The sequence below is a fragment of the Saccopteryx leptura genome, chromosome 10, assembly GCF_036850995.1.
Source record: "Saccopteryx leptura isolate mSacLep1 chromosome 10, mSacLep1_pri_phased_curated, whole genome shotgun sequence".
Lineage (NCBI taxonomy): Eukaryota > Metazoa > Chordata > Mammalia > Chiroptera > Emballonuridae > Saccopteryx > Saccopteryx leptura.
The window spans coordinates 68,632,360-69,785,792 of NC_089512.1; the positions used below are offsets into that span (position 1 = coordinate 68,632,360).

A 1,153,433-nucleotide genomic window follows, 5' to 3' on the forward strand; every position below is an offset into this window, starting at 1 on the left:
CTTCTAATTTTGAGAATGTTGTCTCTGTGTTAGGTGGTTTTGGCAAGTTGACTTTCATCAGGGCAGGTGTATATAGTATGATGCCTGGGCAGAAGAGTGACTTCTGTGTAGGCAGCCTGGTGTTTGCTTGCTTCCTTGACATTCTGCTCTGGCTTCGGCTGCCCTAATCAGTGTGTGAATGGTATGCCCTGTTGCTTTAATTGTCTGTTGCCTGAGCTGGGTCTGTGTAGGGCTACCCTGAGTACAGGTGTTGCAGTTCCGTACTGGTTCCATACTTTCTCTGGGTGGGGCAGCCACAAGTGTGAGTACCACAGCATTGTGCTAGTTCCACACTCCCTCCAGGTTGGGGAGCCTCACATTCATGTGCAGCCTAGGGGTGTTTGCCATCATGCCCTGTGGTATGTATTAGATCCATCTCTTGGTGGAGGAGCTCCATGTGCATGTGTATGACACCTTCCTGTTCCTGCTGGATATAGCTCTGAGAGGGTTGGCTGGGATACATGCACTGTAATGTCCTTGCAGTTCAGCCAGAGAATGTTGATAGAATTCTTGCCTGCTATTCCAAATGCAGGGGGAAATGTAAACAATGCCACTTACCAGTTCTGGTTCTGGAGAATTTCCTCAGCTCCCAGAGAGCTCTTTGGTTCCACCTTCTCTATGTAGTTTCTCTCTTCTGTTTTTTATTTTTATTTTTGGAGACACTGTTCCATTACCTGTCAGTTGACTCTCAGGAGGAATTGCTCTAAATATAGGTGAACATTCTTTCTGTTCTTGGAAGAGGATGAGCTCAGTTTTCTCCTATGCTGCCATATGATTTTCAAATTAAGTCCTTCCAATCTCTAGTCTTGTCTCTCAGATTCAGCTTGGTTTGCTGATCTGTTTCCCTCCATCAATTTTCTTTTTAAGTTTGGTGCATTTTGGGCTCATCTTTTCCTGGAGGCTGGAGGCATTTTAATAGGATACATAAACCAATGAGCTTAATTGTTGATCCTGCCGGACATTTGTGCAAGAATGGTGAATAGCTGCTGGCTCAATCTTCTTCTGAAAATTATAACTTTGGAAAAATTAATTTCCATCTAATTTTATTTGGTGAACAGACAGTCACCAATCTATTATTCAACACATATTGACCGCTAGATTACAAGCATCTAACTTTAAAAGACATGTTTCTGCAACCCTACTGGTATTACTGTGATAGCAGCATTTGATGATTTAGAGCAACAGTTCTTCAAAGAGGTTCAAAGGCTTTCATGGAGAGGCATACCTGGTTTGTTTGTGTTTCACTTGGTTGCATTTCACAGATATTGTGTTTACAAGTCAAAGGCAAGACCTTCCACTGATTAAAAAATTATGACTCACTTTATTGCAGTATTCACTTTATTGCAATGGTCTGGAACTAAACCCACAACTTATAGGAGGTATACCTGTACCTTATCCATTATATCCCCAGAAAATCTTGGTAGTGTTAGGGCAAAAAGAAAAACAAATATTTACCAGAAGATTAAAACCCACCTCAAGGCTGATACCAAATTTAGAGCAAACAGTACGGCAAAAATATTTTCTTAGTTGTCTCCCAATTTCAATTCTGCCTGCCAGGGTTTGTCCTCTCCAGTATTCTCTTAGTCTGCCAACACTCAATGAATTTCTTGGTCGGTCCTGAACACATTCTTCAGAAGAATGTCAGTGCCGAAGACACTATCTCGTCCCCCCAATTCCTCCAAACACAACAGAGAAGAAAGCAACTTGATCATTTTCGAATTCTTTGACTCATATTCTGGTGTTAAATCATGCTGCTTGGCATGGCTTAACACATCATTTCATTCTCTCAGTTGCCTCCTGACAACTCCTGCCTTCTCAAAGTGTTAACATCTCCTTTTACTTGTCATTCGTAGTAACTGACGATCTTGCTGTTTTCTTCTTTGAGAAATTAAAGCAATAACAAGAGAACTTCCATAAAGTTCCACCTCCACATCAACTCAACTTTCCACATGCAACACTATCATGGATATCACTGTAGGTGAACTGCCATGCTCCTCCCCAAAGGCAACACTTTTCCTTGTGTACAGGAGCCCATTCTCTCTTCCTGCTCAAACACACTGTACCTGCAATTTATCTATCTCCCCTTATGTCACCAGTTCTCTCTCTACTAGATTGCTCCCAGCTGTGTAAAATCATGGATGTCTCTCCTAACTGAAAATCGTCTTCTTTGAATCCATTTTTCCATACTCCTAGAGCTCTATTTTTCTGCTCTCCATTAGCAAACCTTAAGAATTGTTTATACTAATGGTCTTCACTTTCCCCCTGAACTCATCCACCTGTTTTTATTTGGCCTCGCATCCAGACCACTGCACTAAAAGCACTCTTGGTAATATTTCCAGGGAATTCCTTGTAGCCACTTCTAATGACCTCCTAAGTAGTCTTCCCTTTTCCATCTTTACCTCCCATATAATATTTTATAAAACCAGAAATAAGGTATAAAGCAAATAATGTCACACTTCTCTTTAAAATGTGATTAAGTATTCTCTTTTTATGAAATCCTTATAATTTTGTACAAAGGTCTATGTGATATCCCTCCCACCTGCAGTTAACTCTTGACCTTTAACCTCTTCTACTCTTCCTTTTTCTCCTGCCTCAGGCAAAGTCAGTTACATACCCACCTCAGGACCTTTGCACTGACTGTTCTCTCTCTCTCTGATACTCTCTTCCCTCAGCTACACATTGGCATATTTCCTCAAATCCTCCAGATGCCTAATCATAGGCATCCTGTCTATCCTATTTATTTCTACTCCTGGGACTCCTGCCTACCACCCTCCCAGTTAGGTTTAATTTTCCCCACACCACTTACCTCTTTTTACTATGCTATATAATTTACTTGTTTGTTATGTTTATTACCTGTCTCCTCCACTAGAATGAGAGCTCTTTGAAGAAAGTGTACTTAGTATTTCAGCTCTTAGAACAATTCTTGGTGCAGTACATGCTCACTAAGTAAGCCTTAAATGAAAAAACTGATCATTTCCTTCATTGGCAAAGTGACCAATAGTACTCTATAAAACTGTATTTCAAACTACTTATAAAAAATGTAGATTCTTTGGCTCTACATATGATGCCTTAATTATAGTCTTTGGAAGTGGGCCCTAAAAATTTTTATTGATTCTTATGCACAATTATTCTTTATAGTGATGCTTCTGAGAGGGCTAAGGAGCCAGAGTTACAGAATTCTGAGTGGCTATTTTATAGGCCACTCAAGTAGGTTGACTAGGTCAACCATTCTGAACCAGGGGCGATTTTGTCCACCAGGGGACATTGGGCAATGTTTGGAGACATTTTTAACTGTCTAAACTGACACAGAGTTGGGGAGTAGGAAGCTGCTACTGGCATCTAGTGAGCAGAGGCTACAGATGCTGTTAAACATCCTCCAGTGGATAAGACAGCCCTTGGCAATCAGCAATCATCTGGAACAAAATGTTAATAGTGGTAATATTAACCTTAAGCTAAGCTAGTTTTATTTATTTTTTTATTTTTTTACTCACTGAGAAAGGGGTGAGGCAGAGACAGACTCTTGCATGCACCCCAACAGTGGTCCACCCAGCAAGCCCACTAGGGGGTGATGCTCTGCCCATCTGGGGTGTTGCTCTGTTGCTCAGTAACTGAGCTCTTCTTAGTGCCTGAGGCAGAGTTAATAGAACTATCCTCAGTGCCTGGGGCCAACTTGCTCCAATTGAGCCATAGCTGCAGGTGGGGAAGAGAGAGAGAGAGAGAAGCGAGAGAAGGAGAAGTGGAGAAGCAGATGGGTGCTTCTCCTGTGTGCTCTGACTGGGAACCAAACCTGGAACATTCACATGCCAGGCTGATGCTCTACTACTGAGCCAACCGCCCAGGGTCGCTAAACTAGTTTTATATTCTGGGCTCTTCATTTGGTCAATTTCTAATCCTAATTCCAAAGAACTTTGGCTAAGATTCAGAAGGAGACCAAATGGTAATAATGCAAATGAAACATTGTTTCAAGAGTAATTATACTGACCCCAGTCTCACCTCAGCTTTTAATTGTATGATCTTGATTGTCTCACCTATTCATTCCATTTGGATTGAATAGACTGAATTGTATTATAAACTGAATTGTGTCTCCCTTAAATATCATATATTGATGCTCTAACTCTCAATGTGGCTGTATTTAAAGATAATACCTTTAAGAGGGTAATTAAAGTTAAATAGGATAATTAAAGTTAAATGAGGTCATAAGGGTGGGTCTCTAATCCAATAGGACTGATGCTTTTATAAGAAGGGGGAAACATTCTATAAGTGTGTGAGCTCAGAAGAAAGGCCATGTGAAGATACAGGGAAAAAGTGGCCTTCTGCAAGTCAGGGGGAAAGGCCTCACCAGAAACTAGCCTTACCACCACCTTGATCTTGGATTTCCAGCCTCTAGTACTATGAGAAAATAAAAATAAATTTTTGTTGTTTAAGCCACTCTGTCTGTGATGTTCTGTTATGGCTTTCTGAGATGACAAATGCAGATTACAAGTAGGCTTTGTGTGTACGCTATAGTATACTCCACTTTCTCCTCATGGTAGCCTCTTGATTGTCCTTTGAAAAATTACCTCAATTTTTACTTCATTCTCTGTTGTTCAAGTAGGGTTGTCTTCACCCCCTGTGTACAAGTGTAAACCTATGAACTAGGATTGTTCAATCAGAGCATCTTGTTCTCTTGACTACAGTGTCTGAAATTAAGTCGGTAGAACTTCTGGGATTTTTGTTGGATCTATTGGAAAACGGGATCTTGCCCTCTGCTGGCTTGAAGCTGGGAGCATGGGATATGGAACCTGTCTGGCATTTCACAAGGCTGCTGGATGGGAAAGCAGAACTGAGGGACTGGGAGAAACTGAGTCCTAATGACCTGCTACCGATGGAATCTTGCCTCAACTCTCTTTGAATATGAAATAAGAAGGTAGATTTACCGTGCAGTTAAACATTAATAAAATGCACTAAATTGGACTGAAGAGCCCATTTTTCACATCTCTGACAACAACCAATAATGATCACATGCAAGTTGAGCCTTAGTCCTCAAGAAATGTGCATTATGAAAAAAAAAAGAAATGTGAATTATGAATCAAGTTTGAGGCGTATGTTGGAAATTAAAGACATCTCAGGATTCTTCCCTCTGGTGAAGGTTAAATTGGAAACAGGAGGGGCGCTTGTAACATTTATAACAAGTTAAAGTAGGATTGGTGGCACAAACCAACTCCGGCCTAGTGGAAGAAGAGAGAGAGGAAAAATACAACAATAAGTCAATGTTTAATGCATGCAGATCAACTGGCTTTGCTGGTCAGGAATCACGTATTACATACATTTCATGATATAGCCATGTGGAAACAGGGTCTATTATCCTTGGGAGAAGACAGTCATAATTCAGAACTATTAGCAGAAATAAGAAGGCAGGGGCCCCAAGGAACTTTTCTGAGAATGCCTACACACATTCCATCTAACCTAATTTAAGCGATGTCATGAGTCAGAAGAGATCCCCATCAAGTCTGTCATGCTTGTCATAACATGGCATTTTGAATAGAAGACATCCCTTCCCAGGAGATATTCCTGCTAAGGAACTGTGTTATTTAATGGGGTTTAAAGATTCCTTTTAAATTTCAGGGCCTGTTTGTATAAAATTTGCATTGGAAAAAGCAGCTGTTGGCTGAGCATTACTTAAAGAGAAACAAGCTTTCTCCAGGCTAGGATTTGGAAGGCAACTTCCACAACTGTAATTAGCTGATGATGGCAGGGGAGTGTATCCAAGAAAGGAGGGGACTTTGGTTTGAATTTGGAATGACAGATACACTTTACTAAAAGCTACCATCTCTAATTCTGAGTTACTTCCAAAATAACCTTGTGGTTATTAATGACACTGTTATGGTGTCACCCCTCTAGATGAGATGCTTAAACCAGTGGTGGACATCTGGCCTAGTTTTGGCCATCAGATTCCCTTGGGATTTGGAAATGAGACACTATTTTTGTCTAATGTATTTGTGGTTGTTTTTTGAACTTGAGACATTTCCATTTCAAGAGACGGGCTGATGGAGGAGGCCTTAGTCTTTAGTTTCCATTCAGCTCAGAGGAATATAGCTCTGAATCTTATGGAGGAAGCCCTAGAAAAAGCAGAAAGAATTCTAGAGAGAGAGGTGTCAGTGGACTTAGTGCAGTCTCCAGTTTCTAGACTCATGACAGATTCCTTACAGGTTAGTGATTTCTTTTGTTTTTCTTTATTTTAAGAAAATTAAATTTAATGGAGTGACATTGATCAATAAGAGTACATAGGTTTCAGTAAATGTCTCTATAGCATTTGAACTGTTGATTGTGCTGTGTACCCATCACCCAGAGTCAAATTACTCTCTGTCACCACATACTTGTCCTTCTGTACTCCCCTACCCCACAATTCCCTCCCTCTAGTAACCACTTTCCTTTTATCTATGTTCATGAGTCTCAGTTTTATATCCCATGTATGTGTGAAATCATATAGTTCTTAGTTGTTGTTTTTTTTTGTTTTTGTTTTTGTTTTTTTTCCTGAAGCTGGAAACGGGGAGAGACAACCAGACAGACTCCTGCATGCGCCCATCCGGGACCCACCCGGCACGCCCACCAGGGGCGACGCTCTGCCCACCAGGGGGCGATGCTCTGCCCCTCGGGGGGGGGGGTCGCTCTGCCGCGACCAGAGCCACTCTAGCGCCTGGGGCAGAGGCCAAGGAGCCATCCCCAGCGCCAGGGCCATCTTTGCTCCAATGGAGCCTTGGCTGCGGGAGGGGAAGAGAGAGACAGAGAGGAAGGAGGGGGTGGGGGGTGGAGAAGCAAATGGGCGCTTCTCCTATGTGCCCTGGCCGGGAATCGAACCTGGGTCCCCTGCACGCCAGGCCGACGCTCTACTGCTGAGCCAACCGGCCAGGGGTAGTTGTTTTTTTTTATTTACTTATTTCACTCAGTATAATGTTTGCAAGTTCCATCCATGTTGTAAATGGCAATATGTCATCGTTTCTTATGGCTGAGTAGTATTCCATTGTGTATATGCCACCATATCTTCTTTATTCAATCCTCTACTGAGGGACACTTTGGTTGTTTTCATGTGTTGGCCACTGTGAATAATGCTGCGGTTAGTGATTTCAAAACTGGTCAGTATTAAGTAAAAATAGCATATCTAACTATTGAATGCACTTTTTAAAAAAAGTTTTTCACTTTAAAAAGTAGCACTTCAAACTCTTCTGAGTTCCTGCTGGTATAAAGGTGGCAGAGAGTAGTAGTGTTCCTGGAGGGTGTGCGCAGATGTAGACGGAACACCTTCGTCTTCCACATCTGTAAGTCCTTTCCTCCTCTCAGGCTGTACCTTTCAGATGATAGTCACTCACTTGGAATATATTTTCCACCTTGACATGTAGAAAAATTAACAAAAGACATACTTATGTAAGAAATATTGTCAAAAGAGCACAGTAAGGTTCAGTTTATATAATTCATGGAGAAGGATGTTTGCTCACAAAAAGGTAGAGATTGACTGCAGATACAAAAAGGCTTGCCTAGCATGTCAATCATCTCCCTAAATACTGCTAGTTCCTAAATATGTGCACTCAGCTTTGTCTCAGGCTGGTCAGTATCCAAGTGACTCATTATTTTTATGAATATGCTTTTCAAAGTTTATTTTGGCAGTTAAGTAGTAAAAGAAAGTTACATTTTTCACATCAGGAAAAACTTGTGAATAAAATGAAACCTCTTATTAGTGACTGTCCTTTCTAAATATTATTTTGCCATATTTATCACAAACCATGTCAGCATGTCATTTGGACCTTCCACTTCCACCTCAGCTTCCTTGCTTTCTCTCCTTACTGTTGTTATCTGTCTCTTTTCCTCCCTGATGAGAAAAAACTCTCCAATGCTTCTTAGTAAAAGTGCTGTCTGAGCCTTTTGGAACAGAACACAGTTGGGGTTGAAGGGAGAAAAGAAGCCCTATTATTTTATGTTTGGGTGGCTTCAGGCAGCAATTAATAGTTGAAATTTTTGTAACTAGATAAAATTAGGTTATCTCTGCATATCTCTTTCTCAGTTTCTCATGGAGGAAAGAAGAATTCTCCTTGTCGATCAGAAAGCAATGGCTTATCTTTAATAATCTCAGAAGGATGGGGCATTGTCTGGTGACAGTGAAGCTCGGTGCAGCTAGTGCTGGCACAGTGGCTGAGGTCAACCTCTCAGGCATGTGAGAGTGGTGGTGGCAGCTTGGCTATCAGGACACATTCCCAGCCAGTTAGCCCTGGGCTGGTCCCAGCAGCATCTGACAACAGCTACAGAGTCCCTGCTTCACTGGGAAAGTAATCTATGAACATAGGTTATTTCACCATGAGGTGAAATCTTGAACTACTTGGGGGTGTATATTTACTAGGAGTCTTTCTGGAGGGAGTGAGGGATATCAAATTCATTCTGGCTCAAACATAAATTAGCTAAAATCTCTGGGAAGTCAAAGTACTAACTACCTCTAGGAACAGCTAGATTCAGGTGACCCATTGTCAACAGTTACTCTCCGTCTCTCAGCTCTGTTTTCTTCTGCATTTTCTGTTTTTAAGTTTCAGCATGGGGGCTCCTGACAGATCCAGACTTATCTTATACTTACAACTAGTATTCCCTAGATAGAGAGATCAACCCCTTCTTAATAATTCTAACAGTTTCTAAGATTGATTCAGTCTGGTCTTGTTTTAGTAATAGTTGAACTCACTGGCCAGACCAAAGTAAGTATTCTTTCCTAGTCAGATGTGTGTATGTGTATGCACAAGAGACAGGTATCATCAGTTTCCTCTAAAACCCATAGACTAAGACTGAGGAACAGGTGACTTCTTACAGGAGAGCTCAGTTGCAATGATGACAAGAACGGGGCTGGAAGGTGGGTCACAAAGCCAGCGTTTGTGGAGGTTCATCATGACCAGACCATGCAAGGACTGTCTTTTAAGCTTGAGTACACGAGGTTGGTGATTATCCAGAGCAAACATAAATGTTCCCACACCCTCCTTCACACTCACAGGCTAGCCAAACCTGGCTCATGCTGGTTTGCCCTGTTTTAAATTGGCCAGGATGGGGCTAGATGAGAGGGCAGCCTACTTCCTTGAGTGCTAATCACATACCTAGCACTTTCATATACCATATTTCCCCATGTATAAGACGCTCCCATATATAAGACACACCTTAATTTTGGGATCCAAATTTTGAAAAAAAATGTATTACATAAGTTATTGAACTCAAGTATTATATAAAGTATTACTTAAACATTACATAAAGTTATTGAACTCAAGTTTTATTCATCATAAAATTGACACAAGTCCTCATCACTGTCAAAACTCCCATCCATTAGCTTGTTCTCATCTGTGTCTCATGATGAATCTCTTTCTTTATATATTACCTGGTCCTCAGTTCCATCTATGGCATGTGAAATTCCACATTTCTTAAATGACTTGACAACAATCTCAATTTTGATATTATCCCAGGATATTTTCACCCAGATACAAACTTCTCCTATAGTTGATTTCTTCAATCTTCCTGCTGGTGTCAAATTGTCCCCAAGAAGACTTCATCCATTTGTTCAATGCATCTCTTATGGCAGCTTTGAACAGTTTGTTAATGCTGACATCAAGTGGATGGAGCTGGGATGTCAAGCCTCCAAGTATGATGGAAAGTTTTGTTTTGTGCTCTGCAGCAATCTTCTTTGTGTTTTTTGTTATGTGTGCCCTGAACTGATCAAGCACTAATAGGGCAGGTTTGCATAAGAGCCCACCTGGTCTCCTTCTCCAAACTTTCTCAAACCAGATCTTCATCCCATTCTGATCCCTCTAATTTGTGTCATGAATTTGGACAATCATTCGTTGAAGAATGTCTGCTTTTGGCATTGTTTTGTGTTTGAAAATCAGCATAGGACATAGCTTGGTTCTGTCAGCTCAACAAGCTAGAACAACTGTATACAGTAATGGCTCTTTTCATGTCCACTTGTCTTCACAGTTACAGTGTTCAACCCCTTCTTTTCAACAGTTCTGTTACTTGGGACATCAAATTGAAGGGAGACTTTGTCTATATTTGCAATCCGTCCCAACTCAAACTGATGTGTCTTCCAATATTGCATGACAAAATGATGAAATTCAAGGACCTTCTGCTCAGAGCTTTCAGGCATCTTTTGAGAAAGTCTGGTGCATGTACGCATGCTTAGTGCATTCCATTTCATGAATCTGAAGCACCAATTATGTTCTCCTTTGAAATAAGTAACTTCTTTTTCATCAGCAATTCTTCTTACCTCATGCTGAGCCATCTTTGTGGACACAAAAATTCCAGTTGCCATTTGCTCTTCAATCCATATCTTCAATTCCCTCTCTAAATCAGGCCATTTTTCTGACCTGCCTCTCATGGCCTTTTTCTACTGTGGCATTTTCAGTAGGGTTTTTTCTTCCTGTAGCCAGTCTCGGATGGATTTCTCAGTTGGAGGAGGACCAAACTTATGTTCAGCAGCAGAATTTCCATTCACTTTTGCAAACTGGATCACTTGTAACTTGAATTAAGCACTGTGCAAAATCTTTTCTGAGCCATTTCTGGGCAGAACGTGGAAAAACATAACCTTCCATAATATACTGGTAAGAAGTGCGAAACAATGAGCATAAAGACAACAGGAAATGCAAGTAAAAAAAATCTACAACCACTGTATAAGACACACCCAGTCTTTAGACACCAAATTTTTCGAAAAAGGGTGCGTCTTATACATGGGGAATATGAGTATGTGATTTTATCTCTTCTTATGCTCTTTCAATAGGTGTTATTATTTCTACTTTAATATGGAAAGCAAACTGGAAAGCTACAAAGAGGTCTGTCTACCATCATACAGCTAGTGAGAATAGAGCTCTTATTTTTCAATTTAGCTCATTATTTTTATGCTTACAGAATCAAAACAAACTTAATAAGCCAGAGGAATCATATTTGGTGGTGATGTTGAATATCACTCAGAGAGACTCAGAAAATATTTTGGTGTCTTTATAGCTTTTGATAAAATTTCTGTGGTTTGGTTGCTCATCTATTTTAGTTTGCTCATGCTGCTATAAAAAATACCATAAAGGATGACCAAGCAGTGGTGCAGTGGATAGAGCATTGGACTGGGAAGTAGAGGACCCAAGTTCAAAACCCTGAGATTGTCGCTTGATTGCAGGCTCATCCTGCTTGAGCGTGGGCTCACTAACTTGAGTGCGAGGTCACTGGCTTGAGCGTGGGATCACAGACATAACCCCATGGTTGCTGGCTTGAGCCCTAAGGTCAATTACTTGAAGCCCAAGGTCGCTGGCTTGAGCAAGGGGTCACTCGCTCTGCTGTAGTCCCCCAGTCAAGGCACATGTGAGGGAGCAATCAATGAACAACTAAGGAGACTAAGGAGCTGCAATGAAGAATTTATGCTTCTCATCTCTCTCTTTCCTGTCTGTCTGTTCCTATCTGTCCCTCTCTCTGTCTCTGTCACACACACACATGTACACTCACACACACAAAATACCATAGACTGGGTGACTTAAACAACATGCATTGATTTCTCACAGTTCTGGTGGCTTAGAAGTCCAAGTTCAGCATGCCAGCATGGCTGGGTTTTTGGTGAAGTCCCTCTTCCTGGCTTGCAGTCACTTTCTTGCTATGTCTTTGCATGTTGAAGAGAGAGAGAAAGAGAAAGTGAGCTCTGGTCTGCTCTGTTTTATAAGAACACTAATCCCATCATGGAACCCACACTTTCATGACCTCATCTAAACTTTGTTACCTCCAAGCACCATTACTCTGGGAGTTGGGGTTTCCACATATGGATTTGGTAGGCAGAAACATTCAGTTTATAATATTGTCCTACCCTTCTGGCCTACTCTCTCCATCTCCCTCATCTTAGTTTAGGCATCCTTTAGCAGGCATGTTAACCCAGAGAAGGGAGGAATGGCTTTGTAGAGGCTGTTTTTGCTTCCATATCCAATAACATCCACATCTTGGAGCCAGAGGAGGTGCAGAGCTCACCATCTCCTTTACTTAGGCTTTAGCACATTTCATCCCAATACATCTTAGGATAATTGAACTAGTAATTGTTATGAGCTGGATTCCCAATTAACTTTTCCAAATAAAGAGGAGGGCATAAAGCCCCTAACTCAATTTGCTAAAACACTTTATTTGACATCAGTAAGAGTAACAGGCTTAACGGGTTACTGACTAGGCTGAGTAGATTAATAACTTCCCTTGGGTTATCAGCTGAGTTTCATCCAGAAATGAATCCTGTCTGATTTCTTGGTACAAACCATGAGATTATTCCATCTAGTCTAGAAACAAGGATTTTTTGCTATATAACTGTGCAGCAAAATGACTCTGACTACTGCATATTTTGTGTTTGAGGCTTTGGTGAATTTATGACTTAGGGTTATGGGAGAAAGATGGCTTGCTCATTGTCACCAGAAATATTAGAGTCAAGGAGAATATGATCAAGCTAGAACTGTTTCTCAGCTGGAGGACAATTTTACCAACCTTCCTCTTCCTAGAGGCCATTTGGCCATGTCTGGAGACATTATTGTCAGAATTGAGGGCAAGGATTACTAGTAACATTTAGTGGGTAGAGGCCGGGGATGCTGCTAAACATCTCAGAATGCACTGGACAACACCGCCTGCTCCTAACAAAAAGTTATCTGTCCAAAATGACAACAATGCTAACTAAAGTTTAGAAACCTTAAGGCAAATCATAAATAGCCAAAGGTGATTGTGGGCTTCTAATTGGGTAGAACATTTTCTTAAGCTCACAAGAGTGCCATTCCCTTTGGAGAAGGTTGCCAATGAGGAACTTAGCCTTGGGCTGCTGTAACAAATTGCCACAAATGAGGTGGCTTAACAATACAAGTGTATTATGTCATACTTCTGAAGGTCAGAAGTCTCACTATGTCTCTTCTCAAGGCTCCAGGGAGAATCTGTCCCTTGTCTTTCTCAGCTTCTATAGCTGCTTGCATTCCTTGGCTTGTGGCCTCTTCCACCTCCCAAGTACACAATCTTATCACTCTGACCTCTGCTCTCTTGTCATATCTCCTCTGACTTTGTTGTCTTGTCTCCATCTTTAAGGATCCTCATGATACACTGAGCCCACCTGGATAATGCAGGAAAACATTTCCATCTCAAGACCCTTAATTTAATCATACCTATAAGATCCCTTTGCCATATAATGGTAATGTATTAAACATATTCACAGATTTGAGGATTTGGACAAGGTTATCTTTGGGGAACCATTGTTTTGCTTACCACAGTCCCCTTCCTCTGCTAAAAGAATCTATAGACTCCCTGTGATTTCTGACACACTTTTGCCCCAAACTCCCCTACATTACCACACACAAAAAAGTAGTTCTAGAAAAACAAGTACCACACCTCTAACCCTCCCAATAGACAAATCTCTTATAGAAGTTTCTGGCCACTTGTTCAAGCTACTAAGCTAACTCCACATAATTTTAAGATTCTAAGAAGGTAGTTAAGTTGAACTACTATTTTGGGTTTTCAATATTTCTTTTTTCTTTATATAGATTTGTAGTAAACAAAGTCTTATTTTTTTTTTAATTATAATTTTATTTTTTTAATGGGGCGACATCAATAAATCAGGTTGCATATATTCAAAGATCAACAAGTCCAGGTTTATCTTGTCTTTCAATTATGTTGCATACCCATCACCCAAAGTCAGATTGTCCTCTGTCACCTTCTATCTAGTTTTCTTTGTGCCCCTTCCCCTCCCCCTTTCCCTCTCCCTTTCCCCCCTCCCCACGTAACCACCACACTCTTATCAATGCCTCTTAGTTTCACTTTTATGTCCCACCTACGTATGGAATAATGCAGTTCCTGGTTTTTTCTGATTTACTTATTTCACTTTGTATAATGTTATCAAGATCCCACCATTTTGCTGTAAATGATCCGATGTCATCATTTCTTATGGCTGAGTAGTATTCCATAGTGTATATGTGCCACATCTTCTTTATCCAGTCGTCTATTGACGGGCTTTTTGGTTGTTTCCATGTTGCTGTAAATGATCCGATGTCATCATTTCTTATGGCTGAGTAGTATTCCATAGTGTATATGTGCCACATCTTCTTTATCCAGTCGTCTATTGACGGGCTTTTTGGTTGTTTCCATGTCCTTAAAACTTGAGGGGTGTGTGTGTGAGAGAGAGAGAGAGAAAGAGAGAGAGAGAGAAAGAGAAAGACAAGAAGGAAGAGAGATGAGAAGTATCAACTCATAGTTGTGTCACTTTTAGTTGTTCACTGATTGCTTCTCAAAAATTTGAATTTTAGTATACTTTATCCTGCAATCTTAGTTAATTAAAATAGCCAGAAATACAGCTATTGTTTTTGTCTAGGTTGTTGTCAATGTACAACTCAATCCTTTGTGGCCTCCTAAAACAGAGATGTTAAATTTCAAGCTCACTGTGACAGAACTCCCTGTGGGGTCTATATTAATTGCATTGATTTAAGCAGCTCCATGCTCACCATTGTGGTTTGGAGGGCAGAAGTGTATACTAAAGAAATGCCAGTCATTCTCCTAGAGTTCAAGAAGCTTGAAAAGTCTTTGCTTTCATACGTGGATTTTGGAAACTAAAAGAACAAAATTTTGTCCTACTGAGTGAATATTTATGAAGCACTTCCTCTATACCAGCTTGGCATAAACACCAAGATATAAAGATAAATACACAAATACTTCTTTTGAACTTGGTACCAGAAGAGATTTGTCTTAATCTTTCTCATTAGTCTGCCTTATCAAAGATATTCCCATAATAGCAAGGCTTCAATTTGTCTCTACTTCTAAAAATGTGACATTGTGCAAATAAAAGAAAAAGTCATTTCCCTTATAACTGAGCCTTCAAACCCTAGAATTTCTCTTGTGCTTTTTTTTTTTTTTTTTAAGAAAGGCAACATGGCCTGGTAGAAAGAGCTCTGGCTTTTAATTCAGGATGAGCCTGAGCATGGTCCCTTATCAGGCAGTCAGACCTTGGAAAAATTGTTTACTATTCCCCAGTTTCAGTTTCCTCATTTGTAAAATGGGGTTAATAGGGTTTCAACTAAACTACTTTAGTAAGGACCAGAAACAATGTTGGGAAGGACTGTCCATAGGAGTAGACACCGAACAGTGGCACTTCCCTCTGGTCATTAGATGCATTGCTTACACATGAACTGACCTCATTTCAGTCAGCTTGTCTGCCTCTCTGTTATGGCTTCTTTACCTCCCCCGTGGGCTTAGAAAAAGATTAATATGCAGACCAGTTCCAATTGCTTACACTCCTCAAGTCACATGTGAAATAATTTTTTTCAATACCTTTAAATGTAATTCACTTGTCACCTAATTAAAGACAATAAAAGTCTCCACTTTAAAAAAAAATTGCCCAATTGAATATCTTCTGGAAGGTGCTGATTCTATAGTTTTTAAAACCTACTACTAATGGAGTAAATTTTCACTTTGAAAGCAGTCCCTTATTTTCATGGAGCACATAGGACTGGCCACACAGCCAACTGGGTGCTTTGACTACTCTCAACTCCACTCAGCCATTTCCTGTTTGTTATTATTTTACCCGGAGGAAAAAAAATGGTGTCAACATTGTTGATCCATTCCTTGCTTCTAGAAAGTTTGAACATTCACCTCTTCATTTTATGATGCAATATTCCTGCGGTTTTAAGTTGGTATGCAATTGAGGGCTTTGGATGTAGAGTTGGGAAGATGAATTTGAACTCTAACTCTGCCACTTACTAGTTGTGTGGCTTTAGTCAAGATACTCTTTCTGCATCTCAGTTTACCCAGCAGTGGAATGAAGATTATAATAGAACCTCACTCATAAGATTTTCTGAGATTAGACATAGTACTACGGTGTCTAGTACATATATTATTATTATTATCACTGCTGCCATTACTATTAATAATATTATCATTATCATTTGTTATTACTATCACAGTATACTTTTTTGATTTATGATTGGAAGAAAGTTAGCTGGTAAAAGTGAAGTGCTTAGCATAATGTTGGGCACAAAGAAATTCTTAGTAAAAGGCAAATATCTATTATTTTTATTCATGTTTACTTATTTAAAGATTTGTAAACATTATTATTTATAAACATGAACTTGTTATATGCCTTTATGTTCATGTGGCGTTACTAGTAATAGTGAAAATATGGAAGCAATTAGATGTTCATCAACAGATGAATGGACAAAGAAGACATGATTCGTACATACAATGGAATACTTTTCAGCAATAGAAGAGAGTGAGATCTTGTCATTTGTGACAACATGGATCTACTAAGGTATTATGCTAAGTGAAATAAGTCAGACAGAGAAGGACAAATACCATATAATTTCAATTATTTGTGAAATCTAAAAAAAAAAAAGAATAAACAGAACAAAACAAAAACAGACCCATAGGTAGAAAGAACAAGCTGATGGTTGCCAAAGGGAAGGAACACGGGAGGATGGGACTAAAAAAGTTAAAAATATAAACATTATTAATTAAAAATAAAAATAAAAGGATTCAAAAGGGTAGAAAGCTCTGGCAAAGGTAATTCTTTTTAACCACATATCTTCTTCTGTTAGAATGAGATTTAATTTTTTTTGTTAACAGAGACAGAAAGTCAGAGGGACAGATAGGAACAGACAGACAGGAAGAGAGATGAGAAGCATCAGTTCTTTGTTGTGGCTCCTTAGTTGTTCAGTGATTGCTTCCTCTTATGTGCCTTGACCGGGGGGCTACAGCAGAGCCAGTGACTCCTTGCTTAAGCTAACGACCTTGGGCTCAAGCCAGCGACCTTTGGGCTCAAGCCAGTGACCATGGGGTCATGTCTATGATCCCATGCACTAGCCAGAGACCCTGCACTCAAGCTGGTGAGCCAGTGCTCAAGTCGGATGAGCCCACGTTCAAGCCGGTGACCTTCAGGTTTCAAACCTGGTTCCTCCATGTCCCTGTCCGATGTTCTAGCCACTGCATCACCGCCTGGTTGGGCAGAATGAGATTCAATTTAAACATGGTACCTGCTCTCAGGTGGGAGAGGTGCTGGTATAAATGGATTATATTAAACAGTGGGGGTCAGTGCACTGCTGCTAAGGGTCCCATACAGTATGTGAGTGCCACAGGGAGCCTCAGGCACCCAGGCATCCTCATTCCAGCCATTAGAAATATTTGTTCTTTTTTCCACTCTTTACCTTTTTTACAAGCTATTTTCTCTGCCAAGGATGCTCATGTCCTCTACTCCATGGCAAATTCGTTTTATTTTTCAAAACCCAGTTACCTATCCCCATCTTTGGGAAGCTTTGTGACTCTCCCACTTCTACAGAGTTGCCCTAGGCACATACTTACATGCACATACACAATTAACTTATTTATTAACCCATGTTTAGGTTCCAAAATCCTATACATTTCAAAGATGGATAAACTGAGTTACTAAATGGCTAACTATCTTGCTCAAACTGATACAAATATTGAGTAACAAAGTTGAGATTTGAACCCAGGTTGTTATTAAACAGAGATAATTTTATTCATTTGGCTATAAGATTCTGCTCCAAGATCTATCACGAAAGGCCTCTGATGTGTTACTGGCCATGCTGAAGGCCAGTTTAATTATCTCAAGCCAGGCAAGATAAATGAGATTATGAAATATTACTGGGATTCCTATGGTCTGCCCTTCCAGGGCAGCATCCAATCTGGATGGCCAAGGGAAGGCAGGAAGTCAAAATCTTCAGTAAACTGGCTCCCCTATCCTGGACCAGACATAAATTTAGCATCAGTGGAAGTGAGTGAGATACCTACTGAATCATGAAGACGGGTTCTTTAGCAAGAATGACTAAGCCTTCGCATTGTTTTGATAGCAATTTAAACAATCTCTAATCAGCAGGAGCCTTACTCCCTTAAGAAAAAAAAAAAGGTCTTAAAAGAGAAGAACACAGCTTCTGATATGAAGCTGAAGTGAGAGTTTACATTATAATGCTGAATAGATCTACTAAAGTCAGGGTGTTTAAGGGGTGGCTCTTTGTTTTCTCATCCCTATGATGAGGAATTTATATATAAATCATTCTTGTTTAGTCTCTTTGTCCTTCACAGAGATGTCCCAAGGAACAAATTCATCATTAGAGTCAATGTGTTTTGAAAATGTAAGAAAGAATTCTAATTCAGGCAACCCACTTGATTTTTAAACTATTAGAACCAAAAGATTAAAGCTGGGATGAGGAATATAAGATCCAAATTCAGACCATCTTTGCTAAGAAAGGTACAGACTGGCTTGTGGTAATAAAACTCTAGAGCAACTGCACTTGAGTTATAACAGCTGACTTTCTGTCCATTTACAGTATCACCAAGGACAGTGCTTCCAAAACTTTAGTGTGCATCTGAATCACCCAGAGGCCTGATGAAATGTAGATCATTGTACCCTGTACACAGAAATCTGACTCAGGAAGTCTGGAGTGAGGAGCTAACAGTTGGCCAGCCTAACAAGTTCCCAACTAATGAGATCTCTGCTAGTCCAGGGACCACATATATATAGTCTCCTCTAGAGACTGTAGCATCATTCAGGTGAGGCTTCACTCAAAGGCACACATAATGTCACTGATACTAAAATGGCTCGCCTCTATTCTGCCATCATCAGAATTCCTTCTCTCTTTGGGTTCTGCATTTGTCCTTAGCAACTCCTGTCTCTCTAAGGGCAGTGCTAGATTCTACTTCCTCATGCCTCATGTTACAGGGCGGAGGAAACAAGGGCTGCTCATTCTTCCACAATGTTTCCTGAATGTTATTTTCTCTCTCATCTGGCCAGGAGCTCATCCTTGAGCCAAACTGACTTAGCTCAGTCAGAGACTCTGACTAGAAATAAAGGGTGTGAGGTGAACCCCACCTGAAACACATGTCTGAGAAGGACCGAGGGATGAATTCTCCAAAGGAAAATTAGGGACCTGATATTTTGAGGGGTGAATAGAGATGGATTCAGAGAGAACAACATATTCCCACAATTTTAGGACATGATGAGTTCCCTTGATAAATCTCATGCTGGGACCAGAACTAGCCCTTGCTATACAAGTTGTTTTGAAATAGGAATTCCTATAGGAGACACACCTGACTCCTCTTAGAATACGAGCAGTGCTTGTGTGCATTCTGCTCTATTTTTTTCACTTAATAAATGAATATCATGTGCTCAAGGTAATTTTTATCCCTTCCTGTTTACATGGCTCCCTAGCACAAAGAGAGAAAGAAACCTTATGGTCAAAAGGTACAAACTTCCAGTGATAAGTCCTGTGGGTATAATGTACAGCATGGTGACCCACCTAGCCCCACACATAGTTATTACAGTACTATTACCTATATTCTCTATGTTGTACTTTACATCCCTATGACTATTTTGTGACAATCAAATTGTAGTTCTTAATCTGTTTGCCTTTTTCACCAACCCCCAAACCTCTCCCCTCTGGCAGTCTGTTCTCTGTATCTATGAGCCTGTTTCTGTTTTTTTTTTTTAAATAAATTTTTATTAATGGTAATGGGATGACATTAATAAATCAGGGTACATATATTCAAAGAAAACATGTCTAGGTTATTTTGTCATTAAATTATGTTGCATACCCCTCGCCCAAAGTCAGATTGTCCTTCGCCACCCTCTATCTAGTTCTCTGTGCCCCTCCCCCTCCCCCTTACTCTCCCCCGTCCTCCCTCCCCCCACCCCTGGTAACCACCACACTCTTGTCCATGTCTCTTAGTCTCATTTTTATGTTCCACCAATGTATGCAATCATGTAGTTCTTGTTTTTTTCTGATTTACTTATTTCACTCCTTATAATGTTATCAAGATCCCACCATTTTGCTGTAAATGATCTGATGTCATCATTTCTTATGGCTGAGTAGTATTCCATAGTGTATATGTGCCACATCTTCTTTATCCAGTCTTCTATTGAAGGGCTTTTTGGTTGTTTCCATGTCTTGGCCACTGTGAACAGTGCTGCAATGAACATGGGGCTACATGTGTCTTCACGTATCAATGTTTCTGAGGTTTTGGGGTATATACCCAGTAGAGGGATTGCTGGGTCATAAGGTAGTTCTATTTGCAGTTTTTTGAGGAACCACCATACTTTCCTCCATAATGGTTGTACTACTTTACAGTCCCACCAACAGTGAATGAGGGTTCCTTTTTCTCCACAGCCTCTCCAACATTTGCTATTACCCATCTTGTTGATAATAGCTAATCTAACAGGGGTGAGGTGGTATCTCATTGTAGTTTTGATTTGCATTTCCCTAATAACTAATGAAGCTGAGCATCTTTTCATATATCTGTTGGCCATTTGTATCTCTTCCTGGGAGAAGTGTCTATTCATGTCCTCTTCCCATTTTTTTATTGGATTGTTTGTTTGTTTGTTGTTGAGTTTTATGAGTTATTTGTATGTTTTGGAAATTAGGCCCTTATCTGAACTGTTGTTTGAAAATATCATTTCCCATTTAGTTGGCTGTCTGTTTATTTTTATATCAGTTTCTCTTGCTGAGCAAAAACTTTTTATTCTGATATAGTCCCATTCATTTATCTTTGCCTTCACTTCTCTTGCCATTGGAGTCAAGTTCATAAAATGTTCTTTAAAACCCAGGTCCATGAGTTTAGTACCTATGTCTTCTTCTATGTACTTTATTATTTCAGGTCTTATATTTAGGTCTTTGATCCATTTTGAATTAATTTTAGTACACGGGGACAGGCTGTAGTCGAGTTTCATTCTTTTGCATGTGGCTTTCCAGTTTTCCCAACACCATTTGTTGAAGAGGCTTTCTTTTCTCCATTGTGTGTTGTTGGCCCCTTTATCAAAGATTATTTGACCATATATATGTGGTTTTATTTCTGGGCTTTCTATTCTGTTCCATTGGTCTGAGTGTCTATTTTTCTGCCAATACCATGCTGTTTTGATTATCGTGGCCCTATAATATAGTTTAAAGTCAGGTATTGTAATGCCCCCAGCTTCATTCTTTTTCCTTAAGATTGTTTTGGCTATTCGGGGTTTTTTATAGTTCCATATAAATCTGATGATTTTTTGTTCCATTTCTTTAAGAAATCTCATAGGGATTTTGATGGGAATTGCATTAAATTTGTATATTGCTTTGGGTAATATGGCCATTTTGATTATATTTATTCTTCCTATCCAAGAACAAGGAATATTTTTCCATCTCATTGTATCTTTTTCGATTTCCCTTAACAATGCTTGTAATTTTCATTATATAGGTCCTTTACATTCTTTGTTATGTTTATTCCTAGGTATTTTATTTTTTTTGTTGCAATCGTGAAGGGGATTATTTTTTTGAGTTCGTTTTCTAATATTTCATTGTTGGCATAGAGAAAGGCTATGGACTTCTGTATGTTAATTTTGTATCCTGCGACCTTACTGTATTGGTTTATTGTTTCTAATAATCTTTTTGTGGAGTCCTTCGGGTTTTCGATGTATAGGATCATATCATCTGCAAAAAGTGATACCTTTACTTCTTCTTTTCCGATATGGATGCCTTTTATTTCTTTGTCTTGTCTGATTGCTCTGGCCAGAACTTCTAGCACCACGTTAAATAAGAGTGGAGAGAGTGGACAACCCTGTCTTGTTCCTGATTTAAGGTAGAAAGTCCTCAGTTTTATGCCATTTAAAATGATGTTGGCTGATGGTTTATCATATATGGCCTTTATCATGTTGAGATATTTTCCTTCTATACCCATTTTGTTGAGAGTCTTAAACATAAAATTGTGTTGTATTTTATCAAAAGCCTTTTCTGCATCTATTGATAAGATCATGTGGTTTTTGTTCTTTGTTTTGTTGATATGGTGTATTACGTTAACCGTTTTGCGTATGTTGAACCATCCTTGAGATTCTGGGATGAATCCCACTTGATCATGATGTATTATTTTTTTAATATGTTGTTGTATTCGGTTTGCCAGTATTTTGTTTAGTATTTTAGCATCTGTATTCATTAGAGATATTGATCTGTAGTTTTCTTTCTTTGTGCCATCCTTGCCAGGTGTTGGTATGAGGGTTATGTTGGCCTCATAAAATGTGTTTGGAAGTATTGCTTCTTCTTCAATTTTTTGGAAGACTTTGAGTAGAATAGGAACCAAGTCTTCTTTGAATGTTTGATAGAATTCACTAGTATAACCATCTGGGCCTGAACTTTTATTTTTGGGGAGGTTTTTAATAGTTTTTTCTATTTCCTCCCTGCTGATTGGTCTGTTTAGGCTTTCTGCTTCTTCATGACTCAGTCTAGGAAGGTTGTATTGTTCTAGGAATTTATCCATTTCTTCCAGATTGTTGTATTTGGTGGCATATAATTTTTCATAGTATTCTACAATAATTCTTTGTATATCTATGATGTCTGTGGTGATCTCTCCTCTTTCATTTTGGATTTTATTTATTTGAGTCCTGTGCCTTTTTTCCTTGGTGAGTCTTGCTAAGGGTTTGTCAATTTTGTTGATCTTTTCAAAGAACCAGCTCCTTGTTTTATTGATTTATTCTATAGTTTTTCTGTTCTCTATTTCATTTATTTCTGCTCTGATTTTTATTATCTCCTTTCTTCGGCTGGTTTTGGGTTGTCTTTGTTCTTCTTTTTCTAGTTCCTTAAGGTGTGAAGTTAAGTGGTTTACTTCGGCTCTCTCTTGTTTGTTCATATAGGCCTGAAGTGATATGAACTTTCCTCTTATTACTGCTTTTGCTGCATCCCAGAGATTCTGATATGTCGTATTTTCATTTTCATTTGTCTGTATATATCTTTTGATCTCTGCGCTTATTTCTTCTTTGACCCATTCATTTTTTAGAAGTATGTTGTTTAGTTTCCACATTTTAGTGGGGTTTTCCCCCTCTTTTTTGCAGTTGAATTCTAGTTTCAAGGCTTTATGATCAGAAAATATGCTTGGTACAATTTCAATTTTTCTAAATTTGCTGATATTGTCTTTGTGGCCCAACATATGGTCAATTCTTGAGAATGTTCCATGTACACTAGAGAAAAATGTATACTCTGTCGCTTTGGGATGAAGTGTCCTGTAGATGTCTATCATATCCAGGTGTTCTAGTATTTCGTTTAAGGCCACTATATCTTTATTGATTCTCTGTTTGGATGACCGATCTAGAGCCGTCAGCAGAGTATTGAGGTCTCCAAGTATGATTGTATTTTTGTTAGTTTTTGTTTTAAGGTCAATAAGTAGCTGTCTTATATATTTTGGTGCTCCTTGGTTTGGTGCATATATATTAAGGATTGTTATGTCTTCTTGATTCAGTGTCCCCTTAATCATTATGAAGTGACCATTTTTGTCTCTGAGTACTTTTTCTGTCTTGTAGTCAGCATTATCAGATATGAGTATTGCTACACCTGCTTTTTTTGGGGTGTTGTTTGCTTGGAGTATTGTTTTCCAGCCTTTCACTTTGAATTTGTTTTTATCCTTGTTGCTTAGATGTGTTTCTTGTAGGCAGCATACAGTTGGATTTTCTTTTTCAATCCATTCTGCTACTCTGTGTCTTTTTATTGGTAAGTTTAATCCATTTACATTTAGTGTAATTATTGACACTTGTGGGTTCCCTACTGCCATTTTATAAATTGCTTTCTGTTAGTTTTGTATCTAGTTTGATTCTTCTCTTTTGTTTTTCTATCATTTGTTTTTGTTTGTTTGTGTTCCATACTTCTTTCCTCTGTTGCTACCTTTTTTAAGTCATGTGTTTTTGTGGTGGTTTTTTCTAGGGTGGTTACCATTAAGTAATGAAAAGGGTACCTACCATATTCATTGTAGTACCCTATCTTATAAGTATTTCTGCACTTCATCGTCCTTTGCTACTGTTAATCTCCATTCTCTCCCCCCTTTTTTTCCTTTGTTGTCACAGTTTAAGTTTGGTTTTATTGTGTTCTTGGTGGAGCTGTTACTTGTGGTGTTGTTTTCTTTTGTTCTTTGAATCTGGTTGGAAAACCCCCTTTAGTATTTCCTGGAGTGGGGGCTTTCTGTTGATAAATTCTCTCATCTTTTCTGTATTTGTGAATGTTTTTATATCTCCTTCATACTTGAAGGATAGCTTTGATGGGTATAGTATTCTTGGCTGAAAGTTCCTCTCTTTCAGGGCTTTAAATATTGGGGTCCACTCTCTTCTAGCTTGTAGAGTTTCTGCTGAGAAATCTGATGATAATCTAATAGGCCTTCCTTTATATGTTGTACTCTTCTTTTCCCTGGCTGCCTTGAGAATTTTTTCTTTGTCATTGGTTTGTGTCATCTTCATTATGATGTGCCTTGGAGTGGGTTTGTTGGGGTTAAGAAAACTCAGTGTTCTGTTTGCTTCTTGAATTTGAGGCTTTAGTTCTTTCCACAGGCTTGGGAAGTTCTCGTCTATTATTTGTTTGAGTATATTCTCCATTCCATTTTCTTTCTCTTCTCCCTCTGATATACCTATTATTCTTATGTTATTCTTTCTGATGGAGTCAGATAATTCCTGTAGGGCTTTCTCGTTTTTTATTATTTTTGAGTCTCTTTCTTCTTCTCTCTGTTGTGCCTCAAGTTGTTTGTCTTCTATTTCACTAATCCTATCTTCAATCTGGGCTGTTCTGCTAGCTAAGCTTGTTACCTTGTTTTTCAGCTCGTGAATTGAGTTTTTCATTTCTGTTTGATTTGTTTTTATAGTTTCAATTTCCTTGGTAATATATTCTTTGTGTTCATTGAGTTGTTTTCTGATCTCCCTATATTGCCTTTCTGTGTTTTCTTGTATATCTCTGAGTATTTTTAAGATTTCTATTTTAAATTCTCTGTCATTTAGCTCCAAGGCTTCCAATATGTTAAGTCTTTTCTCCATAGATTTTTCCACATCTATTTGTGTTACCTCTCTTTCTTTTGTATCCATAATATTCTATTTCCTCTTTCTTATTGGCATCTGAGGGTGGTCTTGTTGATAGCACTAATTAGAATTAATAAAGAGTAAAAAGTAGAAAAAAAAAAAAAAAAGGTAAAACACCCCACAAAAAAAAGCAGTAATAATTTATTATTTCCCCCTTTTTTTCTTTCTTCTCTTTCCCTCCTCTCCCCTCCTCAGGGAAATATCGTGCCTATAATGGAGGGCCTGATTTGCGGAGAAGAGTTCAAGGGGCAAAAAAAAAAGGGGAGTAGGGACCTACTAAATGCAAAAAAAAAAAAAAAAATGAAGAAAATCTTAGACAAGCATAAGATGATTTGCTTGTGGGTGATGGTCAACTAAGAGATATAATGAGAGGGATAAGAGGGAACCAGAAAAAAGGACAAAAAAAGGAATAATAAAGAAGAAAAAAATAAAAATAATAAGTAAAAATCTGTTGTATTAAGTGGAGCGGAGACTAAATACAATGGAGACCTTGGGTTGGGAGGACCCAAAATGCCACAAAAATAAACAAACAAGAAAAAAACAAAAACAAAAGCGAAAAAGAAAAATAAAGCCAAAAAAAAGCCTTGAGTCCCAAATTAACTAATTTGTTCGTGATTGAGGATTAAATGGGAGGAAAGTAAAACGGGAAAAGAAAAAACAAATAGAAAGGAAAAAATAAGAAAAAGAGAAAAACGAAGGAAGAAATAAAAAAGGAAGAGAAAAAACAAAATAAAGCAAAACAAACAAAAAAAAAACAAAAGAGGAGAAAGTGAGAGTTAAGTGTTTTGGAGTATAATCTTAAAGGAGGGTGAGGATGAAGAAGAGAAATAAAATGTAACACTTATGGGTAGTGTAGTTCAAGAAAAGGGAAGCATAAGATGGGCAGAGAATATAAGGACCGAGGTGGAGGAAATAAAGGCAATAAGATAGAAGAAACAAAACAAAACAAAAAAATTAATGGAACAAGTTGTAAAGTCTGTGGATTTTTCTTGATTTTGAGATGTTAACTTCTTCCTTTTTCTTTTCTCTCCCTCTTCCTGGTCGGTGACTCTGTACCCCAGGCTCTGTCCCTGTGTCACACTTAGGTAGGGATTTGCAGTTGATGGGATTCTATGGCAATGTCATATAATTGGCTTTAGTCTTGCTGGTAGTCAAGGCTTGTTGGCGTTTGCAGGGTCCAACGATGAGAGAGTTTGCTTTCCTGGATTCTCTCTCCTAGTCCCCCCTTCCTGAATTAGCAGCCTGGTGATCCAGCTATAAGGCTGCCACTGCTTCTGCCTGGGGAGTAAGAGGCTCAAAGAGCTGGGAAATCCCCACTCTATCCCCACTCAGTGCAAGGCTTTGGGAAAGGCTCTGGCAGTCAGGGCCTCCAGTGTAATCAGGAGGGGGTGGGAGTCAATTGTTGTCAAGGTGACTGTTCAGCGCCTAGCATTCAGTTGGACCTCTCAACCCAGGCTTTCCACACTTTGTAGCCTGTTTTGGCTGGGAAGAAGAGGCACTAGTCTCTGCTTGCGACTAGTGTAGTATAGATCTTATTATCTGCCAAGTCCTTCTTGTTAGCGTTTATCCCTGAATATGGAGGCTCTATCAATCAGAAGTTGCCCCTGCCCCTTTAGCGAGAGGCACTAAAAAATATCACGCCTCTTGTCTTGGGTCGCTGAACTGAGAGAGATCTTATCAATTAGAACCGAGGGTGCGCAGATTTCACGGGTTAAGTTAATTTCAGTAATTGGGTCGCAGCTGTGCTCCCGAAGGTATTTCAGGCTGCCTGCGCGTGCCCCTCCCCCAACACTTGATTGTTAGCTTGAATGGCTGGGTGAGGTGCCCCGCCCGCGGAGAGAATCTCCCAAGTAGGGAATACCGCCCTGGGGCCTCTCCCGCTCCCCGTGCGCGGGCCGCTGGGAACGTTAGCGGTGCTCGCTCTGCAACCGAACCGGGCGCTGCTCGCGGCTGCTCGCAGCGGCTGCTCGCGGCGGTGGTGCTCGCTCTGCAACTGAACCGGGCGCTGCTCGCGGCGGCTCACGGCGGCAGCTCGCGGCGGCGGCTCGCGGCTCCCGAGTATGGGCTGACTCACCACCACCACAGGCGTACTTCCTCGCGGCTTGAATGAACGTCCCTGCGGTAGCTTCCTCCACACCCTCGTCTCTCAGATTCAAGTGATAACAGTCCTTTCGCTTTCAGTTTGTGTGGAACTCCGGAATGCTCCGAAGATAAATTTTCCTGTTTCTAGTTGATAAATTTGTTGTGATTTTGGGGAGATCTGTCGGACGCGCTGCTCACGGCGCCATTTCCGTGACGTCACTTCCCTATGAGCCTGTTTCTATCTCATTTGTTTATTTTGCTCTTTACCATCCACATAAGTAAAAATAATATGGTATTTGTCTTTCTCTGACTTATTTTCACCTCTAGATCCATCCATGCTGTGTTGCAAATGGTAAGATTTTTTTTCCTTTTTTTCCGGCTGAGTAATATTCCATTGTATATATGTACCACCACTTCTTTTATCTACTCATCTACTGATGGGCATTTGGATTGTGTCCATATGTTGGTATGTTGAAAAGTTAGGCATGTTAACTTGTTGAGTGATACAACAACTCTATGAATTTTGGAAATATAGCTCTCCCATTTCAGAGATGATGATAATAAGGCATAGAATGGTTAAATAATGTAGAGAACTGCTGAGGAGTGATAAAGCCAAGACTCAAAGTCTGGAAGTCTGGGTCCAGAACCTGCTTATCCTGGCATTTCAGGGGGTTCTGGGGTTCTCTGAGCTCTCAGGGTGATGGCAGGACCTACTAGTGTGTGTGTATGCAGAGGGTTTGTGGAGTGAATGTTTAATGAAAAGTGACTGCAATCTTGCTATTGGACAGATGTGCTGCTGAGAGTATGTTAGGATCCCTGGGAAACTAGCTGAAGCACTTCACAGTGGCCTCCAGTGGTACAGACATTTAGAAAGCTGAACAAGTTATTGTTATATCTAAATATTCCCATTTGGAATCAGCTTTTTTTTTTTTTTTTAATCCTGCAGAATTTGAGCTTTGAACAGGGAGGCACACACTTTAGTGACAGATACCACTTAATGAAAGCCTAGGGATAAAACCTGCCCTAGGAAATGCAAGAAGCAGCTAAATCAATGGGCCACGAGAATTGAAGAGAAACTGACAGAGTCATGAACAAATGGCATGTTTGTGAATCACACCATGTCACCAAGAGAGTGAGCTCATTTTCAAAAATGAACAGCACAAAAGGAAGCAGGGAGACCTGACATGAACCGGGAGCATAAACTGTTGGAAAGGGGAAGGAAAGTGAGATGTAGCCAGTCAGAAGCATTTCGAAGTCTACCCTTCAGAGAAGAATGAAATGGGGATGATGACAAAGGAGTAAAGAAGATTCTGCTGTTGGTGTTAGAAAGTCACGATCAGTTTTCCACTCTCAGACAATGACCTTACTGCTTATTTCACTGAGACTCTGGGAGCAACCAGAACACAGTGCCTCATGTTTCTACGCAGCACTGCTCCCTGCCTGGAGCTCACCCACTGCTTTCCCTCCTGATCCAGGGGTGGAGCTGTCCGATTCATATCTCGTTCCCCCATCGGCACACCAGATGCCGGTCCTTCTCACCCACTTGAGGACTTTCCTCCTGTCACTTTCTTTCCCTTTTGTGTCATTTTATTTTTAACTTTCTACAGGATCAGACCAATGAGATTATAACCATACTGAAATTATTCCTCCTTAAAATGCTCCCCCTTGACCCTCCTTCTCCCTCAGCCAGAGCCTCATTTCTCTTACTCCCCTTGAGCACAACTTAAGAATTCTTCATACTGCCTTTTCCACTTCTTTACATTCAATCTATCTTGAGAACATTCTGATCAGGTCTTTTATCCAGACCATCCCACCAAATTATTCTTGTCAAGCTGGTGATGACTCTGTCTTGCCAAATCTAACAATTATCTCTCTGTCCTCATCTTAGCCTCTCAGTACGCTGACATGATTGATCAGTTCTTTAAAACTCACCTGGTTTTCTTCTGTTCATTGGCTGCTTCTTTAAAGTCTTCTTTACTGGATTATCTTTTTTTCTGACCTTGAAATGTTAGGGTTCTCATCCAGTCCCATGGTTTTACATTCCATCTGCAAGTTGTTCTTGTCTCCCAAATTTGTATCTCTAGCCTAATCTTTCCCCTGAGCTCTAGGCTCATATATGTAATAACTTCCTTGCCATTTCTCCTTTAGCTGTCTACTAGATACCTTGTACATAACCTGTCCTAAACAGAATTCTTAATCTCCCTCTACCTCAAACCTGCTCATGCAGGTTGGGCCTTCTGAAAGTAAAGGTTGAGATGAATTTTGGTGAGCGGCAGGTTTCTTAGGGATCAATCTCTGTTGATGGGAAGGTAGAGAGGGGCTGAGAACAAAGGATTAAGAGGAGAGAAAAGGTTGTTGTGAGGCAGGCCTTTCATCTGTGGAGAGTTCTGGAGGGCACAGGACCCATCCTAGTTGTACCAGGTGGACCTGGCCTTTATACCTCTGAACGTGGGCCGTCCTCTGAAGGGTGTACTGTGGGGTGTGGCAGCTCCCTGAAGCTGAGCAAACCACAGAAGCACTGCCATACCTGTGGCTCAGCATCTTTGTCATTGCTGGGACCACTTTGCATCACGAAACAATTTTCGAGAGTACATTGCCTTTGTGTCTTACTTAACAGACAGTCCATTGGTAATCCAGGCATTTTGCTAATTTTGAATAGTTTAACCCGGGCTACAAATACTCTTTGTATAACATCAGGGCACTATTTTCTCCACTTCTTCTGCACTGACTAGGTTTGTGATCTCCCCAATACCACTACCTCCTCTATTTATTTTAAAGATATTTTTTAAAGTCCCATTTCTGACATGGAAGCTTTGCAATTATAAGGGTCATATGTCTATAAATAAATACTCGATTTGTGTGTAAAGACAAGTGGACATTAAATGTAAGAAATTAATTCTGTACAGGTGCCAGTATAAGTATATTACAGAATTCATTGAGGATCTTTTACGTGAGGTTTTCCTCAAATTGTAGTTGATTGTTCAAAATAAAGTAATTAAGAAACTTTGTAAGGATAGGTATATAAGGAGATTTCTTATTCTCTGAATTCTGAGACAAATGCTTTGCCTTATATTCAGGCACATATATTATTTAAGACTATACAAAAATCAGAAAGATAGATCAGTCACTGTGTTTGAAGGAAACCTTACTCTATATACTGAAGTCAATTCCTTGCAGGCTTAAACAGCAAACCACTTTTCTTCAAAGCAGCACATCTTGAGAAAATCCTGCATTTCTGTTTCACCTCTATTTCATTTTCCACATAAAGCTCTTCCCCAAAACACAAGCACTTAATGGAACAGGTGACAGGCCCTTTAATCAAGGCACTGACCTTAGTATTCTACAATACATGGGCTCAAAACCTGATTTTATGTTTTGTAACCTGATTTTAGAAAAATTGGCCTGTGCTCTTCTCTGGGTTTGGTTTCCTTCTCCAGGACATTCAGGCCGTCTTCTGAAGTTAAGGAATAGTTACAAGAGTGCCAGGGGGACTTTCTCCTCAGCACAGGAGTCGGAACCCTGTGTGTGTCTGTGTTCCAGTGGAGTTTATGGATATTTCTGCCACTGCCTCCTCCTACTTCACAATTTTCAGAATGTCAGAAACAGATAAATATAGAATTGAGAGATGAATATATTGAATAGATATGTTCCCAATTAATAAGTTTTATTTTTAAAAGTTGAACAAAATGAAAAAGTTTTAAGCCATTCTATACATTTTAAAGCTTTTCACCAAAAGTGATACTGTTTCTTTCTTGCATTTCCCCAAGTTCACTCTGTCTTCTATTACTGAACACTTGAATAAAAGTAATATCACAAGTGGGAATTGGTAGGGTAGTTAAACTTTCTTTCATGATCTCCCATGATTTTCTGAGCCATGTGGACCAGCACATCGACCACCGGACTAGGGGGCACCACCCACAGGCCCTTTTTTCACATGACTTGTTTCCCACTTTACTTCTCTCCCATAACATCTTTTGGTTTAAAAACTAAAACCCCCATTATTATTATAAAACAATCCAAAGAAAATCAACCATTATTTATTAACTATATGGGTCAGGGTACTCTATCTATATTATCTTCTGTGAAATGGATACTATAATTAAATACATTTTCTAGATAAAAAACATTGAGGCTTAGACAACCCAAAACCAGCCGAGGAAAGGAGATAATAAAAATCAGAGCAGAAATAAATGAATTAGAGAACAGAAAAACTATAGAAAAAATTAATAGAACAAGGAGCTGGTTCTTTGAAAAGATCAACAAAATTGACAAACCCTTGGCAAGACTTACCAAGGAAAAAAGAGAAAGAACTCATATAAACAAAATCCAAAATGAAAGAGGAGAAATCACCACGGACACTGTAGATATACAAAGAATTATTGTAGAATACTATGAAAAACTTTATGCCACTAAATTCAACAACCTAGAAGAAATGGATAAATTCCTAGAAAAATACAACCTTCCTAGACTGAGTCAAGAAGAAGCAGAAAGCCTAAACAGACCTATCAGTAGAGAAGAAATAGAAAAAACCATTAAAAACCTCCCCAAAAATAAAAGTCCAGGCCCTGACGGCTATACCAGCGAATTTTATCAAACATTCAAAGAAGACTTGGTTCCTATTCTACTCAAAGTCTTCCAAAAAATTGAAGAAGAAGCAATACTTCCAAACACATTTTATGAGGCCAACATAACCCTCATACCAAAACCAGGCAAGGATGGCACAAAAAAAGAAAACTACAGACCAATATCTCTAATGAATACAGATGCTAAAATACTAAACAAAATACTAGCAAATCGAATACAACAACATATTAAAAAAATAATACATCATGATCAAGTGGGATTCATCCCAGAATCTCAAGGATGGTTCAACATATGTAAAACGGTTAACGTAATACACCATATCAACAAAACAAAGAACAAAAACCACATGATCTTATCAATAGACGCAGAAAAGGCTTTCGATAAAATACAACACAATTTTATGTTTAAGACTCTCAACAAAATGGGTATAGAAGGAAAATATCTCAACATGATAAAGGCCATATATGATAAACCATCAGCTAACATCATATTAAATGGCACTAAACTGAAGGCTTTCCCCCTTAAATCAGGAACAAGACAGGGTTGTCCACTCTCTCCACTCTTATTTAATGTGGTACTAGAGGTTCTAGCCAGAGCAATCAGACAAGACAAAGAAATAAAAGGCATCCATATCGGAAAAGAAGAAGTAAAGGTATCACTTTTTGCAGATGATATGATCCTATACATCGAAAACCCCAAAGAATCCACAAAAAGACTACTAGAAACAATAAGCCAATACAGTAAGGTCGCAGGATACAAAATTAACAGACAGAAGTCAATAGCCTTTCTATATGCCAACAATGAAACAATTCAGAACGAACTCAAAAGAATAATCCCCTTCACGATTGCAACAAAAAAAAATAAAATACTTAGGAATAAACATAACAAAGAATGTAAAGGACTTATATAATGAAAACTATAAACCATTTTTAAGGGAAATTGAAAAAGATATAATGAGATGGAAGAATATACCTTATTCTTGGCTAGGAAGAATAAATATAATCAAGATGGCTATATTACCCAAAGCAATATACAAATTTAATGCAATTCCCATCAAACTTCCAATGATGTTTTTTAAAGAAATAGAGCAAAAAATCATCAGATTTATATGGAACTATAAAAAACCCCGAATAGCCAAAGCAATCCTAAAGAAAAAGAATGAAGCTGGGGGCATTACAATACCTGACTTCAAACTATATTATAGGGCCACGACAATCAAAACAGCATGGTATTGGCAGAAAAATAGACACTCAGACCAATGGAACAGAATAGAAAATCCAGAAATAAAACCACATATATATAGTCAAATAATTTTTGATAAAGGGTCCAACAACACACAATGGAGAAAAGAAAGCCTCTTCAATAAATGGTGCTGGGAAAACTGGAAAGCCACATGCAAAAGAATGAAACTGGACTACAGTCTCTCCCCCTGTACAAAAATTAACTCAAAATGGATCAAAGATCTAAACATAAGACCTGAAACAATTAAGTACATAGAAGAAGACATAGGTACTCAACTCATGGACCTGGGTTTTAAAGAGCATTTTATGAATTTGACTCCAATGGCAATAGAAGTGAAGGCAAAAATTAATGAATGGGACTACATCAGACTAAGAAGTTTTTGCTCAGCAAGAGAAACTGATAACAAAATAAACAGAAAGCCAACTAAATGGGAAATGATATTTTCAAACAACAGCTCATTTAAGGGCCTAATATCCAAAATATACAAAGAACTCATAAAACTCAACAACAAACAAACAAACAATCCAATAAAAAAATGGGAAGAGGATATGAACAGACACTTCTCCCAGGAAGAAATACAAATGGCCAACAGATATATGAAAAGATGCTCATCTTCTTTAGCTATTAGAGAAATGCAAATCAAAACAGCAATGAGATACCACCTCACACCTGTTCGATTAGCTATTATTAGCAAGACAGGTAATAGCAAATGTTGGAGAGGCTGTGGAGAAAAAGGAACCCTCATACACTGTTGGTGGGAATGTAAAGTAGTACAACCATTATGGAAGAAAGTATGGTGGTTCCTCAAAAAACTGCAAATAGAACTACCTTATGACCCAGCAATCCCTCTACTGGGTATATACCCCAAAAACTCAGAAACATTGATACGTAAAGACACATGCAGCCCCATGTTTATTGCAGCATTGTTCTCAGTGGCCAGGACATGGAAACAACCAAAAAGCCCGTCAATAGATGACTGGATAAAGAAGATGTGGCACATATACACTATGGAATACTACTCAGCCATAAGAAATGATGACATCGGAACATTTACAGCAAAATGGTGGGATCTTGATAACATGATACGAAGCGAAATAAGTAAATCAGAAAAAACCAGGAACTGCATTATTCCATACGTAGGTGGGACATAAAAGTGAAACTAAGAGACATTGATAAGAGTGTGGTGGTTACGGGGGGGAGGGGGGAATGGGAGAGGGAAAGGGGGAGGGGGAGGGGCACAAAGAAAACAAGATAGAAGGTGACAGAGGATAATCTGACTTTGGGTGATGGGTATGCATCATAATTGAACGACAAGATACCCTGGACTTGTTATCTTTGAATATATGTATCCTGATTTATTGATGTCACCCCATTAAAAAAATAAAATTAAAAAAAAAAATAAATAAATAATATTGAGGCTTAAGGAAGTAGAGGAACTTCACAGACAAAGCTATTTAAGTGGAAGGCGTGGCCTGTCTGCAGAATACACACTCTTACACTTTGCATATGGTCTCATGCTCAGAGCTGAAACACACCTAGCAGATTCACTCTTCCACATGCCTCATTTTCAGGACAATACAATGGATGTCCAGGGACATTGAGTGACTAATTTGAGGTAACACAATAGTTGACCAAGATCACAGCCTGAATCTTTCTCATTTAAGTTCAGTGATCCAGGCACACTATGATGTTGCCTCCCACATAATTAGGATTCCAGGAAATAAGGGACTTATCACTCACACTGGCGTTGGAGTTGAAAAAACTGACTTGAAATTGTGGTAGCATTATGCACAGGCAGACATTTGAGAGAGAAAATAGTGACTGTTTATGTCCAGTTACTTGTCAGCTTCTTTTCGTTCATTGCTGTCATGCTAAATTGGCACCTGTCAGTGAACCCTACATCAAATACTTTTACTGATTTGGTGTCTCACTGTGTGAATGTTTGGGTATGATCAGGACAAGAATACCATTTCATCTTCTAGGCAGTGGTAGGATTCAAATAATTTAACAACCGGTTCTCTGCCCTAATGACTTTTTAAAAAAAATTTTTTCCTGAGTTGTTCTATTTTATTTTTTATTTTTTAATATAGTTTTTTTTTTTTTTTTACAGAGACAGAGAGAGTCAGAGAGAGGGATAGATAGAGACAGACAGACAGGAACAAAGAGAGATGAGAAGCATCAATCATCAGTCTTTTGTTGCGACACCTTAGTTTTTCATTGATTGCTTTCTCATAGGTGCCTTGACCGCGGGCCTTTAGCAGACCAAGTAATCCCTTGCTCGAGCCAGGGACCTAGGGTCCACACTGGTGAGCTTTGCTCAAACCAGATGAGCCCACCCTCAAGCTAGCGACCTCGGGGTCTCGAACCTGGGTCCTCCGCATCCCAGTTCGACGCTCTATCCACTGTGCCACCGCCTGGTCAGGCTTTTTAATATAGTTTTTATTAAATTTTAATTTATTGTTTTTACATGGATTCAAGTGTCCCACTGAATATAACTCCTACACCCCCACCCCCACTCAGCCTTTAGACCCCTTGCCTCTCTCTCCACAATGCCACCCCCCCTAGGATTTGCTGTCCTGCTCTCTATAACACAATATTATGTATATATAGTTTCACTAATCTCTTTACCTTCTCTGATCCCATCCCCCCATTCTCCTTCCCTCTGACAGCTGTCCCTCTGCTCCCTGTGACCCTGCCTCTGCCTCTATTCTTTCCCTCAGTTAATTTTGTTCATTAGATACCACATATAAGTGAGATCATATGATATTTTTCTTTCTTTTCCTGGCTTATTTCACTTAGCATAATAGTCTCCAGGTTCATCCATGCCATGGCAAAAGATAAGATTTCCTTCTTTTTCATGGCTGTGTAATATTCCATTGTATATATGTACCAAGACTTTTAATCCACTTGTTCACTGATGAACACTTGGTATGTTCCCAGATCTTGGCTATTGTACACAATGCTGCAATAAACATGGGGGTGCGTATCTTCTTTTGAATCAGTGATTTAGTATTCTTAGAATATATTCCTAAAAGTGTAATAGCTGGGTCAAAAGTCATTTCCATTTTTAATATTTTTGAGGAAAATCCATACAGTTCTCCACAGTGGCTGCATAAGTCTGCATTCCCACCAGCAGTGCAGAAGGGTTCCCTTTTCTTCACACCCTTGCCAGCACTTATTGTGTGTTGTTTTGTTAATTATTGCCATTCTGACAGGTATGAGGTGGTATCTCATTGTGGTTTTAATTTGCATTTCTCTAGTGATTAGTGACATTCAACATATTTTCATATACCTATGGCCATCTGTATGACCTCTTTGGAGAAGTTCTTTTGCTCATTTTTTAAATTGGATTGTTTACCTTCCAGGTGTTGAGTTTTACAAGTTCTTTATAAATTTTGGTTATTAATCTCTTATCAGACATATTGGTGAATATGTTCTCCCATTGTCTGGGTTCTCTTTTTATTTTGTTCATAATGTCTTTGGCTGTGCAAAAGCTTTTTAGTTTGATATTGTCCCATTTGTTCATCCTGTCCTTTATTTCACTTGCCTGTGGACATAAATCAGCAAAGATATTGCTATGAGCAATATTGGAGAGTTTACTGTCTATGTTTTCTTCCAAGATGTGTATGGTTTCACAACTTACATTTAAGTCTTTTATCCATTTTGAGCTTATTTTTTTGAATGGTGTAAGTAGGTAGTCTAGTTTCATTTTTTGCATGAATCTGTCTAATTTTCCCAACGCTGTTCATTAAAGAGACGGTCTTTACTCCATTGTATGCTCTTACCTCCTTTGTCAAATATCAGTTGTCCATAAAGGTGTGGGCTTATTTCTGGGTTCTCTGTTCTGTTCCATTGACCTGTGTGCCTGTTCTTATGCCAGTACCAAGCTGTTCTGAGTACAATGGCCTTGTAGTATAACTTGATATCAAGAAGTGTGATAACTTCCACTTTATTCTTCTTTTTCAAGATTGCTGATGTTATTCGTGTTCTTTTTTGGTTCCATATAAATTTTTGGAATATTTTTCTATATTTCTAAGTATTCTGTTGGTATTTTAATAGGAATTGCATTGAATTTATAGATTGCTTTGGGTAATATAACATTTTAATTATGTTTATTCTTCCTATCCATGAACATGGTATATGCTTCCAATTGTTTGTATCTTACCTGATTTCTTATATCAATATTTTATATTTCTCTGAATACAAGTCTTTTACTTCCTTGGTTAAACTTACTCCTATGTACTTTATTTTTTTGTTGCAATAGGGAAGGGGATTATTTCCTTAACATTTCTTTCAGCCCGTTTATTGTCAGTGTATAAAAATACCACTGATTTCTGAATATTATATTTTTATCCTGCCACCTTGCCGAATTCATTTATCAGGCCTACTAGTTTTTTGACTGAGACCTTAGGCTTTTCTATGTACAGTATCATGTTATCAGCAAAATAATGATAGTTTTACTTTTTTTTTCCAATTTGGATTTCTTTTTTTTCTTTTTCTTGTCTGATTGTTGTGGCTAGGACTTCCAGAACTATGTTGAATAAGAGTGATGAAAGAGGGCACCCCTGCCTTGTTCCTGATCTTAAGGGGATTGCTTTTAATTTTTACCCAATGAGTATGATATTGGCTGTGGGTCTGTCATAGATGGCCTTTATCATGTTGAGGTATGTTCCATGCATTCCCACTTTGCTGAGAGTTTTGATCAAAAATGGGTGCTGGATTTTAACAAATGTTTATTTCCTGCATTTATTGATATTATCATGTGATTTTTATCCTCTCTTTTGTTTGTGTGATGAATCACATTTATTAGTTTGCAAATATTGTACCAGCCTTGCTTTCCCAGAATAAATCTCACTTGATCATGATGTATGATTTTTTTCATGTGTTGCTAAATCCTGTTTGCTAATATTCTGTTGAAGATTATAACATTTAAGTTCATCAGGGATATTGGCCTATAGTTTTTTTTTCTTTGTAGTGTTTTTACCTGGTTTTGGAGTGAGAATTATGCTCACCTTATAAAAGGAGCTTGGAGGTCTTCCCTCCTCTTGAATTTTTTGAAGTAGCTTGAGAAGTATAGGTGTTACTTCTTTGAATATTTGATAAAATTTGCCTGTGAAGCCATCTGGCTCAGAGCTTTTGTTTGTTCAGAGTTTTTTTTTTATATCTGTTTCAATTTCATTTGTTGTAATCTGTCTGTTTAGGTTTTCTGATTCTTCCAGATTGATATTTGAAAGCTTATATGTTTTTAGGAATTTATCCATTTCAACTAGGTTGTCCAATTTTTTGGCACACAGGTCTTCTTACAATCCTTTGTATTTCTGTGGTGTTAGATAATATCTTCTTAAGTTTCATTTCTAATTTTATTTATTTCAGTCCTCTCTCTTTTTCCTTGGTGAGTCTGGTTAATATTTCATCAGTCTTTTTTCCATTTTCAAAGAACTAGCTCTTGGTTTCATTGATCTTCTGTATTGTTTCTTTAGCGTCTATGTCATTAATTTCTGCTCTGATCTTTATTATTTTCTTCCTTCTACTTCCACTGGGCTTTATTTGTTGTTCTTATTCTAGTTCTTTTAGATGCAGGGTTAAGTTGTTTATTTGAGCTTTATCTTGCTGCTTAAGGTATGCCTGTAATGCTATGAACTTTCCTCTCTGGACTGCTTTTGCTGTGTCCCATAAATTTTAATCTGTTTTTTGTTCATTTCCACTTGTTTCAAGGAAATTTTTTATTTCTTTCTTGATCATTGTTAACCCATTCATTGTTTATTAACATGCTGTGTAGTCTCCAAGTGTTGGAATATGTTTCATTTTTTCTATTGTATTTGATTTCTAGTTTCATGCTATTGTGATCAGAGAAGATGTTTGATATGATTTCAATCTTCTTAAATTTATTTAGACTCATTTTTTTGTCCTAACATGTGGTCTATCCTAGAGAATGTACCATGAGCACTTAAAAAGAACGTATATTCTGTTGCTTTGGAGTGAATGTTCTGAAGATATCTATTAAGTCTATTTGATCTAGGGTGTCATTTAAGGCTGCCTTTTCTCTGTTAATTTTCTGTCTACATGATCTATCTATTGATGTTAGTGGATCATTAATATTCCCTAGTATTATAGTATTGCTGTTGATCTCACCCTTTATGTCCATCAAAATCTGCTTTATATATTTATGTGCTCCTATATTAGGCACATAGATATTTAAAATGGTTATATCCTCCTGTTGGATTTCTCCCTTTATCGTTTTGTAGTGACCTTCTTTATCCGTTACTATATCATTTACTTTAAAGTCTATTTTGTCAGATATAAGTATTGGTATCCCAGCGTTTTGTTTTGTTTTTTTCCTTCCCATTTGTGTGAAATACTTTTTTGCATGTCTTCACTCTTAGTCTATGTGTATCTTTGTTCTAAGGTGAGTCTCTTGTAGACAGCATATGTACAAGTTCTGTTTTCTTATCCATTCAACATCTCTATGTTTTTGATTGGAGCATTTAATCTATTGACATTTAAGGTTATTATTGATATGCAGTTCTTTATTTACATTTTATTCCTTAAATCTACAGTCCTCTTTTTCTAGAGTATTTTTTTATTCTTTTTTTTCCTTTCTCTGTTTACAGCAGGCCCCTTAACATTTTTTTGCAGTACTGGTGTGGTTGCAATAAATTCCTTGAGTTTTCTTTTTTTGGTCTGGTAAGCTTTTTATTTTTTCTTCATTATTAAATGATATCCTGGCAGAATAAAGAAGTTTTGGTTGTGGCTTCTTGTTTTGCATCACTTAGAATATTTCTTGCCAATCCCTTCTGGCCTCAAATGTTTCTGTTGAGAAGTCAAAGGTCATCTTTATGGGGGCTCCTCTGTAGGTAATTAACTGCTTTTTTTTTTTTACAGCTTTTAGTATTCTTTCTCTCTTAACTTTGGCATTTTAATTATGGTGTGTCATGATGTAGGCCTCTTTGGGTTCTCTTTAATGGGACTCTCTGTGCTTCTTGAACTTGTGTAAAATTTTTCTTCATCAATTTAGTGAAGCTTTCAGCTATAATTTCTTCAAACAGGTTTCCTCTTCCTTGTTCGTTCTCTTCTCCTTCAGAAACCCCTATGATGCAGTGTTGTTTCTCTTCATGTTGTCACAGAGCTTTCTTAAAGTTTTCTCAGACTTTTTGATCCTCTTTTATTTTTGATGCTCTGCTTCTGTGTTTTCATTTATCTTGTGCTCTAAATTGCTGTTTTGATCCTCTACTTCATCCAGCTTGCTGTTGATTCCTTCTAGTGCAGTCTTCATTTCTGATATTGTATTTGTCATTCCTGACTGGTTCTTTTTAATATTATCAATGTGGTTTTTTTTTTATGCTTGCTATCTCTTTATTTAGGTGCTCATTATGTCCATCCATTGTTGATCTAAGATCCTTGAGCCTCCTAAAAATCATTATTTTAAACTCTACATCTGGTATTTTGGTTACTTCCATCTTGTTCCATTTTTTTTCTAGGGATTACTCTTGTTGATTCATTTTAATTGCCTTTCTCTGTCTGCCCATTTTGTCTGTGTATAGGCTCCTCCTTTGGGCATGCTACTTGTGTAGCTAGCTGAGTCTATGGTTGGTGTTGTCTGCCTCAAGGTACCAGTTGTGATGGTTCTCAATCTTCTTGGGTTGGTGCCAGCTGTTCTTTGTAATCTCCTTTGTGGTACTTGTCTGCAGCTAGTGCTCTTTTTGTTGTTTTTATCACCATTTTCTGTGCCTAGGTAGTGTGGGATGGGCCAACATGTGTATAAGGGTCAGCTTCCTCCTGCTTAGAGCTGGCAGCAGCTACATAAAAGCTGCAAGCTCTGTAAGATTTACCTCAACTTTTCAGCTACTTCATCTCCTCTTGCAGTTGCCTGGTCTTCCCAGAGTCTTCTGTTGAAAAACTGTAGTGTGGGCCCTACTGGCCTCACCTAACCAACCCCTCCACAGGTTGCAAGCTTGTTGGGTTAGGGCAGCTGAGGTTGGGAATACAATGTTAGTGGGACCCTCTACTTCAGGGGTTTCTTGGACAGTAGCTCAGAACAGAGCTTATGACCCTTACTCCAGGGCCTAAACCCTTAGCCCCTGCTAAATACTCAAATTTTATTTCTCCCCAACAAGCTGAACAGCAGGTTCAGATCAAGTGGGGCCAACAGTCCGTTCTGCAGAAGTTCTTACAGCTGATGAGACCCTGTTCTCAAGGAGAAAGACTGAGAGAGTCTTCTCCTGGGGCTGACTGTGCCCCCCAAAGTGGCTAATACCCTCAATTAGATCCAACAATAGGCTCACAAGGACCCTCACTTTGAATGTCCATGCTCCAGCTTCTCTCTCTTCCCCCTTTGGAATCTTGCCCAGCAGGGTAGGATATCCAGCCCCCAGGCCATCTGACTGTGAAGTACCCTCCTATTCAATGCACATGAGTCACTGTGTCTGTGCTGATCACAGAGAGCAGAATTCACCTTAGCTGGGTCAGGTGTGAGGAGCCCTTCCTTAGGATACCACTCTAACAAGGTTGTTGGGTCCTGAACTGATGCTCTCCACATCTGGCCACTGGATGTGCCAGCCCTGGGCCTTCCTGGCTGGAACCCAGTGCAGACCAGTGGGTGACACTGCCTATGACTGGCCCTCATTAAACTTCTTTGAACCAAAAGCGATCCAGAGTTTGTGGCTTTCTCTGCTGGGCCCAGGTGCAGTTGGAAATACTAGCTGCACATCTAGGCTGACCTGGGGAAAGTTTGCTTAAAAGTCCAAGTTCCTCTGAGTTCTGCTTTCTGTAGCCTCTGTCTACTGGCTGCTTGTTGGGCTAGGCATGGTAATTCAGGGATTAGGAAGGGTAGTGGGTTTGGCTTGCCCCTTGGGCCCAGGTGTCATTCTATCCAGACTTTTTTAACAGACCTCAGTAGTGTGTGGCCACAGAAATTCAGTGGGTGTGGCTACTGAAATCCAAAGTTGTGGTCTGCCGACCCTACACAGCAGTGTTGGTGGGAAGTATATCTCTGTGTTGGGGGGAAGTATATCTCTGGCCTCAACATAAAAAACCTGAGACACTGAATCCCCCTGCTTCCTGTCCTCTCATAATAACCCTTCACCCTGACTGGAACAGGAGAGACTCCCAAAGGCAGGGCTGTTGCTTTTCCCAGGCTGGTGCTGTGCAAAGAGGATGGTCCTCCCAGGAAAGATGGCCACTTTAGTATTGGAGAATGACTCAGCACAGGGGTTCCAGTCACCATGTCTCTCCCTGTGCCTCCAACTTTACTCTCTCCTCATGCAACTTCAGTGCTCTGAGCTCTACCCCCGCTGGAGCCCTGGGTAAGTGGCTGTGAATGACATTTTCCATGTAGGCCCTGTAATATGGAACCTGCATCTCAGAAAGCTCAGTCTCTTTCTCACAACAGAAACCTTGCTCTTTTCACCACTCAGTGCTCTCTGGCTGCCTTTTCTAGGCTCTGGGGCTCTAGCCTGGGGCTTCAGGCCTGGAGCTGAGGACCTATACTTCTTAGGGCCACTCTCCTCATAGTGAGAGTCCCCTAGACCCTCTGCCCTGTTCTCTCCTGGAAGTGAAGCAGACTTTTCCACATTTCTTTCCTTCCTACCAGTCTCATTGAGGCTTCTTCTGTGATCCTTGGGTATAGACTCTTCTTCGTTTAGTCCAAAGTTGGTTTTTCAAGATGATTGTTCTTAAATTAAGTTGTAATCTAATTTGGTCCTGGGAAGTGGCAGTTGGAACATCTCCCTACTCTGTTGCCATCTTGGAATCCCATAATGGCTGTTTAAACTATAAAAAAAATTATATACTGGAAGGTAGTTTATTTCATGCATTTAATACTTAAATAAGAACAATAAAAAAGGTACATAAAACTAAATTATGTTATAAGAGTTTTAAAATATTAATGAAAAAATATTAAATAATACTTGACAAAAAACAATAAAATTGTTATTTAAGATATTTCCATATTGCTTCTTTTTTTAAAAATTTATTTATTAAATTTAATGCAGTGACATTGATAAATCAGGGTACATATGTGGAGAGAAAACATCTCTAGATTATTTTGACATTTGATTGTGCTGTATACCCCTCCCGCAAAGTTAAATTGTCTTCTGTCACCTTCTATCTGGTTTTCTTTGTGCCCCTCCCCTCCCCCAACCCCTCTCTCCTTTTTCACCCCATTCCCCCTCCCCTCACTCCCCACCCCTGTTGCCATCACATTCTTGTTCATGTCTCTGAGTCTCATTTTTATGTCCCTTCTATGTATGGATTCATGTAGTTCATAGTTTTTTTTTCTGATTTACTTATTTCACTCCGTATAATGTTATCAAGGTCCATCCATGTTATTGTAAAGGATCCGATGTCATCACTTCTTATGGCTGAGTAGTACTCCATAGTATATATGTACCAAAGCTTTTTAATCCACTCGTCCTCTGATGGACACTTGGGTTGTTTCCAGATCTTCGCTATTGTGAACAATGCTGCCACAAACATAGGGGTGCATTTCTCCTTTTCGAGCCGTTCTATGGTGTCCTTGGGGTATATTCCTAAAAGTGGGATAGCTGGGTCAAAAGGCAGTTCAATTTTCAGTTTTTTGAGGAATCTCCATACTGTTTTCCACAGAGGCTGCACCAGTCTGCATTCCCACCAGCAGTGCAGGAGGGTTCCCTTTTCTCCACATCCTCGCCAGCATTTATTCTGTGTTGTTTTGTTGATGAGCGCCATTCTGACTGGTGTGAGGTGATATTTCATTGTGGTTTTAATTTGCATTTCTCTAATGATTAGTGATGTTGAGCATTTTTTCATATGCCTATTGGCCATCTGTATGTCCTCTTTGGAGAAGTGTCTATTCATCTCTTTTGCCCATTTTTGGATTGGATTGTTTGTCTTCCTGGTGTTGAGATTTATGAGTTCTTTATAAATTTTGGTTATTAACCCCTTATCAGACGTATTGTCAAATATGTTCTCCCATTGTGTAGTTTGTCTTTTTATTCTGTTCTTGTTGTCTTTAGCTGTGCAAAAGCTTTTTAGTTTGATATAGTCCCATTTGTTTATCCTGTCTTTTATTTCACTTCCCCATGGAGATAAATCATCAAATATATTGCTCCGGGAGATGTCAGAGAGCTTACTGCCTATGTTTTCTTCTAAGATGCTTATGGTTTCACGGCCTACATTTAAGTCTTTTATCCATTTTGAGTTTATTTTTGTGAGTGGTGTAAGCTGGTGATCTAGTTTCATTTTTTTGCAGGTAGCTGTCCAATTTTCCCAACACCATTTGTTAAAGAGGCTGTCTTTACTCCATTGTATTTCCTTGCCTCCTTTGTCAAATATCAGTTGTCCATAGAACTGTGGGTTTATTTCTGGGTTCTCTGTTCTGTTCCATTGATCTATATGCCTGTTCTTATGCCAGTACCAGGCTGTTTTGAGTACAATGGCCTTGTAGTATAACTTGATATCAGGAAGTGTGATAACTCCCACTTTATTCTTCTTTTTTAAGATTGCTGAGGCTATTCGTGTTCTCTTTTGGTTCCATATAAATTTTTGGAATATATGTTCTATATCTTTGAAGTATGTCATTGGTATTTTAATTGGTATTGCATTGAATTTATAGATTGCTTTGGGTAATGTAGACATTTTAATGATGTTTATTCTTCCTAACTATGAGCACGGTATATGCTTCCACTTGTTTGTATCTTCCTTGATTTCTTTTATCAATGCTTTGTAATTTTCCGAGTACAAGTCTTTAGTCTCCTTGGTTAAGTTTATTCCTAGGTACTTTATTTTTTTGGTTGTAATTGTGAAGGGGATTGTTTCCTTAATTTCTCTTTCTGACTGTTCATTGTTAGTGTATAAAAATGCCTCTGATTTCTGAGTATTGATTTTATATCCTGCCACTTTGCTGAATTCATTTATCAGGTCCAGTAGCTTTTGACTGAGACTTTAGGGTTTTCTATATACAATATCATATCATCTGCAAATAATGATAGTTTTACTTCTTCTTTTCCCACTTGAATTCCTTTTATTTCTTCTTCTTCTCTGATAGCTGTGGCTAGGACTTCCATGACCATGTTAAATAAGAGTGGTGAAAGGGGGCACCCCTGCCTTGTTCCTGATCTTAAGGGTATTGCTTTTAATTTTTTCCCATTGAGTATGATGTTGGCTGTGGGTTTCTCATAGATGGCTTTTATCATGTTGAGGTATGTTCCCTGTATTCCCACTTTGCTGAGAGTTTTGATCATGAATGGGTGCTGGATTTTATCAAATGTTTTTTCTGCATCTATTGAAATTATCATATGGTTTTTCTCCTTCTTTTTGTTTATGTGATGAATCACATTGATTGATTTACGAATATTGTACCATCCTTACCTCCCCAGAATAAATCGCACTTGATCATGGTGTATGATTTTTTCCATATATTGTTGGTTCCGGTTTGCTAATATTTTGTTGAAGATTTTAGCATCTATATTCATCAGAGATATTGGCCTATAATTTTCTTTCTTTGTGTTGTCTTTGCCTGGTTTTGGAATCAGAATTATGCTCGCCTCATAAAAGGAGCTTGGAAGTCTTCCTTCCTCTTGAATTTTTTGAAATAGTTTGAGAAGGATAGGAGTTAGTTCTTCTTTGAATATTTGGTAGAATTCTGTTGTGAAGCCATTGGGGCCTGGACTTTTCTTTGTTGGGAGTTTTTTGATAACTGTTTCGATCTCCTTTGTTGTAATCGGTCTGTTTAGGTTTTCTGATTCTTCCAGATTGATTTTTGGAAGATTGTATGTTTCAAGGAATTTGTGCATTTCATCTAGGTTGTCTAGTTTTTTGGCATACAGTTCTTCATAGTATTTTCTTACAATATTTTGTATTTCTGTTATGTCAATTGTTATTTCTCCTCTCTCATTTCTAATTTTATTTATTTTAGTCCTCTCTCTCTTTTTCTTGGTGAGTCTAGTTAAAGGTTCATCAATCTGGTTTACCTTTTCAAAGAACCAGCTCCTAGTTTCATTGATCTTCTGTATTGTTTCTTTAGCCTCTATGTCATTTATTTCTGCTCTGATCTTTATTATTTCCTTCCTTCTACTACATTTGGGCTTTATTTGCTGTTCTTTTTCTAATTCTTTTAGATGCAGGGTTAAGTTGTTTATTTGAGCTTTTTCTAGCTTCTGAAAGTGTGCCTGTAGTGCTATGAACTTCCCTCTCAGCACTGCTTTCGCTGTGTCCCATAAATTTTGAGTTGTTGTATGCTCATTGTCATTCGTTTCTAGGAATTTTTTTATTTCTTCTTTGATCTCATTCTTAATCCATTCATTATTTAACAACCTGCTATTTAGTTTCCATGTGTTTGAGAATTTTTGAGCTTTTCTGTTGTGATTCATTTCTAGTTTCATGCCGTTGTGATCGGAGAAAGTGCTTGATACGATTTCAGTCTTTTTAAATTTGTTGAGAGCACTTTTGTGACCTAACATGTGGTCTATCCTAGAGAATGTACCATGAGCACTTGAAAAGAATGTATATTCTGCTGCTTTAGGGTGAAAGGTTCTGAAGATATCTATTAAATCGAGTTGATCTAGTGTTTCCAATAAGTCTTCTGTTTCTTTGTTAATTTTCTTTCTTGAGGATCTATCTAGTGATGTTAGTGGGGTATTGAAATCCCCTACTATTATAGTATTGCTGTTGATCTCGCCCTTTAAATCCATCAAAGTCTGCTTTATATATTTAGGTGCTCCTATATTAGGTGCATAGATATTTATAATAGTTATATCTTCCTCTTGGATTACTCCCTTTATCATTATATAGTGGCTTTCTTTATCTCTTACTATATCCTTTGTTTTAATGTCCAATTTGTCTGATATAACTATTGCTACCCCAGCTTTTTTTTCATTTCCGTTTGCATGAAACATTTTTTTCCATCCTTTTACCTTCAGTCTATGTGTGTCTTTTGTTCTAAGGTGTGTCTCTTGTAGACAACATATGTATGGGTCCTGTTTTCTTATCCACGCAGCTACCCTATGTCTTTTGATTGGATCATTTAATCCATTTACATTTAAGGTTATTATTGATATGTAGTTGTTTATTGCCATTTTCTTCTTTAAAGGTGTATTCCTTTTTTTTTTTTTTTTTGCTGTATTCTTTTCCCACTTTGATCTGTTTACACCAGGCCGCTTAATATTTCCTGCAGCATTGGTTTGGTTGTAATGAATTCCTTGAGTTGTTTTTTGTCTGGGAAGCTTTTTATTTCTCCTTCGATTTTAAACAATAGCCTTGCTGGATAAAGTAGTCTTGGTTATAGGTTCTTGTTCTGCATTACTTTGAATATTTCTTGCCATTCCCTTCTGGCCTCAAGTATTTATGTTGAGAAGTCAGATGTCATCCTTATGGGGGCTCCTTTGTAGGTGATAACTTTTTTTTCTCTTGCAGCTTTTAATATTTTCTCTTTATCGCTTAGCTTTGGTATTTTAATTATGATGTGTCTTGGTGTAGGTTTCTTTGTGTTTCTCTTTAATGGAGTCCTCTGTGCTTCTTGGATTTGTGAGAGTTTCTCTTGCATTAATTTAGGGAAGTTTTCAGCTATGATATGATTGAATAAAGTCTCTATCCCTTGTTCTTTTCCTTCTTCTTCAGGAACCCCTATGATGCGGATGTTATTTCTCTTCATGTTGTCACAGAGTTCTCTAAGAGTTTCCTCTGACTTTTTTAGTCTTTTTTCTCTTTTCTTCTCTGCTTTCATGCCTTCATTCCAGTTGTCCTCTAACTCGCTGATTCGATCCTCTGCTCTATCTATCCTGTTTTTAATTCCTTCCATTGTGGTCTTTATTTCTGATATTGTATTTGTCTTCTCCAACTGATTCTTTTTTATACTTGCTATTTCTTTATTTAGGTTTTCAAACTGCCCCTCCATTGTTGTTCTAAGATCCCTAAGCATCCTTACAATCATTATTTTGAACTCCGCATCTGGAAGTTTGATTATTTCCATATCACTCAGTTCATCTCTCGAAGGTGTCTCTTGTGGTTTCATTTGGATTGCACTCCTTTGTCTTCTCATCCTCTTTTTTTTGTTTTATTTGTAGAGTTGGTTGAGTCTAGGCTTGGTGTTGTCTGCCTCCAGTTTTCAGTTGTGTTATTTCTAGGTCTTCTTGGGTTGGTATCAGCTGTTATCTGTAATCCATTTTCGGATTTGGGCATCTTTGAAGTCTTGATTTGTTTGTTTTCTTAACAGGTGATAGTCTTGTTTACTGATCTCAGCAGGGGGCTTCCTTGAAACTGTATCCAGGAATGTGGTGGGTGTAACCTGAGACTCTGAAGGCCTCTTTTGCCAGCTAGACTCACTGGGGGCAGGGTGTTTTCTCAGCTTCAGTAGGGGGAGGTGTATCTCAGATCTCCATGGAGACCTGAGTTACTGCCCCTCCTCCCCACTTCTTGTTTTCAGCTGTGTCTTGTTGCGCTGATTGGAGCTGGAGAGATGTCTGGAGGTCTCTGATCCGGAAGCACTTCAGCTCTGTTTTGTGAAAAGTTCAGTCCCTCCCCCAGCTATGGCCACCTCCAGCACGGATGAGTCAGCCCTTTTAGCTCGCCTCCTGCATTCCTTATCCCCTCACAGTCTGTCCCTCTCCCTGTCCTCTCCACCTGGGAGATAAGCTGGTCCTTTCAATGCACTTCACTCCCTGGTCGCCAGGCAAGTGGCTGTGAGCAGTAGTTTCTGCTCCCCTCCCTCTGAGATCCTCTCTGGGCTCTCAGGCCCACCCCCCCCTCTGTTCCGGCAAGCAGAGGAGGTTCAGGGGCTCCCTACCAGGACTCCTGTGATTTCCTCTTTGCTCCTTGGTTTTTGAGAGCCATTCTTGCAGTTCAGAGTTGGTTTTTCATGCTGATTTTTCCTAAATTGATTTGTATTCCAGTTTGGTGGTGAGAGCTGGGCGTCTGTGCATCCGCCTACTCCGCTGCCATCTCTTTCTCCTCTCCATATTGCTTCTTGATTGGCATCCTCACTTGTATTTTTTTCACCTATGGATGGAATGAAAATTACTATGGGCTATTAGAATATGCAATTGTGCAGATGAGCTTAAACAAAGAGTAAGGAAAGTAAATTTGTGATTTCCACATTGGGTAGCTGCTCAGGTGACCACCTTAGAGAGAATCCTGATTACAGTTGCCATTTTAACAACCAGTTTGCTGAACTCAACAAAAAATTAGGTATTGGTTCTGCCAAACTTGTGCGAACTGGCACAAACCTGCTGAATCCGATCACTGCTTCTAAGACTTTGCTCTAATGCTACTTATTATGCTTGTTTAGTGACCAATGGTCACTAAAATGAATTATTGAAATATTTTACATCTTAATGCTTGTTTTTCAAGGATATATAGAGCATTTTCTCCCTTCAAACTTTATCATTTCTCCATCCAAAACTTTCTATATATCTATGTATCTACCTATCTATTTATCTGTAATTATATATTTATTTCTGTAATAGCCAGGTGAGAAAACAGATTCATACACCAAACCAAGTGTGGTAAAAAAACTACTTGTCTCACAGAGTTAATAGTTGACTTTCTATGACTGTGATTCAACTATACTGTTGTTAGCCTTTTGATAAAACTTTTTATTGAATCTGATGCAGAATTTCAGAACCACTCCACTTCTGAGCTTGATTGCCAAATGTATAAATTAATAAAATTAACAAGGACATTGAACCCATGCAGTGGAGGCATAAAAAAGGCAATTTCACAAAGTATACCACAGAGTTTGAGCTACAAAACTCTTTTAACAGATTGCCTGGTCATAGTTTCAATTTTTATTTGCCATGGTATTGCTGTGTACAATTTTTCATGGATAAAAACAAGTGACTGCATTGAAGAATAATTTGTCACCTCTTCTAGTAGAATTTGATAGAACTATTTAAAGCCATGTGATTGATGAATTATTTATAAATAATTCTATACTATACTAATGTCTGGTAGCAATGCTATGGTTATGGAGCTATCAGCCTTTCCAATAGATTGTGGCCTTTCTTTCCCTTGAGTGTGGATCACTTGACCATTTTAAATTATAACAAGTGAAAACTAGGTGATGAGAATGACATTTTATAACAGAAATCACCAATGTCTCAGTAGATAGCAAAGAAAATTACCCTCTCCCCAGTCACATTTAAATTCCCAGGCACATAGAATTTGGAGGCAAAGGAGTTAAAATAAACCTATATTTTCTCAAAATAAAACCAAGATGATTTATTATCAAGGAGAATGATAAAATATATTTTACAGAGGATTTAAGGAAAGATGATTGCACATAAAATCCTGAGCAAGCTTGCTCTCATATCACCCTTTTCACATATACAGGGGACAGTTTCCTGTCAGAGTCAGATCTACCCTTGTAAACTCTCTCCGAGCAGAATTGCTCATCCCCCTTACTCAACTCATTGAACTGTCTATCACGAGGATGAGAAAGGTGTGGTGCTCATGGTCATGACAGACAGCACTAGTCAACTACAGTACCTCTCTTTGCTACTGAACCTGGCTTGGCCAAAACATAATTAACCTTTGTTAGTGTCTAAGCACTGGTATTCTCTGAGGATATACTCAAATACTTCCATGCTATAGAAAGGGCAAACCATTTTTTTTTTTAAAATTGTTACGTGACCAGAACTGGAAGCAAGGTCTAAATTCTACTTCAAATCAGTTTCACAACTGTTCTAGGCACTCTGGAGATAGTGAAAAAAAATCAAGGTACTACTATAGTGCTCCATTAGCTCACCAGGCTGCATATATCTATCTTGCTTTTTTTTAGAGCAGAACACCCAGCCCTGGCTGGTTAGCTCAGACAGTTAGAACATTGTCTTAAAACACCAAGATGTGGGTTAAGTCCCCAGTCAGGGCACATATGGGAAGCAAGTAATGAATCACAACTAAGTGGAACAACAAATAAATATTTCTGTGTCTCTGTCTTTGTCTCTCTCACCCTTCCTCTCTCTCGCTAAAAATCAAAAATAGAGCAAAGTACCTAGTTTATGACTTTAAAATGCTCAGAGAATGATAAGAATGAACAGAATTTGGACAGACAGGCCATGTCCTGAGATTTTGGTTTTAAAAAGTAGCTATATTACATTAGAATTACTTGAGTGTTTCTCATTGCACCCCTAATGTCATCAAGCCTGCCATAATTTAAGCCATTATCATCCCCTACCTGGAATAGGCACTAGCATTCTATCTCATAGATTTTTAACCATGGTCCATGCATAGAATTTGGGGGTGGGGACTATCCATAAAACTTTGATGAAAAAATAAACATCTTCATTTTTACCAACCTTTCACTGAACTTCAGTTATGCATTTTCTTCAATTATGTCTATATGTAGGAAACCACACCAACTCAGGTAGAATCTCTGACTTGTTATCAGTGAAAATCACAGAACTTTTGACATGTTACAGATGTTGAAAATACATTGAAATAGTCTTTGTTCTCGTCGTGACTTTGAAATTATAGCGGATCACCAGTAGATTCAGTCAATTATTTAATGTCTTCATAAAGAGATATTCATTCCTCAGTGGCAGTTTTCTTTTCATATTTGTCTAACCTTATTTTGTAGAACTGTTTCCTTTGTAATTCCCTGTATTTTACAAGCATTCAAAAACATTTTTTTCTGAGGAGAGCAAAGGGACACAAAAAGTTTTTCCTGGTTTCTGTTTTCATCTGCACTCTGTCACTTCTCTTTGCTGCCATCTCAGAGATTTTTTTTTTTTTACACAGGGACAGAGAGAGAATCAGAGAGAGGGATAGACAGGGACAGACAGACAGGAATCAATCATCAGTTTTTCATTGCAAGACCTTAGTTGTTCATTGCTTTCTCATATGTGCCTTGACCACGGGCCTTCAGCAGACGAAGTAACCCCTTGCTCCAGCCAGTGACCTTGGGTCTAAGCTTTTGCTCAAACCAGATGAGCCTACGCTCAAACCAGATGAGCCTGCACTCAAGCTGGCAACCTCGGGGTCTCAAACCTGGGTCCTCTGCATCCCAGTCCGATGCTCTATCCACTGCACCACAGCCTGGTCAGGGTATCTCAGGGATTTTATCAAAGGTTTGCTTATAGCTTGTCTCTCCCATGCTTGACCCATCCTATTTCCCATTATGGAATGGAATCTAGACTCCCTGCCACAGTCCCACAAACCCTACATGACTAGCCCCCACCGTGTCTGTCTTCTCAGGTCACACCTGCTGCATCTCTCAGACTCACTGAATGCTCCACTTGTTGTTTGCACTGGCTCTTCCTTCTGGGAAGAAACTTGTCCGTTGGTTATCTTCATGGCTCCCTTTCCACTTTATTCAGGTCTTTGCTCAACTATACCTTTATCAAGGGGTCTTTCCCTGACTACCTTACTTAAAATAACATCTCCAACCCTACCACCCTCTCTATTTTTTAAATTTATTTTTGTATATTTGAGTTTTTCAGTTATAGTTGATATACACCACTCTTCTCATTCTACTTAAGCTTCCTAATTGTTTTATAAACATCAACATATTAAATACTGATGTTCCCCCAGTGAACTCAGGGGGCTCAAGTTTGTGACAATATAAGGAATAGGTAAATAATGTGAGAACATTGCATAGGTAAGTAATACACAGGTAAGACAAAACAATAGAATGCCCAGGGGCCAAGGTAATGTGCCTTATTATGTTTCCAGAGTCTTCTTTTCCCAGCAGGAAAACTTAGGTCATGGTCTGACAATAAGTCAGGTAATTTTACTTTGGTCCTCAGCAAGAGGAATTCTGGGAGATCTAAGCAAAAGAAGCATGTAGCCTGGAGAATGAGGCCCAATGTTGAGATGAAGTAAAGCCCATATTTCTCAGGTGCAAAATGGGGACATCAACTCCACATACTCCTACTCCTCAGGGCTGCACAAGACTAAAATGAGATCAAAAGATGAAAAGTGTAGCCCAGGGCCTGCCATGTGGCAGGTACTCAGAGAAAGGTTAGTTTCCACTTTTATTGTTGTTTTCATTATAGAAATGAATAATTTATCTACTATATTGTAAGCTTTAGACCAAAGCCTTTTCACCTAGGAGCCTGCAAAAGGCTTCACAAGAGTTGTGAAGGTCAAATACTTTCAGCACGATAATATCTAGATTTCTCTAGAAAAGGGAGTGTGATAAACCCCTTCTATCTCCCTTCCTATATTCATTTATCAAGGCGTGGACAAAGGGGCCTGTGAGGAATGGCACTCTGAGAGAGGCATAGAGCTAAATATTGTCAATTTAACTAAATTAATGGGGGACAGTATTTGTCTTAATTGGATCAATGCATTGTGGAAAAGAAGACTAAATATTCATGAACTTTATATATTAAAATAACAACACTCGAGTTCAAAGAAGTTTCTTACCATGAAGGTTAGAATGATGCTCCACATCCCCAGAAGGAAGAGGACTGCTCATGGCAGCTGATCAGTAGTGGTGAAGGGAAAATCTTGTGTAAGTGAAGAAGCATCAGTGCTGCTTATAGTTTACTGGGCATCAAAATTTTCTGCAACATATGCTGAAATGCCCAGAGATTCCAACTCAGAGGGTGAAAGGTGAATTTCAAGAACCTGCAATTGTGGCCCTGGCCGGTTGGCTCAGCGGTAGAGCGTCGGCCTAGCGTGCGGAGGACCCGGGTTCGATTCCCGGCCAGGGCACACAGGAGAAGCGCCCATTTGCTTCTCCACCCCTCCACTGCACTTTCCTCTCTGTCTCTCTCTTCCCCTCCCGCAGCCAAGGCTCCATGGGAGCAAAGATGGCCTGGGCGCTGGGGATGGCTCTGTGGCCTCTGCCCCAGGCGCTAGAGTGGCTCTGGTCACAATATGGTGATGCCCAGGATGGGCAGAGCATCACCCACTGGTGGGCAGAGCGTCACCCCATGGTGGGCGTGCCGGGTGGATCCCGGTCGGGCGCATGCGGGAGTCTGTCTGACTGTCTCTCCCCGTTTCCAGCTTCAGAAAAATGAAAAAAAAAAAAAGAAAAAAAAAAAAAAAGAACCTGCAATTGTAATACCAGCTGATCTACTACAAATTGAACAAGAGGTAATGCTGTATCTTGTGTGCCAATGAGACTTTGTGGTAGCTTGTTATGCAGCAAAGCCTGACAAATACACCAAGTGTGAAACACACACACCCTTATTTTTCTTTTGACAAAAGGGAATTTGTAAGCTATGTTATAGACACAGCAATAGTAAGTGACTTTGTGTGCTGAACGTTATTAGAAGGGCTTATTTATGGCTCTTACGCCAGATAATTAGCACCCAAATTGGCCCAAGAACATTTACTCTGCCTCAGGACTAGTGTACATTGGTTTAACTGCCAATTTAGATGGGTGGGGATAGAGAAAGTGGTTTTTGCTCTCCTTACATGCTCATTTATCAATAAAGCAACCTATAGTTACAAGTAGTGCCAAAGCTCCTTTGGATAATTTGCATATTTTTTTGGTAAAATACTGACTTTTGGAGATTTGATTAAATGTATCTTGCTATAGCACACTTTTACTTGAATATATACCAGCCCTGGTTCAGCTATAAGAAAGGAATTATTAGTCAGATTTAAGAAAAGTAATGGATAAGACTGTGAAAAATGTGTTTGCCACCAAGCAAACACAAGGCAATAATACACAGGAATGGTAGAGGCACTCAGCAGTGGGATAAAATTACAGCCTCACTTACAACTCATGGTTGTTGCCCATAGACTAAATTAAATAAGACATTTACTCATTTTCATAGAAACCTGGTAAAATAGCTACTGCAGAGTTTGTGAACTGAAAGAAGTGACTGAACTTTATTCAACTTTGTGCTCCCAATACCTGGTTTCAAGCCTGTTTCTCAAGTGTTAAATGGACACGCAGGAGTCAGAATTAATTTCTTAAAATGTAAGACCTCTCATGTTAACCCTCTGCTCCCATCTCAGTCAGATAAACTAAAATTCCCTTTGATGATTTCAGAGCCCTACTTTGAAACTCCCACTCTACCCTGATCTGTCTTCCCTCAATCTGCAACACACTCATTCTTCCCCAGCCACACAGGCCTCCCCTTGTTTCTCAAACTCACCAAAATTGCTTTTTCTCCATGACCTTTTTATTTCCTAACTCCTCTACACTATTGCTCTTCCCTTGGGTATCTGAACAGCTCATTCTCCACTTCCTTGAGGTCTCTATTAATATATTTCCCTCTTTGTTTGGCCTCCCATGGCCACCACCATATATAATATTGTAACTGCCAATATAATAATGAACATTGTTATATTTATCTCTCTCTAGCTAGACTGTAAGCTCCCCAATTAAGAGATTTTTATATATTTTTTGTTTATTGCTTTATCTTAAAACAGTATCTGGGGAGTGATATCAGGGAAATGGTGCCGTGAGGGGACCTCCTGATACGTCTCCCTGAAATTTTAACAAATTCAACAACTGGAGACAGAAAAACAATCCCAGGATCATCTGAAATACATTTACATCAAACAAAGGTACAACTGGACGAAAAGGTGGCTGAATATATAATCCACTCTGAAGGAAATAAGACGGAGAACAGAGTATTCTGCTTTCCTCACTGGCCTGAGCAAGGGCTGCTTTCACTTGTAATTGAGAGGAAGAGAGGGCTGGGGATGCGGGAAAAACTGGGCTATGGCAGAGACATATAAGCCGGGGAGAGGGTGTGCTGGCAGCTCAGCCCATGTGGAGCTAACGCCAGCAGCAGAGCACGGCAGAGGTGGGCAAGCAGTTGCCTTGTTTACTCCCGGTGTCCCGATCAGCAAGCAAGTGGATCCACCTGGTGCTTTGGACATGGGTGCTTGCGTTCCTGGACAGAGGGGCTGGGTCAGAGACTGTCACTAGTGGCCCTCTGCATGGGCTGAGACCAGAGTTCCTGTATAATCCTGGATTCCTGAATAACAATGCGTGGGAAGTACACCAGAGCCTGCTTCCCTACTCCCGGACCTGTCCGAGAGTGGCGCCTCTGCCAGCCATACAGGCTAACAAAGCACATTCCTGGGAAAGAGAACTACGGATGCACTGGGAGGAAGGGCGCATAGGCAGCTTGCAGGCAGCCTCTGGAAAACAGACCCATGGAATGCTGAAAGGAGCCTAATCCACAGTCCACTGCCCAGCTGGCTTACGCTAGAAGCTCTGGCTGACAAAGCCTTCTTTCCCAGGGCTGCAATTTACACAGACCCAGAGGAGGGGCTTGATAGTTCTTACGGCCTCTTGCTCTCCAGGCAGTGGCTGGGGAAACTTCACAGCTGGGTCCCAGGCTGCTGATTCAGGAAGGAGAGATTTAGGAAGAGGCTCAGGACTTTCCAATTGTTGGAGCCTGAAAATGCTGAAAAATCCCACCTACCAATGGGACTGAGGCCTAGTTTATGTCAGCACCATAGCAACACATCAACTGCAAATCTCTGCCAACAAGTGCTAGAGGGGAAGAACCTGGGGTACAGCACCACCAGCCAAAAAGAGAGAGAAGAAAGGAAAAGGAAGAAGATAACATCTCAAAACCAGGAAAAATCTATAGTCTTTACAGCTAGTGCTTGACTTATGACCACGATTGGTTCCGACAGACTGGTCATAACATGATTTGATCATAAGTCAAGTAGGCTATATGTACAGTACTGTGAAATGATGTTATAAAAATCTTTATGTCATATTTTATCATAATTTTCTTTCATTACTGTTATATATCATAATTTTCTTTGTTCATTTTATACCATTTGTATCATCTCTACACCATTTTGTTTCTTATTTTTACATTTGTCAGGTTTAAGTAAAACACTGCATAACCAGTTCAATTGGTTTAATATTTGCAAAGACAATTTCCTCTTGGTAGACATCTTGGTAGAGGTTTGATGAAAAATATCCAAGAGAGAAAACACAAATTGCCATACTGAGTCTGGGATAACAGTTGAAATAGAGCACACAGAGATGGTAGTGCTGCTGGAAGCTGGTCCGCACTGTCGTACACCCAGCTGGGCAATGCTTGAGATGCCAGATGCCGAGCAGTCATGGCTAGTGATTGAGGTCATAAAGTCGAATGGTCGTAAGTTGATCAATATTTGTATAACATTTTCCTTATATTTTTTAAATCTTTTTTTCTTTTTTCTTCCACCTTGGTCATTTTATCCTCTTTCAGTTTTATTCTTTTCTTTTCATTTTGAACTTTATTATCCAAAGGTGTTACATTTTCCATTCTTTTTTTCCCTATAAGTGTTAACATTCCAAAAAACTTAACTCAATTATTTTTTTCTCTCTCTCTTTCTTTCTGTTTCTTCTTTTCTCTTTCACTTTTTCTCTCATTTGAATCTCAAGCACAAATTATTTTATTCTGAATTTAAATTTTTTTGTGCCATTATTGTATGCTTTTTACTTCACTTTTTATCTCTTTAGCATCTTTCCAAACTCCAGCTCTCCATTCTCTGTAGTATTTGTTCCATTTAGTATAATAGAATTTTCATTTTTCACTGTATTTCTTTCTGTTCTCTTTTTCTTTATTTCTTCTCTTCTTTCATTTGACTATCATTTACAAACAAATTATTTTAGTCTTGATCCAGCATTTTTCCTTGTGGAATTTTGAGGGTTCTTGCCTCGGTTTTTGCCTCTTTGTCACTTCCCTCCAACTCAGGCTCTCCATTCTACATACTTTTGTTCCACTTAGCACAATAGAATCTTAAGTTTTACACAGCACTTTCTAAAAAAATTTTTTTTCTTATCAACTCTTATTAGTGTTATTAACAATACCACTTTCAAATGCCACTAAGGGAAAAGAAATCAAATATCATGGATACAATAGACAGAGATGTAGCTCAGATAGATGAGAAAAAATCTACAGAAAAAAATTTCAAAAGCTTGGAAACATTGGAGTTAAATGACAGAATTTAAAATTGAAGTCCTAAAAATGTTCAGGGGTATACAAGGAAGACCAGAAAGGCAATTTAGGGAGCTTAAAAAACAATTCAATGAACAGAAAGAATACATCACCAAGGAAATTGAAACTATGAAAATGAATCAAACAGAGAAGAAAAACTCAATTTATGACTGAAAAATAAGGTAACAAGCTTAGCCAATAGAACAGGCATGACAGAGGAGAGAATTAGTGACATATAAGACAGGCAACTAGAAGCAATACAGAGAGAGGAGGAGAAGGACTTATGAATTAAAAATAATGAGAAAGGAAATGACGTAAGAGTAATGGCGCAGTAGGAAGCGATACCGATAAATCTCCCCCAAAACTCAACAAGATCTTCAACCAGAAACAGAAAAACCTATCCTTGGAGTCTCCAGATGTTTTGCAATACACCCGAAGGTATGGTCGAGTGAAAAATTGGCTAAATATATAATCAAACCCCGAAGGAAATAGGGAGTAAGAAATGCTCCGCCTTCCTCACTAACCTAAATAGGGCTGTTTCACTGGGAACTGAGAATATAGAAACTAAGGCGGGTAAATGGGGTGAATAGATCCAGGCCGCGGCACAAACGGCCAAACCAGGCTGTGGCACAGAGATCCAAGCCAAGGAAAAACTTTGCCTGTGGCAACCCAGTCAATACAAGCTAACACTCGCGCCAAACCCAGACAAAGAAAGACAAGTGGGGCAGCCATTTTCCCTGATCTCCTGGTCAGCGCGCGCAGATAGTGGGCGAGAGATTCCTCCGAGTGCCTCAGCAGTGGGCGCTCATGTTACCCCACAGAGAGGCAGAGTCAGAGGCCTTTGTGTGGGCTGAAATGGAATCTCTGGGCCGCCGCAGCACCCTGATAAAGCCGCACATGGGGAGGGAGCAAGAGCCAATTCCAACGTTGGAACTTTTCCGTGGGGGAGGGGTGAGGCGGCTGGCCTGATATCCTGGTTGGCACACACAGAGAAAAAGCCACGCACGGGGAGGGAGCAAGAGCCAATTCCAATGCTGAAACTTTTCCATGCGGGCGGGGGTTTCACTCAAGAGGGTGAGACTGCCAGCCTGATATCCTGGTCCGTGTGTGTAGATAGTGAGCAAGAGATTCCTCTGGGTGCCTCGGCAGTGCGCGCCCATGTTATCCCACAGAGGGGCAGAGTCAGGGGCCTTTGTGTGGGCCAAAAGCAGAATCTCCAGGCCGCCCCAGTGCCCTGAAAAAGCCGTGCACGGGGAGGGAGCGAGAACCAATTCCAAGGCTGGAACTCTTCTGGGTGGGTGGGGGTTTCACTCATAGGGTGAAACTGCCGGCCTGATATCCTGGTCTGTGCACAGATAGTGAGCGAGAGTTTCCTCCAAGTGCCCAAAGAGTGGGCACCCGCCCATGTTACCGAACAGAGTGGCAGAGCCAGAGGTCTTTGAGTGGGCGGAAGCCCCGCCTGATAATGCTAGCAGCTCTGACTGACTGAGCCTTACCCAGAGCCCTGTGCTGAGTGGGAATAGAGTGGGGAGTTGCCAGCTCTTTGAGCCTCTTACTCTCCAGGCAGAGGCAGCAGCAACCCCATAGCTGGATTATCAGGCTACTAATTGAGGAAGGAAAGACTAGGAGAGAGGCTCCAGGAACACGGACTCTCTCACTGTCAGAGCCTATAAATGCTAATGACCCTTGACTACCAATGAGACTGAAGCACAATACATGATATCGCAATAGAAACTTATCAACTGCAAACCTCTACCTGAGCGTGCCAAAGGGGCAGAACCCGGGGTACAGAGTCACCAACCAGGATGAGGGAGAGAAAAGAAAAAGCATGAAGATAACCTCTCAAAATCAAGAATAATCCACAGACTTTATAACCTATCCCATTTTATTATATTTGTTCGTTTGTTTCTCTTATCTTCATTCTTGATTTTTTTTTTCCTCCTCCAATTTGGTCGTTTAACTCTCTGCCGGTCTTACTCTCTCCTCTCCTTGAACTACAGTACCCATAAGTGTTACATCTCCCATTATCTTTTCTTTTCTCTTCCTTTTTCTCTATGAGGGTTGCACTCCAAAACCCTTAACTCTCTCTCTCTCTCCTCGTTTTTCTATTTTCTTCTTTTAGTGATTTCCTCTTTTTTTTCTCTCTCTCTTTCTTTTCTCCCTCTATATTAGTTTCTTCCTTTCTCCTTTACGTCTCCTCTCATTCAAACTTCAATAACAAACAAATTATCTTATCTGGGACACAAACTTATGTTTGTGGCATTTTGGGGGTTTTTTACATCACCTTTTTAACTCACTAGCAGTGCTCCCATCCCTGTCTCTCCATTTTTAGTTCTTGTTCCACTAAATACAATAGTAATTTTTAAATTTGTCCCCCCATTTTCCTGTTTCCCTCTTAGTCCTCTCATCATAACTCTTAGTCAACCAACACCTAAAAGCAAATCATTTTATTCTTGACCCAAATTTTTTCCTTATTTGCTTTTTGTGGGTCCACACCTCCTTTTTTCTGTTTTTTTTTTTTTTTTTTTTTGCCCCTTTATTACTTATCCCCAATTCAGGCCCTCCATTACAGGCATTGTTTGTTCTATTTAGTACAATATAATTCATAGTTCACCACAAGATTTTCTCAAGAAAAAGGGAAGAGGAGAGGAGAGGAATAAAGGAGGGGGAAGAAAATTTTCCTTTTTTTTAATTTTTATTTTATTTTTCTTTATCTAATAATTAATTTTTTAAAAAAACAACTCTTCGATTTTTTATTTTAATTTTTTAACTTTTAATTCTTTATTAAATCTCATTAATACTATCAACAAAACCACCCTCAGATGCCATTAAGGAAGAGAAAATTGAATATCATGGATACAAAAGAAAGAGGTAACACAGATAGATGAGGAAAAATCTATGGAGAAAAAATTTAATATATTGGAAACCTTGTAGTTAAATGACAGAGAATTTAAAATAGAAATCCTAAAAATACTTAGAGATATACAAGAAAACACAGAAAGGCAATGTAGGGAGCTCAGAAAACAACTCAATGAACACAAAGAATATATTTCCAAGGAAATTGAAACTATAAAAACAAATCAAACAGAGATGAAAAACTCAATTCACGAGCTGAAAAACGAGATAACAAGCTTAACTAATAGAACAGGCCAGATAGAAGGTAGGATTAGTGAAATAGAAGACAAGCAACTTGAGGCACAACAGAGAGAAGAAGAAAAAGACTCAAAAATTTTAAAAAATGAGACAGCCCTATAGGAATTATCTGAATCCATCAAAAAGAATATCATAAGAATAATAGGTATATCAGAGGGAGAAGAGAGAGAAAATGGAAAGGAGAACATAAACAAATAATAGATGAGAACTTCCCAAGCCTGTGGAAAAAACTAAAGCCTCAAATTCAAGAAGCAAACAGAACTCTGAGTTTTCTTAATCCCAACAAACCTATTCCAAGGCACATCATAATGAAATTGGCACAAACCAATGGTAAAAATAAAATTCTCAAGGCAGCCAGGGAAAAGAAGAATACAACATATAAAGGAAGGCCCATTAGATTATCATCAGATTTCTCAACAGAAACTCTACAAGCTAGAAGAGAGTGGACCCCAATATTTAAAGTCCTGAAAGAGAGGAACTTTCAGCCACAAATACTATACCCATCAAAGATATCCTTCAAATATGAAGGAGAAATAAAAATATTCACAGATACAGAAAAGCTGAGGAAATTTATCATCAGAAAACCCCCACTCCAGCACTCCAGGAATTACTAAAGGGGGTTCTCCAATCAGATACAAAGAACAACAACAACAAAAAAAAAACAAAGCCACAAGTAAAAGCTCCAATAAGAACACAATAAAACCAAATTTAAACTGTGACAACAACAAAAAGAAAGTGTGGGGGGGAGATGATGGAGATTAACAGTAGCAAAGGACGATGGAGTGCAAAAGTACTCACAAAATAGTGCACTACAATGAACTGGGTAGGAACCCTTTTCATTACTTAAAGGTAACCACCAATGAAAAAACCACCACAGAAGCACATGATTTAAAAACGATAGCAACAGAGGAAAGATGTATGAAATACAACAAAATAAAAACAAAAGATAGAAAAATTTAAAAAAAAAGATAAAAAAAGACACAAAACTAACAGAAAGCAATCTATATAATGGGAATAGAAAACTCACAAGTGTAAATAATTACACTAAATGTAAACAGATTAACTCACCAATAAAAAGGCACAGAGTAGCAGAACAGATTAAAAAAGAAAATCCAAGTGTAGGCTGCCTACAAGAAACTCATCTAAGTAACAAGAATAAAAACAAATTCAAAGTGAAACGCTGGAAAAACAATACTCCAAGCAAATAATATCCAAAAAAAAGCAGGAGTAGCAATACTCATATCTGATAATGCTGATTACAAGACAGCAAAATTACTCAGAGACAAAAATGGCCATTTCATAATGGATAAGGGGACACTGAATCAAGAAGACATAACAATTCTTAATATATATGCACCAGCCTGACCTGTGGTGGTGCAGTGGATAAAGCGTCGACCTAGAAATGCTGAGGTCACCGGTTCGAAACCCTGGGCTTGCCTGGTCAAGGCACATATGGGAGTTGATGCTTCCAGCTCCTCCCCTCTTCTCTCTCTCTGTCTCTTTTTCCTCCTCTCCCTCTCTGTCTCTCTCCCTCTCTCTCTCCTCACTAAAAATGAATAAATAAAATAATAATAATAAAAAAAAAACTTAAAAAAAATATATGCAAAAACCAAGGAGCACCAAAATATATAAGACAGCTACTTATTGACCTTAAAACAAAAACTGACAAAAATATAATCATACTTGGAGACCTCAATACATCACTGACGGCTCTAGATCGGTCATCCAAACAGAGAATCAACAAAGATATAGTGGCCTTAAACAAAATACTAGAGCACCTGGATATGATAGACATCTACAGGACATTTCATCCCAAAGTGACTGAGTATACATTTTTCACCAGTGTACATGGATCATTCTCAAGAATTGACCTTATGTTGGGCCACAAAAACAACATCAGCAAATTCAGAAAAATTGAAGTTGTACCAAGCATATTTTCTGATTATAAAGCCTTGAAACTAGAATTCAACTGCAAAAAAGAGGAAAAAATCAAACAAATATGTGGAAACTAAACAATATACTTTTAAAAAATGTATGTGTCAAAGAATAAATAAGTGCAGAGATCAAAAGATATATACAGACAAATGAAAATGACAATACACCATATCAGAATCTATGGGATGCAGCAAAAGCAGTGATAATAGGGAAGTTCATATCACTTCAGGCATATATGAAAAAACAAGAGAGAGCCCAAGTGAACCACTTAACTTCACACCTTAAGGAACTAGAAAAAGAAGAACAGAGGCAACCCAAAACCAGCCGAAAAGGACATAATAAAAATCAGAGCAGAAATTAATGAAATAGAGAACAGAAAAACTATAGAAAAAATTAATTGAACAAGGAGCTGGTTCTTTGAAAAGATCAACAAAATTGACAAACTCTTGGCTAGACTTACCAAGGAAAAAAGAGAAAGAACTCATATAAACAAAATCCAAAATGAAAGAGGAGAAATCACCACGGACACCGTAGATATACAAAGAATTATTGTAGAATACTATGAAAAACTTTATGCCACTAAATTCAACAACCTAGAAGAAATGGATAAATTCCTAGAACAATACAACCTTCCTAGACTGAGTCAAGAAGAAGCAGAAAGCCTAAACAGACCTATTAGTAGAAAAGAAATAGAAAAAACCATTAAATACCTCCCCAAAAATAAAAGTCCAGGCCCAGACAGCTATACCAGCGAATTTTATCAAACATTCAAAGAAGACTTGGTTCCTATTCTACTCAAAGTCTTCCAAAAAATTGAATAGAAGCAATACTTCCAAACACATATTATGAGGCCAACATAACCCTCATACCAAAATCAGGCAAGGATGGCACAAAAAAAGAAAACTACAGACCAATATCTCTAATGAATACAGATGCTAAAATACTAAACAAAATACTAGCAAATTGAATATAACCACATATTAAAACAATAATACATCATGATCAAGTGGGATTCATCCCAGAATCTCAAGGATGGTTCAACATATGTAAAACGGTTAACGTAATACACCATATCAACAAAACAAAGAACAAAAACCACATGATCTTATCAACAGAAGCAGAAAAGGCTTTCGATAAAATACAACACAATCTTATGTTTAAGACTCTCAACAAAATGGGTATAAAAGGAAAATATCTGAACATGATAAAGGCCATATATGATAAACCACCAGCTAACATCATATTAAATGGCACAAAACTGAAGGCTTTCCCCTTAAATCAGGAACAAGACAGGGTTGTCCATTCTCTCTACTCTTATTTAATGTGGTACTAGAGGTTCTAGCCAGAGCAATCAGACAAGACAAAGAAATAAAAGGCATCCATATTGGAAAAGAAGAAGGAAAGGTATCACTTTTTGCAGATGATATGATCCTATACATCGAAAACCCCAAAGCATCTACAAAAAGACTACTAGAAACAATAAGCCAATACAGAAAGGTCGCAGGATACAAAATTAAGATACAGAAGTCAATAGCCTTTTTATATGCCAACAATGAAACATTTGAGAACGAACTCAAAAGAATAATCCCCTTCACGATTGCAACAAAAAAAAATAAAATACTTAGGAATAAACATAACAAAGAATGTAAAGGACTTATATAATTAAAACTATAACCCATTGCTAAGGAAAATCGAAAGATAAAATGAGATGGAAGAATATTCCTTGTTCTTTGTAGGAAGAATAAATATAATCAAGATGGCCATATTACCCAAAGCAATATACAAATTTAATGCAATTCCCATCAAAATTCCAATGACATTTTTTAAAGAAATGGAGCAAAAAATCATCAGATTTATATGGAACTATAAAAAACCCCAAATAGCCAAAGCAATCCTAAAGAAAAAGAATGAAGCTGGGGGCATTACAATACCTGACTTCAAACTATATTATAGGGCCACCACAATCAAAACAGCATGATATTGGCAGAAAAATAGACACTCAGACCAATGGAACAGAATAGAAAACCCAGAAATAAAACCACACATATATATATATAGTCAAATAATTTTTGATAAATGGGCCAACAACACACAATGGAGAAAAGAAAGCCTCTTCAGTAAATGGTGCTGGGAAAACTGGAAAGCCACATGCAAAAGAATGAAACTTTACTACAGTTTGTCCCCCTGTACTAAAATTAACTCAAAATGGATCAAAGATCTAAACATAAGACCTGAAACAAATAAGTACATAGAAGAAGACATAGGTACTAAACTCATGAACATGGGTTTTATAGAGCATTTTATGAATTTGACTCCAAAGGAAAGAGAAGTGAAGGCAAAAATTAATGAATGGGACTACATCAGACTAAGAAGTTTTTGCTCAGCAAGAGAAACTGATAACAAAATAAACAGACAGCCAACTAAATGGGAAATGGTATTTTCAAACAACAGCTCAGATATGGGCCTAATATCCAAAATATACAAAGAACTCATAAAACTCAACAACAAACAAACAAACAATCCAATAAAAAAATGGGAAGAGGACATGAACAGACACATCTCTCAGGAAGAAATACAAATGGCCAACAGATATATGAAAAGATGCTCATCTTCTTTAGTTATTAGAGAAATGCAAATCAAAACTGTAATGAGATACCACCTCACACCTGTTAGATTAGCTATTATTAGCAAGACAGGTAATAACAAATGTTGGAGAGGCTGTGGAGAAAAAGGAACCGTCATACACAGTTGGTGGGAATGTAAGGTAGTACAACCATTATGGAAGAAAGTATGGTGGTTCCTCAAAAAACTGAAAATGAAGCCCTGGCCGGTTGGCTCAGTGGTAGAGCATTGTCCTGGCATGCAGGGGTCCCGGGTTTGATTCCCGGCCAGGGCACACAGGAGAAGCACCCATCTGCTTCTCCACCCCTCCCCCTCTCTTTCCTCTCTGTCTCTCTCTTCCCCTCCCGCAGCCGAGTCTCCATTGGATCAAAGATAGCCTGGGTGCTGGGATGGCTCCTTGGCCTCTGCCCCAGGTGCTGGAGTGGCTCTGGTCATGACAGAGCGATGCCCTGGAGGGGCAGAGCGTCGACCCCTGGTGGGCGTGCTGGGTGGATCCTGGTCGGGCGCATGCGGGTGTCTGTCTGACTCTCTCCCAGTTTCCAGCTTCAGAAAAATACAAAAAAAAAAACACAACAAAAATCAAAAAACAAAAAACTGAAAAAAGAACTACCTTATGACCCTGAAATCCCTCTACTGGTTATATACCTCCAAAACTCAGAAACATTGATACGTAAAGACACATGCAGCCCCATTATCATTGCAGCATTGTTCACAGTGGCCAGGACATGGAAACAACCAAAAAGCCCATCAATAGATGACTGGATAAAGAAGATGTGTCACATATACACTATGGAATACTACTCATCCATAAGAAATGATCACATCAGATCATTTACAGCAAGATGGTGGTATCTTGATAACATTATATGAAGTGAAATAAGTAAATCAGAAAAAATCAGGAACTGCATTTTTCCATACATAGGTGGGACATAAAAGTGAGACTAAGAGACATTGTTAAAATTGTAGTGGTTATGGAGGGAGGGGGGAGGGGGAGAGGGAAAGGGGGAGGGAGAGGGCCACAAAGAAAACTAGATAGAAGGTCACAGAGGAAAATCTGACTTTGGTTAATGGGTATGTAACATAATTGAATGACAAGATAACCTGGACATGTTATCTTTGAATATATGTATCCTGATTTATTGATGTCGCCCCATTAAAAAAATAAAATTATTTAAAAAATTTAAAAAAAAGTAATGAGAAAACTCTACAGGAACTGAATGACTCAATCAGAAAGAAGAACACAAGAATAATGAGTATATCAGAAGGAGAAGAGAGAGAAAATAGAATGGAGAATATATTCCAACAAATAATCGATGAGAACTTCCCAAGTTTGTGGAAAGAACTGAGTTATCTTAACCCTAACAAACCTACTCCAAGGCACATCATAATGAAATTGGCACAAACCAACAACAAAGAAATAATTTTTAAGGCAGCCAGGGAAAAGAAGAATACAAAATATAAAGGAAGGCTCATTAGATTATCATCAGATTTCTGACAAGAGGAACTTCCAGCCAAGAATACTATACCCATCAAAGCTATCCTTCAAATATGAAGGAGAAATAAAAACATCCACAGATACAGAAAAGATGAGGGAATTTATCACCAGAAACGCCCCCCTTCAGGAAATACTAAGGGGTGTTTTCTGACCAGATACAAAGAACAAAACAGCACTACAAGTAAATCTCCATCAAGATCACAATAAAAGGAGGATTAATCTGTGACAACAAAAACAAAGAAGGGGAGAGGACGAAGATTAATAGTAGCAAAGGAGGATGGACTGCAGAAGCACTCATGAGATAATGTACTACAATGAGCAAGATATGTATGCTTTCCATTACTTAATGGTAAACACCCCTTAAAAAACCACCACAGAAGCACATGGCTTGAGGAGAAAAAAAAAAGAAACAGAGGAAAGAAGTATTGATTACAACCAAACCAAAACGAATGATAGAAAAAACAAAAGAGGAGAACTAAACAAGATACAAAACTATCAGAAAGCAATGTATAAAATGGCAATAAGAAATTCTCAAATATCAATAATTACACTAAACATAAATTGATTGAACTCACCAGTAAAAATACACAGAGTAACAGAATGGATTTAAAAAGAAAATCCAACTGTATGCTGCCTACAAGAAACACATCTAAGCTACAAGAATAAAAACAAATTCAAGTGAAAGGTAGGAAAACAGTACTCCAAGCAAATAACGTCCAAAAAAAGCAGGTATAGCAATACTCATATGAAACAATGCTGACTACAAGATGGCAAAGGTAATCAGAGACAAAAATGGTCCTTTCATAATGATAAAGGGGGCATTGAATCAAGAAGACATAACACTTCTTAATATATATGCACCAAACCAAGGAGCAACAAAATATATAAGACAGCTACTGACTTACCTAAAAACAAAAACCGACAAAAATACTATCATACTTGGAGACTTCAATACACCGCTGATGGATTTAGATCATTCATCCAAACAGAAAATCAATAAAGAAATATAGGCCTTAAATGAAACACCAGAACAATTGGAAATGATGGATATCTACAGGACATTTCATCCCAAAGTGCTAAAGTATACATTTTTCTCTAGTGTACATGGAACATTCTCAAGAATCGACCATATCTTGGGCCACAAAAATAACATCAACAAAATCAGAAAGATTGAAATTATACCAAACAAATTTTCTGATCATAAACCTTGAAACTAGAATTCCACAAAAATGTGAAAACTAAACAACATACTTTAAAAAAATGAGTGGGTCAAAGAAGAAATAAAAGCAGAGATCAAAAGATACACACAGTCAGTGGAGTAACAGTCAATGTTGGTGGGAATGTAAAATAGTACAACTATTATGAAAGAAAGTATGGTGGTTCCTCACAAAACTGAAAATAGAACTACCTTATGACCCAGCAATCCCACTACTGGGTATATACCCCAAAAACTCAGAAACATTGATACATAAAGACATATGCAGCCCCATGTTCATTGCAGTATTGTTCACAGTGCCCAGACATGGAAACAATAAAAAGCCCTTCAATAGATGACTGGAAAAAGAAGATGTGGCACATATACACTATGGAATACTACTCAGCCATAAGAAATGATGACATCAGATCATTTACAACAAAATGGTAAGATCTTGATAACATTATACAGAGTAAAATAAGTAAATCAGAAAAAAAAACAAGAACTGCATGATTCCATACATAGGTGGGACATAAAAATGAGACTAAGAGACATGGACAAGAGTGGGGTGGTTAAGGGGGTAGGAGAGGGAGGGAGAGGGGAAGGGGAAGGGGAGGGGCACAATGAAGACTAGAGAGAAGGTGACGGAGGACAATCTGATATTGGGTGATGTGTATGCAACATAATTGAATGACAAGATAACCTGGACATGTTTTCTTTGAACATATGTACCCTGATTTATTGATGTCACCACATTAAAATTAATAAAAATTAAAAAAAAGATACATTCAAACAAAAATAAAAATACGACATATCAGAGTCTCTGGGATGCAGCAAAAGCAGTAATAAGAGGGAAGTTCATATCACACAGGCCTATATGAACAAACAAGAGAGAGCCCAAGTAAACCACTTAACTTTACATCTTAAACACTAGAAAAAGAAGAACAAAGACAACACAAAACCTGCAGTAGAAAAAAAATAATAAAAATCAGAGCAGAGGCCCTGGCCGTTTGGCTCAGAGGTAGAGCGTCGGCCTGGCGTGCGGGGGACCTGGGTTCGATTCCCGGCCAGGGCACATAGGAGAAGCGCCCATTTGATTCTCCACCCCCCCTCCTTCCTCTCTGTCTCTCTCTTCCCCTCCTGCAGCCAAGGCTCCATTGGAGCAAAGAAGGCCCGGGCGCTGGGGATGGCTCTTTGGCCTCTGCCCCAGGTGCTAGTGTGGCTCTGGTCGCGGCAGAACGACGGCCCAGAGGGGCAGAGCATCCCCCCCCCCCGGGTGGGCAGAGCATCGCCCCTGGTGGGCGTGCCGGGTGGATCCCGGTCGGGCGCATGCGGGAGTCTGTCTGACTGTCTCTTCCCGCTTCCAGCTTCAGAAAAATACAAAAAAAAAAAATCAGAGCAGAAATAAATGAAGTAGAGAACAAAAAAACTATAGAAAAAATTAATAAAACAAAGAGCTGGTTTTTGAAAAGATCAACAAAATTGACAAACCCTTCGCAAGACTCACCAAGAAAATAAAGAGAAAGGACTCATATAAACAAAATCCAAAATGAAAGAGGAGAAATAACCACAGATATCATAAATATACAAAGAATTATTGTAGAATACTATGAGAAACTGTATACCAGAAAATTTAACAATCTTGAAGAAATGGATAAATTCCTAGAACAATACAATCTTCCTAGACTGAGTCATAAAGAAGCAGAAAGCCTAAACAGACCCATAAGCATGGAGGAAATAGAAACAACTATCAAAAACCTCCCCACAAATAAAAGTCCAGGGCCAGACAGCTATACTAGTGAATTCTATCAAACATTCAAAGAAGATTTGGTTCCTATTCTATTCAAAGTCTTCCAAAAAATTGAATAAGAAGCAATACTGCCAAACACATTTTATGAGGCCAACATAACCCTCATACCAAAACCTGGCAAAGACAACACAGAAAAAAGAACTACAGACCAATATCTCTAATGAATAGAGATGCTAAAATAATAAAAAAAAAATACAAGCAAATCAAATACAACAACACATTAAAAAAATAATTCATTATGATCAAGTGGGATTCATTTCAGAATCACAAGGATGGTTCAACATATGAAAAACAGTCAACATAATACACCATATTAACAAAACAAACACAAAAACCATATGATCTTATCAATAGATGCAGAAAAGGCATTTAATAAAATACATCATTTTATATTTAAAACACTAAACAAAATGGGTATAGAAGGACAATATCTCAACATAATAAAAGCCATTTATGATAAACAATCAGCTAAATCATATTAAATAGCATAAACCTGAGAAATTTTCCCCTAAAATCAGGAACAAGACAAGGTTGTCCACTCTCTCCACTCTTACTCAACGTAGTGCTGAAAGTTCAAGCCAGAGCAATTAAACAAGAGAAAGAAATAAAAGGCATTCAAATTGAAAAAAAAGAAGTAAAGTTTCACTTTTGGCAGATGATATAATCCTGTACATCGAAAACCCTAAAGACTCCACAAATAGACTACTAAAAACAATAAACTAATACAGTAAGATCGCAGGATACAAAATTAATATACAAAAGTCTAATGCCTTCCTATATATGCCAACAATGAAACATCAGAAAAATGAACTGAAAAAAGTAATCTCCTTTAAGGTTGCAACAACAACAAAATATACCTAGGAATAAACATAACAAAGAATGTAAAGGACCTATATAATGAAAACTACAAACCATTGTTAAGGGAAATCAAAAAAGACATAATAAAATAGAAAAATATTTCTTGTTCTTGGATAGGAAGAATAAATATAGTCAAAATGACTATATTATCCAAAGCAATATACAAATTTAACACAATTTCCATAAAAAATTTAATGTTTTTTTAAAGGAAATGGAACAAAAAATCATCAGATTTATATGGAACTATAAAAAACTCCGAATAGCCAAATAAATTCCAAGGAAAAAGAACAAAGCTGGAGGTATTACAATACCTGACTTCAAATTATTTTATAGAGCCACGACAATCAAAACAGCATGGTATTGGCAGAAAAATAGACACTCAGTCCAATGGAAGGAATAGAAAGCCCAGAAATAAAACCACATGTATATGGTCAAATAATTTTTGATAAAGGGGCCAACAACACACAATGGAGAAAAGAAAGCCTTTTCAAAAAATGGTGCGGGGAAAACTGGAAGGCTACATGCAAAAAATGAAACTCAACTACAGTTTGTCCCCTTGTACTAACATTAATTCAAAATGGATCAAAGGCCTAAATATAAGACCTGAAACAATAAATTACATAGAAGAAAACATAGGTACTTAACTCATGGACCTTGGTTATAAAGGGAACTTTATGAATTTGACTCCAAAGGCAAGGGAAGTGAAGGCTAAGATAAATGAATGGGACTACATCAGGCTAAGAAGCTTTTACACAGCAATAGAAACTGACAACAAAACGAACAGACAGCCAACTAAATGAGAGATGATATTTTCAAACAACAGCACAGATAAGGGCCTAATATCCAAAATATACAAAGTACTCATAAAACTCAACAACAAACAAGGAAACAAACCAATAAAAAAATGGGAAGAGGACATAAAAAGACACTTTTCCCAAGGAGAAATACAAATGGCCAACAGATTTATAAAGAGATGCTCATCTTCATTAGCTATTAGAGAAATGCAAATCACAACTACAGTGAGATACCACCTCACACCTGTTAGATCAGCTATTATCAACAAGACAGGTAATAACAAGTGTTGTAGAGGCTGTGGAGAAAAAGGAACCCTCATCCACTGTTGGTGGGAATGTAAGTTAGTACAACCATTATGGAAAAAGGTATGGGGGTTCCTCAAAAAATAAAAATAGAACTACCATATGAACCAGCAACTCCTCTACTGGGTATGTATATACCCCCCAAACTCATAAACACTGGTATGTAAAGACACATGCAGCACCGTGTTCACTGCATCATTGTTCACAGTGGCCAAGACATGGAAACAACCAAAAAGCCTTTTGGTGTATGATTGGATAAGGAAGATGTGGTACATTTATACTATGGAATACCACTCAGCCATAAGAAATGATGACATCAGATCATTTACAACAACATGGATGGACCTTGATAACATTATACTGAGTGAAATAAGTAAATCAGAAAACACTAAGAACTATATGATTCCTTACATAGGTGGGACATAAAAATGAGACTCAGGGACATGTACAAGAGTGTGGTGGTTACCAGGGGAGGGGGAGAAACTGAAGGGGTGGGGAGTGGGGAGGGCACAAAAAAATCTAGATAGAAGGTAACGGAAGACAATTTGACTTTGGGTGATGGGTATGCAACATAATCAAATATCAAAGTAACCTGGACATGTTTTCTTTAAACCTATGTATTCTGATTGATCAATGTCACTCCATTAAAATTAATAAAAAAACCCAAACCCACCCCCCAATAAAACAAAACAGTATCTGACCTAGAGTAGTTATACAGCATGAATTTATTAAATGAATAGAGTGCTCCTTTATGCAACATTGTGGGTGATTTTATGTACAAAAAAATGCACCTTGGCAATGTGTTTTGTTGTCCTAACATAGGATCAGAAATGTTTCTGCAGAACATACTTGAAAAGAATGCTAGCCTTAAGACAGATGGAATGTGTAGGGGATAATTCCTCAAGTTGTTTGTGATCATCCAACCTTGAAAGCTGAAATCATAAAACCACATTGTGCTAATGGGCAGTATAGAAGTCACAAGTGGTTTTGACTCAATATTACAAATCATTCTACAACTTTGTACTGGTCAAGAGGAAACAGGCATGTGAATTTTGACTTATTATTTGTGTCTTCTTTTTTTACTCTTTTTATTAATTTTACTAGGGTGACATAAATAAATCAGGGTACATATGTTCAAAGAAAACAAAACATGTCCAGGTTATCTTGTCAATTAATTATGTTGCATACCCATCACTCAAAGTCAGATTGTCCTCCCTCATCTTCTATCTAGTTTTCTTTGTGCCCCTCCCCCTTTCCTTCTTCCTCTATCCCCATCCCCTGTAACCACCACACTCTTATCAATGTCTCTTAGTCTCGCTTTTATGTCCCACCAACGTATGGAATCATGCAGTTCCTGGTTTTTTCTGATTTACTTACCTCACTTCATATAATGTTATCAAGATCCATACATTTTGTTGTAAATGAACCGATGTCATCATTTCTTATGGCTGAGTAGTATTCCATAGTGTATATGTGCCACATCTTCTTTATCCAGTCTTCTATTGAAGGACTTTTTGGTTGTTTCCATGTCCTGGCCACTTTGAACAATGCTGCAATGAACATGAGGCTTCATGTGTCTTTACATATAAAATGTTTCTGAGTTTTGGGGGTATATACCCAGTAGAGGGATTGCTGGGTCAAAAGGTAGTTCTATTTTCAGTTTTCTGAGGAACGACCATATGTTCTTCCATAATGGTTGTACTACTTTACATTCCCACCAACAGTGTATGAGGGTTCCTTTTTCTCCACAGCCTCTCCAACATTTGCTATTACCTGTCTTGTTAATAATAGCTAATCTAACAGGTGTGAGGTGGTATCTCATTGCAGTTTTGATTTTCATTTCTCTAATAACTAATTAAGATGAGCATCTTTTCATATCTGTGTTGACCATTTGTATTTTTTCCTGGGAGAATTGTCTGTTCAAGTCCTCTTCCCATTTTTTTTATTGGATTGTTTGTTTGTTTGTTGTTGAGTTTTATGAGTACTTTGTATATTTTGGATATTAGGCCCTTAAATGAGCTGTTGTTTGAAAATACCATTTCCCATTTAGTTGGCTGTCTGTTTATTTTGTTGTCAGTTTCTCTTGCTGAGCAAAAACTTCTTAGTCTGATGTAGTCCCATTCATTAATTTTTGCCTTCACTTCTCTTTCCTTTGGAGTCAAATTCATAAAATGCTCTTTAAAACCCTTGTTCATGAGTTTAGTACCTATGTCTTCTTCTATGTACTTATTTGTTTCAGGTCTTATGTTTAGATCTTTGATCCATTTTGAGTTAATTTTAGTACAGGGGGACAAACTGTAGTAAAGTTTCATTCTTTTGCATGTGGCTTTCCAGTTTTCCCATCACCATTTGTTGAAGAGGCTTTCTTTTCTCCATTGTGTGTTGTTGGCTCCTTTATCAAAAATTACTTGACCATATATATGTGGTTTTATATCTGGACTTTCTATTCTGTTCCATTGGTCTGAGTGTCTATTTTTCTGCCAATACCATGCTGTTTTGATTGTGGTGGCCCTATAATATAGTTTGAAGTCAGGTATTTTAATGCCCCCAGCTTCATTCTTTTTCTTTAGGATTGTTTGGCTATTCGGGATTTTTTATAGTTCCATATAAATCTGATGATTTTTTGCTCCATTTCTTTAAAAAATGTCATTGGAATTTTGATGGGAATTGCATTAAATTTGTATATTGCTTTGGGTAATATGGCCATCTTGATTATATTTATTCTTTCTAACCAAGAACAAGGAATATTCTTCCATCTCATAGTATCTTTTTCGATTTCCCTTAACAATGGTTTGTAGTTTTCATTATATAAGTCCTTTATATTCTTTGTTATGTTTATTCCTAGGTATTTTATTTTATTTTTTGTTGCAATCATGCAGAGGATCATTTTTTTGAGTTCATTCTCAAATGTTTCATTGTTGGCATATAGAAAGGTTATGGACTTTTGTATGTTAATTTTGTATCCTGTGACCTTACTTTATTGGTTTATTGTTTCTAGTAGTCTTTTTGTAGATGCTTTGGGGTTTTCGATGTATAGGATGATATCATCTGCAAAAAGTGATACCTTTACTTCTTTTCCGACATGGATGCCTTCTATTTCTTTGTCTTGTCTGATTGCTCTGGCTAGAACCTCTAGTACCACATTAAATAAGACTGGAGAGAGTGGCAACCCTCTCTTGTTCCTGATTTAAGGGGGAAAGCCTTCAGTTTTGTGCCATTTAATAGGATGTGAGCTGATGGTTTATCATATATGGCCTTTATCATGTTGAAATATTTTCCTTCTATACCCATTTTGTTGAGAGTCTTAAACATAAAATTGTGTTGTATTTTGTCGAATGCCTTTTCTGCATCTATTGATAAGATCATGTGGTTTTTGTTCTTTGTTTTGTTGATATGGTGTATTGCGTTAACCGTTTTACGTATGTTGAACCATCCTTGAGATTCTGGGATTAATCCCATTGATCATGATGTATTATTGTTTTAATATGTTGTTGTATTCGATTTGCTAGTATTTTGTTTAGTATTTTAGCATTTGTATCTATTAGATATATTCGTCTGTAGTTGTTTGTTTGTTTTTTTTGGTTTTTTTTGTTTTGTTTTGTTTTTGTGCCATCCTTGCCTGGTTTCGTTATGCGGGTTATGTTGGCCTCATAAAATGTGTTTGAAAATATTGCTTCTATTCAATTTTTTGGAAGACTTTCAGTAGAATAGGAACCAAGAATGTTTGATAAAATTCTCTAGTATAGCTGTCTAGGCATAAACTTTTATTTTTGGGGAGGTATTTAATGGTTTTTTCTATTTCTTTCCTACTAATAAGTCTGTTTAGGCTTTCTGCTTCTTCTTGACTCAGTCTAGGAAGGTTGTATTGTTCTAGGAATTTATCCATTTCTTCGAGATTGTTGAATTTAGTGGCATAACATTTTTCATAGTATTCTACAATAATTCTTTGTATATCAATGATGTTCATGGTGATTTCTCCTCTTTCATTTTGGATTTTTGTTTATATGAGTTCCTTCTCTTTTTTCCTTGGTAATTCTTGCCTGGGGTTTGTCAATTTTGTTGATCTTTTCAAAGATCCAGCTCCTTGTTCTATTAATTTTTTCTGTAGTTTTCTGTTCTCTATTTCATTTATTTCTGCTCTGATTCTTATTACCTCCTTTCTTCGGCTGGTTTTGGGTTGTCTTTGTTCTTCTTTTTCCAGTTCCTTAAGGTGTGAAGTTAAGTGGTTCACTTGGGCTCTCTCTTGTTTATTCATATAGGCCTGAAGTGATATGAACTTCCCTCTTATCACTGCTTTTGCTGCATCCCATAGATTCTGATATGTTGTATTGTCATTTTCATTTGTCTGTATATATCTTTTGATCTCTGTGCTTATTTCTTCTTTGACTCATTCATTTTTTAAAGGTATGTTGTTTAGTTTCCACAGTTTTGTGGGGTTTTTTTTCCTATTTTTGCAGTTGAATTCTAGTTTCAAGGCTTTATGATCAGAGAATATGCTTGGTACAACTTCAATTTTTCTGAATTTGCTGATGTTGTTTTTGTGGCCCAACATATGATCAATTCTTGAGAATGATCTATGTACACTGGAGAAAAATGTATACTTTGTCACTTTGGGATGAAATGTCCTGTAGATGTCTATCATATCCAGGTGCTCTAGTGTTTTGTTTAAGGCCAATATATCTTTATTGATTCTCTGTTTGGATGATCGATCTAGAGCCGTCAGCAGTGTATTGAGGTCTCCAAGTATGATTGTATTTTTGTCAGTTTTTGTTTTAAGGTCAATAAGTAGCTGTCTTATATATTTTGGTGCTCCTTGGTTTGGTGCATATATATTAAGCATTGTTAGGTCTTCTTGATTCATGTCTCCCTAACCATTATGAAATGGCCATTTTTGTCTCTGAGTACTTTTGCTGTCTTGTAGTCAGCATTATCAGATATGAGTATTGCTATGCCTGCTTTTTTTTGGATGTTATTTGCTTAGAGTATTATTTTCCAGCCTTTCACTTTGAATTTGTTTTTATCCTTGTTGCTTAGATAAGTTTCTTGTAGGCAGCATACTGTTGGATTTTCTTTTTTAATACATTCTGCTACTCTGTGTCTTTTTATTGGTGAGTTTAATCCATTTACATTTAGTGTAATTATTGACACTTGTGAGTTCCCTATTGCCATTTTGTACATTGCTTTCTGTTAGTTTTGTATCTTGTTTGATTCTTCTCTTTTGTTTTTCTATCTTTTGTTTTTATTTGGTTGTATTTCATATATCTTTCCTCTGTTGTTCTCTTTTTTAAATCATGTGCTTCTGTGGTGGTTTTTTCAATTGTGGTTACCATTAAGTAATGAAAAGGATTCCTACCCTCTTCATTGTAGTACACTATCTTGTGAGTACTTTTGTACTCTATTGTCCTTTGCTACTGTTAATCTCTGTTCTCTACCCCCTGTTTTTTTTTTTGTTTTTACAGTTTAAATTTGGTTTATTGTGTTCGTGGTGGAGCTTTTACTTGTGGTTTTATTTTGTTTTGTTCTTTTTTTCTGGTTGGAGAACCCCGTTAAATAATTCCTGGAGTGGGGGTTTTCTAATAATAAATTCCCTCATCTTTTCTGTATCTGTGAATGTTTTTATATCTCCTTCGTATTTGAAGAATAGCTTTGATGGGTATAGTATTCATGGCTAAAAGTTGCTCTCTTTTAGGATTTTAAATATTAGGGTCCGCTCTCTTCTAGCTTGCAGAGTTTCTGTTGTGAAATCTGATGATAATCTAATGAGCCTTCCTTTATATGTTGTATTCTTCTTTTTCCTGGCTGCCTTGAGAATTTTTTCTTTGTCATTGGTTTGTGCCAATTTCATTATGATGTGCCTTGGTGTAGGTTTGTTGGGGTTAAGAAATCTCGGAGTTTTGTTTGCTTCTTGAACTTGAGGCTTATTTCTTTCCACAGGCTTTGGAAATTCTCATCTGTCATTTGTTTGAATATGTTCTCCATTCCATTTTCTCTCTCTTCTTCCTCTGATATACCTATTATTCTTATGTTATTCTTTTTGATGGATTCAGATAATTCCTATAGGGCTATCTCATTTTTTTAAATTTTTGATTCTCTTTATTCTTTTCTCTGTTGTGCCTCAAGTTGCTTGTCTTCTATTTCACTAATCCTACCTTCTATCTGGCCTGTTCTATTAGCTAAGCTTGTTACCTTGTTTTTCAGGTCTGGATTTGTTTTTTATATCTGTTTGTTTTGTTTTTATAATTTTAAATTTTTTGGTAATATATTCTTTGTGTTCATTGAGTTGTTTTCTGAGCTCCCTAAATTGCCTTCTGTGTTTTCTTGTATATCTCTAAGTATTTTTAGAATTTCTATTTTAAATTCTCTGTCATTTAGCTCCAAGTTTTCCAATATATTAAATTTTTTCTCCATATATTTTTCCTCATCCTTCTGTATTACCTGTCTTTCTTTTGTATCCATGATATTCGATTTCCTTTTTCTTAATGGCATCTGAGGGTGGTTTTGTTGATAGTATTAGTGAGAATTAATAAAGCACAAAAAGTTAAAAAAATAAAAATAAAAAAATTTTAAAAAAATTAAAAAAAATTATTTCTCCCCCTCTTTTTTTTCTCTCCTCTTTTCTCCCCTCCTTCTTGAGAAAATCTTGTGGTGAACTGTGAATTATATTGTGCTGAATGGAATAAACAATACATATAATGGAGGTCACTAGTTGGGTAGAAGTAATAAAGGGGCAAAAAGGGGGTATGGACCCACAAAATACAAATAAGAAAAAAATTTGGGTCAAGAATAAAGTGATTTGCTTTTAGGTGTTGTTTGACTAAGAGATATGATGAGAGGAATAAGAAGGGAACAGGAAAAAGGAGGAAAAATTAAAAAGTTAGTATTCTATTTAGTGGAGCAAGAACTAGATAAAATGAATAGCCAGGTTTGGGAGCACTGATAGTGAGTTAAAAAAGCGAAGTTAAAAACCCCCAAAGCGCCACAAAAATGAATTTGAATCCCAGATAAAATAATTTGTTCATGATTGAGGATTGAATGAGTGGAGACGTAAAGGAGAAAAGAAGAAACTAATATAGAGGGATAAAAGAAAGAAAAAGAAGAGTAAACCACAAAAAGAAGAAAAAAGAATATAAGGAGAGAGAGAGAGAGAGTTAAGGGTTTTGGAGTGCAACCCTCATAGAGAGAAAGGAAAAAGAAATAAAAATAATGGGAGATGTAACACTTATGGGTAGTGTAGTTCAAGGAGAGGAGAGAGTAAGACCGGCAGAGAATTAAACAACCAAATTGGAAGAGGAAGAAAATAATCAAGACAAGAAGATAAGAGAAACAAATGAACAAATATAATAAAATGGGATAGGTTATAAAGTCTGTGGATTATTCTTGATTTTGAGAGGTTATCTTTTTTCTTTTTCTTTTCTCTCCCTCTTCCTGGTCAGTGACTCTGTACCCCGAGTTCTTCCCCTGTGGCACACTTAGGTAGAAGTTTGCAGTTGATAAGTCTCTATGGCAATGTCATATATTGGGCTTCAGTCTCATTGGCAGTCGAGGCTCATTAGCTTTGTAGGCTCCAACAGTGAGAGAGTCCGTGTTCCCGGAGCTTCTGTCCTAGTCTTTCCTTCCTGAATTAGTAGCCTGATGCTCCAGCTATGGGATTGCTGCCTCTGCCTGTAGAGCAAGAGGCTCAAAGAGCTGGCAAATCCCCACTCTATTCCCACTCAGTGCAGGTCTCTGGGTTAGGCTCAATCAGTCAGAGCTGCTAGCATAATCAGGTGGGGCTTCCACCCACACAAAGACCTCTGACTCTGCCCCTCTGTCTGGTAACATGGGTGCCCACTCTCGGGGTGCTCAGAGGAATCTCTCGCTCACAATCTGCACGCGCTGACCAGGATATGAAGCAGGCTGCCTCTCACTTCGAATGGGACCCCCTCCCACATGGAAAAGTTCCAGCATAGTGATTTTTGCTCCCGCTCCCTCCCTGTGCACAGGGACGCCCCCGAGATTCTGCTTTCAGCCCACAATACAAAGGCCTCTGACTCTGCCCCTCTGTCCAGTAACATGGGCTCCCATTCTTGGTGGCGCTCAGAGGAATCTCTTGCCCACTCTCCTTGCACACCAACCAGGATATGAAGCAGGTCGGCTGCCTCTCTCTCCCCGTGCGACCTCCGCCCGCATGGAAAAGTTCCAGCGTTGGAATTAGCTCTCGCATCCTTACTGTGCGTGGCTTTTTCAGGGCACAGGGACGCCACCGAGATTCCACTTTTGGGCCACACAAAAGCCTCTGACTCTGCCCTTCTGTCTGGTAACACGGGCTATTTGTGTCTTCTTTATTTATTTATTTATTTATTTATTTATTTATTTATTTTTTCATTTTTCTGAAGCTGGAAACAGGGAGAGACAGTCAGACAGACTCCCGCATGCGCCCGACCGGGATCCACCCGGCACGCCCACCATGGGGCGGCGCTCTGCCCACCAGGGGGCGATGCTCTGCCCATCCTGGGCGTCACCATATTGCGACCAGAGCCACTCTAGCACCTGAGGCAGAGGCCGAGGAGCCATCCCCAGCGCCCGGGCCATCTTTGCTCCAATGGAGCCTTGGCTGCGGGAGGGGAAGAGAGAGACAGAGAGGAAAGTGTGGCGGAGGGGTGGAGAAGCAAATGGGCGCTTCTCCTGTGTGCCCTGGCCGGGAATCGAACCTGGGTCCTCCGCACGCTAGGCCGACGCTCTACCGCTGAGCCAACCGGCCAGGGCCTATTTGTGTCTTCTTAATTAAGATAAAATAGGTGATGCATTAGTGTTTTCCCTGTCTGCTGCCTGAGTCTTAAGAAGAAGAAATCCAGTGAAAAATAAACCCTCACTCACGACCCCCCAATTCTGATGAATTGCTTTGGGAGAGGTTCTTGTGAAAGATGGTTCTTTTCTTGTAGAAAGAAGTAGGAAAAGACACCCTAAATGTTCTAAGCTTTGGAAGAGATTGTGGCTGCATCTTTGGCATTCTAACTAGCCATTAATATCAGGATTGAAGAACCAATGTTGCTTTCTTGGCTTTCCCTGAATGGAAAAGATGTAGGCCCAAGTGGTTCTGAACCAAGTTTTATGGGTAGAAACCTTAGAACACTGTCCACTTTAAGGGTCCTAAATCTTGGGTCAGAGCAGGAGAAGTGAAGGGAGGAATTAAGATATGTTTCACCTTTATCTTTTTCTTGTATAGCTTTCTTAAATATTGGGATTAAAGAATAGATACATATAGTAAACCAAATTGGTGGGCTAAAGAAAACTCACACTGTAAACTAAAGTCATTTCAAAATAATACAAGGGAGGGTGTATAAAATAATTATTAGGGATGTAGGAAAAACTAGGGATAAAGGAAAAATTTAAATATATTAAATAAATTCTGTGCATGGATAGGAATTTTCTCAGAAATCCAGGGAAGTACAGACACTTCATATATTAAATATTGGCAATGTGTGAACAAGGTGTATTAAGCACATTACCTAGTATGACTTTTATTGAAACCTCATTAGGCAAGTTAAAATATCCTGATGTATTGATAAGCATCAGAATATTTTTTTTGTTTGTTTTTGTTTTTTGTATTTTTCTGAAGCTGGAAATGGGGAGAGACAGTCAGACAGACTCCCGCATGCGCCCGACCGGGATTCACCCAGCAGGCCCACCAGGGGCGATGCTCTGCCCACCAAGGGGCGATGCTCTGCCCCTCCGGGGCATCACTCTGCCGCAACCAGAGCCACTCTAGCGCCTGGGGCAGAGGCCAAGGAGCCATCCCCAGCGCCTGGGCCATCCCTGCTCCAATGGAGCCCTGGCTGTGGGAGGGGAAGAGAGAGACAGAGAGGAAGGAGAGGGGGAGGGGTGGAGAAGCAAATGGGCGCCTCTCCTGTGTGCCCTGGCTGGGAATCGAACCCGGGACTTCTGCATGCCAGGCCGATGCTCCACCACTGAGCCAACCGGCCAGGGCCAAGCATCAGAATGTTAATACAACTTGAATAATTAACATAAGATTATTTTTTTCACCATTTAGGAAACATTTGTAGTGAATTTAGACAACTTGTTCAAAGTCAAACAACTAGAATTGGCAGAGCCATAATGTGAACCTGGCTCTTTCTCTTCCTAAGTGCTTGTCACTACATCCCACTGCTTCACTGGAAGCATGAAAGAATTAAATTTATAGCACATCAAAGTAATAAAATATTACATAGAAAAGAAGTCATTGTAAAACTCATTTTCCAATAATGCTATTACTGGAATCTCTATGTTTCAAACAGTGTTTTGGATAAATTCAACTCTTACCCATTTCTTTTACTATGTGTTATGTTTTATTTAACTCTCCAGCTGAATACTATTTTTCACTAGATTTCTCATCTCTTTCATTTAGCATGGACACTGTTTCTTCACACAATATTCTTAAACCTTCAATCTGAATACTACATATTTTTCAGAACCTAGATAAATGCCTTTTCTTTGAAGCAATCCTATATTTACTCAAGAAATTAGGTACTTACCTCTTTATACAGCTGGTTTATTTTCTGATTTATTGCTGTGATGAACAGTATACACCTCAAATATGACATTAAATAAATGTATGAAAGTAGATTACAATCCTATACTCTATAACAAATGGAAGACAAAACTGCCTTGCGGACATCACCAAGCATTACGGACCAGCACCTTGGAGAGTGGCCATGCCTACTAGGAACCTGGCCTTGTGTGAGCCATGGGCTTCATCTCTTTTGACAATGTGTATGCCATTGTGTATACCCTAAAAGCTGTCTTATTTGTTATCAAGGAGGTACAGATAAAATATAAAAGATAATTTACAAAACTGAGATTTTTTTTTTTACCCAAAGCAGAACATCACATACATTGAGCAATACTTTGGATCTCATGGCTCATATCAACACATAATATGGAATTTAAAGGAATTCTCTGTCCTGTAAACAGGATGAAGCAACTTTATAGAAGAGAAGTAACACAGACATAGGAGTCAGGAGATCTGGGATTATAATCCCAGATATGCTACTCTGGACAATCACTTAATTTCTGTCACTAAACTTAATTTCTTTGTGTGTAAATTAATCATATTTTCTTTGCCTACTTTGGAGAGTGATTCTGGAAATAATAACATATTATGTCTAATCATCATACATATAAAGTTAAAGTGTTTTTTTTTTCCTCGAGTAACAAAATCCCATAGCTCTTGTTACAACAATGTGAGTCCCGTAAACTCCAGCATGGACTGGAAACTAGCCTATTAGACAACTGCAATTGTGTGGGCAGAGAGTATTTAAACTTACCACAAGTCAGAATTATTTGAATTAAATCATTGTCTTATTTCTAAAGTTGCCTATGTACTAGAAATACTATGAGATTAAAATTTAAAAATGTTCTTTTTTTTTTAAGGATTTAAATCTCTCACAGGTGAATTGAGAGAAAAAGCAACTCCATGTTTAATGTGGCTACTTTTCCACAAGTCAGCACTTGAGGTTCCAAGTCAGCATTTAAGGCCTTGTCTTGAAAACCTTAATAGAAGGTGAAATTATGTTAACTAGGATAATAAGAATTTATATATTTAAGTGTAAGGACCCTATAGGAAGAGGAAGTGCTTCCTGGGGAAGCTTCTCATTCAGATGGGAGTAAAAAATACAGTGTGAAAGTGATGAAGGGTTACTACTCTGAAATATATATATATATATATATATATATATATATATATATATATATATATATATATATATATATATATATATATATGGTGTGATTTTTCCTGTGTTTGAGAAAGATTGATAGCTGTGATAATGACTTAAGAATTTATCAGGGGTCTGATATTAATAGACACTACCCTATCATTTGGTCTCTGTGTAATTCTTCCTTTTTACATGTACATGAACACACACACACAAACACACACACACCTCTGCAGTGCCCTTTGGGATGCATCTTTCCTTTCCAACCTGCCTGCATGAGGATGGTCCTGCATGTCCGACAGAGCTTACCATCACTCTTCATCACTCTTTTTGTTACCCTTTCTGTGAAATTGGAACTCTCATTTTATTTTCAGACTCTAGGATATTTTGTGACAAATTTGCTTATGGATAGAGTCACTGCAAATTAAGACGTTATAACATGGTATTGAGTATAGTTTTAAACTCTTTGAAAGTTTAATGTTAAAATTTGAACTAAAAAAGATTCTTACTCTAGGATTTTCCCCTAATATCTATCTCATGTCTGTAAAACTAGGTTCTTTTTACTAGTCAGATAATGGCATAGTGAATTCTATTGGGTTTATTTCCCTTCCAGATATTGGGCTTGAGTTCATTTGTTCATATTTTCAGTTCTGAGAACCAGTATCATCAGATGGTAAACAAAGGTGTAGGTGTGAAAGGTGAATCAAAATAAGTTTTCTTGTCTAAGAATTTATATTTTTAAACTTTTATTATTAGGTTCCCTGAGTTTATTCTTGTATCTCTGAAATATTAAGTGATAACTTCCCCCCATTGTGTCATGGGGACACAATCTTTACAGTCTTTGGCTGATGAAATTAGGGGGTCTGAGTCTGTTACTTATCATTGAAAGCCCTTCTCTCTGATTTGGCCTGGAATAGGGACTCTCATGACTTGTGACATACCACAAGGGAAGAGAAAATCCCAAGTCTTGCCAACCTAATGGACTCTTCCTTATGGATATGGACCAGCAGGAGAGGACAGCGCAGGCATAGCAGTGGGATGTGGCTCTCTCTGCTCTTCTTCATCTTGCTTCTAAGATATATGTGCATATACCACTAGGAGACTAGCGAAAATGAGTATTCTCACTCAATTGTTTCTTGGGGAAGGCAGAGATTCTGCATCTTAGGTGGTGTAAAGTGGCTTCTCTGTGGTACACATAGGGCAGCCCTCATTTTCTGCTCAGCTCACCAGAAAGAGAGCAGTCCTTTGCCAGCAGAGCAGGAATAAATTCATCTAACAGTTCATTGGTGTTTTGCTTCCTTCTGCTTCCATATCCTGTATGTGCTACTAACTCCCTTAATCTGTTTTGGGGGAAGAATGATTGGGAAAGTGTATAGGATCTCCTGGTGCAAGTAGTACATTGATAACTTTGGGTATCACCACTCTTCCTGTAGTCACTATTCCATGTAATGGTCTAGATTTAAAACTACAGTAGTGAGTGCTCACTGTCCAGAGGATGATGGCCAGTGGCCAGAAAGATGTCACTGTCACTTTCATTTTTTTTTCTTGATTTGTGTTTAAGTTTCCTAAGACACATTTTCTCCCTAGAAGCCATTATCAGTTAAGTTGCTAATATTTTTGGAGCCTTCTGTGCAGGGTCTGGTAAGAGCTTTTTTAAACTAATGACACCTGAATTAAAATAACATTCACAAATATATCTTTAAACCCAAATGGAAACTCAGCAAAGCCTGCTTAATAAGGCAAATGGGGACAGAAAATTATTCCTCCTGGAGTGAGGGTGATAGCAGCTTCTGTTGAGTACCTGTTCTTTGGTATCAGTAATAATACTGAATCCTATTCCTTTATGGGATGGTTCGTCTATAAACAGCACTGAACAATTGCTTTATGTCATGAATGCTGTGGGAATAACAGAGATAAATAAGACAAGTAACTACTTTTCAGAGATCTAATGCAGGCCAGAACTAACACAGCAATAATATGAGATTTTAAAGAATTAGTAGGCCTTTAACGTATGCATCTGATATTTATTAAGACACTACCATGTTCTAGGCCATAATGGTGAAAACAATAAATATAGTCCCTCCTTCAGTTGAGCTTATTAATTAACCAGTCACACACATAGACATGTGATGGTAAGTTCATATGTGTCATGAAGGGTAGATGAGCTCTAAGGAAGGACAAAGAGGAACTTGATTGAGAATGGGGTCAAAGAGAAGGACTCTTAAGGATGACGGGATTGATATGTAAAAAGCTGGCAGGAACAGTCCAGGAAGAAAGGATAAGATGCCTGAGGCCCTGAAGCAGGAGTGCATTTGACACATCCTGGAACTGAAGGCAGGCCAGTGGACCTGAGGGCTGTGAGAGAGAGGGAAAGAACAGTGGGTGAGACTGGGCAAATAGGCAGAGGCAGCTAGAAGTTAAGCACCTGTAGGCCCTTTTATGAGTCTGCACCTTCTTCTAAATGCAGTGGGAAGCCACATACCTCGTTCTGCATTTTAATAAGCTGACCATGACTATAGACAGGAAAAGGCAAAAGGCAAGGCTGAGGGGCCAGTAGGAGTTTTCAGCTGAGTCATGCTCATCTTCAAGAAGTTTCAACACTAACGGAAGTCCTGGAAGTCAACTTGCACACAGTGTGGTCAGAATGTTTTATTCTTTTATTTGATTATTATTTACCTAAAAGAGACAGAAACTCCTAACCTCTTCTTTTTTTCTTTCTTTCTTTCTTTCTTTCTTTCTTTCTTTCTTTCTTTCTTTCTTTCTTTCTTTCTTTCTTTCTTTCTTTCTTTCTTTCTTTCTTTCTTTCCTTCCTTCCTTCCTTCCTTCCTTCCTTCCTTCCTTCCTTCCTTCCTTCCTTCCTTCCTTCCTTCCTTCTCTTCTTCCCTAAAATGTTGATTAAGTGGTTCTGTGTGCCACACACTCTATTAAGGGCTTGTGAAGCCCTGGTTGGCTGGCTCAGTGGATAGAACATTGAACTGGCATATGGAATTCCTGGGTTTGATTCCTGGTCAGGGCGCACAGGAGGAGTGACTATCTGCTTCTCTCCCCTCTCTTTCCCCCTTCTCTCCCTCTTCCATCTTGCATCCAGTGTCTTGATTGGAGTGTTAGCTCTGGGTTCTGAGGATAGCTCAGTTGATTCAAGTGTCAGTCTCAGGTGCTAAAAATAGTTTGGTTGATTAGAGCATCAGCCCTAGACAGGGGTTGATGGGTGGATTTTGGTTGGTGTGTATGCAGGAGTCTGTCCACTATCTCCCCTCTTCTCACTTAAAAAAAAGAGCTTGTGAATACTTCTTTGCATTGAGATCCCTTAGCTACATAAACTCATGAGTAGGTCAAACCCATTAGTTATTAACAACTACATTGAAGTATAAGGATATGGTAATTCCTATAAATGTTTACCATTATTATTAATAATTACCAGTTCCTTGTTTGCCTCTATATTCTAAGATCAGGTCTTCTAAAAGGATGTGATTTGGAAAAGGAATTTTAGAGCATGTCCTCCAGTATAGAGCATGGGTTTTAGAAAGACCTCAAATATACAATAAATCTTAAGTTATCTTTTTGGGTAAAAACAATACACTAAATGTTGTGGGACTTGAGTTCTAATTTCCATTCAACTATTTGTAAATTTTAACCTTGGGTAGAATGCTTATTTTTTTCATGTACAAAGTAAAAACAGTGAATTGTGCAATCTTCAAAGCCCCACTCAGCTATAAGTTTCTTCTGTGAAAATCAGCATGGCATTTGAAATCAAAGGACGTGGTACTTTTTGCTCACTAACTTGTGACATTGGCAAAGTCACTCTATGTTCCTAAAGCCAGGTTCCTCATCTGACAGCAAGAGATAAATGATGCTGTCTAAAATTGCAGACCTGGCATTTTAGTACAATGCCTGGAACTCAGTAAAAACCAAAAGCTATTTTTCAGTGGATTAATATTTTTCTATATTGTTAAAATTAAATGAGATCAAGCATCCCAAAGAAATTTGGAAATTGTATAGCGCTGTTTCATTAATGGTCCATATACTTGTTATGAACTCAATTTACATTATAAAAAAAGCTTTCTTGTGTTCTGGGCTGATCATGGCTTCTTAGCCAGCATTATTTGTTAAAATGAAGATACATCTCCAAATTCCTCAGCACACATTAAAACAGAAAGTAAGGCTAGAAAAAATGAGTGGATATGTCATCTAATGAGCTATTAAACTTCTCATCAGAAAGCCAGAATCTCTGAAGGAGTCCAAAATAGCAACTTCTGCATAATCAGCCAAATAATAAGCTACATTTAAGAGCCAACAATCCATTCTTAACACGCCTACAAGGTAAACTAAACCGAAAAGAAAGCCAGTGTTGGCTCAGACTTTCCAGTAAGGTGTCTTTATTCATCATCTTAAATACTTCTAATACCCTGGCAGCAGTCTCCTAACATGGCCTTGCAGGTTTTATATGAGAATGACAAGTAGTTTAAGGTATGAAAAGTTGCCTCTGTTGCACAGTATTTGTCTTAGGTTGGAATTTCTGTGAAATGATGATTTGATTTCAACCTGCCAATATTATTTAAATAGCGAGGTGGTGATTTGCTTTGGCCCCAGTCCCTTCTCATCACTCTAGTTTTTCAACTTTTGCTTTCCCATTCTTTTTTTTTTTTTTTTTTTTTTTTTTGTATTTTTCTGAAGCTGGAAACGGGGAGAGACAGTCAGACAGACTCCCGCATGCGCCCGACCGGGATCCACCCGGCACGCCCACTAGGGGCGATGCTCTACCCCTCCGGGGCGTCGCTCTGCCGCGACCAGAGCCACTCTAGCGCCTGGGGCAGAGGCCAAGGAGCCATCCCCAGCGCCCGGGCCATCTTTGCTCCAATGGAGCCTTGGCTGCAGGAGGGGAAGAGAGAGACAGAGAGGAAGGAGGGAGTGGGGTGGGGGGTGGAGAAGCAAATGGGCGCTTCTCCTATGTGCCCTGGCCGGGAATCAAACCCGGGTCCCCCGCACGCCAGGCCGACGCTCTACCGCTGAGCCAACTGGCCAGGGCCTGCTTTCCCATTCTTGAAAGAGCTGTAGGGGGGACCAGCTAGAGTTTGATCTTATTTGGTGATCAGTATACTACCCATGTTTACCATTAATGATTTCTCTCAGTGAGGGCTACTTTGAGCTTGAGGAAGATTTCCATGTTCTCAAAAGACTAAAAAGTTCCTTAGGTATGTGATATAAAAAAAAGAACATTGTATCCTTATTTCTGCTACAGTTCATCTATCTAGAATGAAGGACAGGAGGAAAGCTGGAACAAAGGCTAGGTCAAGTTGACCCTCTGGTTTCAGTATTCACACATTCTATATTGTACCTGGAACTTTGCCAGTGGGTTTATGGAGTGGGCTGGAAATGAGGGAAGGGGAAGATTCTGTGTAAATGGGCACGGCAAATGAGAAATAATATTTTCTTAGGGAGCAGTATGGGCCAGATATTTCATTAGTAAAACAGCAGCAAAAATAGAAGCAACAGCAATGTGACTACCATTCAACTGTCTACTATGTGTCAGATACTGTAGAAGGTCCATCATGTACATCAACCTTTTTATTGTTTACAAAAACCATGCAATAATTTCACAGTTGAGGAAATGGAGGTAAAGTGAAGTTAAGTGATTTACTCAATTGTGCAACTAGAAAGATACAGAGCTGGGATTCAAACCCAGGTGCATTTCAGCCTATAACCTGGGACCTTTCTATTTTATCATGACATGGAGTATCAAGAAAGTCTCAAGAACATATGAATGGTGGCTTTGTCTTTCTGGTTTCCATGATTTCCAGGGCTGATGTGAGAGAAGATGAAGTTGGCACAGTGCTGAGAGAGTGACCCATTTTTGCTGAGAGATCATTTTTGCTGAAAGAATGAGCAAGCTTGACTTTTTTTCTTGTTTCAAGCTAAAACTAAATCTAAATTGTGAGGTATTAGAAAAAGGAAAGAAGAGTGGTGCTATGGTGGAAACTATCCTGGTGATGTTTGCAAACCAGTAGCAGGTACATGCAGACCATGTACAGAAATGCCCAAATGGTAAACACAGAAACCAACAATGCATTAAAGCAGAGATAAGTTATATCTGGTTGAGTAGAACTGACAGACTTTCAAAAGTCTTCATGGAGAAGGTGGTTTTTGAGCTGTGCTTTGAAAGGGAGGCAGAATTCCGGTGAGCTGGTATGGGAGTATTTTAAAAAATCAAATAACAAAACTCTTCTTAGTTGTATCCCAGACAAGAATGTGATTTTAAGAGGGAGAAACTCACTTCATGAATGCAAGCATCTTGGGTCAATAAATAAAAAGGTTATCCCAGCAGTTTGCTAGAGAGGATATCATTACACTCTACTAGAGAGGGTCTTGATGTTGGAGTGGAAGGCCTGGTTTCAAATTCTAATTCTGTCATTGAGGTGGAACTTAATCACTCTGAAACTTAGTTACTTTGGTTGTAAAACTATGATAACCTCTGTCCTTCTTTCCTGACGGCTTTTGGAAAGGTTCAAATGAGATAAAGTAATGGAAGTTTTGCAAAAAGTGTGAGGAAGGATCATTTCCTTTGGAAAAGTTTCTCCCCACATCCATTCTTTGTGTGCCTGAAAACAGTGGCTTCCAGTGGTTAGTCCCTTTGAGTCATTAGCTAAATGACTTGCCCCATGCCATTTAGTCATCTAAGTCAAAACTCACAAGGTGTTTGAATTTCTCAAACAGGCAATTGATGAGGATAAATTTGGACCCAACTTTCTACATGTCAAAGTAGGTCATAAAAAGTCCAAGACATTTATACACAAAGCACACAGAGACATGCACACACTCACAAACTCACACATACACACCATTTTTTCCTCACTGTCTTTTATTAAAGAAAGATGTTTGGATGCCAAAACAGTGGAAAGAACATAACCTCAGTAAAATATCAGTCCTTGAAATGGATTCAGTGTGGGTTTATGAGAAATTATTTGTGCTGTCACTGTGCCTTAGAAGGTGAGAGCATCAGGTGATGGTGACATCAAGTCACCTGGGCTCAATTTCAAACTTCCCACAGACGTTTGGTAGAAACAGTCTATTATGAATTAATTAATTTTGGTAGAGTTTCGATAGACTTGTGGATATGATTTTGTTCTAGGTATTGTTCTTTTGTACGATGAGGTGAGGTTTGACACTCTTGAAGTACCTTTTAATATGTCCATTCCTAGCCCCAAGCACATGATATGGAGCACAGAAGCTCCATATGAGAGAGAATGATTTTATTTATTTTTGAAGTTTTTTGGGTTTAGCAGGTAAAGTAGAAGTTGTGGCAGAGATGTGGCACACATTTGATGTGCATGCTGAACTTGGACCTACCATTTCCAGCCCCACTGCCCCCCACATCCAGTCTCTGGCACCTCTACAACTGTATCAATATTTGGAGTCACCATGGGAAAGAGGCTCAAACTCTGAACAAGCTGGGGCATTTTAGAGTGTTCCACATATTTACTGCTGAGGACTTTCTAGTTATGTTAAATGCTGAAGAGTTTGAATATCCAAGTGTCAACCAAATGACTTTTCTTTTGTTTATTCCTTCAGGTTTCTCCAACTTTGATAAGCATATAGTTACAGAATTCTGTATACAAAATTATAAAATCTCAACTTTGGAGATAACCTGTAAGATTTTCATGGGTATTTTTAAAATTAAATTTAATTTATTATGTTAACATGAATTCAAGTGTCCCACTTAATATAACTCCCTCACCTCCACCCCCTTGTTAACCATTACCCTCCCTTTGTCCCCCTCCCCCTAACACCCTCCCCCCTTTCCCTCTGGGATTTTCTGTCCTGTTATTTGTATCTCTGTGTTATGTATATATAATTTCACTAATCCTTTCAACTTCTCTGATCTCATCCCCTCATCCCCCTTTCCTCTGACTGCTGTCCCTCTGCTCCCTGTGACCCCACCTCTGCCTCTATTCCATTCCCCAGTTCACTTTGTTCATATATGTGAGATCATATGATATTTGTCTTTCTCTGCCTGGCTTATTTCACTTAGCATAATAATCTCCAGGTCTATCCATGCCATCGCAAAAAGTAAAAGTTTCTTCTTTTTTCATGGCTGCCTAGTACTCCATTGTGTACATGTACCACTGCTTTTTAATCCACTTGTTCACAGATGGACACCTGGGCTGTTTCCATATTTTGGCTATTGTAAACAATGCTGCAATAAACATGGGAGTGCATATCTTCTTTTAAATCAGTAATTTGGTATTCTTAGGATATATTCCTAAAAGTGGGATAGTGGGATAGTTCCATATTTAATTTTTTGAGGAAACCCAATAGAGTTCTTCACAGTGGCTGCATAAGTCTGCATTCCCACCAGCAGTGCAGGAGGGTTCCCTTTTCTCCACACCCTCGCCAGCACTTATTGTGTGTTGATTTGTTAATGAGTGCCATTCTGACAGGTGTGAAATAGTATCTCATCATGGTTTTAATTTGAATTTCTCTGATGATTAATAATGTTGAACATTTTTTTGTATGCCTACTGGATATCTGTATGACCTCTTTGGAGAAGTGTCTATTCAGTTCCTTTGCCCATTTTTTTTTTTTGCCCATTTTTTAATTGGATTGTTTACCTTTCTGGTGTTGAGTTTTACAAGTTCTTTATAAATTTTGGTTATTAACATCTTATCAGATGTATTGGAGAATATATTCTCCCATAGTGTGGGTTGTCTTTTTATTTTGTTCATGATGCCCTTTGCTGTGCAAAGCCTTTTAGTTTGATAGAGTCCCATTTGTTTATTTTGTCCTTTATTCCACTTGCCTGTGGACATAAATCAGCAAAAATATTGCTACAAGAGATATTGGAGAATTTAGTGCCTATGTTTTCTTCCAAGATGTTTATGGTTTCATGACTTACATTTAAGTCTTTTATCCATTTTGAGTTTATTTTAGTGAATTGTTTAATTTGGTGGTCTAGTTTCATATTTTTGCATGTAGCTGTCCAAGTTTCCCAACACCACTTATTAAAGAGACTGTCTTTACTCCATTGTATGCTCTTACCTCCTTTGTCAAATATCAATTGACTATAAAGGCATGGATTTATTTTTGGGTTCTCTGTTCTGTTCCATTGATCAGTATGCCTGTTCTTGTGTCAGTACCAAGCTGTTTTGACTATTATGGCCTTGTAGTATAACTTAATATCAGGAAGTGTGATACCTACCACTTCATTCTTCTGATGCTGTTTGTGTTCTTTTCTGGTTTCATATAAATTTTTGTAATATTTGTTTTTTATCTTTGAAGTATGTCATTGGTATTTGAATAGGAATTGCACTGAATCTATAGATTGCTTTGGGTAATATAGACATTTTAATGATGTTTATTCTTTCTATCCATGACCATGCTTCCACTTGTTTGTACCTTCCTTGATTTCATTTTTTAATGTCTTATAATTGAGTATAAGTCTTTTTCCTTGGTTAAATTTATTCCTTGGTACTGTATTATTTGTTTTTCAGTAATGAAGGGGATTATTTCCTTAATTTCTCTTTCAGACTGTTTATTGTCAGTGTGTAAAAATTCCACTGATTTCTGAATATTAATTTTATATCCTGCCACCTTGTCAAATTCATTTATCTGGTCTAGTAGTTTTCTGACTAAGACTTTAAGGTTTTTTATGTACAGAATCATGTCATCAGCAAATAATGATAGTTTTACTTCTTCTTTTCCAATTTGGATGCCTTTATTTCTTCTTCTTGTCTGATTGCTGTGACTAGGACTTCCAGAACTATGTTGAATAAGAGTGGTGAAATGAGACACCCCTTTCTTGTTCTGGATCTGAAGGGGATTGCTTTTAATTTTTGCCCATTGAGTATGGTGTTGGCTGTTGGTTGTTGTAGATGGCCTTTATTAGGCTGATGCCACACAGAGGGGATGCTCTGCCCAAAAGGATGGTGACTTCAATACTGGAGAATGACTCAGCACAAGGGTTCCGGTGGCTGTTCTCCACAGTGTCTCTTCCTTGGTCTCTAACTTTATACTTTCTTTACACAACTCGTTTCAGCTCTCCCTCCATGAGAGCCCTAGGTAAGTGGCTGTGAATGAGCTTTTCTGCATGGGCCCTTTAAAATGGAGTCTGTATCTAAGAGAGCATAGTCTCTTTCTCACAGACAGAAACCCAGCTCTTTTCAACACCAAATGCTGTCTGGTCACCTCTTCTAGGCTCCAGGGATCTAGGCTAAGGCTTCGGCCTTGGGGCTGAGCACCCACACCTCTCAGGGTGACTCTCCCTGCCATGAGAATTCCTTTGGACCCTCAGCTGCCCCTTGCTCCTGGGAGCTGGGCAGCCCTTTCTGCATCTCCGCCGTTCCTACCAGTCTCAATGTTACTTCTTCTGAGATCCTTGGTTAAAGAGTCTTTTTCTTTTAGTCCAAAGTTGGTTTTTCAAGATGATTGTTCTTAAATTGAGTTGTAATCCAATTTGGTCATGGGAGGTAGTATTTGGAATGTCCTCTTATTCTGTCATAATCTTGGAATCTCTCTCCTTATGAGGTATTTTTAATCAGTCAAAATTTCTACATCAATACACTGAATTTAATGCTCTGTCTTTTCCTTTGAACTATATGATGGAGCTGCACTTTGAATTATTAGGCTAAACAGCATAGAACAGGATTCTTTTTCATACTGTGGATTAAAGAATTGAGATCAGTAATTTATACTATAACAGGTGACAAAGTCAAGATACAACATAGAAGGAAGTACTCTGTAGACTAAATGGACCAGACCCTGCATGGTGAGTTAAGCTTTCCTTCAGGCTGTTAAGAAAGTACACTTTCCCAAGGCAGTGACTTGATTTTTCCTATTAAATATTAGTTTTGTTGCCAGATCTAGACTCTAGTGGCCATGATTGATCTCCCCAGAGCTAACAAATGGCACAAACATGGGATATAGTTTCATCAGTCAATTTGTTTTTTTTTCTTTTTTTCTTTTTAATTAATTTTACTAGGGTGACAATAAATCAGGGTACATATGTTCAAAGAAAACATGTCCAGGTTACTTTGTCAATCAATTATGTTGCATACCCATCACACAAAGATTGTCCTCCGTCACCTTCTAACAAGTTTTCTTGTGTCGTTCCCCCTCCCCCTTTTCCTCTCCCCCACCCGGCCCCGTAACCACCACATTCTTATCAATGTCTCTTAGTCTCATTTTTATGTCCCACCTACGTATGGATTAATACAGTTCTTGGTTTTTTCTGATTTACTTATTTCACTTCATATAATGTTAACAAGATCCCACCATTTTGTTGTAAATGATCTGATGTCATCATTTCTTATGACTGAGTAGTATTCCATAGTGTATATATGCCACATCTTCTTTATCCAGTCTTCTATTGAAGGGCTCTTTGGTTGTTTCCAAGTCCTGTCCACTGTGAACAATGCTGCAATGAACATGGTGCTGCATGTGTCTTTATGTATAAATGTTTCTGAGTTTTTGGGGTATATACCCAGTAGAGGGATTGCTGGGTCATAAGGTAGTTCTATTTTCAGTTTTTTGAGGAACCACCATACTTTCTTCCATAATAGTTGTACTACTTTACATTCCCACCAACAGTGAATGAGGGTTTCTTTTTCTCCACAGCCTCTCCAACATTTGCTATTACCTGTCTTGTTAATAATAGCTAATCTAACAGGTGTGAGGTGGTATCTCATTGCAGTTTTGATTTACATTTCTCTAATAACTAATGAAGATGAACATCTTTTCATATATCTGTTGGCCATTTGTATTTCTTCCTGAGAGAAGTGTCTGTTCATGTCCTCTTCCCATTTTTTATTGGATTGTTTGTTGTTGAGTTTTATGAGTTCTTTGTATATTTTGGATATTAGGCCCTTATGTGAGCTGTTGTTTGAAAATATCATTTCCCATTTAGTTGGCTGTCTGTTTATTTTGTTGTCAGTTTCTCTTGCTGAGCAAAAACTTCTTAGTCTGATGTAGTCCCATTCATTTATTTTTGCCTTCACTTCTCTTGCCTTTGGAGTCAAATTCATAAAATGCTCTTTAAAACCAAGGTCCATGAGTTTAGAACCTATGTCTTCTTCTATGTACTTTATTGTTTCAAGTCTTACATTTAGGTCTTTGATCCATTTTGAATTAATTTTAGTACAAGGGGACAAGCTGTAGTCGAGTTTCATTCTTTTGCATGTGGCTTTCCAGTTTTCCCATCACCATTTATTGAAGAGGCTTTCTTTTCTCCATTGTGTGTTGTTGGCCCCTTTATCAAAAATTATATTGATCATATATATGTGGTTTTATTTCTGGATTTTCTATTCTGTTCCATTGGTCTGAGTGTCTATTTTTCTGCCAATACCAAGCTGCTTTGATTATCATGGCCCTATAATATAGTTTGAAGTCAGGTATTGTAATGCCCCCAGCTTCGTTCTTTTTCTTTAGGATTGCTTTGGTATTCAGGGTTTTTATAGTTCCATATAAATCTGATTATTTTTTGTTCCATTTCTTTAAAAAATGTCATTGGAATTTTGATGGGAATTGCATTAAATTTGTATATTGCTTTGGGTAATATGGCCATCTTGATTATATTTATTCTTCCTATCCAAGAAGAAGAAATATTCCTTCCATCTCTTTGTATCTTTTTCGATTTCCCTTACAATGGTTTGTAGTTTTCATTATATACGTCCTTTGCATTCTTTGTTATGTTTATTCTTAGGTATTTTATTTTATTTTTTGCAATTGTGAAGGGATTATTTTTTTGAGTTCATTTTCAAATGTTTCATTGTTGGCATATAGAAAGGCTATGGACTTTTGTATGTTAATTTTGTATCCTGCAACCTTACTGAATTGGCTTATTGTTTCTAGTAGTCTTTTTGTAGATTCTTTGGGGTTTTTGATGTATAAGATCATATCATCTGCAAAAAGTGATACCTTTACTTATTTTCCAATATGGATGCCTTTTACTTCTTTCTCTTGTCTGACTGCTCTGGCTAGAACTTCTAGCACCACATTAAATAATAGTGGAGAGAGTGGACAACTCTGTCTTGTTCCTAATTTAAGGGGGAAAGCCTTCAGTTTTGTGCCATTTAATATGATGTTAGCTGATGGTTTATCAGATATGACCTTTATCATGTTGAGATATTTTCCTTCTATACCCATTTTGTTGAGAGTCTTAAACATAAAATTGTGTTGTATTTTATCGAATGCCTTTGCTGCATCTATTGATAGGATCATGTGTTTTTTGTTCTTTGTTTTGTTGATATGGTGTATTATGTTAACCGTTTTACGTATGTTGAACCATCCTTGAGATTCTGGGATGAATCCCACTTGATCGTGATGTATTATTTTTTTAATATGTGGTTGTATTCGATTTGCTAGTATTTTGTTTAGTATTTTAGCATCTGTCTTCATTAGAGATATTGGTCTGTAGTTTTTTTTTTGTTGTTTTTTTTTTGTGCTGTCCTTGCCCGGTTTTGGTATGAGGGTTATGTTGGCCTCATAAAATGTGTTTGGAAGTATTGCTTCTTCTTCAATTTTTTGGAAGAATTTGAGTAGAATAGAAACCAAGTCTTTTTTGAGTGTTTGATAGAATTCACTAGTATAACCGTCTGGACCTAGACTTTTATTTTTGGGGAGGTTTTTAATAGTGTTTTCTATTTCTTCCCTACTAATTTGTCTGTTTAGGCTTTCTGCTTCTTCTTGACTCCGTCTAAGAAGGTTGTATTCTTCTAGGAATTTATCTATTTCTTCTAGATTGTTGAATTTAATGGGATAAAGTTTTCGTAGTAGTCTAAAATAATTTTTTGTATATCTATGATGTATTTGGTGATTTCTCCTCTTTTATTTTGGATTTTGTTTATATGAGTTCTTTCTCTTTTTTTCTTGGTAAGTCTTGCCAAGGTTTTGTCAATTTTGTTGATCTTTTCAAAGACCATCTCATTGTTCTATTTATTTTTTCTATAGTTTTTCTATTGTCTATTTTATTTATTTCTGCTCTGATTCTTATTATCTCCTTTCTTAGGCTGGTTTTGGGTTGTTTTTTTTCTTCTTTTTCCAGTTCCTTAAGGTGTGAAGCTAAGTGGTTCATTTGGGCTCTCTCTTGTTTGTTCATATAGGCCAGTAGTGATATGAACTTCCCTCTTATGAGTGCTTTTGCTGCATCCTATAGATTCTGATATGTCATATTGTCATTTTCATTTGTCTGTATATATCTTTTGATCTCTGTGCTTATTTCTTCTTTGACCCATTCATTTTTGAAAAGTATGTTGTTTAGTTTCCACATTTTTGTGGGGTTATTTTTCCTCTTTTTTTGCAGTTGAATTCTAGTTTCAAGGCTTTATGATCAGAGAATATGCTTGGTACAACTTCAATTTTTCTGAATTTGCTGATGTTGTTTTTGTGGCCCAACATATAGTCAATTCTTGAGAATGATCCATGTACACTGGAGAAAAATGTATACTCAGTCACTTTGGGATGAAATGTCCTGTAGATGTCTATCATATCCAGGTGCTCTAGTGTTTTGTTTAAGGCCAATATATCTTTATTGATTCTCTGTTTGGATGATTGATCTAGAGCCGTCAGCGGTGTATTGAGGTCTCCAAGTATGATTGTATTTTTGTCAGTTTTTGTTTTAAGGTCAATAAGTAGCTGTCTTATATATTTTGGTGCTCTTTGGTTTGGTGCATATATATTAAGAATTGTTATGTCTTCTTGATTCAGAGTCCCCTTAATCATTATGAAATGACCATTTTTGTCTCTGAGTAGTTTTTCTGTCTTGTAGTCAGCATTATCAGATATGAGTATTGCTACTCCTGCTTTTTTTTTTTTGGATGTTATTTGCTTGGAGTATTGTTTTCCAGCCTTTCACTATAAATTTGTTTTTATTTTTGTTGCTTAGATGAGTTTCTTGTAGGCAGCATACAGTTGGATTTTCTTTTTAAATCTATTCTGCTATCTGTGTCTTTTTATTGGTGAGTTTAATCCATTTACATTTAGTGTAATTATTGACACGTGAGTTTCCTATTTCCACTTTATACATTGCTTTCTGTTAGTTTTGTGTCTTTTTTAATTGTTCTCTTTTGTTTTTCTATCTTTTGTTTTTGTTTGGTTGTATTCCATACATCTTTCCTCTGTTGCTATCTTTTTTACATCATGTGCTTCTGTGGCGCTTTTTTTTAATGGTGGTTACCATTAAGTAATGAAAAGCGTTCCTACCTTGTTCATTGTAGTACACCATCCTGTGAGTACTTTTGTACTCTATCTTCCTTTGCTACTGTTAATCTCCATTCTCTACTCCCCGTTTTTTTTTTGTTGTTGTTGTTGTCACAGTTTAAATTTGGTTTTATTGTGTTCTTGGTGGATCTTTTACTTGTGGTTTTATTTTGTTTTGTTCTTTGTATCTGGTTGGAAAACCCCTTTTAGTAATTCCTGGAGTGGGGGTTTTCTGATGATAAATTTCCTCAGCTTTTCTGTATCTGTGAATGTTTTTATTTCTTCTTCGTATTTGAAGGATAGCTTTGATGTGTATAGTATTTGTGGCTGAAAGTTCCTCTCTTTCAGGACTTTAATTATTGGAGTCCACTCTGTTCTAGCTTGTAAAGTTTCTGTTGAGAAATCTGATAATTTAATGGGCCTTCCTTTATATGTTGTATTCTTCTTTTCCTTGGTTGCCTTGAGAATTTTTTCTTTGTCATTGGTTTGTGCCAATTTCATTATGATGTGCCTTGGAATAGGTTTGTTGGGGTTAAGAAAACTCAGAGTTCTGTTTGCTTCTTGAATTTGAGGCTTTATTTTTTTCCACAGGCTTGGGAAGTTCTCATCTATTATTTGTTTGAATATGTTCTCCATTCCATTTTCTCTCTTCTTCTTCTTATGATATACCTATTATTCTTATGTTATTCTTTTTGATGGAGTCAGACAATTCCTGTAGGGCTTTCTCATTTTTTTTTTTTTGCTTCTCTCTCTTCTTCTCTCTGTTGTACCTCAAGTTGCTTGTCTTCTATTTCACTAATCCTACCTTCTATCTGGCCTGTTTTATTAGCTAAGCTTGTTTCCTCGTTTTTCAGCTCGTGATTTGAGTTTTTCATCTCTGTTTGATTTGTTTTTATAGTTTCAATTTCCTTGGTAATATATTCTTTGTGTTCATTGAGTTGTTTTCTGAGCTCCCTAAATTGCCTTTCTGTGTTTACTTGTATATCTCTGAGTATTTTTAGGATTTCTATTTTAAATTTCTGTCATTTAGCTCCAAGTTTTCCAATGTATTAAATTTTTTCTCCATAGATTTTTCCTCATCTATTTGTGCTGCATTTCTGTCTTTTGTATCCATGATATTCAATTTCTTTTTTTTTTAATGGCATTTGACGGTGGTTTGTTGATTTTATTAATGCATCGGTTCTTAACCTGTGGGTTGCGACCCCTGTGGGGGTCGAACGACCAAAACACAGGGGTTGCCTAAAGCCAATCAAAATACATATTTATTAAACAATACATTTTTTTAATAAAATATGTATTTCCGATGGTTTTAGGTGTCCCCTGTGTTTTGGTCGTTTGACCCCCACCGGGTTTGTGACCTACAGGTTCAGAACTGCTGGTATTAATGAGAAATAATAAAGAATAAGAAGTTAAAAAATAAAAATAAAAAATAAAATAGAATAAAAATTTATTATTTCCCCTCTTTTTTTCCCTCTCTTCTCCTCTCCCCTCCTTCTTGAGAAAATCTTATGGTAAACTGTGAATTATATTGTGCTAAATAGAACAAGACCTACCTATAATGGAGGGCCTGATTTGGGGAGAAGTGATAAAGGGGCATAAAAAGGGGACATGGACCCACAAAATGCAAAAAAGGAAAAAATTTGGTCAAGAATATAATGATTTGCTTTTAGGTGATGGTTGACTAAGAGATATGCTGAGAGGAATAAGAAGGAAACAGGAAAAAGGGGGAAAAATTAAAAAATTACTATTGTATTTAGTGGAGCAAGAACTAGATAAAATGGAGAGCCAGGGTTGGAAGCACTGCTAGTGAGTTAAAAAAGCGAAGTAAAAAACCCCCAAAGTGCCACAAAGAAAAATTTGAGTCCCAGATAAAATAATTTGTTCGTGATTGAGGATTGAATGAAGGGAACAGTAAAGGAGAAAAGAACAAACTAATATAGAGGGAGGAAAAAAAAAGAAAGGGAAAACACAAAAAGAAGAAAAAATGGAGAGAGAGAGAGAGAGAGAGTTAAGCGTTTTGGAGTGAAACCCTCATAGAGAGAAAGGAAGAAGAAAGAAAAAATAATAGGAGATGTAACACTTATGGGTAGTGTAGTTCAAGGAGCAGAGAGAGTAAGACCGGCAGAGAATTAAATGACCAAATTGGAAGAGGAAGAAAATAATCAATCAAGACAAGAAGATAAGAGAAACAAATAAACTAATATAATAAAATGGGATAGGTTATAAAGTCTGTGCATTATTCTTGATTTTGAGATGTTATCTTCTTGCTTTTTCTTTTCTCTCCCTCTTCCTGGTCGGTGACTCTGTACCCCAGGTTCTGCCCCTGTGGCACACTTAGGTAGAGGTTTGCAGTTGATAAGTCTCTATGGCAATGTCATATATTGGGCTTCAGTCTCGTTGGGAACTGATGCTCATTAGCATTTGCAGGCTCCGCCATTGAGAGAGTCTGTAATCCTGGAGCCTCTGTCCTAGTCTTTCCTTCCTGAATTAGTAGCCTGATGATCCAGCTATGGGGTTGCTGCTGCCTCTGCCTGGAGAGTAAGAGGCTCAAAGAGCTGGCAAATCCCCACTCTATTCCCACTCAGTGCAGGGCTCTGGGTAAGGCTCAATCAGTCAGAGCTGCCAGTGTAATCAGGTGGAGCTTCGGCCGACACAAAGATCTCTGACTCTGCCCCTCTGTCCAGGAACATGGGTGCCCACTTCCAGGGGAATCTCTCGCCCACTATCTGTGCTCGCAGACCAGGATATCCAGCCAGCCGCTTCTCACTCCCGGTGAGGTGCCCCGCCCAAACTTAAAAGTTCAAGTGTAGGAAATTTTGCTCCCACTCACTCCCCGCGTGCTGCTTTTCGGGGACAGGGGTGACCCTGAGATTCCAGTTTTGGCCCACACAAAGGCCTCTGACTCTCCCCATTTGTCCGGGAACATGGGCCCCCACTCCCGGGGGAATTTCTCGCCCACTATCCACGCTCGCCAACCAGAATATCAGGCCGGCTGCCTCTCACTCTGAGTGAGGCGCCGTGCCCGCACAGAAAAGTTCAAGTGTTGGGAATTTTGCTCCTGCTCACTCCCCATGCACTGCTTTTCAAGGCACAGGGGTGACCCAGAGATTCTGGTTTTGGCATACAGAAAGGCCTCTGACCCTGCCCCTCTGTTCAGTAACATAGGCACCCACTCCTGGGGCTCTAGGAGGAATCTCTTGCCCACTATCTGCATGCACCGACCAGGAGATTGGGGCAGATGGCTGTCCCAAGTGCCTTTCTTTGTCTGTGCTTGGGTTGCCACAAGCACAGTTTTTCCTCAGCTTGGATGTCCGTGTCACAGCCTGGTTCAGACGTTTGTGCCGCAGTCTGGTTCTATTTATTCACACCCTATGCCCACATTAGTTCCTATACTCTCAGTTCCCAGTGAAAGCAGCCCTTATTTAGGTTAGTGAGGAAGACTGAGTGTTTCTTCCTCCTTATTTCCTTCAGGGTTGATTATATATTTAGTCATTTTTTCGCTCAATATTACCTTCACGTTTAGTGTGGAACTTCTGGAGGCTCCAAAGATAGATTTCTGTCTCTGGTTGAAGATCTTGTTGAATTTTGGGGAAGATTTATCCGTATCGCTCCTTATGGCGCCATTTCTCTGAGGTCATCCCCATCAGTCAATTTGGAAATTCCAATCTGTTTTAGTCTCTGAGATCTAAATTTTAGCTTTAAGATAGAGCAATAATAATATGAGACAAGTTATTTAACCTTTCTACATCTCAGTTTCTGTACTGATTAAACAGGTCTACTTCATAGGCTTGTTGAGAAGAAATAGTAAGATAATAATGCATGTAAAACACTTATTACAATAATCTTTCAATAAATGCTTTTCTTGCTACTAATATGAGAACAATGCTCAGGAAGTATATCATATAGATGGGCAAAAGAGGAAGGCTTAGTGTATATTGTATTAAGTTCTCAAGATGACTGGAGAAAGAAGAATACTTGAATGGTACTTTTAAATAGTATTGTCTAAAAATAGAACAGAAATGAATATAAAAATACAGGGGCTCGGTTCAATGGAGCTGTTTCTTATTTCTGCTTTATACTATTATTTCACATGTTTGTCTCATGGTCACTTTAGGAAGCATTTGTTGAAGAGGCCTCCAAGGTTTCACTGGAAGAACAAAATGACATCTGGGAATACTGTTCATAAGATCTCTCCCCTCACACTTTACTTGGCCATGCTCCAAACATGAGGACTTTGGAATGTGTTCATTAGTCTGAATTTGTACGAAGTGTCATTCCAGAAAATCTTTTCATAAGTCACAAATATGCCTGGATACAATAACTTAGGACATACACAGCTCTCAGGAAATAGCAGAGTTTTCTCTGACCTTGCAAAATTTTAATCAAATGCTAGGTGGGTAATTTTGTGTACCAACAGTATCACAGCCTAGAAAGTATTGTCTCAGGAGCAATTACTGCTGTTGTAAATAAAAGTGAGGAATCAATGACATTCTTTATTTCAGTGGTTCTCAAAAGGGATGTCATAATATTACTAGTGTGTCACGGTTACTTCACGTGTTTCCCTGAAAATTCTGATCAATGTATATGATTAATTTTTGCCACATCTGCAGGTACATATTATTATAATGATTTCTGTCAGAAGTAACATTATGCTGACTGAGACTTAGAGAAACTCTGTAGAGAAGAGTAAACCTGCTGACAACAAGAAAAGGCTAATCATAATATCAAGTCACCATCAAGAAAAAAGCTTGGGGTTCTTTGACTATTCAAAATCTTTGCCCTTTGGATACTTCAGGAACTTAGGGAAGTAAACTCTTCTTCTAAAACAGTGTGCATTGAATTGAAAAACAATCAACATAGATGATAAAACAATGCTTTTTTTGGGGGGTAGACACTGTGAATAATAGAATTGTGCCCTAGTTATTGCAGATTTATCTATTGTTGCTTCAAATCCCTTAATTGCTTTAATATGTGGCCAAAATTTCTGATATTTTAAAGGTTGTTAATCATCAAGTTAGCTACACAAAAACTTGTCCTTTAAGTGCTGTTGGTAGAGTAGTCAGTATTTACTCAGTAATGAGAATCTAGGACCAATGCACTAATGTATAGAATATCCTAGATTCTCAAGAGAGCTTTGAGATTTGAGGAAGCACAAACATATATGAAGAATGGCAAGTTTGGAACTTCCTTATATTAAAAAATGGTAAGAAATCATTGTTTTAAAAATAACAAAAAATAATAAGCAACTAACAGTAAAATTGCTACATGCAGGACTTTGAGGGCTTGTGTGCCAGTGGTTGAATACATATTTATTGAATAGACAAATAAATTAATGAATTAGTCAATGAATAATTAACTCTTACCATATATTGTAGATTTACTATGCATCACACATGTGTATGATCTTACTTAAGAAAGCAAGTATTACTATGACTTTTTTTTATCATTAAACAAGAATATAACAAGAAAAGTAACTTTTTCAAGGTAAGATAGTAAATTGTAGAATTGGAATTTAAACTCAGAATACCTAATCACCAAAACCTATTGTGTCAAGCTATTATTGTTAAGCAAAAAGGTGTAGACCTAATTACTACAGATCAGCCAAACTTTAACCTTTGAAAAGGTTGAAGCTGGGCATGCCCTTCTCCTACTAAAGCCCTATGATGATTTTCTAATAATGCAGAGAATAAAGTCCAAACTTCTGACCTGGGCCAAGAATGTTCTACATAATCTGGCTCCTGCTCACCTCTGGGTTTTCATCTTTTTTGCTCTGAACTCTTAGCTGTTTTTCTACCTGACCAAGTTTTGTTCCTTCCATAGAGGCTTGCATTTGCTGTGCCATCTTTTTGGAATATTCTTTCCCCCAATTTTTTCCAGTCTCTGCACAAATACTATCTTAGAAAGACATTCAATGGTCACTTTGTCTAACTCTATGTTTTATTTCTTTGCCTTATTGTTATTCAGTATTTGAAGTTAGATATTTTATTTACTTGTTTATTGTTTCTCACTCCCAGTAGTGAATTTCATATTCCTTCAGTATGACCACTGTAGACCTAGGCTCTAAAATAATGCCTGATGCACAGTAGGTATGCAACTAATTTTTTAAAATAAATGAATAAATTTATCCCCTGAAGCAAAGACTGAGTGCTGGTTGTAATCATAAAAACATTTATTTTGTCTGGAAGATAGATTATACCTTGGAGGGTTAGGGAAGTGAAAAATAATGTCTGAGTAAAATGTTATCACTTTAAGAAAGCACAGAATTGATCAAGGAACATAATACCCCAGACCATAAGAATAAGGTAGAAAAAAGATGAAGTTGAAACACAGAATTGAAAGGGCTGAAAATTTATGGTTATATTCTGTCTGGTTGGGTTCCACTTTCTGACCTCAAAATAGTGCTGGTAAAAATAAATTTTAGCCAAAGCTAGCTGATGACAAATTTGGCCACAGGGTCACAAGGCAGACATAATTTTAATGTAAACACCGTCTATAGCGAGGGCAGTATCTTAATTGTGAGTGTGATTCCAATGAAATATTTTAAAGGCTGCAGAAATTTTGGTCAGTCATGAAACTATGCAAGTCTTTAGCTAAGTTCACGCTACTACAGAATTCAGAATATGTCTTCTGAGTGTCAGTTTGTAAACTTAGCTCTGGGAAGTTTTAGAAGATGACAAATCAATTCCTATTCAGCTACTCATCCCAAGGTTAATGTACCACTGCAGCACGATCTTCAGGACTCAGATATAGTTTGGAATTTAACAGTTATTGTTTGGGGTTAGATGTACAATCTAATAAAATGTGCAGTAATATCTTATGGTGAGCACCTGAACATTAATCTTCTTGGAATAAGGCAGTGGATCTCATCTGACCTTGTCACTTATATTAGATTTAACACTTCCACTGAATGCATTTCAAGCAGTCCACTTCAAATGAATGTGATCTATTTCAGTTTTTACTCTTTCTCCTAATAGTTTAATACAGCTGAGTAGCTCCCTGGGTTTTGGTACAAATCATCAGTGTTGCTCCCTGCTGCTGGTTACAGTGGTGGATGATGTGTCTAGAAACTGACCTTCATACAACACTTTATTTCTACTGCTAATCCTTATTCCAGAGGTGATTGAGAAACCCAACAGCTAATACCCCCCCCAAGAGTCTTCCCCACTAGCCCATGGAGGTTCTTGGCAGATGTAGATTGTGTGAGACATGGGAACTAGAAACACCTATTCCCTTTCATAACTACAGCTAAACTACTTTGAGAAGTAGTTTAATGTTGTGGGATAACATTATGTAGTAATTTCTGGTTTCCATATTTGGTAGAGCATGTCATATAAGGCATTAATTCAACCCTGATCAATTCCATTTTCCTAGATGAACTGTTACTGTCAAAGGATAAGACAGCATTTAGTTTTCATTATATTTGCATGGATTCTACTTCAATAACTCCTTGAAGTCTGCATTCAAATTGTGGGCAGCATAGCCTTTTTATACACCCATCCAAGTAAATATTAGATAATTATTTGACTAACATTATTGCATAGGAACTTGAGAATCCTGATCTCAGGACAAGCTGTTTATATAATCTCTGTTAAAAATGAATGTGTCAATCTAGAAAGTGGAATGGGTAACTTTGGGCAAAATACCTTCTTTGGATTTTAAGGGGATATGATATTCTCTTTGTATATTAAACTATGTTAAGAAAAAGTTTTGTTTCTTCCTAAGTTATATAGTTTATTCTTTCAGAAAAACAGCTACATTTTACTTAATCAAAAAAATTCCAAAATGAACCAAAATGCAGATGTTATAGCTAAAGCTCATAAAGTCAAGTCATTTAAGAGATAAGAAGACTGAAGCTTAGTGAGTGAAGCGAATTTGCCAAGGCCCCACAGCTAGTAGTGGCAGCACTAAGGGTTGAAGCCAAGTTCTTCCTGACTCTAAAGTCCAGTGTTTTCCTGATATCCATCTGCAATAAAGTTCTGGGGTCCTATCCACCAAACATGGGCTGGTTCCCTAAATAGAAACACCACTACTGAGGTAGGGGATCTGAAGCATCCTTCTGAGAAGCTACTATTTAGTGCATTAGGCCCCAAAATACTATATATTTCTATATGTGTATATGTGTGTTTATCTATGTACACAGACAGAGATATATCTAGAAAAGGTTTGGGAACCTATGCCAGTAGTTAAATACCATTTTCTGTATAGGGTCAGACTGTAAATATTTTAGGCTTTGCAGATCATATATCAGTTTTTGTAGTGCATTTTTTATGTTTTGTTTTTTAAACAAGCCATTCAAAATGTATAAACCAAATCTTACATCATGAAATGTACTAAAATAAAATCTAGGCTAATAGTTGTGGACTTCTGATCTAGGGTTTGGTTAGTTATTGTGAAGGTAATGGCATTAGAAAGTCAAGGGAGACTAATTGTTTTCCCTTTATGTGCTCCCTCATGCTTGAATTAGATTTTTCAGGGAATGTATTCATAAAAGGTATGGGGAAAAAAAGGTGATAAAATAAATGATTGGAAAAAAGCCTGGAACAAAGTGGGTATTCAGGAAATATTTGATGAATAAATTTTAAGGTAAAAATTTTAAGTGAATGAATATTTAAATGTTCAGATAAACAAATGAGTTATGGATTCATGTGTTTCTAGTTCTTTTGCACGTTTTATGTGGAAACAGAAATGGATTTGACGTTCTACGGCTAACAGAGCATGCCCTGAGAAAGATCACATAAAAGTCACAGTGTATGCTACTAACTCTCTGTTTTTGATCATTATCAGTTCTCACTATATTTGTCCTGGAAAAGTGTTTTTAAAAGTTAATTCTTTAGAGTAAAAACCCACACACCTACTGTATTAATTTTTGATTTGCATCAGGTTTTGGTACACTACACCAGAAAAGCATAAAACAATACTTGATTACTTCCACATTTTGTTCCAGGATTATTAGCATTGGGCCATGAATATTTATTTATTACAGTAAACCCACTTATGAGCTGCTTTTCAGGCTGAACATATTAAACTTTTTGTAGAATAAATATTTAAAAACTTTTGGATTTTTGCAAAAACTTATTGTCCAATAATGTCTTTCCAAAACTCAAAAGAAAACATGTACATCTGTGTCCTTGTGGAGAGAGGAAAGTGTCTTTGCTTTGAAATGCCATATATATATATATATATATATATATATATATATATACACACACACACACACACACACACACACACACACACACACACACACAATAATAATGTAAATTTTGATTGTCTTTTAGATTAGTGTCAAATTGTTAATAATTGTTTAAAACACCCACTTACTATGCTTTAGTAACTATCCCATTTGATTTTTAAAAATACCATATTTATCATCATCAATATAAATCTCATTAAATGTACATATTAAGGCACCCATCTGTGCTGTTCTGATGTTGTATCAAAGGGAAAAGAAGCCTATAATAAAATCAGGAAGCCCTTGAAAAGTCACTATCGAGATTTATTTTAATGTTTGCAAGATTTTAGTCTGTTAAATATCTAGATTTTCTCTTCAGCTTTAGTAAGAAGTAATTACATAAGTTTAAGGCACAAAATGTAATAACTAAATACCTAGATCCCTCCTCCCATATTTATTAAAAGTTTTTACTTTTCACTCAGTTGATTTTCCAATTTTATTTTTAAAATAGTATTTAACTAAAGTCCACATTTTACTGTTTTAGACTAAAGTTACTGAAGTCACATGAAAATTTTTTTTGGCTTTAGTAGAGGCTATCAAAATTACTATATTTCAAGTTATTTAAAATAAATGCTAAAACTCAGTATTAACTTCTTGTTAGCAAATAATCTACTACAATATGTGAAGTACAAAATAATTTTTCCTTTTTATTGAATTTATTCAGGTGACATTGGTTAAGAAAATTTCTGGGTTTCAGGTGCATAGTTCTATAAAACGTCATCTGTACACTGTATTGAGTGTTCACCATCCTAAGTCAAGTCTATTGCCCTATATCTTCCTTCAACCCTTTTTCTCCCCCAACCACCACACTGCTGTCTGTGTCAATGAGTTTTTTCTTTTTTCTTTTCTTTTTTGCTCAATTCTTCCACTACCCTCAGAGCCCTGACCCCAGACAGCCGTTAGCCTGCTTTCTATGAGTTGATCTCTATTTTGCTTGTTAGTTCATTTTGTTCATTATTCCACATATAGTTGATATATAATACTTGTTTTTCTCTAACTGGTTTACTTCACTTAGCATAAAGCTCTCCAGATTCATCCATGCTGTCACAAAGGGTAGGATTGCCTTCATTTTTAAGGCTGAGTAGTATTCCATTATGTATATGTACCACTGCTTTTTCATTCATTCATCTACTGACAGGCACTTGGGCTACTTCCAAATCTTGGCTATTGTAAATGATACTGCAATGAATTTAGGGACGCATATAGTCTTTCAAATTAACATTTTGGGTTTCTTTGGATAAATTCCCAGAAGTGGAATTGTTGGGTCATAAAGAAGTTCCATTTTAAATTTTTTGAGGTAATTCCATACTGCTTTCCATAGTGACTAAACCAGTCTGCATTCCCACCAGCAGTGCACCAGGGTTCCCTTTCCCACATCCTCACCAACACTTCATTGTTGATTTATTGATGATAGCCACTCTGATAGGTGCAAGGTGATACCTCATTGTGGTTTTAATTTGCATTTCTCTTATGATTAGTGACATTAAGCATTTTTTCCTATACACCTTGGCCATCTGTATGTCCTCTTTGGAGGAGTGTTTATTCAGGTCCTTTGCCCATTTCTTTTTTTTTTTTAATATGTGGCTTTTTAAAAAAAATTTTTTAGTTTTATTTTATTTATTCATTTTAGAGAGGAGAGAGAAAGGAAGAGAGAGAGAGACAGAGAGGGAGAGAGAGAGGAGAGAGAGACAGAGAGAGAAGGTGGGGAGGAGCTGGAAGCATCAACTCCCATATGTGCCTTGACCAGGCAAGCCCAGGGTTTCGAATCGGCGACCTCAGCATTTCCAGGTCGACGCTTTATCCACTGCGCCACCACAGGTCAGGCCCTTTGCCCATTTCTTAATTGGACTGTTTGGAAGTTTTTTGTTGTTGAGTTTTATAAGTTCTTTATAAGTTTTGAATATTAACCCCTTATCAAATGTATCATTGATGAATATATTCTCCCAATCAATGGGTTGTTTTTCCATTTTGTTGTTGACGTTTCTTGCTGTGCAAAACTTTATTATGTAGTTTGATGTAGTCCCATTTGTTTATTTCTTATTTTGTTTCCCTTGCCTGAGAGTATATACCAGAAAAGATATTGCTACAAGGAATGTCTGAGATTTTACTGCCTATGTTTTCTTCTATAATTTTTATGATTTTAAGTCTAATACTTAAGTATTTAATCTATTTTCAGTTTATTCTTGTGTATGGTGTAAGAAGGTGGTCTAGTTTCATTTTTGTTTTAATAGAGACAGAGAGAGAGAGTCAGAGAGAGGGATAGACAGGGACAGACAGACAGGAATGGAGAGATGAGAAGCATCAATCATTAGTTTTTCGTTGCGCATTGTGACACCTTAGTTGTTCATTGATTGCTTTCTCATATGTGCCTTGACCGCAGGCCTTCAGCAGACTGAGTAACCCCTTGCTCAAGCCAGTGACCTTGGGTCCAAGCTGGTGAGCTTTTGTTCAAACCAGATGAGCCCGCACTCAAGCTGGCGACCTCGAAGTCTCGAACCTGGGTCCTCAGCATCCCAGTCCGACGCTCTATTCACTGTGCCACCGCCTGGTCAGGCTAATTTTATTTGTTTTTTTTGCACCCATCTCTTCTATTTTATAAACTAATAATTTATTTATTAATAAATCTGATCACTTATTGAATAGACTATCCTTACCCCATTTTATATTCTTGCTTCTTTTGTCAAATATTAATTGATCATAAAAGTCTGGGTTGATTTCTGGGCTCTCTATTCTGTTCCATTGGTCTGTATGTCTGTTTTTATGCCAGTACCATGCTATTTTGATCCCTATGGCCTTATAATGCACTTTGATATCAGGTAGCATGATTCCTCTAACTTTATTAAGTCTTAACCCATTTTCAGTTTATTCTTGTATATGGTATAAGAAAATGGTCTAGTTTAAGTTTTTTTGCACTTATATGTCCAATTTTCCTAACACTATTTATTAAACAGACTACATTTCCCCCATTCTATGTTCTTGCCTCCTTTGTTAGATATTAATTAACCATGAAATTGTGTGTTTATTTTGCAGCTCTTTATTCTGTTCCATTGATCTATATGCCTTTCTTTTTATAAGCCAGTACCATGCTGTTTTGATTACTATAGCCTTGTATTATAATTTAATATCAGGTAGTATGATTTATTCAACTTTGTTCTTCTTTTTCATGATTTCTGTTGTTATTCATGGTATTTTGTAGTTCCATATACATTTTTGAAATATTTGTTCTAGTTCTGTGAAATATGCCATTGGTTTTTTGATAGGAATTGCATTTAACCTATAGGTTACTTTGGATAGTATTAACATTTTAATGATGTTATTCTTCCTATCCATTAACACTATATATGCCTCCACTTATTTGTATCTTCTTCAATGTCTTATAATTTTCTGAGTACAGGTCTTTTACATCCTTGGTTAAATTAACCCTAGGTTTTTTATTATTTTTTTGATGAAATTGTAAATGGGATTCTTTTCTTAGTTTTCCTTTCTGATAGCCCAATATTGGTTTATAAAAATGCAACTAATTTCTGAATATATTCTGCTACTCTACTGAATTTAGTAATCGGTTTTAGTAGTTTTTTTGGTGGAATCTTCAGAATTCTCTATATACAAAATCATGTCATCTGCAAATGACAGGTGTTTTGCTTCCTTTCCAATTTGGATGCCTCTTACTTCTTGTCTGACTGCTTCCAGTGTGATAGGAATACCATTACTATCTTGAATAAGAGTGGTGAAAATGGACATCTCTATCTTATTCCCAATCTTAAGGGAACCATAGTTTTTGCTGATTGAGTATGATGTTGGCTGAGGGTTAGTCATGTTTGATCTTTATTACACTGAGATATGTTCCCTCTATTCCCACTTTGCTAACAGTTTTTATCATAAATAGGCATAGGATTTTATCAAAATTTTTTCTGCATTTATTGATATGATCTTTTGATTTTTATTCTTCATTTTGTTTATGTGGTTTATTGTGTTTATTGATTTGCGGATTATACCAACTTTACATCTCTGTAATTAATCTCACTTGATCATGGTGTTTTTAGAAGTATTGTTGGGTCTGGTTTCCTAATATTTTGTTGAAAATTTTAGCATCTATATTCATCAGGGATATTAGCTTTTAATTTTTTTCTTTGTAGTGTCTTTATCTGATTTTCAAATTAGAATAATGCTGGCCTTATAAAATGAGCTTGGAAGTCTTAATTCCTCTTTCATTTTTTAGAGTAGTTTGAGAATAGGTAGAAATTCTTTGAATGTTTGACAAAATTCACTTGTGAAACCATCTGGTCTAGGACTTTTGTTTTCTGGGATATTATTATTATTATTATTATTATTACTTCTTTAATTTCAGTAGTTTTAATAGGTCTATTCAGATTTTCTGATTCTTCCTAGTTCAGTGTTGAAAGTTTGTATGTTTTTAGAAATTTATCCATTTTATCCAAAATTTTTTATTTGTTGACATATGATTATAATATATTATTACAATTATTTGTATTTCCTTGGTGTCAGTTTTTGCTTCTCTTCTTTCATTTCTGATTTTATTTAGTCCCTCTCTCTTATTTATCAAAGAGTTCTGTCGACCTTGTTTATCATTTCAAAAAACAAGCTCTTGGTTTTATTGATTTTTTTTTTTTTTTTTTTGCATTTTTCCGAAGCTGGAAATGGGGAGGCAGTCAGACAGACTCCCACATGAGCCCCACCGGGATCCACCCGGCATGCCCACCAGGGGGCGATGCTCTGCCCATCTGGGACGTCGCTCTGTTGCATCCAGAGCCATTCTAGCACCTGAGGCAGAGGCCAATGAGCCATCCTCAGCGCTTGGGCCATCTTTGCTCCAATGGAGCCTCGGCTGCGGGAGGGGAAGAGAGATACAGAGAGGAAGGAGAGGAGGAGGGGTGGAGAAGCAGATGGGTGCTTCTCCTGTGTGCTATGGCCAGGAATCGAACCCGGGATTCCTGCATGCCAGGCCGACGCTCTACCACTGAGCCAACCTGCCAGGGCTGGTTTTATTGATTTTTTTAAAATTGTTTTTTAGACTCTATTTCATTATTAGTGCTCTGATCTTTATAATTTATTTCTTTCACCTCACTTTGAGCTTTGTTTGTTCTTCTTTTTCAAGTTCCCTTGAGTGGAAAGTTAGATTGCTTAGTTAAGATTTTTCTTGTTTCTTAAGATACAACTGTAAAAGTATAAATTTCCTTCTTAGGACAGCTTAAACTGTGTTCATATATTTTGGATTGTTGTGTTCTCATTTCATTTGTTTCAAGGTATGTTTTGATTTTTCTCTTGGACTTATTTTTAAACCATTCATTGTTTAGTGACATGTGATTTAGCCTCCATGTCTTTGTGTGCTTTGCTATTTCTAAGGATTTTTTAATTAAATTTAATGGGGTGACATTAATCAATCAGGGTACATAGGTTCAGAGAAAACATCTCCAGGTTATTTTGACATTTGATTATGTTGCATACCCATCACCCAAAGTCATATACTCTCTCATCACCTTCTATCTGGTTTTCTTTGTGCCCCTCCTGCTACACACCCCCAGTAACCACCACACTCTTGTCCATGTGCCTGAGTCTCATTATTATGACCCACCTATGTATGGAATCATATAGTTCTTAGTTTGTTTCTGATTTACTTATTTCACTCAGTATAATGTTATTAAGGTATATCTGTATTGTAAATGATCCAATGTCATCTTTTCTTATGACTGAATAGTATTCCATAGTATATAGGTACCACATCTTCTTTATCCAGTCATACACCAAAGGGCTTTTTGATTGTTTCCATGTCTTGGCCACTGTGAACAATGCTGCAGTGAACATAGGGTTGCATGTGTCTTTATATACCAGTGTTTTTGAGTTTTGGGTGCATATACCCAGTAGAGGATTGCTGGGTCATAAGGTAGTTCTATTTTCAGTATTTTGAGGTACCACCATACTTTCTTCCATAGTGGTTGTACTACTTTACATTCCCACCAACAGTGGATGAGGGTTCCTTTTTCTCCACAGCCTCTCCAACATTTGTTATTACCTGTCTTGTTGATAATAGCTAATCTAATAGGTATGAGGTAGTATCTCATTGTAGTTTTGATTTGCATTTCTCTAATAGCTAATGAAGATGAGCATCTTTTTATATATCTGTTGGCCATTTGTATTTCTTCCTGAGAGAAGTGTCTGTTCATGTCCTCTTCCCATTTTATTATTGGATAGTTTATTTGTTTGTTGTTGAATTTTATGAGTTCTTTGTATATTTTGAATATTAGGCCATTATTTGTGCTGTTGTTTGAAAATATCATCTCCCATTTAGTTGGCTGTCTGTTTGTTTTGTTGTCAGTTTCTATTGCTGTGAAAAAGCTTCCTAGTCTGATATAGTCCTATTCATTTATTTTTGCCTTCACTTCCCTTGCCTTTGGAGTCAAATTCATAAAGTGCTCTTTGTAACAAAGGTCCATGAGCTTAGTACCTATGTTTTCTTCTATGTAATTAATTGTTTTAGGTCTTATATTTAGGTCTATGATCCATTTTGAATTAATTTTAGTACAAGGAGACAAAGTGTAGTCTAGTTTCATACTTTTGCACGTGGCTTTCCAGTTTTCTCAGCACCATTTGTTGAAGAGGCTTTCTTTTCTCCATTGTGTGTTGTTGGCCCCTTTATCAAAAATTATTTGCTCTCTCTGTCTCTCCCTCTCCTCTCTAAAATGAATAAATTAAAAAAAAAAGCCTGACCTGTGGTGGCGCAGTGGATAAAGCGTTGACCTGGAAATGCTGAGGTCGCCGGTTCAAAACCCTGGGCTTGCCTGGTCAAGGCACATATGGGAGTTGATGCTTCCAGCTCCTCCCTCCCTTCTCTCTCTCTGTCTCTCCTCTCTCTCTCTCTGTCTCTCCCTCTCCTCTCTAAAATGAATAAATTAAAAAAAAATTATTTGATCATATACATGTGGTTTTATTTCTGGGCTTTCTGTTCTGTTCCATTGGTCTGAGTGTCTATTTATTTATTTATTTATTTATTTATTTTTGCCAATACCATGCTGTTTTGATTATTGTGGCTCCATAATATAATTTGAAGTCAGGTATTGTATTGCCCCTAGCTTCATATTTTTTCCTTAGGATTGCTCTGGCTATTCGGGATTTTTTATAATTCCATATAAACCTGATGATTTTTTGTTCCATTTCTTTATAAAATGATATTAAAATTTTGATGGGAGTTGCATTAAATTTGTATATGGCTTTGGGTAATATAGTCATTTTGACTTTATTTATTTTTCCTATCCAAGAACAAGGAATATTTTTTCATTTCATTATATCTTTTTTGATTTCCCTTAAGAATGCTTTGTAGTTTTCATTATATAGGTCCTTTACATTCTTTGTTATGTTTATTCCAAAGTATTATTTTTGTTGCAACCATGAAGGGGATTGTTTTTTGAGCTTTTTTTCTGATATTTCATTGTTGGCATATAAGAAGGCAATAGACCTTGGTATATTAATTTTATTTCCTGTGACCTTACTGTACTGGTTTATTGTTTCTAGTAGTCTTTTTGTGAAGTCTTTGGGGTTTTCAATGTACAGGATCATATCTTCTGCAAAAAGTGAAAACTTTTACTTCTCCTTTCCCAATATGAATGTCTTTTACTTCTTTCTCTTGTCTGATTGCTCTGGCTAGAACTTCCAGCACTACGTTGAATAAGAGTGGAGAGAATGGATAACCTTATCTTGTTCCTGATTTTAGGGGAAAAGTTCTCAATTGTATGCCATTTAATATGATGTTAGCTGATGGTATATCATAGATGGCCTTTATTATGTTGAGATATTTTTCTTCTATACCCATTTTGTTAAGTGTTTTAAACATAAAACAATGTTATATTTTATCAAATGCCTTTTCTGCATTTATTGATAAGATCCTATGTTTTTTGTTGTTTATTTTGTTGATATAGTATATTATGTTAATAGTTTTTTATATGTGGAATCATGCTTGTGATTCTGGGTGAATCCCACTTGATCATGATAAATTATTTTTTTAATGTGTTGTTGTATTCAATTTGCTAGTATTTTAGCATCTGTATTCATTAGAGATATTGGTCTGTAGTTTTCTTTCTTTGTGTGGTTCTTGCCAGGTTTTGGCATGAGGGTTATGTTGGCCTCATAAAATGTGTTTGGAAGTACTGTTTTCTCTTCAATTTTTTGGAAGACTTTGAGTAGAATAGGAACCAAGTCTTCTTTGAATGTTTGATAGAATTTACTAGTATAGCCGTCTGGCCCTGGACTTTTATTTTTGGGGAGGTTTTTAATAGTTGTTTTTATTTCCTCCCTGTTTATCAGTCTGTTTAGGCTTTCTGATTCTTCATGACTCAGTCTAAGAAGAATTTATTGTTCTAGGAATTTATCCATTTCTTCTAGATTGTTAAATTTGGTGGCATATAGTTTTTCATAGTATTCTACAATAATTCTTTGTATATCTATGATGTCTGTGGTGATTTCTCCTCTTTCCTTTTGGATTTTGTTTATATGAGTTCTTTTTCTTTTTTCCTTGGTGAGCCTTGCCAAAGGTTTGTCAATTTTGTTGATCTTTTCAAAGAATCATCTCCTTGTTTTATTGATTTTTTCTATAGTTTTTCTGTTCTCTATTTTGTTTATTACTGCTCTGATTTTTATTATTCCTTTCTTCTGCTGGTTTTATTATTTCCTTTCTTCTGCTGATTTTATTATTTTCTTTCTTCTTTGCCTTTGTTCTTTTTTTTCCAGTTCCTTAAGATGTGAAGTTATGTGGTTTACTAGGGTTCTCTCTTTTTTGTTCATATAGGCCTGTAGTGATATGAACTTCCCTCTTATTACTGCTTTTGTTGCGTCCCAGAGATTCTGATATGTTGTATTGTTATTTTCTTTTGCCTGTATGTATCTTTTGATATCTGCACTCATTTCTTCTTTGACCCACTCATTTTTTAAAAGTATGTTGTTTAGTTTCCACATTTTTGTGGGTTTCTTTACCTCTTTTTTGCAGTTGAATTCTAATTTCAAGGCTTTATGATCAGAAAATATGCTTTGTGTAATTTCAATCTTTCTGAATTTGTTGATGTTATTTTTGTGGCCCACCGTATAGTCAATTCTTGAAAATGTTCCATGTGCACTAGAGAAAAATGTATACTATGGCACTTTGGGATGAAAGTTCTGTAGATATCTATCATATTCAATTGTTTTAGTGTTTCATTTAAGGCCAATATATTTTTTATTAATTTTTTGGATGAATGATCTGGAGCCATCTGTGATGTATTGAGGTCTCCAAGTATGATAGTATTTTTGTCGGTTTTTGTTTTTAGGTAGGTCAATAGCTGTCTTATATATTTTGTTGCTACTTGGTTTGGTGTATATATCATATATTAAGAGGTGTTATGTCTTCTTGATTAAATGTCTCTTTTATCATTATGAAATGACCATTTTTGTCTCTGATTACCTTTGCTGTCTTGTAGTCAGCATTGTTAGATATGAGGATAGCTTCACCTGTTTTTTTTTTGGATGTTATTTGCTTGGAGTATTGTTTTCCAACCTTTCACTTTGAATGTGTTTTTATCTTTGTAACTTAGATGTTACAAAGTTCTTCCAAAAGGTAGAACTTTGTGGAAACAAAAACAAATGATAGAAAAATAGAAAAGAACCAAACAAGATACAAAACTATCAGAAAGCAATATATAAAATAGCAATAAGAAACCCTTAAATGTTAATAATTACACTAAATGAATTAAATAATACACTATATCAACAAAATAAACAACAAAAACCATAGGATCTTATCAATAAATGTGTTTAAAAAACACATCTAAGTTACAAAGATAAAAACATATTCATTGTATTCTTCCAAAAGGTAGCATACAATTGGATTTTCTTTTTTAATCCATTCTGCTACTCTGTGTCTTTTTATTGGTGAGTTTAATTCATTTACATTTAGTGTAATTATTAACATTTGAGGGTTTCTTATTGCTATTTTATATATTGCTTTCTGATAGTTTTGTATCTTGTTTGGTTCTTTTCTATTTTTCTATCATTTGTTTTTGTTTGGTTGTAATCCATACTTCTTTTCTCTGTTTCTTCTTTTTTCAAGCCATGTACTTATGTGTTGGCTTTTTCAGGGGTGGTTACCATTAAGTAATGGAAAGTATACCTATCATTTTCATTGTAGTACATTATTTCATGAGTGCTTCTGCCCTCCATCCTCCTTTGCTTCTGTTAATCTTTGTCCTCTCCCCTTTTTTGTTTCTTTGTTATAGATTAATCTTGTTTTTTATTGCGATCTTGGTGGAGCTTTTACTCGTAGTTTTGTTTTGTTTTTTTGTGTCTGGTCAGAAAACTACCTTTAGTATTTCCTGAAGAGGGTGTTTTTAGGTGATAAATTCCCTCATCTTTTCTGTATCTGTGAATGTTTTTATTTCTCCTGCATATTTGAAGAATGTGTTTGATGGGTATAGTATTCTTAGCTGGAAGTTCCTCTTTCAGAACTTTAAATATTGGGATCCATTCTCTTCTAGCTTGTAGAGTTTCTGCTGAGAAATCTGATGATAATCTAATGGGTCTTCCTTTATATTTTGTATTCTTCTTTTCCCTGGCTGCCTTGAGAATTTTTTCTTTGTCATTGGTTTCTGCAAATTTCATTATGATGAACATTGGAATAGGTTTGTTAGGGTTAAGAGAACTCAGTGTTCTGTTTGCTTTTTGAATTCGTGGCTTTAGTTCTTACCACAGGCTTGGAAGGTTCTCATTTATTATTTGTTTGAGTATGTGCTCCATTACATTTTCTCTTTCTGATGTACTCAGACAATTCCTGTAGGGCTATCTCATTTTTTTTAAATTCGTGAGTCTCTTTCCTTTTCTCTCTGTAGTACCTCTAGTTGCCTGTCTACTATGTCACTAATTCTTTCCTCTATCTGGCCTGTTCTATTGGCTAAGCTTGTTACCTTGCTTTTCAGTTCAGGAATTGAGTTTTTCATCTCTGATTCGTTTTCATAGTTTCAATTTTCTTGATGAAGTATTCTTTCTGTTCATTGAATTGTTTTTTGAAGTCCCTAAATTGCCTTTCTGTGCTGTCTTGTATATCCCTGAGTATTTTTATGACTTCAATTTTAAATTCTCTGTCATTTAACTCCAAGGTTTCTAAGCTATTGACATTTTTTTCTATAGATTTTTTCTCATCTATATGAGCTACATCACTGTCTTTTGTATCCATGATATTTGATTTCTTTTTCTTTGATGGCATTTGAGAGTGGTATTGTTAATAACACTAATAAGAGTTGATAAAAAATTTTCTTTAAGAAAATGTTTGAAAAACTGAAAATTCTATTGTGCTAAGTGAGTTCTCTTAACCCTATTCCAATGCTCATCATAATGAAATTTTCAGAAACCAATGACAAAGAAAAAATTCTCAAGGCAGCCAGGGAAAAGAAGAATACGAAATATAATGGAAGACCCATTAGATTATTATCAGATTTCTCAGCAGAAACGTTACAAGCTAGAAGAGAATGGACTCCAATATTTAAAGTTCTGAGAGAGGAACCTCCAGAAACAAAAATGTAGAGAACAGAGGGCATTGGTTGGGGGGAAGTGACAAAGAGGCAAAAAATGAGGCAAGAACCTAAAAAAATGCCACAAGGAAAAAATTTTAATCAAGAATAAAATAATTTGTAAATGATGGTGGAATGAGAAAAGTAGTGTAAGAGAAAAGAAAAAAAAAGAAAAAGAGAAAAAAGAAAAAAGTACAGTGAAAAAATGAAAATTCTATTGTATTAAGTGCCACAAAAACTATACAATGGAGAGCCAAAGTTTGGGGAAATGCTAAAGAGATAAAATGAAGTAAAAAGCACACAAAATGCCACAAAGAAAAAATTTGAATCCAAAAAAATAATATGTTTGTGGGTGAGATTAGAATGAGAGTTAAAGTGAAAGAGAAAAGAAGAAACAAAAAGAGAGAGAGAAAAAAAATTGAGTTAAGTTTTTTGGAATGTAACACTCATAGAAAGAAAAAAATGGAAAATGTAACACCTATATGTAATAATGTTGAATATGAAAAAAAAGAGTAAAATGGAAAGAGGATTAATTGACCAAGGTAGAAGAGAAAAAAATAAAAAAACAAGAAAAAAATGGAAAAAGTTATAAAGACTGGATTTTTCCTGGTTTTGAGAGGTTATCTTTTTTCTTTTTCTTTCTTCTCTCTCTTCTGGCCAGTGGCACTGGCCAGGTTCTGCCCCTATGGCACTCTTAGGCAGAGATTTGCTGTTGTGCTGCTATGGTAATGACATAAACTAGGCCTCAGTCTTGTTGATAGCGTTTGCCTTCTTTGACAATGGGAAAGTCTGTTTTCCCGGAGCCTCTCCCCAAATCTCTGCTTCCTGAACTAGCAGCCTGGGGCCCAGCTGTGATGTTACCCCAGCCACTGCCTGGAGAGCAAGAGGCTCTAAGAACTGCCAAAGGCCCCCTCTATCCCCACTCAATGCAGGGTTCTGGGTAAGGCTTTGCCAACCAGAGCCGCCAGTATAATCTGGCAAGGCTGGGAGCCAACTGCCTTTCAGGTGTCTTTCTATGAGCCTCTAGGCATGTCTAACATGCCTCAGCACTCCACAGATCTGCTCTCCAAAGGCTGTCTGCCAGCTGCCTGCACTCTCCCCCCCCCCCCACTTCTGCAGTTCTCTTCCCTAGAAGTGTGCTTTGTTAGCCTGTATGGCTGGTGGAGGTGCCACGCCCACACAGGTCCAGGTGTAGGAAAGCCAGCTTTTGTGTACTTCCCGTTTGCTGGTGTTTGGAAGGCCAGGATTATTCAGAAACTCTGGTCACAGCCCACACAGAGGGTAACTACTTATAGTCTCTGACCCAGCCCCTCTGTCTGGGAACCTGGGCAACCACGCCCGAAGCACCAGGTGGATCCACTTGCATAGTGCCCGCACTTGCCGACTGGGATACCAGGAGTAAATAAGGCAACTACTCGCCCACCTCTTCCGGGGTCTGCTGATGGCATTAGTTCTGCATGGGCTGAGCTGTGGGCACACTCTCTCCTCGGCTTGAACATCTCTGCCCTAGCCCACCTTTTTCTGTGCCCTCAGCCCTCGCTTTCTCTCAGTTCCAAGTGAAAGCAGCCCTTGCTCAGGTCAATGAGGAAAGTGGAATACTCCGCTCTCCATCTTATTTCCTTCAGAGTGGGTTATATATTCAGCCACCTTTTTGCCCAATCGTACCTTTGTTTGATGTATGTGTATTTCAGATACTCCTGAGATTGTTTTTCTGTCTCTAGTTGTGGAATTTGTTGAAGTTTTAGGGAGAGGTATTGGGAGCACTCCTTGTGGCCCCATTTCTCTATGTATTTTTTTAAATTGACTTTTAGTTTTATGCCATTATGGTCAGAGAAAATGCTTAATATAATTTCATCTTCTTAAATTTCTAGAGTTGTTTTGTTTCCTAACATTTGGTCTTTTCTAGAAAATGTTCTATGTATGCTTGAAAAGAATTCTGCTGGTTTGGTGTGAAATGCTCTGAAGGTATCAATCAAATTCATTTGATCTAGAATTTCATTTAAGGCCACAGTTTTCTTGTTGATTTTTTTGTCTGGAAGATCTATCCATTTTTGTCAATGGGTTGTTAAATCCCCTACTATAATTGTATTACTGTCAATCTCTCCTTTTATGTCCATCAAGATTTGTTTTATATATTTAGGTACTTCTACATTAGGTACATAAACGTTTAAAAGGTTACATCCTGTTGTTGGATGTTTCCCTATATTATTAAGTAGTGTCCTTCTTTGTCTCTTACTATAGCTTTTGTCTTAAAGTTACATTGAGAGAAACAGTATCGCTATTCCAGCTTTTTAAAAAAAATTATTTACATGAAATATCCTTTTTTATCCCTGTACTTTTAGTCTGTATGTATCTTTTGTTCTGAGGTGCATCTCTTGGAAACAGCTTGTATGTGGGTTTTGTTTTTTCATCCACTCAGCTACCTTATGTTTTAGTTTGGTGCATTAATAGATATGTATTTGTTACTATTTTATTCTTTTAACTATGTTTCCCTTTCTTCCTCTCCTCCTCCTCCTCTTCTTTTAACAAGCCCTTCTAACATTTCTTGTAATACTGATTTGTTGGTAACAAACCCCTTTAGCTTTTTCTTTTCTGTAAAGCTCTTTTTTTCCCCTTCAACTTTAAATGATAGCCTTGCTAGATAAAGTAGTCTTAGTTATAGGTCCTTACTTTACATCACCTTAAATATTTCATGCCAATCCTTTTTTTCCTGAAATGTTTCTGTGGAGACATCAGCTGACAGTCTTATGGGAACTAACTGCTTTTCTCTTATTGCTTTTAAGATTTTCTCTTTGTTTTAAACTTTTGCCATTTTAATTATGATGTGTCTTGGTGTGAGCCTCTTTAGGTCCATCTTGTTTGGGACTCTCTGTGTGTCCTGAACTTGTGTGTCTTTTACCTTTATCAGATTAAGGATGTTCTTGGTCATTAGGTCTTCAAATAGGTTCTTGAGCCCTTGCTCTCTCTTTTCCTTTTGGTATTTTTATGATATGGATGTTGTTATGCTTCATGTTGTCCCAATGATCCCTCATGTAATTATTTTTTCCTTTTGATACTCTGATTAAGTATTTTTTTTGTCACTGATTCAATCCTCAGCTTCATCTAAGCTACTGTTTTTTTTCTTACAGTGTATGCTTCATTTCAGATATTGTATTTTTTATTTCTGAGTGGTCCTTTTTTATGGGTTCTATTCCATTTTTCATGCTATTGATTATTCTTATAACCAGTACTTTGAACTATTTCTTTTATTAAATGGCTTATTTCCATTTTATTTAGCTCTTTTTTTCTGGATATTTCTTCTATTCTCTCATTTGGGACCTGTTTTTTCTTTTGTGGTTGGTGTTGTTTGTATCTCTATTTTGACTGCCTCTTTGTGTTTGTTTCTATGTATTAGATATTTCTGTGATGACTCCCAGTCTTTTTTGGGTGACCTTATGTAGAAAGTATCCTGTTGGGTTCAGTGGTGCAGTCTTTTGATTACATAAGCTGTATGCTCCAGGAATGTCCCTTGTATGGTTTATGTGGTCCCTTCTGTTGTAATTAAAGTTTGATTGCTATTGTCCCATTCATGAATGGGATTGACCCTCATGATGGCTGATGGTGAGGGTCAACCCCAACCACAGTTTGTGAGCTGCTATATAGGTGTTGAACACACAAAGTAGAATTGACTTCAGCAGGGTTAGGTGCTTCCCAAGAACTCCCTTTGGATGTGAATTTTGTGAATCTTATTAGATCCTGCTCTATATTCTCTGTAGTAGGTCATTGGGTGTGTTTTTCTAGGCCTCTTGGGAGGGACTCTTATGAAAGCCGAGGTAATACACTTTCTGTGACTGGCCTTTGGCAACCAGTTTGGAGCCATAAATGATCAAGTTTGTGGCTGCCTCTGCTGGGCTTGGGTGTGCATGGAAAGGACCAAATTGTACTCCAGGGCCTACTTTTAAAAGGCATCAGACCTGGGAGCATCAAAAGTCCCAAGACACCCTGAGATTGCCTCTGCCTGCTTCAGCCTGCTGGCGGCCTTCTAGTCTCAGTCACTGAAAGACTCTCTAGCTTTACTTATCAACAGGACATAAGTTCCACAGGTTGGATCAATAGAGAGTCCAGAAAGTGGGGCTATTACTTTCCCCCAGACTGATGCCTCATGGAGGGAAATGCTCCACCCAAGAAAGATGGCATCTATGATGAGGGGTTGGGGGGAAGGGTGTTAAGAGGGATAAAATAAGGTGATGGAAAAGGACTTGACTTTGGGTGATGGTACACAACATAATCTACAGTTTCATTGCTATAGAAATGTTTACCTGAAACCTACGTAGTCTTAGTGAACAATGTCACCGTGTTCAAGTTAATTTTCTAAATAAATTTTTTTAATTAAAAAAAAAGATAAAGAAATTTTGTGTGTTGGCCCTCTAAGAGGCTGCCTGTGTCTCTCCCTGGTAGACCAAAACCTCAGAGCCAGATGTTATGTGTGTGCCTCTTTCTGGCTCTGATGCTCTGGTTTGGGAAGGCCAGCTCAAGGATTCAACCTCATGCTCCTTAGGGAGAATATCCCCAAACTGAACTACTTCTCCGGAACACCAGTCTCTGCCCATGAAAGCCTTTTCACATCTCTACCCTTCCTACCAGTCTTGATGTGGCTTGTTCTGTAAATCCTTGGTTATAAGACTTCTTTTTAGCTAGTCTTCTGTTGATTATTCAGGATGATAGTTTTAAAATTTAATTGTAATTCCATGTTGGTCCCAGGAGCAGGTGAGTGTTGCCATTTTGGATCTCTCTATCCAATATTTTCTTATCATAGTAAAAAGTGTGAATTAAATTATAATATAATCAGAAACTAGCAGTGTATAGTAATTCTAAATGTGGCAAATATTCACCAGTGCATAAAATATTTCAGTGACTGAAAAATACCAGCGTGGTTTGAGCCTTGATGTTTTCTCCTAACAACCAAAAAAAGATCCACAAAAAACTTAGCCTTTAATCCTAGAAGCAGCTTATTGAGTTAATAAGACAAGTCAATTAATATAATGCTCTGATGTTTCAGGATAAAACATGGAAATTGAAAAATGTGGATCTGTTTACCATATTGGAATCAAGCAGCCAGGAAGACTCTGAATGAAATATTTCTCTTAGTATAAGCTTTAAAGAAGAACTTAACATTGCTTCTGCTATGGAATAATGGTGTTTGTCCAAAATTTTTGAAAAGACTCCATTTGGAGATAGTGACTATAAGGGGTAATTATGTTTATATATAGTGATGAGTGGGGCCCTGATCCTATGTGATTTGCATCCTTATAAGAAAAGACACCAGAGAGCTCCTTCTCTTTTTCACCATATGAGGACACAATGAGAAGGTGACTATCTACAAGCTAGACTGTGGGCTCTTACCTGGAATCAAATCAACAGAACCTTGATGTTGGACTTCAAGCCTCCAGAATTGTGAGAAAATAAATTTTTTTCATAATTTAATTAAAACAAAAATAATTTTTGTCAATAAATTTAAGCTTCTCAGTTTGTGGTATTTTTTTTAAGTGAGAGGAGGGAAAATAGTGAGACAGATTCTTACATGCACCCTGATAGAAATCCACCTGGAAACCCATGTCTGGGCCAATGCTTGAATCAATTGAGCTATCCTCAGCACCTGTAGCTGATGCTCAAAGCAATCAAACCACTCGCTGTGAGATGAAAAGAGAGACAGAAGGAGGAAAGGGAGAGAAAGGGAAGCAGATGGTTGCTTCTCATGTGTAACATGACTGAGGATCAAACCTTGGATGCTCATACGCTGGGCCAATGCTCTAGCCACTGAGCCAACTGGACAGGGCCCAGACTGTGATATTTTGTTATGGCAGTCCAAGATAATGAATATGGTGGCTTACAGAGGTATCTTGTGTAATACTTTGGAGAGGAGGCAGTGGTGGAGACCATCTGAAGGTTCAACAAGTGGGTCTCTTCTTCTTCCTGGGCACATGGTTAGATTGCATTGCTCAGCCTTCATTGCAGTTAGGTGTGTACATAAACAGACTTTGTTTAATTTAATGGAAGGTGGGCTGTATTATTTTACGTCACTTCCCTCAACGCCACCAGAACAGGACCCTGTGCTTCCTCTTTCTTCCTGGATTCTGGTAGGAAGCAGAGATTCAAATGGAAGGTTCCATGGGCCCAGAAATGAAAGAGTCTCTCAAGTCCACAAACTCCTGGTTTATGGATAAAATTCAAGGGCCCTATGAGCTTGGTTAGAAAAACCTTTTAGCTATAGTTTCGTGAAACTCTAACTTAAATTTAGCATTGCCTTGTATGATGAATATAGGTAAAAAAATAATAATTTAAGCACTACCTATGACTTTGTACCTAGAGAAGTTACAGCTATTTCAAATTACATTATAGTTGTTGCATATATTTCAAAAATTTTTACACTTACCACTGTTTTAAAATTATGATAGTTATTAAACTTTCTGCTAGATTTTGTTATTTAATGCTTTAATAAAAAGGCACTTATATTACTATATCACATTAAAAATATTTTGATTACTGAATTTTAATATCTTTCTTTTTATCTTATGTATTTTACATTATGCACTTAAAAATTATTATCCTGAAAAAGTGTTGACAGATTTCACTAGCCTGCTCATAGTGTCCAAGGTGTGTGGACACACACACACACACACACACACACACATCTCAGTGCCACTGGAAAGTATGACGTGATAGTGAAATAAACATTTATTGGGTTACCTCATAAGACCTTAAAGATTTTTGTTGTATTTGTTAGTCTTTGCAAATAAAAGGGTCTACAACATCGAAAACATGGGTGGGCAAAGGATTTCTGTAAAGGGTCTGAGAGTAAATATTCTGGGCTTTGCCAGCCACCCAGTTCCTGTTACAATTATTCAACTCCGATCTTGTAGTGCAAAAGTCACCACAGTCTATATGTAAATAAACGGCATGGCTGGGTTCCACAACCAATTTATTTATAGAACTTGAAATCTTATCATTTTCATATATCACTAACATTACTACTTAAAACTTTTTCCAGTGATTTAAAAATGAAAAAAACATTCTTAGCTCAAGGGCTATACCAAAGCAGGGAGTGGGCTATAGTTCGCCAATGCTTGTGTCACATGGCATTTCTGAGAAGGATTAAGAAGCGTAATTGTGTTAACTGTTGAACTTGCTGGATCAATTCAACAACACATATCTTGCTAGAGAATGGCAATCTGAAGATATTCTGCATTGTCTATTCTTCATAAATCTAAATACCATCCTAACACCACATAGGTCCTTAATGTTTAGATTTGTGGTTCTCCACCCCAGCTGCACTTTAGAATAATACAGGGTTCATTAAAATTATATGTATATATCATGGCAGGCCTCACACTGTACTCATTAAATCAAAATCTCTGGGCTCTGAGACTGTGCACTGACATTTTTACAAAGCTGAGGGATCATCTCACCTACAGCAAGCGAGAGAACGTTGCTGCACATGAGCTGAAGCTAAGGTTGAACCGGCAGTGGTCCCACGATCATCAAGGGGGAGGGCATGGAAGGAGCACAGGAAGGAAAATCAAGATTTCCCCCTCCAGGGTCTTGGTTTTCACTTTATTTCTTATCTATTAGGTTTAAAACAGCACATGTCATTTTGGTTAAATAAATATAAAGCATTAGGCTAGTGTTGGTGCCAAATATAAATGAACAAGATGTGGCTTCTTTCCCAAAGTTTGAAAACTGGTGGTTTAAGGAATTGTTTGGCTATTTGTCTTTAAAAAATTTTTTTTCTGTCTTTTCCTATTACATTTCTTTCTGTCTCAGCTTCTGTCACCATTTTTCTCTCCTTCATTCTTTCCTTTTTCTGTTCCCATTCAATATATACTGGGTAGGAAAGAGTAGGTTTACGTTATGAGTATGCAAACTCTGAGTTAATAAAGCTATTGTAATAATCATACCTGCATGTCTTCTTCCATACAAACAGCTGTAAACCTACTTTTTCCCACCCTGTATTTATCAAGAATCTACTATGTGCCTACTAATACTTTTCTGGATGTCCTGAGATCTTTTTGTTATGCCTGTATGTTGTCTTAAAACTGTTCAATTGTTTTCCAATGTTTAAAAATAGGGAGATTTCACTGAACCATCAGAGGAGGAGTTACTGGGTATTTATACCAGGTAACAATTAGGTAGAGCTGAGTAATAGGGTCCCTTTACATTGGGAAACAGGTGCCTTTTGCTTAGGTATGTTCTCACATCATTTCAAACATGTTTATACACCCATGTTTGTATGTAACCAAAAGTCTTCACACTGTAAAATTCTGAGCTTTGACCTCCTACCTGAGTTATTTTTTTTTTACAAAAAGTGTTTCATAATCTGCACTTTTCCTCTCACATCTGCCAATAAGTGTCAGCTTCTCACCTGAAAGCAAAATAGTTTGTCATCATCTATATCGGAGGTCTGTAAGTTATGGCTCACACACCAAATCTAGCCTATTGCCTCCTTGTGTAAATAATTTTGTAAGTACCTCCTATCAGAATATAGACCTGTGCTTTGCTTTCTTTCATGTTTTGATGGGCCTTTACAGAAAAAAAAAGTTTGCTAACTCACAATTTATTTATTTGGTATAAGAAAATTGTACATCTAGATATCTGGTAAAACCTGGCTGATTTCACTTTTAGCTTTTCATTCAGTATTTCACTGTCATGGCACCCACGTATTTACGTAGTCCATCAGCAGCCCAGCTGTCCCTGCCTATCTGTTAGGAGATGCAGCTTCAGGAATAGGGAACAATATGCATGGGTGTGTAACTAGCACCTGTTGCTATTCTTTTACTGAGATACCTTTCCCTTTATATTAATTTAAGTCACAATCATTCATTTTTCAGTCAGTTGTTTCTTTAAAGAGTTTTAAAGAAAAACATTTTACTTCGTCTTATGTAAATGTTGTTGCCTTATTTGAAAAAAAATGCTTGATTTTTCAGCAAATTTCCACTTACTCCCAACCTCATTGAATCACATGTGTAATAGGAAATGTGATAGATGAAAACAAATAATGGCCACAGAGTATTAGACCATTTTAAAAACTATGCAGCTAATCTATTTGGAACATGCTGAAGATATTATGCTTATTTTAGGTCTCCATTAAGCAAGAAAAAGATTTAGCTTATTGGGTTATAGCAAAATACTTTACAATTGTAAAATACCTATCATGGGGCTTAATCTTCTCCAAGGAAAAGCTACTCTGACCTGAAAAATCTTTTTAAAAGTCTTCTATTTTATCTCCAACTTCCACTTCTGCTCAACCAAAAAAGGCTTTTACAATAATATTTGTTCTCTATAAGGAATATAATCTGCAACACCATCATAAACTTCCTCTATATTGGGGAAAGCACTCTTTGATTAGAATCATGAACTATGATTCTAATACTTTCAAGAGAAAGTATGCCAACCTATATATATATACTCCATGTCCACTCATACTATAAAAATGTTCTGTGGGAAGTGGTAGCACTGTTGACTCAATATCATATTTGTGTTTTCAAGTATCTATAAGGTATATAAGATTATTCTCAAGACTTTGATGGAAATAAAAATAATAATAATGACGATGATGTTAAGGTTAATAATAATAATAATAATAATAATAATAATAAAATAGCTTAGCTGTGAAATCAGAAGACCAGATACCTCATCCCAGCTCTACCATTAAGAAGCCCTGGTGACCCTGGCAGAGATAGATGCTTTATTTAACTGGGATGTGTGTCCTCTACTGTTTAACATGGACACCCCAAAGTGCTGTTTTAGATTACTGTGATTTTGGATAATTCCAATAACATGAAAGACTATTAGCACTCCATAAAACACTCTAAAAGGAAAGGAGTTCTTAATCTACTGCACAGGAAGTCCTTGGAATTCTTACTAAAATTTCTCTCTGGTTTGCTTTTAAAAGTCCTTGGCAACACATCAGTAAGTTTTAATTGGTTTAATATAAGGCAATTCAAGCTTAAATCAGAACAATACTGCAAAGAATTAAAACACATCAAATATGTTTACTTCCGTGAAGTCACAATGATATTAAAAATACATTGGTCACTTTGGGCCCTGGCTAGTTGGCTCAGTGACAAAGCATAGGCCTAGCATGTGGATGTCCCAGGTTCGATTTCAGGTCAGGGCACACAGGAGAAGCAGCCATCTGCTTTTCCACTCCTTTCCCTCTCACTTCACTCTCTCTCTCTCTTCCAGCCAATGTTCCACTGGAGCAAGTTGGCCTGGGTTCTGAGGATGACACTGTCGCCTTGCCTCAGGCACTAGAATGGCTCCAGTTGAAACTGAGTGACACCGCCAATGTGCAGAGCATTGACTACTAGTGGGCTCTCCGGTAGATCCCTCTGGTGCACATGTGATAGTCTGTCTCTCTGTCTCCCACTTCTCACTTAAGAAAAAAAATACATTGGTCACTTTGGAGGGTGTTGGTTAAACACCTCAATATTATGAAAACAGATAAACTAAGAAAATCAAGCATTTATCATGTTTTCTTAGAAAAATCTCTTCCTGTAGTTGATGATGAAGAAAATTCCTTTCTCTTATTTATTTGTTTGTTTGTTTTGTTTATTTTTGAGTGAGAGAAGAGGAGATAGACTCCCACATGTACCCTGACCAGGATTCACCTGGCAACCCAATCTGGATCTTTTTTTGTTTGTTTGTTTATTTTTGAGTGAGAGAAGAGGAGATCAACAGATTCCCACATGTGCCCTGACCAGGATTCACCTGGCAACCCCGATCTGGGACTGATGTTCAAATCAACTGAGCTTATCCTCAGTGCCTGAGGCCAGTGCTCAAACCAATTGAGGCCAGTGCTTGAACCACTGGCAGCGAGAGGGGAAGAGGGAGGGAAAGGGGAAAGGAAGCAGGAGAAAAGCAGATGGTTACTTTTCATGTGTGCCTTGACTGGGGATCAAACCTAGGGCATCTGCATACCAGGCCAATGATGTACTTACTGAGCAAACTGGTCAGGCAGAAAATTCCTCTTTAGAAAAATATTCCAGCTAATAAACAAAGAACAAATGATAGAATTAAAAATATCAGTATTTGTAAGTGCTAAAGAAATGAATGGATCTGAACAGTATTCATCAACAACTGATAATCAATTACTGATGATCATGATCAATAACATTATAAAAAGACATAAGTAGACACTGCATGTCTCTTACAAAACTTACAGGAAATTAAAGAAACAAAAAAACATTTTAAACAATACCACAGAACTTGACCAAGTGGTGGTGCAGTGGATAGAATATTGGACTGGGACATGGAGGACTCAGGTTCGATCGAGATCCTGAGGTCGCCAGCTTGAGTGCAGGCTCATCTGGTTTGAGCAAAGCTCACCAGCTTGAGCCCATGGTTACTGGCTCGAGCAAGGGGTCACTCAGTTTGCTGTAGCTCCCTGGTCAAGGCATATATGAGAAAACAATCAATGAACAACTAAGGTGTCACAATGAAGAACTGATACTTCTCATCTCTCTCCCTTCCTGTCTGTCCCTATCTGTTCCTCTCTCTGACTCTCTCTGTCTCACAAAACAACAACAACAAAACAATACCACAGAGGTGTAATCTATAAAGTGAAGAATTTGGGAAAATTCTAAAAGACACAGACATCTACTTTCTCAAAAAATTTTTCAAGGAAAGAAAGCAAGACAGAAATGAAACTTATAAATTAAATGAAACTTAGGAGATATAACAATCAACTGTCATGTATGGGATTTATTTGGATTTTGACTCAAGACCTTTATTGAGAAATTATAAGACAATCAGAAGCACACAGATAATACTGACTTGAGTCATTATCAATAAATTATAGTTAATTATTTATTATTAACTATATTAACTATATAGTTAATATATTAACTATATAAATATATATATTAACTATATAAATGATTATTTTGATAATCATTTTATGATTATGTTTTAAAAATATGCTTTATCTTTTGCAGTCTGATATATTTACAGAGGAGATAATATAATTTACTTTAAAATAATCTGGGGTAGGAAGTGTAGGTGGGGAGCGGATGAAATAAGATGGGCTTTTAATGCTATTTGTTAAAGCTGGGTGATGTCTAAACAAGGGTGATTTTATGAGTCTATCTACTTTTTTATGATTCAAATGTTCTATAATAGAAAGTTACAAAAAGAAAAAAAGAAAAAGAAAAACAGCTCCAGCATGAAATAAGGATAGATCTAGGAATCTTAATGCATGTTCACAAGCTTTGGCCTTAGAGCTAGCGGTTCTAAGAGCAGACGGGGCAGAGTGAGGTCCTAAAACAGTCACTTTCCTATTAAATGCTTAAATTAAACATTGAGAAGCCAACTCTAAAACTCCCTCTTCAGAATCTAAACTTCTCCTCAGAATCCCTATGTCTCTTATGTACACACTCTTGACTCCAATGCCATTGCAGTCCATTACATATCTCAGGAGTTATGAAACTTAATGACAATTGTTGGCTTGTAAATTGGAAGGAAGACTCTTTTAACTTAGATTGAGTTTCTCTAATAGTGTGTTTGATCTGACCCAAATTAATCATTTTTTAAATATATTATCTTAAACAAATGTGGAATACTGGGTGTTCAATTTGAAAGCTAGATTTCACTTTATTCAAAGAGAATATTAACTGTATGTTCAGAGTAATATATTTAACAAAAAGAGTTTTTACTTCCAGTTGTAGAATGTTCAGTGCTTATATTAGGAGGCCAAATAGAATTATTATTATTGAAAAATACAAGCCATACCTCTGATCCTTCTTTGGGATTTAAAAATTCTCTATGGTGTTTAGGAAGAGAATGACTTTTTTATCCTCTGCGTCACTGCCTTGTTGGGCACGAGAATGACGTTTTTTAATAAAACTCCTTCTTTTCTTCTCTTTTTAAGCTTATAGTTAATATTTAAGCAAGATAATTTTTTAATCAAAATCCCATTACACAAATGGAAATGGTTCATAGGAGGCTGTAGAAAGCATTCTTACAGTGATACAAACTAGTAACCATCAAGCTGTAATATTACTTTTGAGAAAGGTTGGGTTGTATTGCTCACTTATTCAAATATATACTTCTATACTCTGAGGGTATATTTCATTTAGAAAAAAATGCAAATGAAAGTGCAGCATTTTGAGAATTTTAGATTTTCCTTGAATCCATTAGAGACATCCCTGTGTGTGCCATATACTTGGTTTAGAAATTACTGACTTATATTCTGGTTTTAAGTCTTCAGAACTTGGATGGAGTTAGTTCATGAAAACAAAAACAAAAACAAACAATAAAACAAAACAAAACACTGAAGAGATTCTTTGCAGTGTTTGGTGATGCTGAAAGCCCTGGGTGCCTTTTCAACTCTGCAAGCACTCAGCTGCCTCAGTTCACAATTGAAGCCCTTCCCACATCTTGAGGCTTTTTAACTGCTGTTTTTTTTAATGAAAAAAAGAAGTAAGAATAAAAAATCTCTGAGAAACAGAAAACATCCTAGATAGCTTGAAATTTTATTTTTGTTTGTTTTTCACTTTTTATGTCAATGCATCATTGAACTATAAAATTGTTGAATTCCTTTGTGAATAACATCATCACTAAACATTTAAGGATGCTGCAAATTCTGAAAAATAATGCACATCTTAATCATATTTATTTAGAAAAAACCCAAACAGAATCTTTCAATATTTTATGTATCACTGAACAAGAGACCATTCTGCATGTCTGTCTTAAAAGTAAGGTGTTTTGGGAGGGAAAGGAAGTAGAAAAAACCAGCTGATAGAGCTTGAATTGGCCTTGAACTGGTGGTAAGTGGTGCTAGTTAATTGTCAGTTTGGAAATCCATAAGGTTGTAGTGCAAACTGTTTATATATTTAGATTACTTTGCATACAATTATGACTGCAGTTCTTAACAAGGACAATACCTTAGCCTCAAGGGCCATATGCAGACTTGTGCAGTGATTCCTTGATTGTTACAGGGGTGGTGGGCTCCTATGTGGTGGGCAAGGAGAAACACTTTTCCCAAAGTGCATGAGATATTTCTGTAAGGGAGAATTATTATCCCAATGAATTGTTAATGAAGTACTGAATATTACTGTAAGTGAATGATCTGAGCCTAGAACTAAACACAGATACAAAAAGTAATTTTGGTATGTTTTAAAAGAAAGTATAGCATAATTAACATTCCATAAAATTTATCTTTTTAAAATAGTACAGAAGTCAATGGGTTTTAGAATATACACAGAGGCATGCAAGCATCATGACTATTTAATTTCAGACCATTTTACTCAAACCCAAATAATGAATTATGAGTCTCTCATTTTCTCTCTAGCCACTGGAAACACACTTACTTTCTGTCTCTATAAATTTACCTATTTTAGACATTTCATATAAATGGAATCATACAATATGTAAACTTTTCTGTCTGTTTTCTCTTACTTGGCATAATGTTATCAAAGTTTCTCCACATTACAGCAGGTATCAGTTTTTCCTTTCTTTTTACTATGAAAAATAGAAAATTCCATTGTATAAATAAGCAACACTTTGTTTCATCCAATCATCAATTGATGGACATTTGTGCTGGTATGGTTTTAATATATACTAAAATTACTCAGAAATGCAACTGTCATGTGAATGGGGGAAAGATTGTCCTGTTTTGTTTTGTTCAAAATTTTATGGAGAACTAGTCACCATTTTAGAAAAATCACATCATTAATAGGAATATGGTTGTGGATTTGAGTCAGCAATAAACTTATGTGTTTCAGTTTTTATTTACAGATGTTGCATCCTTGGTTTTATATAGTATACATCACTATTCTTTTACTTAGTCTTTATTTTAAGGTATAATTTGTCATCAGAATCTGGGTAAATTTCACTTAAATCTAAACTTAGTTATTATAAATATGCTTAAACTTTTAAATATTTTATTATATATTCTGACATTATATGCCAGAGTATTTGAAAATTAAAATAAATATTATAAATTTATTTTATTTCATTTGTGAATTATGTATATTTTTGGAATTACATACAAATAGAGGTTACTGGGAAACAATTTTTTTTCATTTTCTGTTGCATGAGGTTTTAGAACTATTTCTATATATATATATCTGCACCGCTGATTCCAAATATAAAATTCATTTTTTGCTGTATGCTCTAGTTTTTATGCAGTTTTAATTTCTTTCTGTTACAGTTAATGACATGCATTGGTTTTTAAATTGGAGTTAAAGGGCAAGGACTCTTGGATTGAACATAACCACAAGGCAATTAATGTTTTACAAACATCACTTTTACATAATTGTAGTTGTTTTTAAATGTAAAAAATTATTATCTGATAAAAACACCCTCTTATTTTTTTTTAAGATTGAATCATGGCTTCTTCAAGTAGGCATAAATGTAAGAATAGTCCGACCTTCTGTTATATATGTGGCTGTTATACACTTCAACATCAAAGGCACAATATTTCATCATTTGTGACACGTGCATATATTGCCTATTTTCAAATTCCCCTTGGTGATCAAGACAAGAATTGGGCTCCTCATATTGTGTGTCATAATTGAGAGAAAATGCTTCATGGCTGGACAAAAGGAAAACACAAAGAAATGCCTTTTGGTATTTCCATGGTTTGGCATGAACCTAAGGACCACAGCAGTGACTGTTGTTTTGTCTGATCCATACAAAGGGCATCGGCAAGAAAAAACGGCATATGATCGCATTTCCTAATATTCCTTCAGCAATACGACCTATCCCACAATCTGAGACACTCCCAGTTCCAGTTTTCAATGGTTTTATTTATTCTAAGGATGAAGAAAGTGAATGTGGTGATCAAGTGTATTTTGATAAGATGCATGAGGAGGAGAGAGACAAGATGGCGCTGGAGTAGGCGGACATACCAACATCTACCTCCCAGAACCAAAGTGGATTACAAACTAATTTTATAAACTATCATCTGGAAAAACCAACTTTGGACTAAACTAAGAGGACTCTTCAACCAAGGAACACTGAAGAAGCCACACTGAGACTGGTAGGAAAAGCGGAAACGTGGAAATGCGGAGAGGGCTGCCCAGCTCCCCGGAGTGAATGGCAGCAGGGAGAGACTCGCGTGGCGGGAAGTGAGTTTAGCAGAGGGGAAAGGGTCCTGAGCCCCAGGAACAAAACCCCAGCCTGCAGCCCCAGAACCCAGAAGAGGTGTAAGGACAGTATATAGCTGGAAACAAGTCAGGATACTGTTTGTGAGAAAGAGTCTGAATTCTCAGACCCAGGATCCTTCTTAAAGGGACCTTGCAGAACATCTCTCTCACAACCACTCACCCGGGGCTCCTGGGGACAGGGGGAGAGAGGAGAGGACCAGAGTAACAGGAAGAGAGTGTAATCTAGGAGGCACAGGGAGAAACATTTTGGGAGATAGCCACCCTAACCCCTGGGACGAGTCACTCCCCAAAGCTGAAGTGAATATTTCCCCTGGAAACAGCAATACCAGCAAAAGGAAGCAGGAGAGCAGCCAAACAAGCTCCCCCACAGCATTCAGAGCAGAGTTGCATAGAAGGAGGAAGCTTTTGGGTCTACAGTAGTGAGTCTTAGGGTCCGAGCTGCAACGCCCCCACCCACGTGGCTGAGGGCACGCCGGAGGGTGGGCGGTTCTGCTGGCAGGGGTGGAAGCCAGCTGGCCACCGCTGGGCTCAGGTGTGAGCTCAATCTTGCCCGGCTGGGGAGAAGGGGGCGTGCAAAAGTGGTCAAGCTCAGCTGCTGGCAGCCTGTAATCCAGCCTGCGTGAGAAGGGCGGGAACCCTGGAAAAGGTGGAGACCAGCCCCTGAGCAAGGGCACAGGAGCACAGCCTTGCCCCGCCCATGCAACCCAGGCTTGTGGTGTGACTTGGTAGCCGGCTCCTCCTGCGGGGGTGGAGCCAAAAGCCCAGAACAGGTGGAGTTCCGCTACTGAGCTGAGCTTGGGCACGCAGTCCTGCCCGGTGGTAGAGCCAAGGCTAGTGGCCGTTCCTCGAGCAGGCTCCTCCTGCAAGGGCAGGGTGAAAGCCCAGAAACAGGCGGAGACCCTCAGCTGAGCAAACGTGCTCACCAGTGCCCTCAGGACCGAGCATAATGTCACACACGGGGGCGGGGCAAAGGCCAAGGCCACCAACACTTGTGCACCTAAGCACATGATCACAGCCACTCCTGTGAAGAGAAAATGCGGAGGCAGAGAAATACAACACAAATAAACCAAGAGAAATCCCCAGAAAAGGACCTAAGTGAATCAGATATAACCAAATTACCAGATGCAGAGTTTAAAATAACGATTGTTAGGATGCTCAAAGATATTAGAACAACCATAGATGGCCATTACGAAAACCTAAACAAAGAGATAACAAATATAAAAAAGGACATTGAAATAATAAAAAAGAATCAGTCAGAAATGACAAATACAATATCTGAAATAAAGAATACAATGGAAGGAATTAAAAGCAGGATGGATGAAGCAGAGAATCGAATCAGTGAGTTAGAGGACATGATAAATAAAGGCACGGAAGCAGAGCAGAAAAAAGAAAAGAGACTCAAAAAGTCTGAGGAAACTCTAAGAGAGCTCTGTGACAACATGAAGAGAAATAACATCCACATCATAGGGGTTCCTGAAGAAGAAGAGAAAGAACAAGGGATAGAGACTTTGTTCAAACATATTATAGTGGAAAACTTCCCCCAATTAAGGCAGGAAAACATTTCACATGTTCAGGAAGCACAGAGAACTCCATTAAGGAGAAACCCAAAGAAACCAACACCAGAACACATCATAATTAAAATACCAAAGCTAAATGATAAAGAGAAAATATTAAAAGCTGCTAGAGAAAAAAAGACTATCACCTACAAAGGATCCCCCATAAGGATGACTTCTGACTTCTCAACAGAAACACTTGAGGCCAGAAGGGAATGGCAAGAAATATTCAAAGTAATGCAGAACAAGAACCTACAACCAAGACTACTTTATCCAGCAAGGCTATCATTTAAAATTGAAGGAGAAATAAAAAGCTTTACAGAAAAAAAAAACTCAAGGAATTCACTGCAACCAAACCAAGGGTGCAAGAAATGCTAAGGGACCTGTTGTAAACAGATCAAAGGAAAAAAAGAATATAGCAAAAGAGGAATACAGTTTTAAAGAAAAAAATGGCAATAAACAATTACATATCAGTAATAACCTTAAATGTTAATGGATTAAATGATCTGATCAAGAGACATAGGGTAGCTGTGTGGATAAGGAAACAGGACCCATACATATGCTGTCTACAAGAGACACACCTTAAATCAAAAGATGCACACAGACTGAAGATAAAAGGATGGAAAAAAATATTTCACGCAAATGGAAATGAAAAATAAGCTGGGTTAGCAATACTTACATCAGACAAAATGGACTTTAAAACAAAGACCATAGTTAGAGATAAAGAAGGTCACTACATAATAATAAAGGGAGCAATCCAAAAGGAAGATATGACCATTATAAATATCTACACACCTAATATAGGAGCACCTAAATATATAAAGCAGACTTTGATGGACTTAAAGGGTGAGATCAACAGCAATACTATAATAGTAGGGGATTTCAATACCCCATTAACATCATTAGATAGATCCTCAAGAAAGAAAATTAACAAAGAAACAGCAGACTTAAAGGACATATTAGATCAACTCGATTTAATAGATATCTTCAGAACTTTTCACCATAAAACAGCAGATTATACATTCTTTTCAAGCGCTCATGGTACATTCTCTAGAATAGACCACATGTTAGGGCACAAAAGCGGTCTCAACAAATTTAAGAAGATTGAAATCATATCGAGCACTTTCTCTGATCACAATGGCATTAAACTAGAAATCAACCACAATAGAAAAATTGAAAAACATTCAAACACTTGGAAACTAAATAGCATGTTATTAAATAACAAATGGGCCAACATTGAGATCTAAGAAGAAATAAAAAAATTCCTAGAAACAAACGATAATGAGCGTACATCAACTCAAAATTTATGGGACACAGCAAAAGCAGTCCTGAGAGGTAAGTTTATAGCATTACAGGCATACCTCAAGAAGCTAGAAAAAGCTCAAATAAACAACTTAACCCTGCATCTAAAAGAACTAGAAAAAGAACAGCAAGTAAAGCCCAGAGCTAGTAGAAGGAAGGAAATAATAAAGATCAGAGCAGAAATAAATGACATAGAGGCTAAAGAAACAATACAGAGGATCAATGAAACCAGGAGCTGGTTCTTTTTTTTTTTTTTTGCATTTTTCTGAAGCTGGAAACAGGGAGAGACAGTCAGACAGACTCCCTCATGCGCCCGACCGGGATCCATCCGGCACGCCCACCATAGGGCAAAGCTCTGCCCACCAGGGGGCGATTCTCTGCCCATCCTGGGCATCGCCATGTTGTGACCAGAGCCACTCTAGCGCCTGAGGCAGAGGCCACAGAGCCATCCCCAGCGCCCGGGCCATCTTTGCTCCAATGGAGCCTTGGCTGCGGGAGGGGAAGAGAGAGACAGAGAGGAAGGCGCGGTGGAGGGGTGGAGAAGCAAATGGGCGCTTCTCCTGTGTGCCCTGGCCGGGAATCGAACCCGGGTCCTCCGCACGCTAGGCCGACACTCTACCGCTGAGCCAACCGGCCAGGGCCAGAGCTGGTTCTTTGAAAAGGTAAAGAAAATCGATGAAACTTTAACGAGACTCACCAAGAAAAAAAGAGAGAGGACTCAAATAATAAAATTAGAAATGAGAGTGGAGACATAACAACTGACAAAACAGAAATACAAAACATTGTAAGAAAATACTATGAAGAACTGTACGCCAAAAAACTAGACAACCTAGATGAAATGGACAAATTCCTTGAATCATATAATCTTCCAAAAATCAATCTGGAAGAATCAGAAAACCTAAAGAGACCAATTACAACAAATGAGATTGAAACACTTATCAAAAAACTCCCCCCCCAAAAAGTCCTGGGCCTGATGGCTTCACAAGTGAATTCTACCAAATATTCAAAGAAGAACTAACTCCTATCCTTCTCAAGCTATTTCAAAAATTCAAGAGGAAGGAAGACTTCCAAACTCCTTTTATGAGGCGAGCATAATTCTGATTCCAAAACCAGGCAAAGACAACATAAAGAAAGAAAATTATATGCCAATATCCCTGATGAACTTAGATGCAAAAATAGTCAACAAAATATTAGCAAACTGGATCCAGCAATATATGAAAAAAAATCATACACCATGATCAAGTGGGATTTATTCTTGGTAGGCAAGGCTGGTACAATATTCGCAAATTAATCAAAATGATTCATCACATAAACAAAAGAAAGGAGAAAAACCACATGATAATTTCAATAGATGCAAAAAAAGCATCTGATAAAATCCAGCACCCATTCATGATCAAAACTCTCAGCAAAGTGGGAATACAGGGAACACACCTCAACATGATAAAGGCCATCTATGACAAACCCACAGCCAACATCATACTCAATGGGCAAAAATTAAAAGAAATCCCCTTAAGATCAGGAACAAGGCAGGGGTGCCCCCTTTCACCACTCTTATTCAACATAGTTCTGGAAGTCCTAGCCACAGCAATCAGACAAGAAAAAGAAATAAAAGGCATCCGAATTGGAAAAGAAGAAGTAAAACTATCATTATTTGCAGATGATATGATATTGTATATAGAAAACCCTAAAGTCTCAGTCAAAAAACTACTAGACATAATAAATGAATTCGGCAAGGTGGCAGGATATAAAATCAATACTCAGAAATCAGAGGCATTTTTATACACTAATAATGAACTGTCAGAAAGAGAAATCAAGGAATCTAACCCTTTTACCACTGCAACCAAAAAATAAAGTACCTAGGAATAAATCTAACCAAGGAGATTAAAGACTTATACTCAGAAAATTATAAAACATTGATAAAAGAAATCAGGGAAGATACGAATAAGTGGAGGCATATACCGTTCTCATGGTTAGGAAGAATAAACATCATTAAAATGTCTATATTACCCAAAGCAATTTATAAATTCAATGCAATACCGATTAAAATACCAATGACTTACTTCAAAGATATAGAACACATATTCCAAAAATTTATATGGAACCAAAAGAGAACACGAATAGCCTCAGCAATCTTGAAAAGGAAGAATAAAGTGGGAGGTGTCACACTTCCGGATATCAAGTTATATTATAAGGCGATTGTACTCAAAACAGCATGGTACTGGCATAAGAACAGGTACATAGATCAATGGAACAGAACAGAGAACCCAGAAATAAACCCACAGCTCTATGGACAATTGATATTTGACAAAGGAGGTAAGAAAATACAATGGAGTAAAGACAGCCTCTTCAACAAATAGTGTTGGGAAAATTGGACAGCTACCTGCAAAAAAATGAAACTAGACCACCAACTTACACCACTCACAAAAATAAACTCAAAATGGATAAAAGTCTTAAATGTAAGCCGTTAAACCATAAACATCTTAGAAGAAAACATAGGCAGTAAGCTCTCTGACATCTCTCGCAGCAATATATTTGCTGATTTGTCTCCACAGGCAAGTAAAATAAAAGACAGGATAAACAAATGGGACTTTATCAAACTAAAAAGCTTCTGCACGGCTAAAGACAATAAGAACAGAATAAAAAGACAAACTACACAATGGGAGAATATATTTGACATTGCGTCTGATAAGGGGTTAATAACCAAAATCTATAAAGAACTTGTAAAACTTAATACCAGGAAGACAAACAATCCAATCCAAAAATGGGCAAAAGAAATGAATAGACACTTCTCCAAAGAGGACACACAGATGGCCAATAGGCATATGAAAAAATGTTCAACATCACTAATGATTAGAGAAATGCAAATTAAAACCACAATGAGATATCACTTCACACCAATCAGAATGGCACTCATCAATAAAACAACACAGAATAAGTGCTGGCGAGGATGTGGAGAAAAGGGAACCCTCCTGCACTGCTGGTGGGAATGCAGACTGGTGCAGCCACTGTGGAAAACAGTATGGAGACTCCTCAAGAAATTAAAAATCGAACTGCCTTTTGACCCAGCTATACCACTGTTAGGAATATACCCCAAGAACACCATAGCACTGTTTGAAAAGAAGAAATGCACCCCATGTTTATGGCAGCATTGTTCACAATAGCCAAGATCTGGAAACAGCCCAAGTGTCCATCAGAGGACAAGTGGATTAAAAAGCTTTGGTATATATATACTATAGAATACTACTCAGCCATAAGAAATGATGGCATAGGATCTTTTACAACAACATGATGGGCCTTGATAACATTATACTGAGCGAAAGAAGTAAATCAGAAAAAACTAAGAACTATATGATTCCATACATAGGTGGGACATAAAGATGAGACTCAGAGACATGGACAACAGTGTTGGCGGTACAGGGTGGGGGGAGGAGAGGGAGGGGGTTGGGGGAGGGGAGGGGCACAAAGATCATGGCTTTTCAGCATTTGTCATATTCCCCCCTTAATCTACAGACAGACAGCAAATATTTACTTATGGTTGTTTCCAGTATAAAGACTGCTGTTAATTGAATGACAAGATAACCTGGACATGTTATCTTTGAATATATGTATCTTTATTTACTGATGTCACCCCATTGAAAATAAAGAAATAAAAAAAAAAGACTGCTGTCTTAGGGACAAATGCTGATGAACTATTTCAGCAGTTCCTCCTTCTTCAAAGACTTATATGTCAACATAGAGCTCCATGTTTCATAGGACATACTCAAGCTCACTCCATGCTCCCTGGAGCTTTAGCAGAAGGGAATGCCCTTTTTTTTTTCTTTTTTTGTATTTTTTCTTTTATTTATTTATTTTTTGTATTTTTCTGAAGATGGAAATGGGGAGGCAGTCAGACAGACTCCCGCATGTGCCTGACCGGGATCCACCTGGCATGCCTACCGGGGGTGAATGCTCTGCCCATCTGGGGTGTTGCTCTGTTGCAACCAGAGCCATTCTAGCACGTGAGGCAGAGGCCATGGGGCCATTCTTAGTGCCCGGGGTGGCTTTGCTCTGGTGGAGCCTTGGCTGCGGGAGGGGAAGAGAGAGACAGAGAGGAAGGAGAGGGGGAGGGGTGGAGAAGTAGATGGGCGCTTCTTCTGTGTGCTCTGACTGGGAATTGAACCCGGGAATCCTGCACACCAGGCCAATGCTCTACCACTGAGCCAGCCAGCCAGGGCCTAGGAATGCCCTTGTTGATCAAGCTACCCAAAAGAAAATTATATGGAGCAACCATGTCAGACCGAGCAAGTCAGTCTCATACTATTCATCACCAGAATGCTGCAGCCCGGTGTAAACAGTTTAAACTTTCTCGGGAAGTAGCACGGCAGATTGGGAAATCCTGTCCAAGGGGTCCTATACTGCTCCTTAATTTGAAGTTAACCCTCAAGGACCTCTACCAGGACAACTTTGGCAGATGGATGTTAATCATATACCTTCATTTGGCAAACAGTCGTATGTCCACATTACAGTGGATACATATTCCAGATCTATAGTAACCTCTGTCAAAACAGGAGAGGCTGCTAAGCATGTTATAGCTCATTGTCTGTATGCATTGTTCTATTATTGGATTTCCTAAACAGGCTAAACTGAAAATGCTCCTGCATATGGAGCAAAAGTATTTACTGTATTCTGTCATGCTTACAATCTTTAAAGTTAAGGTATTATTAAAGTGTACTCAGCAAACATTTTAAGGTCAATTTAAAAAAAAAATCTAAAAGGGGGTAGTCATATCTGGAATTCCTACGGGTCTACCATATCATGCTTCTTACTTAAAAAAAAGAAATTTACATTTCTTTTGAATGCTGAAGAACAGGAGACACTAAATCTTTTTCGCCTGCAAACTACTACCTTCTTTATTAGATCCAGCTAATAACACTGTTTTGTCTTTTTCCAAATAGCTCCAGATATATGGAAAAGATTTATTATAGGCAGATGGGGATCCTCAAACCCCTCAGTGAGATCTTCTGATCATGGCTTTTAAGATACTTAGAGGCAGAAAAAGCCCAATAGAGATCATGGGAACTACCAGCTTTTAGGACACACGCTTAAAGGCTCCAATGCCCCAAAAGGGTCTCATAGGATGCCATCTGGGTCCTGCTTCAATAGTGGAAAGGAAGGTTATTGAGCTAAAGCCTGCCAGGCTTACATGCCTCTGCTGTGAGGATACAGGGACACTGGAAGGTAGGCTTCCCCCTCGCTCCTCTAAGGGAGGGTTCAGTCTCTTCCAGCCCTGCTCCAGCCACCTATGACCTAACCTTGTCCAGAAAGCTGGGGTTTGCCACTGAAGGCTGAAGGTGCCCAGGGCCGTCGGCCCCATCTATGACACTGTGGACGAGCCTAGAGTATTTCTTCCAAGAAGCAGGTAAACTGATCTCATTTGCACAAGGGCCACTTAACTATGTTTTGCCTGAATAATCAGGTTTTTTATTCTTTCCTCAAGGATCTCTGTTGTGGGTGTTGATAGTCCTATTTTCTGCTGCTTTGCTTAATATATAGTGTTTCCTTTATCCCTCCTACCTCAATGCCCCACTCATATTTCAGGCTGGGACCTACTCCTAATTTAGAGCTCTCTTTCCCCCTTTTGCCAACCTCTATTAGGATCTACCTTTGTCACCCAGCTGAGTGTATCCCAAGGTTCTCTTTACCATGCCACAGTCGCAGAGCTCCATGGAAGAGCAACCTGGTCTCATCTCTCCAGGCAGAGGAGAACAAAAGTTCCATATCCACGCATGCTGCAAATGGCTTTTCCAGTCTACCTGAATCATTACCAGCTAGAAGCAGCGGTCATTGGGACTTGGACATGAGCTGCAAAGTATAGAATGGTGACAGCAATTCCAGTGCCATGAGGACTTTTCCTGGATGTGGACTTTTCCTGGACTTTGGCCCCCTGTGACAGCTCCTAACAGACTGAACTGTGGTTGGGTTGCATTTTTCAGGAATTTGGCATGGTGATGGGGCCAACTTGGACTTGGTGAACATGTTAAGGACACTACTCTTTTATGGATTCTTGCTGTATTGGCCAAGAGTTTGCTTAAAGGCTTTTAATCACTGTAAAAAAATAGAAGACTGGATAAAGAAGATGGGACACATATACACCATGGTAACTATTCAGCTAGAAGAAATGATGACATCGGTTCACTTACAGCAGAATGGTGAAATCTTGATAACATTATGCAGAGTGAAATAAGTGAATCAGAAAAAAACAAGAACTGCAGGATTCCATACATTGGTGGGACATAAAAACGAGACTAAAAGACATGGACAGGAGTGGGATAATTACGGAGGGTGGGGGGAGGGGAGAAGGGAGAGGGGGAGAGGGAGGTGTACAAAGAAAACTGGATAGCGGGTGACGGAGGACGATCTCTCTTTGGGTGATGGGTATGCAACAGAACTAAATGACAAGATAACCTGGAAATGTTTTCTTTGAATAAATGTACCCTGATTTATTGATGTCACCCCCCCCAAAAAAAAGGATTATAATACTTTAATAAAAATGTTGATTACCTTCTCTTCCAAAAAAAAAGATGCATGAGGAAATGATTGTAGAATCTGAAGGATCTTCTTCTGATGCCAAGCAATCATTAACCCCTCAGCAGTTTAGCCAACCCAAATTGAATGACTTAGTAAAGATGACATAAGAATTGTCCTCGACTTTCTGAAGTATGAGGAGCATAACTGGATCATTTGTGTGAATCTTAAAATGGTAAATTTCCTGCTAGGACAACAGAAAGGTTTCATGAAGTATCCTTGCTTTCTGTGTTTGTGGGACAGCCGAGCTTGGGAGAAACACGGGACACAGAAGGCTGAAATGTGAAGCTCTGGAAGTAGGGATGCAAAATATTATGAATGAACCTGTAGTTAATCAAGACAGAATCATTTTTCCCCTACTTCACATCAAACTTGGCTTAATGAAGCAGTTTGTTCAGGCTTTGAATAGAGAAAGTGAATGCTTTCAACATATTATTTCTGTTTTTCCTTCCTTGTCTTTCAAGAAGATAAAAGCAGGTGTATTCAATGGACCTCAAATTCGAACCCTCACACATTAATAAGAATTTGCCAGGAAGATGAGTAAGGAGGATATAGCAGCATGACAGTCTTTTGTGGCAGTTACAAAGAACTTCCTTGGCAACAAAAAAGCAGAAAACTATGAATTTCTGGTTCAAAGGATGCTGTTGGCTATCTGCGACATTGGATGTAACATGAGCATTAAGATTCACTTCCTGAACAGTCACTTTGATAAGTTTCCCGAAAATCTTGGAGCTGTTAGTGATGAGCAGACTACTGCTGCAGCATCAAACAAGATTTTCCTCAAAAAGTACATAAACACAGAGCTACAAACGCAAACTTTTGCCTGAGATATGGTTTTTGTTATTTTGATATGGTGTATTACGTTAACTGTTTTACGTATGTTGAATCATCCTTGTGATTTTGGGATGAATCCCACTTATTAATAATGACCTATTTTTTTAATGTTTTGTTGTATTTGATTGGCAAGTATTTTGTGTAGGATTTCAGCATCTGTATTCATTAGAAATATTGTTCTGTAGTTTTCTTTCCTTGTGTTGTTCTTGCCAAGTTTTGGTATGAGGGTTATTTGGACTCATTTGTGTTTGGAATTATTACTTCTTCTTCAGTTTTTTTGTAAGACTTTGTGTAGAATAGGAACCAAGTCTTCTTTGAATGTTTGATAGAATTTACTAGTATAGCCATCTGGCCCTGGACTTTTATTTTTTGGGAAGTTTTTGATAGTTGTTTCTGTTTCCTCCCTGCTTATGGGTCTGTTTAGGCTTTCCGCTTCTTCATGACAGTCTTGGAAGATTGTATTGTTCTAGGAATTTATCCATTTTTCTAGATTGTTAAACTTGGTGGCATACACTTTTTATAGTATTCTACAATAATTCTTTGTATATCTATGATTTCTGTGTTGATTTCTCCTCTTTCATTTTGGATTTTGTTCATATGAGATTTTTCTCTTTTTCCTTGATGAGTCTTGCCAAGGGTTTGTCAATTTTGTTGATCTTCACAAAGAACCATCTCCTTGCTTTATTGATTTTTTTCTATTCTTTTTCTATTCTCTATTTTATTTATTTCTGTTTTGATTTTTATTATTTTCTTTCTTCTGCTGGTTTTGGGTTGCCTTTGTTTTTCTTTTTCTAGTTCCTTAAGATGTGAAGTTAAGTGGTTTACTTGAGCACTCTCTTATTACTGCTTTTGCTGCATCCCAGAGATTCTAATATGTCGTATTGTCATTTTTGTTTGTCTGTATGTATCTTTTGAACTCTGCTTTATTTCTTCTTTGACCCACTCATTTTTTAAAAGTATGTTGTTTAATTTTCACATTTTTGTGGGTTTGTTTACTTCTTTTTTGCAGTTGAATTCTAATGTCAAAGCTTTATGGTCAGAGATATGCTTGGTAAAATTTCAGTCTTTCTGAATTTGTTGATGTTATTTTTGTGGCCCAACATATGGTCAATTCTTAAGAATTTTCCATGTACACTAGAGAAAAATATATACTCTGGAGCTTTGGGATGAACTGTCCTGTAGATGTCTATCATATCCAATTGTTCTAGTGTTTTATTTAAGGCCGATATTTCTTTATTGATTTTCTGTTTGGTTGAATGATCTAGAGCTGTCAGCAGTGTATTGAGGTTTTCCAGTATGATTGTATTTTTCTCAATTTTTATTTTTAGGTCAGTCAGTAGCGGTCTTATATATTTTGGTGCTCCTTGGTTTGGTGTATATATATTAAGAAGTGTTATGTCTTCTTGATTTAATATCTCCTTTATCATTATGAAATGACCATTGTTGTCTCTGATTATCTTTACTGTCTTGTAGTCAGCATTGTTAGATATGAGTATGACTACACCTGCTTTTTTTTTTTTTTGGATATTTGCTTGGAGAATCATTTTTCAACCTTTCGCTTTGAATTTGTTTTTATCCTTGTGGCTTAGATGTGTTTCTTGAAGGTAGCATACAGTTGAATTTTTAAAAATTTATTCTGCTCCTCTGTGTCTTTTTACTGGTGAATTCAATTCATTTACTTTTAGTGTAATTATTGACACTTCAGGGTTTTCTATTGCCATTTATATATTGCTTTCTGATAGCTTTGTATCTTGTTTGGTTATTCTCTTTTGTTTTTCTATCATTTGTTTTTGCTTGGCTGTATTCTATACTTCTTTTCTCTGTTACTTCTTTTTTAAGCTATGTGTTTCTGTGGTAATTTTTAGGAGTGTTTACCATTAAGAAATAGAAAGCATACATATAGTGTTCATTGTAGTACATTATCTCATGAGTGCTTCTGCACTTCATCCTCCTTTGGTACTGTTAATCTTTGTTCTCTCCCCTTTTTTGTTTTTGTTGTCACAGATTAATCCTATTTAGATTGTGATTTTGATGGAGCTTTTACTTGTAGTTTTGTTTTGTTATTTTGTATCTGTTTGGAAACCCCCCTTTAGTATTTCCTGAACTGGGGGTTTTCTGGTGATAAATTCCCTCATCTTTTCTGTATCTGTGAATGTTTTTATTTCTCCTTCATATTTGAAGAATAGCTTTGATGGATGTAGTATTCTTGGCTGGAAGTTCCTCTCTTTCCGAACTTTAAATATTGGGGTCCACTCTTTTCTGTCATATAGGGTTTCTGCTGAGAAGTCTGATGATAATCTAATGGGCCTTCCTTTATATGTTGTATTCTTCTTTTCCCTGGCTGCCTTGAGAACTTTTTCTTTGTCATTGGTTTGTGATAATTTTATTATGATGTGCCTTGGAGTAGGTTTGTTAAGGTTAAGATAACATGGTGTTCTGTTTGCTTCTTGAATTCGAGGCTCTAATTCTTTCCACAGGTTTGGGAAGTTTTCATCTATTATTTGTTTGAATATGTCCTCCATTCCATTTTCTCTCTCTTCTCCTTCTGATATACCCATTACTCTTATGTTGCTCTTTCTGATGGAGTCAGACAATTCCTGTATGGCCTTCTCATTTTTTTAAATTCATGAGTCTCTCTTCTCTTATCTCTGCAATGTATCTAGTTGTCCATTTTCTATGTCACTAATTATCACCTCTATCTGGCCTGTTCTATTAACTAAGCTTGTTGCCTCATTTTTCAGTTCATGTATTGAATTTTTTCATCTCTGTTCATTTTCATAGTTTTTAATTTCCTTGGTGCTATATTCTTTCTGTTCATTGAATTGTTTTTTTTTTTTGAGCTCCCTAAATTGCCTTTCTGTGCTTTTTTTTTTTTTTTTAATAATTTTATTTTTTTAATGGGATGACATCAATAAATCAGGATACATATATTCAAAGATAACAAGTCCAGGTTATCTTGTTGTTCAATTATGTTGCATACCCACCACCCAAAGTCGGATTGTCCTCTGTCACCTTCTATCTTGTTTTCTTTGTGACCCTTCCCACCCCCTTTCCCTCTCCCATTCCCCCCTCCCCCCCGTAACCACCACACTCTTATCAATGTCTCTTAGTTTCACTATTATGTCCCACCTATGTATGGAATAATACAGTTCCTGGTTTTTTCTGATTTACTTATTTCGCTTCGTATCATGTTATCAAGATCCCACTATTTTGCTGTAAATATTCCAATGTCATCATTTCTTATGGCTGAGTAGTATTCCATAGTGTATATGTGCCACATCTTCTTTATCCAGTCATCTATTGAGGGGCTTTTTGGTTGTTTCCATGTCCTGGCCACTGTGAACAATGCTGCAATAAACATGGGCTGCATGTGTCTTTACGTATCAATGTTTCTGAGTTTTTCGGATATATACCCAGTAGAGGGATTGCTGGGTCATAAGGTAGTTCTATTTGCAGTTTTTTGAGGAACCACCATACTTTCTTCCATAATGGTTGTACTACTTTACATTCCCACCAACAATGTATGAGGGTTCCTTTTTCTCCACAGCATCTCCAACATTTGCTATTACCTGTCTTGCTAATAACAGCTAATCGAACAGGTGTGAGGTGGTATCTCATTGCCGTTTTGATTTGCATTTCTCTAATAGCTAAAGAAGATGAGCATCTTTTCATATATCTGTTGGCCATTTGTATTTCTTCCTGGGAGAAGTGTCTATTCATATCCTCTTCCCATTTTTTTATTGGATTGTTTGTTTGTTTGTTGTTGAGTTTTATGAGTTCTTTGTATATTTTGGATATTAGGCCTTTATCTGAGCTGTTGTTTGAAAATATCATTTCCCATTTAGTTGGCTTTCTGTTTATTTTGTTATCAGTTTCTCTTGCTGAGCAAAGACTTCTTAGTCTGATGTAGTCCCATTCATTAATTTTTGCCTTCACTTCTCTTGCCTGTGGAGTCAAATTCATAAAATGCTCTTTAAAACCCAGGTCCATGAGTTGAGTACCTATGTCTTCTTCTATGTACTTAATTGTTTCAGGTCTTATGTTTAGGTCTTTGATCCATTTTGAGTTAATTTTTGTACAGGGGGAGAGACTGTAGTCCAGTTTCATTCTTTTGCATGTGGCTTTCCAGTTTCCCCAGCACCATTTGTTGAAGAGGCTTTCTTTTCTCCATTGTGTGTTGTTGGCCCCTTTATCAAAAATTATTTGACTATATATATGTGGTTTTATTTCTGGACTTTCTATTCTGTTCCATTGGTCTGATTGTCTATTTTTATGCCAATACCATGCTGTTTTGATTGTCATGGCCCTATAATATAGTTTGAAGTCAGGTATTGTAATGCCCCCAGCTTCATTCTTTTTCTTTAGGATTGCTTTGGCTATTCAGGGTTTTTTATAGTTCCATAAAAATCTGATGATTTTTTGCTCTAGTTCTTTAAAAAACGTCATTGGAAGTTTGATGGGAATTGCATTAAATTTGTATATTGCTTTGGGTAATATAGCCATCTTGATTATATTTATTCTTCCTAGCCAAGAACAAGGTATATTCTTCCATCTCATTATATCTTTTTCGATTTCCCTTAACAATGGTTTATAGTTTTCATTATATAAGTCCTTTACATTTTTTGTTATGTTTATTCCTAAGTATTTTATTTTTTTTGTTGCTATCGTGAAGGGGATTATTCTTTTGAGTTCATTCTCAGTTGTTTCATTGTTGGCATATAGAAAGGCTATTGACTTGTGTATGTTAATTTTGTATCCTGTGACCTTACTGTATTGGCTTATTGTTTCTAGTAGTCTTTTTGTGGATTCTTTGGGGTTTTCGATGTATAGGATCATATCATCTGCAAAAAGTAATACCTTTACTTCTTCTTTTCCGATATGGATGCCTTTTATTTCTTTGTCTTGTCTGATTGCTCTGGCTAGAACCTCTAGTACCACATTAAATAAGAGTGGAGAGAGTGGACAACCCTGTCTTGTTCCTGATTTAAGGGGGAAAGCCTTCAGTTTAGTGCCATTTAATATGATGTTAGCTGATGGTTTATCATATATGGCCTTTATCATGTTGAGATATTTTCCTTCTATACCCATTTTGCTGAGACTCTTAAACATAACATTGTGTTGTATTTTATCGAAAGCCTTTTCTGTGTCTATTGATAAGATCATGTGGTTTTTGTTCTTTGTTTTGTTGATATGGTGTATTACATTAACCGTTTTACGTATGTTGAACCATCCTTGAGATTCTGGGATGAATCCCACTTGATCATGATGTATTATTTTTTTAATATGTTGTTGTATTCGATTTGCTAGTATTTTGTTTAGTATTTTAGCATCTGCATTCATTAGAGATATTGGTCTGTAGTTTTCTTTTTTTGTGCCATCCTTGCCTGGTTTTGGTATGAGGGTTATGTTGGCCTCATAAAATGTGTTTGGAAGTATTGCTTCTTCTTCAATTTTTTGGAAGACTTTGAGTAGAATAGGAACCAAGTCTTCTTTGAATGTTTGATAAAATTCGCTTGTATAGCCGTCAGGGCCTGGACTTTTATTTTTGGGGAGGTTTTTATTGTTTTTTTCTATTTCTTCTCTACTGATAGGTCTGTTTAGGCTTTCTATTTCTTCTTGACTCAGTCTAGGAAGGTTGTATTGTTCAAGGAATTTATCCATTTCTTCTAGGTTGTTGAATTTAGTGGCATAAAGTTTTTCATAGTATTCTACAATAAATCTTTGTATATCTACGGTGTCCGTGGTGATTTCTCCTCTTTCATTTTGGATTTTGTTTATATGAGTTCTTTCTCTTTTATCCTTGGTAAGTCTTGTCAAAGGTTTGTCAATTTTGTTGATCTTTTCAAAGAACCAGCTCCTTGTTCTATTAATTTTTTCTATAGTTTTTCTGTTCTCTAATTCATTTATTTCTGCTCTGATTTTTATTATCTCCTTTCTTCGGCTGGTTTTGGGTTGTCTTTGTTCTTCTTTTTCTAGTTACTTAAGGTGTGAAGTTAAGTGGTTCACTTGGGCTCTCTCTTGTTTGTTCATATATGCCTGAAGTGATATGAACTTCCCTCTTATTACTGCTTTTGCTGCATCCCATAGATTCTGATATGTCGTATTGTCATTTTCATTAGTCTGTATATATCTTTTGATCTCTGCACTTATTTCTTCTTTGGCCCATTCATTTTTTAAAAGTATGTTGTTTAGTTTCCACATTTTTGTGGGATTTTTTTCCTCTTTTTTGCAGTTGAATTCTAGTTTCAAGGCTTTATGATCAGAAAATATGCTTGGTACAACTTCAATTTTTCTGAATTTGCTGATGTTGTTTTTGTGGCCCAACATATGGTCAATTCTTGAGAATGATCCATGTACACTGGAGAAAAATGTATACTCAGTCACTTTGGGATGAAATGTCCTGTAGATGTCTATCATATTCAGGTGCTCTAGTGTTTTGTTTAAGGCCACTATGTCTTTGTTGATTCTCTGTTTGCATGTCCGATCTAGAGCCGTCAGCGGTGTATTGAGGTCTCCAAGTATGATTGTGTTTTTGTCAGTTTTTGTTTTAAGATCAATAAGTAGCTGTCTTATATATTTTGGTGCTCCTTGGTTTGGTGCATATATATTAAGAATTGTTATGTCTTCTTGATTCAGTGTCCCCTTAGCCATTATGAAATGGCCATTTTTGTCTCTGAGTATTTTTCCTGTCTTGTAGTCAGCATTATCCGATATGAGTATTGCTACACCTGCTTTTTTTTGGATGTTATTTGCTTGGAGTATTGTTTTCCAGCCTTTCACTTTGAATTTGTTTTTATCCTTGTTACTTAGATGAGTTTCCTGTAGGCAGCATACAGTTGGATTTTTTTTAATCCATTCTGCTAATCTGTGCCTTTTTATTGGTGAGTTTAATCCGTTTACATTTAGTGTAATTATTGATACGTGTGAGTTCCCTATTGCCATTTTATATCTTGCTTTCTGTTAGTTTTGTGTCTTGTTTGATGCTTCTCTTTTGTTTTTCTATCTTTTGTTTTTATTTGGTTGTATTCCATACATCTTTCCTCTGTTGCTATCTTTTTTATCTCATGTGCTTCTGTGGTGGTTTTTTCAATGGTGGTTACCTTTGAGTAATGAAAAGGGTCCCTACCCTGTTTATTGTAGCGAACTATTTTGTGAGTACTTTTGCACTCCGTCGTCCTTTGCTACTGTTAATCTCCATCTTCTCCCCCTCTTTCTTATTGTTGTCACAGTTTAAATTTGGTTTTATTGTGTTCTTCTTGGAGCTTTTACTTGTGGCTCTGTTTTTTTTTTTGTTCTTTGTATCTGATTGGAGAACCTCCTTTAGTAATTCCTGGAGTGGGGGTTTTCTGATGATAAATTCCCTCATCTTTTCTGTATCTGTGAATGTTTTTATTTCTCCTTCATATTTGAAGGATAGCTTTGATGGGTATAGTATTCATGGCTGAAAGTTCCTCTCTTTCAGGACTTTAAATATTGGGGTCCACTCTCTTCTAGCTTGTAGAGTATCTGCTGAGAAATCTGATGATAATCTAATGGGCCTTCCTTTATATGTTGTATTCTTCTTTTCCCTGGCTGACTTGAGAATTTTTTCTTTGCTGTTGGTTTGTGTCAATTTCATTATGATATGCCTTGGAGTAGGTTTGTTGGGGTTAAGAAAATTCGGAGTTCTGTTTGCTTCTTGAACTTGAGGCTTTAGTTCTTTCCACAGGCTTGGGAAGTTCTCATCTATTATTTGTTTGAGTATGTTCTCCATTCCATTTTCTCTCTCTTCTCCCTCTGATATACCTATTATTCTTATGTTATTCTTTTTGATGGAGTCAGATAATTCTTGTAGGGCTATCTCATTTTTTTAAATTTTTGAGTCTCTTTCTTCTCTCTGTTGTGCCTCAAGTTGCTTGTCTTTTATTTCACTAATCCTCTCTTCTATCTGACCTGTTCTATTAGCTAAGCTTGTTACTTCATTTTTCAGCTCGTGAATTGAGTTTTTCATGTCTGTTTGATTTGTTTTTATAGTTTCAATTTTCCTGGACATATATTCTTTGTGTTCATTGAGTTGTTTTCTGAGCTCCCTAAATTGCCTTTCTGTGTTTTCTTGTATATCTTGGAGGATATTTAGGATTTCTATCTTGAATTCTCTGTCATTTAGCTCCAAGTTTTCCAATATATTAAATTTTTTCTCCATAGATTTTTCTTCATCTAGCTGTGTTACCTCTCTTTCTTTTGTATCCATGATATTTGATTTTCTCTTCCTTAATGGCATCTGAGGGTGGTTTTGTTGATAGTATTAATGAGATTTAATAAAGAATAAAAAGTTAAAAAAATAATTAAAAAAATCGAAAAGAGTTGTTTTTTTTTTTAAAAAATTAATAATGAAATAAAGAAAAATAAAATAAAATAAAAATTTTTAAAAAAGGAAATTATTCCCCCCCTCCTTTTTTCCTCTCCTCTCGCCTCTTTCTTGAGAAAATCTTGTGGTGAACTGTGAATTATAACAAACAATGCCTGTGATGGAGGGCCTGAATTGGGGAAAAGTAATAAAGGGGCAAAAAAGAAAGAAAAAGGAAGGGGGTATGGACCCACAAAAAGCAAATAAGGAAAAAATTGGGGTCAAGAATAAAATGATTTGCTTTTAGGTGTTGGTTGTCTAAGAGTTATGATGAGAGGAATAAGAGGAAAATGGAAAAATGGGGGGATAAATTAAAAAATTACTATTGTATTTAGTGGAACAAGAACTAGATAAAATGGAGAGCCAGGGATGGGAGCACTGCTAGTGAGTTAAAAAGGTGAAGTAAAAACCCCCCAAAATGCCACAAACATAAGTTTGAGTCCCAGATAAGATAATTTGTTTGTTATTGAGGTTTGAATGAGAGGAGATGTAAAGGAGAAAGGAAGAAACTAATATAGAGGGAGAAAAGAAAGAGAGAGAGAGAAAAAAAGAGGGAACCACTAAAAGAAGAAAAAAGAAAGGAGAGAGAGAGAGAGAGAGAGAGAGAGAGTTAATGGTTTTGGAGTTCAACCCTCATAGAGAGAAAGGAAGAGAAGAGAAAAGATAATGGGAGATGTAACACTTATGGGTAGTGTAGTTCAAAGAGAGGAGAGAGTAAGACCGGCAGAGTTAATCGGCCAAATTGGAGGAGGAAAAAAAGTATCAAGAATGAAATAAGAGAAACAAATGAACAAATATAATAAAATGGGATAGTTATAAAGTCTGCAGATTATTCTTGATTTTGAGAGGTTATCTTCTTGCTTTTTCTTTTCTCTCCCTCTTCCTGGTAGGTGACTCTGTACCCCGGGTTCTGCCCCTTTGGCACGCTCAGGTAGAGGTTTGCAGTTGATAAATCTCTATGGCAATGTCATGTATTGTGCTTTAGTCTCGTTGGCAGTCGAGGCTCATTAGCATTTATAGGCTCCGACAGTGAGAGAGTTCGTGTTCCTGGAGCCTTTCTCCTAGTCTTTCCTTCCTCAATTAGTAGCCTGATAATCCAGCTATGGGGTTGCTGCTGCCTCTGCCTGGATAGTAAGAGGCTCAAAGAACTGGCAACTCCCCACTCTATTTCCACTCAGCACAGGGCTCTGGGTAAGGCTCAGTCAGTCAGATCTGCTAGCATAATCAGGCAAGCTTTCCGCCCACTCATAGACCTCTGGCTCTGTCTGCCACCCTGTCCGGTAACACAGGCGCGCGCCCACTTCCGGGGCACTTGGAGGAAACTCTCACTCACTGGTTGTGAGCACAGACCAGGATATCCGGCCAGCAGTCTCACGCTCTGAGTGAAATCCCCAACCGCAGGGAAAAGTTGCAGCGTTGGAATTGAGTCTCGCTCCGTCCCCGTGCACGGCTTTTGCAAGGCGCTTGGGCGGCCCGAGATTCTGCTTTGGCCCACACAAAGGCCCCTGACTCTGCCCCTCTGTGCGATAACACGGGTGCGCACTGCCGAGGCACTCGGAGGAATCTCTCATTCACTATCTGCACGCGCAGACCAGGATATGAGGCCGGCCGCGTTTCCCTCTGAGTGAAACCCCTCCAGCATGGAAAATCTCCACCGTTGGAATTAGTTCTCACTCCCTCCCGTGCGTGGCTTTCCCAGGGCGCTGGGGCTGCCCAGAGACTCTGCCCTCGGCCCACAGAAAGGCCTCTGAACCTGCCTCTCCGTGGGGCAACACGGGCACCCACTCTCGGGGCCTAGGAAGAAATCTCTCGCCCACTAACTGCACGCTCGCCAACCAGGGGACCGTGTAAAATGGCCAGCCCACTTGTCTTTCTTTGTTTGGGTTTGGCGCGAGTGTTAGCTTGTATTGCCCGGGTTGCCACAGGATCAGTTTTTCCTCGGCTTGGATCTCCGTGCCACAGCCTGGTTCAGCCATTTGTGCCGCGGCCTGGATCTATTCACTCCCTTTGCCCGCCTCAGTTTCTATATTCACAGTTGCCAGAGAAAGCCGCCCTGTTTAGGTTAGTGAGGAAGGTGGAGCATTTATTACTCCCTATTTCCTTCGGGGTTTGGTTATATATTTAGCCAATTTTTCACTCGACCATACCTTTGGGTGTATTGCGAAGCTTCTGGAGGCTCCAAGTATAGGTTTTTCTGTTTCTGGTTGAAGATCTTGTTGAGTTTTGGGGGAGATTTATCGGTATCGCTTCCTACCCCACCATTACTCTGACGTCATCCTCTCTGTGCTTTCTTGTATTTCCCTGAGTACTTTTAGATCTTCAATTTTAAATTCCCTGTCATTTAACTTCAAGGTTTCCAAGCAATTGAAATTTTTTTAGATTTTTTTCTGATCTATCTGAGCTAGATCTCTGTCTTTTGTATCCATGATATTTGATTTATTTTTCATTAATGGCATTTGAGAGTGGTATTGTTAATAACACTAATAAGAGATAATAAAAAAATTGTGAAAATACAGTGAAAAAGTGAAAATTCTATTGTGCTAAGTGGAACAAAAACTACATAGAATGATGTGCCTGAGTTTGGGGGAATGACAAAGATATAAAAAATGAAGTAAAAAGACACAAAATGCCACAAGAAAGAATTTGAATGAAGAATAAAATAATTTGTAAGTGATCATTGAATGAGAGAAAAGGTGAAAGAGAAAAAAGAAAAAGAAAAAAATTGAAAAAATACAGTGAAAAATGAAAATTCTATTGTGTCAAGTGGAACAAAAACTACATAGAATGGAGAGCCAGTGTTGGGGGTAAATGACAGAGAGATAACAAAACAAAGTAAAAAACACACAAAATGCCACAAAGAAAAAAATTAAATCGAGAATAAAATAATTTGTTTGTGAATAAAAATCGAATGAGAGAAAAAGTAAAAGAGAAAAGAAGAAACAAGAAGAGAAATAAATAACAAACAAAAAAACCAAATCAAAACAAAAAAGAGTTAAGGTTTTTGGAATGTAATCCTCATAGAAAAAAACAAGAATGAAAGTGTAACATCTATGGGTAATGAAGTTCAAAATGAAAAGGAAAGAATAAAATGGAAAGAGGATAAAATGACCAAGGTGGAAAAAAAAAAGATGAAAAATACAAGAAAAAAATGGGAAAAAGTTATAAAAAATGTGGTTTTTTTCCTGGTTTTAAGAGGTTATCTTCTTTTTCCTTTTTCTTTTTGGCTGGTGGTGCTGTACCCTTGGTTTTGCCCCTGTGGCACTTTTGAGCAGAGATTTGCAGTTGATGTGCTGTTATGGCGATGGCATAAGTTAAGCCCCAGTCCCATTGGTAGGCAGGGATTGTTAGTGTTTGCAAGCTCCAACAATGGGAGAGTTCATTTTCCTGCTGCCTCTCCCCAGGTCTCTCCTTCTTGAACCAGCAGCCTGGGGACCCAGCTGTGAAGTTACTCCAGACACTACTTGCAGAGCAAGAGGTTCTAAGGCAGGGGTCCCCAAACTACAGCCTGCAGACCACATGTGGCCCCCTGAGGCCATTTATCTGGCCCCTGCCACATTTCCAGAAGGGGCACCTCTTTCATTAGGGTCAGTGAGAGGAGCGTAGTTCCCATTGAAATACTGGTCAGTTTGTTGATTTAAATTTACTTGTTCTTTATTTTAAATATTGTATTTGTTCCCATTTTATTTTTTTACTTTAAAATAAGATATGTGCTGTGTGCATAGGGATTTGTTCATAGTTTTTTTATAGTTTGGTCCTTCAATGGTCAGAGGGACAGTGAACTGGCCCCCTGTGTAAAAAGTTTGGGGACCCCTGCTCTAAGGGCTGCCTAGTCCCCACTTTAGCCCTTCTCAAAGCATAGTTCTGGGTAAGGCTTTGCCAGCCAGAGCTGCCAGCATAAGCAGGCAGGGCTGGGAGCTGATTGCTTTTCAGTTGTCTTTCTATAACCTGTTTTGGCTGGTGGGAAGATGCCCCAGCCACTGCCTGCAGAGAAAGAGGCTCCAAAAGCTACAAAGTCCCTCCTCCAGGTCCTCTCAAAGCACAGCTCTGGGTAAGGATTTGTCAACCAGAGCCACCAGTATAAGCAGGCATGGCAGTGAGCTGACTTCTGGTCAGGCTTTTTTCTAAGGGTCCCTGGGTATGTCTAGCTTGCCTCAGTGCTCCACAGGTCTGATCTCCACAAGCTTCTCCTTTATGCCCTGTTTGGGAAGCCACAGCCCAACCTGCCCAACTTCTACAGTGCTCTCTGAAGTCTACTCTGCAGGAATGCACTTTGTAACTTGTATCAGCTGGTGGGAAATTGCCCCAGCCACTGCCTACAGAGCAAAAGGCCCTAAGAACTGCCAAGTCCCTCCTCCTGGTGTGCTCCCAGCACAGTTCTGGGTAAACCTTTTTCAACCAGAGCTGCCAGCATAAGCAGGCATGGCAGTGAGCTGACTTCTGGTCAGGCTCCTTTCTAAGGGACCACAGGTATGTCTTGTTTGCCTCAGTGCTCCAAGGGTCTGATCTCCACAGGCCTCTCCCTTGTGCCTTGTTAGGTAGCCAACAGCAAGCTGCTTGTGTGGCCCACCCAGTGCCCAGCCCCCACCACTTCTGCAGGTCTGCTCTGCAGGAATGTGCTTTGTAACCTGTATTGGCTGGCGGAGGTGCCCTGCCTGGACAGGTCAAGGCCTAGGGATCATGGCCCTTGTGCACATCCCGTGCTGTTGGTCAGGGAGCCAGGACCACACGGAAACTCTGGCTACAACCCACACAGAAGGCCACTGATGACAGTCTCTGGCCTAGCCCCTTTGTCTGCGAACATGTGTGCCCACTCACACACTATCCGCAATTGCAGACCAGGAGTGAACAAAGCCCAAAGCTGCTCTGGTGCCGGCCTCCGCAGGCAACTCGCTCGCCCACTTCTTTTGGGGCATGCCGCTCGTGCTAGCTTCATGTCTGCTATCTCAGGCTGAGCAGCCAGCACACTCTCCTCGGTTTGAACGTCTCTGCCCTAGCCAGCTTTTCCCGTGCCTCCAGCCCTCACTTTCTCTCAGTTCCAGGTGAAAGCAGCCCTTCCTCAGGTCAGTGAGGAAAGTGGAATACTCTGTTCTCCATCTTATTTCCTTCAGAGTGGATTATATATTCAGCCACCTTTGCGCCCAATCGTACCTTCGTTTGATGTATGTGTATTTCAGATGCTTCTGGGATTGTTTCTCTGTCTCTAGTTGTTGCATTTGTTCAAATTTCAGAGGGAGATATTGGGAGCACTCCTCATGGCACCATTTCTCTGACACAACTTTTTACTATTACCCAACCTTCTCCCAATAGATCACAGGTTAGCAAACTTTGTAAAGGGAAAATAGTAAATAGTAAATACATTAGGCTCTCTGAGCCATAAGAATTCTGTTGCAGTTCTTCAACTGTTGTTGTAGTGCAAAGGCAGCTATAGCTAACATATAAACAAGTGGCTGAGTTACAATAAAAGTTCATTCATTTACAAAACAAACCACAGATTTAGTGTAAGGGGCACCATTTCTTAATCCTTGGCCTGGACTTATATATTGTTAAAGTCTAGACATATTAAATTCAACTTTTTAAAATCCTTCAGATGAGTTACAGAAAACATTGAGGCTGATAAAAAAGAAAAAGGTGTCTTGCATGTTTCCTTTTTCTTCTTAGTAAAACCAAGTTGGTTCCTGGTGATCACTATTTCCCTAAGTATTTACAAAAATTTTTTAAACAATCTACTTGGAATCATGTCCTGGGCTGATTACACGGTTGCTGATCTACAGTTTTTAGATTCTACTTTTTCTTTTTTAATAATTGCAACTATACTTGGCCACTTTACCAGTGAGTTGGGTATAAAACTGAGCTTGACAGGTCATAACTCTGCACTAACAGGAATTATCTATGAATTTGCTTGGATGATTAGCCTGGATGTCCAAAGGGCTGGGATGTGGGGAAACAGAGGCCCGGTAGATATTGTGTATAGTTGCCAAAAATTGTCTTATACAACAGATGGCTCAGGCTATTAGTAAGCTGGTTTCTGGATAAACATTCCGACACCAGCAGGGGTCTTCCCCCAAATGCAATTACTTGTTTGTATCAGTAGCATTGTCCAAGTTGGGTTATATAGTCATTTTCCAGTGGTTTAAAAATATTAGCAAAAGTGATGATAAATGGGATTTTTACAAAGTTGAGCTTTCTAGAAAGAGACTATAAAATAATAATTTAGTTTTTCTCCTAAGTTTGTTTTTTTTGTCTGTCTTGAATGGGGCTAGCATGGACACAGGGAACTTTTGGGTGCACACAGTTAGAGTAATCTGAAAGCAATAATAATAACAATAGCTTACCTATTGCTTTATATTTATAAAACATTTTCATTTTTTTTCTGTTTTTCTAGTGTTCTCATAATCTTTAAACTTTGTACAATGTTCTCCATTTTACTGATATGAAATCTCAGAGAGACGGTTACAAGCTTTTTAGATTGTAAACGGAGGGCATAAGCCCAAATCTTTAGGGGGGGATCTTTTGGCTTTTAATTGTAAGGCTCTTTTCAAGATATGCAGAGCTTTTTAGTCCTAAAATGTGGACGGAAGAAGAGGAAATATGACAATGGTGAGGTACTGGCTGGGGAGAGAAGTGAGAAAACTTGAGAGTGTCTCAATCTGGCCACCTTGAGAAGGATCCAGGTCAAGGGACAAAGAAATCAAGACTTCACATGCGTGGAAGGTGGAAACAGAGAGAAGAGCTATTTTGATTGGACAGCCAGCATCTAGCGTCCTATTAACTAAATGTAAAAGTTGGTTTTTTTTTGTTTGTTTGTTTGTTGTTGTTGTTTTTTTTTACAGAGACAGAGAGAGAGTCAGAGAGAGGGATAGACAGGGACAACAGACAGGAATGGAGAGATGAGAAGCATCAATCATTAATTTTTTGTTGTGCATTGTGACACCTTAGTTGTTCATTGATTGATTTCTCACATGTACCTTGACCGCAGGCCTTCAGCAGACCTAGTAACCCCTTGCTCAAGCCAGCGACCTTGGGTCCAAGCTGGTGAGCTTTCGCTCAAACCAGATGAGCCTGTGCTCAAGCTGGCAACCTCGGGGTCTCAAACCTGGGTCATCGGCATCCCAGTCCAACGCTCTATCCACTGCGTCACCGCCTGGTCAGGCTGTAAAAGATTCTTAAGTCTTTTAGTAACTGCTATGGAATCTGCTTCCTTTAAGCCCTTAAATTTTGCTTCCACACTAGCTTGGTGACCACAAGGTTGAAGTTGATGAAAGTTTAATCCAGTTTTTCTATTGTAGAACAGTACTTGGCACCTAATTGCCAACCTTTGCATGGACCCAGTTGAGGATAATGATCTTTATTGCTATAGCCATAGTATTCTCAGTGGTAGAAGTAAGACAAGCTGCAGATTATATGCAATGAACTGCAAAGTAGCTGTAGCTCCATTACTTTTTCTGCTGCAGGAGGAGGAATGTAAGAATAAAATGCATGAGAATAATTTAAGTTTAGGCTAGGGTTGCAAACTGGTCTTTTCTCATAAACAGATGAGAATCAGCCATATTTTTAAAGAAAGTTCAATAGGTTATAAATATATAAAATTTGGAGACTTTATAGAAACATTTCTGGTTTTGCAAAAGAAGAAGAAGAAGAAGAAGAAGAAGAAGAAGAAGAAGAAGAAGAAGAAGAAGAAGAAGAAGAAGAAGAAGAAGAAGAAGAAGGAGAAGAAGAAGAGGAGGAGGAGGAAGAAAGAGGAGGAGGAGGAAGAAAGAGGAGGAGGAGGAGGGAAGGGAGAGGAGGAGGAGGAAGAGGAGGAAGAGGGGGAAGAAAAGAAAAAACAGAAGAATTGGATCACACAGGCTTCCAAATGCTGGATGGAACAGTAGGGTGGGACCAAATACTGGCAGCTGGAACCCTGTTGGGTGCTAGGTCTTTACCTTCATCATTGTGTGCTTAGGTAGTGGTAGGTGAATCTAGCTAACTAACCTGTGTTTCCTGGCTAGCTCTTGTAGGCACATATGCCTTTTAGGCTTTGTTTGCAAACTACCCTTAACCAATTAAGATTCCTTCAAAAATGTATTTGCAGAGTTTATTCATAGTGAGAAGCCACTGCCAACCTGTCCCATGATGTATGGCTTCATATCCATGTACCATGGCCTAATAGTTGAGAATGACTGTCTTTTAGAAAAGCCATTTATTCATAGTGTGTGTTTTCCTGTCCTTGTGGACTAAGTGGGAATTAACACTGGATAAACATTGCCTAGTTTATAAATATAGTTAGTTGTGGTAGGGGTCCTAGCTTCATGTTTGATAATCAGTTATTATTTTTTTAGTAATGAAACTAGTAACCAAAATAAAAAAAAATGAGAGCTTAACTTTTTTTTGAAGTGAAACAAAACTCCTTAAATAAATAAAATAAATGAAAGCCACTGGTGGGACAATGATGTGGACATCCACAACATCCAGTGATATGCCCCTGAGATCTTTAGGAGGAAAGAATCTGGCCTCTACAGCCTAAAATCTCTAACTCTTTACTAGCAGGGGATTGTCAGGTATGTGTGTGCATGCAGCTGATGACTTTCTTTTTTTACTTTGAAGAGCAAACATTGTTTAATTTTATTCCTTTTGTATTGTGATAAGATTCTAGTCCTGAGTCCCCACTTCCTTAATGATGCCCTTTATCCTGTTTTCTGATATTTATAAACTAGATGGATATGTCTTGAGCCCCAGAATTTGCCAAACATTAAATCTTTTATTTTGAAGGTAGATAGCTCACAAAAGGAGACATGACATACTTCCTTGTCAGTCAAGCTCTATAGATTTTAGAATGGGTTTGTGAAACTTAATTAAAGAGAAAATCATATTTTAACATGATAGTTAACCTTCAGGAAGAAATGCATATGCCATGAAGGTGAGGAATGCATGGATCTCTTCACATAAACATTTTTATGCCCTCCATAACTTATATCAGTGACTATGGCAAGGTGGCATAATATACTGCACTATAAAATCACTATATTGCTTTGTGAAAATTATACTGGACTTGATCAGAAAAAAATGTTGACTTGTGTATTGGTGAAAACATTCTTCATCATTCTACGATGAAAAAAAGCCAAACACGAAAAGTTCTCAACATGCTTGCCATGTCCATTTACACATAAATCTAACCACACAAAAAAAGTTTAAAAATAAGCTTTATCTTAAAATTTTTGTCTTATGAAATAAGCCATACTTTCCTTTTTACCTAAAAACCCTTTGCATTTGCTCTAATTTTATTATAACATTATTCATAGAATTTGATGCACAGTTCAAACTCAACATTAGTCATACCACACTGAGTTTTTTTATTACCAGAAATACATAGTTTTTAAATCATAGATATTCAGATTCAATGGGAAGATGATAGCTATTGAATTCCCTAAACTGTTGCATGTCAAATTTCAATACAAGTTGATGGTTCACACATTTGTGTAAGGGACTTGGATAGATCTAATTGAATTTGAGAACATTTACAAATATTTGAACTTTTTTATTGAGTGGTTGCCTGATTCTGATGTGGTCTTTTCTCTACTTCTCTCTTCTTCCAGATCTTTCAAGGGAGGCTATTGCATTTAGTAACCAATGGAAAATGAACTAAGAGACCTTAGACTAGCTCTTTCATTGACTTACAGGTTCTGGTTACAGACTAAGAAAAGCTGCGAGCTCCGCGTATTGTAACTTATGAGAAGGATCTGTATGTATGCCATAGAAAAGAGAGTATTCTTTATTCTTCTCATTGTGGTTTCATTCAAAACCCACGCCTTTAAAAGAGTATTCTATGAAACACTAATCTCATAGAAAAGGGATTGTGATCAGGTAATAGTAATGGTTGCAGTCTTCTTTTTAATAGAAATAATCTACTTTTAGTTAATCTTTAATAATGTTGAAATTTTAGGTAAATATTCACATTTGTGGTTCTCTTCAAACAGTAAAAATTTGATAATGTATCTTCACACAGAAATAATTTCTCATAGCTTCTCATAGGCAGAAAATGAGTTCTTCATTACTCAAGTGTCCACTTAACGTGTCTGGATCTGGATGAGTTTTACATAGTTTCCCCATTCTAGTCTTTATTGAAGACACACAGTGCGTTTTGGTGTATTAAAGGCTCCAAAAATTCCCTCAAAAATGTTTCTATTTTATTTTGTTTAAAACTTTTTCCCAACTATATTTGATTATGAAATATTTTGGACTGTACTTCTCTAGATAATATTTTGATTTTTAATTTTAATTTTTACTTCAAAATATACACATGAAAGTCAATTTCTACTATATTACTTGGTACATGGATGTGGACCATGAATTCAAGTAATTATTATTTTCTGGTATAAATTTTATGTTACCTTCTGAAAAATATTTGTGAAAGTATTTGGGAAGCCTAAATTTTGCAATGAGAATTTCATTTCCATTTCTGGATGATTTTGTAAGCATTCAAGATGTAGAATCAACCTAACTAGTTTAAGTGTTTACACATTAAATCACATCGCAAGGTTTATGGTAGAAATGTAAAGTTACCTGAGGTTTAACATGAAAACATCCAGACTAGGGGACCACTGTGCTGCTGATCTAATAAGAGGCCCTAACAACATGCATTCCAGATTAAAGGCTTTGGAGAAAAAACAGATATAGTTGCAATATGATAAGTAATAAGAACACATACTACTATTATAGTATCCCCAGGTAAACTAAAAATTAAGTAGATATTTATTTCATATAAGCATCAGCTGAGTAACTCTCAAGAAGAGAAGAGGGGTAATAATTGCTTTTTGGTAAGTGTGCCTCATATGTATTATCCAAGTGCTCACTATGAAATCCCCAAAGTGTATTTGACTTTTCATCTTGCTGGCTTGCTGCAGTTATAATGATGGGTTTATGGTTTTCCCAACATTAGGTTTTGAGTTCATGGTTGTTATAGCAGCAAAGATTTCATGAAAAGAATTCTGACTTACTACAATTCTCTATATTGGGTATTCTCTGGATTTGGCTAAAATGGATTTAGAAAAAATAAATGGCAAATAAAGAGGACAAGTAGGTTTAAAAAGAAGATATTTATCACTTTAATAGGGCTGTCCAACATTTGGTCATATAGATTATTCTGAAACCCAATTGCTTTAATGGTTTTCTTATCTCAGCAGAAGAGATCTGAATACTCTTAGAAAGAGCAAATTGGAAAAAGGTGCCATGATAAGACTTGTTGCTACAGCACTATGTAATTAATGATGCAAGACTTTGGACTTAACCAGAGGGTGTTTCTGCAGTCTAGGCTAGCAATATAAACCTCAAGATACTGTATTTACAGGACTTATTAACACAGGGATACACATTCTACCATGCCTCTGCTTGAGTCTTAACAGCATGGTGGAGTAGCTCCCTCCAGAATCCTCTCTTTCTTATTTGTGCAAAAGCTTGTAGTTCTAAAAATATTTTCCAGAAGAGATTAAAACTTATTATATATCAATTGAATATAAAGTATAATTCTGTAAGCCAAGCTTGCATGCTAATATTGCACAGGGCAGAAAGCAATAAAACAGGACACTACTTCCTTGGGCATCGTAGAAATAGAAGAAAGCTCTTGCCTCAGTATTTTGATGCCTTGGATACCAGGAGTACACTTGTAGCTGGCCCTCCAGCGTGAGTGCCCTGCTGAACTCTTGAAAGGGCACATCTTCCTTGCCAATAGAAAAAGAAATAACAAAAGAAATAAAACAAAACATCCAAAATTCAAAGAGATACTCCAGCCCCCTCAAACTGGGGTACTGTTCATTTCTTGAAGAGAATATATAATATTTCAAAATATTACATATACATATTTTTTCAAATGGTACAAAGTAACTATAGATCCATTTTAGAAGGCAGTGGATCGTTCTTCATAATCCCCAAAATTTTCATTGAGAAGACTCCCATTTCTTTTTTAAAACCCACATTCCATGTTGTTAAAACTCTGTGTCTTCCCACTATAGGATCTTCATGACACAGTAAAAGCACTGTGATTATCTGGTAACCAGTCAAAGTGCAAATAAGAATTCCTTTTGGCTTGCAATGTGTTAGATGTTTTAAATTCTTAAAATGTGTTTTCCACAGAGTTGGCTTTCCTTTATTACCACAATGAATGCTTCTGTTAGGTTCTTGGGTGAATCTGAAACCAAAGAAAGAAAGAAATTTCAGGGAGAAAAGAACAAACTGAAGGCACAAAGAAAGGTGATCAGGCAGAAAACTGAGAACATCTTGAATTTTTAGGATTTTGCTTCTTTCAAGTTACCTGAAGTGAAAAATGTTAATGTCTAGACATTCTCAAATGGTGATCAAAGCACATTGATAGACCACCATCAACTTATTCAACTAATTTTAATCAATAAATCAATTTATTAAACTAATTTTGCCATAAGTAAGGAGACAGATTCTTGAAGCCAGGTTTAACTGCGATTGGCTTTATGGGCATGAGACCAATGCAGTTGCACAGAGCCTGGTGCTGAAAAGGGCCCCACACTGATTTAATGACCAGCTGCTGCCATCTAGAAATTATTAATAATTTTTGAAAAAGGGACCCTGATTTTTCACTTTGGATTGGACTCTGCACATTATTCAGCCAGTCCTGTGTTTGATGAGAATTTTAGCTGAGTGAGCTGTTCCATGTTCTTGTCAGGTTGGTTTGTTGTAGGATGTAGAGGGGCTGCATAAAGTGGAGTCATTGCCAAAGTTCTAGAACATAAGGCATTTCTCTTCATCAGCTCTTAATTCTTTATCACCTTAAACATTGAGTGCCTAAATGTAGGAAGCATATTTGGGAATATACTTGAAATTTTCAGAGTCAGGTAGGAACAGTAATAAAAGTCTGCATTCAAAAGTTGGTTGGGCCAGCAGTGGAATGCAGAGAAATCTTCACACATATATTTTTTTATCTTCTCCATATAAATAACAGATCCTTCCAAATGTTGGTTTTCTGCATTTCAGTGGTATTTATCACCTATTCTGTCTTCTTCTGCACCAAAGGAAGGAGAAAATGACATTCACAAAAATTCCTTTCTTTTATCTTTATGAACCCACCAAACTTACCCCTGCCACCCAACCTTGGGCCCTATTCTCCATGGAAGATCAGGGGCTCTGTCATGTCCACCATCATATCCTCAAGACCTTTATACAATAAGTTTAGGGAGTGGAGGCTTAAATATACTTATTAGCTAAAGAAATGAATGAGTTCACTTGGACCTAGGAGTAATTGCAGTATTATGCTAGCATAAGTTGTTTCATTCTTCCTTTCTGCAATCTCTAAACATTCATCTCTCTTTCTTTCCTTTTCTTTCTTTCTCTTTCTCTTCCACTGTCCCCCTTCCAATTTTAAACACCTTTCATACAAAATAAAATAAAAATCAGGATTGTAAATCTCTCAGAGCACTTCAGATGGTGAAATTTTGAGTAAAGGAGCTAAAATATGTCAGAATTATTATTTTACCTTTTCAGTAATATAAAAAATATTGTGGAGATAGGCAAAGTCAGAGCCGCCATTAGGAGGATGGGCCCAGGAGGCTATGAACAAATGATTGTGGTGGATTTGTGTTGGTCTGATCACATAAAATAGAGATTTGACCGGATGGCTATTGTGGTTATGTGTGCAATCTGAGTTCTGGTCACTCGTCATTTTAGGGGATAAAATTTTACTCCACATTGCACACTAACTTGATTTTCTCATCGTCTGAAAGACATGAACATACTGGTTTGTATGAAGCCTAAAGTTACATGGTACTTTCCTGGGTATTATACCAGATTATGTTCTGCTCTTTTAATCTAAATATTTTTCTTTCCAAGTGATTTTGATTTTCACCTAATTTAAATTTTTTCTCTTCCTAGCCCTAAAAAACCAGTGTTCACATTTTACTTGTGAATTATTATAGCATTGTTAAACAACTTATTTTCTCTATGGTAAGGTCTGTCTTTCTAAATTAAGCCATTGTTTCTGAATGTATAGTGTATAGATTTGTTACTGAATCCAACTTTCAAAATTATATTTTTAATATATGAGTTTAAAGAAAAGAAATCAACTAGTAGGTATCTAAAACCACAGGAAAAAATATATAGTTAAAATTTACATCAGGTAGTCTTGCTGTAAACTACCAACAAAGCAATTTTAATAAAACAGTTGAGGCAATAAGCAAGCAGGGAGGGACACAGTTAAAATTTAATGACCAGCTTTATTCTACTGGAGTCTCTTCATAGGTGGCATTTATTCAGAAAGCTTCCTCTTTCTGTAAAATTTGGTCTTTCAACTCTCCTGAAAGGAAAGCCTTTATCTAATTCTACCTGTCTTCTTTCTGTGTGTTATATCATCACCCAGATCCAATTTTCCTAAGATTTTCCTTTAGATTGTGGCCAATTCCCCTGATTACTTCTCAATCTGGAATGTCTCGGTATTCAAATAAAACAATGAATTTCTACTCTTTACTCTTAAATAAACACATAAAAATATAAATTAGATTATACTTGGAAGCATCTTTTATCTACATTTAGGATGATTATTTGAAAGTAATGCCTATAATAAGAAGATTTTGGAAACAATCCTATATAAAGAAAAACAGTGATGTGCCAGGAATCTTTCTTGCAAATATTTTCACATTGGAGTTACTTTTTAAAATAACATACAATGGAAAATGACAGTTGTCATTAATAATCTGGGTCTATTTTTCTTTTCCTAAGAGCATTCTTTTTGAGTCAATTTTACACATGAGACAAAGAAAGGTGATATTTATTTATTTATTTTTCACTTTGATAAAAACTTGAATAATTTTTTTATTCTAAAGATCAACTCTTAGGCCCTGGCCAGTTGGCTCAGTGGTAGAGCATCGGCATGGTGTGCAGGAGTCCCGGATTCAATTCCTGGCCAGGGCACACAGGAGAAGCACCCATCTGCTTCTCCACCCCTCCTCCTCTCCTTCCTCTCTGTCTCTCTCTTCCCCTCCCACAGCCAAGGCTCCATTGGAGCAAAGTTGGCCCAGGCACTGAGGATGGCTCTGTGACCTCTGCCTCAGGCACTAGAATGGCTCTGGTTGCAACAGAGTGACGCCCCAGATGGGCAGAGCATCGCCCCCTGGTGGATGTGCCAGGTGGATCCCGGTAGGGCTCATGCGGGAGTCTGTCTGACTGCCTCCTCGTTTCCAACTTCAGAAAAATACAGAAAAAAAAAAAGATCACCTCTTAGTTAAGAACAGAAAAATAAAATAATGATTCAAAATAAAGTATATTTGTGAATTAAACTCTTTTAAAAGTTAAATTGCTAGAGTCAATATTTGAAGTGTGCAGACATCATTTTCTAATGGGAAAAATACATAGGACATATATGAAAAATGTATATAAAACCAGTTTTCAGAACAAATGTTCTAAAGACTGTTGTTGGCACATCAATGGAAAGCTCCCGGAAGGGTCATCTGAACTTATTTAGTGCCTTTGTGTTTTAAAGTGTTTATTTCATTGTGAATTTCTTTGTAAGGAAGAGGCAAAATTTGTAAGTCAGTTGGAATGTCTGATTCCTCTCCAGGTTTAACAAGTAAAGCTTTTTCTAGTGTCATTTTTTTTCCTTCTCTAAAGACGGACGTGAGAGTTCTCAGTTGACTAACGCATCATCACAAAGCTATAGAGCAGTGTCTTATTTCCTCCTTTGAAATGGATGTGCATGTCAGAAGAGGTACCCCTCTGCTTTCAAACCATGGCAAAGGCGATTTATTTTTCTTGTACACTCAGCTCTCTGGGTTTCAGTCAGCCCACATAGGGTGGTAAGGGACACAGTGTTCTCCAGCCTCCATCACTGTGATTAGATCGGCACTGTACTTCTGCAGTGCTGGAAATGTGAGGGATGGGTTTACAACACACCTGATGCTTTTCAAATACAGAGGCTGAATACAAGAAAAACACATGAGTCCCAAGAAGGTCGCATGCAAAATCTCCGTGTTTGGTTTGCTGTTTATGTTCTTGTTTCGAAAGAGTCTCCCTGTTGGTACACTTGGAGTTTTACATGTTAAATCCTAAAATAACTTGACTTGCACTATTTTTCTTTACTGAGTTACAAGTCTGGAGGCACCATGAAAGCAGGGCTTATTTCAGTAAAAAGTGATCAATTATCATTTGGAATAGGAAATAAAGATTTGACATAAAATGCAGAGGTGGGCCAAAGTAGGTTTACAGTTATAATACAAATAAATAATACAGTAATTCATAATTAATAACATAAGAATAAACTCTGTGTTTCCCATTCAACTGTAAACCTACTTTAGCCTATCCTTGTATATCAGCAACATATTCAAAATAATGGTGATTGGATTCCAGTCATAATTCTAGAATTACACTGGCTATGATTCAGAGTAGCTTAGCACTAACTTGTAAAGGCATCTTCAGATTATTTGATAAAATCATGTTCAGACAAAATTTAACCAAAAGAATACTTGAAACCCATATGCCGTCAGGTAATTAAAATGGTTTCCAGGAATAATTTGCATGGACCAGGTTTATTTATGTAAGAGTTTCTTTAAAATAAAATACAATAATCCAAGCTGAGCTTCCTGGGCACACAAAAATGTATGTTAACAAGCTAGAATGATTCAGAAATCTCTCTAGGCTGCAAGCCAAAGAGGTATGGCCATTTACTAGCTAACGTGATCAGTCTAGGCAAACAAATTTGACACGCAAAACATCTCCACCTATTTTACATATATATAAAAAATAAGTGTTTAATATAGTATTATGTAACATTACTTTTGTTTTTTGCATCAAAAAGCTTCAAGAACCAATTTTAGTTTTTGAAAAGAATGCTGAGAAGAAAGATCAAGTTAAGGCTCGTAATACAGGAGTTGGAATCAGATACTTTTTAAAATTTGAGTCACCTTTTGGAAGATTACAAGGTCAACATATTGGGACTTATAATTGGTGCTGCTTCCTTTAAAAATATTTAATACATCAAAATACATACACATATAACAGATATTCATATGGAACACATATATATGACTATACTAATTGTTAAAATAGTATACTAATTGTTAAAATAGTAATACACCTTTGTACTAGTAAATAAATAGATAGTCTTAAGTGTTTTGAGTTCCCCACCCTCCCCTGACCTCCTTTAGGACTCCCAGACTTTCTTATGGTCCAATATATAGAAGGTCAATGTCTAGCCTAGCTGGGCTCTTTGTCCTGCTCCAACATCATGACACCAATTCTGATAAGTTGGGTAGCCTCATAATACAGATTGTTAAATATTCTGAAGACAAGTTCTGTTCTAACCAGATAAATCAAGGAATGATTGTTCACATCACAAAAACCTTTTTTTCCCTTATCAGATCATCAAAAGTTCCTTTTAAAAATCTGTATTTAAATGCAGAACTTTTCAACAAACCATGTGGACAAACTAGACAACATCCTCATTTTATTACCTATTCAATGATGTTGGGTAAATTATTCAAATAGTTGCCCCACTGCAACCTAGCCTTATTTATGAGCCAGTAGCAGAAAAACTAAAATGCTCAGGATAAAAAAGTTAAATTCAATCTCTAACTTTTTGTTCATGGATGAACACTGACCAGAATTGTTCATTTCTGTGAAGGAAAAGGCTTTTTTTCTTTCTAGTTCAAAGCTTCTCTGGAGGATGTTTGGGCAACACAAAGGAAAACCGTACAGTTAGCAACATACACGAGACATTTTAAATCAATGAACTTACTCTTGTGGTCTTAATTTTATTGCCTGTAGCACACATCCATCCGGAATTATCAGGGAGTGTCTTACATTCTTCTCCCTCGAGACAAGGCTCCATCTCACACCACCATTTCCCAATCACTATGGAGGCTGTGCAAAAACAGGGGACAAGTGTTTACAATTCGTCCAACAACCTGGGCACTGCTACTGCGTCTTCTTCAGGTGGGAATGTTCTTGAACCTATCATGACTGGCTAAGAATACTCTACTTAGAAAAATACATATTTAATTTATAAGTTTTACAATGCAAGTATAATTATATTGTTTAGTTTCATCAACATTTTGTCAAAAATCCCCCTGAATAATGAAATCATATGGACTTACATTTTGGAAGAATTTTGTCATTTTAAAAAAATCAAAACTGTGTACTATTTCTTTCCAGTGAAGGGGACAAATTGCTAAAGACTGTTTAGAATGACTGAACTGTTCTTTTCAGAGAGACCAGTTTATCCACCGAGCATTAGGGTTTATCCCCTGGTCTAAGGCCTTTGTGATTTTAAAGGCCTACCAAAAGAAAAAATGAGTTGATTAAAAGTACAAAGGAAACGTGCGGAGGACCCGGGTTCGATTCCCGGCCAGGGCACACAGGAGAAGCGCCCATTTGCTTCTCCACCCCTCCGCCGCGCCTTCCTCTCTGTCTCTCTCTTCCCCTCCCGCAGCCAAGGCTCCATTGGAGCAAAGATGGCCCGGGCGCTGGGGATGGCTCTGTGGCCTCTGCCTCAGGCGCTAGAGTGGCTCTGGTCGCAACATGGCGACGCCCAGGATGGGCAGAGCATCGCCCCCTGGTGGGCAGAGCATCGCCCCTGGTGGGCGTGCCGGGTGGATCCTGGTCAGGCGCATGCGGGAGTCTGTCTGACTGTCTCTCCCCGTTTCCAGCTTCAGAAAAATGAAAAAAAAAAAAAAAAAAAAAAAAAAAAAAAGAAAGTACAAAGGAAACCTGCAAAATAAAGAAAAAATAATAATACAAGAAAATATTTGTTTACAGTCAAAAGTATATTTGATACAGTCTGTGATTTCTTTTTAATATGTTTAATATGATGTGGGTGAACTTTCAAAAGTTGAATCTCTGATACAAGAGCCCTGCATTACAGCGTGATGTCAAGGTTGACCAAAATGGGAAGCTGGTGATGAATTTAGGGGTACATTTACAGCAGCTTTTGATGACGAGATTTTATAAAACCAGTGACTAGATTCACTCAATCCAAATCAAGAAACTCCACATTTTTCTTAATGTCTTGAGTAAAACTTATTTCCGGTCAACATCAGTCATTTCTGAAGTTCCACAAGGCATTAGTTTTTCACAAATTTTTCTTTGCTTTTCCATTCAAAATCTTCAAAATATCTGCCATTGTTTTTATAGTGATGCTTTCTGCTTGGCTGTTTCTGCATTGGACTGGAAGTCTAATGCTTTCTACCATCACCATTCAGCTCTTTACATCATAAAGGTGAGGCTCCATCATGATGCTTCATTCTCACAACAACAAAGAAACCAAAGGACAACTGTTAACGTCACAGAAAATTAAGAAACTGGAATGGGGAAAACCCTGCAGCGACACAAGGACACGTTAAAATTCCCTCTCCACATTGCCTTCATTACACTGCTAACTTAGAAGTAGAGTGGTCAAAGTATTCAGATATCTATCTGCATTCAGGTTTCCCTCTTACACTTTTCTTACTTTAGTCTTTTTCTCCTTCTGAATCCAGTCTTCTTCAATCTTTGCATAAAAATTCCTATGCAGGATTATATAGGCAAAATCATTTCTGCTTTGTTACATGGCAAGCTGAGGATGTTTGTATTTGATTTATGCTTTAAATGTGGAACAGACCAAACCATGTAAAATGCAACTGCATTAGATAAGTCAAGTGAGTATAGGAAGTAAAATCTTCTAGTTTTATCCATATGCAAGTCAGTGTGATGTTCTGATAAAAGAGCAGTAACAGAAAACACAATTTTTCCACGGGGTAAAAAACCACTGTTGGAGTTTGGAATGTTTTCTTGTTTAATAGCAAGGCTTTGCATGGGGACAGGGAGTGGGGGAAGAGTCTGGTCACGGGTGAAAGGGAACTTATTTGTGTGAATTAAAAGGTGACAATATTAAACAATGGAAGCATATATTTTAGGAGCAAGAAGGGCATATGTACTGCTGAAAGGGAACAACGATAAGCTGCAAAGCTGCGGGTCAGGTGGGTCACCAGCGGGCCCGTCCCGTCAGCCACACTGTCCCCTTAACGCCTGTCTTACTGCCCTGCAGCAACACCATCGAGAATGGAAACCCTCTGCTAAGCTTTGCGGGGACACTGCCTGACCCAGCAGTCTTGGATTGAGCGGTTCTCAGTGGTTCTCACTTTGCTCACAGAGGCACAGGAGCACGAAACGGCTGCCAACGGGGTCAGCCCACTCGCAGAGGACGCTGTTCCTTCTCTCCCAGGTGACCCACTGCGTTGCAAGCTAACAAACCAGTTCCTTTTTCTCTTAAGCATGAATAGCTTCTAAATTATAATGTAGACAGCTGGAAAAAGATACATCTCAAACCCTGCATATCCCCTTTTATTCAAGGTTGTAAAGATCCGCTGGCTCATAGGGGAAAAGAAACGACTTCCTGAGAATAAAAATGTCTTCAAACCTGCTTACATACTCTACGAATTCATGTGACACTTGCCTCCCTAAATACAGTGTGATGATCGGGTTGCCTCTGGCTTATCAGGATCCAGTTCATGCCTGCTTTTCTAGTGATGCCATTTCTGATTTGTGCAGTACACAGTCATCTTAATATATAGCTGTTCATGTTCTATGTCAAACTTTAGTCTTCAATTCTAGTTAGTTTTATAAATTTATATTTCCTGCAATATCTTTAAAAATATTCACAAAGAGAGGATTTTAAAAATGCCTCCTCCTGTTCCAAACTAGAAGCTACCTGAAATGTTCAGATTAATAAAAGAAGCTAATCTTATTGCTATTTAACTATTGTTGTAGTGTTTTTTATGGAATATTTATAATAAGAAAAATTTAAATATTAAAAATAATAGATGTCTTGAATTATAATGGTCAATGCAATGATAAAAATGATAACTGACTTTTTTGTATGCTTTGTATGTTTCTCTGTCTGTCATGTACTTTAAAAACGTTATATCAGTCTTCATAGGAACCCCATAAAGTGGGAATTACTATGAACCCATTTTAAAGATGAAAAAACTGAAAGCCAAGTTTTCTAGCGTCTCACACACAGGTAAGAAGTAAAGAAATTAACATTAGGATCCAGGCATACTTAACAACAAATTTCACTTTTCTCATCATAATGTTAACTCATTCTAGTTTTGTGTTCAGGATTCATAGAACTTTAACAGAGCATTGATTGACTGCTGAGTGAACGAATGAATTCTCTCTGCTGTATTAGTATAGAAAATAAATTTCACATCAACACACTTGCAGAAAATAAATGCATTCAGGTTCTCTTAATGAAGTTAACTTAAAAAATAATCTGGGCAAGAAGGCAGTTTACATTGACTTCCAGTTTACATGTAGTTCTCTTCCTTGTCTTAGCTACACATGACTTGATTTCACTAGTTATAGCATTTTAGTAAAATTCCAGCTGCTAAACAAGTTTTAAAGCCATGAGAAACTTGTGAAGTAAATGCATAATCTGAATTAATTACATATCAGCTGCAAAACCAACTCTCATCTGTGGGGACTACAATAAGGGTCTTAAAGATCCCTTTTAACCCTGGGGTTCTGGTCTTCATTCAATTACTATATCGTGTTCAAGAAAATAGCTGATCGTCAACATTTTCTAAGAATGTTCATCTTTCCTTGAGATTTATTTATTTATTTATTTATTTTTATTTTATTATTATTTTTTTTAAGAGACAGAATCAGAGAGAGGGATAGATAGGGACAGACAGGAACTGAGAGAAATGAGAAGCATCAATCATCAGTTTTTCGTTGCTACACCTTAGTTGTTCATTGATTGTTTTCTCATATGTGCCTTGACCGAGGCCTCAGCAGACCGAGTGACCCCTTGCTCAAGCCAGTGACCTTGGGTCCAAGCTGGTGAGTTTTGCTCAAACCAGATGAGCCCACACTCCAGCTGGTAACCTCGGGGTCTCGAACCTGGGTCTTCCGCATCCCAGTCCAATGCTCTATCCACTGCAGCACTGCCTGGTCAGGCATTAAGATCACTTTAATCATGAGTCGTGATTTCACCCTTATACCAAGCCAGATGGTTGTAAAGAAAAAAGAGAACCAATCCATCTTTCAAGGATGAATCTTGAATAGAAGAGAAATCTTTTTTATTTTATCATTGTTCACTTTAAGGCAATTTTCCATGGTAGCTGAACAGTTACTAATGAGCAATAGGCTTAATAAATGCAGCAAATACACATTATATTGCTTATGAACCATAGTCCTTTTCTGTAATTTTAAAAGGTAATGTCTGAGTCTCAGTTCAGCACTTTCTATAGTCAAAGGACTAATATGACCTAGCCCCACTCTCAGGGTATCTCAGCATGGGCACTATTGGCATTGAGGCATAAATGATAAAGAAGTATAAGTAAGCAAAATGTTCCTCCAGCCGCAAGTCCCCTATTGTGCCATAGAACAAACTCATAGTGGAAAGCAGGAAAAGAAAACCTTATAAGGCTGTGGGAGTTCTTGAAAACTAGGAGCTCTGGCTTTTAAAATTTTAATTTAGGTTTTTTATTTTTTTTTTAAAGGAATGGTAAGTCACTAAAGGTTTGTATTTGGTGAGCAAAGGGAATATTTGATTACAGGGGTGGTAGGGGAAGATGAACTTGGCAGTGATGAACAAGATGGAAGAAGAAAGAAATAATCAGCTGAAATGCCAGTAAGCACCACAGCATTCAAACAGAGAAGGGATAAGGTCTTGTTTTGGATGTCTACTCTAAAGTTGCAAAGAAAGAGTTGCTACTGAGAAAACATGGCCAGTAACTCAACCATATTAACTATAACACTAGCCACACTGAACTCAATTATTAGCTTGTGTGCCAGCCTACTCACTAGACAGTGAACTTCTTTTTTTTTTTTTTTTTTTTTTTTTTTTTGTATTTTTCTGAAGCTGGAAACGGGGAGAGACAGTCAGACAGACTCCCGCATGCGCCCGACTGAGATCCATCCGGCACACCCACCAGGGGGTGATGTTCTCCCCCCCCCCCCCCGGGGCTCGCTAGGTCGCAACCAGAGCCACTCTAGAGCCTGGGGCAGAGGCCAAGGAGCCATCTCCAGCGCCCGGGCCATCTTTGCTCCAATGGAGCCTCGCTACGGGAGGGGAAGAGAGAAACAGAGAGGAAGGAGAGGGGGAGGGGGTGGAGAAGCAGATGGGCGCTTCTCCTATGTGCCCTGGCCGGGAATCGAACCCGGGACTTCTGCACACCAGGCCAACGCTCTACCACTGAGCCAACCGGCCAGGGAGACAGTGAACTTATTGAAGGCAGGGATCACAATGTATTCATTTTTGAATGGCATAAACTAGCTCAAGACTAGTTTGCAGTTTATAAGCAAATAAAAAATGAAACAGAAAGGAAAGCAAAAATAGTGCTTATTTCAAAGGATGGTAAGGATTATATGAAAAATCTATTCAAATCACTGAGCAGAGTGTCTGACAGTAAATGCACAATAAATATTAGCTATCATCATCATCACCATCATCATCATTTTTATTACTCTAGAGAATAAAATCACCCCAAAACAGAAAAGGCAATTCTTCACAAAGTTAGAGAGTAAACCATTGTTCTTCAACATTGTGCCCAACTCTCAGTTTACTTCTATGAATTATGAGAATTTGAGCATTTATTAAATGGTTGAACATATTATTTCATTCATGTTCCCAGAAGTAGGTTATAAGTACATCAATCAAGACAGATTTTCAGGCTCAATTTTGTGCAACTGTCATACAATTTAAAGCAATAGCTGGAATTACATTAGTGGGCTGGGGCAGCTCTTTGACTCCCTTTATGCAAACATTATTGGGACAATGCTCCTTTTCAAAAGACCTACAATGGCTCCCTGAGTGTTATCATCATCATCGAAACAGATGTAAAATTAAACACCTTGAATGTCATTGCCTCCAGTTATTCCAAACTCCCTCTTTGTGGTGAGCCCACATTTAAGGATAGGATTTAGTGTAGAGGTATGTCTAATGATTAAGACTCTAAGTTTTTGTGTATGTAATAAAAGACCCTGGGTTTGGATTTGAACCCCACCACTTTCTGGTAGTATGTCTTGGGAAAGTTTCTCAGTTCTGGTCTCAGGTTCCAGAGTTATAAAAGGTATTAGAAATCACAACTGTTATAGTGAATTTTAGATGACATAAAGTACTTAGCATAATATCTAATACATTTTATACTCAATTATTACTATTATTCATCCACGAATCCTCTATCTAGCTATGTATGCATCCATCTAATTACTGTTTTAGAGAGTTAGAGCTTTATCTTTAATGGAAGTTAATACTAATTCTGGGATGCATATAATCTTTTATTTATGGATTAGACTGTATTTTTTATAGGATTTACAATATATTTCAAAGTCATAACAGCTGATGATGGGATTATTAGCATTCTTTTCCATGCTTGAATAAAACCTATTCAGTGCTTTTCAAATGGGCAATTTTACATTGGTGAGGATGCAAGTGAGGGTGTGGATTGTGAACTGGGCAGTATTTAAAACCAGGTAATAAGTATAATAAAATTTCCTTGCATGGTAGTTTTTCTTGAAAGTATTTAAAGACAAAAGTTATCTTTTATTTATTCAATAGCTAATAACAAAATACAACATTTATAACAGTACACATTTGGCCCTTGAATAACATAAGTTTGACTTTCATGGACTCACTCACATGTGAATATTTAAATTTTATTATTTTCTTTTCCTTTGTAATCAATATATTAAGGAAAAGTCATACATTTCAAGAATTGCTTCAATTCTGAGATCTAGATTTACAATAAAAATTATTCATAATCTGCTATAGAACCAATAATAAATTATACTTTGAGCATAATTTAAATGGTTTAAAGTAAGCTTGTGACATACCTAAAAAACACCTTCCTATGTCATATATACACATTACTTCTCCATGTAAACGTCTCACCACTCAACCTCTAAGTTAGCCTGCTCTAGACGTCACTAATTTAAGGCTTATGGTCCAAAAAGAAGGGAAAAAATGTAACCAAGGACTGATATAGTTATATATATTAAATAATATAAAAGAGGACATTACAGAAGGGAATGCAATTCTACAAGTGCAAGCCCTCAAGAAGCGTCTTATTATGATAAACCCCTCCTTTAGAAACGTATGATTTCTATCACTGGTACCAAAGGTTAAATTATATGGCATGCCAACTTGAAGTAACAGTTGATGCAAAAGAAAAAATGCAGAGGCATCGCAATAAATGACACTTTAAGTTGCTGAAAACAAAACTGTAGATAAGAAGCAACTACTATATTAAATATGCAGAATAAGCCCTATGCTAGCCTTGGTGCCCAGCTTAAGAAAAAGAATATTATTATTATCAGAAATTAAGAGCACTTTCCTGAGTTGGCAAAAAGCTCTCTAAAAATTCCCTCTCACCAGAACAGCACCTTTTGTCAAACAAGAAGGAACTGTTTAGACTGTATTTCTTTATGAGATTTACAATATATTTCAAAGTCATAATAGCTGATGATGAGATTATTAGCATTAATTCCATGCTTGAATAAAACCTATTCAGTGCTTTTCAAATGGGCAATTTTACATTGGTGAGGATGAAAGTGAGGGTGTGGATTGTGAACTGGGCAGTAATTTAAAACCAGGTAATAAGCATAATAAAATTTCCTTGCATGGTAGTTTTCCTTGAAAGTATTTAAAGACAAAAGTTATTCTTTTATTTATTCAATAGCTAATAATAAAATAAAAATTTATAACAGTACACATTTGGCCCTTGAACAACATAAGTTTGACTTTCATGGGTGGATTCCAAGATGGCAGTGGAGTAGGAAGATGCACAGACTGCCACCTCCCATGACCAAACTGGATTACAAATTAATTTAAGAACAATCATTGTGAAAAACCAACTTTGGACTAAAAGAACAAGACACAAAAATCAAGGAGCAGAGAAGAATCCACACTGATTCAGGTAGGGAGTGTAGGGCATGGAGGAAGCTCCCCCACTCCCAGGAGTGAGGGGAGGCTAAGGCTGATGGTCCATGAGGGCTCTCATTGCAAGGAGAGAAACCTTGAGAGGTGAGGGTCCTTAGTTTCAAGACCGAAGCCCCAGCTTAGAAACCCAGGGAGGAGATAGCCAGACAGCACTGAGTGAGGAGAAGAGCGAGAGTTCTGTCTATGAGAAGCGGCTTGTGAAAGAAAGTGAAGCCTTAAAGGGCAAACACAGAAAATATCTCTCACAGCCACTTGCTTGGGGCTCCAAGGGTGAGGAGGGCTGAGAGGACAGGTCTTGCATGAAGAAAGTGGGGAGATCAAGACACAGAGACACAAACAGTGATGGGGAGAGCCTAAGCTGACCTGATCTGAGGCTGACTCATTCTCCAGTGCCAAAATGGCCATAACTGGGGAGGGGTGGCTCCCTCCACCCAGCACAAGCTAGAGTAGAACTAGTTGACCCACTTCCAAAAAGCATTCCAGCTCCAATCAGCACAAAAGGTTGTTCAGAAAGCAAGAATTGAAGGGGAGGGGCAGTGATTCAGGTTTCCAGGGAGACCTGAGCTACATCTCCCCCTTCATACTGAGAACATGCCTCGCCCCCAGAGAGACACTGGGCAGACCTGACCACACCTTCTGATTCACAGAAATCATACTCACTGTATTCCTGAATACAGTTTCAACTAGGGCCAAAAAATAAAAAACAATAAGATATGCCCACTTCCCTTCTCTTAAACATAGAAGCCCCCTGCTGGGATCAGCAAACAGCAGTGAAATTAAGACTTTTAAACTGCTCTACTAGTTAAGGAGAATTAAAATCTAAGCAACCAGCAGAGGCTGAGGAATAAAAACCTGGAGGAAAAGATGCATTCCATAAATCAACCTCAGACCCACAAATCTAACAAAGTTGCAAGCCACACACAGAAAGAAGAGGAATATAAACCATATGAATCAACAAGAAAAGTCTCCAGAAAAAGAACTGAATGAGATGAAAGTAATCAAATAACCAAATGCAGAGTTTAAAATAATGATTGTTAGGTTGCTTAAGGATCTCAAAGCTACAATAGATGGACTTAATGAGTATCTGAATAAAAAAATTGCAAGCATCAAAAAGGACACTGCAATCACTGAAATTCTTACACTAGAAGGAATTAAAAGCAGGCTGGATGAAGCAGAGGATTGAATCAGCAATATAGAGGACAAGATAAGCAAAAGCATAGAAGCAGAACAGCAAAAGGAAACAGTGATAAAAAATTCTGAGGACGTTCTAAGAGAACTCTGTGACAAAATGAAAAGAAACAACATCCACATAATAGGGGTTCCTGAAGGAGAAGAGAAATAACAAAGGATAGAGAACCTCATTGAAGAAATCATAGCTGAACTTCCCTAAACTGATGCAGGAAAAAGTCACACAAGTTCAAGAAGCACAGAGAATTCCATTAAAGAGGAACTCAAGAGACCTTCACCAAGACACATCATAATCAAAATACCAAAACAAAGAGATAAAGAAAGAATAGTAAAATATATAAGACAAAAAAGCAGTCAATCACCTACAAAGCAGCCCTGTAAGGATGACATCCAACTTTTCAACAGAAACACTTGAGGCCAGAAGGGAATGGCAAGAAATATTCAAACTAATACAAAACAAGAGCCTACAACCAAGACTTCTTTATCCAGCAAGGCTATTATTTTAAAGTGAAGGAGAAATAAAAAACTGCCCAGCAGAAAAAAAAACCTTGAGAAATTCATTACAACAAAACCAATGCTGCAAGAAATGTTAAAGAACCTGTTATAACCAGAAAAAAGGTAGTAAATATCTAGTGAAAAAGAAATGTAGAATTACAGAGTAAAATGGCATTAAACAACTACATATCAATAATAACCTTAAATGTAAATGGATTAAATGCTCTAGTCAAAAGATATAGGGTAGCTGCATGGATAAGAAAACAGGACCCATACATATGTTGTCTACAAGAGACCCACCTCAAAACAAAAGATACACATAGACTGAAAGTAAAGGGAAGGAAAAAAATATTTCATGCAAATGGAAATGAAAAAAAAGTTGGGGTAGCAATACTTATATCTGACAAAATAAACTTTAAAACAAAGACTATAGTAAGGGATAAAGAAGATCACTACATAATGATAAAAGGAGCAATTCAACAGGAAGATATAACTGTTATAAATATCTATGCACCTAATATAGGAGCACCTAAATATATAAAGCAGATTTTGATGAACATAAAGGAGGAGATCAACAGCAACACTATAATAGTAGAAAATTTCAATACCCCATTAACATCACTGGATAGGTCCTCAAGAAAGAAAATTAACAAAGAAACAGAAGACTTAAAGAACACACTAGAGGTGGCAAGATGGCAATGGAGTAGGTGGACGTACAAACTTTCACCTCTCAGAACCAAAGTGGATTACAACTTAATTAAAAAAAATCATTTGGAATAATCAACTTTTGACTAAACTAAGAGGATGCTTTAATCAAGGATCACTGAAGAAGCCACACTAAGACTGGTAAGAAAAGCAGAAACACGGAGAGGGCTGCCCAGCTCCTGGGAGTGAGTGGCAGCCTGGACAGACTCGCGTGATAGGAAGTGAGTTTAGCAGAGAGGGGAGGATCCTGGGCCCCAGGAATGAAGCCCCAGGTTGCTGCCCCAGAGCCTAGAAGAGGTGTATGGACACTATTTACTTGCAAAACAAGCCAAGATACTGTTTGCAAAAAAGAGACAGATTTCTCAGACCCAGGATACTTCTTAAAGGGTCCGTGCATGAAACCTCTTCCACAAACACTCATCCGAGGCTCTGGGGGACAGGGAGAGCTGAGAGGACCAGAGTAGCAGGAAGAGAGTGTAATCTAGGAAGCACAAGGAGAAACACTTTGAGGGACAGCCACTCTAAACCCTTGGCTGAGTCACTCCCCAAATTTAAAGTGAATATTGTTCCTGAAACCAACAATACCAGAAAAGGGAAGCAGGTTTCCAGCCAAACAGAAGCTCTCCTGCTGCAGTCAGAGTAAAGAATTGCTTAGAAGCAGTGAGCCATCAGGGATACAGTGTTGAGTGCTAAAATCTAAGCTACATCACCATCCCACACTGCTGAGTGCTCCCTGCAGGGCAGGTGGTGGTGGGAAGTGGAAGCACGGTCCAGTTGGCGGGGGCAAAGGCCATGGAAGGGGTGCATGAAAGCAGTCTGACCCATGGCTGTGGGCCAGGCATGCAAGAGTGGTCCCGCCTGTAGTCCCACCAACAGGGGCAAGGTGAAAGCTGGAGAACCAGCTGAGAAAAAAATTAACAAAGAAACAGAAGACTTAAAGGACACACTGGATCAACTAGATTTAATAAATATTTTAGAACCTTTATCTCAAAGCAGCAAAATACACATTCTTTTCAAGTGGCCATGGTACATTCTCTGGGATAGACCACATGCTAGGACACAAAATGAGTCTCAACAAATTTAAGATTAAAATCATATCAAGCATCTTCTTAGATCACAATGGCATGAAACTAGAAATCAACTACAATAGACATAGTGAAAAACACTCAGACACTTGGAAAGTAAATAGCATGTTACTAAATAACGAATGGGTTAACAATGAGATCAAGGAAGAAATAAAAAATTTTCTTGAAAAAAATGAAAATGAACATAAAACAACTTAATATTTATGGTACACAGCAAAAGCTGTCTTGAGAGGGAAGGTCATAGTACTACAGGCATGCCTTAAGAAGCTAGAAAAAGCTCAAATAAACAATTTAACCCTGCATCTAAAAAAACTACAAAAAGGACAGCAAGTAAAATCCAGAGGAAGTAGAAGGAAGGAAATAATAAAGATCAGAGTGGAAATAAATGACATAGAGGCTAAAAAAATTAGAGGATTATTGAAACCAAGAGCTGGTTCTTTGAAAAGGTAAATCTGAACCTTAAACCAGATTCACCAAGAAAAAAAGAGGATTCAAATAAATAAAATTAAAAATGAGAGATGAGAAGTAACAACAGACACAGCAGAAATACAAAGGATTGTAAGAAAATACTATGAAGAACTACATGCCATAATATTAGAAAACCTAGGCAAAATTGACAAATTTCTTAACAAAACAACACATAATAAGTGCTGGACAGATTGTGGAAAAAAGGGAGCCCTTCTGCACTGCTGGTGGGAATGCGAACTGGTGCAACCACTGTGGTATGAAGAACAGTATGAAGATTTCTCAAAAAATTAAAAATGGATCTGCCCTTTGACACAGCTATCCCTCTTTTAGGAATATATCTTATAAATACCGAATCACTGATTCAAAAGAAGAAATGCACCTTCATGTTTATTGCAGTATTGTTTACAATAGCCAAGAAACAGCCCAAGTGTCCATCTGTGGACGATTGGATTAAAAAGCTGTGGTATGATGTCACCCCATTAAAAAAATAAAATTATTAAAAAAAAAAAGCTGTGGTACATATACACAATGGAATACTACATGGCCATGTAAAAGAATGAAATCTTAACTTTTGCGACAGCATGTATGGACTTGGAGATTATTATGCTAAGTGAAACAAGCCAGGCAGAGAAAGAAAAATACCATATGACCTCACTTATATAAGGAATCCAATGAACAATGTGAACTGAGCAATGGAACAGAGGCAGACATGGGATCAAAGGGACCAGAGGGAAAATGGTCAGAGGAAAAGTACAATACAAGAGTAGATGGGATCAGAGAATAAAAAGAGATTAATGAAATTATATATACATAATACAGCATTATAGAGAACAGGACAGCAAATCCTGGAGGGAGGAGGGGAAGGCATTGGGTGGAAGGGGGGTGGGGGGCCGAGGGGGAATAAGAAGAGAGAGATATATTCAGTGGGACACTTGAATTTATGTAAACACAAATTAAAATCATAAATAAAAAAATGTTGGAGAAAAGAAAAAAAAGGACACACTATATCAACTGGATTTAATAGATATCTTCAGACCCTTTCATCCTGAAGCAGCAGAATACACATTCTTTTCAAGTCTTCATGGTACATTCTCTAGGATAGACCACATGTTAGGACACAAAATGAGTCTCAATACATTTAAGAAGATTGAAATCATACCAAGCATCTTCTCTGATCACAATGGCCTGAAACTGGATATTAACTAAAATAGAAAACTGAAAAGCACTCAAACACTTGGAAACTAAATAGCATGTTATTAAATAACAAATGAGTTAACAATGAGATCAAGGAAGAAATAAAAAGTTTTCTTGAAACAAATGAATATAAACATACAACAACTCAAAATTTATGGGACACAGCAAAAGCAGTACAAGAAGGAAGTTTATAGCACTACAGGCTTACCATTAGGCGTTAGAAAAAGTTCAAATAAACAACTTAACCCTGCATCTAAAAGAACTAGAAAAAGCCTGACAAGGCAGTGGCACAGTGGATAGAGCATTGGACTGGGATGCGGAGGACCGAGGTTCGAGACCTCGAGGTCGCCAGCTTGAGTGCAGGCTCATCTGGCTTGAGCAAAAAAAAAAAGCTCACTAGCTTGGACCCACGGTCACTGGCTCAAGCAAGGGGTTACTCGGTCTGCTGAAGGCCCACGGTCAAGGCACATATGAGAAAGCAATCAATGAACAACTAAGGTGTCGCAATAAAAAACTGATGATTGATGCTTCTCATCTCTCTTCATTCCTGTATGTCTGTTCCTATCTATCCTTCTTTATGACTCTCTCTCTGTCCCTGTAAAAAAAAAAAAAAAAAAAGGAACTAGAAAAAGAACCGCATGTAAAGCCCAGAGGAAGTAGAAGGAGGAAAATAGTAAAGATCAGGGCAGAAATAAATGACATAGAGGATAAAAGAATACAGAGGATCAATGAAACCAAGATCTGGTTTTTTGAAAAGGTAAACAAGATTGATGAATCTATAGCCAGACTTACCAAGAAAAAAAGAGAGAGGACTCAAATAAATAAATTTAGAAATAAGCAGTAACAACTGACACAGCAGAAAGAAAAAGGATTGTAAAAAAATGCTATGAAAAACTTTATGCCAAAAAATTGGACAACCTTAACAAAATGGACAAATTCCTTGAAACATAAAATCATTCCAAAAATCAATCTGAAAGAATCAGAAAACCTAAACAGACCAATTACAACAAATTAGATTGAAACAGTTATCAAAAACTTTCAACAAACAAAAGCCCCTGGCTAGATGGCTTCACAGGTCAATCTTGACAAATATTCAAAGAAGAACTAACTCCTGTCCTTCTAAAGTTATTTCAAAAAATTCCAGAGTAGAGAAAACTTCCAAACTCCTTTTATGAGACAAGCATAATTCTGATTCCAAAACCAGGCAGACAATTCAAAGAAAGAAAACTCTAGGCTAATATCCCTGATGAATATAGATGCTAAAATTCTCAACAAAATATTAGCAAACCAGTTCCAGCCATACATGAAAAAAAAACATACATCATGATTAAGTGGGATTTATTCTGGGGAGACAAGGCTGGTACAATATTTAGAAATCAATCAGTGTAATTCATCACATAAACAAAAGGAAGGGGAAAATCACATGATAATATCAATAGATGCAGAAAAAGCATTTGATAAAATCCAGCACACATTTACGATGAAAACTTTCAGCAAAGTGGGATTACAGGGAACATACCTCAACATAATAAATGCCATGTATAACAAACCCAAAGCCAACATCATATTCAATAGGCAAAAATAAAAAGCAATCTCCTTAAGATCAAGAACAAGGCAGGGGTGGCTCCTTTCACCACTCTTATTCAACATAGTTCTGGAATTCTTAGCTACAACAGACAAGAAGAAAAAATAAAAGGTATCCAAATTGGAATAGAAGAGTAAAACTATCATTATTTTCTGATGATATGATACTGTACATAGAAATGCCTAAAGTCCCATCAAAAAACTATTGGACCTGATAAATGAATTCTTCAAGGTGGCAGGATATAAAATTAATAGTCAGAAATCAGAGTGGTTGTACTACTTTACATTCCCACCAACAGTGAATGAGAGTTCCTTTTTCTCCACAGCCTCTCCAACGTTTGCTATTACCTTGTCTTGTTGATATGGTGGTTCCTCAAGAAACTGGAAATAGAACTACTTTATGACCCAACAATCCCTCTACTAGGTATATACCCCCAAAACACAGAAACATTGATATGTAAAGACACATGTAGCCCCATTTTCATTGCAGCATTGTTCACAATGGCCAAGACATGGAAACAACCAAAAAGCCCTTCAATAGATGACTGGATTAAGAAGATGTGGCACATATACTATGGAATACTACTCAGCCATAAGAAATGATGACATCGGATCATTTACAACAAAATGGTTGGATCTTGACAACATTATACGAAGTGAAATAAGTAAATCAGAAAAAAACCAAGAACTGCATGATTCCATACATAGGTGGGACATAAAATTGAGACTAAGAGACATGGACAAGAGTGTGGTGGTTATGGGGGTGGGGGGGAAGAGAGGGAGGGAGAGGGTAAGGAGGTGGAAGAAGGACACAGAAAACTAGATAGAAGGTGATGGAGGACAATCTGACTTTGGGTGATGGGTATGCAACATAATTGAATGACAAGATAACCTGGACATGTTTTCTTTGAACATATGTACCCTGATTTATTGATGTCACCCCATTAAAATTAATAAAAACTTATAAAAAAAGAAAAAAGAAATCATAAGCATTTTTATACACCAACAATGAATTGTCAGAAACATAAATTAAAGAAACAACCCTCTTCACTATTGCAACAAAAAAATAAAGTACCTAGGATTAAATTTAACCAAGGATTTTAAAGACTGGTACTCGAAAAATTAAATAACATTGATAAAAGAAACCAAGGAAGATACAAACAAGTGGAAGCATATAACGTGTTCATGTTTAGGAAGAATAAACATCATTAAAATGTCTATATTACCCAAAGTAATTTGTAAATTCAATGTAATTCCTATTACAATACCAATGACATACTTCACAGACATAGAACAAATATTCCAAAAATTTATATGGAATCAAAAAAGAACATGAATATCTTCAGCAATCTTAAAAAATAAAAATAAAATGAGTTGTATTACTCTTCCTGATATTAAGTTATACTACAAGGCCATTGTATTCAAAACAGCCTGGTACTGGCATAAGAACAGGCATACAGATCAATGGAACAGAACAGAGAACCCAGAAATAAACCCACAACTTTATGGACAATTGATATTTGACAAAGGAGGTAAGAGCATACAATGGAGTAAAGACATTCTCTTTAACAAATGGTGTTGGGAAAATTGGACAGCTATCTGCAAAAAAAATGAAACTAGACCACAAACTTACACCATTCACAAAAATAAATCAAAATGGATAAAAGACTTAAATGTAAGTTTTGAAATCATAAGCATCTTAGAAGAAAACATAAGCAGTAAGCTCTCTGACATCTCTCGCAGCAATATATTTGCTGATTTATCTCCACGGGCAAGTGAAATAAAGGACAAAATGAACAAATGGGACTATATCAAACTAAAAAGCTTTGGCACAGCTAAAGACAATATGAAAAAAATAAACAAATAAACCACACAATGGAAGAACATATTTAAAAATATAAGGGGTTAATAACCAATAATGATAAGGGGTTAATAACTAAAATTTATAAAGATCTTGTAAAACTGAACACTAGGAAGATAAACAATCCAAATAAATATGGACAAAAGAAATGAATAGACATTTCTCCAAACAGGACATACAGATGGACAATAGGCAGATGAAAAAATGTTCAACATCACTAATCATCAAAGAAATGTAAATTAAAACCACAATGAGCTATCACCTCACACCTGTCAGAATGGCACTCATTAACAAAATAGCACACAAGTGCTGGTGAGGATGTGGTAAAAAGCGAACCCTCCTGCAGTGCTGGAGGGAATGCAGACTGGTGTAGCCACTGTGGAAAACAGGATGGAGATTCCTTTAAAAATTAAAAATGACCCAGCTATCCCACTTTTACGAATATATCCTAAGAACACCATAGCACTGTTTCAAAATAAGAAATGCATCTCCATGTTTATGGCAGCATTGTTCACAATAGCGAAGATCTGGAAACAGCCCAAGTGTCCATCAGTGGACAAGTGGATTAAAAGCTGTGGTACATATAGACAATGGAATACTATGGGGCCATGAAAAGGAAGGAAATCTTACATTTTGCAACAACTTGGATGAACCTGGAAACTATTATGCTAAGTGAAATAAGCCAGGCAGAGAAAGAAAAATATCATATGACCTCACTCATTTAGGAAATCCAATGAACAATATGAACTAAGCAAAGGAACAGAGGCAGAGGTGGGATCAAAGGAACCAGAGGGAAAGTGGACAGAGGGAAAGGGGATGAAAGGATGGGATCAGAGAAGGGAAAGAGATTGATGAAATTATATATACATAACACAATGTTATAGAGAGTAGAAAAGCAAATCCTGGAGAGAAGGGAGGAGGGTGTTGGGGGAATGTTGAGGAAAATACAGTGGTCTGGGGAATGTATTCAGTGGGACACTAGAATCTATGTAAACACAATAAATTAAAATCAATAAAAAAAAATAAAGAAGGACCTGTAGCTCTCCCTTCTGACAAAACATTGGAACAGCCCAGGAGAAGAAAATATTTTATTTTATGTTGTATGTATTACATTAAATTTCTGTGAAATTTTACATATATATATATATATATATATATATGCTTTAATATAAAATTATTTTGTTGATTACATAGTTGTTAAATTATTTTACCAGTGAGAACTTCTCTTCGATATTCATACATTTTTAGCTTACCTGAATATTTTTCTTTCCCTCCCACTTTATAAAGTTTGAACTTTTGATTCCTAAGTGTCTAGAACAGTGCTGGCACATAGTAGGTAATCAATATTTATTTTAAAAATTGTTGAACAAATGCATACACAAACAATTTGTAATAAAATTTTTTTTGTAAAAGTATGATTATATCATAGATATTCTCTTGGACTCTAAATCCTAACCACTGAATCATAAACATTTTTTGTGTTTAAAATAAGTTAAATGCATCATTATTTTTATACCTGCATAATATTCATAGAAAGGTTGTATCTTAATTTATTTAGCCAATCTCCTCTTATAGGATATTGAAGTCTTTTGTCTGTGTGTGGTTGGTGGTTTTCTATTAGAAAGAATGTGTATATGAACATCCTTGTGTTGGTGGAAAAACAGCACCAAGTTTTAGCCCTTGGTTCAGCAACCTGAGTATTTGAGTTCTGGCTAAAAAAGAATTCAGATTCAAGAATTAAATTATCAGAGAAAGTTTATTTATAAAATCATAGAGGTAAAAGAAATGAGTTATAGAAGAAATGGGCTCAACAAATGAGTTACAGAGCCAATAGAATGTTGGAGCTTAGTGGTGGGGTGTGGGGTAAAGAAAGAGAGAGAGAGAGAGAGATATAAACGTTACTGGAGAGGAGGAAAGGGAAGGGAAGACATGGACATGCTCCTGAAAATGAAAAATAGAGAAAGCATGTGGAGCATCCCTGTCTTGAGGGCTTTTGTATGGAGGTCTCAAAGAAGGCTTTCAAGAGAATATTCATTAGCTTTCTAGGTGTTCTCCAGTGATTGGTTGGTACCTGACAGGGGGTCATTAGTCAAGGTAGCTAGTGTTGATGTCAGCTATGGCATCTAATTCTGCTGCTTCTCTGGGCTTGGAGCTGAATCACAGTGAGGCTTAGGCATCATCTCTAGGAGTTAAAGCTTAAAGGAGTGGTAGTGCAAGGGTTTGTAGTGTTGTTCACTGTTAGGCCCTCGGGCTCTCCACCCTGGTGAAACATCTTTTCCTGGACGGTCATGCCTATTCTGCTCAGGCTTGACTAGCTACCTCTTACACTTGCACATATCTCTTTGCAAGTGTATTTATTTATTTTCTCAGAATGAATCCCAAAGAAGGAAATTTCTAAATTAAAGAGTGAAAAGGGGTTTAGTATGTGTGATATATATGTATGTATATTTACATTTTTATCTATATCTACATCTATCCATATCATCATATTGTACTCTAGAAAAATCATACTGTTATTTCCACCACAAGTACCTACTTCTCTGCACAGCTTTACCAACATTAAATTTCTAGTGATGTTAGTAAGGCATGGATTTTGGTTTCCTTTTGGAGTCCAGAAACATGTTACTTAACCAGCTAGTGAACCTAGTCAAATTCCAGCCTTCGTATTCCATCTCAACTGGTTATAGAGAAGACCTAATATAGAAATAAAACCTCAATTTCTTTGTGAATAATATCTCATCAAAAAAATCTAACTGAGAGGGTTGTCACAGAATGAAGAGGAAACGAAGAGGTCAAGTTTAGTAGAGGCTTTAAGCCAAAAACTAACCAACCAACCGACCAACCAACCAACCAACCAACCATATTTGATGCCTTTGTGTAGATGGATATTTTTGTTGGGCCCTAACAATGGGATAGACGTACTGTACATGTTTTTCTAAGTTTAGCTAATGCAGTATGGAAAATCTTGCTATTTCAAAACAGAAGAGGCATTTAAGTTTTTATCTGACTGGATATAGATATCCTGTGGCAGCTGTGTCTATTTGCCTTCATTTGATCCATTTACATTCATGATAACAAGATGGGGATGGAGGAATAGCATGGTATTGCATAAAAACAGACATACATTTAAGGAACAGAATTGAAAGCCCAGAAACAAAACCACATATATGTGGACAATCTTTGACAAAGGAGCCAAAAACACACAGTGGAGAAAAGAAAGCCTTGTCAATAAATGGTGTTGGGAAAATTAGAAAACAACACGCAAAAGAATGAAACTCAACTACACCTTGTCCCCCTGCACAAAAATTAATTTAAAATAGATAAAAGAGCTAAATATAAGATCTGAATATAAGATCTGAAACAAGAAATAGAAGAAAACGTAGGTACTAAACCTATGGACAGTGGCCATAGGAAACATTTTATGAATTTGAACCTAAAGAAAAGGAAGTAAAGACAAAAATAAATGAGTGAGACTATATCAAACTAAATAACTTCTGGATAGCAAAAGAAACTGACAATAAAACAAAAAGGCAGCCAACCAAATGGGAGATGATATTTATAAGTAACAGCTCTGATAAGGGGTTAATATACAAAATATATAAAGAACTCACAAAGCTCAGGAACAAACAAGCAAACAATTCAATTAAATAACACAGACGACCTGAACAGACATTTCTCCCAAGAGAACATACAAATCGCCAACAGATATATGAAAACAATGCTCATCTTCAAGAGCTATTAGAGAAATGCAAACCAAAACTACAATGAGATACCACCTCACACCTGTTAGATTAACTATTATTAACAGACAGGTAATAACAAGTGTTGGAGAGGCTGTGGAGAAAAAGGAACCCTTTCCTGACCAGATGGTGGTGCAGTGGATAGAGTGTTGGAATGCAATGCAGAGGACCCAGGTTTTAAACTCTAAGGTTACTGGCTTGAGCATGGGCTCATAGACATGACCCTGTGGTTGCTGGCTTGAGCCCAAAGGTGGCTGGCTTGAGCCCAAAGTTGACTGCCTTGAAGCCTAAGATTGCTGGCTTAAGCCCAAGGTTACTGGCTTGAGCAAGGGGTCACCTGCTCTGCTGTAGCCCCCTGCTCAATGCACATGTAAGAAAGCAATCAATGAACAACTGAGGAGCCGCAATGAAGAATTGATGCCTCTCATCTTTCTCCCTTCCTGTCTGTTTGTTCCTATCTGTCCCTTTCCCTGACTCTTTCTCTGTCTCTGTCAAAAAAGAAAGAAAGAAAGAAAGAAAGAAAGAAAGAAAGAAAGAAAGAAAGAAAGAAAGAAAGAAAGAAAGAAAGAGAAAAAGAAAGAAAGAAAAAGCAACCCTCATTCACTGCTGGTGAGAATACAAACTAGTACCATCATTATGGAAGAAAATATGGTGATAGCTGAAGAAACTAATAGAACTACTATATGACCCAGCAATCCTTCTACTGGGTATCTACCCCCCAAACTTGAAAACATTGGTACATAAAGACACACACAGCTCCATGTTCATCACATCATTATCACAGTGGCCAAGACATGGAAACAACCAAACTGCTCTTCAATAGAGGATTGGATAAAGAAGATGTGGTACATATATATAATGGGATACTACTCAGCCTTAAGAAACGATGACATATTGACATTTACAACAACATGATGGATCTCGGGAACATTATGCTGAGTGAAATAAGTAAAACAGAAAAAGCTAAGAACTATATGATTTCACATGTAGGTGGGATATAAAACAGACTCATGGATATAGAAAAAGTGAAGTTGAAGTGGTTATCAGTAATAGGGTTGAGGGAGTAGGTTGGAGAGAGTGGTGGAAGAAGGACAAATATATGGTGATGGAAAATGATTTGACTTTGGGTGATGGGCACACAACACAGTCAACAGTTCAAATGTCATAGAAACCTATGTACTCTTTTTGATTAATGTCACCCCATTAAATTTAATTTTCTAAATAAATTAAAAAAATATAAAGATGGGGGTCACCTTAGTATGGGTGTAGGGAAAAACTCCAAATGGCTCTGCATTTTAAATTAAGGGGAAGATCAGATTTTAAAAATGGTATTTACAAGCAACATGGAAATTTGTATGTTTAAGACGTGTGCATTTGTATATCTTTTGAGTGTTTTTCTATATAAGTATTTTCCCAATTAAAAAAAAAGTACTTTATAAGGTTCTTATTAGATTCTATAATATAGTTTTTGGTAGAATTGTTATAGATTTAATATAATCAAATAAGGTCAGTTAAGTACCAGTTTGCTCTTGATATGTAAAGTAATCACTTTTATAGTTATTGATATGTTAAAATATTTTTTTATTTATCCCACTTTGCAACTGATCCCAAATTAAATTATTCCCAGAAAGTTCTTCCCATCATATTCCTTTGCAAAGTGAATGCTTGCCATCTTGGCAGTAATGAGAAAGGTGAACACTAATTGTAAGGTCTTTTATTTTAATCTTGTTCCCACTAGAGAAGATTGACATAAGTAAAATTTAAATAGAAAAACACACTTTAGATGCCAGTAGTGAAAAAGTCTTTTTCAGCCTAATGAAAAGGTATCAATTTTCTCTACTTTATTCAATAAATTGTGAGTCATTTTCTAAATGGATTAGATTAAAGGAAAGTTCAGACTTCCTGTGAGATGCTCTTGGCACTGATATAAACTTTAGACAAGGCAGAAAGAAAAGGGCACGGGAAACCTCTTAGGCCTCTTCAGAGCTATGAAAATTGTTAGCAAGTAGGAGAGAAGTGTCTCTAACCCTGAAGTCACCTGTTGCCTTAGAAGTCAGATGCTGAGGAATTGAGCAATTTTATTAGGATGTCATGGGCAGTTGAGCAAATTACAACTAAGAACATGGAAGACAAGGAGAGATGAGGCCTGGATGTAAAGCCTGTGGCTATCAGAGCTTTATCTTCTTCTCTCACAGATGTTTGATAAAAATAAGAGAACAGCATTCTCTAAAGCCCTTACACTCATGCAGTCTCTCCTACACTCTGACACCTTCAGGTTTATTAGAATAATTGAACTCCAGAAAACATAATCTGACTTTTAGGGAACTATAAAATGTGTAAATATTGATTATATAGCATGCTTGGACCTAATTTTATTTGTGTACATGTGTTGGAAATGGCAAAATAATTTGATAATTTGTTATTTTCATAATTTGGCAATAACTGTTCAGTATCTCCTTGGCACTGACTTGGCCGACCAACTCCTTGAGAAGTGGGGAATCACAACCAATGGTTTTTATTTTCCCCTAAACAATGACACACAACTACCATGGTTATTTTTGTAGAATTTTCTAGATGGTTTAGACAAGTTTGGCTTTACTTATTGGAAAATATTTATAGAGTGTCTGCTCTATGCTTAGCACCATTTAATATAGGCAGTGTGAGCTACATAAAAGCATGGCAGAGCTTTCACATATGAGTTTCCAAGTAGTAGGTGAAGAAATGAGAAATAATATAAGGTCTTTTATTTAAAAAATACTTCATTTATATGTGAAATGTAAAGAACGAAATAAACAAATGAAACAAAAGATAGATGCAGAAAATGGACTGATGGTTGTCAGAAGGGGGAGGGGGCTTGGGGACTGGGTATTAAAAGGTGAAGGGATTAAGAAGTATAAATTAGCAGTTACAAAATAGGTGGATGTAAGGTACAGCACAGGGAGTATAGTCAATTGCATTGTAATAACTATGTATGGTGCCAGGTGGGTACTAGACTTATCAGGAGGATCACTTTGTGAATGTCTAATCAATATACTATTTCCCTGTAATTACTATAAAATAATATTAAATGAATGTCAACTTTAATTTAAATAATAAAAAGAAAAAAGAAAACAAAAACTGAACATAACATGTAAAAAGAAAATTCATAATATTGGCACATTGAAAGTTATTTTGTTCATGTCAATAATGGTATTAGGAAAGTTAGAGAACCAAAAAGGAACAGGAATATAATAAATACAGCAATGTTTCAGATGTATCCACTTGCAAAAAGTTCAGAATCATAGTTCTACTGCCTCGAACCACATATCCCCTACTTTTCTGGCTGAATTGAAAAGCTGCAAGTTTAGGTAAATTAGAAGCAGAATGCAATGCATTTTCAAAGTTCAATAGCAAAACCTGGAAATCTAGAACAGTACTTCTCATCCAAGGGCTGAGGACCACTGAACAAGATGAGGAGAGTACTGGTGGTTTGAAAGCTTACTGTAATAACATCAATCCAAGGGCTGAGGATCACTGAACAAGATGAGGGGAGTACTGGTGGTTTGAAAGCTTACTGTAATAACAATAGTGACTTAGTTTTGCTGATTCATTTTTATTTTTCATATTTGCCTTCTTTTTATGCCAGGTGATACTAATTTTGTTTCTTATTATAGAAATACCACAAATTCTTCCTCTCCTCTGATATCCAGCCTTTTGCAATGTGACTTCATCTTTCCTCTCATCAAGGAGTGGACTCTAAGCCCTGGTGGTTGGCTCAGTGGTAAAGTGTTGGCTTGCTGTGTGAATGTCCCCAGTTCGATTCCTAGTCAGGGCACACAGGAAAAGCACTCATCTGCTTCTCCACCCCTCCCCCTCTCGCTTCTCTCTCTCTCTTTCTCTCTCTCTCTCTCTCCCTCTTCCCTGCTTGTAGCTATGGCTCAATTGAAGTAAGTTGGCCTTGGGTGCTGAGAATGGCTCCATGATTTCCACCTCACATGCTAAGAGCTCGGTTGCTGACTAACAGAGCAGCACCCCAGAAGGACAGAGCATAGCCCCTATTGAGCTTGCTGGGTGTATCCTGGTCAGGGTGCATGCAGAAGTCTGTCTCTCTGCTTCTCCTCCTCTCACTGAATTAAAAACAAAAGTCGACTCTATTTCCCCTACTCTTTTATCTAAGTTTAGCCATTTGATTTATTTGGCCAGTTAGACTTTAGCAAACATGGGGTCAGGGCTTGCTGCTTTTTGGAACCCTGGACTGACCATGGTGAGCAGAGCGTAGTTATCTCATCTGAGGCCCTTCTGGACTAATTAGCCTACCAACTATCTGACCTGTAACAGAGGCAATACTGAGCTCCAGCTCCACAAAGTCTCTGTTGGCCTGATCCTCAATCTTCCCACTTCCTGTCTTAACCACTGAAAGGACAGCTGCACCTTCAGTGACTATCATAATGGAAAGTTCAGGACAAATGCTGCAATGCTGGCACTATGTCATTGAACCAATGTCAACAATCAATACTTTTTGATTTCTAATATAGCCAAGAAAGACCAATCACTACTAATCAAGCTATTGCAGTTGAGAACTTTTGCTTACCTTGCCACCTAACGCAATCCTAGTAATACCAAAGGTACACAATATATGTATTAGTGGAGTAACTGAATAAATGAATAAATACTGATATTCGACTGCAGCAAGGCCAGATCACTGCCATTTCTATCCACTTAGTATAAATATTTACAATGACCAAAGAATGTTTTCATTTCTTGTATTCAAATTTAAAAATCAGATGGCCTTTGTCTAGCACCCTGAGAGTGGCTTTCTGCTCTCATTATGTGCCTCTCTACTTTGCATGCACAATCACACTGTCCTTCACAACACACCAGATGCAGAAGATACGGAACTGGCATAGCTGTATGTAAATTTGGCATTTCCCAGAGCACTTCAGGGCTAGAGGTAATGTTGAATTTTCTTAATTACAATCCAGATATGGTCACAATGGAGTGGTACTAACTGTTATGGTCTGGAGAAGCTAAATTCAATTTTACTAAACTATTAAGATTCATTTGGATACCCCTGGTGCTATTTGGGCAAGAAGAGTACGTAGAAATTGCTCTCACAGTGAAGTGTTTTCCAAGGCCTGCTGGAGCACAAAAAAAGAAATTGGGAGAGGACTAAAAATTAGCCATTAAAACAAAAAGGAAAATATGGCAACTAAAGAAAAGGCTTTTAATATGTATTTATTGTTGATTGAATATTAGTTTCTATTCTACACGTAGAAGGCAGAAATCTCTCTCCTCTTGCATGTGAGCCGTGGGGAAAGAGTCTGATAATCTTTTTGAATTGATAATATTTAGGGAGAAGAGAGGTCTAAAGAACATTTTTTTTCTTATGTTCTGAGTTTTTAAGTTGGTCCTAGCCCAAGTGTCATCTTAAAAAATAATTTTTGTTTGACCTTCTGAGATAACAACTTTTCTGAAAGGAAAAAGGATCACCAGTACAACATAATTAATGTGAAATTCTGAGTACAAGCAAACTGCTTTGTGTGCTCTAGGATTTTGTTGGGTCATAAGAGCCCCTTTCTACAAAAAGAAATATGCCAGAAGTAGTACCTTTTAATTATGAATCTTATTCTGTACTTTTTCTTGACTCGTGTCCTCCCCTTTATGCAGAAGGGTAAATCATATGTAGTCTGCAAGTCTCTGATACATACACCCTAATATCAAGTCATCTCTGGAATGCATGATGCTCCACAGAGTAGATGCTGCGAAATGATGAGGAGTCATTAGTCAGTTTTTAATGCGCCCCTTCCTAGATTGTAGTTTAGATCAAGAAGTTCTGCTTTGTGAAATTATGCACACATGTGTCAACTCTTTATTTGGGAGTAGAAGAATTATTTAAAATGTTTTTAGTCTCATATTGGTATTCATTGCTAAGGTTGTTGTCATGTAAAGATCCAAGAAGCAGGCTTTATGGACAAATAAAAATTAATCTGAAATCAGCGTGGGTATATAATCATCCATTATTTGGCCTCCCCAGCAATAATTCTTCTCTCTCTATCCCCTGGTAGTGATAACTTGGGTTAACCTTTTGCAAACAACCTTCTCTCACATTCTCAATTCATGGAGCCATGTGACTTAGTTCCAACCTCTGTGTATTCCTTCCCCTTTGCCTCACTGATTGGTTCAAATGTGAATACAACTAGCAAATGAGTTAGTTCTGGGACTTTGATTGGATCTTATGGGAAAAAGAAGCTCTCATTCCCATGAGATTGCTAAACTGGTAAATCAAATTTGAAGTGTCCAGGACTCCCACATAGCGTGGTCCTGTTTGAGAATAAAGACACACACAAAATCACAGCCAAGAGATGGTGACCAAGAGTCTAAGTCTTTGCTCCTTTTGATAGCCTGAGTCCAGGTGTAATTGCAGTTAATTTGACATTTGAACTTTTCAGTAGGAAGTCACTAACTACATTTTCTGTTTTGCTTAAATCAGTTTGAATGGTACCTTTATAACTGACAGATGGAAGTAATGAAGATTAACATAATTTATACATGGTTTTGAAGAAAATAAGGGTATCATTATGAGCTTTATTTAAATGCTTATTATCTTAAATAAACTGACAATAATCCATTATACATACCCACACAGCCATATACTTACTTTATGAATTTCTTGAGCAGTGAATTAATAAAGCATAGTATTAAGAGTAAACTCTGAGGAGTCAGATTTCCTTGCTTCAGATGCTATATGGTCTTAGAAAAAGCATCTTTCTGCCCCAGTCTTAACCTGTTTAAGATGGTGATAATAATAAGACCTAGCTTAAAGGATTGTGCAATGGAAGGGATTAACTTTGGCCCAGACCAATGTCCCATACAAAGTAAGGGCTAGCTCAAAAACCTTAGCTTTTGTTATTATTACACAAGTAAGCTTCAGGTGACCTTATCTAGATGTAATTCAATTAAACATAAACGTATTTCACCCCTGGTACTGTGCTGGGGCTAAGGACAAACTGGACAAATTTTAGGTCATACCCTTAAAGAGCTCTTAGGTTAATACAATCTATTATACCATATTTTTCCCTCCATCAGATGCATCTGACCATAAGAGACATCTAGGGTTTTAAGGAGGAAACTAAGAAAAAAAAATTCTGAACCAAATGGTGTGTTAAAATATCGAATAAAATACTGTATTTTTTGCTCCATAAAATGCACGGGTATTTTTCCCTCCACTTTTGTGGGGAAAAAAGTGTGTCTTATAGAGCAAAAAATACCATAATTTAATTGCAATCAATGTTGTCAGTGCAGTGATAAAATAAATACTTTGAAATCATAACATTTATAGAGTACTTACTGTGGGCCAGGCACTGTGCTCATTCAATTGCATTGATTCTATAATTTAGTCTTATAATGGTCCTAAGATACGAGCACTATTATTATCCTGTTTTAGAGAGGAGGAAATTAAAGCAAAGAAAGGCTGCATAACTTGCTCATGCTCACATGGCTGGTAAGGGGCAGAATTGTGAATAAGTGGAGCAACTGTCTCCAGAGCTTATTAGAGGTTGAAAAGTGATGTCTGAGATAAGTGCTGAAGGATGATTAGTAATTTGAAGAGTAAGCAAAGCAGAGCTGGGTGATCTCAGTGGAGGTAAAGCTGTGTGCAACCCTGAGGTGTGAACTCGAATATCATATTCTGGGAACTATTAGTAGTGGTTCAGTATTTCTGGAGCAAAAGTGCATTTGTGCTTATGAGTGAGTGAGGGCAGGTGAGGCTGGGTGAATTTTAGGGACTGTGGTATTTGATCATAGTCACTCCTCTGACTGTAGATGACTTGACTATAGGATTTTACAGCTTTACCTGCATTCAGGCTACAAAACAAACTGGGGATTCTTGTTTATACACAGGAACTAAGGCAAAGATACCACAAAAGGCCATGACCCAAGTAAAGACCTTCCCCTGAGTTTTTAAACCACAGGTGTCACTTTTAGGAATTTCTTCCTGTACTTAAGTGAAATTATATAAGAAGGAAACTATTTCCTTATTATAAGTGGCAAATTGTCATTATTTGGTTTAAGGTCAATATAAAAACATACAACAGAAAAACAAGGTTACTTAATTGAGTTAGATACTGGCATCTTTCAAAGGTGAAGTCCTTAGTTTGCTTTAAAAATTGGTGATGAGTAAATTTTAGATAGGTATTAAAGACATAACAGTACCAAACTGAGACTTTTCCTTAAAGGCATCAGACCAACTGAAGGAAATTGAAGAAAGAGCATTTATTTACTCTTAGGTATTATGTAGTGCTACATTTATAATCAACACAACTGATCTTATTTATCACCAGTGGTGTGACTCGTCCACATGAAACACAATGAGATAATCTTCGTCGCTCTCTTTCTCACCTCTTCACTTCTATTGTCTCTTTTAGTGGCAGGAGGGAGAAAAAATTAACTTAGAAGCCACACAATATCCTGATTGCTTTCAATCTCAGGCCACTTGCACTTAGGTTCAATAACTAGACACATTAATTGAAGAGATAAAGAATTAGAGACATTAATTGAATATATAAATAGGTGAAAATGTAATATATGAATGAGCTGCAACATAAGTAGCTTCAGATTTTTAGCTGGCACTCAAATTATAAAATGTATAAACTAAGGACATTATTTAAAGGACAGCTCAGTCCAGCCATGTCTCCATAATGAAAAGCACCAGACTAAGAAGTCATCTTCCTGGTATTTTAAGACACATTTAACCACTGAATTTGGAAGTGAGCTTCTAGTACCTGAATGTCCAGGAAAAAATATTAAGCAATCTAGTTTTATCAGTGATGACCAATAAAAAAAGAAAGCTAACTTCAGCCCTAAATGTCATTGTTAAGATGAGTTGGGTGACCTCCATATTCTTTAAAACACTGATGGCCTTGAATGCTTAGTATTCCAAGAGAAATGAATTTTGAAGATAAAGTAGGAAATAGTTTGTCAGTGTAAAGATGCACAGAAGTACTCTCTTGCATGAACAAAGACCAAAGTGAATAATGTGAATTGCATTTTGAAAACTAATGGCCAGTGTAGCCTGTAAACAATACTTGGTTTCGGCTCTGGCCGGTTGGCTCAGTGGTAGAGCATCGGTCTGGTGTGCAGAAGTCCTGGGTTCGATTCCCAGCCAGGGCACACAGGAGAAGCGCCCATCTGCTTCTCCACCCCTCCCCCTCTCCTTCCTCTCTGTCTCTCTCTCCCCCTTCTGCAGCGAGGCTCCATTGGAGCAAAGATGGCCCGGGTGCTGGGGATGGCTCCTTGGCCTCTGCCCCAGGCGCTAGAGTGACTCTGGTTGCAACAGAGCAACACCCCAGAGGGGCAAAACATCGCCCCCTGGTGGGCAGAGCGTCGCCCCCTGGTGGGCGTGCTGGGTGGATCCCAGTCGGGCACATGCGGGAGTCTGTCTGACTGTATCTCCCTGTTTCCAGCTTCAGAAAAAAAATACAAAAAAAAAAACAACAAAAAAAAAACCCCCCAATACTTGGTTTCAACACATTTTAAACTCCTGAGGCTGCTCCATTCTGTGCCACACTCTAAGAGGGTGTTACTTTCAAGAGTGGCTTAGATCTACAGTTTCAGAGCTTTCACAGGAAAAATAAAGAAGGCAAAGACCTTTTTAATATATTTTTTCATCTTTATCTTGTTTCAGATTTTATTTATTCATTTTTAAAGAGAAGGTGAAGAAGAAGAAGAAGAAGAAGAAGAAGAAGAAGAAGAAGAAGAAGAAGAAGAAGAAGAAGAAAAGAAGAAGAAGAAGAAGAAGAAGAAGAAGAAGAAGAAGAAGAAGAAGAAGAAGGAGAAGAAGAAGAAGAAAAAGAAGAAGAAGGAGAAGAAGAAGAAGGAGAAGAAGAAGGAGGAGGAGGAGGAGGAGGAGAAGAAGAAGAAGAAGAAGAAGAAGAAGAAGAAGAAGAAGAAGAAGAAGAAGAAGAAGAAGAAAAGAAGAAGAAGAAGAAGAAGAAGAAGAAGAAGAAGAAGAAGAAGAAGAAGAAGAAGAAGAAGAAGAAGAAGAAGAAGAAGAAGAAGAAGAAGAAGAAAGAGTGAGAGAAAGAGAAAGAGAGAGAAGGTGGAGAGGAACAGGAAGCATCAACTCCCATATGTGCCTTGACCAAGAAGCACATGGTTTCAAACAGATGACCTCAGTGTTCCAAGTCAATGTTTTATTCACTGCACCACCACAGGTCAGGAAGTTTAATGACCTTTCTTGAGCAAAACCTAGTTCTTCATCTAATGCTTGCAGCAATCCTGGGAAGGTTTTTATTATTATCTACTTTAATGATAAGGAAGGTAATGTTCAAATTTTATCTAATTAGCTCAAATTAATGATTGGCAGAGATAGAGTACAAACTCAGGCTTTAGGACCCAAATTTTGATGTATTTTTATTTTATTTTATGATGCCTGTTAAATCAAAGGATTGGTGATACAAGAAGTTGTAACAGAGCTGTTATTTCTAAACACCTATCATCTATTTGCTTCCTTGTTTTCTGGCAATGGCACCCCAGTTTTTCTTTTTTTTCATTTTTCTTTTTATTTATTTATTTATTTGTTTGTTTGTTTCAAATTTAATTTATTGTGTTTACATAGATTCTATTGTCGTCCTGAATGCATCCCTCCTCCCCCGTATTCCCCTCAACATCTCCCTTGCCCCACTCTCAATAGTGCCCTTCCCCCTTCCTTTCAGGTTTATCCCATCCTATCATCCCCTTTCCCTCTGTCCTCTTTTCCTCTGGTCCCTTTGATCTCTCTTCTGTCTCAGCTCTGTTCCTCAGTTCTCATTATTCCTTGGATTCCTCAAATGAGTGAGGTCATATGATATTTTTCTTTCTCTGCCTGGCTTATTTCACTCAACATAATAGTGTCCAGGTCCATAAATATTGTTGCAAAAGGTAATATTTCCTTCTTTTTCATGGCCCCATAGCATTCCATTGTGTATATGTACCACTGCTTTTTAATCCACTTGTCCACTGACAGACACTTGGACTGTTTCCAGATCTTTGCTAGTGAACAATGCTGCCATAAATATGGAGGTTCATTTCTTTTTTGAATCAGTGATATGGTGTTCTTGGGATATATTTCTATAAGTGAGATAGCTGGGTCAAAGGGCAGTTCCATTTTTAATTTTTTGAGAAATCTCCAAATCGTTTTCCACAGTAGCTGTACCAGTCTGCATTCCCCCCAGCAGTGCAGGAGGGTTCCCCTTTCTCCACATCCTCAACAGAACCTATCCTGTGTTGTTTTGTTAATGCAGGGGTCCCCAAACTATGGCCTGCAGGCTGCATGCGGCCCCCTGAGGCCATTTATCCGGCCCCCACCGCACTTCTGGAAGGGGCACCTCTCTCATTGGTGGTCAGTGAGAGGAGCACAGGACGCATCCGCATCCTGTGCTCCTGGAGTACTGTATGTGGCGGCACCACAAAACGTGGCGACGCTCATGTACAGTACTACTTCCCACACATGTGGGATGCATGTGTCACAGCTCCAGATGCACATCATATCACATGTTATGGCTAGCAGTGACAAATATGGAACTGGACATTGACCATCTCATTAGCCAAAAGTAGGTCCATAGTTCCCATTGAAAAACTGGTCAGTTTGTTGATTTAAATTTACTTGTTCCTTATTTTAAATATTGTATTTGTTCCCGTTTTGTTATTTTACTTTAAAATAAGATATGTGCAGTGTGCATAGGGATTTATTCATAGTTGTTTTTTTTTATAGTCCGACCCTCCAGTGGTCTGAGGGACAGTGAACTGGCCCCCTGTGTAAAAAGTTTGGGACCCCTGTGTTAATGAGCGCCATTCTGACTGGTGTGAAGTGATATCTCATTGAGGTTTTAATTTGCATTTCTCTAATGATTAGTGATGTTGAGCATTTTTTTCATCTGTCTATTGGCCACCTGTATGTCCTCTTTGGAGAAGTGTCTATGCATTTCTTTTGCCCATTTTTTGATTGGATTGTTTATCTTCTGGTGTTGAGTTCTACAAGGTCTTCATAAATTTTGGTTATTAACCCCTTATCAGACGTTTTATCGAATATGTTCTCCCATTGTGTGGTTTGGTTTTTTTATTCTATTCATATGGTCTTTAGCTGTACAAGAACTTTTTAGTTTGTTATACTCCCATTTGTTTATCCTGTCTTTTATTTCACTTGCCCATGGCGATAAATCAGCAAATATATAGCTACAAGAGATGTCGATGAGCTTACTGCCTAAGTTTTCTTCTAAGATGCTTATGAGTTCACAACTTACATTAAAGTCTTTTATCCATTTTAAGTTTATTTTTGTGAATGGTGTAAGTTGATGGTCTAGTTTCATTTTTTTTGCAGGTAGCTGTCCAATTTTCCCAACACCATTTGTTAAAGAGGCTATCTTTACTCCATTGTATGCTCTTACCTCCTTTTCAAATATCAATTGTCTATAAAGTTGTGGGTTTATTTCTGGGTTCTCCATTCTGTTCCATTGATCTATATGCTTGTTCTTATGCCAGTACCAAACTGTTTTGAGTACAATGGCCTTGTAGTATAACTTTATATCAGGAAGTGTGATACCACCCATTTTATTCTTTTTTTTTTCAAGATTGCTGAGGCTATTTGTGTTCTTTTTTATTCCATATAAATTTTTGGAATATGAGTTCTATATATTTAAAGGATGTCATTGGTATTTTAATTGGTATTGCATTGAATTTATGAATTGCTTTGGGAAATATAGACTCTTTAATGATGTTTATTCTTCCTATACATGAACATGGTATATACTTCTTCCACTTATATGTATCTTTCTTGATTTCTTTTATCAATGTTTTATAATTTTTGTGGTACAAGTCTTTAATCTCCTTGGTTAAATTTACTCCTAGGTGCTTTATTTTATTTGTTGCAATAGTGAAGAAGATTGTTTCCTTAATTTATGTTTCTGACAATTCATTGTTGGTGTATAAAAATGCCTCTGATTTCTGAATATTAATTTTATATCCTGCCACATTGCTAAATTTATTTATCAGGTCGAGTAGTTTTTAGACTGAGACTTTAGGGTTTTCTATATACAGTATCATATCATCTGCAAATAATGATAGTTTTACTTCTTCTTTTCTAATTTGGATGCCTTTTATTTCTTCTTGTTCTCTGATTGCCATGGCTAGGATTCCAGTACTATGTTGACTAAGTGTGGTGAAAGGCAGTGCCCCTGCCTTGTTCTTGATCTTAAGGGGATTGCTTTTAATTTTTGCCCATTGGTTATGATGTTGGCTGTGGGTTTGTCATAGATGGCCTTTATCATGTTGAGGTATGTTCCCTTATTCCCACTTTGCTGAGAGTTTTGATCATAAATGGGTGCTGGATTTTATCAACTGCTTTTTCTGCACCTATTAAAATTATCCTTTGGTTTTTCTCCTTCCTTTTGTTTATGTGATAAATCACATTGATTGATTTACAATATTGTAGCATCCTTGCTTCTCCAGAATAAATCCCACTTGATCATGATGTTTGATTTTTTTCATGTATTGCTGGATCCAGTTTGCTAATATTTTGTTGAGGATTCTAGCATCTAAATTCATCAGGGATATTGGCCTATAACTTTCTTTCTTTGTGTTGTTTTGCCTCGTTTTGGAATCAGAATTATGCTCACGTCATAAAAGGAGTTTTGAAGTCACTCTTCCTTTTCAATTTTTTTGAAATAGCTTGAGAAGGATAGGAGTTAGTTCTTCTTTGAATATTTGGTAGAATTCACCTGTAAAGGATCTGGCCCAGAGCTTTTGTTTGTCGGGAGTTTTTTGAAAACTATTTCAATCTCATTTGTTGTAATTGGTCTGTTTAGGTATTCTGATTTTTCCAGATTGATTTTTGAAAGATTATATGTTTCAAGGAATTTGTCCATTTCACCTAGGTTGTTTAATTTTTTGGCATACAGTTCTTCGTAGTATTTTTTTTTTTTTACAATCCTTTGTATTTCTGTTCTGTCAGTTGTTATTTCTCCACTCTCATTTTCAATTTTATTTATTTAAGTCCTCTCTCTCTTTTTATCTTGGTGAGTCTGATTAAAGGTTCATTCATCTTGTTTACCCATTCAAAGAACCAGCTGTTGGTTTCATTGATCCTCTGTATTCTTTCTTTAGCCTCTCTGTCATTTATTTCCACTCTGATCTTTATTATTTTTTTCCTTCTTCTATCTCTGGGTTTTACTTGCTGTTCTTATTCTAGTTCTTTTAGATGAAGGGTCAAGTTGTTTATTTGAGCTTTTTCTAGCTCCTGAATGTATGCCTGTAGTGCAATGAACTTCCCTCTCAATACTGCTTTTGCTGTGTCCTATAAATTTTGAGTTGTTGTATGCTCATTATCATTCATTCTAGAAAATTTTAAATCTCTACATTGATCTCATTGTTAACCCATTCGTTATTTAAAAACATGCTATTTAGTTTTCATGTGTTTGGTATTTTGCAGTTTTTCTGTTGTGGTTCATTTCTAGTTTCATGCCATTTGATCAAAGAAAATGCTTGATATGATTTCAATCTTTTTAAATTTGTTGAGCATGCTTTTGTGCCCTAGCATGTGGTCTATTGTAGAGAATTTACCATGAGCACTTGAAAAGAATGTATATTCTGCTGCTTTAGGGTGAAAGGTTCTAAAAATATCTGTTTAATCCAGTTGATCTAATGTGTCCTTTAAGTCTACTGTTTCTTTGTTAATTTTCTTTCTTGAGGATCTATCTATTGATGTTAGTGGGGTATTGAAACCCCCTACTATTATAGTATTGCTGTGGATTTTTCCCTTTATATCCATCAAAGTCTGCTTTATATATTTAGGTGCTCCTCTATTAGGTGCATAGATAGTTATGATGGTTATATCTTCCTGTTGGATTGCTCCCTTTATCATTATGTAGTGACCTTCTTTATCTCTTACTATAGCCTTTGTTAAAAAGTCCATTTTGTCTGGTATAAGTATTGCTACCCTACCTTTTTTTTCATTACCATTTGAGTAAAATATTTTTTTTCATCCTTTTACCTTCAGTCTATGTGTATCTTTTGTTTTGAGGTGTGTTGCTTGTAGACAGCATGTTTATGAGTCCTGTTTTCTTATCCATGCAACTACACTGTGCCTTTTGATTGGATCATTTAATCCATTTACATTTAAGGTTATTATTGATATGTAGTTGTTTATTGCCATTTTATTCTTTTAAGCTATATTCCTCTTTTACAATATTCTTTTCCTTCTTTGTTCTGTATACAACAGACCCCTTAACATTTCTTGCAGCATTTGTTTGATTGTAATAAATTCCTTGAGTTTATTTTTTATTTTTTGGTCTGGGAAGCTTTTTATTTCTCCTATTTTAAATGATAGCCTGCTGGATAATGAAGTCTTGGTTTTAGGCTCTTTTTCTGCATTAGTTTGAATACTTCTTGCTATTCCCTTCTGGCCTCAAGTGTTTCTGTTGAGAAGTTGGATGTCATCCTTATGGGGGCTTCTTTATAGGTGATAGCCTTTTTTTCTCTAGAAGCTTTTAATATTTTCTCTTTATCTCTTAGCTTTTGTATTTTAATTATGATGTGTTTTGATGTTGATTTCTCAGGGTTTTCTTTAATGTAATTCTCTGTGCTTCTTGAACTTGTGTGTCCTTTTTCCACATCAATTTAGGGAAGTTTTCAGCTATGATTTCATTGAATAAGGTCTCTATACCTGTTCTTTCTCTTCTTCTTCAGGAACCCCTATGATGCGGATGTTGTTTTTCTTTAGGTTGTCACAGAGTTCTTTTACAGATTCCTTGAGTTTTTTAGACTTTTTTTCTTTCTGCTGCTCTGCTGCCATGTTTTTCTTTATCTTGTCTTCTAAATTGTTGATTTGATCCTCTGCTTTATCCAGCCTTCTTTTAATTGTTTCCTGTATAGTCTTCATTTCTGATATTGTATTTGTCATTTCTGACTGGTTCTTCTATATTATTTCAATGTCCTTTTTTTGCTTGTTATCTCTTTATTTATGTGCTCATTGTGTCCATCCATTGTTTTTCTAACATATTTCAGTATTCTAATAATCACTATTTTAAACTCAGCATCAGGTAGTTTGCTTCTTTTCATCTCACTCAGTTCATTTCTGGGTGTTTCTCTTGTTGATTCATTTGGACTGCACTTCTCTGTCTTCCCATTTTGTCTGTGTATACCCTCCTTGTTTGGATTTGTTGTTTTTAGAGCTGGCTAAGTCTATGGTTGTTGTTGTCTGCCTCTGATTTTCAGTTGTGTTATGTCTAGGTCTTCTTGGGTTGGCATCTGCTGTTGTTTTTAATCCACTGCGGGCTACTTATCTCATAACACTGTTCTTTTTGCTGTTTGTGTCAGAGTCTTCTTTTTTTTTTTATTAATTTTACTAGGGTGACATCAATAAATCAGGGTACATATGATCAAAGAAAACATGTCCAGCTTATCTTGTCAATCAATTATGTTGCTTACCCATCACCCAAAGTCAGATTGTCACCTTCTATCTAGTTTTCTTTGTACCTCTCCCTCTCCCCTTCGGCTCTGCCTCCCCCTCCGTAACCACCAAACTCTTGTCAATGTATCTTAATCTCGTTTTTATGTCCCATCTACGTATGGAATAATGCAATTCTTGGTTTTTTCTAATTTACTTATTTCACTCTGTATAATGTTATCAAGATCCAATCATTTTGTTGTAAATAATCTGATGTCATCATTTCTTATGGCTGAGTAGTATTCCATAGTGTATATGTGCCTCATCTTCTTTATCTAGTCTCCTCTTGAAGGGCTTTCTGGTTATTTCCATGTCTAGGCCACTGTGAACAATGCTGCAATGAACATGGGGCTACATGTGAATTTACGTATCAATGTCCTTGAGTTTTGGGGGTATATACCCAGTAGAGGGATTGCTGGGTCATAAGGTAGTTCCATTTTCAGTTTTTTGTGGAACCACCATACTTTCTTCCATAATGGTTGTACTACTTTACATTCCACCAATAGTGAATGAGGGTTCCTTTTTCTCCACAGGCTCTCCAACATTTGTTATTACCTGTCTTGTTAATAATAGCTAATTTAACAGGTGTGAGGAGGTATCTCATTGCAGTTTTGATTTGCATTTCTCTAATAACTAATAAAGATCAGTATCTTTTCATATATCTGTTGGCCATTTGTATTTCTTCCTGAGAGAAGTGTCTGTTCATGTCCTCTTCCCATTTTTTATTGGATTGTTTGTTTGTTTGTTGTTGAGTTTTATGAGTTCTTTGTATATTTTGGATATTAGGCCCTTATCTGAGCTGTTGTTTGAAAAGATCATTTCCCATTTAGTTGACTGTTTATTTTGTTGTCAGTTTCTCCTGCTGAGCAAAAACTTCCTAATCTGATGTAGTCCCATTCATTAATTTTTGCCTTTACTTCCCTTGCCTTTGGAGTCAAATTCATAAAATGCTCTTTAAAACCAAGGTGCATGAGTTTGGAACCTATGTTTTCTTCTATGTACTTTATTGTTTCACGTCTTATATTTAGGTCTTTGATCCATTTTGAATTAATTTTTGTACAAGGGGACAAACTGTAATCAAGTTTTATTCTTTTGCATGTAGCTTTCCAGTTTTCCCAGCACCATTTGTTGAAGAGACTTTCTTTTCTCCATTGTGTGTTGTTGGCCACTTTATCAAAAATTATTTGACCATATATATGTGGTTTTATTTCTGGACTTTTTATTCTGTTCCAATGGTCTGAATGTCTATTTTTCTGCCAATACCATGCTGTTTTGATTGTTGTGGCTCTGTAATATAGTTTGAAGTCAGGTATTGTAATGCCCCCAGCTTTATTCTATTTCTTTAGGATTGCTTTGGCTATTCAGGTTTTTATAGTTTTATATAAATCTGATGATTTTTTTGTTCCATTTCTTTAAAAAATGTAATTGGAATTTTGATGGGAATTGCATTAAATTTGTATATTGCTTTGGGTAATATGGCCATCTTGATTATTTTATTCTTCTTATCCAAGAACAAGAAAAATTCTTACATCTCATTGTATCTTTTTCGATTTCCCTTAACAATGCTTTCTAGTTTTTGTTATATAGGTCCTTTACATTTTTGTTATGTTTATTCCTAAGTATTTTATTTTTTATTTTTGCAATCATGAAGGGGATTATTTTTTTGAGTTCATTCCCAAATGTTTCATTGTTGGCATATAGAAAGGCTATGGACTTTTGTACATTAATTTTGTATCCTGTGACCTTACTGTATTGGCTTATTGTTTCTAGTAGTCCTTTTGTAAATTCTTTGGGGTTTTCGATGTATAGGATCATGTCATCTACAAAAAGTGATATCTTTACTTTCTCTTTTCCGATAAGGATGCCTTTTATTTCTTTGTCTTGTCTGATTATTCTGGCTAGAACCTCTAGCACCACATTAAATAAGAGTGGAGAGAGTGGACAACCCTGTCTTGTTCTTGATTTAAGGAGGAGAACCTTCAGTTTTGTGCCATTTAATATGATGTGAGCTGATGGTTTATCATATATGGCCTTTATCATGTTGAGATATTTTCCTTCTATACCCATTTTGTTGAGAGTTTTAAACATAAAATTGTGTTGTATTTTATCAAATGCCTTTTCTGCATCTATTGATAAGATCATGTGGTTTTTGTTCTTTGTTTTGTTGAAATGGTGTATTATGTTAACTGTTTTACATATGTTGAACCATCCTTGAGATTCTAGGATGAATCCCACTTGTTCATGATGTATTTTTTTTTAATATGTTGTTGTATTCGATTTGCTAGTATTTTGTTTAGTATATTAGCATCTGTATTCATTAGAAATATTGGTCTGTAGTTTTCTTTTTTTGTGCTGTCCTTGCCCGGTTTCAGTATGAGGGTTATATTGGCCTCATAAAATGTGTTTGGAAGTATTGCTTCTTCTTCAATTTTTTGGAAGAGTTTGAGTAGAATAGGAACCAAGTGTTTTTTGAGTGTTTGATAGAATTCACTAGTATAACCGTCTGGGCCTGGACTTATATTTTTGGGGTTTTTTAAAATAGTTTTTTCTATTTCTTCCCTACTAATTGGTCTGTTTAGACTTTCTGCTTCTTCTTGACTCAGGCTAGGAAGGTTGTATTTTTCTAGGAATTTATCCATTTCTTCTAGATTGTTGAATTTAGTGGCATAACGTTTTTCATAGTATTCTACAATAATTCTTTGTATATTTATGATATCCGTGGTGATTTCTTCTCTTTCATTTTGGATTTTGTTTATATGAGTTCTTTCTTTTTTTTTTCCTTGGTAAGTCTTGCCAGGGGTCTGTCAATTTTGTTGATCTTTTCAAAGAACCAGCTCATTGTTCTATTAATTTTTTCTATAGTTTTTCTGTTCTCTATTTTATTTATTTCTGCTCTGATTTTTATTATCTCCTTTCTTTGGCTGCTTTTGGGTTGTCTTTGTTCTTTTTTTTCTGGTTCCTTAAGGTGTGAAGTTAAGTGGTTCACTTCAGCTGTCTCTAGTTTGTTCATAAAGGCCTGAAGTGATATGAAATTCCCTCTTATCACTGCTTTTGCTGCATCCCAGAGATTCTGATATGTCGTATTGTCATTTTCATTTGTCTGTATATATCTTTTGATCTCTGAGCTTATTTCTTCTTTGACCTTTTCATTTTTTAAAAGTATGTTGTTTAGTTTCCATATTTTTGTGGGGTTCTTTTTCTCTTTTTTGCAGTTGAATTCTAGTTTCAAGCCTTTATGATCAGAAAATATGCTTGGTACAATTTCAATTTTTCTGAATTTGCTGATATTGTTTTTGTTGCCCAACATATAGTCAATTCTTGAGGATGTTCCATGTACACTAGAGAAAAATGTATACTCTGTCACTTTGGGATGAAATGTCCTGTAGATGTCTATCATATCCAGGTGCTCTAGTGTTTTGTTTAAGGCCACTATATCTTTATTGATTCTCTGTTTGGATGACCAATCTAGAGCTGTCAGCCATATATTGAGGTCTCCAAGTATGATTGTATTTTTGTCAGTTTTTTTTTTAAGGTCAATAAATAGCTGTCATATATTTTGGTGCTCCTTGGTTTGGTGCATATATATTAAGAATTGTTATGTCTTCTTGATTCAGAGTCCCCTTAATCATTATGAAATGACCATTTTTGTCTCTGAGTACTTTTGCTGTCTTGTAGTCAGCATGATCAGATATGAGTATTGCTATGCGTGCTTTATTTTGGATATTATTTGTTTGGATTATTGTTTTCCAGACTTTTACTTTGAATTTGTTTTTATCCTTGTTGCTTAGATGAGTTTCTTGTAGGCTGCATACAGTTGGATTTTCTTTTCTAATTCATTCTGCTACTCTTTGCCTTTTTATTGGTGAGTTTAATCTGTTTACATTTAGTGTAATTATTGATACATGTGGGTTCCCTATTGCTATTTTATACATTGCTTTCTGTCAATTTTGTGTCTTGTTTGATTCTTCTCTTTTGTTTTTCTATCCTTTGTTTTTGTTTGATTGTATTCCATACATCTTTCCTCTGTTGCTATCGTTTTTAAATCATGTACTTCTGTGGTGGTTTTTTTAAGGGTGGTTACCATTAAGTAATGAAAAGGGTTCTAACGCTGGTCATTGTAATGCACTATCTTGTGAGTACTTCTGTACTCCATCATCTTTTGTTACTGTTAATTTCCGTCCTCTCCTCCCTTTTTTTGTTTGTTTTTGTTGTCACAGTTTAAATTTGGTTTTATTGTTTTCTTTGTGGAGCTTTTACTGGTGGTTTTATTGTTTTGTTTTTTGTATCTGGTTAGAAAACCCCCTTTAGTAATTCCTGGAGTGGGGGTTTTCTGATGATAAATTCCCTCATCTTTTCTGTATCTGTGAATGTTTTTATTTCTCCTTCGTATTTGAAGAATAGCTTTGATGGGTATAGTATTCATGGGTGAAAGTTCCTTTCTTTCAGGACTTTAATTATGGGGGTCCACTCTCTTCTAGCTTGTAGAGTTTCTGTTGAGAAATCTGATGATAATCTAATGGGCCTTTCTTTACATGTTGTATTCTTCTGTTCCCTGGCTGCCTTGAGAATTTTTTCTTTGTCATTGGTTTGTGCCAATTTCATTATGATGTGCCTTGGAGTAGGTTTGTTGGGGTTAAGAAAACTCAGATTTCTGTTTGCTTCTTGAATTTGAGGCTTTAATTCTTTCCACAGGCTTGGAAAGTTCTCATCTATTATTTGTTTGAATATGTTCTCCATTCCATTTTCTCTCTCTTCTCCCTTTGATATACCTATTATTTTCATGTTATTCTTTTTGATGGAGTCAGACAATTCCTGTAGGGCTTTCTCATTTTTTAAAATTTTTGAGTCTCTCTCTTCTTCTCTCTGTTGTGCCTCAAGTTTCTTGTCTTCTATTTCACTAATTCTACCTTCTCTCTGGCCTGTTTTATTAGCTAAGCTTGCTACCTCGTTTTTCAGCTCGTGAATTGAGTTTTTCATCTCTGTTTGATTTGTTTTTATAGTTTCAATTTCCTTGGTAATATATTTTTTTGTGTTTGGTGAGTTGTTTGCTGAGCTCCCTAAATTGCCTTTCTGAGTTTTCTTGTATATCTCTGAGTATTTTTAGGATTTCTATTTTAAATTCTCTGTCATTTAGCTCCAAGTTTTCCAATATATTAAAGTTTTTCTACATAGATTTTTTTTCTCATCTATCTGTGCTACCTCTCTGTTTTTTGTATCCATGATATTCGATTCCTTTTCCTTAATGGCATATGAGGGTGGTTTTTTTGATAGTACTTTGCATTTAGTGTGGAACTGCTGGAGGCTCCAAGGATAAATTTTTCTGTCTCTGGTTGAAGATCTTGTTGAATTTTTGGGAAGATTTATTGATATCACTCCTTATGGTGCCATTTCTCTGACATCACCCCCTGTGTCAGAGTTTTCTATGTCTTAGCTGGGTCTGGTGTGAAGAGCCCTTCAGAAAGCTTCTACTCTAACAAAGGTTGTTAGGTCATGAACTGGTGCTTTCCATATCTGGCCGCTGAATGTGCCTGCCCTGAACCTCCCTGGCTGGAACCTGGTGCAGATCAGTGGAGGTCATTGCCTATGACTGATTTTTATCCACATTTTGGGAGCTGCAAGCTATCCAGATCTTGTGGCTGCCTCTTCTGGGTCCAGGTGCCATTGTAAATATTAGCTGCACTCCTAGGCTTGCTTTTATCTATTTTGGCCTGGGAGAAGTTCCTTTAAAAATTCAAGTTCCCCTAAAATTCGCTTTCTGTTGCCTCTTATTGCTAGCTACTTGTTGGGCTCAGTATTGTAATTTAGTGGTTAGGTATAGTTTTAGATGTGGCCTAGTACTTAGCCTCAGGTGTCATTCTATCCATACATTTTATTTACTTATTTTATTTTATATATCTTTTTCTTCTTTTTTAGCACTCAGTAGGGTGTAGTCACAGTGGTCTAGTGGGTTTGGCCCCTTTGCTTCTGTTGTGTGGTTTGTCTACCGGGCCATGACTGCTGGTGCTGCCCGGGGCGTTTGGGCTCAGGTGCTGCTGGCGCCAACCCACCTCCACAGTCACTGCTGCTCTGGTTGGGCTCATGGGTGCCCACGCATGCCCGTTTGGACTGCTTCTGTGGCTTCCCCAGTCTCCACTGATTTTGAGGGCCGGTCTGCACTGCAGGCACTTTTGCTCATGGGCTTGGGCTTCTGCCCCGGCTTTCGCCCCTGTAGGTGGGGCCACCCACGCCTGCTCTGACAACTTCTGGGACTGCCTTGGCCTCTGCTGCTGCAGAGGGCTTGTCAAGATTGCTGGAGGTCTGCGCATTAGCTCAGACATCAGCAACTGCCATGGGGGGGGGCACACACCTGCTCGGACCATGCTTAGACCACTGCCAAGGTCACCCGGCTTCCGCTGCTGCTGAGGGTGCGTGCACACCATGGCTGCTTTGCGCACTGGCCCAGACCCCCACAGTGACTGCTGCAACTTCCACCCTCGCTGGCAGGCTCATGCATGCCGGCACATACCCCCTTCACTGACACTCAGCTCTCCATGCCCGCCAAGGGTGGGCCACTTAGCAAGCAGGGCTGTGTGTGCGCCTAGGCTTCCCCAGCAGCAGCAGTGGTTCCTGGCTCCATGGATGGACTTAAAAGTGTTCACTGGAACTTCTGAAGCTGTGTCCTGTTGCCTCTGACCTGCCTGCTCTGGGTGAGCACTCAGTATTGGGGTGGGTTGTGTAGCTTAGACCTCTGCACTCTCTATTTGTGTCTCTAACATGGCACCTGGCTCTAAGTGTCTTTGTTCTAGTTATGGTAGGGGAGCCTCTGGTGGATGGAGCACTTTCTTTCCTTTGCTGGTGATGCTGTTCCCAGGAAAAATGTTCACTTTAGATTGGGGGAGTGACTCAGCCCATTTGTTAGGTTCTCCTCTCAAAGTGTCTTCCCCTGTGCCTCTGAGACCACTCTCTCCCCTTGCAACTCCAGTCCTCCCAGAGCTCTCTGCTCCTGAAGCTCTGAGAAAGTGGCTGTGAGCAAGGCTTTCTGTGCAGTTCCTATAATATGGAGCCTGGGTCTGAGAGTCCTGCCTTCTTCTCTCAAACTGAGTCTAGGCTTTTTTCTCAGCCAAATATAGTCCATAAACCCCTTCCAGGTTCCAGGGCTCTAGGCTGGGATTTCGGTTTTGAGGATAAGGATCTACAACTCTCTGGACTGCCCTCCCCATCACAAAATTCCCTCCTGGCCGCCTCTCGTTCCCAGTTACAGGGCAGCCTTTTCCATGTCTCCACCTTTCCTACCAGACTCAGTGTGGGTTCTTTTGTGTTCCTTGGCTATAGAATCCTTTTAGTTTAGTACAAAATTTGTCTTTCATGATAAGTGTTCTCAGATTTAAGTTGTAATTCACCGTGGTTCTGGGAAATGGGAGTTGGAGTGTCTGCCTACTCTGTGGCCATCTTGGAACCCTCAACACCCTAATTTTTCTTTGGTAAACTAGGGGTCTCGCAATGTTACATGCTACAGATGGAGCTGACCCTACCCCTTGAAACAGATGGTACATGACTAGGCTTGTCCAATCAGATTACTCCATCTCCATGTAGATTAAAGTTTACAGCAAACAGTTACCTATTTCTCCCCTTGAGAAATAGTCTAACTTCTTGCTGAAGCTGGGATGGCCCTAGTAATTTGCTTGACCAACATAATGTAGAAGTGCCATTCTAGAATTTTCTAGGGTCAGTCATAAAAAGCCTTGCAGCTTCCACCCATACTCCTTGCATGCCTCTCTGGGATTCCTGAGCCATCTCTTTAGAAAACCACTGCATGACCTTCAGCTGATACATAGGGAAGACGATTATGGGTTTGCACCTGTAGTAGGTAAAGACTGTTACAGAGAGCTAATGATACTATTATCAAGTATTTTAAAGGGCATTTTCTGAAGCTGGGTACTCATTCTTTATGTTGATAAATAAATCTAAATGCAAACAATGATGAAACAAGCAAAGTGAAGTTTGTAAGCAGATGGTGAGGCTGGTTACTGAGGCTGCCACAGTGCTGTGAGACCCTCACCATTAAAGTGAAGTGGGCATCAGCCTTGAGTAAGTTATATAACTTCTGTAAACCTTGGTGTTTTCTCTCTTCACACAGGGATAATCATAGTCCCCACTTTAGAGTTGTTGTCATGATTCTATATGAAACAGTTAGTACAGAAGAAACTGGGAAGAGGACCTGTTTTATGTAAGTGCTAAGCATGTTACTGGTGATGATAATGGCCACCATTATCACTTACATTTCTGAGAATGATTCATGGTGTATAACAAGTGCTTAATTAAATACTGTAATAACATATTATTTACTGTAATTCTAAGATAACATATGTGATTTGAATTTGAATAAGTAAGCTATATTGAGAATAATAAAGACAGACAAGTGACTTCAGTAAATTATCTATGGTAATTAACTAAAAGAAAATGATAAAAAGATTATTAGTTTGGTAAATATTATCTGTATTTAATAAATAATAATTTTTTTTTTCCTTTTTTTTTTTTTTTTTATATAATTTTATTTTTTTAATGGGGTGACATCAATAAATCAGGATACATATATTCAAAGATAACAAGTCCAGGTTATCTTGTCGTTCAATTATGTTGCATACCCACCACCCAAAGTCAGATTGTCCTCTGTCACCTTCTATCTTGTTTTCTTTGTGCCCCTCCCCACCCCCTATCCCTCTCCCATTCCCCCCTCCCCCCCCGTAACCACCACACTCTTATAAATGTCTCTTAGTTTCACTATTATGTCCCACCTACGTATGGAATAATACAGTTCCTGGTTTTTTCTGATTTACTTATTTCGCTTCGTATCATGTTATCAAGATCCCACCATTTTGCTGTAAATGTTCCGATGTCATCATTTCTTATGGCTGAGTAGTATTCCATAGTGTATATGTGCCACATCTTCTTTATCCAGTCATCTATTGATGGGCTTTTTGGTTGTTTCCATGTCCTGGCCACTGTGAACAATGCTGCAATAAACATGGGGCTGCATGTGTCTTTACGTATCAATGTTTCTGAGTTTTTGGGATATATACCCAGTAGAGGGATTGCTGGGTCATAAGGTAGATCTATTTTCAGTTTTTTGAGGAACCACCATACTTTCTTCCATAATGGTTGTACTACTTTACATTCCCACCAACAGTGTATGAGGGTTCCTTTTTCTCCACAGCCTCTCCAACATTTGCTGTTACCTGACTTGCTAATAACAGCTAATCGAACAGGTGTGAGGTGGTATCTCATTGCCGTTTTGATTTGCATTTCTCTAATAGCTAAAGAAGATGAGCATCTTTTCATATATCTGTTGGCCATTTGTATTTCTTCCTGGGAGAAGTGTCTATTCATATCCTCTTCCCATTTTTTTATTGGATTGTTTGTTTGTTTGTTGTTGAGTTTTATGAGTTCTTTGTATATTTTGGATATTAGGCCCTTATCTGAGCTGTCGTTTGAAAAAATCATTTCCCATTTAGTTGGCTTTCTGTTTATTTTGTTATCAGTTTCTCTTGCTGAGCAAAAACTTTTTAGTCTGATGTAGTCCCATTCATTAATTTTTGCCTTCACTTCTCTTGCCATTGGAGTCAAATTCATAAAATGCTCTTTAAAACCCAGGTCCCTGAGTTGAGTACCTATGCCTTCTTCTATGTACTTAATTGTTTCAGGTCTTATGTTTAGATCTTTGATCCATTTTGAGTTAATTTTTGTACAGGGGGAGAGACTGTAGTCCAGTTTCATTCTTTTGCATGTGGCTTTCCAGTTTTCCCAGCACCATTTATTGAAGAGGCTTTCTTTTCTCCATTGTGTGTTGTTGGCCCCTTTATCAAAAATTATTTGACTATATATATGTGGTTTTATTTCTGGACTTTCTATTCTGTTCCATTGGTCTGAGTGTCTATTTTTCTGCCAATACCATGCTGTTTTGATTGTCGTGGCCCTATAATAGAGTTTGAAGTCAGGTATTGAAATGCCCCCAGCTTCATTCTTTTTCTTTAGGATTGCTTTGGCTATTCGGGGTTTTTTATAGTTCCATATAAATCTGATGATTTTTTGCTCTATTTCTTTAAAAAATGTCATTGGAATTTTGATGGGAATTGCATTAAATTTGTATATTGCTTTGGGTAATATAACCATCTTGATTATATTTATTCTTCCTAGCCAAGAACAAGGTATATTCTTCCATCTCATTATATCTTTTTCGATTTCCCTTAACAATGGTTTATAGTTTTCATTATATAAGTCCTTTACATTCTTTGTTATGTTTATTCCTAAGTATTTTATTTTTTTTGTTGCAATCGTGAAGGGGATTGTTCTTTTGAGTTCCTTCTCAGTTGTTTCATTGTTGGCATATAGAAAGGCTATTGACTTCTGTATGTTAATTTTGTATCCTGCGACCTTACTGTATTGGCTTATTGTTTCTAGTAGTCTTTTTGTGGATTCTTTGGGGTTTTCGATGTATAGTATCATATCATCTGCAAAAAGTGATACCTTTACTTCTTCTTTTCCGATATGGATGCCTTTTATTTCTTTGTCTTGTCTGATTGCTCTGGCTAGAACCTCTAGTACCACATTAAATAAGAGTGGAGAGAGTGGACAACCCTGTCTTGTTCCTGATTTAAGGGGGAAAGCCTTCAGTTTAGTGCCATTTAATATGATGTTAGCTGATGGTTTATCATATATGGCCTTTATCATGTTGAGATATTTTCCTTCTATACCCATTTTGTTGAGAGTCTTAAACATAAAATTGTGTTGTATTTTATCGAAAGCCTTTTCTGCGTCTATTGATAAGATCATGTGGTTTTTGTTCTTTGTTTTGTTGATATGGTGTATTACATTAACCGTTTTACGTATGTTGAACCATCCTTGAGATTCTGGGATGAATCTAACTTGATCATGATGTATTATTTTTTTAATATGTTGTTGTATTCGATTTGCTAGTATTTTGTTTAGTATTTTAGCATCTGTATTCATTAGAGATATTGGTCTGTAGTTTTCTTTTTTTGTGCCATCCTTGCCTGGTTTTGGTATGAGGGTTATGTTGGCTTCGTAAAATGTGTTTGGAAGTATTGCTTCTTCTTCAATTTTTTGGAAGACTTTGAGTAGAATAGGAACCAAGTCTTCTTTGAATGTTTGATAAAATTCGCTGGTATAGCCGTCAGGGCCTGGACTTTTATTTTTGGGGAGGTTTTTAATGGTTTTTTCTATTTCTTCTCTACTGATAGGTCTGTTTAGGCTTTCTGCTTCTTCTTGACTCAGTCTAGGAAGGTTGTATTGTTCTAGGAATTTATCCATTTCTTCTAGGTTGTTGAATTTAGTGGCATAAAGTTTTTCATAGTATTCTACAATAATTCTTTGTATATCTACGGTGTCTGTGGTGATTTCTCCTCTTTCATTTTGGATTTTGTTTATATGAGTTCTTTCTCTTTTTTCCTTGGTAAGTCTTGCCAAGGGTTTGTCAATTTTGTTGATCTTTTCAAAGAACCAGCTCCTTGTTCTAATAATAATTTTTTAACATTTAAAAGTATACATGTTTATCTAAACATTCTTAATAGAGTAAGAGATTCATTAGAATAATTTTACAGCATGAAAAACTCATGATATTCACCAAGTGCACACCCTATTGACTATTCAATTAATTTAGGTTTTATTGTTTAGATATTAAAAAAATGGTTACCTTTTCTAGTGCATTTCCAACTGAACTCTATAAGGAATAAATTATTTCAATTTATCTGCTAGTTGAAATATATGATTAGAAACCTATTAAATATGTGAAGATAATTACATTAATAACATTTATGGCAAATGCATGTGCTAAGGGTATTATTTTCACATTTGTCTTCATATTTTTTACTTCATATTTAAATTCATTATCACAAGAGACTGAGCCTTATTTCCATATTTATTTCTATCCAGATATTTATACTATATACTTATTTTAAAAAAATAACAATGAATATAATCTTGAATGTAAAAAGAAAATTAAATATGATTGCAAAAGATCTAATGATATTTTTCCTATTTCAGGGGCAAATAAATAGCTACCAGAATGAAGAAATGCATTTACATTTGAGTCTTCTTAACATATGTTTTGGAAAATCAATATAACATATCCCTGACCTTTCTCTTGTTCTTCTCAATAATTAAGAACAAACTGAAATAAAAGTTATAAAATCTCAAAAACTGTAATGAGCCAATTTGCATCAAAGAGGAAATTTTAAACTTATATTTACCTGATAATCAAAGATAAATAACTTGCCTATTTTTCCCCTTTATACTTTGGCAGAGCCCCACAAATCTGTCGCCTTTCTGGATTTTTATTTTGTCTTATTTATTTTCCCTTTATGATGCAAACTGGTGCAGTAAAAGGAACACTGAGCAGGGAGACAAAATTCCCCAGTGTGTTTGCACTCTGTTGTTAACTAATTTTTCTACCTGCTTTGCCTTGCTCAACTTTTTGATTTCCAGTTTCTTTATCTTTTTTATTTATTTATTTATTTATTATTTTTTTTTTTATAGAGACAGAGAGTCAGAGAGAGGGATAGACAGGAACGGTGAGATGGGAAGCATCAATCATCAGTTTTTTATTGCGCATTGCAACACCTTAGTTGTTCATTGATTGCCTTCCCATATGTGCCTTGACCGCGGGCCTTCAGCAGACTGAGTAACCCCTTGCTTCAGCCAGAGACCTTGGGTCTAAGCTGGCAAGCTTTTGCTCAAACCAGATGAGCCCGCATTCAAGCTGGCGACCTCAGGGTCTCGAACCTGGGTCCTTGGCATCCCAGTCAGACGCTCTAGCCACTGCACCACCGCCTGGTCAGGCAGTTTCTTTATCTTAAGAAGTGTGTGTTCTCTAAATTTTAGATGCAGTACAAAGTTTGGTAATATATATTTTTAATTTATCCTTTGATTTAAGAGAGAGAAAGGAAAGGAGGAAGAGAGAAAGAAATAGGGGAAGAGAGGGAGAGAGAATCTTCCACTGGTATCACTTAGTTGTTCCATTTAGTTGTGCACTCATTGATTGCTTCTCCTATGTGCCCTCACCCAGAGTCAACCTGTGACATCTGGTGCTCTGGCTTGACAATTTATCCACTGAGCCACCTGGCTGAGGCCTAAATTTTGCTGATGTTTTATGGATAGTAAGAAGCATAGACAGCTGAGGCTTTGACATGATACATGCAATTGAAAAATGTGATGTCACACCCAGTCAACCACGAGTGGGTATCTGGGTTAGCAAGGATGCAAGCAGCTATTCAGGAGACAGGAGGGTAAACTGTGCCTCCTACAGCTTGAGGTGATATGACTGAGCCTGACTTCTCACTTCAGAAAACTCCCCTTTCTGAGTGGAAGTAAAAAATATCAATAAAGGGCATGTATATGTGTATGTCTGAGTATAAGTATGTGAGTGCACATGTGTGCCTGTGCCTGTACGTGCATGCACTCTAACACTTCATCAGATGAAAGCCAACTGGTACCAAGCAAAGTGCTAAGCATTGGGGCTACAAGGAGGGCCGAAATACCATCTGTTCTCTTCTCTTGAGTTGCTCAGAGTCTAGGGGGTGTGACAGTGTAGTTAGCGAGCAATTCAGGTTCAGTGTAAAAAGTTCTATTGCAGAATGAGCAACGGACACTAAGTAGCACAACTGAAAGGCACCATCTTAACTTTGGATGGTGACTTAGGAAGATTTTTGTTAAGAGATAGTAACACCCACACCCACCCACACACACACACACACACACACACACACACACACACAGAAGTAGTAACACAGAATAGTATGGGAAAGAGCAGAGGCAGCAGAAGGATCGGCCTTTCTAAATGCCTGGCATGAGCAGAAGCATGGAGAAAGGAGATGGGGACAGATCAAGAGACATATAGGCACAACAATGACATTGGACTTCATTCTGAGCAAATAGGGACTTAAACTTATACACAGTATGGGTTTTTCCAACCATGAGTCCAGAAAGGGCATAAACTAGTTGTAAGATCCCTTTAGGGCCAGGTGCTTCAGCAAAATAGGTCCATTTCCTTTCAGCTTCATTTTATTCTCTTTCAAGATCCTATTTATCTCTGGTATATCTCCATTCTCTGCTTCCCAGGTAGTGTTCACATTCTGGGACCTTTGTTTTTCTTTGTGTATTTTCTATCATTCTCTGAAAATGATTGAACCAATAAATTACTTTCATGGGATCTTAGCTGATAGATTAGATGCATTATCTTTTCAAGGGGTTTTGGGTTTTGAAAAACAATTAGGACTATAACAGTGATTTTAAAAATGTCTCCCATTTTTCATGGTTTCCACTAGTCCTTGCTCATAAGCTCATCTAATTTTTACATAATTTAAATTGAAATTCACATAAACTTGGAATCTTCTTTAGTTGATATAAAACTAGGAATGCATTTTTTGTCTTAATTGTGGCTTAACCTAGAGGAAGAGAGGAATGTGAAATTTCAGGAGACAGGGCTATAAAAGAGATATACCTGGATGGGATTCCAAAGTAAACCTGGCCAGCATCCTTCAATGAAATCCACAACTGCCTGTCTCTCTACTGTTGTGAGAGTAGACTGGATGTAAAATGAGCTCTAGATATACTGATAACATCTCACTGATTAACTCATGTCCTTTCTTTTCCCATGCAACCATACAAAACAGACTTTCCCCAAGCTCCCTTGTTAACCCGTTTGTAACAATTAAACACAATAGTACATGTAAAGCACCTAGCACCACACCTGACACATACCAGGTACTCAGTAAGTAGGTGTTTTCTATTTTATACACAGACACTTAAAATACTGCACCACTACCATCAGACCTATGTGACAGTTAGGAGAAGGTTTGACTCTTGGGTCAGACAGACCAAAATTGATTTTTAGCTTCACTGTTGATCCTTAAAAACACACCCACTGTGCTCCTCTCCTCAGGCCTCTGGTATTACACTTTGTGCTGCTTCTGTCTCTTCTCCCATGCCTTTGTTTGGCCAACTCTCCCATCTCCTGGTGTCTGCCCAGCTCTCACTTGTTCTAGAGCTCTATCTGTACCACCTTATTTACTATTATTTACCTTCCTTTCCTCCAGCACTCAGGATCCAACATAACCTATTCTATTTTTTCATGAACTTATAATTTCCAAATTTACTATATATTATTATCAATATTTGGTTTTGTTGTTGTCTTCATTTTGATCTACTTTCCCCATTGGAATGCAAGCTTTTCAAGGGCAAAGGTCTTTTCTGTTTTATTTATGGACTTATCTCAGGTATTTAGGAAAAAACATATTCTTGAATGTCATGAAAATTAAATGAGATAATGCAGATCTTGACCCCCAGTGAAAGCTCAAGAAATGTCATAAAAGACGTAGAGGAAAACCCAAGATGTCTTTCTGGACAATTGGAAATTTTCCATGTTGTATGGACTGAATGTTTGTGTACCCCCAAAATTCATAGGTTGGGAGCTCTAACCCTCAGTGTGCACATAGTTTGAGTAAGTAAATAAGTAAGGCTAAATAAAGTCATAGAATTAGTGTCCTTACAAGAAGTGATATTGAACAGCTTACTATATTTCTCAAGAAGGGGTCATCCACAGGCCAAAAAGAGAGTTCTTACCAGAAATCAAAGCCTTGATTGGGACTTCCAAACTAGAACAGTGAGAAAGTAAATCTCTTTTGGTTAAGCTGCCCAGTCTGGGCATTTTGTTACTGTAGCAGGAATTGACAAATACATACATGTTAAATATTTTTGTATATTTTTGCCAACTTTAAATTAATTGTGAATAAATATTACTTTGTAATAATATGTTCTTATAGGAGTCACACATTATTTTATCCCTACTGCTAGTTGCATATGGAGAAATGGGTTCAGTGAGGTTAAGTGGTTCATACAAGGTCACATAGTAATATATGCTAAGAATCTGAAGTCATCACACCACAATGCTTCACAAGGCCTATTCTACTCTTGCTGAAAATATAACAATTTTAGAGTTTGGGAGCTCCAAAATAATTTAGTAGAACAATATTTGTTTCACATAATAATTACTAGACTTTTTACTTTAGCTCAGCTGAATGCTAAGTATAGTTAAAAGGTATGGTAAAAAATAGAAGAGCTGAAAAATACTAGCTACTAACTTTCATGAAAGTTGTTCACTCTGATGTGATTATCTAGTACTCATAGATTTTTACAAAGAATACTACTGGTCCCATTTTTTTTCCCACAAAAATATTATTTCAACAAACTTTTTTCTTAATCTCAGTAATACCAACAGCAAAGATCTCTTTTCCTACCTCATCTCATCATTGTTCTCCATTAGCTTATGTTTGTTGTTTGCTTTTGAGCAACTTATCTCACTTTTAGTGTAACTGTGGGACTCAGAGGTGGTTCTATGATAAGGTAAGATAGATAAGTTATGGTAAAGTAAGTCTAGACAAAAGATAGTCAACAGTCTTTAACTCAAGTTCTAATCTAGTCACTGCCTGGGACATAGTGTTTAAGATTTCAAAGCTGGGTCTAAACCTGAGGAGAATTTGTACTGTGACTGATTATCAGTGTCTGCGTGGACGAGAAGGGCAGAATGGCATCCTGAGAGCTATGGATTTGTTATGCATGACCTAGAACTTCAAATATCCAAGACTTTACTTGAATCTCAGACTTTGCATGAAGCCATAGAAAACACCATTCCAGTCCAGAAAACAATGTAGAGTATTTATTATCATAGGAATACATGCTTCTAGTTTATTTGCAGTATGGCTGCATTTGGGAATGATTCAAATAAATGCATGGGTATATTTCAATCATTTCAAAAGCAAGGGGATTTTTAAGAATGTTTCATATAACAAATTCACTAAGAGTACCCTGAAAAATTAGCTTCCATGGAAAAAAAATGTTAAAATATATATAACATTTTTTCAATACTAGGACAGTTATTTCACCCAGAATTATTGGGCACTAATGAACCAATCAGAAACCAATCAGACCACAACCAAACACAGAGCAGTGGAGCTTAGTATTGCCTTGATTATGTCCAAATAGGGTTTAAACTAGCACTCAGATATTGGAAACTACCATAAGTATAAATAAAATAAAATATATTTTCTGTATGTGTGGCATGTGAGGGACACACCCTGTGGTGACCACCGATGTTTCATGTTCTTGTACAGTCCCCTCTGCTTGAGTGTGAACAGGACTAGTGACTAGGTTTTAAGAAATGAAATATGAAGAAAGGGATGGAGATGCTGCTGCTATTGTTATGTCTCTTTATGTACAACTCCATATATAAAGTCTGGGAGAGATTCATTTGCTGGCATCGAAGAAGCAAACCACCATGTTGTGAACAGCCCATGTGGCAGAGAATTGCAAGAAGCTCCTAGGATCTAAAAGTGGCTTTCATCTGGCATCTGGCAGGAAGATGAGGTCTTTTGCCAGACAGCTGCAGGGAAATAAATTCTGCCAATATCCTGAACAAGCTTGGAAGTGGATTCTTCTTACGTCGAGCTTCCAGATGAGAACACAGCCCAGCTGGCACTTTGAGTGTAGCCTGCTAAGATACTGAACAGAGGACGCAGCTAAGTCATGCCTGAACTCCTGGCACACAGAAACTTTGAATTAATAAATGTTTGCTAAATTACTAGATTTGTGTAATTTGTTACACAGAAATAGAAAAATAAGGTGACAGAGAAGTATTAAAATGTGACCTTTGAACTGGAATAAGGGGATTATAAGGTTATAGACATTCTCACAATGTCAAATATGAGAGAATTTGTTAAAAGAAAAAGGACACAGCATTGGAAGAGTACAGTTTACATCATCTATGACTATATTCTGGACAGTGGTTTCTAATGTTTTTTGTTTGCTAAACACACAAGCACAAGAAATTTTGGTTGAACACTTGAAAGTATTAAACTATTTTTGTTTCTGTGTTTATCTGTTGTACACTCCACATCCTCCCAACCCCTGTTGCTGTTTGAGTAGAACAATTAGCTTCCTGGATGCTCTTTTGTGTATATAAGAAGTTCTTCCATGTGCCAGTGAAAATACTTTTGCCTTTGTTGTCTGCTTAATAGAATGCAAAACTTAAATTTTACTTGCATGAAGATATACCGTTCTTTTCCCACATGACCCACAAATTTTAAAACCTAACAGCCTTTTCTTGTAACCTTTGTTTTTTAGCAGATAGGCTCAGTTTTAGCAGGAATCGTTTTCTATTGCTTAGTCCTATTTTGATCCTTTGAAGGGACTGTGGTACACCTGTGTAACAGCACAAGGTTGAAACCATTATTCCAGGCTATCTTTGAGGGACATTTTAAAGTTTATTAGCTGAAATGTTAAGGATTGGAGTGGTAACTGTGCAATAAAGGGGTAAACAACAACAACAAAAAAGGATTGATAATCACAATTCAAATTGGTGGGAGATTTCATTTTTTTTCTAGAGACTGACTTAGATGTGAGAACACTTGACATATAATGACATGACAGGAAGCCTCAGGCCTCCTGACTGTGCTTTTGTGTGAATCAGGTGAAATTAATCAAGTCAGCTAAAAATTCCAGTGGCAGGCACTGTAGGGACCTGTGTCTGTCATGCTTGGATCCTAGTTAAAACCCTGCTTATGATCTCCAGGAATGCACTGCAGCCCAGGGCTGGCCCTCACAGTGCTGCTGCAGCACAAGGACACTGCCTGTCCTGCGAACAAGAACAATTGGAGCTTAGAGCAACTCGAGTAGGACGGAATGGAGGACTCCCACCGGTCACAAAACAAAGGCTGAGCACGCAGTTTCTTTCTAGCTCAGCTAGTGAGCCTGGCAAGGAACACATGATTGTATGGGGAAGACCCTTGTAAAAAATGCCTATGGCAGACCAAGGGGATATGCAAACTCCATGGCTAGAAAGGTTCACCCTCTTCTTTTTATTTGGTTGCACATAAATGTGGACAAGTCCTGCTGGGGGTGAGGACGATGGAGACGCAAAGACCCAATGCCGGGGACCAGGTTCAGTGATGCAAATCCACTTTATTCAGGAAGTAAGCTAGCTTATATACATGGGTTCAGCCTATAGGGTGTTACAGCATATCCTTCAAAGACAATGGCTGAAAGATCAGGGAACTGTGTGGTTGGTGCTGAGTCACTTCCTTATAGTGGGCGAGCTCCCTTCCTGGTTGTGCCCAGGAGGGTCCTGGGAGCTGGAGTATTCTCACAGCATTGCATCAGCCACAGCTACTAGGAATGCACTCTGCACTCCACCCATACATAAATGAGGCTAAAATGTGGTTCTTCATCTTTTCCTTGTCGCTGCACCACAAACTTATATGTATGCGTGTGTGTGTGTGTGTGTATAATCTTATAAAAAAGAAAACAGTCCATTATGTATGTACTAAAATTCAGTTTGATGTACATTAGATTATTTTTCCTATAATTATCAAGTTCATCCAGACTATATGGTGATTATGGTATAATAATAATGGTGACGATCAGTCTATTATTGTCATGAGTTCATATCATCATCAACTATTTATTTAGTCATTTTCGCAGCATTGAACATTCAGCTCAAATACAAAAACAAACCCATCAGTGCCATCTCACTGGCTTTCTTCCCAAAATATGTATTATTAGAAAATAATGCTTTTTTATGGGGAAATGGATACACATTAGCTTTTTGCCAGAAAGGCCTCCCTATCAGAATGATTTTTTAAAAAGTATTATGGTAAAATCACATAACTACAACACACTATCTTAGCCATTTTGAAGTGTACAATTCAGTGGATTTTAGTGCATTCACAGTGTACAATTATCATCACTAACATTTTCAGGATCCCAATAGGAAACGCTGTACCAATGAAGCATCACTCGCCATTCCCCTCTTGCTATAGCTCCTGGCAAGCAGTAGCTTCTGTCTCAATGGATTTGCTTATTCTGGACATTTCGTATAAATAAAGAATAAAATATGTGGCCCTTTACATTTGGTGTTTTCACACGGCATGATAATTTCAAAGTTCCTTCATGTTGTAACACGTGTCAGTACTTCATTCTTTTTTATAGCTGAATAATATTTTATTGTATGGATTAATTACATTTTATTCATTCATCCATTGATGGACAGTTGGATTATTCTTTTCAGCATAATGCTATTATAAATATTTGTGAGAGAGTTTTGGTTTGAATACATACCTTTAATTCATTTTGAGTGTTGGAATAATTTTAAGGCTTGATTTTTAGTTTTTGAACCTGGTGAAGACCGGTTACAACACCATAGCTTTTTGCATGGGGCATAAGAACAGTTGTCTGATCTGGATGGTGACTGTGGAAATGGAAGTACATGTGGAGGAGTCAGGGAGGGAGAAGCTGCAGGACAAGGAGCCAGGTCCTCTCTGAAGTAAATAGAATTGCTCATCATCTATTATACTGGTAGTATTTGAGTTATATTTACTTGCCTATGATTATTAGTCTGTTCATATCATCTGTGTTTTCAATATTACGTGTTCTGTTTCTATCCAGTTACTCAATGTTTAATAATATATCTCAATGCCAAACCTTTAGTGTTTAGAAATCCATTAGTTGTCTGAAATATTAAACCTGATGATCACAAATCAGGATATTTGGGCACTGTAGCCCAGATTCCAGTAGCAACTATTTTGTGTTTAATGACAATTTTTGTTTCTGTGTCTTCTAAAGCACAAGAACACCTAAATTTATTTTTCTTAGCAGACAATAAAAGGAATAATTATAATTCTTATCTGTAAAATGCAGTTAATGGTAAGGTTACTGTGAGGATTAGGTAACTTAATATGTTTAAATTGCTTAGAACATTGCCCTAAATATATTATTCGGTCACCATTAGTCAGTGCACAGAAGTGAAGTGATATTTTATTTATTTATTTATTTTAGGGAGAGAGGGGGAGGAGAGAGATGGGAAGCATCAACTTGTATTTGCTTCACTTTAGCTGTTTTTTATTGATTGCTTTTTATATGTGCATTGATGGGGGAGAGGGAAAAATGGGTATTGGGGATGTCAAGCTGAATCAGGGACCCCTTACTCAAGCCAGCAACCTTGAGCACTAACTTGTGACCTCAGGGTTTTCAAATGGGCCCTTTATAGTCCTGGGTCAATACTCAATCCACTGCATCACTACTGGTCAGGCAATGGTAATACATTAAAAATTAAATCAAACCACCTTATCCCCTTCCAAGTCTTCTTACTTTATTGACACAGTAAAGAACTGGCTTGCAAAGGCCCTGCCTGAACAATTTATTTTTTAATTTCCTAAATATTTTTGGACTATTTTTCTTCTTGCTTACTCCACTCCAACCATGGGGGCTTCCTTTCCTGAGCCGATAAAGGCTTCCCTATCCCAGAGATGTGGCTTTGTTCTTCCTTCCGTGGGGACTGGATGCCACACTTCCTTACCTGGTGCGCTTCTTCTGGTAGGACTTTGCTTCAGTGTCACATTTTTGTGGACATCTTCCTTGCTAAAGTAGACCCTCCAATATTAATTTATATTTCTACTCTTTTTGCTACTGTCAAATGATAGCCCCATATGATATGCAGTAACTTTATTTAATACCATATTGACTACAATTTGTTTGTACTTTCAAGTCTCAGGGAAGGATTGAAAATTAACCCACTGTTTTGTTATCACAGTATATATTTATTAAATACTTTCTAAATAAATATGACCCTCAACTAGTTTTCATTTTCATTTCTGGAAAGTTGAGTTATATAAGTTTTTTTTTTTAAAGGTTTTTTTTTTTTAATTTTATTTATTAATTTTTAGAGAGGAGAGAGAGAGGGAGAGAGAGAAGGGGGGAGGAGCTGGAAGCATCAACTCCCATATGTGCCTTGACCAGGCAAGCCCGGGGTTTCGAACCGGCGACCTCAGCATTTCCAGGTCGATGCTTTATCCACTGCGCCACCACAGGTCAGGCGAGTTATATAAGTTTTTTATAAGTATGATTACACACTGTCATGTTTAATACACTATTATGATAGGTGTCATCAACTTTCTTAATATAATAATCTTTTAAAATTATTTATGTGCTCCTTCGCATATTTTATTCCTCTTTCTTCTTCAAAGGATTTAAAATAAAAGTCCTATCGTGTATTGGTTATGGCCCAAATTCACGTAAGGTATGTTTTGACTTTGCAGTGTTCATTTTATACAGAAATTCAATTTTAAGTAGAGTTAAGAAAAGATAAAATTAAGAGTAGAAAGACCTAAATTCTGTACTAGATACTTTAAGGTACTTAGCTTCCTAAAATAATTCCTTTTTCCTTTGGTAACTGAGTCTTCATTTCCTTTAGAGAAGCAACCAATCCTTATTCTTCACCCATATATGCTTTAGAAGTGATGTGATTCTTGCCCAATCATAAATCATAGTTATTAGGTTATAATGACTGTTCAGAGTAGGAATTGGCAAACATACATACATTTATTTATTTATTATTTATTTATGCCTGTAAAGGGTCAAATAGTAAAGATTTCTGCCTTACAGGATACATAGTCCCTGTCCAACTACTCAACTTTGTCATTTTATCATAAAACAGCTTAGACAATATGTAAACAAGAGGTCAGGGCTGTATTCTAATGCAACTTTCCTAACAACTGGTGGCAGACCAGACTTGCATGGGACCCTGGCTGAGATAACTGCTCTACAAGGTGTAACTGTCATTGGTCTACAACAAGGTAAGTGCAAATTAAGAGTAATTGTTTAGAAAATGTTATCCAATTTGGCAGAGTCATTTAGTGTCTTTCAAATCTAATTATTTGGGCTTGTATTTTGTAACTCTGTTTCCTTTTCCTCTCACTTTTATGCTAATACATTTTTAATTGTATTTTATAAAATTATTGGTCCTTGACAGATTGGTTATTTAAAAACTGATGAAAATATCTTTCATGAAAAAGAGTTTGAAAAGCACTGGCTTATAAAATAGCAAGTCAAATTCATAGGAAACCAAGTTGATCCCAAGGATTATATAGAGACTCATTTTCCCCAGTTGACCTGAAGTCCAGAAAAAAAGTGGTCCTGGAGTTGTTGTATGGAGCCACCTCAAAGGGCCTAGGCACAACAAAAGGTGGGAAGAAATTGAACACAATGACATCAGTGGAGATTACGCCCTGATAAAACCTGTTTACTTGTTACTGGTTTGTGTTTTGTCTGTTTCCTAAACTAAGTTTCACCACAGGACTCTACTTGAATATAAGCCATCAAATCCCTCTTAGCTTTAAAAAAAAGCCAACTGAAATTGTTTTCTGTCACTTGTAACCAAAAGAATCCTAACAAATATAAATTTTCTGACATTTTGCTCCCATTAATTAACTGTAAGATATTGGGAAAGTCACCTCCCTTATTTATATTGCTCACAGAAATTAGGGGTATTTCATTGCTTCACTTTCATTTTGAAATATCCCCTAATTTTTGTGAGTTTATATATTTATTCCCCCAATTATAAAAATCATGTGTTTTTTCAAATAATACCTTAGTTCTATTAGAACTTTAAAATATTTTATCACATTTGCATTTTTATGGTTAAATTGCATTATATTGTATATATATATTTAAAATGTGAATTCAAGAATTTTAGTTTGTAGTGTGTGTTCTAAGAAAGAAAGAAAAAAATCCTGAATAATAAGGAAAAACAAAAAGCAAAAGTGCCCTCCTTCTTGAGAATTCAGTATTTGGTTAAATCATGTCATTGCTCAAATATATTAAGAATGATATAAATGTTCAATAAACAGTATTTTTTAAAACTGTCATATAAAAAGTTTCTATGGGAAATACCACCCTAGATATTTGTTAGTCTTATCAGTTTGACCCTGACAAATAATATCAGTTGCTTAGTATAAATAAAAATTTTACATAGATCTTAAAAGATATTTTCCTTCTGGCTGTCACATTTGACTGTACCTATGTGTTGAGATTTGTACTTGAAACCTGTATGATTTTGTGAACCAATGTTGTTCCAATAAAGTCAATAAAAAAAGCAATTATATCATAATGGTATACCCTACAGCTAGAGGACTGGTGGCATAATAGGAAGAGAAAGAGACACCAGCATGCTCTTTCTCACACACATGCACAGGTGAAAGCCTGTGTAGACACAGTTAGAAGGCAGCTGTCTACAAGCCTGGAAGAGAGCCTTCATCTGAAACCAAACATGATGGCACCTTCATTTTAGACTCTAGCCTCCAGGATTATGAGAAAATATATGTCTGTTGTTTAAGCCAAACACAAACAAAACAAACAAAGATATTTTAATACCCAGTCTGCTTTATGAGAGCTGGGTGAAATTGAATCTCTTTGATGATTTCCACAGGTTTCAGTTTAATGACATGAAATTGACTACTGTGGCTTTTTATCATAATAAAGGGAAAAGATTGTTGCAAAAGTAGGTGAGAGAAAATATTTACTTCTAAGCTCCAGCCAGTAGATGTAAAAAAAATCCTGTTTGCTGATGACAGGTATTCAGGGCTCTGGATTCCAGTGAGTGTTAAAAAATATCTTCTGAACTCCTGGAAGTCCCTGAAGACCATTTCAAAGTCAATTATCCTGGCAGACCACCCTGCAGACACAGGCAATACTTCAAATGTTCTCTTCTGCATGGTGGCTACTGTAAGAGTTTTCCTTTTTAAAAAAAGCCACCAAAAAACTTTGGAGGCATATTTATGACCCAAAATAAGCTTTGAAAACACTCCACTTGAATCAGCTTCTGAAGGAAAACTATATTGTGTCCTCAAGCTGTCTTGCATTTCCAGTGACAACGGGAGCTCTGCAATGACCACGTTTTCAGTCAGGCTCACCTTGGTCTTCTTTCTCAAAATAATAATCTCTGCTTTAGAGAGATGCAGCAACACTGTGCTATTTTTTTAAGTGGGGGGGCAGGGATAGACAGACAGGCAGGGAGAGTGATAAGAAGCATCAACTCACAGTTGTGGCACTTGAGTTGTTCATTGCTTTCTCATATGTGCCTTGAGTGGAGGCTTCAACTGAGCCAGTGACCCCTTGCTTGAGCCAGAGACCTTGGGCTCAAGCTAACAACCTTGAGTTCAAGCCAGTGACCTTTACGTCCCAACCAGCTGCCATGGGGTCATGTCCAGTGGTGAGATTCAGCCGGTTCACACCAGTTTGGCAGAATTGATATCTAATGTTTTGTTGAGTTTGGCGAACTGGTTGTTAAAATGGCACTTGTAATCAGGTTCTCTCTAAGGTGGGTGCCTGGGCAGCCACTCAATGTAGAAATCATAAATTTACCTTCCTTACTCTTTTAAAATGTTTATCTGCCCAACAGCGTATTATATGTGCCCATAGTAATGTTCATTCTGTCCATAGGTGAAAAAATTTTATAGAACTATGCTTGTAATAGTTATTCATTTCATAAAACTCATTATATTTTGATGAAATACTACAGTAAAAAGATGGTTAAGGATAAATTGCATAGCTGATGACGTTCACATAAAAGTAAAGAAAGTTGCAAGTGAGGATGCCAATCAAGAAACAATATGGAGAGATTCCAAGATGGCAACAGAGTAGGTGGACATTCCAATTGCCATCCCAGGACCAAATGAGATTACAACTTAATTTAAGAACAATCATCTTGAAAAACCAACTTTGGACTAAATGAAGAGGAGTCTATAACCAAGGATCACAGAAGAAGCCACACCGAGACTGGTAGGAAGGAAGGAAACGTGGAAAGGTCTGCCCTGTTTCTGGAGCGAGGGGTGGCTGAGGGTTTGGAGAGACTCTCATTGAGGGGAAGGTCACTCTGAGAGGTTTAAGTGCTCAGCTTCAGGCCCAGAGCCCCAGCCTAAATCCACAGAGCCTAGAAGAGGTGTCCAGACAGCATTTGGTGGTGAAAAGAGCAGGGTTTCTGTCTGAGAGAAAGAGATACAGCTCTCAGAGATGCAGGTTTGTCTTAAAGAGCCTGCACAGAAAATCTCATTCACAGGCACCTACCCAGGGTTTTGGTGGAGGGAGAGCTGAGAGGACCGGAGTTGCAGGAGGAGAGTGTAAAGTTGGAGGCCCAGGAAGAGACACTGTGGGGGATGGCTACCAGAACCCCAGTGCTGAGTCATTCTCCAGTACTGCAGTCACTATCTTTCTTGGGCAGAGCATCCCCTCTGTGCAGCATCAGCCTGGGGAAAAGCAATGGCTCCACCCTCAGGAGTCTCTCCTAGGAGTCATGGCAATGAATTGTTCTGAGAGGCCAGGAAACAGTGGTTATGTCAGGAACTCAGTTTTCTTGTGTTGAGACCAGAGCTCCCCTTTACATTCTCCTGAGTCTATAACTGGTGCTTCTGCTTCATGGGAGACTCAGTGGAAACTCTCGGAGAGCAGGCATGCCACACCTCTGGGTCTCAGAGGCCACACCCACCAGACTCCTGGGGCCACATCCTACTGAGGTCTGTGAAAAAAGTCTGGACAGACTGACACCTGGGGCTAAGGGGTGGAGTCACACACACCACCCTTCCTAATCCCTGAATTGCTGTAGTCATTTGACTCTAGCAGAAGTTTTTTAGCAGCTAAGCCCAACAAGCAACCAGAAGACAAAGTCTGCAGGAGGCAGGACTCAGGGAAACTTGGCCTTTTAACCAGACCTTCCCCCAGGTCCAGTGTGGGTAAAAGCCAGCTTAAGTGTGCAGCTGGGTATTTCCATGTACACCTGAGCCCAACAGAAGTAGCCACAAACTTTTGATTTGCTAGTAGCTCCAAGAAGGTTGCTGAGGGCCAGTCACAGGCAGTGGCTTCCAATGGTGTGCACCAACTTCCTGCCAGGGAGGTCCAGGGCTGGCACATCCAGGGGCCAGCAGCAGAAAGCATTGATTCAGGACATAACAACCCTTGGTAGAGTGGTATCCTAAGGAAAATCTCCTCTCATCTGGCCCAGCTGAGGTGAGTTCCACTCTCTGTGATCAGCACCAGCAAAGTGGCTCATGTGCATTGGATAGGGTGGGCTTCACAGTCAGAGGGCCTGGGCACTGGATATCCTGCTTGCCTGAGCTAGAGTCTATGGGGAAGGTGGGTGAGAGATTTGGAGCATGGACATTTAGTGTGTGGGTCCCTGTGAGTCTATTGTTGGATCTGGTTGAGGGTCCTAGCCTCCTTTGGGAAGGGCACAGTCAGCTGCAGGAGAGGACTCTCTCAGTCTTTCTCCCTGAGACCAGGGTCTTACCAGCTGAAAAAAACTTCTGCAAAAGGGACTGTTGGCCTGAATCTACTGCTCATCTTGTTGGGGATAAATTTGAGTATACAGTAGTGGCTTTGGGATTAAGCTCTGATGTAGGGGCCACATTCCCCATACTGAGATCCTGACCAAGAAACCCCTGTAGTAGGGGATCTCATGAATGTATTCACAACCTTGGCTGCCTTAACCCACCAAGCATATAACCTGTAGAATGGTTGGTTGGGTGAGGCCAATCTGAACTCACATTATAGTCTTACTACAGAAGACTCTGTGGGAAGACCAGGCAGATACAAGAAGAGGAGGAGCAGCTGAAAAGTGGACACGAATTTTACAGAGTTTAGGGATTTTACAGAGCTGTCATCTCTAAGCAGGAGGATACTGATCTTTATACAAAGATAGGCCCCTCCCATACTATCCATGCACAGAAAACACCGACATAAATAGCAAAAAGTATAGTAGCTGCAGACAGGTAGCCCACAGTAGGTTACAAACAATAGCTGACTCCAACCTAAGAAGAACTAAAGCAAACACAACTAGTAGTGGGAGGCATATAGCACCAACCATAGACTCAGCTACCTATACAAGCAGCAAACCCAAAGGCACCAGCAGGCACCAGACACTGTAGAGAATAATATGCACAACAGGACAGACATTGCACAGTGTGTAATACACATGATCAATGTTGACCATTAGAGCCAGCCACTCTGAAGGGACAACCATACCCATGGAAGGACAAACTGCATCTAATACAAACAAGAGGGAAAACATTACCCTCAAGAAGCATTCCTAGAACAAGGAAAACAGGGTGCCTGGAGGTCAGTACCACTAAACTCATCTTCTTCATAAAGACACCACAAAAGTTTCAAAGTCAGACACTGCTACCTAATACACAGACAAAATGGGCAGATAGAGAAATGTGACCCAAATGAGTCAACAAGAGAAATCAGAAAAAGATCTGAATGAGATGGAGGTAACCAAACTACCAGATGCAGAGTTTAAAATAATGATTTTTAGGAGGCTGAAGGATCTTAGAGCAACAATGGATGAACATATGAGCACCTAAATAAAAAGATAGCAAGCATCAAAAAGGACATTGAAATTATAAAAAACAAAAACAAAACAACAACCAGTCAGAAATGACAAATACAATATCAGAAATGAAGACTGTACTATAAGGAATAAAGAGCAGGCTGGATGAAACACAAGATCAAACCAATGATTTAGAGGACAAGATAAATGAAAGCGCAGAAGCAGGTCAGAAAAAGAAAGGCTCAAAAAGACTGAGGAAACTCTAAGAGAGCTCTGTGACAACATGAAGAGCAACAACATTCCCATCATAAGGGTTCTTGAAGGAGAAGAGAACAAAGAAGGAAGGAGAACCTGTTTGAAGAAATCATAGCTGAAAACTTCCCTAAACTGATGGAGAAAAAAGTCACACAAGTTCAAGAAGCACAGAGAATTTCATTAAAGAAGAAACCAAGGAGGCCTATAGAAAGATACCTCATAATTAAAGTGCCAAAGTTAATAGACAAAGAAAGAATACTAAAAGCTGCAAAAGAAAAGCAGTTAATTACCTACAGAGGAGCCCCTAATAGGATAGCAACTGATTTCTCAAGGGAAACACTTGAGGCCAGAAGGGATTAACAAGAAGTATTCAAAGTGATGCAAAACAAGAACCTACCACCAAGGCTTCTTTATCCAGCAAGGTTATCATTTAAAATTGAAGGAAAAATAAAAAGCTTCCCAGAAAAAAGCAATAACAACAAGTCAAGGTATTTATTACAACCAAACCAGTACTACAAGAAATGTTAAGGGGCCTGCTGTAAAGAGAGAAAAAAAAAATGTAGAAAAAGAAGATGGTAGATTTAAAGAATAAAATGGCAATAAACAAATACATATCAATAATAACCTTAAATGTAAATGTATTAAATGCTCCAATCAAAAGACATAGGGTAGCTGCATGGATAAGAAAACAGGATGCATACATATGCTGTCTACAAGAGAGCCACCTCAGAACAAAGATACACACGGACTGTGAAGGGATGTAAAAAAGTATTTCATGCAAAGGGAAATGAAAAAAAAATAAAGCTGGGATAGATAAATACTTATATCTGACAAAGTAGACATTAAAACAGAGGCTATGGTATCTTCTCTAATCACAATGGCATGGAAATAGAAATCAGCTACCATAGATAAACTAAAAAACATTCAAACATGTGGAGGCTAAATAGCATGTTATTAAATAACATATGGGTTAACAATGAGATCAAGGAAGAAATTAAAAGTTTCCTTGAGGCCCTGGCTGGTTGGCTCAGTGGTAGACTGTCAGCCTGGTGTGGAAGTCCTGGGCTTGATTCCCAGCCAAGGCACACCAAAGCAGCAACTATCTGCTTCTCCACCCTTTCCCCTCTCTTTTCTCTGTATCTCTCTCTTGCCTACCAGCAGCCAAGACTCCATTGGAGTGAAGTTGTGTTGGGCGTTGAGGATGGCTCCATGGCCTCCACCACAGAAGCTAGATTGGCTCCGATTGCAACAGAACAATGCCCCAGATGGTCAGAACATTGCCCCATGGTGGGCATACCTGGTGAATTCTGGTCGGGCACATGCGGAAGTCTGCCTCTCAGCCTCCCTGCTTCTCACTTCAGAAAATAAAAAAAAGGTTCTTGAGACAAATGAAAATAAACATACAACAACTCAAAATGTATGGGACACAGCAAAGCAGTCCTGAGAGGGAAGTTCATAACATTACAGGCATACCATAAGAAGCAGGAAGAGCTCAAATAAGCAACTTAACCTGGCATCTAAAAGAACTAGAAAAAGAACAACAAATATAGCTCAGAGGAAGTAGAAGGAAGGAAATAATAATGACATAGTGGCTAAAAAAACAATACAAAAGATCAATGAAACCAAGAGAAGGTTCTATGAAAAGGTAAACAAGATTGATGAACCTTTACCCAGATTCATCAAGAAAAAAGGAAAGAGGACTGAAATAAATAAAATTAGAAATTAAAGTGGAGAAGTAACAACTGACAGCAGAAATACAAAGGATTGTAAGAAAATACTATAAAGATCTATATGCCAAAACATTGGATAATCTTGGTGAAATGGACAAATTCCTTGAAACATATAATCTTTCAAAAATCAATTTAAAAGAATCAGAAAACCTAAACAGACCGATTACAACAAATAAGATTGAAACAGTTATCAAAAAACTCCCAGCAAACAAAAGTTCTGGACCGGATGGCTTCACAGGAGAATTTTACCAAATATTCAAAGAAGAACTAACACCTATCCTTCTCAAGCTATGTCAAAAAGTTCAAGAAGAGGTAAAGCTTCCAAGCTCCTTTTATGAGGTAAGCATTCCAAAACCAGATAAAGAGAGTACAAAGAAAGAAAATATAGACCAGTATCCATGATGAACATAGATGTTAAAATTTTCAACAAAATATTAGCAAATCAGATCCAGCAATACATTAAAAGAGTCATACATCATGATCAAGTGGGATTTATTTTGGGGAGGCAAGGCTAGTACAATATTTGCAAATCAATCAATGTGATTCATCACATAAACTAAGGGAAGGAGAAAAATCATATGATAATATCAATAGATGCAGAAAAAGCATTTGATAAAATTCAGCACCCATTTATGACCAAAACTCTAAGTAAAGTGGGGATATAGGGAACATACCTCAACATGATAAAGGCCATCTATGACAAGCCTAAGGGCAACATCATAATCAAAGGACAAAAATTAAAAGCAATTTCCTTGAGAGCATGAACAAGACAGGGATGTCCCCTTTCACGACTCTTATTCAACATAGTTCTAGAAGTCCTAGCCACAGCAATCAGGCAAGAAGAAGTAATAAAAGACATCCAAATTGGAAAAGAAGAAGTAAAACTATCATTATTTTCTGATGACATGATACTGTATATAGAAAAACCTAAAGTCTCAGTCAGAAAACTACTAGATCAGATAAATGAATTTGACAAGGTAGCAGGATATTATATTAATATTCAGAAATCAGTGGCATTTTTATACACCAACAATAAACTGTCTGATAGAGAAATTAAAGAAACAATCCCCTTTACTATTGCAACAACAAAAAATGAAGTACCTATGAGTAAATTAAACAAAGGAGGTAAAGACTTGTACTCAGAAAATTATAAGACATTGAAAAGTAAAATCAAGGAAGATACAAAGAAGTGGAAGCATATACCGTGTTCATGTTTAGGAAGAATCACTAAATCACTAAAATGTTTATATTACCCTAAGCAATCTATAGATTCAATGTAATTCCTATAAAATGCCTATGGCATACTTCAAAGATATAAAACAAAAATTCCAAAAATTCATATGGAACCAAAAAAGAACAGGAATAGCATCAGCAATCTTGAAAATGAAGAATAAAGAGGGAGGCATCACATTTTCTGAGATCAGGTTATACTACAAAGCCACAGTAATCAAAACAGCTTGGTACTGGCATAAGAACAGGCATACAGATCAATGGAACAGAACAGAGAATCCAGAAATAAACCCATGCCTTTACTGTCAATTGATATTTGACAAAGGAAGTAAGAGCATACAGTTGAGTAAAGAGAGTCTCTTTAGGCCATGGCCAGTTGGCTCAGTGGTAGAGCGTCAGCCTGGTGTGCGGGAGTCCCGGGTTCAATCCCTGGCTAGGGCACACAGGAGAAGTGCTCATCTGCTTCTCCATCCCTCTCCCTCTCCTTCCTCTCTGTCTCTCTCTTCCCCTCCCGCAGCCAAGGCTCCACTGGAGCAAAGTTTGCCCAGGTGCTGAGGATGGCTCTGTGGCCTATGCCTCAGGCACTAGAATGGCTCTGATTGCGGCAGAGTGACGCCCCAAGATGGGGCATCGCTCTGGTGGGCATGCCGGATGGATCCTGGTCGGGCACAAGCAGGAGTCTGTCTGACTGCCTCCCCGTTTCCAGCTTTGGAAAAATACAAAAAAAAAAAAAAAAAAAAAAGAGAGTCTCTTTAATAAATGGTGTTGGGAAAATTGGACAGGTACCTGCAAAAAAATAAAACTAGACCATCAACTTATACCATTCACAAAAATAAACTCAAAATGAATAAAGGATTTAAATGTAAGTTGTAAAATCATTAACATCTTGGAAGAAAACATAGGCACTAAACTCTTTGATATCTCTCGTAGCAATATGTTTGCCAGTTTATCTTTATGGGCAAGTGAAATAAAGGACAAAATAAACTAACTAAAAAGCTTTTGCACAGCAAAAGACACCATTAACAAAATAAAAAGACAACTTGCACAATGGGAGAACATATTCACCAATATGTCTGATAAGGGGTTAATAACCAAAACTTATAAAGAACTTGGAAAATCTGACAGCAGGAAGGTAAACAATTCAATTTAAAATGGTAAAAGGAACTAAATAGATACTTCTTCAAAGAGGACATACAGATGCCAATAGGCATATGAAAAAATGTTCAATGTTACTAATCATCAGAGAAATGCAAATTAAAACCACAATGAGATACCACCTCACACATGTCAGAATGGTGCTTATTAACAAATCAACACACAATAAGTGTTGGCAAGGATTTGGAGAAAAGGGATCTGCTCTGCACAGCTGATGAAAATGCAGACTAGTGCAGCCACTGTGGGGTGTAACAGTATAGCATTTCCTAGAAAATTTCACCCAGATATCCCAATTTTAGGAATATATCCTCTGAACACAAAATCACTGATTCAAAAGAAGATATGCACCCCCATGTTTATTGCAGCATTGTTTACAATAGCCAAGATCTGGAAACAGCCCAAGTGTCCATCAGTGGATCAGAAGATAAAAAAGCAGTGGTACACATACACAATGGAATACTACATAGCTGTGAAAAAGAAGGAAATCTTACCTTTTGTGATGGCATGAATGGACCTGGAGATTATTATGCTAAGTGAAATTAGCTAAGCTGAGAAAGACAAATATCATATGATCTCACTTATGTGTGGAATCTAACGAACAAAGTGAACTGAGGAATGGAATAGAGTTAGAGGCGAGGTTACAGGGAGCAGAGGGACACCTGTCAGAGGAAAGGAAGATGAAGGGATGGGATCAGAGAAGGTGAAGGGCTTAGTGAAATAATATATATATAACACAGAGATACAGATAACAGGAGAGCAAATCCCAAAGGGAACAGAAGGAGTTAGGGGCAGGGGGCAAACGGGGAATAATGAGGTCAAAGGGGTGGGGGTAATGGTTATATTGAGTGGGACACTTGAATCCATGTTAACACAATAAATTAAAATTAATAAAATTTTAAAAAAGAAGCAATATGGAAATACCTTAAATAACAGTTTTATTGTTTTTTGTTAAGTATTATTTAATATTTTTCATTAATATTTTAAAACTTTTTCTTATAACATAATCTAGTTTTGTATACTTCTTTTATTGTTCTTAAGTGTTAAATGCATGAAATAATAAACTACCTTTCAGTATGTCATTTTTTATATTTAATATGGTCATTAGGGCAGAGAACCAGTTATTAAATTATTTAATCCCACTACTGGTCATGTTTATGATCCTGTACTCAAGAGCCCAGAACCCTGTTCTCAAACTGATAAGCCCGTGCTCAATTTGGATGAGTCCATGTTCAGGCCGTCAACTTCGGGGTTTTGAACCTGGGTCGACATTCTATTCACTGTGCCACTGCTTGGTCAGGCAACACTGGTTTTCTAATATTGTGTTCATATTTAGCACACCTGCAGGACTGTTGTTGCCCCTAGGACCTATTTATCTCTGTGATTTATAATCCAATCCTTGTAGATTAAAAGTATCCTTGATTCATCTTTAAATCCTAGTGCCTGGCTTAATATGTATGTGTGGAGTGAAAGATTACAAAATAATATGACTTATAGAAGGTTCTCTTTATTCCAGGTGTTGTTACAAGCTCTTTCCGTACTTCTAACCTTCACTGTAATCCTATGAGGTAGACACTATTCATATCCCCATTATACAGATGATAAAACAGAGGCACAGAGAAGTGATTTTTCCAAGGTCACATGACTAACATTAATTGCTGAGCCAGGAATCAAATTCTGACTCAGAATCTCTAAAACTAGTTCACTGTACAAGGACTGGAACTTCAAGCCCCTGTCAGTGAAGAATGCACTAACTACCAAGCAAGGGATTGATGATTGCAGTCACTGACAGGTGTTGCTCTCTGGAGTGGCATCAGACCCAGTTAGATCTTTTGGAAAAGCTCAATTAGTTGGCTGCCAACTAAGGAGGATCATTATCCAATGGTGGGTGACTCCTGAAGTATTTCTTTCCACACATGAATCATGCCCCAGTCCAAGTGGTTACCCTCTTTTTTCTGGGTTATAGCTGATTCTTCTCACGCGCATGCTCCTCCACACAATACACAGTAGTCAGAGCCAGCTGAGCAAAAAAACACACCACAGGCCATTCTGTGTTACCTCCCTCCTTTGAAGCCTTCATTGTATTTTACAGATCATTAAGAAAAAGTTAAATTATATATATATAACACAGCATTATAGAGAACAGGACAGCAAATTCTGGAGGGAAATGGGAAGGCACTGGGGGGATGAAGCAAAAGGGGGGGCAAGGGGAACACAGGAGTGGGGAGAGATATATTCGGTGGGACACCTGAATCTATGTAAACACAATAAGTTAAAATCATAAATAAATAAAAAAGAAAAAGAAAAAGTTAAATTCCTTGTCTGAGTGTGGGAAGTCCTTTGTGAGTGGCCCCGTTTACTTTTCCAGGCTGCTCTCAAGCTTCCTTCCCTATCCAGCCACATACTGTCCACTTCCATTTCCTGGAGGAATCACACTTTCCCCAGCTCAGGACATTTGCTCAGGTTGAGTCTTCTGCCAGGCACACTACCGCCCGACGCTCTACCCACCCAACTGTGTCACTTTGACCGTTGACATTCTTCTACTCATCTGTCTTTTTGGTCTCAGCTTAGCCCTAAAGGACTTTCTGGATACATTCCAATCTCAGATCATATTGGATTCCCCTAATTTGTACAGCATAGGCTTGTCTTACATGCACCATCCCAACAGGAACACTCCATGATTTCAGCAGGAGCCTAGGGCTTCTTATGACCTGGCCTTGGATATTCCAAATGTGCCTTCTTTAAAATTCTATGGGTCCAGCAAACACTAAGGATATCCCAGGTTGAAGGGGAGAGGAACTAAATTCAACCTGGAGAACAGCATGTGCGCACAGAGAGGGAAGGAATTGATGTAGGCTGCCTTGGCAACTATCTACCTCAACATGCTCTCCTTTTCCCTAATTTATTCACACCTGATCCTGATAGTATTTAACACTGACCATGACAGGTAAGAAGGTAGGCCTCATTTCTCATTCTGGGTCTCAGTGGAGAAAACTCAGGCCTCCTTTAGACAAACCACACATACAGTGATATTTGATTTGAGATGATCTATTGTTTGTCTTTTTTTATTATTTTCTTTGCTTGAGGGAAAGAAGTTTCATTCTCATTCTATTTCAAGAGGCAAGTAGGAAAATTCTGCTGAACAAACAGGAACACTTCAAAGGATGCCTCTTAAATGGCTGTCCACAGAAAACACCTTTCCCTGTAAGCCTGTACAGGAAGTTCAGCTGTGCCTAACCTGTTGTGATGTAAATTTTTCCTCAGTTTCCTTTCATTCTGGATCCATATGGGGGCCAGGGAAGCATATGTCTTGCTGCACTCCCACAATCAACCCTGAGTTGCTTCAGATATCTGTCCTCAGGCTCTGCCTGCAGCAGTGTGAACTCTGGGTTCCCTGACAATGTGCCTCCTGATCCAAAGGGGTTGAGAATGCATGGCAGGTGATGAGTTGAAAAATTCAATGAAAGCAGTAAATGACAAGTTGATACATACACCTCCTAGGGCCAGTAGTTGTGGCCATCACAGCCAGGCATGCAGGTTCCCATTAGACTCGGACAGACAGTAAAGAAAAACGGAGCCAAAAAATGGTGGGCCATTCTGTTATTCTAGCCTCGCACCCGGCGGGTGAGTAAAGACAAACACACAGGGTTTCAAAACCCACTCACACATTCTCTGTTTCTACAACCAGGAGACTCTTCTCCGGTTCTTCCTAGAATCAAAGGCCCACCAGTCTCAGGGAGCTCACAAAGCCCCTTGCCCCTCTGGTTCCCCATCTGCCAACATTGCTTCTTACTCTGCAAAATGGGCTTCTCTCTCAGCACTCTGCCATCTTGGCTTCCTACTCTGCAAAAATAGCTTCCTCTTTCCTCCTTTAAAACTTTTTGGTGCACAACCCCTCCTCCAGAAAACATTAGCATAATAATGGCCCTTCCCAAGCAACAAGGTAATTAGCCGTTTCACCTGGGCAGCACCATTTTTAACAAAATGAGCAAATATAAAAACCACATTTTATAGCCTGACCTGTGGTGGTGCAGTGGATAAAGGGTCGACCTGGAAAGCTGAGATCACTGGTTCAAACCCTGGGCTTGCCTGGTCAAGGCACACATGGGAGTTATTGCTTCCTGTCCCTCCCCCTTCTCTCTCTCTCTCTCTCTCTCTCTCTCTCTCTCTCTCCCACCCACCCAATCTCTCTAAAATAAATACATAAAAATAAAAAAAAATACATTTTACAAACTTATTTGCCCAACACAGCTCAAATACATTTCAGTGAAACTTAAAATGACTAAATTCACAATTATTTGCTAATTTTTAAATGTAAGGCCAAGGACTTTTCTAGAATTAAGAGTCCAGATTTTAAGTTCCAGTTAGTCATTTTTATATGACCCACATTTATTATGCATCATCTTTGATGCCCAGTATGTTTTATTTAAAGTAAAATGAGAATTTCAGGCAAAGCACAGATTACTTCCACATTTTTAAATAATTTTTCTCACATGCCAAAACATAATGCTTCCCTCTTATTTAGCCTTTCCAACTATTAAATTATGCATTTTATATTAAATTATGTATTTCAATAACATATAAAGCAAGCATCAACAGGTTTAGACACAATCTTGTTAAGTATACAATTCAATTGGTGAGAACAGAAGTACTCAGGTGAACTAAAACATGGCCTGTTTGTCAGAAGTCTCATCAGTGGGCTGTGCTCCTTGGGTTCTGTGGAAGGAAGGGAGCATGTCTGTTCCCCTGGTGTGTGGGTAAGAGGGCATTCATAGAGCTCCTGCTCTGCTCCTCTGTTTGTCACTCTAGCGGCCACTTCACCTCACTGAGAATCATATTGTCCACAGTCCAGAGGAGAATCAGCATGATCCTTTTGTGAAGTCCTGTGGAATCCAAGCTCAGCCTAAAGAGAAGTGATCATTTTTTTAAAGCATATTCATTTATGTTAGGCACTGTTCTTTGTTTCCATATAAAATCCATACAAGGTAGTGCATAAGTTAGAAATCAAATTAAGGCCCTGGCCGGTTGGCTCAGAGGTAGAGCATTGGCCTGGTGTGTGGATGTCCCAGATTTGATTCCCAGTCAAGGCACACAGGAGAAGCGCCCATCTACTTCTCCACCCCTCTCCCTCTCACTTCTCTCTCTCCTCCTTCTCTCTTGCAGCCATGGCTCAATTGGAGTGGATTGGCCCTGTGCACTGAGTATGGCTCCACAGCCTCCACCTCAGGTAGGAGTAAGAAGGGCTTTTAAAAATGTTTATTTTCGTGTAGGAAATGACAGAATCAAATAGCTCAGGGTTTGGGTGGCATCACTAGGAATTCATTCAACACTTGTGACTTCTATTTTCAAGGTTATTGCATGATCCAAGGTGACTACTGGTGTCTTTACACCTGTTTTCTAGCAGTACATGGTAGAAGGGAAGAAAGTTCTCTGGAAAACTCCTCTGAGATCAGCAGCTTATATTGCAAAGGCCACATTTCTGTGAAAGAGGTTAGTATACATTTTTAGCTCTGCAATTTGATGCTCCATATAAAATCTGGACTCTTCTACAAAAGAGGAAAAGAGTGGACATTGGGCATCAACTACCAGACTAGGACTCAGATAGTTCTTATTACTGTCTTTGTTTTAGAGAGCAAGGGACAGAAATTTGTCAAAGTAGGACCTTGATCAACAGAGTAATGACAGGTCTGAAACTTAGACCAAGTGTGGTGTTGTATTTAACCTTTACCTTCAACCCAGTATGGTTGATAATATCTGCCCTAATTTTTAGGAAACTCAAGTTTAAAGAGGTTAAGCCCACAAACAATTACATGTCAAGTAAGAGCAGAGACTGAAATGCAGTCTTGGTTTATTAGTCCCCAAAGTGGGAGCTCCAAACCATCACATTATACTGACTCCACTGTGTGCTTTGGGAAGAGTGGACACAAAGTCCACATACAGCTTCACCATTCTGTGTGTGCAGCTCCCAGGGAACGTTGCTCAGTGCAGGAAAGTAATGTGCATCCACAATATGCAACATGGTTCCTTACCCTGAAATCTGTTCTCAAGCTTTCCCATCACTAAGTATCCAAATTTCCTGATAAAAAAAAAAATCACCTAAAATATTTGTCAAAATAATAATTTCCCAGTTTTGTTTTTCCTCCTAGAGATTATAGTCAGGAGATATGGTGCTGAGCCAAGAAATCTGTATTCAAAAAATGTCCCAGCTTATTCTTAAGATCGGGCTAATGTAAGAAATATTTTTACATGGTTTAATCAAATTGTTTCTATCTCAGTGCTGAGTTCACAGGGAGCTTGAAGGTATTTTGTTTCGTTTTGTTTTTGTTTTTGGCTTTCCTTCCACAAAAAGAAAAAACAACAACAAAATGTGGCTTATTTCTCATCTACTGTTTTCCCTGCAAAATAAATGTGAAAATATCACAAGCAAGCTATCATTCAACTTCCAAAGTCACTTATCTTGAAATTTCTGGATTAAAAAGTCCTGTGTGAATGAAGTAAAAAATGAAAGCCTGCAGCGTAAGAGCACAGAACTTGAGCAAACATTCTCTTCTGGTGCATTTATTGGCTTTGTCTTTCATTCATGGAGACATCAGATGTACTCAGATTAAAAAAAAAAAAAAAAGGAAATGCTGACTTTTAGAAAAGCAGTTCACTCAAATTCTCTCTGTAGTCTGGCTTCCCTGGGCTCACTGCCTTAAGTTTTATGAAAAAGTCTCAGTGACAAAGGTGTCTGTTCTATTTTGGAAAAAGTTTGATGCAAAAGAAGGATGCTGGTTGAAACAGAATGGGGCTGGAAAGAGGCAGCACATCTTAACTTAGCAAGGCTCAGTCACTGGAGAAAAGGGAGTTTTTACAACACCCATTTTTAGGGAGCAATGCGTTATTACTGGAGACCAACATGGAACACTCGCTCTACGGAGAAGTACAATATATAGAATAGAAAGCATGACATCCTCTGATTTTTATCTTTTGTGTATGTTTCTTTTTATCTACCACTCATAAATTATTAATACTAGAGTATATAATCTAAAATATATAGACTAAAAAAATATACATAAATTAAGGGTATGTTCTTAATTTCTTTTTATTTAAAAAATTAAATTTAACCCGGTGACATTGCTCAACAAGAGTACATAGATTTTGCGCAAACATCTCTACTTCATTTACAGTCGATTATGTTGTGTACCCATCACCTAAAATCAAATCATCCTCTGTCACCTTATATTTGTCCCTCTTTATTCCCTTCTCCCAACCCTCGTTCCTATACCCTATACCTCTCCCCCTGGTAACCACTGCACTCTTAACTATGTCCACAAGTCTCAATTTTGTGTCCCACCTATTGTGGGGAATCACACAACTTTTAGCTTTTTCTGATTTACTTATTTCACTCAGTATCATATTATCAAGGTCCATTTCTGTTGTCATAAATGATACTATGTGATCATTTCTTATGGCTGAGTAGTATTCCATAGTATATATGTGCCACCTCAGCTTTATCCAGTCCTCTATTGAAGGGTATTTTGGTTGTTTCCATGTCTTGGCCACTGTGAACAATGCTGTGATGGACATGCGGGTGCCTGTGTCTTTACGTACCAATGTTTTCGAGTTTTGGGGGTATGTCCCCAGTCGAGGGATTGCTGGGTCATATTGTAGTTCTAGACTTGGTTTTTAGAGAAACTTCCATATTGTCTTTCATAGTGGCTGTACCAGTTTACATTCTTACCAGCAGTGAATAAGTGTTCCTTTTTCTTCACAGCCTCTCCAACACTTGTTATTACCTGTCTTGTTGATACAATAAATTACATAGAAGAAAACATAGGTACTAAACTCATGGACCTTGGCTGAAGAGAACATTTTATGAATGTGACCCCAAAGGCAAGGGAATAAAGGCAAAAATAAATGAATGGGACTAGATCAAACTAAGAAGCTTCTACACAGCTAAAGAAACTGACAACAAAACAAATAGGCAGCCAACTAAATGGGAGATGATATTTGCAAACAACAGCTCAGATAAGGGGTTAATATCCAAAATATATAAAGAACTCACAAAACTTAGCAACAAACTATCAAATAATCCAATAAAAAAATGGGGAGAGGACATGACATGAACAGACACTTCTCCCAAGAAGAAATACAAACAGCTAACAGATATATGAAAAAATGCTTATCTTCACTAGCTATTAGAGAAATGCGAATCAAAACTGCAGTGAGATACCACCTCATACCCGTTAGATGAGCAATTTTTTTTTTACTACTGCATATGTTAACAACACAGTTAAATATGAAACAATGTTTTATCTTTGATGAGTTTCTGAATCACTTGGAATGCTGTTAGAGTGCTGGTTTCTGGAACTCATATCCAGAGACACTGATTTGGTAGGTCTACCAGGGGCCCCCAAACTTTTTACACAGGGGGCCAGTTCACTGTCCCTCAGATCGTTGGAGGGCTGCTACATACAGTGCTCCTCTCACTGACCACCAATGAAAGAGGTGCCCCTTCTGGAAGTGTGGCGGGGGCTGGATAAATGGCCTCAGGGGGCCGCATGCGGCCCGCGGGCCGTAGTTTGGGGATGCCTGGCTCTAGACTGAGGCCCATGAAATTCCACTTTTGCTCCACTGCTGATCCATAAACAACACTTTGAATAGCACTATTCTGGAGCTATGCTTATCATAAATTTTGTTCTCAGGATCCTTTTATAGTCTTCAGATTGGTTCAGGATCCCAAAAACTTTGTTGATCTACTGAGATCTATCAATACTTATTAAATTAGAAATTAAAACTAAGAAATTTAAATTACATTTTTTTGTTAATTTATTTAAACATAATAATAAAGTCCATATGTTAACATAAATAGCATATTTTAATAAAAAATAACAATATTTTCCAAAACAAGATAATTAGCAAGAGTAGCTTGTTTTACAGTTTGTAAATCTCTTTAATGTCTGGCTTCATAGAAGAAAGTTGTAGTTTCATATCTGCTTCCATAGTCTTTTTTGACTCTATCTGTACTTCCCGCACCCAACACTCCCACCAGCAGCTGTCAACCTGTTCTCTTGTCATAGGGACTTTTAAAGTAATTGAGGATATTTGTTGATATGGAAAACTCAGAAGGTAGTTCTTTTTTAAAGTTTAAATGCAATGTAGCTCTGAAACCATATCAGTGAACATGAGAATTTGTTGGTTATTGTCTTTCTTTGAATGATCTTATCTCCATGAAAGATTCTATAATATCATGAATTATTCATTGGAAAATATTGGTTCACTAAGTTAAGCAGAGTTTCCAAATGTTGACATGTGTCATTATACTATATTTTAAAAATCACAATTATTATTATAACTAGTAATCACACCATAAAATCTTTTAAGTATTGGGTATCTGTCAAGCTTAAGTTTTCCAAAATTTTAACTTCACAGTTGAACCTTGAGCTTTATCGTTGGCAGAGTATTATTATCAGTTGTTTTCCAGGCTTGCTTTTCTTTTTTTTTTTAAAGAAAATGTCTTCCCAGTACCAAATCTGAATAACCATGGTGTATCAATCTTTTGTTTAAGTAAAAATGCTATTTTAGCTTGCCATTTGATCAATTACTTTAGCTCTTTATATGATGGACTTTATATAAACTTACTATTTTATCACATTTAAAAGATGTGAGTTCAAAGACTTAGATTAAATAAATAAATATTTTTTTACTGCTTTATTAATGACATTCTTAAATAAAACTGGCATTGTTTAATTTTACTGTGAGAATGTGGTAGTGAAAAAAACAATGGTTTACTGATATATTTTGGGAAAACTGCCAAAATTCATGCTAAGACAACAGCAATTTTACCTAACATTGCTTTTGCACCATTAGTGCAAATGTCAACACAATGGGAAAAATATTTTATTGTTATTGTAAAAATAATTTCGAACATGCAGCCACCCTGAAAGGGTCTTCAGGGACTCTCAGGGCCACCCTTGGAGAACCATTGATTTAAAGAATAATATAGAGTTGAATTTATAACTTGAACTTGGCCTGTAGACATTTCCTTTGGCTATCATATTACTTAAAAATAAACTAAATTAGCTATAAATGTTCAATAATCAGCTATTATAACAAGACAGGTAATAGCAAATGTTGGAGAGGCTATGGAGAAAAAGGAACCCTCATCCACTGTTGGTGGGAATGTAAAGTAGTACAACCATTATGGAAGAAAGTATGGTGGTTCTTCAAAAAACTGAAAATAGAATTACCTTATGACCCAGAAATCCCTCTACTTGGTATATACCCCCAAAACTCCGAAACATTGATACGTAAAGACACATGTAGCCCCATGTTCATTGCAGCATTGTTCACAGTGGCCAGGACATGGAAACAACCAAAAAGCCCATCAATAGATGACTGGATAAAGAAGATGTGGCACATATACACTATGGAATACTACTCATCCATAAGAAATGATGACATCGGATCATTTACAGCAAAATGGTGGGATCTTGATAACATTATACGAAGTGAAATAAGTAAATCAGAAAAAACCAGGAACTGCATTATTCCATACATAGGTGGGACATAAAAGTGAAACTAAGAGACATTGATAAGAGTGTGGTGGTTACGGGGGGAGGTGGGAGAGGGAGAGGGAAAGGAGGAGGGGGAGGGGCACAAAGAAAACTAGATAGAAGGTGACAGAAGACAATCTGACTTTACATGATGGGTATGCAACATAATTGAACGACAAGATAACCTGGATATGTTATCTTTGAATATATGTATCCTGATTTATTGATGTCGCCCCATTAAAAATAAAATTATTAAAATAAATAAATAAATAAATAAATAAAAACACTTCCTAAATAAAAAACAAACAAACAAACAGAAAACAAACGTTCAATAATCAGGAGGTTTCATATTAAAATCTGGGTTCCAAATTTTCTTCATTGATCACACACCTGATAGCATTAGATCCTCATTCCTTCGTGACAATAAGTGTTGACTTACCCTTTACATGAGACAGACTCTTCCCAGTTGCCATAGTTTCCATTCAATTTATTTCATTCATCACATTTCCCTTCCCAGATGCAAAGCAATCTGAGTCTGTAAATCCTGGTATTATGATTAAAATGGTGAAAAGCAAAAGCTTTGAAGTTGGATATGCACGATTTAAAATTCCAACTTTTCTACTTACTAGCTATGTGACTTGTGAAGTTAGCTCAGTCTTTCTTACTCTGTTTTCTTATATTCTGAGTAAAATAATATGAAAATTGTGAGGATTAAATGAGATTAAGAAAGTAAAGCATTTTTCTCACAATCTGTCAAATCCATAAATGCATAATATACATTAGTTCTATTGCTACTGCCACTTTTTTGATAGAGAGAAAAAAACAGTTTGACACTGATAAAAGTAACAACATATGTAGAAATAAACACACACTTTCACCTTTACAAATATGCCACAGTATGTGGATCATTTATTATAAAGCATAATTAACTGGCTGTGAAAAATAAAAAAACATGGACATGGTTACATTTTCTTTTGTCAAATCTAGAGGTTTTAAATAATAAAATAAATTCATAGTGTATTTAAAAAAAGCTTGCTGGTTTCTGACTGCAACTGGAATCACCTGGATTTTGCTGTAGAGTACTATCACATTTCCAAAAACTTCTTCTGACATAATATTTTGGATTTAGATCACATTTATGGGCAATTGACATTTTCTCTTATTTGCAATTAAGTTATGAAGTGTTCAAACACTCTCTGGGTTGCCATAACACTCCCATCTTTTCATAAATTTAAAAATGACCTTGCTTGGGTTAATTGGAGCCCAAAGTGCTGTGATTTCTGGTATTTTGTTTTATTTTTCCTTGGTTTATTGTAAAACTTATTGATTTCCATATCAATAGCATCTCAATAAACTCCATATTTTATGTTAAATGATTTCAAAAATGACCATACCAACAATACATAGGGCAATGCCAAACTGCCTCTGAAAAGCTTTGTAAGGAATGGTTATGCTGCCAAAATGGCAGACAGATGAGACATAGGTAATTCAGTCGTCCGAATACCCAGGTGTCAAGACATCTGGGTAATGGACGCAATGCTTATCTTTTATAAGGATTATTGCTATGTTGACAACATAAAAAAGGGTCATTTTATAGGTTTGAGAAGTCGTCATTGTTAAGTGCTTTGCTAATACATCACTATTGGGTTAAGTACAATGCTTTCTTTCTTACAACTATGGTACAAATACCCTATAAAAAGGTGAGTTATTATTCTCATTTGGTAATAAGAAAACTGAGATTTAGAAAGATTGAAAAAAGTTTCTGCAAAACACTGAGCTAGTAAACACCAAGCCTGAGATTTGAGCCATGTTTATTTGATTTCGAAGTCCAGGATTTGATGTCACATAAGGGCTGTAAGTGGAAATACTCCCAGGGTCATGGCTGATGGCTTGAACTTGTGAACAGTGTCCCATTTCAATGCTCAGGGAGTGGGCAGACTTCTGAGAAACTAGAGATTCCATGCCTTGGCTGACCGCTTTCAAATTCAAAATTCTAAAAAGTTCAAATACTATAGAGATGTTTACCTGAAACTTATGTGTTTTTATGGACCAATGTCACCTCAATAAATTTAATTGCAGAATAAAAATGAATAAATGAATAAATAAATAAATAAATAGTATGGTGTGGGCAAAACAAAGCATAATCCCTTGTTCTTCCCAGTCTTGCTGCTCTGATACAGATAAAAACAAAGCAAAAATAGTTCTATGAATTTTTTTTTTCATTTAGCAACTAGTATTTTAGATAGCTGAAATCTGTTTTAATAAGAATTTAGCAAGGAAAGAAAAGTTTCCATGGTACTGAGTTTGAATAAAATATAGGTTAAACTTTTAAAAGCAGTGCCTGAGGTGGAGTCAGTGATTCTGAGTCTCTTCTTAAATTCTTACACGACCTTTATACTGTATCAAAACGCACATTTCAGTACTTAAAGTTTCCTAGAGATTATAGTTTAAGGTGCTAATCAGTGATGAACTTCCCTCAGGCAAGCAGCCAGTGTAAAAACCTGAATCATCTAATAAATGAACAACTGGACATTAAAATTTAATTAACTTAATATACAGTTCTTTATGAGATAGATGCAAAAGCCCTTTACAACTAAAATTTGCCTACATTTATTGTAGTATCAAGAGATAGAGAAGAATAAAATTATCTTAGATGTTAACCAGTAAATGTGGTGAGTACTCACTGGGTTTCCCAGCTGCACCAAGAGTCAAGCTGCCCTGGCCAAATAGCTCAGTTGGTTAGAGCATTGTCCTGATACACAGAGGTTGCCAGTTTGATCGCTGGCCAGGGCACAAAAAGAAACAGATTGATGTTTCTGTCTGTCTCTCTCTCTTTCTCTCCCTTTCTGTCTCTCTAAATCAGTAAGTAAAAAAAAAAAAAACAACAACAAAACCCCCCCAAAACCCGAATAGTTTAGTAATTTCCATCAGGTACACCAGTTTTGTTATTTAAATCCTGACTTTGTCAGGAGGAGAAAAAAATGGATTGATTGACTTTCCTAGTTCTCTAAGGAAGCAAGTGGGAAAGAAAAAAGAACATTCAGATTTATTGAGGCCACTGTTACATATGTAGTGTGGTTTGGGGTAAAGCAACTTAATTCAGACAAGTGCTTATTTAAAAAATATTTAGCTGGAATTAAGTTAAACATCTGGTAAAGCCAGCTGGTGAGTGGACATTTGCCTTCTTCCCAGCTGGCTTGTGTGATAAGGTTTTGAAGTGACCATTAAGTGAGCCTTTGTAGCCTGTGGAAATCATTAAGAAGAGAGAAGACAGTTATTGGTTCTGGCTGGATTCAAAGCCCTAGAGGCTGAGGATGCAACCAATGGTCTTTTCATGGCTTCTTTGGTGTGTGGATATAGCTACCTCCATCTCCTGGAAATTTCCATAATCCCCCGACCTTTGCAAAAGCATATGTTCTCAGGGAAGGTAATCAAGGGATGGGTTAAAATTGCCCTGGTTATAATTCTTACCTCAAAATTAAACCCCAGCAAACAAATTGTTTCCCTTTTCCCTGAGAAGATTTTAAATCCAATTTGTTTGAGGTTTCTATTTAAATTGAAAACACAGTAGCATCTCTTGCAAAGTGAAATCAATCTTTTTAGAAATAGGCGGAGGAGAAGGGAAAGGGGAGAATAGGACCAAGTATATGTAGATTGAAACTTGTTTTTTCAAAAATTTTGAAATATAAGAAACTATCTCTGCCTCTAAGATTAATGCTGGCTCTCTGGGCCAGACCCGCCTTGTCTAACTGCTTTCCTGCATGCCTGACAGGCATCTCGAACTTCGTACATTTAATCCCGAACTCCTCCTTCTGCTTCTGCCCATCTGAATCCTCTCCTTGGCTTTGCTCACTCAGAAAATGAAACCAACAACCTTGTTGTACCAACCACTATCCAATTCTTCAGCCTTTATCTCCACAACACATCCTAAATTAATCTCTCTTCTGACACTGTGATTCTAGACCATTCCATTTCATTTAGACTTCTGCAACAGTCTCCTAACTGGCCCCCTTGACAATCTATTTTCTACACAACAGTCAGATGCTGTCTCTCAAACTGCACTGTCCAACATGGTAGCCACTAAACATAAGCAGTTATCAAGCCATGGAAAGGTGGCTAGTTCTAAATAAGAAGTGTTGTAAGTATAAAACACACGCTGTATTTCAGAGACTTGGTGCAGGGAAAATGTATGTAACTTAAAATGTCTCATTAATAATTATTATATGAATTGCATGTTGAAATGATAATATTATATATGAACTTGGATTAAAAAATATACTCTTAAAGTCTATTTCAATTATTTATTTTTCCCCACCCATTTCTTTTGCTTATTTGTTTACCAGAACATTGAAAATCTTGGGTTTGACTCACATATTTCTACTGAACAACACTATTATTATTATTTTTATTATTATTATTATTATTTTATTTTCCAAGTGAGAAGAAGGGAGGGAGAGAGAGAGAGGCATATTTCCACATGCACCCACAGCTGAGATCCACCCAGCAACCCCCATGTGGGGCTGATGATCTCCCCATCTGAACCTATGCTCACAACAGAGCTATTTTTAGCACCTGAGGCAGAGGCTTCACAGAGCCTTCCTTAGTGCCTGGGGTGATGTGCTCAATGGAGCCATGGCTGTGGGAGGGAGAGAGGGTGAAGGGGAGAGAGAGAGAGAGAGAGAAAGGGAAGGGGAAAGAGAAGGGGAAGGGGAAGGGAAAGGGAAAGGGAAAGGGGAAGGGTAGAGAAGCAGATGGGAATTGCACCCAGGACACCCACATGCCAGGCTGATGCTCTACCATGAGCCAACAGGCCAGGGCTGAACAGCATTATTATAAAATATGTGAGAGAGTATTCTTTTGAAATTCTTTAATGCCTTTCATTTGCATAAAATTCAATCTTCACACCATGACCTATAGAACTCTAAATGACCCAACCTGTTGTCTTGTTCTCTATGAACTCTAGGCTCTAGTCACACTGACCTCTTGTTTTTCAGTGTGTAAGAAATATTATCTTTTTAAAGTCTTTGCTCTTGCTACTACTTCTTCTTAGAAGATATCTCTCTCAGGCATTCACCTGTTTCAGTCCCAAAAAACCATTTTCTAGAGAGGCATTTTCCAAACCATCCCAGCTACCATAGCCCTGACTCCTCTAATCCCCCCACACTGCCTGCTCCTCTTTGTAACAACCAGCATTGCCTCACATTATCTTGTTGTCTTTTTCTTTACCCCTTGCTACACCCCACCTCAACTGGGACAAAAAGCAAAGGAGTGTGTGCTAGAAGTAGCTTGACATCTGGAGGTTACAACAGAGCCTATGGTAAAGCAAGTGATCAACAAACACTTTTTCAATAGATGAACAGCTGGTCTGTGAGATTGCTTTGTGCCCACGAAGCATTACAGATCAGGTGTTGGCAACCATGGCCCTCCACCCACTCCCACACAGACATGCTTATTTGTCTACATATTGTTTATTGTCTGCTCCCATGTTGCAAGGTGGAGTTGAATATTTATAAAAAAGACCACAAAGCTGAAAATGTTTACTATTTTGCTTTTTACAGAAAGGTTTGCTGACTCCTTATATAGTTTTTAAAAAGTTATACAAGATCCTTTATGAGCTGGACATTGTCTATCTCACTAATATCTTCTTAAGTCACTTCCTCTGTACCATTTTGTGCTCCATCCACGCCAGCCCACACGCTGAGGACTGTACACACCATCTTCTCCCAGGGGCGAACGTTTGTATATGTTTCTTTCTACATCCCGCAAAGGCCTATGTTGTTTGCAAGAGACAACAAAAATGACCCTAACTAGTTTAAGTAAGAAGCTGAATTTAGTAGTTCCATTAACTAAGCAGTCTGTGGATAGGACTAACATATGGTACCACCAGGACCAGGGGTTTTAATCTATGTCAACAAGATCTGGTTCTTTCTCCCTATTGCCATGTTTTTCCTCTGTGTTGACACCAGTCTCAGGCAGATTTTCCACTTGGGTTCCAAAAAGGCTTCCAAGAATTCCCAAAGCTGTGAGGTTTCAGAAGTCCCAGAGAAAGTGTTACTGAATTGGTTTCAGTTGGACCATATTCCTATACCCGAATCCATCACCCTGTCCAAAAATGTGTTGTTTCAGTTGACTCAGAACTAGGTGAAATTTCAGCCTGCTGAGTGTGGTCTGGGGACAGTTCTCCCAGAAGGAAGAGAGTGAGGAGGACCATTTCCCTGAGCAAAGTCAGGACTTTGTAACCAGGAGAAGCAGGGAATGGAACTATGTAGCAAAAATCGTAACTGTCTGCTATTTGTCCTCTAAGTCTTAGTGGAAATGTGACATCTTTGGGGGGATTCTTCACTGATTCCTTTAGCACTGTCCCAGCTGTGCTCTGCATACAGTCTGGTCTCCTGTGGCCTTGGGTCTTCCTCTTCCTCTGTGGCAGCACTGCTCATAATATGTGGTGATAATTGGTCAACTGCTTCTCCTGCAGAAGCTTCCAGGACTTTGCTCTTTGTATTGACAGCATTCAAATGCAGTGCCTGGTAAAAAGGAGGAGTCCAGTGCACGCTGAACAAGTGTTTACAAATATGTACCTTATCTACTCTTTTTCTAAGTATGGAACAACTGAACAAAGGTTTTATTTTGGGATGATTACGCTGGTGGTGACTTGTAGGGTAAAGTAGGAAGACTGCAGCTAGAAGGCTGTTACTCTGTTATAGCAGGAGGTGAAGACAATGAAAGCAGGTGAATTCTTGAAGTAGGAAAAGAAGAAGAAACTCAATGTCTGAAATTCTCTCTCTGTATCACTGATCTAGAAACAAATTTCTAAATCATTGATCCAAAGTTTAGACCAATTAAAAAAGCTATTTGTTGATAACTTGCCTATGTGCTACACACTATGTTCTATGCTTTATATAAATTAACGAATTGAAATATCTCAATACCCTTTGAAGTAAGTAATACACTGCTTACAAAAATTAGGGAATATTTTATTGCTTCATATTTATTTTGAAATATCCCTTAATTTTTGTCAGCAGAATATTCTGATTTTAGAGATAAGGAGAGTTTTAGCAGCATTGAGCAAGCTGTCCAAAGTTATGCAGTGAATATGAGTAGAATCTATATCTGAATGAATTCTATCTCCAAAGATTACCCTGTTGATTAAGGCCAAAGGAGGTATACAGTCACCGATTCTTCTCAAACTCTTTTAGGTCCCAAATGAGTGACTTTAAAATTAAGGGTCTATACTACTTTTAACAACTTGAGCAAGACATCACTTGTTTCTGGTAATATTTTTCAGAAAACTAATTGACTAAGACATTCACTGTTTATAGACCCCAAAGGTCTGTTGTCATAGTAAGGTCTTAAGATATTTTCCTGATGGCAAATGGTAAACTCAAATTCAGATAATGGTCATGGGTTGAAAAAAGAACTTATTAGTTCATTGTCATGGAATCTGAACACAATTTTTGGCTTTAGCAATCAAAGAGAGATATTGAAACTCAATCATGAAGATTCAAAAATATAATTAAAAGGTTGACAAACTTATAAGGGATTCTTATAATAGTTATGTCCTCATAATTTGCTATAGGAAGCAATAGCTACTGTTCATTGACTGGATTTCTGGCCCACTTCTTGCTCACAAAAAGCTCACAATCTACCAGAAAGAAAAGAGATATATGGGATTTTGGGGATTTCAGAGGTTCATAAAACATAAGAAATGGAAGGGATATTCCACATAATTTAAGTTAACAGTTCTCAAACTTCAGTGTGCTTCAGAAAGACCTAGAGAATTTTGTTGAATAGGTTACTGGGCCTGAATTTCAGAGTTTGTGACTCATATGGTCTTGAGGAGACCCTGAAAATTTACATTTCTAACAACATTTCAGATGATGCTGATGCTGATATGGGGACCACACTTTGAGAGCCATTGATTTAGACCAAGTATCTCATTTTGTAAGTGAGAAGTGAAAGACATGTCCCAAACCACATTTGCTAACACCACAGTGAAAAACAAGGCACATGATAATTTGTAGGCTCTTCTTTAAAGTGGAGATGAGTTTATGTATGTGTGTGCAAGTGTGAATGTCTATATATACATGTAAATATGCATATACTTATTTGTTTTTGGCCTACACAGCATACTTTGCTCCGTCTTGTAATCACAATGCCTCCCTTTCTCTTAGTTTCTATGATTTGAGTAGAGTTGATATTATGCCTACCTGCAAAGACAAGCATGTAAAAAAAGATTGGAAATATCTTCAAAATTTATGTAACCTCTTTGATTGAGCATGTACATTTTCCAGAATTCACTTTATAAATACAGTCTCAGGTTATGTAAAGTATGGATGTTTATTCCATCATTGTTTTATGGGGAAAAAAAGAAACCCAGCAAAGAATCAAAAGGTTCATCAAGAAGAGATGTTTAGCTAAACTGAGGTAGATGCTTGTAATGGAATCTTATATAGTCATTTAAAAAGACAAGAGTCTTTTAAAAGACTTTAAAAAGTCATTTAAAAAGACCATATACTGACATTGGTTCCTGAAAATCTTGTGGTCATTAAAAGAACTATGAGATCTAAGTGAGAAAAAGCAACATATAATACATTGCACAGAGCTGCCATTTATATAGAGTCCAGAAATACCTGTATTCACATAAATATACACATAGCACAGAAGCATGCTTGTGTGTATTGTGCTGTCACTTATTTGTAGGGTAAAGTGATATACACACACACACACATAAACATGCATATACAACATATTAATGTGTATTTGATTACTCTGAGGTAATGCATATGTAAACATTTCAAAAAATTATTTTTTTGAAAGTCCTAATAATACAGAAGTACATATTTTGGTTTCTGCATCCATGAAACATATACATTTTTCAAGAACCCATTCACTCACCTAAATAATATTTTAAATTACTGTATGCTTACATGTTATAGTTCAGGTTGTTCTTATGTGAATAAAAATAATCTGGTTACTTCAAAGTAGAAAAAAATTGAGGATCACTTGTAATAATGTCTTAGAATGGTAGGTTCAGTATACATTAACTTATATTATTCATAATTTCTCCTTGCTTATAAATGACTACAGCATAAAGACAATTCAGCATTGGAGGGAGGTATGGTATTTTCAGCTTTTAGCACTTAAGGGAGGTGAATAAATACCCATCAAGGAGGAATTCCATGTTCTTCAGACTCTACTGGTTACTGAAAATAATTCTTAATTTTCTTTCTACTTAGTTCTCTTTCATATCATAGAAGTTGCTAGATTATTTTTCCCTCAGATTATTGAAAGCCTTGTAATCTCTCATTTAGGAAGGGACTGCTGCTTCCTTTGTTGAGGAACATGAGCAGACAAAAAAAATTATATATATGGACAGGTGTCTTGAGCACATTATATGCATTGTTGGTAATTCACCTCAACTCTTCTGCCAACTTGCCACACCATGTTCTGATTTATTAAACAAAGAATGCAATAATGTTAGGAATATCTATTGAGTCACCAAATTCTGCCGCTGTTGCCTATGAAAATTCAAGAATCATAGGAAATGTGACTGCTCATACTTCAAGGACCAGCTTCAGTCTTGATTTTTCTGAGAGCCCCTCTAGCTCTAAATTCCGTTCTGTCATTGAAACCCCCCAAAATTGGTGGGTAAAGCACAAGATCCAAATCTCGTGAATGACGAATGATCCCCAAGCCACAGGTAGAGCTCTTTGCGTGAAACTGATGCTCTGTGTTCCTCATGCTAAACTCAAATTCTAAAGCTCAAATAAAATGACAACAAAATGCCATCATACATAAACAATTTAATTTTAAAAAATTATTGAATTTGTGGAGATGACATTGGTTAATAAAATTGTATAGGACTCAGGTGTACAATTCTCTAATATATCATCTGTATATTGTATTGTGTGTCCTGAATTGTCTGGCATCGGCTCACATCACAATCATTGACAGCATTATCATAATCATCAGCTTTGGGCATTATCATCATCATTATCCTATTCTACATTTTCTTTTTATCCATAGGAGGAAGCTTAAAACTGTATTTCTGGAATGCCATATTCCCCATATGTTTTTTGGTAAGCTATAGTCAATGAGAAGCAACTGGGAGAGTTTGGGAAATTGGAAGAGAAATACAAGTCTTTATTCTTTGGTGAAAATTTCAGGCAGCCAGTTCAGATCAACAGCTTTCCTGGGCTACTGAGGATTCCCAGGCAGTTAAGATAATGAAAGGTGATTTTTCGTTTGTTTGTTTTTTAATTTTTAATTTCTTATCTGTGGGTTCTTCTGAACATCAGCAGCCTTGGTCTTGAAAGCAGCTGGTATCATCGGCTCCAATTTATTTGCAATTACTAAAGATTTCCTGAAAGTAGTCTCCTAAACATTTCCTCATTCTTCCCACATTAATCTTTTTATCTGTTACACAAGCCTGTGTACTTCCTGTATTAAATGTCTAGCTAATCAAAATGTCTAATAGAGTGGCTTCTATTTTTCTCTTTAAAGCTTGAATAATACACTATACTTCTTTTTTTTAAAAAAATGTTGTTTAGTTCTATAAAATAAGCACATTTTATTATTAAAAGTAATTTATTAAAAAGGTAGGCACTTTGCTTAAAAATAGCTGTCATTCATTAGAACATTGAGCTAATTGCTTTACATGCATTTTATTATTTTTTAATTGAGCTAATTCTGTTTTCATATACAGTTGTAAAAACAACATGAGAAATCCTGTGTATCTTTTACCCAGTTTTATCCAATGGTAACATTTTGCCAAACTAGAGCACAATATCACAACCAAGATATTGAAGTTGATAAAATCTACTGATCTTATTGGATTTTGCTCGGTTTTACTTATATTTGTGTATGTGTGTGTGTGAACATGTGTGTATTTTGTTATAAACCACTTCAGTGCAGGTAATAGCTTTGTTATTCACCACAGCAGTCAGAATACCAAACAGTTAATTCCATCACAAGGATGCTCTTTGAAAATTCAATCTTTATAGCATACCTACAGATGCTACTATTATCTTCATTTCTTAGGTAAGAAAAGTGAGGCTTAGATAGCATAAGTCAATGATCTAAGATTATGTAACTAATAACTATCAGTCCCAGAATGTGAATCCCAGTTCTTTAACAGCTGGCCCAGTAGAGGAGTGGAACTGCTTCTGTAAGACAACCAGTCTCTGACTTTTCAAAAGAGAAAAATAGCAGAAACAGCCTTGAAAGCAAGCAACAAATGATGGATGAATTATACTTTCCTGTGGCTAATCTGCTTCTTTTCCATTTGGAGAGCAATTAAGTCCCCTGACTTTCTTAACAATTTTTCTTTCAACATCTTTGAATACTAAAACAAAACAAAACAAAACAAAGCAAAAATACTCCAATGCATCCTTCTCTCTGACTTCTTAAGCTTGCCAGCTCTTCACAATTGCTTGGAAAAGAGCTTTAATTTGAACCATTGTGGTATGTTATTCATTTCTTCTCTTTTTTCTTCTGTAGCTTTCCAATGAACCACCACTTTGAAAAGGAATAATTTGACACCTTGTGAAATTAATTTCTGACTAAAATAATGTAGTGATTGATGAGTTGGCAGTTTTTAAAGTTGTGTTGGAAATGAACATATGTCTTTCTCAGAAACCAGATTTGAGGATACTAGAAAAGTGCTGATAATGTGGGCCCCATGCTGGATGTAGCTAACCAGTAAAGAAGACTCATAAATCTCAACAATATTACCAACTTTCAGCTATTAATAGTAATAGGGGTCTAGGAGAGCACAAATACTGTAATTGAAATCCACTGATAATCTAAAAACTTCATTTTATCCAATAGTTCCAGTGCTCTCTTGAGCCAAACTCTTGACAAGAATGGATACCAAGTAGTCAACGTAACTGATTTGAGTTTCATCTCTTTCTTCCCATCTTGACACAGCCTGGCTGTGAAGGCTCTCAGCTTGGGAAAATGCAAAATTCAAGAAGCAGAGCCTGTCATTGAGAAGTTGGGAGTGTAATTTGGCTCATGTCTTATAAATATAAAGAACCTCAATTTAGACTTATGAAAACATCTGCAAATAAAGTTTTGTACACATAGTCACAGAGGTATATAGGATAGAAAGAAACATATTGTTTGTACATATTTACACTTATATGCCATTTCTAGATCATCATCTTCCTAATCTAAGTACTATGAATTAATGTTTACTATGGTGTGAATAACACAATTATACTATGATTCTTTTATTTTGTATTAAACACTAAAAATTGTTAACTATAAGTTTAAGCTGTTATAAATAAAGACTGTTTTAGTAGCTCTTGACATTTTTATATATCAAGGCTATTAAAAAGGGGAAGTGGCTTGTAGCATTGGAAGAAAATGTAAGAGAATTTATGAGGGACTGCCTCATGATGTCTTTTTTTTTTCTTCTTAGTGAGAGAGAGAGAGAGAGAGATAGGGACAGACAGACAGTGAGGGAGAGAGATGAGAAGCATCATTCTTTGTTGTAGCTCCTTAGTTGTTCATTAATTGCTTCCTCGTATGTGCCTTGATGGGGGGTTGAGGGGGAAGCTCCAGCCATACCAGTGACCCCTTTGCTCAAGCAAGCGACCTTTGGGCTCAAGCCAGCGACCATGGGGTCATGTCTATGATCCCATACTCAAGCCAGTAACCCTGTACTCAAGCTGGTGAGCCTGCACTCAAGCCAGTGATCTTGGGGTTTCAAACCTGGGACCTCTGCATCCCAGGCCAACACTCTATCCACTGCACCACCACATGGTCAGGCATGATGTCGTTTCTTTTCTTTTCTTTTTTTTTTTTACAGAGACAGAGCGAGAGTCAGAAAGAGGGATAGATAGGGAAAGGCAGACAGGAACAGAGACAGATGAGAAGCATCAATCATCAGTTTTTTGTTGCAACGCCTTTGTTGTTCATTGATTGCTTTCTCATATGTGCCTTGACCATGGGGCTACAGCAGACCGAGTAACCCCTTGCTCAAGCAAACCAGATGAGCCTGTGCTCAAGCTGGCAACCTCGGTGTCTTCTTTTTTTTACAGAGACAGAGAATGAGTCAGAGAGAGGGATAGACAGGGACAGACAGACAGGAATGGAGAGAGATGAGAAGCATCAATCATTAGTTTTTCATTGCGCATTGCAACACCTTAGTTGTTCATTGATTGCTTTCTCATATGTGCCTTGACCGTGGGTCTTCAGCAGACCGAGTAACCCCTTGCTGGACCCAGCAACCTTGGGTTCAGCTGGTGGGCTTTTTGCTCAAACCAGATGAGCCTGCGCTCAAGCTGGCAACCTCGGGGTCTCGAACCTGGGTCCTCTGCATCCCAGTCCGACGCTCTATCCACTGCGCCACCACCTGGTCAGGCTATGATGTCATTTCTTGACATCACAGAAAGGTATATAGTTATTTTTACTTTTCAAAAGAAAGAGGTTACTCATTAAACCCTTACTGGAATGGATATAATGTTTATGGCTATCTCTACATTTTAAAATATTTACTCACCCATAAGCATGGCTTTAGTATGATTGTTCAGTGGTCAATGGGTGTTAAAATAAATATACAGAAATCAAGAGTTGTGAGGAAAAGTATAAACATAGTATGTTCATCATCATTATTATTATTAAAATAAATAAGTAGTTCAATATTTTGAAGTGTAAAAAACTGGAAAGCCTAAGTTTTTATATTTAAATAGGATCCAGTTTTTCAAGAGATGTGGTCTTTTACATGTTATTTACCTTTTCTGACCATATGAAAATTAGGGATGATAATATTTACATTTCAGGATTATAATTTAAGAGACTATGCCTTCATTGTATCAATCAGGATTCCTGAGTTACATCATGAGAAAAAACAATCTCCAAGTCTCAGTGGCTTGAAACAAAGGTTAATTTCTCACTCATGTGTCCACTGCTGGTGGGCTCAGATATCTGCCCCATTTCATGTCATTTGTACTTTGGGAATTAGATCAACAGAACACCTGCTATGTGAACAGTGCCAGCAAAAGTGGCAAAGGAGAAGCTCTCTGTAGAGTTTCACATCAGTAAATAATACTCTGCTGAAAAGTGAAGCATGTCACTTCACTCATGTCTTTTGCAACCTCAAGAGTGCCAGGAAATGCATACATCTACTATGTGAACAGAAGTAGAGAAAGTGGAATATTTGGCAGCCAATGCAAGCAGAGAACTTGACACACTCAATGAATGGTAGCTATTACCATAGTAATACACAAGTAATCACTTCTCAATACACTAAAAATTGCTGGTGTTTTGTTATAGCCACCTATGACAGAGAGATGGCCTGCTATTTCTCCCTCCCTCAGTATAATATCTTCTTCTTTTGGTAACCAATTCTCTAATTTCTCCAAGTTTTAACTGGCTACATAGCTTCCTAATCTAAAGACATTTTCCAGACTCCTTTGCAGCTAAGAGTATTCATCTGACTAAGAGCAAATGCATACATTGGAAATGATTGTCCTTAAAACAAAAGATCATCTCTTTTCCTGTGTTTACTTTTTCCTTCAGGTCGATCTATAAGCCTGGTGGCTGAAGCTGGAGCTGCTCCTTTGTTTTACAAGGTAATTTCTGAATTAAGTTCACCAATGGTAGGAGAACAAGTTTGAAGACTCACCATTCTAGTCCTGGAATATCTACATCTAGACTTTAACTGAAAAATAAACTGCTATATTATTTAAATCACTGCTATTTTTAGCTTCACTTCTCCTTTCACTGTCAATTATGAAGAACTGGACCAGGCTTAGCACATTTTCACACAGGTGTATCAACTAGAAAGCATTTGACTGCAAGTAAAAGAACACCCAATTTAATAGTGACTTAAGCATAAAAGATACCTAGAGGTGTCTAGATGTCAACAGTTCCACAGTTTTGATGCTTTCTTTTTGATCTATGATCCTTAGAATTTTGGATTTAGTCACTATGTTGTTACCAGATGTCTTCTGTAATGCCAATTACCCCTAATAGTATACTAAAGGTGTGAAGATGAGATAAATCTCCCATTATCTCTATTTTTATCAGAAAGTAATTTCCTGTAAAAATGTTTATTACTGCTCTCTGCCCTTCTGTCCTTCCACCCCACCTCACAAGGAATCTTCTCCCGTGTCCAGAATAAAACCATATTCCCTCCTCTAAGCCAATCATTAACAAAGGGAACTAGAATAACTAAGGCTTAAGACATCATGACTTGTCTTCCAGGGCTGGGGAATTAGTTGCCCTCCCCTGAGCAGACTGCTGCCCAAGTAAAATTGGGCTTCTATGAAGGAAGAAGGGGTAAGCAGTGCCTACCTCAGCAGTTAAAGAATCTGAAATCTCCTCAACTTTTACACTTAGGAAGTCATGTTACTTCAAGTTTGATTTAAATAGATTATATCTTCACTTAATGTCATCGATAGGTCCTTGAAACAGGTAAAATAACTTATTACAAAACCAATTTTACCATAGGTTAGTTGACATAAATGTAGTTGTTCCTATGACATCTTATCAGCACTATAATGAAAGAACTGTGAACAAAACTACACTGAGGACCTGTTGTATATAGAACTACAATATGAAAAGGTAGAGGGAAAGGCTACTTCTAACTGCTCTGCCAGGAGGTCATCCATTTTCTTTACTCACATAGCTCCAGAAAACAGACCACTGCCTGCTACATGGTAAGTGCTCAACAAGTGAACAAAAAGTTGGTTGATGGCAATGGATTTGCGGATTGTCTCTACCTGGCTGAATGAAATGGCATGAACTCAAGTTTCCTTTGCCCAAGAAAATGAAATAATATCATCAAGAGTGTGCCAACTCAAATCTATAAAGAGTCAAGTAAAAGCACAGTTGTTATTTTTTAAATAAAGTAAAAAACATAAGTCTATCCATTCACTTAATGAATAACAGTTTTTTAAATCCATATAGCTCACTGAATTTGTGGTAAACCCAACATTTTTGGGGGGGAAGAGGAGTAACAATATGTATCTTATTGATGGCTATTCAGAGGCAATTATATTGCCTATTAAGCTCTGGTCCTTAATTCAGCAGACATGGCTCAAGGAGAAGAAAATCCAATGTCAATTCTGCGAATACAAATATTGTCATCAGATTTTAACCTTACTCAGTATGATACCTACATAAACTGGCAGGTCTTGCTCAGTGTTGTATATTGAGCTGCTCCTTCTATGTAAATCTGCAGCACAGGACACAGATTCAAATGTGGAGATAGTTTTACAAGTGACAAAGATGGAGAAGATAAGCAATAAAATTCAATTGGCAAGGGTATCTGGGGGCAAATCCAGGGAGAAAATCAAACTGATTATACAACTAAAATTCTTATTTGCTTGTCAAAAAAAAAAAGTGCTAATCAAAACAACCTTTTGCTAGAAACCTTGTAAATGACTGCATTTGAAAATGCATGTTGTTCACCTCAACTCCTAGATAAAACAGTGATTTTTCCATTATGCTCCAGGAAGTGGATGCTTGCTAAATAACTTCTTTAACTTTTTGCTGGCATCTATTGATTATATCCATAGAAATTAAGAGGAGAAGGCAATTAAGTTTAAAATTTAATGGTGTCTGCTGCTGTGAATTTAGTGACTGACTCAATCAATGCTTCACCCTGGTTGGAAATCTATGGTCCCCTCCATGCAATAGAAAGCTCTACGATTCCCTTTGAATTAAATTGTAATTATCACAAGAAACCAAAAAGCAAAGAAGCAAGTACCATACAAAGAGGTTAGAGAGTGACTACAGTTGCCTGCAACAGTTTAATCTGTATTTTTAAAGAGGCCACTTAAAAGGAAAATTACAAACTTTTTGTTGTTTTGTTTATCTTAGTACTTGCCAATTTTGGAGTTAACTAAATGGTACATAAGCAGTACTCATAACAAAAGGTACATTTTTCAAACCAATGAGAGCTGAAATATACCTGTGCTATAAAATTTGAACTGCTTATCAGGCAATAAACAGACGTTATGGGTATATGTCATGGTTTAATCTGAAAAATGCATGGTCACTCTAAAAGGATTATTTTATTTACCATAGATTTTGACAAATTGGATAATCCCAAAGTTTAAGCAGTTCACTTTATGGCAGTAAACTTTCCTCATGATACAATTTAAGGCAAAACCAATGGTGATTAGATATAATTATAAGTAACTAGAATATCTCACTTTTTACAAAATGTATCTGGACTTTTTTATCTATTCGGTTTATCTAACATATTTCCTTTTTAATTATATTTTATTAAAAATTGTATATATATATGTATCTCTGAATATTCCAATATCAAAAATAAAAAAGAATAAAGCAAAAAAATCTTCTATTCTTCTGGGACTTTTTTTCCCTACTATTGTGTTGAGAGTATTCTCAAAGTCTTCAAAAGTATACCTTTTAACAACCAAAATATATTCTACTGTTATTGCCACACACTCATTAATTTCCCTCTGGCTGCACAGTGTGACTTTCCCACTTTTGCTACCATGAGCTTGCTTGTTGTGACCAAAGAAATAGTTCTAGGAGTGATTATTTCTTTTCTCCTAAGATATTAACCCATTATGCATTAACAGCCATAAATGTCCCAGAACTCTGGTTGTCACAGCAAGAGTAATCAGAAAACCAGAAGAAATGGACCCATTTGTCCTGCCTGTGTCACAGGACAACACCCTGAAATGACCCATTGTGATTTCCTGTGGAGAAAGGCAGATGGGACCATAGGGGACTGTCTCCTGTGTGAGAAGAGATGAGTGTAACAGCTGAGATGGGTTTCCATTATTTTTTTTTGTCTTTTTGTAAATGGTTAATTTCATTTAACATAATGACCTCAAAATTCATACACATTATAGTATGTCAGGATTTCTTTCCTTTTTAAGGCTGAATTAATATGACAGTTATTAACATTTAACTTTTTGAATGTTTGTTTAATTTTGTTCTTGGTTTTTATTAATCATAAGATCCAGTTTCTTAAATCAAAGACCTTGTTATGTCTTCAAATTCTTTCATATATATTACAATTCTTTGGGGGGGTTTAACTTTTTAGCTTGAAGCTCCAGGTCTTTGACCTTGACTATTCTGTTTAAGTGAATGGGCAGTTTTTTCCACCAAGTTTCCTAGGTTGTGGAGGATGGGCTTCTTAAGATCCCTGGTTGTGGCCCAAGTCAGATTGGTTCTAATTATCAGTCTTCTTTTTTTTATTTTAAATGATTTTAATTTACTGTGTTTACATAGATTCGAGTATAAAACCAAATACATCTCCCCTGACGCCCGTGTCCCCCTCGGCCCCTTGTTTTCCCCCTCCCCCAATGCCTTCCCACTTCCCTCAAGATTTGCTGTCTTGTTCTCTACAATGCTGTGTTATGGATATATAATTTCACTAATCTCTTTTCCTTCTCTGATTCCATCTTCTCTTCCACTTTCCCTCTGTTCCCTTTGATCCCACCTCTACTTCTGTTCCTTTTCTCAGTTCACATTGTTCATTGGATTCCTCAAATGAGTGAGGTCTTATAATATTTTTCTTTCTCTGCCTGGCTTATTTCACTTAGCATGATAGTTTCCAGGTCCATTCATGTTGTAGCAAAAGGTAAGATTTCCTTAATCCTCATGGCTGAGTAGAATTCCATTGTGTACATATATGTACTTTTTATTCCACTCATCCACAGAAGGACACTTGGGCTCTTTCCAGATCTTTGCTATTGTAAACAATGCTGCAGTAAACATGGGGATACATTTCTGTTTTTGAATCAGTGATTTGGTATTTTTAGAATATATTCCTAAATGTGAGATAGCTGGGTCAGAAGGCAGTTCCATTTTTAACTTTTTGAGGAATCTCCATACTGTTTTCCACAGTGGCTGCACCAATCTGCATTCCTACCAGCAGTGCAGGAAGGTTCCCTTTTCTCCACATTCTTTCCAGCACTTGTTATATGTTGTTTTGTTAATGAGCACCCTTCTGTCTGGTGTGAAGTGGTATCTCATTGTGGTTTTAATTTGCATTTCTCTAATAATTACTGATGATGAACATTTTTTCATCTGCCTATTGGCCATCTGTATGTTCTCTTTGAAGAAATGTCTATTCATTTTTTGATTGGATTATTTGCCTTTCTGGTGTTGAATTTTACAAGTTCTTTATAAATTTTGGTTATTAACCTCTTATCAGATGTATTGGTGAATATATACTCCCATTGTGTGGATTGTCTTTTTATTTTGTTAGTGGTGTCTTTTGCTGTGCAAAATCTTTTCAATTTCATATAGTCCCATTTGTTCATCCTGTCATTTATTTCCCTTGCCCGTGGAGATAAATCAGCAAAAATATTTCTACAAGAGATATCGAAGTGTTTACTGCCTATGTTTTCTTCCAAGATGTTTATGGTTTCACGACTTACATTTTAAGTTTTTTATCCATTTTGAGTTGATTTTTGTGAGTGGTGTAAGTTGGTGATCCAGTTTCATTTTTTTGCAGGTAGCTGTCCAATTTTCCCAACACCATTTGTTAAAGAGGCTGTCTTTACTCTATTGTATCCTCTTACCTTCTTTATCAAATATCAATTGTCCATATAAGGGTGGGTTTATTTCTGGGTTCTCTGTTCTGTTCCATTGATCTGTGTGCCTGTTCTTATGCAGTACCAGGCTGTTTTGAGTATGATGGCCTCATAGTATAACTTTATATGAGGAAGTGTGATACCCCCACTTTATTTTTCTTTTTCAGGATTGCTGGGCTATTCATGTTCTTTTTTGGTTCCATATAAATTTTTTTAATATTTGTTCTATATCTTTGAAGTATATCATTGGTATTTTAATAGGAATTGCATTGAATTTATAGATTGCTTTGGGTAATATAGACATTTTACTGATGTTTATTCTTTCTAAACATGAACACGGTATATGCTTTCACTTGTTTGTAGCTTCCTTGATTTCCTTTATCAATGTTTTATAATTTTCCAAGTACAAGTCTTAACCTCTTCGGTTCAACTTACTCCTAGGTATTTCATTTTTTTTTTGTTGCAATAGTGATGGGGATTATTTCTTACTTTCTCTTTCAGGCAGTTCATTGTTGGTGTATAAAAATGCCACTGATTTCTGAATATTGATTTTATATTCTGCCACCTTGATGAATTCATTTATCAGGTCCAGTAGTTTTTTGACTGAGACTTGTTTGGGTTTTCTATGTTCAGTATCATATCATCAGCAAACAATGATAGTTTAACTTCTTCTTTTCCAATTTGGATGCCTTTTATCTCTTCTTCTTGTCAGATTGCTGTGGCTAGGACTTCCAGAACTATGTGAATAAGAGTGGTGTAAGGGGGCACCCCTGCCTTGTTCCTGATCTTAAGGAGATTTCTTTTAATTCTAGCCCATTGATTATGATGTTGGCTTTGGGTTTGTAATAGATGGCCTTTATCATCTTGAGATAGAATCCTTGTATCCTCACTTTGCTGAGTATTCTGATCATAAATGGGTGCTGGATTTAATCAAATGCTTTTTCTGCATCTACTGATATAATGTGATTTTTATCCTTCCTTTGGTTTGTGTGTTGAATCACATTGATTGATTTGTGAATATTGTACCAGCCTTGTCTCCCCAGAATAAATCCCACCTGATCATGATGTATGATTTTTTTAATGTATTGCTGGATCCGGTTTGCTAATATTTTGTTGAGAATTTTAGCATCTAAGTTCATCAGGAATATTGGTCTATAGCTTTCTTTCTTTTAGTGTCTTTGCTTGGTTTTGGAATCAGTATTATGCTCACCTCATAAAAGAAGTTTGGAAATCTTCCCTCTTTTTGAATGTTTTGAAATAGCTTGAGAAGGATAGGAGTTAGTTCTTCTTTGGATATTTGGTAAAAATCCACCTGTGAAGCCATCGGGCCCAGGACTTGTTTGTTGGGAGTTTTTTAAATAACTGTTTCAATCTCATTTGATAAAATAGGTCTGTTTAGGTTGTCTGATTCTTCTATATTGATTTTTGAAAGATTATATGTTTCAAAGAATTTCCCTATTTAACCTAGGTTGTCTAATTTTATGGCATATAGTTCTTCATAGTATTTTCTTACAATCCTTTGTATTTCTGCTGTGTCAGTTGTTACTTCTCCACTCTCATTTCTAATTTTATTTATTTGATTCTTTTTTTATTTTTCTTGGTGAGTCTGGTTAAAGGTTCATCTATCTTGTTTACCTTTACAAAGAACCAGCTCTTGGCTTCATTGATCCTCTGTATAGTTTTATTAGGCTCTATGTCATTTATTTCTACTTGGATCTTTATTATTTCCTTCCTTCTACTTCCTCTGGGTTTTACTTGCTGTTCTTTTTCTAGTTCTTTTAGATATATGTTTAAATAATTTATTTGAGCTTTTTCTAACTTCTTAAGTATTCCTGTAATGCTATGAACTTCCCTCTCAGGACTGCTTTTGCTGTGTCTTATAAATTTTGAGTTGTTGTATGTTCATTTTCATTTGTTTCAAGGAAATTTTTTTATCTCTTCCTTGATCTCATTTTAACCCATTCATTATTTAATAACATGTTATTTAATTTCCAAGTGTGTGTTTTTTAGTTTTTCTGTTGAAGTTGATTTCTAGTTTCATGCCATTGTGATCTGAGGAGATGCTTGACATGATTTCAACCTTCTTAAATTTATTGAGACTCGTTTTGTGTCCTAACATGTGGTCTATCCTAGAGAATGTACCATGAGCACTTGAAAAGAATGCATATTCTGTTGCTTTAGGGTGAAAGGGTTTAAAGATATCTATAAAATCCAGTTAAATTAGTGTGTCCTTTAAGGCTGCTGTTTCTTTGTTAATTTTCTTTCTTGAGGATCTATCTAGTGATGTTAGTGTGGTATTAAAATGCCCTATTATCATAGTACAGATTTTCATGTCTCTTTTTATGCCCATCAAAACTGCTTTATATATTTAGGTGCTTCTATATTAGGTGCATAGATAGTTATAATGGTTATATCTTCCTGTTGGATTGCTCTCTTTATCATTATGTAGTGACCTTCTTTATCTCTTACTATAGCCTTTGTTTAAAACTCTATTTTGTCTGATATTAGTATTGCTACCCCAGCTTCTTTTTCATTTCCATTTGCATGAAATATTTTTTCCATTCCTTTACTTTCAGTCCATGTGTATCTTTTGTTTTTAAGTGGTCTCTTGTAGACAGCCTATGTATGGGTCCTATTTTCTTATCATGCAGCTACTCTATGTCTTTTGATTGGAGCATTTAATCCATTTACATTTAAGGTTATTATTGATATGTAGTTGTTTATTACCATTTTATTCTTTAAATCTACATTCCTCTTTTACTAGATTTTTCCTCCTTTGTTCTGTTTACAACAGGCCCCTTAATATTTCTTGTAGCATTGCTTTGTTTGTAATGAATTCCTTGAGTTTTCTTTTGTCTGTGAAGCTTTTTATTCCTCCTTTAATTTTAAATGATAGCCTTGGTGGATAGGGAAGTCTTGGTTGTAGGCTCTTGTTTTATATTAGTTTAGATATTCCTTGCCATTCTCTTCTGGCCTCTAATGTTTCTGTTGAGAAGTTCGACGTCATCCTTATGGGGGCTCTTCTGCAGGTAATTGACTGCTTTTCTCTTACAGCTTTTAGTATTCTTTCTTTATCTTTAATTTTTGTATTTTAATTATGATGTGTCTTAGAGTAGGCCCCTTTGGGTTCATCCTTAATGGAACTCTCTGTGCTTCTTGAACTTGTGTGATTTTTTTTTCATCAATTTAGGAAAGTTTTCAGCTATAATTTTTTCAATCAGATTCTCTATTTCTTGATCTTTCTCTTCCCTTTTAGGAACCCTTTTGATGTGGATGTTGTTTCTCTTCATTTTGTCACAGAGCTCTCTTAGAATTTCCTTGGACTTTTTGAGCCTCTTTTCTTTTTGTTGCTCTGCTTCCTTGTTTTCATTTATCTTGTCCTGTAATTCACTGTTTCGATCCTCAGCTTTATCCATCCTGTTTTTTATTTCTTCTAGTGTGGTCTTCATTTCTGATATTGTATTTTCATTTCTGACTGGTTGTTTTTATTATTTCAGTGTCCTTTTTGATACTTGCTATCTCATTTAGGTGCTTGTTATGTCCATCCATTGTTGCTCTAAGATCTTTGCACATTCTAAAAATATGCATCTGGTAATTTGGTTATTCTATCTCATTCAAATCTTTTTCTGGGATTTCTCTTGTTGATTCATTTGGGTTGCATTTCTCTGCCTTCTCATTTTGTCTTTGTATAAGAAGGGTGTGGCCACAGGGACCAATAGGTGCAGCCTCTATATTTCCTAGATATGATCTGTCTGTAGGCCAGCAGCACTCTCTGCCACTGCCTCAGGCTTTTGGGCATGGACGTTGCTGGTGCCAGCCTGCCAGTGTGGTTGCTGCATCTTCCACCTTGCCTCCACCAGTGGGACTACGTTTGCGCTCCTGGCTGCAGGCCCTGACCAGTCTCTGTCCTCCACTTGGCCCCTCCCATTGGGACTGAGCTCTCACATTTGGGCTACAAGCTTTGGCCGGCCCCGGCAGCCAGGACTGTGCTTGCACACCCAGCCACAAGCAGCAAGCCTCAGCTGGTCGCCCAAGTTCCACCTTTCTCCTGTGGGCAGGACTGCAGATGGGACCACTCTTGCATGCCTGGCCTGCTGGCATGGGTCGGGCCACTTTCATGTGCCCTGTCTGAGCCACTGCCAGCCCCCAGCTACACCCCCTTGGCGGGACTGTGCTCATGCTTGGGCTGCAGCTGCAGCTGGCCCCTGGCTTCTACCCCTGGGCTAGACTGCACTCACGTGCCTGGGCTGCAGTTACAGCTGGCCTTCAGCTTTCGCCCCTGCCAACGGGACTGCACTCCTGTGTTCACTGCTACCCGCCATCTGGCAAGCACTCAGCAGTGTGGAGGTGGCAATGCAGCTCAAACCTCAGCACTCAATACTGTATTCATGATGGCTCCCTGCTTCTAAGTGATTCTTTGTTCTGACTGCAGCAGGAGAGCTTCTGTTTGGCTGGTTACCTGCTTCCCTTTGCTGGTATTGCTCATTCCAGGAAAAATATTCACTTTAGATTTGGGGATTGACTCAGCCTAAGGGTTAGGGTGGTTGTCCCTCAAAGTGTTTCTCCTTGTGTCTCCTAGATTACACTCTCTTCCTGCTACTCCAGTCCTCTCAGCTCTTCCCATCCCTCGGAGCTTCAGGTGAGTGGTATGAAAGAGTTTTTCTGCATGGTCCCTTTAAGACGAATCTTGGGTCTGAGAAATCTGTCTCTTTCTTGCAAGCAGTATTTTTTGCAGCTAAATACTGTTCGTACACCTCTTTTAGGCTCTGGGGCTGCAGGCTGGGGCTTTGGTCCTGGGGCCCATCACACTCACCTCCCTAGGAAACTCCCCTCATGGCACACAAGTCTCTCTGGGCTGCCACTCACTCCTGGGAGCTGGGCAGCCCTCTCCACATTTCTGCTTTTTATACCAGTCTCAGTGTGGCTTTTTTGGTGATCTTTGGTTATAGATTCTTCTTGGTTTAGCCCAAAATTGGTTTTTCCAGATGACTGTTCTTAAAATTAAGAACAGTCCACTTTGGTTCTGGGAGGTGGAATTTGGAATGTCTGCCTACTCCATCGCCATCTTGCTGCTGGGTTTCCATTCTTATCGGCATTGTAGCAATCTTCTGTGGTAGGCTTCTGCTCTGAGTAGCACCATACTTTCCACAAAACACCAAGGCCATTGTTACAAAAGGGGAATGGCAATAAGGTGACAGAAGTATAGGAATCACGGCTCCAATCTCTCTTCATGCTGCCACCTCACCAAGTCTCAAGATTCAGTGGGAACCCACAGGGAAACTACAAACAGATTTAATTAATGGTGATAGAAAAAAAAGATTGGGTCATATATCCAAACCCAACTAACTACCTATCTTCCTAAGTATGTGCACATATGTGCAACACAGCTAGCGAGGGCCCCTTAGGGTCTCCTGGCCAGGGTACTTATCCTCTTTCACTTTTCTATCTTGGACTCAGGAGCAGCTCATTTTTACTTTGGAGAAAGCTTTTATTTCAACATATCTCTGTCTTTTAAAGTAGATATCTAAAAATTTTAAACTTTCTATTACAGTGGTTCTCAAGCTGTAGTCCCCAGACCAGTGGCACCAACATCACCTGAGAACTTGTTGGAAATGCCAATTCTGAAGACCCAACCCAGCTTTGCAGAATCAGAAACCCTGGCATTGGGCTCAGCAACCATTGTGTTCACAGGCACTCAGAGCTCTGCCTCCTCTTGTCCTGGCATCTGTGTGGGTGACTATTCATTCTCTGTGTTTCTGGGCTCCAGGCTTGGGAAAGAGTATGGGATGCTTTGACCTAGAACATGAAGAAGAGGAAGACATTCTTACAGGAATCTTGCCTCTGAATGTAATATCTTGTTTACTGGGATGTTTATACTCTCGCTGGCATCTACCCTGTACCTTACTATGCTAAAAGTTGGTCTCTTCCTTAGACCTGAGCGACTGTATTGAAAAATAAAAGTTCTTAATTCATGGAGAAACCAGTCCCTAGAAAGAGAGTGGTGAGGGGGAAAATAAAACCATCCTACCATCCTCACACTGATTTCTTCTACTAGATAAGAAGGGAGAATTTGATGCATCAGATGGTTTAGAATGAGACAGGATGCTCTGACATTCCTTCCAAATCTAGGATACTGAGATTAGAAAATGTACACTTGTTTCTTCCATTTTTTTTAACTTCACTAATGCCACCTTTAATCAATTTTCAGCTAAATTTTTGCTGTATAAGAGGAGGAATTAAAAAAAAAGTCTCATTCTCCCTGTCTTTCTTTCTTTCTTTCTTTCTTTCTTTCTTTCTTTCTTTCTTTCTTTCTTTCTTTCTTTCAGGGAGGCAGACAGACAGGCTTCTGCATGTGCGCTGACCTGTATCCACCCTGCAAGCACCCTACCAGATGATGCTCTGCCCATCTGTGGCCACTGCTCCATTGCTTGGCAACTGAGCTATTTTAGTGCCTGAGGGGAGGGCATGGAGCCATCCTCAGCACCCAGGTCAACTTGCTTGAACCAGTTGAGCCATGGCTGCTGGAGGTGAAGAAAGAGAGAGAGAGAGAGAGAGAGAGAGAGAAGAGGAAGGGGTGGAGAAGTTTCTCCTGTGTGCCCTTAACTGGGAATTGAACCCTGGACTTCCACTCGTTGGGCTGACGCTCTACCACTGAGCCAACTGGCCAGGGCTCTCCCTGTATTTCTACCTAAAAAAAATTATTTCTTAAATCCACTTGGACATTGAGGACAGTAAAGTGATATTTTTAGAAACTACGGAGCATTTGTATATCTCTCAAGACTCAATAAAGCGCCTGAAGTGCATTTGTTTACATCTAAATACCAAAGCAACAGTTAATTATTGTGTAAATCTTAACAAAGTAATATTGCAAACATAGCCCAGGTTTAAAGTTAATGTGTTTAAAATGGTTCCCTATGTTTTCCAGAGCCGCGGGTATCTCTGACAACATATGAGAACTTTACCTGTATTTATCATTTTCTTTTACTTCACTGGAGATTATATTACTTCATGACAATTTGACTGGGGCATCTTAAAATGAAAGTCTTTTATGGGTAAATAGGGAATTAGGGAAAGAGCAACAATGAGATTTCTTTGTATTGATCTTATCACTCATCTCAAAGATGAGATAACACTTTCTATCAGCTGCAAGCACTTTCATTTAGCTCCCATAAAACTAGTATTAGTTCCATTTATTTTGTCCTCAGAGCTGGGATTTAGTTATATTTATTCAATTCTCAGAACTTGTATTTTGCAAAAATAAACAATCAAGGCTGAATCATTGCTTACTTCTCCTAAGTGTATTTAAAGATAAAGGGAACAGAAAATATACCTTTGAAATTAGTCCTTGCTTAAAATTTTTTATTTCTTTCTCTTTTAAATATAGATTCTGAACCTAAGATGAAAACATTATAATACATGACTTTTTCGATAATTTCATGTGTTCATGTCTGACCTGTGGTGGTGCAGTGAATAAAGCGTTGGCCTGGAATGCTGAGGTCACTGGTTTGAAACCCAGGGCTTGCCTGGTCAAGGCACATATTGGAGTTGATGCTTTCTGTTCCTCCCCCTTCTCTCTCTCTGTCTCTCTCTTTTGCTCCCTCTCTCTAAAATGCATAAAGTCTTTAAAAAATAATTTCAAGTTCTCTTAATATTCTAAAACATGTTTATTATTTTTCAAGTGTTGTTATTGATGTTCTAAAGGATGGGGACTTATTTCTTGTAGTGGATTCTGAAGTGTGCCTCTCAGAACCAAGACACTCATACTTTCAGCTTCTGAGATGACTAAGGGCACATGGGGAATTTATTGAAAATTGCCGTCAGCGGCAGAGAGCTCCTTTACCCTCCTCCCAGGGAGTACTCTAGGCTCAATGTCTGGCAAATGTGAGGATGGATGACCTGGCTCCTTGCCTAAGGGAGCAACCCTGAAGAGCCCCACTGTGGGGGGCTGAGGCTCTGTTCTTTCTAGATCACAGACCAGCTCCTTCCTCTGCCCATCTGCTGCCATGCTCCACCTCTCCCACAGCTGTTGATCCCGAGGACATTACACAATATACCTACTAAAAGCAAAACGGCCTTGGAGAAACATTTTCCTATTGCCACTAAAAGCCCTTGTGAGAATGGATGAAGCTCTTTTACAGAGCATGGGAACAGCCCATGATCACCAGTATTTAGAAGCTTGGGAATGGGCTTGGAGGTAGTAAACTCCTTATTGCAGACATAGGGCTGTATCAAATAGGATACAATGAAGGAAGGCAGACATGGGCTGCCAAGTTCACAGTAATAAAACAACTGACATTGTGATCTACGACTGGGGAGGAAGGACACTGACACAAGTTGGAAGCTGATAGACTAGGGAAATAGGGAGGACTGGGACCACAGTAGTGGTGAAATAAAGTTCAGCGGAAGTGACGAGGTAGGTGAAAGGAACAAAAGTCTAAAGACAATAACAATTAAGAGACAAAATACATATGGCAACCCTATTTCTTGTAAAGATAATGCTAGAAGTCTGGAGAAGCTACCACCACTCTTTTGCAATTCCTGAGTCAACTACAGTCAGTCTCATATTTTGAAGCTACAGAATGCTCATTTAGCAATACAATCGCAATCACTGCTGAAAATTTACAAGTTGCTATAGGTGCCCCATTGGTACTGAACATCTGTCAACCTGCCTCTACTTCCACAAGATGTGCAAAGAATTAATTTTTTGTTTCAGTACTTCTTAAGCTTTATTTACTCAGAGACTCCCACGAGTGAACTTCATTTCTAGCAGAGTGCCAAGATGAGAAGCCGCAAAGTCAGTGTGTCTTTATAGGTAAAGAATGAGCATTCAGTGAATTATGGAGAATGTGAATGCCTTGACTGCAATGTAAACCTTATAGCTAATTGTTATTTAAATCATGGTATTGATAAATACATTTCAGGGATAATGAGTATTCAGCTTGAGAAATAGTTTCTTAAAATTTATCTGATACAATTTTGGCATACTGCTGTTTGTCAAATTACTCTTATGCTAGATGCTTACTCAAAATCTGTTGCCTATTGCCAAATGGCTTAGTCATATATTCTCTCGTTAGTTAGCATTGATAGTCTGTGCAGAGACTGTATCAAATATAATTGAGGACAAAAATATGTCTATTTGTACTTTATGCTTACAGTGCCTGTTGCCATTCCACACTTCCATTCACCTGCTTATTCAAGCCAGCCCACATATATGCCATCCCCTCATTTGGGGGATCCAGAAGGTGCTAGTCACTGAGTGTAGGACTACAGCTTGCATTTGATCACAACAGGAATAAAAAGTGGCTTGAAGAAGAGTTGCGTGTATAAAGTGCACCATTTCTGTCATTTTTGAAGCATGCTATATTTTCTGATTGGAGACATTTTCCTATCCTAATATAGCACCTGTTACTCACCAGCACATATTATGTGAGCTGAGGGAAGTTGGCAAAGACTTTCTTGTCAAGACAGAGGGCTTGGGTCATCACCTCTGACCCATCAAATCCCATCATTTTAAAAAATAATTCAAAAATCTCAAGTCTGGTAGCTACCAATGTTAGCAAGTGCTTATGTCTCAAGATCAATGATGTTTTTCAACCTTAAAAAAAAAGCAATGCCATAGTAGTGAGAGGAAAAGTGAGTATCTGGCTACATGTAGTGTTTCAGATGAATTTATATTATCATTCAAAAAAGAGAGTAGATGAGCGCAAGATTGACAACTACAGTATTCTATATTTACAATTTCCTCTTCAGGGATATTCAAAACTGATTGAAAAAGAATGCAGTGTATAGGAAGTACTCAGGGGTACTTTAAATCGTTTTAAAATAATGATTGTCCAAAACTTGCTAGACACTTTGTAAATGTCAGAAACACATTAAATATGTTGAATGAACATGTTCAACATCAAAAAACAGCACAAGTGATTTACAATCAATTTCACCTATGGGAGGAATGTCAGTCTCCCTGGTAGAGGACAAAAATGTCCTCTCTGACTGGAGCACAGCCATATAAAGTCTTCATTTTGTCCAGTATTTAAACTCCTATCACTGCTTAACAATGTGGGGTATTATCTAGAGAGTAAGATGTATGCTTTGGAGCTGAATAAAAGTTCACTGTTGAGTGTGTCTTCTATGGCCGAGTGACGACAGTAGTAGATACATCCCACTGAAAGAGAGAGAGAAGCTTGGCTCCTTGAAGTTAAATTCCTAATTTCTGACCACAGCCTCTTATCTTTCAGGCTTTCTCAGGCTCTTTCTTCCACAGCCCTATCCTCACCATCATCAGGCACATAGGCACTTTGTCCCTTTATTTATTCCCAGCTCTTTATCTTTCCCTTGGCTTCTCATTCTTTCTTGGGCGACCATCTGAAATACTATCATTAGCCATCTGGACTTCTTCACAGTTCTATTCTGTCATCATATGTGGTTAGAAAACAACATTAAATGCATAAAACTTATCTTTTCAACATAAACTGTTCTGTTCTCCCACATCAGTTAGGTCATCAGAACTGCCCTTTAATCCTGTCATTAGTTACCAGCCTCTGTCGCATTTTGGAGTAGTCATTGACTGTTTCACACCTCCACCTCTCTCCTTCATCCCTCACTGCTCTCTTGGGAGATGGCTCTAATCTCTGTCTCATGAAGAGTGTAACTCACCAGTGTGGTCTTTCTCAAATTCCCTTGCAACATCTTAATACAGATGTATATCCACCCCTTAGTTTTCCCATTTTAGAGGTTGAGTTTTTCTCTCCTCTTTCAAAGTACACCTCTCTGTATTTAAACATTGTAAGTACTATATAAATATTTGTTGACTGTACAGATGAAGACAGATAATAACAGGAATATGAGTTTAGGGATAAAGGTATCGTAGCCTTTCTTTTCTTTGTAATATAGAAATGCCTTCAGCTCCAACTCTTTCTCCTTCCTTTAAGACATCACTGGATCAGTCATTTACTTTTTCCAGTATTCCTTCAAGTTTTTCCTCTACTGACAACTTTCTTTAAGTCTTATTAATATGTTCAAATTTTTACTATTTTTGGTACCGATTAATTTCTCTTCTCCCTTTACAATTAACACTTCTCATACATTCATTTAACAAATGTTTCTTGAGAACTTATTAACTGTGAGACACTGTAGCTCAAAGATCTATCTACATAGGTTCACAGTACTTATTCCTGACAGTTCATTTATTGCATAAATGGGGTGATTGGATATAATTTATAATTCAATCTAGAAAGGAAGTGCTTCCAGGATAGGAGGTTGGAACAGCAGGCATAAACTTGGTCATTCTAGTTACTACCCACTACAATATGGAATGATAGTCTAATAGCAATGAAATCATGAGCCTCGATTCCGTAGTTAGGGTGCCTAAGACGGAAAGTTGGCTCCATCACTTACTTGCAGTGTTTCCTTGGGAAAATTATATAACTTCTCTGTCTCTCAGTTTCCACATTATAATATGGTGATAACTGTGGTACCTATTTCACAAGGTTATTGCTTTAAGTGAATTAAAATCTAAAACATTTAAAAATCTGCCTGTATGTATACTGCTTACAAAAATTAGGGGATATTTCAAAATGAATATGAAGCAATAAAAAAAAGAAACATTTGATTTTTTTTTATTAAACAAGAACATCAAAAAAGCAAATGACAAGTCAAAGAAAATTCTTTGATTATGCAAATGATATGCAAAACCAACTTTTATTTCATTGGTGAAAATGCACCAAAAGGCTGAAAGTACTGGAGTATCTGCACGTTCCCTGATCACCTAATTTTTGTGAGCAGTGTAGTAAGTACTATGTAGTTATTTTTGTTATCTGGCATTGTCTTTATAATTATACAGAAATTGCTTTCATTTAGATTAACAATGAACCCCAAATACACCAAATGAATGAACTGTCTTCTTTTAATTTCTTGTTGTATTTTATACTTCTTTGGCTTCCATAATACTCTGATCTCTGGACTCTCTTCATTTATACCTGTTTTGTTTTTGTTTTTGTTCTGGGTTAATTTTGGGAGACCTACTCTTTAAATATGCCATCCCCTGGGCATTTGCCCATGAGACATTTTTGAAACTTGGGCTGTTCCTGAGTGACGGAATTCACTCTCATGGCTTCACCTACCAACCATCTGCTGTTGAGTCATTTCATTCAAGGTTTTAACAGAGATCTCAGCTGATCTCACACTTAGATACACAGCTTTTTGCTCAATATTGTTACTGTGTATTCCAAATTTTCTTCCAACTCCACATGTCTAAAGCTAATCTCATCTTCTTCACCTTAAATATGCCTTTTCCTTTTTATTTCTTTAATTGACTGAACCAACAGCAGCTTTCAAGTACAAATTAGAAAGCATGGAAATCATCTTTTTTCTTTCTTACCCTCAAAATGATTCACAAAACTTGCAATTACATCACTCATGGATTATGGAAATCCACTCCTCCTTGGACACCACAGTTTCAACTCTCACTCTAATTTCATGCTTAGCTCACAGTAATCACTCAACTGTCCTCCCTTCTTCCAGTTTTACTCCAAGAAATCCATCTTCCATGAGTCCACAAGTCCAGGCTGTCCATGACAAGAAGAGCTACGAACTCAAATATCAAGCTTCAGGCAGGTATCATGAGTGAGTGAAGCTGGCTACAATAAGAAATGAAATATTGTTTCTTCCATTGTTCTCTAAACATGGTCCTGCTGGTCTATCTTCCACTTTCCCACTTTGTTACAAACATGAGTATAGAGAAATATTTCTTTACTATAAGAAGGATGTGCTGCAAGCCTGATGATAAATGGGCACACTCTTATCATTCACTGGCTATTGGCAAGGAAACAAAGAGGAGGGTAAATTTAGCCCAGTCTAAATAGCCTCTCAGTAACTAGTCAGCTATGGCCAACAGATGCCATGTAGAATATAAATTCTGAGATATAGAATCTTTCTTTTTTTTTTTTTTTAAGGAAATGCAGTTACTAACTTTTGAAATATAAAAAGAATTTTAAAAATTGAATATAATGACCAAACACATGTGTAACCTACATTTTTTGAGAGGGTCATCAATTCATAACTTTTTTCTAAAACATTAATTTGAACGTATAAATCACATAGAAGATATTTGGGTCTTCCATCCCCTATAGAATATAGTCCAAGATGCTTAGCACAGCAGGTAAGTACTTCCATGTTCTAGTACCTACTTTTCCCCTCCAATCTCTCAAAAATTTCTCTCCTCTCTAGTACTTCAAGCTTTGGCAATGGCAAAAGAGTCTCATTTCCTGCATACATAAGCCCATATCTTACTTCTGTGCTATTCATCACGCTGTCCCCTCTATGTGGAATTTCATACCTCTTTCTTGGCCTGATGAACTTCTATTGAACCCTTAAGCCTGGTGCATTGCCACCTGCAGGAAGACTTCGCTGACTCTGTACATTTCCCTCTCACTGCACTTCCCTCATGGTTGTGTGATGTATTTGTTTTCTAACAGTAGACTTTAGTCTTCTTGAATGTAGGAGTCTGCTTCATTCATAATTGTAACTTAGCATGGAACCGATCCCTGTATAGACACATAGTAGGCAGTAAATTAAAGGTTATTGTTTTTAAACAGTATGAAGGAAAGATGGCTAACAGGCTACTCAAATTTTTATACTATCTTTCAGCAGCTTTTCAAAAAATAATCAAGTTGTTTTAGAATCAATAAAGGGTTTTACACATTATAGAGTCATTTCCATGATGTATTTTCTTCTTCTTCTTTACATGATTTCTACAAGAGGTTTATTTCTATTTTACAGTCAGAAAATTAAAACTCAGAGAGGTTAGAAGAGTTATTAAGATTATATAATTACAATGAAGTTAATAAATTCTACTTCTGTCTTTCATATCCAGTTTTTTTCCTTTACAACATCAGAGCTACTCTTACTGTAATTCAAAGTTTCAGTGGATAGAATTCAGAAGGTCTGTGACTTCAAATGGAGAAAATAATTGCATTTTTACTTTCATAACCTTTAACTAAAATTTAGCTTCTCCCACAATTATGTAAGCAGGCAACACACCACACCAACATCAGCAATACCCGTGACTGTTACAAATGGAAACCACAAAGATTTTCATGTCACAGTCAAGTTGTTGCACAGTCTTTGAAATATTATTCATGCTCTTCCTTATTTCAAAATGATGGCTGCTATTACTGATGAATCTTGTTATTTACTTCACTAATAATGAAGCATGCATATTACTCTCTTTAAATTTACTACTAAAATATTTTAAAGACTGGAATTCAATATATTTGACTTTTTAGTTATTCGTGTATTTTGTTTCATATAATATTTACAGTATTATCCTGAGAAGGGATTTGTGGGTGCTACCAGACAGTGAAAGACTCCACCGCACAGAACAGACTCCAGAGCCCTTCCTTATTATGTGGCCCCTTCTCTAGGCAAGGAACCTAGGGCTACAGAGGTCTGTCACACACACCCTCCTCTCTCTGGCAGAAATGATCACATCACACAGTGCAGCACACTGCCAGGGCTTACATCTCTCTCTGCTACGTAACAATACTGAGTGTGTATGCTGCACAAGTCACTTAACTGTGCTGCTTTTCATCCCTTCATTTGTACCAATCTTATAGGATTGTTGCAGTATTAACCAAGTTAATGTATTTAATGTGTTTAGTTCTGTACCTGGCAAGTCAGGCTGATTCTTCTGATTATAATGTATAACATCTTTTCTTCCAAGGCAGAATTTAGCTTTAGAATCCTTCTCAATACATCGCTGCAGCAGACACTAGAGATTGATCAGAGGTGACTGGGGAGGAACAAATTATTGTCCAGTCCTGGAGTTACTCAGTTTATGGGCCTGGGCATGCTTCTCCATGTTTCAAGTTACGCTACTCTATTCAAACATACATTTTTTAATTCTCAACTACAATCCATACTCATCTACCTATTGTCTGTATCTTTGAAATGAACTTTTGGCCTGGTGATATTCAGACCAGAAACCAGAGAGTTTAGGAGCACTGGGCAAAGGTACATGGGACAAAGGTACTCTCTACAGAGTAAACAAGAAGCTCACTAGGGGAACAAGTGGAGCCAGAGCAAGTGATGCATTATGAGTGAATCTAATTATCACACCCAGAAGTTCAGAGAAAGGGGATTTACAGTTGGCAGAGTGGAGCAGCCTGCAGTTTGGTCTTTAGTCCACAGTTCATTACTGGCTCGGGCAGTCATGAGTGGGTGAACTTGAGCAAGTCCTTTTAACTTTTGAAAGCTTAGTTTTTCTTTCTATAGAATTAAATAATGAGCCTGACCAGGTGGTAATGCAGTGGATAGAACATCAACTGGGGATGCTGAGGACCCAGGTTCAAAACCCCAAGGTCACCAACATGAGCGTGGGCTCACCAGCTTGAGCGTGGGGTTGCTGGCTTGAGTGTGGAATCACAGACATGACCCCATGGTTGCTGGCTTGAGCAAGGGGTCCCTGGCTTAGCTGAAGCCCCCAGATAGGCACATATGAGAAAGCAATCAGTGAACAACTAAGGTGCAGCAACAAGTTGATGTTTCTCATCTCTCTCCGTTCCTGTCTGTCTGTCCCTGTCTCTTTCTCTTTCTTGCTAAAAAATAATAATAATAAATAAATAATGGTACTGTTACTGTACAAGGCTGCCATAAAATGTGTGGAGCTGATAAGCACAACATACTGGCATTTAGGAATACTCAACAAATGCTAGTTTCCTTTTCTTTACCTCACTTTTAAAGTATGGGATATTATTCTAATGCTATATAAGTCCTTTTAACATTTTTTATCCAAATGATGACAGCAAATGACCCAACACTATCAAAGAGAATCTAATCTGATTTCTTACCCTTTACTTTTGGACAAACTCAGGAATGCAATAGCCTGATACTGGATGTCCCTAGTAAAGTGCAGTGATCAAAGCCAAGAAGTCACCAGACTGATACATATCTGTCCCTCCTGACAACTTCACTCCACTGAAGTAGACTTCATCAAGCAATGACTGTGTTCAGACATTTGGTTCTGTCCAGCAGATGACTTATCCCTCCTCGCCCTTCAGCTGCAGGTGAGCGGTGTGTCTAATTAACTGGACATGGCAGTGAGCCATTCATCACATTGATGGAGCCCCTGTGTCAAGTGGTTGTTAGCAAACAGGAAGCTAACCACTGTGTCTTTTCCAGGAGCAAAAGGTTTGAGATAAAAACTGACTTTGTGATCTTTTTAAATATGTCTTCTTCTCATCTAGTAGAAATTGAGTACTGAAGTGTGTAATGCAATTCTTTTTAATTTTCACTCTATAATGACAGGCATATATAAATGATTTGTCCTTGTAATTGGCTGTGCTACCAGTGAGCTCATAGCTAAGCCTTAACTCAGGGGTCGGGAACTTATGGCTCATGAGCCAGATGTGGCTCTTTTGATGGCTGCATCTGGCTCACAGACAAATCTTTAATAATAAAAAAAAATAACATTAAAATATAAAACATTCTCATGTATTACAATCCAATTATTTCCTACCGCTCATGTTCATGGTTGCGGGTGGCTGGAGCCAATCACAGCTGTCCTCCGGGACAACAACAAATTTTTATTGGATAATGCATAATGTACACAGGTTGTTGTATGACTCTCATGGAATTATATCTTAAAATATGTGGTGTTCATGGCTCTCTTAGCCTAAAAGGTTCCCGACCCCTGCCTTAACTCAAGGCAATAAAGGGAATTTAGGAGGTATGGATTAAAGGGAAGGAGCTAGGTCTTTTTTGTTCTATTCCACACTCACTTCCTTATTGTTTAGTCAGGGGTCAGCAAACTTTTTATATAAAGGAACAGATAGAAAATATTTTTGTTTTTTCAGGCCATATGGTCTCTGTTGGGATGATTCATTTCTGCCACTATAGTGTGAAAGCAGTTACAGACAATGAATAAACAAATGATAGTGGTTGTGTTCCTATAAAACTTTATTTACAAAAACAGATGGTAGGTCAGACTGGGCTGCAAGATATGTAGTTTACCAGTGTCTGCTTTAGGCTAGTGGTTCTCAGACTGGGATCTTAAGAACAGCAGCAGCAACAACACTTGGAGACATTTTTAGGAATGCATATTTTTAAGCGTGGATGTACAGAATCAGAAACCTTAAAGATGAGGTCCAGGCACCTGTGTTCTAAGAAGTCCTAGGTGATTCAGATGCATGAGAATGACTGCTTAGACTAAAAGACCATGTGTCTTATCCAAATAGAACTCCTTCCAACCCAGTTTACAGCTAGAACTCATTTCAAAAAGTTTTCATGCTGCATGCTAATTTTAATGTCTGCAACTGCACCAGCATTTATATATTTTTTCAATATAAATTATCCATGAATAATTCCTCAGAGAAAATTAGTTTGTCCATACTTCTTTGCATAGATCATTTGTTCATTTGTTGACTAATTAAAACAATAATCTTGTAAAGCAGATAATCCTTCAGTGCTAAATTCTACAAAGGTGTACATAAATTTAGATCAAATTATGCACTGTTTGGTGCACAGTCAGATTTTCTTCCAAATGGATTAGAGTCATTCATATTACTTTCACAAAATACAAAATTAAAAAGGGCAGAAATAGATTATATATTATACATAATTATCTAAGCACGTATCTTAGTAAATCAGCTACTTTTGCAGTAAAGAAAATAAAATACTCAAATGCCAAGTTTATAAAGCATAAAATGCTTTAAAGATGTAAATATCAGCATGTCCAACTCTTGTATAATTACCATTGAATTACTACAAAAACTAGACACAGTGGCTACAATTATCACAATAACTTTTCACTCTCATTTTAAATTACCAGACAGTTATCGGTTTGATTCATACATTATTCAAATGTATTATTCAGTATAAGAGTTTTGTAAAATGTGCACTGTCAGTATCTTATACATAACAAATTATGGTATTGAGAAGAGGAGGAGTAATGTTTGAGATTATAGAAACTGCAACTGATAAACCCAGATTCATCTTAATTAAAAAGAAGAGTTGACAGCAATAGCATTTTTTATTACATGTACATAACAAAATCTTCATATTATTACAAATAGAGGGTGAGACAAAAGTAGGTTGACAATGGTTTATATGGAAAATAATGTAATAATTAATAAATAATAATACAAGAATAAGCTGTTTCATGTATTTACTACTCTAAACCTAATTTTGCCCCACCTACTATTCTCAGGGAGATATCCTGCGATGATTAGCTCTTCACTGAAGATTGGTACTCCCTTCCATAGTGTAACATTGTTACTGGAAAGCCCAGACAAGGATACAATTCTCAGGCTTTTTTTACTTAGGAGGGGTCATGTGACTACTTCTGGTATATATGTTGTGAGCTAAAATAATACATGTATCATATGAGGGTGAGAGCTAAGAAATAAAGATGACTTGAAAATAGCTTCTAGGAAGTAACATTGGAAATGATTGCACATGGGTAGATGTTATGGGGTAAAACAGATCAGGAGCCTCTGAGTGTTTTAAGAAACTGTGTTGCCCCTACAACAAGTCTAGAAAAAAAAGAAGAAAACTATTTAGCTGTCTGAGTTTAAAGCAACATTGGGTTCCCAAATTAGTATGAATAAGTATGCTGTGAAAGGTGTGAGGCCCCGAGGAGAGCACATTGCCTAACCCTCCCTTCAGATGAGGCTCTGGAGGGGTGATGGACAAGGAGGGCCTACCAGAGGGCAAGGGTGGGCCATGGAGGGACATGCACGTGGAGTTCTACCATGCCACCAGCACTCGGGTCCCTACAGTGCCCGCTGGGCAGGATTTCAGATTTTAGGAAATGGTGACTGTTATTTCCTCTTTTCTTACTCTGAATGGGAGTTTTTACTGATTCTGCCCTGCTCCAACAGTTACCTATTTAGTGTGGGAGGCAGGGTGAGAGACAATCACTCATGTGATGGTTTCTAGGAGGCCAGATTGTGAAGAGGAGTCTCATCTACACTTGATGGAGAAACAATTCACCCGGAGAGGCTGGACTTCGGGCTGTTTCTTTTGGGATGGGTAAGGATGCATTATGTGTATGGGAAATATTTGGTGGCTGGAAACAAGCATGTGGAAGAGACAGCTAATGACCTTGCAGAGGTCTGAGCTCTTATTCACAGAGGAAGGATGTGACAGGGCAGCAGCTGCCTTGCACAGACGTCTTTCCAGCTTCCCTGCAACAAGGCGGGACCACGCACTGCTGAATTTGCCTAGAATTGATGTAGCATTTCTGGGCCAAGGTGGATAAGAGGTATCATATTTCCCCATGTATAAGATGCACCTTAATTTTGGGGCCCGAAATTGGAAAAAAATTGTATTACATAAAGTTATTGATCTCAAGTTTTATTCATCATCAAATTCATACAACTCCTCATCACTATCAAAACTCCCATCCATTAGCTTGTCCTCATCTGTGTCTGTTGATGAATCACTGTCTTCAACAATGAGCACAAAAACAAGCACAAAAAGGTGAGAAATGCAAGTAAAAGAATCTACAACTACGGTATAAGATGCACCCAGTTTTTAGACCCCAAATTTTTCCAAAAAAAAGCACATCTTATACATGGGGAGATATGGAAGATGGGCCTTCTCCATTGTCTGCCACTTAATGTGGGTGCCCCAGTAGCCATATATGACGGAGTTACCATAATGGAGGTTCAAGGTTCCTGAATCACCACATGGAGGAGAGCTATCTGCCATTTGGGTATGTAGGAATCAGTTTTTATATGAGTGAGAAGTAAATTTCTATTATGTTAAGCCACTGAATCAAGCAGCTGGATTTATACAGCAGTATCTTATCAAATTACTGCTCCTCTATCCTTATCAGATGTGTGGTGGATGGAAATAGTCTTTAGGAAAGATTGTCTATGCAATACTTAATCTATTCCCTTCTCTGGGCACTAAATTCTACTTCTGGTTTCAGTCAGACTAGCTCAGTGCTGATGCCTCATTAGGTCATTCTGCATACACAAACTATAGAATTACTTTTATTGAATTCTGGGAAGCCATCAGCCCACTCCAAATAATATTGGCAAAGTAGACCATGAACTCTGATATGTAGTACTCTATCTTTCCTCATCTCTTCACTCAATAAATATGTATTAGTACCCTTGTGTTATGCATGCTCTTGGGCTGTTGGGATGTGATGAAGATATTACTACTTTACATGGTGCCCCTTTTATTTAAAACTAGAGATAATTCTCTCTAGCATTGCACCAGGAATAGCTGAATCTCTCTTAAGCAGTTTCCTGGATTAAGCTGAGAATCTTCTAAATCTTGTACCCAATCTTATTTCCTCTTTGCATTGTTGGTTATAAGACTTCAAGCCAACCTGTGGCCACAGCTGGTGTTAGAGGCTCCCATGGCTGCCTCTATGTGTGGTTGTCTGCCACTAGACCTCCTGTTCTGTTTTCTCCTCTCAGTTCTTTCACATTTATATACATTTTATCCTTCTCTGTTGTGCGTGTTGCATCTATATAAATTACCTTTAATCTTTTCTGGAATGTTTATGTAAAGGCAGTAGCCATGACCACCATCACAGCTGCCTGGCCCATGCAGGTTCGCATAGGATTCGGACAGACAGACGGTAATGAAACAATGGAGCAAAGAAGTGGTGTGCCATTAGCTTTAATCCTAGCTCACACCGGGCAGGCAAGAAATACACACAGTGGGAAAACACTCCCCTTTCCATTCAGGGCTCTCAAAGCCACTGACTTATTCGAGTTTCCTAGAATCAAAGGTTTCTAGCTCACCAGCCTATTCACCTCTGTTCCCCATCTCCTTCTCTCTGCACAAACTCTGCACAAACTGGCTTCTCCTTCAGCACTCCATCATCTTGGCTGCTTCTCCTGGCCTCCTCCATGTGGCCTTTCTCTGCTCTCCTACAGCATGGGCTTCTCCTAGAACGTAATCACTCTTCTCCCGGAACAACATGATCTTTGTTCCTTTTAAAACCTTTTGGTGCAAAAGCTCTCCCCCAACACATATTAACATAATCACGTGAGCCCATCCCAAGCAAGAATGGCAACTAATATTATAACCTGGGTGATGGGCTTCCACGTGGGCAGCACCATCTTTAACAAAGTAAGCATAATATATTTTATCTGCCCAACAGTTTATAAATGAAAAATGAACAGAAATGATTTTTGGCACTATTCAGAGTTTCTGGATAAAGAGGGCTGTGTCTGGGCAACAGGAGTGGTCTTGGCTCACTCTGTGAATGAGCCACGTGTCAGAGATGAGCGCCTGTCACCCTCAGCACTGGGATTACTAACTCCCACTGATTTGTTGTTCACTATTGAAACACTATGATTATTGAATTTCAACTTTTTCAAAGAGACATCTGCTGTTTGTTCCATATTTGTGTTAAATTTAAATCAGAGCTCAAGTTTTGGTATAGACTCTGAGCTATCCTGCAGTTTACTCTATTTTACAATATATACCTGCTTGCCTCACATTTGAGGACTGTGTTATTAAATGATCCATTAATGAACACTTGGCTCAAATTTAAACATTAGCCTAGAACACAAGAAAGCAATTTGGCCCCAACTTGCCTTTCTAAATGTTTTTGTCCTATTATTTCCTGAGGCACCAGCCAAACTAATTGGTGCCCTTGAAACATGAATATCTCTGTGCTTGTTTCTCCTATAACTGCCCTGGGGTAAGAGCAATAGCTTACGTTTATGGAGCACTCTCCTGCCTGGTGTTTGTAATCCCTTTACTTGCACTGATTCTATCAGCTAGATGTTATTTTTCTCATTTTACAAATGAGAAAACTGAGGGTGACTAAGAGCTAAATTCCATACATGTCTATATTATATTTTATCTTACTGTATTGGATGTATCCATATAAGCCAGCATTTTGGACTATTTACAAATGGAAAATTAAAAGGCCAAAAATAATTGCATTTCCAGAAAGAACTGTAATTCCAGCTCTCACTCTTTATGTTCCCAGACTATGCCTTTGGGCAAGACACCTATGGTTCTTAAATCTGGTTACACTTTAGTGTTCCTTATGGAGCTTTAAAAAATGCCTAAGCCCCACCTTAGCTCAATTATATAAAAATACGTAGGGCTATGGTCCAGAGCTTGATGGTTTGAAGACTCTCCCCAGGTGATTCTGCCATGCAGCTGGGTGAAGTCTCACTGTACTTTAATCCCCCAGTATGAAGAGGCTCCTCTTTCTGTGGTTAAAGCATCTTAATCCCAGCCCTTCTCACTTTTTCTTCTTCAGAGGAATCAGCTCTCTCCTTGCCATAGTGTCCTGAGGCATTACCAGAAGTTTCCCTGAAGAACCTTACAACCTTGGCCTGTATCTTCTGAAAATGCAAATGCAGGGCTTGCTTTCCAATCACATGGCTAGTTAGATGCTAGGATTTCCTTCAGGAGGGACTTTCTCTTGCACAATCTTCACTCTGAGTTTTTGCAGAAAAACTCAGACATTCCTTTTTTGCTGACTGGGCACTGATCTAAATAGGTGAATTGACCTGAATCCTTTTTGGCATATCTTGGGTTTATTCTCTGTATTGTTTAGAAATATAGGCTTAAGTACAGTGAACAGCAGTTGTAGTAGAATTATGTTCTTAAATTCCTTAGCGAGGCAGTGGTGTAATCTAGGATAAATCAAACCATGCCATTCATTGACACCAAATCATTCAGTGCCTCACTCCATCCCCCTCGGACAGAGTCCCCATGCCCTACCATGGCTGTCCAGGTGTTGCAGGAGCTTATCCCCTGACCACTTTGGGCTTACCTCCTTCCAAAACTACCCCATGCTCTTCTCCATTCAAGTACACTAAATGGCTCTAAGTTCCTGCATAGACTGTTCCCTACTGCCTCAAACATTCTGTGGTCCATTATGGTTGCTGGTTATACAGACTTTCAGTTGGGATGATAATTCAGGTTGGAAGAGCAACCGTGCTCTTCCTAGAGTCTGAGGCAGTGGCCATGGAGCCATCCTCAGAGCCCGGGGCCAACTCGCTCCAGTTGAGCCATGCTGCAGGAGGGGGAGAGAGGAGAGAGAGAGAGAGAGAGAGAGAGAGAGAGAGAGAGGAAGGAGAGGAGGAGGGGTGGAGAAGCTGATGGGCGTTTCTCCTGTGCACCCTGACCGGGAATCAAACACAGGACTTCCACATGCTGGGCCAATGCTCTACCACTGTGTCAACCAGCCAAGGCCCTTCTAAGTGAGTATTACTCGTAATAAACACAGCTAAAAGATAATACGTTTAGATAGACGTACAAAGGAAGAGGATATATGAACCTTCCACAGACTAGTCCTTTAATTGTTAAGAACTTAACTTAGTCATCATCAGCTACAAATTACCTCAGCGCACAACACCAACAACTCAGAAGTGGTACAACATGAAAACTTGAGTTTATTTATTTCAGGTAGTATAAATGATTAAGAGTTAATTACCAATTTAGTTCTGTTGATAGTGATTATTATCCCCTAGATAAAGGTAAAAAGCACCTGGTTTTTGACTGGTTCTGTGGTAAGGTACCAAAGAATTGAAAAATTAATAGTGATATTTTGGGAGAATCAGGTTTCTTGTCCTCTCCTTTCTGTAGAGAATGAGGGAAAAGGAATGTGGGAATTTCCTAGCTGCAGAGACATACGGGGTAGAAAACCCCCTTTTACTAGGAAGCTTAAAGGACATTTTGTAATTTAGGCTAAGCATACAGAGAGATTTTATAAATATGATTTTTGTACTTGTGTGTGATTAACACCATGTCAGGATGGCCAATGGCATTATATCGTAGATGAAGAAAGGAAAGGGAGGTTAGGCAGGCCTTCTCTTTTCCTCTCCTTTCTTTAACGGGCCGTTCACAGACGCTTGTCCCCTGGCGCCAGGTAGGCTCCCCTCCCACCTTGAAGGCGTGTAGTTAATGTATGTAGCTCTAGACAAAGGGAGAGCAGATAAACACTGAAGGATTTGGAAATGTCTTTTAATATGTAGAACAACATTTTTCACTATTATCTTACCTTATAAGTCTTAACATATAGAAATTTTTTTTATAAATCCTATAGACCAGGGGTAGTCAACCTTTTTATACCTACTGCCCACTTTTGTATCTCTGTTAGTAGTAAAATTTTCTAACCGCCCACTGGTTCCACAGTAATGGTGAATTATAAAGTAAGGAAGTAACTTTACTTTATAAAATTTATAAAGCAGAGTTACAGCAAGTTAAAGCATATAATAATAATTACTTACCGAGTACTTTATGTCGAATTTTCGCTGAGTTTGGCAGAATAAATCTTTAAAAAACAACTTACTATAGTTAAATCTATCTTTTTATTTATACTTTAGTTGCTCCACTACCACCCACCATGAAAGCTGGAATACCCACTAGTGGGCGGTAGGGACCAGGTTGACTACCACTGCTATAGACAAATGTTATAAGCTTGCTAATGAATTGTGTCATTTTCCCCTCCTCTTCCTTTTCCTGCCAACCTGTGTGTGATCAAAGGTATATAACCTGCCTCAGGGCTATAGTCTGGATGGCATGATTTGGGTCAGCTATGCCCCATGTTTGTCATATGCAGCTGGCTTATTAATAAATCTCCTCTTTTAATAAAACTCCTTAAAAATTCATTTGGACTTGGTGTCTCTACGTAAACCCGGCAGAACGTTACTTTACAACAGTTCCACTCAATAAAAGGACTTCCTGTTATCTCTGCTTTCCCTATGGGAAAATTAGAGTGTAATAATTCATTAAATCTGTAGCTTACTTAGGCCACAAGAATGTCCTATTAGCTAAAACAACACATGCTCAAGTTTAAGTTTGGGAGTTGTTGCTGTGTGGTCTTTTTTTTCCTCCAAATGAAGTGTAGAGAGCCTCAGAGATGGTCCACCAAATCTTTATCCCATGAGAGTCCTCTATTACAGTAATATAATGTTATAGTAATTAAATATATAGAAATAAGTTAGGATATAATATTAAAAGCCATTAAGGCAAGTGAATAAGGCTATGCCGTCTGGACAGGAATTAATCTGTGTACAGATATGATAAGCAGACTTTACCTTTCACGCAGGGCCCAGTTAGTGTGTGTGTGAAGTTATACATAGATAAGAAGTGGCTTGATGTGATAAGTCTGTAGGTTAACATAAACAAGAAGTCTCCCTAGGAACACCTTAAAAGTGGCTTGATGTGACATTTTGGTAGGTTAACATAAAAAGGGCTCCCTGCTAGGAACTCCCAAAAAGGTGCTGTGATGTGATAATCCTGTAGATTGACACCTGTTAGAAGGTGTTGGCCAGAAAAAGGTACTAAAACTAAGGGCCCCCCTGCTGCAGTAGTTACCCAGACTCCAACATTGAAAGTTGAATGTGGACTGTCTCCACGCTACTCTAACCAAGGACAACTGAGAGAGGCACGCTGACGGGGCCCCCTTAAGCTATGCCCAGGAACGCCATAGGATTTGTGAGTAATAAACTTCCTGTTTGATTCTTGCAACTAACTTGTGTGTAGGTCATATCTTTCCTCTGGTGGCAGTTGGTCTTGGCACTGACAAGTAGAATCCTCATAGCCCCCTCAAGGGTAGTCTCAAAGAGGCTGCCAGTCCTGCTGTTAAGCAGGGGTGTCTCTCTGTGCGCAGAAGTAGAATCCCCTGATCAAGGTAGAGCTCGAGCTCTGCTGGGGCATCCTCTCAACTATTAGAGTGAATAGTTATCAAGAACTAATTCTGTGTTAAGTGTTCCTCATGCATTTCCTCATATAATCCTCTTGATCACATTGTGAAGTTGTTTTCATTTAATCCTTGTTTTCAGATGTAGAAACTGAGGGTTAGGACCATACTAGAACTGATATTGAAATACAAATTTGTTTGATTTCACTTAGGTGCAAAAGATGAATTACTTGAGCATCTGTGTCACGTGTCGTGTTGGGCACTGAAGCACGGCCATGAGGAAGACCTTCATGTGTAGCATCTGTTATACAGCAGTGGAGATACTATCAGAATGTAATTTAAAGTGGTAATTATGTTACAAAAAGTAAAAATGAAACACATTGGTAGCATACATCAGGAGGACTTAGATTAGTTTCTGGAGGCCACAAACTTCAGGCAGTGAGAAAAGAGATTTTTCAGAATCAAGGGAAAGGATGATGTTGGGCAGGGACCACTGCCGTTGTGGTCATTCAGGTTCTCATTGGATTTGGGCAAACAGTAAAGAAACAGTGGAGCTAGAAAATGGTAGGCCATTGATTTATTAAAGTGTTGTACTGGCCAATGATAAAACACACAGGGAAAACTTCCTCCCTCTCATTCAGGCTCTCAAAGCCCTGACACATTCTCTGGTTCCACAACCAGAAGAATCTTCTCCAGTTTCTCCTAGAATCAAAGGACCCACCAGTCTTCCTCAGATCTGGTTCCCCATCTGCACACCTTCTCCTCTCTGCACAAACTGGCTTCTTCTTCAGCACTCTGCATTCTCTCTGCTCTCTCACTCTGCAAACATGGCTTCTTGTCTGCTTCTTCTCTTTTTAAAACTTTCTGGTGCAAAAACCTCTCGTCCAGCAAACATTAGCAAAACAATGGCCCTTCCCAAGCAAAAAGGTAATTTGCAATTTCACAGACCACATATAACTGGCACTGCCCAGTGTCATTTTGTAACAATAAAAGTGAGCAAATTAAAAAAATACAAATTTTACAAACTCATTTGCCTAACAGATGTCAATGACTTGAACTTTGTTATTGGAGGTAGGGACAGAAATAAGAAAAAAGATTAGAGAGATGTTTGGAACGTATAAAAAGATTAGAGAGATGTATAGAATCAAGAATGTCTGCTGACAGATGTGGACCATGCAGAAAAGCAAAGAGGCAAAGTATTTCCTAGGAGGGTGGCTGGAATAAGAAGTAGATGCATGTCTTAGCCCTTTCAGGTTGCCATAGCAAAACACCTTAGACTCAGTGTCTTAAAAACAGCAAAAATTTATTTCTCACAGTTATGGATGCTGAAAGTCCGAGGTCATGGTGTCAGCATGGTCAGGTTCCAGTCAAAGCCCTCTGACTAGCTGAAGAGCAGTGCCATTGTATCTTCAAATGGTAGAAGAGGTGAGGGAGCACTCTGGGGCCTCTTTTATAAGGGCACTAATTCCATTCATGATGGCTCTACTGTCATGACCTAATAACCTCTCAAATGACCCTCCTAATACTATCTCCCAGAGATTAGGATTTCAGCATATGAATGTGGACGGGATACAAACATTCAATTCACTGCAGTGCAAGTTCCAGTCAGAGATGTGGGAACCATGCTCAAGTGGCCAGTCTGATAGAAATGTGTGCTCCATTTTGAGAATACTTAATTTGGATTCTTCAAGAAATAAAAAATGAGGTGTCTAATAATAAACTGAACCAAGGACCTGGAGTTTGGAAGCATGGATTAGGTTAGATAGGAGTTGTTTGGGTCTCTGGAGCCATAAGAATAAATGAATGAAGTCACTTCAGGAGAGTGTCTACAGTTAGAAGAAAAATGGTGGCCCTCATTTGAAGGCTAAGAGAAGACCAAAGTCAGAAGTAAGGTAATTTGTACCTAATCTTCAATGACATGCACCCTTCTTGTCCCTTCTAAACTTTATCATCCATAGAAGATCTTACAGTCTCAGAGATGCCTATGTGTACATCAACAGGCACTTGAAAAATGAGTGTTTTCTCTTACTTGGACTGGCATTAGAAGATTATATCCATTTTCAACATCTTCACTTTTGAATAGAAAACAAGCACATCTCATTGAGAACATGAGATGTTCAGGCGACAGCAACTATGTGGATAACAGTGTATGTGGAAGGCAGTGATATTAAAAAGGCAATTTAATTTGCTTTGCTTTGGTATTGTCTGAAGCCTTAGTACACTGCTTTGAAATCTGTTTTCAGACACCACATAGGGTGAGTTTTTCTCAGTAGAGGACTCTTAATGCTGTTTCCTCACTTATAAAATTCCAAATTGACTTATCATCTGATTATCCATGGCAGGTCCCTGCATTGCTGCCTTTTCTAAGTATTTCATTAGCATGCCTTAGTTTTTAGCTATATTCAAAACAGGTGGTAGGCAGCTCAGTCCAACACCATTGCTTGGCCCCTGACTCTTCTAAGTCCCCTCTTGCATATAATCTTAATGTCCTTTGTATTTCAGCCACAATGGTTTTCTCTCAAATTCTCAATTAAAATCCAAATCTTTCCCCCCAAGTTGTTCTTTTTCCTGGAATGTTCTTTACCAGCTAGCTTGAGTCAGACCTCACATTTTATTTTATTTTAATTTATTGGGTTTACAAAGATTCTAGAGAGACCTCACATTTTAGAACTCTGTCACTTCTTCACTGATGTCTCAGCTTCCCAGTCTCTTCGGATCCTGTTATTACATCCTTTCCTGTACACTTCTCTTCTCTCTCTTCTCTCTCTTCTCTTCTCTTCTCTTCTCTTCTCTTCTCTTCTCTTCTCTTCTCTTCTCTTCTGTTCTCTTCACTTCTCTTCTCTTCTCTTCTCTTCTATTTTGTTTTGTGCTCGAGCATGCAAGAAAGGGGGGTGGGGCAGACAGGGACATACAGACAGGAAGGGAGACATGAGAAGCACCAAGTCATAGTCGTGGCACCTTAGTTGTTCAGTGATTGCTTTATCCTATGTGTCTTGACTAGGGGGCTCCAGCTGAGCTGATGACCTAGGGCTCAGGCCAGCAACCCTGTGTCCAAGCTGTTAAGCCCAGGGTCAAGCCCATGACCTTGGGGTTTTGAACCTTGGTCCTTAGCATCACAGGCTGACACTTTATCCACTGCACCTGATCATACTGACTTATTTTCCTTTTGAAGTGCAATTTCTACTTGTACATGCTTATGTCTGATTAGATTATGGCCTGCCTGTCCTGTTGAACTGTAGACTACAAAGGTGCAAGGGGCTATCTCTGCTCATCATTATGTGATCAAGGGTTTGGCATAATTTCTGGTTCCCAACTAATGTCCTGAAAATAATTGTTTAATAAATGAATAAATAGGCAAGTCTCTCTAGCAGAGAAGATCATAAGTCAGAAAATATTATAGTACTTTATGATAAATTATGATAAATATTGTTCAGAATGCTTCGAAGATGCCGAGGAAGGCATCTAGTAGCTTTAGGGTTGAGAGAGGACCTCCGGAGTTGGTGATACAAGTTGGGAATTAAAGTCATATGGGATGTTGAATACACATTTTAAGTATATAAGGGTCTAGATTATGGCTGATTGAAATGAGGAAGTAGTAAGAGATCAGTGAATTTGAGATATATGGGACATGGATGATGATGGTGTGTGTGCTGAAGGGGATGCTTATGTAAGAGCCTCACATACCTGAATGATTTTGTCCTTATTCAAGGAGGGGAATATAAAAACTGAACAGCTGTGCTGACCTTTCCTATCCATGCTTCTGATTCTATTTCCTACCCATCATGTGTAGAAGCTCCTCATTTGGGATCCTTGAGCTACTCCTACCATGTCCTGTAAGAAATAATTTAACCTCTCTAAGGCGTCAGATTCCTCCTCTACAAAATGAAGTATTAATGGTACCTATCTTACACGTGCTGTTGTGAGAAATGACCTCAAGTAATAACACATGCTAATCGAGGTTGGCACATAGTAAAGCCTCAGTAATTATGAACCAGTACAATTAGCAATTTTAAACTAGTACTTTAGCTAGTGTTCCATATCATTGAGAAGACCATTGCCAGCTGACATGGACAGAATTAATCTCCCTACTTTTATGAGGCAGATATTTAAAGAGAGCCCAAGATGTCTGTGGGACAGAGCCATGGTGAACACACATGGTCAGGCCCAGTTTTAGCTGCCTAGAAGCTGCTATGAGCAATGTGTACTCCTGGATTTTGTGACTCTAATATATTCTCACAGAAACTTCTCACTTGAGCCACTACTATGAAAGTTTAGGATTCCTGCATCCTGAAGAATGTTGATAAGAACAACATTAAACATAAAGCAAAATTATTTTAGAGTAACAAAGGAGATCATAAATGAGAACTTCTAAGTTGGCACCTGTAGGCAATTCTAAATTAGAAGGTATATGGCCTTCCTCTGAGTGAGTGGCTGGTTAACCACCCAATCATTTTATCAGCCTAAGTAATATTAGTTAATATTGGAATTTAGTTCATTGACCCTTACCATTAAATTTTTAAAATAATTTCATAACAAAAATATCTACTAACATTAGGGATTAGAAGTGAAATAGATGGGTTGCAGAAAGTGAGAATGTTCCACTAATGTCCTAGCTTAGCTGGAGATCTTAATTTCATCTGGTCTTGTGTAATTGGTACATGAAATTTCCTTTCTATGTCTGCCCTACCCACTGAGAAGCCCAGGTCTCTCCTTTCACTTCTAGGGTTTCTTCAGTGTCCTGGAGTCACCTAGTCAGGATGGAAAGCTAAGGAAGACTTAAGACACTGTGTTATGACTCCAGTTTGACAATCAGTTTGCCATATGCTAGATGCTGTTTATGGATGGCCTAATTGGAAGGCAGCCAGTGTGAAGAGAGCTGTCATACACAGTATGCTCTTGGTTGGCAGCGGGAGAGGGAGGTCTATAATGGGGGATATGTCTCTCTGGTAGTCATGGAATATAGCCTTTATTGCACTGGACCACACTTCTCCTACTCATGTGGTCCTTTCTTTCTGCTCCTCCTTTAGCTCACAACATCCATATAGTCTAGGGTAGGAAAAAACGAATTCTTCAGTTTTATTTCTAAGTCTTTAAATGTTTTTTAAATTTAAACATTAAATATTTGGACCTCTGTTCTTTGGTTAGTGGATAATTCATGTTTTATTGTTTTGGCTTGAGATAGACCCTCAAAACTTCAAGGAGCTCTAGAGGATGAAGGAATACATCATTAATCTTTCAGAATAATATTCATCCTCATAAGTTTCTATACAGACCTCAGAAAGGGATATGATTTTACCACTTCCTTAGATAAAATTATTCAAAATTATAGACATGTACTGATACCCTCAGCAGCTTTCACAGAAGGACAGAAGTGTGAACTAATTTTGCAAGCTTTGTTTGTTATTCCAGCACCTTAATATCATAGGACCCTAAAATCTCACCTTATCTAGGCTGGATCCCAGCTAGAGGGATGGGGAACTGACTCCTTAGATTTATAACAACATCTCTCCTTATTTCTGAGTTATAAAAAAGAATTGAATGAAACTGCTCTCATATCAGACAAGAACAGGTCTTTGAAAAACACCTGAGTTCCTTGAAAACAAATGAGAACCAACAACTTTCAAGCTACTTTAGAGAAATTTTCTTGTTGATGAGTTTGAAATTATTGTAACTAATTACACTGCAGCTATATAAGTGACAAGGTGTGAATGTACCATGCCCTAATCACACACACACAACAACACACAGTGACAAACATTTATGCAGAGAATGTTGTACCTCCCAAGTGGCTACAAAGATGGGCTTACAATGGAATTTATAGCATTAGGTCCAACTATATATACCAAGTATACTTCCATATACAGTTTTCCCACAGAAATGACATCAAAATCTTTAGATTTCTTAGATGATATTGAGATTAACTAACTGGATCCTGTTGAGAATATGCAGGGAATTTTTTGTAGAAGAACTGTTGCTAAATAAAGTCACTGCAAGCAAATATAGTGCATGTAGTTTGTATTATGTTCCCTAAACATCCAGTATCCTTACAAAGTTTTGTATTTATCTTCTCTTTTAGTGAACCAAATAAAGAAGAGTAGTTAACTAATTGAGTATGTAAGCTGTCTATCACTGAATATGACTCTCCTATAATCATTCTCTCTTCCCTTGGTAAGACTGGGCATTACCAAACGTTTTATCTCTGCCTGTTTGATTCATGAATCGTTGCATTTTAGTTCTTAATTTACATTTCTTCAAATGAGTGATGATGAGCATTTTTTTCCTATGTTTACCACAATTCTTTTACTGAAAGACTGAACTATTTAAGATATTCTCCTGTACTTAAAAATTACAAGTTCAGACAATTTTATATAAAATGACACCATTTTGATTTATCAGGTTTTATGTGTGAGCATGTATAGATATTTTTTGTAAGATACACAGAAATGCGGTAACAGTTTCTCCTTCTAGTAATTAAGATATGAGAGGTTTGGTGGGGAAGGAAAAAAGAGGGAGACTACTGATATTTTAGTCTATTCTTTGCTATGTTTGTGTACATGCATTTCTATTTACACTAGATTATGTGTATTATTTTTATACCATACAGAATTTTTTCCCCAAAATTAATTTGCTTATTAACTTAAGAATAGTAGGGAGAAAAGCTCTGTGAGCCAGAAGCCATACATTCCACTATCTTCAGGAAGCAGGCAGGTAATATCAATGTGCCAGGGCTGGGTGTGATCAGGGGGAGTGGCGAGGCCTGTGGGCACTGGAGTGTCCCATCCAAAGGCATATAGAGTCACTCTCTCATCACTCTGCTGACCTAAGAAACAGGTCTGCCAGTGGGCTGTCAATTGGCAACTGCTGCTTTAAATTAAACTAAAAAAAAATACGACATCCGCTCTTAGAGGTAGGGGAATAGCTGAAGACTGACTTTCTGCTCTCTTTATTATGAGAACAAACAAAAACAGAGACCTTTTCTTAGACAGTATGAAGAGCTTTGTCAGTTTTTGCACATGCTCTCATTTTTCTTAGTGATGCAGGCTTGGACACTTCATGTACCTGAGCAGTGGCAGGTGCCAAGTAGGGGAGCAAAAGAAAATTCACATATAATTCAGAAATTATACCTGAAAAATGCCACCATTTTACTGGTGATGTTATGTGAGACCCTCTCCTAATAAGAACAGTGGGATTTCCTTTCAGAAATGCTTCCTGATAAAGCCAATTGAGCTCAGCATTCACCTATTAAATAATCTTCCCTGATAGAACAAGGCAAGTTCCAGATAAAGACGATATGTACGGTCCACGGAGCACTTCTGTGGCAGCTATCCCGGACCCAGCACAATATTCATTATCTGATATTTCATTGTGTGGGGACAAGAAACAGATAGCAGAACTAAAACAGGTCATCTTCCCTGTCCCCTAAAACATGTAATGCCTATGAATAAAGATAAGTGATTAAGATTTTTTTATATAATAATTGCTCTGGAAAATCTCTTGATGATTTTCAAACTACAGTTGGGTCTGACATGTCACTGAGACATTATAAATCACATTACTACCAGAACACATAGTGCAGTGTTTGGGTAGCCACTCAGGAAGAAGTACTGAGCCATTGGTATAGTAATTATCAGTTGGTCTTGGAAGAACTCCAAAACAAAACAAAACATTCTGAGAGACAAAAGCAAAAATGTAGTCCATATAGTCTATACCAGCATGCTCTAAAGTCCCATTCACAGAACATTGTGCCTGCAGGGTGTGAATATGTAGTACAAAGAAAAAGATTCTAGCATAAAAAAATGTGTGACTAAAATATTGTGTGGATTGCTCTTTGAAATATGTGATTGAGCACCTGAAACTAATACAAAATAATATTAAATGTAAACTGTAACTGGAAAATAAAAAATTTAAAAAGAAAACATAAAAGTTTGGGGAAAACTAGGTTAAAGTTCAACAAGTGTCTAGTCTGTAGAATTTGTCAGAACCTTGAATATGCTATCATGTTTTGGAAGACTAAGAAGACCATATTTGTCATAAACATTTCATGGTCTTCCACAGAGAAATGTGGCTGAATTTAAAGTTTCCTCCAATTTTCAGGCTTTTTTCTCCACCAAACTTGTCTCTGAGGTATGTGATGGTGTGTGGTCAAGAAGCTTTTACATGTATTTTCCAAAGGAACAATCTCCAGAAATAATTTTTGCAGAGATTGTGGCTCTGGAATCATATATAATTCAACTTGAAATAACTTAAAGTCTCAATCTACTAAATAAATTTTATGTAGATAATCTTATATATAGAAAACCTCAAAGACTCCACAAAAAAACTATTAGAAACACATAACCAATACAGTAAAGTCACAGGATACAAAATCAATTTACAAAAGTCTATTCCTTTCCTATACACCAACAATGAAACTTCAGAAAATGAACTAAAAAACCACACATTTCCTTGTACTATTGCAACAACAACAACAAAAATAAAATAACTAGGAATAAAGTTAAAAAAGAATGTAAAGAACCTATATAGTAAAAACTACAAAGCATTATTAAAAGAAATTGAAAAAGACACAATAGGATAGAAAAATATTTCATGTTCTTGGATTGAAAAAATCAACATAGTTAAAATGGCCATATTACCCAAAGCAATATACAAATTTAATGCTATTCTTATTAAAATCCTAGTGTCATTTTTTAAAGAAATAGAACAAAAAGCATCAGATTTGTATGAAATCATAAAAACCACAAATAGCCAAAGAAGTCCTGAGAAAAATGAATGAAGATGGAGGAATCACACTACCTGACTTCTAATTCAGGTAATCAAAACAGCATGGTATTAGCAGACAAAAACAGACATACAGACCAATGGAACAGAATTGAAAGCCCAGAAATAAAATCACACATATATAGACAAATAATCTTTGACAAAGGAGTTAAAACCACACAAGGAAGAAAAAAAAAGCCTCTTCAATACAGGGTCCTGGGAAAATTGGAAAGCCACATGCAAAAGAATGAAACAACTACCGTTTGTCTCCATGCACAGAAACTAATTCAAAATGAATCAAAGATATAAATATAAGATCTAAAAGAATAAATTACATAGGAGAAAACATAGGTACTAAATTTACGGACCTTGGCCGTAGGGAACAGTTTTTGAATTTGACTCCAAAGGCAAGGGAAGTTAAGCCAACAATAAATGAATGGACCCATATCAAACTAAAAAGCTTCTGCAAAGCAAAAGAAACTGACAATAAAACAAAAAGGCAGCCAGCCAAATGGGAGTTGATATTCACAAATAATAGCCCTGATAAGGGGTTAATATCCAATATATATAAAGAACTCACAAAGCTCAACAACAAACAAGCAAACAATCCTATTAAAAATGGGGAGAGAATCTGAGCAGACACTACTCCCACGAAGACATGCAAATGGCTAACAGATAGACAGAAAGATGCTCATCTTTGCTAGCTATTAGTGAAATGCAAATCAAAACTACAATGAGATAGCACCTCACACCTGTTAGATTGGCTGTTACCAACAAGACAGGTAATAACAAATGTTGGAGAGGCTGTAGAGAAAATTAAATCCTCATTTACTGCTGGTGGGAATGCCAACTAGTACAGCCATTATGAAATACAGTATGGATTTTGAGGTGGTACCTCAAAAAATTAAGAATAAAACTACCATATGACCCAGCAATTCCTTTACTGGGTATTTACCCCAAAATCTCAAAAACATTAGTAGGCAAAGACACATGCACCCCCATGTTCATCACAGCATATTCACAGTGGCCAAGACATGGAAACAACCAAAGTGCTCTTCAATAGAGGATTGGATAAAGAAGATGTGGCACATATATATAATGGAATACTACTCAGCCATAAGAAATGATGACATTGGATCATTTACAACAACATGGATGGACCTTGAGAACATTATGCTGAGTGAAATAAGCAAAACAGAAAAAGCTAAGAACAGTATGATTTCACACATTGGTGGGATATAAAACTGAGACTTATGTACATAGATAAAAGTTAAGTGGTTACCCGAGGGAGGGGGGAGGGGGTAAAGAGAGTAAAGAGCGACAAATATTCGGTGGTGGAAAATGATTTGACTTTGGGTGATGGACACACAACACAATCAACAGTTCAAATGCTATGGAGGTGTTCACCTGAAACCTATAAGCTCTTATTGTTCAATGTCACCCTATTGAATTTAAGTTAAAAAAGTCTGTGTATCTTCCTAGTTGAGTCTTCTCATGCATCTTTCTTTCTGTCTCTTATGCTTTATCTGAGAGGCTATGTACAATGAGCAAGGAGTAAAGTATCTTGACATATTGTGGCTGTTTTTCTTCACAGAAGTAGCCAGGATGACTTTTCTATTATGTTAACTATACAGTAGTAGTTAAAAACAAAAATCTGGGGTTTCCATTACTTTGAAAATTAGAAGTGCTGTGCTGTCAGCTGGCCCCTTTCTGCTATTGCCTCTGGCTGGTAACCCAGTATAAAAAGACAAGAATACCAAGTATAGTTTGCAGCAGTCAATAAAATGCTTATAATTTAAACGAGATGAAACAGAAAGGCCTATAAACTTGTTATGAGGGTTTCTCTTAATTAGGTTGTTATTAAAATCCACCATTAATGAAGAAAACCTCCTGTACTATCCAGTGGTTATAATAATTTTTTCATACATTTCTTTAAGTTAAAAATTGACATAAATTTTCAAATAAAACCTTGGAAAAAAACTGAATGAAAATTTCCCCATGAAAGTAATTTTATTCCCCATCCCTTAAATAATGAAGCTTCAATCATTCTATAAACTGAAACCATTATTTACAAAAATGCTTTTAATTACTCAGTGACAATGACCTTAGGAAGGACAATCAATTGACCATCTTTAAGACACAGAAAGGGACCTGACCAGGTGGTGGCCCAGTGGATAGAACGTCGGACAGGAACACAAAGGACCCAGGTTTGAAACTCTGAGGTTGCTGGCTTGAATGAGCACTCATCCAGCTTGAGTGCAGGCTCACAGGCTTGAGCATGGAATCACTGGCTTGAGTGTGGGATCATGGACATGATCCCATGATTGTTGGCTTGAGTCCAAGGTCACTGGTTTGAGCAAGGGGTCACTTGGTCTGCTGTAACCCCCCCAAACCCATCAAGGCACATATGAGAAAGCAATCAGTGAACAACTGAGTCACAACAAAGAATTGATGCTTCTCATCTCTCCCTTCCTGTCTGTCTGTCCTATCTGTCCCTCTCTCTCTCTCTCTGTTACTGTCACACACACACACACACACACACACACACACGACACAAAAAGGGAAGGGGCAGGTATTTCCCAAAGGAAGAGTCTTTCCGTAAGTATCCATATGTTTATTCCTCCTCTTCTCAAAGCCTCTGGAGTATAACCTGTGACTATATTAGATCATAGTTGCCCTGTGATTGATAATTGAAGGTTCTGGAGTCAGTTAATCAAGCTGACATTCTGTCTTTACTGGTTGCCTGATTTTGAGCAAGCCTCCAAATCTCCATACACCCGTTTCCTGGTGGGTGAAATGGAATAATGGAAGAATATTCCTAGTGGGGATGGATTTAGAATTAAACAAATGTATAGACTTGAAGGACTTGGAAAAGTGGATTAATAGTAAGCCTTCAAGAAAATGTTAGCCATTATTTTTATTCTTGTTATTAATTATATTGAATTATTTTAAAATTTTTGAGATTGATATTCTTTTTATGTCATTACAATAAATTAGTATAATAAAACATAATTTAACAAGCCTCCTAGAAATTTACATTTGTTTGCTTTGCACATCTGCTTGGAAAAATTCTTCCCTTAAGTAAATAATTAGTTTTGAATCACCACCTTTTTTTATGAGCTTGTATTTTATTTTAACTTTAGTCCTTGAGAAGTACAATTAACTTGTGAACAACACGGGTTTGAACTGAGCGGGTCCAGTTACATGTGGATTTACAGTTGGTCCTTCATGGATACATGAATACATGGGTTTTCTCTCTTGTGGGTTCAATCAATCTCTGATTGAATAGAGTATTTTTGCACTCCTAACCATGGTTTCCAAACATGAATAAAAAATACTGTTTGGGGGCTCTTGTTTGGTTGAATCCATAAAAGTGAAAGGCAGACTGTGCAATCAAAAGTTATACATGGGTTTTCAACTATGTGGGGTTGGAGAGTGAGAAGGGTGCGGTGCCCCTAACATCAGCATTGTTCCAAGGTCAACTGTAAGGAGATTACTAAGAGGGTGTGCATCATATTTTCAGTTGGTCTCTACCAAAGATATTGAGTAAGGGGTTCCCCACCTATATTTTGGGTTACAGAATAATTAATAAAACATAGCATGCTATGAATTAAATTATAAAGTAAAGTAAACCTTAAAATAGTGCTAGACACAACTCCAAGGGTATAATGATTTTAAAAATATTTATATGAATATCCTTAAAATTTAAGTTGTTGATTATGCATTTTAGTATTTTCAGTTATTAGGCAATAGAATATAATTTTAAAACTAAAATCCACCACTTAAAAATTTCTCCAAATATTATATATCATACTTATAAATAAGTTGCTAATGTTGTACTACAGAATTTATGTCCCATTTTAAATAATCTGGTCTCAGATGTTGATTTTACAACAATCCAATATGTGCTCATTATAAAATCATTACTGTTTCTCTGCTTCTGAAAACAATGTAGAAATTGCCACTGACCTGCAGTTTCAGAGGAAAACAAATAACAGCAACCAGAACACTTGCCACGGGAAATGTGCTATGCACGAGAGAATGTGTTTAGGACAAATGTGCTTCATGGCTTGTCAGCTGCTGTCAAGGAGAGAAGCTGCTAACCATCCTGGGCTGAGAAAGGGAAATGCATGAAGCACTGTCTCTTTGCCAAAGTGGAGGGGATAGTTAGATAAATAATAGTGTATCGCCCCTGAAATTCTATGTAGTTATTAGCAATAATGTTTGAAGAGTATGTATTAAGTTAGAACATAGTCATCATACAAGTTGTCAATAAAACAGGACTATAATATTTTAGTTCAATAAAATGCCTAGTTTGTGAGCTTCTCTCTAATGAGAGGTTAGGCATGGAAAGACATACATTTTATCTTACAAAGCAAGGATAATTTTTGAGCAGGACTGTCATGCATGATTTTATTGTATGGATGCATTTCTTTCATTTTCAAGATTCCTGTAATGAATGTGTATTCCTGAATATGGTATTAGCTTTATCTGTGATAAATAGTTAGAAGCAGTTCCAAGAAAAGATGGTAACTGAAATGCCACTGTGTTGAATTAATGTAAAACAAAACTTGGTAAAACAATATCTCTTTTTAAGCATTACCAACATGTATTAGTAAAATATAAAATAGATAACATCACTTAGCACACATTTGATGGGAACCAGACATTATATACAACATATTATACACATGATTTCCTTAATACTCATTACAATCTCATGAAGTAGAAACAAATATTATCCCCATTCTATAGATGAGGAAACAAGTTAGAAAACAAATGTAACTTGCCCAAGGTCAGGGCTGTCTAATTTTACAGCTCATGATCTTAATTACTACACTAGAAATATTACTTAATATATACTTCATATTTAATTTGCATGTAGATCTAGGCTACTAAATCAGTTTTGATCATAGCAACACATAGACATTTCCTATACATGCCAATGGATTCAAGGAAACTATAAACTGTAGAACACTTTATACGTGACTAACCTTCACTTGCAAGATGAAGACTAATAGCCCACTTGCCTGAACTGACCACACTAAAGGGTTCAGAGTTTCTGAAGTCAAACAATCCTGTTCTGAGAGACATGCTGTTACTGTGATGTGGCTGAGCTTCTTACAGAAACTTACAGTCAGTCGCCATTGTTCCTCTGCTAGCAGAAACATTGCATTGTTCTTCATGCCTTGCATCCAAACCCAGAAGGCAATTCTATTTCTAGATCATTAGATATAAAAATGAACTGGAAACAAAATGGAGATTTATGGTTCACAGACTCAGTGCTTTCTTTGGCAGAGAACATGAGAAATCATTATGGTTTTATAATGGTCTTCTGGGGCCAAGAGTTTTTTCCTGTAAGGGAAATGGCTTTTCGGGCCTAGCTGCCTATCTTGCTTGCACTGGATACTTCATCCTGTTGACTTGTATCTAGAATAATCATAGGGCAAGTTTCTAAACCTCAGCTCCATTGACATTTGAGGTTGAATAATAGTTTGTTATGGGGGCTGTTCTTTGCAATGTGGGATGTTTAGCAGCACCCCATCCTCTACCCACAAATTCCAGTAGCACCTCCTTAATTATAACAAATATCTAGGCCAAAATGTCCCCAGACATTTCCAAATAACCCCTGAGAATCACCCTGATTGAGAACTATACATCACAGTATAATTACTCACCTTGCTTTTTCACATCCTTAAAAAAACAAAAACAAAAACTTGACCTTACCCAGGTACAGACTGGGCAACTGTACACCTACTACATGAGATTGTCCGCTGACTGTGGCTCATTGAGCAAAGGCTGACACATGACTTAAGCTGGGCCGATCATATTTAGTGTTTTTAGAAAATGCATTTAACACATAAAACCTGAGTCAGACATGATATATACCATGATGTTGAGTGAAATCAGAGTAGGAACAATGGGGATAAAAACTTCACACTGTCCCTTAAGTTATGGGGGAGCAAAAGCTAAAACCCCTAAAGATAGAACCAGTCCACACAAAGAATAATGAAGGAAACAAAGGTCAGAATTTTCTTAAAAATAACTTCTTTGCTTGATCTAGTTTGAGTGTGTTTCTTTACTAACCATTTAATAATTCATAATAAAAATACATAACATGAGCCAATCTAGAAGGTGTTTTATATATATATATATATATAAGATATATATATATATATATATATATATATATATATATATATATATATCTTACTTTCCTTACTGTTTTTATAATTTTAATTTTTAAAAAATTTTTATTTGTTTTACAGGGACAGAGAGAGAGAGTCAGAGAGAGGGATAGATAGAGACAGACAGACAGGAACGAAGAGAGATGAGAAGCATCAATCATCAGTTTTTCGTTTGACACTTTAGTTATTTATTGATTACTTTCTCATATGTGCCCTGACCATGGGCCTTCAGCAGACCGAGTAACCCCTTGCTTGAGCCAGCGACCTTGGGTACAAGCTGGTGAGATTTTTGCTCAAGCCAGATGAGCCCATGCTCAAGCTGGCAACCTCAGGGTCTCAAACTTGGGCCCTCCGCATCCCAATCTGACAATCTATATCTATATCTTGAGGTAGAAGAGTGAACCCTCAGCTGAGAGGTTCAAGTTCTAATTCGCACTGTGTGACTATGAGCATGTGACGCATTTCTCTAAGTCCACATTCCCTTACTGAAGAGTTCGAAGATCAACTCATGCCTCACTCTATATAAAAGGTAAAGATGGGAAGAGAAATTTGTGGTATTTTGAATCTTGGACTCACTGTTTGAGAGAGCATATAAAATTACTTTAAAGATGGTGTTCAAGACTTAGTATTATTAGTTAGTTACTCTGGGATCAAGAATTAGTTGAGCTTACGACTTCCTAGCCATGGCACCAATGAAACATTACTTAACCCTTCTGAGCCTCAGTTTCTCCATATTTAAAATGGAGGCAGTGTATCTGGCCTAGTGAGCCCTGAATCCTGGTCTTCAAGCCCTATAGTACATTCCCACACTGAACAGATAGGGCTGACTTGTATAATCAATAGGGTATCATAGAAATAATTAAGTGTAACTTATGAACTTGATCATAAAGGAAAAGGTCATGTGGCTTTTGTATTGTTCTCTTGGATCACTTACTCTTGAGGAAGCCAGATGTCATATTGTCAGAAGGCCAAACTTCTACAGAGAGGTTCATAGTGGCAAGGAACTGAGGTCGCCTGCCAACAGCCATGTGAGTAGCCATGTTAACACCAGTCAGATCTTGACATCAGTCACAAGAGAGACTATGAGCCAGGACCATCCAGAGAAGTTGAATTGTTGACCCACAGAAACTGAGATAATGTTTGCTGTTTAAAGCTGCTAAGTTTGGGAGGGGGTTAATTTGTTACAAAGTTATAGATAACTAATACAGAATTGTTGAGAGGACTAAATAAACTAATGTGTGAAAGGAATATAGGACGGAGCTGGGCACACTTCTAATGTGAATGGACATGAACATCTGAACAGTGATTGGCATTCAGTAAATGCTAATGATATACATGTTAAAGGAATGTGAGGCACTGTTCCCTTTATGGCCATTATCACATTATCACCATCACCATGATAGAGAACCTCAATCTAAAACTACTTCCCAAATGAGCTGGACCCTCAAATTTATTGTATAAAAAATGTTAGAATAGAGCTATTTAAAAATCTGAAAACCAGAGAAACAAGAGTTCAAACTGTACTCAGAGGGCTGGCATCTGCATAACTTTCCAGCACTTTGGATGCACCTTGCCCATTATCCTAAGACATATATAGATGAAACAGAAACATATATTATGCATGGTGAACACCTAAAGAGAGGTGTAAACCCAGCTACTCACCATCAACACAGGAAGGCCGGTTTCTGGTGGTCCCGGCCACTTTCCCAGGCAGACAGGAGCACTTGACTGTTTGCGACCGCTCCTCAATGCGGTTCTTGTTACAACATCTGTGTGCAGCAATCACCTCGCATGTCCCTCCTTCTGGCAAGAGAGAATGAATAAGGAATCTATTAGAGGACATTCAGCAGCCACTTAGGCCTATGGGGATATATGTGGAAGGGCTGGGGAAAGTGAGAAAAATGATAAAAATAGTTCCTGGGAGGTGTAATTCCTATGGGGTTCTCCACAACCCTCTCTCTGTAACATGTATATACACATGTAGACAAGATTATGTTCAGTCCTGTGCGATCTGGAGAAGACAACAGGTATCACTGCAGCAGAGGCACCCAAGTGGAGCCCCTAAGAGGGCGATTTGGCTGCGGTGCCGAAAGGTAGGAGCGCTGGGACTGCCGGAGCCGCCACAAGGTAAAGACGCTGCCGTGTGTTCTGTCCTGCAGCTCACTCTTTTGTTAGCTTTGATTTACAACTCTCTAAGCTCCCATTGATGACAAGCACATGACCCTCCAGTGATGTAGCACCTGCAGGGGCAGGAAAAGTGCCCAGGATTTAGCTCTCCCTCCCACTGCCTGCCCACCCTGAAGTGGAGTTAAATAGAAAATCTAACTGGGAGTCATTTCCAAAATCCAGATCTCTTCCAGAAATAATAGAAATTATCACTGGGAAAAATAGGTATGTGCATTAAATGGCACCTCAAACTAGAGACCAAGACATATGGCTTCGCTTAATTGTTCCGGGTCAGTCCTGCATTCATCAACATTTATTGGCAACCTAATAATGTACGTCAGTCTCCTCTAGCTTCTTCATGGGCACATTGCTGGGTCTGTCCAGATGAGTTGTGAGCATTCAGGTGGGACTTCCCAGCCGGCAGGACATCAGCTAAGCCACTTCTCCAGGGATACAAAAGATAGTCCAAGTAACAACAACCAGAAGTTAACTTTCACAACGTCAAGTTTTGCATTTAGAAAAAAATGTTTTTTATTTGACCAAAATTGGTTTATAACATTTATGATTCTTGGTATTTAGGATTCAGCTGGCAGAAATGCAGCAAGCATTTGCTAAGCAGCCAGCATATACATGTTATGGTATTATCTACTGTGAGGAATTTGTATCCAGGCCCCACATGGGAGCTCTTCTGAAATATTGATAAAAAGGAAAGAGAGGAGGGGAGGAGAAAAGGAGGACAGAAGGCAGATGCTACCTGTTCTGAGGACATACAACGTAACTCAGTGTTTCTCAGTGCAGGACTGGGGTCTGGGCAATCTGGCTATTCTTCCTCCTCACCAATGATATTTGACAAAATCTGGGGACATTTCTAATCATCATAACTGGTGAAGGGTAGATATTACTGGCGTCTAATGACTAGCGGCCAAGGATGCTTCTAGACATCCACAATGCACAGGACAGCCCTCCACAACAAATAATTATCTAACCCAAACATCACTAGTGCTGAAATTGAGAAGCCCTGGTTTAATATGATAGAAACACTAACGAAAATCTCTGACTTAAGGCAGACTAATCCTGTCTCCCTTGATGGGAAGGAAGAGTTTGGACTTTCAAACCAGCTTGTTTTATTCTGAATCTCAGCTCTATCACTTACCATATGGGTACCTCAGTTTCCTCTTCTGTAAAATAGAAAGAATAAGAAACCTGCTTCATAGGGTTGTGTGAGTATAAACCAAGATAACAGATGTATAGGGATTAGCACTGAGCCTGACACAGAGTAAAGCGACCATATATGCTACCTACAGTAATAATATGCTGTCACATTGATACTGTATTTCTTTGGGGATACATCCCTCCTTCCTGCCTCAGAAGCTTTGCAAATACAATTTCTCTTGGAATACTCTTTCCAACCTCCTACCCCTCCACATTCTACCTTCAACTCAAATCCATTTCCCCAGTTAAATATCCTTCACTTGCACCAGTTTCTAGTCTCTGAAATTTCTTCATACAATTTTAAAGTCTGTGACTCCCGGCAAGCTGTAAGCTCGGTCAGAGTCCAGGTGACTGCTTGTGTCCTCACAGTCCTATTGTCAACAACTGGTGTAGGTACTCTGTAACTGTTGTTTGAATGAATTAAAGAATAAGTGAATTAGTGAAAATTACCATATGTTTCGCTTTATAAGACATACTTTTTCCCCCCAAAAGTGGAGGGGAAAACGCCTGTGCATTTTATGGAGTGAAAAATATGGTATTTTATTAAATATTTGAACACACCATTTGGTTCAGAATATTTATTTTTCTTATTTTCCTCCTTAAAACCCTAGGTGTGCCCTATGGTCAGGTGTGTCTTATGGAGCGAAACATACGGTAACACCAAAATGTAAGTCCCAGGTTCTTGACTACAGTCACGTGAGAGACCGTGAGCCAGAGCCATCCAGAAAAGTTGAATTTTGACCCGTAGAAACTGAGATAATGTTTTCTGTTTAAAGCTGCTAAGTTTGGGACGGCCTCTGCAGCAGCTGAGATACCTCTCCTGACTTAATGGCACATGTGGGCATGGGGCCAGCGCTTCAGGTCTCCACCCTCTCCCCAGCCTCCATGTGGCGTCTGCTTTCTATCCTTAGCTACAGGAGTTCTGCTCAACTAGCCTTCAAGTGGTTGTTCTATAATGGAGTTGTAATTTTGATGTGGTCATGGGAGGAGGTGAACACAGTATTTACCTACAACAACACTACTCTGACCAGAAGTCCCGGTCAGGGAATTTAAAAAAACACATTAGAAGAGTAAGTGGAACTGAGGCCCTGAAATAGCATTTAATTAGAGCAGGCTTCCATCTCCAGGGACAGACTTTGTTGTGATTCTATGTTGCAATGCAGCACAAATGGGTGTTTTAAAGCCAAGTACTGATGTCATCTGAATATTGCTCTAGACTAAGTGACCAACTAAGCTGCTGTTTTCAGCAGTGGTTAGAGAAGTGCAAGTTGGCAGAAAGAGGAAACAAAAGGCCAATGCAGAGTGTAAGCACACAGTAAGGAGGCTTGAACTTGGATTGTTGGAAGAGAACCTCAGTCTCGCCACATGTCCATCACTGGGGGTAGAGTTAATGGAACAATAGTGCTATTTGCATATTATACTTTTTAACACAGACACCTACAGTTAGGTCACTTTAGCTCGTCATTGTCAGCTGCAAGTTCCCTCAGTCACATTACTAATAGCTGTTTCTATACTTCATGAAAATACCACTAATTTAAAAGTAACCATTTGACTTTAATACAACACTTGATCAATATTTATGACTAAAAGCAGCACAAAGCATATGAAAGCTACAGGATGTGACTTGAACCTTATTTGATTTACAGTCAGTGCAGCCAACCTAGGGACAGACCTACCAGATCGTCTGAGTTACTGCACTGAGTTATATGGACAACAATGTGGCTGCTGGAAGCCCAAAGGCAGTCCCCCCGCCCCCCCGCACAAGTGTAGATGAGCCAAAAGGACAGTTCGGTGTCGGCTCAGTGCTCATTGCCATTTAGCGAGCTCTGAACTGAGTGCATAATAAATGTCACAGCAATTGTACAGCTATTGTACCCATTTTACAGATAAAAACGCAATGCTCAGAGAGGTTGAGTAACCTGCCAAATATCACACAGGTGTTACTCAGGTGTGTTTGACTCAAAAACTCATACTACTTTTTTTTTTAATCACAAGTAGTCATTCTTTATTGATGAAAAACTTCTGAAAGGAAGTCTGACACTTTTCTTAGAATGGTTATCAAGGTTAATTATTTAACTTGTCCTTTGACCTTCCAATCAAGTTATGTCTTAATTTGTTACCACTCTTCTCTCTGCTTCAGGGACAATGTTTGTGGGGGGGGGGGAGGTGGTGAGAGGGCCATGGCCTAAATGTGGTGGGCACGACCCTCCTGAGGGCTGCTGTGAACCCAAGGAGGTGTTGCCCTGACTAACAGGTGTTTCAGTGTGTACCTCCTGGTTCATTTTCTCACCTCTTCCACGTATTTGTTTTAATGTCATTTTCTCAAAGGCATACTTGATTGCCCCAATGAAATCATAATTTCCTGACAGCATTTTGTTTTCTGCCCCACCCCCACCTTCAGGGTACTTGTAACTTTCAAATACAGTATGTAATTTACTTACTAATTATACTTATTGTCTGAGTGTTTTTTCCGTGGAATAGAATCTCCTCAAGGGCAGGGTTACTATCGTTTTCTTTTCTTTTTTTTTACAGAGACAGAGAGAAAGTCAGAGAGAGGGATAGATAGGGACAGATAGACAGGAACGGAGAGAGATGAGAAGTGTCAATCATCAGTTTTTCATTGCAACACCTTAGTTGTTCATTGATTGCTTTTTCATACGTGCCTTGACCACGGGCCTTCAGCAGACCAAGTAACTCCTTGCTCAAGCCAGAGACCTCGGGTCCAAGCTGGTGAGCTTTTGCTCAAACCAGATGAGCCCGCGCTCAAGCTGGCGACCTGGGGTCTCGAACCTGGATCCTCCACATCCTAGTTCGACACTATCCACTGCGCCACTGCCTGGTCAGGCTATTGTTTTCTTTATTAAACATTGTCTGGCATATTATGAAGGATGAAAAAGTGCCTTTAATACATATTTTATTTAATTGGCAAAATAGTTCAAAAACAGAAACAGGACTCTTGTTACCCCCATGTTTTAGTGAGGATGCAGACTTAGGACAACCTAATGACATAGTTATATAAGTAATGCTGGTAGTAATAGAAGCTAACCATTTATTGAATATTTGCTATGTGTCTGATACCATGATAAACACATTACAAATGTCAATGTAGTTTTTGCTCACAGGAGCCCAGTTAGGTTATGATTACCCTTATTTTGCAGAGGAGGCAACTGATACCAAGAATGGCTTAAACACTTGCCCATGTTTTACCTAGTAAGTAGCTGGCAGCATCCGGACCAGAGCCCAGGCCCTCTGGGCTCATTCCCAGGCCTGCCCTGGCTCTCCGGCTGCCATTCCTCTGAAAAGGGGAGGAGAGATCAGTGACTGGAAGTTGACAGGCCCTCCATTTTCATTAAAACCTTATATATAAAGTCGATGACACCAGATCACATTTTCCTCAGGCTTACAAATGATGGATTTGACCACTGGGAGCCAGAGAGGTGTTGCTTTAAATAACAAGCTCATGTGGTCATCCTAGGTTGAACTAAGGCTTCTACTGAATCCCCAGGTCTGCCAATGTGGAGCTCAGACCAGGTCTCTGAGGTTCATGGGACCCTAACATTAAGCAAGTCTAATTTACATATTCATACCCAAATATCCTGATTCCTTATATTTGTGACTGGTCTAGCCATAATTAATCAGAGAAATTTAATCTTTTTTGTTTGTTTGTTTGTTTGTTTGTTTGTTTTGTATTTTTCTGAAGTTGGAAACAGGGAGGCAGTCAGACAGACTCTCGCATGCGCCCGACTGGAATCCACCCGGCATGCCCACCAGGGGGCAATGCTCTGCCCATCTGGGGCATTGTTCTGTTGCATCCAGAGCCATTCTAGCACCTGAGGCAGAGGCCATGGAGCCATCCTGAGTGCCCAGGCCAACCTTGCTCCAATTGAGCCTTGGCTGCAGGAGGGGAAGAGACAGAGAGGAAGGAGAGGGGGAGGAGTGGAGAAGCAGATGGGCACTTCTCCTGGGTGTCCTGGCTGGGAATCGAACCCGGGACTCCTGCACGCCAGGTCGACGCTCTACCACTGAGCCAACTGGCCAGGGCCAGAAATTTAATCTTTTAATCTCTCCAAATCATGAAACCTGGGTCAACTGATTTGTGTTGTCAAACAAAAATACTGGATCTTTGACAGGTCAAAGTTCACATCTGTGGTCCTTTAACTGGAAGTTTTCAAGTTATGCTTTGTGAGGCTCTATAGATTATCTGAGAGAACTCAGTTACATCCACTGGAGGAAAGGACAAAGCAGCTCTAGTTATTTCATTGTTAACATTCAGTATAACAATCTATTGTTCTGGGTTCCCTCTGCTAAGGAAAAAGTGAAAAGAGCTGTACTTATCTAATGATCCACTCCTTGAAATACTAACAAGTATTTGTTGGTTGGATGGATGGATAGATGTATGAATGGGTGGATGAATGGATGGATGGATGAATGGATGGATGGAGGAATGATTGATTTGAAAAGATGAAAAAATAAATCACAAATCTCTCATGGAGTTTTGCACAATTAAACCACATGGGCCTGACCAGGCAGTGGCGCAGTGGATAGAGTATTGGACTGGGATGCAGAGGACCCCGGTTCGAATCCTCGGAGTCGCCTGGCTTGAGCATGGGCTCATCTGGTTTGAGCAAGGTTCACCAGCTTGGGCCCAAGGTCACTGGCTAGAGCAAGGGGTCACTTGGTCTGCTGTAGTCCCCCCCCCCAGTCAAGGCACATATGAGAAAGCAATCACTGAACAACTAAGGTGTTGCAACAAAGAATTGATGCTTTTCATCTCTCTCCCTTCATTTTTTTTTTGAGGAGGCTGAATGTCTTTGGTATAGTAGTGCATAGTAACTTTGTAAGATATGTCCCCCTCCAAATGTTATCTGATTTTTAGTTCTTGGCTATATCAGGAGTCCATGTTTACTTTGTCTACCTAAGACACAGTTATGAAAGAAGCTGATCAAATTCTGTGTAAAGAAATAAAATTCTGGACTTCTATTATAATCACAAGGACAGAATTTCTCAAGATGCTCTGGGACAGACTTTTAAGTCTTACTTACCTGTGGTCCTAATTTGCTGGCTATTTAAAAGATGGGACTAAAGGTGACATCATGGAAATGGCACAGTGAGCAGCGCGTCCGACAGATCTCCCCAAAATTTCAACAAATTTATCAACTAGAAATAGAAAAATCTATCCTCAGAGCATTCCAGAGTTCCACAAACACTGAAGGCAAAAGAGCTGCTATCACTTGGAGCTAAGAGTCGGGAGGGAACTGAAGGTGTGGAGGAAGCTAACTGCCGCACGGACGTTTGCTCAAGCCGAGGAGGAGGAAGTGCACCAGTGAATCTCATTAACTGCAAATCCCTACCTAAGCATGACACAGGGGCAGAGCCTGAGGTACAGAGTTACCGACCAGGAGGAGGGAGAGAAAAGAAAAAGGAAGAAGTTAACCTCTCAAAATCAAGAAAAATCCACAGACTTTATAACTTGTTCCACTACTTTTTTTTGTTTCTTTCTTTTATCTTCTTGCCTTTATTATTATTATTTCTATTTCCTCCACCTCGGTCCTTTTAATCTCTGCCCATCTTATTCTTTCCTTTTCTTGAACTATACTACCCATAAGTGTTACATTTTATTTCTTTTCTTCGTCCTCACTCTCCTTTAGGGTTACACTCCAAAAACCTTAACTCTCACTCTCTCCCCTTTTGTTTTTTTCTTTTCCTTTTTTTCTTCCTTTGTTTTTCCCTTTTTCTTATTTCTCCCTTTCTATTCATTTCTTCTTTTCTGCATTTACTTTTCCTCCCATTCAATCCTCAATCACGAACAAATTATTTAATTTGGGACTCAAGTTTTTTGTTTTTTTTTTTTATTTTGTTTTTGGTTTTGGGTTTTTGTTTGTTTGTTTGTTTTTGTGGCATTTTGGGTTCTTTTTACTTTGCTTTTTAACTCATTAGCATTCCTCTCAACCCAGGGTCTCCATTGTATTTAGTCTTTGGTCCACTTAATACAACAAGTTTTGTTTTTTTTTTAATTATTGTTTTTTTCTCCTTTTTTCTGTTTCCCTCTTATCCCTCTCATTATATCTCTTAGTTGACCATCACTTACAAGCAAATTATTTTATAATTGACCAAGATATTCTCCTTTTTGTGCATTTTGTAGGTAGGTCCCTACTCCCGTTTTTGCCCCTTGAACACTTCACCCCAACTCAGGCCCTCCATTATAGCAGTTTTTGTTCCATTTAGCATAATATAATTCACAGGTCATCACGATATTTCCCTAAAAAGGAGGGGAGATGAGGGGAAGAGAAGAAAGAAAAGAGGGAGAAATAATAAATTATTACTTTTTTTGGGGGGGGTGTTTTTCTTTTTTCCTTTTTTTTTTACTTTTTATTATTTATTAATTCTCATTAGTGCTATCAACAAGACCACCCTCAGATGCCAATAAGAAAAAGGAAATCGAATATTATGGATACAAAAGATAAAGAGGTAACACAAATAGATGTGGAAAAATCTATGGAGAAAAAATTTAACATATTAGAAACCTTGGAGCTAAATGAAAGAGAATTTAAAATAGAAATCCTAAAAATACTCAGAGATATACAAGAAAACACAGAAAGGCAATTTACAGAGATCAAAATACAACTCAACGATCACAAAGAATATATTACCAAGAAAATTGAAACTATAAAAACAAATCAAACAGAAATGAAAAACTCAATTCACGAGCTGAAAAACGAGGTAACAAGCTTAGCTAATAGAACAGCCCAGATAGAAGGAAAGATTAGTGAAATAGAAGACAAGAAACTTGAGGCACAACAGAGAGAAGAAGAAAGAGACTCAAAAATAATAAAAAACAAGAAAGCCCTACAGGAATTGTCTGACTCCATCAAAAAGAATAACATGAAAATAATAGGTATATCAAAGGGAGAATAGAGAGAAAATGGAATGGAGAACATATTCAAACAAATAATAGATGAGAACTTTCCAAGCCTGTGGAAAGAATTAAAGACTCAAATTCAAGAAGCAAACAGAAATCCGAGTTTTCTTAACCCCAACAAACCTACTCCAAGGCACATCAAAATGAAGATAGCACAAAACAATGACAAAGAAAAAATTCTCAAGGCAGCCAGGGAAAAGAAGAGTACAACATATAAAGGAAGGCCTATTAGATTATCATTGGATTTCTCAGCAGAAACTCTATAAGCTAGAAGAGAGTGGACCCCAATATTTAAAGCCCTGAAAGAGAGAAACTTTCAGCCAATAATACTATACCCATCAAAGCTATTGTTCAAGTATGAAGGAGATATAAAAACATTCACAAATACAGAGATGAGGGAATTTATCATCAGAAAGCCCCCACTCCAGGAAATACTAAAGGGGGTTTTCCAACCAGATTCAAAGAACAAAACAAAACAAAACCACAAGTAACAGCTCCACCAAGAACACAATAAAACCAAATTTATACTGTTACAACAAAAGAAAAAAAAGGGGGGAGAGGATGGAGATTAACAGTAGCAAAGGACGATGAAGCGCAGAAACACTCATAAGATAGGGTACTACAATGAATATGGTAGGTACCCTTTTCATTACTTAATGGTAACCACCCTTGAAAAAAACACCACAAAAACACATGACTTAAAAAAAGTAGCAACAGAGGAAAGAAGTATGGAATACAAACAAACAAAAACAAGTGATAGAAAAACAAAAGAGAAGAATCAAACAAGATACAAAACTAACAGAATGCAATTTATAAAATGGCAATAGGGAACCCACCATTGTCAATAATTACACTAAATGTAAATGGATTAAACTTACCAATAAAAAGACAGAGTAGCAGAATGGATTAAAAAAGAAAATACAACTGTATGCTGCCTACAAGAAACATATCTAAGCAACAAGGATAAAAACAAATTCAAAGTGAAAGGCTGGAAAACAATACTCCAAGCAAATAACACCCAAAAAAAAGCAGGCGTAGCAATACTCATATCTAAAATGCTGACTATAAGACAGCAAAAGTACTCAGAGACAAAAATGGTCATTTCATAATGATTAAGGGGACGCTGAATCAAGAAGACATAACAATCCTTAATATATATGCACCAAACCAAGGACCACCAAAATATAAAAGACAGCTACTTATTGACCTAAAAACAAAAACAGACAAAAATACAATCATACTTGGAGACCTCAATACACCGCTGACAGCTCTAGATCAGTCATCCAAACAGAGAATCAATAAAGATATATTGGTTTTAAACGAAAAACTAGAACACCTGGATATGATAGACATCTACAGGACACTTCATCCCAAAGCGACAGAGTACACACTTTTCTCTAGTGTACATGGAACATTCTCAAGAATTGACCATATGTTGGGCCACAAAAACAATATCAGCAAATTCAGAATAATTGAAGTTGTACCAAGCATATTTTCTGATCATAAAGCCTTGAAACTAGAATTCAACTGCAAAAAAGAGAGGAAAAAAACCACAAAAATGTGGAAACTAAACAACATACTTTTAAAAAATGAATGGGTCAAAGAAGAAATAAGCGCAGAGATCAAAAGATATATACAGACAAATGAAAATGAAAATACGACATATCAGAATCTCTGGGATGCAGCAAAAGCAGTAATAAGAGGAAAGTTCATATCACTTCAGGCCTATATGAACAAACAAGAGAGAGCCGAAGTAAACCACTTAACTTCACACCTTAAGGAACTAGAAAAAGAAGAACAAAGACAACCCAAAACCAGCCAAAGAAAGGAGATAATAAAAATCAGAGCAGAAATAAACAAAATAGAGAACAGAAAAACTATAGAAAAAATCAATAAAACAAGGAGCTGGTTCTTTGAAAAGATCAACAAAATTGACAAACCCTTGGCAAGACTCACCAAGTAAAAAAGGCACAGGACTCAAATAAATAAAATCCAAAATGAAAGAGGAGAAATCACCACAGACATCATAGATATACAAAGAATCATTGTAGAATACTATGAAAAACTATATGCCACCAAATTCAACAATCTAGAAGAAATGGATAAATTCCTAGAACAATACAACCTTCCTAGACTGAGTCATGAAAAGCAGAAAGCCTAAACAGACCAATTAGCAGGGAGGAAATAGAAAAAAGTATTAAAAACCTCCCCAAAAATAAAAGTCCAGGCCCAGACAGTTATACTAGTGAATTCTATCAAACATTCAAAGACTTGGTTCCTATTCTACTCAAAGTCTTCCAAAAAATTGAAGAAGAAGCAATACTTCCAAACACATTTTATGAGGCCAACATAACCCTCATACCGAAACCTGGCAAGGACGGCACAACGAAAGAAAACTACAGACCAATATCTCTAATGAATACAGATGCTAAAATACTAAACAAAATACTGGCAAATCGAATACAACAACATATTAAAAAAATAATACATCATGATCAAGTTAGATTCATCCCAGAATCTCAAGGATGGTTCAACATACGTAAAACGGTTAATGTAATACATCATATCAACAAAACAAAGAACAAAAACCACATGATCTTATCAATAGATGCAGAAAAGGCTTTCAATAAAATACAACACAATTTTATGTTTAAGACTCTCAACAAAATGGGTATAGAAGAAAAATATCTCATCATGATAAAGGCCATATATGATAAACCATCAGCCAACATCATATTAAATGGCATAAAACTGAGGACTTTCCACCTTAAATCAGGAACAAGACAGGGTTGTCCACTCTCTCCACTCTTATTTAACGTGGTCCTAGAAGTTCTGGCCAGAGCAATCAGACAAGACAAAGAAATAAAAGGCATCCATATCGGAAAAGAAAAAGTAAAGGTATTGCTTTTTGCAGATGATATGATCCTATACATCGAAAACCTGAAGGACTCCACAAAAAGATTACTAGAAACAATAAACCAATACAGTAAGGTCGCAGGATACAAAATTAACATACAAAAGTCCATAGCCTTTCTATATGCCAACAATAAAATATTAGAAAACGAACTCAAAAAAAATAATCCCCTTCACGATTGCAACAAAAAAAATAAAATACCTAGGAATAAACATAACAAAGAATGTAAAGGACCTATATAATGAAAACTACAAAGCATTGTTAAGAGAAATAGAAAAAGACACAATGAGATGGAAAAATATTCCTTGTTCTTGGATTGGAAGAATAAATATAATTAAAATGGCCATATTACCCAAAGCAATTTATAAATTTAATGCAATTCCCATCAAAATTCCTATGACATTTTTTAAAGAAATGGAACAAAAAATCATCAGATTTATATGGAACTATAAAAAACCCCAAATAGCCAAAGCAATCCTAACGCAAAAGAATGAAGCTGGGGGCATTACAATACCTGAATTCAAACTATATTATAGGGCCACAACAATCAAAATAGCATGGTATTGGCAAAAAAATAGACTCTCAGACCAATGGAACAGAATATAAAGCCCAGAAATAAAACCACATGTATATGGTCAAATAATTTTTGATAAAGGGGCCAACAACACACAATGGAGAAAAGAAAGCCTCTTCAACAAATGGTGTTGGGAAAACTGGAATGCCACATGCAAAAGAATGAAACTCGACTACAGCTTGTCCCCTTGTACTAAATTTAATTCAAAATAGATCAAAGACCTAAATATAAGACCTGAAACAATAAAGTACATAGAAGAAGACATAGGTACTAAACTCATGGACCTGGGTTTTAAAGAGCATTTTATGAATTTGACTCCTAAGGCAAGAGAAGTGAAGGCAAAGATAAATGAATGGGACTACATCAGAATAAAAAGTTTTTGCTCAGCAAGAGAAACTGACATCAAAATAAATAGACAGTCAACTAAATGGGAAATGTTATTTTCAAACAACAGCTCATATAAGGGCCTAATATCCAAAATTTACAAAGAACTCATAAAACTCAATAACAAACAAACAAACAATCCAATAAAAAATGGGAAGAGGACATGAACAGACACTTCTCCCAGGAAGAAATACAAATGGCCAACAGATATATGAAAAGATGCTCATCTTCACTAGTTATTAGAGAAATGCAAATCAAAACTACAATGAGATACTACCTCACCCCTGTTAGATTAGCTATTATCAACAAGACGGGTAATAGCAAATGTTGGAGAGGCTGCGGAGAAAAGGAAACTCTCATCCACTGTTGGTGGGACTGTAAAGTAGTACAACCATTATGGAGGAAAGTATGGTGGTTCCTCAAAAAACTGAAAATAGAACTACCTTATGACCCAGCAATCCCTCTACTGGGTATATACCCCAAAACCTTAGAAACATTTATATGTAAAGACACATGTAGCCCCATGTTCATTGCAGCACTGTTCACAGTGGCCAAGACATGGAAATAACCAAAAAGCCCTTCAATAGAAGACTGGATAAAGAAGATGTGGCACATATACACTATGGAATACTACTCGGCCATAAGAAATGATGACATCGGATCATTTACAACAAAATGGTGGGATCTTGATAACATTATACGGAGTGAAATAAGTAAATCAGAAAAAAACAAGAACTACATGATTCCATATATTGGTGGAACATAAAAACAAGACTAAGAGACATGGACAAGAGTGTGGTGGTTACCAGGGGTGGGGGGAGGGAGGATGCGGGAAGGAAGGAGGGAGAGGGTTAGGGGGAGGGGGAGGGGCACAAAGAGAACTAGATAGAAGGTGACAGAGGACAATCTGACTTTGGGTGATGGGTATGCAACATAATTGAATGACAAGATAACCTAGACATGTTTTCTTTGAATATATGTACCCTGATTTATTAATGTCACCCCATTAACATTAATAAAAATAAAAAAAAATAAAAAAAATAAAAGATGGGACTAAAAAGGGGCTTGAAAACCAGCTTTGTCCCCAATAAATGCAAAGTAAAGATAGGTTTGTCTTAACTCTTTTTGGGAACTAAAAAAATGTCCCTTTAAAGATATTTTATCTGCATTTTAAAGACTACTTAATGAACTGTCTTTGAAACCTAACTGTCAAGATTATAATGAGAATATTTGTCATATAAATGACTTTCTGACTTTTCTTTGGTGCCAGTACCAACCCATTCGTAAATTTTTATCTCAATCAAAGTTATAATAATTTCAGGATGATCTATGGCCTTTCTAAGCAAACTCATTGGGTGCTCAGGAAATTGAACTTCCCATTTTTGGTTATGGGTATCTGTGAAATGGCTTCCTCTCTGGATTGCATCCAGCATCTGTAGATTCAACAAACAAGATAGTGAGGTAACTTCCTACCTAATGTCACAGCACAGGAAACAAGCAGTATGGAGGTTGTTTGTCATATTCCAATTTTCTAGATTATTGTTTCTCTTCTTATGTTTCGTTGTCTATAGAAAACACATCTAAGATAATATATAAGAAATTATCTTTGTAGCCTAAATTTAGCCTTATAAGTAGTCCCATGTTCTTTCAGATTGGAAGATAATTGCAGTAATTATTTGGATGATGCAAGCTGTCTGAAGAAATCCAATGTGTTAGATGGTGGTGGGAAGGTCCCTGCATGGAAGCTCCGCTGGGCAGCTTTCTCCTTCTCCTTCTGCTCTTTCTCTTTGTCAGAGCTCTGAGTACATTATAAAAACCTATTTTTAAGAAGAGGAAAATTTTCTAATATCTAGAAGAAAATAAATAATGGCATTTCAAGATTATTTCTGGTAGTACCAACTCTCTTGGAGCTAGAGAAGTTAAAAAAAGGCCAAGCCCTGTTTGCTCCTAGTACTGATCGCCCCTTCCCAGTGCAACATATTACTATCTTGCCTTACTCAAGTGAGTAAACATAAAGAAGATAAATTGATAAGGATAACATTTCTTTTAAAAAGAGTTCCCACTCATGACAATTATGTCATGATGAAAAGAAAAGATGAGGTTAGGAAGGACTGGCAGGCAGATGGCAAAAAAATTTAAAGATAGATATCATAAAAGAGAGTTTGTCCCCAGAATAAACATCTAATAGAAATAGTTTATACTCTCCATCTGGACTGCTCTGTGTTACAAACAGGAGCAGCCATTTAAGAATAGATACTCATGGGAAATTGTTACTGTCTAATACTTTTCATCTGCCAGGGAACTTGCCATTCAGTAGTGTGTTTTGACGTTGAAGGATTCATGTCCATGACTAAACACACATAGCCAAGAAATTAGAAATGATCACACCAGCTTTTCTGGGAAATAAGATGCCAAGAGAGAATGTAAAGTTGGCGTAGAAGAAAATTATCCTTTAAAAAAAAAAGAGTACCATAAGGCTAAACCTGTATGTTTTTTGACCTTTGTATTTACTATTTAGGTCTTCTTTAGGTGGTCTTCTTTAGAGGGCAGGAGCAACCATTTTTATGTTTCACTACTTTATCCCTAGTACTGGACCCAGGTCTGGTCTGTACTTATGTGTTGAATAAACCCATTTCCCAAAGATTGTTTCTTGACCCTCATCGTGTGTGTTTAATAAGCTGAACTTTTCTTTTGTGGTATGTCTTCTGGAATAACTGTCCCACTGCCTGTCTATCCTGTTGGGCTGGACCAGTGATCAGCAAACTCATCAGTCAACAGAGCCAAATATCAACAGTACAACAATTGAAATTTCTTTTGAGAGCCAAATTTTCAAACTTAAACTATATAAGTAGGTACATTCCCTATTAAGGTAGCACCCGCACATGATATCCCGCAGGAGAGCCACACTCAAGGGGCCAAAGAGCCGCATGTGGCTTGCAAGCTGCAGTTTGCTGACCAGGGGGCTGGACTCTCCATGAAGGCAGGGGCCATATCCTATTTATTTCTCTATTCCTGGTGCCTGGCATAAGAGTAGGCAGATACACATTTGTAAATGATTGAATGATTAAATGACTGATTGATATGAGGAAAGAAAGGGAAGAAACAGAGGAAGAAAAAAGGAAGAGAAGGAGTGAGAAAAGAGACATAAAGAAGAAAAAGGAGGAAAAAGAAAAAAAATTAAATACCAATTAATTCTTTTGAAGCAATTTTCTCTGAGTATCCATATGCAAGATTTTCAGAAAACAAGCTTGAATGATAAATGTAGCTTTTGCAAAGAACTGACCATCTACACCTTCAAGAAAAGTTATCTCGAACATTGGTTTGGAGTAGAACCAAAATGCACAAGTGAGTTTTTTATTCTACATAAAAAGACTGAAAAATGGAATAGTAATTAACAGAAACCACAAGAAAACTTCAGTCTTAACCAACTTTTGGAGGAAATAAATAAAATGTGACTAAGGAATGTTAAGTCTGATATGATTATTCAGACCATTGTATTTTTACTTAATTGCAAATGATTTCTTTGTTTAAAAGCTATTATTTGTGAGACGAAACACAAATTTTTTGAGATTCACTTTTATAGGACTTCTTGATCAAGGTCTTATTAATAGATCTCAGGAAATTTATTGTAGGGGATATCAAAAATGCATATTTAAGACTGTTAAAATGCTTTATTGACCAATGGATTGGAAGGCTGCTCCAAGTGTCTTTGTAAATCATCGACAGGAAGGACACTAATGAATCTTTAAGCATGTTTTGGTCAAGGAGGGAAAGATGGCTGCTTGATTTATTTATGTCTTACATTAAACAAATTACCATCTTCTCCCTTCTAGGGCTCTAGGGTACAGAGAAGACAGATATATATTTATATAATATATATATATGGAACAAATTGCCATGTGTGAGGCAACATTGCATAATGAATATGATCACAGGTGCTAGAGGCAGGCCATCAAGGTTCAAGTCCTGCATTTGCTGCTTTCTATTATTTTCCATTCTACCCTTCAGAGTTCTCCTCGGTCAAAGGTGGGTGATAAGAGCATTAACTTCATAGGGTTGTTTTGGCGACTAAATGGGTATAAAAATTAAATAACTATAGGCAAAGTGTTATAATAATACCTGGTTCAGAGTAAGCACTAAAAGATATTCTGCTGTTAGTAATACTACTGGGAACTAAATCTTTGACTAGATCATGATTATTAGTGGGAAAAAATGGACTCCGCATTTTGTTCTCCTTTCACCATCATAGACTTTTCCTCATACCCTTCTCTCTATTCATTGCAGTCTAGTGACTGGGGAAGCATATTTAGACCTCACTATCCCACTAAAATAAGATTTCTAAAAGAAATGTATACCACAATAAAGTCAACACCCATCCCCTAAAATTTTCCTTTATATTTTTTAAAAATGAAAATGGCTTATACATTGAATATATTGAAGCTTTCCTGCAGAAATCATTTTTAATAACTGCAATAGCAACATGGAAACTAATTTTACTCAAAGATGCACTAATGGGGTTACAAGAAGAATATCCTTGATTATTTTCTGGTCTTTAAATACATTAGAACTTTTCTTTTTCCTAATAAAGATGCCTTAGATAGCATTAAGGAAGGGAACCCAAGTAATGGTTTGGGTATTAGAATACTTTTGTGTTAATCTCATCTCTGCCTGAAAATTTTGTTAAAGTAAAGTAAGAACACAGCATCTCCATCTGTCTGTTTTCCCCATCAAATTTGCTCGCTGATCTGGACTTGCCTGCAATACACCACAAATTAATGTGACCACAGACTAACTTAACTGCCCAGTAAGGAAAGCCACTCAAAGGCTGGGTGACTGGTAAAACAATGGGAGGAGAAGCTTCTACCATGAAGTGGGCCACTCGCCCTGGATGTAAGTTTTTGGAAACTAAATCAGAGCATCAGTGCCCTTTAGCTTCCTTAGGTCATGATCTAAAATAAATAGATAAATCTATATTCTATTACTACGATTAGGGAAAGAGTTGAAATCAAATATAGCCTAGGAAAATATGTATATGTCTACTATTCTCCTCTAAATTGCAGCGTTCTCAATCTAAATCCCATTTGCATGTCTCCCAACTCTATGCTTCAACCAACATCACTAGTCCAGCTGTGTGATAGTTTATCAAGTTTACTTCTCTGCTGCTCACCTTCAAGGCTGGGAACAATGTGGAAACAATTTCTAGAAAAGAGACAGGCAATCTTATTGTATATAAGCCACTCATCAGACTATATTAATTTCTCTAAAATTATCTAAAACACTGTCATGAAAGGTTGAATATATTAATATTTAAGTGATATTTCAAATAATCAGGATCATTTGCTGGGTGAACTTAAGGTAAAACTTAAGGGATGTTTGAGCAGTAGAGATTGTGCATTGAAAGTAATAAATACACTGAGCAGCCCAGAGTAGGTACACTATAAATAAGAGATGACATTCTTTTTATTAATATAAAAATTCAATTTTAAGGACAATGCTTTAGGCAGTTAAAATCTGACATGAGTTTTGGTAGCAGGATAGAATTCTGAAAGACTGGAAAATGGACGAATTTACCTGTAAGGCCCCAGGATCATCCTGTCAAATGTCTGAACTCTTCATGCAATTGTGGATGGTCTACAGTGCATCCTTGCCTTATGCACTCTTATGTATTTATTTATTTTTGGTCTGTTTCTTGATGACATTTATTTAATGGCACATCAGCAGAAATATGAAGAAGGAAGCCCAACAATAACTGAAAACTTTTTTCTTTATTCTTTTAAAATGAAATTTTTCTATTATGCCTCACAGGTAATGGATGTTAAAAAGAACATGGCCAGTGATAATACACAAACTACATTACAAAAACCATAAAAGTATAGTCACCAAAATAAAGCAGGCAATATGATGATTCCAAATCCATCACTTGTAATCCACAACTGTTTTATGACATGCATTCTCCAGCAAAACAAAAAAACATGCCCATGGAACAACATTCCTGAATTGGCTTAGAAGTAAAGACAAAAAGATCAGGATGCAATTTGAGATAATCAGTGGAGGAGTAGCTGTAAAATTTGTCTCCTGGAAGAAGCTCTCTCACTTTAGTGTTCAGGGCCCATGAGGGGGTCCTCTTGCTGGCTTTAAATTAAGTCCTTTTTTGGAACGTGTAGGAGAACCACATGAAAATCTACAGATATTAGAGTTTCCTTCTATCCATGGGTTAAATACTTGCAAACTCCAAAGTGAATGATTAAGCATTATGGAAATCTGTTATGCAAACATTAAAATGAGTATTTTGCTTATATCTACTGAATTTTATAATTAAGCATTTTGTGAGGAAGTGGTCTGTGCAGTGTCAATGGCTGGGACTTTGGAGACATGTTGACTGGGTTTAAATACTATCTTTACCCTACACCCTTTACTAGCTCTATTTACTGCAGGAAAACCATTAAAGGTTTCTATTCTTAGTTTCCTCATCTGTAAAATAGAGAAAATAATAATAGTACTTACATCATGAAGTTGTTGTGAGGATCAAAGCCTTTAGAACAATTTCTGAAGAATAAGAACAAGTGTTTTCTAATCCTATGCTTGCTACTGTTCATTTTAGCTGGGGCAGCAATTAGGGCTTCTAAGTGACTATTTCTGGTTCTCCTCTTCCTGGGCTTTTGGTGGCTCCTAGTCCTCTTATCAGGTGTGGGCCACGTGATTATTGTAATAATGTATCACTTCCAAACTGAGTTTTGAATTCCCTGTGGGAGACCCTTCAGGGCTCTTTTCCTGCTGGTGTGGCAACCAGAAATATTTTAGATCAGAATCAGCAAACTTTTTCTAGATAGGCCTAGACAGAAAATATTTTTGGTTTTGTTGGCCATCTGGTCTTCATGGTAATGACCAAAACTCTGCAGTTGTAACCCTAAAGCAGACATAAGAAAATCTGTAAACAAATGAGTGTGCCTGTATGACAGCAACATTTTATTTATGGAAACTAAAACTTGAATTTCATGTAGTAAATATATGTCACAAAATATTGTTCTTCTGTTTCCTTCAGCCACTGAAAAAGGTATTTACCATTCTTAGCTGGCAGCCAGTGGTGAGTAGATTTGGCTGATGGACCTGAATATGCCCACCCCCATTTTAGGAAGCATTCAGTAGTTCTAGTGTAAGTAAACCCTGTAAGCACAACTGCGCTATTGAACCAAAATGGGCATGTTGCATATTCAAAAAAAATAAATCTTTGTTGTTTTAGACTAATTAGATTTGGGGTGGCTTATTGTTACAGCTTAACACAGCCTAATCTGACAAATATATTGTTCTTTAAGATGATGAGAACAAAAGGGGTATATTACCTCCTTAAGAGTGCTTAAATGGCCTGACCAGGCAGTGGCTCAGTGGATAGAGCATTGACTTGGGATGCTGAGGACCCAGGTTCAAAGCCCTGAGATTGCTGGCTTGAGCGTGGGTTCATAGACGTGACCCCATGTTTGCTGGCATGAGCCCAAAGGTTGCTGGCTTAAGAAAGGGGTCAATGGCTTGGCTGTAGCCCCCCAGTCAAGGCACATGTGAGAAAGCAATCAATGAGTAAATAAGGTGCTGCAACTATGAGTTTATGTTACTCATCTCCCTTTCTGTCTCAATCCTTCTCTCTGTCTCTCTCTATATATATAAAATTAAAAAAAAATCTTTAAATGGCCCTGGATGGCTGGCTCAGTGGATAGAGTGTCGGACTGGCATATGCATGTCCCAGGTTCAATCTCTGGTCAAGGCACACGTGAGAAATGACCATCTGCTTCTTTTCCTTCCCTCTCCCCTTCTCTCTCTCTCTTCTCTCTCTCTCTCTCTCTCTCTCTCTCTCTCTCTCTCTCTCTTCCTCTCCTGCAGCCAGTGACTTGATTGGTTCAAGCATCGGCCCTGGGCAGTGAGGATAGCTCAGTTAATCTAAGCATCAGCCCCAGACGGGGATTGCCAGGTAAATCATGGTTGGGGCTCATGTGGGAGTCTGTTTCTCTATCTCCTCTCCTTTCACTTGAGAAAAAAAGTATTTAAATAACTTCTGAAAATATATTTAATGGTAACTAGGGTAAAACCATCTTTCAAAACTGCTTTCCTTAAGAACTAGAATGAAATAAATATGCTTAACTTCCTCTTTTATGCATATACCTCACCAAAGCCGAGAATCTGACTCTTGTCATCTTGGTATTTTATTGGCTTAGTAGAGAGGTAATAATAAAAGTATATATTTATTTATAGCATGATTCTGTGCCTTGTACTCATAGCCAGGGAGATCAGAAAACACACATTTAGGGGGAAAGAACGCAAACAGAAACTGATTTGTGTTGCACATTGCAGAAATCATTAACTATGACTCAGGTAGAAAAACTTATTACTTCTTTTGACAGTGATGACAATTTAATAGTATTTGACTCTACCAAGTTACATAAAGTATCCAGAGGCACTGAAAGGGACCGTTTATCAAGATGATAAACAAGGTTTCATTTTCTCTCTGGCTGCCTGGATGTGATCAGAAATCTAAGGCCACCCAAAATCACTTAGTCTGGCCACCAGGCAGACGTTGAGTTACTCAGGACCAGGGGTCCCCAAACTATGGCCCGCGGGCCACATGTGGCCCCCTGAGGCCATTTATCCAGCCCCTGCCGCACTTCCAGAAGGGGCATCTCTTTCATTGGTGGTCAGTGAGAGGAGCACATTGACCATCTCATTAGCCAAAAGCAGGCCCATAGTTCCCATTGAAATACTGGTCAGTTGGTTGATTTAAATTTACTTGTTCTTTATTTTAAATATTGTATTTGTTCCCGTTTTGTTTTTTTACTTTAAAATAAGATATGTGCAGTGTGCATAGGGATTTGTTCATAGTTTTTTTATAGTCCGGCCCTCCAACGGTCTGAGGGACAGTGAACTGGCCCTCTGTGTAAAAAGTTTGGGGATCCCTTCTCAGGACCATCTGTGCTAGAAATGAACTTCACTTAATGGACAGTCTCTGCAGAGGTCAGCATGAATGGAGGTATGTTTGCATGGATGCATGAACACTGGGGCATTCAGTTGTGATTGGGGGCTGAGGATTGGGTATTAGTTTTCTAGAAACCCCCCTCTCTGGAAATCTCATACTCACTGATTTTAAACCAAAGTGCTATTCTGTCTTCTGGGTTGGATAAAGGAAGTTGGATAAATTCTCAATATGCCAAAAATGGAGAATGAGAATTTATAAGTATAATAAGAAACACTTATCAGTATTAGTTCTTACTATTGTTACTATTATTATTGTTAGCTATTGCAGTCTTTATTGCCATTAATTATTTTCACTCTATAGTAGGTCCCTGTTCTTACTGCCTGCCTAGCAAACATTTCCACTTCCATTGATGACAGTTTCTTGGTTTTCTTTGGGGAAACCAATGGCCTTCTTCTTCATTCTTGGCTTATGTAGTTTGCTGGCACTGTCCCTGACCTAGGAAAAGGTACAAGGCTTAAGACTAGCTAAGTGGATCATGCATTCTCTAGTGACCACATAACTGCTACAGAGGCTGGTATCTGGCCCAGGTCATACATAGAGAGATCTCATTGTAAAATATTTATTGTTGAGAAAATACAATTTTTTTCTGTAAGTGTTTGTAATAAAAATATGTAAATATGAAGCTCACTACTATTATAGTACCATGATAGAAAACCTACCAATGAATAGAGTCAGCAAGGAGGGAAGTCAAGTGAAGAAGTGGAGCACCCTGACAACAACAGTAGTGATGCTTGATGCAGCTGTGCCTGAAGCTGCAGCTGAACTCTAGCCAGTACATGTACATGTCTTTTCTTTTTTTTTTTTTTTTGGTATTTTTCTGAAGCTAGAAACGGGGAGAGACAGACAGACTCCCGCATGCGCCCGACCGGGATCCACCCGGCACGCCCACCAGGGGGCGATGCTCTGCCCCTCCGGGGCCTCGCTCTGTAGTGACCAGAGCCACTCTAGCGCCTGGGGTAGAGGCCAAGGAGCCATCCCCAGCGCCCGGGCTTTCTTTGCTCCAATGGAGCCTCGGCTGCGGGAGGGGAAGAGAGAGACAGAGAGGAAGGAGAGGGGGAGGGGTGGAGAAGCAGATGGGCGCTTCTCCTGTGTACCCTGGCCGGGAATCAAACCCGGGACCCCTGCATGCCAGGCTGACGCTCTACCACTGAGCCAACCGGCCAGGGCCACATGTACATGTCTTTACTTTTAATTGAGTTTGAATTAGATTTTCTGTCACTTGCAATAAAAAGAATTATGAAGTACAGTTATACTAAAGGCTTCAAGATGATTCTCTGCAATTGTCTTTTCTTTTTTCTATAAATTTTGTTATATATAGGACTCTATGTTAGATATTGAAATTAAATTGGAGCCTGACGGGGTGGTGGTGCAGTGGATAGAGCATTGGACTGGGATGCAAGGACCCACATTCGAGACCCCGAGGTCGCCGGCTTGAGCGTGGGCTCATCTGGTTTGAGCAAAGTTCACCAGCTTGGATCCAAGGTCACTGGCTTGAACAAGGGGTTACTTGGTCTGCTGTAGCCCCACGGTCAAGGCACATATGAGAAAGCAATCAATGAACAACTAAAGTGCCACAATGAAAAACTGATATTGATGCTTCTCATCTCTCTGCATTCCTGTCTGTCTGTCCCAATCTATCCCTCTCTCTGACTCTCGCTCTGTCTCTGTAAAAAGAAAAAAAATTAAATTGGAGACTGCCTGTCTACTTGCCACTCTTGCAGGAAAGCCATCTTAACACCCCTTATTAGGGCATTCACATCTCCTCCTTCCCATTCTAGACTCTCAGAGCACTATGACTTTTTCTATTTCAGTGCATTAACAACTGAACTTTCACATATGTTTGTCAAACACTTTTTATTATTGTCTATTTCTTCTAATAAATAAAAATTTCTATGAGGCAGGGGCATAGCTGCTTTTCTTGACCATGTTACCCTGACTGTCCAGTGCATTGCCTAACTTGGGAAATCTTTTTTGCCAACTCGGTACTTGTTTTCTTCTTTTTTTATAGATATAGAACAATAATTTTGATCAGGGTGGCCATGTGGTTACACATTCAAAATATGTCTCTGGTTTCTTATAGCTGTAGATGGACATATGACACTTGTCAAGAGACTTAAATGAAAGTCTGCTAAGACTACATAGAAAGGCTTTGCTTTCCTTACATAATAACTGCCCTTCCTATTCACCGCTTGCTGCTTCTTCCTGCCTGACATGCAGGCTTGAGGGCTGGCACTACAGTAGCCATCTTGTGCTGGTAAGAGAAAATAAGGTCAAAGAAAAAGGTCAAGAAAATTATAACAACTTTCACCTCGAAAGTGTTGGGTCACTGAGCCAGAGTCACCAAACCTGTACCTCCAAACTTTGCATTGCATGAGAAAAAAATCAATTTCCTGCAAGTTTGTTTAACTTATTATTCATTTGGAGTTTCTATGACTTGCTGTCCTGATAGATTGGTACATGTAAGAATTTTGTAAGTGCTTTTAAAATGTATGAATAAATAAAAGGGAATAAGGATCCTTGACTTCAAAGATCTAGTCAGAGTTAAGACAGAGAGAAAAAAAATAATACTTCCAAGTAGAGAGTTATAAACATCATGAGAGTGGAGACTTTCCATTATTGAAGGTTCTGAGGAACTAGAAGATACTACTTTTATGGATTAAGTAAGACTTGTTGGAGTATAAGTAGAAGACTTTGATTCAGATCCCTGGTCCTTTGAGGCATTTGTTTTCGTGGTGATGGGGTACGGGCATTTTAAGTAGAGAAAATATGTTTAGTAAATGCTCAAAGATGGGGACTGTGACAGACAGACTCTATATTTAATGCCCTCTCCCTTTCAGTGAGGGTGAGACTTTGAAATAGAATGTAGCAAAGGTGATAGAATGTTATTCCTGTGATTAGGATACATTATGTGGCAAAGATGATGTGAGGTTACTCCCCTAATTATATCTCTACCTCTGTTTATATAAAATCTTGTTAGTATGGACTAGAGAGACTCTCTCAATTGCTGGCTTAGAAGGAGTAAAGCCTCTTAGAAGGAGAGGACCTATGAAGAATTCCACATGGCAAAAAATTACAGATGGGCTCTAAGAACTGAGAGTGGCCCCTAGCCAATAGTTGTACAACTGCAGGTCATGAATTCTGCCAGCAATCCAAGGAAACTTGGAAGTGGACATTTCTCAGTGGATCCTCTGATAAGAGTCTATTGGTGGCCCTGGCCAGTTGGCTCAGCGGTAGAGCATTGGCCCAGCGTGTGGAAGTCCTGGGTTTGATTCCCAGTCAGGGCACACAGAAGAAGTCCCCATCTGCTTATCCACCCTTCCTCCTTTCCTTCCTGTCTATCTCTCTCTTCCCGTCCCGCAGTGAAAGCTCCATTGGAGCACAGTTGGCCCGGGCACTATGGATGGCTTCATGGCCTCCGCCTCAGGCACTAGAATGACTCTGGCCACAATGGAGCAACACCCCAGTTGGGCAGAGCATCGCCCCCTGGTGGGCAGGCCAGGTGAATCCTGGTCAGGTACATGAGGGAGTCTGTCTGACTGACTCCCTGCTTCAAACTTAGGAAAGATACAAAAAAAAAAAAAGAATCTATGGCTCTGCCACTTCATATCCCCTAGTACATTTTCCCTCAAATGTTTAGGGATTAGTTAGATAATGTCAGGAAAAAAATCTCTACTGCATTTAATATTTAATTCTAGTGATCCCTTGATCTTCCAAGAATCAATAGTATTTACAAGATCTTAAAAATCTGAAAACATAAATTTTGCTCTTTAAAAATATGATTGCTTAAGCAAGAAAAGAGTTCAATAATTTCACTAAATCTAAATATAGTTATTTGTTCTCTTTAGTGTTGTGAGGATAAGACAATGGACCTATTTCTCAGGTTTAAGTGCTGCTGGATTTTTTGTTTGTTTTTAATCAGGGTTGGAATGAAAAGCAGAAGCAATGATGCTCTATTGAAAAACTTCTTAAATAGATTTAGTTTCTAGAAGTACACAATGGTTTTCTTGCCTAGAATATTGGCTTTATGTCTTACTAACTGGCACATTTTGAGACATCGGTTCCTGCCCCTTAATTTACTTGTCTGCACAATAAGGATAATGGTAACTATCACCTTCTATAGCTAAAACTCCTGGTTTTACTTGTGTGTCTCATCTCTTTTTCTGATAACAGAATGCCAGATTTCCTCTGAGCAGGGGCCACCTCTATTATATTTTCCACCCATTCACTGCAGGTGAATCAAGGCTTCAGGGGTGGGATGGTGACTTAGATCAGGCCAAATAGCATAGGCCTTTCCCAGCCACAAAGATTGGCTTCAAGATAAACTTGAGACCCAAGTTGGTTCAATCAGACTAAATTTGAGGACTATATGGAACTACTGAAAACAACAACAACAACAACTTTCTTTCTGCTGGACTTGGGAATGTGAGCTAACCTTTGGAGAGATGATGTGTGAGACTGAGCTGAATGGAAAATAGTGATGAAAAGTGATAGAGAGGTACCACATCCTCCTAACACATCTGAGCTGCCAGGTCTAACATTGCTGGCAGCATCTCTGAGCTTCTTTTTTTAAATTTTATTTATTTATTTTTATTTTTCTGAAGTTGAAAACAGGGAGGCAGTCAGACAGACTCCCGCATGCACCCGACCGGGATCCATGCCAACCGGGATCCACCCAGCATGCCCACCAGGGGGTGATGCTCTGCCCATCTGGGGCATCGCTCTATTGCAACCAGAGCCATTCTAGCGCCTGAGGCAGAGGCCATAGAGCCATCCTCAGCACCCGGGTCAACTTTGCTCCAATGGAGTCTTGGCTGAAGGAGGGGAAGAGAGAGACAGAGAGGAAGGAGAGGGGGAAGGGTGGAGAAGCAGATAGGTGCTTCTCCTGTGTGCCCTGGCCAGGAATCAAACCCTGGACTCCTGCACGCCAGGCCGACGCTCTACCACTGAACCAACCGGCCAGGGCTCTGAGCTTCTTGTGTAAGAGTGACAATGTATTTCAATTATTTTATTGTATTTGCTTTAGCCATTTAGAATTCTGTGGCTTTTTTCTCATGCCATTCTCTGACTCTCTGACACCAACAATATCCAACAACTCAATTGAATTTGAACACTAACTACCTAGAGTCAGTGAAGACCCCATAAGTGTTAAGCTCATCCCACAACACTGACCTCCCTTCAGACACTAGCTGCTGATGGGATGCCCAAGCCAGTCACACTTCTGTCAGACTTGGTGATAAATTCAGGCGTTCTCATGACTCCTCCTCAGATTCAATAACTTGCTAGAATGGTTCATAGAACTCAGGAAGAAAGTTTATTTATGTTACTGGTTTATCATAAAGGATACAACTTGGGACTAGCTAAATGTAAGAGAAGCAAAAGACAGGTCATGATGGTGGTGCTGAGGAGGGGGCTGGTTAAGAGCAGCTTCTATGGCCTCTCCAGATGCTGCCACCTTCCCTGCACCTCAACATGTCCACCAACCCAGAAGCTCTCCAAATTTTGTCATTTTATGGAGGTTTCATTAGGTAAGCATAATTGATTAAATCATTGATGATTACCTCAACCTCCAACCCACCCTTCTCCAGAGAGGGCTGGTAAGGCTTATGGTTTCAACCCACTCATTATGCTTTGGTCTTTCTGGTGAGAAGCTCCTATTCTGAAGTTATCTAAGGACTTCTGGCCCTCAGTCACCTCATTAGCATAGAAAAGTACTTTTATTGCTTCAGAGAATCCAAGGGTTTTAGCAGCTGTGTGCCAAGAACTAAGAACAAAGACCAAATGTTTTTCTATGATACCACAGGATTAAGTTTTAGGGTTCTAACACTGTGTAGTAGCTCCTCCATCTGTGGATGATATGTTCCAAGACTTCCAGTGGATTCCTGAAACCATGGATAGTGTATTGAATCTTATATACACTGTTTTCTCCTATATATATACAGTTTAATTCATGAATTAATCACAGTAAATTATTATAGTAACTAATAAAGTAGAATAATTATAACAATATGCTATAATAAAAGTTCTATGAATGTGGTCTCTTTCTCTCAAAATGTCTTACTGTATGTACAGCATAGTTCCACTGGACAAAAGATGATTCACATCCCACCCAGAATGGAGGGAGACAGGGCCAGATTTCACCATGTTATTCAGAATGGAGTGATATGTATGTTGTTTTTTGTTTGTTTTGTGACAGAGACAGAGAAAGACAGAAAGAGGGACAAACAGGGACAGACAGACAGGAAGGGAGAGAGATGAGAAGCATCAATTCTTCGTTGCAGCAACTTAGTTGTTATTGATTGCTCTCTCACAGGTGCCTTAGAAGAGGGGGGCTACAGGAGAGTGAGTGATCCCTTGCTCAAGCCCGTGAACTTAGGCCTCAAGCCAGCTCAAATTTGGGCTCAAACCTGCGACCATGGGGTCATGTCCATGATCCAATGCTCAAGCTGGTGACCCCACACTCAAGCTGGATGAGCCCATGCTCAAACTGGCGACCTTGGGGTTTTGAACCTGGGTCATCGGCATCTAAGTCTGACGCTCTATCCACTATGCCACTGCCTGGTCAGGCTAAAGTGCTATTTAAATCTTAAGAATTATCACTGAAACTTTCTGTTGAATTTTCAGACTGCAGTTGACTGGGGTAACTGAAATCTTGGAGAGTAAAACTGGAGAAAAGAGGAGTAATGCACTTCATTGTCTTTGTGAGGATTGAATAAAAAAAATCACAAAGATTTTTCACAATATTGAAAATATAATAAACATTCAGACTGGGTAATAATTTTTTTGCCATTATTGTGACCACAACTAATCATAATCACTCATATCTTTTATTATAAAGTGAATGAAATTTTATTATGTGAATAAGCATATGGGTCTGCAAGAATTGTTGAATATTTCTAAATTTACTGAAGACAATTGGGAAAGAGAATCAATTATATCATGATTTTCTGAGACATCTACTGCAAGTGAAGTCAAATAACTCAATATTTTGATTCTTAGTATTTGATACTTAAACAATCAGTTGAATTGACTCATACTCAACTGGATGGTTGTGTCTCTGTTATTAAGAAATCCCAAATAGCAGAGCCATTAATGGATTGGCAAAATACTACAGTAAAGTCTCCTGAGTGCAATAATCTGCCAAACATGGGTTCAAATCCCAACTTCATTGCTTCTAAGTCATATAAAGTGGATGCGTTTCTTAAATTCTTTTAGTTATGTAAAACAGGAAACATCTTCTTCATAAGAGAACCATAAAAAGTAATGGAGTAATAAATATGAACAGCTCTGTGCAGTCTGACTCAAATTGTAAGACTCCATAGTCATCACCACTTTTGACGTTTTAATTATACTAACTGACATTAATAAACTCCTCCAACTTTAAAGTGATGTAAATTAGACCATAACATTTTTACAGTCAAACAATATTGATTAACTGTCTTTTGAGCAATGTAGAAGCAACGTGCAGAAATAGATTAATTTGGGCTTCAAGTTGTTTAGACTGAGAAAATTTCCCACCTAATGTAAAAGAATGCAGTCTTTAAGATACACATTAAACGTTCCTTTATATAAGTCATACATAATGGTAACTCTGCACTTGAGAAACCTGTAAGAAAAAAAAAAAGACCATTCTTTGGCTAGATGACAGTATGTCAGAATACATTTTATAGTGATAATCTGAGAAGTAGAATATGGTTACTGAAGTTTTGAGTTCCCTGAACAAATAGTAATGTAAGTTGATGATGAAATAACATTATAGAAAAACTAACCAAAAAGTATAACACCATCACCCTAAGGCTAAAGTTTTCTTCTTCATAGCAAATTATATCTAGGCTAATGGGTCAGCATGGTTGATTGAAGCTCCTGACGAGGCCCACTCGGCTCATACTATTCTGCACTGCTGTCAGTGATTCAGGAGAAACGTTTGAGGGGTACTATTTCCAGACAGTATTGTGAAAATGTAACCTCTTTCCAGAAGAGTCCTATAGAAGAAACAGCTTTCTCCATTCTTTCCTCTGTATTTCATTTTATCTCAGTCTAGGATACTTCCTACCTAGTCAAACACTTCACTTTTCAGTCTTTCACCTTTAATCACATTGCTCCCATTTCCTTTTTTCAGCCTTTTTTTTTGGGGGGGGGGATTATGTTAACAATATAAAACAGCAGTCAAGAGAACAGATTCTGATTATTAAGAGTGGGGTTTCACGCTGAGTTTGGGGATGAATTTAACCATGGAATCTTTGATAAATTGCTCTATCCCACAATTTCTTATCTGTTAAATGGAGTTAATTTTAAAAAGCACGTAAAGAATAGGCAGAAAAGAGAAAGGTAATCAAAATTAATGGAAGATCATTAGTTCTTTTTTTTAAAGATTTTATTTATTGGTTTTTAGAGAGAAGAGAGAGAGAGAGTGAGAGAATAAGGGGGAAGGTATGGAAAACATCAACTCATAGTTGCTTTCCATGTATGCATTGACTGGGCAAGCCCAGGGTTTCAAAGCAACCACCTCAGCATTCCAGGTCAAAGCTTAATCCAGAGTGTCACCACAGGTCAGGCAAGATCATTACTTCTATCAGTAGATGAGAGAGATGCTGAGAGTATAGGAGGCAAGAAAATGAAGACTGAGTGGGGCAGAGCAGACTTGGGACCACCCTCCCTTGCTCACTGCAGGGCGTTGCTATGAAGAATGGCAGGTTACCATCCTGTGAACTATTCCTCATTTGCTATTGGCTCTAGCTCTCTCCTTCTCAACCACATGTGTCTGAATTAAGTTCAATGCATGCAGAGAGGCACTCTGATCTTTGTGTTAGGAGATTAGAGAGACAATCAATTTAATTCTATTATTATATTTTAAATTTCAGCAGAAAAATATTTGTGGACCTTTGTTTTCTCTTCAACATGTTATTTAAAAGTACCTATGTAATCTTAATTTTGCCTGTGGCTATCTTGTCCTTTACAGAAAGTTTGCTATTCTCTGTTCTGAATTCAAAACTCTAAGTTTGTCCTTAGGCGCTGGTTCAGTATTTTTGCTGCCAGGCGAGAGACACCTGATCTGCACCCCAGTCCTCTGGCTCAGACAGTCTGTCTGAAGCTCCGAGAGCAATAGTGATCATTAACACTGGGACATCATAGTGCTGAACTTTCCAGCCTCTACTTCTTTTAATCCCACAACAATTCTAAAATTTAATTATAGTTATCGTCTTGCAAACAGGAAAACTGAAACTCAGCAAGACATACTCAAGGGCACAGTTAGTAAGCATTGGAACTGAGACCTAATTCAGGTCTTTCATCTACAACCATTCATGGTAGTGAAGTGGAACTAACACAGTATTGTCTGCTTTGGACTAAAATTGTTAGCATTTATTTTCACAAGGTATGCTTGGTTGTAGTAGGAAGAGGTTTGGGGGTTACAGAGCATAGTTAGTAAACCATGTTGGAGGCAGATGTAAAAATATGGAAAGAGACATGCTGTTTGAAATTTCTAGAACCTCAAAGAGAAGAATTGAGATTTTATAGCTCCTTATTTAAGCCAGCAGTTCTAGGTACTGAGGCATATACATGGCTTTCCTCTGTGTTTTAACCAATTATTCTTTCATTTCAAAAATCGTTTGATGACCTGCTGTTTGCTATTACTGAGTTAGGCAGGAGGATACAACAATGTAAATATCCTCAGGGTAGCTGGAAAGACAGACAGAAGAAAATAATTTAGTACAATGATGTAATACTATAATTTGAGAAGCTCTTGAAAGGTAACCTAACTCCAATTTAGTGGATGGGAGAAGGCTTCTAAATGTCTTAGGGCTTGGAAGATGCGAACGATTTTCCCAGAGAGGGCAAAAGAGAGTTGAAGGTAGTCCAACGGTTGTTTTTTCCTGAGAAAAATGCAAGCAGTTGGTATGGTAGGAGATTAGAGGACTGAAGTCAGTGTGGAGGGAGATGCTGTTAGAGAAGAGAATAGGGAGGCCTGAAAGATCACCTGGTGTGAAATCATTAGAATCAACGTTAGAATGTTCTCAGTTTATTCTAGGGGCACTGAATAAAATGAGAAGATTGAAGCAGTGTTTTAATGGAATTGTTTAAACTTCTATGGAAAATTGAGGAAATGGTAATAAATATTTTTAAAAAGAATATAATTTGGCAGTATTTACCAATATTTAAATGGACATACCCTGTGACCCAGTACTATCATTACAGATGTCTCTTCTACTACTCTTGTAGAAGTTTACAAAGCTCTATGTACAAAGATATTCAAAGCAAGCTTACTCATTGTAGATAGAAAAATGGGATCATTATTAAATATAATATAAAAAATGAATAAAATAATTTTAGTTAAAAAGAAGCCATCCTGGTAAAAGTGTTTTACATGTTTCCTCTGGTAAAAAATATAAACTTTAAAAAACCTTGTCAATACCAACTGAAATCAGGCAGCTGGAATAAATGAAAAATCAAGGGAAACCACATTACAGTCTTATAACAATACACAAGGTCTATTTGATTCAAGATAGAACTTGTTTAAGCAAGTTTTCAAGGATAGATACCTACAAATATTGTATAAATCTTAAAGATACAGAATTGTCTTTATCAACTTGCAAGCCTGTACTAATTGGCAGGCCACAATTTTATTTTATTTTATTTTATTTATTTATTTATTTATTTATTTTGTATTTTTCTGAAGTTGGAAATGGGGAGGCAGTCAGACAGACTCCCGCATGCGCCTGACCGGGATCCACCTGGCAAGCCCACCAGGGGGCGATGCTCTGCCCATCTGGGGCATTGCTCTGTTGCAACCAGAGCCACTCTAGCACCTGAGGCAGAGGCCGTGGAGCCATCCTCAGTGCCCAGACCAACTTTGCTCCAATGGAGCCTTGGCTGCGGGGCGGGGGGGGGGGGGGGGAGAGAGAGACAGAGAGGAAGGAGAGGGGGAGGGGTGAAGAAGCAGATGGGCACTTCTCCTGTGTGCCCTGGCCAGGAATCGAACCCAGGACTCCTGCATGTCAGGCCGATGCTCTACCACTGAGCCAAACGGCCAGGGCCCACAATTTTATTTTTAATTATAAATTTACATGTATCCTTAGACTTATAATAAAAAATAGCTTTCTTATTTTCATTGTAGAAATAAGTTCTCACAAAAAGTACAAATAAAGTGACCTGTATCATGGTTTATTAACTTCTCATTTAAAAAGAAAACGCTTTTTCAAACCACCAATGTGTAATGACATTCTTGGGCTAGTCTCCCAGATAAAGATTACTTAACAATGCAAAAATTATAATCAAATTTTCTACAAAACAGATTTTTGAAGTACAGGTAACAGGTTGATGCATAATCACATGGAGATCTATACTGTTATGATAGGACTGTTGGCTAACTATTAACGTTTAAAATGATTATTTTAAAGGCCCTTTTTGTCCCTTATGTTCATATTCCTTCTCCTCCTCCCTCCCCCCCCCCCAAATCAGATGGCCATAAACTCTTAAAAAGAAGCACATCTTTATTAAGAATGATTTGGTCTGGTAGAGTTGTCTGCCAGTTTTCTATATTTTGGAATGTAGGCCTAAAGGAATTAGAAAGCTCTCACAACAGTGAAAATCCAGTTGGTATGCTCTCTCAATTTGAAGATGATGGAGCTTTATTAGGGAGAACAAATAAATAAGATGCTGGTGGTTAAAATCCACAGAAAAATTTATAGCTGAGATAATGAGCTGAATCCAGTAAGAAGTCAGAGATAGAGAGAACGTTGAATGTGACATATTAGAAAAAAGTACACAAGCACAGATGGAAGAAGGCTTAGCAGCAGCAAGAGCCTAGAAGAAATCAGAGGCTTAAATTGACAGTGACTCAGAATGAGGTTTATTAAAATTGCTAATGTGCTCTTGGGCTTGATTAATAAAAGTTTTCCTTTTAAATCCATTCTATCTCTTTATAAACATAAGGTTTAAATCTAGTGATTGTAATAAGCATTCATTCAGTGGATGTTCCCATTCAAATGTCTGATAAGCATTATTTCTCTGCATATCTCTTCCAGCCAAGATTTCTTTGACTTTAAGTTTTTGTAATATGAGATAAGACATGAGCAATTTTATTTTGTTTCTAAAAATAATGTTATATTGAAATATTGAATGTCTTCTCAAACTATATAGAATATAGTTGTCATGTGATTAGTAATTGATATTCATTCATAAAATAATACATGTTCCTTTGGTAGAATGGTGAAATGTTAGCTTGATTCTCAGAAATTATAATGATATAGTCAGAAAGAGTTTAGATAATTTAATGAATGCAATGGTAATTGTCTTAGACTCGAATGGAGTCTATATTGTAAATGACCTTCCAAGGCTTCTGTAGTTTCAGAAAGCAACCATGAAATCCTCCATTGAAAAATAAAAAAAAAAACCATATAAATATAAATGAGTTTTTCATGTCACTGTCAGAAGCTTCATGTACTACTGATGATTCCCTATGGGTATCTGTAACTATGGCTGAGAACTCACAAATGATGTTCTGAGCAAGAGGAGGGAGACTCTCTAAGAAAAACATAAAATTTGGGAAAATAGGTCAACCTAATTCACCTTCATGTTTTTGTTTCCCCTGCACCAATCATAATGCCCGGCACAGAGTAATTTCTAAATAAATGTTTGTTGAAGGTTGAACAAAAAGTAAAATCATATCAAGACTCTTTACTGAGACATAAAATATCTGTGGCACACTGCACACATCATCATGCACAAAAGTCGCCTGGATGGCACTACTTAATATAATAAATCACATTTAAATGTATTTAAATATGAATTAGATTTTATAAACATTTTATTTAAAAATAACCTTAAGAAGATGCTTTTATGTAATCGGAAAGCTCCAAAAACCACTTGACAATCTAACAATGTATTTCTATTGAGTCTAGCACAGAGGATATCAGATCTCTAAGAGACCTAATTATTACTGGCAGTCCATTGGATTAATAGCCACCAGAATTTTTAGTCCTGCTTTCAGCCAACAACAAAGACAGCATTTTGAAGTTGTAAATTTGAGATTCATTCCATCTCTCCTTTCTTGTGCCTATGGTTCTCATCCTAAAGAAAGTCTCTACAGATACCAAAAAAGAAATATTAAGGCATACTGTACAGATATAATTTCTGATTTTTCAAAGAAAATTCTGAGCACACTAACAACGTAGGGGTAAGATAAGTGTCTATTTCCATATCAAATCAACATACACACTAGAGAATGATCTTTCTTTCTAAACTAATCTCATGGGAAATTTTTTCTATAACCTAGTTCTTATGCATATAATATATTTCAAAAGTAAACAAAAGGGAAATGGTACCTTCTGAAACCAAGCTTCTGGCAGCCAAGTTTCAGATATTTGGCATTTCAGCTGTCTCCACACCTACCAGCTCCAGAGCAGGCATCCAAGAGACCAACAGGAAAGAAAACCACAATCTGCAATATTAATTCATCAGCAGCACAGCTGGTCTTCTGCAAGCAATACTGTTGGTGAAGGTAAATAGTTCCCTCTTGGGAAGGGAAGGATCGTTGTCAAGAAAGATGGAGATATGAAAAACGCTTAGGCCCTGGCCAGTTGTCTCAGTGGTAGAGCATCCGCCTAGCATATGGAAGTTCCAGGTTAGATTCCCAGTCATGGCACACAGGAGAAGCAACCATCTGCTTCTCCATCCTTCACCTTCCCCTTCTCTCTCTCTCTCTCTCTCTCTCTCTCTTCCCCTCTTGCAGCCATGGTTCAAATGGTTTGAGTAGGTTGGCCCCAGGTGCTGAGAATGACACCATGGCCTCACTTCAGATGCCAACATAGCTCGGTTGCTGAGCAATGGAACAGCAGTTCCAGATGATCAGAGCATCGCCCTACAGGGGGCTTGCCAGGTGGATCCCAGTTGGGGCACATGTGAGAGTCTGTCTCTCTGCCTCCTTACCTTTCACTTAATAAAAAAAATATATATATATATTTTTTTTTTAAAGATAACATATCTGTAGTCAGGCCAGCTTGATCCAAACATGTCAGGCTAGCTCAAGTGCATAGCATCATGCATGAATTCTCAATGTAGGCAAAATGACACTTATTAGCCTAAATATGAACCTTTCAAATATGTACTCCTTGTGGCCCTGGCCAGTTGGCTCAGCGGTAGAGCGTCAGCCTGGCGTGCGGGGGACCCAGGTTTGATTCCCGGCCAGGGCACATAGGAGAAGTGTCCATTTGCTTCTCCACCCCTCTCCCCCCTTCTTCCTCTCTGTCTCTCTCTTCCCCTCCCGCAGCCAAGGCTCCATTGGAGCAAAGATGGCCCGGGCGCTGGGGATGGCTCTTTGGCCTCTGCCCCAGGCGCTAGAGTGGCTCTGGTCGCAGCAGAGCGACGCCCCGGAGGGGCAGAGCATCGCCCCCTGGTGGGCAGAGCGTCGCCCCTGGTGGGCGTGCCGGGTGGATCCCGGTCGGGTGCATGCGGGAGTCTGTCTGACTGTCTTTCCCCGTTTCCAGCTTCAGAAAAATACAAAAAAAAAACAAAAAAAAAACCCAAAAACAAAAACAAATATGTACTCCTTGTGCCATCTATATATGATATTAGAGACAAAGTCCAACACAGTGACTATACATCACCGAAGCACTACCTAATCTAAGCTGAGAAATATGATTTGAAATATGTCCTTTAGAGTCAAATAAAAGTTTTTCAGGTTCAAATTTGTCATTCATTAGTTGTGTAACTTCGGAAATTTTACATAATAACTCTGAGTCTTTGCTTCTAATTCATAATAGGGATAACACAGAGACTACCTGGTATTATTGACAGACGTATTTTTCATGTATAGGGAGTACTTTTAGCCTTGCTTATAGCAGAGGTCAGCAAACTTGCTCTGTAAAGAACTAGCCACATAGTAAATATTCTAGCTAAGTTTCAGGGCCACGTGTCTGTTCCCCTCACCACTGCTCAGCCTGCCTTTGTAGTACAAAAGCAGCTAGAGACAATATGTAAACATATGGGTATGACTGTGCTCCAATAGGACATTCTCTACAAAACTAGGAGGGTAGCTGGATCTGGCTCAGAGGCTATAATATACAATGGTTTATAGACATACTTAATAATAATATATGAATGAAACTAATGATACCAAATATTTTAATTTGCTTATAATATGGCATATCCTATGCTGAGTGTTTCACATGGATTAACTTAGTCAGCTTGCTAAGGTAGAAACTATTACTGTCTCCACTTTGACATGATGAAACAGGCCCCAAGACATTAGATTACACACTCATAATTTCACAGCTAAAAAGCCAAAAAGCCAGGATTTGAATCGAGGTCCTCAGGCTGTGTAGTCTGTCCTCTTAGCCTCTGGCTATGACACTGACTGTTATCTATCAATATGCCAGGGAACTAAATGCCAGGGAAATGCCAGTATGTAATTGCAGTTCAAATAAGACACTAATATACACTGCTCACAAAAATTAGGGGCTATTTCAAAAATGAATATGAAGCAATAAAACAGAAGCTTTGATTTTTCTTTTTTATTAAGCAAGAACATCAGAAAAGCAAACAACAAGTCAAAGAAAGTTGTTTGATTATGCAAATGAGATGCAAAACCAACTTTTATTTTATTGGTGAAAATGCCCTAAATCAAAGGCTGAAAGTACTGGAGTATCTGCACATTCCCTGATCTTGAAAGTGCACATCCTGCAATTCCCCAGCCCTTGCAATGCCCCTGCAACACGATTTGCCTGAATGTAAAACCTGGAGAGCCACAGGATGTCTTGAAGCTGGTCAAACACAGACAACAGTGGCAACAGTATTTGGAACATCCCAAAGCATGATTAGCAGACTGTGGAATCACTTTCAAGAGACTGGCATGGTACGGAAAACATGAGGTTAGGGTCAACCACCTGGCACAACAGCAAGAGAGGACTGCTACAGGACCTTGTTGGCAAGAAGGAACAGGCGCAGCAATGCAACAGAGCTGCAGGGACAGCTTCTGGTTGCCACTAGATGATGGATATGCACCCACACCATACAAAATTGACTCTGTCAACTTCAACTGTCCTGTCTGTGATGAGTCACGGTTCAGTCTGCAGCCTGACAATCATTGTGTCCTGATCTTGTGTGAATGAGGAACACAGGAGAATCCACGTTTCGTGTGAGAAAGGGAGTTCTTTGGTGGTGGCAGAATCATGGTGTGGGCTGGCATCAGCATTGGTGGTCGTACCGACCTCCACATCATCAGAAACGGACCACTGTCTGCTGTCAGATATCAAGATGAGGTCCTGCACCCTATGGTGGTACCCTATGCTGGAACAGTTGCAAATAACTTTCTTTTCATGGATGATAATGCAAGGCCCCACCATGTATATCTCGTCAACAACATGCTTCAGGAGGCAGGAATCAAACACATGGACTGGCCTTCATGTTCTCCAAACCTGAATCCCATTGAACATGCTTGGGATGCACTGGGAATACATCTGGCAAACCGTCCAGTGCCTCCCACAACATTTCTTGAGCTGGAAGTTGTCCTGGAGCAAGAGTGGCAGAGGATCCCACAAGAACTGCTGGACAATCTGATCTTGTCCATGCCCATCGCTGTCAGTGTGGTTTGGCAGTCTTGGGTGACCATACACCCTACTGAACAGTCAGTGTGTGGCTCTCTCGTCCAGTTTGACATGCTTCTGTTCACCCCCACCAATATGTCACTTGCTACTCAATCACAATAATTGTGTTTGCATCTCATTTGCATAATCAAACAACTTTCTTTGACTTGGTGTTTGCTTTTCTGATGTTCTTGTTAAATAAAAAAAAATCACATGCTTTTTATCACTTCAAATTTATTTTGATATATTCTCTAATTTTTGTGAGCAGTGTATTTCCATTTTAAAAAGATATACCATCTATTATCATGATCAAGATTAGGCAGGTAGCAATAACTTTTTGTAATACACTGTTTTTCAAATTTTGAAACCAAAATTAAGGTGCGCCTAATACATGGAATCGTCTTATGCGTGGGGAAATACTGTAACTCATGGTGATGTTAATAAAGATGGTTAGGGCTGATCTAAATTATTTAGGCCAATGAGAACTTCAGGAAAAATTTATTATGAAGTATACCTTTTTATAAAACCTTATAAATGATGATTAAGCTGAAAAACACATAATAACATGATTGACAAAGGATTTTACTCTTTGTCTAGGATTTACACTAGGGAAATACCCCAGTTTTTATAGTCATTGGAAAAGTTTTCAAAATAGCAAGCAAAAGATTTTCCCTTTTATGGGGAACAATGTAGAGGGCATTTCTTAATCTATTCTTCAGAGCATATTTTAGCTCATTTAATTCTCAGGGGGAAATCCCACTAAGGTAGCTCTATTATCATCTCCATTACACAGATGAGAAACTTGAGGTTCAGAGAGGTTAATTTGCTGAAGCTCACATAGTAATTATAACACTAGAAAACAACCCTAAGATATTCCATCCCAAGGTTAAATGTAAAGTCACTTAAACTCTGCTCTGAAGTGCCTTTTTCAGCTCTGGAATGTCACTTTATTGAAAGAGATTAAGAACCTGGAGCTCCAAAGTCCTCATCCTGCTTAAGACCAGAAGTCAAACAAAAAAAATAAAGTGAAAGGTCAATGAAACACATTATTTAATTTAGAAACTAGTTCTCAAAAACTCACTGAGTACTATGTCTAAAAGGCTTTAAAAATTGGTATATACCTGGACTGCTGGTCCAGAGATTCTCATTCACTCTGGAAAAGCAGAGGTTTCAGTTCAACTAGACATCAGATCACTGGGGGTATTTATGTATATACATATAAACAGTGAGCTGCAGCACAGGGCTCACACCTAGCCACAAATTTGAATCACTGTGCCTCTAAATCAGGGGTCGGGAAACTTTTTGGCTGAGAGAGCCATAAACACCACATATTTTAAAATGTAATTCCATGAGAGCCATACAACGACCTGTGTACATTAGGCATTATCCAATAAAAATTTGGTGTTGTCCTGGAGGACAGCTGTGATTGGCTCCAGCCACCTGCAACCATGAACATGAGTGGGAGGAAATGAATGGATTGTAATACATGAGAATGTTTTATATTTTTAACGTTATTATTATTTTTTAAAGATTTGTCTGTGAGCCAGATGCAGCCATCAAAAGAGCCACATCTGGCTCATGAGCCATAGGTTCCTGACCCCGCTTTAAAGTCTTCAGCACAGGCCTGATACATAGAGAACCTTCAAAAAAAGAATATTAGCTGTTATTGTTAGATAAGAATGTTAAAAATGATAAACAGATTTCATATCTGGGTTTTTTTTTTTGTGGCAGAGACAGAGAGAGTCAGAGAGAGGAACAGACAGAGACAGACCGACAGGAAGGAAGAGAGATGAGAAACATCAAATCTTCATTGCAGTTCCTTAGTTGCTCATTGATTGATTTCCCACATGTGCCTTGACTGGGGGGCTACAGCAGACCAAGTGACCCCTTGCTCAAGCCAGTGATGTTGGGCTTAAGCTGGTGAGCCTTGCTCAAATCAGATGAGCCCGCGCTCAAGCTGGCAACCTTGGGATCTCGAACCTTGGTCCTCCACATCCCAGTCTGATGCTCTATCTACTGCACCACCACCTGGTTAGGCCATATCTGTTTTAATGAATTGAGTTAACAAGAAAAAATGATCATTGTGGTCCTTGAAAATTGTCTACAAATTAATCTGATGCTGACTTTTCCCAGACATGAGAGTTGACTCAGTTTAGGCCTGTTTGGGAAAAAAAAACAAAAAACTCTTGAGTTTGATGACAATGGCTGATCAGCCATTAGAGTGAAAAACAGGAGGCAAGAAGGCTATTTATATTTGGAAGGATGAGAGTTCAGTTGAGAGTGCTGAAAAAACATTCTGTAGAATCATGTCAAGAGGATCTTTTATAAAGATTTGGTTTTGATAAGATCAGCAACAGATAAATTTATCCCCCAGAACAATTATTCTGAAATGCAATTTGCCTATGGAGAGTCGACAGTATTATCATCAACAGAGAAAGGTGGTTGGAGATAATGCTTTTCTTGTACATTATCACTGGAGGATAATTTTGTGGGAAGGAAGGTAAGGGGTGTTAAAAGTAATGGGATCCCATAAATAAAGTATAGAGACAGAGCTCCTGAGATCATCGAGATAATATAAAAAGACTAAGCTGGAGTTCCTAGCAGGAATGGCGGCATTTGCCCTACAAGAAATTATAATATGTAACTTAACAACCGGGAGACCCGGAAGGAAGTAATTTTCATCAATACAAAATCACGAGGTAAATACTGAACAAGACGCTGGCATGTCATGGAGATTTTTAGATATAGATGGGACGCAGCTATATAATATGGAATGGCTATAGGGATTTGTAAAGCCACTTTATGCATAAAGACATGCTAAACTCTTGAGAGTTCAGAGTCAATTTATTGTAATAAATATTAGTCTGTTAAAACCTTTACAATCAGTAAAAACACACTCCAAATTCCACTTTGTATTTGATTGTACACAGCAGGAGTATTTTTCCTTTTATTCATTTATAGGACAACTGAGAGTGCTTAATCTGCTAAGAGCTCACTCTTCTTCAACTCCTCCCTTCTTTATAGAGACAAGTCTCTTATTGTTATGTTCTAGCCACATGTCTACAGGGCAAAGAACCATATTCCCCAAATGTATTCCCTGCTGCCTTGGGCTCAGTTGATAAGCCATAACTGGACAACTGACTCAAGCTGGACCAAAGGGGTCCATCTTCATCCATATGGTTGGTTTCCTGAAAAACTGAACTTAATCACAAATGGTGAATGGATGTTTCGTCATGTGGGTTGTGAAGCAGAGAAAGCTAGTTTGCCAAGTAGAGAGATATAGAGGACAGTAACTCTGTCTTGGCTCTATTTCTGAGACTTTGATGCAGTCATACCTTCTGGTCAAGGAGATACTGTACATCTTTATAATAAATTTCTTTCTTATGTTTTATTCTTTGTTCAAGTGGGTTTCCATTCCTGTCAAACAAGAGTCTGAAATAATACAGAAATAGGCTTTAGCTCTCTGCAGAATCCATTTATTTTTACTTAAGAAAGAGAGTCCTACTGAATGATTCCTAGGCAGAGTGACCCAAGTTTTCAGTTTGAATTCTGATAAGCATTTCCTTTACATTGTAGTTAGATTTGAAAGTCTGATCTCAAATTAAGATTGGTATATCTGGTCTTCCTGTTCGTGATTTGTGTCAATATAAAATGAAATGACATCTGTCTGTTATGGTTGCTCTGGCATCAACATTTATTACACAGCTGTTAGCTACTGCATAAACCGTGCTCCGAAGGTACTGGTTGCCAGAGCTTCCAGGAAGAATACAAAGCCAGTACTGGACTCTGGTGTAAGGGCATACTCTTTAAAGGAGTATGATATTTTTTTTTCTTTGTGACAGAGACAGAGAGAGACAGAGAGAGGGATAGATAGGGACAGACAGACAGAAAGGGAGAGAGATGAGAAGCATCAATTCTTCTTTGAGGCACCTTAGTTATTGATTGCTTTCTCATATGTGCCTTGACTGGGGCGCTACAGCAGACTGAGTGACCCCTTGCTCAAACCAGCGACTTTGGGTTCAAGCTGGTGAGCTGTGCTCAAACCAGATGAGGCCGCACTCAAGCCAGGGACCTTGGGGTTTCAACCTGGATCCTTTGTGTCCCAGTCTGATGCTCTATTCACTGCGCACTGGCTAAGGATGTATATTCTTAAAGTAAACTAATTACTGGTAATCCTCTGCCACTTACTGGTCATATGACTTTAATTCCATTCCTTACATTTTCTGAACCCCAGTTTCCTCATCTGTAAAATGAAAATCATACTGTTTTCTTCCCTTCTAGAATGTTCATTAGCAGTATTGCAATAGCTGGGTCACTGCTGGGAGCATAGTAGTTTTGGTTTGTTATTAGGCCAGATTGAGCTGCTGGATTAAGTTCAATTTTTAATGCATTTGTTTATTCACTCATTCCACAGATATTGTTTTCTTTGTTAAGGGCTGGAATTCCATCAGTGAGCAGAAGTGACATACATGTCTTCATGGAGTTTACAATTCAGTGTGCATTAGAAACACTGAACAAACATATTGAAGAGACAGACAACCCCTACAAGGTCCTGTCTGAGTGCTCAGTGGCAACAGTTTGCCATCATTTTAAGTGCGGTCTATATAAACATATATATTTTTTTCTTTTTATGCCTATTCTTCAACCGCCCATAAAAGGGTTAAACCTTCTGGGCCGTTTTATCTTGGTCACAGTTTGCAGGGCTCAGATCTGGGTCTCCTGTGTAGGCAGCACCCTGGTACTCAATAAATGACTGTGAACACTTGCAGTTTAAAACTGGAAAGATGTATTCACTGTGAACTTTACATATTGAGGAACCAATCTTTTCCCCACGAAGATTGAAGCCAAACCATTTCCATCTCCAGTGGGAGATTTGCCCTGGGATAGATTAGGGGCCTTGCACACTGGCTTCCTTTAGACACTTGGACAGTTTTTCAAATAACTTTTGTATTTTTTCATAGATTCCTGGGTTTAGCTTCTTGTTGAGGCTGTTCCTCTGTGTCTATTATTTTTTTAATCACTGATTTCTTCAGTGCTGGAATTATTTTTTTCATCTGATTGGTTGTGCTATTTCATTTTATTAATTCAACCTTTGTCATGTGCAGGTCTTTGTGGTTTCTCCCCCCAGTTGTGTTTTTCCAGGTCAGCTTTCATTTGCTTCTCTCTGACAACAAAGCTGTGCTGTATTAGGCCCTGAAAGTTCTTTATCCTGCAATTTTGTATCAACTGCTAAACTAGGCCATTTGTTATGTGATTAGCAATTAGTAAAAATGGCATTTTGAGCATCTGCCCAGAGGAGCACCAAAGATTGGTGGTCCATCTCCAAACCCACCTGGCTCTCTTCATCAAAGTGCTCATTAGCTCAGAGTCTGGCCTCGCATACTCTCCGTTTCTGAGACTGATTATTCCCCATTAGAGTGTAGATCAGCATCCATGACAGTCCTGCTCTGTACTCGGATGTACATTTTCAGTAATCTCCAACTGTCACACGATCACCAGGGTCTAAGAGCCCCAAAGAGTGCAAGGTTATATTCTCCTTGGGGGGGTTTCCAGAAGAAAGGGGTATCAACATTGTCTTTGTTGTATTTCAAAAGCAGATGACACCTAATTTTTGTGTTTCTTTGATGGCTTATCTTCAACCTATGGGGCATCTCAAATAACTTAAATATTTCTGCTGTAATTTAGATAAAAGTGAGAGAAATATGGTGGCAATTTTATTGAATACTTTCTATATATTAGACAACAGATTATAACCTGCCCACAAAGTATTTTCCTGTCAGATATTGGCCTACCTCAAGGTTTTAAAAAAGTTGAATTAGTCACAATCTAACACATAAAAATCTAAATTTCTAGTTTCTCTGAATATCAAAATTTTTGGCAACAGTAGGTTCTCATGTCTCTTAAAAAATAATTAACTGGTTTTGAGGTTGACTAATAACCCTGTCTTAAATAAAAATTTGGACACTTTTGTTATATCTTAATTTTCTGCATCCAGTATGAATTTGAGTTTGCAACATCTGGAATATGTGATTTTAAGCATTTTAGTGTCACAGAAACCCTGAAAAATAAGTATTATTTTCAGGTTACCAATGAAGAAACAAAGTCTGAGATGTTTTATTTCTAATAAAAATGAACTCATGTTTAATCTTCTCTTAACGGAGGAGTGAACAAGAAAAATAAAGCATTTTTAGTTCACTTAGCCTGTTAATGTCTTTTCTTCACTGATTTCTAGATTATTATACTACTTTAGTCTTTTAGTTAGGGGGAAAATAACCCAAAGGTAAAGGATAGAAAAGGAAAAATAGTATTCTGGAAGATTCCATCCTCCAGCATCTTCTTTAATTACCCAGAAGATTCAACCACACAATCATGGTCAATTTAGTTGATAAATATTTTTCTCCCTGTAAAGGACCAGGCTGCACTGCTTGTTCTCCCATTGCCTAGGAACTGGAACTGACTGGCGGGTATCTTAGCACCTATGTAAGGAGAACATCAATTCGAAGGGCTCCCAACCTTCTCCCTGATACTACACAATTTACCCAGTGATTATGGAGTCCAGATAAAACAAGCAAACAAAAAAATGAAACATAAAAATGGAAGGTTTAACAAAGAGAACAGCTATTCTCTAATTTTCTGACAGTGTTTTTGTGGTTTGTATATGTAGTTTCATGAAGACATATACAGTAATTTCATAAATCTTTTAATGCTTTGACATTCTTTTTCTTCCCTTACATGTTTAAAAAATAATTCAACTGTCTTTTTGTAACATGCATTTTCTTAAGTAGTCAGTAATTCAATTAGATTTTCGCAATAGAAGTTTAGCTATTTCTTTAACTTTTTTAAATTCAGGCTGCAAAACCTTTTTTTTTTTTTTTTGTATTTTTCTTAAGTGAGAAGCAGGGAGGCAGAGACAGACTCCTGCTTGCGCCCGACTGGGATCTACCGGCATGCCCACTAGGGGGCGATGTTCTGGAGCCATTCTAGCACCTGAGACAGAGGACATTGAGGTATCCTCAGTGTGTGGGCCAACTGTGCTCCAATGGAGCCTTGAATGTGGGAAGAGACGAGAGAAGAGATAGAGAAAAAGGAGGGGGAAAAGATGGCAAAGCAGATGGGTGCTTCTCCTGTGTGCCCTGGCCAGGAATCAAACCCAGGACTTCCACATGCCAGGCTGACATTCTACCACTGAGCCAACTGGCCAGGGCCTGCAAAACATTTTTAATCAAAGCTTTATAATTTAAAACAAATATTTATTTAGGCATTAAATCCCTTGAATGTTTTAAAAGCATACAGGCGTTTTTATTTTCTTTTTTATTGTCTTAAGGGAAATTTTCTCCTGTCTTTTGAAGGTATGGCACCTGCAAATACTTTGAGCAAGAATCTGGGTTTTTTCTTAATAAGAGCGCTAGAAACAGAAGCTCTTGTTTAACAAGAAGAGTATTGGAAAGACAATATAAGAAGCAGAGCCAATTTATATTGAGAATGAAAACAATGTGAGAATGAATGATGGAAAATCCCTAAGAAACTGAGGATTTAAATGGAACAAGAGCTATAAATATAGAATTGGTAAAGGGAGAAAGATTTTTCAGAAAGCAGGTTGGACAAGTGTCTTTGAACTGTGACTTACTGTTGGCTAACAACCAGTTAGATGACATTATCAATTTTAAAATTTGAGTTTAAAATATTTTGTCAATTTGAATCATTTTTAAAATACATATACCAAAGAATTCACTTTATTTCTTTACCATTTGTTGAACTTCAGCATTCATGTATTGCCATGTAACACAAACCAATACATCACCTTCTTTTTCACGTTGACTCTAAAAGAGATTCTGATCCAAGGATTTGACAAGAGCTCATCTCAACTGTTACAACGGTTGCTGGACTAACAGCAACCTTCCATAACAAAACAATTTATGTAAAAAACAAGTTCTATACTAGACTCTTTAACCCATATTTATTTGGTGTGCGTGTGTGTGTATATACATGCACATGCTAGCCTGATGTCCTAGAAATGTCTTTTCCCTAACTAGGCATGTAGCATTAGAGTTATAAAACCCACTTAGAGAAGTAAAGTCTTTACCATAGAGAAACACATGTTATATATTCTGGTAAGATCAGAAGTTCAGATCAATACATTAAATATTTATATATATTCTTGAAGTCTTTTATACAGTATGTTATTTTCATCCAATGTTTTCCTTTGGTTATTTTATAACTCTCCACCACATATATACTTGTTGTGGGTGTGATCTGAAGTTACCCATGGAGGAAACAGAGAATAAGAGAAGAGAATAGGAGAGAAGAGGTGTAAACTTTGAATCAGAACATATTCATGTATGATGATGTTTTGTTTCTAAATTGTGGCTAACTCCACTAATTTATTGTCTCCATTTTCTTTTGGGCCAGGGTGAGAAGTTTGTTGGGGAAGATGTTGTTGGTACAGATGAAATAGATTTTTATTTTGTGCTCCCCTTCCCACTTTTCCCTATGCAAATAAGTAAATCTAAAAATAATGTTGAGGAATTGAAGGAGGGAGTAAAGAAGACAGTCTAGAATATTCATTTTTCATTACAAAGAGCACTAAAAATCTCAGCATAGTCTCAGGTTTCTGCAGTTTGACATTTCGTGTCTTATAATATATTTTTGTTAAGGTTCCGTAAATGCAGTTTTCTTTCCTTGGGCGATGTCATTTTTATGAGACATAAAAATGAAAGAGCTTTAAAGCCCATTAGAAATGATTTCAAGATCTAGCAATGAGGTCATTGGTATGTATTGACCCAAAATATTTATCACTAAAAACAGAGAAACATCTTCTCTCTTTATTGGACCAAATTCTGTAATACTCAGTGCACCCAGATTGGTGAGTGACCAGAAAGAACCTACATTAATTTAATGCTAATCTATTGAGTTTGTTTTATCTCATAAATTTAGTTTGACTAAGAGATTATAAGGGACAGTAGTGAGGTTGATCATATTTTCAAAGGCTACCTTGCTTTGTCTGTTACCTGGGGGAAAAGTATTGAGTTTTAGGGAATGTGGGCAAATTGAAAATTTTAGGCAATTAACTGGCAGAATTGCACTATATTTACCAATAAGATATAGCTTATTTTTATTGTAATTAGCTTTTAGAGCATCTCTAGAGAGTCAAATAAATGTAGGGGACTGTGTACATGTAAATAAATTAGTTATGTTAGAGGTAATATGTTCCACCACTAGATATAGGCAGCAGCTAAGTGAACCATTCTGAAGAACACTAGTTTTACAGATAATAGAACCACTCCATTTATTTAAGAAGTTCCTTTTGTTTTTCTGTGTCTGTCCTAGAATCTGCCTTACTAGAACTTTAACATCCCATTTCTTAACCTTGGCTAACATTGGAACCACCCAGGCAGTTTTGAAGCACACAAACAGACTCATGCATGGGTCCCACCACAGCCTTTTATTTTGTCTGAGATTCTAATGTGTGTATGAGGCAGTGGACCAAAGAATCATAACTTGTGTTTCATCAGATTTTAGGAGCATCACCTTGATAAACTCAGCAGTTCTCCCTTTTTCTCTTTGTTTACAGGTGACTCATGGTGTCCTTGACATGTTTATCTTTTGCCTCCTGATGGAAAAAACTCACAGCATATAGTCTTTGATGAATATTGCAAGATGTTATAGACCAGAGGGTTAGAAGTTTATTTAATCTAGTTTTTGTTCCTTTTGCTCCATTTTAACCCTGCCATTAACACATTACTAAAGCCTAAAGAGATCATGTAGATTTTCTAAGGCAACTGTATCAAATTAAGAAAGAGGCTGCTGAATAGATTGTGATTACTGAAGATTTGCACTGGTCACTTACACAAATTTCCATTGCCAAAAGGGGAGCGAAAAGGCAATAGACTCTTGAAAGACTTCTATGCCAGAAATATCCCATTTAAAGCTTCAGATAGGAGGGTTGCAAGATAGCCACAGAGTAGGCAGATGCACCAACTCCCATTTCCCAGAACCAAGGTGGATTACAACTTAAATCTGAGAACACTCATCGTGAAAGACAAATTTTTTACTGAACTAGGAAGATTCTACAGCCAAGGACCACAGAAGAACCTACACTGAGTCTGGAAGAAAAAGCTGAGATGCAGAAAAGGCTGTCCCATTACCAGGAGCGGGAACAGCACCTGGGAGGAAATTTCACGATGGAGAGGGCTGTCCAGTGAGTTGTAGGTCTTTATTCCCCAAACCAGAATCCCAGCCTAGAGCCCTGGAGCCTGGAAGGGGCTTATGGACTATATTTGGCTGAGAAAAAAGCCTAGACATGGTTTGAGAGAAGGAGGCAGGATTCTCAGACTCAGGCTTTCTATTAAAGAAACTGCATGGAGAGCCTTGCTCACAGCTACTTTCCCAGAGCTCCAGGAGGACACCCTAACCCCTGGGCTGAGTCACTCCCCAAATTTAAAGTGAACATTTTTTCTGGGAACAGCATCACTAACAAAGGAAAGAAAGTGCCCCGTCCACCAGAGGCTTTCTTACCCTAGCTAGAACAAAGGTGCTTAGAGCCAGGTGCCATGTTAGGCACACAAATAGGGAGTGCAGAGGGCTAAGCTACACCACCCACCACACTGCTGAGTGCTTTCCTGGGGCAGACAGGCTGGAGGTGGCAGGGCGCAGCTGCAGAGGTTGGAGTACAAGCCTGCCAGAGCCAAGAACCGCTGTGGCTGCTGCGGAAGTCTGGACTCACACACAGCCCTGTTTCATGAGTGTCCAGCCCTTGGCTGACACAGAGGCCCAAGAGTCAACAAAGGGGGAACGCACGGGCGTGTGTGAGCCACCAGCAAGTACGGAAGTCGTGACAGCTGCTGCAGGGATCCTGGCCACACACAAATCTGCTCGGAGTGTGGGCATGCCCTCAGCCATAGCGAATGCATGGGCAACCTTGGCAGTGACCCAAAAGGGCATGCATGACCCCCTGCCCCCAGGCAGCTGCTGAGATCTGAATGGAAGGAGGCAGCCCCGGAAGCAGTCCAAATGGGCATGCAGGCGCATGGGAGCCCAACCAGGGCAGCCGCGGTTGCAAAGGTGGAGTGGAGCCAGCAGCACCTGAGCCCAAAAGCCCTGGGCAGCAGCAGTGGGGGTGGCCTGGTAGACAGACCACACAATGGGAACACAGGGGTCACACCCACTGGACCCCTGAGACTACACCCTACTGAGTGCTGAAAAAGAACAAAAAAAGAAAAGAAAAGAAGTAAATAAAATGTCTGGATAGAATGACACCTGAGGCTAAGAAGTAGGCCACATCTAATACCATACCTCATCACTGAATTACAATACTGAGCCCAACAAGTAGCCAGCAATACGAGGCAACAGGAAGTGGATTTTAGGAAAACTTGAACTTTTAAAGGAACTTCTCCCAGGCCAAGAGTAGAGAAAAGCAAGCCCAAGAGTGCAGCTGATATTTACAGTGGCACCTGGACCCAGCAAGTCAGCGACAAGATCTGGATAACCTGTAGTTTCCAAAAGGTGAATAAGAACCAGTCATAGGCAGTGACCCCCACATATCTGCACCAGGCCGTGGGCACAGAAGTCCAGGAAAACACAGACAAAATGTGAAGACAAAGAAATTCAATCCAAATAATTCAACAAGAAAAACCCCCAGAAAATGAATTGACTGAGACGGAAATAAGCAAACTACCAGATGCAGAGTTTAAAATAATGATTATTAGAATGCTGAAAGATCTTAGAGCAACAATGGATGGTCACAGAGAGCACATAAATAAAAAGATAATAAGTTTTAAAAAGGACATTGAAATAATAAAGAAGAACCAGTCAAAAATGACAAATACAGTACCAGAAATGAAGACTATACTAGAAGGAGTTAAAAGCAGACTGGATGAATCAGAGGATTGAATCAACAATTTAGAAGACAAGATAAATGAAAACACAGAAGCAGAGCAGCAAAAAGAAAAGAGAATGAAAAAATCTGAGGAAACTCTAAGAGAGCTCTGTGACAACCTAAAGAGAAACAACATCCGCATCATAGGAGTTCTTAAAGAAGAAGAGAAAGAACAAGGAATAGAGACCTTGTTTAATCAAATCATAGCTGAAAAGTTCTCTAAATAGATGCATGAAAAACTCACACAAGTTCAAGAAGCACAGAGAACTCCATTAAAGAGAAACCCTAAGAAATCTACACAAAGACACATCATAATTAAAATACCAAATCTAAGAGATAAAGAGAATATATTAAATGCTGCTAGAGAAAAGGCTATCACCTACAAAGGAGCCCCCATAAGGATGACTTCTGACTTCTCAACAGAAACACTTGAGGCCAGAAGGGAATGGCAAGAAATATTCAAAGTAATGCAGAACAAGAGCCTAGAACCAAGATTACATTATCCAGCAAGGCTGTCATTTAAAATTGAAGGAGAAATAAAAAGCTTCCCAGACCAAAAAAAACCCAAAAAAAACTCTAGGAATTCATTACAACCAAACCAATGCTACAAGAAATATTAAGGGGCCTGTTGTAAACAGAACAAAGGGGGAAAAGAATATAGTAAAAAAGGAATATAGCTTTAAAGAATACAATGGCAATAAACAACTACATATCAATAATAACCTTTAGTGTAAATAGATTAAATGATCCAATCAAAAGACATAGGGTAGCTGCATTGATAAGAAAATAGAACCCATACATATGCTGTATACAAGAGACACACCTCAAAAAAAGATACACATAGACTAAAGGGAAAAGGATGGAATAAAATATTTCATGCAAATAGAAATAAAACAAAAGCTGGGGTAGCAATACTTATATCAGAAAAAAATAGACTTTAAAACAAAGGCTATAGTAAGAGATAAAGACGGTCATTACATAATGATGAAGGGAGCAATCCAACAGGAAGATATAGCCATTATAAATATCTATGCACCTAATATAGGACTCAAATAAATAAAATTAGAAATGAGAGTGGAGAAATAACAACTGACCCAACAGAAATACAAACTATTGTAAGTAAATACTATGAAAAACTGTATGCCAAAAAACTAAACAACCTAGGTGAAATGGACAAATTTCTTGAAACATACAATCTTCCAAAAATCAATCTGGAAGAATCAGAAAACCTAAACAGACCAATTACAATAAAAGAGATAAAAACAGTTATCAAAAAACTCCTGACAAACAAAAGCACTGGGCCAGATGCCTTCACAAGTGAATTCTACCAAATATTCAAAGAAGAACTAACTTCTATCCTTCTCAAGCTATTTCAAAAGTTCAAGAGGAAGGAAGACTTCCAAGCTCCTTTTATGAGGTGAGCATAATTCTGATTCTAAAACCAAGTGAAGACAGCACAAAGAAAGAAAATTATAGGCTAATATCCCTGATGAATTTAGATGTTAAAATCCTCAATAAAATATTAGTAAACTGGATCCAGGAATACATGAAAAAAATTGTACATTATGATCAAGTGGGATTTATTCTGGAGAGGAAAAGATGGTACAATATTCTTAAATCAATCAATGTGATTCATCATATAAACAAAAGGAAGGGATAAAAAACCACAAGATAATTTCAATAGATGCTGAAAAGCATTTGATAAAATCCAGCACACTTTTATGATCAAAACTCTCAACAAAGTGGGAATAAAGGGAACATACTTCAACATGATAAAGGCCATCTATAACAAACCCACAGCCAACATCATAATTAATGGGCAAAATTAAAAGCAATCCCCTTAAGATCAGAAACAAGGCAGGGGTGCCTCCTTTCACTACTCTTATTCAACATAGTTTTGGAAGTCCTAGCCACAGCAATCAGACAAGAAGAAGAAATAAACAGCATCCAAATTGGAAAAGAAGAAGTAAAACTATCATTATTTGCAAATGATATGGTACTGTATATAGAAAACCCTAAAGTCTCAGTCCAAAAATTACTGGGCCTGATAAATGAATTCAGCAAGGTGGCAGGAAATAAAAATTAATTAATACACAGAAATCGGAGGCATTTTTATACACTAACAATGAACTGTCAGAAAGAGAAATTAAGAAAACAATCCTCTTCACTATTGCAACCAAAAAAATAAAGTACCTAGGAGTAAATTTAACCAAGTAGGTTAAAGACTTGTACTTGGAAAATTATAAAACATTGATAAAAGAAATCAAGGAAAATACAAACAAGTGGAAGCATATACTGTGTTCAAGTTTAGGAAGAATAAACATCATTAAAATGTCTATATTACCCAAAGCAATTTATAAATTCAATGCAATACCAATTAAAGTATCAATGACATACTTCAAAGATATAGAACACACATTCCAAAAATTTATATGGAACCAAATAAAAACACGAATAGCCTCAGCAATCTTGAAAAGGAAGAATTGAGTGGGAGGTATTACACTTCCTGATATCAAGTTATACTACAAGGCCATTGCACTCAAAACAGTTTGGTACTGGCATAAGAACAGGCATATAGATCAATGGAACAGAACAGAGAACCCAGAAATAAACCCACACTTTTATGGACAATTGATATTTGACAAAGGAAGTAAGAACATAAAATGAAGTAAAGACAGCCTCTTTAACAAATAGTGTTGGGAAAATTGGACAAGTACCTGCAAAGAAATGAAACTAGACCACCAACTTACACCATACACAAATATAAACTCAAAATGGATTAAGGACTTACATGTAACTCATGAAACCATAAGCATATTAAAAGAAAACATAGGCAGTAAGCTCACCAACATCTCTCGCAGCAATATATTTGCTGATTTATCTCCATGGGCAAGTGAAATAAGACAGGATAAACAAATGGGACTCTATCAAACTAAAAAGCTTTTGCACAGCTAAAGACAATGTGAACAGAATAAAAAGACAAACTACACAATGGGAGAGCATATTCAACAATACCTCTGATAAAGGGTTAATAACCAAAATTTATAAAGAACTTGTAAAACTCAACACCAAGAAGACAAACAATCCAATCAAAAATGAGCAAAAGAAATGAATAGACACTTCTCCAAAGAGGACATACAGATGGCCAATAGGCATATGAAAAAATGCTCAACATCACTAATCATTAGAGAAATGCAAATTAAAACCACAATGAGATATCACCTCACACCAGTCAGAATGGCGCTCATCAACAAAACAACACAGAATAAGTGCTGGCGAGGATGTGGAGAAAACGGAACCCTCCTGCACTGCTGGTGGGAATGCAGACTGGTGCAGCCACTGTGGAAAATAGTATAGAGATTCCTCAAAAAATTAAACATCAAACTGCCTTTCAACCCAGCCATTCACTTATAGGAATATATTTCAAGAATACCATATCACTGACTCAAAAAAAGAAATGCACCCCCATGTTTATGGCAGCATTGTTCACAATAGCAAAGATCTGGAAACAGCCTACGTGTCTGTCAGTGGACGAATGGATTAAAAAGCAATGGTATACCATGACCAGGCGGTGGCGCAGTGGATAGAGTGTCGGACTGGGATGTGGAAGACCCAGGTTTGAGACCCCAGGTCACCAGCTTGAGTGCGGGCTATCTGGCTTGAGCAGAAAAAAAGCTCACCAGCCTGGACCCAAGGTATCCAGCTCAAGTAAAGGGTTACTCGGTCTGCTGAGGGCCCGCAATCAAGGCACATAAAAGAAATCAATCAATGAACAACTAAGAAGTCCCAATGAAAAACTGATGATTGATGCTTCTCATCTCTCTCTGTTTCTGTCTGTCTGTCTCTATTTATCCCTCTCTTTGACTCTATCTGTCCCTGAAAAAAAAAAAAAAAAGCTATGGTACATATATACAATGGAATACTATGGAGTCATGAAAATGAAGAAAATATTACCATTTGCAACAACATGGCTGGACCTGGAAACTATTATGTTAAGTGAAATAAGCCAGGCAGAGAAAGAAAAATATCATATGACCTCACTGTTTTGAGAAATCCAAGGAACAATGTGAACTGAGGAATCGAATTAAACCTGAAGGGAAGAGGAGATGGAGCTATTCGGAGGGGGGTAAGGGAGATGTTGAGGGAATACGGGGGTGGGGGATGCATTTGGGGAGACACTAGAATTAGTGTAAATGCAATAAATAAATTAAAGTAAAAAATAATATTTCCATCATAAGGTTGTGAAGATTCAAAAATTAATATAAAAATTAACTTATGTGAAGTCCTTAGAATAGTGTCTGGATTAAGCGGTATGTCAGTGTCAACTGTTTTTGATATTTCATTTAATTTTACCCAAAATTTACACTAGCAATACAGAATTGGAGAATATATAGTATATGATATTCTTAGGTATATATATATATATATATATATTTACATATATATATATTTACATATATATATATATGTAAATTCTCCTAGAAACTTGTATATTTATAGGTTACAAATTTATATGCCTATCAGTTTCTAAGATAAAAATATTTCCTTAGAAATACATGTATCCCCTGAAATGCATCTTTCTCCTTCTCATCCCTATCTTTTTTTATTATTAAATCTTTGCTCCAAATATCTCTTTAATATGCTCTTCTTATCATTTTGTAACTTATTTTCTGAAATTTTAGAGATGTGTCTCTTGAATCGAATGTAGTAAGTAGACTACAAAATGTATATTAATAGCCATGGATTACTGTTTCTTAAAGTTCCTTTCTGGTAACCACTGCAAGTGCTTGAGAAGGACTCAGATCACCTAGCCTTTCTCTGGGAAAGCTGATCTCACAAGCTGGGTTGGAGCCCAGGACTCTTAATTTTAAACAAACACTGCAGGGAGCTTCTTAGTGCTGGCTCCCTCTGGCCTGACTGCTGACCTGGCACTAAGGAGAGATGTAACAAGGCCCCTAGCTACATTTCATGCTCGCCTCAACTTCTGGCCTCTCTCTTCCCTGCTGCAAAGGTAAATTTCTTGGATTTTTCCTGTGAACAATTGCTTTCAAACACACTGTGAAATCTTCATTTCCGAGACGCCTAACCTCTAGTAGCTCATGTTCTCAAGCAACATGAATCCATCAGCTGGATATAGTTTTCATGGCATGTTGAATAAGACAGAGGCAATGGGACTCCTGAGACTCTGCAGAGGGGAGGAAAATAGGTAAAAATCTTATCTTGGTATCACTGTAACCTTGAGAAATGCAGCAAGGCCACCTGTATCTTACTTTGGGTCACCATAACAAAAAAGCGAGCACTTTCCTTCCTGTTTGAATGCATTGGAGAGTTGTATTGGTTATTCTAGGCAAGAAAATGAGCTAATGCTTTAACAAGAACCAGGATAGGTCTTCTAAAGAAAATCAGGAAAGGTACTTTATAAATTATAAATATTTTTTCTAGTTGATGTTTCTTTCAGTTTGCTTTTTATTCGGAAATAGTTAGAAGAGGTAAGGATTTCTTAGACTTGCTCTGGCTAGAGACAATATAGCCCTGAGGTCAGGAGTATGCCATGTTTCCATGATTTTGCTATGAGACCATAATGGGAAAAGTCACTCAGCTTCTCTGAGATTGGCTTTTTTTCATCTGTCAAGTGGGAACAATATTATTTATTTTATTAGATTTAGTCTAAATTGATTTTGGATTTAGATAACTCTATAACTCACTACCTCTGTGACCTCAAATTTGTTATCCTCTTGGAGACCAAGTTTCATGTGTAAAATGGGAATAATAAGGCACACCCCATGTTTTACATGACAAATAAATAAAATAATGTACAAAACCAGCCAACACAATAGGTTACAGACAGTGCATGCTCAACAAATGTTGGTTCTTTTGCTCTCTTTCTTATATCTCATCCAAGTCTGTATTGTTATAGTTTAAACATTTTTATTTTTGTTCAATACTTATTAGAGCCAAAAGATACTGACTACCCACCTACAATTATTTAAATACTTGAAGACTATTATGAGATCATTCTTCAGGTCTTAGTAATAATTTGAGTTTTCAGCAAAAGTGCAATTTACCTTATTACTTTCTTAGCATAAAATTGTACCACACTTTGATCCATCATAATAAAAAAAACAGGAAACATTTATTTCTTATGAATATTAAACTTATTAATTTAAAAGCCTCTCACCAGCTCTTTCTAATATTCAGTGAATAATAATTGATTTTAATACATTTTAGTTTTCATCAGAGTACTATGAAACTTTTTTCATGGTTTCAATAGGTTGCCAACATGTTATTGTGTAGTACAGTGATTTTTGTTGTAGCATAAAATGAAAGCATTTTCATATGAGTCAGTGATTTTTGGGCTTGTTATGTCTTTATATGAGCCCAAGCTGTGAGTCTAAATAGTAGCATATGTCATATGTAAGTGTATAGACAGTATTTCAAATTACTAGCTATAATACTACAATATTAGTGCTATCAATTTGAAAATTTTAACCTCCTGCATCAACACTTGTGATTTTAAAAATCTATATTAAATGATATATGCACTGAGTAACTAGTAAGTTTACTTTTGACCCTTTATGTGCAAATGTGTGTTGAGTAACACTTAGGACAGGCATCCTGCTCTGGGAGGAAAACTTAACTTCATTATGCCAACAACAGTGCTGGGATGCCATTGTAGATCATGACTCATGTTATGGCTGTAACTAGGCAAACAGCTGCACAGAGGATAAGCACCTATGCTTTACTAAACAAATAAATTGTTAGCCATAAAAGTATTCTGTTTGTTAAAGTGGTTGCTCAAAAAGGCTGCTGTTGGCAGTATAGTCAAAGGATTTTCCTCTGGTTGTTGTAGGCATTTATCAGGATCTGTTGAATAAACATTATCTGCCAAATCACCGTGGCACTTAACATTAGGAGGCATGGAATTGAAGGCATTGAAGTTGGTTATTTACTCGTATTGTTCCAGAGATAAAATCTGTACCAATACTGTAATTATAGCTGTGAATAACAAAATGATACTGATTGAATATGACTTGGGAGTCTGAAAAACATACACAACTCCCAACAAGAATGTTGAACCCATGAGCCCTCTTAATGTAAGGTCTTATAAGGGAGCAAAGAATTGAATTTTCTTGTTCAATTTATCCATGCTTTGTTAATATGTTTCATATCAGGGTTCCCACTAATGGAGTCTATAATATGGCTCATTATGAAAATAAGAAGGTAATCCTTTGATAAAAAAATGCATTCTGCTTTGACATTGAAATAAAGTTTAGTGACAGCCATGATTTGGTAATCAGTGAAGAAATATTTGGTGGCTGCATTACTTTCCTATTGCTGTTGTAACAAATTACTGCAAATTTGGAGATTTAAAACAACACAAATTATCTTACAGTGCTATAGTTCAGAAGTCCAACATGCGTCTCACTGGGCTAAAATCAAGATGTGGGCAGGCTGTGTTCCCCCCTGATCCCTCTAGGGGAGAATCTGTCTCATTGATCTCTCCAGCTTCTGGAGGCTGCCTGTACTCTTTGACTCATGGTTCCTTCTTCTACCTTCAAAACCAACCAGGGAATATTGAGTTCTCATAACATATCACTCTAATCTTCTTTTCCGCCTCCATTTTCAATACTTAAGGACCCCTATGAATAAATTGGCCCCACCCAGATAATCCCTGACAATATCCCTATTTCAAAGCTGATTAGTTATAAAATAGCCATGGTCATGGAGGTTTAAAGTACCTTATATGGAATATAGTAAAAAAAATATTGTAATAATTACGTATGGTGCCAGGTGGGTACTAGACTCAACTGGAGGATCACTTTATAAATTATATAAATGTCTAACTGTTATGTCATACACTTAAAACTAATATAATATTGTCAACTGTAATTTAAAAATGTTTTAAATAGTCAGTTAATTAGCAACCTTAATCTTATCAGTAACCTTAGTCTTTCTTTGACATGTTCACAGGTTCTAGGGATGAAGAGCCATTATTCTGCCTGTGACAATGGCTAACCCAAGAATAGCTGGAAATTGTTCTGCAATTTCTGATAAATATGACTGTGGGAGTCTTTGTCTTATGCCACAGAATATACAAGAAAAATTTCCATACTTGCAGCACGTGTAAAAAATAAAAGAAGGAGATGTATCATTGGTAAGAATCCCATAATTAATATCTATCTAGCCTAAAAGTAGGCAATGGAACATTAGCCATAATGTTTATACTGTCAATCAGTTCCATGCAAGAAAAAGGCTATTTGTTAAAGTGGTGGATGAGCCACACCTTGATCACATACCAGATTATTCCATATGTTAAAGCACCTCTTGCTTCAGGCAGCATTAAAGGTGAACAGAGGCCTGGAAGCAGAAAATCAATGCTGACTGTTCAGTGGGTGCTAATACCTTCAATTAACAGTTATAGAAGGGTTCTTGTCTTCCCCATAATGCTTGTGAATCACCCACATCTATACCTAAGAACCCTAACACTATCACTAACATGTCACAGGAGCTGCGGGGATGAGGAGAGACAACAGATAGAGTTGGAAGATGGGGAATGAGGGCCATTAGGACAGAAATTGGGTCAGTCCCAGCTGTGGGGGAATAATGACACAACTATATGATGAATTTCCAAATAAAGCCATGTTCTCTGATGTGTGAGTACATCAGTGCCAGCTGTGCATCCTTGAGTATGTTGCAGACCTTTCTGAGCTTCCGTTTCCTTGCCTATGAAATGAAGATAATGATGAAACTGGGGCAATACCTCTGATTTACTGAAATGTTTGAGATAAGTGATGTAAGTATCTTAGAATAGAATCTGATATATGGTATGTGCTCAATAATTACTGGCTGTTTTTGGCATTATAATTGTGAATGTCGTGATTAACTGTATACAAAGATATGGAAGGATATCCAAGACTTAAAAGTAAAAAAAAAAATTAAGATATAAAACTGAAACAATTCCATTTTTCTAAGAAGAGCTCAAACTTCTGCATACTGAGTATATATAAGTATAGAAAATATCTGAAAATACACCCATCTGTTCATTATAATTCTGGCTAAAGGATCAGATACAGATATGATTGAATTTCAGATTTATGACCATGGTAAGAATAAACAGCTTGCTGAATGATGGCTCCCTGAAAATATCTCCACAACTACCGGCTGATAAGACAATCTATTTAAAAAAAATCACAATACTTTAGAAACAACAATGAGGCACACAAACTAACATGTAAGGTATGTCTAAGCAGTTTTGTATAATATTTGAAGCCTTCATAAGCAGATAATATTCTATCACCTTTCAAAGAAAACTTCTCAATTTCAACGGTGGAAAATCTAGAACAAAATGGAGAGTCTTCCTCTTAATTCCTGGAAACTTGAACACATATAATTGGGGATCCAAAAGCTGAAGGAACATTTACATCCCAGGGACATAAAAGAACCTGGCCATTCTTTCCTTGGGCTGCTTTTTGCACACCTAATAAGAATCACAATGCTTGGAAAGGATGCAGTTGCCAACAACCATTTTCTTCCCCAGTGTTCAGTTTCAGTAATGCATCTTTACCTAACCAATTGTGTAGATGATTGCAGTTTTCTAGATGGCTGGCTTAGCACAGACACTTACATTGACTAGCGTGGGGAGTACTACCTTAAAAGTAGAAGGAGTGGAAATTGCCTAAAAGTAAACAAACCTTATAATAGCTTTTAAAGGAATTGAATAACAACACTAAAATAAAATAATGCTGTCAGGTTCTATATTGGTCAAGTGGTATTCACCTTCTGTGTATATATTCCTAGTTATTTTTCTAAGAACAAACAAACCTTTCCACTTTGGCAATAATTGAAGAGATGACCAACATGCAGAATGAACACTTGCTTTATTTCACAAACATGGACAATCTCAATGGAAATAAGTTAATTAAAAAAATTTCTTGGGTGACGTCAGAGAAATGGCACCGAGATGAGTGCTCCCAACACCTCTCCCCAAAATTTCAACAAGTTCTTCAACCAGTGACCGAAAATCTATCCTTGGAGCATCTGGAAGTCCCACACACTGAACACGAAGGTATGATCGAGTGAAAAATTGTCTAAATATATAATCAACCCTGTAGGAAATAGGATGGAGAAAGGAATACTCCACCTTCCTCACTAACCTGAACAAAGGCTGCTTTCACTTGGAACTGAGATAGAGTGAGGGCAGAGGGTGTGGAGGGAGCCAGGCTGCAGCACAGAAGTCCAAGCTGAGGAAAGAGTGTGCCTGCAGTGACTCAGCCCACGCCAGCTAATGCCCGCGCCAGACCCCGGCAGAGGTGGGCGAGCAGCAACCGCCATTAGCCCTGATATCCTGGTCAGCGAGCATGGATAGTGTGTGAGAGGTTCCTTCTAGCACCTCAGGAATGGGTGCCCGTGTTCTTGGACAGAGGGGCAGGGTCAGAGGCCTTTGCATGGGCTGTGACCAGAATCTCGGTGTGGTCCCTGCACCCTGAACAGCGGCTCGCGGGGAGTGCATGAAAGGAAACTTCCCTATGCCTGAACTTCTCCAGATGGGCGGGGTGCCTCACCCAGCTATTCAGGCTAACATCCCTGGGCAGAAAAAATACCAAAGCGTTGGGTGGGGGGGGGGGGGCACACAACCAGCTCGCAGTCTGTCCCTGGAGCGGATCTGCGGATTCAATCACTGAAATTAGCTTAACCCACAGTCTGCTCACCTCCTAACTGACCTAAGCGACTCTAACTGACAAGATCTCTCTCAGTTCAGTGATCTAAGACAAGAGGTGTGATGTTTTTTAGTGCCTCTTGCTATGCACATAGGGGCAGGGGCAACTTCCAGTCAGCCAATACAGGGTGAAAAACACATTCCCATGGAACAAATCTAAGAGTACACTGCAGTAGTTAGACAGGCTAGGCTGTAGGCTATTTAACAAGGAAGAAGCCTGCAGAAAGCAATAATATGGAACACTAAGGCAAATTTAACTAGATATACCTGGGGAACTGAACAGAAGTCAACACACCTCCCTACCTGATTAAGCTGGTGGCTCTGATTGGCAGAGCTTGCATACTCAGGGCTATACATTAAAAAGAGGGACTTGGCAGCTTTTAAGACCTCCTGTTCTGCAGGCAGTGACTAGGGCATCTTCTTCCCAGCCAAAACAGGTTACAAAGTGCAAAAAACCTGGGGAGAGTGGTCCCACAGAGTGCTGAGGCATACTGGACATGCCTGGAGACTCATAGAAAGCCACCTTGAGAGCAACTGGCTCCCAGCCCTGCCTGAATACGCTGGCGGCTCTGACTGACATAGCCTTACACAGAGCCCTGCACTGAGTGGGGATAGAGTGGGGATTTGTCAGCTCTTTGAGCATCTTACTCTCCAGGCAGAGGCAGTGGCAACCTCATAGCTGGATTATCAGGCTGCTAATTCAGGAAGGAGAGACTAGGAGAGAGGCTCTGGGAAAATGGACTCTCTCATTGTCGGAGCCTGCAAAAGCTAACAAGCCCCGACTACCAACGAGACTGAAGCCTAGTATATGACATTGCCATAGAGACCTATCAACTGCAAACCTCTACCTCAGCATGCCACAGGGGCAGAGCCTGAGCTACAGAGTCACCAACCAGGAAGAGGGAGAGGAAAGAAAAAGGAAGAAAATAACCTCTCAAAATCAAGAAAAATCCACAGACTTTATAACTTTTTCCACTTTTTTTAGTTGCTTTCATCTTCTTGTCTTTATTGGGGTTTTTTTCTTCCACTTTGGTCCTTTTATTCTCTGCTCATCTTATTCTTTTCTCTTCTTGAACTAGATTACCCATAACTGTTACATTTCTCATTTTCTTTTTTTCTTCTTCCTTTCTCTCTATGAGGGTGACACTCCAAAACCCTTAACTCTCTCTTTTTTCTTCCTTTCTTTTTTCTCCCTCTCTATTAGTTTCTTCTTTTCTTCTTTAATTTTCCTCTCATTCAATCCTCATGAACAAATTATTTTATTTGGAACTCAAATTTTTTTCTTTGTGGCATTTTGGGTGCTTTTTACTTTACTTTTTAACTCATTATCATTTCCCCAACCCTGGCTCTTCATTCTAATTTTTGTTCCACTTAATACAATAGTATTTTTTTTCTTTTTTCTTTTTTCCTTTTAGCCTTCTCATTATATTGCTCAGTTGACCATCACTTACAAGCAAATCATTTTATTCTTGACCCAAATTTTTTTCTTTTTTGCATTTTGTGGGTCCCTACCTCCTTTTTTGCCCCTTTATCACTTCTCCCCAACTCAGGCCCTCCATTAAAGGTAGTTTTTGTTCCATTTAGCACAATATAATTTACAGTTTATCACAATATTTTCTCAAGGAGGAGGGGAAAGGAGAAGAAAAAAAAGAAATAATAAATTTTTTACATTTTTTTCTTTTTATTCTTAATTCTCAATAGTGCTATCAACAAAAACATCCTCAGATGCCATTAAAAAAAGGAAATCTAATATGATAAAAAAGACAGAGATGTAGCACAGATAGATAAGGAAAAATCTATGAAGAAAAAATTTAATATATTGGAAACCTTGGAACTAAATGACAGAGAATTTAAAATAGAAATCCTAAAAATACTTAGAGATATACAAGAAAACACAGAAAGGCAATTTACAGAGCTCAAAAAACAACTCAACGAACACAAAGAATATATTACCAAGGAAATTGAAACTATAAAAACAAATCAAACAGAGATGAAAAACACAATTCATGAACTGAAAAACAAGGTAACAGGCTTAGCTAATAGAACAGGCCAGATAGAAGGTAGGATTAGTGACATAGAAGACAAACAACTTGAGGCACAACAGAGAGAAGAAAGAGAGGCTCAAAAATTAAAAAAAAAAAAAAGGATAAAGCCCTACAGGAATTGTTTGACTCCATCAAAAAGAATAACATAAGAAAAATAAGTATATAAGAAGGAGAAGAGAGAGAAAATGAAATGGACAATATATTCAAACAAATAATAGACGAGAACTTCCCAAGCCTGTGGAAAAAACTAAAGCCTCAAATTCAAGAAGCAAACAGAACACTGAGTTTTCTTAACCCCAACAAACCTACCCAAGGCACATCCTAATGAAATTGGCACAAACCAATGACAAAGAAAAAATTCTCAAGGCAGCCAGGGAAAAGAAAAATACAACATATAAAGGAAAGCCTATTAGATTATCATCGGATTTCTCAGCAGAAGAAACTCTACAAGCTAAAAGAGAGTGGACCTCAATATTTAAAGTCGTGAAAGAGAGGAACTTTCAGCCATGAATACTATACCCATCAAAGCTGTCCTTCAAATACAAACGAGAAATAAAAACATTCACAGATACAGAAAAGATGAGGGAATTTATCATCAGAAAATCCCCACTCCAAGAAATACTAAAGGGGGTTTTCCAAATAGATACAAAGAACAAAACAAAACAAAACCACAAGTAAAATATCTACCAAGAACACAATAAAACGAAATTTAAACTGGGACAACAAAAACAAAAAAAAGGGGGAGAGGAAAGAGATTAACAGTAGCAAAGGACGATGGAGTGCAGAAGCACTCATAAGATAATGTACTACAATGAACATGGTAGGTACCCTTTTCATTACTTAATGGTAACCACCCCTGAAAAAACCACCACGGAAGCACATGACTTAAAAAAGGTAGCAATAGAGGAAAGAAGTATGGAATACAAACAAACAAAAACAAATGATAGGAAAACAAAAGAGAAGAATCAAACAAGATACAAAACTAACAGAAAGCAATTTATAAAATGGCAATAGGGAACCCATAAGTGTCAATAATTACACTAAATATAAACGGATTAAACTCACCAATAAAAAGACACAGAGTAGCAGAATAGATTAAAAAAAATTCAACTGTATGCTGCCTACAAGAAACTCATCTAAGCAACAAGGATAAAAACAAATTCAATGTGAAAGGCTGGAAAACAATACTCCAAGCAAAAAACATCCAAAAAGAGCAGGCATAGCAATACTCATATCTAATACTGCTGACTACAAGATAGCAAAATACTCAAAGACAAAAATGGTCATTTCATAATGATTAAGGGGACGCTGAATCAAGAAGACATAACAATCCTTAATATATATGCGCCAAACCAAGGAGCACCAAAATATATAAGACAGCTACTTATTGACCTTAAAACAAAAACTGACAAAAATACAATCATAATTGGAGACCTCAATACACCCCTGATGGCTAGATCGGTCATCCAAACAGAGAACCAATAAAGATATATTGGCCTCAAACAAAACACTAGAGCACCTGGATATGATAGACATCTACAGGACATTTCATCCCAAAGTGACAGAGTATACATTTTTCTCCAGTGTACATGGATCATTCTCAAGAATTGACCATATGTTGGGCCACAAAAACAACATCAGCAAATTCAGAAAAATCGAAGTTGTACCAAGCATATTTTCTGATCATAAAGCCTTGAAACTAGAATTCAACTGCAAAAAAGAGAAAAATGCCACAAAAATGTGGAAACTAGACAACATACTTTTAAAAAATGAATGGGTCAAAGAAGAAATAAACACAGAGAACAAAAGATATATACAGACAAATGAAAATGAAAATATGACATATCAGAATCTATGAGATACAGCAAAAGCAGTGGTAAGAGGAAAGTTCATATCACTTTAGACCTTTATGAACAAACAAGAGAGAGCCCATGTGAACCACTTAACTTCACACCTTAAGGAACTGGAAAAAGAAGAACAAGGACAACCCAAAGCCAGCCAAAGAAAGAAGATAATAAAAATCAGAGCAGAAATAAATAAAATAGAGAACAGAAAAACTATAAAAAAATTAATAAAACAAGGAGCTGGTTCTTTGAAAAGATCAACAAAATTGACAAACCCTTGGCAAGACTTACCAAGGGAAAAAGAGAAAGAACTCATATAAACAAAATCCAAAATGAAAGAGGAGAAATCACCACGGACGTCATAGATATATAAAGAATTATTGTAGAATACTATGAAAAACTTTATGCCACTAAATTTAACAATCTAGAAGAAATGGATAAATTCCTAGAACAATACAACCTTCCTAGACTGAGTCAAGAAGAAGCAGAAAGCCTAAACAGATCAATTAGTAGGGAAGAAATAGAAAAAAACTATTAAAAACCTTCCCAAAAATAAAAGTCCAGGCCTAGACGGTTATACTAGCAAAGAAGACTTGGTTCGAAGAAGACTTGGTTCCTATTCTACCCAAAGTCTTCCAAAAAATTGAACAAGAAGCAATACTTCCAACACATTTTATGAGGCCAACATAACCCTCATACTGAAACCTGGCAAGGATGGCACAAAAAAAGAAAACTACAGACCAATATCTCTAATGAATACAGATGCTAAAATACTAAACAAAATAATAGCAAATCAATTACCACAACATATTAAAAAAATAAAACATCATGATCAAGTGGGATTCATCCCACAATTTCAAGAATGGTTCAGCATACATAAAATTGTCAACGTAATACACCATATCAAAAAAACAAAGAACAAAATCACATGATCTTATCAATAGATGCAGAAAAGGCATTTGATAAAATACAACACAATTTTATGTTTAAGACTCTCAACAAAATGGGTATAGAAGCCTTTCTATATGCTAACAATGAAACATTAGAAAACAAACTCAAAAAAATATCCCCTTCACAATTGCAACAAAAAAATAAAATATCTAAAATTAAACATAACAAAGAATGTAAAGGACCTATATAACAAAAACTACAAAGTATTGTTAAGGGAAATCAAATAAGATACAATAAAATGAAAAAATATTCCTTGTTCTTGGATAGAAAGAATATATATAATCAAAATGGCCATATTACCCAAAGCAATATACAAATTTAATGCAATTCCCATCAAAATTCCAATGACATTTTTTAAAGAAATGAAACAAAAAATCATCAGACTTATATGGACATATAAAAAACCCCGAATAGCCAAAGCAATCCTAAGGAAAAAGAATGAAGCTGGGGCATTACCATACCTGACTTCAAACTATATTATAGAACCACGACAATCAAAACAGGATGGTATTGGCAGAAATATAGACACTCAAACCAATGGAACAGAATAGAAAGTCCAGAAATAAAACCACATGTATATGGTCAAATAATTTTTGATAAAGGGGCCAACAACACACAATGGAGAAAAGAAAGTCTCTTCAACAAATGGTGTTGGGAAAACTGGAAAGCCATATGCAAAACAATGAAACTCGACTACAGTTTGTCCCCTTGTACGAAAATTAATTCAAAATGGATCAAAGACCTAAATATAAGACCTGAAACAATAAAGTACATGAAGAAAACATAGGTTCCAAACTCATGGACCTTGGTTTTAAAGAGCATTTTATGAATTTGACTCCAAAGGCAAGAAAAGTGAAGGCAAAGATAAATGAATGGGACTACATCAGACTAAGAAGTTTTTGCTCAGCAAGAGAAACTGACAACAAAATAAATAGACAGCCAACTAAATGGGAAATGATACTTTCAAACAACAGCTCAGATAAAGGCCTAATATCCAAAATATACAAATAACTCATAAAACTCAACAACAAACAATCCAATAAAAAAAATGGGAAGAAGACATGAACAGACACTTCTTCCAGGAAGAAATAAAAATGGCCAACAGATATATGAAAAGATGCTCATCTTCATTAGCTATTAAAGAAATGCAAATCAAAAGTAAAATGAGATACCACCTCACACCTGTTATATTAGCTATTATCAACAAGAAAAGTAATAGCAAGTGTTGGAGAGACTGTGAGAAAAAGGAACCCTCATTCACTATTGGTGGGAATGTAAAGTAGTATAACCATTATGGAAGAAAGTATGGTGGTTCCTCAAAAAACTGAAAACCTTATGACCTAGCAATCCCTCTACTGGGTATATACCCCAAAACTCAGAGACATTGATATGTAAAGACACATGTATCCCCATGTTCATTACAGCATTGTTCACAGTGGCCAAGACATGGAAACAACCCAAAAGCCCTTTAATAGACAAGTGGATTAAGAAGATGTGGCACGTATACACTATGGAATACTACTCAGTCATACAAAACGATGACATTAGATCATTTACAACATAATGGATGGATCTTGATAACATTATACGGAGCGAAATAAGTAAATCAGAAAAAACTAAGAACTGCATGATTCCATACATAGGGGGACATAAAAACGAGACTCAGAGACATGGCCAAGAGTGTGGTGGTTATTGGGGGAGGGGGAGAGGAAGGGAGAGAGGAAGGGGGAAGGGGAGTGGCACAAAGAAAACCAGATAGAAGGTGATGGAGGACAATCTGACTTTGGGTGATGGGGTGATGGGTATTCAACATAATTGAATGACAAGATAACCTGGAGATGTTTTCTTTGAACATATGCACCCTGATTTATTGATGTCACCCCATTAAAATTAATAAAAATTTAGAAAAAAAAAAGAATTCTAGACTTCTGCAATTCAAATTTGGGTATCATGAGACAAATGTTAGTTATTCAAGGCAGGAGAAAGTTATTTTTGTTGTTAGCTCTCTGAAAATTTAAAGCCTTAAGGGATTACTATAATCTTATGTATAAATAAAAAAATAAGGATGACCTATTATCTTATAAATATGAGTAAGATAACCTTGGAATAGAAAGAAGATAATAGCCTCAGAAACATTATTCTTCATGCTTTTTGGTATTAAATAAAAAAATAATGCATAGAAAAAAATTCTTGCTCAATTTGTACTTTTTGAAGATTTACCACCATTTAAATCAGCAAATAGTTACTTACTTCTTGTGTGTTCTCTACAATTCTGGAAGACATTGAAGAAACATATGTTATAGCTATAATCCTTGTCTACTAAGAGTTTACAGTATTGTTGGAAAGGGATATACTTGAGATCTTTATTTCTATGTGACAAAGGCCACAGCGATGTTACACTTTACTATTTTGCCTATAAAACAAAGGAGATTAGGCTGGGATTATAGTCATCAATCACTTGGTACTAGAAAGACTTAGGTCCAAATACCAACTATACCAGTTTCTACATGAGAATTGTTAAACAAGGTAATTAAATCTTCAAAATATTTTCAACTACAAAATAGCTATGGGAGTTAAATGAATTGATGCATTAATGTTCTTAGCACAGTATCTGTATCTGTCATATGAAATAATCCTTATATATTAAGAATTATAAATTGCAATCAACCTGGGTCAAAAGAATCTGCATTTGAATTCTGCCTGCACTCTTTTAAAACCTTGGGTAGATCAAATAATCTCTCTGAGTTTTTAGTTCCTTCAGTGTGAGCACAGTATGAGTAGCTTCCTTGCAGGACTGTGGCAGAGATTACATGTAATAATGTATGCAAGACATTTAGCTCCGAACCCACCTGGAATCATGCATAGGTGCTCACTGATGGATTTTGGAAGGTTGACACAAAATGGCTGCTTCACTGTATTTGAGGTTGCTGGCTGTGTATGTGTCTTTCCCTTCACCTAAATAATGGGCTCCAGTATCTGTGTGTCCTGCTTTGTGCCAGATGCTAAGGCCTGAATTGTATTTATTTACACTCATAGCCACCCTCTGGGGCAAGTTAATTATATGTCTAGGGAAACCGACACTCAGAAGCAGTGTTTTGCCTGGGGCCACGCATGAGTCGAAAATTCAGGAGTCCATGGTGAGTGAGCCTCATGGTGCTCAGCATCTCAGTTCCTTTGATATTCCCTTTCCACGTTTCCTGAACTGACCTTACCCAAGTACCCAGATGCAGAGTCAAGCACAGAACACATGCCTTTACAATGTGCTGTTCCCTGGAGCTTTCTATGATGATAAAAACATTCTTTGTGCTGTCCAGTAGAGTAGCCAAGCTAAGATCTCCAGTGGACAGTAACCCAGTCTTTGCTTGAACAACATAAGCGCTTTGTAGCTCATCACTTGACAAGCAGCCCATTCAATAATTTTCTATCTTTGGATATAAAAAAGATCTTCACTATGTTGAACCAACTACTGTTTCTCTCTAAGTTTTACTTACTCAATCTAATTTTTCCCCAGTACTGCAAAAAATATGCTCAATTTCATTCATCAGTATCCTCTACTACTCCTCTGCTACTAGAGGTTTTTGTTTGTTTGTTGGAGGCTATAGTGGGACTTGGCACACTGGGATGGTGATGATATAATCGTGGTGATAGACGTTATCATGTACCAAACACCTACTACAGGGCTTGTTTTGAGTCTTTTACATAGATTAGCTTATTTATCTATTAGAGCAATCTTATAGGGTAGGTCCTATTTATTAGCCCAATTTTAAGGAAAGGAACTGAGACAAAGGGAATTTGAGGGAATTGACTAAAGTTATACCTTATGGAAGTGGTGAAGCTGTACTTTGAAACTGTGTGGTTGCAATTCAAAGCCCATATTTTTAACCACACTGCAATCGGCTTCTCAAAATTCAAATTGAAGGAACCAAAGGAACATGAAAATTGCACTACATTGTTTGAGGACTTGGAGCTCAGAACTCCTGCATTCAATAAGAGATGATTTTAAAAGAACACATTAGGCCCTGGAATGATTGTGCAGTGGTAGAGCATTGGTCCAGCATGTGGCTGTCCTGGGTTTGATTCCTGGTCAGGGAACACAGGAGAAGCAACCACTGTTTCTCTACCCCTCCTTTTTCTCTCCCTTTCTCTCCCACTATGGCTCAATTGGTTCGAGCGCATCAGCCCCAGGTGCAGAGGACAGCTCTGTGGAACCCCTGTCTCAGGTGCTAAAAATAGCTCAGTTGCGAGGATGGCCCCAGATGGGCAGAACTTCGGCCCCAGACAGAGGTTTGCTGAGTGGATTTTGGTCCTGGTGTATGCAGGAGTCTGTCTCTCTATCTCCCATTCTCTCACTTGGAAAAGAAGGAAAATAAAAAACACATTCTACACCCCGCCTGCAGGAACCTATATTCCCCAGAACCCTGGCTTGACCACAAACATCGCTTCTTCAAAGGCCACAATGAAAGTAACTGAAAATGTGGCTTTTTTCCCAGGGGTTTCAAAGCAAAATACCCATAGAGGCCAGGAAGTTTTTGTTTATAAGTAAAGTCGTGTTGGTTATTTAAATGTATCTATCTGTTCTCTCAAGCTAGCTTTTGTCCAATATTTATCTAGAAACATGAGTCCTTTGAAGCTGACAGTTGATTTCTCACTTCTTATAAAGATAGGACAATGAATGTGCCATAGCCTCTTGACTGTACTACAGTTGGAGGTGCCAAGTCAGCTAATATCTTTGTCACTAGGTTCCTTTGTCTGGGAGATGATGGACAGTAGAGAAGACTATGGCAAACTGGGAGGCCATGCCCTGTCTAGAGGTTAGTGGCTCCTGGCTTCAGCTTACCAAGCTATGCACACAGGCTCTTGTCACCTGAGTTTTCAAAGGAAGTGTGAAATTCAGATGTTGTAGGTGAAATATTTTCCCTTTATAAATATTGACAATTTAATTTTAAAAATTACTCTGTGCTAAGCGCATAGTGGTATCCTAGATTGGATTCTGGGATAAACAAAGGACATTACTGAAAAAAAACAGATAAAATCTGAATAAAGGCTGGAGTTTAGTTTTTAAAAAAGTTAACAAAAATCCTATGCTCAGAATGTGAGATTCAGTTAATACATATGTAGCCCATGGCAGCTACTATGTCATACCTCATCTTGTTCAAGTACCACAGTTAAATGACAAGGAAACTGAAGCCCAAAGATTAAAAACACTTTGCTCAAAGTCATATGAATTGGTTGCCTTGTTTTGTCTAGAGATTCCATTTTGTACTTCTCAGGCCAGGGCTGAATAATAAATAATGTTGGAATTGTAACAGAATTATCATTTTTTAGTCCACTATTGGAACAAAGTGAGCCTTATGAATTTCACTTGTGAAGTTCACACATACTCTAAGACATGATGCTACGGAAACGTTTTGTCACCTTGCTTCCTCTTCTTCCCCTCTGGCCTTCAGAGTTCCCTGCACAATGCCTCAGGCTTGGTTTTCTTTTTCACTACCTTTTCCTGAGTAGTTAGTTTTCTTTTACCGTTCCTTACCTCCCTGTGGCCAGCCATTGTTGCATGAAGAGCCAGATTATGCAGCAAACAGTAGCTGTGACTACAAAACAATGCACTTTTCCACAAACCTATATAGTTCAGAAACACCCGTTCCATTAAAGCATCAAGAAAACTTCAAATCACCAAATAAGAGTTATTACTAGAGTGTTCATGACAGACTGGTCACACCATATGCTTGTGCCTCTGACCATGAAATGATAAGGCGAGGATCACCTATAAATGGTAAATAGGACATATGTGTCTTCACTTAAGAAACAAACAGATGCTGGCATGTAAGCCCTTCCTGACAATGTGACTTTTAGGGACTGGAGGGGACTTAAGAAAGAAGAGCTACAGACATCCTGCTTGTCCAAAGGGGGCCCAGGGTGAATGACTTAATTCCAGCAGAGGAGAAGCACGACCTGTGGGCTGTGCTTTTCTCTCTACTGGGCACAAGTCAAGGACTGACTTGTGAAAAGGCACAATCTGAGGGGACAAAGAAGCCATCTTCCACATGTGTTGGTGTACTGCCGTGTCTGTTTGGCTGTCCTGGTGCTGTATCTTACACAGTCTCCTTCACTTCGTGACCGAGTCAGAGTCAGTGAGACCGAAGAGTGGGTGAGATCCTGAGGCTGCTGTAACTGGAAGTGGTCAAAAAAACCAATAAACACGGGCACCAGGGTGCCCTCATTTTCCCCTGTTCCACCTCCAGGGATTCTTCCCAACTGCTGACCCTGATCTGCAGTGAGCCCAGCGCACCAGCAGACCCCGGGACAGCAGCCTTTCCTGGAGTTCCCTGAAGTGGTGGCACACCTGCCTGCCATCTGCCCTGCAAGCGCCTCCTGTGCACCTTGGCCAGAGCTCAGTGAGGGCTGCGGGCGCCTCTTCCCAAATCTCCCAGTTCCTCAGGCCCGCAGGTCACCAGCCTCTCCCTTACTTGAGTAGCCTATTCCTAGTAAACATCCTTATCCTTTAATAGTCTAAGGAGTTTTACTTTTCACATGAAACTCTGCTTGATAAACTAAGTAATTCTCTGAGTGGGGTTTCCCACAGTTTACCTCAGCACAAAATCGCTTTGGTTGCTTATTAAAGATGTAGATTCCCAGGACTCATTCCAGGCTCAATGGAGTAGAATGTTTAGGGTAGGGGTCTTTTAATAAGCATCCCAGCTGACTCCTGGCATTGAGTACCTTCACTGCACTTTACAACCACCTGCAGAGCTGTGCTAAGATGCACAGATGCCTGAGCCTAGGTCCAGACAGTTCGGTTTAGTTGATCTGGAGCACAGCCTGGACATCAGAATTTCAACTCTCTTGTACAGTGTTAATGGGTAGCCACAGGTGAGAAGTCCTGCTCCACTGACTTAAGGATGAATCATCTGTTAAGAAAGAATAATTTTCTTCCAACTCACTGGCAAAACATGACAGGAACCATATTCTCTAGCAAGAAATTCTTTTATAGAATTTTAAAGTCAATGTTCCAACTACATCGGGTCTCAGTGGTTATTTAGCAATGTCCTCTTTTCTGCCCTGGTGTTAGAATACTGAGGCCAAAGAGGTTAAGTGGCTGGTCCAAAGCCATCCAGCGAGTTATTAGAAGACCCAGCTCAGAGTTCTTCCTGCCATAGGTAAGTAGCCGCTTCATCAGTGTTTAATTGTGTCTAGAACAAATGTGCCTACATAGTATTGACTCTGTTCTGAAGAGGCACCTTGCTGCATTTCTGTTCAAAGGGAGTTTAAATTATACTCAATGAACAAATAGAAAGTGCCATTTTTGTTTTTGTTTTATAAGAACAGTTTTGCAAATTCTACCACACAAAAGAAACACCTGTATGTCCAAATAAAACAGATATACTGAAGAACTAAACAATCACTTCCTCTTGTCTGTATGAGTAGGAATATGACTCATGACCTTTTACAAATGCAGATGCTGGAAAGTTGGTTCAGGAAATCTGGTGGGCTTAGGAACCTCCTGTTCCTACTTGATCATAAGCAGGCAGCTCACCCACCCCATAATTCTGATGCACATAGTCCAGAGGCCCGACTTTGGGAAGGTCTGTCCTATCATTTGATTCCAAACACTGGTATAAAATATTTAAATAAAAAACAGCATCTAGATCTCTTCATAATAGCACAATACATGATATTTGTTTTCCTCATTTTGTGCAGAATATTAAACTCTCAGTTCTTCAAGATTAAAGATTATATCCACAGCTTCTAAAGTAATGTTCTATCAAACCAAGTCAATTTAATCACTGACTGAGTACATATAAATTCTTCCTAACTGCAGTCTTACCATCCATAATTGGGCCTACCAGTTTTAAAATAATGTTTGCTACTTATATACCAATATTTTTGTATATGTGTGATTCAGTTACACCCCTTAAACTAAACAGAGACACCAGGTTCTACAGAGGCCAGAGAAATACTGCAAATGAATCAAGTTGACCCAATGCAGGTTTCATAGGAAGCATTGTGGACCATGGCAAATTGATAGTTCAGGCTATATCTTATAAAAGCAGCTTCCATTGGTTCAAAGCTATAATGATGATATGGGAGTGTGAGTCCAGAATGCTAATCTTCTGGTCTTGCTCTCCCACTCAGCCTCAGGAAAAGGTAAAAATCTAAATGAAGGGACCACAAACTAAGACCTGAGAACCAAACTCAACTGCTATCTTCTTCTACAAATAAAGTTTTATTGAAACACTGGCACATCCTTTATGTACATGTTTCTAATGGCTGCTTTCTCATCACTGTGGCTGAGAAAAATACACTGCTCACAAAAATTAGGGATATTTCAAAATGAATAGGAAGTGATAAAAAAGAAGCATTTGATTTTTTTCTTTTTTACTTAACAAGGACATCAGAAAAACAAACACCAAGTCAAAAAAAAGTTGTTTGATTATGCAAAAGAAATGCAAACTCAATTATTGTGATTGAATAGCAAGTGACATATTGGTGGGGGTGAACAGAAGCATGTCAAACTAGATGAGCGTGCCACACATTGACTGTTCAGTAGGGTGTATGGTCACCCAAGACTGCCAAACCACACTGACAGCGATGGGCATGGACAAGATCAGATTGTCCAGCAGTTCTTGTGGGATCCTCTGCCACTCTTGCTCCAGGACAACGTCCAGCTCAAGAAGTGTGTGGGAGGCACTGGACGGTTTGCCAGATGTCTTCCCAGTGCATCCCAAGCATGTTCAATAGGATTCAGGTCTGGAGAATGTGAAGGCCAGTCCATGTGTTCAATTCCTGCCTCCTGAAGTATGCTGTTGACAAGATGCACATGGTGGGACCTTGCATTATTGTCCATGAAAAGAAAGTTGTTTGCAACTGCTCCAGCATAGGGTACCACCATAGAGTGCAGGACCTCATCTCGATATCTGAAAGCAGTCAATGATCCATTTCTGATGATGTGGAGGTTGGTACGACCACCACTGTTTATGCCAGCCCACATCATGATGGTACCACCATCAAAGAGTCCCTTTCTTGCAAGAAACATGGACTCTCCCATGTTCCTCATTCATGCAAGATCAGGAAACAATGATTGTCAGGCTGCAGACTGAACCATGACTCATCACAGAATAGGACAGTTGAAGTTGACCACTCATCACAGGTCCAATAATGATGCTCATCAGACCACCTTCTATGGGTTCTACGGTGTTCATCAGATAATAGAATGCATACCATTGGTTGCCAGGTATGCAATCCAACACGATGGAGCCAATTTTGTATGGTCTGGGTGCAGATCCATCACCTAGTGGCAGCAAGAAACTGTCCCCACAGCTCTTTTGCATTATTGCACCTGTTTCTTCTTGCCAATAAGGTCAAGTAGTTTTTATATCAGATGGGAGACCCTGCTCTTGTCTTCTTCGCACCATGCCAGTCTCTTGAAAGTGATTCCACAGTCTGCTAATCACGCTTTGGGATGTTCTAAGTACTGTTGCCACTGTCATGTGTGTTTGACCAGCTTCAAGACATCTTATGGCTTTCCAGATTTCATGTTCAGGTAAATCGTGTTGCAGGGGCATTGCAAGGGCTGGGAAATTGCAGGATGTGCACTTTCAAGATCAGGAAACATGCAGATACTCCAGTACTTCCAGCCATTTGTATAGGACATTTTCAACAATGAAATAAAAGCTGGTTTTGCATCTAATTAGCATAATCAAACAACTTTCTTTGACTTGTTGTTTGCTTTTCTGATGGTCTTATTTAATAAAAAAAATCAAATGCTTCTTTTTTATTATCATTTCATATTCATTTTGAAATATCCCCTAATTTTTGTGAGCAATATATTTGCGACTAAGGCTTATGACCCTCATAGCCTAAAATATTTTCTTTTCTTGCCATTTACAATTCATGTTGTGTGAAATTTTTAAATGCCAGCTTAAATTTTAAAAACACAGCATGTCCAAATGAAACAAATATGCTGAACAGCTAAGCAATCATTACTGTCTACCCTTCCTCTTGTCAGTATGGGTGGGAATATGACTCTATATGGTAAAGCAGAGATAGGTTATTTATTTCTGTAATGCTTTTTTGTAAGAGAATATCATGTCCAGAAACATGAGCACCTAACTACATGATGTTTGGTAAAAATTTTTAGCAACTAGAAATTACTTGGCTTGAAGAAACAAAGAAAAAAGGAGGCACAAAGGACTTTGAATTTGAAGATAATAAAGATTGATTTAAGAAAAAAAGTCAAAGAAAATATACAGTCTAGATTATAAAGCCTGTGGGAGAATCTACCTCAATTTTTTGATGGCCTAGGAAAATTAGCAAACTTTTCTAATTACATAGAGATTAACTCAAGAGAAGTTTCCAGAAAAAAAATATGTATATTAGTCTTCTCTAAAGGAACAAAAAGCAGGTTGGCATCTATATTTTAATGGGATTTTAACATCAAAAATCCAGTTTGTTTCAGAAGTGAAAGCCTGCTGGAGCTTTTATCAGCTGGGTTTTACAATTAGTATTAAAGGCCATTCCTCTTGCTTCCTCCCAACCCTCTGCTTTATACGAGCCCTTGATCTTTTCAACTGCAGTTTTTCCAACTATGTCACTTTTCATGAAGGCACATGATCCCTGTGGCTGTTGGCGACTGCTGTAATTCATCCTCACATTTCATGTTAAGTTGTAGGAAAGGAAATGAGGGTCATAAAGAGGCTGGGGTTGAAATATTTCAGGATTATACCAAGATGAAAATCCTCTACAATTCCTGGTGTTTCAGAAGCCAAACTTCAATTTAACCAATAGTTCAGGAAAAAAGGCCTGACCTGGATCTTACAACCTAAATTTTCCTTTCTCTAACCTCTCAAATGTACCCAAGTAATAAAATTTGCAAGATAGGTGTCAAGTAGCTTCAGTGTTCCAGTCCCTACTATTCTAACTCCAGAGAGCATGCGTGGTGAGCAAGCTCTGCCATTCTGCCCAGTACATTTGATAGCAGAAGACAGGATGGGGAACTTCAAGGTGTGCCAGCAAGGAAGAGTAGAAAAGAAAATAACTAGACATAGATTGTATTCGAAACCTGCAGTCTGACTCAGAGTTGATGAAGCATTCGTCATCATAAGTGTACGGGCCAATACAAATAATACTAGTTTCCATAGACTTACTATGTACAGAGCACTGCAGAGAGGACTTCACATACATCTCAGAAAGTCTTACAGGGAATCCTTTAGGTGGACAAGAGTGGAGTGGTCACCAGAGGTTGGGGGTGAGGGGAGGGGATTAAAAGGGACAAATACATGGTGATGGAAAATGATTTGACTTTGGGTAATGGGTACATAACACAATCAATAATTTAAATGCTATAGAAATGTTCACCAGAAACCTGTATGTACTTATTGACAAATGTCACCCCATTAAATTTAATTTATAAAATAATATAAATAAATAAATAAATAAATAGAATAGAATACATTTAAAATGTAAAAAAAAATTCTTACAGCGTGTTAGCCTATCTTATAGGCAATGACATTGAGGCCTAGAGGGGTTAAATTCTAGATAATACAGCTTGTAGAACATAGAGGCCAGAATAAAAAAAAAACTTTTGCTCTTTACACTTTTAGTTCTCTAGTAACCCTCTAAAGCAGTGGTCCCCAACCTTTTTTGGGCCACGGACCAGTTTAATGTCAGAAAATATTTTCACAGACCGGTCTTTAGGGTGGGATGGATAAATGTATCACATGACCAAGACAAGTGTCAAGAGTGAGTCTTAGGGAATCTGGTCATTTTTTAAAAATAAAACATCGTTCAGATTTAAATATAAATAAAACGGAAATAATGTAAGTTATTTATTCTTTCTCTGCAGACCGGTACCGGTCCGCTGCCTGGGGGTTGGGGACCACTGCTCTAAAGTGTGTCTTTTGTTTTACAGACAAGGTACGTGAACATTCCGAGGAAGGAAAGTCATGGACTTAGTAAATGGTAACACTGGGACCAGAACCAGATTTCCTGACTTTGGTGCCCTCTCCATAAGGCCACACCATTCCTTACCTGAAAATCCTCCAGTTGGCCATTTCAAATGGAGAGAACTGCAGAAGAAAAATCTAAACAGGGACATAGCTGTCAAAGGTGTTACAGGGAACAAGAAACAGAGAAGGGCAGAGTGGATCCTTCCAAAAAGGTCATAATTGACTATTACTAAGATAGATAATGTGGTTTAAAAGTAAGGTGCACACACACAGTCATGCTAAAGCGAGTGAGTTTAGAGTAGGGATCACCAGACTGTGGTCTCATGGGCCAAATCCAGCACCATAGGGTAAATGCATCCTGATACCTGCTCTTGTAAATGAAGTTTTATGGAAACTCTATAGCCACACTCATCCATTTACCCATTGTCTATGGCTGCTTCCATGCTACAAGGATAGAGTTGTACAAGAGACCATATGACCTACAAATCTAAAATATTTACTGTCTGATCCATTACAAAATGAGGCTACCAAGCCTCTTCCTGGAGGGATGCAAACTGTCACATACAAATGTTGTGGTGCTGTCAGGGCACCAGTTTCAGCTTGGACCTGCATTGGACAATGAGGTTTCCTGCACAAAAGAACAGAACCCAAACGCGAGCCCCTGAGGCCTGGAGAGCACTCAGCCTCTGTCGATGGCGAGGGAGAGAGCAAGAGAGATGGAGGATGAACACGACTTCACTCCAGCAGCGGCCTCATGCCAGGCACCCTAGTAAAGGGTAGAGCCCACAGCTCATATTTCCAGAATATGGGAAAGGGAAGGAAAACCTTTTATGAAGATGCGACAGTGAGGATCATACTTTTTGCAAAAGTATTAGCTCTAAGAACATTACCTATGAATATATTGTATAAGCAGCAGCATGACTCATGAGTTAGACACTTCAGCACAGGTAGCATGAGATAAAAGTAGGGTCTCAGAATTCCATGGGAAAACAGACTGGGCCAATGGAAAGACCTTCCTCCAGTGAAGGGTGATTCTAATTCTCTTGTAGAAGATTTGGAGATTTTTACCAAAATTTGTTACATGTTTTTATATACTAATCATTTTGGTACATAGCTATTTAAAGTAAGATATTTTTAGTTCTTTTATTATTTTTTTTCTGAGCCTGAGCTCAGAACTTGGGAAGTTATTTCTGTGTGATGTCATCTTAAGTCATGACATCAATGTCATCGGCCCTCCAGTTGCCTTTACCAATTGCACGACTTCACTCCAGCAAGCTATAAAACTATATATATAAAGTATAACTAAATTATATAATTATATATTTATAGTATATGTCATAATAATATAAATATGAATCATTATATATAGTATATATTTTAGATATATACTGTTTTGTATTATATATTTTAATATATTATTTAATATATTATTTATTTGTAATAAAATATGTAAATTATAATATATTATTTATAATAAAATAAATGTAAACAATAACTACATAAGCATATTATTGAAATTAAAAATGTATAGAAATATAGGTATTTTGTGTGTCTCATGGAGGGAAAGAAGTTGGAAAACTGGTATAGTTCACTTAAAACTATTGAACAAGTGTAGTCAGAAAATTTGAACTTGTACAAGGTAATTTGTGGCTTCAAACCCTCACAAGCTACTTTGGCATTTAAATGAAATAACGTATATCAAGTGCTGTATGCAGTGATGGTCAGACAATAGAGTTTCAGAAATGTTAGAAATCATTCTCAATCAACTTTTCTGCTGTTTTTTATAAAGATAACAACTTAAAGACCTTCTCTGAGTACTTCCCCTTGGAGATTTTGATGCTGGGAGGTCTCTGTGACCATGGTGGTGATTATTCTGTATGCAGAGAAGGACAATGCCAGGTAAGTATCTCCTGCTGAATCAGTTTAAATTCATTTTGGTGGGCCATTCATTTCTCTAGTACTTTTAAATATTTCAGCTTCTCAATTCGACAAATATGATCTGTGTTCAGCAAATAAGGTCACAAAAAAAGTGTGTAAAAAGAAAAGCAACTAGATAGCCAGCCATTCACTCTAGAAAAATTCTAAGTAGAATTTTAGTTGGCTGGTAGAGCCAGATATATAACTTAACAAGCTGCTTTCTCCTGCCAATCTTTCCCATCTTTGTCTTTAAGAAAGAAAATGTACATTTCATTATCAAGTCCAAGTATCCTCAATGCATCTTCTGACTCACCCTTCCCCAACTCCTTGCCAGTTGGTACAATTTCCAACAGATTCTCTTGGTTTTTCAGAATCACACACATACACACACACACACACACACACACACACACACACACACACACACACAAAATTACATTACCATCTGATAGACACAAAACGTTTTTGTAGAGGCCTTTTTTTGTCTGTTTGTTGTTTATCTTTCCTAGCTATAAGAGTATTTTCTAGGCAAGAGCAAAAACTTGAAAGAGATGATTTCTCTCTGCCTTAATAAAATGCTTGAACATGATTTTCTGGGTCTCCTTGTCAAGTTGAAATGTCACTCTACTATTCATGTCAGTATATTGCTGATTTGTCACATTCTTCTCTGACTTTTTTACATCTTAACCATTCCTAAACCCTCTTCTGTGTTCCCTGAGTTGGAGGATGCTGCTGTGTAAAGCAGCAGCTCTCTTTCTGTGTTCTTCTGATCTCTAAGGGAGGAAGCAGTGAGGAGAGCTCCAGGCGAAACAGGAAGACGGAGCCGCCGCCCTGGATTCAGATTGCTCGTTCTCTCTGGCCCTGGTTGCCCACTTTGTGTCACTTCGCTGTGGCTGTCCGCCTTGATGACAGCTCTGTGGAGATTGAGCAGAACACAGACTGTCTTAAGGAGTCATCATTTCATCTCATCCAAAATGTGGACCCTTCAGATCCTGGATGTAGACTGTTAGTGAAGGCTAATATTTTATTTGACTCCGTGTGACACAAATCTTCTGAGGTCTAATATGAAAGCATTTGATTACACTTTTAAGAACTATTTGAGTTCTATTTTAAGAACTGTAAAAGAACCTCATTTATTTCTCACTCTTGTAGTCAGTGATTCAGAGCACAAATCCTGTTGTTGAATAGCCTGTGCTACCTTCACCTCCCTGTATCTCAGTTTACACATCTGTGAAATAAGAGAAGAAGCTAACTCAGGGCTATTTGAAGATTAAAGAGAAATAATGACACAAAACACTTAGCAGAATGTCCACCAGTTAAAGGCTCTATAGATATTTATTGCTACATTCTTTCAGATATCTGATATTAGCTAGGGTAGACTTGACAAAAACTGAGAAAGAGAAGCAAAGTGACCTAGCTCAAGTCCCACAGCTAGTTAGGGGCAAAGTCAGGGCTACAAAAAGGTTACTTGATATCCAGTTGAACTTGATCATTTGTAATAAGAGGACACCTCTTATGCTAATAGAGCAGACCTGAAAAGCATGTCCCATTTCAGCTGGCTCACAAATGCCTGTACTCAGGAATTCCTTGGAAAGATTATGATGCGAGAAGCATCGTTGAATAGACATAGTACACACAGACAGGTGAATTTGGGATTATATTTTACTACTGCAAATTCATGCCTTAAATCAAAGGTTTCTAAATTTTTTCAGGTCATGTGGCATCCTCAGTGTCTTAGTAGTTTTTTCATAGAATGCATTGGGCCCAAAGAGGCTTAACATTTCCACAAAGTAGTTAATACAAACAACTTAGTAGATGTTTATGTCCTAATAGGTTAGCAACTATTTGAAAATATATGTAGTCTGAAAGGTAAAACAGTAGGAAATAGGTCACATTTTATATATAATAAACTAACAAATATGTTACATATTTAAAATATGTAAAATATGTAGGATTACATGGAATACATAATATTAGAAATATATAATATAAATACAAATATGTAAATATTATGAACTATTTAAAAATAATATTGCATTGGAATCAGATTAGACACAATTACTCTATTTCTTGTTCCACATTAATTTCCTCATGGTTCATGCTTTTCATTTCAGCAACTGCTGATAAACCCAGCTCTATAATGATAAGACATCATTAAAAAGAGGTAGCAAAATTTACAAAAGATATGTTGTTTGAAACTGAACTACCTTGAGCTAGCAGTTGGCTTTAATGCTCAAAGACATGTTGAGTATCATTGTATCTTTCTAAAAGTTTAAAATGTCCTGTAGGACTCTATAAGATTACTATAGTGCCCAGAGGTACCTCGACACACATTTTGAGAACCATGGACTTAAGCACTCTTAGGTTAATTATTTTTAACTACAAATATGGGGAGATTATTATAGACAAAGCATTTGTGAGGATTAAATTAAATAGTGAATCTGTCAAGCACAGAAACCAGTGGGACTCAGCCGTTAGTGTGCATAGAATCACAAGTTCTTTTTTAAATGTGAGTTACTGGTTCCCTACACCCAGAAACTTCATCCTATTAAGGTTGGGGATTGCCCCCGGAGTCTGCATTTTAATTCTCACCAGGAGACTTACATGTACATGGCCTGAAAACTACACTTGTAGAAAAAACACTTGAAGTGTAGGATTTATTTATTTGGGATGCATGAAAGTGACAGCAATTTAGAGAAGAGAGTTAGTTATGACATTTTCTTCTTAATGGATAATGAGAAAGCTCAAAATGACTCCAGTGTCTTGCTAAGTAAATTTTTTTTTCATGCAGTTCCCTCAGTAATCAATTTATAGATTCTCACCCACTCCTGCAGGGCCACCTGAGAGCACTTTGTTAAAACAACTAACCTATAGGAAATTTGATCCATGAATAAAGAAAGCACTTGAAAGGAAAAAAGATACTTGGAGTGTGTGAAGAATCTACTATAAAATCTTAAAGGCTGCACTGCATAAAGTGAAATTATTGTTATTAAATTCTCCACGGATTACAAGGTAGCAGCCTCACATATTGTAAAGGCCAGATTGGGCCTTTGTGACGCCTAACGTGCTAAGCACAAGGGAAGCAGACTTTGCCTCTTGAAGGATATTTGCCTACAGCATAATACCAATAATAGAAATAATATCAGATCATATAAAGTTGAGGCTTTTTTTCTCCACAGGACTGAGAAATGATGAAAGAAGCACTCTGGGAATTTTTGCTTTAGATTAAATATTTGAGTCATAACTATCTGAGACAATCACATTCAACTTGAAAATTACTTTGCTATCTGAAGCACACTGAGAATAAAAGACACTTTTGGTATCATAATTAAGACATGAAAATCTTATTTTCTACAGGATTTCTATAGTTATAAAAGGAGAAAAAATATTTGAACAGTACTAAATATTTTAGCTGAATTTAACTAGCTCCATGTCGCTGCAGCAAAACAGGAATGAACCAGCTGACAGCCTTCAGAGCTGATTAAAGGTCCTCTGCCTGCTCTTATCACTTCTCAGCAGGCTTAGGCTGGAGATACAAACAAAAACCAACAGCGTAACCACTCCATTGCTGTTCTTAGGTTTTCTAGCATCTTCTTATGTTCACGTCCAAAATGGCTTGAATCTCAAATTCTGCTGACATATTATCACCAAGGCCTTGAAGGCCAGAGGCAGCATTATTTTGTGGGGTTACTTCCTTTACCTTGTTTTTGCTAGGGTCACTTGTCACCTCTTTGGAGACCCCATTTCCCCTCAGCTTTCAGAAGAATTAGTGAAGAGGGTAGAGACCTTCCATCCCTCCATAGATTAGCTAGTCTCCAAGTGTAGCAGCCCTAAAAGAAAGAGGTAACTATTTCTTTCTTTCTTTCTTTCTTTCTTTCTTTCTTTCTTTCTTTCTTTCTTTCTTTCTTTCTTTCTTTCTTTCTTTCTTTCTTTCTTTTCTTTCTTTCTCTTTCTTCCTTCCTTCCTTCCTTCTTTCCTTCCTTCCTTCCTTCCTTCCTTCCTTCCTTCCTTCCTTCCTTCCTTCCTTCCTTCCTTCCTTCCTTCCTTCCTTTCTTTCTTTCTTTTTTTCTTTCTTTCTTTCTTTCTTTCTTTCTTTCTTTCTTTCTTTCTTTCTTTCTTTCTTTCTTTCTTTCTTTCTATTTTTTTAAGTGAGAAGCAGGGAGGCAGAGAGACAGACTCCCACATGGGCCCTGACTTGGATTCACCCGGCAAGCCCCCTACCTGGTGATGCTCTGCCCATCTGGGGCATTGCTAAGTAACTGAGTTGTTTTAGCACTTGAGGCAGAGGCCATGGAGCCATCCTCAGCACCCAGGATAACTTGCTCCAATCCAGCCATGGCTGAGGGAGGGGAAGAGAGAGATAGCGAGAGGGAAGGGAGAAGGGGAGGAATGGAGAAACAGATGGTTGCTTCTCCTGTGTGCCCTGACTGGCAATCGAACCTGGGACATCTACACGCCGGCTGATGCTCTACCACTGAATCAACTGGCTGGGGCTGGGAACTATTTCATAATGCATTTTCTTTAGCAAGCTTCCCTCCGAAATGTGCCCTCACCTAACTATCAACTCCCAATGCTGTTCATTTCTGAATCGCCTTGGGACTGAAGGCCTTTTATCAAAGTAAACTTTCATCTCACTTCACTTCATTGCCCCTTGTAAGTGCCAAAGTGAATCATCAGAATTTCTTGGGGTTATACTCTGGTGCTCCATCTCTGGACCTTTACCTTTGTGATCTTTTTACTCTGGAAAACTATCTCACTCTTTTCCAACTTTTATATGTTAACATCTTACTCATTATTAATGCTCCCTCTTCCAGGAAGTCTTCCCTGATTCCCAACACCCCCACTTGAAGAAGTCTCTGTTTTCTTTGATCTGGACCTACCTATAGCAGATCAAAGAAATACTCCCATTACTTTCCTCCTAATATTATAAATATATGGGTATAGGTCAAGTTGGTGTCTTTCCCATTAGATTATAAACTTTTCAAAAGCTTGATTTCACTTTGCATCTCTTTCAACATGAGACAGAACCCACTATGAATGAGTAGCAAATGAATAAATGAATTAGAGAAAAGCATTGATATGCATTTAACCTTACAAATACTTTTAATGTTTCTTAGGTATAAATAATTAGCTCTCCTGTTTCTGGGCAAGGGAATATTCATGGAGAAGAAACAGGCAGAAAACACCGCTTATGAGTTTACCATTCAATTCTGAGGTCAGGGCTGTAGCTATAGAAGTTCAGGGAAACTGTTATAAGGTAAACATTACCTCGCTTAATTGTTGTGCTTAATACTTGGCAAAGGAGGAACTATTTTTCTCCACCCAATTCCAGTCCATTCATGTGAAAAAGGCAAGAAGCCATTGAAATATATTGTATTGACTACGTTCCTGGATATAATCATCAGAGTCAGTTGCCTGCATTTCATGTAGCCCCTCTCAGACGGAAGTGGCAGACAGAATGGAGATGTCTTCTTTTGGCCCCTGAAACCTTGACTATTTAAGATAAAAAGGCATTAGTTTCTTCCTTATACCATGAGAAACATGTACCAGGTGATTTGCGGTAATATCTTATAATTCTATACTACCTTCTAATGTAGAATATATAATTTACAAATACATCAGAAATACAATGGCTTATTTTCAAGGCTTTAAGCACAATATTTTCTTACTGATTTTTAAAAATTATCTAAATTTGATGCATTGCTTTAATAGAGTATGAGAACAAACTGAAGAGATATGAAAGAATAATTTAAATAAGAAGAATAAGAAACTCCTCAATGGAACAAATAGTATTGTTTATATTAGGAGAAGTTTCTGGTAGCTGACTCAAAACAGAATTTTGTGACCTGGTTGTAAAGCCATTGGTAAATTGAAAGACCCATGGTGGGACTATTTACACCATAGAAATCGGCAAACACTACAAATAAAAGCCTTTTTTTTTTTGAGAGTTGGTTTACCAGTACACCACTGAGCACCAAATAGAGGCTAGGAGAGTTATAGTTTGCAAAAAAAAAAAGGTACACAGATGTTCTTATTGCTGTTTTGTTTCCTCAAGAATCTATACTAAGAATAATATTTGTGATTACATATTTGAAAATACTGACGATTTTTAAGAAGAGCTGTACATATTGCATAAGCATGATTCTATTTAGAATGAGAGGGTTATAAGTCATAGCTCTATCAAAATAAAATTCCTTTTTAATACACAAATTTTCTCTTTCTTCTTGTAGTATAAATAATATCTTCAAGGAATGAATGAGCCTTAAATTCACTTTTATGTCCAATTGTTTTGGCCGTCATCAGCCAGTGTCATAAACATCTCTAAACAGTAATCATGGCATGTACTAAGCCCCTGTTTCTAATAATACAATTCTCTGTATCTTTTTTTTTTTTACCGGGACAGAGAGAGAGTCAGAGAGAGGGATAGAGAGGGACAGACAGACAGAAATGGAGAGAGATGAGAAGCATCAATCATCAGTTTTTCATTGTGGCTCCTTAGTTGTTCATTGATTGCTTTCTTATATGTGCCTTGACCGCGGACAATTCTCTGTATCTTTATGACTAAGTTTTCTGTGGTAAAATGCTATAAAATTATAGAAGAATAACTTTAATAAAAATGACAAAATAAGATCCTGTTATACTTTGGGGGACAAATAGAGTTCTTTTAATGCTGTGCTCTTTAAAATTCATACACATGTCTTTGACAATGAGAAAAAAAATAAAGATTCTGATATCTTTGACCATTACTGTGATTCTTCCTAAACCTGCCCTTTTTCCAGGATTCATATTCATCTCCATACTTCCTAAACAGTGTTACTGATTTTAGTCTTGGCCATACAGAATATGAGTGAAACCTATAGTGTATCTCTTCGTAGTCCCAGTCCTCAAGAGTCATTGTGTATTTCTCTTCTGTTTCTGACCCTGTTGATGAAAAAACTATGCCCTAGGGCCTAGAGAGTCTTACTTCTGGAGCCTGTGCCTTGGATTAAGAAACAAGCCCAGACTTGAATCCAACCTATGGCTTGGATTCAAGCTTGAAAAAGCCTAGCTGAGATCAGCCAAATTCCAGGCAACTCACCAACCCACAAGCAAATAATAAATGCCAATTTTGAGCCCTTGAGTTTTGGCATAATCTGTTACACAGCAGTATGGTAGCAGTAGCTGATTAATATAGTTATCAGACCTTAGGAAGAAGTAGAAAATATTTGAACCTTTTTTATGACAGTTTTTATAAATCAGCCATGTATAGATTTTGCAATGAGGAAGCAAAATTTTAAATCCTGGCTCAATTATTTACAACCGCTTTAGCTATATTTGTCATCAATAAAAAGAGGACAATAATATGTATTTTACAAGTTTCTGGTGAGGACAAACTGAGAATATTCACCATAAACGATCCATTACAAAGGGCTTGACCTAGTATCTGGCATGTAGTAAAAACTCAAAGGTTGAAAGCTATAATCATTATTTTTATTAAGTAGCATCTATTGAACATTTACTATTGACAAAAGTACTAATCCTAACTGAAGTCTGAAAAAGAGGCATGTTTTTAATTTAGAGTCAGGAATCAGTACTAAAACAGAATCACCTGCAAGGCAACATATTCAGTGTCAGCCATAAAACAGCCAAAGACTGTTGCTTTGGAATTAGGCACAGGTGTGGAACAGAAACTTATCTTTTGAACACCACTAAGCAGTGACCATATCAAAAAGTTTGTGTAAAATCTGATGGGTGAGTTCTATCACACAAGTAAAAATTAAGGCATGTTCTTACCCAAGTGTTGTTAACAACACACACTAAAGATCCATCACAGGTAGCCCAGAGCTTACTAGGAAGGAGAGTTTTCAACATAAGCTTATACAAAAAAACAAATACCCACATCAGTAAATGAACTCCAAGCCAAAGAACCTTAAGTTTTGTACTTGAACACAGGCTAATCTAATTTGACAGAAACTCACTAAATAACTAGAAAACTCAGCCATGTGGTCTTTAGTGAATTAATTAACAAAATTGCTAGGGACTCCTCTCAGACGTGCCCTATGTTCTTTTTCACATGGAAGAGAGAAGAGAGGTAAATAGTAAAGAAAGTAAAGCTGAGGTTGATGCAGACTTTACTTCACATAGCAGTGATTCCCCTCAGAAGCTACAATGTCCCAATGTCCCTGTGTCTCCCAGATAAAATTTCATGATTACCTTAAAGGGCCATACATCAAATGGTCTACACTGTCAAACATTTGAGGGTGTAGATTCACTCAGAAACCTTATTTAAAATGAATATCCTGCTCAGCAGCCCGGTCTCCTGAGTCAGCGGCCTGGAGTGATGACTGGGACTGTCCTTTTCCACATATGCACCAGAAGGCTGTCAAGCAGATAATTTTGGGGGCCATACTTTGAGGAATGTTGAACTACATTTAATGGGAAGTCAAAAACTAGTGACCCATGGGCCAAAGGTGTGTGTTCTTTGGCTCATAGATTTGGTTTATTTAGTGATTGCCAAAAGGTAAAAAATTTCACATAAACAGATTTCTGAATTTTATTTAAAATAAGTAGGTACGGCAATTCCTGAGCCAGGTTTCTGCATGACAGTAATCCACTGCAGGCGGTTAGAGTGGCAAGGAGATCAGTTAGGGGGATCCAGAAAGCATGGAAATGAGATCAAAGGTTTTGCCCTGGTTGAGCAGGATGTCAAAGCAAAGACTTTCCGGCTGAAAGCCCAGATCTCGAGGGATTAGAATAATCATAGCCAACGTTTAAAGTATGTATTCAATGAGCTAGACCTTCTCTAGATGTCTTAACACATATTGTTTCTAATCAAAATATCCACCCTAAAAGGTAGGTATTATGTTTTTATATTAGAAAGCCAATGGTCAGAGAGACTAAGTTGTCTATCTGAGGCCACACAGCTGGCAAAGGGTAGTGCTGGGCTTCAAGCCCAGGTCTGCCTGGCTCCAAGGTTCCCCTCCTTAACAGTCCATTGCTTTTACAGTGCAGTATTTCAGGAGGAAGAGAAAGACTACCAAACAAATGTTGAAAGCAGTGGGCTGGGATTCAGGAATTACAAAAAGTGTTTTCAAGTAAAAAATTGACAAAGCCACTAACAAATGTTTTCTATAACTAACCTTCCATGTTGGTGGAAGTTTATCATCTTCCTTTCTTTATGAGGGAAGTTCTATGTTAGCAAATAATTCAAAGACAACTTGTTATTTGTTCTGGCTATTAAAACCAGTTATTATTTATCCTGTAATTTTTACAATTAATGAGATTTCTTACAAATTTAGAATGATTGTATTTTCTAATGCCACTATGTGTGTGTGCACATGTGTTTGCGTGTGTGCAAAAACATGTCTTAACAGCTGTGCCATAAACTATTGGAATGGCCTAAAAATTTCAGTTTTCAGCATTTAAATTCGATCTTAATTCAACTGTTTTAAAACTAAATGGTACACAAAATTTCTTTGTAAGCTTATCTGTACTAACTATGGGTATGGAAAAGTTGGTCTTTTAGAAAATTCATCGTTATTTGTCATTTATTCGAGTTGGAAATAGGCAGTGGTGCCATGAACAGATTCACAGAGGAAAGCCAAAATAACTGAATTCTAGACTTGATATTCCTGTTCTGGAAAGAAAAATGATTACTTTATTTTTATGTTGCTATAAATAAGAGAATTGGAAATAACTGCCACAATTCTTTTCAGCTCCAAAACTCATCAATTTATAAGAATTATTAGTTTATCCTATGAGGAGAAAGAAATATCACTCTGAATGCTCTTGTAAATAGAAAGCATGTAACTAAAGCCTAAGGCAAATGCATTTCTTGTGAAACTTATAACTAACTGGTATGTTCACTCCCCACTTAAAAATATTTTTTGTTGTTTTTTTCAATTACTGTTTACATTCAATATTATGTTCATTCCCTTGAAATTAGGTATGCTCATGGGGCTACTTATGGCTGCAAAATAAAATTAAAAGTGACCCAGGACCTCTTTAGATCAGAGTATTAATTGCTGACACTCAGTTTTGTGACCTCTCATTTCCTGTTCCTCAGATGGTTCAGCTGTGACATGGTAGACCCTCTACTGATATGGATCCCTTAGTGACCTGTGGAGCAACAGACATGTAACACGGAACTAGGTAAATTAACTTGTTTACATAATTCTAAAGTTACAAGGCATGAGAACCTGCTATCTCTCCTCTCTAGACAGAGTATCATCATAAATACACTGCCACAAGGTCTCTTGTTTCCAACTTACCCATGTAAAATTCTTCCAAAGTAGTCTAGAGTTTACCTGCCGCTAGGACTGAAGATGTGTGCCTGGGGTCAATGGTTAACATGTGAGACTAGGGGCATAAAAACCAAAACAGGAAACACGTAGGAGCTTTGTTTGAATAAAGAAACAAAGCCCTGATAATCAAAAACTCTGTTCTTGAGCTTTGAAGCATCTCCAAGGTATCGTTAACCCTCACAACCTCACACATCTTTGTCCTGGGACAGAACTAGCTTTGAATGTCTTTGGTGGCTCAGGTTACCCATGAAGGGACGATTTTGGAGGCGGATGTGCCAAAAATGGTAGGAAAGTCACTAAGAATGGCCACAAGCAAGACCATGTTCCACTCCAAGGAGGTTTGAAAGAAGTGACTAGGGCCATAGATAGCTCCTAGTGCTTAGCATTATCACAAAGTTATGTTATATTTTTTTCCATTTTGCACATAGCTTGGAACCAACTTGCATGTTGCTTTTGCCTTCCTACTTGGACTTTCCTTTACTACAAACTGTCACTCCTCTTAGCTTCTTTGTCATTGTTTCCTACCATTAAGTTCTCATTTTTGATCAAATTTTATTTTTATTTTTTGTTCCTTGGAGCAATAAGGCTATGTTTACATTTAATATGTATAAATAAGTTATTCTCTGAAATGCACAAAAAATTAAAAAGTGTTTACAGGAACCAGAGTAGTCTGTGCATGATGCTCAGGCGAAGTGAACTCCATAGTAAACAGCACAGTAAAAACTGGGTCATGTATCCATGAGTGACATTAGCTTGCTGGTTTATGCAAGTCCCTAAAAATTCCCTAAACAATTTGTGATAATCCACCGAAGTTCAAATGTGCACAGGGCAACCTCTGGGTTTATTAACATCTCTCATAAAACAGCCAAAATGTTTAGACTAGCAGATATTTTCCCCAACAATTTCAGCTCAAAGGGCTTCCAAACAGTGTAGTAACTACTTTCCCCAAACACAAATCTAAAACTAAATAGGATCATCAAGAAGAAGAAATTGTCCTGAAAATGGGGCAGCAATTGCTGTATTCAATAAAAATAGCATCTTACTGAACATCAAAAGCAATTTTATGAAACTGGTAATTTTAACACTCCACGCTGCCCAGGCCAGAAACAGAAATGTATTTGTGAGAGAGGCACACTATCCCAGTTGGTCACCAACCAGCTGATTCCTGAGAACCGTACACATATTGATAATAAAAAAGTTGAGGCTAGATTTACAGTTGATCTAGATGAAGAAAATGAGATTCTAAGCAGTATCAAAGAGTAACATTTGTTTATACCAACAGATTCATAGGTCAATAACCTATGTTAGCTAAGGTGAGCAATGAGTATGTCCTTGAAAATATGCCCTTGAAGATGCCATATTTAAATAGTTAACACCTCTGTAATCAGTTATTTCAGTATCAGATGCTGCCATTTAAAATTTCTCACATATACTATAAAACTATAGTAATAATTCTCAAGGATTAGGAGGGTGTCTATTTTGTAAATTGGTCTATTTATTTTTCCTTATGGAGACTAATAATGGAATAAGGCAGCCCTATGTCTTGCTTTAAATGACATGATTCATTTGAAAGACTTTAATAAAAATTTCTACCATTAATGAGAGGTTAAAGGTTTTCATGCATTTTATTTAATTGCAAATGAATAATTTGAAACTATAGAGAGTGCAGTAATAGCACCTGAGCTAAGATCCTTTGTTCGGTACTTATTTTGTGTCCAGCACTGTACCAAGGATTTACATAAATTAACCCATCTACTCTTCTCAACAAGCTTATAAAGCTATTATTGATATCTCCATTTTACTGATAAGAGAACTAAAACATACTTTCGTGAAATTTGTTTCCTACTAAAATTCTAAATAGTAGGCATAAAGTTCCTGAAATAGTCACCATGTCAATATTAAAATACCCTTGAAAGATGTAGCAGTTTTGACAACATAATTTTTGGTCAGAAATTAGAACCTGTATTTAAAAATGTCCCATTTTGGCCCTGGCCTGTTGGCTCAGTGGTAGAGCGTTGGCCTGGCATGCAGGAGTCCCAGGGTCGATTCCTGGCCAGGGCACACAGGAGAGGTGCCCATCTGCTTCTCCACCCCTCCCCCTCTCCTTCCTCTCTGTCTCTCTCTTCTCCTCCGACTGCCAAGGCTCCAGTGGAGCAAAGTTGGCCCAGGCGCTGAGGATGGCTCTGTGGCCTCTGCCTCAGGTGCTAGAATGGCTCTGGTTGCAACAGAGCAACGCCCCAGATGGGCAAAGCCTCGCCCCTTGGTGGGCGTGCCGGGTGGAATCTGGTCGGGCGCTTGCGGGAGTCTATCTGACTGCCTCCCCGTTTCCAACTTCAGAAAAATACAAAAAAAAAAAAAAGTCCCATTTTGCCTGACCTGTAGTGGCTCAGTGGATAAAGCGTTGACTTGGAACACTGAGGTCACAGGTTCAAAACCCTGGGCTTGCCAGTCAAGGCATATATGGGAGTTGATGCTTCCTGCTCCTCCCCCTGTTCTCTCTCTTTCTCTCTCTCTCTCTCTCATTCTAACTCTCTCTCCTCTCTAAAAAAAATGAATAACTAAATAAATATTTTTTAAAAAATTGAATTGTTAAAAAAATATGTCCCATTTTAAGGCTTTGAGTTTGTCACATAACATCTCTTCATCCTCTTAAAAGGAGATGATTAATATCTATTTCCCATGTTTGTGAGAACTGAGATAATATTCATAAATACCTCTGTATGTACGTACCCAGTAATAAGAGCTCTTTAAATTCTAATTTTCTTTTTTTCTGTCATGAATACTCTTTTATACTTCATGATTAAAACTGCATATATTAGAGATCTGAGATGATATCAAACTAGGTGCAAATTACACTCGCCTCTTCCCACGACCAAACCAGAATTACAATTAAATGATAAAACAATTATCTTGAATACTCAAGCGAAGACTATCCGAATAAGAAGTCTTATAACTAAGAACTTACAAAAGAAGCTACATATAGACTGGAAGAAAAGGCAGAGATGCAACAAGGGCTGGACCTGAATTCACATGTGGCAGTTGTGAATTGGAGGGACATCTCTGCTGCAAAGGTCCCTCCTTAGGAGCAAGAGGTCTTAACACAATGCTGTAATCCTCAACTCAGAGCACCAGAGCCAAGAAGAGGAGTCCACATAAAATATGGCAGTGAAAATCAGCAGGGATGCTGTCAGACAGAGATGGGAGTCTTCTAGAAACCCAGGTATCCTCTAAAAGGGTTAATGCATATCTCATTTGTGGCCACTCACCCTGCAATATGGTGCAGGGAAGATAAGTCAGAGTGGACTGGAGTCATAGTAAGAGATACTGGCTTTGTGGCTTTCGGAGAGGGCTGAATGGATAGTCACTAAGGTCCCTGTGTTAAGTCCCTCTCTCACACTGCCCACAGATGCTATTTTTCCTGGGTTGAGCACTTCCTTCCATATGGCATCAACCTAGGGGAATATACTAACCTCACACTGCTAACTCCTTGTAGCCCTGTCCTGCCAAGCTCACACCATGTGGAGGAATCTGTGGGCTGAGGACAGCCTGGGTCTATGGTGAAGACTTTCCTGGAGGGCTCCTGAGAAGGTCTGGGCAGACTCAGGGTAAATTAGAGACACAGAGAAACTGTGGCTCTAAGGCAAGGGACATTATTTCTTCACTTGCTTGACTAGTACTACTCTTTGTATGCAAAGTCATTCCTCCACATGGCCAAATATTGGTTTCTTTCAGCCCAGTAAACTCTGTTGGACTCATGCTGTGGACTCCCTGCAGCTTATCCTTACCACAAAGGTCCACAGGCCACACACAGATGGCAGGTGGTTTTGGTGTATATGGAGACTTTCCTTGAGTGGCCTTAGTCAGAACTGGCATTGAGTTTGAATCTATAGCAATTTGGTGAAAACTACTGCACTCCACCTGATGACTCACTGAGGACCCACCTACCTCACACAATAGCATCAGAGGTCCTTCCAGTCACTGAGCCTGACAGGCAACCAAAAGGCAGAGGAAGATCTCAGAGAGCTTTGGGTCTTTTGGTGACTGGCCCTGGACTCAATACTGGTGGAAACCAGGCTTTGCCTGCACCTTTGTGCCTCCCAGGTACACTAAGGTAAAACAGAGACAGCCACAAACAGTGAATTGCTTTGTATCTCCAAACAGGTAGCCCAGGGCTAGTCACATGGAGAGTCTGACATTGATCAGCACCAGAGTCTTTCTTAAGAGGTCCCAGAATCAACACATTCAATGGCAAGCTTTAGCCTACATCAGAGCATAAACCAGTTAGCTCTAAAAATGCCATATCCAAAAAGGAGTGCTCAGCAGGCACCGAACCTTTCTGGGGAGAATTCTACTTTTGGGGGTCAATCCATGGCAGAGGAACTAATATACTGTGGTAGGGGGTCAAATCTCATAGTCAGCCAGCTTGAAGGTTAACCCATAGAAGGGCCAACAGTCAAGATTTAACTGCAACAGGAGAGCTTATATAACCCACACAATGGACATTCCTGGTACATCCAGCTCAGATGATCAGGGAGACGGTGCTGTTGAACCCCACAGGATACCTAAAACATAAGGCCACCCTACCAAGACTGCTAGACATAGCAGATCTAATATTTACAGAATACAGTGAGGCAGCCAAAATTGAGATGCAAATAAATATGTCTCAATTGAAAGAACAGGAGTAATCCCAGAAAAAAAAAGTAAATGAAATGGAGGCAAGCAATCTACCAGATACAGATTTTAAAAACTAACTATAAGGATGCTTAAGGAACTTAGGAGAAGAATGAATAAACTCTATGAGAAATTCAACAAATGGATAGTAAGAATAAAAAAGGACATAAAACCATAAAAAATAACCAGTATTAATGAAGAATACACTAGAAGGAATCAACAGCAGATTAGATGAAGCAGAGGACTGAATCATCAATTTGGAAGCCAATGTAGCAGAAAATACCCAATCAGAGCAAGAAGAAGAAAAAAGAATTTAAAAAATTGAGGCTAGTTTAAGGGACTTTGGAACAACATAGAGTGTAAAAACATCAGCATCATAGGAGTAACAGAAGGAATGGAGGGAGAGAGCAAGGGATTAAGATACTATTTGAAGAAATAACTGAAAATATCCTTAATTTGGGAAAGGAAAAAGACATACAAGTCCAGGAAGCATGGAACCCAAACAAGATGAAACCAAAGAGGACCACACCAAAACACATCATAATTAAAATGGCAAAGGATTAAGACAAGGAGAGAATCTTAAAAGCAAAAAGATAAAGACAGTTACCTGCAAGGGAATTCCCATAAGAATATCAGTTGTTTTCTCAACAGAAACATTTTTTTTTTTTAGTGAGAGAAAGAGAGAGAGAAGGGGGTGAAGACAAGTACAGACAGACAGGAAGGAAGAGCAATGAGAAGTATCAATTCTTCATTGCGGCACCTTAGTTGTTCATTGATTGCTTTCTCATATGTGTCTTGACCGGGGACCTCCAGCCAAGCCAGTGACCAGTTGCTCAAGCCAGCAACCTTGGGTTCAAGCCAGGGACATTTTGCTTCAAGCCAGCGACCTTTAGGCTCAAGCCAGTGACCATGGGGTCATGTCTATGATCCCATGCTCAAGCCAGCAACCTCAGGCTCAAGCTAGTAAGATCACACTCAAGCAGGTGAACTCAGGGTTTCAAACTTGGGTCCTCTGTGTCCCAGGCTGATTCTCTAGCCAGTGCACCACCACCTGTTCAAGCTCAACAGAAACATTTCAGGCCAGAAAAGACTGGCACAAAATATTCTAAGTGATGAAAATCAAGGACCTACAACCAAGACTACTATACCTATCAAGACTATTATTTAAAATAGAAGGAGAAATAAAGAATTTTCCAGGGAAGAAAAAGTTAAACCACAAAACCAGTGTTGCAAGAAATGTTAAAGGGCTGTCATTAAGAAGAAGAAAAAAAAAAGTGGAACATAATTATAAAAAATGAAATGGCACCAAGTAAAAACCTATTATTGGCCTGACCTGTGGTGGTGCAGTGGATAAAGTATTGGCCTGGGACTCTGAGGTTACCATTTCAAATCCTGGGCTTGGCTTAACCAGTCAACACACACACAGAAAGCAGCTACTATGAGTTGATGCTTCCCATTTCTCCCCCCACCTTTCCCTGTCTCTCTCTTTCTTTCTAAAAAAAAAAAATTAAAAAATACAAATCTATCTTTAATCACATTAAAAGTAAATGGTTAAAGATTCTAATCAAAAGATATAGGTTAGATCAGTGGTAGTCAACTTGGTCCATACTGCCCACTGTTGGGCATTCCAGCTTTCATGGTGGGCGGTAGCAGAGCAACCAAAGTATAAATAAAAAGATTTAACTAGTAAGTTGTTTTATAAAGAGTTATTCTGCCAAATTTAGCAAAAGTCTGACATAAAGTACTTGGTAAGTAATTATTATTATATGCTTTAGCTTGCTGTAACTCTGCTTTATAAATTTTATAAAGTAAAGTTACTTCCCTACTTTATAAATCATCATTACTGTGAAACCGGTGGGAGGTTAGAAAATTTTATTACTAACAGAGATACAAAAGTGGGCAGTAGGTATAAAAAGGTTGACTACCCCTGGGTTAGATGAATGAATAAGTAAGCAAGACTTACATACATGCTGTCCACAAGAGACGCATCTCAAAATGAAAGATATATATATACCAAGAGTAAATTATTGAAAAAAAAGAACAAAATCTTACCATCTGTGACAACATAGATGAACCTAAAAGGTATTATGGTCAGTGAAATAAGTTATTCATAGAAAGACAAATAACATATGATTTCACTTACATATGGAATCAAAAGAACAAAATAAGTGAACCAACAAAATTGAAACAGACTCAGAGATACAGAGAACAAACTAATGGTTGATACAGGGGAAGAAGTTTGGGAAACTGGGTGAAAAAAGTGAACTGATTATGAAATACAAATTGGTAATTAGAAAATAATCACAAAGATGTAAAGTACCTCATAGGGCAGTGGTCCCCAACCCCTGGGCCACGGACCGGTAACGGTCTGTGGGCCATTTGGTACAGGTCCTCAGAGAAAGAATAAATAACATATTATTTCTGTTTTATTTATATTTAAGTCTGAACGATGTTTTATTTTTAAAAAATGACCAGATTCCCTCTGTTACATCCGTCTAAGACTCACTCTTGATGCTTGTCTCGGTCACGGGATACATTTATCCATCCCACCAGGCCAAAGGCTGGTCCATGAAAATATTTTCTGACATTAAACTGATCCGTGGCCCAAAAAAGGTTGGGGACCACTGCCATAGGCAATATAGTCAATAATAGTGTAGTAACTGTGTACAGTGTCAAGTGGGTACTGGGAATATCGGAAGGAACACTTTGTAAAGTATATGGTTGTCTAACCACTATGCCTTACACCAGAAACTAATACAAAATATTATTAAATGTAAAACATAATTGAAAAAAAATTAATTAGGGGAGATGGAAGAGAGTATAGGGAGTATAAATGGTGATGGACAAAGATTGACTTGGGATGGGGGTGAACACACAATATAGTATACAAAGATGTGTTGTGGAATTGGTCACCTGAAACCTGCATAATTATGTTAAACAGTGTCACCCCAATAAATTCAATTAAGAAATAAAAACCAAAAGGAAAGAAAAACAAAATTTAAAACAAAAAAGTAAATCCTGAAAAAAAATTTAGAAGTAAATGTGTATATATCTTTTCAAATATCAGATTCTGATAATGCACTGGTGATGTAGAGGGGTGTTAGCTAAAGGGTGGCACAGACTGAGCAGGGTTCTCTAGGACAGCGGAAAGGGTAGATTGAATGCCAGTTTTCAGGTAAACATGTCCAAAACTGATGTGAATATACAGATAATAGAAATGAAAAATATCTATGCAGCACTGATATGATTAGTTAACCCAAAAAATCCCCAGGGGTTTTTATTCTATTTTTCTCAGGCTTAATTTCCAAATGTAACTGTTAATGATGCAAGCCAAAGGCTACAGAAAAAAACCAAAGCTCAGTTAAAACAACTGCAGATACTTTTAAACTCAAATGTGCTACGAGAGACACTTCACAATTGGTTTAATTCAACATTAGCAGCAGCAAACAGAACACCCAGTATTCTTTACAGGCCAGAAAATTTCAATTCCTTGTTTGTCATGAAAATAAGTAGCTTCAAAACAAACAAACAAACAAACAAACAAAAACAATGGCATTTGGAATTTGGGAGTGCAATAAATTTCACTAAATATTTTATTTATATTTTCTTTGGAAATTCCATTTTCTTGGATTCTCAAACATTTTGACCTGTTCTGTCTATTTCAAATGATCTTTTTTTAACAGCTGAGATAAAAAAAAAAGGTATTATATGTATTATCCTGTAATGAGCCCTTTGTACAGCAGGTTTCCAGTTATGGAGGAGTGATTGAGAGTTTGGGCTCTGGGCTGAATTCTACTTCTGACTAACAAGGCATGCATCATTGATAGGTTATTTAACCTGTCTCAGCCTCAGTTTCCTCACTCAAAACAAGGAGCTCTGAAGAGTTTTAGGAGGCTCATACAATTATGAGAACTCAATAAAGTGATAAAGAACTCAATATATGTTATTTATTACATATGATTAATGTAACTATGGATCCTCAAAACCAAAACTGGTTCATCTCAACACTTACTGCTGTCACAGCTCCTAGTGGGAAATTCTCTGTGATGCCCAGACCAGCATTCGGAACATAATGGCTGTACAATTAACAGTAACAGTGATCTTCATAATTACCATCATACTAGTAGATACAAATATGTACCAGGCATGTATTCAGAGAGAAGCACAGCTCTAAAATCTTTACATATTTTGCCTAACTGAATCATCAAAGAAATCTTTATAGGTAGATACTAACATTTTTCTCAGTTTAAACGTAAAAAGAGGTTGAATAACTAGCCCACAGGTCACTAAGTATGTGGGGGCCATGATTCAAACTAAACCATGTGGTTCTTACCCACACTTTTAACCATGGGCTTTCTAGGGAATGACTGTTTAACTCAACCTCCCTCCTACAAATGATGAAATGGATGTGTAGTGGCATTAAGTGATTTTTTCCTAGGGTTACACATCTAGTAAGGGACTAATAGGGACTCCTTTGTTGCAAAGATATCCAAACATTTAAACCTCATGAATAATTATGATATTGAGAGGAGAGAGAGAAGAAAGAAGAGAGAAGATACCTGACTGTGTACTGGCGTCAGCGGGGAGCAGATCTGGCCCTAACAGTTAGAGTTGATGTTCGCCTGCTGTGTATAAACAAGGTCACAGAACATCAAAAAACACCTAATAAGGTTGCTCTGTGACCACGGTAGAGAGAAAGAAAAAGAGACCACTTCGTAATCCAGTAATTTTCAAACTGTATGCTGCAAGAGATTTTAAAAGATGCAATGCCTGACTATTTAGTCAGGAGCACTGACCTCTTTTCCCCTAGACTGTAAAATAAAAACATGACAACAGTCAACACAACAGTAGCCGTCCAGTGTGAAAGGATCAAAATTATACCTATTTTTTTGTCAAATTAGCAAAAAATATGTATCTTTGGTGTGCCGCAAAATCATAGTAATTAATTTATGTGTGCCACGAGATGAAAAAGGTTGAAAAATCTCTGCTTTAACCATGTCTAAGAAGAGACTGAAACAAGAACATGATCTAAATTCCCTTTTGCCTAATATAATGACTGTTATTTCTTTACTAATTACAGCTTTAGCCCCACTTTGTTGGTCCCACCTACTTACAAAAATTGTCAAGATGCCCAATCACAGAAACACTTCTGCTTTCTGAAAGCACCTAATCCAGAGCAAAACCATGAAACCTCCCCAGATACTTAACAAGTCAAATCCTGTACTAAGCCCTTTCTTACAACATCTTGTTGCAACTGCTTACACTTCCCCAAGGAGCACTGTCCTCTTTTCTACAAGACTGAAACCCAACTCTTACTACTTCTGATGCTCCTGGTGTTCTTGTGGTTCTCTTTGCCTGCACTAATACAGTATCTTCAAATATATTCTTTGTTAGGTGAGGATAGTTTTTTTAAAGTCATATTATTTATCTATAACCAAAATCCCTAAAAGAAAATGCATTTATCAGCAAAACATAGTGTGGAAATACTTTCTCCTCCTCCCAGCAAATAGGCCCATGAGACTATGTCAATAGTATTAGTTTAAGTTATGAAAAGTCTCTAAGTTGTTCTTATTTTTCCTATCTTATTTTAGACTAACAAAATCTTTGCAATAGGCCAGCACTGCCAGGAATAAATCTGGGTTTTGGGAAGCGTAAAGCATATATAATTTGAGGGTGGGCAAATTTAGGCAGTAAAGTTGACAGTTACTAAGAATGAGAAAAGAAATACAATAATTCCTGGAGTCTTTTGTGTGTGTGTGTGTGTGTGTGACAGAGGCAGAGAGAGAGTCAGAGAGAGGGACAGATAGGGACAGAGAGACAGAAAGGGGAAAAGATGAGAAACATCAATTCTTCGTTGCAGTTCCTTAGTTGTTCATTGATTGACTTCTCATATGTGCCTTGACAGGGGGGCTACAGCAGACCGAGTGACCCACTTGCTCGAGACAGCAACCTTGGGTTCAAGCTGGTGAGCCTTGCTCCAACCAGATGAGGCTGCGCTCAAGCTGACAACCTCGGGGTCTTGAACCCGGGTCTTTCACATCCCAGTCCAACACTTTATCCACTGTGCCACTGCCTGGTCAGGCAATTCCTGGAGTCTTGGAGATGTAGGTGCCCTTCTTTTGTTATCCCTTAAATACTCTATCTGAAATGCATAGGTAGAAATTACTCTGTTTGCATTCTGGCTACCCCTTCCTACCCAGAGCACAATATGAGGGCCTGTTGCCTGTGGAGCATTCCAAAGCTAACGTTTCACAGGAAATCCACCAAGTGCTGGCATTTGGTACACATTGCCTTGTGTCAAGCTGCTTCCTGGAATTAGTTTTCAAGAACTGAAGTCCAACTGATCTTACAGGTGAAAGGAATAAACCAATATTTGTATCATTTTGTTCACCTTCACTATCGACAGTTGCCAATTCTTCCCCCTCCCTGTCAGTTTAAGGCAACTATGGGCGTTTCAGCCTTGAAAATGATAGCTTTGATGACCCCATTGCCAGATTACGTGTACAAAGACAGGCAATTTGATACATTTTGGCCAAAGAATTGTCAGTCACTGGCCTGTGATTAACTCAAATGCTCTTGCTTCCTTTCTTTATAAAATTCAATGTTTTGTTTTGTTTGGTTTAGTTTCTAACTCCCCTCAGTTTTTCTTTGCATTTGTGTTGGCTCCTATTTCCTGACTCTTCCACCTATTTCCAAGTTCTAGCCATTTGAATCTATTCATTTCAATGAATTTTACACAGCTGGGTAGGTCTGCAGGTGGCAGCTAATGTGCTATACAGGTGGCTGCATAAATTCTGATTCATTTCTTCTAGAAGAGACAGTGTATCTCCCTGGGGTCTATTTAGTTCACCTGGATCTAAGGCAGACAGTCCAATGGTTCAGGTGAGATGATACTCAGCAAAACTGCATGAGGATTTTATGAAAGATTTATTTTCAAAACCTCTTTCAATATAAACAATGGTACCTCTTCGCAGAAATTATAAATATTATTAGAACCCCAACTGGCCTGGTTTTCCTGAAGGTAGAGAGGCTATCTGCTTTAATGGGAACTGTGAGGTTTGGGTTCAGGGCTCCTCTAAATTCAACGCTCCCCAATTTTTAAAAAACCTTTTTTTAAGGTTTATTTATTTATATTTAGAAAGAGGAGACAGAGGGAGAAGAAAGAGAAAGAGAGGGGAGAAGTGGGAAGCATCCACTCGTAGTAGCTGCTTCCCATATGTGCCTTGACTGGGCAAGCCTGGGGTCTCTAACCGGTGACCTCAGTGTTTCAGGTCAATGCTTTATCACTGTGCCACCACAGATCAGGCCCAAGGTCACTTTAAAATTCAAATTCCTTGCACCCAACCTCCCAATGGGGCAGCTTCCTCATTAGGAATCTCCATCACCCAACCGACCTCTCCCTTCCCTTAAATGACTTCCCCAACCCTGGGAAGGCTCTGGGAAGTGTCCTTGGGACAAGGTCTTTGGAAGAGACCTGAGGGTTGAGAAAAGGGACACAGTCTGTGACCAAGGCCACAAGCCAGGATATGCTAATCTGAGTATGTCCAGGTGCACCAACCCCCATACAGGCAAATGCCTGCAGTAGTCCCCGTATCAGACACCCCCTTCCTGAAGCTCTCCATTGATGTTGCTAGGTCTCAGCTCCTATGTTTGCAGGTTTTGTGCATCCCTCCTTCGGCCTCTTGTTCAGACTCTGTTTCTAATTACATGAACTTGATTGGGCAGGACATGTAACTCCTCCAAATCTGGGGTCCCAAATACAGTAGAGACTCTTCCCACTGATGTTTTAGGATGTGAGAATGAACTAACACGATGTCTCTCTGGATTTCTTGAGTGAAGTGTGTGTTTCTAAGGGCATATGATAGTGGTAAGAGGAACAAGAAGATATGGGCACAAACTCAGTAAATCTTTTTTTAAAATTTTATCATTATTATTATTTTTTATGATTTTAATTTATTGTGTTTACATAGTTTCAAGTGTCCCACTGAATATATCTCACCCCACCCCCATGTTCCACTCGGCTCCTGCCATTTCCCACTTGCCCTAATGACTTTTCCCCTTCTCTCCAGGATTTGATGTCCTGTTCTCTATAATGCTGTGTTATGCATATATAATTTCATTAATCTCTTTCCCTTCTCTGATCCTATCTTCTCTTCCACTTTCCCTCTGTCCTCTTTCCCTCTGGTCCCTTTCATCCCGCCTCTGCTTCTGTTCCGTTCCTCAGTTCACATTGTTCATTAGATTCCTCAAATGAGTGATGTCATATATTTTTCTTTCTCTGCCTGGCTTATTTCACTTAGCATGATAGTTTCCAGGTCCATCCATGTTGTCGCATCCATGTTTCTTATTCCTTACGGCCATGTAGTATTCCATTGTGTATATGTACCACAGCTTTTTAATCCATTCATCCACTGACGGACACTTGGGCTGTTTCTAGATCTTTGCTATTATAAAGAATGCAAAGTGCTTTGAATCAGTGCTTTGGTATCCATAGGATATATTTCTAAAAGTGGAATTGCTGGGTCAAAGGGCAGTCATTTTTAATTTTTTGACGAATCTCCATACTGTTCTCCACAGTGGCTGCACCAGTCTGCATTACTACCAGCAATGCAGGAGGGTTCCCTTTTCTCCACACCCTCTCCAGCACTTATTATATGTTGTTTTGTTAATGAGCGCCATTCTGACTGGTGTAAGGTGGTATCTCATTGTGGTTTTAATTTGCATTTCTCTAATAATTAGTGATGTACATTTTTCATAAGCCTATTGGCCATCTGGATGTCCTCTTTGGGAAAGTGTCTATTCCCGTGATGGCAAACTTTTTATAAAAACTGCCCACTTTTGCAGTGCTGGTCAATCTGGTCCCTCCCGTCTATTAGTGGGCATTCCAGCTTTCATGCTGGGTGGTAGCAGAGCAACCAAACCGCTCCACGATTGCTATCAGGAAGTGTGATACCCCTCATTTTATTCTTCTTTTTCAGGATTGCTGAGGCTATTTGTGTTTTGTTTTGTTTTTTGGTTCCATATAAATTTTTGGAATATGTGTTCTATATCTTTGAAGTATGTCATTGATATTTTAATAGAAATTGCATTGAATTTATAGATTGCTTTGGGTAAAAAAAGACATTTTAATGATGTTTATTTTTCCTATCCATGAACACGGTATATGCTTCTACTTGTTTATATCTTCCCTGATTTCCTTTATCAACATTTCATAATTTTCTAAGAACAAGTCTTTAACATATTTGGTTAAATTTACTCCTAAGTACTTTATTTTTTTATTGTTGCAATAGTGAAGGGGATTGTTTTCTTCATTTCTCTTTCAAACAGTTAATTATTGGTGTATAAAAATGTCACTGATTTCTGAATATTGATTTCATATCTTGCCACCTCGCTGAATTCATTTATCAGGTCCAATAGTTTTTTTACTGAGATTTTAGGCTTTCTATGTACAGTATCATATCATCAGCAAACAATGATAGTTTAACTTCTTCTTTTCCAATTTGGATACCTTTTATTTCTTCTTCTTGTCAGATTGCTGTGGCGAGGACTTCCAGAACTATGTTGAATAAGAGTGGTGAAAGGGAGCACCCCTGCCTTGTTGATAATCTTAACAAGATTTCTTTTAATTTATGCCCATTGATTACGATGGTGACTGTGGGTCTGTCATACGTGGCCTTTATCATGTTGAGGTATGATTTCTATATTCCCACTTTGCTGGGAGTTTTGATCATAAATTGGTGCTTGATTTTATCAAATGCTTTTTCTGCATCTATTGATATTATCACATTATTTTTACACTTTCTTTTGTTTATGTGTTCAATCACACTGATTGATTTAGAATATTATACCAGCCTTGTCTCCCCAGAATAAATCCCACCTGATTATGATGTATACTTTTTTTCATGTATTGCTGGATCCGATTTGCTAATACTTTGTTGAGAATTTTAGCATCTAAGTTCATCAGGGATAAAGATCTATAGTTTTTTTTTTTCTTTGTGTTGCTTTTGCCTAGTTTTGGAATCAGAATTATGCTTGCCTCATAAAAGGAGTTTGAACGTCTTCCCTCCTCTTGAATTTTTTGAAATAGCTTGAGAAGGATAGGAGTTAGTTCTCTTTTGAATAATTGGTAACATTCACCTGTGATGCCATCTGACCCAGGACTTTTGTTTGTTGGGAGATTTTTGATAACTGTTTCAATCTCATTTGATGAAATTGGTTTGTTTAAGTTTTCTGATTCTTCTATATTGACTTTGAAATATTATGTTTCAAGGAATTTGTTCATTTCATCTAGGTTGTCTAATTTCATAGCATAAAATTATTCATACTGTTGCCCTGGCCGGTTGGCTCAGCGGTAGAGCGTCGGCCTAGCGTGCGGAGGACCCGGGTTCGATTCCCGGCCAGGGCACATAGGAGAAGCGCCCATTTGCTTCTCCACCCCTCCGCCGCGCTTTCCTCTCTGTCTCTCTCTTCCCCTCCCGCAGCCAAGGCTCCATTGGAGCAAAGATGGCCCGGGCGCTGGGCATGGCTCTGTGGCCTCTGCCTCAGGCGCTAGAGTGGCTCTGGTCGCAATATGGCGACGCCCAGGATGGGCAGAGCATCGCCCCCTGGGGGGCAGAGCACCGCCCCTGGTGGGTGTGCCGGGTGGATCCCGGTCGGGCGCATGCGGGAGTCTGTCTGACTGTCTCTCCCTGTTTCCAGCTTCAGAAAAATGAAAAAAAAAAAAAAAAAAAAAAAAAAAAAAAAAAAAAAAAATTATTCATACTGTTTTCTTACAATATTTTGTATTTCTGCTATGTCAGTTCTTAATTCTCTCTCATTTCTAATTTTATTTATTTGAGTCCTCTCTCTTTTTTTCTTGTGGAGTCTGGTTACCTTTTTTACCTTTTAAAAGAATCAGCTCTTGGTTTCATCGATCCTCTGTATTTTTTTTTAGGCTCTATGTCATTTATTTTCCCTCTGATCTTTATTATTTCTTTCCTTCTACTTCCTCTGGGCTTTACTTGCTGTTCTTTTTCTAGAACTTTTAGATGCAGGGTTAAATTGTTTATTTGAGCTTTTTCAAGCTTCTTAAGGTAAGCCTCTAATGCTATAAACTTCCCTCTCAGGACTGCTTTCGCTGTGTCCTATAAATTTTGAGTTGTATGATTGTTTTCATTTGTTACAAGAAAATTTTTTATTTCTTCCTTAATATCATTGTTAACCAATTTGTTATTTAATAACATGCTATTTAGTTTCTAAAGTTTGAAAGTTTTTCAGTTTTTCTATTGTAGTTGATTTCTACTAGTTTCATGCTCTTGTGGTCAGAGAATATGCTTGATATAATTTTAATCTTTTTAAATTTGTTGAGACTCATTTTGTGTCCTAATACATAGTCTATTCTAGAGAATGTACCATGAGCACTTGAAAAGAATGTATATTCAGCTGCTTTAGAGTAAAAGGTTCTGAAGATATTTATTAAATCCAGTTGATCTAGTACAGTGGTAGTAAACCTGGTCCCTACTGCCCACTAGTGGGCGTTCCAGCTTTCATGGTGGGCAGTAGCAGAGCAACCAAAGTATAAATAAAAAGATAGATTTAACTATAGTAAGTTGTTTTATAAAGATTTATTCTGCCAAACAGCAAAAATACGACATAAAGTACTTGTTAAGTAATTATTATTATATGCTTTAACTTGTTGTAACTCTGCTTTATAAATTTTATAAAGTAAAGTTACTTTCCTACTTTATAAATCACCATTACTTTGAAACCTATAGGCTGTTAGAAAATTTTACTACTAACAGAGATACAAATGTGGGTCGTAGGTATAAAAAGGTTCACTACCCTGATCTAGTGTGTCCTTTAAGTCTGCTGTTTTTTGTTAATTTTCTTTTTTGAGAATATATCCAGTGATGTTAGTGGGGTATTGAAATCCCCTACTATGATAGTGTTGCTGTTGATCTTGCCCTTTATGTCCATCAACTCCCTTATGTGCCTTGACTGGGCAAGCCTAGGGTTTTGAACCGGCAACCTCAGCATTCCAGGTCAATGCTTGATCCATTGCACCACCACAGGTCAGCCTTTATGTCCATCAAAATCTGCTTTATAGATCAGGCATTGATCAGCAGCTGAGCAAAGGTGCTCACCTCTGCCCTCTGGGCCAAGGCTTGAGGCCGGATGCAGCACATAACCCCACCCGCAGGGGTGGGGCAAAGGCCGAGGCCACAGAGACTTGTACACCGGAGCATGTGATCACAACCCATCCGTGAAAGAGAGGCAGAAACCACAGCAACAGCCCCAGTGGGCTGGCACCAGCAAACCCCATACCCCAACACCCTAGGCAGCAGCAGCAGAGAGGGTGGTGGGTCTGCAGACAGAAAACACCTAGTAAAAACAGAGGCCAGACCCAGTGGACTCCAGTGGCCAAAACCTTCTTTTACACAGACAAAATGGGAAGGCAGAGAAATGCAACACAACTGAATCAAGACAAATCCCCAGAAAAGACTTGAATGAGTCAGATATAACCAACTTACCGAATATAGAGTTTAAAATAACGATTGTTATTGTGCTCAAAGATCTTAGAAAAACAATAGATGATCATTACAAACACCTAAATAAAGAGATAGTAAATATAAAAAAGAACATTGAAATAATAAAAAAGAATCAGTCAGAAATGACAAATACAATATCAGAAATAAAGAACACAATGGAAGGAATTAAAAGCAAGATGGAAGATGACGTCAGAGTAATGACGGGGTAGGAAGCAATACCGATAAATCTCCCCCCAAACTCAACAAGATCTTCAACCAGAAACAGAAAAACCTATCCTTGGAGCCTCCAGATGTTTTGCAATACACCCAAAGGTATGATCGAGCGAAAAATTGGCTAAATATATAACCAAACCCCGAAGGAAATAGGGAGTAAGAAATGCTCTGCCTTCCTCACTAACCTAAATAGGGCGGCTTTCACTGGAAACTGAGAATATAGAAACTAAGGCGGGCAAAGGGGGTGAATAGATCCAGGCCGCAGCACAAACGGCCGAACCAGGCTGTGGCACGGAGATCCAAGCCGAGAAAAACTGTTCCTGTGACAACCCGGGCGATACAAGCTAACACTCGCGAAAAACCCAGACAAAGAAAGACAAGTGGGGCAGCCATTTTACCCGATCACCTGGTCGGCGCATGCAGATAGTGGGCGAGAGATTCCTTCCAAAGCCCCGGGAGTGTGCACCCGTGTTGTACCACAGAGGGGCAGAGTCAGGGGCCTTTGTGTGGGCCTAAAGCGGAATCTCAGGCCGCCCCAGCGCCTTGAAAAAGCCACACACGGGGACGGAGCGAGAGCCAATTCCAACGCTGGAACTTTTCAGTGCGGGCAGGGGGTTTCACTCAGAGGGCGAGACGTCCAGTCTGATATCCTGGTCTGCACGCGCAGATAGTGAGCGAGAGATTCCTCCGAGTGCCTCGGCAGTGCCTGCCCGTGTTATCCCACAGAGGGGCAGAGTCAGGGGCCTTTGTGTGGGCCTAAAGTGGAATCTCAGGCTACCCCAGTGCCTTGAAAAAGCTGCACACGGGGACGGAGCGAGAGCCAATTCCAATGCTGGAACTTTTCAGTGCGGGCAGGGGGTTTCACTCAGAGGGCGAGACTTCCGCTCTGACATCCTGGTCTGCGCACGCAGATAGTGAGCGAGAGATTCCTCCGAGTGCCTCGGCAGTGCCTGTCCATGTTATCCCACAGAGGGGCAGAATCAGGGGCCTTTGTGTGGGCCTAAAGCGGAATCTCAGGCTACCCCAGCACCTTGAAAAAGCCGCACACGGGGACGGAGCGAGAGCCAATTCCAATGCTGGAACTTTTCAGTGCAGGTGGGGGGGTTTCACTCAGAGGGCGAGACTTCCGGTCTGACATCCTGGTCTGCGCACGCAGATAGTGAACGAGAGTTTCCTCCAAACGCCCCGGGAGTGGATGCCCGCCCGTGATACCGGACAGAGTGGCAGAGCCAGAGGTCTTTGAGTGGGTGGAAGCCCCGGCTGATTATGCTAGCAGCTCTGATTGACTGAGCCTTACCCAGAGCCCTGTGCTGAGTGGGAATAGAGTGGGGAGTGGCCAGCTCTTTGAGCCTCTTACTATCCAGGCAGAGGCAGCAGCAGCCCCATAGCTGGATTATCAGGCTACTAATTGAGGAAGGAAAGATTAGGAGAGAGGCACCAGGAACACGGACTCTCTCACTGTCGGAGCCTATAAATGCTAATGAGCCTCAACTGCCAACGTGATTAACGCACAATACATGACATCGCCATAGAGACTTATCAACTGCAAACCTCTACCTGAGCGTGCCAAAGGGGAAGAACCCGGGGTACAGAGTCACCGACCAGGAAGAGAGAGAGAAAAGAAAACACAAGAAGATAACCTCTCAAAATCAAGAATAATCCGCAGACTTTATAACCTATCCCATTTTATTATATTTGTTCGTTTGTTTCTCTTATCTTCGTCCTTGATTTTTTTTTTTTCCTCCTCCAATTTGGTTGTTTAACTATCTACCGGTCTTACTCTCTCCTCTCCTTAAACTACACTACTCATAAGTGTTACATCTCCCATTATCTTTTCTTTCCTCTTCCTTTCTCTCTATGATGGTTGCACTACAAAACCCTTAACTCTCTCTCTCTCTCTCCTCTTTTTTCTTTATTCTTCTTTTAGTGGTTCCCTCTTTTTTTTCTCTCTCTCTCTTTCTTTTCTCCCTCTATATTAGTTTCTTCCTTTCTCCTTTACGTCTCCTCTCATTCAAACCTCAATAACAAACAAATTATCTTATCTGGGACTCAAACTTACGTTTGTGGCATTTTGGGGGGGTTTTACTTCACGTTTTTAACTCACTAGCAGTGCTCCCATCCCTGGCTCTCCATTTTATCAAGCTCTTTTTCCACTAAATACAATAGTAATTTTTTTAATTTGTCCCCCCATTTTCCTGTTTCCCTCTTATTCCTCTCATCATAACTCTTAGTCAACCAACACCTAAACGCAAATCATTTTATTCTTGATACAAATTTTTTCATTATTTGCTTTTTGTGGGTCCATAACCCCCTTTTTTTATTTTTATTATATTTATATATTTTTTAAATTTTTTTGCCCCTTTATTACTTTTCCCCAATTCAGGCCCTCCATTACAGGCATTCTTTGTTCTATTAAATACAATATAATTCACAGTTCACCACAAGATTTTCTCAAGAAAGAGGGGAGAGGAGAGGAGAGGAAAAAAGGAGGGGGGGAATAATTTTCTTTTTTTTTTTTAATTTTTTAAAAAAAATTTTTATTGAGGATGACGTCAGAGTAATGGCGGGGTAGGAAGCGATACCGATAAATCTCCCCCAAAACTCAACAAGATCTTCAACCAGAAACAGAAAAACCTATACTTGGAGCCTCCAGATGCTTCGCAATACACCCAAAGGTATGGTCGAGTGAAAAATTGGCTAAATATATAACCAAACCCCGAAGGAAATAGGGAGTAAGAAATGCTCCGCCTTCCTCACTAACCTAAACAGGGCGGCTTTCTCTGATAACTGTGAATATAGAAACTGAGGCGGGCAAAGGGGGTGAATAGATCCAGGCCGTGGCACAAACGGCTGAACCAGGCTGTGGCATGGAGATCCAAGCCGAGGAAAAACTGATCCTGTGGCAACCCGGGCAATACAAGCTAACACTCGCGCCAAACCCAAACAAAGAAAGACAAGCGGGGCGGCCATTTTACCCGGTCTCCTGGTTGGTGCGCAGTTAGTGGACGAGAGATTTCTTCCTAGGCCCCGAGAGTGGGTGCCCGTGTTGCCCCACGGAGAGGCAGGGTCAGAGGCCTTTCTGTGGGCCGAGGGCAGAGTCTCTGGGCAGCCCCAGTGCCCTGGGAAAGTCACGCACGGGAGGGAGTGAGAACTAATTCCAATGGTGGAAATTTTCCATGCTAGTGGTGGTTTCACTCAGAGGGAAACGCGGCCGGCCTCATATCCGGGTTTGCGCGCGCAGATAGTGAATGAGAGATTCCTCCGAGTGCCTCGGCAGTGCGCACCCGTGTTATCGCACAGAGGGGCAGAGTCAGGGGCCTTTGTGTGGGCCAAAGCGGAATCTTGGGCCGCCCCAGTGCCTTGCAAAAGCTGCACATGGGGACGGAGCGAGACTCAATTCCAATGCTGCAACTTTTCCCTGCGGTTGGGGGTTTCACTCAGAGCGTGAGACTGCTGGCCGGATATCCTGGTCTGCGCATGCAGCCAGTGAGTGAGAGTTTCCTCCAAGCGCCCCGGAAGTGGGCGCCCGCCTGTGTTACCGGACAGAGTGGCAGACAGAGCCAGAGGTCTTTGAGTGCGCGGAAAGCCCGCCTGATTATGCTAGCAACTCTGACTGACTGAGCCTTACCCAGAGCCCTGTGCTGAGTGGAAATAGAGTGGGGAGTGGCCAGCTCTTTGAGCCTCTTACTATCCAGGCAGAGGCAGCAGCAACCCCATAGCTGGATTATCAGGCTACTAATTGAGAAAGGAAAGACTAGGAGAAAGGCTCCAGGAACACGGACTCTCTCACTGTCGGAGCCTATAAATGCTAATGAGCCTCGACTGCCAACGAGACTAAAGCACAATACATGACATTGCCATAGAGACTTATCAACTGCAAACCTCTACCTGAGCATGCCAAAGGGGCAGAACCCGGGGTACAGAGTCACTGACCAGGAAGAGGGAGAGAAAATAAAAAGCAAGAAGATAACCTCTCAAAATCAAGAATAATCTGCAGACTTTATAACCTATCCCATTTTATTATATTTGTTTGTTTGTTTCTCTTATCTTCATTCTTGATACTTTTTTTCCTCCTCCAATTTGGCCGATTAACTCTCTGCTGGTCTTACTCTCTCCTCTCCTTGAACTACACTACCCATAAGTGTTACCTCTTCCATTATCTTTTCTCTTCTCTTCCTTTCTCTCTATGAGGGTTGCACTGCAAAACCCTTAACTCTCTCTCTCTCTCTCTCCTTTCTTTTTTCTTCTTTTAGTGGTTCCCTCTTTTTTTCTCTCTCTCTCTTTCTTTTCTCCCTCTATATTAGTTTCTTCCTTTCTCCTTTACATTTCCTCTCATTCAAACCTCAATAACAAACAAATTATCTTATCTGGGACTCAAACTTATGTTTGTGGCATTTTGGGGGGTTTTTACTTCACGTTTTTAACTCACTAGCAGTGCTCCCATCCCTGGCTCTCCATATTATCTAGTTCTTGTTCCACTAAATACAATAGTAATTTTTTAATTTGTCCCCCCATTTTTCCGTTTTCCTCTTATTCCTCTCATCATAACTCTTAGACAACCAACACCTAAAAGCAAATCATTTTATTTTTGACCCAAATTTTTTCCTTATTTGCTTTTTGTGGGTCCATACGCTCTTTTTTTTTTTTCTTTTTTTTTTTTTCGTTTTTCTTTTTTTTTTTTTTTTTTTGCCCCTTTATTACTTTTCCCCAATTCAGGCCCTCCATCACAGGCATTGTTTGTTATAATTCACAGTTCACCACAAGATTTTCTCAAGAAAGAGGGGAGAGGAGAGGAGAGGAAAAAAGGAGGGGGGGAATAATTTCCTTTTTTAAAAATTTTTATTTTATTTTATTTTTCTTTATTTCATTATTAATTTAAAAAAAAAAACTCTTTTCGATTTTTTATTTTTTTAATTATTTTTTTAAATTTTTATTCTTTATTAAATCTCATTAATACTATCAACAAAACCACCCTCAGATGCCATTAAGGAAGAGAAAATCGAATATCATGGATACAAAAGAAAGAGAGGTAACACAGCTAGATGAGGAAAAATCTATGGAGAAAAAATTTAATATATTGGAAACCTTGGAGCTAAATGACAGAGAATTCAAGATAGAAATCCTAAAAATCCTCCGAGATATACAAGAAAACACAGAAAGGCAATTTAGGGAGCTCAGAAAACAACTCAATGAACACAAAGAATATATGTCCAAGGAAATTGAAACTATAAAAACAAATCAAACAGAGATGAAAAACTCAATTCACGAGCTGAAAAACGAAGTAACAAGCTTAGCTAATAGAACAGGTCAGATAGAGGTAGGATTAGTGAAATAGAAGACAAGCAACTTGAGGCACAACAGAGAGAAGAAGAAAGAGACTCAAAAATAAAAAAAAATGAGATAGCCCTACAAGAATTATCTGACTCCATCAAAAAGAATAACATAAGAATAATAGGTATATCAGAAGGAGAAGAGAGAGAAAATGGAATGGAGAACATACTCAAACAAATAATAGATGAGAATTTCCCAAGCCTGTGGAAAGAACTAAAGCCTCAAGTTCAAGAAGCAAACAGAACTCCGTGTTTTCTTAACCCGAACAAACCTACTCCAAGGCATATCATAATGAAATTGACACAAACCAACAGCAAAGAAAAAATTCTCAAGGCAGCCAGGGAAAAGAAGAATACAACATATAAAGGAAGGCCCATTAGATTATCATCAGATTTCTCAGCAGAAACTCTACAAGCTAGAAGAGAGTGGACCCCAATATTTAAAGTCCTGAAAGAGAGGAACTTTCAGCCACGAATACTATACCCATCAAAGCTATCCTTCAAATATGAAGGAGAAATAAAAAACATTCACAGATACAGAAAAGATGAGGGAATTTATCATCAGAAAACCTCCACTCCAGGAATTACTAAAGGGGGTTCTCCAATCAGACACAAAGAACAACAAAAAAAAAAACAAAGGTTCCCCAGCCTCTGCCTCGTCTCTGTGGGTGGGACCACGCTGCCATGTCCAGCTGCTGCCCACCCTCCAGTTAGCACTCAGTAGTGTGTGGGTGGCAATGTAGCTCAGACCTCAGCACTCAACACTGTATCCCAGATGGCTCCCTGCTTCTAAGCTACTCTGCTCTGACTTCAGCAGGAGAGCTTTTGTTTGGCAGGTGACCTGCTTCCCTTCGCTGGTATTGCTGGTTCCAGGAAAAGTATTCACTTTAGATTTAGGGAGTGTCAGCCCCTAAATCTAGGGTTAGGGTGGCTGTTCTTCAAAGTGTTTGTCCCTGTGCCTCCTAGATTACACTCTCTTCCTGTTACTCTGGTACTCTCAGCTCTCCCCGTCTCCTGGAGCCCCGAGTGGTTGTGAAAGAGGTTTTCTGCATGGTCCCTTTAAGACAAATCCTGGGTCTGAGAAAGAAGTCTCTTTCTCACAAACAGTATCCTGGCTTATTTTGTAGCTAAATACTGTTCATATGCCTCTTCTAGGCTCCGGGGCTACAGGCTGGGGCTTGGGTCCTGAGGCCCAGGACCCTCCCCTCTTCAGGAAACCCCCACTGCACCACACCAGTCCCTCCAGGCTGCTGCTTGCTCCTGGGAGCTGGGCAGCCCTCTCTGCGTCTCCGCTTTTCCTACCAGTCTCAGTGTGGCTTCTTCAGGGACCTTTGGTTATAGATTCCTCTTGGTTTAGCCCAAAGTTAGTTTTTCCACATGATTGGTCTTAAAATTAAGTTGTAATCCACTTTGGTTCTGGGAGGTAGAAGTTAAAACTTCTGCCTACTCCATCGCCATCTTGCCGCTCATCAGCAAATCTTAATGAAGCATTGATTTTATTTTACATAAAAATTGAGCTTCATGTAATTTAATTTAGTAAATATTTTAAAATACTATTTTATAATAATTTTTTATTAAAACAAATATTTTAGAGTTTGAAGCAAACTATGAATGCTTTCAATAAAAGCATCTATAATACAAGCAAGATCCTAGAAAATTTCTCTTATGCAGGTAATTTTGGCTAATGGCCCAGGTCCATGAAATTAGAAAAGTAGCTTCTCTGTCATTAATAATATGTAAAATTTTATTGTTTTTATAAAGTACTCCCTAAAATTCTAGAACAATCCTAACCTACCATATTTTTCGCTCCATAATATGCACCTGACCATAAGACACACCTAGGGTTTTAAGGAGGAAAATAAGAAAAAAAATATTCTGTGTGTTAAAATACTTAATAAAATACCATAATTTTTGCTCCATAAGACGTATGGGCATTTCCCCTCCACTTTTAGGGAGGAAAAGTACATCTTATCGAGCAAAGAATATGGTATATGTGGCTGTAGATGACGATTTCTCTGCCTTTGGAAATGGATATACAGTAGCTGAAATGCATAGGAATTTATTTTAAGATGGAAATATATTTTTATGACTGACATTAATAAGAGAGAGAAGAATGTGATTATTTATTTTTAGTGCCTTGAAGAAAACTTTGAAGATTGCAGTTGGTATTTTCTTTAAAATGGCAGACAATGTCTTCCCTGGTTTTCACGGCCTCCATGTCAAGATAGAGGCTAGAGTGGGCAAACAGAGTTAATATAACTTAGAAGGCATGATTGCAGTGGGTGAGGAAGATGGATCAGTGACAGGTGGGGGTGAGTCAGAGAGCAGGGGCTAGGTCAAGGAAAGAGGAAAGGATAGAAACAAGGAGTCACCACAGCTTCCTCATAGACAAATGCTTAGAAAGGTGGAGCTTCCTGACAATCCCTAGCATTTTTGTTTCAGTCTTGTTTCTTATACACCATTGTTTACTCATAATTCTCAAATAATACAGAGTTGATTGGTGCCTGCAAAATGAAAGTCAGATGAAAAGTCTTGAATATTTGGTTCTTATGTATTTAATATTTTCATTTACTTATTAAAAACTTTCAATTTCCTCTTTCTTTCTGTCAACCATCAAGAGGAATATTGATTAAAGACACTCCCAAATGAGGTGACAATAATAATAGCTAATTTACTGAGCCCTCATTATGTGCCAGTCACATGCCTTATCTCTTTAAATCTTACATCTAACCTATGAAATAGAGGCCATTATATCCTCTTTTTATATGATGACCAAGAAGGATAACAATATGTTATAGGAGGCTTCCCATGTATTGAGCAATGCTCTAATTGCTTTTGTATATTAGACTCCATATACATCATGATAATCTTCTGAAGTAGCTTTTATCACCCCCCCCCCATTTTATAGAAAGAGATCTCGGGGAGCTTAATTGATTTGCCCACATAACACAGCCAGGAAAGGGCAGGCCAGAGGTTTGAACCCTGACAATATGGCTAGGAAACCCATCCCTATAATCATAGTTTACACTGCCTCCGATGTATTAGAAATGTGAAAACTTCTACTCCGCTCTCCAAAAGAAAGTAAATGGGGCAGATCTTCTTCAAGGTCTCCCTGGCCCCTTCTCTTCCAGTCTCCGTGGGAAGAGAGCGTCCTCGTGGATTGGAGACCTGGTGAGAGGGAGGAAACGAGCAGGAGCACCTGTGCCTCCTGTGGAGGGAGAGCTCTGCCTCTTGGAGTTCCTGCCTCTGCAGCGCCACCTGGAGTCTAAGTGGCCGTCAGCATGGGACCGTCTTTAGAACAGGCTTTCATCATAAAACTGGTTACAGAGGTGAGAGCAGAGGTGTGAAGCCAAATAGGTGACCGGGATTGGCAGTAGCAGAAAGCCACCTCCGGCCTGTGTCAGAGGAGGCGGGGTGGAGGTGGGGCGCTTTCCAGTGGCTGTCAGGAGAAGTGGAACCAAGGCAGCCTCTCCAGCAGGATCTGGAAGCACGAAGAGGATGGATTTTCTGCTGCAGGAGACATCACAGAGGCAGAGAGGGAGAAGTACCCCTGCTCTCCTTTCCCATCCCCTGTGCATTGCCTGTCTGAATCCAATTGGCACAGGAGCATGGGAGACGCAGCCTGACGCAGACTGTCACAGTACACAGAGCAGAGCAAGGGAAGGTGATGATGGACCCCAGGGCCGACCGCCTGGACCACAACGTAGGCACAGTTAACTTGGAGGGAACAGCATACAGAAGCTAGATTGTGGCCACATACCTAAGCTTGCTCTCAACTTGGCTTTATTATTAATAAAGCTAAAATATTGTAACAATCTTCATTTGTACAGTATCTCTCAACTAACTTGGAATTTGGGAAACGAGAAAAGACTTGATTATTACCCTCCATCCTCAACCCAAATGGTAAAACTTATCTTTAAATTGTAAGCACTGGGAGATTTGTATTACTTTTTTATATACACACACATCTATATATTCAAATTAGACACAAAGTATTCAGTTAAAATAATCACTTTAGAAGAAACACAGTTTTATACTATTCTCATTACTTGCTTTATCAAAGCTAACAACCATTCTAATGTTACTATGAAAATACCAATTATTTTTATGATAATGAGGAATTTAAGTATATCAATAGGATTAATTAGATCCAAACTATGGTTTAGCTCAGGGGTCCCCAAACTACGGCCCGCGGGCCACATGCGGCCCCCTGAGGCCATTTATCCGGCCCCCACTGCACCTCCGATAGAGGCACCTCTTTCATTGGTGGTCAGTGAGAGGAGTACAGGATCCGTCCTCATCCTGTGCCCCGGGAGTACTGTATGTGGAGGTGCCACAAAGCGCAGCATGGCTCACGTACAATACTACTTCCAGTGACATGGGATGCACGCATCACGGCTCCGGAAGCGCGTCATATCACCTGTTACGGCTAGCAGTGACAAATATGGAACCGGACATTGACCATCTCATTAGCCAAAAGCAGGCCCATAGTTCCCATTGAAATACTGGTCAGTTTGTTGATTTAAATTTACTTGTTCTTTTTTTTTAAATATTGTATTTGTTCCCATTTTTTTTTCCTTTTTTTTTTTTTTAATAATTTTATTTTTTTTTAATGGGGTGACATCAATACCCATTTTTTTTTTACTTTAAAATAAGATATGTGCAATGTGCGTAGGGATTTGTTCATAGTTTTTTTTATAGTCCGGCCCTCCAACGGTCTGAGGGACAGTGAACTGACCCCCTGTGTAAAAAGTTTGGGGACCCCTGGTTTAGCTGGTTCTTTCCATCTTTAGAATACTGAACTAGAATGAAGGGCTTAACCTTCTAATATGGCAACAACTCTTTTGACATAAAAAGAGAAAAAGATATTACTTACACTATTTCAAGCATGACGATTAATTCTGAGAAGAGGATGTGAAAAAAATTGATCTAAGGGACAAAGCCCAGAATGAATTTAACTTAGTCAAAATCCTTAGTGGTAACAAGGATAGACAATAACAATGCACGGCCATGTGATAACATTGGACAAAACTTGATTGCTTTTTTATAAACTACCCATCTCTCTTGATGCCTTGGATGGAGCCTCTAGGTCAGGGGTCCCCAAACTACGGCCCGCAGGCCGCATGCGGCCCCCTGAGGCTATTTATCCGGCCCCCGCCGCACTTCCGGAAGGGGCATCTCTTTCATTGGTGGTCAGTGAGAGAAGCACATTGACCATCTCATTAGCCAAAAGCAGGCCCATAGTTCCCATTGAAATACTGGTCAGTTTGTTGATTGAAATTTACTTGTTCTTTATTTTAAATATTGTATTTGTTCCCATTTTGTTTTTTTACTTTAAAATAAGATATGTGCAGTGTGCATAGGGATTTGTTCATAGTTTTTTTTTTTATAGTCCGGCCCTCCAACGGTCTGAGGGACAGTGAACTGGCCCCCTGTGTAAAAAGTTTGGGGACCCCTGCTCTAGGTCAAGGTTTCTCAAACTCATAGTATTAACATTTTGAGCCAGATAGTTATTTGTTGGAGTGGGATACTCTCCTTTGTAATATAGCATGCTCCCCAAATTTCTGGACTTGATCCATGAGATGCTGCTAGCAGTCCCTGCTCATCCATGGCATCCATTTCTCCAGTTATTGTCAAATGGCCCCTGGGCAGGAGGGAGTGGGACAAAATGCCCCAGTTGAGAATTACTTCTCTAGAGATTTACAGTTCTCTATTTCACTTATGTTATTGTTGGTTGTGATGTTTGCTAGTTTTGTTGAATTAGTTCAACTTTTAGCTTTAAAATCATAAACATTTTATTGGATTGTACTAGTATAGAAGTAATACTGGAGGGTCAAATCTCTTTATGGGATTACAACATTTCCTAACTATCTTTTATGTCCTTAAAGTGAACCAAAATTTTAGTTTCAATATGCCTAGTAGGACTGAAGAAACCTCAAGTACACTGTGAAAAAGATTTATTTGCCAAGGATGTGCAAGTAGAAAGGGGAGAGGAGAAGAAACAATAATGCCCAAATAAAATTCTGTCTGAGTTACCTGCTCTAGGGTAATTCCTTTAAAAAGTGAGCCTTCATTCACTTGTTATGAATTTATGCTATGAATTCTGTTTCTAGCTATGAATTCAAATATTGGGACTCACTCTTTTTATTAGTAAGCATGTTATATGGTACATCTTTATGGAAGAGGACATAATTCAGAAGGATTAAATTCAATTAATTGTCAGGTAAAATAAACTCACTTGACCAGATTACCTCAGAAATTTTCAGCAGTCATAGGAAAGATATATTCTTCAGATGTAAAAAAAATTTAGTTTCCCATAAAACAAATTCCTCAAACAGTTTAAGAAAGCATTTATCCTCTCCTATAACTTCTAATGGAGACTGGAAACAAAATGCAAATTAAACACTTAAGGAGGAAGGAAAACATATTAAGAAATCAAAACATCTCATTATATTAGAGAGAAAGACAGGAGAACCAGTCAGGAGAGCTGGATCTTTGTCAGTGTCAGGTCTATACCAGCATACTGTAATATTACCACAAACATGTCACTCTGTTTCCATGGGTTTTCATCCCTCTGCAGTCAGATCAGACAGTCAGATTAAAAGACTGAAGAGAGGAGAGCCAGGCAGCTGGTAGGTTATGGAGTGAGGCTCCCAGGCACATGTGTAGGTCAGCACTCCCCAGCAGGAATTCCTATGCCTGAGCAAGCTCGGTGTTAAATAGAAAATAAAAACATCGTGACAAAGAGGCAGAGACAGATTCAGAGAGAAGGAAACATTTTATAATTTTTGTAACTCTAATGGAACTTTTACTCCTATTTTTTTAATACAGGGCCCTGCATTATTATTGTATTTTGCACTAGTCCCCCACACGTAGCTGATCCTACAATCAACAAATATTTACTGAGCTTCTGGCATATTCCAGGCACTGTGCGACATTCAGGAGATGTGATGGTGAGCAAAAGAAAGCACACTTATCCCTTGCGCTATTTCCAATGACTTCACAGTTATTGACTTGCCATGCCACTCCTGACACTGTCAAGACCCCTTATGAAGACATTCCCTGTATACTGGTGAGAAATGATCAAAATCAGTTATTTAGATTGAGTTACTGGCTTATCAAATATTCTAATTTTCATCCCTGAGTATCCCAGCCAGAGGCAGGGATATGCATCCTCTCTCTGGTGAACTCAGGAGTGGCCATGCAACTTGCTTTGACCAGTGAAATGTGAGCAGAAGTGTGTGTGTCACAGGGAGAGGGACTTTAAGAGCCAGCACATGGTTCATGAGTGCTCTTTTTCACTGCTGCAATGACTGGCTATACTTTTAAGAGGTGCTGGTCTCTTAGCCTGGATCTTGGGAGGAAAGTGGCAGCTGATATGTCGCCTAAGAAATAAACTTCAACTGTGGCAGGTAACTGGAACATAGGCATTGTCTATTACTGCAGCATAATCTATCCTACTTTCACTAATCTACCAATTTATGGCCTTTCACTTGAGGGAGAAAATAGCTATGTGATTTAGCAGGAGAGATGGGATCTCTAAACATATAATGTCTCTACTACATCCAGAAAACAATTATTTTTTTCAACAAATCATTGGTATCCTTTTTCTCAATGATCAGCTTTTCAACAATCGTTTTTATAGCCATCCCTTCCATCACTCATCACCAAATTATTGACTTTAAATTATTGGGTACGTCTTATCTGGTATCATCAAATTCAGATGTTGACTTGGCTCTGTTATTTACATGCTGCTATTACAATGTGATGAAAAATAAAGAAGGAAATATTGGAGATATAAGGGTATATTTCATTAATCAAAACACTTAAGAAATGTTCATTCATTAATCACGTTCCCTACTTTTTCTCCATATTTTAGAAAAGCAAACCAAGAACTGATCAAAGCCACCGAATTCAAATATAGACACCTAGTTCCACTTCACGGGTTTATTCCAAACGTTTATGGAGAACTACTATGTGTCAGGCACTGTTATAGACATTGAATTCCCCAACACTTAGTGTAGCTTCAGACATGTACACAGTGGTCAGTAAATAGTTGATAAAAAATGCGAATTTAGTGAGTTTAGTACAGACTCAAACCCCTCAGAAACCTATATGGTTTTCAATATATTTTCTAGACTCATTCCTTCCCCTGTGTAAAAGAAAATGCCAAGAAAAGGAGAGCCAACCATTACAAGTTAGTAACCTGAAAAGGCAGACCTCTGTGAAAACCCAAATGTGATAAAGACATTATTCAGAGGGAGATTTAAACCTAAAGCAATATGAAACATTATAAGTTAAGAATTAGTTCTGTTTCCTTTTCAGGGCCGGTGAATTCTTCATGCCACTATAATTTTATGGAACCATTTTGATCTCTACATTCTCATTTCCAGGTATTCTTCAGTTTTACAAGCCAAGCGGTAAAATGCATATTTAAAATAAATTATTTTAATACAAGCATTAGTATGCTTATAGAAGAAAATAGCCTTTACTCAGCTTAGATTAGTGAATCCCTCATTTAATTACAACAGGAAAGGTTAGAGAGTTCCTATCATACACACATATTCTCTGGGAATTATCTGGCTTTGAAATATAATTAATCATCTTCTGTCATGCTTTCATTAAGTGCACTGCTCTACAGAGCCATTGCTTTCTTCCTTCTTCATTCAGATTCCTCTGACCTCCCCCTCACGGTGACCACAGACCTCTGGAGGATTTTGTAAACTGCTCAGCTATGACTGGCTATTGTTAAACCCATTAGTTAAGCACATTATCAGCTCACAAACATGAGATCTCTGCATATGTGTAGACTTCCCATGTTCAGCAGTCCAAGTGTTAACATGCATGGCATCTGTCAATATTTACAAAAATTAAATTTTAAAAGTTCTGTAAATAATAAAGCAGTCATATAGAGATTATTTCTTTTTTTCTTTTTTTTTGTAACAGAGACAGAGAGAGGGATGGATAGTGACAAACAGGAAGGAAGAGAGATAAGAAACATCAATTCTTTGTTGCGGCTCCTTAGTTGTTCATTGATTGCTTTCTCATATGTGCCTTGCCGAGGGGGGTGGTACAGCAAAGTGAATGAATCCTTGCTCAAGCCAGAGACCATGGGGTCATGTTTATGATCCCATGCTCAAACCAGCAACCTCACACTCAAGCTGGTGAGCCTGCGCTCATGCCAGATGAGCCTGCACTCAAGTTGGCAACCTCGGAGTTTCGAACCTGGGTTCTCTGCGTCCCAGTCTGATGCTCTATCCACTGCACCAGTGCCTAGTCAGGTTAGAGATTTCTTGAGCATAAGCTACCAGTAAACACAATTTTCATACAGTGCTTACAGCTGTTTCAACACAAGCTCCTTGCTATGGTTCATTAAGATGATTTGATTTGTCAAAGTCTATGATAGTTAAAAGTTTTTATGTTAAACTATTTTTAGTTTAGTGATTTTTTAAAACATTTTTAGAATTGTGCACACATAGCATAAGAAGAATAAAGTGAAGTGAATAATGTATCTTCAAGAGAAATCATTAGCATTTTAAGGTGTCAAGAATTCATCATTCAGTCAATTCCAAAGGACTTTTCAGGACCACCCAGTCTCCCTGTCCCAGCAAAGCTTGTGTACTTTACACATACAACCAGGGAAGTGGGGTGGCTCAGGTACACCAATCTCAACATCCGATGATGTGATGGCTTTCCACTTCAGTGACTGAACATGACAAAATCAAGTGTGTGTTCATCAACCTGGTAATCACTTAAACTTGTCTCTGAGAGTTTTCTGTGAAGTTTATTTAATTCTATAGTTCTGCCACTCTCCTGTCACTTTCCAATCAGAAATCATAAAATCTAATTATTTGGTGGCACTGCTAAATGACATGTGTTGGCATTTTCTCCTACAAGAAGAGTGGAGCCAATCATTTTAAAAAAACATGATTGGAAAGTGTTTAGAAAACAGCTTTGTTAGGCATGCTTGCTTACACTTTGCATGATTAGTGTGTGAGCATGTGGTAGAGACATGTGTGCATAGCCTATGTAAGCCGATGGGTGCTTTAAATCAGGGCACATTGTGAATTGCCTACCCGCCACTGTGAGGGGTCATTTTGCTGTTCCCTGCTGCCATGAGGAGCGGTTTTCCCCTGCCTGTTTGTTCATCTACAGTTGTGAGACTCTATTAAATGGAATGGTCCAACACTTTCCAGCTCCCAGTTCCTCTGCCATCTGTCCAAATCCAATGTGAACCTGCCTAGCCTTGGCCACTGACATTACATCTGGCATAGTTGGCAGGATTCGGATCAGATCAGTATGAAACTGCAACAATCTTGAAGGGTGGAATACAGGAGTGGCTGTTCCCTGTGGTTCTTCTACTGGGGGCTGTGGTTTGGGTGTTTTTTAGAGCTCTGCAAGAAGAAACAAAAAGCTCTGTGTGAGAGGTATCACGAGGTAAAAAGCTCCAGGATGAACTGCAGACTGAGTGCCGACAATGAGAGGAACTACAAGAAGTTGCTGGAGGAGACTGACTGAGTTCAAGAACTTTAGTGTGAAATGCAGACTGAACACCAATGGCACCTGGAACTGGAATGGTCATTTGAGAAGGAATTGTGGATTCAAGAGCTGTAGTTTTCCCCAGAAGCAGAATGCTGGCACTGGCAGTTGTTAGAGAAATAACTATGGGTTCAAGAGATCAAGTCTTAGCTTCAGGCTGAGAACTGGCAGCCTTACAAGCCAAAGTGATCCCTGAAGAAGGAGCTGCATTTGTGCCAGCAGAGTGACTCTGAGTCAGAAGTTGTAGTCATTTCCAACTCCTCCTCCTCTGAGGAGGATGAGGATTGGGATAAAACTGCCATCCACAGACTCAGAGTCTGGCTGGTGGTCACCCAGAAGATAAAATCCCCAACAGCCAAAAGTGCCTCAGGGGCAACCCCCTCCACAAGTAATTGAGCACTTTGTGGTCCAGCCCTACACCCAAAGTTAGGGGCAAGATTCAGGCAGAAACCCACTGAGTCCCTGGCAGATTGGTTGCTGAGGTTGTGAGACAGAGGGGTGAATGGCATCACACTCTTCAGAACAGAGATGGAGAAATTAGCTGCCATTACCACACACTCCTCCTTGGGTCAGCATCTTCAAAACTGCCATGACAACCCAGGAAACTGTACCATATTAGAATGGGTGATGGCTCCCATTTGTACAGTCTGGCAGAATGCTGGAGACTTGCCAGGGGCAGCAAATTGGTAGTAGTCATATACTGAGCTGCAGAAGGTCCTCTGGGAACTAGGTATGAGAAATTTTCTTTCAACTTGAGGTCCTGTGGGCTGGATGAGGAAGTATTTAGAGCCTAAATGAGGGAGCTTATTCTCTGTATCACCCCGTCAGCCCTTTTTGGGTCACTAAGGGCAATCTTGAGCCCCTATGTGGGGCAGCCCATCAATGTGGTTACACAGATGGTGGCATATTTGTGGGAGGTAGAGGCAGCACAGAACCATAAGTCTGTGTGGGCTGCTACCTGTGCTGCCCCCTTGACTAACAAGGGAAACAAGCATGTAAAGGTTACTGGAATACCAATGTGGGTAGGTTTATTTGTGGCAGGACAGATAGGGAGAAATTAAATGGCAGGTCTAATAGAGTCCTGTTAGAACTATGGCAACAGCTTAAGCTGGAACAAAGGTTCCAGCCGCTGAAAAAGCAAGGAAGGCAGGTGACCCCAGCAGATGCCAAGAAATTGGCTGGCATTCAGTCTGCATGGTTGTAGGATTATATGATGGAGAAAGCTGTGAGAGAGGAGGATCTTCAAGACTTGTTGTCCCAGTTTGAATAAAGGGTAAGCTGAGGGGCCTGTTTAACAGGAATAGGTTGGGGCCAGAGGCCCCATGTAAAATTGGCAATCCACTGGTCCCATTCTAATGTGCTGCAGGTGTTAGCCTTAGATGATAACAGGTGCTTTTTTGCAGTAGTGGCAGCAGCGGCAATAGCTAAGAAGTGGCACAGGCCTTGAATGTGTTTGACCCTGTCAGGCCCTATGTGCTGGCTGTGGGTTTGGATGGGGTTTGAGGCAACAGACAGAGCACTTCTAGGAAGGCATTGAGGTCTGTTATCAAATAACTGTATGGCTAGATGCCTGCAATGGACTTTCACCTTGGGTGATTTGCACAGACAGCTAGGCTGTCTATCATGGACTGATCATTGAATGGTGTAATGGACTCGTGGACTGTGACTGGAGGGTGGCACTGGCTACCTTGCTGGATGGGCACATTGCTTGTAGATAGTACTACAAGAGACCTTGGTAGGGGGAGGGTGCAGCACCTGTGAAAGTCCTCCTGCACCAGGAAGCTGCTCCCATCTAATTGCAGAGATGCACCAAAGATACTTTCTTCAATGGACATGACCCTGGACTATACAGGCCCTCCCACCTACCATGGGGTAGGGGGCTAGAGGTTGGTCTCCAGTTAACTCTCTGGGCAGAATGATCAGGGAGACATTGTGAAAGGCTCCTTTGTAATTGTCATTTTTTTGTATAGCTTGGGATTTTGAATTTGGTTGGTGGCCTGTACTGTTTCTGTGATGTAATCTACCTCATTCCTCACACAGGGACCATTATGGAAGATACCTGTCACATAGTTTGTGAGGCAAGCAATCCTAAAGGGGTGTATTGTTGTAAAAATGGCTGTGTTAGACTTGCTTGCTTGCACTTTGCATGATTAGTGCATGAGCATATGGCAGAGCCACGTGTGTATAGCCTGTGTTAGGCTATGGGTATTTTGACTCAGGGCAGATTGAGGATTGCCTGGTCGCCACTGCAAGGGTCCATTTTGTTTGTTCACCTGCTGCCGTGAGAAGCGGTTTTTCCTGCCTGTTTGCTCATCTGCCACCATGAAATTCTATTAAATGGGAATGGCCCACTGTTTTCCAGCTCCCTAGTTCCTCTACCATCTTCAGGAATCCAATGTGAATGAACCTCCCTGGCTTTGGTCACAGGCATTACAGAAAGTCTGGTTTTCATCATTTTGAGGAAAGAATAATTAATTTCATATTTACTGAAGTCCTATTTGACAGACAAAAAACTTCTTGTGTCTAACTGATGATTTTTTATATTTTATTCTCTTTTTCAATATTACATTATATGTCACTATCAGCATCACCACCACTATCTATATAACTGTCCCGAGACCCAAGAATAACTAGAGTAAGTCAGGATTCAGCCAGCTCTTCTAGACTGTGGCCTTGAGTATCCCTTTAAAATCACCTGTGGTCTCTTCTGTGCTAGAGCGTCTCCTGTTTCATTAAGATGCAGGGGCCAGGCTGACCTTCTCTTACTATAGAGCATGTATTTTAAAAGAACTTTTAAGATTAAATATAAAAGCACTTGCTAAAGGCATTTACAAATGCAGTTCTAATGTCAGCGAAATAGTGACTTTCATTCATTGACTAGTCACCATCATAAGCAGTGACACTGTGTGCCCAGGTCCACACTTATGAGTACTGTAGAGTTATGACTTCTCTTTGAAAATCAATCCCACTAAAGAAAAAAATTGTGAGATGTTTTTATTTTATTCAATGTTTTGATGTAGAAAGAATTATTTCAGACACCAATTTGTGAACATTAATAGTAGGAGAATCAAAGCATAAGGGACTGAGGGAGTGACAGAAATGACTAGACGTAGCAGTGGGAATTTGCCACAACTTTGATATAGAAAGGTAGGTATTAATTTCCTTTAGAATCAGTATCCTAATCAGCTCTCAACACACTCCTCCACAGACAGAAACAGGTGTTCTACTTGAATTTTGTAAAGAAAGGTACCCTTGCCTACTCACCCAACTGGGAAGGACTGCTATCTAATTGGACCAGGTGGTAAATATAAAGGGCAGTTTCTTCCTAAAGAGCTTCCAGAGGCTATCATATTACAGGCAAGTCAAACACTCACCTAAACAAACCCCTACAGCCTAGGAAAATAAAGAAGACTGGAGTCATTTTGATCCTATGCAGTGATACTAAGACATAATGGAGTGAAAAGTGTACCTTCACTTAACATTGAAAAACAAATTCCTTTTTACATTTCGACTTATTTTTGTAATCAAACATACAAAGCATATTTGTGATTCCTGCAGGCTAATATTCACACACATTGCTTAAAGCAGAAGCTTCCTACACTTCCAGCCCATGAGGCTACTGACTTTGACTCCAGGCCTTTAGACAGAGGCAAAGCCCATCAGAATAATTCATGACCCAGCCACAGTGGTTGATTCAGGCAGATGACCCACACCTGCCATTTAGAGCCAAATAGAGTGAGTATTGAGAGTTTCCTTACACTCTTTTCAGGGTGGCTGTATCTCAGTTATACTGTTATTATTGGCATTTTACAAATGAAGAAACAAAAGTCCATACAAGTTCAATGACTTTCCTGAGTCATTTGGCACAGCTGGCATTAGACCAGTCCTTGCTGGCTCCAAAGATCTTGCCTTAACCACTACTTGATGCTTCCTTGAAGTGTCACCAAATATTTACAGAATAAGATGTGCAAATATTTTGCAGAAAGTCATTGAAAATATGTGAATTAAGCCATAATTTGTCTCATGGAGGAAGCAATGGGTGAGGCTGGTGCTGGACTCTAGAGAAAAATTTCTTCTCTTGTACCCTGAAGATTTAGCATTAAAAATAGCAACCCACTTGGTATGGCTACTATCTTGGGCAGCCTGGTTTGCAGACACCTGAATCATGTTCAGACACTGGAGACAAATAACTCTGTAATTGGGATAGATTTTCACGTATGGTTCAGAAACCAATTGTAGCTCCTCTAAGGTCTGGATCAATCCAGTGGCGAGACTCAATTAATTTTTAGAGTCTAAATTTAAACTGTTTAGTTAGAATATATTTTTGACAGTGTGTAAATTTAAAGACACAAGCACACTCATTACTCGATATTTAAGTTCCAAGAATCATTGTAATTATTTGCTCTGGTAAGGAAATGTATTAGTATATTTTTATTATTCCCAGGATCTAAAGTGTCTATTACTATCTTCAAGAAAATTATTCTTTCCCTAAGTCATTACAGACTGTTCTTCCTCACCCCCAGATATGTTCAAGTCCTAAGCCCTGTGCTTGGAAATATCAGTTTCCTTGTACACAGAGTCTTTGCAGATATAATCAAGTTAAGATGGAGTGATTTGGGTGGGCTCTAAAACAATATGGCAGATGTCCTTATCTAAACAGGGAAGCATTAGAAGAAACTGACACACAGGAAGAACACCATGGGATGACAGAGGCAGAGACTGGAATTATGTAATTGTAACCCAAGGAAGACCAAAAATAGATGGCCCCCTCCATAAGCCAGAAAGAGAAGAGAAAGAGTTCCAACTAGAACCCCGGGGAAGAATCCCTGTAACACACTGGTTTCACATGTCCAGCCTCCAGAACTGTGGAAGAATGGATTTCTGTTGTGCTAAGCACTCGGTTTTATAGTACTTTGCTTTTGCAGTCCTAGGGAACTAATAGTATTTCATATTTTATTTTTACTCCAGTTTGCATGAAATGAGACCAGATGGGGATTCACTACTATGTAGTTACATGGTTTACTCCAGTGACTTTTTGAGTGGTCAGTCAAAACACACAACAAATGAAAACACCTATCTAAACAAACACAAACTTTCCTTGGCAAACTTTTCCCCCAGTAACTTCACTTTTACCTCTTCTTATGAACTGCCTTAATAATTCATTAGCATAAAAATAATTTTAAGTTTTTGGTTCTCCATTTTAAAAGTGTGATCTTTCCAAATCACTCATCAACATAAACAATTAAGTAAGATCTATTATATCTCAGCGGCTGAAAAGAGTAGTCTGTAGCAGTGTTGTACAAGGTTTATCTCACTTCTTGGGCACCACAGGAATGGTTATCACTCCACTATTAGTACTAATCCTGACAATAAGGTATTTTCTTATAACTTCATGGACATGCTGATGTGTGGGAGCACAGGGCATGCCACCCTTTATTTATATTGTTTAGTAAAAAGTTACATACTGAAAATCAGCAATACTACAAATATGAAGTGATAACCAAGAAGAACTTTTAGCTTGAATAAGATGTAAAGGAAACTTCAAAAAGACTTCTCACTGTGCTTAGATATTTGCTTATATTGATTTGGGCTTCAACAAATAAAATGCTACAGAATTTGAATTTTGTATGTGCACACATTAGGCATCTATCATTTAAATCACACAACTATTGAATACTTTCTACTTTAGTAGCTGACCAGAGGAAAATATGATTAGAATACTTCCACATGCTTTTAGAAGCCTTCATTTGGCTATATTTAATTTCAGACTTCTATCATTGTGACTAGCTTTGTCTTATTCTTCATGGCTAAAACTGTTACTGTACATGACAACTTTCCACTAATGTAATGTCTACATTTGTTAAGCAAGCTCTATATTCTGGGTGCAGCCCTAATATTTGTAATTCTGAGTGTATTTCTGGGGTAACACAATGGATAAAAAGCTTTTATTTCTGTTTTCCTAAAAATGTTTTAATAAGGGAGAGGACAGTGGTTCTTCAACTGTTTTGCATATACATGTTAGCAAACAAGAAACTTCCCATAAGAACTTTGCCTCTTTGTGCCATATTTTTTAATTCTTCTTAAGAATTTCCATAACCAGGAGAGTTGGACCAAAAGACATTTTCTCTATCTCCTCTTTAGATGGAGTAAAGGACAACCTTTGAAGGATGATACAAAGAAAAATACACATTAAAGTTGTTTTTATTTTTTTAAGATTTTATTTATTCATTATAGAGAGGGGGGGAGAGAGAGAGAGAGAGAGAGAGAGAGAGAGAGAGAAGGGGGGAGGAGCAGGAAGCATCAACTCCCATATGTGCATTGACCAGGCAAGCCCAGGGTTTTGAACCGGCAACCTCAGTGTTTCCAGGTTGACGCTTTATCCACTGCACCACCACAGGTCAGGCCTAAAGTTGTTTTTATTTTGAAAAAGAATGAATAGAAGGAGAAAATAAAAGAAAATACAAGAAAATACAAGAAAATAAAAGTGACTGTGAGACAGGGAACAAGAAGACTTGGGAGTAGGATTAAGATTTAAATGTTTTATTGAGCATCTGTAATGCTAGTTTAATTTTTTTTAACCATATGAATGCATTACCTTTTAAAAAAGGTGACAGACACCTGACCAGGTGGTGGCGCAGTGGATGAAGCGTCGAACTGGGATGTGGAGGACCCAGGTTTGAGACCCCGAGGTTGCCGGCTTGAGGATGGGCTCATCTGATTTGAGCAAAAGCTCAACAGCTTGAACCCAAGGTCACTGGCTCCAGCAAGGGGTTACTCGGTCTGCTGAAGGCCAGCGGTCAAGGCACATATGAGAAAGCAATCAATGAACAACTAAGGTGTCACAACGAAAAACTGATGATTGATGCTTCCCATCTCTCTCCGTTCCTGCCTATCTGTCCCTATCTGTCCCTCTCTCTGACTCTCTGTCTGTCTCTGTAAAAATAATAATAATAATAAATTAAAAAGGCGACAGACTTTGATGGTGTTTATATGAATCTGCATATGTGGTAAAATTCCATTGACCTATACGTTAAAAAAAGAAGCAAGTGCACATAAAAGCTGATGGACTCTAAAGAAGGTCTGGAATTTAGTAAATGGTATGGCACCAATGTCAACTTTCTGGTTCTGGTAATTGTGCTGTTTGCAGCAAAAGTTATTGGTGGGAGCAGTTTGGTCAGGGTATATGTTAACTTTGCTCTATTTTTGCAAGTCTATGAGTCTAATATTATTTTTAAACAGAAAGTTAAAAACCCCAATGTGACAGAGTTAGCCTGGAATTTCAAGGAATTACTATTATTGGAAAGAAAAATAAAATTAACAACTTCTAATGAAATAGGTAAGAAAAACTAAACAATAACTAGTATCTGGAAAAAAGGGGGGATCTATATATCAGTTGTCAGAGGCAAGAAAGAAAACTGGGTGGACTCACAATGCCACATCCTCAGAGCAAAAGCAGTGTGGTTTGCCGCTTCTTCCAGTAGGTCCCCTCTCTTCCACGTCGCGTTGTATCATTGTGTCTTCCTGCCCAGTGATCCTCTGCTGCACTGTGTCTTCTCTCTGCTTCTCTTCTCTCTCACTGTCCCCGTTTTTCTCAGTTTCCCTCCCTTGTTGAGTTTTTGGCTGTCCCTCCATGCTACCACCCCAGCTACAGGATGTTTCATCACTGCTCCAACCCCTTCAATTTCCTCCTTCCTGTCCCTTCCTGCCCTTTCCATTTTGTTTCATTCATTTGGCTTCCCCTCTTGCCAAAAGCATATGATATACATAGCTCTTTGTCTGCAGCTACTGACAGCCCCTCTGGTCCCAATTCTACACGACTTCTCAGTAATTAGATATCTTGGATCCTATTTCAAATTCCTGCAAGAAGCATCTAAGTGGCTGCTAGAAATCTTGTACAACTTTGGCTGCTGCTGAGATAGTTGTGCTTTTGTAACTCATGTTTGTCAGGGACAGTGGGCACAGGCTTTCAAGGGAAGGTTATAGCAAGAGCAGGCACCGCAATCTCACAGATGGAGATGGACTAACAGAAGACAGGGAAAAGTCTCCAGGTCCAATGAGATAATTTTGTCTCTGAGAGGAAACATCTTTGTCTTACTTCTGAAGTGTTCACAAAGTGCAAATAATATTAATTGCAAGAAAATATTTAAATTATATAATAGTAAGTTCTTATTGAATGAGAATCAAGATAAAAATAGCAATGTCTGAAATGCTAAACTTACTGAGCTTGTTGTAATAAGTAATTAATTAAGTGTCAGAATAACTAAAACACCAAATCACAAAGAATGAAAAGTTTTCAAGGAGGAAAGCAAAATAAATGATATGAACATATAGAAATATTAATAATACAGAGACTCAGAAATTTAAAAAAAATAAAATATCACAGACTTTCTCCTCCATTAGATCGTTTCAAAACGTGACTGGTAATATTATCTATTCTACTGGGGGAGATATTATCTTTAATAAAGGGTGATACACAAAACTGAATCCTAATGCAATAGCTCCCAGACTTTATCATCCATCAGAATGACTAATAGAAGGTATAAAACATAAAGATGGCTGTGCCCCACCCTTGAGCTATGGAGGCAGGATCTTTGGGAATTGGGGGAGGACATTTTAGTATCTATTTGTTTAAAATTTCACCAGGGATTTAGGATAGAGATTCAAAAGTAACTGTTTGGAAGACCTAAGGAGAAGGTTCCACACTAATTCTTGGTTTTTCTTAGGAAAACTGAAGATCTGAATAGTTCCACAACCTTAGTTAATGAACAGGAATGCCCTATTAAAATTGGTATTAGAATAAAAATCAGATTAGATTTAGATTTAAGACTTAAAATAAGGATTAACAGTTGTGACAGCCTATCAAGTCCTGTAGGGCCTGCCCCCTGTCTCCCCTTCTCTGTCGCCCTGTGTTATCCTCCTGCTTGTTTTCTAAGCTCCAGCTACATGGCCTTGCTTTGACTTTTTTGAATGTGTCATGCTACCTTCTGTCTCAGAGCTTTGGCACATGCTGTTCCACCTGGAAGGTCTACCCCCCTTCTCTTTCCTATGGCCTACAGTGCAGTGTTTCATGCTGTGGGTCTCAGTTCAATCAAAGACTTCTTGACCTCTTTAATTAGTTCATTTCCTCTCTACATCCTCCAAGATCACTGTTTTCCTCAGCTTTACCTGCTAGTTAACTATGGTTATATATTTTTTTCATTTCATATTTGATGAACACCTCTCCCCAGTGATGACAGGCTCCATAAGGGCAGCAGCCAAGTCTGTTTGTGCATCTTCGTACCCTGAGCACCTAGCACAGTGCCTGTACATGGTTAGTCCTAGGGCTGAATGTTTGTGTCCCCTCCAAATTCACATGTGGAAGCCTAAAACTCCAGTGTGATGCATTGTGAGGCAGGATTTTGGGAGGTGATTAGATCATGAGGGTAGAACCCTCCTGAATGGGATACGTGCTCTAATAAAAAGACACATAAGAGACCCTGTTCAGCTGGCTCAGTAGATAGAGCATTGGCCCTGTGTGAGGACATCCCAGGTTTGATTCCCAGTCAGGGCACACATGAGAAGTGACCATCTGCTTCTCTTCCCCTCCCTCTCTGCCTTCCCTTTCTCTTCCTCTCTTGAAGTCAGTGTCTTGACTGGCTTGAGTGATGGTCCTGGACAGTGAGGATAGCTCATTGATTCGAGCATAGGCCCCGCATGGCGGTTGCCACGTGGACCCTGGTCAGGGCAGGTGGGGGAGTTTGTCTATGCTCTCTTCTCTCACTTAAAAAAGAAAGCAACAAGAGAGATGTCTGCTTTCACTGCTCTCTGCCAAGTAGAGATATAATGAGAATACAGCCATCTATAGATGAGGAAGAGGGCCTTCACCGAAAACTTGACTCTGCTGGTACCCTGACCTCAGACTTCCAGCCTTCAGAACTATGAACAATAAATTTCTATTGTTTGCCACCCATTCTATAGTATTCTGTATAGCAGCCCAAACTAAGACAATAAACTTTTGATAACTATTAGGTATATTAATAAATAGGCACACAGGTGGGCAATTTGTAGGTTGAAGCAGGAAGACCTTCCATCTGAGCAAGTCAGTTCAGCAGAGGCCTCAGAGCAGGTTGGTTGAAAGCCAGCGCAGGAGTGGCTGTTTCCACTAGCCCTGAAACATCAGTTGTTACCTTGTATTCTTTTCAAGGATAATCTGAGTGCGTAAAGTTGACTCTATCTTACCTTGACTGTTTAGTGTAAAACGACTACATGGGTTTTCATTAAATTCCAAGGTAATGTTTGGGATTATGTGGTCTAAATAGAGATTATAAAACATACGACAGAAATCCATTTAGGAGGCTCCTGGGAGCAATTCAACCAGACAGGCAGTAATTCTCCAAAAGGCCAAAACTGAAATTCAAGAAGGGATCCACGTGGAGAGACGTGCCACATGCGTTAAAAGGCTGTAAATGGAAACAACAATCATGGTATCAAACATGAACTCAAACAAAACACTATGAGGGCAGGTGATTCAGACTGCCAGTGCTGACCTGTGCTGGGCATGCAGCTCACACTGGCCCTGGGCAGAGCAGGGTTCGACATTGTGATGTAGTTTTGAGTCATTAATTTCTCCATATGAATTCCCATGAACAGTAATGAGGCTTGTTCTCCAAAGAGAATTAATTTGATCTCTCATCAATGTAGAATCAGAACTCTTTGCCTTGTATAAAATGATTTTTTTCACGTGTACTGATTTTTATTATAAATGTAATATATGTTTTTTGTTCAAAACTGAAATACTAGAGAAGTCTTCAAAATTAAACAGGAAACGTTCTCTTCTTTCCATCCCTTCCTGTGGGAATAAACAGTCTTAATGTGCATGTTTTTCAAACACACACACCTTCCCTTTGTCCATGCTGTCACTTAATCTCTTTTTCAAAATAAAATAAAATAAATTTTATTTTATTAAAAATACATCTTGAAATCTTAAAATCAAGAGGAAAGCATTGATATCTTAACCTAAAGCATTAAAAAATTGCTTTAAGAAGGTCCCGACCCACTACATTCTACTTTAGGATGTATCATTATCAGTGGCGATGGATGGAGACTAATTCTTCCTGTCTCTGCAAATGTGGAACCTGATACAAAATAAATAGTTGACTCTCTCTATATCATGAAATTAAACATTTTATAGCTGTAGGGAAAACAGCTGTGGTTAGCTTGCTCACTTGTGCATGATTAGTGCATGAGCATGTGGCAGAAAGCAGTGTGTGTGAGTGTAATTGTGTGTGTGTGAGTGTGTGTGTGTGAGTGTGTGTGTGAGAGTGAGTGTGTGTGTGAGTGTGAGTGTGTGTGTGTGTGAGTGAGTGTGTGTGTGAGAATGTGAGTGTGTGAGTGTGTGTGTGTGTGAGTGTGCGAGCGTGTGTGAGCGTGTGTGTGTGAGTGTGTGTGAGTGTATGTGTTAGTGTGTGTTTGTGTGAGTGAGTGTGTGTGTGTGAGAATGTGAGTGTGTGAGTGTGAGTGTGTGAGTGTGTGTGAATGTGTGTGAGTGTGTGTGTGAGTGTGTGTGTGGGGGGGGGGGGGCTAAGGCTAGGGCACTTTCCCTTGGCGCAGATTGTTTGCCTACTACTTCAAGGGCAGTTTTCCCGTTTGTTCGCCTGCTTGGGTGAGAAGTGGTTTCCCCTGCCTGTTTGTTCACCACCATTGTGCAAATCTAATAAACGGGAATGGCCCCATGCCTTTTGGCTCCGCGGTTCTTCTGTGGTCTGCCCGAATCCAGTGTGAACCTGCCTGGCCTCACCACCTGCATGACAGCCTTTTCTCTTACATTATCTCCTTCAACTCTCACAAGAAACTTATGAGCTTAGGGAGCTGGATGAAGGGGACAAAACTGAGGATCAGAGAAGGCAAATAAGTTGCACAAGACAGAATAAATAATGGGAGACAGGATTCAACTCTAGAGCGACTGACTCAAAATTCACATTCTTTCCTGTAAACTGGGACAGTCCAACAATACCGAATACCACATGTGGCTATTGTGCATTTTCAAAGTGGTAGCTGTGTAAACCAGGAGATGTATTTTTAATTTTATTTAATTGTAAATTTTAAATGGAAATAATGTAATTTTTCTCTAAACACAACTTAATTGTTCTGGCAGGACTGCAATTTACTTTTATCATAAAAAATTTAGCTTCAGAATATAGATGTTGTGAGGAAAACAGCTGTAGTTAGGCTTGCTCACTGGTTTCCCAGCTGCAAGCACTTTGCATTTGCACAATGAGTGGGTGAGTATGGGCAGAGCGCTATGATGTGTCTATGTAAAGCTACAGGTGCTTTCCCTTAGAGATGACTCTCCCAGATTGCTCTCCTGCCACCACAGGGGGCGGTTCCTGTGAGAAAAGCAGTTTTCCTTTGCGTATTTGCTTGCCTGTCTCTGCAAGCCTCCAATAAATGGGTAATGGCCCAACACTTTCCGGCTCCGCAGTTCCTCTACCATCTGCCCGAATCCAATGCAAACCTGCCTGGCCTCGGCCACCGGGACCACAGATGTACTGTAAGTATAATAGACCCACTGGATTTAAAGTCTTGGTACAAAAAGAAGACTCTCTTTATTACAGTTTTATATTGAGTGCAGGTTGAAACAATATTTTGGATATACTGGGTTAACTATATTATTACAATTAATTTCACTTTGTTTAACTTCTAAAAATTTAACTACCTGAAAATTTAAAATTATGTATGCTGCTTGCATTTTTCTTATTTTGTGTAATGTTGTGCTAAATTGCACTGTCCTATCAGTTCCTTGACCATTGAGAAAATCATGTGTAGAATATTAAAATTTGTGGTTTTGTTATTTATTGCATAATGGACAATTACATATATGTTGGAGTATTTCCTAAAATAATAGAAGACCCAAGCCAGAATCAAATCAGAGGCAATTTTCTTAACTGCTGATATTCTTTGCTAGTGTTACTCTGAAAGCATTTCACTGCGAATGAACAAAAATCCTACATCTGAATCGATAGCTTTGCAGAGAGAGTCTCTGTGCTTTGATCAAGTTCTGTTTCTCTGTCTTTCTGACAAGGTTCGCCTTCCTCCCTGACCTTCCTCATAGAGGGCTAGAGGGAGCAGTCTCTTGGTGGGCCTTGAAATGAAGTGAAGAGGCCTTTCCCACCAGTTCTCAACCTGGAAATTGCTCTTTGGATCCCCCCAAATCTCCAAAGATCAGTTTCTTTGCCTCTGCTTCCATTCCCACTGAAAAACCTGAACCACTAAATAAATACAAATGCTTTATGAAGAGAGTGATAGCTAACATGGATGGAGCCCGTGTGCCACGCAACATGCTATGTCCTGTTATATGAGATATCTCATTTAGTTCTTGTGGAGATCTGCTAATATTAATCATAGGACTGGGAACAGACAGTTTGCCTGTGATCATATAACCAGAAAGAGGTAAGTCTGGGGGGTTTGAGCCCTTGTTCACCTGATACTGAACATATACTGAACATTGCACTCTAGTCAGGCCGCAAAGTAAATGAAGGGTGATTTACATGGGGGTTTTTAATCTGGGTCCTCAGATAAATGTCAGGAAGTACATGAAGTACCTGATGCTTTTGCTCCATTTGTCAGCATGCTTACTGTTCCCTGGGGAGAGGATCTATTGCTTTCATTACACTGTTAAGGCACCTCGTCAGCTAGGAAGGTTGAGAACCTTTGGTCTAGAGAAAAGTGAATATTTGGTGAACTTTTCTAGCTATCAGGTTACAATTGTTAGTTCAACCTAAGGCATTAAAAAAAGTCATTCTTTAATAGTAATAGCTTTAAAAAGGTACAAGATAGAATATGTAGCTTTTTGGAATTAATGAAGAAGTAGAAGGGAATTAATTAATAAAATGCCTCTTAATCCAACCTGTGGATGAGAATGAGGAAGCAATTATTTTTTTTCCTTGGAACTTTCCCAAGATGGGAAAGAACAGAGAACTAAATAATTATTCAAATCCTTACACATAACTCAAACAATGTGTATATGAGATTCTCAAAAAGTTTTGAAACATTTCTGGAAGCTGTATGATAAAAGAGCAAAGGAAGACTGAAAAAAAGACCACAGAGATGATAGTATGGGAAATCTGGACAGTAAGTAGTCTGGTTCTCTAAGTCTCTAGGTAGGCAAGACTAAATAACTCCACACAGCTACTAAGAACTATATATATACACAGGTAACCTAACTGTGGTCTACATATGCTTAATTGAATGTTTAGAATAAACATTTTATGTAATATGTGTGAAAAAAATGACAGCTGATGCCTAGGTTGATTTTGCCTGGAGGAGAAAATAAAAATGAAGAGTATATGACATGGATAAAAATTGAAACCATATTTGTACCAATGCAGAAATAACATTCTCAAGATTTTGAAGGGTAAATTTTCTTGAAATTTTGTTGAAGTCATTGTTAGAATCTTTACAAAGTCAAAAACTGAGGGAATCATGCAAATGTGTCAGATTCTCAAAGAGCTTATTTACCATCAACTATAGCAGGGGTCTCAAACTCAACTCAGCATGTGGGCCGCAGAGCAAGATCACAGCCATTTGGCGGGCTGCACTAGGTCTACAAAAGGCAACTGTTACGCAACACTTTTCTCACTGCAGTTGAAAACAAAAAAAAATCAGTACAACAAGCACAATCATACATGCAGTTTACTCAGTGTCACAAAACGACCAGAAACTGTAGTTCGCATCACAACTGCTGTTACCTAAGCTAATATCTAGCTAGGATGCTAGAGAAATGAAAAATACAAGTAGGCCCCTAGGCTTTCTTAATTTTATCCAAAATATTTTGAACTTCGTGGATTAGTCTGCGGGCCATACAAAATTGTTCGGGGGGCCGCGAGTTTGAGACCCCTGAACTATAGTCAGATATTCTGGGAACCTGACATTTTCTATCATTTCCTGGTGAATCTACCTCCAGGTAGACTGGCTACCTTGATTTCCCTCAGAACAAATAATGAGTATATACTGTACTCATCCTTTTGTGTACAAAGGTAGCTGAACTGTCCTATTCTAACCCAGACAGATGAAAAGCCCTCTCTTCTAAAACCCTTCAGCCAATGCCCCATTCTTCTTGTCACCTCCTTCAGTAACGGTTTTGCTACCTCATATTTTACCTGTGGTTTCAGTTGGTCTACATTAGACTGAAATGTTTTTATTCATGCAGCCACCTCCCATATATTTATGAAGAAATTATTATGCACATGACACTCTTTTATTTCCCCATTAGAAAATTAGCTTTTAAAGTGAAGAAATGTAGTCTATATTTGTTATTCCTTGTATGGCAGCTGACCCAGGATTCTCTAAATAAATGTACGTTTACTTCTAAGAAAATATTTAGTCCATAGGATTTGTGGTTTTAGGGGCATAAACCTCATTTTGGTTTATAGTACTTTAAAATTCCTTAAACATAATCCAGATTCCTGGCGTGCGGAAGGGCCATCTTATGTCAATTTGCACTGCTTTAATATGCAGATCTTCTCTGCTTCCACTCCTTTTAAACAATGAATTTTTCTTCACATGATTCTTTAATAGTAGTACTTAGACTGTTTAAGAGTATGGGTTCTGCTGGCAGACAGAGTTAGGTCAAAATCTACCTCCAATTCTTAGTAGCTGTGTGGTCTGGTACATGGTCCTTGGAGCCTCATAGCGTTAATTTATTGTTGTCATACAGTGTGATCACAATACTGCTTACCTCACAGAGCTGTTTTGAAAGCTAAAGGGCTTAGCACACCACTTGGCAAGTAAAAAGTACACTATGTGTGGAAACTATAATATTGTTCTCTAAAACAGTGGTCCCCAACCTTTTTTGGGACACAGACCGGTTTAATGTCAGAAAATATTTTCACAGACCGGCCTTTAGGATGGGACGGATAAATGTATCACGTGACCGAGACAAGCGTCAAGAGTGAGTCTTAGACGAATGTAACAGGGAATCTGGTCATTTTTAAAAAATAAAATCATTCAGGCTTAAATATAAATAAAATGGAAATAATGTAAGTTATTTATTCTTTCTCTGCGGACTGGTACCAAATGGCCCAAGGACTGGTACCGGTCTGCAGCCCGGGGTTTGGGGACCACTGCTCTAAAGCACCATCTAATTGTTCATGGTAACGTTGCTAATTCTGAGCTATATTTTATGACTCTGATTCTAAATACCTTAGTCTACTAAAGTAATAAGGGACACTGAATGTGAGTTTCATACTATTTCCATTGAACAAATATATATTAACCCGTAGTTCTGTCAGATCATAAAGTCTTTAAAACTGAGATGAATGGAGCTAACATTCCTTCTACACTTTATTTGAGCCAGATCCTGTTCTAATCCTTTTAGTGTTTCACTTCTATTTGATATTCATGATGACCCTAAATCTATTATTTTCCCTATTCTACACGTGAGAAAAATAAAGTTTGCAAGACTATATAGTTATGAAATAAAAAGTGGATTAGATCTTGAGGAAAAAGGAAGGTTTGTTTTTAAAAGGGAGAGTTAATTCATTTTGAGTTGCAGTTTTTAGATTTATACATACTTGACATCATAGTTGATCACTAAATTTTTCACTTTTATTTCTCACATGCAGGTCAAAGGTTACAAATTAATAGTTAAACATATTGTGAAAATATGCATTCTTCTTAAAGTAGTAATATAAGTGTCAATTAAATAGCAAATTAGGAGTGCATTTTGACTTATATAAAAAGAAGAGAATTGCTACAGCATTAAAGCGTTTTTAAGTACTGGGTAGTCAGGTAATTAGGAAGCTGTCAAAGCTTGTTAAGTTATGTTGTAGCAGTTAGTGTTCAGAATATTTCTTGCTACTCTTGTCTGAATGGAATGTGGTTTTAATAATATAGTTTCAGTCAGACACAAAGGTTCAAAGGGGACAATTTAATTAGGACTCTGTAACTTCTTAATTTTCAATTATTATGACATGGGGGTAACTGCCCTTGAGAAAGGGAAGTTAAAATACATTTACTATTTACATAAGATTGCATAAATATCCATATTTGAACAAGAAGTAATATTTACTGGTTGCAGAAAGGCAGTGAAACTCTCCAGAGTGTGTGTGTGTGTGTGTGTGTGTGTGTACATATTAACATGACAAACTAAAGACCCACTTTTCTAAAGGTTATTCCATAGAACATTACTACTAGTAGTGTGAAATCTTAATAGGTCTGACTTTGAGAACACTTGTTAAAAATGAAATAAATCTGAAATATACTAGGTTAAATAAAGCTAAATATGATATTTATTTCCTGTATCATATTTGAGATTTAACTGACATATATAATAAATCATCAGAGGAGTTAGTATATAAAATATTCAGAATTACTAACTTTGTTTTTCCATAATACTTTGAAACTAAAGCTCACTGCATTTGATACAATAAGTAAAAATCCTAAACTTAGGGTGAAAATACCCAGGAACTCTAATTCTGATACTAATTTATGTATCATGGATTTATCCTTGGTTCATTCATTCATTTATTTATTCATTTCTACTTAGGTGAGCCCCTTCAAACTTAATCTGAGCAAACAGAGTTCTTTAGTTTGACTTACAGATCTTTTCTTTTTTGTCTGTTCAATCAATTATACTCAATAATGCTATCACTCATCCAATTGCTCAAGTAAAAAATCAAGAAGACATCCTTATTTCTCTTTTTCTCTCCCTTCTCTTCTATAAAATTTGAAGGGTCAACTTCTGAAATATATTTTAAATCCAACAATTTCCCTCTATTTTTACTGCTACCACCCAAATCCTAGCCATAATCATTTCTTATCTGAAATATTGAGGCAAAATATTCTAAGTGTTTTCTCTGTCTCAACTTTTATCCATCTTCCACATGGCAGCCAAAAAGGCCTTCATGAAACACGGACTACCCCATGCCAAGCCTCTTGTAAGAATATAATAAGCTCTGGCTGGTTGGCTCAGTGGTAGAGCGTCGGCCTGGCATGTGGAAGTCCTGGGTTCAATTCCTGACCAGGGCACATGGGAGAAGTGCCCATCTGCTTCTCCACCTTTTGCCCTCTCCTTTCTCTCTATCTCTCTCTTCGCCTCCTGCAGCCAAGGCTCTATTGGAGCAAAGTTGGCACAGGCACTGAGGATGGCTCCATGGCCTCTGCCTCCGGCGCTAGAATGGCCTGGCAGAGCATTGCCCCCTGGTGGGAATGCCAGGTGGATCTGGTCGGGCGCATATGGGAGTTTGTCTGACTGCCTCTCTGCTTCTAACTTTGGAAAAGTACAAAAGAAAAACAAAAAATATAATAGTGGTTTCCCATGGCTCTCACATGGTCACCAAACTAAATTTCTGGATGAATGCTTATCTAACTATGCTAGACAAGCAGTAAATCTTCTAGGAAGTAGTAGTGCAGATAATCTTCATGACTTTGGGACAGGGAGAGATTTTTAAAAGAGGCTTAACAAAAACCACCAACTGTAGCAGAACAGTTTGATAAATGAGACCACATTAAAATTCAGAAATTTTATTCCTCAAAATATATTTAAAGAGTAAACATTCAGTCTACATGATAGGCTTTTATTAACACATATACTAGACAGAGGATTCATATCTACTGCTTATAAAAAATGTATATAAACAACACCTATAAATCATACAAAAGTAGAACAACCCAATAGAATAGGGGCTAACGACATGAACAAGTCACCTTAAAAATATTCTATGTCACCTGACCTGTGGAGGGCAGTGGATAAAGTGTCAACCTAGAAATGCTGAGGTCACTGGTTGGAAACCCCAGGTTTGACTGATCAAAGCATATATGGAAACTGATGCTTCCTGTTCCTTCTCCCTTCTCTTTCTCTTTTCTCTCTCTAAATAATGGATAAATAAAATTTAAAAAAAATTCTATGTCTTGAACATGCCAGTAGTTAAACACTTAAAATTTTTTTTATTGATTGATTTTAGAGAGAGAGAGAGAGGTAAACATCGATTTGTTGTTTTACTTATTTATTCATACACTGGTTGAGTCTTGTATGTGCCCTGACCTGAGATCAAAACCTCAATCTTGATGTATCAGAGCAATGCTCTAAGCAAGGGAGCTACCTAGCCAGGACCAGTTATACATTTTTTGATAATTCATTGAACTATACATTTATGGTATGTGGTTTCCACTTCAATATGTGTGACTAAAATGTACATATCTAAATACCTCAAGAGATAAACTAACATCCTGGAGACTGAAATAATTTGACCTAGTTTCAATACTTAGTTATCTCTACAATGGTCTTTTATGAAGCAAGTCATTTCTTTTTCTTGGAAAAGTTAGATATATTTCACTTTTCCCCTACAGGGGGAACATTTTTGAATAAGAATTGCAAGATTATATAAAGCCTTAGCTCTCCATATCATGGCACAGTTATTAATAAGTCATTGAGTCTGACCATGCAGTCACATTTAATACAGATGGAGGGCTCACTGTTGTATTTTGCATAAGATGAATAAACAAAAAATCAAAGAACAAGGGGCATTAATATTTTAAGTATAATATTTAATTCGAGAAACAGGATGGGAGACATTAGCATTGAAAGCAGATAGGGAATAATGTCTGGATGAAAAATGGAGAAGAAGCATCATTAAAAATGTGGGCTAGGTAAGAATACAAATTCAAAGAAGTCTAGTCTCACTTGACAAACAGCCACACTAACTCAGTGCAAATGGTGACATCATCTTCCATGGGCCAATTCTCCTGCAAGCTAGAATTTTCCTGGAGTCAATCTGCATTTTATTTGCCTCATTTCTGCTTTTGTGACTCTGTTAGATTCAACACAAATACAAGCCCAAGGATTGCTCCATCTTGACAAAGCTGCTTAAAAAAATAAATGTTCTTCTTGTGCCCGAGGCAATGTCAGGGATCACACACAGGCCTAGAACCAAGTTCTGTTTTGCACTGTGACAGGTGAGCAGCAGCAAATGCAAGGGAACTATTACCTCAAGGAGGCTGTTTTTCCATTTCTGCTAAATCTGAGTTAGAAACAACCATGAACTCTCAATCCTGCAGTAGAGGGGCAATCATCTCTGACCAGAGAGAAAGGTAATGGGAGTCGAGAGCAAAGGCATTTTCAGAACCCAAGGAAAGGCTGCACTAAAGGGAGTTGCATTGGCTTCTGCACAGTGTCTTGTGAAAACTGGTCTTTAAAAAAAAAATAAACCAAAGGCCTCCAATCATTTGAGGAGTCTCAGGAAATAAAGGCAACAAAGCCAAACCCTACTACTAAACAAAAATCTTCCAGACATAAGAAGTGTAAAAAGACCTAAAAATGCCCTTCATTCTGGAAATAAGCAGTATAATTATATAGATGTCACAAATGGCCTTGCCTCTGGGCACACTGGAGGGAGGGACAAACAGTTCTAACTGCAGGAGTGTGCAGTGTGTGGCAGGCCAGGAAACATCACTATTAAAATCATTTCCTTGAATATATTTTTTAACACACTTAAAATACATTTGGAATCATCAGAAGGGAACTTTAAAGCCTTTGGCAGGAGAGACATTGCAAAGCTGAGGTCCTTGGTTCTGACGAATGTGGTAAGATGGTCTCATTAGCCAGGTGTCATATGTCTCTGTCTCTGTCTCATTGCAGGGACAGAGAGCAGCGGTTAATGCTCCCTGTCCCTCAAAGGCAAAGCAAAGTCTCCTTGCCCCTGACTGGGATTCCATGCACAGACGACACTCATCTGTTTGCTCCTAGAGCAGGGTGGGGCGCAGACAGCTCAGGGCACAGCAGCTCCGTTACAACGGGGCAGCTTGATTAGGTTTTCATAGTTATCAGCTGACAGATGAAGGGCAGAGCCAGTCTGCTCCTGCGATCTGGCGATGATGGGGGACTCGTGTGGGCTGCTCTACTCCACTGTGGCTGCTGTCAGCTTTTCCCTTACATATGCTGCTTTTCAGGAAGGTGAAAATTCAATTCCAGAGTAAGGAAATATAAAACAAAAGCAAATGAACTGTGGGCCGAGAATGGCGAATAGGGTCCCCACTTGGGCATGCAGAGTTTAAGGAATTATGAAGCGAGTCCATTTTAATTCTAGGCCAGAGAAATGACAGTTTTCTGGCATTTTTCGTTACAGTGGGGTTGACTGCAGAGCCCTGGGACCGCTGAACTCCCCCTGCGTGAAATGCAGTGAGCCTCTATTCCAAACGGGGAGCACTGAGGACAGCGCTGCTAAAAGCCGGTGCCAAGGGGCCTGCCTGCCTCTTCAAGTAAGATGGCCCCTCTGTTGTACCAGCACGAGGGATAGAGAGCTCTGCCCAATTTCCCTCGCTGGCATGATATTTTTCCCTCCTACCCTCTGGTCAGAGTCAATACTCAATATCCTGATTGCTCTACATTAAAGCAGCCTTGTGCTTATCCCTAGCCCCCTCCCACTTCACTGGGACAGCCCAGGAAGATGCCAGCCATGACCTCTCAACAGCCCAATTCCAGTGCCCTGATAGCAAGTGCTCAGAAAATACTGCTGAGTGATATTCAAAAGATGCTTTCATGCAATTCTCAACTTTCCTGGGTTTTCTGCTCTTTCCCCCTCCCCGTTCTCTCTTATCAATTTTTCTTAGCATCCTCTGTCTAGAGTCTCTACTCCTTTTGTTTACTCTGAGTGTTGAAGGCCATCAGCTTCTGGTAGCACTTTTGTTCGCTCCGAATAGTCTCTTTATGTGATCGCCTTCAAAGTCAAGCAACAATGTATATACAACTAGAGATTCTCACATCTCTGTCCATCCCAGCCTCAGGTCAATGATGAGCTCTTGGCCCATGGAGCCAACAAGCTGCTCTTGAATGACTCATTGAAACATCAAGCTCTTTCCAAAAATGGACTCATTAACTTACTGCTCACCCCACTCTAATACAGGCTTATTGATCTGTGCTCCATAGTTTAGTTACCTAATTTATAAAACTGGGCTTCCTTCCTATAGGTCAACATCTGGCCATTCTTGTTTTATCTCTGCTCTCAATTTATTGGTTGAAATGTTTAATGTAAATCTTAGATATCATATCATTTTACCTTGAGTCACAATATCACTATCATATGCAGCAAAATTAATAATAAACTCTTAGTATTATTTAGCAACCAGCCTGTGTTCAGTTTATCCCCAGTGATACAAAAATTTCTTTAGTTTTTTAAAAAAATCAGGCCCAAACAAGATCCACACAGATTGGCATTTGATTGGTAAGTCTGCCCCATATTTGTTAAAGAAGCTAGGTATTCATAAGGTTTTTTAATATAAAATTATTAATTTTTGTGATATGACATATTAATAAATTATTCCAAAACAATATATAGGTTATTTGGAATTTTTGAGATATAATGTAAATATAGTAAAATTTATAAATCTTTAAAGCACATTTCCATGGTTTTTACCTATGTAGACATAATATTGGCACTATCCAGATTAATAGTGAGGACATTTTTATCCCCCAGAAAGTTCCCTGCGCCTCTCTCTTCCCAGTCATCAGCTCTCAGAGGCTGACGGTATTCTGACTGCAAGAGAACTATTACCTCGAGGAGCCTATTTTTCCATTTCTGCTAAATCTTAGCATAGGTTGTTCTTGCCTATTTGTGTGCTTTGTGCTAATAAAATTATACATTGTGAACTCCTCTGTACCTTGCTTTCTTATTCAACATGTTTTCTGAGTTTTGTCCATGTTGTTGAGTCTATTTACAGTTTGTTCTTTCCTGTTGCTGTGTAGTTTTATATCATATGAACACAGGGCAATTCATTTACCCATTCTACTGATGCCCACTTGAATAATTGCTAGTTATGAATAATTAATAATTAGTAATTTGAATAAAAATTTCTAATTGTAACTAAAGCATATATTTTGTTCAAAAGTGCTAGTTTATCTAAGTGGTTAACCACTTAGATATAAGTGGATATAACCTGCCAACATACTCCCGTAAGAAACAGCACCCTTTAGCATTTTATAATTTTATCAGCAATGTATAAAATTTCCAGTTATTCCATGTCCTAATCAACATTTCATATTATCAATCTTTTAAATTTTGGCCATTCTGAAGAATGTTCAGAGTTTGATTGATGCAGAGTGCTAGCATTTACCTTTAATTTCTAAAATTCTGAGGAAAACAACTTTCATAACATCCAACATTAGTAAAAGTGCCACTAAGGTTGGTGGGGCTGAAAAAAAGGAGAGAAAGAAAGAGACTCAAACCTCATCTAATTATTTCTTCTTTTAAAATTCTTGGGCTTCCATGCTGATTCAACATCAAAAACCTAATAACAGCCTGGCCAGTTGTAAATAACATCACACAGTATAGCAGATATTCTCACAGGAAAATCTCAGATCCTGGTTACTGGTTAAAGTTGATGTATCCACCTTTCCCCCTATAGCATTTACCTAACTTGACAAGATGTACAAACTGTACAACCATTGACCCAAGAGGTCAATAAATCAATGAGTATTTCACAACATATGCAGCTACTTCATATATAAAAGTAAATTAAGTGCAAATAAAAAACAGTTGCATGCTCTTATTCCAGGAATGGTTTTCAGGCTTTGTGGGGTGAGATGGGCTGTCGGGAGCAGTGAGATGGGAAGGGAAATATATTTGCTAAATTCTTGCAATACATCAGAGATTATGCAGACCTTTTTATGTAGATAAAGCCTGGAGTTTTATTAATTCCTCAGTAAAATACTTCAAGTTGGCTTTTATTATTGCAGTTTACTGAAAAGGAAACTGAGGCTCACAGGCATTTAGGAATTTTCACTGTAAGGGCTCAAGCCAGAATGTACCCAGGAACAAAGAAATGCTATGAAGTTATAGCTTACAAGGAGGGTGGTATATATATCAAATTTAGACATAATATAAAAATTTATATAATTTATTCTAAAAAAATCTTTTGAATTATCCACAAAGTAAGGCAAAGTGGCTTGGTGTATATAACTGTTAATAATATTTGTCAATACCGAAGCTTAAAAATCATTAAGTTAGAATAAAAGAGGGAACAAAGGTATTATATGCAGATTTAGGGTTCTGTTCTTTTGCATTTAAAGGTAGTTATAAAGAGTCTAGTGGTGAATCAGTATTCCTGTTTGTGTACAGGATTTACAAATTTGGTTTAAGTAATAATACTCTATAATTGTAAACAACTTACATCTTTTAGTTTTGAGAATTTAACAAAACAATGAAATCACTCAGAGCTGCAGTGGAAAAGGTCATTGTTCAAAATCAGCCAAAAAGTAAAATGTGTTTACAGTATCATTCCTTTGTATTTGTACTGTATTATTAATAAAACTAAGGTTCAGAGAGATTCAAGATGTGTGACCCAAACTCTAGTACACGCCAGACAAGAAAGTGAACCCAGTACTTCTATTATATACAGTACTCAAAGTTGAAAGCCCTTCCCACGAATCAGGTGGCCAAAGTTTTAGTCACTGAAGACCTGGAATCAGTTTACCTGTAATTTGAGGTACTTCAGACACTATCATTGACAAAAAAACAAAAAACAAAAAACTGGAATTTGATATATTTCAGACAATGTCACTGACCAAAAAAAAAATGGTGGGGATCTTACCCATAAAATTATTGTGCACATTGGTAAATACTTGACTCACTAGAAATGAAGGCCAACAATTCTCCTGTTCACAGACGAGATGCTTTGGGAGCACTCTTCCCAGCCTCGACGCCACGGTGATACTCATAATGATGGTGCTCTCCAGACAGCAGATGTGCTCACTGGGTTGTACTCAGGTTGTGGATTCCATAGGTGTGCTCTCACTACACCCCCTTTCCTCACACTCAGGAGAGCACATCAGAATGCAAAGTAGTTAAAATGACATCACTTACAGAATCTTGATTGTTCTCAATTTTGTCTCAGGAAGCAAGTCCTTCACAAATGGCTACTTTTTAACTGGTATTAGAGATTTTTTTGGTGACACATCCATAAATGCTGGGACAACGAGACTTCTTTATTATGGGTTAAGTGAGCAAACATGAAGCCTTTGAGCATAAGCTGAAGCAGAGAGAATAGAGTTTGATTTCTCAGATTTAAATATGAGCTCTCTTTTAATTACCTACTAGACCTTGGGCAACTTAGTCAATTTTTCTAAGTCACAGTGTTCACATCTTTTAAAGGAGGATGATAACTGTGCCTGCTTTGTAAGGCTGTGGTGAAGGCAATAAGATAATATGCATAACATGCTTAAAGCACTCAGCACATACTCTTAAATATTATGAGTATTTTGTTTAGCATAATATTCTCAAGATCCATCCATGACAGAGAGAAAAAAATTAAGAAATATATGATTTTACTCATATGTGGGTTATAAAACTGAAAGTAACAAATGAATAAACAAGAGAAACAAACAAATAAAAGCTCATAGAGACAGACAACAGCATGGTGGCTATCAGAGGGATCGGGGTGGGAGACAGTAAAGGGTAAGTGGGGTCAAATATATGGTGACAGAAGGAGACTTGACTTTGGATGATTGGCACACAAAGCAATATACATATGATGTATCATAGAATCATACACTTGAAACCTATATAATCTTATTAACTGCTGTCACCCTAATAAAATTAATTCAATAAAAATAAAGGGAGAAAAAGAAAGGAAGGAAGAAGAGAAGGAAGGAAGAAAAGAAGAAGGAAGGAAGGAAGGAAGGAAGGAAGGAAGGAAGGAAGGAAGGAAGGAAGGAAGGAAGGAAGGAAGGAAGGAAAAAAAGGAAAGACAAATAAGTGTGATATGTAAGGAAATGGAACATAGGCAAAAACAATGAGGAAAATAAGAATGGATATAACCTGCCAACATACTCCCATAAGAAACAGCAGCACCCTTTAGCATTAAAGAGGCAGCCCATGCATTGAAAACATTCTTAAAATTGTTTTATTACCCTGATGCATAAAGGTGTGGTTAGAATAATTTTGATGAGAAGAAATGAATAATGCCAGACATGATGATTAACTCTCACAGCACACGGGGGTCAGACTGATTTTTTTCTGTAAGTGTGGGACGTGCCCATACCTTTGCTTGATATTCTATCAGGAGAGGCAGCAGCACATCCTCTCTATGAGAATGGGTGCTGAAACTGAGAAACAGGGCATGAATCCCAGTTCTACATTTACCTGCTGTGTAAACTTGGGCAAGCCGCTGAACTATCCCTGAGTCTCAGTTTTCTCACATGTAAAGTAGGGATTAATAACTACAAATATCCTGTAAAGTAGTTGGGAGGCTTATGCCCAAAGTACTCGGAACAGTGCCTGATTCACAGTAAATTCTCAACACCTGTTGTTCATGTTCATCACCACTAGGAAGAGGAAAGGAAAGATAGCAAAGTGATTTCATTTCTTTGTTGGGATCAGAAATAATATCAATCATTTATTCTAATGGATATCAAAGAGGTAAAATAATGGTGCTACAAACACATCCCTTCTTTTACTTTCCCAAACAGTATAAAAACTTCCTATGGAAATAAAGATACAATCCATCTATTCCAACAGAGGAATTACATCAGATATAGAGTCCCCATGACTTTAACTGAGTTTTAGAGCTGATGACAGACTCTGTGTGAACAATAGCCCAGATGGCTGAAGATTCAGAACATAAACTCAAAGTTGGTTGCAGTTTATCTATATCACTGTTGTGCTATAAATAAATAGTTAAATGTTATAATGGAATTCTCCTGGTCTTCCTTTCCAACAATACCTATATGACTCATTAGAACACTTAATGTGGAAACTCGTTCCCAGAAAAATCAAAACAAATGACTGATTCTGGGGCTTGATGTCACAGAATGTTTTTAGCATTTCTGATTTGCAAAAGACTAAAAATATAATCTTAATATGATATATGGGTAACCTCAAGGGCAAACTGGTGCAGTGGAAAAAACACTGAGTCAGAAAATAAGGGCTTTATTCTCATAACATTATTTATTTCTACGCAACTTCAAGTTTTTTTAAAATGTATATGTTTGCCAGTTTCCTTAAGCCTCATTTTACTCATCTGGAAAACCTCAAGTAAAATATTTATTATGTGTCTCATAGAGTGCTGTTGTGAGAATTGTAGCAGACAATGTACTTAAACTTTAAAATGCTAACATCTATTTAATTATTTTATTAGAAATTTTATGGTTTTCTTATTCCATAATAATGCAACAATAGCTGAAGAAATAAGTTGCATAACTGCATCAAGATATTTCTAAGCAGCCCCTGTACAGCAGGGAAAAGCAATGTGTGCTCAACCCCTTCCAAAGTGGAGGTAGAGTTCTTTAGTAATGATGTGAGGCTGCCAGTTTATACCCAAGGGCCTCTTTCACTAGACAATGTCCTGCCTAAAAATACTCTTAACCACCTGAGGAATTTTGTAATTCACTTACTAAGCTGCATTCATCAAGACATAGAATGTTGAGACTGCCTAACTGTGACCACAAAATAGGGCAGAAGGAATGCCACTAACTTGGTTACTTACAAAGAATGATTGCCAGCCAGTGCTGTTAAAGGGATCAATGGTATTGAAAGGATGAGCTGTGGTGAGCAGAGTATTGACCATGGAGAAGAGTGATGGACAATTACAGTCCTGGCCCAATATCAGTGTTATAAAGATCACTGCTGAAAAATGGTTCAATTCCCCCCTTTTAAAAGAGTTCTTATGCTTGATTACATTTCTTTTTACTCTCACTACTCTGTTTTCTCAAGGGTTTCTTTCAGAATATTAATGACAGTGAGTAGCACATGCAGCAGATGGTAAATATATCAATTACATTATAAGCATTTTGTGATTTTTACCACCTGTACAGAAAGCTATAGAGAATGAGAATTTGGAAAAACAATAATGCAGAGCGAGACTGCAGTTGGCACATTATTCAAAATACAAACGCTAAGTTGTACATCATTGAGACTACAAGTACAAATTCCCCCAAAGTCAAAGAAGGAAGAAAGTGTGGTTCTCTAGGGAGTGTTCATTTACCCACTGACATGTGTACTGTGTAATGAACATGTGTCATACTTACAAACCTAGCTAATAATCAGGATACAACCCATGCACAAATCCCATATCATGACTTAACGTTACTTGGAAAAACATCACCTTGACATTTATATGCTTTTGTGAGGTATTTTCTTTTTTTGAAATGGGACATTTTTTATTAAGTCAATGTTTAGAATTTAACTTTCCAAAAGGGGGAAACAGAGAAGGAGAAGAAAATATTTTTTTCTGGCCCTGGCTGGTAGCTCAATGGATAGAGCATAGGCCCGGCATATAGACATCTTGGTTCAATTCCCAGTCAGGCACACAAGAGAAGTGACCATCTGCTTCTCCTCCTTCACCCTTCTCTCCCTCTTTCCCTCCCACTGCCAGTGACTTGATTTGAGCACTTCCCTGGCCACTGTGGATAGCTCAGTACGTAAGCATTGGCTCCAGATGGGGTTGCCAGGTGGATCCTGGTCAGGGTGCATATGGGAGTCTTCCTCACTATGTTCCCTCCTCTCACCTGAAAAAACAAATCTCTCTCTATATATAAATAGACTATATATAGACTATCTATATATAGATAGACTATATATAGACTTCCTATAGGTGTTGATAATGGTTTATTATCTGTACATCTTTGACCAGTTTATCAGTCTAGTGAAGTAAAATCATCTTTGATTCAACTCCTGATTCATTTCTGCATGGCTCCAGCATCCAGCATAGTCATATAAATGGTCAATGCAAATGTCTGCGTCTTGATCAGATGGGTGTTTTGAGGAAGATGTAAGATACATCCAAGTGAGAACACCTGTGCATCACATTTATGACATCTTAATTAGTGGCTCCAACAATTACTTACTCATTGATACAAAAGTTGTCTGAAAAAGATAACCAGGCCCCACTAAAATTTCAGTGAATGAGAATTTCTCAATGTGGGATACTGAAATCTAAAGTTTAAGAGAAGTTTCTTAGTTGAATATGTTGCAGCCAATAAGGTATATTCTGTCAAGTAACATTTAGAAATCTTTGTGAGCAAAGAAGCCCATGATTCTAGATCAAATTTAGCCAATTGATTTCACTTCATAAACCATCTCTGATAGTTGATCACTGAGGATATAGATGCTCAAATTTGGTCCATGGACCAGCAGTATCACTGAGAAGCTTGTTAGAAAAGCTAAATCTCAGGCTTTGGAACAGACCTACTGAATTAAAATCTACATTTCAACCTAGCCCCCAGTGATTCATATGCATGTTAACATTTGGGTACACTGGTCTTGAACACCGTTAACAAAGTAGGACACATAGACAGGCACCCCTACCACCTTGTTAGAAATGTAAAAATTAATACAACAAAGAGCTGCTTCTTTGAAAAGATCAATAAAATTGACAAACCCCTAGCTAGACTCACTAAGGAAAAAAGAAAGTATTCATGTAAACAAAATCTGAAATGAAAAAGGAGACATTACCACAGATATCATAGATATACAAAGAATTATCATAGGATACTATGAAAGATTATAGCCACCAAATTCAATAACTTAGAAGAAACGGATACATTCCTAGACTGAGTCACAAAGAAGGGAAAACCTAAATAGACCCAGGGAGGAAATAGAAACAACTATCAAAAACCTCCCCCAAAACAAGAGTCTAGGACAAGAGGGCTACACTAGTGAATTCTACCAAACATTCAACGAAGATTTGGTACTTTTCCTTCTCAAAGTCTTCCAGAAAATTGAAGATGAAGCAATACTCCAAAACATATTTTATGAGGTCAACATAACCCTGATATTAAAACTCAGCAAGGACAACACAAGAAAGGAAAACTATAGACCAATATCTCTAATGAATACAGATGCAAAAATTCTAAACAAAATACTAGCAAATTGAATACAACATGGATTTATTCCAGGAGCACAAGGATGGTTCAACATATGCAAATTGATCAACACCATATACCACATCGACAAAATAATGACATATATAAATATTGATCTGAAAGGTTGTCAGCAATATACTGTTAAGAAGAGGGAAATACCTATGTCTATAAACCCTTTAAAAATTTATTTATTGATTTGAGAGAGAGAAACATTGATTTGTTGTTCCACTTACTTATGATTGGATGATTCCAGTATGAACCCTGACCAAGAATCTAACCTGCAACCTTGGTGTACTGGGACAATGCTCTAACCAACTGAGCTACCTAGCGAGGGATTATATACTCTTTCTATGGGAAGAAAAAACAATCTTAATGTTTATATAGGTGGTTCTCTTTATATGCACAGAGGCAGGCACCTGGAAATTTAATACTAAATAGTTAATGGTTAACTTGGGGGAAAGTATGTTAACTTTTGGGAGGATGTCTATCACTTTTAACTTGGTACCATTTTTTTTTTTTTTTTTTTTTTTTTTGTGGCAGAGACAGAGAGAGTCAGGGAGAGGGACAGATAGGGACAGACAGACAGGAAGGGAGAGAGATGAGAAACATCAATCCTTCATTGTGGCACCTTAATTGTTCATTGATTGCTTTCTCATATGTGCCTTGACGGGGGGGGGGGGGGAGGTACAGCAGACCGAGTGACCCCTTGCTCGAGCCAGTGACCTTGGGTTCAGCTGGTGAGCTTTTTGCTCAAACCAGATGAGCCCGTGTTCAAGCTGGTGACCTTGGGGTCTCAAACCTGGGTCCTCTGTGTCCCAGTCCGATGCTCTATACACTGCGCCACCATCTGGTCAGGCTAACTTGGTACAATTTTGTACTAGTTTCAGCTTTTGTATTTTGGTACATGTGACACAGTTCCAGCCAATGATATATAAATAGTGCACTGGGAAAGCTCTTTTAAGTTCTGAGAAAGCTCCTTTATGGGGTCTCATTCAGGTGGCCCCTGCCTTTTGCTCTTTCCCCTTTTCTGCCTCTTCCACTTCTGAACCTGGATGAGAAATCCCTTAAGGGGCAGTTATTCTGTAAGCACTGGACCAATGGAGCCATGTTAGAAATGAATGACAGAATGGAAAGCCAGAGGAGCTTGTGTTCCCGGTGGGAGTGTGGACTGACTGCACAGGCCATGAGTGGTTCTCTTTCCAACCTCTTATTATATAAATAAGATAAAGCCATTAATTTAAGTTAGTATTTTTCAGGTTTCTGTCACTCACAGCCTAACAATTCATGAGCACAGTATTACTTAACTATCCAGGTGTTGAGGTACATCTGGTGGAATACACATCCATACATGCAATCAGGGCTCACTAAATAAGCACTTGGACATCTGATCCAGTGTGAACTCCAGTGTTAGCACCGTGCCTGTGCATTCTTTAATGGAGGAGAAAAGGAATCCATAAAGAAGTGATGTACATGTGATCTCTGGATGGCGGGGTTATAGGTGGTTTTACTTTCCTTTTGTGTACTTGCCTATATCCTCTGAATATTTAAAATCAGGAAAGAAAGTTATTTTAAAAAGTTAAAACTGTATAGGAAAGCTGAGTGATGTTGTTGACTGACCGCAGGAACTGTGTTATCCCGCCAGTTCCAACATCTTGAAAATAAGACATTTTTCTCCTCCTTCTTCTCTCCACAAGCTACTTAAAACATAGAAAAAAATCCTGATAAAATTCAATATCAAGATAAGTATTAGTCTGATCACCCATCAAGATGATAAAGAAGGTTTACTCTACAATTGTATTACATATTTATAAAGAATTTTGGAATTGGTTCTTTTACATTGATGGATGGCTCAACACTAACCATAAAAAATAATAAAAAATTAAGCATCTTTGTTTTGCTGCTGCTAAGAATGCATGCACGATGTACAGTATTTTGACCCAGGGGGACATGTTTGTCACAGCTCTCAGGAAAACTTGGCATACACATCAACTGAAACCTCTCTGGGTGGTGTCACTTCCACAACATTTTAGAAAGTGTCATGGCAGTAATGCTTTTATGCCAGTGGTCTCAAACTGAGCCATGTGGCAACATTGGGCACTTGTCACCACCGAGAGGATGCCGGCAGTATCCAGCGGGCAGGGGACCGCGCTGCCCAGCGCTGCCCCGGCGGTATCCAGCGGGCAGGGGATCGCGCTGCCCAGCGCTGCCCCGGCGGTATCCAGCGGGCAGCGGACCGCGCTGCCCAGCGCTGCCCCGGCGGTATCCAGCGGGCAGGGGATCGCGCTGCCCAGCGCTGCCCCGGCGGTATCCAGTGGGCAGGGGATCGCGCTGCCCAGCGCTGCCCCGGCGGTATCCAGCGGGCAGGGGACCGCGCTGCCCAGCGCTGCCCCGGCGGTATCCAGCGGGCAGGGGACCGCGCTGCCCAGCGCTGCCCCGGCGGTATCCAGCGGGCAGGGGATCGCGCTGCCCAGCGCTGCCCCGGCGGTATCCAGCGGGCAGGGGATCGCGCTGCCCAGCGCTGCCCCGGCGGTATCCAGCGGGCAGGGGACCGCGCTGCCCAGCGCTGCCCCGGACAGTCCCCTCGGTGAAGAATTATTCAGTCCCAACTGCTAATAGTGCTGAGGCTGAGAAACCCCTGCTTTACATGACTTTTTTTCTGTCTTATAATTTAGGCTATCTCTATCCCTATAAGTAATTTGACTGCTTTGACTTTCTGTATGTTTCTTATTGTGTTATTAGATTACAAATTGGCTAATCACATTTAAACTGTTGTTTTTATAGTCCCAGAATTTTAGCACTATATATGTGACTACTTTATCTTAGGGTTCCCTCATGCAACAGACAGTTACTGAGTGTCTAGGAAATACTGGCGTTGCCCCAGGCGTTGAGTGCACAGACATGAGTGGTCCTTGTGCCCAAGCATGGGTACTGCAGTGAAAGAGAAAACACCCCTTGACTTCAGGTAGCAGGAGGACCAGCAGATGATGGCATGTGTGGCACTAAAATGAACTCAGAATATGAACTCCAGGCCCAGGTCCAAATTCCAGTGAGCCAGTCCCTGCTCTCTCCATTGAACAAATAGTGCGGTCCTGCCTCCTGCATCTCACACTTTTTACTCGGCTGCTGGAAATGCCCTTTCTTCGGGTCTCTGCTCTGCTGGATCTTCTGTGCCATACTGGTCTCTGCTCAATGGCACCTTCTCACAGAGGACATTTCTGACCTTGCTGTTGTCTTCTCTAAGCTGCCTCTATCTCACTATCTTCTTTCATATTTCCTATCTGAAATTATCTTCTTCACTTATTTTATGTTCATCTCCACAAAAATGACCTTAGTACTTTTGAAAAAAGCCCTCTAGTCCTTCAAGGTCTTGGATAAAGTGAATTCTGAAGGTGCAGGTGTTCTTACCGAAGCCCACCTCTCCCTCTTGCTCCTTCGAGCCACCCTAGACTTGTTCCTTCAGCCAAACATCCTGTCTTTGAGCCTTTGGAATCTTCTCTCTGCCTGCAATTCTCTCTGTCCACATCCTGCCTAATAACTATTCACCCCTCAGCAGTTATCTTTAAATATGACTTCTTCCACTACCCACCAGGGTTGCTCACCATGTTTCTCTCCAACATTATGTATTCTGTTTTAGTTGCTGGCTCCTGTGGCCTGCCTTTCCTCTTGGCTGCATGCTCTACGAAGGCAGGGCTCTAGTCTTCTGCTCCCTGCTCCCTTCCCAGGGCCTGCTGTAAGATTCACTTACTCCAGCCTGCAGACCTGAAACTGGTTTTTAAAAATTAAAATTTAGTAAAACTTTCAGCAACACTTTTATCTTGTCTGCTTTTCTCAAGAGATATCAACTTTACAACTCACTTCTACTGTGCTTCTGCAAATTGCATATAGACTACATATAAATTTTGCAACAATAACAACAAAAAATGCAAACAAAGTCCTTTGCTAATAGAATAATTTCTAAAGGATATAACTAAATAAGAGATAAAGAGAGCACGAACGTGTAGAAGCAGTCATAATCTCATTAAATTGAAAGAAGACCACAGTTGTACTTCTGACTGAGGTTGCTGAACACACATGAACACCCATGTGAACCACCACACACACACACACACAGAGTTCCGTGTGAACACCTGCACCCCCACACACAGTGTCCTATGTGAACACCTGCACCTTCCCCTCACATAGTTCTATGTGAACACCTGCACTGCCCCCCCTCACATAGTTCTATGTGAACATCTGCACGCCCCCCCACACAGAGTTCTATGTGAACACCTGAACCCACATACATGCACACAGAGCTCTATGTGAACATCTGCACGCCCCCCCACACACAGAGTTCTATGTGAACACCTGAACCCACATACATGCACACAGAGCTCTATGTGGACACCTGCACCTATACACGCACACAGAGTTCTATGTGAACACTTGCACTCAACATGCACACACAGTTACATGTGAACACCAGTACCCCCACACATGTGCACAGAGATTTATATGAACAAGATGCAAACAACAAAGCCCCCAGTCCTTTGGCGAGGCTCTGATGAGAGGATGCATAGACTTGCCACCATATATTCCTCCAAAGTCCTCCCGGTGGAAATGATTGCCTCCCATAACAATCCAGGCAAACTCCAGGACTAGCCAAAGCAGAAACGAGTTATCCTTGAGGATATTAGTTGCAGAATGAATTTTGCAAACCACAGTGTGATGCTCACATTGACCTTCAGGCATTGAATCTGCAGACAGAAATGAACTTTGGCATTTTCTTGGATGAACTGGCCATCCACATTGTTGTTCCTCTATTATTTCACCTTTTTTTTTTTAATCTGAACACCAGAAAGAAAATGTTAACAAAAGTTTGGAGAGTTTTCTCTTTCGAATACCTCATTTAATAAAACTTTCATCATATTTCTTTTTAATCTTTTGCACTTCTTCATGAAAAACATCTGAAACACCAGAGAGTAAAACTTAGCATTCTTAATCTGGATTTAAGAAATTCATAGTCTGAGTTTGGAACTGGAATTTCATTTATATACCAGACTGAATGAAACATTATTAAGACATTCTGAATGTAAAATAGAGAAGATAACCCAATTCCAAGGCCAGCCAAGTCCCAGAGTTCTTAATAAGACCTACACTAATTTCTTGTTTTTTTTGGCCCAACAATATTCCCGCATCTCCACCTTGAGTGGAGGGCTGGGAAACTGGTTAGAACACTCTACCCAGACTAATGGAGTGGATGGGAAGGTTGCTCTGGCTCTGGGATATCTATAAACTAGACTAAAATGTTGATCCATGAGAGTCCTTAGAGATTAGATTCTACATGCTCATGTTACAGTAAAACAGTCACAGAGATGGAAAAATAAATGTAAGCTAGTCACATAGATAGGGCTGAGGTTGAAACGTTTTTTTCCTAAGCATTAGACCCATCACCACCCAGGTTAGCATCTCTTCACTGAATTTCTCTAGTAGTTTTCTCACTTGTCTCCCTGCTTCTACTTTTATATTCTCCACTCAACTTCTGTATGGTAGCAAGAATGATTTAAATGATAACATATTACTATAGTCCAGGGGTCGGGAAACTTTTTGGTTGAGAGAGCCATGAACGCCACATATTTTAAAATGTAATTCCATGAGAGTCATACAACGACCGTGTACGTACAATAAAAATTTGGTGTTGTCCCGGAGGACAGCTGTGATTGGCTCCAGCCACCCGCAACCATGAACATGAGCAATAGGAAATGAATGGATTGTAATACATGAGAATGTTTTATATTTTTAACATTATTATTTTTTTTATTAAAGATTAGTCTGCGAGCCAGATGCAGCCATCAAAAGAGCCATAACTGGCTCATAAGCCATAGGTTCCCGACCCCTGCTCTAGTCCCTTGCAATAGTGTTTCAAGGCAAAAGAAAATAATGTAAGCTCTTGACAGCACTACAAAATCATGTTTGATCTAGCCCCTTCCTTTCTCCAATCATATTGTATTACTTTCCCCTTCTCACCATGCTTCAGCTATACTGTTGCTCGCTCTTCCAATATTTCAGATCTAACTTACCCCAGGGCCATTGCACTTGCTCTTCCATCTGTTTGGATTGCTTCCCTTTTTCTCCTGAACATAGTCAAATTCCTTTTATTCTATATCTTAGTTTAAGCATCTAATTAATTAATCCCTTTTTTAGAGTCCTTGCTATAAGAAAACCAAACTTCCCTCATTAGTATTATTTCTGTTTCTCATGCCTTCTTTTTTTCCTTCATAACATGCACCATATTGTAATTATTTCTGTGATACATTTTTACTCCCTTCCTACAGTTAAACTATAATCCTTGTACCTAGGGTAGAGCAAGGAACAGAGCAGGCATTCAGTTCATCCTTGCAGAATAAAAGCATAAATGTGATTTGAATTCAAAGCTCCAACCTCCCCACCCAATTTATGTCCAACTGTATGAAGATGAAGGTATTAAAAATATTATTTTAATATTTTAGCAGTTTCACCCACTATCAAATCACTGTGTAGCTTAACATAAAGGTTAGCTTTGCTTCGAAAACATTAAGCATGTTGCCCTGGCCGGTTGGCTCAGTGGTAGAGCACCAACCTGGTGTGCAGGAATCCTGGATTCGATTCCCGGCCAGGACACACAGGAGAAGCACCCATCTGCTTCTCCACCCCTCCCCCTCTCCTTCCTCTCTGTCTCTCTCTTCCCCTCCTGCAGCCAAAGCTCCATTGGAGCAAAGTTGGCCCGGGCACTGAGGATGGCTCCATGGCCTCTGCCTCAGGCACTAGAATGGCCCTGGTTGCAATGGAGCAACACCCCAGATGGGCAGAGCATCGCCACCTGGTGGGCATGCCAGGTGGATCCCGGTCGGGCACATGAGGGAGTCTGTCTGACTGCCACCTCATTTCCAAATTCAGAAAAATACAAAAACAAACAAACAAACAAACAAAAAACATTAAGCATGTTTTTACAGTACATAAAAAGAAAACCTACCAAATGTTTTACTGAGAATCATAGAGTTTTAAATTCTGAGAAGGCCTGATCTGTGGTGGAGCAGTGGATAAAGCATCTACCTGGAACACTGAGGTCACTGGTTTGAAACCCTCGGGTTGCCTGGTCAAGGCACATATGGGAGTTAATGCTTCCTGCTCCTCCCCCTTCTCTCTCTCTCTCTCTCTCTCTCTCTCTCTTCTCTAAAATGAATAAATAAAAATATATAGAAAGGTTTTAAAAAATGCTGAGAGGATCCTAAAGATCTTATCTGAATCTTATTTTCTAGATGAAGAAACTATAGCCCAGACAGATGAATTACCACAAGTGCCACAGAACTGCTTACTCTCATAACCTAACACCTGGTCTATTTTGATAATTTTAGTTCTTAAAAAAAGAAATAGAATAAAAGTACTATTTTTTCTAACTTGCATTGAACTCTTATATTACATTTACTGCCATATACCAACAGGTCACACACTCACTCATCACCAACTCCTTGTTCCTTCATAATATGCCAGGTTCTGTACTGCATCTTTTATGTGTTTCACCTTACTTTGTCTTAACTCCTCATGCTTTAGGTAACTTTGTCATAATCATTAAAGAAATAGGAAACTGAGGTTTAGCATGACAAGTCAGTCCCCGGTAAGAAATGACCGGGCAGGATACAAGCTAAGGGCAGATTTGTGCGAAGTAGACGATTGTAAGCCCCCACTCTGCCTCCTTGAATGGTGCTCTCGTGCCTAGAGGAGCGATGTGGTTTTTCAAAGTATTGTGTTTTATTAAAAAAACAGCTTTTCATGTAAGGATCTTTTTATGTAAAGGGATCTTTATGTGTGGCAGAAACAACTATAATACAAAGTCACATTTCAGTCTGCTCCAAGCATGGCTCTCCCTATATATCTCCATAAGTCACAGGACTGGGGAGAATTTCCCCAGAGCACCTATTTTTGTTGCACAGTACACATCTTTATGTAACTGAAAATCACTCAACCACGTTCCAATCATTTGAGTAAAACCCTCTGGCTGGTATCACACCTCCATTTCTAAGGTGAATAAGCTATTCTATACATTTAACAGGTATAAATGTTTATGTGTGTGTGAGAGTGAGTGTGTACACACATAAGTGTGGGAGTAAAATCTGATATAAAAAGAGACAAAATACAGGTAGTTGTTATCTAAATGTTTCCCCTCCCCCATCTTCTGAACTTTTCTCTCTTTGCAAACATAAAGTATTTGCCCAAACACCTTGTTCTGACAGACACTCAGGAGTGCCACTCATCCTCTTTGTCACAAAGCCTTGGAGTCTCCATCTTATGTCCAGTTCTTTGAAGAAATATAACACCTTTATTTCCTTTTGGATCTTAAAAATTAATATTTTTTTCTATCCACTATTCATTCTTTTTTTTTGGAACAATACCTGGTTCTACTAGGAATCATCTCTGTCACCTTCTCAGTAATGTGGTTCTCATGGCCCCAGGTCTGGCCAGAGGTTGACAGTTCCATTCCTAGATCACGGACTGGGTTTCAGAATTGAGCAAGTGACGAAGCTTGGCCTAAGAAACTCTACCCCAGGACTTGTGTGGGCCCACCTGGGAAGCAGGAGTTCTATGTTTCATTGGAACTTTATAACATGGTGGAAAACAGATGTGGAGTAGCTAGTGGCCATCCTCACTACTTCATAGAGAGATCTTTCCTGAAATTGAAACTAGTTAAAGCAACACCAAGAGATGGAGAGGGAGAGGAAGAGCAAAGAGCAGAGTTGGTGAGGGGGACATGACACTGGTCCCTTCAACCTGCCATGTCCCCAGGCAGCTCCATCCTTCCAAACTTTATTTCTTTAACCCAACAATTTCTACCTCCTCCTCCTTTTCTTTGAGTTAAGTGGTTTTGTTTGAGTTTCTATATTTTCAACAAAAACTCTTGATTAATATACTATAGATTGAATATCAATGTTTTAAAGAAATCTTTATTAAAAAAATAAATTTAGTTCTCCTTTCACCAATCTGTGAGTTCATTTTCTAAAAAGCTCATGTATGCTAAATGGCTTCCACATGCTTTCCTAATAATTGTAAAGTGAGGGTTGCCTTTCCTCAACTTTAAATCTACAATAGGTCCTGTAACTGTTGGTGAGTTAGTCTATCACATCTCCCAGAAAATAAAGTTTCCTTTGACCTTCCTGATAGAAGCTTCAGGCTAGAAAAATAATACATTTGGCTGAGAGAGCATTTGTGCCTGGCCCATAGCTACCTGGCCTACTTGAAAAATCCTTTATACTTACAGGAAGCAAATACCAAAGATTGTACTATCAGGGGAATCAGTGCTACAGAGAAACATCAAGGGACTTGACTTGTGAATACATTAAAAATCATCTAACTTTTGGCCCTGACCAAAAGTTGGCTCAGTGGTAGAGCATCGACCCAGTGTATGGATGTCTTGTGTTCAATTCTCGGTCAGGACACACAGGAGAAGTCACCATCTACTTCTCTACCCCTCCCCCTCCCCCTTCTTTATCTCTCTCTCTTCCCTTCCCACAGCCAAGGCTGGACTGATTCAAGCACATTGGTCCTGGGCATTGAGAATGGCTCTGTGGAGCCTCTGCCTCAGATGCTAAAAAAAAGCTCAGTTGCAAACATGGCCCCAGATGGGGGTTGCTGGGTGGATCCTGATAGGAGCTCATGCAGGAGTCTATCTCTCTATCTCCCTTCCTCTCACTCGGAAAAAGAAGAAGAAGAAGAAAAAAGAAAATTATCTAAATTTTGGTCCACATTAGATAGCAGTGAATAAATTTTAATTCCAAGTATAGGAGATGCACAAAATTTTGGAATGTTTTCTTATCTTCTTACTGAACACAAAGATGCCAAATGTGACAAGAATCACTTCAGTACATTAACAGTTTACTTTTCTAAACTTCTAATTGTATTCTGATTCTTGCTAACCCTTCACTGAGGCCCTTCTACAACCCCATTAGGCAATTACTACTTTTATCCCCCTCGTAAACAGGGGTTTAGAGAGATTAAGTAAGAAAGTGATGGAGCAGAGATTCAAATCCACTTCTGCCTGAATCTCGAGGTCTTAGCTGCTTCCATCCTGCCTCACAGCAGAAGGGAGGGGGCTTCCTGCAGCCCGCCTTTCAGCAGTGGGGCAAGGGGCACAGCCTTCGCAGGGTTGGCACGGGGATTATTTCACCAAATGAAAATCTAAGCAACAGGTTCCAGCAGTGCTTTCGGTTTTGTTAAAATCAATTATGACTAACAGTACTAGAAATGAGTGGATTATTGTCTTGAGACTTGTCAAAGTGTTGTCCTTGGGTCAGCATCACCATTGTCTTCTGGAACATTAATAGGAAAACAGAATCCCAGGCTTCACCCTGGACTCACTGAATCAGAATCTGCATTCAGTAAGCCCCCAAGTGATGCAGATGGACATTCAATTTTGGGATAGACAGATGTGGTACCAGCTCTGAAAACGGTCCTTGGACAGCAGCTTCTGCATCAATGGGAGCACATTGTAGATGTAGAAGAAGGAAAAGAGAAAGGGAGGGCGGGAGGGAAGAGTGGGATAAGGAAGAGAAGGGAGGAAGAAATACCTGCATTAGCTGAAAACTCTTACATGCTGATGTAATGGGTATTGGAATTAATGTTAGTTCAGTCAGGCAAGACAGCTTAGTGTAATGAGTCAGTGTCAGCTACTCTGAAAGTTTACATCTTTTTTAATTATCATGATTATCCAGCTGACTGGTTTCCTTTTAACATCAGGAAAGTGCAGGGAGTGTGTGAGTTCAGCAGCATGAGCAGCTGGGACAGCACACCGGTAAGGAGAGCAGAGTGGAAATGTCAATCAGTCAAGAGGTGGATATTTTTAGGTTTCTGGAAGAAAACCAAAGGTCTTGGTCTGACCTCTTCTCCTGGTGTCAGGGTGTCTGGTCTCTCCCCACTATTCATACATTCTTTTCCTTCCTATCCCTTTCACCTTTCACTTCCTTTGCCATATTTTCTCCCAGTGGGGGTTGGGGGGACGATGATAATGCCCACCAAAGAGAGGGCAGGTAGCACAGGAAGAAAATATCTCAAGAATTCTAATATTTAGCTGACTGCCCTCCCTTCCCCCTTCTCAGTACCCATAGTGCGTTAAGTCATGGGCTCCAAGCATTTCCGATCTCTGGTTTGGATCTGCTAAACCTTGAAATGTCAAAGTTTAGGCAACACCTTAAAATATATTTCTTTGTGGAAACTGAAATGGTGCTGTCTCTCTTTTATTTTCTTGTATCCTGACCTGGCTGATTTTTTTTAGAATGTTATCTTAGAAGCCAAAATTTTGGGCATCTTCTTAGAATAAGAAGGACCCATAATAGCAGTCAAATACTTTAGCACATTATTTTTGGAGCTGGTGCTAGAAAAGAGATCAATAGAAGATTCTGAAAAAAGGCCTCGCCTCCCAACACCTCCTAACAGAGTTGGAAAACTTCAGCACAAAGAACAAGTAAAGCGCATTGTCTGGTATGCCAACAGCAAGTGACCACAGTCCTTCTAATGAGTTCATGAGCATGAAAATCTTCAGAACAAAATTATCGTCACCTGTTTATATTCATAGCAGCATCTAGCAATCTTAATAACACCTGACAATTGCCTAGCAGAGATTTATCACATGCTAGCTGTCTTTCCGTTGCAGATAAAAAGAGGAGTCACAGAAAAAGCACTCAGATGGAAAGAAAAGGCAGAATTGGAAAGCTACATACACAGAATAATATAAGGCTTGGATCACTCCACCCCACCCCTTACTTAATAAAATAAAAAAACCCCACTATTTAAACAACCTGTGCAGGGTAGAACAAAATTTCCAGGAGTGAATGCAGAAATCTTAATGTACTCAATTATTCTTTCATAAAGGAAAGTCCTCACAAAGGTGCTGCACAGATTCATTTAAATCTGTGGGGATTGATAGCTTGTCCCGGTAGAGTGGGGGAATTCCTGTGACAACTGTGTTCATGGGCTTCAGGATCCCACAGCTGCACTTCAAATGGTGGCTAACACTTGACTTTTTGTGTAATTCTGAGAGATACTTGAGCTTTTAGAGATAGGTTTCCTCATTTGAAATGATGATAATATACCCACCTTAGCTTCAGTCCAGGACTATATTATTTGAATAAAATCATACATGTTAAGTGCTTAGTGTATACGCATGTGTCCAGTAAGTCTGAGTCGCCGTGTTCTAACGGTCCAGTTTGCACTAAGGGGTGGGAATAAACTTGGATTATTGTGAGGAGAAACTCAGCTTTCTCTTGTTAATGTATTCCCAGGGAAGGAGAATCATTTGCATGCTGGAAGTCTATCACTGAGAAATCTGTTTTTATTGGCACCCAAAGGCCCCTGCACCTTTGACAACATTTATGGGAGAAACTTGAGGATATTAATCCACAGGAGCCTCTTTTGCTTGACTGAGCCCAAGAGTAGATGTACCTTATTAAAGACCAGTCAGGGAGGACTAGTTATAACTTCAAATTATGGTAACAAACCAAATAAAACCACACACTGATCCCTGGGATATGGGCAGCACCCCTGGAGAGAAGGCTGCAGAAGAGAGAAACCACTGGACAAGGCAGCCAGCGTCCTGCGTTCCTCCCCACCCCGCCTGTCCCCAAGCCTCGGGGAACGGAGCCCCCACAGGCTCTGTGTGGACCCCTCATTGTGTGTCTCCTGGAATGCGCCCTGCTCCCAGGACACATCTAATGGTTGGCAACCTTATACTATAGAAATGCAGATTTTCAACCTTACACAAAAGAAACTTCACTTTCCATTGACTGCAGGGACACCATTGTCTCAGGATGTAAAAGTTACCTGAAACCAGTCTTGGTAAGGGGAGAATAACAAAACAATACTGGGTACACCAGAGAGATGTAAAGGTCAAATGAGTTTCTGTTTGTGTAAGATCTTTGTAAACCATAAAAATACACGCCCAATGTCAGTATCATTAATGACCACAGTGAAAGGAGGCAGAGATTGGCTTAGGTCAACCTGTCACATCTCTTTTAGGTAAAAACAGTAGTTTTACTTATTAAATCTTCAACTTTACAACATATGTGATAGAGATCTCTTCAATTAAAGAGTTTTATTTTAATCTCAATTTCATTCTTTTAAGCCAAAAACGAAACTTCACTTTCCACTGACTGCAGGGACACCGTTGTCTCAGGATGTAAAAGTTGGAATGACCCTCCTGGCTGTCAGTTAGACTGCACTACATGAAAAAGATGACATTCCACCTCTATCTCAATTCAGCCCCAACACTGGCCACTTGTTTTTAAAGCTTTCTTTATCACAGACACTTTCTTTTCTTTACAAAGGAAATGTTTTATGTCCTAAAGTGCAGCAGTCAGGCCCATGCAAAAAAAGTAAGAACTTACTGACAGTGTCCGGGAAGCCTAACCTAACAGCGCCATTCAATTTAGAAACTCAAGACTGGGTAATTTTTTTCTTCTTAATATTCAGAAATTTTACTTCCAGATATAAATCCTTTAAGCCGGTTTGTGAAAATCCCGGGAAAGGAGGAGCCTGTTGCTTCTCAGACCTGGCAGGTTCATCACACTGGCTGCAGAGACACACACACACACACACACACACACACACACACACACGTTTTTCCGGTCATGTGATCTTTCTCGGGCCTGAAGACAACCCAGCTAGTTCAGGCTTCACACTGCTGCTCTGCCCAGAAAAGTTTCTCTCCCTGGAGGGACAGATGAAGACATCTTCCTGACACTTTGGAATTCATAGAAATTCCCACTGGGAACTTCAAGGAACTGCCAAACCTTGCCAGTAGTCAAGTGAGAGGGTTTTGGTAGGATACCAGGCCAGGAAGCTAAATCAGCTTTAATCAACAAAAGTTGCCCTTGATGATGGGGAAGCATCTTCACATGAAAGGACCTTTCAGATTAGCTTGATGTTGAAAGCAGCAGGCCAGGTCACTTTGGAGTACACAGCAAGAATGGTGAGAGCATGATTAGATAGCTAGCAAGAAATGATTAAGACAAAGAAAATGAAATCACCACATTAATATCGGCAGAGGAAAATTAAATGGGACACTGAGATCTAAGTGACCAGAGCCTTAGAAAGAGGTTTTGATGTGAATCTTTTAATAAGAGCATCCAAGTTAAACAGAGCCATTATGAAGTGAAAATAAAAATTAGGATTATGGAAATTATACAAAATTGAATTTGTTTTCTGTGTTGAGGACAAAGAAGCATATGAAATTCTAACTTCAATCTTACATCAAAACGCTCCATTTTTTGTGTACATTTTCATATAAACATGCTAATTTTATAGGGAAAGACTTGTTACTATAGCAGATCTTAATATTTATTAATAAAATCTTAACATCTCTTTTTCAGTTTTTTTTTATGGTAAACTAACATGGAATTGTAAGATATATAAAATAGTCAACATGGTGATTTCATACTACCATACATTGTGAAAGAATTTTCCCATGGAGTTAATTAACACACCAATCACCTCACATATTGACAATTATATGATATACTGTTATCCACCATGTTATATATTAGATCCTCATACATATTAATAAACTCAGTGAGTGTGGGGTAGAGCCCAAGAGTCTTAATTTCTAAAAAGCTCTCTGCAATGCATTTTGAATGACAAGGTACTAAGATATCTTTGAAAATATCCTAACAGAGCATGCCCCAAGTAAACTAGAAGGCTTCCAATTGAGGAATGGATCTATGTAACTGTTGTGTGACTCTATAGCCACACAATAAACAGCTCATTTTCCTTGTGCTGTGGCTGTGGCATTATCTGAAGTTTTGATTTGAAATATTCCCTAACACTTAGATTCACCATGACACTACTCAGTTAAACAGAATGGCTATGGTACCATGATAGTTTCTTATTCTTCTGGAAAAAGTATTTAAAAGATATTTTAAAAATATTTAAGGGAATATTTAAATACTTTAGAGTAAACAGAAAGTTGGTGATAGTTTTCTTTTAAAGAGACAGAGACACTAGCATACTTATTATATTCAAAATAGTAAACAGCATGCCATGCACGAGCCCAGACCAATTGGAACCAACAAGTAATAGCAACTTAAATCATGGCAGCTATAATAATCAGTGTATACTAACTAAAGGCTAATCTAGTTTCTGAACCAATTTAGCTATTAATTTTTTTAGGTTGAAATAATTTTATATTTATAGAAAGTTGCAAAGATATTATAGAGGGCTCTTTTAAATACCCTTTACTGATGGTTCAGGAATGGAACAATCAACCTCTGACTGGCCAGGGCTGGGTGATGAGAACATATCACTGAGAAGGTGACAGAGATGATTCCTAGTAGAACCAGGTATTGTCCCAAGAAGAAAAAATGAATTGTGGAAAGGAAAAACATTCAATATTTAAGAACAAAAAGGAAATAAAGGTGATATATTTCTTTAAAGAACTAGACATGAGATGGAGACTCCAAGGCTTTGTGACAAAGAGGATGAGTGGCACTCCTGAGTGTCTGTCAGAACAAGGTGTTTGGGCAAATACGTTATAGTTAGCAAAGAGCTAAAAGTTCAGAAGATGGGGGAGGGGAAACATTTAGATAATAACTACCTGTATTTTGTCTCTTACTATATTAGATTTTACTCCCATATTTAATGTGCATGACCATGCGCGCGCGCGCACACGCACACACGCACACATACACACATATACACATTCATTAAATACATAGAATAGCTCATTCACCTTAGAAATGGGTGTGATACCAGCCAGAGGGTTTTACTCAAATGATTGGAATATGCTTAAGTGATTTCCAAATATATAGCAATTCACATTGTGTTTGTCCTTGTTTTTTATAATATGGGGAGTTTGAAAGAGGCATTTTGTACAATGTTTCTAAACTGGCTTTTTCTGATGTTTGCCCATGGTTAGGCTGGCATTTTGAGTTTGAGGAAGAGTATCTTAAAAATGAGTTGCCTTTCTCATCACATCATATCATAGGGTGCATGATCATCAACATTTTATCATTGGTATATTAACCACCTGGCTAAGGCAACGTCTTCCAGGTTTACCTGCTGTAAAGTTACTGTTTTCACCATTTTTCTATTTCTATACTCTATTCTTTGGAATCAAATCTCTACATTCAGCCCGTACTGTAAGGAAAGGGTCATCACTTTCAGAGAGATCTAATAGTCCCTTTTTTTCCATTGTGTGAATATAAATCATTTCCGCATTAGGGGATTCTAATTGTAGTTAACTCAAAAGGTTATAGTGAGGATGAAATAAAATCATGAGTATTGTGCATTTAGCTCAATGCCTGGCACACAGTAAGTATTCATTTGTCCCTGCATTCATTGATTCAACAACTATTTATTAAGCCCCAACCATGTCTGAGGTGTTATCCTGGGAATCAGGATAAAAAAACACAGTATCAGGCCCTGGCCGGTTGGCTCAGTGGTAGAGCATTGGCCTGGTGTGCAGAAGTCCCGGGTTCGATTCCTGGCCAGGGCACACAGGAGAAGCGCCTATCTGCTTCTCCACCCCTCCCCCTCTCTTTTCTCTCTGTCTCTCTCTTCCCCTCCCGCAGCCAAGGCTCTATTGGAGCAAAGTTTGCCCAGGTGCTGAGGATGGCTCCGTGGCCTCTGCCTCAGGCGCTAGAATGGCTCTGATTGCAGCAGAGCCACGCCTCCGATGGGTAGAGCATCTCCCCCTGGTGGGCGTGCCAGGTGGATCCCAGTCGGGCGCATGTGGGAGTCTGTCTGACTGCCTCCCGTTTCCAACTTCAGAAAAATACAAAAAACAAAAAACAAAACAAAAAAAACAACAACAAAAAAACCCCACAGTATCAGCTCTTAAGAAGTTACCTGTTGACTTGGTTAACACTCAGATGTTAAACAAACATACCAAAAGACATAGCACTGCAAACTGAAATAAATTATTCAAAGCAAGAGGTCAGTGTGCTATGTCAGAAAATTAGATTAATGATGAGATGAAATTAACTTAAACTCTGGGGTAGGGTGGCGGGTTTCAAAGAAGTGCTCTCTAAGCAAGTTATATTTAGCTGCCACCTGAGAGGCGAGTCAAAGTGAGAGAAAGTGTGGACAGAATACGTCCCACAAACAACAGCCGGCATGTGCCCTGGGCTCGATAGACTTCATGGACTTGAGGACCAGGGATAGGGCGGCAGAGTCAAACCTTTTGAGTGAGGGGAGATGGGAGACGAAGCTAGAGAGGGAGGCCTGACACTTTCTATTTATCCAACATCCAACCAAGGAGTGATGCTAAGCATGGCAGTGATGGTGAGCCATCATTATGGAAACCAGGTGAACTTCAGTGTGAAAACAGGCTGGAGGAGGAAAGAGAGATTCAGGAGCTGTGACTACTGCGTCCATTATACAGATTCTAGAAAGAGGTGGGAGGCCAGGAGAGGAAGAAGGGGATGTACCCACTCAATACACAGAAAAACACATCAAGTTTCTAATCCTCCTCTCCTTCCACATCACCTAACTTGATTTATATTATAACTACCTCTCCAGGCTTATCATCCTACAGGCGAATTTGCCATCCTTCTGCCATCCAGTCTCCAAATAACATTCTTCACAATTTTAAGGGCATGTACATTGAACTACATACAAGACTATGTACATTAAAATTAAAAAACAATTTTACAAATACAATGCTTTCAATGATGTCTTTTTCTCTTAGGATAGATACCTGAGTCTTTTTACAGAGCATGCTGTTCATTATCCTAACGAATATTATTCTCTCACAGAGACAGTAATGTGACTTTATAAAGGAGGTAGGTACAGCTATCACCCCACTTTACAAATGGGATAAGTGAGGTAAAACATGTTAGGTAACTCCCAATCTACCTGCTCTGAACAAGTATGACATATTTCCCTACTTAGGGAGTTAGGGTTTGAGAGAAACTCTGGCATTTTTCCATCAGCTAAAGGAAGACATGTGAGATTGAGCCATCTATCTTGATATTAGAACTAGTATTTGGAAAATATTTTCAGGCTTTGATAAATAGTATATATCATAGCAGTTAGAGCTAGTTTAAATGAGAGAATCAAATGAATACTTCTATTTATTGCACTATGTAGACTAGCATTGTGGGTTTAGCTTGCTGCAAGCAGGATTAATTTGGCATTCTCTGATCCATCAAAAAATCTCATTACTCCCTCTGCCTCAATGACACCATGAGCCTTGGTAGAATTGGATCAGACATGAACATTCCAGAAGGTCACTTTCAAAAAACTGGGACTTAGTTGTGGTAGACCCACTGATAGAATCTAGGGTTATTTATAATATTCCTACATACCTTTAGCTTTCTTCCACAGGTGATAACTGTCTATCATAGGACCTCTTTGGTTCTTATATGGATGGATTTTAGCATAGTGTTCAAAGAGCGGCCTCAGTAATTATAGCCCTGCTCCTCACCATGATGGTATATGGGAAAGTGTTTTAGTTAAGAAATTTATGCAAATGGTGTATATTCTAGGTTTAAAAAATTCTTCTGAAATTTGACTGAATTTTAGATAAGCACTAACTTACCTTAATTAAAAAGTATACTTTGAACTTTTCATCTCCACTAACAATCATCTTAGATGGCTCAATCTTGATGTAATTGATTTTCATTCTTTCCTATTTCATTCTTTCCTGTAACTATTTTCTGTCCTTTTCTTTTCCTTCTTCTTTTTCTTTTCCAAGTGAGAGGAGGGAAGATACAGAGACTCCTGCATGTGCCCCAGCTGGCATCCACCCAGCAAAAGCCCTCTGGGGCCAACACTCTGCCTATCTGGAGCCATGCTTGCAACTGAGCTATTTTTAGCACCTGAGGTAGAAGCTCCACAAAGCCATCCTCAGCATCTGTGCTGAAGAGCTCTAACCAATCTAACCATGGTTGTGGAAGGGGGAGAGGGAAAGAAAGAGAGAGAAAGGGAAGGGAGGGGGTGGAGAAGAGAATGGTCACTTCTTCTGTGTGCCCTGACTGGGAATTGAACCCAGGACATCCACATGCCAGGTTGATGCTCTACCATTGAGCCAACCAGTCAGGGCCTCCTTATAACTATTTTCATCATCTCCATCGCACAATCTAATATATGTTGAATTTTCATATCTTTTATCCATGTTGAAAACCTAGGCCTAATATGAACCATATTCATTTATATACAGTATATAGATATATAGATATAGATATAGATTAGATATAGATATAGATATAATTATAGATATAAGTATAGAAATATAGTTTCCTATATAAACTTTCAGAGTTCTGTGGTAATTTTTAAAAAGTTGCCAAATAAGTTTCTAGCTTCTATAAGGTAGGAAGAACTAAGTCATATCACCATTGCTACATGAAAATGAACTTCATTATGGACCTAGTGCCATACAGTAATGATCTTCAATCCATGTCAATTTACACTAGAAGGGGTGAAAAAACTGTTTCAACACTATAACTGTGTTATTGATAACTGACTAGACAGAAAACTGACCTTCTAACTTGATATTGTTGCCCAAAAAAAGTGTCATAATAAAATTTCTCTCATGTGATTTCAGAAAAAAAAAAAAAAGATGTACCATATAGCATTTGTGCCAGCTTTCTGCCACAAAGCTGAAACATGACCCAATCATCACCTACCATGCTTCTCCATGACGATGCTCCAATCTTAGAGAAAACAGCAGCTGAAGCAAGTTAAATAGCAATGCAGAGGAGTAGATAAGTAAAATCAGAGGTAGAAGAACGGAGAGCAGTAAGAAATGATGTTCAGCCAGAGTGGCCAGCTAAGGCTTCCTAAAAGGGCAAGGCTTGAAGTAGATCTTAAGAAATGGATAGGATTCAGTGATCACAGAAGACCAAACAGTCTATTTTGGAAGGAGGATTAAGGCACACAAGAGCAGGGAGATGGGATAAAAGATACAATGATTTGACAAGTATAGCCATTTAAATGACACAGAACACAAGTTATAAATGGCAACCTCAAAAGTTAATTTAATGTTTAATAAGTGCTTTCAATGTCCAGCCATTGCTCTAAATGATTTTGTATGTGTTAGTTCATTTAATCATCACCTCAGGGATGTGAGACAATAATTATTTCCTACACTTTACAGATATTAAGTAACTGGTCAGCATTATAAGGTTAGTAAGTAGTAGAGCTAGGACTGCTCATTTTCAGCAGTTTTAATCCCTTAATGGCCACTATTGTTAACTATTGCCAAAATATGTGTGACTGCCTACCAGGACCAAACAGGTTAACTGTGATACTGTGGATGTCTGACCTGGGACTTGGCAGAGATGGAGACAGAGAGTGCATGCCGCATACAAAATGGGCAGCCACTGCTTCCTCCAGCCTTCTGGGAACATGGAGCTGGTATTCACAGATCTGATTTCCTACAAAAATAATCCAATTGTCTAATTTATGTGTATTTTTAAAAGAATATATGGTCATAATATAGCCTACAGTTGACCAACTTGAGAAATGGAAAGATAAGAAGGGCTGAGATTGAAAAGGTAGGCTAGTATCTGATTATTACAAGTTTATAAATATGGACAAGATGGAGTATGCACAGCTCAAAGCTTCAATAGTAGTCAGACCAATGGAAAAGAAGAAATGCAATCCATGAACTTTATAAGGGATAATTAATTGGATCTATGACAGAAAGAGGGGATTAGGGAAAAGTCAGATCAAGGAATAAGATGAGAAATAACGCCGGCTAAGATTTTAAATGAAGGGATCTCAATAGAAGAAGTTAGCTTCAAGGGTTATTGTTAATAAAATGAATAAGAGAGCATATACTGTATACTACATGAAATTATCTAGTGAGTAACTGAAAAGCTATGCCGTGATTACAAATAGTAAGGCTTTGGAATTGCGCAGACTACTCTCCTGGTGATGGCTTCCCAAATATGTTCTATCAGTGAGTTATTTAACATTTCTTCAGTTTCAATTTCCTAGCAGGTGAATCATGTCACTGCCCTGATATCACTCATATGTGGCTTCCTATCATCCTCAGAAAAAAATCCAGAGTATTTACCTGGCCTATAAGTCCCTGTCCACCTAGTCTAGCTCATGTCCCTCCTACCCTCTCAGCACACTCTATTCACAGAGAACATGCTCTGCTTTTCCCAAAATTGTTTCTTCTTCAGACCCTTTGCTTATACTGGTTCCTATGCCTGCAACATTATCCCCGAGCTCTCACCATGACTTTATTTAGGTCTCTGCTCAAATATCACCTCCCTGGGGCCTTCCTTGCCACCCCTGCTTCTCCTTTCACTTCTTGTCTTTCTCCCCCACCAGAATGCAAGCCTTCGTTTTCTTCATTGCTCTATCCACAGCACCTAGAATACTCTGTGGACTTGAGTGGGCATTCAATGAATATTTGCTGAAGGGTATAAATGAATAGACTAAAAATGCCAAAAGAAGGGAATAATACAATGTCTAAGAGAGAAGTGGAATGCAGATTATATGTGTGAAGCATTTAGCACAAAGCAATAGCAAATGTTTCATAAAAATGTAGCTGAAAATGTTAGGAAATAATAAAATGGGAGCAGAGAACTGGAGATGAGCCTTGGAGTTTGGAATCTGAGATTGTGAACAGGCTTCTGGGCAGTTAACTGTGTAACCACTGTCACCACACACACTCTCAGTGGTCTGTTACCTGAATTCTCAGGGAGACGTCTGAATGTTATCCCGCAAGAAGTTGATTGGTCATGATGGTGTGTTATAAATAAACAATTTGCTTTGTTTTCTTACTTAAAGATAATCTATAAACTGCCACTTGTTGCTGCTTTGCTGATAAATTGGAGATCATGGAATTGTATGGTATTAAATTGAAAGCAGTGAGAAGTTGAAAGAAAGTAAATGCCATTTCCTATTATGTGTGTTGTAGTTCTTTCAAAAATCACCATCACATTACTGTAATAAGACAAATACGTTCCTTTTCTTATTTTTATGTAACTATGCCCTTTATAAATAATACTTGACTTGATAGATCCTTGGCCTGCAGGGTCAGGCTCCAGGGAAGAAGGAAATTACTAGAAAGAATGAAAATAGATCATTTGGGTTTGCCTAATTTTGCTAGAAAATTCCTTTTCTTCTCAAAATTTCTATCTCAATCCCTACTCAAGCAATTTTCATTTTGCCTTAGAGGCTGGTTGCCTGAAAAGAGATAATAGGTGGGAATTTTAAAGTGTGCAAGATATCTTATAACTGAATCTGTCAGTGTTTTGGAAACAGAACTAGTCTTTTGGGAAAAGGAAGTGTTTGGAGGATATGCGATGGAGACCTGTGCATGCCTAGTATTGAAGTCCACCCTGGAGTGGGTGATCCACGTTTGACACTGGAGGGGACTCACTAAGCACCAAACAGACCTCCCAGTCAGGCGCCACGTCCAGGCAGCCTCCAGTTATTCTGCTCCTTTAAATCTGATCGGGTGCAAGGGATGCCAGGAGGGCTTTCCCTTTTCAGTTTTCTCTTCCTTTTGGTTCTTCTTGCTCATTGTTGGGCAGATGAAATATATTATGCTCACTTTGTTAAAGATGGTGCTGCCCACGTGTGTTGCCCAGGTGATATTAATGTGTTTTGGGGGAAGGCAGGATCCTTGTAGCCTGGGGCTTGGTTTTAGGACTAAGCCTTTCCCACCCTTTTTGATGTGGGGTGGTGCAATCCCACCATGCCTTAGATTAGTGACTTTGTATTAGAGACTTCCCTGTTTTGTATTAATATATTGGATTAAAGGTTTTGATTTCTACACTATAAAATGGGGGCAGAACGGGAGCTTGCTCTCTCTAGGTTCCTGAGATTAATATTAGAGGAGAGAGAAGAGAGGAGAGCAGAGAAAGACCACATGGAGGAGGCCAGGAGAGGCAGCCAAAATGGTGGAGTGTTGAAGGAAAAGCCAGTTTGTGTAGAGTTTGTGCAGGGAGAAGGAAGGAGATGGGGAACAGAGGTGAATAAGGCTGGTGAGCTAGAACCCTTTGATTCTAGGAAACTCGGAATAGTCAGTAGCTTTGTGAGCACTGAATGTAAGTGGGTTTTGGAGGCCAGTGTGTGTTTTTACTTGCCCGCCAGGTGCAAGCTAGAATTAAAGATTATGGCTCGCCAGTTCATGGCTCTGTTGTTTCATTACCATCTGTCCGAATCCAATGTGAACCCGCATGGGCTAGGTGGCTGTGATGGAGGCCATGGCAATGGGCCACACACTCACTGTCCTATGTTCTCCTCACCTGTGCCTGTCAAGTCCAGCTTTGGAAGAGGGGTGGTGGAGGACACCAAGTGGTTCTGTCTCCTCAGCAGTTATTTCCCCATTTCAGTTGATAAAACCACTATTTCCTCTGAGAACCTCCTCTGCTGTTACACAGGGACAACTGCAATTTCAAGCCCCAGCAGCTGCAATTTTCTCAGGGATGGTCATTTGATCCAAATCAAGTAATTGAGACTTAGTCTCAGAACTGTTACTGATTGATACAACCGGGTAAAGACCCGTGCTCTCAAGTAGAATTGCAGAACTAGTGGGGTTGAGTCTGGAACTCCCAAAATATCCTGACTTGATAGGAAGGTTCTGCTCAGTAGTGATACCCACAGTCAGGGACAGGGAGAGATCAAGTCCCGATGACATGATCGAGATTCTGGATCTGGTTTTAGTTCTGGGTTATTTTAGCCACTTGAGTTACTACATTTCTTTTGGTGCTTAAGCCTATTCAGATTGAGTTTTGGAAGGCTTGCATGTGGGTTTTCTTCTGATTTAGTTACACCAACTTCAATAAGATGGTTACTTTGATGTCTGAATTCAATCATTTGATAAACTTTTTTTTTTCCCCAAGTGATTTATCTCATCCTTAATCTTTTCTCAATAATTTAATTTTATTTCTAGAAACATCAAGCTTAAGGCAAATTGAAATCTTTTACCCGCTAATGATCTAAATTATTTAGCTCTATCAAGTGTTTCCACTTAGTGGGTCCTTTCAGGGTTTTGTATTAACCGAACTGGGAATTTCTCAGATTTAGAAAATAAGTAGCCCTACCATCAGATTGTACAGATACATTTATTAAAAATTATTATAATGAATATGTTTAGTAATTTACAATAATTTTAGCTTTTATTTTTAATAAGTATGCATTGAAAGTCAGTTATGTTCTGACCCTGGCCAGTTGGCTCAGCGTTAAAGCATCAGCCTGGAGTATGGAAGTCCCAGATTTGATTCCTGGTCAGGGCACACAGGAGAAGACACCATCTGCTTCTCTACCTCCCCCCTCCCCCCCCCTCTCTCTCTCATTAAAGCCATGGCTTTAATAGTTGGAGCAAATTGGCTGGCACTGAGGATGGCTTTATGGCCTTGCCTCAGGTGCTAAAATATCTAGTGCCGAGCAATGGAGCAATGCCCCAGATGGGCATAGCATCAACTGGTAAGGGTCTTGATGGGTGGATCCTGGTCAGGGTGCATGCGGGAGTCTGTTTCTCTGCCTCTCTGCTTCTTACTTAATTTTAAAAAAAGTCAGTTATGTTCTAAAGGTTTACATTCATCCTGGTATCAATGTCCATGTCTTAAAAGGATCTTAAAATTAGATATATATATTTTCCCCAATAGTTTTGCAACCAAGTACTTTAGATGGGGGTCACCCTTAATTCTACCCTTTAGCCAATAGTGGTTTGACATTCAAGTTATCTTCAGTTTATAAAGGGTATAAATCATAGCCTGAGAATTTGTCATTTTTCCAAAGTTACACAGCATTTCTTAACAAGAACAGATATCCCCCCCCCCCCGCCCCCACACACACACGAAAAAATAATCCGGCTAATTGATTTGGGCTCAGTGCAAACCTCTATAGAACTCAGAGCCCAAGATGACTATCAGAATCTGTAGCATGAGAAATTTCCAGTGTCTTCAAGCAAAAATCACCAGGACATAGACAAGGCTCTAAATCCATTCTATTTGAGGAGGTTGGCTGGAGTTGACAGATCTGGATCTAGGACAAGTGTTAGATCTGGTGACATTCTAACACAAAAAAGTAATTCCTGCATATATCTGTTTTTGTTTTTATCTTTAAACCAGGAGGAAAAGAAATTAGAGAATTCCTAGCAAAAATAAAGTGCCTCTTTCCAGGATGCTTATAAAAGAGAGATTTAGTTAGTATCTGAGGGAGTATTCCAAGTGGACTTTTTTCAAGATTATACACAACAGAATTTTCTTTGTTTCTTTGTTTCTTTCTTTTTTTTTTTTTTTTTTTTGTATTTTTCTGAAGCTGGAAACAGGGAGAGACAGTCAGACAGACTCCCGCATGCGCCCGACCGGGATCCACCTGGCACGCCCACCAGGGGGCGACGCTCTGCCCACCAGGGGGCGATGCTCTGCCCTTCAGGGGCGTCACTCTGTTGTGACCAGAGCCACTCTAGCACCTGGGGCAGAGGCCAAGGAGCCATCCCCAGCGCCCGGGCCATCTTTGCTCCAATGGAGCCTCGGCTGTGGGAGGGGAAGAGAGAGACAGAGAGGAAGGAGAGGGGGAGGGGTGGAGAAGCAGATGGGCGCTTCCCCTGTGTGCCCTGGCCGGGAATCGAACCCGGGACCTCTGCACGCCAGGCCGACGCTCTACCACTGAGCCAACCGGCCAGGGCCTTTTCTTTGTTTCTAACCACACGTATCTTTCAAGATCCAGGGAAGGGAAAGGGAGGAAGGAGAGAGAACCAGGTAAGAGGTACATAGGGTAGTTGGAGTTTTTAACAATGATAAAATAATAATTCATATTCATTAAAATTTAATATATGCCAGGCATTTAGGTAATCATTTTCTGTAATTTCATTTCATTCTTACATCAAACCCATAAATGAGGTAGGAATCTTTATCATGTGGTGTTTAACTGATAGAGAGATGGAGGCAACAGAAAGCTCAGAATCAGCAGGGCCAGAATTTGAACTCATGCAGCCTAATTTCACGTTCTAATCTTTATTATCCTTCTGAATCCTCAGAGTTACCGAAACTTACCCCCATTTGACATATGGGAAAAATAAGGCTTTGCCCGTTTTCAAAGACTTTACTCCTAGCTGAGATGTGAACCAGTCAATCTGAGCAGAAACCAAGGTGTGGTACCACTTTCACTGCTATGCAGAAGAACAATCCTCCTGACACGGGGACAGTGCCCTGTCGCTTGGAAAGTCTTCCACCGTATAGTCACATTTCATACAGATCAGCTAGGTTTAGCGTTATTAGTTCATTCTACAGAAAGAACATTGATATGAATAGAAGGAAAACAAGTTAACCAAGATTATCCAAAACTCTTTTTCTTGATTCAATTTTGTTTCCTCAAGAAGGTTGGCAACACTTGGGAGGTTTATCTGTGTACTGTGAAGGCAACAGATGCCTGGGGTTTGGGAGCATTGCCTTAGGAAGGAGTGTGAGGTCCCAAGCCACACTAGGCTAATTTCATTATCTTATAAACTCCACATCAAGGTACAGAAATGGAGCCAAAGAGCAACGGAGAGCACCAGACACAGTTGTTGACTCTAGAGATAGAGCAGGGAATAAAGCACACAGGTTCCCACTTCCTGGAGAGCTTCCATTACTGGACAGTATTCTGTGTCAGGTTCTTTAAATCCATGCCTTTGTCTTGCCATCTTCCCTAGATGAGCCCTCGCGAGGTTCTCATAAAATAACCACATATTTACACTTGCTTCCAAAAGACCAGCTATACAGTTCACAAAACAGGAAAACAATAAATTCTAACCCTCCGAATGAAGTAAAGCAGGTTTAGAGGAGGAGGCTGCTCAAGGTCATTCAGCAATAATCAGTAGAGGAAGCAAAGCAATTCATCTAATTTTTCCTCTATCTGTAAGATATTCTATTTGCAAAAAGGGCCCAAGTATTAAGTGTTTATGAAGGAAAGTAGAACTAAAGAAAAAAAAATCCTTTGCCAATTCCCACCAAGCAACATATAGCACTAGGTGACCCTCTTGTTCACTTTGATTTAATATGTGACGTCTAAGCAATCCTCCATGAAATGGAAAGTAGCACATTACAAATATAGGTAAATTGGGCTGTGACATGTTAATCACAAATAAGTCATTACTACAGGGCAGGGTCTAGGGAAACAGCCTATCAAGATTCTTAAAAGGAATTAGAGGCTTGATAAGTAAAAAGGTCATCATTAGCTACATGACCTTTGTTAAAAATCAACATGTATCTGGTAGAAGTTCTATTATGTACAAATTGAATAAAAAGGAACAAAAATACATTAGATGTTCTGGTTGTAACTATTGGAGTTTAGGGTTGTGTTCTGTGTTTCACTCTAAAGTACTATTTTTCTTTGCACCAATTGATTTGTAAGCTGAAAAAAAATTTCTTAAAAGCCATGAAAGAATTGACTTTGCAACATAGTTTCTTCCATTACATACCAGAGAACCTTAAGAATAAAATTACAAAATAAAATAAATCATATTTTTGTCCAAAACTATCCCCAGAAGATAATTGTGCTGTGTGAGGGTAGGAGGAAAAATAACACCAACTACTGTATTCTTTTTTCTTCTATTTAAATCTGTAAAAAGCAGACATTACTGATTTTTCACTCTTTCCAATAGGATCTAACAGAAAAACCTTTTATATAAAATGGGAAATTTTTGCCTGATCAGGTGGTGGCGCAGTGGATAGGGCATCGGACTGGGATGAGGAGGACCCAGGGTTGAAACCTCGAGGTCGCCAGTTTGAGAGGAGCTCATCTGATTTGAGCAAGGCTCACCAGCTTGAGCCCAAGGTCGCTAGATTGAGAAAGGGGTCACTCACTCTGTTGTAGCCCCCTGGCCAAGGCACATATGATAAAGCAATCAATGAACAACTAAGGTGCCACAAAAAAGAATCTATACTTCTCATCTCTCTCCTTTCCTGTCTGTCTGTCCCTGTCCATCCCTCCCTGACTGTCTCTGTCTGTCACAAAATAAATAAATAAATAAATAAATAAATAAATAAATAAATAGGCAGTTTTATGAAAAACCTAAGTATTATTTTGCAAGCCCAACCACTGACCTAACCACTGTGAAGACATGAAATTTCATATTCTTGTTAAAAAAAAACGCCAAAAATATTCAGTAATGGTTTACATTTGTGGAGGTCTTCCCCCTTTCAATCAAAGAAAAGAACAAAATATCCACTACAGAGCTGACTTTACAGCCTCAGAGCTTTCTTCGGTAGAGGTAAATATAGCCAAAACTCAGAATTATTTAATACTTCTTACAGTTCTGTGTTCATGGCTAAGTTGCTTTCTGTCTATGTGCAACACGCCTAAACTAAAACTAAGAGGTATGTTTGCTTTTTTTCTTGGTAGTACAAATTAGTAAGACACTGTCCATGATTCTTTGTAAAAGTGCACAGCAGCTTCAGAAAGCATATAGACTGTAAAGGAGGGTACAACGAATAATGTCTCTCTCCTTTATTTCCTATCTACCTTGCTCCTTTCCTAAGCACAGTGACAAACACTGAACACTCAGATTCTGGGACATACATGTGTAGGTCTAGGTCACAGAATGGAGCCTGCTCGCCATGTGGTCATTGTGCTTCTCTCTGTGCAGCTGGAGCAAAACAGAAGGGTCATGCAATGTTCTGAATAATGCATCTTCTGGCATATCTTGTTTCCCTGTGCTCTCAGATAGTTGACCTATGACAGCAGCGTGAGACTCACATTTGTGTTCAAGAGAAAGGGAAAAATCTGTTTGCCTCTAGTCAGTAAGAGTTCTGCCTTACTATTTTGCACATGCTCAGCTGCACATGAAGGGCTACTATGTTCTTAAGCAACTTTCCTTGCTCATCTATTCCATAAAGTGGGGTAGGATAGTTGAAGAGAGAATATGAGTATTCCTACCTAGATCCTTTGGTATACAATCACCAAGAGCATCCCGTTGCCTCCATCATTTTAAAAAGCATAGTAGATACAGCACTAAACTGGCAGTCAGAAGATGGGATGTTCTACTCCCAGCTCATATGCAAACCTGGGCAGTATCTCTGTAATACTCTTTTGCCTCATTTGTAAAATCACCCATTTTACAAAAGAGCTGCTGTGAGCATCAGATTTTAGAATGCATAAGAAAATCTGTTAGTTGTAAAACACTACTTATTTGTAAGGTACTATGATATATTTTAAAAACAAATCATTACCAATGAAACCATCTGTCTTTTCATCAATGAATGTGTCAATGAGGCATCACTGGGACATGGAGGCTGCAACTTGTACTGACTCATTGTCAGAAGGATTCAGTTGATCAGTTGACCATTTGCTCTAATGGCACAAAAGAAGCAGATGGACTGCTTTCTTACTTTGACTAATCCTGTTAATTGTTTTGGCAACTAAGCCTCTGGGAGATTAGAAGTTACACTAAGCACTACTGAACTCTTCTATAGCGACTGACAACTGAAAGGCATAGGCCCATCTTCAAGTACCAGTATGTTGTCACCATGGTTACTGTTTTTATTTGGTACTGGGTTGAGGTGGGGTTTAATGCACACAGAATTTAGATGCCATTCCTGGGAAGAGTTGAAGATTGGAAAAAATATCTTTTTACCAAACATTAGGGAAGAAAGAATAGTATCTCTATTACCATAAATTGGAAGTTTAACACAACTAACTGAGCAATAGAAACTTAGGCACCTTAATTATAAACAACTGTCTTAGGAATTGTCTCGTGTTCCAATAATTCACTGACTAACTTTCAACATCAGCTTAAATCAGTATGGTATTAAGTCTTGGTCCTTACTTTCTTCTTTATTATATTTGTCAATACTAAATTCTTTACAAATGCAAAGTAAGATAAAAGGGAGAGATAAAAAACTAAGACAACGCCTCACTTCCCATTTGATTTATGTGCTCATAAAAGTTAATTTGGTTCCAAATAAGTATGAAATACCAAATTATGTAATGTGTTATGCATACATAAATTAAAGCTCTATTGCTGGACAATCCACTTGAAGGGCATATGCTAATTAAATTGGCTGTAGGTCTTGCTTCCTGACCTAACATTTGGCATCAAGTTGCTAATCTCTGTTCAGAGAAAATCCAGAGTATCTCCTCTCTCTAGTGCACATAATGATTAGGGAAAATTAGCTGGTATAATTAACAAGGTACATAAAAATAACAAGTTCTCAGCCTAAAAGAGGAAGTTTCTCCTAGATTGCTGTATGTTAAAGCCCAAATGGTAGTAATTGCTACCTGCATCTGCTATTTCATTATTATTATTATAATTATTATTATTATTTTAGATTTTATTTATTTTAGAGTGAGAAAGAGAAGTGGGAGAGGAGTGGGAAGCATCAACTTGTAGTATTGCTTCTCGTATGTGCCTTGACCAGGCAAGCCCGGGGTTTCAAACCAGTGACCTCAGCATTCCAGGTCGATGCTTTACTCACTGTGCCACCAAAGGTCAGGTTAGGGTTCTTTTTAAGTTTCAGTAGCCAATCCCTTTGATATAGTAGGCAGTTAGACAGATATGAGAAGAGGAGGAATGATAGGCCAGATATAAAAGGTCACCAGGGTGGAAAGCCTCAGGTGCCTAGCAATGGGCAAAACTAGGAAACAAGTATCGTAGGGTGGGACTTCACCCACAGGGTGACCTTTCCTCCCCTAGCATATCACTGGTCATGTGGTTTAGACCCCATGACTCTTCATTTCACTGCTCATACTGTTTAGACCCCCTGACTATTCATATCACTGGTCATGTGGCTCAGATCCTCCACTCACCTTCCCTCCCCTGGCATGTAGCTAGTCATGCAACAGACACCATTAAAGGAGGAAAAAGGGGGCCAGAGGAGAACCTCAAAGAACTCTCATACAAGACCTTGCATGACTAGTTCCATAAGCATTAAGCTCTCAAGACAATGAGGTTCTGGTCCTATAAGGCCAGGAGCCACTGCCATGGCCATGAAGATTCTCACTGGATTTGGGCAGATGGTAAAGAAACTGTGGAGCCAGGAGATGGTGGATCATTCTATTTATTAAAATCTCATGATGGCAGACTAGCAAACAGGCAGAAGACTGCTTCCCTTTCTCACTACAGACTCATAGACCCCCACCAGCCTCAACAGGGCTCCCAAACCCCTCAGCACTCTCTCTCTCCTTCTCTCTCTCTCTATCTCTCTCTCTCTCTCCACTATCCTCCTAAGCAGGCTGGGACAAAAAAAAACCTTCTCCAGTAAACAATAGCAAACAATGGCCCCTCCCAAGCAGGAAGGCAGTCTGCAGTTTGCAATGTGCCGCCCTGAGGGCAAGCAGCACAGCCTTCCATAGACCACACACATGGTGCTGCCCAGGCCAATACAAAATATAAGTGAGCAAACCTAAACATACCTGTTTCACACTTATTTTTCCAACAGGTTCCCATAAAATAATGTAAGAAATAAAGTTTCGGGTCTGTTGATCAGAGAGACAGAGTTTTGGTTAATCTAGAGATCACATCTAGACCAAAGTTGTATTTCAGCTCCAGACTCAGAAAAGCAGAAAAACCAAGTGAAATTACATCATGGCTGACATCAGGATCAGCTGCAATAACTATGACTGCCTACCCTAGTGCCAGCTAATCAGTAGAAACCATGACCCTGAAGAGACACACCTAGAAAGCTAATGAACACTCTGTTGAAATTCTGCCCTGAGACCCACCCACCCCCTAAAACCCTTTCTTTAGAAAACAGATAAAACTCACAGGACGAAGGACTCTGTGCATGCTCTCCCTCTCATACCTGTGTCTTTCTTTCCCCTTTCTTGCCTCAAGCCTCGTGCCCTTACTTTCATTCTCCTAACTTCCAAGGGCCCTTCTGTTACCTCTGTAACTTGTTTTACTGAGTCCACACAGCCCAACCGACTAACTTCTACTACTTCTGTGACATTATAAATTCATTTTCTCTTATAATTAGAGTACTTGGCTCGAAATTCTTTCTCAGTGAATCTCAAGGACTGAGGTCAAAGTTTGCTGGTTATATTTGGTGCTACTCAGCATTAACACCTTGACACTCTAATCTCCTGCTGAAGTTCATAAATCTTTATATTAAATGTTCTTTTTCAATTACTGTGTAATTTCTCCTTTATCATTGGACCTGAATAAAACAATATCTTTTGGTATAGTTTTTATTTTTACGAGATTAAGGAATATATTTGTGATTGAATTAAAATCAAAAAGGAAAAATTTTTAAGCAAAAAAAAAAAAATGTGTAGGTAGGAAAAATACAGATACCAATTATGTGTTTATTATGAAATAATTTGCCTCCAAAATGTTATGAAGCACAGTCATACCACATAAATCCATATATATATATATGGTAGTTACTTCTATGGCAAATAGATAATTGGATATATATATATATCCAATTATCTATTTGCATTGGATATGTGGATAACATTTAAACCAAAGCAACTGGGGGTCTAATAGCTAGCTACCTGAGACTCAGTAGTCTATGTTATGTATTCTGTCTTATAATGCTAACATATGCTTGTGATATTATTCAATGATTTACTGTTTAGTGAACACAATCTAACTTTGATTAGAGCCACTAATTCATCTCTGAGATTTCCACTGTGGCCACATTAAATTCAGCACATGTGTTATGAGCTCCTATTGATGTGCTGTTAATAATCCTCCACAAAGGATTCCATAATCATGATCTCATGAGAAAGTGCTACATTCCCAGCATAACTCTGCCAGGAGGTCCAAGGCAGCAATTTAAGTGATGACACCCTGCATGAAGCCACACTATGTGGCCAGACAGGGATAGTCTAATGGACACTTAGCTTGAGAAATAATTAAAATTTGTTTTAAGATGTACATGTTCTCATGAATAATATAAATTCATTTTGCATGTGAAAGACTGCAATGGAAATATTTGGTGCAATAGAGATGTTTCAACAACTTCACTCTGTCATGTTTTACTATCATGTGCTTGGTTAGCTAATATCAGTCTCTTGAGTAGGCTGAGCCTATTAACATCTCCTTTCAGTATTTCTTGTTGTTAGTATAACTCTGTCACTGAGCACATCATCAAATAATGAAAGGTAGTGAGTGTAGTTGGTCATACCCCAGTACTTTTATTTCTATAAGAAAGCCATTTTCTAATACCAGTAATGAGTTATTTATTTATTTATTTACTTACTTATTTTAATTTATTTTTTAATTTATAGGAATGACATGGCTTGCCAAACCATACAGGTTTCAAGTGTACTACTCAATATAGTAATGAATATTTTATGATTTTATTCTGAATAAGCTGGTTTGTTGAAATATATTTTTAAACTATGTTATTAAAATTCAAGTATAACCAAAACAATCTTTACATTTTTAAACAAAAATTTAGAATATTAACTCATATACCCTGAGGAATTAAGGGTATGAATAATTAAGTAGTAGACTAGCTGAGATTTTACTATGTTTTCTTCTAGGATTTTTATGGTTTCAAGTATTATTTTCAGACTTTAATCCATTTTGAGTTTATTGTCTATAGTGTAAGTAGACTTCATAATAAAATGTCCATGTCACCCAAAGCCATCTAGAGATTCAATACAAGTTCTATGAAAGTACCGATAGTGTATTTCACAGAACTTAAACAACTATTGTAAAAATTTATATGGAATCACATATAAGACCTTGAATAGCCAGAGCAATCTAAAGAAAAAACAGCACAGCTGGAAGAATCATGCTATTTGGTATCAAAGTATACAAGGACATAGTAATCAAAACAGTATGATCCTGGCATAAAAAATAGTCATCTAGATCAATGGAACAGAATAGAGAGCCCAGAAATCAACCCATGCCTATATGACCAATTAATAGTTGACAAAGGAGGCGAGAGCATACAATGTAGTAGTAATGCCAGTCTGTTCAATAAATGGTGTTGTGTAAATTGGAAAAGTATGTGCAAAAAAAAAAAAAATTAAACTAGACCACCTTTTTACATGTACACAAGTATTTAGTCTTTATTGAACATCAACATCACACAACAGGATGAATTGGCATAGGAGTGTGGTATTGTGGTGGTTTTAATATTAAAAATTATAGCTGTATGTTAATCAAGCTTCCCAGTGGCAAATTCCAAAAAGCCAACACAAACCAACTTAAACAAATAAGGGAAATTTATAGTTCTGTTACTGGAAAAGTCCTAGAATCATTCTAGTTTTAAAAATGGCTATAAGATACTCAACCCATGTAATAAGGACATCATCTCTTTGCCATAACTTAGCTCTACTTTTCTCAGCTTTATCTTCACTCTAAAGAAGTTTCAGTGTATGTGGTGGTTCTTCAAAGTTCCACATGTATACTCTACTAGCATTTAGTGCAGCTGAAAGATAGTCTCTTTGCTAGGGTACCAGGTATAAGTCTCACTGGGCTACTCTGGGTCACAAGAAACCTGACTGGTCAGGTATGCTTTATCTACAAAGCATGGGGTAGGATCATCAATACAACATCATAAAGACTCCTCAAAATCTTTGTAGAAAATGGAAATAGGTGTTGGAAAGACATAAATAAAGTTCTCTATTTGTAGCAGTTACTATTTATTTTAGCCAAGAACTAACTTATAAGGCAATATTTAATCTATTCCTTAGAATCATTATATGTAATTTACAGATAAGACAGTTGGTGTTCAAAAAAATTAAATAACATGCCTAGGATTTCTTAACTGGCAGGTGTTAGAGCTGCTATTAATATAACAGAGTCAAAGTAATTATTCCTGAGGACCCTAGCCTATTAAGACATGATCTCTAAAATGCTTTCTGTGACTAATGTGGTGAGATATGGGAGGGAAAGGTGTTTAACTCAAAACGATTCACTCAGCTTGACTTGAATAAAATAAGATTTCTACCTATCTAGCGGAACTCAAAGTCTGTCTACAAGATTGCCTTATTTGATTCAGTAAAATACTTGAGACTCTCACAGAGGCAGCAGAAACACCCCTCACCTTGAACTGAGATGAAAACCCATCTAAGAGCCTCTAAGAGCAAGACTGTCAAAACTTCACAAAGTGTGTGTGTGTTGGGGGGGGGGGCACATATACATATATGCACACACAAGGTGGAATAGGAAGTTAGGAATTATTCAAATGTTTATCTGAGACAATAGTGTTTATCTGTGCTCTTCATTCATTCATTCAAGTGTGTTTACTGAGCATGGAATTCAAAGCAAGTTGCACAAAATTGACATTAAATATACATTACTTGAAATAAAAGTGACTTGCTTTCCCACTTTGCCTTTAACCATGTAATTTTCAGAGACTGAATAGTCAGAGGAATCTAAGAACATGTACTGCAAATACCAATTATGCTGGAGTTTGGCGGGGAGGGTTGATAGTGGTATGGGGGGGAGATTAGTTTCCCAAGACTGAAAGTAAAATGTGGGAAAAACTAACAGTGAAAAATGTAGCCAAGGATGATTTTATATGGGAAAGCCAAGCAGAGCTTTGGTGGGCCAAGTTAAAGTTATAAAAAGAGAATCTAGGACAGTGTCATTTGTGAATGAGTCAGGAGCCAATCATTTTGAAAGTAAGAAAAGGCTAACTATGGCTTCCCAGCATGTTAGAAGGGCTTGTTTGTTGTTGTTGTTGTTCTTGTTGTTTCTTACTTTAATTACACCCAGAATTGATGAATCTTAAATACTTTAATATGAGTTTGCACTGACAATTTTATTTCCAGAAGAGAAGACACTCAACACGTGAAGGCAGCATACATCTTTTGGGACTTTAATGTGAGAAAGACTTTTACATCTGTTTGCTTGAAAACCTGCCATAGAAGTAACTACCATCTGAGAACTCTGTCAACTTCTCTAATCATCCACGAAGTCTGCATCTAGCTCCTTGCTGTAGGAGGCCAATTCCAAATGTAGTTTCCAAACACTTGCCAAAGCTGTTCTTTGATTTCACTCTTAAATGCCATACATAGTGCGGAATCTGTTCAAGAAATCACCACCCCAGCCAATAACCCACAGAAACCTCAGCTGCTGGTTTATCTGTGTGCACGCCCCCATCCAGTGATGCTGTATAGAGGTGCAGAGATCATCAGCAAAGCCATCCTTGGAGCAGCGAGCCAGGCGATTGACTCTAAGGTTCTTCTGGCTGGATTCCACAACTATCAGGGCTTTCCAGACACTCTTAGTCTTCTCTTTTTTGTCTCATTGTTTTCTTATCAGTAAAATGAGAATGATTTAGTGTTCTAGGCATAAGGAATTAGAGTGAGCATAAAGATAAAAAAAATTTACAGGGAGATTTTTTTGTGCCATATAACCTCTGTTTTGTCATCCTGGGAGTCATAGTATAGGAACACTCCATAGATCCCTATTATATTGGTTAAAAATTACCACCTTTCAAATGTACAGAGGTGGGATAGAGATTAATAGTTACTTGGGCTGAGGGTGAGAAGACAGAATGACTTCAGATAGGCATGAAGAATTTTGGGGGGATGATGAAAATGTTCTAAAATTAGAGTTTGGTGCCTGACCAGGCAGTGGCGCAGTGAATAGATCCTCCATTTGGGACCCCAGGGTTGCTGGCTTGTGCACAGGTCAACTGGCTGGAGCCCAGGGTCTCTGACTTGAGTGTGGGATCATAGACATGACCCCATGGTTGCTGGCTTGAGCCCAAAGGTCACTGGCTTAAAACCAAAGGTCACTGGCTTGAGCCCAAGGTTGCTGGCTTTAACAAGAGGTCACTGGCTCAGCCAGAGCCCCCCAGTCAGGGCACATGAGAAAGCAATCAGTCAACAATTAAAGTGATGCAATGAAGAATTGATGTTACTCATCTCTCTCCCATCCTATCTGTCTGTCCCTGTCTGTCCCTCTCTCTGTCTCTCTGTGTGTCTCACTAAAAAAAGTAAAATAAAATAAGAGTTTGGTGATGGTTTCACACTCTGAATTTACTAAGAATCGTTAAATTGTAAATTTAAAACAAATGGATTTTATGGTATATAAAGTAGATCTCAAAGCTGTTAGCAAAAATAAGGATTACGGAATGGGTGGATTCTTTGAAATATGGTAAAGGAAATATAATAAAATGTTAAGCTAGGTGTTCGTAATGTGTGTACAAGCTAGATATTGGTAATGAATGTTCATTGTAGAATTTCTGTAGCTTCTGGGCACTTAAAATGTTTATAAAATGTCATAAAATATATATGCACAAAGATTGGCATCTCTAGGTTTGCTGGAAAAAACTGAACCTCCCACTTTTTACATTTCTGTGTAAAGATAAAAGATAAAAATACACACATATAGGCCTTGGCCAGTTGGCTCAGTGGTGGAGCGTCGGCCTGGTGTGCGGGAGTCCCGGGTTTGATTTCCAGCCAGGGCACACAGGAGAGGCGCCCATCTGCTTCTCCACCCCTCCCCCTCTCCTTCCTCTCTGTCTCTCTCTTCCCCACTCGCAGCCAAGGCTCCATTGGAGCAAAGTTGGCCCGGGCGCTGAGGATGGCTCTGTGGCCTCTGCCTCAGGCACTGGAACAGCTCTGGTTGCAGCAGAGTGATGCCCTGGATGGGCAGAGCATCGCCCCCTGGTGGGCATGCTGGGTGGATCCCGGTCGGGCACAAGTGGGAGTTTGTCTGACTGCCTCACCATTTCCAGCTTTAGAAAAATACAAAAAGGAAAAAAAAATACACACATATATAAACAGAAAGGTAAACAAACAAACCCTTACTGTCTTTGAGAAAAATACACTAAATAGGGTAAGATACTTGTGACTGGAAATGGCACTCAAGAAATAGTGAATGAATGACGCAGTGACTGCTCAGCTGCTGCCACATCTCCCGAGCCCCTGAGGACTTTACAGACATTAAATTCAGTTGTAAAAAGCTGTTTGGGGAGGCATTATAAATATCTTCATTAAATAGAGTAAAAAGCTGAGGCGTAAGAAGATTAAAATGCAATGTAAGTAGAAGAATTAGAATGTGAAACAGGGGTCTGGCTGGCTGGCTGAGTGGATAGAGCGTTAGCCTGCCATATTAACATTCCAGGTCCCATTCCCAGTCAGGGCACACAGGAGAAGTGACCATCTGTTTCTCCCCTCCGTCTTCCCCTTCTCTTCCTCTTTTCCTCTTGCAACCAGTGCCTCGATTTGAGCGTAGGCCCCAGGCACTAAGGATGGCTCTGTTGGTTCCAGCGTCAGTCTAAGGCACTAAAAATAGTTCAGTGACTCAAGCATCAGCCCAAGGTAGGGGTTGCCAGGTGGATCTTGGTCAGGGCACAAGCGAGAGTCTGTCTCACTATCTCTCCTCCTCTCACTTTAGAAAAAAAAAGAATGTGAAACAGATCTGACTTGAAAAAAAAAATACACATTGCAATCAGCTCACATGACATTGATTGCTATTTTATGTTTCCCCCATCTACCCAAAAGTATAATAAATAATGTAAAAAATACCTCAACCATCTGTGATACAATTATTTTGGCCATGCTATGTAGTTACAGCCTATGCGGCTACATTTTCTACAGTAGAAAAATAGTTTGCACCATTTGCAAAACGAAAACAAATATGGATTTTTCAGATCGTAGATATTTTTACTATTTTAGAATGGATATGTGAGAAAGAATTTACATTTTTTTTTTCAGCTAACATATAAGGATGTCATACATGTTTTTTTCACAGAGGTAAAATTGTTGTTTTGAAACCCTGAAAAAAAATGAGAAAGAGCAATAGAAAATCTTATTTGTCTGCTTGGTTGCCAATAAAAAACACCAGTAAGAAACTCTTCAGTGTGGCTTCGAAATCTACTCTAACATAAAATATTGCTAAGACTACTGGGTTCAAAAATATCAAGTAAGTAGCTAAGATTTCTTGAATTTAATGAATATCAAGATACTTGTTTTTCAAAAGTTGAGTCAGATGTCATACTTGGAGGGGGCAGAAAGTACAGGTGGCCATGGGTTTCGAGGAGGAGAAATGAGTGGGAAATCGTCTTGAGCAGGATGTACTGTTCTGGGGCAGTCCTTTCACTTTTATCACCACATTGTCCCTTTTTCTTTTTCCTTTCTCCTAATTCTCCTCTTTTTTTCAACCTTCACTTAACCTCATACCTTTGAGTAAGACTCATTATAGGTGGAGGAAGGCTGCCGTCCTGGCTTTTTCTCTTGCAAGTTTGAGATCAGATGAGATGGTTTTATTCCAGTTTTGGCATATTTCACAAAGCAGGTTTTACTAAGAAGCAAAGAAATGCTGCTTTCAAGTGAATTTAATTTGTGTATCCCAAGAAGTAGTAAATGTTGAGCTCTAGGTGTTAGAACTGGAGAGACCAGAAGAGATGACAGGAAACCTCTGCATTGAGACATTCATAGAATAATAGGATGGGCAGATAAACAAATTACTTACTAACCAGTCCAGCCAGAACAAATGAAATAAAGAAAAGTACAGGGCCATATGTTACTGCTGTATAGGAAAGAAAGACACAGTAGGAATGTATTTAATTTCTATAGAAAAATTTTTGAATCTGGTTATCAGGCAACCTTGATACACTCCTAGTTAATATTAATGAGGGCTTATGGCATACCAGATAATGTGATGATACTTTATATGCATGATCTCAATTTATCTTCACAATTATCTAATCAGCTCACTACTTTTATTTTCTGCATTTTTACAAATGAGCAAACCTCAAACACACCTGCTGAATTAGGCTGTTTTACCTTTCCATCTTGGAAGTTCAGCTGCAAGGTAGATAGTAAGTACTTGTTAACTTGTCTTCCAGTTCAACCCTTTGCTGTTTTCTCCAAAAGGTAGCCTTCCCCAAAAAGTACCTGCTCAACTCTAAGTTACATCCAGTGATAAAAGACTTCCTTCTACAGAATCACTTTTCACTTATAATGTACAGACTTTGCTCCACAAAGCAAATGTAGTAGGGGAAAAAACAATTTTTTAAATGTTTTGTTTGTTTATTTATTTATTTTAGTGAAACAGGAAGGGAGAGAGTTGAGAAGCATCAACTGGGAGTTGTGACACTTTAGTTGGTCTTTGCTTCTCATATGTGCCTTGAATGGAGGGCTGTAGTCAGGTCAGTGACCACTTGCTCAAGCCAGCAATCTGGTCTCAAGCCAATCACTATGGGATTATATGGAAGATCTGATGCTCAAGCCAGTGACCTCAGGGTTCCGAACATGGGATCTCAGCGTCCCATGTCGCTGCTTTATCCACTGTGCCAAGGATCATTTTAATAAAATGAAAATTCCCAGATGCTCCCAATATTGAGCGATAAGTTCTCACTCTGTTTGGGAATTCATCAAAGATTTAATAAGCTAGAGAGAAAGTTAATATTTCTGACCAAAGTTGAGGAAAATAAAAAATATAACATTCTTTTTTATAACAGAAATAACCAATATTATTTTTTTACATTTTTCTTTAAACCTTTTACTTAATTTTTCCTTTTGCATTTGGTGGTCTTTTATTATTCAAAATTTCCCCCAAATTAACATAAGAAGTCTTGCTATGTGGTGGTGGCATCATGAGTTTGAAGCATTCATCCTCCAGGTTCACCTGGAGATAGGTGTCTCCTACATGGCAAGGCTTAAAAGGACCTGGCTAAATTCCAGCCTCCATAATTATGTTCTAATCTGTCTTTAGTCTCTCTCTGCATTTTTCATGTTATCGTCTTAACACAGTTTAAATCACAAATTCATCGCTTTTTAGCTGGAAGGGAAATTAATGGGTGTACTGTGAGGTTAGCTAATGACATATAATTTATTTTTAGTTCCAATCCTGTTAGATGAAACCTAAATAGAAATTAGTAGCATATGAGCTAATCCACATTTAAAAAATATATTTTTATATGCAATATAGAAAATTTACATATAAGTGAAATATTATACATTATATGCAATATTTGCATATGTTACACCTACTAGAAATATTTAGCTCTTATTTAAAAAATCTTGAAGTATTTAAATACTAAACTGCAGCAGTGACAAAGACCACCTGACTCTAGTGTGACTGCAGCTCACTGTGCCGTGTGTGTGCATGACTCCCTCTGGTATTACATGGTCTCCCAATGACAGAGGCCAAGTCAGCTTTTCTTATGGTCCACATTAGCTAGGACAGGGCTGGGTATGCTTTGCTGCTCTGAATTTCTAGTTACTTTCTGGTGGCACTCATTGACAGTCCCTGCCTTTACTAGGAGTTGTTTTCCCAGGTGTAGGCATGGAGTATGACAGAGTGCAAAAACACTGGCCTCGGGCAGGAACTGAGCCTGGAGGTGACCAGTATCTGGTAATTATCAGTTCTGTGCCTTGGGCTAAGTTGGCCTAATCACTCTGAGCTTCATTTTTTTTTTTTACTTTTATTTAAAGGAAATATAATACTTTATGCTCTGCCTACATCTCAGAGCAGTTGAGAGTTCTTAGTGATATAATATACATGAAAGTATCTTGTAAAATGTGCTATACCATGGAGGTTAATGTTAAGAAGAGGGTAAGGCAGAGGGGAAGAAGTTATTAGGCCTCCTCTCCCACTTAAATTACAAGGTCCAAGGTCAAAGGAGATGTATCTCAAGTTTAATTATTTTTTTTCTCATTGTGTCTCCCTATTTAGGACCTCACAGAAAGGCCTGATGGAGACGGGATTAAATGGTGGGATGGTAATGTGGGAAGGCCAGGAAATATTCTGAAATTAGAATTCATATGCTCATATAAAAATCATGTCCTTAACACATCGTTGACCACTCACGAGTTACCTCGCATTTGTTTTCATGCCCATTAAGAAGCATGAGAGTCATTCTTCTGAACATGAAACAGAGGAACAGAAAACCTATGGTCTTGAGAATATGATTGTCTCTCTCCCTTTTTTCATGGGTGTGGAAGCACGCAATGCTCTTCTGAGCACACCGCCTGCCTGTGAGCAGCAGCACGTGCATGAGCCCCAGAACTGCTTCCTTCTGCGCTGCAGCCTGACCTCTGTGCTGGGTGGGCTGATCGAGAGGCAGCAGGGGACATCAGGAAAGGGGCACCTGAGATCAGGAAAACCATATTTTTCAATCAGTTAATCTTTCTTTGAATGTAAGTAAGCTGAACTTTGAAAATGGGTCTCAAATTTCAATTCCACCAATGACTGCATGCCAAATGAACGTGCATTGATATAAATACTCCTTTTTGTGAAATGACTTGTTTAGTTATGTCTCCACTCTATGCCATAAATTTATATACATTTTTTCCTCTTCATCTTCCTAGATGTTTTTCAAGTACTTTCATATGGCTTTGTTTATTTGATGTCACATCAACCCTGAGAAATACAGGTATTATTACTGCTTTCCTTTCATAGACAGCTTGTCTGCAGTTCAGATAAGTCACATTAGGAAACTTGCTCAAGGCCCATAGTTGCAAAGTAAGGGCAGAGAAAGGAAGGACTTAGGATGTGGAATGTCAGGCTCAGAGAACAGATTGCCTAGGTCTCATAGTTAGGAAATGGTAGAGACAGGACTTGAACCCTGAGAGACTGATTCTGATTCTGTCCCCTACTCTTAATCTTGCAGGGCAGATGCCTGGTGCAGGGCATGTCACATAGGAAGTGCTCAGGCAACGGGGATATCCTGTCACTCTAAGCTTCCATGCCCTACAGCAGAGATAGCAGGCATGCCTCCAGATGTGATCACTTCCAGGTTGCCAGCTGGCCCTCCTTCTTTGGAACCAGATGGCCACCACAGACAGGAACTATAAGGCCATCTATTTTGACTGTGGCTTTCCATGGATTTTGTTGGAATGAGTAAATTTATTTTAAATAGATGATCTGGTATTAGCTATTATGAATATGTGAGCACAGGATCAACTTAAATTATAGATTGTTGAAAACATCCCTATCATACCTCCTCTTGCACATGAGACTACAACAAGTTAAACCCAGTGATGTAAATTGCCAACTGAAAAACAAATAAAGGGCCACACCTTAAAGGCTTCTGACACAGAACATACTGCGGAGCACAATCACAGGCCTGCTCACCCTTGCCTTCTACTACCTCCCCCACTACAAGTCTAAGGTCCCCATTTCTCTGTTATTGACTGTTCAGATGAGCTACTCTTTCATAAATCATTTGGGTTAAGTGCCTCATTTCATAGGGGGGAAACAGAGACCCAGAGCAATGAAGGGGACTGCTAAAAATGACAGCCTATAAACCTAAGCCTGGAGGGTGACCTGGAGGCCAGTTTTTCTGTCCAGTGTTCTTTTTACCACACTGTGTGCTGTCCCTTGTAATGAGATCCACAGGCCACAAAATTTTCAAGAAAGATACACACTTCTCAAACTCAATATTACTCAAATTCCTGCATTTCTAGAATGCCAAAGGGTTTGCCACAGAAAGTTAAAATTACATTAGCAGCTCCTTCAGTTTAGATTATATATAAAAAACAAAGGGGATTAAAATGAAAAATAAAGTGACTTCCTCTGTCATAGCCTGATCCTAAAGACTGGGTGGATCACCATCTCTAACATTTGAAGCTGAACTTTATAAACTAGGGTCAGAATACCAGAATGGGAAAAGAAACTGATTTGAAGGAGGTGTCTGTTGTAGACTGCAAGTGGCAAAAAGCCTTTGTTTTAAATTCGAGGATTAGCAAAAGGCTAAATTCTCCCCCCCCCACCTCCATATTGGCTATGATGCTGAATATTTGCACCCACTTCACTTGCTTGATTAAGTTGTTGGAAGCAATTGACATGCCCTTCCTCTTCCTCTTTGTTTGTTCAGATGTTGGTTGATTTCGCTTATGCATGGTGGGGATTCCTGTTTATGCCTTGGGAGAGTTCCTGTTTTTGCCTCAGATGTATAACTTTGTATCAAGGACTTCCTTGATTTGCATATGGCTATATAATAAAGCAAACTGGGGCTATGGGCACTCAGCTACTGCCATCAGCATTGAAGAGTCTTCCCGATCCCATCAATTTTTCTTAATGAATCTGTTTTCTTAATTCCACACCGTTCTCACTCAAAACCCAGAACTAGGAGCTGCGCTGGTCCATGGCAGGTGTCAGTACTGGTCTTAGTCTGAATTCTTTTGTGCAGTCTTAAATTTGCCTACATCTACCTTTATTCACTAAAGGTGATTCACATATACATTTAAACCTTGCTCAGATATTTTAGATTTTATATTGAATGTGAGCAGTAAACCAGAAAACATTGTTCTGGGAAGGAGACATAAAACATATTAAAATACTAGTAGTTTGCCAAGACTATGAAATTTGTGCTTAATAAATTTTATTCCCATAACTACATTCTGGACAAAGAAAACAATGGATTAGGTTTAATCAAATTAATACATTGGATGTTAAGGCATTCACATAAACATAGTATATAGGCTTGTATTCAATTTTAAGTACAGAAGTAAAAATAAAGCAAGGTGAAACTCATGAAACTGGGATCGATCACAGATTTCAGCCCAAGATTGCTAATAACTTCAGGTGTGTCATGAATTACATTCACTGTGACTGTCAGCATCATGGCTCTGGCTAAATAAGCATTATTAATGAGATCCTGCTGTTTGTCTAAGCTTCCCCATCCCATCAGTGGGTCTTGGGGGAAAAAACCTTAGATGACTAAATGTTTAGGACCTTGCCTAGGAAGCTTGGAAGATCTCTTAAAAATTGCATGTTTTCTGTCTCTTTGTAGGTAAAATTCTGTGAAGACCTATATTTTTATTTCAAGGGTATAATGATAATGTGATATATGCATAAGAGTTTTATGTGCATAAACACACACGCACATATACACATATTTCTTATGAAAATTAGGAATCATTTTAAGTTTACTTTATATCTATGGCCCAGTTTTCTTGATTGTAAAGGTTGCCTGACACTATTGAATAGCACAAGTGCTTAGCATAGAGTCTGGGGCATAGTAAGGACTCATTTACTGAAAGAACACTTTGAGTTGGAAGTCCAGTTTGCTTATTGGCACACAATTCCTTCCAAGGCCACATAAAAATATTGAGAGGCTTGGTAAGGTCTCACACCCTTAAGTACTTTGGAAGTACCTAAAAAATTATTCAATAGACCTTTGTGGAAATCAGTCTGATTATTTCACTGGAGAGAGGACCACCTTCTTGATCACCTATGTTAGTCACCAAACTTGGGTCTTCCAAAAGGGATATCAAGCCCCAAAGAATAAAAAAATGCCAAAATTAATGCCACTGAACAGAATGTGAGTCGTATTTTAAAAGACAATACTCATCACTTCTTAAAAAAAGAATTCCTAAGGTATGATTTAGAGCAGTAATTCCTTCATCACAATAAGTGTTTAATTGGCCACATTGTGATGGCACAAAGACCCTGTACAAATAAACTCTGGAAGGTTAATGCAACCAAATAGACCTTGATCATCCTCCAGATTGGGGGAGGAAAGTAGACGCCCGGCTGTGGGGTGAGAGGCTGTGGGGTGAGAGGGCGTGGTGGCCTGGAGAGCCGCTGGTTGTCCGAGAACACGGAGGCTGCTGGCCAAGGAGACAACCAGCATTGTGTCACTTGAAACTGCAAATTCAGGTACATCAGAAAAGGAGACAGGGAGGACAGTGCGGTGCTTTTCTCCCTGCTACTAAGTTTATCTTGTGAAAAGAACAAGTATCTAAAGGCAGATTTTTTTCCTCAGTGACATCAGATAAAATTTGCTCTGAAGGACAAGAGAAAGTGCATCAGCCTCCACTCCATAGGCATGTTGCAGTAACACACAGAAATGCATGTGTTCCCTTGTAAATCAGAACTACAAACTGAAACAAGTCAGGTTTGCTCTTGCATTCCTTTCAGCCTCAATAAAATCATAAAAGTCAAATGAAAAATTTAGAGGATCTTTGGCTTGCTCAGGACCAACAGTCATTCATGAGCGAGTAAGTTCTCCACAGTGCTTCTCAGGTGCCAGTCCCTGTTACATTCCAGTGTGCAACAAAGACACCATAAGTTCTCATTCTACTCCACATTAAGTGACAATTTTTGTGTTCAAATTATATGGGAAATCTTATGAATTAAAACAACACAGCCATGCCACATTTGTGTATAGGATTCACAGAATCTCCCCACTGTAAATTTGCTCATTCTGTGCTCTCTTCCTAGATACCTGGCTACTTGAGATACTATTTAGTATTCTTTGAAATGATTTCCCAAACTATTAATATGCCTTTCCTATTTTTGACCTCCATCCCAGTTCCTCCAGGGCAGCCATCTGTCCGGAGGAAGAACAGGAGTATTAAGAGTATAGGAACAGAAGCAAGATAGGAACAAAGGTATCTTTGCTTTCAACATTTAAAAAAATATGATGTTGCAAAACAATCGCCTTATAAACCAGTCTATTTTCTTGAGAAAATATAACTGAAAATTATTTTATTGCTTTTTTAACATATCAAGGGGAAGTCTAGTCTCTTTGTGTTAGGGTTTTACACAGACAGATCCAGACAAGAAGAGGAACAGGCCCTAGAAAATACAGGGAAGGACAGACAGAGAAAGAGAAAATTGGGCCAAGTTATCTTCACTGGGGCCAAAGTCCAACCAGTGGAGTGACCCAGAGGAGCAAATGAGAAAGGGCATTTGGTACTGGAACAAGATGGTCGTTGGGACCATTCCTTGTACCAGTTTGAGGACATCTTGTGGCAAAGGACAGATAGAGGAAAGACCTGGGACTTAGCATTTTTTTCAGAGTTTAAAGACTTTATTAATATGAAAACTCATTTGTTTTTACAAGCATGAACAAGAGAGAAAGGAAAAACAGAAACAGTATGGAGCAGAGAATATGCCCCTTAGTAGTGTTTCGTGGGAAGGTGTGCTTTTGAATTCTCTGGAATTGAATGTCTGTTGTGTGGGGGTCCCCAAAAGCCCATGGCTGTTCTATTACCCATGCTCCACCAAGAAAAAGACACCAGCGAAAAAGCACAGATGGCAAGAGAAACCAAGAGGGTGCTAGGTCCTGCTGGGGCCATTTCCCCTGTGCAATAAGCTCTTAGGGTTAGAGAGGGAAGAGCTCCCTTTAGCCAGAAAAGGAGTGGAGGAAATGGGAAAGTGGAAAGGGATAAATAAGGGTTTTAGCATCGGGGAAGGGGAAGGAACCAGTGAGTGTGCACCTTTCTTTTGCCCAGTAGCCTCTATATATAAAGGAAAGGTAGAGAGGAGGTAGATTTCCAGTTTGCATTCAGATTAAGGGGAGGATTTAAAGGCAAGAAAAAAGATTTGAAAAAAAATCAACCAGCATAGCAGCTGATTCCCCAACAGGCTAATATGCCTCCTCCTGAGCAGAGGAGACATTGGGGATGGAGGTAGGCACGATTTCCCTACAGCCCCTTCAGAGGTGATGGCACACTCTGGGAACCTAAGGAGTAAGACTGGTACCACTTACTCCTCAAGCCAACCTTATTTTGAAATTTATCAGAACAAAATTTTTGCAAAATCCCAACTATATACCACTGAGCAGAAGTTTGCTACGATTCTTGTGTGGGAGAGACGGTATTAGAAGCTGCTAAGGACTATCTGGGGAGCCTCTGACAAGGGTGCTACAGCAGGAAGAAGGCTCCTCGGTGCCTAAGGCTATAAAGCAAACCATGGAAAACCAGGTCTTGGTGGAGAGCGTGGCCAGTCTGAAGGAGCATCTTGGTGCTAGTGGAGACAACGTAAGCCTGAGTTAGCGGTGAACTCTCCCTGACAACACTGTGGGAACTAACAGATCAGATAGATCTGTAAACCTGATTGGACATAGAGTTATTTTCTTTTCCGTTTTAGTAATGAGTGGGTAAAGGATTTAGGAAGAAGACTATTAATTATAGACGAATCAAAGAAATGACACCTCTGCACATTCAAGGTGTAGTGAATATTAAATGTGTTACCCTGCTTCATTCCCAGCCTCGGCACAAATGGCCTCACATCTGTAAGAATCAACTCAGTTTGAATTAATCACTTCTTCATCTGCTATTCATAAGATCTCAGTTTACTTTGGCACTGACTTCAGGTAGTCCTGTCTTGCAGACAATATTTATCTATCTAAATCATGAAATTATAAGCTCTTTGAGGCTACCTATCCCAGTTGTCATATAATACATTGTCTTATTGAGCTAATAAATTACCAAATTTAGTACCAAAGAGCATTTTTTTCTAATTAAGAATGTTTTGTTTCAAATGTCTACTTTGTGATTTGCATAATTAAGCAGGACCATGAAAAACTTACAAATTGATTTAGCACATTAATTCCACAAATAATCAGAGAGGACAAAGTCTTCTTATTCTTTCATACCTGTGGGACCTTGTTTCTTGTTTCCTTAGTACAGTAGTAGTCAACCTGGTCCCTACCGCCCACTGTTGGGCATTCCAGCTTTCATGGTGGGTGGTAGCGGAGCAACCAAAGTATAAATAAAAAGATAGATTTAACTATAGTAAGTTGTTTTATAAAGAGTTATTCTGCCAAACTTAGCAAAAGTCCGACATAAAGTACTTGGTAAGTAATTATTATTATATGCTTTAACTTGCTGTAACTCTGCTTTATAAGTTTTATAAAGTAAAGTTACTTCCCTACTTTATAAATCACCATTACTGTGGAACCGGTGGGCAGTTAGAAAATTTTACTACTAACAGAGATACAACAGTGGGCTGTAGGTATAACAAGGTTGACTACCCCTGCCTTAGTATGTACAGAGTCTCCTTTCTGATCTGGTAACAAACTCTAATCCCCTGACTCATAACCAATACTGAGCCAAACCTGGTGCCCAGCTGTGGAAGAAATCACAGACTTGCAGGTAGCCTCCAAGGTGCCCATGCTCTGGTATATATACCCTGTGGAATCTTTTTTTTTTTTGAGTGTGAGCAGGATTAGTGAATATATAGGCTAGAATTCCATTGATTAGGTTACTTATCAGTTGACTATGAGTTAGCCAAAAGGAAATTATTCTGGATGAACTTGACTGAATCAGGTGCACCGTTTAAAAAATGAAGCATTGAGATGCTCTCTGGAAGGCCTAAGAAAGCACACAGCCATGTGTGAGCAGAGGGAGCTTCCTAAGGGCTGAGAGCAACTCCTGGCTGACGGCCAGTCAGAAAGCTGGTCGAATATGGGCCTGGGTGCACGAGCAGGAGAGTGAGTTTATGAAGCACTGTATTCATGTGCAATTGCTGTTGGCAGAGCTGAAAAGAGTCCTGACAGAGCACAGCACTATCACTACTTCCTGAGCACTGTACTTTCTAAACTGCATTTTGACATTTAATAACGTCTATATTAGTATACAATATTCACAGGGGGATTTAACTTATTTGGATTTTATTTTACCATAGTTCTTGTCAAATTAGAATATTTGTAAAAGTGTTTTTGGGCTATAAGGAAAACTGTTCTGGCAGAATATAAATTCACTTCTTATGTCAGGCTATGCTTAAGATTTATTTTTTAAAGATATAATAGCTACAGCCTAATTTCCCTAGTGATAAAATGAAATCCTCTTAGTAATCCCCACGAATTCTTAAAGGGTTAACATGCAATGAAGAAGATTTTCTAGTGGTGAGTTATAAATCCTTTTAGAGAACATCTTGGTTTAAAATTTTTTTTTTTTAAAAAAAGCATGCTGAGGGATTCAGTAGTACTACTCAGAATTCTTCAGTAACATCAAGGATACTCAAAAGATTTCTACATTCAGGTTTGAGAAGATAAAAGAAAGTTATATTTTTGATGGTCAGGGGCAGTTAGAAACTACAGTTACTGGAGAAACACAACTGTATTTCTCTCAAAACTTGAGAGAAATGCAGGAGCTCTTCATTCAGCCCAACTCAACTTCAGATAGCCCTTTACACAAGAAACCTAATATCTGACAAGTTAATTAGCAGAAATTTGACCCAATGTGAAGTTAAACTGTATAAGCTTTGCTCTCTGGCACTCTGGAGAGCAAGTTGCATCTCTCTTCTATCTGGATGCCCTCCTAGTATTTGAAAATGGAAACTAGATAGAAGGTTTCGGAGGACAATCTGACTTTGGGTGATGGGTATGCAACATAATTGAATGACAAGATAACCTGGACATGTTTTCTTTGAACATATGTACCCTGATTTATTGGTGTCACCCCATTAAAATTAATAAAAATTAAAAAAATAAAGAAAATGGGTACCTATAGTGCCAGGCATGAAATTTAAACAAAGACATAAAGCATAAGATACAAATATATGAGACAATGGGAGTGATGGGTACTGTGGCAGAGAGTCCAAAGGGGCAGATGCTCCTCCTCCCTGCCCATACATGCTTATTGGGGAATTAATCACAGCAAGCCAAAGAAATAAATTATCAAAAATAAAATTCTCCCCTTTGAAAACTGTGATTAATTAATCTGTACACTCAGAAGTCACATTAGATCCTCCTAAATGTATCATTAAATTAAAACATACAATAAACTAAGACTTCAGAATATTTCTATCTTAAAGCCATTTGTCATTCAATGTTGAGAACATAATCTATGTCTATTTAAGTACATGGAAATGGAAATTTTGGGACCTTTTATTGAGTTTCTACAGTTGTGACCCAAAAGCTGAACTTTTTTTTTTACATTTAATTAATATTGGAATATTGATTCCAGTTAAATCCTGTGGGATGATGACTAGAACTCCCAGGAATATAATGTATAAATGTCCTGCCATAAAGACCTGAGGACATGATGACTGCTTTGGACACTCTTCCTAGAAAGCCACATCAGTACAAAGCATTTAGCATATAATTTTGGAGGTTCACTCATTCTCTTGAAGGGTACTCATTTTCTTCAAAGTATAAATACCCTTCAAAGTAAAAGCGATAATGATAATAAAAGGTAACACATATTAGGCAAAGCAAAGGTTTATTGTGATAATCACATGAGATAACAGGCATCAATTTCAGGTCATTGTAAGAATGAAGTAAATCAATACATGTAAGATGTTTGGAATATATGTTATATCAACTCTCCGTTTTTTAACAAGAATAATTTTTTTAACAGTATTAGATTTACAGAAAAATAATGAAGATAGTACAGGCCTCACATACTCCACACCCAATTCCCCTATTATAAATATCTTACATTAGTATGATACACTTGTTAATGATTCAACAATGATACGGAATTATTAACTAAAGTCTGTACTTTATTCAGATGTTTCCATATGCCCTTTCCCTGCTCCAGAACATCATCCAGGACATATTACAAGCAGTTATTATATCTTCTTAGGCTCCTCTGGGCTGCGGCAGTTTCTCAGACTTTTTCTTTCTTTTTTTTTTTTTGATAAGTACATGTCATAAAATTTGTAGAACATCCCTCGGTTTACACTTATCTGATTTTTTCCTCATTATTGGACTGAGATTATGGGTTTTAAGAGGAAGAACACAGAGAAAAGGTTATTTTTATCTCATTATATCAAAGCTACATGCTATCCACATGTTTATGTTAACCTTTAATCACCTGGCTGAGGTAATGTTTGTCAGCTTTCTCCACTGTAAAATTATTTTGCTCCCCATTTTCCACATTGTTTGCTTTGAAGGGAGTAATTATGCACAGCCCACACTTAAAGAGTGGGGAGTTAGGCCCCACCCCCTTGAGAGTGGAATAGCTACAAATATAATTTGAAATTTTTCTACATAATAATGTTGCCTATTCCCTTCCATTTATCTAGATATTCAATTACTTGTTTATATTAATACAGACTCATTGATATGTATCTTAAATTTTGGGTTACAACCCACTACTTCTACTTTATTTTGTTGGTCAAGTTTTTTGTGTGTTTTTTGTTTTTTTTGTTTTTGTGGTTTTGTTTTAGTTTTGGTCTCTAGTTCCCTTCAGTTGGGGCTAATGTCTCTGGCTCCATCAGTACGGGCTGTTTTCTTTTGGTCTGCACGTCCTTACTTTCTTTAAGGAGCTTTGTGTCCTTTCATTAGATAATGACATTAGAAACTAAGACCTGAACGGTGCATGAGCTCCTGCTAATGGAATAAAATATTTCTGTGTACACCAACTCATGTATACACACATTGAACCCATACTCCTGTGGGTACACTTTCATCAACTAGACTCCAGTGTTTATGTAGAGTTTTTTTCATTTTCGTTTTACAAACTCCACCTATTTCTAAAGTGACTTGTCAGAGTCGTCCTCCCCACTCCTTTCAATGAGGCTGTTTCATATACAGGCTCAGATGAAAGTACATCTACAGTTGTAAGTACTTGAAACACAGAGTTGCGGCCCTGGCCGGTTGGCTCAGCGGTAGAGCATCGGCCTGGCGTGCGGGGGACCTGGGTTCGATTCCCGGCCAGGGCACATAGGAGAAGCGCCCATTTGCTTCTCCACCCCTCCCCCTCTCCTTCCTCTCTGTCTCTCTCTTCCCCTCCCGCAGCCAAGGCTCCATTGGAGCAAAGATGGCCCGGGCGCTGGGGATGGCTCCTTGGCCTCTGCCCCAGGCACTAGAGTGGCTCTGGTCGCGACAGAGCGATGCCCCGGAGGGGCAGAGCATCGCCCCCTGGTGGGCAGAACTTTGCCCCTGGTGGGCGTGCCGGGTGGATCCCAGTCGGGCGCATGCGGGAGTCTGTCTGACTGTCTCTCCCCATTTCCAGCTTCAGAAAAATACAAAAAAAAAAAAAAAAGAAAAAAAAAAAAAGAAACACACAGTTGCTTCTTGTATTGTTATTTATTTTTCATTATATTATTTTTCATATGAACAACTGTAAATCTACATTTTCCCCACCCTGTCTTTTAGAATGGTCAGTAGTGGTGTTATTTTTATTTTTTTGTCACAATCTGCATTCATCCAGGCTCTTCCTGACCTCTGAAATGACCTTTTTGTACTTGCATACATTAAGAATTACTCATTGTTCTGTGAGGTTCAATGAGTTTTGACAAATGTATAATGCCATTTATCTATGATTACAATATCACACAGAATATTTTCACTGCCTTAAAAATATCCTGTGTTTTATCTACAATCGCTCTGCCTCCTGAGTCACTGACAATCACTAATCTCTTCACTGTTTAGATTTTACCTTTTGAAAAATATCATATAGTTGGCGTCATGCAGTATGTAGCCACTACAGAGTGGTTTCTCTCTCTTAATAATTGCGTATATGTTTACTCTGTGTCTTTTCATGACTTGCAAGCTCATTTTTTATGGCTGAACAATATTCTATTGCAGGATTATAACACAATTTGTTTATACAGTCACCTGTTAAAGCATGTCTTGGTTGTTACCAGTTTGGGGTGATTATGAATAAAGCTGCTATAAACATTTATGAGCAGGTTTTTGTGTGAACATAAACTTTCAAATCAGTTAGGAGTGTGATTGCTGAATCATATGGTAAAATTATGTTTAGCTTCATAAAAAACTGCCAAACTGTCTCCCATAGTGGCTGTGCCAGTGTTCATTCCCATCAGCAACAGAGAGAACTCTGGTTGCTCCAAATTCTTGTTAGCAATTGCTACTGCCACGCTCTAAGATTTCAGCCATTCTAATGGCTTGTTGTCTTTTACTGGATATTTGTCTTGGTTTGTCTTTCTGTTCTTTTAATAAAGACTTGCAAAGAGAAGAAATTTTCATTTTAATAAAAGTCTATTTTATTAATATTCTCTTCTGATCATTGCTTTCTGTTATATCTAAAAAGTTATCATCAAACCCAACTCTACCTAGATTTTCTTCAACCATCTATTTTTCAATAATTACACATTCCTTTTTTTCAGTTGGTAAAATTTGAGATTGAAGAATAAATGGGGCAGAGTCACATAGCCTGAATTTCAATTCAGATTGCCTGACCTCCAAACCTTCTGTCTCTTGACAATCAAGTTGTTTAACGTGAAGATTAAATTCAATAATTCATGGAAAGTACTCTGGCTGTATTGAGTATAATTTATTTTTCTATGTATTATTATTGTTGTTTTGTTTTCATTCATATTACTCCTCTTAGGCATGCAAATTATCTCAGGTTTTGATTTCAGTTTTAACCACACTAATTCACAGCGAAGGCTTGACATGCTGGATTAATGATGTATCTCCAAATTTAAAGTAGTTTTTTGGAGATTTATACTGATACGATTAAATAATGCAGAAATCTGGGTGTCCTTCATTTCACAGATGAGCAACAGTATACACAACCTCTAAGCAAAACCATAACTTTCTTCCTATATAAAATGCGTTCGCTAAAATTGTAGAGAAGTCCTCACTTACTCTCTATGGTTTCTCTTTACTCAACACTTTCAAAAGAAAACATTTGGCATTTATTATTTAAAAGATGGGGCAATGGATTCTTTCATGAGTGGAATAAATAATCAAAGGTGATTTCTATAAGAGCACACTTGGAACATCCTGTGAAGCATGTTTTAACAAACTGACGTTGCTGATGATAACTTAAAACATATTTTTGATCCCTGACTGTGTGCAAGACACTTAACATATATTACATACTTAACCTCAGTTACTATTAATATACTTCTTTTAAAGCCAGAAAACTGCTTGGAGAAATTAGGCTGCTTGCCCAGGGTCAGAGTAAGAGAAATGGCATGAGGATTTGAATACTGTTTTCTCTGAGCCCACAGCCTGCACTGTGAAGCACTCCACTCTTCTGTCCAAAGGCAGTCATGTTGTTAAAAGGCTACAATTTTTTTTCACACCAGGTTTCCTGCAAAGGGAAAGACCTCATAGTGCCTAAAGAATGGGATGGGAGTATTTTGGAAGACTGCCCCCAAATTTTTACCTGTGCCACATGACCAGGAGAATAACAAAGAATCATAGTTTCTATACATAGAGCTCAATTCCTGATCAGTTTAGTAAGCTATATTGTTCTAAGAATGTCTGGTAGGTTAAAAACAATGATTATGTTCTACAAATAGAGTAAGAAGGACAGAGAAGAGTGTCTGGACCATGTTGAATACTGAGTTGTCAATGTGTGTCAAGGAAAACACGAGTAGCCTAGCTTATCTATTCTTCCCAACAAGCTAATTCGAGAAATCAGTGCTAATAGAAATCAGTTTGACTAGGATAGGCAGAACCAGTTGAAAAAAGCTTCAGTGTAACCCACTGGTAGCATAATAGACACATATATTCACAGCTGATATTATGACCATATATTAATATGTTTTATGTAAAATGATAATGATTATCCTAGGTTAAAAGAGGAAAAATTGAAATATACATATATTTTTATTTATTTCTTTTATTTATTTATTTTTTTGTGTATTTTTCTGAAGCTGGAAACGGGGAGAGACAGTCAGACAGACTCCCGCATGCGCCTGACCGGGATCCACCCGGCACGCCCACCAGGGGCGAAGCTCTGCCCACGAGGGGGCGATGCTCTGCCCCTCCGGGCGTCGCTCTGCCGCGACCAGAGCCACTCTAGTGCCTGGGGCAGAGGCCAAGGAGCCATCCCCAGCACCCGGGCCATCTTTGCTCCAATGGAGCCTTGGCTGCGGGAGGGGAAGAGAGAGACAGAGAGGAAGGAGGGAGGGGTGGAGAAGCAAATGGGCGCTTCTCCTATATGCCCTGGCCGGGAATCGAACCCAGGTCCCCCGCACGCCAGGCCGATGCTCTACCGCTGAGCCAACCGGCCAGGGCATACATATATTTTTAAAATTAAAGTCAAGGTTGAGTTTTCTCACTATTGGTAGAATGTGCTAAGCAGAACTTTCAGATGGCTCCAATGATAAAAAGATTTAAGCTGTGAACACAATGTTATTGAGGATAACATTTACTGAGGATATAATTCCTAAACTAAAGGTTATTGCACAGAAATATGAGGCATGTGACTTTTCATAATTTACTGGTCAAATTATCCTGAACATGGAAGTTGGGTATCTTCTTAGCTGGCTGTGAGGTTGATAGAATCTACAGGCTTGAAGGCACTTCCCCTAAACTTTTCATACACCCAGTAACTTACCCTTTTGCCTTCTAAGAACTCTGGGGATAGAAGAAAGGAAAGAAATGGGAAAATATCATTTTTGGTAACAGCACCCTGATTTTCTTCTGGAACATTACATCTCCAAATTACATAGTGCCACGCTAGATCAATGAGTTCTCTACTGAGATGTTTAATATTAAACGGAATGATGCAAAAAAAAAAAAAAAGAAACAAGTGGTAGAACCCATTCATCCCAGAAATGATGACTGGAAGAGAGTGTGAACTAGATGCTGTATCTTAAAATTATGGACACATGCTAATTTCTGGGGTTTTTTGTTTTCTTTTTATTTCTGAAAGTTGTTTATCCAATATTCCTTTCAATTTCCCAAGTCTCCTGATAGTCATCCAATAAATTCATTTTCTATTTATATTAGCTGGAGTTGGTTTCTTTTTTACTGACAACAAAGTATTTTAACTGATCCTATTACATAACTGAATCAAGTACCAATTTTAGTTTAAGTACAGAGGAACTGGTAACCTTACTAGGTTTGTGTTATATTTTTTTCTCTGCCTAAAATGGTTTTATATATACACCATTTGCAAGTTAAGTCTGCTAACCATAAGGAAGGTTACTGAGAAAGGAAGTAGACTATCTTGACTGCTTCTAAAGATGAAGCTCCCCGTCTGGCTGGGCTGGTGTGCTATACTCCCATCTAGCTGATCAATGTCCATTTCAATCACAGGGTTGACTGTGTGTGTGCATAACCAAGCAAAGTTGTTTCCTGGGTAAGAGATAAATAACTCTGTAGCAACCATCCCCTTTCCCCAGCCTCCCAGTATAGCCTCAAATTCTCACTGTGGCTGGCCTTATTTAAACATACTCTAAAAAAAAGTGACTGACATATTATATGAATAAAGCTAAGGAAAGAAACTCCAGGGAAAGCACAATTCTGAAAAGGAGTACAGTCTGAGAAAATGTAATAAATGGATAAAGGACACCCATGTAACATACTGTTTAAATGATTTGTGGTTTTATAATGTTCTACTAGCAGGAGGAAGAGCGACTGTACATTGCAAGGTAAAGAAGTCTCATTCTAAAGCTAAAGACATATGGAGTCATAAAAAGACAAAAAGAGGAATGAAGATAACAACTGTTGAAACTGATCATTTGCTACCTAGTGGCAAGAGTAATCAATCCAAATATAAAGAGTAACATATTGCTTCTCTACTTAAAACTTCTCCGTGGCTCCCACAGCGCCCAGAAGCGAGCCACAGGGCCCTGTGTGACTCAGCCTTTTTCTCCCTCCAGGCTTCTCTCAGACACCTGTCCACCCGCTGTGCTTCAGCCACTCCACTTTTACCAGCTCTCACACAGAACATGCTGTCCCTGTAACAGCTCAGACCTCTGTTCTTGACTCTTACTCCCTCCCTCCCCCTAGCCCAGTACTCCAACATCACAGCACAGGTGCCTTAATCACACTTTTGATCTTGGGTTCAAAGTCATCTCTTCACCATGTATGGCTACCCTACTCTATGGAACTTTCAGTAGCCAGTTATTTCCTATGTCAGTGATTATTCATTTTCATGTGATGATCATTGTGATATCTATTTACCTGTTAGAGTCTCTCCACATAGAATATAAGCATCATGACAGCTGGTACTCTGCCCACTTCCATTACCACAGTATACTTGGTTACTTGCAGAATGGTGACTGACAAATAGTAGAACATCAGTAAACATTTAAAAATATACAGATTCAGCCTGACCTGTGGTGACGCAGTGGATAAAGCATCAACCCAGAATAATAAGGTCGCCAGTTCAAAACCCTGGGCTTGCCCAGTCAAAGCACATTTGGGATTTGATGCTCCCTGCTACTCCCCCCACCTTTCTCTGTTTCTCTCTCTTCCCCCTACAACTCTAAAAATGAATAAAAATATATATACAGATTCACATGTCATCAGGTATAATCTGAATGTGATATAAACTCACTAATATCAGTTCAGAATCTATTCTCTTGGTCACGACCTTCAAGCCAGAAAATTGTCTAAGAGTTGAGAATAACATATAAAAAATACGCTCTGTAAGCAAAAGTTTTATGATATCCCTACATCTAGTAGTCACATTCCCAGATGGCCCTGTTGATTCTTGCCACCTGTTATTCATGACCTTGTAAAGTCCTCTTTCACACCAACTAGACAATTGCGTAACCAGTGAGAAATTGCAGAAATAGTGAGGTATGATTTCCAAGGCGAAGCTATCAGATGTAGAGCTATTACTGCCTTGCTTGCCCCCGGGTTACGTGCTTTGAGGGAAGCTGGCTATCAGGCTGTGAGGACCCTCCAGCAGCTCTTGGAGAGGTCCGCGTGGTAAGGAACTTCCTTCTTCATCCAACATCAACTTACCAGTCAGGTGTGTCAAATATCTTAGAATCAGATCCTCTAGCTTCCATCAAGCCTTCAAATAACTGCAGCCCCAGGTACTATCTTGACTGCAACCTTATGAGATACAGTGAACTGGAGCCACACAACTAAGCCAGTCCCAAATTTTTAAACCACACAACTGTGGGGGATAGTAAATATTTGTTATTGCTTTAGCTGCAGATTTCCAGAGTGATTTGTTATACAGCAACAGCTCACCAATAAACTACCTCATAGTGTCCTGAACATAGTAAATATTAAAGATGTGGTAACTAGCAGCCACTGCTGCATTCGTAGTAGCAGCTACAGCAGGGTGGCTACCGGAATGGGACAGGAAGAGGAGGCATAAATGCTAGGAAAATGTGGTGTTTATGGTTCTGCTCAGTCCTGAGACGCTAGGGAAGTGTGATTATACATCAAAATAGGCTCCTTCATTATGCCAAGGCAAAGGTTAAATAAAGTTGACACAGTGCAATTTCAAGGTGGTTCAGTCTCTGACAGTTGGGTTGTCTCATAGGATGCTGTCACCTGAGGGGGTAAGTCCCAAGACTAGACTCATCAGACTTCACCAATGTGCCTAATTAATGTGCATTAATGCTGATGGTCATGGTGATAATACCTGGCCTCTCAGAGTGGTCCTCTGAGTTGATATCTATACAAGCAAACTTTCATTTTAGAGGAAAGACCCTAAGAAATAGGCAATGTGGCTGCTTGATTTTCCTGACGTGAGTCAAAATTCTTGTGATGAAACTGCTATGTTAAATTCAGTTTCTTTAGTTTTTTATAACTGAGTCATAGCTCAATGGTAAAACAAATGGAAGGTATTAATTAATAGAATACTCTTCAACAATAAGAGCTGGTGGTAATAGGACAGATAATTCTAATCATTTTCTCCTGTTATCTTTCTCGCCAACACAAGCTCATTATAACCCAGGGCAGCAAAAAGAAAAAAAAAAATGGATTTGTGATAGACTTTGCTGGTTTCAAATCATGTTTAAACATGCTTAAGAGAAAAATTAAAACTGAGGTTAATGAGTTTAAAGAATTGAACGAGAGCCCTGGCCGGTTGGCTCAGCGGTAGAGCGTCGGCCTAGCGTGCGGAGGACCCGGGTTCGATTCCCGGCCAGGGCACATAGGAGAAGCGCCCATTTGCTTCTCCACCCCTCCGCCGCGCTTTCCTCTCTGTCTCTCTCTTCCCCTCCCGCAGCCAAGGCTCCATTGGAGCAAAGATGGCCCGGGCGCTGGGCATGGCTCTGTGGCCTCTGCCTCAGGCGCTAGAGTGGCTCAGGTCGCAATATGGCGATGCCCAGGATGGGCAGAGCATCCCCCCCTGGGGGGCAGAGCACAGCCCCTGGTGGGCGTGCCGGGTGGATCCCGGTCGGGCGCATGCGGGAGTCTGTCTGACTGTCTCGCCCTGTTTCCAGCTTCAGAAAAAAGAAAAAAAAAAAAAGAATTGAACGAGAATTTCAGCTACTTTAAGTTTTCTGTCTAATGATTTGAATTATAATTTTTTATTTCAATTTGAGATAATATATTATATATAAATTGTATTGCTTATATATTTTTATTATAGCTGTATCTGTGTTGTAAAAATATTAAATTCTTTAATACAGCAAACATGTACAATATAAGGAAAAAAGTCTTTGAAGTGTTGCAATATTTGTTGATAGAGTGATAGTATTTCAACAATAAAAACATAATAGTGAAATTTTGAGTCAATGTCTAGTCACAGACAAACAAACAAGAGATGGATAACATGATACTACAGGTGGAGGGAGGCAAATGAACTGGTTAAGAAACAAGAGGGACAAGGATAAAATAGCACGCCAGCTTCTTAACCTAATTTTCGTTGAGAATCACAACACTTCTGTGATGCTTCCCACTTGTGATGAAACCACATGATTCAATTTTGGAGCAAGAGTCTTGAAAAGTACTGCTACACAGTAGCATTCTGTGTGGTGTACTAAGCATGGTCCTGACTGTGTTCGTTTTCTGTTGCTGCAAACAAATTGCCACAAATTTAGCAACTTAAGACAATGCACATTTATTACATCACAGTCTATGTCAGAGTCTGGTACTCTTCACCAGGCTCTGTGCTCAGGGTCTCACGCAGCTGTAATCCTGGTATCGCTGGCTGTGTCCTCACTGGAAGCGTGGCCAGGAAAGACCTGCTTCCAGCCTCCCTCAGATTGCTGCACAACTCAGTTGCTTGCAGCTGTGGGACTGAGGTCCCCATTTTTTTGCTAGGTGTTAGTTAGGGACATTAGCACCTAGAGGTCCCTCTCACGTCCTTTTTTTTTTTTTTTAATTCATTTTAGAGAGGAGAGGGAGAGACAGAGAGAGAGAGAGAAGAGACAGAGACAGAGAAGGGGGGGGGGGAGGAGCTGGAAGCATCAACTCCCATATGTGCCTTGACCAGGCAAGCCCAGGGTTTCGAACAGGCGACCTCAGCATTTCCAGGTTGACGCTTTATCCACTGCGCCACCACAGGTCAAGCTCACGTCCTTTCAATGTGGTTCTTTACATTAAATAGTATTTCAAACAAACAAACAAAGCAAGCAAACAAATAAACAAACAGGAGGTGTCTCCAGAGCTTTGAATTTCTTGGGTTTTTCTGACTGTGATCAATAGCCCCTCTTTCAAAGGGCTCACCTGATTAGGTAAAGCCCAATGCCACCCAGGAGGAGGGGATTGTTCAGGGCACACACATCAGTGAGTGGGAATCTGGAGGGCCATCTGGGAATTGTGCCAACCACACAGACATTCAGTAGGAGCAAATCTTGCGCAGAGAGGTGGCGTGGGCTAAGGCACATGCATGCAACCAGGAGACATAGCTTGGCCATTTTTTTTTCTGCAGGAAGATGAGCTTCCTGAGACACTGAAAAGATGGAAGTTCTAATATTGTTCAGGGACCACTGCTGCTGCTTTCTTCTTCTTCTTTTTTTTTTTTTTTTTTTTTTTTTTTTTTTTTTTTTTTTTTTTTTTTTTTTGTATTTTTCTGAAGCTGGAAACGGGGAGAGACAGTCAGACAGACTCCCGCATGCGCCTGACCGGGATCCACCCGGCACGCCCACCAGGGGCGATGCTCTGCCCACCAGGGGGTGGTGCTCTGCCCCTCCGGGCGTTGCTCTACCACGACCAGAGCCACTCTAGCGCCTGGGGCAGAGTCAGGCTTTTCCTCAGGTCTGGCAGGACCCTACCTGCTCAGAGAGGGTTCTCGGAAACTGCGCGCTGCAGAGCGCACAGGAGAACAGCCGTACCTATGTGCTGAGAGAATGGATGGAATCACGATCCAATCAACGTCTGAGCTCCAACGTTAGACATAAATGCATGATGGGCCTCGCTGATGCTGGTCATCACCGAATGCAAAGACCAGGTCTGTGATGGTTCACTAAGTGACTGAAGAGATAACTCCCAACTTCTGCATCCTCTACACAGCTGTGTTTGGCAATTATCTTACCATGGAAAATGTTGTAGGAGTTAAAAAAAAAAAACAACAACAAAACTCCATCTTTTCTTTTTATATAAAAGTAACAATAAAAATGGACAAGGGGCAAGGTTTACATTAATGTGACTCTGAAGCAGCAAAGGCCCTTTCTATTCCTAAAACTCTTTTAGTCTATTGTTCCTCTATGGTTATCTGGGAGATACCTTTCTAAGTGCCTAAATTATAGAATGGGGTGGGTGCTAATGGATGTGTTGTTATGTACTGTCTGTGTGGCCTTGAATAAGTACTTCATTTCTCCCCTTCAATTCCTGTTCTGTAAAATGAGAATAATAAGATTACTTGACTTTTAGAGCTGTGATCATCAAATGAGATCAGCACAGCACAGTGCTTGGCATAGAGCAGGGGTCCCCAAACTACAGCCCACGGGCCACATGCGGCCCCCTGAGGCCGTTTATCCGGCCCCCGCCGCCCTTCTGGAAGGGCACGTCTTTCATTGGTGGTCAGTGAGAGGAGCATAGGTCCCATTGATATACTGGTCAGTTTGTTGATTTAAATTTACTTGTTCTTTATTTTAAATATTGTATTTGTTCCCATTTTGGTTTTTTTACTTTAAAATAAGATATGTGCAGTGTGCATAGGGATTTGTTCATGTTTTTTTTTTTTATAGTCCGGCCCTCCAACAGTCTGAGGGGCAGTGAACTGGCCCCCTGTGTAAAAAGTTTGGGAACCCCTGGCATAGAGTAAGAGATTAGCCATGTTAGTATTACTAGCTGCTGATGCTATTGCTAGTACTATCAGAGTAAAATCCTAATGGGATTTTTATGGCTATGAAGTTGTTGACAACAAATTATTTGTGGATGCTCACTTGGTGATTCTTACCCTGCTGTGTTAGAGTCCCTGGGCAGCTTGAAGACAGACTACTGGGACCCACTTCCAGAGTTTTGGGTTCAGCAAGACTGGGGTGAGAACCTGAGAACTGAGGTGACAGACTCATGACAACTGTCTCTGTGGAGTCTTGCATTTGACCAAGGCATTGAGAGCAATAGTCAGCCCAAGTAGTTGTAAGATATTTTACTGCACAGTTCCCTTCAGCATGTGACACACCTTTTACTTTTATGAGTTTATATGATGGTCTCCAGAAACAGTGCCAGTTTTAATTAATATTATAATATTTAATTTTGGAAAACATACAGTAAGTATAATATGTAGGATATTGAAGGCCTGCTTCAATAATAATAAATTTTTAGATTTGGCTACCAAAAAATTACCCCATATCAATCAATCATGGGCAGTAGCTTCTCTTTTTTTTTCTAATTTGGGGCTGAAAATTACATTTTCTAAAAACTATTAATCTCACAGTTTAATAACTTAGGGTAGACCTTACCAGGAAACTTGGTATTAACCTTGATCCCAAACCTTTAGTTCACTACACACTACATATATAACATTTCTGGATTTTATTGCTATCAAAGTACTCAACCTTCTTGGACAAAGTAACCCTGCCACTTGGAGGTCAAGTCATCTCCACACTTTTTCAGTGTGCTCTGGATGTGACCAACCCTAGCTCACAGCTTCTGTAGAGATCAATCAACATAATCTATTCTCCGATCACAGTGACAGGATTCAGTATAGACACGTAGCCCAAGTTGGTCCAGTGAGATACAACACCAGCACTTTGGTTGAAACCACTCTAAGAAAAGTTTGTTTTGCACTGAGGTAAGTCAGGAGCTAGAGCATAGCTTTCTTGTGTCCATATAAAGAGAATTTGCTAGACAACAAAACCAGCTAAAGGGACAGCAGAGCTTAGAAATAGAGCATATTGAACAACTAGATCCAATGATGCCTGAAGCCATGATTTTGGTAGATCATTCTTTTTCATATATGTCAATAAATCTCCCCTTTTTTTTGCATAAGCTGATTTTTCTATGTGGGACTGAAAAAATCTTAAATAATATCATTTGGAAATTGTATTTTTATAGGACATGAATAACTTAAAGAGGAAAAAAAAAGAGAGAGAGAGAGAGAAACAAAACCAAACAAAAAAGCCTCACAGCCACAGACAGGTGTGGTGATTGCCAGGAGGGGAGGAGGCAGAGAATGTTATAGGGGCTTAATGGTGACAGGTGAAGACTTGATTTGGAGAAGTAAACACACAATATAGTATACAGAAATGTATTATAGAATTTGGCACCTGAAACCTGTATAACTAAGTATCACTTTAATAAATTAAATATAATAAAAAAGAAATGGTTGAGAAAAATAAACATAGTTGATAATATTTCATGACAAAACAGAGACATATTAAAGAAACAAAGAACATTTATTTCATTTTAAGGCTGTCAACTAGTTATTATTTGTCATTGGTTGTCATATTACTTTTTTATGAGAAACTATTATACTCTCTACATTAATAGAGAAATAAATTTAAATCAGTCATTATCCTACTACCTTAACAAACACATAGTGTATCTCTTTTTATTATGTCATAATATTAGACGTGGTTTAAAACTTACTCCAATTTTTTACTATTCACCAAAGACTGCTTGCTATTTATGTGTAAATCTGTGATTTTTAAAATAAAACAGAGAAGAATAAAGATACTTAGAATCATTCCAACCTCCATTTGACACACAGAATGATGAAGAAATTTTAGACCATGTCCTTAATCATATGATTGCTATGTTAGGGTGACTATATTCTCACTTAAACTGCAAAAGACTCCAATACATTAAAACTACTAAATAATTTCTGCATTTCCCAGCTCTGGCTGTTTGGCTCCATGATAGAGCATTGGCCCGCGACTGGGCATGTGGAAGTCCCGGGTTCGATCCCCAGCCAGGGCACATAGAAGAAGCACTCATCTGTTTCTCCACTCCTCCCACTCTCCTTTCTCTCTGTCTCTCTTTTCCCTTCCCGATGGGCAGAGCATTGCCCCCTGGTGGGCATGCCTAGTGCCTGTGCAAGCCTGTCTCTGTGTCTCCCTGCTTCTCACTTTAGAAAAATACAAAAAAAAATTTTTTTTTGCATGTCTCCTGGAAACTCTAACTGAAAAGAAATTCTGTACAATATTTAATTCCCACCCTGCTCCTGCTTAATATTTTGCTATATAATATATTTTCTTATTAGTGTGAGGAGGACCAATCCTATGACTAATTGCTCTTTTTATTTCATCCATCCTTAGGTGAATAGTAATTTTTTTTTTCCGGGATACAGCTTATAATAATTTATATTTCACTTATAATATGTTCCTGAGGAAAATCACATCAATTACAAACAAATGTGGTGGTTTGAAGAAAAGATTATCTTGGGACACTTTCTAATCTCTATGAGTCCAATATCAGGTTAAGATCAGACTGACAGAGTATAGTGACTTAGCTCCCAAATACTGATAAAACTGGCCAAGACATGTGCTCTAAATTCCCACATTTTCCGTCACATCAGTGACGGTGTGCCTTGCACAGAGCCACCAAGTCCTGATGGACTCCCAGCCTGCTGTTCTTCTCCGTTTCTCATGCTCCTCACAGTCATTTGCCTCTTCCTAAAGCTGGAAGACAGAGCCACAGTGGAGACTGCTGTGCTGAGAGGGGCTGTGAAGTGAACACAGTGGGAGCCTCATTCTCAGCAATATTTTCCACTGGGTTTATTGACTAAGAGTTTCAGCTCATAAAGCGTAAACCCCGTTATTGAACTGACTTAAATCATCTCAAAAAGAGTGTGATGTCTAAAAATTACCCATATCTTATAGAAAATGTTAAAAGAAAATCTCTTTCACGTAGCTTTGTGCTCTGGTTAATTTTCTGGGGGTTTATGTTGCATTACACACAAGGTAAGTTTTGTACTGGATGTGGAACTACAATTGACCAATCTGCTTTATAATTTTGTGATAGGATATGATTTACTAAATGGAAATAGTTATGCTTGAAGTGAAGGGAAAAAAGGAATTGGGTTTATAGGGTACCCGGGCAGTGAAATGTTGCAGTGGCAACAGGCTCTCAACTAGGAAACTGAAGATCTTAATCACCTCACAGATTAGTCATTAAGTCACTGGATGACCTTGAGCAAATCCCTTCGGTCTTGAAAATTTCAGTTTGCTATGAAGGAGTTGAAAAATTCACCACTGAAATCCAATAAAACTCTAACAAGAAGCTTGTCAGAGGGAATGCAACAAACACGTTGACATCTGTGCTTCTGTCTTCTTTCACTCTGTCTTTCCCTTTGGACTCTGCCTTTTTTATACTCTGTGAGGGTCCAATGGACTGCTGGTCCCAGTTATATCTTCGCTGTCCCAGTGGTGGCAAAAAGTCAGGCTGACCTATCAGAATGTGTCTCTCTTTCTCTCCCTCTAAACACTGTTATCACAAAAGAGGGCCAATTAGAGTCACTTCTAGAAATTCATATGGATATAGAGAATGGAGAATTGGACTAATCTGGGGGCTCACTAGCTGTAAGGCCAATGTATTGGACCTTCTCATGACCATCTTTACTACCAGGTGAACAGATTCTAAGCATTAAGCCAATCCATAGGAAAGCAGAGAGGATAAACAGAGAGAGGCAGAATATAGGTTATATCATTAGAACCTCTCGATCCAACTCTACCTAAGGTCATACCTATTCCCCTAGGCTTCCCAAAACATAACCCAATAAATTCTTTTTCATCATTTAAGATAAAATGGAGTATAATGCTGCAAAGAAAAATTGCTCATTAAATATGTGTTGGTAAATTGAATATATATATTAATATATGCTATGAATGATTCTATTATTCTAGGAAATATACGCATGCCCAATATTTAAATTACATTATTTATATTAAATTACATTGTTAAGAAATGTAAATATTTTCATTTTTTAAAGACTATTTACCAGTTTTTATTCATTCACTGAGTATTGACTGGACAAGTTTTATGTGATAAGTCCTGAAGATGCCGTACTGAACAAAACAGACAAAATGTCTTCATGCTAACATTTGAGCAATACTTAAGTTGCATTATATTTAATTACATAAAATTCAAGTACTAGAAATGTTCAATCCATTCATATTCCAGAACAATTAAACCCATAATGTAAAATAACACTATACAACTTACAGATCCCAGTTTTCCAAATGCTTTTTTTTAAAACCAGTGAATTTAGTAACAAGTTTAATATCAGATCCTGAAGGTACAATATTTGTTGAGTTTTTAAATAAGAGCTCCTGCTTACTATTTTGACAAAGATATATTCATGCCTTGTCTGATTACTCATTTCTCTAGGATAATTTTGAGTAGCCCCTGTGAACTAAAGTTAGATTTAATACAACCACACTGCAAATAATTAAAAATAATTGACATTTTTTTATTATAATTAGTTGTGCCACCCACATGGAGAAGGAAGACACCATGCTCCTGAATCTCAGCTGTTGCTGGGGCAATGCTCGTTGTATTTTCCAAAGCTCAGAGGAGATTGTTTTTCTCATTAAGCCATTATAAAACCTCCCAGGTAAGACTCAGGTAATTCCAAAAGATATACCTGATCCAATGAAAGTATATACTCCATATCATAATCACTTAGTTCTCTTAAATTTTAACATTTTATTGTTAAGAAAAGCAATACCGAATGTTAGGGAAAACCATTTTTTAGCAGCTCATAAATGTTCTATTTATGGTCTGGGAAATTTTCATATACTATGTTGCCAACTCATTCTAAATAAACCAGCCTGTTGGCAATACTAAACCTAGTAAATTGTTACACATTTTTTTCAGTTGGTGGCTGTACATATTCACCAGTTACTGCTGGGACATAAAGCATGAGTCTAGGCCTCGTGGATGAAAGGTAAAGTGACATGTCAAAGCTGTGACAGGATACTGATATCCTGCCTCTTCTATATAGTCCCTTGTCTAGCAGTTCTTTCTATACTTTCTCCTGGCAATGAAATCCCCCTTTATTCCCTGAAATCCATTCTATGTAGTTGGCAGGGGCTATCTCTCTCTCCCAGCCAGAAGGAAGGTCCTGTGGTTGGCTCTTATCAAGTAATCCAATCACCATGACCAGTGGTTGCTTTGGTTGCTGTTAAATGACTCAAACTGGATAAATTAAACTTTTCCTTAAAAACGTTCTAAAGAGGTTGTGAGGTATGGTCACGCCACAGAGGCTGATGGTGGCCATCTTTCAATGGATTGAGAAAGCCAGTCTGTGAGATGGGCAGAGACATGAAGCATTGATAACAGCATTTGAGCCTCTGATTTTTTTTGTTTGTTTTATAGAAAATTAAATCTAACAGGGTGACACAGATCAACAAGAGTGCACAGGTTTCAGGTAAACATTTCTATAGCATTTGAACTGTTGATTATGTTGTATACTCATCACCCAAAGTCAAATCATTTTCCATCACCTTATATTTGTCCCTCTTTACTCCCTTCTTCCCCCTCCCCTTCTCCCTGAATCCCTGATTTTAATCATCAGTGAAATGTGACAAAGGAAAACAGGCAGAAGGATGCATGAAAGACAGAATTTTTTTTCTCCCAATATGCAACTATTCTCTGGGTCTTTGAAAATTTTTGAGGAAATAAACACTTCTTTACTTTTTCCTTAACTTAATTGGAACTTTATTTCCTCAGCTAAAAAAGTGGTAACTAACCATTAGGAAACAGATGAGTCAGTACAAATAGAGACCCCCACATAAGTATCATGCAAATTGACTTCTAGATTTACAGATGGATTGACTGCTAGAAGCATTTGTCCGTTCAAACATGTGCCAGAACCCACTGCATTCCAGGCACTGGGGAAAGTAAAGATACCATATCTCCCCATGTATAAGACTCACCTTTTTTTCAAAAACTTTAGAGTCTAAAAACTGGGTGCACCTTATACAGTGGTTGTAGATTTTTTATTTGCATGTGCCACTTTTTTGTGCTTGTTTTTTGCGCTTATTGTTGAAGACAGTGATTTGTCATCAGACATGGATGATGACAAACTAATAGATGGGAGTTTTGACAGTGATGAAGAGTTGTATGAATTTTATAATGAATAAAACTTGAGTTCAATAACTTTATGTAATACAAATTTTTTCAAATTTTGGGCCCCAAAATTAAGGTGCATCTTATACATGGGAGAGTCTTATTCATGGGGAAATATGCCATAAGCTCCTAGAAGTTCAATTTGGGGAGGGAAAGATGACATACCAAAAGTTATTCTAATACAATCAGAGAACAGCTTCAATTGCTGTGCACAGAGTAGCTTGAGGATCTGGGGTCTGATGAGAGTATTTGTAGAGGTTGAGGCAGTTGGGACATTGTTCCAGGAGGACTGAAGATCTGAACAATGAAGTAAACACACAGGGCCTCGGGGTGTGAGAATATTATTACCATTTCACCTTTGAGGGTTTAGGGGAAAATAACAAATCACATGAAACAGGAAGTCTGGGTCTGGTGAGACCAGCTCACGCATCAGTGGGAAGGGCGGACCAAGTCCCTATGGCCAGTGTTCACCCTGTCCTTATTGGAGGATCATTCCCAAAACCTCAGCTCTGTGATAGGTAGCCCACCTTCTAAGAACCTTTATGTCTCTGAAATTTATACATTTCTAACTATATTTGAAACTTAAGAAGACAGAACATATTTTTATATCTTGGAGTGACAGGGTGCCAGAGGTGGAGGACATTTTCACATTGGCGTATTTGGTCCACATATATTTATTGAGCACCGAAAACTGCCCAGCTTTGGTTCTAGAGGTAAAGGAAACACACAACACATAGATATGAATCTGTATGGAGACATTGAGGAAAAATAAAATTAGACATTATATGCTAATAATCCAATGAAAAGTAGAAACCTCTGTGGCCTGATACAGTAAAACTCTTGGTCGTCTTGGGCATGGGTTTAGAGCAAAGCTTCCTAACTTTGGCACCACTGACATCTTAGGCTAGCAAATTACTTGCTGAGTGGGACTGTCTTGGGCACTATATATAGGATGTTACGCAGCATCCCTGGCCTCTACATACTAAATGCTAGTAGCATCCTCAGTTACAACAATCCAAAATGCCTCCAGTCATTGCCAAATGTCCTACAGGAGAGAATCACCCCTGGATGAGAACCATTGGCCTAGAACTACTGATGTTTAGAGCTAAAAAGGTCATAGTCTATAATTCTAGATAAGACAATAATAAGCATCTATATAAAAGAAATTCTCAAACTTATTAAACTAGGACTGTGATGGCGATCCTTTTTATAAAAACCACCCACTTTTGCAGTGCTGGTCAACCTGGTCCCTCCCACCCACTAGTGAGCATTCCAGCTTTCATGGTGGGCCAATCACGGTGCTGTTTGGTTGCTCTGCTACCATCCACCATGAAAGCTAGTACACAGCACTAGTGGGTGGGTGGGAGGGGGCAGACCAGGTTGACCAGCACTGCAAAAGTGGGCAGTTTTTTAAAAAAGGTTCGCCATCACGGAACTAGGATGTTGATTGGCCTAGAAGCTTGTAGCAGTGCACTGGGGCTAGGGACTGTGTAAAGAAACAAGAAGCCTTATTTGTGTCTTCCCAGGGTATGGCCTTCCCACTGAGGATTCAGAATGAAATTAAGTAATTTAGGTAGTAGTTTAGACCACCTATGTTTGTATTTAATCAAATGTACATATATTGCAGGGTTAACCCAAATTAAGTAAAAGCTTGAAGAAACACTTCCAAATGCTGTGAGCTATTTTTTGAGCTCTATCTAGTCTTAACCCCTTCAAATACCCACCCTCCTCCACCATCAAGAGAGCAAAAGCAGCACAGGGGGGACCACCTACTTCAGACAGTATTATAGGATATTAAATGTCTGTATTTAAAGACTACTACAGAGAAACTCAGTAGAGGACAACTACCACTCTTGGTGATAATGATGGTGACACCAGTAATGAATAATTTCTATATGCAAATCTCAATGCACTTTAAATACAAAACATCACAACTTATGGGACAGCTATTGGTGTCACTGTCACTTTAAAGGAGAGGAAGCTAAGGCTTCAAACACTGAAGAACTTTGCCCCAAGTTGCACAGTTAGTGTATTAGTTTCCTAGGGCTGCCATTATCACAAACTGGGTGGCTTATAGGAACACATTTATTCTCCCACAGTTCTGGAGTCTGGAAGTCTAAAATCAAGTTGTTGGTAGGACCCTGTTCTCTCTGAAGGATCTAGGCAAGAATCCTTTCTTGCCTCTTCCCACCTTCTGGTGATTGCCAGCATTCTTTGGCATCCCTTGGCTTATAGCTGCATCACCCCAAAGTCTGTCCCTTCTTCACATAGCCTTCTTTCCTCTCCTTATAAAGATACCAGTCCCCTTTGAGTCACTGGATTTAGGGGCCACTTCTGATCTAGTCTTACCTTGTCTTAATTTTATAAGATATGTAAAGACTCTATTTCCAAATAAGATCTCATTCACAGGTACTGGAGTATAGATTTCAACATATATTTTTGGGACACACAATTCAACCCACTACAGCAAGTAAAAGCAGAACCAGGACTCCTACTCAGAACCATTTTCATCCTTTACTAAGAAGGCTTCTAATTTAACAAGTGCTTCTTTATTAAGAAACACTAACTATATGCTAGCCAACTTTCTAAGTATATTCTAGGCATTCATACTGTTCTTGAGCCTCAGGCACTATCATTATCCCCAATGTACATAGGAGGTTTCTGAGTAACAGAGAATTACAAAACTTAACAAAAGTATCCCAAGTCTGGCTCTTACTCATTCTGCCATCCTAACTTACGAGTTTGTATGGTGAACTGTAAGTTACATGTGAAAGCTCTGATAGAATTAGAGGTTACTGCAAGTTAAAAATATATCTGCAAATGTAATAAAATATATCTGCAAATGTGTCTAGGTACATGAGATGATACATGACTTGTATCAAAAAAACTTAAATTCTTTTGTTTTGTTAGCTCAGCTAACCTATAAAGTCACATTTAGTCCTGATCACACAATTACCATTTTAGAAAGTCGTATCATTCTCTTAAAAAAAATTTGAGTAAACTTCTTGATTACTGCTAGAGTCCACCCATGTTTTGCTTATTCAAAAATAATACTCTTGACTTTTTTATTATTCAGTGGGAAGCCTAACTCAATCTCAATGCTGATAAAAAGGCCTATATTAGTTTAAAAATGACAAACCTCAAGCCTGTTACTTTAAATGGACTCCTATTTATATCCTTTGTAAAAATAATTTATTTCTCATTTTACATTTATAACTGATTTATTGCATACAAATATTCTTTAACCCTGAAAGGATATTTTTCTTAAATAGACCTTATTATGTGGCAAAATAAATTAATATTGCTTGATCAAATGATTTTGATAAAATTTTTGAGCCCAGTATATTTTTGATAATGACAGCATAGCATTTGTTGTTTAATCAGTGTTCATCTGCTTTTCCACTAGCATATGTGTAAACATAATTTTCTGGTCAGTCACATTGTTTTAATGTTTATCATGGTGTTAAAGAGTTCCAGTGTGTACACTGGTAAAATCTAACTGCAGGAGGCAACGGAGACTCCCATCTAAGGACATTCAGCCTCCAAGGTGGACTGGGTCATTGTTCCCAATGCCTATCTTTCTTTCTGCCAGTGATAAAATTTTCATGCTCTTTGTCACATGACAAGGTCAAGTAAGCATCCCTGTCCTATTAAGTCTGAGCTTGGCCATTTTACTTGCTTTTACCAGTGGAAAGAAGTGACAGTCTTCCAGTTCCAAACCAAGGTTTTAAGAGGCATGGCAAGATTCCACAAGTCTTTGCCATAGCTCTTTTAGCCCAAGACTTAGAATGAAGGCACTGAAACTGGCCTAACCTGACTCACAGCCTGACAGACAATCTCACTCAGAAAAATGCAGCTATGACCAGCTGAACCCCGACTGAACTGCAAACCCATGAACCTGTAAATCAATGTTTACAGTGGTTAGAAACTGATTTTGGGATTGCCTGTCACACAGCATTCAAGTAGCAGAAACCTGCTTAACACAACCACCATTTCTCATAGATACAGAGGAGACTTTTCCATTTTTTGTATCCTACCTTTAAACCTAGGTAAACTGAGAAACCTGGGGAAAACAATTTCCATTAATAAAATCATGTTTTCCTATTGACTCAAAGAATCATTTCAGAGATGTTTTGCCTGAGGGAAAAAATGTTACCTCCAAAATGATAATGAAAGCCATGCTCTCAAGAATGCAGCAGACTCAACAAATAAAACTCTGCCTAAGTAAGTCCTGCTCTTGACTGCTAGCAGTTGTAGAGCATTAATACAGTGTATCGGTAAAGTCATGGTGCACTTTTGACCGGTCATAGGAAAGCAACAAAAGAGGACAGAAATGTGAAATCTGCACCAAATAAAAGAAAAACTCTCCCAGTTTCATACCTATTCAGTGCAGTTCGATGTGGGCTCACACACAGATTTTTTAAGGCTCCTTAGGTAGCTATCCCGTATAGCCTCTACAGACTCGTCACTGACTGATGGCCTACCAGAACGGGGTTTCTCCACCAAACTGCCAGTTTCCTTCAACTGCTTATCCCACCGAGTAATGTTATTCCTATGGTGTGGCGCTTCGTTATAAATGCGCCGATATTCACGTTGCACTTTGGTCACAGATTCAAATTTAGCAAGCCATAGAACACACTGAACTTTCCTCTGTACCGTCCACATCTCAACTGGCATGGCCGTGGGCTGCTCCGCTGTATACACAGTGTTACGTCATCATCTGAGCATGCGCACATGCTGCCACATCATCCTACAGAAACTGGGAGGCTTTTCCTTTTATTGGTTGATTTCACATTTCTATTGTCTTTTGTTGCTTTCCTGTGACAGGTCAAAAGTGTACCATAACTTTACGGACACACTGTATATGCCGAGGGGAAAAGATTTGCTAGAAGAAGACAGTTTGGCTTTTTTGTTTTCTGTTTTTGTTTGTTTTAAGTTTCAAATGTAACTGTTTTATACAAGTTTTTTTTTTCCCTGTAAATTCTATTTAACTTGTTAGTCCCTTTCCTGACATTTTGGTAAAAATATTCAAGCTAGAACACAATGCTTTACTATTTCTTTTACTTGACAGTTAATCCCCCCCAATTTTTAAATGCAAAAGTAATATGTGTTTCAATGACAGGGAAGTACCTAAAATAAAAATAAAATATCTGTCTGCTACTAGATCCCATCCCCCCAAGCACCACAGTTAAGGGCATGATATAGAGAACTATGATTCTCTCAGGCTTCCAGTCAAGATGGTAATGTCAGCAAACTTGGCACTCACTTCTTTTCACAACTGTATCAGAATTACAGCTAAACTGCAGAACACCCTTCATTGAGAACTACCTGAAACCTAGCTGAGTGGAAGACTATAACTAAGGCTATCCAGAAGAAGCCACATTAGGACAGGCAGGAGAGGTGGAGATGAGGAATGGGCTAGCCCCACAGCCACATGGGGTGGTTAAAAATTGGAGGGATATCTTAATGCAAAATACCTGTCACCCACTCCCCCAGAAGCCAGGCAGCTGAGCCCCAGGCCAGGGTTTCAGTCCTAGGAAATGAGGTCCCCATAAATTCTGACTGTGAAAAACCAATGGGGATTATGGCTAAGTGAGACAGAGGCTGCTAGAATACCAAGTGTTCCACTTAAATGGCCCACACATGGTCTTACTCAGACTCACTGCCTTTGAGCTCCAGTGCTGGGGTAGCAGGTTGAAAGGCACCAAGAACATATGGGGAGGAACGAGATTGACTGGTTCTGGTGTGAGAGCTGGAGAGGTAGCTGTCTCCCACACAGAAGTGCTGGCAGAGGCCATTGTTCCTTTGCTGAGCCCTCCCGGCAGAGTTGGCGGGAAGGCATTATATCTGAGTCTCCATCAACTTGGCTAACACCATTCTCCCTGCTCTGGTGATTCCCTGAGACCCTGCCCCACCCAACTTGTGGACCCACCCAAGCTGCTTCCAGTGGTTTTTCCAGACAAAAGGCCTGTCTTGGCTTATTCTTCAGATTTCCCTAAATTCTCTCAGAGGTTCAAAATCTCAAACAAGAAGCACCTGGCCTAGCAGTACTCCATATATTTTGTGAAGTAGCCCCAAGACCAGCATCAGTACTAGCTAGGTTTGGTTCGTAGATTGGCCTCACTTGAACATGTCCAAGTCCAGCACCAAAGCAGACTGCTTTGTAGCTCATGCTGAGTAGCCCCAAGCAGAGCACAGTCAGGGGTTCACTTTGACCTGTACCTCCTGGGAAACCTCAGAGCCAGTGCACCTAGTTGCCAGATTCAGACCACACAGAAGTAACAACTAACCACCTCCAGAAATGTCACAGTCAAGGGGTGGACTTGACAGGTACCAGAGCCCTACTGAAGCAAGTTCTTCTTCACAAAGTCAGTCCCTGCAAAGCTCATTGCACTTGTGTACAGTCCTCATAGCAGATCAACCTTCAGATCGTTGTCTCCCATTAACATACCAACAGCAATTAAGACTCAGGTACAAACAGGAGGGCTCACACAGCCTACACAGGAGTATCCTGCTGGGGTACTAAGGGAGGCTGTGCTACTGGGCCCTATATGACACCTACTACATAAAGCCACCCTATTAAAACTGGGAGATGTACAAATCTACCTAATACATAGAAACAAACACAGAGAGGCAGCCAAAATGGGGAGACAATGAAATATGTTCCAAATGAACCAACAGGAGAAAATCAGAAAATTAACTAAATGAAATAGAGGCAAGCAAACTACAAGATGTGGAGTCCAAAACAATGGTTATAAAGATGCTCAATGACCTTAGTGAAAACTTCAACAGCATAAAGGACATATAAATCATAAAAAAGAATTAGTTGGAAATGAAGAATACAATAACTGAAATGAAGAAAACACAAGAAAAAATTAACAGCAGATTAGATGAAGCAGAGAATTTAATCAGCAATTTGTAAGACAGGGTAGCAGAAAATACCCAATAGAGCAGGAAAAAAAAAAATTGAGAACTTATTTAAAAAAAATAAGGACTAAAAACTTTCCTAACCTAGTAAATAAAAATGACACACAAGTCCAAGAAGTACAGAGTCCCAAACAAGATAAAGTAAAAAAGTCCACACCAAGACACATCATAATTAAAATGACAAAGGTTGAAGACAAAGAAGAAATCTTAAAAGCAGCAAGAGAAATGTAGCTACCTACAAGGGAGCTCCTATAAAACTCTCAGCAGATTGTTCAACAAAAACTTTTCAGGCCAGAAAAGGTTGGCACAAATTCTTCAAGGTAATAAAAAGCAATTAAAATAATAATTAAATGGATAAGAAAACATGACCCCTACATATGTTATCTACAAGAGACTCACTTCAGATTGAAAGGCACACAAAAATCAAAAGTAAATGGATGGAGAAAGATATGTCATGGGAATAGAAAAAACAATAAAAACACTGGGATTACAATACTTATACCAGACAAAATAGACTTTAAAAGAAAGGCTTCAAGAAGAGACAAAGGGAAGAAAGATGGCGACGGAGTAGGTGAACATTCCAACTGCCACCTCCCAGAACCAAATTGAATTACAACTTAATTTAAGAACAATCATCCTGAAAAACCAACTTTGGCCTAAACTTAGATGAATCTATAACCAAGGACCACCAAGGAAACCACACCGAGACTGGTAGGAAGGGCAGAAATGCAGAAAGAGCTGCCTCAGTCCCAGGAGCAAGCAGTGGCCCTGAGGGACTCTCATGGCGGGGTGGGTTGCCCTGAGAAATGTGAGTCCTCAGCCCCAGGCCTGGATCCTCAGCCTAGAGCCCCAGAGCCTAGAAGAGGAGCCCAGACCATATGCTGTGAAAAGAGCTGGGTTTCTGTCTGTGAGAAAGAGACAGAGCTCTCAGACACAGACTCTGTTTTAAAGGGCCTGCGCAGAAAACCTCATTCACAGCCACTTACCCAGAGCTCTGGCAGGGGAGAGCTGAGAGGACTGGAGTTGCAGAAGAGTGTAAAGTTGGAGGCTCAGGGAGAGACACTGTGAGGGATAGCAACAGAACCCCTGTGCTGAATCATTCTCCAGGACTGCAGTCACCATCTTTCTTGGGCAGAGCAATCCCCTCTGAGTGACATCAGCCTGGGGAAAAGCAGTTGCTCCGCCCTCGGGAGTGTCTCCCACAGGAGGTTAAAAACAACAGCTGACTCCAACACAAGAAGAACTAGAGCCAACGTTACTGGTAGTGGGTGGCAGAAGCACCAAGCCTAAACTCAACTACGTACAAGGCAGCACACCAAAAGGTGGAGTCTAGCAGGCACCAGACACTGTGGAGAATAAATACTCCCAACAGGACTGACATTGCACAGTGTGTAATACACATAATCAAGGTGGATTCTAAGAGCTAGCCAGCCTAAAGGGACAAATGTACCCATGAAAAGACCAACTGCATTTAATACTCATGTACAACAAGGAAAAAAATAGTACCCTCAAGAAGCATTCCTAGGACAAAGAAAACAAGTAGCCCAGAGGACAGTACCACTGGGTTCATCTTCTTCATAAAGACCACACAAAAATTTCAAAGTCATTCAGTGCTACCTAAAACACAGACAAAATGGGCAGACAGAGAAATGCAACCCAAATGAGTCAACAAAAGAAATAACCAGAAAAAGAACTGAATGAGATGGAAGTAACCAAAATACCAGATGCAGAGTTTAAAACAATGATTTTTAGGATGCTTAAGAATCTTAGAGCAACAATGGATAGACATAATGAGCACCAAATAAAGAGATAGCAAGCATCAAAAAGAACACTGAAATCATAACAAAGAACCAGTCAGAAATGACAAATAAAATACTAGAAATGAAGACTGCACTAGAAGAATTAATAGCAGGCTGGATGAAGCAGAGGATTGAATCAGTGACTTAGAAGACAAGATAAATGAAAGCATGGAAGCAAAGCAGCAAAAAGAAAAGGGGCTCAAAAAGTCTGAGGAAACTCTAAGAGAGTGAAAACATGAAGAGACAACATTTGCATCATAGGGGTTTATGAAGGAGAAGAGAACAAACAAGTAATAGAGAACCTGTTTGAAGAAATCATAGCTGAAAATTTCTTTAAATTGATGAAGGAAAAAGTCACACAAGTTCAAGAAACACAGAGAGTTCCATTAAAGAGAAACCCAAGGAGACCTACAGTGAGATACATCATAATTAAAATGTCAAAGTTAAGAGACAAAGAAAGAATACTAAAAGCTGCAAGAGAAAAACAGTTAATTACCTACAAAGCAGACCCCATAAGGATGACATTCAACTTCTCAACAGAAACCCTTGAGGTCAGAAGGGATGGGCAAGAGATATTCAAAGTGATGCAAAGCAAGAACTTACAACCAAGATTTCTTTATCCAGCAAGGCTATGGTTTAAAGTTGAAGAAGAAATAAAAAACTTCCCAGACAAGAAAAAAAAAGAAACTCAAGGAACTAATTACACATCAATACTGCAAGAAATGTTAAGGGGCCTGCTGTAAAATGAAGAAAGAAAAAAAACTAGAAAAAGAGAAATGTAGATTTAAAGAATAAAATGGCAGTAAACATTTACATATCAATAATAAACTTAAATGTAAATGAATTATATGCTCCAATCAAAAGACATAAGGTGGTTGCATGGATAAGAAAACAGGACCAGTACATATCCTGTCTACTAGAGACCCATCTCAGAACAAAAGATACAGATAGACTAAAAGTGAAGGGATAAAAAGAAGTATTTCACACAAATGAAAATGAAAAAAAAAGCTGGGATAGCAATACTTATATCTGAACAAATAGACTTTAAAACAAAGGCTATAGTAAGGGATAAAGAAGGTTACTACATAATGATAAAGGGAGCAATCCAACAGGAAGATATAACCATTATTAATATCTCTGTGCCTAATATAGGAGTACCTAAATATATAAAGCAGATTTTGATGGACATAAAGGGCAAAATCAATAGCAATACTATTGCTATTGATTTTAATATTCCACTAACATCAATGGGTAGATCCTCCAGACAAAAAATTAACAATGAAACAGTGGCTTTAAATGACACACTAGATCAACTGGATTTAATAGATATCTTCAGAACATTTCACCCCAAAGCAGCCAAATATACATTCTTTTCAAGTGCTCATGGTACATTTTCTAGGATAGATCACATGTTAGGACAAAAATGAGTCTCAATAAATTCATGAAGATTAAAATCATATTAAGTGTCTTCTATGATCACAATGGTATGAAACTAGAGACCAACTACAATAGAAGCACTGAAAAAACAGTTCAACATTTGGAGGCTAAATTTTATGAAATAACAAATGGGTTAACAACAAAATCAAGGAATAAATAAAAGTTTTTCTTGAAACAAATGAAAATGAACATACAACAACTCAAAATCTATGAGACACAGCGAAAGCCATCCTGAGAGGGAAGTTCATAGCATTACAGGCATACCTTAAGGGGCAAGAAAAAGCTCAAATAAACAACTTAACCCTGCATATAAAAGAACTAGAAAAAGAAAAACAAATAAAGTCCAGAGGTAGTAGAAGGAAGGAAGTAATAAAGTTCAGAGCGGAAATAAATGGCATAAGGATAAAAAGAAAAAAACAATACAGAAGATCAATGAAACCAAGAGCTGTTTTTTTTTAAAAGGTAAAGATTGATGAACATTTAACCAGACTCATCAAGAAAAAAAGAGAGAAGACTCAAATAAACAAAATTAGAAATGAAAGTAGAGAAGTAACAACTGACACCACAGGAATAAAAAGGATTGTAAGAAAATATTATGAAGAACTGTATGCCAAAAAATTGGACTACCTAAGCAAAATAGATAAATTCCTAGAAACATATAATCTTTCAAAACTCAATGAGGAAGAATCAGAAAACCTAAACAGACCAATTACAACAAATGAATTTGAAACAGTTATCAAAAAACTCCCAGCAAACAAAAGTCCTGGACCAGATGGCTTCACAGGCAAATTTTACCAAATATTTAAGAAGAAATAACACCTATCCTTCTCAAGCTATTTCAAAAATTCAAGAGGAAGGTGGACTTCCAAGCTCCTTTTATGAGGCAAGCATTATTCTCATTCCAAAACCAGGTAAAGACACTACAAAGAAAACTATAGGCCAATGCCTCTGATGAATTTAGATGCTAAAATCCTCAATAAAATATTAGCAAACTGGATCCAGCAATACATGAAAATAAATCATACATCATGGTCAAGTGGGACTTATTCTGGGGAAGCAAGGCTGGTACACTATTTGCAAATCAATAAATGTGGTTCATCACATAAACAAAAGGAAGGATAAAAATCACATGATAATATCAATAGATGCAGAAAAAGCTTTTGATAAAATTCAGCACCAATTTATGATCAAAACTCTCAGCAAAGTGGAAATACATGGAACATACCATAACATGATAAAGGCCATCTATGATAAACCCATGGCCAACATCATACTAAATAGGCAGAAATTAAAAGCAATCCCCTTAAGATCAGGAACAAGGCAGATGTGCCCCCTTTCACCACTTTACTGAACATAGTTCTGGAAGTTCTAGCCACAGCAATCAGCCAAGAAGAAGAAATAAAAGGTATCCAAATTGGAAAAAAAGAAGTAAAACTATCATTATTTGCTGATGACATGATATTGTACATAGAAAATCTAAAGTCTCAATCAAAAAACTACTAGATCTGATAAATGAATTCGGCAAAAGGTCAAGATATAAAGTTAATATTCAGAAATCAGTGGCATTTTTATACACCAACAATTCTGTCTGAAAGAGAAATTAAGGAAAAAATCTCCTTCACTATTGCAACAAAAACAACTAAAATAAAGTACCTAGGAGTAAATTTAACCAAGTAGGTAAGGACTTGTACTTGGAAAATTATAAAACATTGACAAAAGAAATCAAGGAAGGTAGAAACAAATGGAAGCATATACCATGTTGTGGATAGGAAAAATGAACATCATTAAAATATCTATATTCCCCAAAGCAATCTATATATTCAATGCAAAACCTATTAAAATACCAATGACATACTTCAATGACATAGAAAAATATTTCAAAAATTTATATGGAACCAAAAAAGAACACAAATAGCCTCAGCAATCTTGATAATAAAGAATAAAGTGGGAGGTATCACACTTCCTGATATCAAGTTATACTACAAGGCCATTGTATTCAGAACAGCTTGGTACTGGCATAAGAACAGGCATACAGATCAATGGAACAGAACAGAGAACCCAGACACAAACCCACACCTTTATTGTCAATTGATATTTGACAAAGGATGTAAGAGCATACAATGTAGTAAAGACAGTCTCTTTAATAAATGATGTTCAGAAAATTGGACAGCTACATGCAAAAAAATGAAGCTAGACCACCAACTTACACTATTCCCAAAAATAAACTCAAAATGTATAAAAGACTTAAATGTAAGTTGTGAAACCATAAACATCTTGAAAGAAAATATAGGCAGTAAACTCTCCAATATCTCTTGTAGCAATATTTTTACTGATCTTTCTTCACAGGCAAGTGAAATAAAGGACATGATGAACAAATGGTACTATATCAACTTGAAAAGCTTTTGCACAGATAAAGACACCAGGAACAAAAGAAAAAGACAACTCACACAATGGGAGACAATATTTGCCAATATATCTGATACGGGATTAATAACTAAAATTTACAAAGAACTTCTAAAACTCAACACCAGGAAGGTAAAAATGCAATTAAAAAATAGGCTAAAGAACTGAACAGACACTTCTCCAAAGAGGACATACAGATGGCCAATAGGCAGATGAAAAAATGTTCAATGTCAATCATCATAAGAGAAATGCAAATTAAAACCACAATTAGATACCACCTCACACCTGTCAGAATGGCGCTCATTAACAAAACAACACAGAATAAGTGCTGGAGAGGGTGTGGAGAATGCACTGCTTATGGGAATACAGACTGGGGCAGCCACTGTGGAGAGCTGTATGAAGTTTCCTCAAAAAATGAAAAATGAAACTGCCTTTTGATCCAGCTGTTCCACTTTTAGGAATATATTCTAAGAATGCCAAATCACTGACTCAAAAGTAGATATGCACTCCCATGTTTATTGCATCATTGTTTACAATAGCCAAAATCTGGAAACAGCCCAAGTGTCCATCAGTGGACGAGTGGATTAAAAAGCAGTGGTACATATACACAATGAAATACTACATGGCTGTGAAAAGGAAGGAAATCTTACCTTTGTGACAGCATGGATGGACCTGGAGATTATTATGCTAAGTGAAATAAGCCAGGCAGAGAAAGAAAAATATTATATGATCTCACATATATGAGGAATCTAATGAACAAAGTAAACTGAGGAATGAAATAGAGGCAGAGACAGGGTCACAAGGACCAAAGGGACAGCATTCAGAGGGAAGGGGGATGAGGGGATAGGATCAGAGAATGTAAAGGAGAGAAATTACAGTGTGTCCATAAAGTCGTGGTGCACTTTTGACCTGTCACAGGAAAGCAACAAAAGACTATAGAAATGTGAAATCTGCACCAAATAAAAGAAAAACCCTCCCAGTTTCTGTAGGATGATGTGGCAGTATGTGCGCATGTGCAGATGATGATGTAACACCATGTATACAGCAGAGCAGCCCACGGCCATGCCAGTCGAGATGTGGACGGTACAGAGGAAACTTCAGTGTGTTCTGTGGCTCGCTAAATTCAAATCCGTGACCAAAGTGCAATGTGAATATCAGCGCATTTATAACGAAGCACCACCACATAGGAATAACATTACTCGGTGGGATAAGCAGTTGAAGGAAACTGGCAGTTTGGTGGAGAAACCCTGTTCTGGTAGGCCATCAGTCAGTGATGAGTCTGTAGAGGCTATACGGGATAGCTACCTAAGGAGCCCTAAAAAATCTGTGTGTGAGCCCATATCGAACTGCACTGAATAGGTATGAAACTGGGAGAGTTTTCGTTTTATTTGGTGCAGATTTCACATTTATATTGTCTTTTGTTGCTTTCCTGTGGCCAGTCAAAAGTGCACCATGACTTTACAGACACACTGTATATATACACAACACAGAGATATAGATAACAAGACAGCCAATCTTAGAGGGAAGGGGGAAGGAGCTAGAGGGAAAGGGAGTAGAGGGGGTATAAAAAGGGACCCGGATGTGGGGGGTGAGGGAGTTATATTCAATGGGACACTTCAATCCATGTAAACACAATAAGTTTAAAATTAATTTTAAAAATTTCAAAAAAGAAGCAATCAATAAATAATTAAAGTGAAGCAAGATAAAAAGAAGAGACAAAGGACCCAGAAATTTCATTTCTGGATATTTTATCCAAAGAAACCCAAAACACTAATTCAAAAAGACATATGCATCCATAGGTTTATTGCAGCATTATTTACAGAAATTGGAATATGAAAGCAGCTTAAAATCCATCAACAGATGAATGGATAAAGAAGAAGTGGTACATATATACAATGGAATATGATTCAGCCTTAAAAAAAAGAAATGAATGAAATATTGCCATCTGCAACAATTTGGGTGAATCTAGAAGGTATTGTGTTGAGTGAAGTAAGTCAGACAGAGAAAGACAAACGCCATGTATTTTCACTTATATGTAGAATCTAAAAAACAAAATAAATAAACAAGTGAAATAGAGACAAACTCAAAGATACACAGAACATTTTGATAGTTGCCAGATTCGAGGAGTTTCGGGGTTTGGGTGAAAAAGGTGAAGGGATTAAAAAGTACAAATAGTTATAGAACAGTCAGGGGGATATAAAGTACAGCAAAGGGAATACAGTCAATAGTACTGTAATAACTATGTATGGTGTCAGGTGGGTACTAGTTTTATGGGGGTTATTACCTCATAAGTTATATAAATGTCTGATGACTAGGTTGTACACCTGAAACTAATATAATGTTGTATACCAATTGTAATTGAAAAATAAAAATTATTAAAATTAAAAAAAACTTCCAAATCTTTTGTTATTCTGACATTCGTTAACATTTTTTTATTTAGTAGAGTGAGGCAGGTACTGTAACTAATTTCTCATACTGAGAGCACTTTAATGGCTTCTTATCCCCCAAAGAACAAAGCTCAGTATCTTTAATAAGGTTTAAGAAGCCCTGCATGAACTTCCCCAAGAACCGTCTGGGCTCATCCCAAGATATGCTCTGTTTTACTTTGTCCTATTTGCTTTTGAGCTATGCCGGACCGCTTGGTTGCTATCTCCATTGCTGGACTATACCATAGAACCTTCTATTCCTGAGGTAATTCCTAGTAACGCTTCAGCTTTCAAATGATAACCCATCACAGCCTCCAAGATCATATCTTTTACTTCCTTAGGCCAGATACAGCTCCCTGCTACACTTCCAGACTATCCTTTACTTCTTTACTAAAGCATTCATTATAATTTCAACCACACTTGTTTACTTTTAACCCCAACTTTATTGAAGTATAATTGACAAATAAAACAGTAATGTTGTTAAAGTATACAGTGTGATGATTTGATATACATACACATTGTGAATGATTCCCATATTCAATTTAATTAGCACATCCATCACCTTACATAGTTGCCTTTTAAAAGAATGTTTAAGATCTACTCTCTGAGAAAATTTATGTCATGGGTTTTTTAAAAAGATTTTTTATTTATTCATTTTAGAGAGAAGAGAGAGAGAGAGGGAGAAGTGGAGGAGCAGGAAGCATCAACTCCCATATGTGCCTTGGCCAGGCAAGCCCAAGGTTTTGAACCAGCGACCTCAGCATTCCAGGTCAACTCTTTATCCGCTGTACCACCACAGGTCAGACCTGGGCAAATTTTTTAGTGTACAATACAATATTATTAACTATAGTCACCATTCTATACTTTAGGTGCTCAGAACTTATTTGTCTTATACTAAATGATAGTCTTTATGTTTATTTGAAACTGTGGTGGTCTCCATGAGACCAGAATCTGTGTTTTTTACTCCCAAAAACCCTGAACATGGCACATAGAAGTTACTCAATAAACAGTTGTTGGTTTACCATGAAGAGAACTCTCATGGCTCAGACGACCAATACTTAAGAATGAAAGCTAATGATACCTTTAGGCCAGCCTTTGAAAAGGAAAAGGATATAAAAGTAAAAACACAGAAACAAGAATACGGAAAAAGTCCCTACAATGAGAATTTACTTAATGATTGCAGCAGAGGAAGTGCACAATTCATTCAACAGCTCTTGTGACCATAAGGAGATTAATAAACTGATTAATAATTAATAAGCTCATGTCCTGAATAATGAGGACATTATCAGGCCTCCTAAATTTTTCATGATAAAAACTAAGTGTCTATTATTGTGTTGCATACAGTCCTGAGAGTGTTTACACCCAAACTAAGTTATATAAAGCTTACGTATCATGTTGTGACCTTAAGCCAAGCAGTAGCCCTACTGGAAAAGTTCACCTGCCCCTTTCTTGATTCTACTGCCTTTTCTGTAATAAAAAGATTCTGTGGCAACTATAGATTTAGGATGAGCTGGTGAATAAAGTCCAACTCATAGTACAGAACTTGATCTATCTATATGCACTTCCTCAGATATTCACTCCATCAAGTCTATGGGTAAATATGCTACAACCAAACCAATAGATATACTAAGAAAGGGAAAAATAATTGGATACAACTTCAGCTTAGTGTGTTTAATGAAACCACAATTTTCAGCTTCAGTTTACCTGTGAGAATGAATCACTTTATTTTGACTGTAGTCATGCTTTTCTGCTGCTTGAACAAGCTTAATAAATGCTTCCGTATGATAGCATTATGTGTCCTGCGAGAAATGCTTTCAAACTCTAAGTTAATGGTACATGCTACCTGGAGTACACTCATCTCTTCACCTTATTATTGGGGATTCCCTAGGGGGATGTTAGAAGAGAAAGTACCCATACAGATAAAAAGTATTATGTTATGTGTACCATTGACCTTAAAAAAAAAAAAAAAAAACTCAAAAAAACAGAACAAAACAAAAAAGAAGATAGACACACTCTAGACTCAATATAATACGAAATTTATTCCTCCATTGTCTGTGTACAGTCTGAGGACCACTCTTGCGAGATTTCGTTTAGGCACGTTTGAAGTCTCCACCACAGAGTAGGTGAATCCAAGTTTCTGAATTAACCAGTTATGCTGATGAGTTTTTATGTTTCCCTAAAACATGAAAACTATAATACAGGGTGGAGCAAAAGCAGGTTTACAGAAGTTTATATGGGTAATACAATAATTAATAAATAACAACACAATAATAAGCCCTACGCTTCACATAATCACAACTGTAAATATGCTTTTGCCCCACCCTGTACAGGCAGTACCCGAAATTACCCAAATGTCAATGTGAGGTGAGTAATGTTTGTTAAAATTGTATCTTAGGAATGGTACTTTATTTCACTCATATTCTAGTCTCATTGGAAGTTTATATTACTTTGTTCAAGGAAGACCTAGATACATATTAAATTAGAAGTAAATGAAAAAATGATATTTTCTTGGTTCATAAAGATATATTAAGAAAAATATTAAGAGCCCAGTGATGAATTTACTATTCTGCTCTCACAAACTCCACCCCCCATCACACATACATTTTATTCAGGAGATAGAGGGATGGAGGTGAGGTTCGTCAGCTGAACCTGCCGCAGAATGCCTGGGCGCAGGCCCGCTGTGCCCATCAGCAGAGCAGGAGCAGGGAGATGGCAGGGCGCAGACTTGCTCATTCCACCCATTTCCCAGACACCCCGAAGCAAGGGGCCTGAAGAACACATTTTGAAAAATACAGAGTAATGGGGTGACAGACTCTGTGAGGGCACTTTCCTAACTTTAATGTTTCCTCTTCAGGGGAAAATAAACCCTCATGAAAATAAATATTAAATAAATGAGTGGCAGCATTTTCAGGAAACACTTGGAAACATTATGCCAGTGCCATCCTGGTATCGCCTAAAGATTATCCAAAAGTATAGCCGGATGAGCATATCAGAGTGCCTGCCAGGCTGTCACACAGGTATGCTCAGTAAGCTGTGATCTAATTAAGCATGCCTTTCACTGTCAGGTAATGCAGCCATACAAGAATCTTTTGGTGACTGACAATGAATACTTGAAGAAAAGAAAAAAGAATGACAAAATGTTAGAATTTGTTAGTATCCCTTTCTGACATCATTCATTCAAAGGATAGAGCAGGCTGATTCTACATGACTAATAATGGTTCTTTTGACAGAATCTCCTTCAAGTGCAGAAAGACAATTCATTAACCTGGTGTAGCTTGATATAAATATCTCTGAAGTTCATAGGCTTCTGGTGTTCAAATTTATGCTCACCAAACACCCTTCTTCTCTCTAACTGGGTTTTCAACACTCATGCACACACCAAGAGAAAGCCCCTGGTGCAGACGACTGACAAGCCACTGGTGCAGACAACTGACAAGCTACTGGTGCCAGTAAGGATCACAAAGCTACAAGAACAACATTTGTGGTTGCTCCCTTTACACCAGGCACTTGTCTTGCATGAGCTCATTACATATTCAAAGCATCCTTCTGAGGGAAGAGCAATTATTACCCTCACTTTAGCGAGGAAGAAACTGAGGCTCACAGTTTAAATAATTTGAATGAAGGTCATTTCATCTATTTTATCTAAATATAGAACTTACCTTCTATAATTTTTAGCTTACTTCCTCTTAATCGAGTCCCTGTTGTTGGATTACTTTGTGAATGTCTAAATGGCCAGTGCTGGAAGTGGGAAGTTCTTACTGAGGCCATGAAATCAGGGTGCTGGGTAGAGCTTTGAGTGGCAGTCATATTCTATATATGCAAAATGATAGCTGAGATGGGGTGCTAACCCAGCGCTGATATTTGAACTGGGAGTACAAAGCCAGGAGTATATGAAACAGAGAGTAACAACAGGGGCACATTTAAATGTTACTAAAGGTCAGTATGGAGCAGTCTGGGGCAATGTTTCTTTTGCCATATAACAGGGGCATGTGAATGAGTATCTGGATTGAAAGAGCCAAGGATGGAGAAAACCTTGGTAGTCACTATCTAGTGCAGCATTCTTCCTCTCTATTGTTAAGCTAACATTTATTGAGCATCTACCCATTGTGAATAGACAGAAGCCTTACCTTCACACAACTTCCATTCCAAAATTTTAGATTCTTCAAGGATTTTATTTGGTGTAAACTACCCCCTGAGAACATATCACTAGCAGTAATCCACCTTAAGAGTCTGATGTTCTAGCCTGACCAGGCAGTGGCACAGTAGATAGAGCAGGGGTCCTCAAACTATGGCCCACGGGCTGCATGCAGCCCCCTGAGGCCATTTATCCAGCCCCCGCCACACTTCCGGAAGGGGCACCTCTTTCATTGGTGGTCAGTGAGAGGAGCAGAGTTTCCATTGAAATACTGGTCAGTTTGTTGATTTAAATTTACTTGTTCTTTATTTTAAATATTGTATTTGTTCCCGTTTTGGTTTTTTACTTTAAAATAAGATATGTGCAGTGTGCATAGGGATTTGTTCATAGTTTTTTTTATAGTCCAGCCCTCCAACAGTCTGAGGGACAGTGAACTGGCCCCCTGTGGGGACCCCTGGGATAAAGCATCGAACTGGGATGTGGAGGACCCAGGTTTGAAACCCCAAGGTTGCCAGCTTGAGCACAGGCTCACCAGCTTGAGAGCAGGGTCGCTGGCTTGAGCATGGGATCATAGATATGACCCCATGTTGCTGGCTTGAGCCTAAAGGTTGCTGACTTGAAGCCCAAGGCCACTGGCTTGAGCAAGGGGTCACTTCCTCTGCTGTAGTTCCCTGGTCAAGGCACATATGAGAAAGCAATCAATGAGTTAGCAGTCTACGAACAACTAAGATGCTGCAAGGAAGAATTGATGCTTCTAATCTCTCTCTTTTCCTGTCTGTCTGTTCTGTCTGTCCCTCTCTCGGACTCTCTTACTGTCGCTGTCAAAAACAAAAAAAAGAGTCTGATGGTCTAAAACTGATGACTACAGCCTGGACCTAGAGAGACCTGGTCATGGTTACAGCCCCTTCCATCTCATGGCATACACCTATATACCTGATACCACTCTTTAAGGAAACAGAAACGGCAGTCCACAAAGGATATACTTGACTAAATTCATCACGAACAATAAAATTTAACCAAAAGAAGGCCCTGGCAGGTTGGCTCAGTGGTAGAGCGTTGGCCTGGCGTGCGGGAGTCCCAGGTTCGATTCCTGGCTAGGGCACACAGGAGAAGCGCCCATCTGCTTCTCCACCCCTCCCCCTCTCCTTCCTCTCTGTCTCTCTTCCCCTCCCGCAGCCAAGGCTCCATTGGAGCAAAGTTGGCCCAGTAGCTGAGGATGGCTCTGTGGCCTCTGCCTCAGGCACTAGAATGGCACTGGTTGTGACAGAGCGACGTGCCCCAGATGGGCAGAGCATCACCCCCCTGGTGGGCGTGCCAGGTGGATCCCAGTCAGGCGCATACAGGAGTCTGTCTGACTGCCTCCCCATTTCCAGCTTCAGAAAAATACAAAAAAAAAAAAATTTAACCAAAAGAAGAATTCCATAAAATGGTAACCAGTGTTAAAATGTCATCTTTCTCTACCCATCACTGGTCTGTCCTAAGCACAAAAAAGCATGGAATCCATAGCTAAGAAAACCTACTGTTCTTTCTCTCTAAACTAAGAAACCTAAAGCCTGCATTGCAAGAGCCATGGTTGCATCTGTACATATTAACACAGAAGATATACTATATTCAAATGGTGATATAGAAAAATATTTAGAGATCGCCTAAAAACAGTAAAAAAAACTTTAAAACATGAAGAATCAGTGGAAAGGAAAAATAATCCATTTAAAATTATATTATTAAAGTCAAATGACTATAAAATAATTTCCTATACAGTGAGGTGAGGAATAGATATTGCCAACTTACTCTTACCAATGTTGAGGTAACTCAGGCAGCACGGAATTTAGGGTTTCCTAATACAGGATTTGCTAAGCAGTATGCAAAAAGTACCTAGAAATTTGACTGCATTAAAGTTTAAAACTTGTTTTCATTTTAAAAGCAAACAAATAAGCAAACACCCTTTAGACAATGAAAAGGAAATCAACAGAATAGAATATGCTAAACAGATAACAAAGGTATCCAGAATATAAAAGAACTTCTATAAATCAATAAGACAAAACTAGACAGCCCAGTAGAAAACGGGCAAGAAATCTAAACAGAAACCTCACAAAATACCCCAACGGCCAAAATCTACACAAACAAGTGTTCCACTTCATTAGTAATTAACAAAATGCAAATGTGCCATAGCAATACTCACTAAAATGGAAAAAAACAACCTGACAGAAACAAGTGCATCCCATTAAATTTTATTTTCTAAATAAAATTTAAAAAAAATGTAGAAATGGCCAAAAGGCATGTGGAAATGGGTATAACATCAATAATTATCAGGAAAATGTAAATCAAAAACCACAAGGAGATATAACCTCATGCTTGTTAGACTGATTATTATAAAAAAGTAAAAAATATTAGTGTTTGAGAGGATGTCGAGGGAAGGGAATCCTTGTGCACTGTTGGTGAGAATGTAAACTGATGTAGCCTCTATGAAAAACTGTATGGAGGTTCCCCCCCAAATTAAAACTGGACTAACATGCCTCGGCCGGGTGCTCAGTGGACAAAACGTTGTCCTAGTGCACCAAGGTCACGGGTTCAATCTTAGGTCAGAGTGTGAACAAGAAGTAATCAATGAGTATGCAATTGGATGTGACAGGTAGGTGTAACAACAAGTTGATGCTTCTCTCTCTCTTTCTCTATCTTTTTCTCCTTCCCTTTTCCTCTCTTTTAATTAATGGAAAAAATAAATAAAAATAAAAAGAATAGAACTAACATTTGACCCTGAAATTCTACTTCTGGGTGTTTATCCAAATAATATAAAAACACTAATTCTAAAAAATATATGTACATTTATGTTCATTGTAGCATTATTTATAATAGTCAAGATATGAAAACAACCAAAGGGCCCACTGATGGATGAATAAACACAATGGAATACCTTTCAGCTATAAAAAAAAAGTCAAATCTTGCCATTTGAGACAACATAGATAGCCTTCAAAATATTGAAGACATTATGTGAAGTGAAATAAGTTAGATGGAGAAAGGCAAATGCTGTATGATGTGATGTATATGTGGAATAGAAAATTAAAACTCACAAAGAAGAGATTGGTGTTTACTAGAGGAAAGGTGTTGGGGGAACGGTGAAATGGGTGAAGGGGATCAACTGCACACCGAGAGATGGTAACTAGACTTACAGTGGTGACTATGATATAGTATATGCAAATATCAAATCATAATACCACACACCAAAAATGTGTATAATATTCAATATGTATGTCAATTTTACCACAATAAAAAGGGATCTTCTATTTGTGTTAGATGATGCTGGTATTGCATTTACAGAGTGATATGAATTTTTTTAAATAAATATATTTAAGAAAAAAACAAACAAAGGGAAAGCAACATTTTAAGGAACTAGTACAGTGGTACTAATGTGCAGCAAAACCATAAAAATGGTATCAAAACTTCAAAGGCTGGAGAATGCAGATTTCAAATATTCTGTAATTTTCACCTCTATTCAGCCACACAATTCTCCTCCTCCCTTTCCCAGCCACTAAGTTTTGCAGGTTTTAATTCCACCTTGTATTGTTGACTCAGCCACCACAAGGTGAGGTGGGATATTTGGAAATGTCTCTTCTCTCTTTCTCTCCTTGGCGTCTTTTGACTATCTCCTACTCATTTGTCAAAGACCCTTCCAATGTCACATCCCCAGAGCTGCCTTTCCTGCTGTCCTGATGTGTTTAGTGCAGGTACACGATTAGTGCATGTTTGATGTGTCTTCCCTAGTGGCCTGGGAGCTTGTGAGGACAGGGACTTTGAGACAATTACCTGGGCAGAGTTCCAGTCACAGAGCAGAGTTAAATATTTATTGATTGGATTGAATGGGGGGAAAACAGCACCCCAAGCAGAAAATGGAATGTATAGCAGTGGTTGTTCAAATGAAGGGTGCAGAACGGCTTCCTGGGTGTTTGTGTAGAACACACTTTTCTAGGCCACTGCCCCTGAGAACCTATCAATATATTACTTTTCTCTTTTAAAAATCATTTTTTTATTTTTCGATTACAGTTGACATACAATATTATATTTGTTCCACATGTACAACCTAGCAATTAGACATTATAAAACTTACTACTTGATCATCCTTTTAAGTCTTGTACACATCTGACACCACACGTAGTTATTAGAATATTATTGACTATTTTCCCCATACTGTATCAACCTCCATGACTATTCTGTAGCAAAACCAATTTGTACTTCTTAATTTCTTCACCTTTTTCACCCTGTCCCCCAAACCCCCTTTCATTTGGCAACTTTCAAATTTTTCTCTGTATCTCTGAGTCTGTTCCTGTTCTGCTTGTTTGTTTTTTAGATTTAATTGTTGATAGATATGTATTTATTGGCCTTTTATTGTTCATATTTTTTATTTTAATCTTTTCATCTTATTCTTAAAGACCCTTTAACATTTCATATAATACTGGTTTGGTGGTGATGAATTCCTTTAGCTTTTTCTTTTCTCGGAAGCTTTTTACAGATCTGAAGGCCATATAAGTAAAATGGTGGTACTCAGGCTGCTCTGAGAAATATGAAGTCTATCATGCCCTTTGGGGATTTTACCTTCCTTTTCTAGAGCAATTCCACACAAGTGAGTAGTTACTATTCACCCATTTACTGAAATCTAATATTTATGTAACACCTGCTTTGTTAGCAGATGGAAACTTTCACATTCCCAGTGTACTTTGGAGCTAATCAATAGTTTTGATTTAGGAATAGAAAAAAGACATCCCCCCAAAATACCTTTGTAGCATTTTGGATTATTTTCTTGAGTAAAAAATAATTTTTATATTTAAAAAGAGTAAAATCAACTCTCCTGTTTGTCTTATGCACACACACATAGTTACACACACAGAGCTTATCATCTTAAATGTGAAAGTCTGTTGGTATTCCTTCTAGATAATATGCTTTCAAAATATAAACTCTAATAATAGTCTAAGCCCCTAGCCCTGCAAGGCCCATCAAACTTGATATTCTCTTTCATGTGGGATTAGGATGAGATTGCTGTCATGTATCTTGGGGAGGTAATCTATTTCATCGCCCTATCTGTCTGTCTTAAATCATCTGAGTTATAAATGTTAGTATCAACTCAGTCATTTGGTTCCTTTTTCACAGAAATTTATAAAAAAGTTCAGGGAGAACATACATATAAGGCATTTTTTTTACTGTCCATTTCCACTTGAATCTAAATGCCCTATTGGCATCCTGAAGAAAAGCAGCTTAATGTTGGTGTTTGAATAAGATATTTGAGTTTTATTGTTCAGGTAGAGGATTAGAAGCAATTACATTAAATTGTGATGAAGGGCAATATCTTTTGGAGTGTATTAGCTTGGCATTCCAGAAGACTGAGGTTAGCTCATTATCCCTTATTGTGGTTATCTCAAAAGCACATGGCATTACCCTCCATACTTGTGCATTCATTTTCCCTGACATGTTAACTACAGTTACACTGTCTGTCTGTATGAACTCTCATTCTCAGAGGAAAATGAAGACTATAGAATTGCTTTCAATCTAAAGAGAATAATAGAATGTGCTTAGGAGCAAAAATGCTACCTTAATCCCCTATATTACCAAAGTGGGGTCTGCAATTGCCACACAAAAAATAAAGGCAAGGAGCAAATTTATCACTAAATTCAGAAGTGATGTCTGACCACAAAGCTGTTTTTTTTTGTTTTTTTTTTTGTTTGTTTTTTTGTATTTTTCTGAAGCTGGAAATGGGGAGAGACAGTCAGACAGACTCCCGCATGCGCCCGACAGGGATCCACCCGGCACGCCCACCAGGGGGAGATGCTCTGCCCACCAGGGGGCGATACTCTGCCCCTCCAGGGCGTCGCTCTGCCGCGACCAGAGCCACTCTAGCGCCTGGGGCAGAGGCCAAGGAGCCATCCCCAGCTCCCGGGCCATCTTTGCTCCAATGGAGCCTTGGCTGCGGGAGGGGAAGAGAGAGACAGAGAGGAAGGAGGGGGTGGGTGGAGAAGCAAATGGGCACTTCTCCTATGTGCCCTGGCCGGGAATTGAACCAGGGTGCCCCGCACGCCAGGCCGACGCTCTACCGCTGAGCCAACCGGCCAGGGCCCAAAAAGCTGTTTTAAGTGGACTGCAGAAGCTGTTGAATGACCAGATAACCTTGTCTCTCATAGTTGAGAGCAGCTAATAAATAATAATAAAAGACAAACAGGATCCAATAGAGTCTTCCACATTATAACAGTTCAAATCAGAAAGTCTTCATTATGCCAAAAATATAGTTCATGCTCAAAATGGGAATTTACCAAGCTATTCATATGCACCTCACTTAATACCTCACTTGAGACAATACATCTGAAATATAATAAGTTGCTGGAGTGCTCTAATGCATGATAATGCTTGCCTCCTAGTTCATTATTTCCTGATGTTATAACATTACTGCATTACTGTCCAATCCTGGATCATAATGAGGAACTCAAGATCTTGTATTATCACATAATGACCTCCAATTAAGAATCATTAGTCTTTGATCTACTCTGTATACTTAACAGACTAATGAGTGATCCTGGAAAAACTTTAAAAGGTGATCTTGGGTGAAATTAGCCAATGGATTTTTTGAAGAGTGAATGCTCTCTCATACCACCATTTTCACCTGAAGCAAGGGTCACGTGATACTGTTGATTGATGATAAACATAGACACTGCTCAGGTCAAATGTATTGAAAATTGCAAGGATTTGATGATGGCATAATTATTTGGGAGAGTTTGTGGAACTAATAGATAATCCAAAAACATTATTTGGATGACTTATATTTTTAACAGTTCTTCTATATACTGCTTGAAGCTAGATACAAACTGTATGTTTTACTTTCAATGAGGTCCAACCCATATTTATCACTACCATATGCATTAAATGTAAACTACTTACATAAAATATAATATTATTACTGAACAAGAAACTGAATTGGCCAAAAGAAATGTATAAAATAAAAAAGCAATATATGTTTTATAAAACTTACAACAGGTGTGCAAAATTTATACAGAAATGCTTAAAGGTCTATAAGACATTACATTAAAAAACACATAAAGTATGTGTATGTAAATATAATTAAGACTTTAAAAGTATATTCAGGTTAATCTGAAAAATTCAATATTCTATAAAAGCAAATGAATTAGTAACAGATGCATAAGTTGAAGCAACAACTTTACACTGATAATTCTTAATATCCTTTCTGATATTAAAATACTTTGAATATGTTAAGCTACCAACGTAGTTTTAAATAAAATACTACTGCATTGTATGTAGCATTTAAAATTTATATATCACAACCCCAGAAGCTAAGACACCATGCATAGCACTCTATATTGTATTCATTTTACCTCCAAACTAAGCACAATTACCGGTATAATACAGGTGCTTTTTACAAAGCATGTTGAATACAGAAATGAACAGTACAGTATTTTCCAACTGAAAAGATGATATTGAGCAAACCACTAAGGGTTTCATAGCTTATCAGTAAAGAATCACAGCTAGACCTGTGAAGACTGTGTTTTTACCCTGTTCTGGTCCTTTCTCAACTTAGATTCCACCCTATTTTACAAATTGAAGGAGCTGCAACCTCCACGCTTCTTCCAATGCTTACTAATCGGAGCCCATCCCAGATGTCAGCATCAATTTTGGTCATCTCCTCTGGGAGTTGTGTTTTGCGAACTTATCATGATTATTAGTTTCTAATCTTTTTGTGTACAAGACTTCCTTTTGATAATCAGAATACTTGGAAGCACTTCTAAAGGGAGTTTAAAAAATATATAAACTCAAACATTATACAAAAAGTAATACTAAAAGAGCAACATTTTAGTATAACATTCTTTCACAACGGTGACCTCACTATTGGTCACCTTTTATTCATTTTATCATTACTGAGTATAGATAATCTGCCATTGTGCTAAAACTTCAGTCATGGGAATAGAAAAGTTCACTGCCTTAATATATATAATCCCTGGAAAAGTTTATTATATGTGCTAGTCAATGTACCACCTTTCTCTGAAGTAATAAGCTATATGCATTATCTATTGCTGCATAACAAATTATTCTGAAACTTCACAGCTTAAAACAACACGGAGTTTGTGTGGGTCAGGATTCTGGGAATAGCTTATCTGGGTCCTCTCTTGAGGGTCTTTCACAAGGCTGTAATAAAGGTGTTGGGCAGGGCTGTGGTTTCATTTCAAGGCTCAAAGAGGGAAGGCTCAACTTCTGTGCTCATGTCTGTGGTTATTGGCAGGATTCAGTTCCTCATCAGTTGTTGGACTGAGGTCTTAGTTCTTGACGAGTTCCTGCATAGAGGGCACCCTCGGTCCCCACCCCACCCACCCCATAACAGCAGCTGCTTCATGAAAGCAAGCAAATTGAGGAGGGGAGACAGAGAATGCCCAGAAGATGGAAGTCACACCCTTTTATAACATAATCTCAGAAGATTCCCTCACTTTTCCTGATTACTGATTTTTTTTTTTATTCATTTTAGAGAGGAGAGAGAGAGACAGAGAGAGAGAGAGGAGAGAGAGACAGGGGGGAGGAGCTGGAAGCATCAACTCCCATATGTGCCCTGACCAGGCAAGCCCAGGGTTTCGAACCAGCAACCTCAGCATTTCCAGGTCGACGCGTTATCCACTGCGCCACCACAGGCCAGGCGATTACTGATTTTTATAGAAGACTATCGCTTGATTTATTCCACAACAAGATCCACTAGGAGGAACTGTTGGAGTGTCACTTAGAAGCTACCTACCATATAGGCGAGGTTACTGTTCTGGTGACCACACACTTAAAAGGGACAGGGACCCAGTGAGTATTGTAAGTAAGTAAAGCATGTCAGCTGCTGAGAGAAGAAATAAGTAGTGACAGACTGTGGCCACTGCAGGAGCCTATACCTCCTCTAGAACCTCCTACTGATTTTGGCCGTGGAAGAATGAGCATTCATTTCTGACAACTGACTGATTTTTCAAGGAAGACTGTAAATCCTACCATATTTCCCCATGTATACGATGCACCCTTTTTCAAAAAATTTAGGGTCTAAAAACTGGGTGTGTCTTATACAGTGGTTGTAGATTTTTTTACTTGTATTTTTCATAGATGGAACTGAGGACAAGGCAATAGATGAAGACAGTGATTCATCATCAGACACAGATGAGGACAAGCTAATGGATGGGAGTTCTGACAGTGATGAGGAGTTGTATGAATTTTATGATGAATAAAACTTGAATTTAATAACTTTATGTAATACATTTTTTTCAAATTTTGGGCCTCAAAATTAAGGTGTGTCTTATACATGGGAGCATCTCATACATAGGGAAATATGGTAGTTTCTGTGTTAAATCATCTGGATTTCAACTGTGAGGAAAATATAGGCTGGCCAAACAAAACATACCTACCTATCTTTGTACAGTAGCCATTGTATCTTATTTGTTACAAGCTCTTATACCACGTCTGCTTATAATATGCCCAGTTCGGTATGCCTCATAATTGCAATTAAAATCTTATCTGTCCTCAGTTATGGACAGGAACAAATCATGCACAAGGGTATAATTTGACGTACACTGACTGACTTGCTTGCAGTGTTTCACCATAACTGATCATGAATTTGCATCCACATAAGCACACAAACGAATGGGTAAGGTAGAAGAAGACCATGAAGGAGGCTGTCCTCCCAAATTTCAAGAACATACATTCAAGCAAATTGTCTTATTTAACTTAAAACACAATTCAAGGGCTAGGGGACTGGTTGACAGAAGGTGAAGGGATTAGCCAAAAATATATAGAGATAAGACATACACACAGACCACAGGATGGCAATAGCCAGAGAGAAAGAAGGTGTGGGGCTAGGTAGAGGTGAGCAAAGACAAGGAAATGGGGACAGAAAAAGATTTTGTTGAAGCAGAAGGTGCCCAATGTGGTGGCAGATGGTGTTATACTGAGTTGAACACTTGAAACCTGTATGGTTTTATGAACCAATATAATCCTAATAAATTAAAAAAACAACAACAACATCCAATCCAAGAGTAACTAATTTCTACTGCATAGATGTATATCATTCAACCCATTGATTTGTAACTAAAAAATGGAAAATTCTACCATTGTGGGGCTACAGATTAATTGATGTTACTTTGGAAACTTTACAGAGAAAACATTTTCAATGTTCTTCAGGGGTAGAGTTATAAATGTGTTCTTGAATAAAGCACTAAATAAGTGCTTATTATTACATTATTACTTAATAATTCCACAATACATCAAATACAAAAAAAAAGAAACCCTCAGTTCAAAGTTTATAGTTTCAGTTACTCTAACAATACAGATCAGAGTAAAATGAGCAAAAAAGAAAGATGAACAAAACAAGCAGAAAAAAATGGCAAAAACAAAATATCTTTTTAAAACTTATTTTTAGTTGGATTTATTGAGGTGACATTGGTTAATAGAATTATATAGGTTTCAGGTGTACAATTTATAATTCATCATCTGTACTTTTTTTTCCCATTTCAATAATGCCTAACAATTTTTTTGTTATTAAATTTAATGCAGTGACATTGATAAATCAGGGTACATATGTGGAGAGAAAACATCTCCAGATTTTTTTGACATTTGATTATGCTGTATACCCCTCACCCAAAGTCAAATTGTCTTCTGTCACCTTCTATCTGGTTTTCTTTGTGCCCCTCTCCTCCCCCCACACCCTCTCTCTCCTTCCTGGCCCCATCCCCCCCACCCCTCCACCCTATTACCATCACATTCTTGTCCATGTCTCTGAGTCTCATTTTTATGTCCCATCTATGTATGGGTTCATATAGTTCTTAGTTTTTTCTGATTTACTTATTTCACTCCATATAATGTTATCGAGGTCCATTCATGTTATTGTAAATGATCCGATGTCATCATTTCTTATGGCTGAGTAGTATTCCATAGTATATATGTACCAAAGCTTTTTAATTCACTCGTCCTCTGACGGACACTTGGGCTATTTCCAGATCTTCGCTATTGTGAACAATGCTGCCACAAACATTTCTCCTTTTGGAGCAGGTCTATGGTGTTTTGGGGGTATATTCCTAAAAGTGGGATAGCTAGGTCAAAAGGCAGTTCGATTTTCAATTTATTGAGGAATCTCCATACTGTTTTCCACAGTGGCTGCACCAGTCTGCATTCCCACCAGCAGTGCAGGAGGGTTCCCTTTACTCCACATCCTCACCAGCACTTATTCTGTGTTGTTTTGTTGTCATCATCTGTACATTATACTGTGTGTTCATCACTCCAAGTCAAGTCTCCTTCCATCACCATTTATCCCAAAATTTCTTAATGAGACTTTCACTTTCAGTCTGTGATATTTATGTACTCCAATTAAGTTCTGAAGGTCATTTAGTAGTACAGTGTTGCAACAGGCCTAAAAATATTTTCTCTCCAGAGAGAAGAAAATCAGATAAATATACTGACCTAGTATGTGTATTTGAATTTTTAATTTTAAAAATACCCAAAGTGGTGTTTTTAGGCAGGGAAGGTGGGGAGATGTAAAATATAGTTTCCCTGAAAGTAAGTTATGACCTAATAAAATTATGAGTGATGAGGTGAATTTCAGAGAAGCAGCAAGTATAATCTTGAGTGATTCTGCTATTCAAAGCTGCTCTTACTTACTAAATGAGTGCCTTCTGAGCGTCACCTCCCTGATCTGTTAATAATGAAAATATCTAACCTTTCAGAATTCATCAGCTACAAAATAGTTCTAGACATGGAAGCTTGGGGATGTCCCTTTTAATCAGTAAGGGGAAAGCTCAGGAGGGAACTTAATTTTCTTCAGGCCATTCTCCATAGGGCAGCTTGAAGCATCTTTTTAAAATGTCAACCTTGCCTGACCAGGCAGTGGCACAGTGGATAGAGCGTCAGACTGGGACACGGAGGACCCAGGTTCAAGACCTCGAGGTTGCTAGCTTGAGTGTGGGCTTATCTGGTTTGAGCAAGGCTCACCAGCTTGAACCCAAGGTCTCTGGCTTGAGCAAGAGGTCACTCACTCTGCTGTAGCCCCCTGGTCAAGGCACATATGAGAAAGCAATCAATGAGAAACTAAAGGTGCTGCAATGAAGAATTAATGCTTCTCATCTCTCTCTCTCCCTTTCAGTCTGTCTGTCCCTATCTGTCCTTCTCTCTCTGTCTCTGTCACAAAAAAATAAAATAAAAATTAAAAATAAAATAAAATAAAATGTCAACCTTATGAGAAAGCAATCAATGAACAACTAAGGGGCTGCAATAAAGAATTGATGCTTTTCAAATCTCTCCCTTCCTGTCTGTCTGTCTGTCTGTCTCTTTCTCTCTTTCTCTGTCTCTTTCAAAAATAAAAGTCAACCTTACAACATTACATTCAAAATTGAATCTAAACTTCCACGTAAGAATGTTAGAATCCTGTGATATCTTGTTTCCTTCTCCAAGCTAATCTCTCCATTCTCCCTCCTCCCTGTGGTTTAGCTAGCTGGCTTTATTCAGATCCTTGTGCACCCCAAGCTCTTTCTCCCTCAAGGAATACACATGTGCAGACCCTTCAGCAGGAATGCTTTTTCCTGAGCTGGACTTCCAATACTCTTTGTCCCTAAATTATCAACTTTATAGATACTACCTCCTAAGAAGGGATTCTGCCCCCCCCCATTCACCATTGTACCCAGCATCTAATCAGCAGGTCTCAAATAACAGGAACAATTGACAACCAAGTGGTGTATAAGTAAATGAATGAATAAATAAATGACAAATAGCAAGTCTGTTTCAATTAGGCTACTGAATAATATAACATAATAATAGATAGCTACCATGTATGAGGCATTGTGCATTGCAGGGTTGCCTTTTTGCATTTTATAAAAATCTTCTGAAGTACACACTATTATCACCATTACATTATAGAAAAAGAAAACAAAGCTCAGAGACATAAAATTATTTTCCCAAATCCCAGACAGTAAAGGGAGGAGGAACAGTGTTTGAACCCAGTTCATCTTACTCAAGAGTTCCAGCTTATAACTAGCCCATACACCATTAATATTGAGCCTCTTGTTGAAAATCGGGAGTTTCTAATTGTTTAGATTGGGACTACATTTTTAGATAACTGCCTAAAATCACATTTGAATTTGCACCCAAGATGACAATAAATCTAATCACAAATTGAATACAATAAAAACTCATTCCTATTGTATTCTTTATTACTATAGGTAGAAGTCTCATAATGCTAAGTAAGCATCTTTCTTCAAAAGAACAAGATGATAGGGGCACAGAATCTCAGAATTATTTTCACTTAGTGAGATTTTTCCATTTAACCACTAGCTCTGTAGCTATGTCCAAGAGAAGTCCACCGTGAAGGGCAGTTTTCTCAAACAGCTGGATCAAGTCTTTTCTGAGTATTAACCTTGATTTGCCAATTAAATACCCCAGAGCAGTTGGTAGGAGCATACCTCAGTGTCTCCTTGGCAGAAATGTACTGGCAACTGATGAATCCCCGGCATCCTACTTCAATGAAATATGTTAGCGTTTCTGCCTAATTAGAATTACTCTTTTTTACCTTTTTAATTGCATTCCTATGCATATTTGTCCTCATTTATGTAATATAAACAGTGGCACCATCTGAGTAACTGTAATATTTACAGTTTGAGTAAGGTCTATGAAGGAATCAATGTAAATACCAGTTGTCAATGGTCTCCAGCCCATAAAATATTTTAATTCAAATGCCACCAAGGAATAAGATGAGCAGGATAGCAAATCATAAACAACAAATAAATTTCCTCCACATGCCTCCCAGATCTGGCAAAGAATTCACTCCCAGGCTGAGCTTCTGTGCTGAGTTTCATCCCACAGCACAACTTTACAGCAGAGTTAGAAGCCCCAAAATCGCTGATACAGCTTTAATTATCACTACGCTGATGACATCCCTCTAATGAACACTTTGCTGTTTTATGTGGCCTGGAATCCCAAAAGGAGCATTGTCTAAATGCACAAACACACTGGTCAGGGTTTAGTGGTATATTTTTGGGATGCAGTATTGATAAATATGTGTGTATGCAAGTGTGTGTAGGTTTTAATGCAAATATGAATGATGTAAATTTTAATAAGTATGAAATGTAATAGTGACATTGTTTACCATTACAAAAACACTTGAAATAATGTTTATGCAATTTAAAATGTATCAGGATTAGAAAGGAGACTAAGTGTTCTGAAATAGTATTTATACTTCACTACAACCTCTATTGCCATTGGCAGCAATATCTTGACTTTCAAACTGAAATACCAACTACTTTTTAGTTCTGTGCAAACCAGTGCTCTCAATATGTAACGTGCTCCTAAAGCTCAGTCAAGTTAAATTTCAGATCATGATTCTGGATGCTGGGAGTGGAGCATTTCTCACCAAGTGCTCGTCCACATTACTATGTACTTGGAATTTCTACAAGTGATTCAGTTACTATTGTACTATTAAAAATAACATTCAAAAATCACTTTGAAAATATGTTGTTTGAAAGAGTCACACTCAGAAATATATATTTTCTTGCAAGTCTAAGATGATTTTTTAAAAATTAGATATCTCTAAGTAGTTATTTAAACATTTTTTAATGTAGTGGTTCTAGTATTTCTTTTTATAAAAACTGAAAAGCTTCTGAAAATTAATGGCTTTGGAAATGAAGGGAAAGGATTAAAAATACCCTGAAGAAAGGCAAACAACCAGTATGACACATCACATTGCTAATTTAGAAAAAAGATCCTAAGAAATATCAGTTAATGCTGAGAAGACAAAAAGCAGCATAGAAGGAAACCCTTAGAGATTTACAGTCTCCATTCCTTAAATCTTAGGAAAATAAGCCTTAAATCCTGCAAGTTTCTTAAGTGTTTGAAGTTTTCAAAATACAACCTCTGCATAAATCTATGGACCCTGACATGTTTAAAATCTAGCAGAAGATAAAACAAGGCACCTCACAATATTTTATTTCCCTGGTTCTCTTTGTTCCCTTTCAAGCTGGACAAGTCGAGATGACTGCTTCTGTCTTTCTGCAATGTAAGGCTACTCCATTCCCTCTAAGGAAAGTTGGAGGAGGAAGGTTGACTCAAAGCTACAGTCAATCTCAGTATGAATTATCAACACATAGGAGATAGTAGGCCATATTATGTGACTACAGATTCCAATTTCTACTCTGAAAAAAAATCCAAAATAGTAAACACAGAACACTGCTATTAAGCTAGGAGAATCTGCTCAAAATATTTCCTTTTAGTCAAATGCCTGGGAGAGTAAAAAATCAACGGCCACAAGAATATGAAGAGGCCCTTTATAAATAAATATATGCTCCGTCATATTTATTGGATGAATTACATCTCCAACTTGTCAGAAAGCACATATATTTCTAGATATGAACTGCCATTCAAGTATTTGCAAAGTGGCTTTTGAACGACATATGTGATTCCCAGTTTTGACTTTCTATCAAATGAAATGTTAGGATAAAGCAACATGTACACTAATGGAAATTCCGTGCATTCAAAGTCAGTGGTAATTCACATAGCTTACAGTTTACCTTTCAGGAACAGTGTAATTTTCTTGGAAAGAGGAGTGCAGACATGTCAAGGAAGATACTTAAAAGACACGGAGAACTGTATTTAAATAGAAAGTCCTACACAGGCACACTACAAGATAGTGTGGGTTGGGTTCCAGACCACCTCAATAAAGCAAATGCTATGAAGACTTTAGAGCCATACAAGTAAAAAACACTTCCAGAAATCTTCCAGTCTGGTGAGTGTAAAACATTGCATGATATATAAACATATAGAATAAGATTTACTTTGCTTGGGGCCCTTTTGCTCTCTGGACCTCTCATGCTTCCCCCACAGTGTGACAACTGCTACAAACCCTGAAGACGACGCCCTGGAGTGGACTATTTTACCACAGGTCTAATTCAGCCCCACACATCACTCCAGAACTGTGAGTCATTTGTTAAATAGCACACATGTGCTTGCTATGAGAACTTGAACTAGAATTCTAGCTGGGTTTCCCTTGGTCCACAGCAGTGCTTTACCTTGATACTGTTTTGTTCCATTGATAAGACAGTTAGCATCTCTATTGAGAATTTTAAGTAAAGCATTTTTCTCAATGTTCACACAAGAGCAATAATTTCATAACTTTTTCTAGCTCATGAATTTAGACTACTCCACTTAACCCAAGTTACTACTGTTTTAAAGACATATTACTTAAGAATATGAAAAGGGTTTAAAAAATTACAGCTCTATTCAGGCATCATTTATTTATTTGAGTGGTAAGGAGACAGAGACAACCCCCCCCACACACACACACACATCCTGACTGGGATCCACCCAGCAAGCCCCCTAACCAGGCAATGCTCTTACCAGCTGGGCCACAGCTTTGTTGCTTGGCAACTAAGCTATTTTAACACCTGCGGCCTGGCCATGGAGCCATCCTCATCTCCTGGGGCCAATGAGCTCAAACCAATTAAGCCATGGATATTGGAGGGGAAGAGAGAAGGAGAGGGAAAGGAATAAGGAGGAGGGGGAGGGGTGGAGAAGCAGATGTTTGCTTCTCCTGTGTGCCCTAACCAGGAATTGAACTCCAGGACTTCCACATGCCAGGCTGATGCTCTACCACTAAGCCAACCAGCCAGGGCCAACATTATCTTCTTTTCCATTTTTTATAAGACTTCGTGAATGACTGGTGTTTTTTTGTTAAAGGTTTGGTAGATCAGCAGGGAAAATTATTTGTCCTGGCATTTTATTTTGAGAAACTTACTTGATTACTAATTTAATTTGTTTACTTCTTATAGGTATATTTACATTTTCTATTTCTTCTTTAATTAGTTTCTTTCTTCTTTAAAACTTTTGCTCTTGCCCTGGCCGGTTGGCTCAGCGGTAGAGTGTCTGCCTGGCGTGCGGGGGACCTGGGTTCGATTCCCGGCCAGGGCACATAGGAGAAGCGCCCATCTGCTTCTCCACCCCCCACCCCCTCCTTCCTCTCTGTCTCTCTCTTCCCCTCCCGCAGCCAAGGCTCCATTGGAGCAAAGATGGCCCGGGCGCTGGGGATGGCTCCTTGGCCTCTGCCCCAGGCGCTAGAGTGGCTCTGGTCGCGGCAGAGCGTCGCCCCTGGTGGGCGTGCCGGGTGGTTCCCAGTCGGGTGCATGCGGGAGTCTGTCTGACTGTCTCTCCCCATTTCCAGCTTCAGAAAGAAAAACAAAACAAAACAAACAAACAAAAAAAAACTTTTGCTCTTATAGGAATTTATTTAATCAGTTATCTAATTGGCTTACATACAATTATTCATATTATGTTCTTAATATTTTTATTTCTGTAATATGGGTAGTAAAGTCTTCTCTGATTCCTGATTGTAGTAATTTGAGTCTTATCTCTCTTGGTCAATCTAGCTAAAAGTCTGTCCATTTTGCTGACTTTCAAAGATCCAACTTTTGGGTTTTTTTTCTAATTTCTATTTCATTTATTTCTTCTATTATTTTTTTCTTTTGCCCTTTAAATTTAGTTTTCTCTTATTTTTCCTCTTTCTAAAGCTGGAATTTTAAATCTTTGATTTTAAATATTTCTTCTTTTTAAATATTGGCATTTATAGTGACAAATTTAGCAACTGCTTTTGTGGCATACCGTAGTTCCGGGTGTTATATCTTCATCCCATTCATCTTGATGTACTTTCTAACTTTGCTAGTGATTTCTTCTTTGATCCGTTGAATACTAGGACTATGCTGCTTAATTTCTACATATCTGTGAGTTTCCCAAATTTCCTTCTGCTAATTATTTTTTAATGTTCATTTTTATTGATTTTAGACAGAAAGGGAGTGACAGAGAGATAAGAACATTGATCTGTTTCTGTAGTGTCCTGACCAGGAATCAAAACTGCAACCTCTGTACTTCGGGATGATATAACTGAGACATCTGGCCAGGACACACTATTGATTTCTAAGTTTATTCTCTTGTGGCTGGAGAACATACTTTATATGATTTGAATCCTGTTAAATGTATTAAGACTTGCTTTATGGTCTTCCAATATCTGAACTATCGTGAAGAATGTGCTAAATGTACTTGGGAGAAGATTGTGTATTCTGTGGTTCAGTAGAGTGTCTGTTAGGTTCAGCTGGTTTACAGTACTTTTCAAGTTTTCCATTTCCTTGTTGCTCTATTATTGAGAGTGAGGTATTGCAGTCTCCAACTATTATTGAATTGTCTATTACTCCCTTCAATTCTGTCAGGTTTTGCTTTATGTAGTTTGGGTTTCCATTGTGAAATATACATGTATTTATTATTGTGTTGTCACAATAATAATGGAGTGATATCTTTATCATTATAAAAAATATTTTATGCCTCTAGTATAATTTTTGCTTAAAGCCTATTTTACTAATAGTAACACAGTATCTCCAGCTTTTTGTTTATATTTGCATGGCGTATCTTTTTCCATACATTTACCCTCAACCTATGTATATCTTTGGATCTATACTGTATCTCTTTCAAATATAACAAAATTAAACCATATTTTCTTATATACTGTGTCAGTCTCTGACTTTAGATTGTAGTATTAAAATCATTTTCACTTAATGTAATTATTGATAAGGTGCAATTTATGTCTACCATTTTGCTATTTATTTTCAATGACATTTCATTTTGTTTCCTCTATTCCTCCATTTCTGCCTCTTTTATTTTAAATTTGTATTTATTTTCCAGTATACATTTTAAAAGCTGTTGTTTCTTATACCAATTTTTTTTTTAGCTCTTTTAAAGTGGCTGTCCTGGGTTTACAGCTAACATCTTGACTTAATTTCCTTTGGATAAATATCAATTTAACAACATAGAAAAGTTTTGCTCTAATCTGTTTCCATTCTTTTGTGCTACTATTATTACAAAAACATTTTTGTTCATCATAACTTTATCAATACCATTTTTAACTATTTTATACAAATTTCTTTTAAATCAGATAGAAGAAAAATGTTACAAACAAAAATGCATTTAAACTATTTTATACTATATTTTATATTTACCTATGTAGTTACCTCTGTCTGTGTTCTTTATTTTTCCATGGGATTCAAGGTACTGTCTGTTCTGAAGTGTTTTTTTCTTTTTCTTTTTTTTTTATTTTTCTGAAGCTGGAAACGGGGAGAGACAGTCAGACTCCCGCATGCGCCCGACCGGAATCCACCCGGCACGCCCACCAGGGGCCACGCTCTGCCCACCAGGGGGTGATGCTCTGCCCCTCCAGGGGCGTAGCTCTGCCGTGACCAGAGCCACTCTAGTGCCTGGGGCAGAGGCCAAGGAGCCATCCCCAGCGCCCAGGCCATTTTTGCTCCAATGGAGCCTTGGCTGCGGGAGGGGAAGAGAGAGACAGAGAGGAAGGAGGGGGGGTGGAGAAGCAAATGGGCACTTCTCCTATGTGCCCTGGCCGGGAATCGAACCCGGGTCCCCCACACGCCAGGCCGACGCTCTATCGCTGAGCCAACCAGCCAGGGCCATCTTTTTTTTTTTTTTTTAGGAAAGGTCTGGGTCTGCTCACAATAGTTTCTCTCAGTTTTATTTACAAGTATCTTATCTTATTAATGCCTTAATTTCATTTCTAAAGAATAGCTTTGCTGGATATAGAATTCTTAATTAACAGTCTTCTTCTTTCAACACTTCGAATACATTGTCACACTACTTTCTAACCTCCATAATTTCTGATGAGAAGTGATCTGTTATCTTTTGAGCATGATGAGTTATTTTTTCTCTGCTTATTTTAATGTTTAGTCTTTGTAATTGTCTTAGGCAATTTAGCTATATGTCTTTCTGTAGATATGTTTGAGTTTATCATACTTGGAGTTCACTGAATCACTTCAATGTGGAGATTGCTGTTTTCATCAAATTTGGAAGTATTTACGCCATAATCTTCCAATATTCTTTCTTGACTCAAATAATCTGGATATTGGTATACTTGAAAGTGTCCCAGAGGTTTGTGCTATGTTCATTTTTCTACCTTTGTTTTTCTTTAGTTGGCCAAGTGAATGCTTTCTGTTGATGTGTATTCAAGGTTGATTTTTATTCTTCCAGATCAGATTTGTTGTTGATCCCTCTAGTGAATTTTTCATTTTATTTTTTGGTAATTTTCAACTCAGGAATTTTTATTTGGCTCTTTCTTTTATAATATCTATCCATTTATTGACTATTTGGTGAAACATTTTCCTTATACTTTTCACTAATCTTTTAAACATAATTTTATTTAGTTAATTAAAGATATTTTTAATAGTTTATTTAAAGTCTTCATCTAGTAATTTCAATGTTTGCACTTCCTCTGGGATAATTTCTATTGACTGGCTTATTTCTTGTGTAAGGGCCATACTTTCCTCTTTTGTTTTGTAACTGGACATTTTAAATATATAATCTGGCAACTCTGAATATCAGGGTGTCTCCTACCTCATATTACTTTCCTATTGCTACTGAAATGAATTACCACAAATTTAGTGGCTTAAAACTAAAACTAAAAAATAATAAAATTATTATTATTTATATTTCTGTGGCTCATACATCTAAGATTGGTTTCATTAAGTTAAAGCAACGGGGTTGGCAGGACTATATTGTTTTCTGGAAGCTTTACAGTAGAATCTGTTTTCTTGTCTTTTCCAGCTTCTAGATTCTGTTAAATTTCTTCACTCACAGCCCTATTTCATTTTCAAAGTTATTAATGTCTGTTTGAGTCTTTCTCACATTTTATCACTCTGACATGGAATATATTTCCTTCCTCTTTCACATACATAAAAACATTGAAGCACCTGTATAATTTAGGATAATGTCTCTAGTTTAAAGCCAGCTTTTAGTAACCTGAATTCCTCCTTGCCAGGTAACATAACATGTTAGCAATTTCTGAGGAAAGAAGATATGGACATCTTTGATTAGTTGGTTCTATGAGTTACCTGGACTACCTAAATTCTGTAGGTATGTGTGTGGTCACAGAAGTCTCTGCTTGATTTGCTTAGTTGTCAGCTAGTGATTAGATAGAGATTTACTTAAATGACTTAAACCAATTAGTCTCCAAGTCTTTGCCAAGGGACTGTGTGTGTTTTGGGAACATGTCTATAATGCTTTGGCTTTTATAGCTCTACCTTAGCTTTCATTTCCTACCCTATGCTGAGCCTCAATATCCACCAGAGATGAAAAGTTAGGACCTTGATAGTTTATTTCTGACATAAGCACAGCACTTCACATGTGTGTTGCCTTCCAGGCATTTGTTGGGAACATTTTTAAATGTTGGGGAATTTGAAATGCCCCTATGGCTATCTCTTTTCTCAGTTTGTCCTTATTTTTGGATCAACTACTTATATCACTGCCTCAGAGAGATGCAGCATTAAACAAATTTAGATGAAGGTTTTGAAAAACACCCTGGGAATAGAGATGTTGGCACAGAGACTCAGGCTGTGTAAAAGCTAGCCCTGAGAACTGGGGTTTTCTGAGGTGTGAATGAACAAGAAGAATTGTAAAAACTCACTAAGGATGGGGCTTTTCAGGGAACCCCAAAACCACTTTGCCCCCTTCTGTGGCCATTAGACTGTTGGTTTTCACAAATACCATGTTTGCGAGGTTATTAGTTTCCAAGGCAGATCTTGGACAGATAGGTGACAATGAGGCCATTTAAAATATTAAAAAGCTTTGTTTTCTTACTAATTTTCAGCTGTCTTTTAAAAATAGTGCTCCTTGGATTATTAACAAAATTTTGGTTTATTTCTAAAGTTCTGTGAAAGTTGATTTAAAGAATTTTCGCAAGATTTTTATTGCCTTTACGGAGAAGCATATTTTAGAGGTCCTTCCTCTGGTTCTGAAATGGTTTCCTGAAAGGTTTTCTGAACTTTCAAAACCTACATTTTCTGCAACTAACATACTCTGTCATCACCAGGACATTAAACTTTCAGACCAATTATTGAAGACAGGTGTCCTTCAATCTTTTGAAAATCTACCACAAACAAAAGTTGCTTTTCTCTACCTCACCACCATAATCTATTTTTCTAAAACCTAGTTAACAACTAACTTTTCTCTAAAAATTCTTTATATAACCAACAGAGTGAGATACAGACTCATGATCATCATGGAGTTTGACAGAGCATCCAATAATTTGAAATGTTTCCTTGACTTTGACTATAAAATCCTGTATATGTTATCTGTTGAGCAATTATTCCAAAATGCATTGGCTTAAAGCAAGAATAACCATATATTAGTCATAAAACCCTATCTATTAAGGAACTGTTTAATGCCATGTGATCAAGCAGCTATTGCTGCATGGTTTCTGTGGGGGAAAAAACATGCAGTTGCTTAGTGGGGTGATTCCAGCTTGGGTTCTGTCATGTTGCAATTGGTATTGTCTTTGGAAGTGATTCATTACAAGGATGGAAGCTTAGTGTTGGCTTTTGTTCAGGAGTCTAGATTCCTTTCCACATGGGCACCATAAAAGGGTTGTTTAAATGGAATCATAACATGGCAGCTGGTGTCCTCCACAGTGCATGATGTTGATCCAAGAAAATGAGGATGAAGGGCCAGTGCCTTCAATGACCTAGCTTTGGAAGGCATGCATCAACACATTTGGTACAGTCTACTGGCCACACAAGGACAATTCTGATCAATATGGGAGGGCCACAAACACATGGAAACATGAGTCGTTCAAGGCTATCATGGAGGCTAACTACAGTACTTATTTTGCTTAAGACTCGGTGTAGGATATAAACTTTTATAAATGTGACCCATCTCTTAAAGAAGTGCAAATCTGTTAGCAGAGGAAAAGACATATGTGCCAATAAAACCACCACCACTACTACAGATAAATGTGTCATAAATGCAAGAAAGATTATATACTCTGAGAATTCAAAGAAGGTAGAGATTGCATCTAGCATCCATAACAGGGGGTTTGAACTGAAAGAGACTCTTGGCTGTGAGTGAGATATCAGAAAACAAGTTTCTGTTTTAGTCCTAATGAATTCCTTTTCAGATATAACATATATATGTATGTTTATATTTGAATTGTCTTAGAAACAGATTTAGACTCCTTGAACTAAACTTTTGTAAAAAGGCTTTCAACCTCATGGTGGTGAGACAATTTTAAAATATCAGGATTAATTTTTAGCTAAACCACTGATACCAGGCTTTACTACCCACAATCATAATCTGTCACTAGAATCTAAAGAAAAGCCAAGGCCTTCTGAATTTTAGTCTTTCTAGACTGGAATAGAGATTAGTCACATATCCTTTATAACATGCTTTGAAACTGACAAATATATCAGTATACAACAGAGAATGAAAGTATAGTGAATAATTATCTGAATTAACATTCTAAAACTTTATTTAAATGAATAATTCATTCTAACAATGCTAAGTCTCTTAAACTTGAATCACAGGCACACACTTAATTTTCATATTTTGAAAATAAGAACCCACAGTTACAGCAAACACCACCAGGTTAGGAAGACTAGAACCCAAAATAAGAGATAGTGGTTTCTATGATTTGCTCTTGAACCAAACAAATCAAGCCTTTTATTTTTTTTATCTGAAATGCAGTTATTAGAACCAATGAATAGACAAAATTTCTAAATTTATTATAGTATTTAGTTGTTCCTAAAATAAGAAAATTTGACTAAAATAGAAAAGAAGTTACTGAATAAAAATAGAGGACATTTTTCCCTTGAAAAATGACACTGAAAGTAACCTTTAGACCTCACTGAAAGTTTGGCTTTGCAATTTTTAAATATATTTTTTTAAATATACGTAGCTTCTCACCCCAGCCAGTTGGCTCAGTGGTAGAACATCAGCCCAGCGTGTAGAAGTCCCAGATTCAATTCCTGGCCAGAGCACACAGAAGAAGCACCCATCTGCTTCTCTACCCTCCCCCCTCTCCTTTCTCTCTTTCTCTCTCTTCCCCTCTTGCAGCCAAGGCTCCTTTGGAGCAAAGTTGGCCTGGACACTGAGGACAGCTCCATGGCCTCTGCCTCAGGTGCTATAATGGTTTTGGTTGCAATGGAGCAATGCCCCAGATGGGCAGAGCATCACCCCTGGTGGGCTTGCTGGGTAGATTCCGGTCAGGTGCATGTGGGAGTCTACCTCTCTGCCTCCCTACTACTCACTTCAGAAACACACACACACACACTTTTATTTTTAATCTTTACTTTGGGAACAATTTAGATTATTTCAGTGAATAGCTCAAACTATGTCAAGTGTACTTTAGTGAAGTAGTTCTCAAACTTTTTAGTGGTAAGAGTTCTCTACTGCTCTTGTTAAAAATGGAGAATTCTGTAGCCCTACTTCCAGAGAGGTTGATCATGTGAGGCCCTCAAAACTTTATTGTAACTCCTATAAGGTGATTTTCAAGCATTCATCCAAGACCACACTTAGAAATTAAGAGAATTATTTAGAAAATAATGGGAATTGTCCTCTCAAACATACAAGGAATATTCTACATTTGGATTCAGCTTACCTAAGTTCATGTCTCAACCACTAACTAGCCATGTGACCGTGGGTGGTTCACTTAACCTTCCTTGACTCTTCTAGATTGTGGTGAACATTCCTGTCTTGTGCTGGACAGTGGTGAAGACTAAAAAGTCATTGTCAGAGAAAGCCTTTATAAACTGGAAAGCCTCAGCCAGTGCTATTAGGAATACCACAGCTCTGGCACAGCTGGCACATCCACCAGAGGGTGCCAGTTTCCAACCTTGATCTTATCTAGCATCAAAAGACATTTACTGCATGTCTACTCTATGTCAGCCTTTGTGGCAGATGCACTTCCCCTGGCCTCCATACAAGCCTATAAGGGGATTTCAGGACTCACAAATGGGCAATTAAATCTCCAGCCTCTTCCTAAGAGTTCTGCCCTCTATTTGGTATGCAGAAATGTCCTCTGATGATTAAATTGGCACCTCTGTATAAAACAGTTCCCCTCTCATCTACTGGGAGGTGAGCTTTCTTGCATCCTGAGCTTCACAAGGGAGAGGGGTGGCTGATTTTGCAGTATACTGCATAGTGCTAACCTTTAACGTGGAAGTCAGGCTCTGCTGTCACTCTTTATGTTACTGATGTGGTAATACAGCACTGCTTCTGATCTCTCTCCTGCTATGCAATGCAGCCTTTTGGCTGATCTACTTTGCTAGAGGTCTCAAGATGGTATGTCATTTAGTTCCCAAGTAAGGGGGCACATGACTTAATTTTGTTCATTGTATGGGACTGGCTTGAAAAGCTGCAAAAGAATAACAGCTTGTGTGACTGACAGGTGAGGGACAGATGCTCTAACAGGAAAGAACTAACAGCACCAATGACTTTGGTGACAGTGGTCAGGAAGAGAGAAATCTAAAATGTTGATGGATTCAAGATCAAATCTCCAATAAGATAGTAAAACCTTTTACCTGGTAAATAAGACCTTCATGATCAAGTTCCAACCCACCTATCTAGTCTGTGAGTTGGGGTGACACTAAATTTCATGATCTAGAATGCATCCTGATCTTTTACACCTGCTTTTGCTTGGACTCCCCCTTTCCATCTGGCATTGCTGCTTCCCTTTCTCCATTCTCCTTTCTCCTCCAAACAATTGGAGCTTAGACTGGACTTCTCTAGCTTCTGCAGGCTGATCACTTTTTCCATGTAACTATTTCCCCTTCTGAAGCATTTATGGCCCTTATTTAAAATATTAAAAAGCTTTGTTTTTAATTTATTTTTGTTTGTTTACAAATAATTCTTAAGTACATACTATGTGTGAGACACTATAACGGATGCTTGGATAGGGCAGTGAGCAAAACAGACATTTGCATACCAAGCTTAACTACTTGTGTATTTTTCTATCTTTCCTGGGAGACAACAGTGCAAGGTCTAATCTGTTTTGTTCATCACTGTCTTCCCATAACCTTGAACAATGCCTGGCACATAGAAATCACTTATTCAGAAAATAATTATTTGTTGAATAAATAAGCCTTTATTTTAATAGTAAAGGTTACTATAGGATGCTGGTGGGATTTCTGTCTTGCAGAACAGACTTCAGGCAATTTGAGGGTAGAGGCCATCTCTTTACCTTTTGTATTTGCAGAGCAGAGCCAAGTGCCTGTCATGGAGCAGTTGCTCTTGAATAAATAAAAGTTTCTACATTTATTATTTTAACCATATCCATGCACTTTATATTCTAAAGTTAGTTCACTAAGATAGACAATTATTTTTCCTGAGACAGCTTATGATCGAAGTGTTACCCTAAGAAATCTTTTTCTAAATACAGGACTTTAGACAGACTTGGAGTGGGCAGAATCTTATTGGGGTTTTTTGGCAGGGGGTGAGGAAGTCCTCATTACTTCCGATTAGGCAGTTTTGCTGGTGGCAGGAAGGAATTTAGAAGTTCTTGCTTTAATCATCAAGACTGCTGCAAATTTACCAATATTCTTTATTGTTGGAAGTTTTGGTTGATTTACAGAATTACTCATCATGTAGAAGGTGATATTCTAAAATTTCAGGGTCAATGTTTCTTCTTGTACAAATCAGTGTAGACTTTTGAATTATCTATTCTATTTTTCTTAAACTTATTTATTTATTTATTTATATTTATTTATTTATTTATTTAGGTGAGAGAAGGGGAAATAATGAGGCAGACTTTGCATGCACCTTAACCGGGATCCACTTGATGGTGGGCAGTGCTCAGGTACCGAGCTATTTTTAGCACCTGAGGCTGATGTGTTCCAATGAAACTATCCTCAGTGCCTGGTCCCATGCTGAAACCAACTGAGCCACTGGCTGCTGGATGGAAATAGGGAGAGAAGGGGGAAAGTGTAGAAGTAGAAGCAGATGGTCACTTCTCATGTGTGCCCTGACCAGGAATTGAGCCCAGTATGTCATGCATCAGGCTGACGTTCCATCCACTGAGCCACTAGCCAGGGTCTTAAATTTATTTTTAAATTAAAGTTGATGTACAAGCTTGACCAGGTGGTGGTGCAATAGATAGAGTGTCAGACTAGGACACAGAGGACCCAGGTTCAAAACCCTGAGGTCACTGGCTTGAGCACAGGCTCATCTTGTTTGAGTACAGCTCACCAGCTTGAACCCAAGGTTGCTCACTTGAGCAAGGGGTCACTTGGTCAGCTGTAGCCTCCTGGTCAAGGCACATATGAGAAAGCAATCAATTGAACAACTAAGGTGCCACAATGAAGACTTGATGCTTCTTATCTTTCTCCCTTCCTTTCTGTCTGTCCCTATCTCTCTCTCTCTCTCTCTCTCTCTCTCTCTCTCTCTCTCTCTGTGTGTCTCTGTCACAAAAAAGTTGACATACAGTATTGATTAGACATTATGTAACTTACCAAGTATTCATCCCAATAAGTCTAGTACCTATCTCACAGAATATATAATTATTAAAATATTATTGACTATATTCTCTATGATGTACTTTATAACCATGTGACTATTCTTATAACTGGCAATTCATAATCTTTCACCTTTTTACCCATCTCCCCAACCTCCCTCTCATATAACAACCATTAATTTGTGTTTTTTATCTATAAATTTGTTTCTGTTTTGTTTCTTCATGTGTTTTGTTTTTTAGATTCCACATTTGAGTGAAATCAGATGACATTTTTCTTTCTCTGTCTGACTTACTTTAATCAGCACAATTCCTTCTCTACCTATCTTCAACTTCTCTTTAACATACTGTGTGGCCTGAGCTTTACCCTCCTGACTCTCCATTATGAATGCTGTTGCAAAGAGCTCAGGTAGAAACAGCCAACCTTGTTTATTCACAATAGGAATAGAAGAGGATCCAGATACTGCCAACTAGTTGCATTTGCACAGCAGCATTTAAATAATTGACTTTAAATTTATTTCATGGACTTTGGGGGACAAAATACATTCCTAAAATGATAAACCTCAGAGGATCTACAAAAGACTTTTCAGTCACATATTATATGTGTATTGCGATGGGGGAGGAGTTGATTTGGTTAAAATCTCAATAAATAGAAAAAGTAAAGTTGTAGTAAAAATGTATTATAGACCATTCACAAAGTAAGTATTCATAGGTAAAGAGTTGAGAGCGAAACTTAAGCACTAAATGTTAATTTCCAATATAGACACCTTTCACACACACATAAACACACATATTTGTGTTGCAAATAGAATGAACAAGGCAGATGAGATGGTGAGGGAAAAGCTGAATAAGAGCAAAAGCTAATGGAAGGGGAGAAAATATCATGAAAAAGAAGAGATACTGCAAAAATGAGAATTTGTTGGGTTTACAAAAACTGGGAATATTCTACATAATACACCTACAGCAAATCATCCTGAGGGTAAGAAAGGATGTTGCAAAAGTGGCCTGATCTCAGCTCCCCATGAAGTGTCAACCAGTAATTTAAAATGCCCTAAAGGCTCTCTTCTGAAATCCACTCAAATGTTTGTAAACTCCACAATCATTCACATACATTACACAAGGCATTCTAAGATTCTGTTTTAAAAGATTACCATTCAAAAGCAAGACCTCTTATGATAAGTTTCTACCCTGAGTGAACTTTTATGGCCAAATTTGAGACCTGGAAATGAAGGTTGTAGCGGAAATGCTCACTCAGCAGGGAACCGGGGAATGGCAATGGGCTGTAGTTTTGATATTGCCAAAGCTGAAAAGCATATCTGTTCAAACATAACAAGTAAGAGTATTCAGCAACCCAAGCTAAGCCATTTTGCCAGTGGTCAGCAGAAAGGGACTTTTTATGTAAATAGGAAGATTGGAAGAGAAGGTCAGGAGATTTAAAAGCGATTAAATAGTTTATAGACCTACCTGTCTGAACTGTGAACCTCTAGATTGAATTCAGTCTCTTTTGCCTACTATATTCCAGAAGGATGTCCTTTAATTGGCGGATTTTGGCACTACTTATAGGATCATTTCCATTCTCCTAGTGAATTTTCCAGTTTTGCAGCAAAAATGACGTCTCTTTAACTCACTCATCTACCAGAAATTTATTTTGCATTCACCATATACTAAGTGTTTGGAATACCCTGATAACCAAGATTCAGCTTCAACCCTCAATAATGTCCTAGTTTACAAGGGGAACATAGCCAGCACAGCAAGTAATTTCAGCCCAGAGTGAATTATGCAGCAATAGAGAAACAGTTAAGGAAATAGTACGAACAACAGGAACACAGAGATGAGATACTTGACCTAAATTGAAGAATGTCAGTGAAATTAAAGTTTCAAACTTTGGCTTAAGGACCTTCAGGTTGACTCAGCCTTTAGCACACTTTGCTGGGATGATTAACAGGTTCAATGAGCAGCATCAGTTTATCAGCTGGTTCTACCCATATATAGACATTAAACTAGTGTTATGTTCAGACTTTGCATGCATTAAACTAGTTTTAATGTCTATATATGGGTAGAACCAGCTGATAAAGTGAAGAAAGTAAGCACTGTATTGACCTTGGCATCAAGTCAGGATTGCAAGCTGGCTCACTATGTACTAGTTGAATAATCTTCAAGTTTCTTAGCCTTGAGTTCCCATGAATTAGGAATAATTACACTAATTTATCTGACTTCTTTTGAGATTTGAAGAAAATACATGTGTCTCATGCATCTGATGGGGACCAACAAGAATGTACTCAATAAAATGGTAGCTGCAACATTGCTTCTGCTGTTGTAGGTGCTATGCTTACCAAGCAACTTACTTATTTAATAAACTATTACTTATTACTAAGACATAAGTATTTATGGTTCTTCAAGTTTAAGCCACCAGGTATAGGAGAGTTTTCATGGCTCTTCTTCTATTCCTACATTTCTTAATATATAATTGAAGGCAACTGCTCATCAACGTGGTATAAGGCAGTTATTTCTAATAAACTTTCTGTTGTGATGAAAATACAGTAGCCATGAGCCACATGAGGCTACTTGAATGCTTGGAGTGTGGCTACTGTGACTGAGAAATTAAATTTTTTATTATTTGATTTAGTTAATTAAATAATTAATTTAAGTAAACATGCTATGATGAGAATGTGTGTGCTCCTCCCATGTTCATATGGTGAAATCCTAATCCCCAAATATGATGATATCAGGATGTAAGGTTTTGGAGGGGTGGAGAAGTCATAAGGGTGGGGACCACAAGTGTGGGATTAGTGCCTTCCTTATAAAAGATTCCAGAGAGATCCCTACCCCCTTCTGCTATGTGAGGATAAACAAGAAGTCTGTCACCCAAAAGGGGTCCTCTCCTGACCATGCTACATCCTGATCTCAGATTTTCAATAATACATGTCTGTTGGTTATCAGCCATCCATTCTGTGGTATTTTGGTAGAACAGCCTGAATAGACTAAGACAAACTATGTGTAGCTATTGGCTACTGAATTGGACATTGAAGTTCTAGGTGACTGTGGATATAAAGATACCTGTATAGCACCGTAGACCGAGTTAATCAGGAAGAATAATAAGATCTGCTTATTTATTAAGCTCACCAAGTGATTCTTAAACACACAGATATTGAGAACCACTGCTCTATTTCTCTAACTTTACAGTTTTGACTTCACAGCAATAGTTTTTAGAAAGGTCCTGAGTTTATTTATTAAATAAAATATATTTTTTGGATGGTATCCTTATGCTAGGTCCTGTGGGCAGAACAGAAACTAGGTATAAAGTCTGTTTTCTATTTTACAGAAAATTTTGGTATTTTGTAGCTTAGTTAGACTTATGGAACAATTATAGAAGAAAAACTATTTTATAAGGGTGAAAAGTGAATTTGTATAGATGTTGCATGTAGAAATTTATTCTACTGTGGAGTAATCAAAGATGCCATCACAAGGAAGCAAGCAAGCATGGAAAAAGAAATGTTTTAAAGGTCTAGAGTGAGTGCAATGGAAATGCAAATTTAGAAATAACTGAAAAAAAAATACTAACAGGCCCTATTTTCTCACCTAAAAATGGGATAATAATTATATTGAATAGTAACTGAGAATTTACTTTACTCGCACATATTTTTAATTTTCCCAGTGGCCCTATCAGTCTCCATTTCACTCTGGAGAAACAGAGTTAAGTAACTTTCTCACGATCATAGTTCTCGACCAGTAAATGGTATTAAAGTTAGCCATGGAAAGCAATAGATCCAAGGGTCAAAGGAAGCCATTAAGTCAGTTGAACTGAATTAAAATATTAGTGTAATATTCATTGAAGAAGATATATTTAAGACACAAAATATGGAAATAACAATATCAACAAGAAAGCAATGGCTATTATTTATTAAGCACTTACCACTGACAGGTACTCTGCAAGGATTTTACACTTATTATTACTAGAATGCTCATAATGATGCTCTAAGATAGGCATTAAATAATGAGGAGAGAAAGAAATCAGAAAAAAAAACAGTCTAAACAGCCATGAGAGGGACCATTTATTTCCAATAAAGAGAATATCTCTCTCTTTAGCTCACAATGAACCAGTGTATTCATGTACTACTGCCAACATTATAGCTCAGTTCAAGCTTTTGCACTAACAAAAAATTGTAGTGATTCCTTAAACATGAAAGCTATGTCTTTAACCTCTAGGCCTTATCATTTAGTGAGTTCATGAATCTCTAGGGGTAATTTTTCCAAAGATTTTTCTTTTTTTTAAGATTTTTTTTAATTTTTTTTTATTTATTTTAGAGAGGAGAGAGAAAGGGAGAGACAGAGAGACAGACAGAGAGAGAAGGTGGGGAGGAGCTGGAAGCATCAACTCTCATATGTGCCTTGACCAGGCAAGCCCAGGGTTTCGAACCGGCAACCTCAGCATTTCCAGGTCGACGCTTTATCCACTGCGCCACCACAGGTCAGGCGGGGGGGGTAATTTTTGATATGTCAACATCTGCTTGTGATTTTCCAGTACATGATGTGAAGGAAGTCTCAAACACAGAAAACTGGGAATGAAGGAGAGAAACATTTATATGCATTTCAAGTAAAAATTATTTTCTTCAATAAGTACACCGAAAACTGGGAATGAAGGAGAGAAACATTTATATGCATTTCAAGTAAAAATTATTTTCTTCAATAAGTACACCATTATTTGTCTCAGAATATGGTTTATATAACAAGAAAAACAATTTTACCAAGACATTAATATACCTTGGGGACAATTTCTTTATCCTCACAATTTTTTGAAATTCAGACATGGTCCTCTAATATATTATGTACTGGGTTTTAAGCAGAGTAACATATTGAAATAACATATTTATTAGAGCTGCATGTAGAAATCATACTTCAGTAGTGATCAATAGCAAATGTATTTAACAATTGTAATTGCTATATCTTCTGTAACATTCAGGACTATTTGTTTAAGGACAAAGCAAAGTTAAAACTTTCATTACAACTTTCTTGTCCCCAAAGTAACCAAAGGGTAATTAATTATTCATTCTTCTTTGTTCTATCCACATCTTAACATGTGTAGTCTTTAAAACCTGAGATGCATTAGCATAAGCTGAAACTATGGAATATACATTTGGAAAAACATTATGTAGTTTTAATTTATACGTAAACTCCTATTTAATGATATTAGCTGCTCAGGACACTGAACTCAGGGAAAATTTGAGATTGGGTTGGTGGAGAAATAAGGTGCAGGGATTGACTAGTAATGTCTGCCACAGTGAAAGCAACACATTTGGCATTACAAATGTTTCCTATTACTTGCCACTGATTTTGTTCACACATTTACTTTAGTAATTAAAAAAAGTGAGTCCCATCAGGTTATGTAATCTATCCATGGTTCTACAGCAAGACCATTGCAGAACTGGTATAAAGACCTTTGTTGACTAATACCCAAGTCAAGGGATTGCCCACTATATCAAGCTGCAGCCAGCCTACATTGTTTCTTGCCCCCCCCCCCAAATCAACAGTACTTTGTTCAAGTCAAATCAAACACATTAGAAAAGGCTGAGCCTGACCAGGTGGTGGTGCAGTGGATAGAGCATCGGACTGGGATGCAGAGGACCCAGGTTCGAGACCCTGAGGTCACCAGCTTTAGCGCGGGCTCATCTAGTTAGAGCAAAAGCCCACCAGCTTGAACCCAAGGTCGCTGGCTCCAGCAAGGGGTTACTCAGTTTGCTGAAGACTCGCAGTCAGGGCACATATGAGAAAGCAATCAATGAACAACTAAGGTGTCGCAATGTGCAACGAAAAACTAATGATTGATGCTTCTCTTCTCTCTCTGTTCCTGTCTGTCCCTGTCTATCCCTTTGTCTGACTCACTCTCTGACTCTGTAAAAAATAAACAAATAAATAAAATTTAAAAAAAAAAAAGGCTGAGCAATACACACACAAGAATAGTCCTTGAGAAGATTGCGTCTATAGCCATACTACTCTGAACATGCCCGATCTCGTCTGATCTCAGAAGCTAAGCAGGGTCAGGCCTGGTTAGTACCTGGATGGGAGAAGATTGCTCAAAAAATAAATAAATAAATAAATTGGCATGTCCTTGAAATAAAAACTACTTTTATTTAAGTTAATAAAGTTTTATTTGTTCTCTAGCCATTAAGTTTATAGAAATTAAAAGTCTTCACCATCTTTTGTCAACATAAATTTAAAATTGGCTTTAAGAAATCTCAGCAATGTGCTGTCTTTCCTCTGTCCCAAGTGGATTCAATACAAAACAGATTACCTCCTGTCTGTGCCACTAAAGTGCATATAAATATTTCACAAACCAATTTATCTAAAAATTTTGTCATTTCTCATTCTTAGTCTGGACACAGAGCTCACTATAAAGCACTTCAGATTTCTCAGCTAACATAATCATTGAGACAAGAGTATATTATATTTCCTTTCCTGATTCTTGCCTGGGCTCAAAATACTCTTTTTGTTTCCAGAATTTTATTGTCAGATTAGTACACACACAGTTAATGGGACTTTCAGGGAAGACTAGGAAATTCTTAATTAAGGCAATTTAACAGTCAGAATACTAATAGAGCCCACACTCTTGAGCTTTTACTGATTCAAGTGGGAAACATTACAGTCCTAGTGTGAGTAAAGTGGCCTGAGAAATGCACTCAGAGAAGAGTCGAGGAATCTTTGTTTCTGAAGTTAAAATTAAGAAACTCAAGTTAACGACCCTCTCTTCTGATACTTTATCAATCAAAAGTTATGAGAGATATCTGTTACCTCTGGAGCAGTAGTTGGCAAACATTTTCTGGAAAAGATCAAATAGTAAAGAATTTCAGAAACTACTCAGTTCTGCTGTTGTAGTGTGGAAGCAGCTGCTCCTAGACAATGCACAAATGAGTGTGGTTGTGTTACAGTTAACCTTTCATGTATAAAAACAAGTGGTATGTCAGATGTGGCCTACAGGGATGTTGTTGGCTGACTCAGCTCTAGAGGACTATGACCTCAAGGGGCACCTCTAACAGCCCGGGGCCGTCTGCTGTCACCCTTTATCCAATCCTCCAGATCCCTCCTACTCAGGTGGCTTCCTTCCTATCAACTGTTCTTTCCTTCAGACAAGACTATGAGCTATTTGAGACCAGAGTTTATGTCCTTCTCATCTGTGCCCCATCAAACTAAACAATGCTTATAGTATGGGAAGCACTCAGTAATTGCTTGTTGAACAAATAGATGACTGAATAAAAGCCAGGGCCTTTGCAGTGTTGTAATCTCTTCCTTCAGCCAGCCTCTGTCTTGGAGAACTTCAAAGATGCAGATATTCCCCATTCAACTAGAAGATACTCTCCTTACCTATATATATATGCAAAATGTCTTCTTCTGACACAAAGTACATATCTGAATTAGAGCAGATATTTATTTAAATTTCATGAAATCAAACGTGCTTACTTTGTAAAAGAGAAAGAAGGAATATGGGAATAGGAGAGAAAAAGAAAGAAAAAAATAATTATCTTGCAAATTCCTGAGGTCCTCTCAAATTTAGGCCATTTTGTCTTAATGATTTGGGGTTTAATGGTGTCTTTTTCATACAATATGGTCCTCTAAGCAAGCCAATGATTTTACCTTATATTTAATAGTAGAAAGAGTAAATTTTACTAGCTCAATAATTTGGCTGGGTAGGACTTCTTGATTGATAAGTCCTCAGACCCATCTCCAACCTGTCATAAATCTGGTTACAATGTATCTAATATCCATGTCATCAATATTCAATAAAGATAAATTTAAATCACCTTTGAGCAATTTATATAATTTACATAAGTTGTTTTTGAAATCAACAGCTGAAATAGACACTATACTGTAGGTGTCATATGATCAATGTTGGCAGAGTTATGAATAGGTAGGGATTCCCACGGCATGCTGGGAGCTAGTGTTGGGCCATGCAGAGCAGCAGGCACTCTGAACCCACAATGCCATAGAGTCACGCAACAGGGCGTGCTAGAGTGAGCGGCTTGTTAAAATCTATAGCCCATTTCCTGTCAATCTTGGCTGTCAGCACCATAAAGGTTCAGCAAAGCCATTTGACAGGGGCCTTGATATTCAAACTGATCTTCAGGGCAGATTTTATAAGGAAATTGGGTGACGCCTCATCATAGATTTTAATTTCAGCTGGTTCATACTGAAGGTATTGATCTCTGGAAGCTGTTAAATCTAAGACTGAGAGGATGCATCTGGGAGTGAAAGAACTCAAAATGTGACCGCTGCCCAGGTCTTACAGGAACCCCATTAGGCCAAAACACAAAGTTTTAATAAATACAACCCAAGATTTTCAAGCCAAGGAGCCTTATTTTCATTACTAAGGAAACCAAAGGTGTAATTACGACATAGGCAGTGCTAAAATGAAATTTGCAGCCGGAGTTATTTAGAGATAAACTAAAGATGCCACCCCAACTTGGAAATGACTGAAGAGACCATAACTGATCTTAGTGTCCTGGTTAAATAAATGGAAACACAAAACCAGGGAGATAGGATGATAGGATTTCTTAATCATTTCTATTTACTGGAATACAGTCTCCAAAGGACTCCAATTATTCTTTATATTTATTATTATTATTATTATTATTATTATTATTTTGTATTTTTCTGAAGTGAGAAGCAGGAAGGCAGAGAGACTCCCGCATGTGCACGACTGAGATCTACCCAGCATGCCCACTAGGGGGCGATGCTCTGCCCATCTGGGGTGTTGCTCCACTGCAACTGGAGCCATTCTAGTGCCTGAGGCAGAGGCCATGGAGCCATCCTCAGTGCCCAGGCCAACTTTGCTCCAGTGGAACCTTGGCTGCGGGAGGGGAAGAGAGAGAGAGAAAAAGGAGAGGGGGGGGGGAGAGTGAAGAAGCAAATGGGCGCTTCTCCTGTGTGTCCTGGCCTTCCCTGGAATCAAACCCGGGACTTCTACATGCTGGGCCGACACTCTACCACTGAGCCAACCAGCCAGAGCCAACTCTAATTATTTTAAAACAAATTGTATATATCTGTTTGTTTGGGTGCCTTGTAAGTAAGGCTTTTTTTCCCCCCTCCTCTCCAGCAGTGGGGAGAAATTTGTTTCCAGTAAGAAAAAGCTTATTTATTATGTTCTTAATAGAGTGGTAATCATCTTTATAGTAGCTATTTTTAATATCTTGTGTCAATGGCTTTCTGATTTAAGATCACAGTCCTATCCAAATTTTCTACCTGCCTCAGAATATTCACCTTAGCGTGGATCTCAATGGGGCATGGTCAAAAGCATGCTTTAAAGTACAAAGACAGAAAACGAAAATAGAGAAAAGCTAATAAAAATATAATAAATAGATATAAATAATAATTTTCCAGGTCTTTTCTGAATATGCTCTAAACACATTTTCAAAACAACACCAATTGCTTCTGAAGTCACTCAAAACATGGGCTAGGTGAGCAGCCCAAAATAAAAGTTTGTTAATACTGCATGAAAAGAGCCTGACCAGGTGATGGTATAGTGGATAGAGCACTCACCTGAGATGCTGAGGAACCAGGTTTGAAACCCCAAAGTCACCAGCTTGAGTGCGGGCTCATCTGGCTTGAATATGGGCTCACCAGCTTGAGCCCCAAAGTCTCTGTCTTGAAGCCCAAGGTCAGTGGTTTGAGCCCAAGGTTGCTGGCTTGAGCAAGGGGTCACTTGCTCTGCTATAGCCCCCCCTCCCCCAGTCAAAGTACATATAAGAAAGCAATCAATGAACCACTAAGGTGCTGCAACGAAAAACTGATGATTCTCATCTCTCTTCCTGTCTGTCCTTGTCTATCCCTCTTTCTCTGTGTGTGTCTCTCTCTCCTGCTAAAAAAAAAATAATAATACTGCATGAAAATAACCTTGATACCATTTGCCTCAGTGTTACAGAAAGTATAGTGGTTAAGAGTGACAGATTAAAATAGCAGAGTTCTAACTCACCTCCCTCATTTACTACCTAAAAATAGGTATAAAACTCAGGGAAGTAACACCATCTCTCTGTGCCTCAATTTCTCACCTGTACAATGGGGGTGTTAATATCTACCTCAAGGTTAAGAATGACATGAATTAAAGCTAACATGGGATTTAATATTTTCCCTGGCACATAATTCATAGTGAATAAACCATGGTTCTTAGTATTATGGAGATGATAATGTTCACAGTCAAAACTATGAGTAGTTGTGAATCATCCTAGCTCAAAATGTAGGTCACTGAACTGTTTTCTTTCTCGGCTATAAAATAAGTAAAAAGCAACACTCTGCAATTTCTCATTTACTGCACATTACAGCCATAGTATCAATTTCTATTTTGCAGATGTTGGGAAAACAGCTATGTTAGGCTTGCTCGCTTGCACTTTGCATGATTAGTTCATGAGCATGTGTCAGAGCCACGTGTGTGTAGTCTATATAAGACTATAGCTACTTGGCCTCAGAGCAGATTGCAGACTGCCTTCCCACACTGTGAGGGGCCATTTTTTGCTGTTTGTTCGCTTGCTGCCATGAGAAGTGGTTTTCCTCTGCCCATTTGCTCATCTGCTGTGGTGAGACTCTAGTAAACGGGAATGGCTCAACACTTTTTGGTTCTGCAATTTCTCTACTGTCTGCCGGAATCCAATGTGGACCTGCCTGGCCTCAGCTACAGGCATTACAGCAGATGAGAAACTGAGGCCTAGTAAAGTCTTATAAATGTCTTAAAATCTCATATTTAATAAGCAAATCCAAAGGATAAAAACAAACAACTGAGCAAACAAACAAAACTTACCTAATTTCATATCTGATGCTATGACCACTTAAACAAACTTGTCTCTTGTAGGGCAAAGGCTGAAGTTAGGCTTGCTCTCTGGGTTTCCAGCTGCAATCACTTTGCATAATTAGTGATGTAAGCACTTGGCAAAAAGCCACTTTTGTGTGCGAAGCCTATATAAGGCTACAGGTACTTTCCCGTGGGTGATACCCCCCCACCTTGTTTGCTTTGCTGCCACCAGGAGCGGTTTCCCTGCCTGTTCACTCACCCACTGCTGCCCCGAGAATCCAGTAAACGGGAATGGCCCATGCCTTTTGACTCCGTGGTTCTTCTGTGGTCTGCCCGAATCCAGTGTGAACCTGCCTGGCCCCGACCTCCTGCACGACACCTATGAATTCGGACTGCAAGCTTCTCTTTGGATTTTCACCCTTCCTTGCTTCTCAGAGATTCTGGTTAGTAAGCGTGAAAGTCAAAATCTCAGATATATTGGCCTCTGGTCTAACAGTCTCTCCCTTGCTCCAGACCTTATTTCAGGATCCCAACACCTCTTTCGCATTTCTGCCACAGTAAGCCAGCTTGGGAATTCATCTTTATTTACCCAAGGGGCCTCATCTACTAGCCTGTTTCACCACAGATCTCTGTTTCTTCAAAAGAACTCAGAATCTGAACTGGTAACCTTGGGCTAATTGTAGCTTGCCTTGCCCTGGGGTTTAGACCACCTGGTACTTTAAGGGGAAAAAAAAGTAATAACCTAATTATTGTAACCACCTGCCTGCCATCACTGCTCTGTTTCTGATGGCTGCCAGATGCTAAGCTGGCAGGCTTGGATCAATTAGTAACTGTAACTGAAGCACAATACAATTAATTATATAACATTAAGCTGTTCATAATTAATCCCCCCAATTACTTCATGAAATGAATATTGCATTAAATAAAGAAAAATAGTTATGACTAAGGCTTCTGTATGTACTTTTTTCTTGTTTGGAGTAAACTTAATTCTCATATATTATGTTCATGCCCAACTTGTTCTATTTACCTATTATTAATGAAATAAATTGTTAATTTCCAACTGTGGCCCATGACTGAAAGGTGTGGCTATTCTTCTCATAGACCGTGAGGGAAGATGACTTCTCCCCCGAGAAAGGTCTTCAGTGAGAGACAGGAGACAGAAGGAGAATATGTATTATGGGGTCATATGGATTAGCATTTGAGTTCTGGCTTTGCCTTTAAATAACTGGGTTAGTGCTGACCTAACTCAGCTTCTGTTTTCTCCTCTATAAAATAGGGGCAGTATTCATGAAGGAAAAGGTAAGGGAGGGAGAGTGTATAAACTGATTCAGATAGAGTCAATGCTTGACTAGTACCACCCCTGGTAGTCTTCACCACTACCTTCTGACCTTTGCATAGTTCAGGGGATGGGCAAGCCTTTTACTGATGCTCTGTCATAGTTACAGCCTCCTCAATAACCAGGCATGATAGTATAATATTCTTGTTAATGACTCAGGACTTGGAGTCTGTTTAACATGGGTTCTATCTTCTAATGAGTTGTGTCCAGAAACCGTTAATGTAACTTCTTCGAGTCTAAGTTTCATTGTCTGAAAATGAGAAATGGTACCTAGCTCTTAGGATTGGCTTGGTGATTAACTGCAATAAGGCATAGGCCCAATGCACATAACCAATATGTGCAATACATTTTAGCATTTATTTATAGGGTGATACTTTATTGGAATTATAATTTATATATTTCATGTGTGGTATTTTTCCCACCTTTATTCCACAATATCAATCACTTCTATGCTTTTTCTTCAGGGATTCATGTAGGACAGAAATTAGAAGTCAATCGAAGTGCTCCATGTACAGTGGAGAGATCAGATTAGAAGTGTGTAAGGGTGTGTGTTTTGAAGGTCAGGGAAAGATAAGTGTAATGCTGGTGGCCAAGGCCAGGCACATTCACATTGGATTTGGGCAGATGATAGAAAAACTGTGGAGTCAGAAAGGGTTGGGCCATTCCATTTAATAAAGTCTCACAATAGCAGACAAGCACACAGGGAGGGGAAGCCACCTCTCAGGCAAACAGCAAAAAGCCCCCTCACAATGGAAGGCAAGCAATCCATACATCCGCAATCCCCCTGAGCGCAAGAACCCATAGCCTTATCTAGACCACTCACACATGGTGCTGCCACGTGCTCACACACTAATCAGGCAAAGTCAGCAAGCAAGCCTAACACAGCTGCCCCACATTCCACCCCTCTAGGGTTGCTTGCTTCACAATCTACATGACGGGAAACAGAGACTACAGTGACAGCAAAAGTTACACAATAATTATAATAATTACAAAGGTGCCCTTCACAATGTCTCCCTGAGCACTTTGCCCAGGGTGTCACCTGGAGGCCACCTCTAACTCCCTACCCCATGGTAGGTAGAAGGGCCTGTATAGTCCAGGGCTGTGTCCATGGAAACTGTCAAGTGTCCTTGGTGCACCTCTGCAGCTGGATGAGAACCAGGGCAGGAGGGCCTCCACAGGTGCTGCAGGCACCCCCTCCCCACCAGGTCTCTCATAGTACTGTCCATGAGCAACGTGTCCATCCATCAAGGGAGCCAGTGCCCCCCTTGGGTCACAGTCCAAGAGTCAGTCCACGATAGACACCCCAGCCATTAACAGCAACTAGCCATACAGCTCTTTAGTAACGGACCTCGGCACCTTTCCACAGTGTGCTGTCCATTGTCACAAGCCCCATCCAAACCCCTCAACAAGCTCACAGGGCCTGGCGGGGTCAAACACATTCAAGGTCTGTGTCGCCTTAACAGTTCTCTTAGCTGCTGCTGCTGTAAAACAACAACCACACACACAAAAAAAAACCTATTACCTTCTAATGCCAACATCTGCTGCACATTAGAAGGGACCAGTGGATTGCCAATTTCACCTGGGGCCACTGGCCCCTGCCTGTTCCTGTTGGACGAGTCCCTCACCCTTCCCCCTGTTCAAATGGGGACAATGGGTAGGGGATCCTGTAACCTGAATGCCAGCCATTTTCCTGGCAGATGCTGGGGCCACCCACTTCCCCTGCTTTTTCAGAGGTTGGAACCTCTGTTTTGACTCAAGTTGCCACCAAAGCTCCAACAAGATTTTATTCGGCCTGCTATCTAATTTTTTTTTAATCTGACCTGGCCACAATCAAATCTACCCACATCTGTGTTTGGGTAACTTTCACAGGCCCAGTCCTCTTGCTAGTTGGGGGGGAGCACAGGCAGCAGCCTCTACAGCCTTATGGTTCATCTCTGTTCTGGACAGCATGATGCCATCCACCCCTACATCCCACAGCTGCACCAAGCAAGCTGCCAGGGGCTCATTAGGTTTCTGCCAGAATTGCTCCCCCAACTCTGTCATCTTTTCCCGGGTGTAGGGCTGGACCACAGAGTGCTCCACTACCTGGAGAGGAGGCTGTGGCTGCCCCTGAGGGACTCTTGGCTGCTGGGTCTTTACCTTCTTGGCAACCACTGGCTGGGTTCTGAATCCATGGATGGCAGTTGCAGCCTGAGCCTCCCACTCAGAAGAGTCAGAAATGCCTGCTTCCACTGACTCAGAGCCACTCTGCCAGCAGCAATGCAGTTTCATCTTTTGCGCCCACTTTGGCTCCTGCGGCTGCCAGCTCTCAGCCTGAAGCTGACTCTGGAGCTCCTGAACCTTCAGTTGTTTCTCCAACATCTCTCGCTGCCAAAGTTCAGCTTCCAGGGCAAACTGCATCTTCTGAACCCATAACTCTTTGTCCAGAGACCACTCCAGTTCCCGGCACTGTTGGTGCTCAGCCTGCACCTCACACTCTCAGACCCAGTCAGTCTCCTTCTTCAGTACTCGCTCCAGTTCACACTATCGTTGGTGCTCAGTATGCAGCTAATTCGAAGCTTTCAACCTCACTCAGCTTCTCTCATGGAACTCTTGTTTTTTCTCACAGGATTATCAAAAACACCCAGCCCACAGTCCCCACCAGGAGAGCCAAAAGGAACAGCCCCTCCTCTATTCCACCCCTTAAGGGTGTTGGCAGCTCCATACCAATCTGCTCCAAATCCTGCCCACTACGCCAGATGTAATGCTGGTGGCCAAGGCCAGACAGGTTCACATTGGATTTGGGCAGTTGATAGAAAAACTGTGGAGCTGGAAAGGATTGCACCATTATGTTTAATAAAGTCTCACAATGGTGGACAATCATACAGGCTGGTGAAACAACCTTTCAGGTGAACAAACAGCAAAACAGCCCCTCACAGTGGTGGACAGGCAGTCTGTGCATCTGAAATCCCCTTGAGCGCAAGCATGCAGAGCCTTATATAGGCCACACACATGTGGCACTGCTATGTGCTCATGCACTAATCAGGCAAGGGGCTTACAGCTGGTAAACCAGCAAGCAAGACTAACATAGCTGCCCTATAATAAGTTATTTGAGAATGACAAAAGTTTCAGGACAAAGTGGAAATTATCCCCAGGACAAGAAAGAGAAAGGACACTTGTGGGTCTTCTTAGCAGGAAAATGCCCCAGGGCAGTAGCAAGAACACTGCAGAGGGCTGGACGGCTCCCACAAGAAGAGTGAACCAAGGGCATCATGGTTTCTAGTTCAACATGAATCCCCACGTGGGGATAAGAGGAGAGAAACATGAGCCTCAGGGAGATTTCATGGGTTTGGGTAAAAGGATAAGAAAATTGCTCATTGTAGTCATATTAGGCTAAATAACCCCTATTTGCCAACTAAGTTCTCTAAATTTTACTGTAATCTAGAAGCCAAAGGAAGCCCATTAGTGATTGTAGCTGGAAATGGCTGACACTAACTAAACCCATTTTCTCTTTTTGAGTGCACAGAGAAACTACTTTTACCAGCCTTCTGGTAAAAGGAGGGGCCTTGCAGCTAAATCTAGCCAGTGGAATATGAACAAAAGTGATGTATAGAACTTTTGGGTTTCGAAAACCCTTCAGATTGGTGTGCCACAGTCTTCTGCTTTGGTCATTAGCTGACCGAATGCATAAGATGGGGTTAAGGAACCTGAAGGTGCCTTAGAAATGGGCACAAGCATCCAGAACCCCTGAACTACCACCTGAAAAGTCACTCGCTAAATATGCAGTCAGACTATGATGGGACTGAGAAACAAAATTATATGCTATTAAACCACTAAGAATTGAATACTGTTTATCAGAATAATGTTAATTACTGATTAATAAAATGCCTGGCATAAAATTTTTCATCAGCTCTCAAAGGTGAAAAATAGAAAGCAGAGTTAAAATGATTACGGGAAATAAAGATATACTAAGACTTATGCCTAAGTTTGTTCATAGCTCTATTATCACAAACATTGAATTTTCCACCCAGCAATCTAAGCAACATGTGGGCAATAAGAATTTCAAAAGACAAAGACATTTTGCTGTTTGAAACCATGGGTTTCAGAACCATGGGTTGTTCTGGTAACTAAATTGGGAGAGTCTTATGAAAGAATTCTCACTCAAGAAAAATAACAAGCTTGAGGTGGCTTGTCTTAGCCATCTCACCATAAGGAGGGCACCACAGATTGGTCAGATCTGCATCTGAGTCTTAACCGACCATGAAGTCCTCTCTGCAAATATGCATGATGTTAATACTTGGAGGTTTAAAAAATATATATATTTTAAACATATATATTTGTTTGTTATATATATATGTTTATATATATTTATTTGTTATATATATATATTTAAACATATATATATATTTTTAAACATATATATGTTTAAAACATATATATGTTTAAAAATATATATATATATAACAAATAAAATAAACTTGTTTTTGTGAGTTCAATTTCAAAGCCCTTCAAAGGTATAGGGGAGCATTTCAACTTACATCCAAGAAACACCCTCACCTGGACCCAGCCTCTCAGCTTTCCCATCACAGTGTCTGTTCTCTCCAGCCCTGCATCTCACCAGCTTCTCAGCTTCTAATCATGACCTTCCTGCTTCCTCCAACCATCAGCAAGTTCTAAGTGCTCATTGAAAGTGTCCTTTGACCTGTCCTAAACCATCTGCTCTACCTCAGTGATTTGAAGCATCTTGAAAAGAAATTTCATTAGAACATTAATTCTGATGTGAATAGTTCACTATCGACCTGTATAGAGATACACCTGATAGAGCACTAGCTCACATTAGATTTGATAACATTTTTAAATATTTTTTCTTTCCCAGAAAATGATGCTACATATAATTATCCAGGAGAAAATGAAAGCTGAACTATAAGCAAAGAATGTAAGTGCATTTTACCTGTTCCTGAACGAGAAGAATATTCATTGATTTGCGTGTCCAACATTCCTTCCCGTACTTGTAGCATTAAAACCCAACTTTCTTTGGGGAACAAGCCTCAGTCTTAGTTCACAAGGTTCATGAGTGGCAGACTGTCCTTTTGCTCCTCCTTCCGCCCAGTTCAGGACTGTGGCAGAGTCCAAGTTTGGTAAGCTTACAGAGCATGTCACCACCTTGGCTCCTGGTTGGTTCAGGGATGGTATGGGAGTAATCCAAGCCAAGCCCCTAGAACTTTTGAAGGAATTATGTTGAAAGATATGCTCTTCCTATTAGATATTCTAACCTGGCAAAATATTAGCCTAGAGGTAGTGAGGACTTAAGAAGTGGCTACTTAAGAAGGAGAGGTGAGCCAAAACATAAAGAGAAATGTATTTATGGTGAGTGGATCTAGCTTTCTTGTACATAAAAATAAATTACCATTTATGCTTCATTCAGTTTGAATTGAGTTTCTTTCAAAGCATCAAGTCTACAATTATGGCACTGAATTAAGTGGACAGCACCAGGGTCAGATTGTTCTAGAGGTGGTGTACACAGCCACCATTTACTTTTGGCTGTCCATACTAGTAATTATCCTTTTGTTTTTTTAGTTTTATTTAAAAAGTTAAATTTAATGGGCTGACATTGATCAGTAAGAGTACATGCCCATGACCCAAAGTAATTACTTCTTAAAGGACTTTCTAAAAGTCATGAGTAAAAGTTACCTGGATTCCAAGGAAGTTGGGAAAATTGTAAACATTGTATATTATAGATAGATTCTGACTTTGGAAGTATCTGGGCATTCCCAGGTCAGCATTCTCAACAAGCAACCCAGAGGATTCTCACACAGACAGCCACACTGTAAGAAATAGTACAGTGACAAGCAGATCAGAATTCAGAGACTAAAGTCATATACAAATGAATTTTAAATATTGTTTAATCCTCTTTCCACTGCCTACAACTATAACGTAAACCAGTGGTTCTCAAAGTGTGTGCCAGAGCACAATGCTGTGCCCTAGGAGATTTCCAGGTGCGCCCTATGGTATTCCAGAGAAATATGTGCCTGTTGGGGACCAAAAAATCAACAGGGTTTTTGGAGTTTAGATTTTTGAGGGACAGAGGTGTGGGGAATTGGCTGGTAGCTGACAGTGTACCCAACCCCCCACCTAACTTGCCTGATTAGATTGCAAAAGGCTGTTAGGCTGTGGTGCTGGATTGTTTACACTACCCCCCATGTCCCCCAGAAAGACTGGAGGCAAGTTTCTTCTATCCTTTGTTTGGTGTAAAGTTAAGATGATATGTATGATGGGGGTTTTCTGCATTCAACACAATTAAGAGTAAAAAGAGAGGAATTTTTCAATGTATTGACGAGGAAATGAGAGTTTGCCTTTCAAATATATGCTCAAACATTGAAGAAATTGCTAGGACACATCAGGCTCATTTTCTCATAAACACAAGAATAAAAAAACTTAACAAATTTGCACTGGGACCTGCCAAATTTACTAAATCTTACTAAGAATGTATCTATCTATCTATCTATTTATCTATATAAATAGCTTTTTTGTAATTTAAAAATTTTTAACCCCTCTTTTATAAATTCTAAAAAGCATAACTCAAAAAATATAACATAGAAATGTTTTTTAATGTCAGAATAAATTTAATTTTGTTGTATTTACTTCATTTAATTATCATAAAAGCATGCTTGGACTTTATATATTTTTTCTTTAATATCTGAATTAATTATTATAACATATTTCTCAGAAATTTGTATATAGTGCACCTACAATTATTTGTAGGATTTTAAATGCACCTGACTTCAAAAAGTTTGAGAACCACTGACTTAAACAAATGGCTTAATCTTTCTCTGTCTCAGCTTTCTAATTTACAAATTAAGATCATAAAACCATGATAGATGGCTTTGAAAGACAATGTTTTTAAAGAATTTAGCACAGAGCCTATCTTACAGTAATGCTCCAATAAATGGTATCTGTAGGTAATTCATTAACAGGGATTAACTCCTCACATAAACCAATTATTACTACTTAGAATCTAGCAGCATATAATAAGACCATCAGCAATGAGACATAGGATATATGTTGTTTTTTGTTTGTTTGTTTGTTTTTCCTGAAGCTGGAAATGGGGAGAGACAGTCAGACAGACTCCCACATGCGCCTGACCGGGATCCACCCGGCACGCCCACCAGGGTGCTCTGCCCACCAGGGGGTGATGCTCTGCCCATCCTGGGCGTCGCTATGCTGCGACCAGAGCCACTCTAGAGCCTGAGGCAGAGGCCACAGAGCCATCCCCAGCACCCGGGCCATCTTTGCTCCAATGGAGCCTTGGCTGCGGGAGGGGAAGAGAGAGACAGAGAGGAAAGCGCGGCGGAGGGGTGGAGAAGCAGATGGGTGCTTCTCCTATGTGCCCTGGCCGGGAATCGAACCCAGGACTTCTGCACGCCAGGCCGACGCTCTACCACTGAGCCCATCGGCCAGGGCTGGATATATGTTTTGATGTAGAAAATATAGGCACTACTTCTCAGCCTGATAAATGCCATGATATACAAAGAACAGAAAATACTGAATAAGAAATTGTCTTGACAAAATTCACTTAGAACATGTAATGCCAGTGGCCAAAGCCAGGCAGGTTCACTTTGAATTCGGGCAGATGGTAGAGGAACTGTAGAGCTGGAAAGCTCTGGGCCGTTCTTGTTTATTAGATTCTTGTGGCAGCATAAAGAAACAGGCAGGGAAAACTGCTTCTCATGGCAGCAGGTGAATGAACACTAAAATGGCCCTTCACAGAGGTGGGCAGGTGGTCCTCAATCTGCCCTGAGGGAAAGTACTTGTAGCCTTATGTAGGCGACATACATGGCTCTGTCACCTGCTCATACCCTAGTCATACAAAGTGCAAGCGAGCAAGGCTAAAGCAGCTGTTTTCCCTACGGGACATTAACTTTGCCAATATAGTTTTAGCCTTCACATTGAAAACTTCCATACATTAAATAACAATGGCCTAAACACAGAAGGCTTAAGGCAATGAAACCAGAGGAGCATCACAAAACATTGTGCAGCTTGTATCGTAAGTGTAGCTGTGCAGGTGAGGATGTTAACGGGGAACGTTGTGGAGGGAATAGAGCATACCGGTGCAAGACGTAAGTCTGTACGACATCCTGATATAGAAGGCAGGCTCTGAAGGAGGGCCAACCACCCCAGAGGCCCCATTTGCCAAGGCATCATGGTCATGAGTCACTTAGCATCTGGTTCCTCGTGTATAAATTGAGGAAAATGAAGTCAATCTTGTCAGGTTATGTTGGTGACTAAATGAAATAATTGGTGTAACATGCTTCATACAGTGTCTGATATATGATCAATGCTCTAAAAGTGGCCTGTATTATTTTAACTGTGGTTTTACTGGAAATGCTGTTTTAAAAAATAAACAAACAAACAAAAAACCCAAAAAAACTGTCAAGATAAGGGTAAGTTTTTTCAGATAAAAAATATACAAAGTATTCCATATTTTTCAGATTCAACAGAAAGGAGAAGAAATGATCAGAAACATCCCAACCTATTTAATTCAATAAGCAGGGGAAAAGAGAAGAGAAAGGCTTCATACATGGCATCCCGTCCATCTAGAGTTGCACTAGTTCAGGTCTCAGGGGAGGATTTGGGTGGCCCTCACCCAGGGCATGGTGAAGCAGGAGGAACCCACCAGCACTAGCCATGCCTGAGATGCAATGGTGTCTCCAATGCCATCTCCCAAATCCATTTGTTAATGATTAATCTTTGCTGCCTTTAGAGATGCAGAAAAATCAATTCTATAATTTTCTCCTTTCCAAAATGCCTGGGCTTCAGCTGATAAAGCAATGATTTAAGTCAATGGCTGAGATGGGAATTTGAGTATATTCTTAAAGGATAATTGCTATGCTCCTTCTTGGGATGCATCTGTTTTTAACCGATATCTCAACCCCCGAGTGTGCTGATTTAAACAGAGAGGCATACAAAACAAGCAGTGGAAACTGAAAATCAGCTTCATTAGTTTCTGTATCTTAGGTAATTGCAGGTGTGTGTTAATGAATTACATGATGGGTAAAATAAAATTAAAGGCAGCTGCATGTGTTTACAAAACTGCCACTGAAAATTACAGGTATCGGTAGCATCCATAATTCACCCATAATTGACAACATTCGTATTATTGGAATAAAGAAACAAGTCATGCAGATGATTACAGCATTTGCCTTTCAGCACTAGAGATTTTGCTTTATTTTCTAGGCAGCCTCTCAAATGAAATAATAACAGTTTTTCAAGTGGAGTCGGACCTCAAGGTGAAGGACAAAGTCCTGCCAACAATGCAGCCGCAGCCCCATTGGGTCCAGGTCTGTTTCCTAGACCCTGTCAATAGGGAAGTGCGCTTACACACAAGCCTTAGAAACACATGAGCTGGGGCCAGTTTTGACATCGATACCTAAATCTAGAAACCTGAGGTAAGTTTCTTAAAATTCTATGTCTCTCTGTCTTCCTGTATTAAATGGATAACAATGGTGTCTACTGCAGGAGATAGTTCAGTTGAATTGCATTAATTATAATATATTGAGTTGATGCATGTAAAGTGCTTAAAGTAAAGTTGGCACTAAGCACTTAGAATTTTGAACATTTCCAAGCCTTCGTCTCCTTAACCCTAAAATGGGGGTAAAAACATTGCCTATTGCACATGGTTGCCAGGAGGATGAAATGAGACAGTGCGTGTGAAGTACCCAGGGAACTTTCAGGTACACGTGAACACAATATTCTAGTCAGTAGTAGACATAGTGATAGCAGCAGCTGTACCTCAAACTGACAAAATACATTGATACTGCTGATTTTTAAAAAGTTTCTTTTGTGTACAAATCCCAAATCTTAGGCTTATAACTTACTTAGAAATTTTTTTTCCCCTTGGGTAGGCTGATGCAGATACTATTAGGGACTAGATTTTTATTAATCTGGACTTGAGTAAATTTAATTTTGCCTTGCATGAAGGAACACCCTATGCATTGCTGCTCAAAGAGCTGAATGAGCTGCACATGGAATTCTCTGTACTCAGTGGGGAGGAATCAAGAGGCTGCTGTTGAAAACTCCAAGTCGGTAGGAAAGCTGAACACAGCAGAGCATGTGATGGAGACAGCTGAGAAGCTACAGGGACACAGGTCAAATAATTTTCTGAAATCTCTGTGACATTCCCCAGAACTGACTTTCTCAGTGTCCAGCATGTCACAATGAGAATTTAAGGGTATGCCTTGATGTTAGGTATTTCTGTTCCCATCACTGAAATATAAGAAGATAGGACAGTGCAAATACACAGTAATGCCAACACAAAATTTCTTAGACAGACTGATCTGAACATGTTTTAGTTTCCTAAGGATCCAGCAGGTAGAAAATACTTGTTCAAAATGATATGGTACATAGAGGTTAAATACACAAGGCTTCTAGCAAGGCATAGCCCACTGTGTTACTTTAAATGGTCATAAAATTATTATGTTTTTATAAGTGGTAGGATAAATTTGTGGCACAATATGAAGCCATCTTCAGACATGAGCCATTAGTCAGAAACAACAATTACAAGTAAGCTATAAGAGAAGCAAATGATAAGCAAATTATCTGTTGCTATTAATTAGACATGCCAGGCAAGAAGGATTCTCCTGCCTCTTTTGAAGAACACAGAGCAGAGTCCTGCTTTTTCTCTAATTTCTGCAGCGTGTAATCAAAGATACCAAACTATGTGCTTAATTCGCAGACATGGCATTTTCATTTCCTGATAAATATATTTTGCAACATTTTACATGTATTTGGTACAACAATTTACCAACTGTTTTGTCTACATAAGGTCATGTTTAATTTACACAACATATCTGAAAACACACTAGGCAGGTGCGAGCCCCATTTTCTATCAAAAGAAAATGACACCTAGAAAGTCTCGATGTTTTTGCTAAAAGTCTACCTTTAAGTGAATAAAGGAATAAAATTCATGTTCAGGATAGCTATAAAAAGTATTTCTCTTTCAAATATTTCAAGGGTTGCCAGGAAAGTCTCAGCTCAGAGCCCATAGCCACATAGCTAGAGACATGGCTCAATAGCCTGGTGGCTGGGAAGGTGTTTAAGAGTCCTGTGCTCTTTCTCTACCGCATCTGTCAGCCCAGGGTCTCCAGATTTCCAGTCTGATTTAAGCCATTTAAATCTGCTTAATCAAGAGATCTACTGTATAAATGCAGGTCTAACAGTTCAGAAATTGTCTTCTTTAGCATCTGATCAACACAGTAAAATCAGACAAACCATTTCAGCTAAAGGTTGTCTGCAAGTGTGCCCCACGAGACTCTCCTCCTCCCACCCAGTGGTGCTCAGCTGCTTTACATACAGGAATCACCTGGGGAGAGGTCAAGGACTAGACTACTAGGCCCTGGGAATCCTAGGTCCCAACTCCAGATTGGGATTAGTCTATAGACACTGGTAGAATATATAACAAAAGCTTTACTCTGAACTACGTAAAATATTTTTGTTAGGTTGTTGTTGTTTTTTACAGTAGTTTTTAATACATTGATGCATCATTTGGTCCTCCAAAAGAGGGAGCTATAACTTGTAGTGTTTGGCAAATTTATTTCATTCCAGAGTCTTTTGGGCATTGAATATCTCCGGAGACTCTTGTTCCACATTGACGTAATGAATTCTGGGACTGGAAGGGGGTATTTTGATGGGGTCTGAATTCAGTACGAGCCATAGGCACCTCCGAAGGAGAAGAATTTGTGTGATTTCACACATAGGGGGGATATAAAACTGAGACTCATGGACATAGATAAAAGTGAAGTGGTTACCAGGGAAAGGAGTTGTGGGGGAGGGGGAGGTAGGAGGAAGGGTGTAAAGAGGGACAAATACAAGGTGACAAAAAATGATTTGACTTTGAATGATGGGTATGCAACATAATCAACAGTTCAAATGCTATAGAAATGTTTACCTGAAACCTATGTACTCTTACTAATCTATGTCAACCTGTTAAATTCTCTAAATTAAAAAAAAAAAAAAAGTAAATGAACAATGCAATGGAGACAACCTTCTCAGTCCAGAGCCTCCCTATACAGTGTGGTCCCTGCAACAGCCTCAGGGGCATTGTTTAAAATGCAAATTCTCACCTGACCTGTGGTGGCACAGTGGATAAAGCGTCGACCTGGAAATGCTGAGGTCGCCGGTTCGAAACCCTGGGCTTGCCTGGTCAAGGCACATATGGGAGTTGATGCTTCTAGCTTCTCCCCCCTTCTCTCTCTGTCTCTCCTCTCTCTCTCTCTCTTTCTCTCTGTCTTTCCCTCTCCTCTCTAAAATGAATAAATTAAAAAAAATTGAAAAAAAAATCTCTATTTAAAAAAATAATAATAAAATAAAATAAAATGCAAACTCTCAGTCTCACCCCAGACCTACTAAACAAGGATCTACATGTTGTAGGAGCCTCAGGACAGCCATGCATTTTAGAATTTAACAATCCTTGCTATAACCCATATTTTCTTTTTTTTCCAACTTCTTCTTGGGCTTCATCATTCTGGCTTTGAGAAAACCATTCCTAAAGGTTCAGCACCCAGCAGTGGGTCCTTGTACAGCGCCTCTTCGGCATTCCACTGACGGCAGGAGAAGTCAGGGCAGTGACTGGAAAACTCGAGAGGGAGCCAGTCACATAGACCAAATGTGGACAGAGTCCTCCTAGAATAATATTTTCAAAATGGATACTATACCATGTGGAAGATTTAGCCTCTGGATATCAGTTTTGTCAAAGAGCTTTAATTAGTTCAAGTTCAAATAACACTGGGGAACAAAATTTTTGTTGCATCCACAAAAACACTTGTTCTTACCTAATTCGAGTGTGCTGATCTCAAATCTGACATTAGTTTTTCTCATAAGCACCAGTTTTCTTGCAATTCAAGATTTTAGGTTTTCATCTTATTGTAAAATTTTCAACATTTAGTTTAACATAATGAAGTAGAATGTCTTCTTGGGCATCATCTTTGTGAAAATATAATAATTTATATAATGCAGAAAATACATTAATACACTAAAAGATATGAATGCATCAGAATTTGTCTACAATTTTGAAACAGAACATATTAAAACACTTATTTTAATCATAAAATTTGCACAAAACTTATTTAAATTCTATTCAGGCAAAAATTTGCACTTGTAGCTCTTGCCTTTGTGTACTTGTTAAGGACAATCTCATTTGATGCTCCAGCAGTAGTCTGCTCATCACTAACAGCTCCAAGATTTTTGGGAAACTTATCAAGGTGACTGTTCAGGAAGTGAATCTTAACACTCATGTTACATCCAATGTTGCAGAAAGTCAACAGTATCCTTTGAACCAGAAGTTTATAGTTTTCTGCTTTTTTGTTGCCAAGGAAGTTCTTTGTAACTGCCACAAAAGACTGCCGTGCTGCTTTCTCTTCCTTATTTATCTTCCTGGCAAATTCTTCATCGCATATGAGGGTTCGAATTTGAGGTCCATTGAATACACCTGCTTTTATCTTCTCGAAAGACAAGGAAAAGCAGAAATAATATGTTGAAAGCATTCACTTTCTCTATTCAAAGCCTGAACAAACTGCTTCATTAAGCCAAGTTTGATGTGAAGTGGGGGGAAAATGATCCTGTCTTGATTAACTACAGGTTCACTCATAATATTTTGCATCCCAACTTCCAGAGCTTTACATTTTGGCCACTCCTTCTGTGTCCAGTTTTTCTCCTGAGCTCGGCTGTCCAACGAACACAGAAAGCAAGGATACTTCATGAAATCTCTCTGTTGTTCTAGCAGGAAATTTACCACCACTCAGCTGCTTTCTTTGATAGGCCCAAATCTCTTACTAAGTCATTCAATTCAGGTTGGCTAAACTGCTGAGGGGTTAATGACTGCTTGGCATCAGAAGAAGACCCTTCAGATTCTACAACCATTTCCTCATGCATCTTATCAAAATACACTTGATCACCATGTTCACTTTCTTCATCTTTAGAAGAAATAAAACCATTGAAAACTGGAACAAGGAGTGTCTCAGAGTGTGGGATAGGTCGTATTGCTGAAGGAATATTAGGATATGTGATCATATGCTGTTTTTCTTGGCGATGACCTTTGTATGGATCAGATAGAAATAACAGTCACTGCTGTGGTCCTTAGGTTCACGCCAAACCATGGGAATACCAAAAGGCATTCCTTTGCATTTTCCTTTTGTCCAGTCATGAAGCATTTCCTCACAATTATGACACACAATATGAGGAGCCCAATTCTTGTCTTGATTGCCAAGGGGAACTTGAAAATAGGCAATATATGCATGTGTCACATATGATGAAATATTGCACCTTTGACGTTGAAGTGTATAACAGCCACATATATAACAGAAGGTGTCAGGACTATTCTTACATTTATACCTACTTGAAGAAGCCATGATTCAATCTTAAAACAAAATAAGAGGGTGTTTTAATCAGATAAGAATTTTTTACAATTAAAAACAACTACAATTATGTAAAAGTAATGTTTATAAAACATTAATTGCCTTGTGGTTATGTTCAATCCAAGAGTCGTTGCCCTTTAATTCCAATTTAAAAACCAATGCATGCCATTAACAGTAACAAAAAGATTTAAAACTGCATAAAAACTAGAGCATGCACCAAAAAACAGATTTCAGATTTGGAATTAGTGATACAGAAATATATAGAAACAGTTCTAAAACCTCATGCAACAGAAAATAAAGAAAAAATTGTTCCCCAGTGTAATCATTACTTTTAAGCACTTAATAGGATCTATACATCTTGATGCCTCTTTACACTCATTATTTTATATTGTCACCATAATAGTCTAAGATATAATCTCTCATTACCTTTATTTTCTGATAAGGAAATGGAGATTTCCCTAGTTTATTAAAGATATGCTCAAGGTCAAAGAGTTTGAAAAAAGCAGAGTTGAGATTTGACCCTAAAAAATCTAACTCCACAGACCATGCTCTTATCTATAAAAAATAAATTAAAAAATTGTATAGGACAGACTATTGAGGGGGAAAGTACAAGAATATTAGGGGATCCTATTTGAAGGGAATCACATAAAAAGTGTGGCCAGAATATATTTTTAGGAGATGTGGTCTTGGTTTTGTCCAATTTAAAATTAAGAACCCTTTGGAAGCAGACAATGGTGAAACTAAGATTTGCTAAATGTTGACAGTGTTCAAGTGTATTGACAAATAATTTGCATAATCATTTTAAATCTACAAATAACTATCCTTTTGTTTTATTCTCATATCAGTCTAGCGGAAAGTTTTTTCTTCTACATTTTTAGGAATAAGGTAAGACATAGAAATTTAATAATTTTTTTCTAAGCTCCCAAAATACAAAAGTAATGGTGGTAAGATTCAAAACCAGGTCTTAAAACTTTCAAGTCATGAGCTCTCTCCTCAACCATCAGATAAATATTAGGACCTTAAGAACAAAAGGTGATAGACACTTCTCTGCTGGCCAGTCTGGCTCAGACAGCTGACAGTTGAGAAGGTTCATGAAAATGAACTGATAGAACAACAATAACAAAATTTAGAAAATGCCTTCCAAGAATTTTCACACTTTAGCAGATGTTCAGTTCTAACAAATGGTCGATTCTGGTACCTAAGAGCACAGAAAGTTATTTTTCAAAAGCCCTTAAATTTCATCTTTTTCTCTCTATTTTAAAAAATAATGTTTCTGCCAAGTTTTCTCAAAAAAAAATTAAGAAAAAAAAAAAAGAGTCCTCCAGGCTTCCTGTGACATAAAGGGCACGCTGGTTGCCTGACAGGCACTGTCATAAGCACAGGCTCACAGGACCCGGGAGAGAGAGTAATAGGCCAGGTCACGCATAAACTGTGTCCTAGAATTCTAGGGTCACAGGGATTTTGAAAGGTCAGTTAGTTCATTCCTCTGTCTCCAGGAATGATTGTTACCTTTCTCCATTAAATTGGACCATGATAGAACAAATTCATTCTGTTGGGAATACTGGGAAGGTTTTCTGTGGCTCTATACCTGTCCACCCTTATACATCTACTCTTAGTCTTGGTTCTCAACTGGAATTGATTTTGCCTTCATTCCTGCCAAACTACCCACCCATCCAGGGGACATCTGATATTTGAACAACGTCTGGAGATCTTTTTGGTTGTCATCACAGGAATGAGTTCACTGCTGACATCTAGTAGGAAAAGGCCAGGGATGGTGCTAAACACCCTGCGGTGCCTGGGATAGCTCCACAGCGAGAACTGTCTGGCCAAACATGGACGATGTAAAGGTTGAGAAAGTGCAGCACAGAAAAGGGGAGGGCATCATTCCTTTCATATTTCTGGTGGAATGTAGGTAGAAGGGTAGATAATGTCAGTATAAAGATTTTGTAAGTGGGACTAAACTTCTATGGTTCTAAAAGATTGCCTCATAAGACAAAGTAGAATCCATTTCTTCAGTCAGATTTACCTAACTCTCCACCGAATAGCCAGTCTTAGCTGTTGGACAGTAAGCTGCACAAGGGCAGAAGCCGTGTGTGGTTAATCACGACTCCCACAGAGCCTTCCACAGGGAATGCTTTATATACGTATTGCAAATCTCTCTGTAAAAATTTGAGTAATCTACCTATGTGCAAACAGTTAGATGGGTTTTCACAAATTTACAGGCCTGTGCTCAAGACAGTTTATCTTCATTACAGGCTAATTTGTCTAAGTGCTTGAAGTTCTGGCAGTCCTTTGAGGAAGCTTCTCGAAAACATTATGGTCTTCCAGGGCAGCTGAAACCTAGGCGTTTTTGTGACATGCCATGCACTTGAAGATATTGTAGATTAAAAAATAAATGTGGTTTTCAAAGTAAATTCCAGTGACAAAATCGTAGGGACAAATTCTCCAAATTATGGATGTTGTTTTGCTTTCAGTGAAGGCAACCCCATTTAGTTATGCTCTGGTCCGCTCCGTGGAGATGTGCCGCCTCCAAGAGAAATGTCTTAGCGAGAATCAGAGCTGAGCAATGCCTGGCATGGGGTATATTTAAAGTGCTCTTGGAAAGCTACAACCATCAATATCACAGACACAACCCATTTCTGTTTCAGCAGGAACTGCTTTAGCCCATCCTGTTAAAAGTAGGAGGTTTTGCCAACTTCCTTTTGACTTTAATTGATAACACACAAATCTGTTGCCACAGATGGTTGGGTGGGCAGCATCTGAAGCTGAAGTCTGAAGAAAGGCTTCCCACCTCCAGCAAATTAAAGAATGTTCCAGATGCAGGGTCAGCCATGGAAACAGGACTAAGAGGAGAACTCTAGGCTCAACCCTAAAGCATAAGAGGTCTGGACATGAGGAAGGCTATATGTTTCTAGCTTGCCTTTCTGTCATGTGCAAATAATACATATTAAATAGCACAGATACACCAGTTGTTAACTGTGTGATTTATTTTCTTTCTTTTTTTTTTTTTTGTGACAGAGACAGAGAGAGGGAAATATAAGGACAGACAGAAAGGAGAGAGATGAGAAGTATCAATTCTTTGTTGTGGCACCTTAGTTGTTCATTGATTGCTTTCTCATATGTGCCTTGACCGGGGGTTACAGCTAACCAAGTGACCCTTGCTCAAGCTGGCGACCTTGGGCTCAAGCTGGTGAGCCTTGCTCAAACCAGATGAGCCTGCGCTCAAGCCGGCGACCTCACGGTTTTGAACCTGGGTGCTCTGCATCCCAGTTGGATGCTCTATCCACTGCGCCACCGCCTGGTCAGGCTAACTATATGATCTTGTGCAACTTATTTAACTTCTCCAAGTTGTGCTTCTCCCCCTATGCAATAGAGACTGATATTATTACCTACCTTTTAATTTTGAGAAGTTCGAGTGATATATAGAGCAAGCTTCTATTAATTATGAGTATTTCTTATGTATGAACAGAAAGAAGTACCTGGAGAGGATCTCTGTCATCCTTGACTGAGAGGACTGTTGCCTGTGCCAGCATGACATTCAGGGTCTAGGTATTCTGCTTATGTAGAGGAAGAAGACCAAACCCAAGAGTTGGGAAGCTCAGTGACCTCAGAATCTTTTGAGACAACTGATGGAGGTCACCTAATGCCAGCTGCTCGCAAAAGGGTAAAAGTGACCTGGGAGCACATATGTCTCAGAATGAGGATAAACTGTGCTAAACTGTTCTCTTTCAATGGCACGTGATTGAAAGTCAACTACAACTGCCTGAAGGAATAAACAGGAAAACATTTATCAACTCTCAGCATAGATAAGAAGCCCAGGAAAAAGCTTCAGGCCAAGCTGTATCCAGTTGATTAAAAGAAATCATGGGAGGGTGTAACATCGAGTGGGACACTTGAAATCAGGTGAACACAATTACTAAAAAATAAAAATGAAAATAAAAGAGATGATGGGAAGTCTCACCTTCCCACCTCCCTTCTGTGCTTCTTTTATGTTGGCTTCCCCTCTGCAGGGTGACTCCCAGGAGCTCCAGCTGCCCATCCCTTCAGCGTCAGGGCCGGAAGTGATTGTGTCAAGGTCACCCAACTACTCTGGTGAAAGCCCAGGCCTGGGCCATGAGCATACTCCTGCGGCTCGCATCATGTCTGAACCAGGCAGACGAGAGGGCAGAGGAGTAGCCAGGAAAAGGTAAAACAGATGCTTCTGAGGCAAAAACAGAAGCATCTACCTCACTGGCTGACCAACCAAGTTTCCTTTCTTGATAAAGGGCTTACCTCCCTCATTGTCTCCTGTTGTGTGATGTGGGTGGTAATGAGATTGAGATGAACACAGATTGAAGAGAGCAGACGATATACAGCTGAACTGGAAGAACTTTCCTGTGAGCTATTTTAAGTCCCAGTAAAAAAAATCTTTTTTAGGAAATAGGTGCTTTGTGCCATGTTGCCTTTCTTCTGTACAGCAGTTTGGCTGCATGAAAAGGTGGATTCTCACAGTTCCTACCAGCACTGACCTCTACTTATCTTTGGACTCTAGAGAACTAAGTCTATCAAAGCCAGAGGGGAGCCTAGTCTGGGTACAAGGTTCCAAGCATAATCCATGGTCTCATAACCCCATAGACAAGCAGGAATTTGAGCTTATTCTAGAACATTTCTGCCATATTTTTCTCCAATCACTGATTTGATAAATTTCTTCTGGAGCCTACCAGGATTCCCCCAACCAATGATAATGGCTTTTAAGGATGAAAGGCTCAGGACTCATGACTGTGTAGCTGGATACTAGGAAGAGGGCAGGAGGGGAGCTAAATGCTGAGGTTTATAGTGAGACCATTTCCTCTTTTATAAAATAAGATAAATGAAATACTCACTACTACCCATGGAACACTGTCAATGTGCCCCATACTACTCTAAATATGTGCTTTAATGCACCAAATCTTCATACCAAATTCCATGATAGAAGTCCCACCCTGAGCTCCATTTCTCAGATGGCAGCACGAGAGGTTCAGAAAATTGACCAAGGCTTCACCTATGGTAACTGGCAGAGAAATGTTCACCACACGGTCTTGTACATAGTAGCCAACCAAAAAATGCTCATGGAGAGAAGGGTTAGTGATATAGGCAGTTCCTCCATTAGGAAGGTACAAGACAAAACTAGTGGACACCAGTTAGATGACTGAGGAGAAAACGGTATGATTCTTGATTGGAAATGCAATAGGACCTTTTGCATTTTCCTTTCTGGAAGGACCTTTTGCAAGAGAAAATTTGTTTTCACACTTCAGTGAGAAAGCATCATCCTCAGCCCTCCAAAAAGGCCCAGTCTTCTACCTCCACAGCTATAAGAGCTGATTACCTTTACATATAAAGAGAGAAGGAGGGTGGGCCCCAATTTGGCTGCATCTTCTGAATCAACTTTGATGACTGATGTCAAGTGTTGTTGTCACAAAATTACCCTCTCTTCTAAGCTGCACATAGATGGTATGACAGGCTGGAAGGGGAGATTTCTGTAACTCATATCTATTATGTGTTATTTGTTGAAATTGATGTGCAAGAGTGAAATTGAGTCTAATATGCCACAGGAAAGTCCAGTTGGGTGACACCTGGTATTTATGGAGTACTTATTTAGAATTTCACATGCATCATTTTGTTTAGTTCTGACAACCACCCCATGGCTTAAATACTATTATTTTCCTCATTCTGAAGATAGAAAAAATTAAGCTTATTGAGGGACTTGGTTCAAGGTCACATACAGAAAACAGAGGAAGACAGTTAATGATGCAGAGTATGTACCCTTAACCACTATAGTCTTAGTTTCCCATGTTGACATGGGCTGAGGTAGAGCAGGAAATGAATGAAAATAAGCAAAAGTAACCTTTCTATCTATTAGAAGAGACTCTTATACCAGACACCAGGCATTTCATGACCTCAACTTTTTTATGACCTCAAGGTGTCCAGGTCAGGAAAAGATTGTTGAGGCTCAAGAAATTTTCAAATTTACCCTATAAAAGGAAACAATATAAATGCCCCAGTTACAATAAGCAATTCCACATATTTAGTTTCTTAAAAAGAAGAAAATGAGAAAAGAAATGGCCACAGGCTGTCTTTTTCATAACAAGACTCATTGTGCCCACAGTGAATCAATATTTCCTCATAATGTTACTTGTCTCCCACTGATTTCCTGGCAAAATCTACAGAGGAAAGCAATGCTTACAGTACATTATTACTTTGGTGTTTCAAGGAGAATTATTTATTTCCACATATTATTGAAATAGTACTCAATTTACAGAATGTATTCCCAACTCTAATTTCCAATAGTGCACATTTCTCCTCTTACTGCTATTTAAATACACAATTAATTTCTAAGGTTAGTTGACCTGGTATTTGGTATGTCAATGTTTGCATGTGTTAATGTAAGTAGGTATATATAATGATGGATAAGACAATGCAGTAGAAATTCATTTCTCAAAAGAATTCCTTAACAATTAAAATATGTTGCTAGTTCCCAGAATTCTAAAGGTACCTCAAAGCAATTCTAAAATATAGGAGAAAAATAATCTAATTCTACATGCCACACTCAAGAGCAATAATCTTCAAAGCAGAGGAAATGTCATATCTTGGTCCATGCAGAATTTGTCCCTTTTACAGTGGCATTTAGAGCCCCAATCTCACCACTCTGGGCTACTTCCAACAATGTCAACATATCTTAATTCTACCTTGATAAAATCTTCAGTGATTCATTTCCCTACTAAATGCAACCTAACTATCATGAATAATAACATTACCTATAGTACTGAATACGCACCACGTGCTCTGCATTAAGTTATTTTGTACAAACTGCTCATGTGAAGGCACTTGTATGATGCAGGATGAAACTGAGGCACTGAGGTATAAATTGACTTGCCTATGGTCTGTCAGCTCATAAGTGTTTGAGTAAAGACTCTAATTCATCTCTGTTTATAACTCCAAAATTTATAGTCTTAATCTGCCACCCATTTTTTTGTAACTTTTGTATTTTTCCAAAGTGAGAAGGGGAGGACAGACAGACAGTCCCGCATGCGCCAGACTGGGATCCACCTGGCATTACCATCAGGGGGCGATGTTCGGCCTCTTCAGGGCATTGCTCCACTGCAATCAGAGCCATTCTAGCGCCTGATGCAGAGGCCATGGGCCCATCCTCAGTGCCTGGGCCAACTTTGCTCCAATGGAGCCTTGGCTGTGGGAGAGGAAGAGAGAGATAGAGAGAGGAGAGGAGGAAGGGTGGAGAAGCAGATGGGGGCTTCTCCTGTGTGTCCTGACCGGGAATCAAACCTGGAACTTCCACACACTGGGCCGATGCTCTACCGCTGAGCCAACTGACCAGAGCCTCTGCTACACATTTTTATATTAAACAAAATGGTTGAAAAAATTCAAATCTGGTCACAAACAATTCATGTTTGTCAGTCAGGACAGAAGAAGCTGTACAGTGGTAACAGACTGATCTCAATGTCTGGTTTAACACGAGCCACAAAATTTAATACAAGCTAGGCAATTTTCCTGGACCACTGTATTCCACACTTTTATGTAGATGTTTTAAGGATATATTTTAAACATGTATTTCATACTGGCATCTTGTGACTCCACACTGCAGCATGATTCCCAAAACAAGGGAGGTTACAACCTATGGACCTTGCATTGGCTCTCCAATGCTTTGGCTCTCTAAACCAACACCAGTTCTACTCTGAGCCCATTGGCCACTACCAGTCATATGGCTCTTTCCAGCGGCAAAGAGGTTGGTCAGTGTGTGTGTTGGGGTTGGCTGGGGTCACATGGATCTTTCATAATCAGCAACTGTCCTACCATGTAACTGTCATCATGATTGCTAAATAGAAAAAGACTTATACACCAGGCATTGAAAACATATTTCATTAGGTATTTTCAAGTTCTTTGCCTAAACTTTTGGGAGTTTGGGAATTAAATCCACATTTTTTTTTTTTACTCTATGTGACAGCTTAGTTTAGTCTTGTGTTAGTTGTAGGTGTGTTTGGCTATAAGAAAATACCTTTAATAAAGATAACTATGAAGTGGAAAGAGATTCTAAGTTTGAACATTGTTAGTATCTTGCTGCTAAGACAATAACATTGCCATTTCTTGCTAAATATCATAGCTCTTACCTTTTTCTCAAGAGTTTTATGGAAAAATATCAAATTTAAGTGCCAGCCAGGTATGAAAATGATCTGTTCGGACATTTTTGCACATCCCTGCCCACCATGATTTCCTGTCCATGGTCCTCCCTTCTGACCATGCACAGCTGACCTACATGATGACAGACCCAAAGGGCAGCCATGTCAGGGACAATAACGGGTGTGTGGGGCATCTTTCTCCTTTATCCCTTTCTACTGCACTGAAACTGGATCCCAGATCTTAGAGTAGGAAAACCAGAGTCACTGGCCTTGGTTCCTTTTGCTATTTCTTTACTTTGGGAACCCACCAAGTTTCTAGGACTTTCTACAGTTCAGTATTGCACAGTCCCACCCACTGCTGGTGTTACTTACAGAAGCACTGCAGTGTGGCAGGTTCTTTCATGATTTGAAAACAAGCTCACTTTGTCTGGATAGAATCTTTGGGATAAGTATGTAAGAAAGTCAAAGCATTGAAGGAAGGTCAATGCCTAGTCAACGCTGGCTCCTCCATCTAATTATAAAATTGAAAGTATAATAAAAAATAGGAGGCCCTGGCCTGTTGGCTCAGTGGTAGAGCGTCGGCCTGGCGTGCAGGAGTCCCGGGTTCAATTCTCGGCCAGGGCACAAAGGAGAAGCACCCATCTGCTTCTCCACCCCTCCCTCTCTCCTTCCTCTCTGTCTCTCTCTTCCCCTCCCGCAGCCAAGGCTCCACTGGAGCAAAGTTTTCCCGGGCACTGAGGATGGCTCTGTGGCCTCTGCCTCAGGAGCTAGAATGGCTCTGATTGCAGCAGAGCAACGATGCCCCAAGATGGGCAGAGCATCGCCCCCTGGTGGGCGTGCCGGGTGGATCCCAGTCGGGTGCATGCGGGAGTCTGTCTGACTGCCTCCCCATTTCCAGCTTTGGAACCCCCCCCCAAAAAAAATAGGGCCCTGGCTGGTTGCTCAGTGGATAGAGCATCAGCCCAGCATATGGATGTCCTGGGTTCGATTCCAGGTCAGGGCACACAGGAGAAGTGATCATCTGCTTCTCTTCCCTCCTTCTCCTCTTTCTCTCCCTCTTTCCCTCCCATAGCCAGTGGCTCCATTGATTTTTAACATGGCCCCATGGGGTTAAAGATAGCTTAGTTGGGCTGAGTGCGCTATAAAAATATATAGCTTGGTACTCGAGCATTGTTGGCCTTAGGCAGGGTTGCCGAGTGGATCCCGATTCAGGGTTCATGGGGAGTCTGCCTCACTATCTTTTCCTCTCACTATGGAAAAGAAAAGAAGAAGATTTGGGAAGAAAAAAGTCAGAGCATCTATATGAAATAGTTTAAAGAGACCAACTGTTGGAGGGTTGTTTTTGTTTTTCTGTTTAGAGGAGTCTCTTAAGCTATTCTATGTGAACAGAAAGATTTTCCTACAAAGTACTCCTATTTCTAGAGCTTGAGAAAAGAGTTTAGAAAACAATATCCCCCTGACATATTGTGCTTTCACTCTTCTTTTTTGAAAACTTCCATCCTTGAAAACATTATCCTGAGATTTCCCTCAGCCAAATCCTCCAGCCCAAGTGGCTGATGACATCCCTGAATGAACAAGTGAAATGAAGACTGAAATATACTCTGAAACTTCAACAAACCACTGGGTGGATACACAACTGAGTATCAACTGACATACAAATTAATTGATCCTAACCATATCTCATCAGTATGTTCACTGATGGAAGAGAGAATTCAATGTACCATGCAATTTTTAATCATTTCTTTTTGACCCATATCCATCCAATAAGGAGGTAATTAGGAAAAAATCTCTGCTCTCCCCAGTGTCTGCTGCTCTGTCTTCTCCATTTGGGACTCAAAACATATATATTCCACTTCCTTCCCAATGTGTTCTTTTTAAAAAGAGAAGTAATGAATACACCCTGTGAGTGGAGTTGCCATGGAGAAGCTGTGCCAGATGAAGAATAGGCACTACAGAAAAGTAGCATGCAACTTGTCAGCGGAAATGCTGCCGCAGCCCCAGAGTGATCATAATTTCTGTGCCCACTAATTGAAATACAGCGATTCTGCTGTGCTCCAGAAAGGCTCTGTTCTTTCCTGGCTGTGCCCGGTTTCACAGAATATCTACATCCTGACTATCTGGATTTAAATCAAAGCACATTTCAAAAGCATGTATACAGTGTCATATTTAATATAATCTTAATGGCAATCCTGTACTTCAAGCCATTTTGCCTCCTAAATAAGGTACTGGTTTTATCATAGTAGGGTAAACTTGTAGAATTGCAACCCCTGACCTTTCCAGTGTGAAGAAAACACAGGTCAATCATGTGCTGCCTTAGTTATACTTTCTCTCGTTCTTGAAAAATGGCATCAGCCAAAATCAGAGAAATATACACAGATTTACGTTTCTGTGGTCAAATCTGTTTCTCTGCTTGTTAAAAATTATACAAAGACTATGGAAGCAAATTTAGGTTACTTTATTAGGTTTCAATATAACACAGATTTTAATGAAAAGAAATATATTTATGTGCATGTGAAATAGGCACACACAGCAACATGTATGAAATCTATAATCATACCTGCAGTAGTTTAAATGTAAAATGGAAAGAAATTCTCAATAGAGTGAAAGGAATGAAGAAACATTTTGATTCAATGAGACCTGTTTAACTGCATGCTATTCAGCAAGTCCAAATTGTCTAATACCTACATAATGAGCTTTCAACTTTGAGCATTTCTAAGCATCTATTTTGCTCCAAATACAGGCTGGATTCTTTATATTCATAACTTCATTTGATCCCCAAAATAGCTCTATGAGATAGTGGTTTACAGATGCAAACATAGAGGCTTACAGTGGTTAAGCCATATGCTCACATCTATTATTCTGTACCATAGCCACCCAGGGGGTTTGATCCTGGGTCATGCAAATTCTAAAGTTTGTACTGCTTCCTCCATCCTGCCTGAAAAAAATTAGGAAATGCCCAAATTCAAATATAGGACCTCAGTCACGCACATGCCTACTACTAAGTATAAATAAGGACAATGTCAGAGAAGAAATTATAAGCTGTTTAGGCCAGATCTAGAAGGTCTGAAAATATGTTATGACAGATGTTGTTCCATGACTACCCACAGTTTATTCTCCCTCCTCTTTGCTAATATGTGGCAGTGTGCCCTGCTAACACCTGCCCTTGTCAGGCTCTCTTACAAATATTTGTGGCTAGTGAGATGTTATCAGAAGATTTTGCATAAGCTTTTCAGCAGAGCTTTTAACAAAGATCTGATTTGGCTGGTATGTGTTCTTTTAACTTGTCATCTGCCCTGTTTATACTGTCTGAAACACCCATCCAAAGGCTGAGACATGTGTGACAGGTGACAGTCAGGAAGCAGCTCGGATGCTGGAAACTGCACACTCGGAAACTTCCTACAGCTGAAGGCAGTGATTCTCCAAATCAACGTTCCATATCATGGAAAGAAAATTCTCTTCTATCTTATTCAAGCCACCTTTGCTTAGTGTTCTGTTATAGTCAAAACTGGTCCCAATTAAGAAGTATATTTTGTTAGAATAAGAGACAAAAAAAGGAGTCAGGATTCATGTTCCTATAGTCCCCAAAGAAAATAATCTCCTGAAGATGAGAAACTCTGCCTTTTATATCTATTTTTTTTTATCTCCCAACACTTAGAACTTTCCTAGGTAAACAGCATAGAGTCTATAGTTACTTGTTTACATAAACCAGCAAATATTTTAGAAAAAGTGCTGAGGAAGGTCTGATTTTCTGCATTTTATTTGTTAAAATTTACACCCAATTTAAATACTTTAATTATAAGATAATGTATTCTGGACAGGTTTCAGTAGGCCACTAACATTAAATGTTAGCAAGACCAACTATTCCTCAGTCTGACAAAAACAACCAGCAGAATTAAATGTCTCTCCAAATACCTGGCTAACAAAGAAGGTTTATGCATCCAAATTACAACGGACAAAGAACAACTTTTACACACACACCACCAAAGGACCTCACAGAAACTCATCCCATTAAGAATCTGAATGCATTTCCAGTGCTGGCCTCTTATTTAACCCATCCTTCCTGTGCAGAACTCACTGTGTCCTTGTTCACCTTCAGACCATTGGATCAATTTGCTGTTGACATCTCTAAACCCCACCCCCAGTGTCTAGTATGCATGTTCACCAGAGGTGGATTAAGGTCAGTTGAGGCCCTGGGCACAGAAGAAAATATTGGGCCCCTTGTCATTAGAAAAAGGTGTAAAGTTGGGGTTTTGCAGGGCCATTCAGAAGTCAGGACCCAGGGCCCGCGGCTGGTGTGCCTGCAGTTAAACCCGCCTCTGATGTTCACACTTCCCTCATGCAGGTGACATTCCTGAAGTCGTTCTCCTGCAGCCACATCTCCCCATTTTAAGTGGGAACACCAAGAATACAGCCTCATCTGGCTATGGGGAAGATTCCATGAGGTCACAGATTAACATGCTTGTCATAGTATCTGCTTCATGAGAGGTAACCAATCAGTTATTATTGGTTGCCTTGGCTGTATGACTCAATTAGAGGTCAGTTCCACAATCAACCATTTTAGCTTTCCCTTTACTCCAATCAATCAATCAATCAATCAATCAATCAATCTCAATTTCCCTTCAGGTTATAATCATTGAGCTGACCATTTCATAATTCTTACCCCTGTTCTAAGGTCCAGCCCTAATCCCACACTTTTCAAGGCCGGTCTTATCACGTCAAAATGTCTCTAACTTTTGTTGTTTCTTTGCTCCTTAACTCTCTGTCCAAATAATGCTGCCATTACTTAGAACTCCCTTTTTTCATCTGAATATCATGTTTCATCAGCAAGGGTTTAAGACTTTGAAAGCAAGGACCTTGTCCTCTGCCGCTTTGATCCCTATTGGCTGGGACAGGGCCCAATTTCCAATAAGCTTTTGTTAAATAAGGACAATTTTATTGCTTTGGGGTTTTTACTTCTTTGAAATGGGAAACAGAGCAGCTTCTGTGAGTAGGAAACAGAAACACATGTGATCCAAAGAAATGTCGGTGTTCACAATTTCCTAAGTGGTATTTTAGTGCTTTGTAGACACCACTTACTGGGTGAAATGTTTTACACGTGCTGCCTCTCAACAGATGGGAGGCTTATAATTATTCTTATTTCACAGATAAAGAAATTGAGGCACAGAAACTGAGTAACATACCCTGGCCCACATCAGATAAATGGCAGAGCCAGGTTTTCCATCCAGGCCCTTGATCTCTAAAACCTGACCCGAACCACAGAAACGCAGTGATTCTAAGGTATGAGCATGAACGATGGAAGTGTGTGCAGCCAGCCTTGTGCAGCGAGCGATTCACAAACCGTCCAATTCTGCCTGCTTAGTAGCTAAGACCTGCACTGACTCTGTGTATGTAATAGCTCACAGAAACAGCTAAAACATTTGCTCAGTCTGCCTCGGAGCAGCACTGGTATGCACAGCAGCAGATTGGAGAAGAGCAGCAGCATGGTGGTGGCGAGTCTAAAAGTATAAAGATGCAGGAAGGGTAAGCCTTGAAGATAATTAACCAAACTCTCCCACCAGGAAGACCAGAGGTCAACTATGTACTTGGTCAGCTTAACAGTTCCGACAGCCATGTTACAGCCAGACTTGCTCTCTGGGATGTGTTTGTGTGACCATGGATGGTTACACACTACACATTACAATCACCCAGAGTGTAGGAGAATGTAGCTTCTCCCAAGAGAAACTACAACAAAGTCACTGATGAGTCAGAAAAATAACTATCACTTAATGATGGTTTTCAAAGATTATCTCTGTGACCAGTGATATATGATGCAAATAATCACCTTGCGAGAGCACAATTCACCAGCTGATTCATTCTTTATGGATTGATTTCCTAAAACATTTATTAAGAGCTCACTCTGTGCCATGCATTACATCACACTGAGGATAAAATGGTCAGAAATAGTCTCTATCTTCATGGAGCTCACCTCCTATCTGGGAGAGGCAAATAGCAAACAAACCAACGGATAAGTGATTAAGGATTTAACTGTGAGTGGACTAGAAATGGCCTGGAGAGGTGACAAGAAAGCTTGTGTGGGGAGCTCACATTAGAACTGAGACATGCAGGATGGGAAGGAACATCTCTGAAAAGGTCTGGAGTAAAGAGAGTTTTCAGCAGAGGGAACAAGAGATGCAAAGACCCTGTGGCACAAAAGTGCTTGCTGTGTGTGCTGTGGAGGAAAATATGACTGGATGGGGTTACCACAATGAGGCGGACTGAAGTGGAGCTAGACAGGAAGAGCTCTATAGGCCGGCGCACAAATGGGGCTTTATTCTAAGAAAAGAGAAGGTTTAGAGGATTGTCAGAAAGAGCACCACGCTCTGTCATTAACTGTATTTGGAAAGTGGGCATTCAGTGAAACAAGAAGAGAAACACAAACAGTTAGGGGCTGATATGGAGGCAGGTTGGACAACTTTAGCAGCAGCAGAAAGAAAGGGTTTTGGCTGTACCTTAGAGAAAGACCACTGTGCTTTTTGCCCAAAGGAGTCACTGCCCCCAAATGTCAGCAGCAAATTATATCAAGTGCCTTACATTTCTGTGCTTAAATAATTAAAAAGATAATAGGTGATGATCCAGATGAATTGCAGATAAAGGTTTTGGCATGTTCTCCTCTGGGGCACAGACACACCTATGCCCCTGCCCCTTCCCCACGGGTACTACCTTTGCCTTCTTTCTGCTAAGCTCCAAGGGCCCCTCTTCTGACTCTGTAACTTGTTTCCTGAGTCCACGCAGCCTAACTGGCTCACTTCTACCACCCCCATGATACTCTAAATAAACTGTCCTTTGGGGGAGAAATGATAAATATTTAGGTAGTTTTACTTCCAGCTTCAACTTCATAAACAAATAGCCAAATCTTTAACCTCAGTGAGGCACAGTGAGCTCTCTCTCCTGGGAAAATATCTGCCCCTGGCTACCTGGTAGGGTTGTTGTGATAAATTAGTTAATTAGGGATAAAAAGTGAAAGCCCTTAAAGCTCTATGCTGATATTTCCCAAACTGAAACCTTTTGCTCAAAGAAGTATGAAAATAAGAATTCTATAGTCAAACGAATGTATAGGCTTCTATACTGCAGGACTTATCAAAGCCTTTAAAAAATTAATTTGTATGGTAGCCATCAATAGTATATTGTATTTGTCGAACTTATTCCAAGAAGAAATTGTTTGTAACTAGACCACCTGGTTACAACTCCTGTGGAACCCAGTTGGCAAACAGTGTTTAAGAGAGATTAAAAAACTATTGGAGGCCTTTTAAAATTCAAAATGTTACAGCAGGGAAAATATATTACACACTTATAATTACCAGTGCTTTGGAAAAGAATGACCAGGTTATGGAGCCAACATCTTGGCTATGTACAGAATGGGTTAGGGTTACAGAATGTAAATTATGGGTTACAGAATGAAATTAAAAGGGATGCTTAGGTGAGACATTTTGGGAGTGTAGTCTCCCTTAATCCACACAAGAAATCTGTGAAGTAGCCATTATAATCTCCACTTAAAAAATGGGAAAACTGGGGGTTTGATGAGGTTGAGTAACCTGCATAAATTCATCCAACTGATGCATAACCAATATGTGTACTTCTAAACATAATACCAGAGGCCTCTTTTTAAATGCCAGGATTCAAGTTAGCGGTGATTAAGCTAGTGTGGCTTCTGTTCTAACCACAAGGAGCAGTAGAGAGCAGAGCAAGTCCAGAATTTTAAATCTTGGCTTTACTACTTACCAACTCTGTGATGATAGATAGGCAAAGTGTGTAACCTCTCTGAGACCTGGCTAACTCATCTGTACTGGATAGAAGACAACAGAGACACCACCTACCCTGATGTTTGTCATGAGGATGAAATGGGAAATTGCAGATCAAGTATTTAGCCCAACTCCTGGCATGTTGAGAGCTCCTATTAAATGTTTAAGCTTTGCTTATTATCTTGTACAATATTACACATGTAATTTGGGGTTTTTGAGAAGCAGTAAGCTTCTGAGGGGATGCTGGAAATGAAGAGATGAGGAAAAGTTTCACCTGATTTAGATTTTTGACTAGTATGATTTATTCTGACATCAAAGTCCAGAACTACATGACAAAGGAAAAAAGCTTATTATTGTCAATCCAGGGAGACTACCTTTTCTAGAAATTAACTTTGAGTAAAAGCCTTCCTTCCTTCCCTTTTCCTTGGAGCACTCAGTTTGGAATGAACTCACTGAGACAGAGTAATCTGAGGAAAACTGGAATCCTGGTGAGAGATCAACTTTAGCCCCTAATGTTTAAATGAAATCAAGGTACTGCTTTAAGTACCATATTTCTTTCCCATAGCACATGGTCACATGCTATCAAATGAGAGCAAGAACAGGAAGACGGATCATGAAAGCGTGGTAGACCATCAGGAATGACATTTCTGCACGTGTGTGGGGGGGGGTGTGTTCTGACTATGAAAAAGGCCACGGGAAGTACCTTATTCTTGCCCTAGTTAAATCTACAGAAAACCAATTTTTGACCTTTAAAATAAAATATCATCTTGTTCTCAATCTCCCTGCAGATTCCTTGTCTACTTAATGAAATTGTTGCTTGGTGATAAAGTTGTGGTTGAAGTTTGGCCTCTTAGCCATTAACTTCAGGATCTAAGTGCAGTTTTCTATTCATTACATCCCTTTTAATGAAAGGGATGCAAGGTCTTGCTTAGAATTGAATTTGGATGGCTTTTGATCTTTATGCATTTAAAGTGAAACACAAGATGTTGGATTAGTATTAGGACTGTGAAATTAAGTGTCTGGCCTCAGAAGTCAGCCTGCCTGAGTTTGAGTCCTGGCTCCACTATTAGCTGGGTGGCTTCTCTAAGCCTGTTTTTTCAGCTTTATAACCTGAAAATATTAACAGTTAATAATAATAATAATAATAATAATAATACCTATCTACCCTACATCAGTGTCTGGTTATTAGGATTAAAGGAGAAGCAGAGTCCTGGGTCATAAATAGTCACTATCATTGTTGTCACCATCTTCACCACCACCACCACCACCACCACCACCATCTTTATCACCTCTACCACCACCATTTCCTCCTCCACCACCACTACCACCACCACCACCACCACCATCACCACCACCACCACCACCACCACCATTTCCTCCTCCATCGCCACTACCACCACTGCCATCACCACCACCACCATCATCACCACCACCACCACCATCACCACCACCACCATTTCCTCCTCCACTGCCACTACCACCACTGCCACCACCACCACCACCATCATCACCACCACGACCACCACCACCATTTCCTCCTCCACCGCCACTACCACCACTGCTACCACCACCACCACTACCACCATTTCCTCCTCCACCACCACTACCACCACCGCCACCACCACCATCATCACCACCACCACCACCACTACCATTTCCTCCTCCACCACCACTACCACCACTGCCACCACCACCACCACCATCATCACCACCACCACCACCATCATCACCACCACCACCACTACCACCACCATTTCCTCCTCCACCGCCACTACCACCACTGCCACCACCACCACCACTACCACCATTTCCTCCTCCACCACCACTACCACCACCACCACCACCACCATCATCACCATCACCACCATCACCACTACCACCACCATCACCACTACCACCACCGCCACTACCACCACTGCCACCACCACCACCACTACCACCATTTCCTCCTCCACCACCACTACCACCACCACCACCACCACCATCATCACCACCACCACCACCACCACCATCATCACCACCACCACCATTTCCTCCTCCACCGTCACTACCAACACTGCCACCACCACCACCACTACCACCATTTCCTCCTCCACCACCACTACCACCACTGCCACCACCACCATCATCACCACCACCACCACCACTACCATTTCCTCCTCCACCACCACTACCACCACTGCCACCACCACCACCACCATCATCACCACCACCACCACCATTTCCTCCTCCACCGCCACTACCACCACTGCCACCACCACCACCACCATCATCACCACCACCACCACCACCACCATTTCCTCCTCCACCGCCACTACCACCACTGCCACCACCACCACCACCACCACTACCACCACCATTTCCTCCTCCACCACCACTACCACCACCGCCACCACCACCATCACCATCACCACCATCATCACCACCATCAGCACTATCACCACTACCACCACCACCACCACCACCACCACCACCATCCTTACCACTATCCATACCACCAACACCATAACTAAAATCATAATTATTAACACAACCATCATTACCACCATCTTCACCACCATCATTATCCTCACCATTATCACCACTATCATCACTACCACTATCACCATTATCACCAGTAACAGCAACAAAAAGGTCATGGTCCACCCAAACCCATTACCCTAATTCTTTAAGACATGCTTAATGTATGTCCTTATTGTTGAATACAGGCTTTTTTTTATTTCTTTCAAGGCCATTTCACCTATGCTCATATTTTCCACATCTCAACTAAAAGCGGCTTTCAAACTCACAAGACATTAAACAACAGCTATTATGGCACCTACCTGAGATCTTTAACAATTCTGTTTATCTATTTTAGCTAGCTTAATTCAACAGTCCTGCACTTAATCCATATTTGTCTTAGCATCAGTGGCTTTTATATTTTATTATTAGTCACTAAATAATACTCATTCTCTTTTTAAAATGTATCAGTAAAAACCTTCTCCTCTTTAGCAAACAAGTGAATCACGTATCTCAGGACCTCTAGAATTCTGATTAGTGAATTTTAATTGTAGTCTAATTCAGTCAAAAGTCAATTAATATTTTTTTGCAGAGAGAGAGATAAGGACAAACAGGAAGGGAAAGAGATGAGAAACATCGATTCTTTGTTGCCACACCTTAGTTGTTCACTGATTGCTTTCTCATATGTGCCTTGACTGGGAGGTTATAGCCAAGCCAGTGACCCCTTGCTTAAGCCAGAGTTCTAGGGCTTAAGGCAGCAACCTTGAGCATCAAGCTAGCAACCTTGGGATTTTGAACCTGGGTCCTCTGCATTCCATACTGATACTTTATTAACTGCACCACTGCCTGGTCAGACCAGTTAATATTTTTACAATAAGACTTCAGTTGTACTCATTCACCATAACTTACCTTCATGGCATTTGTGTGTGTGTGTGTGTGTGCGCGCATGCATTTTCATGACTCACTGAAATTTTATTGGGTAGTGGGGAGTGATTCACTGAAATAGCAAGAAAGAAAATAAGGTTTAGAACAGTAGTAGTCAACCTGGTCCCTACCACCCACTAGTGGGTGTTCCAGCTTTCATGGTGGGCAGTAGTGGAGCAACCAAAGTATAAATAAAAAGATAGATTTATTTTATAAATAAATACTTTAACTATAGTAAGTTGTTTTATAAAGATTTATTCTGCCAAACTTAGCAAAATTTTGACATAAAGCACTTAGTAAGCAATTATTATTATATGCTTTAACCTGCTGTAACTCTGCTTTATAAATTTTATAAAGTAAAGTTACTTCCCTACTTTATAAATCACCATTACTGTGGAACTGGTGGGCGGTTAGAAAATTTTACTACTAACAGAGATACAAAAGTGGGCAGTAGGTATAAAAAGGTTAACTCCCCCTGGTTTAGAACCTTCTCTTTAAAAAATATTTCTGTAGGTTCTTTCCTACTTTCCTTCCTCCCTTCCTTGTTTTCATCCCAACCCTAGGCAGCTCTCCCCCAAGAGTTTCACCTTGCCAAAAAAAAATGTGTTATTTCTTCACCTTGACAATCTTTCATCAAGCTCATTCTCAAGTTCACTCCTTAGATGCTCAGATGTGCTTTGACTGCAAGGAAGTTAAGATGGTAAGAGAAACAAGCTTGACAAGAAGCCTAGAAAGAGTGGGGTTCTGCCTTTAAGATTTCATTTAGGCCCTGGCCAGTTTGCTCAGTGGTAGAGCATTGGCCTGGCGTATGGAAGTCCTGGGTTCGATTCCTGGCCAGGGCACACAGGAGAAGTGCCAATCTGCTTCTTCCCTCTCCCCCCTCTTCTTTCTCTCTATCTCTCTTCCCCTCCCTCAGCCAAGGCTCCATGGAGCAAAGTTGGCCCCAGGTGCTGAGGATGGCTCCATAACCTCCGCTTCAGGCACCAGAATGGCTCTGGTTGCAACAGAGCAATGCCCCAAATGGGCAGAGCATCGTCCTCTAGTGGGCATGTCAGGTGAATCCCAATCGGGTGCATGCGGGAGTCTGTCTCTCTGCCTCTCTGCTTCTCACTTCAGAAAAAAAAAAACCAATATCATTTAAAGGTTTGCTAAAGGAACCACTTATCCCCCAAGGGGGATGTTGTCTCATAGAAAGAGATGGGAAAGGCACTGAAGAGGAAACTAAGGAGTTCTGCCTGAGATAATAGAGAACTTTTCTTACTGTATGCTAGAGAAAAGATGGTAGATAGGCGTGTTCACAATGACCTCGACGTCCAGTAAGACCTTTCACGTGTCTGAAATGGCAGACGGTCTATTCCTGATGATAATTTTAGATAAATGGTTAAATCTATTTTATTTAATATGAAATCATCTCTTCTTAATTAGCAGAGTGGCTTGGTCTGGGGTTGGTTCAATAACCAGCTGATTTAATGATTTGTCCTTTGGAAATATTTTTAAATTCATATAGTTGTTCACCTGAAATTTGGTTGTAGATTTAATAATAAAGGCTGATTATGTGTACAGATGCCATGGACTAGCTTTGCTGTTTCAACCAGCTGTGCTATGAGAATGTTTACATTGCTTTTAAACTCTGATATAAAAACAGCCCCTTTATTAAAAACAATATGTGTTTGATTCCCTAGAATCTTTGAGAATCACTGTCTTTGAGCTCTCTTGAATTTTGTCGCAATTTTCTTATCTAACCATTGGACAAGTTGGGTCAAATGTGAGTATCTGGAGTCCTTTTAATGTTGAATTTCTTGCATTAATTTCTAATTTTCTGACCTATGATAATCACTGTGTATAGAGGGTTTTTGTGTGTGTAGGAAGTAAATTAATGTTGCCTTTGGCTTAATTAACTAAAATTTTAATTGTACTAATTGTAGGCTTTTTCCCGCAGTGGTAACAGAGGCTTTTATAATTAGTGGAGGCTAAAAAGTGAGAAGCTTCTTTTTCTCTTTCTGTTTCCACTGTTCCTAACAATTAATGCAGCTTTTGGTCACCCTCTACGTGTTGCAACATTTCCTTGGGTAAGATTTCCTATGGGCTGGCCAACGTGGGAGAGATCTTCACAGGATCTGCTTAGCAGATTGTGATGTCTCTGAAACTGTGCATAAAATTATGTGTGTACATGCATTTGTGAGAGAAGCCTGTCTGTAGTATCATGAGCACTTACAGAGAGCCACCCTCTGAATTAAAATCATAGGTCTCTTCCACAAAGGTATTTGGAAGTGGAGAAAATAATGATAATGACAAATGGCAAGAAACACTGTCTTACAAAATTTAGAAATATTATTTCATACATTAGGCACTGTTATAATGCCCATATTGCAAATAAGGAAACCAATAATTTGGAGAACTTATGTAAGTGAGTGTTTAAACCAAGCAGTCTGAATCTAGAGCCTGAGCTCCTGGTCTCTTTATTGAACAAGGGTTCAGGAAGTCTTTTCCATCACTACCTGCTATGTGTGTCACTATCCAAAAAAGCATCCAAGGAGTGAACTTGAGAATGAGCTTGATGGAGGATTGTCAAAGTGGAAAAATAACACATTTTTCTTTGGCAAGGCAAAACTCTTACAGGAGACCTGTCTGAAGTGAGAAGGGAAGCAAGAAAGGAAGAATGGAAAGTAGGAAGGAATCTACAGAAATATTTTTGAAAGAGAAAGTTCTAAACCTGATTTTCTTTCCTGCTATTTCAGTGAGTCAGTTCCTACTACCCAATGAAATTTCAGTGAGTCATGAAAACTACACACACACACACACACACACACACACACACACACACACACACACGTGCCATGAAATTAAGGTGAATGAACACAACTGAAGTCTTAATACAAAAATAAATTTCTTAGAGTTCTGCTTATGGAATTTTAAGTGGCTTGCTTTTGTCTAGACTTTGCATTTTACGATAAACACATAAACTATGCCAATGACAAACTACTAGCTTTATTTTGACTTTGATTTTCATTAGAACATGGTCCTAACTTCACATTTAACTCATGTTCTTTGCTCACACAGGAGTAAGTGTTCTTGTCTTGTGGATTGCTTAAACTGCACATTATGGTTTAACTCCATATAATCTGTTCATTCTATTATCTTCATCTCATTTCTGATTCTTTTCCAATCTGCACTTCTCTTGGGACAAAAGTGATTATTGAATATCTTATCAGAATTTGAAAAAAGGATAGAACCCCCACTGGGTCAGTGTGTGTATAAATATTGTGAAATTTGTACATTTCACAGAGCACCCCTCCCTCTATTGATGATGTTGCCAAGGAGAAAAGGGAGGACCAGCGTCGTCCCTGAATGTGAAACCTTTAAAGTCAGAAGTAAAGTTAAATTACATAGAAAACCTTAGAACTAAACAATTTAAGAAGAATTCTATCCAAGGCCCAGAGATAGTAAGAACATCATAAAAATTTGACTCTGGAATTAGATGAAATAAAGTTTGAATCCAAAATTCATGTCATATTAGCAACCTCAGTTTCCTTCTTTGTATAAAAATACTATCCACCTCATGAGATGGATGTGAACATAAAGGAACAGTATACCTAAGGGCTCAGCAAAGTGCCAGGCACATCCTGAGTACTCTATAAACATTAGTTGGTATTAAAAGATACAAATAACTCAATCAATATAGCTATAAACACCCTTAATTACCATATTTTTCACTTCATAAGATGCACCTGACTGTAAGACGTACCTAGGGTTTTAAGGAGGAGAATAAGAAAAAAAATATTCTGAACCAAATGGTGTGTTAAAATATTTAATAGAATAGCCTGACCAGGCGGTGGCGCAGTGGATAGAGCGTCGGACTGGGATGCCGAGGACCCAGGTTCGAGACCCCGAGGTCGCCAGCTTGAGCACGGCTCACCTGTTTGGGCAAGAGCCCACGAGCTTGAACCCAAGGTTATTGGCCCCAGCAAGGGGTTGCTCAGTCTGCTGGAGGCCCACGGTCAAGGCACATATGAGAAAGCAATCAATGAACAACTAAGGTGTTGCAACGCACAATGAAAAACTAATGATTGATGCTTCTCATCTCTCTCCGTTCCTGTCTGTTTGTCCCTGTCTATCCCTCTCTCTGACTCACTCTCTGTCTCTGTAAAAATAAATAAATAAAATACAAATATTTAATAAAATATACCACAATAATATTTCAACAATGTAAACTCAACAACAGTATTAACAACCATTAGCATTGTTATTAACAAATGAGAAGAGACGTTAATGTTCATATTATCTTCTAATTACTCAGGAACCCCAGAAGCTCATCATCACTAGTGTCAGAATTAAGAAGCACAGTTGCTCACAACCACTGGTATCACTTTCTTTGCTATTTTCATATATGACACCATCTTCAGTGCCACTTAAGACATTGCTAATGCCACATTTTTTGAATGACTGCACCACCGTTTCATTCTTCACTGATGGCCATGATGTTTTCACCCATTCAAAAACTTGAGTGATAGTGGGTCTCTTCATTCGCCCAGTTGGTGTCAGATCATGATTACCAGCAGCCATCCATCTGTTTTACTCTTCTCTCATAAAGACTTTAAATGGTTTGTTGATGGAAATGTCGAGAGGTTGCACCTGGCTGGTAAGACCCCCCCAGGAATTAAAGCTAGATGAGTTTTCACTTCTTTAAAGTTTTTTTTTGTTGTTGTTTGTTTGATTGATTGTTTTTTGTGGTTTCGTTAATATGTGCCTAAACTGGTCAAGCAGATGCCGGGGTTCAGCACTCCGCTGTGGCGGGTATGATTATGCTCCCACTGGCGCTCATTCTACATATGTTTACCGGTGCAGCACCCTGCAGCAGCTAAAAAAAAAAGAACATTCTCTCCATAAGAAGCACGGGCATTTCCCCCTCCAACTTTGGGGGGGGGGGTGCGTCCTATGGAGCAAAAAATACGGTAATCTTCCCTCTGTGCTTCCCAATGATAACTCTGAAAAATTCAGGCTTGTATCAAAAATCATACTTACACTGCTGAAAGGAAGGACATTCCTTTTGAATTCATTATCATTTGCTGTTAGAAATCATAGCATAAGCTGTATTTTAATTGGTCTAGTTGACAAAGGTAAGATATTAAACAAAATAGTAAATTATGCCCATTCACATTAGTTTTTTAAAACATATATATCAACAAGAACACTGCTTAACTTGGGGAAAACTAGAAGACACATGGTTATTAAATTAGAGACACCACGGAGAACTCAGTATCCCAGCTGGTTCCTTTGCACTCTAAATACATACTGTTCTTATTCAATTACAGCCTGCACATTCAGTTCAAGAGTGTTCTTCAAAACCTTATTAGTGAACTTCTGATTTCTTGGAACACCAAAAATAAGCTTGCATATGTGTGAGATCCACTAACACAGAATAATGAGTTCTGCTAAGCTTTATAAAAACAGAGGAAAGTACTCTTATTTCCTCTCTATCGTTTAATAATTATTGAACCAGAGCATCCTGAGTTTACTCATATAAAGCCTTAGTTCTAGTAAGGGAGATTATTTTTGAAACACTACCAGCAAGGAAACTGAAATATATCCTTTTTTTAGTACTTAGAGAAATTTATATTTTGGTGTGTCATCCCAATACTGCTGACTCAGTATTATAAAGATTAGCTGAGACCAAACAAAAAGCTACTGCAAGGAAGAAGAGACTATTGACACCATGCAGAATTTGAATTTACAATTTAGCTCTCAATCTCAGCTACAGATAAATTTCTTAAATGGTCTTTAATTAATTTTCAGGCATTTGTCCATAAAAAAAAATTGGAGCCACATCCTCACATTCTTAAAGGTTACAAGTACTTAGGAAAAGTACATTAACCCATTTAGTACTTCATAGTCCTTTTTATTCTCTTAGGAGAACTCAGTCCCCTGAGAATATCTCTTACCACAGATTCTAGAATGATGATCCTCAAAGACTCATGAAAAACCAGCTTCCTGCATGAATTTTCATAAAAGAGAAGCTCCACAATCAATATTTATTGCATGGAAACATGAAGACATACAGTGATGTTTTCAAATGGTCCTTTACTTTAACACTATGAGCCTCAATTAGGTAAATGAGGCTGTATCATCTGTGTAGGCCTCACTGGGGTAAACAGACTTAGAAACAAATGTTAAGGCTATTCAGGCTTACTATGACAACTGAATGCACACCTTGCAAGCAGCAAAAGAGCTACTTGAGTATTCTTCACTTCATCTCCCGTGCCCACTGGCATTAAGGGTTTCATAGTTTGCATAAAAGAAAAAGAGACTGAAACCTGCTACCGAACCTTTGCATTTGGACCCCCCCCCCTTCTTTAACTTTGGTCACTATTTCTTTACCTGTAGTATACCTAAGTTTTATAAGCTTTCAAGAAACTATGCACATTAATATGTATGGGTGACTCCAAAAAACCAAAGCAATATTGAAAAAGAACAAAGTTGGAGATTTTACATTTCTTGATTTTAAAACTTATTACTAAGCTACAATAATTAGTATGATGCTGGCCTAAAAACAAGACATAGGGACCAATGGAATAGAATGGAGAATCCAGAAATAAACTCTTACATATATAGTCAAATGATTTTTGACAAAGGTGGCAATATTATTCAATGAAAAAAAGACAGTGTTTTCAACAAATGATGTTGGAGAAACTGGGTATCCAGGTGTAAGAGAATGAAGTTTGATTCTAACTTTGTACCATAAACAAAAATTAACTCAAAATGGAAGAGAGCTAAAAATATAAAACAGAAGAAAACTTCTTGACATTAGATTTGACAATGACTTCTTGAATATGGCACCAAAAGCATGGGAAACAAAAATAAAAAAGGATAGCCTGACCAGGCAGTGACACAGTGGATAGAGCATCCGACTGGGATGCAGAGGACCCATATTCGAGACCCCGAGGTCGCCAGCTTGAGCGCGGGCTCATCTGGTTTGAGCAAAGCTCACCAGCTTCTACCCAAGGTGGCTGGCTTGAGCAAGGGATTACTCGGTCTGCTGAAGGCCCACGGTCAAGGCACATATGAGAAAGCAATCAATGAACAACTGAGGTGTCGCAATGAAAAATAAAAAAGGATAAATTCAACTACATACAAATTATAAATTGCTAATCAAAGGACACAATCAACAGAGTTAAAAAGCAACCAATGGAATAAGAGAAAATATTAACCAATTATATATCTTTTTTAGGAGGTTAATATTCAGAATATAATAAAAAAACTCAACAACAAAAAACTGAATTAAAAAATGGGCAAAAGACTTGAATCGACAGTCTCCAAGGAAGCTGTACCAGTAGCTAACAAGCACGTGAAAAGATGCTCAACCTCATCAAAAATTAGGAAATTATAAATCAAAACCACAAGGAGATACCACGTCCCAGTCATTAAAATGGCTAATATTAAAAAAAAAAGACAGAAAATAAGAAGAATTGGCAAGAGAACCTGAAGCTTTGTGCATTGCTCGAAGGCAAACAAAATGGTACAGTTATTATAGAAAATGGTATTATAATTATTTGAAAAATTAGAATAGATTCCCATTATGATCCACTAATTCCATTTCTGGGTATGTACTGCCAAAAGTCAAAAGCAGGGTCTCAAAGAGATATTTGTAAACCTACATTCATAGCAGCATTATTCACAATAGTCAGAAGGTAAAAGTAACCCAACTATGTCTTGATGAATGAATGGATAAACAAAGTGTGGTATATACACACAATGGCATATTATTCAGCATAAAAAGGAAAGAAATTCTGACACATGCTACAGTATGAAAGAATCTTGAGGACAGAATGCTTAGTGAAATAAGCCACTCTCAGAAAGACAAATATTACATGATTCCACTGATATGAGGTGTGTAGAGTAACCATACAGAAGCAGGAAATAATATGTGGTCCCAAAAAGCTAGGAGAGGGGAAGAGAACTGTTATTGATGGCACTGAGTTTTATTTAAAGATGAAAAGTTTTAGAGATTGGTTGCACAGCAATACTGAAAACATTTAGTAATGCCCAATACTTAATGATACTTAAAAATAGCCAAAATGGTAAATTTTATGTGATGTATATTTTACCATTAAAAAATTATGGGTCAGTTAAGAAAAAAAAATTAAAGATGATTTTGATTATATCAGATTTTTTATTATGAAGTAATAAAAGAATTTAAATGTAATCCTTACAGTAAGCTGGGATTCTACTATATTTTATTGCTAGTTGTTATAAAGCAATAAAATTAGAAAGGACTAGAAACATCAACTAACCTAGATTTTTCTAGTTACTGAAGAAGAAACTGAGAAACAATCACTTGGAAAAATAGCTTACTGCTCAAGTTTATAGGTAGCTAATGGTATTACAAAACTAGAAACCAGTATACTGTACTTTCTGTTAACTATTTATTAAAAGATAGTGTACTTCATCCCTGGATGCTGATAACCTATCACTATATCCACTGGGAATTCTAAAATATCATACTCACCACTCCAATACATCACAACCCATCCTTATTAACTCAGCTTTCCATTAAACTCATGATCTGATGCACCATGGCCACTCTTTAAGAATGAAAGAGGCAGAAAAAAATCTCATAGTATGTAATTAATATGCTCCTGAGAAATTGTGCTTAAACTGATTTACATATTACTATCTCATTGTACTGTTGAATAACCAAAACCCCTGATTGGCTACGAGGAAAAATGAAGGGCACTTAATAATGCAATGAGAGAAGTAAGTTTTCAAAGAAAGACCACTATGTATCAAAACAATTAATTTTAATTAAGGATAACATGCAAATTTGGGCAAAAAAGAGTTGTAATAAGTGATTATTTTATTCACTCCCTATTCAATAACTACAGAGAACCCACTATAATGTAGTTATTATACGTAGATCAAGGATCAGTGCACTGGTTTTGTAAAGCAGAAGACAGTAAATATTTCAGGTTTTGCAGGGCAGACAGTCTCTGTCCTCAACTATTCAACTCTGCCACAGTGGCATGAAAGCAGCTATGTATAACATAAATCTGTGAACAGTGCTGAGTTCCAATTCAACTTTATTTATAAAAATAGGGATATGGGCTGCTGGATTTGGCCCATAGGCTATAGTTGCAAGTTCTGTTCTATACTATATTAGAAGACAATGGTGAACTAGGCCCAGGGGACTTGTTTCCATGAAGCTTATAATCCAGCAGAGAGTCAATGAGAAGGCAGAAATTAAATAATTAATCAAAGATGATATTAAGTGACATAGATCTCTATCCTTTTTGGAAATTGTTCCAATATCTTCCAAACTAATGGTTTTCAGATCTGGCAATTTAGTCGATTTTCTGAAAGATTTGTAAAATATCAAATCACAGGTCTTTATCTGAAACTTTTTTTTTTCAGAAAAAAGTCAACCCTTTTTATAATGATTAACTTTTAAAAGCCCCACCAACACATGACACCATTTGAGGACCTGCTAGGGAGTCAGTGTCGCAGCTGTAGGACATTTTTGCATTGAGTGGGCTTAGCATAGAGGTTGGAGAGCATTATTTTTAAGACATTCTCTAGATGAAATCTCTGGTCAAACAACCTTTGTTTCTATAAGTAAGTTTGAGAGTAATAAGTTTATTAATGTAAATTTTATTGACAAACAAAAATAGCAAAGTTGAATCAATGATCTACTAATGAAGTATTTCCTCAACACACAAAAGCCAGCACACATACAATATAGGTAACACGGTCGATTGGGAGACTTATACTTCTTTTATAGAAGAAATCTAAATATATTTGCATTATAGGTCTGACATTGATTCCATGTTACTCCTTAAGAATTTATAGACTGCCATATTTTCGTTAGAGGTTACTTTTGCACATCAATACCAGACAGTAGTTCATCCTCGAATTTTGTTTTTACCAGGAATTTTTTTTTTTGATGACAATAGGACATATGTTATATACAAGCAATTCTAAATCATCCTTATATATACTGAGCAGGCTTTGAATTAAACAAGAAATCTTCTTGTTACAAATAATGAGGTAGGGGAGCCACTTATGAGAATAAACTGATGAGGTATAGGCACCTCCTGCATTATATCCTGCTGAGTTTTTGGCTGACAGGTCTATAAAACTGAGAGACAGGGACATACTTTCAGCATGATTGAAGCCGTCTTGGGAACTGGGAACAAAGCACTCAAAGGGATCTCTTAGTTAATGTGGGTACTACTTAGATAACATCAAAACCTCCACCTAGTGTATCAGAAGTCATTTCTCACTAATTCCGGGTCTTATTATTTGGACTGTATGTCAACACTACTGTACTAGCATCATACGTTTTAACACACCATTGTGGAATGTTAGAGGATGACTTATAGCCACCTGGTCAACCAGCTTCTTGCTTCATAGAAGAAGCTATGGTGGTGACAGCAGGGGGAGCGATAAAAGGTTGGTTGGTCTTCAGCAACACACTGACAAATGCTGTTGAACTCTCATGATGCCTACTTGTCTCTTTAACAGTTCCATTGTGATATATAACATGCTCCCAGCAAGTGCATAAAATGTAATTGTATTATTTAATAAATTACCATATAGCAAAACTTTATGTACTCTTCACTCAGCTCAAGAAATTAAACTTTGCCAGCATTCCAGAAGGTTTCTGGCTGCCTTCACAATTACAACCCCTTCCTTCCTGATAAAATGTAACTGCCATTCTGACTTTGATACGTATCACTTCCTGGCTTCTCTTTATATTTTTATTTTCTGTGATCTATACATTACACTATAGTTCAGTTTTGCCTGTTTTTGACCATTACATAATTGGAATAATAATAAAGGTTATTTCTGAATTCTCTGCCTAATAATTCAACATGTGTAATTCATCATATAGCTGCTTATACCTATTACTTTTTTCTTTTTCACAATTGTATTATACTGTGGGAATATATTAATCTTCATTTATAAATCAACAGATATTTGTTTTCAGTTTAAGACTTTTGTAAATAATGCTGATATGAACATTTTTGTAGAGGTCTCTTTGTATACAAATGCATATGTTTCTTTTAAATATATAGCTAAATAATTAAATTATTGATCCATAATGTATTTGTTCAGTTATGTTAGGTGATGCAAGTTGTTTGTCAAAGTGTTTGTGTCAATTTAAACTCCTACCAGCACCACAGGAAGACCAGAGCTGCTCCATGGCCTTCTCATCACCTGGCATTGTTCATCTTTAATTTCACCATTCTGGCAGGGGTCTTATTGAAGTTTTGTTTCCTTAGTGCCTAATGAGATGGGACATCTTCTAATATGCATATCGGTTGTTCAAATATGCCCGTTTGCACAGTACCTGTATAAGTCTATTGCCTATTTGTATCAGTTGACTAATTGTTTGACAAATTATTCCACCATCTAGTAACCTATAAAAGGAAAAAAATTTATCACTTAACTATTAAGTATAATATCTACTTGTGGTTTTGGTCAATATAATGTATTATATTAAAGAAATTCTCTTTTTGTTTTTCCTAGAAATTATTTAAACTATGAAATTACATTTAATTTTTGTTACTTGTTCTGGATTAATTAAAATTACTTTTATCTTTTGTCCTGTTAATGTGGTACATTACACTTATTAATGTTAAACAACTTTGAGTTTCTGAATAAATCCTAACTGAAATGTCTGGAATCAGTTTGCTCATATTTATTTAAGATTTCTACACTTATACCTGTGGATGAAACTATTCAGTAATTTTCTTTTATTATAATTCCTTCCTTTTTGGGGTTTTGGGGGTTATGCCAGACTTCTAAAATGAGCTAGGGACTATTCCCACTTTTACATTTTGTTGAAGAATTTGTTTAATGTATAATTCTGTTAACCAGTGTAATCCCAACAAATTCAATAAGAAGGGGAAAAAGTAAGATTATTGCTACGTCTTCCCTAAATATTTGGTTAAATCATTTTACAAAACAGGCATCAAGCCTGACCAGGCGGTGGTGCAGTAGATAGAGCGTCGGACTGGGACACAGAAAACCCAGGTTCGAGACCTCGAGGTCACCAGCTTGAGCGCAGGCGTAACTGGTTTGAGCAAGGCTCACCAGCTTGAGCCCAAGGTTGCTGGCTTGAGCAAGGGATCACTCGGTCTGCTGTAGACCCCCGGTCAAGGCACATATGAGAAAACAATCAATGAACAACTAAGGTGCCGTAATGAAGAATTGATGCTTATCATCTCTCTCCCTTCCTGGCTGTCTCTCCCATCCTGGCTGTCTGTGCCTCTGTCTGACTGTCTGTCACAAAAAAAACAAAAACAAACAAACAAAAAAAACCCAAAAAAACAAACAAACAAACAGGCACCAATTTTCCTTTAGAAAAATTTATTTTTATTGAAAATTGAATTTCTTTAATTGCTATAGGGCCATTTATATGAGTATAAATATTTGTATCAGTTTTAGGGTATTATATTTCTATAAAATTTTTTCAATTTTACTCACATTGTCAAGTTTACTGACATAAAGCTCAATAATTTGTCCCTTAAATGTTTCCATATCTGTAGGCTCTATAATGAGCCCGTTTTTATTTTTATTATTAATTACTACCCTCTTTTTTTTTTTTTTTTTTGTATTTTTCTGAAGTTGAAAACAGGGAGGCAGTCAGACAAGACTCCCACATGTGCCCGACCAGGATCCACCCGGCATGCCCACCAGGGGGCGATGCTCTGCCCATCTGGGGCATCACTCTGTTGCAACCAGAGCCATTCTAGCGCCTGAGGCAGAGGTCACAGAGCCATCCTCAGTGCCTGGGGCCAAACTTTGCTCCAACGGAGCCTTGGCTGCGGGAGGGGAAGAGAGAGACAGAGAGGAAGGAGAGGGGGAGGGGTGGAGAAGCAGATGGGCGCTTCTCCTTTGTGCCCTGGCCGGGAATCGAACCAGGGACTCCTGCACGCCAGGCCGACACTCTACCACTGAGCCAACCAGCCAGAGAATTACTACCCTCTTTTTAAAGTTAACTTCATTTGAAGTTTATCGATTTTATTCATCTTTTTTTTCTTTTCTTTTCTGAAGCTGGAAACAGGGAGAGACAGTCAGACAGACTCCTGCATGCGCCCGACCGGGATCCACCCGGCATGCCCACCAGGGGGCGACGCTCTGCTCCTCCGGGGCATCGCTCTGCCGCGACCAGAGCCACTCTAGCGCCTGGGGCAGAGGCCAAGGAGCCATCCCCAGCGCCCGGGCCATCTTTGCTCCAATGGAGCCTTGGCTGCGGGAGGGGAAGAGAGAGACAAAGAGGAAGGAGGGGGGGTGGAGAAGCAAATGGGCGCTTCTCCTATGTGCCTTGGCCGGGAATCGAACCTGGGTCCCCCGCACGCCAGGCCGACGCTCTACCGCTGAGCAACCCGATTTTATTCATTTTTTAAAGAACTCACTTTATTTTTCTTCTTTCTTTCTTTCTTTCTTTCTTTCTTTCTTTCTTTCTTTCTTTCTTTCTTTCTTTCTTTCTTTCTTTCTTTCTTTCTTTCTTTCTTTCTTTTTTCTTCCTTTCTTTCTTCTTTCTTGTGTTTACATAGATTCTAGGGTTACCCCGAATGCATCCCCCCTCTCCTGTATTCCCCTCAACATCTCCCTTGCCCCTTCCTTTCAGGTTTATCCCATCCTATCATCCCCTTTCCCTCTGTCCTCTTTTCCTCGGGTCCCTTTGATCCCTCCTCTGTCTCAATTCTGTACCTTAGTTCTCATTGTTCCTTGGATTCCTCAAATGAGTGAGGTCATATGATATTTTTCTTTCTCTGCCTGACTTATTTCACTTAACATAATAATCTCCAGGTCCATCCATGTTGTCGCAAAAGGTAATATTTCCTTCTTTTTTCATGGCCCCATAGTATTTCATTGTATATATGTGCCACAGCTTTTTAATCCACTCGTCCACTGATGGACACTTGGACTGTTTTCAGATCTTCGCTATTGTGAACAATGCTGCCATAAACATGGGACTCACTTTTGAATGTACAAATGTTCATTATTATTGTTTGTTTTCTATTTTATTTATGTCTTTTCTTACCTTTATTATTTCTTTTCTTCTATTTCTTTAAATTTATTCTGTTTTTTATTTTTAACTTTTAAGAAAAACTAGTCTTACCTTCTAGCATGCATTTAAAGTCCTTATGCCCTCTAAACATGGCTATAGCTGCATCTGCAACTTATGATGCTAGTTTCAATATTATTCAGGTGAAAATATTTCCCAGGTTCCAGTTTGATTTATTTCTTTGACCAATGAACTGTTTAGAAGTGCATGCCTAATTTTAATATTTAGAAACTTTTAGTTAACATTTTGATCTCAATTTCTAAGTTAATTAAACTTTGGTCAGAGGACATATGTTCTATAAGTTTGAGACATATTCTAAGATAATATAAAATTTTAAAGCTGTGTGTATTATAGGTGCTTCAAAAAATATGTTTCTTATAGTTACTGGATATAGTGTTAAAAATATACACTAAGGTTTTCAAATTTTCTACACCCTCACTGATTTTGGTCTGATTGTTATATTAGTTATTGAGCAAGAGGTGTTAATATTTTCCACTGTGTACCAGAACTCACTGAGAAATCATATATCTCATGAAAAGTTGCAATAAAAAGTATATACACCATTCATGAAGAAATCTAGTAAAAAATAAATTGAACCTGAGTCAAATCATCCTCCAGAATTAATGATTTATTTACTGGAAAAAAAGATAGAAAAAAACAAGATAAAGAACATAATGAAGACACAATTAGTCAAATACAGAATGTAGGCATTCCACAGGATGAACAATGCAATTTATCCACCAGAGCAATGGCATAAAAAACAAGCAAAAATGATAAAGGTGATTAAAGAATAAAATATACTGAAGACAAGTTTTGAATTTATGATTGTGATGTGATTTTTGCTAATCTTTCTAATCTTTTTTCTTTATTTTATTTTAAACCATGTTTCTAAGTGCACACAAGTTTTAAATTATTATATCTTCCTGGTGAGTTGAGTGTTTTATTATAATGCCATTCTTCCTTTGGTCTCTGATAATGTTGCCTATGGATGGTTTTATATTAATATGTCATTTATGTGGCTAGACCAACTTTATTTGGTTACTGTTTTGTGGGGTAGCTTTTACTATTATGTTAGTAAAGTAACCATCTGAAAAATAATTGGCTTTTATTGGGCTAGTTAACACAATTATTGATATTAATGTTATACTTAAACAATGTGACCGGTGGTGGTACAGTGGATAGAATATCAACCTGGGACACGGAGGACCCAGATTTGAAACCCCGAAGTCGTGAGGTCACTGGCTTGAGTGTGGAATCACCATCCAATGGTTGTTGGTTTGAGGCCAAAGGTCCCTATTTTGAGGCCTAGGTCACTGGCTTAAGCCCAAGGTTGCTGGCTTGAGCAAGGGCTCACAGGCTTAGCTGAAGAATTCCCTATCAATGAACAATGAACAACTAAAGTGCCACAACTACAAGTTGAGAGCTTCTCATCTCTCTCCCTTCCTCTCTCCCTTTCTCTCTCTTGCAGTAAATAAATAAATAAATAAATAAATAAATAAATAAATAAATAAATAAATAAATAAATAAAATACTAATCTACTAAGTTATTATTGCTTTGAATTTGTCCTGTCCTATAGTTTGTCTCTTTCTCTCCCTTTCTCTCTCTCTCTCTTTTCTATTATTCTTTTAAAAATATAATATATTCTTTGCAAATCTGTTTGTGATTATCTTACAGAGTAAAATATGTTTCTTTAAAACAAGTCCAATCTAATATTATTTGGTATTTTAATTTTTACCCTCTTCCCAAGAAATTCAAGAATCTTAGAACAGTTTAGCTCAATTAACCTCATCTGACCTATATGCTATAACTCTTACATATTTTCATTTTATATGTAAAGTTTCTATTCATAATCTATTTAACATTACACTCATTCTATATTCCTTTTTAATTCTCAAACTTTCTCTTTAGGAACATTTTCTTCTATCTGTAGATCTACCTTTAGGTTTTAGTTGGGTACTAGTGATAAAATCAGTTACTCTTTATCTATTAATATCCTTATTGTGTCTTCATTTTTAAAAGCTATTTTTATTGTCATGAAGTTCTTGATTGACAGGGATTTTTTGTTTTGTTTTGTCTTGCTTTTTTGATACATTACAAATATTACTTCACTGTTTTTCTAGTTCTCACTATTTCTGTTGAGAAGTATGCTATTAGATCTTTCCCACCCAAACCATGGTTCAGGAAACAGCAGCATGATATGTCTTTTTATGTGCCTGCTTAGCTTTGGTTGAGTTCTGGAATTTTATTTAAAGTGTTCCTTGTAGAAATAATTTGAAGCCTACAAATATTCTATATTTGCCCAGGAAAGATAATCATTTTGGTTCAGCCTGGCATCTGGGCCCTAGCAATTCAGTATCACATTATTTCTAGCATTAGAGACTGAAATTTTAGAGTGACTCCAACAACTCATGTGATACAATCCACGCAATGTGGACTGGCTTACTTTTGGTTCATCTTTACTTCCAGGATGCCACATTTCAGGATTCTATACCAAAGCAGAAAGGGTTTGTAAAGGATTTCATTGCTAGTAGGCTTTGGACCCCAACTTTTTCCATCTTCCCAGTACTATGAGTGGTTAGAATTATTCACTACTCTTTCAAAAGGTCCGCACTCACCATCCCAGCTGAAGTCCTCCTCTTTCAACAACTTTCTTGTGCATTGCTCCATTTAATTTTGCTCACACCATTTACCACTCTCTGAAATTATTGTTTTTATTCTGTACAAAAAACAAACAATAAAACCTCAGTCGAAGATAATGTGAAAGATCTCTTTTTCATATAGAGGAAACTGCTTGAAAATGTCATAATTGGTTATAAAACTAGGTCAACAAAAAGAAACAAATAACATAAAAGTGTGTGGCACAATGCTGGTATGTGTAACATATTTTAAATACAGTAAATTTGCTGAAACTGAGAACAAAGAACTCTGGCTACCACATGTAAGTCGTCAATCTAGTCATGGTCTTATGAATTCATCCTTTATTCTTCATGTGGCAACCTGATTTCCTTCCCAAGATAACATTTTTTTCAACTAAAAAAAATCTGCTTCTTGTAACATATCCAAATAAATAGTCACATAATTAAGCAAAATATTGAGTACCAAAATGTGAACTATAATAGAAAATAAATAGAAAATATAAATATTCTTTAAGAGACGGTTGGCTAAGTACATTACACTGTCTCTTAGAGCTTAATTATATGTTGCTTTGAAAACCTGTAGGCATTTTCATGGAAAAAGTCAATAATAAATTTGTTCATTAAAAAACTTGTAAAAATAGATGTGTAACATGATAAAGACTTTAAAAAATATATCTCTATGTATACACAGAAATTAGTTATGGCGACAGAGTAAAACTGAAATTAGGAGAGGGCTATTTTTTTCTATTTCTATATCTCTGCCTTGTTTTAATATTTTATTTTACATATTCTTTTTATAACAAAAGACTGAGAAAGCTACTTAGAAATTTGTTTTAAATGTGATTCCTTTTTTTTTAAAGATTTTTTTTTTCTGTATTTTTCTGAAGCTGGAAACGGGGGAGACAGACAGACTCCCGCATGCGCCCGACCGGGATCCACCCGGCACGCCCACCAAGGGGCGACGCTCTGCCCACCAGGGGGCGATGCTCCGCCCCTCTGGGGTGTCGCTCTGTTGCGACCAGAGCCACTCTAGCGTGGGGCAGAGGCCAAGGAGCCATCCCCAGCACCCGGGCCATCTTTGCTCCAATGGAGCCTCGGCTGCGGGAGGGGAAGAGAGAGAGAGGAAGGAGAGGGGGAGGGGTGGAGAAGCAGATGGGCGCTTCTCCTATGTGCCCTGGCCGGGAATCGAACCTGGGACTTCGCACGCCAGGCCGACACTCTACCACTGAGCCAACCGGCCAGGTCCTAAAAGATTTTATTTATTCAATTTAGAGAGGAGAGAGAGAAAGAGAAGCAGGGGAGGAACAGGAAGCATCAATTCCCATATGTGCCTTGACCAGGCAAGCCCAGGGTTTTGAACCAGAGACCTCAGTGTTTCAGGTCACTGCTTTATCCACTTTACCACCACAGGTCAGGCACTACTTAGAAATTTAAAAACAGGTACCCTATTTAATGTTGATCACTTCATTTTAGCTTTACTTTTACATCTTTATCTTATCAGCAATAATACTATTCTCAAGGTATCAAAAATTGCTAATGCACTTGTAAAGCTGTATGCTGTCTAGATTAATTTGTGTTCACTCCATGTCTAGTCTGGCAAGTTCTTCCAGGAAACTCATCACTCAACAACCTAAGCTGTGCAAAATGGTGGGATCTTGATAACATTATACGAAGTGAAATAAGTAAATCAGAAAAAAACAGGAACTGCATTATTCCATACGTAGGTGGGACATAAAAGTGAAACTAAGAGACATTGATAAGAGTGTGGTGGTTACGGGGGGAGGGGGGAAAGGGAGAGGGAAAGGGGGAGGGGGAGGGGCACAAAGAAAACTAGATAGAAGATGACAGAGGACAATCTGACTTTGGGTGGTGGGTATGCAACATAATTGAAAGACAAGATAACCTGGACTTGTTGATCTTTGAATATATGTATCCTGATTTATTGATGTTGCCCCATTAAAAAAATAAAATTATATAAAAAAAAAAAGCTGTGGTATCACAAGCCCAAGAGGCAGACCATTCATAACACTTAACTCTATTTCATTTTTTAAAATCTTCAAATAGTACATCTTTTCTGGTACCTTATCTTGGCTTTATTAAATGGAAAATTCTAAAGAGAAAAGTTACAAAATTTGAACATAGTTTTGGTCTTTTTTTAGGGGGGATGGACTGGAATCTATTGATACATTAGAAAAACTTATTACAATTCAGTTCAGCTGGTATACTGCATTCAAAAACAGTTCCCACAAACCTTGTTTAAGCAAGTTTCTATATTTTATGACATGACATAAACACTTTAGAGGACAGAAATAATAAGCTATCATACACTATTTGATGCATCTATCCCAATAATTATCTACTAAAGCTGATTTTACTTTTATTAATGGCTTTGAAAAACCTGGTGAGAAATGTTGGTGCAGATTATTATTAGGAAAAAAATGCAATCAGCTTGTTAATATTTATATTCCACACAGACACACTTAGCATTAAGTCACCAGTATTTGGCACAAATAGGAAACTTGCTTTCTAATAACTGCTTAACAAAATTAATACCCTAATCACTAATGCCATCAACTGTTCCTCTAAAACTGATTTTAAAAAAAACACAAGAGGTAAAATGGAATAGACATCAAATTATGTGCTAAAAGACTTCCCTTTGAATTTAAATTTAAAATTAGATTTTGTTATTTTATACTATTGTCTGAGTATCACAAATCATTTGAAATTAATCAACTCCTTGGAATTTGATCAAGAGGGAGGATTCTGAGTTCTGTAGTCTAATGTAATATATGTCTTATCTTTGAAAACACATCTGATGGATTAATAGCAAATATAATCTGTGTGGTAATTCCTTAGTATTTTCACACTCAAAGAATTGGGACAATTTGGAGCCTACTGGAAGAAAATATTGTGAATTCAGGTCCCAAGTAAATTATTTAGTTTAATTCATGTTTGTAGTTTATTTTTAAATGAGAGCAAGAGAGAAGGAAAGAAAAAGAGATAAAAAGAAAACCCCTTATCAAACTCTTAACTTTTCATATAGTTGTAGTTGCTTTCTCAAATAAGTTTTCAAAAGTCTCTCTGCAAGAGGTAAAAAAAATACAACAATATTTTCTCATAAGTAACCTGTTCTTTTTTTCAAAATGAAGCTTAATGGGGTATAATTTAGATACAATAAAAATTAGTCTGTTTTAAGTGTATACATCTATCAACTTTGATAGAGGAATATATAGTATTTCCTTTTGTCCCTCTGTAGTTAATTCTCTTCCCCTACTCCTAGTTTGTTATATGTTCCTATAATGTTGCCTATTCCAGAATCTTATATAAGTGGAATCATGTAAAATGTCATATTTTGTATCTAGTTTCTCTCACTTAGTGTAATGTTTCTGAGATGCATCTATGTTATCGCATTTATCAGCACTTCATTCCTTTTTGTTGCTGAGCAGTATTCCGTTTCTACATGTACCACAATTTGTTTATTTATTTGAACACCAGTTGATAGACATTTTTTTGTTGTTGTTTCCAGTTTGGGGAAAGAATGACTAAAGCACTATAAACATTAATGTATAAATATTTGTATGGATATGTTTTCATTTTCCAAAGAATATAATTGCTTGGCCATATGCAGTGCCATAATGATAAATACTTAATAACTTCTCCTAATTTCTTATTTGTGCCATTTGCCAATTCCTGTAGTATGAATATCCCACCTTGACTTATGTCAGGCATCTGCTATGGCATCACTAAGATGGAGTGGGAAATAACTGTGCACAAGTGTCTTTCATCATGGTTTTCATTTGAGTTTTCTCATGACTAATGATGTGCAGCACCTTTCTTGTGCTTATTTGCTTTCTGTGTCTCTTTCTTTTGAAGTGTCTGTTCAAACCATATCTCTATTTTATTCTTTTATTATTCAATTTTGAGAATTTTTAATATATTCTAGGTACAAGTCTTTTATGATATTTGGTTGTAAATATTTTTTCCACTCAGTGTATTTTTTTTTCATTTTCTGACCAGTGTCTTTTTAAAAGCATGTTTTTTTTATTTTTGATAAAGTCCAATATCATTTTTCTTTTATGGTTAGTACCTTTTAATCCTATCTAAGAAATTTGCACCTGACCTGTGGTGGCACAGTGGATAAAGCGTCGACCTGGAAATACTGAGGTCACCGGTTCGAAACCTTGGGCTTGCCTGGTCAGGGCACATATGGGAGTTGATGCTTCCAGCTCCTCCCCCCTTCTCTCTCTCTCTCTCCTCTTTCTCCCTCTCTGTCTCTCTCTCTCCTCTCTAAAAGTGAATAAATAAAAAAAAATTAAAAAAAAAAAAGAAATTTGCTTGACCCTAGTGACTAATATTGGTTTTTATAAATTATTTTAAAACTCAGCTGTCCAATATAATAGCCACCAGCCACATGTGGCTGTTTAAATTTAAGTGCAAATTAATTTAAACTAGATAAAGTTACAAGCTCAGTTCCTCACTTACATTCACCTCATTTGAGTGCTCGGTATCTCAGAACTAGTGACTACCACACTGGACAGAGTAGTTTTGAGCATGTCGTCAATGTTCAGCTTTCTTTTGGACAGCACTTTCCTTGAAGTTTTATTTGACATTTAGTCTTGTATATTTCAAGTCAATTTTTATATGATATGAGATATGAGTGAATTTTTTTATTTTTCCACATGAATTTCAAATTGTTCCAGCAACATTTTTGAAATCTACTTTTATTTTTTTATTTAATTGAATTTATTAAGATGACACTGGTTAACAAAATTATACAGATTTCAGGTATTATGTGTTCACCTTCAAGTCAAGTCTTTGTTCATCATCATTTATTCCCACCCCTCATCCATCTCCTCCAGCACATCCACCAGCTGTTAGTTACCCTCCAGCACATCCACCAGCAGTTAGTTACCCTCCAGCACATCCACCAGCAGTTACTATACTGTTGTCCATGAAATTTTTCTTTTTTGTTGTTGTTCTTTTTCATTCTATCGCTCTGCCCCTCTCACCCAGTCCCCACCCCAATACCTCTCAGCCTGCTCCCTATCTATGAGTCTCTCTGTGTTTTGCTTGCTAGTTCATTTTGTTCACTAGATTTCACATTTTAGTGAAATCATATGGTACTTGTCTTTCTCTGACTGGCTTATCTCATTTAGCATAATGGGCCCCAGGTCCACCCATGTTGTCTTAAAAGGTAAGATTTTCTTCTTCCTTATGGCTATGTAGTATTCTATTGTGTAAATGAACCATAGCTTTTTTACCCACTTATCTATTGGTGTACACATGAGTTATTTCCAAATCTTGGCTAGTGTAAATAACACTGCAATGAATATAGAGGTGCATATATTCTTTTTAATTAGTGTTCTAGGTTTCTTCAGATAAATTCCAAGAAGTGGAATCACTGGGTCATAAGGCAGCTCTCTTTTTAATTTTTTGAGGTAACTCGATACTGCTTTCCATCTACTTTCATTTTTTATTACTCATAAAAGTAAGATAGTAGGGTTTCCCTCTGGCATTTTTCATTTCTTCAATTTGAGGTGATTAAAACAATTCTAAAATTAAGTAGTGGTGATGGTTATACAACTCTGAACATACTAAAAACCACTGAATTATATACATTTAAGAAGTGAACTCATTTTATGTGGATTATATCTCAATAAACCTGCTACTTAAAACAACAACAACAACAACAAACATAGCTGGGGACACAATATTTCAGATGAACAACCATGGCTGAGTTAGGCCCACAAAGTTTACCAAGTGACAGCCGCATTCCCTGCCATCCTTTGCCTCCTGAACCAACATATGTGTCTGACACCATCTAGTCAGCTAGCAGAACAACAAGGCCTGGTATATACAGGGAGGAAGCTCAATACAAGAACACTCTGCCTCTTACAAAGGAATCATGGAACAGTCTAACCAAGGTGGAAAACATCATTTTCCCCTTATTGTAATGGAGACAGGTTCTGGAAAGTGGGCATTTGTTAGTGGGAAATAGGTGTGAGTAGGTTTTTTTTTTAATTTTAAATACGTTTACTTAGTAGAAGAAATATATTTCACTCATGAATTTGGTGTTTATGTTTACCCATTTTAATTGTTTTCGAGAAAAACATAAATACTAAATTCTGTGTTTTATCAAAAAAGTTCCCATGGTTCTTGTAGCCTTCATTTTCCCTGAGCAAGTAAATCTGATAAATGTATTTTTGCTAAAGAGCAACCACAGCATTGAGGGAAACTCACCTTGTTTGTTTCTCAGCTCAATCTAGGTGGCAACAAATTAAAGCACATTTCATTAACTGGCTGAACATTTTATAGTTCAAAAATTGTTTGACACAACTATGTTTTTGTTTATGTGGAAAGTCTTCAATATTTGAGAACTCTAAATTATTACTGGACTGTATATCAACCAACATTTCAGTTTTTACAAATTGTTTAGCATTTTAAGCTTTTTCCCTAAAAGATGAGATAGTAAATATTTTGGTCTTCGTTCCCACTCACAGGTACTCAGCTGTACTATGGCAGCACAAAAGTAACACAGACAGTAGGTATACAAATGAGGTCCATTGTCTGTCAATAAAACTTTATTCCAAAACCAGGTTGCGGTCCTTTCTAACCTGCAGGCTGTAGTTGACCAACCCTGACTTACAGTTATAGTTTTTCACTTTCCTTTCAAAAAAGAGAAAAACCATTTCACTGCACTTTTTATAAAAAGAAATGAAAGGTAAAGGTAATTTATTTCCTTTAGAGGTGATTTTATTCTAGGAAAATGATATTTTAACTACAATATAAAAGTAATCAATCTTTCCTATTAATATAGTTTATAATTTTATACATATTTCCCATTTAAAAATTCTATAGTTTACCATACATTTAAAAAACAATAAAGACTTAATTGAATGATGTAATAATTCTTAGGGAACCCTCCTTGATGCAAATTTATCACTTTAGTAATTGGTTAAAAAAACACAGTATGAATGTTGGCAATCTCCCAAGCCTCTTAATTACCAGGATAGGAGACTGGTATAATAGAGGCTATTAAGTTCAGAATGTGACAATTATAATTACAAGGGCAATAAAAAATTAATTATTACACACAAGATGATTTAACATTAGACTTCAAAGTTCTAGAGCGCACTGGAGATGCATGAATAATAAATCTAAATTTAGGTTGACGAAAGACATGCAAATAAAATAGAAACCCTCAACCAACAGGAAGGAACAATCAGAGACATGGGTTCAAATCTTAACCCTGCTCCTTACTAACTGCAGTTTTGGGAAATCACATATACTCTGTGTCTCAGTTTTTGTCATCTTTACAAGAGAGGTGATATATGTAAAATGCTCAAAACAGAGCCTGGTACATAACAAATCTTCAATAAATATTACCTACTGTTACTTTGTTATTATTATTATTATTCTAAAGCTCATAGCTTAGAAATTCAAGGAATTTCAAGACACTCTTCCAGACAATAATTCATCACCAATTAAACTTACTAGTTCTATGAGCTTTTCTCTGAGGCTTGTTAGGTGACTGGCTAATGAAATAAATGCACAGAAAGATCTTCATTGCCACTAAAAATTCACTGAGATAAGTAAGTAAATATTTTTATGAATTTATTTTTATTCTTTACTTTTCGTAGCTTTGGGAACTGGAGCTCAGGAAATTCCAGTGACCACCTCCAAATCGGAAGAAAAGAAGTAGCACAACATGATAGAAAATTTGGATTCATATAAAAGAATAGATTATTATCTATTCTATAATGGGATGGATGCATGTTTAAGAAAAAGTCACATTTTAAAATGTCTTGAGTTGAGATTGTGGAGTTATTTCTTTCTATTTGATGCAATTATTGACTTCATGTTTCTGTTAAGGTACAGGATCCTTTGCAAAGTTTCATTTGAAATAATTAGCATAATTCTGTGCAGTAAAAAGCCAAACAGTCCTTTGTAGTCAATGGTAACTACAAGTATTGACTAATTAGCTTCCACTTGTCACTAAGAGCATCCCAAAAATCATTTATCATTTTACATATGAGAAAACTGAGGCTTGGGAAGGATAACCTGTCAATGTCTTCATCCCTAGCAAGTGGGGCAGTGGAACCTGGAACCATGTTCATCAGACAGTGGAGGTATGTTCTGGATGACTGTGTTATGGGGTTCTCTTCCAGTGAGTCTGCCAAGAGTGGCAGCGAGAGCCACTCTACTGCCTTCCCTAAGAGTTCAGTCCAGTTCTATACATTTCCATGGTTCTCAGGAATCCCAGTGTCATAGCCCTTACTGTATTTTACTGTGAATATACTCATATAATAAATATTATTTAATAAGTTTTTAAGTGCCAAACACTGGATACAGCAGTAACAACACAGATGAAAGTATCCTGGTTGGTTCTGCTATCAGACTGTAAGCCACATACAGTCGAGGTACATGTCTGCCTTTCTCCTTCACCTGTCATCATTGAAAGGATGAGATATATTCAAAGATAACAAGTCCAGGTTATCCTGTCATTCAATTATGTTGCATACCCATCACCCAAAGTCAGATTGTCCTCTGTCATCTTCTATCTAGTTTTCTTTGTGCCCCTCCCCCTCCCCCTTTCCCTCTCCCTCTCCCCCCTCCCCCCATAACCACCACACTCTTATCAATGTCTCTTAGTTTGACTTTTATGTCCCACCTACGTATGGAATAATGCAGTTCCTGTTTTTTTCTGATTTACTTATTTCACTACGTATCATGTTATCAAGATCCCACCATTTTGCTGTAAATGTTCCAATGTCATCATTTCTTATGGCTGAGTAGTATTCCATAGTGTATATGTGCCACATATTCTTTATCCAGTCATCTATTGACAGGCTTTTTGGTTGTTTCCATGTGCCAAATCTGATAATTCTTAGAATATCTATTCTAGTGCTGAGACTCATGGATACAGATAAAAGTGAAGTGGTTACCAAGGAGGGGGGGTGGAGGAGGGGATTAAAGAGGAACATATATACAGTGACATAAGAAGATTTGACTTTGGGTGATAGGTATACAACATAATCAACAGTTCAAATGCTATAGAAATGTTTACTTAAAATTCTTATTGATCAATGTCACCCCATTAAATTTAATTTTCTAAATAAAATATACCTTTTTATTGTTGAAAAAAAAAGGAAGGATGAGATAAATTAAACTGACAGGGGTTCAAAGCACAGAGTAACTGTTCTGAGACAGCAGAATACAAGCTCAAACTATTCATAAAAAGACATTTTTCTGATGCTCATTTTAGGACAAATGAACGTGTAATATTGGTGTGCTAATGCTATGAACACAAATCAAACACAGACTTGAAAAAAAATCCAATAGACACAAAAATGCATTCTGTTTATTCAAACATAAGTAGTAACGAATTGCTTTTCAACCCAAATGTAATTGCTGTGGCCTTGAGGCTGAAAGGTGTTCATCTCAAATAAGGGTTATTATGGGAAAGAAGTGTCTTGTGTGAGCTGAGATTCTGTAATTGTCATCATGAAAAATCCAACCATGGGTCATGCTTCCCGTTGTGATCTCTACTGTACTTGTGTGCCAGACCATCATTTTTCTTAAGATGTACTCATGGGTGAACACAAGGACAGGAACTGTTCTATGGCAACAAAAGAAACATTACTTTGCTTTAATAAGAATGATCCCCCAGTATCTGTTCTCGAATCCCTCAGCTCACAGAGGCAGTGTAGACATGAAGGCACATTTAGTGAAGAAGCATTCACTCAGGCCCCCAGATACCCTTTTACCTGCTGAGTGCATCTAGAGTGGACACCTGCTGGATGGTAATTAGTTGCTTTCAAATGTCAATATGATTGCTCTCCACCATTACTTCAGAGGAAAGCTTCCAGCTTCCCTGAACTCTCAGTTCTAAGCTACATGAAGAGTGCTTTGTGATCCCAGATCTCCAAAGGTGTAGGATATATGTATGTGATTGTAAATTATCTAGACATGTTTCATGGTAATGACTGTCTTTTTTGTTAGACATCAAGCTCCTATTAGAGCTTAAACTAAAATTTAAGAGTACAGGCTTTGTTCTTTCAAATCCTAACTCAGCTGTTTATAGACTATGAGGCCTTGGGGAAGTTACCTAGCCTCTCTGAGCTATAGTTTCCACAATTGGAAAATACATGTATTGCTAATGCTCCTACCACAGAGAGTTAGTTGCTGGAAAAACAAAATCAAATAATGTATTCAAAATATTTTTCATACAGTGAGATGCAGAAAATTCTCTAAAGTGTGCTCTAATATTTTGGCAAGTCATTTAGGCTCTTTGAGTCTAGTTCCTCACATGTAAAATGGGGACACTAAGAGTACCTAATTCATAGGCCATTTTGCTAGGATTGAGTTAATTAATCCATGGGAAGTGTTTAGCTAACACAGTGTCTGAGATGAGTAATGCTCAACAGTCACAGCATTATCTCTTAGGACTATGTTTGTACTAATACTATCACCATCATCATCATCACCATCATTGACATCTGATATCTACTGGAGAACAGAGACTATGGTTTACAGATATTTTCTCAGCACAAATCTTTGGGAGCTAAATAAAATTTAGTATTTGTGGATGGCTATCATGGAAATCTGGGGGTGGAATCTCCAGAGTGAAGACATGGCACCAGGGAAGGAGGCCTTAATGTCAAATAATCCGACATGAAACCAGTAACACAAAAAGCCACTAAGTGTCAGAATTAATATAAAATCACTTCAAGTCTGAGTACACACAGGCTTGGCTAGGACCAGGCAAAGGAATCTCATTACAAAAATATCTCTGAATAGAACTCTTTGAATTAATAAAAACTTTTTTAAATGGCAATACCACCTAAAAGAAACTTAGCCGTGTTTCCATTTGAACTGGTATCAAGATCCAGAAATCCTATCTCATAGAAAGTCAGAAATAAGAGACCCGGTAGGCAGCCGAGTTTCGAACCTAAGAGCTGTATCAAATATGTGCAGAACAAGAGTGTCCAGGGAGATGTAAACACACTTTGGAAAGCAGCCAATCAAATCTCTCATATTTGAAGACAAGGGACCAGAGTGCTCTTGCCTGAGGCCAAGACACTGAAGGGCCTCTGAGAGGGTCAGATCCCATTTCCTGATATGGGCAGCTTTATACATGTACTGTAGGAGTAATTCTTTGAAATGACCAACAGTTATTTTACAAGACGATTCCTTGTTAACAAGAGAAAAATGACCCGAGAAAGCTAAAGCAACTTCCACTTACATTTGAGAAGCAGAGCTCATGTTTAATTTCTTTTTTCTCTCTTCTTTTCTCTGATATTTTATATTGCCCCATAAGCTAATAACTGGAGAAATGAAACAGAAGAAAACTAACAATCTCTGGGTACCTGTGATGTGCCAAGCATACCACTATAAACTGGTAACCTTATCCCCATTTTACAGATGAGAATACTGAGTTTCACAGGACTTAATAACTTGCTCAATATCACATAGATAATAACGAGCAGATCCAGGATTAGAATTAATCTCTCTTTTCAGCCTCCATGAGAACTAGCGCATGCTTATTTGTTCTCTATTGCAACCTCAGAAACTGATACTTTCTAAGCCTTCTTCAATGAATATTAACAAAAACTGACTTTGTTTTCTTTGGTTTGTTTGTTTGTGTGAAATAGGCAAAGTGGACGGTTTATCCTTTTATCATTCATTATTTATTCCTTCAACAAATTGTTAAAAGACCATATTATAGTTTAGGCACTGGAGGTATATCAGTGAATAAAGCAAAGATACCTGCCCTTGTGAATCTTATATCCTAAAGCAGGAATAAAGAAACTAAGTAATACTCTCAATAAATAAACAAGTTATTTAAGATATCAAAGAATAATTTGTTGATTGAGAGAAGGTAAATGATTTAAACATCCACACATGTATCAAAGTTGGAAATCATGTTTGTATGGAATTAGAATTTTGATAGACATAACCATTTTGAAAATATTAAACTGATGTACTTTTCATTCATCTTAAATCATGATCACCTGGGGTCCCTCTACCCTAATAGATTTCAGTGACTCGGAGAAAGGGCAGATATCATCTCTGGGGTAACAAAATCTAGACTTCATGTTGACTGTCAATTAGACTTATTATGAGTTCACAAGAAGATAATATTTTTGACAATTGTGCTTTGTCAAAGGAGAAAAGGAAAATCTCAATGCTCCCTTCATATCAACAGACAATTCTGGTGCCTGTATCTATGAGGCTTTTCAATGTGCCATTGGTAGAGAAAACTCGAGATAGAACAAAATTTAAGTTCCCATCTAAGAGGGGAATAGAGAATACTTCCCGGGAGGTCAGAACTAGGGTTCTTATTTCCCATGACCCCTATCCTCTCCTGTTGGGGACCAATCTTCAAAGGTGTAATAAAATACAAGATCTGTAGATACAGGATGCCAGGAGTAGCCTTCCATCTGGAACCTGGGAGAATGCTGCTAGTGGTGTGCACCCTTCTGATGTGTGGCAGCTGTCACAGAATATAAGTGGCCACATGGCACAGTTTTCAGAAAGTGACTCCATCAGACTGACCCACCTTCCCAGACCCAACCATGGTATGTCATGGATTGCTCATGACATGGAAAAGATCTTCCAGTATCTCTTGGACACAAGAAATGAATGAGATTTAAGATCCAAGAAGCACCTTGAGTCTACTAGGGTAATTTTTACAATCTGTCTCATAGTTGAAATCATGGAGGTGAACATCAGTTTAACATCATAGCTAGGACTCAAATGGATCTCCTAAGCAGCAGAAGCCAAGTGAGAGCAAATTTTTGGATGAGAAAGCGTAAGTGGAAGAGAGAGCCCCTAGAGTTCATTGTTTGGAAAGACTAGTCTCACCAGCTGTGAATTTGAGAGAGATAAAGAAAGATGTTCAGTTACCATGCTGAACAAAAATGGAGCCAAATAAGAACGCTGGGGACAGTCCAGCTCTCCTCACTCCATCACAATGAGTGTATAAAAACAATCTTGCCACAACAATTACATCTTGAATATTGAGGAAGGACAGGGAAAACTTTTGAAAGGAAATAAACATATATGAAAGTGAATGTCAATCATTAATTTGTGAACATTTGTCCAAAAGAGAGTGAGCTACTCTGGGAGCAACTATTTAAAACTAGCAGTACATGAAATACTGAAATTTCCAGCCAATCTCATTCAGCTGGAGACAATAAAGCTGAGTTGTAGTGCCTAAATCTTGATCCTTCACAGGGATACTGACTTGGCTATTGTGGCTCATCCTGCCTTGTGAACGCAAGCAAAGCCAGCCGGGGAGCGCAGCTGGGATGCTGGTAGGGGTCCAGCTATTAAGAGTTTCTACTTGAATTCTGAGAGCTGCTTGTTAAAAGGCAGAAGTGTTCTTTTGCCTGATGATGTATCTTTAAATCCTCTAAGGGAAACTGCTTAAAAAGGCCCATGAAAGATTTACCCAGCATAGAAGGAATAATTTACTGGCAGAACATGGCTTGATTTCCTTCTTCTTTTCTTGCCCATTTCTCACAAGAGATTGCTCATCAGTCTAGAACACTTTCTTGAATAAGTTTAAATATCTCCTCCTGTAGCTCTCTATTCTTCACAGCCTCTACCTAGACACATGCAGACCGCTTCCCAAATCATACTCTGATCTCCATCTACTTGGAGTCTCCTCTGTAACTCTTGGGCTTCTGGACCTTTCTGACTTTTTATCTGTAACCAGTTACTGTTGACTAAGGTATTTTCCTCTTCATGTGAATTTACATTTTAGTGGGTTTTATTACAAATCTTAACCCAGCAATTCAATCAGTGATGAAATCTTTAGCCATCAGAAAAAAGTCTGCCTTCCCTTCATTCATCAATGCCTTCAAGTCAAAGAGCAAAAATAATGCACCTTTAATTGAATAGTGTTGGGTTTTTTGACTTATTGAAAGGATGGAGAGCTTGTATCATGGCAATAACATAGATAAAGGGGGTGGTGTTAGAAAGGGTTAATTATAAGATTTGGGATTAGGTGATCTAGGCAATAGTTTAAAAAGTGGGGCCCTGGTTGGTTGGCTCAGTGGATGGAAAATTGGGCCAGTATATGGACATCCTGGGTTTAATTCCTGGTCAGGGCACACAGGAAAAGTGACAATCTGCTTTTCTTTCCTTCCCTCTCCTCCTTCTTTCTCTCTTCCCCTCCTGTAGCCAGTGGCTCAACTGGTTTGAGCGATGACCCTGGGCACTGAGGATGGCTTGGTTGGTCTAAGCGCATCAGCTTCAGGTGGTAAAAAGAGCTCATTTGATTGGAGCACTGACCCCAGATGAAGGTTGCTGGGTGGATACCAGTTAAGGTGCATGCAAGAGTCTGTCTCACTATCTCACATTCTCTTACTTAAAAAAGTAAAAAGAAAGAAAGAAAAAGAAATAGGACTCTACTGTGAATGGCATACTGTCTGGAAGCTGGAATCATTCAATGGTTGGGTATCTTTTTTTATTTCTTCTTCTTCTTTTTTTTGTGACAGAGACAGAGAGAGAGACAGACAAGAAGGGAGAGATGAGAATCATCAAATTTTTGTTGAAGCTCCTTATTCTTCTTAGTTGTTCATTGATTACTTTCTCATATGTGCCTTGACTGGGGGGGGGGGGCTGCAGCAGAGTGAGCAACCCCTTGCTAAAGCCAGTGACCTTGGGTTCAAGCCAATGACCTTGGGCTTCAAGCCAACAACATTTAGGCTCAAGTCAGCAACCATGGGGTCATGTCTATGACACCACGCTCAAGCCAGCAACCCCGCTCTCAAGCTGGTGAGCCTGCGCTCAAACCGACCACCTTGGGGTTTCAAACCTGGGTCCTCCGCATCCCAGTCTGACGTTCTATTCACTGCACCACCACCTGGTCAGACTATGGTTGGGTATCTTAACAATTTTTACCTTGAAGATGAGAACACAGTGCAAAGTTAAAACTGATCAGAAAAGAAGCAGCAGTCACTTACATTAAATATGATAAACATTTGGTTGATTTTTTAGTGTAAACAATGTTCATGTTTTTGTCCATGTTCAAAAATTACAAAGTCGGCCCTGGCCAGTTGGCTCAGTAGTAGAGCATCGGCCTGACATACAAGGGGTCCCGGGTTCGATTCCTGGCCAGGGCACACAGGAGAAGCACCCATCTGCTTCTCCACCCCTCCCCCTCTCCTTCCTCTCTGTCTCTCTCTTCCCCTCCCGCAGCCAAGGCTCCATTGGAGCAAAGATGGCCCGGGTGCTGGGGATGGCTCCTTGGCCTCTGCCCCAGGCGCTAGAGTGGCTCTGGTCACGACAGAGCGACGCCCCAGAGGGGCATAGCATCGCCCCCTGGTGGGCAGAGCGTCGTCCCCTGGTAGGCGTACCTGGTGGATCCCGGTTGGGCGCCTGTGGGAGTCTGTCTGACTGTCTCTCTCCATTTCCAGCTTCGGAAAAATAAAAAAAAAATAAAAAAATACAAAGTCATTATTTGATCAATTACAGTGACAGAAAGGCCTTGCCTGGTGTTGATGTTCTATAAAATTCTTTATATTCAACATGAGAAAACAAGGCCCAACTGTGCAGGTGAGGCCAGCTCTGGCCTCTCAGGACTGTTCTTCTATATCGGTTTGTTCATTCATTCATTTATTTGTAACAGTCAAAATTAATAATTACTTAATTCATTGTTTTTTTAACTTCATATTTTATTGTTCCTTATGTTTCAAAAAATAATCTCTATAAAGATTGATACCATGGTTACCTGGTTCATCATTCTATCTTAAGTGACTGCTCAATCCAAGGAACAAAGCACCCAGCAGACTGAGTAACCTTGGAGTGTTTCAAATTCAACACTGATAATTATGTTAAATCTCATGACTTACAGCATTGAAGAAATGAGAATGGATAGAAAGTCAGCCAGCTTTTCTAGATTCCATAAAGCAAATGTTTCAAAGAAAAGTTGTTAAGGTATACCATATGTTTTTAGAACTAACCATTAGGGCCCATTTCTTTATTAGACTATGTGTTTCAGATAACCTGCCAACCTAGTTAAAATGCCCAATTATCAATATTCCATCATCATGAAAGAAGCCATGAATGTCCTGGGTGATGACAAAGTAAGTTTTAGGAAACATTAACTTAAGTTGTCATTTAAGAGGGAAATTATTCAACTAAGATTGTCCAGCTTATTAGAATAACATTAGAGAACCAAAAAAGTATTCTTCATCAAAAAAAAAAAAAATCCATTTCAGCATTGATTTGTTTTTCAGACTTGATTTTAAGACATTTTAGTACTAATTGACATTTAATTCAGATTAGATTGTTTTAAAGAACAAGTGCCCCCATGTGTTGGGACACTTATATTTTGGTTGTTTTTGGAGATAAATCTTTCTCAAGAGGTTATATTTGGGCTTAGAGAAGCAAAGATCTTACTTACACTGATTTTTAGTAATATCACCACTGACATTCTAGGTTTCTATGACCTGTGAACAGTAGATCAATTCTCTCATCCAGCCTATTGGTACCATATATTTGCCAGATGCCATAGAAACAGTTGTGAGTAATAGTGAGCTCAACATTACAAAGTAGATGTATACTACCAGAGCATCTATAGAAAGCTTATCCAGACCCATAGGGTCACAGTTGAAAGAGAACAGCATAGGGCACAAAACAGGAAGTATAGATGTCTTTGCATATCTTTAAACTTATGCTTTCAAATCTTACATTTATAATTTCAATGATTAAAATATTAGTGTAATCTTAAGGCAATAAAATTTAATATAAAAATGAACTGTCAATATCCTGGCTGTGATATTAACTATAGCTTTGCAAGATGTTATCATTGGGGGAAACTAGGTAAAGGGTACACATGATCTCTTTGTATGTAAATTTATAAAAATCTCAAAATATTTAATTTTTTTAAAAATGGACCATATGCCATGCAGGGATTTGATTGTTTACTACGCTAAAGAGAAGATTCTTAAATTCTCAACCAATGACAATTCAGCCATTACAACTCCAAAAACACTAAGATTCTCAGCTTGTAGGATGTCTGGCTCATATTAATTTTTCTTCACAGCTTTCAAGATTAAATAAATGAGGGGATTCTGAGTGAGTAGATAGACTCAGACTGCTAACCTCAACTGCAAAGTCTTGGTCATTACAGTGAAATATCCACTTAGTGTTTAAGATAGGTTCTTATAAGGTCAAGCAGCCAATTTCATTTTTAGAAATCATATATATAATAGCTTCTGTGAGTCATCAACACAATTTTTTAAACTAAAAATTGTAATTCAGGCCAAGAGTGGTTATATTTTTCTCTTTAATATTTTATCCTTTATTCCTAACAAAGCCTAGCCCAGACATTGAGGGACCATGTAAATACAGTTGGCTGAATTATTAAAAAGATTCTGAGAACCTCAAAGCTTACCTCAGGCTTTTCTAGTTAATATTTTCATTTAGGCAAGTGAAGGTTAGGACTACACTTCAACCACAAAGATTGAGGAAGAGTCAGCCATAATATGGACCCTGGGACTCAGCTTGCTTTCCTTAGAAAGTAAAATTAATAACCCATATTTATTCAATCTCTAATCTAAATAAATTTTAGAATTTGCCTTTTCTCCTATACACTCCATAATCTGCACTGAAGCCAGATAAATATATGTTTTCTCCATCTTCTCCAAGATGGGCCAAGCCTCTGAATTAAGTATCAAAATTGTTCATGTTGATTAATTAATCAATAATTCATCTATCTGTCCACGCATCCATCCATCATCATAATAAGATGAAAGAGTTAATGTTTATTATCTTCTTAGTGTAAATATTAAGCAGTGTGCTGACAATTTTATAAAATTAATATTATCTCATTTAACCTTTTCAAAAAGCATCACATCTATCCTATAGAAGATTAAATTGAGGCATAAAAATATTGTCTTGCTTACAGTCAACTATCTAATATGATAATTCCTAAATTTAAATTGCTTGCTCTGCCCCTCTCTTGAGTTTAAACTGATATATCCAGTTCTATACTTGAACATCTCCAACTGCATTTCTAACAGGCACATCAAAAACAGCACATACTAAACCAAAATGTGTACCATGCTCCTTCTACCTCCATGGTAACCTTTGCTTCTCCAGTATCTTTCATGTCTATGACTGACAGCCAACATCCATATAGTTATTTAGGCTTTGGCTGCAGAGTCACACCAAATGTCTCTTTCCTTCTCACCCTACATCCAAGTTATCAGCATATCCAGTCAACGATACCTTCTAGATAGAGCCAGAATGTGATTATTTCACCCCATCTCCAGTGATACCATCATAATTTCTCACCTTGTCAATTGTAATTGCTTTCCATCTGTCTTTCCACTTCCTCATTAGGCTGTCTATACTTTATTCAAACACATAATAATATTAACCTTTCAAAATTTTATGTATCAAATTAGTCTGTGGCTCAAAGCTCTCATTGTATTTATATTTTGTTATTTGCATCTCTTAGCTCTGATATATTGACTCAATATTCAGAATAAGATCTCAGATCATCTTGGTGTCTACTTGCAGTAGAAACAATGAAACTCACAAGTTCAAAATTGCTAGAATGATAGAAACTGGAATATTATCTAGTAATATATTTTTATTTTACAGACAAGGAAACTGAAGCTCAGAAATATTTGATGACTTCCCAAGTTCAAGTGGATAATATGTAATTGAATTCATTTTTATATTGAAGATTCCTGGATCCTGACCAGTGCTTCATTCAAAAGATCACCCAATCTTCATCTACTGATGGCTATGAGTAGAAATTTATGTGTCAAAACCACAAATGATCAATCAACAAATCAAAATCAATGAAAAGATATATTTGCTGATACTACCAGTTCATTCTAACTGTGGAGGGAGTAAAATAATATAATTGCTATATAATTTTTCAGTTAAATTAATATATTGCTATCGCTGCCCTGTTAGTACCTATCATTATTTCCAAATCTATATTAGAGTATTATTTATATAAATTCTTTTATTGAATTAGGGAAATAATAACCACAAGTATTAACATTCTAACTGATGGTCAAGACATTCTCAACAAAATCAAATGTTGTTACTCTAAAGTAAATTTAAGTGGTCTCGTCATATTTATTTAAGACAGAAGTATAGGCAAATAGGACCCGTGAACTGTGTCTAACATTGCTGTACCTGAGCTGGCACATAGTGAGCACAATGAATATTTATTGATCAAAGGCATTCTTTTGGTCACAGAAATGTTTATAATAGACCAAAATTAGAAACAATAGAGATGCCCCATAATAAGAATTTGAATATAAATTATGAAAAACTTATACAATAAAATAAAATTTCTATGAAGTAGAAGTATATTTACTGACATGAAAGACAGTCAAAGTAAGTTGCTTCATTACAAAAAAGAAACTATAATAAGTTTTGTTTAATATAACACTATGTTTTAAATGCAGGATGCATGAATGGACAAAAGAGAGAGAGGGAGGGAGACAGGAAAAAGGAGATACATGAAGAAAGAAAAAATTTTAAAGAAATCTGAAAGGGTTATATTCTAAAATATTTTCTTAAATGATAGTTATAAATAACCTATTGTTATTTTATGTATTTGTGTTAAAATGGATTATTTGCATAACATTAATTATTGTTTTAAAGACTTTTGGTCAAGATAGGTAAATTCTGTTCTCCTCCTCCCACAACCACATCAAAATTACAACTAAATTATAGAGCAACCATCATTGAAAACTACCCGAAGACTAGCTGAGCAGAATTACTATACTAAGGATATAAAGAAGAAGCTACATGGATACCAGTAGGAGGGAAGAGATGCAGAATGGACAGGTCCCACACCCACAATGTGGTGATTAGGAAATGGTAGGAATATCTCAGCTGCAGAGGTCCCCCCGAGGAGCAAAGAGTCCCAGCCTCACAAAAGTCTCCTCAGCATGGTCCATCAGTGTTGGAAAAAGGAATTTTTATAACAGCTGACTGTGAAAACCAGTGAGGAATGTGACTAAGGAAGACAAAGAACTGCTAAAGATCAAGATGCTGCTCTCAAAGGTTTTAAGCACAGACTTAGTCACTTACAAACTCACTTGCTCTAAGCTTCTGCACTGGGGCAGAAGCTTGATCAGAACCAGGGACATATGAGGAGGAACTAAATTGACTAACTTCAAGGTAAGGTCTGGAGAGGCATGGATCAGCACAACTCTATCCAGGAATGAAGTACTAACAGATGCTACTGTTTCTTTTTTGAACTCTCCTCCCCCCTAACCTGGCTGGTGCAGGTAGGCATCAAATAGGAGCTCTGGATTAATCTAACTAACACCATTCACCCAGCTCTGCTTACTTCCTGATATTCACCCCACACACCTCACCTGCTCAGGCCAAGACTCTTCTAGTAGCTCCTCTACACAAACAGAGTGCTTCAGCTAATGCTCTGGGCTTTCCTAAAATCTTTTAAAAGTCCATAAACCCAAACAAGTAGTAGTCATCTTTGGAGTGCCTTGTAGCTCTTGCTAAGCATAACAAAGCCTAGCACGTGCAGTGACAGGTCTCAACTTGGATTGCAACTCCCATCATGTGAACCAAAGCCTGACCTAAAAGGTAGCCTGTGCTGGCTGGGAATGTAGCTTAAGCTAAGTGACCACAATCCCAACACAAGTAAAAGCTGGCCTCAGCTATCATCTTGGTGCTTACCAAAGAGTTCCAAGCCAAGCACAAGTGGCAGCAGGCCATGACTCACAGTGGAGGCTCTCCCATGCACCTCTAAGTCCTGCAAAAGCAGCAACCAACTTTAGGCACTTTGTAGCTCTTACCAAAAGGACTCAAGGCTGACACAAGTGACAGTTGCCCTTGACCTATGTGGGAGCCCCTCCCAAGAGGTTGAAAACTCAACACACCTGATAGCTTCAGAATACATCAGAACACCACTCAACCAGATCTACAAATGACACACCTGAAGGACAGAAATGATCCCCACTCTGTAGGACCAGCCCCTCTACATTACTTTGTTGTCTGTAATCATACCCAGGCCTCATAGTCAATCAGCCTAAGGGCCAACCCTATCCATTAATATGCCAACAGTAGTTGAGGCCAAACTACAACAGAAGGGCACACACAAGCCTCACAGGAGACATCTGGCTCAGGTGACCAGAAAGCCTGCAGAATGGGGTCCCACAGAACACCTTCTACATAAGACCACTCTGTCAAGACTGGAAGATGAAGCAGATCTACCTAATACAGAGCAATAAACACAAGGAGGTAGCAAAAAATAAAAATTAAAAAAAGACAAAGAAACATGTCCCAAATGAAAAAACAGGACAAAACTGAAGAAAAAAAATGAACAAAATGAGTGAGTGCAGCCAGTCTACCAGACACAGAGTTCAAAACACTGGTTATAAGAATGTTCACTCAACATAAGGATGTTCAGAAGAAGAATATATGAACTCAGTAAAAACAAAGATAAAAACACACAAAATAAGATTTAAAAATCATAAAATAGAAACAGTTAAAAATGAAGAATACAAAACTGCCATAAAAAATACAATAGACCCTGGCCGGTTGGCTCAGCGGTAGAGCGTCGGCCTAGCGTGCGGAGGACCCGGGTTCGATTCCCGGCCAGGGCACATAGGAGAAGCGCCATTTGCTTCTCCACCCCTCCGCCGTGCTTTCCTCTCTGTCTCTCTCTTCCCCTCCCGCAGCCAAGGCTCCATTGGAGCAAAGATGGCCCGGGCGCTGGGCATGGCTCTGTGGCCTCTGCCTCAGGCGCTAGAGTGGCTCTGGTCGCAATATGGCGACGCCCAGGATGGGCAGAGCATCGCCCCCTGGGGGGCAGAGCACCGCCCCTGGTGGGCGTGCCGGGTGGATCCCGGTCGGGCGCATGCGGGAGTCTGTCTGACTGTCTATCCCCGTTTCCAGCTTCAGAAAAATGAAAAAAAAAAAAAATACAATAGAGGGACACAACAGTAGATCAAGGAGGTACAATACATACATTTGGAAAACTCTAAGACATTAAAAAAAGAAATTAAAGAAGCTACAAATAAATGGAAAAATATACCATGCTCATGAATAGGAAGAATGAACATTGTTAAAATGTCCATGTTACCCAAAATAATTTACAGATTCAATGCAATTCTTATCAAAATTGCAATGACATTTTTCACAGATCCAGAACAAATAATCTTAACATTTCAATGGAACCACAAAAGACTCTTATGAGCCAAAGAAATATTGAGAAAGAAGACCAAAATTGAAGGTATCATGCTATCTGATATTAAACTATACTACAAGGCTAACAAACCAGCATAGTACTAGCAAAAAAATAAAGTAAAATTTAAAAAAGCACATGGATCAATGGGACAGGATAGAGAGCCCAAAAATAAACTCATGCACATATGCTAAACTAATCTATGACAAAAGAGGCAAATATACAATGAGGTAAAGACAGTCTATTCAATAAGTGGTGTTGCGGAAACTAGACAGATACATTGCAAAACAGTGAAACTAAACCACATTATTACACTATATACAAAAATAAAATCAAAATGTATTAAAGATTTAAATATAAGACCTGAAACAAACATAGGGATAGAGATGTTTACCTGAAATGTATGTTTTCTTGTGGACATGTACCACCCCATTAAATTTAATTTCTAAATAAAATAATAAACAAAAACAAAATCTGTGACATCACTCTTAGCAATATATAAGATCTACCAGAAAGTTCTGTCCGTTTCTATCACAACAAGTTTCGACACATAAGCACATGTTTATTTGGCGCATGTATGCCTCTCTATTTTTATCACTTAATGTATACATACTGACAGCAAATTAACTAAAACAAAGTTGATTCACATTAATCTTATGTGTGAAGCGATAGTTTACCCATGGCCACTGATAAAGTTCATTTACGCCACTGTAATTTTTACGAATTTCAACAAGGAAGAAATGCTACAGAAGCATATCTGTCGCATCCACCATATTCCCCAGACATAGCACCCTCTGACTATCACTAGTTTTTGTCCTTACAAAATTTTTTGAAGGGCAAAAAATTCAAAAATGAAGAAGATATCAAACAAGCACTGGTTCAATTTTTCGCATCAAAAGATAAAACATTTTTCAAAAATGGGATATACAAATTGCCCTCACGCTGGAAAGAAATCATTAATAATAATGGCAATTATATTATTTAATAAAGTTTATTGATGATAAGAAAAATTTGTATTTTGTTTTATTCCAAAAACGGACAGAACTTTCCAGTAGACCTTATATTTTGCTATCTCCACAGGTAAGGTGGAAAAAATAAACAAACAGGAGAATATAAAACTAAAATGTTTTACAGTGAAAGAAAGCATCAAAAAAATTAAAAGACAACATAATGAATGAAAGAACATATTTGCCAATGATACATCATATAAGGAATTAATATTCAAAATATATAAGAAATTTATGTAACTTAAAAAACAAATAAAATCTGATTTAAAAAATGAGCAGAGGACATACATGAATAGACACTTCTTTCTCCAAAGATAACATACAAATGGAAAGTACATGTCAAAAGATACGCAACATCATCAATAATCAGGGAATGCAAATTAAAACCACAATGAGATAATACCTCACACCTGTCAACATAGCTATCATCAATAAATCAGCAAACAACAAATGTTGGTGAAGATGTGGAGAAAAGGGAACTCTCATGCACTATTGGTAGGAATGCAGATTGGCATAGCCAGTGTGGAAAACTTAAAAATAGAACTACATTATGATCCACATAAATTCTGGGTATTTATCAGAAGAAATCGAAAATAGTAATTCAAAAATATATATGCATCTCTATGTTCATTACAGCATAATTTAAAATAGCCAAGATATAAAAGCATCCTAAGTGTCCATCGATAGGTAAATGGATAAAGAAGAGCTGGTACAAATATACAATAGAATATTACTCAGCCATAAAAAAGAATGAAATATGACCATTTGCGACAACATGTATGGACCTAGAGCCTGTTATGCTAAATAAAGTAAGTCAAACAGAGAAAGACAAATACCATGTGATTTTACTTAATTGCAAAATATAAAAAATAAATAAACAAACAAATGACACCAAAACAAACTTATAGAGAACAAATTGATGGCTGCCAGATGGGAGGGGTTTGGGGCAGACAGGTGGAAAAGGTGAAGGGATTAAGAAGTACAAATTGACAATTATAGAAATAGTCATGTGGACATAAAGTATAGCTTAGAGCTGTGATTCTTAAAGTGTGCCCCCTAGATTTCCAGGTGCACCCTGGTATTCCAGAGAAATATTTGCCTGTTGAAGACCAAAAAATCAACAGGGTTTTTGGAGTTTAGATTTTTGGGGGACAGAGGTGTGAGGAATTGGCTGGTAGCTGACAGTCTGCCCAACCCCCCACCTCATTTGCCTGATTAGGTTGCAAAAGGCTGTTAAGCTATGGTGCGGTCTTGTTTACATTACCCCCCATGTCCCCCAGAAAGACTGGAGGCAAGTTTCTTTTATCCTTTGTTTGGTGTAAAGTTAAGATGATATGTATGGTGGGGGTTTTTTGCACTCAACACAATTAAGAGTAAAAAGAGAATAATTCTTCAATGTATTGACAAAGAAATGAGAGTTTGCCTTTAAAATATATGCCCAAACATTGAAGAAATTGCTAGGACACATCAGGCTCATGTTTCTCATAAACACAAGAATGAAAAAACACATTTATGCTGGGACCTGTTGAATTTACTAAATCTTACTAAGAATGTATCTATATATATAAAAAGATAACTTTTTTGTCATTTTTTAAATTTTTTAACCCCTCTCTTTTATGAATTCTAAAAAGCATAACTCAAAAAATATAACATAAAAATGTTCTTTAATGTCAGAATAAATTTAATTTTGTTATATTTATTTTGTTTACCATAAAAGCACGCTTGGACTTCATATTTTTTCTTTAATATTTGACTTAATTATTATAACATATTTCTCAGAAATTTGTATATAGTGCACCTATAATTATTTGTAGGATTTTAAATGTGCCCTGACTTCAAAAAGTTTGAGAATCACTGGTTTAGAGAATATAGTAAAAAAATATTTTAATAACTATGTATAGTGTCAGATGAGTACTAGACTTATCAGGGAGATCATTCCATAGGATATCTTTATTATATGCAGCTTAAGTGTCTGTTTGTCGCTGATAGCTTATTGGTTGCTTGCATAACTACTAGCCAATGGAGTGAAGTTGTCACGGCTGAACGCAAATTGAGCAGGTCAGGGGGAAGGTGAACATTTGTTTGCATTGGCAATCATCTGCTTTTGAAACAATTTAAGGCTGAATGCAAATTGAGCGTGTCAGGGGGAAGGTGAACATTTGTTTGCATTAGCAATCATCTGTTTTACATAAAAACTACATCTTAACATAATTTCTTTTAAGAATGCCTCCTAGAAAATACAGCACTGAAGAGGAGAGAAAAGGAGCTAAAGCTGCACAAAAATGGCTTTCTTGACAAAAAGAAACCACTGAGCAGAGAAAGACAAGGGTTGCTTCAGTCGCAGAGCAAATGCGTCTTTCTCGGCAAAATGAGACTGATGAGCATAGCGAAACAAGGCTTGACTCAGATGCAAGACAAAAAAGCCTGTCTTGACAAAATGAGTCCCTTGAACAAAGGCAGGGGTAATTCAGTTTGAATTAGCAGACATCTTTGCACAAATCATTTTAATTACAATTTATAATATCTAGAACAGTGGTCATTTCATATGACCGCCGGGCTTTCTAGTATACCATAAATGTCTAATCACTATATCATACACTTGAAACTAATGCAATTGTATGTCAACTGTAATTGAAAAATAAATTTTAAAAATATTTTATTTAGAAAATTATATTTAATAGGGTGACATTGATCCACCAGGGTACATAGGTTTCAGGTAAACATTTTTGTGTGTGTGTGACAGAGATAGAGAAAGAGAGAGAGAGAGAGAGGAATAGACAGAAAGAGAGAGAAATGAGAAGCATGAATTCCTTGTTGCAACTCCTTCATCTCCTTAGTTGTTCATTGATTGCTTTCTCATATGTACCTTAACAGTGGGGTGGGGGGGGGCTACAGCAGAGCAAGTGACCCCTTGCTCAAGTCAGCGACTTTGGGCTTCAAGCCAGCGACCGTGGATCATGTCTATGATCCCATGCTCAAGCCAGCAACCTCGTGCTTGTTCAAGCTGGCGACCTCGGGGCTTTAAACGTGAGTGTATTGCATCCCAGTCTGATGCTCTATCCACTGCACCACAACCTGGTGAAGCTCAGGTAAACACTTTTATAGTATTTGAACAGTTGATTATGTTGTATTATCATCCAAAGTCAAATATTGTTTTTAAAAATGTATTATAAATAGAGAAGTTTTGAATTCTTTTATTTAGAAAATTAAATCTAACATGGTGACATTAATCAATAAGAGTACATAGGTTTCAGGTTTATGCTAGATGGAAAAATTTTATTGGTAATTTCACATCATCTAAATGAAATATAAAACAAGAATAATTATTTTTTTTCATTACCACAAGTAACAAAAACCTTCTAAACAAAATGAATATCTATTTCCCAGAATTTTCAACTATTATCTCAAGAAGATTTCTGAAATATCTGAGAATGAGTTTTATAGATTTTTCAAATTAGATTCAATTTTTTTCTAAATGAAATTCTTGTATAAGAGTAGGTATCCAATGGTAACTAAGTAGGTTTTTTAACAATGCATAAATATTTCATAGTGTACAAAAAGTCACAAATGCCAAACTCTAAAATGTCTACAAACATGCAAGATTTCCAGTTCCAATAATATAATTATTGTATTGGGATTTGTGGGGTGTATTGTTGAAGACCCTTTTCATTTTGATAAAACAATGATCTTGCAAGAGGAAGAATTCTGTTAGATCTCATGTTAACCTCAACAGTTCTGATCAGGGGGAAGACTCTTTTAGTAAATCATTTAAAAAAACACTAACTATAGTCTTTTGTTGTTTGAAAAAATCAAATAATTTCTCTTCACCTGGCCACTGTCTGGGAAAATGTGTTTGTATTACAATAGGCTATATGGGCCACAAGTCTAACAACTTCAGAACCATTATTATTGGCAACAAGCTCCAGTTACTCCTTAGGCCAAATTGAAAGTAAATAATGGCATATCTTCCCTTCCCCACATTCCCATTAGAGAGTAAGAATTTTTTTTAAAAAATAAAGCAATAATTCAGATATGAATTTTGAAATCAGAAAGGGAAATCATGGTCAAAATGCTTTTTTATTGAGTTGGCTGATCTTATGACTTAAGAATAAGTGAAAATGAGAAGCAAGAATGCTACTTTACATACAACAATCAGGCACACTTACAAAACCAGGCAAAAGAGACCTATAAGCTGGAACAAGGGGGCACAGAGTAGGGTCAGAAGCTCTGCGAGTTGTAAGGGACCATCCAGACATATGTGACCTGTGACCTCAGTCAGGCTCTCTCCTATGTAAACTCAGTGATCTGTGGCCTTCACCTTAACCATATTCTGAAGTGTCTGTGACCACAGAATGTTTTGGGAAAGGAGAGGAAGTTACCTTTAGAGGTTTTTATTCTGTACCACTAATCAGATCAGAGCATCAGGTGATCTTACACATCCTGATGTCTTGTTTAATGACTGCCCATTTTAGTATGTATAGTATTTACAAATGGACTGTGCCTCTTGTGAACCAAGAACATTCCTTCAGGGTGTAGGTAGGATTGTGAATTTCAGGAAGTCTCAGATGTTGGTTTCCTCAGATATGGCTCAGCTTCTGCAGCTAGAGCTATCCATGTGGGGCACATCTGTTAGGCAGGGATGTGTGTGCCCTGCAATTTCTACAGGTCAAGTGTGGAAAGAAAAGTGGGGAAAACCCAGCCACTGTAAGAATGCTTCTGAAGCATATAGAAGTCCTCACACTGGGTCAGTTCACTGAAAACCTACTCAAACTTCAGAATATCTAAAATTATAATATTCCTTTTTCATAGTCTCTTAGCAACCAGGAATTCTGTGAATTCTAAATAGGTGACAGAAACTTGTATTATTGGAATAGGTAGATACATCTTTTAGAATGAATAAAAGCTATAAACACAGAAAATTTACATCTATGCTCTGTAGAAAGCAGTTATCTTTTCCTTCAGTCTGTTATGAGGGTCACGGGTGGTGTGAACCTTCAAAGGCCATATTTTACAAAAAAAATTTTTTTGGTATCACAAAGTGCAAAAGTTCTTTATTTCAAAACAGGTCCTGTTCATGGTTACATTGTTAAAGGTGATCGTGAAACACCTGTGTAAAAGGTGATTGTGAAACACCTGGAGGGCTGGGCAAGCTCAGGCTCTGCTCCCACGAGTTCCTACAATCATGGGCACGTTTTCTCAGGCACATGTATCAGGTTGGGAGGAAGGAGTGGGTCAAGGGCTGGGGCACTGGCTACTCCAGTCCTCTTGCCCATTCAGGCTTAGCAATCACCTGGTCAGGCACCTGGGTGGTGAGCTGCAACAATCAGTGGTCAATCCATCTTGGCACTGATTTTATTTTTCAAGTTACCAGCTGTACACCCTGTCCAAGTACACCCAGACCCAGGTAGCCTGTCCCATGAGAGTCACCACCTCCTGCCACTCCTGGAGTCTCTCTGCCTCCCTTCACTTTTGGGGATTCAGGGCCCTCAGAGAGGACCCCTGCACATAAGCCAGGACAGCATTTTGTAGAAAGCTGGACCTTAATGGGAATGCTGTTTTGGTGAGTGAGCTGCATTTATGAAAAAGCAGAGACCATAAGAAAACAGAAGCTGAGGGAAAAAAATATCGGACAAAGATGAAGAAGGCTAGTTAATAATGGATCAGGAGCCAGAAAACACACCGAAAGAAGCCAAGACAAATAAAGTAGTAAAAGCCTATAACTGGCATAGGGCAGAGAGAACTATGATTGGGTTATAGTAGACTTTCCATTCACCAGCATTCCCCTTGCTCCTCAGCAGCACAACCATGCCTGTTCAGTCTTGAGAGAGTTCTGTGACCTACAAGCCACAAGCACCCATGCCCTTGTCCCAGTCTGTAGAGGTTGGTTCTATGCCACTAAAAGAGCCTATACTGAAGCAAGTTTAGATTAGCAAAGAACAAAGAAATCTTTTATAATCTCACTGCTTACACATAATGATCATTTTGGTACACTCATAGATAGACTGTTTGATGTATAATATTATTTTAAATTATTTTCACACAAAATCTATGGAAAACAGACAATTAAAATCCAGATAATTCAAGCAAAGACAAAAGTGATGCTCACCTAAAACATTTAACTACTTATAAATGAATAGGTGAAGATTGAGGTCTGGGTGCAGTTAAGTACCTCAAATAATTCTCTTACTGCTCACAATGTTTTTCCATTTAATTAGAGCCTTGCTCTGATGTGAAGGTATTTCACTTGGTATGTGCGTGACTTAGAGCCTGGCCTTCACAGGCTCTAAGTCATTTGGGTTCCTATATGCTGGTAACTACTTGTCAATTACAAAAAAGAAATGAGTGAAATGGAAGGCTATGAATTTAATTAATATTAAATATTAATCTCTCAAAAATTAAGTTACAATTTGCCATCAAATGTTAAATGAGCTCTTATAGTATCTCTGAAGCACAGGTAGGATGCTTCCCCCTTATATATGGAAAAATGGATAAACCAAGAGTGGCGACTGCCTCAATGTCAAACGGCAGTATCATTACCAATATATAAGATAAATCTTGATAGCCCTTAATTGTCTATTCTTTCAATTTAGCTCTACATTTATTAGATGCCTCCAAGACAACCAAATATGATCAATCTCTGAGGGCACAACATAAACACATTTCACTCCTACCCTCATTTACTGTTTATGGGGCAGGCCTATATAAACAAATTCTTATAACACACTATACTGAGGGAATCATTGTCAGTGTCATCACGATCGATAGTATAGAGTAACTTTAGAACTCTCTTTTCTTCACTTAAATTCTATCTTTCAGTCTTCAAATAACCAAAATAGTTTATTGGGTACCATCAATGACTCCTTGTTGACAGATATGGAAACAAGACTGAGATTAACAATTTACTTTACGTCAGAAAGCTAGATATCTGAAGTCAGGTCTATCAGACAGAAAAGTTCAATCCTATTACCACTGTATTGATGTGCCTTCTAAATTTAAGGTTCATATAAATTGTTCCAGGAATAAAAAATGAAGAATAATTTAATTAGGAAATAGAAATAACACAAAGACACCTTATTGCTTATAGGTTTTTGTAGAGTCTTGATCTCTTTTTTCAAACTCTGACCCCCCAAAGACAACTAGACCAAGCCTCAAACACTTGAACTCCAGTTCTAGTTTTTTCACTCACTTTTCACCAGAAATGTTTTAAATGGCAATAAAGCACTAATAAAAAAAATGTCACAACATTTCTATGATTCTTATTTTATCTTGTTGATCATGATTTTTCTTAGATAACTGAGAGGGATTGTTTTTTAATGAAAAATAATTGTTCTTGGTCCATACGCAGTAATGTTGACTTCAGTCAGCTTTACTTTCTATATATATTTTCACGTTGTCTAAGGATTAGAAGATTAATTTATAGAGACAATATCTTAATTACTGCTTCTTCACAATGTATAATAAAACAGCATTTACTTTTAACAAGCCCCTTGTTAAAGTCCTTGGACTGAATATGGTGTAAAAAAAACCCCAATTTATTATAATTCTACTGAAACAATCTTTTATTTGTAGAGTTGAATGTAACATTCTAGTTAGGTTTTCAATATTCTTATCAAAAACTACAAGTTGATTTCTAAGTCAGCTTATGGTTAAAAAGCAGAGAAGAAGAAAACTTAGTGAAAGTGACTAATATTCTGTTAGCCAAGGACTAAGAGTCAGAACCATAGGCGTCCCAGACTTCATCAGGAAGCCGAAGGCAGCTCATTTTCCCTTTGTTGTCAGTTCGTAGGGAGGCAGGAGCCATGCACTCCATTGTCTGATGCAGGATCCAGTGCAACAGTAGATGCAAAAGCAGCAGCAGAGTGACAGTTGTGCATTCTATTCTAACAACAGTATTTTTGACCCTGGATCTATCTTCTGTGATTCTACTTTGTCTTGTCTTCAGTCTGGCATGCTAAAAGTTCACCTTTTGTCAACTGTCATTTTTCTGAGGAAAATGTCAAATGCCTATATGTTAAAAATTATTCTTGGATAACTAAATAAAATCTTGTTTTAAGACTTAAGAAACAAATTTCCAGATTCAAGATTAAAGCCATGTATTCAAGTAAAATGCATATGGTGGTTATGAGACAACAAGCTCAACAGTCAAATAGCCCTGGATTTAAATTCCAGCTCTGCCATAAAACAGACTTTCAGATTATTTCATCTCTCTGATTTTCAGTTTCCTAATATATAAAATGGAGTTAGGATTACAAACTTTGCAAATGCTTTTTATGCTTTTAAAAAAATTTAGTCTAATCACATCTCCATTAAGAGGTGTACGTATATATATTCCACTATTGAGAAATGAGAGTTCTCATGGAGCACTGGCAAAGCCCACTGCTGCAATCCAGTGAACTTGACTCCTAGAGCCTTGCCTTATCATGTTTTTGCTGCATGTTTTTTCACATATAATATAATATCAGGGTGCTTCTAATTTTAATATTTTATAAATCTATAAAAAAATGCCTTCTTACATGTATATCTTACATATACCTATAAAGCCTTCGGTAAGTAATCCTCCCAGAAACCCAAAGGAAGTTTCTTCTGCTAATTATCCACTTATCTTGTCACTAACCAAAAAACTACAGCCTGTCTGAAAATGTCTTTTGGGTTCCAGCCAGGTAGCTCAGTTGGCTAAAGTATCGTACCAAAGTGCAGAGGTTGCTGGTTTGATCCTGGTCAGGACACGTGCAGAAGCAGCTCAATATTCCTCTCTCTCTCTCTCTCTCTCTCTCTCTCTCCCTTTCCTCTCTGATAAAATCAATAAATAAAAAATTTAATTACAAAAAGAAAAGAAATAAAATGTCCTTTGAAAGTCTAGAATTTAAATGCTTGTCACTTCACATAGTGTTTTCTCTCTAGAAATCCTTCTAATGAGCCAGGGGAAGAATATATTGTTTCTTTTTAGAAAAATTTTATTGGGCTTCTTTGTATTTTAATGTAAACTAATTATTGCTGAAAACTGCAAGAACAGGGTAACACTGCTTAGAATGTGTTATATTTGTAGTGTTCTTTTTAGTTTACCAGAGCTTTCATATATATTAGGTTATGTGGTCCAAGCTTCAAACTAAATCAATGACTCAGACTTGAGACTCATAATGTCCAACTGCCTATAAACATCTCTGTGTGGGCATCTCATGGGTACCACAAACTCCACAGTCCTAAATTGAACTTCCTGAATCTGAAAACATTCTCTTCTGCTTCATTTCAGTTAGTGGCATTGCTGTTCACCCAAGTCCCAGAACAGAAACCTGAGTTTTGTCCCTGTCTTCTTCTTAACTTGTCCTCATAAAATTAAGAACTCTTTTATCTCCCATCATTTCTTAAATATCCTTTCAACAACCTTTCATTAGTGCAGCAGTTCTCAACCTGTGGGTCACGACCCCGGCGGGGGTCGCCTAAAGCCATCGCGACCCACAGGTTGAGAACCGCTGCATTAGTGCCTGTGTCCCATCACTTGACCATCTGTCACCTGAATCCCTACAGGTCTTCATAACTAGTCACCTTGCCTGTCATCCTATTTTTCTCAAACCCAAGTTCTACAGATCCACAAAAGTGACATCAAAATTACTACTCTCTGTCTGATACTCCTGTGAAAGTTTTTTTATCATTTTAAAATCCATAATATGAACCCAAAGCCTTTTGAACCTGATGCTTCTCTATTTCTCTAGCTCCACTTCCCAGACTTTCTGCTCCTGCAACATAAAGCTTGGGTCATCTCTGTGCTTTTGCACATGTCTGCTTTGCTGGAATGCCACCTGCTATTACCACATCTGGCAGTTCACCTGGTGGACTCCTCATCCTTTAAGCTTCAGTGCAAGGATATACCCTCAAATAATGAGAAGAAATAATTGAATAATAGTTATAATGGGTCAGGCAAATTACAAGTATTAACTCATTAAATTTGTGCAATGACTATAAAAGTCAAGTGTTATTTCTATCCTCATTTACATGTGGGGAGACTGAGGCCTAGAAAAGCTAAGTGACTTACTCAAGGTCACACAACTAGCAAGAGGAAGTGTTGAAGTGGGAATTGAGGCTGCCTGGCTTCAGAATTGTGCTCTTAACCAATATACCTCACCTTCTCCAGTAAGTCTCCTCTGATTTACTAATATTGCCACAACCATCTCACTAGTAAGACATAGTTCATGGCAGACCGAAGCTCTTGTTTTCAACCCAGCAATAGTTTAGTTATGCTACATATACACCATTGTTTCTCAAGGTGCAGTTGTAGCAGATATTTCATCAAAATAATCTAGCATGTGTGTTAAAAACTGTAAAGTTCAAGTTACTCCCTTTCTTAAAACTATCCAAAAATGCATAGTCCTGCACCTCACCTCAGATCTAGTGATTTGAAGTCTCTAAGGGCAGAGCCTAGGAATCTGCATTATAAAAAATCCACATAGTAGATTTTAATGATCAGCAACATGGGGGATTAAATCATATAATGCAGGTAAATTGTGTAGTCCATGGCTTCTCACATAGTAAATGTTCAAAATGTTAGCTACTGTTATGGTTTTCTTTATTATTGTTTGAGCCAAGAAGAATAAGCAAAGACAACTTTTGTATTTAGTAAGAAATAAAGTGGAAATAGGGAAACAGCAAGCCATGTGACTAAAACCATAACACAGAATCTTTTTTGATTAGACAAAGAATAATTTTGGAGGAAATAAGAAGTTTGTGGTTTCTAGTTTCATATTCTTTGGCTTTGTTTAAGGTAAACCACAGGGGAAGAGAAGACCCAGATACATTTTTATTTTAGCCGTTCTATTCCTGAGAATAGTAGTACTGACTTAAGTAACATGACCCGAAGTACGGGAATTGGAGTGATTAAAGATGTAAAAGCTTAGAGCCATCAGCATTGCCATATGTGATGTCTCAAGCCTCAGAACAGCAGAAAGAGCCAGCGTATACAAACAAGAGAAATCTGTCTGAGCTAGAAATTGGAGTCTGATTCTAGAAAAGAAGATATAAAGTCAGTGGCTGCCACTGTCATGTCCATGCAGGTTCATATTGAATTTGGACAGACGGTAAAGAAACAGTGGAACCAAAAAAATGGTGGGCCATTCCTTTATTAGTCTCGCACCGGCCAATAAGCAAACACACAGGGAGGACCACTTCCCTCTCATTCAGAGCTCCCACATCCCTGACACATTCTCTGGTTCCACAACCTGGAGCATCTTCTCCGTTTCCTCCTGGAATCAATGCCACATCAGTCTCAGTGGAGCTTGTAAAGCCCCTCAGCTCTGGTTCCCCATCTGCATACCTTCTCTCTCTCTGCAAAATACCTTCTTCTTCAGCACTCTCCATTCTTTCTGCTCTCCCTGTAGGACTACTTGGGTCCACAAAGACCTTACTTCCAGCAAACATTAGCAAAACAATGGCCCCTTCCAAGCAGGAATGCAATCTGCAATTTGCAATCAACTGCCCTGCTCTGAGGGCAAGCATACATGTGGCTATTAAGTGTGATTTTTTAACAATAAAAGTGAACAAACTCAAAAAATAGAAATTAATAAACTCATTTGCTCAACAGAAGATCTAAAATAATGTTAACCATTAAAATCCTCGATGGACAAAATGACATCTTCAGCACCATATTTCACAATGTCAGCATACTACTGCATGTTGTATTTATTACTTTTTATGCATCACTTATTGAAACCAGTTATTTAACTTTCTGTTATCTAATAACTGATGTGAAACTATTTTTGAGCAAGAGTGTTTGCTTAGTGATGTGATTTGTTCTTAACCTTCAGTCCCAGTGCCCAGAGCCAGGTGACCAACAATGAGTTGTTTTCTCCTGAGCATTGAAAATATTACAGTCATCTGAAGAGTTGCAAGCATAGCAAATATTAAAGGGAGCAAAAAGAAGTATGATGGTCACAAAAGTGTGGTCATGCCTAGCTTTACACTTTTATTCAAGCATTTCCTAATTCCTTTATCAGAAGAAATTATATTCCTGATTATACCATAATTGTTTGTGCATCTGTCTTTCTGTCAGCTCTTTGGCTGCAGGGGCAGAGTCTCAACTTTGTGTCATAATATCTAACACAGTACAGCCAATTAAGTGTCTGTTGAATGAGGGAAAGAAGGAAGGAAAGCAGGGAGCAAGGAGGAAGGAAGGAAGGAAGGAAGGAAGGAAGGAAGGAAGGAAGGAAGGAAGGAAGGAAGGAAGGAAGGAAGGAAGGAAGAAGGAAGGGAGGAAGAAAAGTTTACTACCATATGGCCATAATGTTGAGCAATTCACAATTAACATTGATGCAAATTTCAAGCTAACAATAATAAGACAATAAAAAAAAAATTTTGTCACTCTTACCATGAAAGTGATAATTAGCTTACCTATCGAGAATTTTTTTTCAAAAATGCAGATTTTTCCAGGAAGAGGAAGGGAGAATAATTTAATAAAGAAAAAAATACTCCTAGAGTTTACATCTTTGTCTCTCAAATTTACAATGCAAAACAGTTTTTTCATCTAAATTATATAGTGGCATAAGACACAATAGGATGTTTCCCAAGCACACAATGGAAAACAAGAAACAAGACATTTTCCAAGGAGTTAAGAAGCTTTCTTGGACAAGTTTATGTTGCAATAAAATATTAATGTGTGCTCATTTGTCATGTGTTAATTAGCAGAATAAGCTGTAGGAAATCCAGATTACCATGCAAATGTTAATTAGGTCATAATTTATGTTAAGCATTTCTAAGTTTAGGACCACTGCATCTCATTTAGCAGCAGTTGAACTTTAGAAATAATTTGCATGTGCAACTGCTCCTTTTCAATTTTAATATGATAGTCACTTTATTTTAATAAATATAAGAAACTGCATTTAAATAATAGCAAATTCAGAGCTAGTTTTGTCACAGTCAGTACATTTCCCTGGGAAATGGAAACTGTCTTTTAATCATCACTCAGGTAAAAAAAAAAAAAGCAATAGTGCTTCAGAAGTTACTTTTTCTAAAAGAGCTGAGAGAGTCTTCCCCACACCCTAGCAACTGTCCATAATACTAATACTCTACTTTCTTTTTGGAGAAAATGTGCTCTTACATGTTTTAGATGATTCAGCTTGACCATTATTAGGTCCCACTTCATCATGTTTTTATTTCTCCACAGACACAACCACATAGCAACATCCTTTATTCTGTTTTTATATAATTAAGTTTATTTTTTCATTTTTCATTTTATTTTTATTGTTTCAGAGTGATGAATGATCCGAGATTGGAAAGCTAGTCCTTGTTCCAGGTGGGAAAGTTTGCAGAAAGGAAAGCCTCCCTTGTATGTCCAGCCTAGAAAAACTTTTTATCTATTTCTCCATTGACTCAGAACAGGGCTTAACTTTTATCACATCATGGACCCCTTGAAAGGTCTGTTGAAGTCAGAGGACCATTGTTCAAAGTAATGTTTTTAAACTTTAAAATAAAATATGGGGTTAGAAATGAAACTAATGGCCCTGGCCTGTTGGCTTAGCATCAGAGTATTTGCCCGGTGTATGGAAGTCCTAGGTTCAACTCCCAGTCAGGGCACATAGGAAAAGTGACTATCTGCTTCTCCAGCTCCCCTCTATCTCTGTCTCTCTCTTCCCTTCCCGCAACTATTGCTCAAATGGTTTGAGCAAATATACTATGGAATACTACTCAGCCATAAGAAATGATGACATCCGATCATTTACAATAATATGGATGGACCTTGATAACACTATACAGAGTGAAATAAGTAAATCAGAAAAAACTAAGAACTATATGAATCCATACATAGATGGGACATAAAAATGAGACTCAGAGACATGAACAAGAATGTGATGGTAACAGGGGGTGGGGTGGGGGGTGGGGAGGGGGTGAGGAAGGAGAGAGGGGGTGGGGGGAGGGGAGGGCACAAAGAAAACCAGATAGAAGGTGACAGAAGACAATTTGACTTTGGGTGAGGGGTATGCAACATATTCAAATATCAAAATAATCTGGATATGTTTTCTCAGAACATATGTACCCTGATTTATCAATGTCACTGCATTAAAATTAATAAAAATAAGATTAAAAAAAGTTGGCCTCAAGTGTTGAGGATGGCTCCATGGCCTCGCCTCAGGCACTAAAATAGCTTGGTTGCCAAGCAATGCAGCAGCAGCCCAGACTGGCGGAGCATCATCTGGTAGGGGGCTTGCTGGTTGCATTCCAGTAAGGCTGCATGCAGAAGCCTGTCTCTGCCTCCCTGCCTCTCACTTAATAAAAAAGAAAATGAAACTAATTGTAGTGATAATTATCTTCAAAATAAGTGACATAGTAGTACACGTGCCTCTTTCTTTTTTTTCTTTTTTTGTATTTTTCTGAAGCTGGAAACGGGGAGGCAGACCAGGATCCACCAGGGGGCGAAGCTCTGCCCATCTGGGCATCACTCTGTTGCGACCAGAGCCACTCTAGTGCCTGGGGCAGAAGCTATATAGAGCCATCCCCAGCGCCCGGGCCATCTTTGCTCCAATGGAGCCTTGGCTGCGGGAGGGGAAGAGAGAGACAGAGAGGAAGAGGGGGGTGGAGAAGCAGCAGATGGGCGCTTCTCCTGTGTGCCCTGGCCGGGAATCGAACCCGGGACTCCCACACTCCAGGCCGACGCTCTACCACTGAGCCAACCGGCCAGGGCCACGTGCCTCTTTCTTAATGCATTGAGGAACGTGATCCAACTGTGGGCTGCTACCTACTGTGGTTTTGAAGCATCTATAGTAATATACTGTTTTTAAGCATTTCAAAAGTATAAAAATACTGGGAATTTCTAATGGCTACAAAATCAGAGCGCTAATGCATATGTTTCTGTGGCCTTTTAACTATTTCATAACTGAAGAAATTGCTATACCTTTGTTAGAAGATAACGAAAACAGAGGTGCAATTTTGTTTATGGTCAAGTCTGCATACCCGCTGAATTCCCTTAGGTTTAAACTACTGATTTGAAGAACAATTTCATTCTAAACATCTAAAAATATTTTTTAATTAATGCTTTTCTTATTCAAAATTTTACACTATAATTATGCAATGTAACCTTTGAAAAGAAACCTTTTTACCCTCAAAATCTATTTTCATTTTATACTTCTGGTCCATATGAATGCATATTTTTAACATATTTGTAATTATAATGTATGGCAAATTTATTATACCTTAAGTGGTTTCCATTACCAGTGGTCATAATATTTAAAATATGCTCTAAGGTGAGAGACCCACTGTGGCTCAAGAAGGGAAGAGCATGAACTCATGGGTATCCTTCACCCCAGCCCCAGAAGCTAAAGTGTCTTTCACAAATGGACTTCCAAAAAGCTTTGATTAACACTTTTCTTTTTGAACGTGAAATTGCTGCCAATATATAAAACCCAGATTTAAAACTTGCCCTGGGCAATGTTGGCATTGCTTTTCAACACAGCAACAACCCACTGCAACTGAGCCTTCTTTTTTCTAGTTACAGTAGCCCTCTCTCCAAAGGAAGTTTTTCTTTCAGGATACCTGGCTGGCTCCTGTGGACACCTGACTTGGCAACCACCTACTAGATGATGAAGCTCAGATACTATCGCCTGTCACTTAAAATTCTCAACAATGAATGACTTCAACAAATTGTTTTCATGAGCTTTTTGCTAAAATCAAAGTGCTGTTACCATTATCCCAAGAAAAGAAGCCTTTCAGACGATGGGGCTTTTCAACTCCGACAGGCTGCTTTTTCACTCTCTTTTTTGCTCTTAACCAGGTCACATTCATATTTCAAGTCATTATTCCAATATTTCCTCCTCTGTGAAGCACTCTCTCTTACTCCAAACTGAAATGCTTGCCTCTACATACCTACTGCGGCTGGCAGAAAGGTATTATAGCTTCTGGTTTTGCTTTTTCAGTGGACACATAGAAAACACGCACATATAGGATATCATTAATTACTTGTAGGTTTTATTTGAATTGGTTTGGTCAAGAACCAATTTGTTTTGTTTTATGGACACTTTGTTATTTTTTTTGGTATTAATTTCTCCCTTGACAGATCATTCTTCCGATGTCACAGTGTAGTGTTTCAGGGCTTCTATACTATTTTAAATGACAAAAACTTTTGACTCTTTAGCTGCTTTTCTGCATATCTTGAAAATATTTGTACAGAATCACAGCAGTGGGCCTGAAGCTTCCTATGGCAACTATTGGTTAAAACTAAGTAGCAGCAGTCCCCTGAACAGAGGTATATGAACTCCAGAGTGCTACCGTCCTCACCATTCCCTATTACACCCCGATCCAGCCACTTGTCTGCGCACCACCTCTGGATCACCTTGGTTGGAGACCACCTAGTCTACACATAATGATAGTCAACCAAGGGTGTTGACTCTTTGAAACATAGTCGCAAAAGAAAACATGACAGATTTCAAAATAAAATACCATTTCCTTATGCCTATGTGTTTTCTGGATGCATTGAAACCCTACCAGAAGTTTGAGAACAGAGCCTATATTATTGAGGTATCATTTCTACATTTTCCAGTAAAGAATAAAATCTCATTTTGATGAGGAATAAATTTAATGTGTTCAGAGAACACAAAAAGAAAGAAAAATTCTGTTATGCAAGTGATTTAACTTCTCCCTCCCTCCCTCCCTCCCTCCCTCCCTCCCTCCTGAAGGGTATTTTGTGAAGAAAGATGACCCCATCCTCAAAAATAGAGATGGTCCCTAAATGTCCTTAATGTACCTTTAATCACCAACTACAGTTTTACTCCTCACTTATGTATCTGCTATTGGAAACTGCTTCTGGTTCTAGCTGCTGCACAAGATCAGTAGTGCTTATAACCTGGCAAGATGCACCATTATTCTTCAGTTATAACTTCCAAGCTTCAAGAAAACCCTCAGTTTTCAGAGGTGTGGTAAACAAAAGAACATTTGCATGCCTGGCCCCTTTCTAACTATGCAGACATATAAACCACTCCTACGCAGACCTAGGGTCCCTACCCTGGCTTCCATTGTGCCTTTTTAGGCTGTTCTCTTAAAGAAACCATCCCTCACATTGAACTTCACTCTCCTCTCTCAGGACACTTTGTGCTTTTCCTGTTCTCCCTGAAGAACACAAACTGAATTCAATGTGGCAGTCTTGGTATGAAAAGTCCTTGTGAACAGAAATTTATCAAGTATATTTTTTTAAAATGTGGTCTGTCATTTTCATAATCAAGATACAAAACCTAACTCCACCTGAGACTTAATAAATGCCCTGCACTTCTGCTATGGAACGTGTGCCCTGTGCACACAGTGCTGAGAGAGTGCAGTCTTCACAGGCCTTGTCACAGGGCTTTCCACTGGGGAGAGTTTGAGTTTCTTCACTGACTTCTATCCACTCAGTCTAATCAGATGTTTACTTTCTGCAACTGTTAGCTCCTTCTCCAAACAAAGTTAAAAAAAAAAACACGCAGAGAGAAAGACAGGAAGAGAGGGATTGCACGCGCACTGGAGAGGGATATGCAGTCAGTATAAATCTGAACCTACGTCACACCACACGGTGGGATCAGGTGAATCATTCATCAGGATAAGTTGGTTTGTGACAGCAGGACTTGAAGAATCCACATTTTCATTACACAGGGCTTACCTTCTAGGAGCAATAAAAAATCAGCTAATTGAATTATCCATGAGCCCACTGAAAGAAGAAATACTGCTCAATAAAATTATACAGTCTCTTTCAAGCCCACCCCTCCAACTCTTTTATATTTCCTCTAGGCACAAGCACCTGATGCCCATGACAAAGGCTTGTGGCTCAACTGAGAACTGGCCCAGAGCAGTGGGCGTTGCAGCAGTTTCTCCACACCCCCAGGGGTTAGGGGAGTCTGGTCTGTACGCCAGGGTCTACGCCTGTACATTCCAATCAGTTGGTATGAGACCAAGAAGGGAGGAGGAGGTACTCGGGCTGCTGTACGTGTGCTCACACATGCCCTCACACACAGGCACACACATGGGCATGGGGCAGTGATGGAGTTTTGAGGCAGGAGAGTCTGTAGGTAGAAGGACAAATGCCTCTGCCTCCCCAGTTCTGCTTGGGCAAGCTCTGGTTATAAAGGAACTAGACCTTTTGAACATTCAGAGCAAATTTTCTCTTCAGTTTCCTGAATGGGATGTAAATAGCTGGTTGATTTAGGCCCAGATGAGGAAGCCAGGAACAAGTCCCATGGAGCCTTCTGCGTCACAGAAATAGATGTATTTGCACCCAGCAATTTAGGCTCAGGTGCTCTCCGCAGTAAAAACAATTATGCTCCTTCAGCCACCACATTTGGGTTAATAATTCCCAACTGAGTTAGCAAATCAAACAAGCATATTTTTATGAAGACCTTATTCCCTCTGAATCTTTAATTGATTTAGTTAGGAGTGACCCTTGGCTAAATTGTGGAACAAATTAAGATTATCCACAAGGCCCCGACCCTCGCTTTGCCTCCCTATATCCCAAGCCCCCTCTGTCATTGCACAAACATTACTGAGTGTCCCTTGCTGACCTCCGTGATCAGAGACCCGGAGACGAAACCTTCCCTGAGTCGGTCCTCTCTACTCAGCATTCTCTCTTCTTGCTATCAGAACTCACCTGCCCTGTGCGCGGCTCTCAGAACTTTGTTCTCTACCTTCCCAGTTAACTTATTAGTGGGCAGGAATTCAGGCTTGGGGCCAGGCCACTTGAGCTCAAATCCCACTCCTGCCACTTGCTAATTCTGACCTTGACAGGTCATTTATTCTCTCTGCCCCGGTTTCTATGCCTGTAGAATCAGAAAATAGTTTCCACCTTACAGGGTTGTGAGAAATAAATGTATTTATACACATAATGCAAATTGAGCAATTCCTGGTAATTTTCTAATGCTCAGTAAGCATTAGCTATTACTATCATTTTTATAAATATCATCTAGTAAAATATTTCTCTTATCACATGGTCTTCTTCTTCAAGCCATTAGCATAAATATTCTCCAATAATTTTTCTCAGTTGCTGAAGGAAATATGAGGTTGCAGGAATGGAGGCCCTTGGATATCACTCACACCCTGAAAGTAACAGAAGCAATTACTTAACACTCATTGAGCATGTGAGATTTTATATACAATGGCAAACATCTCCACTCTTTGATCTCATCTTCAATAATCAGCAGGTGGCTTCTGATCCTGAAACTTCCCAATTTATGATATTTTTCTGTCACCAGAGTTCTTCTTTCAAAATAGTCAGTAACTGAACTGAAAGAGAGAGCAGCCATAGAAAATATTATATATATATTTAATATATATTAAGTATATACACACATAATATAATTAAACTATAAAGTTTCTGAAAGTCCAAAAACTTAAATCAGTTCCACAAGCAGAAGCCAATTGCATTCTGTGATGTTACTAAATGTGGAGACCCTGCATGTGCCATTGTTTAAGCATATTTGTTTTTCCTCTCCCTCTGGAATTTAAGATCCATTTTATTTTATTCTCAACATCAACTCGAGAGTAAAAAAGAGTGATGGGTTATGAGCCAACTTCAGCTGTGCCTATTAATGACCCAGAGAACTTGTTAATATACAATACATTATCTCCTCTAAGACCCTATGTGTTTATCTAGAAAATAAGAAAATCTCACAGAATTAATATAAGTTTAAACTTATAAATTCATATATATATATATATATTATATATATATATATGAAAATTTTGTAAACTATGCAATCATTACAGGCATAAAGACCATTATTGTTATGTTACAACAATAATAGTCAGTGTTTTTGAGCTCTTATAATATGCCAGGAGCTCTTTTAAATGCCTTATATAAATTATCTTGTTCGATGCTCAGAACAAAGAATAAGACAGCACTATAATTCCCATTTACAGATAAGCTGTGGAACTTGAATTCAGCCACTAGATTTTTAGCATATATACCATACTTCCACCAGAAATACAAAAGTGATTATAATCTGTGATACCCTATATATCAGTTTCTTGTTGTTGTAACGTATTTCCACAGATTTATGTGGTTTAGAACAAAATAAATGTATTATCTCATAGTTCTGGAGGTTGGCAGTCTGAAAAGGGGATTACAAAGCTAAAATCAAGGTGTAAACAGGGCTACATTCCTTCTGAAATATCTAGGGGAAAATTCATTCGTCTCCTTCTCCAGCTTCCAGAGGCTGCTCCCACTGCTTGGCTGCGGGCTCCCTCCTTCATCCTCAAAGCTAGCAGTCACAGGACACTGGCCACTGCTTTTGTTGTCACATGTCCTCTAACTGTGCCTGGAGCCTCCCTCTTTCATGCCCAAGGACACACTGATTACATCGGACAGAATCCCATCTGTGAAGCCTCTTTTGTCATGCCAGGCGGCATATTCATAGGTTCTGGGGATTAGGATGCAAACATCTTCTTGGGGCCATCATTCTGCCCACCTCACCCTCAAATGTCCAAATTATAAAATTACAACTAAAGAATTGTTTCTAATCTATAAAAATGGAAAGGAAGTAAACTGTTTCCATTCCATCTCTTCTGAGACAGATATCCCTTCTTTCATGTGGTGTATGTAACATGTACCTTGTCTCACCAAGCTAGTAAAATTATTTATGTGGTCAGCCCAGAAGGGAAGGCATGCAGCCCCAGCTCTGCCAGCACAGGGAGAAGAGGCTGGCTTAGGGCTGTCTGTCCAGTGCTGGTATGCAGCTGCATGAGATAGCTAAATGAAATTTCTCTAGATGAACCATTAAAAACTACTTGAATTCCCAGAGTGGCAAAGCTGCAGATTACAGCTTTCTATCCCTGGCTCCCAATTAAGGGTTGTGGATTACACATCTCCTCTGGCCCAGGAAGGGATCCTGTATCGTCAATGGGGTAACATCCGAGACCAAGAGAGCTGCTGGCCAGGATGAGAGGAGTCTGAAGCACATGGCAGAGGAGCGCGGACTTGGATGTCGACTCTGGTTTACGGCTAACAGCCGGACTGCTGCTTTCCCCCTTTAGGCCTCCTGTTACAGTTGTGCCCAGCAACCCACTTACTGTCAAAAGGTCAACTTACTGTGGTCATAAATGGGTCTGACTGCTGCTGGCAGTAGGAGATAACAAGTGTTTTATTACCCCCACTCGTACCTTCCAGATCTTTTACTGTCTCCACTAAAATCAAATTCCAGTTGCCAGTCTCTGCATCCCTGTACTGAAAGCCTGTTTTATTTTCTGGAACTATAGTCAGGGAACCCTGACTATGGTCAACAGGCTGAAAGTGTCCAGAATTCAACACCCTGCAGCAATAGCTTTTCTTGAGGACTCTTGGTAATTGAACTGGCATGTATACAGACAGCACCCTGTTTCCCTCCTGGGAAGTCTGTACTACATGTGTTCTATCCTATTTCCTAGTTTCCCATGAGGACAAGACCTGATTGCTCGTGGTGGGGCTTGCCTTAATAATGTTGTCATAGTCAGTGTCTTTCCTTTACCATAACATGTTAATGACTTTTGCACCTCCCTAATAAACCTGGCTATGTCCAAGACAGTGGAAGCAAGGTGACCAACTCTCCTGGTTCTCTCAGGATTGAGGGGGTTCCTAGAACATGGGACTTTGAATTTTAAAACCAAGAAAGTCCTGGGAAAATCAGCTCATATCTGCCTGGAACAAGGGCTTATGGTTCTGATGGCTATAACAATGTCATCTATATTATTTATCTATAGTGATAGTGTTTATAATATTTCAATATTAACTAATCAATAGTTCTGATAGATATTTAGATACTTTTTAAACTACAAATATTGATTCTAAAAACTGCTTTTATTATTTTTGATGGCCCCTTTTTGCTTAAAGCTTAATTTGCTATTTCTGTAATTCTGCACCACATAAATTACCGCATAAGAAAATTTTACAAAATGAAGAACAGAGACAGAGTCCATTGCAAAAAGTAAAGTAAACAATACATACATGAAAATATGGACACCAAGTATGGGAGTAGAAATGCGAAGACATTGAACAGACTAGTAGTTAAACCTGATTTTGTTTTTATTCCTACTTGGAAAAATAGCAGCAGACTCTACTAGTAGCCTATACTTATGCCTTATTTATTGATTTTTTTTACTAATAAAATAGGATTTTTATCACATATATTAAAATTTAAATGAGCAATCTACTGAGAGTATTACTTTAAACCATTTGCAGTGGGATTCTTCTTGGCTCTCCCATTTAAGATGATCCCACCCCTAGCACACTACTTTATCTCTGTACTTGTACTCATAAATTTTTGAAATGTTTATGTATTTGAAAATTGTCCATACTGTTGCTGAAGAAGTTGTAAAGATGTTTAAATGAACCAAAAATGACTCCTGTTGATATCTAATGGGTCCTCCAGGGATAATCTAATTGTGTGAAGTGTACACCCTTGACAATCTTTTGCCAATTTATTCTGCAACTCTGATGAGAAGAAGTTAAATTATGGATGACGCTGGTGAAATAAATGTTTTTTGTTGTTGTTGTTTTTTAGAGAGAAAGGCAAATGATTCCTGCTTGTGGGTGTGCAAATAAATATTTTCCAGAAGAGATTATAAATCTTTGTAAGTTTAATTCTCATTAAAATCAAATGTAAAATATTGCTAATTTACTTATTAATTAATGAGTTAAATAAAATTATTGATGTGTTTATTTTGTACTTGTGTGAAATTCATGATTTTAACTTTTTGAAATATTTTTTAACACTTGACACAAGAGGCAAAACTGAGCCAGAAAGGAGGTATTATCTTCTTGTTCAATGTTTTTGCCAGACATATAGAAGAAACTCAATAAATATTTGTTGTCTGAATAAATAAATAATCAAATAAATGAACCAATTAAATAAACGGAGATGGCCTAACAGGAGAGAAAGCCAGGAGACGAGCCTAGCTAGAATATAACTTTTAGAACTGCCCTGTGAGAGAGTAAAGTTGTTCACTCTTCAAGAGCTCCCAGCCAAGGTTCTGTCCTGATTTATGAGGCCATATTTTCTCAAAGGAAAAGATGCCTTTCTATAATTAATTTAAAGGTTCCACGTGGACTATGGGAGGATGTGAGAACATCGGGAGGGCATTGGAAGACCTAGAGTAGTCATAGAAATTGGACATTTATGTGAAAGTTGAGCACCAAAACAAAACAGACTATCATTGAAAGGGGTATTTTGATGGAGAAGGCCTATTTAGGGCCTTTTAAATAAAAATGATTAGGCAAATTAATCTTTCACATTGAGAGAAGACTCAACACTTAAACATAAAAGACAGAGGAAGTCGTGGTGATTTCTCGACAGTGAAGAGCTATTAACAATCACTCCACTGTAGTGAAATTCAGAAAAGAAAGCATTTTGAATTGGAATAGTCTATTTTAAAAATCATGCTGCCATAATATTGAGAGTTAAACAGGTATAAATAATAGCCTTGCATACTTCTCGCTGCCAGATACCTCAGTAATTTATGGAGAAATTCTTCCTCACATCACAACAAAAATGAAGAGTTTGGTAGGCTGTCTTCTGTCATCTCAAACTGTCAGAGATGGATAGAAAGATATGGAATGTAAAGAGCATCATTTGTATTGTTAAAAACATTCTTTACCAGTTAAAACTATTTTAGAAGAAAATAAAATATATTTTTTTGTCAACTAGGACCCTGGTACATTAAAAATAATAATAATAATAATAATAATAATAATAATAATAATAATAGCATGATTCAAAGAAAATAACACTCCACACCTAAACCTATTTATCTTTCCCTAGTATTTCTATACATTTTTGTGAAGCCTGGAACCAGACATATCATGATGACAAATTTAAAAATCATTTGAAATATTATAGCCAACGTTAGAGGGTAAAAGTTCAGAAGTGACATATGCAATCTAAACTAGGGTTTCTCACCCTCAGCACTAGTGACATTTTGGACCAGATAGGTCTGTACTGTTCAGAACTTGCCTGTGCACTGCAGGGTGTTCGGCAGCTTCCTTGCCTCTACCCACGAGATGCCAGTGGTCTTCTCTCCCCTAGCGAAGACAACTGAAGAAATGCACAGACATTGCCAAATGACTCCTGAGGGACAAAATTACCCTCGTTAAGAACGAGTAACCAAAGCCCATGCATTTCTAAGAAGTCATTCAAATTTTACTAGTACATATTTGTACCAGATCCAAATCTTAGCAAGGATCTCAAGAACTATTGTGTTATCTTTTCCCCAACAGAATTCCAGTGTTTTGTGTAATGGAAAAAGGAAAAGGAAGAATCAAAGTGAATGTAGTAGAAACGTTCATTGAGTTCTGATTATGTGCCAGGCACTATGCTAAACCTAATTCATGGATTAACTCATCTAATCCCCACAACAACCCTATGAGGCAAGTATTCTTATCATGCCCAGGTTGACGATGAGAAAACAGAAGGTTAGAGAAAAAAAAACTGTTTGTATAAAATTACCAAAGTAGAAAGAGAACCAGCTGAGATCCCAGACCAAGCAGGCTGACTAATACTCTGCTTTTAATGTTCTCCCATGTCTGGTGAAGTAAACACTGTCTTTATCTCACAGTAGACAGCTATGGAAAAAGACCCTCGGATCAAATTCTGCCCATTAAACTGTCTTAGCAAGTAAAGACTAATGGGAACACAGTCACACCCATTCACTTACATTTTGCCTAAGGATCCTTTCACTCAAGAAAGGCAAATTGAGTAGGGGAGACAGAGACTTCATGGCTCAGAAAGATGAAAACATTACTAACTGGCCTTTTACATAAAAAGTTTGTCTATGCCAACCCTTGTTTTAGAGGCTGAGAAGCTGCCCCCTCAAATGGTAACTGGTTGAGCCAGAACTTGAATGCAGCCCAGTTCCACCGCAGCTCTTACCCACAGAGTTCTGTGGCGCACTGCAGAAATGGCACCAGCACGGAGTGAGAGCTTGCTCTGTGCTAGGCATTCTGAGCATTCATGTGTGAGAACTCAATCAATGCTCTGAGAAACCTGAGGAGGTAGCATGAGGTGCCCAAAAGACACTGTTGGTGCCCAGCCATGTGGCCTCAGTAAAGGGCTTTTGTCCCCTTGTTTTGGAAGCACAAGTGGTCCAATAATAGGGCAAATGGGAAGTACCAGAGGATAAATGACAAATAAGGAAGCTTCAAAGGCTCAGTGAGAGATTCCTCAGAGTCTTCGTGTTGGACTAGGGTAAATCTGAGGTCTCTTCTACACCACTGTCCAAGTCCCCAGTCCCCCACAGAAGTAACTGGTGTGATAATGCATCCTTTATTGGCTTTCTCCCTTCCCATCCTCATTTCCCTGTTTCCTGATCTACAAATCCTGGAAACATTTCCCAAATAAACTACCTGTACTTGAATTCTTATCTCAGAATCTGTTTCTGGGAACTAAAACCATGATATGTCATTTTTATAGGCAGAAAACGAAGGCACAGAGAAGTTATATAACCAGCCCAAAGTCACACAGCTGGTAATTGGTGTCAGCCTTTTAACCAGGCCTTCTAGCTCCACAATCCACACTCTTATCTGAACCACTCCCAAGTAATAGATAGTCGTGGAGCACCTGGATCTTCTTCTTCTTCTTCTTCTTCTTCTACTGTGCAAAAGAATAGATAGCCATGAACACTATCTCAGAATTTATTCTGGGATAGTTGAAACTTGTTTCAGGGGAAAACATACACAATTCCTTCTCTCTGCTCCTTCTCCTTCCTTTCTAGGAGGGGCAGTCAATTTCTGTGCCAAAACCCAAGAGAGAAGACAGAGGCAAACTTTCTACTCTGTAGTCTTAGAAAGTAACATCTATATACTCTTTTGTTTGTGTTCCATTACCAGCCCTGACCCAGAATATTTCCTCCAGCTGCAGGTAAACAATCAGGGGTACTATTTCCCCAGGCCTTGTCATAGATACAGAACTGTACAGATTCCATTACTGCAATGTAGAATCCATGTGTGCCCACCAACACAAATCACATTTCTATTCCCCTTCAGCATGGGAAAACAGACTATCATTCTTTACCACACATTTGATTGATACACTACTACCATAATTCCTCAACGGCAGCCCACAATCCTCGTGTAAGGAGAAGAATTAACATCATGCTGCTTGTTACACATATATCCTGCCTCACTGCCAAGGAAGAGTTGCTCCCCAAGGGAAAAATTCTCTTCAATAGACACCCCTGACTTTCCCCTACCACAGACACTATAAAAAATGGGGTTTATTCTCTTTTAATAACCTATGTATTGTAAAAAGGAAATTTCTGATCACATGAGTGATTATAGAAAGAGAAAATGAGAAATTAAGCCAGGGTTAATACATAGAGTTGTGTGTTGTAGAGTATGTGATTAGTGCTCCCTAAGATTATGCAGTGAACATTTTGTACAACTGCACATGGCAGCCTTTCCTTAAGCTGGTCTCAAGGCCTATGAACCCCATATATATTCTTATAATCATAACTCCTATATTAGTGAGGATTAATGATTTTCTGGCCCTGGCCAGTTGGCTCAGTGGGAGAGCATCAGCCTAGTGTGTGGACGTCCTGGGTTTGATTCCCAGTCAAGGCACACAGGAGAAGGGCCCATCTGTTCCACCTGTCCCCCTCTCACTTCTTTCTCTCTCATTCTCTCTATCTCTTTCTCCCCCACTTGCAGTCATGGCTCAATTGGAGTGAGTTGGCCCCAGGCACTGAAGATGGCTCCATGGCCTCCACCTCAGGTGCTAAGAAAAGCTCGCTTGCTGAGCAACAGAGTAAAGCCCCAGATGGGCAGAACATCACCTCCTAGTGACCTTGCAGGGTGGACCATGGTCAGGGCAATAATAATAATAATAATAATAATTAATAATAATTTTCTGAGAGAATATTAGAATGCTTCTACTTGTCAGTAGCAGAGTACTCAAATAACAGCAGTTATATTTCATAAAGCAAGAACAAACATGGTGATTCAAGGGTTTGTTACCTTTGATCTAGGTTCTGTATTGATTTGTCTGCAATTACTGGTGCTTTGTCTCTGACTTCTGGTCACAAAATGCTACCATATTTTCTATGTTTTATTTGAACTGAAAGATTGTTTCAGATTGTTTCATATCTGGGTTCAATTATGTGGTTTTATCTCACCATCTGAAAAGGGTCATTTTAAATCTGTACAAAAGCTTCCAATGCTGAAGGAGGTGATAGCACCCGTATCACATCCTAACATTGTCTAAAGAGGAAGAAAACTATTCTAAGTGAAAGCACCTGATGAAGCTAAGGTGTGCAAATCCACAGCTTGATTGCCTTCATTGTGGTGAAAACTACTGAAGAAATAGAGCTCAAATATTATGACTATTAAAACAGTTGTTCATAGATATCACACTAGAATGACTAAAGAGCAGAAGCTTTTCCATAATCTCAGTATAGCCCTTCCATAATATTTCTAACAACTTCTCATGCAAGTAATGAACATTTAATTGTATTTTTCTTTAAAAATCATTATGCTTATGTGTGATACTACTTCCTAAGGATAAATTCATATCATGAAGTTTTCCGTTTACTACAGACATACTCTTGCAGTAGCAGCATCTACAGCACAGCTCAGACTGCAGTCTATCCACCTCCACTCAGATCCCACCTCTGCCACTTGTTGGATGTCTACCCAGCTAAGTCACTTCACCTCCTTGAATCTTGGTTTATTTATAAATCCAACTGGAGTGCCTACCACATAGACTGTTGCATGAATTAAATGAGATAAACTACACTTCGCATGAAGCTTGAACACAGTCAATATTTACTATCATCAAAGATACTCAACATTGATTCTAATAATAAAACAATTAAACCCTAAATTGGACAATTTTGCTAATTTACTTTTAGAATGCTTATTTATGACCAATCAGTTGCTTAAAAAGTTAGAAGGTATACATAATTACAAACAGGAACAGTTAAGGGGAGACTATTTTAATATTGTAAAAAAACTCAAACAAAGTTAAAATTAAGTAAATTCCAAGTTTAAGAAAGCTACAATACTTTGAAGAAGCTACTCAATCATGTCTTTGTTTTGATTATAAATTATTTTATATTCTGCAATTAGAGTCACTTAAATATAACCTTATGTTAGAGGATACAATACAAAAATATTATCTAGACCTGTCTTTCAATTCAAAATTATGTAGTGCAGAAACTAAATAAAGATATGGATTAGTTTCAAATCCTGAAAACCACTGCCAAAATAACAGTATTAACCAACATTGCAATTGTAAAAGTGAGTATCCTCCATGGGAATAGGGCTTACATAAATAATAAAGATAAGAGAAAAAAGAAGAGATTATTGTAAACCTATTAGGGAAATATGCTGCCAACAGGGCGTTAGTTAAAACTTGTCACTAAGCTAATTACCAAAACTTTAGAAATTAATTTATGATAATAGCACTAGAATACTATTTCAGATTATGGTCATTTATGAAAAAAATCTTCTTTAGGATACATGATGCTCTCACCATAAAAATATTTTCCTTTGTTAATCTTGGTATTTTTATTTGAAAGTAGAATAAAAGTTGGAAGAATAGTAAAATGAATGATTAGAGAGCTGAAGAAGACTTAAGAGATCCTACAGAAGATGAATACTGAATAATGCATAGTAAAGTAATAAATACAAAACCAGTATCATTACTTCCCTCTCTTGTGCCCATGATGGACATAATCAATTCATATTGTCTGGTTTCACAGCTCAAGCAATACCTCCCAGCCAAAGTCAGCTGACTTTTCACTGTATAAGTGAGCCAGCTGAGACCAGCGGAATGTGCCCCAGTCAATCACAGAAGGCTGAGGGGAAAAGTTAATACTTCATGTTCCGAGATTATGTGAGAATTTGTTACACAACAGTAGCTGATTATATAATTATGATGCGTGTGATGATAATTTGATAATTATTATCTTAAATAATCTATATGATAGGGATTTTGCTATTTTATGTCTAATCTTCACAACATTTCTGTAACAACAGTATTGTTATTCCTGCAATAAAACTGGAAAATGAGATGCAGAAGAACTTTGGTCTGTGGTGTGAATTCTGATCTAAGACTAAAATTCCATGTTCTTTCTTAAACACCTCTCTCTTTCTCCCCTATCCAGCTATGAATATCAACATGTCAATGTGAAACAATAAATTTTTCTTGAAGAGAATAAAGACTTGATCCTCAAGGCTGGAGTGGAGTGTGCAATGAGGAAAGTGCAGGACATGAGGTCAGGGAGGTGACCAGGGGCTAGGGCCGCCCAGGTTATTGTGGAAAATTTAGATTTTACTCTGAGAAAAATGGAATGCCACAAAATGAGGAACACAGAATGGGTGAATCTATGTATTCATTCAGCAGATATTTAATAAACACTTTGCCAGACGTTAAAGTTTCAGTAATGATCAATAAAAGGACAAAAGTCCCTACTATCATTGAGTTGACAGGGCAAGGAATGAGACCAAGATAGTACCTTCAAGAACCAAAAATAAAGATAAAAAATAACTGTCATATGGGCTGGAAGAGAGAAGTAAACAATTCCTTGGGGGAATAAAGTAGAAAGAAGTTGAAAGAATGAATGAATAAATAAATGAATGAACTGATGGGATTTCCATCCAAATCTAAGGGCATAACATTTTCCTTAAATGGCTCCAAATGTGTGTCTTCAAAGAGTAGAATCCTAAAATTGAGGGCTATGAATTTTCTAACCTTTATGTTTGAGTAGAAAGGGTGTCTGTGATAATGGGTAGAAGTTTTAGATTTCAAAACAAGAATGAGTTTCCCTTGAAAATTACTCCTAGGTAACTATTAGAAATAGCTTACTTAATAAATATCAGCAGCAAGGGAGACTTTTGACCCTGTCAAGTAGCACCCAAGAGTCTATATAGAACAGGGGTCTCAAACTCGCAGGCCGCGAGTTTGAGACCCCTGATGTAGAATGACCCAGGAGAAGAGAAATCTAGGAGACCAAGAAATGTTTAAATCCTACAAGCTACCTCAGCCCCTTCTAGAATTCAGAGGTGGGAAAAAAAAAAAAAAAAACTCAGCCTCACTTTCAGATGCCAGAGAAAGAGAACTCATGGGAAATTCTGTGAATAGTGAACTCACATTTTTATTTTTTATGTTATGGATTCAGCTTTTTCTTCAGAAGCAAAACCAAAACCAACCTACTTTGAAGAATTCTGATATATATTAAGAGAAATGAGTTTAGTTTATAAAATAAACAGTGCATGTGTGTTTAGATTTGGCTAATCTTGTAATTAACTTTCTTTAAAACTACATCTAAATAAGCATATACATATTTCACCAAAAATAAAAATTTGTGAATAATTTCTTAGAAAACAAGTAACTGCCTCTTCTCTCTGGATATGAAGGAAATTTGCTTAGCGAGTTAATTGTTCAATCAATTTCCAAAAACAATTCTTCTCCTATCCCAAATAAAACAACTCAGAGGCTCAGGGGACATAGTTGGATTTCAAATAAATAGAAATGAGAAATTGTTGAGAAGACGGTTTTAAGAGCTCCTCTCTCCTTCTGATATAGCCCCTCTCCCTTCAAGCAAGTAGGACCAAAGTCATACAACAAATGGTGAGGCAAAGATAGAACCTGCTAGTATTTTAAATAAAACTTCAGTTTCCTTTGTAAACATATAAACTCAAAACAGCACAATATAAATGATGATTTTTTTTTTTTTTGTATTTTTCTGAAGCTGGAAACCGGGAGGCAGTCAGACAGACTCCCCCATGCGCCCGACCGGGATCCACCCGGCACGCCCACCAGGGGGAGATGCTCCGCCCCTCCGGGGCATCGCTCTGTTGCGACCAGAGCCACTGGAGTGCCTGGGGCAGAGGCCAAGGAGCCATCCCCAGCGCCCGGGCCATCTTTTGCTCCAATGGAGCCTCGGCTGCGGGAGGAGAAGAGAGAGACAGAGAGGAAGGAGAAGGGGAGGGGTGGAGAAGCAGATGAGCGCTTCTCCTGTGTGCCCTGGCCGGGAATAGAACCCGGAACTTCTGCACACCAGGCCAATGCTCTACCACTGAGCCAACTGGCCAGGGCCATAAACGATGATTTAAATGGAAATAAATGTACCCCTGACATCTTGGGGACTTGAACCAGAGTCCCAGCATCTATACCTCTCCTCTGTAATACAGGAGAGAAATAGTACTATTCTAAGAATTTGTATTGTGAGGATTCAATAGGTATGCACACGTATATAGGTTGTGCACAATGATAGCCCGCATTCCACTTAAATATAAATAGATAAATTTAAATGTTTCCATTAATCAAAAATAAAAACACCGGCCCTGGCAGGTTGGCTCAACGGTAGAGCGTCGGCCTGGCGTGTGGGGGACCCGGGTTCGATTCCCCGCCAGGGCACATAGGAGAAACGCCCATTTGCTTCTCCACCCCCCCCCCTTCCTCTCTGTCTCTCTCTTCCCCTCCCGCAGCCAAGGCTCCATTGGAGCAAAGATAGCCCGGGCGCTGGGGATGGCTCCTTGGCCTCTGCCCCAGGCGCTAGAGTGGCTCTGGTCACGGCAGAGCGACGCCCGGGAGGGGCAGACCATCGCCCCTTGGTGGGCAGAGCGTCACCCCTGGTGGGCGTGCTGGGTGGATCCCGGTCGGGCGCATGCAGGAGTCTGTCTGACTGTCTCTCCCCGTTTCCAGCTTCAGAAAAATACAAAAAAAAAATAAAAATAAAAAGTAAAAAAATAAAAACACCTTGTATGCATAACTCACAGGAATGTAAATGTAAAATAAAGGATTGCAATGATCTCAAACAATTGTAAATATTGCATGCTGTTTACATTCCAGATAGAAAGTTACAGCTATAAACAGAATACCTTCTAGGCTCAAAGCAGGTGGTTTAAATTATGATGAGAAGAGTAAACAAAAAAAAAAACTGGGAGTGGTGAGAACTATGGTGAATTTTGGCCAATTAGTGGAAAATGAAAGCTTACTGTGGTCATATCTGCCAATTTACCAGAAAAGTGGGAATTCTGGATTTTTCTAAGTTTCTAAAACATTGGCAAATAATTCAAAATTTTCTAGTATGATGACAACAGTGATTGCCTCCAGCAAAAGCACTCTGTAAGATATGCTCGCAACCTTCAGTCTAGGTCAAATATTTTCAAACCATACTACAAGAAAGATTAAGAATAAATTGAAAGATTAGGAACTATGCCTACTCAACAATCCAAACCTTCTCGGGTACTCTAACTTCCTTTCCCCAGAGTAATTTAAATTGTATCTTCTTGATATTAAGCTTCTACATAAGATATATTTTGGATAGATAGTTTCCACGCTTGTGAGAAGTTGGGAATATAGCTGCTATGTAGAGGAGAAGATACTTGGGAGTATGATTTTTGCTCACTGGGACTAGTTGTGTGCTTTGTGTCTCTGCTGTTCCCCATGCAGCCCCAGTAATTATAATGCCAAACATAGTAGACACTCAGTAACGATATAATGAGCAAAGTGTTAGGTGCCTAACCTTTTCAATCCAGGTGCATTTTCTGAACCACTCCATATTTGAGTTACTTTTATTGGGAAGGTAGGAAAGGAGTGTATTTTTCACAAGATAGAGCAAAGATGCAGGAAATACTCTATATGAGCGACTTCATGTTCTCAGTAAGAATGCTTCCAGACAACTCAAAGGAACATAAGTGTGTTCTCTCACTTTAAACCATGTACAAACTCTTGGAGAGCATAGAAACAAAATTTTAATAAAACAAATCATTTTGTTTCATTATTTTTTAACCAGATCTTTTTACAAGCAAGAAGAATATGTTTTATATAAAAGAACATTAACAGAGAGACCATTGGGATATGAACAATCACGACATGGGAAATGTACTGAAATCAAAGGGTTTTTTTTGTTTTGGATTATAGATTTTTTTTTTAGTGAGGTACATACCTTTTAATTACTAGCAAATACTTGAAAATATTATCATGTCATTTTATATAAATAATTTAAAAGATATAATCATGAAATTATATTAATTTGAATTATTACAATAATCTTTAATGTATTGGAAAAAAATAGAGGCATTATTTTGAAATGATTTTCAAAATAACATTCTGTTTTCTCAGTGGCGTAATTCATAAATGTGCAAAAATTGAGGACAGTGAATCTTGATTAGTGATGTGTGATTAAAGAAAAAATAAATTGTTGGAACAAGAAAGAATTTTCTATTTTACTTTTTAAAAATCAACTGGCCATAAACACTGGGACAAACATAAATTGTAAATGACTACAAAAGTGATTATCAAACTTTAGTGCACATCAAAATCTTTTAAAGCACCTGTTAAAACAGACCGCTGAGCCTCAACCTAGAGATTCTGACTCACAGGTGTGGAGGAAGGAGGCCTGAGTGCGTGCACCTTGGACAAATTCCCAGGTGGTAATGAGGGTGCCGGTATGATGTCCACACTTCCTGAGCTACTGGACTAGAGGAAACCACACACCCCTTTCAAAATGAAGTTCTAGCAGCTGTCAGTAAGTAATTAATTTACCATTGGAGCTCCAGCAAAAATTACCTACCTCTGCTTAAGCAGTACTAACAAAGACCTTTTCTTGGACACACAGGTTGCTTTCAACCTCAAAGTCTTTAAAGCAGTGAGTAGGTTTCTTGACTCTACTCCTTTGAAACCCATCCACAGTAACGAAGAATATCCTAGGAGGTTATAGAGTGAGACTGTTGATCAGGAGAGCCAGAGAGTGTTTCAAGACAAAATGAAGGGCTGAATCAGAAGGAGATGAAGCTAAAAGGAACAGAAACAGTTCTGCTGGAACTGGACAATGGAGCAGGTAAGGGAGACTGGCTGGCAACAGTGTGTGCTCAGGAAAACAAAACAAGCCAAGACACAGGGTCCAGTTAAAAATCTTAAAAATATTATTTAATTTTTCCCCAAGAAATATTTATTAAAATATGGACACAAACACACAAAAAGGTACATTAGTGTGTCATAGCAGAAGTTCTGCCCACAGCCATTCAGCACATCACTGGCTTCTTACTGTGAGCTCCCCCTGAGAACTCTCTGTGACGAGAGTGTAGGGTGTGCCCCACACACTCCTGGGCCAGGTCAGGGGTGGAGGAGTCATGCCCCTGACCAGCTGGAGTGGGTGGGTTCATACCTGTTAACTCACCCTTCCTATGGGGTTTCTCTAAGGCATGTTCTAAGAGTTGCCCCAAAGGCCCCAGTGGGACTGAGTCCCAGCTGCCCCAAGCAACAATCTATTTATGGAAGAAGCATGCATTGGCTTCCTTCCCTTCCTGCCTGTTTTCCCACTCCCCTCCAGTGTTGCCTGAGATCACCAATTGCCTCCAAGTAAGCTATCTACAGTCCAGTTACTGTTCTTGAGATCTGCATCTGAGGAAATTCAGCTGTTCACTAAAATGGTGTTTAAAACCGGAAGAAAGAAAAATTAATTGTCCATTATAGTATAAGATTAAATCCAGTATAATCATTGAATGGGCAGAAATTTGTAGAATAATAAGAACAACATTATAATAATTATATAAAATACATACAAACAATAGTATATACTTTTATAAGTATATCTGTATTATATTAAAACTGAAAAAGTGATCTAGAAAAATTCAAATCAAACTGATAACTATGAGCCTCCCTGCAAGGACAGGGGGTGGCTGGGCCTTAAGTGTAATGTTTCCAATTTATGTGGTGAATGCATTCATGTAATATTCCATAATTAAACTAAAATAAATTAAACTATGCATAAATCCTAATATTGTTATGAGTAAATCATTCATAGATGCTCCTGTGAAAAACATTTATTAAAAGTCTAAGATTTTAACAAGAGAAGAGTAAACAACTGAATGATAGTATATTTAGAAGATAAGAAACTGTGCAACTAAAACTAACGAACAATAGTTATCAATCAACCAAACTGAATGCCAGGTTTGGGTGTCAAGCTGAGGGCTAGGGAGACACATTTCCTGGCCACCTGAAGCTTATCATCTGTTGAGTGAGGATGACACTAAAGCAGAAATACATTGCAAGTTATGAGTTAAGATGCAGATATTTGTGATAGATAAGTAGAGAAAATAAACTACTAAAATATAAGTACAGAAGCATCCCATTTTCATATAAACAAATATATTGATGCTGGGAGGTTACATGGTAAAATGGTAATAGCTATGATCTCTGGGAAGTGAGGGTCATTCAAAACAATCTTGCTCAAACATCTACAAGGAAGAAGCAAGAGTTGTTTGTCTACCTTTAATGTAATTTTTTTCCTACAAGCATTGACCTTTGTGTAAATTATGTATTTGTCTGTGTTTTAAGAACATTGCCTCTACTTTAAACTACTGTAGCTGAGAAAATTTAGCCAAACTCCATTCTACTCCACATCAGATTTAGCTTATCCTTCTCTCATCTCAGCAATATTTTAACCACTTAGAAGTTAGATAAATACTGCAGTCATCCAGGTGACATTCATTCATGCAATTGACACTTCCTGAGTTTTTCTGAAGTCCACGCTCTGTGCCACATGTTATGGATTCAACTGTAAGCAGAAAGAGACATGGCTTCTAGCCATACACTACAGTCCAGGAGAGAAGACTGATTCAGCAAAGCATTAGATAAATTATAGTACTGACTTCAACAGAGAACTCTATTTTGGTTATCCAGAAATTAGACCTTCCCAACAACATTAGCTAAAGATTCCTGTGACACAAAACCTTGATTTTCAAAAGCTTTAATTATTTGTCTTAATTTTCTAAATCCTTGTTTTCCCATTACCCTTCCAAAGTGATTCATTAAAAAAATATAAGGAAGATTTTTCAGACTTAGTCATCTATTGTTCTTAAATGTGACAATGGCAGTCTTTAAAATTATGATAAAATATGGTAAAGTATTCTACAAGGCAAAACAAGAGCACAGTAAACTAAATATACTGTAGGCAAAATTCAGCATTGCTCTGGAATTTCCTAATGCTTCTTCTGTGGTCTGTTAATGGTACAATCAGTTGAGAATCATGTGTAATATAATAATTCAAATGACATCAGGCTTTTATGCAATTATATGGAAAGGTTCTTTGTGGTTTTCTTTGTCTTTCTTTTCCTTTATTTCTCTGTCTCAGAGAGGAGGGGAGAGAACATACAATTTTATTAAGATTGCATTTCCACTTTCATAGAATAAAATACAGTGAGAGTATGTTTTCTTCTCTGCTGTCCTTACTGGCCATCAAATGCTTAAAAGGATTTGCTTAAATTAAGCCTCCTGAACAATAGAATATATCTTGCCAGAGACCTTCTCTCCCCACATTGCCTCTGGAGTGATTTTTCTAAAATGCAAATCTCACTGTGTCTCTTTCTGGCCTAAAACCATTTAAAAGGACCACTTCCTCCTACCGCAGGAAAAGATCAAAATACATATGAGCTGAATTTTTTTTCCCCACTAAAACTGAAAAGAGTTTTTCTGAACCCCATGCATGCACTGTATATTTCTCTGAAAAATAATTACCTGGAATTTTGAATAGAAGAATATGATTGAAAAAAAATAATAATAAAGCTGCAGTTTATACACCAAAATAAATACCTTTTGAGAAGTAGCCACATGAAGGTGACCTTCTAATCTTTCAACCTGAACCTCGACTGTGGGCCCGGGCAGAGTCATATGGGACATGCAGCTGGTGGCTACTCCTCACAGACTTCCAAAATAAATGCACGAATTCCTCGGCATGATCTGCAGGGCCCTGCAGATCTGCGCTCACCTCCTGGGCCTCATCCCCAGAAGGCCGGCTGATCCCCTTCCAGCAATTCTGCCTAGATTGCATTGCGCTAGTCCCACCCCTGCTGCTTGGGTTGCTCTTCCCTCCATCTGGAGTGCCCTCTTGCTCTGCTAGAAAAGAATGCACTGATTCTTCAAGACTTGGTGTAGCTGCCATCATTTCTGTTGATTCTTCCCTGACTTTCCTCAAAGAAGGAGAGGAAAGAAGAGTCTCTGCCTCCTCGCAGTTCCGTGCACTCGCTGCTGACGCCACGCTGCACCTGACCATGGCAGGTTGCGCTGCCCCACCCGACCTGAATGAACTTCAGAGGGCAGGGTTTAATTCTATTTCATAACTTCCTGGCTCAGAATGGGGCACTTAGGGATGTTCCGTAAGTGTTCAATAAACAATGGATTGTACAAATGGAAAAAAAAGGAATTTCAATGTGACAGGAAAATATTCAAAAGTCCTATTGATGTCAAAATGACTGTAGACCAGGTTCTTCTTATTTAAATAAATAATTTTATTTTTGGAATCCTGAGAACCATAGTAGCAAAAGAAATGGAAAAGATTGCCCGAGAAGTCAGAGTGTTATAGAGGATTCACAAAGTAGGCTTCACGTTCACTAGGGAGAAAAGAGTCAAGATTTGGGAGCAGAGCAGATTAGATGAGTAGGTGTAAAAAAAGGAAGTAGTTCACTTTCATCGACACTTGTGAAACTGGCCTGACTTCACAGAAATTTACCGGACCTTTTTTATCTGAAAGTCACCTACATCCAAATAGTAACACAACCAGGAACCGGTAGACTCATAGTTTACCCAACTCAAAAGATAGAAGGTTAAAATAAAGATGGGTGACAGGGGCCAGGACTTCACACAGCACATACAACCACTTGACAGTGATGCCAGGGAGCCTTTTCTTTTGTATTTCATTCAGTATTTTCAAATTTTCTTACTGTAAAATTCATTCTTTTTGGTAAAATATTCTATGAGTTAAAAAAAATTAACATAATAACACTATCACAATATAGACTATTTTCATCACCCCCTCTCCAAAATTTCCTCATGCTACCCCGCTATAGTCAACCCCTACTGTACCCAACCCCAACTGTGAACATCATTAATCAGCTTTCTGTTCCTATAATTTTGCCTTTTCCAGGATGTCCTATAAGTGGAGTCCTATAGAACGTCACCTTGTGTCTGGCTTCTTTCACTTAGCCTAGTGCAGTTGAAGTCAGCCATGTTGTGGCACATTTCAGTAGTTTGTACAGCTTTATTGCTGCTGCATTGTGTAGATGTACCACAGCTTGTTTACATACTCTCACCCATTAAAGCACATTTGAAGTATTTTCTCGCTAGTGATTGTGAAGAGAACTTTTTAAATATTCATGTATGTTTTTTGTGTGAACATAAGCTTTATTGTTTGGGAGTGAATACCTGGAAGTGGGAGTGCTGTCATATAGAAAGTATATTTTAATTTTATAAAGAACTGCTAAACTGTTTTCTGAAGAAACCGTGCCATTTCCCATTCCCAGACAGTGCCTCCACTTTCTCAGCAGAAGCTGGTGATGTTGGAGCTTTTCAGATATTACCATTCTAGTCAGAGGGTCCCTAAGGTGGGATTCTTAGAAATAGAAGGTAGAATTGTAAAAAGGTGAATAGAAATATATATATAACATGATAGAATAAATTAGTAGTAATGCAATGGTAACAACAGAGAGTGTTCTTTTTACTAAGTGTGCTAAATATTTAATCATTATAAGAAATAAATGTGAGGAGCTATGTACACAGAGAGTCTGAGGTTTAAGAGGATGTGATTATAGGTGAAATGAAAGCCTTGAGCTAAGTGGGAAATGCCTCAAGATTGTATGTAAGAAAAATCTGTCCAAGATGAGGCAAGATCTTGGAAAAGAATGACAATTAAAGACAAAAAGGAAAAAATGAAGAATGAAAGCTAGAGTCATGGTATAATACAAGAAATGTCAAAGTTTACTGTATTAGCAGTCTGATCTAAGAATGTTGGATAGGTGACTTCAGGCAAAATTTTCAGGTAGAAATAAATGGAGTTTGTGAGTAAGCCCTAAGATGTCTCTAACTGGGAACCACTATGAGGATGAATGTGTAAATCATAAAAAATAAATAATACACCTGCTGTAGAATATACATTTTTTATTTCCTCTTTCTAAGACAGTATCTGATATTTTTCAGTCCACTGCTCAGAGAAACATTAATTTCAGTATTCCCATCCTAACCAATCTCTGGTGTTCCCAGTTTCTCTCTCCTCCAAACTGCCACAGGAACAGGGACAGAGCCTAGGGACTTATATCACCAAGCGAGACATAAAAGGATAATAGTGACTTCTACATTCTCCATTCCAAGCAAGACAGAGTACTGAGATGGAAAGCACAGCTTTGTAAAGAAACTCTTTTAGGCTTTCTACAACAGATCAAGCCAGAGCAGAGTCAATTCAGATCATCTCTAAGAGCCTGGGGTCAGAATCAGAGCACTTGGGCTCAAATACCACTCTCCCTATATATAGCATCTAAGGTGACTTGTCCATGTCTGGACAAGACACAAAGAACTATTGTAGGACCTTCTTAAACAAAATGAGGTTAATAATAGTACCTTATAGGTTTGTGGGACTACATAAATTTACACAAGAAGAATAGTGTCAGGAACGTAAGTGTTGCATATTAACTGTTACTACTTTTAAGTTGGTTATTATTATTATTATTTACATTTATCCTATATTAAGTGAAGGAAGTACTCTAGGGGATTAAAACCTGCTTTTATGGAAAAATCACAGGGCTTTATTTTTGCTACAAGCCCAAGGTACTATTTATCTGGCACAATCTATAAATTACATTACGGACATGAGAGATAGGGATGGGTTAGCAAATAGGCAGCGCTATACCTAAAAAGACACTGGCATCCAGTCATCATGATGAATATCCTTGTTCCTGACTGTACTGCTTTGCTACTGCTTAGTCTGATCATGCTTTTATTTGCTTTACTGTCACCTAGCCATCATATTCTTAAAAGGACAGATTTAAAAATTACACCAAGCTCCAACTGAAAGGTGCTATCAGAAACCCAATGATAGAGTCTATTTTTGTTCAACTAGTCTAACTCAAGGGAGATTGTAAATTATCTTTTCAGCATTTATACACTAATAAAGATGTCCTATAATAATGATTCATTAAACAAAGGAACATATTCCTGTTACATTTTTTTTATTAATTACTTTTAAATTTAATTTTTTAAATTTAATTTAGAAAATTAAATTTAACAGGGTGACATTAATCAATAAGAGTACATAGGTTTCAGCCTGACCAGGCGGTGGCACAATGGATAAAGCGTCTGACTGGGACTCGGAGGACCCAGATTTGAAACCTGAGGTCACTGTCTTGAGTGTGGCCTCATCTGGTTTGAGCAAGGCTCACCAGCTTGAGCCCAGGATCACTGACTTGAGCAAGGGGTCTCTTGGTCAGATGTAGCCCCTGGTCAAGGTACATATGAGAAGGCAGTCAATGAACAACTAAGGTGCTGCAACAAAGAATTGATGCTTCTCATCTCTCTCTGTTCCTGTCTGTCTGTTTCTATCTGTCTTTCTCTCTATCTTTCTCTCTGTCTCTGTCACACACAAAAAAAGAGTGCACAGGTTTCAGGTAAACACTTCTATAACTTTTCAACTGTTGATTATGTTGTATACCCATCACCCAAAGTCAAATCATTTTGGGTCACTTTATATTTGTCCCCCTTTACACCCTTCCTACCCCCACCTCTCTTCCACATCTTCCTCCCCCTGGTAACCACTTCACTGTTATATCTATGTCCATGAGTTTCAGTTTTATATCTCACCTATACATTTTTTTATAAAGAAGAATAAGTACTGTCTACTTTAAAAATTGCCTAAGTGATAATTTTTTCATCCTATCCATTGCCTTAATTAAAAAAATATTCAGCATTAATTTAATCCAGCAAATCATAAACTAATATTTGTCATATAATTTTGGATTATATGCATATAAAGGTACTATGCTATCATGCAGGGTATTAAAATTTGATGGAAAATGTTCTTGTTTAAAAGAGAAATACCTAACATCTAATGCAAAGTCAATAGCAATATCAGAAGCTAAATTACTTGCATTGTGAATAGATTTAAAATCATACATGCAAAAGTATAAAACTAGAAGTAAATCCCCAGTTAATCAATGCCCCTGAAAGAAAGATATAAAGAGAATGAGTTTGACACAGATTGTTCTAGATATTTCAGGTGTTGAAAATAAAAGTACAGTCCCCAGCTATGAGAATAGTGACTTGAAGATCAGAATAGCTGAGCAAGTTGGCAGAAAAGGAAGTGAGTATGAAAGCTCAGACACAGAAAAATGTATGAGTTTCCACTTTTGTACAATCAAAGAGCAACTAGGTCAGTGAAAAAAATGTGGAAAATTGCAAAAGATGTTATCGAACTGAAAGCAATTTAGTCACATTTTCATTATTGTAAAAGTCCTTCCTAACAAGGCATACTACTGTGCTAAATGACCACTGAGAATATATATTTTTCATTATATATGTAATGAAAATATATATTGTTCATTATATATGTAATATATAATGAACTTAATTTGGGGAGAAATGAAAGGAAATTTCACACAGGAAGAAATAAGACTGGAATGAAGAATTGGGAGGGGAAGAGAGGAGTAAGGGAGAGGAGATGGAAAAAAGAAAGGGTAACAGGCGAAAACTTAATTTACAAATGTTAACATCCTCCAAGTTCTTAGGCATGTGGGTCCTCAGAAGATTCTTTTGTTTTACTGGGTAGAACACTATGAGTGTTAGACTCAAGAGGAGCAGATTTCTGTACTCGAGAAATGGAGAAAAACAAGGAGTGTGGAAGGAAAGAAACAGAGGCAGAAGAGGAGAGGGAAGTGTGGGAAGGGAAGTGGGCCAGGGGACTGGGAAAAGAGTGGTTTCTGGTTTGAAAAACCTGGACAAGGACACAAAAAGCTTCTGGGAGGACTGGGCTGAAAAGGAGAATTTAAGCAAAGCCTCACTTCATGTTATAAGGTGTAATTCCTTTTGTATCACTTCTACAAGGTTGTCAGCCAAAGCCTGTGTTTCCTTCTGAAGATTTTGCCATTGATTCGTGTTTCTTTTGGATGTCTTAATGAGATGTTATGGGCTTTTGGATGGGAGTTAGACATCCACAAGTTACACTGGGCGATAAAACCAAATAGGTGGTCATTTGATAATTGCAACTCATCTTGCATATTTCTTCTGTGTTTTGGTGTACATACCCATTGATAGAGAAGATCTGCCTACCTTTTAGGGCTCTGTAAAAATACAAAAATCTTTTGAGAGCTCCAGCTAATGAGCCTCAGATATAGACAAGATAAGCTCTTGGTTCATTCTGTAAATGAGGCTGCCCAACCCCAATAATAGTCTGAGAAGACATAATGGCACCTGCATGAGGCTGAAGATTAAAAACACAGAGACATCTCAGAGAAAAGAAAATACCAACACTCAGTTTTGTATGTCTAACAAGTAAATAAGTAAATAAACCCTGCAGCTTAGGGAAGGAAAATCTATAAAAAGATTCAAATAGGTATAATTTAGAGATTAAGTGTAAAAACTGTGTCTCTTCTATTCTGCCTTGATTCACAGCAGGATAGGACTCAAGCAGTATTTGGATTAGAACTGAAAATAGAGGCCATGAGAAATATAATAGAAGAGACAAGTCATTGGAACTCACCCTCTGACAAAAATAGTATAGTTCTGTCTTATTTATAATGATGTTTATACAATAAAGCTAAAATGCTTTATTTAAATAAAACTTTTTAAATTGGTTACTTTATTTATTCAACATCTTTTGAAAGTATTAGCTACCTTGTGCTAGGCTTTGTGATTTATTACAAGTTCCTCAAATTGAAACCATCCGACAGGTGCATTCTCATCTTTCTTCAGGGTCCACTCCTCTGCCCTCTGATACTCCATGAATGAGGTCTTCCCCAATGCTCAGTTCGAATCACTTTCCTCTTCCTCACACCTCCACTCAGCCTTACATGTTCTTGCCTGCTGTTACTCTTCACTCTCTAGGCATCATCCACCGCATCATAAGAGCTTTGGTGATGAGGTCAGCTTTTATTCTCCTACACCACCGAACAGTGTTAGCGCGGCGCCACATAAATTTTGGAAGGGATTACTGCATCAGTAACCCAGTGGGACATCAGATTGGTCACCAGCCATTCCAAAGGAAAATTACTTCAATATCAGTCTCTCAACATAGATCACTCAAAGCTGCCATATGTACTGAATAATTATTCTTTTTCAATAGTGATTGCAATAAAATACTTCCATTTGAGGCCAGCAAATTTCTACTTTTTTTTAAAAAAGCATGTTTCCCTAGAATTTGCTGAGGATTGATTTGGAATAGGGACTTCTGAGTTGGGATAGAAAACAATTCCAAAGTTTAGAATTGATGCCTGTCAGCCAAATAAAAGCAATATATTTTTGTAGCTGTACCATTTCAAAAACCACAATATCTTTTGTTGGTGCAAATTCTGGCATTGAATCTATGCTCTTATGATGTAATATATGAGCTGGCTTGTGGTGTTTTTAAAACCTCTAAAAAAGGGACATTCTTTCTCTTCCTAAGAAGGGTATGTTTCAGCTTGGGATTGCTATTAGGACCAATGAGCATCTTATTTGGGAAACCTCTTGGGTAAAATGCACTATATACAGTACTAGATAGATGGCTTAAAACTTCATTAAGTTGTGTGCTGGTCAAAAAAAACCCCATGAATTTGTTTTATCTTTATAACTTGTTCTACTTAATGTGACATTACTGCTTGCCATTATTAATAATGCTATCTATTTTATTTTCAGTTATAGTTATTCTCTTGATATCTTAAGCATATTCTTTTATTTCTTCATCTTACTAAATATCAACTTGACATCCTAAAGAGAAGTTAATTTAGAGGAACTAAGAAGGACATTCAGATTATGCTCAATGAAAAGGTGAAAACAAAGTCCCACTGAGGTTATAAGCACAAGATTTCTTTAGATTAAATTGGTTGTGGGTTTTTTGTTTGTTTGTTTGTTTTGTTTTTTGAGAGAGAGGCAGAGAGAAAGAGGGAAACAGGAACCCGAGCTGCTCCAGTATGTGCCCTGATTGGAGAATTGAGCCAGCCACCTCTGTGCTCCATACTCCAACCAACCAAGCTGTCTGGCCAGGGCTGCACTGGCTTCTTAGCCAAACATTTTCAAATACATTTTCCCATGAGTTTTCTTATCTATCATCCCATATTCACTTCTGATCATTGAGACATAGGTAAAATGAGTAAACCAGTGTGTGTTCCAGTTCCTGACACATTAGATGCTCAAAAATATAGAGTAAATGACAAAACTAAATGCTACTTAAAGTTATGTTAGCATTATATAACAGAGTACACAGCTCTTACGTATTCTAATTAATATTTAATAATTAAAGTAAGCCCTAGCACTGCATTATATAATACAGTAGCCACTAGTCACATATGGCTACTAAGCACTTAAAATATGTCTAGTGAGACCAGAAAATACATTTTAAATTTAATTTAAGTTTTCTAATTTAAATTTTAAAATAGGCCCTGGCCGGTTAGCTCAGCAGTAAAGCATTGGCCCAGCGTGTGGAATTCCCAGGTTTGATTCCAGGTTAGGGCACACAGGAGAAGCAACCATCAACTTCTCCACCCCTCCCCATCCCCTTCTCTCTCTCTCTCTTCTCCTCCTGCAACCATGGCTCAAATGGTTGCAGCAAATTGGCCCCAGGTGCTGAGGAGAGCTCCGTGGCCTCACCTCAGGGGCTGAAATAGCCCCGCTGCTGAGCAGTGACGCAGTGGCCCCAGTGGGCTGCTGTAGAAGGCTAGCTGGGTGGATCCTGGTCCCTGTGCAGACGGGATGGATCCTGGTCCCCGTGCATACGGGAGTCTGTCTCTCTGCCTCCCTGCCTCCCCACCTCTCACTTAACAAAAACAAAAACTAATTTTAAAACAATTATTTGATTTCTTACTAGAAAACTTTAAATATATCTGGAACTTGAATATGTAAATTGATTTTTTAACTTTAAATTTTATAAAATCTAAATACAGTCCAAGTATTTCTAATGAAAATTTAGTGTCTGAATTGAGATGAGCTGTATTAAATGCATACCACATGTCAAAGACATACTACAGAAAAAAAGAATGCAAAGTTTCTCATTAAAAAATCTTTACATTGATTACATATGGGTGTGATCATTGTAGAGAGCTAACTGGTGATCCCCCAAATAGTATGTACATGTCCCAAAACCCAAAATCTGTCCACATTACTTTATGTGTTAAATGAGTGACTACATACTAACTTACATGGCAAAAAAAATGGGATTAAGAATCTTAAGAGGAGGCTCTTGGCCTAGATTATTCAGGTGGGAGGTGGAGTGGTTCCAATGATGAGTGTCCTTTAAGAGTGATGGCTAGATAAAGAAGAGGTAGTACATACATTAATAGATATTACTCAGCAATAAAAAAGAATAAAATCTTGTCATGTGTGACAATATGAATGGACCTTAGAGGCTATTATACTAAGTGAAATAAGTCAGACAGAGAAAGACAAATATCATATCATTTTACTTATATGTGGAATCTAAAAAATGAAATAAATGAATAAACAAAACAAAACAAAAATTGACTCAGGCCTGACCTGTGGTGGCACAGTGGATAAAGTGTCGACCTGGAAATGCTGAAGTCGCCAGTTCGAAACCCTGGGCTTGCCTGGTCAAGGCACATATGGGAGTTGATGCTTCCTGCTCTTCCCCCTTCTCTCTCTCTGTTTCTCTCTCTCTCCCTCTCTCTCCCTCTCTTTCCCTCTCTCTCTCCTTTCTAAAATGAATAAATAAAATTAAAAAATTAAAAAGTTTAAAAACAAAAATTGACTCAGAAATAGAGATCAAACAGATGGTTGCCGAGGGGGTGTGAGTGACAGGATGGGTGGGAAGGATGGATGAAGAATATTGTGATAAATTTGCTCAGTGACAGAGGATTATTAGAATTAGTGTGGTGATCACATTGTAAGTTTATACAAATGTCAAATCATTACATTATACACTTGAAACTACAATAATATAATATTATATACCATTATACTTAATTTTTGTTTAGAAAGAGTGAGGCCAAGAGAGATTTGACAGATGGAAGAGGAGGGGACAACGTGACTATGGAAGCAAAGCAAAGACTGGAGTAAGGTAGCCACAAGTAAAGGGATGCCAAAAGCCCAGAGGAGCAGGAAGAAGAAGGGAGGGGATTCTGCCTAAAGTCTCCAGAGAGAGTGGGGCCCTGCTTACACCTTGACTTTGAACTTACGGTCTACAGAACTGTGGGAGAATAAACTTGTATTGTTTTAAGCTATCCAGTTTATGGAAACTTGTTACAGCAGCCAGAGAATACAAACTTTTGTATTTGTTGAATTAAAATTAATTTTATCCTTTTTAAAAATGTTTTAAAATGTGTCTACCAAAAGAACTTAAATTGTAGCCTACAAATATAGGCTATAAATGTAACCTACAAATGTAGGCTTTCTTTATTTTTTTTATTGATTTAAATTTATTGTGTTTACATAGACTCAAGTGTCGCACCAAATATATTGCCCCTATTCCCATGTTCCCCTCAACATCCCCCTGGTCCCCCACCCCCGAATGCCCATCCTCCTCCCCTCCAGGATTTGCTTTTCTGCTCTCTATAATGCTGTGATTATATATATACATACAATTTCACCAATCTCTTTCCTTTCTCTAATCCCATCTTCTCATCCCCTTTCCCTCTGTCCGCTTTCCCTCTGGTCCCTTTGATCCTGCCTCTGCCTCTATTCCATTCCTCAGTTCACATTGTTCATTGGATTCCTCAAATGAGTGAGGTCATATGATATTTTTCTTTCTCTGCCTGGTTTATTTTACTTTTGCACAGCTAAAGACAATATGAACAAAATAAAAAGACAAACCACACAATGGGAGAACATATTCAACAATACATCTGATAAGGTGTTAATAACCAAAATGTATAAAGAACTTGTAAAACTCAACACCAGGAAGGTAAACAATCCAATAAAAAATAGGCAAAAGAAATGAATAGGCATTTCTCTAAAGAGGACATACAGATGGCCAATAAGCATATGAAAAAATGCTCAACATTAGAGAAATGCAAATTAAAACCAGAATGAGATATCACCTCACACCAGTCAGAATGGCGCTCATCAACAAAACAACACAGAATAAGTGCTGGCGAGAATGTGGAGAAAAGGGAACCCTCCTGCACTGCTGGTAGGAATGCAGACTGGTGCAACCACTGTGGAAAACAGTATGGAGATTTCTCAAAAAATTAAAAATGGAACTGCCTTTTGACCCAGCCATCCCACTTTTAGGAATATATCCTAAGAACAACAAATCACTGATTCAAAAGAAGAAATGCACCCCCATGTTTATGGCAGCATTGTTTACAATAGTCAAGATCTGGAAACAGCCCAAGTGTCCGTCAGTGGACAGTGGATTAAAAAGCTGTGGTACACATATATACACAATGGAATACTATGGGGCCATGAAAAAAAAGGAAGTCTTACTTTTGCTACAACATGAATGGACCTGGAAACTATTATGTTAAGTGAAATAAGCCAGTCTCTCTTTATATTTCTATTGCACTATACTGCTCTAGGTAAACTATCAGAGATTATCCATCTTTCCAAATAATATTTTTCCTGGAATTGCCATCTCTTAGGTCACATATGTAGGAAGCTTAAAAACTTTCTTAAACTCACAAATGATAAAATGTTGGCATGAAACCACTATTCCTGGAATGATAGAAATTATTTTGTTATTATTTACTCTGCATCTTTCTTTCCACCTGGGCACAGCATAATAGATCCTACAAAGAAGGGTGTTGAGAAGAAGGGCCGTTCTGCCATCAGCATGGTTGTGACCAGAGAACACACCACCAACATCCACAAGCGCATCCATGGAGTGGGTTTCAAGAAGCGTGCCCCTCAGTCACTCAGAGAGATCTGGAAATTTGCCATGAAGAAGATGAGAACTCTGGACGTGACACTAGATTCAACAAAGCTATCTGGCAAACAAATAAGGACTGTCTTCTACCATATCCAGGTGCAGTTGTCCAAAAAAAGTAATGAGGATGAAGACTCATCAAGCAAGTTCTACACATTGGTCCTACATACTTGTTACCACTTTCAAAAACCTACAGTTAATGTAGAAAAGAAATAACTTCTGATTGTTGAATATGGTTATAAATCTAAAAACAAACAAAACAAAAACCATTTAATGTATACATTTTTATATTCACTCAAATGCATTAAGCTGGGAAGTCTAGTTGATGTATTCAGTGAAGTAACTAGAATTTTGAGAGTTCTCAATAAAATGAAATGAAGGTTGAAATCTAACAAGATAGAAAATAATGGGGACAGATTTAAAGTCCACACTTAGGTACAAATAGCCAGCTGTGAAAACAGACTCAGGAGTGTGACTTCACTGTGGCATGTGTGAAAGAGGCTTGGGAATTTTTGCTGATGATTAACTCAATCTGAATTGGCAGGGTGGTAGTGCTGCCAAGATAGCTATTGTGACCTTGGACTGTTTCAATAAAAATCAGAGTTCCAAACGTGACAGTCCTGTCCTAGCCCAAGGCTGCACCATTTCCTATGACACTCAATTAGACTGCAAAAGGGATGACCTAGGAGAAACACACTGTCTTTACATCTGAATGGCTCTTACATGGAAAACACATTCAACTTGCTCTGTTACCTGCCACAAAGTTAAAAACAAACCAGATGTTCTTTCCTGGCCCCACATTCCTCAGGATTCTGCAAAGTGTCAGAGGGGACATCTAAGAATTTAGGTATCCCTTAATGAATCAGGCTACCAGAAAGGTAATAAACTTCCCATGTCTTTGAACAGATGCAGGAAAATGCCTTCCATGGGGTCTGAGATATTGTTCATTTTCCTTAGGAGTGACATCTCAATATAACTGTGTACCTTTTTCTAGAAAAAAGATACAGGGGGCCTGTGGGTTACTATAAGCCTTGACATACAATGTTTCAAATTTATGACTCTCCCTTAAAAACATAATTGAGACTGCGAGCAAACTTAAATGGGGTGTGGAAAATACAGTGTTTCTAGTTTGTGTATGACTTCCATGGCTTTGAGGAGTCAGTAGAGGCTGTAACAGCAAAGGTTGTTGGCATGGGCACATAGCTTACTTTGGCGGTGGAGGCTGAGGGTGTGAGAGCTACTGACATCTCATGGAGAGGAGCTGTCTGCTGAGGACCTCAGTCAGCTGGAGAAGCAGCTGATTGAAGAGGAAGAGATAGAAATTTCAGAACTCAAGAGAGTTACTACCAAGAGTTTGGCAGAAGGTTTATTTATGGTAGAGGATGGGTTAGCCAAATTTCAGGCTGAGGATCACAGCAATAACTGATTCAGTAAGGTCTTACAGAGCTGCTATGGTTGCCTTGCAATGCTGTAGGCAGATTTAGGAAGAGAAGAAGTCAACCTTCCAGACTAGCCTGAAATAATTCTGTAATAAGGTAGAGAGGCCTGCAACAGATCCTGACCCCTCTATATCAGCTGCTTCTCAAGAGGAAATACCTGTAGTACAGATAGAATCATCTCCAGCATCTCTTGCATGTTCCTTAGGCAATCCTGATTCCCCTGATCAGTGTCTCCAGCACCTGCTGCAGGTTCTCCTGCCTCTCCAGCTTCCTCCTCCCAATAGGTCACTCTCTCCCACCTTGCAATGCCCCTTCCAGTGTGCAGGCCAAACACAGAAATAAAGGTAAGGAATTTTTTTACACTCACTTTTTCTGTTACTACAGTACAGTATATTTATCTTCTTTTCCTTTTTCTGTGGCTTAGTCATGCTTTTCTGTTCTAGATTATGATGTTACAACTGTGTTAGGCTAGGTAAGTGACTTAGGCTAAGGTGTGTTTCAACTTACACCAAAATTCACATTATGTCACTGTCATAGGAACAGAATTGTGTCACAACCCAAGGACCATTTGTACACACAAATAAGAATATAGAAGAGGGCTTAGGAGCATAAGTTGTAGACTCAGACTTCCTGGCTTTGAATCCTAGCTCTCTCATTTAATAGCTATGTAACATTAGACAAATTATTTAACCTCTCTGAGCTTCTATTTTCTCACTTGATGAATTAGGATAATAAAAGTTCTTCCCTTCTCAGGCTATTGTCATAAGGTTTGGCCATCAGCTTTGGGCTTCAGGTCAATAGAATCATGTCACTTCATGGCCGGGACCACTGAAGCTAAGAAAAAAATTCATTTTCAGCAGATATCTGAAGGCTGTGTGAAAATATGTAAACACTTTGTATTACATTTGATGAGGAGTAGAGAAAAATGGTCTGTATCTTATGAGGTCCTAATTTTTAAAATTAATTTATTCATTTAGTCCACTAATATTTATTAAAAGTCTTCTTTGTGCCCTGTGATACATTAGGAACCAAAATTGATTAAAATATCTGCCCTGTGGAACTTACAGTTTACTTTGGGAGAAAAATAATTATAAATTTATAAGTAAATGATAAGTTGTAATAAAAGGTAACAAGTACTATTCAATAAGTAGAGCAGGGTAAGAAAGATCTACTTGAGGGCTGGGAGAAGGGTAAAGTTAGAAGAAGTGGTCAGGTGAGTCCTCACAGAGGTTATTATATATTTGAGCAGAGTCTGGGAAAGGGTGAGGATGTGGACAATGTAGTTATGTGGGGAAGGACATTCCTGGAAGAGCCAGAACCAGTGCACAAGGGTCAGCAAGTGGACTAGTGTGGATGTAGGAGAATGAGCAAAGAAAAGGATGGTGGAAGATGCTACAGAGATTATGGAGTAAGGGGGGAAACATATTGTGTAGAGCCATTGTGAGGACATTGACTATTATACCTTGAGAGTAATGTGAAACCACTGGGAATTTTAGACGAATGACTGACAAGATCTGTGTAACCTTTCATCTTATAGTTCTGCCTACTCAGTGGAGAAGAGAACGTGCAGGACAAAGGTGAACCAGGAGACCACAGGTGTCTGCAGTAAATCACCGCAGAGGAAATAATAGCTTCAACTAGGGTAGCAGCAGGAGAGGTCCCGACAAGTGGCTAGAGTCTGAATATATTCTGAAGCTAGGGGAAAATATGTTTACTGACAGATTAAGCTGAAATCTGAGAGAAGGAATGAAGTTAAGGATAATACCAAGGTTATGATGTGAAGAATGAGAAGGATGTAATTGCCATTAACTGAGATAAAGAAAACTGTGAATGAAAAATATTTTAGGGTAGGAGATCAGTTTTCTGATTAAAGACATTTATTTTATCTAGGCCAGAGAAAGGAGTTCGATTTCAGCATGCCTCAAAACAATATGGCAGAAGATCCAACAGGTGAGTCATCACTCAGCAGGGGGTGTTTTGAGGCAAATGAAATGTCTGATGTAATCTTGGTCTAGATTATGGCTAAAGTAATTCTTAACTCTTAAGTTATCTAAGTATAATTTTAAAATATCTTAGCAATTTTTAATGGAGTGTGAATGTGTGTGTGTGACAAGAAAATAATCATGGGAGTACTCTAAATCTTGACAAAATAATTGCTCAGCCTTAGTCCATCTCTAAGAGATAAGAAGTCAGAGAGTAAAGCCAAGTTTCACAAGACAAAACTTGAAATATGAGCATTGTCTTTCTGAACCATCCATGGGAAAGCAACACTTGCTAAGAACGTTTGTGACAAAAAAGAAGTGTTGACAGACCAAGCTAATTTTCCTATTTTTTGTCTCTTCCTTTGAACTCACAATGGTAAATTATAACATTTTCTTCTCATGACCACAGACTTCTTTAGCTAATAAGTAAAAACCTGTTCATTAAATAACAGGTCTCAAGAAGCCTAACTCTTCTTAAAACATCTTAAACATTTAGGATCATTTGTAACAGCTGAGGTCACTGTGGATTATGACAGCATTTAATTAAGGAAGGGGGAGAGAAATAATATTACTATACTCCTAGAGTTTGAAAGTAAGTCATTTTGCACCTAAAATTGAAATGTTTTCTGCTATAACTGTTTTTCTAGCTTCATTAATTTTTCTCCTAAGTCAGAATCCACCTTTACAAGTCTTTTTCTCCTGCTGTCATCAAAGCATTTATATGCATTAATCCATAAAAAATGGGTGAATTTGATCCATAACTAATTTCTCAGCCTGCCAAATAGAAACAGATAGTTATAAAAATAATAAAAATGTCTAGAGTAATATAAAAATATCATCTACTTATAAACATGTCCTTTAAAAGTTTCATCTAAAGAAAACAGCAACATTCCAGATAATATACTACTATCAAATGTTTTGACCTTTGGGAATCAGTTCACAGATTAGATTCACACAAATGAGAGGATAGACTGTGGGAAGGAGAGTGAGTAAGCAGGAACCTGAGGGTTTTCTACGAGAACAGGACCCAATGTAGAAAATGGCAAGAACTCCCACAGCCCCAAAGGTTTGCTTCACATTCACTAAAATGTGAAATTAGGTCTTATGATACTTGTTTATTCAAAAGTCAGCTATATGAAAATAAAACAAAATAAAACTGGATGCCTAGTGTCCCATTGTTTTGTTTTGGATTCATTTGTTGTTGTTGTTGTTGTTTTTTGCTTGTTTTGCATTCACTAAGTGGATTATCCTCCTTTCTTAACTAACTGATGTTTTAGAGCTTTATCCAAATAAAGAAATAGCAGATGAAGCCACATTAAGACTGATAAAAAGGATGGAGATGCAAAAACTGCTGGCCCTTCTCCAAGATTTCTCATCTGCAAAGGTTTCCCTTGAGGAGTATGGGGTCTCAACCCAAAGTAGGGCTCCCCAAACCAGAGCATCAGAACCAGGAAAAAGCATCCTTATAACATCTGGCTTTAAAAAGCAGTGAGATTTCTGTTCATCACAGAAAGACAGGAGTCCTCTTAAATAAAGTGACCAACTTTTTTACAATAAAAAGGAGGACAAAAATAAATTGAAGAAAACAATATCATAAATAAAAAAACATTTTATTCATTGCAACAATAATACACGATAGTATGATAAATGCATAATAAAACATTTTTAATATTTTATATTGTAATTATGCTTACATACCTATTAATTTTTAATAATAATTGTAAGAAAAAAGCACTCATTTAGATACAAATACGTCACATCACACGTAATGGATCGACTCTGCATCAACCTAATATGGACATTTACAGATTAGTCTTCCAATATCAAAAAGGAGGACATGTAGGAGGACATTTTTCGAGGGAGGATGGAATTTACAAAAGAAGAACTGTCCTCCCTAAAGGAGGACGATTGGTCACCTTATCTTAAAGGACCAATTCACAACATTTAATTTGCAGCCACTTACCCTGGGCTGTGGCAGAAGGAGTGGGTAGCAGTATAGAGTCACAGGAGGAGAATGTGAGATTTGTGGCTCTGGGGAGAAAGCTAAAGGGAGAGCCACCAGAATAGCTGTGCTGGGTTCCTCTCTCACACCGCAGATCCCATCTTTCTTTAGTGGAGCACTCCACTCCATACAGCATCAACTTGAGAGAATGCAATAACCCCAATTCTGGACTTCCTGTCACCCTACCTTGCAGAGCTTAGCCTTACTGAGGAGTCAGTTGCCTTGACTAACCTCTGAGGGTTTGCTCAAACTCAGGGTTATCAGTGATTGAGTTGTGTGGTTTTGGGTTGGAGGCCATTCCCCCCACTTCTTTGTGAACCCGACTGGCATCTTCCCTTCATGGGAAAATGGCTAGCCCCATTTTCCAGGCTCATGACAACCCCACCACCTTCCTGACTTCTTTGTGTGTGTGTGTGTGATAGAGAGAGAGAGAGAGAGAGAGAGAGAGAGAGAGAGAGACAGATAGGGACAGACCGACAGAAAGGGAGAGAGATGAGAAGCATCAATTATTTGTTGCGGCACCTTAGTTGTTCATTGATTGCTTCTCATATGTGCCTTGACTGTGGGGCTACAGCTGACCGAGTGACCCCTTGCTCAAACCAGCCACCTTGAGTTCAAGCTGGTGAGCCTTGCTCAAACCAGATGAGCCTGTGCTCAAGCCGGCAAGCTCACAGTCTCAAACCTGGGTTCTTTGTTTCCCAGTTTGATGATCTATCCACTGTGCCACTGCCTGGTCAGGCTGCCCTGACTTCTGTTGGCTCTACCCTGCCAAGGTCTACACAGAATCCATTATACACTGAATTGTTTGGCTCTGGGACAGAGGCCATTCTGCGCACCTTCCCATGAGCCTGATCTGCACTTCTGCTCACAAGAGGCCACATAGGCCCACCCTCCTGACTCCAGTGACACCACCTTGCTGAGGTAGGGCTTCTGTCAGAACCTGAGACAGACTGAGTTGTGTGGCTCTAAGATGAAGGATATTTTTCCATTGCATGCCCAACTGGTGCAGAGCCCTCCCTTCACATGGCCACATCTTGGTCTGTTTGAGCCTGATGAACTCTACTGGTCTAACCCTAATAGCCCCTTGGCTGGTATCCTAATAAAAAGGTGTGTGAGCCCCCAGCAGGGGCAACTAGACTTGATATACCCTGGGAAATTTGTTGAGTGGCCTCAGACCCAGCACTGTCACCAAGTCTGAAACTGTATCAGTCTGGTAAACATCATTTTTACCTACTTGGTAACTCATTAAGAACCTACCTCTTGCAACTCAAGTACTGTCAGAGGCACTTTCAATGACTTAGCCTCACAGATAGTCGGCAGGCAATGGCAGGAGACGGTGGCTCATAGGGCGTCTTGGAACAATTGCTGACCTGACTCTAGGTCTGGTGCTGGTAAAAGCAGTGTTGGTACACAGTTTAGTCCTTACCATGCACACCCAGGCCCAGGCGAGGCTGCCACTGATTGTGGATTGCTTTGTGGCTCCAAACAGATTGTCCAGGGTTAGTCACGGACACCCTCTGACAGTGGCCAGCACCAGAGTCTCTCCAAAAAGACCTCAGAACCAACACACCTAGTATCCAGCTTCAGACAACATCAGAGCAGGATCCAGTAAGCTTCACAAGCAGCATATCGAAAGGGAAATCTCATTAGGCACCAGGGCCTTTTGAGATAAATTATGCTTCATTTGGTCAGCACCTGGACAGCAGCTCATACACTGTGGTCAAGGTTGATCCTCACAGTCAGCCTGCCTAAGGGTTGACCCAACACACAAACAGTGCAATAGCAATGAACACACAATTAAAACAGAAAGACCTACATAACTTACAAAAGAAATTCCTGGAGAATCCAGGTCGGATGATGAAAGAGACTATGCCACTGGGTTCCACAAGACACCTACTACATAAGTCCACCCTACCAAGACTGGTGGCCATAGAAGATCTACCTAAAAATAAACACAAAGAGGCAGTCAAAATGAGAGAGAGAGAAATGTGCCCCAAATGAAATACCAGGAGAAATCTCCAGAAAAATTGCAAAATGAAATGGAGGAAAGTAACATCAGATATAGTTTTCAAAAATATGGTTAAATGGATGTTCAGGGAACTCATTGAGATCTAAAACAATGTGAGAAAAGGACACATACATCCAAATAAAAAACCAGTAGAAAATGAAAAATACAATATCTGAAATGAAGGATACTAGAAGGAACAAACAGTAGGTTGAATGAAGCAGGGGATCAGGTCAGCAATTTGAAAAACAAAGTAGTAGAAAACACCCAATCAGGCAGCAAAAATAAAAAAGAATTTTTAAAACTAGGGATAGTTTATGGGACCTTTGGGACCACATGAAGTGTAACAACATCTGCATCACAGGGGTGCCAGAAGGAGGAGAGAGAAAGCAAGGGATAGAGAACCTATTTGAAGAAATAACCACCGATACTATCATAACTGGTAAAGAAATAAAAGTCATCCAAATTGGAAAAGAAGAAGTAAAGCTGTCATTATTTACAGATGACAAGATACTGTACATAGACAACCTTAAAGATTCCATAAGAAAACTACTAGAATTTATAAATAAATTCAATAAACTAGCAGGACACAAAATAAATATACAGAAATCAGTTGCATTTGTATACACCAATAATGAACTATCATAAAGGGAAACTGAGAACACAATCTCATTTATAATTGCATTAAAAAATTTCTTGAGATATATTTAACCAAGGAGATAAATAATCTCTACTTAGGACTTCATAAGAAGAAAGAAATTGAAGATACAAATAAGTGAAAGCATATATTGTGTTCATGGATAGGAAAAATTAACATCATTAAAGTGTCCATACTACTCAAAGCAATCTATAGATTCAGTGCAATTCCTATCAAGGTACCAATGGTGTATTTCACAGAACTAGAACAAATATTCCAAAAATGTATATGGAACCACAAAAAGACCTTGAATAGCCTCAGCAATCTTGAAAAAGAAGAACAAATTTGGAGGAATCATACTACTTAATATCAAACTATATTACAAGGCAGTAGTAATCAAAACACCATGGTACTGGAATAGAAATAGACATATAGATCAACGGAACAGAACAGAGGGCCCAAAAATAAACACACACCTATATGGTCAATTAATATTTGACAAAGGAGGCAAGAAATACAATGGGGTAAAGATGGTTTAGTCAATAAATGGTATTGGAAAAATTAGACTGATATATTAAAAAAAAATGAAACTAGACCACCGCCTTACACCATATGCAAGAAAAAACTCAGACTCAAAATCATTAAAATCCTAGGGGAAAAAATAGGTAGTAAAATCTTAGACATTTTTTGTAGCAGTATTTTTTCTAACATATCTCCTCAGAAAAAGGGAAAAAATGAATAAATGGAACTACATCAAACTAAAATATTTTGCACAACAAAAGAAACCATCAACAAAATGAAAAGATAACTCAGTGAATGAGAGAACATATTTGCCAATGACACATCTGATCAGGGGATAATATCCAAAATTCATAAAAAAAACTTACAAAACTTTATATCACAATAAAACAAATATTCCAAATAAAAAATGGGCAAAGGATCTAAATAGACACTTCCCCAAAGAGGACATACAGATGGCCAATAGGCAGATGAAAAAATGCTCAACATCACTAATCATCAAAGAAATGCAAATTAAAACCACAATGAGATATCACCTCAAACCTGTCAGAATGGCGCTCATCAATAAATCAACAAAAAACAAGTGCTGGTGAGGATGTGGAGTAAAGGGAACTCCTGCACTGCTGGTGGGAATGCAGACTGGTGCAGCCACTGTGGAAAGCAGTATGGAGTACGTCAAAGAATTAAAAATGGAACTGCCTTATGATCCAGCAATTTTAATTTTGGGAAATTCTCCAAAGAAATTCAAAATACTAATTTTAAAATATATATACACCCCTATGTTCATTGTAGTATTATTTGCTGTAGCAAGGATTTAGAAGCAGACCAAGTGCCCATCAGTAGACGAATGGATAAAAAAGCTGTGATAAACTTACACAGTGGAGTACAACTCAGCAATAAAAAAGAACAATGAAAACTTACCTTTTGTAACAGCATGAATGGACCTGGATAGTATTTTGCTAAGTGAAATAAGCAGGTCAGATAAAGACAAGTATCATACAATCTCATATGTGGAATCTAATAAACAAACTAAACTAACAAACAAAATAGAAACAGACTTAGAGATGCAGAGGAGAGGCAGCTGTGAGAGGAGAGGTGGGTTTGTGGCCTGGGTGAAAAATGTGAAGGTATTAAGCAAAACTAAAACAAAACAAAACAATATAAACCTCATATACACAGACAACAGTGTGGTGATGACCAGAGGAAAGTGGGGTGGGGAGAGGGATGAGGGTAAAGGAGGGTAAACGGTGACAGAAGGAGAATTGACTTAGTGTGGTGAGCACACAATACAATATACAGATGATGTATAATTATTCACTTGAAATCTGTGTAATTGTTTTTATTTTTTTACTGAATTTATTGGGTGACATTGGTTATTAAAATCATACAGGATTCAAGTGTACAAGTCCTAATACATCATCTGTAGACAGCACTGTGAGCTCAGCAATCCAGTCCCCTCCGTCACCGTCTTTCTCCCCTCTACCTCCTCTCCCTCCCCCAGCCCTCTCCCTCCTGCAATCCCCACACTGTTGTCTGTGTCTGTAAGATTTTTTACTCTGCTTAATTCCTGTATTAACCAATGTCACCCCAACAAATTCAATACAAATTTAAAAATTAAAATTAAAAAATAAATACTAGAATAAACTAAGATACCTAAACTTGAATATCTAATGATAGAAGATTACTATATATAATTTAAAAAAAAATAGGATTTCTTAACCACTAAGGCATTTTATGATTGTCATGAATGCTCTTCACCAAATGACTCTCCCTGGACACATGAGAGCATTGCTCTTCCTGACCCCTTGCAATTGGGTTAAGCCATATGATCAGGTCTGGCCAATGAGTGGGAGCAGAGGTGATATGCGTCATATCCAAGCTGAAGTACTTATTTGCTAATGTCACTTGTAGGAGAAGAGTTTGTCACCCCAAAATATCATTTTTTAAATATTGATTATTTTAAGCTTATTTTAAAGAAGCAAAAGGCTCATAAAAACTTTTGACTTTCCCCATAACTTCCTAAAAAATTTAGAGGACCTGCTACAGGAAGGGAGCTATCAACACAGAAAACTCAGTTTTATCTGAACTAGTGTGTAGTAGAGAGGGACCCAGCAAAGCCCTTAACCAATGTCATTTCTGTGAATCCCTTGTTAAAAGTGGCCTGGCAAACATTTATTTTTCAAATGTTAGCTTTCCCATTTCCATGTGACTTGTCTTTCTGTTCATTGAAGTCCCAAACAACTACCCCACCCCACCTTTTTGGCAAATAAGCCTCAACTGCCTGATCTGTCCTGGGGTCCTATACTCTTAAAAAAAAACCCGTAAGTACATATGTAATAAATTTGGTCATTTTCCCCTAGTAATCTCTCTCATGTTAGTGTGACTCATTGTCCAGCCAAAAGAACACTGAAGGGTAGGAGCAAATTAATTTTTCCTTCCCCATACCTTCAAACTATCTTTTTTTTCTGTCATGATGAACAGTACTTTTTCAAATAGATGCTGCTTCTAATTGTGAAGCAAAGGTAACAAGGAGCACACTTTCCACTCAACCTCAGTGGACAGTAGAATACACAAGAAATAAGTTCTACTGCCGTAAGCCATTTCAACTCGAAGCTGATTGGTTACCATACAGCATCACCTGGCCCAGCAATTTTCAACCTTTTTCATTTCATGGCACACATAAACTAAATACTAAAATTCTGCGGTACATTCAAAAATACATTTTTGCTGATCTGACAAAAAAATAGGTATAATTTAGATTTATTCCCACCAGGCGGCTATTGTTGTGCTAGCTGTTGTCATTTTTTATTTGACAATCTAAGGGAAAAGAGGTCACTGCCCCTGACTAAATAGTCAGGTATTGCATGTTTTAAATAGTCTTGTGGCACACCATTTGAAAATCACTGACCTAGCCTATTCTGAAGTGTATTTATTTCCATCTTAATACTGTCCATCACAACTAACACTGATATTGTCAGAGGCAAAGAATTTCAGTATCACAGTCACTAACAGCATGGGATCTGGAATTAAATCACCCCAGTCCAAAACCTGGTTTGTTTAACTTTGCATTTTGGGCAAGTTATTTATACTCTCTGAACTTTATTTCCTTCATCAGTAGAAAAAAAGAGAACAAGAGTAGCTTCCTCACAGCAGTAAGTGTAAAAATTTAAAAAATAATACAGAATCCTTAACACAGTACCAGGCACACAGTACACACTTAACAAAAATATATGTTTACTGTATATATAAATCAACATAATTGAAGAAGAAGAGTGCTAAATTAACTTTTTTCCTATGTCAGCTTCTACTCCTTATCTCCTGCTGCCTTCAAAACATGTTCTGCATGCATCCATTCATCCAGGTCAAGTTGTGCATTTTTCCTGATCTTCTGATCTCCTTTTGATTTCTCTAATGGATCTTCCTTTCTAATTCCTGATGTTCATAATGTTGTTAATGTTGTCTAGAATTCTTTGCTGCCTAAAAACTGGCCTTAAGTCTTTGTATAGCCTTTCTTACTCCTTCAGCTCTCATTTCAAATATATATATTTTTAATGGAAGCCTTGACCCAGATCTTATTCCCACTCCCAAACAGCCCCTCCAGGAAGGAAAGAGGGATGGGAAGATGGTTGCAAAGCTCCTTAGGAGGCATAGTAGAAAAACAGGCATGTCTGTTTTTACAGGAACCCCACTGTATTTACTTAATACTGGATATAGGATTATAAATACTATTCGAAGTTTCCACCTCAAAATGTTCTGTTATAATGACAACTTTCTTGAATTAGCATTTTTATATTGCTTTCTGTTGATAAATAATACCATATCTAGAAGAAAGAACTTTACACCAGATCTTATTCATACAAACAAGTACATCAGTAGAGTGTTCTGCTTACAATAATAATAATAATAAACTACCCTTGTTTTCAACAATTTAATTAAATATAATTAACTCTGGTTTGTTTTGCCAACCTATTAATGTCAAGTTGAATATAAATAGACTTATGAAAAGATTATAATAAATTCTTTACACTACTGCAAAATTACTTCAATCCTTTGCTAAGCAGAAATACTTAACAGCATTTTTGAAGTATGTTAAAGAGGACAGTAAAAAGGAGATAAGAAAGTTTTACTGAATAACAGCAAGACTTCTATAAGGCTTTGACCTCTTCAATGAAGAGCTCTTGGCTGTTGGGTATGGTTCTAAAGAGACTGAGACACTTATTGCAAATTTATCATCATTTTTAATATCTTTAATCCACCTTCTCTCTGTATAGGCTATTCTCTCATGCTAACCCAACTTACTCAGAGACTTAAAACCTAAGAAACATTGGCACTTTTTTTTGTTAAGGTTAAAATATTAGCTACCATGATGCTTATGCAATCCTTAATACACAAAGATATAACTTTGTATGCGCAGTAGAAAATTGGGGCATACCTCAGAGTACATAAAAATGGGACACTAATGTGTTCATCAGTACATACCTGGGTTTCTTCCTCTAGTTAGTAGTTTGACCCTATGATAAAGAGTGAATGGGTTATTATAAGAACAACACGGTTACTAAAGAGGAAAAAACACCTGAGGAAGTATTGATAAATGGTATAAGATTTCATTTAATTAGTATCTCTTTTAATAGAGTGATAATAGACAAAATCCATTTTTAAAATCATAAGCACCAATGCTGACTTTTAGACTGATGCTGATTTTTAGACTATTTCCTATGAATGAGTTATTGGCCAGATGTTTAAATTAATTACCCAAACTTTCTTATTATTTGAGTTCATACAGACTCTACCAAACTTATTGATTAGAGTGTTGTCCTCAGAAATTACATACACAAAATGCTATTGGAAGGAAGAATCCTGGAAGTGTTGTCCTGTCCATATTGCCTTAGAACTCAAGGCTAATCATTATGGATTCCAGAGTAGAGATTAGCCATAAAATTCCTATTTCTTGTCTGTGCTGAGTACATGGAAAGTTATCAGAAAACTCAGATGTGTCTATAAAGTGAGTAAATTTTACAACTTTACCAAGTTGCAAAATTTCTATGTGCATTTTTATATAGTAAAATATTAAGGGTGGATGTGTTAATATCAAGCAGTCCTTCTAAACCATCTTTACTTTGACATTGATATATCTATATAGCAATATAATGAGATGTCATATACTAGATACCTACTATATAGCAGATATCGAGCAAACATCTTTTCTACTTCTCACTTAAGCCTGTAAGGTAGGGATTTATAAACAAGAATCTCCATTTTGTGGGTAAAGCAGGGAGAGTGACCACTAACTTGCTCACACTTAAGAGCTAATAGTGTGATAAAATAGAACTGGGATATGAACTCCTGGTTTTACTAGTAGAACAACCTGCTTCTATCCCTACAGTGACTTGGCCAAGAGTCACTGGTGACAAAGAAGGTGCGCACAGGTAAAAACATGCAAGCATGTCAACTCTTCATCTAATTCCCAATGATATATGTAGCTGCTACACACATGACATGCACTTACCTTGTTCCAGGAATCATTCTAAGTATTTTATATGTATCAACTTGATTAATCATTTAAATCATTATTTTAAATGAATAACATGGTCCACTTTGAGGGGGAGAATCAGTTACATGTAAGCACAGCCTAGGTCAAGAATGGACAATATGTTTTATCTCAAAATTAAACAGGAAAGTCCAATGTACAAAGTTGCAGTATGTGACATAGCAGGTGCTGCATCATGAAGGTTGTCAGGGTGGTTGTTGTTACTGCTTTTGAAATCATTTCTCTCTCCTTGAACAACTCAGTGATAGAAGCACCGCTTGGAAAGACTCAGAGGTTAGATGTGGACTAAAATACGAGTGTCAGAATCGATTAGCGATGACTGCTACAGAGCACTCCCAGGAATAGTGAGCTGTGGGGCAGGAACCTGCCATCACTGGCCGTGTGGAGATTTCAGAAGAGAGAGATTTATTTTGGTGTTGAGAGGAATTTCAAAGGGAGACTTCAGGTCAGATGATATAAAATGTTTCTACCTAACATATTATTGGGTTATTGGTTTAGAAAGTTTTATTTGAAAGCAAAATCATATTTTTGCAAAAAGACACTTGTAAGTGATCCAACCACTTTCTGAAAAGGTCCACCCACTTTATAACATTCTCGATCAATTATAAAGTCTCAAAATGACAAATGCCATAAATAAATAAACAAACAAACAGACTTTATCAAAAGTTAAATTGCAGTTATAGAGAATTTTCTTCCAGTGTGCATGATTTATAACCTCATTTTAAGTAAAACAGAAAAATCTAGACTGAGACTGAGTCTAATAAACACAGATTTATCCTATGTTGCTGTTTCACTGCCTGAGCTCAGCAAAGATCTCCAAACTCTGAAAAAGGTGTTGGGAGACAATAGCCTATATAACATTCTTGAAAAAGGTGTTGTGAATCCAACAAGAAAAGAAAATAGGCTTCCAGCCAGACCTGTTGGCACAGCAAAATTAAGACAAAAGCATTACTTAGCCACAGTACTCAAAGTTATCAGGTGCTGTGGCCCAGCTAAACGCCCAAGACACAGCTGCCTGTGAATGCGGACCTACTCCCCGCCACGTGGAAATGTGCTTTGTGCGTGAAATTAACCAGACTAGCTGGCTAGTGCTCCGAAAAGTTGTCCTTAGTGGTGATGTGAGGAGCGCCTAGCTGAGCCAGAGCAGCCTCAGCTGTCCTCTCGCTTGATCACTACAGTCCATGTTTCGCAGTGCTTGTGCAATGAGGTCGCAGTTCTGACCGTGTAGGGTTGTGGCACAGACAAAACACTTTATTTTAAGAAACAGCTCATATTGAGGCCTATGCGCAGCACAGACCCAGTAAATTGAACCATTATTCAGAGCAGGGAAAACTTTCAACTTGCCCTCCCAAACTCCATGATCTCAAAAAGCCAATTATATTTCTTTAAGATATTCTTTATTAGTAAAATTGGTTCTACTTCATGAGATTATTGTGAGGATTCAAAGAAACATCAAACATTTAGGATCATTTGTTTTTTAATTCACTCAGCAAGTGTTTCTTTAGCTCTGACCACGCTCCAGGCCCTGTTTGGGGCATTGCCAGGCTGCTGGGTTCCCTGTTCTCACTGAGCTGGGGATCTGGAGAGGAAAACAGTGTGCGAGTTCTCAAGGGGCTCAGCAAGTCTGGCCAAAGTGCTGTTGCTGCATTTTTGTTAATTAACTGACTTGCTTTTTATAGGAACTCTAATTGCAGACACTGGGGCTCTTTTATTCTATCTTACCTAATTCTGCAACAGTGGTCATGTGTGTACATTAGATTACAAAACAATAACAATGAAAAATATCTTGATTTCTATTTAATTAGAATAATACAAAGTTTCTCTAACTACTTTAAGGCCTACAGCAATCCAGGTCCGCCCCCTCGACCGCCCCTTGTTCCACTTACCTGCCTCTAAGCCTTTTCTTGTTCTCTTCCCTTTACTGGAATCGGCTACCCTGGATCCTTTACTACTAGCTCAATCTCTAGCAAACATCCAAAGCACAACACAAAAGCGCCTCCTTCATGAGAGTTTCCCAAATCTTCTCTGCTCAGAATTAATTGCTTTGTGCTTCATGGTCACAAAGCACCCTGTTCGGTGAGAGCCCATATCACAAGCATCTTTGCATCTTAGACACAGAGAAGAGTGGAGAAAGGAATAAAACATTGCTGGAAGTAATGAAAAGAATGTTTTGCAACTCTCAGAAGTCAATGGAATTGTCTAAAGCTGCATTCTCTCAAACAGTAGTTACTAGACACATATTGCTATTTCAATTTAATTGCAATTTGGTTCATCTTCCCTTTTTTTAATGAAGTGTTTTATGGCATGCATTTTATGGATAAGAGGACAATTCTGGAGCAAACCGATCAGTTAAGTCACATCAGGGATGGTCAAAAATTCAACTGCATACCCAATCAATTAACAGGTGGTGCCTGGAAAAGAACTGAGAAAGATTCTGACATCACATCTAAACTCTGTGAGAATAATCACAGTGATTGATTACCATACCTGTGATAGATAGAGGGTAGGAGATTGGCAGCATATATGCTATAAATCTGCTTTTACTTCTAAACAATCCTGGGAGCGGCTGTCAGAAATGTCCTACAAATGTTCACCTAGTGACCTAGTTTCTCAAACATATGTCTAGTACATGGCATCTTGCATTTTCATCACTAAAGAGATATAAGAAGCCAACAAGACAATAGAATTTAATAAAACATCATCTGGGAGGCTTCCAAACAGCATGTTCTCCTGTCTTATAGCTTATCATTTTATTTCAGAAATGGCTTTATTTTATTTTTTGTCATTTTGTTATGTCATATATTTTAAAATCCAGAGTTCTATGAAGGACTTGTCTCTAGTTATGATTTCTGCTTAGAACAGTGGTGTTCAAGCTTGCCTTATCACAGCACAGTGAGAAAGTGAAATATTACACTCCTACCTATGTCCACTTCCTAGGGGGAAAGCACTTAGGTAATAAATATTTTAATTCATAAATAGTACACATTTATGAATCACTAATTACTTTTATAAAATAATACAAGCCTATTAACATGCTCATATTTTATAGAATAATGCCCTATGGACATAAAACTAAACCAAAAATGCCCTGTACCTGGAGACTTACATTGCACAGGTTCCCAAGCAGTACACAATCGACGTGTCATCATACAAATAAGTGTGACAGTGACTCACATATACGTGTTGTACAATATGAATACAGACGAATCTTGTCTCAACCACAATTCAGGAATGTCTTAGAGTTCAGTGTCTGGCAAATTTAAAAGTCAAAATATGTAAATATGCATCACTACAGACTGTAGGGTTAACAAAATAGCCCACCGCAAACTTAATTGATAATGATGAAACTAAACCAACACTAATTTATAATTTAAAAGCAAGTGCCACAGCACCTGAAAATCACTAACAACTCAAATGACACTCATGACACACTGATAACAAATTAGGAATCAGTGCATATAGGCATTTTGCAATGTTTCCAAGAGCTGGCGGCATTTTTTCTAGTAGAATACTGAATTAAGAAAGCTCAGTTAGTCTTAGTTACATGTCATTTTTAGTAGACTCATAACTTATAAGTAGCCTGTACTTTCATATATAAAATGAATGCACATGAAATCTTAAATCTCTTGCTCAAAAGAATTATAAAAAAAAATTGATGGGTTTTAAGATAAATTTGCAACTTACTAGTGGACTTTAGATGTTGAGAATTTTAATGAAGTATTAAATTAAGTGTTAAATCACTATGATTCCTGCTGCTTCTCCTCTGTTTTATTCCATTTGCAAATTATTATTTCTCTCATACATTAATCTACAGAAAACTTAATTGATTTTTAGCTAAGATTCTAATGAGACCTCTGTTTAGGCCATAGGCTTTATTATAGAGACACTCACTGTCTAGCAGGTCCCCAGTGATAATAGTTCGCAGCATCCGAAAGGCTCAGAGACCCAGGGTTTTGGCATGGTGAGTATACCTCAGACTGGGACTAAACCATGGGCAGGACTTTAAAGTAGAAATTCCGCTTTGAGCCCTACTATCTTCATCTCTGTCCAGCCTGCCTGAATCATATGTTGTAGCTGGTGATGATCTTGTCAGAGGTCACACACAGATAGACATTGGGTGGGACATAACCCTGAGTCAAGTTTTGTTTGGTACACCTGACATTTAGAAGATAAGGAAATTGCACACAAAATACTAGGCTTCCAGATCACCTGAAAATATGGAATGTTCTGGAACAATGAACCCTCTCAGATGCAGCCAAGGATGTCTTGTGCGCTCTCCATGTGCGCACATGCTCTTTAGCTGACACAGTCCCACATTTGGTAATGTCTGCTCCCCTAGCTGACCCCATCAGTTTTGTAAATGCCTGGCCTACGAATGTATCTGTCTTGTTCATCAATTATGTCATCCAGAAAGTTCTAAAAACTGTTTTAGAAAGCTATTTTAAATATACAAAAGTGACCTTAAACTGAATCTTGTGCTATCAAATGGATAAAATCAATGAATCAGTTCCTTGAGCAGCTTATAGCTTTATTATTTGGCAGAAAATACCTTGTTGGTTGTAGAAGGCATGGCTCACCATCTTAGAGACAGCAACACCATGTGAAAATTACTGACTCCTTCCAACCCCCTGCTCTGGAGCCTCAAGTGAGATGCCGGAAGCTCCAGCACCCTGCTCCTGAGCCTGCTGCTCTCTCCCCCTCAGCACTAGGTATAATGTCCTCAGCAAAAGGCTTACTGTGCTGCTTGCCTGCCACTATTGTCACTGTCAAAGGAGATAGAATTCTTGTTAGTTGGTAAGAAAATGTTTTTGAATTCTTACACAATATTTATTTGGTGGGAAAAAACTCTAAATTACTTCAGTCTTCCCACTACAGTGGATTAACACTGTATAAAGAATTGCAATATCCTTTCTCATATTTGTATGCATGTGCAAATATATTTTCCTCCAAAACTATTTTGAAGCTGAGTATTCTGTTCCTTTTTTCTTCTCTCAACAGTATATCATGGGCATTTTTGCTCACAGGAACACAGAAACATGTCATCTTTTGCAGTAGCGACATTGAATTCTACTGTGCAGATGTACTGTGATTTGTTTTACCAATCCTCTTCTGATCGAAATGAAACTCTCCTCTATTTTTTTCTATTAAAATCATTGTTGCAATGACTAAAACTTAATGTATATCTTTTCACATTTGTTCAATCATTTTGCTAAAATAAGTGTCTAGAAATGGAAATAGGTTAGAATTTGCACATTTTGCATTTTGCAAGATACTGCCAAATTTCTTTCAAAAAATGTTGTACCAGTTTATACACTGAAGCTTTGAGAGTTTTATACAGAGATTAAAACTGGAAGAGTTTTTACTTTAAGTAATTAACAAGTGAATGCTAATATTTCTTTGTGAAACTTCTAAATATTTGTTTGTAGTGTGGTATAATATCTATTTTCCTTAACTACGAATTGAGGCCATAGAGTAGAATTCACATAAATAACAGTATTTATATAATCATTTTAATAATTCTCTTATAAGTTCATAAGACTAAAAGAAAATATTTATTTTCCTAGCTGGGTTTTAATATTTTGAGATCTTAACAAAAGTTCATAGCTGCACTCTGACTCTGAGATGAGGTCAATATTATCAATCGGATGATCAATGAATTATCACTAGCATCAGTTTACACCAAATAACAACCTTTCTAATCTGATCTTTATACCAATTCACTACAGTTAGCAACCTAGCAGTAGTACAAATTCTAAAAAAGCCAGTATGCAATGACCATTGTACTATTTCTTTTATATTATAATTATAAACCAATTCTTTATTATAATATACACTGGTATTCTAATATATATATACCTTCAGCAGCTTTCAGTAAGGTAATATGAAACAATAAAGTAAAAATAAGTATAAGCATACAAGAATGCTTTTTAATATTTTGATTTTAAAACCACATTTGAAAATGCATGGTAATGTTTAGTATGTAATAATTAAGTCATAAGTGAATACCTCCAAATATATTGTTCACTTAATATAGCTTTAAATCAGGCCAAGTATAAGTTACACAGAGGATTCTATTCAGAGTAATCTTTTTATATATCATTCCCTTACATCCTTGTCAATAAAATAGCAGTGACTGCAGAATAAATGATTCATTAAGCACTTATAACTTCTTGTCTCATGTAATTTATCTATATAATTTTAAATTACTAGAGACTCTTAAGGATCTTTTCTCACTAAAGTATTTTGAAATGATCCATATTTTATTAAGTTTCAAGGACACACTCACCCACACACCCTCACACTTGAATTAAGAAACAATTTAAATTGCTGTTGTAATTCATATATTCATAAGAAAAGAAACTAATGCTAAAGTAGAAAGTTGCATTTAGCAAACCATTCATCCTTTTTTACCTGTTACCCAACAATTGTTAATTATAAGGAATTCCAGCTGTCTATTTTAACCATCTGAAACAATAAAATATCACTTTCAAATTTAGTCTGCCTTCCTTTTTCAATCAGTGCCTTCTTTTCCATTGTACTGTATATACAAGAGGCATGAGTGTTCTTCAAGTTGTTATAATATTTCCCTGCATTATTTCCACAATAAAAATTCAATTTTGCCAAATATTAAATTATTTAAATTACAAATCTGTTAATCTATAGCACATTTCGCTTACTTGTGTAATTTTAAAATTCACTTTCATTTGATTAACTGTCTTCATCTTCCTTAACTAGTGAGTAACTGAAAATAAATGGCACATCCCTAATACTGTAAATATGAAAAATAAGAAGTACTTAGAGACTACAGGGAATACATTAAAGTCAGTCAGCTTTCTAGTTAACATTCTCGTTCTATTTATGTACAAACCCACTGCATCGAAAAGACAGATCACAAATTCACAGCCTCACAAAAATATTGTCCTGATTTCATGTTTTGACAGCAGAGATTGGTCCAAATCTCTAACCATTTCCTCGGAAGGACCCTGGCTGGCTGGTGCCATCCAGGTGCGGCACAATCTGAATGAGGGGAGTGTTGCATCAAATTCCACTCATCTGTCAGTGTAGTGCATTATTTCTTGAGAGACTAAAATTGGCTGCTTAGGATCAGAGCATCATCAATCTTCCTGTGTAAGGGATGGCGAAACTGCCTGTAGGAGGCTGTGAAAGGGGCCAGCCATTCCTAAGCAGGTGAGGAGGTAGCTGCCTTCTCTCTCCCTCCATTCAGGGCTCTGAGTGAAAGACTTGTCATTTTCACATTTTCCAGATACTTGGTATGCACAGGATGTCTGCCTGCTCCAGTTTTATGAAAGAGGTGATTTTTCAAGCTTAGGCAAATGTGGCAAAGCTCAGGGTCTGCTGGTGTCTCATTTTTTCTCATCATGTCACTTGCTTTAACTGATTTGAGAAAATGAGATTATGTTTTTCCTTTTTGCTCATTTATCCAGCTATTTATTTATTTATTTGCTCATTTAGAAGTGGATTGTCACAGAACTAGCCCTGATTTCTCTCTTGTTTTCATACACATTTCATTAGTGTCCCTGAAGATTTAAGACCCACAAAAGAAAGCATCCCAATTCTCATCAAAAAAAGCATGGATTTACTCTTAAAATCAAAACAGAAGACTGTATTAAAGAAGATTGTATTTCTGACTGAAATAATCTAGAATATTGCTATGTCCAAGATCTATTGCTTTAATCTTTGCAACTATTTTCAAAAACCCAAGAATGTTGAATAAACATATTATATACATTGGACTTTCAGTTTAATATCATTTTAATCTTTCTGTATCTAAAAAAAGAATATTTCTTCATTTCATCAATGAATCTGAAATGAGTTTCAAATGTATAAGCACTTGAGGTTGAAATTGATTTTGGTGCTACAGTTTCCTGAGGTATTTGAGATACATATTGATAATGTAACATCATTCATTGGTAATAATGAGCAATTTCTAAGGGTAGACAATGAGAAAACAAATACTGAGTTTAATTTTAGTCAGAACCTAATGATGTGTTTCTGAGTCTAAAATTATAATATTTTGATAATTCCTATAATAACATGTACTGACTTATTACAAATAGCATAGCCATAACATCTCACACAAGAAAAAAAAACCCACAAAAAAACAAATCTGCTTGACCTGTGGTAGCTCAGTGGATAGTGTAGACCTGAAATGCTGAAATCGCTGGTTCGAAACCCCAGGCTTGTCAGGTCAAGGCATATAAGAGAAGCAAGCAACTATAAGTTGATGCTTCCTGCTCCCCCTGCTCCCACCTCCTGCCACCTTTCTCTCTCTCTCTCTGTCTCTCTCTCTCTTTCTCTAAAGTCAATTAATAAAAAAATCTCATATATTAACTGATTAATAGAGACACTCTATGTGAAAGTTCATTGCAAACTGTACTGGTCTTCATGACTATATGCAGAGAAAGTAAAGTAAGACATATTATATTTGGTGATATATTTTAGCCAGGTACTGTATAGTTTAAAAAAAAAAACAAACCAGCAAGAGTAAAAACAAAGTTTTTGTTCTGACTATGTGTAAGAACTATGAGCTAGGTGAACAGCAAAATTTTGGTCATCAACATCCCTAACACTTCAGCTTTTATTCTATTAAAATGAGATGATGTGATTCCTGATATTTATGAAGAGCTTTACAGTTTGTGAAGCACTTTTAAGATTATTCCATTCATACCCCCACAACATACCTAAAGGGGAAATTTAGCTCTGCCATCATCATATGCCACCAAATCACCAGTCCTGCCATGGCCACCTTCAGAATGGGTTTGTAGTTCAAATGAGTTTCTGTATTTACACTAAGATTTATGCCAAGGGACTCCCAATTCTTCAAAGAGGCTACTTGGCATGAGTATTCTCTGCACTGAGATACATCACTATATGTCCTTCTTGGGAACCAGGCTCTGGAGGTCAAATCGGGCTGGCCTGACCTCCAATGGCAGTTATTGTCTGTATGGTCTCAGACTAGTCACCCAGTCGCTGAGAACTTAAGTCTCCAAGGCAAAGGAAGGGGGCAGGGGCTACAGATTACACCTACTTGTATAAGGATCAATCCAAACAATGGGGATTAACCTGGTGCGTTAGTGAAACACACACAACAGTTGTTTTTGTTATGTATTCTTATTAAGTATTACAGTGAATGCAGATTTCCCGCATTATTTGTGTGACTGTAACAAGTCAAAGACATTTTTACCAGAACAGGCTGGTGATTAACTGAATGGAGGCAACGTGGCGCTTCCCAAATGCACGTTCGTTGTTCCTCCACGTGGGCGCTGAAGCCTCAGTTTTTGGCGATGTCCGCTGCGGGCTCAAGACGCGGCAAAAACGCCAGCGCGCCCAGCGGCAGAGCGCTATCCAGGCCCACCTGCAGGGGCACCAGCGCCCGGGGTGACGGTCGTGAGGGTGGCTGAAGCCCAGAAGCAGCCCACGGCCTCAGCCTCGATCTCAGGCCGCCCCTACACTCGTCCCGCGGCGACCACCGAGCTGGCGCACGGGAGGACCCGGCCTGCGCCCGCGCCCCGGCCTGAAAGTGAAGCCCCGAAGGCTGCAAGAAGTGCCCCGGCAGGCAGGTGTAGCCGGATGACTGCGGGCAAGCCCAGGATCGGTGCCCAGAATCGTTGCCCGGGCGGCCACGGAGCCAGAAAGGCAGAGGCGTGGACGCCGGACTGCGCAGCGGGGGAAGCCGGGCGGAGGCGAGGCCAGCAAGGGATTGGGAGAAGCGGACGGAGGGCTGGGAGCATTGAGAACTGAGCATCCGGAGCCTGGGTGCGCAACTGGTCCCCGGAGCTCCGACCTGGCGGGGGGGGGGAGGCGGCAGGGTGACGGTGGAAGGTGGAGTAAATGGATGCAAAGGCTGGAGCTAAACAGAAAATGGAAGGAAATCTTTCCGAGAAACAGGACGGGTAAAGACAATGGTAATGAGAAAGCTGGAGAAGCAACGGGGGAGAGGGGGAGAGAACGATCCAGATTTCAGAGCGAGGCCATGAAAGGGTAGAAAACATACCTCGAATAGAAAGAACAAGAAAGCAAAATGCTTCCAGGTCTCAAAATTCAATATAGGGGGGAAATTAGGCTAAAGGGAACTTGTCCCTGAACCTGCAGAGAAAGAAAAGCCATGGAGCATACTGCAAGAACAGAAAGTGAGCAAGGGGACACAGGAAAGAAGAAAATTAAACCAGAGAAGCAATAGTAAGTTACTTTTTTATTTCTTTTTCACTAACAAACTACTTCCAAAGTCCATTTTGGTTACTAATGTTCCCACAAAACCTTAGCCACATAACACTGAAATTATATACTAGCGACTACACTAGATAAAAATGCCACCCAAGATACCCATTATATTGTCAACTACAAAGATATTTTGTCTCCCTAAAAATTCTCAAGTCTTGAAAATTATCCCACCATTTATAAAATACTTCACTTTTGGCCAACTTATCCAAAAATAAACGACTTCTTTTTATGTATGTATGGAAGGTGGGGGGTGACTCAGAGAAAACCCCATTTTTGAGAAGTTAATAGAAATACTTCCAAGTCATTTTAGCAAACCCCCTTCTTTCCCCCCAAAGCATCCAGCCAACAATATGACTTGGAATTCAGAGGCAAGCTGCCCAGACTATAGCAGTTTCTCCCACTTGCCATCGACCATCTGCTAGGGAGCCGGCAGTGAGACTGGAGGCTGCAGAGACCACCACCCAGCTTACCTGGTCTGTGCAGGTGGTGCTGCTGGAAAGTGTGTTGAAGGGCTCCATGGCAGAGTAGCAATGCACAGGCACTTATCCACAAATACAGGACCCAGGACATCGCAGAGACCATAGCCATCCTCTAAAGAAAACATTAGACAGGATTAACCCCAGCTTCAAGCCCCCAGCTCAGTCAGTTGTGCTGATGAGAGAAGGGGGGTCAGACACCATGTCCCTTTGCTACTAGGAAACAAAAATGACCCAGCAGAGGTCATGCTGTGAAGTGGCATTGAAGGAAAGTGCTTTCCAGAAGATCATGAATTCATTTTTGAAATTCTGCAAAACCTAACTCCAAAGATTGCCAAACTACAAAAATAAATTAAAGTTTGTCTATGGTTTAGGCAGTTTGAAATATAGTATCCTAACTAAGCCTCCTGTTTTACATGTTGATCTTTAAGTTATAGGCATTCCAGGCATTGAAAAGCTGCATACTCCTGTTCCTGCTTACTTCATTGCAAGTCTGACATAAGCCTGAAACGAAAGAGTGGATTCTTTTTTTTTTTTTAATTCTATAGTCATGAATTTTTAATCACTATGCTATCTTCTAAACTAAGTAATCTTTTCTCTGAGGCATGTTGTAATTTCCTGATAGAATCAGTCTTTTTGGCTGGACTTAAAATCAGAAGGAATTGTCTTCAGCCAGAATGAGTTTCAGAGGCAAGATCTATGTTTCTGTTATAAAGCAAGCATAATTTACAATATTGCTGTGCCTCCTAAGATCCTATTATGGCATTTGTTGTATAGTGTTGATGAATATGCATATACAGGTGGTGTATGTATTTATGGATGAACATACACCTTTTTGCAGGCGCTGAAACTTTGACAGCCTTATCTGCACCTATAAATATTTCGGAGCTACAAAGGCTCAGCTGCGCTACCTACATATTGTCCAATTTCTCAAACAACACCTTATGCTGCATTTTATATTGCCAAATTAATCAACTTGAAATATCATTCTTACTCAGCCAGTGATATGGAAGCATTTTCTGTACAAGAATCGAGTTAAGCATATGCTTTCCTCTTAGAGCAAGCTTTGGAACCAAGATTGGTTCTTTCTTCTTTTCCTTCTTTCTTTCTTTTTAAATTACTTCACTGTCAAATGACACACTTCAAGTATTTCAGCTAGACATTTAAAACCTGCTAGTGACCTCCATTTGGGATTCCTTTATTCATGGAAAGTTGTACTCTTTAAAAACTGTAATGTTCAGAAAGCAAATGTGTGTGTGTGTGTGTGTGTGTGCATGTATATACACACACAGAGACATAATAGAAGATAATTTATGGGTTTGGGGAGAGAAATGTTGTCTTTGAGAAGGGTTTAAGACTGTAATAGGCAAATGGTGACAACCATAATTAAGTTCAAAGTAAGAAAACATTATTTTCAACAGCATGGTGCTTTTCATGCCCCAGTCTGCGATTCAGATGGGCCATTCACTTTATAATTAGTTTCCCTGCCCACTGTTTACTTTTGTATATACCAGATTTAAACTCATTGTCTTCAGAACTATCAGTACAGCATAGATGCATTCTCTTCAGTAGATAAATAGCAACGCCCGCCCCTCCTGTGAATTCTGAATGAATGCATTTTGGAGCCTTTTTTTTAATACCCTGAAAATGACAGAAAGACAAAACAGAGGTTGACAGTGGCATGCAGTGACTGCTTGTGAATTTCAGTTAAAATGCACTAGGAATTAATCTAAACTTAGAAAAAGCTTACCACAATTAAAACTTAACAGTTCCTCAATACTGGTTTTCTCTCACTCATTTGGTCACTCACATGATCTTTGCACTCAAAAAGATTGCTGTGATTTGACCTTTGCAGATTTTTCTACTTTTACTTTCATTCTTTTAACTTTCTTTAATTTTCAGCATTACTTCTAAGGTTCCTGCATATTGCTTCCATTGCTCACTCTCTTACTAAGAGGTTGTTTCGATGTTAATGGGTGTTTTTTCCCCGAATAATGCACCCAGCCTTACATCGTTCTCTAGAGATGACTGAATAGGTTACAAATCTGATTACTAAATCTTAAATCCTTAAAAGAGACTTCTTACCTGAAAAATCCAGCCAAGAGCAGAATACACTATTAGTGTTCATTGGAAAGCTCTAACACTTTCTAAAATCCATCTGTGCCACAGTTCAAGATTTTTTTTAAAGAGAGCTTCCCAGTAATCTTCTTTATCAGGATTTTAGAAAAATATGTTTTTCTCTTCTGATGTTATTTCCACAATAAAGGAGACATCAGTTCATTTAGACTGTATCGTCAGAAAAGAAGCCAAGGTTTGAGGGGTGGAAACCTTGTCATTTTCACCTTTAAATCGTCCCCTGGCGTCACCTCTGCCTGACGAGACCTTTGAAGTGATGGTGAGATAACGTGCAGTTTCCTGATGAGAATCAGTTTATAGTTAATGATGGACCATCCCCTCTCCAGTGCATTCGGAGCAGAGGAAGGCAGCGAAATGTAGGAGCTGGACTGCTATACGGTGCTGTAAGTAGCAGTAGTCTGTTTCAATACATCCCTCCTCTGTAAAGTATCACATGTCTTAAAGTGACATTACCCTCTATTACAGCTACAGTGAATTGTAATACCTGCCTACTAACTCTTCCACAACTCAAGCAGCTCTGTAACACTATGTTACATTAGATGTTTTACCAATAATACAAAAGAGTAAAGAAGGAAGGACAAACAAAAGACAAAAAAAAACATTTTGCAAAATATTGATAGTGTTAATGAGTGTTAGACTTCTAACATAAATGGGAAAGTGAAATAGGAACTGTTCCTGACCTCTTTCTGTTGGTATAACCAGGAAGTTAACCAAAGCTATTGTTAGTTTTATATAAATTTAAGTCCCTCGATTGTTTTGACAGCTAAATCTGGGAACATGGTATATCTGGAATACAATATAAGTGTTTATATGCATAAGCTCCATAATAATCTTATGAGGTTTTTTTTTTGAGTTTTTAAATTTGCTTAATAAATAGAAATATGTCATTCTCAGCCTTGAAGACTGGGTTTCGAAAAAGAAATACTCTGGAAGCATTTTTTTTTTTTATTTCCTCTTCTGCAGATAACATTCTGGGATGGGGAGGGGAAAAGAGAAAACAGTTTGCTATTTGTTTCCAGTACTATGGTTTGAACACTTTCTTCTTTGGAAATCCAGTGTGTTTGGATTGTACCTAAACATCAAGGATGCATGTAAGGTGGCCTAGTTGTCACTTATAGATTGCACTAGCAATGATTCTTAGAAATACTTATTCGGTTATTTCATGAATCACTGATAAAGCACCTACTCTGTGTTAGATGCATGGGGACCACACAGAGAACAAGATCTGTCTAGTCTTTCCTGTTGTTGCTAAAATCAAATTAGTTCTTATAATTTTCCTTTCTTAAAACCTTTTGAAATGCTTCAGAATACTCTGTTGCCTTTCGCAGGCACTATAAAGATGGTACTAGCTGCAATGCACCTTTGGAAGCCATTCACTTTTCTGTTACTCAGAGTGAGAGAGTAAGGGACCCTTCAAACTCATCAATCTCTCCCCCTGGTCCTTCACATTGCACAGTACACACAAAATAGCTTCTTTGTAACATAACATCTGTTTAGTAAACCTTACCAGTAAACAGATTTCACAATAACAGTACATTCTAAACTTATAGTTAAAAATAAGTCTGAAACGACAGAGATCTAGTCTGTATCATATGTTTACTTCTGCGGTTCATCATTGTTGCATTGTTGAATATATATAGAAAGTTGACACGGACTATGCAACTTCAAGAAGAAAATAATAATAGCAGGAGCAGTAGCTAGTGTTTATTAAGCCTTGACTACATGCTGGCACTATTCTATAGTATATTTCTAGTAAGTTGTAAATCCTTTTTACTAACGCTATTATTAATCTTATATACTAACCCCAGATACATATTCTTTTATTATTTATTTATTTGTTTGTTTGTTTATTTACTTTGAGAGAGAAACAGGAATATCAAACCAGGTAATCGAACCTGGCAACCTCTGCACTCCAGGACGACGCTCATACCAACCGAGCTATTAGACCAGGACTTCCAGATACATATTCTTATTCTCTCCATTTCATGAATGGTGAACCTGAGCAAGGACAGGACGACTAAGAAATTTGCTTGAGGTAACATAGCTAATAAGTGATAGAGCAGATTTCAAATGATCTGGCATAGGAGCCTATCTCTTAAATACTGGGATAAAACAATTCATAGAAAGAAACAAACCTCCAAAAGTTAATCATTGCATTTTCTTATTTTTTAAATACTAAAACTGTCTCAAAAACTTACTCATTTAAGAGGCAAATAATGACTTTAATCCCAGGCATTTGGAAACTAGAAGTGCGGAGGCTGTTCCTTGCCAGGTGCATGTTTTTGGTGGTGTTTTTGCTATGCTAATGCATTAACATGAAAAGGAAGTTCACATTTGCTAATAAAAGCTACCATTTGGAAAATCTGTAACCATTATTTTCTTCATTTCTAGGGATTCAGTTAAGGCTCAACACTGTTACTTGTCTAGAATTCAACTCCATTTAACAACCTTGAAACATGTTCTATGGATTATATTCAAGGTACTCAGATAGGAATTGTTGAAAATTTAAAAAAAAAAAGAGAGAGAGACTGGAAAAAAAACTTGCCCTTTCAGGATTAAGTGAGTTTCGAAGTATGTCTATAATAAACAAGAACATCAATACTGTTTCATTTTTTTCTATCAGATACCTTGTATTTGATTGTATTGTAGCCAATTATTATTTGTTCTACCAATACAGGCATCAATACATGCTGACATTTAAAGCAATTTAGTCCATTCTCTCAACTGAAAGTGAAACTACTTTCATACTTTTCAAAGAAGTTTGGGCCTTTTCATCTTCTGACTGCTATAGGATTGTGGTTCCTGATTGCTTTCTGGTTGGGTGGGCCATATACTTCTGGCCAATGAGGTGTCAGAAGAACTGATGCTACTGCTTTAAGGCTGGAGCCACACCCTTGATATCTCTCTCTGCCTTAAAGCATCAACTAGCTGCACTCTCTGCCTGGGTCCATGAAGTACTACAAAGAGCAGAAGCCCTGTTTCTCATACCAACCCATCATGGATGTACATAATGAATAAAAAAATAGTTTGTTCTTTAAGCAATTGAGACTTGGAGGCTACTTGTTATTACAGCATAACCAAGTCTATCCTGACTAATAAAGATTTTAACTTGTATTATTGATATGTTAAACAATTTTTATATTCCATCCACTGTTCTAAGCACCATCGAGGAGATAGCAGTATATACATCATGCCAAGTTTCTATCTTCACAGACCCCACCACAATAGAAACCCATTAGAGATTTTTGATAAATCTAAAGCATTGATTATTGCAGCTGCAATCCCTTAGGGTTCTTATAAGCCAGGTGTTATAAGATGATCACTTATGTTGCCCATGATCATGTTCTTCTCGTCCATTCTGTTAGGCAGCAAACTGGACTACCATTACTTTAGCCCATCCAGTTTCATGAATTTGAGATTCCCTAAGAGGTTGGGTGTTCAAACCATGATCTAGGACAAACTTCTAAAGAACATATTTCAGATACAGTATCTATGTAAATGCCCATTTATGTATATAATAAGGAAAAAAAGTCCTAATCACCAGAACTCTTCCCTCTGGAAAAACATACATTTATTCATAAGAAAGGCCCAGTGAAAGCTGAAACACTCAGCATACTTAAAAAACAAGAATATTCTGCAAATTTCTCTGCATAGTAAAAGGCAGGAGGATGCTGGAATGGGGGGTAAGGTATGTAATAGGGAAACCTGGGAAGAAGAAAAAAATAGTGGAGAGCAGAAAGGCTGAGTGGAGAGAAACACATTAGAGCAGTGGTAGTCAACCTGGTCCCTACCACCCACTAGTAAGCGTTCCAGCTTTCATGGTGGGCGGTAGCAGAGCAACCAAAGTATAAATAAAAAGATAGATTTAACTATAGTAAGTTGTTTTATAAAGATTTATTCTGCCAAACTTAGCAAAAATCCAACATAAAGTACTTGGTAAGTAATTATTATTATATGCTTTAACTTGCTATAACTCTGCTTTATAAGTTTTATAAAGTAAAGTTACTTCCCTACTTTATAAATCACCATTACTGTGGAACCAGTGGGCGGTTAGAAAATTTTACTACTAACAGAGATACAACAGTGGGCGGTAGGTATAAAAAGGTTGACTACCCCTACATTAGAGGCTCAGAAAGAAAACTGAGGACAGGACTTTCTAGTGGGTATCTCTTGGTGGAAAAATACTTCCCTGTGTGTCTCTAAATAATTATGAAGTTCTTTTAAAAGATCATCACCGATACTTGGTAGTATTCAGTGACCTGGGAAACCCACTGGAGAGCTGGAATCAAGAACCAAAGCGCCACTGTGAAATTTCACTCACCTGATTACCACACTTTATTTCTTGGCATCTTTAGTTTCTTTTAGAACAATCCACTTAATAATTGGCTAATTTTAATTTACAAAATGTGTAGGGGAAAAAAATGAGATGTGCAAGATTTTATGTCTGTGCCTATTTCTAAATTGAAAAACAACTAAAAGAATTTAAATAAATTACATCTGGACTGAGAAACATGCCAACTCTCAGTCTAATGCAAACTAAAGTAGCTTATATGCACACCATTTAAATCAGTTCTAAGTAGTCTTAAAATAACACATTTTGGTTGGGATTTCACAACCCTGATGTTCCTTCTTGTTCCATTTTAATTGACTAATATAAATAGAAGCATGGATAAAAGGATCAATTTCATGCACCTTACCTCTAATCCATATGCCTTCTTTAGCACTGAACCCCAATTTCTGTTTTTTGTAGGATTTGGGGCTCTCTCTTAGTTGGTTTACAATGCCTGTTTTAAACCCCTAATCATGAAATAACAATCGACCTTTTCCCTTGGCTAAGTAATAATGCTACCTTATCTTTTTTCCATAGCCCTACTGCACAAGTCATTTATGTTGTATTACTTTTTTTTTGTCTAGAACTCACCTGAAATATTCCTACCAATCATGGAATCCTACTAGTATGTGCCCCATACCATATACACAGCAACATCATTAGTTTGTTAGTCCTACCTTTAGGATCTAAATAAAGTGTACGTATTTACCTTACTTACTTTTTTATTCTGTTCTCTTCCTTGTTTCAAAATATGTCATATTTAAGCTAAGAATTGGAAAAGGATGAAAAGAAATGAGATGAAGCACAAGAGAATCAGAATTATAATAATGATATATAATATTGATGATGATTAATGGTCATATAGTAATGAAGAGGATCCTATTGTATTAACACCTACTTAGTTGGGGCAGGGACTTTTTCTATGTTCCAAGCCCTGGCTGATCCATTTAAAGTGCTAATTGGTCTATATTGCAGTGATCTCTCTTTTGTGGATGAATACCTAAATTACAGAGAGTTTAAGAGATTGAACTAATGTCACCTCTAGTAAGGTTGAAGAACTATAATTCTGACTATCTTTGATTCCCAGAGCTCTAAGCTCCAAAGCAACCAAATTCTAGGCAAACAAATCAGAAAGAAGCAGTACATTTTACATGATAAAGATAAAAGGCCAAGTAAGCAAAGTCAGATGAGCCTAATGTGAAGTTTGAACATAAAATGCAAACCATTAAGTGATATGAATGAAACACTATTTAACTCTAAGCTTCCTGGCAATAGAAATGAAGAAGGAAACAATTATTTCTTAAAAATACACAGAATCCACAGGCAAAAAACATAACAAAAACAAATAAACAAAAATAAACTGCTGATCAATAAAAAGTAAAATTCATTAAAAAGAATGACCAGAAGCTAAATCATTTTCTATCAAGCTGGTGATCCTTGATGCTGTAATTTGGGGTCTGAATATACAAGGCAGAATTTTCAGTAACTGTAAAAAAAAAAAAAAAGGAAATGAAAGGCAAGATTTCATTTTTAAGCTGGAAGAAAAGATAACCTTCATGTAGGAGTCTCATTTTTCACCTCCAGCAGCCTATCTCTACAATTACTTTATCAATTATAATTCCTCATTGCTTATCTTCTCTGCCTCCCAGCAGAAAAAAAAAAAAAAAGAAAGAAGGTCATTTCTTCTGTTCTTTCAATGCTTTCTTTATTCCTCTCTTAAAACAGATAAAAAGTTGAAAACATAACAGCTTCACCACCTTCTCTCTAATCAAAGTGATAAATCCTAATGTTAGACATCAAGTAGTCACTTTATTATAAGAGTAAAACATATATTATAAGCATATAAAGGTCATGAAAATGACTGCTTTGAAGACCATAAAAGTAATTGATAGATAAAGTGGCTACTCAGCCACCATCTTTCTTAAGCACAATGCTGGCCTGAACGAGGAAGCACTTGCCTACTCAGTAGTCCAGCTCAGGCCTCCCTTGCAGCTGGATGCTGATAAAGGCCTAGGGACCAGGTGCAGACGATTTTGAGGCACTGTGGTGCCACTCCCAACCACAAACAGAAGAAGTTATCTTCCAGCTGCCTTTGCCCAAGGCCCTTTGAGGAATCCATAAAGCCCCTGCCCCATCCCTCCTCCCTCAGGACTGAGACCCTTTGCTGGTCTCAGTCCTCCTACACCCAGGTGTTTTTAAAATAAATTTTCTTTTTGGAACACGCCTCATGTTTTTGGTTCAGCCCATGGTTTCTGCCTTTCAGTAATAACATGATTTCTTTGGTTTATAAAATTATCAGATCCATAGCTGGATTCATAGTCACTGTCCCCCCTCTCCCCTCAAATTACTCTAAAACATGGCCCTTCACCCACTCACTGGTTCAAGCAGAAATGAAGACTTTCTTTGTCATCTCTCTCTATGAATTCCCACATCCCAACAGTTACTCCATATTAGTTTGATTTCCCGTGCATACCTTAAATCTGTTCATTCTGTCCCTCTCCATTTAAACCAGGGGTCCCCAAACTTTTTACACAGGGGGCCAGTTCACTGTCCCTCAGACTGTTGGAGGGCCGGACTATAAAAAAAACTATGAACAAATCCCTATGCACACTGCACATATCTTATTTTAAAGTAAAAAAACAAAACGGGAACAAATACAATATTTAAAATAAAGAACAAGTAAATTTAAATCAACAAACTAACCAGTATTTCAATGAGAACTATGCTCCTCTCACTGACCACCAATGAAAGAGGTGCCCCTTCCGGAAGTGCAGCGGGGACTGGATAAATGGCCTCAGGGGGCCGCATGCGGCCCGGGGGCTGTAGTTTGGGGACCCCTGATTTAAACACTGTCACCTAGGCTACTGTCCTCTTTCACTTGAACTACATCAATACTTTCTTAACTAGTCCACCTGCCTTTGAGTGTGTGCCTCCCACCCCTCTCTGCAGCCATGGGGAGTGTGTTTGAGATGCCTGTTGACCATGCCCCTCCTGTTATAAAGATCTCTTAATGGTTTCCTATTAATCTTTTGTGTTTTTTAAGCCCAAATTCATGACCATAGTTGACAGGGCATTGCATGAGCTCTGGGCCCTGTCTACTGTCTAGCCTCATCACTTAGAAATCCTATAATTCTTGGTTCCTACCACAGGCAGTCCCCAGGTTATGAGTGAGATTGGTTCTGTAGGTTTGTAAATGTTTAAGTAGTTATATGCACAGAAAGGTAAAAACAAATACTATGTTAAGATGAACATCTAAATTGCATTTAATAATAGGTAAATGTGCCTGTTCCACCTTACTTAGAAATTCAGCTTGAGAACAAACTTGCAGAACCTATCTCGTGCATAACCTGGGGACTGCCTGTACACGGTTTTGTTTTTGTTTTTTGGGAGGAGGGTCCTGAATGGGACAGGAAAACTTTCCTCCACTAGCCTTCTTTTATGCTCCTAATCAAATCAAGTCACTGTGGTTTACACTCTACGGCTCTCAGAATATCATCTCTCTAGCCTTCAATACCATTGTAATTAACTACTTCTGGAATTATCTGTTTAATATATATATATATACTTTATCTCCTCTCTAGATCACCATGAGCAAGGAGAACCGGCATCTTGCTCACTGCTGTATCTTCAAAATCAAACATATATTATATTCGACCTGGTGTAAAGTAGATTCAAATATTTGTGTGAAAAAATGAATAAAAGTAAAATATGAGACATCTATCAAGATGGCACGCATAATGAACTGTTTTTAGGACTAACATACTTCGATATTTGTATAAATTTTCTCCTTATAAAGTAATACATTCATATTTTAAGAGGTAGAAAACTGAAGATTAAATAGGAAAAAATTTAAAGTCATCAGTAATCTATCACATAAAAGTTAACAGTGCTCACATTTTAGTATAGATACCCCTAACACTTTTCTAAACATGCCTATTTAGTTTTGTTGTTTTTTCTAAAACATGTACTTTAATATGTAATATATTTTCTCTTTTAGATAAAATATCACATTTTCCAATGTCAGTAACTATTCCTCTAATGGTGACCTTAATATACTTAATTTATATTACTTTGTTTCTTTAGATATCCCACATCTGTTTGTTGCTTATAAATTGTAGGTGATCTTACCTTTTTGGCAGTAAATTTTCTACTATACAAGACAGAAAATGAATAAAGGACATTTTTCTTTTTCTGTAGAATCCTACATTTTACTAGTGGTTAACTACAACAGAAAAACATAAATCTCCTTTGTTGGGCATGAGCTTTAATTCTATTAACTTCTCTTAATATCATATGTGGGTGGAACGCAGAGCACATTCCTAGCAGCTGTGGCTGATGCAATGCTGTGAGAATACTCCAGTTCTTAGAACCCTCCTGGGCATACCCAGGAAGGGAGCTCGCCTGCTATAAGGAAGTGACTTAGAGCCAACCACACAGCTCCCTGATCTTTTCAGCCATTGGCTATGAGGAACATGCTGTAACATCCTATAGGCTGAACCCATGTATATAAGCTAGCTTACTTCCTGAATAAAGTGGATCTGCGTCACTGAACCTGGTCCCCAGAGTCGGGTCTTTGCGTCTCCGTCGTCCTCACCCCTGGCAGGACTTGTCCACAATTGTAGGTTTGTATCTGATTTACCTTAAATAAATTTCTCTTCTGGCTTTTATTTTATTATCAATATGGCCAATTATCTATTATCTTTTATCTTGTTTGAATTTCAATTATGGAAAAGAGATAATTTCCAGAAATAGAAAAAAATATATATATACACATATATATGGGTCCATATGTTCCTGACCTCCCTTCTTTTATTTCTTTATTTTGTCACTTGGTAGCTGAAGCAGTAAATAGAAAAGCTAAGAACATGGACTCTGGAGTCAGATCATTGTTTCAACATCATTTCAGGGCAGTTACCTCACTGATACCTAAATCAAAGGATTATTGTTACAGTGTAGACCAGCATGCCTAGCATATTATAAGTCCCTATAAACTTTTAAAATTAAACTTGATTTCTGTCATGACTAAGATTTAGCTCTAAATTTTAAGGTGCTTTTTTACCTCCCTGTGTTTCTGCAAATTCCGCTTTTTCTATTTGCCACATTCTTGCTCCCTTTCCATTTTCACTCAGCTTTCCTCTGCCTTCTTTCTCCTATATCAGTCCACTTTTCCAGGTTTGGTACCAGGGTTTCATTCACCATGTAGTTTTTCTTGACCTCATAAATCCAGATTAGACAACCTTGCTCTGTGCTCCTGTAAGGTCCTCCAGGTAAAGCATAGTACCTTTCAGTTCTGCAGACATGTGGTTCTTGACTACAAGCTTTTGCACATCTGGTTTCCACTTTCTGGAATATTCTTCCATCCTATTCTCTGCCCACATGGCTCGTTCTTGTCCCTCTGGTCTCAGAGATGGTTTCCCTAACTTTATCATTCCCTATTTGAACAAATTCAATTATTTTTCAATGTACAGAAAATCATGTTTAATTTTTTTTAAAAAAGACCACTAGGCTCAGATAACTATCTGCCCTAAATATAATTTCATTCCTACACTTACATTATTCTAGTCACTATGGTCTTCTCTCAGTAATGTACTCAGGTATTAATTCATTCAGCAAGTATTAATTCAACAAACAAGATAGAGAAGAATTCAAGAACTCATGAATAAGAAAATCATTGCCCTATCTCACACACTTAAAATACTTTCCAGATTCAGGGCCTTTGTACATGCTATAAGTTCCTGTTCTATTCACTGCTGTTCACCTACCATATTGCAATATATCTGGCACATAGTAGGTGCTCAATCAATATTTACAGAATAGATGAATAGATGAGTGTGAGTGAATGGATAAACATAGCCATTTCTCATTTATTCATGTTTTAGGTGTTTTATGAATTTGCAGCTATATTCTAAGCAAGCGGTTGGCAGTGGGCTGAGCAGGGAGGAGGCTGGGAAGCATTTCAGATGATGTGTCTATATGTGTATGGGTGTTTGTGTGGGAATGTGAGTCTGAGAATGCCTAAATGTGCATCTCCATCCACATCCCAGTGCCAGAGAGAAAGACTCTTGCGTTGTTTCGTGTTTTCTCTCTGTCCTGTCTCCTAACACACCATATTGACAGTAGGCCTTCCCCACTCTGGTTTCCACCCTCACATTCAGGTTTTTTTCATTCTGGAATGCAGAGAATGTGGTACCTCCAGGAGTCCCAGTGTAGAGGGGAGAATCTGGCAGTTACTAGTTTAGAGTAGAGGAGATGAGAATTATAAAAACGAGCTCGAGGGAAGCCCTGGACCTGCCTGCAGGGGTGGGAGACGGCCCTGGAGCATGCCTATGCTTAGGCTCCCGACACCCAGGGTCCTCAAGTTTGGCTGTGAATTACAATAACCTGGGGAGGTTGAAAACTCAGAAGGCCCCCAATCCAGATCTATCAAATGAGAATCTTGGGATGTGGGACTCAGGCAACAGTAGTTTTCAAAGTTCCCTAGGTTAGTTCCAACTTACACCTAAATTTGAAAATGTTGGTCAAATAAGTTTGTAAAATATGATTTTTATGTTTGCTCACTTATAGTTTGCATTGGGGGCTGGGCAGCGCCAGTATATGTGGTCTGTGAGGTTGCAAATTACCTTCCTGCTTGGGGAGGGCCATTGTTTGGCTAATGTTTGCTGAAGGAGAGGTTTTTGTGCCAGAAAGTTTTTAAAAGAGCAGATAAGGGGAGGAGGAAGAAAGAAGCCATGTTTGCAGAGTGAAAGAGAAGAGAATGGAGGGTGCTGAGAGAGAAGCCATGTTGGCAGAGAAGGGAGAAGGTGTGTAGATGGGGAACCAGAGCTGAGGGGCTTTTGCGAGCTCCACTGAGACTGGTGGGACCTTTGATTCTAGGAGAAACCAGAGAAGATTCTCCTGGTTGTGGAACCGGAGAATGTGTCAGTGGCTTTGGGAGCCCTGAGTGAAAGGGAAGTGTTTTCCCAGTGTGTTGCTGGTCGATTGGTGCGAGACTTTAATAAAGGAATGGCCCACCATTCTTTGGCTCCACTGTTTCTTTACCATCTGCCCAAATCCAGTGAGAACCTGTAAGAGTATGGCCATGATGACAGCGGCCCTTGGCCTTACAGAAAACTGTTGCACTAGAAGAAAAAATCACTATAGGCCTCAGGTCACTACAGCAACCCTAGAAATACCTCTGATTTCTTGTTAATTAGTTGCCAACTAAGAGGTACATCTCTATGTTTAACAGATTTAAGGTTAGCCCAATATATGTGTCTTTACTGAATGCTTGACATGATTACACCTACCATATAAAACTCCTATTTTATTTATTTAACTGTATAAGATTATGTGAACCTAAATGTTCCAAGCACTGGTTAGTTGACTTCATGGTGCCTCCTTATATGCCTCCTTCTTGATTTTTTAGTAATCTAGTCACATTCCCCCTTGTGGAGTATCTCCTGTGGATCAATGTAGTCCCATTCCCTGGCCATGATCAGAGATAATCACAAAAATCTATTTTTGCCAATATCTGAGAACAGGTCGGCAAAGATCACTTGGAAAGAGACTTCCTCATTCATCTAAAATAGCTTCAGGAAATGATTTTCTCTTTTTGTCCAGACCTGAACAAGAAAACAGGTCATTGACTAGAGCACTCAAGGCATTTGAAGATCCCGGAGGACTTCCACCTTACTGTGAAACTGATACTATGGAAAGCAGAGTGAATAGTAGGGAAATGTCTTTTTCCGAATCCAACCAACCCTAAAGTCCATTCAACATTAGATCTTCCCTGTTACAGGTTAAGGCCCCTTAAGTTGGGCTTTCTGTTACTTGCAACCAAAAACATCCTAATTAACACAGTATTAAGAGACAGCCTACAAGAATCAAAATATAAAAGTAAAAATATTCCAAAAATTGTTTATTCCAAATTCTCATTGGAATAAGAAGGTTAAGACCAAAAAGCTGAAAGATTTGTGAAAGTAACACCTTCCATCTGACTTTTATTACCTAGTACAAGGCTTTGATCTCAGTGGTCTTAATTGCCAGTCCATTGTTCATTCTACTAAACTATAGTCATCTTTATTGTGAAAATTCATTCTAATTTCCTAGTGTTGGTAAATTAGTGATGATGACCCTAGTTTTTAAAATGTCATTAAATTTCCTTGGAAGGAACTCTCCCTAGAAATATATTTTCTCAACCCTCACTCAAAAGATATACTCAAAGCCTATAGACATAATTTGATTTTTAAATGTAGACATCATGAAAGAATATGTAAAACTGTTGAAAATATATATCATACAACTTACCCCAACCAAAAAAAAAATGTTAAAGTTCTATTCAGCTAGGCTGCTTCAGTAAGTGATGCAGCTGTATATATAAAACACTTGAATCTAAATTTAAAAGTGCCCCCCCTGTATATAGGAATGCTATGTGCCTGAGCCCACTTGCCATCTGTCACCACATTTTCCAAACTTCTCTTCCACCCCCTCCTCTTACACAATCTTATCACATAAAAATATTAGATTTTAGGGATTTGTATAACATTATTAAATTTTCTGAGCCACGTACAAATAGAGGAGGTACTGGCATATCAGCCTAACTCCTCTGGAGTGCCCAATCTATATGCATGGTGGCCAGCAATGTCCTTCAGGCAGAATTTATGTGGCCAAGAATAATGAAAGTAAATTTCTTTTTCTTTCTATGGCATTTTATATTAGGTATTTTCAGGTGTTCCCCAGATTGCAGAGAGGAATTTGGATAGCTTCCAGAGAGTCTTAACTCAGATACCTTCAGATTGTTTTGTTTATTACCTTTTGTAAAGTTTTGTGAGATTTCTCAGATTATCAGAACAATACTTACCAGCCAGTTGGGGTTTATTCACATTGCTCCCTCTCCCTACAGTTTTGAAAATGATTTTTAACTATTGAAAAACAGGGTGATTCTAGTCACCCAAGTGCTTAGGACAGAAACTTTAGTCTTCCTTGGTTGTTCTTATTTCTGCATCTCATTTACAACCCATAAATCTTATCCAATGCTTTTGTTTCCCAACCCCACGGGAGGTCTTAGACAAATGACCAAGGAGATTGGCTGTAAAGTTTTCGTCTAGTATATAATGAAGAATTGGTAAGGGTGGCCCCTGAACTAGGTTCTTTCTTATTTCTCTGCATTTATAGGTAAAAGGAAGCAGGTAAGGAGCATGGTGTTTTACCTACCAAGTATCCCTCTTTCTTTCATCACTGCCCCTGGCAGTTCTGAAAGGCTCATCATTCACAATGTGCCAACCATTCTCTGATCACAAGGATAGTCACCGGGTTCTGGCCTGACTATTCAGAGTCCAGGTGTGTGCATATTATGCAAGAGCAATACCAGGGAGAAAGGGATTTACTTCCATTATAACATAGTCTTGGGGCTCCTGGTGGCTATTGCTATCTGCCATGAAAGAAAATAATGTGCATGTGGCAGCCAAAAATACAGGTACATCACAAAGAGAAAGAGACAAACTGAGACTGAAAGATGTCAGAAGAAAGCAGGAGGGAAGCAAGAATAGAGTCTAAATAAGGTGTCTGCAAACTGTTGTCTGCCTTTCGTTTTCCTAAGGTAAGTTTCACTGGAGCTCTGTATGGCTAGTAGTTGCCACCATAGTGACCATGCTCACACAGGTTCCCATTAAATTCAGACAGACAGTAAAGAAACAGCGGACCCCAAAGTAGTGGGCATTCCTTGATTCAGGAATTGCACAGGCCGGTGAGCAGAAACACAGGAAAAAACACACTTCCCTTTCCCTCAGTCAGCTCAAAGTCGCTGACGCATTCTCCAGTTCCACAACCAGGAGAATCTTCTCCAGTTTCTCCTAGAATCAAAGGCCTCACCAGTTCCAAAGCCCCTCACCTCTGGTTGGTGTCTGCCAACATGGTTTCTTACTCTTCAAAATTGACTTCTCTCTTTTTCCCTGCCATCTTGGCTTCTCTTCCTTTCTCTTTCTTCTCTCCTTTTAAAACTTTTCTGGTGAGAAAATCTCTCCTCCAGTACACTTTAGCATAACAATGGCCCTTCCCTAGAAGGGAGGTAATTTGCAGTTTCACAGATCACATACCTGGTGCTGCCCAGCACCATTTTTTAACATTAAAAGTGAGCAAACTCAAAAAATACAAATTTTACCAACTTATTTGCCCAAGAAGCACAGATATACACATTGTTTCTATGTTGTCCATATCTGTTTTCACACTACAGTGGAAGAGGTTAATCAGCACAGATACCTTACCTAATTGGGTGTGCCTGATGAGGACACTTGAGATACTTTGTTCTATTTGAAAATGTATACCTAACTGAAGGACAAGAAAGGCAAGAACACATGTATAGCACAATAAAAAAACGAAAAAAGGAAAATATGAAGAGACTAATACATAAGCTTAATTAAAAAAATAGCAATGGTACTACTACTACTACTACTACTAATAATAATAATAATGCTCCTAATGATGGAAGCTACCAATTCTTGATTGCATTAACGTAATTGTTGCTGCTTTATGCATACTTTCACTCACTATCCAAATAACCTTGCAAAGTAAATGCATCAGTGACAATAGGTTAAGTTTTGCTGCAGTAACACACACCAATATCTCATGCTACATATTCAAGGTGGATCAGTAGAAGTCTCTGTTTATTGTACAGCCAAGATCCTAGGATGATGGACTCTTCTTCTCAATATATGTGACCATGTTTGCCTCATTGATAAAAAAGGACCATCACACACTACTTTTTAAAGCTTCCATCCACAAGTGAAGCATAAGACTACCATTCATATTTCATTAGCCAAAGAAATCACATAACTGTGCTGAAAATAAAAAGCACTGGTGGAATGTAATACTAATGTGCTCAGAAGGAGGCAAGCTGGGAGTATTTGGAGAATACCAGAAATGTTTACCCAAATAGGGATTAGTCTTCACTTTTCTAATAAAAAATGCGGTAAGAGAAGTTAGGAGAATTCCCCAAGGCCACAAGCTAATAAGTAAGTGGTGTTTGAATTAAACTCAAGTCAGTCTGACTCTAAACTCTAAGCTCTTTTGTGTTGTACCATGTCAATGTACTCTGTCCTCAGCTTTGTGCTGGGGAATAGTAGAGTTTACTGGAGAAAGGCTTATATGATGGAGGACTAAGAAAGGGATGTAAAATGTTTATGCTTGATGAGCTTGAACTTGAAAACCCTTTAATCTGTTTGTTAAGAATATTTACATTATGTAGACAGTATTTAAAAAAGATATGGATGGCAGTTTTGACCAGAGAATTGGGCCTAGGATAGGATGTTTGGGAAAAGGGGAGCAATATAAATGCAGGAATAAAATAATATAATTAAAAAGAAACAATAAAATAGGCATGGAGAGAGAGAGAAAATGATAATGTGAGAATGAGTAGTTGCAAGGGAGATTTTAGACTGAGACTATTCTCGTTCTTGAATACCTTAAGTATAATTCTTTCTTGAAAGATTCAGGTTCAAATATTTATGAGGCAGAGTTACTCTTCCTTTTAGAAGCTTGTCAAGGATAAAAGAGGAGGAAAAATCTGTTTGTGAAGGGAGTTTACAGTATACTTAAAGTTTATTTTAAAAATAAATAAGACTTGATAGATAGGGCAATAAACAATAGGCTCCCCAGTAACCTGCCAGGAGCACTCACAGGAAGCATCTGTAGGCTGCCAAGAGCCAGAAATAAGGATGAACAGCTTTTACTAGCGACAGTCACAGGAACATTGATGAACAAAGAAGGTAGTCGGGGTGCAGCCTCTCTCAGCCAAGTCGCTCTCTGTCGTGAGCACACTAACAGTTCACGCAGAATACACCCACACAGGTAAAGTCACATCTGAATCAGATGTTGCTGGCTCCCTTTGCTAAGAATTCCAGATTTTGTTTTAGCTTGAAATGTGACATGGCATATAAAAATATGTAGCTACCTCTAGAGAAATGTAATACCATAAAAATAATATTAAATTTTGCATGACCTCAATAATTAAGAAGTGCATATGACTAGATAAATCTATGTGTTTTCCCAAAATATTTACTTTAACATTTATATTTTTAAATGTACACATGGATGATTAATATTTATGTGTGCTTATTATGTGCTGGGCATGATTATGGGAGCTGAGGGTATATATACAAAAAAATCTTTACCTCATGGAATCTCCTATTTTAGTGTTGGAGAAAAATGAAAAACAATTAAGGTGATTAAAGATTGGGATAAGGGATATAAAACTATGAAAATAATGACATAATAGAAAACCTGGAAGCAAAGGGTAGGACTGACTTTTGGCAGTAATCAGGTACCACTTTGGAGTGGGCACCATTCAGTTAGATCTGTAAGGTAATAAGCCAAGTGATGACAAAGTATGATATATACTTGGACCTGTTTCAATTAATAAAGACTTTCTTTCTGGAGATAAAATATAGTAGAGCTTGGTTATAAAGCTCATTGGATGAGGACTCAAGAGATCTAAGTCTCTTTCTGCCACTTAATAGCTGTATGTCCTAAAGCTAGCCACATAAACTTTATGAGACTGGATTTCTTCATGAAATATGTGGATTGGGCCAGAGAATCTCTAGGGTCTTTTGGCACTAAAAGTTCACACTACTTTCTCAACTGTTCCTACTGCATGTGTGAGCATATGAGCATTTGCACAAACACACACACACAGGACATATGGAAGTCTTCTATATTTTAAGTGTTGTCAAGAGTAGACTCAGTGCAAAATAAGAAATGCTTATTCAATACGATTTTACTGTTAGTGTAAGCCACCTTGCCCAACTCTACTTTGCTGAAATATCACATTAGCTATTCCATAAAGTTTCCTGGGGGAAAATGTCATTATCTTGCCTTAGACTTTGCAGTGTTTTTCAACCAGTATGCCGTGGCACACTAGTGTGCCGTGAGACATGGTCAGGTGTGCCGTGGGGAAATTAAACATGGGTTCCCAAACTACGGCCTGCAGTGCCGGATACGGCCCGCAGAGGCTATTTATCTGGCCTGCCGCCAGCCGCCTCCATCCGAACATAAACATTCCCCTCACAATCCCTCCAGCTATCAGCGACAGGAAGAGTGGAGGCACAGGGAACGCTCACTGACCAATGACCTTCTAGGATTCATCCCGACCACTAGCAATGAACCAATAGTAGGCTGCCTCTCATCCACAACCAGGAAGGTCCCCTCTCGGGCTGCCGTGCACTTGTCATCATGTGGCCATGGCAAGTAGTTGAAGCTGCTACTCCTCCCCATGGTCCTGATTTCTAATCCTGGTCAGGACTGGAGGTAATGTTGCCACCACTAGACGAAGCCTCAGCCTCAGCTGGTTATGTCTATCCTGATGGTGTATATACAATAGATATTTGAACTTTTTCTTTTTAAAAGAGGCCCCCGCAGAGGGTGATATACAATGCATCATAATGCATCACAATGTTATCTAACTTTAAAGCTAAAGTTTGCTGATCTTCCTTTGGACAGTTTTTGGTTATCTGTTGCCAAGGAGTTCCCTATTCTGGCCAACAAAGCTATTTTGACATTGCTCCGTTTTCAACCACATAACTATGTGAGCTGAGCTTCTCAAGCTTGACTGCAATAAAAACTAAAAACAGGGAGAGACTGAGAACTGTTGAGGAAGAGCTTCGTGTGTGTCTTTCTACCATTCCTGCCAGGATATCCCTTTTGTGTTCATTGAAACAGGCCCAGGTTTCACACTAAGTGAGTATAAAAACATTTAGAAACTATATTATTAACTATATGTATAATATGTACAGTGTTAGAGTGTCATTTTGTGTCATTTTGATAGGTGGTGTGCCCCAGGATTTTGTAAATGTAAAAAATGCGCCGCAGCTCAAAAAAGGTTGAAAATCACTGCCTTAGAGGATATACCCACAACCCTCTCTCAAATCACCTGATACTCCTAGTGCGGTGGTCGGCAAACCGCAGCTCACGAGCCACATGCAGCTCTTTGGCCCCTTGAGTGTGGCTCTTTGGCCAGCTTAGGAGTACCCTAATTAAGTTAATAATAATGTACCTACCTATATAGTTTAAGTTTTAAAAATTTGGCTCTCAAAAGAAATTTCAATCATTGTATTGTTGATATTTGGCTCTCTCTCTTTTTTTTTTTTTTTTGTATTTTTCTGAAGCTGGAAATGGGGAGAGACAGTCAGACAGACTCCCTCATGCACCCGACCAGGATCCACCCAGCACGCCCACCAGGGGCGACGCTCTGTCCACCTGGGGGCGATGCTCTGCCCCTCAGGGGCATCGCTCTGTTGCGACCAGAGCCACTCCAGTGCCTGGGGCAGAGGCCAAGGAGACATCCCCAGCGCCTGGGCCACCTTTGCTCCAATGGAGCCTCAGCTGCGAGAGGAGAAGAGAGAGACAGAGAGGAAAGAGAGGGGGAGGGGTGGAGAAGCAGATGGGCACTTCTCCTGTGTGCCCTGGCCGGAGTCAAACCTGGGACTTCTGCACGCCAGGCCGACGCTCTACCACTGAGCCAACTGGCCAGGGCCGATATTTGGCTCTCTTGACTAATGAGTTTGCCGACCACTGTAGTGTATGCAACTCTGCATCCAGACTCTCTCCCCAGAGCATCCCAATTTAGCTTCATCTGATTGGACCAGAGGAATGATCAACCATAGGCTGGTCACTGGTCTGGAGAATAAGGGAAAAAGATGAGCCAGGCCAACCAATTTGCTTACAAGGAATTTGGTTTTGGGGTTGTGGAACATTTGATGGGTTGGTGATAGGGACAAAAATTAAGGACATATAAAAAGCTGCCAAGGCATAGTGATAACAAAGCATCTGAATGAAGTCTGTGGACACTGTAACCATTGAGGCTTTCAGAGCTGTTCAGATCCAGACTCACTATCCCATTTCATCTCTCCTGAGGCTCTGGCATAAAAGCATTCCTATTCCTGATTACCATGAAATTTCTCCATGGCCTATCAACAACCTCCATTTCTACTTGAACTAGCGTAACTAGATTTCTTTCAGCCAAGTTCTAGACACACACACTCACAAAAGGAGTGGCTGATTCAATAAATAAGCTATATTTCATGGAAATGTTAATGGTAGCCATATTTAAAAATAGGAGTATTAAATAAAATTGTGGGGAAGTCTTTGCTTTCAGGAAATAGAAGCCACAAGCACAGCAAGATGTGAATGGGCCCTGAGGTAGAAGGTGGATTCCAGGAAACATGCTCTAAAATTGGTCTGGGAGGACCTAAAAGAGATGACCAGGTGGGCCTTACCAGGCATGGACACAGCGGATAGAGCGTTGGACTGGGACTCAGAAGGCCCAGGTTGGAAACCTCGAGGTTGTCAGCTTGAGCGTGGGCTTATCTGGCTAGAGTGCAGGCTCACCAGCTTGAGTGCGGACTCACTGGCTTGAGTGTGGGATCATAGATATGACCCTAGAGTCCCTGGCTTGAGCCCAAAGGTCACTGGCTTGAAGCCTAAGGTCACTGGCTTGAGCAAGGGGTCAGTCACTTCGCTGTAGCCTTTGTTCAAAGCACATATGAAAAAGCAGTCAATGAACAACTATGGTGCCACAATGAAAAAGTAATGCTTTTCATCTCTCCCTTCCTGTCTGTTTGTCCCTATCTGTCCCTCTCTCTGTCTCTCTCTCTGTCACAAAAAAAGAAAAAAGAAAAAGGAAGAAATGACCAGGATGGAAACGTTTGATCTACATTGATGCTGATGAGAAGTGCTTAACTGTGTAGAAAAGAAATGGCCCCAAAGCTCTCAAACATTTATCTTCCCTTCCTCCCATTGTTTTCTCAGCACAATGCATAATATATAATAAAAAAATTTAATACTTGTCAATGGAGACATGCAATTCTCTTTCAGGAACCATATAGGAAAACATTTTCTTCTGGTCACTCTATACAAAACACTCTGTTTTCCCATCCCTGTGTAACTGCTTCGATGCTTTTCTTAATTCTATGGCTTATTCTTCTCAATTTAGGAATCATAGGGACACAGATCAAGCTCATCAGTTTTTAGAAGAGGGTGGTGTGGAGTGATCATGCAGTAGTCTCTTCCAACTGCCATCTGTGACAAGTCTGTAAAGCATTCATTTGCATAATATATGGGAACTTTATTAAAATACAGCACACTGCTACAAGAAGTGGGACTATTCTAAGTCAAATTATGTCTCCTCTTAAAACTGTCCCAGTGGTACTGGCAACCAAACAGAGTTCTTCTGTATTGCTTTAAATAAAAAAATCAACCACTCAAGGAATTATCAATAAATAGACACCAAGCCTGGTTTAATGCAATACTATGGACACATTCTGAAGTTAGAAAAAGAGTAAGGCTGAGCAGAGGTCATTTGGCAGAAAGATGCCTGTTTGGCTTGAACATCTTCACTGTTCTGGAGCAAAAAAGTAATCAATTTATCAAAGCAGGCAGGTGTGCCATCCATAATGTATACTAGTACATCTGACCTAAAAGGGCCACTGCTTGTGTTTCCAGAACAGAGAATATATGCCAATACTTTCCCTGTAAGAAAAGATCTTTATGTTCAGTCAGAAGTGGGGTGCTAACTGATGTCTTCACTACATGCTGGAGACTCTAGAAAAAGGGGGTGAAGGGGACATGGATTCCTAGTCATTCCCAGCCTCAGGCCCTAAAGCAGAGACAACACCCTAGCTCTAAAGAAGTACACTTCTTTGTCTAGGTCCAGAAGTTTTAAAGGTATGTTTTCATTCCCACAGCTTCAAACTTTCTTGTGGCTACAGATGGGGATTTTCAAAAGCCACTAGTTTAGCAAAAGACCAAAGTTGTTAATTATCTCTGGTTTGTGTCACCAACATGCTATCCAAATTTCAGTGATCAATTGGGAGAAACCTAATGGAGAAACAGGACATGGGAGGATGAAAGGGGGTTTCTAACCTTCAGTGTTTTGATCATTACAGTCTAATAAAGCAATTTGAACTATGAATGAACAGCTTAACTTTGCTCACTGCCAAAGCAAGAATTCCTGTTGAAATGAAGGCCCTGGAAGAAGCTTAGGAGGCATTCTTAATTGTTTGGTTTCAGCTCCATACAGAGTGCTCAACCCAAGGCCAGAAACACTTATAAAAGGTGTTCCTTCCCAAACAGTCTGAATGGCAGCCACTCCTACATCACACTTCTTTCAAGACAGATGGTGAGAGCACAGATTACTGTTTAGTTTCAATTCACTGCTGTCTTTTTATAAGCAGCGTGGTTAAGCAAGCTGCTAAAGAGAAGGGCTCCAACATTTTGCCTAATTTTAACAATGCCAGGAAGAAACTTCATGCTTTAATGTTATGGGTGACTTCCCTGTAGTTTTTATGGAACTTGCCTTACATTGTCACCTAAAAATCATAACCATTCAAATGTAGACATTCTCCTAAAAAAGTAAAGGAGAAGTTTTTAATTTTCTGCCCATTCTTGGCACAATTATCTGCCTCTTGATTTGTGGAGGTGTTGCACATGTTCCTATCTCTGGCTCATATTGTTTTCAGGGCTCTGTCTCTTTTGTCCCATGATGCCACTAAAAAGAAAGAAAAAGCCACAAGCTCTTGAATATGCCACATCTGGATATGCACGTTTCTTTACTAAGAGTACTCAGTGCTCATTGTGAACCAGCCTCTGTGCTAAACACCTAGATTCTTGACCTGTATTAATCTCACAACACTTAAAGGTTAATGCCATTTTATAGATAAGAAAACAAAGTTGCATGTAGATTAGGAACCATTCTTAAAATTACAGAGGTCAGAAATGGCTGATCAGAAATGCAAACTTGGATATAAAGATAAAAAGCTGACATTATAACCTACTTTACAACCCAGCTCCTTCCTTAATTTTATTACTCAGGGGCATGTTGGAAATTCAACTTCAGTAACAATGCCTGAGCAACAGTGGCCTTACCTTTGACATCCAATCCAGGGTTCTATTTTGGTGAATTTCCACCTGGCCACTAAACACCTGTACTATTTTGTGCCTGGATTGGATGAAAATTGATTTTCTTTGGGTGGATACAAACAGTTTAAAAAGGCCTTGCCCCATGAAAAGGGTGCATGTGATACAACCAGGTGACCCATAACATTTATAGTATTTAATCCCTTACAACAGTCCAAACACCTTAACTTCAGAGAATTAATTTTATATCTCAAGCTTGGAGCCCAGAGTTTGGCTCTTAGATATCCAAGTTGTTATTAACAAATGAATGAATAAGCATTGACTTTGTAACCCAGTTGTTTTAACCAACCACACTGCTGGTATCTGTCCATTCCTTGACTCTTGATTGCCAGTTTAGTTATTAACTCAATATGATCTCCAGCTCCAAAGCTTCCCTTGGGTCTTTCTTCCTGATAAAAAGACCTATCTACCACAAGCTTACCATAGTTTCAGAATAAGCTTAACTTTTCTCATGGGGTACTCTCATATAATCTCTCTATAACTAGCTTCCCAACAGTAGATTTTATGCCTTAAGGTAGGTGAAGAGGGTAGAGAGGGAATAAATGGTGATAGAAGGAGACTTGACTCAGGGTGGTAGACACACATACAGTGTACAGATGCTGTGTTATAGAATTGTACACCTGAAACCCATCTAATTTTATTAATCAGTCATCCCAATAAATTCAATTAAAATTTTAAAAAAGAAAAAATTAAAGACAATCAAATTTTTTAACAATGAAATAATGGTCTACCATTTTTATTCATTTGAAAAAATATTGATTCCTACTATGTGCCAGGTATATAGTAAGAGCTGTAGATACTGTGAGGATAAAATTAAACTGGAAAAGAATATTTGATATAATGGAACTTAGATTCCACAGGAGAAAACTAGACTATAAACCAAATAAGTAAAATATAAATTATGTTAGGAGGTGACAAACAGCAAAAAGAAAATACAGAACAGAAATGTAATAGATAAAGTGATGAAGGCAGGGAGCAGTCTTAAATAGTGTGGGTGCTATGGAGTGAACTTTATCTCCCCTAAAAAGGTACACCAAAGTCCTAACCCCCTGTACCTCAGAAATTGACATTATTTAGAAATAGAACCTTTAAAGATATAATTAGTTAAGATGAGGTCATGCTGGCGTAGAGTGGGCTCTTAATCCAATATGACTGGTGTCCTAATACAAAAAATAACATGGGCCCTAGTCTGTTAGTTCAGTCGGTTAAGAGCATCATTGGTTGCAGGTTCAATACCAGGTCAGAGCACACATGGGAAGCAACCAATGAATGCACGATTTAATGAAACAGCAAATGAATGCTTCCCTTTACCCTCCCCTTTCTCTCCCTTTCTCTCTCTGTCTCTCTAAAAAAATAAATAATTAAGCCCTCACCACTTGATTGGAGTGTCATCCTGGAGCACAAAGTTTGACGATTGTATTTCCTAGTCAGGGCACCTACAGAAGCAGCTCAATGTTCCTGTCTCACTTTCCCTATTTCTCACAAAAATAAAAAATTAAAAAGGCACACAGGGAAAGCATCCTGAAATGACAGATGCAGACACCAGAGTGATGCAATCACAAGCCAAGGAGCATCCAAGATTTCTGACCATCATCACTACGAGCTAGGAAGACGCAGACAGGATTCTTCAAAGAGCTTCCGAGGAAGTGTGGCCCTGCTGACACCTTAACTTTGGGACCTCGGGTCTCCAGAACTGTTGGAGAATAAATATATGTTGTTGTCAGCCGCCCAAACAGTGGTAGACCTACAAATCTAACATAGAGAGTGGAGAGACCTCAATTGTGAGATTGACGTCTGAGATAAGACCTAACGTTGGTGAAGGTGCCACCCATGTGGCTACCTGCAGAGAAAGGGAACCGTAGCACAAAGGGCCTAAAGAAGGAGCAGATTTGGCAAAGTCATGCATCTGCCAGTAGGTAGAAAGGCTGAGGTAGTGTTAGGACAGGGAGCATGGCCCATGAAGTCCAAAAGGAATGTGACCTATACACCATGGAGTGTTGCAGTGCGGTAATGCTCAGACTTTAGCTGGTGGACTTGATGGAACACAGATTGCTGGGCCCACCCCCACAACATCAGAGTTTCTGACTCAGTCGATTTGGGATAGGGCCTGAGAACATGTCTGTCTAAAAGTTTCTGATGCTGATATTGTTGGTCCAGGGACCATACTTTGAGAGCATGCATTGTTGTGGGACATAACAATGACTTAGATTTCTGTTCAGAGCAAAAGCTGTGAGAGGATTGGAGCAGAGGAGTGACACACACAACCTCTGTTTTAGCAGGAGACTGTGCCTGTTGGGTTGAGAATTGATTCTGAGGATGACAGGAAGAAGAAGAGAGACCAATTGTGAGACTATTGGAAGAAAATGTACATAATGTAAAGCACATATTTAAAAGTTCGTATGAGCTAGTATGTACATATCACCCACGGTGTTTTTGGAGGGGAGAAGAGCATTGAGTTAATTCACAAAAAACAAGTATATTATTTAGAAATTTGAGTTACTTGGTACTTTGAAAGTTGGGCATTTTTAGAGAACAGCACTTACTTGAGTTTGTTACCTCTCAGTGGCATCATGCTCCCTCCACTCACCTGCATGCATCGCCAATTCACCAAGCAAATGCATGTCACACCTTGACATTTTGAGTGGGCCTTGTAGGCCATCCACTGGAGTTCTGACTTCTTGAATTGTTTTTGAAAGAGACAAGGGTCTTTTCCTCCGTCCTAACACAAACCCATACTTCTCTGAATTTTAAGAGTTTTTGTTTGAGTAGCTAATGAGAACTCTAGTGCACACGTCCTATTAAATGTTTCAGATCATTCCCAATGTGACCTTTAAGAAGGTCCTAAAATATATTAGAACACATATTATGCTTTTATATAAAGCCTACATCTTACAGTGGGAGAAATTTCAAATGTGAAAAATAAAACAAAACACTAGGGTTAATCACAATCAAAAAAGGTAAGATTTTTAAAAAAAGGTAAGATTTAGAAGAGAATATTGCATTTAACCTTTTCAAGCCTTTGGTTTCTGGTAGCACAGTCTCACTCTCGGGGCGGGCTCTCATCTTTCTGTCCATCTGTTAGCTGACAGTATGTGCCTCACATCTGCCCACACTGCTTTAAAACATAAATGTTTGATTTCTTGGCTATTTGAAAGACCTTTTGAATTCTGTAATTTTGGTTTTATAAATACCTTGATATTAAAAAAGGGTAGTATTTCAAATAACCAAATTCCTTGAAGAAGACATAGCTTGTGACCCTTTTACTCCAAAGGCAAAAGTTAAACATCCTCAAAATCTATTTAAACTTCTTAAAGTCTCTTTAAAAATAAATACATAAACAAACAAACAAACAAACATAAATAGAATTCTATGAATGCCAATTAAGAGAGAGATCCTCATACCATGATTGCCAGTTCTGTAGAGTGCTTCCTGTATGCAGCACTGATCTCTGTGATTTACACGTCCATTCAATCTTTTCCACAATTCTGTGTCACAGGCACTATTTGTCTTCCATTTTACAATCAGCAAACTAATAATGAGGAAAATTATGTCACATCATTTTAATATACCAAGGAAAATGAACACTAACTGTAGTTCAAGAACATGTGCAAATCAAAAGTCATAAGAGAAGACACCTTGAGTCTTGGGCACTGATTTGCTGCATGGTGCTTTTATTTGGGCAACCCTAGAGAATATTCCCAAACCAGTAGCTGTAAGGATGTTTTTATTTAATCATTTCTCAGTCTCATAAGCATTGATCAGCACACTAATCAAGTAACAAATAAAAAGGTTTTTGAACATGTAGTCAAATTCTCGGGAAAAACAGAATTCAAATTAGAAATATATAGTTTATGATATTGAATTTTCAATAAATACACCTATTATATAACAAAATATTCACTTATATAAAACTAGTGCTTCTGTAAGTGAACCTGAAGAGAAAGTCACACTAAAAGAAACTATGTACAGCTCTGGCCGGTTGGCTCAGCGGTAGAGCGTTGGCCCAGCATGTGGAAGTCCCAAGTTTGATTCCCGGCCAGGGCACACAGGAGAAGCACCCATCTGCTTCATCACCCCTCCCCCTCTCCTTTCTGTCTCTCTCTTCTCCTCCCGCAGCCAAGGCTCTGTTGGAACAAAGTTGGCTCGTGCGCTGAGGGCAGCTCCATGGCCTCTGCCTCAGGTGCCGCAGGTGCCTCAGGTGCTAGAATAGCTCTGGTTTCAGCAGAGCAACGTCCCAGAGGGGCTGAGCATCGCCCCCTGGTGGGCGTGCCAGATGGATCCCGTTTGGGTTCATGCAGGAGTCTGTCTGTCTACCCCCACCCCTTTGCCTCCACTTCTCACTTCTGGAAAATACCAAAAAAAAGGGGGGGGGGGAGAAACTTGTGAAAATAAAGTATTTTCCTCTCCTGCTGGGTATGACCATTGTGGGGCTCTGAACAGAAGCAGGAATTTATAATTTGCTCACTCAGAACCACCACCTGAGTACCAAAGACTTTTGTGTCCCTTGCAGAAACCATACTTCTCTTTCACGGTGAGTAACTAATGACTTCCCCACCCTCTTCTTTCTTGGCTTATAATACAGGTTTTGAATACCAGTGGAAAAAGAAGAAAAATAGAAAGAAATTGCAGAAAAATAATGGGTAAAGTTATATCATGTTACAATAAGCATTTTTATTCTGATTCATTTAATTTTGTTTGGCAGGTGAGGTAGATAAACGTTGTGGACTTTGTTGAATTAGTCCCAGTAGGTAAAATAATTTGATATCTTCTACTGATGCCAAATCAAACTGTTCACAAGAGATGCTTCACAATTAGACATTTATCCACCTAGATTGGTACAATTTTCTTCTCTGTTCATGATAGATCTCATGATTTGAGTTTCAATTTTGGCTCAACTAGAGGAATTTTTAATAAACAGTGTTGATTTTATTCTATCAATTAGTGCTGCAGGAACAAAGGAGCAACTCCCAGAGGACAAAGGTGCTCAGGCAAGTGCTGGAGGAAGGGGTGGTTTATTAGCTGATGGAGCAGCATATCTTTAAAAAGTCAGCAAAACACGGGCTCCCTGAAATTAGTTTTTTTGAGTCTTATATACCTTTACAGCTTTAGCTTTTACGTTACAAGTGCCTGACTTCAATGTCTGCAGACCTACATGACTTTTCTGTCTCTGGGAGGGTATAAGAAGAGGTTCAAACCATTGTCCTTGACTGCTCACATACCCCATTTCTGAGCTGATAAATTTGATTTGTTCCTTTTACAGACTTTCTCAGTCAGCCTTTCACACCCTTCCTCCCTCATTCCCCCTTTGAGACTCTAGAAATCTCTTTCATACTGGATTCTCACTTTTTTTATCCAACTCTGAGGGAGAGCTCGGTAGTGGTGAGTAAAACCTGAGCTATTTCTTCCGCTATATAGCTTTTCTCCCAGCTGGAGGACCTACACCCTCGGCTGAATGACTTATAACTAGCTATACATGCATTAAACCTTAGTGTAACCTGACTGGGGTTCCCCTTGACCTTGGTTTGGGCTATTGCTGTCCATCTATCTATTTTCCCTACTATGCTACTGCTACTTTTATTTTAAACACTATTGCGGTAGGGGGGTCTGTAGGGTTATAATGGACATAGAGTTGGATCACATACTAAATATTGGGTCTGATTATATGTGCAGGTCCCTCTCTGAGTTCCTTTACATTCATAGAAACTGTAGAACAGCACAGTAGTAGACACATAAATTATAGTCCTCTGCCTAGATCTCCCTCCCTCCCTACAGTCTGATTATAAGGAGCCTCATGATGAGGTTCCTCAGTCTTCAGGCATATGATGATCAGCCAGCTCCTGGTTTGTGACAGGAGCAGGGCATGTAGTCCTTTTCAATGTCAGTTTACAAAGGTTGGCAGGGTTCACCTCTGCTGTCCATGAGGGTGCCTCTGTAGGGGCCGCAAGCTTCACCTGGCTGTGGTGAATCCAGGCGGGTATGCCTTCTATCTTGGCAGCTGTAGGAGTGGTCAGGATTATGGTGTAGGTTCCCTTATACTTGGGTCATAGGAGAGCTGGATTCTAATCCTTGACCCACACTTGATGTCCTGGGGGAAAAAATAAACAGAAGCAAACAGACGGATCAGAGTATTTTTTAACACCTACTTGGGAATGGTTGTGGCCACTCTGCCTAAAGCCTTTAACTGCCTGTGTAGCTCTGTCTCTCCTAACTATCAGGGAGTCCCTGACAAGCTATATAATATTGGGGGAGGCCTATTATATAATATGTTATAAGGTGAGTACCTGATGTTTTTGGATAGGGCACATTGGATTTTGAACAATATTAAAGATAGGGCTTGCACCTATTTAAAACCTGTTTCCTGACATAATTTACTAAACCCTAACTTTAGAGTCCTATTTATGCATTCCACCTTCCCTGAACTCTGAGACTTGTATGCCATGTGAAGCTTCTAAGTGATGCCTAAGGCTGAGCCATCTCTTGTACTACTTTAGCCACAAAGGCAGGGCCATTGTTAGAGTCTGTCTGAAGCAGCAGTGTAAACCTTGGAATGACTTCTTTAAGCAACACCTTTGTTACTTCTCTGGCTTTTTCAGTCCAGGGAGGGTAGGTTTCTACCCATGCTGAGTAGGTGCATAATAGCATGAGTATGTAGGCAGCCTTGGCTCTTGGGCATCTTGGTGAAATCCACTTGCACATCTTCAAAAGGGGCTGCCTTATAAGACTGGATATGGGAGGCACTGAGGGTCTTTGTTTTACATTGTTCTGTCAGCAGCTTGGACAGCATAACCTGCCCTTGGACAGTGTTGCTAGGAGAGGAATGTAGAAATATCTTCCTAGCAGATTTTCTGTTTTCTCTTATCCTCAGTGAATAGCAGTATGCAAAGCCAGGACGATTGCTGGTCCTAAAAGGTGGGGAGCTACTACTCTGCTATATGGCAGTTGTATCTAGCCATGCTTTAGTTCTTTTGCCCCCTTTTTCCCATCTACCTTTTTTTTCCTTCAGAGTGTGGGGCCCATGGGATAAGAGAGGCCATGGTGGCCTTGAGCTAGGGCAGAGTAGAGGTTTTCTTTGCCTCGGCATCTGTTCTGGCATTTCCTTGGGCCTCTGTTGTTTTTCCCCTCTGATGTCCTCAACAGTGAATTACTGCTACCTGCTTTGGCTTCTAGACTGCTTCGAGCAACTGGAAAATTTCTCCTGGGTATTTAAAATCTTTTTCTTCTATGGTCATGAGCCTTCTTTCCTTGTACATTGCCCATGTACTTGGAGAGTAAGAAAAGCAAAATGGGAGTCAGTAAAGATGTTTGCTCTTTTTCCTTCACTGAGCTCCAAAACTCGAGTTAGGGCAATCATTTCTGCTTGTTGAGCAGAGGTGCCTTGAGGTAGAGGCTGTGCTTCTACAGTCTCTGTTAGAGTCCTTACTGCATACCCTGCTAGTCTTTCTCCCCTTGAATTGATGGAGCTGCAAATTCTCACTCGCTCCTATCGGGGATGACTGACATCGGTGGCATATGTACACATTGCCCAGTTTTGAGAGTCTGAAAAGCACAGTCCTGAAAAAACCCTCACTCTACGGGTTCTTTTTTTTTTTTTACTCCCTTTGTGACCTCATAGAGGGGTTTTGCTAGTGTGGCAAAGTTGAAGATCCACAAACAGCAGAATATTACTGCATCTTGGGATTCTCTGACCTGTCTCCTAGTGGTGGAGACACTTGCTGCTCTAGCATATTGCCAGCATTGTCCCAAGTGGCCTTGGCTATTTCCAGCAATTCATGTCACAGCTGGCACTAATTAACTTTCAAGAGCCTGTTCTCAGTCCCAGGCATTAGAGCAGCATTTCCCCTTCCCTTCATATTTTGCATCTGCAGCTTCTCACTTCTCTCAGAGGCATCTGCACACTGGGCACTGTCTTTCAGCATAACCTCCAAGTGGGAGAACTTGGGCCTGGCTCTAATGAGGCAGTGGGAGGTGTCTCTGGCTCAGGTGAGCTTATGCTGGAGCTTGATAGGCCTGCTGATGATGGGCCTGAGTGTGTGGCAAGGAACCAGGTATGGAAGGGTTAAGCCTTGCTAGTATGTAAGGAGGTGGGGCCAGAGTTTTTGCTTCTTCAGATTCAACAGAGGCTAAGATTTATGGTACCAGTGGCGGCAGCTTCTTGGGTCGGGTGAGACATTTCCCTGCCTTTGCACAGTGGATGCCTGGCCTCTAAGCCAAGAGGGAGGGTACAAAACTAGAGTAAGCCAAGTGTCTATATAAGGAAACCAGTTTGGGTGGCCTGGATTTCCAGTGACTACCAGCCATACTTTCTGTACAGTGAACCTGTCCAAGCTCCCTTCCATCAGCCAGCCAACCCTAAATGTGGGCCATTTTAGTTCACACAAGGTTTTCAATTTCCCTGGGGATATGGTGACTCCATAATCCCCTGAGAACTCTTTTTTAAATTCTTGATTATCATGGTCAGGGGAGTGTGTTTTCTCTGGGAACCCCCTATACCTCCCATGACAGACAACAGTCACATCATACAAAGGGATTGGGGAAAGGTAGGAGAGATTTGGAGGGAACACCACTCACTTTATTCATCACTGGCTGCTCCCCTCGTGGAGATATTATACCCTCTTGGCTTATGGCAGGCTGATATAAACCATCAGCATGCATTTCTGCCTCTGAGTCATACAAGACACCCTACAGAACCATGGTTCAGGACTCAACACTCGCTTCGGCCCTGTGGGAGAGAGTTAAAACCCTCTCCCGGTGTCCATCTCATTCTCTTCATATTCACTCTTTCACACAACCTCCCACCATCTGTGGAAGGTGACAAGTCACCACTCCTAACCTGTGGAGGGTGCTGGGTCACCACTCCTAACCTGTCCTATGGAGAATGACCAGTCACCACATCTAACTCATGGGGATGGTGATCTTCACTGCTCCGGAGGGTGACCAGGCCTTCCTTCTACCCAGAGGTGCAGGACTTGAGCTGGCTGCCCTTGCCCAGTATGCCTCACTGTGCCTCAGATGTGCCCTTGTTTTCCCATTCCTCTGTTGTCTGATCCTTGCTGGGACTGATGTAGGGGACACCCTTACATTGTTCCTCTTCATTGCCCGGCTAATGAACCAGATATCTGTTGCAGGAACAAAGGAGCAACTCCAAAAGGACAAAGATGCACAGACAAGTCTTGGAGAAAGGGGGGATTTATTAGCCAACAGAGCAGCATAACCCAAAATGGCAGCAAAGCACGAGCTCCCTGAAGTTAGTTTTTCTGAGTCTTATATATGTTTACAGCCTTAGCTTTCACATGACAAGTGCCTGATTTATTTGGCTTCTTTGTCTGCAGACCTACATAACTTTTATGTCTCTGGGAGAGGAGAGGGTATGAGAGGTGGTTCGAAACATTTGTCCTTGACTGTTCACATATCCGGTTTTTCTTGCTTGTGTTGCAGGTTATTTCAGGAAGCTGATAGAGGGCTGCACAGCTGTGACTTGTTACTTTTTAAACTTTCTCAGTCAGCCCTTTGAGCCCTTCCTCCCTCCCTCATTAGAAGGTTAATTCATATATACCAAGCTATGAACCCAGATATCACTGTCAAAGAAATCTTTTCTATCTCCCATAAAAATGTAATAGTGAACAAAATAGAGAAAGTACACACAAGACAGTGAAGACATAAGTGGTAGCTGACTTGGTGGCTTGGGAGAATTGTCTTGTCCAACCTGACAGCATACTATCAGATGCCAGTGTATTGCTTGCTTTCTCAATTTTAATCAGAAGGTCTTCATTTCAAAACATGTGGTTCTATTAATACCTCACCAAATATTATTTGCATGTAATTTTTTTTCTTAAATTAGAGTATATAGGAGTCTTCCAGTCAAGATTGCAGAGTGAGTAAACTATAAGCTTGCCTCCTGTCATAATCACATCAAAATTACAACTAAATTATAGAATAACTCTCATTGAAAACCACCTAAAGATCAATTTAAAAAAAATTTATAATTAAAAATATAAGGAAAAAGACATAGGAGACTGATAGGAAAGGGGGAGAAACAGAATGGGCAGGTCCCACACCCACAGTATGAAGATTTAGAAACTAGAGGATATCTCAGCTGCAGAAGCCTCCCCTGAGGAGCCGTGTGTCCCAACCCCACACCACACTTCCCAAGTCAGGGCACCAGTACCTGAGAAAGTAGTGATTGATTCTGAGAAAGATAGAGAGCTACTAGGGACCAAAGTTCTGTTCTTAAAGGGCTGTGGGCAGACTTCCTTGTTCACAAACTCACTCACTCTAAGTTCCAGTGTTGAGGCTATAGGTCAAAAAGTGCCAGGGGCATATGAAGAGGAACTAAATTGAATAACTTCAGGGTGAGGGCTGGAGGGTAAGGATCAGGGCAGCTTTCTCCAGGTATGGAAGCACTAGCAGGCACCATTTTTCCTTTGTTAAGATACAAATAAATGGAAGACTATACCATGCTAATGAATATAAATGAATATCATTAAAATGTTTATACTTCCCAAAGTAATCTAGAAGTTTAATGTACTTGCTATCAAAATACCAAGACATTTTTCACAGAACTACAAAAAATAATAACATGTATGTGGAATCACAAAAGATCCTGAATAACCAAAGCAATATTGAGAAAAAACAATAAAGTTGTAGGTATCTCGCTCCTTGATATCAAACTACACTCAAGATTATAGTAATCAAAACATAGCACTGCCATAAAAACAGACACATAGATCAATGGAACAGAATAGAAAGCCCAGAAATATACCCATGCCTGTATGGTCAACCAATCTATGACAAAAGAGGAAACAATATACAATGGGTTAAGGCAGTTTCTTAAGTAAATGGTCTTTGGAAAATTGAACAGACACATGCAAAACAATAAAACTAAACCACTTTCTTACTTTATATACAAACATTAACTCAAAATGAATTAAAGCCTGACCATGTGGTGGCGCTGTAGATAGAGTGTCAAACTGGGATGCAGAGGACCCAGATTCTAAAGCCGAGGTCGATAGCTTGAACACAGGCTCATCTGGTTTGAGTACAGCTCACCAGCTTCAACCCAAGGTCTCTGGCTTGAGAAAGGAGTCACTTGGTCTGCTGTTGCCCCCCCCCCCCCAGTTAAGGCATGTATGAGACAGCAATCAATGAACAACTAAGGTGCCACAACAAAGAACTGAAGCTTCTCAACTCTCTGCCTTTCTGTCTGTCTGTCCCTGTCTGTCTCTGTCACACACACACACACATACACACACACACACACACACACACACAAAATGAATTACAGACAAATGTAAGACCTGAAACCATAAAACTCCTAGAAGAAAGCATAGGCAGTAAATTCTTTGACATTGCCCTTAGCAATATTTGTTTTTTGGATACTCTTAGACATCGCTCTTAGCACTATTTGTGTTTCTGGATACATATCCCCAGGCAAGGAAAACAAAGAAAGAATAAATAATAAGACCACGACAAACTAAAAAGTTTTGCACAGCAAAAGTAACTATCAACCAAACAAAAAAGAACCAACCTACTGAATGAGAGAAGGTATTTACAAGTGATACACCTAATAAGAGGTTAATATTCAAAATATATAAGGAACTCATACAACTTAACACCAAAAAGAAACAATCTGATTAAAATATGGGCAGAGGACTTGAAAAGACATTTCTCCAAATAAGACATACAGATGGCTAATACACAAGTGAAAAGATTCTCAATACCACTAATCATCAGGGAAATGCAAATTGAAACCACGATGGGATGTTACTTCATACTTGTCAGAATGGCTATCATCAATAAATCTACACATAAGTGTTGACAAGAATCTGGAAAAAATGAAAACTTCATGTAGTATTGATGAGATTGTAAAATAATACAGCCAATATGAAAACATTATGGAGTTTTCTCAAAAAATTAAAAATACTAGAAGACCCAGCAATTCCATTTCTGGGTATTTATCCAAAAAATTCAAAAACACTAATTTGAAAAGATATATGCACCCGTATAATCATTGCAGCATTATTTACAACAGCCAAGATACGGAAGCAGACTAAGTGTCCACGATAGATGAATGGATTAAGAAAGAGGTGGTAGAGCCCTAGCCGGTTGGCTCAGTGGTAGAGCGTCGGCCTGGCGTGCAGGAGTCCCGGGTTCAATTCCCAGTTAGGGCACACAGGAGAAGTGCCCACCTGCTTCTCCACCTCTCCCCTCTCCTTCCTCTCTGTCTCTGTCTTCCTCTCCCGCAGCCAAGGCTCCATTGTAGCAAAGTTTGCCCGGGCGCTGAGGATGGCTCCATGGCCTCTGCCTCAGGTGCTAGAATAGCTCTGATTGTGGCAGAGTGACGCCCCAGATGGGCAGAGCATCACCCCCTGGTGGGCATGCCAGGTGGATCCCAGTTGAGTGCATGCGAGAGTCTGTCTGACTGCCTCCCCGTTTCCAGCTTCAGAAAAATACAAAAGAAAGAAAGAAAGAAAGGAAGGAAGGAAGGAAGGAAGGAAGGAAGGAAGGAAGGAAGGAAGGAAGGAAGGAAGGAAGAAAGAAAGAAAGAAAGAAAGAAAGAAAGAAAGAAAGAAAGAAAGAAAGAAAGAAAGAAAGAAAGAAAGGAAGAGGTGATATTTATATACACACACACACACACACACACACACAATGGAATATTACTTGGCCATAATAAATAATTAAATCTTACCATATGCTGCAACATGGATGAACCAAGAAGGTATTACACTGAGTGAAATAAAGTCAGACAGAAAAAGACAAATACTATATATAATTTCATACAATATGTAATTTCGATTATATGTAGAATCTGAAATACAAAATACAAAAATAATCCTAATAAATAAACTCATAGATACAGAGAACAAATTGATACTTGGCAAATGGGAGGTTGGGTAGGAAGAATGGGTAAAAATGGTGAAAGGGATTAAGAAGTAAAAATTGTCAGGTATAAAAATAGTAATGGGGATGTGAAGTACAGCATCAAGAATACAGTCAATAATATTGTAATAACTATGTATGGTGTGAGATGGGCACTATACTTATCAGGATGGTCATTTTATAGGTTATCTAATAAATGCTTAAGCACTGTATTGTACACCTTAAATTGATACAATGTTGCATGTCAAGTGTAATTGAAAAATAAATTTTAAAAAACAAGAAAAAATAAATCAAAGTGTACAACAGAGTCCACCTTTCTCCCTTTTTATAAAGTATAAATGGACAGTTTGGGATTTTGTTTTTTTCTCCCAAACCCCCTTAACAACCCTTACTGTGTGCCAAATTATAGATGGACATATTCTGAAAACAGCATTCATAGTTGTTATTATCAAAAGGGTCTTAACATTTTCCAACAACATGTAGACACACACACACACACACACACACACACACACACACACACACACACATACACACACACCAAAACAAACAAAAAGACAAGAGAAAATGAACAATCAAAAGAAAAAAAAAGAAAAAAATAATTTGATATTTTTTATTGAAATTTTTGAAGTGACATTTATTAATAAAATTATATAGGTTTTAGGTGTACAATTCTAGAATACATCATCTGTATATTGTATTGTGTGCTCACCACCCCAAGCCGCATCTCCTTTCATCACCATTTATCTTCCCTAGACACTCTTCTACGTTTGTCAAACTGGTCATAAGTGATGAACTACTGGCTTGCATTGAGGGGTATCAAAGAGTCCATACACTCTAGGGCATAGTATTTGTTCCATACCAGAAAATCTTTCTCAGTTTCTATTTCAGCAGAATGTTTTTCTTAGCAATCCCTAGGCAGTATTCATGTTTCAGAGATAGGAAATAGCCACTCTTGTAAAATGCTTGAATATTCTTCTTTGCTTTGGCCAACAAGTTTAGTGACAAGTCCATGTGCAGCGAGTATATTAAGCTATAAGATGATCTAATTTAACCCTGGAACGTAATAGTTTCCCTAATGTTATGGCCAAGTTCCTGGAATATTTATGTAATTATTCAGGGCAAATCAAAGTCATGAAGTAAAGCTACTAGTGAGAAAAGATAAACCTGGGAAAATTAGGTCATAGCCTTATAATTTTTTCTTTTTTTATTAATTTTAATTTATTGCATTAACATGGATTCAAGTGTTCCACTCAATATAATATAACACCCTCACCCCCAAATATATGCCCCCCATTACATTCTGTCCCTCTCCCTCTAACTCCCTCTCCCGCTTCCCTCTGGAATTTGCTGTCCTGTTATCTGTATCTATGTGTTATGTATACACAATTTCATTAAGCCCTTTACCTTCTCTGATCTCCTCACCCTTCCCTCTGACAGCTTTCCCTCTGTTCCCCATGACCTATTCTGTTCCTCAGTTCACCTTGTTCATTAGATTCCACATATAAGTGAGATCATATATCTTTTCTTTCTCTGTCTGGCTTATTCCACTCAGGATAATAATCTCCATGTCTATCAATGCCATCACAAAAGGTAAGATTTCCTTCTTCTTCATGGCTGCATAGTATTTCATTGTGTATATGTACCACTGCTTTTTTTTTTTTTTCCTGAAGTTGGAAATGGGGAGGCAGTCAGACAGACTCCCGCATGCGCCGGACCGGGATCCACCCGGCACGCCCACCAGGGGGTGATGCTCTGCCCATCTGGGACGTCGCTCTGTCGAGACCAGAGCCATTCTAGCACCTGAGGCAGAGGCCAAGGAGCCATCCTCAGTACCCGGGCCAACTCTGCTCCAATGGAGCCTTGGCTGCAGGAGGGGAAGCGAGAGACAGAGAGGAAGGAGAGGGGGAGAGGTGGAGAAGCAGATGGGCGCCTCTCCTATGTGCCCTGGCCGGGAATCTAACCCGGGACTCCCGCCCACCAGGCCGACACTCTACCACTGAGCCAACAAGCCAGGGCCCATTTTTTCTTTTGAATCAGTGTTTTGGTATTCTTTGGATATATTCCTAAAAGTGGAATATCTGGGTCAAAAGGCAGTTCCATTTTTAATTTTTTGAGGAAATACCATACTGTTTTCCATGGTGGCTGCACAATTCTGCATTCTCACCAGCAGTGCAGGAGGGTTCTCTTTTCTTCACACCCTTGCCAGCACTTATTGTGTGTTGATTTGTTAATGAGCGCCATTCTGACAGGTATGAGGTGATATCTCATTGTGGTTTAAATTTGCATTTCTTTGACGATTAGTGACATTGAACATTTTTTTCATAAGCCTATTGGCCATCTGTATGTCCCCTTTGGAGAAGTGTCTATTCAGTACCTTTGCCTATTTTTTAATTGTATTGTTTACCATCCTGGTGTTGAGTGTCAGAAGTTTTTTGTAAATTTTGGTTATTAACCCCTTATCATACATATTGGTGAATATGTTCTCCCGTTGTGTCGGTTGTGTTTTCATTTTGTTAATGGTGTCTTTAGCTGTGCAAAAGCTTTTTAGTTTGATATAGTCCAATTTGTTTATATTCTCCTTTATTTCACTTGCCCATGAAGATACGTTAGCAAAAAATATTGCTACAAGAGATACTGGAGAGTTTACTGCTTATATTTTCCTTTAAGACATTTATGGTTTTATAACTTACATTTAAGTCTTTTATACATTTTGAATTTTTTTGTGAATGGTGTAAGTTGGTGGTCTAGTTTCATTTTTTTTTTTTTTTTTTTTGCGTGTACCTGTCCAATTTTCCCAACACCATTTATTAAAGAGGTTGTCTTTACTCCATTATATGCTCTTACCTCCTTTGTCAAATATCAATTGACCATAAAGATGTGGGTCTATTTCTGGGTTCTCTGTTTTGTTCCATTGATTTGTATGCCTGTTCTTATGCCAGTACCAAGCTGTTTTAATTACACGGCTTTGTACTATAACTTGATATCGGGAAGTGCAATACCTCTCACTTTATTCTTTATTTTCAAGATTTTTGAGACTATTCAGGTTCTTTTTTTGTTCCATATTAATTTTTGGAATATTTGTTCTATATCTTTGAAGTATGCCTTTGGTTTTTTAATAGAAATTGCTTTGACTCTATAGATTGCTTGGGGGTATTATGGACATTTTATTCTTCCTATACATGAACATGTTATATGTTTTCACTTGTTTGTATCTTCTTTGATTTCTTTTTTCAATGTCTTATAATTTTCCAAGTACAAGTCTTTTACCTCTTTGGTTAAACTTATTCCTACGTACTTTATTATATTTTATTTTTGTTGTTGTTGCAATAGTGAAGGTGCTTGTTTCCTTAATTTCACTTTCTGACAGTTTATCATTGAAGTATAAAATGCCACTGATTTCTAAATATTAATTTTATATTCTGCCACTGTGCTGAATTTGTTTATCAGGTCTATTAGTTTTTTGACTGAGATTTTAGTGTTTTATAAGTACAGTATAATGTCACCAAAAAATAATGATAGTCTTACTTCTTCTTTACCAATTTGGATGCTTTTTTTTTTTCCTCATCTTATTTCCATGGCTAGGACTTCCAGAACTATGTTGAATAAAAGTGGTGAAAGGGGAGGGTCACCCCTTCCTTGCTCCTGGTCTTAAGAGGATTGCTTTTAATGTTTGCTCATTGACTATGATGTTGGCTGTGGGTTTGTCATAGATAGCTTTTATTATGTTGAGGTATGTTGCCCATATTCCCATTTTGCTGAGAGTTTTAATCATAAATAGGTGCTGGATTTTATCAAATGCTTTTTCTGTATCTATTGATAAAGTCATGTGATATTTGTCCTTCCTTTTGTTTATACGATGAGTCACATTTATTGGTTTGTGAATATTGTACCAGCCTTGCCTCCCAAAAATAAATCCCACTTGATCATAATGTATGATCTTTTTGATGTATTGTTGGATCTATTTTGCTAATATTTTGTTGAGAATTTTGGCATCTATGTTCATCAGGGATATTGGCCTATAGTTTTCTTTCTTTGTAGTGTCTTTACCTGGTTTTGGAATGAGGATCATGCTTGTCCCATAAAAGAAGCTTGAAAGTCTTTTGTCCTCTTGAATTTTTTGAAAGAGCTTGAGAACAATAGGTATTAGTTCTTCTTTTAATGTTTGGTCACATTTTTTTTGCTCATTTGTCTGTGTATTAGGTAGTTCTGTCTGACTTTGAACTTTTTGTGTTGTCTTTATGAAGAAGATGGGCTCAGTGGTACTGACCTCCAGGCCACCTGCTTTCCTTTTCCTAGGAATGCTTCATGAGGGTACTATTTTCCCTCCTGTTGTCTGTCAGTATTGAATGCAGTTGGTCCTTTTATGGGTACAGTTATTCCTTCAGGCTGGCTGGCTCTAAGGGTCAACCTTGTCATGTGTTTTACACACTATGAAATGTCTGTCTTGGTGGGTGTATTTATTCTCTACAGTGTCTGGTGCCTGCTAGACTCCTCCTTTGGCTGTGCTGCCTATGTAACTAGCTGAGTCTAAGGTTGGTTCTATCTGCCACTCACTACTTGTTGTGTTGGTTCTACATCTTCTTAGGTTGCCATCAGCCATTGTTTGTAACCTGCTGTGCACTATCTGTCTGCAGGTGCTGCTCCTTTTGCTGTTTTTGTTTGTGTTTCCTGTGCCTGGGTAGTGTGGGCTTAGAGAGGACAGCAACTCCATAAATGCCCCAGCTCTGTAAGATTTACCTCCACTTTTCAGCTGCTCCACCTCCTCTTTCAGCTGCCTGGTCTTCCAACAGAGTCTTCTGTAGAAACATTGTAATGTGGGCCCAGACTGACCTCACCCAACCAATCACTCTACAGGTTGCAAGCTTGGTGGGTTAGGACAGCTAAGGTTGTGAATACAATGTTAGTGGGACCTACTACTTCAGGGTTCTTTTTGTCAGGAGCTCAGTACAGGGAATGTGACCCCTACTCTAGAGCCTAATCCCTCAGCCACTACTGGATACTCAAATTTTATTTCTCCCCAGCAAGGGGAGCCACAGGTTCAGATCAGATAGACTGACAGTCCCCTCTGCAGAAGTTCTTAGAGTTGATGAGACCTTGGTTTCAGGGAGGAAGAATGAGAGAGTCCTTTTCTGGGGCTGTGTCCCCCCAAAAAGTAGCTAAGCCCCTTGACCAGACCCAACAATAGACTTGTAGGATCCCACAGTTTACATGCTCCAAGCCTCTCTCCCTTCTGCCTGTGGAATCTAACACAGTGGGTCAGGAGACTCAGCACCCAGGCCAGCTGGCTGTGAAATTCCACCCTGTCCAATTCACATGAGCCACTGTGCCAATGCTGATCTCAGAAAGCAGAACACACCTCAGCTGGGCCAGGTGTGAGGAACCCTTCTTTAGGGTACCAACTAGCAAGGGTTATTAGGTCCTGAACCAATGCTCTCTGCAGCTGGAACTGGATGTGCCAGCCCTGGTTGTCCCTAGAGGAAATCTGGCACAGACCAGTGGGAGACACTACCCATGACCATCCCTCAGCAATCTGCTTGGAGCTACAGGCAATCCAGTTTGTTGTTGCCTCTGCTGGGCCCAGGTGCACATATAAATACCAAGCTGCATACATAGGCTGGCTTTTACCCACACTGGGTGCGGGGCAGCTGTGTAAAGTTTGCTCATGGGTTTACCAGCCACAAATACATTTTTCTGATTGGTGTGCGGGTGTGTAGCAGTGCCACATGTGTATAGCCTATATAAGGCTATAGGTGCTTGTGCTTGAGAGAGGTGGAGGGTTGTGGATGTGTGAATTGCCTGCCTGTCACTGTGAGGGGCCATTCTTGCTGTTTGTGTGCCAAAGAAGAGGTTTTCCCCTGCATGTGTGCTTGTCCACCGTTTTGAGATTTTAGTAAATGGAATGGCCCAACATGTTTCGGCTCTGCAGCTTTCTACCGTCTACCTGAATCCAATGTGGACCTGCCTGGCCTCGGCCACTGGCATTACACTGGGCTTGGGGGAAGGTTCATTTAAAAGGCCAAGGTTCCCTGGGTCCTACCTACTGCAGCCTCTGTCTGCTTCCTGCTTGTTGGGCTATAGGCCACTGAAAAAAACTTCTGGTAGAGTCTAGAGCCTATGGCAATTCAGGGATTAGGAAGGGTGGTGGGTGTGGCTGGGCCCCAGGTGTCAGTCTTTCCAAACTTGACTCACAGACTTCAGTAGAGTGTGGTCCCAGGAGTCTGGTGGAGGAGGCCTCTGAGACCCACAGGTGTGGATTCTCTGCAGTGCTGACAGTTTCTACTGAGCCTCCTGTGAGGCAGAAACATAGATTTGGGAGCATGCAGAAGAATTCCCCAGCTTCAACACCAGAAAACTGAGTCACTGACATGCCCCCTGCTTATTGGCTGGTCTCTCAGAATGACCCAGTCTCCATGGGTGGAGCAGCAGAGACTCCCAAGCATGGGGCAGTTGTTTTATCCCAGGCTGATGCCACTCAAAGGTGACTGCTCCACCCAAGAAATATGGCAACTGCAGTATTGGAGAATGACTCAGCACAGGGATTCTCGTAGCTGTTCCTATGGTGTCTCTTGGTGGGCCTCCAAATTCACACTCTCCTCATGCAACTCTAGTCCTCTCAGCTCTCTCCTGCTGGAGCCCTGGGTAAGTGGTTATGAATAAGATTTTCTGTCCTGGCCATTTTAGATGGAACCTGCATCTCTGAGAGCTCCGTTTCTTTCTTACAGATGGAAATTTAGGCTTTTTTCACTGTTAAATACTGTGTGGGCATCTCTTCTAGGCTCTGGGGCTCTAGGCTGGGTCACCAGACCTTGGGCTGAGGACCCTCCCCTATCAGGGTGACCATCCCCACAGTGAGTGTCCCTCCCAGACCCTCAGCCACCACTAGCTCCTGGGAGTGGGGCCAGAGGTGGATTAAGGTTGCTTGAGGCCCAGGTATAGAAGAAAATATTGGGCTCCTTAAAATAAAGAGACAGGGTGTTGGGCAGATAAAATATATTATGCTCACTTTGTAAAAGATAACGCTGCCCACGTGGAGGCCATTGCCCAGGTGATATTAATGTGTGTTGGGGGGCAGGCAGGATTGTTGTAGCCTGGGGCTTGGTTTTGGGATTAAGCCTTTCCCACCCTTTTTGATGTGGGGCGGTATAATCCAATCATGCCTCAGAGAAGTGACTTTGTATTAGAGACTTCCCTATTTTGTATATTGGATTAAAGGGTTTGAATCTGCACTATAAAATGGGGGCAGAACGAGAGCTTGCCCTCTTGGTTCCTGGGATGATTAGCAGGAGAGAGCAGAGGGAGCAGAGCAGAGAGCAGCGGAAAGAGGCCATGTGGCCAGGAGAAGCAGCCAAGATGGCGGAGTGCTGAGTAAGATGCCAGTTTGTGCAGAGTTTGTATCTGGGATAAGGAAGGAGATGGGGAACTGCGGAGAATAAGGCTGGTGAGCTAGAAACCTTTGATTCTAGGAAACTCGGATAAGTCAGTGGCTTTGTGAGCACTGAATGTGAGTGGGTTTTGGAGCCCAGTGTGTATTTTTACTTGCCTGCCGGGTGCAAGCTAGAATTAAAGAAAATGGCTTATCAGTTTTTGGCTCCATTGTTTCTTTACCGACTGTACGAATCCAATGCGAACCTGCATAGGCCAGAAGGCTGCTGTGATAGTGGCCCTGGCCCTGGCTCCTGGCTTTACACAGGGAAAATAAAAATGCATGTTAACCATATTTTAAATAAATAAAAAATATTTTTTACTACTAATGTTAAAATTGCACATATAAAACCAAACTTGGTGTCATTAAAAAAAGTGTAGCCTGACCTGTGGTGGCACAGTGGATAAAAGCGTCGACCTGGAAATGCTGAGGTCGCCGGTTCGAAACCCTGGGCTTGCCTGGTCAAGGCACATATGGGAGTTGATGCTTCCTGCTCCTCCCCCACTTCTCTCTCCTCTCTCTCTCTCTCTCTCTCTCTCTCTCTCTCCCTCTCCTCTCTAAAATGAATAAAAAATAAATAAAATAAAAAACCATAAAAAAAAAAAAGTGTAAAGTTGGGGTTTTGTGGGGCCCTTCAGAAGTTGGGGCCCAGGGTGTGCACCCAGTGCGCCCACCATTAAATCCCTCTCTAAGTGAGGCAGCCCTTTCTGTGTCTCCACCCTTCCTACCAGTCTCATTGTGGCTTCTCCTGAGATTCTTGATTATAGACTCCTTGTCATTTAGTACAAAATTGGTTTTTCAAGATGATTGTTTTGTTGTTTTTTTTTTAAATTTTTTATTTTATTTTATTTATTCATTTTTAGAGAGGAGAGAGAGAGGGAGAGAGAGAGACAGAGAGAGACAGAGAGGAGAGAGAGACAGAGAGAAAGAAGGGGGGAGGAGCTGGAAGCATCAACTCCCATATGTGCCTTGACCAGACAAGCCCAGGGTTTCGAACCGGCGACCTCAGCATTTCCAGGTCCACACTTTATCCACTGCGCCACCACAGGTCAGGCAAGATGATTGTCCTTAAATTAAGTTTTAATCCAATTTGGTCCTGGAAGGTGAAAGTTGGAATGTTCACCTACTATATCACCATCTTGGAATCCAAACTCCTATCATTTTTGTTCCTGACTTTGCTTTATTTTATTTTGCAGAACCTGTAAATAACTACTTGACAATATATTACATATCAATTTTTTTATGTTTTGTCTCACCCCAATAAAAATAAATGCCATCAAGTCAAATCAAAGACATTGCCTAATATGTCCAGCATGCTATCCCCAGCACCTAGGACAAAATGTAACCCTAATAAGACCTTAGTGGAGATTGTGTGAATGAACTTAATTATCTGAGTTCATTGAAAAGGTCAGTGATCAATTATTCCCCAGTGCCTAGCCAGCTAACCAACTCTTCTTTGCTATTTTGATTTCTCCTGATGAATTCTCCAAAGTATTCAAATAGAATCATGTTTAATTCTGGCAATATCTTAAGTTGAGACAGAACTTTATTCCATATACATGAATGTTTTCTATTTAAATAACAATGTAATTCTTACTACTTGTTTTAAATGATTCTAATAGCAGAAAATCATTGGCTTTACAAGAATTTCATAATTGGATATCTGGGTATATTTTAGCAAAGGCTAATGGATACATATTTATTTTTTTGTAGAGCTGCTTTTCTATAGTGCCTTGAAATGAACTCTTATTAAACTTTTAAGGATATTCCAAGCAAGCTTTCTTTTATGTTTCTAAAGAAAATTAGCATACTGTTTGTATCCTTATACCAACTTCAGTTTCATGGCCCTTAAATCATCATTTATACATTCTTGGTGTTCAGCAGAGAACAAAATATGTGTCCCATAGAATTTGTGGTTTGTTTTAAGGACACATGAGAGTACAATTGAGAGCCATGCAATTCATAACAAATTCAATCTACACGAGACAGCATATCGTTCAATGCAGCTCCACCTATTTCTCCTTTCCCACAAGAGACCAGAGAAAGGAAGTCATTTGATCAAATATGAAATTCCTGAAACACTTTAATTCTATGACAGCCACACCAAGGACCAGAAAATTATTTCAGCTCATATTTTAGATACCCCTGGCAAATGTAAACAGTAGATGCTGTTAGACATTAAGGATTCATTATGTGTACTAAAGAACTAAACTGAAAATCTGCTGATTTATTTGAAATTCCATGGGCTTCTGGTAAGAGATTTATTAAATTATTTACCAAACTTCAATAAGAAAAATTATCATTTATTGAATCTGAATATAACATGAATGGGCTTATTTCTCTGACAACATCGTTTATATTCAGTGATAAAATACATGGTAAAATAACATCTAGTGTCTATCATTAATTCATAAGTAGTAAGACTGTTGCTTTTAAGAGCTGACTCACTGATGATTAAATATTCCCTAGGATCTTGTGATAAGATTTACCTTCTGTCAGTGAAACTTGTCTGTGTCCTAGAGACAAGATTGCTATTTATACAGAGAGAATGCTCCTCTGTCAACCATTGTCTTCTGAGAAAACTATTCACATAATTTCACCATAACTGGTTTTATATAATTCATCTTCCAAACTCTCTTAATATATTGTACAAGTACTAGATATTAGTCTTTTCTTAAGTCAATATGTTCTTACCAAACGCTTTTGTGCATAAAGTACATATAATTATACAACTCACAAAAATTAGGGGATATTCCAAAATGAATATGAAATGATAAAATATACCCTAATTTTTGTGAAAAGTATATATGTGTGCATGTAAAGACATTCAGATATTGTGTGTAACTACACCAGACATTGCAAGTAACTATACACATGCCAAAATAGAAATGGAGATCAAGGTTTAAGCCAGGTAGCTCTATGAATAGTAGTAACTATATAGTGAAGATGGAATGATCAATGTCAGTGTTGACACACAACCATTACAGAAAAAGAATTTAAAGGCATTGTTGCAGATTCTAGGTTAGCCAAAAGCCCCAAAGGGACAGATGATCAAACAAACTTCATCTTGGATAAATTTGTTTCCTGGTAGATAAACTCTCTCTGGTAATAATGGAGTATAATAAAATGGCAGGTTATCTAAATAAGAACACAACAAATTTAAAGCAGAATCTGTGGCTACCAAGACTTGATGACAGCAGAGGAGGGAAGAGAGGTATGAGGAAAGGCTGGTCTAGGGGGGCAGGGGCAATGCAAGGAGACTGTGTATCTGTGGTAAAGGCTGGCTCTGTCAGAGTGCTGATGAGTAGACATGGGAGACAGAAGAGAGGTGTGTGTGTGTGTGTGTGTGTGTGTGTGTGTGTGTGTGTGTGTGTGTGTGTGTGTGTAAGTCAGGGAGAGAAATTTGAAGATGCTACTTTGGCTCGCCTTCAAGATGGAAGAATAGGGCTGCAAGCCAAGAAATTAAGGCAAGCTCTAGAAGGTGAGAATAGAGAGAAAGTGAACTCCTCTCTAAAGCATCCAGAAGCATTCCAATCCTGCAGACACCTTGATTTGTAGCTCAGGGAGACTTCTGCTATATAGACTATAAGATAACAATCTTTATTATTTTAAGTTCTGAAGTTTGTGATAATATGTTATAATAGCAGGAAACAATGGACCCATTCTTATAGAGTCACATCTTTTCATGTGAGTTTTCTAGAACTATTTTATTTTGTACCCATTGGATCCAGTAAACTAGAATAATGTCTTTAGCTGAGTAAACTTTCTTCATTTTTCATTCCTTCTTGCACCCCTCAATTTAGGATTAAAAGATTTATTTATTTGTGGAGCATATTTTTCAAGCTAGAAAGACCTAAAGAAGTCATTTAATTTTCAGATCAAATTTGGCTGTTCAAATTTTTAATCCCAGTAGAACTCAAATTACTTTAGATAAATTACTTAAGGTAAATTTTGAAACAGTTCAATAATAAAGTGAGGAGTTTATTTTTTATTTAATTAATAAGAAATTAAATTAATTCAATTGTCTTTTACACAACTTTAAAGTTATTTTAATCCATTAATGTTGAGTCTGTCAGACATTCATGAGATTTGCTTGATAATTTAATGATTCTGCTAGGAGATAAAAGTTAAACTCTGGAATCTTAGAGAAGTAACTAAAACTCATTTACACAGTCTATTACACATTCTGTCTCTGTTGGCTCCTTAAATCAATTTACATGTCCTTCCAGTAAGTGTGTCTGTATATTTTGTTCATTATAACCCAGTTTTTTCTTTGACCTGCATGTTTATTCCCCCTGAGATGAACAGGTCAGGGCTTCTCAGGGGTCTACACAGGACTCTCTAACCATGACTCTGGAGTTGCATCCTCTCCTGTCGGCAGTTGTCAATGAAAGTCTAGATCCATTAAATGCCTTCAATTCACCTTCATTCAAGACCGACCAGAAAGAGATCATTTTTTGTTTATTTGTTTGTTTAATTGTTTTTTAGTAAGAAAGGAAGGAAAAGGAGAGAAATAGGCAGACAGAAAGACAAGAAGGGAGAGAGATGAAAAGCATCAGGTTGTGGCACTTTAGTTGTTCATTGATTCCTTTCTCATATGTGCCTTGAGCATAGGGTTCTAGGTAAGCCAATGACCCCTTGCTCAAGCCAACGATCTTGTGCTCAAGCCAGCAACCTTTGAGCTCAAGCCAGCAATCATGGGGTCAAGCCAGATGAACCCACGCTCAAGCTGGCAACCTCGGGGTTTCAAACCTAGGTTCTCAGTGTCCCAGGCTGATGCTCTCTCCACTTCACCACTGCCTGGGTCAGGCAAGATCATTTGTTTATATTCCCCTATTTTGCCTCTTTGCTTTAAAAAAAAACAAACAAAAATAACATAAAAGGCAACATAACACAGGTCAAGGGCACAAATTTTGGAATCAAACTGGAGTTTGTACAATGGCTCTCAGTTTCCCTGACCTTGGACAACTAATCCAACCTCTTCAGCTCCCATTGTCTCACCTTCGCAAGGAGAGAAGTACACTATGTAGTTGTTTGTTATGAGGATTAAATAAGATATCATTTTTAAAGCTTTTACTTAGTCCTGTTGTTATTGCTCAAAAAAATTCAACTATTACTCATGCATTTCTTTCCTTTTTTTGATGCACTTTTAAAATAACTATTTGAATGCAAGATACATTTCTTAACTTCTTTGGGTGGCACCTTCACTAGTGAGGTAGGAAATTTTACTATAATCATCTTTCCTTTAGTAGTGAAATTCTGTAATTCTAAGAACAATTGACATATTAGCAATATAAACTGCATAGTTGCAAAAGTAAAGGAATATTTAGGGAAAAGGATAATGATATATTTAGTTGTGTTTCTACAACTGTATTTTATTAAAATTTCTCCTTTATTACCTATGAAATTCTATAGTGTGATGTTTCTTCAATCAAAATTTGTAATAAAATAAAAACTAGTATTTATTGTTTATGGCAGGCACTGTTATAAGTGGCTTCTATGTGTTAACTCATCTGATTCCTGATAGATCTTACTACACACATGGAGAGACGATGAGAGAGTGGGAGGGAGAGTGAAGAGACTCAGGCAGAACTTTCCCAATGTAATTATATATTCAATAAAATTTTACTTTAAGTTTTGTCTTTGCAGGATAAAATTCTGGTTTGCGATAAAAATCTCTCTATTTTTATACTTTATTTTTATACTTATTTTAGAACACACCTGAAATTCTCACTTGAACTTCATTTCACATACTAGGAAGGTTTAATACATTTTAAGTAGTGTAACAGGGTCTAGATTAAAGTATAGAGAGTCAAATACAGGACATGAACAAATGACTCTGTTAATGTGAGGCTTACATACTGGCATAGAAGTTTTAATCATTTTAAAGGGGAAAACATGCCAACTAAAGAGTGAAATCAGGAAAATGTGTCCAAGAAAAACAAACATTTTAGAACAGTGATGTCCAATAAAATGGTAATATGTCCTGGCCTGGTAGCTTGTTAGTTGAAACATCATCCCAAAGCACAGAGGTTGCCAATTTGATCCCCAGTCAAGGCTATATAGAAACATTTCTCTCTCCCTTCCTCTATCTAAAATCAATAAAATAAACATTAAATATATATGTATTATATATATTGTATGTGTATATATATATATATATGGGCCACATATATTACTCTACATTTCCTTTTTTTTCTCTTTTTTTTATTTAGACAATTAATTTAACAGGGTGACATTGGTTATCTAGAGTATATAGATTTAGAGAAAACATCTCCATATCATTTGGACAGTTGATTATGCTGTATACCCATCACTCAAAAGTCAACTCATCTTCTGTCACCCTATATTTTGTTTCTCTTTAAGCCCCTCCTTTCCTCCACCCTCTACTCCTCCTCCCTTCTTCTTTCCCTGGTAATCACTAAACTTTTATCCATGTCCATGAGTTTCAATTTTGTGTCCCACCTATGTATGGAATCATACAGTTCTTAGCTTTCTCTGATTTACTTATTTCACTCAGTATAATGTTATCAAGGTCCATCCATGTTCTCGTAAATGATCCTATGTCATCATTTCTTATGGCTGAGTAGTATTCCATTGTATATATGTACCACATATTTTTTTATCCAATCCTCTATTGAAGGGCATTTTGGCTGTTCCCATGTCATGGCCCCTGTGAACAATGCTGTGATGAACATGGGGGTGCATGTGACTTTACACACTCATGTTTTCAAGTTTTGGGGGTATAAACCCAGTATACTCTACATTTTCTAATAACCACATTAAAATAACTTTTTAAAACAATTGAAATTAGTTATAATATAGTAAACATATTACATCTGAAATATTTTCATTTCAATATGTAATTAATATTAAAATTAATGAGATAGTTTATATTCTCTTTATCATGCTAAATCTTTGAAACCCAGTGTGTTTTGTACCTTATAGAACATCTCTGTTCAAATGATCTGCATGTCACATGCTCAGCAACTACATGGAACTAATGATGGACAGTGTGGTTTAGGTCTCTCTAAACTTTGGCTAATGTCAAAAGTGTAACAATAGGTTAATGTATGAAAATCATGTATTTACTTCTGTTTTGAGATTTAAGAATTGTTTGAAGAAGGTATCTCTGCTTGTTACAGATGAGAGTTCAGGGTCTCACAAGTATTGGATTGCACCGGGAGGGGAAGGAGAACTAGGCAGAGATGGAAAGTTGAAGCAAACCCTCACTCGTCTGAGTTACAATTCATGCAGCTCAACTTTCTCGTCTCTAAATTGTGGACTATTACATGATCTATCGACTTCCTTGCATAATTTTGAGGACTGAATAAAATAAGTGAACTTGTAGAGGATACTACAATGTAAAAATATGGTAACAATTGTTGTTGACAGAGGTGGATTGAGGTTGGTTGAGGCCCCAGGCCTCAACAGAAGAAAATATTGGGTCCCTTAAAAAAAAGAGAGAGACAGGGAAAATAAAAATACATGATAACCATATTTTTAAATAAATAAAAAATATTATGTAGTATTAATGCTAAAATTGTACATATGAAACCAAACTTGGTGTCATTATAAATAAGTGTGTGGTTGGGGCTTTGTGAGGCCCTTCAGAAGTCAGGGCCCAGGTGCTCACCTGGCGCACCTGCTGTTCAGTCTGCCTCTGGTTGTCGAGATAATGTTGGTGATGATGGTGATAATGATGACATCAACAGTGTTATTCCTTTTAAACCATAATCTATACTAAATAATTTTTCCAAAGGAAAATAACCCTAAGAAATAGAGCTTTACATAAATCATGAAATTATTAAAACTAGAATTACCAACCAATTATACAATTATTAAATTTTCCTTATTTCATTATCTACCAAAATTAAAACTTTAGTTCTAAAAATATATCAATAGATAAAAAAGGTAAGCATGAAAAACATAATGGGAATAGTAAGTTATATTTCCAGGAGTTATATGAAATGGAAGAATGTTATAGGCAAGGAAAAAGTTATTTTTTACTATGTTATTATAATGAATAATTATGTTAACATTTGTGTCAATAAAGCAGGTGAACTAGAGAGTTATTATATTTTACCAAGAAGCAGAAAATTTTAAGAGAAAACAGTTCAATTAATTAATTACTGTCAGCTGAATTGATAACTATTTATTTAGACTGCTTTATTGCAAGCATCAAATCCTCTTGTAAGTACAAGGAAGTAATTGTATGCTTCAATTAGTTAAGAAATTTTATGAAAAGCAAAAATTTTAAGTTATAAATTGTTTTTAGCCATCTCTTTTGTTGAAAGAAATATTAGGTTAGATTCATTAGAGAAAAGTCTGAATTGACTCACATTTTGGTGGTAGTTTTTTCCAAAAGTTTTCTATCTATTAGTCAAGATAAAGTTGAGAATATTTACTCTTATTTTAAAAATAACAACAGTATATATTAAGATTCTATATCAGAATAATAAACAGGGAAAAGCTAATGTATTAAGGATAAAATATATTCTTCATTCTTTGGTTTGGTTTAGTTAGAGGAGTTGTCTTCTCAAATAAAATATATTGCTCACAAAAATTAGGAGATATTTTAAAATGAATATGAAGGAATAAAATATCCCCTAATTTTTGTGAGCAGTATATTTTGTAGAACTCCAATATTTAAAACAAACTAAAACAATATTTTATTAGTGTAAATTAATTTTATGTACAGATTTATATTTTGTTATTAATGTTTATCGATATGAAGGCAATTTTGATCAATTTAAATATTTAATAAGCTTATTGAGTATTATTAGTATTGGCATCTGATTCTCTGTACCTTTATATGTGAATAGCTATAAATACTAGGATAAACCATATAAATCCTGATATTGACCAATTTTAACCAATGAAAATGACAACATCATGTATTTCAACTAATAATAATAATTGTCTTTGTTTATGTTTCTTAAATCTATATACTTGTGATCTTTCCATTCTCTTTGATTTACAGTATCCAGAGACTAGAAATAGAAATATGGTAAAATTTGATTCAAAATTAAATTACTAAAAATATCAAAAATTTTCTCACACTTACTAACATAAGGGTAAGAATCATACAACTAGAACTTAGTGTTTTATTAAAGGTTCTGACTTTTATAAAAACAAACAAGCAGCCTGACCTGTGGTGCCGCAGAGGGTAAGATGTAGACCGGGAACGCCGAGGTCACAGGTTCGAAGCCCTGGGCTTGCCTGGTCAAGGCACATATAGGAGTTAATGCTTCCCTCTCCTCCCCACCTTGTCTCTATCTACCTGTTCTCTCTCTCTTCTCTCTACACTGAATAAATAATATCTAAGAAAAATACTCTAAAAACAAGCAAAGAAACAAAAAATATCTAAAGGATATATAGAATATATTTCAAGTAGAAGGAAAATTGTATCACACAAAAGGGCTAAGTTGTAAGAAGAAATATGAAAAAATATACTGGCAAATATATGGGTAAATAAAATACCCACTAAATTATAAGTTTAATATTGCTTAATTTGAGAGGGATTGAAATTAAAGCACTGGATAATGATATGTTTAGGTTGGGAGAAAATTATCTGAGTAAAGGGCTGTAAGGCCCTGTGTTACTCTGTGTCATGATAAAGATATTGAGTAACTTCAGATGCCATTAAGATAGGTAGGTATGTTACAACAGCTCACTAAAATAATGGACATATGACATAGAAGTTCCATACAAATAATGGGATAAAGTGGAATTAGGAAAAAATATTTGTAAATCTAAACGAAGAGAAGAAAGAAAGAAGAGGAAAAAAGTGAGACCTATAACACCCAAATAAGATGACAGCAATAAATGCAAATACTTTAGAAGTCATATGAATGTAAATCAGCTAAGTCTCTTATAAGCTCTCTAGTCTAGTTTTACAAAATTGCTCTAGTAGTTCCTTAATAATCCAGCAACTATCTTCTATTATAAAAGATATATCTAAATTTAAAGACTTAGGGGGATTGAAAGACAAAGGATATATCGGTGAAAAATAACAAAGAAAATGGTAGAGAAATAATATTAGACAAAATAGAATTTAAGACAAAAATAATTCATACAAATTACCAACACACACACACACACACACACACACACACACACCATGCATGGTCCAATATACTTAAGTACCCAATGTATTTAGTAAAAGTTTCTGCCAAAATGTATTTACTGATGGTTTATTACTTTAACTAATACTTTTTAAAGCTTCTACCAAGTGTCAGGTATCATAATGGACACTGGAAATGCAATCCTGGCCAAGACAGGGCTCCTGATGCCATGGGACTTGCACTCTAATGTGGAACACCGGTGAAATCAAGAAAAGAATAAATGAATGAGATAGTTTAAAAGAGTGATGCCAAACTAAAAAGCTTCTGCACAGCAAAAGAAACTGACAACAAAACAAAAAGGCAGCCAACTAAATGGGAGATGGTATTTGCAAATAACAGCTCCAATAAGGGGTTAATATTCAAAATATTAACTCACACATCTCAGCAACAAACAATGAAATAATCCAATTAAAAAATGGGAGAGGACCTGAATAGACACTTCTCTTATCAAAACATACAAGCAACAGGTAGATATATGAAAAGATGCTCATCTTCACTAGCTATTAGAAAAATGCAAATCAAAAGTACAATGAGATATCACCTTACACCTGCTTTTTTGGCTCTTATTAACAAGACAGGTAACAACAAGTGTTGGAGAGGCTGTGGAGAAAAAGGAACCCTCATTCACTGTGGGTGAGAATGCAAATTAGTACAACCATTATGAAAGAAAGTGTGGTGGTTCCTCAAAAAATTAAGAATAGAACTTCCATATGACCCAGCAATCCCTCTACTGGGTATATACCCCCAAAACTTGAAAACATTGGTACATAAAGACACACGCACGCCCATGTTTATTGCAGCATTGTTCACAGAGGCCAAGACATGGAAAGAACCAAAGTATCCCTCGATAGAGAATTGGATAAAGAAGATGTGGTACATATATACAATGGAATACTACTCAGCCGTAAGAAATGATGACATATTGCCATTTATGACAACATGAATGGACCTTGAGAACATTATACTGAGTGAAATAAATCAGAAAAAGCTGAGAACTGGATGATTTCACACATAGGTGGGATATAAAACTGAGACTCATGGACACAGATAAAAGTGAATTTGCTAATAGGGCGGGAGAACATGAGGGAAGATGTAAAGAAAAGGCTGTAAAGAGGGACAAATATACAGTGACAGAAAATGAGTTGACTTTGGGTGATGGATATGCAACAAAATCAACAGTTCAAATGCTACAAAAATGTTTACTTGAAGCCTATGTACTCTTATTATTCAATGTCATCCTGTTAAATTTAATTTTCTAAGTAAAATTTTTTTAAAAAGGAGTTCCAAATTTTTGGACAAAGGATAAAACAAGACTAGGTGTAAGGTACAACTTTGCAACTTCAGCTCTGCTGATACATGTACCAAAAAATTCTTCACTGCTGGGCTGTGCTGTGCATGGTGCTCAGGAGCAAGCCCAGCTTCTGCACACTGTATTCCTGGATCATCTCTCAGTCATGACCACCAACAGGATTTCCAGACATTGCCAAATGTCACTGGGGGCAGAATCACCCCCAGTTGAGGACTGCTATGCAAGAGTGACCACAATCACAGAATGAGAATTTTGATTTTTTTTTAAATTGGATATTGAGAAAGACCTCCTTGAGGGGTTATAAATGAAAGAAATAAAAGTCAAGGAGGAAATGATTTTTGTAGCAAATTTTCCAAGCAGAGTTGAACAATAATTACTAAGGCAATAAGATGATAATAAACTGGGAGCCCTAAAACAATACACAGAAGGCTTGTGTAAGAGGTACTATGAGAGAGGCAGACAAAAGCAGGTCATAGGGTCACATAAAAACTTACAGGCCAGGCCCTGGCTGGTTGACTCAGTGGTAGAGCGTTGGCCTGGCGTGCAGGAGTCCCGGGTTCGATCCCTGGCCAGGGCACACAGAAGAAGTGCCCATATGCTTCTCCACCCCTCCCCCTCTCCTTTCTCTCTGTCTCTCTCTTCCCCTCCCACAGCCGGGGCTCCATAGGAGCAAGGTTGGCCCGGGCGCTGAGGATGGCTCTGTGGCCTCTGCCTCAGGCACTAGAATCGCTCTAGTTGCAACAGAGTGAAGCCCCAGATGGGCAGAGCATCGCCCCCTGGTGAGCATGCCGGGTGGATCCTGGTCGGGCGCATGTGGGAGTCTGTCTGACTGCCTCCCCATTTCCAACTTCAGAAAAATACAAAAAAAAAAAAACCCAAAAAACTTACAGGCCATAGTAGATAGTTCAGTTGCTTTTTTGTTTGTTTGTTTTTTTTGTTTTAATGTTATAAAAAGTTTTGGTGAAGAAGAGAGTTTCTGATTAGTTGTGGAGGACAAAATATTTCTTGCTAGACCTTTAAAGGTGGGTTGGCCTTAATTTTTACAGTCTGAGCTGAGTTCAGAAGTATTCCTGTTATAGATAAGGAATCATAGATGATAAAACATAGCTGGGGTGGGGAGAGGGATGTGCAGGAATGAAATTCCAGAATTGTCAGAAATGTAAACTCTAATGCAGGACGAAGGGACTTTTGAGGAGCATCTTTCCCTCCCATCACTGGGATGATAACTCAGAGGAGCTCTCTCAAGGAGAGTGTGTTCTAGGCAACAGATTGGCAGCAGCTGTGAGCTGTGGGGCCACTGCATGTGTATGGACTCTGGCTCAGCCTCAAACATGCCCATTAGGGAGAATGGGCCAGAAGCCAAGTTCAGGGCAAGCTACCCAACAGGAACTAGAGACCAATAACCCAGGGACAGGTGACTAACAGCACAAAGATGTCAATGGCTTGATTCTAAAGTGTTCTTGTTAGAGATTTTCAGAGTCAACACTTTGAGACCAATGGAAACAAAGTTAATGACCTTGAACTCTTTATTCCAACTCCCTCTTTGTTACATTGTTGCAATCATTTTTAAGCATTGGCGTGTGTAAGGCATTGTTCTCAGAGTTTTTGCATTCATTTCCTCATCCAATCTTCTTAACAATGCTATGAGACAGATTATCTTATTTTCAGCATTTTATTTTATTTATTTTTGAAAGCGCACTGGAACCTAGAGATGTTCTGTTGCTTGTCCGTGGAATCTGAAACTTCAGCAGTCTGCCTGAAGTCTAATCTCTTAACCACCATAAAATACTCAGATCAAACAATCAATCCCATATGTTGCTCATTTGCTAGAAGCAACTGTCAAAGATGAAATCATTTGCCAAAGATCATTATCTAACCAATGTCTGTTTGAGATACAATTGGTAATAAATTATTAGCATTGGAACACCTGCTAATACCAGTTATTTTTCTGAACACTTTATATGAGTTCTCTTGCTTAATCTTCACAAGAACCTATGAGAAATGTCTTATTAGTTGTCTCGCTTTATAGATGAGAAGACTGAAGGCTGAGATCTTAAGTAACTCTTCCAAAACAGAACAGATCCAGCAAGTGGTAGAACTGAGATTGTAACTCAGCAGTCAAATGCACAGGCCTTCACTCCAGGACTAAATCATAGAACCTAGCTCTCTCCCAACAACAAAGAACTGTTTTAGAAACCTTTTAGTCTTTGTTTGTCATTTAAATTGTACATTATTTAAAGAATTTTACAAACAAGACTATCTGGTACTGTTTTAAACCAGGCAATCCCTTGAAACCCCTCTGTTAGCATAGAAGTTTTCTTTAAAACATATAATAAGTTCATTTATCAATTTATTTCACATGATACCTTAATGTCCAAGTAAGTATATGAAAAGAGGTCTTGGTGTGTTGATTCTGCAATCTCCTGCTAATATATAGGATAGTTTATAAGCTCAGATATTTCAAAGTTACTTTAGATAAAAAAAAATTCTAGCCTGTCTGCAGTCCTCACCTCCAGATCTTCTAATCAGACACAGGAGGAATCAGCAGAGATCTGGAATTCTGGGAGGCACCGTTTTGGACTCTGTGTGTATCTGAGTTCCAGAGACATATGATAGGAATGACATGTTGCTGCTGTCTATGTGTTAGCACACTTCCCATGGCACCAGTTTGATGTAAGAGACTGGCCAATCTGTTGGTGACCCAATCTTTTAGAAAGTGTATATTCTCAAGAAAATTGAAGTTTTTAAAAGCCATCTAGACAACAATGAAAGAAAGCCAGTGTTTAGCATCAGAAGTTGTATATTTGAGTCCAGTTTACCATTTGCAAGCTTTTTGGCCTTGGGAAAGTCACTATAATAGCTCTGAGACTAGGGATCTTCATTACACAGGAGGAATCATAACCTGGTGACCCTGGTTACCAGGCAGGTTGCATATTCATATCAACAGAAAAACTTGTGCATGGGTGGTTTATACACTGTACATGCTCTGACAGCAGAGGGAGATGTTCCTAATAGAGTCGTAGAATAGCTGGTAAAGAGTTGACTGCTTACTGGATGAGGGACAGTGTATCTCTTTTCTATACTCAGGTATACTCAGGTCTTTTTTTTTTTTTTTTTTTTTTTTTGTATTTTTTTGAAGTGAGAAGCAGGGAGACAGAGAGACAGACTCCCACATGAGCCCATTTGGGATCCACCTGGCATGCCCACAAGGGGGCGATGCTCTGCCCATCTGAGGCATTGCTCCTTTGCAATTGGAGCCATTCTAGCACCTAAGGTGGAGGCCATGGAGCCATCCTCAGCACCCAGGCCAACTTTGCTTCAATGGAGCCTTGGCTGTGAGAGGGGAAAAGAGAGATCGAGAGAAAGGAGAGGGGGAAGGGTGGAGAAACAGGTGGGTGCTTCTCCTGTGTGCCCTGGCTGGGAGTGGAATCCAGGATATCCACACACAGGGCCAACACTCTACCACTGAGCCAACTGGCCAGGGCCTTTACTCAAGTCTTTTGACAATGACAATGAGCTGAAGCAAAACTGATTCAAGGCCAAGTATTCTGGAGCTAGAAGAACTATGAGGTAAATGAAAGTAAGACATTTATGCCTGAGGTAGCTGCTCAAGATAGGAACTAAAAATTCTGAGTTTTAAGCACTAATTCAATCTGTACAGATACATTTTAGTGAGAAACTTTGCAGACCCAGGAGCAACTACCTTTCAAATCTTTAATACTAAATAATAATTATACAATAATAGCATTCCATGTATCAGTCAATCACTTTTGCAAACAAAATGCTCTAAGACACATAGGCTAATAAACTTATTTATTCTCAATTTCCTAACTGGGAATCGACTGGGAACTGATTCATCAAAGCTGGGCTCAGGTAGGCAGCTCAGCCTTAAGCTGCAGGCCCACTTGACCTTGGCTTCTCATTGTGGTTTGGGCTCATGTGTGTTCATTCTGGAGCCCAGGCAAAGGGAACAGCAGGTACCTGGGGACAAGGCCTGTTCAGGGCAATGGCAGAAGTTCAAGAGAGTATGTGTGTGATCATATTTCAAGCCTCTGATCTAATCTACATAGGTCATGTTCACTAGGCACTTAACATGTATTAAGCAACCGTGTCCTAAGAGTTTTACCTACATTCTTTCATATGATCTTCACAACCACCCTGTGAAGCAAGACCCATTTTAATCCTTATTTTAAAAACAATAAAATGGAAGCCCTGGCCCGTTGGCTTAGTGGTAGAGCATCGGCCTGGCGTTCAGGAGTCCCAGGTTCAATTCCTGGCCAGGCACACAGGAGAAGCACCCATCTGCTCTCCACCCCTCCCTGTCTCCTTCCTCTCTGTCTCTCTCTTCCCCTCCCACAGCCAAGGCTCTATTGGAGCAAAGTTGGCCCGGGCACTGAGGATGGCTCTGTGGCCTCTGCCTCAGGCGCTAGAATGGCTCTGGTTGCAACAGACGGCCCAGATGGGCAGAGCATCGCCCCCTGGTGGGCGTGACGGGTGGATCCCGGTCCGGTGCATGCGGGAGTCTGTCTGACTGCCTCCCCATTTCCGGCTTCAGAAAAATACAAAAACAAAACAAAACAAAAACAATAAAATGGGGATAAAGAGAAGGTGAGAACCTTTCTCAATATCCTGCAGTGAGTAAATGGCAGAGGCAGGATTTCAGAACAGACAGGAGGACAGCAGGGACAATAAACTTGCCAGTACATTCTACTAGCTGTTGACAAAGGACCTAGTCCATCAGCAATGCAATAAAAATAAGGCCAGTTTCAAAGTGTTGTATATATCTTGGTTCTCATACCAGGATACATAAAATATATAAGAATTTTGTTTTATTTACATCATAAAATATTTGCTATGCACAAAATACATGTAGTATTCATTCTACTATATGATGCCTAATAAAATGAACACATAGGAATCTGCCACTCAAGAACCCAAATATTACCAGTATTTTCACATGCTCCTTCTCTGTACTCACCTTTCTGTATCCCCCCAAAATGTAATCACTATCTTGAATTTTATATTTCTCATTCTCCTGTTTTTTAAAGTATAGATAATCATATTTGTCTGTATCAGATAGTTTTGCTTGGTTGAACCCTCAACTGTGCTGTTATAGAAATCTATTGTTAATTCATTTTTCACTGTTATATAATAGTGTATTTGGTAAATATATCCACAATATCAATTATCCTACCAACAGTGATTCAGCTGCCTCTAATGTTGCTATTAAAAATAATGTTTGTATGAACAATCTCATGAGTAATGTATGAGAGTTCCTGTTATGCTATATCCTTGCCAATGCTTGGTATTGTCAGACCCATAATTTAGGGGAAGCAAAGTAATATTTTATTGTGATATTAATTTGTATTTCTCTGTTTACTAAGAAGGTCTAACAGATTTTCATTAGGCAACCTACCAAATAATAGTCTCTTCTGTGAACTATTCGTTCATGATCCTGGCCAATTTTCTTATTGGGATAATTGTATTCCTTATTGATTTAAATCAGTTGTTTATGTCTTATATATAGTATATTTACATAAACATTGTCCACTATATTTATTTATATATATTATTAATGTCTTTTCTCAGTCTGTGTTCTGTCTTTTCATTCTTTGACCAATCTTTTCCCTCATGGTTGTACCAAGTTTAATAGTGCCCCCCGAAATTTATGACCATTCAGAACCTGTGTATGGCCTTGTTTGGTAATAAGGTCTTTGCAGATATAGTCTGGTTAAGCTGAGGTCACACTGGCTTAGAGTGAGCCCTAAATCTAATCACTGTCGGTCAAATAAGAGAGAAACGTAGACCCTAAGAAAGAGGACACACAGGACGAAGGCCTGCTAACAAGAAACACAGATATTGGGATGGTGCCACTACAAGCTGAAGAACCACAAGAGCTAGAGGGAGTGAAGGCATGATTCTTTCTTAGAGCATTCCAAAAGCAGTGGACCGGCAAAAACTATGATTTCTGACTTCTGGCCTTCAAACTGTGACAAATCAATTTCTGTATTGTTAGCCACCCAGATTATAGTAATTTGGTACAGCAACCACAAGAAACTAAAACTGTGGTAAACAATTTTTGTCTTATAAAAATTTTATTTTATTTGTTTATTGATTTTAATTTATTGTGTTTACATAGATTCTAGGGTTGCCCCGAATGCATCCCTCCTCCCCCATATTCCCCTTAACATCTCCCTTGTCCCCCTCCCCATACTGTCCTCCCCCCTTCCCTTCAGGTTTATCTCATCCTATCATCCTCTTTCCTTCTGTCCTCTTTTCCTCTGGTCCCTTTGATCCCTCTTCTGTCTCAATTCTGTTCCTCAGTTCACATTGTTCATTGGATTCCTCAAATGAGTAAGGTCATATGATATATTTTTTATCTGCTTGGCTTATTTCACTTAACATAATAGTTTCCAGGTCCATCCATATTGTTGCAAAAGGTAAAATTTCCTTCTTTTTCATGACCCCATAGTATTCCATTATATATATGTACCATAGCTTTTTAATCCATTAGTCCACTGATGGACACTTGGGCTGTTTCTAGACCTTCGCTATTGTAAACAATGCTGCCATAAACATGGGGGTGCATTTCTCCTTTTGAATCAGTAATATGGTGTTCTTGGGATATATTCCTAAAAGTGGGATGGCTGGGTCAAAAGGCAGTTCGATTTTTAATTTTTTGAGGAATCTCCATACTTCTTTTCACAGTGGCTGCACCAGTCTGCATTCCCACCAGCAGTGCAGGAGGGTTCCCTTTTCTCCACATCCTCGCCAGCACTTATTCTGTGTTGTTTTTTTGATGAGCGCCATTCTGACTGGTGTGAGGTGATATCTCATTGTGGTTTTTTAATCTTATTTTTATTAATTTCATTGATAAATCAGGGTACAAATGTTCCGAGAAAATATCTCCAGATTATTTTGACATTTGATTATGTTGCATACCACTCACCCAAAGTCAAATTGTCTTCCGTCACCTTCTATCTGGTTTTCTTTGTGACCCTCCCCTCCCCCCACCAACTCTTTCTCCTTCCTTGCCCCCTCCCCAACCCCCACCCCACTCCCCATTACCATCACATTCTTGTCCATGTCTCTGAGTCTCATTTTTATGTCCCATCTATGTATGGAATTATATTGTTCTTAGTTTTCTCTAATTTACTTATTTCACTCTGTATAATGTTATCAAGGTCCATTCATGTTATTGTAAATGATCCTATGTCATCATTTCTTATGGCTGAGTAGTATTCCATAATATATATGTACCAGAACATTTTAATCAACTCGTCCACTGACGGACACTTGGGCTGTTTCCAGATCTTCGCTATTGTGAACAATGCTGCCATAAACATGGGGGTGCATTTCTTCTTTTGGAGCAGTTCTATGGTGTTCTTAGGGTATATTCCTAAAAGTGGGATAGCTGGGTCAAAAGGCAGTTCGATTTTCATTTTTTTGAGGAATCTCCATACTGTTTTCCACAGAGGCTGCACCAGTCTGCATTCCCACCAGCAGTGCAGGAGGGTTCCCTTTTCTCCACATCTTCGCCAGCACTTATTCTGTGTTGTTTTGTTGATGAGCGCCATTCTGATTGGTGTGAGGTGATATCTCATTGTGGTTTTAGTTTGCATTTCTCTAATTAGTGATGTTGAACATTTTTTCATATGCCTATTGGCCATCTGTATGTCCTCTTTGGAGAAGTGTCTATTCATTTCTTTCGCCCATTTTTTTTTGTATTTTTCTGAAGCTGGAAATGGGGAGAGACAGTCCGACAGACTCCCACATGCGCCCGACTGGGATCCACCCAGCAAGCCCACCAGGGGGCGATGCTCTGCCCACCAGGGGGCAATGTTCTGCCCCTCCGGGGCGTCACTCTGTTGCGAGCAGAGCCACTCCAGCACCTGGGGCAGAGGCCAAGGAGCCATCCCCAGCGCCCGGGCCATCTTTGCTCCAATGGAGCCTCGCTGTGGGAGGGGAAGAGAGAGAGAGGAAGGAGAGGGGGAAGGGTGGAGAAGCAGATGGGCGCCTCTTCTGTGTGCCCTGGCCAGGAATCGAACCCGGGACTTCTGCACGCCAGGCCGACACTCTACCACTGAGCCAACCAGCCAGGGCCTCTTTCGCCCATTTTTGATTGGATTGTTTGTTTTCTGGTGTTGAGATTTATAAGTTCTTTATATATTTTGGTTATTAACCCCTTATCAGATGTATTGTATTGTCAAATATGTTCTCCCATTGTGTAGTTTGTCTTTTTATTCTGTTCTTATTGTCTTTGGCTGTGCAAAAGTTTTTTAGTGTAATATAATCCTGTTTGGTTATGTTGTCTTTTATTTCACTTGCCTTGGAGATCAATCAGCAAATATATTGCTGCGAAAGATGTCGGAGAACTTACTGCCTATGGGTTCTTCTAAGATGCTTATGGTTTCACGGTTTACATTTAAGTCTTTTATCCATTTTGAGTTTATTTTTGAGAATGGTGTAAGTTGGTGGTCTAGTTTCATTTTTTTGCAGGTAGCTGTCCAATTTTCCCAACACCATTTATTATACAGGCTGTCTTTACTCCATTGTATGCCCTTACCTCCTTTGTCAAATATTAGTTGTCCATAGAGCTGTGGGTTTATTTCTGGGTTCTCTGTTCTGTTCTATTGATCTATATGCCTGTTCTTATGCCAGTACCAGGCTGTTTTGAGTACAAGGGCCTTGTAGTATAATTTGATATCAGGAAGTGTGATACCTCCCTCTTTATTCTACTTTTTTAAGGTTGCTGAGGCTATTTGTGTTCTTTTTTAGTTCCATATAAATTTTTGGAATATGTGATCTATATCTTTAGTCTCCTTGGTTAAATTTACTCCCAGGTACTTTATTTTTTTGGTTGTAATAGTGAAGGGAATTGTTTCTTTAATTTTTTTTCTCACTGTTCATTGCTGGTTTATAAAAATGCCTCTAATTTCTGAATATTAATTTTATATCCTGCCACTTTGCTGAATTCGTTTATCAGGTCCAGTACTTTTTTGACTGAGACTTTAGGCTTTTCTATATACAATATCATATTATCGGCAAATAATGATACTTTTATTTCTTCTTTCCAACTTGAATGCCTTTTGTTTCTTTTTCTTGTCTTTTTTTTTTTTTTTTTTTTTTTTTTTTTGTATTTTTCTGAAGCTGGAAATGGGGAGAGACAGTCAGACAGACTCCCGCATGCGCCTGACCGGGATCCACCCGGCACGCCCACCAGGGGCGACGCTCTGCCCACCAGGGGGCAATGCTCTGCCCCTCCGGGGCGTCGCTCTGCCATGACCAGAGCCACTCTAGCGCCTGGGGCAGAGGCCAAGGAGCCATCCCCAGCGCCCGGGCCATCTTTGCTCCAATGGAGCCTTGGCTGCGGGAGGGGAAGAGAGAGACAGAGAGGAAGGAGGGGGGCGGGGTGGAGAAGCAAATGGGCACTTCTCCTATGTGCCCTGGCCGGAAATCAAACCCGGGTCCCCCACATGCCAGGCTGACGCTCTACCGCTGAGCCAACCGGCCAGGGCCTCTTTTTCTTGTCTTATTGCTGTGGCTAGGACTTCCAGGATTATGTTAAATAAGAGTGGTGAAAAAGTGCACCCCTGCCTTGTTCCTGATCTTAAGAGGATTGCTTTTAATTTTTGCCCATTGAGTATGATGTTGGCTGTGGGTTTGTCATAGATGTCTTATATCATGTTGAGGTATGTTCCCTGTATTCCCACTTTGTTGAAAGTTTTGATCATGAATGGGTGCTGGATTTTATCAAATACTTTTTCTGCATCTATTGAAATTTTCATGTGGTTTTTCTCCTTCTTTGTGTTTATGTGATGAATCACATTGATTAATTTGTAACTATTGTACCAGCCTTGCCTGCCCAGAATAAATCCCACTTGATCATGGTGTATGATTTTTTTCATATATTGCTAAATCTGGTTTGCTAATATTTTGTTGAGGATTTTAGCATCTATATTCATCAGGGATATAGGCCTATAATTTTCTTTCTTTGTGTTGTCTTTTTTTAAAAAAAATAATTTTATTTTTTTAATAGGGTGACATCAATAAATCAGGATACATATATTCAAAGATAACATGTCCAGGTTATCTTGTCATTCAATTATGTTGCATACCCATCACCCAAAATCAGATTGTCCTCTGTCACCTTCTATCTAGTTTTCTTTGTGCCCCTCCCCCTTCCCTTTTTCCTCTCCCTCTCCCCCCTCCCCCTGTAACCACCACACTCTTATCAATGTCTCTTAGTCTCACTTTTATGTCCCACCTACGTATGGAATAATGCAGTTCCTGTTTTTTTCTGATTTACTTATTTCACTTCGTATAATGTTATCTTTGCCTGGTTTTGGAATCAGAATTATGCTCTCCTCATAAAAGGAGCTTGGAAGTCTTCCTTCCTCTTGAATTTTTTGAAATAGCTTGAGAAGGATAGCAGTTAGTTCTTCTTTGAATATTCGGTAGATTTTACTTGTGAAGCCATCAAGCCCAGGACTTTTTTTGGTTGGGAGATTTTTGATAACTGTTTCTATCTCATTTGGTGTAATCAGTCTTTTTAGGTTTTCTGATTCTTCCAGACTGATTTTTGGAAGATTGTATGTTTAAAGAAATTTGTTCATTTCATCTAGGTTGTCTAGTTTTTTAGCATACAGTTCTTTATAGTATTTTCTTACAATATTTTGTATTTCTGTTGTGTTAGTTGTTATTTCTCCACTCTCGTTTCTAATTTTATTTATTTGAGTCCTCTCTCTTTTTTTCTTGGTGAGTCTAGCTAAAGGTTCATTGATCTTTTTTACCTTTTCAAAAAACCAGCATCTAGTTTCATTGATCCTCTGTACTGTTTCTTTAGTCTCTATGTCATTTATTTCTGCTCTGATCTTTATTATTTCCTTCCTCCTACTACATTTGGCCTTTACTTGCTGTTCTTTTTTCTAGTTCTCTTAGGTGCAGGGTTAAGTTGTTTATTTGAGTTTTTTCTAGCTTCTTAAAGTGTGCCTGTAGTGCTATGAAATTTCCTCTCAGGAGTGCTTTTGCAGTGTCCCATAAATTTTGAGTTGTTGTATGCTCATTATTATTCATTTTTAGGAATTTTTTTATTTCTTCCTTGATATCATTCTTAATCCATTTGTTATTTAACAACCTGCTATTTAGTTTCCATGTATTTGAGATTTTTTGAGTTTTTCTGTTGTGGTTGATTTCTAATTTCATGCCATTGTGATCAGAGAAAGTGCTTGATATGATTTCAATCTTCTTAAATTTGTTGAGACCACTTTTGTGCCCTAACATGTGGTCTATCCTAGAGAATGTACCATGAGCACTTGAAAGGAATGTATATTCTGCTGCTTTAGGGTGAAAGGTTCTGAAAATATCTATTATATCAAATTGATCTAGTGTATCCTTTAAGTCGGCTGTTTCTTTGTTAATTTTCTTTCTTGAGGATCTATCTAGTGATGTTAGTAAGGTATTGAAATTCCATACTATTATAATATTGCTGTTGATCTCGCCCTTTATATCCATCAAAGTCTGCTTTATATATTTAGGTGCTCCTATATTAGGTGTGTAGATATTTATAATCTTCCTGTTGGATTGCTCCCTTTATCACTATTTAGTGGCCTTCTTTATCTCTTACTATATCCTTGTTGTAAAGTCCATTTTGTCTGATATATATATTGCTACCCCAGCTTTTATTTCATTTCCATTTGCATGAAATGTTTTTTTCCATCCTTTTACCTTCTGTCTATGTGCATCTTTTGATTTAAGGTGTGTCTCTTGTAGATAGCAGCTATATGGGTCTTGTTTATTTATTTATGCAGCTACCCTATTATTGGTTTTGATTGGATCATTAAACCATTTACATTTAAGGTTATTATTGACATGTAGTTGTTTATTGCCATTTTATTCTTTAGAGCTATATTCCTCTTTTGCTATATTCTTTTCTCACTTTGATCTGTATACAACAGGCCCCTTAACATTTCCTACAGCATTGGTTTGGTGGTAATGAATTCCTTGAGGGTTTTTTAGTCTGGGAAACTTTTTATTTCTCCTTCAATTTTAAATGATAGCCTTGTTGGACAAAGTAGTCTTGGTTGTAGGTTCTTGTTCTGCATTTCTTGCCATTCCCTTCTGGCTTCAAGTGTTTCTGTTGAGAAGTCTGATGTCATCCTTATGGGGGCTCCTTTGTAGATGATAGCCTTTTTGTCTCTAGCAGCTTTTAATATTTTTTTATCACTTAACTTTGATATTTTAATTATGATGTGTCTTGGTGTAGGTTTCTTTGGGTTTCTCTTTAATGGAGGCCTTTGTGCTTCTTGAACGTGTGAGAGTTTCTCCTGCATTAATTTAAGGAAGTTTTCTGCTATGATATGATTGAACAAAGTCTCTATCCCTTGTTCTTTCTCTTCTTCTTCAGGAATCCCTATGATGTGGATGTTATTTCTCTTCATGTTGTCAAGGAGCACTTTAAGAGTTTCCTCAGACTTTTTGAGTCTCTTTTCTTTTTTCTTCTCTGCTTTCATGCCTTCATTCCACTTGTCCTCCAACTCGCTGATTCGTTCCTCAGCTTCATCCATCCTGTTTTTAATTCCTTCCATTGTGGTCTTCATTTCTGATATTGTATTTGTCATCTCCGACTGCTTCTCTTTTAATATTTCAATATCCTTTTTAATACTTGCTATTTCTTTATTTAGGTGTTCGTAATGACCATCCATTATTGTTCTAAGATCCCTAAGCATCCCTACAATTATTATTTTGAACTCCACATCCAGAAGTTTGGTTATTTCCATATCACTCAGTTCATTTCCTGGATGTTTGTCTTGAGGTTCCATTTGTATTGCACTTCTCTGTTTTCTCATTATGTCTGTGTGTTTGGGTGTATTGTTTGTAGAGCTGGTTGAGTCTAGGCTTGGTGTTGTCTGACTCCAGTTTTCAATTGTGTTATTTCTAGGTCTTCTTGGGTTGACATCGGCTATTATTTGTAATTCAGTTTTGGATTTGGGCAGCTTTGAAGTCTTGATTTGTTTGTTTTCTTTTCTTTTTTTTTTAAGTTTCAAGGATTTTTATTTTTATTTTTTATTTTTTTTAAATAAATTTTTATTAATGTTAATGGGATGACATTAATAAATCAGGGTACATATATTCAAAGAAAACATGTCCAGATTATCTTGTCATTAAATTATGTTGCATACCCCTTGCCCAGAGACAGATTGTCCTCCGTCACCCTCTATCTAGTTTCACTGTGCCCCTCCCCATCCCCATAACTCTCTCCCTCCCTCGGTCCTGCGTCCTCCCTCCCCCCACCCCTGGAAACCACCACACTCTTGTCCATGTCTCTTAGTCTCGTTTTTATGTTCCACCAATGTATGGAATCATGTAGTTCTTGTTTTTTTTCTAATTTACTTATTTCACTCCATATAATGTTATCAAGATCCCACCATTTTGCTGTAAATGATCTGATGTCATCATTTCTTATGACTGAGTAGTATTCCATAGTGTATATGTGCCACATCTTCTTTATTCAGTCTTCTATTGAAGGGCTTTTTGGTTGTTTCCATGTCTTGGCCACTGTGAACAGTGCTGCAATGAACATGGGGCTACATGTGTCTTTATGTATCAATGTTTCTGAGGTTTTGGGGTATATACCCAGTAGAGGGATTGCTGGGTCATAAGGTAGTTCTATTTTCAGTTTTTTGAGAAACCACCATACTTTCCTCCATAATGGTTGTACTACTTTACAGTTCCACCAACAGTGGATGAGAGTTCCCTTTTCTCTGCAGCCTCTCCAACATTTGCTATTACCCGTCTTGTTGATAATAGCTAATCTAACAGGGGTGAGGTGGTATCTCATTGTAGTTTTGATTTGCATTTCTCTAATAACTAATGAAGCTGAGCATCTTTTCATATATTTGTTGGCCATTTGTATTTCTTCCTGGGAGAAGTGTCTGTTCATGTCCTCTTCCCATTTTTTTATTGGATTGTTTGTTTGTTTGTTGTTGAGTTTTATGAGTTCTTTGTATATTTTGGATATTAGGCCCTTATCTGAGCTGTCGTTTGAAAATATCAGTTCCCATTTAGTTGGCTGTCTGTTTATTTTGATATCAGTTTCTCTTGCTGAGCAAAAACTTTTTATTCTGATGTAGTCCCATTCATTTATTTTTGCCTTCACTTCTCTTGCCTTTGGAGTCAGGTTCATAAAATGTTCTTTAAAACCCAGGTCCATGAGTTTAGTACCTATGTCTTCTTCTATGTACTTTATTGTTTCAGGTCTTATATTTAGGTCTTTGATCCATTTTGAATTAATTTTAGTACACGGGTACAGGCTGTAGTCAAGGTTCATTCTTTTGTATGTAGCTTTCCAGTTTTCCCAACACCATTTGTTGAAGAGGCTTTCTTTTCTCCATTGTGTGTTGTTGGCCCCTTTATCAAAGATTATTTGACCATATATATGTGGTTTTATTTCTGGGCTTTCTATTCTCTTCCATTGGTCTGAGTGTCTATTTTTCTGCCAATACCATGCTGTTTTTATTACCGTGGCCCTATAATATAGTTTAAAGTCAGGTATTGTAATGCCCCCAGCTTCATTCTTTTTCCTTAGGATTGCTTTGGCTATTCGGGGTTTTTTATAGTTCCATATAAATCTGGTGATTTTTTTGTTCCATTTCTTTAAAAAATGTCATAGGAATTTTGATGGGAATTGCATTAAATTTATATATTTCTTTGGGTAATATGGCCATTTTAATTATATTTATTCTTCTTATCTAAGAACAAGGAATATTTTTCCATCTCATTGTGTCTTTTCCATTTCTCTTAATAATGCATTGTAGTTTTCATTATATAGGTCCTTTACATTCTTTGCTATGTTTATTCCTAGGTATTTTATTTTTTTGGTTGCAATTGTGAAGGGGATTATTTTTTTGAGTTCGTTTTCTAATATTTCATTGTTGGCATATAGAAAAGCTATGGACTTTTGTATGTTAATTTTGTATCCTGCGACCTCACTGTATTGGCTTATTGTTTCTAGTAATTTTTTGTGGCATTCTTCGGGTTTTCGATGTATAGGATCATATCATCAGCAAAAAGTGATACCTTTAATTCTTCTTTTCCGATATGGATGCCTTTTATTTCTTTGTCTTGTCTGATTGCTCTGGCCAGAACTTCTAGCACCATGTTAAATAAGAGTGAAGAGAGTGGACAACCCTGTCTTGTTCCTGATTTAAGGTGGAAAGTCCTCAGTTTTATGCCATTTAATATGATGTTGGCTGATGGTTTATCATATATGGCCTTTATCATGTTGAGATATTTTCCTTCTATACCCATTTTGTTGAGAGTCTTAAACATAAAATTGTGTTGAATTTTATCGAAAGCCTTTTCTGTGTCTATTGATAAGATCATGTGGTTTTTGTTTTTTGTTTTGTTGATATGGTGTATTACGTTAACCGTTTTACGTATGTTGAACCATCCTTGAGATTCTGGGATGAATCCCACTTGATCATGATGTATTATTTTTTTAATATGTTGTTGTATTCAATTTGCCAGTATTTTGTTTAGTATTTTAGCATCTGTATTCATTAGAGATATTGGTCTGTAGTTTTCTTTCTTTGTGCCATCCTTGCCAGGTTTTGGTATGAGGGTTATGTTGGCCTCATAAAATGTATTTGGAAGTATTGCTTCTTCTTCAATTTTTTGGAAGACTTTGAGTAGAATAGGAACCAAGTCTTCTTTGAATGTTTGATAGAATTCACTAGTATAACCATCTGGGCCTGGACTTTCATTTTTGGGGAGGTTTTTAATAGGTTTTTCTATTTCCTCCCTGCTGATTGGTCTGTTTAGGCTTTCTGCTTCTTCATGACTCAGTCTAGGAAGGTTGTATTGTTCTAGGAATTTATCCATTTCTTCTAGATTGTTGTATTTGGTGGCATATAGTTTTTCATAGTATTCTACAATAATTCTTTGTATATCTATGATGTCTGTGGTGATCTCTCCTCTTTCATTTTGGATTTTATTTATTTGAATTCTGTGCCTTTTTTCCTTGGTGAGTCTTGCCAAGGGTTTGTCAATTTTGTTGATCTTTTCAAAGAACCAGCTCCTTGTTTTATTGATTTTTTCTATAGTTTTTCTGTTCTCTATTTCATTTATTTCTGCTCTGATTTTTATTATCTCCTTTCTTCAGCTGGTTTTGGGTTGTCTTTGTTCTTCTTTTTCTAGTTCCTTAAGGTGTGAAGTTAAGTGGTTTACTTCGGCTCTCTCTTGTTTGTTCATATAGGCCTGAAGTGATATGAACTTTCCTCTTATTACTGCTTTTGCTGCATCCCAGAGATACTGATATGTTGTATTTTCATTTTCATTTGTCTGTATATATCTTTTGATCTCTGCGCTTATTTCTTCTTTGACCCATTCATTTTTTAGAAGTATGTTTAGTTTCCACAATTTTGTGGGTTTTTCCCCCTCTTTTTTACAGTTGAATTCTAGTTTCAAGGCTTTATGATCAGAGAATATGCTTGGTACAATTTCAATTTTTCTAAATTTGCTGATATTGTCTTTGTGGCCCAAAATATGGTCAATTCTTGAGAATGTTCCATGTACACTAGAGAAAAATGTATACTCTGTCGCTTTGGGATGAAGTGTCCTGTAGATATATATCATATCCAGGTGTTCTAGTATTTCGTTTAAGGCCACTATATCTTTATTGATTCTCTGTTTGTATAACCGATCTAGAGTCGTCAGCGTTGTATTGAGGTCTCCAAGTATGATTGTATTTTTGTCAGTTTTTGTTTTAAGGTCAATAAGTAGCTGTCTTATATATTTTGGTGTTCCTTGGTTTGGTGCATATATTAAGGATTGTTATGTCTTCTTGATTCAGTATCCCCTTAATCATTATGAAATGACCATTTTTGTCTCTACATACTTTTTCTGTCTTGTAGTCAGCATTATTAGATATGAGTATTGCTACACCTGCTTTTTTTTGGGTGTTGTTTGCTTGGAGTATTGTTTTCCAGCCTTTCACTTTGAATTTGTTTTTATCGTTGTTACATAGATGTGTTTCTTGTAGGCAGCATACAGTTGGATTTTCTTTTTTAATCCATTCTGCTACACTGTGTCTTTTTATTGGTAAGTTTAATCCATTTACATTTAGTGTAATTATTGACACTTGTGGGTTCCCTACTGCCATTTTATAAATTGCTTTCTGTTAGTTTTGTATCTTGTTTGATTCTTCTCTTTTGTTTTTCTATCTTTTGTTTTTGTTTGTTTGTATTCCATACTTCTTTCCTCTGTTGCTACCTTTTTTAAGTCAAGTGTTTTTGTGGTGGTTTTTTCAAGGCTGGTTACCATTAAGTAATGAAAAGAGTATCTACCATATTCATTGTAGTACCCTATCTTATGAGTATTTCTGCGCTTCATCGTCCTTTGCTACTTTTAATCTTCATCCTTTCCCCCCTTTTTTGTTTTGTTGTCAAGTTTAAGTTTGGTTTTATTGTTTTCTTGGTGGAGCTGTTACTTGTGGTTTTGGTTTCTTTTGTTCTTTGAATCTGGTTGGAAAACCCCCTTTAGTATTTCCTGGAGTGGGGGCTTTCTGATGATAAATTCCCTCATCTTTTCTGTATTTGTGAATGTTTTTATATCTCCTTCATACTTGAAGGATAGCTTTGATGGGTATAGTATTCTTGGCTGAAAGTTCCTCTCTTTCAGGGCTTTAAATATTGGGGTCCACTCTCTTCTAGCTTGTAGAGTTTCTGCTGAGAAATCTGATGATAATCTAATAGGCCTTCCTTTATATGTTGTACTCTTCTTTTCCCTGGCTGCCTTGAGAATTTTTTCTTTGTCATTGGTTTGTGTCATCTTCATTATGATGTGCCTTGGAGTGGGTTTGTTGGGGTTAGGAAAACTCGGTGTTCTGTTTGCTTCTTGAATTTGAGGCTTTAGTTCTTTCCACAGGCTTGGGAAGTTCTCATCTATTATTTGTTTGAGTATATTCTCCATTCCATTTTCTTTCTCTTCTCCCTCTGATATACCTATTATTCTTATGTTATTCTTTCTGATGGAGTCAGACAATTCCTGTAGGGCTTTTTCATTTTTTATTATTTTTGAGTCTCTTTCTTCTTCTCTCTGTTGTACCTCAAGTTGCTTGTCTTCTATTTCACTAATCCTATCTTCTATCTGGGCTGTTCTATTAGCTAAGCTTGTTACCTCGTTTTTCAGCTCGTGAATTGAGTTTTTCATTTCTGTTTAATTTGTTTTATAGTTTCAATTTCCTTGGTAATATATTCTTTGTGATCATTGAGTTGTTTTCTGATCTCCCTAAATTGCCTTTCTGTGTGTAAAGCCAGCAGGCACGGCCGGGGCCACTATCAGAGCAGCCCAGCCCATGCAGGTTCGCATTGGATTCGGACAGTCGGTAAAGAAACAGTGGAGCCAAAAGCTGATGGGCCATAGCCTTTAATCCTACCTTGCACCCGGCGGGCAAGTAAAAATACACACTGGGCTCCAAAACCCAGTCACACTCAGTGCTCACAAAGCCACTGACTTATCCGAGTTTCCGAGAATCAAAGGTTTCTAGCTCACCATACTTCTTCTCCTCAGTTCCCCATCTCCTCCCTTATCCCAGATACAAACTCTACACAAACTGGCATCTCACTCAGCACTCCGCCATCTTGGCTGCTTCTCCTGGCCTCCTCCACGTGGCCTCCTTCTGCTCTCTGCTCTGCTCTCTCCTCTAATGATAACCTCAGGAACCAAGCGCCAAGTCCCGTTCTGCCTCCATTTTATAGTGTAGAAATCCAAACCCTTAATCCAATATACATAATAGGGAAGCCTCTAATACAAAGTCACTTTCTGAGGCATGATTGGATTGTACCGCCCTACATCAAAAAGGGTAGGAAAGGCTTAATCCCAAAACCAAGCCTCAGGCTACAAGGATTCTACCTGCCTTTAGCCCACCCCAACACACATTAATATCACCTGGGCAACGGCCTTCTCGTGTTATCTTTAACAAAGTGAGCATAATACATTTTATCTGCCCAACACTGTGTTTTCTTGTATATCTGTGAGTATTTTTAAGATTTCTATTTTAAATTCTCTGTCATTTGGCTCCAAGGCTTCCAATATGTTAAATCTTTTCTCCATAGATTTTTCCACATCTATTTGTGTTACCTCTCTATCTTTTGTATTCATAATATTCGATTTCCTTTTTCTTATTGGCATCTGAGGGTGGTCTTGTTGATAGTATTAATTAGAATTAATAAAGAATAAAAAGGAAAAAAAAAGGAAAACACCCCACAAAAAAAAAACAATAATAATTTATTATTTCCCCCTTTTTTTTTTCTTCTCTTCCCCTCCTCTCCCATCCTTAGGGAAATATCGTGATGACCTGTGAATTATATTATGCTAAATGGAACAAAAACTGCCTATAACGGAGGGCCTGATTTGGGGTGAAGAGTTCAAGGGGCAAAAACGGGAGTAGGGAAAGAATAAAAAAATAAAAATAATAAGTAAAAATCTGTTATATTAAGTGGAGCGAAGACTAACCACAATGGAGACCTTGGGTTGGGAGGAATGCTAGTGAGTTAAAAAGCAATGTAAATAGTACCCAAAATGCCACAAAAACAAACAAAGGAAAACCAAAAACAAAAGCAAAAGAAAAAAACTTGAGTCCCAAATTAAATAATTTGTTCATGATTGAGGATTGAATGGGAGGAAAAGTAAAAGAAGAAACGAATAGAAAGGAAAAAAAAATAAGAAAAAGAGAGAAATGAAGGAAGAAAAAAAGGAAGAGAAAAAAAGACAAAAGGGGAGAGAGTGAGAGTTAAGGGTTTTGGAGTGTAACCCTAAAGGAGAGTAAGGATGAAGAAAAGAAATAAAATGTAACACTCATGGGTAGTGTAGTTCAAGAAAAGGGAAGCATAATATGGGCAGAGAATAAAAGGACTGAGGTGAGGAAATAGAAATAATAATAAAGGCAATAAGATAGAAGAAAGAAACAACAACAACATAGAATTAGTGGAACAAGTTATAAAGTCTGTGGATTTTTCTTGATTTTGAGAGGTTAACTTCTTCCTTTTTCTTTTCTCTCCCTCTTCCTGGTCGGTGACTCTGTACCCCAGGCTCTGCCCCTGTGTCACGATTAGGTAGGGATTTGCAGTTGATTGGTTTCTATGGCAATGTCATATAATTGGCTTTAGTCTCGCTGGTAGTCAAGGCTTGTTGGAGTTTGCAGGGTCCAACAATGAGAGTTTGCTTTCCTGGAGTCTCTCTCCTAGTCTCCCCTTCCTGAATTAGCAGCCTGGTGATCCAGTTATGAGGCTGCCACTGCTTCTGCCTGGGGAGTAAGAGGCTCAAAGAGCTGGGAAATCCCCACTCTATCCCCACTCAGCGCAAGGCTCTGGGTAAGGCTCTGGCAGTCAGATCCTCCAGCATAATCAGGTGGGGCTGGGAGTCAATTGTTGTCAAGGTGACTGTTCAGCGCCTAGCATTCAGTTGGACCACTCAACCCAGGCTTTCCACACTTTGTAACCTATTTTGGCTGGGAAGAAGAGACACTAGTCGCTGCTTGCTATATAGATCTTAATATTTGCCAAGTCCCTCTTGTTAGCGTATATCTCTGAATATGGAGGCTTTGTCAATCAGAAGTTGCCCCCACCCCTTTAGCGAGAGGCATGGAAAAATATCACGCTTCTTGTCTTGGATCGCTGAACTGAGAGAGATCCTATCAATTACAGCCCCGTGGGTGCGCAGATTTCGTGGGTTAAGCTAATTTCAGTGATTGGATCCACAGCTGTGCTCCAGAAAGTATTTCAGGCTGCCTGCGTGCCCCTCCCCCAACGCTTGATTGTTAGCTTGAATGACTGGGTGAGGTGCCCCGCCCACAGAATCTCCGGAATGGGAAAGACAGCCTTGGAGCCCCTCCCGGACCACTGCACGGGGCACGCGCATGGTCTCTCAGGGCACACCGGTGGCTGGGGACCCTCACTCGCAGTGTGCGGGCCGCTGGGGACACTGGTGGTATAAGGGAGCTCGCTCTGCGACCGGACCGCGGCATGGGGCACGCGCGCAGTTTCTCAGAGCAGGCCGGTGGCTGGGGACACTCTGGACTGCGGCACAGCGCAAGTGCATGGTTTTTCAGAGCACGCCGGCGGCCACCAGTGCCCAGGCTGCCGCTCCCCGAGTGTGGGCGGGCAGTTGCACGCGTGGGTTGACTCACCACAGGCGTACTCCCTCCTCGGCTTGAATGAACGTCCGTGCGGTAGTTAGCTTCCTTCACACCGTCAGCTCTGATCCGTCTCTCAGATTCAAGTGATAACAGTCCTTTCACTTTCAGTGTGTGTGGAACTCCGGAATGCTCCGAGGATAAATTTTTCTGTTTCTAGTTGATAAATTTGTTGAGATTTTGGGGAGATCTGTCAGACGCGCTGCTCACGGCGCCATTTCCGTGACGTCACTCTCTGTTTGTTTTCTTAACAGGTTATAGTCTTGTTTACTGATCTCAGCAGGGGGCTCATTTGAAACTGTATCCAGGAATGCACTGGGTGTAACCTGTGGTTCTGAAGGCCTCTTCTGCCAGTTACTTTGTCTGGGGGCAGGGTGTTTTCTCAGCTTCAGTAGGGGGAGGTATATGTCAGATCTCCATGGAGACCTGAGTACTGCCCTTCCTCACCACTTCTTGTTTTTAGCTGTGTCTTCTTGCACTGATTGGAGCTGGAGAGATGTCCTGAGATCTGTGACCTGGAAACACTTTGTCTTTTGTTTTGTGGAAGGATCTGCCCCTCCCACAGCTATAGCCGCCTCCAGCACTGGATGAGTCAGCTTAAGTCATCCCTTGCATTCCTCTGCCCCTCACCATCTGTCTTCTCTCTCCCCTTTCTTTTTGGAAGACAAGCTGGCCTTTTCAATGCACCTTGTTCCCTGGTTGCCAGGCAAGTGGCTGTGAGCAGTATTTTCTGCTCTTTTCCTTGGATTGAGAGCATTTCTGGGCTCTCATCCTCACCGCCCCTCCTCTGTTCCTGTAAGCAGGGGAGATTCAGGCAAGGTTTGTTGTGGATTCTTCTTTGCTCTTTGGTTTTTGAGACCTGTTCTTGTAGTCCAGAGTTGGTTTTTCATGCTGATTGTTCTTAAATTAGTTTGTAATCCAGATCGGTGGTGTGATCTGGGAGTCTGTGCATCTGTGCATCTACTCCGGTGCCATCTTCAGGTCCTCTCAATGTGGTTTTAATTTGCATTTCTCTAATGATTAGTGATGTTGAGCATTTTTTCATATGCCTATTGGCAATCTGTATGTCCTCTTTAGAGAAGTGTCTATTCATTTCTTTTGCCCATTTTTGATTGGGTTGTTTATCTTCCTTGTGTTGAGTTTTACAAGTTATTTATAAATTTTGGTTATTAACCCCTTATCAGACGTATTGTTGAATATGTTCTTCCATTGTGTAGTTTGTCTTTTTATTCTGTTCTTATTGTCCTTAGCTGTGCAAAAGCTTTTTAGTTTGATATAGTCCCATTTGTTTATCCTGTCTTTTATTTCACTTGCCGCCTGTGGAGATAAATTGGCAAATATATTGCTGCTGGAGATGTGGGAGAGCTTACTGCCTATGTTTTCTTCTAAGATATTTATGGTTTCATGACTTACATTTAAGTCCTTTATCCATTTTTAGTTTATTTTTGAGAATGGTGTAAGTTGGTGTTCTAGTTTTATTTTTTTGCAGGTAACTGTCCAATTTTCCCAACATCATTTATTTAAAAGGCTGTCTTTACTCCATTGTATGCTCTTACCTCCTTTGTCAAATATCAGTTGTCCATAAAGGTGTGTGTTTGTTTCTGGGTTCTCTGTTCTGTTCCATTGATCTATATGCCTGTTCTTATGCCAGTACCAAGCTGTTTTGAGTACAATGGACTTGTAGTAGAGCTTGATTTCAGGAAGTGTGATACCTCCCACTTTATTCTTCCTTTTCAAGATTGCTGAGGCTATTTATGTTCTTTATTGGTTCCATATAAATTTTATGGAATACAGTTGTACCTTGAGATATAAATTTAATTCATTCTGTAACTAGGCTCATAAGTCAGTCAACTCATATATCAAACTGCTGATACTGGACCTATGAGCCAAAATGCTAACTAGTGGCTGCTTTCTGAATCATGACTTGTATCTCAGAATTTCACTCAGATTTCAAACAAAATATGGACCAAGTTGCAGCTCGTATCTTAAAAAAATCGAATGTTGGTCTGTTCATATCTCAAGGCACCACAGTATGTGTTCTATATCTTTGAAGTATGTCATTGGTATTTTAACTGGTATTGCATTGATTTTATAAATTGCTTTGGGTAATATAGACATTTTATTGATGTTTATTCTTCCTATTCATGAACACAGTATATATGCTTTCACTTGTTTGTATCTTCCTTGATTTTTTTTATCAATATTTTGTAATTTTCCAAGTACAAGTCTTTAATTTTCTTGGTTAAATTTACTTCTAGGTACTTTATTTTTTTGGTGCAATACTGAAGGGAATTGTTTCTTTAATTTTTCTTTCTGACAGTTTATTGTTGGTGTATAAGTACTAACTCCAATCCTTCTCAAGCTATTTCAAAAAAAATCAAGTGGAAGGAAGACTTCCAAGCTCCTTTTATGAGGCGAGTATTATTCTGATTCCAAAATGAGAAAAGACAACACAAAAAAATAAAATTATATACCAATATCCCTGATGAATTTAGATGCTAAAATCCTCAACAACATATTAGCAAAGAGAGATGACATCAGAGTAATGGCACAGTAGGAAGCGATACCAATAAATCTCCCCCAAAACTCAACAAATCTTCAATCAGAAAAAGAAAAACCTATTCTTGGAGCCTCCAGATGTTTCGCAATACACCCGAAGGTATGGTTGAGCGAAAAATTAGCTAAATATATAATCAAACCTCGAAGGAAATAGGGAGTAAGAAATGCTCCACCTTCCTCACTAACCCAAAGAGGGCTGCTTTCACTGGGAACTGAGAGTATAGAAACTAAGGCAGGCAAAGGGGGTGAATAGATCAAGGCCGCGGCACAAACAGCCAAACCAGGCTGTGGCACGGAGATCCAAGCCAAGGAAACACTGTACCTGTGGCAACCCAGTCAATACAAGCTAACACTCGCACCAAACCCAGACAAAGAAAGACAAGTGGGGCAGCCATTTTCCCCGATCTCCTAGTCAGTGCACAGAAATAGTGGGCGAGAGATTCCTCTGAGTGCCTCAGCAGTGGGCTCTCGTGTTACCCCACAGAAAGGCAGAGTCAGGGGCCTTTGTGTGGGCCAAAAGCGGAATCTCCGGGCCACCCCAACACCTTGAAAAAGCCATTCATGGGGAGGGAGTGAGAGCCAATTACAATGCTGGAACTTTTCTGTGTGGGTGGGGGTTTCAGTGAGGGTGAGGTGGCTGGCCTGATATCCTGGTCTGCGCACATGGAGAGTGGGCAAGAGATTCCTCCCAGCACCTCAAGAGTGGGTGCCTGTGTTCTCCCACAGAGGGGCAGAGTCAGAGGCCTTTGTGTGGGCCAAAAGTGAAATTTTGGGCCGCCCCAGCACTCTGAAAAAGCCACGCATGGGGAGGCAGCGAGAGCCAATTCCAATGCTGGATCTATTCTGTGAGGGCGGGGGTTTTACTCAGAGGGTGACACTGCCAGCTTGATATCCTGGTCTGCACACAGATAGTGAGCGAGAGTTTCCTCCAAGTGCGCCAGGGGTGGGCATCCGCCCATGTTAACGAACAGAGTGGCAGAGCCAGAGGTCTTTGAGTGGGTGGAAGCCCTGATTGATTATGCTAGCATCTCTGACTGACTGAGCCTTACCCAGAGCCCTGTGCTGAGTGGGAATAGAGTGGGGAGTTGCCAGCTCTTTGAGCCTCTTACTATCCAGGCAGAGGCAGCAGCAACCCCATAGCTGGACTATCAGGCTACGAATTGAGGAAGGAAAGACTAGGAGAGAGGCTCCAGGAACACGGACTCTCTCACTGTCGGACCCTATAAATGCTAATGAGCCTCGACTGCCAACGAGACTGAAGCACAATATATGACATCGCCATAGAGACTTATCAACTGCAAACCTCTACCTGAGCATGCCAAAGGGACAGAACCCAGGGTACAGAGTCACTGACAAGAAAGGAGAGAAAAGAAAAAGCAAGAAGATAACCTCTCAAAATCAAGAATAATCTGCAGACTTTATAACCTATCCCATTTTATTATATTTGTTCATTTGTTTCTCTTATCTTCATTCTTGATTTTTTTCCCCTCCTCCAATTTGGTCGTTTAACTCTCTGCTGGTCTTACTCTCTCCTCTCCTTGAACTACACTACCCATAAGTGTTACATCTCCCATTATCTTTTCTTTCCTCTTCCTTTCTCTCTATGAGGATTGTACTTCAAAACCCTTAACTCTCTCTCTCTCTGCTCTTTTTTCTTTTTTCTTCATTTAGTGGTTCCCTCCTTTTTTCTCTCTCTCTCTTTCTTTTCTCCCTCTATATTAGTTTCTTCCTTTCTCCTTTACGTCTCCTCTCATTCAAACCTCAATAACGAACAAATTATCTTATCTGGGACTCAAACTTATGTTTGTGGCATTTTGGGGGGGGGGTTACTTCACCTTTTTAACTCACTATCAGTGCTCCCATCCCTGGCTCTCCATTTTATCTAGTTCTTGTTCCACTAAATACAATAGTACTTTTTAAATTTGTCCCTCCATTTTCCTGTTTCCCTCTTAATCCTCTCATCATAACTGTTAGTCAATCAACACCAAAAAGCAAATCATTTGATTCTTGACTCAAATTTTTTCCTTATTTGCTTTTTGTGGGTCCATACCACCCTTTTTTTTTTCTTTTTTTTTTCCACTTTATTATTTCTCCCCAATTCAGGACCTCCATTACAGGCATTCTTTGTTCTATTTAGTACAATATAATTCACAGTTCAACACAAGATTTTCTCAAGAAAGAGAGGAGAGGAAAAAAGGAGGAGGGGAATAATTTCCTTTTTTTAATTTTTATTTTATTTTATTTTTCTTTATTATTAATTTTAAAAAATCTTTTTTATTTTTTTAACTTTTTATTCTTTATTAAATCTCATTAATTCTATCAACAAAACCACCCTCAGATGCCATTAAGGAAGAGAAAATCAAATATCATGAATAAAAAGAAAGAGAGGTAACACAAATAGATGAGGAAAAATCTATGGAGAAAAAATTTAATATATTGGAAATCTTGAAGTTAAATGACAAAAAATTTAAAATAGAAATCGTAAAAATATTCAGAGATATACAAGAAAACAGAGAAAGGCAATTTAAGGAGCTCAGAAAACAACTCAATGAACACAAAGAATATATTTCCAAGGAAACTGAAACTATAAAAACAAATCAAACAGAGATGAAAAATTCAATTCACGAGCTGATAAATGAGGTAACAAGCTTAGCTAATGGAACAGGCCAGATAGAAGGTAGGATTAGTGAAATAGAAGACAAGCAACTTGAGGCACAACAGAGAGAAGAAGAAAGACACTCAAAAATTTAAAAAAATGAGATAGCCCTACAGGAATTATCTGACTCCATCAAAAAGAATAACAAGAATAATAGGTATATCAGAGGGAGAAGAGAGAGAAAATGGAATGGAGAACATACTCAAACAAATAATAGAAGAGAACTTCACAAGCCAATGGAAAGAACTAAAGCCTAAAATTCAAGAAGCAAACAGAACTTCGAGTTTTCTTAACCCCAACAAACCTACTCCAAGGCACATCATAATGAAATTGGCACAAACCAACAACAAAGAAAACATTCTCAAGGCAGCCAAGGAAAAGAAGAATACAAAATATAAATGAAGGCCCATTAGATTATCATCAGATTTCTCAACACAAACTTTACAAGCTAGAAGAGAGTGGACCCCAATATTTTTAAAGTCCTGAAAGAGAGGAAATTTCAGCCATGAATACTATACCCATCAAAGCTATCCTTCAAATATGAAGGAGAAATAAAAACATTCACAAATACAGAAAAGATGAGGGAAATTATCATCAGAAAACCCCCACTCCAGGAATTACTAAAGAGGGTTTTCCAACCAGATACAAAAAACAAAACAAAACCACAAGTAAAAGCTCCACCAAGAACACAATAAAACCAAATTTAAACTGTGACAACAATAACAAAAAAGGGGGGGGGAGAGGACACAGATTAACAGTAGCAAAGAACAATGTAGTGCAAAAGTACTCACAAGATAGTGCACTACAATCAAGAGGGTAAGAACCCTTTTCATTACATAATGGTAACCACACTTGAAAAAACCACCACAGAAAAACGTTATTTAAAAAAGATAGCAACAGAGGAAAGATGTATGGAATACAACTAAACAAAAACAAAAGATAGAAAAACGAAAGAAAAATAATCAAACAAGACACAAAAGTAACAGAAATCAATGTATAAAATGGCAATAGGGAACTCACAAGTGTCAATAATTACACTATATGTAAAGGGATTAAACTCACCAATAAAAAGGCACAGAGTAGCAGAATGGATTAAAAAAGAAAATCCAACTGTATGCTGCCTACAAGAAACTCATCTAAGTAACAAGGATAAAAACAAATTCAAAGTGAAAGGCTGGAAAAAATACTCCAAGCAAATAACATCCAAAAAAAAGCAGGCATAGCAATACTCATATCTGATAATGCTGACTACAAGACAGCAAAAGTACGCAGAGACAAAAATGGTCATGCCATAATGGCTAAGGGGAAAATGAATCAAGAAGACATAACAATTCTTAATATATATGCACCAAACCAAGGAGCACCAAAACATATAAGACAGCTACTTACTGACCTGAAACAAAAACTGACAAAAATACAATCATACTTGGAGACCTCAATACACTGCTGATGGCTCTAGATCAGTCATCTAAACAGAGAATCAACAAAGACATAGTGGCCTTAAACAAAACACTAGAGCACCTGGATATGATAGACATCTACAGCATATTTCTTCCCAAAGTGACTGAGTATACATTTTTCTCCAGTGTACATGGATCATTCTCAAGAATTGACCATATGTTGGGCCAAAAAAAAAACATCAGCAAATTCAGAAAAATTGAAGTTGTACCAAGCATATTTTCTGATCATAAAGCCTTGAAACTAGAATTCAACTGCAAAAAAAAGAGAAAAAAATCCCACAAAAATGTGGAAACTAAACAACATACTTTTAAAAAATGAATGGGTCAAAGAAGAAATAAATGCAGAGATCAAAAGATATATACAGACAAATGAAAATGACAATATGACATATCAGAATCTATGGGATGCAGCAAAAGCAGTAATAAGAAGAAAGTTCATATCAATTCAGGCATATATGAACAAACAAGAGAGAGCCCAAGTGAACCACTTAACTTCACACTTTAAGGAACTGGAAAAAAAAGAAAAAAGACAACCCAAAACCAGCCAAAGAAAGGAGATAATAAAAATCAGAGCAGAAATAAATGAAATAGAGAATAGAAAAACTATAGAAATAATTAATAGAACAAGGAGCTGGTTCTTTGAAAAGATCAACAAAATTGACAAACCCTTGGCAATACTTACCAAGGAAAAAAGAGAAAGAACTCATATAAACAAAATCCAAAATGAAAGTGGAGAAATCACTATGGACACCATAGATATACAAAGAATTATTGTAGAATACTATGAAAATTTTATGCCACTAAATTCAACAACCTAGAAGAAATGGATAAATTCCTAGAACAATACAACCTTCCTCAACTGAGTCAAGAAGAAGCAGAAAGCCTAAACAGACCTTTTAGTAGAGAAGAAATAGAAAAAACCATTAAAAACCTCCCCCAAAATAGAAGTCCAGGCCCAGATGGCTATACCAGCGAATTTTCTCAAACATTCAAAGAAGACTTGGTTCCTATTCTACTCAAAGTCTTCCAAAAAATTGAAGAAGAAGCAATACTTCCAAACACATTTTATGAGGCCAACATAACCCTCATAACAAAACCAGGCAAGAATGGCACAAAAAAAGAAAACTACAGACCAATATCTCTAATGAATACAGATGCTAAAATACTAAACAAAATTCTAGCAAATCGAAAACAACAACATATTAAAAAAATAATACATCATGGTCAAGTGGGATTCATCCCAGAATCTCAAGGATGTTTCAACATATGTAAAACGGTTAACGTAATACACCATATCAACAAAACAAAGAACAAAAACCACATGATCTTATTAATAGACACAGAGAAGGCTTTCGATAAAATACAACACAATTTTATGTTTAAGACTCTCAACAAAGTGGGTATAGAAGGAAAATATCTCAACATGATAAAGGCCATGTATGATAAACCATCAGCTAACATATTAAATGGCACAAAACTGAAGGCTTTTCCCTTAAATCAGGAACAAGACAGGGTTGTCCACTCTCTCCACTCTTATTTAATGTGGTACTAGAGGTTCTAGCCAGAGCAATCAGACAAGACAAAGAAATAAAAGGCATCCATATCGGAAAAGAAGAAGTAAAGGTAGCACTTTTTTCAGGTGATATGATCCTATACATCGAAAACCCCAAAGAATCTACAAAAAGAATACTAGAAACAATAAGCCAATACAGTAAGGTCGCAGGATACAAAATTAACATACAGAAGTCAATAGCCTTTCTATATGCCAACAATGAAACATTTGAGAATGAACTCAAAAGAATAATCCCCTTCATGATTGCAACAAAAAAAATAAAATACCTAGGGATAAACATAACAAAGAATGTAAAGGACTTATATAATGACAACTATAAACCATTGTTAAGGGAAATCGAAAAAGATATAATGAGATGAAAGAATATTCCTTGTTCTTGGTTAGGAAGAATAAATATAATCAATATGGCTATATTACCCAAAGCAATATACAAATTTAATGCAATTCCCATCAAAATTCCAATGACATTTTTTAAAGAAATGCAGCAAAAAATCATCAGATTTGTATGGAACTATAAAAAGCCCCGAATAGCCAAAGCAATCCTAAGGAAAAAGAATGAAGCTGGGGGCATTACAATACCTGACTTCAAACTATATTATAGGGCCACACAATCAAAACAGCATGGTATTGGCAGAAGAATAAACACTCAGACCAATGGAACAGAATAGAAAACCCAGAAATAAAACCACATATATATAGTCAAATAATTTTTGATAAAGGGGCCAACAACACACAATGGAGAAAAGAAAGCCTCTTCAACAAATGGTGCTGGGAAAACTGGAAAGCCACATGCAAAAGAATGAAACTGGACTACAGTTTGTCCCCCTGTACTAAAATTAACTCAAAATGGATCAAAGATCTAAACATAAGACCTGAAACAATTAAGTACATAGAAGAAGACATAGGTACTAAACTCATGGACCTGGGTTTTAAAGAGCATTTTATGAATTTGACTCCAAAGGCAAGAGAAGTGAAGGCAAAAATTAATGAATGGGACTACATCAGACTAAGAAGTTTTTGCTCTGCAAGAGAAACTGATAACAAAATAAACAGAAAGCCAACTAAATGGGAAATGATATTTTCAAACAACAGCTCAGATAAGGGCCTAATATCCAAAATATACAAAGAACTCATAAATCTCAACAACAAACAAACAAACAATCCAATAAAAAAATGGGAAGAGGACATGAACAGACACTTCTCCCAGGAAGAAATACAAATGGTCAACAGATATATGAAAAGATGCTCATCTTCATTAGTTATTAGAGAAATGCAAATCAAAACTGCAATGAGATACCACCTCACACCTGTTAGATTAGCTATTATTAACAAGACAGGTAATAGCAAATGTTGGAGAGGCTGTGGAGAAAAAGGAACCCTCATTCACTGTTGGTGGGACTGTAAAATAGTACAACCATTATGGAAAAAAAGTATGATGGTTCCTCAAAAAACTGAAAATAGAACTACCTTATGACCCAGCAATCCCTCTACTGGGTATATACCCCCAAAATTTAGAAACATTGATAAGTAAAGACACATGCAGCCCCATGTTCATTGCAGCATTGTTCACAGTGGCCAGGACATGGAAATAACCAAAAAGCCCGTCAATAGATGACTGGATAAAGAAGATGTGGCACATATACACTATGGAATACTACTCATCCATAAGAAATGATGATATCGGATCATTTACAGCAAAATGGTGGGATCTTGATAACATTATACGAAGTGAAATAAGTAAATCAGGAAAAAACAGGAACTGCATTATTCCATACGTAGGTGGGACATAAAAGTGAGTCTAAGAGACATTAATAAGAGTATGTTGGTTACGGGGGGAGGGGGGAGAGGGAGAGGGAAAGGGGGATGGGGAGGGGCACAAAGAAAACTAGATAGAAGGTGACAGAGGAAAATCTGACTTTGGGTGATGGGTATGCAACATAATTGAATGACAAGATAACCTGGACATGTTATCTTTGAATATATGTATCCTGATTTATTGATGTCACCCCATTAAAAAAATAAAATTATTAAAAAAGAAAAGAGGGAAGAGAAAAGGGGGTGCATTTTATCATTATCTATTGTTACCATTAAACTCTTAATATATATATTATATATATAAATTATATATATTATATATAATATATATATATTTAATACATTCCCCTATTGCATTGTAGATGCTTTGTGGCACTAAGTTGAAATGGTAACAAAAATTACAAAAGAAACTCCAGTAATGACAATATTAATGTTGAAAATAACTAATATTTTGAGTTTTTATTATGTGCATGACATTTATCTATGGACTTTATGTTCTTTCATTTAATTCTCATAACAGGAAATGTGACATAGTTTTTATTCTCTTATATTTCTGTGCACTTAATTTAAAAGTAAGTCATCTATATTTAGACTAATTATAGTTGATAGTGACATAGGCTGTTTCACAACAACCTGGATTTGGACTTAGTATCTTTCAACACTGGTTAACTATTATATAGATTTTTTTTTTGCTTGTTTTGCATTCCTAACTGTACCACTTGTGAGTTAGCCTTAAGGTAAATGATTTAATGGAATTTCAAAAGTAGTTTATATAGTTCCTATTTTACTGTTCTGAGTATATCAATATTATGCTTTCTACTATAATTATTGTAAACATATTTTCAGATTCTCTATGTAATTAGTTTTTATTAGAATACTTATAGATTAAGTATTTACAATAGAACTTTCTGTAACTGGTTCTAATAACATACAACTTCAGGTAATATTATTATTTTTTTTTCTTATTGAAACTTCCAGTTGCTTCTGAACTGACTTTAGTTTGAAGTAATTCCAGGGAACAGTGAAATGCTTGATTTCCTTTCTTCTATTCAGATACTTGCTTTTAGATTCTTTGGGGAAAAATCAATAAATTTCTACAAAGTTACAAAGATAATTACAGAACATATAATGGTACCTTTTACATTAAAAATATAATTTTAAGAACTATTACTACCCTGACCAGGCAGTGGCGCAGTGGATAGAGTGTCAGACTGGGATGCAGAGGACCCAGGTTCCAGACACCGAGGTCGCCAGCTTGAGCGTGCGCTCATTGGGTTTGAGCAAGGCTCACCAGCTTGAGCCCAAGGTCGCTGGCTCGAGCAGATGGTCACTTGGTCTGCTGTAGCCCCCCAGTCAAGGCACATATGAGAAATCTATCAATGAACCACTAAGGAACTGCAATGAAGAATTGATGTTTCTCATCTCTCTCGCTTCCTGTCTGTCTCCATCTCCCTCTCTCTGACTCTCTCTCTGTCTCTGCCACAAAAGAAAAAGAACTATTACTCAATATTCAGCTTATTACTATATATGCTGAAGTGGTATTATCTGAAAGGCAACAGTTGTCCAGTTCACAAAGTACATGTTTCTATTTTAATCATTACTGTATTCCTAAATTTTCCCAGTATATAGGCTGTCACCTTTATTTCTAATGGTTCATTGATTTTGGAAGTAATAGTTATTTCTTTTTTCATGTTTCTGTCAAGATAGTTGTATAAGCTAATAATGATGATGTCACCTTAAAAGATATATTAATTTGCATATCTGACTCATTTTCTCAGAAGACTGATATTGGACTGAAGGTAAAAGAATTAGAAATGTAAATTCATGTGACATGTTAAAAAAAATATTAGCAAACTGGATTCAGCAATATATGAAAAAAATCATACACCATGATCAAGTGGGATTTATTCTCAGGAGGCAAGGCTGGTACAATATTCGTGAATCGAGCCCTGGCCGGTTGGCTCAGTGGTAGAGCGTCGGTCTGGCATGCAGGAGTCCTGGGTTCAATTCTCGGCCAGGGCACACAGGAGAAGTGCCCATCTGCTTCTCCACCCCTCCCTCTCTCCTTCCTCTCTTTCTCTTTCTTCCCCTCCCGCAGCCAAGGCTGCATTGGAGCAAAGTTTGCCCGGGTGCTGAGGATGGCTCTGTGGCCTCTGCCTCAGGTGCTAGAATGGCTCTGTTTGCAACAGAGCAACGCCCCAGATGGGCAGAGCATCACCCCCTGGTGGGCGTGCCGGGTGGATCCCGGTCGGGTGCATGCGGGAGTCTATCTGACTGCCTCTCCGTTTCCAACTTCTGAAAAATACAAAAAAAATTATTTGTGAATCAATCAATGTGACTCATCACATAAACAAAAGGAAGGAGAAAAACCACATGATAATTTCAATAGATGCAGAAAAAGCATTTGATAAAATCTAACAACCATTCATGGTCAAAACTCTCAGCAAAGTGAGAATACAGGGAACATACCTCAATATGATAAAGGCTATCTATGACAAACCCACAGCCAACATCATACTCAATGTGCAAAAATTAAAAGCAATTCTTTTAAGATTAGAAACAAGGTTGGGGTGCCCCCTTTCACCACTCTTATTTAACATAGTTCTGTAAGTCCTAGCCACAGCAATAAGACAAGAAGAAGAAATAAAAGGCATACAAATTGGAAAAGAAGAAGTAAAACTATCATTATTTGCAGATAGGATATTGTATATAGAAAACCCTAAAGTCTCAGTCAAAAAACTACTGGGCCTGATAAATAAATTCAGCAAGGTGGCAGGATATAAAATTAACATTAGAAATCAGAGGTATTTTTATACAACAACAATGTCTTATGATAATTTTTAAAGTTAAAACAATGAGGATACTCTTTATATTATCTCAGAATTTTGAATATGTTCACATTGATGTTTTAGTGCATTAAATACTGATTTTGTTTATGGACATAAGGCAGGTATACCATTTTAATTTTTTCTCATTTTTTGAAGGTTTTCTTTTCTAGTTAAATAATAAATTGTTCCAGCACCATTCATTGAATATTTCATTTTTTTTCTATTAATTTTCAAAAGCTTCACTATATATGAAAGTGTTTTGGTCTTGAGTATGTTGCATTGATCAATTTGCTTATTACCATATTCTGTGCTAATTATTATAACTTTATTATAGTTCTTTTTTTTGGTAAAGCTAAGACCTTCACTATCTTCTTCTTCTGTTTTCTTCAGGAATGTGTTGGTTATTCTTTGGCATTTGATCTTCCATTAAAATTTAAAATCAAGTCCTGGCTGGTTAGCTCTGTGGCAGAGCATCAGCCTGGTGTGTGGAAGTCCCAGGTTCAATCTCCAGTCAGGGCACACAGGAGAAGTGCCCAACTGCTTCTCCATCTCTTCCCCTCTCCTTCCTCTCTGTCTCTCTCTTCCCCTCCTGCAGCAAGGCTCCACTGGAGCAAAGTTGGCCTGGGTGCTGAGAGCAACACCCCACAGGGAACAAGCATTACTCCCTGGTGGGCATGCCAGGTGGATCTAGGTGGGGTGCATGAGGGAGTCTGTCTGTCTGCATCTCCCCCCACCTCCCACTTCTTATTTTGGAAGAATACAAAAAAAAAATTAAAAATCAAACTGGCATCGCTGGAATAAATCTCATTTGATCATGGTGTTTGAACTCTTTAATGTATTGCTAGATCCAAGTTGTTAATATTTTATTGAGAATTTTAGCATCTATGTTCATCAGGGATATTGGCGTATAATTTTCTTTTTTAGTAGTGTCTTTATCTAGTATTGGAATTAGGATAATGCTTGGCTCATAAAATGAGCTTAGAAGTCTTTCATCCTCTTGAGTTTTTTGGAATAGTTTGAAAAGGATAGTTGTTAGTTCTTCTTGGAATATTTGGTAAAATTCACCTGTGAAGCCATAAGGTCCAGGACTTTGTTTACTGGGAGTTTTTATTATTATTATTGCTTCAATTTCATTCATTGTAATTGGTATATTCAGGTTTTCTGATTCTCTCTTATTCAGTTTTGGAAATATATATGTTTCTAGGAATTTATCTATATCAGCCAAGTTGCTCAATTTGTTGGGATACAGTTGTTCATAGTAATTTCTTAAAATCCTTTGTATACCTGTGGTGCCAGTTGTTACTTCTCCTCTTTTATTTCTGATTTTATTTATCTAGAACCTCTCTATTTTTCTTGATGAGTCTCATTAAAGGTTTGTCAATGTTGTTGACCTTTTCAAAGAACCAGCTCTTTGTTTCATTGATTGTTTGTATTGTTTTTGTCTATATCACTTATTTCCTCTCTAATCCTTTCTTCTCCTTAGTCTGGGCTTCATTTTTTGTTCTTTTTTAGTTCTTTTATGTGTAGGGATAGATTTTTTTTAGCTATTTTTCTTGTTTCTTGAGGAAAGCATGTAATGCTACAAACTTTCCTCTCAGGACTGCTTTCACTGTGTACTATAATTTTTTTATTTTGTTGTGTGTTTATTTTCATTTGCTTTCAGGTAACTGCTGATTTTTCCATAGCTCTCATTGTTAACCCCTTCATTGTTTAATATGCTACTTAACCTCCATGTGTTTAAATATTTTTAAGTTTTTTTATTGTAATTAATACCTAGTTCATAACATTGTGGTGAGAAAAGATGCTTGATATAATTTTTTAAGATTTTATTTACAAAATTAAATTTAACAGGGTGACACTGATCAATTAACTCAGCAACAAACTACCAAACAATCCAATTAAAAAATGGGGAGAGGACCTGAACAGACACTTCTCCCAAGAGGACATACAAATGGCCAACAGATACATAAAAAGATGCTCATCTTCACTAGCTAGTGAAGAAATGCAACTGAAAGCCACAATGAGATACCACCTCACACTTGTTAGGTTGTCTATTATCAATAAGACAGGTAATAACAATTATTGATATAATTTTAATCTTCTTGAATTTATTAATACTTATTTTTTGTCCTAACAGATGGTCTATCTTACAGAATGTTTCATGTGCACTTGAAAGAAATTGAGGAAGATACAAATAAGTGGAAGCATTTACCATGTTTATAGATTTTTAAAAATTAGCAATGTTTATAATGCCATACTAACCAAAGCAATATACAAATTCAATGCAATTTCTATCAAAATACCAATGCCATATCTTAAAGATCTAAAGCAAATATTTCAAAAATTTTTATGGCTCCACAAAAGATTTCAAATAACTACAGTGATTCTGAGAAAGAAAAACAAAGTTAGAGTTATCATACTACCTGATATCAAACAATACTACAAGGCCATAGTAACCAAAACAGCATGGTAGTGGCACAAGTACAGGCATATAGATTAATGGAACAGAAATAAACCCATACCATTATGGTAAATTAATATTTTAAAAAGGAGGCAAGAAGATACAATGGGGTAGAGACAGTCTTTTGAATAAATGGTTTTGGGATAATTAGACAGTTATACACATACACATACAAAAAATAAAACTAGATTACCAACCTACACCATATACAAGAGTAAATACAAAACGGTTAAAGACTTAAATGTAAGTTGTGAAACCATAAAATCTTAGAAAAAAATATAAGCAGTAAAATTTCAGACATTTCTCATAGCAATTGTTTTTGCCAAAATATCTCCACAGGCAAGGAAAACAAAGAAAAAATAAACAAATGAAATATCGAACTAAAATCTTTTTACAGCAAAAGAAACCATCAACAAACTGAAAAAAGAACCCACTAAATGAAAGAACATACAGTGGTACCTTGAGATACGAACAGACCAACATACAATTTTTTTTAAGATATGAGCTGTTGACTCAGTCTGTATTTTGTTCGAGATCCGAGGAAAATTCTGAGATACGAGTCGTGATTTGGGATGCTGCCGCCAGTATCCACAGTTTGATATATGAGTTGACTGACTTACAACTTGGTTACAGAACAAATTAAATTCGTATCTCAAGGTACCACTGTTGTGCCAATGATATGTCTGCTATAAGCAGTTAATTTGCAAAATATACAAAGAACTAATACTACTTGACATCAAGAAGACAAACAACACAATTAAAAAATAGAAAAGGAATCTGAATAGAAACTTGTCCAAAGAAGGCATACAGATGGCCAATAGGAATATAAAAAAAATGCTTAATGTCACAAATTATCAGAGATGTAAATTAAAATTATAATGATTTATCACCTCACACTTTTCTTTTTTCTTTTTTTAAGAAGCACCATAGCCTGACCAGGCGGTGGTGCAGTAGGTAGAGTGTCAAACTGGGATATGGAGGACCCAGGTTCGAGACCCCGAGGTCGCCAGCTTGAGCATGGGATCATCTGGTTTGAGCAAAGCTCACCAGCTTGGACCCAAGGTTGCTGGCTTGAGCAAGGGGTTACTCAGTCTGCCGTAGCCCTATGGTCAAGGCAAATATGAGAAAGCAATCAATGAACAACTAAGGTGTTGCAACAAAAAACTGATGATTGATGCTTCTCATCTCTCTCCATTCCTGTCTGTCTGTCCCTATCTATTCCTCTCTCTGACTCTCTCTGTCTCTGTAAAAAAAAAAAAAAAAGAAGCACCATAAGGTTTTGTTTGTTTGTTTGTTTGTTTCCATTGATTTGAGAGAGGAAGAGAGAGAGAGAGAGAGAGAGAGAGAGAGATAACAGAGACAGAGAGAAGTATCAACTCATTATTTACCTTAATTGTGCACCATTGCTTGTTTATCCTACATGCCCTGAACTCAGGCTAAACTGTGACCTCAGGGTTGAGCTAGTGCCCTTGGGTTGGAGCCTGTGACCTCATGCTCTGGAACAATGCTCTATCCACTGTTCCTTTGGCCAAGATCATGAGGCTTTTTTACATCACAAATTTACTTAGGCTTGCAAAGTCATAACCAGCAAAGAATAAAATATAGTGAGCTTCATAACAGTCTTAAGCCACAAAATTAAATACATTAAAAGATTTGAAGTAGAATGATGGAAGAAAATAAATATTATTATTTACTTATTTAGAAGTTTCATAGGGACTCTTCTTAGAACATTTTAGAATATTAATCCTTTTGCAAGGATCTGGTCAGCATATCAAATCCATGGTGAGTTAGAACTGTTTGTATATAATATGTAAGTCCAGATAGATAAAGTATATTACCACTGGTGTCTGTTATCATTTTAATAGTTTGGGTAGGTTTCAGCATACAGAGCAGGCTTGCATGGGCCTGTGTGACAAAGGTACAATACCTCTTTGTTAAGTGGCTGTTTACACACTTATCAGTCAGCCACTGTCTTTCTTTTTTTTTAAATTTAATTTATTATGTTAACATGGATTCAAGAGTCCCACTGAATACAACACCCTCCTACCCTCCCTCATGTCCCAGTCTATACCTCTTTTGCCCCTCTCCCCCCAACTTCCACCCCCATTCCCTCTGGGAACTGCTGTACTGCTATCTGTATTTCTGTTATGTATCTATAATAGCAATAGTCCATTCACTTTCTCTGATCCCATCCTCTCATTCCCCTTCCTTCTGACAGCTGTCCCTCTGGTCCGGGTGACCGGCCTCTGACTCTATTTTGTTCCTCAGTTCATTTTGTTTCTTAGATTCCACATAAAAGTGAGATCATATGATATTTTTCTTTCTCTGCCTGGCTTATTTCACTTAGCATAATAGTCTCCAGGTCCATCTATGCCATAGAAAAAGGTGAGATTTTCTTCTTTTCCATGGCTGCATAGTGTTCCATTGTATATATGTACCAAGGTGTTTTAATCCACTTGTCCACTGTCACTCAGGCTATTTCCAGATCTTGAGCACTGTAAACAATGCTGCAATAAACATGATGGTGCATATCTTCTTTTGAATCAGTGATTTTATATTCTTAGGATATGTTCTCAATAGTGGGATAGCTGAGTCAAAAGGCAGTTCCATTTATAATTATTTGAGAAAATGCCATATTTTCCACAATGGCTGTACAAGTCTGCATTCCCACAAGCAGTGCAGGAGGGTTCCCTTTTCTCCACAACCTTGTCAGCACTTATTGTGTGTTGATTTGTTAATGAGCACCATTCTGACAGGTGTGAGGCGGTATCTCATTGTGGTTTTAATTTGCATTTCTCTGATAATTAGTGATGTTGAACATTTTTTATATGCCTATTGGCCATCTGTATTTCCTCTTTGGAGAAGTGTCTGTTCAGTTCTTTTGCCCATTTATTAATTGGATTGTTTATCTTCCTGGTGTTGATTTTTACAAGTTCTTTATAAATTTTGTTTATTAATCCCTTATCAGATGTATTGGCGAATATATACTCCCATTGTGTGTGTTGTCTTTTTATTTTGTTAATGGTGTCTTTTGCTGTGCTAAAGATTTTTAGTTTTATATAGTCCTATTTGTAAATCCTGTTCTTTATTTCAGTTGCCTTTGGAGATAAATCAACAAAAATATTGCTATGAGAGATATTGGAGAGTTTACTGCCTATGTTTTCTTCCAAGATGTTTATGGTTTCATGACTTACATTTAAGTCTTTTATCCATTTTGAGTTTATTTTTGTGAATGGTGTAAGTTGGTGGTCTAGTTTCCTTATTTTGCAGGTAGCTGTCCAATTTTCCCAACACCATTTGTTGAAGAGACTGTCTTTACTCCTTGTATGCTCTTGCCTCTTTTGTCAAATATCAATTGACCACAAAGGCATGGATTTATTTTTGGGTTCTCTGATCTCTATATCTGTTCTTATGTTAGTACCATGTTGTTTTGAGTACAATGGCCTTGTAGTAAAACTTGATATCAGGAAGTGTGATACTTCCCACTTTATTCTTCCTTTTCAAGATGCTGAGGCTATTTATATATATATTATTATTATTATTATTAAATTTAATGCAGTGACATTGATAAATCAGGGTACAAATGTTCTGAGAAAACATCTCCAGATTATTTTGACCTTTGATTGTGCTGTATACCCCTCACCCAGAGTCAAATTGTCTTCTGTCACCTTCTATCTGGTTTTCTTTGTGCCCCTCCCCTCCCCCACCCCCTCTCTCCTTCCTTGCCCCATCCCCCCTCCCCCCATCCCCCCACACCCATTGCCATCACATTCTTGTTCATGTCTCTGAGACTCATTTTTATGTCCCATCTATCTATGGATTCATATAGTTCTTAGTTTTTTCTGATTTACTTATTTTACTCTGTATAATGTTATCAAGGTCCATCCATGTTATTGTAAATGATCTGATGTCATCATTTCTTATGGCTGAGTAGTATTCCATAGTATATATATACCAAAGCTTTTTAATCCACTCATCCTCTGATGGTATTTATATATATATATAAATATATATGTTTTATTCCATATAAATTTTTGGAAAATTTTTTCTATGTCTTTGAAATATGACATTGATATTTTAATAGAAATTGCATTGAATATATAGATTGCTCTGGATAATATAGACATTTAAATGATGTTTATTCTTCCTATTTATGAGCATGGTATATGCTTTCACTTATTTGTATCTTCCTTGATTTCTTTTATCAATGTTTTATAATTTTCTGAGTGCAAGTCTTTTACTTCCTTGGTTACATTTACTCCTAGTTACTCTTTTTGTTGTTGTTGCAATAGTGAAGGGAATTTATTTCTTAATTTCTCTTTCAGACAGTTTATTATTGGTGTGTATAAATCCCACTGATTTCTGAATATCAAGTTTATATTCTGCCACCTTGACAAATTCATTTATCAGGTCTAGTAGTTTTTTGATTGATACTTTCTGATTTTCTATGTACAATATCATATAGTCACAAAATAATGATAGTTTTACTTCTTCTCTTCCAATTTGGATGTCTTTTATTTCTTCTTCCTGTTTCATTGCCATGGCTTGGACTTCAGAACTATGTTGAATAAAAGTGGTGAAAGGGGGCACCCCTGCCTTGTTCCTGATCTTAAGGGGATTGCTTTTAATTTTTTCCATTAAGTATGATGTTGGCTGTGCATTTGTCATAGATGGCCTTTATCATGTTGAGGTATGTTCCCTCTATTCTCTCTTTGCTGAGAGTTTTAATCATAAATGGGTGCTGGTTTTTATCAAATGCTTTTTTTGCATCTATTGATATTATCATGTGATTTTTCTCCTTCCTTTATTTATGTTATGAATCACATTGATTGATTTGCAAATATCATACCAGCCTTGCTTCCCCAGAATAAATCCCACTTGATCATGATGTATAATTTTTTTCATGTATTGCTAGCTTTGATTTGCTAATATTTTGTTGAGAATTTTAGCATCTAAATTCATCTGGGATATTGGCCCATAATTTTCTTTCTTTGTAGTATCTTTACCTGTAGTATCTTTGGAATTAGGATTATGCTTGCCTAATAAAAGGAGCTTGCCTAATAAAATCTTTCTTCCTCTTGAATTATTTGAAATAGCTTGAGAAAAATAGGTCTTAGTTCTTTGAATATTTGGTAAAATTTTTCTGTGAAGCCATCTGGTCCAGGACTTTTGTTTGCTGGGAGTTATTTGATAACTGTTTCAATTTCATTTGCTGTAATTGGTCTGTTTAGGTTTTCTGATTCTTCCAGATTGAGTTTCAGAACATTATATGTTTCAAGGAATTTATCCATTTCACCTAGGTTGTCCAATTTTTTGGCATACAGTTCTTCATAATATTTTTTTACAATCCTTTGTATTTCTGTGTTGTCAGTTGTTACTTCTCCACTTTCACTTCTAATTTTATTTGTTTTTGTCTTCTCTCTTTTTTTCTTGATGAGTCTGGTTAAAGATTTATGAATCTTGTTTACCTTTTCAAAGAACCAGCTCTTGGTTTCATTGATCTTCTGTATTGTGTTTTTAGCCTCTATGTCATTTATTTCCTCTCTGATGTTTATTATTTTCTTCCTTCTACTTCTTCTGGGCTTTATTTGTTGTTCTTTTCTAGTTCTTGTAGATGTATGCGTAAGTTGTTTACTTGAGTTTTTTCTTAATTCTTAAGGTATACCTGTAATGCTATGAATTTCCCTCTCAGGACTGCTTTTGCTGTGTCCCATAAATTTTGAGAGGTTGTATGTTCATTTACATTTGTTTCAAGGAAATTTTTTATTTCATCCTTGTTCTCATTGTTAATCCATTTGTTATTTAATAATAACATGCTATTTTGTTTTCAACTATTTGTATATATTTTTAGTTTTTGATTGTACTTAATTTCTAGTTTTATGCCATTGTGATCAAAGAAGATGGTTGATATGTTTTCAATCTTCTTAAATTTATTAGGACTTGTTTTGTGCCCTAACATGTGGTCTATATGAGAAAATGTACCCTGAGAACTTGAAAAGAATGTATATTCTGGTTCTTCGGGGTGAAAGGTTCTGAAAATATCTATTAAATCCAATTAATCCAGTGTGTCATCTAAGGCTGCTGTTTCTTTGTTAATTTTCTGTCTGGAGGATATATCCATTGATGTTAGTGGGGCATTAAAATCCTGCTATTATAGTATTGCTGTTGATCTCACCCTTTATGTTCATCAAAACCTGATTTATATATTTAAGTGCTGCTATATTAGGTGCATAGATATTTACAATGGTTATATCCTCCTGTTGGATTGTTCCTTTTATATTTATGCAGTGACCTTCTTTATCCCTTTGTTTTAATGTCTATTTTGTCAGATATAAGTATTGCTATTCCAGCTTTCTTTTTCATTTTTATTTGAGTGAAATACTTTTTTCTATCCCTTTCTTTTAGTCTATGTGTATCTTTTGTTCTGAGGTGTGTCTCTTGTAGACAGTATATGTACGGATCCTATTTTCTTACCTATGCAGCTACCCTATGTCTTTTGATTGGAGCACTTAATTTATTTACATTTAAGGTTATTATTGATATGTAGCTGTTTATTGCCATTTTATTCTTTAAATCTCCATTTCTCTTTTTCTAGATTTTTTTCCTCATTTTACAGCAGGCCCCTTAACATTTCTTGCAGTACTGGTTTGGTTCTAATTAATTCCTTGAGGTTTTTTTTGTGTTTTTTTTGTTTGTTTGTTTGTTTGTTGTTTTTTTGGTCTGGGAAGTTTTTTATTTCTCCTTCAAATTTAAATAATAGCCTTGCTGGATAAAGAAATCTTGATTGTAGGTTTCTGTTTTACATCACTTTGAATATTTCTTGCCAATCCCTTCTGACCTCAAAGGTTTCTGTTGAGAAGTCAAATGTCATCCTTATGAAGGCTCCTCTGTAGGCAATTAGCTTCTTTTGTCTTGCAGCTTTTAGTAATCTTTCTTTATCTCTTAACTTTGGCACTTTAATTATGATGTGTCTTGTTGTAGTCCTCCTTGGGTTCCTCTTTAATGGGACTCTCTGTAACTTTTTTCTTCATCAATTTAGGGAAGTTTTCAGCTATGATTTCTTTAAACATGTTCACTATACCTTGTTCGTTCTCTTCTTCTTCAGAAACCCCCATGTTGCAGATTTTGTTTCTCTTCATGTTGGTACAGATCTCTCTTAGAGTTTCCTCATACTTTTTGAGCCTCTTTTTTTTTTTTTTTTTTTGTGCTCTGCTTCTGTGCTTTTGTTTATCTTGTCCTCTAAATCACTGACTTGATCCTCTGCTTCATCCAGTCTGCTGCTAATTTCTTCTAGTGAAGTCTTCATTTCTGATATTATATTTGTCATTTCTGACTGGTTCTTTTTTATGATTTCAATGTTCTTTTTGATGCTTGTTATCTGTTTATTTAGGTGCTCATTGTCTCCATTCTTTGTTGCTCCAAGACCTTTGAACATCTTAAAAATTATTGTTTTAAACTCTGCATCTGGTAGTTTGGTTACTTCCATCTCATTCAGTTCTTTTTCTGGGGATTTCTCTTGTTGATTCATTTGAGTCATATTTCTGTGTCTACCCATTTTGTCTGTGTATAGGCTTCTTCTTTGGGTATGCTGCTTGTGTTACTAGTTGATTCTAGGGTTGGTGTTCTCTGCCACCTGATAGCAGTTGTATTGGTCCTATATCTTCTTAGGTTGGCATCAGCTGTTGTTTGTATCTTGCTGTGGGTTATTTGTCTGCAGCTACTGCTCTTTTAGCTATTTGTGTCTGTGTTTTCTGTTCCTGGGTAGTGTGGGAGGGGCAAACCTAGGTATAAGAATCAGCCTCCTACTGCTTCGAGCTTATAGCATTTCTGTAAAAGATCCAATGTCTGTAATATTTGCCTCCACTTTTTAGCTGCTCCAGTTACTCTTGCAGCTCTTACCAGAGTCTTCTTTAGAAACACTGTAGTCTGGGCCCAGACTGGCTTCACCCAACCAATCACTCTACAGGTTGCAAGCTTGTTGGGTTAGGGCAGCTGAGGTTGGGAATATAACATTAGTGGGACCCTGTAATTCAGGATTCTCTTGAGGAGTAGCTCTGTACAGGGATTGTGGCCCCTACTCCAGAGCCTAATCCTTCAGCCACAGCTGGATACTCAAATTTTATTTCTCCCCAAGGTGAATAGCAGTTTCAGATTAAGTGGGGCCCACAGACCCTCTGCAGAAATTCTTACAGCTGATGAGAACTTGGTCTCAGGATGAAGACGGAGAGATTCCTCTCCTGGGTCTGACTGTGCCCCTTAGAAGTTGGCTAAGCCACTTGACCAGATCCAACAATCAGCTCACAGAGACCTGTTAAGCAAAATTCAGAGGGACCCGAAAACATGAAAGACAGGAACAAGGTCCGTCGTTTACACATCAAAGCTTTATTGTCTAGCTTGGCCAAGCAGAGGGAACTCCAACAGAAATCTGACGGAGAGCACGCTGGCCCTTTGTTCTACTTAGTTTTTATAGTTTTGTAAGTGGGAAGTACAGAAGCAAAAATTGCAATTAGGAGCCCTTTACCACTATTGGTTATAGTCATATGACCTTTAACATGATAGGACCACGTTCAATTTGCAAGCCATACATCATTTTGGAGAAAACAAAATTTACAAGCCAACACAATGGTAGAAAGATGTCTCTTTACATATTAAAGGCATTCCTATATTATCTAGTGTTTATCTGCCATCTCCCTGTCCAGAGTCACACATGCATTTACATAGGAGAGGTAGTTTCCGTGGGGACAAATGCCCGCGAATGGCTCATTGCTATAAGAAAAGGCTTATTTTGGCTTTTCTCTCCCTGTACCTGGCTAGCCATTCACCCTTTTCCCCATAGGCATGGTGGAATGTCTGGGAATCCATGTTTTCCTCCCTTTTGCATTTACAATACAATACCAAGGGCTATCCTGACTATGCCAATCACACAGTACAGAGACTATTCTCACAATTTCTCTGCACACCTTAACTCAAATTAATAAAATGTTCTCCAAGCCTCTTATAATATTAATATTAATTCTGTAGCCTTTGGTACTTTACAACACCTGTGGGTGAAATGGCTCAGTGGCTCCTCATTCCCCCCTCTGAATGGGAGGATAAGATGTGGTATCTACCAAGGGGAGAGGCTGGTAGGTAGGCTGAAACGTAGGTCAACGGACCAGGAGGTTGACAGCCCCTAGCTGGCGTTTGACCAGGGTGGGATAAGCAATAATCAGATATTGCTCTCTTTGTTAACTGAGCAGGTGAGATGGGTGGTTAGGCCCAGCACCTGTCCCCTGGATATAAAAAAAAAACCCTGTTTATATTTCGGTTTTCAACAGATATTAAAATTTCAAATTTGTGCATTGTGATTCTACTCATCTGAATTCCCATGTTCGGATTTGGAGGCAGACTGAAAAAATATAAAATAAACAACAATAAAACAGCCAATGCTAACAAATATTATAACAAGTGTCCTAATACAATTAAGTGATTAAAGCCTATTAGATTACTAAGCAAAGTCTTAACTAATACCACAGGATTTAATATAAAATTTTTAGTCTTAAATGTTCTTAACATGTTAATGTAATTTCACCAAGTCCATGTTGACACTATTATCACTTCATATTATTTGTAAATGTAACCCAAGCCTACTTCAGTTTGAGAAGTGTCCCAAGGAGGAGTTACACACATTCAGGAAAGGTTCATAAGGCACTGGAGTTATGGTCACATTTCCATGCTTTGCAGCTAGAGTCCAAGTCCCAATGACCACTGCTTCTAGCTGGTAACAATTCAGGTAGACTGAAAAAGCCGTCTGCAGCACGTATGGAGCTGGAGCTTCTGTTTTCTTTAAACTGGAGAGGTGAACCCAGGGTGCCTTTCTCTGGAGCTCTGCAATTATGGCATGGTGAAGAGAACCTGTGGATACACTATCCTGGGTAGCAGAGGTAAATTCGTCTAAATTAGGAGTAAGTCCCAGCCTAAAATAGGCATGGGGCATTGAAGCAAGAGGAATAAAGGAAACACTAAATATTAAACAAAGCAGCAGAAAATAAGACTATCGACACCCACAACAGAAATCTTCGAGGACTGAATAAAAAAACCCTGAATATTCAGGCAAGGCATAGTAAGTAGCCCTTGTGTCCATAAGAAAGGAGATCAGTTTACCTGCTACTTGGAAGAAATACCCTAGGCTCGTCCACAGCAACATGAGATGGGGCTGATGGCCCTGGGCACCTTTAGTCTTCAGTGGCAAGCCTCAGTAGGCTGGCAAGGTCAGGTCACAGGTAGCCGGAGCAGGACTAGAAGAGACTAAACCCTCCCTTGGAGAAGTGAGGGGGCAGCTTACATTCCAGTGTCCCTGGTGGGGGCCAAGAAGCCTGGCAGGCTTTAGCTCAATGACCTTCCTTTCCATTCTTGAAGCAGGGCCCTGATGGGAGTCCTATGAAGTCTCTTGAGGGCATTGGAGCCTTTATGGGTGTATGCCAAGAGCTGGTATTTTACCTGATCTCTTTTTGGCTCTGTCTGCCTTTTCTGTTCCTCTTTTGGTTGTTATAGACCGTAAATGCCATGCTCAGAAGATCTCGTTGAGGGGTTTGAGGGTCGCCATCTGCCTATATAAACTTTTTCCATATACCTAGGGCTGATTGGAAAAAGAAAAAACAGCATTATCAGCTGGATTAAATAAAAGAAGGTAGAAGTTTGCAGGAAGAGAAAAGAAGTTTGGTATCTTTTGTAGGATTTCAGGGTCTCTCAGTTGCTGAATAAACCTGTACATTAGTATTTAAGAGAAAAATTTTAAAAGGTCCAAAACACGAAGTTTTATTGAAAACAATAAAATACAGCAGATTCTTATTTTAAAGTAAAACTGACTTTTCCCAGAACTTTCCTAGTACCGCATTATTCTGATTACTATTAAAAAAACAAAACAAAGTCCCAATTTCAAAATAATTAGCAAACCTGTTGGTAAATATTCTTCTTATGGTTCTAGTTATTTTTCTAAATTTTATATTTGCACCTTTTTAAGAATGAGAGTTTTTTTACACTAAAGGAAATAAACAAATTTATTGTAATAAACTTAAACATAAAAACCTGAATGTCAGAATTATATAGACCTTTCATTCAGAATAAATATTTAAAGAATAAGCTGTTCTGATGCATCTAAAACATTCATCCAACAAATTAAAACAAATTTTAGCACATACTTGCACAATGCACACTTGCAGCGGTGAGATACTATCAGGAATACAAAAACGAATCTACTTAAGTAATCCATATAACAATAACAAAGTATTCAATGTATTAATACTATTAGAGAGGTATTATAAATTGGTACAGTAGCTCAGTGCCATGAAAGATTAATTTCGACCGGTCTTTAAAGAGAAAGAGGTATTATGTAGTCATGTCAGACAGCTTAACTCCCGAAGCAAGTTTAGATTTTAACAGAATCTTAACTCTCTCCTGTATTTAATAATGGAATCAGAGCCTTGCTTGGGGTGGCTCTTCTTTATTCCTTGTCACCACACAGATTTTTAAGCATTTGTTGAGTATACTTTATAATATCTTTACTTCAAAATTGTAAGAAATACTTGTCTTTATGTTAACTTAACAAAACATAGTAAATTCATTTTCAAGTAACATTTCCAAACTTATTAAAACATTTCTATCCTATTAATTAACAGGCAAGTTAAAGTGCACAATAAGGCTGGAAAATTCCAGTACATTATTTCCAGTGGCCATTATTTTTCTATATTATTAATGAAAATCTACACCTTTGCTAGGTAAATTCACCCTGTTTTAAGCTTTACAGCCTGAAGTTTGAAGCAGTTTAGCCAAAATTAGCAAGTTTTAGGATTCACATTTTATTCTATTTAAATTTAAATGAGTGCGCTATATTTACTCCAATTAAAATTAGAAATTTGTAGGGATGATATCATCTTTAATCCTAGCTTGCAACCAGTGGGCAAGCAAAAACACACACTGGGCTTCAAAACTCACTCACATTCAGTGCTCACAAAGCTACTGACTTATTCGAGTTTCCTAGAATCAAAGGTTTCTAGCTCACCTGACCTATTCACCTCTGTTCCCCATCTCCTTCCTTCTCCCTGCACAAACTTTGCACAAGCTGGGCCCTTACTCAGCACTTCACCATCTTGGCTGCTTCTCCTGGCCTCCTCCACGTGGCCTTTCTCTGCTCCCCTCTAATATAATCTCAGTCTTCCAACCATTCATAAATTCTAGGGACTGTAACAACCAGCAACCGAAATCCGCCTCAACCCCCACTGACCTGGGAAGCCACCACGCACTGGTCAAGGCCGTGTGGCACAGGCGGCCGCGTGCCTAGGGATGCATGCCCCATGGGCATCCTGTGCTGCGCCGAGCAGGGTTGCTCCATGCACGGTTAAGAAGCCGGAGGGCGCAAGGCCCACCGCGGGCCTCCTCGCGGTCCCTCTGGGAACTCTTCCCTCCGCAGAACTGGGCTTCCTCTGGTGTTTCCCCGGAACGCGCCCCCGTGGGCCCCCCTCTAGGCACAGAGAAAGTCCCGCAGCCCCAGGACGCCTACTGGGCCCTTTCCCCCCCCCCCCCCCAGCCAAACACCGTCCAATCTCGCTGGGGTGGGTCCACCGGGAAAACACACAGGAATCCCCAAAACCGCCACACACGGGTGGCCGGTGACGCCCAGGACTCCCGGCAGCCCCCTCGGTGCGCACATACCCACACCTTCCCTTTTTCCCCCCCACACTGTACTTAAAGCTTCACTCTCTAAAAACTTTGACGAATGCAGTGACAAAAACAAATAGACAAACAGCAAAATAAAAAACAAAAACAGACAAACAGCAAAAACAGATAAACAAACAGGCACCATGCTTCCCTTGAGCTCGGAATATCTAAACTCAAACGGGGTCCCCTAAAGGTGGGCTGCCCCCCAAATCTGCCAATCTCATGTCTGAGGGGAGACGACCAGTGGCTCTTTTCCGGCCTGTCAGCCAGAGCTCACTGGCAAACAAACGGTCATGACCTTGTTTGTTATACTTACCTGGGGTTGGACAATAAAGCTCCGGTGTGCAGAACAACGTTGATCCCTCGTTTCCCAGCCAACACACCAAATGTTAAGCCAAATTTGGAGGGACCCGAAAACATGAAAGACAGGAACAAGGTCCATCGTTTACACATCAAAGCTTTATTGTCTAGCTTGGGCAAGCGGAGGGAACTCCGACAGAAATCTGACCCTTTGTTCTACTTAGTTTTTATAGTTTTGTAAGTGGGAAGTACAGAAGCAAAAATTGCAATTAGGAGCCCTTTACCACTATTGGTTATAGTCATATGTCCTTTAACATGATAGGACCACATTCAATTTGCAAGCCATACATCACTTTGGAGAAAACAAAATTTACAAGCCAACACAATGGTAGAAAGATGTCTCTTTACATATTAAAGGCATTCCTATATTATCTAGTGTTTATCTGCCATCTCTCTGTCCAGAGTCACACACGCATTTACATAGGAGAGGTAGTTTCAGTGGGGACAAATGCCCACGAATGGCTCATTGCTATAAGAAAAGGTTTATTTTGGCTTTTCTCTCCCTGTACCTGGCTAGCCATTCACCCTTTTCCCCATAGGCATGGTGGAATGTCTGGGAATCCATGTTTTCCTCCCCTTTGCATTTACAATACAATGCCAAGGGCCATCCTGGTTTTATGCCAATCACACAGTACAGAGATTATTCACAAAATTTCTCTGTACACCTTAACCCAAATTAATAAAATGTTCTCCAAGCCTCTTATAATATTAATATTAATTCTGTAGCCTTTGGTACTTTACAACACCTGTGGGTGAAATGGCTCAGTGGCTCCTCAAGACCCACACTTTGAATGTCCATGCTTCAAGACTCTCTCCTTTTCCCCTTTGGAGTCTATCCCAGAAAGGTAGGATATCCAGCACCCAGGCCAGCTGACTATGTAGCTACATTCCATCTAACACACATTAGCCACTAGGCAGGTGTCGATCACAGAGAGCAGAACTCACCTCAGCTGGGCCAGGTGTGAGGAGAGCCTCATTAGGATACCACTCTAGCAAGGGTTTTTAGGTCCTGAACCAATGCTTTCTGCAGTTGGCCACTGGATATGCCAGCTCTATGTCTCCCTGGCAGAAAATTGGCACAGACCTGTGGGAGACAATACCCATTACTGGCCCTCAGCAACATTCTTGGAGCTACAAGCAATCCAGAGTTTGTGGCTGCCTCTGCTGGGCCCTGGTGCACATGGAAATACTAGCCACACACCTAGGCTGGCTTTTACCTACACTGGGCCTGGGGTAAAGTCTGCTTAAAATCCAAGTTCCCTGAGTTCTTTCTTCCGCAGTCTCTGTCTGCTGGGTGCTTGTTGATCTCTAGAGTCTAGAGCCTGCAGCAATTTAGGTGTGAGGAATGGTGGTGGGTGTGGCTCTGCCCCTCAGTCCCTTGTTTTAATCTGTTCAGAGCTTTTTTTTCACAGACCTCTGTAGGGTGTGGCCCCAGGAGTCCAGTGAGTGTGACTTCTGAGACCGAGAGGTGCGGTATTCCCGCCCACAGTTTGAACTGAGTCTCCTGAGATGAAAGCACCAGTCATAGACTCAGGAGAGTGTGGGGGTGTAGCTCCGGCCTCAGCACCAAAAAACTGAGTCACTAACATGCCCCCCTCTTCCTGGCCTCTCAGAATGACCCTTCAACCTGACTGGAGCAGGAGACACTCCCGAGAGTGGAGCAGTTACTTTTCCCCAAGCTGATGCCCTCTGAGAGGATGCTCCACCCAAGAAAGATAGCAACTGCTGTACTAGAGAATGACTCAGCACAGGGGTTAGGGTGTCTGTCCCCCATCCTGTCTCTCCCTGGGCCTCTGACTTTACACTCTCCTCATGCAACTCTAGTCCTCTCAGCTCCCCCTCCCCCAGAGCCCTGGGTAAGTGGCTGTGAATGAGATTTTCTCTGTGGGACCTTTAAGACAGTGTCTGAGTCTCAGAAAGCTGTCTCTTTCTCATAGACAGAAACCCTGCTCTTTTCACTGCCAAATTCTGTCTGGGCACCTCTTCTAGGCTCTGGGGCTCTAGGATGGGGCCTTAGGTCTGGGGCTGAGGACTCACACCTCTCAGGGCAACCCACCCTGCTATGAGATTCCCTCCAGGCCACCGCTTGCTCCTGGGAGTGGGGTAGCCCTTTTTGCATCTCCACCCTTCTTACCATTCTTGGTGTGGTTTCTTCTGTGATCCTTGATTATAGAGTCCTCTTTGTTTAGTCCAAAGTTGATTTTTCAAGATGATTATTCTTAAATTAATTGTAATCCAATTTGGTCCTGGGAGGTGGTAGATGGAGTGTCTGCCTACCCAGTCACCATCTTGGAATCTCCTCTATCACCTCACACTTTTCAGAATGACCATCATCAACAAATCAACAAACAATAAGTGCTGATGAGGATGTGGAAAAAAGGCAACTCTCATGCACTATTGGTGGGAATGCCAAGTGATGCAACCACTGTTGAAAATAATATGGCGTGTCCTCAAAAACTAAAAATGGAACTTCTACCTGGTCAAGCAGTGATGCAGTGGATAAAGCATCAGTCTGTGATGCTTTATGGAGTACCCAAGCTCCAAATCCTGAGGTCACTGGCTTGAGTGCAGTTTCATAAATATGACCCCATGGTTGCCAGCTTGAGCCCAAAGGTCACTGGCCTGAAGCCCAAGGTCACTGACTTGAGGCCAAGGTTGCTGGCTTGAGCAAGGGGTCACTGGCTCAGCTACAGCCCTCTGTTCATGGCACATATGAGAAAGCAATCAATAAACAACTAAGGTACCACAAGTATATGTTGATATCCCTTTCTGTCTGTCTGTCACTGCTCTCATTAAAAAAAAAAATGGAACTGACTTTTGACACAGCAATTCCACATTAATGAATATATCCTAAGAAACCCAAAATACTAGTTCAAAAACATATATGCACCCCTATGGTTATTGTAGCATTGTTTTCAATAGTCAAGATCTGAAAATAGTCCAAGTGCTGTGGTACATTTACACAATAAAATACTATTTGTCCATTAAAAATAAAAGAAATCATACCTTTTGAGATAGCATGTATGGACCTTGAGAGAAGAATGCTAGGTAAAATAAGCTCATCAGATAAAAGCAAATACCACATGATCTCACTTATATGTGAAATCTAATGAATGAAATAAAATGACAAACAAAATAGAAATAGAGATGTGGATACATTAAATAGACTGTTAGCTGTTACAGGGGAGTGTGGTTGGGGGCTGTATGAAAGTAGGTGAAGGGATTAAGCAAAAAATATATATACATATGATATATACACTTATTTAAAACATAGACACAGACAACAGTGTGGTGATAGCCAGAGGGAAAGGGGAAAAAGGGATTGGGTTTAGGTGGAAGTAGGCAAAGGGGGAGAAAATGGGGATTAAAATGTTTGCTTGGGGCAATAGGTGCACGATGCCATGTACAGATGATGTTTGGTCGAGTTGTACACTTGAAACCCGTATTTTGTGAACCAATGTCACCCCAATAAAGTCAATTAAAATATTTTTATTTTACTTTTTTTAATTAAAATATTTTTAAATCAACTTGTAAAACTTTCACGAGTCTCATGGTGATAGTTGGGATTTTGATTAGAATTTTATTTAACTTAATAGATCAATTTATGAGAATGAACACTTTTATAATATTAAAACTTCCTGTTCATAAAACGATTGCATAACTTTGTTTATTTTATATAATAATTTATTCACATATTTGTACAGTTATTGTAAAATTTATTCATAAGTACCATATATTCCTTTTTGCAAACATAATTTTTAATTGTGTTTTAAAATTTTTGGTTAGCATATATAAATGTAAATTTTGACTGTTGGTATTATATTCACATTGTAAAATTTTACTATTATATTAACTTATTCATATACAACTTTCAGTTTTCTATGCAGATAATCACATGCCAAAATGATGAGAATGTGGTTTCATTCTTTCTAATCATTATACTCTTTGCATCTGTCTCCTTTCTTGCTGCGCTGGCTGAGACCACTGACACAATGCTGTATAGTAGCAGTTAAAATGGACAGCCTGTCTTGTTCCTAGTGTTAAAGGCCATGCTTCTACTATTTTACTGTTAAGAATTATGTTTGCTGTAGGTTTTTCAGGTACTCTTTAACATATTAAAGAAATTTTATTATTCAAAGTTTGCTAATGTTTCTTATGAATGAGTGCTTAATAGACATCTATTGAAATCATGTGATTTTCTTCTTTAATTGTATTAACATGGAATATTACATAATTTTTTGAAAAACAGTTTATAGAGGTATGGTTGACATACAAAAAGCTGTACATATCACATGTGTATGTCTTCATGAGTTTGGAGACAAGAATATATCCATGAAACCATCACCACTATGCCATAAACATATCCATCACATCCAGAAGTTTTCTCCCACCTCTATATTATATTTTTTCATGTGTTATAAAAACACTGCACACAAAAGCTACCCTCTTAGCAAGTCTGTAAGGACCCGATACAGTATTGTTAGGCATTATGCTATATTCAAAGTCTTTACTCATCTAACATAATTAAAACTTTGCACCTTTGGCTAACACCTTCCTATTTCCTCTTTCCCAGAGCCAGGCAACCAACATTTAGTCTCTGTTTCTACGGGTTTGACTATTTTAAATTTCTCATGTGTGTAACATTATGTAATGATACTTGGCCGTCAGTGTCTGACTTATTTCACTTAGGCTAATGTCCTTCACCAATGTGGTCACAAATGGCAGGACTTCCTAGCATGTTAACCACCACACAAAAAAAAGTTTTCAAAAATGTCCACCTTGGTGCATTTCCTTTTTTCAGAATACATTCACAGTGAACTTTCTAAAGTGCTTTGTGATTGCCAGATGACAGCCCATACTGTCAAAATAAGTTTTGTAAATGCTGAAATAATAACATTGAAACAGTTGACACTATACATTATGATTTTAATCTGCCTAACCATCTGTAGGGGAACTCACTGTAGAGATGCAATATGGCTCCAGCAGCAGAGGCGTCTGGGAAATGCAGCACTCTCTGTGCAGTACTCTCTGAGACTCTTGTGCAACCTTATGTCAGGCTGACTGGAAATCCAGAATGCTGCTGCCCAAAGGCAAACATTCTGTCCCAGGATGGAGATTAATAAATGTATAGAATATAACAACTTCCTGATGTTATCTTTTAACTTAGAAATGCACTGTTCTTTCTGGTGGTCTATACAACTGCCCAGCATATGGTTTTGCTATTAACCTCCTATAAAAAGAAAACCCCAATCTGGGAGGGGTGTGCATTTTATCTAGCCCACCGCTACTGGAGCACCTTCTGTCCCCATGTATGTAAGTTTCTTATATTAAAGCCCTTATGAATTTGGATAAGGCTATGGGTCAGTTCTTCACATTGATCCTGATTTTAGACTTTTGAGGCTTTCCCCAAAACTATCTCATACTGACTCATAAAATTAAAAATAAATATCATACCTATAGCAATTGAAAAAATGGCAGAATTTTCTCCCTTTATAAGTTTGAATAATGTTTCACTGTATTTACACACCACATTTTCCATATACTCACTCACTGATGGATATTTAGGTTGTCTCCATGTCTTGTCTATTCTGAATAATGCTACAATGAATATGGATATCTCTTTAAGACCCCGATTTCATCTCTTTTGGGAATATACCCAAAAGTAAGGTTGCAGTTCTAGTTAATATTTTTAAAGGAACTTTTATATTGTTTTCTATAGCAACTAAACCAATTTATATTCCTACCAACACTGAACAATTGTTCCCTCTCTCTATGTCTTTTAAACACTTGTCTTTTTTTTAAAAAAATCATGGCCATCCTAACAGATGTGAGGTGATATCTCAATGTGGTTTTGATTTGCATTTCCCTGATGGCTATTTAGCTATTTTCTTCAGAGAAATATTTATTCAGTTCCTTTGCTCATTTTTAATAAGGTTATTTGTTATATATTTTTTGCTATTAAGTTGTAGAACTTTCTTATATTCATGGATATTACCCTTTATCAGATATGTAGTTTGCTGATATTTTTTTATTCCATAGGTTGCTGTTGTATTTTGCTAATTTTTCCCCTTTGCTGTGCAAAATCTTTTCAGTTTAATATAGTCCCCCCCCCATTTGTCTGGTTTTACTTTTGTTGTCTGTGCTTTTGGTATAATATACAAGAAATTATTGAATAAACAGTTAATGTTAACTCATCTCTGAATTTTTAAAATAAACTCAACTTAGTTTTTGTGCATTACTTTTGCATAAATTGCTGAATTTATTTGATAATATTTTGATTAGCATCTTTATGTGAATTTGTATTAGTGAGATTATTTCTTGTTTCCATTTGACCCAGAGAATGGAATTGTGAAGTAGTCTCTTATTTTGTATTCTTGGAAAGAATTTACATGAAGTTGGAAAAACATGTTCCTTGAAAGTGTTGTAAAGTTATCTTACAAAGCCATCTGGGTCTGGTGCTTTCTTTATGTGATAAACTTATAAAGTTATAAAAGAATTAAAGGATATAATCAATGAACATGAATTTACAGAAGCATACTAAACTTTGTGCCTAACAACTAGATGGGCCACATTCTAATTAAGCTAACATGAAATTTTTATAAAACATCACCATATTCTGGGCCCAAAACCAAGACTCAACCACTTTCAAGGAACAAGCAACTTTGAAAAGATTAATAAAATAGAAAATTTTTAATAGGATGGACATGTGACAGCCATTTTATAGTTGATAATGCTGTCAAAATATTTTGCTGTGATGTTAGTTTCTCTCTCTCATAATTCTAAAATTTTTGCTTTATATTTTTAGGTTATTTTTTGTAGCATATATGGACTTAGAATTATTATGTTTTACTAGTGAGTTGAGATTTTATTTAATGAATATTTATCCCTAATAATTTTTATTTAATTTTTTCTCTATACATTTACATGCATGAATCATACATACATCTTTACTTTCTAGCACAATTCTATCAAAGAACTGACCACCCTGAATGCAAAACTAGGCTTTTACTTGTTGAATATCTGATTATTTTGGGGAACTTCAAAAGGTACTTACTTGCTCATTCTTATTCCATCTGCTATTAATTATAAAAGTTCATAGAGTAATATATATTCTGTATGTGATGTTCTAATACCAAATAACTGTCTGAATTTGATTGCTACCTTGCTTTTGCTGACTCCCTCATGGTGGTTGATAAGCTTCTATTGTTTGACCTTAATGAATTGAGAACTGGTTGACTACATTGAGGATACTTTACACCATTGAGACTTTACTTTGGATTTTGCTGAGAGCAAGGGGATGGTATTAGCCTAAGATGTCCTTAGACCCTTCAGGGGCCACAATCTTAATTTAGGAATCTCAGGTTCTGCTCATCTTAATCACCTGACAGTCATGTTCTTGTGAAATGTAGAGATAGACAGTACACAAGTATGTATATACATAATTCTGATAGTGTATCAGACACCTATTCTACAACACTTATATTGTCCTGTCTCACTTGTCACTCCAGCCACTCTCATAATAGTGGCTTCTTCTAAGTTTTGACGAGTTTTATGCTGGTGCAACCTCATAATGACTCACTCACTTTTAAGGTTGAATCAATTTCCTTTTTCTTCTTCTTTTTTTTTTTTAAATCTAAGTGAGAGGAGGGGAGATAGAGAGACAGACCATGTGCTCCAACCAGGATCTACCCAGCAACCCCCCTCTCAGGCCAAGGCTCTTCCTTCTGGGGCCATGCTGATAGCTGAGCTATTTTTAGCACCTGAGACTGAGGCTCCATGGAGCCATCCTCAGTGCCCAGGGCCAATGCCCTGGAATGGATCAAGCTATGACTATGGCAGAAAGAGAGAGAGAGAGAGAGAGGGAGAGAGGAGAGAGAGAGAGAGAGAGAGAAAGAGAGAGAGAGAAGGGAAGGGGGAAAAGAGAAGCAGATGGTAGCTTTTCCTGTGTGTCCTGACCAAAAATCAAACCCGGTAAATCCACATGCTGAGTTGACACTCTACCACTAAGCCAACTGGCCAGGACCCATTTTTTAATTTTTTGTTTAATATTTTTTTCAATGGTCAATTTTTATTTATTTATATTTACTTATTTTTTTTTACCACCAAAAGTCAAGTCTCCTTTTATTACCACTTATCCTCCCTTTACTCTCTTGTACCTTTCCCCACCTCCCTTTCCCTCTAGTAATCATCATATTATTGTCAGTGTCTGAGAGGTATTTTTTTTTTTTTTGCTTAATCCCTTCACCTTTTTCATCCAGCCTGCCAATCCCTTCCCTTCTTACAGCTATCAGATTGTTGGCTGCATCTGTGAGTCTACTTCTATTTTATTTGTTAGTTTATTTTATTCATTACATTCCATATATAAGTGAAATAATATGATACTTATCTTTCTCTGACTGGCTTGTTTCACTTAGCATAATACTTTCCAGGTCCATCATGTTGTCACAAAAGGAATTTTTTTCTTTTTTTGACTAAATAGTATTTCATTGTATAAATGTACCACCACTTTTTTATTCATTCATCTACTAATAGGCACTTGAGCTGTTTTCAAATATTGGCTATAAATAATGTTGCAATAAATATAAGGGTGCATATATTCTTTCAAATCAGTGTTTTGGATTTCTTGGAATATATTACCAAAAGTCAAATCACTGATAAGTCAGATCCATTTTTATTTTTTAATCATTTTTTATTTTTCTAATTACAGTTGATATATAATATTATATTAGTTTCAGGTGTACACTCCAGTGACTAGACATTGTATAACTTATTAAGTGATCATCTTAATAAATCTAGTACCCATCTGACATCATACAGAGATATTACAATATTATTGACTATATTCCCTATGCTGTACTTTACACCCCTATTACTACTATGTAACAACCAATTTGTACTTCTTAATCCCTTCACCTTTTCCACCCAGTCCCCAGCCCTCTCATATTTGGCAACCATCAAAATATTCTCCATATCTATGAATGTGTTTCTGTTCTGCTTATTTGTTTATTTTGCATTTTTATTCAAATTTTTATAGATATGAATTTACTGCCATGTTATTGTTTATATATTTTTTTTAAATATTTTTCTTAAAGAAGACCCTTTAACATTTCATGTAATATTGGTTTGGTGGTGATGAACTCCTTTAGCTTTTTATTGTCTGGGAAGTTTTTCATATATCCTTTAATTCTGAATGATAGTTTTGCTAAGTAGAGAAGTCTTGGTTGTAGATCTTTGCTTTTCATCACTCTTAATATGTCTTGCCAATCAATTTTAGCCTGCAAAATTTCTGTTGAGAAATCAGCTGACAGTTTTATGGGAGCTTCCTTGTAGGTAGCTAACTGCTTTTCTCTTGTTGCTTTTTTTTAACATTTATTTTTTTTTTTAAATATTTTATTTATTGATTTTTAGAGAGAGAGAGAGAGAAGGGGGAGGAGCAGGAAGCATCAACTCCCATATGTGCCTTGACCAGGCAAGTGCAGGGTTTCGAACCGGCAACCTCAGTGTTCCAGGTCGACGCTTTATCCCACTGCGCCACCACAGGTCAGGCCATTGTTGCTTTTAAGATTCTCTCTTTGTCTTTAATATTTTTCATTTTAATTATGATGTGTTCTGGTATGGACCTCTTTGGGTTCATCTTGTTTGAGACTCTCTGTGCTTCCTGAACATGTATGTCTATTTTCTTCACCAAGATAGGGAAGTTTTCTGTCATTATTTTTTCAAATAGGTTTTCAATTTCTCGCTCTCCCTCTTCTACATCTGGTACCCCCTTGATGCAAATGTTGATATACTTGAAGTTGTCCCACAGGCCCCTTACACTGTCTTTACTTGGGGAATGGGTTCTTTCTTCTTTCTGCTGCTGTGATTGGGTGCTTTTTGCTTCCTTATATTCCAAATCAGTGATTTGACTCTTGGCTTTGTCTAGTCTACTGTTAATTCCCTGTAATGTATTCTTCATTTCAGTTTATGTATCCTTCATTTTTCCCTGTTTTTTTTTATGGTTTTATGTCTTGTTTTATGCTACTGAGGTTCTCACTAAGTTCTTTGAACTTCCTTATACCTAGTGTTTTAAACTTTGCATCTAGTAGATTACTTGTCTCGATTTTGTTTATTCTCTTTTGTTTATTCTTTTTTGTTTTTCTCAGATTTGTTCTGTTCTTTCATTTAAAATGTGTTTCTTTCTCTCCTCATTTTGGTAGCCCTCCTGTGTTTGTTTCTATGTATTATGCAGAGCTGCTACATTTTCTGGGTTTGGTAAAATACCCTAATGTAGTAGTAGGTGTACTATAGGGTCCAGTGGCACAGCTTCCCTGATCATCCAAGCCAGACTTTCCAGGTGAGCCCTGTCTTCTGTGTAGTCTGTATACATCCTCCTACTGTAGTTGACCCTTTATTGCTGTTGGCAGTCATTGGAGGGACTTACCCCCAGGCTGATTGGCTTTAAGAACCAGCTGCAACCACCAACCACTGTGGAGGATAAGTTGTACATGACTTACTTTAGCAGGTCTTTGGTGACTGCTGAGTCTCCCTCATGAGTGTGTTGCTATGGAGGTGGTTGGATGGTGCTTCAATATAGTCTAAAGCTGTCTACCACATGCATTGGTTCTGAGGTCTCCTGGAGGTGTAGACTGTCAGTTACCACATGTGTTCTGCTCAGGGCCACCCTGCTTTAGCTACAGAACAATATGCAGATGGCTGTTACTTGTGCTTGGCTTGGAGGTACCCAGAAAGGCCAAGCTGTGAACCATGCCGGCTGCTGCTAGTGTTGGACCTGAAGCCACTTAGCAAGAGGTAAGGGAAACACTAAGGACAGATGCTGCTTGTTTGGGAGATTTTAGGAAAGACTAAAGGATGAGACAAAACAGAACATTTGTATGGAAAAGCTACTGGAAAAATTTTGGGTGGGCTCACACATTGAAGGGATGGGGTCACAGGGAATTACCATGGCAGGGAAAATAATGATAGCCAGGTTGATAGAGACTCAGACATTGTATCCACCTACCAGCTCTGTGTAGAAAGGGCTCAGCAAAGGAACAAAGTCTCTGCCAGAATGTGTGTCTAGAATAAAACTCCCCACCACCCCAGGTCTCATTCTGATGCATGACAATTCAATTCATCCCCATATGTCCATGGTGCCTTTTCAGCTGGTATCCCAGCACTGGACCTCAGAGTGAATGAGTCAGAGTAAGTCCATGTGTGATGATGCTTTAAGAGGAACTTCCTGGGACTCCAGCAGCCTTTCAATTTCCAATTGTTTTCCACATGATTTTCATATCATGCAGCCACAATTTCCACTAGTTTTTACTGAAACCAGAGTTATGGGGATTTATTTTCTCAGCACTGGAACCCTGAGTTTGGGTGTGAGGCTGGGACTTGTCACTCCTTAGGAGGGACTTCCACAGCTGAGCTATCCCTCCTGTTTCATTTGCCACAAGTGAGTGCGAGACTAGCTCTGTTTCACAACTCTTCTCCTCCTACCAGTCTCAATGTGGCTTCTTCTATAACTCCCTAGTTGTAGTATTTAAATTCACTTAGATTTCAGACAGTTCTGAATGATGGTTTTTATGAAATAGCTCCAAGGGTCCCTTTAATGTTAACTTTTGCCACACTCCACATTCTTCTTGCTTTCTTGCCCAAAATATAAGACATTCTGGCATTGGGTACCTACAATAATCTGCTTAATTTCTGGAAGTGTGAGGTAGCCAATGTTCAGAGGACTACTTCTGGCCCCTGAGAGCTGGGGGCAGATGAATAAAGGTGTCCCCATTCTTAATATAGATAGCTCAGGTTAGGTCTTAATCTGTTAGAAGAAGAAGAGGGAGATATCATATCCCCAATGTGCAAGCACAAAAACAAGAAATCCTGTGCACATATGGAGAGATGATGGTCACTTAGAATACAAGGAAAGAGGCACCACACTGAAACCTACTTTGCCAGCACCTTGGTCTTAGAGTTATCAGCTTCCAGAACTGTGAAAATAAGTTTCTGTTGTTTAAATCATCCAGATTATGGTATTTTGTTATGGCAGCAGGAGCTTAATAATACAATATGCTTTATTTCTTCTTAAAAAATGTTTCAAGAGTAGTTTAAAAAGTGAATGCCTTCCACTTCTCCTCATAGAACTTGATACTGAGGCAGTGACTTCTGTATGCCTTGGCAAATTATGATATTCCTTTCTAAATTTTGAATCACTATTGAGTATTTCAGTTTTGGTCTGACAATGTCATAAATTATCTCCATGAGTTATTTTAATTTAAGGTTTTTTTGTAATTGTCACTTCCTTTTGGACATATTCATACTTTGTCACAATCATTTCCTCACTTATGTTGATTAGTTTGCCTTTACTAAGTTCCTCTGTACATTTAGTTAGGTTGAAAGATAGAATTTCTATTGTTTAATAATTTGAACTCTGGCGATTCCAAGATGGTAGTAGAGTAGGCAAACACACAGACTGACACCTCCCATGACCAAACTAGATTACAAATTAACTTAAGAACAATCATCATGAAAAAAAAAATTTGGACTAAAATAACAGGACTCAAAAACCAAGGAGAACAGAAGAATCCACACTGATCCTGGTACAAACTGTGGGCGTGTGGTGGGGGCTCCCCCACTCCTAGGAATGAGGAAAGGCTGTGGCTGAGGGTCCAGAAGGGCTCCAACTGCAAGCAGAGAAACACTGAGAGTTGGCGGTCCTCAGTGCAATGACTGGAGCCCCAACCTAGAAACCCAGGGACTGGAGGAGACAGCCTGACAGCATTGAGTTGGGAGAAGAGTGAGATTTCTGTCTGTGGAAAGTGGCTGGCAAAAGAAAGTGCAGTGTTAAAGAGCCAGTGCAGAAAATATAGCTCACAGTCACTAGCCTAGGGCTCCAAGAGCAAGGAGGTCTGAGAGGACTGGTCTTGCATGAAGAGAGTGGGGAGATTGAGACACAGAGACACAAATGGTGATGAAGAGAAGAAAACCTCAGCTGACCTGAGCTGAGCTGAGTCATTCTCCAGTTCCAAGGCGGCCATACTGGGGTGGGGTCACTCCCTTCACCCTGCACAAGCCTATTGTGGAACCAGTTAACCCACCTCCAAAATGCTCTCCAGATCCAATTAGCATAAAAAGTTCTTTACAAAGAAAGAAGTAAAGAAGAGGGGCAGTGACTCAAGTTTCCAGGGAGACCTGAGCTACACCTCTTGCTTCTGATACAAAGAATACACCCCGCCCCTAGAGAGTAACTGGGCAGACCACACCTTCTGGTCCTCAGAGGTCACATCCACTGCATTCATGGATATAGTTGTAACTAAAAAACAAAACAAAACAAAACAAAAACAAGATATACCCACTTCCTCCCTCCTAAATACAGAAGCCCCCTGCTGGGATCATCAAACACAGGTGCTTCCTGCTGGACTCAGCAAACAAATAGCAGAGAAATTAAGCCTTTTAAGTGACTCTACTAGTTAAGGAGAATTAAAATTCAATCAACACTCAAAGGCTGAGGAATAAAATCCTGGAGGAGAAGCTGTATTTCATAAACCAACCTCAGATCTACAACTCTAACAAGATTGCAAACCACACACAGAAAGAATGGGAAGACAGAGGAATGTAAACCATATGAATCAATAAAAAAAAAAAATTCCCAGAAAAAGAACTAAATGAGATGAAAGAAATAAAATTACTGGACAAAGAGTTTAAAATAATAATTGTTAGAATGCTTAAGGATCTCAAAGCTACAATGGATGGACTTAAGGGGCACCTAAATAAAGAAATTGCAAGCATCAAAAAGTACTATGAAATCATAAAAAAGAATCAATCAGAAATGGCAATTACAGTATCAGAAATGAAGGCTACACTAGAAGAAATCAACAGCAGGCTGGATGAAGCAGAGGATCGAATCAGTGAATTAGAGGACAAGATAAATAAAAACACAGAAATAGAAGAAAAAATAAAAGAGGCTCAGAAAGCCTGAGGAAACTATAAGAGAACTCTGTGACAATATGAAGAGAAATAACATCCACATCATAGGGGTTTCTGAAGGAGAAGAGAAAGAACAGGAATAGAAAACCTGATTGAAGAAATTATAGCTGAAAACTTTCCTAAATTGATGAAGAAAAAAGTCACACAGGTTCAAGAAGCACCAAGAGTCCTGATAAAAAGAAGCCCAATGAGGCCTGCATCAAGACACTTCATAATTGAAATACCAAAGTTAAAAGATAAAGGAAAACTACTAAAAGCAACAAGAGAAAATAATTCATTACCTATAGAAGAGCCCCCATAAGGATGACATCCAACTTTTCAACAGAAACACTTGAGGCCAGAAGGGAATTGCAAAAAATATTTAAAGTGAAGCAAAACAAAAGCCTATGACCAAAACTTCTGTATTCAGCTAGATTATTGTTTAAAATAAAAGAAGAAAAATAAAAGCTTCTCAGAAAAAAAAGACTTAAGGAATTCATTACAACCAATTAGTACTGCAAAAAATGTTAAGGGACTTGCTATAGAAAGAGCAAAGGAAAAAAAGAAATCAACAAAAAGAGGATTATAGGTCTAAAAAATAAAGTGGCAATAAACAACTACATATCAATAATAACCTTAAATATAAATGGATTAAAGGCTTCGATCAAAAGATATAGGTTAGCTGCATGGATAAGAAATCAGGACCCATACATATAGTGTCTACAAGAGACCCACCTCAGAACAAAAGATACACATAAACTGAGAGTAAAGGGATGGGAAAAAATATTTCATGCAAATGGAAACAACAACAAAAAATGCTGTCGTAGCAATACTAATATCTGACAAAATAAACTTTAAAACAAAAGCTAAAGTAAGAAATAAAGAAGGTCACTACATAATGATAAAAGGAGCATTACAACAGGAAGATATATTTATAATAAATTTATATGCATCTATTAAAGGGGCACCTAAATATATAAAACAGAAGTTGATGAACAAAAATGGTGAGATAAACAGCAATACTATAATAGTAGGCAATTACAATACCCCACTAATATCAATGGATAGAACCTCCAGACAGAAAATTAACAAAGAAACAGCAGCCTTAAATGACACACTAGATCAACTGGATAAAATAAATATCTTTAGAACCTTTCATCCCAAAGCAGCAGAATATACATTCTTCTCAAGTGCTCATGGTACATTCTCTAGGATAGACCACATGTTATGACACAAAACAAGTCTTAATAAATTTAGGAAGATTGAAATCATATCAAGCACCTTCTACTACCACAATGGCATGAAACTAGAAATCAACTACAGCAGAAAAACTGAAAAACATTCAAACACTTGGGAATCAAATAACATGCTATTAAATAATGAATGGGTTAACAAAGAGATCAAGGAAAAAGTAAAAAAAAAATTCCTTGAAACCAATGAAAATGAACATACAACAACTCCAAATTTAAGGGACACAGCAAAAGCAGTCCTGAGAGAAAAGTTTGTAGCACTACAGGCATACCTTAAGAAGTAAGAAAAAGCTCAAATAAACAACTTGATCCTGCATCTAAAAAGAACTAGAAAACAACAAGTAAAGCCTAGAGGAAGTAAAAGGAAGAAATAATAAAGATCAGAGCAAAAATAAATGATATAGAGGCAAAAAAAAAAAAACCCCAACAAACAACAAACAATAGAGAAAATCAATGAAACCAAGAGCTGGTTCATTGAAAATGTAAACAAAATGGATGAATGTTTAACCAGAGTCACCAAGAAATAAAGAGAGAGGACTCAAATAAATAAAATTAGAAATGAGAGTCGAGAAGTAACAACTGACATGGCAGAAATTCAAAGGATTGTAAGAAAATACTACGAAGAACTGTATGCCCAAAATGGGACAACCTCAATGAAAAGGATAAATTCCTTTAAAATATAATATTCAAAAATCAATATGAAAGAATCAGAAAACCTAAACAGACCAATTATACCAAAAGAGATTGAAACAGTTATCAATAAACTCCCAACTAACAAAAGTCCTGGGCCTGATGGCTTCACATGCAAATTTTACCAAATATTCAAAGAAGAACTAACTCCTATCCTTCTCAAGCTATTTCTAAAAATTCAAGAGGAGGGAAAACTTCCAAACATCTTTTATAAAGCAAACATAATTCTCATTCCAAAATCAGGTAAAGACACTACAAAGAAAGAAAACTATAAGCCAATATTCCTGATGAACTTAGACGCTAAAATTCTCAACAAAATATTAGCAAACTGGATCTAGTAACACATGAAAAAAATTATATATCATATTCAAGTGGGACTTTTTTTAGAAAGACATGGCTGGTACAATATTTGAAAATCAATCACCATGATTCATCACATAAACAAAAGGAAGGAGAAAAAAATTACATGATAATATCAATAGATGCAGAAAAAGCATTTGATAAAATCCAGCACCTATTTATGATCAAAAGTCTCAGCAAAGTGGGAATAAGGAACCATACCTCAATATGATAAAGGCCATCTATGACAAACACAGCCAACATCATAATCAAAGGGCAAAAATTAAAAGCAATCCCCTTAAGATCAGTAACAAGGCAGGGGTGCCCCTTTCACCACTCTTATTCAACATGGTTTTGGAAGTCCTAGCTACAGCAATCAGACAAGAAGAAGAAATAAAAGGCATTCAAATTGGAAAAGAAGTAAAACTTTCATTATTTGCTGATTACTTGATACTGTACATAGAAAACCCTAAAGTCTCAGTAAAAACTACTGGACCTGATAAATGAATTCAGCAAGGTGGCAGGTTATAAAATCAATATTCAGAAATCAGTGGCATTTATATCCAATAACAATGAACTGTCTGAAAGAGAAATTAAGAAAACAATCTCCTTCATTATTGCAGCAACAACAAAAAAATAAAATACCTAAGAGTAAATTTAAACAAGGGGGTTAAAGACCTGCACTCAAAAAATTATAAAACATTGATAAAAGAAATCAAGAAACAAGTGGAGCTTATACTGTGTTCATGGATAGAAAGAATAAACATCATTAAAATGTCTATACTACCCAAAACAATCTATAAATTTAATGCAATTCCTATTAAAATACCAATGTAATACTTCAAAGATATAGAACAAATATTCCAAAAATTTATATGGAACCAAAAAGGAACACGAATAGCCTCAGCAATCTTCAAAAAGGAAAATAAAGTGGGGGGTATCATACTTCCTGATATCACGTTATACTACAAAGCCACTGTACTCAAAACAGCTTGGTACTAACATAAGAGCAAGCATACAGATTAATGGAACCAAACAGAGAACCCAGAAATAAACCCACACTTATATGGACAGTTGATATTTGACAAAGGAGGTAAGACCATACGATGAAGTAAAGACAGTCTCTTTAATAAATGGTGTTGGGAAAATTGGACAGATACATGCAACAACATAATACTAGACCACCAACATACACCATTCACAAAAATAAACTCAAAATGGATAAAAGACTTGAATGTAAGGCATGAAACCATAATTATCTTGGAAGAAAACATAGGCAGTAAGCTCTCTGACATCTCTCACAGCAATATATTTGCTGACTTAACTCCATGAGCAAGTGAAATAAAGGACTGGATGAACAAATGGGAGTATATCAAACTAAGATGCTTTTGCACAGCAAAAGACAACATGAACAAAATAAAAAGACAACCCACACAATTGGAGAACATATTCGCCAACACATCTGATTAGGGTTAATAACCAAAATCTACAAAGAACTTGTAAAACTCCATACCAGGAAAATAAACAATCCAATCAAAAATTAGGCAAAAGAACTGAATAGACACTTCTCTAAAGAGGACATACAGATGGCCAATGGGCATATTAAAAATGTTCAACATCACTAATCATTAGAGAAGTGAAAATTAAAATTATAATAAGATATCACTTCACACCTGTCAGAATGGTGCTCATTAACAAAACAATGCATAACAAGTGTTGGCAAGGGTGCAGGAAAAAAGGAACCCTCCTTGCACTCTTGATGGGAATGCAGACTTGTGAAGCCACCATGGAGAACTGTTTGGGGTTTTCTTAAAAAATTAAAAATAGAACTGCCTTTTGACCCAGTTATCTCACTTCTAGGAATATATTCTAAGAATAACAAGTCACCAATTCAAAAAAAGAAATGCACCCCGTGTTTATTGCAGCTTTGTTTACAATAACCAAGATCTGGAAACAACCCAAGTGTTCATCAGTAGACAAGTGATTCAAAAAGGTGTCATACATATACACAATGGAATACTATGTGGCCATGAAAAAGAAGAAAATCTTACTCTTTTCGGCAACATAGATTGACCTGGAGTCTATTATGCTAAGCGAAATAAGCCAAGCAGAGAAATAAAAATATTATATGACTTCACTCATATGATTAATCCAATGAACAATGAGAACCGAAGATTGGAAGAGAGGCAGAGAAGGGGTCAAAGAGTCCAGAGTGAAAAGGGAAGAGAGGAGGGTATCAAAGAAAGGAAATACATTAGTGAAAGTATATAAACATAACACAGAGAGATAGAGGGCAGGGTAGGAAGTTATGGAGGAAAGGGAAAAAAGTGGTGGAGGAAGTGGGGCAAAGGGGATATCAAGGAGAACAAGGGGGAGGGAGGGAGATGTATTCGGGGAGTACACTTGTAACTGTGTAAACAAATCAAATTAAAATCTATTAAAAATAATAATTTGAACTCTGTTTAAATCAGTTGCATTTACCTATAAGTTTAGTGTACATTGTTCAGAAAGATCATGAACTGTATATGATTATGAAGTCTCTTTATATAATGAACAATTAAAATAATTACCGATTAAACTGTACACAGCTCAATACTTCTTGTGATGTTTCCATAAAGGGTACTAGAAATGAAACAATTCATATAATCAAGTCTAAACAGCTAATATAATTTCTTAATGACTATGTAAAACCTTTGGAAACACAAAACTTGCAATTAAAAAATACCAACTCTTAAAGTCTTACCACCATTAGTTTTGTGGAATGATAATGTATTTTATATTTTCTACTATTTTAACTTTTTCTTATTTATTTTTAGATTATTGAGCAATTCATTAAAATGCTATTAATGACTTTATAAATCATATCTCTCTAACCAAATACTTAAAAATATTAATTATTATTTTTTAATTTTAATTATTTGAAAATTGCATGCTCTCTAGAAAATTACTATTTAGAAAAATACCTATTCTTTTTTTTTTATTTACACAATAAAATTTAACAGGGTGGCCTTGGTCCACCAGAGTATATATATATTGTATTTTTCTGAAGTGAGAAGCAGATAGGCAGAGAAACAAACACTCGCATGTACCTGAACAGGATCCACCTAGCAAGACCACCAGGGGGCGATGCTCTTTCCATTGCAACCAGAGCTATTCCAGCACCTGAGGCAGAGGCCATGGAGCCATCCTCAGCACCCAGGCCAACTTTGCTCCAGTGGAGCCTTGGCTGGGGGAGGGGAAGAGATAGATAGAAAGAAAGGAGGGGAAGGGTGGAGAAGCAGATGGGTGCTTCTCCTGTGTAACCTGGCCAGGAATCGAACCCAAGACTTTCACACACAGGGCTGATGCTCTTTTGCTGAGCCAACTGACCAAGGCTCAGAGTACATAGATTTAGAGAAAATATCTTCACATCATTTGGAAAGTTGATTAGGCTGTATACTCATCATACAAAGTCAATTCAGCCTCCATCACCCTATATTTGTTTCTTTTTTTGCTCTTCTCCCTCCCCCACCCTTTTCTTTCTTCTCATCCCCTCCCCCCCATCTCCTCTCTCTCCTTTATTCCCTCCCTCTGTTAACCATGGCACTCTTATTTATATCCATGAGTCTCAATTTTGTGTCCTATCTATGTACTGATTTATACATTTCTTATCTTTTCCTGATTTATTTATTTCACTCATTATAATATTATCAAAGTTCATCCATGTTGTTGTAAATGATATTATGTCATCATTTCTTATGGCTGAATAGTATTCCATTGTATATATGTACCACTTCTTATTTATCCAATCCTCTATTGAAGGGCATTTCAGCTGTTTTTCATGTCTTGGCCACTGTGAACAATGCTGCAATAAACATGGGGGTGCATGTGTCTTTACATACCAATGTTTTTTATTTTGGGGGGTGCATAGCCAGTAGAGGGATTGCTGGGTCATATGGTAGTTCTTAATTTTTTGAGGAACCATTATACTTTCTTCCATAATGGTTGTACTAATTTACATTCCCACCAACAGTGAATGAGGATTCCTTTTTCTCTGCAGGCTCTCCAACACTTATTACCTGTCTTATTGACAATAGCTAATCTAACAGGTGTAAGGTGGTATCTCATTGTAGTTTTGATTTGTATTTCTCTAATACCTAGTAAAGATGAGCACCTTTTCATATATCTATTGGCCATTTGTATTTCTTCTTGGGAGAAGTGTCTGTTCATGTTCTCTTTCCATTTTTTTTATTGGAGTGTTTGCTTGTTTGTTGCTGAGTTTTGTGAGTTCTTTATATATTTTGTTTTCCAGCCTTTCACTTTGAATTTGTTTTTATCCTTGTTGCTTAGATGTGTTTCTTGTAGGCAGCATATAGTTGGATTTTCTTTTTTAATCCATTCTGCTACTCTGTGTCTTTTTATTGGTAAGTTTAATCCATTTACATTTAGTGTAATTATTGACACTTGTGGGTTCCCTACTACCATTTTATAAATTGCTTTCTGTTAGTTTTGTATCTAGTTTGATTCTTCTCTTTTGTTTTTCTATCATTTGTTTCTGTTTGTTTGTGTTCCATACTTCTTTCCTCTGTTGCTACCTTTTTTAAGTCATGTGTTTTTGTGGTGGTTTTTTCAAGGGTGGTTACCATTAAGTAATGAAAAGGGTACCTACCATATTCATTGTAGTACCCTATCTTATAAGTATTTCTGCACTTCATCGTCCTTTGCTACTGTTAATCTCCATTCTCTCCCCCCCCCCTTTTTTTTCCTTTGTTGTCACAGTTTAAGTTTGGTTTTATTGTGTTCTTGGTGGAGCTGTTACTTGTGGTGTTGTTTTCTTTTGTTCTTTGAATCTGGTTGGAAAACCCCCTTTAGTATTTCCTGGAGTGGGGGCTTTCTGGTGATAAATTCTCTCATCTTTTCTGTATTTGTGAATGTTTTTATATCTCCTTCATACTTGAAGGATAGCTTTGATGGGTATAGTATTCTTGGCTGAAAGTTCCTCTCTTTCAGGGCCTTAAATATTGGGGTCCACTCTCTTCTAGCTTGTAGAGTTTCTGCTGAGAAATCTGATGATAATCTAATAGGCCTTCCTTTATATGTTGTACTCTTCTTTTCCCTGGCTGCCTTGAGAATTTTTTCTTTGTCATTGGTTTGTGTCATCTTTATTATGATGTGCCTTGGAGTGGGTTTGTTGGGGTTAAGAAAACTCGGTGTTCTGTTTGCTTCTTGAATTTGAGGCTTTAGTTCTTTCCACAGGCTTGGGAAGTTCTCGTCTATTATTTGTTTGAGTATATTCTCCATTCCATTTTCTTTCTCTTCTCCCTCTGATATACCTATTATTCTTATGTTATTCTTTCTGATGGAGTCAGATAATTCCTGTAGGGCTTTCTCGTTTTTTATTATTTTTGAGTCTCTTTCTTCTTCTCTCTGTTGTGCCTCAAGTTGTTTGTCTTCTATTTCACTAATCCTATCTTCAATCTGGGTTGTTCTGCTAGCTAAGCTTGTTACCTCATTTTTCAGCTCGTGAATTGAGTTTTTCATTTCTGTTTGATTTGTTTTTATAGTTTCAATTTCCTTGGTAATATATTCTTTGTGTTCATTGAGTTGTTTTCTGATCTCCCTATATTGCCTTTCCGTGTTTTCTTGTATATCTCTGAGTATTTTTAAGATTTCTATTTTAAATTCTCTGTCATTTAGCTCCAAGGCTTCCAATATGTTAAGTCTTTTCTCCATAGATTTTTCCACATCTATTTGTGTTACCTCTCTTTCTTTTGTATCCATAATATTCGATTTCCTCTTTCTTATTGGCATCTGCGGGTGGTCTTGTTGATAGCACTAATTAGAATTAATAAAGAGTAAAAAGTAAAAAACAAAAACAAAAACAAAAACAAAAAAAACAAAAAAAAAAAAAAAAAAGAAAAACCAAAAAACAAAGGGTAAAACACCCCACAAAAAAAAAAGCAGTAATAATTTATTATTTCCCCCTTTTTTTTTTCTTTGTTCTCCTTCCCTCCTCTCCCCTCCTCAGGGAAATATCGTGCCTATAATGGAGGGCCTGGTTTGCGGTGAAGAGTTCAAGGGGGCAAAAATAAATAAATAAAAAAAAAAAAAAAAAAAAAAGGGAAGAAAATCTTAGACAAGCATAAGTTGATCTGCCTGTGGGTGACGGTCAACCAAGAGATATAATGAGAGGGACAAGAGGGAACCAGAAAAAAGGACAAAAAAAAGGAATAATCAAGAAGAAAAAATAAAAATAATAAGTAAAAATACGTTGTATTAAGTGGAGCAAAGACCAAATACAATGGAGACCTTGGGTTGGGAGGACCCAAAATGCCACAAAAACAAACCAACCAGAAAAAAACAAAAACAAAACCGAAAAAGAAAAACAAAGCCAAAAAAAACCTTGAGTCCCAAATTAACTAATTTGTTCGTGATTGAGGATTAAATGGGAGGAAAGTAAAACGAGAAAAGAAAAAACGAATAGAAAGGAAAAAATAAGAAAGAGTGAAAAACGAAGGAAGAAATAAAAAAGGAAGAGAAAAAAAACAAAATAAGGCAAAAAAAACAAAAGAGGAGAGAGTGAGAATTAAGTGTCCTGGAGTATAACCCCAAAGGAGGGTGAGGATGAAGGAGAGAAATAAAATGTAACACTTATGGGTAGTGTAGTTCAAGAAAAGGGAAGCATAAGATGGGCAGAGAATAGAAGGGCTGAGGTGGAGGAAATAAAGGCAATAAGATAGAAGGAACAAACAACAACAACTACAAAAAAAAAAACAAAAAAACCAACAAACAGTGGAACAAGCTGCAAAGTCTGTGGATTTTTCCTGATTTTGAGATGTCAACCTCTTCCTCCTTCTCCTCTCTCCCTCTTCCCGGTCGGCGACTCTGCACCCCAGGCCCTGCCCCTGCGCCACACCCAGGCAGGGACTTGCAGTTGATGGGGTTCTATGGCAATGTCACACAATTGGCTTTAGTCTTGTTGGTAGTCAAGGCCTGCCGGCGTCTGCAGGGTCTAACGACGAGAGAGTTCGCCTTCGTGGATTCTCTCTCCCAGTCCCCCCCTCCCGAACCAGCAGCCTGGCGATCCAGCCCCAAGGCTGCCACTGCTTCTGCCTGGGGAGTAAGAGGCTCAAAGAGCTGGGAAATCCCCACTCTATCCCCACTCAGTGCAAGGCTCTGGGAAGGGCTCTGACAGTCAGGGCCTCCAGTGTAATCAGGCGGGGGTGGGAGTCAATTGTTGTCAAGGTGATTGTTCAGCGCCTAGCATTCCGTTGGACCTCTCAACCCAGGCTTTCCACACTTTGTAGCCTGTTTTGGCCGGTAAAAAGAGGCACTAGTCTCTGCTTGCGACTAGTGTGGTATAGATCTTATTATCTGCCAAGTCCTTCTTGTTAGCGTTTATCCCTGAATATGAAGGCTCTATCAATCAGAAGTTGCCCCCGCCCCTTTAGCGAGAGGCACCAAAAAATATCACTCCTCTTGTCTTGGGTCGGTGAACTGAGAGAGATCTTATCAATTAGAACCGAGGGTGCGCAGATTTCACGGGTTAAGTTAATTTTAGTAATTGGGTCGCAGCTGTGCTCCCGAAGGTATTTCAGGCTGCCTGCGCGCGCCCCTCCCCCAACGCTTGATTGTTAGCTTGAATGGCTGGGTGAGGTGCCCCGCCCGTGGAGAGAATCTCCCAAGTAGGGAATACCGCCCTGGGGCCTCTCCCGCTCCCCGTGCGCGGGCCGCTGGGAACGTTAGCGGTGCTCGGTCTGCAATGCTCGGTCTGCAATCAGACCGGGAGCGCGCCAGCGGCTGTTTGCCGCTGGCTCTGCAACCGACCCACTGCTCGCGGCGGCGGCGGCGGCGGCGGCGGCGGTTTCCGAGTGCGGGATGACTTACCACCGGCGCACTTTCTCGCGGCTTGAATGAACGTCCCTGCGGTAGCTTCCTCCACACCCTCGTCTCTCAGATTCGAGTGATAACAGTCCTTTTGCTTTCAGTTTGCTCCGAAGATAAATTTTCCTGTTTCTAGTTGATAAATTTGTTGTGATTTTGGGGAGATCTGTCGGACGCGCTGCTCACGGCGCCATTTCCGTGACGTCACCCCCCTCTTTATATATTTTGGATATTAAGCCTTATCTGAGCTGTTGTTTGGAAATATCATCTCCAATTAGGTTGGCTGTTTGTTTTGTTATCAGTTTCTTTTGCTGTGCAGAAGCTTTTTTTTTTTTAATTTTTATTTTATTTATTCATTTTAGAGAGGAGAGAGAGAGACAGAGAGAGAGAGGAGAGAGATACAGGGGGGAGAAGCTGGAAGCATCAACTCCCATATGTGCCCTGACCAGGCAAGCCCAGGGTTTCGAACCGGCGACCTCAGCATTTCCAGGTCAATGCTTTATCCACTGTGCCACCACAGGCCAGGCTGCAGAAGCTTTTTAGTTTGATGTAGACCCATTCATTTATCTTTGCCTTTACTTCACTTGCCTTTGAGGTGAAATTCATAAAATGTTCTCTACAGTGAAGGTCCATGAGTTTAGTACTTATGTTTCCTTTTCTGTAATTTATTGTTTCAGATCTTATATTTAGGTCTTTGATCCATTTTGAATTAACTTTTGTGCAAGAAGACTAACTGTAGTCAGGTTTTATTCTTTTGCATGTGGCTTTCCAATTTTTCCAACACCATTTGTCAAAGAGGCTTTTTTTTTCTCCATTGTGTGTTTTTGGCTCCTTTGTCAAAGATAATTTGTCCATATATATGTGGCTTCATTTATGGGCTTTCTATTCTGTTCCATTGGTCTATATGTCTATTTTTCTTCCAATACCATGTTATTTTGATTATCTTGGCCCTGTAATAAAATTTGAAGTCAGGTATTGAAATGTCTCCAGCTTCATTTTTTTTTTCTTAGGATTACTTTGGTTATTCTGGGTTTTTTATGGTTCCATACAAACCTGATGATGTTTTGTTCTTTTTATTTAAAAAATGACATTGGTATTTTGATGGAAATTGCATTGAATTTATATATTGCTTTGGGTAATATGGCCATTTTAAATATATTAATTCTTCCTATCCAGGAACAAGAAATATTTTTCCATTTCATTGTGTGTTTTTAATTTCCTTTAATAATGCTTTGTAATTTTCAGTGTATAGGTCCTTTACATTCTTTGTTATGTTTATGGCTAGATATTTTTGTTGTTGTTGCAACTCTAAAAAGGATTATTATTTTTTAGTTCATTTTCCAAAGTTTCATTGTTGGCATATAAGAAAGCAATAGACTTCTGTATATTCATTTTGTATTCTGCAACCTTACTATATTGTTTATGGTTTCTAATAGCCTTTCTGTGGAGTCTTTCAGGGGTCTCAAACTCGTGGCCCACAGGCCGCACAAAATTATTTTGAACTTCGTGGATTAGTCTGCGGGCCACACAAAATTATTTTGAACTTCGTGGATTAGTCTGCGGGCCACACAAAATTATTTTGAACTTCGTGGATTAGTCTGCAGGCCACACACAATTGTTTGGCGGGCCGCATGCGGCCCGTGGGCCGTGAGTTTGAGACCCCTGCTTTAGGGTTTGCTATATCCAGGCTCATGCCATCTGCAAAAAGTAAAATCTTTACTTCTTCTTCCCCAAAATTAATGCCTTTTATTTCTTTCTCTTGTCTGATTGCTCTGGCTAGAACTTCCAGCACTATGTTGAGTAGGAGTGTAGAGAGTGGGCATTCTTCTCTTGTTCCTGATTTTAGAGTAAAAATGTTCAGTTTTTTTTACCATTTAGTATCATATAATGTTAGCTGATAGTTTGTCATAAATGGCTTTTATTATGTTCAAATATATTTTTTTACACACATTTTGTTGAGTGTTTTCAACATAAAGGGATGTTGTATTTTATCAGATGCCTTTTCTGCATCTCTTGATAGGATCATACGGATTTTGTTCTTTGTTTTGTTGATATGGTGTATTATGTTAATTGTTTTACATATGTTGATCCATCCTTGTATTTCTGGGATGAATCTGACTTGATCGTGATGAATTCTTTTTTTAATGTGTTGTTGTATTTGATTTGCTAGTATTTTGTTTAGGATTTTTGCATCTGTATTCATTAGAGATATTGGTCAGCAGTTTTATTTATTTTTTTTTTTTGGTGTTGTTTTTGCCAGGTTTTGGTATGAGGGTTATGTTGGCCTCATAAAATGTCTTTGGAAGATTGCTTCTTCAAATTTTTGGAAGACTTTAAGAAGGATAGAAACCAAATCTTCTTTGAATATTTGGTAGAATTCACTAATATAGCCATCTGGCCCTGGACTTTTATTTTTGGAAAGATTTTTTATAGTTGTTTCTATTTACTCCCTGCTTTTGGGTCTATTTAGGCTTTCTATTTCTTCATGAAACAGTCTAGAAAAATTGAATTGTTCTAGGAATTTATCTATTTCTTCTAGATAGTTGAATTTTGTGGCATATAGTTTTTCATAGTATTTGATAATAACCTTTATATACTTATGATATCTGTAGTAATTTCTCCTCTTCCAGTTTGGATTTTGTTTATATAAGTCCTTTCTTTTTTTTCCTTAGTGAGTCTTGTCAATGGTTTGCCAATTTTCTTGATCTTTTCAAAGAATCATATCTTTGTTATATTGATTTTTTTCTATAGTTTTTCTGTTCTCTGTTTTATTTATTCCTGCTCTAATTTTTATTATTTTCTTTCTTCTGCTGGTTTTGAGTTGCTTTTATTCTTTTTTTTTTTCTACTTCCTTAAGATGTGATTTTTGGTTGCTTACTTTGACTCTCTCTTGTTTTTTTATATAAGCCTGTAATGATATGAACTTCCCTCTTATTACTGATTTTATTGCATCCCAATGATTCTGATATGTCATGTTTTCATTTTTGTTTGTCTGTATATATCTTTTGACCTCTGCTTTTATTTCTTCTTTGACTCAGTCATTTTTTAATTTATTTTTTATTTTTTCTTTTACAGAGACAGAGAGAGAGAGTCAGAGAGAGAAATAGACAGGGACAGACAGACAGGAACAAAGAGATGAGAAGCATCAATCATTAGTTTTTTGTTGCACGTTGCAACACCTTAGTTGTTCATTGATTGCTTTCTCATATGTGCCTTGACCGCGGGCCTTCAGCAGACTGAGTAACCCCTTGCTTGAGCCAGCGACCTTGGGCTCAAGCTGGTGAGCTTTTTGCTCAAACCAGATGAGCCTGCACTCAAGCTGGCAACCTCGGGGTCTCGAACCTGGGTCTTCCGCATCCCATTCCGACACTTTACCCACTATGCCACTGCCTGGTCAGGCCATTTTTTAGAAGTATGTTGTTTAATTTTCACATTTTTGTGGGCTTACTTCTTTTTTTTTGCAGTTAAATTCTAGTTTCAAAGCCTTATGGTCAGAGAATAGGCTTGATATAATTTCAATCTTTCTGAATTTGTTGATGTTAGTTTTATGGCCCAGGATATGATTAATTCTTGAGAATGTTCCATGTACACTGTAGAAAAATGTATACTCTGATGTTCTGGGATGAAATGCCCTGTATATGTCTATTATGTCCATTTGTTCTAGTATTTAATTTAAGGCCGATATTTCTTTATTGATTTTCTGTTTGGATGAACAATCTAAAGCCATCAGTGATGTGTTGAGGGCTCCAAGTATGCTTGTATTTTTGTAGGTTTGTATTTTTTGATCAGGTAGTAGATGTCTTATATATTTTGGTGCTCCATGGTTTGGTGCATATATGTTAAGAAGCATATGTCTTCTTGATACAATGTCCCCTTTATCATTATGAAATGTCCTTTGTCTCTGGTTACCTTTGCTGTTTTGTAGTCAGCATTGTCAGATATGAGCATGGCTACATCTACTTCTCTTTGGATATTATTGGCTTGGAGAGTCATTTTCCAATCTTTCACTTTGAATCTACTTTTATCCTTGTAACTTAGATGTGTTTCTTGAAGGCAGCATACAGTTGGGTTTTGCTTCTTGATCTACTCTGCTACTCTGTGCCTCTTTATTGGTAAGTTCAATCCATTTACATTTAGTGTAATTATTGACACTTGAGGATTTCTTATTGCTGTTTTATATACTGCTTTCTGATAGCTCTGTGTCTTGTTTGGTTCTTCTTTTTTTGTTTTCTGTCATTTGTTTTTGTTTGATGGCTCCAAACTTCTATTCTCTGTTTCTTCTTTTTTTAAGCTATGTGTTTCAGTAGTTGCATTGTCAGGGGTGGTTACCATTATGTTATTAAAAGAGAAGTTATCATATTTATTAGAGTCCATTATCTCATGAGTGCTTCTGCACTCCATCCTCCTTTTCTACTGCTGATCTTTATTCTTTCCACTTTTAAATATTGTTGTCATAGATTACTCTTGTTTTTATTGTAGTCTCTTTGGAGCTTTTACTTGTAGTTTTGTTTTGTTTTGTTCTTTGTATCTGGTTGGATAACTACCTTTAGTATTTTTGGTAGTGGGGCTTTTCTGGTGATAAATTCCCTCAGCTTCTGTATATCTGTAAATGTTTTTATTCCCCCCCTTTTTTTTGAAGGACAACTTTGATGAATATAGTATTCTTGGCTGGTAGTTCTTCTCTTTTAGTACATTAAATGTTGGTGTCCATGCTCTTCTGGCTGAAGAATTTCTGCTGAGAAATCTGATGATAGCCTATTGTACCTTCCTTAATATGTTATATTCTTCTTCCTAGCTGCCTTGAGGATTCTTTCTTTATCATTGATTTCTGATAATTTCATTATGATGTGCCTTGGAGTGGGTCTGTTAGGGTTGAGGTAACTTGGTGTTCTGTTTACTTCTTGAATTCAAGGCTCTCTTTCCACAAGCTTGGGAAATTTTCATCAATTATATTTTTCAATATGTTTTCCATTCCCTTTTTTCTCTCTTCTTATTTTAATATACCCTTATTCTTATATAGCTCTTTCTGATGGAGTTAGTCAATTAATTTAGGGCTTTCTCATTTATTTACATTTGTTAGTCTCTCTCTTCTTCTCTCTTAGTATCTCTAGTTGCCTGTCTTCAATGTCAGTGTTTCTCTTCTTTATCAGGCCTATTCTATTAGCTAAGCTTGTTATATTATTTTTCAGTTCATGCATTGTGTTTTTCATCTCTATTTGGTCCTTTTATATAGTTTCAATTTTCTTGGTGAAGTACTCTTTTCATTCATTAAGTTGTTTTTTGAGCTCACTAAATTGACTTTCAGTGTTTTCTTGTATCTTATTGAGTGTTTTTATAACTTCAATTTTGAATTCTCTGTCATTAAGCTCCAAGGTTTCCATGTAATTGAGATTTTTCTTTCTGAAAAATTTTCATCATCTGTCTCAGCTATATCTCTGTCTTGTATATATATCCATATTTGATTTCTTTTTTCTTGATGGGATTTGGGTGGTGTTGTTAATAACACCATCTAAAAAGAGACATAATTAAAATAATAAAATAAAAATATTGACAAAATACAGTGAAAAAATAAAAATTCTATAAATAATAGTAAGAGGGACAAAAACTACAGATAACAAAAAGCAGAAACTGAGAAAAAATGAATATAATAGAGAAAAATGAAGTAAAAAACAAGCAAAATATCACAAAAAGAAGGATGAGTTCAAAATAATTTGATGAAAAATGATGTCCAGGTGAGAGGGGAGAAAAAAGAGAAAAAAATAAAGAAGATAGAAGAGGGAGAAAAGGAAAGAGGGAAAAAAGGAAGCAAAAATGACACCCTTGCAAAAACCAAGAATAAAAAATATGACAACTAATGAACAACTATTATAATTAATAAAGTTCACATGGGAAAAAGAGAAAGAAGAAAAAGGAAAGAAGAAAAAGTGAGAAAAAGCACACAAAATTTTTTTTTTTTGATAGTTAAGTTATTATTATTTTTTTCTGCAGTAGGTGTTGTATTATAATATTTGCCTCTGCAAGATTCTTAGGCAGAATTTTTCTGAGGCATTACTCTCATAATAATGCAGGGAGGGCTGGAGTCACATTGGTAGGAGGGGCTTGTTAGGGCTTTGCAATTTTATGGCTGAATGGTCATCTTGGGGTACTCCAGCACCCCCACCCACATCCCAATAGAGCAGGCAATCAAATGCCCAGGCACCCCCTTATCTCAGGAGAGAGCAGCTTGGAGACCCAGCTGAAGAGATTCAACCACTGCCAGTGTTGGCACAGCATTGAAAGCAATGCAGGACCGGGAGGCTGGGGTGACACAGCCTGATCTTTCCTCGAATACCACTCTAAGCACTCAAAGTGCAGCCCTGGACAGGGCAGAGGCTGGGCACAGTGAGCTGTTGTCCAAGCTTTGTGAACAGGTGGGGTATGGACCACAGATCAAGCAATAGGCTAAACTCTGCTGGGCAAGCTGGTGCTTGAACTTTGGGAGTAGATGGGGCGCAGATAGCAGATCAACTGCATTGCTGCGCCCTGCAGGCCAAACTTCCCTAGACACATGGGCTGATCAAGCACGCCTCAGTGCCGCATGAGCCAATCGCCATGGGTTTTTCACACACAGTTCTTGGGAGTGCACTACAGGCTTTGTGCACACTGTTTACATTGTTAATGTTAGTGCCTGCATTAACAAATGCATGTGGCAGTTGTCTGGAAACAGCCCTGCTCCTGGTCCTCGCCGCCAGTTTATCTCAACTCCTTCTCTTCAGTCTCCTTCTTCTCCCAGCTCCAAGACAAAGCCCACGGTAACAGTAAGAGTGCTTCCCTCCCTCAGGTCCACGAGTAAAAGAGAAACAGTCCTCTGGATTTTTTCTTCCATGAGTGCATTCTATCTTTGGCCCACCTTCTTGCACAATCATACCATTATCTATCTGGTGTGTGTATATTTCAGGTTTATCTGGGGTTTTTTCTCTGCATATAGTTGTAGAATTTGTTGAAATTTCAAAGGGTGAGATCGGGAATATATCTCATGCCACCATTTCTCTGATGTCACTCTAGAAATACTTATTCTTTGTGATACAAAATGGAGACATGCATATAGAAAGGATATTCTTTAAGCATGTACTAAGAAAATAAAACCACTTGACCAGACAGTGGTACAGTGGGATGCAGAGGACCCAAGTTTGAAACCCCAAGGTCACCGGCTTGAGTGTGGGATCATAAACATGACCCCATGGTTGCTGGCTTGAAGCCCAAGATTGCTAGCTTGATCCCAAGGTTGCTGGCTTGAGCAAGGTGTCACTTGCTCTGCTGTATCCCCCTCAGAGCCAAGGCACATATGGGAAAGCAATCAATGAACAACCAAGGAGCCGCAATGAAGAATTAATGCTTCTCATCTCCCTTTCTGTCTATCTGTTCCTATCTGTCCCTCTCTCTGTCTCTGTCACTAAATAAATAAATAAAATCACAGGCATTTCTTCTACATAGACTTTTGACTTAAGATTGTAATGTATAAGACTATTTTGAAAGAATTTTATTCTAATCAAATCTTAATTATATCAAGGAAGGAAACCCAAATGTCATTGGACACAAGCAAAAAAAAAAAAAAAAAAAAAAAAAAAAAAAAGAAAAAGAAAAAAAGAGATTGTTGCATTAGAAGTCTGTTCTTTTTTTTTTTTAATGATTATAAAGCATGGGTTAGTCATTTCTACCAAGGATAAGGATGAAGGCTAAAATATCACTACAAACCAACTGTCATCACTTTTCAGTTCAATCTATAATTATTTTGTGTTCTGTTTTCCTGAAGGTGAGTTTCAGTGTAACTCTATTAAGAAGAAAAATGGCTTCCCTTTAATAATCAGAGGGTTTTGAAAGAATAATTATTTTTTTGAACTTGCTAACTTGGAACCTTGAGATTTCTTATACATATTTTATATATACATATATTCATACATATACTTATTATAGGAAATATCAGTTATTACACTGTTTAAGATGTAACCATACTGGATTAAATAAAAGAGGTGAAAATGTCATATTAAGAGTCCTCATATATTTTTGATGTTATTGTTAACTGGCAATAACTTTGAAAGCTAACACTTTCTACCAAAGATGAAAACATGCATGGTTCATGACCAAAAATTCCACTCCTGTGTACATTCACACAACAGTCATGTGCACATGTATTCATAAATAGACATATATTAGAATATTCATAGCAGCATTACTTTTAATAGCCCCAAAATGGTAACTCCCCAAATATCCATTACAGTGAAATATCCACTCATTTTCCATGGGAATGAGGCATCTCCAATGGCATACAGCTTCACACTTCAATTTACAAATTCAATAATGAATAAAAGAAATCAGAAACACAAAAAAATACATACCATATGATTCCATTAATTAAAGTACAATGCAGGCAAAATTAATCTATTCTTTACAGTCAAAAGTCAGAATAGTAGCTCCTCTGAGGGTAGGAGTTGTATTTAGAGTGGAGAATGAGGGGCTTCTACTAGGTTTGTTTGCAGGCACTACTCACGTGTGTGTACACTGTGTGAAGACATACTGAGCTCCATGCATTCATGTGCACATCTTTAGGTAAGTTATTTTTCAATAAAGATTTATTTTATTTCAATAAAAATACAATAAAATGCTTCTGGTAAAATAATTTTGTTTGCCCACTTCACTTTATATACTGTTTCTTTATGTTAACTTTATGATAATTTACAATTAAGGGTACTTAACAACAAAGCCATAAATTAAATACTGACTCATTCCTAAAGCAGGATGCAAAGTTGAGGTCTTTATAGTGGTTTCATTGCTCCACAACACTGCCATAGTGACATCTCTGATTCTTTGCTAGGCTTAAGTAGATCAACACACATAAAGATGACAGAATAAATACCTTATATTCCACTTTAGAAAAGCATGGTATTCATAAGCATTAAAATTCACTCTTCCAGTATTGGCCAATTAGTTCAATCAGTAGAGCCTTGTCCTGAAACGCCAAGGTTATGGGTTGATCCCCAATCAGGGCACACACAGGAAGCAACCAATCAATGCACAACTAAATGGAACAACATACGAATGCTACCCTTTCTCTGTCTCTCTCTCTTCCTTACTTTCTCTGTCCCTCTAAAATCAATCAATTGAAAAAAATCCACTCCCCCTGAGGATACAACATGGTTAACAATTTGCATCCTATTGGAGTTCAAGTTCAGAACTTTGCCTTTAAAATGTAGTCAAAATTATTCTTGAAAATGTCCTAATAATGTGGCATACCAGACATTGAACTGAGACTCATAGTCCATATAAGATACTTGATTTTCCCTCTAACACTAATTTGCTCACTTTTTTCTATAATTAAACCTGAAATAAGGAGCTAGCATGCATTTAAAATTGTGTCATTAAAAGAAAACAAAAATATCAGAATCACATCAGCCTCAGAGGCACTTGGGAGCTGTAATTACCTGAAATAACAGTAGATCCTAAGTGCTCAACTCAGAGTTCCTATAAGACATAGGCTTATTGGATGAAATGGCTGTCTGGATTATCTTTATTATTTAGATTATTTACTTTTTCATTCTCTTCTAACCTTTATCCCTAACCCTCACGTGGTGCACCCTTAGGCAAATTCACAAAAATTAGTTCCAGATATGGGGTTCTACCATACTAAGAAAAGAATTGAGTTTTACTAGCCACACAGATCTGGAATCAATGGCTGTCCCTACCTCTTCCTACTTATTGGTAAAATTTGGTTTCCTTATTTGTAAAATGGGAATAATATATTTTTTACATTGTTAGTGCTAAAACTGAGAGATAAATATATATGAAATGCCTTATGAGTCGTATAGTATCTGGCACATTGTGAGCACTCAGTGAATTATAACTATTGTTATCATGATGGAAAAATAAGAAAATAATAAAAGACAGAATTATTATAACACATTCCTAAAATAAAGTTAAAGTTAATCACTCTTTTTCAGATGGTTTGGGGAGAAAAATTAATTATATACATTTTCCCTAAGTCAGGATCGTTCTCCTAAAGCTCAAAACCAGGTGTCCACAGTGGTTTCCTTTCTAGGAGCTACTCTCCTAGCAACATGGCTTAAGGCCCTCAAGCAACAGGTGGGATCTATTTCCCAGTCCTTCGGATCTGGGCTGGCTTGTAGAATATTTGGCCAGCAGAATGTAGCAAACAGGGCAGAGTGCTCATTCATGGCTTAGGCCTCAAGTGGCCTTGTAAACTGTCACTTTGTTTCAGGGACTCAGCTCGGTCATGAGAACAACCTCAGGCCATCCTGCAGGAGGAGAAGAGACAATGTGGGTTTGTGACCAGTCAGCATAATTGTGCCAATTGAGGTCCCAGATGTGTGCAAAACCCAAAACTAATAAGCAAAGCCAGCCTGCAGCTCTATTGTGGTCACTTCCAATTGACCACAGATACATGAGGGAGACTAGACCAGACTAGAATCATCCAGCAGAATCAAGAGCTAAATAAATGCTTGTTATTTTAAGTCATAATATTTTGGGTGTTTTTTTTTAATAATTTTATTTTTTTAATGGGGCGACATCAATAAATCAGGATACATATATTCAAAGAAAACAAGTCCAGGTTATATTGTCATTCAATTATGTTGCATACCCATCACCCAAAATCAGATTGTGCTCTGTCACCTTCTATCTTGTTTTCTCTGTGCCCCTACCCCTTTACCTTTCTCTCTCCCCCCTACCCCCGTAACCAACATACTCTTATCAATGTCTCTTAGTTTCACTTTTATGTCCCACCTACGTATGGAATAATGCAGTTCCTGTTTTTTTCTGATTTACTTATTTCACTTCGTATAATGTTATCAAGATCCCACCATTTTGCTGTAATTGTTCCGATGTCATCATTTCTTATGGTTGAGTAGTATTCCATAGTGTATATGTGCCACTTCTTCTTTATCCAGTCATCTATTGACGGGCTTTTTGGTTGTTTCCATGTCCTGGCCACTGTGAACAATGCTGCAATGAACATGGGGCTGCATGTGTCTCTGCGTATCAATGTTTCTGAGTTTTGGGGGTATATACCAAGTAGAGGGATTGCTGGGTCATAAGGTAGTTCTATTTTCAGTTTTTTGAGGAACCACCATACTTTCTTCCATAATGGTTGTACTACTTTACATTCCCACCAACGGTGGATGAGGGTTCCTTTTTCTCCACAGCCTCTCCAACATTTGCTATTACCTGTCTTGCTAATAATAGCTAATCGAACAGGTGTGAGGTGGTATCTCATTGCCGTTTTGATTTGCATTTCTCTAATAGCTAAAGAAGATGAGAATCTTTTCATATATCTGTTGGCCATTTGTATTTCTTCCTGGGAGAAGTGTCTGTTCATGTCCTCTTCCCATTTTTTTATTGGATTGTTTGTTTGTTTGTTGTTGAGTTTTATGAGTTCTTTGTATATTTTGGATATTAGGCCCTTATCTGAGCTGTTGTTTGAAAATATCATTTCCCATTTAGTTGGCTTTCTGTTTATTTTGTTATCAGTTTCTCTTGCTGAGCAAAAACTTCTTAGTCTGATGTAGTCCCATTCATTAATTTTTGCCTTCACTTCTCTTGCCTTTGGAGTCAAATTCATAAAATGCTCTTTAAAACCCAGGTCCATGAGTTCAGTACCTATGTCTTCTTCTATGTACTTTATTGTTTCAGGTCTTATGTTTAGATCTTTGATCCATTTTGAGTTAATTTTAGTACAGGGGGACAAACTGTAGTCCAGTTTCATTCTTTTGCATGTGGCTTTCCAGTTTTCCCAGCACCATTTATTGAAGAGGCTTTCTTTTCTCCATTGTGTGTTGTTGGCCCATTTATCAAAAATTATTTGACTATATATAAGTGGTTTTATTTCTGGGTTTTCTATTCTGTTCCATTGGTCTTAGTGTCTATTCTTCTGCCAATACCATGCTGTTTTGACTGTGTGGCCCTATAATATAGTTTGAAGTCAGGTATTGAAATGCCCCCAGCATCATTCTTTTTCCTTAGGATTGCTTTGGCTATTCGGAGTTTTTTATAGTTCCATACAAATCTGATGATTTTTTGCTGCATTTCTTTAAAAAATGTCATTGGAATTCTGATGGGAATTGCATTAAATTTGTATATTGCTTTGGGTAATATGGACATCTAGATTATATTTATTCATCCTAACCAAGAACAAGGAATATTCTTCCAACTCATTATATCTTTTTCGATTTCCCTTAACAATGGTTTATAGTTTTTATTACATAAGTCCTTTACATTCTTTGTTATGTTTATTCCTAAGTATTTTATTTTTTTTGTTGCAATTGAGAAGGGGATTATTCTTTTGAGTTCGTTCTCAAATGTTTCATTGTTGGCATATAGAAAGGCTATTGACTTCTGTATGTTAATTTTGTATCCTGCGACCTTACTGTATTGGTGTATTGTTTCTAGTAGTCTTTTTGTGGATTCTTTGGGGTTTTCGATGTATAGGATCATATCATCTGCAAAAAGTGCTACCTTTACTTCTTCTTTTCCGATATGGATGCCTTTTATTTCTTTGTCTTGTCTGATTGCTGTGGCTAGAACATCTAGTACCACATTAAATAAGAGTGGAGAGAGTGGACAACCCTGTCTTGTTCCTGATTTAAGGGGAAAGCCTTCAGTTTTGTGCCACTTAATATGATGTTAGCTGATGGTTTATTATACATGGCCTTTATCATGTTGAGATATTTTCCTTCTATACCCATTTTGTTGAGAGTCTTAAACATAAAATTGTGTTGTATTTTATCAAAAGCCTTTTCTGCGTCTATTTATAAGATCATGTGGTTTTTGTTCTTTATTTTGTTGATATGGTGTATTACGTTAACTGTTTTATGTATGTTGAACCATCCTTGAGATTCTGGGATGAATCCCACTTGATCATGATGTATTATTTTTTTAATATGTTGTTGTATTCGATTTGCTAGTATTTTGTTTAGTATTTTAGCATCTGAATTCATTAGAGATATAGGTCTGTAGTTTTCTTTTTTTGTGCCATCCTTGCCTGGTTTTGGTATGAGGGTTATGTTGGCCTCATAAAATATGTTTGGAAGTATTGCTTCTTCTTCAGTTTTTTGGAAGACTTTGAGTAGAATAGGAACTAAGTCTTCTTTGAATGTTGGATAAAATTCACTGGTATAGCCGTCAGGGTCTGGACTTTTATTTTGGGGGAGGTTTTTAATGTTTTTTTCTATTTCTTCTCTAAATAGGTCTGTTTAGGCTTTCTGCTTCTTCTTGACTCAGTTGAGGAAGGTTGTATTGTTCTAGGAATTTATCCATTTCTTCTAGGTTGTTGAATTTAGTGGCATAAAGTTTTTCATAGTCTTCTACAATAATTCTTTGTATATCTACGGTGTCTGAGGTGATTTCTCCTCTTTCATTTTGGATTTTGTTTATATGAGTTCTTTCTCTTTTTTCCTTGGTAAGTCTTGCCAAGGGTTGTCAATTTTGTTGATCTTTTCAAAGAACCAGCTCCTTGCTCTACTAATTATTTCTATAGTTTTTCTGTTCTCTATTTCATTTATTTCTGCTCTGATTTTTATTATCTCCTTTCTTCGGCTGGTTTTGGGTTTTCTTTGTTCTTCTTTTTCTAGTTCCTTAAGGTGTGAAGTTAAGTGGTTCACTTGGGCTCTCTCTTGTTTGTTCATATATGCCTGAAGTGATATGAACTTCCCTCTTATCACTGCTTTTGCTGCATCCCATAGATTCTGATATGTCGTATTGTCATTTTCATTAGTCTGTATATATCTTTTGATCTCTGCACTTATTTCTTCTTTGACCCATTCATTTTTTAAAAGTATGTTGTTTAGTTTCCACATATTTGTGGGATTTTTTCCTCTTTTTTGCAGTTGAATTCTAGTTTCAAGGCTTTATGATCAGAAAATATGCTTGGTACAACTTTGATTTTTCTGAATTTGCTGATGTTGTTTTTGTGGCCCAACATATGGTCAATTCTTGAGAATGATCCATGTACACTGGAGAAAAATGTATACTCAGTCACTTTGGGATGAAATGTCCTGTAGATGTCTATCATATCCAGGTGCTCTAGTGTTTTGTTTAAGGCCACTATGTCTTTGTTGATTCTCTGTTTGGATGACCAATCTAGAGCCGTCAGCAGTGTATTGAGGTCTCCAAATATGATTGTACTTTTTCAGTTTTTGTTTTAAGGTCAATAAGTAGCTGTCTTATATATTTTGGTGCTCCTTGGTTTGGTGCATATATATTAAGAATTGTTATGTCTTCTTGATTCAGTGTCCCCTTAGCCATTATGAAATGGCCATTTTTATCTCTGAGTACTTTTGTTGTCTTGTAGTCAGCATTAACAGATATGAGTATTGCTACACCTGCTTTTTTTTGGATGTTATTTGCTTGGAGTATTGTTTTCCAGCCTTTCACTTTGAATTTGTTTTTATCCTTGTTACTTAGATGAGTTTCCTGTAGGCAGCATACAGTTGAATTTTCTTTTTTAATCCATTCTGCTACTCTGTGCGTTTTTATTGGTGAGTTTAATCCATTTACATTTAGTGTAATTATTGACACTTGTGAGTTCCCTATTGCCATTTTATATCTTGCTTTCTGTTAGTTTTGTGTCTTGTTTGATCCTTCTCTTTTGTTTTTCTGTCTTTTGTTTTTATTTGGTTGTATTCCATACATCTTTCCTCTGTTGCTATCTTTTTTATCTCATGTGCTTCTGTGGTGGTTTTTTCAATGGTGGTTACTTTTGAGTAATGAAAAGGGTCCCTACCCTGTTCATTGTAGCGAACTATTTTGTGAGTACTTTTGCATTCCATCGTCCTTTGCTACTGTTAATCTCCATCTTCTCCCCCCTTTCTTTTTGTTGTTGTCACAGTTTAAATTTGGTTTTATTGTGTTCTTCTTGGAGCTTTTACTTGTGGCTATGTTTTTTTTTTGTTCTTTGTATCGGATTGGAGAACCCCCTTTAGTAATTCCTGGAGTGGGGGTTTTCTGATGATAAATTCCCTCATCTTTTCTGTATCTGTGAATGTTTTTATTTCTCCTTCATATTTTAAGGATATCTTTGATGGGTATAGTATTCGTGGCTGAAAGTTCCTCTCTTTCAGGACTTTAAATATTGGGGTCCACTCTCTTCTAGCTTGTAAAGTTTCTGCTGAGAAATCTGATGATAATCTAATGGGCCTTCCTTTATATGTTGTATTCTTATTTTCCCTGGCTGCTTGAGAATTTTTTCTTTGCTGTTGGTTTGTGTCAATTTCATTATGATATGCCTTGGAGTAGGTTTGTTGGGGTTAAGAAAACTTGGAGTTCTGTTTGCTTCTTGAACTTGAGGCTTTAGTTCTTTCCACAGGCTTGTGAAGTTCTCATCTATTATTTGTATGAGTATGTTCTCCATTCCATTTTCTCTCTCTTCTCCCTCTGATATACCTATTATTCTTATGTTCTTCTTTTTGATGGAGTCAGATAATTCTTGTAGGGCTATCTCATTTTTTAAATTTTTTTTTTGTTTGTTTTTTTTTTTTGCATTTTTCTGAAGCTGGAAACAGGGAGAGACAGTCAGACAGACTCCCGCATGCGCCCGACCGGGATCCACCCGGCACGCCCACTAGGGGCGATGCTCTGTCCACCAGGGGGCGATGCTCTGCCCATCCTGGGCGTCGCCATGTTGCGACCCTCCTGGGCGTCGCCATGTTGCGACCAGAGCCACTCCAGCGCCTGGGGCAGAGGCCACAGAGCCATCCCCAGCGCCCGGGCCATCTTTGCTCCAATGGAGCCTTGGCTGCAGGAGGGGAAGAGAGAGACAGAGAGGAAGGCGCGGCGGAGGGGTGGAGAAGCAAATGGGTGCTTCTCCTATGTGCCCTGGCCGGGAATCGAACCCGGGTCCTCCGCACGCTAGGCCGACGCTCTACCGCTGAGCCAACCGGCCAGGGCTACATTTTTTAAATTTTTTGAGTCTCTTTCTTCTTCTCTCTGTTGTGCCTCAAGTTGCTTGTCCTCTATTTCACTAATCCTCTCTTCTATCTGACCTGTTCTATTAGCTAAGCTTGTTACTTCATTTTACAGTTCGTGAATTGAGTTTTTCATCTCTGTTTGATTTGTTTTTATAGTTTCAATTTCCTTGGACATATATTCTTTGTGTTTATTGAGTTGTTTTTTGAGCTCCCTAAATTGCCTTTCTGTGTTTTTTCTTGTATATGTCTGAGTACTTTTAGTATTTCTCTCTTGAATTCTCTGTCATTTAACTCCAAGGTTTCCAATATATTAAATTTTTTCTCCATAGATTTTTCCTCATCTAGCTGTGTTACCTCTCTTTCTTTTGTATCCATGATATTTGATTTTCTCTTCCTTAATGGCATGTGAGGGTGGTTTTGTTGATAGTATTAATGAGATTTAATAAAGAATAAAAAGTTAAAAAAATAAAAAATAAAAAAGAGTTGTTTTTTTAAAAAAAATTAATAATGAAATAAAGAAAAATAAAATAAAAGAAAAATTTAAAAAAAAGGAAATTATTCCCCCCTCCTTTTTTCCTCTCCTCTCTTCTCCCCTCTTTCTTGAGAAAATCTTGTGGTGAACTGTGAATTATAACAAACAATGCCTGTAATGGAGGGCCTGAATTGGGGATAGTAATAAAGGGGCAAAAAAAAAAAAAAAGAAAGAAAGAAAAAAAAGGGGGTATGGACCCACAAAAAGCAAATAAGGAAAAAATTTGGGTCAAGAATAAAATGATTTGCTTTTAGGTGTTGGTTGACTAAAAGTTATGATGAGAGGAATAAGAGGGAACCAGAAAAATGGTGGGACAAATTAAAAAATTACTATTGTATTTAGTGGTACAAGAACTAGATAAAATGGAGAGCCAGGGATGGGAGCACTGCTAGTGAGTTAAAAAGATGAAGTAAAAAACCCCCAAAATGCCACAAACATAAGTTCGAGTCCCAGATAAGATAATTTGTTTGTTATTGAGGTTTGAATGAGAGGAGATGTAAAGGAGAAAGGAAGATACTAATATAGAGGGAGAAAAGAAAGAGAGAGAGAGAAAAAAGAGCTAACCACTAAAAGAAGAAAAAAGAAAAAAGAGGAGGGAGAGATAGAGAGAGAGTTAAGTGTTTTGGAGTGCAACCCTCTTAGAGAGAAAGGAAGAGGAAAGAAAAGATAATGGGAGATGTAACACTTATGAGTTGTGTAGTCCAAGGAGAGGAGAGAGTAAGACCAGCAGAGAGTTAATCGGCCAAATTGGAGGAGGAAAAAAAAATATCAAGAATGAAGATAAGAGAAACAAATGAACAAATATAATAAAATGGGACAGGTTATAAAGTCTGCAGATTATTCTTGATTTTGAGAGGTTATCTTCTTGCTTTTTCTTTTCTCTCCCTCTTCCTGGTCGGTGACTCTGTACCCCGGGTTCTGCCCCTTTGGCACGCTCAGGTAGAGGTTTGCAGTTGATAAGTCTCTATGGCGATGTCATGTATTGTGCTTTAACCTCGTTGGCAGTCGAGGCTCATTAGCATTTATAGGCTCCGACAGTGAGAGAGTCTGTGTTCCTGGAGCCTCTCTCCTAGTCTTTCCTTCCTCAATTAGTAGCCTGATAATCCAGCTATGGGGTTGCTGCTGCCTCTACCTGGATAGTAAGAGGCTCAAAGAGCTGGCAACTCCCCACTCTATTCCCACTCAGCACAGGGCTCTGGGTAAGGCTCAGACAGTCATAGCTGCTAGCATAATCAGGTGGGGTTTCCGCCCACTCAAAGACCTTTGGCTCTGCCACTCTGTCCAGTAACACAGACAGGCACCCACTCCCAGGGCGCTTGAAGGAAACTCTCGCTCACTATCTGCGTGCGCAGACCAGGATATGCAGCCGGCAGTCTCATGCTCTGAGTGAAACCCCCAACCGCATAGATAAGTTCCAGCGTTGGAATTGGCTCTCGCTCCGTCCTTGTATGTGGCTTTTGCAAGGCACTGGGGTGGCCCGAGATTCCGCTTTGGCCCACACAAAGTCCCCTGACTCTGCCCCTCTGTGCGATAACACGGGCGCGCACTGCCAAGGCACTTGGAGGAATCTCTCGCTATCTGTGCGCACAGACCAGGATACCAGGCTGGCCGCGTTTCCCTCTGAGTGAAACCCCCACCAGCAAAGAAAAGTTCCACCGTTGGAATTAGTTCTCACTCCCTCCCATGCGCGGCTTTCCCAGGGCGCTGGGGCTGCCCAGAGATTCTGCTTTTGGCCCACAGAAAGGCCTCTGACTCTGTCTCTCTGTGGGGTAACACGGGCACCCACTCCCGGGGCTTTGGAAGAAATCACTCGCCCACTATCTGCGCATGCCGACCAGGAGATCGGGTAAAATGGCTGCCCCGCTTGTCTTTCTTTGTCTGGGTTTGGCGCGAGTGTTAGCTTGTATTGCCCGGGTTGCCACAGGAACAGTTTTTCCTCGGCTTGGATCTTCGTGCCACAGCCTGGTTCGGCCGTTTGTGCCACGGCCTGGATCTATTCACCCCCTTTGCCTGCCTCAGTTTCTATATTCACAGTTCCCAGAGAAAGCCGCCCTGTTTAGGTTAGTGAGGAAGGTGGAGCATTTCTTACTCCCTATTTCCTTCGGGGTTTGGTTATATATTTAGCCAATTTTTCGCTCAACCATACCTTCAGGTGTATTGCGAAACATCTGTAGGTTCCAAGTATAGGTTTTTCTGTTTCTGGTTGAAGATCTTGTTGAGTTTTGGGGGAGATTTATCGGTATCACTTCCTACCCCGACATTACTCTCAGTTTTCTTTTTTTTTTTTGTGCCATCCTTTCCTGGTTTTGGTATGAGGGTTATGTTGGCCTCATAAAATGTGTTTGGAAGTATTGCTTCTTCTTCAATATTTTGGAAGACTTTGAGTAGAATAGGAACCAAGTCTTCTTTGAATGTTGGATAAAATTCACTGGTATAGCCGTCAGGGTCTGGACTTTTATTTTGGGGGAGGTTTTTAATGTTTTTTTCTATTTCTTCTCTAAATAGGTCTGTTTAGGCTTTCTGCTTCTTCTTGACTCAGTTGAGGAAGGTTGTATTGTTCTAGGAATTTATCCATTTCTTCTAGGTTGTTGAATTTAGTGGCATAAAGTTTTTCATAGTCTTCTACAATAATTCTTTGTATATCTATGGTGTCTGAGGTGATTTCTCCTCTTTCATTTTGGATTTTGTTTATATGAGTTCTTTCTCTTTTTTCCTTGGTAAGTCTTGCCAAGGGTTGTCAATTTTGTTGATCTTTTCAAAGAACCAGCTCCTTGCTCTACTAATTATTTCTATAGTTTTTCTGTTCTCTATTTCATTTATTTTTGCTCTGATTTTTATTATCTCCTTTCTTTGGCTGGTTTTGGGTTTTCTTTGTTCTTCTTTTTCTAGTTCCTTAAGGTGTGAAGTTAAGTGGTTTACTTGGGCTATCTCTTGTTTGTTCATATATGCCTGAAGTGATATGAACTTCCCTCTTATCACTGCTTTTCCTGCATCCCATAGATTCTGATATGTCATATTGTCATTTTCATTTGTCTGTATATATCTTTTAATCTCTGCACTTATTTCTTCTTTGACCCATTCATTTTTTAAAAGTATGTTGTTTAGTTTCCACATATTTGTGGGATTTTTTCCTCTTTTTTGCAGTTGAATTCTAGTTTCAAGGCTTTATGATCAGAAAATATGCTTGGTACAACTTTGATTTTTCTGAATTTGTTGATGTTGTTTTTGTGGCCCAACATATGGTCAATTCTTGAGAATGATCCATGTACACTGGAGAAAAACGTATACTCAGTCACTTTGGGATGAAATGTCCTGTAGATGTCTATCATATCCAGGTGCTCTAGTGTTTTGTTTAAGGCCACTATATCTTTGTTGATTCTCTGTTTGGATGAACGATCTAGAGCCGTCAGCGGAGTATTGAGGTCTCCAAGTATGATTGTATTTTTTCAGTTTTTGATTTAAAGTCAATAAGTAGCTGTCTTATATATTTTGGTGCTCCTTGGTTTGGTGCATATATATTAAGAATTGTTATGTCTTCTTGATTCAGTGTCCCCTTAGCCATTATGACATGACCATTTTTGTCTCTGAGTACCTTTGCTGTCTTGTAGTCAGCATTATCAGATATGAATATTGCTATGCCTGCTTTTTTCTGGATGTTATTTGCTTGGAGTATTGTTTTCCAGCCTTTCACTTTGAATTTGTTTTTATCCTTATTACTTAGATGAGTTTTTTTTAGGCAGTATACAATTGGATTTTCTTTTTTTAATCCATTCTGCTACTCTGTGCCTTTTTATTTAATGAGTTTAATCTGTTTACATTTAGTGTAATTATTGACACTTGTGAGTTCCTCCTTGCCATTTTATATATTGCTTTCTGTTAGTTTTGTGTCTTGTTTGATCCTTCTCTTTCATTTTTCTATCTTTTGTTTTTGTTTGGTAGTATTCCAAACATCTTTCCTCTCTTGCTATCTTTTTTAAATCGTGTGCTTCTGTGGTGGTTTTCTCAATGGTGGTTACTTTAAGTAATGAAAAGGGTTCCTACCCTGTTCATTGTAGCGTACTATTTTGTGAGTACTTTTGCACTTCATCGTCCTTTGCTACTGTTAATCTCCATCTTCTTCCCCCCTATCTTTTTGTTGTTGTCACAATTTAAATTTGGTTTTATTGTGTTCTTCTTGGAGCTTTTACTTGTGGCTTTTTTTTTCTTTGTATCTGATTGGAGAACCCCCTTTAGTAATTCCTGAAGTAGGAGTTTTCTGATAAGAAATTTCTTCATCTTTTCTGTATCTCTGAATGTTTTTATTTCTCCTTCATATTTTAAGGATATCTTTGATGGGTATAGTATTCGTGGCTGAAAGTTCCTCTCTTTCAGGACTTTAAATATTGGGGTCCACTCTCTTCTAGCTTGTAGAGTTTCTGTTGAGAAATCTGTTGATAATCTAATTGGCCTTCCTTTATATGTTGTATTGTTCTGTTCCCTGGCTTCCTTGAGAATTTTTTCTTTGCCGTTGGTTTGTGCCAGTTTCATTATGATGTGCCTTGGAGTAGGTTTGTTGGGGTTAAGAAAACTCGAAGTTCTGTTTGCTTCTTGAATTTGAGGCTTTAGTTCTTTCCACTGGCTTGTGAAGTTCTCATTTATTATTTGTTTGAGTATACTCTCCATTCAATTTTCTCTCTCTTCTCCCTCTATTATACCTATTATTCTTATGTTATTCTTTTTGATGGAGTCAGTTAATTCCTGTAGGGCCATCTCATTTGTTTATTTTTTGAGTCTCTTTCTTCTTCTTTCTGTTGTGCCTCAAATTGCTTGTCTTCTATTTCACTAATCTTACCTTCTATCTGTCCTGTTCCATTAGTTAAGCTTTTTACCTCACTTTTCAGCTCATGAATTGAATTTTTCATCTTTGTTTGATTTGTTTTTATAGTTTCAATTTTCTTGGAAATATATTCTTTGTGTTCATTGAGTTGTTTTCTGAGTTCCCTAATTTGCCTTTCTGTGTTTTCTTGTATATCTCTGAATATTTTAGAATTTTTATTTTAAATTCTCTCTCATTTAACTTCAAGATTTCCAATATATTAAATTTTTTCTCCATAGATTTTTCCTCATCTATTTGTGTTACCTCTCTTTCTTTTGTATTCATGATATTTGATTTTCTCTTCCTTAATGGCATCTGAGGGTGGTTTTGTTGATAGAATTAATGAGATTTAGTAAAGAATAAAAAGTTAAAAAAATAAAAAAATTGAAAAGCGTTTTTTTTAAATTAATAATTAAATAAAGAAAAATAAAATAAAATTTAAATTTAAAAAAGGAAATTATTCCCCTCCTCCTTTTTTCCTCTCCTCTCCTCTCCCCTCTTTCCTGAGAAAATCTTGTGGTGAACTGTGAATTATATTGTACTAAATAGAACAAACAATGCCTCTAATGGCGGGCCTGAATTGGGGAGAATTAATAAAGGGGCAAAAAAATGATAATAAAAGTAATGCGAGTATAGACCCACAAAAAGCCAATAAGGAAAAAATTTGGGTCAAGAATAAAATGATTTGCTTTTAGGTGTTGTTTGACTAAGTGTTATTATGAGAGGAATAAGAGGGAAACAGGAAAATGGGGAGACAAATTAAAAAATTACTATTGTATTTAGTGGAACAAGAACTAGATAAAATGGAGAGCCAGGGATGGGAACACTGCTAGTGAGTTATAAAAGTGAAGTAAAAAAAATCCCAAAATGCCACAAACATAAGTTTGAGTCTCAGATAAGATAATTTGTTCGTTATTGAGGTTTGAATGAGAGGAGACGTAAAGGAGAAAGGAAGAAACTAATATAGAGGGAGAATAGAAAGAGAGAGAGAGAAAAAAGAGGGAACCACTAAATGAAGAAAAAAGAAAAAAGAGGAGAGAGAGAGAGATAGAGAGAGAGAGAGAGAGAGAGTTAAGGGTTTTGAAGTGCAACCCTCATAGAGAGAAAGGAAGAGGAGAGAAAAGATAATGGGGATGTAACACTTATGGGTAGTGTAGTTCAAGGAGTGGAGAGAGTAAGACCAGCAGAGAGTTAAATGACCAAATTGGAGGAGATAAAAAAATTATCAAAATGAAGATAAGAGAAACTAATGAACAAATATAATAAAATGGGATAGGTTATAAAGTCTGCAGATTATTCTTGATTTTGAGAGGTTATCTTCTTGCTTTTTCTTTTCTCTCCCTCTTCCTGGTCGGTGACTCTGTACCCCGGGTTCTGCCCCTTTGGCACGCTCAGGTAGAGGTTTGCAGTTGATAAGTCTCTATGGCGATGTCATGTATTGGGCTTCAGTCTCGTTGGCAGTTGAGGCTCATTAGCATTATAGGCTCTGACAGTGAGAGAGTCCGTGTTCCTGGAGCCTCTCTCCTAGTCTTTCCTTCCTCAATTAGTAGCCTGAATATCCAGCTATGAGGTTGCTGCTGCCTCTGCCTGGATAGTAAGAGGCTCAAAGAGCTGGCGATTCCCCACTCTATTCCCACTCAGCACAGGGCTCTGGGTAAGGCTCAGTCAGTCAGAGCTGCTAGCATAATCTGGTGCTGCTTCCACCCACTCAAAGACCTCTGGCTCTGCCACTCTTTCCAGTAACACGGGTGGATGCCCACTTCTGGGGCACTTGGAGGAATCTCTCGCTCACTATCTGCGCACGCAGACCAGGATATCAGGTCGGCAGTCTCACACTCTGAGTGAAACCCCCACCCGCATGGAAAAGTTCCAGCGTTGGAATTGGCTCTCACTTCCTCCCCATGCGCAGCTTTTTCAGGGCACTGGAGTGGCTTGGAGATTCCGCTTTTGGCCCACACAAAGGCCTCTGACCCTGCCCCTCTGTTGGATAACATGGGTGCCCACTCCTGAGGTGCTTGGAGGAATCTCTTGCCCACTCTCCGTGCGTGCAGACCAGCATATCAGGCCGGCCACCTCACACTCTGAGTGAAACCCCCGCCCACACAGAAAAGTTCCAGAGTTGGAATTATTTCTAGCTCCTTCCCCGTGTGCGGCTTTTTCAGGGTGCTGGGGCAGCCTGAAGATTCCGCTTTCGGCCCACAAAAAGGCCTCTGACTCTGCCTCTCTGTGATATAACATGGGTGCCCACTCCCGGTGCTTTCAAAGGAATCTCTCTCCCACTATCTGTGTGCGCCAACCAGGAGATCAGGGCAAAATGGCTGCCCCACTTGTCTTTCTTTGTCTGGGTTTGGTGCAAGTGTTAGCTTGTATTGACTGGGTTGCCACAGACACAGTTTTTCCTCAGCTTGGATCTCTGTGCCACAGCCTGGTTCGGCCGTTTGTGCCGTGGCCTGGATCTATTCACCCCCTTTGCCCGCCTTAGTTTCTATACTCTCAGTTCCCAGTTAAAGCAGCCCTATTTAGGTTAGTGAGGAAGGCAGAGCATTTCTTACTCCCTATTTCCTTTGGGGTTTGATTATATATTTAGCCAATTTTTCGCTCGACCATACCTTCGGGTGTATTGCGATACATCTGGAGGCTCCAAAGATAGGTTTTTCTGTTTCTGGTTGAAGATATTGTTGAGTTTTGGGGGAGATTTATCGGTATTGCTTCCTACCATGCCATTACTCTGACATCATCCCCTAGGGTGTTTTTTGTTGTTGTTGTTTTGTGTTTTTTTTACACAGTCATACCTAACCATTACAGACCAGGTAGTCTCTCATTAATTCTTCAAAATTTTCTTTTAACTCTAGAACATTAGTTGCAGTTTGAGTTTCAGATACAGTATTCCTATAGATTATGTAACATGTTCAGACATTTCATAATATTCCAATGAGACATATGTACACACACCTATTGTTGGTTTTATAAAAATGATTCTCATTGAATTGAGTCAGAATCTTCTACATTTATTTCTCAATGAAGCCCCTATGGACCTACTATGATGAAACCAACACTTAAACCCTAATTAATAGTGTAATCTAGTCATTGTCTATCTGTTGCACTATAAATAAATACATTATTTAATCAACATAAAGAGATTCTTGGGTAAGCACCTTATTTCAGACTTGATGTATAATTATGAAACATCTAATTGAGATCAGCTTAATCTTTTAAAAATGTAAAGAGGCACACAGTAAAAATGATCTTTATATTCTTGCTCTCAGTCTAAAGGCAATATCATAGCCCATTTCTTAACCTTTCAGAGAGGCTGCATCTGTTCGTACACATAATATATGCACACCAAAGTAGATGTGTGTGTATCTGTGTGCATATATGTAGACAGATACATATATCTTTTTCCTGCATAGAATTTTGCATTCCTTTGCATTAGTTTATTTTATAAATTACACCATGTCAGTATAACAGATTTTAAGGCAGAACTTGAAACAAGCAAGTTGAGTTATGCAGAGGTTAATGGTATTGAGTGGATGTGATGGCAAGACTTCCAGTGACTGGAACACTGTGAAAGCTTCAGATTTTTATTCAACTTTCACATTTTTTAACTTTTTACACTGAGAAAAGAGACAAGACATGACTGCCAGAAAGTCAGGGTTCATTAGAGACCATTTTCTCCACTTTTATTTAAATCACATTTGCTAAACACATGTAGTGCTTAGCACAGCAGTAGTCACTGATTTAAATAAAATCAGCCCCAAATTTGACAAGACGAAAGTGGATTTCAAATTGTATCAAGTTTTTTAAGTTTATAATTCCTTTTTGAAAAAGCATTTTATTGCCCTAAAGATATTAACAATCTTATTATTATTTTTTTAAGAATGCCTCTGTGGGGAATCAAACTACATCCTTAACAAAAAGATCCTGGCCAGTGGCTCAGTGGATAGAGCGTTGGCCCAGCGTATGGAAATCCTGGCTTCAATTCCTTGTCATGACACATAGCAGAGGTGACCATCTGCTTCTCTCCCCCCTCTCTCCTTCTCCTCTCCCTCTTTGCCTCCCACAGCCAGTGGCTTCATTAGATTGAACATGGCTCCCTGAGTGTATCAGCCTCAGGTGCTAAAAATAGCTCAGTACTGGGGCATTGGCCCCAGACGGGGTTTGCTGAGTGGACCCAGGTCAGGGCACATGTGGGTGTCTGCCTCACTATCTTCCCTCTCACCTAAAACAGAGAGAGAGAGAGAGAGAGAGAGAGAGAGAGAGGGAGAGAGAGAGAGAGAATTAAATGCTAAGGGAAGCAGCTGTGTTGCCAAGTGTCAGAGTGTGAGGAATAGACTCAAAGCTCAGAAGCAGTTAGATTATGCAGGTGCTGGTACCCGGTCCTGAGTTCAAAGCTCTAAGGCCATGCTTACTCAGAAGCCAAGTTCATACACTAAGGAATCTGCGTCTTTACAGGAAGATTTGCAGCTTGATGATTGCTCTTCTTGAAATTATGCTTAAAAATAGGGCAGTGCACCACAAATACTTCTAAATTCCTTTTAGCACCTCATACATAAAACAAAATTAGTAATACATTTCTTCAATTTTTTAAAAGATTTTCAGTTTGTTATATTGAAAAAAATACAAAGTGGGCTTGCTTGTTTTTCTTCTTCTTCTTCTTCTTCTTCTTCTTCTTCTTCTTCTTCTTCTTCTTCTTCTTCTTCTTCTTCTTCTTCTCCTTCTTTTTATTTCTTCTTTTTTTCTTGCTTGTTGGTTTGTTTTTATTTTTCTATCATAAAAATTTCAAAGTGCTTGATATCTGGGACAGATGTTTCTTTTTATAACCAATGTTACAGGAACTAATGTGGGAGAAAGAAGGGGAGAGGAAATGAGGGGGAAAGAAAGGAGAGAGATGTAGGGGGCCAGATGAGGGTGAGAGGGAAGGGGGGGAGGAAGGATGAGAAGTAAGATAATCTTACTCTCAAAACTCGATGAAGAAGCAACTCTTCTAGAGAGAGATCCTTAGTTTGCTTCTGAGCACTAGACAACACTCTTATCTGCATGTTAAATTAGAAGATTGTGTGTGCTGAGGACAAGGTGATTGCTACAAAAATAACAAAAGCTTGAGGTTTATTTCTCAATAGACAAGAGCCTATAAAACTTTGAAAGTTTCCAAAGAGAAATCTGAAACAAAAATCTCCATCCAAAGAAACATCCGGAAGGTGGGGATGGAAACAGTGCACACTATTTTTCTCCTCTATTATATTTTCTCTTCATGATAATTTTGGGAATAACAACCTGTCCTATATTCCTCAGTAATGCTCTGAACTTTCTGTTCCTGCCTGGCAGGGATCCGTCAATCCACAATCTTTCCACTATTAAATCTATTTCTCAATATAGGTCACTTGAGTCGAAATCACTGAGTTATGGATAAAATATAACCCTGCACTAGAAGGACATATTTTTATCTCAACATTCAAAGAGTTGCCTTCTTTATGCCACCCAGTGTTAATGGAGGTTACATTCATAACTCTTCTAGAAGAAACTATAATTTAGAAATCTACTCTCCCCTTGATGATTAGACATAACCTCTATTAACAGAAAATGAGAGTTATGTGACAGAGGAGACAAGTCAGACCCCTTAGCTTAAACTAATGGTGAAAATTGTTACTTCTCCATTTTGTGAAAGTCCCCTCTGAAAGCACACCAACATTTAGAAAAATGCCATTACAACTCCAGAACTATTGCCAGGAGTCCACACTGTAAAAAGAAAATTAAAAGAAGCTCTACGTCAAGTCTGTATTTCATTGTCACTGATCTTTCATCACCCTTTATTTTAAATAATGACTTGTATTTCATAGTAAGGAAGACTCATTTTGCTTGTATGTAGTTGACCACAAGTGAGGGATTTATTTCTTCTCATTATGTCTTGTTATTGTTTACATGAGGACCTGATGAAAATTTTATTCTAAATTCTAACGAGATTAAATGACTGAAAATATAGACTATTTTACACATTTAGCAAGATATAAATACAAATTTGGTCATCTATGGGCTGTTTAGCAAAGACCAAAATACTCAGACAAATCTAATCAAAAACTACATTTTTACATTATTGAAAAATCCATTGCATAGCCAAGTGGTACACTGTACATATAATTTAGGAACTTTTACCTTTAAGACAAAATGTTTTCCTGCAAAAATGTTATATAATCCAATAAGTCATATTATTCATAGTACCTGTTTTAAAAATAACATTAAATACAACCCTATCAGTTGAGCTCATGGAGTCATCAGAGCACTTTATGAAAATACTTCACTGAGATGGAGAACATTTTTAGGCCAACATACATATGGCTTTCAACTGGAGGTTGGGGTGTGGTAAATGAGACCCCAAACAGGACCTTGAGGCACTAAAATATAAAAAATACACCAGTTAGTGTATTTTATCCTTAGGAAAGCATACTCACTTATGACTTATTTAATCTCATTTATGATATGGTTTAAACAATTTTAGTTATTTCATTTCCCTGTAAGTTAGCTATTATAAAAATAATAAATGAGAAAGGAAAAAGGAGCTGTTAAGACACTTTCAGCAAAATGCAGTGTTTAAAGCTGAGGGGAAAGATAGAGAATAATATAGCATTTGGCACAAGTATTCAAAAAAAATAAGTTCTTTGGTCTGACCAGGCAATGATGTAGTGGATAGAGCATTGGACTGGGATGTGGAAGACCCAGGTTCGAAACCCCGAGCTCGCCAGCTTGAGCATGGGCTCATCTGGTTTGAGCACAGCTCACCAGCTTGAACTCAAGGTCACTGTCGCTGGCTCGAGCAAGAGGTGACTCGGTCTGCTGGAACCCCTGGTCAAGGCACATATGAGAAAGCAATCAATGAACAACTAAGGGGCTACAATGAAAAATTGGTGCTTCTCATCTCTCTTCCTTCCTGTCTGTCTGTCTCTATCGGTCTTTCTGTCTCTCTCTCTCTGTCACAAAAAATAAATAAATAAAAATCAATCTCTTTTTGATCAATAAGGGCATCTCAAGACACTATTGTTGTACACATGGCTCAATAAAAGCAAAAATGTTAATTTTAAGTTATCTTACAAAAAACATAAAAACCTATTCAAAATGCTATTTAAGGTGACAGACAAGGCTGTGATTCTTTGTAGAAAGGCTTTCATTTTATGACTGTTTGTTGTTAAGGTTTTATTCACAGAAGAGAATTATAATGAGCTAAGCAAGTTACCTATAAGGACCCACACTTCCCAGTCTCATAAACAAGATTATTTGGTATGCTTTGATTATGAACTATCAGAAATAGATTCCATTTGACCCATATTGAGTTTTCAACCTGGGCAAGACACATGCTAAAGAAGATGCATGAAGAATTAGTGACATTATTGTACATATCAGTTCAATTTATCATCTACTCAATTTAAATAATCCATTAATCCAGTCATTAATGACAACAGCTATTAGAAAAAATTTAAACTTTTTACGTTTTATATACTCTCACCTCATGAAAACATAGTTTCAACAAGGTAAATGGATGACAATAATAATAGCAAACATCTGTATATCACTGGCTGTTTTAGGCAATGTCCTAAGCCCTTTACATATACTGTGATTTAATCCTACAACCTTCCTACAAAATAGGGACAATTATCACCCTTATTTTAGAGACGAGGAAACCAGGTTCTTGCTAAAAACCAGTGTTTGAAGCACTGGATTTTTGGGTTGTAAATGGCAGAAACCCAAATAAAGCTAGTTCAGGCTAAGCATGTGAGGAGGACATACTTTATTCACTCATCAAACTGGAAAGGCACAGGCTCAGCTGCCTCTAGACGTACCATGTGCCCAGGCTTTGCTGTACTGAACTTTTAAATCTCCTGACACATGAAGGCTGCGTTCTTAGGCTGCCTTTTCCACAGGCACAGAAAAAGCAGCAAGTAACCCCAACATTAACTTTCATCACTGACTTACTAAATCTCAGTAAGTTTCTAATTGGCCTGATTGGACCAAGGGCAACTTCCTTATCCAATCACAGCACATGAAATCTCCACTGCCTAAGTGCCCATGTGGGATTAACTGCCTAACCAGGACTCCACTGTCTGGGGAAATGCAATAGCCAAAAGGGAAAACAAATGTTTCATTGTATGAAGAAAGGGGAAAACATGATGGACAGGCAGAAACTAGGCCCTGGTCAATTCTTTCTACTTTGCTAAAAATGATACATTTAAGTTAAGTGAGTCATTTAGAATTTTCTATAAATGCAGCTGATCATTCTGGATTTTCTTAGAAAAATTTGTATAATTCATTTAAAATTTATTTTGGTTATTTTCCCCTCTAGGACCAACAAAGAAAACAGTCTTTCCCCAAATCTGTAAATCTGGCATATTAAATTATCTTTTACACTCAATTATTCTATAGAGCATTCCAGAAATCTTGCTTTTAGATTTATAAAAGTTCATAAACACCTATAATTTAAAAAGAAGTAAAATAATTTATTAAGTAATCAAGTCATTCTCATGCCAGGATTACAAAATTCTGCAATCCCTGATGAAGTGCATAAATCTTTCATCTTCACCATAGGCCATTAACATTTAAAAACTGCCAAGGTTGGCATTTCATGTAGTAAATAACTTCTTATAATCCTACCATCCACACGTCAATGACGGTGGCCTATGTTCCAACCTGAACTGCCTGTTTATTGAACTTGTCAAATATTACTTTTAAGAGTTTTCTTTTTGCCTGGAATAAGCACTGGAGAGAAAATCCTCAGAGTATCATATAAATAGTCAGTGTGCTGATTATTAGTATACCTTTAAGAGCTCATAAATTAGAAGTTCAAATCATGAATACTGCAAACACTCCACTAACACATATGCTCCTAAAAACACAGTGGACTCCTAAAAACATAATGAGGGAATTGAAAGGGTAGTTTTAAAATTTTATATATTATTCATTTCCCACTGGTCTTTTATAATAAACAATGACTCAATGAAAGTAAGCTGCGATAAAAAAGTTACAAGTAAGTAATCTTGGGGCTGGGACTAAATCAGGAAATAATAAAATGTGTTATTAATGCTGAAAAGTTTGCCCCCAACAGTTAGAGCAGTGACCTAGATGGACAGAGGAGCTCTGGCCTCCTTCCTAAGTCCACAGATAATGAAAGTTAGGAATTTAACTTACTGCTTCTGGAAGGCATTTTAAGTTATTTAATAGAAGTGAAATTTGGCAATATGATTATACTGATATTACATACCTCAGCTAGCCTTTTGAAGATTTACCCTCTGCTGATATCCTCAATTTGCTTCATCTAATAAAATTTGAAGGCCCTGGCCAGTTGGCTCAGTGGTAGAGTGTCATCCCAGTATGTGGATGTCCTGGGTTTGATTCCTGATCAGAGCACACAGAAAAAGCGTGCCCATCTACTTCTCCACCTCTCCCCCTCTTGTATCTCCCCTTCCCCTGCAGCAGTGGTTCAACTGGATTGAGTTGGCCCCAGGAACTGAGGATAGCTCCATGGCCTCCACCTCAGGCACTAAGAAAATTTGGTTGCGGAACAACAGAGCAATGTCCCCTGATGGGCAGAGCATCACCCCCTAGTAAGCTAGCTTGGTGGATCCCAGTCAGAGCACATGCGGGAGTCTGTCTCTGCCTCTCCTTCTTTTATTGGATAAATTAAATTAAATTAAAAAAAATAAAAATAAAATAAAATTTGAAAACATCCGTTGAGTGATGAACATGTATGATGAGTTTATGCCTGAGGAATTTTTCCTCTTGCTTTCATATTCTTTTTGGAAAATAGAGTTGAACAGGTACATGGTATAGCTTGATAGAAATATCCAGGTGACTGTTTAGAAAATGATATGCACCAGCATGATACATTGGTCTTTCTTTTATTGATTTGAATTTATTGTTTTTACATAGATGCAAGTGTCCCACTGAATACATCCCCCCCACTGCCGTATTCCCCTCAACATCCCCCTTGCCCCACTTCCCCCAAACAGCTTCCACCCTTCCCTCCAGGATTTCCTTTTCTGCACTCTATAATACTGTGTTATGTATGAACACTTTCACCAATCTTTTTCCCTTCTCTAACCTCATTCTCTCATCCCCTTTCCCTCTGTATGCTTTCCCTCTGGTCCCTTTGATCTTGCCTCTGCTTCAGTTCCATTCCTCAGTTCACATTGTTCATTAGATTCCTCAAATGAGTGAGGTCATATGATATTTTTCTTTCTCTGCCTGGCTTATTTCACTTAACATAATAGTTTCCAGGTCCATCCATGTTGTCACATGTCCCCATAGTATTCCATTCTGTATATGTACCATTACTTTTTAGTCTACTCATCCACTGACAGACACTTGGGCTGTTTCCAGATCTTGACTATTGTAAACAATGCTGCCATAAATATAGGGTGCATTTCTTCTTTTGAATCAGTATTTGGTGTTCTTAGGATATATTTCTAAAAGTGTGATGGCTGAGTCAAAAGGATGTTCAACTTTTAATTTTTTGAGGAATCTCCATACTGTTTTCCACAGTGGCTGCACCAGTCTGCATTTCTACCAGCAGTGCAGGAGGGTTCCCTTTTCTCCACATCCTCACCAGAACCTATCATGTGTTGTTTTGTTAATGAGTGCCATTCTGACTGGTGTCAGGTGATACCTCATTGTTGTTTTAATTTGCATTTCTTAAATGATTAGTGATGTTGAGCATTTTTTCCTATGTCTGTTGGCCATCTGTATGTCCTCTTTGGAGAAGTGTCTATTCATTTCTTTTACCCATTTTTTGATTGGATTGTTTACTTTCCTGGTGTTGAATTTTACAGGTTCTTTATAAATTTTGGTTATTAACCCCTTATCAGATGTAATGTCAAATATGTTCTCCCATTGTGTAGTTTGTCTTTTTATTCTGTTCTTATTGTCTTTAGCTGTGCAAAAAGTTTTCTAGTTTGATATAGTACCATTTGTTTATCCTGTCCTTTATTTCACTTGCCCATGGAGATAAATCAGCAAATATATTGCTGCGAAAGATGTCGGAGAGCTTACTGACTATGTTTTCTTCTAAGATGCTTATGGTTTCATGGCTTACATTTAAGTCCTTTATCCATTTTGAGTTTATTATTGTGAATGGTGTAAGTTGGTGGTCTAGTTTCATATTTTTGCAGGTAGCTATCCAACTTTTCCAACACCATTTGTTAAAAAGTCTGTCTTTACTCCATTGTATGCTCTTAACTCCTTTGTCAAATATTAACTGTCCATAGAGCTGTGGGTTTATTTCTGGGTTCTCTGTTCTGTTCCATTGATCTATATACCTTGTCTTATGCCAGTACCAAGCTGTTTTGAGTAGAATGGCCTTGTAGTATAACTTGATATCAGAAAGTGTGACACCCCCCACTTTTTTTTTTCAAGATTGCTGAGGCTATTCATGGTCTTTTTTGGTTCCATATAAATTTTTGGAATATTTGTTCTATATCTTTGAAGTATATCAATGGTATTTTAATAGGAATTGCATTGAATTTATAAATTGCTTTGGATAATATAGACATTTTAATGATGTTTATTTTTTCTAATCATGAACACGGTATATGCTTCCACTTGTTTCTATGTTCTTTGATTTTTTTTATCAATGTTTTATAATTTTTCAAGTACAAGTCTTTAATCTCCCTGGTTAAATTTACTCCTAGGTCCTTTATATTTTTCTTGTTGCAATAGTGAAGGTGATCTTAGGGATTTTTTACAGTCAGTTCATTGTTGGTGTATTAAAATGCCTCTGATTTCTGAATATTAATTTTATATCCTACCACCTTGCTGAATTCATTTATCAGTTATAGTAGTTTCCTGACTGAGACTTCAGGGTTTCCTATGTACATTAACATATCATCAGCAAATGATGATAGTTTTACTTCTTCTTTTCCAATTTGGATGACTTTTATTTCTTCTTGTTGTCTGATTGCTGTGGCTAGGACTTCCGGAACTATGTTGAATAAGAGTGGTGAAAGGGGATACCCCTGCCTTGTTCCTGATCTTAAGGGGATTGCTTTTAATTTTTGCCCATTGAGTATGATGTTGACTGTGGGTTTGTCATAGATAGCCTTTCTCATTTTGAGGTATGATCCCTGTATTCCCACTTTGCTGAGAATTTTGGTCATAAATGGGTTCTGAATTTTATCAAATGCTTTTTCTGCATCTATTGATATTATCATGTGATTTTTCTTTTTTTATGTGATGAATTACATTGATTGATTTGCAAATATTGTGCCAGCCTTGCCTCCCAATATTAATCTCACTTGATCCTGATTTATAATTTTTTTCATATATTGCTGGATCTGGTTTGTTAATCTTTTTTTTTGAGAATTTTAGTATCTAAATTCATCAGGGATATTGGCCTATAATTTTCTTTCTTTGTATTGTCTTTGCCTGGTTTTGAAATCAGATTTATGCTCACCTCATAAAGGAGCTTGGAAGTCTTCCCTCCTATTTAATTTTAAGAAATAACTTGAGAAGGATCGGAGTTAGGATTTTGTTTGTTTGTTTGTTTGTTTGAATATGTGGTAGAATTTGCCAGTAAAGTTATCTGGCCCAGGGCTTTTGTTTGTTGAGAGTGTTTTGATAACAGTTTCGATCTCATTTGTTGTAATAGGTCTGTTTATAGGTTTTTCAATTCTTCCAGATTGATTTTTCAAAGACTGTATGTTTCAAGAAATTTGTCCATTTCACCTAGGTTGTCTAATTTTTTAGCATATAGTTCTTCATAGTATTTTCTTACAATCATTTTTATTTTTACTCTGTCAGTTGTTATTTCTCCACTCTCATTTTTTATTTTATTTATTTGAATCCTTTCCCTTTTTTCTTGGTGAGTCTGGTTAAAGGTTCATCACTCTTGTTTACCTTTTCAAAGAACCAGTTGTTGGATTCATTGATCCTTGTATTTTTTTTTTAGCCTCTATGTCATTTATTTCCACTCTGATCTTTATTATTTTTTTCTTCTACTTCCTCTGTGCTTCACTTGCTGGTATTTTTTTTAGTTCTTTTAGATGCAGGGGTAAGTTGTTTTTTGAGCTTTTTCTTACTTCTTAAGGTATGCCTGTAATGCTATAAACTTCCCTCTTGAGACTTCTTTTGTTTTGTCCCATAAATTTTGAATTGTATGTTCATTTTCATTTGTTTCAAGGAAATTGATTTCTTCCTTGATCTCATTGTTAACACATTCATTATTTAATAACATGCTATTTAGTTTCCAAATGTTTGAGTGTTTTTCAGTTTTTCTATTGCAGTTGATTTCTAGTTTCATGCCATTGTGATCAGAGAAGATGCTTGATATGTTTTCAATCTTAAATTTATTGAGACTCATTTTGTGTCTTAACATGTGGTCTATATTTATTAAATCCAGTTGATCTAGTGTGTTCTTTAAGGCTGCTGTTTTTTTGTTAGTTTTCTTTCTTGAGGATCTATCCAGTGATGTTGTTAGTGGGGTATTGAAATCCCCTACTATTATAGTATTGCTGTTGATCTCGCCCTTTATGTCCATCAAAATCTGCTTCATTTTAGTTGCTCCTATAATCAATGCATAGATATTTATAATGCTTATATCTTCCTGTTGGATTGCTTGCTTCATTATCATGTAGTGACCTTCTTTATCTCTTAAAATAGCCTTTGTTTTAAAGTTCATTTTGTCTGATATAAGTATTGCTACCCAAATTTTTTTTTATTTTAATTTGCATGAAATATTGTTTTTCATCCTTTGACCTTCAGTCTATGTGCATCTTTTGTTTTAAGGTGTGTCTCTTGTAGACAGCATATGTATGGGTCCTGTTATCCACACATACCCTATATCTTCTGATTGGATCATTTAATCCATTTACATTTAAGGTTATTATTGATATGTAGTTGTTTATTGCCATTTTATTCTTTAAAGCTGTATTTCTCTTTTTCTATATATATTTTCATTTACAATCTATTGACAACAGGCCCCTTAGCTATTCTTGCAGCATTGGTTTGGTTGTAGTTGTGAATTCCTTGAGTTCCTTGAGGTTTTTTTTGTTTGTTTGTTTGTTTGTTTTTTTCTGCCTGGGAAGCTTTTTATTTCTCCATCAATTTTAAATGATAGCCTTGCTGGATAAAGTAGTCTTGGTTGTAGGCTCTTGTTCCACATTACTTTGAATATTTCTTGCATTCCCTTCTGGCCTCAAGTGTTTCTGTTGAGACGTTGGATGCCATCCTTATGGGGGCTCCTTTGTAGTTTTTTCTCTAGCACCTTTTAATATGGTTTCTTTATTACTTAGTTTTGGTATTTTAATTATGATGTATCTTGGTGTAGATTTTTTGGGTTTTTCTTTAATGAAGTTCTCTGTGCTTCTTGAACTTTTGAGAGTTTTTCCTGCACTAATTTAGGGAAGTTTTCTGCTATGATATGATTGAACAAAGTCTCTTTCCCTTGTTCTTTCTCTTCTTCTTCACGAACCTCTATGATGCAGATGTTATTACTCTGCAGGTTTTCACAGAGATCTATTAGAGTTTCCTCAGACTTTTTGAGTCTCTTTTCTTTTTTCTGCTCTGCTTTTGTGTCTTTATTAATTTTTCCTCTAACTCACTGATTTGATCCTCAGCTTCATCCATCCTGCTTTTAATTCCTTCCATTTTGGTCTTCATATTTGATATTGTATTTGTCATTTCTGACTGATTCTTTTTTATTATTTCCATGTTACTTTTTTATTTGCTATGTCTTTATTTAGGTGTTTGTAATAACAATCTATTGTTGTTCTAAGATCTTTGAGCATCCTAACAATTGTTATTTTAAACTCTGCATTCATTAATTTGGTTATATTGGTCTCATTCAGGTCCTTTTCTGGGGACTTATCTTGATTCATTTGTGTTGCATTTCTCTGCCTTCCCATTTTATCTGTGTATAAGAAGGTTTTGGCCACTGGAGTCCAATGGGTGTGACCTCTGTGTTCCCTAAGTGTGATTTGTCTGCAGGCCCACCACCCTCTCCACCACTGCTATCTAAGTTATTTTTGTATGGGCATTGCCTGTGTCAGGCTACTGGGGCTGTTGCTGCAGTTTCCAACTCTCTTCCACTGGAGGGGCTGTGATCATGTGCCTGGGACTACAATCCTCTGCAGCCTCGTCCTTTGCCCCGCCCCTGTGGTTGGCATTATGCACCGTGCCCGGTCTGCAAGCCTGGGCACCGCCAGCAGGGGTGAACACCTTTGCTCAGCTGCAGGTCTCCGCCTGTTTCTGGTATTTTGCCCCACCCCTGAGGGAGGAGTCGGCTCGTGTTGGCAGCAAGCCTGTTTTGCAGGTCGGGCGAGGCTGCATGCCTGCATACCTTTGCTCAGTGGTGGGTCTATGCCCCTTCTAGGACTCCCACCCTTCTCTCCCAGGCATGATTGCAGGCAGGCCCTTAGCTGGGCCTGTCCACTTTCACATGTCCCCTCCACCCCTGCAGGGCAATCTGAGCTCACACCTCTGCTTCTGCGCTTGCCTACAGAACTGTGCTTCAGCGTCCTGCTGCCCAATGTCCTCCGACAAGCCCTCAGTTGTGTGGGTGGGGGAACTGCAGCTCAGACCCTAACACTCAATACTGCAGTCCTGAAAGCTCCCTCCTTCTAAGCGACTCTGCTCTAAGTGCTGTGGGAGAGCTTGTTTGGCTGGTGTCCTGCATCCTTTTGCTGGCATTGCTGTTTTCAGGGGAAATATTTACTTCAGGTTTGAGGAGTGACTCAGCCCAGGGTTTAGGATGGCTGTCCCTCAAAGTTTTTTCCCCTGTGCCTCCTAGATTACACTCTTTTCCTGTTGCTCCAGTCCTCTCCTCTTTTTCATCCCCTGGAGCCCTAGTTGGGTGGTTATGAGAGAGGTTTTCTGCGTGGTCCCTTTAAGAAGAATCCTGTCTGAGAAATCTGTTTTTTTCTCACAAATAGTATCTTGACTTGTTTCACAGCTAAATACTGTCTGTATGCCTCTTCTAGGCTCTGGGGCTGCAGGCTGGGGCTTTGTTCCTGGGGCTCAGGTCCCTCTGTCTCTGGTAAACTCTCTTTCTGCCACACGAGTCTCTCTGGGCTGCTGTTCACTCTGGAGAGCTGGGCAGCCCTCACCACGTTTCCACTTTTTCTACTAGTCCCAGTGTGGCTTCTTTGGTGTTCCTTGGTTAAAGAGTCCTCTTAGTTTAGTCCAAAGTTGGTTTTTCCAGATGATGGTTCTTAAAATTAAGTTGTAATCAATGTTGGTTCTGGGAGGTGGAAGTTGGTATGTCTGCCTACTCCATTCCCATCTTGCCCAATCCTGCTCCTTGGTTTTTGAGAGCTGTTCTTGTAGTCCAGAGTTGGGTTTTCACACTGATTGTTTCTAAATTAATTTGTAATCCAGTTTGGTGGTGTGAGCTGGGAGTCTGTGTATCTGTCTACTTCACTGCCATCTTGGTATCTCCTCCTATAGCCTTTGTTTTAAAGTCTATTTTGTCAGATGTAAGTATTGCTACCCCAGCATTTTTTATATTTTCATTTGCATTAAATATTTTTTCCATCCCTTTTCTTTCAGTCTATGTGTATCTTTTGTTTTGAGGTGGTCCTCTTGTAGACAGTATAAGTACGGGCCCTGTTTCTTCCCCATGGAGCTACCTTATGTCTTTTGATTGGAGCATTTAATCCATTTACATTTAAGTTATTGATATGTAGTTATTGCCATTATATTTTTAAATCTACATTCCTCTTTTACTTGATTTTTTCCCTTTGTCCTGTTTGCAAAAGTCTCCTTAACATTTCTAGCAGCATTTGTTTGATTGTAATAAATTTCTTGAGGGTTTTTTTTTTTTTTTGGTCTGGCAAGCTTTTTATTTCTTCTTCAATTTTAAATAATAGCCTTGCTGAATAAAGAAGTCTTGGCTGTAGGCTCTTGTTCTGCATTACTTTGAATTTTTCTTGCCATTCCCTTCGGTCTCAGGTGAAAGTCAAATGTCATCCTTATGGAGACTCCTTTGTAGGTGATTGATAGTTTTTCTCTTGCAGCTTTTAGTATTCTTTCTTTATCTCTTAACTTTGGTATTTTAATTATTATGTGTCTTGGTGTAGGTCTCTTTGTGTTCCTCTTTAATGGGATTCTCTGTGCTCCTTGAACTTGTGTGACTTTTTCCTACATCAATTTAGGAAATCAACTATGATTTCTTTAATCATGTTCTCTATCCCTTATTCTTTCTCTTCTCCTTTAGGAACCCCTATGATGCAGATGTTGTTTCTCTTCATGTTGTCACTGAGCTCTCTTAGAATTTCCTCAGACTTTTTGATACTCTTTTCTTTTTGTTGTTCTGCTTCCATGCTTTCACTTATCTTGTCCTCTAAATTGCTGATTCAATCCTCTGCTTCATCCAGCCTGCTTTTAATTCCTTCTAATGTAGTCTTCATTTCTGATATTGTGTTTGTCATTTCTGTCTGATTCTTTTTTATGATTTCAATGTCCTTTTTTAATGCCTGATATCTCTTTTTTTAGGTGCTCATTTTCCCATCTATTGTTGCTTCAAGATCCTTGAACATCCTAACAATCATTATTCTAAATTCTGCATTTGGTATTTTGGTTAGTTCCAAGTCATTCAGTTTTTTTCTGGGGATTTTTCTTGTTGATTCATTTGAATTGCATTTGTCTATGTTCCATTTTGTTTCTCTATAGACTGCTCCTTTGGATGTGTTGTTTGTGTTGCTAGCTGAGTATATGGTTCGTGTTGTCTGCCTCAGCTTTCAGTTGTGTTGTTTCTATATTTTCTTGGGTTGGCTTCAGTTGTTTGTATTCCACTGTGGGCTACCTGGCTACTGCTACTTCTCTTTTTGCTGTTTGTGACAGCATTTTCTATGCCTTAGCTGGGTCAGGTGTTAGGAGCCTTTCCTTAAGATACCACTCTAACTAGGGTTGTGAGGTCCTAACCTGATGCTGTCCATATTGGCCACTTGATATATCAGCCCTGGACCTCCCTGGCCAGACTTGGTGCAGACTAGTGAGGGTCATTGTCTTTGACTAGCCCTTAGCAACCTTCTTGGAGCTACAGGCAATCCAGAATTTGTGGCTGCTTCTGCCGGACCCTGATACCATTGTAAATATCAGCTGTAATCCTAAGCTGGTTTTTATCTACTCTTATCCAGTGTGTATGGCCTCTCTATTCTTGAAGTGTGGTCTTTCCACCAGCCCCCCATTGCCTCTGCCTCCTTGGGCACTTGAGCACCAGCTTGGGCTCACTGGCTGCAGCTCTGGCTGCTCCACTGGTGCAGAGGACTCCTCGCCTCACTAAGCTCCACCCTGCATGGCTGTGAGGATGCCTCTTTTGACTCTGCCCCTCACCTTTGCCTCCCACAGGCACATGGGATGCCTCTCTGGGCTCTGCCCCTCACTGTTCCCATGCAGGCCACCTGGCGCCACCCTCAATGGGTGTGGAGGACCCCTCACTAGGCTCCACCTCCCTGCAGGCATGTCAGACCCCTCTTTCTGCTGGGATCTGCCCTGCGCAAGCACAGTGCAGACACAAGGGATGCCTCATCACACAGGATTCTGGCCCCTGCCTGCAAGTGGGAGGCTTCTCCATCCTCTGTCCCCTGCTGCCTGGCATGGGCTGCCTCACTGAGCTCTGCCCCCAACTGCTGCACTGGCTAAGCATCGCAACTACTGCTTCAGCCAGGTCCTCCTGCCCTTTGGAGGGTACCCAACAGGTTGGGGAGCTGTGTAGCCCAGACCTCAGCACTCAAAACCTCTGTCTCTGATGTGCCCCCTGCTTCTAAGTGTCTCTCTGCACTGACTGGAGCAGGAGAGCCTCTGGTGGGTGGGGTAATTTCTTCCCTTTGCTGGCTTGGTTCTCCCAGGAAGAATGTCCAGTTTAGGTTTGGGGAGTGACCCAGTACATAGGTCAGGGTGGCTGTCCCCCACAGTCTCTCCCTGTGCCCCCAAGACTACACTCTCCTCTTGCAACTCCAGTCTTCTCAATGCTCCCCACTCTCAGAGCCCTGGGTAAGTGGCTGTGAATGAGGTTTTCTATGTGGTATTTTTAATACAGAGCCTGGTTCTTAGAGTTCTGTCTCCCTCTGGCAAACAGTAACCCAGCTCTTCTTTCAGCTAAATACTGTCCATATGCCTCCTCTAGTTTCTGAGGCTCCAGGCTGGGGTTCCAGTCCTGTCGCTGAGGACCCACAACTCTCTGGGCAACCCACCCCACTATGAGAGAACCTCCAGGCTGCCTCTCGCTCCTGGGAGTGGGGCAGCCCTTTCCACGTCTCTGCCCCTTCTACCAGCTCAGTGTAGTTCCTTCGGTGATGCTTGGTTATAGATTCCTTTTAGTTTAGTCCAAAGTTGGTTTTACAAGTTGATTGTTCCTAAGTTAAGTTGTAATCCACTTTGGTTCTGGGATGTGGGAGTTGTAATGTCCACCTACTCCATCGCCATTTCCCTTCTTCTGGTCTTTTCATTTTTTAATGACTCATTGTGCAAGAAAAGATGCTAAGGACTGGGAATGCACAAAGCCCACTTACATAAGAGAACTTATATTTGGTATTGAGCTCTCTAGTTATAAACACTTATGTTTATGCCCAGCAGTGGTGCCACAGACCTAACTCAAGTTTAAACGTATAACACACTTCTCTTAAGAGACTTTGATTACAGATGGATGGTCTTTAGTTCCAGTCCTTCCCACCCCACTGACACTGTGACTTAGTAGGCAAATAGAACAGTGCTACCACTGACTGTTCTATTACATTACCACTGTAGTTGAAATCTATTGTTTTAGCAATAATGTTCAAAAAAATTGACTGTACATTTCTAATTTGTGTTTTTGAAGTTAATTAAAATTCAAAATTAAGAGTTATCTATAACTATCTAACCATGATTGATAGGACATTCTTTTAAAGAATGTGTTCACATTTTCTGAAGGGATGCTTAGACTTAGGGAAGCCAGAGTCAGTGAAAGGCAGAAGTGAGGCAGGAGGAGAAAAAAACAAGACTGAGCAGTATATTACCAACCTGGCCTCAACTCCCCAACAGAACAAAGAGAAACTCACTCAGAAGCCATACAGGACAGCGACACCTAAGAATAGTTCATCAAGATCAAGATCCACTGCACTTTATCTGCTGACTCGTTTTCCTCTCCTATCACTGATTGGATGAAGTTTTCTCCATGGGTTATGATCTTCCCTGCACCTGTGGGTTATGGTACAAAGCCCTTCTGGGCAGCTACTGGAAAGCCAGAGCTCTGTGAGTCCAAACCCACAGAGGAAATAACTGGGAACTGCTGTGGCTTCTACCACAGTGAGCGTGATGAAGTTTATGCAGTAACCTGGCCTCTGTTGGGGCCAACCTATCAAAAAGCAATTGACACATACAGTGAGAGTTTATGTGTAGGCTAAGCAGGTTTGAGGAGGCATATAACCTGTATCACATGACCCACGGAGCTACATGAAAAATACACGCTTCTTCCTCACAGGTAGCAGACTTTAGTCAAGGATACTTTCTATTGGCCCTGGCTGATTGTCTCAGTGGTAGAACATCAGCCTGGCATGCAGGAGTCCTGGGTTTGATTCCCAGCCAGGGCACACAGGAGAAGCGCCCATCTGCTTCTCCACTCCTCCCCCTCTCCTTCCTCTCTGTCTCTCTCTTCCCCTCCTGCAGCAAAGGCTCCATTGGAGCAAAGTTGGCCTGGGTGCTGAGGATGGCTCTGTGGCCTCTGCCTCAGGCACTAGAATGGCTCTAGTCACAACAGAGCGACGCCCCAGATGGGCAGAGCATCGCCCCCTGGTGGGCATGCCGGGTGGATCCCGGTCAGGTGCATGCGGGAGTCTGTCTGACTGCCTCCCTGTTTTCAACTTCAGAAAAATACAAAAAATAAAAATAAAAAAGGATACTTTCTAAGGTATCTTTAAGCAACAAAAATTCATAATTATAATGGCAGCAAGAGCCAATTGCACTACTGTTTAAAGCATTTAAAACCTAGATATAGAGAATCCCAGTGAGTTTTCAACAATTTTCCTGATTTTTTTTTGTTTTTAACCCCAGAACTCCTTCTGCACATCTGATAAGTCCAAGTCAAGCATTTCTGCTTGTGATGGCTGCTTGTGAGGAACATGGCTGCTTGTGAGCAGGGGACAGGTGCAAATGACTTCTGCTACTATTATATTTCTAAGAAATGTCACAAACATTGAAATCTAAAGCAACAGGTAATGTTCTTCATAAAATATGTTCCACCAGCTGGTGCCACTAGCTGATCCTTCTCTTAAAATGCTTCTGCTTCAAAGCCTCTCTGGGTCAGCTGGGCATGTAACTGACTAACTACATGGTGCCTGTGCCCACTTTTCCAGCTGTCCTCCCAGTCCTGTACCAACCCCTGCTTTCTGCTGAAACACTTGTCCTCAGCCTCCAATTCATGTGAGCAGATCACTGACTTGAAGATGTCTGTCTGTATTACATGTCTGCCTGAGATTTCTAGCTTCCTGTTTAAATCAGTCCTTTGTGCAATCAGGAGCTTGATGCCTATTTTTTAAAAATGGCAAAGAAGCTGCTTTAGTGGCAGTGGTAGCAATAAAAATGGCATTGAAGTTATTTCTTTTTTTATGTGTTTCATTGTGAAACGCTCCTCAAGAAGAACAACCACTTTTTGTTGATCTTTGTTGCCTCAGTGCCTAAGCCAAAGTCTGCCATGAGGGTCTGTTGAATAAAATATGGCACAGATGAGATGGAGATGATTGACCCTAAAAAACACGAACTTAGACTATGGAAGAGAAAATTCATATATTTTATGATAATGTCATTTGGAATATTACATAAAATATAGCTATGTGAATAAGCAGGATGAAACCTACAAACATGCTAACATGACAATTTTGTTTTATAAAGCTTATAATCGCAAACATATGCATGTGCTTATATAGACATACATAGAGAGAAACAAAGAAAATGTAGCAAAATAAGAATAATAGGTATTGTGTGGCCAGTTAGATTACAGGTCATTTTTTTATATTCTTTATATTTTTTCATATTTTCAAAAATGAACATGTATTATAATTTGAAAAGTGATGCTATAAAAAGTCTGCTTAAAATTTGATAGAGGAAAAGTGAGAATAGAATAAGAAATAGTCCTTCTATAATTTATCAAACTATAAGAACTGTACCTATTAGGGTACAGCACTACTACTGCTACTAATGACAAACTTCATAAAATAATGTCCTGTACATCAGGGTGAAACAGAGTAAATTCTCTGCACAGAACTGCTTTTGCTACCTCTCAAGACCTGCACCAAAAAGATGGCGGGCATGGAAAAGACTCCTGAAGCAACTGGACAAAGAGGGCTTGAGATAATCATATGCACAGACTCTTCTTGTGCTACATGCCAGCTAGAAATTAAGTCAGCCCCCTTCACAGAGCCACACTATGCTTGCTCATTCCAAATTTTTGCTCTGTAGGACCTCTTTCCAGAGGTCCTTTTCCCATTTTTTAATTCTTACACATTACAAAACCAAACAAGAGGAAGGATCAGAAGGGCTGTATAACATACTGTGTGGTTTTAAGCAAGGGGTTCTCAACAAGCATAGATTTGAGCCCCCAGGGGACATTTGGCAATATCTAGAAACCTTTTTGGTTGTTATAGCTGGGGAGGGGGACAGGTGCTATGGGCATCTAATGGGTAGAGGCTCAACATCTTACAAAGTACAGTCCAGCCCTCAGAACAGACTTACTTAACTCAAAATGCCAACATTAATAAGGTTGAGAAACAGTACTTAAGAATATGAAAGAATGGGTCAAAATGAGAGTTACTACCTCTACCACTGTCAGGAGGGAATCCACAGTGAAATGGCCAACTCCAGCAGGGACAGACACACATAGTAGAAAATCACAGCCATCACAACTGTCCATCTCAGAGCCTCACCCTGCTTCCTAGATGCAGTGCCAAGAAGACAGCTGGGATGCCCTTCACCCTGCCTGAAACCACACGCTCTTGATTACTCACTGGAAGATCTTGACAGAATTCCGGACTTCTCCTTAGGGACCTGCAGACAGGGAGAGTAGAAGTCAGAAAAGTATGCTCACACTTCTGTCTGCTTCCCTAAACTCCCTTTGGAGCATCCAGTTAACACATCCTAAACCAAGAGATACTGGAAGAGGAAGGTTTAGCTGCCACAACTTTGCACTATCAAAGGAGGGTTGAATGGACCAAACATTGGTTGAGCTGCTCTTCTCTAGCTAAAGGAGATTATATTTATATTTAAATGCAGTCAATGCTCCCTGTGGGAACTTTTATCATTCCTGACTATATCATTCCTCAATTCTTCATCTCACTAGTCTCTCAAGTGTCTGAATTTGGTTTTCCAGGTATTTTTCTTTCAACAAGGGTTCATTCCTTGATTTATTTTTGATAATCTCTCTGTAACCATCAGAAATAAAAGAAACTTCTCCAGGTAATATTTTCTTTTTTTTTTTTAAATAAATTTTTATTAATGGTAATGGGATGACATTAATAAATCAGGGTACATATATTCAAAGAAAACATGTCCAGGTTATCTTGTCATTAAACTATGTTGCATACCCCTCGCCCAAAGTCAGATTGTCCGTCGCCACCCTCCATCTAGTTCTCTGTGCCCCTCCCCCTCCCCCCAACCCTCCCCCTGTCCCCCCTCCCCCCACCCCTGGTAACCACCACACTCTTGTCCATGTCTCTTAGTCTCATTTTTATGTTCCACCAATGTATGGAATCATGTAGTTCTTGTTTTTTTCTGATTTACTTATTTCACTCCTTATAATGTTATCAAGATCCCACCATTTTGCTGTAAATGATCTGATGTCATCGTTTCTTATGGCTGAGTAGTATTCCATAGTGTATATGTGCCACATCTTCTTTATCCAGTCTTCTATTGAAGGGCTTTTTGGTTGTTTCCATGTCTTGGCCACTGTGAACAGTGCTGCAATGAACATGGGGCTACATGTGTCTTCACGTATCAATGTTTCTGAGGTTTTGGGGTATATACCCAGTAGAGGGATTGCTGGGTCATAAGGTAGTTCTATTTGCAGTTTTTTGAGGAACCACCATACTTTCCTCCATAATGGTTGTACTACTTTACAGTCCCACCAACAGTGAATGAGGGTTCCTTTTTCTCCACAGCCTCTCCAACATTTGCTATTACCCGTCTTGTTGATCATAGCTAATCTAACAGGGGTGAGGTGGTATCTCATTGTAGTTTTGATTTGCATTTCCCTAATAACTAATGAAGCTGAGCATTTTTTCATATATCTGTTGGCCATTTGTATCTCTTCCTGGGAGAAGTGTCTATTCATGTCTTCTTCCCATTTTTTTATTGGATTGTTTGTTTGTTTGTTGTTGAGTTTTATGAGTTCTTTGTAAATTTTGGAAATTAGGCCCTTATCTGAGCTGTTGTTTGAAAATATCATTTCCCATTTAGTTGGCTGTCTGTTTATTTTTATATCAGTTTCTCTTGCTGAGCAAAAACTTTTTATTCTGATGTAGTCCCATTCATTTATCTTTGCCTTCACTTCTCTTGCCATTGGAGTCAAGTTCATAAAATGTTCTTTAAAACCCAGGTCCATCAGTTTAGTACCTATGTCTTCTTCTATGTACTTTATTGTTTCAGGTCTTATATTTAGGTCTTTGATCCATTTTGAATTAATTTTAGTACACGGGGACAGGCTGTAGTCGAGTTTCATTCTTTTGCATGTGGCTTTCCAGTTTTCCCAACACCATTTGTTGAAGAGGCTTTCTTTTCTCCATTGTGTGTTGTTGGCCCCTTTATCAAAGATTATTTGACCATATATATGTGGTTTTATTTCTGGGCTTTCTATTCTGTTCCATTGGTCTGAGTGTCTATTTTTCTGCCAATACCATGCTGTTTTGATTATCGTGGCCCTATAATATAGTTTAAAGTCAGGTATTGTAATGCCCCCAGCTTCATTCTTTTTCCTTAGGATTGTTTTGGCTATTCGGGGTTTTTTATAGTTCCATATAAATCTGATGATTTTTTGTTCCATTTCTTTAAAAAATCTCATAGGGATTTTGATGGGAATTGCATTAAATTTGTATATTGCTTTGGGTAATATGGCCATTTTGATTATATTTATTCTTCCTATCCAAGAACAAGGAATATTTTTCCATCTCATTGTATCTTTTTCGATTTCTCTTAACAATGCTTTGTAATTTTCATTATATAGGTCCTTTACATTTTTTGTTATGTTTATTCCTAGGTATTTTATTTTTTTTGTTGCAATCGTGAAGGGGATTATTTTTTTGAGTTCGTTTTCTAATATTTCATTGTTGGCATAGAGAAAGGCTATGGACTTCTGTATGTTAATTTTGTATCCTGCGACCTTACTGTATTGGTTTATTGTTTCTAATAATCTTTTTGTGGAGTCCTTCGGGTTTTCGATGTATAGGATCATATCATCAGCAAAAAGTGATACCTTTACTTCTTCTTTTCCAATATGGATGCCTTTTATTTCTTTGTCTTGTCTTATTGCTCTGGCCAGAACTTCTAGCACCACGTTAAATAAGAGTGGAGAGAGTGGACAACCCTGTCTTGTTCCTGATTTAAGGTAGAAAGTCCTCAGTTTTTTGCCGTTTAAAATGATGTTGGCTGATGGTTTATCATATATGGCCTTTATCATGTTGAGATATTTTCCTTCTATACCCATTTTGTTGAGAGTCTTAAACATAAAATTGTGTTGTATTTTATCAAAAGCCTTTTCTGCATCTATTGATAAGATCATGTGGTTTTTGTTCTTTGTTTTGTTGATATGGTGTATTACGTTAACCGTTTTGCGTATGTTGAACCATCCTTGAGATTCTGGGATGAATCCCACTTGATCATGATGTATTATTTTTTTAATATGTTGTTGTATTCGGTTTGCCAGTATTTTGTTTAGAATTTTAGCATCTGTATTCATTAGAGATATTGGTCTGTAGTTTTCTTTCTTTGTGCCATCCTTGCCAGGTTTTGGTATGAGGGTTATGTTGGCCTCATAAAATGTGTTTGGAAGTATTGCTTCTTCTTCAATTTTTTGGAAGACTTTGAGTAGAATAGGAACCAAGTCTTCTTTGAATGTTTGATAGAATTCACTAGTATAACCGTCTGGGCCTGGACTTTTATTTTTGGGGAGGTTTTTAATAATTTTTTCTATTTCCTCCCTGCTGATTGGTCTGTTTAGGCTTTCTGCTTCTTCATGACTCAGTCTAGGAAGGTTGTATTGTTCTAGGAATTTATCCATTTCTTCTAGATTGTTGTATTTGGTGGCATATAATTTTTCATAGTATTCTACAATAATTCTTTGTATATCTATGATGTCTGTGGTGATCTCTCCTCTTTCATTTTGGATTTTATTTATTTGAGTCCTGTGCCTTTTTTCTTTGGTGAGTCTTGCTAAGGGTTTGTCAATTTTGTTGATCTTTTCAAAGAACCAGCTCCTTGTTTTATTGATTTTTTCTATAGTTTTTCTGTTCTCTATTTCATTTATTTCTGCTCTGATTTTTATTATCTCCTTTCTTCGGCTGGTTTTGGGTTGTCTTTGTTCTTCTTTTTCTAGTTCCTTAAGGTGTGAAGTTAAGTGGTTTATTTCGGCTCTCTCTTGTTTGTTCATATAGGCCTGAAGTGATATGAACTTTCCTCTTATTACTGCTTTTGCTGCATCCCAGAGATTCTGATATGTCGTATTTTCATTTTCATTTGTCTGTATGTATCTTTTGATCTCTGCGCTTATTTCTTCTTTGACCCATTCATTTTTTAGAAGTATGTTGTTTAGTTTCCACATTTTTGTGGGTTTTTCCCCCTCTTTTTTACAGTTGAATTCTAGTTTCAAGGCTTTATGATCAGAAAATATGCTTGGTACAATTTCAATTTTTCTAAATTTGCTGATATTGTCTTTGTGGCCCAACATATGGTCAATTCTTGAGAATGTTCCATGTACACTAGAGAAAAATGTATACTCTGTCGCTTTGGGATGAAGTGTCCTGTAGATGTCTATCATATCCAGGTGTTCTAGTATTTCGTTCAAGGCCACTATATCTTTATTGATTCTCTGTTTGGATGACCGATCTAGAGCCGTCAGCGGAGTATTGAGGTCTCCAAGTATGATTGTATTTTTGTTAGTTTTTGTTTTAAGGTCAATAAGTAGCTGTCTTATATATTTTGGTGCTCCTTGGTTTGGTGCATATATATTAAGGATTGTTATGTCTTCTTGATTCAGTGTCCCCTTAATCATTATGAAGTGACCATTTTTGTCTTTGAGTACTTTTTCTGTCTTGTAGTCAGCATTATCAGATATGAGTATTGCTACACCTGCTTTTTTTTGGGTGTTGTTTGCTTGGTCTATTGTTTTCCAGCCTTTCACTTTGAATTTGTATTTATCCTTGTTGCTTAGATGTGTTTCTTGTAGGCAGCATATAGTTGGATTTTCTTTTTTAATCCATTCTGCTACTCTGTGTCTTTTTATTGGTAAGTTTAATCCATTTACATTTAGTGTAATTATTGACACTTGTGGGTTCCCTACTGCCATTTTATAAATTGCTTTCTGTTAGTTTTGTATCTAGTTTGATTCTTCTCTTTTGTTTTTCTATCATTTGTTTCTGTTTGTTTGTGTTCCATACTTCTTTCCTCTGTTGCTACCTTTTTTAAGTCATGTGTTTTTGTGGTGGTTTTTTCTAGGGTGGTTACCATTAAGTAATGAAAAGGGTACCTACCATATTCATTGTAGTACCCTATCTTATAAGTATTTCTGCACTTCATCGTCCTTTGCTACTGTTAATCTCCATTCTCTCCCCCCTTTTTTTTCCTTTGTTGTCACAGTTTAAGTTTGGTTTTATTGTGTTCTTGGTGGAGCTGTTACTTGTGGTGTTGTTTTCTTTTGTTCTTTGAATCTGGTTGGAAAACCCCCTTTAGTATTTCCTGGAGTGGGGGCTTTCTGGTGATAAATTCTCTCATCTTTTCTGTATTTGTGAATGTTTTTATATCTCCTTCATACTTGAAGGATAGCTTTGATGGGTATAGTATTCTTGGCTGAAAGTTCCTCTCTTTCAGGGCCTTAAATATTGGGGTCCACTCTCTTCTAGCTTGTAGAGTTTCTGCTGAGAAATCTGATGATAATCTAATAGGCCTTCCTTTATATGTTGTACTCTTCTTTTCCCTGGCTGCCTTGAGAATTTTTTCTTTGTCATTGGTTTGTGTCATCTTTATTATGATGTGCCTTGGAGTGGGTTTGTTGGGGTTAAGAAAACTCGGTGTTCTGTTTGCTTCTTGAATTTGAGGCTTTAGTTCTTTCCACAGGCTTGGGAAGTTCTCGTCTATTATTTGTTTGAGTATATTCTCCATTCCATTTTCTTTCTCTTCTCCCTCTGATATACCTATTATTCTTATGTTATTCTTTCTGATGGAGTCAGATAATTCCTGTAGGGCTTTCTCGTTTTTTATTATTTTTGAGTCTCTTTCTTCTTCTCTCTGTTGTGCCTCAAGTTGTTTGTCTTCTATTTCACTAATCCTATCTTCAATCTGGGTTGTTCTGCTAGCTAAGCTTGTTACCTCGTTTTTCAGCTTGTGAATTGAGTTTTTCATTTCTGTTTGATTTGTTTTTATAGTTTCAATTTCCTTGGTAATATATTCTTTGTGTTCATTGAGTTGTTTTCTGATCTCCCTATATTGCCTTTCCGTGTTTTCTTGTATATCTCTGAGTATTTTTAAGATTTCTATTTTAAATTCTCTGTCATTTAGCTCCAAGGCTTCCAATATGTTAAGTCTTTTCTCCATAGATTTTTCCACATCTATTTGTGTTACCTCTCTTTCTTTTGTATCCATAATATTCGATTTCCTCTTTCTTATTGGCATCTGAGGGTGGTCTTGTTGATAGCACTAATTAGAATTAATAAAGAGTAAAAAGTAAAAAACAAAAAAACAAAAAAACAAAAAAACAAAAAAAACAAAAACAAAAACAAAAAAAAAACAAAAAACAAAGGGTAAAACACCCCACAAAAAAAAGCAGTAATAATTTATTATTTCCCCCTTTTTTTTTCTTTGTTCTCCTTCCCTCCTCTCCCCTCCTCAGGGAAATATCGTGCCTATAATGGAGGGCCTGGTTTGCGGTGTAGAGTTCAAGGGGGCAAAAAATAAAAAAAATAAAAAAAAAAATAAAAAATAAAAAAAAAAAAAGAAGAAAATATTAGACAAGCATAAGTTGATCTGCCTGCGGGTGACGGTGAACCAAGAGATATAATGAGAGGGACAAGAGGGAACCAGAAAAAAGGACAAAAAAAGGAATAATCAAGAAGAAAAAATAAAAATAGTAAGTAAAAATACGTTGTATTAAGTGGAGCAAAGACCAAATACAATGGAGACCTTGGGTTGGGAGGACCCAAAATGCCACAAAAACAAACCAACCAGAAAAAAACAAAAACGAAACCGAAAAAGAAAAACAAAGCCAAAAAAAACCTTGAGTCCCAAATTAACTAATTTGTTCGTGATTGAGGATTAAATGGGAGGAAAGTAAAACGAGAAAAGAAAAAACGAATAGAAAGGAAAAAATAAGAAAAAGAGAAAAACGAAGGAAGAAATAAAAAAGGAAGAGAAAAAAACAAAATAAGGCAAAAAAAAACAAAAGAGGAGAGAGTGAGAATTAAGTGTCCTGGAGTATAACCCCAAAGGAGGGTGAGGATGAAGAAGAGAAATAAAATGTAACACTTATGGGTAGTGTAGTTCAAGAAAAGGGAAGCATAAGATGGGCAGAGAATAGAAGGACTGAGGTGGAGGAAATAAAGGCAATAAGATAGAAGGAGCAAACAACAACAACAACAAAAAAACAAAACAAAAACAAAAACAAAAAAAAACAAAAAAAAAAACAAACAGTGGAACAAGCTGCAAAGTCTGTGGATTTTTCCTGATTTTGAGATGTCAACCTCTTCCTCCTTCTCCTCTCTCCCTCTTCCCGGTCGGCGACTCTGCACCCCAGGCCCTGCCCCTGCGCCACACCCAGGCAGGGACTTGCAATTGATGGGGTTCTACGGCAATGTCACACAATTGGCTTTAGTCTTGCTGGTAGTCAAGGCCTGCCGGCGTCTGCAGGGTCTACCGACGAGAGAGTTCGCCTTCGTGGATTCTCTCTCCCAGTCCCCCCTTCCCGAACCAGCAGCCTGGCGATCCAGCCACAAGGCTGCCACTGCTTCTGTCTGGGGAGTAAGAGGCTCAAAGAGCTGGGAAATCCCCACTCTATCCCCACTCAGTGCAAGGCTCTGGGAAGAGCTCTGACAGTCAGGGCCTCCAGTGTAATCAGGCGGGGGTGGGAGTCAATTGTTGTCAAGGTGATTGTTCAGCGCCTAGCATTCCGTTGGACCTCTCAACCCAGGCTTTCCACACTTTGTAGCCTGTTTTGGCCGGTAAGAAGAGGCACTATCCTCTGCTTGCGACTAGTGTGCTATAGATCTTATTATCTGCCAAGTCCTTCTTGTTAGCGTTTATCCCTGAATATGGAGGCTCTATCAATCAGAAGTTGCCCCCGCCCCTTTAGCGAGAGGCACCAAAAAATATCAAGCCTCTTGTCTTGGGTCGGTGAACTGAGAGAGATCTTATCAATTAGAACCGAGGGTACGCAGATTTCACGGGTTAAGTTAATTTTAGTAATTGGGTCGCAGCTGTGCTCCCGAAGGTATTTCAGGCTGCCTGCGCGCGCCCCTCCCCCAACGCTTGATTGTTAGCTTGAATGGCTGGGTGAGGTGCCCCGCCCGCGGAGAGAATCTCCCAAGTAGGGAATACCGCCCTGGGGCCTCTCCCGCTCCCCGTGCACGGGCCGCTGGGAACGTTAGCGGTGCTCGGTCTGCAATGCTCCCGGGAGCGCGCCAGCAGCTGCTCGCCGCTCGTTCTGCAACCGACCCGGGCTGGCGGCGGCGGCGGCGGCGGCGGCGGCGGCGGCTTCCGAGTGCGGGATGACTTACCCCAGGCGCACTTTCTCGCGGCTTGAGTGAACGTCCCTGGGGTAGCTTCCTCCACACCCTCGTCTTTCAGATTCGAGTGATAACAGTCCTATTGCTTTCAGTTTGCTCCGAAGATAAATTTTCCTGTTTCTAGTTGATAAATTTGTTGTGATTTTGGGGAGATCTGTCGGACGCGCTGCTCACGGCGCCATTTCCGTGACGTCACTCGGTAATATTTTCTTGGATGGTATTCTCTATCAAAATATAGACATTGCTTTCTGTCTTCTGGGGATAACTTTTCATGGGGAGAACTTTGGTCACTAAGTGGTAGAAAAGAAAAATGAGTCAGCAGATAAAGTGTAGCTACTCTTGACTTTGACATCTGTCTTCTGGCATTAGAAGTCTCTATAGAAAGGTCTGAGGCCAGCCAGGTTTCTTCCTCCAAGACTTGATTTTCTTTCTCTGTCCAGAAACCTGAAGGATTGAATGTGCTTCTAAATCAGTGTGTGCTCACTGACCTGCAAGTGTGTTTTTTTTCCTTTATTTCAGGAAAATTTTTTTCTTATGTATCTATGAATGCACTTTTTTTCTTTTTCTCTTAGAGGAATAACTACCTTAGATCAGCTATTCTTACACTGGTTGTTTTAGTCTTATTTGTCTATTAGCACTTTTATTGTTATAATTTCATCAGGATTCATTATGATTATGCCTACCCTCTACATGAGTAATATATAATAATATTACTATGTAATAATTATAATAATAATACCAATATATAATAGGGTAATATGTAATAATTTAATTTTCATTGTTGATTCTCCTGCTTAGTACTTGGAATTATTGTATCTATTCTGTAATGACATTCTTTCAGGTCTAGATTTGTTACTTTGGGTCTACTAATTCCTCTGTTGTTTCACTGATATATGGCAAGTACTGGACTGGACAGGCTAGAGGCATTTCTTCCCACCATCTCTCCTGACCTGCAGTGTGCTAGACCTTTCCTGTTTACACATGAAGAGTCAGACAAATCCCAGAGCTTTACCAATCCCTTTCAAGTCACAAGAGCTGTCTTATTTCAGTAACTAAAGTGTCCAGTCTAACTCTAAGTTTTAAATTGTTCTCCTTCCCCAGTTCAGACAGAGTTCAGGCAGAGCTGTCTCTAGTGAGTAAAGGGGGCGTGGCTGGCTTATCTTGCTCACCTGTCCACCCTCCACAGCTTCCTCAGCAGAGGGGCTCTGAGGCCTGCCCAGTCTAACCCAGGAAGATGCTGGGGGTCAGTAGTCAAGCCGGTAACCCTCCTAGGGTAGCTTCTGACTACAATGTCCAAGGCACTTTCAACTTTCCTCCTGCTCCAAGACTATTTATCCCTCTCCTGGGTCATCTGGCCCCTCCAGGACGTTCTCATGGTGGATTGTCTTTCACAATGCCTCTGTGAAGCAACATCCCATTCCTGCCCTTCCTCTCCTATCACAAGCCTACATAAGAAGGGCCACACAGGTACTCATGTCCCTCATGGTTTCCTTCGCACACCTTACTCAGATTTAGGAGGAAAGACACAGCCATCCCCTGCCCCATGGGGGGGGCAGTGTGAAAACAGAAGGGTGCACCGCACCCACACATGCCCTCAAGCTTCCCTACAGCCTGCATTGCCTAGAGAAGCCAGAGGTTGGTTTTCCTAAAATCTGGCAGAATCAGGTTAGCTGTTGTTCTAAAATTACACCTGAGATTAATGTACAATGGTCTGACTGAGTGACATGGAGAGGCCAATGTCAGGGAAAGAAGAATTTAAGATTTATCCTTCCCAAGAGAAGGATACATACTATGGCACACAGAACCACAGGGGGAGTGTTAGTATGGTCAGGAAGCAGAAGACAGGGGTGGGGGAAATCTAGTCCAGAGCCTTATTGGGGTTTCTGAAGAAAAGGCCAGGCAGGGCATCTCTTCCCAGGCCCCCAGATGCCAAAGCATCAAGAACAGAAAATAAAAAATACATAGTTAATTTAATTGTCCCAGTGATGAATGGATTCCAAATAGACAAAGAGAGAATCTAGGAAAACACAGAACAACCACCTCTTTTCTCTTTTTCTTTTTTTTAAGTGAAAGGAGGAGAGATAGTGAGACAGACTCCCACATGCACCCTGACTGGAATCCACCCTGCAACCCTTGTCTGGGGCCAATGCTTGAATCAACCGAGCCATCCTTAGCACCTGGGGCCACCACTAGAACTAATCAAGCCACTGGCTGCAGGAGGGAAAGAGAGAGAGAAAGGGGGTGGGGGGAGAGGCAAATGGTCTCTTCTTTTGCATGGCCTGACCAGGAATCAAACCCAAGACGTCCATACACCTGGCCAATGCTCTATCTACTGAGCAACCAGCCAGCGCCTGCAACCACCTAACATTCAGCTTTGGAGATCTTACCCTTCACTTTAGCAAGTGATAGTATTTGGTGTTTTTTGCCTTTTTTTTTTTGTATTTTTATTTATTTTTTATATTTTTCTGAAGCTGGAAATGGGGAGAGACAGTCAGACAGACTCCCACATGCGCCCGACAGGGATCCACCCGGCACGCCCACCAGGGGCGGGACGCTCTGCCCACCAGGGGGCGATGCTCTGCCCCTCCGGGGCATCGCTCTGCTGTGACCAGAGCCACTCTAGCACCTGGGGCAGAGGCCAAGGAGCCATCCCCAGTGCCCGGGCCATCTTTGCTCCAATGGAGCCTTGGCTGCGGGAGGGGAAGAGAGAAACAGAAAGGAAGGGGGGGGGGTGGAGAAGCAAATGGGCGCTTCTCCTTTTTTAATATAATATGTTACATGCAATAATTGGGACATATGTTTATACTAAAAAAAAATAACCATGTTAGTTTTCTACAGATGCCATAACAAATCATTGCAGATACATTGACTTAATGCAACCTGAATTTATTATCTTACAGCTCTGTAGGTTAGAAATCCAACATGGGCCTCACTGGGCTAAAATCAAGATCTTAACTGACAGGAGAGCAATAATTTCTGGAGGCTGCAGGGATCCCCAATGTGTGAAACATCTCAGCACAAACATTGTTAATCAAGGTGCCTTGGGCTCCCCTGACCAGTGAAGGACAATCAGTTTCAGCCAAGTATTTACATTTTAAGTAGAGGCATTCAAGACTGAAATTTATTGGAGCCTGTTTCATCTTCTCTGAGGGGCCTCAATTGACTCTCACTCCTCCATACCTTCTGGGTCCCAGGCACTGGTTTTTGTCCTTTCTGAGGCCTGGCAGTTCGCCAATCCTCTTGATTGAGCAACTAGATCTTATCTTTCCAAGTAGTGTTTTTTTAGCCCAACTTAGCCAGAGTCTATTTCTGTTACTTTCTACGGAATAAATGTGATACCTAAAGTTCATGTGAAACAGAAGCAAAGGAGAAACATTTTAAATGGTAATTCTGCACTGTGTATTTCACAGTCAAATCGTATTTTTGTGTCTGTGACATATTGGGTGTCAACAATCACAGATTGATAATATCTTAGTAAAGTGTAATACTTCATTTGCCTCACTCAAGGAAGAATCCATTTTGTTTAGAAGAAGCCAATGAAAGAAAGATAACTAATAGAAATTCAGTGTTTTCTTACAGTGATTTAGGTTTTTTCTGAATTTGAAATTTTTATGCCAATACTCCATGGGTCACTGATTGAGACAAATTAAAGGCATAAATCAAATGAAAGCTGTAACTGACAGAGTGGTTTGGTTTTCACCATATATTTATAAAATCTATTTTGCTTTCTTTTAGTGTCTCTGTTTTACATGATTTTGTTGTTACCCTAAAACGGTGTCTTCCTTGGAATATCTATTTAGCTAGGCCCTGTGTCAGGTCACCATCACAGCCAGGACATGCTGGGCTTTACCTGTTTGCCCAACAGCAGTAACATCTTTAAAAAGCCACTTTTCTGCATAACATTTATGATATTATCATTACATAGAAAAGTCCTTTGGGAGATATCTGAGTTAATAAGCACTAACCAAGATATTATAATATGGGGTTATTCTTTTAAGAGATTTGTTCCTTAATTAATAAATAATTATAAGTAATAACTACTTCATTAATTTATTAGGCATTTGTTACATGCTAGGTAATGACAAAATTAAGTTTATTTTTCATAGTAACCCTATCACTTAGGAATTCACCATCGTCAATTTATAGATAAGGAATCTGAAACTTAGAGACTGTAAGCAATGCTTACTAGAGCTGGATGACTCAAAACTTATTGTTTCCATCTCTAACATTTTGGCTTTTCCTCAACTTCCCATTTACCTCCTAAATGATTCAAAATGTGTATATAGGGAGTGACGTCACGGAAATGGCGCCGTGAGTAGCGCGTCCGACAGATCTCCCCAAAATCACAACAAATTTATCAACTAGAAACAGGAAAATTTATCTTCGGAGCAAACTGAAAGCAAAAGGACTGTTATCGCTCGAATCTGAGAGACGAGGGTGTGGAGGAAGCTACCGCAGGGACGTTCATTCAAGCCGCGAGAAAGTTCGCCTGTGGTAAGTCATCCCGCACTCGGAAGCCGCCGCCGCCGCCGCCGCCGCCAGCCGCTGCCGCCAGCCGCGGCCGCCAGCAGCGCCCGGGTCGGTTGCAGAACGAGCGGCGAGCAGCTGCTGGCGCGCTCCCGGTCTGGTTGCAGACCGAGCATTGCAGACCGAGCACCGCTAACGTTCCCAGCGGCCCGCGCACGGGGAGCGGGAGAGGCCCCAGGGCGGTATTCCCTACTTGGGAGATTCTCTCCGCGGGCGGGGCACCTCACCCAGCCATTCAAGCTAACAATCAAGCGTTGGGGGAGGGGCGCGCGCAGGCAGCCTGAAATACCTTCGGGAGCACAGCTGCGACCCAATTACTAAAATTAACTTAACCCGTGAAATCTGCGCACCCTCGGTTCTAATTGATAAGATCTCTCTCAGTTCACCGACCCAAGACAAGAGGCGTGATATTTTTTGGTGCCTCTCGCTAAAGGGGCGGGGGCAACTTCTGATTGATAGAGCCTCCATATTCAGGGATAAACGCTAACAAGAAGGACTTGGCAGATAATAAGATCTATACCAAACTAGTCGCAAGCAGAGACTAGTGCCTCTTCTTACCGGCCAAAACAGGCTACAAAGTGTGGAAAGCCTGGGTTGAGAGGTCCAACGGAATGCTAGGCGCTGAACAATCACCTTGACAACAATTGACTCCCACCCCCGCCTGATTACACTGGAGGCCCTGACTGTCAGAGCCCTTCCCAGAGCCTTGCACTGAGTGGGGATAGAGTGGGGATTTCCCAGCTCTTTGAGCCTCTTACTCCCCAGGCAGAAGCAGTGGCAGCCTTGTGGCTGGATCGCCAGGCTGCTGGTTCGGGAGGGGGGGACTGGGAGAGAGAATCCACGAAGGCGAACTCTCTCGTCGTTAGACCCTGCAGACGCCGGCAGGCCTTGATTACCAGCAAGACTAAAGCCAATTGTGTGACATTGCCGTAGAACCCCATCAACTGCAAGTCCCTGCCTGGGTGTGGCGCAGGGGCAGGGCCTGGGGTGCAGAGTCGCCGACCGGGAAGAGGGAGAGAGGAGAAGGAGGAAGAGGTTGTCATCTCAAAATCAGGAAAAATCCACAGACTTTGCAGCTTGTTCCACTGTTTTTTTTTTGTTTTTTTTTTGTTGTTGTTTGTTCCTTCTATCTTATTGTCTTTATTTCCTCCACCTCAGTCCTTCTATTCTCTGCCCATCTTATGCTTCCCTTTTCTTGAACTACACTACCCATAAGTGTTACATTTTATTTCTCTTCTTCATCCTCACCCTCCTTTGGGGTTATACTCCAGGACACTTAATTCTCACTCTCTCCACTTTTGTTTTTTTTTTGCCTTATTTTGTTTTTTTCTCTTGCTTTTTTATTTCTTCCTTTGTTTTACTCTTTTTCTTATTTTTCCCTTTCTATTCGTTTTTTCTTTTCTCATTTTACTTTCCTCCCATTTAATCCTCAATCACGAACAAATTAGTTAATTTGGGACTCAAGGTTTTTTTTTTGGCTTTGTTTTTCTTTTTCGGTTTTGTTTTTGTTTTTTTCTGGTTGGTTTGTTTTTGTGGCATTTTGGGTCCTCCCAACCCAAGGTCTCCATTGTATTTGGTCTTTGCTCCACTTAATACAACGTATTTTTACTTATTATTTTTATTTTTTCTTCTTTATTATTCCTTTTTTTGTCCTTTTTTCTGGTTCCCTCTTGTCCCTCTCATTATATCTCTTGGTTGACTGTCACCCGCAGGCAGATCAACTTATGCTTGTCTAAGATTTTCTTCCTTTTTTTATTTTTAATTTTTTTTTCTTTTTTTTTGTTTTTTTGCCCCCTTGAACTCTTCACTGCAAACCAGGCCCTCCATTATAGGCACGATATTTTCCTGAGGAGGGGAGAGGAGGGAAGGGGAACAAAGAAAAAAAAAAGGGGGAAATAATAAATTATTACTGCTTTTTTTTGTGGGGTGTTTTACCCTCTGGTTTTTTGTGTTTTTTTTGTTTGTTTGTTTGTTTGTTTGTTTTTTACTTTTTACTCTTTATTAATTCTAATTAGTGCTATCAACAAGACCACCCTCAGATGCCAATAAGAAAGAGGAAATCGAATATTATGGATACAAAAGAAAGAGAGGTAACACAAATAGATGTGGAAAAATCTATGGAGAAAAGACTTAACATATTGGAAGCCTTGGAGCTAAATGACAGAGAATTTAAAATAGAAATCTTAAAAATACTCAGAGATATACAAGAAAAAACAGAAAGGCAATATAGGGAGATCAGAAAACAACTCAAGAACACAAAGAATATATTACCAAGGAAATTGAAACTATAAAAACAAATCAAACAGAAATGAAAAACTCAATTCACGAGCTGAAAAACGAGGTAACAAGCTTAGCTAGCAGAACAACCCAGATTGAAGATAGGATTAGTGAAATAGAAGACAAACAACTTGAGGCACAACAGAGAGAAGAAGAAAGAGACTCAAAAATAATAAAAAACGAGAAAGCCCTACAGGAATTATCTGACTCCATCAGAAAGAATAACATAAGAATAATAGGTATATCAGAGGGAGAAGAGAAAGAAAATGGAATGGAGAATATACTCAAACAAATAATAGACGAGAACTTCCCAAGCCTGTGGAAAGAACTAAAGCCTCAAATTCAAGAAGCAAACAGAACACCGAGTTTTCTTAACCCCAACAAACCCACTCCAAGGCACATCATAATAAAGATGACACAAACCAATGACAAAGAAAAAATTCTCAAGGCAGCCAGGGAAAAGAAGAGTACAACATATAAAGGAAGGCCTATTAGATTATCATCAGATTTCTCAGCAGAAACTCTACAAGCTAGAAGAGAGTGGACCCCAATATTTAAAGCCCTGAAAGAGAGGAACTTTCAGCCAAGAATACTATACCCATCAAAGCTATCCTTCAAGTATGAAGGAGATATAAAAACATTCACAAATACAGAAAAGATGAGAGAATTTATCACGAGAAAGCCCCCACTCCAGGAAATACTAAAGGGGGTTTTCCAACCAGATTCAAAGAACAAAAGAAAACAACACCACAAGTAACAGCTCCACCAAGAACACAATAAAACCAAACTTAAACTGTGACAACAAAGGAAAAAAAAAAAGGGGGAGAGAATGGAGATTAACAGTAGCAAAGGACGATGAAGTGCAGAAATACTTATAAGATAGGGTACTACAATGAATATGGTAGGTACCCTTTTCATTACTTAATGGTAACCACCCTAGAAAAAACCACCACAAAAACACATGACTTAAAAAAGGTAGCAACAGAGGAAAGAAGTATGGAACACAAACAAACAGAAACAAATGATAGAAAAACAAAAGAGAAGAATCAAACTAGATACAAAACTAACAGAAAGCAATTTATAAAATGGCAGTAGGGAACCCACAAGTGTCAATAATTACACTAAATGTAAATGGATTAAACTTACCAATAAAAAGACACAGAGTAGCAGAATGGATTAAAAAAGAAAATCCAACTATATGCTGCCTACAAGAAACACATCTAAGCAACAAGGATAAAAACAAATTCAAAGTGAAAGGCTGGAAAACAATAGTCCAAGCAAACAACACCCAAAAAAAAGCAGGTGTAGCTATACTCATATCTGACAATGCTGACTACAAGACAGAAAAAGTACTCAGAGACAAAAATGGTCACTTCATAATGATTAAGTGGACACTGAATCAAGAAGACATAACAATCCTTAATATATATGCACCAAACCAAGGAGCACCAAAATATATAAGACAGCTACTTATTGACCTTAAAACAAAAACTAACAAAAATACAATCATACTTGGAGACCTCAATACTCCGCTGACGGCTCTAGATCGGTCATCCAAACAGAGAATCAATAAAGATATAGTGGCCTTGAACGAAATACTAGAACACCTGGATATGATAGACATCTACAGGACACTTCATCCCAAAGCGACAGAGTATACATTTTTCTCTAGTGTACATGGAACATTCTCAAGAATTGACCATATGTTGGGCCACAAAGACAATATCAGCAAATTTAGAAAAATTGAAATTGTACCAAGCATATTTTCTGATCATAAAGCCTTGAAACTAGAATTCAACTGCAAAAAAGAGGGGGAAAAAACCACAAAAATGTGGAAACTAAACAACATACTTCTAAAAAATGAATGGGTCAAAGAAGAAATAAGCGCAGAGATCAAAAGATACATACAGACAAATGAAAATGAAAATACGACATATCAGAATCTCTGGGATGCTGCAAAAGCAGTAATAAGAGGAAAGTTCATATCACTTCAGGCCTATATGAACAAACAAGAGAGAGCTGAAGTAAACCACTTAATTTCACACCTTAAGGAACTAGAAAAAGAAGAACAAAGACAACCCAAAACCAGCCGAAGAAAGGAGATAATAAAAATCAGAGCAGAAATAAATGAAATAGAGAACAGAAAAACTATAGAAAAAATCAATAAAACAAGGAGCTGGTTCTTTGAAAAGATCAACAAAATTGACAAACCCTTGGCAAGACTCACCAAGGAAAAAAGGCACAGGACTCAAATAAATAAAATCCAAAATGAAAGAGGAGAGATCACCACAGACATCATAGATATACAAAGAATTATTGTAGAATACTATGAAAAATTATATGCCACCAAATACAACAATCTAGAAGAAATGGATAAATTCCTAGAACAATACAACCTTCCTAGACTGAGTCATGAAGAAGCAGAAAGCCTAAACAGACCAATCAGCAGGGAGGAAATAGAAAAAACTATTAAAAACCTCCCCAAAAATAAAAGTCCAGGCCCAGACGGTTATACTAGTGAATTCTATCAAACATTCAAAGAAGACTTGGTTCCTATTCTACTCAAAGTCTTCCAAAAAATTGAAGAAGAAGCAATACTTCCAAACGCATTTTATGAGGCCAACATAACCCTCATACCAAAACCTGGCAAGGATGGCACAAAGAAAGAAAACTACAGACCAATATCTCTAATGAATACAGATGCTAAAATTCTAAACAAAATACTGGCAAACCGAATACAACAACATATTAAAAAAATAATACATCATGATCAAGTGGGATTCATCCCAGAATCTCAAGGATGGTTCAACATACGCAAAACGGTTAACGTAATACACCATATCAACAAAACAAAGAACAAAAACCATATGATCTTATCAATAGATGCAGAAAAGGCTTTTGATAAAATACAACACAATTTTATGTTTAAGACTCTCAACAAAATGGGTATAGAAGGAAAATATCTCAACATGATAAAGGCCATATATGATAAACCATCAGCCAACATCATTTTAAATGGCATAAAACTGAGGACTTTCTACCTTAAATCAGGAACAAGACAGGGTTGTCCACTCTCTCCACTCTTATTTAACGTGGTGCTAGAAGTTCTGGCCAGAGCAATAAGACAAGACAAAGAAATAAAAGGCATCCATATTGGAAAAGAAGAAGTAAAGGTATCACTTTTTGCTGATGATATGATCCTATACATCGAAAACCCGAAGGACTCCACAAAAAGATTATTAGAAACAATAAACCAATACAGTAAGGTCGCAGGATACAAAATTAACATACAGAAGTCCATAGCCTTTCTCTATGCCAACAATGAAATATTAGAAAACGAACTCAAAAAAATAATCCCCTTCACGATTGCAACAAAAAAAATAAAATACCTAGGAATAAACATAACAAAGAATGTAAAGGACCTATATAATGAAAATTACAAAGCATTGTTAAGAGAAATCAAAAAAGATACAATGAGATGGAAAAATATTCCTTGTTCTTGGATAGGAAGAATAAATATAATCAAAATGGCCATATTACCCAAAGCAATATACAAATTTAATGCAATTCCCATCAAAATCCCTATGGGATTTTTTAAAGAAATGGAACAAAAAATCATCAGATTTATATGGAACTATAAAAAACCCGGATAGCCAAAACAATCCTAAGGAAAAAGAATGAAGCTGGGGGCATTACAATACCTGACTTTAAACTATATTATAGGGCCACAATAATCAAAACAGCATGGTATTGGCAGAAAAATAGACACTCAGACCAATGGAACAGAATAGAAAGCCCAGAAATAAAACCACATATATATGGTCAAATAATCTTTGATAAAGGGGCCAACAACACACAATGGAGAAAAGAAAGCCTCTTCAACAAATGGTGTTGGGAAAACTGGAAAGCCACATGCAAAAGAATGAAACTCGACTACAGCCTGTCCCCGTGTACTAAAATTAATTCAAAATGGATCAAAGACCTAAATATAAGACCTGAAACAATAAAGTACATAGAAGAAGACATAGGTACTAAACTGATGGACCTGGGTTTTAAAGAACATTTTATGAACTTGACTCCAATGGCAAGAGAAGTGAAGGCAAAGATAAATGAATGGGACTACATCAGAATAAAAAGTTTTTGCTCAGCAAGAGAAACTGATATAAAAATAAACAGACAGCCAACTAAATGGGAAATGATATTTTCAAACAACAGCTCAGATAAGGGCCTAATTTCCAAAATTTACAAAGAACTCATAAAACTCAACAACAAACAAACAAACAATCCAATAAAAAAATGGGAAGAAGACATGAATAGACACTTCTCCCAGGAAGAGATACAAATGGCCAACAGATATATGAAAAAATGCTCAGCTTCATTAGTTATTAGGGAAATGCAAATCAAAACTACAATGAGATACCACCTCACCCCTGTTAGATTAGCTATGATCAACAAGACGGGTAATAGCAAATGTTGGAGAGGCTGTGGAGAAAAAGGAACCCTCATTCACTGTTGGTGGGACTGTAAAGTAGTACAACCATTATGGAGGAAAGTATGGTGGTTCCTCAAAAAACTGCAAATAGAACTACCTTATGACCCAGCAATCCCTCTACTGGGTATATACCCCAAAACCTCAGAAACATTGATACGTGAAGACACATGTAGCCCCATGTTCATTGCAGCACTGTTCACAGTGGCCAAGACATGGAAACAACCAAAAAGCCCTTCAATAGAAGACTGGATAAAGAAGATGTGGCACATATACACTATGGAATACTACTCAGCCATAAGAAACGATGACATCAGATCATTTACAGCAAAATGGTGGGATCTTGATAACATTATAAGGAGTGAAATAAGTAAATCAGAAAAAAACAAGAACTACATGATTCCATACATTGGTGGAACATAAAAATGAGGCTAAGAGACATGGACAAGAGTGTGGTGGTTACCAGGGGTGGGGGGAGGGAGGACAGGGGGAGAGTTAGGGGGAGGGGGAGGGGCACAGAGAACTAGATAGAGGGTGGCGAAGGACAATCTGACTTTGGGCGAGGGGTATGCAACATAATTTAATGACAAAATAACCTAGACATGTTTTCTTTGAATATATGTACCCTGATTTATTAATGTCATCCCATTACCATTAATAAAAATTTATTAAAAAAAAAATGTGTATATATTCACATATTACACTTTCAACAAAATGAAAGCACCAATCTTTCTATGAGTTATCACAAAGAATTTTGAAAACTAAGATGACAGGGTCAACTCTCTTAAAACCCTGTGCCATTTAACCAATTTCAGGGTAGATGACTGTATATTTACTGTGGACACCTTAGAATTTGTGTTAAATCAGTAACTAGAGGGGGAGTGTTGAATCATTCTTTTAGGACTAACACTCAAGAAGGTTGACTTCCAGGCACCTGTGTGTAACCCAGCAGGTGGGAGACGATGATGAGTGGGGCTGGTGCTTTTCTTGATAGAATCATATTTATCTTATAGAAGCATATAAAGTTAAATGAAACAACTTGAGATCTAGGAAGAATCTCAATACAGTCCACCCTTTTATTTTTCATATGTGAAGCTAAATCATATTCAATCAATGATATCCATTCTCCTTAGTATTGTATAGGTGTTCTGTATATGCACATCAAGCACATATTCCTATGACACAGGGAGCACAGTGGTTAAACACAGGCTGTAAACTCAAAATGCTGAGGCTTCTATTCTGGCTCTGAAACTCACTAGTTGTATGGCCTTGGAGCATGTCATCTAAGTGCTCTGTGACTTAATTTCCTCATCTGTGAATAAGATTATAGTTCCTACCTGGTTTCACAATATTTTTGAGGATTAAATGGGTAATTCTTGCAAAGTGCTTGTTAAAGTTCTTAAGTTAATATAAATGCTTGATAAATGTTAGTGTGAGACAGTGGAATTAGGCTTGCTCACTGGTTTACTGGCTGCAAGCACTTTGCCTGATTGGTGCATGAGTGTGTGGCTGTGCCACGTGTGTATGGCCTATGTAAGGCTATGGGTGCTTGTGCTCAGGGGGATTGCAGATGCCCAGATTGCCTGCCCGCCACTGTGAGGGGCCATTTTGTGGTTAGTTAGCCTGAGAGGCAGTTTCCCCTGCCTGTGAGCTTGTCAGTCATTGTGAGACTTTATTAAACAGAATGACCCAACCCTTTCTGGCTCTGCAGTTTTTCTACTCTCTGCCTGAAACCAATGTGGACCTGCCTGGCCTTGGGAACTGGCATTACATCTGGCATAGTGGGCAGGGCTCGAAGCAGATCTTTATAGAACCAACAACACCCTTGAGGAGTGGAATAGAGGAGGGGCTGTTCCCAGTGTCTCTCCGGGTGGGGACTGTGGGCTGGGTGTTTATAATCCTGTGAGAAGAAACCAAGAGCTCTGTGCGAGAAGCTGAGCGAGTTTAAAAGCTCCAGGATGAGCTGCATACTGAGCATCAGGGGTGGAGTGAGCAGGAGCCAGCACTGGAGATGGAGGCCAAGAGTTGTGTTGTAAGGTTCAGGCTGAGCACCAAGAGTGCCTGGAACTGGAGCAGTATCTGGAGAAGGAATTGTGGGTCCACAGGTTATAGTTTTCCCTGGAAGCTGAATGTTGTCAGCAACAGCTGTTGGAGAAACAGATGCAGAGTCAGGAGCTTGAGAGTCAGCTTCAGGCCAAGAGCCGGCAGCCACAGGAGCCAAAGCAGGCATGGAAGACGAAGCTGCATTCTTGCACATTAAGTGACTCTGAGTCAGCAGGAGTAGGTGTTTCCAACTCCTCCTATTCTGAGGGGTAGGCTTGGGCTGTAACTGCCAACCCCAGACTCAGAGCCTGGCCAGTGGTTGCCAAGAAGGTGAAATCTTAGAGGCAAAGAGTTCCTCAGTGGCAACCATAGCCTCCTCCACAGAGACTGTAGCACTCTGTGGCCTGGCCATACATCCAGGCAGAGCTGACAGAATTGCAGGTGCAATTGAGGCAGAAACCCATGGAGCCACTGGCAGTCTGGTTACTGAGGTTGTAGGACATAAAAGTCGATGGTATCATGCTCTCCAGAATAGAAATGGAGAAAATGGCTGCCATTATCACAAATTCCTCCTTAAAGCAGCATCTTCAGAACTACCAGGACAACCCAGGAAACCATACACTATTAGAATGGGTGATGGCTGCCATTCGTACAGTCTAGCAGAATACTGGGGACTTGCTGGGGGCAGTGGGTTGGTGGCAGTGCTATAGTGAGTTAGTAAAGGTCCTTCAGGAACTAAGTATGAAGAATGCTGCTTTCTAAATGGGGTCCCGTGGACCAGATGAGGAAGTGTTTTGGGCCAGGAAGCAGGATCATATCCTCTGCAGTGCCACATCACCCCTTTCTGGGCCACTAGTGGCTATCCTGGACCCCTATGTGGCACAGCTCATCAATGTGGTTACACAGATGGTAGCAGACTTGGGGGAGCTGTAGGTAGCATGGAATCACAAAGCTGTGAGGGCTGCTGCCCATGCTGCCCCTCTGACTAGCAAGAGGAAAGAGCCTGTGAAAGTTACCCAAACACAGATGTGGGTAGATTTAATTATGGCTGGGGCAGATAGGGAGAAATTGGATGGCAAGCCTAATAAGGTTTTTTTGGAGCTTTGGCAGGAGCTTAAACTAGGACAGAGATTCCAGCCACTGAGACAAACGGTCCCAGCAGCTACCAATAAAACAAATGGTGCATGGGTGCCACAATTAAAAGATTATATGATGGAGACTGCTGAATAAGAGGAGGACCCTCAAGACTCACTGTTTCAGTTTGAATAAGAGGAAGGCTGGGGGACTCATCTAACAGGGATGGGGGGACCAGAGGCTATATATTGAACTGGTTATCCATTGGTCACCTTCTAATGTACAACAAGTATTGGTCTTGGTGGATACAGGTGCAGAATGCTCCCTTTATGGGAACCCAGAATGGTTTGCTGGGACCCCAGTGGCTATTGAGGGGGATAGGGGCCAAACTGTTTAACTCTCGGGTCCCCAAACTTTTTACACAGGGGGCCAGTTCACTGTCCCTCAGACCATTGGAGGGCCGGACTATAAAAAAAACTATAAACAAATCCCTATGCACACTGCACATATCTTATTTTAAAGTAAAAAAACAAAATAGGAACAAATACAATATTTAAAATAAAGAACAAGTAAATTTAAATCAACAAACTGGCCAGTATTTCCATGGGAACTATGGGCCTGCTTTTGACTAATGAGATGGTCAATGTTCGGTTCTATATTTGTCACTGCTAGCTGTAACAAGTAATATGACACACTTCTGGAGCCATGACGTGTGTGTCCCGTGTCACCGGAAGTAGTATTGTACGTGAGTGATGCCGTGCTTTGCGGCACTGCCACATACAGTACTCCAGGAGCATGCATCCTGTGCTCCTCTCACTGACCACCAATGAAAGAGGTGCCCCTTCCGGAAGTGCGGTGGGGGCCAGATAAATGGCCTCAGGGGGCCACATGCGGCCCGTGGGCCATACTTTGGGGACCCCTGGTTTAACTGAAGTCAATAACTATTTCATTGGGGATAGGAAGATTGCCTCATAAGCCATATAAGGTATATATATATCTCCTATCCCTGAATATATTTTGGTGGTAGATGTCTTCTTACAGGGCTGTGATTGGAAACTAAAGCTAGGGAGTTGGGCCTGCGAGTCCAGGTTGTGAAGGCAGTGTTGCAGAGACCTGCAGTTCATTTCCGCTTGCAATTACCTGTTCCCCAGTGTCTGACTAGCACGAAGCAGTACTGCCTGGCAGGAGGCTATGAAGAAATTACTAAGACAGTCCTAACACTAGAAAAGGTGGGAATCAACCAGCCAGCACACAGCCCTTATACTTAAAATCTTCCAGTGTGGCCTGTGCACAAAACAGATGGAACCTGGTGAATGACAATGGATTACAGGGAACTTAATAATGTTGTTTCCCTTTGCATGCTGCTGTTCCCTCAATAGCTAACATGATGGATGGGTTAAGCCATGAGTTAGGGATATACCACTTTGTGGCAGTTTGGCTAATGGCTTTCTCCCTATTGATATAATAGCTACAAAGAGTCAAGAACAATTTGCCTTCACTTGTCAAGGTCAACAATGGACCTTTACAGTATTACCACAGAGCTATTTGCCTAGTCCCACCTTATATCATGAGCTGGTGGCTGCTGACCAGGCTAAATGGAAACAACCAGAGGCAGTCTGTATGTGTCATTATATTGATGACATTATGCTAACTAGTGACTCTCTTCCAGAATTGGAGCAAACAGTTCCTACCCTGCTACCCCATATGAAAGCATGTGACTGGGAAGTCAGCAAGGGCAAATTATAAGGACCTGGGTTATCTGTTAAGTTCTTAGGAGTTGTCTGGTCAGATCAGACAAAGGTTATCCCTGATGCAGTTATAGATAAGATCCAAGCATACCCTGTGCCCACTAAAGTAAAGCAGTTACAGGAATTCCTAGGTCTGCTGGGGTATTGGGGAGCATTCATACCCCGTTTAGCTCAGTTTCTGTGTCCCTTATTTCACCTTATTCAGAAGGGGATTCCCTGGGATTGGACTGAGCAGCACAAGGCGCATTTGCAGCAGCTAAGAGAGCTGTCAAGGTGGCACAGGCTTTGAATGTGTTTGATTCTGCCAGGCCCTGTGAGCTTGATGTCCATGTAACTCCTGAGGGGTTTGGATGGGGCTTGTGGCAAAGAACAGAGCACCTATAGAAACCTATTGGGTTTTGGTCCCAATTGTGGAAAGGCACTGGAGTCTACTACTCATTAGTAGAGAAACAGTTGGCAGCTGTGTATACTACCCTGCTGGCCACTGAGAATATTACAACCACAACTCCAGTTACAGTCAAGACCACATACCCTATTGCAGGATGGGTTATAGACTGGACAAACAAACCTCATAGTGGTACGGTCTAAAGCTCCATCCTGGCTAAGTGGGGTGCACACTTGCAAGAACACTGTGCTCTTAGCACCAGCTTATTGAGAGAAGAACTGCAGGAAGTCTTGGGTCCAGTCACCTATGCAACCTAAGAGTCAGGTGCATCTGGGGCTCAGAAGGCAGAACCTGAAGTCAGTCCCATCCCCGAGGATGCCTCGTATACTGATGGTACTAGCAGAAGCCAGCCAGCCAAGTATATGGCCATAGCCTTCCATCCAGCCACTGAGACTATTTGGATGGACACAGGTACAGGCCAAAGCAGCCAATGGGCAGAATTAAGAGCTGTTTAGCTAGTTGCCCATAATAAACCTTCACCTCTGGTGATCTGTACTGACAGCTGGGCTGTCTACCCTGAACTGACCCTTTGGATTGCTACTTGGCATGTTAACCAGTGGATGGTAATGCACCATCCACTATGGGATCAGGCCATGTGTCTGGACTTATGGGAAATAAGACACCAGAAATAGGCAACAGTATACTATGTCACAGGGCACGCTCCTCTAGCTCATCCTGGGAATGAGGAAGCAGATACTTTGGCGAGGGTACACTGGTTGGAGACTGTGCCTGCAGGTGACATGGCAAAGTAGCTCCACTGGCGTCTGCTCTATGCAATACAAAAAACTATGTGGGCTATAGTTAAGGCATGGAACTTGCCTGTATCCTTTGCAGAGGTACTTGAAGCTTGTGAGCAATGTGCAGTGTGTTCCAAGGAGCACCCTCAGAGACAACTGGCATTACTTGGACAGATCCAGAGAGGTTGTGTTCGACTGACACGGTGACAGATAGACATCATTGGACCTTTACCAAAGTTGGATGGTGGCAGTATGCAGTCACCTGTGTAGAAACTGCCACCAGTTTGCTTGCTGCTTATGCTGCACATAACCCAGACCAATAGGCAGTCATACAGGCTCTGGATCACCTGAGTTCTGCATATGGGGTGGTCGCTGGTCCTTGAAAGTGACAATGGTGCCCATTTCATGGGTTCTAGGGTGAAGCAATGGGCTCAAGACCTAGGGATGAACTGGAAGTACCATGTTCCCTACCACGCACAGGCTGCTGATATCACTGAGACTTTTAATAGACTCTTAAAGCAGGGACTGTGACAGGGGTGGGGGGGCACTGGCTCCCTTACTGGATGGACACACCACTTGTGGATAGAACTCCAGGGTTTGAATGAGAGACCTCGACAGGGTTCCCAGCTCTGGTGGAGGCCTTCCTGCACCGGGCAGCTGCGCCCATTCAGTTGCAGATATGCACCAAGGATGCTTTGCTCAAGTTGGGCTTTGGATGGCAGGGCAACGTGCTCCTGCCTGCCCCAATAGCCCTCCTTAAAGGCCAATGGCTTCAAGGGACATGGCCTTGAGCTGATACTGGCCCCTCACTTATGATGGGTGGCCCTGTTGGCACCATGGGGTAAGGAGCGAGAGATGGACCTCCAGTTAACTCCCTGGGCAACCAGCACCTGGCTGCCTTGTACACTAAGGTACAAGTGTATTATCCCTTGAACGCTCAGGGAGACACCATTATGAAGGGCACCTTTGTAATTTCTTTATGGCCCATAATGAGTTCTCCCATTTTGCTGCGCATCCAACCAGCAGACCCTGGTGTGGAGGCCAATAAGGTTTGGTATGCCTGCCCAGGATGGCCTCTGGTACCTGCTTCTGTGCTGTCTGCAGACAGAACTCTGGCCTGTGTTCTGCCAGAAGGAAAATCTACATGTCTTGGTGCCGCAGACCACTCTATCATTTCATGCATAGCTGTGTTTTATACAGTAGTACCTTGTGATATGAATTTAATTTGTTCTGTATCTGAGCTCATAAGTCAGTCAACTCGTATATCAAACTGTCGATACTGGACCGTGCACCAATGCGCCAACTAGCGGCAGCTTCCGGAATCACGGCTCATATCTCGGAATTTCATTCGGATCTCGAACAAAAATATGAACTGAGTCCCAGCTCATACCTTAAAAAAAAAAAAGTATTTGGTCTGTTTGTATCTCAAGGTACCACTGTAATTCTGTTGCTGTAGACCAGGGGTCCCCAAACTATGGCCCGTGGGCCACATGCGGCCCCCTGAGGCCATTTATCCGGCCCCCGCCGCACTTCTGGAAGGGCACCTCTTTCATTGGTGGTCAGTGAGAGGAGCATAGTTCCCATTGAAATATTGGTCAGTTTGTTGATTTAAATTTACTTGTTCTTTTTTTTTTTTTTTTTTTTATTAAATTTAATGCAGTGACATTGATAAATCAGGGTACATATGTTGAGAGAAAATATCTCTAGATTATTTTGACATTTGATTGTGCTGTATACCCCTCCCCCAAAGTTAAATTGTCTTCTGTCACCTTCTCTCTGGTTTTCTTTGTGCCCCTCCCCTCCCCCAACCCCTCTCTCCTTCTTCACCCCCTCCCCCTCCCCCAACCTCCCGCCCCTGTTGCCATCACATTCTTGTTCATGTCTCTGAGTCTCATTTTTATGTCCCTTCTATGTATGGATTCATCTTAGTTTTTTTTTTTTTTTTTCTGATTTACTTATTTCACTCCGTATAATGTTGTCAAGGTCCATCCATGTTATTGTAAATGATCCGATGTCATCATTTCTTATGGCTGAGTAGTATTCCATAGTATATATGTACCAAAGCTTTTTAATCCACTCGTCCTCTGACGGACACTTGGGCTGTTTCCAGATCTTCGCTATTGTGAACAATGCTGCCACAAACATGCAGGTGCATTTCTCCTTTTCGAGCCATTCTATGGTGTCCTTGGGGTATATTCCTAAAAGTGGGATAGCTGGGTCAAAAGGCAGTTCTTCTTTATTTTAAATATTGTATTTGTTCCCGTTTTGTTTTTTTACTTTAAAATAAGATATGTGCAGTGTGCATAGGAATTCGTTCATAGTTTTTTTTATAGTCCAGCCCTCCAACAGTCTGAGGGCCCCCTGTGTAAAAAGTTTGGGGACCCCTGCTGTAGACTGTACTGTTTTGATTTTTGTAATGGACCTCACTCCTCACACAGGGATCGTCGTGAAAGAAACCTGGCACCTATGTTGTGAGGAGAGCAACCCTGAAAGGGTGGAATGTGGGGCAGCTGTGTTAGGCTTGCTCATGGGTTTACCAGCTGCAAGAACTTTGCTTGATTAGTGCATGAGCACGTGGCAGAGGCACGTGTGCATGGTCTGTACAAGGCTATGGGACGTTTTCCCTGGGCAGCAATTTTTTCAGGTAGCTCTCCCGCCGCCTGAGGTGCGGTGTTCCTTGCTCCCTTGCCCTTACTGTGAACAGCAGGTTTTCCCTTGTTTATTAGCTCTTTCTTTTTTGTTGTTTATTTGCTCACCTGTCTTTGTGAACCTCTAATAAATGGGTATGGCCTGACACTTTCTGGCTCTGCAATTTTTCTACTGTCTGCCCGAATCCAATGTGAACCTGCCAAGCAATGGAGCAGCAGCCCCAGACACATATAGCATCACCCCATAGGGGTCTTGCTGGGTGGATCTTGGTCGAGGTACATGTGGGGAGTCTTTTTGCCTCCCTACCTCTCAGTTAATAATAATAATAATAAAGTTACTTTTAATTTATTTATTTATTTATGTATTTTTTGTATTTTTTTGAAGTTGGAAACGGGGAGGCAGTCAGATAGACTCCCGCATGTGCCCGACCGGGATCCACCTGGCACGCCCACCAGGGGGTGATGCTCTGCCCATCTGGGGCATTGCTCTGTTGTGACCAGAGCCATTCTAGCGCCTGAGGCAGAGGCCACAGAGCCATCCTCAGCGCCTGGGCCAACTTTGCTCCAATGAAGCCTTAGCTGCGGGAGGGGAAGAGAGAGAGAGGAAGGAGAGGGGGAGGGGTGGAGAAGTAGATGAGTGCTTCTCCTGTGTGCCTTGGCCGGGAATCAAACCCGGGACTCCTGCATGCCAGGCCAACGCTCTACCACTGAGCCAACCGGCCAGGGCTAATAAAGTTACTTTTAAACAGAATCACTATACACACTCTATCCTACTGGCACTGATGTAAGGCTAAAATATTAGTTAACTTAGGTAAATTTATTTCCCATTGATTTGAAAGGGAGAGAGAGAGAAAGGGGGAGTAAGAAGCAGAGAGAGAGAAGCATCAACTCGTTGGTCAATTTAGTTGTTCCATTTAGTTGTGCATTCATTGGTTGCTTATCATATATGGCCTGACCAGGGATCAACGCTCTATCCACTAAACCACCCAACCAGGGCCAACTTAGGCAAATTTTTACTGCTGTGTAAAACAAACCAAAATCTCATTGGCTTGCAACAACAAAGTTTAATTTCTGGGTAGTGCTTCCCATCTATGTCAGAAAAGCTAAAGCTGGGCTATGCATCATCTCAGTTATTCTTCACCTTTGAAGGAACAGCCCATATCTGAAACCTGGCTGGCTTCATGGCAGAGGGAACAAGGTAGCCCTGAGGAATCACTCAATGACTTAAAGTTTTGACTTAAAAGCACATGAATCACTTCTACTTGCATTTCACTTGCCAAAACAAATCACAAGGGGCTAGACTAAGTTAAAGAGTCAGGGTGTATAATTGTCCCATAGGGAAAAGAGAAAACATTTTGAAGAGCAATCCTATTGCTACTAAACCTAATAATAACTTATTTATTGACCAACTACTACAGTGGTACCCAACCTTTTTTGGGCCACAGACCGGTTTAATGTCAGAAAATATTTTCACGAACCAGCCTTTAGGGTGGGACGGATAAATGTATCATGTGACCAAGACAAGTGTCAAGAGTGAGTCTTAGACGGATGTAACAGAGAGAATTTGGTCATTTTTAAAAAATAAAACATTATTCAGACTTAAATATAAATAAAACAAAAATAATGTAAGTTATTTATTCTTTCTCTGAGGACGGGTACCAAATGGCCCACAGACCAGTACCGGTCTGTGGCCTGGGGGTTGGGGACCACTGAACTACTGTATGTCAAGCCTTACCTTATATACTGTTAGATATATTATATATCTCACATTCCCCATATCCCTGTAAGACACTTGTCTTTGTATGTTCTCTAGAAGTAAGAGCTTATACACAGAAAAATGTGATGTCAACCACAGAGTATATGGTAAGCTCAAATATAAGCTTCTCATTGCACCCCAGTGTAGACACATGATAACTAGGAGAATCATGACCTTTACCCACAGGGTGCCTGAGATTAGCAGAGGAGACTAGGTGACAAATAATTTTTTGAATACATTTGTTACAAGTGCTCTAAGAAAAGATACAAGATCCTGGCCAATTGGCTCAGTGGTACAGTGTCGGCCTGCGTGCAGGAGTCCTGGGTTCGATTCCTGGCCAGGGCACACAGGAGAAGCACCCATTTGCTTCTCCACCCCTCCCCCTCTCCTTCCTCTCTGTCTCTCTCTTCTCCTCCCACAGCCAAGGCTCCATTGGAGCAAAGTTGGCCCAGGCGCTGAGGATGGCTCCATGGCCTCTGCCTCAGGCGCTAGAATGGCTCTGGTTGCAACAGAACAATGCCCCAGATGGGCAGAGCATCCCCCCTGGTGGGCATGCCGGGTGGATCCCAGTCGGGCGCATGCGGGAGTCTGTCTGACTGCCTCCCCATTTCCAACTTCAGAAAATACAAACCCCTCCCCCCAAAAAAGAAAAGATACAGGATGCTATGTGAATAAATGTAGAGATGAGCCAAGGAAAGTTTCTCTGAAAAAATAATTTTTAAATAGATTTTTATTTTTCAATTATAGTTTACTTCCAGCAGTAGAATGGGAGCCAAGATGGTTCAGTGACAAAATTCTCACCAGCCATTAGAAAATAATTTTTAAGCTAAAGTATAACAGATGACTAGAAGGCAAGATGAATGGATGGATGGACTTTATGAGTAGAAGTCCTGAGGGAAAAATGACACAGTGTTCATCTAACAGGAGCACAATCATGTGATTAATTGATGGGGATTCGTCCACAGTCACAGGTAGATGAGAGAAACTCTTTAAAGGGCCATAGACGAGAAATCATGTAGCCTAAGGGTTAGGAGTACAGGCTCTGAGCCTGCATTGCCTATGTTCAAATCCTAATTTTCCCACTTCCTATCTGACAAGCTAAGACAATTTATTTAACTTTTAGTTGTGTTATCTCAATAACAAGATGCAGATAGAAATGATATCTACCTGAGAATTTTATTACATGAGTTAATTTTTGTAAAGCACTAAAACAGTGCTTTACACTAGTACATAAGTCATGTTAAATAAGTTCTAGCTTTCCCTTTTGTTATTATTAAAGCACACAGAACAGGAGGAAACAGTGGCATATCTGTTGAGCCAATTAGAACAAAGAACCAAAATGACAGTAACAGTCAAGCCGGCAGTCACTCACAGTGACAGAGCTAATCAGATTCCAAGGGAAGAGCCAGCTCTGGTTGTCCATTTCCCTTGTGGAGCTGCACTGAGCAAGGCTCAGATGGCTACAATATAACCAAAGAAACTCATCTCGTGGCCCAGGAGACTAAACAGAAGGCCTGTGGGTGAGGGGTGGGGGCTAGAGAAGAAGAAAGGGATAGGAGTAGAAAGGTACCAAGCTTAAGTTTAGAAGAGTGCCTCAAAAAATAAATAAATAAATAAAAAATTTAAAAAAAGAAGAGTGCCTCAGCCATGGACCTTAATCAGGTGTCAGAGCAGGGCCCTGGGTTAGGAATGCAGACACTCACAGGAGCATGGGGACCCACGGGGCTGAGCTCCCTGCAAAACAAGTGTGTCATGTCAGTGGCCGAGGCCAGGCAGGTTCACATTGGATTCAGACAGATGGTAGAAAAACTATGGAGCCGGAAAGGGTTGAGCCATTTCATTTAATAAAGTCGCATAATGGCAGACAAGCACACAGGCCTCTCAGGCAAACCAACCACAAAATGTCCCCTCACAGTGGCGGACAGACAATCATACATCTGCAATCCCCCTGAGTGCAAATGTCCATAGCCTTATATAGGCCATACACACGTGGTGCTGCCATGTGTTCACGCACCAATCAGGCAAAGTGCTTATACCTGGTAACCCTGTGAGCAAGCCAACCACAGCTGCCCCACAACCCACCACCTTAGGGTTCCTCGCTTCACAATATACATGACAGGAAACAGAGACTACAGCAACAGCAAAAGTTACACAATAATTACAAAGGTGACCTTCACAATGTTTCCCAGAGCACTTTGCCCAGGGTGTCACCTGGAGGCCCACCTCCAACTCTCCACCCCACGGTGCCAACAAAGCCACCCATCCTAGGGGGGCCTGTACATTCCATGGAGAGCAAAAAGTGTCCTTGGTGCTTTTGTGCAACTGGGTGAACGCTGTTTCCCAGGGCAAGAGGGAGTCCACAGGTGCCACGCCCCCCATCAGCGTCTCTCATAGTACTGTCCACGAGCAATGTGTTTATCCATCAAGGAAGCCGGTTCCCCCTCTGGTCACAGTCCAAGAGTCAGTCCACGATAGACAGCCCAGCTGTCTGTGAAAATCACCAAGGTAAAGGTCCATTACAGGCCACTAGCCATACAGCTCTTTATTAATGGATGTCAGCACCTTTCTATAGTGTGCTGTTCATTGTCACAAGCCCCATCCAAACCCCTCAACAAGCTCACAGGTCCTGGCGGGGTCAAACATGTTCAAGACCTGTGTCACTTGAACAATTCTATTAGCAGCTGCTGCTGAAAAAAAAAAAAGCACACCTATTACCTTCTAATTCCAACACCTGCTGCACATTAGAAGGGGTCCTGTGAATTGCCAATTTCACATGGGGTCTCTGGCCCCCACCCATCCCTATAAGATAGGTCTCTCACCCTTCTCCCCATTCAAACTGAGACAATGGGTCTTAGAGATCCTGTAACCTGAACACCAGCCATTTTCCTGACAGATGCTGGGGCCACCTGCTTCCTCCACTTTTTCAGCAGCTGTAACCTCTATTCTGACTCAAGCTGCCACCAAAGCTCCAACAAGACTCTAATAGGATTGCCATCTAATTTCTCTCTATCTGCCCCAGCCATAATCAAATCAAATCTGCCCATATTGGTGTTCGGGTAACTTTTGCAGGCACATTTCTCCTGTTAGTCAGGGGGCAGCATGGGCAGCAGCCCTCACAGCCTTATGGTCCATCTCCATGTTCTGGAGAGCATGATATTTACCCCTATGTCCCACAGCCACACCAAGCGGGCTACAGGGACTCAGTAGCTTTCTACCTGAATTTCACTCCCAACTCCATCAACTCTGCCCGGGTGTGGGGCCAGACCACAGAGTGCTCCACTACCTGGGGAGGAGAATGTGGCTGCTGCTAAGAGACTCTTGGCTGCTGGGTCTTTATCTTCTTGGTGATTACCAGCTGGGCTCTCAGTCTGTGAATGGCAGCTGTAGCCTGAGCCTCCTCCTCAGAAGAGTTGGAAATGCCTGCTCCCACCATTACAGAGCCACTCTGAGGGCACAAATGCAGCTCTGTCTTCCATGCCCACTTTGACTCCTGTGGCTGCCAGCTCTCAGCTGGAAGCTGACTCTCAAGCTCTTGAACTGCAGCTATTTCTCCAATAGCACTGCCACCAATGTTCAGCTTCCAGGACAAATTGCAACCTGTAAACCTATAACTTTTTGTCCAGAGACCATTCCAGTTCAAGGTGCTATTGGCTCTGAGCCTGCACCTCACACTGGAACTTTTGGACCCAGTCAGCCTCCCTCTCCAGCGCTTACTCCAGTTCACACTGTTATTAGTGCTCAGTATGCAGTTCATCCTGGAGCTTTCAACTTCACTCAGCTTCTCACACAGAGCTCTTGGTTTCTTCTTGCAGGATTGCAAAAAACAACCAGCCCATGTTCCCCAACAGGAGAGCCACCAGGAACCGTCACTCTATTCCACCCCTCAAGGTTGTCAGTGGCTCCATACCAATATTCTCTGAATCCTGCCAACTATGCCAGATGTAATAATGCCAATGGCCAAGGCCACATTGGATTTGGGCAATTGGTAGAAAAACTATAGAGCTGGAAAGCATTTCCATTCCATTTAATAATGTCTCACAATGGTGGACAAGCATACAGGCCAGGGAAGCTGCCTCTCAGGCAAACAAACCACAAAATGGCCCCTCACAGTGGCAGGCAGGCAATCACACATCTGCAATCCCCCTGAGCACAAGCATCCATAGCCTTGTATGGGCCATACACACATAGCACTGCTACATGCTCATGCATTAATCAGACAAAGTGCTTAAACCTGGTAACCCTGCAAGCAAGCCTAACACAGTTGCCCCACAACATGCTATGGGTGGAGCAACACTCTTTGACCCCTGCAGCAAGTGCCCTGTAATTGCCTGTGGTTGGCTCTGAAAGATCACACATAGAATTGTGTCCTGGAACCAGACTCCTCAATATTCTGTCAGAGTTATAATTTTTTTGGCTTAAGTTGTCCCCCAAAGTTTCTCAGCTGGTGTTCATACTGTGTGACTGGAGTAAGAATTGCAACCGATCATCTGGAAGGGTCTCTGCTCGACAGTCTCACTTTCTTGTTTTTGTTTCATAACCTTCTGCTGCTTCATCGCAGCAGGTTTGCAGGCTGACTTTCCAGCAGGTAGAAGTCATTGCTAATTGCCCCACACCCTGCTCAGTGTCAGTCAGGCCGAATTTCCCAGCTGCATCACCCTCTCGTCATCTATGGAAGCTTCAAGCTCACTGGGAGACAAATTCTTACTTGTTTCAATGATACAATTAAAAGGTCAGTGTGTGAGTAAAACTAAAAGACAGACCGAGATGAGGCCAGAGGAAAAGAAAGGGATCAGATCAAAGTCAAAGTGAATTTGCCCAGGTCATCTCAGCAAATCAGTAGGAGTGGAAACTTGAAGTCATGTGTGCCTGGTTTCAAATCTTGCTCACTGCACTGAGTCAGACCAGTAAAAACATCATTTTAAGATGATGATAGTGGAGGACACTGTTCTGGTGTTTCTGTAGAGCTGATGCAAAGGGAGAATATGATGCCATCAAACATAGTTCACTGTCAAGAGTGAAGGAGGCTTTTTCTTAGGATCTTGGAATCAAACTTTAATCTTTTGATCTGAACAATGGAGAGTAAAGCTCACAGGGCTATGGAGCTGACAGGAACCAACAGACCGATGAATAACCTGCCTCCAACAGTCCATGCAGATGTGGCTGAGCCCCTCACCAGCATTTAGCTTTTCCATGCAACATAATGAGGGGAAAAGTGAATCTGGCTCAATAACACATCTGCTCATAAACTTCTATTTGTTAAGTATGAAGCAAAATTCTGACATCCATAAAACAGGATGAACAGTTGTGTGTTTGTATTAAAATATCATCAAGATCAGCAATAACTAGCTATTCAAGCAAAGGAACATCTGCGATATCATTGCGCTATTTCTGGCTGAGTCATTTCACAGTAGGAGAACACACAGGGAAATGGAGATATCACTTGTGCTCTTCTTAATTGAGTTTAGAAAGAGCTCTGTTTATTTTTTATCTTCCCAGAGTAAACCCTAGAGATGCAACAAGTATCATTTAAAAACAAAATTTTAGCTATTTGTTATAGTTCACTGCAAATTAGTCCTTATAATCTACTTAATTGTGTTTGTCCTGATAATTTCTGGAATAAAACATGAGAACTTAAAGTCTTGTGATTATATAAATCTGCCTCTAAATTTCTAGTTTTGGGGAGGACTTTTTTGTTCAAACATCGGAAACACTCAATAATGTCATTTTCAGGTACTTGCATGAAAAAGATTAACTAATTGACAAAACTCCCCCCATAACAGATACTAATAATGTACTTAATAATTTATTAACTAAACCCCTTGAATAAAGACAATACTCCAAATTACTTCATATAGAAGATTATTAAATAAATAAAATCCAGATTTTGGATTGTTGAAAGAAGCCCTAGAAGTAATTTACTGTGAACTTGTTATTCTATAGATGATAAAAATGCACCCACAGAAATGAAATCACCTGCCAAGTCTACACAATTAGCAGAAAGGCATTATAGATTATAGAAACCCTTGGAGGTCCAACACATCTAGATTTAAACATTGGATTTATGTTCTCAAACCTATCTAATCAGTCGGAGCTTCCGTTATTTATCTATAAAAGGGAGAAGAAAAACATTACAGAGTCTTCTAAGTTTCTTGAATAGAATAAGACAGACACTATATATAAACTAGTAGGGCACAGCACTCTGGTCTTAGTAGATACTCAATAAAGAGTTTTTATTATCAGCTGGAGTATATCTGGAAAAAGTAGAATCCACATAGTTCTCTATATCGTTATTTCTGCATGTATGGTGAAAAAGAGAAAGAAAATTGAAGAAATCTAGATTTGAAACACTTTTTCAATTTTTCCAAGTATATTTACCAAGCCCATGAGAAGCATGTGCTTCAGAGGTGTAATGCTGGTGGCCGAGGCCAGGCAGGTCCACACTGGATTTGGGCAGATGGTAGAGAAACTGCAGAGCCAGAAAGCATTAGGCCATTCCCATTTAACAGAGTCTCACAACGGTGGACGAGCACATAGGCAAGGGGAAAACTGCTTCTTAGGAAAACAGACAGCAAAAATGGCCCCTCACAGTGGTGGGCAGGAAATCCACCATCCACCCTGAGGGCCAGCACCCATAGCTTACATAGACCATCCACACGCGGTGCTGCCATGTGCTCAGGCACTAATCAGGCAAAGTACAGGCGAGCAAGCCTAACACAGCTGTTTTTCCAACAGGAAGGTTAACAATACACCAGAGACAGTCTCAATTTAAATCACAAGTTACTGAACAAAATTTTCCTACCCAAGTAATGCAAAGAACAAAGCAAATGTAACCTGAGGATTGGCTGCATACAAATAACTAACTAGACTAAGAATTCTCCTGCCACTTAACTCTCTATGTGGGAGAGAGGAACAAGGTATTTTTATCCTGATTCCTAAAAAGGTAAATCTTGCCAGCTGATTTTGGTATAGCTGTGCTCTGTATTCAGAACATGTGACTCACAAATGTCCTCAAAAAAAAAAAAAAAAAAAAAAAGTCCTCAACCACTCCAGACGATTAGTAAAAGCAAAGAACTCCAAGCCCCAGAAGTCATTCATACAAGCAAATCAGAGTCGGATGTGCAGATATAATATTTTAAAGACAATTATCTCTGTGTACACCATTTTCATTGAATATACAGAGCCTTTTGAAAATTACCTTCAAACAGGGAAATATAAAACAAGCAGCTGGTGGTTTGAAACAGAAATTTACTCTTAAGTAATACAAACTAGAGTCATTGTGGGGCAGCTGCGTTAGGCTTGCTTGTGGGGTTACTGTCTGTAAGCACTTTGCCTGATCAGTGCGTGGGTGAGTAGCAGTGCCATGTGTGTATGGCCTATATAAGACTGCAGGTGTTTGTGCTCGAGAGAGATGGGGAATTGTGGATGGTGGATTGTCTGCTCGCCTCTGTAAGTGGCCATTCTTGCTGTTTGTGTGCCAGAGAAAAGGTTTTCTCCTGCTTGTGTGCTCATCTGCAGTTGTGAGACTTTATTAAACAGAATGGTCCAGCCTGACCAGGCAGTGGCACAGTGGATAGAGCGTCAGACTGGGATGTGGAAGGACCCAGGTTCGAGACACTGAGGTCACCAGCTTGAGTGCAGGCTCATCTGGTTTGAGCAAAAAGCTCACCAGCTTGAACCCAAGGTCGCTGGCTTGAGCAAGGGGTTACTCGGTCTGCTGAAGGCCCGCAGTCAAGGCATGTATGAGAAGGCAATCAATGAACAACTAAGGTGTCACAACGAAAAACTGATAATTGATGTTTCTCATCTCTCTCTGTTCCTGTCAGTCTGTCCCTATCTATCCCTCTCTCTGACTCTGTAAAATAAATAAATAAATAAAATCTTTTAAAAAAATAGTGAACAGTTTTTAAAAAAATAAAAAAATAAATAAACAGAATGGTCCAACACTTTCCGGCTCCACAGTTTCTCTATTGTCTGCCCAAATCCAATGTGGATCTGCCTGGCCTCGGCCACCAGCATTACAGTCATCAACTTAGTTTGTGTGCTTTAATAATATAAGCTGTAACTTTGTACAGTACCTTTTCTCTTTACTGTATTGATCAGTGTAATGCTGGTGGTGGTTGAGGCCAGGCAGGTTCACACTGAACTTAGGCAGATGGTAGAGGAACTGCAGAGCCAGAAAGCATTAGGCCATACCCATTTATTGGAGGCTCACAAAGATAGGTGAGTGAATAAACAAAAAAGGAAAAGAGCTACTAAACAAAGGAAAACATGCTTTTTGCAGTGAAGGGCAAAGGAACAGGAAAACCACACCTCAGCAGTGGCAGGAGAGCAATCTGGGAGAATCATCCCCAAAGGAAAGCACCTACAGCCTCATATAGACTATACACACGTGGCACTGCCACGTGCTCACGCACTAATCAGGCAAAGTGCTTGCAGCTGGTAAACCAGCAAGCAAGCCTAACACAGCTGTTTCCCTCACACCTTACTATGAGAAACATTACTTCCAATATGAATGATGTTTGTTGGAGCACAATGGAACTGGTGCCCCCGAGGGTGTGCAGTATGACCACCTTGTTTCCTTGCTAAGTGGTGGCTTCCTGTTAGACATGCTGTCCAAAGTTATTTCAAGCTTTTGTTACCTGTTCTATTATATTTCTATAAACCCTTGCTTTGAAATAAAAAGAATGTTTTGTGTGAGTTTCTATAAGGCATTGACTTCAGCTAATACATGAAAGATGTCCACCAGCCCTTCAAGTTCTAAAGGCCTCATACACATAAGAGGTCTCCCTGCCTGTTCCACAAAAAAACCTCAGAACCACCTAACCCTATCAATACAGTAAGTAAATATCAAGAGTTGACTAAAATGATTCATCTATATGTAAAAATCTAAACTACCTTTAAAATATCACAGAACTTACACTACCAGCATTTGCAATTCCATAAGGCATATATAGTCTGCTGCTGGTATTCATAAAAATTTATACAGAAATTGGCAAGAATGTACAAGCATGCATCTTTTAGACATTGATAATTTGGTTTTGAAGTGTTAACTTTGGATTTTTATTTTTATAAATATAATATTTATCATCATACAAGAATCTATTTGTCATCCTTAATTATGATTTACATTACTATTTATATTGATTGTTTTTTTGTTTTTTTCTTATGGGACAGAGAGAGTCAGAGAGAGGGACAAATAGGAACAGACAGACAGGAATGGAGAGAGATGAGAAACATCCATTCTTTGTTGTGGTCCCTTAGTTGTTCATTGATTGATTTCTCATATGTGCCTTGACCGGGGGGCTACAGCAGACTGAGTGACCCATTGCTTGAGCCAGCAACCTTGGGCTCAAGCTGGTGAGCTTTGCTCAAACCAGATGAGCTCGCGCTCAAGCTGGTGACCTCGGGGTCTTGAACCTGGGTCCTCCACATCCCAATCTGATGCTCTATCCACTGCGCCACCACCTGGTCAGGCTCTATTGATTGGTTTTTGATTGATTCTGAATTCTCTGTCCAGGGACAAAAAGTAATTTTTATAAGAATTTTCCATTAGTTGCTTTCTGTGTTGTTTAAAAATATATGTTTTTATGATGACTGGGGCAACAATCATTTTTAACCATATCTAAATTGTTATTGGGTTATATGAGTGTGGGGCAGTTGTGTTAGGCTTGCTCACAGGGTTACCAGCTGCAAGCAATTTGCTTGATTAGTACATGACCATTTGGCAGAGTCATACATGCATAGCCTATAGAAGGCTATGGGTGCTTGCGCTTTAGAGAAATGAGAGATGGCAAATAGCGGATGTGCAAATTGCCTGCCCGCCAATGTGAGGGGCCATTTTTATTGTTTGTTTGCCTGAGAGGTGGTTTCCCCTGCCTGTGTGTTTGTCTGCTGTTGTGAGACTTTATTAAATGGAATGGCCCAACCCTTTCTGGCTCTGCAGTTTTTCTACCATCTGCCTGAATCCAATGCAAACCTGCCTGGCCTCAGCCACTGGCATTACATCTGGCAGGTTCAGATCAGATTGGTATGGAGCCACTGACACCCTTGAGGAGTGGAATAGAGGAGTAGCTGTTCCTAGTGGCTCTCCTGGTGGGGACCACGGGCTGGATGTTTTCTGAAATCTGCAAGAAGAAACCAAGAGATCTGTGTGAGAAGCTGAGTGAGGTCAAAAGCTCCAGGATGCTGCATACTGAGCACCAATGATGGTGTGAACTGGAGCGAGCACTGGAGAGGGAGGCTGACTGGGTCTGAGAGTTGCAACGTGAGGTGCAGGCTGAGTGCCAATGGCACCTGGAACTAGAGCGGCCTCTCGACAAAGTTACAGTTTTGCAAGTTGTAGTTTGCCCTGGAAGCTGAATGTAGACAGCAATGGCTATTGAAGAAACAACTGCAAGTTTAGGAGCTTGAGAGTCAGCTTTTGGCCGAGAGCTGGCAACAGCAAGAGCCAAAGCAGGGGCAGAAGACGGAGATGCATTTGTGTGGGCAAAACGGTTCTGAATCAGCAGGAGTAGGTGTTTCTGACTTCTCCTTTTCTGAGGGGGAGGCTCAGGCTACAACTGCTGTCCTTCCACATACTGAGAGCCCAGCTGATGGTCACCAATAAGGTAAAGACCCAGCAGCCAAGAGTCCCTCAGGGACAGCGACAGCCTCCTCCCCAGGTAGTGGAAGACTGTGTGGTCCAGTTCTACACCCGGGAAGAGGTGATGGAGATGGAGGAGCAATTCTGGCAGAAACAGACTGAGCCCCTTGCTGTGATTGTGGGGCATAGGGGTGGATGGCACCCTGCTCTCTGGAGCAGAGGTGGAGAGGTTGGCCACTTTGCCTCATGCGCCTCCTTGGGGCAGTGTTTTCCAGAGCTGCTGTGATGGCAGAGGTGAGGGAAAGGCCTGAGGCCTCATGGGAACCTACTTGCCTGTAATGGACCTTTACCTTGGTGATTTACACAGACAGCTGGGCTGTCATCAACTGACTCTTGGACTGCAGCCAGAGGGGGGCACTGGCTTCCTTGTTGGATAGATATGCCACCTTTGGACAGTATAGGAGACCCTGATGGGGGGCCGCTCTGGTGGATGCCCTCCTGCACCAGGAAGCTGCTCTCACCCAGTTGCAGAGACGCCTTAAGGACATCTTTGGTTTCAATGGACATGGCCCTGGACTGTACAGCCCCCCCAGCTACAATGAGTGGCCTTATTGGCACCATCGGGGTGGGGAGTAGGAGGTGAGCCTCCAGTTAACTCCCTGGACAGAGAGCTCAGGAAGACATTGTGAAGGGCACCTTTGTAATTGTCATTTTTGGAATATATATAATGTACCAATTGTGAGGTGAGCAACCCTAAAGGGGTGGAATATGGGGCAGCTGTGTTAGGTTTGCTCACTGGTGCACCAGCTGCAGGCACTTTGCCTGATTAGTGCGTGTGCACGTGGCAGAGGCACGTGTGCATGGCCTGTATAAGGCTGTGGGTGCTGGCACTTGAGAGAGATGGGGGTTGGGGGATTGTGGATGGCAAACTGCCTGCCCGCCACTGTGAGGAACCATTTTGCTGTTTATTTGCCTAAAAGGCAGTTTCCCCTGCCTGTGTGCTTGTCTGCTGTTGTAACACTTTATTAAATGGAATGGCCCAATTCTTTCCAGCTCCAGTTTTTCTACCTTCAGTCTGAATCCGATGTGAACCTGCCTGGCCTTGGCCACCGGCATTACAATGAGTAAAATAATATAAGGTTTACATGTAATTTCTAAAATAATTTAGAACCAATATTTGCTAATTGACATTAATATTTTATGAAGTCTAACAGATTTTCCTAATAATATAATTTTTACTTTATATTATTTCAAAATATTTAAATTAGTATGTGTATCTAATAAAAAAAAAACATAGACAAATGTTCTTTTTCTACCCTCTGGATTGAAGCTCTATGGATGTGCTTCTTTTAAATCATGGGCCTCTCTCCAGGCCAAATGAACCAGATGCTATAAAGGTCAACGTGATGGATTATGTTTGGCTTTGAAGCTGGAAGATAAATATGGTGGTGGTGGTAATAATAATGATGATGATATTCATTTTAAAAGTATATAAACTGAAGCTCAGAAGATTAAGAACTGTCTTAGGTCACTTAGATATTTCATAATGGGCCCAGTACTTAAAGCCATGTGTACCCAACACGAAAGCCTTCCTCACAGTGCTTGAAATAGACCAAATATTTATGAGATGTACAAATTTATATGAAAGAATGACAGAAGGACACAGATCAAACAATCAGGGGAGAAAAAACACATTATTAAAACACTGAAAAACTGAAAGGGAAGTTTTTTTCAGGAGACTATAAAGAATTCCTATTGACTCCAACTATATGTTCTTATTGTGTTTTAAGATTTAACTGAAGGAGCAAGCTTCACCTCAGGCAGCTTCTTAAACATTGGGTTGAGAAAAATCTTAGTAATCAAAGATGTGGCTTCTAAGGATGTTAGTAGATGTCTATGCTCTGAACACCCTCAGTTATGACCACCGTTATGTCTCAACCATACCCCTCTGCCTTTAGGCGTGCTTTTCTTTGATTTGCTCTGTGTGTGTGTGTGTGTGTGTTTCTGAAGTGAGAAGTGGGGAGGCCGAGAGACAGACTCTCACATGTGCCCAACCGGGATCCACCAGCATGCCCAGCAGGGGGCGATGCTCTACCAATCTGGGGTTGTTCTGTTGCAACCGAAGCCATTCTAGTCCTGAAGTGGAGGCCACAGAGCCATCCTCAGTGCCCAGGCAAACTTTGCTCCAATGGAGCCTTGACTGCAGGAGGGAAAGAGAGAGACAGAGAGGAAAGAGGGAGAAGAGTGGAGAAGCAGATGGGCGCTTCTCCTGTGTGCCATGGCTGGGAATCAAACTTGGGACATCTATACACCAGGCCGATGCTCTACCACTGAGCCAACCAGCCAGGGCCCAGGCATGCTGTTCTAATGTACCTGCCATGCTTGTGTCCACAGCCATTTTTTCCAGAATGAAAATTCATGACACTTCTCTGCATAAAACTCATCTTGATGTCCCATTACCTTCAATAATGAGACCCAAGGTATTTACCAGAGTGTTTTCAGCCTTTGAAAGTCAGGTCCAATTACATCTCTCAGCCTAAGTCTTCATCTCTGATGATGTCTTTCCTCCAACTCATCCCCACTCCAGCTCCCACTCACCATTATGTTCTGACCCCAGTCACAAAGACCTTCTTTTATTTCTTCAGAAGGCTGTGATCTTTTCTCCCATTTGGCCTTTGCATATTCTGGACCTGCTGCATGGAACATTCTTCTCTCATTCTTGCATATAGCACTGCCAACTCTTACCTATCCTTTGGGTCTCTGTTTATATACTGTCCTCCCCACACCAAGCCCACCTATCCAGGCACATTTATGTAGTAATCCCCTTACTTATTCTAACCTTTATCTCACTGTGTCATAATAAGCTTTAGGGTTTTTTTTTCTTATAAACCCCATTAGAGCTACAATTCCCTTAGGGTGGGTTCAAGGTCTATCTTTTTAATTAGGAGTCCCTAGTGCTTACTACACTGCCTGCCAGTAGTCGGTCAACAAATATTATTTGCCGATTAAATAAAGAGATGAATAGACAAATTAATTACTGGGGGAAATATGACAGGACAGATAAGAAAGGACAGACATGCAAAACATGACAAAGCATTAAGTCACTTTAGATGAGGAAATAAAAAAGTAATGCATTTAATACCACAATGAATCAAAGCATACTCTTAAGAAGAAAAAATACCTACTTCTTCACATTATCTTTACTGAATTTCCATAAAGTCTGAAGATACAGATACTATTTTATGTCCAAAAATTTGAAGAGTTTTTGATGACATTATATAATAACCATGATATGTTTGCTTATGTTTCTAGACTTTGGGGACACCCACAGATATAAACATGATGCAGATGATGTTCACAATTTGTGCTTCCTTCCCCAGTTTTTGCTTGATATGGGGATACTTCCAGCCCTTTGATTCAGGGAAAGGAGAAAATTAGTTGATAGGAACAGGTTTATCCAGAATGTTCCATTAATCTGAAGATGCTACTTATAGATGGTTTCTTCTACCGTGTGCTTTCCCACCTCCAGCCTCTGGGGAATTCCAGACAGGCTGGTGCAGCACACTGATCAGGAAGATAGTCTTTGGTGTCACACAGACCTATGTTCAAAATCCAGAAGGGACAGCATGACCTTGAAACATTCTCGGCCTCATTTTCTCACACACAGCTCTCTATACCAAGTAGCATCTTGCAGCACCATTCTCTGGGAAGTTGAACCCATTACCTGACATTGTATCCCCTATAGAAAGGACCATCAGCAAGTGATGATTTTCTCCAAAGCTTCCTCCTGCTTTTTATAATAGTACTTAAAATGAAGCTCTAAGTTATCCTACGGTGAAGAAGTAATATGGAAAAAACAAACAAAAGAATAGTTGAATGAAAGGCTTACCTACCTAAAAATCAGAACAGTTGTTGATCGTAGACTTAGAGGTAAAAGTAAATAAAGATCTAAATGTACTGCATTTAAATAAAAGCATTTCTATGTAAATGGTATATATTCAAGAAACCATCTAAAATTATATACAAATCTCTGTCAACTATAGTTATCCTAGTAAGGGAAACAACTTTCACATTAGCTTCAGGTACTGCTTACATTTTTTCCTTTTATAATGTGTTACTATTATTGAAAACAAATGGGAAAGCACTATGGTGAATTATTCTGCAAAAGCAGGGACCTCAGTTTATTTTTGGCCCTTTTGCTTCAGGCTTGAAAATCTTTCCAGAGATTCTCATTTTTGTATTTCTGTGGCAGGGTAATCACTTTGAGACATTATGCTGTATATTAGTTTCTTTAAAAATAACATTGTTCTATCAAATATTAAAATTCTTTGGCTTTTTATGAATTTTTAGGCTATATTAGTATTTGGGTCATACTTTCTTTTTTTCAAAGGAAAAATCACTCTTTCCATCTTTTACAGTTAGAGCAAGAGGCATACTCCTCTTCAAATTGCTTTTTTATTTTTATTGTTGTGTTATACTATAGCCTTCTGTGTATAGCATTCAAATAACAGGGAAGTTTGCATGCATAATAATATGGTTTCATTTCAGAAGTTGGTGAGTAGTTCATAATACGAGAGTAGAAAATGGGGCAATTTGAATATTTTGGGAGGCTTCAATATATATTCACTCTGCATGCATATACATATCTATGTACAATTTTCATCCCTCTTATTTATAAGCAAATAGCCAAACAGGCAATTATTTGTCTGTGGGCCAATAAGATACAGTCAATGGTTTGGAAAATATAGCCTACTTAACTAACTCATTATTGTAAATAGAAAAAGCAAGTAAGGTAGATCAGCTATTTGAAACACAAGCCACCCAAGACAGAGTAGTTTCCTTAGCATCAAATTTAGGAGATATGTTTATACACAGATCTTCTTACTTTGTAATAGTTAAGAGAACATGGAATTATGACACATTTTGAGAAAAAGTATTTTAGAGTAAAATGTGGCCCAAGACCTTTCTATAAAAGAAGCCAGCAAATCAAAACCAACATATTCCTTATGATTTTATATTTTAATTCTTGGGAATATGTTAGTTGGGCTACAGCTTCTAATGCAGTTTGTCACTTGAGTCACAAATGTGATAAACATAAACCTAAAGAGCCCTTATATTCATGTCAGAGTCTCTGTTGAATTCAAGTATTTGAAATTACTCAAAAGAAGTATAAAGAGAAGACTGACACACTCGCCGGGTTGTTTGGGCGATTTAGGAACTGAGTGTGCGGCGGATGCAGCCAGCACTCCATCGACGCCCATCCTGCTAAAACAGTGAATGAAAATGACTGATATACAATTTGCATCCCCTTTTCAGTCCATCAAGAGAACATTATTAAAAGCAGTCAGCCAAAACCCATTAGAATAGCACTCACATATGAAACAATGCCCAGGTCTGCTTGTTCTCCATTTTTATGCACTGCTACAGGACTATAAATATTCATCGTAATGTAACTGAAAATTATTGAAGTGAGGTAAAAGAGAAACAGGGAAGCCATTTGCTTCAATTCATAAACAGCATCTGTTGGGAAGTTATTCATAGATTGCTTCAGGGCCTGCTGAGCAGCAAGCCCACAGAAAAGGATACCATTGCAAGCAAATTGGCCAAACTTCATGGAGATGCTATTAGACATGATTCCCCCACAGCCAGGGAGAATGACCAGGCACTGGGCTGTTTTATGTGTTCTTTTATCACCAGAATGCAGAGCAACCCTCCAGCCAAAGTTTCACACAGTTCAAGTTAGAAGAGCGACCTCTAAGTGTCTTAAAGCCTAACTAGTGACTAGAGCCACTTAGAAGCATCAGCCAAAATCCAGGTGATAGAATGTGTTCACCTGCCCACACCTTAGGCACCTTTCAAATTCTGCCTGCACAATCAGAAGATTAAAATGTCCCTAGTATACACTGTCCATCAAATATTAAATGTAAAATAAACAAGTTTCTAGAAGATTGAAGCTAATTTGTTGTGCGTTTTCCCTAAAAGAAATGAAAGTGAATGCCTCCTTGTCTGGGCACATGCAGGGGTATGCCTCAATCTCCCCAATTTTCACCTAAAAAAAATACCGGTGAACCTTTGAGTTCACTGGTACATATATTCTAATCTGAATTTTTGAATAACAAAGACCAATACTTTGATGTAAATTTCAGAGATTTTTATAGGTACTCTCTCTAGTATATAAAATAACCAATGATTCATAAGAGCAAAAGTAGCATTCACTAGCTGTTTCAGATGCCTTTTCCCATCTGACTCAATCTTTCCTCAGTGCTTCCCCAAATTCCAAATTCTTTTCTGCCTGAAGGAAGGAAAAGCATTTCCTCCTGTCAGAGGCAGCCAGGGTGCTGCAGAAGCAACAGCTGGCCACAAGTGATGCTGCCTTTCTGTGGAGCAAACCAAGTCATAGAAGTGGATCATTATGTTATTAGGTAAACATCCCAGATCAGTAATTCTTTGGGATTTTTCTGTAAACTTATTTTATTTGATGAACATTGGGAGTTGGGAAATTGGAACTTTAATTTTAGTATAAGAATTATTCACTAACTAGGAACTTAGTGCTCTAAGCTTTACAACACTATCTGGTCTCATTGGAGAATTCATTTACTTTTTACCTAGATATTTATGATACAGAAACTTTGAATATTTGGTTTTTATCATAAAACTAAAATTGGAACAAAATGTATTTATTTTTTAATATTGTTTTGAGGAGGACCACTATCCCTATCCCAAACAAAAAACAGCTCAGGCATTTCCTAACTGCCAAGTGAAGCTCTTTTGTTCCACAAAGACAAGGTCACCAGTACAAGTGATGACTGCTTCACCAAACACATTTGTCTGCCTCTGAGTGTGGCCTGAAACATCTGGCTGAGACAGAAAGTCACAGCTACCTTGTTCACTGCTGCAGACAGATCCCGAATGATATGATTTGGGGGAGGAAACATGCACCAATGTCCTGGGCACTTATTTTAATTCAAAAGGGAGACAAGGAAGTAATAACCTTGCTCTTAATGTAAATTCCAAGGAAGGAGCTAAATAAAATTCTCTACTCTATCCAGACCACAATTAATCTATACAAATACTGCTCAATTAAATTAGATTACAACTGTAAAGTGTTTGGCACCAGGGTCTGACACATGATAAGGCTTCCATTAAGTCTCAATGGCAATTAATAATAAATCATATTCTAAACTATTTGATGATATTTTGCATACATTTAAAATTCCAACAGAGAGGATGGCCTCAGTGCAAAGATCCCACCCAAAGTGGTATTTGTAAATACTTTATGCATCATGTAATCTTTTTCATGTCTGGGGACATCTGATGTTTTGCTTCTGCACATGAATGACCTTGTTTGGGTATGTGCTTGGTTGGAGAGGACAAATAGAACATCACCAACTATGGAGATGAAGGGGTGAAATTGTAATGTGAAATACCTGTCACTTACCTCCTTTGTAGATACTATGTACCCAAAGAACCAATAACATTTAAATCTTTAAACAACTATCGATTAAGGAATGACATACTATTTTGTCTCAACATCCTTTGTGTAAGAATTGTAAGTTAATTTCTGCTTTGAGATTCATTTCAGGAAAATCATTGTCTTTATGGCTTAATATATCTGCTTTCTAAATTTGAAAATCACACTGACTCACTTGTTATTTTTCTTTTGCTATTTTAGTGACTTTTTAGCTATAACTAACTTTATCACTTTGGTGGAAAATATCCACTCCATTAATAAACAGAATGCTAAAACCATCAATTCCTCTGCCTTCTTTAGATGTTTTTGAGATCTTACCCAACCCAGTGTTTGAACTTACCTTACTTTATCCAGGTATAAATAAGGGCATAAATAGCATTTAGAAAAGAACATTTAAAAGAGAATAATGTGGCATAATGGTAGGTGTTATTCATGTTCAGAAAACTGGGGTTCAAATCCTGCTTCCACTAGTTACTTGCCTCTTTTGTGTTTCCATATCCATGTTCCTTTCTTGTCTTCACCCTTGAACTTTGCCTGACTGAACTCCTCTTACTTAAGCCAAGTCATTAGTCAAAGCCTACAAGTTGCAGGTCCTTTTTCCAAAGACAACTCATGTCAATATGACATGTGACCCTAGAGGGTCTCATCTAAGCAAAATGTTTTAGCACCCGGCACTGATTCTAGGAACAATGAGGAGTGAAAGCCTTTTCTCAGTAAGCCTGGGACTTTCTGGTAGCCATGCTGACACCCAACATTATTACCAGCACTGAGGGAAAAGGTTCAAGAGATGAAGACACCTCTTTGTGTACTTGGATCCACTCATGCCTGCAATCATGCACCAAGAGACTTGCCAGTTATACTGAGCAATAAATTACTTTTCATGCTTTAGTTCCTTTTCCATCACTTGCTGCTAGAATTCTACTGTCTAACATACCTGCAGTATGCTCAGTACTGGGCATTCAACAGTGACCTTGACACATGGAAACAATGAGTCATAATGATGTCTTTTCTTTTCAAAAACCCATCTTTACTTTATTTATTGATTTCAGAAAGAGAAGAAGGAAAAGAGAGACATTGATTTGTTATCCCACTTATTTATGCATTCATTGGTTGATTCTTGTATGAGCCCTGACAGGGGATCAAACTTGCAAACTTGGCATATTGGGATGACACGCGAACCAACTGAGCTATCAGGCCAGGGATATGAGTCATAATAACTTCTCACAGTGAAAAAATACAGGGGGCTATGGAAGCATTCAACAGGAATACTTGGCCTAATTTCAAAGAGTTCAACAGAGAAAGACTTCTCACAGAAGACAACATCAGATAGATTACCTGTCACCTGTTCTTCAGGGATTAAATCAAAGATGCTTTGTTTTCATTTCAAACTGAGAGTGGTGAGTCAATAATGTTGACACCTAGCCAAAGGTATTATCACTATAACACAAAAATTTAATTTTTCCTTAAAATTTCTACCCTGTAAAATGTCATCCCTTCATTCTATTTTAATAGCAAAATTTGCATTATTCATGATTATTGCCTTAAAAAGATAGATTATCACAGCTGTTCAGCTATCATATATATAGTTTCCAACCCCACCACCCACTCTCAATCAGAATTTTGGCCATAGCACCAGTTGGTACTGAGAGAGAACACATAAACGTTAAATACAATCTGTGGTAAAGAAAAAAATTTCAGCAACTGACATGCTATAAAATTGTAACTGGGAAAACAAAAATACCTCATCCAAGTGCCCATTTTTTTAAGTGATATATGCTAACACAGCAATTCATTGATAGTTTTGTAAACCCATCAAAAAGTTGATTGAATTGACTCAATAAAACCTTCCTTTTATGACTCTTTTACTGAAAAAAATAGTCTAATTGGTCAGGCTTTGAGTAGTAGATTGGATTTCAGTAACCAATAAAGGACAACATGAATTTCCATGCATTTTATATATATTATATATATATATATATATAATATGCATGGAAATATATATATATACACATGAATTACATACTAGAAATTAAAAGAACTAAAAATTTTCAACCCTTATCAAAAAATTTCAAATGAAAGACCAATAATATTAGATTGCTCAATATCTGGTCTTAGAAGACTTCCCCAATCCATTTGTCTTCTGGAAGTTAAGCATAAAAGATTTTCTGAGGAATTATACTTCAAAAGAGCCACAATACAATATTGTCAAGCTGTCCTTCCAAACACCCTTATAAAAAGAGACTTCAGAATAAAAAAGTACAAATTTTTTTAAAATCTAAAACAGAGAATTATGGTGAAACACTCTTTGAGATATTTGAACTTGCAGAAATATTTGGAAATGAATCCACGAGGGTAGGGTTGATCAGATGTGGTAGCCTGTCTCCAAAAGCATCCCCAGCAATTCCTGCCTCCCCATATTTATGTCCTGAGTGGCCAGTCCCTTCCCACCATGAATAAGACGGCATGTGAAACCAACAGGATACAAAAATGAAGCAGTGTGACTTCTGAGGTCAGTACAGGTGCTGTGGCTTCTGCTTTTTCTTGAATTAGACATTCAAGGGAAAGTTAATTCCCATACTATGAGAACACACAATCAGCCCTCTGGAGAAGGCCAAATGGAAAGAACCTGAGGCTTTTCACCTATAGCTACTACCAACTTTCCAGCCATATGAGTAAATCACACTGGAAGCCGCTCCTCCAGACTAAGTCAAGCCCACCAACAGTCACAGCACTGGCCAAAGGTTTGCTAATGTCCTCATGAGACACTTAGGCCAAAATTTCTCAGTTAGGCTACTCCTACATTCCAGATCTACCATGAGACAATAAATTATCTACTACTGTTACCACTGCTGTGGTTTGGGATAATTTGTTATGTAATGAAAGATAACTAATTCACTAGACAAATGACCTATTTCTTTCTTTATTCTCTAAATTGTACAGCTATTATTTATTTAATAATAGAGTGAATATTATTTTAAATATCTATCAATACTGATTATTATTAAGATACAAAGCCCATAATATTATTTCTTTGGTCTATACATGTAATGCTTGGGGTTTGACAGAATCCTAAGACTGATGGCAATTATATCTCCATTCAGAACATATCCAGTTCCAGGGCATTTTGACGTGGTACAAATAGCCACATCTATTCATATGCCTAAAATATCTCTCTGCACCTTAACCTTCAAAGAATCATAAAGTTGCAAACCTGGTAAAAGATCATGAATATCCTCAACTTCAACTCCTTTTCAACACTTCAGCTATTAAGTTCTTCATAGTAAGCCTGAATGCTTTCAGTGACAGAAACTCATTACTCATCAGAATTCATTCAAAAACTCAAACAAATGTATTCAAGCAAAATCACTCTCTCTTTCTCGCTCTCTCATTCCAAATATCAACCTTAGACACTAGGAAAGTCCTATCTCACTCTGGACAATCTTTCGGATATCTGAAGAAAACATTATCTTCCATGTGAGCTCTCCCTTCTATAGAATACAGTATCCAGCTCCAACTATGCCTTAAAAGATACAATTGAATCTGAGACCCTGATGCTTTCCTCTGAGCTAGCCCCGGTTTCTCTATAATCATAGAACTAGCAGCCTACAGGTCTGTGGACTTTTTGTTTCCTTCTGTTTTAGAGATTTGGTTTGAATACTTTTAGATGTAGTATGCTTTCTTCAGTTCCCACAAACCCCACAACTCCTTTCTGTCTTAAAGCTCGGCTCCCTTCATCTGTTTATGACTTATCTGGTCCCTGGCTCCCAGAACACAACAAGATTGCTGACTCTGAATGGGACTGCTGCTGCTCCTATACTATAGACCACAGGTGGTGTTGATTCGGAAAGCTTCTTATGATTGTTACTGGGACAAAGTCAGGCCTTCATCACCTTCTTACCTTATTGTTAAGCATATCAAATTAACAAGTATCTATTAAGTATCTCTGGCACATTTCAAACCAGGAGTTGTGTTGAATACAGAAGGTAGGAGCTATGTCTCTCATTCATCCTGATGCCTCTGCCTGGATTGAGCACATAATGATCACACCACACCTGAGACAAAGGGAGGAAAGCAAGCAGACCTGCTACTCTAAGTAGAAGAGAAAACTCCAACTGCACAATACAAGGCACAAATGCCTGGGAAACTTAAGCAGGGAAAGATGTCTACCTCTTGGAATGGGCAAAGTGGGAACACAGAAGGAAGTGCATCCTCACTGGACAGTCGTCAGTCTGCTCAGTACAGCCCATGAGCCTTGTTGGAGAAAGATACCTTGGGTAAGCTTAATCAGCACCTGGCAATAGCTAACTCTGCTTTTGCTCCTGTGTTGGCAACCTAAGGACTAGAAGTGTTTGTTGCTGTTTACTGTGTGATTTAGTGATGATATAGATTTGGGGGAGTTAAATCTAAGATCTCTTTACCATTTTATTAAGGAAAAAGTTATAGTAGGTCAAAAATGTAGGCGGTGTGTTGTTCTCAATGAGGAATATTAACAGAAAATAAACAGTCCCCAGTTTATCTCATGAGGTCAAGCTTTATTGTTTTGTTTCATAGACCACACATCCTCGCAAGCCTCAAGTAGAATAATTGCTTCATTAAATATCAGCCAAAGGCGGGGGGCGGGAGCCCACAATGGCTCTCGATTTCATTCCAGTGACAACTAAAAAGCCATTAAACTGCACTTCAAGTCTTTGAAGTGTTAAGAAGTTCAGCCAGAAAACAGTATATGGACATATATCCAGTTTAAGAGCTAATGCAGTTCTGTGTCTAGTTGAGAAGAACATTCTCAGTGTGAAAGTGTGATGCTGGAAGCTTTAAAGACCCAGAGTACAATAGCAAGCCTTTCAGAACAAGTTAAAAGAAATGTGGAAATCATAACCTCTTTTCACTTCAGAGTCAGTATCCAACTGGACGGATTAGACACGCTCGAGCGGAGGTATAGATTATTGGTTAACAGTAAGCTTTCTCTGAGGTCAGAGAGACCTCAGTTTTCCTCTTGCTCTGAAGCTTGTGCTGTCTTGGCTCAAAACTAACTTCTGTGACACTCAATTTTCTCATCTAAATATGCATGTAATAGTAGTACTTACTATTAAGGTTCTCTGAAAGATTAAATGAGTGATATGTGGTAATCGCTATAACTCTAAGCCACTATTTATTGAGAGCTTACTCTGTAACAAGCTCAGAGCTAAGTGGTAATTTTCTTTTTTAATCTTAACAATGGTATTCCCTTTACCACTTTATAGAGAATACTGCAGAAGAAGCAAATCTGAGCAAGAATGCGCTTCAATTCCATGACAGGTTGACTCTGAAGTATCAGCAGGGCACAGCAGGAGCAAGCATGTTCTCTGCCTTGACCTCTACATCTCTGAATAACATCCTTAGGTCTTTCTTACATAAAGCCATTCTAAAATTTTAACTTTTTTCCATCTGTCAGAAACCACATCAAGTAAGGAGTTCACATTCTAGACAAAACCTGACAATATTGTATATAGAGGCTCAAGGTCTTTGCCTCAGGTTGCATCTTAAATAGCAACTATGTTATATAAGCAGTGCTCATCGTCATCTAAGACCTCTATTTTTTCTCCTCATGAGTAGATTTTAATCCAGATGATCCTGAGTCAAATTGCAAGTGAATATCCACTTAAATTAAATGAAGCAGAGAATTTACTGTTTGACCTAACTTGAAATAGCTATGATAGAAGAGCTTCAAGAAAGAAAGAATTCAGATACTCAAACACCATCACGACTCAATTTCTCTATATTAGAGTCATCTCCTTTGGGTAGATTCTTGCCTGTGGATAATAGTCAATGCAGCAGCCTTAGCTTAAGGATGGCTTCTGGCTACAACAGTTAGACCCCAAGATTCCAAGATGGAGCATCTTTGCCAATTTTGTGTTTTGTGCTTCATCTCTGAGTCAAGCACTATGACCAGAAAAATTGCCTTGTTGTTTGGCCTGGGCTGGTTACATGGCCAACCCTGGTGATGAAACAGTAGTCCCAATTGAATGCTGTTAGGAAGAAAAAAGGGAGAGATAGATGTGGGTCAAGCAAATTAACAGATGTCTACTAAAATTACTTTTATGAGAATACAGAGAATGTTACTATGGAAAAAAACAAATATAAATTCAAAGTTCTTCAAGATATATTATTATTGTTTTCAAAGAACAGGCAACTCTCCAACTTTTAAACACTTCTGCAGAGTACATAAGGTCAGAGTTCTGCAGACTCTTGTCTCTCTTCATAGACTTACAAACACTAAATGAAGCATTTACAGTTACATCTTAATGACCAGTTTTATGCAGTCAAATTAGCCATTCAATTGATTTGATTCAGTGAGAAAGACTACTCCAAATATCAAATTGACCTTTCTAGTCTAAGATTTTTTAAAGTCCTAGATCATGTTCCCTTCATTCTCATATACAATTTTCTTATTCATTTTTTCTTCTGCTTTCTTCTTTTATACTCTTCTTATATACACCCTCATTCATATATATGTTCTCATATCAGACCCTTGAATTCAACTTAACATTCTCCTTTATTTTCCGAGTAAATTAAATCTCTTGATTAAATTCTATTCTACTCTGTTTGTCCAACAAATATTTGCATTATTGGCACTGTTTTAGGCACTTGAGTCAAAGCTAAGATTCAAAGAGTCAAAGTCAAGTAAGATTCCTATCTCATGAAATTCACAGTTTGGTGGGGTAGACAGACAGATGTAGCAGTTACTTGTACTTCCTTGCCTGCTCCTATCTACCATGACCTATGCTCATCATAAATTATGGATAGTTTTCAAAGTATATGACCTGATTTAATCTTCTAACTCATTGTGAGAGATAGAGCAAGTTCCACAGACCCTATTTTACAGATATCACTGAACAAAGAGGTCAAGTGAAAGCAATAATCTAACCACTCTATAAATATCTACTACAATATGCCTGTTATATGTCAATAAGTATCTACCTATAACATACTTTTAAAGCAATGATATTGACCTGGGCATTATCTTTATGGGTTTAGAGAAGGACATCAATACATAAAATGGCCACTAAAAAAGACATGTGAAGTCAAACAGCAAATTAGTAATGGACCCAAAATAATTTTCAGCATTACTGACTTGAGTCCATTTACATATGCTGTGACTACTCCCCATAAATGATTACTTGATCAAACCCCTAAAAAGATTAGGCACCACCAACAAAAATTATCCTCATGTCAGTGCCTGCACTGCAGGACAGACCTACAAAAGAATCCTATAATTTCCAATTGAGAAAATGCTGCTATTTCACATGAGACTCCACTGATATCACCTCTTCCAACCACCTCTACTGTTCAACACTGTAGTGATTGTCTTCATGAATGCAGTATGTTAGCATGGCAAATAAGGACAGAAAAAGATTTGCCCAGATGAAAAGTATCAATTTATGGATAATTTAGGATAATATAAACAAATGAGAGCAACACAAATAGTCATTTGTATGTATACACAAATGGGAGACAGTATTCAGAATAGATAAGAATTTCTATAAATAGTGGTAAGTTAGAAAAAAAAATGAGGCAATGATAGGAGTAGGCAAAGGCAAACTCAATAGTCAAAAAAAAAAAAAAAAAGCTAGTAACCAAAGTACTGCAAATTAAAGTAACAATAGAATACCATTTCATACTTCTCAAATAAGGGGAAAATGTCACAAAGTAGAGTGTTCATAGAAAGAAAAGTGTTAAAGTTGTGTATGCTCCTGGAAGGAACCAAGCTACTGTGACTACTTTTGAGAACAACTTGGCATCATACCAGTAATTTTTAAAAAGAATATAATCTACAACACAAGTCCATTTCTAAGTATAACACCCTATCAAAATTCTTGCACTTGTGTCCCAGAAGACCCTTTAAGAATGTATATAGCAGCGTTCATAAAATTGTATAGTAAACAAAAATATACATCAATACTAAAAGAGATAATTAAGGTGGAATGTAGAAAAATTTTTAAATGAAAAAGTTATACCAATGTGCTTCAATATGGACAGATATCAAAAACATAATACTAAGTAAAAAATTCACACTGTAGCCTGACCTGTGGTGGTGCAGTGGATAAGGTATCAATATGGAATGCTGAGATTGCTGGTTCAAGACCCCTGGCTTGCCTGGTCAAGGCACATATAAGAAGCAAAGGTAAATTAGTGCTTTCCATTCCTCCTTCTTCCTGCCTTCATCTTTCTCTCTATCTCTTCTCTCTAAGTCAATAAAATTAAATCTAAAAAAAAAAAAAAAAAAGATATAAAAAATGCACACTGTAGATGGTTACATATGGTACATTACAATGTCTAAATAGTTAAATACTCAAACAATAGTATGTGTATATATTTATATATTTAAATATATATATATATTATACATAAGTAAAATTTTCTAGAAAATAGAAAAGTATTTTCTAGAAAAAAACAAAAACAAAACATAACCTCCCTAACTCAGGAATAGGTGGGAGAAGAAATGGGAATAGGGAGGATAAAAGCAGGGTCAATATTACACATTATGTTTTGTTTCTTTTTCATTAAAAATATGAACAAGACAAAAGAAGTAATTTTATTGTGACAATCTCAGTGTTTGTTATATAATTTTTTATATTTTACATTTTTTGTATTTCTTAAAATAAAAAAATACCTCTCTATGCTTGCAATTTCCTGTCTGTTCCTCTTCACTTTCTCTCCTGCCTAGTTTGGATTGGCAGGAGAGAATCCTAGTAAAGAAACAGGCTCTGGAATAAAAACCACTTCAGTTCCAACGGAAGCCTGGCTGTGTGTGCCTGGGCAAGCCACTTCACTGTTCGCTGCCACAATTTCCTCCTATGTAAAGGGGGAAAATAATAATATCTAGAGTGTAGGGATGTTGGAGGAGACAGTGATGACTAGTGATAAGGAAACAGGCTGGTTGGTGACTGGGCCCCAGGATCCCAGTGCTGAGCCAGAGACCTCACCTGCCTGACAGTGCCACATGGGCTTCCAGTCCAGAAGAGAGGTCATCGCTCACTTATCCCTGAATCTTCCAAGCTACCCTATTCAGAGTAGCTTCTCAATCAGTACTTAACTGAAAAAGTACTATTCAAATAACCATGTCAGGTAACAATAGGATCTCCAAAGAAAGAAATCACTAATATAAACATTTTAACAATATCTTTCTTTTATTTTCTTCACTCGTTTGTTGGATAAATATTCACTAAATACTATTACATTCTAATGCTACTCAAAGTGCAGTCTATGAACCAGCAAAACTGGGGCCCCATCCCAGCCCTAGAGTCTGCATTTTATCAAGGTCCCAGGTGATATATATTCAATTTAAAGTTTAAGAAGCACAGGTATAGAAGCCAGTGTAAACCCAAAGGAATACATAATGTGTTTTTTTTTTTTAATGGACTGCCTGAGTTCAAATTCTGGTTCTATCATTCCTAACAGTTGGACCTTTTCTCAAGTCTTTTGACTTCCCTGAGTCTGTTTCTTCATCTAAAAATGGGAATGTCAACACATATCTCTCACAGGGTCATTTTAGAAATAAAAAACTGACAGAGTCCAAGATGGCAATGGAGTAGACAAACATTCCAACTGCCATGTCCCAGGACCAAATTGGATTACAACTTAATTTAAGAACAATCAGCTTGAAAACCAACTTTGGACTAAACAAAGAGGAGTCTATAAACAAGGATCACAGAATAAGCCACACTGAGACTGGTAGGAAGGGCAGAGTCACGGAAAGGCCTGCCTTGCTCCCAGGAGCGAGCGACGGCTGAGGGTCCAGTGGGACTGTCACTGCAGGGAGGGTAACCAGAGAGTTGTAGGTCCTCAGCCCAGGTCAGGAGCCCCAGCCTAGAGCCACAGAGCCTAGAATAGGCACCTAGACAGCATTTGGTGGTGAAAAGAGCTGGGTTTCTGTCTGCGAGAAAGAGACAGAGCTCTCGGAGATGCAGGCTCCATCTTAAAGGGCCTATGCAGAAAATCTCATTAACAGCCACGTACCCAGGGCTCCGGTGGAGGGAGAGCTGAGAGGACTAGAGTTGTGTGAGAAGAGTATAAGTTGGAGGACCAGGGAGAGACACTGTGGAGGACAGTCACTGGAACCCCTGTGCTGAATTATTCTCCAATACTGCATTTGCTATCTTTCTTGGGTGTAGCAGTCCCCTCTGAGAAGCATCAGCCTGGGGAAAAGCAACTGCACTTCCCTTGAGAGTTTCTCAAGCCCCAGTCAAGGAGACTGGGTCATACTGGGCCAGGAAACAGAGGGCATGTCAGTGACTCAGTGTTCTGGTGTTGAGGCCAGAGCTTTCCCTCACATGCTCCCAAATCTATAACTGGTGTTTCTACCCTATTGAAGATTCAGTAGAAACTGCCCAGACTGCAGACAGACCACACTTCTGGGTCTCAGAGGCCACATCCACCAGACTCCTGGGGCCACACCTTATTGAGGTCTGTGTAAAAAGTCTGGATAGACTGACACATAGGGCTGAGAGGCAGAGCCACACCCACCACCCATCCTACTCCCCGAATTTCCACAGGCTCTAGACTCTACTGGAGGCCTTTTGAGTGGCCTAGCCCAATAAGCAGCCAGCAGACAGAGGCTACAGGAGGCAGGACTTAGGGAATCTTCCTCTAGGCCCAGTGTGGGTAAAAGCCAGCTTAGGTGGGAAGCTTGGTATTTCCATGTGCACCTGGGCCCAGCAGAGGCAGCCACAAACTCTAGATTGCTTATACCTTCAAGAAGATTGCTGAGGGCCAGTCATGGGCAGTGTCTCCCACTGGTCTGTGCCAGGTTTCGGCCAGGGAGGCCAAGGCTGACATATCCAGTGGCCAGATGTGAAGAACATAAATTCAGGATCTAACAACCCTTGTTAGAGTGGTATCCTAAGAAAGGGCTCCTCACACCTGGCCCAGCTGAGGTGAGTTCTACTCTCTGTGATCAACACCAACACAGCAGCTCATGTGCACTGAACAAGGTGGAGCTACATAGCCAGTCAGCCTGGGTGCTGGATATCTTTCCCTGCTGGGCTAGATTCCACAGGAAAAAGGGAGAGAGGGTTTGAGCATGGACATTTAAAGTGTGGGTTCCACCTGACCTATGGAGGCACAGTGTCAACCTGGGATGCTGAGATCACTGGTTAAACCCTGGCCTTGCCCTGTCAAGGCACATATACTTTCTACCCCTGCTTTCCCTCCTTTTGTCTCTCTCCTCTCTCTAAAATCAATAAATAAAATCTTTAAAAAATTTTTTTAAAAGTGTGGGTCCCTATAAACTTATTGTTGGATCTGGTTGAGGGGCTTAGCCACCTTCTTGGGGGGCACAGTCAGCCCCAGGAGAGGACTCTCTCAGTTTTCTTCCCTGAGACCAGAGTCTCACCAGCTGTAAGAACTTCTCCAGAGGAAACTGTCAGCCCCACTCAATTTGAACTTCCTTCTCACATTGTTTGGTAGAAATAAAATTTAAGTATCCAGCAGTGGCTGAGGGATTAGCTCTGGAGTAGGACCCACATTCCACAGACTGAGCTCCTGACCAAGAGACCCCTGAAGTAGGGCATTCCATTAAAATCATATTCTCAACCTCAGCTGCCCTAATCCACCAAGCTTGCAACCTGTAGAGGGGTTGGTTTGGTGAGACCAGTCTGAGCCCACACTACAGTCTTTCTACAGGACACTCTGTGAGAAGACCAGGCAGCTGCAAGAGAGGTGGAGTAGCTGAAAAATGGAAGCAAATCTTATGGAGCTCCTGTCATTTCTAAGAAGGAGGAAGCTGATCCTTATACACAGGTTGGCACCTCCCACACTACCCACACAGAAAATGCTGACACAAACAATGAAAAGAGCAGTAGCTCCAGACTGGTAGTCCACAGCAGGTTACAAACAACAGCTGATGCCAAGTTAAAAAGATCTAGAACCAACACAACTGGTAGTGGATGGCAGACAGAACCAAACCTAGGCTCAGCACACTACATAACCAGCATACACAAAGGAGTCCAGCAGGCATCAGCCACTGTAGAGAATAAATATGCACAACAGGACAGACCCTTCAGAGTGTCTAAAACACATAAAAAGGTTGATCTTTAGAGCCAGTCTGCCTGAAGGGATAACTGTATCCATGAAAGGACCAACTGTATTCAATACTCACATACAACAAGCAAAAAAATAGTACCCTCAAGAAGCATTTCTAGAATAAGGAAAACAGATGGCCAGAGCCCATATTCTTCATAAAGACACCACAAAAAGTTAAAAGTCAGACAGCACTACCTAATACACAGACAAATGTGCAGGCAAAGAAATATGACCTGAATGAATCAACAAGAGAAATCTCCAGAAAAATAAATAAATGAAATGGAAGTAACCAAACTACCAGATGCAGAGATTAAAATAATGATTTTTAGGATGCTCAAGAATCTTAGAACAACAATGAATGGTCATAATGAGAACATAAATAAGGAGATAACAAGCATCAAAAACGATATTGAAATTATAAAAAAGAACCAGTAAGAAATGACAAATACATAACAGAAATGAAGGCTACACTAGCAGGAATCAATAGCAGGCTGCATGAAGCAGAGGATTGAATTAGCAATTTAGTAGACAAGATAAACATAAGCACAGAAGTAGAGCAACAAAATAAAAAAAAAGGTGCAAAAAGGCTGAGGAAACTAAGAGACCTCTGTGAAAACATGAAAAGAAACAATATCCACATCATAGGGGTTCCTGAAGAAGAAGGGAACAAACAAGAGATAGAGAACTTCTTTGAAGAAATCATAGCTGAAAATTTCCCTAAAAAAAAGAGTCACACAAAATCAAGAAACACAGAGAGTCTCATTAAAGAGGAACCCAAGGAGGCTTACACCAAGACACATCATAATTAAAATGTCAAAGATAAGAGACAAAGAAAGAATACTAAAAGCTGCAAGAGAAAGGCAGTTAATTACCTAGAGAGGAGCCCCCATAAAGATGACATCTGACTTCTCAGCAGAAACACTTGAGGCCAGAAAGGATCGGCAAAATATATTCAAAGTGATGCAAAGGAAAACCTACAACAAAATCTTATTTACCCAGCAAGGCTATTGTTTAAAATTGCAAGAGATATAAAAAGCTTCCCAGACAAAAAGATACACAAGGGATTTATTACAACCAAACCAGTACTGCAAGAAATGTTAGGGGGGCCTGTTGTAAAAAGCACAAAGAAAAAAAAAAAGAAATTGAGAAAAAGTGAATTGTGGATTGAAAGAATAAAATGGTGATAAATAAATATATATCAATAATAACTTTAAATGTAAATGGATTAAATGCTTCAATCAAAAAACATAGGGTAGCTGCATGAATAAAAAAGCAGGACCCGTACATATGCTGTCTACAAGAGACCCACCTCAGAACAAAAGATTATGTGTGAAAGGATGGAAAATAGTATTTCTTGAAAAGGGAAACAAACAAACAAAAAGATGGGGTAGCAATACTTATATCTGACAAAATAGCCTTTAAAACAAAAGCTATAGTAAGGTATAAAGAAAGTCACTACATAATAATAAAGGGAGCAATCCTACAGGAGAATATATGTAGCCATTGTAAATATTTATGCACCTAATATAGGAGCACTTAAATATATAAAGCAGATTTTGATCGACATAAAGAGTCAAATTGACAGCAATACTATAGCAGTATGTCATTTTAATACCCCACTAACATCACTGGACAGATCCTCTAGATAAAAAATTAACAAAGAATCAATGACCTTAAATGACACATTAGATCAACTGGATTTAAATGACATCTTCAGAACCTTTACCCAAAGCACCAGAATATACATTCTTTTCAGGTGCTCATGGTACATTCCCTAGGATAGACCACAGGTTAAGACACAAAATAAATCTCAATAAACTTAAGAAGACTGAAATCATATCAAGCATCTTTTCTGATCACAATGGCTTGAAACTAGAAATCAACTTCAATACAAAAACTGAAAAACATTCAAACACTTGGAGACTAAATAGCATGCAATTAAATAATGAATGGGTTAATAACAAGATCAAGGAAGAAATAAAAAATTTTCTTGAAACAAATGAAAATGAGTATACAACAACTCTAAATTTATGGGGCACAGCAAGAACTAGAAAACGAACAACAGATAAAGCCCAGAGAAGTGGAAGAAAAGGAATAATAAATATCAAAACACAAATAAATAACATAGAGGCTAAAAAAACAATATAAAAGATCAATAAAACCAAGAAGTGGTTCTTTGAAAAGGTAAACAAAATTGTTGAATCTTACACCAGACTCACCAAGATAAAAAGAGAGGGGACTCATATAAATAAAATTGGAAATAAAAGTGGAGAAGTAACAACTGACACTGCAGAAAAACAAAGGATTGTAAGAAATTACTATGAAGATCTACATGCCAAAAAATTGGACAACCTAGGTGAAATGAATAAATTTCTAGAATCATACAATATTCCAAAACTCAATCTGGAACAATCAGAAAACCTATACAGACTGATTACAACAAATGAAATTGAAACAGTTATCAAAGTACTTCCAGCAAACAAAAATTCTGGACCAGATGGCTTCACAGACAAATTTTACCAAACATTCAAAGAAGTACTAACACCTATCCTTCTCAAGTTACTTCAAAAAAATTTCTGAGGAGGGAAGACTTTCAAACTCTTTTTATGAGGCAAGCATTATACTTATTTCAAAACCAGGTAGGCCCTGGCCAGTTGGCTCAGTGGTAGAGCGTCGGCCTGGCGTGCAGAAGTCCTTGGTTTGATTCCCGGCCAGGGCACACAGGAGAAGCACCCATCTGTTTCTCCACCCCTCCCCCTCTCCTTCCTCTCTGTCGCTCTCTTCCCCTCCCGCAGCCGAGGCTCCATTGGAGCAAAGATGGCCCAGGCGCTGAGGATGGCTCCTTGGCCTCTGCCCCAGGCGCTAGAGTGGCTCTGGTCTTAACAGAGCGATGCCCCGGAGGGGCAGAGCATCGCCCCCTCGTGGGCAGAGCATCGCCCCTGGTGGATGTTCCAGGTGGATCCCAGTCAGGCGCATGCAGGAGTCTGTCTGACTGTCTCTCCCCGTTTCCAGCTTCAGAAAAAAAATAAAATTCTCAACAAAATATTAGCAAACTATATCTAACAATACATCAAAAAGATCATACATTATGATTAAGTGGGATTTATTCCAGGGAGGCAAGGCTGGTACAATATTTGCAAATCAATTAATGTGATTCATCACATAAACAAAAGGAAGGAGAAAAAAACACATGATAATTTCAATAGATGCAGAAAAAGCATTTGATAAAATCCAGCACCCATTCATGATCAAAACTCTCAACAAAGTGGGAATACAGGGAACATACCTCAACATGATAAAGGCCATCTATGAGAAACCCACAGCCAACATCATACTCAATGGGCAAAAATTAAAAGCAATCCCCTTAATATCAAGAACAGGGTTGCCACCTTTCACCACTCTTATTCAACATAGTACTGGAATCCTAGCCACAGCAATCAGACAAGAAGAAGAAACAAAAGGCATTCAAATTGGAATAGAAGAAGTAAGACTATCATTATTTGCTGATGACATGATACTGTACATAGAAAACCCTAAAGTCTCAGTCAAAAAACTACTAGACCTAGTAAATGAATTGAGCAAGGTGGCAGGATATAAAATTAATATTCATAAATCAGTGGTATTTTTATACAACAATAAACTGAAAAAGAAATTAAGGAAACAATCCCCTTCACTATTGCAACAAAAAGAATAATGTACCTAAGAGTATGTTTAACCACAGATAAAAGACTTGTACTCAGAAAATTATAAGACATTAAAAAAATAATTAAGGAAGATACAAACAAGTGGAAGCATATACGATATTTATGGATAGAAAGAATAAACATCATCAAAATGCCTATACTACCCAAAGCAATCTATAAATTCAATGCAATTTCTATTAAAATACCAATGGCATATTTCAAAAATATAGAACAAATATTCCAAAAATTTATACAGAACCAAAAAAACCCCCAAAACATGGATTGCCTCAGCAATCTTGAAAATGAAGAATAAAGTGAGAGGTATCACACTTCCTGATATCAAGTTATACTACAAGGCCATTGTAATCAAAACAGTTTGGTACTGGCATAAGAACAGGCATACAGATCAATGGAACAGAACAGAGAAATAAATCCTCACCTTTATGGATAATTGATATTTGACAAAGGAGGTAAGAGCATATAATGAAGTAAAGACAGACTCTTTAATAAATGGTGTTGGGAAAATTGGACAGATACATGCAACAACATGAAACTAGACCACCAACGCACACCATTCACAAAAATAAATTCAAAATGGATAAAAGACTTTAATGTGAGTCAGAAAACCATAATTATCTTGGAAGAAAACATAGGCAGTAAGCTCTCTGATATCTCTCGTAGCATTATTTTGGCTGACACATCTCCACTGGTAAGTGAAATAAAGGACAAAATAAATAAATGTGACTATATCAAACTAAAAAGCTTTTGCACAGCAAAAGATATCATTAACAAAATAAAAAAACAACCCACACAATGGGAGAACATATTCACCACACATCTGATGAGGGGTTAATGACAAAAATTTATAAAGAACTTCTGAAATTCAACACCAGGAAGGTAAACAATCCAATTAAAAATGAGCAAAGAAAATGAATAGACACTTCTCCAAAGAGGACATACAGATGGCCAATAGGCATATGAAAAAATGTTCAAAGTCACTAATCATCAAAGAAATGCAAATTGAAACCACAATAAGACACCACCTCACACCTGTCAGAATGGCGCTCATTAACAAATCAACACACCATAAGTGCTGAGGAGGACGTGGAGAAAAGGAACCGTTCTGCACTGCTGGTGGGAATGCAGACTGGCACAGCCACTGTGGAAAACAATATAGCATTTCCTCAAAAAATTAAAAAGGAACTGCCTTTTGACCCAGCTAAGGCATATATCCTAAGAATATTCCTAAATCAGTGATTCAAAAGAAGGTATGCACCCTCATGTTTATGGCAGCATTGTTTACAACAGCCAAGATCTGGAAACAGCCCAAGTGTCTGTCAGTGGACACGTAGATTAAAAAGCAGTGGTACATATACACAATGGAATACTACACTGCCATGAAAGAGAAGGAAATCTTTTTGCGAAGGCATGGATGAACTTGGAGATTATTATGCTATGTGAAATAAGCCAAGCAGAGAAAGAAAAGTATCATATGATTTCACTTATATGTGGAATCTAACAAACAAAGTGAACTGAGGAATGGAATAGAGGCAGAGGTGAGGTTACAGGGAGCAGAGGGACAGCTGTCAGAGGGAAGGAGGATGTGGTGATGGGATCAGAGAAGGTGAAGGGATTAGTGAAATTATATATACATAACACAGAGATGCAGATAACAGTACAGAATATCCCAGAGGGGGAGGGAGTTAGGGGGGTGGGGTGCAAAGGGGGTGTAATGTGGGGCACGGAGGTGGGGAGTGAGGGTGTTATATTGAAAGGAATACTTGAATCTATGGTAACAAAATAAATTAAAATTAATAAAAATTTTAAAAAAAGAAATAAGAAATTGCCTTCCCAGAAGTGCTTACTGCAGCCATGAGACCTCTCAATGGTGTTAGTTTTTGTTACTTATGTTAAAATCTGAAAGAGAAAAAAAAATTATCCAAAGAAAACACCAAAGGAGAAGTGAAAAGAGCTTGGCTAGTAGGAGAAAAGATGGAAGCCACGAGGAAGATACTGAGGTGCAGCAGTGAGAAAGCAGGGCAGGGGGAAGAAGTGAAAAAAAGAAAAAGAGTTCACTATGCAGTAATCCTGAAATAGATTTACAGCTACATCCTATGCTCACTCCTGCTCCAGAACTTAATTCAACTGGACTTCTCTTCTTTGTTTCTGAAAAACAAGTTTTTGTTGGTTGTAGTGGTTTGTTTTGGTGCTCTATATTTCCTGCTCTATTTTTAAATGCTTCCTGGAAATTTTAGATAGTGTAGATTCTTTGCTCATGCTGGAGTATTCTGCCTAATCCTTTCAGCACCAGACATCTAACTGAGGCACTGAACGCACATTCTTCCCCAGGGCCATCTCCCCACTGTGTTCGCTCTGCTCGGTGTGTGGTGTTCCGGTTCCTAACAGGGTGTAAGCCGCACATTCTCTCACCTGGACCATCTTCCGTTCTTCGTCCGGAACTGGACCCTACTATACAACATGGCAAAAGGAGATTTAAGATGGTAATTCTGATGTTATCACATTGCTTAAAACTTTTCATAGCTACCTGCAAGGCCAGTGGTCGCCGCCATGGCCGTGCAGATGCAGGTTCAGATTGGATTAGGGTAGACAGTAAAAGAACTGTGGAGCCAGAAAATGGTGGGCTAGTCCGTTTATTAAAGTCTCATATGGCAAAGGAGCAAACAGGCAGGGAAGACAGCCTCTCACTGTCTTTCCTCTCACTCAGAGCTCCAGCCCAGACTCCCTCAGGATCAGCAGACTCACAGGCCCCCACTAGCCTAAGCAGAGATCCCAAGCCTCTCAGCACTCCCCAGCCAAACAGGCCTGGCGAAAATACCCCCTCTCTAGCTAACAACAGCAAAAAATTTCCCCTCCCAAGCAGGAAATCAATCCGCAATTTTCAATCTGCTGCTCTGAGGACGAGCACTGCAGCCTTCCATAGACTATACACACGTGGCGCTGCCCCACTATAAGCCAGCAAACTTAAAAAACATTAGTTTAGAGAAGTGTCTATTCATCTCTTTTGCCCATTTTTGGATTGGGTTGTTTGTCTTCCTGGTGTTGAGTTTTACAAGTTCTTTATAAATTTTGGTTATTAACCCCTTATCAGACGTATTGTCAAATATGTTCTCCCATTGTGTAGTTTGTCTTTTTATTCTGTTCTTGTTGTCTTTAGCTGTGCAAAAGCTTTTTAGTTTGATATAGTCCCATTTGTTTATCCTGTCTTTTATTTCACTTCCCCGTGGAGATAAATCAGCAAATATATTGCTCCGAGAGATGTCCGAGAGCTTACTGCCTATGTTTTCTTCTAAGATGCTTATGGTTTCACGGCCTACATTTAAGTCTTTTATCCATTTGAGTTTATTTTTGTGAGTGGTGTAAGAGGACATACAGATGGCCAATAGGCATATGAAAAAATGCTCAACATTACTAATCATTAGAGAAATGCAAATTAAAACCACAATGAGATATCACCTCACAACAGTCAGAATGGCGCTTATCAACAAAACAACACAGAATAAGTGCTGGCGAGGATGTGGAGAAAAGGGAACCCTCCTGCACTGCTGGTGGGAATGCAGACTGGTGCAGCCACTGTGGAAAACAGTATGGAGATTCCTCAAAAAACTGAAAATCGAACTGCCTTTTGACCCAGCTATCCCACTTTTAGGAATATACCCCAAGGACACCATAGAACGGCTCCAAAAGGAGAAATGCACCCCCATGTTTGTGGCAGCATTGTTCACAATAGCGAAGATCTGGAAACAGCCCAAGTGTCCGTCAGAGGACGAGTGGATTAAAAAGCTTTGGTACATATATACTATGGAATACTACTCAGCCATAAGAAATGATGACATCGGATCATTTACAATAACATGGATGGACCTTGACAACATTATACGGAGTGAAATAAGTAAATCAGAAAAAAAACTAAGGTGAATCCATACATAGAAGAGACATAAAAATGAGACTCAGAGACATGAACAAGAATGTGATGGCAACAGGGGTAGGGGGTAGGGGGAGGGGGGATGGGGTGAAGAAGGAGAGAGGGGTTGGGGGAGGGGAGGGGCACAAAGAAAACCAGATAGAAGGTGACAGAAGACAATTTAACTTTGGGGGAGGGGTATACAGCACAATCAAATGTCAAAATAATCTAGAGATGTTTTCTCTCAACATATGTACCCTGATTTATCAATGTCACTGCATTAAATTTAATAAATAAAAAAAAATTAGTTTACCCAACACTGGTCCTAATTAGCTGAGCTTTCATCTTATCCTGCACAGATTCCCTCTCAGTCCCTCGCTCCACCAGGACCCCTGGACAACTCCCTCGTGGTCAACCTTCTGCTAGGGTTTCCTTCCTTGGGCTCGGGGACAGCAGCCCAGCTGCCCCTCAGAGCCCACCCTAAGCACAGTGTCTTCAGGGAAGCTTCCACACCAGAGGCCTGGTCCACTTTAGGCCAGACGGCTAGGACTGCTCTCAGAGGACACTCTCACCTTCCTTCAGAACATTACCTTATTGGGGGAGAAATTCTACTGTCCCTGATGATTTGCGCTCATATTTCCTGCCCCTTTTATGTGTTATCTGTACGAATTTCCCCCAATTGCTCCACAAGCGAAACCAACAGAAGTGTAGCACACCCCTTTCTTATCCACAGTTTGTTCATCTTCTGACCTCTGAGACATTCTTTGACTTTTGGAGGGTTTGGGAAATGTTAGTTACTATATCTCATCTGGTGGTTCAGGTATTCTGAAACAGGATGATTTATTGTTATCCTACATAACATCACAAGAAATGTAATATTCTACCTCAATATAAATGTGTAGTATTTATTATTATTTAAGAAGACTTGTTCATCTCTCTGTGTTGTAATCGCCAAGAGAGAAGACAATGTATGTGTTTGACTCATCACTGACTTCAGTTCCTCGCACAGAGCAAGTTCCCCAAAACATTTGTTGACTGAATGAACAGATCAGAGCTGGAGGGTTGAGCATTCTCCTTAGAGCATCTTGCTGAATAGCAGGCTGATAAAATTTAACCAAAGGCTATATGACAAATTTCAAGATATTCAACATTCTCTTAGGCACTTGAAGATAAAAAGCCTCCAAGTCTTTGATCACCAGAAAATGTGGCTCTTCCACTAGTGTAATGTCATTAATCTTTAATGCAAGTTTTCATTCCATCCATCCGACACATAAGTTTCCATATTCTTCATTAATTCTATTATCAGCAGACTGAATTCCTCTGATGCCTAAGGCAAAAGAGCTCTCCTTTCAAATACCAAAGGCACATTTTTTAAAATACAGGCATAATTTTTGCCCACAAGATTTTGTGTAACAATATTACCAATTAGCCTCTTGTACCATCCAAATAAATTGCCTACTAGTCATCACTTTAAGGGACTAATTGACCATGCAAATACTGAGAGGCATGACATTCAGCTGCCAAACAGAGACCCAGCAAGGCCTCTTTAAGTATTTCTCCTTGGGAGCAAACTCCTTTAACACTTTAATCATGTTGTATCATTAGTTCAAAATCAAACCTTATAGGTGCATTTAGGTTTTCATCCCTAAGAAACTCCTGACTTTATTTGTTCTTTGCCATCTGAGAGTAGCCAGACTTTCTTCAGAGCTTTTACACAAAGGAGGCAGGATGTCAGAAGGTAAATGTTAGAATTCCAGCTGGTTTTCCATGTTTCTCCTCGTGTCCTGGAGAGACTAACCATGGCAGAATGCACCCTGACTTTTCTGAGATATGGCTACAGTTAGAATATTGGTAATGGAAAGTTTTATAAGATCCTCTAAGTCCAATGAAAGTCTGTAGAAGTGAATAAGACAGTCTATTAGACAGGGTCCTGACAGCAAATAGACAGCACAGTCAAATAGAATAACAAGTAGTTTTAATAAAGGAATTGTTTACAAAGACTGTGAGAAAACCATAAAAGCTGTAAATATGCCCAGATGTCAGTGCCAACAGAGCTGTTCCCCCCACCCCTTAGCTGAAAGGGGCAAGAAGAGTTATCAGAACTTGGAAAGAGACATGGGGAGAAGGCCACCTTCCAAAGAACTGTGATTTTGGTCAAAGTGACACCCAGTCCAAAGTGATCCCTCCAGGAGAGAACCAAGAGAATGTAATTCCCCAGCTTTCCTCTCCTTCCCTCCTCCCATATCCTGCTAGGGCTTCCGATTGGCTGTTCCCAATAAGTAGCCAAAAGGCAAGGGAGTTAGTTAATTCAAGCAGTACACAGAACCTGGCCTCCTGACAACAGAGATTAGTCAAAAAAAAAAATTGTTTTTGATATACATCTGGAGAGTAACACAGAAGATATCAAATACTGTAAGGATCAGATGCATCCAGGGAAGACTCACAAAACACAGATTCCAGGAACACACCCACTTTCACTAAATCAGTATGATCCCAGACACATGAATTTTAGGAAAACTGCACAATTATGATGCATACCGTTAAGAATAGCTGGCATTTTTAATTCAAACCCCTAATTTTGGGGGGAGGTTATAAGTTTTTGTTTTTTTTTCTGAAGCTGGAAACGGGGAGAGACAGTCAGACAGACTCCCGCATGCGCCGGACCGGGATCCACCCGGCACGCCCACCAGGGGCGATGCTCTGCCCACCAGGGGGCGATGCTCTGCCCCTCGGGGGCATCGCTCTGCCGCGACCAGAGCCACTCCAGCGCCTGGGGCAGAGGCCAAGGAGCCATCCCCAGCACCCGGGCCATCTTTGCTCCAATGGAACCTTGGCTGCGGGAGGGGAAAAGAGAGACAGAGAGGAAGGAGGGGAGGGGAGTGGAGAAGCAAATGGGCGTTTCTCCTATGTGCCCTGGCCGGGAATCGAACCCGGGTCCCCCACACGCCAGGCCGACGCTCTACCGCTGAGCCAACCGGCCAGGGCCTATAAGTTTTTATTAACATGATTTTTCTTCTCCTTCTTTCTTCTTCCTTCTCCTTCTCCTTCTTCTTCTCCAAGTGAGAGGAGGGAAGATAGACAAACTCCTACATGCACCCTGACAGGGATCTACCAGCAACCCCCATCTGGGGCCAATACTCTTCCCATCTGGGGCCATGTTTGCAACTGACTTATTTTTAGCACCTGATGTGGAAGCTCCATGGAGCCATCCTCAGAGTCCAGTGCTGATACACTCAAACTAATCAAGTTATGGCTATAGGATGGGAAGGGAGACAGAGAAAGAGAGACAGAGAGAGAGAGAGAGAAGGGAGAGGGGGAAGGGTGGAGATGGTCGCTTCTCCTGTTTGCTGTAATTGGAATCAAACCTGGGACATGCACACGCCAGGCTCATGCTCTACCACTGAGCCAATTGGCCACAACCTAACCTGTCTTTTTAAAACAAACATCCATACCAATGTGGGAAGTGAAGAGAGGGAAGGGGATAGGGAAGGGTAGGGCAGGTCAGGGTGTGAGGAAGGAATTGATTCTGCTACATTGATAATAAAGTTTCAGGTCTATGCATTGTGGATTTTATAGTTCCCCTAGGCTAGGGGAATGTGGTCCTTAAAAATCGTGTACTGCCTGACCAGGCAGTGGTATAGTGGATAGAACATCAACCTGGGATGCTGAAAACCTAGGTTTGAAACTTTGAGGTCGCTGGCTTAAACACGAAGTTGCTGGCTTGAGTGTGGAATCATAGACATGAACTCATAGTCACTTGCTTGAGCCCAAAGGTTACTGGCTTGAGGCCCAAGGTCACTGGCTTCAGTCCAAGGTTGCTGGCTTGAGCAAGGGGTCACTGGCTTAGCTGGAGCACCCTGATCAAGGCACATATGAGAAAGCAATCAATGAACAACTAAGGTGCTGCAACAAGTTGATGTTTCTCACCTCTCTCCCTTCCTGTCTGTCATCTCTACCTGTCCGTCTGTCTCTTTCTCTCTTGCTAAAAAAAAAAAAAAAAAATGTGTACTTAAGAGTACTTAGAGAATAGAAACCACTTCTTTTTAATACAACCTTCTTCCAGTGGGTACCCATTTGGGTTGTAATTGGCTTCTTAAGGTCCCCAATGGTGTCACTGGTGCTGTTCCTCACACAGACCTTCTTCACCAGACAGTGGTTGCAAACAAACTCAGTCATTCTGTCTGGAGCTTGTAGGAATGCAGGTTTTTAACTGTGTAGATATTCACCCTGTTTATGTTGCACCAGTGGTTAAACTATTCAAGCATTTATTGGTTGGTAAATAACCCCTGCCCTAAGCTCCCAAGTACCCAGCCTCTACTCCAGTTTCCCATGTTTTGAATCCAGGAATGAAGTGTTAACACTTAGACTAATAGACTAATACCACAGCATGTAGTCTTATGAGGTATTTTGAATACTGCATCCCGATTTTCCACAGAAGACTTATTTATTTTGTTATGTTTTGTGGGGGGTTTTGTTTTAGATTTTTTTTTTTTGAAATTGATTTTTAGAGAGAACAAAGAGAGAGAGAGGAAGTGGGAGGAGAAGTGGCAAACATCAACTCATAGTCATTGCTCCTTGTATGTGCCTTGACCAGGCCAGCCCGGCTTGTTTCAAACTGGCCATCTCAGTGTTCCAGGTCAACATTCTATCCATTGCACTATCACAGGTCAGGAAGACTTGTTTTACTCTACACCCAGACTTTGCCTTAAATAGGAATGCTAAATTGAAAAACTGATAAATTTCAGGCAGACTTATTAATGAGCCCAACAGCCAAAGACTACTGTCATGATGATAAAGGTGCCTACTACTCAATCTGGATGGTTTACCCCATGTTAACAACAGCGAATCGTACATCTTTTCCTTGTATCAGTAGTCAACCTTGAAACCCCACAGCTGTCAACCTTGAGTCCAAGAACAATAGGAGTATAAACTCAGGAGGATGATATTTGCAGTTAGACACCGGTGTTTAAATTCTGATCTGGCCCAACCCACTGATTAACCTTGGTCAAGTAATTTAAGTTCTGGGTCTCACTTTTCTTCCACTTAAATATTTTTTTAAAAAATGTCTTTTCACAACATTTCTGGTCAAAGTACCCTAATTCAAAATAGATCTCATGTTTTAATCATTCATTTATGAGGACCAAAGAAAAACAGAAAAAGAAAAAAAAAATTTTTAAATGAGCAGAAAATTGATAGCACATTCTAATGTATATATAATCATATAAATAAAATATCTGCCATGAACAAAGCAGTTATGCTTCACCATACATGTAATGGTGGCTTTGCACACATGTAATTCTCATGGAGTCCTGGAGTTGGCACACAACAACAGAAGCCATCTCCCAGCCCTGGTTTCTTGGACTTTCAAGAGATGCTCTGACTTAATACTCACTACAACAAAACCATCTATTTATAATCCCATTATTATGAATAAGACCTTTGAAGCTGCTTACTAATCAATCACCTTCATCTCATTTCAGAAAAAAAAAGGGGGGGGGATGACAGAATATTGGTTTTTAATGAGCGACCCTTATAAAACTGCCCTATAGAGAAAGGTACATTTTCTTAAGACATCTATCTGTATTTACCTGGATTGGCTAAATTCTAGATAATATTCCAGAAAGAGTCAATTTTATTAGTGCTTTTGGGATTCATTAAAGAGCTACTGGTTTCTCTCTCTGCAAGTCTTTGTTTATATGTTTATTAGCACAGTCAACATCAAAGTAACTCAAGTCCCAGGATTGCACTCTCTCACAAGACTAAATGTTTAATCACAGTATGTGGGGTTCTTACAACTCTTTTTCATCCCAAAAGTAGGTAGATTTGATCTCCAACCCCTCATCACAGCTGGTAAACTGGCCTCACTGGCTCCTTTAATATGCCATTTAATAAAGAACACTGTGGGGGAAAGTCTAAAATACAGTTCACAGACTTTTGAAAATACAATGAGGAAAGCTTTTTTAAAAAAATACTTTATGTATTTTGTTTGTTTGTTTATGAAAATATGTTGACTTTGTCCCCTGCATCATAGAACTTGTAGACAATGCATCGTTATAACTCACTTCCATATCACAGGGGTTCTCGAGTTCCCAAGAGCTTCTGCCTCCTAGTCTCAGACAGTTCACAGCACAGCCACAGAAGGAGCGCATTACTCCTCTCATTCTTCACAGTGGACAGAGGATCTGTCTAAGCTGGTTAGACTGGCAGCTAGTTAGAAAAGCAGAATCCAGGGCTGCACCCTGCCTTTCAAATCAGAAATTTAGGGGTTTCAACAAGTTATTCAGGTAATTCTGATTCATGCTCACCTGTAGGAGTCACTTCCCTAGACTAGATTTCTTAAATTTGCCTAAAAAAAATACTCACCTGGGATAGTATTCCTCAACCAGAGCTTCCAGCTGGTGAAATTGATAAGCCTGTGAAACCCTCCCCAAAGTAATTCTCTCATTGGGTCTCAGAGAGTGTTAGGAGTTGAATTGTGTTCCCTCCAGATTCATATGTTGAAGTCCTAATCCCCAGTTCCTCAGAGTGTGACTTTATTTGGAGATAAGTACTTTAAAGAAGGTCATTATGTGAAAATGAGGCTGTTACAGTCGGTCTCAGTCCAATCTGATTGGCACCCTTAAAAGAAAAGGATAACAGGACACACAAGGAGACACCAGGAGCCCCAGGGACGAAGAAGAGCCCATATGATATGGCAGCAAGCAGATAGCCACTTACAAGCCAAGGAGAGCAGCCGCAGAAGAGACCAAGCCCTGCCGGCCTCTTACTCTTGCATTTCCAGACTTTATTTTAATCACCCTGTCTGTGGTATGTTGTCATGACAAAGTATTTATTTGGAGTGGGTGCCTCAGGTAACTCTGTTACTCCAGCGGGTAGAGAACTCTACCGTTCACCCTTCCCACTCCGACGTGATCTTCAAAAACAGCAGCCTCAACATCACAGCCACTGACCCAGAATCTACACATTAACAAAATTCCCAGGTGACTTTTGTACATAGTACAGTTTGAGAAGCACAGCCCTGTGTGGGGTTGCCATATTTAGCTAATAAATATTTACAGTACTTGTTGGGACATAGTTCTTTATACATACATACATAAGTAGATATAGTTTTACAAAGAAATATACTTATTTTTTTACCTGGAATTCAAGTTTACCTGGGCAACTTGTATTTTATCAGACAACCTTAGCAGTCTCTCCCAGGTGTAGCAGACACCTGAATCAGTTCACCAGAATGATGTCAGGATAGGACAGTCAAAGGCTTAACTTTGGTGTTCAAAGCGTCCTTTAGGATTGTGTTTCTTATCCCCCTATTGAATAATGTAACAACACTCAAAAGGACTGACATTTCCATTAGTTGAAAAAAGTAGGAAATCTCAGTGATCTTGTCTAATGTTCAGGTGCTAAAATTTCTCATTGAAAACATCTATATCAGTGATGGGCAATCTTTTGAGCTTGGTGTGTCAAAATTCGCCAAAAAACCGAGTATAACTTGGGTGGTGTGTCACTTCGAGAAAAAAACCATAATTTTGTGATATTTATAGTTTAAATAACAAAAATATATAATTGTAATATATAACTGTATTTAATAAACTAAAAACTAATTATTTAACTTATCTGCTTAGTGACTTCTTTGTTATTCTGTCAGTCAGTTTCTTTTGTTGGTCTTGCTATTATTTAACTTGTGTGGGGTGCCGTGAACTAAGATAAGTGAGAGGGAGGGGGAATTCTTTAACTAACCTGCCTATTAGTGACTTTTTTGTTGCTGAATTTTATTGGCTAAATCTTCAATTGAAGGTTGGTATTTTGTACACTTCAAGCCCAAGCAAGCGCTACTAACTTCATCTGTCAATCTGTTTCTTTTGTTGGTTTTGATATTATTTAACACTGAGAATAAGGTCTCACAAAAGTACATAGAGGGAAAAATTGTGAGTAAAGCCATTACTATATTTTTCAGGGTGCTAAAAGTGTCTGGTAATTGGTTCCAGGCATTCCAAATTTCCTGTTTGTAGTGGTACTCCTCTCGATTCTCCAAGCAGCACCTTTCCAGATTCTCAAGCTTTGACCTCAAGTCGACAAACACCTGAGCCCAGATGCTGTCTTGAAATTCTGCAAGTTGCATCTTCTGTAAATTAAGATGGCTGCCGCTATTTCTAATGGTGGTAAACGGCACCCATAGCACAGGCCCTCGCCTCTCCCAGCCTCCCCTCACTTATCTCAGTAATGATGGTCAATTAGAAATCCATGACACCCCAGAACAGTAGATTGGATGATGGTTGCTGTGGTTATGTGGTTGCTGGTAATGGAGATCACAGGGCCCCCAGAGATGCATCCCCCATGGCATTCCGCTGCTCCCTGCTCCGCCAGCCAGAAGTGAGGTCAAAGATCCCTTAACAGCCTAACTGGAAGTCCAGAACTAGACGCTCTGTGTCAGAGTTCTGTTGTTTTGGCCTACAGACCTCCGGCACAGACTGTCTACACTACAGCAAATGTTTTATCCTCGGCTACTGCACCTGGCCGTGCAGGAGTCGAGGATGAAACGTCCTTCTCGGCATGCTGCCCCATATTTCTCTGGTATGCGGCCACATGCGGCCGCGTGTCACTGAAAATGGCTACGTGTGTCAGTGCTGACACGCGTGTCATAGGTTCACCATCATGGATCTGTGCAATAGGAAGGTATGCATCTCATAAAGACAATGATATAGGTGTCTGTTTCCAGAGTCACACAGAAAAATGTTCAAGATGAAATTATGTAAAAAAAAAAAAACATATAAAACATGTATGCTTTTTTTGTAAATATTTTTTATTTTTTTTGAAAAAGATATATTTATTTAATAGTGATTTTACAAGCTAACATACACTGAGAATGTACTATTTTCCAGCCCCTGGGCCACCTTATAGGATTATTTTATAATTATCAGCATTTTTATATTAGAAATTAAGGTACAGAGAGGTTAATAAAGTTGTCCAAAATTATCCAATGATAAGAAGATTTAAACCCAAGTCTGTAGGATTTCTAAACCCAAAGCCCCTATGGCTCTACATTGGACCTTTACCCAGTCAGACAACAGGATCCAACACCAGTATATTTCATTGAGTCTGGCTGTGTGGTGGGATGATGGACAATTGCTTTCCTTTTATATTCCCCTATAGCTTTTATTTTTTCCATAACATTGTTACCGGGGGCTTTTTAAAATAAGTCTAGAAACAAATCATAAAAAAAAAAAAAAAAATAGGCAAAATGCAACAGTGAGCAGATTTTCCCTGATCAGGCCCGGACAGCCATCATCTTCTGGTTGTTGTGAGGCTGTCAGCTTACTCTGCTGCAACCCTGGCTGGCTGCTTCTGGCGACCTGCATTCAATGTCTCTTTCTTTTTGCGAGTGCCTGGCTTAAACCCAATGTGTTTGATTTTGTCAAGCCCTCTTTTCTTGACTGAACTTCCTTGGAATAATATCCTCTACTTTGTTGTGGATTGTATTTTTCAAAACCAGACATAACAATATCTCTCATTCCATATGCTGTTCTTAATATATGATTTATATGTGACTGTGCTACTCCCTCCTGAGAGGTGGTGCCTACATCCTTTCTTTTGAATCTGGTAGAACTCTGTGACTTCACAATCAATAGAGTGTGGCAAAAGTGATTTTATGTTACTTTCCAGGAGGACAAGACAGCTTCTACCTGGTTCTTTCTCTTAAGAATGCTTGCTCTTGGAACCCAGCCCACTGTGAGGAAGCCCAGGTCACATAGAGAGGCTGCGTGCAGATGGTCCAGCCAACAACCTAGCTGAGATCCTAACCAGCAGTCAGTATTACCCACCAGACATAAGAGTGAGGAAGTCTTGGGGATGGCTCCAGCTCCAGCACTATCTGACTGGCATTGTCTGAGAGATCCAAGCCAGACCACCATTTTGAGCCTGGTCAACTTCCAGAACCATGAGGGGTAATAATAAATCATTGTTAATTTTCAAAAAGTTTGGAGTATTTTATTACATAACAATGGATACCATAAATAATTGTACAGTACATTTTATTTATTTATTTATTTATCTGTTTGTTTATTTTTAGCTAAAGAGAGACAAACAGGAAAGACAGACAGGAAGGGAGAGAGATGAGAAGCATCAATTTTTTGTTGCAGCACCTCAGTTGTTAATTGATTGCTTTCTCATATGTGCCTTGACCAGGGGTATCCAGCGAAGCCAGTGACCCCTTGATCAAGCCAGCAACCTTGGGCTTCAAGCCAGCGACCATGGGGTCATGTTTATAATCCCATGCTCAAGCCGGTGACCCTGCCACTAAAGCTGGTGAGCCCAAGCTCAAACCGGCAACCTTGGGATTTTGAATCTGCGTCCTCACTGTCCCGGGCCAATGCTCTATCTACTGCACCACTGCCTAATCAGGCTCTGTAAAAAAAAAAAAAAAAAAAAAAAAAAAAAAAAAAAAAAAAGATCTTATCATTTTATCTACACCTACAGGATTGTAACTGTTATATGAGAATAAATGTAAAAATATTCTGTAAACTAGTATATATAAGAAGTTAAGGTTCTAGGATTAAAAATATCAGAGACCTGGGTCTAACTCCCATTTGAGGCACTTACTAGTTAACATGATTTTAAATATAATCTTAAAGTTTGAAAGACTCAGATTATTCATCTATAAAATAGGTACAATACTATTATGAGCTTTACAAGACTGAGCAGTGGGTTGTGTAAATATGCAATGCATGTGAAGTAATTAGCACTAGCCTATCTTGGTAAATGCTTCCAGTTTTCAGGCCCAACTCATTGGCGGTTATCTGTGATACCTTCTGTTCATGCCTCAGAGCCAATCACCACCATATTCTAGTAGTTCCAGTTCCAGGACATACGCACATATCATTTCTCCCAAGTCTGAGCTCCAGTCATAGTGGAGTCTGGAGGCCTGCATTAGGACAGCAGTGCAAAGTAGTCTCCCTACCCTGCCCTTGCCTTCTGTGAGCCTTGCAATAGAGATGCAGAAGTGATCCTGCAATCACGTCACACCTCTTCTCAAAATCCCCAATGGCTCTTCTTACTCCAAGCAAATGCGAAATTCTTATCAAAGGACAACCAGCTGTCTGTGCAGAATCTGGCCTCTGTTATTTCTTTGACCTTGGCCATGTCTACCCTCCCCCTCACTCACTTCCCTCTGCCTTCCTGGTCTTGACTCATCCTTTCGCCTTGAAGCCTTCATACTTGCTCTGCCCTCCACCTGGAAGACTTTCCTCCAGGCATCTCTGAGGCCCATTTCCTCCCCTCCTTGAAGACTGTGCTACAGCCATCACTCTCACTGAAGCTTGTCTGGACCACTGTGTTTCAGATTGCCACCCCTCTTTCACCCCAGTAGTTCCTGTTTACCTCTCCAAGCCCTCTGCAGTGCTCAGCACCTCACACACAGTGGCCTTCAGCTTATTGCTGTCCAGGCCCACCGCCCTCATCAGTGTGCAGACTCCATGAAAACAGAGATTCCTGCCATTTTATTTATCATTAGAGTACCAGAATCTAGTACTTGTATATAGTAGATGTTCAATACATTTTCTGAAGTATTAGAACACTAAACCAGTCTCCAGTTTGTCCCAGCAATTTGGACCTGACCTAATTTTCCCAGCAGGGCTCATCAAAACCGCACACCGCTGCCACGTGGACAAGCAGGTTGACCCAGCCTCTGATCGTTCTGACATTGCTTTGGCCACTGCCCTCACCAGCCTAGCCCAGGCTCTGCCTTTGATGCTTCCCCAGCTTGTTCTGGCCACGGCTGGGCACTGCTGCAAGCTTCCGGTAAGGCTGTCAGGTCCTGTCTCCAGACTTAAGTGTGCTGGGCGTGCTAAGCATCTGGGGCAGAAAGGATGCTCCTCAAGCCCCAGCCTGCCTATGGGGCTGTCTGGCAACCACTGAGGCTCCATACCTGTAGCTGATGATCTCACTACCCCTTGGAAACCATTGGCCAGACTGCATTAAAAGTGCTGGAAGTACCTTCAGTTCCTGTAATCTTTTCCAGCTGATATCTGCTGTGATGTTTAATTTATGTTGTAAGAAATGAAAAAAGTACACTTCTTCCTGCCTAAGATGTTTTCATCAGCTGAGACTGGCACTGTTAGTCCTGCGCTGGGGAGACAGAGCATCAGGAGGAAGACTTATTGTCTGAATCCAAAAGGGTTTTACAACACCCTCCTTCCAAGGGGTTGGAGCGGCATCCAGATAGATTAATACCCTCCCCCATGCAGACAGGAAGCCAAATTTCAAAGCCCTGTTCTCCTTAACCAGCAAACAGGGATTGACAGCTAAACAGATGGATTTCAAAATGTCTTTTGCTTCCTGTTAATCGAGTTGCCGTGCCCTCCTTCCTAACCCACCCTAATTTGTCAAGCCTTCCCTCAGTTCATATGAGATGAAGTAGAGACACCCACCTCCTACCTACACACTTCTTTATACATTCACTAAGAGGTGAGCCATCACTTCATAAAAATAAATACACAGAGCATTCATCAAAGAGAAAAATTTATCTCTTTGAATAGGTGAAGGCTAAGAAAAATAGCTTCTTGTTGGTGTTGAAGATTTTTCAGTCCAAAAAAGAGTTCCACTCAATGGAAGCAAAACCTACTGAGTACTTCGGGGTACTCAGTTTAAGGAAGGCCAGCTCCTCCTAGCATATAAACTCCTGAAGGACCTGAAGGACAAGAAGTTTTATCTATATTCAATGTACCCCTAGTGCTACAAATGGTCCTGGCACATAGTAGGTTCTCAATAATGAATAAGGATAAATGCTGAAGTCTTAGAAAAGAAAGCAACTGGAAATTCTGGGAGAAACTTGCAGAAAGTGTTCTAAAATTCCAAAGCAGTAAGGCCCCTTTGGAAACATCTAGTCTACACCAAAATTTTTATTAATAATGACAATAGCCAGTATTTAGTGTTAAGTGCCAGGCACTGAGCTGAGCACTTAAGATGTATTATTACCTTATTAAATCTTATCACTAACCTCATTATATATGAGAAGATAAAAGACCAGAAAGGGTAAATAATTAACTAAGGTCACACAGCTGTAATTGGCCAGGTCAGGATTCACATCCAGTTCTTTGAAGCCACAGTCTATAATGTTTGACTTTGTGCTATATTGGCATCTTTTACAATTTAATAAACTGAAGCCAAGAAGTGGGAAAAGGCCATCTTACTTGCACAGCTGAAAGCAACATGGAGAGCTTAAGCTTGGCATTTCTGGGTCTCTAACCTGCTGCTGCCGCTACAACAGTGCACTGTAAAATCAGTGATCTTAAAACTTCAGCTCTTAGAAAGATAGAAATCTGGTTGATGCCTTTAGAGAAGACAATTTTTAAAAATCAAATATTCTTTTGGAAAAAGGCAACATCTTTGATTACCAAAAGACTTACACACATGAAAAGGTTAACCTGTGTAAAATATGAATGTACTATTTGTATACTGCCTTTCTTCCAGGAACTGAAAGAGTTTAATATAGGTCGTTAATTCTTAGACGATTTCTGTGAGGGAAGAAAGCAAGCATCACTATCTATATTTTAATACAAGGAAACTGAAGCATAGAACCAACTGGAAAGTCAGAATATAGAGCAAATTTAGCTTCTAAGCAAATGTGAGTCATGATCATTAAATCAAGCTATAGCTGGCGTGCTTGCTGGATGAGGTCAGTTCTCTGAAGAATTCTGATCTCTGCTGGCTACTAGATGCCTTGAGAAGGCTATGGCTTCATAGCATTAATCAGTGAACCCTGTGATTTATAACATTTTTCTTTAAGTGAAAGTCAAAACAAGTGATTCTCACACTTGAACATGCATCAGACTCACCAAGAGGGAGAAAATACACATCACTGCCAGCGCCCCACTTCCCCCCTGCCCCCCCCCGGTATAATCACTGCCAGCGCCCCACTTCCCCCCTGCCCCCCCCGGTATAATCACTGCCAGCGCCCCACTTCCCCCCTGCCCCCCCCGGTATAATCACTGCCAGCGCCCACTTCCCCCCTGCCCCCCCGGTATAATCACTGCCAGCGCCCCACTTCCCCCCTGCCCCCCCAATATAATCACTGCCAGCGCCCCACTTCCCCCCTGCCCCCCCCCAGTATAATCACTGCCAGCGCCCACTTCCCCCCTGCCCCCCCGGTATAATCACTGCCAGCGCCCCACTTCCCCCCTGCCCCCCCAGTATAATCACTGCCAGCGCCCCACTTCCCCCCTGCCCCCCCCGGTATAATCACTGCCAGCGCCCCACTTCCCCCCTGCCCCCCCCGGTATAATCACTGCCAGCGCCCCACTTCCCCTCTGCCCCCCGGTATAATCACTGCCAGCGCCCCACTTCCCCCCTGCCCCCCCCCGGTATAATCACTGCCAGCGCCCCACTTCCCCCCTGCCCCCCCCTGTATAATCACTGCCAGCGCCCCACTTCCCCCCTGCCCCCCGGGTATAATCACTGCCAGCGCCCCACTTCCCCCCTGCCCCCCCAATATAATCACTGCCAGCGCCCCACTTCCCCCCTGCCCCCCCCCCGGTATAATCACTGCCAGCGCCCACTTCCCCCCTGCCCCCCCCCGGTATAATCACTGCCAGCGCCCCACTTCCCCCCTGCCCCCCCGATATAATCACTGCCAGCGCCCCACTTCCCCCCTGCCCCCCCGGTATAATCACTGCCAGCGCCCCACTTCCCCCCTGCCCCCCCGGTATAATCACTGCCAGCGCCCCACTTCCCCCCTGCCCCCCCCGGTATAATCACTGCCAGCGCCCCACTTCCCCCCTGCCCCCCCCTGGTATAATCACTGCCAGCGCCCCACTTCCCCCCTGCCCCCCCGGTATAATCACTGCCAGCGCCCCACTTCCCCTCCCCCCCCCGGTATAATCACTGCCAGCGCCCCACTTCCCCCCTGCCCCCCCCGGTATAATCACTGCCAGCGCCCCACTTCCCCCCTGCCCCCCCGATATAATCACTGCCAGCGCCCCACTTCCCCTCTGCCCCCCCCCCGGTACAGTCCCTCTGGAGCAAGATTGCCATTCTGCATGCTGACACATCTTGGTCCACGGACCACACCTGAGAACCAGCCGTCTAGAATGCTGTGCTTTGGAGATGGTCCTAAGGCAGGTAAACACTGGGACTGGGAAACAAAGCTGCGCAGGTTCGAACCTTTGCTCTTCTAATTCACATAATTAGTCATTTTATATTTCAATTTTTTTTTCTTTTGAAAAAAGGGTGGGGGTAAGGTGATGACAGTTTTACACAGCGTGTGGCAGAGAAAGAGTGCTCAAAAGTTGCTGCCCTCACTCTGTCGTGACTCAGGTCACGCTGTTTAGCAATCTTCTTTGATGCTGCAGAGCCCTCACTAACAAGGTTTATAAACTGGGAACTATTCCTTTAAGAAATTGGACAGTCTCTAGGGAAATCTTAATTGTGGGAATGATTGTGAAATTCATAGCTCCTAAAACTTTCATCACTGGGTATACTGCTTCAGAACACAAACTTCCAAGTCTTGCATTCAAAGTCCCACTAGCAAGGACAGAGACCCTAAACTGTGACACAGATCCAGAGAGTTAAGTAACAAACTATCAGATTTTAACGAGTCTGTCAAGGATAACTATGTTTGATGGAGGTATATTCGGCAATACTTGTCTGAATTTTAGTAAAAGAGGTTTTTCTTCATTCCTGGGTTAGCTACATTTATTCCCCAGCCACAAGAAAGGATCTGTGTACATGTGGAATGATAACAATGTGTTGAAATTTTTACTGAAGTTTCCAGAATTCTTCCAGCAAAATGGAGCACCTAAAATCTCCATTTCTTGTCCTTTTGATAGCATAATGGGGTAATTATTCAAATAATTTATGCTAAACATTCATTTCAACTGTATTAATAGGGCTCATATTGTCCCCAGCATTTTATGCATATAAACAGGTAATCTATGGATTTTTTTTTTTTTTGTATTTTTCTGAAGCTGGAAATGGGGAGAGACAGTCAGACAGACTCCCGCATGCGCCCGACCGGGATCCACCCGGCACGCCCACCAGGGGGAGATGCTCTGCCCCTCCCGGGGCGTCGCTCTGTTGCGACCAGAACCAGTCTAGCGCCTAGGGCCAAGGAGCCATCCCCATCGCCCCTGCCATCTTTGCTCCAATGGAGCCTCGGCTGCGGGAGGGGAAGAGAAAGACAGAGAGGAAGTAGAGGGGGAGGGGTGGAGAAGCAGATGGGCGCTTCTCCTGTGTGCCCTGGCTGGGAATCGAACCCAGGACTTCTGCACGCCAGGCCAACGCTCTACCACTGAGCCAATCGGCCAGGGCCATTCTATGGATTTTTAAAAAGAATTTTTCAGACAGTATACTTCAGCATCTCATAAATGTCCAATTCATCACCTCTCTCAGACTCACACTCCTCCCCAGCCTACAGGGATGGAGGCTTACCCATCCCAGGTCACTGTGGCAGGGCCTTGACCTCACACCTTTGCACACTAATCTAGTTCCCAAAGGCAAATGTATAAAGTTATAACACGTGGAGCTAGTGCAGTAGACCTCACTGGCCCCTAGTGAGCAACATGCCAGGTATTTATACTCCACGCCCCTGAATCGGGGCCATTTCTGTGATGAACAGAATGAGGCAGGAATGATGGTCTGTCTGTTCTGTGGATTCTGCTTTGCACCTGCTGTCATGTAAGATCTAACTACACATAACTGCCATGCTGTGAGACATCCGACCTCGTCACATGGACAGGCACATGTGGAAGAAAACTAAGGCACTGGCGGGGAGCCCCCGTCAAACTCCCAGCAACAACCACACCAACCTGCCAGCTGGTGACTGAGGCCATCCTCAGTCTGGCAGCCCCAGCTGCACTTTGGGAGCAAATAAATGAAATGGTTATTTTTTAGCTGCTGAGTTTGGTGGATTTTATTAAGCAGCAGTCGATAACCAGATAACCATGAAAGCTAATGCAAACAATAGCCTGGTGCATCTCAGCATGAGTGTGCTGTGTAAAAATTCATTGGGATCCAGCCTGAACAAGCCCACAGCCCCTCTGGTGCTTTGTAATCACACAGATTCCTAGTGAGCAGTATGCACAGGTTACTTGACACCAGTTTCCCACAGCAATCTTCCTTTTTATCTTTCTTCTCACATTTTTTGGGTTGATTTTTATATCAGGAAGAAACCCAAAAGGAGTTTTTTTTTTAGGTTCTGACAGTCCAATAATCTATGCCTGACACTTAATTATGTCTCATGTTCATTTTGATCATAAGCACATTGGGAAAAAAAATTGCTCCAGTATACAAAGGTGATGAACTATTTAACCTGATGGCTCCATGTGCACTTAAAACTGCAAATACCTAAGTGCATTTGGGGACTGATGACAAGAACTGACTCCAGAGTAAGCTGTTTCATCCTTCAGCCCTTCGTCACCTGACTTGGCAGAGCTACACATTTTTTTTATAAATAAATTTTTATTAATTTTAATGGGGTGACATCAATAAATCAGGGTACATATATTCAAAGAAAACATGTCTAGGTTATCTTGTCATTCAATTACGTTGCATACCCATCACTCAAAGTCAGATTGTCCTCCGTCACCTTCTATCTAGTTTTCTTTGTGCCCCTCTCCCTCCCCTCCCCTCTCCCTCCTTCCCTCCCCCTGTAATCACCACACTCTGTCCATGTCTCTTAGTCTCATTTTTATGTCCCACCAATGTATGAAATCATGCAGTTCTTGGTTTTTTTCTGGTTTACCTATTTTACTCTGTATAATGTTATCAAGATCTCACTATTTTGTTGTACATGATCCAATGTCATCATTTCTTATGGCTGAGTAGTATACCATGGTGTATATGTGCCACATCTTCTTTATCCAGTCTTCTATTTTTTTTTTACAGTGATTAAAGCCTTTAAGCAAACTCTTGGCCAATACAGCCAGAATCCATAAAAGAGTAGTGTCCTTAACATGTTCACCAAGTCCAAGTTGGCACCAACACCATTCCAAATCCCTGCAAATACAATCCAACCCCAGTTCAGTCCGTTAGGAGCTGTCACAAGAAGCAGGAGTCCAGGAAAAGTCCGCATGGCACTGGAGTTGTTGTCACAATTCTATACTTTGCAGCTCACGTCCAAGTCCCAATGACCACTGCTTCTGATTCAGGTAGACTGGAAAAGCCATCTGCAGCCTGTGTGGAGATGGAGCTTCTGTTCTCCTCTGCCTGGAGAGATGAGACCAGGTTGCTTTTCCCTGGAGCTCTGTGACTGTGGCATGGTAAAGAGAACCTTGGGATACACTAAGCTGGGTGGCAAAGGTAAATTCATAATAGAAGTTGGCGAAAGGGGGAAAGAGAGCTCTAAATCAGGAGTAGGTCCCAGCCTGAAATATGGGTGGGGAATTGAGGTAGGAGGAATAAAGAAAACACTATATATTAAACAAAGCAGCAGAAAATAGGACTATCAACACCCACAACAGAGATCTTCGAGGGAAGAATAAAAAACCTGACTATTCAGGCAAGACATAGTTAAGTGGCCCTTGTGCAAATGAGATCAGTTTACCTGCTTCTTGGAAGAAATACCCTAGGCTCCTCCACAGTGTCGTAGATGGGGCCAACAGCCCTGGGCACCTTCAGCCTTCAGTGGCAAACCCCAGCATTCTGGGCAAGGTTAGGTCATAGGTGGCTGGAGCAGGGCTGGAAAAGACTGAACCCTCCCTTAGAGGAGCGAGGGGGAAGCCTACCTTCCAGTGTGCCTTTTTTCTCACAGCAAAGGCATGTAAGCTTGGCAGGCTTTAGCTCAATGACCTTCCTATTCACTATTGAAGCAGGACCCAGATGGGAGCTACACATTTTATAGGTTATGGGAACAACTATGTGCAATGAATATTTCTGGCATTTTCTTTAATGCCACTCATTTCTATCAGTAGTCTTTCTAAAAGTCAGAGAAAGCACACAAAATCCAAATGAATCGATCCACAGACTATCACTATGTAAATAGTCTATAAAATCTAATTTTGTTCCTGTGGGGCAGCTGTGTTGGGCTTGCTCGCTGGTTTGTGCTGCAAGCTCTTTGCCTAATTAGTGCATGAGTGCTCAGCAGCAGCTGTGTAAGGCTGTGGGCGCTTGCGCTCAGGGGGATTGCAGATGTGCAGATTGTCTGCCCGCCACTCTGAGGGGCTATTTTGCTGTTTGTTTGCCTGAGAGGTAGTTTCCCCTGCCTGTGTGCTTGTCTACCATTGTGGGACTTTATTAAACGGAATGCCCAACCCTTTCCAGCTTCGCAGTTTCTCTTCTGTCTTCCCGAATCCAAAGTGGAGCTGCCTGGCCTCAGCCACTGGCATTATATCTGGCATAGTCAGCAGGATTTGGAGCAGATTGGTATTGAGCCCGACACCCTTAAGGGGTGGATTAGAGAAGTGGCTGTTGCCAGTGGTTCTCCTGTTGAGGATGGTGGGTTGGGTGTTTTTCTACAATCCTATGAGAAGAAACTAAGAGCTCTGTGCGAGAAGCTGATTCAAGGTGGAAAGCTCCTGGATAAGCTGCATATTGAGTGCCAACGATGGTGTGAACTGGAGCGAGCACTGGAGAGGGAGGCCGACTGGGTCCGAGAGATGCAGAGCACCAACAGCACCTGGAACTAGAGTGATCTTCAGGTTCAAGGGTTGCAGTTTGCCCTGGAAGTTGAATGTTGGCAGGGGCACTTGTTGGAGGAAGAACTGTGGGTTCAGCTTCAGGCTGAGAGCCGGCAGCACAGAAGCTGAAGATGGAGCTGTGCTGGCCGAGTGGCTCTGAGTCAGCAGGAGCAGGCGTTTCCAGTTTCTCTTCTGAGGATGAGGAGGTTCGGCCTGAAGCTGCCGTCCGCACACTCAGAGATTGGCCGGAGGTCGTGCAGAAGGTAGAAACCCAGCAGCAAAGAGTATCTACTGAGCCCTGGTAGGCTTGCTGTGATTGTGGAACATAGAGGTGGATGGCATCACACTCTCTGGAGTGGAGCTGGAGAGATTGGCCACTGGTGCCATGTGCTCCTCCTTGGGGCAGCGTCTTCAGAGCTGTCATGACAAGAGAGATGAGGGGGAGGCCTGAGGCATGTGAACCTAGTTGCCTGTAATGGACGTTTACCTTGGTGATTTGCACAGACAGCTGGGCTGTCTATCGTGGACTAACTCTTGGACTGAGACCAGAGAGGGACACAGCTCCCTTGTTGGATGGACATGCCACCTTTGGACAGTATGAGAGACCCTGATGGGTGGGGGCAGCTCCGGTGGATGCCCTCCTGCACTGGGAAGCTGCTTCTCATCTAGTTGCAGAGATGCACCAGGGACATTTTTTGTTTCAGTGGACACAGCCTTGGACTATATAGGCCCTCCTACCTACCATTGGGTAGTTAGTTAGAGGTGGGTTTCCAGGTGACACCATAAGCAAAGTGGTCAGGGAGACATTGTAAAAGGCACCTGTACTGCTGGTGGCTGAGGCCAGGCAGGTTCACATTGGATTCAGGCAGACAGAGAAACTGCGGAGCTGGAAATTATTGGGCCATACCCGTTTATTGGAAGCTTGCATAGACAGGCGAGCAAATAAACAACAAAAGGGAAAGAGCTAATAAACAGAGGAAACCCTGCTATTCACAGTGAGGCCAAGGGAGCAAGGAACGCCGCACCTCACGGTGGCGGGAGAGCGACCCGGGAGAATCTCCCCCAGGGAAAGCACCCACAGCCTTACACAGACCACGCACACGTGCCTCTGCCACGCGCTCACACACTAATCAAACTGCTTGCAGCTGGTACAACCGCGAGCAAGCCTAACACAGCTACCTCACATTCCACCCCTTTAGGGTTGCTCTCCTCACAATGTAGGTACCAGGTTTCTTCTGCAGTGGTCCCTGTTCAAGAAGTGAGGTACATTCCAAAAACCAAAACAGCACAGTCTACAGCAACAGAATTGCAAACACAGCTATGCGTGCAATGATAGAGTGCTCAGCGGCACCAAGAGAGGCAGATCTTTCCCTCTGGCAGAACACAGGCCAGAGTTCTGTCTGCAGACAGCACAGCAGCAGGTACCAGAGGCCGCCCCGGCAGGTGTACCAAACCTTATTGGCCAATACACCTGCGTCTGCTGGTTCTATGTAGAGCAAAATAGGAGAACTCATTATTGGACATAAAGAAATTACAAAGGTGCCCTTCATAATGGTATCTCCCTGAGCGCTCAAGGGGTAATACACTTCTACCTTAGGCGGCCAGGTGCTGGTTGTCCAGGGAGTTAACTGGAGGTCCATCTCTCACTCCTTACCCCATGGTGCCAACAAGGCCACCCATCATAAGTGAGGGGCCAGTATCAGCCCAAGGCCATGTCCCTTGAAGCCATTGGCCTTTAAGGAGGGCTATTGGGGCAGGCAGGAGCACGTTGCCCTGCCATCCAAAGCCCAACTTGAGCAAAGCATCCTTGGTGCGTATCTGCAACTGAATGGGAGCAGCTGCCCGGTGCAGGAGGACCTCCACCAGAGCTGGGCACCCTGTCGAGGTCTCTCATTCAAAACCTGGAGTTCTATCCACAAGTGGTGTGTCCATCCAGTAAGGGAGCCAGTGCCCCCCACCCCCATCACAGTCCCTGCTTTAAGAGTCCACTAAAAGTCTCAGTGATATCAGCAGCCTGTTGGTGGCAGAGGACATTGTTCTTCCAGTCCATCCCTAGGTCTTGAGCCCATTGCTTTATCATAGAACCTGTGAAATGGGCACCACTGTCACTTTCAAGGGCCAGTGGCCACCCATACACAGCACACAGATGATCCAGAGCCTGTATGACTGCCCTTTAGTCTGGGTTATGTGCAGGGTAAGCAGCAAGCAGACCAATGGCAGTATCTACACAGGTGACTACATACTGGTACCCATCTGACTTTGGTAAGAGTCCAATATGTTTATTTGCCACTGTTTCAGTGGAACACAACCTCTCTGGATCTGTCCAGGTAATGCCAGTTGTCTCTGAAGGTGTTCCTTGGAATACACTGCACATTGCTTGTACTCTACAAGTATCTCTGCATAGGACACAGGCAAGTTCCATGCCTCAACAGTATCCCATATAGTTTTTTGTTCCACATAGCAGACGCCAATGGAGCCACCATGCCATGTCACATGCAGGTGCAGTCTCCAACCATTGCACCCTCACCAAAGTGTCTGCCCCATCATTCCCAGGATGGGCAAGAAGGGCATGCCCCATGACATGATATACTGTCACCTGCTTCTGGTATCCTATTTTCCATAAGTCCTGACACATAACCTGTCCCCATAGAGGACTGTGCATTACTATTCATTGGCTACTGTGCCAAGTAGCAATCCAAGGGGTCAGTCCACGATAGACAGTCCAGCTGTCAGTACAGATCACCAGAGGTGAAGGTTCATTATGGGCAACTAGCTAAACAGCTCTTAATTTCACCAATTGGCTTCTTTGGGCTATACTTGTGTCCATCCAAATAGTCTCAGTGGCCGAATGGAAGGCTATAATTATCCACTTGGCAGGTTGGCCCCAACTAAGACCATCAGTATACCAGGCATCCTCAGGGTTGGGCATTTGCCCCTCCTGGTAGGGATTGACTTCAGGTTCTGCCTCCTGAGCCCCAGTGGCACCTGACTCTAAGGTCATATAAGTAACTGGGCCCAAGACTTCCTGCAGTTCTGCTCTCAATGAGCTGGTGCTAAAAGTACAGTGTTGCTTCAAGTATGCACCCTACGTAACCAGGGTGTAGATTTGGACTGTACCACTATGAGGTTTGGTTGCCCAATCTCTCACCCATCCTGCAATAGGGTATGTGGTCTTGATTGTAACTGGAGTTGTGGTTGTAGTACTCTTAGTGGCTAGGAGGGCAGCATACACAGCTGCCAGCTGTATCTCCGCTAATGAGTAACAAACTTCAATGCCTTTCCACAATTGGGACCAAAACCCAGTAGGTTGCTGTAGGTGCTCTGTCTGTTGCCACAAGCCCCATCCAAACCCCTAAGGGGTTACATGAACATCACGCTCACAGGGCCTCGCAGGATCAAACATATTCAAGGCCTTTGCTACCTTAACAGCCCTCTTAGCAGCTACAAATGCACCTTGTGCCTGCTCAGTCCAATCCCAGCAAACCCCCTTCCAAATAAGGTGATATAAGGGATGCAGTAACTGAGCTAAACAGGGTATGAATGCTTGCCAATACCCCAGAAGACCTAGGAATTCCTGTAACTGTTTTACTGTAGTGGGCATGGGGTATGCTTGAAATTTATCTATAACTGTGTCAGGGATAACCTTTGTCTTATCCAGCCAGACAACTCCTGAAAAGTTAAACAGATAACCCAGGTCCTTTTAATTTGCCCTCGTTGACCACCCAGCCACACACTTTTATATAGGATAACAGGGTATGGACTGCTTGCTCCAATTCTGAAAAAGAGTCACTAGTTAGCACAATGTCATCGATATAATGATACATATGAACTGCCTCTGGCTGTTTCCATTTAGCCAGGTCAGCAGCCACCAGCCCATAACACAAGGTGGGGCTGTGCAAATAGCCCTGTGATAATACTGTAAAGGTCCATTGTCTCCCTTCCCAAGTGAAGGTAAATTGGTCTTGACTCTCTGCAGCTATATCAATAGAGAGAAAGGCTTTAGCTAAATCCCACACAAAGTATGTCTCTAACTCATTGCTTAACCAATCCATCAAGTTAGCTATTGAGTGTACAGCAGAGGGCAAAGGGGGAACAACTTTATTAAGTTCCCTGTAATCCACTGTCCTTTGCCAGGTTCCATCTGGTTTGTGCACAGTCCACACTAGAAAATTGTAAGGGCTATGTTTGGCCAGATGCTCTCTACCTTTTCTAGTTTGAGAACATTCCCAGTGATTTCTTCATAGCCACCTGGCAGGCAGTACTACTTCATGCTAGTCACATGCCAGGGTTACGTAGGGTGCAAGTGGGAATGTGCTGCATGTCCCCACAACACAGCCTTCATGACCCAGACTCTCAGAGCAAACCCTCAGCTATAGTTTCCAACCACAGTCCTTGTAAGACATCTACCCCCAAAATATATTCAGGAATAGGGGATACACCTTACATGGCTTAGGAGGCAGTCTTCCTATCCCCGATGGAATAGGTACTGGCTTCACTTGAACAGTTTGGCCCCCACACCCATCAATGGCCACTGGGGTCCCAGGAAACCATTCTGGGTTCCCATAAAGAAGGGAACATTCTGCACCTGTATCCACCAGGCCAATACTTGTTGTATATTAGAAGGGGAACAGTGGATAACCTGTTCAATGTATAGCCTCTGGTCCCCCCATCCCTGTTAGATGAGTCCCTCGGCCTTCCCTTATTCAAACTGGAACAGCAGGTCCTGAGGGTACTCCTCACCTTCAGAGCAGTCTCTTTCATATAATCTTCTAATCGTGCTGCCCAGCTACCATCTGTTTTATTGGTAGCTGCTGGGGCCGTTTGTCTCAGTGGCTGGAATCTCTGTCCTGGTTTAAGCTTCTGCCAAAGCTCCAAAAAACCTTATTAGGCTTGCCATCCAATTTCTCACTATCTGCCCCAGCCATAATTAAATCTACCCACATCTGTGTTTGGGTAACTTTCACAGGCTCTTTCCTCTTGCTAGTTGGAGGGGCAGCATGGGCAGCAGCCCTCACAGCTTTGTGATTCCATGCTACCTACAGCTCCCCCAAGTCTGCTACCATCTGTGTAACCACACTGATGGGCTGTCTGTCCCACATAGGGGCCCAGAATAGCCACTAGTGGCCCAGAAAGGGGTGATGGGGCACTGCAGAGGATAAAATCCCACATCCAGGCTATTAACACTTTTTCATCTGGCCCACAGAACCCCATTTAGAAAGCAGCATTTTTTGTACCTAGTTCCTGAAGGACCTTTACTAACTCACTATAGCACTGCCACCAACCCACTGCCCCCAGCAATTCTCCAGCATTCTGCCAGTTTATTCCAATGGCATCCATCACCCATTCTAAAAGGGTATGGTTTCTTGGGTTGTCCTGGCAGTTCTGAAGATGCTGCCTTAAGGAGGAATTTGTGATAATGGCAGCCAATTTCTCCATCTCTATTCTGGAGAGCATAATACCATTGACTTTTATGTCCTACAACCTCAGTAACCAGGCTGCCAGTGGCTCCATGGGTTTCTGCCTGAATTGTGTGCCCAACTCCATCTGCCTCGGTGTAGGGTCAGGTCACAGATTGCTCCCCTTTCTGTGGAGGAGGCTGTGGTTTCCCCTGAGGGACTCTTTGCAGCTGGGCTTTTACCTTCTTGGCAACCACTGGCTGAGCACTGAGTCTGAAGATGGCAGTTGCAACCCAAGCCTCCCTCTCAGAAGAAGAGAAGTCAGTAACACCTGCTCCTGAAGACTCAGAATTGCTCTTATGGCAGAAATGCAGCTCCATCTTCTGTGCCTGCTTCAGCTACTGTGGCTGCTGGCTCTTGACCTAAAGATGACTTTCAAGTTCCTGAACCTGACTCTCAAGCTCCTGATCCCACGTTGTTTCTCCAACAACTGTAGCTGCTAACATTCAGCTTCCAGGGCAAACTGCAGCTCATGAACCAGCAATTTCTCCTCCAGAGACTGTTCCAGTTCCAGATGCCGTTGGTGCTCAACCTGCACCTCACAATGCAACCTCAAACCCAGTCAGCCTCTCTCTCCAGTGCTGGCTCCAGTTCATGACATTGCTGGTTCTCAGCCTGGAGTCTGACTTGCAATTTTCAGATCTACAGCTCTTTCTCCAGTGACCATTCCAGCTCATGCCATTGTTGCCGCTTGCTCCACAGCTCACCCTGGGGCTTTTGACCTCAGGTCACCTCTCGCAAAGAGCTCTCGTTTTCCTCTTGCAGGGCTGTAAAAAACTCCCAGCCTATGGTCCCCAAAAGGACAGCTGTGGGGAACCATATACTGGAGAACAGCGACCACTCCTCTACCCCACCCCTCAAGGGTGTCAGCAGCTCCATACCAATCTGCTCTGAACCCTGCCCACTATACCAGATGTAATGCCGGTGGCCAAGGCCAAGCAGGATTCAAGAAGATAGTAGAGAAACTGAGGAGCCGGAAAGCATTGGGCCATACCCATTTATTGGGGGCTCTCAAAGACAGGTGAGCAAATAAATAACAAAAGGGAAATAGCTAATAAAAAAGGAAACCCTGCTATTTGCAGTAAGGTCAAGGGAGCAAGGAACACCGCACCTCATGGTGGTGGGAGAGCGACCTGGGAAAATTGGCCCCCAGGGGAAGCACCCACAGCCTTTTATCGTCTATGCACACGTGCCTCTGCCACGTGCTCACACATTAATCAGGCAAAGTGCTTGTAGCTGGTATTCCCATAAGCAAGGTTAACACAGCTGCCCAACAGCACCTTTGTAATTATTGTGTAACTTTTTTGTTGTTGTAGTCTCTGTTTCCTGTGATGTAGATGGTGAAGTAAGCAACCCTAAAGGGATAGAATGTGGGGCAGCTGTGTTAGACTTGCTTACAGGTTTACCGGATGCAAGCCCTTTGCTTGATTAGTGTATGAGCACCTGGCAGCACCACATGTGTGTGGCCTATATAAGGCTATGGTGCTTGCGCTCAGGAATTGCGGATGCACAGATTGCCTGCTCGCCACCGTGAGAGGCCATTTTGCTGTTTGTTTGCCTGAGAAGTGGTTTCCCCTGCCTGTGTGCTTGTCTGCCATTGTGAGGCTTTATTAAACAGAATGGCCCAACCCTTTCTGGCTCCACAGTTTCTCTACCATCTGCCTGAAACCAGTGTGAACCTGCCTGACCTCCAACACCAGTGTTACAGTTCCCTTTTAACCCCTGAGGAAAAATTCTTAGATATCCAGTTGTAACAACAGAGACTTCTTAATTCCCTGTGGGATCCTTTCTTCAGATCACACATCCCCTCTTAACCTGTCTTCTCTCCAGTGAATGGCAAATGTTCACATCAACTGTTTGTGGCAAATGTTCACATCAACTCCATCCTGCCCTAGTACACTGGAATAGTCTTAAGGTTTGGTGTTTAGCCTTGTAACAGTGGGATTTTCCAGACTTCTGCAAAGAGATACTTAAGCCATGTAAAATGTTTCCTGGGACTTAAACATGGAGAGATTACACCTGGAAGGGAACCAAGTTGCACTGTTCGCAAAGCACACTCCACTCTGTTGCCTCCAGGGAAGGGCAGCATTGGGGGGCTGGGAATAGACAAAATGCAAATAAACAACTTGCACTGAAATTGTGATCAATTCCGTACCTTCCTCCCCATAAATGAAGCAAGACAAACAAAGTGTCTGAGAAAGTACATTGACACTCTCTACCAAAACAAAGAGGACTGTCATTATTACTGCTGTGTATTATTGTAACATCTCTGAATATTAAGAAAAGCTGCCACTTGTTGACTGTTATGTCCTCTTTGTGAATGAAACATTTTTTCTTGCAGTAGTCCTTGTATAATCTTGTATAAATTAGGTTTTCCTCTATTAGGCTGTCTTCTCCCCACCTGATCTGAAGGCAATGTGAAGATGAAAGAAAACAACCTCAGAGTATAATGCTGGCTATTTAGCACTTAACCCCAAGGTCAGTGCTGCCCAGGACCCTGAGTGTGTCCAGTAGGGCTTCATCAGTACAGAAGATCCTCCTACTATCTTGTTTTTTTCACCTCTAAACACAGAACGCTGCTGCTGATGCCCCGCCCTCTGTCCCTCAGCCAGCTCTGAGCTGACCTGCCACTACAGGGGATAATTCCTGGCAACCTGTCATCCTTTACCTCTCATGTCCTTTTACTTTGCCTCCTGGGCTTGTTTTTAGTGCCCCAAGTGCTCACGTAGCCCATCCACACCAATAAGGTATGGAATTTGGTGGATGAATAGCTCACCTTCTCATTGCAATTCTAACCTGCTTTCTAAAAGATTCTTCAGGGGATAGTCAGAAAGATTGAGACTCAGCTATTGATAGCTGAACCTGCTCATCTACCTCTATTTAATGAGCTTTTCTCCATTTTCTCTCTCATTTACCTAACTCATTTCCTAGAGTTTTTGGAGTTTATTTTCCAAATAAACAAATAAGTCAAAACCATGTGTCAAGGAGTGCTCTTGGAAGATCCCAAACCAAGAAAACACACCAAGTCCAGGGAGGGTGTGCCTGATACACCTAGCCCATCTTTACCCTCTGCCCTCACTGTCAAGGGGACTGAAAACTCAAGTGCTTGGCAGTTTCAGCTCCTATAGTCGGAGGCAGATAAAGGTCACTTGAGGCCCTGGGTGCAGAAGAATATATTGGGCCCCTTAAAAATAAAGAGAGAGAGAGAGAGAGAAATAAAAATACATGTTAATCATATTTTTAAATAAATAAAAATATTATGTACTATTAATATTAAAATTGCACACATGAAACCAGACTTGGTGTCATTAGAAAAAAGTGTTGACGTCAGAGTAATGGCTGGGTAGGAAGGGATACCGATAAATCTCCCCCAAAACTCAATAATATCTTCAACCAGAAACAGAAAAACCTATCCTTGGAGCCTCCAGATGTTTCGCAATACACCCGAAGGTATGGTCGAGTGAAAAATTGGCTAAATATATAACCAAACCCTGAAGGAAATAGGGAGTAAGAAATGCTCTGCCTTCCTAACTAACCTAAACAGGGCGGCTTTCTCTGAGATCCGTGAATATAGAAACTGAGGCAGGCAAAGGGGGTGAATAGATCCAGGCCGCGGCACAAACAGCCGAACCAGGCTGTGGCACGGAGATCCAAGCCGAGGAAAAACTGATCCTGTGGCAACCCGGGCAATACAAGCTAACACTCGCGCCAAACCCAAACAAAGAAAGACAAGCGGGGCAGCCATTTTACCTGATCTCCTGGTCGGCATGCGCAGATAGTGGGCGAGAGATTTCTTCCTAAGAACCCGGGAGTGGGTGCCCGTGTTACCCCACAGAGAGGCAGAGTCAGAGGCCTTTCTGTGGGCCAAAAGCAGAATCTCTGGGCAGCCCCAGCGCCCTGGGAAAGGCACGCATGGGAGGGAGCGTGAACTAATTCCAAAGGTGGAACTTTTCAGTGCTGGTAGGGGATTCACTCAGAGGGAAACGTGGCCGGCCTCATATCCTGGTCTGCGCGCATGGAGAGTGAGCGAGAGATTCCTCTGAGTGCCTCAGCAGTGCGCGCCTGTATTATCGCACAGAGGGGCAGAGTCAGGGGCCTTTGTGTGGGCCAAAGCATAATCTCGGGCCGCCCCAGCACCCTGCAAAAGCCGTGCACGGGGACGGATCAAGAGCCAATTCCAACGCTGCAACTTTTCCATGCGGTTGGGGGTTTCTCTCAGAGTGTGAGACTGCTGGCCGGATATCCTGGTCTGCACGCACAGATAGTGAGAACGAGTTTCCTCCAAGCGCCCCGGAAGTGGGCGCCTGCCTGTGTTACTGGACAGAGTGGCAGAGCCAGAGGTCTTTGAGTGGGCAGAAAGCCCGCCTGATTATGCTAGCAGCTCTGACTGACTGAGCCTTACCCAGAGCCCTGTGCTGAGTGGAAATAGAGTGGGGAGTTGCCAGCTCTTTGAGCCTCTTACTATCCAGGCAGAGGCAGCAGCAACCCCAGAGCTGGATTATCAGGCTACTAATTGAGGAAGGAAAGACTAGGAGAAAGGCTCCAGGAACACGGACTCTCTCACTGTCGGAGCCTATAAATGCTAATGAGCCTCGACTGCCAACGAGACTAAAGCACAATACATGACATCGCCATAGAGACTTATCAACTGCAAACCTTACCTGAGCATGCCAAAGGGGCAGAACCCGGGGTACAGAGTCACTGACCAGGAAGAGGGAGAGAAAAGAAAAAGCAAGAAGATAAACTCTCAAAATCAAGAATAATCTGCAGACTTTATAACCTATCCCATTTTATTATATTTGTTCATTTGTTTCTCTTATCTTCATTCTTGATATTTTTTTTTTCTCCTCCAATTTGGCCGATTAACTCTCTGCCGGTCTTACTCTCTGCTCTCCTTGAACTACACTACCCATAAGTGTTACATCTCCCATTATCTTTTCTTTCCTCTTTCTTTCTCTCTATGAGGGTTGCACTTCAAAACCCTTAGCTCTCTTTCTCTCTCTCTCCTCTTTTTTCTACTTTTAGTGGTTCCCTCTTTTTTTCTCTCTCTCTCTTTCTTTTCTCCCTCTATATTAGTTTCTTCCTTTCTCCTTTACATCTCCTCTCATTCAAACCTCAATAACAAACAAATTATCTTATCTGGGACTCAAACTTATGTTTGTGGCATTTTGGGGGGTTTTTACTTCACCTTTTTAACTCACTAGCAGTGCTCCCATCCCTGGCTCTCCATTTTATCTAGTTCTTGTTCCACTAAAAACAATAGTAATTCTTTAATTTGTCCCCCCATTTTTCTGTTTTCCTCTTATTTCTCTCATCATAAATCTTAGTCAAGCAACACCTAAAAGCAAATCATTTTATTCTTGACCCTTAATTTTTTTCTTATTTGCTTTTTGTGGGTCCATACACCCTTCTTTTTTTTTTCTTTTTTTTTTTTTTTTTGCCCCTTTATTACTTTTGCCCAATTCAGGCCCTCCATTACAGGCATTGTTTGTTATAATTCACAGTTCACCACAAGATTTTCTCATGAAAGAGGGCAGAGGAGAGGAGAGAAAAAAAGGAGGGGCGGAATAATTTCTTTTTTTAAAATTTTGATTTTATTTTATTTTTCTTTATCTCATTATTAATTTTTTTTAAAAAAAACTCTTCGATTTTTTATTTTTTTAACTTTTTATTCTTTATTAAATCTCATTAATACTATCAACAAAACCACACTCAGATGCCATTAAGGAAGAGAAAATTGAATATCATGGATACAAAAGAATGAGAGGTAAAACAGCTAGATGAGGAAAAATCTGTGGAGAAAAAATTTAATATATTGGAAACCTTGGAGCTAAATGACAGAGAATTCAAGATAGAAATCCTAAAAATCCTCCGAGATATACAAGAAAACACAGAAAGGCAATTTAGGGAGCTCAGAAAACAACTCAATGAACACAAGGAATATATGTCCAAGAAAATTGAAACTATAAAAACAAATCAAAGAGATGAAAAACTCAATTCACAAGCTGAAAAATGAAGTAACAAGCTTAGCTAATAGAACAGGTCAGATAGAAGAGAGGATTAGTGAAATAGAAGACAAGCAACTTCAGGCACAACAGAGAGAAGAAGAAAGAGACTCAAAAATTAAAAAAAATGAGATAGCCCTACAAGAATTATCTGACTCCATCAAAAAGAATAACATAAGAATAATAGGTATATCAGAGGGAGAAGAGAGAGAAAATGGAATGGAGAACATACACAAACAAATAATAGATGAGAACTTCCCAAGCCTGTGGAAAGAACTAAAGCCTCAAGTTCAAGAAGCAAACAGAACTCCGAGTTTTCTTAACCCCAACAAACCTACTCCAAGGCACATCATAATGAAATTGGCACAAACCAATGGCAAAGAAAAAATTCTCAAGGCAGCCAGGGAAAAGAAGAATACAACATATAAAGGAAGGCCCATTAGATTATCATCAGATTTCTCAGCAGAAAGTCTACAAGCTAAAGAGAGTGGACCCCAATATTTAAAGTCCTGAAAGAGATGAACTTTCAGCCATGAATACTATACCCATCAAAGCTATCCTTCAAATATGAAGGAGAAATAAAAACATTCACAGATACAGAAATGATGAGGGAATTTATCATCAGAAAACCCCCACTCCAGGAATTACTAAAGGGGGTTGTCCAATCAGATACAGAAAACAAAAAAAAAGAGCCACAAGTAAAAGCTCCAAGAAGAACACAATAAAACCAAATTTAAACTGTGACAATAACAAAAAGAAAGGGGGGGAGAAGATGGAGATTAACAGTAGCAAAGAACGATGGAGTGCAAAAGTACTCACAAAATAGTTCACTACAATGAACAGGGTAGGGACCCTTTTCATTATTAAAGGTAACCACCATTGCAAAAACCACCACAGAAGCACATGAGATAAAAAAGATAGCAACAGAGGAAAGATGTATGGAATACAACCAAATAAAAACAAAAGATAGAAAAATGAAAGAGAAGGATCAAACAAGACACAAAACTAACAGAAAGCAATATATAAAATGGCAATGAGGAACTCACAAGTGTCAATAATTACACTAAATGTAAAAGGATTAAACTCACCAATAAAAAAGTACAGAGTAGCAGAATGGATTAAAAAAAAATCCAACTGTATGCTGCCTACAGGAAACTCATCCAAGTAACAAGGATAAAAACAAATTCAAAGTGAAAGGCTGGAAAACAATATTCCAAGCAAATAACATCCAAAAAAAAGCAGGTGTAGCAATACTCATATCGGATAATGCTGACTACAAGACAGGAAAAGTACTCAGAGACAAAAATGGCCATTTCATAATGGCTAAGGGGACACTGAATCAAGAAGACATAACAATTCTTAATATATATGCACCAAACCAAGGAGCACCAAAATATATAAGACAGCTACTTATTGATCTTAAAACAAAAACTGACAAAAATACAATCATACTTGGAGACCTCAATACACCGCTGACGGCTCTAGATCGGTCATCCAAACAGAGAATCAACAAAGACATAGTGGCCTTAAACAAAACACTAGAGCACCTAGATATGATAGACATCTACAGGACATTTCATCCCAAAGTGACTGAGTATACATTTTTCTCCAGTGTACATGGATCATTCTCAAGAATTGACCATATGTTGGGGCACAAAAACAACATCAGCAAATTCAGAAAAATCAAAGTTGTACCAAGCATATTTTCTGATCATAAAGCCTTGAAACTAGAATTCAACTGCAAAAAAAGAGGAAAAAAATCCCACAAAAATGTGGAAACTAAACAACATACTTTTAAAAAATGAATGGGTCAAAGAAGAAATAAGTGCAGAGATCAAAAGGTATATACAGACTAATGAAAATGACACTACGACATATCAGAATCTATGGGATGCAGCAAAAGCAGTCATAAGAGGGAAGTTCATATCACTTCAGGCATATATGAACAAACAAGAGAGAGCCCAAGTGAACCACTTAACTTCCCACCTTAAGGAACTAGAAAAAGAAGAACAAAGACAACCCAAAACCAGCCGAAGAAAGGAGAAAATAAAAATCAGAGCAGAAATAAATGAATTAGAGAACAGAAAAACTATAGAAAAAAATAATAGAACAAGGAGCTGGTTCTTTGAAAAGATCAACAAAATTGACAAACCCTTGGCAAGACTTACCAAGGAAAAAAGAGAAAGAACTCATATAAACAAAATCCAAAATGAAAGAGGAGAAATTACCAAGGACACCGTAGATATACAAAGAATTATTGTAGAATACTATGAAAAACTTTATGCCACTAAATTCAACAACCTAGAAGAAATGGATAAATTCCTAGAACAATACAACCTTCCTCAACTGAGTCAAGAAGAAGCAGAAAGCCTAAACAGACCTATTAGTAGAGAAGAAATAGAAAAAAACATTTAAAACCTCCCCAGAAATAAAAGTCCAGGCCCTGACGGCTATACCAGTGAATTTTATCAAACATTCAAAGAAGACTTGGTTCCTATTCTACTCAAAGTCTTCCAAAAAATTGAAGAAGAAACAGTACTTCCAAACACATTTTATGAGGCCAACATAACCCTCATACCAAAACCAGGCAAGGATGGAACAAAAAAAGAACACTACAGACCATTATCTCTAATGAATACAGATGCTAAAATACTAAACAAAATACTAGCAAATTGAATACAACAACATATTAAAAAAATAATACATCATGATCAAGTGGGATTTATCCCAGAATCTCAAGGATGGTTCAACATACATAAAACGGTTAACGTAATACACCATATCAACAAAACAAAGAACAAAAACCACATGATCTTATCAATAGACGCAGAAAAGGCTTTTGATAAAATACAACACAATTTTATGTTTAAGACTCTCAACAAAATGGGTATAGAAGGAAAATATCTCAACATGATAAAGGCCATATATGATAAGCCATCAGCTAACATCATATTAAATGACACTAAACTGAAGGCTTTCCCCCTTAAATCAGGAACAAGACAGGGTTTTCCACTCTCTCCACTCTTATTTAATGTGGTACTAGAGGTTCTAGCCAGAGCAATCAGACAAGACAAAGAAATAAAAGGCATCCATATCGGAAAAGAAGAAGTAAAGGTATCACTTTTTGCAGATGATATACTCCTATACATTGAAAACCCCAAAGAATCCACAAAATGACTACTAGAAACAATAAGCCAATACAGTAAGGTCGCAGGATACAAAATTAACATACAGAAGTCAATAGCCTTTCTATATGCCAACAATGAAACAATTGAGAATGAACTCAAAAGAATAATCCCCTTCACGATTGCAACAAAAAAAATAAAATACTTAGGAATAAACATAACAAAGAATGTAAAGGACTTATATAATGAAAACTATAAACCATTGTTAAGGGAAATCGAAAAAGATATAATGAGATGGAAGAATATACCTTGTTCTTGGCTAGGAAGAATAAATATAATCAAGATGGCTATATTTCCCAAAGCAATATACAAATTTAATGCAATTCCCATCAAACTTCCAATGACGTTTTTTAAAGAAATAGAGCAAAAAATCATCAGATTTATATGGAACTATAAAAAACCCCGAATAGCCAAAGCAATCCTAAAGAAAAAGAATGAAGCTGAGGGCATTACAATACCTGACTTCAAACTCTATTATAGGGCCACGACAATCAAAACAGCATGGTATTGGCAGAAAAATAGACACTCAGACCAATGGAACAGAATAGAAAGTCCAGAAATAAAACCACATATATATAGTCAAATAATTTTTGATAAAGGGGCCAACAACACACAATGGAGAAAAGAAAGCCTCTTCAATAAATGGTGCTGGGAAAACTGGAAAGCCACATGCAAAAGAATGAAACTGGACTACAGTTTGTCGCCCTGTACAAAAATTAACTCAAAATGGATCAAAGATCTAAACATAAGACCTGAAACAATTAAGTACATAGAAGAAGACATAGGTACTCAACTCATGGACCTGGGTTTTAAAGAGCATTTTATGAATTTGACTCCACAGGCAAGAGAAGTGAAGGCAAAAATTAATGAATGGGACTACATCAGACTAAGAAGTCTTTGCTCAGCAAGAGAAACTGATAACAAAATAAACAGAAAGCCAACTAAATGGGAAATGATATTTTCAAACAACAGCTCAGATAAAGGCCTAATATCCAAAATATACAAAGAACTCATAAAACTCAACAACAAACAAACAAACAATCCAATAAAAAAATGGGAAGAGGATATGAACAGACACTTCTCCCAGGAAGAAATACAAATGGCCAACAGATATATGAAAAGATGCTCATCTTCTTTAGCTATTAGAGAAATGCAAATCAAAACGGCAATGAGATACCACCTCACACCTGTTCGATTAGCTGTCATTAGCAAGACAGGTAATAGCAAATGTTGGAGAGGCTGTGGAGAAAAAGGAACCCTCATACACTGTTGGTGGGAATGTAAAGTAGTACAACCATTATGGAAGAAAGTATGGTGGTTCCTCAAAAAACTGAAAATAGAACTACCTTATGACCCAGCAATCCCTCTACTGGGTATATACCCCAAAAACTCAGAAACACTGATATGTAAAGACACATGCAGCCCCATGTTTATTGCAGCATTGTTCACAGTGGCCAGGACATGGAAACAACCAAAAAGCCCATCAATAGATGACTGGATAAAGAAGATGTGGCACATATACACTATGGAATACTACTCAGCCATAAGAAATGATGACATCGGAACATTTACAGCAAAATGGTGGCATCTTGATAACATGATACGAAGCGAAATAAGTAAATCAGGAAAAACCAGGAACTGCATTATTCCATATGTAGGTGGGACATAAAAGTGAAACTAAGAGACATTGATAAGAGTGTGGTGGTTACGGGGGGGAGGGGGGAATGGGAGAGAGAAAGGGGGAGGGGGAGGGGCACAAAGAAAACAAGATAGAAGGTGACAGAGGACAATCTGACTTTGGGTGATGGGTATGCAACATAATTGAACAACAAGATAACCTGGACTTGTTATCTTTGAATATATGTATCCTGATTTATTGATGTCACCTCATTAAAAAAATAAAATTATTATTAAAAAAAAAAAATAAAAAAGTGTAAAGTTGGGGTTTTGCAGGGCCCTTCAGAAGTTGGGACCCAGGGCACATGCCCGGTGCGCCCGCCTTTAGACCCACCTCTGTCTATAGTGAGAGTAATCATGTCAGTTCCACCTCTATAGCACCCTGATGTTCTGTATTCTCCAAGTAGCTTAAATCTTTTTAGATACATACACTAACAATTAACAAACGTCTACTACTCAGTGTTGTATTCTTTTTTTATCAACAGCAGAGTACACCTAAATTCACATTCTTCTGGCACACACATATGTTGTAAAGCCCTAAACATCATTTTGTCTTTACTTCCATGGTTCTCAAATTTATTTACGAGCTCTCATTGCCCCTCAGCTCCCTTTTCCTCATAATATCTCTGGGGATTTTTTATCTGACATTAGTTTCAACCAGCCGACCCACTTTTGCTGATCCACACAGACTGGGAGAGAAACTGATAAACTGGCTAGACCCTCTGCTTGCCTTCAGTTGAATTCTGGGGACAATCATGTACATAAAAAACCTTTGGTTTAAGAAGGATTTTGGTGCCTCACCAGCTGGTGGTGCAGTGGATAGAGCTTCAAACTGGGACATGGAACACCCAGGTTCAAAACCCTGAAGTCACAGGCTTAAGTGCAAGCTCATCCAGCTTGAGAGCAGGGTTGCTGGCTTGAGTATGGGATCATAGATATGACCCCAGGGTCACTGGTTTGAGCCCAAAGGTTGCTGGTTTGAAGCCCAAGGCCCCTCTGGCTTGAGCCCAAGGTTACTGGCTTGAGCAAGGAGTCACTCACTCTGCTGTAGCCTGCCCCACCCCAGCAAGGCACGTATAAGAAAGCAGTCAATGAACAACTAAAGGAGCTGCAATGAAGAATTGATGCTCTCATCTCTCTTCAGTCCTGCCTCTCTTTCCCTAACTGTCCCTTTTTCTGATTCTCTCTCTGTCTCAAAAAGAAAAAAAGAAAAAAGAAAGGTTCTGGCAAATATTATAACATCAGCACAAAAGGTAGGAAACTGGGAAAAGAAAGGATTTGTTTCTTTTCCAAGAGCATCAGAAAAAGGTTGAACATCAGAGATGGGCAACATGACCAACAAAAGCATAAGCAATAATCTGAAAATATGCAAAGCATATTTTTACTCCCTGTAAAAAAAAGTCTGTAGCTATGAGAGCGTATATGCTAGCAAAACAGTTTATTATGAACTTATAGGAAGCACTATGGACAACTGGGCTGAATGGTCACCCATTGCCTCTGGTCAGAGGCGGTAGGTGATTAAGTTGGCACTGTACTTGAAACAAGGGTGCAGCTCTGAAAAGACAGGGTGTTTATTCAGGAGATGTCCATACATCATATATGTTTCTCATGCTTGGAGAGAAGCAACTTCATGATTCACAAGTGCACATCAGGCTTACCTTGGTGTTTTCTCTTTTTTAATAACCATAGTTTATATACCCCATGCCAGGAGCTGGTTTTACATAATATTTTGGCAACTTTTCTACATGCATTCCCAGTTCTAGTGCACTATCAGGTGTCTAATCAATTGCAAAATTATCGATATTCTACCCCTACAGTGGACCTCTGCCCACCCTCTCCCAGCCATTAGTGCCTTTCCACCCTAGTTTTAGATGTCCATGGCTTGTCTTCGGAATTTTGCCATCTGTTTTCCCTGTCTCCTTTCCTTTCCAAACCAGCCATAATTCTCCTGCTTAAGTTACCTTTGAAGCCTGATTTCAAACAATATAATGAAGTCTTTATAAGAGTGGTCTCTGGCATAGATATAGTTGCATTGGAGTTTTGCCTCTATAGATAAAAAGACAATAAATAGAAGTGATAATCTATATCCAGGGTTGGCAGGTCTGGCCTGTGTAATAAAGTTCTGTTGGGACAAAGTCACTCTCATTCATTTCTGTATTATCTAAGACTGTTTTCCACTATAATCGCAGAGCTGAATTTATGTAACAAGGGTTGTATGGCTCTCAAAGCCTAAAATATCTACAACATGGCTCCTACAGAAAAAGTTTGCTAATCCCAGATATATATTACAGAAATCTTAGAAAAACTACAAAAATACATGGAAAGAAGCAGAGGGATTCAAGATGACATCGTAGAAAGAGCCTAAGCCGACCTCTCCTCTACAGCTACATATAGAATAATGTACTTGGGAAAAGACCTGAAAACTCTGTGGACAATGACTCCAAAATATAGGATAAAAGAGCTCCATCAAATCAAGTAGGAGTGGCAGAAAATCCTCTGTTCCCAAAAAAGCCACTCTATATGGGGCAATCCACATTTGGGAGGGACCTCAAAAATAAAGAACTTTTCACCAAGAAGGAAAGGGTTTGTGCCTCACATCAGGTACCCCCAAACCCTGGCTCCTGACCTATAGAGACAAGCCTCCAAATATCTTGCTTTGAAAACCAGTGGGGATAATAACCAGGAAAGTCATAGAACTATATAGAATGGAGAATCACACTTAAATGGCATGCCTGCACACTCAGTTGTCCAGTTGACCCAGCACAGAAGCAGCAGTTTCAAAAGTGTCTAAGATCCATATGAAGGAGACACAGTTACTAATGGGAGTCTGGCTCTGGTGGCGAGGGGGGGGGATTATATTTTAAGGCCCACATGTCACCTCCTACATAAGGCAACTCCTTCAAGACTAGGAGAGATAGCTGATTCATCTAACATTTAGAATCAGGTGAAATCAGACAGAAATATGTTCTAAACAACACAAAAAATATATAAAACCTCAAAAAAAGACCTTCTGAAACAGAGAAGTAATGATCATAAAAATGCTCACTAAACTTGGGAGAGGGGTAGATAAACACACTGAGAACTTCAACAAAGAGACAAAAAAATGTAAAAATATAAATAAATAAATAAATCCAAATAGAAGTCACAAACAAAACTGAAGAGTAGCTGAACTGAAAATATAATAGAGGGATTCACATCAGACTTGAAACGAAAGAACAGACGTCACGGAAATGGCACCGTGAGCAGCGCGTCCGACAGATCTCCCCAAAATCACAACAAATTTATCAACTAGAAACAGGAAAATTTATCTTTGGAGCATTCCGGAGTTCCACACAAACTGAAAGCGAAGGGACTGTTATCACTTGGATCTGGGAGACGAGGGTGTGGAGGAAGCTACTGCAGGGACGTTCATTCAAGCCGCGAGGAAGTGCGCCTGCGGTGGTGGTGAGTCAGCCCATACTCGGGAGCCGCGAGCCGCCGCCGCGAGCCGCCGCGAGCAGCACCCGGTTCGGTTGCAGAGCGAGCACCGCCGCCGCGAGCAGCCGCCGCGAGCCGCCGCAAGCAGCGCCCGGTTCGGTTGCAGAGCGAGCACCGCCGCCGCGAGCAGCCGCCGCGAGCAGCCACAGGCAGCGCCCGGTTCGGTTGCGGAGCGAGCGCCACTGACGTTCCCAGCGGCCCACGCACGGGGAGCGGGAGAGGCCCCAGGGCGGTATTCCCTACTTGGGAGATTCTCTCCGCGGGCGGGGCACCTCACCCAGCCATTCAAGCTAACAATCAAGCGTTGGGGGAGGGGCGCGCGCAGGCAGCCTGAAATACCTTCGGGAGCACAGCTGCGACCCAATTACTGAAATTAACTTAACCCGTGAAATCTGCGCACCCTCGGTTCTAATTGATAAGATCTCTCTCAGTTCACCGACCCAAGACAAGAGGCGTGATATTTTTAGTGCCTCTCGCTAAAGGGGCGGGGGCAACTTCTGATTGATAGAGCCTCCATATTCAGGGATAAATGCTAACAAGAAGGACTTGGCAGATAATAAGATCTATACTACACTAGTCGCAAGCAGAGACTAGTGCCTCTTCTTCCCAGCAAAAACAGGCTACAAAGTGTGGAAAGCCTGGGTTGAGAGGTCCAACGGAATGCTAGGCGCTGAACAGTCACCTTTACAACAATTGACTCCTACCCCCGCCTGATTACACTGGAGGCCCTGACTGCCAGAGCCTTTCCCAAAGCTTTGCACTGAGTGGGTATAGAGTGGGGATTTCCCAGCTCTTTGAGCCTCTTACTCCCCAGGCAGAAGCAGTGGCAGCCTTATAGCTGGATCACCAGGCTGCTAATTCAGGAAGGGGGGACTAGGAGAGAGAATCCAGGAAAGCAAACTCTCTCATCGTTGGACCCTGCAAACGCCAACAAGCCTTGACTACCAGCAAGACTAAAGCCAATTATATGACATTACCATAGAATCCCATCAACTGCAAATCCCTACCTAAGTGTGACACAGGGGCAGAGCCTGGGGTACAGAGTCACCGACCAGGAAGAGGGAGAGAAAAGAAAAAGGAAGAAGTTAACATCTCAAAATCAAGAAAAATCCACAGACTTTACAACTTGTTCCACTAATTTTTTGTTGTTGTTGTTGTTGTTGTTTGTTTCTTCTATCTTATTGCTTTTATTTCCTCCACCTCGGTCCTTATATTCTCTGCCCATCTTATGCTTCCCTTTCCTTGAACTACACTACCCATAAGTGATACATTTTATTTCTCTTCTTCATCCTCACCCTCCTTTAAGATTATACTCCAAAACACTTAACTCTCACTTTCTCCTCTTTTGTTTGTTTTTTTTGTTTTGCTTTATTTTGTTTTTTTCTCTTCCTTTTTTATTTCTTCCTTCGTTTTTCTCTTTTTCTTATTTTTTCCTTTCTATTCGTTTTTTCTTTTTTTTTCTCGTTTTACTTTCCTCCCATTTAATCCTCAATCATGAACAAATTAGTTAATTTGGGACTCAAGGCTTTTTTTTGGCTTTATTTTTCTTTTTCGCTTTTGTTTTTGTTTTTTTCTTGTTTGTTTATTTTTGTGGCATTTTGGGTCCTCCCAACCCAAGGTCTCCATTGTATTTAGTCTCCGCTCCACTTAATACAACAGATTTTTACTTATCATTTTTATTTTTTTCTTCTTTATTATTCTTTTTTTTTGTCCTTTTTTCTGGTTCCCTCTTATCCCTCTCATTATATCTCTTAGTTGACCATCACCCACAAGCAAATCATCTTATGCTTGTCTAAGATTTTCTTCCTTTTTTTTTTTTTGCATTTAGTAGGTCCATACTCCCCTTTTTTTTTTGCCCCTTGAACTCTTCACCGCAAATCAGACCCTCCATTATAGGCACGATATTTCCCTGAGGAGGGGAGAGGAGGGAAAAAGAAGAAAGAAAAAAAGGGAGAAATAATAAATTATTACTGCTTTTTTTTGTGGGGTGTTTTACCTTTTTTTTTTTTTTTTCCTACTTTTTACTCTTTATTAATTCTAATTAGTGCTATCAACAAGACCACCCTCAGATGCCAATAAGAAAGAGGAAATCGAATATTATGGATACAAAAGAAAGAGAGGTAACACAAATAGATGTGGAAAAATCTATAGAGAAAAGACTTAACATATTGGAAGCCTTGGAGCTAAATGACAGAGAATTTAAAATAGAAATCTTAAAAATACTCAGAGATATACAAGAAAACACAGAAAGGCAATATAGGGAGATCAGAAAACAACTCAATGGACACAAAGAATATATTACCAAGGAAATTGAAACTATAAAAACAAATCAAACAGAAATGAAAAACTCAATTCACGAGCTGAAAAACGAGGTAACAAGCTTAGCTAGCAGAACAGCCCAGATTGAAGATAGGATTAGTGAAATAGAAGACAAACAACTTGAGGCACAACAGAGAGAAGAAGAAAGAGACTCAAAAATAATAAAAAACGAGAAATCCCTACAGGAATTATCTGACTCCATCAGAAAGAATAACATAAGAATAATAGGTATATCAGAGGGAGAAGAGAAAGAAAATGGAATGGAGAATATACTCAAACAAATAATAGACGAGAACTTCCCAAGCCTGTCGAAAGAACTAAAGCCTCAAATTCAAGAAGCAAACAGAACACCGAGTTTTCTTAACCCCAACAAACCCACTCCAAGGCACATCATAATAAAGATGACACAAACCAATGACAAAGAAAAAATTCTCAAGGCAGCCAGGGAAAAGAAGAGTACAACATATAAAGGAAGGCCTATTAGATTATCATCAGATTTCTCAGCAGAAACTCTACAAGCTAGAAGAGAGTGGACCCCAATATTTAAAGCCCTGAAAGAGAGGAACTTTCAGCCAAGAATACTATACCCATCAAAGCTATCCTTCAAGTACGAAGGAGATATAAAAACATTCACAAATACAGAAAAGATGAGAGAATTTATCAACAGAAAGCCCCCACTCCAGGAAATACTAAAGGGGGTTTTCCAACCAGATTCAAAGAACAAAAGAAAACAACACCACAAGTAACAGCTCCACCAAGAACACAATAAAACCAAACTTAAACTGTGACAACAAAGGAAAAAAAGGGGGAAGAGAATGGAGATTAACAGTAGCAAAGGACAATGAAGTGCAGAAATACTTATAAGATAGGGTACTACAATGAATATGGTAGGTACCCTTTTCATTACTTAATGGTAACCACCCTAGAAAAAACCACCACAAAAACACATGACTTAAAAAAGGTAGCAACAGAGGAAAGAAGTATGGAACACAAACAAACAAAAACAAATGATAGAAAAACAAAAGAGAAGAATCAAACTAGATACAAAACTAACAGAAAGCAATTTATAAAATGGCAGTAGGGAATCCACAAGTGTCAATAATTACACTAAATGTAAATGGATTAAACTTACCAATAAAAAGATACAGAGTAGCAGAATGGATTAAAAAAGAAAATCCAACTATATGCTGCCTACAAGAAACACATCTAAGCAACAAGGATAAAAACAAATTCAAAGTGAAAGGCTGGAAAACAATACTCCAAGCAAACAACACCCCAAAAAAAGCAGGTGTAGCAATACTCATATCTGATAATGCTGACTACAAGACAGAAAAAGTACTCAGAGACAAAAATGGTCACTTCATAATGATTAAGGGGACACTGAATCAAGAAGACATAACAATCCTTAATATATATGCACCAAACCAAGGAGCACCAAAATATATAAGACAGCTACTTATTGACCTTAAAACAAAAACTAACAAAAATACAATCATACTTGGAGACCTCAATACTCCGCTGACGGCTCTAGATCGGTCATCCAAACAGAGAATCAATAAAGATATAGTGGCCTTAAACGAAATACTAGAACACCTGGATATGATAGACATCTACAGGACACTTCATCCCAAAGCGACAGAGTATACATTTTTCTCTAGTGTACATGGAACATTCTCAAGAATTGACCATATGTTGGGCCACAAAGACAATATCAGCAAATTTAGAAAAATTGAAATTGTACCAAGCATATTTTCGGATCATAAAGCCTTGAAACTAGAATTCAACTGCAAAAAAGAGGGGGAAAAACCCACAAAAATGTGGAAACTAAACAACATACTTCTAAAAAATGAATGGGTCAAAGAAGAAATAAGCACAGAGATCAAAAGATATATACAGACAAATGAAAATGAAAATACGACATATCAGAATCTCTGGGATGCAGCAAAAGCAGTAATAAGAGGAAAGTTCATATCACTTCAGGCCTATATGAACAAACAAGAGAGAGCCGAAGTAAATCACTTAACTTCACACCTTAAGGAACTAGAAAAAGAAGAACAAAGACAACCCAAAACCAGCCGAAGAAAGGAGATAATAAAAATCAGAGCAGAAATAAATGAAATAGAGAACAGAAAAACTATAGAAAAAATCAATAAAACAAGGAGCTGGTTCTTTGAAAAGATCAACAAAATTGACAAACCCTTGGCAAGACTCACCAAGGAAAAAAGGCACAGGACTCAAATAAATAAAATCCAAAATGAAAGAGGAGAGATCACCACAGACATCATAGATATACAAAGAATTATTGTAGAATACTATGAAAAATTATATGCCACCAAATACAACAATATAGAAGAAATGGATAAATTCCTAGAACAATACAACCTTCCTAGACTGAGTCATGAAGAAGCAGAAAGCCTAAACAGACCAATCAGCAGGGAGGAAATAGAAAAAACTATTAAAAACCTCCCCAAAAATAAAAGTCTGGGCCCAGACGGTTATACTAGTGAATTCTATCAAACATTCAAAGAAGACTTGGTTCCTATTCTACTCAAAGTCTTCCAAAAAATTGAAGTATAAGCAATACTTCCAAACACATTTTATGAGGCCAACATAACCCTCATACCAAAACCTGGCAAGGATGGCACAAAGAAAGAAAACTACAGACCAATATCTCTAATGAATACAGATGCTAAAATTCTAAACAAAATACTGGCAAACCAAATACAACAACATATTAAAAAAATAATACATCATGATCAAGTGGGATTCATCCCAGAATCTCAAGGATGGTTCAACATACGCAAAACGGTTAACGTAATACACCATATCAACAAAACAAAGAACAAAAACCACATGATCTTATCAATAGATGCAGAAAAGGCTTTTGATAAAATACAACACAATTTTATGTTTAAGACTCTCAACAAAATGGGTATAGAAGGAAAATATCTCAACATGATAAAGGCCATATATGATAAACCATCAGCCAACATCTTTTTAAACGGCATAAAACTGAGGACTTTCTACCTTAAATCAGGAACAAGACAGGGTTGTCCACTCTCTCCACTCTTATTTAACGTGGTGCTAGAAGTTCTGGCCAGAGCAATCAGACAAGACAAAGAAATAAAAGGCATCCATATCGGAAAAGAAGAAGTAAAGGTATCACTTTTTGCTGATGATATGATCCTATACATCGAAAACCCGAAGGACTCCACAAAAAGATTATTAGAAACAATAAACCAATACAGTAAGGTCGCAGGATACAAAATTAACATACAGAAGTCCATAGCCTTTCTCTATGCCAACAATGAAATATTAGAAAACGAACTCAAAAAAATAATCCCCTTCACGATTGCAACAAAAAAAATAAAATACCTAGGAATAAACATAACAAAGAATGTAAAGGACCTATATAATGAAAATTACAAAGCATTGTTAAGGGAAATCGAAAAAGATACAATGAGATGGAAAAATATTCCTTGTTCTTGGATAGGAAGAATAAATATAATCAAAATGGCCATATTACCCAAAGCAATATACAAATTTAATGCAATTCCCATCAAAATCCCTATGAGATTTTTTAAAGAAATGGAACAAAAAATCATCAGATTTATATGGAACTATAAAAAACCCCGAATAGCCAAAACAATCCTAAGGAAAAAGAATGAAGCTGAGGGCATTACAATACCTGACTTTAAACTATATTATAGGGCCACGATAATCAAAACAGCATGGTATTGGCAGAAAAATAGACACTCAGACCAATGGAACAGAATAGAAAGCCCAGAAATAAAACCACATATATATGGTCAAATAATCTTTGATAAAGGGGCCAACAACACACAATGGAGAAAAGAAAGCCTCTTCAACAAATGGTGTTGGGAAAACTGGAAAGCCACATGCAAAAGAATGAAACTCGACTACAGCCTGTCCCCGTGTACTAAAATTAATTCAAAATGGATCAAAGACCTAAATATAAGACCTGAAACAATAAAGTACATAGAAGAAGACATAGGTACTAAACTCATGGACCTGGGTTTTAAAGAACATTTTATGAACTTGACTCCAATGGCAAGAGAAGTGAAGGCAAAGATAAATGAATGGGACTACATCAGAATAAAAAGTTTTTGCTCAGCAAGAGAAACTGATATAAAAATAAACAGACAGCCAACTAAATGGGAAATGATATTTTCAAACAACAGCTTAGATAAGGGCCTAATATCCAAAATTTACAAAGAACTCATAAAACTCAACAACAAACAAACAAACAATCCAATAAAAAAATGGGAAGAGGACATGAATAGACACTTCTCCCAGGAAGAGATACAAATGGCCAACAGATATATGAAAAGATGCTCAGCTTCATTAGTTATTAGGGAAATGCAAATCAAAACTACAATGAGATACCACCTCACCCCTGTTAGATTAGCTATTATCAACAAGACGGGTAATAGTAAATGTTGGAGAGGCTGTGGAGAAAAAGGAACCCTCATTCACTGTTGGTGGGACTGTAAAGTAGTACAACCATTATGAAGGAAAGTATGGTGGTTCCTCAAAAAACTGCAAATAGAACTACCTTATGACCCAGCAATCCCTCTACTGGGTATATACCCCAAAACCTCAGAAACATTGATACGTGAAGACACATGTAGCCCCATGTTCATTGCAGCACTGTTCACAGTGGCCAAGACATGGAAACAACCAAAAAGCCCTTCAATAGAAGACTGGATAAAGAAGATGTGGCACATATACACTATGGAATACTACTCAGCCATAAGAAATGATGACATCAGATCATTTACAGCAAAATCGTGGGATCTTGATAACATTATAAGGAGTGAAATAAGTAAATCAGAAAAAAACAAGAACTACATGATTCCATACATTGGTGGAACATAAAAATGAGACTAAGAGACATGGACAAGAGTGTGGTGGTTACCAGGGGTGGGGGGAGGGAGGACAGGGGGAGAGTTAGGGGGAGGGGGAGGGGCACAAAGAACTAGATAGAGGGTAGCGAAGGACAATCTGACTTTGGGCGAGGGGTATGCAACACAATTTAATGACAAAATAACCTAGACATGTTTTCTTTGAATATATGTACCCTGATTTATTAATGTCATCCCATTACCATTAATAAAAATTTATTAAAAAAAAAAGAAACGAAAGAACAAAGCAGCAAATTGGAAGACAAAGCATAGGAACTCACCTAGACACAGCAGAAATAAGAAAAACATTTTTGAAAAGCAAAGATGCTCCTGGCCTGTGGTGGCGCAGTGGATAAAGCATCAACCTGGGATGCTAAGGTCACTGGTTCGAAACCCAGGACTTGCCTGGTCAAAACACATATGGGAGTTGATGCTTTCTGCTCCTCCCCGCTTCTCTCTCCTCTCTAAAATGAATAAATAAAGTCTATAAAAAAAAGTGAAGATGCATCAAGGGATTTATAGGACAGTATGAAGCAGATTGACATTTGCATTGTAAGGGTCCAAAAAGAAGAAAGAGAAAGAAACATGAATTTATTTGAAGATATAATGGCTGAATACTTCCCTAAACTGGGGAAGAAAAAAAACATCCAGGTCCAAGAGCCTAGACAGTTCCAAATAAGAAAAACCCAGAGAGACCCACAACAACACACATTATAATTAAAATAACAAAAGTTAAAAATAAAGAATCTCAGAAGCAGCAAGAGAAAAGAACATTTTACATAAAAGGGAAACCCCATAAGGCTATCAGCAAATTTTTTAGGAGAAATTCTTTTAGGTCAAAAAAAATTTTTTAAGTACAATATATTCAAAGTGATGAACAGGCAAACACCTACAATCAGCAATTCTCTACCTGGCAAAAGTTATTATTAAGAATTAAAGGTATGAGTACAAAAGTTGTAAATCTTTATAATGGAGTTTTTTTAAAATAAAGAAGTATCACACACACACAAAAAAAATTAAAGGAGAAATAATTATCCAGATAAGCAAAAGCTAAGATTTTGTCACCACTAAACTGGCCTTACAAGAAATGTTGAAGGGTCTTCTTTAAATTGAAAAGAAATAGTACTAATAAATAATAAGAAATCATATGAAAGTAAAAGAAATATATCAAAGGTAATATATTAATAAATTATAAAACTAGTATGAAGGTCAAAAGACAAAACTAGTAAAACTACAATAAATCATTAAGAGATATATAAAATTAAAAGATGTTAAATATGACATAAAATGGAATGTTCAGTATATATAAGTACATCTGGCCGAATGTGTTGTTTAAGGCTGATATTTCCTTATTGATTTTATGTCTGAATGCAAGTGAGTTATTAAAGTTTTCTACTAAAATAAGTCTGTCTTTCTTTAGGTCTGTTAATATTTGCTTTAAATATTTGGGTGCTTCTGTGTTGGGTATATAAATATTTATAAATTTTATCTCTTTTTTTTAGATGACACTTTTATCAATATGTAACATCCTCTTTGTCTTTTATTATAGTCTTTGTTTTAAAGTCTGTTTTGTCTGAAAATATTACCATAAAGGGACCAGGCCCAGGGTGGGCCTGCCTCTGGCTGGCCGGTAGTACGTGGATTCCTGACTTTGTGCAGGAAAGATTTCACAGTGCAAGTCCAGGTGACTTTGAGAGTGTATTAATTAAAGCTGGGGACAGTGAAGCAAGGAAAGGCTTAGAAGCAGCAACAAGAGAGCCTAGGTGGGGCTGCTGTGTCTCACTGAGAAATAAAGTCACAGTGACAGCAGCGAGCCGAGGTGAGGCTGCTGTCAGCTCACTGGAAAGTCAGAGGAAAGGGGGCCTTGGTGACAGGCTCAGGAGGTTAGCCCGGGACTAACTCCTTCTGCCCATTGTCCCCCTGGTTGCCAGTGTCCTGGGGTCCCTTAGAGCTTAGGAGAGGCACACCTATGGAGGAAGAAGTGGAGAAAAGAAAAGGCGTGGGCATGCTCCTAGGAAGGAGACTGTGCACTAGGTCCTTCATTTTGAGGGTTTTTTTAAGACTGGGATTTAAGCTTGATCGGGTGGTGGCACAGTGGTTAGGGCATTGGACTGGGGCACAAAGGACCCAGGTTCAAAACCCTGAGGTGGCAGGCTTGAGCATGAGCTCATCCAGCTTGAGTGCAGACTCACCAGCTTGAGCATGGGGTTGCTGGCTTGAGCGTGGGATATAGACATGACCCCAAGGTTGCTGACTTGAGCCCAAAGGTCGCTGGTTTAAAGCCCAAGGTTGCTGGCTTGAGCCCAAGGTCACTGGCTTGAGCAAGGGATCACTCACTCCGCTGTAGCCTCCCCTACCCCCACCTCACCTCCCCCCACCCACAGTCAAGGCACATATGAGAAAGCAATCATAGTACAGCTGAGGAGCCACAATAAAGAATTGGTGCTTCTCATCTCTCTCCCTTCCTGCCTCTCTGTCCCTATCTGTCTCTCTCTCTCTCTCTGTCTCTGTCACAAAATAAAAAGGCTAAGATTTTAGAAAAGGTCTTAGAGGAGCTCTCAGTAGAATATCGATCAGCTTTATGCTGATGAACAAAATGAAATTTATTTCCTTAACTTTATCCATCCTTGGGTGTGGTTGGCACAATGGCACTAATTGGATTTCTGTTATCTATCTCCTTGAGTAGGGTGATTTAAGCTATTTTTCCTCTGGTTTGGGAGAAAAAGGGTAAACCATTTAGAAGTGTCCTTGGTTAGGGAAGATAAGATTTTACAATTTACTGGATGGTCATAAACTGCTTGGCCACTTAACCATCTGTCTCAGTTTTCCTATTTCACTAGCTGTCTTGTTCTCTCATCAGAGACTTCCACCCTGAAATCTTTCAGGAGTGATGAGGGAGGACAGTCAGTCTTCAGTAACTGCTTCCTGCTGACAAGGACCACAATCCTACTATACCTGTATAGGGTGTGGAAGTCACCCTACTTGATCTAAGGGAGGCAAGGGAATAGGATCTGAGACTGGAAAAGGGAGGCAGTTGATTGTTTCCAAGTAGGAATGGGCTTGCATCCCCAAAGCATCATCATCCATGTGGCCAGTGATTCTTCCACAAAGTCGCAAGAAAAGCATTTCAAGGACTCACCCATAGGAGGATGTGAGGTGTAGTGGTAAGATTTATTGAGTGAAAACAAAGGCCTTCCCCTAGGTGTCTGGTGTCTCCTCCATAATCAGGTGGCTCGGTGCCTTCTAGCTATGAAAGACACCCACCAGGAGGATCAGGATCCAGAACTACAACCGGCATCACCCTGGGTTTGATAGCCCAACATAGTCTCCTCTCCCAGCTGTGCTCCAGCCCAATCTGCATCCCGCTTCAGCCCACACTTGGGTGCACAGGGCAACTACAGAGAGAGAAGATGTGTGAACAAATGTGTCTCGGGCCATTTTTAGGCTTTGCCTTTACTTCCTGATAAGTTTTTTTTCAAACTAACCAATCTCCTTCCTGATTCTTCATAGGCTTGTGCTGGACCCTCCTTCTACCCAATCCCTTCCCTGGATATTTTGGGGTTTCCTGCACTCATCCTACCTTGTCCTTTTCCTAGACTTTCTCAGGCTAGATTCTTCCCTTTTATGGTCACCATTTTAATTTCCACTGTGCCTGTCTCAAAGTTCTGCTTTGTCATCTGGCTTCTAATGCACAGGTGCCCAGAAAGGAGTTTCCCTATTGTTCTATCCCTACCCCACCCCACCTCCTGTCCTGCCTAACGGTTGGATGCCCCCTGGGGAGGTTGGAAAGCTGGAGGAGGGAGGGATGTTAATCCCCTTGGTAGAGCAATGCAGCTGTCCCCTGGGGTGTGTGAAGTTGTAGCTTCCAAACTTAATTAAGCTTAGCCAGTTTTGCTCCCTTGTCTTTTCTGAATTCCTAACTAGCGGCCAATTACAACAATGTAAGTAAGTATAGCTACCCTGCGGAGGAGGCAGATTTAACAGCAGGCACATCAGGCATGCATGCACCCTGGGCCCTGACTTTTGAAGAGCCTCAGAAAACCCCAACTTTATACTTTTTTCTAATATAAGGGGCCCAATATTTTCTTCTGCACCCTTTTCTATCACTTCACTTTCAGTCTGTGTGTGTCCGAATATCTGAAGTGAATTTCTTATAGACAGTATTTACTGTATTTCCCCTTGTACAAGATGCACCTTCTTTTGAAAAATTTGGGGTCTAAAAACTGGGTTCATCTTATACAGTGGTTATGGTATTTCAAATGCCATAGATGGAACTGAGGATGAGGCAATACAGGTATTTGAAGACAGTAATTTGTCATCAGACACAGATGAGGACAAGCTAATAGATGGGAGTTTTGACAGTGATGAGGAGTTGTATGAATTTTATGATGAATAAAACTTGAGTTCAATAACTTTATCTAATACATTTCTTTTTCAAATTTAGGGCCCCAAAATTAGGGTGCATCTTATACATGGGGAAATACAGTAGCTAGATCTTTTGTTTTGTTTTGGGGTTGGTTTTTTTTTGTTTTGTTTTGTTTTAATCTCTTTTTATTGCAGGAATTCTTCAGGACTCTTTTTTTATTGTGACAGAGACAGAGAGAGCGACAGACAGACAGGAAGGGAGAGAGATGAGAAGCATCAATTCTTTGTTGCTGCACCTTAGTTGTTCATTGATTGCTTTCTCATATGTGCCTTGATGGGGTGGGGTGGGGGGGGCTACAGCAGACCAAGTGACCCCTTGCTCAAGCCAGCAACCTTGGGCTCAAGCTGGTGAGCCTTGATCAAACCAGATGAGCCCACGCTCAAGTTGGCGACCTCGGGGTTTCGAACCTGAGTCCTCCGCGTCCCAGGCCAATGCTCTATCCACTGCGCAGGTTGGGTTTTGTGTTTTTTTTTAATGACTGAGCCGCTCAATGTCTTTTGATGAGAGAATTTTATCTCATACATTTAAAGTAATAATCAATAGGTGTGTAGCATTGGCATTTCTTGTTTTCTGGTTGTTATATCGTTTCTCTGTGTTTCTTCTGCTCTTGCTTTCTTCCCTTGTGGTTCAATGACTTTTGCAGTGATATGCTTAGATTCCATTCTCGCTATCTGTTGTGTATTGACTATAGATTTGTTATTTTCAGCTATTGTAAGGTATTTTTCCACGCCGAGGAAGAAGGAAGGGGCTGGAGCTACAAAGTGTGGAATAATAAAAAGGCTTTATTGAGTACAGAGCGCTTCCTGCCCAACAAGGTTCCCTGGTCCTGCAGACATGGAGGCCAGGGAAGTCTCAAGGAATGACCCATGTGGGGGATACTTAAAGGGTCTCTAGGTGGTCAAGTTAATATGGCGTGGTGAAATCTCACTGGCTGATGGACAGTCGCTTTTTTCCAAAGGGCTCCTGGGAAGTTTCTTTTGGCGCATATGGATGTGGGCAGTTCTAGCCAAGTTCCTGGGCCTGGGTTCCTCACCTGACTGTCCCCCATTGCTGACCACCCCACAGTTATCATGAGGCTTACATATAAAAACCTATTTTTATAACAATCTATTTTATGCTGATAACAACTTTAATTTTAATACGTTCTAAAACTCTAGGTTTTTATTCTCCCTCCCCCAACATGTATGCTTTTGATGTCACATTTATCATCTTTTTATTTTATGTTTAACTCAACACCATTGACTTTGACCACTCTACTTTATTGCCTTCTATAATTTTATTTAGTTTTCTCTTTTTAATTACTTTGCATTATCTCTCATTCTTTTTCTTTGATTTTTTTGAAATAGCAAAAGAAATTGTCCCTTAACTTTCATTTAGTTTTCTCTACTTGTGCTAGATTATTCTGTTTTCTAAATTTAACTGAAGACTCCAAATATTATTTGCCTACTTCTTTCACCCCACTCTGCATTAATTTGTTAAACATACTTATAAAATTAATCTACCCTGAATACCATTTTCTTCATCTTTGCCTTATTTTATAATCTTTTAATTCTCCTTGCTTCCTACAGTGACAATAGGCAAAGTGTGCTTCTTGAAATGTTAATAGATATCCTATTTAAACAAAATAAAAAAATGTGGTATTTTACTTTTCTTTCCTTAGAAGCAAAATGAAAGAATGAATAATTTAAAAATTAAATACACACACACATTATAATTCCATAAAGTAGTTTTGGAAAAACAGTTTTTGGAAAAAGTAACCTTTTTTCTCTAAAGCACCCAGACATCTTTGTTTTTACTGCTGAGGTTTTGTAAAGAATACTCCCAGAATCATTGAACTAAAAAAGTTATTACATTATTTTACATACTTAAGTAATTAACAAGCCTAAAATGTTACACCATTAGTGGTAAGTTACAGCCTGATCACTTTCTTGGAAGCTAATCATCTTTAGTATCAAAGAGATAAGAATGATTATTATCCGAGTTAAAGCTGTTGTCATCTGCTGGGGAAGGAGAAGGACAAGACAAAAACAAATCCTACAAGCAAAGAACAAATTCAGTGTTATAAATGATTTTCTCATTAGGGCAATGATATCAACCATTTAAAATTTTTTACATAGTATTATTAATTTGAGACTATGTGCTAAAGGTTGTGACATTATAATATGGAAAGGCCAGGACTACCTCCCCTCACACATTCCTTAGACTGAAGTGAAAGAGAAAAATGCCACTGAAATTTCATGTTAAATCACTGAGATTTTGAGGTTGTTTGTTATTGCAGATAGTGTTACTCATCCAGACGGAAATTAAGGCCCAGAAATGTGATAGAATATCCATTTCTACAGTGAATTAAGGACACAGCAGGCCTGTGCTCTTTCTCCCTAAAAATATAGCTTTTTTACAGGAGACTTCATTGTTTTAGTCCTCTTATTTTTAAAAACCAATTTGTAAGTAATCATTTGTTTCCTCTCATAGTTTACCTTAGGGAAAGGTAAAAACCGCATTAAGTGATTGTGACATTAAGTCAAGTCATTATATTATGAAATTACAATGGCAATTATTCCAAAGCAATTGAAGCAGCTCTATAATACAGCACAGTGCAATAAATGAAATAACATTGCTTAAACTTTCTACTTTCACCCAGTAATAAGAGAGGACAAACTGACATGACACAGTCAAAGGTTTCCACAGCCTCAACAGTAAGAATTTCATGTACTTCAAACAACTCTTTCCTCCCCCACACCAATTTTTCTGCTCTAAATTAAATTATATGTGTATTTCTTATTTTAACAATCCCACAATGTAGGACATAGTGTCTTTAAACACAGTCCTAAATAGAAACCCTAATAAATCACTGTGTTTTGGATCAGAGCCATGCCCACACTATAAATTGGAATGGAAGATAAATGGATCTGCAGGGGGACATTCACCTAAATAGGTTTATCCTCAGTAACAATGACAATGCTCTTCTGGGTTACAGGAATATAATGGAATCTCCAGGGAAGTTAGAAAGGTGCAATTTCAGTAGAGTGAAGTCAGCTCCTTCCTATTAAATAGCCATTCTTAAGTGAATCCCAACCAAGAGTCACGGATCTCAAAAGCAAAAAAAATTAAGCAATGGAGACATTAGAACCACCATCCCCTCTTTTGTAAGGCTTAGACTGGAATAGAAACATAGAAATGCATATCTGGGCTGGAAAAAGTCAGTAAACAAATGGCAGGAGCAAAGACACAAGAGATCAAATTTAGGATGGAAAAGAGAAAGCATACACTTTAGGTCTAAAAGACTAATCAAGTCAGAGGAGAGAAAAATGCTTATGAGAGTAGAGGAGGGGGGAATTTAGGACTTTAAATTTAAAACTAGATTCAAAACCTAATTCTACTACAATCAGAAGACTATTGCGAAGTAATCTTTTATAGCCTGTTTCTTCATATGCATAAAGGGAATACAGAATTTTATCTAACAGTATATCTTATGCAAATTCAAATATAAGTGCTCAGCAAAGAGAGAGAAACAATTTAATTAGTTCAGGAGTTCTGCTAGCCATTAATGTTAGGTTGTGTGCTCGAGAGGCTCCATCATTTTTCCTGTGTCTTGTGTGCCTCTCACAATGAATAAGGTCAAGAACTTATCTCTCTGGTTAATCATTGTATTTTCATTGTCTAGAATAACACTTGACATGTAGGAGTTCATAAATATTTGTGGAAGGAAGGGAGGGAAGTATCTTGCTGTACTGGGTTTCTCTCTATTTTTTGATATGACATGACCCCAAAGACAAGTAATTCACCTTACCAGATGTGAGTGGAAAAAAACAGAAATGAATTCTAATACTTTTGTAAAAAGTAGCTGTGTTTAACTTTTTGAAGGAGAGAATTCTCAAGGATAATTTTTGCCACATAGACAATTTCCGCTTATGAACTCTAGAACCCAATTGCCGAATAAGATGCAACTGTACCGAAATAATAATAATTATAACAATACTTGCATAACCTAACTCACTAGGTTCATAGAAGGTCTAAATAAGATTAAAATATAGAATAGTATTCTGCATAATATTGCTATAGCATGCAAATGCCAGGTAAAGTAAGTTATATCATTATCTGACTTCACCCACTAATATATATAGATCTCTGCCACATAAAAACTACTGTTTATAGTTCCTGTAGTTGCCTGACAAAAGAAATTTCTACAGTTGAACTACTGGAGGTGATGATACCCAGAGGACAGAAAAATTAGCCAAGGAAGAAATATCTGCTACTCATTCCATCAACCCCTCTTAGCCTTGTAGCACTATCGACATTCCAGTCTTAGTTCTGTGGGGTTTGTCAATAGAAATGCTCACAAACAATTAAAAGCTATTGCTACCATTGTTAAACTTGTAAGCATACATTCATTACTATTTGTGAGGTGTTTTGTAATCTAATGACAACTCAATTGGTTAGTCGTTGCTACAATAGTGTAGGCTAATTTTTTTTTTCCTGAAGTGAGAAGCAGGGAGGCAGAGAGACAGACTCCTGCATGCACCTGACCAGGACCCACTCTGCAAGCCCACCAGAGGGCAATGCTCTGCCCATGTGGGGCATTGCTCCCTTGCAACTAGAGCCATTCTAGTGCCTGAGGTGGAGGCCATGGAGCCATCCTCAGTGCCTGGGCCAACTTTGTTCCAATGGAGCCTTGGCTGTGGGAAGGGAAGAGAGAGATAGAGAAAAAGGAGAGGGAGAAGGGTGAATAAACAGATGAGTGCTTCTCCTGTGTACCCTGGCTGGGAATCAAACCCAGGACTTCCACAATCTGGGCCATGCTCTACCACTGAGCCAACTGGCCAGGGAGTGTAGGCTAATATTTAAATGAGCCGCCTGTGTGTTCATACAGACCTATGGTCAAATAAAAGTTCTCTCCTTAGTTGTCTTATGAGTTTGAATAGATCATTTACCCTCTCTGTGTCCTCTTCCCCAACAATAAAATAACATGTCTATCATGCATCTCAAACATAAAAGGTCATAAATAGAATTCTTCAGTTCCTACCCAATGCTGTACTGCAGTCCTATCTTTGTATATGTCATTCCTCTACTTAAGGTAACTGAGATACACACTTAAGAGTCATCATTGATGCCTTCTTTTCCTGTATCTGATCTCAACATCCAAACATCACTGAGTTCTGTAGGTTCTTTTTCTTTCTTCTTTTTTTTGACAGAGACAGAGAGATAGACAGAGATAGGTACAGATAAAGACAGACAAGAAGGGAGAGAGATGAGAAGCATCAATTCTTTGTTGCTGTACCTTAGTTGTTCATTGATTGCTTTCTCATATGTGCCTTGACCGAGGGCTACAGCAGACTGAGTGACACCTTGCTCAAGCCAGAAACGTTGGACTCAAGCTGGTGAGCCTTTTTCAAACCAGATGAGCCTGCAATCAAGCCAGTGACCTCAGGGTTTCAAACCTGGGTCTTCCACATCAGTCTAATGCTTTATCCACTGTGCCACTGCCTGGTTATTTTTTCAAAAAGAACCATTTCATTTCTAAAATCTTCTCTCAATCTTCACACTGTAAATTTTCATAGACTTCAAACCCACTTAAATGCTTTGTTTTTCTCTTTCATTTTTTGTCATGATAATTATTTTTAAACCTAAAATCAGAGTATGCCATTATCTTGCTCTAAGCCTTTTAACGGTTTTCTTTCCATTCTTGTTAAAATCAAAATTCTTACCCCATGCCCTACAGAAATATTTTGCTTATGCTAAGAACTGTTTACTTCTGTGACTTTATCTACCCTTTCTCTATCACTCACTATTTATTGCTCAGGTAGATTGTTCAGGAGCCCAGGCAAGATGGCAATGCAGTAGGCGGACGTGCCAACTTCCACCTCCCAGAACCAAAGTGGATTACAACTTAATTTTAAGAACCATCATCTGGAAAAACCAACATTGGACTAAACTAAGAGGACTCTGGAACCAAGTAACACTGAAGAAGCCACATTGAGAATAGTAGGAAAAGCAGAAATGCAGAGAGGGCTTCCCAGCTCTGGGGAGTGAACCCACATGAGTCTTCCCAGCCTGGAGAGACTCATGTGGCAGGAAGTGAGTTTAGCAGAGAGGGAGAATCCTGGGCCCCAGGAACAAAACCCCAGCCTGCAGCTCCAGAGCCTAGAAGAGGCATATGGACAGTATTTAGCTGCAAAACAAGTCAGGATACTGTTTGTGAGAGACAGATTTCTCAGACACAGGATTCTTCTTAAAAGGACCGCGCAGAAAACCTCTTTCACAACCACTCACCCGGGGCTTTGGGGGATGGGGAGAAATGAGAGGACCAGAGTAGCAGGAAGAGAGTATAATCTAGGAGGCACAGGGAGAAACACTTTGAAGGACAGCCACCCTAACCCCTGGGCTGAGTTACTGCCCAAGTCTAAAGTGAATATTTCCCCTAGGACAAGCAATACCAGCAAAAGGAAGCAGGACAAGAACCAAACAAGCTCTCCCATGACACTCAGAATAGAGACGCTGAGAAGGGGGGAGCCCTCAAAAATATAATATTGAGCACTTAGTTCTGAGCTGTAGCATCCCCACCCACACTTCTGAGTGGTAGCCAGAGTGTGGGTGGCAGCGGGATGCAGAAGTGCGGTCCCATCGGCAGAGGTGAAAACCAGGCCAGCCAAAACTGAGGCCTGGCGTAAGCTCAGTTGCACCTGGCAAGGGCAGAAGGAAAGCACGAAAGTGGTTCAACCCAGTTGCAGGCCGAGTGACCAAGAGCAATCCCACATGCAATCCTGCCAACAGGAGAAAGGTGAAGGCCAGGAAACTGCAGAGATCCCTGGCTGAGCACAGGTGTGCAGCCCTGCCCAGCCCACGGAGCCTGGGATTGTGGCCCGACTTGGGAGCACAATTCTGCCCATGGGGGCAGGGCAAAAACCTGGGAACAGGTGGAGAGCTAAGGCTGAGCATAGGTGTGCAGCCCAGCCCACAGTGCCAAGGCTTGCGAACCTGCACAGCGCACAGCCTTACTTGCAAGGATGGGGCAAAAGCTGAGGCCAGCCAAGGCTTGTACACCTGGGTATGTGAACACAGCCCCTCCCATGGAGGAGAGGTGAAAACCACAGCAACAGCCGCAGCCGGCCAGTGCCAGCAATGTCCATACCTGAACACCCAAGGCAGAGGGGGTGGTGGGCCTGCAGACAGACCACACCTAGGGAACACAGAGGCCACATCTATTGGACTCCAGTAGCCACACCCTTCTTACACACAGACAAATGGAAAGGCAGAGAAATGCAACCCAAATGACTCAAGAGAAATCCCCTCCAACAAACTTGAATGAGTCATATATAACCAAATTACTGGATGCAGAGTTAAAAATGATGATTGTTAGGATGCTCAAAGATCTTAGAAAAACAATAGATGGACATAATGAACACCTAAATAAAGAGATAGCAATTATAAAAAAAGGATACTGAAATAATAAAAAAGAATTAGTCAGAAATGAAAAATACAATATCAGAAATGAAGACCACAATGGAATAAATGAAAAGCAGGATGGATGAATCAGAGGATAGAATCAGCGAGTTAGAGAACAAGATAAACAAACGCATGGAAGCAGAGAAGCAAAAGAAAGGAGACTCAAAAAGTCTGTGAAAATTCTAAGAGAGCTCTGTGACAATATGAAGAGAAATAACATCTGCACCATAGGGATTCTTGAAAAAGAAAAGAAAGAACAAGGGATAGAGACTTTGTTCAATCAAATCATAGCTGAAAACATCCCTAAATTGATGCAGGAAAAAGTCACACAAGTTCAAGAAGCACAGAAAACTCCATTAAAGATAAACCTAAAGAAATCTACACCAAGACACATCATAATTAAAATACCAAAGCTAAGATATAAAAAGAAAATATTAAAAGCTACTAGAGAAAAAAATCATTCACCTACAAAGGAGCCCCCATAAGGATGTCATAAGACTTCTCAACAGAAACACTAGAGGCCAGAAGGGAATGGCAAGAATGTAATGCAGAACAAGAGCCTACAATCAAGACTACTTTATCCAGCAAGGCTATCATTTAAACTTGAAGGAGAAATAAAAAGCTTCCCAGACAAAAAAACAAAAAACAAAACAAAAAAACAAACAACTCAGGAATTCATTACAACCAAACCAATGCTGCAAGAAAAGTTAAGGGCCTGTTGTAAACAGATCAAAGGGCAAAAAGAATACAGTAAAAAAGGAATACAGTTTTAAAGAATAAAATGGCAATAAACTACATATCAATAATAACCTTAAATGTAAATGAATTAAATGATCCAATCAGAAGACATAGGGTAACTGCATGGATAAGAAAAGAGGACACATACATAAGCTGTTTACAAGAGACACATCATAAACAAAATATGCACATAGACTGAAAGTAAAAGGATGGAAAAAAATATTTCATACAAATAGAAGTGAAGAAAAAACTGAGGTAGCAACACTTATATAAGACAAAATGGACTTCAAAACAAAGGTTATAGTAAGAGACAAAGAAGGTCACTAAATAATGATAAAGAAAGCAATCCAACAGGAAGATATAATCATTATAAATACCTACGCACCTAATATAGGAGTACCTAAATATATAAAGTAGACTTAGATGGATATAAAGGGTGAGATCAACAGCAATACTATAATAATATGGGATTTCAATACCCCACTAACATCACTAGATAGATCCTCAAGAAAGAAAATTAACAAAGAAACAGCAGATTTAAGGACACACTAGATCAAGTGGATTTAATAGATATTTTCAGAACATTTTATGCTAAAGCAGCAGAATATACATTTTTTTCAAGTGCTTATGGTATATTCTCTAGGACAGACCACATATTAGGGCACAAAAGCAGTCTCAACAATGTAAGAACATTAAAATCATATCAAGCATCTTCTCTGATCACAATGGCATGAAACTAGAAATCAACCACAACAGAAAAATTGAAAAATACTCAAATACTTGGAAATTAAATAGCATATTATTAAATAATGAATGGGTTATCAAAAAAATTGAAGAAGAAATTAAAAAATTCCTAGAAATGAATGATAATGAGATGCAACAACTCAAAATTAATGGGACACAGCAAAAGCAGTCCTGAGAGTGAAGTTTGTAGCATTACAGGTATACCTTAAGAAGCTAGAAAAAGCTCAAATAAACAAGTTAACCCAGCATCTAAAAGAAATAGGAAAAGAACAACAAGTAAAGCCCAGAGGTAGTAGAAGGAAGTAAACAATAAAGATCACAGTGGAAATAAATGACACAGAGGCTAAAAAAAAATACAGACGATGAATGAATCTAAGAGCTGGTTCTTTGAAAAAGGAAACAATATTGATGAATCTCTAACCAGACTCACCAAGAAAAAAAGAAAGACCACCCAAATAAATCAAATTAGAAATGAGAGAGTAATGGCGGGGTAGGAAGCGATACCGATAAATCTCCCCCAAAACTCAACAAGATCTTCAACCAGAAACAGAAAAACCTATACTTGGAGCCTCCAGATGCTTCGCAATACACCCAAAGGTATGGTCGAGTGAAAAATTGGCTAAATATATAACCAAACCCTGAAGGAAATAAGGAGTAAGAAATGCTCCGCCTTCCTCATTAACCTAAACAGGGTGGCTTTCTCTGGTAACTGTGAATATAGAAACTGAGGCGGGCAAAGGGGGTGAATAGATCCAGGCCGCGGCACAAATGGCTGAACCAGGCTGTGGCACGGAGATCCAAGCCGAGGAAAAACTGATCCTGTGGCAACCCGGGCAATACAAGCTAACACTCGCGCCAAACCCAAACAAAGAAAGACAAGCGGGGCGGCCATTTTACCCGGTCTCCTGGTTGGCGTGTGCGCAGTTAGTGGGCAAGAGATTTCTTCCTAGGCCCCGGGAGTGGGTGCCCATGTTGCCCCACAGAGAGGCAGGGTCAGAGGCCTTTCTGTGGGCCGAGGGCAGAGTCTCTGGGCAGCCCCAGCACCCTGGGAAAGCCATGCACGGGAGGGAGTGAGAACTAATTCCAACGGTGGAGATTTTCCATGCTGGAGGGGGTTTCACTCAGAGGGAAACGCGGCCAGCCTCATATCCTGGTCTGTGCGGCAGATAGTGAATGAGAGATTCCTCCGAGTGCCTCGGCAGTGCGCGCCCGTGTTATCGCACAGAGGGGCACAGTCAGGGGCCTTTGTGTGGGCCAAAGCGGAATCTCAGGCCACCCCAGCACCTTGCAAAAGCCACGCACGGGGACGGAGCAAGACTCAATTCCAACGCTGCAACTTTTCCCTGCGGTTGGGGGTTTCACTCAGAGCGTGAGACTGCTGGCCGGATATCCTGGTCTGCGCGCACAGACAGTGAGTGAGAGTTTCCTCCAAGCGCCCCAGAAGTGGGCGCCCGCCTGTGTTACCGGACAGAGTGGCAGAGCCAGAGGTCTTTGAGTGGGCAGAAAGCCCGCCTGATTATGCTAGCAGCTCTGACTGACTGAGCCTTACCCAGAGCCCTGTGCTGAGTGGAAATAGAGTGGGGAGTTGCCAGCTCTTTGAGCCTCTTACTATCCAGGCAGAGGCAGCAGCAACCCCATAGCTGGATTATCAGGCTACTAATTGAGGAAGGAAAGACTAGGAGAAAGGCTCCAGGAACACGGACTCTCTCACTGTCGGAGCCTATAAATGCTAATGAGCCTCGACTGCCAATGAGACTAAAGCACAATACATGACATTGCCATAGAGACTTATCAACTGCAAACCTCTACCTGAGCGTGCCAAAGGGGCAGAACCCGGGGTACAGAGTCACCGACCAGGAAGAGGGAGAGAAAAGAAAAAGCAAGAAGATAACCTCTCAAAATCAAGAATAATCTGCAGACTTTATAACCTATCCCATTTTATTATACTTGTTTGTTTGTTTCACTTATCTTCATTCTTGATACTTTTTTTCCTCCTCCAATTTGGCCGATTAACTCTCTGCCGGTCTTACTCTCTCCTCTCCTTGAACTACACTACCCATAAGTGTTACATCTCCCATTATCTTTTCTTTCCTCTTCCTTTCTCTCTATGAGGGTTGCACTCCAAAACCCTTAACTATCTCTCTCTCTCTCTCCTCTCTTTTTACTTCTTTTAGTGGTCCCTCTTTTTTTCCCTCTCTCTCTTTCTTTTCTCCCTCTATATTAGTTTCTTCCCTTCTCCTTTACATCTCCTCTCATTCAAACCTCAATAACAAACAAATTATCTTATCTGGGACACAAACTTATGTTTGTGGCATTTTGGGGGTTTTTTACTTCACCTTTTTAACTCACTAGCAGTGCTCCCATCCCTGGCTCTCCATATTATCTAGTTCTTGTTCCACTAAATACAATAGTAATTTTTTAATTTGTCCCCCCATTTTTCTGTTTTCCTCTTATTCCTCTCATCATACCTCTTAGACAACCAACACCTAAAAGCAAATCATTTTATTCTTGACCCAAATTTTTTTCTTATTTGCTTTTTGTGGGTCCATACGCGCTTTTTTTTCTATTTTTTTTTCTTTTTTTTTTTTTTTTTTTTTTTTTGCCCCTTTATTACTTGTCCCCAATTCAGGCCCTCCATCACAGGCATTGTTTGTTATAATTCACAATTCACCACAAGATTTTCTCAAGAAAGAGGGGAGAGGAGAGGAGAGAAAAAAAGGAGGGGGGGAATAATTTCCTTTTTTTAAAATTTTTATTTTATTTTATTTTTCTTTATTTCATTATTAATTTTTTTAAAAAAACAACTCTTTGATGTTTTATTTTTTTATTCTTTTTTTTATTTTTTTTAACTTTTTATTCTTTATTAAATCTCATTAATACTATCAACAAAACCACACTCAGATGCCATTAAGAAAGAGAAAATCGAATGTCATGGATACAAAAGAAAGAGAAGTAACACAGATAGATGAGGAAAAATATATGGAGAAAAAAATTTAATATATTGGAAACCTTGGAGCTAAATGACAGAGAATGCAAGATAGAAATCTTAAAAATCCTCCGAGATATACAAGAAAACACAGAAAGGCAATTTAGGGAGCTCAGAAAACAACTCAATGAACACAAAGAATATATGTCCAAGAAAATTGAAACTATAAAAACAAATCAAACAGAGATGAAAAACTCAATTCACGAGCTGAAAAACGAAGTAACAAGCTTAGCTAATAGAACAGGTCACATAGAAGAGAGGATTAGTGAAATAGAAGACAAGCAACTTGAGGCACAACAGAGAGAAGAAGAAAGAGACTCAAAAATTAAAAAAAATGAGATAGCCCTGCAAGAATTATCTGACTCCATCAAAAAGAAGAACATAAGAATAATAGGTATATCAGAGGGAGAAGAGAGAGAAAATGGAATGGAGAACATACTCAAACAAATAATAGATGAGAACTTCCCAAGCCTGTGGAAAGAACTAAAGCCTCAAGTTCAAGAAGCAAACAGAACTCCGAGTTTTCTTAACCCCAACAAACCTACTCCAAGGCATATCATAATGAAATTGACACAAACCAACAGCAAAGAAAAAATTCTCAAGGCAGCCAGGGAAAAGAAGAATACAACATATAAAGGAAGGCCCATTAGATTATCATCAGATTTCTCAGCAGAAAGTCTACAAGCTAGAAGAGAGTGGACCCCAATATTTAAAGTCCTGAAAGAGATGAACTTTCAGCCATGAATACTATAACCATCAAAGCTATCCTTCAAATATGAAGGAGAAATAAAAACATTCACAGATACAGAAAAGATGAGGGAATTTATCATCAGAAAACCCCCACTCCAGGAATTACTAAAGGGGGTTCTCCAATCAGATACAAAGAAGAAAAAAAAACAGAGCCACAAGTAAAAGCTCCAAGAAGAACACAATAAAACCAAATTTAAACTGTGACAACAACAAAAAGAAAGGGGGGGGGGAGAAGAAGGAGATTAACAGTAGCAAAGGACGATGGAGTGCAAAAATACTCACAAAATAGTTCGCTACAATGAACAGGGTAGGGACCCTTTTCATTACTCAAAGGTAACCACCATTGAAAAAACCACCACAGAAGCACATGAGATAAAAAAGATAGCAACAGAGGAAAGATGTATGGAATACAACCAAATAAAAACAAAAGATAGAAAAACGAAAGAGAAGGATCAAACAAGACACAAAACTAACAGAAAGCAAGATATAAAATGGCAATAGGGAACTCACAAGTATCAATAATTACACTAAATGTAAACGGATTAAACTCACCAATAAAACCGCACAGAGTAGCAGAATGGATTAAAAAAGAAAATCCAACTTTATGCTGCCTACAGGAAACTCATCTAAGTAACAAGGATAAAAACAAATTCAAAGTGAAAGGCTGGAAAACAATACTCCAAGCAAATAACATCCAAAAAAAAGCAGGTGTAGCAATACTCATATCAGATAATGCTGACTACAAGACAGCAAAAGTACTCAGAGACAAAAATGGCCATTTCATAATGACTAAGGAGGCACTGAATCAAGAAGACATAACAATTCTTAATATATATGCACCAAACCAAGGAGCACCAAAATATATAAGACAGCTACTTATTGATTTTAAAACAAAAACTGACAAAAACACAATCATACTTGGAGACCTCAATACACCGCTGACGGCTCTAGATCGGTCATGCAAACAGAGAATCAACAAAGACATAGTGGCCTTAAACAAAACACTAGAGCACCTGGATATGATAGACATCTACAGGACATTTCATCCCAAAGTGACTGAGTATACATTTTTCTCCAGTGTACATGGATCATTCTCAAGAATTGACCATATGTTGGGCCACAAAAACAACATCAGCAAATTCAGAAAAATTGAAGTTGTACCAAGCATATTTTCTGATCATAAAGCCTTGAAAGTAGAATTCAACTGCAAAAAAGAGGGAAAAAATCCCACAAAAATGTGAAAACTAAACAACATACTTTTAAAAAATGAATGGGTCAAAGAAGAAATAAGTGCAGAGATCAAAAGATATATACAGACTAATGAAAATGACATTACGACATATCAGAATCTAGGGGATGCAGCAAAAGCAGGGATAAGAGGGAAGTTCATATCACTTCAGGCATATATGAACAAACAAGAGAGAGCCCAAGTGAACCACTTAACTTCACACCTTAAGGAACTAGAAAAAGAAGAATAAAGACAACCCAAAACCAGCCGAAAAAAGGAGATAATAAAAATCAGAGCAGAAATAAATGAATTAGAGAACAGAAAAACTATAGAAAAAATTAATAGAACAAGGAGCTGGTTTTTTGAAAAGATCAACAAAATTGACAATCCCTTGGCAAGACTTACCAAGGAAAAAAGAGAAAGAACTTATATAAACAAAATCCAAAATGAAAGAGGAGAAATCACCACGGACACCATAGAAATACAAAGAATTATTGTAGAATACTATGAAAAACTTTATGCCACTAAATTCAACAACCTAGAAGAAATGGATAAATTCCTAGAAAAATGCAACCTTCCTAGACTGAGTCAAGAAAAAACAGAAAGCCTAAACAGACCTATTAGTAGAGAAGAAATAAAAAAAACATTAAAAAGCTCCCCAAAAATAAAAGTCCAGGCCCTGACGGCTATACCAGCGAATTTTATCAAACATTCAAAGAAGACTTGGTTCCTATTCTACTCAAAGTCTTCCAAAAAATTGAAGAAGAAGCAATACTTCCAAACACATTTTATGAGGCCAACATAACCCTCATACCAAAACCAGGCAAGGATGGCACAAAAAAAAGAAAACTACAAATCAATATCTCTAATGAATACAGATGCTAAAATACTAAACAAAATACTAGCAAATCGAATACAACAACATATTAAAAAAATAATACATCATGATCAAGTGGGATTCATCCCAGAATCTCAAGGATGGTTCAACATACGTAAAACGGTTAACGTAATACACCATATCAACAAAACAAATAACAAAAACCACATGATCTTATCAATAGACACAGAAAAGGCTTTTGATAAAATACAACACAATTTTATGTTTAAGACTCTCAACAAAATGGGTATAGAAGGAAAATATCTCAACATGATAAAGGCCATGTATAATAAACCATCAGCTAACATCATATTAAATGGCACTAAACTGAAGGCTTTCCCCCTTAAATCAGGAACAAGACAGGGTTATCCACTCTCTCCACTCTTATTTTATGTGGTACTAGAGGTTCTAGCCAGAGCAATCAGACAAGACAAAGAAATAAAAGGCATCCATATCAGAAAAGAAGAAGTAAAGGTATCACTTTTTGCAGATGATATGATCCTATACATCGAAAACCCCAAAGAATCCACAAAAAGACTACTAGAAACAATACGCCAATACAGTAAGGTCGCAGGATACAAAATTAACATACAGAAGTCAATAGCCTTTCTATATGCCAACAATGAAACAACTGAGAACGAACTCGAAAGAATAATCCCCTTCACGATTGCAACAAAAAAAATAAAATACTTATGAATAAACATAACAAAGAATGTAAAGGACTTATATAATGAAAACTATTAACCATTGTTATGGAAAATCAAAAAGATATAATGAGATGGAAGAATATACCTTCTTCTTGGCTAGGAAGAATAAATATAATTAAGATGGCTATATTACCCAATGCAATATACAAATTTAATGCAATTCCCAGCAAACTTCCAATGACGTTTTTTAAAGAAATAGAGCAAAAAATCATCAGATTTATATGGAACTATAAAAAACCCGGAATAGCCAAAGCAATCCTAAAGAAAAAGAATGAAGCTGGGGGCATTACAGTACCTGACTTCAAACTCTATTATAGGGCCACGACAATCAAAACAGCATGGTATTGGCAGAAAAATAGACACTCAGACCAATGTAACAGAATAGAAAGTCCAGAAATAAAACCACATATATATAGTCAAATAATTTTTGATAAAGGGGCCAACAACACACAATGGAGAAAAGAAAGCCTCTTCAATAAATTTGCTGGGAAAACTGGAAAGCCACATGCAAAAGAATGAAACTGGACTACAGTCTCTCCCCCTGTACAAAAATTCGCTCAAAATGGATCAAAGATCTAAACATAAGACCTGAAACAATTAAGTACATAGAAGAAGACATAGGTACTCAACTCATGGACCTGGGTTTTAAAGAGCATTTTATGAATTTGACTCCACAGGCAAGAGAAGTGAAGGCAAAAATTAATGAATGGGACTGCATCAGACTAAGAAGTCTTTGCTCAGCAAGAGAAACTGATAACAAAATAAACAGAAAGCCAACTAAATGGGAACTGATATTTTCAAACAACAGCTCAGATAAAGGCCTAATATCCAAAGTATACAAAGAACTCATAAAACTCAACAACAAACAAACAAACAATCCAATAAAAAAATGGGAAGAGGATATGAATAGACACTTCTCCCAGGAAGAAATACAAATGGCCAACAGATATATGAAAAGATGCTCATCTTCTTTAGCTATTAGAGAAATGCAAATCAAAACGGCAATGAGATACCACCTCACACCTGTTCGATTAGCTGTTATTAGCAAGACAGGTAATAGCAAATGTTGGAGAGGCTGTGGAGAAAAAGGAACCCTCATCCACTGTTGGTGGGAATGTAAAGTAGTACAACCATTATGGAAGAAAGTATGGTGGTTCCTCAAAAAACTGCAAATAGAACTACCTTATGAGCAAGCAATCCCTCTACTGGGTATATACCCCAAAAACTCAGAAACATTGATACATAAAGACACATGCAGCCCCATGTTTATTGCAGCATTGTTCACAGTGGCCAGGACATGGAAACAACCAAAAAGCCCATCAATAGATGACTGGATAAAGAAGATGTGGCACATATACACTATGGAATACTACTCAGCCATAAGAAATGATGACATCGGATCAATTACAGCAAAATGGTGGGATCTTGATAACATGATACGAAGCGAAATAAGTAAATCAGAAAAAACCAGGAACTGTATTATTCTACACGTAGGTGGGACATTATAGTGAAACTAAGAGACATTGATAAGAGTGTGGTGTTACGGGGGGGAGGGGGGAATGGGAGAGGGAAAGGGGGTGGGGAGGGGCACAAAGAAAACAAGATAGAAGGTGACAGAGGACAATCTGACTTTGGGTGGTGGGTATGCAACATAATTGAACGACAAGATAACCTGGACTTGTTATCTTTGAATATATGTATCCTGATTTATTGATGTCACCCCATTAAAAAAATAAAATTATTAAAAAAAAAAAGAAATGAGAGTGGAGAAATAAGAACTGATACAACAGAAATACAAAGGATTGTAAGAAAATACTATAAAGAACTGTATGCCAAAAAATTAGACAACCTAGAGGAAACGGACAAATTTCTTGAAACATATAATCTCTTAAAAATCAATCTGGAAGAATTCAAAAACCTAAACAGACCGATTACAACAAATGAGATCAAAACCGTTATTAAAAACTTCCAACAAAGAAAAGTCCTGGGCCTGATGGCTTCACAAGTAAATTCTACCAAATATTCAAGGAAGAACTAACTCCTGTGCTTCTCAAGCTATTTCAAAAAATTCAAGAGGAAGGAAAACTTCCAAGCTCCTTTTATGAGGTGAGCACAATTCTGATTCCAAAACAAGGCAAAGACAACACAAAGAAAGAAAAGTATAGGCCAATATCCCTGATGAATTTAGATGCTAAAATCTTCAACAAAATATTAGCAAACCGAATTCAGCATTATATATAAAAAATATCATAGTCCATGATTAAGTGGGATTTATTATGGGGAGGCAAGGCTGGTACAATATTTGCAAATCAATCAATGTGATTCATCACATAAACAAAAAAAGGAGAAAAACCACATGATAATTTCAATAGATGCAGAGAAAGCATTCGATAAAATTTAGCACCCATTCATGATCAATTCTCTCAGCAAAGTGGGAATACAGGGAACATACCTCAACATAATAAAGGCCATCTATGACAAACCCACAGCCAACACCATACTTAATGGGCAAAAATTAAAAGCAATCTCTTCAAGATCAGGAAAAGGCAGGAGTGCCCCCTTTCACCACTCGTATTCATCATAGTTCTGGAAGTCCTAGCAACAGAAATAAGACAAGAAAAAGAAATAGAAGGTATCCAAATTGGAAAAGAAGAAGTAAAACTATCATTATTTGCAGATGATATGATATTGTACATAAAAAACCCTAAAGTCGCAGTCAAAAAACTACTGGACCTGATAAATGAATTCAGCAAAGTGGCAAGATATAAAATTAATACTCAGAAATCTGAGGCATTTTTATACACCAACAATGAACTGTCAGAAAAAGAAATTAAGAAAACAATCCCCTTCACTATTGCAACAAAAAAATAAAGTACGTAGGAGTAAATTTAACCAAGGAGATAAAAGACTTGTACTGAGAAAATTATAAAACATTGATAAAAGAAATCAAGAAAGATACAAACAAGTGGTAGCATATACCGTGCTCATGGTTAGGAAGAATAAACATCATTAAAATGTCTATATTGCCCAAGGTAATTTACAAATTCAATGCAATACCAATTAAAATACCAATGACATACTCAAAGATATAGAACACATATTCCAAAAACTTATGTGGAACCAAAACAGAACACATATGGCCTCAGTAATCTTGAAAAGTAAGAATAAAGTGGGAGGACTCACACTTCCTAATATCAAGTTATACTACAAGGCCATTGTACTCAAAACAGCTTGGTACTGGCATAAGAACAGGTATATAGATCAATGGAACAGAACAGAGAACTCAGAAATAAACTCACCCCTTTATAGACAACTGATATTTGACAAAGGAGGTAAGAGCATATAATAGAATAAAGATAGCCTCTTTAATAAATGATATTGGGAAAATTGGACATCTACCTGCAAAAAGATGAAACTAGACCACTAACGTATACCATTCACAAAAATAAACTAAAAATGAATAAAAAACTTAAATGTAAGCCGTGAATCCATACGCATCTTAGAAGAAAACATAGGCAGTAAGCTCTCGGACATCTCTCGCAGCAATATATTTGCCGATTTATTTCCACGGGCAAGTGAAATAAAAGACAGGATAAACAAATAGGACTATATCAAACTAAAAAGCTTTTGCACAGCTAGAGACAATAAGAACAGAATAAAAGGACAAACTACACAGTGGGAGAACATATTCGACAATACATTTTATATGACGTTAATAACCAAAATTTATAAAGAATTTGTAAAACTCAACACCATGAAGACAATCCAATCAAAAAATGGGCAAAAGAAATGAATAGACACTTCTCCAAAGAGGACATACAGATGGCCAATAGGCATATGAAAACATGCTCAACATCACTAATAATTAGAAAAATGCAAATTAAAACCACAAGATATCACCTCACTGGTCAGAATGGCACTCATCAACAAAACAACACAGAATAAGTGCTGGTGAGGATTTGAAGAAAAGGGAACCTTCCTGCACTGCTGGTGGGAATGCAGACTGGTGCAGCCACTGTAGAAAACAGTATGGAGATTCCTCAAAAAAATAAAATTGAACTGCCTTTTGACCCAGCTATCCCACTTATAGGAATATACCCTAAGAACACCATAGCACTGTCCAAAAGGAGAAATGCACCCCCATGTTTATGGCAGCATTGTTCACAATAGCAGAGATCTGGAAACAGCCCAAGTGTCCGTCAGTGGATGTGTGAATTAACTAGCTTCAGTACATATATACAATGGAATACTATGGTGCCATGAAAAAGAAGGAAATCTTACCTTTTGTGACAACATGGATGGACCTGGAAACTATTATGTTAAGTGAAATAAGCCAGGCAGAAAAAGAAAAACATCATATGACCTCACTTATTTGAGAAATCCAATGAACAATGTGAACTGAGGAATGGAATTTAGACAAAGGATAAATCAAAGGGACCAGAGGAAAGAGCACAGAGGGATGGGGAATGATAGGATGAGATACACCTGAAGGGAAGTGGGGAGGGCATTATGGGGAGGGGGCAAGGAGATGTTGAGGGGAATACGGGGGAGGGGGTATGCATTGGGGCAACACTAGAATCTATGTAAACACAATAAATTAAAAACAATAAAACAATGAAAAAAAAGTTGCTCAGTAAACGTTTTTGACTAAAGAAATGAATGATGAAAGACAGATAAAGGGGAAAACTGACTCATTGAAGTATGGGATTCCGAAGAATAATTCTGACTATGCACAATTTTTATCCTGTATATTTTGGACCCATCTCCTTAGTAAGGTATAACTCCACAACAATCATATATGTTTGGCCTCACTTGTTAAGCTTATAGAAAGTCAATGAGATTAAAATGTATAATAGGCACCTTTAAAAATATCAAGCACCATGCAAATGTGATATATATGTATTTTTATACTTGATCTTAGCTAAAAGCTCAACAAGCAATATGTAAATATTTTTGTCATATTTTGATTCTGGGTGTATCCTCTTATATTAATATTGTACATAATATAAAAAACAGTATTCATGTGGGAGTTACAATGATTTTGAGGACAAGAAACAGAAAATCCATTTGAACCCCACTAAAAGGATAAAGGGGCTTTATGGCTCACATATCTGAAAATTTCCAAAGACAGGGCAGACTAACCAGGACCCAAGCTCTGCTTCTCTGTGATGCTCTGGCCTCTCCCTTTTTATCAGTGTTAGCTTCACCTGTGAGCTGGATGAGAAGGCTGTGAATTCTGCTGTGACAATAGCCACAGCCAAAGGAGGCCATCTTTTTCTATTGCTCTCTCCTTTCCAAATGCTTCCAGCAAACATCCTATCCAGTGTACTTTTCTTGCACTGAGTTATGCCATTTCCTGAACCTGTAATTTTGTCCAGGAATGGTTGGTTGCCTTAGGCCTAAGTTCTTCCACCAACTACTGTCAAAGAGATAGGAGACAGACTCATTAGGGACCTGGAGACAGTCCTGTTTCCCTGAAGCACTGGTTCTGTTACAAGGAGGAACTGTAAATACCAAAGAGTAAATCAGGCATGAAGGGCAGTGTATCTACTACATTTATATATATATGAATGGCTTAAGGGGCAAGTAGAGCACTTAGACAATATCTGAGAGATGGAAAAATGCTCACTAACACTAACTGATCTTTTAGTGGACTACAGGTAACTAATTTATATTTCTAAATAAAATTCTAGAAGTTCGGGCAACAAAAAATATGTCAAACCAAGAGAAAACATGGTCTCATATAAAGTATTTTGCAGATTTCTTTTACTTGACCTCAGAGTAGGTATTATTTTATATTTTCTAGTTAGATTTTGATTAATGTTTTAGTATAGATACGATAAGAGACACAATTTAAAATGCTACATAAGACATTAAGTGCTTGGAACTAACTCACGGCATGTGTTCTATATCAGTCTTCAGCAACAACATGAGCTGGGCACTAAATAAATGAAGCTGTATCAGCATGCAATAATAGTACAAGTTGAATATTAATCCTTGTATGTAACACAAATATTTATACATAATATATTTATGTAATAATAGAAAAGCTAAATAATTAGTTCATTGTAACAGTGTTTTTAAGAGCATGGGCATTAGAGTCCTGCGAAGTACAGTTTGAATCCTTGCTTTAGGATTAGTATCTGAGAGATAATGAATAATTCATTGCTCCTCCCCTAGCTCTAAACTAATCTCCTTACCTATCTCATTGGGTTGTGTAAGAGTTAAGTTGAATTAGCTGGTGCAAATGAGACAATCACTGTGTCTGGCATATCATAAGTGCTCCATAATGGCTAGCTACTCTTAGAATCTCCATTCTCATTAGGATTCAATGTTACAAAATTCCAGTAAAATGAACCAATTGAAATAGATGGGATTTGGCCTCAATGCTAAAGAAATGTGGGATTCAAACAGGAGAGGAGATTGCTGGCAGTGTAATCACAAGTCAAACTTTGGAACTCAGTAAATAGTCCAAACTATGTAAGGGGGCATATGTAATAACAAATCATATTTGCACAACATCATCTCACTAAATCCTTTAACAGGTATTTAAAATTTAAGTTGCTATTATCGTCCCTCAGCCCCATCTTCAACCCAACCCACATATGCCTGCTTTTTAACAAACAAGGGAAATCAAGGTAGGTTGTTAGTACTTTAAATTTATTTTCTATTTTTTTAATTTATAAATTAAATAAAATGGGGTGACATTGAGCAATAAGAGTACATACATTTCAGGTAAACATCTCTATGGCATTTGAACTGTTGATTACATTGTGTGCCCATCACCCAAAGTCAAATCATTTTCTGTCTCCGTGCATTTGTCCCTCTTTCAAATCTTTTTTCAAAATGACATATGTTCCAAGAGAGATAGACCTGTTCTTACTCACTATTGAAAGTCAAGAAAGGAGCACAGTGTCTAGATTATTAAAGGTGCCCCAAGAATATTGAGTTGGTGGTGATGGGGTAAAAAGAAATGAATTGATAAAATGACTTGGTTAAAGCTGTCTGACTACTAAACTGCATAGATGGAACTGAACAAGAACTTGGGTCTCCTAACTCCTGATCTTTTATTTTTTTCCTTGTGATACCTGACTCCCTCCAGGTATAGGAATCACCAAGAGGAGATTAGTAAGAAGCCTCTGTAGAGAGTGCAATGGTCAGAAGATCAGGTGAACACATAACGTCCTTTCTGGTCTAAGAGCAGTGGGAAGGACAAGTCTTAGTTCCTCCTTTCATAGAACCACCTGTAACCTTGGATAAATTACTTAAACTCTCTGATTTTCATTTCCCTGATCCATAAAAATGGGATAACAGTATTTATCTCAGAAAGAGAACAATGCGTGTAGACCACAAAAAACAGTGCTTAGAACATGAAAAGCACTCTATAAATGTTGGCAATTACTATTTGGAAAGATGAAAGGACTGCTGTTTTCTTACGTTCCTCCCACCCCCACACTTCCCTCTGCATTTGAGTCTATGCAGCTCAGAGTCCTGTTGTTCCCTTGTCAGAGCTGTTGCTGTTTGCAGGTCCAGTTCTAAGCAAAGCACTCTCAGAGGACAAGTGGTCTCTGCTTCACTGAAGTCACTCCAGGGAAGCAATCACCTACCTCATCATATTCTGGATCCAAACTAGGAAAAATGGCAACTGTTTTACTCTGCAGGTCTGTTCCTCAAGGCTGGTTGCATAATTTGTGGGGGCCAATGCAAAATGACAATGTGGGGATTTTTGTTTGAAATGTATGAAGAACTTTCAGACAGCAACAACAGAGCATTAAACTAAGAATGGAACCCTTCGGAGCACATACACAGGTTGAAGCCAGCCCTACCTATGCTTTAAACATTCTATTTCTCTCCTTTTCATCTTCTTTTATAGTCATCCTTCTGCTACTTTTGCCCCAAAAGCCTGGCAGGAAATATTCTCTCCCTTGATCTTTACATTAAACTTCCTTTGCCTTCTGGAATCCAACTTCCTAAATTCAAATGTGGATTCCATCCCTTCCTAGCCGTTTTGACCATAGGCATGATGCTTAACTTCTCTTTACCTCTACTTTCTGATCTAAAAGTTAATCATAATGATAATAGCAACCTTACAGACCTATTATGAGGACTGCATGAACTCATAATTTAAAAGATTTAAAACAGTGGCTAATACAGTGGTACTCCACCCTGGCTACACATTCGAATCACCTGGGAGTTGTCAAAAATGTCATTGCTTGGGTCCCACCAATGACCAATTAAATTATAATGTTTGTGAATGAGGCCAGGACAACAGTGGTTTTAAAAAGCTCCCCAGGGGATTTGAACAAGAGGGTTGGTGAGCACTCTTGTGCACAGCGAGTGCTCAATAAAAAATAATATGTTATATTAAATAATATAATAATAAATTATAAATTTTGCCCAGCTAGCACAGCTTAGCTAAACAAAGAAGTAAAACATTCTGTATTTCAATTCTCCTCTGAATCTACTTGGCATCTGGATTCTTTCTCACTCTCTCATCGGCTTTGATGCAGGATGTACCTGCTACCAATATAAATTAATACCAGAGATGTCTACAGGGCTTCCACTGAGAGGATGGTGCCTTTGAATTCAGGTCTTTCCATTAACCCAGAGATCAGAGGGGAAATGTCAATTCCTCCAACAGGGATCTTTTGATATTAGCGTCGTGTATATTCTAGAAGCTCAGCACACTGTAGGTTTTGGGGGGAGGGGGGAGGACTTCAGTCAAGTCACCAGAGATCCCTAAATAATGTAGACCAAAGAGAGGCCAGTCAGTGGTGAGAATATTAATTTTTTCAGCTTATATTTCTTTCCCATCAGTGTGGATAGTCATCTTTCTGAAAATGTCCTTTTGTCATATTTATGATGTTAGCTCATTCATTATGAATATAGTAGCTCATTTGCAGCATGACTTGACAAATATTGAATGTTCTAGGCAGGTGTTTTTCACTGCTGGTCCTGGGATAAGTAGTTTACAAACACTGTTATAGGCTACATTTAATTCCAAGATAACTAAAAGCATTTGTGTTTCTTAGTAACCAGAAAAAGTTCTAACCACACAAAGCTTTAAAATACTGTAGTAGGCTTTGTATGATTCGTCCTTCATAATGAATCTACCATTTGGGATCTAGACGGGGGTTAGAGTAGGAGCTGGAGGAGTGGTGAATTGAGTCAATTTGGCCTCAAAATCACGGGGATCTTCATTTTGGGCTGAGATTCATGGACACATTGTTGGAGGGGATCTGGGTTTCTTAACAAATGGTTTCTTAACAGGAATCCACTGCCACTTCCCTAGCTAAATCAGGAAATAGGATTACAGTCAGAAGTCCATTGGGTCTCAGAGCATAAAAGCTGACCAGTGTAGACTTCCAGAAGCCCCACTCCCAACATCTAATTGTTGAGTTACCTGCTATGTTTGCGGAGACTGTGGGCAGATCCTGCCCAGAGCTGCTCTTATTCTAGTTGGCTCCCCCAATCCTGAATACATGAGAAGGCAACTCTTACAGGATACTACTAAACAACATAGATTTAGACTGCAAAAGAAATGTCATAGTAGGACAGTGTTTTCAATAAGTCTTTAACCATTGTGAGTGCTGAAGTTAATTTAGTAGATCAATACAAATAGTGCTGTTTACAATTGAATAAACTAGACTGAACTAGACTAGATCAGAGTGCTTTCCTCTAGTTCTACTGTTCACTACTGTTTTCTAAAAGCTTTGCTTCATTTATACATGTTAATGTGTGTGCATATTAGGTTTTTGATGTAAAATAAAATATTTTGGTGTGGTTCAATGTCTAGAAAAAATAAATTCACCATAATAGGGGTCAAGTCTCTTTGGGGCAAAGTTTATAAACTGGTGATTCACAGGATACATAGGCCCATTAAGATTAGGTGGATTGGGTGTTTTAATATTGTTTTATTTTCTTCTGTGTTTTACAAAAGAGGTTTTTAAAAATACAAATTAATAGCCAGCAGTTAAAAGTCATAAAGTTCCACATTTTGGGGGCATTTCTTTTTTTTTAAAATTGATTGATTGATTTTATAGAGACAGAGAAAGGAAATAAAAGAGAAAGAAAGAGTAGGAGGGAGGGGAAAACATTTATTTTTTGTTCTACTTAGTTGTGTTGTGCTTTCATTGGTTGCTTTCTGTATATGTCCTGACCAGTGATCAAACCCACAACCCTGGTGTTTCAAAAAGATGCTCTGACTGAGCTAACCAGCCAAGGCCAATTTTGCATTTCTTAGATTTTCATCAGCCTTCGAATTATATCTCTAGTTTTCTTTTTTAATTTATTTTTAATTTGTCAACCACGGTTTACATTCAATACCGTTTTGCATGGTTTCAAATGCAGCGTAAGGTAGCCAGAAAACTAGGCACTCCGTAGGGTAGGGTGTTTCCCCTGCTGCCCCACCTGCCTGGCCCCATATCCTGTTATCTCAATATTATTGACTATATTCACCATGCTACAATCCACATCTCTGTCTATTCTGCAACTACCAATAAAATACAGATTTTTCAGCTTCTCTTCAAATAACTAGAATATCTGGAAATAATGACTCTGCATTCCACAGGCCAAGATAGTCCATGTCAATTGTTTTTCCACAGGAGGAGCAAGTCTGATGGATAAGTTGAGTGGGTCTTTTTCTGCTATTTTTTATCCCTGGGTCATTTTCCTTGACAATGGTTTGGACTTGCCACATGCTCCTACTTCAAGCCTACATTTCTGGCTTTTTCACTGACCCACCTTCTATTCTATGCAAACTGAAGAGCTAACACATCCAGAAACAGCTGCCTCCATCCTCTGAATATATAGCACTCTGTCTCTACTCTGGCCCCTCTTCCAGTTGAATAAAAACTTTATCAAAGCCTTGTTTAAATAAGTAAATTTTCCAGAAAGCTCTTCTGTATCTTCCTCTATCATTCTGGTAGTTCCTATCCCTGAATTCTACTCGTACATTGTGCCTCTTTACTGGCCATGCAGTATTCATAATTTTGTAAAATATATCATTCCTACTTGTAAAATATCTCATTCTGTTTCCCTGAGCAGGTCAGGAGCTCCTTGAATGTTACAGCTATGTCCCATTTCTTTCTACTTTCCCACTGCTCAGAGCAATGAGTTGCATGGAGCAGATACTCAATAGTTGATGAATTATATTACAAAAATACTTCAATATAAAGTTATTCATTGAAGCATTGTTTGAAATAGCAAAAAAAATGAAAATGATCCAACCATCCATCAGTTGAGTTTGATTAAATCAATTAAGGTACCTCTGTACAATGGACTACTCTGAGACTATTAAAATGATTAAGATCTATATTTGCTGATGTAGAAAGATAATCAGGACATATTACTAATAGAGTAAATGGCCAAACTATAGACAGAACATTATCCAAATATTTGTGTGTGTGTGTGTGTGCATGTGTGTGTGCGTGTGTGTGTGTGTGTGTGTGTGTGTGTGTGTGTGTGACAGAGAGAGAGTCAGAAAGAGGAACAGATAGGGACAGACAGACAGGAAGAGAGAGAGATGAGAAGCATCAGTTCTTCATTGTGGCACCTTAGTTGTTCATTGATTGCTTTCTCATATGTGCCTTGACCAGGGGCTACAGCAGGGCGAGTGACCCCTTGCTCAAGCCACTGACCCTGCACTCAAGCCAGATGAGCCTGCATTCAAGCCGGTGACCTCGGGGTTTTGAACCTGGGTCCTTCATGTCCCAGTTCAATGCTCTATCTACTGTGCCACCGCCTGGTCAGGCTATCCAAATAACTTTTGAGTAGATGTTTCTATATATAGGAGATATCTGAAAAGATATATACTGAATGCTTACTATGCACCAAGGACTATTCTAAAAGCTATATATATAGAAATAAACAAAGCAAAGTTTCTATGAGCATGGAGTTAGCATTGTAATGGGTGATGGGGGTAGAGATAAAAACTATATTAAGGATAGCAAATGTAACAAAAAGAAATAAATTAGGAAAATTAAAGAGTGATAGGGTTGGTATGTGTTGGGCGGATAAAATGTATTATGCTCACTTTGTTAAAGATAACACGAGGAGGCGGTCACCCAGGTGATATTAATGTGTGTTGGAGATCGTTGTAACCTGGGGCTTGGTTTTGGGATTAAGCCTTTCCCACCCTTTTTGCTGTGGGGAGGTACAATCCAATCATGCCTCAGAGAAGTGACTTTGTATTAGAGACTACCCTATTTTGTATATTGGATTAAAGGTTGTGAAGCTACACTATAAAATGGGGCAGAACGGGACTTGACGCTTGGTTCCTGAGGTTAGCATGAGAGAGCGGAGAGAGTAGAGCCAGCAGCTAAAGGAGGCCACGTGGAGGAGTCCAGGAGAAGCAGCCAAGATGGCGGAGTACTGAGTGAGATGCCAGTCTGTGTAGAGTTTGTATCTGGGATAAGGAAGTCGTGTAAATGGGAAAATGCCCAGAACCCTCACACCCAAGGTGCTTCCTCGCCCCCTTCTCTGAGCCATCTCATTGCCAGCGCCCACGTAACTAACCAGCGAGGATAAGGGGGAAATCTCTGCTCGCTCCCCATAGGACTCTCTGGATGGTACGTGGGCGCTGGCAATGAGATGGCTCAGAGAAGGGGGCGAGGAAGCACCTTGGGTGTGAGGGTTCTGGGCATTTTCCCATTTACACGACTTCCTTATCCCAGATACAAACTCTACACAGACTGGCATCTCACTCAGTACTCCGCCATCTTGGCTGCTTCTCCTGGCCTCCTCCATGTGGCCTCCTTTAGCTGCTGGCTCTACTCTCTCCGCTCTCTCATGCTAACCTCAGGAACCAAGCGTCAAGTCCCGTTCTGCCCCCATTTTATAGTGTAGCTTCACAACCTTTAATCCAATATACAAAATAGGGTAGTCTCTAATACAAAGTCACTTCTCTGAGGCATGATTGGATTGTACCTCCCCACAGCAAAAAGGGTGGGAAAGGCTTAATCCCAAAACCAAGCCCCAGGTTACAACGAGTATGGAGAACATTTCTATATTATAAAGGTGGTCAAGAAACACTTCTCTGATGAGAAATAATTTTCCTAAAAACCTGAACTAAGAGAATAAGTTATGTAGTTTCCTGGGAGACAAGGATTCCAGGTGGAAGGAACATCAAGTGTCAGGGTTCAGGGGTACTGTTGGAATCCATGGGAGTCCGAAAGACCAGAATAACAGGCTTTATTGAAAGGAAGAAAGGAACCCTGCCAGGCACTCCTCCTGGGGGAGAAGAGCACCGGTTACAGACTAGGGGCGAGTTATGTAGTGTTTGGGAGAGCCTGAGGGGATACTGAGGCAAAAGTCCTGGTATGTCCGGAATGCTCCTCCTTGGGGGGCTTCGAGCATGTGGGTGTTGAATCAAAAGTCCTGGTGTGTCCGGAGCCCCTCCCTGGGGAAGCTTCTCAGCTTTTTGGAATTCCTCTATCTCAGGGTCAATAGTCCAGTAAGGGTGAGGTCTGACAGATAAGCAGAACATCAAGAGGGCAGTTTGGAATTCACGTATCTATCAGGTACAAGTGTACCTGGTGTGATGAGACAGAGTAAAAGGAGTGGCAGTAAGAGATAAAACCAGAGAATTGGTGGGAAATTACCTTTGATATTTATTCTAAATAGAATATAAAGCCTATGAAGCTTTTTAAAAAAAATGAGACTTTGGTATCGGACATATTACATTTGAGAAGCCTGTCAGAGCCCCAGATTAGAGGTATACTGCTGAATACATAATACAGAGATCAGGAGCCAAGTTTAGACTGGTGTGAGGATCTTCATAGTGAAAGCCAGGATGTGGGCTCTGGTTCTCACAAGAAACTGCAAGCAGCACCAGCTCCCCTGACTCTCTGGGTTGCATGCCCTAATGCCAGCTCCCATGCATAGACCTAGTCTATGTTCCCAGGTGTTTCTAGGTCAGCCTCCTGAAAGACTACCATTTTGGGTATAGGCTATCTGGTTCAGTGAATTGACATCACCATACTGATATAATGGTTGATATGATATTGAGTCCATGCCACTATTATCCCTAAGCCCTGTATCTATCTGCAGCAGCACTACTAAAATAGGAATCTCAGCAGGAGACTTCAGGACTGAAGAGAAAGGAATCTTGAGACTTGAGGATGAGGAGTGTATGGCCAGGGGCCACCATCATGGCCATTCACATGCAGGTTCTCATTGAATTCAGGCAGACAGTAAAGAAATGGCGGAGTCAGAGGGTGGTGGGCCATTCTGTTTATTGGTGTCTCACCAAGACAGGCAGGCCACAAGAGAAGAGTAAGGGATCAGGGAGGAGAGTAAAAGAAATCCTCCTGCACCTCTCAGTGGCTGAGGCAGAATCTCCCTTCCAGTAAATATTTGCATAATAATGGCCCTTCCCAAGCAGGAAGGTAATTAGCCCTTTCACCTGGGCAGTGGCCATTTTTAACAATAAAAGTGAGCAAAACCAGAAAAAACAGATTTTACAAACTTATTTGCCCAACAAGGAGCATCAGAGAAGAGAGCATGAGAAGCAGAATTAACAGGAGCAGCCACAGGAGCAGCAGCAGCAGCAGAGATGAAGCAGCAATAAAGCATTGAAAAATGTACCACCTTTCTCTGGTTCCTCATGCTTTTCTTCACCTTGAGTCATCAAGTCACCTTCTCATTTCCTAAGTCATCCCTTGTGAAGAAGGTGGGCTCTGACAGCTATTATTATAAATTTAACATAACAATGGTATTAAAATCCATTTTCTAGGTAGGTATGACTACCTTGAAAATGAATGTAGAAGGCAAAGAGGTTTAGGGACTGAGCCATGTGGTATTCCATCTTTTAGGGGTCTGAAAAATTAGAGAGTTGGCAAAGTTTATAAAAGACCATGGAGGAATGAGGGAAAGGAGAGAGCTCTGCAAAGAAAGCCTTGCAAAGAAATCCAGGTGCTCTTAAAGAGAAGGATGAGAAAAAAATCAGATTCTGCCAAAAAGTTGAATAAGAGTAGGTCTGAGAATTGAACTTTGAGTTTTGTGATGTGAAGATCACTGGTGACTTCAATCAAAGCAGTCTTCAAAAAATGACAAGGATAGTCTAACTAAGTAGTGGTGTAGTGGATAGAGCATCAACCTGGGTCACTGAGGACCCAGGTTTGAAACCCCAAGGTCACCAGCTTGAGTGTGGGTTCATCTGGCTTGAGCATAGCCTCACCAGCTTGAGGATGGGGTTGCTGGCTTGAACATGGGATCACTAGCTTGAATGTGGGATCATAGATATGACCCAATGGCCATTGGCTTGAGCCTAAAAGACACTGGCTTGAAACCCAAGGCCTCTGGCTTGAGCTCAAGGTCATTGGCATGAGCAAGGGGTCACTGGCTCAGCTGGAGCCCCCATTCAAAGCACATATAAGAAAGCAATCAATGAACAACTAATGTGCCTCAACAAAAAGTTGATGCTTTTCATCTCTCTCACTTTCTGTCTGTCCCTGCCTGTCTCTCTGGTTTTCTCTCATTTAAAAAAAAGAAGAAAAAAAGAAAGAAAGAGAAAGAAAGAAAGAAAGAAAGAAAGAAAGAAAGAAAGAAAGAAAGAAAGAAAGAAAGAAAGAAAGAAAGAAAGAAAGAAAAAGAAAAAAGAGAAAAAGATAGATGATGGCAAAGACAAAAGTCAGAAAAATTAGGAGCTGAAGAAAGAATAAGAAGTCAGGGTTGACAATGGTATTATTCAACTCTGAAAGCCTTTTCAAAATTAAGAAATACCAACAACTTTAGACTCATTCTAGAAATAACTGGCCTCTTCTCCAAAAAATGGTCAATATTGTAAAACTTTAAAAAAAGAAAAAGCTGAGGAATTATTCTAGACTAAGAGATTAATATGACATAATTATTAAATATTGTACGTGATTGTTGACTGAACCATGGATAAAGGGATATTGTTATAAGAAACATTTTAAAAATTGATAAAATTTGAATATGACTGAATTTTAAATGAAGGTATTATATCAATGCTAACCTTCTCAAATTTGATCACTGGGTTATGGTTACGTAATTGGAATGTCATTGTTTTGTGAAAACATGTTCTGAAGTACTTAGGGATAAAAGATTATGATAGATAAAATTTTCACTCAAAGATTCAGAAAAAAAATTCATATACATACCTATCTGTATATAAAACAGATATGCATACACAGTATATACATGAACAATATAGAAAAATATTTACATCTGAGTGAGGGTAACAGAAGTTCTCTATATTATTTTTATAGCCTTTCTACAAATTTGATAGTTTATAATAGATCATTTTGAAAATGTTGTAGTGGTTTTTTCTGAATAATGAAATAATTTTTTTTCTATCTCCTTATCTCCTTATGTCTATTTTCTTTTCAATGACAAACATAATTATTCAAAAATATAAGTATTTTTTAATGATAAAAAATACATCAACCTATAAACCACTCAAAAGTGAACTGTTTTAATTATCTGGGAAAATACTAATTTGATGAGAAATATTCATCAGATTGTTTGAAATTATAAACAGGTCTTTAATGATGAGAGTATATATCAACCTATATGTTGTGGACCAGTGTTCACTTATCAAAAAAGAGGACATTTACTTTATAAGCTGTATAAATGTCTAATCACAACTTTGTATACCTGAAACAAATAAAATAGTATGGCAACAATAATTGAAAAATAAAAAATTATTTTAAAAAGTTAATAAATTGGGATATTGATTTAGGTATTTTAATATTAATTATGATGATAAAGCACCAAATAAATTGATAATTTTTAACTTTCTGTAACTCAATTGTGAGTTTTCTTTAGGGATTAAATTTTTATCTCTATCTTTTATGTATTAGCTTGACCATCCACAGAGGAGAAATCTCAAAAAGCAATTAACACTACCCTTAAGTCTCCCCAAGAAATTCCTAAAGGGTTTCTGAAAATAAAAAGCAGGATTAAAGTAATCATAAAATATCTGTTAGACTCTTACTCTGAGGAAATCTGGTTTGATACCCATGGCTATCAAAACAAGCTTGCCATTATTACATAACAAATTTATAATAAAAACTCAATAGCCACTTATTGATTAATTTGTAGGAAAGGGTGGAGAGTTTATATCAAAGACAATTTGATTTTGCAAGATCTAGTAAGATTAGTGTCAACTCCTCACTCTCACCCAATGTACAGAATAAAGGTGTTAGGAGGCTGAGTAAAATTTTGAAAATTTTAATTCCTCTAACAAGAAAAACAACTTTGTGGATCACAAGCCTTAAAGCACTTTATTGATTTAACAGAAAACTAAGAAAAGAAAATTAGGGAGAAAAAGTAATCAGTGAAAGAGGGCCAAATGACAATACTCTCACTCCCAGGATTTGTAATTCAAATGGACTAAGTCATTTAAATTAAGCTTTAAACTAATTATAGAGGTATCTTTAAAATTATATTTTTATACTTATGAAGATATATTTTTAGACATTGTTTTGAAGGTGTTTAGTTATATATGTATTAGTACATGTATCTTAATTTCAGTTTGTCCTACTTCACTAAAACAAAATAAAAATATGGAAATCTATTTTACTGAACTGACAAGCTGGCAATCTGGTAAGGATTCTGCAGAGACTTGAAATTAGGGAGAATAGGAGTCCAACGTGGTAAGCAGAGCTCACTTTTACCCATCATCTTCTAAGCCAGATAACTTTGGAATTCACTTTTCATGGTCTCACTGAAAGTAAAGAGATGAGAAAAATCTTTCAGAATGGAAAGCCAAAAAGGACGTTCTAAATATATGCCTGACCTAAAAAATTACAGCCTAAGCAAGCAAATAAGAAATAAAAGTATATCTCTTAAGACCAAAAAGTAAAACTAGCTATCTACATCTTGTTTCTGGAAGAGAGGCAGGAGGACATATCTTAAAATTTAAAAGTGAAGAGCACATATAGACAAAATTTTTGTTGTTGTTCTTGAAGTTTGTTTATTTGCACAAATATCTACAGAGCACTAGGCACTTGGAGATTTAGCAGTCTCTGTTCTCTTGATGCCTGCAATTAGGCACTTTTTTTAATTATTAAATTTAATGCAGTGACATTGATAAATCAGGGTATATATGTTGAGAGAAAACATCTCCAGATTATTTTCACCTTTGATTGTACTGTATACCCCTCACCCAGAGTCAAATTGTCTTCTGTCACCTTCTATCTGGTTTTCTTTGTGCCCCTCCCCTCCCGCACCCCCTCTCTCCTTCCTCGCCCCATCCTCCCTCCCCCCAACCCCCCACCCCAGTTGCCATCAAATTCTTGTTCATGTCTCTGAGTCTCATTTTTATGTCCCATCTATCATCTATGGATTCATATAGTTCTTAGTTTTTTCTGATTTACTTATTTCACTCTGTATAATGTTATCAAGGTCCATCCATGTTATTGTAAATGATTCGATGTCATCATTTCTTATGGCTGAGTAGTATTCCATAGTATATATGTACCAAAGCTTTTTAATCCACTTGTCCTCTGACAGACACTTGGGCTGTTTCCAGATCTTCGCTATTGTGAACAATGCTGCCACAAACATGGGGGTGCATTTCTCCTTTTGGAGCCATTCTATGGTGTTCATGGGGTATATTCCTGAGTGGAACTGTCTGGGTCAAAAGGCAGTTCAATTTTCAGTTTTTGAGGAATCTCCATACTGTTTTCCACAGTGGCTGCACCAGTCTGCATTCCTACCAGCAGTGCAGGAGGGTACCCTTTTCTCCACATCCTCGCCAGCACTTATTCTGTGTTGTTTTGTTGATGAGCACCATTCTGGCTGATGTGAGGTGATATCTCATTGTGGTTTTAATTTGCATTTCTCTAATGATTAGTGATGTTGAGTATTTTTTTCATATGCCTATTGGCCATCTGTATGTCCTCTTTGGAAAAGCGTCTCTTCATTTCTTTTTCCCAATTTTGATTAGATTGTGTGTCTTCCTGGTGTTGAGATTTACAAGTTCTTTATAAATTTTGGTTATTAACCCCTTATCAGACATATTGTCAAATATGTTCTCCCATTGTGTAGTTTGTCTTTTTTTCTGTTCTTATTGTCTTTAGCTGTGCAAAAGCTTTTTAGTTTGATATAGTCCCATTTGTTTATCCTGTCTTTTATTTCACTTCCCCGTGGACATAAATCACCAAATATATTGCTCCGAGAGATGTCGGAGAGCTTACTGCCTATGTTTTCTTCTAAGATGCTTATGGTTTCACGGCCTACATTTAAATCTTTTATCCATTTTGAGTTTATTTTTCTGAGTGGTGTAAGCTGGTGATCTAGTTTCATTTTTTTGCAGGTAGCTGTCCAATTTTCCCAACACCACTTGTTGAAGAGGCTGTCTTTACTCCATTGTATTTCCTTACTTCCTTGTGAAATATCAGTTGTCCATAGAGCTGTGGGTTTATTTCTGGGTTCTCTGTTCTGTACCATTGATCTATATGCCTGTTCTTATGCCAGTACCAGGCTGTTTTGAGTACAATGACCTTGTAGTATAACTTGATATCAGGAAGTGTGATACCTCCCACTTTATTCTTCCTTTTTAAGATTGCTGAGCCTATCCATGTTCTTTTTTGGTTCCATATAAATTTTTGTAATATGTGATCTATATCTTTGAAGTATGTCATTGGTATTTTAATTGGTATTGCATTGAATTTATAGATTGCTTTGGGTAATATAGATGTTTTAATGATGTTTATTCTTCCTAACCATGAGCACAGTATATGCTTCCACTTCTTTATATCTTCCTTGATTTCTTTTATCAATGCTTTGTAATTTTTCCAGTATAAGTCTTTAGTCTCCTTGAATAAGTTTACTCCTAGGTACTTTATTTTTTTGGTTATAATAGTGAAGGGAATTGTTTCCTTAATTTCTCTTTCTGACTGTTCATTGTTGGCATATAAAAATGCCTCTGTTTTCTGAGTATTAATTTTATATCCTGCCACTTTGCTGAATTCATTTATCAGGTCCAGTAGTTTTTTGACTGAGACTCTAGGGTTTTCTATATACAATATCATATCATCTGCAAATAATGATAGTTTTACTTCTTCTTTTCCAACTTGAATGCCTTTTATTTCTTCTTCTTGTCTGATTGCTGTGGCTAGGACTTCCAGGACTATATAGAATAAGAGTGGTGAAAGGGGGCACCCCTGCCTTGTTCCTGATCTTAAGGGGGTTGCTTTTAATTTTTGCACATTGAGTATGATGTTGGCTGTGGGTTTCTCATAGATGGCTTTTATCATGTTGAGGTATGTTCCCTGTATTCCCACTTTGCTGAGAGTTTTGATCATGAATGGGTGCTAGATTTTATCAAATGCTTTTTCTGCATCTATTGAAATTATCATGTGTTTTTTCCCCTTCCTTTTGTTTATGTGATGAATCACATTGATTGATTTATGAATATTGCACCAGCCTTGCTTCCCCAGAATAAATCCTGCTTGATCATGGTGTATGATTTTTTTCCATATATTGTTGGATTCGGTTTGCTAATATTTTGTTGAGGATTTTAGCATCTATATTCATCAAAGATATTGGCCTATAATTTTTCTTTCTTTGTGCTGTCTTTGCCTGGTTTTGGAATCAGAATTATGCTCGCCTCATAAAAGGAGCTTGGAAGTCTTCCTTCCTCTTGATTTTTTTGAAATAGTTTGAGAAGGATAGGAGTTAGTTCTTCTTTAAATATTTGGTAGAATTCACTTGTGAAGCCATCAGACCCAGGACTTTTCTTTGGTGGGAGTGTTTTGATAACTGTTTCGATCTCATTTGGTGTAATAGGTCTGTTTAGGTTTTCTGATTCTTCCAGATTGAGTTTTGGAAGATTTTATGTATCAAGAAATTTGTCCATTTCATCTAGGTTGTCTAGTTTTTTGGCATACAGTTCTTCATAGTATTTTCTTATAATATTTTGTATTTCTGTTGTGTCAGTTGTTATTTCTCCACTCTCATTTCTAATTTTATTTATTTGAGCCCTCTCTCTCTTTTTCTTGGTGATTCTAGTTAAAGGTTCATCAATCTTGTTTACCTTTTCCAAGAACAAGCTCCTAGTTTTATTGATCCTCTGTATTGTTTCTTTAGCCTCTATGTCATTTATTTCTGCTCTGATCTTTATTATTTTCTTCCTTTTACTACACTTGGGCTTTACTTGCTGTTCTTTTTCTAGTTCTTTTAGATGCAGGGTTAGGTTGTTTATTTGAGCTTTTTCTAGCTTCTTAAAGTGTGCCTATAGTGCTATGAACTTCCCTCTCAGTACTGCTTTTGCTGTGTCCCATAAATTTTGAGTTGTTGTATGCTCATTGTCATTCAATTCTAGGAATTTTTTTATTCCTTCTTTGATCTCATTCTTAATCCATTTGTTATTTAACAACCTGCTATTTAGTTTCCATGTGTTTGAGAATTTTTGAACTTTTCTGTTGTGGTTCATTTCTAGTTTCATGCTGTTGTGATCAGAGAAAGTACTTGATATAATTTCAATCTTCTTAAATTTGTTGCGACTGTTTTTGTGCCCTAACATGTTGTCTATCCTAGAGAATGTACCATGAGCATTTGAAAAGAATATATATTTTGCTACTTTAGGGTGAAAGGTTCTGAAGATATCTATTACATCGAGCTGATCTAGTGTGTCCAATAAGTCTGCTGTTTCTTTGTTAATTTTCTTTCTTGAGGATCTATCTAGTGATGTTAGTGGGGTATTGAAATTCCCTACTATTATAGCATTGCTGTTGATCTTTCCCTTTAAATCCATCAAAGTCTGCTTTATATATTTAGGTGCTCCTATATTAGTTGCATAGATATTTATAATAGTTATATCTTCCTGTTGGATTACTCCCTTTATCATTATGTAATGGCCTTCTTTATCTCTTACTATATCCTTTGTTTTAAAGTCCAATTTGTCTGATATAAGTATTGCTACCCCAGCTTTTTTTTAATTTCCATTTTCATGAAATATTTTTTCCATCCTTTTACCTTCAATCTATGTACATCTTCTGTTTTATGTACATCTTGTAGACAGCATCTGTATGGGTCCTGTTTTCTTATCCATGCAGCAACCCTATGTCTTTTGACTGGGTCATTTAATCCATTTACATTTAAGGTTATTATTGATATGTAGTTGTTTATTGCCATTTTATTCTTTAAAGCTGTATTCCTTTTTTGCTATATTTTTTCCCACTTTGATCTGTTTACAACAGGCCCCTTAACATTTCCTGCAGCATTGGTTTGGTTGTAATAAAATCCTTGAGTTGTTTCTTGTCTGGGAAGCTTTTTATTTCTCCTTCAATTTTAAACGATAGCCTTGCTGGATAAAGTAGTCTTGGTTGTAGGTTCTTGTTCTGCATTACTTTGAATATTTCTTGCCATTCCCTTCTGGCCTCAAGTGTTTCTGTTGAGAAGTCAGATGTCATTCTTATGGGGGCTCCTTTGTAGGTGATAGCTTTTTTTTCTCTAGCAGCTTTTAATATTTTCTCTTTAGCGCTTAGCTTTGGTATTTTAATTATGCTGTGCCTTGGTGTAGGTTTCTTTGGGTTTCTCTTTAATGGAGTCCTCTGTGCTTCTTGAACTTGTGAGAGTTTCTCCTGCATTAATTTAGGGAAGTATTTAGCTATGATATGATTGCTGAACAAAGTCTCTATCCCTTGTCCTTTTTCGTCTTCTTCAGGAACCCCTATGATGCGGATGTTATTTCTTGTAGTTCAGAGTTGGTTTTTCATGCTGATTTTTCTTAAATTGATTTGTATTCCAGTTTGGTGGTGAGAGCTGGGTGTCTGTGCCTCCATTTACTCCACTGCCATCTTCAGGTCTCAACAAAATATTTTTTAATTTTCATATATGATAAACAGTTGAAATATGTCATTTTTTGAAAGATAGCATTTGCAATAACTAACAAATGAATCTAACCAAATATCTGCAAGATTTCAAGAACATGAAAAACCTATGAAACTTTATTGAATCATATTAAATAAGAGCTAAATAAATGTAGACATGTACCATGGTTCATAGATAGGATGACTCAGTATTATAAAAGTATCTCTAATCTCCAAATTGATCTGTATATTCAATCCAAATGGGTTTTACTTTGAAACTTGATGAAAGAATATGAAGTTTAAATAGCAGAGCAAAGACTAAGAATAGTATAAGCAGCTCCTAATAGAAAATATGTAGTAGAAATGTTTGCCTTACTATGTCTTTAAAAGTTATAAAAATCTTCCATTTAAGGGATGAAGAAATATTGGTCCAGTGATATATACATAGATTATTGAAACAGTATCAAGACCCAGAAATATATCCTCTCAAAGGATTTTGAATGATAGATTAGTGAAAAGTATTGATTTTTCTATAGTGGTAAAAAAGTAAAACAGTTCCCTAATTAAATAAGATAATTATAAATGAATTAAAGACTTAAATATAAACAGAAAAATATAAACTTAAAAAGGAAATATGGAAAAATGTCTCCACCATTCTATTCAAAGAAACCTCTAATTTTTCTGTAGTTGATCTTGAAGTTAAGAAGGCTTTCTTAAACACAATAGAAGTAGAATCCATAAAGAAAGAGAGTTAAGCTCAATTACAATTAAATTAAGAGCATCTGTTCATTTTAAACACCATGTGGCTGAGACTGTGAGTACTTCCAATTATCAATGTACTTTTCTGCCCTTCCCATCCTCCCTTGTGACCTCATAAAGAGATACAATTTGCATGGCAGTGACATCAGCCACCTTTAGGCCTAGAGCAAGAAGACAGCCTATGCTGCTAACCAGTTTACCCCAACTTTATCCACCCTTACCTCAACCTTAAGGCCATAAGTCTTCTAAGGCACAGCATCAAGATAGAGAACCCCCATACTAACATCAGACTTTGTTATTCCACAAAGATTCAAGGTGTACTTGTTACCTCCAGTTTAGCCTATCTTATACTATTTAATAAACTCCAGAGCATAAATGGCCACTACAAAGTAAAGGAGACATAGTCAGCACATTTAATTCATACAGATTAGTATCTAATATATTTTAAAGCTTCCATAAATTGATAAGAAAAAGATAACATCCCAATAGAAAAATGGGCAAGAGATTTGAACAGCCTATATCAAATGGTCAATAACGACAATAAAAGGATACTTTTTTGTTTGCCATTCTCTTTAGTAAATGAAAAAGTGGTACCTCATCATTTTCATTCTTATTAATATGGCAAATTTTCAAAGCCTAACACTATCCAGTGTTAATACAAATATAGAACAATAGGAATTCTCATCTACTGCTAATGGAGATATAAGTCAATATGAGTACTTTGGAAGCTTATAATCTTCAGCTATGCTCAAAAGGTAAGTACTTTTGACCAGTGCTACCCAATAGAACTTTGATGATTATGAAAATCGTTCATACTCTGGCTGTCCAATAGAGTAGTCACTTGCAGTATGTGGCTATTAAGTACTTAAAATATGGCCACTGTGATAAATGGCATAAATATTTCATTTCACTTTTATTCATTTTTATTTAAATTAAAATATCCACTTGTGCTAGCCTTTAATGTATTAGATAGCACAGGCCTGGGGTGGGGGTTAGGGAAAGAGCTGAATTACTTACATTTCTGGGGAAAATAAAATAGATGTAGTAGTTCTTCTTCCTTTCACTAAGTATAACTAGAACTCTGGTGGGGAAATGGGAGAAAGATAGATGACTGAACAGTGAAGAAAGGCAAACTGGTTAAGACAAAGAGACCTAAAAATTAACTAGTTCCCTGGATTTTCTTTTTGTCTCAGCAACACAAGACTTGGAGCTAAGAATCTAACAATTTTAAAATGCCAATGAAACAGACAAATAAAAAAGGCCTTCTCAAAACCCTGCTCTCTCTAGCCAAAGAACCAGGAAAGGAGAAAACTAACAAGACAGAATCTTCAGAAGAAAATATCTTATTCACTTTAGCCAAACACCACAGAAAAATCTGTGGCCCCCACTCCACCCACACTCTCAAAGTTCAAATGGTGAGCCTAGACATTTATCCTCACAAAGCTATAATGATGTGCCACAATCCCTCTGCCAGGATAGGCTCACAGAATGCCATGTGAGGAGGGGACATATGCCCCCACCTGGCAGTAATAAGGTCCTCGTCACCTCCTCACTGAGGTGTTGAGAGAAGAGACACCACATGGGAGCCAAATATTTCCTCTCCACCCTTCACAAATGAGGGACCCCACTACGGTGATCAACAGAGTTGAGAGGAGAACCTTGACTTCTACATCAGCCTGATGATTACAATGTCATGCCTCTCCTTCCATTGCTGGAGTACTGTCAAGAAAGCAGTTAAAACAGAATGTTTAAACAATACCCAGCATCTCATAAAATAACAAAATTCACCCAGATTTCAAGCAAAATTTATTCACTCACCATACAAAAAACCAGGATGATCTCAAGTTGAATAAAAAATGTAATTGATAGATGTCAACACCAAGATAACAGAGATATTATAATTATCTGACAAAAAATTTAAAGCAGCCATATAAAAATGTTTCAGCAAGCAATTATGAACATGCTTGAAACAAATGAAAAACAGTTCTTCAGAAGAGAAATAAAAATTTCACTAAAAAAATCAAAGACATAAGTAAGGACTAAAAGGAAGTTGAGAATATCAATGAAATAAAGAGCTGGGGTTTTTTTATATCAATAAAATAGACAAACCTTGAGCAAGAATGATAAGGAATAATGAAAAAAGATGAAATTACCAATATTAATTAAATTAAACCATTGATATCACTAGAAACTCTGTAGGCATAAAAAACATATTAGAAAAATATGATGAACAACTTTACTCATAGTTCGGCAACTTAGGTAAAATAGACCAGTCCCTCCAGAAATATAAACTACCACAACTTGCCCAACTTAAAATATATAGATTTGAATAGTCATGTAACTAATAAATAATTGAATACTCCCCCCAAAATAAATCCTCAAGCCCCAGCAGTTTCACTGGAGAATTTTACCAAATGTATAAAGACAATCAACACCAATTTTGTGCAATCTTTTTGGAGAATGTAAGAGTGGAAGGAATATCTTTCAATTCATTTTATAAAACTAATAAAAACCTGTTACAAAACCAGATAAATAAAGTACAAAAATAAAAAAAGACCAATAACCCCCATGAATTTATTGACAGAAACCTTACCAAAGTAGTAACAGCAGAAGTCAGCAGTGTATTAAAAGCATATAGACAGTGACCAAATGGGATTTATTCAAGGATCCAAGGCTGGTTAAATATTACAAAATTAATCAATGAAACTTACAATGTTAATAGACTAAAAAAGAAATATCACACAATTATATCCATCAATGCAGAAAAAAATTATTTGATGAAATTCAACACCAACTTATGATAACAACTCAGAAAAATAAGAATAAACAGGAACTTACTCAGATTGGTAAGAGAATCTTCAGAACACTTGAGGATCACACCAGACTTAATGGTCAAAGATTTAGTGCTTTCTCCCTAAGGCTGGGATCGAGACATAGATGTCCACTCTCACTGCTTTGATTCAGCAACGTGCTGGAAACTCTAGCCAGTACAACTCTGTAAGAAAAGTAAATGAAAGGCATATATACCTGAAAGGAAGAAATCAAACTAGCCATATTTACAGATGATGTAACTGACATGCAGAACATCCCAAGGAATCTATAAGGAAAGCACCCAGAACTAATTATTGAGTTCAGCAAGGTTGGAGGACAGAAGATAATCTCATAAAAATCAACATATGGACTCCAAAATTTACAAAAATATTACTTTCAGTAGCTCATAGGAAAGCTGAAAAAGGTGTAAATCTAACAAATCACATGGGACTCCTATGCTGAAGACTACTTGATGTTGATAAAAGAATTTTAAAAATTTGAATAAATGGTCAGTCATACCATACTCATGTATTGGAAAGTTCAACAGAGTAAAGATGTCAATTCTTTCTGAAACAGGTTTAACATAATTCTTATCAAACACCCAGAAAGATGTTTTGTAGATATAGACAAGATTATTCTAAAGTTTATATGTAAAAGCAAATAAATTAGATTAGCTAAAACAATTATGAAAAATAGTGCAAAGACTCTGCCTGATTTCAAGGTACACAGTGGTCAAGACTGTAGCATTAGAAAAGAAAAAGACACATAGATAAATAGACTGCATCAAAAACAAAAAATGGATCAACACAAATATGACCAATTCAATTTTGACAAAGATACAAAAATAATTCAATGGAAGAAGAACAGATTTTTCAACAAATGATGCTGGGAACAATTGGATGTGTAATTAAACGTCCACCTAAGTCTCACACACTTGATACAAAAATTAACTCAAAATGAATTACAGACTTCATAAAATAATAAAAATTTATTTACTTATTTATTTTATTTGTATAAGGAATTATAAAACTCAACAGTAAAAAGCAAACAATCTGACTGGCCAGTGGTGGCACAGTGGATGAGGTATCAACCCAGAGCACTGGGGTCACTAGTTTGAAACTCTGAGGTTGCCGGCTCTGAGCATGTGCTCATCAGTGCAGGATCACTGGATGGAGTGAAGGAATCATTCACACAATCCAAAGTTTGTCAGCTTGAGCCCAAGGTCACTGGCTTTAACAAGGGGGTGCTGGTTCTGCCCTGATCAAGGCATATAAGAGAAGCAATCAATGCACAACTGAAGTGGAGGCAAGTACAAATTTATGCTTCTATCTTCTCACACTCTCAGAAACAATCAATGCACAACAAAAGTAAAAGCAACTATGAGTTGATGCTTCTCACCCTCTCTCTCCCTTCTAGTCTCTCACTCTCTTTTCCTCTCTCTCTCTCTCAAAAAAAAACCAACAACTAGATAGAACATGAATTTAAAAAGACATTTCACCAAAGAAGATATATAGATAGTAAATAAATACATGAAAAAGTGTTCAACACAATCACCCACTGGGGAAATCTGGGGAAATGTGAATTAAAACCAGAATATAATTCCACCATACAGCTATCAGAATGGGTAAAATAAAACATGATGATAAGGCTGAAAGATAGCAAAGATGAAGAGAAACTGTTACTTAAACATTGTGGTTTCCTAGACAACTAATGATGTAATTATCATATGATACAGCAACTGTTTTCCTGGGTATTTATCAAATGGAAATAAAGGCTCCAGTACACACGAAACCTGGATTCAAATTATTATAGCAGCTTAATTTATAGTAGCCCTGTAAGCTACTGATGCCTTCAACAGGTAAATGGTGAAACAAACTATGGTGCATCCATACCATAGAATATGACTCAGCAATGAAAAAAGTGAGCTATTGGTACATATGATAATCTGGATGAGTTTTTAGAAGATTATGCTGAGTACAAATAAAGGCAGTCCTTAAAGGTCATATCCTGTATGGTGTATGTATATAACATTCTTGATAAGACAAAATTATACACATGGAGAGAGAAGCAGAGAAATAGGAAGCACGAACTCACATATGTGCCTTGAACAGATGCTAACATTAAAAGATACTTGGTAGGACCTGAAGATGGCAGCAAGGTAGGCAGATACACAGACTCCCAGCTCACACCACCAAACTAGATTACAAATTAATTTAGGAACAATCAGCATGAAAAATTAACTCTGGACTATAAGAACAGCTCTTAAAAACCAAGGAGCAAAGAAGAAGCCACACCAAGCTTGGTAGGGAGCACCGAGGAGCAGTGAGTCTCTCCTGATTACAGGAATGGAGGGTGGGGTGAGGCTGAGAGCCCAGAGAAATCTCACTCCAAGGAAAAGAGTAGAAAATATCACTCACAGCCACTTACCTGGGGACCTGGGAACAAGGTATGTTGAAAAGGCTGGCTTGTCTCGAAAAAGAAGGGGGGAGAGAGAGAGAGACAAATGGTGAGGGCAGAGAAATGCATGAGATGACCTGAGAAGCTGATTCATCCAGTGCTGAAGGAGGACATAGCTGGGGGAGGGGTTGATCCTTCCACATAACACAAGACTAAAGTGGTTCTGGGTAACCCATCTCCAGACACCTCTCCAGCTCCAATCAATGCAACAAAACACAGCTGAAAACAAGAAGTGGGGAGGAAGGGCAGTAACTCAGGTCTCCATGGAGATCTGAGATACACTTCCCCATACAGAAGCTGAGAAAACACCCCACCCCAAGAGAGAGTAACTGGCAGATCAGGCCTTCAGAGTCTCAGGTTACACCCACCGCATTCCTGGATACAGTTTCTTTTTGTTTTGTTTTGTTTTGTTTTGTTTTGTTTTGTTTTTGTATTTTTCTGAAGCTAGAAACGGGGAGAGACAGTCAGACAGACTCCCGCATGCGCCCGACCGGGATCCTCCCAGCACGCCCACCAGGGGGCGATGCTCTGCCCCTCCGGGGCATCGCTCTGTCACGACCAGAGCCACTCTAGCGCCTGGGGCAGAGGCCAAGGAGCTATCCCCAGCACCCGGGCCTTCTTTGCTCCAATGGAGCCTCGGCTGTGGCAGGGGAAAGAGAGAGACAGAGAGGAAGGAGAGGGGGAGGGGTGGAGAAGCAGATGGACACTTCTCCTTTGTGCCCTGGCCAGGAATCAAACCCGGGATGCCTGCATGCCAGGCCGACACTCTACCACTGAGCCAACCGGCCAGGGCCAGGATACAGTTTCAAATAAGCCCCCTGATGATATCAGTAAACAAGACTACCACGTGTTAAGAAAACGGAGAAGAAAACAAACAAATCAAGACTTCAAAGTGGCTCTACTAAAAAAGCCAAATCCGAAAGTGGATTATAAATAACAGCTGATGCCAACCCAAGAAGACCTAGAAATAACACCACTGAAAATTGGAGGCAGACAAAACAAGTCTAGACTCAACCAGCTCTACAAACAATACATTCAAACACACAGACATAATGAAAAGACAGAGAACTGCAATCCAAATGAAACCAAAAGAGAAACCTCCAGGAAATGAACTGAGTGATATAGGAATAACCAAACTTCTGGATTCAGAGTTTAAAATAATGATTGTTGGAATGCTTGGGGATCTTAGAAGAACAATGGATGGTCATTACGAACACCTAAATAAAGAAATAGCAAGTATAAAAAAGAACATTGAAATATTAAAAAAGAATCAGTTGGAGATGACAAATACAATATCAGAAATGAAGACCACAATGGAAGGAATTAAAAACAGGATGGATGAAGGTGAGGATCGAATCAGCAAGTTGGAGGACAAGTTGGACGAAGGCATGTAAGCAGAGCAGAAAAAAGAAAAGAGACTCAAAAACTCTGAGGAAACTCTTACAGAGCTCTGTGACACCATGAAGAGAAATAGCATCCGCATCATAGGGGTTCCTGAAGAAGAAGAGAAAGAACAAAGGATAGAGACTTTGTTCAATCATATCATAGCTAAAAACTTTCCTAAATTAATACAGAAAAAACTCTCAAAAGTTCAAGAAGCACAGAGAATTTCATTTAACAAAAGACCCAAAGAAACCTACACCAAGACACATTATAATTAAAATACCAAAGCTAAGCAACAAAGAGAAAATATTAAAAGCTCCTAGAGAAAAAAAGACCATCACCTACAAAGGAGCCCCCATAAGGATGACATCTGACTTCTCAACAAAAACACTTGAGGACAGAAGAGAATGGCAAGAAATATTCAAAGTAATGCAGAACAAGAACCTATAATCAAGTCTACTTTATCCAGCAAGGCTATCATTTAAAATTAAAGAAGAAATAAAAAGCTTCCCAGGAAAAAAAAACCTCAAGGAATTTATTATAACCAAACCAATGCTACAGGAAATGTTAAGGGGCCTGTTTTAAACAGATCAAAGTGGGAAAAGAATATAGCAAAAGTAAAATAGAGCTTTCAAGAATAAAATGGCAATAAATAACTACATATCAATAATAACCTTAAATGTAAATGGATTAAATGATCCAATCAAAAGACATAGGGTAGCTCTGTGGATAAGATAAGAGGACCCATACATATCCTGTCTACAAGAGACACACCTTAAAACAAAAGATGCACATACTGAAGGTAAAAGGATGGAAAAAATATTTCATGCAAATGGAAATGAAAAAAAAGCTGGGGTAGCAATATTTATATCAGACAAATTGAACTTCAAAACAAAGGCTATAGTGAGCAATAAAGAAGGCCACTATATAATGATAAAGGGAGCAATCCAACAGGAAGATATAATCATCATAAATATCTATGCACCTAATATAGGAGCACCTAAATATATAAAGCAGACTTTGATGGATATAATGGGCAAGATCAACAGCAATACTATAATAGTAGGGGAATTCAATACCCCACTAACATCACTAAATAGATCCTCAAGAAAGAAAATTAACAAAGAAATAGCAGACTTAAAGGACATACTAGAGCAACTGGATTTAATAGATATCTTCAGAACCTTTTATCCTATAGCAGATTATAGATTCTTTTCAAGTACTCATGGTACATTCTCTAGGATAGACCACATGTTAGGGCACAAGAGCAGTCTCAACAAATTTAAGAAGATTGAAAACATATCAAGCACTTTCTCTGATCACAATGGAATGAAACTAGAAATCAACCACAATATAAAAATTTAAAAATACTCAAACACATGGAAACAAAATAGCATGTTAATAAATAATGAATGGGTTACCAATGAGATCAAAGAAAAAATAAAAAATTCCTAGAAATGAATGATAATGAGCATACAACAATTCAAAATTTAAGAGACACAGCAAAAGCAGTACTGAAAGAGAAGTTCATAGCATTACAGGCATACTTTAAGAAGCTAGAAAAAGCTCAAATAAACAAATTAACCCTGCATCTAAAAGAACTAGAAAAATAACAGCAATTAAAGCCCAGATGTAGTAGAAGGAAGCAAATAATAAAGATCAGAGTAAAAAAAATAACATAGAGCCTAAAGAAACAATACAGAGGATCAATGAAACTAGGAGCTTGTTCTTGGAAAAGGTAAACAACATCAATGAACCTTTAACTAGACACACCAAGAAAAAAGAGAAAGGACTCAAATAAATAAACTTAGAAATGAGGGGAGAAATAACAACTGACACAACAGAAATATAAAATATTGTAAGAAAATACTATGAAGAACTGTATGTCAAAAAACTAGACAACCTAGATGAAATGGACAAATTCCTTGAAACATACAATCTTCCAAAAATCAATCTGGAAGAATCAGACAACCTAAACAGACCGATTATAACAAATGAGATCAAAACCGTTATCAAAAACTCCCAACAAAGAAAAGTCCTGGGCCTGATGGCTTCACAAGTGAATTCTACCAAATATTCAAAGAAGAACTAACTCCTATGCTTCTCAAGCTATTTCAAAAAATTTAAGAGAAAGAATGACTTCCAAGCTCCTTTTATGAGGCAAGCATAATTCTGATTCCAAAACCAGGCAAAGACAACACAAAGAAAGAAAATTATAGGCCAATATCCCTGATGAATTTAGATGCTAAAATTCACAACAAAATATTAGCAAACCAGATCCAGCAAAACATGAAAAAAATTATACACCATGATCAAGTGGGATTTATTCTGGGGAGGCAAAGTGGTACAATATTTGCAAATCAATCAATGTGACTCATCACAAAAACAAAAGGGAAAACAAAAAACACTTGATAATTTCAATAGATGCAGAAAAAACATTTGATAAAATCCAGCACCCATTTATGATCACAACTCTCAGAAAAGTGGGCATACAAGGAACATACCTCAACATGATAAAGGCCATCTATGACAAACCCACAGCCAACATTATACTCAATGGGCAAAAATTAAAAGCAATCCTCTTAAGATCAGGAACAAGGCAGGAGTGCCCCCTTTCACCACTCTTATTCAACATAATTCTGGAAGTCCTAGCCACAGCTATCAGACATGAAGAAGAAATAAAAGATATCCAAATTGGAAAAGAAAAAGTAAAACTATCATTATTTGCAGATGATATGATATTGTATATAGAAAACCCTAAAGTCTCAGTCAAAAAACTACTGGACTTGATAAATGAATTTAGCAAGGTGGCATGATATAAAATAAATACTCAGAAATCAGAGGCATTTTAATACACCAACAATGAACTATTAGAAAGAGAAATTAAGGAAACGTTCCCCTTCATTATTTCAAAAAATAAAAATAAAGTACCTAGGAGTAAATTTAACCAAGGAGATTAAAGACTTAGAAAATTGTAAAACATTGATAAAAGAAATCAAGGAAGATACAAACAAGTGGAAGCATATACCGTGCTGATGGTTAGAAAGAATAAACATCATTAAAATGTCTACATTACCCTAGGCAATTTATAAATTCAATGCAATACCAATTAAAATACCAATGACATACTTCAAAGATATAAAATACATATTCCAAAAATTTATATGGAACCAAAACAGAGCATGAATAGCCTCAGCAATCTTGAAAAGGAAAAATAATGCAGGAGGTATCACACTTCCTGATATCAAGTTATACTACAAGGCCATTGTACTCAAAACAGCCTGGTACTGGCATAAGAACAGGCATATAGATCAATGGAACCGAACAGATAACCCAGAAATAAACCTACAGCTCTAAGGATAACTGATATTTGACAAAGGAGGTAAGAGCATACAAGGGAGTAAAGAAAGTCTCTTTAAGAAATGGTGTTGGGAAAATTGGACATCTACCTGCAAAAAAATATGAAACTAAACCACCAACATACACCATTCACAAAAATAAACTCAAAATGTATAAAATACTTAAATGTAAGCCGTGAAACCATAAGCATCTTAGAAGAAAACATAGGCAGTAAGCTCTCCACCATCTCTCGCAGCAATATATTTACTGATTTATCTCCACGGGCAAGTGAAATAAAAGACAGGATAAACAAATGGGACAATATCAAACTAAAAAGCTTTTCCACAGCTAAAGACAATAAATACAGAATAAAAAGACAAACTACACAGTGGGAGAACATATTCGACAATACGTCTGATAAGGGGTAAATAACTAAAATTTATAAAGAAGTTGTAAATCTCAACACCAGGAAGACAAACAATCCAACCAAAAAATGGGCAAAAGAAATGAATAGACACTTCTCCAAAGAGGACATACAGATGGCCAATAGGCACGTGAAAAAATGCTCAACATCACTAATTATCTGAGAAATGCAAATTAAAACTACAATGAGATATCACTTCACAGCAGTCAGAATGACAGTCATTAACAAAACAACACATGATAGGTTCTGGTGAGGATGTAGATAAAGGGGAGCCCTCCTGCACTGCTGATGGGAATGCAGACTGGTGCAGTCAATGTGGAAAACAGTATCAAGATTCCTCAAAAAATTAAAAATCAAACTGCCTTTTGACCCACTTTAGGGAATATACCCTAAAAACACCATAGAACTGTTCCAAAAGTAGAAATGCACTCCCATGTTTATGGCAGCGTTGTTCCCAATAACGAATATCTGGAAACAGCCCAAGTGTTTGTTAGTGGATGAGTGGATTAAAAAGCTTTGGTACATATACTATGGAATATTACTCAGCCATAAGAAATAATGACATCAGATCATTTACAATAACATGGATGGACCTTGATAACTTTATACAGAGTGAAATAAGTAAATCAGAAAAAACTAGGAACTATATGAATCCATACATAGATGGGACATAAAAATGAGACTCAGAGACATGTACAAGAATGTGATGGTAATGGAGGGGGGGCGGAGTAAGGAGAGGGAGGGGTTGGGGGAGGGGAGGGGCACAAAGAAAACCAGATAGAAGGTGACAGAAGACAATTTGACTTTGGGTGAGGGGTATGCAACATAATCAAATGTCAAAGTAATCTGGAGATGTTTTTTTCTGAACATATGTACCTTGATTTATCAATGTCACCCCATTAAAATTAATTTTAAAAGTTACACACATGGAAACCAATTATTGGTTGCCTCCTTCAGATTAAGGATGGAGGTGGGGCTCTGAGGGAAGTGAGTGTGGCTATCCTTGGGCTGATAAAAATGTTCTGTATGTTGACTACATTAATGTCAATAGCCTGGCTATAATAGGGTTCTATAAGATACTCTGATAGGGAAAACCGGGCTTCCATGAGACTTTTCTGAATTATTTCTTATAACTTCATGCTAGTTAACAATTATCTCAAAACAAAAAGTTTAGTTTTAAAAACACTGGGAAAAAACTCAAATATCCATGAACAGTGAAATGCAAAATAAAGTGTGATAGACTCATTTACACTTTGAAATGAAAGCAAGGGCAAAAGTAAATTTAATAGACAATATTATGTCTGAAAAGAAAGAAAGAAATTATTTTAGGGTGGGAGCTTAAGGAAGTTTAAAAGCAAAGGTTTTATTTTTTCCCCATAAACTGATTAGTGGACATACAGGGTTTCATTATATTCTTATTCTTTATACCTTACACATATGTATAATTATAGCATTCTTTTATAAGCACTAACTTAAATTTAAGTTCTTTTAATGTAATAAAAGAAAATCTTTCATCTTAATCTATTTTAAAGAGTATTTTCAGTCACCAATAAACTAGAAATTTAAAAGAAAAAAACAGAGAGATCCAAGATGGTGATGGAGTAGGCGGACGGATGTTCCACTTGCCTCCTCCCAGGACCAAACTGGAGTTATAACTAAATTTAAGAACAATTATCCTGAAAATTCAAGTTAAGGTTAAATGAAGAGGAGTCTATAACCAAGGATTTACAAAAGAAGCTGCATCAAGACTGGTAAAAGGGGTGGAGATGCAAAAAGGGCTGCCCCTACTCTCCTCCCAGGAGTGAACAAGACTCTCAGCTGTGGAGGATGTTCTCCCTAAGAGGAGCATGCTGGGCCTAAGTCCCAGGCCAGATGTCCCTGCCTAGAACACCAGAACCTAGAAGAGGGGTCTACATAGCATTTTGCAGTGAAAAGGGGCAAGGTTTCTGTCTGCCAGAAAGAGACAGGAGATCTTAGAGACACAGGTGACCACTTAAATGGCTAATGCAGAAAATCTCATTCACAGCCACTTACCCTGGACTCCAGCAGAGGGAGGGCTGAAAGGATAAGAGCCACAAAAGGAGAGTGTGAAATTGGTTTCCCAGGGAGATACATGGTGGGCGACAGCCAGCAGAACCCCAATGCTGAATCACTCTTCAATACTGCAGTTTCCATCTTTTTTGGGAGGAGCAGTCCCCTCTGGATGACATCAACCTAGGGAAAAGCAACAGCCCCACCCTCACAAATCTCTCTGGCCCCACCCTACGAAGATTAATCCTATCTGAGAAGTAAGCAGCCTTGGCCAGAAAGCAGGGGGCTGAAAAGACTCAGGAAGTGACAGTAACTCAGTTGTCTAGCATTGAGGCCGGATCTTTTCCCCTCTTTCCAGAGAATCCGACTGGTTCTTTCACCTCACTGGAGATTCAGTAGAAACTTTCCGGACTGCAGGCAGACCAAATCTCTGGATTTCAGAGGCCACACCCACTGAATTCCTAGTGGCCACACCTTAGTGAGTTCTGTGAAAAAATTTAGAACAAACCAACACTTGGGCCTTGAGGTACCTGATTAGCACCAACCTCTAGACTCTACCAGCAGTTTTTTCATGGATTCAGCCTAACTAGCAGCAGAAAGAAGAACTCAGGAAACGTTAGATCTTTTGCTGACTTGCCTCCAAGTCTGGTGCTCGCAAAAGACAGCCTAGGTGTACAGCTTGGTATTCCATGTGCACCTAAGCCCAGAAGAGACAGCCACAAACTCTGAATTACTTATTGCTTCAAGAATGTTGCTAAGAGCTAGTCACAGGCAGCATCAAACACTAGTTTATACCAGGTTCCTTCCTAAGAGGCCCAGAACCAACACATTCAGTGGCCAGCTATAGAGAAAATCAGAGCAAGACCAACTATCCTTACTAACAATATATTCAAAGGGAGAGCTTGGCAAGCACAAAACCCAGCTGAAGTGAACTCTGCTTCTTGTGGTCAGCACCTACACAACAGCTTACATGCACTGGATAAGGTAGAGCTTCAGTCAGCTAGCCCAAGTCCCATATATTATGCTCCATTGGGCTAAGTTCCAAAGTGGGAAGGGAGATAGGCTTAGAGCACAAAGTGTGATTTTTCTATGCTTATTATTGGGACCAGTTGGGTTTAACCACCTTCTGTGGGGGACAGGGCATAATTGAACCTCTCAATCTTCCTCTTTAAGACCAGGGTCTCCCCCACTGAAAGAACTTCTGCAGTGGGGATTATAGGCCCCACCTAATCTGAACCTGCTGCTCACCTCACTAGAGAAATAGAATTGGAATATCCAGAAGTGGCTGAGGAAACAGGTACTGGAGTAGGGGCCATGTTCCCTGACCCAGAGACTCCTGAAGCAGGGGGTCCCACTAATGTCATCCCAACCTCAGCTGCCTGAACCACAAAGCTTGCAACCTTTATAGGGGTTTGTAGGGTGAGGCCAACCTGAGCCACTGTGCAGTCTTTCTACAGAAGTCTCTGTGGAAAGACCAGGCAGCTGCAAGAGGAAGTGGAGCAGCCGAAAAGTAGAGGCAAGTCTTAGGGAGCTTGGGCTCTTTTATGAAGCTATTGTTATCTCTAAGCAGGAGGAAGCTGATTCTTATACATGGGTTAACCCATCCCACACACATGGCAGGCATAAATAGTAAGCAAAGTTGTAACTTGAGACAGGTAGTCCACAATGTTAAAAACAATGTCTGACATCAACTCTTACCCAAATTCTACCAAAGAACCAACACAACCAGTAGTGGGTAGCAGACTACATCAACACTCGACTCAACTAGCTACACAAGTGGCATACCCAAAAGACTAGACCAGCAAGCATCAGACCTTGATAAGAATAACTACACCCCAGAGTACAAACACTGCTTAGTATCTAATACACATGATCAAGCCAGCCTGAAGGGTTAACAGCAGTCAAGGGCCAACAGCAGTCAAGACTCACATACAATAGGAGAAAAAATGTAACCAATAAGAAACATTCCTTGAGCAAGTTCAGGTGGCCTGGAGGTTAGTACTACTGAGCCTACCTTTTTCACAAAAACATCACAACAATTTTGAGAATCAGAGAAGAAGTACCTAATACACAGACAAAATGGGCAGACAGGTATGCCCCAAGTGGATCAACAAAAGAAATCCCCAGAAAAATAATTCAATGTAATGGAAGCAACCAAACTACAGATTGCAAAGTTTAAAATAATGGTTATTAGTCTGACCAGGTGGTTGCACAGCAGATAGAGCATCGATCTGGGATGCTGAGGACCCAGGTTTGAAAACTCAAAGTCATTGGCTTTAGTGTGAGCTCATGTGGCTTAAGTGCAGGCTTACTAGCTTGAGCATAAGGTTATCAGCTTGAGTGTGAAATCATAGACATGACCACATGGTTGCTGGCTTAAGCCCAAATGTTGCTGGTTTGAAGCCCAAGGTCACTGGCTTAAGCCAGGGTTCACTGGCTTGCCTGAAGCCCCCTGGTTAAGGCACATATGAGAAAGCAATCAATGAACAACTAAGGTGCTGCAACTATGAATTGATGCTTTTCATCTTTCTCCCTACCTGTCTGTCTGTCCCCGTCTGTCTTTCTCTATCTCCCCTCTCTCTCACTTAAAAAAAATTAAAAAGGAAAGGCAAAAAGAAATTGAGAGGAGAAGGTTTAAGGAATAAAATAGCAATAAACAAGTACATATTAAAAATAACATTTTAAGAGAAATGGTGTCGTAAGGAGTGATACCAATAAATCTCCCCAAAAATTCAACAAGATCTTCAACCAGAGACAGAAAATATATCCTTGGAGCCTCCAGAAGTTCCACACTAAACGCAAAGGTATGATCAAGTGAAAAAAATGAGTAAATATATAATCAACCCCGAAGAAAATAAGGAGGAAGAAACACTCCACCTTCCTCACTAACCTAAATAAGGGCTGCTTTCACTGGGAACTGAGAGTATAAGAACTAAGGCGGGAATAGGGTGTGAATAGATCCAGGCCTCAGCACAAATGGCCGAACCAGGCTGTGGCACAAAGATTCAAGCTGAGAAAAAACTATGCTTGGGGCAACCCAGTCAATAAAAGCTAGCACTCACGCCAAACCCACACAAAGAAAGACAAGTGGGGCAGACATCCGCCCCGATCTAGTTGGCGTGCGCAGATAGTGGGCGAGAGATTCCTCCTAGAGCCCCGGGAGAGGCACCCGTGTTACCGACAAAGAGGCAGAGTCAGAGGCCTTTGTGTGGGCCAAAAGCAGAATCTCGGGGCCGCCCCAGTGCCCTGAAAAAGCCGCTCACAGAGAGGGAGTGAGAGCTAATTCCAATGCAGAAACTTTTCCGTGCGGGCAGGGGTCTCATTCGGAGTGAGAGGCGGCCTGCTTCGTATCCTGGTCTGTGTGTGTAGATAGTGAGTGAGAGATTTCTCCGAGTGCCGCAGAGTGGGTGCCTACCCATGTTACCGGACAGAGGGGCAGAGTCAGAGGTCTTTGTGTGGGCGGGAGCCCCACCTGATTATGCTAGCAGCTCTGACTGATTGAGCCTTACCCAGAGCCCTGTGCTGAGTGGGAATAGAGGGGAAATTTGCCAGCTCTTTGAGCCTCTTACTCTCCAGGCAGAGGCAGCAGCAACCCAATAGCTGGATCATCAGGCTACTAATTCAGGAAGGAAAGACTAGAAGAGAGGCTCCAGGAACACAGACTCTTTCGTTGGTGGAGCCTGCAAATGCCAATGAGCCTCAACTGCCAATGAGACTGAAGCCCAATATATGACATTGCCATAGAGACTTATCTACTGCAAAACTCTACCTAAGCATGCCACAGGGGCAGAACCCGGGGTACAGAGTCACTGACCAGGAAGAGAAAGAGAAAAGAATATGCAAGAAGATAACCTCTCAAAATCAAGAATAATTCACAGACCTTATAACCTATCCCATTTTATTATATTTGTTCATTTATTTCTCTTATCTTCTTGTCTTGATTATTTTTTTCCTCTTCCAATTTGGTCGTTTAATTCTCTGCCGGTCTTACTCTCTCCTCTCCTTGAACTACACTACCCATAAGTGTTACATCTCCCATTATCTTTTCTCTTCTCTTCCTTTCTCTCTATGAGGGTTGCACTCCAAAACCCTTATCTCTCTCTCTCTCTCTCTCTCTCTCTCTCTCCTTTCTTTTTTCTTCTTTTAGTGGTTCCCTCTTTTTTTCTCTCTCTCTCTTTCTTTTCTCCCTCTATATTAGTTTCTTCCTTTCTCCTTTACATCTCCTCTCATTCAAACCTCAATAACAAACAAATTATCTTACCTGAGACTCAAACTTATGTTTGTGGCATTTTGGGGGGTTTTTACTTCACCTTTTTAACTCACTAGCAGTGCTCCCATCCCTGGCTCTCCATTTTATCTAATTCTTGTTCCACTAAATACAATAGTAATTTTTTAATTTGTCCCCCCATTTTTCCGTTTTCCTCTTATTCCTCTCATCATAACTCTTAGAAGACAACCAACACCTAAAAGCAAATCATTTTATTCTTGACCCAAATTTTTTCCTTATTTGCTATTTGTGGGTCCATACGCTCTTTTTTTTTCTTTTTTTTCTTTTTTTTTTTTTTTGCCCCTTTATTACTTTTCCCCAATTCAGGCCCTCCATCACAGGCATTGTTTGTTATAATTCACAGTTCACCACAAGATTTTCTCAAGACAGAAGGGAGAGGAGAGGAGAGGAAAAAAGGAGGTGGGGAATAATTTCCTTTTATAAAAATTTTTATTTTATTTTATTTTTCTTTATTTCATTATTAATTTTTTTAAATAAAACAACTCTTTTTGATTTTTTATTTTTTTATTATTTTTTTAAATTTTTCTTCTTTATTAAATCTCATTAATACTATCAACAAAACCACCCTCAGATGCCATTAAGGAAGAGAAAATCGAATATCATGGATACAAAAGAAAGAGAGGTAACACAGCTAGATGAGGAAAAATCTATGGAGAAAAAATTTAATATATTGGAAAACTTGGAGCTAAATGACAGAGAATTCAAGATAGAAATCCTAAAAATCCTCCGAGATATACAAGAAAACACAGAAAGGCAATTTAGGGAGCTCAGAAAACAACTCAATGAACACAAAGAATATATGTCCAAGGAAATTGAAACTATAAAAACAAATCAAACAGAGATGAAAAACTCAATTCACGAGCTGAAAAACGAAGTAACAAGCTTAGCTGATAGAACAGGTCAGATAGAAGAGAGGATTAGTGAAATAGAAGACAAGCAACTTGAGGCACAACAGAGAGAAGAACAAAGAGACTCAAAAATTTAAAAAAAATGAGATAGCCCTACAAGAATTATCTGACTCCATCAAAAAGAATAACATAAGAATAATAGGTATATCAGAGGGAGAAGAGAGAGAAAATGGAATGGAGAACATACTCAAACAAATAATAGATGAGAACTTCCCAAGCCTGTGGAAAGAACTAAAGCCTCAAGTTCAAGAAGCAAACAGAACACCGAGTTTTCTTAACCCCAACAAACCTACTCCAAGGCATATCATAATGAAATTGACACAAACCAACGGCAAAGAAAAAATTCTCACGGCAGCCAGGGAAAAGAAGAATACAACATATAAAGGAAGGCCCATTACATTATCATCAGATTTCTCAGCAGAAACTCTACAAGCTAGAAGAGAGTGGACCCCAATATTTAAAGTCCTGAAAGAGAGGAACTTTCAGCCATGAATACTATACCCATCAAAGCTATCCTTCAAATATGAAGGAGAAATAAAAACATTCACAGATACAGAAAAGATGAGGGAATTTATCATCAGAAAACCCCCACTCCAGGAATTACTAAAGGGGGTTCTCCAATCAGATACAAAGAACAAAAAAAAAAACAGAGCCACAAGTAAAAGCTCCAAGAAGAACACAATAAAACCAAATTTAAACTGTGACAACAACAAAAAGAAAAAGGGGGAGAAGATGGAGATTAACAGTAGCAAAGGACGATGGAGTACAAAAGTACTCACAAAATAGTTTGCTACAATGAACAGGGTAGGGACCCTTTTCATTACTCAAAGGTAACCACCATTGAAAAAACCACCACAGAAGCACATGAGATAAAAAAGATAGCAACAGAGGAAAGATGTATGGAATACAACCAAGTAAAAACAAAAGATAGAAAAACGAAAGAGAAGGATCAAATAAGACACAAAACTAACAGAAAGCAAGATATAAAATGGCAATAGGGAACTCAAAAGTATCAATAATTACACTAAATGTAAATGGATTAAACTCATCAATAAAAAGGCACAGAGTAGCAGAATGGATTAAAAAAGAAAATCCAACTGTATGCTGCCTACAGGAAACTCATCTAAGTAACAAGGATAAAAACACATTCAAAGTGAAAGGCTGGAAAACATTACTCCAAGCAAATAACATCCAAAAAAAAGCAGGTGTAGCAATACTCATATCAGATAATGCTGACTACAAGACAGGAAAAGTACTCAGAGACAAAAATGGCCATTTCATAATGGCTAAGGGGACACTGAATCAAGAAGACATAACAATTCTTAATATATATGCACCAAACCAAGGAGCACCAAAATATATAAGACAGCTACTTATTGATCTTAAAACAAAAACTGACAAAAACACAATCTTACTTGGAGACCTCAATACACCGCTGACGGCTCTAGATCGGTCATGCAAACAGAGAATCAACAAAGACATAGTGGCCTTAAACAAAACAATAGAGCACCTGGATATGATAGACATCTACAGGACATTTCATCCCAAAGTGACTGAGTATACATTTTTCTCCAGTGTACATGGATCATTCTCAAGAATTGACCATATGTTGGGCCACAAAAACAACATCAGCAAATTCAGAAAAATTGAAGTTGTACCAAGCATATTTTCTGATCATAAAGCCTTGAAACTAGAATTCAACTGCAAAAAGAGGGAAAAAATCCCACAAAAATGTGGAAACTAAACAACATACTTTTAAAAAATGAATGGGTCAAAGAAGAAATAAGTGCAGAGATCAAAAGATATATACAGACTAATGAAAATGACAATACAACATATCAGAATCTATGGGATGCAGCAAAAGCAGTGATAAGAGGGAAGTTCATATCACTTCAGGCATATATGAACAAACAAGAGAGAGCCCAAGTGAACCACTTAACTTCCCACCTTAAGGAACTAGAAAAAGAAGAACAAAGACAACCCAAAACCAGCCGAAGAAAGGAGATAATAAAAATCAGAGCAGAAATAAATGAATTAGAGAACAGAAAAACTATAGAAAAAATTAATAGAACAAGGAGCTGGTTCTTTGAAAAGATCAACAAAATTGACAAACCCTTGGCAAGACTTACCAAGGAAAAAAGAGAAAGAACTCATATAAACAAAATCCAAAATGAAAGAGGAGAAATCACCACGGACACCGTAGATATACAAAGAATTATTGTAGAATACTATGAAAAACTTTATGCCACTAAATTCAACAACCTAGAAGAAATGAATAAATTCCTAGAACAATACAACCTTCCTAGACTGAGTCAAGAAGAAGCAGAAAGCCTAAACAGACCTATCAGTAGAGAAGAAATAGAAAAAAACATTAAAAACCTCCCCAAAAATAAAAGTCCAGGCCCTGACGGCTATACCAGCGAATTTTATCAAACATTCAAAGAAGACTTGGTTCCTATTCTACTCAAAGTCTTCCAAAAAATTGAAGAAGAAGCAATACTTCCAAACACATTTTATGAGGCCAACATAACCCTCATACCAAAACCAGGCAAGGATGGCACAAAAAAAGAAAACTATAGACCAATATCTCTAATGAATACAGATGCTAAAATACTAAACAAAATACTACCAAATCGACTAAAACAACATATTAAAAAAATAATACATCATGATCAAGTGGGATTCATCCCAGAATCTCAAGGATGGTTCAACATACGTAAAACGGTTAACGTAATACACCATATCAACAAAACAAAGAACAAAAACCACATGATCTTATCAATAGACGCAGAAAAGGCTTTCAATAAAATACAACACAATTTTATGTTTAAGACTCTCAACAAAATGGGTATAGAAGGAAAATATCTCAACATGATAAAGGCCATATATGATAAACCATCAGCTAACATCATATTAAATGGCACTAAACTGAAGGCTTTCCCCCTTAAATCAGGAACAAGACAGGGTAGTCCACTCTCTCCACTCTTATTTAATGTGGTACTAGAGGTTCTAGCCAGAGCAATCAGACAAGACAAAGAAATAAAAGGCATCCATATCGGAAAAGAAGAAGTAAAGGTATCACTTTTTGCAGATGATATGATCCTATACATCGAAAACCCCAAAGAATCCTCAAAAAGACTACTAGAAACAATACGCCAATACAGTAAGGTCGCAGGATACAAAATTAACATACAGAAGTCAATAGCCTTTCTATATGCCAACAATGAAACAACTGAGAACGAACTCAAAAGAATAATCCCCTTCACGATTGCAACAAAAAAAATAAAATACTTAGGAATAAACATAACAAAGAATGTAAAGGACTTATATAATGAAAACTATAAACCATTGTTAAGGGAAATCAAAAAAGATATAATGAGATGGAAGAATATACCTTGTTCTTGGCTAGGAAGAATAAATATAATCAAGATGGCTATATTACCCAAAGCAATATACAAATTTAATGCAATTCCCAGCAAACGTCCAATGACGTTTTTTAAAGAAATAGAGCAAAAAATCATCAGATTTATATGGAACTATAAAAAACCCCGAAAAGCCAAAGCAATCCTAAAGAAGAAGAATGAAGCTGGGGGCATTACAATACCTGACTTCAAACTATATTATAGGGCCACGACAATCAAAACAGCATGGTATTGGCAGAAAAATAGACACTCAGACCAATGGTACAGAATAGAAAGTCCAGAAATAAAACCACATATATATAGTCAAATAATTTTTGATAAAGGGGCCAACAACACACAATGGAGAAAAGAAAGCCTCTTTAATAAATGGTGCTGGGAAAACTGGAAAGCCACATGCAAAAGAATGAAACTGGACTACAGTCTCTCCCCCTGTACAAAAATTAACTCAAACTGGATCAAAGATCTAAACATAAGACCTGAAACAATTAAGTACATAGAAGAAGACATAGGTACTCAACTCATGGATCTGGGTTTTAAAGAGCATTTTATGAATTTGACTCCACAGGCAAGAGAAGTGAAGGCAAAAATTAATGAATGGGACTACATCAGACTAAGAAGTCTTTGCTCAGCAAGAGAAACTGATAACAAAATAAACAGAAAGCCAACTAAATGGGAAATGATATTTTCAAACAACAGCTCAGATAAGGGCCTAATATCCAAAATATACAAAGAACTCATAAAACTCAACAACAAACAAACAAACAATCCAATAAAAAAATGGGAAGAGGATATGAACAGACACTTCTCCCAGGAAGAAATACAAATGGCCAACAGATATATGAAAAGATGCTCATCTTCTTTAGCTATTAGAGAAATGCAAATCAAAACGGCAATGAGATACCACCTCACACCTGTTCGATTAGCTGTTATTAGCAAGACAGGTAATAGCAAATGTTGGAGAGGCTGTGGAGAAAAAGGAACCCTCATCCACTGTTGGTGGGAATGTAAAGTAGTACAACCATTATGGAAGAAAGTATGGTGGTTCCTCAAAAAACTGAAAATAGAACTACCTTATGACCCAGCAATCCCTCTACTGGGTATATATCCCAAAAACTCAGAAACATTGATACGTAAAGACACATGCAGCCCCATGTTTATTGCAGCATTGTTCACAGTGGCCAGGACATGGAAACAACCAAAAAGCCCATCAATAGATGACTGGATAAAGAAGATGTGGCACATATACACTATGGAATACTACTCAGCCATAAGAAATGATGACATTGGAACATTTACAGCAAAATGGTGGGATCTTGATAACATGATACGAAGCGAAATAAGTAAATCAGAAAAAACCAGGAACTGTATTATTCCATACGTAGGTGGGACATAATAGTGAAACTAAGAGACATTGATAAGAGTGTGGTGGTTACGGAGGGGAGGGGGGAATGGGAGAGGGAAAGGGGGTGGGGAGGGGCACAAAGAAAACAAGATAGAAGGTGACAGAGGACAATCTGACTTTGGGTGGTGGGTATGCAACATAATTGAACGACAAGATAACCTGGACTTGTTATCTTTTAATATATGTATCCTGATTTATTGATGTCACCCCATTAAAAAAATAAAATTATTAAAAAAAAGAAAAAAAAAAAAGAAAAGTAAAAGCCCATAGCCCTCAGTAATATGTGCTAAATAATCTCAATAAAAAATGAACAGTGCATTTATCAATTAAGATTAAATTTTATGTTCTGCTTCTGTACAAACTGTCAGACAACATAGAAGAATGATTAGATTGGAGACAAGGTATCAGTGAGATGACACATAAAAGGGGAATGGAATTTATGGTTAAAAATGAGGCAACCACATTTTAAATGCATATGACATCATGGCATTGGGCTAGGTCTTGGAATAAAAGTGACAAGAAGTCAAAGCCCCAATGCCTAAAAGTAGATAGAGACTTTCCCATTTGGGTGAGAAGGCCCAGGAGGCTCTAGCCATCAATCAGATGTGCTAACACTTCAGTGTATGTGTAGCTTTAAGGAAAAAGCAGGACATTTTACAATAAAGCACTTGATAAAGAAAGGGCCTAGAGAATTCTGGGAACTGTGCAAAACCAAATTTAAATGCAGAAATTTAGTGGAAGTATCCATCAGATTTCATATAGGGATTGGTAAGTTTACAGGTAACTCTTCCCACCTTCACTGCTTTTAGAACTAAATGTAAATCAGCTGTAGTAGCTGACCCCTACTGGGCATTTTCTGTAGTGCAGGGCCCATGTTAAATACTTTACCTGTATTGTTTTATTTAACAGTCACATAACTCCTCTGCGATGGGACTATTATTTCTCCAGTTTATAGGTGGAGATCTGAGACTCAGTGAGGTTAAGGGCTTACCTGAAGTTAAGACACAGAGCCAGGTCTGCACGTCAGACTCCAGAGCCAGTGCTTTTAAACACGGTGAATACTGTTTCAGGGTTGAGAAATGGGAGGGCAAAGAAAATTATAAATAAGAGTGTCCTCCTGCTGAGAAGAGAAATGGAAGGTACATGTAGCAGTCACATGAGTAACTTAATATTATCCTACCTTAGTTAATTGCTGGAAAGTTCAGCTGGCATAAGCTTAAATTTTTTTAAGCAATTCCATGGCCCACTCTCACCATTTGCTCTTGGTCTATTTCATTTGCTCCAATCTGTATAATGGTGCTTCAAAAAAGAATAAGGGGGACAGCAGGGCAAAGCTGTAAGGAACCTGAAAATATCAACTTGTAGCATTTTTGCTGACTGCATAGGAGAGGATTTAACAGGAGGAAGGAAATGCTAGACCTGATGAGGTCTAGGAAAGAAATTTCTGAAGAAAGTACTTAACTTAACCATCTGTGTGAAGGTTGGTGTATGCTGGTGGTTGAAGCCAGGTAGGTTCTCATTGAATTCAGGCAGATAGTAGAAAAACTGTGGAGCCGGAAAGCATGGAGCCATTACCCATTTATTGGAGACTTGCAAAGACAGGTGAGTGAACAAAGGAAAACCTGCTATTCACAGTGAAGGGCAAGGGATCAGGAAAACCACACCTCGCAGTGGCAGGAGAGCATTCTGAGAGAATCACTCCTGAGGAAAAGCACCCATAGCCTACGTAGACAATGCACATGTGGTGTTGCCATGTACTCTATACACTAGTCAATCAAAGTGCTTGCAGCTGGTAAACCAGCAAGCAAGCTTAACACAGCTGTTTTTTCCACATTCAACCCTTTTAGGGTTACTTGCCTCACAATCTATGATACAGGTTTCTTCTGCAATGGTCCCTGTGGAAGGAGTGAGGTACATTACATAAACATAAACAGTACAGTCACAGGTGTCCCCAAACTACGGCCTGCGGGCCGCATGCGGTCCCCTGAGGCCTTTTATCCAGCCCCTCCGCACTTCCAGAAGGGGCACCTCTTTCATTGGTGGTCAGTGAGAGGAGCACTGTATGTGGTGGCCCTCCAACGGTCTGAGGGACAGTGAACTGGCCCCCTGTGTAAAAAGTTTGGGGACCCCTGCTGTAACAGCAACAGAATTACAAAGTACTAGTTATGGGCAAAATAAGAAAGTGGTCAGTAGCACCAAGAGAGGCAAATCTTTCCCTTCTGGCAGAATAGAGACCAGAGTTCTGTCTGCAGACAGCACAGTAGCAGGTACCACAGGCCGCTCCAGGGTAGGTGTACCAAACCTTATTGTACTCTACACCAGGATCTGCTGGTTCAATGTAGAGCAAAATGGGAGAACTCATTATGGGCCATAAAGAAATTACAAAGGTGCTCTTCATAATGGTGTCTCCCTGAGCACTCAAGGGATAATACACTTCTACCTTAGGCGGCCAGGTGCTGGTTGGGGAGTTAACTAGAGGTCCACATCTCACTACCTACCCTATGGTGCTGTTAAGCCTAATCCAGAGGGACTCGAAACATTGAAGACAGGAACAAAATCCGTCGATTACACACCAAAGCTTTATTGTCTAGCTTGGCCAAGCGGCGGCAACACCGACAGAAATCTGAGGGAGAGCGCGCTGGCCCTTTGTTCTACTTAGTTTTTATAGTTTTGCAAGCGGGAAGTATAGAAGCAAAAATTGCAATTAGGTGCCCTTTACCACTATAGGTTATAGTCATATGCCCTTTAACATGATAGGACCATGTTCAACTTGCAAGCCATACATCATTTTGGAGAAAACAAAATTTACAAGTCAACACAATGATAGAAAGATGTCTCTTTACATATTAAGAGACATTCCTATATTTTCTAATGTTTATCTGCCATCTTTTTGTCCAGAGTAACACACATTAACTATATGCATTCATATGGGAGAGGTAGTTTCTGTGGGGACAAATGCCCGCAAATGGCTCGTTACTATAAGAAAAGGTTTATTTTGGCTTTTCTCTTTCTGCACCTGGCTAGCCATTCACCCTTTTCCCCACAGGTGTGGTGGAATGTCAGGGAATCCATGTTTTCCTTCCCTTTGCATTTACAATACAATGCCAAGGGCCATCCTGGTTTTATGCCAATCACACAGTACAGAGATTATTCACAAAATTTCTCTTCACACCTTAACCCAAATTAATAAAATGTTCTTTAAGCCTCTTAAAAAATTAATATTGATTCTGTAGCTTTTGGTACTTTACAACACCTGCGGGTGAGGTGGCGCAGTGGCTCCTCAGGGCTCCTCAGTGCCAACAAGGCCACCCATCATAGGTGGGGGCCAGTATCAGTCCAAGGCCATGTCCATTGAAGCCACTGGCCTTTAAGGAGGGCTGTTGGGGCAGGCAGGAGCACGTTGCCCTGCTATCCAAAGCCCGGCTTGAGCAAAGCATCCTTGGTGCATATCTGCAACTGGATGGGAGCAGCTGCCTGGTGCAGGAGGGCCTCCACTGGACTGGGCCCTCTGGTCGAGGTCTCTCATTCAAAATCTGGAGTACTGTCCAAAAGTGGCGTGTCCATCCAGTAAGGGAGTTGGTGACCCCTGCTGTCACAGTCTCTGCTTTAAGAGTCTATTATATCACTCAAGGATATAATGCAATCCTATGATATAATGCAGCCTATGGGTGAAAGAAACATGGTACTTCTAATCCACCCCCAGGTCTTGAGTCCATTGTTCTACCAGAGAACCAGAGAAATGGGTACCATTGTCAATTTCAAGGGCCAGCGACCACCCCATATGCAGAACTCAGGTGGTCCAGAGCCTGCATGACTGCCCTTTGGTCTGGGATTTGGGCAGGGTAAACAGCAAGCAGACCAATGGCAATATCTACAAAGGGGACTACATACTGGTACCTGTCTGACTTTGGTAAAGGTCCAATGATGTCTATCTGCCACCGTGTCAATAGAACATGACCTCTCTGGATCTATTCAGGTGATGCCAATTGTCTCTGAAGGTGCTCATTGGAACATACTGCTCATTGGCCACAAGCTGTAAGTACCTCTGCATAGGACACAGGCAAGTTCCCCTCCTTAACCATAACCCACATAGTTTTCTGTCCCACATGGAGCAGACACTGGTGGAGCCATTATGCCATATTACCTGCAGGTGCCATCTCCAATCATCGCACCCTTGCCAAGCTGTCTGCTCATCATTCCCAGCATAGGCTAGAGGGGCATGCCCCATGATATTATATACTGTCACCTGCTTCTGGTGTCCTATCTCCCATAAGTCCTGCCACATGGCCTGACCATCCACTGGTTAATATGCCAAGTAGCAAGTCCACGATAGATAGCCTAGCTGTTGGTGCAAATCACCAGAGGTGAAGGTTCATAATGGGCAACTAGCCATATGGCTCTTAATTCTATCCATTGGCTGCTTTGGCCTATACCTGTGTCCATCCAAATAGTCTCAGTGGCCTGATGGAAGGCTATGGCCAGGGGTCCCCAAACTTTTTCACAGGGGGCCAGTTCACTGTTCCTCAGACTATTGGAGGGCTGCCACATACAGTGCTCCTCTCACTGACCACCAGTGAAAGAGGTGCCCCTTCTGGAAGTGCAGTGGGGGCCAGATAACTGGCCTCAGGGGGCCGCATGTGGCCCGCAAGCCATAGTTTGGGGATGCCTGGCTATGGCCGTCCACTTGGCAGGTTGGCCTCTGCTAGAACCATCAGTATGCCAGGCATCCTCAGGTTGGGTGTTCATCCCTCCTGATAGGGACTGACTTCACATTCTGCCTCCTGAGCCCCAGTTGCACCTGACTCTAAGGTTGCATAGATGGCTGGACCCAAGACTTCCTGCAGTTCTGCTTTCAATAAGCTGGTGCTAAGAGCACAGTGTTGTTTCAAGTATGCACTGCACTTGGCCAGGATGGAGGTTTGGGCCATACCACTACGAGATTTGGTTGCCCAATCTCTCACCCATCCTGCAATAGGGTAGGTGGTCTTGACCTTAATTGGAGTCAAGGACATAATGTTCTCAGTGGCTAGGAGAGCAGCATATACAGGTGCCAACTGTTTCTCTGCTAATAAGTAATGGACCTCAGCACCTTTCCACAATTGGGACCAAAACCCAATAGGTTGTCATAAGTACTCTGTCCGTTGCCACAAACCCCATCCAAATCCCTCAGAGATTACATGGACATCAAGCTCACAGAGCCCAGCAGGACCAAACATTCAAGGCCTGTGCTACCTTAGCAGCTCTGTTATCTGCTGTAATGCACCTTGTGCCTGTTCAGTCCAATTCCCAATGAACCTCCTTTCAAATAAGGTTATATAAGGGGTGCAGTAACTGAGCCAAATGGGGTATAAATGCTTGCCAATACACCTAAAGATCTAGGAATTCCTGTAACTACTTGACTAGCAGGCACAGGGAATGCTTGGATCTTATCTATAACTGTATCAGGGATAACTTTTGTCTTTCCCCACCAGACGACCCTCAAGATCTGCCTTTGCTAACTGCCCAGCCACATGCTTTCAAATGGGATATCAGTGTAGGAACTGCTTGCTCCAATCTTGGAAGAGAGCCACTAGTTAGCATAATGTCATTGATATAATGATGCATAGAAACTGACCCTGGTTGTTTTCATTTAGCCAGGTCAGCAGCCAACAGCCTGTAACACAAGGTGAGGCTATGCAAATAGCCCTGGGATAATACTGTAAATCTCCATTGCCACCCTTCCCAAGTGAAGGCAAATTGATCTTGGCTCTCTCTAGCTATCTCAATAGAGAAAAAGGAGTTAGCTAAATCTGCCACAAAGTGGTATGTCCCCAACTCATGGTTCAGCTGATCCATCAGGTTAGCTATCAAGGGGGAAGGTTCAAAGGGGGAATAGCTTTATTAAGTTCCCTGTAATCCACTGTCACTCGCCAGGTTTCGTCTGGTTTGCACACAGTCCACACTGGGGAATTGTAAGGGCTGTGTGCTGGCTGGATGATCCCCACTTTTTCTAGTTCAAGGATCATCCCTGTGATTTTTTCATAACCACTTGGCAGGCAGAATTGCTTTATGCTATTCACACACCAGGGAACAGGTAATTGCAAGGGGGAATGTGCTGCAAGTCCCTGCAACACTGCCTTGACAACCCTGACCTGTAGCCAGAACTCCCCGGCTGTAGTTTCCAACCACAGTCCTTGTAAGGCATATACCCCAAAATATATTCAGGAATAGGAGATACATATACCTTGTATGGTTTAGGAGGCAGTCTTCCTATCCCCAATGGAATAGTTATTGGCTTCACTTAAACAGTTTGGCCCCCATAACTGTCAATGGCCACTGGGGTCCCAGCAAATCGTTCTGGGTTCCCATAGAGGAGGGAACATGCTGCACCTGTATCCACCAAGGCCAACACCCATGTACATTGGAAGGGGACCAATGGATAGCCAGTTCTATGTGGGGCCTCCAGTCCCCACCCATCTCTGTTAGGTTTCTTGGCCTTCCTCCTATTTAAACTGGAGGGGGTCTTAGGAATCCTCCTCTCCCTCAGCTGTCTCTATCATATAATCTTATAACTGTGCCACCTGTGTACCAACCATTATATTGGTAGCTGCTGGGGTTATTCGTCTCAGCAGCTGGAACCTCTGTTCTGGTTTAAGCTGGTGCCAAACTCCAAAAGAACTTTATTTGGCTTTTCATCGATTTTATCACTATCTGCCCCAGCTGCGATCAAATCTACCCATATCAGTGCTCAGGTAACCTTTATAGGCCCGTTTCCCTTGTTAGTCAAGGTGGAAGGCAGCACAGGGAGCAGCCTTTACAGCTTTATGATTCCATGCTGCCTCCAGCTTCCCCAAATCTGCTACCATCTGTGTAACTGCATTGATGGGCTGTCCCACATAAGGATTTTAGATAGGCACTGGTGACCCAAAAAGGGCTGATGGAGTGCTAGAGAGAATAAGTCCCTCTTCCCTACCATAAAAACTTTCTCATCTGGCCCATGGGACCTTAGGTTGAAAGCAATATTCTTCATGCATAGTTCTCAAAAGACCTGGGGCAGCTCACTATAGGATTGCCACTGACTCACTGCCCCGGGCAAGTCCCCAGAATTCTGCCAGACTGTACAAATGGCAGCCATCACCCATTCTACAAGGGTATGGTTTCCTGGGTTGTTATGGCAGTTGTGAAGACGCTGCCTCAAGGAGAAGTGCATGGTAATGGTGGCCAATTTCTCCATCTCTATTCTAGAAGCATGAAGCCATCCACCCTTATGTTCCACAACCTCAGTAGCCAGGCTGCCAGGGGCTTAGTGGGTTTCTGCCTGAATTTTACCCCTAACCTCATCAGCTCCTAGTGAGTGTAAAGCTGGACCACAGAGAGCTCCACTACCTCTGGGTGAGAGGGGGTGTATCTGCCCCTGAAGCACTCTTGTCTGTCGAGTTTTTACCTTCTGGGTGACCACTGGCCAGCCTCTGAGTCTGCAAATGGCAGTTTCAGCCAAAACCTCCTCCTGAGAAGAAGAAGAGGAGTTGGAAACACCTGGTACTACCAACTCAATGCCACTCTTCTGGCATGGATGCTGTTCCTTCTTTAGTGACTGCTTCACTTTCTACTGCTGCCAGCTCTTGGCCTGAAGCTGACTCTCAAGTTCCTGAGCCCACAACTGGTGCTGCCAATGTTCAGATTCCAGGGCAAATTGCAGCTCACAAACCTATAATTTCTTCTCCAGAGACCATTCCAGTTCCAGGCGCCATTGGTGCTCAGCCTGCATCTCATACTGCAGCTCTCAAACCTGGTCAGCCTCCTTCTCCAGCACTAGTTCCAGTTCACACCATCACTGGCACTTGGTCTCTTCTCAAAGGGCTGTAAAAACACCCATCCCATGGCCCCCAAAAAGACAGCCCCAGGGAACCATATGCTGGAGAACAATGACCAGTCCTTTAACCCACCCTTCAAGGGTGTTGGTGACTCCATTACTAATCTGCTACAAATCCTGCCCACTACACCAGATGTAATGCTGGTGGTTGAGACCAGACAGGTTCACATTGAATTCAGGCAAATGGTAAAGGAACTATGGAGCCAGAAAGCATCGGGTTATTACCTGTTTACTGGAGGCTCGCAAAGACAGGCTAGTAAATAAACAAAGGAAAACCTGCTTTTCGCAGTGAAGGGCAAGGAATCAGGAAAAGCACACCTCACAGTGGTGGGAGAGTGATCTGGGTGAATTGTCCCTGAGGGAAGGCACCTGTAGCCTTAGAGAGACTATAAGCACATGGCCCTGCCATGTGCTTGTGCACTAGTCAGGCAAGGTGCTTACAGATGCCAGTAAACCAGTGAGCAAGCCCAACATAGTTGTTTTCCCCACAATTGGACATCAACTTTTCTATCTATTTTGAAGGGGGGCACAAACTCAACTTTATTTGCTTGTTTGTGAAATAGAAAGCCATTTTTCCAAGCAGCAACAGCACCCTGAAAAAGTTCAGCTCTTCAAAAATGAAAAGTATTCTCTCAGGGCACAAACCAGCTTGCCCCTGGTGTAATTTAACAGAGCTTCTACTCATTGACCGAAATAGCAACATTTCCTGACAAATTTGCAATTTCTTCCAGAAAATAGCCTGGATTTTGTATATACATATTCATACTATGAAAATAACTTAATTTGCTGGCACTCTGGGTCTGGAAGCAGAGGAATTTGAAGGAGAAATATTTCTGGTTTTCAAGAAGAGCAGGACCAGAGAAAGCAGGAAGGAGAAGGAGGCAAGCCATGTGCAAAGGGTGGGAATAGGTATTAACAGCACACATGTGCTCGGGAAAGAATACAGATTTTCTGCTTAGGATCCTCTGGCCTGAACTTAAAATCACCGGCTTCCCAACCCAGATGGTGGGGACTCTCCTATCTGCCAGAGCAGAACTGAAGGTGCTGTCTGGACACCAGCCGGCAGCCTCCAGCCAGGAGACAGAAGTGAGCTGGCCCGGTAGAGCAGCTGCTGGGCTTCTCTCACAGAGGTGCCCTTCATAACAGGGCTCCTGTGTACTGGGGTGGCAGCAGCTTGTAGAAAAGCAGGAAGAACATTCTGGATTTTCTTTGTTTGTCTCTCCAGTTCTATTCTCTGCCTTTCTCTCTCTTTTTATTTTTTTATGGAAGCAGGAGACTTTGTCATGTTTATTCCCCAGCTCCTTCCCTTGAGGCTCTGAAGCAGCAGTGGCCACATGCCTCACCCCAGGCCACTGTTGCTGCATGGCTGTGATGGCTCCCAGCTGTGACTTGCCGTGGGCTGCTTCAAGATCTCCTGGTTTCTCTTAATGTCACAGTACCTAGGCAATGATCCCCTCAAAGTACCCCCCTCAATTACCCCATTTGGATGTTCTATATGCTTTCTGCCAGGAACCTAACCTAGGCAGTGAGTTAGTTCTGGCTAGTAAATGAGTTCCAGAAAGGCAATTTGAAAGGGAGGAAAGAGAGTAGTAGGTGGTGAAGGGAGAGAAAGCTCCAGGACCACATGCTGTCCTGGTCCTTGGCTGTCCTCTCTGAAAGCAGCATCATCAAGGGAACCATCTGGCTTAGGTTATTCCGTTGCAGAAATTAAGGAAATGACATTGGGTTTCATTGGGAGCATTGAGAGAGGAGGCAGTTTGAGGTTATAAGAATAAACATGGGCTTGTGGGCCACACAGACTTGCATCTGTTTCTTAGTACTTTGGTAGCCCAGAGAAAATTACTCATCTTTGAGCCACTATTTTGTCATCTGTTCTAAAAGATAATAGTACCCACATCTTGGGGATTTTGTGTGATGATGAATTATTAAAGAAACAAATATAATGCATCTAAGACAGAGTTCCAGTCTACGTTTGCTCACTGATCCTTCTCTGTTTTCAAGTGATGGGACTTTAATGGGAGGTTCTGGGGCAGTATGTTAGGCTTGCTTGCCGAGTTACCAGCTGCAAGCACTTTGCCTGATTGGTACATGAATGCGGGGCTGTGCCACATGTGTATGGCCTATGTAAGGTTATGGGTGCTTCCACTCAAGAGAGATGGGGAATTACAGATGTGCAGTTAGCCTGATCACCACTTTGAGGGGTCATTTTGCTGTTTGTTTTTCTGAGAGGCAGTTTCCCCTGCCTGTATGCTTGCCCACCATTGTGAGACTTTATTAAATGGAATGGCCCAACCCTTTCTGTCTCTGCAGTTTTTCTACCATCTTCCTGAATCCAATGTGAACCACCCTGGCCTTAGCCACCAGCATTAATTACATCTGGCATAGTGGGTAGGGTTTGGAGCAGATCAGTATGGAGCCACCAACACCTTTGAAGGGTGGAGTAGAGGAGTAGTTGCTGTTCTCCAGCATATAGTTCCCCATGGCTGTCTTTTGAGGGTCCATAGGCTGGGTGTTTTTTACAGCCCTGCAGGAGGAAACTAATAGCTCTGTGAGAGAGGTGGCCCAAGGTCAAAAGCTCCAGGGTGAGCTGTGGATCAAGCAGCAACAATGGCACCAGCAGGTATGGTCACTGGAGAAAGAACTACAGATTTGAGAACTGCAATCAGACTGCAGGCTGAGAACAAGTGATGGCATGAACTGAGGCCAGCACTAGGGAGGGAGGCCAACTGGGCTTGAGAGTTGCATTGTGAGGTGCAGGCTGAACACCAACGGTGCCTGGAACTGGAACAGTCTCTGGAGAAGAAATTCCTGGTTTGCAAGTTGCAGTTTGCCCTGGAAGCTGAACATTGGCAGCAATGGCTGTTGCAAAAACAACTGTGGGGTCAGGAGCTCGAGAGTCAGCTTCAGGCCAAAAGCTGGCAGCCACAGGAGCCAAAGCAGGCATGGAAGACAGAGCTGCATTCCCGCCAGCGAGTGGCTCTGAGTCAGTGGGAGCAGGAGTTTCTGACTCTCCTTTTCTGAAGGGAAGGCTTGGGCTGCAACTGCCATCCCCAGACTCAGAGCCCAGATGGTGGTCACCAAGAAAGTAAAATCCCAGCAGCAAAGAGTCCCTCGAGGGAAACCACAGCCTCCTCCTCAGGTAGTGGAGCAGTCTGTGGTCCATCCCCGCACCTGGGCAGAGCTGATGAGGTTGGGGGTGAAATTCAGGCAGAAACAACTGAGCTGGTGGCAGCCTGCTTGGTATGGCTGCAGGACATGGGAGTGGATGGTATCATGGTCACTGAAACAGAAATAAACCGTAAGGCTATGAGGGCTGCTGCCCGTGCTGCCCCTCCCCCACTGACTAACAAGAGAAATGAGCCTGTGAAAGTTACCCAAACACAGAGGTGGGTAGATTTGATTGCAGCCAGGGTAGATAGAGAGAAATTAGATGGCAATCCTAAAAAAGTCTTGATGAAGATTTGGCAGCAGCTTGAGTCAGAACAGAGGTTACAGCCACTGAAAAAGTGAGGGAAGCAGCTGGCCCCAGCATCTGCCAGGAAAATGGCTGGTGTTCAGATTACAGGATCCCCAAGACCCATTGTCCCAGTTTGAATAGGGGGAAGGGTGAGGGACCCGTCCTACAGTGATGGGCAGGGGCTAGAGGCCCCGTGTGAAATTGGCATTAGAAGGTAATATGTGCTTTTTTTTTCTACAGCAGCAGTAGCTTGGAGAACTGTTAAGGTGACACAGGCCCTGAATGTGTTTGACCCTGCCAGGCCCTGTGAGCTCATTGAGGGGTTTGAATGGGGCTTGTGGCAATGGAGAGAGCGCTTATGGAAAGGCACTGAGATCTGTAATAAAAAACTGTGTGGCTAGTTGCCTGTAATGGACCTTTACCTTGGTGATATGCACAGACAGCTGGGCTGTCTATCATGGACTGACTCTTGTACTGCGACCAGAGGGGGCACCGGTTCCCTTGATGGATGGACATGCCACCTTTGGACAGTATGAGAGACACTGAAGAGGGGCGTGGCACCTATGGAGGCCCTCCTGCACTAGAAAGCTGCTCTCACCCAGTTGCAGAGATACATCAAGGACATTTTTCGTTTCAGTGGACATGGCCCTTGACTGTATAGGCCTTGTTGGCACCATGGAGTGGGGAAATGGAGGTAGGCCTTTAGTTAACTCCCTGGGCAGAGTGCTCAGGGAGACATTGTGAAGGGCACTTTTGTAATTATTGTGTAACTGTTGCTGTTGCTGTAGTCTCTGATATCATATACATTGTGAAGCAAGCAACACTAAATGTGTGGAATATAGGGCAGCTGTGCTAGGCTTGCTCATGGCATTACCAGCTGCAAGCTCTTTGCCTGATTGGTATGTGAGTGCGTGGCTGCACCACATGTGTGTGGCCTATCTAAGGCTATGGGTTCTTGTGCTCGAAAGAGATGAGAGATGGGAGATTGCAGATGCACAAATTGACTGCCTGACACTGTGAGAGGCCATTTTGCTGTTCGTTTTCCTGAGAGACAGTTTCCCCTGCTTGTCCACCATTGTGAAACTTTATTAAACAGAATGGTCCAACCCTTTCCAGTTCTTTAGTTTTTCTACCATCTGCCTAAATCCAGTGTAAATCTGCCTGGCCTTGGCCACTGGCATTACAGAGGTCAAGGCCTGAGAAAGTAGCACCTTCTAACCAGGGGAGGTGATGATGGTGCTGGACTATTACTTTGCTAATGAAAAGCTGTGATGCCCAATGGAGGGTATATGGCCCTGGCCCCAGATCTGGAGTCAAGGTTTAGATTTTCCACAAAGTCAGTTGATTTACACAAGACATTTGTCCTCTCTGAGCCCCAGTATCCTATTAGGAGACTAGCATTTGGGCTAGATCAGTTCTTCCTAAGCTATAGTCACAGTCTAGAATTAGGAGGGATACTGGGAAATAAGGAGAGTACAGGAGGGTGTGCCCTCTCAGGTTGGGAAAGAAATATGCAAGTCAATAGAAATAAAAATAGAGCATTGAATTACTTTGAGTAGAAATAAAGTGTTGGCAGGCCATAGCTAGATACATTTTCACATTTATTTATTTATTTATTTATTTATTTATTTAACCTGGTGTGGTTGTTTAAAATTTAACATTATTAGACAACCTTTAACAGTAAAGAGACATCATCTGAAATTTCAGATCATCAGCTTTTTTTTAAGGTCTGGTTATAACACACCCAACCTCCATCACACAACTTCCTCCAGGGTAACAGTACTCAGGGCTGAATAACTTCTGCCACCTTTAGAGAGAAAGAGCACTCTCCAGTGGGCCACAACCTTCACCTGAACCACTTCACTCATAAATGAGATATGCCAGGCTCCTCAAGGAATTTGAAGGTCCACCACCTAAGAAATGAGAAATGGCCTGACCAGGAGGTGGTGCAGTGGATAGAGCATCGAACTGGGATGCAGAAGACCCAGGTTTGAAACCCTGAGGTTGCCAGCTTGAGCACGGGCTCATCTGGTTTGAGCAAGGCTCACCAGCTTGAGCCCAAGGTCACTGGCTTAAGCAAGGGGTCACTCGGTCTGCTGTAGCCCCCCAGTAAAGGCACATATGAAAAAGCAATCAATGAACAACTAAGATGCCACACAAAAAATTAATGCTTCTCATCTCTCTCCCTTCCTGTCTCTCTGTCCCTATCTGGTCCTCTCTCTGTCTCTGTCTCTGTTACCAAAAAATAAAAATTAAAAAAAATTAAAGAAATGTTAAGTCCCAATATTAAAGGCCCTGCAATAGCTTAAAAATTGCATCTTATTTTCATTAAAATTAAAAAAAAACCCACAAGAAAACTAAGAGTACATTGGTACACTACCACTGATAATTGACTCAAGGAAGAATCCAATGACACTATTTTGCCACCACAAATTTGATTATGTCACCTCTTACATGGTTGGTCACTTCTGCCAGGGAAACAGTCACATAATTTTGAAAATTGGTAAATGAGGAAAAATGTCTTTTTTGTGTGAACTCTTATTTCCACCCAATCAATAGAGGTATTTCAACTGATAACTGCAGAAGGAATGATAGAATATCATTCTGTAACACCTGATAAAACAATGATTTTGATAAGCAGCAATGGTCACTAGCCCCACAAAATAAGACAAAACTGGAGTATTGTAGTCTCCTGATGGACACACCCAATACCACTTAAAGTATTCTTACAAAAAAAAAAAATCAAAACTGAATCTAGTCAAATCTATCATTCTAAAAATCTCACCATCCACTCAAAAATATAAGGGACAGAAATACTATTTAAATGTTATGATGGGGATACAGTCAGCAAAATCTAGACCTAAGAAGCTACATTAATTTAATGAATAAATAGTAAGCAAAAGGTAAATTGAAAAGGGGGAAGATAGTATATGACTAAGAGACTATCCCTATCCACTAATGGCAGTGTGTGGACCTTACTTAGAACATGATTCGGTCCTGGCTGGTTGGCTCAGTGGTAGAGCATTGGCTCAGTTTGTGGAAGTCCTGGGTTTGATTCCTAGTCAAAACACACAGGAGAAGCACCCATCTGCTTCTCCACCCTTCCCCCTCTCCTTTCTCACTACTTCTCCCTTCCCCTCCTGCAGCCAAGGCTCCATTGAAGTTAAGTTGGCTTGGGCACTGAGAATGGCTCTATGGCCTTTGCCTCAGGCACTAGAATGGTTTTGGTTGAAATGGAGCAATGCCCCAGATGGGCAGAGCATCACCCCCTGGTGGGCATGCTGGGTTATCCCAGTCGGGTGCATGCAGGAGTCTGTCTGGCTGCCTCCCTGCTTCTAGCTTTGGAAAAATATAAAAAACAAACAAACAAACAAAAAACCCAAGAAAAAACATGATTCAAGCAAAATGTAAAGAATTAAAAATAAGTTATTAAGGCAATCGGGAACATTTAAATATTGAGTGGAAGTTTGATGGCACTTGGGAATTTCTTTGGTACTGTCATTTCTTTGGTATAAGAATTATACTGGTACATTTTGTTATTAATAAACACTGAAGCAGTTCTATATTCACAATAAAATAGAACAGAAAGTACAGAGTTTTCATTTACCTCCTGTCCCCACATACATACAACTTCCTCTGCTATGCACATCCCCCACCAGAGTGGTATATTTGTTATAGTCAGTGAACCTACACTAACATATTATTCCCTAAAGTCTATAATTTACATTAGGATTCACTCTTGGTGTTCTATGTTCTGTAAGCTTTGGTAAATGTAAATGGCATATGTCCATCTTTGTTGTACATGTAGAACTGTTTCACTACTCCAAGAATCCCTTGTATTGTCTTTCTCCTCTCTACCTTCAAGAAACCACTAATTTTTTCACATTTAGTTTAACATAATAAAGTAGAATGTCTTCTTGGGTTATCATCTTTGTGAAAATATAATAATTTATATAATGGAGTAAATATACTAATAAACTAAAAGATATGATTGCATCAGAATTTGTCTACAATTTCAAAATAGAACATATTAAAACACTTATTTTAATCACAAAATTTGCACAAAACTTATTTAAATTTTATTCAGGCAAAAATTTGGTTTGTAGCTCTTGCATTTGTGTACTTGTTGAGGACAATCTTGTTTGATGCTCCATCAGTAGTCTGCCATCATATTTCTGTCCCATCGCCTTTGATAACGCTTGTGAATTGTCTTCAGATCTTGATGAAAGTGTTCTCCCTGCTCATCATTAACAGCTCCAAGATTTTCGGGAAACTTATCAAGGTGACTGTACAGGAAGTGAATCTTAATGCTCATGTTACATCCAATGTCACAGAAAGCCAACAGCATCTTTTGAACCAGAAGTTTATATTTTCTGCTTTTTTGTTGCCAAGGAAGTTCTTTGTAACTGCCACAAAAGTCTGCCATGCTGCTTTCTCCTCCTTATTCATCTTTCTGGCAAATTCTTCATCATGTATGAGGATTCAAATTTGAGGTTCATCGAATACAACTGCTTTTATCTTCTCGAAAGACAAGGCAGGAAAAGCAGAAATAATTTGTTGAAAGCATTCACTTTCTCTACTCAAAGCCTGAACAAACTGCTTCATTAAGGCAAGTTTGATGTGAAATGGGGGAAAAATTATCTGTCTCAATTAACTATAGGTTCACTCACAATATTTTGCATTCCTACTTCTAGAGCTTTACGTTTAGGTCACTCCTTCTGTGTCCAGTGTTTCTCCCAAGCTTGGCTGTCCCACAAACACAGAAAGCAAGGATACTTCGTGGAACCTCTCTGTTGTTCTAGCAAAAAAATTACCACCACTAAGCTGCTTTCTTTGATAGGCCCAAATCTCTTACTAAGTCATTCAATTCGGGTTGGCTAAACTGCTGAGGGGTTAATGACTGCTTGGCATCAGAAGAAGACCCTTCAGATTCTACAACCATTTCCTCATGCATCTTATCAAAATACACCGGAACACCATGTTCACTTTCTTCATCCTTAGAAGAAATAAAAAGAAATAAAACCATTAAAAACTGGAACCGGGAGTGTCTCAGAGTGTGGGATAGGTCGTATTGCTGAAGGAATATTAGGATATGCAATCATATGCCATTTTTTCTTGCCGATGCCCTTTGTATGAATCAGACAGAAATAACAGTCACTGCTGTGGTCCTTAGGTTCACGCCAAACCATGGGAATACCAAAAAGCATTCCTTTGAGTTTTCCTTTTGTCCAGTCACAAAGCATTTCCTCACAATTATGACACACAATATGAGGAGCCCAATTCTTGTCTTGATCGCCAAGGGGATCTTGAAAATAAGCAATATATGCACGTGTCACAAATGATGAAATATTGCACCTTTGACATTGAAGTGTGTAACAGCCACATAGATAACAGAAGGTATCAGGACTATTCTTACATTTACACCTACTAGAAGAAGCCATGATTCCATCTTAAAACAAAATAAGAGGGTGTTTTATCAGATAATAATTTTTTACATTAAAAACAACTACAATTATGTAAAAGTGATGTTTGTAAAACATTAATTGCTTTGTGGCTATGTTCAATCCAAGAGTCATTGCCCTTTAACTCCAATTTAAAAACCAATACATGCCATTAACTGTAAAAAAAAAAGAAATTAAAATTTCATAAAAACTAGAGCATGCACCAAAAAAATGGATTTCAGATTTGGAATCAGCAATGCAGAAATATATAAAAGAGTTCTAAAACCTTATGCAACAGAAAATGAAAAAAAATTGTTCCCCAGTGTTATAGTTCAGGTGTTCCTACCTGGCAATGGCTACCAAGAAGGTTTCTGCTTGTGGGTTTCTGTTCCAGTAGGTTGTGATTCTCTGTATCCACTTGTCTGTCTTTTCAAATTTGAAGCAGTGACCTCACTTCCCTGGCAGATGGAAGAATTGTTTATTTTTTAGGTTTTGTTTTTTTTTTTTTGGCTTCTTTTTGTTTGAATAGAGTGACAACTGGTAAGTTCTGGAGCAGACTAGAAGTCTACTTTGTTTTAAAAGATTTTTCCTATTTGAAATGGTCATACAGAAATATTTACAAATGAAGTAATATTAGAGCTGAGATACTTGAAAATAATCTGAAAGAATGGAGATACAGATGAAACAAAATTGGTCATGAGTTGCTCATTGTTCAATTGTGTAATGGGTTCATTAGTGTTTAGTGTATTATTATCTATACTTTTGTATTTGTTTTCATTTTTTCAAAGTGCAGTTTTTAATATTTTCTCTTTTTTCCTTCCTGATGAATTTCCAATAGGCATACCTCTCCAATAGCGAGGTCCATTATTCTTCTTCCCTCCCATTCTTTCCTCTGACCCTCTACTTCAAATACCTTAAAAATGTTGAACACAGCTCAGTAATGCCTTAAGGAAATAACTACACCTTAGCAATATGTTCTATACTTCCACCCTCTATACTTTTTTACCCATATCTCACATACCCTATTGTATTATTTTACTTAATTTTATTTTAAATTAATTTTTTAACTTTGCCCTAAAAGAATCCACAAAATTTATAAAAAAGCATTCTAGCAATACTTTATTCTATATATAAATAAATCTCCAACCAGTTAAGTAAAATGCATTGGTTCACGACCTCTTTATATTAACTTGTACTTTACCAGAAGACTTGAGCGATGCTCCAGGAAACAGTGCACTAGATTAAGTGATGGTCACAGTCCTGGAGAAAGGTACATAACCACCTCCCACAGTACCTTCAGAAAAAAATTGTCATGTTATATCTCTCCTTTCCTGTTCTTTTTTTTTTTTTTTAATGTTTTTTAATTTTTATTTATTCATTTTAGAGAGGAGAGAGAGGGAGAGAGAGAGAGAGAGAGAGAGGAGAGAGAGACAGGGGGGAGGAGCTGGAAGCATCAACTCCCATATGTGCCTTGACCAGGCAAGCCCAGGGTTTCGAACCAGCGACCTCAGCATTTCCAGGTCGACGCTTTATCCACTGCGCCACCACAGGTCAGGCACCTTTCCTGTTCTAATATTTGGATTATTCAGTGGCAGAATTAGAATCTTTTACTTCTCCAGTGTAGCAGTTTGTCTTAAATCTAAATTTCTAAGAAAAATTGCACCTACTTTTTGATGCAAATTTTCAATAGTTTTAGAGAATTCAATGATTGTCCTAGGGTGTTCATCAAATGAAGGTGGTATAAATCCAGGTCTGCTTCTTGAGCAATGATTTGGAACTCTCACTAAAAGCAAGTGTTGATACTTTGGATTCACTTTATTTTAGCTTATCAGAGAAAGAAACTCTGAATGAATGAATTGCTGAGGATGGTATTTTGTTTCTGAACACAGTCATGTAAAAATCAATGTACATATAAATGTGCTAGTCCATTTCAATTGTGCCTGGAGTCTTGGTTCTTTTTCACCTCTTAGATTGAGTTTTTATCATTTGATCAATGCTTTAAAAGACCTTGAAGAAAAAAAAATAAAAAAGAGTAAAGTTTAGACTCTGATTGAATCTTGCAGAATTTGAAAAATGGCATTTCTTCTGTTTCTTTGGTTATTGCAATGCAATAGACTGGCAGCTGAGTGATTATAAGAAAATAAGTGCACCAAATTCTACCCCCACCATTAAAACCTGAGTAGTTACTCCTGGGAACCCCCAAAAAATCCATGAAATTCATGTAAAAAAATGCTTCTGAAAATTGAATATCAGACTTTATGAAAAGCAACCAGGAAAACTTCTATAAATGCACTAGGCCTTTAAATTAGCTTTAAAATAATGAATATCAATTTTCAACCTTTTCAGGCTATTTTATATCAAAAGATGTAATGAATTTTGCAATATCACTTTTTACTCTAGTGCAAAAAAATATTATTCTCTGTAGATACTGCAACCTAAAACAAAAATGCTTTTATTACCAGGAGCCATGATGTGACATGCCTGATGAATGCAAGTTTAAGATTTCTTTGGGTTTTGACACCCCTTCACACTTATTTTCGAGTTACTAATAGATTCTGAGGGTTTGACTAGCCATCATTTAAGAGTGTCATTTAGTCTGAAATGGCAAAAAAAGTAAAATGTTCTTAAATGTCCAATTTTTCTCTTTTCCCTGACTGAGTTGCTAATGACCAAGAGTAATACCTTTTATTCACATTGTCTGAGTGATGAAACAGTCACTTGCCAAGTGATGAATATCAAACAGAGACATTTTTTTTTTTTTTTTTTTAATTTTTTTCATTTTTCTGAAGCTGGAAACAGGGAGAGACAGTCAGACAGACTCCCGCATGCGCCCGACCGGGATCCACCCGGCACGCCCACCAGGGGCGATGCTCTGCCCACCAGGGGGCGATGCTCTGCCCATCCTGGGCGTCGCCATGTTGCGACCAGAGCCACTCTAGCGCCTGAGGCAGAGGCCACAGAGCCATCCCCAGCGCCCAGGCCATCTTTGCTCCAATGGAGCCTTGGCTGCGGGAGGGGAAGAGAGAGACAGAGAGGAAAGTGCGGCGGAGGGGTGGAGAAACAAATGGGCGCTTCTCCTGTGTGCCCTGGCCGGGAATCGAACCCGGGTCCTCCGCACGCTAGGCCGACGCTCTACCGCTGAGCCAACCGGCCAGGGCTCAAACAGAGACATTTTTATTTAATACTCTTGAAAAAACTTTAATAGGAACCTGGCCACCCTGTTTTGGGTTTTTGTTGTTTTATATTAGAAACTTGGATTGACATAAATTTTTTCAACTGAATGAACATTATATATCCCATATATAAAACCTAGATGTTATATGAAGCCTGATAAAAATGGGTTGGTTTGTAAGCTAATCAGTGCATTGAAAGCCAAAGCATAATTTTACTCTTTTCTCACACACTAGAAAGATTTCTAAAATGGTGACAATTCAGGAGCTACATGTAAATAGTTAATGACAGAACAGCCCATTGCTTTCCAAGCAGCATATTTTTTGAAAGTTATGTGATCATATTTGAAATACTACATAATAGCCACATTAGAGATCTCTGGGCTGGTTACCATTGATTTTGAAATGTAAATAACCAGCTCAGATCCCTCAGGGTGTCTTGGAGGTTGAAATTTAACTAACTCAATATTTTGACTTGCCATTTGGCAAAATATAACTTTTTTTCCTTCACCAACAGCTCCAAAAAAAATTAGACATTTCAAAGCTTGCACAAAACAATGTTTATCATTGTTGGAACTTTTTATTTATTCATTCATTTCTTCATTTATATTAATTTATGTCCCCACTTTTTTTTTTTTAGTTTCAAGTATGCAAGCATTATGTAATACAAAGAGAGAACAATAGTAAACAATGCAGTTAGATCCCCTTTGCTATGAAGACTATACCAACAGGAATTTAAATGAAGATTTATTATTTTATTTTATTTTTTTGTATTTTTCTGAAGCTGGAAACGGGGAGAGACAGTCAGACTCCCGCATGCGCCCAACCGGGATCCACCCGGCACGCCCACCAGGGGCGAAGCTCTGCCCACCAGGGGGCGATGCTCTGCCCCTCCGGCGCATCGCTCTGCCGCGACCAGAGCCACTCTAGTGCCTGGGGCAGAGGCCAAGGAGCCATCCCAGCGCCCGGGCCATCTTTGCTCCAATGGAGCCTTGGCTGCAGGAGGGGAAGAGAGAGACAGAGAGGAAGGAGGGGGCGGGGGTGGAGAAGCAAATGGGCGCTTCTCCTGTGTGCCCTGGCCGGGAATCGAACCCGGGTCCCCCGCACGCCAGGCCGACGCTCTACCGCTGAGCCAACCGGCCAGGGCCTAAATGAAGATTTATAAAGAAGGCAGATTTACACAGTGATAGAGTAACAGAGTGGGATAGGATGATGGCATGTTCCTGTAGACAGAAGAGTCAGCAAGGGGATCAGCGCCCAAGAGCAGTGACAATCCAAATGTTTTCTCTGGGTCCGCAGAGTCTGCATCACCTGACAGCAAAACACAAATGGAAATTCTTCCCACCCCCTGACCTACTGAGTCAGAAACTCCAGAGGTGGGCCTTTGCATTGGCTTCTCCCACTGCCTGGAATGTTCTGTCCCCAGATACTCTCCTGGATCACCTATGACTCCGCTTCAGAGTCTGCTCAAATGTCTTCTTAGCAGTGATGTGTGCCTTACTTTATTTTCTCCATAGATGTGTCACCCTCTGAAACACTGTATAATTACTTCCATATGTATTTATTATACTATCTCTCTTCATTGGAGTTGCAAGTGGATGTTGTTGTTTTAGTCATTGTTTTTATCCCTAAATGCGTAGAAGAGTGTCTGGCACTTAAATGTTTTTCAATAAATATTTGCAAAAATAATTCATTTAATGCTTCAAGTCTCAGATAAAATATTCATCTCCTCAGAGTAAGTTAATCCAACTAAAATTCCCTTCTACACACTCACTCTCTAGTCCATTACCTTGTCTATTTCTTTATTGCAATTATGAGGACCTGTGCTAATTTATTTACTACTTTATTTATTTGTTCATAATGTCTTTCTCTCAAACACACTAGATTGAATCCCCTTCACAGGACAGGACCTCATCTATCCTAATGCTGCTTAGCACAGCACCAAACACAGTGGTGCACATCAGATGTTTTTCATACAAATGTGGAAAGAAATCTAGTGCTTCTTCTGTGTTCTCTTGATATTGTCCTATTTAATCTTTTTTTTATCAAACCTCTGAGGTACATGATGTCATCTCCATTCTGTTTATGAGATTACCAGAGGCCAGGGAAGCTAATAACTTGTCTAACATTACATATAAAATAAATCACAAAATGCAGATCAAATTCTGAAGTCCAACTGAGGGTCAGTCTTTTTTGACATAACACCCTAATTTGAGGAAAAGGATATTTTTGTCTAAGGTGTTAATAATCAATAATGCCTGGTGACCACACAATACAATATACTATTGATGTATTATAGAATTGTATACCTCAAACCTATATAATTTTATTAATCAATGTCACTCCAATAAATTCATTAAAAAATTTTAAAATAATAATAGCTTTATGGCTACTCCTCTCTATTACTTTCCTGTTACTTTACAAAGTTAATTTAATATCTTAATCCAAATGAATAATAAAGATATTTAGACCTATGAGAAAAAGATGTTTGGGAAAATAAAGTTTTAATTTCCTTTAATAACACAAAAATGGTAGCTTATTTTTTAGACTACATCTAGAGAATGATGGTGTAGTGGATGGGGTATTGAATTTGAATTCCAGATCTGCCACCAATTAGACATTAAAAAGAATGATGTCACCTCTGAGTAGCAATTTTCTCACCTAAACAGTGAGGACAATACCTACTTGAAAAAACTGCAAGGACATCTTGGGTTCAATCCCTGGTCAGGGCACACAAAAGAAGTGACCATATGCTTCTCTTCCCCTCCCTCTCCTCTTTCTCTCTCCTCCCTTCTTGTAGACAGTGGCTCAACTGGTTCAAGCGTCACCCAGGGCACTGAGGATAGCTTGGTACTCGAGCATCAGCCCCAGATGGGGTTGCTGGGTGAATCCTGATCGGGGCACATGTGGGAGTCTGCCTCTCTATCTCCCCTACTCTCACTTAAAAAAGAAAAAAAACTGCAGAGATCAGAGAAATCACAAAGTATGCCAAATTATCTGTTGTCACTTCAACATCATTGCCACCCCCTTCTGGGCTGTCCCCTGCATGGCACAGAACTGCAATTCCCAGAATCTTCATGTCAGAACATCTCCAAGTTGGATTCTGCCAGGGAGAAGCATTTGTTCAAGAAGTGAGGAATAGGAGGGAAAGCAGGCAATTACTGAAAGTTGGATTGTGGCAGATGTGCGCTTTGCAGCAGTGTCTGGGCACACAGGTGCCTCACCCGCTTCAGTGCTATAGGCACCTGATGGAGTGGGCTGTGTCTTCTGGGACTCCTACCCCTCCCTAGGGTTGGTTGCGCTGGTCAGCAGGCTTCCTGTGCTCTAGAGATCCAAGTCAGATTCAGTGAGTGTCCAGACCAGTCAATTCAGGGTGACAGACTGAGATGATTAGAAATGACTTTCCTGACCTTTCTTCCTCACATTTTAAAAAATTGTACAAGCCACTAATTCCCAAAATTCAGTCTCTTTACCTGAAATATGTAGAGTGAGCTCTGTTTGAATCCCAAACAATACTAACAATGTATGTATGCTAAGCACTAGCCATGAGTGGCCCCTGCTGGGTGTTCCCAGCTGCACCATTTCCTTGAAATTCACTCATTGTCCTGTGAGGTAAAGGCTGGGCCATTTAGACTATGGGAAAACTGAGGCTTACAAAGATAATCTGACACAATTTATAACAGAGGTTGGGAACCTACAACTCGAGAGCCAGATGTGGCTCTTTTGATGGCTGCATCTGGCTCACAGACAAATCTTTAATAAAAAAAAATAATAATGTTAAAAATATAAAACATTCTCATGTATTACAATCCATTCATTTCCTACCGCTCATGTTCATGGTTGCGGGTGGCTGGAGCCAAGCACAGCTGTCCTCTGAGACAACACCAAATTTTTATTGGATAATGCATAATGTACACGGGTCGTTGTATGGCTCTCATGAAATTACATTTTAAAATATGTGGTGTTGGCCCTGGCCGGTTGGCTCAGCAGTAGAGCGTCGGCCTGGCGTGCAGGAGTCCCGGGTTTGATTCCCAGCCAGGGCACACAGGAGAAGTGCCCATCTGCTTCTCCACCCCTCCCCCTCTCCTTCCTCTCTGTCTCTCTCTTCCCCTCCCGCAGCCAAGGCTCCATTGGAGCAAAGATGGCCTGGGCGCTGGGGATGGCTCTGTGGCCTCTGCCTCAGGCGCTAGAATGGCTCTGGATGCAACAGAGTGACGCCCCAGAGGGGCAGAGCATCGCCCCCTGGTGGGCATGCCGGGTGGATCCCGGTCAGGCGCATGCGGGAGTCTGTCTGACTGCCTCCCCGTTTTCAGCTTCGGAAAAATGAAAAAAAAAAAAAATGTGGTGTTCATGGCTCTCTCAGCCAAAAAGGTTCCCGACCCCTGCTTTAATCCCTGCTCATACCCGGCAAGCAAGTAAACACACACAGCAGGAAACATTTTCCTTTCCATTCAGGGCTCCCAAAGCCACTGACTTATCCAAACTTTTCTAGAATCAAGGGCTTCCACCTCACCATTCCGCTATTTTGACTGCCTCCTCCACGTGGCCTCCCTGCCCTGCTACCCCATGGGCTCTTTCTCACTAAGAATGTGGTCACTCTCTCAGAATGGCCTCCTAGCTCCTCCTTTTAAAACTGTTCTGTGGGACAACCCTCTCTTTCAGGACACATTAGCATAACCAAACCCCATCCCAAGCAAGAAGGGCATTAATATAATCACCTGGGCGATGGGCAGCGCCACCTTTAATAAAAAGTGAACAAAACCAGAAAATACAGATTTTACAACTCATTTGCCCGACAGATATAAAAGTGAGACTCATGGACAGAGACAAAAGTGAAGTGGTTACCAGAGGAAGGGAGGTAGGAGGGAGGAAGGTAAAGGGGGCCAAATATACAGTGACAGAAAATGATTTGACTTTGGGTGATAGGCACACAATGCAATCAACAGTTCAAAATTATAGAGATGTTTACCTGAAACCTGTCTATTCCTATGGACCAATGTCACCCTATTAAATTTAATTACTTGATAAAATTTAAAAGGTAATAATTGTTTTTATTCTGGAAACAAAAATGAATATTAATAATTATAGTATTTATAGTTACAGCCAACATTTTTGAGTGTCAACAATGTGCCATGATCTGTGCTAGATAAATTATTTACATCAGATGCAGCCTTCAAAATAAGCCAGCAGGCCCTGGCCGGTTGGCTCAGTCGTAGAGTGTCAGCCTGGCATGCAGGAGTCCCGGGTTTGATTCCCGGCCAGGGCACACAGGAGAAGCGCCCATCTGCTTCTCCACCCCTCCCCCTCTCCTTCCTCTCTGTCTCTCTCTTCCCCTCCCGCAGCCAAGGCTCCTTTAGAGCAAAGTTGGCCTGGGCACTGAGGATGGCTCTATGGCCTCTGCCTCAGGTGCTAGAATGGCTCTGGATGCAACAGAGCAGCGCCCCAGATGGGCAGAGCATCGCCCCTTGGTGGGCATGCCGGGTGGATCCCGGTTGGGTGCATGCAGGAGTCTGTCTGACTGCCTCCCTGTTTCCAACTTCAAAAAAATACCAAATAAGTAAATAAATAAATAAGCCAGCAAAGTAGGCATTTTTAATCTTTATAAACAAGAGACATTAAGTCATTAGAAGTTAACTATGTGCACTTATTAGACTAGTCCATGAGACTGGTTCAAAAGATTTTAGTAATTTTTATGTTGCCATTACTCTAAAGGACCCTCAAATTCACTTTTTCACTTTCTCTTAATGAAGTCTCTATGCACCATGACTCATTACAGACTGTGGTGGAGAGGCAGTGGAAGAGTTGGGGGATGGACAATAGAGGTAGAATGGCTTAGATACACAAATATAATTATCATAATTATAACATTTTTATTATGCTATAATTTATTGAGTTTCTGCCGTATGTCCTTCCTTGTTATAGTATTAACATTTTCACATGTGCACCATGAAACCAGTTGACATTTACTCTTTTTTTTTTTTTAAATGAATTTTTATTAATGGTAATGGGATGACATTAATAAATCAGGGTACATATATTCAAAGAAAACATGTCTAGGTTATTTTGTCATTAGATTATGTTGCATACCCCTCGCCCAAAGTCAGATTGTCCTTCGCCATCCTCTATCTAGTTCTCTGTGCCCCTCCCCCTCCCCCTAACTCTCCCCCTGTCCTACTTCCCCCCACCCCTGGTAACCACCACACTCTTGTCCACGTCTCTTAGTCTCATTTTTATGTTCCACCAATGTATGGAATCATGTAGTTCTTGTTTTCTTCTGATTTAGTTATTTCACTCCTTATAATGTTATCAAGATCCCACCATTTTGCTGTAAATGATCTGATGTCATCATTTCTTATGGCTGAGTAGTATTCCATAGTGTATATGTGCCACATCTTCTTTATCCAGTCTTCTATTGAAGGGCTTTTTGGTTGTTTCCATGTCTTGGCCACTGTGAACAGTGCTGCAATGAACATGGGGCTACATGTGTCTTCACGTATCAATGTTTCTGAGGTTTTGGGGTATATACCCAGTAGAGGGATTGCTGGGTCATAAGGTAGTTCTATTTGCAGTTTTTTGAGGAACCACCATACTTTCCTCCATAATCGTTGTACTACTTTACAATCCCACCAACAGTGAATGAGGGTTCCTTTTTCTCCACAGCCTCTCCAACATTTGTTATTACCCGTCTTGTTGATAATAGCTAATCTAACAGGGGTGAGGTGGTATCTCATTGTAGTTTTGATTTGCATTTCCCTAATAACTAATGAAGCTGAGCATCTTTTCATATATCTGTTGGCCATTTGTATCTCTTCCTGGGAGAAGTGTCTATTCATGTCCTCTTCCCATTTTTTAATTGGATTGTTTGTTTGTTTGTTGTTGAGTTTTATGAGTTCTTTGTAAATTTTGGATATTAGGCCCTTATCTGAGCTGTTGTTTGAAAATATCATTTCCCATTTAGTTGGCTGTCTGTTTATTTTTAAATCAGTTTCTCTTGCTGAGCAAAAACTTTTTACTCTGATGTAGTCCCATTCATTTATCTTTGCCTTCACTTCTCTTGCCATTGGAGTCAAGTTCATAAAATGTTCTTTAAAACCCAGGTCCATGAGTTTAGTACCTATGTCTTCTTCTATGTACTTTATAGTTTCAGGTCTTATATTTAGGTCTTTGATCCATTTTGAATTAATTGTAGTACACGGGGACAGGCTATAGTCGAGTTTCATTCTTTTGCATGTGGCTTTCCAGTTTTCCCAACACCATTTGTTGAAGAGGCTTTCTTTTCTCCATTGTGTGTTGTTGGCCCCTTTATCAAAGAGTATTTGACCATATATATGTGGTTTTATTTCTGGGCTTTCTATTCTGTTCCATTGGTCTGAGTGTCTATTTTTCTGCCAATACCATGCTGTTTTGATTATCGTGGCCCTATAATATAGTTTAAAGTCAGGTATTGTAATGCCCCCAGCTTCATTCTTTTTCCTTAGGATTGTTTTGGCTATTCGGGGTTTTTTATAGTTCCATATAAATCTGATGATTTTTTGTTCCATTTCTTTAAAAAATCTCATAGGGATTTTGATGGGAATTGCATTAAATTTGTATATTGCTTTGGGTAATATGGCCATTTTGATTATATTTATTCTTCCTATCCAAGAACAAGGAATATTTTTCCATCTCATTGTATCTTTTTCGATTTCCCTTAACAATGCTTTGTAATTTTCATTATATAGGTCCTTTACATTCTTTGTTATGTTTATTCCTAGGTATTTTATTTTTTTTGTTGCAATCGTGAAGGGGATTATTCTTTTGAGTTCATTCTCAGTTGTTTCATTGTTGGCATATAGAAAGGCTATTGACTTCTGTATGTTAATTTTGTATTCTGCAACCTTACTGTATTGGCGTATTGTTTCTAGTAGTCTTTTTGAGGATTCTTTGGGGTTTTCGATGTATAGGATCATATCATCTGCAAAAAGTGATACCTTTACTTCTTCTTTTCCGATATGGATGCCTTTTATTTCTTTGTCTTGTCTGATTGCTCTGGCTAGAACCTCTAGTACCACATTAAATAAGAGTGGAGAGAGTGGACAACCCTGTCTTGTTCCTGATTTAAGGGGGAAAGCCTTCAGTTTAGTGCCATTTAATATGATGTTAGCTGATGGTTTATCATATATGGCCTTTTTCATGTTGAGATATTTTCCTTCTATACCTGTTTTGTTGAGAGTCTTAAACATAAAATTGTGTTGTATTTTATCAAAAGCCTTTGCTGCGTCTATTGATAAGATCATGTGGATTTTGTTCTTTGTTTTGTTGATATGGTGTATTACGTTAACCGTTTTACGTATGTTGAACCATCCTTGAGATTCTGGGATGAATCCCACTTGATCATGATGTATTATTTTTTTAATATGTTGTTGTATTCGATTTGCTAGTATTTTGTTTAGTATTTTAGCATCTGTATTCATTAGAGATATTGGTCTGTAGTTTTCTATTTTTGTGCCATCCTTGCCTGGTTTTGGTATGAGGGTTATGTTGGCCTCATAAAATGTGTTTGGAAGTATTGCTTCTTCTTCAATTTTTTGGAAGACTTTGAGTAGAATAGGAACCAAGTCTTCTTTGAATGTTTGATAGAATTCACTAGTATAACCGTCTGGGCCTGGACTTTTATTTTTGGGGAGGTTTTTAATAGTTTTTTCTATTTCCTCCCTGCTGATTGGTCTGTTTAGGCTTTCTGCTTCTTCATGACTCAGTCTAGGAAGGTTGTATTGTTCTAGGAATTTATCCATTTCTTCTAGATTGTTGTATTTGGTGGCATATAATTTTTCATAGTATTCTACAATAATTCTTTGTATATCTATGATGTCTGTGGTGATCTCTCCTCTTTCATTTTGGATTTTATTTATTTGAGTCCTGTGCCTTTTTTCCTTGGTGAGTCTTGCCAAGGGTTTGTCAATTTTGTTGATCTTTTCAAAGAACCAGCTCCTTGTTTTATTGATTTTTTCTATAGTTTTTCTGTTCTCTATTTCATTTATTTCTGCTCTGATTTTTATTATCTCCTTTCTTCGGCTGGTTTTGGGTTGTCTTTGTTCTTCTTTTTCTAGTTCCTTAATGTGTGAAGTTAAGTGGTTTACTTCGGCTCTCTCTTGTTTGTTCATATAGGCCTGAAGTGATATGAACTTTCCTCTTATTACTGCTTTTGCTGCATCCCAGAGATTCTGATATGTCGTATTTTCATTTTCATTTGTCTGTATATATCTTTTGATCTCTGCGCTTATTTCTTCTTTGACTCATTCATTTTTTACAAGTATGTTGTTTAGTTTCCACATTTTTGTGGGTTTTCCCCCCTCTTTTTTGCAGTTGAATTCTAGTTTCAAGGCTTTATGATCAGAAAATATGCTTGGTACAATTTCAATTTTTCTAAATTTGCTGATATTGTCTTTGTGGCCCAACATATGGTCAATTCTTGAGAATGTTCCATGTACACTAGAGAAAAATGTATACTCTGTCGCTTTGGGATGAAGTGTCCTGTAGATGTCTATCATATCCAGGTGTTCTAGTATTTCGTTTAAGGCCACTATCTCTTTATTGATTCTCTGTTTGGATGACCGATCTAGAGCCGTCAGCGGAGTATTGAGGTCTCCAAGTATGATTGTATTTTTGTTAGTTTTTGTTTTAAGGTCAATAAGTAGCTGTCTTAAATATTTTGGTGCTCCTTGGTTTGGTGCATATATATTAAGGATTGTTATGTCTTTTTGATTCAGTGTCCCCTTAATCATTATGAAATGACCATTTTTTTCTCTGAGTACTTTTTCTGTCTTGTAGTCAGCATTATCAGATATGAGTATTGCTACACCTGCTTTTTTTGGGGTGTTGTTTGCTTGGAGTATTGTTTTCCAGCCTTTCACTTTGAATTTGTTTTTATCCTTGTTGCTTAGATGTGTTTCTTTTAGGCAGCATATAGTTGGATTTTCTTTTTTAATCCATTCTGCTACTCTGTGTCTTTTTATTGGTAAGTTTAATCCATTTACGTTTAGTGTAATTATTGACACTTGTGGATTCCCTACTACCATTTTATAAATTGCTTTCTGTTAGTTTTGTATCTAGTTTGATTCTTCTCTTTTGTTTTTCTATCATTTGTTTTTGTTTGTTTGTGTTCCATACTTCTTTTCTCTGTTGCTACCTTTTTTAAGTCAAGTGTTTTTGTGGTGGTTTTTTCAAGGGTGGTTACCATTAAGTAATGAAAAGGGTACCTACCATATTCATTGTAGTACCCTATCTTATAAGTATTTCTGCACTTCATCGTCCTTTGCTACTGTTAATCTCCATCCTCTCCCCCCTTTTTTTCCTTTGTTGTCACAGTTTAAGTTTGGTTTTATTGTGTTCTTGGTGGAGCTGTTACTTGTGGTGTTGTTTTCTTTTGTTCTTTGAATCTGGTTGGAAAACCCCCTTTAGTATTTCCTGGAGTGGGGGCTTTCTGTTGATAAATTCTCTCATTTTTTCTGTATTTGTGAATGTTTTTATATCTCCTTCATACTTGAAGGATAGCTTTGATGGGTATAGTATTCTTGGCTGAAAGTTCCTCTCTTTCAGGGCTTTAAATATTGGGGTCCACTCTCTTCTAGCTTGTAGAGTTTCTGCTGAGAAATCTGATGATAATCTAATAGGCCTTCCTTTATATGTTGTACTCTTCTTTTCCCTGGCTGCCTTGAGAATTTTTTCTTTGTCATTGGTTTGTGTCATCTTTATTATGATGTGCCTTGGAGTGGGTTTGTTGGGGTTAAGAAAACTCGAAGTTCTGTTTGCTTCTTGAATTTGAGGCTTTAGTTCTTTCCACAGGCTTGGGAAGTTCTTGTCTATTATTTGTTTGAGTATATTCTCCATTCCATTTTCTTTCTCTTCTCCCTCAGATATACCTATTATTCTTATGTTATTCTTTCTGATGGAGTCAGACAATTCCTGTAGGGCTTTCTCGTTTTTTATTTTTTTTTTGAGTCTCTTTCTTCTTCTCTCTGTTGTGCCTCAAGTTGTTTGTCTTCTATTTCACTAATCCTATCTTCAATCTGGGTTGTTCTGCTAGCTAAGCTTGTTACCTCGTTTTTCAGCTCGTGAATTGAGTTTTTCATTTCTGTTTGATTTGTTTTTATAGTTTCAATTTCCTTGGTATTATATTCTTTGTGTTCATTGAGTTGTTTTCTGATCTCCCTATATTGCCTTTCTGTGTTTTCTTGTATATCTCTGAGTATTTTTAAGATTTCTATTTTAAATTCTCTGTCATTTAGCTCCAAGGCTTCCAATATGTTAAGTCTTTTCTCCATAGATTTTTCCACATCTATTTGTGTTACCTCTCTTTCTTTTGTATCCATAATATTCGATTTCCTCTTTCTTATTGGCATCTGAGGGTGGTCTTGTTGATAGCACTAATTAGAATTAATAAAGAGTAAAAAGTAAAAAAATAAATAAATAAATAAATAAAAAATAAAAAAAAATAAAAAATAAAAAAAAAAGTAAAACACCCCACAAAAAAAAACAGTAATAATTTATTATTTCCCCCTTTTTTTCTTTCTTCTCTTTCCCTCCTCTCTCCTCCTCAGGGAAATATCGTGCCTATAATGGAGGGCCTTATTTGGGGTGAAGAGTTCAAGGGGCAAAAAAAGGGGAGTACGGACCTACTAAATGCAAAAAAAAAAAAAAAAAAGGAAGAAAATCTTAGACAAGCATAAGATGATTTGCTTGTGAGTGATGGTCAACTAAGAGATATAATGAGAGGGATAAGAGGGAACTAGAAAAAAGGACAAAAAAAAGGAATAATAAAGAAGAAAAAAATAAAAATGATAAGTAAAAATCTGTTGTATTAAGTGGAGCGAAGACTAAATACAATGGAGACCTTGGGTTGGGAGGACCCAAAATACCACAAAAATAAACAAACAAGAAAAAAACAAAAACAAAAGCGAAAAAGAAAAATAAAGCCAAAAAATGCCTTGAGTCCCAAATTAACTAATTTGTTCGTGATTGAGGATTAAATGGGATGAAAGTAAAATGAGAAAAGAAAAAACGAATAGAAAGGAAAAAATAAGAAAAAGAGAAAAATGAAGGAAGAAATAAAAAAGGAAGAGAAAAAAAACAAGATAAAGCAAAACAAAATAAAACAAAAGAGGAGAGAGTGAGAGTTAAGTGTTTTGGAGTATAACCTTAAAGGAGGGTGAGGATGAAGAAGAGAAATAAAATGTAACACTTATGGGTAGTGTAGTTCGAGTAAAGGGAAGCATAAGATGGGCAGAGAATAGAAGGACCGAGGTGGAGGAAATAAAGGCAGTAAGATAGAAGAAACAAACAACAACAACAACAAAAAATTAGTGGAACAAGTTGTAAAGTCTGTGGATTTTTCTTGATTTTGAGATGTTAACTTCTTCCTTTTTCTTTTCTCTCCCTCTTCCTGGTCGGTGACTCTACCCCAGGCTCTGCCCCTGTGTCACACTTAGGTAGGGATTTGCAGTTGATGGGATTCTATGGCAATGTCATATAATTGGCTTTAGTCTTGCTGGTAGTCAAGGCTTGTTGGCGTTTGCAGGGTCCAACGATGAGAGAGTTTGCTTTCCTGGATTCTCTCTCCTAGTCCCCCCTTCCTGAATTAGCAGCCTGGTGATCCAGCTATAAGGCTGCAACTGCTTCTGCCTGGGGAGTAAGAGGCTCAAAGAGCTGGGAAATCCCCACTCTATCCCCACTCAGTGAAAGGCTTTGGGAAAGGCTCTGGTAGTCAGGGCCTCCAGTGTAATCAGGCGGGGGTGGGAGTCAATTGTTGTCAAGGTGACTGTTCAGCGCCTAGCATTCAGTTGGACCTCTCAACCCAGGCTTTCCACACTTTGTAGCCTGTTTCGGCTGGGAAGAAGAGGCACTAGTCTCTGCTTGCGACTAGTGTAGTATAGATCTTATTATCTGCCAAGTCCTTCTTGTTAGCGTTTATCCCTGAATATGGAGGCTCTATCAATCAGAAGTTGCCCCCGCCCCTTTAGCGAGAGGCACTAAAGAATATCACGCCTCTTGTCTTGGGTCGCTGAACTGAGAGAGATCTTATCAATTAGAACCAAGGGTGCGCAGATTTCACGGGTTAAGCTAATTTCAGTGATTGGGTCGCAGCTGTGCTCCCAAAGGTATTTCAGGCTGCCTGCACGCGCCCCTCCCCCAAAGCTTGATTGTTAGCTTGAATGGCTGGGTGAGGTGCCCCGCCCACGGAGAGAATCTCCCAAGTAGGGAATACCGCCCTGTGGCCTCTCCCGCTCCCCCCGCTGCTGGCGGCTGGGGCGCACCAGGCGCAGGATGATGGGGCACCCTGGGTGTGCAGGCCAGCAGGGCGCTCTGGGCGCGTGGAATGCCCAGGGTACACGCGCGAATGGGGTGCTCCGGGCACCGGTGGCTGGCGATTCTCACTCGCAGTGCGCGGGCCGCTGGGAACGTTAGCGGTGCTCGCTCTGCAACCGGACCGGGCGCGCCAGCGGCTGCTCGCCACTCCGGAGTGTGGGCGGTGCTCGCTCTGCAACTGAATTGGGCGCGCGCCTGCTGCTGCTGCTCGCGGCTGCTGCTCGCGGCTGCTGCTCGCAGCTCCCGAGTGTGGGCTGACTCACCACAGGCGCACTTCCTCGCGGCTTGAATGAACGTCCCTGCGGTAGCTTCCTCCACACCTTGTCTCTCAGATTCAAATGATAACAGTCCTTTCGCTTTCAGTTTGTGTGGAACTCCAGAATGCTCCGAGGATAAATTTTCCTGTTTCTAGTTGATAAATTTGTTGTGATTTTGGGGAGATCTGTCGGATGCGCTGCTCACGGCGCCATTTCCGACATTTACTCTTAATTTATATAAAATAATGGTGTTGGTTAGAGAGTGATTACACATGTTGTTTAACAAACACTTATTTTTTGCCTGACTTTCATTCTTTACAAGTGAAAGAATAAGTCCCAGAGTCATATGACAAAGGGAATAAGAACAAAGCTAAAAATGGGAGAAAATTAAGATGAAGTTCCTGAGCTGAATTTATCTAGCATATGTGGGACAGCATGTAATATGCTATAAGATGGGACAGCAAAGGGTGCTCCATTGTTTTACTGCCACTCTCGGGGAAGGCCTGTGTAGTTCATATGATGCTTCCCTTCCGTGACTTATGCTGTCATCCCAGATTCACAGTAATGTAAGGTTTATAGCACTCCACATTGACATATATTATTTTCTCTCTGCATTGTGTTTGCAATGTCTCTGTATTCCTGCTGCTTTCCCAGGAGAGAGGGTTAATCCTCAAAGGCACAATACTGGGGTATGTTATAAGTGGCACTGTTTCAGATAAACAAAGTCAGTAATGCAATCATTCCAGTATGTATTGCACAGTAAATTTGTGCCTGCCATTTAGCTGGAGGCTTCTAGAAATGTGTGGTATGCCTAAGACTAAAATTACATAGGCAAAAACTTTTCAGAATAAATGGTATAAATTCTCATCCAAGTATCCTCTATTTTAGTCTAATCAGAACAAAATATTTTATTGATTCTAGATAATATTTGGTGAATGCTTGCTCTGTGGCAGATACCATGTAACTGCTGTGTATGCATTTAATCCTTCCCACACCCTTTCAGCGAGCAACTATAATAGTCTTCAGTTTTTATTTGGGGGAAACTGAGTCCCAAGGAGCATAAATAGTTAGTCTAATATTGCATAGCAAATAAGTGTTGAGGCCTAATTTAGATTAAGATTATAATAACATTTTTACACTAGTTACCATACAACATGGCTTCTTATATGAAAACTGTGGTGACATTTTCCTACTTATGTAGCTGATTTAATCGTCATTCCTAGCAGCCAGATTCCTAGGGAGCTGTGCCAACCCTATAGAGCAAACATTGGGAATATAATTTATAACTTAGGCAAAATCTCTATATGTCAGGGAGAGTGCCAGAGAAATACAACACCGGCTTATTTCCCTCCTCTTTTTCAATCTTTTATTCTGGTCTTAACATTGCTTTTTGCGACTAATAAATGTTATTGGGTGAATAAATGTTCATTCAATACACTGTTTTTGACATAAATTATGTAATGTCCAAACAATGCAGGAGCTGCCTTAAATAAAGCATGTGAATGCTGGGTCTTCCTTGTAATAATCTGAAAAATATCAATAATGCTGTCAGTTTAACAACAGAAAATGTTATCTGCCCTTTTCATCTTCCTAGCTCTATTAGAAAAGGAAAAATGGGCCTTTCATCACATTAAAATGTGATGAAAGGCCTATTTTTATACCATTGTTGTCTTAACAGTTGTGTTAGGAACCTTACAATTGAATTTAGAAATAAACAAGTGAATACCTCTTCTTAAGGTAGTGTGAATTAGTGGATCAAAAAATTGGCTTTAAAATCAGAATTCTTGAATCTGAATCTTAACGGAAAGAGTTTGGGCAACACATTTACCTTCTCTGAACCTCTGTTTTCCTCTGTGTAGAGTGGAGATAATTACAACTGTCTCAGAAAGTTGCTGGGGGGATTAAAGAAGATAATAAATGGGTGTCAAGTTATTAGCCAATCTAAATTTCATGAAGTTATAAACAGAAAAGAACTTGATTCTTTTATTCTCCAAACACAATCTTCAATGCTTTGTTTCTTCAAGCTATCTAGCTGGAATCCATGGCTATAGGTAACATTAGGTGATAAAATAATTTTATTTTGGTTGTCCTGGCCAGTTTGCTCAATGGTAGAGCATTGGCTTGGCCTGGGTTCAGTTCCCGGTCAGGGCACACAGAAGAAGCGACCATCTGCTTCTTCACCCCTTCTACTTCTCTCTCTCTCTCTCTTCCTCTCCCACATGGCTCCAATGGCTTGAGCAAGTTGGCCTCAGGCACTAAGGATGGCACCCTGGCCTTGCCTCAGGAGCTAAAATAGTTCAGTTGAGGAACTGCAGCCCCATATGGGCAGAGCATGCCTCGGTAGGGGGCTTGCCAGGTGGATCCCAGTCAGGGTGCATGTGGGAGTTTGTTTCTCTGCCTCCACACCTCTCACTTAATTAAAAAAAATTCATTTTGATAATTGACTTATTTTGGGGTCCCCCCAAATAATGACCCTGAAACAAAATTTGAGTCAAGTTAGTTTGTCTAGGAGATGAATGCATGTAGTACAAGTGAGGTAATGAGGAAAGAGAGACAAGAAGGAAAAGCCAATAAAAACTATGTTATGAGCAGGTCACTAATATGAATAACCAGTGTTCAGCATCTCTGAAATACCATGTGGAACATACATAGAACATTCTCTTCAGAGGACAAGGAGTGCAGTAGATGCTGCTGGTTCCTCATCTGGATCTCTTTCCTGGTCCAGTGCACATACTCTATAGTTACCCTGACCATTGGATGGCTCACAGGTGCCCTTCTCCTGAGAATTGTCCTTGGTTAAGCCCATTGTCTAACTCCAGTTGCTGGTAATCACTGAATGACTGACATGGGAATACAAAAAGCCAGCTCTTTGCATCAAAAGGGAAAAATTCTGTTGGGTGGTTTATGCTACAGAACCTTCTACACCCATGGATGAAACCAAGGCTAGCCTTACCTGTCAGACACTAGTTTAACTCTTTTCTCTGTTCTTTCTGTTGCATTCCTCCTTTGCAAGTCACTCCTTAGATGTCTTAATCCAGGGGTCAGGAACCTATGGCTCGCAAGCCAGATGTGGCTCTTTTGATGGCTGCATCTGGCTCACAGACAAATCTTTAATAAAAAAAAATAATAATGTTAAAAATATAAAACATTCTCATGTATTACAATCCATTCATTTCCTACTGCTCATGTTCATGGTTGCAGGTGGCTGGAGCCAATCACAGCTGTCCTCTGGGACAACACCAAATTTTTATTGGATAATGCGTAATGTACACGGGTCATTGTATGGCTCTCATGGAATTACATTTTAAAATATGTGGTGTTCATGGCTCTCTCAGCCAAAAAGGTTCCTGACCCCTGTCTTAATAACTAAATACCATTTGAGTCCTTGTCTCAATCTCTGCTTCTGAAGAATGTTATCTAAGACAGGGACATTGTGGGAAATTGTTCAACAAATCTCATCTCCCATTGGCTGAAGTTTTAGTAACACTGACTCGTTCCTGCTGACTTCTCTAGCCCATTTCTGAGAGGTTCTTCTGCTCCTCTCATGGAATGATTATGAGCATGGCCCACTTAGGATGATCTGAACCAGGTAGCCAAGTTTCTTGGTGCCTGGGAACCTTGTCTTGCTCAACATGCAGGCGCTTCCACTGTGGACCTGTCCTTCCTCAGCTGTTGGGTTGCCTCTATCTAGCCTTTCCTTCTGTCTTCAGAAAACTTTGAACAGAAAACAAATACCAGTGTTTTACTTCACAATATGTCCCCACACTTAGGGGACACATGTAAAACTTCTTCAGAATGTTCTCAGGGAGCTCTGAGTGGGGGGAGCAGAGAGATAGGTAGGCTATGCTAAGGTTTTCTGTAGACCTGAATGCAGTTTGCCAGAGAATGAGACATTAGTCTCTCACCTTGTACTCAGCCTCCCATCTCTTCTTGGAAACTTTCTTATGTGACCACTGGACCAACAATCATCTTGATTCAACCAATCTCTCTTAACTGTGGTCTTCTGTATATATGGACTGGATGGATGATGGCAGTGAGACTCAAAGGATCAGACTGACCGTATTTTTTGAATAAGGGGTTACCTATTGCATTTTGGCCCCTTGGGACTTCGTTGATGTCCAGATGCCACATAAAACATTCTACTTAGTATACTTAAATATTCACTAAAAGGTAGCTTCTGTTTTAATTACAAATTTTTGAAAAACCATCAAATATAGTGTTTATTGTAATGATGTGACTCATTATATTTGATGGAAAAACACATGTTAAGAATCAGAAGACCTGGCTCATTGTGGTCTCAGCCTGTGACCTGATTCTAATTATTTCTCTTTCCAAGGCTTTGGGTTCATAGCCATCAAATAAGATAATAAAAGCTACTTTATAGATTCCACAAGATTGTTATAAGTCTGAAATGAAGGGTAACATGCAAAAATGTATTTGACAGTGTAAAACAATAGAATGTCAGGTAATAATAAAGCAGCTCACTTTTACATTTAGATCCTCATGCCAACCCAAAAAACTGCTGTGGCTGAGAGTGAAGTTGACTCATTTTAGGCAAACAGATGCCACGCTCAATGATGACAAAGTGATAAACATATGTAAATATTTCATATGGAAGTGAAGTCAATATGGACAAATGCTGAAGACACAGATCCAAGACTTGGAAAGCTAGGCTATGCATAGTTATAGCAGAAAAAGATGTAGATGTTGGAGTGGATCATAAGCTCAAAAGAAGCTCTGTGCTGTTATTTAAAAGTTTACCAGAAATTATTAATAGTCATGAGCCATGCATAATTTTGCCATTTGTCTCAGACTTCATGATGTCACATGCTGCTAATTGTGCAAGTCTATATAGTATAGAAGAATTTTTCTGGATTTCAATTCCTGTTCCTGGTGATACAGGACTCACTACTTACCCCTCTAGGTCCTTTATTTGTCAAGTTGACATGATTATGCATATCTATTCACAGGATGGTTACAATTGACATGAAATTCTGTATGTGAAAGTGTTTTTTAAAAAGCTTAGTTATGCTGTAGAGGTATAAAGTAATATTAAGTGTGATTTTAAAAAAGGATGAAAAAATCTAGAAAAAGAGAAAGCCTGAAGAAGAGGAGGTCAGAAGGTATCCTATTTTATCACAGTACCATGGACTGCCCTAAAGAACTAATGTCTCTAAATTTCAGATGGAGAGGAAGGGAGAGAGAGAGAGAAAGAAAAAGAAAGGGAGAGAGAGAATACAAGAAAAGGAGAGAGGGATCAAGAGATTGAATGAGCTCAATGAGATAAAAGCAAAGATCAGAGACCCTGCCTTGGACTAGATGACCCTGGAGGGCTATGCTGCAGTTTTGAAGGCATTTGGGATATGAACATTTACTTGTCCAGTGCCAGGGGGCTTCATAACATCTCATAAGTGCTGTATTCATAAATAGTCCATAGTCGACAGGTGAAATCAGACATTTAACTAAAAACCAATGACAACTCAAACTATTTCTCAAAAAACAAAAGCTCTTTATTATAGAAAATTTAAAATGTGTACAAACTAAACAGAATAGAATACAAATTCTCTTATATATCCATCATCCAGTTTCAATATTATAAACATTTGGGAAAGATCATTTCTTTAATAAACATACTCTTTTTAATTTTAAAAAAATCTTTGGAAATAATGCAAATAAGAATAGAATAGAATGCTAAATAAAATATGCCGGTCAGAGAAAGAAAAATATCATACGACCTCACTTATACGTGGAATCCAATGAACAAAGTGAACAGAGGATTGAAATAGAGCCAGAGGTGGGGTCACAGGGAGCAGAGGGACAGCTGTCAGAGGAAAGGGGGATGAGGGGATGGAATCAGAGAAGGTGAAGGAATTAGTGATATATATACATAGATACAGATAACAGGACAGCAAATCCCAGACGGAAGGGGGAAGGGAATTGGGGGGGGGGGAAGGGAATGTAAATAGGGACACAGGGGTAGGGGGTGAGGGTGTTATATTCTGTGAGACACTTGAATCTATGTAAACAAAATAAATTAAAATTAATAAAAATTTTAAAAAATAATAGAATAGATATAATAGAATAATATAATATAAGTAGGATAATTTCAAGTAAGAATAAATATAGTGTGAATAATAGGTAGAGACCCTTGACTCAGATTCATCTACTAAGCTACTAAGCTTTTACTCCTTTTCTTTTGTCATTCACACCCAAAATTATTTTGCTGTGTATTTCTTAAGAATAAAGATGTGCTCTTTTATATAATCATGATACAGTTATCACTTTCATAATTTCTATTGATACAATTTTATTGTATTTCAAGTATATCAGTTGGCCCAAAGACACCTGTTATAGCATGTTCTTTCTCCATTACCAGCCCAGACAAGAGTCAAGTGTTATATTTACTTGTCCCTTCTCTTCGCTTCCTATAATATGAAGCATTTTTGTAGCCTTTCTTTGTTTCCTAAACTGTTGAAAATTTAAAAATCTCCTCCATACTCATTTTTTTTATGAAATGTTCCTCACTTGGAATTTTAAAATATATTTCCTCATGATTGCATTCAGGTTACATATTCTTGGCCAGAATACTAAATAAGGTGATGGTGTGTCTTTGGTGTGATGTTTGGAGGCAGAACACCTATCTGCCTCTAACTGGGAGTGTAGTCTAATTTCTCAAATGTATGATCAATTTTTAAATTTTTATTGATTTTAATTTACAGTGTTTACATAGATTCAAGTGTTCCACCGAATATATCTCCCCACCTCCATGTTCCCCTCAATATCCCCCTTGACCCACTCCCCCCATCTTTCTCCCCCCTTTCCTCCAAGATTTACTTTCCTGCTCTCTATAATGCTGTTTTATGTATATAAAATTTCACTAATCTCTTTCCCTTCTCTGTTCCCATCCTCTCATCCCCCTTCTCTCTGTCCACATTCCCTCTGGTCCCTTTAATTCCTCCTCTGCCTCTATTCCATTCCTCAGTTCACACTATTCATTAGAATCCTCAAATGAGTGAGGTCATATGATATTTTTCTTTCTCTGCCTGGATTATTTCACTTCACATAATAGTTTCAAGGCCCATCATCTTGTCACAAAGGTAAGATTTCTTTCTTTTTCACAGCCATGTAGTATTCCATTATATATCAATATATGTACCACTGCATTTAAATCCACTTGTCCACTGATGGACACTTGGGCTGTTTCCAGATCTTGGCTATTGTAAACAATGCTGCCATAAACATGAGGGTGCATTTCTTCTTTTGAATCAGTGATTTGGTATTCTTCAAATATATATTTAAAAGTAGGATGGCTAGGTCACAAGTTGTTCCATTTAAAATTCTTTCAGGAATCTTCATACTGCTTTCCAGAGTGGCTGCACCAGTCTGCATTCCCACCAGCAGTACAGGAGGGTTCCCCTTTCTACACATCCTCACCAGCACTTATTCTGTGTTGTTTTGTTAATGAACACCATTCTGACTGGTATGAGATAAAATCTCATTGTGGTTTTAATTTGCATTTCTCTAATGATTAGTGATGTTGAACATTTTTTTCATCTGCCTATTGGCCATCTGTATGTTCTCTTTGGAGAAGTATCTATTCATTTCTTTTGCCCACTTTTTGACAAGATAGTTTATCTTCCTGGGGAGAGAGGAAAGGACCAGAGTAGCAGAAACAGAATGTAATCTAAGAGGCACAGGGAGAAACACTTTGAGTGAAAGCCACCCTAACCTCTGGGCTGAGTCACTCCCCAAATCTGAAGTGAATATTTCCAATATAACCAGCAATGCCAGCAAAGGGAAGCAGGACACTAGCCAAACACGCTCTCCCACAACACTCAGAGCAGAGCCGCTTAGAAGGAGGGAGCTTTCAGGACTACAGTATGGAGTGTTAGGGTCTGACCTGAAGCACCCCCACCCACACTACTGAGGGCCTGCTGGAGGGTGGGAGGCAGTGGGATGCAGAAGCACAGTTCCGTCGGTGATGGCTGAAGCTGGATGGACATGCTGAGGCCTGGTGTGAGCACAGTCTAGCTGGGCAGAGGTGGAAGGGACACATGGAAATGGTCGAGCCTGGCTGCAGGCCAGCCCACAACCCCACCTGAGGAGAAGGGTGGGAGCCCAGGAAGGGCAGAGATCCACCGCTGAGCAAAGGCGTGCAGGCACACAGCTTTGCCCAACCTGTGAAGCTGAGGCTTGCAGCCCCACTCTTGAGCCAGCTCCATCTGTGGGGGAAGGGCGAAAGTTCAGGAAAAGGCAGAGATCCGCAGCTGAGCACATGCCCGCAGCCCCACCTGGCCCGCAGAGCTGAAAATTGCAGCCCAACGCACAAGCCAGCTCTGACTGTGGGGCGGAAGCCCAGGAACAGGTGGAGACCCACAGCTGAGCAAAGGTGCTCACCCTTGCAGTTGGTGCCAAGGCTCGTGGCCCAGGTGCAGAGCACAACACCATGCGCAATGGCGAAAAAAGGCCAAGACTGGCTAAGGCTTGTAGAGCCAAGCACATGAACATAGCCCCTCCCATAAAGGAGAGGTGAAAATTGCAGCAATGGCTGCAGTAGGCCGGCGTCAGCAATGACCATACCTGAATGCTGCAACAGCAGAGTGGGTGGTGGGCCTGCAGAGAGACCACACTTAGGAAACACAGAGGTCACACCCATTAAACTTAAGTAGCAAAACCCTTCTTATACACAGACAAAATGGGCAGGCAGAAAAATGCAACCCAAATGAATCAAGAAAAATCCCCAGAAAAGGATCTGAATGAATCAGATATAACCAAATTGCCAGATGCAGAGTTTAAAATAATGATTGTTAGGATGTTCAAAGGGCTTAGAACAAAAATAGATGGTCATTATGAACACCTAAATAAAGAGATAGCAAATACAAAAAAGGAAATTGAAATAATAAAAAAGAATCAGTCAGATATGACAAATACATTATCAGAATTGAAGACCACATTGGAAGAAATTAAAAGCAGTATGGATGAGCAGAGGATCAAATCAGTGAATTAGAGGACAAGATAAATGAATGCACAGAAGCAGAGCAGAAAAAAAAAGAAAGTCAAAAAGTCTTAGGAAACTCTAAGAGAGCTCTGTGACAACATGAAGAGAAATAACATCTGCATCATAGGAGTTTCTGAAGAAGAAGAGAAAGAACAAGGGATAGAAACTTTGTTGAATTAAATCATAGCTGAAAACTTCCCCAAGTGGATGCAGGAAAAAGTCACACAAGTTCAAGAAGCACAGAGAACTCCATTAAAGAGAAACCCAAAAATCCTACACCAAAACACATCGTAATTAAAATACCAAAGCTAAGTGATAAAGAGAAAATATTAAAAGCTGCTAGAGAAAAAAAGGCTATCACCTACAAAGGGGTCCCATAAGGATGACATTCAACTTCTAAACAGAAACACTAGAGGTCAGAAGGGAATGGCAAGAAATATTCAAAGCAGTGCAGAAAAAAAACCAACAACCAAGACAACTTTATCCAGCAAGGCTATCATTTAAAATTGAAGGAGAAATAAAAAGCTTCCCAGACCAAAAAAAATAAAATAAAAATAAAGGAATTCACTACAACCAAACCAATGCTGCAAGAAATGCTAAGGGGCCTGTTGTAAACATATCAAAGGGTAAAGAAAATATAGCAAAAAAGGAATACAGCTTTAAAGAATAAAATGGCAATAAACAACTACATATCAATAATAACCTTAAATGTAAATGGTTTTGGTTTAATGATCCAATCAAAAGAAATAGGGTAGCTGCATGGATAAGAAAACAGGACCCTTAAATATGCTGTCTACAAGAGACAAACCTTAAAAAAAAAGGATGCACATAGACTGAAGGTAAAAGGAAGGGAAAAAAATATTTTATGCAAATAGAAATGAAAAAAAAGCTGGGGTAGCAATACTTATATCAGACAAAATGGACTTCAAAACAAAGGCTATAGTTGAGATAAAGAAGAACACTACATAATGATAAAGGAAGCTATCCAACAGAAAGATATAACCATTATATATATGTACACACCTAATATAGGAGCACCTAAAGATATAAAGCAGACTGATGAATATATAGGGTGAGATCAATAGCAACACTATACTAGTAGGGGATTTCAATACCCCACTAACATCACTAGATAGATCCTCAAGAAAAAAAAATAACAAAGTAACAGCAACCTTAAAGGACACACTAGATCAGCTGGATTTAATAGATACCTTCAGGACCTTTCACCCTAAAGCAGCAGAATATATAATCTATTCAATTGCTCATGGTACATTCTCTAGGATAGACCACATGTTAGGGTACAAAAACAGTCGCAACAAATTTAAGAGGATTGCAATCATATCAAGCATTCTCTCTGATCACTATGGCATGAAACTAAAAATCAACCACCAGAGAAAAACTAAAAATACTCAAGCACTTGGAAACTAAATAGCATGTTATTAAATAACTAATGGGTTAACAATGAGATCAAAGAAGAAATAAAAAATTTCTAGAAATGAATGATAATGAGCATACATCAACTCAAAATTTATGGGACACAGCAAAAGCACTCATGAGAGGGAAGTTCATAGCATTACAGGCATACCTTAAGAAGCTAGGGAAAGCTCAAATAAAAAACTTGACCCGGCATCTAAAGAACTAGAAAAAGAACTGCAAGTAAAGTACAGGGGTAGTAGAAGAAAAAAAATAATAAAGATCAGAGCGAAAATAAATGACATAGAGACTAAAGAAACAATACAGAGGATCAATTAAACCAGGAGCTGGTTCTTTAAAAAGGTAAACAAGATTGATAAACCTTTAACTAGACTAACCAAGAAAAAAAGAGAGAAGACTCAAATAAATAAACTTAGAAATGAGAGTTGAGAAATAACAACTGACACAACAGATATACAAATGATTGTAAGAAAATACTACGAAGAACTGTATGCCAAAAAACTAGACAACCTAGATAAAATTTACAAATTCCTTGAAACATACAATCTTCCAAAAATCAAACTAGAGGAATCAGAAAACCTACAGAGACCAATTACAACAAATGAGATTGAAACAGTTATCAAAAAACTTCCAACAAAGAAAAGTCCTGGGCCTGATGGCTTCACAAGTGAATTCTACCAAATATTTAAAGAAGAACTAACTCCTATCCCTCTTAAGCTATTTCTAAATATTCAAAAGGGAGAAAGACTTTCAAGCTCCTTTTATGAGGTGAGCACGATTCTGATTCCAAAACCAGGCAAAGACAACACAAGGAAAGAAAATTATAGGCCAATATCCTGATGAATATAGATGCTAAAATCCTCAACAAAATATTAGCAAACCAGATCCAGCAATAAATGAAAAAAATCATACACCATGATCAAGTGCGATTTATTCTGGGGAGGCAAGGCTGGTACAATATTTGCTAATCACTCAATGTAATTCATCACATAAACAAAAGGAAGGAGAAAATCATATGATAATTTTACTAGATGCAGAAAAAGCATTTGATAAAATCCAACACCCATTCATGATCAAAACTCGTAGCAAAGTGGGAATAAAAGGAACATACCTCAACATGATAAAGGCCATCTATAACAAACCCACAACCAACATCATACACAATGGGCAAAAATTAAAAGCAATCCCCTTAAGATCAGGAACAAGGCAGGGGTACCCCCTTTAACCATTCTTATTCAACATAGTTCTGGAAGTCCTAGTCACAGCAATAGGACAAGAAGAAAAAATAAAAGGCATCCAAATTGGAAAAGAAGAAGTTAAAATATCATTATTTGCAAATAATATAATACTGTTTATAGAAAACCCTAAAGTCTCAGTCAAGAAACTACTGGACCTGATAAATAAATTTAGCAAGGTGGCAAGATATAAAATTAATACTCAGTAATCAGAGGCATTTTTATACACTAACAATGAACTGTCAGAAAATAAAATTAAGAAAACAATCCCCTTCACTATTGTAACAACAAAAATAAAGTACCTAGGGACAAATTTAACAAAGGAGAATAAAGACTTTTACTCAAAAAATTATAAAACATTAATAAAAGAAATCAAGAAAGATAAAAACAAGTGGAAGCATATACCATGCTCAAAGAGGGGAAGAATAAACATCATCAAAATGTCTATACTAACTAAAGCAATTCATAAATTCAATGCAATACCAACTAAAATACCAATGATATACTTCAAAGATATAGAACACATATTCCAAAAATTTATATGGAACCAAAAGAGAACATGAATAGCTTCAGCAATCTTGAAAAGCAGGAGGTATCCCACTTCCTGTTATCAAGTTATACTACAAGGCCATTGTACTCAAAACAGCCTGGTACTGGCATAAGAACAGGCATATAGATCAATGGAACAGAACAGAGAACCCAGAAACAAACCCACATCTGTATGGACAATTGATATTTGATAAAAGAAGTAAAAGCATACAATAGAGTAAAGACAGCCTTTTTGACAAATGGTGTTGGGAAAATTGGACATCTACCTTCAAAAAAAAAAAAAAAACTAGACCACCAACTTACACCATTCATAAAAATAAACTCAAAATGTATAAAAGACTTAAATGTAAGCCATGAAACCATAAGCATCCTAGAAAATACATAGGCAGTAAGCTCTCTGACATCTTTCACAGCAATATATTTGCTGATTTATCTACACGGGCAAGTGAAATAAGACAGGATAAACAAATAGGACTATATCAAACTAAAAATCTTTTGCACAGCTAAAGATAATAACAGAATAAAAAGACAAACTACACAATGGGAGATCATATTCAACAATACATTTTATATGACGTTAATAACCAAAATTTATAAAGAACTTGTAAAACTCAACACCAGGAAGACAAACAATCCAATTAAAAATGGGCAAAAGAAATGAATAGACACTTCTCCAAAGAGGACATAAAGATGGCCAATAGGGATATGAAAAAATGCTCAACATTACTAATCATTAGAGAAATGCAAATTAAAACCACAATGAGATATCACCTCACACTAGTCAGAATGGCGCTCATCAACAAAACAACACAGAATAAGTGCTGGCGAAGATGTGGAGAAAAGGGACCCTCCTGCACTGCTGGTGGGAATGCAGACCGATGCAGCCACTTTAGAAAACAGTATGGAGATTCCTCAAAATATTAAAAATTGAACTGCCTTTTGACCCAGCTCTCCCACTTTTAGGAATATACCCCAAGAACACCATAGCACTGTTCAAAAGGAGAAATGCACCCCCATGTTTATGGCAGCACTGTTCATGATAGCAAAGATCTGGAAACAGCCCAAGTGTTCATCAGTGGACGAATGGATTGAAAAGTTTTGGTAAATATATACTATGGAATACTACTCCACCATAAGAAATGATGATTGGATCATTTACAACAATATGAATGGACCTTGATAACATTATACTGAGAGAAATAAGTAAATTACTAAATATAAAGAACTATGTGATTGCATACAAGATGGGACATAAAAATGAGACTCAGAGACATGGACAAGAGTGTGGGGGTTATGGGAGGGGGGTAGAATGGAGATGGAGGGGGTGGAGAGAGGGGAGGGACACAAATTAAACTATAGATAGAAGGTGATAGTGAAAAAATTTGACTTTGGGTAATGGGTATTCAACATAATCAAATGTTAAAATAACCTGGAGATATTTTCTCTGAACTTATATACCCTGATTTATCAATGTCACCCTATTAAAATTAATAATAATAAAAAAAAGAAACTAAAAAAAAGTGGTGAAATGGGACACCCCTGCTTTGTTCCTGGTCATAAGAGGATTTGGGTTTGTCATCTGTGGCTTTTATCATGTTGAGATATGTTCCCTGTATTCCCACATTAATGAGAGTTTTGATCATGTATGGGTGCAGGTTTTTATCAAATGCTTTTTCTGCATCTATTTATATTATCATGTGATTTTTCTTCTTTCTTTTGTTTATATGATGAGTCACATTGATTGATTTACAAATTTGTGCCAGTCTTGCCTCCCCAGAATAAATTCCATTTCATCCTAATTTATGATTTTTTTCATGTATTGCTGGATCTGGTTTGCTAATATTTTGTTGAGAATTTTAGCATCTATATTCATCAGGGATATTGGGCTATAGTTTTCTTTCTTTGTATTGTCTTTGCCTGGTTTTGGAATCAGAATTATGCTTGTCTCATAAAAGGAGTTTGGAAGTCTTCGCTCTTTTTGAATTTTTAGAAATACCTTGATAAGGATAGCACTTAGTTCTTTTTTGAATATTTGGTAGAATTTGCCTGTGAAGCAATCTAGCCCAGGGCTTTTGTTTGTTGGGAGTTTTTTGATAACTGTTTCAATCTCATTTGTTGTAATCAGTCTGTTTAGGTTTTCTGATTCTTCCAGATTGATTTTTGGAAGACTGTCCATTTCATCTAGGTTGTCTAGTTTTTTAGCATATAGTTCTTCATAGTATTTTCTCACAATCATTTGTTGTTACTTCTCCACTCTCTTTTCTAATTTTATTTATTTGAGTCCTCCCTCTTTTATTCTTGGTGAGTCTGGATAAAGGTTCATAAATCTTGTTTACCTTTTCAAAGAACCAGTTCTTGGTTTCATTGATCTTCTGTATTATTTTTTTAGTCTCTATATCATTTATTTCTGCTCTAATCTTTCTTATTTTCTTTTTTCTACTTCCTCTGGGCTTTACTTGCTGGTTTTTTGGGGGGTTTTTAGTTCTTTTAGATGCAGGATTAGGTTGTTTATTTGAGCTTTTCTCGCTTCTTAAGTTTATGCCTTTAATGCTATAAACTTATTACTCAGAAGTGCCTTTGCTCTGTTCCATAAATTTTGTGTTGTTGTATATTCATTTTTATTTGTGTCAAGGAAAATTTTTATTTTTCCTTGATCTCATAGTTAACCTATTTGTTATTTAATAATATGCTATTTAGTTTTCAAGTGTTTGAATGTTTTTCAGTTTTTCAGTTGCAGTTGATATCTAGTTTCATGCCATTGTGATCAGAGAAGATGCTTGACATGATTTCAATCTTTTTAAATTTATTGAGACTCATTTTGTGTCTGAACATGAATTCTATCCTAGAGAATGTACCATGAGCACTTGAAAAAAATGTGTATTCTGCTGCTTTGGGGTGAAAGATTCTGAAGATATCTCTTAAAGCCAGTTAATCTAGTGTGATCTTTAAGGCTGCTGTTTCTTTGTTAATTTTTTTTCTCAATGATCTATCCATTGATGTTAGTGGGGTATTGATGTCCCCTACTATCATAGTATTGCTGTTGATCTCACCTTTATGTCCATCAAAATCTTCTTTATATATTTAGATGCTCCTATATTAGGCACATAAATATTTATAATGGTTATTTCTTCCTGTTGGATTGCTCCCTATATCATTATGTAGTGACCTTCTTTATCCTTACTATAGCCTTTGGTTTAAAGACTATTTTGTCAGATATAAGTATTGCTACCCCAGCAGTTTTTTTCATTTCCATTTGCATGAAATATTTTTTTTTATCTTTTTACTTTCAGTCTATTCATATTTTTTGTTTTTAGGTGGGTCTCTTGTAGACAGGATATGTATGGGTCCTATTTTCTTATTCATGCAGCTACCCTATGTCTTTTGATTAGAGTATTAAATCCATTTACATTTAATTTTATCATTGATATGTGATTGTTTATTGCCATTTTATTCTTTAAACTTACATTTCTCTTTTACTAGATTTCTCCCCCCCACCTTTGTTTGTTTACAACATGCCCCTTAACATTTCTTACAGCATTGGTTTGGTTGTAATGAATTCCTTGAGGTTTTTTGTTTTGTTTTTGGGGGTTTTGTTTGTTTGTTTGTTTGTCTGGGAAGCTTTTTATTTCTCCTTCAATTTTAAACACTAGCCTTGCTGGATAAATTTGTCTTGGTTGTAGGCTTCTGTTCTGCATTACTTTGAATATTTCTTTCCATTCCTATCTGTTCTCAAGTATTTCTGTTGAAAAGTTGGATGTCCTCCTTATGGAGGCTTTTTTATGGGTGATTTACTGCTTTTCTCTTGCAGCTTTTAGTATTCTTTTTTTATCTCTTACTTTTGGGTGTTTTTTTTTGTATTTTTTCAAAGTTGGAAGCGAGGAAGCAGTTAGAGACTCTCGCCTGCACCTGACTGAGGTCCACCCAGCATGCCCACCAGGCGGTGATGCTCTGCCCATATAGGGCATTATTTTGTTGCATCCAGAGCCATTCTAGCGCCTGAGGCAAAGGTCATGAAGCCATTCTCAATGCCTGGGCCATCTTTGCTCCAAAGGAATCTTGCTGTGGGTGGCAAAGAGAAGACAGAGAGGAAGGAGAGGTGGAAGGGTGGAGAAGCAGATAGACACTTGTCCTGTGTGCCCTGGCTGGGAATTGAACCTGGGACACCCACATGCCAGGCCAACACTCTACTGCTAAGCCCACTGGCCAGGGCATCTTTGGTATTTTAATTATGATGTATCTTGGTGTAGGTCTCTTTGGGTTTCTCTTAAATGGAATTGTCTGTGCTTCTTGAACTTGTGTGACTGTTTCCTGCATCAATTTAGGGAAGTTTTCAGCTATGATTTCTTCAATCAAATTCTCTATCCCTTGTTCTTTCTCTTCTTCTTCAAGAACCCCTATTATGCAGATGTTGTTTCTCTTCATGTTGTCACAGTGCTCTCTTAGAGTTTCCTCAGACTTTTTGATCCTCTTTTCTTTCTGCTGTTCTGCTTCTGTGCTTTTGTTTTTCTTGTCCTCTAAAATGCTGATTCAATCCTCTGCTTTATCCAGACTGCTTTTAATTTCTTCTAATGTAGTCTTCATTTCTGATATTGTATTTGTCATTTATGTTTGATTTTTTTATGATTTCAATGTCCTTTTTGATGCTTGCTATCTCTTTATTTAGGTGCTCATTATGTCTGTCTATTGTTGCTCTAAGATCTTTGAGCATCCTAACAATCATTATTCTAATCTCTGCATCCAGTATCTTGTTTATTTCCATTTTATTCAGTTCTTTTTCTGTGGATTTCTCTTTATTCATTTGGATTGCATTTCTCTGTCTTCCCATTTTGTCTCTGTGTAGACTGCTTCTTTGGATATGCTGTTTGTGCAGCTAGCTGAGTATAGGGTTGGTGTTTTCTGTTTCCAGCTTTCAGTTGTGTTGTTTCTAGATTTTCTTGGGTTGGCCTTAGCTGTTGTTTGTAATCCACTGTGATCTAATTGTCTGTTGCTACTGCTCTTTTTGCTATTTGTGTCACCATTTTTTATGCCTTAGCTGGGTCAGATGTGAAGAGCACTTCCTTAAGATACCACCCTAATTAGGGTTGTTAGGTCTTGAACTGATGTTCTCCATTTCTGGCCACTAGATGTGCCAGCCCTGGACCTCCCTGGCTGGAACCTGGTGCAGACCAGTGGAGGTCACTGCTTATGACTGGGCCTCACCAACCTTCTTGGAGTTAAGGCAATCCAGAATTTGTGGGTGCCTCTGCTGGGCCCTGATGCCATTGTAAATATCAGCTGCACTCCTAGGCTGGCTTTTATCTACTCTTGGCCAGTGTGTGTGGCCTCTCTATTCCCTAGGTATAGTCTTTCTTCTGGTCCACCACCGCCTCCTTGGGCACTTGGGCACTGGGATTGCAAGGCATGCTGTCTTGAAGGCTGCAGCTTGGGCTGCCCTGTGGGCATGTGGGCCGCCTCTCCAGGCTGCACCTCCCACTGCCACATGGGATGAATGCTGCCACACTGCTGTAGCTGGGGCCTCACACCCTGCACAGGATACTCAGCAATTTGGGGGGGGGGAGGGTGTAACCCTGACCTCAGCACTCAAAACCTGTGTCCCTGATGCACCCCCTGCTTCTAGGTGACTCTTTGCACTGACTGGAGCAGGAGAGCCTCTGGTGGGTGGGGCAATTGCTTCCCTTTCCTGGTGTTGGTTCTCCCAGGAAAATGGCCACTTTATGTTTGGGAAGTGACCCAGTACAGGGGTCAGTGTGGCTGTCCTTCACAGTCTCTCTCTGTGCTCCCAAGGCTACACTCTCCTCTTGCAACTCCAGTCCTCTTGGTGTTCCCTGCTCCCAGAACCCTGGGTAAGTGGCTGTGAATGAGGATTTCTGTGCTGTCCCTTTAAGATGGAGCCTGGGTCTGAGATTTCTGTTTCCTTCTTGCAAACAGTAGCCCAGCTCTTCTTTCAGCTAAATACTATCTATATGTTTTCTCTAATCTCTGGGGCTCCAGGCTGGGGTTCCGGTCCTGGGGTTGAGGACCCACAACTCTCCGGGCAGCCCACCCTGCAGTGAGAGACCCTCAGGGCCTCCTCTCACTCCTGGGAGTGGGATAGCCCTTTCTGCATCTCTGCCATTTCTACCAGCTCAGTGTGGTTCCTTCGGTTATGCTTGGTTATAGATTCCTCTTAGTTTAGTCCAAAGTTGGTTTTACAAGATTATTGTTCCTAAATTAAGTTGTAATCCACTTTGGTTCTGGGAGGTGGGAGTTGTAATGTCTGCCTACTCCATCACTATATTCTCTTCCTCTAAGAAATATTTTTTTCAGTTGCAGCAGTATACAACCTGTGGGACACCTTTTAAGACAATGCACAGATTCTTCTTCTCACCCCTAGATATTAGCATCCATTCACAAATCTTGCTAGATTTAATATTTAGTATAATAATTGCCAATTGCTGATTTTGTAACCCAGTACTCCTTTTATATTTATTAGGTAGCACATGGCATTGTACTATAAGCAAGAACTTTCTCTATCCTTACTTATTTATTTATTTATTTATTCATTCATTCATTCATTCATTATCAATATGTAATAATGGATTTCTTTGTTCCCACCAAAATGGCTTTTAACAGAATCCTATGGTTAATAATTTTGGTACTGAAATTGTCTCATATTGGCTTTTGGTGGTCTCTTTAAGCTGCTTCTTATGTCCTTAGACATGCCCCCATCAATTGTGTGAGCAATTAATTTATAGCATAGCAAGATGTTCTAGATTCATCTTGTACATATTCTTCCCAGCCTCAAAATCAGTCATTTGCTCTAAGGATCCTAGTTCCCTTTAGTGGGCAATGGTATCAGATATCTAGCTCTAGGCACTAGGTGTGCTCATTGCTACTGGGGTATGGCATTTGGCCCTTTCAGCTCACAAAACTAGGAAATATATCCACACACAAACATTTATTATATAATATATATTATATTTCTTATACACATACATTCATATACATATATACTAAAACATGAACACATATACATGCATATGCACACACATATATAGATACATATTATTGAAGTTATGAATTCACACCAATATCTCCAATTTCCAAACCATCCCTTCAGGGTTATTTCTTGTCTTTCCCTACTTCATGTTTTTATGAACCTTCTCTCTGGTTGAGAAACATGGCTCCAAAATTTATTCATTTGCCCAATGTATACTACATCTGAAATTGTTTACAATTGTTTTGCTCATTTATTACAAAAAGCAAGCCTTATTAAAAATAGTTCAGAATTTGTTTGAAATTCTTTTTTTAAATTTTATTAATTTTAATTTGTTGTGTTAACATGGATTCAAGTGTCCCACTCAATATAACACCCTCATCCTCCACTGCTATGTTCCCCATTACACCCCCTTTGCTCCCCCACTCTAACTTCTTCTCCCCTTTCTGCTGGGATTTGCTGTCCTGTTATCTGTATCTATGTTTTATGTATATATAATTTCACTAACCCCTTCACCTTCTCTGATCCCATCCCCCTTCCCTCTAACAGTAGTCCCTCTGCTCCCCATGACCCTGGCTCTGTCCCTATTCCATTTCTCAGTTCACTTTGTTCATTAAATTCCACATATAAGTGAGATTATATGATATTTTTCTTTCTCCGCCTGGACTATTTCACTTAGCATAATAATCTCAGGTCCATCCATGCCATTGCAAAATGTAGGATTTCATCTTTTTTTAATGGTTGTGTAATATTCCATTGTGTATATGTAACACTGCTTTTTTTTTTTTTTCTGAAGCTGGAAACGGGGAGAGACAGTCAGACAGACTCCTGCATGCGCCCGACTGGGATCCACCTGGCACACCCACCAGGGGCGACGCTCTGCCCACCAGGGGGCGATGCCCTGCCCCTCCGGGGCATCGTTCTGCCACAACCAGAGCCACTCTAGTGCCTGGGGCAGAGGCCAAGGAGCCATCCCCAGCGCCCGGGCCATCTTTGCTCCAATGGAGCCTTGGCTGCGGGAGGGGAAGAGAGAGACAGAGAGGAAGGGGGGGGTGGAGAAGCAAATGGGTGCTTCTCCTATGTGCCCTGGCCAGGAATCAAACCCGGGTCCCCTGCACGCCAGGCTGATGCTCTAGCGCTGAGCCAACCGGCCAGGGCCTGTAACACTGCTTTTTAATCCACTCGTCCACTAACATACACTTTCGCTTTTTCCAGATCTTGGCTATTATAAACAATGATGCAATAAACATGGGGGTGCATTTCTTCTTTTGAATCAGTGATTTGGTATTCTTAGGACATATAATATTTCTGAAAGTGGATAGCTGGGTCAAAGGGCAGTTCCATTTTTAATTTTTTGAGGAATCTCCATACTGTTTTCCACAGTGGCTGCAACAGTCTGCATTCCCACCAGCAGTGCAGGAGGGTTCCCTTTTCTCCACACCCTCGCCAGCACTTATTCTGTGTTGTTTCGTTAATGAGCGCCATTCTGACTGGTGTGAGGTCATATCTCATTGTGGTTTAAATTTGTATTTCTCTGATGATTGGTGACATTGAACATTTTTTAATCTGCCTATTGGCCATCTGTATGTCTTTTTTGGAGAAGTATTTATTCAGTTCTTTTGCCCATTTTTAATTGGATTGTTTACCTTCCTGGTGTTGAATTTTTGAAATTCTTTATAAATTTTGGTTATTAACATCATATCACATGTATTAATGAATATGTTCTCTCATTGTGTTGGTTGTCTTTTTATTTTGTTAATAATCTTTTGCTGTGCAAATCTTTTTAGTTTTATATAGTCCCATTTGTTATTTTGTCCCTTAATTTCACATGCCCGTGGAGATAAATCGGCAAAAAGATTGCTACAAGAGATATTGGAGAGTTTACTGCCTATGTTTTTTTTCCAAGATGTTTATAATTTTGCAACTTACATTTAAGTTTTTTATCCACTTTGAGTCTATTTTTGTAAATGGTGTAATTTGGTAGTCTAGTTTCATTATTTTGCATGTACCTGTTCAATTTTTTCAACACCATTTATTAAAGAGACTGTCTTTACTCCATTGTGCATTTTTACTTCCTTTGTTGAATATCAATTGACCATAAAGGTGAGGGTTTATTTCTGGGTTCTCAGTTCTGTTCCATTGATCTATATGCCTGTTCTTATGCCAGTACCAAAATGTTTTGAATACAATGGCCTTGTAGTATAACTTGATATTAGGAAGTGTGATACCTCTCACTTTATTCTTCATTTTCAAAACTGCTGAAGCATTTCGTGTTCTTTTTTGGTTCCATATAAAATTTTGGAATATTTGTTTCATATATTTGAAGTAGGCCATTGGTATTTTAATAGGAATTGCATTGAATTTATAGATTGCTTTGGGTAATATAGACATTTTAATGATGCTTATTCTTCCTATTCATAAACACAGTATATTCTTCCACTTGTTTGTATCTTTCTTGATTTTTCTTCCATATCTTATAATTTTTCAAGTACAAGAGTTTTACTTCCTTGGTTAAATATACTTTTAGGTACTTTATTTTTTTGTTGTTGTTGTTGCTATAGTGAAGGGGGTTGTTTCCTTAATTTTTCTTTCGGACAGTTTATTGTTGGTATATAAAAATGCCACTGATTTCTGAATTTAAATTTTATATTCTGCCACCTTGCTGAATACATTTATCAGGTCTAGTAGTTTTTTGACTGAGACTTTAATTTTTTTTATGTACATTATCATGTCATCAGCAAATAATGACAGTTTGACTTCTTCTTCAATTTAGATGCCTTTTGTTTCTTCTTCTTGTCTGATTGCAATGGCTAGGACTTCCAGAACTATGTGGAATAAGAGTGGTGAAAGGGGGCATCCCTGCCTTTTTCCTGATCTTAAGGGAATTGCTTTTTGTTTTTGCCAATTGAGTATGATGTTGGCTTTGGGTTTGTCCTAGATGGCCTTTATCATGTTGAGGTATGATCCCTGTATTTTCACTTTGCTAAGAGATTTGATCATGAATGGGTGCTGGATTTTATCAAATGCTTTTTCTGCATCTATTGAAATAATTATGTAATTTTTATTCTTTCTTTTTTTAATGTGATGAATCATGTTTATTGATTTGAGAATATTGTACCAGCTTTGCCTCCTCAGAAGGAATCCCACTTGATCATGATGCTCTTTGGAATTCTTGCTCTCACTGTACCCCATTCTGCCCCAGACTGAAAGTGTATGGTCAATTGGATTAGTTTTTTGTTTATCTTTCCTTTCTCTCCTCCTTCCTCCCTCTCTTCATTTCCCCCCCATGTCCTGTCTCTCTATCTGTTTAACTTAAGGTTGTTTATATCATTCCTTTGAAATACAATTAAATTTATGTGGTTCACTTTGCTTTCAATTTTAGTCCTCTTTCCTTCCCATCTATATGTATGTGTATGTGTATGTGTATGTGTGTATGTATGCATAAGGTTAAAGTCTTCAGAAAGTTTAGCTATATGCACAAAGGAATATCCAGAGGTATCACTTCTTTCCAGCCTAACATGACAATATATATGAACAAAAATATGCACATTTAACACAGTGAGATGGTTACCTGTATGGGAATAAGAAGGGAATAGAGTTGGGGGTACATTGATTCATCAGTCAATTGAGTAAGAAAGGGGCTTTGCATCACAGGTCAGTTATGATAATGTACAATGAACTAAGGGACACTACTTACTCCATGGTTGTGTAATTAAGGTTAAACAAAAATTTTCCAAAGCCAAAAAGGCATACAACAGCATTTCTCAATATATGTTCTACAGAATACCAGGCTCATGAGCTATCCAGTAGGAGAAAAAATGTTGCTGGTCACATAAGAATGGAAAAACTGAAAAAATTTGATCTTCTTGGAAGTATTTTTATAAGAAATGTTGTTTCTCTAAGTTTGACTATTCAAAAACTTCATAGAAACTGAGGGTAGAAATGTGGTCACCAAAGTAAAATAAGCCAGACAGAGAAAGAAAAATACCACATAATTTCATTTGTATGTAGAATCTAAAGAAGAAAGTAGACAAAATAGAAATGGACTCAGAGATAGAGAACAAAGTAATGGAGGTCAGAGGAGAGGTATTGGGGGCAGGATAAATAACGTGATGAGATTAAGAAGCACTGCTAAATATGTCAAAATAGTCATAGGGACGTAATATAATGTACAGCATAGGGAATGAATCCATAAAATTTTAATAACTATGTATGGGCCAGGTGGGCACTTGAGTCATCAGAAGGAATAGTTTATAATCCATATAAATGTCCATCCAATGTGTAGTATATCTGACAGTAATACAAAAAAGTGTTGAATGCAAGCTGTAATTAAAAAAGGAAAAGAAAAGCAGTGTTCACCAGGGGCTTGGTGGTAGGGATAATAGATAGAGGTTGGTAAAGTGTACAAACTTTCAATGATAGGATGAGAAGGTCTGAGGACCTAATGTAAAACATGGTGACTATAGTTGATAACACTGTATTTGCATAACTAAAACTTGCTAGAAGTATAAAACTTAAATGTCCCTCAAAAAAAAAAAGACATATCTAAAGTGATAAATGTGCTAATTAAATAGATAGGAGAAATCCTTTCTTAATATACACATATGTCCAACTATTATGATGTACATTTTAAATATTTTAACATTTTATATGTCAATTATACTTCAATAAAACTGATACAAGAAAAGACTGTAAGCATGATCCCTTACTTGACATGGATATCTTTGAATGAATATTTACTTATCTCTTAGAACTAGTCTTCAGAGGGACAAATTTTATAAAATTGGGGTCTATTCATTTGCTCAATAAACATTTATTGAGCACTTACTTTTGCTGGGTGTTGTTCTTTCTGGTGCTGTGGATGGATGACCAAAAAAAGCATCTATCTTTTTGAACTTTATATTTTAGGAGAGTTTGTAGGGGTGGTGGAGGCAGAATGAAATATGTCTGGTAGTGATTATGATATTCACTGTTGCATCCACTCAGGAAAGATGAAAAAAACCTGCTAATTTTCTTTCCTCCTTTGGGAACACTTCAACATGACTTTAAAATGCTGGTCCAAAAGAAAAGAAAATGGAAGAATAAATGCTTCAACCAACCTTGATGCAAAGCATCAGGTCAAGAGGGAACATACAGAATGCTTTCCTTTTCTACTTCATCTGAATTTCTCTACATAAGCCCAAAATTAAGTGTATAAAATTTAAAAATTAAGGGGAAAATTCTGAGTTTTTAATCACATTCCCATGTTGATAAAGTATTTATGAGCTCTCCTTTAATTAATTAGAATAACTATATAACACTGCAGGAAACAAATTGAAAATTTAATAAAGTAAGTTCACTTCTAATTTCTTTTGAAGAAAGAAGCTAATTATATTTAGTTCTGTAATTATAACTTTAATTAAAATATAATGTAAGATATTTCATAAAGTGAAAACAGTGCTGAGTAATAAAATGGGGCCTTTAAGACAGTTTTGTCTTTAGACAAAAATTTATAATTTTAACTGAATCCTTCAGTGTACCATTTCCCAAAATTTTATCCTTTCAGTATAAATTTAACAGCTTCCTATAAAGACTAATTAATGTTTATTTACTGGTTTAAACCTATTTACTTCTGTTTGTTCTGTGCGGAAAGTCTCCTTTGCATTTGTCTTAGTCATCTTTCTTTTAGAGCAGGTTCAAAGAGACACCCTGTCCCCCTTGCATGTCGTAATGTGCAGCTCATCCCTTTTGAGTTAGAACATGGCTTGAAACTTACAGTGACTTAAACTTTGAAAACTCAGATGCTCTTAGAAGTAGATGTCCGTATCAGCACCCTTCATCTGCTGGCACAGAGATTATTTGATAGCTCCAGGAAGACATCCAGGGAGAAAGAATTTTAGATTCTCTAAAATGCAATTATGAAGGTGATGAAATGATCTTCTGGTAATATTTTTAATAATCATTTTCTCTCAAACACTTCTCAGGGGAATAGAGTTAACTAATAGTTTTCTCAGCTATTAGACTTGATTTTCAAAGTCTACTGGAATTGGGGGCCATTAACCATGATGTTAGAATCGTATCCATTCCTGAAGGGCTTTTATACTGCTCTCTAATTTGAAAGATACTCTGCTCTTACCCAAATCACAGAGGTATATGGAAGGGAAATGCCAAACTTGAAAAACTTGGACTCTTTCAACTGAATATCCCTTATACTTCAGCATTAAAGGTAGAATTCACTTGCTTATATCTGTATCAATTTATAACAAGTAAAAATATTTATTAAATGCATACTGTATAAAAAATTTTGTACTTAATCTCTCTCTGAATAGCTGCTGAAGATAAGATTTCTATACCATCAGCGTTCTTGCCTTTGGGTTCAGATCCAGTTAGTTATTCAGTTAGTATGAGAAATATACAAGATGTATGCTGGCTTCTAGAATTGAATAATGTAGTCCTTAACACAAAGAACTTACAACCTCAGTGGCTGATGTTAATAGAATGAAGGCATAAACAATCAGTAACTCTGCTTCCCACTGAGGCAGAACTGCATTGCCCCTGCAGGAGTTGGGAGGGTGACTGGAATAAGGATGGCATAAACAGAAAGAAAGTAGAGAGAGGGGGCTTTCAGTTGAGCAGTAGGAAATGAATGGATTGTAATACATGAGAATGTTTTATATTTTTAACATTATTTTTTTTTATTAAAGATTTGTCTGCGAGCCA

The 1,153,433-nt window shown here is 38.6% G+C and overlaps 1 protein-coding gene across 1 annotated transcript; it reads right to left on the reverse strand.

Moving 5' to 3' along the window:
• Positions 1-165,298: 165,298 nt before the first annotated feature.
• TAFA1 (TAFA chemokine like family member 1) lies at positions 165,299-742,414 on the reverse strand. Its single transcript, XM_066350908.1, has 5 exons — positions 741,999-742,414; positions 739,908-740,028; positions 313,764-313,904; positions 171,926-172,050; positions 165,299-166,363 (listed from the first exon to the last, which is right to left on the reverse strand). The coding sequence occupies exons 2-5, from the start codon at positions 740,023-740,025 to the stop codon at positions 166,346-166,348; spliced, it is 402 nt and encodes a 133-aa protein (XP_066207005.1). The 5' UTR covers positions 740,026-740,028; positions 741,999-742,414; the 3' UTR covers positions 165,299-166,345.
• Between the last annotated feature and the right edge of the window lie 411,019 nt (positions 742,415-1,153,433).

Excerpts from the sequence above, each read along its gene's own strand:
- TAFA1 (XM_066350908.1), bottom strand. The coding sequence starts at position 740,025 with ATGGCTATGGTCTCTGCGATGTCCTGGGTCCTGTATTTGTGGATAAGT. Across the intron at positions 313,905-739,907 it reads GCACCACCTGCACAGACCAG|AAGGAGGGACATGCGAGGTG; the intron begins GTAAGCTGGGTG and ends CTCTCTTGCCAG. Across the intron at positions 172,051-313,763 it reads CCGGCCTTCCTGTGTTGATG|CCTCCATAGTGATTGGGAAA; the intron begins GTGAGTAGCTGG and ends GTTTTTGCACAG.